Source organism: Pristiophorus japonicus, chromosome 3 (genome assembly GCF_044704955.1).
Source record: "Pristiophorus japonicus isolate sPriJap1 chromosome 3, sPriJap1.hap1, whole genome shotgun sequence".
In the NCBI taxonomy this organism is placed as follows: Eukaryota; Metazoa; Chordata; class Chondrichthyes; family Pristiophoridae; genus Pristiophorus; species Pristiophorus japonicus.
Window position 1 is genome coordinate 169,502,027 of NC_091979.1, and position 1,153,433 is coordinate 170,655,459.

The window sequence follows — 1,153,433 nt, forward strand, 5'->3', positions numbered from 1 at the left end:
TGAAATTTAATTGACTATCTAAAATTATGTAGAAAACAGAGGATAATTGTTAATTATGAGTAAATAAAAATGATTTGAGAACCAATGAAGAATAAAGTTTAGTGATTAACAAATCGGGATTACTCAGGCCCAGTGGAAAATACCCACAAATGCAATGACTGCTAGTTTGGGTACTTCACATTCCTCTTTGAAGGGCAGGGAGATTTCTCAATGTCGTGGCTGACATTTTTCCCCAGCCAACATTATCAAATGTAAATTAACTTGGAACTCAGTTCAGTGCAGTTTATGAGATCTTGCTGTATGTATGCTGCCACATTTACCCATATTACAATCACTGCACTCAAAAGTAACTTATTGTAAATAATGAGCTTTGTGATGCTGAGAAACATGACGGGGTATAAATGCCATCTTGTTAAAAAATGTTAATAGAGCAAATGTCATTGTTGACACAATGATCTTGTGTAACCCAAAAATCTAGTGAAGTGCCAGGAGCTAGACACTGGATGGGAGACATGTTTACTACAATATGCTAATTTTCTTTATTTATTAATAGTGGGATGCAATCACAGTAAGCTGAATTCAAAAGAGGCATCTCATAATATTGACTAAGGTATGTGCTTGGAGCATAAAGAATTGGAGAAATTAAACTTGGATATTGAGGAGCAGGATAGAGATTTCCTACATCCACATATGCACTTCAATGGCTGGATAAGCAAATGATGGTTAGCTTTGTATTTGGACACTTGCTTTCAAGGGACAAGTTATCAACTACACAGATAGGAGAAGTGCTTTGTGAAGCTTCCCCACTGGTATCATTGTAGAGCTCCAACTCTAGCAGCTGTTATTGTTCCTTACATAAACATGAAAGTCTACCAACTCTTGTGGGAACAACTTTTGGAGCACTGATGGCCTAGTCACATCTATCCATGATCACAGAGGATGGACTCACCATTGGTCTCCAACCTCTATCACAGCTTTTATCAACTCTCTCTATTTTGATGATTACTGTTACTCTTTCTACTGAGCTCCAATTGCTCCATTCTGCATGCTCATTGAATCTTCACTGGTGAAACCAAGGCTTATTGCAAAGTTATCAAATGTATTCTTTAACACCTCAAAGCCAAACTTCTTACCACTTGCCCACATAATTATTGCACAACAAGAGTAGTTTGTTGTTTGATATAAACATTTTGATAACAGAAGTCTCCATATAAATACAAGTATTATTTATGTTCTTCCCTCATATTTCCTTACTTTTGTAATCTGCAGGCTTTAAAAACCTGTTTGCCTAACAACTTGATTTACCTAACCACCCCCCCCCCCCCTGCCCCACTCTGATCTACATTCTCTTCAGCTGAATACATTTCACACAGCATAGGAAATAGTAATGTTTTTTTTCAGCAAAATGAATGAAAAATAAAGAGGTAATGTGGTGGTACATAGGTTTGTTCATCAAACATCGGTGTCACCAGTAGTAATTGTGGTGGGTGAATACCGAGTGGGACCAGGTTTTCCCCTTCCTCGTGTGTGGAGAGGGAAACAAGAAGTCAAGAGAGGAGCTCAAGTGCTGCTGCACACCTTTAGGTCGCTGCCTCAGAGCAGTGTAGGCAGAGGCCTGGAAATAGGTTGGCCTTGTATGGTACACTGCAGATCACATAAGATTTTTCAACAGTTTTAGATTTCATTCTCAGTTAAAGTACTTACTATAATCTAGGCACTTATAAGAATGAGATGCTAGGCTTATAAAATGTCATTTATTTTCACTGAGTCATATTAAATTTGTTTTAAAGCACAGGATGTGTGTCTGTTCTATTAATAGGTTTGTGACTTGCCTTGTAGTTTATTTGTATAAAACCATACTCTTGGCTACAGTTTGATCTCAGCAACTATGAAACAGAAGAGCTGTTCTATTTGCCATACACCTTATAGCAGGGCAGTGCCACTTCCTGATGTGAGCAGAAAGAACCATGTCTGAAGTTCAGCGTTAGGCTTAGCTCCAAAATTAACAACACAGTGCATGGACTTTCTTAACCTACTGAGACTCCACCTTTCCCCTCCCCTCCCTACACCCTCCTTCCACAATTCAGCTTCCACTCCTAAAGGCACTGACTCATGCTGTGGTGTGGTTCCAGTACCTCACTTAAGCAACCAGTCTTGTCCAAGCCTAAACAGTTAGTGTTGGCAGGCCATCTGACCATGGGAAGCATCACAGCTAAGCTCATTCCTGTCATCACCCAATGTCAAGACACTAACGTTTTCCAGCATGAGTCACTGAACAGGAATCAGGAGCAGAAAGCCTGACTGGTTCCACCTCCTCTTCTCCCACAAAGCAGGGATACATAGGTCAATTGTGGAGCCCTTATTCTTATCCCAACTGAGATTGCCTAACTCAACAGATGAAACCTGGGTTCTTGGTGGTCTGAATGACTCAGTAATGTATTGACCAGATGAGCTGGAGAGTCCAACTACCTCTTTTCAAGGCGTTTTTTCCTTTTAACTTAAATGGGAAAAGATGTCTCCTCACCACTCCCTCTTACTAAATGGGGCATGAAATAACCTGTTCACAGACACAGCTGAGAGTAGTAAAATGAAGTATTGTGGGTACAAGCCCAGGTCTTACCATCCTCTAATACCCCTATTACATAGCTACTTTGTAATCAAAATCTACTGATGCACTTTGAAACATTTCCTTATGGGTCATCTACTCTTTCAATACGTTGACTGGAACTAATACTGCAACTGACTTTGGTTAGCATTGTAAGTTAATGGGCCAAGTCACTATTTGGTTTGCTTACATATGAATAACTTTTGCTGGGCTTCATGTTTTCACAAATTATTTATCAAGATTCAAATTTTTTTTAAATCAGTAAAACTAATTCATAATACAATGCATTAAATATAGTACAGTATAAACATAGTACAGTAATCTAAATGGAGAAAAATTGCAAAGTGTTGCAGTACAGAGGGTCCTGGGGGTCCTTGTGCATGAAACACAAAAAGTTAGTATGCAGGTACAGCAAGTGATCAGGAAGGCAAATGGAATGTTGGTCTTTGTTACAAGGGGGATAGAGTATAAAAGCAGAGACATCCTGCTACAACTATACAGGGTATTGATGAGGCCACACCTGGAGTACTGCAGGCAGGGAAATGGAGCTCAGTCCATGATCAGATCAGCCATGATCTTATTAAATGGTGGAACAGGCTTGGGGAGCCAAATGGCCTACTCCTGCTCCTATTTTTTATGTTCATGTTCTTATTCCCTTGTGTGCACAAAAAACCACCTTGATAGAATTATAATCTCTTAATTTAAGATTGGCTGCAGCCTTGACTTTAAGACCAACTTTAGAAGCGGACCTGACACTCTGGGCATAACGGTGGCCTTGGGACTTATCAACACGGGCCTTGAAACTTGCTCAGGGCCCAGCTATGGCTCTTAGCCTGATCATTACTCTAACAGTGGCCTTGATACTTATACTGACTCGAAGGTTTGATTTCGCCACTGTCCCTGAAGGTGTCCAATGACAAAACCCATGGGTCAGCAGAACACAAAACCCTCTCCAGCCTTCTAGTCTGGACCAGGAGACAAGCCACATTGCTTGGCTTGGCTGTAGCCTGATGATAGGGAAGATGCAGATTATGACAGTAAGCTATGTGCCTCATTCTCCATAACTTTCTTGGTACTAATAACAAGTCTGTGATGTCTAGTGAAGGTGAGCAAATTGCTCCATGCAGCTACTTATTGGATACCTCACATGTTACAGGTTTGCATGGAAAATGCTTTGGTGGAATTCCTTTGAATGTTGCTCAGGGTTTTACACTCTTCCATTTGGTAATGAAAAAGCAACCGATGAATAACTTTATTGGAGATTGAACAATCTCGTATTTTATGCATACAAAACACAAAACAAATGGGAGGCCATCAAAGTGATGGAGATAAACGTCAAGAGCCCTACTGTCTTTTTTATGTATTCTTAATTGCATAGCTAACAGGGGGCAGTGATTTACGTATTTTTTTGCTACAACATAAATCAGCAGGTTAGTGGTTGTAAAAATGCTTTCCAAAAAGTTAGATTTCATTCATAATCTGGAGTCAACACAAGTCAATGCAATTTTAAGCCAAAGGTCTACATTTGTCCCATAGAATTGCCCATCGATCAGGAATATGTATATGGCCATCATTGCCACACCATGATCAATGAACAGGCAGTGAGATTAAAGTGTGGCTACCACAAGCTTTAATAGTGTCCTCACACCGTTGACCTAGTGACATGACCGACCATACAGAGCTCCAAGTAATAGGCTAGACACTGTGGGCTCAATTTTGGCCAGGAGTTGCTCCATTTTTGTTTTGAGCAACTTGATTTTTCTGGAATATCTTAAAAATCCCCACTTTGCACATTCAATTTGCGCCAGTGTAAGTGAGTTAGTTAGGATTTTTTTACTTTAGTTTTTTTTTTCTCAAAAGGGGGCGTGACCAGCCACCCACGTCAGTTTTGGCCATTTAGGTAACTTTGGCCAGTTAATAGTTACTCCAAATCTACTTAGACCAGCGTATATGGCCACTTCAAAAAACCCTTGCGGAGAGTTAAGAAATCAGCGCAGGTAGGTACATGGGAGGCCATTCGGCGTGGAATAGTGGCGGGAAGGGAAGCAGAGAGGACCTTGCACCAAGACTTAAAAAGCACTAAACAAAGTACAAAAAGTATTAAGCATTCAAGAAGAAATAAAAAATAAAACAAAGTCCGACCTTCATGTGAAAACTCGGCCCGGAAGGCACACACAGGCTGCAGGAAGCAAACTCACCGGACAGGCTGCAACAGGCTGCAGCAAGGGCAAAATACCAGCAGCTACTTAAACAGCGGGCCGGCCGGTGCAGCAGATCACTCGGCCTGGGATAGGTGTGGGATGACCGGGAGACCACTCGGCCAGGGATAGGGGTGGAACGACTGGGGAACCACTCGGCCAGGGATAGGAGTGGGAACTGCCGACATCGGAGCACATACAGTCTGCAGGAAGCAAACTCACTGGACAGCAAAATGCAGGCAACTACGATTCCTTTTGAAAATGGCCGATTACCAAATTTTGGCGCTACTGCACATGCGTGGACATCGCGACCCGACTCCAATGCGCATGTGCAGATGTCCCAGCACTGTTTTCAGCGCAGGACGATGGCTCCACCCCCAACTCCACTGGCCACGCTGTGCGACGACTGAGGAGAGGCCGGACAGCGGCCAAAGTGGGGAGCGATTTTTTTCGGTTCATTTATCAATGGAGAAAAGCGGCGCATCTCCGGTAAGTGCGCCGAAAAAAGGGGTGGGCCAAAATTGAGCCCAAAGTGATGTGACATAACCAACTAACATTAGATAGGACTGAATGATAGGCAACTGAAACCAACATCATTCTGTGCCCGAACCCTTTGAACTATGAATGCACAGCTAGTCTTAGTATGTACGGTGGATGTTTTGCAGTGCAGAGAGTACTTTTAAATCCTAGATGTCAGTTGTGCATCATTATGGTAAATGGAAGCCCTCTTACTGTACAGCAGAAGTCCCTATTCTGAATGAATTGCTCTGTCTTACGTTATGATTTATTCTGGCTGCATCCAGCCTTAAGATATTGCAATCAAACATCAGCATATTAAATATAGACTGCTTATTGGCATCACTTTGAGAAAGTCTCTGATTTCAACTCTGCACAGATCATTGTGCAGAGTTGAATATTTCAGCCTTTGTACATTCATAAGACAGGAGATTTTCCTTCAAAGTAACTGTGAGCATGAGACTAACTTTATAACATCCAGGGACACGGCCAAAGAAAATGAGCCTATAAAACTGTAAATATTTCTCATTAAACTCAATGCCAAATCTTTTAAAGCTAGCTGTATGTTGGGCTCCACTAATTTGAGTGAGAATCCACACGAGTATAAAGAGGGCACATCATTATACATTCATGTTCACTTTTTTGATATAAGTAGCCAAGGAAATTATATTTTACAATCTTAAAGAATGAACCATATATATATATACACACACACACACATTTATATCTATCATATATATATATATGTATACACAGACACACATTTACACAGACATATATAGCACCTTTCACTTCCTCAGACCATCTCAAAGCACCCCACAACCAACAAATTACTTTTCAGGTGAAGTCACTGTGCAAACCCAGCACCACAATAACATTCTAACAAACAGTAAATGAATAGGGAGGAACTTTGGCCAGGACACCAGAAGAAATTTGATCATCTTCAAATAGTGTTATGGGATTTTCATAGAATCATAGAAAATTACAGCACAGAAGGAGGTCATTCGGCCCATCGTGTCCATGCCAGTCGACCAAGAGCTATCCAGCCTAATCCCACTTTCTAGCTCCTGGTCGGTCGCCTTGTGGTTACGGCACTTCAAGTGCATATTCAAGTACATTTTAAATGCTATGAGGGTTTCAGCCTCTACCACCCTTTTAGGCATTGAGATCAAGACCCCCACCACCCTCTGGGTGAAAAAAATTTCCTCAAATCCCCTCTAAACCTTGCTACCAATGACTTTAAATCAAAGACCCCTGGTTATTGATATATATATGAAAGGGATAGACAAGATAGAGGCAGAGAGGTTGTTTCTACTGGTAGTGGAGGCTAGAACTAGGGGGCACAGCCTCAAAAATACGGGGGAGCCAATTTAAAACTGACTTGAGAAGTAATTTCTTCTCCCAGAGGGTTGTGAATCTGTGGAATTCTCTGCCCAAGGAAGCAGTTGAGGCTAGCTCATTGAATGTATTCAAGTCACAGATAGATAGATTTTTAACCAATAAGGGAATTAAGGGTTATGGGGAGAGGGCGGGTAAGTGGAGCTGAGTCCACGGCCAGATCAGCCATGATCTTGTTGAATGGCGGAGCAGGCTCGAGGGCTAGATGGCCTACTCCTGTTCCTAATTCTTATGTTCTTATGTTCTTATGTTCTTATCATTGCTTCCATTCATGCCGCTTCTAAGGATACGTTTGCAAGGGCTGTGGAACAATGGGACACCTCCAACATATGTGCAGGCGAGCTGCAAACCCTGCTAATCCTACAAACCAACATGTTGCAGAGGAGGACAGATCCATGGTGGATCATGACGAACCAGAGCTTCAGGCTGAGGACGCAGAGGTACATGCGGTACACACATTCACCACGAATTGTCCCCCGATAATGCTGAATGTTGAACTAAATGGACTCCCGGTGTCAATGGAGCTGGACACGGGCGTGAGCCAGTCCATCATGGGCAAAAAGACATTCGAAAGGTTGTGGTGCAATAAGGCCTCAAGGCCAGTCTTAACTCCAGATTGCACGAAACTAAGAACTTACAGGAAAGAACTGATTCCTGTAATCAACAGTGCTGCGGTAAAGGTCTCCTACGATAGAGCGGTGCACAAGCTACCACTCTGGGTGGTATCGGGCGATGGTCCCACGCTGCTCGGCAGGAGCTGGCTGGGAAAGATACGCTGGAACTGGGATGACATCCGAGCGCTATCGCCTGCTGACTATACTTCGTGTGCCCAGGTCTTAAACAAATTTCATTCGCTGTTTGAACCAGGCATCGGGAAATTCCAAAGAGCAAAAGTGCAGATCCACCTAATTCCAGGGGCGTGACCCATCCATCACAAGGCGAGAGCAATACCGTACATGATGAGAGAAAGGGTAGAGATCGAGCTAAACCGGCTGCAACGAGAGGGCATCATTTCCCCGATCGAGTTCAACAAGTGGGCCAGTCCTAACGTCCCAGACCTCAAGGGAGACGGCACCGTCAGAATCTATGGCGATTACAAAGTTTCTACCTGCAGGGACAATACCCACTACCAAAGACCGACGACCCCTTTGCAACGCTGGCAGGAGGAAAGACGTTCACGAAGCTGGATCTGACTTCAGCCTACATGACGCAGGAACTGGAGGAATCATCGAAGGCAGTCACCTGCATCAACACGCACAAAGGTCTTTTTGTTTATAACAGATGCCCGTTTGGAATATGATCGCCGGCGGCGATATTCCAGGAAAGCTTACTGAAGTCGGTCCCGCGCATTGTGGTCTTCCAGGACGACATCTTGGTCACAGTCGAGCATCTGCAGAATCTGGAGGAGGTTCATGGTCGACTCAACCGCGTGGGGCTCAGGTTAAAATGCTCAAGGTGCTTTTTCCTGGTGCCTGAAGTGGAGTTCCTGGGAAGGAGGATTGCAGCGGACGGCATCAGACCCACCACCGCGAAGACGGATGCAATCGAGAACGCACCGAGGCCACAGAACATGACGGAGCTGAGGTCGTTTCTGGGACTCCTGAACTACTTTGGTAACTTCTTACTGGGTCTCAGCACACTGTTAGAGTCACTGTATGCCTTACTATGAAAAAGGGACGAATGGGTTTGGGGAAATCGCCAAGAAAATGCCTTTGTAAAAGCGAGAAAATTGTCATGCTCAAACAAATTGCTTGTGTTGTATGATCCATGTAAGCATTTGGTACTAGCATGTGATGCGTCGTCATATGGCGCGGGTGTGTATTGCAACAAGCTAATGATTTCGGGAAACTGCAACCGGTTGCTTATGCATCCAGGAGTCTGTCTAAGGCTGAGAGAGCCTACCTCATGATTGAGAAAGAAGCGTTAGCGTGCGTCTATGGGGTAAAGAAAATGCATCAATACCTGTTTGGGCTAAAATTCGAATTGGAAACTGACCATAAGCCACTTATATCCCTGTTCTCCGAGAATATAGGGATAAATACCAATGCTTCGGCCTGCATCCAGAGATGGCGCTCACGTTGTCCGCATACAATTACGCCATCCGCCACAGGCCAGGCACAGAGAACTACGCCGATGCTCTCAGTAGGCTGCCATTGCCCACCACAGGGGTGGAAATGGTGCAGCCCACAGATCTAGCCATGGTTATGGAAGCATTTGAGAGTGAGCAATCACCCGCCATTGCCCAGCAGATCAAAATCTGGACAAGCCAGGACCCCTTATTATCTCTAGTCAAATGCTGTGTGCTTCATGGGAGCTGGTCCAGTATCCGAGTGGAAATGCAGGAAGAGATAAAGCCGTTCCAGCAGCGCAAAGATGAAATGTCTATACAGGCAGACTGCCTTCTGTGGGGCAATCGAGTAGTGGTCCCCAAGAAGCAGAGACACCTTCATCAATGACCTCCACAGTACCCACCCAGGCATCGTAATGATGAAAGCGATAGCCTGATCCCACGTGTGGTGGCCCGGTATCAATGCAGACTTAGAGTCCTGCGTTCACAGATGTAATACATGCTCGCAGTTAAGCAGTGCACCCAGGGAGGTGCCACTAAGTTTATGGTCTTGGCCCTCCAAACTGTGGTTTAGGGTATACGTCGACTATGCCGGCCCGTTCTTGGGTAAAATGTTCCTTGTGGTTGTAGACGTGTACTCCAAGTGGATTGAATGTGAGATAATGTCGGCTAGCCCATCCGCTGCCACCACTGAAAGCCTGCAGACCATGTTTGCCACACACGGCCTACCCAATGTCCTGGTGAGCAACAATGGGCCATGTTTTACCAGTGCTGAGTTCAAAGAATTCATGACCCATAACGGGATCAAACATGTCACATCTGCCCCTTTAAACCAGCGTCCAATGGTCAGGCAGAGAGAGCAGTGCAAACCATCAAGCAAGGCTTGAAGAGGGTAACTGAAGGCTCACTGCAGACTCGCCTATCCCGAGTCCTGTTTAGCTACCGCATGAGACCCCACTCACTCACTGGGATCCCACCTGCTGAACTACTCATGAAAAGAGCACTTAAGACAAGGCTCTCGTTAATTCACCCTGATCTGCATGAACAGATAGAGAGCAGGCAGCTTCAACAAAGTGCATACCATGATAGTGCAAATGTGTCACGCGAGATTGAAATCAATGATCCTGTATTTGCATTAAATTATGGACAAGGTCCCAAGTGGCTTTCCGTCGTAGCCAAAGAGGGGAGCAGGGTGTTTCGGGTCAAACTTTCAAATGGACTCATTCACCGGAAACACTTGGACCAAATCAAACTCAGATTCATGGACTATCCCGAGCAACCCACCTTGGACTCTACCTTTTTGATCCCCCAACGTACACACCAGTGGCAACCGGCACTACGATTGACCATGAAGCAGAACCCATCATCCACAGCAGCCCAGCAGGGCCCAACACACCAGGCAGCCCAGCGAGGCCAGCTGCACAGCAGCCGAGCGAGGACCCAACAAATGATTCAACAACACCAGCTTTCACACCGAGACGATCAACCAGGGCAAGACGGGCCCCAGATCGACTCACATTGTAAATAGTTACACTTTTGACTTTGGCGGGGTGGGGAGGGGGCGGTGGGGGGGAGTGTTTTTATATATGTAAACTTGTATTTACTCTGTACAGCCACCAGCCATAATTCCTTGGGAGCACAGGTATTTAAGGAGGCTTCACAGGTGGAGGGGCACTCTGGAGACCTGCAATAAAAGACTAAGGTCACACTTTACTTTGAGCTCACAGCGTTCAGTCTGACTCTTTCTCCATACATTACAGTTTTGGTCTCCTAATCTGAGAAAGGACATTCTTGCCATTGAGGGAGTGCAACGATGGTTCACCAGACTGATTCCCGGGATGGCAGGACTGACATATGAAGAAAGACTGGATCGACTTGGCTTATATTCGCTGGAATTTAAAAAAATGTGAGGGGATCTCATAGAAACATATAAAATTTTGATGGGATTGGACAGATTAGATGCAGGAAGAATGTTCCTGATGTTGGGGAAGTCTAGAACCAGGGGTTAAAGTCTAAGGATAAGGGGTAAGCCATTTAGGACCAAGATGAGGAGAAAATTCTTCACTCAGAGAATTGTGAACCTGTGGAATTCTCTACCACAGAAAGTTGTTGAGGCCAATTCTTTCGATATATTCAAAAGGGAGTTAGATGTGGCCCTTACGGCTAAAGGGATCAAGGGGTATGGAGAGAAATCAGGAATGGGATACTGCAGTTGCAAGATCAGCCATGATCATATTGAATGGTGGTGCAGGCTCGAAGGGCCGAATGGCCTACTCCTGCACCAATTTTCTATGATTCTATGTATCAATACGGATGCTGTTGCCCTCCTGAGATTGCTTGCTCTGCAGCTTGTATGTATTGGCTGCTATGGCCACACTCCATGATGCATAACTCTGGTCCCAGGGATGCAGGCTGCTACATTGGATAGCTCGCTGGACCTGTGTGTTCCTGATGGATGTCTGCCCGCTGCATTGACTGAATGCAGTTGAAATCCTACATTGCACAATGTTTCATTAATCATTGTAAATAATCTGTAGCTCCGATCGCGATCACGCTACTTTGCTTTGCTTATTGCATGTACAGAACGCTGATCATCAAATACACATTTTACATCTAATTCACAGTTGCTATTCCATTGAGACTTTTCTTTGCTTATTGCATACACACAACCAATTGCATATTTTACATCTAACTCACAGTTGCTCTTACATTGATTGAAAATGTGGAATTGTCCCTTTAAGTGTGGTGGGTTGAGGGTCTCCTTTAAGAAAGCCTTGCTATCTTTACCCCAACCATCTTCTGCGTTTTGTGCCACATGTTGCTCCATCAGCGCCTCTCCTCGTGGTTTGGGTGGCAGCTTTCCTCCAGCCACGATGTCGACTGCGGTGATCCTCTTCTCCCTGGGTTCTGCCACCGAAGCTGTGAGGTTGCCTTTGGATCCGATTTTCTTCCTCCGGAGTCCTGCCACTGGAGCCTGGAAGGTGCTTTCGGGTCATCTCAGCTGGATCATCTCCATGCAGTCGTGTTGGGTGGTCTGTGCCTCGGATGCTGTGCTCATCTGCTCCCTGGTGCCGGGTCCACCCTCAGGTGAGGGCTTGATGTGCCTTTGAGCACGGAGGACGTTGATCATTGGAGGGATTAAATATTCCCAACTCCAATGGATCTTCTCCATCCATCTTCTTCCGAGTAGCGTTGGTCCATCACCTGCAACAATCCACAGAGGTAACTTGTGCACTGCGCCATCAAGGAGTACCTTTACATCCGCACCAACAATGACTGGGATAAGTTAATTGGTGTAGGTGCGCAGCTTTGCCTGAACCGGGACCAACTTGGGTCGTTCAGTTTGATCGTACCATAGCCTCTCAAAGGCTTCTTGATTCATTACTGACTGGCTCACCCCCATGTCCACTTCCATGAAGACTGAAACGCCATTTATCTCGACTCCATCCTCAATGGGGAACACTCGGTAGTGCAGGTAAACATGCCTTTTCCTCATCGTGGGGCTGAGCTGCCTCTCTGACTATCGCTTCATAATCCGCGCTGGATTCATGGCCATCTGCAGACTCTTCACCAATACAGTGAGTCAAATTTCTTTTACACATTCGCTGGAGGTGGCCCTTTGTGCTGCAGCCTTTACACACATTGTGGTGTATGTAGCACACAAATCACTGACTCCACACGGTCTGGTGTAAGTCTAACTGCTGTGACCTTCGTCCTTTATTGTTCAGCTCCAGAGTGCCTCCCAGGTGTGGTGGTCACCCTTATATAGTCCTTATTACAGGTACTACCAGGGTTTCCCACCGCAGCGCCCTCTGTGGTGTGGCATAGTACTTACATTACATTTAAGGTACTGGGACGATACATACATCATTACATAACACACATAGTCTTTAAAGCGGCACTGGTAAGCCCTGTGATTCCCTCCGCAACGCCAGCATGGAGCTACTCAGTTAGCCCCCCTCGGCGGACTCTGGTAAGGGACTCGGGGGGCTAGTTCTCTCTCCCCTGAGAAGATTCACGCTCTACAGTCCAGCCTCTAAAAGGCGCCACTCTGTGCACAGTACTTGCTGGGTTTAAATCCTGAGGGTGAGTCATCTGCCTAGAGCCACAGGTCGAGGTCATGAATGCCTGGCTCACGGAGATGGCCTTCTGCAGTGTGACTGTGGTATCTGCAGTAGCTTATGAAGAAGGCCCTCATGGCCGATTCCAATGACAAAGATGTCCCGCAGTGCTTCGGTGAGGTGGTCACCAAAATCACAACATGCCCCCAGCCTCCTGAGGTCTGCAGCATTTTTCGCGATTTCCTGGCCTTCGGGCCGTCGGTGGGTGTAAAACCGGTGTCTGGCTGTGAGGATGCTCTCTTTGGGCTTGAGTTGTTCTTGGATCAGCGTTACAAGCTCCTCATACGTCTTGGTCGTTGTCTTCGCTGGTGCCAGCAAGTCCCTGACGAGACCATAGACAGTGGGCCCACAACTACTTAGTAGGATAGCTCTGCGCTTATCAGCCAGTGTGGCCAGATTGTCGCCTGCCAGGTCGTTTGCTGTGAAGAAATGGTCGAGCCTCTCCACAAAGGCATCCCAATCATTACCATCGGCGAACTGCCACAACGTATCAAGGGTAGCCATTTTCGCGTGAAGGTCCGTAATCTCGTTATCAATTGTTATGTCTTTAGAAGCTCTGATAATGACTCCACAAAGCAATGTGTTGTGCTTGAACTGTAGTGACCTTAGTCCTTTATTGATAACTCCAGAGTGAGGATCACACATGGTGGCCTGCCTTTTATACTAGGCCAGGCATACCTGTACAGGTAACCTACAAGTCTCCCACCGCAGTGCCCTCTGGTGGCACACCTTGTAATAGTACAAGCAGTAACCATGTAGGATACATGACAGTGGGGGTGCCTTGATGGCTACATGTGTACAGTCATTGATGGCCTGCTCATCTTGGTCCGATTCTCAGAACCAAGGTGGGACAACATAAGCGGCATCCATGTTGATCTAATACTTGCCAGGTAAAATGGAGATCAGAGGCACAATCCTCCAATGTAGTGAGAGTGGCTTCCAAGGTTGCAGAAATGACCTGTGAACTCCTGAAAGGTAAATTTTTGCACAAAATGGTGTCAGCCAGAGCCGTTCCCTTAGGCAAGGAAGCAGGTGTAAGATGTGTGTATTTATTAGCTTTTTCCAGCTGTCACTTAATGACCACTGAGCTTCCACCTCCCCTTCACAGGCAAGGTCCTGAGGTGCGTGAATCCCATGCGCGACTATTTAAAGACCAAACCTGACATTAAAAAGGCAGCTCAGGGTCTGTAAACGAGCAGTTATATACTTCAATGAGGTCGCCCACCATTCCCAAGAGGTCCATGGTGCGCCTTGAAACACACCCAAGTTAAAGGCGGATGTCGACGGGATTACAGCGGGTTCCCGAAATGCTTTCAATGTCCGCGCTTTTAACCGCCAACTCACCCCCAAACCCGCATACTCTCCAATGAAAAATTATGGCTATAATAGCCCAGCCTTTCATACACTAAACAATTGCTACCAAGGAGACTTCACACACCCAACCTTGTATTTTTTTTTATACGACAACCCCTTCATCTCAGCAACTCCTGCAACTATAGCCCTCCTTAAATAAGGAGGCCAAAACTGTACGCAGTACTCCAGGTGTGGTCTCACCAATACTCTGTACAGTTGGAGCAGGGCTTCCCTACTTTTATACTTCACCCCCTTGCAATAAAGGCCAATATTCCATTTGTCTTCCTAATTCCTTGCTGTACCTGCATGCTAACTTTTTGTGTCTCATGTACAAGGATCCCCTGATCCCTGTGTACCTCAGCATTTTGTAATCTCTCCCCATTTAAATAATAATTTGCTGTTTTATTTTTTCTGCCAAAGTGGATAACCTCACATTTTCCCACATTATACTCCATCTGTCAAATTTTTGCCCATTCACTTAGCCTGTTTATATCCCTTTGCAGATTCTTTGTGTCCTCCTCACAACCATTGCTGTGCCTCACTATAGTGAGGAGACCAAAGTCTGTGCATTCTCACTGGCATCTAAATGCTGGTAATATTTTAGTGCTTGCAATCTATTGCCAACATCAGCTAGGGTCTTTGCTCTTAAACCATTAGCCAGTGGGCTCAGCTGGCAAGTGCACATGCATCTGGGCATCAGGATAATATTGGGCTCAGCTGTGATTTTCCGCACTGTTCTATTGTCTGCAACACTCAGGGGTCAAAATTCGGTACTGCCATTTTTGAGGCAGTGTCACCAGTTGAGAGAAATTTTTAACGCCAAGCGGTTGGCGTGGACCCCAAACGCGAAATTAAGTAGATAGCAATGTTAAATCATGATGTTGCACACTTACCTGGAGGTGCTATGCACTGCTAAGTGGGGCATTAAGTATGGGCTCAACATCCAGGAGTTAGGCAGCATTTGGAGCTGCGCCACAGACATAGTGGCGCCATCTGTATTCCATTGAGGCATTGATTGGATGTCTCAACACCTCGTGGGTTTATTCACTTCCTACACACTCACTCAGACGGTGAGCATGGCAGACCTTGCAGCAGCAGCAGTGGCCCATCGGTTCTCGGATGCCGCAGTGGATGCACTCCTTGATACCCTGGAGAGGCGACGGGAGTTGCTCAGGACAGAGGCTGGTATGAGACCACAACCCCAAATGTACAGAATGCTAAGGAGGGAAGTAGCAGAGTGAGTGCCTGTGAGTGGCTCGTTGCCAAGGACAGCAACGCAATGCAGAAAAAGTGGAATGACCTGACGCGGTTAGTGAGGGTGAGTATCTTGAATTACAAAATTCAACATGCTATGCTCTGACCTCAATGAGCACTTTCTGCTCAATGTAGTTTCTGAATCCATGTTCAAAGTGAGTGATGCCACAGTCAAGGTTCTCATTTGCAACCTTACCCACTGCAAGGGCCTGTATGTGCCGACGCCCCTCGTGTCTTCATAGGCACGTTGAAGATGGTAGCCTCTCCATTACAGTTAGGTCCTGGCCCCCTAATTCAAGCATTGCCACAGCAAGTCCATGTCGTGAATGTTAGTTACATCGAGCTGTGAAGACTGATATAGAGTAAAATGTAGTAAATATCGAGCTGTGAAGACTCATAGAGTAGCATGTACTAAAGTATGTAAGCCACTTGGGACACTCTGATAGAAGGCCTCTAACTCTGACTTTCTCTTTAATGTTACAGGCAAAGCTCGCACACAACCAATGAGAGCAAATGCGGACAGGTAGAGGGGAGCCAGACTTCCAGGTGCTCAGTCCATTGGAGGAACGGATAGCTGCCCTGACAGATGTGCAAGTTGGTGCGATGGCAGTGGGTGCGGCCGACCCCCCTCGAGACAGTGATGGTATGCTAAGTTCCTTTCCAGTGAACTGCAGGATACTTGGCCCTCACACCATCAACGTGCAGCTATTTCCATGAGACTGGCATTCACGAATGCCATTCCCGCTCCTGACCCCCCTCCCCTGCAGGTAACCGCCCTTCTGTGTTTGTGCTTTCAGATAATCAACGAGATCCACCGGGGCCTTCTCGGGCGCCTTCCACGGGTGCAGATGGTGGCGAGGATGAAGGGGAGGAGGAGGAGGAGCAGGAGGATGGTACCTCGTTCGACATCACACAGGAGGGTGAGACGACTAAGTGCAGTGCCAGCAGCGCTGCTAATGAAGGGGTGGTCGGAGAGGCGGAGGTGGGTGATGCTCCGGGACCAAGTGGCCTCGAGCAATGCTATGGGGGAGGGTAAGGCTGGCAGCCAGCTCCCCAGAGGCTGAGTGTGTGCCTGAGTGATGCTCAGCAGCACTCTGATGATGATCCCGGCCTAGAGGTTGTCACAAGACAATCCCTGCAGTTACACAGCGATCTGCTGGGTGCAGTAGCATTGGTGCCCCAGAGTCTCGATGCACTCGCTGTGCGGATGGAGCAGTCCACCTCAACTATTGCTCATGCCGTTCAGCAACCCATTGAGCCCATCATTGATAGATGCCAGTGGATGCTGGATGCAAACAGTGACCATGGGGTCCCAGACATGGTGGCATGGTCTATGGCGGACGTTGCAGTGGCCATTGAGCACCAGGCTGATGCTACTGTAGGCCTAATTATTCAAATGTCATCAGTGTGTGCTGTTCTGAGTCAGTTCTCTGGTGTACTGCAGTTGCAGACGCTCTTAATGCTGAGGCAAATAGATTCAACAGACGCACTGATTGCTGCCATCCTGTCTGGGGCCCCATCCGTTCAATGGGGACCTAACCTTGTCAAACCAGGTCAGCAATCTGACCTCACCCAGATTGTGACAGATGATGATGCTCTGCCCCGGGGGAGTAGCAGCCTGTTGGGCCAGTTGGAACGTGATGTCATTTCTCAGCATGACATCATTCCGCCTTCACAGCTGCTGCTCTCTGCAACCCATTCACAACAGAGTGCAGCCACCCATGCTGAAGTTATATGGTCAGCAGCCGGGACTTCCAGGGTCAGAGCTGGTCGGGTACATCCTGCTAGGCCATCATGTGAGGCTGCGACTCCAAGTCAGCAACCGACTACCAACCTCGCTGAAGGCCCTGACACCCCATTGAGGAGGAGCAGTAGGTGTGGGATGGGGAGAGGGGAAGGGGTGATAAAGCACTCTTCAAGACAAAGTAAAGATCTGTGGGAAGGTGGCCACCTATGCCGACCTTGTTGAGATATGAGTTTTCATAACTAGTTGCACTTGTATGACCCACCAAACACTTGCTTGATAGTTAATAGAGATGGGTAGCTTGTTGTAATGTGAGCTCATGTAAATTGTTGCACTTGGATGAACGATGAACCAATTGTTTGGTAGTCGCCAGAGATAGAAAAAGAACTGATGTCAATAGTTGCACTTGGATGTCTCTGAGAATGTTTGAATGGGTTTTATGGGTTTCTTGATGGGCTGGGGATAAAGTTGTTCAGCACACATGATTTATGTTGGCAATAAACCAAGTTTTGATTGTTCACATGATTATGCAGTGATTATTAAAGATGGAGGGCTGCAGATTTGATAGCGATGTGTTTAGTTGATGCCAGATGTACAGGCTGGTCATTTGACACATCAGGAGTAATTCACTGGAATCGATGAGCGATGAGACTCTGACAAGCAACCCTTCCAGCCACAGCAGTGTCATGCTGCTTCCTCCTTGACTGAAGCTCCTCATCTTCCTCATTATCGTCGTCCTCCTGAGGTGGGTCATCCATCCCTTCTGGTAATGGCTGGCCCCTCATAATGACCAGGTTGTGCAGCATGCAGCAGACAACAGTGATCATGGACAATCTATCAGGTGAGTACTGGAATGCCCCTCCAGAGCGGTCAAGGCAGCGGAAATACTGCTTCAGAACCCCGACAGTCTGCTCGATACTGGCACAGGTTGTGGTATGGCTGATGTTGTAGCGCTGCTGCTGGGCAGGGGTGCTGGGATTGCGGAGGGGAGTCATCAGCCAGGGGGGCCACACCATATCCTTTGTCACCAGGCACTAGCCACGGCCTTCATGCGGTGGCTGGAAGAGTTGTGGCACAGTGCTCTCCCGCAAGGTGAAGGCATCGTGGCAGCTGCCAGGATATCAGGCATTGACAGCGAGGATCATCTGCCCGTGATCACAGACCAGCTGTACATTGAGGGAGTGGAATCCCTTGCGATTCTGAAAGTTCTCTCCATTGTGAAGCAAGGCCCTCATGCCACATGCGTACAATCAATGGATCCTTGAACCCTGGAGAAGCCCGTTATCTTGGCAAAGCCAAGGTGTGCTCATCCTGGTCTTCCCTGGATATGCTGAACTTGATGTAATCCATTCGTTTGCTGTAGAGAGCGTCAGTCACCTGGCGAATGCAGCAATGTACTGCAAACTGTGAGATGTTGCATATATCGCCTACAGGAGACTAGAAGGAGCCGGTAGCATAGAAGTTGAGTGCCACTGTGATTTTCACTGATACTGACACCGAGGTCCTGGTGCTGATGTCAGTTGCCAGGTATATCTGCAGAAGGTTGCAAAGCTCCGTGACTACCTCCTTGTGGAACCTCAGCCTTCTTAAGCACTGCTCCTCGGACATCTCAAGATAAGAATAATCCGCATGATAAACCCTGCATCTGTATGGCCTCCTGCTCCACTGTCTGGGGCCTCTTCTCTGGGGAGGATCCACATTTGCCCTAAGCTGTCTCTGCAGACGACGCCTTTCAAGGCATTGCCGCAGGACGACGTGGTGTGCGATCACTGCCCCCATAACTTTGCAGAGGTCATAGTGAAATGCAAATTTCAAAGGTTCCCGATATGGAACCCAACAATGTGTCCCAGATACTAATAATCAATCGGAGTACGACTCCAACACCCTACGCTCTGTGCGCGCATCAAACGCAGCACTGACTGAGACCTCTGAGTCCCGGCTGCAACTCCCTTTAAATAATGCCCCGGATTCATTTCTCCACCTTGTGCAGTCCAACTTTTTCAGGTGACATCGATGCCAGCCGTTAAGTGAGACGGCAAAAGTGAATTTGGCAAAAAGGACCAAAGGGCGTTGTACGCGTACTGACATCATGATTTCCAAGGCGTTCGCCGGCAGTACGTTACATTTTAATGCCCTTAAAAAATTATCACTGAATTTCACGGCAGGTGTCAACAGCACCCAGTGCCAGTCCGAACCATCTTACGCCCACTTAACACTGGCGTTATCAGCAGGCGTTAGCAACCGAATTTCGACTCCTCAGTGCTTAGGTTCCAACACACAGAAGTAGTGGATGGCTGCTGGCACTAAAGAATTTATACCCCAGTTTAAGTCCCCACTCTCAGAAAACTGAGGGTAAAAGGGTGATCTGTGTGGATCCAAACTTAGCCTGGCTAAAAATTGACATTGATCTAGTATTAGGGTACTGAACTTAAGATCAAAATGAGGGGAGCATCAAATCACCTTAAGGTTACGAGCTGGTCCTAATGCTTTTTTTAGCCTACTACATACTAAAATTAATCATATTCTCCTAAGTATGTGTCCGATGTCGAGTGTTTGTTGTGTTCATTGGATTGTTGCTTCTTGTAAAACTCAAAAATTGTGTATAGCATGGAGAGGTGGGGAAGGTAAGATGTGACTGCGCTGTATAGTGCATGTGCTGTAACAGTGTGTAGATTGTGCTAGTGCCATATGAACATGTTGAACATGCAATACGTTTTTAAAAATTGGACTATAATTTGTTAAGAATATAATTTATTTCAAAATGAACACGTTATTCAGACTCCTGTTACGACGATATCATGTCACATGATCACCACCAAGTAGCCCACCTAAAATATCACATAACCCAAAATGCTTTGCTTTCAGTAACATTATTTATAAGGAGAGGGGATACAGACAACAATAATGATGTAACTGACTAGGGAATTCTGCACAAAATGTCTGCTTACACGATGCCCATAATTAGCCATTCCAAAGCATAAAACAGGAACAAAAGAAGATTGAGAAACACCGACAGCTATACAGGTACCTCCTTCTTGCGATATTCTGAATTTGCAATTCAGATAAATACGTCTTCCTTTTAAATAATGATACATTCTGTACTGCCATCAGGTTTTACTGAGCGAGATGGAGCTTATGATTAACTGTTGCACATGTGACACATGGTTGAGAAAACTGTGGAGGCAGAAGAAAAATACAAACTTCATATCATTGCTGGGAAAGTTTTTCTCAGTGTGCTTTGTGGTGACATTTTTAACAGGTTTATGAGGAACAGGTTTATGATTTTGCCACACATAAGTGCTGAACTACGTTTGTGAAATTAAATAAAAACAACTTTGCTGTGGAATTCTTGTCAATCTGAAGGTTAGTCAGTAAAGAGTCTGCTTTTGTCACTGTTACTGATTAGGGAATGCTATTGTCCCAGTGGAGAGGTTCCAAGCTTCAAATTTAGCACTCCGTAAAAGTTTCTTCATAGAATCATAGAACCATAGAAATTTACAGCACAGAAGTTGGCCATTTGGCCCATCGTGTCCGTGCCGGCCGACAAAGAGCTATTCAGCCTAACCCCACTTTCCACATCTTGGTCCGTAGCCTTGTAGGTTATGGCAATTCAAGTGCATATCCAAGTATTTTTTAAATGTGGTGAGGGTTTCTGCCTCTACCATCCTTTCAGGCAGTGAGTTCCAGACCCCACCACCCTCTGGGTGAAAATAAGTTCTCCTCAAATCCCCTCCAAACCTTCTACCAATTACTTTAATTCTATACCTCCTGGTTATTGAACCCTCTGCTAAGGGAAATAGGTCCTTCCTATCCACTCTATCTAGGCCCCTCATAATTTTACACACCGCAATTAGGTCTCCCCCTCAATCTCCTCTGTTCCAAAGAAAACAACCCCAGCCTATCCAATCTTTCCTCATAGCTAAAATTTTCCACATCAGGCAACACCCTCATAAATCTCCTCTGTACCCTCTCTAGTGCAATTACATCTTTCCTGTAATGTGGTGACCAGAACTACACGCAATACTCTAGATGTGGACTAACTAATGTTTTATACAGTTCAAGTCTATGCCTCGGCTAATAAAGGCAAGTATCCCGAATGCCTTCTTAACCACCTTATCTACCTGTCCTGCTATTTTCAGGGACCTGTGGACATGCACTCCAAGGTCCCTCTGTTCCTCTACACTTCTCAGTGTCCTTCCATTTAGTATATATTCCTTTGCATTGTTTGCCCTCCCCAAATGCATTACCTCACACTTCTCTGGATTACATTCCATTTACCACTGTTCTGTCCACTTGACCAGTCTATTGACATCTTCCTGCAGTCGACAGCTTTCTTCTTAATTATCAACCACACGGTCAATTTTTGTATCATCTGCAAATTTCTTAATCATACCCCTACAATCAAGTCTAATTCATTGATATATACCACAAAAAACAGGGGACCTAGTACTGAGCCCTGTGGAATCCCAGTGGAAACAACCTTCCAGTCGCAGAAACGCCCATCGACCATTACCCTTTGCTTCCTGCCTCTGAGCCAATTTTGGAATTCTGGATTCAATATAAGCCTGTTTATTATGTGGGAAAAAATAATATTTAAGCATTGCTAAAAGGGGGAGAAAAGTAACTGAATTAAAAGCAACTTCATCTGGAGAAAGATCTCAAAGATGAATGTGTAATTTCTTACAATGATAAAACCTTTAGCTTTTAATCAGTATCCTCGATTTTTGTGATACTATTTTGAGTAATTAAAGCCATGCGTGTGATACTTTTAATTCCCATCTTCACTCCCCTTGGATATTTCACATGTGAAACTAGAGTGTCAGTATACTGTTCAGATGTTCTAATACAGCTGCAATTAGAACAGAGACTGCATGAAATGACAGTACTATTCCCAGCCAGAATGGAAATGAATGAATGGAAATGGAAATCCTGCCTGGAGAACACATTGCTGCAAAAGAGTGGGATTGATTTTATGCACAAGTTCTGTTTGTTGCAGTTCATAGAGACACTTTAAAATAGATTCTGTAAATAGATTTTGACTGCCTGTCCTGCCATTCATCAGTCCTGCCCCACCTCCAAATCATTGGCTGATACAGTGGTCTCAACATGGGCTTTACTGATCAGTACCGCTCAGGCATGTGCATTTACCTATTGATCCATTGGGCGTTTGAACAATAGAATTTTTTTTCATCTCGGAATTGATTAGAATTGGATCAAAGTGCAGCGAGAGATAAATATAAGTAGGTCTGATATCTTGAAATCTAAAGGCTGAAAACACAGCTCTCTACCCCTCAGCCAATTTATACTTACTCTGATACTTCTACTTCAAATTCTGTGGACACAAATTAGAAGACAAATACAGATTTTGAAAATGTCTGCTGTCTGCGAGGATCCTGTATGAAATGAATTTGAGCATTGCAATTCTTGTTTTTATATTGCGGACAAGTTAATTTGGGTTCTCAGAAGTTTTTGTGGGTCGACAAACCTCTCGCTGGGAGAAGAAACACAGATTTAGTTGCAAAATTGCTGGCAGCTGGCTCACAGCAGGTCTCCTGGAATCAAAATGAAAACAGCACAGGTATAAAAGCTGTTGCTCAGTTCCCAGAGGAGCATGTGCTCACAGTGCAAAACTGCCAATCACATAGGCCACAGGTTGGAGGGAGGGGAAACTGGCCCACGAGGCCTCTCTGGTTATGATTATTATCCAATGACAATCCAATGCCTGTTATCCAATCCAGGAAAAAAATAATTGGCAATTGGAAAATTATGGGCTAATAAGTGAAAGTCAGCACAGATTTGTTAAAGGTAAATCATGTTTGACTAACTTGATTGAGTTCTTTAATGAAGTAACGGAGAGGGTTGTCGAGGGTATTACGGTTGATATGTATATGGACTTTCAAAAAGCGTTTGATAAATTACCACATAATAGACAAGTTAGCAAAATTAAAGCCCATGGGATTAAAGGGACAGTGGCTGTGTGGATACAAAATTGGCTAAGCAACAAAAAGTAGACAGTAGTGGTGAACAGTTGTTTTTCAGGCTAGAGGGAAGTATACAGTGTTGTCCCCTAGGAGTCATTGTTAGGACCACTGAGCTTTTTCATATATATTGGCCCTGAAATTGCGGCCACACCGTGTCCATACAGAATGCATACGGACCCGGGAAGGCATCGAAAAAACCGATTTTTGGCGCGTAATGCGCATGCGTCGAAAACCAGCTTTTCCGATCTATCAAGGTGTAGCTTGACAGATCTTCCACATCTTCTAGAGAAGGACATTTGCATGGGCGAGATTATGCTATTTGCCCATCTCTTGCCCAGCGAATGTCCTTCAAACTCTTGCGCCTGGTAAAAGCAGGTGCATAGCCTACTTTTACCAGCATAAGAGTTTTAAAGCATATAAAAAACATATAAAAAGAAAATGTAAAAACACATTTTTATGTTAAAAAGAGGCCTCAGAGCGGAATCGCTGGAGGGCGCAGGAGCAAAAGGTAGGTGTGGATCTTTTTTCTTATTTTCAGGCGAGCGCCCACGGGAAGCCCAGAACCGGGATTTTAGGTCCATTAATGATACAAAGTTTGCAGATGACACAAAACTAGGAAATGTGGTAAACAATGAAGAGGATAGTAACAGACTTCAGGAGCACAGACTGGTGAAATGGGAAGATACATGACAGATGAAGTTTAATGCAGAGAAGTCTGAAGTGATACATTTTTGTAGGATGAATAAGGATATAACATAAATAGTACAATTTTCAAGTAGGTGCAGGATCAGAAAAACCTGTACACAAATCTTTGAAGGTGACTGGACAAGTTGATAAGCCTGTTAAAAAAACATATGGGTTCTTTGACTTTATAAATAGAGGAATAGAGTACAAAAGCAAGGAAGTTATGCTAAACCTTTATAAGCCAGTTAAGCTTCAGCTGGAGGATGGTGTTCAATTCCGGGCACCGCACATTATAGAGAGGGTGCAGAAGAGATTTACTAAAATGATACCAGGGATGGGGGACTTCAGTTATGTGGAAAGACTGCTGAAGCTGGGGTTCTTGGCCTTGGAGCAGAGAAGATTAAGAGGAGATTTGATAGAGGTGTTCATTATCATTACCTAGAACGGCGCAGTCCCGACCTGGACGCCCGTTTTTCGCGCCACAAAGTGCGCCTAAAAAAACCCTCCAGATTCTCCACCTCCCTGCAGGTCCTCTGGCCCTCGGCGCAGCGCAGCAGTAGGGGGCGGAGCCAGGTCCCTGCGCCGAAAAAAGTGCAGTAGCTCCAGGCGCCCGAAACTGTGTGGGAGGGGCCCGAAGCACGCAGCCCCTAGTCCTGGCCGAATGGCCTCACTGGGGCTGCGTGAATAAGGCTCCTCCCATGGCCAGCTCCTGCTTCCTCCCGATCCGACTCAACTCCCGCTTCCCGCCTCCGGACCGGACCCGACACCCGCTCCCCCCCCCCTCCGCCCCCGGACCGGACCCGACATCCGCTCCCCCCCCCCCACCCCCCGTCCCCGGACTGGATCCGACCTGACCTCCCTCCCCCCGACCTGACCTCCCTCTCCCTCCCTCCCTCTCCCCGACCCGAACCGAACCAACCTCCCTCCGACCACCCCCCCGACCCGACCCAACGCCACCTGCCTGTAAATCTGGTGCTGGGGACGGGCCCTGCCCGAAGTCTCGGGCCCGGCCCGTTCAGCCTCCCTCTCCCTTCTCCTTCCCCCCCACACCCCCCCAATCTCCTTCTACCCCCGCAATCTCCTTCCCCCCCAATCTCCTCCCCCCCAATCTCCTTCCCCCCCCCTCCTAATCTCCTTCCCCCCCAATCTCCTTCCCCCCCCAATCTCCTTCCCCCCTCAATCTCCTTCCCCCCCAATCTCCTTTCCCCCCAATATCCTTCCCCCCCCAATCACCTTCCCCCTACCCCCCCATCTCCTTCTCCCCTCCATCTCCTTTCCCCCCCATCTCCTTTCTCCCCCTTCATCCCCTTCTCCCCCCTCCCCCTTCTCCCCCTCCCCCTTCTCCCCATCCCTCCCCTTCTCCCCCATCCCTCCCCCTTCTTCCCCATCCCTCCCCCTTCTCCCCCTTCCCTCCCTCTGCTCCCCCCCCCTCTCTCCCTCTACCCCCCTCCTCCCCCTCCACCTCGCTGTCAGAAACACAGACACTGACAGACAGAGAATGAGAGACACACACAGACAGACAGAGAGATAGAAACACTGACAGAGACACACTGAGGGGGGCATCCCAGCACGCTGTTGGAGGGCTCCCGGTGCTGCAGTTGGTAAGTAGAAAATGTTTTATTTATTGATTTTAAAAAAAAATTATTTCTTATTAATTTTTTTTGATTGATTTATTGGTTGATTTATTGATGTATTTATCATTTATTATTGATGATGGCTCTTTATTTGTAAAACTGAAGTATTTAATGTTTGTAAACTTCCCTTTAAACACTCCCCACCCCCCCACCATTCCCTACGCCTGATTTGTAACCTATGCCTGATTTTCTAAAGTGTAGACAAGGTTTTTTCGAGCGTACAAAAATCTTCACTTACTCCATTCTAAGTTAGTTTGGAGTAAGTTTTCACTCACGAAACTTTGAAATCAGGCGTAAGTGGCCGGACACGCCCCCTTTTGAAAAAAAAATTCTGTTCCAAAGTGAAACTGTTCTAACTGACTAGAACTGGAGCAAACTAAATGACGAGAATTCCGATTTCTAAGATACTCCGTTCTACACCAGTTGCTCCTAAAAATCAGGAGCAAATCATGTGGAAACTTGGGGCCATAGTGATGAGCAGAATACACAGTTATAAACATAAGAATAAAGAAATAGTTACAGGAATAGGCCATACGGCCCCTCGAGACGACTCCGCCATGCAATAAAATCATGGCTGATCTGATCATGGACTCAGCTGCACTTCCCCGCCCGTTCCCCATAACCCCTTATTGTTTAAGACACTGTCTATTTTTGTCTTAAATTTATTCAGTGTCCTAGCTTCCACAGCTCTCTGAGGCAGCAAATTCCACAGATTTACAACCCTCTGAGAGAAGAAATTCCTTCTCATCTCAGTTTTAAAAGTGCGGCCCCTTATTCTAAGATTATGCCCCCTAGTTCTAGTCTCCCCTATCAGTGGAAACATCCTCTCTGCATCCACCTTGTCAAGCCCCCTCATAATCATATACGTTTTGATAAGATCACCTCTCATTCTTCTGAATTCTAATGAGTAGAGGCCCAACCTACTCAACCTTTCCTCATAAATCAACCCCCTCATCTCCGGAATCAACCTAGTGAACCTTCTCTCAATTGCCTCCAAAGCAAGTATATCCTTTTGTAAATATGGAAACCAAAACTGCAAGCAGTATTCCAGGTGTGGCCTCACCAATACCTTATATAGCTGCAGCAAGACTTCCCTGCTTTTATACTCCATCCCCTTTGCAATAAAGGCCAAGATACCATTGGCCTTCCTGATCACTTGCTGTACCTGCATACTATCCTTTTGTGTTTCATGCACAAGTACCCCCAGATCCTTTTGGTCTCAACCGTCACAATGCGTTTATTCAAGTTAAAGCACACAACTGTAGCCAGTAAAACACATCTTGATGGTGTAAAACAAACAGAGTACAACACACAACACTGGCCCATCTGAACAGGCCCCTATCTCAAAGTACCCACGACTAAAACACCCCTGCTTGGTTCAATAGGGCACCACCGAATCTGTCCAACAGACTGTGCCTATGATCCTGTGCAGAAACCTCCCCACTAAACCCCTAAGGCTTGGTTAGGATACACGACACCCCTTCACACTATGCAGTGATCTTAAAGATGCGTGGGCTGGGATAATGCTCACCAGTTACCCCTCTGGCTTACTCGCTGCTACTCCCGATGAGCGAGGCTCTCTTTGCTCGAAGATGGTGGTTTCTTCTCTCCGTCCCAGACATAGTGCTCGGTCCTTGTGAGCGCTAAACAAAGCAAGCAAGCGTAGAATTAGGAACAGGAATAGGCCATCTAGCCCCTCGAGCCTGCTCCGCCATTCAACAAGATCATGGCTGATCTGGCCGTGGACTCAGCTCCACTTACCCGCCCGCTCCCCGTAACCCTTATTTCCCTTATTGGTTAAAAATCTATCTATCTGTGACTTGAATATATTCAATGAGCTAGCCTCAACTGCTTCGTTGGGCAGAGAATTCCACAGATTCACAACCCTCTGGGAGAAGAAATTCCTTCTCAACTCGGTTTTAAATTGGCTCCCCCGTATTTTGAGGCTGTGCCCCCTAGTTCTAGTCTCCCCGACCAGTGGAAACTACCTCTCTGCCTCTATCTTGTCTATCCCTTTCATTATTTTAAATGTTTCTAGAAGATCACCCCTCATCCTTCTGAACTCCAATGAGTAAAAACCCAGTCTACTCAATCTATCATCATAAGGTAACCCCCTCATCTCTGGAATCAGCCTAGTGAATCGTCTCTGTACCCCCTCCAAAGCTAGTATATCCTTCCTTAAGAAAGGTGACCAAAACTGCACGTAGTACTCCAGGTGCAGCCTCACCAATACCATACAGTTGCAGCAGGACCTCCCTGCTTTTGTACCCCATCCCTCTCGCAATGAAGGCCAACATTCCATTCACCTTCCTGATTACCTGCTGCACCTGCAAACTAACTTTTTGGGATTCATGCACAAGGACCCCCAGGTCCCTCTGCCGGCAGCATGTTGTAATTTCTCCCCATTCAAATAATATTCCCTTTTACTGTTTTTTTTTTCCAAAATGGATGACCTCACATTTTCCGACATTGTATTCCATCTGCCAAACCTTAGCCCATTCACTTAACCTATCTAAATCTCTTTGCAGCCTCTCTGTGTCCTCTACACAACCCGCTTTCCCACTAATCTTTGTGCCATCTGCAAATTTTGTTACACTACACTCTGTCCCCTCTTCCAGGTCATCTATGAATATTGTAAACAGTTGTGGTCCCAGCACCGATCCCTGTGGCACACCACTAACCACCGAACTCCAACCCGAAAAGGACCCATTTATCCCGACTCTCTGCTTTCTGTTAGCTAGCCAATTCTCTATCTATGCTAATACATTTCCTCTGACTCCGCGTACATTTATCTTCTGCAGTAACCTTTTGTGTGGCACCTTATCGAATGCCTTTTGGAAATCCAAATACACCACATCCATCGATACACCTCTATCCACCATGCTCGTTATATCCTCAAAGAATTCCAGTAAATTAGTTAAACATGATTTCCCCTTCATGAATCCATGTTGCGTCTGCTTGATTGCACTATTCCTATCTAGATGTCCCGCTATTTCTTCCTTAATGATAGCTTCAAGCATTTTCCCCACTACAGATGTTAAACTAACCGGCCTATAGTTACCTCCCTTTTGTCTGCCCCCCTTTTTAAACAGAGGCGTTACATTAGCTGCTTTCCAATCCACTGGTACCTCCCCAGAGTCCAGAGAATTTTGGTAGATTATACGAATGCATCTGCTATAACTGCCGCCATCTCTTTTAATACCCTGGGATGCATTTCATCAGGACCAGGGGACTTGTGTCTACCTTGAGTCCCATTAGCCTGTCCAGCACTACCCCCCTAGTGATAGTGATTATCTCAAGGACCTCCCTTCCCACATTCCCGTGACCAGCAATTTTTGGCATGGTTTTTGTGTCTTCCACTGTGAAGACTGAAGCAAAATAATTGTTTAAGGTCTCAGCCATTTCCACATTTCCCATTATTAAATCCCCCTTCTCATCTTCTAAGGGACCAACATTTACTTTAGTCACTCTGTGAATCCTGTGCCTTTGTTATTGGGTTCTTCTGGGGATAAAGGCTCCAACGAATCTGGGTAGTCAATAGCTTTCTTTCAGCCTGACTTTCCCGTGCTCCATGGCTCTCAGCTCTCAATGGCTTGAGCACTGACCAATTTACTTGATCTCTCACTGATGGGTTCTCATTACATGTCAAAGGGTCCCATCAGCCATCTTCCTGCGATTTCAACCATTGATCCATCCCCACCCACCTGATATGTATTCCTGGGGAAGATGTTTGGATCTGTCCCTAGTCAAGCTGTCTGCTCTTCTGCAGTAACAGAAAATATGTCCAAAATCAAAGTCCAAAACTTAAAGACCAAAATATGTTGAAGTCTGTCGATGTTTCCGCCGATTCTTATAGACCCCGTTTGATATTTCAAGAATCCCTCTGGAATATCAAAAATGTTCGCTGGTGAAAAAACATCATAGCCTCCAACCAACCCCATGTACTTTACTTTTAAACATCCTGAATACATCCCTTTAAATACAACACGAAACACATTCGTACAACATATTTACAGAGAAAGACATTCAGGTTTAACCTTTAACCAAGGTCTCCCACCGACTTCGGAGCACCTTGCTTCGCCTTTTGCCAGACAGCCGCAACAAATACATTACAATAAGAAACTGTACAATTAGTGTGAGCAAATCTGGACCCACGGAGCAACTTCTACATTCAAACCAAAGTCCCACCAGAACGGGTAATTTATCCCTTTAATTTCCTCCCCTGTGTTCTGGTTTGTCTGTTCCAATGTAAAATAATGTTTCTGCGAGAGCTCGATGGCTTTTATTAATGTTGTGAGGTGTACGGGCATAAAAGGAATCTGATATCCGAACTGTGTGATGCACTGCTGATTGTGTCGTTCACCGTAATGTGTACTGTGGATGGCTCTGGGATTGGAAGGATGCGCTCTTGGGCCATTGGAACTTCGGTGTGGGGTTTGAAGCAGAAAGTTGTGTCGGTGACCGGACACCAAGTGTCGCGGTGGACCCAGTACTGGTCCACGCTCATCATGATGCAGTATGTCCCGTTGCCCGCATATGCTGCCTGAGGTGAAATGTGGCTCTGGGCCATCACCTCCATGGTGCAATCAATAGGCTCTGCACTCTGTGATTCAAACCCACAATCTGGCCGATCGAATGTGTTCAAGTGCTGGGACACAATATGACGTGTGCGCCCCTGCTCTGGCACCCCTTGAGGTCAGTGCCGGTCATGGTGTGCTCCCACTTTATTACAAACGGTGGGGCCCCATGGTACCACATGTGCACCCCCTCCTGTAAGACACCAATGTTTTCCACTCTGTATACCAGCGCTGGCTGTGGTGTCCTGCCCATTATCGGCATACGCAATACAATCCCCATAACCGAGTGGTTGGACGGACCACAATCCACTGGGACTGGGTAGGCTTCGGAAGTTAAACGGAGCTGACACGGACTCATCGAATTATGATACCCGCTGAGCGCTGCGAGGTGCCAGTTGCTGACCCACGATGGGATGCGACCTTGCCGGAGGTCTTGCAAATTACTACGTCCCTCACCTAGCAACCAGGTAACGTACAACATGCACACTTTATTCATGGCTGCCTGTGCCGAGGCATTCCTGTCCTCCCGTATTAATTCATTAACCGTTTTAGCATGTGTCTCCAGCTCTGCGATAACCTCTTTTAAGTGAATAGTCATCACCTGGTCCTCCTTTAGCTCCGACCCTACCACTTTGTTCCCTTCCCCCAGGATCCTCTGCAGATGGTCCTTTAAACCGCTAACCTGCATTTGCAGCTGCACGTCGTCCATACAATTGACAGGAGATGTACCCGCACTAATCACCGTAGCGACATCATAGAAACATAGAAAATAGGTGCAGGAGTAGGCCATTTGCCCCTTCGAGCCTGCACCGCCATTCAATAAGATCATGTCTGATCATTCCCTCAGTACCCCTTTCCTGCTTTCTCTCCATACCCCATGATTCCCTTAGCCGTAAGGGTCATATCTAACTCCCTCTTGAATATATCCAATGAACTGGCATCAACAACTCTCTGCAGCAGGGAATTCCACAGGTTAACAACTCTCTGAGTGAAGAAGTTTCTCCTCATCTCAGTCCTAAATGGCCTACCTCTTATCCTAAGACTATGTCCCCTGGTTCTGGACTTCCCCAACATCGGGAACATTCTTCCCGCATCTAACCTGTCCAGTCCCGTCAGAATCTTATATATTTCTATCAGATCCCCTCTCATCCTTCTAAACTCCAGTGAATAAAGGCCCAGTTGATCCAGTCTCTCCTCATATGACAGTCCAACCTGGAATCAGTCTGGTGAACCTTCGCTGCACTCCCTCAGTGGCAAGAACGTCCTTCCTCAGATTAGGAGACCAAAACTGAAAAGAATATTCCAGGTGAGTCCTCACCTTAGTACAACTGCAGTAAGACCTCCCTGTTCCTATACTCAAATCCCCTAGCTATGAAGGCCAACATACCATTTTCATTCTTCACCGCCTCTCTACCTGCATGCCAACTTTCAATGACTGATGAATCATGACATCCAGGTCTATATGCACCTCCCCTTTTCCTAATCTGCCACCATTCAGATAATATTCTGCCTTCGTGTTTTTGCCCCCAAAATGGATAACCTCACATTTATCCACATTATACTGCATCTACCATGCATTTGCCCACTCACCTAACCTGTCCAAATCACCCTAAAGCCTCTTAGCGTCCTCCTCACAGCTCACACCGCCACCCAGTTTAGTGTCATTGAGCACCCCTCGTCTCTGCCTCCCCGGACTAACATTATCGTACACTCCCATGTCGTACAACTTTTCCCGACTCACATCCCTGCAACTGAGTTCAAAGAAACATTACATTAATGAGGGCTTCATACAGCTGTTCAGTTTTTCTTGGACACCACTCAAGCAGATGTACCCCAGTTAAGTTTAAAATGACCGACGCGACCACGTAATGTATCCCCTGGAATAGAACCTTCCCAGTCGGGACTAAAACTAAACCATTCCCTAGACCTTGTGTGGTGGCGGGACACCTAACTTCTGTCGCCTGTACCGGTAGGGCTGTGGGCCGGGGCTTCCTCTCGTGTGTGACAAGCCCCATGGAATTTATTGTGTTGGGAGGGTCTGGGATCATGCAGGAGTCCATACTCCGATCCCATCTGATCCCAGCCCCGGCATCCTGCCATTGTCTTGAAAAGGCAATCGACACACCCGCTGGGCAGATCCGTTCTGACCCCCACATGCACACATAAATTCGCGGTTCCATCTTCCACCACTTCTCCCAGCACACTTCCACTTCCCCCTGTGTCCTCGTAATCTGTCGGAATGTATCGTTTCCTAGTCTCTCCCAGTCCGCTGTCTGGTTCCCCGTGTCCTGACTCAATTTCCTGAGCCACCACCACTGTCCTAGGTGAATGTTTCCCTTGCACTTCAAGCATACGCGCTTGCCCTCGGTTACCCTAACCCGTGTGGCTGTGACCTTCAGTCTGGGACATGGTATGGAAGCCTCCCCGTATGTGAACCCAGCGTGGCTGGAGTATTTTGTCGTATTCGACCCCAACCACCCTGGCCACCTTCCCTCGTGGAAGTAGACTGTCATCCCGTCCGTGTCCCCTGTCCTACCCCACTCCGACATGGTGGGTCCGTTCCTCCCAGTACATCCATAGAGGAAGGACAACTTGGTGTCTCCTCTCCTGCTGTGCCCTGTTCCGGCCAACATCCAAATCAGGCTCAGTCTCAGGGCTGTCTCCATTCTGTCCTCGGCTTCCTGCAAAACAAAACTTACAAGCACCTTGCTGTGAGAGAGTCTACCTCCACAGATCTGGCTTCATTACAACGAACCAAAAAACTTTAAAAGAAAACTATATACAATAACACCTGCGCTGCTGGGTGGCCCCGCTAGGGCACCTCTTGCCTGGGACTTTTACGGCTCCTGGTCGGCGTGTAAGGAGGCGTCCATGGCGTCCTTGGCCATGGGATCCTGCTGCATCTTCTTACAGCCCCCACCAAGGGGTCCTCACTGTCCCAAACTATGGGAGGAAGACCCGCATCCACCATGCTGTTTACAGCGCCTTGGTGTTTCTTTCCTTCCCTTACCCTTTCCCCCGGGTTAAACAACTTACACTGGTTCACGTGGAACCACTTTGTGCGCCTTGGAAGTTTAACCGCGTAAACCACGGGGCTTGCCTTATCCACTATACTATAAGGTCCCATATACAGTGGCTCAAACGTCCCTACACGAGCGTAGTTTCTGACCATCACCCGGTCCCCTACCTTCCACTCGAACGTTCTCTGGGTCTCGAGCAGCAACAGATTACTCCGGTGCTGCTTCCCCATGTTACTGGCTGCCTGCCAATGAATCTGTTTCAACCTCTCGTACAGATTCTTGAAAACTGCCTCTCTTATACCTGAAAAAATGCTTCTGAATTCTTTGTGCCAAAAACTAGTCCTTTGCTGAGGCAGTCCAACTGAAAAAACAATCAATCCTGTGCTCTTCTTGCCCTGGTTGATCGTCTCAGTGTGAAAGCTGGTGATGTTGAATCATTTGTTGGGCCCTAGAAGGGCTGCTGTGCAGCTGGCCTTGCTGGGCTGCCTGGTGTGTTGGGCCCTGCTAGGCTGCTGTGGATGATGGATTCTGCTTCGTGGTCAGCCGCGGTGCCGGTTGACACTGGTGTGTATGTTGGGGGATCAAAAAAGGTAGGGTCCAAGGTGGGTTGCTCAGGATAGTCCATGAATCTGAGTTTGATTTGGTCCAAGTGTTTCCGGTGAATGAGTCCATTTGAAAGTTTGACCCGAAACACCCTGCTCCCCTCTTTGGCCACGACAGTGCTAGGAAGCCACTTGGGACCTTGTCCATAATTTAACACAAATACAGGATCATTGATTTCAATCTCGTGTGACACATTTGCGCAATCATGGTAAGCACTTTGTTGAATCCGCCTGCTCTCTACCTATTCATGTAGATCAGGATGAACTAATGAGAGCCTTGTCTTAAATGCTCTTTTCAGGAGCAGTTCAGCAGGTGGGATCCCAGTGAGTGAGTGTGGTCTCGTGCGGTAGCTAAGCAGGACTCGGGATAGGCGAGTCTGCAGTGAGCCTTCAGTTACCCTCTTCAAGCCTTGCTTGATGGTTTGCACTGCTCTCTCTGCCTGACCATTGGACGCTGGTTTAAACGGGGCAGATGTGACATGTTTGATCAAGTTACGGGTCATGAATTCTTTGAACTCAGCACTGGTAAAACATGGCCCGTTGTCGCTCACTAGGACATTGGGTAGGTCGTGTGTGGCAAACATGGCCGGCAGGCTTTCAGTAGTGGCAGCGGATGTACTAGCTAACATTATCTCACATTCAATCCACTTGGAGTACACGTCTACAACCACAAGGAACATTTTACCCAAGAACGGGCCTGCATAGTCAACATGTACCCTAGACTACGGTTTGGAGGGCCAAGACCATAAACTTAGCGGCGCCTCCCTGGGTACATTGCTTAACTGCGAGCATGTATTACATCTGTGAACACAGGACTCTAAGTCCGCATCGATACCGGGCCACCACACGTGGGATCAGGCTATCGCTTTCATCATTACGATGCCTGGGTGGGTATTGTGGAGGTCATTGTTGAAGATGTCTCTGCCCTTCTTGGGGACCATTACTCGATTGCCCCACGGAAGGCAGTCTGCCTATATAGACATTTCATCTTTGCGCTGCTGGAACTACTTTATCTCTTCCTGCATTTCCACTGGGACACTGGACCAGCTCCCACGAAGCATACAGCTTTTTAAGGGGTCCTGGCTTGTCCAGGTTTGATCTGGCAGGCAGTGACGGGTGATTGCTCACTCTCAAATACTTCCATAACCATGGCTAGATCTGCGGGTTGCGCCATTTCCACCCCCGTGGTGGGCAATGGCAGACTACTGAGAACATCAGCGCAGTTTTCTGTGCCTGGCCTGTGGCGGATGGTGTAGTTGTATGCGGACAATGTGAGCGCCCATCTCTGGATGCGGGCTGATGCGTTGGTATTTATACCCTTTACTCTCGGAAACAGGGATATGAATGGCCTATGGTCAGTTTCCAATTCGAATTTTAGCCCAAACAGGTACTGATGCATTTTCTTTACCCCATAGACACAAGCTAATGCTTCTTTCTCAATCATGCTGTAGGCTCTCTCAGCCTTAGACAGACTCCTGGATGCATAAGCAACCGGTTGCAGTTTCCCGAAATCATTAGCTTGTTGCAATACACACCCGATGCCATATGACGATACATCACATGCTTGTACCAAACGCTTACATGGATCATACAACACAAGCAATTTGTTTGAGCATAACAATTTTCTCGCTTTTACAAAGGCATTTTCTTGGCTTTTGCCCAAAACCCATTCGCCCCCTTATCGTAGTAAGACATGCAGTGGTTCTAACAGTGTGCTGAGACCCGGTAAGAAGATACAAAAGTAGCTCAGGAGTACCAGAAACGACCGCAGCGCCGTAACTTTCTGTGGCCTCGGTGCGTTCTCAATTGCATCCGTCTTCGCATTGGTGGGCCTGATGCCATCCACTGCAATCCTCCTTCCCAGGAACTCCACTTCAGGCACCACGAAAATGCGCTTCGAGCGTTTTAACCTGAGCCCCACACGGTTAAGTTGACTAAGAACCTCCTCCAGGTACTGCAGATGCTTGACTGTGTTCCGAACTGTGACCAAGATGTCGTCCTCGAAGACCACAGTGTGCTGGACCGACTTCAGTAAGCTTTCCATGTTTCTCTAGAATATCGCCGCTACAGATCGGATTCCAAACGGACATCTGTTATAAACAAAAAGACTTTTGTGCGTGTTGATGCAGGTGAGGGTCTTCGATGATTCCTCCAGTTCCTGCGTCATGTAGGCTGAAGTCAGATCCAGTTTCGTGAATGTTTTTCCTCCCGCCAGCGTTGCAAAGAGGTCGTCAGCCTTTGGTAGTGGGTATTGGTCCTGCAGGGAGAAACTTTGTAATTGCCACGGATTCTGACGGTGCCATCTCCCTTGAGGACTGGGACGATAGGACTGGCCCACTCATTGAACTTGATCGGGGAAATAATGCCCTCTCGTTGCAGCTGGTCTAGCTCGATCTCTGCCCTTTCTCTCATCATGTACGGTACTGCTCTCGCCATGATGGATGGGTCGCACTTTTGCTCCTCGGAATTTCCTGATGCCTGGTTCGAACAGCAAAGGAAATTTGTATAAGACCTGGGCACACGAAGTGTTGTCAGCGGGCAATAGCACTTGGACGTCGTCCCAGTTCCAGCGTATCTTTCCCAGCCAGCTCCTGCCGAGCAGTGTGGGACCATCACCTGGTACCATCTAGAGTGGCAGCTTGTGCACTGCTCCATCGTAGGAGACCTTTACGGTAGCACTGCCGACTACAGGAATCAGTTCTTTTATGTAAGTTCTTAGTTTCGTGTGAACTGGAGTTAAGACTGGCCTTGAGGCCTTGTTGCACCACAACCTTTTGAAAGTTTTTTTGCCCATGATGGACTGGCCCACACCCGTGTCCAGCTCTATTGACACCGGGAGTCCATTTAGTTCAACATTCAGCATTATCGGGGGACAATTCGTGGTGAATGTGTGCACCCTTTGTACCTCTGCCTCCTCGATCTGAGGCTCTGGTTCATCGTGATCCTCCGTGGATATGTCGTCCTCTGCAACATGGTGGTTTGCAGGTTTAACAGGCTTTGCAGCTCGCCTGCACACTCATTGGAGGTGTCCCACTGTTCCACAGCACTTGCAAATGTACTTCTTGAACCGGCATGAACGAAAACGATGATCACCCCCGCAGCACCAACAAGGTGTTAATGGCCTTGCATTCATCACCCTTGATGATGGACTCTGAGACATCTGCGGACGTGTAGCTGCAGGTATGTGTGACCTGCCCTGTTCGTTACGAGTCAAAAACAACATCACTTTGTTCACATTACTTGTAGCAGCACTTGTGTGCTGAGAGATTTGCTCAGTATTGTCACTGGTGGCAATGAACGTCTGGGCTATCACTATGGCCTTACTCAAGGTTGGGGTCTCTACAGTCAAAAATTTGCAAAGTATGGTTTTGTGGCCAATGCCAAGTACGATAGAATTTCTGAGCATGTGCTCCAAATGTCCTTCAAATTCACAATGTCCTGCAAAGGCATCTTAGCTCGGCGACCTAACTCGCCATTTCCTGGCCTTCAGACCTTTTGTAGGTGTAGAACTGGTATCTCGCCATCAGAACGCTTTCCTTCAGGTTCAAATGGTTTCGGACCAATGTGCACAAATCGTCGTACGATTTCTCCATGGGTTTCGCTGGAGTGAGCAGATTCCTCATGAGGCCATACGTTGGTGCCCCACAGAGGGTGAGGAGGATCGGCCTTCGTTTGGCAGCGCTTTCTTCGCCATCTAGCTCGTTGGCCACGAAGTATTGGTTGAGTCGCTCCACAAAAGTTTTCCAATCATCTCCCTCCGAGAATTTCTCCAGGATGCCCACTGTTCTCTGCATCTTTGGGTTCACTATCTGTATCTCGTCGCCAGTTGTTATTATGGAGACAGAGTCAAACTGAACACTGTGAGCTCAAATTAAAGTGTGACCTTAGTCTTTTATTGCAGGTCTCCAGAGTGCCTCTCCAACCTGTGATGCGTCCTTAACTACCTGTGCTCCCAAGGGATTATGGGATTCCTTGGGACTCCAGGGGATGAGCCCTCTGGTGACTGTACAGAGTAAATACAAGTATACATATATAACACAGAGGACCACAGATTTAAGGTAATTGGCAAAAGAATCAGAAGTAACATGATGGTACGTTTTCTACCTGGTGAGTTGTTGTGATCTGCAATGTACCACCTGAATGTTGGTGGAAGAAGATTCAATAGTAACTTTTAAAGGAGAATTGGATAAATGCTTGAAGAGAAAAACATTACAGAGAAAGAGCAGGGGGATGGGACTACCAAAGAGCCAGCACAGAGTAAAATAACCTCCTTCTGGTGCTGAATCATACTGTGCTACTATGAATCAACATCACTAAAACGGATTATCTGGTCATTATCACATTGCTATTTATGGGATCTTGCTGTGTGCAAATTGGCTGCCGCACTTCCCATGTTACAATTGTGACTACATTTCAAAAGTACTTAATTGGCTATAAAGCAGTTCGGGACATCCCGAGGTCGTGAAATGCGTTATAGAAATCCTAGTCTTTCTTCCTTTTGATATATTTCAGTAAAACTAAAAGACAGAGCAATATGTCACCTAATGAAAACACGTTTAGACCTGTGAAGGACAGTATCAAAGGGAAGAATTGGGAATAAACTCTGTTTTGCAAACAATAATGACCGACAGCTATTTTTAAGTGGTTTTAATCATTTGTAAAACCGCGCTAGACTTTATTATTTTGTCACGAGATCTCTGGCCAATGTCACTGGAGTGAAATGAAAACTTTCTCATATGAATATAGGTATGGGTAATGGAAAATACAGCAGAGGTGATCCACAAGCAGGATCTTCTCAACACAAAGTTTTTCCAAAATGAAACAGGGTGGAGGTCGCACTTCATGCAGAAGTTGGCAACTGATGTTCAAAACCAATTCCTATTCTGGCACTAACAATTTACAGTCACTCTCACACATACATAGTTATCTATTTATTTTTTCATTTCTCCACATGACCAACGATATTCCTCTTATTTGAACTTCCCCTTACATATGCTCCACCTATGAATAATATATGCACAGTTCTGATATGGACCTAGTGTTGCTATTCCAGATCTACAAGTTACAAAAGTTAATTATATGCGCAGGTAAAATGGCATGTAAGAATGATCCATTTTTGTTTTTTTAGAAGCCTAGATATAAACCAATAGCGCTGTACCCTGCCAGGTTTGATTTGAAACGAGGAGAGAATATGAAATAAATCATTAAGTAGTGGTTAAGTGATGCCAAAATGTTTTAAAAGTCTCTAACTTGTAGGAGGAAAGAAAAATTGAGGTAGAGAAGGAGTTCTGCAGCTTTGAGGTACTGGTTGAAGAATGAGTTACAATAGGAGATAACAGAACAATTATTGATTTCAACACACTTGTTAGAAAGAAAGAAAAAAGACTTGCATTTATGTAGCGTCTTTCATGATCACCGGACGTCTCAAAGCACTTTACAGCCAATGAAGTACTTTTGGGGCTAGACTTTCAACTCAGATCGTTAGTGCCCAAAAAATGGGCAATGTTCCAGCCTTAGTGATGTTTCAGCCTTCATGATCGCTGGAACATCGCCCATTTTTGGGATCGCAACTTTTGGCATTTTTTGGGGGGGTGATCGCCCAGCAATGTGAAACGGGCCTCAGCTATGTGGAAGGCAAGGCTTCCTAGCAACAGGCTTCTGCGCATGCATTATTTATTTTTGGTAAACAGGTTTTCCCGTGATTCGGGAGGTCAGGGATCATCTACGCATGCACAGAAAGCAAAGGGGGGGGGGCGCTGATGGGGGAAAGAGAGAGAGAGAGAGAGAATAGAAAGAGGAGAGGAAAGCAGAGACATGGAGGAGTAAAGAGGACTTTGACAAATAAAATAGATATACAGACGAATTTTGAATGGAAATGTCCGATTCTGACAGTATGCACGATGTGGATGGGGGGAGGAAAAGGGCAAAACCCTTCAGTGTGGCACTGGTGCAGAAGGTCCACTCCCAGTGGGCCCAATTAACCCGGGGTGGGCATGGGAAACCTCCATCCCGAGCGTACCGAAAAATTTGGGGCGAGATTGCCGACGTGGTGTAATCGGCATCCCACGAGGTGAGGGGGTCTGACCAGTGCCGGAAGCATTGGAACAGCCTGGTTGCTTCAGCAAGAGTGAGTATAGGTTTTAAATTGTAATGACGCAAATTGTAGTTATAATTATAAACCTCCAGGATTAAAATTAAGCTTCTTACATATATTCCCTGCTAAGATCTGGACAGGGCTATGAACCTGTGCCCTTTTTAAGTCTCTCTGGCTGCTGGCACTTACACAGTGACCCAGCCTGGACTGGGGGAGAGTTGCCTTTGCTCACTGACTGCTCTGGGACACTTTAGGACATTAGTTCCTGTCATTGCCGAGTTCACCAGCTATTCTGATTCCCACCACCCCCGGGGGCCCTTCAATGGAGATTTGTAGTCAAGAGTGATGTTTGTGTCAAGCATTAGATCCTAAACACGGTCTTTGTTATAGCCAAGCATCAATTGTGGATAAAACCCTATTAGCATATAACATTGGAGACTGCTGTCGTTCCATGATAGTACCTAGTCAATTAGCTTATGCCATGCTCTTTTCACGTTTGCAGAAGAAGTTCGCGAAAAATCGGGCTGAGCGCAGATGCACAAGAGGAGGCCCTGCCCAGCTCAGCATTCTCACTGAGTTGGAGAAATGGGCAGCGGCATTGGTCGGAGGCCACACTCGCTGGGCCACCCATGGTGAGGCAGAGCCCTTGCTTGCGTCACTTGAGTAATGCGTCAAGCAGTGTTAAAGTAATGTAACATCATTTCATTATGAAATACGAATAATGTTATGTCTTCAGATGCTCTAATAATGACTCCACGAGACAATGTGTTGTGCTTGAACTGTAGTGACCTTTGTCCATTTAATGTAACTCCAGAGTGAGGATCACACCTGGTGGCTTGCCTTTTATAGTAAGCCTGGCACACTTGTACAAGTAACCTACAAGTCTCCCACTGCAGTGCCCTCTAGTGGCACACCTTGTAATAGTACAAGGAGTAACCATGTAGGATACATGACATCACTCTCCCCCAAGTCCTGAGTGAAAATCGCCTTTGCATTGATTGTGCTCTGGGCTTAGCTCAATCTGGTTGACCCTTGGAGGGTCATTTCCTTCTTGGGTGAGTTGGTGGTGTTTCGTTGGCAATAGAGTTGCTGGTAGTTTCTGTTTGTGCGTCCATGACTACTCCATTCTTTCCCCGCCCCCATCCCTCCCCCCCACTGCCACAACATACAGATTGTGCCATTGGCTCATTACATTCATATACATTCAAGTCCCCCAAAAAATTTGCATTTACAGTGTTGCATTCGTGGTACCGTGGTGAGGTAAGTACTTTTGGAATACACTTGGAGTCAATGCTGGGGTCAGCACAGTGCGTGAAGACAGACTAGTGCCAGAACTGCTGGATGGTGTCCAGGTAGTCTGGTGGCGGCGCGGTGCCCAGTGCTGGCAGTGGGAACCCAGTTGGCTCAAGTTGCCTGATCTTAGGGCTTTTGCCATTGCTTCTAGCGTTGGGCAGGTTGACAGATGCCTGTGACCTCCCTGTCCTCTCCTTGCGCCCCGGGTCACTGCTGCTCCCTGAGGGGCAGTCGTCCAGCAGTGCACAGGGAACTGCTGACTCGCTTGCCTGAACGTTATTTGGTTTGGGATTCTGGCTGGTCCCAGTCCCATTTGAGAGAACCGTTGTGGGTGACCCTTCGTTCCCAGGTGTAGCCTTGGTGGTGATAGAGTCTGGGGGCTGCGCCTTAGCGCAGTTTGCTCTTTCAGACTCGTGGCGGTTGGTGCCATCGGGTGCCTGAAAGGTGGAGCCGATCGGAGACCGGGTAACGATACTTGTGCCCTCCTGAGATCGCTTCCTCTGCAGCTTGTATATATTAGCTGCTTGTGGCCACACTCCGTGGTGCATCACTCTGGTCCCAGGGATGCAGGGTACAGCATTGGTTAGCTCGCTGGACCTGTGTGCTCCCGATGGGTGTTTGCCTGCTGCATTGACTACATCGCACAACGTTTCATTACTTACTGTAAGTAACCTGTAGCTCCGATCACAATCGCGTGACTTTTCCTTGCTTATTGCATGTACACAACTCTGATCATCAGTTACATATTTTACATCCAACTCACAGTTGCTGTTACATTGATTGAGAGTGTGGAACTGTCCCTTTAAGTGTGGTGAGTTGTGGGCCTCCTTTAAGAGAGCCTCGCTATTTTTACCCCAATCCTCTTCTTCGTTTCGTGCCAAGTGTTGCTCCATCAGCGCTGCTCCTCGTGGTCCGGCCGCCGCCATCTTTTTATCAGCGCCTCACCTCGTGGTTTGGGTGCCAGCTTTTTTCTATCCACGATGTTGACTGCTGTGATCCTCTTCTCCCCGGGTTCTGCCACCGAAGCAGGGAAGTCGCCTCTGGGTCTGATTTTCTTCCTACGGAGTCCTGCCACGAGAGCCTGGAAGGTACGTTCGGGTCGTCTCAGCGGATCATCTCCACTCAGTCGTGCTGAGCGGTCTGTGCCTCGGGTGCTGTGCTGGTCTGCTCTCTGGTGCTGGATCGCTGGAGGGATTAAATCTTCCCAGCTCCAATGGATCTTCTCCAACCACCTTCTTCCAAGTAGCGTTGGTCCATCACCTGCAACAATCCACAGAGGTAACTTGTGCACCAAGCCATCATGGAGTACCTTTACATCCGCACTACCAACGACTGGGATAAGTTCATTGGTGCAAGTGTGCAGCTTTGCCTGAACCAGGACCAACTTGGGTCGTTCAGTTTGATTGTCCCATAACCTCATAAAGGCTTCTTGATTCATTACTGACTGGCTTGCCCATGTGTTCACTTCCAAGAAGACTGGAACGTCATCTATCTCTACTTCCATCCTCGACGGAGAACATTTGGTGGTGCAGGTAAACATGCTATATACCTCATCGTGGGGCTGAGCTGCCTCTCTGACTATCGTTTCATAATCCGCGCTGGATTCATGGCCATCTGCAGACTCTTCATTAACACAGTGAGTCATATTTCTTTTACACGTTCGCTGGAGGTGGCCCTTTATGCTGCAGCCTTTACACACAAAGTCTTTGAAACGGCACTGGTGAGCCCTGTGATTCCCTCCGCAACACCAGCATGGTGCTACGCGATTAGCCCCCTCGGCGGACTCTGAGTTAAGGGACTTGGGGGCCTGGTCTCTCTCCCCTGAGAAGATTCACATTCTACAGTCCAGCCTCTAAAAGGCGCCATTCTGTGCACAGTACCTACCGGGTTTGAGTCCTGAGGATGTGTCATCTGCCTAGAGCCGCAGGTCAGGTCAAGGTCATGAATGCCTGGCTCACGGAGATGGCCTTCTGCAGTGTGACTGTGGTATCCACAGATAGTAACTTATGAAGAAGGCCCTCATGGCCGATTCCAATGACAAAGATATCCCACAGCGCTTCGGTGAGGTGGTAACAGAAATCATACGGTGGCGCCAGCCTCCTGAGGTCTGCAGCATATTTTGTAATCTCCTGGCCTTCGGGCCGTCGGTGGGTGTAAAACCGGTGTCTGGCTGTGAGGATGCTCTCTTTGGGCTTGAGTTGTTCTTGGATCAGTGTTACAAGCTCCTTGTATGTCTTGGTTGTTGTCTTTACTGGTGCCAGCAAGTCCCTGCCGAGGCCATAGACGGTGGGCCCACAACTGGTTAGCAGGATAGCTCTGCGCTTATCAGCCAGGGTGGACGGATTGTCACCTGCCAGGTCGTTTGCTGTGAAGAAATGGTTGAGCCGCTCCACAAAGCCTTCCCAATCATCACCATCGGCGAACTGCTGCAACGAACCAAAGTTAGCCATTTTTGCGTGAAGTTTCGTAATCTCGTCGCCAATTGTAATAATCACTCCATGAGACAATGTGTTGTGATTGAACTGTGGTGACCTTAGTCCATTTAATGTAACTCCAGAGTGAGGATCACACATGGTGACCTGCCTTTTATAGTAAGCCTGGCGCACCTGTACAGGTAACCTACAAGTCTCCCATTGCAGTGTCCTCTGGTGGCACACCTTGTAATAGTACAAGCAGTAACCATGTAGGATACATGACAGATGTCACATTATGCATGCAGCTATCCTGATTCCCATGCAGCCTCTGTGCTACTTTCAGGTTGACAACATAAGAGATAAGAGCAGGAGCAGGCCATCTATCCCCTTCTCTGTACGCTCCCCATAAACATTCACTCCCTTATCATTCTGTCTTTCTCCAACAGATTCAGCCTCCACAGCTCTGTGGGTAACTGAATTTCAACTTGGATTTACCATCATATGTACTACCATGTGATGCGTCATTATGTAATGTATCTTTGTCTCATTTATTGTAGTAGTGCTGCTCCTCCTTCGTATGCCAACGCAGTGCAAGAATGTGTACCCTTCCATTCTAATAAGCTCAATAAGCTCAATTGTATTTTGCGGGTCCAACAACACCCATGCGCAGCGAGGCACGACCGGAACCTCAAATTAAACCATCAACTTTGACGTGGTCCTCAACACGGGTGGGGAGGAAGAGGAAGAAGATGAGGATGATGAAATGGAGGCAGCAGAGCAGGAGGAGGAGGAATTAATCGAAATGGAAGCGGATGTCCGGAGCACCGCTGAAGTGGAACAATCATCCGTGGGACCTGCGGCCACAACATCAGCTTCGACAGAAGAGGTAGCAGGACTAAACAGCTTGCAGCTGGTGATGCCAAGGCACATGTTTGCACCTGCGCAGGACTGGAACCAATGACCTAGGGGGAGTGTTTGCTAGTGCTGTTGGGGAGGAGTTAAACTAATATGGCAGCGGGATGGGAACCTATGCAGGGAGACAGAGGGAAGTAGAATCGAGGCAGAAGCAAAAGATAGAAAGAAAAAAATTAAAAGTGGAGGGCAGAGAAACCCAAGGCAAAAATCAAAAAGGGCCACATTATAGCAAAAGTAAAAAAGGGATAAGTGTGTTAAAAAGACAAACCTGAAGGCTCTGTGCCTCAATGCGAGGAGTATTTGTAATAAGATGGTTGAATTAACTGCACAGGCAGCAATTAATGAATATGATATAATTGGCATCACGGAGACATGGCTCCAGGGTGACCAAGGCTGGGAACTCAACATCCAGGGGTATTCAACATTCAGAAAGGATAGACAGGAAGGAAAAGGAGGTGGGGTAGCATTGCTGGTTAAAGAGGAAATTAACGCAATAGTAAGGAAGGACATTAGCTTGGATGATGTGGAATCTGTATGGGTGGAGCTGCGGAATACCAAAGGGCAGAAAACGCTAGTGGGAGTTGTGTACAAACCACCAAACAGTAGTAGTGAGGTTGGGGACAGCATCAAACAAGAAATTAGGGACGCGTGCAATAAAGGTACAGCAGTTATCCTGGGCGATTTCAATCTACATATTGATTGGGCTAACCAAACTGGTAGCAATACAGTGGTGGAGGATTTCCTGGAGTGTATTAGGGATGGTTTTCTAGACCAATATGTCGAGGAACCAACTAGAGGGCTGGCCATCCTAGATTGGGTGATGTGTAATGAGAAAGGACTAATTAGCAATCTTGTTGTGCGAGGCCCCTTGGGGAAGAGTGACCATAATATGGTAGAATTCTTTATTAAGATGGAGAGTGACACAGTTAATTCAGAGACTAGGGTCCTGAATTTAAGGAAAGTTAACTTCGATGGTATGAGATGTGAATTGGCTAGAATAGACTGGCGAATGATATTTAAAGGGTTGACGGTGGATAGGCAATGGCAAACATTTAAAGATCACATAGATGAACTTCAATAATTGTACATCACTGTCTGGAGTATAAATAAAACGGGGAAGGTGGCTCAACCGTGGCTAACAAGGGAAATTAAGGATAGTGTTAAATCCAAGGAAGAGGCATATAAATTGGCCAGAAAAAGCAACAAACCTGCGGACTGGGAGAAATTTAGAATTCAGCAGAGGAGGACAAAGGGTTTAATTAGGAAGGGGAAAATAGAGTACAAGAGGAAGATTGCTGGGAACATAAAAACTGACTGCAAAAGCTTCTATAGATATATGAAGAGAAATAGATTAGTGAAGACAAACGTAGGTCCCTTGCAGTCAGATTCAGATGAATTTATAATGGGGAACAAAGAAATGGCAGACCAGTTGAATAAATGCTTTGGTTCTGTCTTCACGAAAGAAGACACAAATAACTTTCCAGAAGTACTAGGGGACAGTGGGTCTAGTTAGAAGGAGGAACTGAAGGTTATCCTTATTAGGTGGGAAATTGTGTTAGGGAAATTGATGGGATTGAAGGCCGATAAATCCCCGGGGCCTGATAATCTGCATCCCAGAGTACTTAAGGAAGTGACCCTAGAAATAGTGGATGCATTGGCAATCATTTTCCAACAGTCTATCAAATCTGGATCAGTTCCTATGGACTGGAGGGCAGCTAATGTAACACCACTTTTTAAAAAAGGAGGGAGAGAGAAAGCAGGTAATTATAGACCGGTTAGCCTAACATCAGTAATGGGGAAAATGTTGGAATCAATTATTAAAGATGAAATAGCAGTGCATTTGGAAAGCAGTAACAGGATCGCTCCAAGTCTGCATGGATTTATGAAAGGGAAATCATGCTTGACAAATTTTCTGGAATTTTTTTGAGGATTTAACTAGTAAAGTGGACAAAGGAGAACCAGTGGATGTGGTGTATTTGGACTTTCAAAAGGCTTTTGACAAAGTCCCACACAAGAGATTGGTATGCAAAATCAAAGTACATGGGATTGGGGTAATGTACTGACCTGGATAAAGAACTAGTTGGCAAATAGGAAGCAGAGAGTCGGGATAAACGGGTCCTTTTCAGAATGGCAGGCAGTGACTAGTGGGATGCTGCAGGACTCAGTGCTGGGACCCCAGCTCTTTACAATATACATTAATAATTTAGATGAAGGAATTGAGTGTAATATCTCCGAGTTTGCAGATGACACTAAACTGGGTGGCGGTGTGAGCTGTGAGGAGGACGTAAGAGGCTGCAATGTGATTGGACAGGTTAAGGTGAGTGGGCAAATGCATGGCAGATGCAGTATAATGTGGATAAATGTGAGATTATCCACTTTGGGGGCAAAAACACAAGGCAGAATATTATCTGAATGGCGGCAGATTAGGAAAAGGGGAGGTGCAATGAGACCTGGGTGTCATGGTTCATCAGTCACTGAAAGTTGGTATGCAGGTACAGCAGGCGGTGAAGAAGGCAAATGGTATGTTGGCCTTCATAGCTAGGGATTTGAGTAGAGGAGCAGCGTGGTCTTACTGCAGTTGTACAGGGCCTTGGTGAGGCCTCACCTGGAATATTGTGTTCAGTTTTGGTCTCCTAATCTGAGGAAGGATGTTCTTGCTATTGAGGGAGTGCAGCGAAGGTTCACCAGACTAATTCCCGGGATGGCTGGACTGACATATGAGGAGAGACTGGATCAACTGGGCTTTTATACGCTGGAGTTTAGAATGATGAGAGGGGATTTCATGGAAACGTGTAAGATTCTGATGGGACTGGACAGGTTAGATGCAGGAAGAATGGTCCGGATGTTGGGGAAGTCCAGAACCAGGGGATACAGTCCAAGGATAAGAGGTAGGCCATTTAGGACTGAGATGAGGAGAAACTTCTTCAGAGAGTTGTTGATGCCAGTTCATTGGATATATTCAAGAGGGAGTTAGATATGGCCCTTTCAGCTAAAGGGATCAAGGGGTTTGGAGAGAAAGCGGGAAAGGGGTACTGAGGGAATGATCAGACATGATCTTATTGAATGGTGGTACAGGCCCGAAGGGCCGAATGGCCTACTCCTGCACCTATTTTCTATGTTTCTCTGTTAGTGCTCACGCTGACTCCACGGATGTCGAGTCAGCAAGGTCAGCACACGTCTGCTCTGGCCGATCTCATCAAGGGCTTGACCAGACTGTGCATGGAGAGTGTCGCGATTAAGTCGCGAGCTCCTCCAGGCGTTCGTGATATACACGAGGACATGTCCCTGGAGTCTGCTCGCTGTTTGGAGGATACGCAGCAGATGATCTGGGTGATGCACGTGCAGACTGTCTCCGTCGATGCCTTGCGGAATGCGATAGTGGCGGGACATGGCACTGCACCCCAAGGTGCTGTCGCACAAACCACCAGGACCAGCACACAAGCGAGTCAGGAGGACGCACTTCCTTCTGACTCGGAAGGTGATTCCCCAGCTTCATCTTCCCCTCCAGCACCCCTAGAGCCGATTGAGCAACCATCACCACCGCTACCCACCCCCCCACCCTCCTCTCCCCAGCCCATTGCAGGAAGTCTTGCAGTCGCCCGCTGCACACCAGACTTGTCTCGGTGCCCGAGGACCAAAACTAGTGGGTGGGGTTAAGACATGGTGGGGGAGGAGGGTACAGGACCTGGAGGGAAATGTGGCCGCAGGTAGGGAGGGGGTTGCTTTATTGTTGTTTTACTGTTACTATTGTTGTTCTTGTTATTGTTGTTATATTGTTCATTGTTGTTGTTTTTAAATTTATTGTTGGTTCACTGTTGGGGTGGGTTAGGTGGGTGTTACATTTAAAAATTATTCAAATGTTGTTAAATCATTAAAACACTTTACAATTATTGTGCAGTGTCTTCTAATAATGTAAGGTGAGGTAAAACATGAATACAACTGTTGGAAAACAATGGCCAGGCCAGACCAGGCAAGGATGAAACGTAATGCAATTGCAACTGTTATGCTTCCGTAATAGTAACTGTAATTGTCCCCACTGTATGTTCATGCAAAGCGTTCATTTATGAGCTGCTGACGCAATAGCTTTGCAGCCGCGTAACTCCCACGGGGTTTCTCCAGTCTTGCAGGGGGTGGGGAACCATGGCTTCATCGCCAGGCTGATTGTCCTCCCCGAGGTCCTCACCCGCCTCCTCCTCCTCTTCCTTGTCTGCCTCTTCCGCTTCCACTCCTTCCTGAGGTAGACCGGCAGCCCCATCTGGAACTTGTTGTCCTCTCCTTATAGTTTCATTATGCAACATGCAGCACACCACAATAAACTCAGTAGCCTGGTCAGGGTGGTATTGTAGGCTGCCTCCAGAGTGGTCCAGGCATTGGAGCACTCCAATTGTCTTTTCAACAATATTGTGTGTGGCTATGTGGCTTTCGATGTAACGCTTCTCGGCTTCCGTCTGGGGATTACGCAGTGGGGTCAGGAGCCAGCTGGCAAGGCCATATCCTTTATCCCCCAGCATCCAACCGTGACCTTGTGGCTGACTGTTAAACAGGTCAGAGACAGCCCTCTCATGCAGGATGTGCACATCATGGATGCTGCCTGGAAATTTAGCATTTACTGTCATGGATTATTTGGTTGTGGTCAACAACGAGTTGCACATTCAGGGAGTGGAATCCCTTTCGGTTACGAAACACCTCCGCATTCTGTAAAGGTGCTTTCAGGGTGGTGTGGGTACAGTCTATTGCTCCCTGGACCTTGGGGAAGCTTGCTAGTCTCAAGAAACCCAAAGCCCTCTCAGCCTGTGCCTCCCTGGTCATAGGGAAGCTTATAAAGTCCAGCCTGCGAACGGAATAGGCTTGAGTAACCTGTCAAATGGGCCAATGTGTGACATGCTGAGAGATACCACAGATGTCGCCAGTTGAAGCCTGAAAGGAGCCCGATGCGTAGAAGGATAGTGCCGCAGTCACCTTTGCCTCAACGGCAGTGCGGTCCTGATGGTGCTGTTAAGCTGCAGATCTCCCTTGATGAGCTGGCATATCTCATCAATGACCTCCTTTCGGAAGTGCAGCCTCCTAAGGCACATGTTATCAGACAAGTTGGTGTATGATTGCTCTTCCCTGTAAGTTAATCGGGTGTATGTTCTCCTCCTCCACATTAGTCTGCCATCTCTTTGGGCCCTTCACTAAGCCCAACTTCAGACTCCAACATGTGAGCATTTACAAGTAATAGTAGAGAAGTTACAGACCCCATCATTATCACTATAAATGCCCATTGTACTAAAATAAATATAAATATAACTGCAAGTGGATCAATCAGTAACTTAAAGGCCCTTAAATAACTCTCAAATTATAAGCCCCTTCTTTAAGCAGCCTCTCACTTCCTCCGACGTTCAAAATGGCGTCCGTAATGCCGAGTTCTGTGAGGAATGCCAGGTAAGAGCAGCTTTTCTCCAGCGATCTTCTCGGTGAGCGATCAGCCCGGCGATGTGCCAAAAGTTGCGCTGGGTGATGTGTGGGTGATCACCTCGTCGATGTAACATGATAGTTGGGCTGGCAATTTTTCGCTGATGTTCCGGCCCAACTTTCCACTTTTTAAGTGAAATAAGCAATAGCCTGCCTTCTTGGGCGATATATGGGCGCTAGCCCAGTCTAGCCCTTGGCGTGTAGTCACTGTTGTAATGTGGGAAACACGGCAGCTAATTTGTGCACAGCAACTCCCACAAACAAATGTGATAATGACCAGATAATGTTTTTTTGTTACGCTGATTGAAGGATAAATAGTGGCCAGGACACCGGGGATAACTCCCCTGCTCTTCGAAATAGTGCATCCACCTTGCTTTTGTACTCAGTTTAACGTCTCATCCGAAAGACGGCACCTCTGACAGTTTGAACCCACATCTTTCATGACTCAGAGGCAAGTGTGCTACCATCTGAGCCACATCTGACAGCTGGCCCATCAGAAGATTTCATTTTCTCTAGCTCTCCATTTGGGTAGAAAGAAAAATTGTGCACTATGTTAACACAGTTGTTTCTTTAAAATAAGTTAAGAATTGTTAAAATAGTGTACAAGTAGTCTTAAACCTAATGTTCGGTATTCATGTACCACAAAAATAGTTTAAACCACAAGCTTAATGACAATGTATAAAGAAATGGGTTAGTTTAAGAAGTGCTGAAATTAAGGGTTAGATGTGTACATGATGGTATGTACATCTACTTGGGACTTTTCTGCACACATTTATTTAAGGTTCTTGATTATATCTTGCACAATGTTCTGTACAAATTGCTTTGAGCATGTGGTTTAGAAATCCAGTGGATAGTCATACGTTGCAACAAAATACACTGTAGCGCCTTTAATGTAGTAAAACATCCCAAGGCTCTTCACAGGTGTGTTATCAAACAAAGTTTGACATGAACCACCTGAGGAGATATTAGGGCAGATGACCAAAAGCTTGGTCAAAGAGGTAGGTTTTAAAGAATGCCTTAAAGGAGGAAAGAGAGGTAGAGAGGTAGAGAGGCAGAGAGGTTTAGGGAGGGAATTCCAGAGCTTCGGGCATCGGCACCTGAAGGCACGACTGCCAATGCTGGAGCGATTAAAACAGAGGATGTACAAGAGGCCAGAATTGGAGGAGCGCAGATATCTTGGAGGGTTGTACGGCTGGAGATTACAGAGATAGAGAGGGGTGAGGCCATAGAATGATTTGAAAACAAGGATGAAAATCGCGACATTTCTTAACTAGGAGCCAATGTATATAGGTCAGTGAGCATAGGGATGATGGGTGAACGGGACTTGGTGCGAGTTAGGATACAGGCAGCAGAGTTTCGGAAGAGCTTAAGTTTAAGGAGGGTGGAAGATGGGAGGCCGGCCAGGAGTGTGTTGGAATAGTCAAATCTAGAGTTTCAGCAGATGAGCTGAGGCAGGAACAGAGTCGGGCGATGTTATGGAAGTGGAAATAGGCGGTCTTAGTTATGGCATAGATATGTGGTTGGAAGCTCAACGAGATCAAATACAACACCAAGGTTGTGAACAGTCTGCTTCTGCCTCAGTTGCCAGGGAGAGGGTTGGAATCGGTGACTAGGGAACAGAGTTTGTGGTGGGAATTGAAGACAATGGCTTCAGTCTTCCCAATATTTAGTTGGAGGAAATTACTGCTCATCTAGTACTGGATGTTGACCAAGCATTCTGACAATTTAGAGACAGCGGAGGGGTCAAGAGAGGTGGTGGTGGGGTTGAGCTGGGTGTCATCAACGTACATGTGGAACCTGATGTTGTGTTTCTGGATGATGTTGCCAAGGGGCAGCATGTGGACGACAAATAGGAGGAAGCCAAAGATAGATCCTTGGGGGACACCAGAGGTAACAATGCGGGATTGGGAAAAGAAGCCATTACAGATGATTCTCTGGCTACGACTTGATAAGAATGGAACCAGGTGATTGCAGTTCCACTCAGTTGGATGACGGAGTTGAGGCAATGGAGGAAAATCGTGTGATCAACCATGGCAAAGACTGCAGACAGGTCGAGAAGGACAGATAGTTTACCACTGTAACAAGTCACATCAGATGTCGTTTGTGACTTTGATAACAGTTTCAGTATTGTGGCAGGGCAGAAACCTGATTGGAGGGATTTAAAGATGGAGTTCTGGGAAGGTTGGACATGGATTTGGGAGGCGATGGCACGTTCAAGGGCTTTGCAGAGGAAAGGGAGGTTGCAGATGGGGCGGGGCACAGAGGGGGTCAAGATTTTTTTTTGAGGGCGATGACGGCAGATTTGAAGGGGAGGAGAACAGTACCTGAGGAGAGAGAACCGTTAACAATAAACATGGGGGCCAGGAAGGGAAATTGGGTTGTCAGCAATTTAGTGGGAATAGAGTCAAGGGAGCAGGAGGTGGGTCCCATGAACAAGTGAGCTTGGAGAGGGTATGAGAGGAGATGGGAGAGAAACTAGAAAAAGATGCAAATTCAGAGGTAGGGTGGGGATAACAGCAGAGGCAGGTGAACGGATGGTTTCAATCTTAGTGACAAAGTTGTCTATGAACTCCCCACACTTGTTATAGTACCTTTCATGTCCTCAGGACATCCAAAAGCACTTCACAAGCAATTAATTACTTTTGAAGTCACTAGGTTGGTAAACACAAGCCAATTTACATGAAGCAAGAACCCACAAACAGCAGTGCGATAAATGACTAGTTACTGTTTTTTGGTAGCGTTGTTGAAGGGATTAAACAGTTGCCATGACACCAGAAGAACTCCCCTGCTGTTCTTCAAATAGTACAATGGGATCTTTTACATCCAATTGAACAGGCAGTTAGGGCCTGGGTTTAACTTCTCATTTGAAAGATGGTATCATTGACAAATTTTGTTGGACTAAGATCGCTTCAGGTCTTAAATATTTAAATAAAAATGGACATGTGTACTCTGTATCCCTTGAGCAGTTCTAGTCATCAAATTATAGAAAGGATAGTAGTGTCTTCCAGATTTTAAAGGTGAAAACCAGGATGATTCCGGGTATCATGAATTTTAAGTTTTAAGAAAGGTTAAGGCACAGGGCTTATTTTCTTGGTAAACGTGACTTTGAAATGATTCAATTGCAATTTTTATTATTATTATTAAGGACAAAGTTAATCTAAGCAAATGATTTGCTATAGGAGATTTCACTGCACCGGGGGGGTAAAAGTTAAAACGGAGATAGGAATATTAAGAGCATCAGTAGGACCAGGGCCATTTGCCCTTCGAGCCTGCTCCGCCATTCAACAAAATCATGACTGATCTTCTACCTCAACTCCACTTTCCCGCATTATTTCCATATCCCTTAATTCCCACAAAATTATTGACCTGTCTTGAATATACTCAATGACTGAGCATCCACAGCTCCCAGGGGTAGAGAATTTCAAAGATTCACAACCTTCAAGTGAAGAAATTTCTCCTCATCTCAGTGCTAAATGGCCGATCCCTTATTCTGAGACTATCACCCCATGTTCTAGATTCTCCAGCCAGGGGAAACATTTTCTCAGCATTGACCCTGTCAAGTCCCTTAAGAATTGTTTATGTTTCCATTAGATCATCTCTCATTCTTAAAAGGATGTCAATTTTTGGGTTAGAGGAAGATCGCTGAAGTGCACAGCATAAATGAGTTCAAGAGGTAATTCCTAAAAATATACTAATTTTCCAGATACGGGAGTCCCTGGCAAGGTTGGCATTTATTGGCCATCCCTAGCTGCCCTCGAGAAGAACTACTGCAATCCATGTGGTAATTAGATGTGTTTCTGAAGAAAGGAGGGATTTAAGGGATGTATGAGAAGGTGAGGCTGAGCTTTGAAAAAGCAAACAACTTGTTGGGCCTGATGGAAAGGAGAGGTGAGGACTACACCCTCTCCCCAGCCAGGAATCATGTTGCTGTAAAGGATGGATTCTGTGCTGGGTGTCAGCTTCTGTAAAAGAAAAGTGCTGCTGGTGCCCTTATTGATAATTATTTAGGCATCACTATCAGTAGAATCAAGCTAGAGATGCTGAGAACTGAGGTCAAATAAAAAGGTTGCATTTATATTTATATATTCACATGGGTAGATACAAAGAGACTATTACTTTGGTGGGTAATCCAGAACAAGTGAGAATAATCTTAAATTAAAACTAGGCCATTTAGGAGTTAAATGGGGAAGCATTTGTTCACACAAAGGTTAATGGAAATCTGGAAACTCTGCCCCAAAAGGCTGTGAATGTTGAGTTAATTGAAGGTTGTAAGACTGAGGTTGACACATTTTTATTAAGGATATCAAATGATATCGAACAAAGGCAGGTAAATGTTGTTGAAGTTAGCTATGATTCAATTGAATGGCAGAACAGACTCGGGGGGCGAAATGGTCAGCTTCTCTTATCCTAGTTCAGATTGACTGTGGTCAACCAGTCTCACACAACCACACAGCTTGCAGCCAGTTGTGGCAATTAGCATCAAGTTCTTACCCAGTATGCTCTTTTCCACTGCTTCTCCGCCGTCGCCAGCCACCCCCGCCCCCTCCCCCTCGCAACAAAAAAGTCACCCGAGGGGGAAAAATATGGATGCAATTAAGATTTTTTTTTTAAAAAGCTATTCCATCTATATACTATACATACAGGCAACTCTCGATTATCTGTACACGGATCTAAGAGAACCCGCTGCAACGGCACTTTTAAAAACTGTGATTCTGTCTCGTGCGCTAAGCATGGATCAACCAGGAATGAAATATAACTAGGGATGGCACGCAATTCGGGAGTCAAGCCTATGCACACGGGTCCCTTCTTAATTCCAATTTATATATTTATAAAACTTCTAATCAAACTCGTCAATTAATTACTGTAACTCGGACCTGGACAGTCTGTCCGCTCATACTGCGACCCATCCTCACGTTATCAGATCGAAGGCATTACTCCCAATCCCGCTCTTTTTGGGCACTGTCCAGATCATCACGCTCGAAGCAAGTTCAGAGGGGCAAGAGATGTATCCAACTCTTCCTCCCTTCCCTGCCGTCTTTCCGTTTTCTGACACCTCTGCAACTCTATTCAATAGGCAATCCCTGAGGGTGCTGCCCGGCCTCGGGGGTAAGTAAAGCCGAGTCTCATTCGACCTCCAGCGGTTGAAGCCTTTGGACTGGCCGCTTTAAGAAAAAATAGACACAGTATAACATGGGTCTCTTCACTTTATATTAAAATGAATAGGTGGACAATCCCATCCTGGAAGCAGAAGCAGAAGAGCATGAAAATATAAATTTGGGACCCAAACATTCTCGGCAAGTACGTGCACTCGCCCTAGCGGCAAAATCGTTTACCCGGAATAGCCCGATCCCCGAGGGTCCCGGATAATCGAGTTGCCTATATTTTAAAAATCTTCAGACTGGTTCTCCCAGTAAGGAAAATTATCCTGGGAAACAGTGTCCAGAATTATACTTGGTACAAATCCAGGCACCACATCTACCACATCAATAGGTTACTGTATAGCTATTAACAGACCATTTATACTTTACTTCACCAGGGCTATATCGGAAAGAAAATAGTCAAAGTTCTTGCAAGGGGTGCAAGTCTCAATTATACTTCCTAAGGCATTTCTGCAAAACATGACTTGAAATTAAATATTTCTGTGGTTATATAAAGTACTCTTACAGTACAGACCATTTATGGGGCCAATTCATAATTGATAGGGAACAGTGCATCGCATTTCTCATTTTTAAACAATATGATTTAGTTTTAGTCAATCTGCTGTCTTCTGAATTGCACGGTTTTCCTTGAATAGCATTTTCACTTTAACCATTTCTAGCCCACATGTAAAATGAACACTACACATCTTCTGAATTAATGCATATATTTGTCGAATATTTCTATCTTACCTACCCAATAGGTGAGTGTGTTGATGGGTGACTAGCTTCTTGGCATCTGCCAATGCCAGGAAGTTTTTTTTACCCCATTTGTTCTTGGAATGTGGGCAACACTGGGAAGGCATCATTTAATGCCTATCACTAAGCATTAAAGGAGAACAACATAATGTGGGACTAGAATTACATGAAGGACATTGGTGAATCTTTTGGGTTTTTGCAACAATCCAGCAACTTTCAGTTATGACCAGAAATATTTAATTCAATTTCACAGGTTGATTCCCGAGATGAAGAGGTTGACTTCTGAAGAAAGGTCGAGCAGGTTGGGCCTATACTCACTCATTGGAGTTTGGAAGAATGAGAGGTGATCTTATTAAAAACGTCTAAGATTATGAGGGGGCTTGACAAGGTAGATGTAGAGAGAATGTTTCCCCTTGTGGGGGAATCTAAAACTAGGGGGCATAGTTTCAAAATAAGGTGTCGCCCATTTAAAACGGAGATGAGGAATTTCTTCTCTCAGAGGATCTTTGGAATTCTCTATCCCAGAGAGTAGTGGAGGCTGGGTCATTGAATATATTTAAGGTTGAGATAGACATATTTTTAAACGATAAGGGAGTCAAGGGTTATGGGGAGCAGGCAGGGAAGTGGAGTTGAGGCCAAGATCAGATCAGCCATGATCTTATTGAATGGCGGAGCAGACTCGAGGGGCCAAATGGCCGACGCCTGCTCCTATTTATGTTCTTATGTAACTGGCCACAATGGGATTTGAACTTACAATATTTGGGTTGCTAGTCAAGTACCATAACTATTGGGCAACCATACCTGTTGACAATCTTGGCAAAGATCGAGGCAATAAACATGCCCCCGCCACACTTAGTGTATGTGCACACTGGCAGTGTATTATTTAATTTTTCCTTCCAATTTTCACCTTTTCCAAGGATGGAAATTTGTCCTGCAGTGCAGTTGCACAGGAGCTACCAACCCCTTGTGAATTACCCAACAGGCCATTCTTCAGTTGTGCACCTGACTGTTGCTACGTTATTCGATCATTGGGAATATCGCAAGCGAGCCCGATCATGGATTCACCCAACATCCACATACATGCACTTTACGACACCAGCCACTGCATAGCAACCAGGAGCTTGTGCAGCCAAATAACAGCCCTACATGAGACTGGACTTTGCTGGAGGGATTTTTATCTCTTCCCAGCCCAGAGAATCTGAGGCCAACTATAGCACTCCCAGTACTGCCCGGACTGAGAACAGCAATCTCAGCACAAACCACAGATCAAACATTGGTTCCTCCTGTCCTTCATTTATTTATCAAGTCACTGGGGAGGTCACCTACTTCCATTACTTTTTTTCTCTTTAGTCCTTCCCACTGGGTGGGTTATAACTTTTCATCACTGTCTCAATGCATTCCCATGCAATCTGCAATACATTTTGCACTGACTCGATACGACTGTCTGCTTTCTTAAGGGCACTCGTTCATAACCTCCAGCATTCCAATGGCATATTTCCATGAGGCTGACGAGTTGATGTTTGACCTTCAGTTAAAACTAAATTGCAAAAATAGGATTCTTTTCTTTCAGTAAGGTAAACCAGAGAGCAGCACATGTAAATCATTGGGCGCTCCACCATGTTCCGTTCATATCACAACAGTGCCAATAGATTCCAGTGGGTGCTGCCACTGCAGGAATCTCCCGAGAGTTATTGCATTTGCAAAATTACAGTCTCACTGTGCAAGTATTTAGTGAACTTAAATTGCTATGGGAGAACCCCAGTTGAAGTATTTAGATCTATGTTACTAAAACTACTCATTAGCCCCAAATCATTTCCAAGTTCCCATCTGGGGGGTGCCAGATCACCTGCAGTGTGCACTGCACGGCAACCAGATCAAAACAAACCTCACAAACAGTTTCATTAGGAGAACATGACTGGTCTGGCCATGAAAGGCAGAGTCACTGGAAGGCAATTGTTTTATTTACACCTAGTTTTGTGCTGCAGACTCAACCAATAGCAACAGGACTGAGACGCCTTTCTAATTTGTTTCATAACAGACCATTATTTAGACATACAAGCTGCACTGCTAAATCAATGAAGTCCTTTGAAAACACCAGTTTCTCCAAGACTGTGTATGTATAATAGATAAAGAGGAGATACTTAAAGGGTTAGCAGTCCTCAAAATAGAAAAGTCACCTGGTCCAAATGGGAGGCATCCTGGGTTAATGAGGGAAGGGTGGAAATTGCAGAGGCTTTGGATACAATCTTCCAAACCTCCTTGGATGCCGGAGGACTGGATGTTACACCCCTGATCAAAAAAGGGAAGAAACGAACCCAGCAACAACAGGCCAGTCAGCCTAATGTGGAAGTGAGAAAACTTTTGTGGACAATAATCCAGGACAAAATTACTACCATTTAGAAAAATATAGGCTAATGATTGAAAGTCAGCAGGGAATTGTTAAAGACAAAGTTTGATGAACTTGATCGAGTTCTTTGATGAAGTAACAAAAAGATTTTGAAAATCATGAATGGTTTTGATAAGAGTACATAAAGAAAAACTGTTTCCAGTGGCAGAAGGATTGGTAACCAGAGGACACAGATTTATGGTAATTGGCAAAAGAGCCAGAGAAAACTTTCTTTTTTATACAGCAGATTGTTGTGATCTGGAATGCACTGCCTGAAAGCGTGGTGGAAGCAGATTCAATCGTAACATTCAAGAAAATTGGATAAATACTTGAAGGGAAAAAAATATACAGGGCTATGGGGAAAGAGCTGGGGAGTGGGATTAATTGGATAACTCTACCAAAGAGCCAGCACAGACAAGGTGGGCCAAATGGCCACCTTCTGTGCTGTATCATTCTATGTAATTGTGTATATATATCATATATATATATATATTTATTACAAAGAACCATATTATAACATCACGGGTACACTGCTGTAACTTTTCATGGCGGGGTTGATAAATTGGTTACATTATGAAGGATGTCAACACTTGTTCCATTTTGCACCCAATTACACACGTATTCCCAGGTCAACTAGATGCAGGGGAAAGCTTTCTATACACCGTGACATCAAGCACTCTTAAGACCAGCTGAGACATGGATTAAATGCAGTTAAAAATCCCTCTCCACAGTTCCACGAAAAATCTCAACCCTTATTGCACCAGTGAGACACCGCTAGCTCCAACACTAGCCACCCTTGTGGTTGGTCAGTGAAAATATATACAAATGACGAATTATGGGTAGTTTTGTACTATGGATTTACACACCATAGGAACTGGGTTCAGACAGTCCAAATTAATTTCAGACAGAATTCTTTGAGGCAGACTTTCATACCATCAAGTCTGCAAAGGATTCAAACCCAACTCTCCGATGTGAAAGGGCAGTGTGCGAACGCAACCTATCATAAAACACTTGAGTTTAACATGTAATTGATGAAAGTTTATGGATAGCTTAAAAAAGTTTGTGTTCCAATGCTAGAAACCAAACAGAGGTTTACTTTTCACCAGCATTGAGTCATGGATATATCAACTCACTGAATCATGTATTTAGATTGGCTGAACATCACCACCACGCCCTCCCCCCACCCCATTCAGAAATGTTCTTCTCTAGAAACTTGCAGAGTGTAACTTTCCATTGGTGAAAAAATGATCAGTGTCAGGCCACGCGATCTAGGTGGTTAAAATACTGAGAGGCAGAGGTAACGTATATGTAAGCAGGCTAGTTGACTGCGACAGTAAACACAGAACTTGGAGGCACAGGTTTGTAAAGCGAACAAGTCTCGTAAGGCTAAAGGGTGGAAGAAACTGGGATGAGGGGGAGCTATACGGGGTTGACCAGCGGAAATATGAAGATGGTTGAATACTTTGCGGATGACTTGCTTTTGTACAGAACAAAACTGAGAAAATTAAACTGGTGCAGTAAAATTGACAATAGGTTTGAGTCCAAATAGTCTGGGAGAGGAGTGGACCCGATTGGTTGAATGGCCTTTTATCATTCATTGGTGGTGAGCTGCACTAAAGTATCTGTAAATGTCCCTGGAATATGCACTAGGATGGTCTGGGGTGGCTCTCTAGTTATTTGGCCACTCACTGGTAAATATTTAGTCTCCACTCAACAGGTTGAGATTGGAAATTCATCACGTGGGGAATACAACCATGTGTCTTATCTCTCCTACACACAACAGTGTTCTGACACATCTTTCTTAAAGAGAAAAGATTTAAGCTTCACTTAAGCACATTCAATCCATTGTTAAACACTAATCAAATGTAAAGTATAAATCAGAACTTGACTCAATATTTTCAAATTTAAGGCCCACTATTTAGTGATCAGGATATCATATTACACCTGATCGATACATGAATAACTTTAAGGAAAAGAAACTCTCACCAAGTATTACTGTAACTTATTAAACACAATCTATCGAAAAAACTGATCTAACAGAAGATCTTGTGCATAGCTGCGTTACGGGGATTTGTATTTGCTTATGAATAAACTGTCCACATCACTGAATAAACTCAAAGCAGAGCAGGAAGTTTCAGAATCCATAATGTGGGTGGGATTCAGTCGGCTTTTCTGAAGCTCAGTCAGTGGGATTCAAAGAAAAAAAAACTGAACTTTGTGGAAAACACGAGATATGCCCCAGAGGAGGCTTTTAATTTAGTGACATTGATATTTACAAGAACATTCAAGAGCAACTTAAAAGTCTCCTTCAGTCAAAGTTAGTAGACGGGGAAATTCTGCTGGTCTCCATCACTCGCAAGACAAACTGACACGGCTTGGTTTTGTTTCTCTCTCTCTCGCTCACTCAATGGTGGTGGTTTGTCAGTTCTCAAGGAAGGCCACGTAGTCAGTTAGTCTGGCCAACTGTTGTTCATTAGGAATCTGTGGTACTGGAGGAGGTTCTGTTAAAATTACAAAAAGAAGCAAATGAATCACTTTACATGCTCATGTTAACATTACCATTTTGCAATGTGGGGGCTCAAATAAATGTAATGGACATTTCTTTGGGGTGTTCAGCTTAAACAGCCTCAGTGAAGGGAATAGCAAATGCTTAGGATAAACAGGAAAAGACAAATCAAACACAAAAAGCAAGCGCCTTTTATTTCCATGTATGGCTGTCATTTGTTTTTCTTTATCCCAGCAAAAAAAAATCTCTTTGCAATCATTAATCTGCAAAACATCTGTTGAATGGCAATCACATAGACACAGAAAGAAAATTCATCAACAGTTTTAAAAACATCTAATGGAAGCCTGCATTCAAAAGTCACATTAAAGTCACAAAGTAAACTTGAGATTGTGTCTTTCTCATTGGATTTCTTTACAGTCAACCCATGAAATGTGACTCCAGGAAGTAAGGCAAACAAAAAAAAAATAAGCGTTTTGGAGATGCAATCAGATGCAGACATAACTTAAAAGGCTTTTAAGCCAAACCAGACTATTTCTGTCAGCTTCCTTTAGGGGAAATGATTTGCATGCAAAGTATAAAGTAATCTTTCCATTTACACTGCCTGTTCAAACACTGCAAAGACTTGTTTTTATTAAAAAAGTAGAGCAACAGCACCACCTACCTGTTTTTTGAGGTACAACCATTCGTGTGGAAGGATCCGCCTGCCATCCTTGTTCTAATACAGCTGCAATTAGAATAGAAGGGAAACTAGATTGAGCTTTGGAAAGATGGAAAAATACCATTAAAAAAACACAGCAGTAACAAACAGATGTAAACAAGACAAAAAAATACATTTTTTACAAGTGACTGCACAGTACTTAGACAAATCAATCATATAATTTAATTCCAGTTGTTCCCACACTTTATATTTGTCTGCATGTGGTGTTTAGTGCATAGTTGAGACAAATCCTGAATTTTAGAGGATAGGCAGGGCATTTTTTTTTTGCTTTAGAGGTATGTGAGTAAATATCACGGTTTCTTAAATCTCTGCACTGGAAGAAACATAATATCCATCTGTGGAATACTTTGTAAAGCTATGATTAACAGTGCAAAGGCCTTTTGTACAAGTCAATCAAATGTGGTTCGGTGATGGCATCTTGTCTGCATCTGGGCACTAACCTGATTTGTTCAATTGACATCTATCATCTGTACATTTCAGACAACTTTCTTAGATATAAAAGAGCCTAAATTTTTAAGTCAAAATAGAGATGCAATTAATCTTGTTATATCTAGACAACCAGTATGTAGATGAAATATAAATACAATGCTCTGTGTTTATTAAAAGATTACACTTTAAGGCAGTGCATTCCACATCAGAATAACTCATCAAGTTACATCGAGTCTACAGCATAGAAACAAGCCATTCGGCCCAACTTGTCTATGTCGGCATTTAAGTTCCACAGGAGCTGCGTTAAAAAAATCTGATCTCACCTCTGGCTCTTTTGCTAATTACCTTAAATCTGTGTCTTCTGATTACCCACCCACCCTTCTGCCAGTTGCAAAGTTTCTTACTTACTCTATTAAAACCCTTCATGACTTTGAATGCCTCAATTAAAGTTCCCCTTTACCTTCTCTGCTCTAAGCTTCTCCACATAACAAACCATTCTAGTAAAACTCTTTACCACCCTCTCTAAGGCCTTGACATCGCAGAATTGGACACAATACTTCAGCTGAGGCGGAGTAATTTATAGGGTTCAGTATAACTTCTTTGCTTTTATACTCCATGTCTCTATTAATAAAGCCAAGGATCCCATATGCTTCAACAGCCTTCTCAACTTGTCCTCCCACAGTCAAAGATTTATGTACATTCTGCCCCAGGTGTCTCTGTTCCCCCTTTAAAGTTGTACCATTTAGTTTATATTGACTCTCGCCATCTGTCTGCCCATTTCCCCAGTCTGTCTGTCTTCCTAAAGTCTGCTACTATCGTCCTCACTATGTACTACTTTTCTGAGTCGAGGTCATTAATATACAAGAGCAGCAGTGGTCCTCATACTGATCCCTGGGGGACAACACTGTATACTTCCCTCCAGTCTGAAAAATAATCATTCACTACTTTCTGCCCCTTAGCCAATGTTGTATCCATGCTGCTGCTGCCTCTTTAATACCATGGGATTCAATTTTGCTAACAAGTCTGTTATGTAGCACTTTATTAAAAGCCTTTTGAAAGTCCATATTCAAAACATCGACCACACTACCCTCATTAATCCTCTCCTGCTGACTAGACGTTTACATGGTTTCATCTCGTTCACTGGAGTCCAAATAGTTAGCATAACTTTCCTCCAAAACACTGTTGCAACATTCCTTGGGGTAGAGCGTATAACCACCGTCCCTTGACATTCAATGGCATTACCATCGCCGAATCTCCCACCATCAACATCCTGGAGGTCACCATTGACCAAAAACTTAACTGGACTAGCCTCAAATCCTACAAGAGCAGGTCAGAGGCTGAGTATTCTGCAGCAAGTGACTCACCTCCTGACTGCCCAAAATCTTCCACTATCTACAAGGCACAAGTCAGGAGTGTGATGGAATACTCTGTACCTGCCACGCGCAAATCAAATACGTGGCCCGATCAAGGAATTTTGGGCATTAGTTACGCCGTAAGTACAATACAATTTTATTTCCCCCCCCCCCCCCCTCCCCTCCCATTCCAACTCTGATCACTCTTGCACTGCTCCAACTGAGCTCAGTGCAACCTTCAAGAACAGTATCTCATCTCTTCTCTGTGCATTCTGAAGCCTTCTGATATGAACATTTACTTCAGTAACTTCAGACTTTACCTCATTTTCTTTTCAGCAAGAGGTGTTTAGGCAGTACCTGGAGGAAGTACGTTGACACTTTGGTTGTAAAGCCTCCATCATAATTTAGCTCTGGTGGGGATTCTACACTCAGGCTGTTGTTTTTTTTCCTATTTATGGTTGGTAGCTTTGTGTAGGGCCAACTCTTCCTGGTTTTGTTTCAGACTTCCTGCATATTTCAACCCCCCCCCCTATTGTTTTTTTCCTTGTGGCTTTCCCCATGCTTTTCACTATTGCTGCCATTTGTAAGTTATTTTGTTCTAATGCCTTTTCATTGCCTCAGTGAGATCTTTTATATCAACTAATGTGTTCCTGTTTTTCTATTAAGAAATTTTCAGGTCATTCAACCTATTGGCCTTTATTACAAGAGGATTTTGAGTATAAGAGTAAAGATGTCTTACTGCAATTATATCGGGCCCTGGTGAGACCACACCTGGAGTATTGTGTACAGTTTTGGTCTCCTTACCCAAGGAAGGATATACTTGCCATTGAGGGAGTGCAATGAAGGTTCACCAGACTGATTCCTGGGATGGGGGATTTGTCCTATGAGGAGAGATTGAATAGAATAGGCCTATATTCTCTAGAATGAGTGGTGATCTCATTGAAACATTAAAAATTCTTACAGGGCTTGATGGGGTAATGCAGTGAGGAGGTTTCCTCTGGTTGAGAAGTCTAGAACCAGGGGTCACTCTGAGAATAAGGGTCAGCCATTTAGAACTGAGATGAGGAGAAACTTCTTCACTCAGAGGGTGGGGAATCTTTGGCATTCTCTACTCCAGAGGGCAGGCGCAGTAGTTGAGTACATTCAAGACAGAGATCGATAGATTTTTGGATATTAAGGGAATCAAGAAATATGAGGATAGTGGAGTTGAGGTCGAAGATCAGCCATGATCTCACTGAATGGCCTTCTCCTACTCCCAGTTCTTATGTTATTAATTTCCTCTTGGGGATTGAAGTATTTGTTGTTTTGTTTCCTTTTCCCATCCTTGTTTTTTTTTTACCCCTGATATCTTTTCAGTTTCATGTTCTGAGGAGGGGTATACACCTGAATGGTAGCTTGTCTTTTCTCTTCACAGATACCGACAAACCGGATTTATATTCCTAGCATTTTTTATTTCAGACCAGGGTAGTCCTTGATTCCGTAACTGAATCATGCTGATCCTTACTGGGGCAAGTAATTGTGACACTTCAGTTATCACAAGTTAGGAGTTAGGAAGGATAAATTGGCTAACTTCCTCACTTCTGAGGAAGGGATAGATTGGCTATTATTCCTGCTTCTGATTGCTATCTAGTCACTCTTGTTGAAACAATTTATAGGAGTACTGTCGCTGCAAAAAAAAAAGTGTCGCTCTTTTAATCCTGTTTGGGAAGGGAGAAAATCAGAAATAATTTTGGTTCTGATGTTTGCCTGGATGAGTGCAGCTCCAGCAACACAAGAAGCTCGACACCATCCAGGACAAAGCTGCCCACTTGATTGACACTCCATCAATCGTTCACTCCCCCTACCACCAACGTACCACTGCTGCAGTATGTACCATCTACAAGATGCACTGCAGCAACTCGACACTGCTTCTTCGGCAGCACCTCCCAAATCCGCGACCTCGACCACCTAGAAGGACAAGGGCAGACGGCGCATGGGAACACCATCACTTCCAAATTCCCCGCTATCCTGACTTGGCAATATATCGCCGCTTCTTCATAGTTGCTGGGTCAAAAACCTGGAACTCCCTCCCTAACAGCACTGAGAGAGTATCTTAGCCAGACGGACTGCAGCGGTTCAAGGCGGCAGCTCACCACGACCTTCTCGAGGGCAATAAATGTTGGACTTGCTAGCAACGCCCACATCCCAGGAATTAATTTTTATTTATTTAAGGATCAATGCTGCTCTAGTTTTTCCTCGTCATTTTACATGTTCTTCCTCGGTGCATTCCCAAAGTATTGAAATCAAGACTCATCACACCATCTTTAATCCATTATTTCTCAAGATATCAATCTTCCATTCCTCCTACACTCTAGTTATTTCAAACGTATGCCTTTACTCCTACTCTTTCCAATCTTGATGGCCTATACTGAACCCTTCATCTTGGCTTCTCAATAAAAAAACTCTTGCCTGTAAAGAGAGCTTACAAGATACCTAACAGAAAGAACTGAAGGTGTAACATGTAGCACTAGTGGAGGGGTTGGGGGTGGGGGGGAGAAAGAGAGAGAGAGAGAGAGAGAGATTGGGGGGGGGGGGGGGGGGGGACGAGGAGAGAGAGGGGGGAGGGAAGAAGAGAGACGGGGGGGGGGGGGAGAAAGAGAGTGGGGGGGGGGGGGAAGAGAGTGGGGGGGGGGGGAAGAGAGTGGGGGGGGAAGAGAGTGGGGGGGGAAGAGAGTGGGGGGGGAAGAGAGTGGGGGGGGGAAGAGAGTGGGGGGGGAAGAGAGTGGGGGGGGAAGAGAGTGGGGGGGGAAGAGAGTGGGGGGGGAAGAGAGTGGGGGGGAAGAGAGTGGGGGGGAAGAGAGTGGGGGGGAAGAGAGTGGGGGGGAAGAGAGTGGGGGGGAAGAGAGTGGGGGGGAAGAGAGTGGGGGGGAAGAGAGTGGGGGGGAAGAGAGTGGGGGGGAAGAGAGTGGGGGGGAAGAGAGTGGGGGGGAAGAGAGTGGGGGGGAAGAGAGTGGGGGGGAAGAGAGTGGGGGGGAAGAGAGTGGGGGGGAAGAGAGTGGGGGGGAAGAGAGTGGGGGGGAAGAGAGTGGGGGGGAAGAGAGTGGGGGGGGAAGAGAGTGGGGGGGAAGAGAGTGGGGGGGAAGAGAGTGGGGGGGAAGAGAGTGGGGGGGAAGAGAGTGGGGGGGAAGAGAGTGGGGGGGAAGAGAGTGGGGGGGAAGAGAGTGGGGGGGAAGAGAGTGGGGGGGGGAAGAGGAGAGAGGGGGAGGGAAGAAGAGAGAGGGGGGGGAAGAGAGAGAGGGGGGAGAGGGGGGGGAAGAGAGAGAGGGGGGGAAGAGAGAGGGGGGGGAAGAGAGAGGGGGGGAGAGAGAGGGGAAAGAAGGGGCAGAAGAGAGAGGGGGGGAAGAGAGAGGGGGGGGAAGAGAGAGGGGGAGAGAGGGGGGGGGAAGAGAGAGGGGGGAGGCAGAGGGTGGGGGGAGGCGGGGGGGGGAGAGGCAGAGGGTGGGGGGAGGGCAGAGGGGGGAGGGCAGAGGGGAGAGGCAGGGGGAAGAGAAGAGAGGGGAAGAGAAGAGGGGGGGAGAAGAGGGGGGGGAGAGGAGAGAGAAGGGGGGGCGAGAAGAGAGGCGGGGGGGAGGGAAGAGGCGGGGGTAGGGGGGAGAGGCACGGGGGGGGGGAGAAGAGAGGCGGGGGGGGGAAGAGAGGCAGAGGGGGGGGGAAGGAGAGGCAGAGGGGGGGGGGAAGAGAGGCAGAGGGGGGTGGGGGGGGGGGAGAGCGGGAGAGGCGGGGGGGGGAGAGCGGGAGAGGCGGGGGGGGGGAGAGCGGGAGAGGCGGGGGGGGGGAAGAGAGGGGGGGGGGAAGAGAGGCGGGGGGGAAGAGAGGCGGGGGGGAAGAGAGGCGGGGGGGGAAGAGAGGCGGGGGGGAAGAGAGGCGGGGGGGAAGAGAGGCGGGGGGGAAGAGAGGCGGGGGGGGAGGAGAGGCAGAGCGGGGGGGGAAGGGAAGGGGAGAGGGGGAAGGGGAGAGGGGGAAGGGGAGAGGGGGAAGGGGAGAGGGGGAAGGGGAGAGGGGGAAGGGGAGAGGGGGAAGGGGAGAGGGAGAAGGGGAGAGGGAGAAGGGGAGAGGGAGAAGGGGAGAGGGAGAAGGGGAGAGGGAGAAGGGGAGAGGGAGAAGGGGAGAGGGGAGGAGGAGTGGGTGAACGGAGGAGGAGGGGGTGAGCGGAGGAGGAGGAGGGGGTGAGCGGCCGGGGGAGTCGAGGGAAGGACAGCAGGAAAGACTGGTCATCTAATTGAGGTGTTAAGATTTATATAACCAAATGCAGAATCAAATCTGTAGACGTCCAATTAGATATTTTGAAGCTAAGAAGTAAAAGCTAAGCAGCCAACGGTGTGCAAAGTTTCAATGTCATAAGGACTTCCTCAGGATTAAAGCAAGAAATCAATGCACAAAATTTCAATAAAGCCTGGAAATTCTGCTGTGTAATTATTGTATGAACAATGAATGTGTGTGTATGAAATTCTTATATATTTTTTTTTTAAATGGAGGCACTAACCCTGTTTATATATAATACTTTTCAACTAGGTGAAAGAACTAAATTTAGGTGTTGAATGATTTGTACATCACCACACAACATAATTTCCAGAATTTCGTGTTGGTCGCAACCACATTTAATGTAACACCACATTTGGCATGTGGTACTGTAGTTTTTATAAAAACTTCAAACTCTATAAACCCAGAGACTATTTATCTGGCACAGCTGGCTTTTATTGCCTCACAATGTACCTCTCAGTGCTCTGCTGCACAATTAATTTAAACGGTTGAAACTCCACAACCAGTGGAGCAGTTACATTTCAGAAACGAGATCTAATCCTGCTCCAACCTTCACCTAAAACATTTCTTGAACAGTGGATTGAAAGTTGAGCAGCGGCTTGATTTGCATTTAATTGAATATGATTTAATCATTTTCCCCACGAGGTTATCACGTTTGATGCACGATTTATATATTTTTTTAAATGAGCCTGAAATTCCGACATTTCTACGGATCCGGCAAGGCATCGGAAAAGCCGGTTTTCAGCGCGCATTGCGCATGCGCTGAAAACCAGCTTTCCCGATCTGTCAAGTTTCTGGCCTGATAGATCTCACACACATCGGGAGCGAGGACATTTGTATGTGCAAATTTGAGATATTTACACATACAAATGTCCTCCAAAATCTTGTGCCTGAAAAAGCAGGCACATAGCCTTCTTTTACAGGCGCAAGTTTTTTAAAAACACACAAAAACATATAAAAATAAAGTTATGAAAATATATTTGGTTAAAAACCCTCGCCACAACAGTAAGTTTATTTTAAGGCATAATTTAAAAAACGTTTTTAAAAATCGGGAATATATTTTTTTAATAAGACATTAGTAACTTTAATTTAAATGAATCTTAAATATGTAGTGTATATTTTCTATTGTTTTATGGGTGTTTGGGGGGCAGGTTCTCATTCATAGTAATAGGAGTTTTGGACTTACGAAACTCCTATTACTATGAATGAGAATGTACTATACTTGATTGGCTGCCCAGAGCCATGTGACTCCAAGCTCCAGGCCTGTGCACGTCCCGACGTGCACGTGCAGCGATGCGCAGCAAGAGGAGGCCTGTGCATCGGAAAGTCGAGCTGGGGCAGCAGCTTCAGGTAGGTGCATATTTTTTCTCTAAAATCTAGTCGAATGCCTGTGGGAAGGAGAAAGCTGAATTTCTGGACTCATATCTAGTTCAAAGCATCTGGAACACGTTAAATTTTTACACATACAAATACTTAATATTGAGCGAATCACACAATGTTTAGGATCCAAGCCCAGATATATGAAGCAGTTCTTGTGGATCTGGAGTTCACGACAAGCAGCAATGGCAAAAGAACCATTTTAAAATTCTTGGTTTTGTACACAACCATATTTGATCATTTGTCTTCGAAATTAGTAAAATTATTACCTTTAACAGCATCTTCTACTGGAAGCCCCACAAAGGCTGCGAGATCATCGGCACTAATCGAGGTGTACGCTTGAGCAACGAGACCAAAGGCACGGCGTCTTGTTGCATCTAGGAAGAAAATGAATTGAACAGCTGTGAGACTGGCTAACCGGCTGCAAACCTACACTGCCTACCTTTCAGCAAACAACTCTTGTATTATTTTAAAAAGGTAGTACACTGATCCAATGTGACTTGAATGCCATAAACACAACTTATCCACTTAAGCGAAAGTTGCTTGGGCAAGGTTTGAAAGGCATGACTCATACTTTTGTTTTGTTGGAGGCAACAGAATGCACACAGAAAAGATTCTGTATTCATTCTACAGGAGGAGCAAACATCCGAGAGCACCATCAATGAAACAAAATTTTCATGTTGCGTAGATTTAATATCACGTCAAAATGTGTGCAGATGTCTAAAACAGCTCCTCTGAAAACAAAGGTCCCTGCCTTTTAAAATATTGCTTCCATGAAATGCATTCAAACCTACACAGTATGCAAGTGGTCTGTAGGTATCAAACTAATCATCGAATCATAAAAGTTTACAGCATGGAAGGAGGCCATTTTGGCCCATCATGTCCATGCCGGCCAACATGAGGCTATCTAGCTTAATCCTACTTTCCAGCTCTAGGTCTGTAACCCTGCAGATTACGGCACTTCAGGTGCACATCCATGTACTTTTTAAATGTGGTGAGGGTTTCTGCCTCTACCACCCTTTCAGGCAGTGAGTTCCAGACCCCCACCACCCTCTGCGTGAAGAAATTTTCCCTCAAATCCCCTCTAAACCTTCTACTAATTACTTTAAATTTATGCACCCTGGTTGTTGACCCCTTTGCTAAGGGAAATAGGCCCTTTCTATCCACCATATCTAGGCCCCTCATAATTTTATACACCTCAATGAGGTTTCCCTCTGTTCTAATGAAAACAAATCCAGTCTGTCCTCGCAGCTTAGATTCTCCACTCCCGGCAAGATCCTCGTGAATCTCCTCTGTATCCTCTCCAGTGCAATTATGTCCTTCCTGTAATGCGGTGACCAGAACTGCACACAGTACTACAGTTGTGGCCTAACCAGTGTTTTATACAGTTCAAGCATAACCCCCCATCTTTTGTATTCTATGCCTTGGCTAATAAAGGCAAGCATTCCGTATGTCTTCTTAACCACCTTATCTACCTGGCCTGCTACTTTCAGGGAGCTGTGGACATGTACTCCAAGGTCCCTTTGGTCTTTTGTTCCTCTACACTTCTCAGTATCCTATCATTTAATGTGTATTTTCTTTCCTTGTTTGCCCTCCCCAAATGCATTAACTCACTTCTCTGGATTAAATTCCATTTGAAATGTTCTGCCCACCTGACCAGTTGATTGATATCTTACTGCTGTCCGCAGCTTTCTTCTTCATTATCAACCACACAGCCAATTTTAGTATCATCTGCAAACTTCCTAATCATACCTCCTATATTCAAGTCTAGATCATTGATGTATATTACAAAATGCAAGGGACCCAATACTGAGCCCTGCGGAACCCCACTGAAAACATCCTTCGAGTCGCAAAAACACCCATCAACCATTACCCTTTGCTTCCTGCCTCTGAGCCAATTTTGGATACAACTTCCCACTTTGCCCTGGACCCCATGGGCTTTTACTTTTGTGACCAGTCTGCCATGTTGCACCTTTCCAAAGATTGCAAACTACTCGATCAAAATCTATAATATGGCACTTGGGATAGGACATATTCAACATAAGATTTGTAGAATCAATAGAAGTCTATAAAACATCCATATGATGAACATGATTAACTGGTAGAAATTTTATGGAGTTGAGCATTTTTTGCTGACAAAGAGTCTCCATGTTGGATTCAACGAGAATAAAATTAAACACAAGTTACGACAATTCTTCAGCATTACAAACTGAATCATTCTTTCAAAAGAGGTGGGTTTTAAAAAAAAAAGAGAATTTTTTTTTTCCTTGGATGAGCTATGAAAAAAGTTAAAAATCAAACCCGCTTTTGGTAGAGGCATTATAGCAGTGGAGGTAAAGCATTTCTCGCTCCGAAATTCCTAAACCTACATCAAATCAGATGATAATAATGAACTCCAGACTGGGACATTCAGGGGGTGGGGAGAGAAGAGAGGGGAGAAGAAAATAAGTGGGATCAGCTTCACATTCTCACTAAAACATTCTTGATTTTTAACAACTGATATTCCATGATATTGCTCATGTTGTACTGATTATTGACTGAATGAGTTTGGTGTGAATTAAAGGAGATAACCTGTGAGTTACTGTAACTTGTATAGTCAAAATTAAAACTAAGATACTACAATTCTTCCACTTTAGACTGGAAGTGACTCTAAAACGAGGTGTCTTCACTTGGCTCAGTTGGATGCATGCTCGCTTTTTGAGTCTGAAGTTCGTGGAGTGAAGCCCCAATTCCAAAACTGCACACTCCAGCACACTACTGTGTGTGTGCCGCACGGTCAGAGATGCTGTCTTTCAAATGAGCTACTGAACTGCACCACCACCCATCCCTCCACCTCCTGGCAGGTTCGAGTGGCTGAAAAAGATCTTACGACACTATTCAAGTAAAAGTGGAGCGTACTCCCGGTGTCCAGGCCAACATTTAGCCTGCAACCAAAACTACCAAAAACAGATTAAGTGGTCATTTATCTCATTTGCTGCTAGTGCGATGTTGCAATGCATTAATTGGCTGCTGTATTTGCCGAGAAAACAGACTACCTTTCAAAGGTAATTCATTAATTGTGAATCATTATGGCATGTCAAGAAGTGAAAGATGCTATATAAATGTTCATAGAATCATCAATTCATAGAATTTTATAGCAGATAAGGAGGATATAGACAGGCTAAGTGAGTGGGCAAAACTTTGGCAGATGGAGTATAATGTTGGAAAGTGTGAGGTTATGCACTTTGGCAGAAAAAAAAATCAAAGAGCAAGTTATTATTTAAATGGAGAAAGATTGCAAAGTGCTGCAGTACAGCAGGAGTACTTGTGCATGAAGCACAATTGGTTAGTATGCAGGTACAGCAAGTGATCAGGAAGGCCAATGGAATCTTGTTTTTTATTGCAAAGGGGATAGAAACATAGAAAATAGGTGCAGGAGTAGGCCATTCGGCCCTTCTAGCCTGCACCGCCATTCAATGAGTTCATGACTGAACATGCAACTTCAGTACCCCATTCCTGCTTTCTCGCCATACCCCTTGATCCCCCTAGTACTAAGGACTTCATACAACTCCTTTTTGAATATATTTAGTGAATTGGCCTCAACAACTTTCTGTGGTAGAGAATTCCAGAGGTTCACCACTCTCTGGGTGAAGAAGTTTCTCCTCATCTCAGTCCTAAATGGCTTCCCCCTTATCCTTAGACTGTGACCCCTGGTTCTGGACTTCCCCAACATTGGGAACATTCTTCCTGCATCTAACCTGTCTAAACCCATCAGAATTTTAAACGTTTCTATGAGGTCCCCTCTCATTCTTCTGAACTCCAGTGAATACAAGCCCAGTTGATCCAGTCTTTCTTGATAGGTCAGTCCCGCCATCTCAGGAATCAGCCTGGTGAACCTTTGCTGCACTCCCTCAATAGCAAGAATGTCCTTCCTCAAGTTAGGAGACCAAAACTGTACACAATACTCCAGGTGTGGCCTCACCAAGGCCCTGTACAACTGTAGTAACACCTCCCTGCCCCTGTACTCAAATCCCCTCGCTATGAAGGCCAACATGCCATTTGCTTTCTTAACCGCCTGCTGTACCTGCATGCCAACCTTCAGTGACTGATGTACCATGACACCCAGGTCTCGTTGCACCTCCCCTTTTCCTAATCTGTCACCATTCAGATAATAGTCTGTCTCTATGTTTTTACCACCAAAGTGGATAACCTCACATTTATCCACATTATACTTCATCTGCCATGCATTTGCCCACTCACCTAACCTATCCAAGTCACTATGCAGCCTCATAGCATCCTCCTCGCAGCTCACACTGCCACCCAACTTAGTGTCATCTGCAAATTTGGAGATACTACATTTAATCCCCTCGTCTAAATCATTAATGTACAGTGTAAACAGCTGGGGCCCCAGCACAGAACCTTGCGGTACCCCACTAGTCACTGCCTGCCATTCTGAAAAGTACCCATTTACTCCTACTCTTTGCTTCCTGTCTGACAACCAGTTTTCAATCCATGTCAGTACACTACCCCCAATCCCATGTGCTTTAACTTTGCTCTTGTGTGGGATCTTGTCGAAAGCCTTCTGAAAGTCCAAATATACCACATCAACTGGTTCTCCCTTGTCCACTCGACTGGAAACATCCTCAAAAAATTCCAGAAGATTTGTCAAGCATGATTTCCCTTTCACAAATCCATGCTGACTTGGACCTATCATGTCACCTCTTTCCAAATGCGCTGCTATGACATCCTTAATAATTGATTCCATCATTTTACCCACTACCGATGTCAGGCTGACCGGTCTATAATTCCCTGTTTTCTCTCTCCCTCCTTTTTTAAAAAGTGGGGTTACATTGGCTACCCTCCACTCGATAGGAACTGATCCAGAGTCAATGGAATATTGGAAAATGACTGTCAACGCATCCGCTATTTCCAAGGCCACCTCCTTAAGTACTCTGGGATGCAGTCCATCAGGCCCCGGGGATTTATCGGCCTTCAATTCCATCAATTTCCCCAACACAATTTCCCGACTAATAAGGATTTCCCTCAGTTGCTCCTCCTTACTCGACCCTCTGACCCCTTTTATATCCGGAAGGTTGTTTGTGTCCTCCTTAGTGAATACCGAACCAAAGTACTTGTTCAATTGGTCTGCCATTTCTTTGTTCCCCGTTATGACTTCCCCCGATTCTGACTGCAGGGGACCTACGTTTGTCTTTACTAACCTTTTTCTCTTTACATATCTATAGAAACTTTTGCAATCCGTCTTAATGTTCCCTGCAAGCTTCTTCTCGTACTCCATTTTCCCTGCCCTAATCAAACACTTTGTCCTCCTCTGCTGAGTTCTAAATTTCTCCCAGTCCCCGGGTTCGCTGCTATTTCTAGACAATTTGTATGCCACTTCCTTGGCTTTAATACTATCCCTGATTTCCCTTGATAGCCACGGTTGAGCCACCTTCCCTTTTTTATTTTTACGCCAGACAGGAATGTACAATTGTTGTAGTTCATCCATGCGGTCTCTAAATGTCTGCCATTGACCATCCACAGTCAACCCCTTAAGTATCATTCGCCAATCTATCCTAGCCAATTCACGCCTCATACCTTCAAAGTTAGCCTTCATTAAGTTCTGGACCATGGTCTCTGAATTAACTGTTTCATTCTCCATCCTAATGCAGAATTCCACCATATTATGGTCACTCTTCCCCAAGGGGTCTCGCACGAGATTGCTAATTAATCCTCTCTCATTACACAACACCTAGTCTAAGATGGCCTGCCCCCTAGTTGGTTCCTCGACATATTGGTCTAGAAAACTATCCCTTATGCACTCCAGGAAATCCTCCTCCACCGTATTGCTTCCAGTTTGGTTAGCCCAATCTATGTGCATATTAATGTCACCCATTATAACTGCTGCACCTTTATTGCATGCACCCCTAATTTCCTGTTTGATGCCCTCCCCAACATCACTACTACTGTTTGGAGGTCTGTACACAACTCCCACTAACGTTTTTTGCCCTTTGGTGTTCTGCAGCTCTACCCATATAGATTCCACATCATCCAAGCTAATGTCCTTCCTAACTATTGCATTAATCTCCTCTTTAACCAGCAATGCTACCCCACCTCCTTTTCCTTTTATTCTATCCTTCCTGAATGTTGAATACCCCTGGATGTTGAGTTCCCAGCCCTGATCATCCTGGAGCCACGTCTCTGTAATCCCAATCACATCATATTTGTTAACATCAATTTGCACAGTTAATTCATCCACCTTATTACAGATACTCCTTGCATTAAGACACAGCCTTCAGGCTTGTCTTTTTAACACCCTTTGTCCTTTTAGAATTTTGCTGTACAATGGCCCTTTTTGTTCTTTGCCTTGGGTTTCTCTGCCCTCCACTTTTCCTCATCTCCTTTCAGTCTTTTGCTTTAGTCTCCTTTTTGTTTCCCTCTGTCTCCCTGCATTGGTTCCCATCCCCCTGCCATATTAGTTTAACTCCTCCCCAACAGCACTAGCAAACACTCCCCCGAGGACATTGGTTCCGGTCCTGCTCAGGTGCAGACCGTCCGGTTTGTACTGGTCCCACCTCCCCCAGAACCGGTTCCAATGCCCCAGGAATTTGAATCCCTCCCTGCTGCACCACTGCTTAAGCCACGTATTCATCTGCGCTATCCTGCGATTCCTACTCTGACTATCACGTGGCACTGGTAGCAATCCCGAGATTTCTACTTTTTAAATTTAGCTCTTAGCTCCTTAAATTCATTTTGTGGGACCTCATCCCTTTTTTTTTTTAACCTATGTCGTTGGTACCAATGTGCACCACAACAACTGGCTGTTCTCCCTCCCTTTTTCGAATATCCTGCACCCGCTCCGAGACATCCTTGACCCTTGCACCAGGGATGGAGTATAAAAGCAGGAAAGTCTTGTTACAGTATTGGTGAGGGCACACCTGGAATACTGCATACAGTTTTGGTTTCCATATTTAAGAAAGGATATACTTGCTTTGGGGGCAGGTCAGAGAAGGTTCACAAGGTTGATTCCGGAGATGAGGGAATTGACATATGAGGAAAGGTTGAGTAGGTTGGGTCTCTACTCATTGGAATTCAGAAGAATGAGAGGTGATCTTATCGAAATGTATAAGATTATGTGGGAGCTTGACAGGGTGGATGTAGAGGTTGTTTCCACTGATAGGGGAGACGAGAACGAGGGGGCATAATCTTAGAATAAGAGGCCGCCCATTTAAAACTGAGACGAGGACGAATTTCTTCTCTCAGAGGGTTGTAAATCTGTGGAAATCACTGCCTCAGAGAGCTGTGGAAGCTGAGTCACTGAATAAATTTAAGACATAGACAGTTTCTTAACCGATAAGGGAATAAAGGGTTATGGGGAGCGGGCAGGGAACTGGACCCGAGTCCATGATCGGATCAGCCATGAGAGGGGAGCAGGAGCAGCAGCAGCCAAGTTCATGACACCGTGGGTGGCTCTGCTGCACAAGAGGGCAGGAAAAAGAGTGGGAGAGCTATAGTGATAGGGGATTCGATTGTAAGGGGAATAGATAGGCTTTTCTGCAGCCACAACCGAGATTCCAGGATTCTATGTTGCCTCCCTGGTGCAAGGGTCAAGGATGACTTGGAGCGGGTGCATGACATTCTGAAAAGGGAGGGTGAACAGACAGTTGTCGTGGTGCATATAGGTACCAACGATATAGGTAAAAAACCGTGATGAGGTCCTACGAGACAAATTTAGGGAGCTGGGAGCTAAATTTAAAAGTAGGACCTCATTAGAAGTAGTCTCAGGATTGCTACCAGTGCCACGTGCTAGTCAGAGTAGGAATCGCAGGATAGCTCAGATGAATATGTGGCTTGAGGAGTGGTGCAAAAGGGAGGGATTCAAATTCCTGGGACATTGGAACCGGTTCTGGGGGAGGTGGGACCAGTACAAACCGGACAGTCTGCACCTGGGCAGGACCGGAACCAATGCCCGAGGGGAAGTGTTTGCTAGTGCTGTTGGGGAGGAGTTAAACTAACATGGCAGGGGGATGGGAACCTGTGCAGGGAGACAGAGGGAAGTAAAATAGAGGCAGAAGCAAAAGATAGAAAGGAGAATAGTAAAAGTGGAGGGCAGAGAAACCCAAGGCAAAAAACAAAAAGGGCCACATTACAGCAAAATTCTACAAAGACAAGCCTGAAGGCTCTGTGCCTCAATGCAAGGAGCATTCGGAATAAGGTGGACGAATTAACTGCGCAGACAGCAGTTAACGGGTATAATGCAATTGGCATCACGGAGACATGGCTCCAGGGTGACCAAGGTAGGGAACTCAACATCCAGGGGTATTCAACATTTAGGAAGGATAGGTAGAGAGGAAAAGGAGCCGGGGTGGCGTTGCTGGTTAAAGAGGAAATTAATGCAATAGTAAGGAGGGACATTAGCCTGAATGATGTAGAATTGGTATGGGTGGAGCTGCAGAATACCAAAGCGCAGAAAACGCTAGTGGGAGTTTTGTACAGACCACCAAAGAGTAGTAGTGAGGTTGGGGACAGCATCAAACCAAGAAATAAGGGATGTGTGCAATAAAGGTACAGCAGTTATCATGGGCGACTTTAATCTACATATTGATTGGGCTAACCAAGCTGGTAGCAATGCGGTGGAGGAGGATTTCCTGGAGTGTATCACAGATGATTTTCTTGACCAATATGTCGAGGAACCAACTAGAGAGCTGGCCATCCTTGACTGGGTGATGTGTCAAGGAATTACACACTAATTAGCAATCTTGTTGTGCGAGGCCCCTTGGGGAAGAGTGACCATAATAGGTAGAACTCTTTATTAAGATGGAGAGTGACAGAGTTAATTCAGAAACTAGGGTCCTGAACTTAAGGAAAGGTATCTTCGACGGTATGAGCGGTGAATTGTCTAGAATAGACTGGCAAAGGTTACTTAAAGGGTTGACGATGGATAAGCATTGACAAACATTTCAAGATCACATGGATGAACTTCAGCAATTGTACATCACTGTCTGGAGTAAAAATAAAACGGAGAAGGTGGCTCAACCATGGCTAACAAGGGAAATTAAGGATAGTATTAAATACAAGGAAGAGGCATCTAAATTGGCTAGAAAAAGCAACAAACCTGAGGACTGGGAGAAACTTAGAATTCAGAGGAGGACGAAGGGTTTAATTAAGAGGGGGAAAATAGAGTACGAGAGGAGGCTTGCAGGGAACATAAAAACTGACTGCAAAAGCTTCTATAAATATGTGAAGAGAAAAAGATTAGTGAAGACAAATGTATGTCCCTTGCAGTCGGATTCAGGTGAATTTATAATGGGGAACAAAGAAATGGCAGACCAATTGAACAAACACTTCGGTTCTGTCTTCACGAAGGAAGACACAAATAACCTTCCGAATGTACTAGGGGACAGTGGGTCTAGTGAGAAGGAGGAACTGAAGGATATCCTTATTAGGCAGGAAATTGATGGGATTGGAGGCCGATAAATCCCCAGGGCCTGATAGTCTGCAGTCCAGAGTACTTAAGGAAGTAGCCCTAGAAATAGTGGATGCATTGGTGATCATTTTCCAACAGTTTATTGACTCTGGATCAGTTCCTATGGACTAGAGGATAACTAATATAACACCACTTTTTAAAAAGGGAGGGAGAGAAAGTGGGTAATTATAGACCGGTTAGCCTGACATCAGTAGTGGGGAAAATGTTGGAATCAATCATTAAGGATGAAATACCAACGCATTTGGAAAGCAGTGACAGGATCGGTCCAAGTCAGCATGGATTTATGAAAGGGAAATCATGCTTGACAAATCTTCTGGAATTTTTTGAGGATGTAACTAGCAGAGTGAACAAGGGAGAACCAGTGTATGTGGTGTATTTGGACTTTCAAAAGGCTTTTGAAAAGGTCCTTCACAAGAGATTGGTGTGCAAAATCAAAGCGCATGTTGTTGGGGGTAATGTACTGACGTGGATAGAGAACTGGTTGGCAGACAGGAAGCAGAGAGTCGGGATAAACAGGTCCTTTTCAGAATGGCAGGCAGTGACTAGTGGAGTGCCGCAGGGCTCACTGCTGGGACCCAGCTCTTTACAATATACATTAATGATTTAGATGAAGGAATTGAGTGTAATATCTCTAAGTTTGCAGATGACACTAAGCTAGGTGGTGGTGTGAGCTGTGAGGAGGACGCTTAGAGGCTGCAGGGTGACTTGGACAAGTTAGGTGAGTCGGCAAATGCATGGCAGATGCAGTATAATGTGGATAAATGTGAGGTTATCCATTTTGGGGTAAAAACACGAAGGCAGAATATTATCTGAATGGCGGCAGGGGAGGTGCAACGAGACCTGGGTGTCATGGTTCATCAGTCATTGGAAGTTGGCATGCAGGTACAGCAGGCGGTGAAGAAAGCAAATGGTATGTTGGCCTTCATAGCTGGGGGATTTGAGTATAGGAGCAGGGAGATCTTATTGCAGTTGTACAGGGCCTTAGTGAGGCCTCACCTGGAATATTGTGTTCAGTTTTGGTCTCCTAATCCGAGGAAGGACATTCTTGCTAATGAGGGAGTGCAGCGAAGGTTCACCAGACTGATTCCAGGGATGGCTGGACTGTCATATGAGGAGAGACTGGATCAACTGGGCCTTTATTCACTGGAGTTTAGAAGGATGAGAGGGGATCTCATAGAAACGTATAAGATTCTGACGGGACTGGACAGGTTAGATGTGGGAAGAATGTTCCCGATGTTGGGGAAGTCCAGAACCAGGGGACATAGTCTTAGGATATGAGGTAGGCCATTTAGGACTGAGATGAGGAGAAACTTCTTCACTCAGAGTTGTTAACCTGTGAAATTCCCTGCCGTAGAGAGTTGTTGATGCCAGTTCATTGGATATATTCAAGAGGGAGTTAGATCTGGCCCTTACGGCTAAGGGGATCAAGAGGTATGGAGAGAAAGCAGGAAAGGGGTACTGAGGGAATGATCAGCCATGATCTTATTGAATGGTGGTGCAAGGTCGAAGGGCCGAATGGCCTACTCCTGCACCTATTTGCTATGTTTCTATTAAATGGCGGAGCAGGCTCGAGGGGCCGTATGGCCTACTCCTGCTCCTATTTCTTATGTTCTTATGTGTCCACGCCGGCCGACCAAGAGCTATCCAGCCTAATCCCACTTTCTAGCTCTTGGTCCGTAGCCCTGTAGGTTACGGCACTTTAAGTGCACATCCAAGTATATTTTTAAATGTGGTGAGGGTTTCTGCCTCTATCACCCTTTTCAAGCATTGAGTTCCAGACCCCTACCATCCTCTGGGTTCAGACATTTCCTCTCAAATCCCCTCTAAACCTCCCCCCAATTACATTATATCTATGCCCCCTGGTTGTTAGCCCCTCTGCCAAGGGAAACAAGTCCTTCCTATCCACTCTATCCAGGCCCCTCATCATTTTATACACCTCAATCAGGCGTCTTCTCAGCCTTCTCTGTTCCAGAGAAAATAGACCCAGCATCGCCAAATTTTATCTTTCTATCGTTCTTGTACATCATGGTGTAACCAATTGAGCTACATCAAGGTTTTCTCTAAAACTACATCGGGAGAGTCTGACCACAACTTGCACAGCAAAAAGTGTTGTGCTGCAAATTGTCTTCAAATTCACCTTGAAGTCAAATGCACCAAAGGGACAGAGGAAGAGTTACTCTGCTATCGTTAATATAAACATGCTGCAGGCTTCTGAGAAGGGAAGCACAGCAAGAGAATGGCAGCAAGTCTTATGTGTGGGTTGGCAAAAGAATCTTTGCCAAAAAAGCTGATACAAATGTACATCATTAATATCAAAGTATGACCCTTCAATACCATATGAAGTGTACAGTAACTGAACTCAATATGTAAAAGAATTAGCTTTTTATTTGCACATTTCTGTTTCTTGGGAAATGATAAAAACATTTGAAAAAGGAAAAGTTAACAGGACAAGACAGAATGAATGTGCAAAGTCAATCCATCAATAAAAGCTGTAACTAGAAACATAGAAAATAGGTGCAGGAGTAGGCCATTCGGACCTTCGAGCCTGCACCACCATTCAATAAGATCATGGCTGATCATTCACCTCAGTACCCCTTTCCCTGCTTTCTCTCCATATCCTTTGATCCCTTTAGCTGTAGGGGCCATATCTAACTCCCTCTTGAATATATCCAATGAACTGGCATCAACAACTCTCTGCGGTAGAGAATTCCACAGGTTAACAACTCTCTGAATGAAGAAGTTTCTCCTCATCTCAGTCCTAAATGGCTTACCCTTATCCTTCGACTGCGACCCTGGTTCTGGACTTCCCCAACATCGGGAACATTCTTCCAGCCTCTAACTTGTCCAGTTCCTTCAGAATTTTATATGTTTCTCTGAGATCCCCTCTCCTCCTTCTAAACTCCAGTGAATACAGTCCCAGTTGATCCAGTCTCTCCTCATAGGTCAGTCCTGCCATCCCAGGAATCAGTCTGGTGAACCTTCGCTGCACTCCCTCAATAGCAAGAACGTCCTTCCTCAGATTAGGAGAACAAAACTGAACACAATATTCCAGGTGAAGCCTCACCAAGGCCCTGTACAACTGCAGTAAAACCTCCCTACTTCTATACTCAAATCCCCTAGCTATGAAGGCCAACATACTATTTGCCTTCTTCACCACCTGCTGTACCTGCATGCCAACTTTCAATGACTGATGTACCATGACACCCAGGTCTCGTTGCACCTCCCCTTTTCCTAATCTGCCGCCATTCAGATAATATTCTGCAGTCGTGTTTTTGCCACCAAAGTGGATAAACTTTCATTTATCCACATTATACTGCATCTGCCATGCATTTGCCGACTCACCTAACCTGTCCAAGTCACCCTGCAGCCTCTTAGCGTCCTCCTCACAGCTCACACCGCCACCCAGCTTAGCGTCATCCACAAACTTGGAGATATTACACTCAATTCCTTCATCTAAATCATTAATGTATATTGTAAAGAGCTGGGGTCCCAGCACTGAGCCCTGCGGCACCCCACTAGTCACTGCCTGCCATTCTCTAAAGGACCCATTTATCCCGACTCTGCTTCCTGTCTGCCAACCAGTTCTCTATCCACGTCAGTACATTACCCCCAATATCATGTGCTTTAATTTTGCACACCAATCTCTTCTGTGGGACCTTGTTAAAAGCCTTTTGAAAGTCCAAATACCACATACACTGGTACTCCCTTGTCCACTGTACCAGTTACATCCTCAAAAAATTCTAAAGATTTGTCGAGCATGATTTCCCTTTCATAAATCCATGCTGACTTGGACTGATCCTGTCACTGCTTTCCAAATGCGCTGCTATTTCATCTTTAATAATTGATTTCAACATTTTCCCAACTACTGATGTCAGGCTAACCAGTCTATAATTCCCCGTTTTCTCTCTCCCTCCTTTTTTAAAAAGTGGGGTTACATTAGCTACCCTCCAGTCCATAGAAACTGCTCCAGAGTCGATAGACTGTTGGAAAATGATCACCAATGCATCCACTATTTCTAGGGCCACTTCCTTAAGCACTCTGGGATGCAGACTATCAGGCCCCAGGGATTTATCGGCCTTCAATTTCATCAATTTCCCCAACACAACTTCACGCCGAATAAGGATTTCCTTCAGTTCCTCCTTCTCACTAGATCTTCGGTCCCCGGAAGGTTATTGTGTCTTCCTTTGTGAAGACAGAACCAAAGTATTTGTTCAACTGGTCTACCATTTCTTTGTTCCCCATTATAAATTCACCTGAAACTGACTGCAAGGGACCCACGTTTGTCTTCACTAATCTTTTTCTCTTTACATATCTGTAGAAGCTTTTGCAGTCAGTTTTTATGTTCCCAAAAGCTTCCTCTCATACTCTATTTTCTCCCTCCTAATTAAATCCTTTGTCCTCCTCTGCTGAATTCTAAATTTCTCCCAGTCCTCGGGTTTGCTGCTTTTTCTGGCCAATTTATATGCCTCTTCCTTGTATTTAACACTATCCTTAATTTCCCATGTTTGCCATGGTTGAGCCACCTTCCCAGTTTTATTTTTACTCCAGACAGGGATGTATAATTGTTGAAGTTCATCGATGTGATCTTCAAATGTTTTTCCATTGCCTGTCCACCGTCAATCCTTTTAGTATAATTTGCCAATCTATTCTAGCCAATTCACGTCTCATACCATCGAAGTTACCGTTCCTTAAGTTCAGGACCCTAGTCTCTGAATTAACTGTGTCAGTCTCCACTTAATAAAGAATTCTACCATATTATGGTCACTCTTCCTCAAGGGGCCTCGCACAACAAGATTGCCAATTAGTCCTTTCTCATTACACATCACCCAGTCTCGGATGGTCAACATATTGGTCTAGAAAACCATCCCTAATACACTCCAGGAAATCCTCCTCCACCATATTGCTACCAGTTTGGTTAGCCCAATCTATACGTAGATTAAAGTCGCCCATGATAACTGCAGTACCTTTATTGCATGCACCTTTAATTTCTTGTTTGATGCTGTCCCCAGCCTCACTACTATTGTTTGGTGGTTTGTACACAACTCCCACTAGCGTTTTCTGCCCTTTGGTATTCCGCAGCTCTACCCATACCGATTGCACATCATCCTTCCTTACGATTGCGTTAATTTCCTTTTTAACCAGCAATGCCACCCCACCTCCTTTGCCTTTCTGTCTATCCTTCCTAAATGTTGAATACCCCTGGATGTTGAGTTCCCAGCCTTGGTCACCCTGGAGCCATGTCTCCATGATGCCAATTATATCATATTCATTAATTGCTGACTGTGCAGTTAATTTGTCCACCTTATTACGAATACTCCTCACATTGAGGCACAGAGCCTTCAGGTTTGTCTTTTTAACACACTTTGCCCCTTTAGAATTTTGCTGTAATGTGGCCCTTTTTGATTTTTGCCTTGGGTTTCTCTGCCCTCCATTTTTACTTTTCTTCTTTCTATCTTTTGCTTTTGCCCCCATTCTACTTCCCTCTGTCTCCCTGCATAGGTTCTCATCCCCCTGCCATATTAGTTTAACCCCTCCCCAACAGCACTAGCAAACACTCCCCCTCCCCTAGGACATTGGTTCCGGTCCTGCCCAGGTGCAGACCACCCAGTTTGTACTGGTCCCACCTCCCCCAGAACCGGTTCCAAAACTCCTGCAAGAAAATTGCTTGATCAACTGGTTAAACATCTTCTGTAAGGAGACTGATTGTTCAGCTGATTAAGGCAGTTATGTAAGTGAGCCACACAGAGAAGGAAGATCCCGGATTCAAAAGGCACTCAGTGCCATGTTGGTTGATCTTTAAAGGGATGCTAGTAGGGAGAGGCAAAACAGGCCAGGGTTTTAACAAGCCCTGCTAGACGTGTTCACGTGCTGAAGTGAGGTGCTTGACTAGAATATTCCCAGTTGCTGAATAACTTGCTGACACTCAATGTTTCGACTCACACATGAACAACTGCCACTTGGGTGATGCACAGGAGAAAGCCACGTGAGCATGGACTAGTACAGGTACCCTGGAAGTGAAACAAAGGTATTAAAAGAGGAAAGGAGAGAAAAAATGGTGGGAAATATATTATTTGTTATCTTATTTACCAGCATATCGCAATCTCAGTTCCTTCAGATGTAGTTTGAGTGCGTGTAAACTTCCTGCAGGGAACTATAAAACACTCACTATGTTTCGAGCATGTTTGACCACTTTTATGCTATTAGAAAAAACTGGTACCATTTCAGTTAATTCATAATCCTAATCCAATGCAAAACTGAGCAGAAAGTAGACATTGATAGCACGAGGGTTGAGGAGAGGTAAGGAAGAGGAAAGAGAACAGACCAGGCATTTAAAGCAAAAGAAAGTATACCTGGTAGTTGTGGTGCAGAAGAGTTTAGCTTGATTAGCTTTAGGGATTAGGAAGAGTTTTTGTAGACCTTTCCTTTGGGAGATAAACTAAGTGCCATATAATATACAGCGTCAGATTACACTGCAGCACAAAATTACACCATTCCACAAAGTGCTGGCTCTGTTCCTCAGTACAAAGGGAAGTTACTCTGAGCAGAACTAGGTCTAATCTACAAAGTGCTCAGAAGCTGCTCAGAGCCTGGTTGGCAGTTCCTCAAAGCCAGATTTGCGTTTAGAATCAGAAAAACTGTCAAACCTTAGTTTACAGACTATTTCCCTTCTTCATCCTTTCTCCACTGCTATGCCATACAGCCTGCTTCCTCAAACTTCAGATCACACAATCCTCCTGAAAATATTTCAGTTCTGAAGCACTGATAAAGATCATACCTCTCAGTTCCTCCATGATAGGCTGGATGGTGTCAGACCATTGATGAGAGCTAATCACTGTGTAAATTCCAGGGAAGTCCCTTTGCCAGATACGCTGTCCGACAGACCAAATTGCTCCCAGCTCAGGATTAGCCTGCAACATAAAAGAGAACACAATATGACTGAGATAATAAACAATTGAGAGTTCAGCTATTAATGTTGGCGATAAGTGTGGAACTGCTTGTCAAATTGAGGAGGCTTTCTGAGATTGAGTAATGCAGGAAATCACTCCACATGTCTATATAAATGGCATTTTATGAAATGCCAGAGATACTGCTATTGTCCAACATTTAAACTGGAATTAACTGACCACTTTATACACTTAGCATGCCCGTCATCTATTTAGAACAGGTATGTGGAACGTATGGTATTTCTAGGATAACATTCCATTAGACGTGATGAGCCACTTGAGATGGGATTTTGATGTGTTTAATTTCCTAATTGGAAGGAAAAAGTTTAGCAATGGGGTTACTGCAAAAAACAGCTCTGCTCAGGACCCCAATGGTGGCTCAGCTGGTTACAATAGTGAACAACTGACCTATACAGGAAGATGCCAGATTCTACTCATGGTCTTTACTCAGTTAGTTGATCTCAGTCAGTTAAGTCTGTAAAAGATTAATGTGGCCAAACGCCATTTGATACAGGACATTAGCAAAGTTGAAAAGAGGAGAAACTGGAGCAGCAGTGTTCAGAACATCGAGCAACAAAAACATGAAATAGAAACATCTGATGTTTGGAACAGGAATTTCATATCACGGCAGTGAATGAGAAGGGGGTTGGGTGCACAGTATTTCTAGGCTAGGATCAGTGGTGTTCAATGCATTGGACTGTATTGAATCTGCCAAACTGTGCTGTGTCAAACCGGTTAGCTAAATAACAGCATCAATACATATAATTGCCTGGGGGGGTAGAGGGTCTTTGTTGACTCAGGAAGATACAATATGACTAAGAAGAACTTTAAATCATGCATTGATAAGAGGAATTATTTTCATTTGTACAAAATGCATGCACTTTCTCTGAACATGATGTAATGGAGCAAAGCCTACACTAAAATAAACTATTTCAATTATAAAATGCCTCATCACATTTTTCAGAAATGTCCCAAAGCATTTCACATAGAATGAAGAGTCAAATGTTACAGATTACAATGCACTTAAAAATACATAGAGACAAACATCGTTGAGTACACGTGAGTGGCATTACTGAATTAATTACTTCTAGGTAGGGAAGTAACATGAGGTCGCACAGAACACTGAGGCTGAGCGATATATGGAACCTGTACAAATTCAGGGGCATCTCAAACAGCAGTGATTGTTTAGACGCGAGGTGAAGCAGCCCATTATAAACCTTATTTGTTCAGTTCCTTATTGATTACTGTTAGTTTAATTGGAGAATGAGAAAAGTCAGTATTCTCAAAGGTCATTTGGCCTACTGAAGCTCATCCCGCTTGCACCCTAACTCTCCCATTATAACATCCAGCTGTATTTTGAATACCTCTACTGCCTTGCCCAGCAGATTTATTCCAAACTTTCTTCATGAGGCCAGAATCTCGTGTCAAAATAATGGTGAGGCTAATGGTGCTTGTCATTATTTATACACAAATGTTACAGCAACTTCGACAAGGGGCAGATGCGCGGTTAAACACGGGTATCCAAAAGTTGCTGTCGGAATTACGCCACTCCACTGTTAGCTTTACAAAAATGGCATTTCACTAACTAGCTCCCCATTGAAAAGCATTGAATGGCATGAAGTTGCTGTACAGCTGTATTTGCGTGGTAGATACGCACTAAATTAAATCTCGTCATTTCAAGTCTAAGTAGACTATTAATGACGTGATAAGTGTTAATTACAATCAATCTCTCTGGCACTGCAAATTAACTACAAGTGTAGAGTCTCATTCTATCAAGTATTAATTGATGTTAGAGATTTAAAAATTGTAAAATTTAAAAAGATTACTTTTCTTTTTTCTCTCTCTTAATCCAATCTTTCTTTTCCTCTTTATTTCTCTCTCTCTATCTGTTTTGACATTGAATTCACCCGCGCTAATGCACATTTCCTTCTTAGCCCTTATGCTGTTTATTTCTCAATCCTTCAATCCGATTGGTTAAGGAGATATACAATTGTTTGCCCTGTTTACTCAGGTCCCAGATCCCATTTCCCTCACTGCGCCATTACAGATGAAGCGCCCCGAATCCAGATCCCTCGGGACCAAGGCCGTTCCGGATTTTGCGTTTTGCTGGATTTTGGAATGTCTTTTACGTCATTAAGCCAGAAACACCCCAGCCCAGGTTCGGGTATTTACGGATTTCAGAATGTCGGCCGGAGCCCCGCCGCTGGGGAGGGGCTCGGGCGGGCCCTGACGCCGAGGAGGGGTTCGGACGGGCCCCGAAGAGCTGGTCGGGTGGCCCCATCACGGAGGAGGTCTCGGGGTAAGGGCAGTGGCGGGCAAGGCGAGGCCCGAGGTCGGGCAGCGGCGAGGCGAGGCCCGAGGTCGGGCAGCGACAGGACCTCAAGGTCAGCTTGTCCGGATTCCGGACAACCCTGCCACCAATCGGTCCGGAGTCCGGATTCCAGAACTCAACCTGTATCAGCAAAAAAGGTCAGGGGGGGATCCTTATGGGAAGTTTGGCCCGGTGGGCACGGGGAAGAAAGGGAAGTGGCAGAGACAGCTGAACAGATGGTCTCAATCTTAGACAAATAAGTCCACCAAAGTCACACTTGTCAGAGGTGAGGGTGGAGACAGGGGAGAGGGATTTAAGAAGACGGTTAGCAGTGGAGAAACCAAGGTTTATCTTTGCATTCCAGAATGATTTGTGGCAGATGAGAACAGGACCTGATAATGCTTTTATGTGGTCCAGCCAGACCTGGCAGTGAATGGCTGAACCAGTTGTCTGCCATGTCCGTTCAAGTCTGCGCCCCTTGGGCTTAAGGGAGCGAAGATGAGGGTCGTCCCAGGGAACGGCTAGGGTGACAGAGATTATTTTAATAGAGACTAGGGCATCAAAAGTGGTGAAGGTGTGGTTGAGCAGATTGGTAGCTGCAGAAATGTCATTGTGAATGGAGGGCCAAATGCTGGACAGTTGGGAGTTCATAAGTGCAGTTCTAAGGGAGTTCATAAGTGCAGTTCTAAGAGAGGTAGGAGATATTTTTTTCTAGGGACAGACACAGGTGGTGGTAGGGTTTTTTTTGTGGGGGAGGGGGGGTGGAAAGCGAGACAAGGGCAGGAGAACGAGAAGTCGTATAAAGAAGGGGGTGCAAGGGAAGGGGTGCAAGGGGGTGCAAAGAAGGGGTCCCGTATTGGACTGTTCAGTCACCTAAGAATTCAATTTTAGAGTGGACGCAATTTTGATAGGGATTGCCTATGATGATGGGGAGATTTTTTTTTCCAGGGGCAGACACAGAAGGAGATAGGGTTTGGGGATGGGGGGTGGAAGGGGAATGTGGGTGGAAAGCGATACGTGGAAGTGGACAGAGATGGCGTTATCTGCGATTGACAATAGGAGCAGCGAGGCCACGAGAGATGACAAGGTTGAGGAGGTAGCCATGAATATGGGTTTAAATGGAAGAAGCGTTTAAGGGAGGATAGAAGGCTAGTGAACTCAGAGGAGAGAAGTAATTTGATGCAGATGCTGACGAAGGAATGCAGTGAAGATATATCGGTAATAAATCTTTGATGCTACTCAGGTGGACGTTGGGGGGTGGGGGCACAGAGAAGGGGGGGGGGGGGCGGCGGCCAGAGGAACGGGGACACAAAGGGGTGTCTTCGACACAAAGGTTGTGGAGGGCATTCGGCTGGAAAGTTTGGGATTATGCAGATGGGCCAGGAGGGATGGACAGCTGGAAGGAGCACGTGTGACACCAACACCAGAGTCAAGAGAACTAAAGGGGCTGGCGAGGGTTTGCTCGTGGTGATCGCGACCGTTACCCAGGGCATAACACGTAACATAAACCTTGATTGCGCCTTATATGACTACTGCTCAGATGCTGTTATGTATTAAGTTTAATTTATACTGAATAAAATATAATCACTGTCATCCAATTTGGATCAAGTCAAAATTTCTCCTCAAATCCCCTCTAACCTCTTACCAATTACTTTAAATCTATGCCCACTGGTTGTTGACCCCTTTGCTGAGGAAAATAGGTCGTTCCTATCCACGCTATCGAGGCCGCTCTATTTTATACACCTCTATTAGGTCTCCCCTCAGCCTCCTCTGTTCCAAAGAAAACAAAACCAGCTTATCCAATCTTTCCTCATAGTTAAAATTCTCTAGTTCAGGCAACATCCTCGTAAATCTCCTCTGTATCCTCTCTTGTGCAATCACATCGTTCCTGTAATGTGAGGACCAGAACTGCACGCACTACTCTAGCTTTGGCCTAACTAGTGTTTTATACAGTTCAAGCATAACCTCCCAGGTCTTATATTCTATGCCTCGGCTAATAAAGGCAAGTATCCCATATGCCTTCTGAACCATCTTTTCTACCTGTCCTGCTATCTTCAGGGATTTGTGGACATGCACTCCAAGGTCCATCTGTTCCTCTATACTTCTCAGTGTCCTATCATTTATTGCTTATTCCCTCGTCTTGTTAGCCCTCACCAATTGAATTACCTCACACTTCTCCGGATTGAATTACATTTGCCACTGTTATGCCCACCTGACCAGTCCATTGATATCTTCCTGCAGTCTGCAGCTTTCTTCTTCATCATCAACCACACATTCAATTTTTATATCATCTGTAAACTTCTTAATCATAACCCCTACAGTCAAGTCTAAATCATTGATATATACCACAAAAAGCAAGGGACCCAGTACAGAGCCCTGTGGTTCCCCACTAGAAACAGCCTTTCAGTCACAAAAACACCCACCGACCCTTTGCTTCCTGCCGACGAGCCAATTTTGGATCCAACTTGCCACTTTGCATTGGATCCCATGGGCTTTTATTTTTATGACCAGTCTGCCATGTGGGACCTTATCAAATGCCTTGCTAAAATCCATAGGGCTGGAATTTGCACTCTTTCACCGCCCGGTTTCTCGGCAGTATTGGCTGTTTTGGGCGAGAACCGGGTCAGCGAACAATTCCCTACCTGAAGCACACCGGCGGTTTCGAAGTACCGCTGGGGAGAGGACCGCTGACGTGCAACGTCCACAGATCGTCCCGGCGCGATCTTTGGCTGAGCGGGGACCCGTATAAGTTTTAAAAAAATGCCCACGAGGATCAGCAGAGCTGGGTGGCAGGTAAGTAGGTCTGCAAGAAAAAGGTAAGTGAATGTTTTTTTTAACTATTTATTTTCAAAATCTGTTTGGGTGATTTAATTTAAAAATGTCTTGGGAACGTTTTTGGGATTTTTTTTAAAGTTAGGCTTTTTGAAAAATTATTTTTATTCTTTTTTTGGTGTTAGGCCCAAGCCACAGTCTCAGTGTAAATTTTAAGATTTTTTTATTTTGCACCCATTCTCTTTAGGCACCGCCCAATCTAGCTGAAATTGCACTTTTCCGTCCAGATTGGGGGTGCAAGGCCCTTTTAAAAAAATTATTTTGAGAAATTTTCGCCGGCGATTATCTTCCCAGCCGTAGCGGTTTTTTGGGCGGCAATCGGGCGCTGGCGGGCTTTGGGGAAATTCTAGCCCATAGACAATACATCAAACGCACTACCCTAATTCACACTGCTTGTTACCTCCTCAAAAAATTCAATCAAGTTAGTCAGACACAACCTTCCCTTCACAAATCCATGCTGACTGTCCTTGATTAATCCGTGTCCTTCTAAATGAGGAATTTTCCTGCTCCTCAGAATTTTTTCCAATAAATTTCCCACCACCGAGGTTAGGCTGACTGGCCTGTAATTACTCGGTGTATCCCTTTCTCCCTTTTTAAACAAACAGTACAGCACTAGCAGTACACCGGCACCACACCTGAAGTCAGAGGGGATTGGAAAATGATGGTCAGCGCCTCTGCTATTTCTTCTTTTGCTTTTCTTAACTGCATGGGATACATTATGCTCCTCCTGTACTACGTGGGAAGTCGGGGACACTGGGACAATGTGTGCGGGAAGTGCATCCGCCTGCAGCTCCTGATGGACCGCATTGTGGCACTGGAGCTGCGGGTGGATTCACACTGGAGAATGCACGATGCTGAGGATGACGTAAATAGCACTTTTAGTGAGTTGGTTTTACCACAGGTAAAGGATACACAGCCAGATAGGGAATGGCAGTGCAAGGAAGGTAGTGCAGGGGTCCCCTGCGGTCATCCCCCTGCAAAACACATACACCGCTTTGGGTACAGTTGGGGGTTGGGATGACACATCAGGGGAGAGCAGCAGCAGCCAAGTTCATGGCACCGTGGGTGGCTCTGCTGCACAGGAGGGCAGGAAAAGCAGTGGGAGAGCTATAGTGATAGGGGATTCAATTGTAAGGGGAATAGATAGATGTTTCTGCGGCCGCAACCGAGACTCCAGGATGGTATGTTGCCTCCCTGGTGCAATGGTCAAGTATGTGTCGGAGCAGGTGCAGGGCATTCTGAAAACCGAGGGTGAACAGCTAGTTGTCGTGGTGCATATAGGTACCAACGATATCGGTAAAAAAACGGGATGAGGTCCGACAAGACGAATTTAGGGAGCTAGGAGCTAAATTAAAAAGTAGGACCTCAAAAGTAGTAATCTCAGGATTGCTACCAGTGCCACGTGCTAGTCAGAATAGGAATCGCAGGATAGCTCAGATGAATACGTGGCTTGAGGAGTGGTGCAGAAGGGAGGGATTCAAATTCCTGGGACATTGGAACTGGTTCTGGGGGAGGTGGAACCGGAACTAGGCAGGACCGGAACCAATGTCCTTAGGGGGAGTGTTTTCTAGTGCTGTTGGGGAGGAGTTAAACTAATATGGCAGGGGGGTGGGAACCTATGCAGGGAGACAAAGGGAAGTAGAATGGGGGCAGAAGCAAAAGATAGAAAGAAGAAAAATAAAAGTGGAGGGCAGAGAAACCAAGGCAAAAAACAAAAAGGGCCACATTACAGCAAAATTCTAAAAAGACAAACCTGAAGGCTCTGTGCCTCAATGCGAGGAGCATTCGGAATGAGGTGGACAAATTAACTGCGCAAATAGCAGTTAACGGGTATGATGTAATTGGCATCACGGAGACATGGCTCCAGGGTGGCCAAGGCTGGGAACTCAACATCCAGGGGTATTCAACATTCAGGAAGGATAGACAGAAATGAAAAGGAGGCAGGGTGGCATTGCTGGTTAGAGAGGAAATTAATGCAATAGTAAGAAAGGACATTAGCTTGGATGATGTGGAATCGGTATGGGTGGAGCTACGGAATACCAAGGGGCAGAAAACGCTAGTGGGAGTTGTGTACAGACCACCAAACAGTAGTAGTAAAGTTGGGGACAGCATCAAACAAGAAATTAGGGATGCATGCAATAAAGGTACAGCAGTTATCATAGATGATCCAAATCTATACATTTATTGGGTTAACCAAACTGGTAGCAATGCGGTGGAGGATTTCCTGGAGTGTATTGGGGATGGTTTTCTAGACTAATATGTCGAGGAAACAACGAGAGAGCTGGCCATCCTAGACTGGGTGATGTGCAATGAGAAAGGTCTAATTAGCAATCTTGTTGTGTGAGACCCCTTGGGGAAGAGTGACCATAACATGGTAGAATTCTTTATTAAGATGGAGAGTGACACAGTTAATTCAGAGACTAGGGCCCTGAACTTAAGGAAAGGTAACTTCGACGGTTTGAGGTGTGAATTGGCTACAATAGACTGGGAAATAATATTGAAGGGTTGACGGTGGATAGGCAATGGCAAACATTCAAAGATCACATGGATGAACTTCAGCAATTGTACATCCCTGCCTGGAGTAAAAATAAAACGGGGAAGGTGGCTCAACCGTGGCTAACAAGAGAAATTAGAGACAGTGTTAAGTCCAAGGAAGAGGCATATAAATTGTCCAGAAAAAGCAGCAAACCTGAGGACTGGGAGAAATTTAGAATTCAGCAGAGGAGGACAAAGGGTTTAATTAAGAGGGGGGAAATAGGAGTACGAGAAGAAGCTTGCCGGGAACATAAAAACTGACTGCAAAAGCTTCTATAGATATGTGAAGAGAAAAAGATTAGTGAAGACAAACGTAGGTCCCTTGCAGTCGGATTCAGGTGAATTTATAATGGGGAACAAAGAAATGACAGACCGATTGAACAAATACTTTAGTTCTGTCTTCACGAAGGAAGACATAAATAACCTCCGGAAGTACTAGGGGACCGAGGATCTCGTGAGAAGGAGGAACTGAAGGTTATCCTTATTAGGTGGGAATTTGTTCTAAGGAAAATGATGGGATTGAAGGCCAATAAATCCCCAGGGCCCGATAGTCTGCATAAGAACATAAGAATTAGGAACAGGAGTAGGCCATCTAGCCCCTCGAGCCTGCTCCGCCATTCAAAAAGATCATGGCTGATCTGGCCGTGGACTCAGCTCCACTTACCCGCCCGCTCCCCATAACCCTTAATTCCCTTATTGGTTCCAGAGTACTTAAGGAAGTGGCCCGAGAAACAGTGGATGCATTGGTGATTATTTTCCAACAGTCTATCGACTCTGGATCAGTTTCTATGGACTGGAGGGTAGCTAATGTAACAACACTTTTTAAAAAGAGAGGGAGAGAGGAAGCGGGTAATTATAGACCGGTTAGCCTGACATCAGTAGTGGGGAAAATGTTGGAATCACTTATTAAGGATGCATTTGGAAAGCAGTGACAGGTTCGGTGTAATTCAGCATGGATCTATGAAGGGGAAATCATGCTCGACAAATCTTTTGGAATTTTTTGAGGATGTAACTAGTAGAGGGGACAAGGGAGAACCAGTGGATGTGGTGTATTTGGACTTTCAAAAGGCTCTTGACAAGGTCCCACACAAGAGATTGGTGTGCAAAATCAAAGCACATGGTATTGGGGGTAATATACTGACGTGGATAGAGAACTGGTTGGCAGACAGGAACCAGAGAGTCGGGATAAATGAGTCCTTTTCAGAATGCCAGGCAGTGACTAGTGGAGTGCCACAGGGCTCAGTGCTGGGTCCTTTAGATGATGAGAAGGTGGAATTTAGTAATGGGAAATGTGGAAATGGCTGAGACCTTAAACAATTATTTTGCTTCGGTCTTCACAATGGAAGACACAAAAACCATGCCAAAAATTGCTGGTTACGGGAATGTGGGAAGGGAGGGCCTTGAGACAATCACTATCACTAGGGAGGTAGTGCTGAACAGGCTAATGGGACTCAAGGTAGACACAAGTCCCCTGGTCCTGATGAAATGCATCCCAGGGTATTAAAAGAGATGGCAGAAGTTATAGCAGATTCATTCGTTATAATCTACCAAAATTCTCTGGACTCTGGGGAGGTACCAGTGGATTGGAAAGCAGCTAATGTAACGCCTCTGTTTAAAAAGGGGGGCAGACAAAAGGCAGGTAACTATAGGCCGGTTAGTTTAACATCTGTAGTGGGGAAAATGCTTGAAGCAATCATTAAGGAAGAAATAGTGGGACATCTAGATCGGAATAGTGCAATCAAGCAGACGCAACATGGATTCATGAAGGGGAATTCATGTTTAATTAATTTACTGGAATTCTTTGAGGATACAACGAGCATGGTGGATAGAGGTGTACCGATGGATGTGGTTTCCAAAAGGCATTCGATAAGATGCCATACAAAAGGTTACTGCAGAAGATAAAGGTACGCGGAGTCAGAGGAAATGTATTAGCATGGATAGTGAATTGGCTGGCTAACAGAAAGCAGAGAGTCAGGATAAATGGGTCCTTTTCAGGTTGGAAATCGGTGGTTAGTGGTGTGCCACAGGGATCGGTGCTGGGACCACAACTGTTTACAATATACATAGATGACCTGGAAGAGGGGACAGAGTGTAGTGTAACAAAATTTGCAGATGACACAAAGATTAGTGAGAAAGCAGGTTATGTAGAGGACACAGAGAGGTTGCAAAGAGATTTAGATCGGTTAAGCGAATGGGCTAAGGTTTGGCAGATGGAATACAATGTCGGAAAATGTGAGGTCATCCACCTTGGGGAAAAAAAAACAGTAAAAGGGAATATTATTTGAATGGGGAGAAATTACAAAATGCTGCGGTGCAGAGGGACCTGGGGGTCCTTGTGCATGAAACTCTTTTTGGAGTTTATCTGAAAAACATAAAACATTAAACCGTGCCACCCGACCTGGATGACACACCAGACATTTACAAGGCCCTTTTTTTCCTTTTTTGTGTTCTCTCCGAATCCGTCCAGCGAGGAAGCGCGTAGAGTTTTGTGGGAGGACCTGCCGAAAGTCAGCCCGGAGGGCAGTGAAAATTTGGAAGCTCCGCTAAGCCTGGCGGAGCTGACCGGTGCCCTCGACCGGCTCTCGAGGGGAAAATCCCCGGGGCTGGACGGGCTGACCGTGGAGTTCCACAGGGCGTTCTGGGATGTCCTGGGGAGCGACTACGCGCGGGTCCTGGGGGAAAGTCTGGCGACCGGGGAGATGCCCCTCTCTTGGCGCAGGGCAGTCATCGTCCTGCCTAAGAAGGGCGATCTCCGCCTCTTTAAGAACTGGCGCCCGGTCTCCCTTCTCAGCACGGACTACAAAATCTTCGCCAGGGCGATGTCTGCTCGCCTTGGCACCGTGCTGGACCACATGATCCACCCCGACCAGTCCTACACGGTCCCGGGCCGGACAATCCACGACAACATCCATCTGGTCCGGGACCTCATCCATCATTCCCAGGAGGCTGGTCTGTCGGTCGCCTTCCTATCTCTCGACCAAGAGAAGGCGTTCAACAGGGTGGATCACGACTATTTGCTCGGAACTCTGCGCGCTTTCGGGTTCGGGACGCATTTCGTCGCCCGGATCCGACTTTTGTACGCCGCCGCGGAGTGTCTGATTAAGGTTAACGGATCCTTGACGGCGCCCCTTCGCTTTCGGAGAGGGGTGCGCCAGGGATGCCCCATGTCCGGCCAGTTATACGCCATCTGCGTGGAGCCTTTCCTGCGCCTCCTGCGGACGAGGTTGACGGGACTGGCTCTGCAAGGGCCGGGCGTGGAGGTCGTCCTCTCGGCTTACGCCGATGACGTACTCCTCGCGGTAGAGGATCCCGCTGACCTGCGGAGGATGCGTGAGTGCCAGGAGATTTACTCGGCCGCATCCTCCGCCAGAATCAACTGGGAAAAATGTTCCGGACTCCTGGTGGGTCAGTGGCGGGTGGATTCCCTGCCGGAGGAGCTCAGGCCTTTTGCCTGGAGCACGACCTATCTCCTCTATCTGGGAGTCTACCTTAGCCCCGACGAGGAAGCCTGGCCGGCGAACTGGCAGGAGCTGGAGGCCAAGGTCGGGGGAAGTTGGATATTGGCTGGGCGGGCTCAGGTTCGGCCTTTTCGGCCCCGCCCGCCTCAGTCCCCGGGACGCTCGACCCGGCAGCTACGCATGCTTCCGCTGGCCCCACGCCAGGCAGATCTTTCACGCCATCCCCGGAAGGCAGCGGCTGGGCAGCCTCGACTGCCTCACCCTCCCCGGGGACAGATTCCTCATACCTACGGCGCAGTTTGGGGGCACCGGTGGGGGACGCGGGACACGCGGCGGGCACCGACTCCTCCGCGGAGGGATGTTGTTCCCCCCCCCCGCCTCACTGGAGCGGCGCCTCCTTTTTTTCCTCCACTCCCCCCTTTTTCTTATCTTGCCCGCGCCCGAACCCCTCTGCGGTATTAGTCAAGGGCACGGGCTCAGGGCACCCCGCGCTCGCCGGTGACGGGGTTGGGCCGAACGCGGTGAACAGCTTGTCTGGCGCACTAAGGGGACCCGCCTCTAGGTGTTTCGCCTTCTTCCGCGCCTTATTTCCGGCCGGACGCTCTCCCTCCCCGCCGCCGGAGGCCGTGAAAACAAAGGCCCCCGACGATGCCCGCGCACCCACAGCTCCCGGCACACGGACGCTACTAGGGGGAGGGGTGGTGGCGGTGGCGCCAGCCTTGGCCGCCCTCGGTGGTTTGGCGGCTTTGGAGGCGGGGCAATTCTTGCGAACGTGCCCCATCTCCCTGCAGGCATAGCACCGCACGCCGTCCGACGTCCAGATGACGCGGTAGGCAGTCCCCTCGTGCACCACATTAAAATTGCCCTCTGCCGTCTCCTCCCGCGCCAGCCGGACAAAGAGCTGGCTGTTCTCCCTGAGGCCAAGCGGTATGGGGTTGATCCCCGACCTTACCTCCCCCAGTTGGTGTAGGTGAGGGAGGAGGAGCTCAGCGGGAACAAAGGGCGGGAACGTTTGAAATGATGACCCTCTGCGCGGTGGCCTCGAGAGGGTCCACCGGCAGGAACGCCCCCCGCCCACCGTGAGCCCCTTTTCAATGGCCAGGGACACCGCCCGCTCCGACCCCAGGAAGAACACGGCCTTCCCAGACATCTTGGAGGCTGCGACAATGGCCGAGGGGCTGCACGCACTCCTCAATGCTCATTGTGGGGTGAGTGTCGCTCTTGACCCCGTGTTTCTTAGTTATAAATCTGAATGGTGGCAGGGCAGCAGGTGGCGCAGGAGGTGCCATGGATGTGGATGCCACCTGCGCATAAGTCCTAGCTGGCCCTGCCACCGGCGTAGATGGGGTCGTCATCACGGGGTCCCTTTAAGGGCTACACCCACCCCAAAGTCACAGGCCTTAATGGTCTTTAAATGGCCTCGTTTAATAGACTGAGCAGAGGAGCTCTTAACGAGGCACACCTCTCCCCTTGTTGACAATTGGGGAGGGGCCTTGCTCCCTCTGCTCAGTTGTCTTAATTGTTTTATATTTTTCCAATCAATTTGGGAGGGAAGGGCTCTCAGAGAGAGAGGGGAGAGACAGAGAGTAACAGAGAAAGAGAGAGGGGTGTGGGAAGGGGGGGGGAACTGCGAAGGGAGGTCTCCCCTCGCAGCTGTGGGTGGGTGCAATCCCCAGATGGCAAACAAAAAATAGTCTTTGGGGTGGTCTTCGGGTGAGGGGAGATGTCATCTTCACCTGGTGCAGCTGGAGCCACACAGGCACACACTCCCAACTATGTTAATTAGGGTGGATTAATTGTTTCTTCAGCCTGGTAGCTCCAGCTATCCCAGGCTAGGCAATGGGGGAGGGGTGCTTCAAAGGTGCGTGGGGCCTAGTTGTAAGCAAGGCCCCCACACACACTTCCACACACACACACCCCCCGCGATGTTCCGGCCACCGACTGGTCTTCTTTCCTCCCCCCACCGATACAGCAAAGTCTTTTAGGGACTGCACCAATACACCCACCTGTAGAATGGTAGAGTCTCCCTCCTTCCACACTGGATGTTGTTGTTGGTCTTTCCCCCTCTCTCCAACTCTTTATAGAAATGGTGAAGTTGTTAAAGTTTTCTGCTTTTTCCTCCTCTCCCTCTGGGTGAAAGTTGGTGGTGAAGCCCCTTCCTTCCTTCCTGGGCTGATTCACAGGGCCAGCCAGGAGCAAAAGCAGCAGTTCCTTCTCACTGCTCACAGCTCCAACTGTTTAGGCCACGCCTCCACTGCTCCACAACTGGCCCAGGTGCAGCAGGTAATCAGGAAGGCGAATGGAATGTTGGCCTTCATTGCGAGAGGGATGGAGTACAAAGCAGGGAGGTCCTGCTGCAACTGTACAAGGTATTGGTGAGGCCGCACCTGGAGTACTGCGTGCAGTTTTGGTCACCTTACTTAAGGATATACTAGCCTTGGAGGGGGTACAGAGACGATTCACTATGTTGATTCCAGAGATGAGGGGGTTACCTTATGATGATAGATTGAGTAGACTGGGTCTAAACTCGGAGTTCAGAAGGATGAGGGGTGATCTTCTAGAAACATTTAAAATAATGAAAGGGATAGACAAGATAGAGGCAGAGGTTGTTTCCACTGGTCGGGGAGACTAGAACTAGGGGACACAGCCTCAAAATACGGGGGAGCCAATTTAAAACCGAGTTGAGAAGGAATTTCTTCTCCCAGAGGGTTGTGAATCTGTGGAATTCTCTGCCCAAGGAAGCAGTTGAGGCTAGCTCATTGAATGTATTCAAATCACAGAGAGATAGATTTTTAACCAATAAGGGAATTAAGGGTTATGGGGAGCGGGCGGGTAAGTGGAGCCGAGTCCACGGCCAGATCAGCCATGATCTTTTTGAATGGCGGAGCAGGCTCGAGGGGCTAGATGGCCTACTCCTGTTCCTAATTCTTATGTTCTTATGATCCCAGCTCTTTACAATATACATCAATGATTTAGATGAAGGAATTGAGTGTAATATCTCCAAGTTTGCAGATGACACTAAATTGGGTGGCGGTGTGAGCTGTGAGGGAAAAGCTAAGAGGCTGCAGGGTGACTTGGACATGTTAGGTGAGTGATCAAATGCATGGCAGATGCGATATAATGTTGATAAATGTGAGGTTATCCACTTTGGGTACAAAAACGCAAAGACAGACTATTATCTGAATGGCGGCAGATTAGGAAAAGGGGAGGTGCAACGAGACCTGGATGTCATGGTTTATCAGTTATTGAAAGTTGGCATACAGGTACAGCAGGCGGTGAAGGCGGCAAATGGTATGTTGGCCTTCATAGCTAGGGGATTTGAGTATAGGAGCAGTGAAGTCTTACTGCAGTTGTACAGGGCCTTGGTGAGGCCTCACCTGGAATAGTGTGTTCAGTTTTGGTCTCCTAATCTGAGGAAGGATGTTCTTGCTATTGAGGGAGAGCAGCGAAGGTTCACCAGACTGATTCCAGGGATGGCTGGACTGACATATGAGGAGAGACTGGATCAACTGGGACTTTATACATTGGAGTTTAGAAGGATGAGAGAGGATCTCATAGAAATATACAAGATTCTGACGGGACAGGACAGGTTAAGATGTGGGTAGAATATTCCCAATGTTGGGAAAGTCCAGAACCAGGGGACACAGTCTTAGGATAAGGGCTAGGCCATTTAGGACTGCGATGAGGAGAAACTTCTTCACTCAGAGTTGTTAACCTGTGGAATTCCCTGCCGCAGAGAGTTGTTGATGCCAGTTCATTGGATATATTCAAGAGGGAGTTAGATATGGCCCTTACGGCCAAGGTGTATGGACAGAAAGTAGGAAAGGGGTACTGAAGGAATGATCAGCCATGATCTCACTGAATGGTGGGGCAGGCTTAAAGGGCCGAATGGCCTACTCCTGCATCTATTTTCTATGTTGCTATGTTTCATGGCAAACGAGCCAAAGATGGGCAGCTGAAACGTTACAAGAATACCCTCAAAGCCTCCCTCGTGAAGTGCGACATCACCACTAACACCTGGGAGTCCCTGGCCGAAGACCATTCTAGGTGGAGAAAGTGCATCTGGGTGGGCGTTGAGCTCTTCCGAGTCTCAATGCCGAGAGCAAGAGGTCAAGCGCAGGCAGTGGAAGGAGCACACGGCAAACCAGTCCCACCCACCTCTTCCCTCGACTAATGTCTATCCCACCTGTAACAGGGTCTGTGGCTCTCGTATTGGACTGTTCAGCCACCAAAGAACTCACTTTAGGAGTGGAAGCAAGTCTTCCTCGATTCCGAGGGACGACTGATGATGGCGATGACGATGACTATGACGATGACAAACACTCTTGAGCTGTGGGTGACCACCTCGCGGCTGCACTGCAGTAACGCCAGCCGCCGCTCAAGCTCCAAAACCCGGAGCTCGAGCTGCTCTAGCTGGCGACACTTTCTGCACACGTCATTGTCCAGGCCACGAGAAGTGTCCAGGACTTTCCTCATGGCACAGGATGTGCATTCCACAGGACTGAGCTGCCCTGCTATGCCTCTATTTATTAGGTTAACCAAAATTTTTAGCACACCTCTCTGCAATAACTTGAGAGAAGAAAAGGCAATAGTGATACTCACCCAACAATTACCTACCTGCTGTCCAGTGATGTCATTCCTTGATTTTTTTTTTTTGCTCTCTCCCTGCTCTTGGGCCTCCTCTGCTCCTTATATCAATGCTGTGCTGCTCGATGCTCCTTATAAAAGGCCCAACGTCGGATGGAGCGGCAGCGTCGTCGAGCAGCCAGCTGGTGCAGCTGCAGCAGGGAAAAGACAAAAAGTAAAAAGAAATCGAAGGGTGACGTCACAGCCAAGGGGTAAGTGATTGGTGAGTCGTTTTTCTTCTTTTTCTTTTCCCTGATCAGTAAAAAAACATTTGTTGCCAAATTAAATTCATTAAGGGTTAAGTCATGGCAAGAGAGCCCAGATCCTGTCATGCTCCTCCTGTGCTACGTGGGATGCCAGGGACGCTTCCAGTGTCCCTGAAGATTACATGTGCGGGAAGTGTATCCAGCTGCAGCTCCTGACAGACCGCATTGTGGCATTGGAGCTGCGCATGGATTCACTCTAGAGCATCTGCGATGCTTGGATGTCGTGAATAGCATGTTTAGTGAGTTGGTCTCACCGCAGGTAAAGGTTACTCAGGCAGATAGGGAATGGGTGACCATCAGGCAGAGCAGTGGAAAGAAGGTAGTGCAGGGGTCCCCTGCGGTCATCCCCCTCCAAAACAGATACACCGCCTTGGGTGCTGTTGGGGGGGGTGGGGGATGACTCACCAGGGGAGGGCAGCAGCAGCCAAGTTCATGGCACCATGGGTGGTTCTGCTGCACAGGAGGGCAGGAAAAAGAGTGGGAGAGCTATAGTGGTTGGGGATTCTATTGTATGGGGATTCTATTGTAAGGGGAATAGATAGATGTTTCTGCGGCCGCAACCGAGACTCCAGGATGGTACCCTCCAGTCCATAGTCTAATAGGCCCTACTCTTTCTTTAGTTATCCTCTTGCTCTTAATATATTTATAAAATATCTTTGGGTTTTTCTTAATTTTACTTGCCAATATTTTTTCATGCCCTCTCTTTGCTTTCCTAATTTCCTTTTTAATTTCACCCCTGCACTTTTCTATACTTCTCTAGGGTTTCTGCAGTATTCAAGCATGATTCAATCAAGCAGAGTCAGCATGGTTTTATGAAAGAGAAATCATGTATGACAAATTTGCTGGAGTTCTTTGAGGATGTAACGAGCAGGGTAGATAAGGGGGAAAACCAGTGGATGTGGTGTATTTGGATTTCCAGAAGGCATTTGATAACGTGCCACATAAGATATTACTGCACTAGATAAAAGCTCACGGGGTTAGGGGTAATATATTAGCATGGATAGAGGATTGGTTAACAGAAAACAGAGTGTCGGGATAAATGGGTGATTTTCCGGTTGGCAGCGACTGATGGGGTGCCGCAGGGATCGGTGCTGGGTCCTTAACTATTTAGAATTTATATGAATGACTTGGATGAAGGGACAGAGTATAACGTAGCCAAGTCTGCTGATGATACAAAGATGGGTAGGAAAGCAAATTGTGAGGAGGTCACAAAAAATCTGCAAAGGGATATAGACAGGCTAAGTGAGTGGGCAAAAATCTGGCAGATGGAGTATAATTTGTGAAAATGTGAGGTTATCCACTTTGGCAGAAAAAATAATAGAAAAGCAAATTACAATTTAAATGGAGAAAAATTGCAAAGTACTGCAGTACAGAGGGACCTGGGGGTCCTTGTGCATGAAACACAAAATGTAAGTGTGCAGGTACAGCAAGTAATCAGGAAGGCAAATGGAATGTTGGCCTTTATTGCAAGGGGGTTAGAGTATAAAAGCCGAGAATTCCTGCTACAACTGTACAGGGTATTGCTGAGGCCACACCTGGAGCACTACGTACAGTTTTGGTCTCCGTATTTAAGGAAGGATATATCTGCATTGGAGGCTGTTCAGAGAAGGTTCACTCGGTTCATTCCGGAGATGAGGGGGTTGACTTATGAGGATAGGTTGAGTAGGATGGACCTATACACATTGGAGTTCAGAAGAATGAGGGGTGATCTTATTAAAACTTATAAGATAATGAAGGGGCTTGACAAAGTGAATGGAAAGAGGATATATCAACTCATAGGGGAAAACTAAAACTCGGGGACATAGTCTTAAAATAAGGAGCCACCCATTTAAAACTGAGATGAGGAGAAATTTCTTCTCTCAAGAGGGTTGTAAATCTATGGAATTCTCTGTCCCAGAGAGCTGTGGAGGCTGGGTCATTGAATATATTTAAGGCAGAGATAGATAGATTTTTGAGTGATAAGGCAGTGGAGGGTTATGGGGAGCAGGCAGGGAAGTGGAGCTGAGTCCATGATTGGATCAGCCATGATCTTATTGAATGGCGGAGCAGGCTCGAGTGGTCAAATGGCCTACTCCTGCTCCTATTTCTAATGTTATGTTCTTATGTATTGAGCCCTCTAGATCGGTCATAAGCTTCCCTTTTTTCATTATCCTACCCTGTATGCCCCTTGACATCCAGGGGTTTTGAGATTTTTTAGTCCAACCCTCTGGGGAGTGCAGGCAGGGCCAAGTCCTTGGCACCATGGGTTGCTCAACTGCACGGGTTGGGGGGAAGAGGGAAAGGAAGAAGAGTGGAAGAGCAATAGTGTAGGGGATTCGATAGTTAGGGGACAGACAGGCGTTTCTGCGGCCACAGACATGACTCCCTGGTGCCATGGTCAGGGATGTCACTGAACGGCTGCAGGACATTCGGAGGCCGTGATCCATATCGGTACCAATGACGTAGGTAGAAAGAGTGATGAGGTCCTGCAGGCAGCTATTGCAGCGCTAGGAAAGAGATTAAAAAGCACAACCTCAAAAAGGTAGTAATTTCCGGATTACTCCCAGTGCCACATGCTAGTGAATACAGAAACAGGAGGAGAGAGCAGATGAATTCATGGGTGGAGAGATGGTGCAGGAGGGAGGGCTTTAGATTCCTGAGGCACTGGGATAGTTTCTGGAGGAGGTTGGACCTGTACAAGCTGGTCGGGTTGCACCTCAACAGGGCCGGGACCAATATCCTAGCAGGGAGGTTTGCTAGTGCTGTTGGGAAGGGTTTAAACTAGTTTGGCAGTGGGATGGGAACCTGAGAGTAGCTTCAGAAGGGAGAGAAGCAAAGCTGGAAATGGAAGGCATAAAATTAGTAAGCTAGTTTGGAAGGCAGAGAAAACAAAGGCTGGAAAATAGACAACCAGCAAGTTTGGCAGTGCTAAATGGTATACACTTCAATGCAAGGAGTCGAGGGAATAAGGCAGATGAGCCGCACGTGGGAGTATGATATTACCGCTATTACTGAGACATGGCTGAAAGAAGGGCAGGAATGGCAGCTCAACATTCCTGGTTACAGGGTTTTCAATGAGATAGAGGGAGATGGGAACCTATGCAGGGAGACAGAGGGAAATAAAATGGAGTCAGAAGTAAAAGATAGAAAGGAGAATAGTAAAAGTGGAGGGCAGAGAAACCCAGGGCAAAAAACAAAAAAGGCCACATTACAGCAAAATTCTAAAGGGCAAAGTGTGTTAAAAAGACAAGCCTAAAGGCGTTGTGCTTCAATGCGAGGAGTATTCAGAGTAAGGTGGACTGCTAACTGCGCAGATAGCAGTTCACGGATATGATGTGATTGGCATCACGGAGACATGGCTCCAGGGTGACAAAAGCTGAGAACTCACCATCCAAGGATATTCAGCATTTAGGAAGGATAGACAGAAAGGAGAATGAGGCAGGGTGACATTGCTGGTTAAAGAGGAAATTAATGCAATTGTAAGAAAGGACATTAGCTTGGATGATGTGGAATCGGTTTGGGTGGAGCTACGAAATACCAAAGGGCAGAAAACGCTAGTGGGAGTTGTGTACAGACCACCAAATAGTAGTAGTGAGGTTGAGGACAGCATCAAACAAGAAATAAGGGATATGTGCAATAAAGGTACAGCAGTTATCATGGGCGACTTTAATCTACATATTGATTGGGCTAACCAAACTGGTAGCAATATGGTGGAGAATGATTTCCTGGAGTGCATTAATGATGATTTTCGAGACCAATATGTCGAGGAACCAACTAGAGGGCTGGCCATCCTAGACTGGGTGATGTGTAATGAGAAAGGACTATTTAGCAATTTTGTTGTGCGAGGCCCCTTGGGGAACAGTGACCATAATATGGTAGAATTCTTTATTAAGATGGAGAGTGACACAGTTAATTCAGAGACTAGTGTTCTGAACTTAAGGAAACTTTGATGGTATGAGATGTGAATTGGCTAGAATAGAGTGGCAAATGATACTTAAAGGGTTGATGGTGGATAGGCAATGGCAAACATTTAAAGATCACATGGATGAACTTCAACAATTGTAAATCCTGATCTGGAGTAAAAATAAAACAGGGAAGGTGGCTCAACCGTGGCTAACAAGAGAAATTAAGGATAATGTTAAATCCAAGGAAGAGACATGTAAATTGGCCAGAAAAAGCAGCAAACCTGAGGACTGGGAGAAATTTAGAAGCCAGCAGAGGAGCACAAAGTGTTTAATTGGGAGGGGGGCAAATAGAGTATGAGCGGAAGCTTGCTGGGAACATAAAAATTGACTGCAAAAGCTTCTATAGATATGTGAAGAGAAAAAGATTAGTGAAGACATATGTAGGTCCCTTGCAGTCAGAATCAGGTGAATTTATAAAGGGAAACAAAGAAATGGCAGACCAATTGAACAAATACTTTGGTTCTGTCTTCACGAAGGAAGACACAAATAACCTTCCGGAAATACAAGGGGACCGAGGGTCGAGTGAGAAGGAGGAACTGAAGGAAATCCTTATTAATCAGGAAATTGTGTTAGGCAAATTGATGGGATTAAAAACCGATAAATCCCCAGGGCCTGATAGTCTGCATCCCAGAGTACTTAAGGAAGGGGCCCTAAAAATAGGGATGCATTGGTGATCATTTTCCAACAGTTTATCGACTCTGGATCAGTTCCTATGGACTGGAGGGTAGCTAATGTAACACCACTTTTTAAGAAAGGAGGGAGAGAAAACGAGGAATTATAGACTGCTTAGCCTGACATCAGTAGTGGGGAAAATGTTGGAATCAATTATTAAAGATGAAATAGCAGCGCATTTGGAAAGCAGTGACAGGATCGGTCCAAGTCAGCATGGATTTATGAAAGGGAAATCATGCTTGACAAATCTTCTAGAATTCTTTTGAGGATGTAGCTAGCAGAGTGGACAAGGGAGAACCAGTGGATGTAGTGTATTTGGACTTTCAAAAGGCTTTTGACAAGGTCCCACACAAGAGATTAGTGTGCAAAATTAAAGCACATGGTACCGGGGGTATTGTATTGACGTGGATAGAGAACTGGTTGGCAGACAGGAAGCAGAGAGTCGGGATAAATGGGTCCTTTTCAGAATGGCAGGCAGTGTCTAGTGGGGTGCCGCAGGGCTCAGTGCTGGGTCCCCAGCTATTTACAATACACATCAATCATTTAGATGAAGGAATTGAGTGTAATATCTCCAAGTTTGCAGATAACACTAAGCTGGGTGGCGGTGTGAACTGTGAGGAGGATACTAAGAGGCTGCAGGGTGACTTGGACAGGTTAGGTGAGTGGGCAAATGCAGTATAATATGAATAAATGTGAGGTTATCCACTTTGGTGGCAAAAACACAAAGGCAGATTATCTGAATGGCGGCAGATTAGGAAAAGGGGAGATGTAACGAGACCTGGATATCATGGTACATCAGTCATTGAAAGTTGGCATGCAGGTACAGTAGGCAGTGAAGAAGGCAAATGGCATGTTGGCCTTCATAGCTAGGGGATTTGAGTTTAGGAGCAGGGAGGTCTTACTGCAGTTATGCAGGGCCTTGGTGAGGCCTCACCTGGAATATTGTATTCAGTTTTGGTCTCCTCATCTGAGGAAGGACATTCTTGCTATTGAGTGAGTTCAGCGAAGGTTCACCAGACTGATTCCCAGGATGGCAGGACTGACATATGAGGACACTCTGGATCGACTGGGCCTTTATTCACTGGAGTTTAGAAGGATGAGAGGGGATCTCATAGAAACATATAAAATTCTGACAGGACTGGACAGGTTAGATGCAGGAAGAATGTTCCCGATGTTGGGAAAGTCCAGAACCAGGGGACAGTCTAAGGATAAGGGGTAAGCCATTTAGGACCGAGATGAGAAGAAACTTCTTCACTCAAGAGTTGCTAACCTGTGGAATTCTCTACCGCAGAGAATTGTTGATGCCAGTCCGTTGGATATATTCAAGAGGGAGTTAGATATGGCCCTTACGGCTAAAGGGATCAAGGGGTATGGAGAGAAAGTACGAAAGTGGTACTGAGGTGAATGATCAGTCATGATCATATTGAATGGTGGTGCAGGCTCGAAGGGCCTGCTCCTGCACCTATTTTCTATGTTTCTACGTTTCCCTGCACCGCTCTCGGGCCTCCACTGCTATTTATACCCATGCTGCTCTCGCTGTGCTCTCGCCGCTCTTCAAAGATCTGGAACTCCATCACTGATTCTAGAAGCAATGGGAGTTGAATCTCAGACCCTGGCAGCACTAGTTGGGGTTTTCTTAGTCTGTTAACTCAAAGGTGGATCCTAAAGCCTGGCAGCATGAGAAAGCTCTCATGGTGGGGGGGGGGGGAGGGGGGGGGGGGGGGGGGAGAGCTGGTTGTGGGGAGGCGGGGGGAAATAGAAGGATGCAGGGAATACAAATCATTGCATCTGGATTGGTGGGAGTGGCCTTTAAGATGTGGCATCACTTGTAGAGGCAAGCCGAGAGTCATTGCATGATATGCTGCATAGAGACAACAACTACAGTATAAAGTCTTTAACTATAATCTACAAGGATTGAAAGTATTTCTCTGGTGAAAATCTTCAAATATTTTGTCTGCCTCAGGACCAAGTACTATATAAATTCAGCATGCTTAAAAACTAGAGTTAAGGTGACCTCAGTGCTCTCAGATACCAGAATCCATCCTGGTGATTCCAGACCTCAAGAGTGCCCTCAATGTGCCCAGTCGCCATAAGCTCGCTGTACCAGTGGTACCCTCCTCATCCTCCACCACCCACCCACCCCCACAAATCCAAGAGTCCAGGAGGAAGTTAAGACAGCTGGAAAATGGTGAGAATGGGAAAATTAAAATATTGTTTGCAAGGTGTTGGGTTTTTCAACAAAGTACAACTTGTGATGCAACAAACCTATGTGTAGTTAGCAGGCTGACAAGAAAAATAGTCACCGACTTAAAAAAATGTATTTTGAGCAATGTGACTGGTTCCGTTTCTGAATTTTTATTGATCAAGTTTTTCTTGATTTTGTTTACTGAGCTGAGATTGATTGCTGTCAAAAGGATTTAAAAATAAATGAGTGATTTGATTGGTTCAGGTTCTGCTTTGCTGGTAGATTTTGGTTGCATTACTCACGATTGGTTGAATATGAAGTTTGAGTGAAAATGTTGCCAAGGTGGGAGCAAATCAAAAAAACTTCAGTCTCAGATGGACAATAACAGAATGTGTACCATATCATACCATTTTTATAATATTTTATGGAAGATACAAATGACTAAGCCATACCAAATCTTGGCAGGGCATTTGCCAACAGGTTTGTAGAATGCAAGATTGAACAATCCAATTATGAGATTCGCAGTCAACATCCAAGGTTTAAGATACGGCAAAAGCCAAACTTGCTCTGTGTCAAATGATGGATTATACAGAAAGTGAAAGCTGCAATGGTCCTCTCCAGCACCCCCGACACCCAATTCTAACCACGGGATAAACATTCAGGCTGGCCATCTCATGCTTCTGAAACAAACAGCATTGTAGAAAGCAATGTTTGTAAAACCGTACAGACTCACAGTTTTGATGGCTTGAGGTATTCTCTTCCAGAGGTACCTTGCAGTATTCCTGCAATAATTAATAGAAACACCATGTCTTTGGATATAACAATTCCATTGTCAATATAGCATCAAACAAACACCCAAATTCCACAAGTATTCACTGTATATCTGAATGAGACACCCAAAGTCAAGAGTCAGGCATATCAATCTCCAGTTTGGTTCAAAAGCCATTACTGGCTGAAAGGCAGTGTGAGACTAGGAGGGGAAAAAAAGGATTTAAAACCATGCCCGTATCTCAAATTGTGTGCAGTTCTGTACTGTGAGCTCATGCCCACTAAGAAATGAGTTGAGAAAGGTCCAGAGTCATTTTCGATGGAACCTTTACAACCAAAGAGTAAAAGTGAACCCTCACAAGATTTGAATTGTACTCCAAGTCCCAGAGGTGAACAGTAAATGACTAAACACCGAGACCTTGCAGTCTTCATTTTTAAGAGAACTTCCTAGATCAAGAAAATATATAAAAATAAACACTCCATCTTTTTAAATTCACTCAAAACAACCAGATACTCTACTAATGTAGAGCACCATTTTAAATCCCCCTGCTGTCGGTTTCAAATGTAGAAACTCCCTAGAAGTCTAGAGCGGTCATTATTTTTATTGAAGTCACTGAAATTGATTGTTAATATTTGCCTGAGTAAGTAGCTAATTCCTAATATGTAAAGAGCCCCTCTCCCATGATTTGTTACGTTATAAATTACATGTTTAAAAGTATTATTGCAGGGCATTTTTGATTTAGATGTTAGAAGTAACTGGACATGGATGCTTTACCACAAGTGGCTATTGAGGCAGAGACTATCACATCATTTAAAAGGAATTGGACAAGTATTTGAAAAGGAAGAATATAAAAGGATTTGAAGGGATTAAAGCAAGAGCTCCAGTTAAAGACATGACAGGTTGAATAGCTGCCTTCTGAGCTGTAAAATTCTGTGATTCAGATCCAGGCCGGAATTCCACCTCTCTGTATTGCATTCAACATTTATTCCATGTTTATATAGTGAAACCTCTCCACAATGTGGTGCGGGCCGCATGAGGTGTTCTGAACCAACACTATTTGCAGGTTAAGTTCCAGACAATTTCATAGCATAAATGGGGTTATGCTGTATAACATTTCAGGGACTTTAATTCTGGATCAAGCAGGAGAGTGAACCTTTATGAGCTATTTAAAAAGTACTTTGAAATTAATTACTGTGTGAACCCAACTAGCGCTGACAGTTAAAGTATTAAATGCAGATGTTTTCCGTGTATGTGGAGGGTGGCGGAGGTTAGGGACATAAATTCCCAAATGATTCAAACCATAACATTGCTATCATCTGTAAATATTTATTTTTTACAGATTTCTCTGCACATTTTCCAGAATATAGCACAAAAATAAATCAAAGATCTTCATCCACTTCCCTCGATCCTTAGAGACCCTTGTTAGGATTCAGGCCAGGGAAAGCAGTATCCATAGTCCAACACAAAAGAGGGCCATAAACATGTTTCTCCATTCGGTGTTTCAGTGTGAATCTTTTTTTTTTTAAAAAGAATATGGTAACTGGCAATCATGTCATCATCATAGGCAGTCCCTCGAACAAGGATGACTTGCTTCCACGAGTTCAGATGTTTCACTGAAGGACCAGATGTTCCAGTCCTGAACTCCAATTGAGGGAGTGGAAGATGCCTGAGCATTGGTTTTTTAAACGTGTGGTAACCGTTGCACATCAGCCACCACACGAGTTCGACAGAGCTAGGTCTTGGTCCAATGACAAGGGTTAACACCAAGACGACTGGAGACCTGCTCTGCTGCACGGACCCAGTGCGTGCACATATCGCAGTGTGGGCTGGCCCTCGGCTCTTTTGGGCCCCGTACCCTCATTCGCCGCACCTCTGCCATGATCTCTTGCCACTCCTCTGCCACAAAAACATGTACTTCATCATCAGAGGCAGTCCCTCGGAATTGAGGAAGATTTGCTTCCACTTTTAACACGAGTCCTTAAGTGGCTGAACAGTCCAATAAGAGAGCCACAGTCCCTGTCACAGGTGGGACAGATAATTGTTGAGGGAAAGGGTGGGTGGGACAGGTTTGCCACACGCTCCTTCCGCTGCCTGCGCTTGTTTTCTGCATGCTCTCGACGATGAGACTCGTGCACAGTACTTGGGTGTGGTCTCACAAAAGCCCTTGTTTGGTTTTACTGTCCGACATGTTGGATATAATCACAGCACAAATATATTGTGCTGTAAAACAGAAACAGTCCATCAAATAGGAAAAGTGAAAATAAATTAGGTATTAAAGGCTTAGATTTAATATCTTTTAACAATAAGGGTCCCATTACCCATCAGATTTTAAAATTTGCCATTTGTAATTGAGATTACAATTACTTTAAGGTTCATAATCCTAAAGTCTTTATAAAAATTACATACATCTGTGGAACATTTTTCAAAGCCCAACCACAACATTGCATGAACCAGTCTTATTACTATTGCCAGTAAAACACTCATGCCTCTTGGCCAGGCCATGAAAGCCAGGAAGCAGTTCAACCTATAGTAAAAATAGTTAGCTAATAAAAAGCAAAATTTGTGTCAGTGGACATATAAAATAAAGTTGGCCAATCCTAGCATATTTCCTACCTGGCATAGAATTCACATCAGGGAACTGCCTCATGTTTTTTTTTAAATAAACAATTTGGAGAGAATAGGGAAGGAATTCAAAAATAGAACTTAGTACACAGCTTGGTCGGGACTGAGGAAATTGTTGTGTATGGGAGAAAGAGTTAGACTGAACACTGTGAGCTTAAAGTAAAGTGTGACCTTAGTTTTTTATTGCATGTCTCCAGAGTGCCTCTCCAACCTGTGAAGACTCCTTAAATACCTGTGCTCCAAAGGGATAATGGGATCCCTTGGGACTCCAGGAGATGAGCCCTCTGGTGGCTGTACAGAAGAAATACAAATTTACATATATAGCAACACTCCTCCCCTCCCCCCCTCCCCGCCCCGCAAAGTCAATAGTGTAACTAGTTACAATGTGTGTTGATCTGGGGCCCTTCTTGCCCTGGTTGATCATCTCGGTATGAAAGCTGGTATTGTTGAATCATTTGTTGGGCCCTCGCTGGGCTGCCTGGTGTGTTGGGTCCTATTGAGCTGCTGTGGATGATGGGTTCTGCTTCGTGGTCAACCATGGTGCCGGTTGCCACTGGTGTGTATGTTGGGGGATCAAAAAAGGTAGGGTCCAAGGTGGGTGGCTCAGGGTAGTCCGTGAATCTGAGTTTGATTTGGTCCAAGTGTTTCCGGTGAATTAGTCCATTTGAAAGTTTGACCCGAAACACCCTGCTCCCATCTTTGGCCATGACAGTGTCGGGAAGCCACTTGCGACCTTGTCAATAATTCAATACAAATACAGGATCATTGATTTCAATCTCACATGACACATTTACGCTATCATGGTATGTACTTTGTTGAAGCCGCCTGCTCTCTACCTGTTCATGTAGATCAGGGTGAACTAATGAGAGCCTTGACTTAAGTGCTCTTTTCATGAGCAGTTCAGCAGGTGGGATCACAGTGAGCGAGTGGGATCTCGTGCGGTAGCTAAGCAGGACTCGGGATAGGCGAGTCTGCAGTGAGCCTTCAGTTACCCTCTTCAAGTCTTGCTTGATGGTTTGCACTGCTGTCTCTGTCTGACCATTGGACGCTGGTTTAAACAGGGCAGATGTGACATGCTTGATCCCGTTACGGGTCATGAATTCTCTGAACTCAGCACTGGTAAAACATGGCCCGTTGTCGCTCACTAGGACACCGGGTAGGCCATGAGTGGCAAACATGGCCCACAAGCTTTCAGTGGTGGCAGCGGACGTGCTAGCTGACATTATCTCACATTCAATTCACTTGGAGTACGTATCTACAACCCAAGAACGGGCCTGCATAGTCAACGTGTACCCTAGACTACGGTTTGGAGGGCCAAGACCATAAACTTAGCGGTGCCTCCCTGGGTACATTGCCTAACTGCGAGTATGTATTATATCTGTGAACGCAGGACTCTAAGTCCGTATCGATGCCGGGCTACCAAACGTGGGATCGCTTTCATCATTACGATACCTGGATGGGTACTGTGGAGGTCATTGATGAAGGTGTCTCTGCCCTTCTTGGGAACTACTACTCAATTGCCCCACAGAAGGCAGTCTGCCTGTATGGACATTTCATCTTTGCACTGCTGGAACGGCTTTATCTCTTCCTGCATTTCCACTGGGACACTGGACCAGCTCCCGTGACGCACACAGTTTTTGACTAGGGGCAATAAGGGATCCTGGCTTGTCCAGGTTTTGATCTGCCGGGCAGTGACGGGAGATTTCTCACTCTCAAATGCTTCCATAACCATGGCTAAATCTCCGGGCTGCTCCAGTTCCACCCCCGTGGTGGGCAATGGCAGCCTACTGAGAGCACCTGCGCAGTTTTCTGTGCCTGGCCTGTGGCCGATGCATAGTTGTATATGGACAACGTGAGCACCCATCTCTAGATGCGGTCCGATGCTTTGATATTTATCACTTTACTCTCGGAAAACAGGGCTATGACTGGCTTATGGTCAGTTTCCAATTCAAATTTTAGCCCAAACAGGTATTGATGCATTTTCTTTACCCCATAGACACACGCTAACGCTTCTTTCTCAATCATGCTGTAGGCTCTCTCAGCCTTCGACAGACTCCTGGATGCATAAGCAACAGGTTACAGTTTCCCGAAATCATTAGCTTGCTGCAATACACACCCAACGCCATATAACGACGCATCACATGCTAGTACCAAACGCTTACATGGATCATACAACACAAGCAATTTGTTTGAGCATAACAATTATCTCGCTTTTACAAAGGCATTTTCTTGGCTTTTGCCCCAAACCCATTCGTCCCCTTTTCGTAGTAAGACATGCAGTGGTTCGAACAGTGTGCTGAGACCAGGTAAGAAGTTACCAAAGTAGCTCAGGAGTCCCAGAAACGACCGCAGCTCTGTCATGTTCTGTGGCCTCGGGGTGCGTTCTTGATTGCCTTCGTCTTCGAATCGGTGGGCCTGATGCCGTCCACCGCGAACCTCCTCCCCAAGAACTCCACTTCAGGCGCCAGGAAAACGCACTTCAAGCGTTTTAACCTGAGCCCCACACGGTTGAGTCGACTAAGAATCTCCTGCAGGTTCTGCAAATGCTTGACTGTGTCCCGGCCTGTGACCAAGATGTTGTCCTGGAAGAGCACGGTGTGCGGGACCGACTTCAGTAAGTTTTCCATATTTCTCTGGAATATCACCACTACTGATCGAATTCCAAACAGGCACTGGTTATAAATGAAAAGACCTTTGTGCGTGTTGATGCAGGTGAGGCCCTTCGATGATTCCTCCAGTTCCTGTGTCAATATAGGCTGAAGTCAAATCCAGCTTCTTGAACGTCTTACCTCCCGCCAGTGTTGCAAAGAGGTCGTCGGCCTTTGGTAGTCGGTATTGGTCCTGCAGGGAGAAACGGTTGATTGTTACTTTGTAATCGCCACAGATTCTGACAGGACCATCGCCCTTGAGGACAGGAACGATCAGGCTGGCCCACTCGTTTAATTCGATCGGTGAAACTGCTCTCTCGTTGCAGCCGGTCTAGCTCGATCTCTACCCTTTTTCTCATCATGTACGGTACTGCTCTCACCTTGTGATGCATGGGTCACGCCCCCAGAGTTACGTGGATCTGCACTTTTGCTCCTTGGAATTTCCCGATGCCTGGTTTGAAAAGCGAAGGGAACTTGTTTAAGTCCTGGGCACACGAAGTGTCATCAGCGGGCAATAGCACTCTGACATTGTCCCAGTTCCAGCGTATCTTTCCCAGCCAGCTCCTGCCGAGCAGCGTTGGACCATCACCTGGTACCACTCGGAGTGGTAGCTTGTGCACCGCTCCATCGTAGGAGAGCTTTACGGTAGCACTGCCGATTACGGGAATGAGTTCTTTAGTGTAAGTTCTTCGTTTCGTACAAATTGGAATTAAGGCTGGCCTTGACGCCTTGTTGTACCACAATCTTTCGAAAGTCTTTTTGCCCATGATGGACTGGTTCGCGCCCGTGTCCAGCTCCATTGACACCAGGAGTCCATTTACTTCAACAATTAGCATTATCGGGGGACAATTTGTGCACCCCATGTACCTATGCCTCCTCGGTCTGAGGCTCTGGTTCATCGTGATCCTCTGTGGATCTGTCCTCCTCTGCAACATGGTGGTTTGCAGCTCGCTTGCTCATTCGTTGGAGGTGTCCCATTGTTCCACAGCCCGGGCAAACATACCCTTTGAATTGGCATGAATGGAAACGATGACCACCCCGCAGCGCCAACAAGGTGTTAATGGCCTTGCATTCATCACCCTTGATGGTGGATTCAGACATCGGCGGACGTGTAGCTGCAGGTATGTGTGACCTGCCCTGTACGTTGCGATTCGAAAACAACATCACTTTGTTCACAGTACTTGTAACAGCACTTGTGTGCTGAGAGATTTGCTTGGTAATGTCACTAGTGGCAATAAATGCCTGGGCTATCACTATGGCCTTACTCAAGGTTGGGGTCTCTGCAGTCAAAAGTTTGGCAAGTATGGTTTCGTGGCTAATTCCAAGTACGAAAAAGTCTCTGAGCATGTGCTCCAAATGTCCTTCAAATTCGCAATGTCCTGCAAGGCGTATTAGCTCGGCGACATAACTCGCCACTTCCTGGCCTTCAGACCTTTTGTCGGTGTAGAACCGGTACCTCGCCATCAGAGCGCTTTCCTTCGGGTTCAAATGTTCTTGGACCAGTGTGCACAAATCATCGGATGATTTCTCCGTGGGTTTCACTGGAGTGAGCAGATTCTTCATGAGGCCATATGTTGGTGCCCCACAGACGGTGAGGAGGATCGCCCTTCGTTTGGCAGCATTCTCTTCCACATCTAGCTCGTTGGCCACGAAGTATTGGTCGAGTCGCTCCACGAAAGTTTCCCAATCATCTCCCTCCGAGAATTTCTCCAGGATGCCCACTGTTCTCTGCATCTTTGGGTTCGCTATCTGTATCTCGTCGCCTGTTATTATGTATGGAGAAAGAGTCAGACTGCACACTGTTAGCTCAAAGTAAAGTGTGACCTTTGTCTTCCTTAAATACCTGTGCTCCCAAGGGATTATGGGATCCCTTGGGACTCCAGGGGATAAGCTCTCGGGTAGTTGTACAGAGTAAATACAAGTTTACATATATAACAGAAATGATGCTGTGGAGAATCTATACAGTGCTTCAGAAGAATTTAACCTTGCGAAGTGTGCAAAATAGCAATTCACCTGGTATGAATTCTCCATCAAATCTGGGAGGAAGAACATGTAGCACAACCAATGAAAGATTCCTCCATCGCAACACTCTACAAGAGAAAGGGTGATAAATCAGATTGCTGCAGCTACCATGGGATATTACCCCTCTCTTTTGCAGGAAAATTTCAACAAGAGTCCTCTTCTCATCAGGTTGATCAACAGCACCACTGACAACATCCTACTTGAATCCTAATGTGAATTTCACTCTCAATATGACATGGTCAACAGGGTCTTTGTAACCAGGCAGATCAAAGAACAGTACAGTGGAACATGGACCTCTACTTTGGGGCAAAAATCCCAGCCTCCCAGGCTCGCGCTAAAGCTTGACAGATCGGGAGCAAGGACGTTTGCTTGGGCAAGATTGCAGGATTTATGCACATCTTGCCCAGCAAATGTCCTCAAAATTCTTGCGCCTGATAAAAGCAAGCGCATAGCCTACTTTTACAGGCGTAAGAGTTTTAAAACATACAAAAGCATTACAAAATAAAATTTTAAATTTTATTGTTAAAAATCTTGCCCACTACAGTAAGTTTATTTAAAACCATAATTTTAAAAACTTTTTAAAAATCAGACAAATATATATATTTTTAATGACATTGATAACTTTAATTTAAATGAATCTTGAACATGTAGTGTATATTTTCTTTTTTTTTTGTTAGTGTTTTGGGTGTTTGGTGGGAGGGGGGGGGGGGTTCTCATTCATAATAATGGGAACTCCCCTTAGAGTTCCCATTATTATGAATGATAAAATACTATACCTTGATTGGGCTGCCCAGAGCCATGTGACTCCAGCTGAAGGCCTCAGGACCAGGATCTCAAGCGGGCGCAGCAGGAATAACTAAGTCTGCATTTTTTTTTTCCTTTTTTCAGTCGTTTGCCCGTGGGAAGACCTCGACCGGGATTTCTAGGCAATTGACTTTTTAAATCTAAGCGCTTTGACAACTTGAGCCAAGAAGATCTCTGGTAATTTCCAGCTAAGTTCTAGCCAATTGTAAATGGATAATGGGCAGTGTAATTACTAATGGCAAATTCCCTGACAAGTGTAACGCAGAGCTATGTTTCAGCACCTAGCATATTCTGTGCAGCCATGCCTGAGGGTGCAAACGTAAACCAAGGCATTAGAGTTTACATCAAGGTTCGAATAGGCAGCAAGCTTTTCAAGCTCAGACAATTCCAGACAAAGACCTAATTTAGAGGGAAACTTGTTTGTAAGCTCCTATTTTTCAGATGCCTGCACACTTCTGACCTACAAGCAGCAAACTCTCCAGTCTACAAGCCTCGATAAAATAGTAACGGTAATCACCAAGACTAGCCTTTGACAAACTACTGCACGTACATGCAACTCACATATTGGATTCGCAAGTCATCAGCTTCACATCAAAACACCAGTGACTGCTGTAGTCATCAGCAATTGACAAGATCACCACCAGCTCCTGCAGAAAAATTGAGTCGTTGAAATACTGTACTATGGGAATACTTGGGGCATAGCTGCTCTGTCTATGGCAGGAGCTAAGGTCAGACATAGCTGAGAACTTCAATATTACTATTGCACTCCAATCACAATCATGCAGGACTGAATATCAATTCTCTACTTTTTCAAAATTAGACAAGTACAGAAGCCAAACAGCAATATCCTTAGAACTGTGTGGTGCCATGGCGATCGTAAAACCAATACTGTATCAATAATACTTATGTTGAAAGATCTCAAAATATAATTAATTAATTTTGGAATGAAGTGCTTGCTATGTAGGTAAACCCAGCAGGCATTATGCATCCGCAACATCCTGCAAATTGCAATGAGATGAGTATTTGGTGGTTTTGGTAGAGCAACTACTTACATTTATATAGTGCCTTTTATATACCAAAATGCTCCAAGGCATTTCAGAGACATAAAGAAAAAAATACTAGGTCAGAAATATTAGGCGAGAGTGGTGGGTTTTAAGGGGGTCTTAAAGGAGAACAGTGAGGTGTAAAAGTGGAGGAGTTTAGGAAGAGAGCTCCAAAGCATGGAGCTAAAGGCATGACCAGCAATGTTGGAAGCAAAGGCTGCGTTGGCACACTGGAGGTGGCGTTGGATCTCGGCGTCGATGCCTGCCCTTGCTGTTAATAGGCTCCCGAGGTATGGGAAATGGTCCACATTGTCCAGGGCTGTGCGTGGATCTTGATGACTGGGGGGCAGTGCTGTGTGGCAGAGACAGGCTGGTGCAGGACCTTTGATTTACGGATGTTTAGTGCAAGGCCCATACTTTCATACGCCTTAGTGAAGATGTTGACTATGATTTGGAGTTCAGTCTCTGAACATGTGCAGGCGCAAGCGTCGTCTGCGTACTGTAATTCAACGACAGAAGGTTGGGACGGTCTTGGATCTGGCCTGGAGACGACGAAGGTTGAACAGGTTCCCACTGGTTCTATAGTTTAGTTCTACTCCAGCGGGGAGCTTGTCGAGTGTGAGGTGGAGCATTGCAGCGAGGAAGATTGAGAAGAGGGTTGGTGCGATGACTCAGCCTTGCTTGACCCCGGTCGCGATTGTGGATTGGATCTATAATGGATCCGTTCAGGATCACAGCCTGCATGTCGTCGTGGAGCAGGCGGAGGATGGTGACAAACCTTTGGGGGCAGCCGAAACGGAGGAGGGCGCTCCATAGTCCCTCGCGGTTGACAGTGTCAAAGTCCTTTGTAAGTTCAAAGAAGGCTCTGTACAAGGGTTGGTGCTGTTCCCTGCATTTTACTTGCAGTTGTCGCGCTGTAAAAATCATGTCTGTTGTCCCCCATAGAGGACAAAATCCACACTGTGATTCCGGGAGGAGCTCCTCAGCCACAGGGAGAAGACGATTGAGGAAAATTCTAGCAACGACTTTCCCGGTGGCTGATAACAGGGAGATTCCTCTGTAGTTGCCGCAGTCTGACTAGATGGTGGGTGAAGAAAGCACAGGCGGTTCAGCAGCTGGTTGACAGCCATGATGTGCAAGGGTTCTTCACCGCAGTCAAGGCCACCTACAGCCCAAGCACCCAAGGCCCCACCCCACTGCTGGCCAAGAATGGAGAAACACTCATCAAGGACACGGCAGCAGTCAGGACCTGCTGGAAGGAACACTTCGAAGATCTCCTTAACCGAGACTCTGCCTTTGACTCGAATGTCCTCGACGCGATCCCACAGCATGCTACCCAACACAATCTCAGCAAAACCCCAGCCCTGCACGAGGTAGTGGCAAATGTATAGAGTTTGTGGCAGTAGCTGAAGATAATGGCTGCCATCTTCATAATGTTTAGCTGAAAGAAATTGTAGTTCATCCAGGATTAAATGGTGGATAAGCAGGCTGACAGCACAGAAGTAGCAGAGGAGTTGAAAAAAGGTGCTGCTGAGGTAGTTAGAGGTGTTCAAAGAATATTTACAGACATCATAATGATATGGGATATGTAGCATTCACTGGAACAGGTCGAAGGTGCTTTGGTTTATATTATCTGAAAGATAGCTGCCCTTCTGATAATAGAGCACTCCTTCAACTTCAAAATCCTCATCCTTGGCTACAGATCCTACATTCCTGCTCTCACCCTCCACTCTTCCAACTCTGGTCTACTGCATTCCCTTCAATCAACATGACCCTACACACTGGAACTCTTTCCAAATCCTACACCTTGCTTCATCCTTCGTCAACATCAAAACCTACCTTCCCCCTAATTCCCCTCCTGTACTACAGTTGTACAGGATATTGGTGAGGCCATACCTGGAATACTGCGTGCAGTTTTGGTTTCCATATTTACGAAAGGATATACTTGCTTTGGAGGCAGTTCAGAGAAGGTTCACTCGGTTGATTCCAGAGATTAGGGGGTTGACTTATGAGGAGAGATTGAATCGGTTGGGCCTCTACTCATTGGAATTCAGAAGAGAGAGAGGTGATCTTATCGAAACATATAAGATTATGAGGGGGCTTGACAAGGTGGATGCAGAGAGGATGTTTCCACTGATGGGGGAGACTAGAACTAGTGAGCATGATCTTAGAATAAGGGGCTACCCATTTAAAATGGAGATGAGGAGAAATTTCTTCTGAGGGTTGTAAATCTGTGGAATTCGCTGCCTCAGAGAGCTGTGGAAGCTGGGACATTGAATAAATTTAAGATAGAAATAGACAGTTTCTTAAACGTTAAGGGGATAAGGGGTTATGGGGAGCGGGTAGGGAAGTGGACCGGAGTCCATGATCAGATCAGCCATGATCTTATTAAATGGCAAAGCAGGCTCGAGGGCCCGTATGGCCTACTCCTGTTCCTATTTCTTATGTTATGTTCTTATATACCTGAACTCCAAAGGCATTATATAAATGTAAATTCTTGGAATGTACTGGAACATCAACCTAGGTTCTAAGAGACCAGAAGCACACTTCTAATTTGGAGGCAACAGTGATATAATTAGACAGGGTATTCTACAGTATTCGGCAGATTTATTTAAAGTATCAGTATGAATAAAATAAGGGAAAATACCTCGATTAAGTCAATAACTGTTAATGTCGTACCAATATACTACTTGTGTATACTCTTAATTCGTCACCTCAAATTGTTCCCATCACTATTGATCTGTAACCATCAATACTTAATTCTAGTGTTATATAGATCAAAATCTCAGCAGACACAACCCAAATTGCACACAGTCCAAATTTAGAAAGACAAAATCTGCAATTTACTGTTGGGTCCTATGTGCACATCAAGTGGATGGGGTGCAAAATATTTGCACTAGCCACCATGATGCTTTATTGAAATCTTAATCATGACACGGAATCTTAGTCGAGCATTTGCCCCAGGTGGACACACAGACATTATATGGATTTGTGTGGTGTTACAGAGCTTCTCTCAATACTCACATGTCATTGTGTAGGAGATATAAAGCAAGCAGTTGACCATAAACCTGTGGCGTTGCTATTCCACCAGGAGCCTGCAGATTCAAGATAAAAGTGTATTAGAACCAGTGAGAAATAAAAACCTTTCAAATCCAGAGAGGAGTTACCAATGTTAACATGAAGCTCACCACGGAGAACCACACCACGGATAACCACACCACGGAGAACCACACCACAGAGAACCACCAGCTCGGAGGTGCTGCAGCTTGCAGAAGAACATAAGAAATAGGAGCAGGAGTAGGCCATTTAGCCCCTCGAGCCTGCTCTGCCATTTAATAAGATCATGGCTGATCTGATCATGGACTCAGATCCACTTCCCTGCCTGCTCCCCATAATCCTTTACTCCCTTATCACTCAAAAATCTGTCTGTCTCCGCCTTAAATATATTCAATGACCCAGCCTCCACAGCTCTCTGGGGCATGTGCATGTTGATCAGCTCTCTCAAAATGCTAAGCTCAGTCATTCCTCTAACTCAGTTTACTCAATAATGTAGTTAGCCTGCACTTTATTGGATATTCAAAGGACAAAAAAAATGTCTTATCCATGAACAAGTTCTATATTTGCTCTTGCTCCATTGATTATTTAGTGGTTAATGCCCATCTCAGCCAAGAAACACATTTTTGTGGATGTTGTCATCCGCTATCAGAACAATTATCCCCTCCTCCGTTCCGCTAATGTTTTGAGCCAGTTCTTGTGCTTCTGCATGCTGCACAGTACCAGCTCAGTATCGAGTTTCAAGCCTGCCACATGCAGAAGTAGATATATGGACCTCTTGCAACTACAACATATACGCAATCCATTGTTCTCCCTCACACAAGTACACTATAAGAACATAAGAAATAGCAGGAGTAGGCCATTTGGCCCCTAGGCCCTGCTCCGTCATTCAATAAGATCATGGCTGATCTGATCATGGACTAAGCTCCACATAACCCTTTACTCCATTAATCGCTCAAAAATCTGTCTATCTTCGCCTTTAATATATTCAAGCTCTCTGGGGCAGAGAATTCCATAGATTTACAACCCTCAGAAGAAATCGCTCGTCTCAATTTTAAATGGCTGTCCTTATTCGGAGACTATGTTCCCTAGTTTTAGTTTCCCCTATGAGTGGAAATATCCTCTCTGCATCCAGCTTGTCGAGCCCCCTCATTATCTTATATGTTTCAATAAGATCACCTCTCATTCTTCTGAACTCCAATGTGTATAGACCCAACTTACTCAACCTATCCTCATAAATCAACCCACTCATCTCCGGAATGAACCAAGTGAACCTTCTCTGAACAGCCTCCAATGCAAGTATATCCTTCCTTAAATACGGAGACCAAAACTGTAAACAGTACTCCAGGTGTGGCCAGATGTAGCAGGACTTCTCTGCTTTTATACTCTATCCCCCTTGCAATAATGGCCAACATTCCATTTGTCTTCCTGATTACTTGCTGTACCTGCATACTCACTTTTTGTGTTTCGTGCACAAGGACCCCCAGGTCCCTCTGTACTGCAGCACTTTGTAATTTTTCTCCATTTAAATTATAATTTGCTTTTCTATTATTTCTACCAAAGTGGATAACCTCACATTTTCCCACATTATACTCCATCTGCCAGATGATTGCCCGCTCACTTAGCCTGTCTATATCCCTTTGCAGATTTTGTGTGTCCTCACAATTTGCTTTCCCACCCATCTTTGTATCATCAGCAAACTTGGCTACATTACACTCGGTCACTTCATCCAAGTCATTAATATAGATTGTAAATAGTTGAGGACGCAACACCAATCCCTGCGGCACACCACTAGTCACTGTTTGCCAATCGGAAAATCACCCATTTATCCCGACTCTGTTTTCTGTTAGTTAGTCTATCCTCAATTCATGCTAATATATTACCCCCAGCTCCGTGAGCTTTTATCTTGTGCAGTAGGCTCTTATGTGGCACCTTATTGAATGCCTTCTGGAAATCCAAATACACCACATCCACTGGTTCCCCCTTATCCACCCTGCTCGTTACCTCCTCAAAGAACTCCAGCAAATTTTTCAAACATGATTTCCCTTTCATAAAACCATGCTGACTCTGCTTGATTGAATTATGCTTTTCCAAATGTCCCGCTACTGCTTCCTTAATAATGGATTCCAGCATTTTCCCAATGACAGATGTTAGGCTAACTGGTCTAGTTTCCTGCTTTTTGTCTGCCTCCTTTTTTTTTTTAAAATAGGAAAGTTACATTTGCAGTTTTCCAATCCGCTGGGACCACCCCAGAATCCAGGGAATTTTTGTAGATTACAACCAATGCATCCACTATCTCTGCACCCAGTTCTTTTAAGACCCTAGGATGTAAGCCATCAGATCATAGAAACATAGAAAATAGGTGCAGGAGTAGGCCATTCGGCCCCTCGAGCCTGCACCGCCATTCAATGAGTTCATGGCTGAACATGCGGATGAAATGGTAAAGGGTAGGGATTCCGTGAGCTGCTCCTGGTGGGATTTAAGTGACAATTTGTCCTGCAAGAAGATAGTTAATGACGAGAAGATTAGCAGTTGATTGAGTGCAAGTGTCATGGAAAAGCAGAAGTAGGCAATTTGGAGACTATCAGCCTGTTAAAGTGGAAGAAGGGGCTTTAGGGTTGTGTATTTAATTAGTTGCTATTAGGAGAACTGGGTAGCCATAGTGCAGGATGCTGAGTTAGAGCCTCCTCCCCCTCCCCATTCATCAGAGTGCATTGCGAAGGGTTACGAGTGCAAGTGTTGCTTTAGGAGGATGAAGAGTATGCTGGTGCTCAGGGTGGGTAAAGAAAAGGGTGAGTGCCTGGTGTGTTACTTTGTCTACTCTGGTTGTTGATCTTGTTTCCAGCACTGGTCTGCAGATTTGGGGATGTGAGGGAGTTAGCTCTCAATGCCACTGCCATTTTCTTCGTGATATTTCTGGGTGGTTTGTTGGCACCCCACCCACGAGTCTGTTCCTCTTGCTTTCAGTCTCCTCCAGGAAGACTTGGAGATCTGAATCAATGAAGTTCTGCATTTTTCTTCTGTGGATCAGTGCCATGCCTTACTGCCTTCTATATGCTGATGTCATAATTCTTGAAAAGTATAAGAGGTTTGATGAGACATCTAAATAAAGTGAAATGAGAGAGCCAAGCACTGTTCCTTCTTTAATAAAAACAAAAAATGCTGGAAATACTCAGTCGGTCAGGTAGCATCACTTTTTTCTGTTTCGAAGAGGATACCTTCGCTCTCGAACAGAATCTTCCAAACATGGTGTTGAATCTAAACTCATTCGAGGCTCATCCTGAGGAACGTTTTCCCCCACGGAATTTCCTTGATTTTCATTTGAACTCACTCTAACTTCAGACTCTTTGTTTTCCTGGCTCGGACTCATACTTTCATTCTGATTCTCTCCTGGATTTGTTTCCAGCACATTGGACTTAGGATTTTCTACTGGTATATCAAAACGATCTGGTTGTCCCCCAGTTGCTATCGAAAATGCACAGGTTCGACTGTCTCTTGAAAAGGCTGCAGCGCGGTTTCCGTATGCTTTGCGCCGGATTTACGCCAGTGGCATTCTCAAATGTCAATACCTCAGCAGGCCACCGGCGGGCGCAGTGGCAGCGTGAAGATTGTCTCCGCCCCCGAGCAGTCGCAGACCCGCCTCCCCGGTGCGTGGAGCCGGCGGTCGAGGGGACTTGTCCGCCTTTCGTCCCATTATTTTACCAAGTGATAGTGATTGTATTAAACTAAGTTCCTCCCTCCCTATAGCCCCTTGATTATCCACTATTGAGATGTTTTTAGTGTCTTCTACCGTGAAGACTGATACAACATATTTGTTCAATACCTCTGCCATTTTCCTGTACTCCATTATTAATTCCCCAGTCTAGTCCTTCAGGGGACCAACATTTACTTTAGCCACTCTTTTCCTTTTTATGTAACTGTAGAAACTCTTGCTATCTGTTTTTATATTTTGTGCTAGTTTACTTTCATAATCTATCTTCCCTCTCTATAATTTTTTTAGTTGTTCTTTGCTGGCTTTTTAAAGTTTCCCAATCCTCTGGCCTCCCACTAGTCTTGGCCACATTGAATGCCCTTGTTTGCAATTTGATACCCTCCCTTATTTCCTTAGTTAGCCCTTCTCTTACAGTCCTTCCTTCTCATTGGGATATATTTTGGTTGCAAGTTATGAAATATCTCCTTAAATGTCTGGCACTGCTCATCAACTGTCCCATTCTTTACTCTATTTTCCCAGTCCACTTTAGACAACTCTGCCCTCATACCTGTGCAGTCTCCTTTATTTAAACTTAGGACCCTGGTTTGAGAATCAATTTTCTCATCCTCCAACTGAATTTGAAATTCAACCATGTTATACTCACTCATTCCTAGAGGATCCTTTACTATGAGATAATTTATTAATCCTGCCTCATTACACAGTACTAGATCTAAGATAGCCTGCTCCCTGGTTGGTTCCGCAACGTACTGTTCAAGGAAACTATCCCAGATACACTTTATGAACTCCTCCTCAAGGCTACCCTGGCCAATTTGCTTTGTTCAATCAATATGAAGGTTAGAATCGTCCATGATTATTGCCGTTCCTTTATTACAAGCCACCATTTTTTCTTGATTTATACTCCGTCCAACAGTGCAGCTACTGTTAGGGGGCCGATAGACTATGCCCACCAGTGACTTTTTCCCATTATTATTCCTTATCTCCACCCAAACTGATTCAACATCATGATCCTCTGAGCCAATATCGTTTCTCACTAACGCACTGATATCCTTTATTAACAATGCTACCCCACCTCCTTTTCCTTTCTGTCTGTCCTTCCGAATTGTCAAATACCCCTGAATATTTAGTTCCCAGTCCTGGTCACCTTGCAATCACGTCACTGTAATGGCTATCAGATCATACTCATTTGTATCTATTTGTGCCATCATGAATGCTACGTGCATTTAGACAAAGGGCTTTTAAATTGCTTTTTTTACCATTTTTTCCTGCTCGTTTCCTTTGACCTTCAAATTCACTTTCTATATTTTTGCTTTACAATTCCAGCTTTACTCCCCTTCCTACTGAATATAGGTTCCCATCCCCCTGCCATGTTAGTTTAAACCCTCCCCAACAGCACCAGCAACCCCCCACCGCAAGGATATTTGTCCCGACTCGATTGAGGTGCAACCCGTCCGGCTTGTACAGGTCCCGCCTCCCCCAGAAGCAGTCCCAATGCTTCAGGAATCTAAACCCTCCCTCCTGCACCATCTCTCCAGTCACACATTCATCTGCGCTATCCTACTATTTCAGTACTCACTAGCTCGTGGCACTGGGAGTAATCCGGAGATTACTACCTTTGACGTCCTGCTTTTTAATCTCTCTCGTAACTCCCTAAACTCTGCCTGAAGGACCTCATCCTTCTTTCTACCTATGTCATTGGTCCCAATATGGACCACGACCTCTAACTGTTCACCCCCCCCACCCCCCACCTCCGAATGCCCTGCAGCCAGTGTGACATCCTTGACCTTGGCACCAAGGAGGCAACATAGCATCCTGAAATCACATCTGTGGCTCCAGAAACGCCTGTCTGTTCCCTTAACTATTGAATCCCCTACCACTAACTCTTCCATTCCCCCCCTGGGCAGCTGAGCCATCCATGGTGCCATAGATTTGGCTCTGGCGTACTCTCCAGAGGCACCATCGCCCCCTCCAGTACTCAGAACAGAGAACCAGTTGGAGAGCAAGATGGATGCAGGGGATTCCTGCACTACCTGTCTAGCCCTCCTCTTCTGTCTGCTGGTCACCCAATCCCTCTCTGCCTGCACACTCTTAAGCTACACCTCTAGAAACGTGCTATCCACGTAGCTCTGTCTCGCGGATGAACCGCAATGACTCCAGCCGCCGCTCAAGCTCCAAAACGCGGAGCTCGAGTTGGTGCAGCTGGAGACACTTCCTGCACACATGGTCTATCCTGAATGCATACAAATCACACGTCTGAAGATTCTCCACCAGTGCAACCATTTCTGTTATTCACTTAGCTGCCTACTTTGACACAAATCATGACACTGTGCGGATGGAGCATAATGCACGCACGCAGAACCAGTCCCCATGTAATCAACTGGCCTCCAAAGAGCCAACAATTTAAATATAAAAATCAGGTAAATTACACTATCAGAACCCGAACTTCAAGGTAAAAACAGCTTTAGCCAGATGGACAGGAGCTAAATTTTAACCACCTGGAACCCCTTTGACTAGTCATTGGGTGTTCTTCCCCAAGGGCCTTGGTTCCACTGGTGCTGGTACCTGATGTTGCACCCAAGCAGCCATTGTAGAAGTGTGGCTCCAGACAGTGAATGTTGGCAGGCTGTTCCACCATGAGGGGGAAGGGGGGAGGGGGACTGGCATAACAGTCGATAACCAGAAGAGACAGATTTAAGATCATTGGCAAAAAATCCAAGGGGGAAATGAGGAGAAATTATTTTACGCGAGGTGTTACAATTTGGAATGCACTACCTGAAAGGGTGGTGGAAGCAGATTCAATAATAACTTCTAAAAGATATTTGGATGCATACATGAAAAGGATAGCTCTTTCAAAAAACCGGCACAGAACGATCGGCTGAATGGCCTCCTTCTATGCTGTATGATTCTATGATGTTTGTATGATCTCCACTATTAGACCTGGTTCTGATGCCCACCAGACAATACCCCTCCTTCGACTCCAGCAACACAGGAACTATGGAATATTTGATCATCTCAGTCTACACGAGAATTATATCTTTTGTTTTGAGAGCTAATAATTACACTATCGACTACTTTTTCTCGCAGCTTGTTCTACGCAAAGAAAATGAAGTAGTCTTCTAATCTTCAGACAAAATTAATATGACGTGTGACCAATTTGTCATCATTCCAAGTAAAAAATAATTTGGACCCCATTGTATTATCGAGCTGGATCGTGAATAATTTTTAAGGTTTATGCTCCACTGTCCTACACGAAAGACCATTCCAAGTGATCTTTACTCTTTGCATGATGAGGCACTTCCTGACACCTGTCCTAAACTGACCTTTCATTAGTTTTAGTCTTTGACCCCTTTACCTTAATATCTTATCTTATCTTGTAGTGGTGCTTGGAACTTATTTATAATGTTTAATATCATGCCAACCTCTAAGTTATCATCCTCAATTAATGCTTGATGATTTTAAACTTGCGACCTCCATTTCAGTGCTCACAATCCAAGTCAAATAGCCTGGTTACATCAACATCACTTGTGACTCTCAGCGCTTTGAGATCTGGCCACTTTCTCTCTTGAATTATCTTGTCTCCAATGAAAACAACCTCCTCATAATTTACAGGTATCCGAAGTATTGGAATCAACCCAATCTCTCTTCTCTGAATCCCTGTCTCAACCAATCAATTGTCACAAAACATATGTGTATTAAAGTTAATGAAATAAATAAAGTTAATGAAATAAACATTTTTAACCTTTAAAGCGAGATTACTCTCGCTAGTTATTTTATTAGGTTTGCAAAAGGAACTGTGCAGTGATGTCAATGCATTGCAGACTATTTACTTGAAAATGTTGATATTTATATGGAAGCTTGGAATTCCAGAAAAGGCTGTGCCCAACAGGTCGAAATATTGAGCTTGCTTAAACATTCCCCATTCCTGCCTTTTTATGGAGACTAGTGGAGTGGAGAAAGGAAAAATAAACAGAAAAAAAATGAAAGGAAGGAAAAATACTTCGATAATTTAAAATTGTGCAATTTCTTAAGCAGAATGACCATCGATAGTTAAACATAATTTAAATGAAAAAGCAAAACAATGCCACTTTGGTGCCAATGCAACACTAGAAAATTGAATATGTTCCAAAGTCACAGCATTTATGAACTACACATACCACAGAAAAGTTATTGGTGGAAATGAATGGGTTTACCAAATACTTACGAGTGACAGGTGCTAGGTTAGTGAGTACAAGTTCTAAAAATGTTTTCTAAACCTACATCCATTCAACAGCATCCTTACAACTATGTAGAAACCTGATAAGGGCAAGTAGCATTCCTACAACCAGCAGATCCCAAACAGCAACTACTTTCAGGATTGTACCCACTGAAGATCCAGAATGCTAAATGCTCCGACTTCAGCTACTCTTTGTTTTGCAACACCTGCTCCTCCCACCCATCCATCCACTTCTTTAATGGAGAGCAAACAGAAGTCCTCCTCCCTTCAAGCTGGTTTGCTACAGCCACAATTTTCGGAAGCAGATTTACTCTCACGTCTCTCTCTTCCCTCCCCTCCTTCATCACTATTGTGAGCATTTCATTCAGCAGAGTTCCTGTAATATTCCATAGGAGGAAATCAGTATTCAAATGATAGCCCAGCTGGGTAGGCAGGAATGATAAAAGGCCAATCTCTCTATCTTGTACTATTAAGTCTTTTGCTTTGTGCCTTTCCCATTTAATTTTTAATACAAACGGCACTGCTTGCGATAGTACTGAGCCACTTAACCAAAAGGGTCCCTTTGCTGAGTTGGCCGATACCAGCTGAGGTGGCAGCTGGAGCATTACAATAATTATCTCAGTGCCCCTGGGTTAGTGACAGAGGGAAATAAGCTCAGCCAGAACAGCCAGCAACTCCTGCTAGAACGTGCATGTTAAGGGATGCTGGGATATTGGATGAAGACAATATTGACTCAGCTATGTACCCCATGGTTTATTTAAGATAAAAATCCCCAGAGTTGCATCCTTTTTTAAAAATCATGATCAACTGTTCCCTTTTGTTTCACCCTGAGTGTCACAATCTGTACCATATTTCTGCTTTTGGATCTGTGAAACGCTTTGGGACATCCGGTGGTCGTCAAAGGCGCTATATAAATGCAAGTCAGTCTTTCTTCTTAACCAGCAAGTGCTAACTTCCCTAATGGCCAAAGCAGCAGAAGCACTGAATAGCTGAGCCATACAGACCTAGGAGTTCCCATGGACAATCCTGATTTGTCTGGAGTTAACTGATGTCAATTAGGGCGACATGCAAGAAATCGTAGATTCGAAAAAATAATAAACTGTTACGGGTTCCCTAGCTCTGCAGTCTGCTTAAATTGAAGTCACAGAAGGATTCCAGTCATGTCAAGAAAAGACGTACAGAAAGCTGAGTTGTGAGTTGAGAAAGATTTGAGAAGCTCTTCAAGATTTAGCTATGCCGATAAGTGATTTAGCAAGGAGCCTTAAATATGAATCTGTCTCTTGAAAGGGCAAGACACTCAGACAGATAATTGTAGAGATAAGGAAGAAAGTGACCTCATTAGGTACCCTCTCCCCTGTGATTGGACAACTGAATGGGTAAAATATGATTGAAACACGGTATTCATCGGCCCACCGGAACAAGGTATAAAAACGGGCAACCGAGAGAGAGAAAAACAGGCAGACAAAGGAGAATTTCCTCAAGGTGATCTCATGCTGGCTTCAGCCCAACACCTTGGTCAAGCTCAAACCTCGGAGATGGAACCCCTATCTGGCTTCGGCCTAACACCTCCAGCAGCTCGGAATCTGTTCAGAGACCAACATTATGCCTCAACCTGTTCCAGGGCTGCAGATTATTCTCATCGGTCACAGGCTGTAAGTCGACTATATCTACTTTAATCTTGTGTTGTATCTTATGCTTCTAACTGCTACTCTTTAATAAAATGCCTTACAACTCCCAAGATCCTTTGGGTAATGTCTGTGTGACCTGTGATCCGAATCTTAGACAGTAGGGGGTACCACAATTGCTTCAACTTCACTGAATTAGGGTGGGAAAACTCATTCAAAATTCTCACTCTTCTATTTGAACTGGATGGATACCACGGTGTGAGGACAGTGTCATTCAACTGTGTTGCTTCGTCGTCAAATAGATACTCACTTTCGAGGCTCAACCATGAAAAATAGCCACTTGGATGCTATACTGGAGTAACTGGTGAGCATGGAACCATACTGAAACAAGGAGTCAATCCACTCAGAAGCAATGTGGAGGGGAAAAAATTAAGAGAATAAGCTTGTAAAATAGAAATAGATGACACAGAGAGCATGATGGATACTGGTTTGGGTACTCTACCCAATACTACAAGTGAGCTGAGTTAATGGATACAGCTCACACTGAAGCAATTTAGTTTTAAGGCTGATAATACTGAAAATTCAACTCGGTTATCCAACTGACCCAAGACTTCAAGCTAGTGACCAATGATACGAGCTAACCTATTTTTTTTCCCTTTTATATTTTTTTCTTTTAAATTGATACCTTCTCCTGGCTAGTCATTCAGAATTGTTGGTTTCTCTCTCTACAGATGCTGCCGACCTGCTGAGTGTTTCACAGCATTTTCTGTTTTTATTTATAAAGATTCTTGACAGATCTCAAGTTCCAGGTTTTCAAGCATGCGTTTTTGCATGCGAAAACCCAGAACTTGTGGGGCTCTTATGGACGTGTACACACCCATAGGCTCTGGATAATCCAAGCTAATATATTACAGAAAAATGTATGTTAAAAGGTTAATCAGGCAAAGCTTAAATGATGGCAGGGGTTTCTAAATAGCAATGGAGGAATTTCTATAAAGTGGTCGGGAACCAGATTTTTTTTTAAATGGAGTTTAACAAGTGGGCCAGCGAGGGGGAAAATGTCGAAAGAATGGGCAATTCAAACAATGAGGAGGGAAAATCTGAAAAATAACTGAACTGTGGTAAAGCTTCAATGGCACCAATCAATAGAAAATAAACTTTCCCACAAAAGACATTGTGGCTTTCAATACAGCGGGAAGAGAAAACAATCAGCAGAGGATGGTATGATGTGGCTTTCAGCACAACAGAGGGTGAAAACAGAAGCCGAAAATTTCAAATAGTAACACAGCTTCAAGTGAGGTAAAAGCATTAGTGCGGAGAGAAAAAGCGGGCATTATGAGAACATGGGGAGGAAGAAAACAGCATGCAGTGTAGGATTACGGAATCAGGCAAGGACAGGGTAGTGAGTGGAGGTGTTCAATCACGTGTCAATAGAAAACTCAACAGGCCGTGCCAAAGCACGGGAGCGGGAGAAGAAAGCAAGCAATGCAAAAGACGGGGAGAGCCAGTGGAAGCAGTCAAAGGCTGGGTGGAAAAATGTTCCTAGCTCTTCCCCTCTGAACTACTTTCTCAACTACTGCATCATTCCCTCAAGGGCAGGTGATGCTAGGCCAGAATCTCACTTACTCTCAACTAGTTTCCCTCCTTGCTGCTCCTCCTACCCATTTCCCTCAGAAACTTTGCGTTCAAAATTTCACCTTTTTTTTAAAAAGAAAACCATGAAATTAGAATGAGAAAGACACTTTTATCCATCTCCCTGTCAGCAATTACAATGTTTATATTTTCTGTCATAGGTGCAATAATGCAATGCTTTTTCCTTCAATATTGAACTATTTCCTAGAAAAATGAACAAAAAAGAAAATCTCTCGCTCAGCTTAAAACATCTGAAAATGTATACAACACAAAACAAAAACTACAATAGGTGTGTAATCAGTAGTTATTTTTTCCTTGCCCTCAGCCTGTTTTCAGAAGAACTCAAAATAAATGGTTTTCTATCTTTTATTCAAATAATACTGAAAAGGGCAATTGAACAGAAACTGCTAGAAGCCAAAGAAAATTATTCCCGCAATTTGCCGAGTGAACAGCGCTGGTGTATTAGTGGTGTTCCACATGCTCAGACCGTACAATCTGTATTTGCCCAAGTCACAGTTTGGGACAAATAAATTCAAGTTCAAGCCAAGAGTTTTGAGAGGCAGAAGCCTGCGATTAAAAACTTGAAACAATTAAAAGACATAAGATAACTCAGTGAATAAATTGAATACAATAATGATAGTGCATATGTAACTTGATGATTTTTTGTTTAAAACTTTACTTTGGACAATAGTAATTTCAAATACAGAGAGAAAAATGACATGATTTTTTTATGCAAAACATTTTGTATGGAAATATAATACACCATATTGGTGGTATGACAAGGAGCCACAGCAGATAAATCAAAATGAACAGACCCTTAGTTATGTACCTGCTGACATTACAAGAAAGCATAGCAGGCAACTATGGCCATCTTAACCTTGGAATCTCCATAGGAAAGATATACACAGCAGTTTTCAACTGGAGCACATGACCCACATACAAATGTTTGTATTTAAAAATAAATTATATAAATAGATATTCATCCACCCTATCAGATAGTGTAGTGGTTAAATGGCTGGATTATTAATCAAGAGGCCTACAAGAACATAAGAAATCCATATAGAGCCTGCATTCAATAAGATCATGGCTGATCTTCGACTTCAACTCCTCTTTCCCACCTTATCCCCATATCCCTTGATTTCCTTAGTGCCCAAAAATGTATTGATCTCAGTCTTAAATATACTCAACGACTGAGCATCCACACCTCTCTGGGGTAGAGAATTCCAAAGATTCGCAATCCTCCAAGTGAAAAAATGTCTCATCTCTATTCTAAATGGAAAACCACTTATCCTGAAACTGTGACCTGCTACAGCCAGGGGGAATTTTAGACATGTCAATGAGATCACCATTCATTCTTATAAACGCCAGAGTATAGGCCCATTCTGCTCAATCTCTATTCATAACCTGAGCATCTCCACATGTCTTTTACAGTCATGTCTCACCTTTCCTCAACCTTCAGCCCGTCAATGACTGCGTGAGTGATCCACATACACAAGTCAGTGAATGTACTCTTTATTTACACGCACGCACGCACACACACAGACATATATATATATACACACACACACACATATACACACACACACACACATACCACATATATATCATCATCATCGGCAGTTCCTCAGAATCGAGGAAGACTTTCTTCCACTCTTAGAATGAGTCCTTAGGTGGATGAACAGTCCAATACGAAAGCCACAGTCCCTGCCAAGATGAGACAGACAGTCATTGAGGGTAAGGGAGGCTGGGACAGGTTTGCCACGCGTCCCTTCCGCTGCCTGCGCTTTTTTTCTGCACGCACTCGGCGACGAGACTCGAGGCGCTCAACGCCTTCCCAGATGCACTTCCTCCACTCAGGACGGTCTTTGGCCAGGGACTCCCAGGTGTTGGTGGGGATGCCGCATTTTATCAGGGAGGCTTTGAGGGTGTCCTTGTCACGTTTCCTCTCTCCACCCTTGGCTCGGTTACCATGAAAGAGTTCCGAGTGGAGCACTTGCTTTGCGAGTCTCGTGTCTGGCATGCGGACAATGTGGCCTGCCCAGCGGAGCAGATCAAGTGCTGTCAGTGCTTCAATGCTGGGGATGTTGGCCTGGTCGGGGACGCTAATGTTAGTGCATCTGTCCTCCCGAGGGATTTATAGGATCTTGCGGAGGCATCGTTCATGGTATTTCTCCAGCGACTTGAAGCACCCACACCTGAGCCATACAGGAGGGCGGGTATTACGACAGCTCTGTAGACCATGAGCTTGGTGGTAGATTTGAGGGCCTGGACGTCAAAAACTCTTTTCCTCAGGTGACCGAAGTTTGCACTGGTGCACTGGAGGCAGTGTTGAATTTCCTCATCAATGTCTGCTCTTGTTGATAAGAGGCTCCCGAGGTATGGGAAATGCTCCACTTTGTGCAGGGCCGCGCCGTGGACCTTGATGACTGGGGGGGGGTGGGCAGTGCTGAGCGGCTAGGACAGGCTGGTGGAGGACCTTTGTCTTACGGATGTTTAGCGTAAGGCCCATGCTTCCATCTGCCTCAGTAAATATGTCTACTATATCCTGGAGTTCAGCCTCTGAATGTGTACAGACGCAGGCGTCGTCCGCGAACTGTAGTTTGACGACAGAGATTGGGGTGGTCTTGGATCTGTCCTGGAGGCGGCGACGGTTAAACAGTTTCCCACTGGTTCTATAGCTTAGTTCCACTTCAGTGGGGAGCTTGTTGACTGTGAGGTGGAGCATGGCGGCGAGGAAGATTGAGAAGAGGGTTGGAGCAATGACGCAGCTCTGTTTGACCCCAGTCCAGACGTGGATTGGGTCTGTAATGGATCTGCTGGTAAGGATCACAGCCATGTCATCGTGAAGCAGGCGAACGATGTTGACGAACTTTTGGGGGCATCCGAAACGGAGGACGCCGCTCCATAGAGCCTCGCGGTGGACAGTGTCAAAGGCCTGTGTCAGGTCGAAGGAGGCCATGTATAAGGGCTGGCGCTGCTCCCTGCATTTTTCCTGCAGCTGTCACACTGCAACGATCATGTCTATTGTGCCCCGTAGGGGAAAAAACCCGCATTGTGACTCCGGGAGGAACTCCTCAGCCACAGGGAGAAGACGGTTGAGGAAGATTCTAGCGACAGCTTTCCCAGTGGCTGATAGGGAGATTCTTCTGTAGTTGCCACAGTCGGACTTGTCCCCTTTTGTAAAGATGGTAATGATCACTACATCTCTGAGATCTCCCGGCATGTTCTCCTCCCTCCAGATGAGAGAGATGAGGTCATGTATCCGCGCCAACAGCGCCTCTCCGCCATACTTTAGCGCCTCAGCAGGGATTCCATCCGCTCCTGTAGCCTCGTCGTTCTTGAGCTGTCTTCTGGCTTTTCCTACCTCGTGCAACATTGGGGTTTCACTGAGGTGGTGGCAGCTCGCATGTTGCGGGATGGAGTCGCGAACACTCGAGTCAAAGGCAGAGTCTCGACTGAGGAGATCTTCGAAGTGCTCCTTCCAGCGGGCCCTAACTGCCTCGGTGTCTTTGATGAGTGTTTCCCCGTTCTTGGCCAGCAGTGGGGTGGGGCCTTGGGAGTTTGGACCGTAGGTGGCCTTGACTGCGATGAAGAATCCTCGCACATGATGGCTGTCAGCCAGTTGTTGTATCTCCTGTGCTTTCTCCATCCACCACCTGTTCTTTAGGTCCTGGGTTTGTTGTTGGACCTCAGCCTTGAGCCGCCTGTAATGTTGCTTTGCTGCTCCAGAGTTGGGTTGTTGCTTAAGGCTCAGAAATTCTCTGCGCTTGCAATCTATTAGTTCTTGGATCTCCGGATCATTCTCATCAAACCAGTCTTGGTGTTTTCTGGTTGAGTGACCAAGTGTCTCTTTGCAGGCACTAGTTATGGAGGCCTGGAGGGCAGACCAAGCGCTGTGGGCATTCTGCATCTCAGGGTCATAAGGCACGCCAGGTTAGCTGTGAGGCGCTGGCTGTATAAGACTCTCTTAGCTGGGACTTTGAGTGCCCTCGCGTTGATTTTTTTGCGGCACTGCTTCTGCTGTCCCATCCACTTTGGGGTTATGTTGATGTCGGTGATGGATCGGATTAGGCGGTGGTCCATGCAGCAGTCATGAAAATACACATACACACATATATATACACACACACACACATACGCACCGATACATATATCATCATGATAAACAGTCCTTCGGAATCGAGAAAGACTTGCTTCCACTCTCAGTGCGAGTTCTCTGGTGACTGAACAGTCCAATACGAGAGCCACAGACCCTGTTAGAGGTGGGACAGACATTCATCGAGGGAAGAGGTGGGTGGGGCTGGTTTGCCACGCGCTCCTTCCGCTGTCCGCGCTTGACCTCTTCACACTCTTTGCGTTGAAACTTGAAGAACTCAACACACTTTCTCCACCTCGGACGGTCTCCCAGATGTCAGTGGTGATGTCGCACTTTACCAGGGAGGCTTTGAGGATGTCCTTGTAACGCTTCTGCTGCCCAACTTTGGCTTGTTTACCATGAAGGAGCTCCGCATAAAGCATTTGCTTAGGGAGTCTCGTATCTAGCATGCGAACTATGTGGCCTGCCCAGCGAAGCTGATCGAGTGTGGTCAGTGCTTCAATACTGGGGATGTTAGGCTGGTCGAGGACACTGATGTTGGTGCGCCTGTCCTCCCAGGGGATCCGCACTATCTTGCGGAGATATTGTTGGTGATATATCTCCAGCGACTTGAGTGTTTGAAGACCAGGCGCTTAAATCTACCAAGCTCATGGTCGACAGGGCTGTAGTAATACCCGCCCTCCTGTATGGATCTGAGGCATGGACATACATACACACACTATATTTTATACATTTATACCCAGCCTGTCAGTGACTGAGTGAGAGATATGAGCGATCTCTCTATACACACACACGTATAATATATATCCACACGCCCATTCACCACCGCCCGGCCTGTGCCTCGGAGCGCGCTCCCACTCGGCCAGTAACCGTCAGGCAGCCTGTCTCCAGGCCTCAGCTCCGCTCCGCTCCGCGCCGCGTCCCGTCCCGCAGGCCCCGCTCCCTCCCCGCCCCCTACCTCCAGCTCCTGGGTCTCGCACTGTTCCAGCAGTTTGCTGTATCCCAGAGAGTTTTCCGCCATCACCGCAGCGGGCATCTTCCCGGCCTCACGCCCCTCCCGCGCTTCTGCTTCCGGGCCACCGCCCAGGGGTCACAGACCAGGGCTCCGGTCTCCACAGTGCCGCCCTGGCGGCCGGGAGGAGGCATCGTGGCGATACAGAAACATAGCAGGTGGCCCAGGCCAGGTTCTGCAAGGTGATCTGAAACAATCCGGAATTAGTAAACCATGTGAAAATGTTAGAAGTGACAGTTAATATCGTAACAAATCCAGGTATATACATCGAGCAGCCATAATTTTTGTCTGTGACATATTATCATACAATTAAACAGCACAAAAAGAGGCCATTCAGCACATCGTGCTGTGAAAGAGCTATCCAATTGGTCCCACTCCCCTGCCTTTTCCTCATAGCCCTGCAATTTTGTCCTCTTCAAGTATTTATCCAATTCCCTTTTGAAAGCTACTATTGAATCTGCTTCCACCAAGCAGGAATGGGGTACTGAAGTTGCATGTTCAGCCATGAACTCATTGAATGGCGGTGTAGGCTCGAAGGGCAGAATGGCTGACTCATTCACCTATTTTCTATGTTTCTATATTGTGTTGTGGTAGCATTATGATTATGTTACTGTACTAGTAATTCAGAGGCCTGGAACAATGATACCAGAGACAGGAGTTCTAAATCCCATGGGGAATTTAAATTCAGTTAATTAAATAAATCTGGATTGCACCGAATGCAGACACAACAAAAACACACCCAGTCCAGTTCAACACTGCAAAGTCCTCCTTATTAACATCTGAGGACTTGTGCCAAAATTGGGAGAGCTGTCCCACAGACTAGTCAAGCAACATAGTCATACTCACAGAATCGTACTTTTCAGCCAACGTCCCAGACTCCTCCATCGTCATCTACCAGAAGTTTATGGCACCGTGGTATATAGTTGGGAGGCCCTGGAAGTCCTGAGCATTGACTCTGTCCCCCATGAAGTCTTATAGCATCATGGGCAAGGAAACTTCCTGCTGATTACCACCTACCTACCTCCCTCAGCTGATGAATCAGTACTCCATCATGTTGAACACCACTTGGAAGAAGCCCTGAGGATACTAAGGGCACAGAATATACTATGGGTGGGGAATTTCCTTATCCATCACCAAGAGTGGCTCAGTAGCATCACTAATGACCAAGCTGGCCAAGTCCTGAAGGACATAGCTGCCAGACTGGGTCTGCGACAGCTGGTAAGAGAACCAACACGAAGGGAAAACCTACTTGACCTTGTCCTCGCCAATCTACCTGTTGCAAATGCATCCTTCCATGACAGCATTGGTAGGAGTAACCACTGCACGGTCCTTGTGGAGACGAAGTCCCATCTTCACAATGACGACACCCTCCTTCGTGTTGTGTGACACTACCGATGTGCTAAATGGGATAGATTCAGAACAGATCTAGCAGCGCAAAACTGGGTTTCTATGAAGCGCTGTGGGCCATGAGCAGCAGTAGAATTGTATTCCACCACAATCTAGAATCATAGAATAGTTACAACACAGAAGGAGGCCATTCGGCCCGTCGAGCCCATGCTAGCTCTCTGCAAGAGCACTTCAGATGGTCCCAATCCCCTGCCCTTTCTCCGTAGCCCTGCAATTTTTTTCCTTCAAGCATTTATTCAATTCCCTTTTGAAAGCCATGATTGAATCTGTTTCATCCACCCTTTCAGGCAGTGCATTCCAGATTATAACCACTCGCTGCATAAACACATTTTTCCTCATGTCGCTTTTGGATCTCCTGCCAATCACCTTAAATCTGTGTCCTCTGGCTCTCGACCATTCTGCCAATGGGAACAGTTTCTATCTACTCTCATGATTTTGAACACCTCTATCAAATCTCTCAATTTTCTCTGCTCGAAGGAGAACAACCCCAGCCTCTCCAGTCAATCCACATGACTAAAGTCCCCCATCCCCGGAACTATTCTTGTAAATCTTTTCTGCACCCTTTCTAAAGCCTTCAAATCCTTCCTAAAGTGTGCAGAATTGGACACAATACTCCAGTTGTGGCTGCACCATTGTTTTATAAAGGTTCCTCATAACTTCCTTGCTTTTGTACTCAATGCCTCTATTTATAAAGCCCAGGGATCCCATATGCTTTCTTAACCACTTTCTGAACCTGACCTGCCACCTTCAATGATTTGCGTACATATACCCACAGTGGCATGTATTCTACATGGTTACTGCTTGTACTATTACAAGGTGTGCCACCTGAGGGCACCGCAGTGAGAGACGGTGTGCCTGGCCTAGTATAAAAGGCAGGCCACCATGTGTGATCCTCACTCTGGAGTTATCAATAAAGGACTAAGGTCACTACAGTTCAAGTACAACACATTGCTTTGTGGAGTCATTATAAGAGCATCTAAAGACATAACAATTGGCAACAAGATTACGGACCTTCACGCGAAAATGGCTACCGTTGGTATGTTGCAACAGTGCGCTGATGGTGATGATTGGGACGCCTTTGTGGAGAGGCTCGACCATTTCTTCACAGCAAGCGACCTGGCAGGAGACAATCTGGCCACACTGGCTGATAAGCGCAGAGCTACCCTGCTAACCAGTTGTGGGCCCACTGTCTATGGCCTTGTCAGGGACTTGCTGGCACCAGCGAAGACAACGACCAAGACATACGAGGAGCTTGTAACACTGATCCAAGAACAACTCAATCCCAAAGAGAGCATCCTCACAACCAGACACCGGTTTACACCCACCGACGGCCCGAAGGCCAGGAAATCGCAAAATATGCTGCAGACCTCAGGAGGCTGGCGGCACCATGTGATTTCGGCAACCACCTCACCAAGGCGCTGCGGGACATCTTTGTCATTGGAATCGGCCATGAGGGCCATAAGCTGCGGATACCACAGTCACACTGCAGAAGGCCATCTCTGTGAGCCAGGCAATCACGAACTTGACCTGCGGCTCCAGGCAGATGACTCATCCTCAGGCAAGTACTGTGAACAGAGTGGCGCCTTTTAGAGGCTGGACTTTAGAACATGAACCTTCTCAGGGAAGAGAGAACAGGCCCCGAGTCCCTTAACTCAGAGTCCGCCGAGGGGACTAGTCGAGTAGCTCCATGTTGATGTTGTGGAGGGAATCGCAGGGCTCACCAGTGCCACTTTAAAGACTATTTGTGTAAAGGCTGCAGCACAAAGGGCCACCTCCAGCGAATGTGTAAAAGAAATATAACTCGCTGTGTCAATGAAGAGTCTGCAGATGGCCATGAATCCAGTGCGGATTATGAAACGATAGGCAGAGAGGCAGCGCAGCCCCACAATGAGGTATATAGCATGTTTACCTGCACCACCGAGTGTTCCCCGTTGAGGATGGAAGTCGAGATAAATGGCATTCCAGTCTTCATGGAACTGAACACGGGAGCGAGCCAGTCAGTAATGAATTAAGAAGCATTTGAGAGGCTATGGGACATTCAAGCTGAACGACCCAAGTTGGTCCCGGTTCAGGCAAAGCTGCGCACCTACACCGATGAACTTATCCCAGTCGTTGGTAGTGCGGATCTAAAGGTACTCCATGATGGCGCAAGTTACCACTGTGGGTTGTTGCAGGTGATGGACCAACGCTACTCGGAAGAAGGTGGCTGGAGAAGATCCATTGGAGTTGGAAAGACTTCATCCCTCCAGCGATCGACGTCCTCCGCGCTCAGAGGCAAAGCAAGCCCTCACCTGAGAGTGGACCCGGCACCAGAGAGCAGACCAGCATAGCAGCCGAGGCACAGATCACCCAGCATGACTACATGGAAATAATCCAGCTGAGACGACCCAAACGCACCTTCCAGGCTCCAGTGGCAGGTCTCCGGAAGAAGAAAATCGGATCCAAAGATGACTTCCCAGCTTCGGAGACAGAACCCGGGAGAAGAGGATTACCGCAGTTGACATCGTGGATGGAGGAAAGATGGTGCCCAAAACACGAGGTGATGCGCTGAAGAAAAAGATGGCAGCGGCCAGACCACGAGGTGCAGGGCTGATGGAGCAACACGTGGTACCAAACGGAGAAGAGGATTGGGGTAACGAAAGCAAGGCTCTCTTAAAGGAGGCCTGCAACCCACCACAATTAAAGGGACATTTCCACATTTTTAAACAATGTAAGAGCAACTGTGAGTTAGATGTAAAATGTGGAATTGATGATCAGCGTTGTGTACGTGCAATAAGCAAAGAAAAGGCGCACGATCGCGATTGGAGCTACAGGCTTTTTACAATGAGCAATGAAACGTTGTGCGATGTAGGATTTGAACTGCACTCAGTCAATGCAGCGGGCAGACACCCATCGGGAGCACACAGATCCAGCGAGCTACCCAATGTAGCAGCCTGCATCCCTGGGACCAGAGTTATGCACCATAGAGTGTGGCCACAAGCAGCCAATACATAAGAGCTGCAGAGCAAGTGACCTCAGGAGGGCAACGGCACCAGTATTGATACCCTGCCCCTGATCGGCTCCACCCGATGGCACCAACCGCCACGAGCCTGGAAGAGCAAACTGTGCTAAAGCGCAGCCCTTAGACCCTATCGCCAACAAGGCCATACCCGGAAACGAAGAGTCACCCACAACAATTCCCCCAAATGGGACTGGGACCAGCCAGGATCCCAAACCAAACAACGCCCAGGCTAGCGAGTCAGCAGTTCCCTGAGCACTGCTAGACGACAGCACCTCAGGGAGCAGCAGTGACCCAGGGTGCAAGAAAAGGATAGGGAGGTCACAGGCATCTGTGAACCTGCCCGACGCTAGGATCAACGGCAAAAGCCCCGAGAGCAGGCAACTTAAGCCAACCGGGTTCCCACTGCCAGCACTGGGCACCGTGCCACCACCAGACTACCTGGACACCATCCAGCAGTTCTGCAACTAGCTTGTCCTCACGTACCGGTGCTGACACCTATCGAATGTACTTGTCTCGCAACTGAACCACAAATGTAATGATGTTAATGCAAAAAAAAATTTCTGGACTTGAATGTATATGAATGTAATGAGCCTCCGGCAGAATCTATATGGGTGGGGGGGAGAGAATGGAATGGTCATGGACACACAAACAGAAACATAGAAACATAGAAACATAGAAAATAGGTGCAGGAGTAGGCCATTCAGCCCTTCTAGCCTGCACCGCCATTCAATGAGTTCATGGCTGAACATGCAACTTCAGTACTCCATTCCTGCTTTCTCGCCATACCCCTTGATCCCCCTAGTAGTAAGGACTTCATCTAACTCCCTTTTGAATATATTTAGTGAATTGGCCTCAACTACTTTCTGTGGTAGAGAATTCCACAGGTTCACCACTCTCTGGGTGAAGAAGTTTCTCCTCATCTCAGTCCTAAATGGCTTACCCCTTATCCTTAGACTGTGACCCCTGGTTCTGGACTTCCCCAACATTGGGAACATTCTTCCTGCATCTAACCTGTCTAAACCCGTCAGAATTTTAAACGTTTCTATGAGGTCACCTCTCATTCTTCTGAACTCCAGTGAATACAAGCCCAGTTGACCCAGTTTTTCTTGATAGGTCAGTCCCACCATCCCGGGAATCAGACTGGTGAATCTTCACTGCACTCCCTCAATAGCAAGAATGTCCTTCCTCAAGTTAGGAGACCAAAACTGTACACAATACTCCAGGTGTGGCCTCACCAAGGCCCTGTACAACTGTAGCAACACCTCCCCCTGTACTCAAATCCCCTCGCTATGAAGACCAACATGCCATTTGCTTTCTTAACCGCCTGCTGTACCTGCATGCCAACCTTCAATGACTGATGTACCATGACACCCACGTCTCGTTGCACCTCCCCTTTTCCTAATCTGTCACCATTCAGATAATAGTCTGTCTCTCTGTTTTTACCACCAAAGTGGATAACCTCACATTTATCCACATTATATTTCATCTGCCATGCATTTGCCCACTCACCTAACCTATCCAAGTCACTCTGCAGCCTCATAGCATCCTCCTCGCAGCTCACACTGCCACCCAACTTAGTGTCATCCGCAAATTTGGAGATACTACATTTAATCCCCTCGTCGAAATCATTAATGTACAATGTAAACAGCTGGGGCCCCAGCACAGAACCTTGCGGTACCCCACTAGTCACTGCCTGCCATTCTGAAAAGTACCCATTTACTCCTACTCTTTGCTTCCTGTCTGACAACCAGTTCTCAATCCACGTCAGCACACTACCCCCAATCCCATGTGCTTTAACTTTGCACATTAATCTCTTGTGTGGGACCTTGTTTTCTCTCTCCGTCCTTTTTTAAAAAGTGGGGTTACATTGGCTACCCTCGGCTCGATAGGAACTGATCCAGAGTCAATGGAATGTTGGAAAATGACTGTCAATGTATCCGCTATTTCCAAGGCCACCTCCTTAAGTACTCTGGGATGCAGTCCATTAGGCCCTGGGGATTTATCGACCTTCAATCCCATCAATTTCCCCAACACAATTTCCCGACCAATAAAGATTTCCCTCAGTTCCTCCTTCTTACTAGACCCTCTGACCCCTTTTATATCCGGAAGATTGTTTGTGTCCTCCTTAGTGAATACCGAACCAAAGTACTTGTTCAATTGATCTGCCATTTCTTTGTTCCCCGTTATGACTTCCCCTGATTCTGACTACGTTTGTCTTTACTAACCTTTTTCTCTTTACGTACCAATAGAAACTTTTGCAATCCGCCCTAATGTTCCCTGCAAGCTTCTTCTCGTACTCCATTTTCCCTGCCCTAATCAAACCCTTTGACCTCCTCTGCTGAGTTCTAAATTTCTCCCAGTCCCCGGGTTCACTGCTATTTCTGGCCAATTTGTATGCCACTTCCTTGGCTTTCCCTTGATTTCCCTTGATAGCCATGGTTGAGCCACCTTCCCTTTTTTATTTTTACGACAGACAGGAATGTACAATTGTTGTAGTTCATCAATGCGGTCTCTAAATGTCTGCCATTGCCCATTCACAGTCAACCCCTTAAGTATCATTCGCCAATCTATCCTAGCCAATTCACGCCTCATACCTTCAAAGTTACCCTTCTTTAAGTTCTGGACCATGGTCTCTGAATTAACTGTTTCATTATCCATTCTAATGCAGAATTCCACCATATTATGGTCACTCTTCCCCAAGGGGCCTCGCACAATAAGATTGCTAATTAATCCTCTCTCATTACACAACACCCAGTCTAAGATGGCCTCCCCCCTAGTTGGTTCCTCGACATATTGGTCTAGAAAACCATCCCTTATGCACTCCAGGAAATCCTCCTCCACCGTATTGTTTCCAGTTTGGTTAACCCAATCTATATGCATATTAACGTCACCCATTATAACTGCTGCACCTTTATTGCATGCACCCCTAATTTCCTGTTTGATGCCCTCCCCAACATCACTACTACTGTTTGGAGGTCTGTACACAACTCCCACTAACGGTTTTTGCCCTTTGGTGTTCTGCAGCTCTACCCATATAGATTCCACATCATCCAAGCTGATGTCTTTCCTAACTATTGCATTAATCTCCTCTTTAACCAGCAATGCTACCCCACCTCCTTTTCCTTTTATTCTATCCTTCCTGAATGTTGAATACCCCTGGATGTTGAGTTCCCAGCACTGATCATCCTGGAGCCACGTCTCTGTAATCCCAATCACATCATATTTGTTAACATCAATTTGCACAGTTAATTCATCCACCTTATTGCGGATACTCCTTGCATTAAGACACAAAGCCTTCAGGCTTGTTTTTTTAACACCCTTTGTCCTTTTAGAATTTTGCTGTACAGTGGCCCATTTTGTTCTTTGCCTTGGGTTTCTCTGCCCTCCACTTTTCCTCATCTCCTTTCTGTCTTTTGCTTTTGCCTCCTTTTTGTTTCCCTCTGTCTCCCTGCATTGGTTCCCATCCCCCTGCCATATTAGTTTAACTCCTCCCCAACAGCACTAGCAAACACTCCCCCTAGGACATTGGTTCCGGTCCTGCCCAGGTGCAGACCGTCCGGTTTGTACTAGTCCCACCTCCCCCAGAACCGGTTCCAATGCCCCAGGAATTTGAATCCCTCCCTGCTGCACCACTGCTCAAGCCACGTATTCATCTGAGCTATCCTGCGATTCCTACTCTGACTAGCACATGGCACTGGTAGCAATCCCGAGATTACTACTTTTGAGGTCCTACTTTTTAATTTAGCTCCTAGCTCCTTACTACTGTCAACATTCTACTGCCAACGAAACACCACCAACTCATCCAAGACAGAAACGACCCGCCAAGGGTCAACCAGATCGAGCTAAGCCCAGAGCACAATCAATGCCGAGGCGATTTGCACTAAAGGCTTGGGAGAGACTGATGTCATGTATCCTACATGGTTACTGTTAGTACTATTACAAGGTGAGCCACCAGAGGGCACCGCAGTGGGAGACTTGCAGGTTACTAGTATAAAAGGCAGGACACTATGTGTGATCCTTACTCTGGAGTTAATCATTGCCTCGTGTTATCATTATCAGTGCATCTAAAGACATAACACACAGGTCACTCTGTTCCTGCACTCCCTTTAGAATTGTACCCTTTAGTTTATATTGCCACTCCCCGTTCTTCCTACCAAAATGTATCCTTCCAGACTTTTCTGCCTGTCTAAGTTCTCTTGGGGCCAAAATTGCCTCTTTTTTAAAGAGCTGTCACCACCTCAAAGAGGCGAGGAGTCGCCGACAATCGTGACATTGCCCTAATTTGTTTTAAGTGGGGTGGGGTGGACGTTCCTGCCCCGCCAGTGTTCCTGCCTGGCCGACTCCTTACCGACCGGTAGCAATTCCCTACGTAGGAAATTGCCCTGCGAGTTATTGCCCCATGGGGAATTGCACTGTGGGAGCGAATCGGTCGCCGCTCGGTGCCCTCTGTGGGAAGCAGCCTGTGGCTGGATGGTGTGTCTGCATTTAAAGGGGAGGGTGCACTGCCACGGCCACCATTTTATTTTAATTGTCGGTCGACTCTGAGCTCGGCCCGACAGTGGCGGCCACGGGTTCGGCCGGACTGCCAACATGAGTGCCGGACGGCTGGCCCCGCCGAAACCCTTCCTGGTGGCCCAGTGGGTGCCAATAACGTGGCTGCAGAGTTTAACTGAAGGGGAGGGACATTGCTAAGCGTCAGCTGATGACACCGACTGACGAGCGCCCTGCTCCACGCCGACTTCTACCCGAACACCGCCCGGAAGAAAATAATTTAAAGAGCTCAATTTCACTCCACTCTCCACCCCATGGATTGGGACCGAAAAAAAATCTTAAAAAACGGTAGTTGCACCCGTGTCCTTTTCATTGTTCTCTATACTTCCAAGTTTTTTGTCATCTGCAAATTTTGAAAAAGTGGCCTGTACACCTAATATATTAATCATTAATATATATATCAAGTACTGATCCCTGGTGAACACCACTGTATACTTTCACCCAGTCCAAAAAACAACCACTTCTCTCTGTTTCCTGTCACCAATTTTGTATCCATGCAGCCGCTGTCACTTTTATTCCCTGGGCTACAATATTGCTGGCAAGCTTATTATGTGGCACTTTATCAAAAACTTTTCCAAGTCCATGCACACCACACCAACTGCATTGCCCTCATCAACACTCTCTATTACCTCATCAAAAAATTCAATCAAGTTAGTTGAACAAAATTTGCTTTCAACATTGCTTCCCTAAATTAATCCACACTTGTCCAAGCAATTTTTAATTTCGTCCCGTATTATCATTTCTAAAAGCTTCCCCACAACCAAAGTTAATCTGACTGCCTGTAGTTGCTGGGTTTATCCTTACACCCTGTTTTGAACAAGGATGTAACATTTGCAATTCTCCAGTCCTCTACAACCTCATCTATAATCTCATGAGCTGTCATATCCCTCACTCTACAATTACCATCAAGCCAAGGGGACAACCCTGGTTCAGTGAGGAGTGCAGAAGAGCATGCCAGGAGCAGCACCAAATATACCTAAAAATGAGATGCCAAATTGGTGAAGCTAAACAGCATCCAATAGATAAAGCTAAGCGATCCCACAACCAATGGATTTGATCAAAGCTCTGCAGTCCTGCCTCATTCAGTCGTGCATGGTGGTGGACAATTTAACAACTAATGGATGGAGGAGGCTCCATGAACATGCCCATCCATAATAATGGTAGAGCCCAGCATATGCAACCACCTTCTGCAGGGGGTGGTCTCGTGGGTCGGGTTTACTTCTGACCTTTTGAGCGGTTCGAATCGCTCCCACTCCCTGGTTCTAGACTTTGGATTGATTTGGGGGTGTGACAAAGTGCAGCAGACAATTGTTTTTGTTGCAAAAACTTTGATTTTATTTTGGAAAGAAAATACAATGTCAAAACTTACAATTTCTAGAATAAGGAACACTTCATTACACATACAAAAGGGGTTACAGAAGATAATACACCTCCCACCTCCCAATACCTAAATCTGACTAGGTTAAACTCTAGGGCAACAGGGATAATGCTTACCAAACCTCTTATTCACAGTTAGCGGTGGTTCGCGATTTCAGGGTTTGCTGGACTCTGTAGGTTCTGCTTGCCGTACCTCGAATGCCGTGGAAGACTTCTCACTGCTTTAGTCTTTAGTTGGGTGGTGTCCGCTGATGCGGTAGGGCATGTATTGGATTTATGGGGTGAGTACACACTTTCTTCTGGTAGGAGTAAGTTTTAAAGTTCTTTTAGGTAATGTTTTACCCGTTGGTAGCTCAGGGATAGCTTGTAGAGTGGAAACAGCTTGCGAATCTTTGGGTTTTCATCGAGTTGACTTCACGTTGGAAATCGTTGATCGCGGTGGCTCAATATTACTAATTTGGTTGCTGGTAATATCTTGGTGGTTGTTTCATGAGCCTCTTGCTGCCACGGCGTGCTTGGTGTCCTGGTCATTTGCGATGCTGTCTTGGCAGATGTTTTGAAGAAACCAGGTTAACGAAAGCTGGTGTGCTGATCTTGAAGTCTGCCAGGTCTAAAGCATACAAAGCTGGTGTAGGAGCAAAGGTGGCTACTTCACTATAAAACAGGGCCTCAATTATACCTTGAGAGCCTTGCTAATCTGCACACCAAATCAAACCCGATTCTTTGTCTTAATTTTGGCGGGCTTGGTACTCATTTGTTGGATTTTGGTGGGCTCGTTAATGGTAACTTGTGTTAGGATGTGTCGATTAGTTGAATTCGAGTCGTGATTATAAGAATTATATTTGGTGTTTACGTTGTCTGCTTAGGCCTGGGTTTTCCATGCAGGTCGGATGGGTGATTAACATTATGCATGCGCTGGATGGGTTTCATGCTTGGAGCTATGGTGGGTTATTTCTGGAACAATTGTTGCTTTGTTAATTCTCCTGGGGAGTAGAGTTTTGGAGTTTACACAATTCCTCAGACAATTTGTTTTAGCTCCAATACCCAAAACTGGTCTTTTCAGAGGTTAATGTTCCCTGGTTTTGCAGTCCTTTTCCATTGCAGACCCATGCACCCTTTAAAATCCCAAAGTTCATTTTAAGCGAGTCCAAAATGATCCTTCCTTAGGGTTTCTTTATACAGAAGGGAATCTTTGAATTTTGAGAAAACTCGAGTTTTACACTTCAGCCAGAAGTACTGAGTGGACCATCACAGAAGTCGGTCTTCAGCCAACACGATTCACTCCATGTGATATAGGGCTGTAACTTGTGTTCCCTACGGGCACGCAACTGTAGAGGGCGCACAAGTTCCAGATTTTCACATGAAAAGCGCATGCGCGAAAACGCGGAACTTTGCGATCTGTCAAGAACAGATCCAACGCATCCCTGGGAAAAGGGCATCCGTGGGTGAAGAATTGAGCTATTTGACAACTTTCTGCCAGCGAATGCCCATGAAATTCGTACATCTGGCCTGCTGTTACCAGCGTAAGATTTTTTTTTAAACTAAAAATGTAATTTTATCGATCATCTAAAATCCCTGTGCAATAAGGTAAGTTTATTTTTAACTCTACTAAAACATGTAAATTTATTTTCATAAAATTTAGTTTTGGTTTCAAATAATTAATTAAACACCATTCATTTAAATATGTATTTTTTTTTTCAATTTGAAGTGTAGTTGTATTTTTTGGAGTATTCCCATTCATTCTTATGGGGATCCCATACATGAGCATGAATGGGGATCCCCTTTTTTAATTGATTGGGCCATCCTACATGATTCCAGGGGCATTTGCGAACGCATGCGCCCCTGGATGCTTGGGCCTCTACCCGTGTGGATATCTGAACGGAATATATGGAATTAAGGACAGTAAAGTAAACGGGATATATGAAAATGTATAAGCCATGGAAGAATAGCTGGGAGAATGTCAGATTGCAAATAGTGCAACATCAGCATAGCTAACAGTCTTTCTCAAGGTTTCAAGTCACTAATCCTGCCAATAACATCTAATTGTAACATGAAATAAATCTGCAGAATTGCAAGGTCTCAGTTAGTAGTCACACCACTAGATTGAAACATTTAGAGGCAATGCTTGAGCTTTCATAAAAAAACATCTCATATAGATTGACTAATGAGTGGCTGAGTTAGACTGTCAATCTAATTGTATTTTGTTATCTGATTTCAAAACTGTATAACTGTTGACGCTTTACGATGTAACTTCACCTATCCGTAGGGAGTGTGTACGCTCTATCCAGAGAGTATATCTTCTGTCTGATAGGTCTTACTGGCCGGTAATAAAGACAGCTTTGTTCAAAGCACAAGAGGTATTCGACTCAGTAATTTTACTGAACCAGATTGAGGTAAAAGAATCCAGGAATTTACATTTGGTGTCAGAAGTGGGATCTCAACGGACGACTGCCGAAAACTTGCGAATTAAGAGCCAGACTAGCCTTGGACGAGACGAGGGGAAAGTGGCCACTGGAGTGAGTATGATTTCAATACTGCTCCAGTTTCCCCCGGTTTCAAAAGTCTGAGGAAAGTTTAGCCACTCGCTGGTTCTCAGGTAGTGTCTGAACGAGATCCAGGACAATCTGGTGAATACCTTTCAAACTTAGAATAGGGATAGAGATAGGGAAATTGCGCGATGACGCAAACCAAGCGGCGACTTGGAAAGATAGGTTATAGTTAGAGCTAGATAGGGATAGATGATCAATCATGGATCCAAAAATTAATAGGAAAGAAAAGAGACTCTTGTGAATGTCTGTTTAAATGAGAAATGCTTCTGTGATTTTTACTGTAAAAAAAAGCCGGGGAGTTGTGGTTTGTTTTATCTCAAACAGAATGAAAGTTTGTTTTAACCCTTCGTAGTGTTGTCCTGTATGTGGGAAGTTTAAGAGTGTGAACCTTATTGAATTACGTATATTCGGATGATAAGTTACGGAGCCAGGAAATGCACAAAGGATAGGTTTGTTAAAAAAAAAAGAAAAAATTACATGGTCCTGGTGGTTAAAAAAAAAAGAAAAACTTGTTGAAAGAAAACATTCAGAGAAGGCACAGCAAAACAACTGAGATGGATTCAAAAGGATTTTTTTTTAATTAAATAACATGACCTTGAGGCTGGAACAATTGAGATAACGAAAAGCAGTCCACAGCCTACGTGCCAGACTTCTCTCTAGTCATGAAAAAAAAAAGTAACGTACTAAATAGGTGCTGAAAGAAAAAAATGTTCTGAGATTTTAAATCATGAAAAAAATTCCACTGCAGTAAAAAATAAAATCACTCCTGTCCAGTTGGCAGAAAAACTCCATTAAATTAGGGCTTTCATTGACTGATTGAATTTAAACTGTGCAGTAACGCGAAAGGATAGGGAAATTTGGAAACTGAAAGAAATTAATTGAGGCTCATAAGAAATCAAAATTAGAAAATTAGGCTCACAGGGAATAAAATGGGGATTTAAATAGAGGATAGGTGTTCAATTCAGGTACGACGTCGACCTTGTATATCACTTGGCCCGTCTAGGCTCTGATTGAATTTAAAAACCCGCAGCAACTCGGAAGGTAGGGCCGACGTGAACGCGCAGCGGCGCAGACGCGCAAACGACGCGAACGCACAGTGACACTAACGCGTAGTGACGCAAACGCGCAGTGACGTAGACGCGCAGTGACGCCGACGCGTAGTGACGCAGAGGCGCAGCAACGCGAATCGCGAAAGTCAGTGCTAATGTCAGTAAGTCTTTGTAAGTCTTAAGTGTTTAGAGTTTTAAGTATTGAAATCGCGCGGCGACGCGAACCGCGCGGCGACACGGGTAAGTGTTAGAAGTCCTTGTTTATCTTTTAAAGTTTTAAGTATCTTAACTCGCGCGGCGACGCGAGCCATGGGTCGACGCGGATTGCGTGGCGACGTGAACTGCGAGGCAACGCGGATTGCGCGGCGACGTGAACTGCGGGGCGACGTGGGAGTTTTAAGTATCCTAAATCGCGCAGCGACGCGAACCGAGCGGCGACGCGGGTAAGTGTTAGCATTAGTAAAGTTTGTTTATTTGGAGTTAGTTAAAGTCAGTGTTAGTTTCTGTAAAGTCTGTGTCTATTTTTAAGTTTGTTTAAATTGCACGACGACACGAACGCGTAACGACATGGTAATACGAGGGGCAGTGTGAAAATGGGTAATCAGTTGGATAAAACAATGGATGCGGATAGTCCGCTACAAAAGCTATGTGAGGAATTCCCTGAAAGAGCTGAAGACTTTAGAAAATTATCAGGAGCCCTGAACAAATTATTGGGAGATGATCAATGGCCTCTAGGTGGCACTAGAAGCGTAGAGGTAGTAAAAAAAAAAGCACAGGGATTGTTAAAAAAAAAATTTATTCAAAGATGCATCACTTCTGTCAAGTTGGCAAACAAATGCTATTAAATTAGGACTTGCATTGACAGAGGGAACACATGTTAAAACTGTAGACGTCTTTAAAAAAAAAAGAATGTGCGCACGAGAAACTTACTAAGAGATCCTCTGGGACCTCTGAGAAAGGTATTGACCGACTACGTAGTAAAAATGGCTGGCTTTGTGTTAACCGAGGCTGATGATGAAATTGATGAGTGGTCACTGACTCAGCGCCCAACGGTGCCTCCCGCACCCCCTGGCCCCTTGCTCCAGTCCTCTTCCCAACACCCTCCACCTAACACTCCGGTAAAAAGAGTTAGGAACAACCCCATATCACCAAAGCAACTAACCCAAACTGACTCCTCATTCTCTGATAGCGATTCGGATCCCCAGTTCACAGGCAATATAGCCGAAAGGACCAGATCTCACACTCGAAAGGGCAGAACTATATCTCAACATCACAAACAGTCCCGTAAATCTTCTCGTCAATCTACCAGTCCAAGTTGTGAAAGACATAGCAAACCCCCCCCCGCCGATCGAGACGCAGAACTGTCAAGCAGTCAGACAGCTCTGAAACATCCTCCGGCCTAGAAATGATTTCCAAGATCCCAAAGTCCCGACACCAATTCCCTGTCAGACCAATGCCAAACCCTGATGCACAACAAGCTGCAGACCACCTCTCTATAGATGCCTGTGATCTTCAAACAACTATTTGATTGCTCACGCTATCCGGACAGATGGAAAGGGCAGTTAGATATTATTGGCAGGAAAAGAAAGAGGAAGGGGGAGGTGCGCCCCCAACCCGGGTCAAGACTGAATACGTGACTAGAAAGGAAGAGCCACCTCGGGAGGAAGGATCAATAGAACCGTAGTGTTGCATACAGGATTGGATGGATAAGCAAGGATACGGTTATACTAAACAACCAAACGGCCCGAGCCCTGCTAATAAACCTCCCTATTGTCCCCGGCATGGTATGGGAAGAGGCCGGGACTGGGTAAGAGGAATTGACTGTTTTAATTGTGGGCAGGAAGGACATTGGAATAAAAATTGCCCCTACCGTCAGCATGGAAAAGGAAGAGGAGGAAGAGGAGGGGGGCAAGGGGGGAGAGGAGGATCTTACACTAACTTCTCCCAGAAACAACCCCTTTGGTCAATTGTCCCCCGATTGACTATGCAGTTTGATTGTGCAGGGATCCTCCCCGGACGACGAACCCATTCTGAATGAGTGGCAACCCTTTTTGATAGATACGGGAGCCTTCATGTCTTCTGTACAATCAAAGCTTAAACTCCCTGCCTCTACTGAAACACAGGAACTTTCAGGATTCCAGGGACAAATCTCGACATTCCCAGTGTCAGAACCGGTTAAAATGGGTTACCAGGAATAATCGGTGGAACATCGAGTTGTTATCACAACCAATCTGGACTATAACTTGATGGCTAGAGACCTCCTTTGCAAATTCCAGTTGCATTTGGAGTGTGGAGATGATGGGATTATTGTAAAACAGGAAACCCTTAAGCGGCAGTATTATACCACTAGAACCCCTCAGTGGTGGTCTCTGGACCTGCCGCAGGCACCCTATCACGTGACCCTAGCATACGATCCAAGTGGAAAGAATCAGGACCTGCAGAACTTTTATCAGGATCACGAAGGGGAAGTGAAGGGAATTCTATTAAGGGCTAGAGTGACTGGACTGGAAAGAGAGGCAGATTTTGTGGAAGTGGATAAGAATCTGTGGAAACAGTCCCTAACAATGGCACCGCATATTGCTCGTGAGGTATTAGCCCCCCACCATGCTAAAGATTTGGGAGTTATGGTACGCAAGGCCATAGATGAGGCTGACCCTACCAGCCGGGATGTGCAAATCATAAAATATGGCCGAACCGTCCAATTTCATGGGGACCCCGAGAAAGTATTAACAACTCTGCGGCATCATACTGGCTCGGACATACCTGATTATGTGGATCCTCATGTGTGGGCAGAGGACCCCTCCCAAGTGGGTTATACTCCCATTGATCCGATTGAGATTCCAGTGAAGGGCAATGTGGACTGGCCCTCTATCCGACAGTACCCACTGAAATCACAGGCAATACCAAGTATCCACCGATTGATTAAGGGGCTAATGGAACAGGGGATTTTGGTCCGATGTCAGTCCCCATGTAATACTCCTATACTGGCAATACCTAAGCCAGGCAGACCAAACGAATACTGTTTGGTCCAAGACCTTCGAGCTATCAATGCTATCGTCCAGCCCCTGCATGCTCTAGTTCCTAACCCAGCACAGATACTGTCTTTAATCCCAGCAGACGCCAAGATCTTCACAATAATAGACCTCCAACATGCTTTCTTCGCTTTACCGCTAGCCCAGGCGAGTCAGTACCTATTTGCCTTCACTTACCAGGGACAGCAATATACCTGGACGAGACTTCCCCAAGGGTTCATCCACTCCCCAACCTTATTCTCAAGGTGCCTGCAGAAACAGTTACAGTCTCTCACGCTGACTAAGGGATCTACTTTAATTCAGTATGTGGACGATTTACTGGTATCCAGCGTAGATGAACCAAGTAATAGAGAGGATGCTAATCAGTTATTGAATCACTTGTCCTCCCTGGGATACATAGTATCCCCGTCAAAGGTCAAAATTGGCCAGTCACAAGTAAAATTTCTTGGGATCATTTTAACAGGCACCCACCGAGCCTTGGAGGCATGTCGAATCAAACCCATCTGCCAGTTTTCAGTCCCTAGCACGGCTGGACAAATGCGGCAGTGGTTGGGGATGATAAATTACTGTAGATCCTGGATTCCTAATGCTGCCCTGATGACCAAACAGTTCACACCGTACACTACCAAGGAAGGCAACTTTAAATTAGAAACTACAGACATCCAAGCATTTAAGGAACTAAAAACAGCTCTGCTGCAAGCTCCGGCTTTGGGACGGCCCCTCTACGACCGTCCCTTTCAATTGTATTGCACAATCATGGAAGATTGTGCTACTGCTGTTTTAACTCAGAAACACGGGGATAAACACAGGCCTGTTGCTTACTACTCTTCTAAGATAGATCCCGTTGCCTTGGGACACCCCGTATGTACTTAAATATTAACTGCTATCTACAATAGCCTACAATCTGCCGCCAACCTTACCCTTCAGCAAGATATTGTTGTATATACTTCTCACTCCATAGCTGCCCTTTTGGGCCAACTGCAAACTCAACATCTTACCATGGCTAGGCAAAGTAGATATGAGATCTACCTACTAAATAATCCAAGGCTGACCTTTCGGTACTGTACTGCCATCAATCCGGCCTGTTTTCTTATCAAGCCACCCCAAGATGAGGAAGAACCCAGTCATGATTGTTTATCCTTAATTCAGGAGACCACATCGGTCAGGGAGGATTTAGTTGATGTACCAATGAAGGATCCAGACTATATTATGTATGTAGACGGAAGTTCTTCCATTGACCCAGAAGGCAGACGAAATTCTGGATACGCCATAGTAAACCAGGAGAATCAGATTGTGGAATCTGCCGCCTTTGAGACCGCCTATTCTGCCCAACAAGCTGAACTATTCGCCCTTACCAGAGCCTGTATCCTGGCTAAAGACCTCAAGGTTAATATCTATACCGACTCTGGGTATGCCTTTGGGGTAGCCCATGATTTCGGACAATTATGGAAAAATAGGGGATTCCTAACCTCACAGGGGAGTGGGATATCTCATAAACAGTTAGTATCTGATTTATTGCATGCCCTCATGTTCCCCAAACGCATTGCCATTGTCAAATGTACCGCCCACACTACTGGAAAATCTCTGGTTGATATAGGGAATCGTTGTCCTGACCAAGAGGCCAAACAGGCCTCTCGTGACCAACAGATGGTAGTGCCCAAAATTATGAGTCAGACTAAAAATCCTGCGAAGGATAAGTTAGCCTCGGAAAAACCAATGCCAACCATCCAAGATGTTATAAAAGCACAGGAGGACGCTCCTGAAAAAGATAAACTGTTGTGGAAATATTATGCATGTACTTATGACAATGTTTCTAAACTCTGGACCACTCCCGCAGAACAGACTTGCATGTCTGACAAGTTGGCTCTATGAGTTATTGAATGTATGCATTTTGCTACTCATTGTGGAGCAAGGACCACGAGTGACACACTTTTGGCTACTTGGGGGCACCCTAGACTCCAGACGCTCACCCAGAACATCAGTAGTTGTTGCCTGGTTGGCCAGCAACATAATCCAGGGAAGGGAGTCCCCCGTGATTGGGGTAAAAAGCCCCTACCCGAAGGTCCCTTTGAGACATTTCAGTTGGACTACATTGAGTTGCAAAAAGTTCAGTGTTACAAATATGTGTTAGTAATAGTAGATGTGTTTAGCAGATGGATTGAAGCCTACCCTAACCTGGACAATAAGACTCAGACTGTTGTTAAGGTGTTAATGAGGGAAATTGTTCCTAGATATGAGATCTCAGCTAGACTGATGACCACCTATGTTCTTTCTCTGACTCAGGCTCTGCAACTAGTTCACAACCAGGTTCAAGATGCTCACCTCGACCTCCCAGTTTTACCCGAATTGTACCTCGTGGCACCAGGGAAGTATGGATTCGGAAGGGATTAGAGCCACAATGGGAGGGGCCTTTTTAGGTGTCACTCACTACCCCCACTGCAGCCAAGGTTGAGGGGAAAAGTGCCTGGGTTCACCTGCACCACTGCAAGCTCATCACCATTTAAACAAATTTTGCTGGTTAGTCTAATTCCTGTTTCTGTTCCAGATCTCCTCTTCCCCATAGCTGAACAAGGCAGTTGAAGGAGGATCAGTTTGAACTTTTGCCCGTAAGACAGCCAAATACACTGACGGAGACCTGAAGAAGGGAAACGGGAAAACAGAACTCTTTTTATCAGCTAAATAATTGGACTATTTATAAGATGAGACTGTGTCTGTATGCCACTGTCAGCATAATAGTGTTGATATATGACAGTTTTGGCGCACGGGAAGGAAGACAAAGGCGAGAGCTCCATGTAAACACCTTTTTGTATATATCTTGCGTTTATGCGGAAAAAGGGCACTTCACTAGATGCTGGGTGTGTTCACATATCCCTATACATTCCAAAGGGGGAATTCCTTTGCGCACCGTTCCACTGACCCTAACTGAGACTGTTAGATGGATTCAAAGAAACGATATTGGAACAGGTAGCTAACCGCACTGCTGAGGCTCTGGAGGGCATCACAGCTGAAATGGTAGCGATAAGGACCGTAGCATTACAAAACCGAATGGCCCTCGATTACCTGTTAGCTGAGAAAGGGGGAACGTGTGTCCTGATAGGATCTGAATGTTGCACTTACATTCCTGATAGTTCAGAAAACATAACCCACCTTGCCGATCACATAAAGAGGGAGGTGAAGAAGTTATCCACACCAGCAAAAGAACTTAGCAGGTTTGATTGGTTTCTGGGTGGATCTTGGAGATCCTATCTAATACATGGGGCAATTGTTCTCGTCGTAGTAATAATTACCTGCTGTTTGATTGTTGGTTGCCTTAACCTCTGCTGTAAAGTAATGATGACAAGGTTAGCAGACCCTCTTGTGGTCAAGGGTTCCCGGGTTATGATCCAACAAACTAGAGAACCACTCAACAATAATATGATTCTGGAAAGGGAGTGCGAACGGATGAATGCAATACTCCTAGAATGATCCTAAATGTTATCATAGAATGATAAAAGGAGGGATGTGGATATCTGAACGGAATATATGGAATTAAGGACAGTAAAGTAAACGGGATATATGAAAATATATAAGCCATGGAAGAATAGCTGGGAGAATGTCAGATTGCAAATAGTGCAACATCAGCATAGCTAACAGTCTTTCTCAAGGTTTCAAGTCACTAATCCTGCCAATAACAACATCTAATTGTAACATGAAATAAATCTGCAGAATTGCAAGGTCTCAGTTAGTAGTCACACCACTAGATTGAAACATTTAGAGGCAATGCTTGAGCTTTCATAAAAAACATCTCATATAGATTGACTAATGAGTGGCTGAGTTAGACTGTCAATCTAATTGTATTTTGTTATCTGATTTCAAAACTGTATAACTGTTGACGCTTTACGATGTAACTTCACCTATCCGTAGGGAGTGTGTACGCTCTATCCAGAGAGTATATCTTCTGTCTGATAGGTCTTACTGGCCGGTAATAAAGACAGCTTTGTTCAAAGCACAAGAGGTATTCGACTCAGTAATTTTACTGAACCAGATTGAGGTAAAAGAATCCAGGAATTTACACCCGCAGGTACTCGGATAGGCCCGGGACTGCGAATCTCTGTACCTCCCAGAACACCAGGTAAGTGGTCATTTTATTTGCGGATTGGAGGCATTTCCCGATGTGAAACAACCAACCGCAAATTCAGAGCCAATAAGAAATGGCTGAGCATATTGGATACATCAAAGAGTGTGGGCCCCTTGCGGTAGAAAGTTAATTTGTTTATTTGAAAGTTTTACTGCTCCCTTTAATAAGGGAGCACTTGATTTATGGTTTCAACTTAAAATAGTTGTAGTGCTGAGGACTTGTGCCCCTGAGCGTCGTCGGAGAGGCGGAGCGGGGAGATCGGCGGAGGCCTACAAGAGGCCCAACGTTGGTGAGGCTCGGGAGTTCGAGCGTCGTCGGGAGGTGGAGCGGGGAGATCAGCGGAGGCCTACAAGAGGCTCAACGTTGGTGAGGCTCGGGAGTTCGAGCGTCGTCGAGAGGCGGAGCGGGGAGATCAGCGGAGGCCTACAAGAGGCTCAACGTTGGTGAGGCTCGGGAGTTCGAGCGTCGTCGAGAGGCGGAGCGGGGAGATCAGCGGAGGCCTACAAGAGGCCCAACGTTGGAGAGGCTCGGGAGTTCGAGCGTCGTCGGGAGGCGGAGCGGGGAGATCGGCAGAGGCCTACAAGAGGCCCAATGTCGGAGAGGCTCGGGAATTCGAGCGTCATCGGAAAGGCGGAGTGGGGAGATCGGCAGAGGCCGACAAGAGGCTCAACATCGGAGAGGCTCAAGAGTTTGAGCACAGTCGGAGAGGCCAGCCGGAGCAGCTGCAGCAGGGAGGCAAAAAAGAACTAGAAAGAAATCGAAAGGTAACGTCACAGCCAAGGGGGTAAGTGATTGACTGGTGATTGGTAAATAGTTTTTCTTTTTCTTTTCTTTATCAGTAAGTAACCTTTTAGCATTGTTGTTGCCAAATTAAGTTTATCTAATGGTTAAGTCATGGCAGGAGAGCTTGGACATGTGTTATGCTCCTCCTGTACTATGTGGGAAGTCAGGGACACTTCCGGTGACCCTGACGACTACGTGTTCGGGAAGTGCATCCGGCTGCAGCTCCTGACGGACCGCATTGCAGCACTGAAGCTGCGGGTGGATGTACTCTGGAGCATCCACGATGCTGAGAATGACGTGAATAGCATGTTTAGTGAGTTGGTCTTACCGCCGGTAAAGGGTACACAGCCAGATAGGGAATGGGTGACCAACAGGAAGAGCAGTGTAAGGAAGGTAGTGCAGGGGTCCCCTGCGGTCATCCCCCTGTAAAACAGATACACTGCTTTGGGGTACTGTTGGGGGAATGACTCATCAGGGGAGGGGAGCAGCAGCCAAGTTCATGGCACCATGGGAGGCTCTGCTGCACAGGAGGGCAGGAAAAAGAGTGGGAGAGCTATAGTGATCGGGGATTCAATTTTAAGGGAAATAGATAGACGTTTCTGCGGCCGCAACTGAGACTCCAGGATGGTATGTTGCCTCCCTTGTGCAAGGGTCAAGGATGTCTCGGTGCGGATGCAGGGCATTCTGAAAAGGGAGGGTGAACAGCCAGTTGTCGTGGTGCATATAGGTACCAACGATATAGATAAAAAACAGGATGAGTTCCGACAAGATGAATTTAGGGAGCTAGGAGCTAAATTAAAAAGTAGGACCTCAAAAGTAGTAATCTCAGGATTGCTACCAGTGCCCCGTGCGAGTCAGAGTAGGAATCGCAGGATAGCTCAGATGAATACGTGGCTTGAGGAGTGGTGCAGAAGGGAGGGATTCAAATTCCTGGGGCATTGGAACTAGTTCTGGGGGAGGTGGGAACAGTACAAACCGGACAGTCTGCATCTGGGCAGGACCGGAACCAAAGCCCTGGGGGAGTGTTTGCTAGTGCTGTTGGGGAGGAGTTAAATTAATATGGCAGGGGGATGGGAACCTATGCAGGGAGACAGAGGGAAGTAGAATGGGGGCAGAAGCAAAAAATAGAAAGAAAAAAAGTAAAAGTGGAGGGCAGAGGAACCTAAGGCACAAAGCAAAAAGGGCCACAATTCAGCAAAATTCTAAAGGGGCAAAGTGTGTTGGAAAGACAAGCCTGAAAACTCTGTGCCTCAATGTGAGGAGTATTCAGAATAAGGTGGACGAATTAACTGCACAGATAGCAGTTAACGGGTATGATATAATTGGCATCACAGAGACATGGCTCCAGGGTGACCAAGGCTGGGAACTCAACATCCAGGGGCATTTAGGAAGGATAGACAGAAAGGAAAAGGAGGTGGGGTGGCATTGCTGGTTAAAGAGGAAATGAATGCAATAGTAAGAAAGGACATTAGGTTGGATGATGTAGAATTGGTGTGGATGGGGCAGAAAACGCAAGTGGGAGTTGTGTACAGACCACCAAACAGTAGTAGTGAGGTTGGAGACAGCATCAAACAAGAAATTAGGGATGCATGCAATAAAGGTACTGCAGTTATCATGGGTGACTTTAATCTACATATTGATTGGGCTAACTAAACTGGTTAATGCGGTGGAGGAGGATTTCCTGGAATGTATTAGGGATGGTTTTCCAGACCAATATGTTGAGGAACCAATTAGGGAGCTGGCCATCCTATATTGGGTGATGTGTAATGAGAAAGGACTAACTAGCAATCTTGTGTGTGAGGCCCCTTGGGGAAGAGTGACCACACATGGTAGAATTCTTTATTAAGGTGGAGAGTTACATAGTTAATTCTGAGACTAGGGTCCTGAACTTAAGGTCAGGTAACTTCGATAGTATGAGACATGAATTGGCTAGAACAGACTGGCGAATGATACTTAAAGGGTTGACGGTGGATAGGCAATGGCAAACATTTAAAGATCACATGGATGAACTTCAACAATTGTACATCCCTGTCCGGAGTAAAAATAAAACAAGGAAGGTGGCTCAACCGTGGCTAACAAAGGAAATTAAAGATAGTGTTAAATCCAAGGAAGAGGCATGTAAATTGGCCAGAAAAAGCAGCAAACCTGAGGACTGGGAGAAATTTAGAATTCAGCAGAGAAGGACAAAGTGTTTAATTAGTGGGGGGGGGGGGGGTGGAATAGAGTATGAGAGGAAGCTTGCTGGGAGCATAACAACTGACTGCAAAAACTTCTATAGATATGTGAAGAGAAAAAGATTAGTGAAGACTAACGTAGATCCCTTGCAGTCAGAATCAGATGAATTTATAATGGGGAACAACGAAATGGCAGACCAGTTGAACAAATACTTTGGTTCTGTCTTCAAGAAGGAAGATAAAAATAACCTTCTGGAAATACTAGGGGACCGAGCATCTAGTGAGAAGGAGAAACTGAAGGAAATCCTTATTAGTCAGGAAATTATGTTAGGGAAATTGATGGGATTGAAGGCCGATAAATCCCCAGGATCTGATAGACTGCATCCCAGAGTACTTAAGGAAGTGGCCCGAGAAATAGTGGATGCATTGGCGATCATTTTCCAATCGTCTATCGACTCTGGATCAGTTCCTATGGACTAGAGGGTAGCTAATGTAACACCACTTTTTAAAAAAGAAGGGAGAGAGAAAATGGGGAGTTATAGACTGGTTAGCCTGACATCAATAGCGAGGAAAATGTTGGAATCAATTATTAAAGATGAAATAGCAGCGCATTTGGAAAGCAGTGACAGAATCGGTCCAAATCAGCATGGATTTATGAAAGGGAAATCATGCTTGACAAATCTTCTGGAATTTTTTGAGGATGTAACTAGTCGGGTGGACAAGGGAGAACCAGTGGATGTGGTGTATTTGGACTTTCAAAAGGCTTTTGACAAGGTCCCACACAAGAGATTGGTGTGCAAATTTAAAGCACATGGTATTGGGGGTAATGTATTGACGTGGATAGAGAACTGGTTGGCAGACAGGAAGCAGAGAGTCAGGATAAATGGGTCCTTTTTAGAATGGCAGGCACTGACTTGTGGGGTGCCGCAGGGCTCAGTGCTGGGACCCTAGCTATTTACAATATACATCGATGATTTAGATGAAGGAATTGAGTGTAATATCTCCAAGTTTACAGATGGCACTAAGCTGGGTGGCGGTGTGAGCTGTGAGGAGGATGCTAAGAGGCTGCAGGGTGACTTGGACAGGTTAGGTGAGTGGGCAAATGCATGGCAGATGCAGCATAATGTGGATAAATGTGAGGTTATCCACTTTGGTGGCAAAAACACAAAGGCAGAATATTATCTGAATGGTGGCAGATTAGGAAAAGGGGAGATGCAACGAGACCTGGGTGTCATGGTACATCAGTCATTGAAAGTTGGCATGCAGGTACAGCAGGTGGTGAAGAAGGCAAATGGCATGTTGACCTTCATAGCTAGGGGATTTGAGTATAGGAGCAGGGAGGTCTTACTGCAGTTGTATAGGGCCTTGGTGAGGCCTCACCTGGAATATTGTGTTCAGTTTTGGTCTCCTAATCTGAGGAAGGACATTCTTGCTATTGAGGGAGTGCAGCGAAGGTTCACCAGACTGATTCCCAGGGTGGCGGGACTGACATATGAGGAGAGATTGGATCGACTGGGCCTGTATTCACTGGAGTTTAGAAGGATAAGAGGGGATCTCATAGAAACATATAAAATTCTGATGGGACTGGACAGGTTAGATGCAGGAAGAATGTTCCCAATGTTGGGGAAGTCCAGAACCAGGGCACACAATCTAAGGATAAGGGGTAAGCCATTTAGGACCGAGAGGAGGAGAAACATCTTCACTCAGAGAGTTGTTAACCTGTGAAATTCTTTAAAGCAGAGAGTTGTTGATGCCAATTCGTTGGATATATTCAAGAGGGAGTTAGATATGGCCCTTACGGCTAAAGGGATCAAGGGGTATGGAGAGAAAGCAGGAAAAGGGTACTGAGGTGAATGATCAGCCATGATCTTATTGAATGGTGGTGCAAGCTCGAATGGCCTACTCCTGCACCTATTTTCTATGTTTCTATGTTTCTATCTTCTCAAGGGCAATTAGAGATGGACAATAAATGCTTGCCTTGCTAGCGATGCCCACATCTGTGAATTAATAAAAAATAATCAGACAAAGATGAACGTTGAGCCAAATAAGGAGATATTAAGAGAGGTGACTGAAAGCTTGGTCAAAGAGATGTGTTTTAAGGAGTGTTTTAAAGAATGAGAAGGAGGTAGAGAGTTTTAGAGTGGGAATTGCAGATCGCAGGGCCTGGACAGCTGAAGGTACAGCTGCCAATGGTGGGCGAAGGACAAAAGGACAAAAGGAGCTCAGAGTTCTTGGAGGTCAAGGCCATGAAGAGATTTAAACATGTTACCTATCCCTGTTATTTTATGCTAAAAAGTAATTTTGCTTACGACTGGGTTGATAAGAAATTGTAAAGAAATGTAAGATTGAAAGGAAAGGAATTTTAGTGTTGAGGGCCTGTGAAATCTAGTCAGAGTAAGAGGCGGTACAGTAAGTCTTGATTGCTATGTTGTTGTTATCGTGAGAGAATTTACTGCCTTAAGGATATTGCATACAAAAACTAGCAGCAGGAAAATTAAGTAAGGAAGTATTGTTAAAAACATCTGGTGAAACAAGATAAACCAGCAGTTGGATGATAAACGGACTTGCCATGAGCTAAAAGGACAAAACCAAAACTGGGGCTGTTCTCCTTAAAGCAGAGAAGGCTAAGAGGAGTTTTGATAGAGGTGTTTAAAATCATGAAGGGTTTAGTTAGAGTAAATAAAGAGAAACTGCTTCCAATGGCTAAAGGTTCAATAACCAGAGGACACAGATTTAAGGTGATTGGCAAAAGAACCAGAGGCGACACAAGGAAAAACCTTTTTTAGGATTTAAAAAGCACTGCTTGATAGGGTGATGGATACAAAATCAAAAGTAGCTTTAAAAAGGGAATTGGATAAATACCTAAAGGAGAAATAATTGCAGGAATAATAATTGCAAAGAGAAAGAGCGGGGGCAGACTCGATGGGCCAAATGGCCTCCTCTGTGCTGTACTATTCTATGATTGCTATGCTGTAAAATGCAGTGAATAGGAAGATCACCCGACATGGATATACGGAGCTATGGAAAAATAAGATCAGGAAATTTAAGGGAGAAATTGCAATAGTAATATTAATAAAATGGAGACAGGAAAGTTGTACTGAAGAGAGAAGAATTTGGAAGCTAAAGGTGAGAAAAGAATCTCTTTTAGATAGCAAACTTTTTCTTGTCTCTTCTTTTAGAGTGTGAGAGTGTTACTGGAATAGCTTCTGAAAAATGCTCTGGTCATTATTTTAGCAGCACTAGATGATCTTCTCTGGCATTGCATTTGGAAGCCTGGGTTTTAAAGTCAAGTTGTGATATTTAGCATGATCTGGGGAGCGCAGCTCACAGACAGGTGGGGGGCGGGAGGGGGCAGTGGAAAGTGGAACACATCAGGGGATGGGCTAAAATTGGAGAACTATGGGGAGGGGTGAGCAGAGCATAATGGGGGTGAAGAGAGGAATATTGAATATTAAAACTGAAGCCGTTGGCTCTTGAGGGAAAGGGGAACTTGCCTGTTTAGTGGCACTGTACAGAGGCAACAAGGTGGTTGACTCTTAATTGCCCTGTGAAGTGGCCTAGCAAGCCACTCAGATGTCAGGGAATCTAGGCATAGGCAATAAATGCTGTCCACTTGCCAATGATGCCCACATCCCGAGAATTAATATTAGAAATAAAAATTGGCAGCTATTTGGAGCTAAATTATTTTGTCCATATCTCAAAAATCAGATGCCTGTATCTGGGAAAGAAAATCCTTGCCCAATTGGAAAATCTATATGTATTTGTAATGCATCAGAATTCTATGACTGACACCAAGCCTGGGTGCATAGAACATAGAGTGCCATGACTTCCTGTTTGTTAGCCCCACCTCTTTATCCAGTGTTAGATGCAGAAAAAGGGAACAGTTTTAAACTGCCTTCTGGGATTTGTAACCCACCAGGTAGGCATCGTTTGCATTCTGACAGTTCACTACTTAGTTGAGGTTCTTCATTTAATAAGAACATAAGAAATAGGAACAGGAGTAGGCCATATGGCCCCTCGAGCCTGCTCCGCCATTCAATTAGAACATGGCTGATCTGACCATGGACTCAGCTCCACTTCCCCGCCCGTTCCCCATAATTTCTTATCCCCTTATCGTTTAAGAAACTTCTATTTCTGTCTTAAATTTATTCAATGTCCCAGCTTCCACAGCTCTCTGAGGCAGCAAATTCCACAGATTTACAACCCTCTGAGAGAAGAAATTTCTCCTCAACTCTGTTTTAAATGGGCGACCCCTTATTCGAAGATCATGCCCTCTAGTTCTAGTCTCCCTCATCAGTGGAAACATCCTCTCTGCATCTATCTTGTCAAGCCCCCTCATAATCTTATATGTTTCGATAAAATCATCTCTCATTCTTCTGAATTCCAGTGAGTAGAGGCCCAACCTACTCAACCTTTCCTCATAAGTCAACCCCCTCATCCCCGGAATCAACCTAGTGAACCTTCGCTGAACTGCCTCCAAAGCAAGTATATCCTTTCGTAAATATGAAAACCAAAACTGCACGCAGTATTCCAGGTGTGGCCTCACCAATACCTTATATAGCTGTAGCAAGACTTCCCTGCTTTTATACTCCATCCCCTTTGCAATAAAGGCCAAAATACCATTGGCCTTCCTGATCACTTGCAGTACCTGCATACTATCCTTTTGTGTTTCATGCACAAGTACATGAAACACAATGCCAATGGGGGAATGCAGCATAATGTAGGCTGGCCATATTTACTAAACCAAATCCGGGGACACACAGGGTGGGAGCACAGCAAAGTAGCCAGGACAGACAATGTAGGTTGCTCAACGTAGCTTGGCAAAAATCGTTTGCAGCCTTTATTTTAACAGTTGCACATACACACTACAAATGTGCATATAATTACCTTCTTCTTAGGCAGTCCCTCGTATCGAGGATGACTTGCTTCCACAACAAAAAGGGATGAATTCACAGGTGTTTCAATGAAGGACCTGATATTCCAGGTCCCGAACTACATATTGAAGGGTGGAAGATGACTGTGCGTGGATTTTTTAATGTGTGGGGGCCGTTGCACACCAGCCACCACACGGGTTTGACAGAGCTAGGTCTTGGTCCAGTGGCAAGGGGTAACCAAGACGACTGGAGACCAGCTCTGCTGCACGGACCTAGTGTGACATATATCTCAGTGTGGGCTGACCCGTGCTAATTACCATGGGTGTGATGTCATACTATTAAAGGGCATTTAGACATCATTTATAAATAATACAATAACACTGTTTGGTTTTGCACGGCCTTCGATCTCCCTCAAGTTTCCCTTGGCTTTTGGCTGCTAAGACTGCTGCAGGCTCTTGCTGACATCTGCCCTTTTGTCTCCACTATGCTCCAGTGTCGCTGACCATTTAAAAAAACACATCATATATTAACGGAATCATTGGGTGTAACCGTCAACGTCTGACCAATCAGCTTCCAAATTGTAAGCATCGGCTCCTCAAGGATTGTTGGATATTTGGACATTGCGTTTTAATATTTCTCACCACAGAAAAAGCTGGCAGCCTGTTGTGGGAGGGGCCCAGGTACTTTTCCATGTTGTACTCGAAATCCACATCTGATGGGCGGGGGTGGTCTGGGAAGTTACAATAGCCAGGAGAAGGCAACTCATCACAGGTAATGGGCAAAGATGGAGGGTCCATTGTTAAGCAACGTGAACTGGTCAGTGATCAAGCCATTACCTGGAATGAGATAACCCCGAGAGGCAGGAAACCAGAACAATAGAAAGCCATTAAGCCCCAGACCGGTTGGAAGCGAAACCCCATCACCAGCCATCACTGGAATACACATGGGCCACTCAGACAGAGACCTTGAAACAAGGAAAACTTTATTGGGCCAGAAGAAGTAAACAAACAGGAGTCTTGAAACAAGGAGAAACGTTATTTGGCCAGAAAAGGCAAACAGACTTTGGATATAAAAGGTGGCCGCATGGCCATAGCTCTCTCTTTTCTTTGCTCTCGCTTGCTTCGCCTCTACAAGGACCGAGCACTCCATCTGGAATGAAGAGAAGAAACCATAGACAGTACGTAACCAGAAGAGACACGTTTTCACCAGGTGAAGCAGCGAGTAAGCCAACGAATCGGTGAGCATCATCCCTGTCCACGCACCTTTAGGATCACAACCACTGTGTGATGAGATGTCGTGTGTTCTCCCAACCAAGCCTTAGTAATGGTTTTAGTGGGGAGGTTTTGCTGCAAGGACCATTGGGGTACACCCAGCCGGTTGGTACAAATTCGGGGGTACACTGTGGATCCGAGCAGAGAGTTTAGACGTTGGGTACTTCGCGATGGGGACGGTTTAGATGCACCAGGGTATTGGATTGTATTACATCGTCACTGTATTTACTCGTAGTTTTACTGTGTTGAGGTAGCTTTAATAAAGCATTGACGGTTGAGACCGAGGTATTTGTCCGTGACTCATTCATCTGTTCAGTACAGTAATCACTCCCAGGTCTAGAACTATTGTAACGTGGGGGTGCTTCGAAAACACCTAAGGGAAACCACTTACATAATTGCAACCATTTCGAATTGTGGGGGTGTTGGGGCTGGGGCGGGGGGGGGGGGTGGCGGAGAAGAATGAGATGATGAAATCAGAAGTCTGCTGACCAATTGGCTTGCGACCACCTGAGATTGAAACTGATACATCCTATAGAGAAGGGAGAGCGGGCAAAAAGTGGAAGTTTGCTTGTCGAGTGAGGCTGGGTCGGGAGCGCAGCTGAACTTGATGGTGGCGCGTGCCTGTCGCTCGGCACTCGATTGACGGGGATGCTAACCGATAGACCAACTCCTTGCATCGCCTAGCCAGCCTCCGGGCTGGCTTCCCAACTAGACACTGCTTATGATGGACATGATTGACAAGTGTAAGTGGTTTTGCCCTTGGTGGTTTCGAATCACAGCCCTTACAATAGTTCTAGATACCGGAATGATAGTAGTGAAAAGAAATACACAGTTATAGCCAGATCTTTCAGTCTCAACCGTCACAGTGCTTTTATTCAAGTTAAAGCACACACCTGTCCCCAGTAAAACACACCCTGGTGGTGTAACACAAACAAGCACAGTACAACACACAACCCTGGCCCATCTGAACAGGCCCCTAACGCAAAGTATCTATGACTAAAACACCCCGGTTCAGATTCAAAAGTGCATCACCGAATCTGTCCAACAGACTGTGCGTACGCTTATGATCCGTGCAAAAACCTCTGTACTAAATCCCTAAGGCTTGGTTGGGACACAAAATACCCCTTCACACTATGTGGTGGTCCTAAAGATGTGTGGCTGGGTTAAATGCTCACCAATTACCCCTCTGGCTTACTCACTGCTTCTCCCGATGAGGCGTATCTTTTGGTTCTATATCAATCCGTGGTATTCAAGTCCAGTCTCAAGGTCAGCTTCCCAGTCGAAGTAGGAAGGCTCTCTTTGCCCGTAGATGGTGTTTCTTCTCTCTCTCGGAGTGCTCAGTCTTCGTGCGTTGAATGAAGTGAGCAAGCGTCAAAGAGGGGAGTGAGAGATAACTGCCTCTCTTATAACTGCAAAATGCTTCTGAATTCCTCATGCCAAAAATCAGTCCTTCTCCTGAGGCAGTCCAAATAAAGAACACTGCATCATGTCTTTGGCCTGTTCCTTTGTTACTGGGCTGTTTCCTGGGGATAAAAGCTCCAACAAGTCTGGGTGATCGAAAAGCTTCCTTTGTGTCTTGAGCATCGACCATTCTTCTTAATCTCTCACTGATGGGTTGCCATTACATGACAAAGGGCCCCCCCCCCCCCCCCCCATCAACCATCTTCCTGTCATTTCAGCCATTGATCCATTCCTGTCCACCTGATGTGTATTCCTGTGAGACATGTTTGGACCTGTCCCATGTCATGCTGTCTGCCCTTCTGCAGTAACAGCCAAGTTAAAAGCAATGTCCAAAACTTAAAGTCCAAAGATTTATGCTTTTGCTGTCGATGTTTTCGCCAAATTCTTACACAGGTGGTGCCCGGGAAGGAAATGTGTAACCGGGAACACTTCCAGGGATGTTATTTGCCCGTTGACACGGTACCTCATCCAGGGACTGTCCCCAGAAAATGGGGAGGTATGGTCACCCTAACATAATGTAAAGTCTCAAGTCCCTGAGAAAGGAAGGCCATTGAGTGGAAAACTTCTTCCATACATTTATAAGATACTGTTTTGTGATTGTTATGTGTTTCACACATTATTTATATAGCTATATATTCAGCTGGATCAGATGTCAAGATGTTGGTTCAAGCTAGTTTGAAAAAATATTTTTGAGTTCATTGGTTGGTTTTCGTGTACTTGCTGATTAGTGATTGGAAGTTGTTTACTGGCTATTTAACAAAACACGTGATGATTGGTTTGTTTGTGCTTGTTGTTCCTTACTGATTACAAATTACGGGCTCAATTTTCCCCAGTTACCTGTGCCATGTTTTGGGCGCATGTTGCTTTTTTTAGTCTAAATTAAAATATCCAAGTTTCCCCAAAGATTGTGCGCCACTGTAACTCAGTTAGCTGCAATTTTTTTAGGTTCATTTTTTTTTGCATCATAGGGTGTGTAAACTGATGACTGCGCACTTATGCAAGTTTGACCAACTTACATTTTTCCTAGGACGGTGTATGTGACCATTCCCAAAAAACCTTCTGAGCACTTACGAAAAACCAACGCACATTAAAAGATCGGCGCAGAGCGACGCCATTGTTTTTATGCGATGTTTTGGAGGGAGTCAAGAACATATTAAATATACATCATGAAGCTTAATTTTTTCAAACTTAAAACACAGAAAATTGAAGTTTAATGCAATTCTTTAATTTTAGATTTTTTTCAAAGGGCCACGCCACCATCGAACATCTCCAAACCGGGCTCGAGGGTCGGAGCGTCGGCTGGCAGTATCGGTCCCTCACCTGGACACAGGGGCTCGAGGCTCAGCTTCAAAAGAAGCCTGAGGGAGGGGGAGTCGAGGTGGGGGAGCTGTGGATGCCGCACTGAAGGGATGAGAACCCTTACACTATGCAGCAGCATCAAAAGAATCTGGGATGCGGGGGGGTGGGTGTTTGCCGAGCCCCTGTGGCCGGGCAAGAGAGCGATTCTGCCAGCCGATCCTCGAGCCCAATGAGATGTTAGGTCGATGGTGGGGTGGTACTTTGAAAAAAAAATCTAACGTTAAAGCATTGCATTAGACTTCATTGCCCCAAATGTCCTTGTTTGAATGTCTAGCATCCCATTCTAAGCAAGCCTATTGCGCATGCGCAGACCAGGGTGTGGTCCATACTAGGGTGTCGGCCTTGGGGAGAGAGAGAACAAAGAAGCTTTAATTCCTTTTCCTGCTGTTTTGAGCTTCTTGCGAAGGTACGATTTAATCATGGGGGCAATACTGACAATGGCGTACCTCGTGCAAGCCTTCTGCATGATGGTGCTGCGGAGGAGACGATTGGTTCGACATCATCGCATGAGGAACCTCAGAGCACGTAGGATGATGGGCAGGAGGCCTTACCCACATTGGGTATATCGAGGCAGGCATTCATACCTGCACCTGAGTGATGCAGACTGTGTGAGAAGGCTGCGTTTCCGCAAATAAGTTGTAACAGAGATCTGTGAGTTAGTAAAAGCAGACCAGCAACCTAGAAGCGTTAGGAGGACTGCTTTGTCAGTTGACGCGACGGTTACAGCTACGCTTTAATTCTATGCATCTGGGTAATTCCAGGCCACAACTGGAGATGTGTGCGCTATTTCTCAACATGCAACACATATTTGCATTCGACAGGTGACTGCTGCACTATATGCCCGGAGGAGTGACTACATAAAGTTCCCCATGACCGCCCAGGCAATGCGTGCAAGGGCTGTGGGCTTCTCCAGGATTGCTGGCTTCCCAAAGGTACAGGGCTGCATTGATTGTACCTACATCGCCTTGCAAGCACTTTTGCAGGATTCCGAGATGTACAGGAATAGAAAAGGCTTCCACTCCATTAATGTGCAGCTTATGTGTGACGACATGCATCGCATCATGTCAGTTGATGCGAGATACCCTGGGAGCACCCATGATGCGTTCATCCTACGCGAGAGCGCTATATATGCCATGTTTCAACAGCAGCCAGAAGGGCAGAGCTGGCTGCTGGGAGACAAAGGGTATGGCCTCGCCATCTGGCTCATGACACCCCTACGTGTAACCCGGATGGAAGCTGTCTGGGAATACAACATGTCGCACATTGCGATGCATAGCATAATAGAGAGGACCATTGGCATCTTGAAACAGCATTTCCGATGCCTGGACCATTCCAGAGGCTACTTGCAATACTCCTCTGAGATTATCGGTCAGTTCACTGTTGTGTGCTGCATGCTGCATAACTTAGCAATCATGAGGCAGCAGCAGCTGATGGGAGAAGACCCACCTGAGGTGAGAATGTCTGAAGTTGAGGAGGAAGATGCAGATGTCGAGGAGGAGGAGGAGGACGAGGAAGACATGCAACTACCTGAACCCGAGCACGATGGCGGAGGAGGCCGGGCCGTCGTATCCCTTTAACGATTGCTCAAGTCTTGTTCCAGCAGCTCATCCGTGAACGCTTTGCCGCCTGAAGGCTCAGCGACAACTATTCCAAATGGACCAGGTTTACTGTTTGGACCTGTTCCGTAATGTTGTGTTGTGTTAATGGAACAAATAATGGAAATGATTCTTGTTTACTTCAAAAAGTTGTGTTAATAATGGAACAAATAATGGAAATGATTCAGTTATAATTTAAAATATATTTGATTCAAAAGTTTAACAAACAATTGTTTGTACTTAACTTTCATGAAAATATTCTTGTATTAAACTTTCAAAAGTTTTCAGTTAAGATCACTTATAAACTTTATGATCAATTACAAACTCTAAGATCACTTAAAAATATTAAGATCTCTTACAAACATTTAAACATGTAAATTTACATAACTCACAAAAAACGTTTAATTTGAGAACAGTTACAACAGTAATAACAATAATAATAATAACAACACCAACAGCAGCAAAGAAAGGCTACATCCATCTCAACTATACCTTATTCTAAGACCGCCTGCTGTGCTTGGTCTTGTTGACTCTACCCCTACCTGCAGGCGGTGGCGCAGCATTTCTCGGGTTGGTACCAAGCTTATTCTTTCGAACATCTCGGGTAATGCGCACTTCTTGATGGACGGGTGTGGGGGCAGCGGGGGGGGGGGGGGGGAGGGCGGGCGGCAGGGCAGGCGATAATGTGGAAGGCCCAGCTTGGGAATCTTCAGAAGCAGGTCTGGGGATTGGAGTTGGAGTGGCAGTTGATTCTGTCAGTGGGTGCGGGGTCTGGGCATGTTCCCTTATTGCAGCAGCTAACTCTGACATTCCCTCCCTCATGTGCCATGACAGTATCTCAACTACCTGCAACATTCCCTCCCTCATGTTCACTGACAGTGCATCAGCTACCTGCGACAATCCTTCCCTTATGTGCACCGATATTGTATCAGCTGCTTGCGACATTCCCTCCCTCATGTTCCCGGACAGTGTTCCCATTTCTCATGAGAGTATTGGTACTTCGCCTGACAGTCCCGATACCTCATCACCCACCCCACTGATGGGGCCCAGGAGTAATCATGTAAGGTCAATGGTCTCCGCACTCATTGCCATCATCTGAACCACACCTGTTAGATCCTGCACCTCAGGAGAGTGCTGTCGAGCTCTCCTTCCCCTCCTTACCCTGGGTGTGGCTCGCAGCATCCCAGTGGAACCCGCAGCCTTGAACGGTGGGGCCCTAGGTGTGCTTCGCTGCACCCCACTGGAATCCCCAGCCTCGGACTGTGAGAAACCATGGAATGTCCCAACACTCGTACCACCTGGCACCTCAATGGGTGGCACCGGCACCTCCTCCACAGTGAGTACAACAGCGTGGGCTTCATCCATCACCTCTCCCTCTCCCCCATACTCTTGGTCTGGAAGGTGGAATTGGAAAATGTTCTTCTGCTCAGGCTCGTCCGCATCTAAATCTTCTTCTGCATCGGCTTCAGCCTCGTCAGGGTTGGCCTCAATTTCTGCAAAATCTAACAGAACACCAGCAGAGGAGGGGGCAGGGTGGGTGGCATGAGTAGCTCACACAGAACAGGCAGCAGGCTGAGTTGAAGGATCAGAATGAATGATAGCACATTGCATCAACCGAAGTGTAGCTGACGGAGACATCCCCATTAAACGAAGTATGGCTAGCCCGCTCAGTACTTAACATTCAGCAAAGCCAGACTGTGGAATTTGCAGGACTTACCCTCTCCCTCGAGTGTAGACCCAGCTTGTGCAGTGGTGGTTGCTTTTCTCCAGGCAGGACCCATCAAAGCGGCGACCCTGTCTTCCTAGGATGTCAGTGGGTGCATATTTGCTGGGCCTCCTCCTGTTCGAGTTCTTTCCCTTTTGTTGTGTGCCACCTTCTTCTGCAAAGATGAAAATATAACTTTTTAGAGAGGGTGTCTTTTTGCTGGGTAGGACATATACAGATGGTCATATTTACAATTGCAATTCCATTGAATAACTGAAAATATTACTTACACTAACTACTTGGCCAAGATCCTGCCATTTATTTTTGCACTGGCCTTCAGACCATGAGGTGGTCACCATTGCACAGTAATCTTCTGCAAGTTGGTTCCAGTATTTCTTCATTTCTTTTGGTGAAACTTTTATGTGATCTCTGCTGGTGTCCAGCTCATGCCATCTGGCCTCAATTACAATAACTAGTGCCTCCACTTCATCCTGTAAGAAATTCTTGGTCCTTGAGCCACGTTGCATATTGTATTGCAGCTCCAATTTTTCCACTGAGAATTAAAGTTCTCACATACAACTGCCTCTTTAAAAATGGTCAAATGCAGACCGGGAGCTGTACTGGGCATGTGCGCCCATAGCAGTCACGTCAAAAACGTCCTTTTTTTTGCACATGCGCAGAAGTGGGGAGCATCGTTTTTTCGGCGCAGACATTGGGCTCCACCGCCTGAAGCTAAAGGACAGGCTGCGTGACACCAATTTCAAAAAATAGAACAGGAAAACTTGCTAGTTATTTTTTGGGAGTAGTTGGGGCCAAAAAAGATGGGCGTAACTCTTGCAATATGCCAAAAAACCACATTGGGCAAAATTGAGCCCAATATTTGTAAAGTGTGGTTGATGTAGCAAAACATCCCAAAGAACATTACAGTTGAGGATGAGATCTGTGCAGAAGTAGGAAGGAAATTGGGGGTGGCCACAGTTAGGTTTTATGGAGGCTTTTGGATGTGGGCGAGGTGTCGCATGTTTGTGTTTTAAAAGACTAAAGGAGGAAGATGTGATGAAGAGAATAAAGAGTTCCACAGTTTTGAAGTATTGTGATGCTGAACCACATCACCTAATCTCTATTATATCCCTCCACAGACAATAAGGGCAATACAAACTGAAATTTTACAGCCCATTAAACAACTTTAAACTTTAAAAATCAAATTGTACATGCTATGTATTTTGTACATAAAGTAGCCTTTGTAAACAAGAGAATTGCAATAAATAAACCAGATGTATTGAGGTTGACAGAAAGCTTCACCCTGGCTAGATGCTCCAAGGATGGTACAGTCTATGCAGTTTGTACTGCACAGTTTGTTCAGTGTGTAATGTATGCTTAATGTAATGTGTACAGATTAAAATTACATTCATATTGTGTATCAGGAACAGTTTAGATAATCTTTAATTTGTACATGTTATGTGTACTGTTTATATAATAGGCAATCTACAATTTGTATAACATATAGCCTACAATTTATATAACATACTTTGCATAATATATTAACCATAAGCTATATTCAATGTGTTATATAAGACTATATATTTGTTACTGTCTTTTGGGATTTTTACACTAAGTATCCTCATGGGTCACTCTCATAAGTAGACCTCATATCCCTTATTATCTGGAGAGCACCTTTTTTGCTTAATATCTAGTTAAACAATATCATGACATAGGGATCATACAAGAACGTACACTCCTGAGACCAGCTACAGAAACATCATGGGCTCGACTTTCCACTTCACATTGCCCATATATGGCCCATATATCACCCAAAAAGGACATCTATCACCCATTTTGAGCAAAAAATGGAAACTAGGCCAGAAACATCGCCGGAAAAATAAGCCCCCAAAGTTTCGGCACTCTTCACTGAACTGATTGGCAAGCTGATTGCCCACACATCGCCGATTTGAAGATCTGGCACATCGCCATCACATGGCCGGACTGATCGCTTGTCGAGAACATCGCTGGGTAATAGTTGCTTTTCCCGGGCTTTACTGAAGGAAATGGGCACTGCGGACGCCATTTTGAAGTTCGGAGGACAGTTGGAGGCAGCTAAAAAATTCGAGCTTAGATAGTTGTGAGTAATTTAAGGGTCCTTTATAGATAGATCTACTCAGATTAGTATTTATATTTAATTTTACTAATAGTAGCTTAGTGGATGAGGTATTTTTTAGTGAAAAGTGCATTTATACCAAGTGAAAATAATTTTTGATAGTGATGGGGCCTAGTGTTAGACTGGAGCTGGTATAGAGAGAGCATTAGACTGAGACTGGTATACAGTGTTAGACTGGGGCTGGTATAGAGCGAGTAGTTTAATAGATCAGGCATGTTTTAATGAAAGTGCATTTATAGCAAGTGAAAATAATGATTGATAGTAATGGGGCCTATGCTTTCTATGCCATTACTCGTAGCTGCTCACAAGCTGGTTTCTGAAAGGATCAATTGAAGAGGTGGCAGAGTAATGCGTAGACAGAGACAGAGACAGAGGAGGCAAGCATACAGCCAATGAAGGTAATTGTAAAAGCAATCTTACCTCAACTTGTCTGAAAGCACGTGTCTGAGGAGACTGCGCTTCCGGAACGAGGTCATTCATCGATGAGATTTGCAAGCTCGTCAAGGTGGATTTGCAGCCTTCCAGCACCATCAGAACTGCACTGTCCGTTGAGGCGAAGGTTACTGCAGCGCTAGCCATCTACGCATCGGGATCCTTTAAGGCTTCAGCTGCCGACATCTGTCGTATCTCTCAGCACGCACACACTGCTGCATTCGGCAGGTGACTGAAGCCCTTTATGCTTGCAGGATGGACTTTATAAGCTTCCCTATGACCAGGGAGGCAGAGACCGGGAGGGCTTTGGGTTTCTTGAGAATACCAAACTTCCCCAAGGTGCAGGGAGCAATAGACTGCACATACATTGCCCTGAAAGCCCCTTTAAAGAACGCGGAGGTGTTTTGTAACTGAAAGGGATTCCACTCCCTGAATGTGCAGCTTGTTGTCGACCACAACCAAATGATCATGACAGTAAATGCTACATCTCCTGGCAGCATCCATGATGCGTACATCCTGCGTGAGAGTGTTGTCATGTATTTAACTGTCATTGTAACCCATGTATAAGCTGACCAAAGTTGTACACCGTGAGAACATTGACCACTAGGTGGTGAACTTGTGGGAGACATTCCTAACCTGGACTTTCAGGTATAAAAGGGGAAGCTCCACCCACCTTCATGACTTCAGTGCTGGCAAATAAAGGTTACTGGTCACAGAGTGACCTTCTCTCAAGTATGGGCCTTGTGTGCATTTATACTGTGTAGAAAGGACATATTATTGGCGACGAGGATGGGATTTAAACCATGCGAGCAGGGCCACTAGCAGCACAGATGAGAGGTACCGTGTTGGTGATGATTGGGACGATTTTATTGAGAGACGACAGCAAAGTTTCATCACTAAGGAATGGTTGGGACAGGATTCGGCCGACAAACGCAGGGCTCATCTTCTGACGGTTTGTGGATCCAGGACGTACTCCCTGATGAAGGACCTTCTAGCGCCAGAGAAGCCGGCGGACAAGACTTTTGAAGAGCTCAGTAAGTTGCTCGGGGAACACTTTAAACCGGCGAGCAGCATGCACATGGCGAGACACCGGTTTTACATGCACCGGCAGCGAGAATGGCAAAGCGTTCCAAACTTCGTGGCAGACCGCAAGCCTATGTAAGTTCCCAGATGCATGCAGAGCAGAGATGCTGCGAGACTTTTTTATTGAGGGCATCAGGCACGCTTGGGTTTGCAGGAAACTGATTGAGACCAAAGACTTGACCCTGGAAACGGCGGCTTTGATGGCCCAGACATTTATCTCAGGGGAGGAAGAGACCAGAATAATGTTTGACAAAAATCTTGGTTTAAATGCAGCAAATGGACAGGGAGTCAACATTGTTAACACGGCACACAGTTCTCCAGGCAGACAGGGGCAATCGGACATGCCCGAGCATGTAGTTGAACCCAAAGGGGGAATTTAACAGACACAAACATAGAAACATAGAAACATAGAAACATAGAAAATAGGTGCAGGAGTAGGCCATTCGGCCCTTCTAGCCTGCACCGCCATTCAATGAGTTCATGGCTGAACATGCAACTTCAGTACCCCATTCCTGCTTTCTCACCATACCCCTTGATCCCCCTAGTAGTAAGGACTTCATCTAACTCCTTTTTGAATATATTTAGTGAATTGGCCTCAACAACTTTCTGTGGTAGAGAATTCCACAGGTTCACCACTCTCTGGATGAAGAAATTCCTCCTCATCTCGGTCCTAAATGGCTTACCCCTTATCCTTAGACTGTGTCCCCTGGTTCTGGACTTCCCCAACATTGGGAACATTCTTCCTGCATCTAACCTGTCTAACCCCGTCAGAATTTTAAACGTTTCTATGAGGTCCCTTCTCATTCTTCTGAACTCCAGTGAATACAAGCCCAGTTGATCCAGTCTTTCTTGATAGGTCAGTCCCGCCATCCCGGGAATCAGTCTGGTGAACCTTCGCTGCACTCCCTCAATAGCAAGAATGTCCTTCCTCAGGTTAGGAGACCAAAACTGTGCACAATACTCCAGGTGTGGCCTCACCAAGGCCCTGTACAACTGTAGCAACACCTCCCTGCCCCTGTACTCAAATCCCCTCGCTATGAAGGCCAACATGCCATTTGCTTTCTTAACCGCCTGCTGTACCTGCATGCCAACCTTCAATGACTGATGTACCATGACACCCAGGTCTCTTTGCACCTCCCCTTTTCATAATCTGTCACCATTCAGATAATAGTCTGTCTCTCTGTTTTTACCACCAAAGTGGATAACCTCACATTTATCCACATTATACTTCATCTGCCATGCATTTGCCCACTCACCTAACCTATCCAAGTCACTCTGCAGCCTCATAGCATCCTCCTCGCAGCTCACACTGCCACCCAACTTAGTATCATCTGCAAATTTGGAGATACTACATTTAATCCCCTCGTCTAAATCATTAATGTACAGTGTAAACAGCTGGGGCCCCAGCACAGAACCTTGCGGTACCCCACTAGTCACTGCCTGCCATTCTGAAAAGTCCCCATTTACTCCTACTCTTTGCTTCCTGTCTGACAACCAGTTCTCAATCCATGTCAGCACACTACCTCCAATCCCATGTGCTTTAACTTTGCACATTAATCTCTTGTGTGGGACCTTGTCGAAAGCCTTCTGAAAGTCCAAATATACCACATCAACTGGTTCTCCCTTGTCCACTCTACTGGAAACATCCTCAAAAAATTCCAGAAGATTTGTCAAGCATGATTTCCCTTTCACAAATCCATGCTGACTTGGACCTATCATATCATCTCTTTCCAAATGCACTGCTATGACATCCTTAATAATTGTTTCCATCATTTTACCCACTACCGATGTCAGGCTGACCGGTCTATAATTCCCTGTTATCTCTCTCCCTCCTTTTTTAAAAAGTGGGGTTACATTGGCTACCCTCCACTCCATAGGAACTGATCCAGAGTCAATGGAATGTTGGAAAATGACTGTCAATGCAGCCACTATTTCCAAGGCCACCTCCTTAAGTACTCTGGGATGCAGTCCATCAGGCCCTGGGGATTTATCGGCCTTCAATCCCATCAATTTCCCCAACACAATTTCCCGACTAATAAGGATTTCCCTCAGTTCCTCCTCCTTAATAGACCCTCCGACCCCTTTTATATCCGGCTAGCTGAACGGCGATTCATGCCATCGCAGGGGACAATGCGGCCAGTAATGGGGCCATCAACACCTGTTAATGGTGCGCTTAAGGACAGTTACAGAGACAGTCAGAGATGATCGACTGGTAATGGACCTTTTGTTTCCAACAACGGCTCATGTTGGAGGTGTGGAGGCAAACACCCAGCCAGAGCTTGCAGGTATCAGCAATATACCTGCAGAAACTGCAATGTCAGCAGTCACTTGGCGCGTACGTGCAGGAAGCCTGCAGCCAGGTTGATGTACGAGGAGGACGGGGATGATGTAAGCCCTACGAGGCCAAATGAATACTGGGGGAAATCATTGGAAGTTGAAGTTCAGCGAGTTCATGTGGAGCACATATACAGTTCATACACCAGGACGCCACCAATAATGATGAAAGTGCTCCTCAATGGCATCCCAGTATCAATGGAGCTAGACACAGGGGCCAGCCAGTCCCTGATGAGTATAAAACAGTTCAACAATTTGTGGGATTCCAAGGCCAAGAGGCCAAAATTATTGCCAATTGACGCACAGCTACACACATACTCAAAGGAGATCATTCCGGAGATAGGCAGCGCCACGGTAGCCGTGACCCACAAAGATTCGGAGAACAGGTTGCCACTCTGGATTGTCCCAGGGGATGGTCCCGCACTGCTGGGGAGGAGTTGGCTGGCTGTCATGAACTGGAAATGGGGTGATGTCAATGCAATTTCTTCTGTGGAGCGGGCGACGGCAAAACTTCAGGCTGTGGTGGTGGTGTGGGAGTGGAAGACCAAGCTGGCTGTTCGTCTTCCGAGTCAAGAGGAAGTGTATCCTCCGTATTCACTTGAGTGCTTGGGGTCGCACTTAGACCCAACACGACACCTTGGGTTGCAGCGCCATGTCCAGCCAACAACGCGTGCTAAAGGGCATTGGTTGCGGGGGTCTGTTCTCGAATCTCCACCGGGGTCTGCCGTGCTAACTCCATTTGCATAGCAGACCAGTTGGAGAAGTTAGAGGAGAACTGATTGAACCCTTGGAGAAGCTCGCGACCTATCACGACAGTCTCCGTTCACAGGGAGATCAAGCACTCCGCCTGCCCGTCCGAGGTAGGCGATTGCTGACCTCGCTGACCCGACCTCCGTGGGGTCGGCGTGCACAATATGATGCGCCTTGGCATTGCCGGCTGCACACCGTTTGGTCCCGGTACCTCTTCGATCTCCATCGAGATGGCCGCAGGTCCATCCTTCCCCACAGCTGTCTGCAGCTGCTGGTGGTGTTTCTCCTCCTCTTCCTCCTCTTCCTCTTCGAGGTGAGGAAAGTACTCCAATTCCTCCTGCTCCTCTTCTTCCTCAGAGGGTGACGGTGCAGGTGCTGGTGCCGGTTGCACCTGAACGAGCGTTTCAGGTTGACCTTAAAAACACATATGACCTTTTTACAGACCTTATTAGAACATAACGGTGAACATTAACAAGAGACATTACATATCAACACTTTTCACTGTAGTGGCTGCATCCCCTGCTTCTTATGACAAGGGCTGCATACATAAATGCATGCATGACATGACATCATTAGTATATCATAAGGACATTACAAGTATATTGCATATTGCATTATAATTTCAGGACATTAGATCAGTTACTTATTTAAGTTTTAATACTGTTTTTAATACTGTTTGACACATTACACATTACTCACGAGACGCATGGCTGGGCTCTGCAGACCACGAGTGGTGGCCGAAAGGCTCTCATGGCCAACCAGCGCTGCCGCACGCTCCTCAATCTCTGTAAGGGGCTGCAGCTGAGCAGAGCTGCCCCCTGTCCGCTTTTACTCGGCACGGTTGATAGATATCATCTTCTGCAAATGAGAAAAGAGCATTGCATAGCATAAGCTAATTGACTAGGTAGTATCATGAAGTCACAACAGTTTAAAATGTTACATGCTGCTGGTTCAGAGCACTGTCCGGATCTTAACATGGTTTACGTAATACATTTATGAATGACAAACTTAAATTCAATACAGGAGATTGATTGTTCTAATAAACATTTGCAACAGTAAAAGATTAAATATAAAATATAAAATGCAGCTTGCTGCCACGTCCAAGCTATTCCAACGTTTTCAGCACTGGTCTGCTCCCCTCACCTCATGGGATGCCGACAAAACAACATCTGAGATCTTAGCCCAGATTTTCCTGTACACATGGTGTGGGGGTTTCCCGTGCACACCCCGAGTCAATTCGGCCCACCGGGAATGTACCTCATTAACAAGGGCCTCATTTGCTTCATCACTGAAGGGCTTTGCCTTTTTCCTCTCCCCTTCTCCTTCTAGTGACATTATATAATTTTTATAAAGTTTAAATCAATCAATTGGAGTGCTCTTGTACTAATCTCTCTCCGCTCTTTCCTCTCTACCTTCCTCCTCTCTCTCTATCCCCTCGCTCTCTCTGTGCCCCTCCCTGCCCCTCCCTGTGCCTTCTGCGCATGTGTGGATGACCCCTTTCCTGCCGAAATGCGGGAGAGCCAATCGGCTGAAAAAAACCCCCACACCTGCGCAGAAAGCTCGTTGCTAGGGAAGCTTTTGCCTTCCACATCGTTGGATGTTCGGTGGGCCAACCTTTCGGATCGCCCATTTCACATCGCTGGCCTATTGCCGAGAGGAAAATCGTAAAAAAAAAATGGGCCATGTTCCAGGGATCAGTAAGGCTGAGACATCGTACATCACTGGAACAAAGCCCATGTTTTGGGGCGATGGCCACCTAGTGGAAAGTCTAGCCCCATATGTGCCACCACATCAATTCTAAAACAGACTAAAATAGCACCATATCAGAATAAGGCATAGCTTCAGCCAAATAGTTGGTTTATTTAAATAAAATGCATGCATGAACAGTGCACAGCTTCCACAGTGAGAACATGTATTTCTATCACTTTCTCAAGTTATGAAAACAATGAAGGTACAATTTGCTTTCTGTCTAAACATCAATTCATTTTGTCTAGCTTAACCTCTCAGCATTAAGCTGTTTCAGACTTTCAAAATACACTTTTTGCTGCTGGCTGCCAAATTCACAGACCATTCCATGTCTGGAAGAAACCCTTAGGACTGTGTGTAGACAATATTATAGCTTTCGTGATTTAATTACCATAGAATGGCTATGTCGCCAATACTGAATGGAGGCAATAAAGATAATCTATATTGATGGCCAAAGATATTTATCAATGCATGTGACTTTTTCAGCTAACTAATCTAGGAGCTCTTCCCATTTCTTATAGCTACAGTAACTAACATAAGTAAGCAAAGACCTTACTGTATTGTCGAGGGTTGAGCTGTTACAACCACCCCTCATCTAAGAAACCTTGGGTGACATAGATTTAACCCCTCACGTAGTGATTCTAGCAGCATCAAGGTTCAAATAAATCCAATACAGCAACACAAACAAAATGCAATGTTATACAATAATATGTCAAATATAGCTCATATAGTGTATCATTTATCTTTCTCTAATTTATTGACTATTAGAAGAAAACAAACGTGGCCGAGTATTTCTCTCGAATGTTTTACTTTAGTGGCTGTTGCTCCAATCACAGATTGTGGTATATATATTTGAATTTACGATTATTACTGAACTTGAAGTAGTGGCACAGCTCACTAAGTTCCATTTTAGTTTCTTCCCCCCTCCCATCCTTAGGCATGGCCTCCTCCTTTGAGCTTATCAATGTCTTGCATCTCTCCTGACTTTTACTTAAAATACTTGCCATTCACATCCTGCTCTTCCTCATCTACATTCTGCCCCATGGCGACAACAACTATAGTAACATGGTCAGCTTCCACATGTATGGTGATGACACCCAGCTCGATATCTCCACCACATTTCCGTTACCCACTGACCACCTCTGTGCTTTCACAATGCCTGCCTGACACCAAATCATAAATCAGCCAAAATGTCCTCTAACTGAACACTGTGAAGACCAAAGCCTATGGGGTGGATTTTCAGCTCCTGACTCAGGGCCCAGCTGCCCAATGTTACTTACTGAGGCGCAAACTGTTCCCAGGCACAAACTTTACTGCCCCACCATCATTACCCCCCCCAAAAACATCACAGCCGAAAATCCAGCCGTCTTGTTCTTGGCTATAAACTCTGCTTCCTTGCCATTAACTCTATCCCCCTCTCAGCTACTTGCTCAGGCTGAATCAGTCAGCGATAAACCTTTAATGTCCTGTTCAACCCAGAGCTGAATTTTAAACCCCGTATACTATCCAGAAACTAGACCATTTACTCCTACCTCCAGAACATTGTTCAATTCCACCCTTACTTCACCCACCAACAGCCCCCCCAACCCCACCATGGTCCCTAACGTTGAAGTCCCCATCCTCCCTTTTGGCACCTGAAGACTCAATTTCTCCAGAGTTCTCCTTGTTGGTCTCCTACTTTTAGTCTCCATCAACTTCAACTTTTCCGAAGCTCCTCTGCCCGCACCTGTCTTGCACTAAGTCTCACGCCCATTAACCCAATTCTTGCTGTACTATGTTTGCTTGCTGTGCATTAAATTAAAAATCATCGGCCTCATCTTCAAACCTTCCCATGACCTCACCCCACCTATCTCCAAAAACTGCTCCAGGCCTATATTCGCATCTAAACCATTTGGTTCTCTGACTGGACATTTGTGCAATGGTCCGAACTTAAGATCAGAACCTCATTACAACTTTTTTGATTCATTTCCCGGACAAATTGACAGCCTGGCTGACAGCTGGGAGGGAAAGCAGGAGGCCTTTGGGGATGGTCCTTGGTAATCGGGAGAGGGTAGGACAGAGGTTGCGATTGGCAATTTGGAGGCCAAGGGCTTGCTTGAGGGATCCTTGAGATGACTCAAGAACTCCTTCTCCTCCTGGCCCACAAGGAGCACTGGAAAAGTCAGTCACCTTGTGGAGCCAGTGGACACCTCCCTTTCACTTTCTTTGCCAACCCTGAGAAACCCGCTTAGCAACAGTAAATTTTAAATCGGGCTCAAATGCCGCACTCCCAAGTGGAATTGGGAGCTCAATTTAAATATGTTAAGGAAGTGTCCCGCCTCTCCACGGACAGTCGGATCTACCTCCATAAAACAGGCCGTGGGCACGTGCGCACCGTGTTGCGGGCGCGTTCCCCGGATTTAGTTCTTTAATTCCAACCCCCCTTGCTCTCCCCCCACCTCTCCCACCCATCGTTGGGGGATAATATCGAGTCCAGCGCATCTGTGAAACTTTCATAAAAGCAAAAGTCAGTTCTGATAATAGCCACCAGATGGTGCACTCTGACCAGTTAAAATAATTCATGACTTTTTCCTTCCCAGTTGCTTCAAAAATTCTTCCCAGGAATTTTTCAGTTGTTATCTTACAAGAAGCTATTAGCCAGGAATTTCCTCCTTCACCACTATATTCCCTCGAGGTACAACAGATATCATTTCTGCCGCATGCCCAGCAAAGTTATGGCAGCGGAGCGGGATCAGCTCTAACTAATAATTACCGAGAAAAACAGCCAATCACTTGTTTTTTCTAGAAAGAGGAATTCAACTTTTGTAGTGTGTAAAATCTTTTGCAACACGACTTCATTCTGAAGCCGCTACCGATTTTGCCATCTCACATGATCACGATAATTTTGGGTGAGGAAGACCTTTAACAGGATGTTAAAATTAACCCCGATTTTGTTGCGCTAACGTCGTCCTCCCTGCTTTCTTGGTTGCCTAATGTGGGACTGAACCTGACCAACTTTCTAGACTTCTTTGAGGAAGTGACAATAAGAACATAAGAATTAGGAACAGGAGTAGGCCATCTAGCCCCTCGAGCCTGCTCCGCCATTCAACAAGATCATGGCTGATCTGGCCATGGACTCAGCTCCACTTACCCGCCCGCTCCCCATAACCCTTAATTCCCTTATTGGTTAAAAATCTATCTATCTGTGATTTGAATACATTCAATGAGCTAGCCTCAACTGCTTCCTTGGGCAGAGAATTCCACAGATTCACAATCCTCTGGGAGAAGAAATTCCTTATCAACTCGGTTTTAAATTGGCTTTAAATCGGTATTTTGAGGCTGTGCCCCCTAGTTCTAGTCTCCCCGACCAGTGGAAACAACCTCTCTGCCTCTATCTTGTCTATCCCTTTCATTATTTTAAATGTTTCTATAAGATCACCCCTCATCCTTCTGAGCTCCAATGAGTAAAGACCCAGTCTACTCAATCTATCATCATAAGGTAACCCCCTCATCTCCGGAATCAGCCTAGTGAATCGTCTCTGTACCCCCTCCAAAGCTAGTATATCCTTCCTTAAGTAAGGTGACCAAAACTGCATGCAGTACTCCAGGTGCGGCCTCACTAATACCCTATACAGTTGCAGCAGGACCTCCCTGCTTTTGTACTCCAACCCTCTCGCAATGAAGGCCAACATTCCATTCGCCTTCCTGATTACCTGCTGCACCTGCAAACTAACTTTTAGGGATTCATGCACAAAGACCCCCAGGTCCCTCTGCACCGCAGCATGTTGTAATTTCTCCCCATTCAAATAATATTCCCTTTTACTGTTTTTTTCCCCAAGGTGGATGACCTCACATTTTCCGACATTGTATTCCATCTGCCAAACCTTAGCCCATTCGCTTAACCAATCTAAATCTCTTTGCAGCCTCTCTGAGTCCTCTACACAACCCGCTTTCCCACTAATCTTTGTGTCATCTGAAAATGTTGTTACACTACACTCTGTCCGCTCTTCCAGGTCATCTATGTATATTGTAAACAGTTGTGGTCCCAGAACCGATCCCTGTGGCACACCACTAACCACCGATTGCCAACTTGAAAAGGACCCATTTATCCCAATTCTCTGCTTTCTGTTAGTTAGCCAAGTCTCTATCCATGCTAATACATTTGCTCTGACTCTGCGTACCTTTATCTTCTGCAGTAACCTTTTGTGTGGCACCTTATCGAATGCCTTTTGGAAATCCAAATACACCACATCCATCGGTACACCTCTATCCACCATGCTCGTTATATCCTCAAAAAATTCCAGTAAATTAGTTAAACATGATTTCCCTTTCATGAATCTATGTTGCGTCTGCTTGATTGCACTATTCCTATCTAGATGTCCCGCTATTTCTTTCTTAATGATAGCTTCAAGCATTTTCCCCACTACAGATGTTAAACTTACCGGCCTATAGTTACCTGCCTTTTGTCTGCCCCTTTTTTAAACAGAGGCATTACATTAGCTGCTTTCCAATCCACTGGTACCTCCTCAGAGTCCCGAGTGGACTGTGGGAATCCCAGTGAAATGGTGTACCTCGGCTTCCAAAAGGCTTTTGATAAAGTTCCACATGAAAGGCTATTAATTAAACTCAAAGCTGTGGGGATTTAGGGTAAACCCTGGGAATGGACAAGAAGGGTCAGAAACAATGAGCACTTGAGAGGAGTTATGCCAGTGTTTGGAAATACCGAGTGGGGAGCCGCAGGGTTCAGGGTGTTGGGGCCATTCTAATTTACATAATTGGCCTGGTTTCAGAGGATTGGATTCTGCTCAGCAAACCCAGCCCAAATACAGGTGGGATAGCAGTGGAGAATGAGACAGAATTTGGGCAGTTGGGACTCCTGTTGCCTCACCGCCTGAAATGCATCTCCCTCCTTTTGTCCCCCCATTGGGACCACCGCCACTGGCTGCTCCTTTCTCTGTAACGATGAATTAAGATAGGCTGAAAGATCTTCCTTATCTATAATTATCTGGTGGTTATGTGAGATGCAAAAAAAATATCTGTTTTTTTGGAAGGCTGTAATAAAGCAGAAGCTTTTTGTTAAAATTCCCTTTTTTAGTCAGTCATTGCAGCTGAGGTGAACTACTTGTGGGACACAAGGTGCGGTTAGTTTTATCAGTGTTGTGTTTGCTAATCCCAGTCGGCGAAGCAGTTGGGACTCTCAGGTTGAGCTTGAACCCCGAGAGTGGAGAGGAACAAGGTCAGCCAGGGTGCTTATTACTAATTCCTATCCAGTGATCATTTCAGGATGTGTAGACATCAGCTGGTGATTCCACCCGCCCCATTCCCGTGATCAAATATGCTGCCAGCACTCGCTGTTTGAGGGTAAGCATGAATAATGGTCAATTGGCCCTAGAGTATGACTAGCATCCATGCAACTGTATCCATGAATGATTCAGAAAATTAGACTTGTGTGAAGTTGACTATCTGTGAGATACCGCTTGATCGGCAACTCATCCACCACTTTAAACATTGAGGGGTCAAATTTTGGCTGCTAACCCCTGCTGATACCGCCGGTGTTAAGTGTTAAGTGGGCGTAAAGCGGTTCGAACTTGCGCTAGGTTCTGTTGATGCCTGCCGCGAAATTCGGTGGTCATTTTGTAAGGGCATTAAAAGATAATGCCCCGCCGGCCAACGCCATGGAAATCATGACATCAGTATACGTACAATGCCTCCTTGGTGCCCTTCTCGTCACATTCACTTTTGCTGCCACAATTAATGGTTGGCATCGATGACGCTTGAAAAAGTTGGACTGACAAGGTAGAGAAAGTAATCAGGTGCGTTATTTAAAGGGAGTTGCAGCCAGGGCTCAGAGGTCTCGGTCAGTGCTGCGTTTGATGCACGCACAGAGAGTAGGGTGTTGGAGTCGTACTCCTGTTGACTCTTCAGATTGATGACTAGTATTTTGGAGACATTGTTGAGTTCCATATCGGAAAAATTTGAAAGTTGCATTTCGCTATGACCTCTGCAAAGTTATGAGGGTAGTGATGGCACACCACATCGTCCTGTGGTGATGACTTGCAAGGCGCCAGCTGCAGAAACAGCTTAGGGCAAATGTGGATCCTCCCCAAAGGAGACACCCCAGACGATGGGCCAGGATGCCATACAGATGCAGGGTTTACCATGCGATTTACTCTTAACTTGAAATGTCCGAGGAGCAGTGCTTAAAAAGGCTGAGGTTCCACAAGGAGGTGGTTGTGGAGCTTTTCAACCTTCTGCAGGCAGATCTCGCAGCTGACATCGGCACCAGGATCTCGCTGGCAGTGCCAGTGCCAGTGAAAGTGACAGTAGCACTAAACTTCTATGCTACTGGCTCCTTCCAGTCTCCTGTAGGCGATATATGCAACATCTCACAGTTTGCAGTACATTGCTGCATTCGCCAGATGACTGACACTCTCTACAGCAAATAAATGGATTACATCACATTCAGCATGTCCAGGGAAGACCAGGATGAGCACACCCGTGGCTTTGCCAAGATAGCGGACTTTCCCAAGGTTCAAGGAGCCATTGATTGTATGCATGTGGCATTGAGAGCCCCGCCCCACAATGGAGCGATCTATCGGAATCGCAAGGGATTCCACTCCCTTAAAGTACAGCTGGTCTGCGATCCTTGCTGTCAATGCCCGATATCCTGGCAGTTGCCATGATGCCTTCATCCTGCAGGAGAGCACTATGCCATGACTCTTCAAGCCACCACAGTAAGGCCGTGGCTGGCTCCTGGGCGACAAAGGATATGGTGTGGCCCCCCTGGCTGATGACTCCTCTATGCAATCCCAGCACCCTGCTGAGCAGCGCAACAACACCAGCCATACCACAACCCTAGCCAGTAGCGAGCAAACTATCGGGGTTCTGAAGCAGCGTTTCCGCTGCCTTGATCTCTCTGGAGGGGGATTTCAGTACACCCCTGATAGAGTCTCCATGTTCACCATTGTCTGCTGCATGCTGCACAAACTGGCCATTATGAGGGGCCAGCCATTAACACCAGGGATTATGATCCACCTCAGGAGGAGGATGACGATGAGGAGGAGGAGCTACAGCCAAGGAGGAGGCAGCATGACACTGCTGCGGCTGGAAAGGCTGCTCGTCAGAAACTCATCGCTCATCGCTTCCAATGAATGATTCTTGATATGCTGAATGACCAGTCTATATACGTGGGTATCAATTAAACACACCGCCCCACCCTGCAGCGATCCATCTTTAATAATCACTACATCATCATGTGAACAATCAAAGCTTGGTTTATTGCAAACATAAATCACGTGCGCTGAAAACAAGCACAAGGCAACAACTTCATCCCCAACACATCAACATACCCACAATATCCCTTCAAACATTCTCAGAGACATCCAAGTGCAACTATTGACATCAGTTCATTTTATAACAAGGTAGCCACCTTTGCCGACTACCAAACAATCGTTGCATCGTTCATCCAAGTGCAACAATTTACATGAGCTCACATTACAGCAAGCTACCCATCTCTGTTGAATATCAAGCAAGTGTTTGGTGGGACATACAACAGCAACTAGTTATAAAATCTCATATCTTCACAAGGTCAGCATAGGTGGCCACCTTCCCACAGATCTTTACTTTGTCTTGAAGAGTGCTTTATCACCCCTCCCCTTCTCCCCGCTCCCACGCCTACTGCTCCTCTTCAATGGGGTCTCAGGGTATTCAGCAAGGCTGGTTATTGGTTGCTGACTTGGAGCCGCAGCGATACATGATGGCCGAGCAGGAAGTCCCAACCAGCTCGGGCCCTGGAAGACCAGGCTGCGGCATGCATAACCTCAGCATGGGTGGCAGCACTCTGTTGTGGATGGGTTTTGCAGAGAACAGCAGGTGTGAAGGCGGAATGATGTCATGCTGAGAAACGACATCACGTTCCAACTGGCCCAACAGGCTGCTACTCCCCCGGGGCAGAGCATCATCATCTGTCACAATCTGGGTGAGGTCAGATTGCTGACCTGGTTCGGCAAGGTTAGGTCACCACTGAACTGATAGGGCCCCAGACAGGATGGCAGTGGTCAGTGCGTCCGGTGAATCAATTTGCCTCTGCGACTAGAGTGTCTGCGACTACAGCACACCAAAGAGCTGACTCAGGATACCACGCACTGATGACATTTGAGTATGCAGGCCTACAATAACATCAGCCTGGTGCTTAATGGCCACTGCAATGTTAGCCATAGCCTATGCCACCATGTCTAGGACCCCATGGTCACTGTTTGCATTCAACATCTGTTGGTATCTACCAGGGATGGGTTCAGTGGGCTGCTGAGAGGCATGAGCAATAGTTGAGGTGGACTGCTCCATCCTCACAGCGAGTGCATCGAGACTCTGGGGCACCAATGCTACTGCACCCAGCAGATCGCTGTGTAACTGCAGGGATTGTCTTGTGACAACCTCTGGATCGGGCTCATCATCAGAGTGCTGCTGAGCATCACTCAGGCGTGCACTCAGCCTCTGGGGAGCTGGCCCCGGCCTGACCTTCCCCCGTGGCATTGCTGGAGGCCACTGGGTCCCGGAGCATCACCCACCTCCGCCTCCCCGACCACCTCTTCCTCAACAATGCTGCTGGTCCCGCTCTCAAACCTGATACCCTCCTGCGTGAGGTTGAACGAGGTGTCATCTTCCTGCTCCTCCTCCTCCTCTTCGCCCTTGCCACCATCTGCACCTGTGGAAGGTGCTCGAGAAGGCCCCAGTGGATCTGGTTGATTATCTGAAAGCACAAACACAAAACAGTGGTTACCTGCAGAGGAGGGAGCCTGGAGCAGCAAAAGCATTCGTTAAAACCAGTCTCATCGAATGAGCTGCACAATGATGGTGTGAGGGCCAAGTATCCTGCAGTTCACTGTAAAGGAACTCAATATAGCGCCACTGTGCCAAGGGGGAGGGGGGGTGCGGTCATGCCGCACCCACTGCCATTGCACCAAATTGAACACCCATAAAGGCAGCAATCCATTCCTCCAATGGAGTGAGCACCTGGAAGTCTGGCTCCCCTCCAGCAGTCCAGATTTTCTCCCGCCGGTTGTGTGCGATCTTCGACTAACATTAGTCGGAGTTAGAGGTCTTCTATGAGCATGTCCCAAGCACCTTACGTACTTTAGTACATGCTACTCTATGAGAGTCTTCACAGTTCGATGTTTAGTAAATTTTAATTTCATCATCATCATAGGCGGTCCCTCATATCGAGGATTACTTTCTTCCACGTCAAAAATGGATGAATTCAAAGGTGTTTCAATGAAGGGCCAATTATGCAGGACCCGAACTACATCCTGAAGGGTGGAAGATGCTTGTGCATGGATTTTTTTAACGTGTGGTGGCCGTTGCACTTCAGCCACCACACGGGCTTGACAGAGCCAGGTCTTGGTGCAGTGGCAAGGATTAACCAAGACCAGTGGAGACCAGCTCTGCTGCATGGATCTAGTGCACACACAATCACAGTGTGGACTGGCCCATGCTGTCCCTGGGCCCACGTCACTTCTGGCCACAAACTCGTGCCTCTCCTGGGCCCCGATCACGTCAATCCATGATCTCTCGCTACTCCTTCGCCCCGACCTCATTGCTCCTACTCTACCTGCCCTCACTCCAATCACTGACTTGGACCTTGAGGGCGTCCAATCCAGTCGCCCTCTTCGTTGCCGTCGCCCTCCTGCACCAGCTCGCACTGTACCTTGCACTGGTATGTCGCCATGCTGCTCCAGGGACCGCCACGTAGCTCCAGACCACTGCTCACCTCTCCTTTTATGGCCCCGACCACTGTTGATGGTCTCTCGCAGGTCGGGGCTACCACGTTGCTTCAGGTCGCCGCTCACCTCTCCTTTTATGGCCCTGACCTGCCGCTGCGAACAAACATTTGAAAGGCCCTGCAGGAGACCCTGTGCTGCGCTCGGTGCCGGGGGGTGCTCGGATCCTGTGGTCTGTACCAGGGGGTGATCAGACACTGCGCTCTGTGCTGGGGGGCGCGCGGACACTGTGCTCTGTGCCAGGGGTGACCAGACAATGCGCTCGGTGCCGGGGGGCGCTCGAACACTGCGCTCTGTACCAGGGGGTGATCAGACACTGCGCTCTGTGCTGGGGGGCGCGCGGACACTGTGCTCTGTGCCAGGGGTGACCAGACAATGCGCTCGGTGCCGGGGGGCGCTCGAACACTGCGCTCTGTACCAGGGGGTGATCAGACACTGCGGTCTGTGCTGGGGGATGCTCGGATGCTGTACTCGATGCCGGAGGTCGCCCGGATGCTGCGGTCGGTGCTGGGGGGGTGCTCGGACGCTCCGTGGTGAAGATCTGAACCCAACCAGTGCAGAGGGATGGAGAAAACTGGGGATGGAGGAAAGAAATGTTGGAGATGGTGTGATGGGGTTGGATTTCAGCACAGGGAGGAGGGATATTAGAAGACGAGGATTTGCAGATGGGAAACTCGAACCAAACATGATGTGAAGATCTGACAGAGTCCCTCGATTCATCAGGACCTGAATATCATCGGCCTTTCAAATTTTTATCTATGGCAGTGTTCACAGCTCGAGATTTACTACATTTTACTCTGTGACAGTGTACACAGCTCAATGTAACTACTATTCGCAGCATAGACTTGCTATGGCAATGCTTGAATTAGAGGGCCGGAACCTAATAGAATGGGGAGACTATTGTCTTCGACACACATATGAAGACTGAGGAGTCAACAACATGAGGGGTGGGCCTTCAAAACCGAGTAGCAAGGTTAACAGCACATGGAGGCCCTTGCAGTGGGTGAGGCTACAAATGGGAACCTTGACTGGGGCATCACCCACTTAGAGCACAGATTCCGAAACATTACATTGAGTAGAGAGTGCACATTGAGGTCAGAGCATAGCATGTTGAAGTTTGAAATTAAAGATACTCAGCCTCACTATCCACGTCAGGTCATTCCACTTTTTTCGGCAATGCCTCGCTGTCCTTGGCACCACGTCCCTCACAGACACTTGCTCTACTATTTCCCTCTATAGCATTCGGTACGGTTGGAGTTTGTAGGATCCAACAATGCACTCACCACGGCAGAAGACTGGATGGGAGTAATATCTCTAATGTAACAGATATTAAAGGGGGTAGATGGAGGATCCGTTCCTCCCTCCAATGGTAAAAATTGGACTATTAAATATAAAATCCAGAACTGCATTATAGCCCGCAAAAAGAGCCGGGCAGAAAAGGGTTAATTCAAACATTGCAGCCAAACCATCAGACTTCATGAGAGACAATGATACAGGATATCTGCCAGGATAACTGTAGCAAGACTTCCCTGCTTTTATACTCCATCCCCTTTGCAATAAAGGCCAAGATTCAATTGGCCTTCCTGATCACTTGCTGTACCTGCATACTATCCTTTTGTGTTTCATGCAGAAGTACCCCCAGGTCTCGCTGTACGGCAGCACTTTGCAAACTCTCTCCATTTAAATAATAACTTGCTCTTTTATTTTTTCTGCCAAAGTGTATGACCTCACACTTTCCAAGATTATACTCCATCTGCCAAATTTTTGCCCTCACTTAGCCTGTCTATGGGCTAGAACCTCCACTTTTGTGCTTATTGCCGAAAAATGGGCATTATTTCCGTTGTGGGCGGTAAAAAAGGGCTTCCAGATCGCCGGCTTCTCGCCCATTCTCAAAACACCTAGTTTACATTTTTGAAAATGGGCGTTACCGCGAGCGATATGAAATGGGCGGTAGCGTTAAATCTCGCTGATCTTCTGCCGTAAAGTGTGGCCATCCTTAGCAACGGCATGGAAATGTTCCATTGCCGTGATTCAGGAGGTCAAGGGTCATCATGACATGCGCAGAAGAGGAGACAGAGAGAGAGGGAGTTCAGAGGGACTGAAGGCGCGTCTGGGTGTGGTGTGGCTGCTTTGGGAGGAAGTAGGAAGACTTTAGAGCTTCACAGCAAGTAGGCAAACAAAAATTAGCTGTTAGCAGCCACTTATTTGCCTGAATTTGGCCTATAATGGAGAGAAAGGAAGAGGCATCACAGCACACTGTGGAGACTGTTGCTGAAGAGAGCAGTGAGATGGGAGAGGAGCACATTGGAGGGCGCAAAAGAACTAGGAGGTTCTCGGATGAGGCAAATGCCTCCCTCCTGCAGGAGGTTGAGTTACACTGGGGTGATTTGACTCAGTGAGGGCATGAGAAGCCCACCCCAGAGGATACGGACTGAGATAGCAGAGGTGGTCTCGTCAGCGCCCAACGAGGTTCGTGAGGGCAACCAATGCCGTAAACGATGGAACGACCTTGTGGGATCTGCAAGAGTAAGTATTGCATTGATTTACAGGTACTTATGTATTTATATAATTTGATTTGTAACAGTCATGAGTGACTATCATCGGATGTGAGGTCTTTCACTTTTACCGGGAATGTCTTACTCAAAGCCTGCGGTCACAGTGTACGTCTTTAGGTAAAGAATGATAATTTTTATAATAATCATGATTACATCTGTCGGTTATGTGTTGTATCAGTCTCTGTGACAGTACCTAGCAATGATATCACGCAATGATCTCATGCCATGTCGTCCTGTCACCTTTTACAGAAGAAGCTATCGACGATGAGGTCCGTGCAGAGGTGAACAGGTGGGGGGCCACCAGTCACCAGCAACATCACTGACACGGAGGAACTCGTGGAGAAGCACCCCCGGATAGCCACGGACACATCTGCAGACCCTGAAGTGATGCCACGTGAGTAAAGCTTATACCATAGCGTGATGTTAAGTCAATAGATGCCACACCCACTCATATCCGAACAATCATATATGATACATGATTTCCAAAATTGTCATAGAAACAATGATGGCCTAATGAAAATCGTTGCAATGCAAATGTGTTGATAGTCATGAAATGTGATGTCTGCGATGATTTTGAGAGCGGTGGTGCTTTTGTCGTGCAAATGCTAGGTGTAGCGCTGGACTCACCTTGTGACCATAGCACCCACTTCTCCTCTAATAACCTCATTTGTGTTTTGCAGCTCAGCCAGCTGCACGACCCAAGACAAGACCATAGAGGCCAGAAGGTGGGGGCGCGGGGCCCGACTCTCCGGATGATCCAACATCTGGTGCTGAGGAGCTCTGATTCTTGCCCGTCAATCGCTGGGTCTGTTCTCCACGGATGAGAGCGCCGACTTCGGGGAACTTGCATCGCCATGCTCCAGAAGCCATTCCACCCCAAGTCCATCTAGTGGCCCTCCGGTCATTCCCGTTTCCGCTCTGGAGGTACCGGCCCCAAGCACCTCGCCACAGGGCACCCCATTTGTCCCTAGAATGGCGCTGACCCTGCAGAGGTCTTGTGGACGCAGCAGATCTGTTCCACGAGCACCACATGACAGTGAGAGATAGTACAGTTGCTCAGGTGGACTGTAGACATTGGTGACCAGCTCATCGAAGCATTGGGGGGCATATCCCGACAGCTGGCCACCATGACCGAGTACATTCCGCAGATGGCGGAGGCCCTAGATGCGATAGCCAGGAACACTGCTGGCACAGTCCTCCCAGTGGTCCCGAGCGCGGCACTCCACCCCTAGGTTCCGCACCACCACTGCGAACGACAGATGAGAGCAAGGACCAAAATCCAGCTTCTGCATCAGAGAATGTTTCCCTCTCGGCATCCCCCGCTCCCGTACCCGTGCAACGACCGCATCTGCCTTCAACTCTGCCCCCGCAATGGGGCACTGCCTGAGGAGCTCTTCGGTGTAAGGGGTGGTCCCGGGGGTCAGGTTCACCTCTGACCTACTTGAGCTGTTTGAATCGCTCCCACTCCCTTGGGTTCTAGACTCTGGATTTATTTGGGGGATGTGATAAAGTGCAAAGGACAACTGGTTTGATGCAAAAGAACTTTGATTTTATTACAGACAAGAAAATACATTACACATTCAAGGGGGTTACAGTAAAAATTACACACCCCACCTCCCAATACCTACTCCTAGCTAGATTAGACTCCAGGGCAGGCAGGGACTATGCTTACCAATCCTTTCTGGTCAGTTAGCGGTAGTTCGCGATTTCGGGGTTCGTTGAATTCTGTAGGTTCTGCTGTAGGTTCTGATTGCGCAGTAAGAAGTCTTCTTACTGTGTAATCAGAACCTCCATACGTCGGAGAAGACTTCTTACTGCGCAATCTTCAGTTGGGTTGAGTCCACTGATGCGGTAAGATGCGTTTTGGATCTATGGGGTAAGTACCTGGTTTTCTTTGTTAGAAATAGGTTCAAAGTCTCTTTAGGTAATGTTTTCACCTGTTGGTAGTCAGGCCTCAGATTGTAGAATGGAAACTTTCGATTCTTTGGTTTCTTCCTGTTGAAGTTTTGTTTCGAGTTTGGTCGATCGCGGTGGTTTTTTGTTGATACCACGTTGGCTGTGGTCGGTTGCTGCCGCGATGGTGATATTCTTCCTTCCTTCAGGACTTCAGGACTTTGAGGCTGGAGAAGTTAGTTTACAACTGTCGCGTTGGTTTCTCTCCCTTCTTGATGACATCCGCGTGGTCTCAGTTGTATGGCAAAGTATGTCACGAGGTAGTAGCAACCTTGTAGCTACTAGCAACCTAACCTCTGTTAAAAACAGGGACCAGTTATAGGTTTTGAGCTGTTCTAATCTTCGCGCCAAATCAGTCCAGGATTCTTTGTTTAAATTTGGCAGGCTTGACTTCTCTTCGTAATATTTTGGCGGGCTCGTTAAAAGTTAATATGTCTTGGTTGGGTTGCATTTCTAAATCTATTTCCTGATGGAACTACTAGCTTGGTAATCACAATGTTCTTTTGTGCTTAGTTTTTTGCATACAGGCTGTAGTGGGATCTTTGTTCTTATTCATGTTGAAGATGGCTTTTCTCAGTTTGGTTTGATGGCTGGCCATCTCTGAGTTATTGTTGTAATGTAAATGTCTCTTGTGGAGAAGGGTTTTCGACTGTCCATTCCTCCAGACAAGTTAACTTAGTCTCAACACCCAGACAGTTCCAATAATCAAGTGGGCTTCTTTAGTTCTTTAGGCCCGTCCACAGACTTGAATTTGTCTTTTAAAAGTCCAAAATTCGATTAAAGTTCGTAGTTTCTTCCATAGGCACTTTAGGATTTCAAACTTTCCGGTAGTTAGTCCCAAATTAAATTTCCTTTCGAATGAGCCCAAACACTGGGGGGGTTCTCGTGAATTTCGCATCCTTCATCGGCCAGGTGCCATGGAGCAAGGAGGGGAAGGGGTAGAGGTGGGGAGAAGAAGGGGAGTGGGGAAGGAAAGTGAGGTGCATGTCTGCAGGTGATGGCTGTGTTATATCTCCATCTGGGTGTATGCAGTTTGTTGTAATGTATGGGGGCTGGGGACCACACTCCTGCTTTGCCTTTGTATTCTGTGTTGCTGCACTTTTGAACATTTGATTGATGTCAATGGTGGAAAAAGTGGGGTGGGGGTGGGGGTTGGGTGTTATTGCCTGTGATACTTATTGGTACACTCATAATAAAGGATGAAACTGGGTACTGTGTACAATGAGCAAGTGTGACCTTAGCTCCTTTAATAAGACTCCAGAGTGCAGGTACCTCATGGGTCGCCTGCTTATATACCGTGCTCCCAAGGGATGCTGGGATCCCTTGGGACTCCAACAGGTAGGCCCTCTGGTGGTAGTGTAATACAGGTGACAAGGGGTTAAATACATAACACTTATGATTTCAGACCAATGTTGGTATACATTTTTTTTTATTGAACATAATCTTGTTGCGCATTGTCTCAGATAGCTGGATCGTTGCACACTGGTGATTCCTTAACATGAAAGGGTTAAATACAATTTAACATCAATCAAAGTAAACTTTAACTGGCACCAAGGTGATGGGCACCATTGATGGGCAGCAGTGTGTCAGTGTTGTCACTCACATCAACGCTCTTTCAGGAAAATCGTTCAGATCTCAACTCCTCACGTAAGAGTCTTGCAGCTATGTAGCCACCACGGGCCCTTTCCTGTGGTCTGGAGCGGGTCGTGGGCATGGTTGCATAGCCAGCCTGATTGTCTGGCCCGAGGTCAGCATCCAGCCCCTTGTTGTCCTCTTCCTCTCTCTCCTGAGGTGGAGCATCAATGTCTTCTGGCAATTCTTGACCCCTCATGATAGCCAGGTTGTGCAGCATCGAGCACACAACCACGAATTTAGCGACTTGCTCAGGGTTGTATTGTAGCTCCCATCCTGAGTGGTCAAGACATCTGAAGCGCTGCTTAAGCACAGTTATTGTTTGGTGGCCCCATTGCATTGAAAGTATAATAGTGATTGGTCAGAAGCAATGATTTCCTCACTAAAATACACCTGGATTAAAGCCCCAATAGTCCAGAGCCTGAAAATATATCTGTTGAGATGTTCACTTCACCTGAGAAGAACTCCAGAGTCAATGCAAACTCCCCCAAAGTTGAGGCCCTTTGAATGAAGCGACCTGCGATTTTAAAAATGGCAGCCACACCGCTGGCGTTCGTTCAGAACAGTTCCACTTTTTCTGGGTGGTTTTTTGAGCCCGTCAGTTTCCATTTTGTGCCAAAATGGGTGATATATGGAATTATTCGTAATTTCAGCAGTAGACTAGGCGTTAAGTGGTGTTAAGCATGCAAAAAAGTGGAGGTTCTAGCCCCTATGTCCTTTTGCAGATTTTGTGTGTCCTCCTGACACATTGTTTTTCTTCCCATCTTTGTATCGCCAGCAAACTTGACTACGTTAACACTCGGTCCCTTCTTCCAAGTCATTAATACATATTGTAAATAGTTGGAGTCCCAGCACTGATCCCTGCGGCACCTCACTGGTTACTGATTGCCAACCCGAGAATGAACCATTTATCCCGACTCTCTGTTTTCTGTATTGATAATTGTGCAATTAATTATGGTTTTGTATCTGTTTGGGGTGTCGTGTAAAATGAAACAAAGGGTAAAAAGGGAAAAAGAGAAGAGTATATAAAGGGGATTTGGGATTATAAAATCAAATGTATAGAATGTGTAAAAAGAATCTCTAATATAAGAGATATTAAAGGGGATAGATGTAGGATCCGTTCCTCCCCCCAATGGTAAAAATTGGAAATATAAAAAATCCAGAACTGCATTACAGCCCGCAAAAAGAGCTGGGCAGGAAAGGGTTAATTCAAACATTGCAGCCAAACCATCAGACATCATGAGAGAAAATGATACAGGATATCTGCCATCGATCTCAATCACCAGGCAATAGCATCAAAAAAGAGACATTCATCATCAGAGCACCAGAAGAGAAACATCCTCACCTTCAATGGTTTTCTGTCTGGACCAGGGAGTGGAATCCACATAGACAATGGCATCAAAAGAGAGACATTCACACCTTCAATGGTCACTGTCAAAGGAGGAAGCGGGACATTCGCACCTTCAATGGTTTTCTGTCTGAAAAGATACAGGGATATTCACAAATTCCTCAACCATCAATACCAGGGAAGGCTTTGCATTGTATTGCAGCAAGAAAGCTGATATCACAGGAGGGAACAGGAAATCTGTTTCGAGGTCACAAGCTGGTTTTGGAATAAAGACACATTTTCAAAGGCAAGGGAGCAGTATAGGAACAGAATCGAAACAGCAACAGAAGCCAACGTTGTGTCTTCAGGACACAAGAAAAGGGCCTACAGTCAACCTCAGAAGACAGCTGAAGAATTGGTGATTGTATGTTTGTTCCAGCCAAATCATAGAAAGGTTTTGTGATTGGGCCTGGGTAACTTTATGTGTAGCAGTCAAATCGCAGATGGGTTTAACTGTGTCAAGTTGTGCCAATGCAAATTACCCTTTTGTAGGGGTTTGTATTCTGGGGTTTGTTAGTCCCACATAGATCATAGTTGTACAGGGCCTTGGTGAGACCAGACCTTGAGTATTGAGTATTTTGGTCTCCTAATCTGAGGGAGTGCTATTGAGGGAGTGCAGCGAAGGTTCACCAGACTGATTCCTAGGATGGCAGGACTGACATATGAAGAAAGACTGGATCCACTCGGCTTATATTCACTGGAATTTAGAAGAATGAGAGGGGATCTCATAAAAACATATAATATTCTGACGGGATTGGACAGATTAGATGCAGGAAGAATGTTCCCAATGTTGGGGAAGTCCAGAACCAGGGGTCACAGTCTAAGGGTAAGGGGCAAGCCATTTATGACCGAGATGAGGAGAAACTTCTTCACTCAGAGAATTGTGAACCTGTGGAATTCTCTACCACAGAAAGTTGTTGAGGCCAGTTCGTTAGATATATTCAAAAGGGAGTTAGATGTGGCCCTTACAGCTAAAGGGATCAAGGGGTATGGAAAGGAAGCAGGAATGGGGTACTGAAGTTGCATGATCATATTGAATGGTTCGAAGGAACAAATGGCCTACTCCTGCACCTACTTTCTATGTTTCTTTGTTTCTATACAGGGGAGGTAACTGTGTGATGCAAATGACCCTTTCGTAGGGGTTTGTATTTTGGGGTTCGTTAATCCAATATAAATCGTATTGATTTATACTGCGGAGGTAATTGTGTGTATGTTCAATAAACAAATGAATCTTGGTTGAGCCAAAACCCTGTGCCATGTGTATTTTGTTCTTATACATCCTGACAGCAAAGAACTGTGTATAACGGGGTACTAGGTATTTAGAAACCCTTACAGGTTGTGGTCTCCTTACAGCCTCTGTCCTCAACACCTGCCGACGCCTCTCCAGGGCAACAAGGAGAGCATCCACTGTAGCATCCATGAACTGATGGGCCACTGACGAGCTGCTGCTGCAAGGTCTGCCATGCTCACCATCTGAGTGAGTGTGTCGGAAGTGAATAAACCCACGAGGTGTTGAGGCGCCCAATCAACCCCTCAATGGAATCCAGGTGGCACCACTATGTCTGTGGCGCAGCTCCAAATGCTGCCTAACTACCGGATTTTGAGCCCACACTTACCGGCCCACTTAGCGCTGTGCAGCGCCTCCAGCTAAGTGTGCAGTGCCATGATTTAGCGCTGTTATCCACTGCTTAAGTGGCAAAACTGAGTTTCGCGTTTGGGGACCGTGCCTAATGCATGGTGTTAAAAGTTTCTCTCAGCCCGTTACACCACCTCAAAAATGGCGGTACCGAATTTTGACCTCCCCAGTCGCTCCAGCACCAGCACACTGTGTGTACTACCTATAGGATGCACTGCAGCATCTCGCCAAGGCTTCTTCAGCATCACCTCCCACCTTGATGGGCAAGTGTATCAGGTGCATGGAAACACCATCACCCCCAAGTTTCCCTCCAAGTCACACACCATCCTGACTTGGAAATATAGTGTCGTTCCTTCATCATCGCTGCACCAAAATCCTGGAACTTCTTACCTAATAGCATTTTGGAAGTACCTTCACCACATGGACTGCAGCGGCTCAAGAAAAAGGCCCACCACCACCTTCTCAAGAGCAGCTAGGGATGAGTAATAAATGCTATCTTGGATAAAGCCTCCTATATCCCCGAGAATGAATTTTTAAAAAAATGACATAAGAATATAAGAACATAAGAATTAGGAGCAGGAGTAGGCCATTCAGCTCCTCAAGCCTGCTCCGCCATTCATTACAATCATGGCTGATCTTCTACCTCAACTCCACTTTCCTGCACTGTCCCCATAACCCTTGATTCCCTTAATATTCAATTACAATTTTCCTATGAGCTTGTATTAATGTTGTTTTTCTATTTCACCCTTGGCGCCTTCAGTATCTTTCAAGCTCCTCCCTCCATCTGTATCTGATGAATCCTATCAACCATTTTGTTAGCTTGCATTATAGTGGTGACCTTGGGGCGCTCTCTTGAAATAAGATATGTTAATATGCCATAACATGAGGATTTCCTTGGCAAATTATTCCACAGTGAATATAGAAACATTCAAATGTCTAGCAATACTCAATCTTTTTGACCAGAAATGTACATAAATTCTTTCACAGTACGCCAATTCCAAAACAGCTGTAGTCTCACATCACTGTAGAGGTTCGTGAACAGTCCCATGAGTTACATTGTGTTAAACCCCAAATCCTGCCAAACTTAAATTAAACACATCCGTACATCTCAGCAGTGACAGTTACAGATGGAGGGAGGAGCTTGAAAGTTGCTGAAGGTGCCAAGGGTGAACTAGAGAAACAACATTAATACAAGCTCATAGGAATGGTGTAATTAAAGGCCAGTGCATCAGTGCAATGAATTACTTTCTACATTCCAGCATTATTTATCATTAACCTGTCCTGGCTATCCACCTCGGCCCCTCCTGAGCCCTTCTATTGCTGTTGTACTGCTCACGTGATGTCACAGGTGTGAAATCACTCTGAGCTTTTGACCTCTAACCTGCATTTTGCTGTCTCTATTGCTCTTTTCATGTAATAACAAATAATGGTAGCTTGGTCAAGTGCAAAGAAAATAAAGAGCTTTACACATTGAGACTAGAAATGAGAAGATGGATATATATCTGTGCCTCTGGCGTTTCTCTGCATAGCATCCAGAGAATGCTCAGTACCCTGGCACTGCAGAGAGGAAAAGGCTGTGGAGACCAATTATGTCAGGTCTCCACCCTCTCTCAGGATTTCTGGGCCTTCCCCAAAGAGGTGGACCTAGACGCATACCTAGAGCAGGTGCAGGACACGTGCAGCCATGGAGACGAGGCCTTAGTTTTTTCCTCCGTGTGTTGTAAGGATGCCCATTTTGAGGGGCGCTAAAGAAGCTAGCTTTTGACCTAGATTCGATAATCAGAGAGCACCAAACAACGTGGCAAGTGAGGCCTGAGGAGGTTATTTGTGCAACTCTCCATGGATTGTCCTACCTGGGCATTAAGACTGGCACCTGCAGGATTTAAAAAAATATTATTCATTCATGTGATGTGAGCATCACTGGCAAGGCCAGCATTTATTGCCCTTCCCTAATTGCCCTTGAGTGGCTTGCTAGACCATTTCAGAGGGCAATTAAGAGTCACCCATATTACTGTGGTTACGACAATCCTGTAGTTTCATGGGACTCAATTTTCCCCAAGCCCGTTTTCTATTGCATTGCCTGAGTTACGCCCATTTTTCTCGGCCAGAAATGCACCAGAAATATTTTAGCAAAGTTTCCCCGATGTACTTTTCAAATTTGGTACCGCGCAGCATGTCCAGTCGCCTCAGGGGGGGAGGGGGGGTGGGGGCGGGGGTGGGTGGTGGTAGAGCCTGATGTCTGCGCCGAAAAAAACAATGCTGTAGCTTCTGCGCATGCGTGGAAAAAGTGATGTTTTTGACGTTATTTCAATGGACGCGCACATGCAGTAAAACTCCGGGTTAGCAATCAGCCATTGTTAAAGAGCCAGCTGTGTGGGTGACAATGTTGAATGCTGTGTGAGAGCATTGGAAAAATCGGAGCAATACAATATGCAACGCGGTTCAAGGACCAAGAATTTCTTACAGGAAGAAGTGGAGGCACTAGTTATTGTGATTGAGACCAGATGGCAGGAGCTGGACACCAGCAGAGATCACATAAAAGTTTCACCAAAAGAAATGAAGAAATACTGGAACCAACTTGCAGAAGATTACTGTGCAATGGTGACCACCACGAGATCTGGAGGTCAGTGTAAAAAGAAGTGTCAGGACCTTGGTCAAGTAGTTAGTGTAAGTAATATTTTCATTTATTCAATGGAATTGCAATTGTAAATGTCCCACCCAGCAGAAAAACACCCTCTCTAAAAAGTTGCATTTTCATCTTTGCAGAGGAAGTTAGCACATAATAAAAGGGAAAGAACTCGAACAGGAGGGGTCCCAGCAAATCTGCACTCACTGACACACTTGGCAAAGAGGGTCGCTGTTTTGATGGTTCCTGCCTGGAGAAAAACAATCAGTACTGCACAAGCTGGGCTCACACTCGAGGGAGAGGGTAAGTCCTGCAAATTCCACTGTCTGGCTTTGCTAAACGTTAAAGTACTGCACGGGCTAGCCATGCTTCAGTTCATGGGGATGTCTCCATCAGCTACGCTTCGGTTGATGCAATGTGCTATCATTCATTCTGATCCTTCAACTCAGCCTGCTGCCTGCGCTGTGTGAGCCTACTCATGCCACCCACCCTGCCCCCTTCTCTGCTGCTAACTATTTGACTGTTCTGTTATATTTTGCAGAACTTGAGGCCAACCCTGATAATGCAGAAGAATATTCAAATGAGCCTGAAGAGGAGAACATCTTCCAATCCCACCTTCCAGACCAACAGCATGGGGGTGAGGGGGAGGGGATGGAGATGGTTGTACTCACTTTGGAGGAAGTGCAGGTGCCGCCCATTAAGGTACTAGCCCCTTCCCTGAGGAGTGGTTTGAGTGTTGGTGGGACATTCCATGGTTTCCCACCATCCGAGGCTGGGGATTCTAGTGGGGTGCAGCGAGGCACACCCAGGGCCCCACTGTCCGAGGCTGTGTGTCCCAGTGCTGGGGTGCGAGCCACACCGGTGGGAGGAGGGGAAGAAGAGCTCAACCGCGCTCTCCTGCGGTGCAGGATCTAACAGATGTGGTTCAGATGATGGCAATGAGTGGGAAGAGCATTGACCTTACGGGATCACTCCTGGACACCATCAGTAATGAGGTAGCGGGATTGTCGGAAGAAGCAACAGCAATCTCACAAGAAATGGGAATGATGTCCGGGACCATGAGTGAGGGAATATCTCAGTCAGCTGAAACCATGTCAGTGACTATGAGGGAGAGAATGTTACAGGTAGCTGATGCGCTGTCAGTGAACATCAGGGAGGGAATGTAAGAGATGGTGCAAACACTATCACTGATCATGAGGGAGGGAATGTCACAGGTAGTTGAGACAGTTTTGCTCAACATGAGGGAGGGAATGTTGCAGGTTGTTGAGACACTGTCAGGGCGCATGAGGGATGGCATATTGGAGTTAACTGCTGCAATAAGGGAATACGCCCAGACCCCATGCCCATTGACAGAATCAACTGTCACTCCCCCTCCAATCCCCACACCAGCCTCTGAAGAGGCCCAAGCCAGGCCCTCCATATTGCCACCTGGGCACTCCACATTGCTGCTTGGGCCCTCCTCATTGCTGCCTGGGCCACCCCCCAACAGGTGCGCACACCTGAGATCTTAGAAAGAATAAGCTTGGTTCCAACCCCAGAAACACCGCGCCACCGCCTACGGGCAGGGGTGGTGGAGTCACCAAGAACAAGCGCTGCAGGCGGTCTTAGAATAAAGTGGAGGAGAGATGGATGCAGTCTTTCTTTGCTGCTGTTGTTGTTGTTGTTGTTATTATTGTTGCTGTTGTAATTGTTCTCAAATTAAAAGGATTTTTGTAAGTTATGTAAATTTACAAGTTTAAAAGTTAATAAGTGATCTTACAGTTTGTAAGTGATCGTAACTGAAAACTTAAAAGTTTGATACAAGAATATGTTTATTAAAGTTAAGTTAAGTACAAAGAACTGTTTGTTAAACTTTTCAATACAATATATTTTACATTAAAACTGAATCATTTTCATTATTTGTTCCATTATTAACACAACTTTTGGAACTCAAGAAGAATCATTTCCATTAGTTGTTTGATTATTAACACAACTTTTGAAGTAAACAAAAATAATTTCCATCATTTGTTCCATTAACACAACACAACATTGCAGAACAGGTCCAAACAGTAAACATGGTCCATGTGGAATAGTTGTCACTGAGCCTTCAGGCAGAAAAGCGTTGATGGATGAATTCCAGGCGCAAGGCTCGAGCAATCGTTAAAGAGGCACGATGGCCCGCCCTCCTCCGCCATCGTGCTTCGGGTTCAGGTACTTGCATATGGCATCCTCGTCCTCATCCTCCTGCTCATCATCTGCATCTTCCTCATCATTATCATCAGCCACTCTCACCGCAGGTGGGTCTTCTCCTACCAGCTGCTGCTGCCTCATGATGGCTAAATTATGCAGCATGTAGCACGCAACAGTGAACTGACCAACAATCTCAGTGGAGTACAGCAAGTAGCCTCTGGAATGGACCAGGCATCAGAAACACTGTTTCAAGATGTCAATGGTCCTCTCTATGATGCTGCACGTCGCAATGTGCAACATGTTGCATTCCCGGTTAGCTTCCGTCCGGGTTACGCGTAGGGATGTCATGAGCCAGGTGGCGAGGCCGTATCCTTTGTCTCCCAGTATCCAGCTCTGCCCTCTGGCTGCTATTAAAACATGGCAGATATAATGCTCTCACATAGGATGAATGCATCATGGATGCTCCCAGGGTATCTTGCATCGACTAACATGATGCGATGCATGTCATCACACACGAGCTGCACATTAATGGAGTGGAAGTCTTTTCTGTTCTTGTACATCTCAGAATCCTCCAAAGGTGCTTGCAAGGCAATGTGGATACAATCAATGCAGCCCTGTACCTTTGGAAAGCCAGCAATCCTGGAGAAGCCCACAGCCCTGTTATGCCATTGTCTGGGCAGTCATGGGGAATTTTATGTAGTCATTCCTCGAGGCAGCTGTCATCTGCCAAATGCAGACATGTGTTGCATGTTGAGAAATGGCACACACAACCCCAGTTGTAACGTGAAACGATCCGGAGGCATAGAATGAAAGTGCAGCTATAACCTTCACTTCAACTGACAAAGCAATCCTCCTGACGCTTCTAGATTACAGGTCTGCTTTCACCAACTCACAGACCTCAGTTACAACTTCTTTATGGAAAGACACAGTCTGCATCACAGGTGTGCAGGTATGAATGCCTGTCTCAATATACCCAAGGTGTGTACCCAGCACCTGTGGGGTCTGATGTTCCTCATGCGATGACGTCGAATCAATTGTCTCCTATGTAGCACCATGATGCAGAAGGCTCGCAGTATTGCCCCCATAGTAACATTTTTCCTTTGCAAGAAACTCAAAACGGCAGGAAGGCAGGCAAGTCAGGTTCTTTGTTCTCTCTCCCCAAGGTCTGTATGGATGGACCACACCCAGGTCTTGTGACTTCTCCTCCTCGCCACCCCACCGCCCCCCCAAACTCATTGCAGTCTTGTGCCTGGTGCAGCAGCCTTCCGATCACCAGCTCTGTCCCCAGGCTCAGTGCAGCAGCCTTCCGATCGCCACCTCCCCTTCCAGCCGAGCCCCGAGCCCCTGTGTCCGGGCGCAGGGCTGATTCTGACGGCCGACACTACGATCCCCCTCCAGCCCTGCTTGAAGACGTTAGGTGATGGCATGTGAGTAAAAAGAAAATGAAAACTTCAGAAATCCAAGAAACTTCCATGTACTCTGTTGAAAGGTAAAAAAAGTTGAACTTTATTAAGGATATTGAAAGTGTTCTTGACTTCCTCCAAAAGCTTCGATGAAAAACAATGGCGACTTTCTGCGCCGATTTCAGGGCTAGATTTTCCACTTGACATTGCTGGGCTAGTGCCCATATATCACCCAAAAAGGTCTGCTATTGCCCATTTTGACTCAAAAGTGGAAAGTTGGGCCGGCACATCACCGGAAAATTGACATCCCAACATTCGGCTCACATCGCCAAGGTGATCGCTGAGATGATCGTCCACACATCGCCCAGCCCAGCTTTCGGCACATCGCCGGGCTGATCGCTCACCGAGAACATTGCTGAAGGATAGTTGCTTTGCCCTGGCCTTCCTCACAGACCTTGGCACTACAGGTGCCATTTTGAATGTCGCAGGAAGAGAGGAGGCTGCTTAAACAGGGGCTTAGATCGTTTGTGAATTATTTAAGGGCCGTTTAAAGATAAATCCACTCACAATTAGACATTTTATTATATTTATATTAATAAGTGACGTTTCATCCTTCCTTGGTCTGGCCTGGCCATTGTTTTACAACAGTTGCATTCGTGTTTTACAAAAACTTACGTTATTAGAAGACACTGTACAACAATTGTAAAGTGAAAGAAAATTGTTTTAATAAAATAACAGCTCTTGAATGTTATTTTTAAATAACAAACACAAAAAACATCCTCCACTCCCCAACCACACCCCCCCCCCCCCCACCCCCTCCACCCACACCCTAACAATGAAACAACAATAAAAACACCAACAATAAACAAGGTGAACAATATGTACAATATAAAAAAGATTTCCCTCCAGATCCTGGACCTCCCCGTCTCCTTACCTCACCCACCCATTTTGGTCCCCGGGTACTGCTACAAAGCTGGCATGCAGTGGGCAACGGAAAGACTTCCTGCTGTGGTGGGGCATATGGTGGCACGATCGCCTGTTGGGGGGGCTGTTGAAGGGGAAGACAAAACAGGGAGATGGCCTTCCAAGTCAGGAGATGGTGCATCCTCCTGACCCGCCTGTGTGCTGGTGCTTGTGGTCACGGGACTTTGGGGTGCAGCGCCGTGTACCGCCAAGAACGCATGCTGCAATACATGGGTGGAGGCGGTGTTTTCACGCATCTCATGGATCATCTGCTGCGTCACCTCCACTTGGCGAGCAGACACCCGTCAGAATTCCTCCGTGAGCCCCACAAACACCTGGAGCTGCAGTCTACGCGATCGTCCAGGGTAGGCCTTTGGTCAAGCCGCAGCCTCCGTGCGGTCTGCGACAGCACCAACTGCTGCTTGTTGCCGCTATCTCTTCGGTGGAAATCAACATCGTGGTTGCAGGTTCAATAGACAGAGGGATACAAGGGCTCTGGCTCAGTGGTCTCCTCTTCACCACCCATGGTGAAAGACACATGCAGTGGGGCAGGTGCATGTAAGGGTATGTCCTCCATTGGCGCCTCTGGAGCTGGGAGTCCTGCAAAACATGATTGAGATTATTAGAACAGAAGGGATTGTTGTGCCACACTGGCATACGTAGGAGGAACAGCACTACTCCAATAAATGTGAGCAAGAAATGTTACATATTAATGCATCATATGGTAGAATATATGGTGGTACATCTATGTGCAATTCACTGCGCCAGAGAGCTTGGAAGCTGGATCAGCCACAGATAGACAGAATGATAAGGGAGCAAGGGTTTATGGGGTGCAGACAGAGAAGGGGACAGGTGGCCAGATGGCCTGCTCTTATGTTCTTATGTTCTCATGTTGCCAACCTGAGAGTAGCACAGAGGCTGCATGCATAACATGACATAATTCATCTATTCTGTTATAATGACATGATGTTAGATTTCTTTAACACTGCTTGGCACATTATTCACATGATGCATGGAAGGGTCCGGCAACACCACGCGTGGTAACCGTGCAACTGTGGGCCACCACTAGTGCTGCAGCATGTTCCTCAAGGCCGGTCAGTGTCTGTATTATAGCAGGGCCTCCTCCGGTGCACCTCTGCTGCGCCCGATTATGAGATATCTTCCTCTGAAAATGTGAAAAGAGCATGGCATAAGCTAGTGGACTAGGTTATATCATTTATAGACAACAGTTTCCAATGTTATATGCTAATAAGGTTTGTGTCCACAATTGATGCATGGTTATAACAAAGATCGGTGTGTTTAGGAGCGAATGCTTGATGCAGACATCTCTTTCGAAAACAATTTACATTGAACTCGGTAATGACAGGAGCTAATGTCCACAATTGTCCCAGGCCAGACAGTGAGCAAAGGCAGCTCTCCCCAATCCATGCTGGGTCCCTCTGTAAGTGACAGCAGCCAGCGAGTCTTAAAAAGGGCACAGGTTCATAGCCATGTCCAGTTCTTAACGGGGATGATATATCTTATATATGTTAGAATAACAAGCTTACATTCAATCCAGGAGATTGACTATTATAATTAAAATTCCACTTAGAATTTGCATCATTACTATCTAAAATTGTACTTACTCTTGCTGAAGCCACAAAGCTGTTCCAGCGCTTGTGGCACTGGTCGGATCCCCTGGCTTTGTGGGAGGCAGACGAGACGACAGTGGCGATCTCGCTCCATACTTGACAGTATGCCCATGATGCTGGTTTCCCACCACGCTCCCTCCCCGGTCAATTGGGCCCACCGGGAGTGGACCTCCACGACGAGGGCCTCATTGGCCTCATCCGAAAAGGGTTTGGACCTCTTCCTCCCTGTCTCCACATCTCTAAGACTTTCATCACTGTCAGATATATTCTTTACCTCTCTCTCCATCTCTCTCTCTCTTTTTCTCTCCTCTCTGTCTCTGCCTTCCTCCTCTCTCTCTATCTCTCTCTCTGTATCCTTGCTCGATCTCTCTCCCCCTTCTGCGCTTGTGTGGATGATCCCTGACCTCCCGAAACGTGGGAAAACATGTCCACCAAAAAAAAACACGCATGCGCAGAAGCCCGCTGCTAGCGAAGCTTTTGCCTTCACCATCGCTGCGCGATCACTGGGCGATGTCACATCGCTGGGCTATCGCCGAGCCGAAAGTGGCGATCCAAAAAATGGGCGATGGTCCAGCGATCATGAAGGCTGAAACATTGTTAAGGCTGGAACATCGCCCATTTATTGGGCCCCAGCGAGCAAAGTGGAAAATCTAGACTATGTGTGCTGCTTTCTGTTAACTCACCAGAAGGTTTTTCGGGAGTGGCCAGATACGCCAACCTAGGATTAAAACATTTTCGGCAAACTGCGAAAAATGCTGAACACTGGCGCAGACGTGAGGGATCGCTCCCAAAGACATCAAAAAAACCTAACATAGAAAAATCGTAACTAAAGCAGTTATGCTGGCACAGATTCCGGGGGGAAACTTTGATTTAAATACCGACATCAGGAAAAATGGTGCGCGCCAAAAAAACAGCGCAAATGACCCGGGAAAATTGAGCTCCTGATCACTATTACTGATATTATCTTTTTATTCCAGATTTATTTAATTAACAATATTTAAATTCTACAGTTGCCATGGTGAGATTTGAACACTTGTCTCTAGATTATTAGTCCAGGCCACTGGATTATTAGTCCAGTAACGTTACCACGAGACAACCGCTCCCAGCATAGGCTTATAATTGCACCTGTCTCCCTGCCCCTGTTTCCAGGCACGAAGCCCTATAAGTGGGGTGTGATTAGGTCATCCAAATGATCTGGTCAACCACATTGGTGATGCTCTAAGGCTTGGATAGGTATAATGCATTTTGAAAACCTTGTGCTTGTCCAGTGCCTGGACAGAGAGGAGGCTTGAATATCAAGAACTGTTTGTGTGGGTGAGGGTTATACATCTATGTGTATTGGAGGGGTGTATCTGTGTATGTATGGAATATATATCTGTGAGCGGAGGAATGTATGTAAGTGGGTGGGATATGTGTTGTCTGTGGGCATTGAGGGTTTTGTATCTGTGTATGCATATATGTGTGACAGGTATGTGTGCAACAGATTCCCAAATAGCAGCAGCTGACTTTGAACCAATTACTCCATTAAAAAGGAACTGGATAAAACAGATTTTTCACCAGGATTAATGATAGAGAAAGAAAAGAAAGATTTAATTTACAAAGAACCATCCTTCATCTCTTTAAAGCACCCCAAAACACTTCAGATACAATTAATTACATTAGGCAAAGGAAGCAGCCATTTTGCCCACAGCAAGATCCCACAAACAGCAATATGGAGAAATGACCAATATATTATATGATGGTGTTGGTTATGGGATTAATGTTGTACAATCTACTAGAACAGCTCCCCGCTCTCCTTCCAATACTGCCATGAGATCTATAACATCTGCCTAAGCAGGCAGAAGAGCTTCATGTTGAACTCCTTATCTGAAGGATGGCTCCCTCCTCCTCCGACATTGCAACATTCCTCCAGTACAGTTTTGGAATGTCAGCCTAGATGATGCGCTGAAGTCCCGGAGTGGGCCTTTAGCCCGCAACCTTCTGACTCAGCGCTGAGAGTGCTACCAACTGAGCCAATGGATGTAGACTGAAATGTTCAAATACTCCTTGCGGCTTATAATACGGTGGAAAGTGGCCTAGAAAGCCCTGAGTCCTGCAAAGGCCTGATGCCTGCAATATCACCGCACTTTAATGTAGGTAGCAAGCACAAAGAGGCAATACTTCAACTGAACAGCACGTGTTTGGAATAAACACTAAAGGGGAGGTTGCCATATAAATTTTAAACACTTTTGCCTTTCCTTCTCCACCCCGCAGATCCCCGGTTGTCTGACACCGGTGCTCCTTTTCCCAGTTCCTCTCTGCTGGGAATGTGCCTGGCACACCATGGGCAGCCAGCAATCCTTATTGACTGCTGATGCCCACCAATGAGATCCTGATGCTCCTGGCGCTCCTAATGCATTAAAGCACCAATGAATAATGCGCATAAACCAGCCTTGCTTTGTCCGGTGAGGTCAACTCAGTTGTGTGCACAAAGCACCTACACTGCACCAATGCTGGTGAAATGGTGCTCAGGCCTTCTCGCTCCATGGGACATCTCAGGGCCTTTACCGCTGATGGGGGAATGTTGTCTGGAGGGCATGGTTGGATGGCCCAGATGTGAGAAATACTTTCACTGCTAAATAGCTATCTATTTCCACTTTGCATAGATAGATGGAGCTTTGTTTAATGGCCTTTAGGAATCAGGGAGTGTTTATGCAGAATTTTCCTCAGGAGATTCAAAGGGTGGCATAGACTCCATGATAGAGTGTTCACATGGTCTGTGGCAGAAGTACGCTTGATGGGCTGAATGTTTCTTTCCCTTTCCATATTTTCTTAGGCTCTCATAACACAGGGTTATAAAACACTTTGCAGTTCTGATTGGATAACAGCATGAATCGGTAATAAAAGAACGGTCAAAAGCAAATGCAGATAAAACTTTTTCAAGTGAATATGTACAAAGTACTGCCACAGAAGCTGCACAATCAATTGAGGTGTTTAAAAGGGATGCAAACATTTAATTTCAGTGAGGTATGCATTTGGAAAACAGGAAACTGGTTTGCTTGTGGTGGTACAAAAGCAAAATGGGGTTATAACTACACAGCATTTCCTTAAAGATAGCAATCAAAAACCATGGATGATTAAAACAATTTTACAACCACTCGATTCTTAGCGTGCAAGAACCTCTGTACAAAACAGACCTTTATTTGTTGAGGATTGGCACCAAATTAGAAAACTTACTCAAAGAAATGCAACGACTCCCAGCATGGGAAATGTCAAAGATGTAGTGGATGATATTTTGAGGTTGGGGCTGTTGTGTATGGAGAAAGAGTCAGCCTGAACACTGTGAGCTCAAAGTAACGTGTGACCTTAGTCTTTTATTGCAGGTCTCAAGAGTGCCTCTCCAACCTGTGAAGCCTTCTTAAATATCTGTGCTCCCAAGGGATTATGGGATCCCTTGGGACTCCAAGGAATGAGCCCTCTGGTAGCTGTACAGAGTAAATACAAGTCCACATATATAACAACATTCTCCCCCAAAGTCAATAGTATAACTATTTACAATGTGAGTCGATCTGGGGCCCTTCTTGCCCTGGTTGATCGTCTCGGTGTGAAAGCTGGTGTTGTTGAATCATTTGTTGGGCCCTCACTGGGCTGCTGTGCAGCTGGCCTTCCTGATGTGTTGGGCCCTGCAGGGCTGCTGTGGATGATGGGTTCTGCTTTGTGGTCAACCGTGGTGTTAGTTGTCACTGGTGTGTGTGTGGGAGGATCAAAAAAGGTAGGGTCCACGGTGGGTTGCTCAGGGTAGTCCGTGAATCTGAGTTTGATTTGGTTCAAGTGTTTCCGGTGAATGAGTCCATTTGAAAGTTTGACCCGAAACACCCTGCTCCCCTCTTTGGCCACGACAGTGCCGGGAAGCGACTTGGGACCTTGTCCATAATTTAAAACAAATGCAGGATCATTCATTTCAATCTCGCATGACACATTTGCGCTATCATGGTATGCACTTTGTTGAGAGCTTTGTTGCTCTCTACCTGTTCATGTAGGTCAGGGTGAACTAACGAGAGCCTTGTCTTGAGTGCTCTTTTCATGAGCAGTTCAGCAGGTGGGATCCCAGTGAGTGAGTGGGGTCTCGTGCGGTAGCTAAGCAGGACTCGGGATAGGCAAGTCTGCAGTGAGCTTTCAGTTACCCTCTTCAAGCCTTGCTTGATGGTTTGCACTGCTCTCTCTGCCTGACTATTGGATGCTGGTTTAAATGGGGCAGATGAGACATGTTTGATCTCGTTACGGGTCATGAATTCTTTGAACACAGCACTGGTAAAACATGACCTATTGTTGCTCACCAGGACATTGGGTAAGCCGTGTGTGGCAAACATGGCCGGCAGCCTTTCAGTAGTGGCAGCGGACGTGCTAGCCGACATTATCTCACATTCAATCCCACTTGGAGTACGCGTCTACAACCACAAGGAACATTTCATCCAAGAACGAGCCTGCATAGTCGACGTGTAGCCTAGACCACGGTTTGGAGGGCCTTGACCATAAACTTAGCGGCGCCTCCCTGGGTACATTGCTTAACTGCGAGCATGTATTACATCTGTGAACGCAGGACACTAAGTCTGCATCGATACCGGGCCACCACACGTGGGATCTGGCTATCGCTTTCATCATTACGATGCCTGGGTGGGTACTGTGGAGGTCATTGTTGAAGGTGTCTCTGCCCTTCTTGGGGACTATACTCAATTGCCCCACAGAAGGCAGTCTGCCTGTATAGACATTTCATCTTTGCACTGCTGGAACGGCTTTATCTCTTCCTGCATTTCCACTGGGACACTGGACCAGCTCCCGTGAAGCACACAGCTTTTGACTAGAGATAATAAGGGGTCCTGGCTTGTCCAGTTTTCATCTGCCGGGCAGAGACGGGAGATTGCTCACTCTCAAATGCTTCTATAATCATGGCTAGATCTGAGGGCTGCACCATTTCCACCCCCGTGGTGGGCAATGGCAGCCTACTGAGAGCATCGGCGCAGTTTTCTGTGTCTGGCCTCTGGCGGATGGCGTAGTTGTATCCGGACAACGTGAGCGCCCATCTCTGGATGCGGGCCGATGTGTTGGTATTTATCCCTTTACTCTCGGAAAACAGGGTTGTAAGTGGCTTATGGTCAGTTTCCAATTCGAATTTTAGCCCAAACAGGTATTGATGCATTTTCTTTACCCCACACGCGAACACTTCTTTTTCAATCATGCTGTAGGCTCTCTCAGCCTTAGGCAGACTCCTGGATGCATAAGCAACCGGTTGTAGTTTCCCGAAATCATTAGCTTGTTGTAATACACACCCGACGCCATATGATGACGCATTACATGCTAGTACTAAACGCTTACATGGATCATACAACACAAGCAATTTGTTGGAGCATAACAATTTTCTCGCTTTTATAAAGGCATTTTCTTGGCTTTTGCCCCAAACCCATTCGCCCCCTTTTCGTAGTAAGACATGTAGTGGTTCTAGCAGGGTGCTGAGGCCCGGTAAGAAGTTACCAAAGTATTTCAAGAGTCCCAGAAATGACCACAGCTCCGTCACGTTCTGTGACCTTGGAGCTTTCTCGATTGCCTCCGTCTTTGCGTTGGTGGGCCTGATACCGTCTGCCGCAATCCTCCTTCCCAGGAACTCCACTTCAGGCACCAGGAAAATGCACTTCGAGCGTTTTAACCTGAGCCCCACGCGGTTGAGTCGACTAAGAACCTCCTCCAGGTTCTGCAGATGCTCGACTGTGTTCCGACCTGTGACCAAGATGTCATCCTTGAAGACCACGGTGTGCGGGACCGACTTCAGTAAACTTTCCATGTTTCTCTGGAATATCACCGCCACTGATCGGATTCCAAACGGGCACCTGTTATAAACAAAAAGACCTTTGTGTGTGTTAATGCAGGTGAGGGCCTTCGATGATTCTTCCAGTTCCTGCATCATGTAGGCTGAAGTTAAATCCAGCTTCGTAAACGTCTTTCCTCCCGCCAGCGTTGCAAAGAGGTCATTAGTTTTTGGTAGTGGGTATTGGTCCTGCAGGGAGAAATGATTGATAGTTGCTTTGTAATCTGACGGTGCCGTCTCCCTTGAGGACTGGGAGAATAGGACCGGCTCACTCGCTGAACTCGATCGATGAAATGATACCCTCTCATTGCAGCCGGTTTAGCTGGATCTCTACCCTTTCTCTCATCATGTACGGTACTGCTCTCGCCTTGTGATGGATGGATTGCGCCCCTGGAATTTGGTGGATCTGCAATTTTGCTCCTTGGAATTTCCTGATGTCTGGTTTGAACAGCAAAGAAAATTTGTTTCAGACCTGGGCACACGAAGTGTTGTCAGCGGGCGATAGCTCTCAGACGTCATCAAAGTTCCAGCGTATCTTTCCCAGCCAGCTCCTGCGGAGCAGCGTGGGACCATCGCCCGGTACCACCCAGAGTGGTAGCTTGTGCACCGTTCCATCGTATGAGACCTTTACGGTAGCACTGCCGATTACAGGAATCAGTTCTTTTGTGTAAGTTCTTAGTTTCATGCGAATTGGTGTTAAGACTGGCCTTGAGGCCTTGTTGCACCACAACCTTTCAAAAGTCTTTTTGCCCATGATGGACTGGCTTGTGTCTGTGTCCAGCTCCATTGACACTGGGAGTCCATTTAGTTCAACATTCAGCATTATCGGGGGACAATTCATCGTGAATGTGTGTACCCCATGTACCTCTGCCTCCTCTATCTGAGGCTCTGGTTCATCATGATCCTCCTCTGCAACATGGTGGTTTGCAGGTTTAGCAAGCTTAGCAGCTCGCCTGCACACTTGTTGGAGGTGTCCCATTGTTTCACAGCCCTTGCAAACGTATCCTTTGAATCGGCATGAATGGAAACGATGATCACCCCCGCAGCGCCAACAAGGTGTTAATGGCCTTGCATTCTGTGGACTTGTAGCTGCAGGTATGTGTGACCTGCCCTGTACATTATGATTTGAAAACAACATCACTTTGTTCACAGCAGTTGTAGCAGCACTTGTATGCTGAGAGATTTGCTTCATGTTGTCACTGGTGGCAATGAATGCCTTGGCTATCGCTATGGTCTTACTCAAGGTTGGGGTCTCTACAGTCAAAAGTTTGCGAAGTATGGTTTCTTGGCCAATGCCAAGTACGAAAAAGTCTCTGAGCATGTGCTCCAAATGTCCTTCAAATTCGCAATGTCCTGCAAGGCGTCTCAGCTCGGCGACATAACTCGCCACTTCCTGACCTTCAGACCTTTTGTAGAACCGGTACCTCGGCATCAGAACACTTTCCTTCAGCTTCAAATACTCTCGGACCAGTGTGCATAAATCATCGTACGATTTCTCCATGGATTTTGCTGGAGTGAGCAGATTCTTCATGAGGCCATACGTTGGTGCCCCACAGATGGTGAGGAGGATCGCCCTTCGTTTGGCAGCATTCTCTTCCACATCTAGCTCGTTGGCCACAAAGTATTGGTTGAGTCGCTCCACAAAAGTTTTCCAATCATCTCCCTCCGAGAATTTCTCCAGGATGTCCACTGTTCTCTGTATCTTTGGCTTCGCTATCTGTATCTCGTCGCCAGTTGTTGTGTATGGAGAAAGAATCATACTGAATACTGTGAGCTCAAAGTAAAGTGTGACCTTAGTCTTTTATTGCAGGTCTCCAAAGTGCCTCTCCAACCTGTGAAGCCTCCTTAAATACCTGTGCTCCCAAGGAATTATGGGATCCCTTGGGACTCTGGAGAATGAGCCCTCTGGTGGCTGTACAGAGTAAATACAAGTCCACATGTATAACAGGGGCGAAGGCATATTGCTGGTTCAGAGTAAAATGAGCTTGATTCTACAGCTGACGGATGCTGTGCCTGACCCAGGGCCTCTTGACATGAAAAAGTCTTCCATGTGCAGCACGAACATCCGTTGCTGTGAGAAACATGAAAACTCACCAAAAACCAGAGAGAGAAAATTATCAGTGGGGACAAATCCAAGTGTGGGAACCTCAGCATTCCGTCAGTATTGTTTTTATCAAGCTTGCCATGCTTATGCTTTCTCAGATAGACTGCAACCTGATGCTATTTATCTCTGTATAGCAACCATCCCACCCAAAAGAGGAATAGTAATGGCTTCAGGCCTCACATTTCACATCCTATCAATCAGTTCGAACAAATAATAACTTGGACATATAATACCATTCCTTCATCATTGCTCAGGCCAAATACTGAAAATCCTCATCTCACACCATTATGGGAGCACCATCACCATAGGAACTGAAACGGTCAAGATGAATGCCCACCACCTTCGATGGGTAACTAGAGATGGACAATAAATTCAGCCTTGCCAGTAACATAAACATTTTTACACATATTCTAAATGACAAATTAAAACAAGGGCTGGAAATTTGGTTGTCTCGCGCCTCTGTTAGCGCCCCGGTTTTGAAATGCCGCAAAACGCGACCATCCCATCATCATCATAGGCAGTCCCTCAGAATCGAGGAAGACTTGCTTCCACTCCCAAAGTGAGTTCTCTGGTGGCTGAACAGTCCAATATGAGAGCCACAGACTTTGTCACAGGTGGGACAGACATTCGTCGAGGGAAGGGGTGGGTAGGGCTGGTTTGCCGCGCGCTCCTTCCGCTGTCTGCGCCTGACCTCTTCACGCTCATTGTGTTGAGACTCGAAGAACTCAACGCCCTCCCGGATGCACTTTCTCCACCTCGGGTGGTCTTCGGCCAGGGTCTCCCAGGTTTCAGTGGTGATGTCGCACTTTACCAGGGAGGCTTTGAGGGTGTCCTTGTAACGCTTCCGCTGCCCACCTTTGGTTCGTTTACCATGAAGGAGCTCCACATAAAGCATTTGCTTAGGGAGTCTCGTATCTGGCATGCAAACTATGTGGCCTGCCCAGCGAAGCTGATCGAGTGTGGTCAGTGCTTCAATACTGGGATGTTAGCCTGGACAAGGACATTGATGTTGGTCCGCCTGTCCTCCCAGGGGATTTTCAGGATCTTGCGGAGACATCGTTGGTGACATATCTCCAGCGACTTGAGGTGCCTTCTATACAGTGTCCATGCCTCAGATACATAGAGGAGGATGAGTATTACTACAGCCCTGTAGACCATGAGCTTGGTGCTAGATTTGAGGGCCTGGTCTTCAAACACTCTTTTTCTCAGATAGTCGAAGGCTGCACTAGCGCACTGGAGGTGATGTTGAATCTCCGCATCAATGTCTGCCTTTGTTGATAAGAGGCTCCCAAGATATGGGAAATGGTCCATGTAGTTGAGGGCCGCGCCGTGAATCTTGATGATTGGAGGGCAGTGCTGTGTGGCGGGGATAGGCTGGTGAAGGACCTTTGACTTACGGATGTTAAGCGTAAGGCCCATGCTTTCATATGCCTCAGTGAATATATTGACTACATCCTGGAGTTCAGCCTCAGAATGTGCGTAGACGCAGGCATCGTCCGCGTACTGCAGCTCAACGACAGAGGTTGGGGTGATCTTGGACGTGGCCTGGAGGCGGCGTAGGTTAAACAGCTTCCCACTGGTTCTGTAGTTTAGTTCCACTCCAGCAGGGAGCTTGTTCATTGTGAGGTGGAGCATGGCGGCGAGGAAGATTGAGAAGACTGTTGGAGTGATGATGCAGCCCTGTTTGACCCCGGTCTGGACGTGAATTGGGTCTGTAATGGATCCGTTGGTAAGGATCATGGCCTGCATGTCATCGTGAAGCAGGCGAAGGATGTTGACAAACTTTTGGGGGCATCAGAAACAGAGGAGGACGCTCCATAGACCCTCACGGTTGACAGTGTCAAAGACCTTTGTAAGATCGAAAAAGGCCATGTATAAGGGCAGGCGCTGCTCCCTGCAATTTTCCTGCAGCTGTCGCGCTGCAAAGCTCATGTCCGTTGTGCCCCATAGGGCACGATGGTTCCAGGAGCAGCTCCTTGGCCACAGGGAGAAGATGGTTGAGGAGAAATCGAGCGACAATCTTCCCAGTGGCTGATAGCAGGGAGCTTCCCCTGTCGTTGCCGCAGTCGAACTTGTCCCCTTTTTAAATAATGGTCACAATCAATACATCTCTGAAAACTCCCGGCATGCTCACCCGCTCCAGATGAGAGAGATGAGGTCATGTATCCGCGCCAACAGCGCCTCTCCGCCATACTTTAGTGCCTCAGCAGGGATTCCATCTGCACTCGCAGCCTTGTTATTCTTGAGCTGTTTTATGGCTTTGTCTACCTCATGCAACATTGGAGTTTCACGTTGGGCAGTCCGAGAGGCGGGAGTTCATGGTGTTGATGAGGTCTATAAAGGCCCAGCGGCAGCGAGCGGCGGCGGCAGTCCGAGAGGCAGGAGTTCGTGGCATTGGTGAGGCCTATAAAGGCCCAGCGGCAGCGAGAGGCGGCCGCAGTCCGAGAGGCGGGGGTGCGTGGTGTCGGAGCAGCCTATAAAGGCCCAGCGGCAGCGAGAGGCATTGGCAGTCCGAGAGGCAGGAGTGCGTGGTATCGGAGCGGCCTATAAAGGCCCAGCGGCAGCAAGAGGCGGCGGCAGATCGAGAGGCGGGAGTTCGTGGCGTTGGTGAGGCCTATAAAGGCCCAGCGGCAGCGAGAGGCGGCCGCAGTCCGAGAGGCGGGGGTGCGTGGTGTCGGAGCAGCCTATAAAGGCCCAGCGGCAGCGAGAGGCATTGGCAGTCCGAGAGGCAGGAGTGCGTGGTATCGGAGCGGCCTATAAAGGCCCAGCGGCAGCAAGAGGCGGCGGCAGATCGAGAGGCGGGAGTTCGTGGCGTTGGTGAGGCCTATAAAGGCCCAGCGGCAGCGAGAGGCGGCGGCAGTCCGAGAGGCGGGAGTGCGTGGCGTTGCTGAGGCCTATAAAGGCCCAGCCGGTGCAGCTGCAGCGGGGAGAGAAGGCAAAAAAGAAGTGGAAAGAAATCAAAAGGTGACGTCACAGCCAAGGAGGTAAGTGATTGGCTGGTGATTGGTGAGTAGCTTTTCTTTTTCTTTTTTATATCAGTAAGTAACCGTTTAACATTGTTGTTGCCAATTTAAAGGTATCTAAGGGTTAAGTCATGGCAGGAGAGCTCGGTCACATGATATGCTCCTCCTGTACCATGTGGGAACTCAGGGACACTTCCGGTGTCCCTGACGACTACATCTGCGGGAAATGTATCCGCCTCCAGTTCCTGATGGACCGCGTTGCGGATTTGGAGCTGAGGGTGGATTCACTCTGGAGCATCCACGATGCTGAGAATGACGTGAGTAGCACGTGTAGCAAGTTGGTCTTACCGCAGGTGAAGGGTCCACAGCCAGATAGGGAATGGAAGACCAGCAGGAAGAGTAGTGCAAGGAAGGTAGTGCAGGGGTGCCCTGCGGTCATCCCCCTGCAAAACAGATACACTGCTTTGAGTACTGTTGAGGGGGATGACTCATCAGGGGAGGGCAGCAGCAGCCAAGTTCATGGCACTGTGGCTGGCTCTGTTGCACAGGAGGGCAGGAAAAAGAGTGGGAGAGCGATAGTGATAGGGGATTCAATTGTAAGGGAAATAGATAGGCGTTTCTGTGGCCGCAACTGAGACTCCAGGATGGTATGTTGCCTTCATGGTGCAAGGGTCAAGGATGTCTTGGAGCGGGTGCAGGACATTTGAAAAAGGGAGGGAGAACAGCCAGTTGTCATGGTGCACATTGGTACCAACGACATAGGTAAAAAAAAGGGATGAGGTCCTACGAGACGAATTTAAGGAGCTAGGAGCTAAATTTAAAAGTAGGACCTCAAAAGTAGTAATCTCAGGATTGCTACCAGTGCCACGTGCTAGTCAGAGTAGGAATCGCAGGATAGTGCAGATGAATACGTGGCTTGAGCAGTGGTGCAGCAGGGAGGGATTCAAATTCCTGGGGCATTGGAACAGGTTCTGGGGGAGGTGGGACCAGTACAAACCGGACGGTCTGCACCTGGGCAGGACCGGAACCAATGTCCTCGGGGGAGTGCTTGCTAGTGCTGTTGGGGAGAAGTTAAACTAATATGGCAGGGGGATGGGAACCAATGCAGGGAGACAGAGGGAAACAAAAAGGAGACAAAAGCAAAAGACAGAAAGGAGATGAGTAAAAGTGGAGGGCAGGGAAACCCAAGGCAAAAAACAAAAAGGGCCACTGAATATAAAGGGGCTGCAGGAGGGGTCAAAACTAAAAATCATGGTTTAAAAACTAGGATTAAAACACTCTACCTAAATGCACGCAGCATTCGAAATAAAGTAAATGAGTTGATGGCACAAATCATTACAAATGGGTATGATTTGGTGGCCATTACAGAAACATGGTTGCAGGGTGGCCAAGACTGGGAATTAAACATACAGAGGTATCTGACAATTTGGAAAGATAGACAAGAAGGGAAAGGAGGTGGGGTAGCTCTGTTAATAAAGGATGATATCAGGGCAGTTGTGAGAGACGATATTGGCTCTAATGAACAAAATGTTGAATCATTGTGGTTGGAGATTAGAGATAGTAAGGGGAAAAAGTCACTGGTGGGCGTAGTTTATAGGCCCCCAAATAATAACTTCACGGTGGAGCGGGCAATAATCAAGGGAATAATGGAGGCATGTGAAAAAGGAACGGCAGTAGTCATGGGGTATTTTAACCTACATATCGATTGGTCAAATCAAATCGCACGGGGTAGCCTGGAGGAGGAATTCATAGAATGCATACGGGATTGTTTCTTCGAACAGTATGTAACAGAACCTACTTGAAAATGCTTGAGTGATGGGGGGTGATCTTGTGGAAGCATTTGGGGTAATGAGGGGGATGGACGGGGTGGAGGCGGAGAGGTTGTTTCCACTGGTCGGGGGGACTTGAACTGGGGGGCACAGCCTCAAAGTACGGGGGAGCCAATTTGGAGCTGAGTTGAGAAGGAATTTCTTCTCCCAGGGGGTTGTGAATCTGTGGAATTCTCTGCCCAGGGGAGCGGTTGAAGCTGGCTCATTGAATGTATTCAAATCACAGATAGATGGATAGATTTTTGACCAGTGGGGGAGTTGGGGGTTGTGGGGAGCGGGCGGGTGGGTGGAGCTGGGTCCATGGCCAGATCAGCCATGGTCTTGTTGAGTGGCGGAGCGGGCTCGAGGGGCTAGATGGCCTACTCCTGTTCCTAATTCTTATGTTCTTATGTTCTTATTAATATTGGGAAGGTCCGGAACCAGGGGTCACGGTCTAGGAATAAGGGGTAAGCCATTTGGGACAGAGATGAGGAGAAACCTCTTCACCCAGAGAGTGGTGAACCTGTGGAATTCTCTACCACAGAAAGTTGTTGAGGCCAATTCACTGAATATATTCAAAAAGGAGTTAGATGTAGTCCTTACTATGAGGGGGATCAAGGGGTATGGCGAGAAAGCAGGAATGGGGTACTGAAGTTGCATGTTCAGCCATGAACTCATTGAATGGCGGTGCAGGCTCGAAGGGCCGAATGGCCACTCCTGCACTTATTTTCTATGTTTCTATGTTTCTACAAGGGAGCAAGCTATCTTAGATCTGGTCCTGTGTAATGAGACAGGAAAAATAAACGATCTCCTAGTAAAAGATCCTCTCGGAATGAGTGATCACAGTATGGTTGAATTTGTATTGCAGATTGAGGGTGAGGAAGTTGTGTCAGAAACGAGCATACTATGCTTAAACAAAGGGGACTACAGTGGGATGAGGGCAGAGTTGGCTAAAGTAGATTGGAAACACAGACTAAACGGTGGCACAATTGAGGAACAGTGGAGAACTTTTAAGGAGCTCTTTCATAGTGCGCAACAAAAATATATTCCAGTGAAAAAGAAGGCCGGTAAGAGAAGGGATAACCAGCCGTGGTTAACCAAGGAAATAAAGGAGAGTATCAAATCAAAGACCAATGCGTATATGGTGGCCAAGGTTAGTGGGAAACCAGAGGATTGGGAAAATTTTAAACAACAGCAAAGAATGACTAAAAAAGCAATAAAGAAAGGAAAGACAGATTACGAAGGTAAACTTGTGCAAAACATAAAAACAGATAGTAAAAGCTTTTACAGGTATATAAAACGGAAAAGAGTGACTAAAGTAAATGTTGGTCCCTTAGAAGATGAGAAGGGGGATTTAATAATGGGAAATGTGGAAATGGCTGAGACTGTAAACAATTATTTTGCTTCGGTCTTCACAGTGGAAGACACAAAAATCATGCCAAAAAGTGCTGGTCACAGGAAGGGAGGACCTTGAGACAATCACTATCACTAGGGGAGTAGTGCTGGACAGGCTAATGGGACTCAAGGTAGACAAGTCTCCTGGTCCTGATGAAATGCATCCCAGGGTATTAAAAGAGATGGCGGAAGTTATAGCAGATGCATTCGTTATAATCTACCAAATTTCTCTGGACTCTGGGGAGGTACCAGCGGATTGGAAAGCAGCTAATGTAAGGCCTCTGTTTAAAAAAGGGGGCAGTCAAAAGGCAGGTAACTATAGGCCGGTTAGTTTAACATCTGTAGTGGGGAAAATGCTTGAAACTATTATCAAGGAAGAAATAGCGGGACATCTAGATAGGAATAGTGCAATAAAGTAGACGCAGCATGGATTCATGAAGGGAAAATCATGTTTAACTAAATTACTGGAATTCTTTGAGGATATAACGAGCATGGTGGATAGAGGTGTACCGATGGATGTGGTGTATTTAGATTTCCAAAAGGCATTCGATAAGTTGCCACATAAAAGGTTACTGCAGGAGATAGAGGTACGCGGAGTCAGAGGAAATGTATTAGCATGGATAGAGAATTTGCTGGCAAACAGAAAGCAGAGAGTCGGGATAAATGGGTCCTTTTTGGGTTGGAAATCGGTGGTTAGTGGTGTGCCACAGGGATCGGTGCTGGGAGCACAACTGTTTACAATATACATAGATGACCTGGAAGAGGGGACAAAGTGTAGTGTAACAAAATTTGCAGATGACACAAAGATTAGTGGGAAAGCGGGTTGTGTAGAGGACACAGAGAGGCTGCAAAGAGATTTGGATAGATTAAGCGAATGGGCTGAGGTTTGGCAGATGGAATACAATGTCGGAAAGTGTGAGGTCATCCACCTTGGGAAAAAAAACAGTAAAAGCGAATTTTATTTGAATGGGGAGAAATTACAACATACTGAGGTGCAGAGGGACCTGGGGGTCCTTGTGCATGAATCCCAAAAAGTTAGTTTGCAGGTGCAGCAGGTAATCACGAAGGCGAATGGAATGTTGGCCTTCATTGCGAGAGGGATAGAGTAAAAAGCAGGGAGGTCCTGCTGCAACTGTATAGAGTATTGGTAAGGCTGCACCTGGAGTACTGCGTGCAGTTTTGGTCACCTTTCTTAAGGAAGGATATACTAGATTTGGAGGGGGTACAGAGACGATTCACTAGGCTGATTCCGGAGATGAGGGGGTTACCTTATGATGATAGATTGAGTAGACTGGGTCTTTACTCGTTGGAGTTCAGAAGGATGAGGAGTGATCTTATAGAAACATTTAAAATAATGAAAGGGATTGACAAGATAGAGGCAGAGAGGTTGTTTCCACTGGTCGGGGAGACTAGAACTAGGGGGCACAGCCTCAAAATACGGGGGAGCCAATTTAAAACCGAGTTGAGAAGGAATTTGTTCTCCCAGAGGATTGTGAATCTGTGGCACTCTCTGCCCAAGGAAGCAGTTGAGGTTAGCTCATTGAATATATTCAAGTCACAGATAGATAGATTTTTAACCAATAAGGGAATTAAGGGTTACGGGGAGAGAGCGGGTAAGTGGAGCTGAGTCCACGGCCAGATCAGCCATGATCTTATTGAATGGTGGAGCAGGCTCGAGGGGCTAGATGGCCTACTCCTGTTCCTAATTCTTATGTTCTTGTGTTCTTATGTTCTTATGTTCACTGAGTTGATGGCGGCTCGCATGCTGCGGGATGGAGTCGAGACACGCAAGTCAAAGGCAGAGTCTCGATTGAGGACATCTTCAAAGTGCTTCTTCCATCGGGCCCTGACAGCTTCAGTGTCCTTGATGAGTGTTTCCCCGTTCTTGGCCAGAAATGGGGTGGGGCCTTGGGATTTTGGACCCTATGTGGCCTTGACTGCGATGAAGAATCCTCGCATATCATGGCTGTCGGCCAATTGTTATATCTCCTGTGCTTTTTCCATCCACCACATGTACTTTACGTCCTGGGTGTTTTGTTGGACCTGAGCCTTGAGCCATCTATAATGTTGTTTTACAGCTCCCGAGTTGGATTGTTGCTTGAGGCTCAGAAATGCTTTGCGCTTGCGATCTATTAGTTCTTTGATCTCCTGATCATTTTCATCAAACCAGTCCTGGTGTTTTCTGGTTGAGTGACCAAGTGTCTCATCACAGACACTGGCTATAGAGGCCTGGACGGCAGACCAAGCGCTGTAGGCATTCAGCATCTCAGGGTCATCAAGGCATTCCAGGTTAGCTGTGAGGCGTTGGCTGTACAGGGCTCTGTTAGCTGGGTCTCTAAGTGTCCCGGCATTAACTTTTTTGCGGAACTGCTTCTGCTGTCCCCTCTGCTTTGGGGCAATGTTAATGTTGATGATGGATCAGATTAGACGGTGGTCCATCCAGCAGTCGTCAGCTCCTGCCATGGCACGGATGATGTGCATCTCCTTGCGATCCCTGGCTCAGACGATGACATAGTCGAGCAGGCGCCAGTGTTTGGAGCGAGGGTGTTGCCACGATGACTTGTATTTGTCGCTCTGGCGGAACAGGGTGTTGGTGATGAGGAGTTCATGTTCTAGACATTTTGTCAGGAGTACCACTGGAGTTGACTTTCCCTACCCCCTCTCTGCCAATCACGCCTCCCCAGAGGGCTGTGTCTTTGCCAACCCTGGCATTAAAGACACCCAGGAGGATCAATTTTTCATCCGTGGGGATGCGGGACAAGGATGTCTCGAGGTTGGAATAAAAACCTTCTTTAGCCTCACCCATTGCATCGAGTGTAGGGGCGTACGCACTGATGACTGTGGCGCATTGGTTCCGGAATAGGGTGAGACGAAGAGTCATGAGGCGTTCGTTAACCCTACAGCGGGAGTCTTTGAAGCGGATGACCAGCTCATTCTTGACGGCAAAGCCGACTCCATGAAGGCGGCGTTCTGCCTCTGGTTTTCCTTTCCAGAAAAAGGTATAACCTCCGCCATGTTCCTTCAACTGGCCTTCCCCTGCCTGCCGGGTCTCGCTTAGGGCGGCGATGTCAATGCCAAAACGTCTGAGTTGCCGGGCAACTATGGCGGTGCGGCGTTCCGGCCTGTTGCTGTTGGAATTGTCCATAAGGGGTTGTAGACAAGTCCTCCGGGGGCAGGGAGGCCATTTGGCCCAGGGTTGCAGCGGGCTAAGGTGTTCGGGCCCCCGGTGGCGTCCAGACCTCTTCCTGGCAGTGTCCAGACCTCTCCCCAGTGGCATCCAGGCGTTCGGGACCCCTTCGGAGACGACTGGGCCTCTACTTCCCCGTAGTGTTCCAGGTGTGGTCTAGTCGGTGCTTTGTACATTGTGGGAGTACATTCAGCACTCCGGTTCCCTTCGGCCAGCTGGCCCGGCCCAACGACGCACTCTGAGTCCCTTCAGCCAGCTGGCCTGACCCAGCCTCGCACTCCGGGTCCCTCCGGCCCACCGGTCTGACCCAGCCTCGCACTCTGGGTCCCTTGAGCCAGCTGGCCTGACAAAGCCTCGCACTTCGGGTCCCTTCGGCCAGCCGGCCCGGCCCAACGACACACTCTGGTCCCTTCAGCCAGATGGCCCGACCCAGACTCGCACTCTGGGTCACCTTAACCAGCCAGCCAGCCGGCCCGGCCCAATGACAGGCTGTACCTGCCCTAGGTCGCTAGTGGTGAACACTAACTTTTAAACAACTTGATTTACCTTTTAGACTTTCTACATCTTTGACTTTTTAACAACCTTTAGAAACTTTTAAAATAAATTGCGAATTTTTATCAACTCTTAGTCAACTCTTAATCTTTTTAAATAATTTGGAAATACTTTTAAACTTCTAAAATACATCTTAAACTTTTTAACAACTCTTAGAAACTTTTTAAACAAGTTGGGAATTTTTATCAACTTTTAACTCTTAAAATAACTTTGGAAATGACCTTCTTAATGCCTGTCCCCCAACCAAGCCTTGGGCCATCTACCACCAATGGCGCTACTCGGCACCAAGCTTGCGGCCAACACTTTGCCATAAGCAAGTAGGCTTATACAGCTGTGCTTGGTCTCCAGTTGTCTTGGACCCGCTTGCCACTGGACCAAGATCTTGTTCAGCTAAGCCCGTGTGGTTGCTGGTGTATAGCGGCCACCCCACGTTAAAAGAACTCACGCACAGGCATCTTCCACTTCATCAGTGTGAAGTTCAGGACCGTCTCACTCTTCAGATCATGATGTCAGTCGTCATGCAATGTCCTGCTAGTGCCCCGGTCAAACAATTAGGTGGCTACGCCTCATTTAGCGTCGGCCCCTAATCACGCCAGAAAAACCAGGCGGTTCTGCACTCCATTAGTGCTATCTGCAGCGTATTTAATGTGAGGGAGGAGGTGCATAAATCGAAAGACACATTGAGCTCAACATTTTCGCTCAGGTCGCTGCGTCAACCACTGACTTTAAATCTGAAGAATGATCTGCCATGACGGGATCCTTACAAGTTGAGTGAAATCATTTAATGGGTGCATGACTAGTTCACCAGCGTCACCTACTCCATGCCCTAGCATGAAGATGCAAGGGCTGTTGGCCATCCAGGGCCACAAATGAAGAAAGGCCGCAGAGTTCTGGACAGGAGGCCTTACCCCGCCACGAGGTTACAGGAAGCAAAGCTCATACCTCCACTTTTCTGAGGAGCAGTTTGTGCGAAGGATGTGTTTCCGAGAGGAAGTGCTGAGAGAGAGATGCCATATCCCACAGGCAGACCTGCAGCCTCACATCGGGAGGAGAAAACGAGGAACAGGGGACTCCGAGGCCCCGAATGGCCAGCCACACCAGGGCGAGCACTATCTACGGTGGAGGCAGCGTGGCAATGCTGCCGGTGCAAGAGCCACACGTCGTTGGCTCATAATGCATCAGGTCTTTTGAATGGAGGAAGCTGAGGGATGTAGCTAATACTGACTGCGTTATGTGCGACCATAATGGCACATCTCCGTTAAGGTCCACAATCGTACGTACTCAAGACGCCAATACAAAACGGTCAAAGTAACATATTATTGACGACACCAACGTGGTCGCCTCAAAACCACAACCAAAGCCCTCCCTCCCCAGTGTGACAAAACATCAACACAACGTCCCGTTGAGAGACTATCAAGCACAATGAAGTTAAACAATGTATGGACAAAGGGCCCTTCCATTTGTCATCCCACAGCAGCATCTATGTGGCATATTAGGCACACACACTCAAAATAATAGGATGCGTCAAACAATGCAACAACATATTTACAGCTATTATTTACATGATGAGTATATCTGTCCATGTTGGGCAAAGTCGTCACTCAGACTTTGCCTGACATTTCCCACCCCTCACCTTTACCCCCTCCCATGCCTAGTGCTCCTCCTCAATGTGGCCTCAGTGTCTACAGCAAGGCTGCTTGAGGGCTGCTGTGTGTGTGGAGCAGACTGTACAGATGGCCTAGCAGGGCACCCTGAACCAGCTCCGAGCCTGGAAGGCCCGGCTATGGACTGCACCGCCTCAGCATCGGCAGCAGCAGTCTGGAATGGCTCGAGGGTAGACCGTGGCAGGTGAAAGGGCGAGTGGCAGTGGTGGGAGCCGGAATGCTGTCATCTTGAGCAAGGACAGCACCTTCCATTTCCAGCGGCTCACTGCCACTCCCCTGGAGCAGAGCCTCATCATCCGGAGCAATCTGTGGGAGCACAGATTTCTGGCCTGCTTTGGCACCATCAGTTCCCCTTTGGACTGTGGGGAACACAGAGAGGATCACAGCGGTCAGTGTGTGCAAGACATCACTCTGCGACTGACTCACAGCACACTGAGCCTGAAATGCAGCAGTCTGCGAATTCATGCCAGCAGTCACTGACAGCATCACATTATGAAGTCCTTGCGTGGCTTCGGCCTGTGGTGTGATAGCTGCTGCCATGTCAAACATGGCATGCGCCCGTCCCATCTGTGACTCCAGTGTTGTTCATTGGGCCGATCTCCCTCTGTGAGCGGGCAAAGATGGGCTCGTTGGACTCCTGAAAGGCATGGGCAATGCTTGAGGCAGCCTGCCCCCACACTCACAGCAAATGCGTTAATGCTCTGTGGGACCTTATCAAATGCACCCATGTGGTCATGGTGCATTTGCGTGGTCTCCCTTGTCATAGCCTCCAAATCTAGGTCCACCTCTGACTATGTTTCAGCATGACTTGTGGGCTGACTTACCCTCTAGGGAGCTGGCCTCCGAGCTTCCCCTCCTGCTCGGCATTGCTGGAGGCCACTGAAGTCAGGAGCCTCAGGCTCTTCAAACCCCGCGATTTCAGGCTCCTTCACTGATGTGGTGTCCCCACTCGCTGGGACTGATGGCGTCTCCCGCTCAGTTATCACACTATCGTCTCCTCCCTCATCGTCTCTCCCGTTGCCCGATGTTGATGCTTCAGAAGCAGGCCGCCGCGCTTCTGGCTGATCATCTGTAAGCACAAAGCAACAGACATGTGGTTAGCAGCAGAGGAGGGGGCAGGGTGATAAGAGGAAGGTGGTATTGGACATCTATATGTAAAGGGGATAGGCCACTTGATATCAGGGGTCAGGGGACTCACATAAGTCACATACCGCCACTACCTATAAGGGGCTCTGCCTTGCTGCCTGCCACCGCGTGAACTTGGGTGCCCATGAGGGCCGACACTCGCTGCTCCACCTCAGTGAGGTCTTCAGGATCAGGCTCCCCATCTCCAGTGTGCTGCTGCTTCCGGTGATTGTGCGCCAATTTCGGCTACAATAAGAACAAGAAAAGGTGTAAGTGAGTGTGCAGCTCTTTGTGTGGCACATATGCCTTCCATAATAGAATAGCTGCTACTGTCTGGAAGTGTAAAGAAGTTCATTACAATCTGCATGCCTGCGCACAGAGCATGTCGGAAGAGTGGGATGAAGTGAGAGCCACCTAGAATTGCAGTCCAGGGTGACGTTTGGCAAACGCATATAAAGAGTCAAATAGTAGTGTGAGGAGGGTGAGGCTGATTAGGGAACAAGAGGGTGCATGACACTTAGATGCACAGGATATGGCTGGTGAACTGAGCCTCCACTTTTTACGTGGCTTCACCAACCCACACCATGGGCTGGGACAAATACAGAAGGGGCATGTTCTGCGAAAACTTTACATTGTATGAGACAGTGATTTTGAACTGATGACATTGGTGCATTAATGTAAAGGAGCATGGAGGCCCCAACCTGCGAGAAACCACCAGCCGCGGGTCGGGGCAATAAAAGGAGTTGGGGTGCGACGGCCCTGGAGCAGCGTGGAAGCGTACCACTGCAAGGTACAATACGAGCTGGTGCAGGAGGGTGATGGCAGCGAAGAGGGCAACTGGATTGAACGTCACCAAAGTCCAGGTTGATGATTGGAGCGTGGGCAGGCACAACAGGAGCAGCGAGGTTGGGGCGCAGGAGCGTCGAGTGATCATGGAGTGACGTGATTGGGGCCCAGGAGAGGCGTGAGTTCAGGGCCCAGCAGAGGTGAGGGCCCAGGGGCAGCACGGGCCAGCCCACACTGTAATATGTGTGCGCACTAGGTCCGTGCAGCAGAACTGTTCTCCAGTCATCTTGGTTAATCCTTGCCACTGGTCCAAGACCTAGCTCTGTCAAATCCGTGTGGTGGCTGGTGCACAACGACCACCACACGTTAAAAAAATCCACACACAGGCATCTTCCACCCTTCAGGTTGTAGTTTGGGACCTGGAGTGTTAGGTCCTTCATTAAAAAACCTGTGAACTCATCCCTTTTTGGCATGGAAGCAAGTCATCCTCGATATGAGGAATCGCCTATGATGATGAATGTAAAGGGTACTCACCCTGACTACCCTCATAAGATCGTGAAACTTCTTGCGACACTGTGCCGCAGTTCGCCCCACCATGTCTCTTGCTGAGACGTCTGGTGCCATCTCCCTCCAAAGCCTCTGAAAAACTTTTGGAGCAGGCCTCCTTCCTCCAGGAAGATGCAAAATGTCATGTATCCTGACATGTTTGCTGCTTGTACTATTAATATGGTATGCCACCAGAGGGCACTATTATGGGAAACTTGTACGCCAGCTGTATGGTCACTAAGGTGTGCCACCAGAGGGCACTGCAATGGGAGATTTGTAGGTTACCTGTACAGGTGTGCCAGTCCTAGTATAAAAGGCAGGCCACCATGTGTGATCATTACTCTGGAGTTATATTAAATGGACTAAGGTCACTACAGTTCAAGTGCAATACTTTGCCTCATGGAGTCATTATCAAAGCATCTAAAGACATAACACAAGACATGCCATCTTTTCTCTACAGCCTCTATCAATGCTTCAGCAGCAATGGCTGAGAAGTGGCATGCTCTATGGAGACCTTCCTGCTACTCCATTTTCCCACTCTGCTCAAAGTGCACAGATGGAACTGCGCATGTGCATAAAACCTTGAATTTTTGCGCTGAGATTTTTGTTTGGAGCGGCCGAGCACGGGTACCTGATTTAGCGCCCCCTAGCAATCTACCTGCATTTGAAACAAAGTTGGAAGCGCAAACATTTAGAGGGCGCTGTAATTATCGCCCCACCATGAATAACACAGCAAAATGTTTGGAACCGAATTTCCAGCCCTATGAGTCATGTCATGGGCACTCCAGTGGCTCAAGGGGTAAATGCATTGCACGGTTTGTGGCTGAGTCATATGATATGGATATCACCTGCAGCTTATTGAGTGAAGCCTTGGTCATTGCAGTACTGAGCCATACAAATCAAGAAAGTATCAGTCTGATTCTCGGCTTGTGGTGAGTCAACTGCTCTCAGTACAGGTGTGGCAAATTACCTCAGAGCCCCTGACCAGGGAATGGAAAAAAATGGTCAGGGTTCCTGTGACCCACGGTCACTATCCAGTGATCTCAGCCAGAAAATGGTTTGTGTGGACATGATTGGGTTGTTTGTAATGCCCCATGATCAAATATTCTGCTGACCCTCACCATTTAGGCGAATGCCTCCAAAATGGCTGCTCGTGTGAGATACCATCACTCGTGGAATGGTACCCAGCGTGAGTCTGTACCTGCAGAAGTGGGGAGAAAAAGAGGAAAAACACAGGAAACCACAACTGCCCTCTGAAGTGGCATAGATAACCAGTCATTTGTATCAAAACCACTACCATTGGTTCAAGAAGATGGGCAAACTACCACCTTCTCATGGCTACTAGAGATGGGCAATAAATGCTGGCCTTGCCAGTGATGCCCACATCCCAAGAACTAATATAATTTTTAATATTATGATTTAATGTGTTGGTATTACACCGATGTTGAAATAAGAATTAGATAATGGGCTGAAAGGCCTGAATGGCACTTGTGAAATATTGGGGTTGATTTTTAATTTACTATCCAGGCATAAAGGTGGCGTTGTGAGTCTGCTGTCATTGAACGCAATGGATGTGAAGATAAAATCATAGAATCATAGAATGATTACAGCCTGGAAGAAGGCCATTCGGCTCATTGAGCCCGTGTCAGCTCTCTGTGATTTCGATAGCGGGCGGCTGATGCACAATGCCAGCTTCATGCCTGGGCGGCAAGTAGAAAAACTGTCTTGTGCTTTATAAAATGTGATGGAGGTAATCCTACAATAGAATTAATTAAATGTGAAAAACAGAAGGACATAATAAATGAATGTAAGTTTTATAAACCCATTGGTCTGGGATTTTGTCTGTCTCTCACTCTAACGAATAAAAACGGAAAATGCTGGAAATACTCAGCAGGTCAGGCAGCATCTGTGGAGAGGGAAATAAAGTTAACCTTTCAGGTTGATGACCTTTTGTCAGAAATGGCAAAAGTTAGAGATGTAACAGGTTTTAAGCAAGTGCAGGGGCACAGAGAGGGGAGGGGAGGAAAGAACTAAAGAAAAGGTCTGTGATAGGATGGAAGGCAGGAGAGATTAAAAGAAACTTCGTACGAACCCGGGACATCGGAATTTCAGGGCCATTATTTAGAGAAGAATTTTATGATTCACCTATCATATAATATTGGTCGGATATGAGTGGGTGTGGCGTCTATTGACTTTACATCATGCAATGGTGTACACTTTACTCACGTGGCATCACATCAGGCTCTGCTGCTGCTTGAGTGGCCGACCGGGGGTGGGTCCCCACTAGTGCCAGCACCCGCTCCTCGATGTCGGTGAGGTCGATGATGACTGGTGACCCGCCACCCGTTCACTTCTGCTCAGCCCTATTCTTGAAAAGCTTCTTCTGTAAAAGGTAACACCAGCACGACATGGCATGCGATCATTGCATGATATCATTGCGAGGTACTGTCACAGAGACTGATACAACACATAACCGACAGATGTAATCATGATTATAATGAAAATTATCATTCTTTAACTAAAGGCGTACACCATGACCATAGGCTTTGAGTACAACATTCCCGGTATAAGTGCAAGACATCACATCTGATTTTAATCACTCATTATACTTGCAATTCTAATTATATAAATATATAAGTACATGAATACATGTAAATAAATGTAATACTTACTCTGGCGGATCCAACAAGGTCGTTCCATCGCTTGTGGCATTGGTTGCCTTCACCTACCTTGTTGGTCGCCGATGAGACCACCTCGGCTATCTCGGCCCATATCTTCGTATAGGCATCTGGGGTGGGCTTCCCACGCCCTCCCTGCGTCAATTGACCCCAGCGTGACTCATGAGGGAGGCATTTGCCTCTTCCGAAAACCTCCTTGCTCTTTTGCGTCCTCCCAATTGTTCCTCTCCCAGCTCACAGCTTTCGCCAGCATCCTCAGTCTCCACAGCGTGCTGGGTCGCCTCCTCCATCCCTTCCATGTTAAATATTATTTTCTCCACAAAAACACGGCACCAACTACCTTCTTTGTGCTTAGTAGGCTTACGCAATGACTTCACCATCTCCCATTCGCGGTTCATGACCAAGTATCCACAGAATTAATGTGACTTGTGTTATGTCTGTAAGCACTCTAGTAATGACTTCATGAGATAAGGTGTTGTGACTATAATCCATTTATTGCAGCTCCTGAATGAGGTTACAGTAACGTGAGCTCCCTTTTATACCTGGTTGCCTGCGGTGTGCAGGTGACCTCTAAGTCTCCACCAGTTGCACCCTCTGGTGGTATACGCATATTGTACACAGTGTGAAGATACATTCAATGGTCTTATGTAACTGTACATTGAGTGTACAGAGTATATACATACACAACAACTTGAATCATTGAGAGCATCGACTCCTCACCCTGGATCTCGAACTTAGTCATTGCTTGGCGTAAAAATAGGGAGATCTGCCTATGCATTGACATGAAAGAGATCAACAAGGCCATCTTCCCCGACAAGTGCCCTCTTCCCACCATCGACGAACTGTCTTCAGAATTGCACGGCTCAATAATTTTTATGAAACTTGACATGCTCTGCAGTTATCTACAAATACCCCTTGCGGAGGACAGCAAACTGCTCACGGCATTCACGACGCTTGATGGTCTGTATCAGTATCGACGCTTGCCCTATGGACTATCTTCTGCACCAAGTGCATTTCAGAAGATTATCACTACTATGTTAGCTAGCAGGCATAAATTGTTGTCCATAGGCGGACAATGTTGATGCCAGTTCATTGGATATATTCAAGAGGGAGTTAGATATGGCCCTTATGGCTAAAGGGATCAAGGATGTATGGCGAGAAAGCAAGAAAGAGGTAGTAAGGGAATGATCAGCCATGATCTTATTGAATGGTGGTGCAGGCTCGAAGGGCCGAATGGCCTACTCCTGCACCTATTTTCTATGTTTCTATGTTTCTATGTTAATGGAAGAACATGACCAGCGACTTCACACAGTTATGGTTAGACTTGCTACGCATAACATTACACTTAATACCGATAAGTGTACATTCACTGCTGGAGAAATAAACTTTCTGGGCTACAGAGCCATAGCACAAGGTGTTGACGTGATTCAGGGAATGCAGGAAGCTACCAACGTGAAAGAACTTTCATCATTCCTCGGCACTTGCAACTTCTATCTGAAGTTCGTCCTGCACTACACGCACATTGCCAAACCACTTCGCAAGTTGCGGCGCAAGGACATCCCTTGGGAATGGACAAATTCTCAGGCTCAGGCATTCACCACATTTAAGGAGAAAATCATATTCCCTCCTATCCTCGCGCACTTTGATCCAAATGCCACTACGTACATCACCACGGATGCATCAGGCACCGCCATGGGTGCTATGCTCTCGAAATGGATTGATGGCCTGGAACGCCCAGTAGCCTTCACCTCTCACACGCTCTCGTATGCAGGACATTAAATACTCTACAGAGGAATGCGAAGCACTCACTTGCATCTACGCATGTGAACGCTGGCACATCTACCTCTATGGCAGGAAATGTACTCTCCGTATGGATCACCAAGCACTAACTACGCTACTCGCTACAACTGGATCTGAGCACAGACCACTATGAATCAGCCGATGGTCAGATCGCCTTCAGCAGTATAACTTTGATGTACAGTACATCGCTGGCAGTCGCACCACGTAGCTGACATTCACAGTCGCTCGACACCTACTTCGGACTCTGGTGCTGACTTGTTCATAGATGACGAAACATATGTCACGTCGATCATTACTCAGTCCATCAGAAACCTTGTCTCCTGCGACGAACTCAAAACTGAATCACAGTGTGATGCTATGCTCCAGCATGTGGGCTACTTCTTTCAGACCTAGTGGCCTAAGCAAATTCTGGAAGAGCTGAAAACATTCCACAGACTTCGAGATGAATTTTCCATTTTGAACGATGGCTGCCTAGCTTGTGATGATCGAGCAATAATTCCCAAGTTGCTCCAACAGCGCGTTCTCTCATTGGCATACGATGGACACCCTGGCATTGTCCGCATGAAGCAGAGATTTCATGATTCAGTATGGTGGCCTGGGATTGACACTCACATTGAGGAGTTTGTCTCGCACTGCAAAGCATGCAGTTTGAGCGAAAAGGCCACAAACATCCAAGCAGCACCAATGAAGCCCATTCCATGGCCACACAGACCATGGCAACAACTTCAGTTGGATATCTTCAGTCCAGTTAAAGCAGATCCGCAGCACCATCGTTTCCTTGTTGTAGTACATGACCTGCATTCCAAATGGCCAGAAATCGCTATAAGTTCAGTGACCTTATCATCGATCGTCACTTTCCTGCAGCATATGTTCACGAAATGGGGCCTCCCAGAAGTCATAATCACTGACAATGGACCAGAGTTTGTTTTCGACCAGTTCGTGGATTTCCTCACTCGTCACGCTATCGAGAATTGCCTTACTGCTCGGTACAATCCTCAAAGCAACGGAGGTGTTGAATGATTTAACTGCATCATCAAAGGGGGTTTGAAAGTCAACCTCGCAGCAAGCCAAACATTCGGCGAAGCGGTTCACTCCCGCGCATACTGTTCGACAAAGCACTCGCTAACGGGGAAGACACCCGCTGAGCTCATGATTGAGCAGAATCTTCGCTGGCTACTGGACATTCTCAACGCCCAGCCAAACCTAGCGTGAAGATAACCACACTCGCATCCCAGATTTCAGAACGCCAATGAAAAGCGAAGTCGTACACTGACACAAAATGACGCGCTTAAAAGTTCCAAGTGAAGAATGGAGATTAGGTCAGAGTTAAGCGCCCAAACCGGAGCCATAAGAACATAAGAACATAAGAAATAGGAACAGGAGTAGGCCAGACGGGCCCTCGAGCCTGCTCTGCCATTCAATAAGATCATCTGATCGCAGACTCAGCTCCACTTCCCTGCCCGCTCCCCAGAACCCCTTATCCCCTTATTGTTTAAGAAACTGTCTATTTCTGTCTTAAAGTTATTCAATATCCCAGCTTCCACAGCTCTCTGAGGCAGCGAATTCCACAGATTTACAACCCTCTGAGAGAAGAAATTTCTCCTCATCTCTATTTTAAATATGCGGCCCCTTATTCTAAGATCATGCACTCTAGTCCTAGTCTCCCCCATCAGTGGAAATATCCTCTCTGCATCCACCTTGTCAAGCCCCCTCATAATCTTATACATATCGATAAGATCACCTCTCATTCTTCTGAATTCCAATGAGTAGAGGCCCAACCTACTTAACCTTTCCTCATAAGTCAACCCCTTCATCCCCGGAATCAACCTAGTGAACCTTCTCTGAACTGCCTCCAAAGCAAGTATATCCTTTCGTAAATATGGAAACCAAAACTGCACGCAGTATTCCAGGTGTGGCCTCACCAATACCTTATATAGCTGTAGCAAGACTTCCCTGCTTTTATACTTCATCCCCTTTGCAATAAAGACCAAGATACCATTGGCCTTCCTGATCACTTACTGTATCTGCATACTATCCTTTTGTGTTTCATGCACAAGTTTCATTGCGTTTCATTCATAAGCTCGCATTTTCACTTTCGCCTCCAAAACAGATCGGGCAAAAGTTCAACCCTCACACCTACGAGCTTAATGATGGAACTCGATGGTTCGCTCGTAGACTGATCCCAACTCACAGGCCAACAGGCCAGTAGGATGGAACAGAGGCACCATTCTGTTTCCCAACTGAAAACCTCGATCAAACACCACAAGCTTCACGCCTGTCTCAGCATATCAGAACATGGCCTGGCTATCTCAAGGACTTGATCTGTTCATAGACTGTGTTTTCAGAGGGGGGAAATATGTTGTGTTCATACTCTGTTTGTTTGTTACACAAAGTCTCATTGGATAGGCATTAGGACCCTGCGGGAGCTATTTACACACTGCTATAAACAAGCTGATTCATGCTGGTTTTGGGACACCATTTTGGGGAGTTGATATGAAGGACACAGTTAAGTTACTTTACTCATGGTTAGGTTAATCTGTTTATTTACATATACAACATTACCCAGTTGTGTTTTATTGCAGAGCTGTATCGAACATTGGAGGAAATTTTAACCCCAAAAAATAGATAGCTTAAAGTCGGGTGTGAGGTTAAAGTATTAACAACCTGAATCCCGATCCCAAACCAACTCTAACTCACCCACTTCCAGTTAAGAATGGAGGCGGGATGGGGGTGTGGTTGAGCAGCCAACCTACTTGCAGGAGGCGGCCTCTGACCTCCCCCCCCCCTCGAGGCCGATCCCCGACACCCTCCCCAATCTCCAATTCCCCATCCAGCTTCCGTACACCAACCCCAATCCTGGCCTTCCGACCCACCTCCGCCGATCCTATCCCAAACACCTCCAATGATCCTGGCCCCTCCCCCTCCGACGTTCCCGGCCCCTCCCCTTCCTACAATCTTGGCCCCTCTCCCCCTCCGACGATCCTGACCCATCCCCATCTACGATCTTGCCCCCTCCTCCCTCTGATGATTCTGGCCCCTCCCTCCTCTGCCGATCCTGGCCCCTCCCCTCTGATGCTCCTGGTCCTTCCCCCTCCTATGATCTTGGTCCCGCCCCCTCCGATGATCCTGGCCCCCTGCCCCCTCCTACGATCTTGGCCCTGACCACCTCCGGCGATCCCAGCCTTCCTTCTCTCTGCTCCCCAGGTCTATTCGCCTGACAGCCAGCCAGCCTCTCAATCTGGCTGGCTGCTGGGGGGAAACAGATAAAAAAATCTAAATCAGGCCCTATCGTTAAATCGCCATGGCCTGAGGGAATCCGGCTCTCCTGTCCGTGTTCCAGTGTCCCACTCCTTACCTGGCTCCAAGTAAAAATTCCGGCCACTGAGGCCCTCAGATTGGTAGCTCATTTATGTTCACAGTTTCTTGATGACAGCTCCACTGAAACAGGAGGCAGTGACACAACCAAAATCGGTGATTGATGCTAATTTCTCTGATGAAACATCAATGTCTTGCTATCAGAAGAAGAGGCTGCATTTGTCTGTTGCAGTGTCCATGTCCTGCATTATTTCTGTGTGATTTAGTGCTGCATGGCTGTCTTTAACAAATTGTTACGGTTCTCATAAAAAGTTATTCATATTTCTACATCAATGGAGAGGCCAGTTCACTAGGGTACTGGATGGTTTCTCCGAATAATGAATTGATCAACATCTCCAATGTGCCAAAGAAATGAGATACTGATGCTATGTAATAAAAGACACAGCAGAGTAATGGAAAGTTTAACAGTCTTTTGATTTCCCATTTTAGCAATATTATTTGCATTTATTACAGTGCTTTATCACATTGAAACATCTCAAAGTGCTTTGCATAATGACTTATTTTTGAATTGCATGCATCGAGCAGCCATTCTATGCCAGCAACATCACACAAATGGAAATGAGATAAATAATTAATTAATCTATTTTGGATGTACTGCTTGAGGCTGGAATGTTAGCCAGCACACCGAGAACTCCTTACTCTTTAATGTCCATCTGAAGCACCGGAATAGGTAGGCAGGACCATCTGAAGGACAGCAATTATGAAAGTGTGGCTCTCCCTCAATACTGCATATTTATTGGCATCCTGATGCAATTCTACTGCCAACTGAGCCAGGCTAATGACGGACCTTATTCTGAATAACATTACATGTTCCTCTGGTTTACATTTCTAAATAAGATAATGGACAAGCTGTATCCCATGGAAAATTAAAGCATATAATGAATAGCTGAAAGCTCCAACAGGTGATGTGCTTCATTGGATACTTGAAGATACCAGCAAAATCAATCAATCTGTAGTGCACAGACGAATTAAGCAGGTGAGTGACGCCTTGTTTACCAGAAGGAGCATCTTGCTCACTCTCCCCAGTGACACTACTGTACTTTTTGTGAATGGCACATCCCCACATTCCTATGGGCTCCTGCACACAAAAGCTATGCATTCATGAATTGCAGTTCTTACCATTCGATTCATGTACAGTTTGTCTGTGACGATAAGCACATACATCCTGCAAGTAAGTGCTTGCTTCCTAGGCAGCAGTCATAATCCTTTACTTTTAAGATAATCCATTAGCTCCCATTACCTAACCCACATAGAAAAATGCAAGGTTAGCTCATAAGAGACTAAGGAGTCGAAATTCAGTTCCCACACCAGCTGATACCACCTGAGTGAGGGGGCAATGGGGCGTGAACGGCTCTGTGGCGGCGTTAGGCAGGGGTGCCACCTGATGGGAAGCTCGGTTGTCTTTTTTCATGGATGGAAAAATTTGCCGCCCCGCCAGCTAACACCATGGAAGTCCTGACGTCAGTATGCATGCAATGCCTCCTTGGCGCCAGTATCGCCAAATTCATAGAAACATAGGGCCCAAGTTTCCACACGATAAAAAACGGGCGTCCCTCCGAGCTGGGCGCCCGTTTCTCGCGTCTAAAACGGCGCCGGAAAAAAATCTCGTGATTCTGGAGCGCCCTGCAGCTCCTTGTCTGTTTGGCGCGGCGCCCAGGGGGGCGGAGCCTACACTTGCGCAGATTTTGTAAGTGGGAGGGGGCGGGTACCATTTAAATTAGTTTTTTTCTTGCCGGCAACGCTGCGCGTGCGCGTTGTAGCGTTCACGCACGCGCAGTGTGAAGGAAACATTGGCACTCGGCCATTTTTGTAGTTCTTTGTAGCTGTTTAGTTTTTGAACATTTTTTAATAAAAGCACATTGCCATCAGCACATCAGCACTGAGAAGGCTGCAGGAAGCCTCAGAAAGTTGAGGCAGCCGTTTCCCGACGACCTCCCCCTTTTGCCGTCGGGAAATGGCTCCTCAATTTCTGAGGCTTCCTGCAGCGTTCTGTCTCCTTCCCTCCCTCCCTCCCTCCCGCCGTCTGGAACAGCTTCCTCCCCCCCCCCTCCCGCTGCGTTCGGTCGGTCAGTTGGGTCCCTCCCGCCCGCTCACTCGCTCGCCGTCTGGAACGGCTCCCCTCCCCCCGCGTTCGGTTGGTTGGGTCCCTCCCTGCGTCTGTAACGGCTTCCCTGCGTTCGGTCAGTCGGTTCCCTCCCTCCCTCCCGCCCACCGTCTGGAACGGCTTCCTTCCCCCCCCCCCCCCACGCGTTCAGTCGCTCACCCGCTGTCTGGAACGGCTTCCTTCCCCCCCGCTGCGTTCGCTCAGTCGGTTCCCTCCCTCCCTCCCTCCCGCCGTCTGGAACGGCTTCCTTCCCCCCCGCTGCGTTCGGTCAGTCGGTTCCCTCCCTCCCTCCCGCCCGCCGTCTGGAACGGCTTCCTACCCGCCCCCCCCCCACCGCGTTCGGTCGGTCGGTCGGTCGGTCGGTCGGTTCCCTCCTTCCCTCCCCCCCTCCCCCCCTCGTTCGGTCGGTTCCCTCCCTCCCGCCCACCATCTGGAACGGCTTCCTCCCCCCCCCGCCCGCCGTCTGGAACGGCTTCCTTTCCCCCCCCCGCCCCCCCCCGCATTCGGTTGGTTCCCTCCCTCCCTCCTTCGGGAACGGCTGCCTCGTTTTGTGAGGCTTCCTGCAGCATTCTCCCTGGCTGAAGCACTTTCACACAGGTAGGAAGATGGTTTATTTAATTTTTTCTTTGCTTATAAATTTTTATTCAGGTTGGATTTATTTGTATAATATTTGTATAAGTATAAATAAGGATTTATTGAATAATTTAATGACTTCCCTTCCCCCCCCCTCCCCCCCCACCTCGTTCTGGACGCCTAATTTGTAAACTGCGCCTGATTTTTTAATGTGTAGAACAGGTTTCTTCAGTTCTACAAAAATCTTCACTTGCTCCATTCTAAATTAGTTTGGAGTACATTTTCACTGTGGAAACTTTCAAATCAGGTGTCAGTGGTCGGACACTGACCACTGAAGAAAAAATTCTGTTCCAAAGTAGAACTGTTCTACCTGACTAGAACTGCAGAAAAAAAAATGTGGAGAATTGCGATTTCTAAGATAGTCCGTTCTCCACCAGTTGCTCCTAAAAATCAGGCGCAAATCATGTGGAAACTTGGGCCCATAGAAACATAGAAAATAGGTGCAGGAGTAGGCCATTTGGCCCTTCGAACCTGCACCACCATTCAATAAGAACATGGCTGATCATTCCCTCAGTACCTCTTTCCTGCTTTCTCTCCATACACTTTAGCCGTAAGGGCCATATCTAACTCCCTCTTGAATATATCCAATGAACTGGCATCAACAACTCTCTGCAGCAGGGAATTCCACAGGTTAACAACTCTCTGAGTGAAGAAGTTTCTCCTTGTCTCAGTCCTAAATGGCCTGCCCCTTATCCTAACACTGTGTCCCCTGGTTCTGGACTTCCCCAACATCGGGAACATTCTTCCCGCATCTAACCTGTCCAGTCCCGTCAGAATCTTATAGGTTTCTATGAGATCCCCTCTCATCCATCTGAACTCCAGTGTATAAAGGCCCAGTTGACCCAGTCTTTCCTCATATGTCAGTCCAGCCATCCCTGGAATCAGTCTGGTGAACCTTCGCTGCACTCCCTCAATAACAAGAACGTCCTTCCTCAGATTAGGAGACCAAAACTGAAAACAATATTCCAGGTGGGGCCTCACCAAGGCCCTGTACAACTGGAGTAAGACTTCCCTTATCCTATACTCAAATCCCCTCGCTATGAAGGCCAAGATACCATTTGCCTTCTTCACCGCCTGCTGTACCTACATGCCAACTTTCAATGACTGATGTACCATGACACCCAGGTCTCGCAGCACCTTCCCTTTTCCTAATCTGCCGCCATTCAGATAATATTCTGCCTTCGTGTTTTTGCCTCCAAAATGGATAACCTCACATTTATCCACATTATACTGCATCCGCCATGTATTTGCCCACTCGCCTAAACTGTCCAAGTCACCCTGCAGCCTCTTAGCATCCTCCTCACAGCTCACACCGCCACCTAATTTAGTATCATCTGCAAACGTGGGAATATTACACTCAATTCTATCATCTAAATCATTAATATATATTGTAAAGAGCTGGGGTCCCAGCACTGAGCCCTGCGACACCCCACTAGTCACTGTCTGCCATTCTGAAAAGGACCCGTTTATCCCGACTCTCTGCTTCCTGTCTGCCAACCAGTTCTCTATCCACGTCAGTATATTACCCCCAATACCATGTGCTTTGATTTTGCACACCAATCTCTTGTGTGGGACCTTGTCAAAAGCCTTTTGAAAGTCAAAATACATCACATCCACTGGTTCTCTCTTGTCCACTCAGCGAGTTATATCCTCAAAAAATTCTAGAAGATTTGTCAAGCATGATTTCCCTTTCATAAATCCATGCTGGCTTGGACCAATCCTATCACTGCTTTCCAAATGCGTTGCTATTTCATCCTTAATGATTGATTCCAACATTTTCCCCACCACTGATGTCAGGCTAACTGGTCTATAATAACCAATTTTCTCGCTTCCTCCTTTTTTTAAAAAGTGGTGTTACATTAGCAGTCCATAGGAACTGATCCAGAGTCGATAGACTGTTGGAAAATTATCACCAATGCATCCTCTATTTCTAGGGCCACTTCCTTAAGTACTCTGGGATGTAGACTATCAGACCCTTGGGATTATCGGCCTTCAATCCCGTCAATTTCCCTAACACAATTTCCCACCTAATAAGTATATCCTTCAGTTCCTCCTTCTCACTAGACCCTCAATCCCCCAGTACATTCGAAAGGTTATTTGTGTCTTCCTTCGTGAAGACAGAACCAAATAGATCTGCCATTTCTTTGTTCCCCATTATAAATTCACCCGAATCTGACTGCAAGGGACCCACGTTTGTCTTCACTAATCTTTTACCCTTCACATATCTATAGAAGCTTTTGCAGTCAGTTTTTATGTTTCCGGCAAGCTTTCTCTCGTACTCTATTTTCCCCCTCTTAATTAAACCCTTTGTCCTCCTCTACTAAATTCTACATTTCTCCCAGTCCTCCAACTTGCTGCTTTTTCTGGCTAATTTGTATGCCTCTTCCTTGGAATTAACACTATCCTTAATTTCCCTTGTTAGCCACGGTTGAGCCACCTTCCCCGTTTTATTTTTACTCCAGACAGGGATGTACAGTTGTTGAAGTTCGTCCATGTGATCTTTAAAGGTTTGCTATTGCTTATCCACCGTCAAACCTTTCAGTATCATTTGCCAGTCTAATCTAGCCAATTCGCACCTCATACCGTCAAAGTTACCTTTCCTTAAGTTCAGGACTCTAGTTTTTGAATTAACTTTGTCACTCTCCATCTTAATAAAGAATTCTACCATATTATGGTCACTCTTCCCCAAGGGGCCTCGCACAACAAGATTGCTAATTAGTCCCTTCTCATTACATATCACCCATTCTAGGATAGCCAGCTCTCTGGTTGGTTCCTCGACATATTGGTCTGGAAAACCATCCCTAATACACTCCAGGAAATCCTCCTCCACCGCATTGCTACCAGTTAGGTTAGTCCAAATAATATGTAGATTAAAGTCGCCCATGATTACTGCTGTATATTTATTGTACACATCCCTTATTTATTGTTTGATGCTGTCCCCAACCTCACTACTACTATTTGGTGGCCTGTACACAACTCCCACTAGCGTTTTCTGCCCTTTGGTATTCCGTAGCTCCACCCATACCGATTCCACATCATCCAAGCTAATGTCCTTCCTTACAATTGCATTAATTTCCTCTTTAAACATCAACGCCACCCCGCCTCCTTTTCCTTTCTGTCTATCCTTCCTAAATGCTGAATACCTTTGGATGTTGAGTTCCCAGCCTTGGTCACCCTGGAGCCATGTCTCCGTGATGCCAATCACATCGTATCCGTTAACTGCTGTCTACGCAGTTAATTCGTCCACCTTATTCCGAATACTCCTCACATTGAGGCACAGAGCCTTCAGGCTTTTCTTTTTAACACACTTTTACCCTTTAGAATTTTGCTGTATTTTTTGTTTTTTTTGTTTTTTGCCTTGGGATTCTCTGCCCTCCACTTTTACTATTCTTCTTTCTATCTTTTGCTTCTGTCTCCATTTTATTTCCCTCTGTCTCCCTGCATAGGTTCCCGTCCCCCTGGCATATTAGTTTAACTCCTCCAAAACAGCACTAGCAAACACTCCCCCTAGGACATTGGTTCCAGTCCTGCCCAGGTGCAGATCATCCGGTTTGTACTGGTCCCACCTCTCCCAGAACCGGTTCCAATGCCCCAGGAATTTGAATCCCTCCCTGCTGCACCACTGCACAAGCCACATATTCATCTGAGCTATCCTACGATTCCTACTCTGACTAGCACGTGGCACTGGTAGCAATCCTGAGATTACTACTTTTGAGGTCCTACTTTTTAATTTAACTCCGAGCTCCCTAAATTCGTCTCGTAGGATCTCATCCCGTTTTTTACCTATATCGTTGATACCTATATGTACCACGACAACTGGCTGTTCTCCCTCCCTTTTTAGAATGTCCTGCACCCGCTCCGAGACATCCTTGACCTTTGTACCAGGGAGGCAACATACCATCCTGGAGTCTCAGTTGTGGCCACAAAAACGTCGATCTATTCCCCTTAGAATTGAATCCCCTATCACTATCGCTCTCCCACGCTTTTTTCTGCCCTCCTGTGCAGCAGAGCCACCCACGGTGCCATGGACTTGGCTGCTGCTACTCTCCCCTGATGAGTCATCTCCCTCAACAGTACCCAAAGTGGTGTATCTGTTTTGCAGGGGGATGACCGCAGGGGACCCCTGCACTACCTTCCTTGCACTACTCTCCCTGTTGGTCTTCCATTCCCTATCTGGCTGTGTACCCTTTTCCTGCGGTAAGACCAACTCGCTAAACGTGCTATTGACGTCATTCTCAGCATCATGGATGCTACAGAGTGAATCCACCCGCAGCTCCAGTGCCGCAATGCGGTCTATTAGGATCTGCAGGCGGATACACTTCCCACACACGTAGTCGTCAGGGACACCGGAAGCGTCTCTGACTTCCCACATAGTACAGGAGGAGCATAACACGTGTCTGAGCTCTCCAGCCATGACTTAACCCTTAGATACACTTAAATTGGCAACAACAATGCTAAAGGTTACTTACTGATAAAGAAAAAGAAAAACTACTTACCAATCACCAGCCAATCACTTACCCCCTTGGCTGTGATGTCACCTTTTGATTTCTTTCTATTTCTTTTTTTCTCTCCCTGTTGCAGCTGCACTGGCTGGCCTCTCCGACGCACCTCGCTGGGCCCCGAACTCCTGGGCCTTTTATAGGCCGCTGCCACTCCGACTCCCGCCTCTCCGACGCACCTCGCTGGGCCCCGAACTGCTGGGCCTTTTATAGGCCGCTGCCACTCCGACTCCCGCCTCTCTGACGTACCTCGCTGGGCCCCGAACTGCTGGGCCTTTTATAGGCCGCTGCCGCTCCGACTCCCGCCTCTCCGACACACCTCACTGTGCCCCGAACTGCTGGACCTTTTATAGGCCGCTGCCACTCCGACTCCCGCCTCTCTGACGCACCTCGCTGGGCCCCGAACTGCTGGGCCTTTTATAGGCCACTGCCACTCCAACTCCCGCCTCTCCGACGCACCTCGCTGGTGTTATGTATCTAACCTTCATGTCACTGTAACCTTCATAACAATACTGCATACTATATACATCTAAGAAATGCACACCTTGACCACAGAGGGTGAACTTGTGGGAGACACTCCTCACCTGGTCATCCAGGTATATAAAGGGAGGTCCCACGCAGGGTCATCACTTCTTGGTCTTGTGAATAAAGGTTCAGGTCACAGAGTGACCTTGTCTGCAGAATGTGCCTCATGTCAATTTATAGTAGTGTGTAAGGACATTACATTTGACGATGAGAAACGGGAATCAACGACTCACGAGAATGGCCACCGGTAGCACAGAGGAACGGTACTGTGTTGGTGAGGACTGGGACAATTTCGTTGAGAGGCTCCAGCAGAGTTTTGTCACGAAGGACTGGCTGGGAGATGCAGCGGCTGACAAGCGAAGGGCACATCTACTGACCAGCTGTAGACCTAAGACGTACGCGCTGATGAAAGACCCGCTCGCACCCGAGAAGCCGGCGGACAAAACCTTTGAAGAGCTCAGCAAACTGATCGGTGAGCACCTCAAACCGGCGAGCAGTATACACATGGCCCAACACCGATTCTGTACACACCGACGTCGGGAAAGACAGAGCATACCGGACTTCGTTGCGGACCTTCGGCGCTTGGCCAACCTCTGTAAGCTCACAGATGGCTGCAGGGGGGAGCTGTTAAGGGATTTCTTTATTGAGGACATTGGTCATGCCGGGATTTTCAGAAAGCTAATTGAGACCAAGGACTTGACCTTGGAAGCGGCGGCGTTGATGGCTCAGACCTTCATGGTGGGAGAGGAGGAAACCAAGATAATATACGCGCGCAACTCTGCTGCCAACGCGGCGATGGATCAGGGAGTTAACATTGTAAATACGACTCAGAACCCTGCAGCCAGGCAAGGGCAATTCGACACCACTCAGGCAGCAACAGACTCTAGAGTGGGTCCTCAACAGAGACAAAAGCAGGCTGAACGGACATTTACGCCATCACGGTGGACAATGCATCCGGGGATGGGGCCATTGACACCCACTAACTGAGTGCTCAAGAGTAATCAAAGAGACAATCAGAGAGGAATGCCTGGTAACAGCCCTTTTGTTCACAATGATCTCAGCTCATGCTGGAGGTGCGGGGGCAGTCATGCTGCAAAAACCTGTAGGTTTCAACAATTTATCTGTAGATATTGTAACTTCAGTGGACATTGAGCCAGAATGTGCAGGAAGCCCGCAGCGAGGCTAATTTATGAGGCAGATGAACTAGAAGAGGTGCCTGCAAGGCAAGTTGATGCTTGGGACAAAGCAATGGATGCTGAAGTTCAGCAGGTTCATGTGGCAAACATCCACAGCTCATATAACAAAATGCCACCTATGATGATGAAAGTCCTATTAAATGGCATCCCGGTACGCATGGAGCTGGACACAGGGGCCAGCCAGTCACTTATGAGTGTCCAACAATTCGAGAAACTATGGCCACTCAGAGCTAGCAGACCCAAATTAGAACGCATTGACACGCAATTACGGACATACACCAAAGAGATCATCCTAGTGCTAGGCAGTGCAATGTTGGCGGTCACACATAATGGATCAGAGAACCGGCTGCCACTCTGGATTATCCCGGGAAATCGTCCCGCGCTTTTGGGGAGGAGTTGGCTAGCCGAGATGAACTGGAAATGGGGGGGTGTGCATGCCATTTCATCTGTGGAGCGAAGTTCATGCTCACAGGTCCTACAGAAATTTGAGTCACTATTTCTACCTGATGTCGGGACTTTCAAATGTACCGAAGTAGTGATACGCATGACCCCGGACGCCAGACCAGTGCACCACAAAGCCAGAGCTGTGCCGTATGTGATGCGGGAGAAAATTGAGAGTGAGTTGGACAGGTTGCTAAGAGAGGGCATAATTTCGCCCATTGAATTCAGCGACTGGGCAAGCCCCATCATCCCTGTCCTAAAAACGGATGGCTCGGTCAGGATCTGTGGCGACTACAAAGCCACTATCAACCGAGTGTCACTATAAGAACAATACCCGCTTCCGAGAGTGGAGGATCTTTTTGCCACGCTGGCAGATGGCAAACTGTTCACCAAGTTGGACCTCACTTCAGCCTACATGACCCAGGAACTGGCTGAAGAATCCAAGCTACTGACCACCATCACCACGCACAAGGGGCTGATTGACTACAACAGATGTCCATTTGGCATTCGATCAGCGGCCGCTATCTTTCAAAGGAACATGGAAAGCCTGCTCAAATCCATCCCTGGAACAATCGTATTTCAGGACGACATCCTTATCACGGGTCGAGACACCGAGAAACACCTCCACAACCTGGAGGAGGTGCTACGCCGACTGGACCGGGTAGGCCTGCGACTAAAGAAGTCCAAGTGTGTGTTTTTGGCCCGAGAGGTCGAGTTTTTGGGCAGGAGGGTTGCCGCAGATGGGATCCGGCCTACCAAATCCAAAACGGAGGCGATTCGTTGTGCACCCAGGCCCGGCAACACGTCAGAGTTGCGTTCATTTCTGGGACTCTTGAGCTATTTCGGGAACTTTTTGCCGAACTTAAGCACATTGTTGGAGCCACTACACGTGCTCCTGCGTAAGGGTTGTGATTGGTTTTGGGGGGACTGTCAGGAACGGGCTTTCAATCGGGCGCGGAACCTGCTTTGTTCTAATAAGCTGTTGACTCTGTACAACCTCTGTAAGAAATTGGTTTTGACATGTGATGCATCATCCTATGGGGTTGAGTGCGTGTTGCAGCAGAGTAATGATGAGGGCCAAGTCCAACCTGTGGCTTATGTATCCAGGTCGCTCTCCCAAGCAGAACGGGGATATGGGATGGTTGAAAAGGAAGCACACGCATGTGTCTACGGGGTGAAAAAGATGCACCAGTACCTTTTTGGCAGAAGGTTTGAGTTAGAAACGGACCACAAGCCGTTAACATCCCTGTTGTCAGACAGCAAAGCTGTCAATGCCAATGCGTCAGCTCGCATACAGTGATGAGCTCTCACGCTGGCTGCGCATGACTACACCATACGGCACCGGCCAGGCACCGAAATTGAGCTGACGCGCTCAGCAGGCTTCCACTGGTCACCACCGAGGGGGCAGCGGAGCAAAGAGCTGAGATGGTCATGGCCGTTGAAGCCTTTGACAGCTCAGGCTCCCCCATCACAACCCGCCAGATCAAAATCTGGACCAACAGAGATCCCCTCCTATCCTTGATTAAGAAATGTGTCCTGACTGGGGATTGGGCGCCCGCACACAGAGCATGCCCTGAGGAGGTCAGACCATTTCACAGACGGATGGATGAGCTCTCCATCCAAGCCGACTGCCTACTATGGGGCAGCCGGGTAGTCATGCCCCAGAAGGGAAGGGAAGCATTCATCAGGGAGCACCCATGCATCGTGCTAATGAAGGCCATTGCCGGTCACACGAATGGTGGCCGGGAATTGATTCTGACCTGGAACACTGTGTTCGCAGGTGCACGACGTGTGCCCAACTGGGCAATGCCCCCAGGAAGGCCCCACTCAGCCCGTGGCCCTGGCCCACCAGGCCATGGTCACGTATTCACGCAGACTACGCGGGCCCGTTCATGAGAAAAATGTTCCTCATTGTTGTTGATGCGTACTCGAAATGGATCGAGTGCATCATATTGAATTCGTGCATGACATCCACCACTGTGGAGAGCCTGCGTGCGGTCTTTGCAACCCACGGCTTGCCGGACATCCTGGTTAGCGACAGCGACCCGTGTTTCACTTGCTATGAATTCCGGGAGTTCATGTCGGGTAATGGCATCAAACATGTCAGGACGGCACCGTTCAAGCCGGCTTCCAATGGCCATGCGGTCCAAATCATAAAACAGGGCATGCTCCGGATTCAAGGACCCTCCCTTCAATGCCGCCTATTGCGCTTCCTGCTGGCCTATAGGTCCCGATCGCATTCGCTCACGGGAGTCCCACCCGTGGAACTACTCATGAAACGTACACTTAAAACTCGGCTGTCCCTCTTTCATCCTGTCCTGTCAGACATTGTTGAGGGCAAACGCCAGTCCCAAAATGAGTGCCATGAACATAACTCAAAGGGGAGATGTATAGAAATCGATGACCCTGTATTTGTTCTTAATCACGCTTTGGGGCCCAAGTGGCTTGAGGGTACTGTAATTGGCAAAGAGGGGAATCGGGTCATAGTGGTCAGACTTAACAATGGACAGATATGCTGAAAGCATCTGGACCAAGTAAAAAAAAGGTTCAGCATGGACACTGAGGAACCTGAGGAAGATCATGAGATGCTGCCCACACCACCGCCAGTGAACGAGCAACAAGAACTTTCAACAGCATGCACAGTCCCTGCGGCCAGCCCGGACAAGCCGGAATCACCACAGGTGACAGAGACGCATGCCAAGGCTCAGCAACCAGAGCCCCAACTGCGGCGCTCCACGAGAGAGCATTGACTGCCTGAAAGACTTAACCTTTGACCCCATAAGACGTTGGGGGGGAGAGGTGATGTCATGTATGTAACCTTCATGTAACTGTAACCTTCATAACAACACTGCATACTGTATACACCTAAGAAATGCATACCTTGACCACAGGGGGTGAACTTGCGGGAGACACTCCTCACCTGGTCATCCAGGTATATAAATGGAGGTCCCACGCAGGGTCATCACTTCTTGGTCCTGGTCATAGAGTGACCTAGTCTGCAGAATGTGCCTCGTGTGAATTTATAGTAGTGTGTAGGGACATTACAACTGGGCCCCGAACTGCTGGGCCTTTTATAGGCCGCTGCCGCTCTGACTCTCGCCTCTCAGACGCACCTCGCTGGGCCCCGAACTGCTGGGCCTCACTGACCGGCTGGTGGGGAATACGCCACAAAAAGTTGGCATTCACAAATCAGGATAAAGATCCTGTGATGATATTTAAAGGGAGTTGCAGCCGGGTCACAGAGGTCGTGGCCAGTGCTGCGTTCTCTCCTCACAGAGTGCGTAGGTGTTGGTGTGCTGCAACTACTCAGCTTCACAACTAGCATTTCGCAAACATTGGTGGATTTCAGGTCAGATCCATTGGCGACTAGCACATCGCGGCTACCTTCTGGAATTTAATGGGGCAGTGATGGCACACCACATTGTCTTGTGGCGAAGACTTCAAAGGCGCTGGCTATAGAAACAGCTTATGGTGAATGTGGGTCCACGCCAGAGGAGAGGTTCCAGGCCTCGGGGCAGGAGGCCGTACGCATGCGGGGTTTACCGTGCACATTATTTTTACCTTGATATGTCCGAGGTGCAGTGCATAAGAAGGCTGCGATTCTGCAAGGAGGTGGTCACTGAGCTCTGCCACCTCCTGCAGACAGACCTCACAGCTGACATCGGCACCAGGATCTCACTGTCAGTACCAGTGAAAGTGACAGTTGCCTTCAACTTCTATGCTATCGGGTCCTTCCAGTTTCCTGTCAGCGATATATGCAACATCTCACAGTTTGCAGTACATTGCTGCATTCGCCAGGTGTCCAACGCTCTCTCCAGCAAACAAATGGATTGCGTCAAGTTCAGCATGTCCAGGGAAGACCAGGATGAGCACATCCTTAGCTTTGCCAGGAAAGCGGGCTTCCCCAGGGTTTAAGGAGCCATTGAGGGCCCTGCCTCACAATGGAGAGATCTATCGGAATCGCAAGGGATTCCACTCCCTCAACGTACAGCTGGTTTGCGATCCTTGCTGTCAATGCCCGATATCCTGGCAGCTGCCACGATGCCTTCATCCTGTGGTAGAGCACTGTGCCATGACTCTTCAAGCCACCGAATGAAGGTCGTGGCTGGCTCCTGGGCAACAAAGGACATGGTGTAGCCCCCTGGCTGATGACACCCTTCTGCAATCCCACCACCCCGCCGAGAAGCGCTACAACACCAACCGGACCAGTATCGAGCAAACTATCGGGGTTCTGAAGCAGCGTTTCCTCTGCCTTGACCACTCTGGAGGGGCATTGCAGTACTCACCTGATACAGTCTCCATGATCATTGTTGTCTGCTGCATGCTGCACAACCTGGCCATTATGTGGGGCCAGCCATTACCACCAGGGATGGATGATCCACCTCAGGAGGAGGACGACAATGATGAGGAAGACGATGAGCCTCAGGCAAGGAGCAGACAGCATGACACTGCTGCGGCTGGAAAGGCTGCTCGTCAGAGACTAATCGCTCATCGATTCCAATGAATGGCTCTTGACATGCTGAATGGCCAGCCTATACACGTGGGCATCAACTCAACATCTTTAATAATCAGTGCATCATCATGTGAACAATCCAAACTTGGTTTATTGCAAACATAAATCATAAAAACAAGCACAAGACAATGGGGTTGAAATTGCCCCTCTCCTTAAGGCCTGTGACCGCCGCAAATCGATGGTCACATTGCGGAGTGAAGTGGCCGCTGAGTTTTGTGGAGTGGCCACTGATAGCCCAATTGCCATTCCGAGGTTTCCCGGCAGTGCCCCGATTCCCCTCCAACCGCTCCGCTGCTGCCGATCCATGTTAAGTGCGTCATCACTGTGCGCACCGCCGATCCAACCCCACCGCCCCGCCCCCCATCCCGCGATGGTGACATTCCCCTCTGAAAATCTTCGGCCTGCCCGGCGGTGCCAAAACCAGTTTTTTCCCGGTGGTCCAGAGAGGCTGTGGCCTTCTGTAACAGCGGTGTGTCTTCCCTTAAAGGGGAGGATGCACTGCCGTTGCCGCCATGTTTTTTTTGTCGGCCGACTGCTATGCCGGCCCAACAATTATGCCCTGGGTTCAGCCGGGCTGCCAATAGCCCGTGTTGCCCTGCCGCATATCTGCCCCTCTCATGTAGTCACTGCCCCCATTAAGAGAGACTTTTGGATCCGAATTTTTAAAAAACAACAAAGAACGGAATTTCGCTCATGAGGTGACCTCAACCACAGCTGTGGTAAAAACCATTGAAACGGCATGCTATCGCCCCGTTTCGGGTGGAGGACAATTTCTACTCCAACAACTTCATCCCCAACACATCAACATACCCACAAAACCCCTTCAAATATTCTCATAGACATCCAAGAGCAACTATTGACATCAGTTCATTATGTAACAAGGCAGCCATCTCTGGTGACTACCAAACAATTGTTGCATCGTTCATCCAAGTGCAACAATTTACATGTGCTTACATTGCATCATCATCATAGGCGGTCCCTCGGAACGAGGATGACTTGCTTCCACGCCAAAAAAAGGACGAGTTCACAGGTGTTTCACTGAAGGACCCGAACTACAGCCTGAAGGGTGCGTGGATTGTTTAACGTGTGGTGGCCGTTGCACACCAGCCATCATACAGGCTTCACAGAGCTAGGTCTTGGTCCAGTGGCAAGGATTACCCAAGACAACTGGAGACCAGCTCTGCTGCACGGACCTAGTACGCACACGTATCGCAGTGTGGGCTGGTCCGTGCTGCCCCTGGGCCCCTGGCCCTGAACTCGCATCTCCCCTGGGCCCCGATCACGTCCCTCCACAGTTTCTTGCCGCTCCTTCACCCCGACCTTGCCGCTCCTGCTGTATCTGTCCATGCTCCAATCACCGACCTGGGTCTTGATGATGTCACTCTTCACAGCTGTTGCCCTCCTGCACCAGTTCGCGCTGTACCTTGTAGTGGCATGCCTCCATGCTGCCCATGGCCGTCGCTCGCCGCTGCTTTTAAGGCCCCGACCTGCCGCTGATGTTCCCTCGTAGGTCGGGACCTCCACATTGCAACAACCTAGCCATCTCTCTTGACTATCAAGCAAGTGTTTGGTGCAGCATATAAGTGCAACTTGTTTTAAAAACTCATGGGCTAGACTTTCCTGAGAGCCCCTCAACGCCCGATTGCCTGCTCAGAAAAACAGCTAACGTTTTGCAAGTAACGCTGGTGAAAATTTCCATAACTAACTTAAAAATAATCGCCCGGTGAGAAAATGGGCTAGACTTTCCACTAGTCTAGCCCAATGGATCTTGCAGCAGTATTCTCGGCGGTTTCTCGGTGGTTAAAGGGGAAACTAAGTGAAACGGGCAGTTCTTAAATTGTTTTTTAAAATTTACTCCAAGGCTGCGGTTGGGCCGAGGGAGGGGGAAAGCTTTAAAAAAAAATGTTCACTAAAAAAAAATAAAAAGTGAAAGAAAACATTCCCAAAACAGTTTTAAAGCTAATCGTGGGCGATCACTTCAGCGATCAGCTCGGCGATGTGAGCTGAAACTTGGGGGGTTAATTTTCCGGCGATGTTCCAGCCTGAATTTCCACTTTTTGCTCAAAATGGGCGATAGCCGGCCGTTTTGGGAGATATATGGACAATATATGGACGATGTGTGGAAAGTCTAAGAACCTTTAACTTACCTGTCTTTGTAGATTATTCATCTACCACCCTGTTTAAGCAGCTTTCACAGGGCGGTTCTCTCGGCGATCTGGATGGGCTTCCGTTGAGGCCAAACTTACGCCCTGGCGATTTTCTCGGCGGTGCACATTGGCGGTTTGCTCCCAGCGGGCATTTTGATATTTGGGCGGTATTATTCAAAAAGTAAGGGAGAAACCTTCACCGGGCAGTTTCGCTCCCAAAAACAGCTTTATCACTGAGAAAACCGCTGAAAAACCGCCAAAAATGAAGGTGACAGTTTAGCCCAAGGTCTTCACAAGGTCAGCATATGTGGCCACCTTCCCACTGGTCTTTATTTTGTCTTAAAGAGGGCTTTACCACACCTTCCCTTCTCCCCCATTCCACGCCTACTGCTTCTCCTCAATGGAGTCTCAGTGCCTTCAGCAAGGCTGGTAGTCGATTGCTGACTTGGATCCGCAGCCACACATGATGGCCTAGTAGGACGTTCCCAACTAGTTCGGGCCCTGGAAGACCCAGCTGCAAACTGCATAACCTCAGCATGGGTGGCAGCACTCTGTTGTAGATGGGGTGCAGAGAGCTGCAGGTGTGAAGGCAGAATGATGTTGTCCTGAGAAACGACATCACGTTCCAACTGGCCCAACAGGCTGATATTCCCCCTGGGCAGAGCATCATCATCTGCAGCAATCTGGGTGAGGTCAGATTGCTGCCCTGGTTTGGCAAGGTTAGGTCACCATTGAACGGATAGGGCCCCAGACAGGATGGCAGCAATCAGTGCGTCTGTTGAATCTATTTGCCTCAGCATTAAGCATGTCTATGACTGCAGTACACCAGAGAACTGACTCAGGACACCACACACTGATGACATTTGAATATTTAGGCCTATAATAGCATCAGCCTGGTGCTCAATGGCCACTGCAATGTCAGCCATAGCCTGTGCCACCATGTCTGGGACCCCATGGTCACTGTTTGCATCCAGCATCCGTTGGTATCTACCAAGGATGGGCTCGGTGGGCTGCTGAGAGACAATGACAATAGTTGAAGTGGACTCCTCCATCCGCACAGCGAGTGCATCGAGACTCTGGGGCACCAACACTACTGCACCCAACAGATCTCTGTGTAACTGCAGGGATTGTCTTGTGACAACCTCTAGGTTGGGCTCATTGTCAGAGTGCTGCTGAGCATCACTCAAGCACACACTCACCCTCCAGGGAGCTGGCTCCTGGGTTTCCCCTCCTCTGTGGTGTTGCTGGAGGCCACTGGGTCCCGGAGCATCACCCACCTCCACCTCCCCGACCACCCCTTCAGCACTGTTGGCCCCGCTTTCAGACCGTGAGGTCGAAAGAGGTGTCATCCTCCTGCCTCTTCATCCTCACCACCATCTGCACCCGTGGAAGGTGCACAAGAAGGCCCAAGTGCATCTGGCTGATCACCTGAAAGCACAAACACAGAAGAGCGGTTACCTGCAGGGGAGGCGGGGCCAAGAGCAGGAAAGGCATTCGTGAATGCCAGTCTCATGGAAATAGCTGCACATTGATGTTGTGAGGGCCTAAGGAACACAACATACTGTCACTGTCCCGAGGGGGGCTCAGCTGCACCCACCACCATCGCATCAATTTGGAAGCCCATCCGTTCCTCCAAAGGAGTGAGCACTTGAAGGCCTGGCTCCCCTCCACCTGTCCACATTTTCTCCCACCGGTTGTGTGTGAGCTTCAACTGTAACATTAAAGAGAAGTTAGAGGCCTTCTATCAGTGTGTCCCAAGTGCCTGACATACTTTAGTACATTTTACTCTATTACAATCTAGATAGTTCAATGTAAGTACCATTTGCGGCATGGACTTTCTGTGGAAATGGTGGGATTAGGGTGTCAGTGCATAACAGTAATGGGGAGGCTACCGTCTTCGAGATGCATGTGAAGACTGAGGAGTCAACAACATGAGGGGTGGGTCTGCAGAACCGAGTAGCAACGTTAACCGCGCATGCAGGCCCTGCAGTGGGTGAGGCTGCAAATGGGAACCTTGACTGTGGCCTCACCCACTTAGAGCATGGATTCTGAAACACTACATTGAGCAGAGAGTGAACATTGAGGTCAGAGCATAGCATGTTGAAGTTTGAAATTAAAGATACTCAGCCTCACTCTCCGCGTCAGGTCATTCCACTTTTTTTGGCATTGCATAGCTGTCCTTGGCACCGTGTCACTCACAGACACTTGCTCTACTATTTCCCTCCAAGCCTTCAATACATTTGGGGTTGTGGTCTCTTCCAGCCTCTGTCCTCAGCACCTGCCGACGCATCTCCAGGGTATCAAGGAATGCATCCACTGTGGCATCCCAGAAGCGGAGGGCATGCTGACGAGCTGCTGCTGCAAGGTCTGCCATGCTTACCATCTGAATGAGTGCGTAGGAAGCGAATATACTCACGAGGTGTTGAGGTGTCCAATTAATGCCTCAATGTGATCCAAGTAGTGCCACTATGTCTGTGGCACAGCTCCAAATACTGCCTAACTCCCAGATGTTGAACCAACGCTTAACGGCCCACTTAATGCTGCGTACTGCCTCCAGGTAAGTGTGCATGCCATGACTTTATGCTGCGATAAATTCTTTAGTTGTCAACACCTAATTTCGCGTTTGGGGAAACGACGGGTTAAATATTTCTCTCATGTGGTGACACCGCCTCAAAAGTGGCGGTACTGAATTTCGACCCCTTAATTTTTTGCTGAATTTTGCAGACGAGGGCGCAAACTTTTTCCAGGCGGTATCAGGACCACCCTGCCGCCAGCACCACCCTGAAATTTCAAAAGCCGAAAATCCAGCCCCTTGTGTTGATCAGTCTCTGGTCCCAGGTGTCCAGAAGGAATTATCTGGCATAGGCCTTCTCCTCAGGTTCTCAGCACAGCACAATAAAAACAGGGACAGAAACACACAGAAAGTTTTTTATACAGAAAGCTGCTAGGGCAGGTTTAGCCCAGATTCAAAGGTTAGGATCCAGCAGGGCAGTCAGCTGTTATTTTTATTAAGTCAAGCAAGAGGACCCATTGATGTGGAGAAGTGTAATGCATTCATTAAACTTTCAGATATAAAACAATCTTCCTGATATAAAAGGGGTCAGAGGTCTAGTAAGAAGGAGGAACTGAGGGAAATCCTTATTAGTCGGAAAATTGTGTTGGGGGAAGTGATGGGATTGAAGGCCGATAAATCCCCAGGGCCTGATAGTCTGTATCCCAGAGTACTTAAGGAGGTGGCCTTGGAAATAGCGGATGCATTGACAGTCATTTTCCAACATTGCATAGACTCTGGATCAGTTCCTATGGAGTGGAGGGTAGCCAATGTAACCCCACTTTTAAAAAAAGGAGGGAGAGAGTAAACAGGGAATTATAGACCGGTCAGCCTGACATCAGTAGTGGGTAAAATGATGGAATCAATTATTAAGGATGTCATAGCAGCGCATTTGGAAAGAGGTGACATGATAGGTCCCAGTCAGCATGGATTTGTAAAAGGGAAATCATGCTTGACAAATCTTCTGGAATTTTTTGAGGATGTTTCCAGTAGAGTGGACAAGGGAGAACCAGTTGATGTGGTGTATTTGGACTTTCAGAAGGCCTTCGACAAGGTCCCACACAAGAGATTAATGTGCAAAGTTAAAGCACATGGAATTGGGGGTAGTGTGCTGATGTGGATTGAGAACTGGTTGGCAGACAGGAAGCAAAGAGTAGGAGTAAATGGGTACTTTTCAGAATGGCAGGCAGTGACTAGTGGGGTACCGCAAGGTTCTGTGCTGGGGCCCCAGCTGTTTACATTGTACAGTAATGATTTAGACGAGGGGATTAAATGTAGTATTTCCAAATTTGCGGATGACACTAAGTTGGGTGGCAGTGTGAGCTGCGAGGAGGATGCTATGAGGCTGCAGAGTGACTTGGATAGGTTAGGTGAGTATAATGTGGATAAATGTGAGGTTATCCACTTTGGTGGTAAAAACAGAGAGACAGACTATTATCTGAATGGTGACAGATTAGGAAAAGGGGAGGTGCAACGAGACCTGGGTGTCATGGTACATCAGTCATTGAAGGTTGGCATGCAGGTACAGCAGGCGGTTAAGAAAGCAAATGGAATGATGGCCTTCATAGCGAGGGGATTTGAGTACAGGGGCAGGGAGGTGTTGCTACAGTTGTACAGGGCCTTGTGTACAGGTTTGGTCGCCTAACTTGAGGAAGGACAATCTTGCTATTGAGGGAGTGCAGCGAAGGTTCACCAGACTGATTCCCGGGATGGCGGGACTGACATATCAAGAAAGACTGGATCAACTGGGCTTGTATTGACTGGAGTTCAGAAGAATGAGAGGGGATCTCATAGAAATGTTTAAAATTCTGATGGGTTTAGACAGGTTAGATGCAGGAAGAATGTTCCCAATGTTGGGGAAGTCCAGAACCAGGGGTCACAGTCTAAGGATAAGGGGTAAGTCATTTAGGACCGAGATGAGGAGAAACTTCTTCACCCAGAGAGTGGTGAACCTGTGGAATTCTCTACCACAGAAAGTTGTTGAGGCCAATTCACTAAATATATTCAAAAAGGAGTTAGATATAGTCCTTACTACTAGGGGGATCAAGGGGTATGGCGAGAAAGCAGGAATGGGGTACTGAAGTTGCATGTTCAGCCATGAACTCATTGCATGGCGGTGCAGGCTCGAAGGGCCGAGTGGCCTACTCCTGCATCTATTTTCTATGTTTCTATTATTTTGTATAATTTATGTAAAGATGCACTAACTGAGTCTAATCATAACTGTTACATTTGTATGTTGACTTACTGTGTGAGAAACAAAACAGCTTAATGTTTTTTTCTGGCCTTGTATCACCAGGCCACTGAAAGATTGAGGTTGTTGAGACTAGGTCAATTGATCATTTCAGAACTGAGTTTGATAAATTTTTGTTATGAAGGGTATTAAGACTTACGGGGCTGCAATTGCCCCTCCTGATAAGGCCTCTGGCTGCCTGAAAGCGGCGGGCACAGGGCGGCGTGGAATGGCCGCTGACTCTCCCCAGAGGGGCCGCCAATTTGTAAATTGCCCTTCATCAGGGTCAGAGTGGTGTAGGGGACCACTGCAGTGTGCACGTACCAACCCCTTACTGACTGGCAGCGACCCCTTCCCGAAATTACCTTGCGGGAAATATCTCTTTTTCAGAATTGCCCCGCAGGAGTGGAACGGCCAGCAGCTGCCCCTGACAGCTTTTTGTGTTGGTGCACTCCTTGTAGATCAGCAACGTGGGCTGCCTTTAAAGGGGAGGTGGCGCTGCCAGCGATGCCATTTTATTTTTATTGTTGGCTGACTGCCAGGTCGCCCCAATAATTATGCCCCTGGGTTCAGCCGGGCTGCCAACAGGCACCCCCTCTTGGATGCCAGGCCGCTGGCCTGGCCGAAACCCTCCCTGATGGCGCAGAGGACTGAACTTCAAAATATATAAAGCTCGCAGTGGCTCTCCCCTTTAACTGAAGGGGAGGGACGTTGTGATGCATCAGCACGACACGGCACGTCCGCGTCGCACTGACATCATTAGCGTTGCACTTCCGCCCTCAGCCACAATTACATCCACTCCCTCCAATAAAAAGCTTCCGAGTGCCGAATACTAACGGCATCTTTGCCGCAAACAATGCGGCGGAAAAAAACTTCAAAAAACAGAAGGTGCGCCCCGTTTTGAACGGGGGTGAATTTCTACCCCACAGAGTCAAGGCGGGTAGATAGAGTTAAGATACATATCAGCTGTGATCTAATTGAATAGCAGAGCAGGCTCGAGGGGCTGAATGGCCTACTCCTGCTCCTATGTTCCTATTGGAGAAACACACGAGAGCACATGCAAATTAAATTATATTTAGTTGGTATATCAAGGGAGATGTACTATTACATAGCTTGTATTACACTTTCACTTAATAGGTATTGAGCGGTGTTAGCCAACTCCGGAACATAAGGGTCATGGGATCTGCTTATAGGAACCACTGACCAGGACAGTGCCAATGGCAGACCCAAATTTTCATTAAAACCATACCCAATCTCTCTAATGACTTTGAGAAATCAACAGACTACAAGTTGGATTGCTGTGCCAGAGTGAAAGTACTAGCGTACTTCATGGAAGCAATAGGCCAATTGTTAGTATAAGCGTATGGTTCTCACCACAGGATAACCTGGATGGACTGGCACTGTTTTTGAAGCTGCAAAAATAAGGAAGCAGATATTTAGAGAATTGCTAATTGTTACTCTGGCTTTGACGGGCATCCGTAGTTCAAATCACTGATTTCCTCCTTCCCAGTTTACGGGGGGGTGGGGGGGGAAATGTTTGCTTAGCATGTTCAGGTTCATATGGGCCATAAAGAAGGTATGTTGAGAGGAAACGGTTTATTACCGTGAAGCAGCATGGAAAATAAAAGTTAATATTAGGAAAAGTGTAAGTTCCTGAGTAAATGAGTTAACTCCTTTCTTGCCTAATCATCAAAGAGGAAGCCAGACCATGAAGTAACAAACTAACATTTTCTTTATTAACACAATTAGCAACATTTAAGTATTAAACATTAAAGCACACAAATTATTTAAATAGATAGTGTTAACTAATGAGATTAGTAATTGAGTTTGCAAAGGTAGTTCTAATATACCACAGTAACTCAACGTCAGCTGGGCTTCACTTACGATAAGTTGACATTAAGTTCAATGTCTGACATTGATATCGTCAGTGATATTATGGTTCGACTTCTTTTATAGCTGATAAGTTAGCACTTTTACAGCAAGTCCGTTGGGTATATTAAAAGTCTAATTAGTTCAGCTTATTACTGAAATGGTTGTAGCATTAGTAATGAATCCAGGAATAAAAACAGAAAATGCTGGAAATCTCAGCAGGTCAGGCAGCATCTGTGCAGAGAAAGCAGAGTTAACGTTTCGGGTCGATGACCCTTCGTCAGGACTGGCGTGTATTCGAAAAGAACGGATTCTCAACGAGCACTGAAAGGGGGAGGGAAAGAAAGAACAAAAAGGAAGGTCTGTGATAGGTTGGAAGACAGAAGAGATTAGAGACAAAAGAGATGATGGCCCAAATTCAAATGGTAATGCCAGGAGTTAGAAAAACATTAGTCAGGATAGGGTGTGAATGGTGGGATTATGACCAACTGCCATTAGAGACAAGGAGAAAAAAAGAAAGAAACAGGCTCTGAGGGGGCCGGGGGGGTGGGGGGAAAGGGAACCAAAGATTGGCAGCGGTTACGCTCTGAAATTTTTGAACTCGATGTTGAGTCCAGAAGACTGTAAAGTGCCTAAACGAAAGATGAGGTGCTGCTCCTCGAGCTTGCATTGAGCTTCGTTGGAACAGTGTAGAAGAGCGAGGACAGAGATGTCAGAGTGGGAATGCAGTGGAGAATTAAAGTGACAGGCGACTGGAAGCTCAGGGTCACACTTGTGGACTGAATGGAGGTGCTCCACAAAGTGGACACCCAATCTACACTTGGTATTTGCATGGAGTTTGCATGACCTTTTCTCCTGAGTCATTATAGTAAAGTTTGTACCTCACCCTCTTCTTAAGTGCTTGCCTGGTTCCACTCTTATCTATCCAGTCGTAGCCAGAGAATCACCTGCAATGGCTTCTCTTCCTTAGCCACCGACTCTATCCCTCTCCCTGGCATCTCTCTGAGGCTGAACCAGATTGTTCATAACTTTGGTGTCATATTTGACTCCGAGATGATCTTCCGACTACGTATCCGCACTAAGACCACCAATTTCCACCACCTGAATATTGTCCGCCTCCGCCCTTGCCTCAGCTTATCTGCTGCTGAAACGCTCATCCATGCATTTGTTACTTCTAGATTTGATGATTCTAACGCACTCCTGGCTGGCCTCCCACATTCTACACGTCCACTTGAGGTCATCCAAACCTCGGCCGACCGTATTCTAACTCGCACCAAGTCCTGCTCGCCCATCACCCATGTGCTTGCTGACCTACATTGGCCCCCAGTTAAGGAACACTTCAATGTTAAAGTTCTCATCCTTGTTTTCAAATCCCTCCATGGCCTCGCCTCTACCCATCTTTGTAACCGCCTGCAACCCTACAACCCTCCGAGATATCTGCACTCCTCCAATTCTGGCTTCTTCCACATTGCAGATTTTAATCGCTCCACCATTTGTGGCTGTGTCTTCAGTTGCTGAGGTCAGAAGCTCTGGAATTCCCTCCCTAAACCTCTCTACCTATCTCTCCTCCTTTAAGATGCTCCTATGTTAGCCGACCTTATTAACAGTTCTCTCTCCTCAAGTACTCTCCCCCTTTCCTCAAAAAAACAACGCTTGACCCCACTGTGCTTGCTAGCTACCGCCCCATCTCCAACCTCCCTTTCCTCTCCAACGTCCTTGAATGTGTTGTCGTCTCCCAAATCCGTGACCATCTTTCCCGGAACTCCATGTTTGAATCCCTTCAATCTGGTTTCCGACCCTGCCACAGTATCGAAATGGCTCTCATCAAAATCACAAATGACATCCTTTGTGACTGTGACAAAGGTAAACTATATCCCTCCTCATCCTCCTCAACCTGTCTGCAGCCTTTGACACAGTTGACCACTCCATCCTCCTCCAATGCCTCTCCACCGTCGTCCAGCTGGGTGGGACTGCACTCGCCTGGTTCCATTTTTATCTATCTAATTGTCATCAGAGAATCATTTGCAACAGTTCTCTTCCCACTCCTGCATCATTACCTCTGGTGTCCCCCAAGGATCTATCCTTGGCCCCCTCCTATTTCTCATCGACATGTTGCCCCTTGGCGATATCATCCAAAAACACTGAGTCAGTTTCCACACATACGCTGACGACACCAAGCTCTACCTCTCCACCATTTTTCTCAACCCCTCCATGGTCTCTACATTGTAAGGCTGCTTGTCTGACATCCAGTACTGGATGAGCAGAAATTTTCTCCAATTAAATATTGGGAAGACCAAAGCCATTGTATTTGGTCCCCGCCACAAACTCCGTTCCCTAACCACTGACTCCATCCCTCTCCCTAGCATCAATGTGAGGCTAAACCAGACTGTTCACAACCTAGGCATCATATTTGACCCTGAAATGTGCTTCCAGCCATATATCCGCAGCATAACTAAAACCGCCTATTTCCACCTCTGTAACATTGCCCATCTCCGCCCCTGCCTCAGCTCTTCTGCTACTGAAACCTTCATCCATGCTTTTGTTACCTCTAGACTTGACTACTCCAAAGCTCTCCTGGCTGACCTTCCACAATCTACACTACGTAAACGTGAGGTGATCCAAAACTCAGCAGCTCATGTCCTAACACGCACCAAGTCCCGCTCACACATCACCCCTGTGCTCGCTGACCTACATTGGCTCCCAGTTAAGCAGCGCCTCAGTTTCAAAATTATCAGCCTTGTTTACAAATCCCTCCATGGCCTCGCCCCTCCCTATCTCTGTACTTTCTTTCAACCTCACAACCCCACAAGATGTCTGCACTCCTCAAATTCTACTCTCTTCAGCATCCCTGATTATAACTGCTCAACCATCGATGGCAGTGCCTTCAGCTGCTTGGCTCTAAGCTCTGGAACTCCCTCCCTAAACTTCTCTGCCTCTCTACCTCTCTTTGCTTCTTTAAGGCGCTCCTTAAACCCTACCTCTTTAACCAAGCTTTTGGTCATCTGCCACAATATCTTCTTATGTGACTCGGTATCAAATGTATCTGTTTTCTCTTATAACACTGCTGTGAAGCACCTTGGGACATTTTACTACTTAAAGGCGCTATATAAATAAAAGTTGTTGTTGTTGTTGTTAAAACCTACCTCTTTGACCAAAGTTTTGGTCATCTGCCCTAACATCTTTTTAGAAACATAGAAACATAGAAAATAGGTGCAGGAGTAGGCCATTCGGCCCTTCTAGCCTGCACCGCCATTCAATGAGTTCATGGCTGAACATGCAACTTCAGTATCCCATTCCTGCTTTCTCACCATACCCCTTGATTCCCCTAGTAGTAATATGTGGCTATGTGTCAAATTTTGTTTGATACAAATCTTGTGAAGTGCCTTGGGACATTTTACGATGTTAAAGGCATTATATAAACACTAAAGTTGTTGTTATGTCAGCCTCTTGGGCCATCAGAGTCATGAATTTCCATCCATAGTTGTGGCATCCATTCTTTGTTTGGCTGTTTCCTGGATACAACACAAAGCTAGCTATATCTAAACTAGAGCTGGCTCAAACATCACTTCCCTTATTCCCAGGGAATCTTCTCATGCATCCAAATGACACACTTAAAACTTGTATATGTGTGGTGTATATATTCTGTATATCACCACATTTTTGTTACTAGTCTTCAGGGGCCGAAATCCAGCCTCTCGATAATGCCTGTTACCGCCGGAAAGCAGCGGCCACACAGCGGAGTCAAATGGCCGCCAATTTGGAGTCGAATGGCTGCCGCTCGCGAAATTCTCCTGGTTGCTTTTTCTGGCGGTCCACACTTCCGCCCCGCTGCTACCGACCCCTCCTAAGTACATCATTAAAGTGCGCACCGCCAGTCTTCCACACGTCAACCTAAATTCGGGCCGCTAAGCGGTGCCCCTGACAATTTTTTCTGTCGGAGCACTGTGTTTTTTGTGTGCGCAGCATGGCTGTGCGAAGGTCATTCAAGGGGCGGGTGCACTGCCACTGCTGCTATTTTATTTTTTTTGTTGGCCGACTACCATGTCAGCAGATAATTATGTCCCCGAGTTTGGCCGAGCCGCCAACAGGCAGCCTGGCACCCCCTCTTGGGTGCCAGGCCGGTGGACTGGCTGAAACCCTCCCTGGTGGCCCAGTGGACCAAACTAAAAGAATCTCCTTTGTGAAGGAGAGAGCCATGGTGACACACAAGCATCATGATGTCATCAGCGCTACGATGATGACTGATAATGGCGCAGACTCCGTCCCGCCTCCACTTCCACCCCTCTCGGGTGCTCACCGGTGCACTATAACCCCCATTATGACCGACTTCCGCCCCGCTTGAAAATAAATGACAAAGAGCTGAATTTCGCGCAAGAGGCCACCTCATCCATCGCGGCGATGAAAGCACATCAAGAGCGGAAGGTGCGACCCATTTCGGGCGATGGTGAATTTCTATCCCTACCTCTCTCAAAACCTTTTATTCACCTTTCCTCTGCTTTCTCGGCCGAACATCTCTGCATATGTCTTTGATGTGCTCACACTTTTGCCCACTCTTGCTTCCTTACAATTTATTAGTTCTCTTTGTTTTCCTATTAATGCCTTATGGTTCTATCCGTACTCTCCTTTAACCAGAAATTGGCATCTCCCTGGGCTAACTTTGCAAACATTTGATTTCCAGCTAACTGTTGTTTAACGTCTCACAAAATTGCTTTCCAGTTCAAGAGCCCTAATGCCTTTTGAGCTAATTCTGATTATATCGCTTGCAAGCTGATAATTTCCTGGTTCAGCTGCAGCCTTAATCCCTCCTGTACAGGAATGTGTCTGGCTTGGAGCTCGGACTCCTCTTGAGCACCAGCTCTTTCTGAATTAGCTGCTACTTTAAATTCTAACTCCCTCCGAGCTTAGTGATGTTTAAATTCCAGCTCTCTTTAGCCTGGAAATCTTGGGCAACCTGTCATTCAAATTCCACTCATGGTAGTGTCACAAGGCTGGTGCTCTGGGAATAGCTGACACTCAATTCTGCTTATAAAGCAGTTTCTTGAACTGATTTTGTTTCAACTCTTTATGCAACTAAAGAAGATGTGGTAGCTAATTTTGATCGTTTACTCCAGCCACTTTCAGATTTCTCAGAAGTATTATTTTCTTCTTTAACAGTGGCACGCGATACAGCATCTCCAGCTGTAACAATTCACAAGGCACGATGAGCATGTCAAATTAATCTAAGCTTTAACACTGGTTGAGTAACTGAACTTAAGATTTTAAACCAGTTGCTTTTGGCCAATTCAATGGACTGTCTCTTTAAAGTGGCTAACTTAAAGTGCTGTTATGAAACACATTCTTGCTCTCTCAGCAGCTTGTGCTGAGACTAGCTCTGCCCCCTTTTCCACAGACAACTGAGCAGGGTCTGAGTGGTGATTATCCATTTACTTTTGCGTGTGGTTTCTGATTTAGCCAACACATCAGCATGCACAGGCTTTACATTACTTCAATCTTTCATTTTTCTGTAAGAATTCAATACACTAAATTATACCCCATTTGCTTGTCACCTATTTACAATCCTATCCAATTAAATTAAAACTTTATAACATAATCCCAATTTAAAAGTTCTCCAATAACTTTGCAGATTCAAATCCCAACCTCAAACCCTCAATAAATGCAAGAATCCTGGGATTGGAAAATTGTTATGTTAATCAAAAGACAGCAGATGAAGTCTTAACAGACTCATCTTAACTCATTGTCAAAGAACTGTCTGGGGTTTACCATCATGGGAATCTTAAATAAAGGAGACTACAAAGGCTTGAAGGCAGAGCTGGCTAAAGTGGACTGGGAAAATAGATTAAATTATGGGACCGTTGATGAGCAGTGGCAGATATTTAAGGAGCTATTTCATAAATCGCAACAAAAATATATCCCAATGAGAAGGAAAGACTATAAGAGAAGGGATAACCATCCATGGCTAACTAAAGAAATAAGGGATGGGATCAAATTGAAAACAAGGGCACACAATGAGGCCAAGACTAGCGGGAGGCCAGAGGATTGGGAAACTTTTAAAAGCCAGCAAAGAACAACTAAAAAAATGATAGAGAGGGAAGATAGATTATGAAAGTAAACTAGCATTAAATATAAAAACAGATAGTAAGAGTTTCTACAGGTACATAAAAAGGAAAAGAGTGACTAAAGTAAATGTTGGTCCCCTTGAGGATGAGACTGGGGAAATAATAATGGCGAACAGGGAAATGCCAGAGACGTTGAACAAATATTTTGTATCGGTCTTCACGGTAGAAGACACTAAAAACATCCCAATAGTGGATGATCAAAGGGCTATAGGGAGGGAGGAACTTAATACAATCACTATTACTAATGAAGTAGTACTCGGTAAAATAATAGGGCTAAAGGCGAACAAGTTCCCTGGACCTGATGGCTTACATCTTCGGGTCTTAAAAGAAGTGGCTGCAGAGATAGTGGAAGCATCGGTTGTAATCTACCAAAATTCCCTGGATTCTGGGGTGGTCCCAGCGGATTGGAAAACCGCAAATGTAATGCCCCTACTTAAAAAAGGAGGCAGACAAAAAGCAAGAAACTATAGACGAAGGGTCGTCGACCCGAAACGTTAACTCTGTTTTTCTCTCCACAGATGCTGCCTGACCCGCTGAGATTTCCAGCATTCTGTTTTTATTTCAGATTCCAGCATTCGCAGTCTTTTGCTTTTGTGAAACTATAGACCAGTTAGCCTAACATCTGTTGTTGGGAAAATGCTGGAGTCCATTATTAAGGAAGCAGTAGCGGGACATTTGGAAAAACATAATTCAATCAAGCAGAGTCAGCATGGTTTTATGAAAGGGAAATCATGTTTGACAAATTTGCTGGAGTTCTTTGAGTTGTAACGAGTAGGGTGGAGAAGGGCGAACCAGTGGATGTGGTGTTGGATTTCCAGAAGGCATTCAATAAGGTGCCACATAAAAGGTTACTGCACAACATAAAAGTTCATGGGGTTGGTGGTAATATATTAGCATGGATAGAGGATTGGCTAACTAACAGAAAACAGAGAGTCAGGGTAAATGGGTCATTTTCTGTTTGGCAAAGTGACTAGTGGGGTGCCACAGGGATTGGTGCAGGGTCCTCAACTATTTACATTCTATATTAATGACTTGGATGAAGGGACCGAGTGTAATGTAGCCATGTTTGCTGATGATATAAAGATGGGTGGGAAAGCAAATTGTGAGAAGGACACAAAAAAATCTGCAAAGGGATATAGACAGGCTAAGTGAGTGAGCACAAATTTGGCAGATGGAGTATAATGTGGGAAAATGTGAGATTATCCGCTTCGGCAGAAAAATTACAAAAGCAAATTATAATTTAAATGGAGAAAAATTATGAAATACTGCAGTACAGAGGGACCTGGGGTCCTTGTGCATGGATCACAAAAAGTTAGTACGCAGATACAACAAGTAATCAGGAAGGTAAGTGGAATGTTGGCCTTTATTGCAAGGGGGATGGAGTATAAAAGCAGAGAAGTCCTGCTACAAATGTATAGGGTACTGTGTGCAGTTTTGGCGTCTGTATTTAAGGAAGGATATACTTGCATTGGAGGCTGTTCAGAGAAGGTTCACTGGGTTTATTCCAGAGATGAGGGGGTTGATTTATGAATATAGGTTGAGTAGATTGTGACTATACACATTGGAGTTCAGAAGAATGAGAGGTGATCTTATCGAAACATGAAATAATGAGGGGACTCGACAAGGTGGATGCAGAGAGGATATTTCCACTCATAAGTCCCTATAGGGCTCTCCGCCCAGAAATTCATCAGGATCGGTCAAAGAGCTGACCGGGGCACTAAATCAGCCGTTGCACTCTAGAGGCTGGGGGGGGGGGGCGATAACGAAAGTTTGGTCAGTAAATTTTGCGGACCCATTGCGCATGCACGGCACTCCGAGTCAGATCCTGGGAACAGTCGAGTCTTAAAGGTGCGGCAACTCAAGTTTACGCATTGCCAGTTCCAGCTCCACAGGGTCTTCAGAACGTGAAAATGGAGGAGCAAGGAGGATGCCAGCTATCTACCCGCTTCTCACCCACTGCCCCTGATGCCTTGCTGGAGGCAGTGGTGTGTTGCTAAAGTGCCCTCCAACCTGGAGGAGGACGAATGCCAGCACCTCGAGATTTGAGAAGGCTCTAGGGGGGAGGTGGCTGAGCATGTTACAGCCCGGAGCGCGGTGCCCACAATTGCGATTCAATGTCACAATATATTCAATGGCCTAACTATGGTCATCAGGCTGAGTACCCTTTCCATTCACCTTCCAATGCCTTCATGTGAATCTCACTCTCTCACACAATGTAAAGACTTTGCACTCTCTGCCTTCTCTATATCTGCCAGGCCATGCTCCTCCTTGCTGAAGCCTCTCCTTCATCTCGCCAGACATGCCCTGCCCACCCAAGCGTCTCTCACCTCCTAGCTTCTTATTCAGCCTGAGTCCACCTACCAGTACCTTTCAACTCTTCATTTGTGGTCTGAGTCTTGAACCTCATACTTACTAATAGTTGCTTCTGCCCCAGACCCAACAGTCACACATCCACTGTATGCGGGTATAATGCTGATATGCACACTTCGCCATATTACTTCGCCAGTACCCTACTGCAGACACATGTGGCACACCAGCACCTACACAACCACTAACAACTATTTGTTTTGTCACTGCAGGTCAAACTCACGGGGATGGGGCCAGCTCTACCTCCAGGACCTGACTGACCAGGAAGAGTGAGTGTCTGCCCTCATAAGCGCTGCAGTCATGGCGGTGGAGGACGGGGAGGCAGAGCCCCCGCATGACAGTGACGGTATGTGAATGAGACGGCCATTTTGTGTGAGTCCCCTTTAGCCTTGATGCCACATGACTTGCAAAATGTTGCAACCAAAATAACAATGCCCCTTTCCTTCTTGCCTTCCAGCCCCCTCCCCATCTGATAACCGCATTTCTATTGCTTTGTGCCACCAATGATGAACCAGTGGAGCGCCAGCCTGCCTGTCAGCAGACGTCTCTAGACGACGGGGAAGATAAGGAGGATGAGGTGGCGAGCAGTGTGCTGGGACAGGGTAAGACATCGAGTGGGGAGAGCGCCTCAGTCAAAGAGGCCATCTTCCCAGGGTTGGCTGAACCTGAGGCTCCTGGCCCCAGTGGCCTGCAGCAATGACCAACGCGAGAGGAAGCTCTGGAGTGTAAGTCGGCCCATGAGTCCTGCTCACAGACAGGCAGATGCACCTGGAGTTGGTGACTATGTCCAGGGAGTCAATGCAGATGCACTGTGAGCTCATGGGTGCATTGGCGTCGATGCACTTGCGTTGAATGTGGCAGAGGATGCCTCAAACTTTGCTTTTGCATTTCAGCCTCTGGTGTATGATTGTTGACTTGTAATGGAGAGGTGGCATTATTGTGGCACAATACACGCTTATTATTAGCTGCATCCCTCAGCTCACTCCATTTAAGCGAAGCATTCCTTTATGAGCCGCCGCTGAATAGCCCTGCCACCGCTAACATCGGCACGTTGCCTCCTCCATTGATGCTACTGGTCCTCGTTGTGTTGCTGTTCATTTGGGGCAGCATCACGCTCCTGGTCCTTCTGAGGTGGCCCTGTGATCCACATGGCAAGGCCAATGCCCTCTTGATGGTCAAGGTGCGCTGCATACCACAATGAATAGTGAGACCTGTTGAGGGGAGTATTGAAGGCTGCCTCCAGACAGTGGTCCAGGCATCGGAATCGCTGCCTCAGCAGCCCTATTGTCTGCTCTATGATGTTGTGGATAGTGGCATGGCTCTCATTGTAGCGTTCTTCCAGCTCTATTGTGGGTTTGTGGAGGGGGAGTAATTAGCCAGATTGCCAGGCCATATCCCTTGTTCCCGAGCAGCCAGCATTGGCCTTGCCATGGTGACTGAAACAGTCAAGGCACAGTGCCCTCCCGCAGGATAAAGACACCATGTGCGCTTTCAGGATAGCGAGCATTGATTGTGAGGATGTACTGCATGTGGTCGCACACCAGCTGCACATTTAGGGACTGGTATCTCTTTCGGTTTCTGAAGACCTCTGTATTCTGGAATGGTGCTTGCAAGGCCATGTACATGCAATCAATTGTTCTTTGGATCCTCGGGAAACTCGCTATCCTGGCAAAACACATGTGCACTCATCCTGTTTCTTCCTGGGCATCGGGAAGGTAATGAAGTCCATTCGACAGTGTAGAAAGCCTGTGTAACGAAAGCCTGTGTGACGTGCTGTGAATTGTGAGATGCTGCATATGTCCCCTGATGTAGCCTGGAAGGAGCCAGAGGCATAGAAGGTGAGTGCTACCAAGACCTTCACTGCAACAGGCAGCGCAGTCCTGGTGCCGATGTGAGGCTGTAGGTCTTCCTGCAGGAGATGGCATATCTAAGTAATGATCATCTTTCAGAAGTGCAGCCTTCTGACACACTGCTCATCAGACAGGTCCAGGTGTGAACATTGCAGCCGGTAAAGATGTTGGGGGTAAAGCCTTCTGCCCCGACGTCTAGGGTCTCTCCTCTTTCGTCCGGTGACATGGCCAATAGCCCTTCCCTCTTCATGACGCCTTGCTAGAGCATGTCGAATGTGACGCTGGCGAACTAGTAATGCCCCCATTAAAGTTTTAGAAATAATTTTCTCTCAAGCTCAACTGGTATGTCTGTGTGCCGCTGCAAACTTAGAGGCTCACTACCGTGCTGTGTGTAAATGTTGCACTGACTGTGACTTCTGAGGGCTTCCTCATCCCTTTAAGTAACCACCAGTTAATGACTCTGCAAGCCTGTACCGACGGTTTTTCTTGACGTTGTTCTTGGCAGCCGCTACATGAGGCGGCCACACCTAATTTAGCGACCGGAACCAAATGTAGGCCTGAGGGACTGTCTATAATAATGATGATGATGAGACAACCGAAAATCCAGCCCCATGTACGCTGTATATATTGACAGGAATGAGTACTTCCACACATGTGCACGATGTCCCAGCTGTGCATGCATCCTGGGGCCTGAAGCATGTTTATTCTGCTTGCTGCCATTTTCTCTCAGCTCAGTCACCAGAGGACCCAGATTGAAGGCAAAAGAACCAGAGGTGACATGAGAAAACATTTTTTTTACACGGCAAGTTGTTGTGATTGGGAATGCACTGCCTGAAGGGATGATGGAAGCAGACTCAATAGTAACATTCAAAAGAGAATTGGAAAAGTACTTGATGGGAAAAATATTTCAGGGCTTTGGGGAAAGAGCAGGAGTGTTGCACTAATTGGATAGCTCTACCAAAGATCCTGCACAGGCACAATGGGCCAAATGGCCTCCTTCTGTGCTGTATGATTCTATAATTCTATGGGAATAGTAGTAATGAGATCTGAAGGTAAATATCAGAAGAAAAAAACACAGCTGGCCACAATCCCAAAAGGTAAACACATTTCCAATATCAACTACCATAATTTGGTCTGAATAAAAACATAACTGCCTGGCACACTTAGACCACAAGAATGTTGTGCAAGAAAATGGGATACAGACATTTGGCTACAATATGTGACTCTGATCACAAAATAATGGCTCCACATATTCTCTGTTCACCCCTTCATTCTCCCTCCTCAGAAATGACTTGCAGATGAATCTATATGATGCACAAGAGGCCAGGGTCATAGGAACACAGTGTTCTGGGGTAAGAGAGGGGGTGGGGGTGTTGTAGGGCTAGAGGAAGTTGCAGAGATAGCGTTGAGTGAGACCATGAATAGATTCTAGCCCAATCTGCTGGCTGGTCAAGTGAGTTGCCCCGTGTTTAGGCCGCAGAAGCATTAAAAAATAGGGCTTTCGTATTTTCAGTCGTGTACTAAGTTGTGGCCAATCATATTACAAAGTCAATAAGATAAAGGAACCATTGCTGAAACAGCTTTGCAGGCATGATGCACCTGCTCCAGGCATGAAGGTGACCCTGGTCTTTGGGATGGGATTTACAACTACCAGCAGCGACAAACAGGGGGTTCCACACTGCTGCACTTGCACCAGCAGAGTGGGCCCCAGAGCTCAGGGCCAGTGTGTTTAGAACGTCACTACACATAGCGATCAGATCAATTCTTTACCCACTGGGAAGAATGGCTAACGTGACATTATTTGACATTATTCCCCTAGACTAAACATAACAATATCTAAATTGATCAGTTCTGACAAAGGGCCTCAACTCTGATCATTAATATGTCTGTTCTCAGTTGAGATGCAGTTGGACCTGTATTTTCAGCATTGCTTATTTTTAATTTGCACATTTAATAAATGCATGCAACCTTGCTGTCGAATTGAAACCCTTTCTACTATAGCTGTTTATTAAAAAGTGTATTGACTTTATCCCTGAAAGTTAGTACTTGTGCAGTCACAAAGCAGTGATGCTTTTCACAGCGAAGGAAAGTATATTGTAAATCCCTTGTGCATAATATTATCAAGACTTAAAATGATTCTCGTTCTTCCCAAGATGATGATGATTCTTGAGCACATAAAAAATCAAGGCTGACACTCCAGTGCAGTACCAAGGGAGCACTGCACTGTCAGAAGTTAAACCGAGGCCCCGTCTGCCCTTTCAGGTGGACGTAAAAGATCCCATGGCACTATTTTGAAGAAGAGCAGAGGAGTTATCCTTGGTGTCCTGGCTAATATTTATCCCTCAATCGACATAACAAAAAAAAGGTTTATCTGGTCATTATCATATTGCTGTTTGTACAAGTTTGCTGTGCACAAGTTGGCTGCTGTGTTTCCCACATTACATCAGTGACTACACTCCAAAAGTACTTCATTGGCTGTAAAGTGCTTTGAGACGTCTGGTGGCCGTGAAAGGCACTATATAAATGCAAGTCTTCCTTTTTTCTTTTTATTATGAGTGAAGGATGAGAGCGTTGAATATTCAAACATAAGAGGTTCAGATCGGGATAGATTTTTGATTCCAATTAATTCTACTTCAAAGATCTCTTGGTTCTTGTTTGTTTTAGCCAACAATTTATATCCTTCTTTCAGTTGTCTGAGTACGCATTCACCAAATAGTTAAAAACGATACAAAGCATTTAGATAAAACTTTACAGCAAAAGCCACAGAACTGTTTGAACTGTTCCTTAAATCTTAGACTAAACATCATTCAAAATGAATGGGCTTGACTGCAAAATCTTCTGAGCTTTTTGTTTCACCCTTGGATTGCTGGTTTTGCAGTTTCAAGCTCGAGCACTTGTGCTGCCGAAAATAAAATATAATATTAATGGCACAGCTTAAAGATCAGTGTTAAGGAAATGGAATTCCTTGGAACTACTGACACTCTAAAGGTGTTGTGTGAATTCATCTTTCAAAAAAGCTTAACGAAAGGCATTGCTGAGTGCTGATGCACACATCAGGAATGCACAGACCCACAAACCCCCACACTAGCTCACCTTAACTCACGATTATTTTTAATCTCCTGTTTACCTTCATTCGTAGTTTCCCCTCTTTTGGCTTCCTTTGAACTATCTAATACTGAAAGATGTGGAACAATTAAACAATGCTGCTCAGTGAATGTCACAACCCGTTTATTATCTTTATGTGGTGGCCAAGCGCAAGCTGAGCATTGCTGCTCCATCTCTGGATCAAGGTGAAATATAACTAATTTGGGAAGGTTTAGTTGAAATATTGTGACAAAGTGTTTTGCAAACCAGGAATTTGTCTTACAGTTTGACACCTTAAGAGATTGCTGCCAAAGAAAATAGCTGAGTCAAGCAGCTGTCACTGCAACTAATGTTTCATTTGAGGAAGAGAAATGAACTAAAATATGAAAAAGGTTGGGTGAGAAACATTAAAGGGATGGTGCCATCAAATGGATGCCCAAAATGTTCTTGCCTTTTACCATCTGTTTTGTAGCCTATTCAGGGCGTCGATGAAATAAAATGGGTCGTGCGTAAGTCCCACTGATTAAAGGGTCCATTGTCATATGTCTCATCCTGCGATGTGGGAGGTCACCCTGAGGGCCAACCTGCTGCCTTCAAAATACATTTAAAGGTCTTGTACATAAAACCTACTCCATTTCCTTCTCTTACTATCAGTGACTTACCTTAAAAGCTACCAGCTATCTAAAAGAGGTATTGGTGATAGCTATGTGATAGATAAGAGTGAGTATTATTAAAGACCACCATTTTAGAGTTTCATATTTGGTTAAACAGTTGAAAAATGTATTGTTTTTAATATGTCCTTACGTTACAGTACAAATGCACACGAGGCCCATACTTGAGAGAAGGTCACTCTGTGACCAGTTAGCTTTATTACCAAAACCTCAAGAGACTGAAGGTGGGTGGAGCTTCCCGTTTTATACCAGAAAGTCCAGGTTAGGAGTGTCTCCCAAAAGTTCGCCCCTTGTGGTCAATGTTCTCAAGGTGTACAACTCAGGTCAGCTTATGCATGGATTACAATGATAGTTGAATACATGACATCACCTCCCCCCCAAAGTCTTATTGGGATCACAGGTTAAGTCTCTCTGGCGGTTTACGCTCTCTTGTAGAGCGCCTGAGTTGGGGCTCTGGTTGTTGGGCGTGGCCTGAGTGTCTGCTGTTTGCGGTGCCTCAGGCCTGTCCGGACAGCCCACAGTGACTGGGCTCTCCTCCACTTGGTTCCGGTGTTCGGTCACCTGTGGTGGAGTAAACTCTATGTCGTGTTCTTCCTCTGCTTCTTCGATGGGGTTGCTGAACCTCCTTTTAGTTTGATCCATGTGTTTGCAGCAGATTTGTCCATTCGTAAGTTTAACTACCAAAACCCTATTCCCCTCTTTGGCAATCACAGTGTGCCGTGTCAACAATGTTTGGGCTATCAGAGCCGCCGCTTCCAAGGTCAGGTCTTTAGTCTCAATCAGTTTCCTGAAAACCCCAGCGTGCCCGATGCCCTCAATAAAAAAGTCTCGCAGCATCTCCACTCTGTATGCATCTGGGAACTTACATAGGCTCGCCAGTCGTCGGAGATCTGCCACGAAGTCTGGAACGCTTTGCCCTTCTCGCCGCCGGTGCATGTAAAACCGGTGTCTCGCCATGTGCATGCTGCTCGCGGTTTAAGGTGTTCCCCGATCAACTTACTGAGCTCTTTGAACGTCTTGTCCGTCGGCTTCTCTGGCGCTAGAAGGTCCTTCATCGGGGAGTACGTTCTGGATCCACAAACCGTCAGGAGATGAGCCCTGCGTTTGTCGGCCAAATCCTGTCCCAACCATTCCTTAGTGACAAAACTTTGCTGTAGTCTCTCAATAAAATCATCCCAATCATCACCAACACAGTTCCTCCCTTCTGGACTGCTCGTGACCATGCTCACGTGGTTTAAATCCCATCCTCGTCGCCAATAATGTGTCCTTACTATACAGTATAAATGCACACGAGGCCCATACTTGAGAGAAGGTCACTCTGTGACCAGTTACCTTTATTACCAAGACCTCAAGAGACTGAAGGTGGGTGGAGCTTCCCCTTTTATATCGGAAAGTCCAGGTTAGGAGTGTCTCCCACAAGTTCGCCCCTTGTGGTCAATGTTCTCAAGGTGTACAACTTAGGTCAGCTTATACATAGGTTACAATGATAGTTGAATACATGACAGTTTTTGTTTAATTTTCTGTCCCTGACAGCTTCAGTGCAGGTGCTATGGAACGTCATTTTTTAGACCTTCAGCCAAAAAGCACACAACAGAATAGTGTTTCCATTCGGGTTTCCCAAGTATCTATGGGCTAGAGTTTCCTCATTTTTTGCATGCTTAACGCCCACTTAACATCCATTTTACTGCTGAAATGACATATAACGCCCATTTAGTGACAAAATTGAAACTGACGGACATTTTTAGGAAACTTAGCGCTGAGCGTTACTTTCCCCGTGTGCGTAACGGCGGGAAAAAATAATACCGCCCGCCCACATTTTTTGGGCGCAATCATCAGAATGGGCGAAATTAATGCCCATAATATCGCCCAGCGTTACTTTCTGCACGGAATTAACGCCGAGATTCAATAATACCACCCGCCCATTTTTGTTTTTCGTTGTAAAGAGCACATTTGCTGAAACAAGCGGCCATGAAATCGCCCAATGTTACTTTCACCACCTCGCACACATATCGCCCACAATATCGCTCGCCCAAAAGACCACCTGGAAAAAGTGGAACTGTTCTGAACTAATGCCAGTGGTGTGGCTGCCATTTTTAAAATCACAGGTCGCTTCATTCAAAAGGCTGCTGTGCTTCAACCTCGGGGGAGTTCAGATGTACTCTGGAGGCCGTTGGAATTGATGTGAACATCTGTACAAACATCTTGACCATACTGTGACCGATTGGAATTTAACAGGTGTCTTCATTGGGACATTCATTGTTTGTGATCAATCGGTGGAAAACAGAGAACTATTGCAATGGGGCCTTTTTTACCCTCTCTTGATGACCAATTACATGCTGCAGACTCGAGATGGCCGAAGGTACGCTCCACAGCATTATGTGCCCAATGTAAGACATGCCAGACTGATGAGAAGGACCAGACGTTACACCCCCCGCAAGTACAGGGAGAAACAGTCTTACCTTGACTTGCCCAACACCACCTGCCTTCCGAGACTGCGCTTCCACAAAGATTATCACTGAGGTATGCCAGCTCATAAGGGGAGATCTGCAGCTTGCCAGCACCATCAGTACTGCACTGTCCGTCGAGGTCAAAGTCACCGCGGCACCGTCGTTTTACGCGTCGGGTTCTTTTCAGGCCTCAGCTGGCGACATTTGCGGTCTGTCTCAGCACGCCACAAATTGCTGCATTAGACTGGTCACTGAAGCCCTGTACGCATGCAGGAGGAACTTGATCAGCTTCCCTATAACCAGGGAGGCACAGAGTGAGAGGGCTCTAGGATTCTCCAGAATTGCAAACTTCCCCAAGGTACAGAAAGCAATAGACTGTATGCATATCATGATGCGGGCATCTTTTCAGGATGCAGAGGTTTTCAGCAACCGCAAAGGATTCCACTCCCTGAATGTCCAACTCATTGTCGACCGCCAGTAAATTATAATGGCAGTGAATGTTAAATTTATGACCTGAATCACAGGAATCGAGCATTGCCATGCCATTGTTAAGGACGGTGACACTTTACGGCAGAAGGTCAGCGAGATTTAATGCTACCGCCCGTTTCATATTGCTCGTGCTAACGTCCAATTTCAAAAATGGAGACTAGGTGCTTTGAGAATGGGTGAGAAGCCGCCGATCTGAAAACCCATTTTTACCGCCCACGCCAGAAATAACGCCCATTTTTGGGCGATATGCACAAAAGTGTAAAATCTAGCCCTATGTGTTGAAAAGGAAGGATACAAGATGAGGAGGAACAATTCAGGGAGGACAGGCTAATCAGGCACCATCTTGCAAGTACCCACACCACTTCCTTTGCAGATCCAGTCAGTCATGTTGCAGCCCCTCCTAGCAACATTGCATCAGAAAGTTATGCTTCCCTCATGAAGCAGAGTTGTGCTACTTGCTTGCCCTGGACCTGTAGCATGCTGTCAGTGATGCAACATGAGAGGACATATGCAACATCAGCCTCTTGGCTGTCCACCAACTTTGAAAAACAGGTGACAACAAATGTATTGCTTGCACGAGGACACATTAATCACATTTCCATTGGACTTGGCACATAACACGAATGAGAGTTGTAACATTTTACCGAGCAGCTTTGAGTAAGTGAGATTCCCCACCAGAGATACAAAGTCAGAAAATCACCCCTGAATGTTTGGTCTGAGCCTATTTAACCATGTACCCATCATTTTATTAATTTATTTTCTAAATTTAGTTCCAATACACTTTTTAGTATTAAATTTGCTTAAATTTCCATATAATTACTGTCAAAATAGTTTATGGGCGAGATTTTCTGCTATTTTGCACCTCGTTTCGCTGGTGGGGCGGTAAATGCTGTTTCTGAGCGTGAAACGGAGCGTCCAGGATTTAGCTCCCGGCCAGAAATTTTGCCAATGGTTTTGCGGCAGCACAAAAACTTACCGCCCCACCTTCGTTTTGACTGTCAGTATGATGTAAAGTGCCCCGGATGGAACTTTCAGCCCATGTGCCTCATTTAACGACCGCCCCAGGAAATGACTCAAAAAAACAGGTGATCCCAGGATGCAGCAAGCATATTGGCGGCATATTTGAATGAAGGCTGGTGGATTTTATATCGCAGTTGTCAGTGACTGCTACGGTTGTGCGCAACATACTGTGTGAGGCTCCGAGTTGCAAACCGTACTTTTATCTGCCCTAACACTTTGCTTACAAGGTCAGTGAGAAATTTCAATGGGGGCAATACTAGTTCGCCAGCGTATCATGCTGGTTGCTATTGGCAGGCGGCTTCAAACTTGAAAAAGGGTTCTTGGCCATGTTGGGCCTCGGAATTGAAGAGGTCGCAGACGTTTGGGGAGGAGGCCTTATCCCCCACGGGTTTACCGGGAACATCGCTCATATCTCCACATCTCTGATGCACAGTGCGTTAGAAGGTTGCACTTCAGAAAAGAAATGCTGACAGAGATATGCCAGCGCATACAGGCAGACCTGCAGCCTACCAGCGCCAACAGGACTGTGCTGCCTGTCGAGGTGAAGGTGTCAATGGCGATGGCCTTCTTTGCCTCCAGCTCCTTCCAGGCAGCAGAGGGCATATGCAACATCTCTCAGCACATTGCTGTATTCGCCAGGTTACAAGGGCACTGTACACAGGCAGAATGGACTTCAGAAAGTTCCCAATGAGCAGGGACAGCCAGAATGAGAGGGCACTAGGGTTTGGACGATTTGCAGGCTTCCCCAACTTTCAAGGTGCCATTGACTGTACACGTGTCGCCTTGCGAGCACCATTATTCAATGCAGAGGTCTTCAGAAACTGAAAGGGATACCACTCCCTAAACATACAACTGGTCTGCGAACACACTCAGTGCATCCTCGCAGTCAATGCCCGCTATCCAGGGAGCACACATGATGCATTCATCTTGTGTGAGAGCAGTGTCTCACGAATGTTTAAGCCACAAAGACAAGGTCAGAGCTGGTTGATAGAGGACAAAGGATACGGCCTGGTCACCTGGCTCATGACCCCACTCCGGAACCCTGCCACAGAAGCCAAGCCGCGCAATAATGAGAGCCATGCAGTTACCCACAACATCATCGAATAGACAATTGGCGTGTTGAGGCAGCACTTCTGATGCCTGGAGGCAGCCTTCAATACCCCCCATAACAGGTCTCCAAGTTCATTGTTGTGTGCTGCATGCTAACAACTTAGCCATCACGAGGGGACAGGCTTTGCCAGTAGGGATTGCAGGACAACCTCAGGACGAGGAGGAGGGTGAGGAAGAAGAGCCTGGCTTGGAACCCATTGCACATCCATCACAACCACAGGGTTGGAACATGGAGATGTGGCTGCAGCAAGAGCCTTACGTCGGCAGCTCATCATTGACCAGTTTGGTTGAACAGGGAAGGTGGGGTTGTAGCGTTGACTCGCTATTCTATGCCACCATGCTGGCTATTCGACACTTGATTCTGTGAATGAGACACATGACACCAATGGCAAAGGTCAAACAAACATTTTTATTGAATGCAACATTTACAATTCACCCCCCCCCAAACAAAAACTATACAATTCTTAAAAACTATGTAAATGAACATAAAATTGCTCCCTGCAGTGAACAAAATGTAAATTAATATAAGACTGCTTCATGCAGCAACACCATTGAAGAGGAGTGCATTGTTATCACACAACGATGTACAATGTGGACAATGGTACAGATATTCCTGGCAATGAAATGATGCCAGCCCTTAATGGGTCTTTACTATTCCCCCCCTTCCCTTCAACTCTCTCCCATGCCTGCTGCTCCTTCTCAATGACTCTCAGGGCGTTCAGCAAGGCTGCTAGAAGGTGGCTGTTTTGGGGGGGCCAGACAATGCCTGAGGAAGCCCTGGACCAGCTCTTGGCCTGGAAGGCCCGGTTTGAACTGGAGCGCCTCATCATCAGCGTGACCAGTCATAGGTGGCTGGGGTGTCAACCGTGTATGGTGTATGGTTGGCGAGTGAGTGGTGGGATCCGGAATGCTGTCATCCTGAAGAATGAGACCACCTGCCATTTGGAGCCACTGACTCTCTGACAGGGTTGGACCTTAGCAATCAGAACATGATGTCTCTCCACAACTTGCTGATCTGCTTTGGCACCATCACTTCCCCGTTGGACAGTGGGGAAATGCAGAGTATGGTGGCAGACTGCATTATCTGCGAAAGCTGAAGCAAAGCTTGTGCCTGCGATGCGCCCGAGTCTTCAGCGTGATCAATGGCACACGCCACACTCTCTGGAAATCCTCGCTGCTCGAGGCCACCAGCCTCTGTGTGTGAGCAATGATGGCCTCGCTGGACTCACGACTCGCACCAACAATCTGCAACGCTGTCTCCGCAATAGTCGCAGTGAGCTTGTCAATGCTGTCTGGCATCTGTCCCAATGCATCCATAACCTCAAGGTGCATAACTGTGGTTTCCCTGGACATTTCCATCAGGTCCAGTTCCATGTTTGCCTGTCTTTGAGCAGAGCGACACTGCCGACTCACCCTCCGGAGAGTTGGCCTGCGAGATTCCACCCCGGCACTGCATTGCTGTACATCACTGGGACCAGGAACCTCCGACCCCTCAAAGCCCAGGAAGTCAGCATCGTCCCCAGATGAACTTAGTCCCAATGGGGCAATTGGTAGGCTGTGATGGTCTGCAGCAGCTATCTCCTCCCCTCCCATGAAGCATCGAACATGGGGGCTGTAAGTGATCTTTCAGAAAGGCATAGCAGCAGTTGGAGTGCATTGCGAGGGATGATGTAAATGATAGAGTTAATGTGCATGGATCATTAAAAACCAATGGGTGCCGAAGTAAGTCTTCATCTTTATTATCCATTGTGAAAGCCACCCCACAGAGAGTTGAGAGGGACCATCTGCATGACAAACTTCACATAATGTGTAAGATTAATGTTAGAAGTCACGGAGGCATGCATAGATGCAAATGGTACTCACCCAGATGAACCTCGTAAGGTCATTGAACTTTTTTTGACACTGTGTGCCAATCTTGGGCACAATGTCTGCAGCAGACACCTCCTGTACTATCTCCCTCCATATTCGCTTAAACACAAGAGGGAGTGGTCTGACTCCCCCAGCAAGGTGGAGTGAGGCCCACCTCCTCTCAACTGCATGAATAAGACCTCATTTGCCTCATGACTGAAGCGCCTGGCATGCTGCCTTCCCTCCTGCTCTACCACCTCAGCGGAATTGGCTGAAGTGGTGAAGTTTATATGCGCATGCGCACAGGAAGCCGCCGCACTGTGCAAAGAAAAAAAATTTAACTATGCATGCACAAAATGGACACCTCCTTGAATGCTGAAAGTTTCAGTTTGGGTGCACAAAGTCAGTCGTGCACTGCCTGATTTAATGCCAACGCTCCTCTAGATTACTTTTTTTCCAAAACTTCCGATCGAAGGCACAAACTATTTTCAGGCGCAAACTTTTACCTCCCGCCATGATTAACGCCCCGAAATCCAAAAAGCCGAAAATCCAGCCTTTTATGTATAGATGATTTCAGCCAACAACTCTTAGATTTAAATGTCTTCATCCTTCCTGCTGAGGCTACAACTGCACCAATTTCGTAACTAATATGAGATGTTTTTGTTCAGTATTGTGTAACTAATTTCTGTTGGAACATCGTGATTCCACTGCCCTTGCCAGTTTCATGTCAGTACATATGTTCGATGATCTGACATCTGCATTCCATCATGATAACTGGGGCTGGATTTTCCTCTGAGTGGGAAACAGAAAAAGACTTGCATTTATATAACATCTTTCACCACCTCAGGTCGTCCCAAGACAATTTATAGCTAGTGAAGTATTTTTGAAGTGTAGTTCCTGTTGTAATGTAGGAAATACAACAGCCAATTTGCAAACAGCAAGCTCCCACAAGCAGCAATGTGATAATGACCAGATAATCTGTTTTTTTTCAGTGATGTTAGTTGAGGGATAAATATTGGCCAGGACACGGGGAGAATTCCATCACTCTTCTTCAAAATAGTGCCATGGAATCTTTTACATCCATCTCAGAGGGCCAATGTTTAGGGTGTCATCTGAAAGGTGGCACATCCAACAATGCAGCACTCCCTCAGTACTACACTGGAGTGTCAGCTGAGATGTTTGTGGTCATGTCTCTGGAGTGGGACTCTGAACCCGCAACATTCTGATTCAGAGGCGAGAGTGCTACCAACTCTGCCACTGCAATTGTTTTATTGCAAAATAATGTGAAATTGGGCCTTTTTTGTGCTGTGGATCTGTGCCCACTAGAAACGGAATGAAGACTGACCAAATATATTTCATGGAGGACCCTTACAGCCAGTAGACAGAAGACACTTTCATCTTATCAATCTGAGCTGGATTCAACTTTAGCTGGACCAGTTAGGAGGCATGGAGCAAAGATGGGAAAACCGGAAAAGATGAGTCAGTCAACTTGCATACCCACTAGCTGATAGCCCAGGAACATGACAAGGACAAGTTTATTTGTTTTTCAAAGTCTGCAGTGGAGCAATACCATGAAACAAGTAATGCTTTAAGGCATCCAAGTAAGACACAGATCACAGTCATGTACTAATGGAAATCAGGTCAACAAAACAGAGCAAATATAATGCAGGAAAGCATTAGCCCTGTCTCCTGGGGAGATTTGAGTTAAATTCTCAAAGTAAAAATTACAACGTCAAATCAATACAGTCAAGGCAAAAGTTCAGTGTAGAACCTCTGCTAAGGCCCCCATTCCCCAGAACTTTTTCAATTACAGGTTCTTTGTGGCCTGGAAAGCAGAGCTAAACTTTATTTGTTATTTTTTAGTCATCAAGTTGAGGCATGTCAGTGCAGGGCTATGGGATATTTTTCCATTTCTGCCACCCAGTATGTCTCATCAGCACTCTCAGGTCAGTTGTAACATCTGTTTGAAGTAGATTTAAGCTCTGTCTACACTGCCCCAAGAAGCATTCTTGAATGAAGTGCAGCACACTTTGAGGTTAAAGGTCTCTCTACAGCATCAACAACCACAAAAACTTGCACTTATATAACACCTTTAACATAAAAATATATCCCAATGTGTTTCACATAGGCATAATCAAAACATGGATGCCAAAACAACGAAGGAGTTATTAGAAGGGGTGACCAAAAATTTAGTCAAAAAGGTGAGCTTTAAGGAGAGTGAAATTGAAAGGCAGAGGGGATTAGAAGCAGAATTTCAGAGCATAGAGCTCAGGTGGCTAAGGTACAACTACCAGTGTTGGGTGAAAAGAAGATGCACAAAAGGCCAAATCAGAGGAACGGGGAGATTGACTGGGCTTATAGGGCTGGAGGAGGTTACAGAGATAGGGAGGGATGAGGCTCTGAAGAGATTTAAACACCAGGATGAAAATTTTATATTGAGCTGTTGAGGAATCGGGAGCTGATGTAAATCAGCGAGGACAGGGTGATAGGTGAGAAGAAGCAGTGAGATAAGATATGGGCACCAGATTTTTTGATGAGCTTATGGAAGGAGGAGGGTGGGAGCCTAGCCAGGAAAGCATTGGAATAATGGAGTCTGGAGGTAAAAAAGATGGGCTGAGATAGGGCAGAGGCAGATGATGTATTTCAGGCACTAACCGGCCTACCAAGCCCTCAATAGGAAGGAAGGAAGTATGCCACATTTCTGTATGGAAGTGCACAGCTTGCCGCATTGAGAAAGGAAAAAAAAGCATCCTTTATCCATGCCAGAAGCAGGAATTAGACACTTTGAATATGCAAATGAGAGACCTAATGCCAGTTTGAGGCCCTGACTTTAAGCCAGTGCGAGCTGCACTCAAGGTCTCACTAAACCATGTCAAGGGATCTTCTGCTTTATAGTTACTTACCTGAATGTGAAGCCAAGAGGAGCAGGAGTGCACCTCCTGACATGATATTTAAACCACCCCCACCCCGCTCCCCCCCACCCCACCCCCCAACCCCTCTGCCCCCCCGCTCCAATCGCTGCCACTCCCAATCCTTTGGTTAGGGCCATGTTGATGTTATGAGAAGGGCAGACGTGTAATTGGAGGGATTCTGACAGGAAGCTGTTGGAGAGATGTGCACAGATTTGGGACATGACAACACATTCAGCGACTTTAGAAAGCAAAGGGAGGTTAGATAGTTTGAAAGGACATCAGAGTCCAGGGTGGGCTTATTTGAGGAGGGGTGAGATGATTGCGGTTTTGAGATGGAGGGGACAGTACCTGAGGAGAGCGAAACATTTACAATATCAGCTAGCATGGGGGTCAGAAAGAGAAGTTGGGTAGTCAGCAGTTTAGTGGGAATGGGGTCAAGGGTGCAGAAGGTGGATCTCACAGCTAAGATGAGCTCAGAAAAAGGTTGAAAAAGATGGAAGAAACACTATACAGAGAGAGATAACCCTGACACTTGGACTGTAGAACCCCAAGACTAAGGGGTGATTGACACCAAACCTAAGAGGTGAATAGCTTTGAGACTTTTTACCAATTAGAACAAACCTGAAGGGCCATTAGGGACATGGGCTATTTTCTGGAAAGCTAGTGTTCTCCTTTGTTATCACTTCTGTATAGGCTTGCCAACTCTAGACAATCCAGGAGGGTTGCGGCATTGTGGCACTGGAACTGTGCATGGATTCACTCTGGAGCATCAGCGATGCTGAGGATGGCGTGAATCGTACGTTTAGTGAGTTGGTCACACCACAAGTAAAGGTTACAAAGGCAGATAGGGAATAGGTGACCATCAGGCAGAGCAGGAGTAGGAAGGTAGTGCAGGGGTCCCCTGTGGTCAGCTCCCTCCAAAACAGACTTTGGATACTGTTGAGGGAGATGGCTCATCAGGGGAAGGCAGCATCAGCCAAGTTCATGGCACCATGGCTCTGCTGCATAGGAGGGCAGGAAAAAGAGTGGGAGAGCTATAGCGATAGGGGATTCTATTGTAAGGGGAATAGATAGGTGTTTCTGCGGCCGCAATCGAGACTGCAGGATGGTATGTTGCCTCCCTGGTGCAAGGGTCAAGGATGTCTCAGAGCGGCTGCAGGGAATTCTGGAGGGGGAAGGTGAACAGCCAGTTGTTGCGCTGTATATAGGTACCAACGATATAGGTAAAAAATGGGATGAGGTCCTATAAGCTAAATTTGGGGAGCTAGGAGTTAAATTAAAAAGTAGGACCTCAAAAGTAGTAATCTCAGGATTGCTACCAGTGCCACGTGCTAGTCAGAGTAAAAATAGCAGGATAGTTAAGATGAATACGTGGCCTGAGGAATGGTGCAAGAGGGAGGGATTCAAATTCCTGGGACATTGGAACCGGTTCTGGGGGAGGTGGGACCAGTACAAACCAGATGGTCTGCACCTGGGCAGGACCTGAACCGATGTCCAAGGGGGAGTGTTTGCTACTGCTGTTGGGGAGGGTTTAAACTAATATGGCAGGGGGATGGGAATCTATGCAGAGAGACAGAGGGAAGTAAAATGGGGGCAGAAGCAAAAAGGTAGAAAGGAGGTAAGGAAAAGTGGAGGGCAGAGAAATCAAAGGCAAAAACCATAAAGGGCCACATTACAAGATATGTCGAAAAGGACAAAGAATGTTAACAAAACAAGCCTGAAGACTTTGTGTCTCAATGCGAGGAGCATTCGTAATAAGGTGGATGAATTAACTGTGCAGATAACTGTTAAAGGATATGATGTAATTGGGATTGCAGAGACATGGCTCCAGGATGACCAAGGCTGGGAACTCAACATCTCGGGGTATTCCATATTCAGGAAGGATAGACAGAAAGGAAAAGGAGGTGGGGTAGTGTTGCTGGTTAAAGAGGAGATTAACGCAATGGTAAGGAAGGACATTAACTTGGATGATGTGGAATCTGTATGGGTAGAGGTGCAGAATACCAAAGGGCAGAAAATGCTAGTGGGAGTTGTGTACAGACCACCAAACAGTGAGGTTGGGGATGGCATCAACAGGAAATTAGGGGTGCTTGCAATAAAGGTACAGCAGTTATCTTGAGCAACTTTAATCTACATATAGATTGGGCTAACCAAACTGGTAGCAATATGGTGGAGGAGGATTTCCTGGAAAGTATAAGGGATGGTTTCCTAGACCAATATGTCGAGGAACCAACTAGAGAGCTGGCCATCCTAGACTGGGTGTTGTGCAATGAGAGAGGATTAATTAGCAATCTTGTTGTGCGAGGCCCCTTGGGGAAGAGTGACCATAATATGGTAGAACTCTTCATTAAGATGGAGAGTGATACAGTTAATTCAGAGACTAGGGTCCTGAACTAAGGGAAAGGTAACTTCGATTGTATGAGGCGTGAATTGGCTAGAATAGACTGGCAAACGATACTTAAAGGGTTGACGGTGGATAGGCAATGGCAGACATTTAAAGATCACATGGATGAACATCAACAATTGTACACCCCTGTCTGGCGTAAAAATAAAACAGGGAAGGTGGCTCAACCGTGGCTAACAAGGGAAATTAGGGATAGTGTTAAATCCAAGGAAGAGGCATATAAATTGGCCAGAAAAAGCAGCAAACCTGAGGACTGGGAGAAATTTAGAATTCAGCAGAGGAGGACAAAGCAGTTAATTAGGAGGGGGAAAATAGAGTATGAGAGTAAGCTTGCAGGGAACATAAAGCTGACTGCAAAAGCTTATATAGATATGTGAAGAGAAAAAGATTAGTGAAGACTAATGTAGGTCCCTTGCAGTCAGAATCAGGTGAATTTATAATGGAGAACAAAGAAATGGCAGACCAATTGAACAAATATCTTCAATAAGGAAGATAAAGATAACCTTCCGGAACTACGAGGGGACCGAGGGTCTAGCGAAAAGGAGGAACTGAAGGAAATCCTTATTAGTCAGGAAATTGTGTTAGGGAAATTGATGGGATTGAAGGCCAATAAATCCAACATGCCTGATACTCTGAATCCCAGATTACTTAAGGAAGTAGCCCTACAAATAGTGAGTGCATTGGTGATCATTTTCCAACAGTCTATCGAATCTGGATCAGTTCCTATGGACTGGAGGGTAGCTAATGTAACTCCACTTATTAAAAAAGGAGGGAGAGAGAAAACGGGGAGTTATAGACCGGTTAGCCTGACATCGGTAGTGGGGAAAATGTTGGAATCAATTATTAAAGATGTAATAGCAGCGCATTTGGAAAGCAGTGACAGGTACAGCAGTTATCATGGGTGACTTTAATCTACATATTGATTGGGCTAAGTAAACTGGTAGCAATGCGGTGGAGGAGGATTTCCTGGAGTGTATTAGGGATGGTTTTCTAGACCAATATGTTGAGGAACCAACTAGGGAGCTGGCCATCCTAGACTGGGTGATGTGTAATGAGAAAGGACTAATTAGCAATCTTGCTGTGCGAGGCCCCTTGGGGAAGAGTGACCATAATATGGTAGAATTCTTTATTAAGATGGAGAGTGACACAGTTAATTCAGAGACTAGGGTCCTGAACTTAAGGACAGGTAACTTCGATAGTATGAGACATGAATTGGCTCGAACAGACTGGCAAATGATACTTAAAGGGTTGATGGTGGATAGGCAATGGCAAACATTTAAAGATCACATGGATGAACTTCAACAATTGTACATCCCTGTTTGGAGTAAAAATAAAACAGGAAAGGTGGCTCAACCGTGGCTAACAAGGGAAATTAAAGATAGTGTTAAATCCAAGGAAGAGGCATGTAAATTGGCCAGAAAAAGCAGCAAACCTGAGGACTGAGAGAAATTTAGATTTCAGCAGAGGAGGACAACGTGTTTAATTAGGAGGGGGAAAATAGAGTATGAGAGGAAACTTGCTGGGAGCATAACAACTGACTGCAAAAGATTCTATAGATATGTGAAGAGAAAAAGATTAGTGAAGACAAACGTAGGTCCCTTGCAGTCAGAATCAGGTGAATTTATAATGGGGAACAACGAAATGGCAGACCAGTTGAACAAATACTTTGGTTCTGTCTTCAAGAAGGAAGATAAAAATAACCTTCTGGAAATACTAGGGGACCGAGGGTCGAATGAGAAGGAGGAACTGAAGGAAATCCTTATTAGTCAGGAAATTATGTTAGGGAAATTGATGGGATTGAAGGCTGATAAATCCCCAGGACCTGATAGTCTGCATCCCAGAGTACTTAAGGAAGTGGCCCTGGAAATAGTGGATGCATTGGTGATCATTTTCCAATAATCTATCGACTCTGGATCAGTTCCTATGGACTAGAGGGTAGCTAATGTCACACCACTTTTTAAAAAAGGAGGGAGAGAGAAAATGGGGAGTTATAGACTGGTTAGCCTGACATCAATAGCAGGGAAAATATTGGAATCAATTATTAAAGATCAAATAGTAGCGCATTTGGAAAGCAGTGACGGGATCGGTCCAAGTAAGCATGGATTTATGAAAAGGAAATGATGCTTGACAAATCATCTAGAATTTTTTGAGGATGTAACTAGTAGAGTGGCAAGGGAGAACCAGTGGATGTGGTGTATTTGGATTTTCAAAAGGCTTTTGACAAGGTCCCACACAAGAGATTGGTGTGCAAAATTAAAGCACGTGGTATTGGGGGTAATGTACTGACCTGGATAGAGAACTCATTGGCAGACAGGAAGCAAAGAGTAGGAATAAACTAGTCTTTTTCAGAATGGCAGGCACTGACTAGTGGAGTACAGCAAGGTTCGTTGCTGGGACCACAGCTATTTACAATATACATTAATGATTTAGATGAAGGAATTGAATGTAATATCTTCAAGTTTGCAGATGACACTAAGCTGGGTGGCAGTGTGAGTTATGAGGAGGATGCTAAGAGGCTGCAGGCTGACTTGGACAGGTTAGGTGAGTTGGCAAATGCATGGCAGATGTAGTAGAATGTAGATAAATCTGAGGTTATCCACTTTCGTGGCAAAAACTGTTATTATCTGACAGATTAGGAAAAGGGGAGGTGCAACGACACCTGGATGTCATGGTACATCAGTCATTGAAAGTTGGCATGCAGGTAACATAGAAACATAGAAACATAGAAAATAGGTGCAGGAGTAGGCCATTTGGCCCTTCGAGCCTGCACCACCATTCAATAAGATCATGGCTGATCATCACCTCAGTACCCCTTTCCTGCTTTCTCTCCATACCCCTTGATCCCTTTAGCCGTAAGGGCCATATCTAACTCCCTCTTGAATATATCCAATGAACTGGCATCAACAACTCTCTGCGGTAGGGAATTCCACAGGTTAATAACTCTCTGAGTGAAGAAGTTTCACCTCATCTCGGTCCTAAATGGCTTACTCCTTATCCTTAGACTGTGTCCCCTGATTCTAGACTTCCTCAACATCGGGAACATTCTTCCTGCATCTAACCTGTCCAGTCCCGTCACAATTTTATATGTTTCTATGAGATCCCCTCTCATCCTTCTAAACTCCAGTGAATACAGGCCCAGTCAATCCAGTCTCTCCTCATATGTCAGTCCTGCCATCCTGGGAATCAGTTTGGTGAACCTTCACTGCACTCCCTCAATAGCAAGAACGTCCTTCCTCAGATTAGGAGACCAAAACTAACACAATATTCCAGGTGAGGCTGCACCAAGGCCCAGTACAACTGCAGTAAGACCTCCCTGTTCCTATACTCAAAATTCCCTCGCTATGAAGTCCAACATGCCATTTGCCTTCTTCACCGCCTGCTGTACCTGCATGCCAACTTTCAATGACTGATGTACCATGACACCCAGATCTCGTTGCACCTCCCCTTTTCCTAATCTGCCGCCATTCAGATAATATTCTGCCTTCGTGGTTTTGCCACTAAAGTTGCTAACCTCACATGTATCTATCTACATTATACTACATCTGCCATGCATTTGCCCACTCATCTAACCTGTCCAAGGCACCCTTCAGCCTCTTAGCATCCTCCTAATAGCTCATACTGCCACCCAGCTTAGTGTCATCTGCAAACTTGGAGATATTACACTCAATTCCTTCATCTAAATCATTGATGTATATTGTAAATAGCTGTGGTCCCAGCACTGAGCCCTGCGGCACCTCACTAGTCACTGCCTGCAATTCTGAAAAGGACCCGTTTATCTCGACTCTCTGCTTCCTGTCTGCCAACCAGTTCTCTATCCACGTCAATACATTACCCTCAATACCATGTGCTTTAATTTTGCACACCAATCTCTTGTGTGGGACCTTGTCAAAAGCCTTTTGAAAGTCTAAATATACCACATCCACCGATTCTCCCCTGTCCACTCTACTAGTTACAGCCTCAAAAAATTCTAGAAGATTTCCCTTTCATAAATCCATGCTGACTTGGACCGATCCTGCCACTGCTTTCCAAATGCGCTGCTATTTCATCTTTAATAATTGATTCCAACATTTTCCCCACTACTGATGTCAGGTAACTGATCGATAATTCCACATTTTCTCTCTCCCTCCTTTCTTAAAAACTGGTGTTACATTCGCTACCCTCCAGTCCATAGGAACTGATCCAGATTCGATCGACTGCTGGAAAATGATCACCAATGCATCCACTATTTCTAGGGCCACTTCCTTAATTACTCTGGATGCAAACTATCAGGCCCTTGGGATTTATCGGCCTTCAATCCCATCAATTTTGCTAACACAATTTCCTGACTAATAAGGATTTCCTTCAGTTCCTCCTTCTCACTAAACCCTCGGTCCCCTCGTATTTCCAGAAGGTTATTTGTGTCTTCCTTCGTGAAGGCAGAACCAAAGTATTTGTTCAATTGGTCTGCCATTTCTTTGCTCCGCATTATAAATTCACCTGATTCTGATTGCAAGGGACCTACGTTTGTCTTCACTAATCTTTTTCTCTTCACATATCTGTAGAAGCTTTTGCAGTCAGTTTTCAAGCTCCCAGCAAGCTTCCTCTCATACTCTATTTTCCCCCTCCTAATTAAACCCTTTGTCCTCCTATGCCGAATTCTAAATTTCTTCTAGTCCTCAGATTTGCAGCTTTTTCTGGCCAATTTACATGCCTCTTCCTTGGATTTAACACTATCATTAATTTCCCTTGTTAGCCACAGTTGAGCCAACTTCCCTGTTTTATTTTTACTAAAGACTGGGATGTACAATTGTTGAAGTTCATCCATGTGATCTTTAAATGTTTGCCATTGTCTATCCACCATCAACCCTTTAAGTATCGTTCGCCAGTCTATTCTAGCCAATTCACGTCTCATACCATTGAAGTTACCTTTCCCTTAGTTCAGGACCCTAGTCTCTGAATTAACTGTATCACTCTCCATCTTAATAAAGAAGTCTACCATATTATGGTCACTCTCCCCAAGGGGCCTCGCACAACAAGATTGCTAATTAGTTCTTTCTAATTAAACATCACCCAGTCTATGATGACCAGCGCTCTCGTTGGTTCCTCGACATATTGGTCTAGAAAACCATTCCTAATACACTCCAGGAATTCCTCCTCCACCGTATTGCTACCAGTTTGGTTAGCCTAATCTGTATGTAGATTAAAGTTGCTCATGATAACTGCTTTACCCTTATTGCATGCATCCCTAATTTCTTGTTTGATGCTATCTTCAACCTCACTACTGCAGTTTGGTGGTCTTTATGCAAATCCCAGTAATGTTTTCTCCCCTTTGGTATTCCGCAGCTCTACCCATACAGATTCCACATACAGCAGGCGGTGAAGAAGGCAAATGGCATGTTGGCCTTCATAGTGAGAGGATTTGAGTATAGGAGCAGGGAGGTCTTACTGCAGTTGTACAGGGCCTTGGTGAGGCCATATCTTGAATATTGTGTACAGTTTTGGTCTCCTAATCTGAGGAAGGACATTCTTGCTATTGAGGGAGTGCAGCGAAGGTTCACCAGGCTGATTCCCGGGATGGCAGGACTGACATATGAAGAAAGACTGGATCGACTATGCTTATATTCACTGGAATTTAGAAGAATGAGAGGGGATCTTATAGAAACATATAACATTCTGACGGGATTGGACAGGTTAGATGCAGGAAGAATGTTCCCGATGTTGGGGAAGTCAAGAACCAGGGGACACAATCTAAGGAGAAGGGTAAGCCATTTAGGACCGAGATGATGAAAAACTTCTTCACTCAGAGAATTGTGAACCTGTGGAATTCTTTACCACAGAAAGTTGTTGAGGCTAGTTCATTAGTTATATTCAAACGGGAGTTCGATGTGGCCCTTACGGCTAAAGGGATCAAGGGGTATGGAGAGAACGCAGGTGGTGCAGGCTCGAAGGGCCGAATGGCATACTCCTGCACCTATTTTCTATTTTTCTATGTTTCATAACTCACAATTTTGCGGAAATGCTAAAATGTTTGTGCAGTGATAACTGAGGTTAATAAATCACTACCGCGCGTGGGTGATCAGTGTGATTGCAGAACCAAGGGAGCCACTGTGCTAGTTTTATGGGATTTTCCAGTTGAGCCATGTGGTTTGGAAACAATGTGTCCCTGTGGGTCAGGTCTGTAATCAATTAGCGTTAGGAGCAATGTGAATTCCTGCTTCACGTGATCCCCAGGTTAAATACGTTTATTTACATTGACCTCAGAGACTTAACAAGCAGCAATTGTAGCAGAAAAAAAACAGTACCAGCTTAGACGTTCTCTGGGGAGGGTGACTGAAGCAATTTACACAGATGAGCCCAAATCAAAATATTCACTGAATACTGTGATGATCACAGATGCTATGAATAGTGTAAATTCCATTTGTTAATACCCCTCTTTAGATAGTCTTGGTAAGATATACGTCTTCACAACACTCCTGCAGAGAAATACCTGTATATTTCCACAGCTGTGATTCTCCAAAGCAACAAGACTGCATGAACATCCATTGTGTGGCTATTTATCAAGTTAAAAACAAGCAGCACGCCAGGCTGAAATAAACTGTTGGCACCTCAACACCTCTTTTGCCTTCCCACGGCGACAAGGCTGGCATTCTCTTATTTTGGCGGTCACCTCACATATTTGTGTAATGCGTACCAGAACTTCCAATAAAAACTATAGCCCTGCTTTTGTAATGACAGCAAAATCTGTGCCCAGCTCGGCTCACAGCCACTGATCTATCCCATAGTGCACTGTGTGCCACGCTACAAAGATATTTTCGCTCTAAGTATAGGTTTAGCCTTGTGCCAACAGCTCGCCTAATGTGACAGGTAGAACATCTGGCTCGCAGACCAAATTTAAAAGGATATTGTCACTAGTAAGTAAGCGACTTCCGAGGGAGGCAAATATTGTTTCAGCCTTTACAATGATCAAAATGGATTTGAAGTATTTGCCGAGGGAGGGGAAGAGAAAGCAATAACCGCAAAATAAGCTCATCTAAAACTCTGCTGCCGATGTCTTAACTCGGCCCAAGTGTCGTTCACCCATCACCCCTGTGCTCGCTGATCTACACTGGCTCCCAGTCTGGCAATGCCTCTATTTCAAAATTCTTATACTTGTTTTCAAGTCCCTGCATGGCCTCGCCCCTCCCTATCTCTGTAACTTCCTCCAGCCCTGCAACCTTCTGAGATCTCTATGCTCATCCAATTTTGGCCTCTTGCACATCCCCAATTTTAATCACTCTACTATTGGCGGTCTTGCCTTTGGCTACCTAGGTCCTCGGCTCTGGAATTTCCTCCCTAAACCTCTCTGCCTATCTTCCTCTCTCTTCTTTAAGAGTCTCCTTAAAACTTTCCTCTGTCCAAGTATCTCCTTATGTGATGCCGTGACAAAATTTGTTTGATAATGCTCCTGAGGTATTTTACTACATTAAAGGCACTATATAAATGTAAGTTGTTGTTGTTGTTGTTGTTGAAAGGAAACCCAATGTGGAGTCTGTGAGTACATAACACCCACCCTCAGTTTGATGGCTGGCAGGCAAAGTAGATGCATTGCTGCGTGATATGGGTGCAAAGAGCGTTGACCTGTCTGGTTTTCCAGGACAACCTCCCAAAACACCAACACACCTTGCCCATCAGGAAGCTACAGCCAGCATCAATGGATAGCATGGGTACATGATGCTCTACTCTTTGTAACCCACAAAAGATTCTCTACACTTTAGAGCTGGTGCATTCTTTCCATGGGGAAAATGGTGAACGTGTTGCATCTTGCAAACACCTTGCTTACATCTGCAGGCAGACTGATTGATTTGGCGGATGTCACTGCTGGTGGCTGGAAGTAACCAGTGGTGTAAGTTCGTGATGGCACCGCACATGCGCAATTCAGCAATGCGTCATTGGCAATAGTCACTCCCTTTAAATATCTACATGTAGAAAACAGCCCATTGGCAGTGGTGAACTTCAAGCCCCCCTCCAAAGAAACTGGAGCCTAAATCCAGCATCTCAGACTGCTCAGCCATACTACTCACACTGGCTGCCCTTGAAGCACCTGTTGGAAATGAGGGCTCAGCCTCCAGAGTGTCGCTCAGGCTTTCCAGCTATATTGTGGGGAGGTCCCCCAATTTACAGAAAGTGTGCAGCCATCAGTAGCTTTGCACACAAGCCCCTAGGAACATAGGGACATCGGAACAGGAGTAGGCCATTCAGCCCCTCAAGCATGTTCCGCAATTCAAGGTGATCATGGCTAATCTGTGATTTAACTCCATAATACCCGCCTTTGGCCCATATCCTTTCATACCTTTGGTTAATATAAAGCTATCAATCTCCGATTGAAAATTAACACTTGACCCAACATCTACTGCCATTTGTGGAAGAGAGTTCCAAACTTCAACCACCCTTTGTGTGTAGAAGTGTTTCCTAATTTCACCCCTTAAAGGTTTGGCTCTAATTTTTAGATGATGCCTCCTAGTCCTAAAATCCCCAACCAGCAGAAATAGTTTCTCTCTACTACCCTATCTGTTCACCTTAATACCTTGTAAACTTCAATCAGATCACCCCTTAACCTTCTAAATTCTAGGGATTAAAACCCTAATTTGTGTAATCTCTCCTATTAAGTTAACCCTTGAAGTCTGGGTATCATTCTGGTAAACCTATGCTTCACTCTCTGCAAGGCCAATATATCCTTCCGAAGGTGTGGTGCCCAGAATTGCTCACAGTACTCCAGGTGTGGTCTGACCAGGGTTTTGTACAGCAGCAGTATAACTTCTACCTTCTTGTACTCTAATCTGCTGGATATAAAAAAACTGCATTGCATTAGCTTTTTTGATTATTTCTGTACCTGTTTACATGACATTTTAATGATCTATGTACCCGAACCCCCAAGTCTCTTTGGACATCCACTATTTTTAGCTTTTCACCATTTTAGATCCAAGTGAATGACTTCACAGTTGCTGACATTGAATCCATTTGTCACAGTTTTGCCCATTCACTTAATCTATCAATATCCTTTTGTAATGTTATGCTTTCATCTACACTGCCTACAATGCTGCCTATCTTTGTGTCATAGGCAAATTTTGATATATGACTTTCTATGCCATCATCTAAGTCGTTAATAAATATTGTGAATAGTTGAGACTACAACACAGATACACAGATCCTTGCAGGACACCACTAGTCACATCCTGCCAATTAGAGTACCTAACCATTATCCCTATTCTCTCTCTTCTGCCGCTCAACTAATTTCCTAACCAGGTCAATAATTTGCCCTCAATTCCGTAGGCTTCCACCTTAGTTACCTTAGTCTTATGTGGAACTTTATCAAATGCTTTCCGGAACTCCATATAAATCACATCCATCGACATTCCCCTGGTCCACTACTTCATCAAAACATCCAATCAGGTTCGTCAGACATGACCTATCTTTCACAAATCCATGCTGGCTCTCTCTGAACAACTGAAAATGTTTGAAGTATTCAGTTACCCTATCCTTAATTATAGATTTGAGCAATTTCCCGACAACAGATGATAGGCTAACTGATCTATAATTCCCTGGTTTCCCTCTCTCGCCATTCTTAAAAAGCGGTGTGACATGCGCAATTTTACACACTAAGCACTTCCTGACCATACTTCCAAGCGTCGAGCAGGAAGTAGGCCCAAGGCCTCAACACATAATACTCCAGGACTCCTCTGTCCTAAAGTGCTGTGCCATTTCTCGTGCTTAAAAGCATAGCAGCTTCGTATTTGCAAAAATGTCTTTGCAATATCACCGTGACCATCTGGCTTGTTTATTTCTCTGAGATGATGATATTACCCCTTTACACCCCATGATCAATTCGTACCAATGGGTAAATTTGCCAATCCTACATTGCCAGCGAGGACCTATGCTGAAGGGAAGCACAGGTTGAGTGCATGGATGAATTCTTCTCCTGAGCATTCTTATGGGACAGTTCCACAAGCACCAGGAGCCCTCTTAGATTCTTAGCCCATCCTTTTGAGAAAAGTGTAATGTTTAGCCTATTTTGAAACTTAAAATGAAGCTGGGTTTATATCTTGGAGTAAAGCATTCATAACATTGTGTATTGTTTTCCTACTCTCCTTCCGCCATCCCAGGCTTGACTCCCTCTTGGGTAAGTCTACAGCTTCCTCTGTACCTCTCTTGATATCCTCCGAAGGGCCCATTGAGGCACACGTTGCTGTCTCCTTATGAGCAGTAAGCAAACTGCCTCATCCTACTCTCTCACTAACCTTCCCACCCTGTGCACACGCTGGGACCTAATCTTGCCAATCTCTTCCTTGTCCCACTCACCCTCCCAGCGCTGACCCTGTGGACTCTGCCAGAGGATCGACTATCACCACCCCTCTCCACAGTTCCCTCCACAATGTTCGTTCACTTGTGCACGAGGCCCTTGACATCCATGAGCTTATTGTAGATCATTACATCGACATCATGGCCTTGATGGAATCTTGGCTGAGAGGCCATGAGTACATCTTCCCCCAAAATTAAGCCTCCCTGCCTGGTTATATCTTCTACTACTTGTCCCACCCAAAATGCTGCAGTGGCGGTGTAGCCCTTATTAACAAATTACATCTTAATTACTGCTCTAGCATGTTGAACAGCATGTTGCAGAACCAATGCAGGGAGCAGGCTATCTTAGATCTAGTACTGTGTAATGAAACAGGATTAATAAATCATCTCCTAGTAAAGGATCCTCTAGGAATAAGTGACCATAACATGGTTAAATTTCAAATTCAGTAGGAGGGTGAGAAAGTTGGATCTCAAACCGGTGTCCTAAGCTTAAATAAAGGAGACTACAAAGGTATGAGGGCAGAGTTGGCTAAAGTGGACTGGGAAAATAGATTAAAGTATGGGAGAGTTGATGAGCAGTAACAGACATTTAAGGAGATATTTTATAACTCGCAACAAAAATATATTCCAATGAGAAGGAAAGACTGTAAGAGAAGGGATAACCATCTGTGGCTAACTAAGGAAATAAGGGATGGTATCAAATTGAAAACAAGGGCACACAATGTGGCCAAGACTAATGGGAGGCCAGAGGATTGGGAAACTTTTAAAAGCCAGGAAAGAATGACTAAAAAAATGATAGAGAGGGAAGATAGATTATGAAAGTAAACTAGCACGAAATAGAAAAACAGATAATAAGGGCTAGACTTTCATGTCATTTTCAGCGGGTTCTCGCCGATTTTCTCGGTGGTACAGCTGTTTTTCTGCTCGGCGAAAGTTTCCCACTTAGTTTTTTAATGGTATCGCCCACATCTGAACACGCCGCCGGGACCAAACCGCTGACGTGCAACACCGAGAAAATCGCCATAGCGTAAGTTTAGCCTCAACGGAAGCCCGTCCAGATCGCCGAGGGAACTGCCCTGTAAAAGCTGCTGAAACAGGGTGGTAGGTGAGTACTCTGCAAAGAAAGGTAAGTTAAAGGTTCTTTATTTATTTATTTTTTAATTTTAAAACGCCGATTGGATGTAAAAGTGTCTTGGGAATTTTTTTTTAATTGAAATTTTTAAAAAAGTTTTTCCCCTCTCCCTAGGCCCAACTGCAGCATTGGGCTAAATTTTAAATTCCTGTAAGAACTGCCCATTTTACTTAGTTTCCCCTTAACCGCCGAGAAAACCGAAGGTGCAACGCCCATTTTCTCATCGGGCGATTAGTTTTAATTAGTTTAAACATAAAAGTGGAAATTCTCACGAGCGTTACTCACCAAATGTTAGCGTTTTTTCTGGGCAGGCAATCGGGCGGTGAGGGGCTCATCGGAAAGTCTAGCCCTAAGAGTTTCTACAGGTATATAAAAAGGAAAAGAATGACTAAAATAAATGTTAGTGCCCGAGAAGATGAGACTGGGGAATTAATAATGGAGAACAGGGAAATGGCAGAGACATTAAACAAATATTTTGTATCGGTCTTCACGGTAGAAGACACTAAAACATCCCAATAGTGGATAATCAAGGGATTATAGGGAGGGAGGAACTTAATACAATCACTACCACTAATGAAGTAGTACTTGGTAAAATAATGGGACTAAAGGCAGACAAATTTCCTGGAGCTGATGGCTTACATCCGGGTCTTAAAAGAAGTGACGGCAGAGATAGTGGATGTATTGGCTGTAATCTACCAAAATTCCTTGGATTCTGGGGCAGTCCCAGCTGATTGGAAAACAGCAAATGTAACGCCCCTATTTAAAAAAGAAGGCAGACAAAAAGAAAGAAACTATAGACCAGTTAGCCTAACATCTGTCGTTGGGAAAATGTTGGAGTCCATTATTAAGGAAGCAGTAGTGGGACATTTGAAAAAAACATAATTCAATCAAGCAGAGTCAGCATGGTTTTATGAAAGAGAAATCATGTTTGACAAATTTGCTGGAGTTCTTTGAGGATGTAATGAGCAAGGTGGATAAGGGGGAACCAGTGGATGTGGTGTATTTGGATTTCCAGAAGGCATTCGATAAGGTGCCACATAAAAGGTTACTGCACAACATAAAAGATCACAGGATTGGGTGTAATATATTAGCATGGATAGAGATTGGCTACCTATCAGAAAACAGAGATTCGGGATAAATGGGTCACTTTCCGACTGGCAAACAGTAACTGGTGGGGTGCCGCAGGGATCGGTGCTAGGTCCTCAACTATTTACAATCTATATTAATGACTTGGATGAAGGGACCAAGTGTAATGTAGCCAAGATTGCTGATGATATAAAGATGGGTGGGAAAGCAAATTGTGAGGAGGACGCAAAAAATGTGCAAAGGGATATAGAGAGGCTAAATGAATGGGCAAAAATTTGACAGATGGAGTGTAATGTGGGAAACTGTATGAACGCCTCATGACTCTTCGACTCACCCTATCCCAGAATCAATGCGCCACAGTCATCAGTGCGCAACACTTGATGCAACAGATGAGACCAAAGGGGGTTTTTACTCCAACCTCAAAAAATCCCTGTCCCGCGTCCCCGCGGATGACAAACTGATCCTCCTTGGTATTATATATGCAGACTATAGATATATTCTCTGTGTAGTCACTGTATAGTTGCATAAGATGGAGACTTGTTACCTGATGTACTATCAATAAGGTTTACACTGTGTATGTACTATGCTAGCACCACTAGAGGGTGCAACTGGTGGAGACCGGGGTTTCGTGCACTGTGGTGGGAGACCTGAGGATCACCTGCATAGGTGTGCATGGTCTAGTATAAAAGGCTGCCCACCATGCTTGTGCCTCTGGAGTTACGAATAAAGGACCGAGGTCACTACAGTTTGAGTACAACACATTGCCTCGTGGAGTCATTCATAAGTGCATTACAGACATAACACTCGGTGACTTCAACGCCAGGGTAGGCAAGGACACAGCCCTCTGGGGAGGCGTGATTGGCAGAGAGGGGGTAGGGAAAACCAACTCCAGCGGTACCCTAATCGTGACAAAATGTCGAGAACATGAACTGGTCATCATGAACACCTTTCTTTGTGTTAATCTGCTCATCACTGCACGAGGTAAACATAGACATAGACAGAGAAAATAGGTGCAGGAGTAGGCCATTCTGCCCTTCGAGCCTGCACCACCATTCAATATGATCATGGCTGATCATGCACTTCAGTACCCCATTCCTGCTTTCTCTCCATACCCCTGATCCCTTTAGCCGTAAGGGCCACATCTAACTCCCTTTTGAATATAGCTAACGAACTGGCCTCAAAAACTTTCTGTGGTAAAGAATTCCACATGAGCACAAATCTCTGAGTGAAGAAGTTTCTCCTCATCTTGGTCCTAAATGGCTAACACCTTATCCTTAGACTGTGACCCCTGGTTCTGGACTTTTCCAACATCGGGAACATTCTTCCTGCATCTAACCAGTCCAATCCCATCAGAATTGTATATGTTTCTCTGAGTTCCCCTCTCATTCTTCTAAATTCCATTGAACATAAGCCTAGTCGATCCAGTCTTTCTTCATATGTCAATCCTGTCATCTCGGAAATCAGCCTGGTGAACCTTCGCTGCAATACCTCAATAGCAAGAATGTTCTTCCTCAGATTAGGAGACCAAAACTGTGTACAATATTCAAGGTGTGGCCTCACCAAGGCCCTGTACAACTGTAGTAAGACCTCCCTGCTCCTATACTCAAATCCTCTCACTATGAAGGCCAACATGCCATTTGTCTTCTTTACCGCCTGCTGTACCTGTATGCTAACTTTCAATGACTGATGTACCATGACACCCAGGTCTCGTTGTACATCACCTTTTACTAATCTGTCACCATTCAGATAATAATCTGCCTTCCTGTTTTTAACCACCAAAGTGGATAACCTCACATTTATTTACATTATACCGCATCTGCCATGTATTTGCCCACTCACCAAACCTGTCCAAGTCACCCTGCAGCCTCTTAGCATCTCCTCACAGCTTACACTGCCACCCAGCTTATTTGTCATCTGCAAACCTGGAGATATTACATTCAATTCCTTCATCTGAATCATTAATGTATGTTGTAAATAGCTGGGGTCCTAGCACTGAACCTTGCGGTACTCCACTAGTCAGTGCCTGCCATTCTGAAAAGGACCCGTTTATTCCTATTCTTTGCTTTCTGTCTGCCAACCAGTTCTCTATCCACGTCAGTACATTACCCCCATACAATGTGCTTTAATTTTGCACACTAATCTCTTGTGTGGGACCTTGTCAAAAGCCTTTTGAAAGTCTAAATACACCACATCCACTGGCTCCCCCTTGTCCACTCTACTAGTTACATCCTCTTTCCGCTGCCTGCTTAAGAACAACAAGGCTACGGGAGTGGATGGAATCCCTGCTGAGGCACTGAAGTATGGCAGAGAGGCACAGTTGGAGCGAATACATGACCCCATCTCTGTCATCTGGAGGGAGGAGAGCATACCGGGAGTTCTCAGAGATGCAGTGATCGTGACCATCTTCAAAAAAGGAGACAAGACCGACTGCGGCAACTACAGAGGAATCTCCCTGTTATCAGCCACTGGGAAAGTCGTCGCTAGAGTCCTCCTCAACCATCTTCTCCCCGTGGCTGGGGAGCTCCTCCCGGAATCACAGTGCGGATTTCGGCCCCCTACGGGGCACAACGGACATGATTTATACAGCGCGACAATTGCAGGAAAAACGCAGGGAACAGCACCAGCCCTTATACATGGCATTCTTTGACCTTACAAAGGCGTTTGACACTGTCAACCATGAGGGTCTGTGGAGCGCCGTCCTCCGTTTCAGATGTCCCAAAAGTTCATCACCATCCTCCACCTGCTCCACGACAGCATGCAGGCCACGGTCCTTACCAATGGATCCACTACAGACCCAATCCACGTCCGGACCGGGGTCAAACAGGGCTGCATCATTGCTCCAACCCTCTTCTCAATCTTCCTCACTGCCATGCTCCACCTCACAGTCAACAAGCTCCCTGCTGGAGTGGAACTAAACTACAGAGCCAGTGGGAACCTGTTCAACCTTCGCCGTCTCCAGGCCAGGTCGAAGACCACCCCAACCTCTGTCAACGAGCTACAGTACGCAGACGATGCCTGTGACTGTGCACATAGAGAAGCTGAACTCTAGGACATAGTCAATTTATTTACTGAGGCAAACGAAAGCATGGGCTTTACGCTAAACTTCCGTAAGACAAAGGTCCTCCACCAGCCTATGCTTGCCGCACAGCACTACCCCCCCTCCAGTTAGCAAGATCCACGACGTGGCCCTGGACAACGTGGGCCATTTCCCATACCTCAGGAGCCTCTTATCAACAGGAGCAGATATTGACGACGAGATTCAACACCGCCTCCAGTGCGCCAGTGCAGCCTTCGTCCGCCTGAGGAAAAGAGTGTTTGGAGATCAGGCCCTCAAAACTGCTACCAAGCTCATGGTCTACAGGGCTGTAGTAATACCCACCCTCCTGTATGGCTCAGAGACATGGACCATGTACAGTAGACAGCTCAAGCCACCAACGATGCCCCCGCAAGATCCTACAAATCCCCTGGGAGGACAGATGTACCAACATTAGCATCCTCGACCAGGCTAACATCCCCAGCATTGAAGCACTGACCACACTTGATCAGCTCCGCTGGGCAGGCCACATCGTTCACATGTCAGACATGAGACTCCCAAAGTAAGCGCTCTACTCGGAACTCCTTCACTGCAAACGAGCCAAAGGTGGGCAGAGGAAACATTACAGGGCCACCCTCAAAGACTTCCTGAAAAAGTGCAACATCCCCACTGACACCTGGGAGTCCCTGGCCAAAGATTGCCCTAAGTGGAGGAAGTGCATCCTGGAGGGTGCTGAGCACCTCGAGTCTCATCGCCGAGAGTATGTAGAAATCAAGCGCAAGCAGCGGAAAGAGCGTGCAGCAAACCTGTCCCACCCACCCCTTCCCTCAACAACTATCTGTTCCACCTGTGACAGGGACTATAGCTCTCATATTGAACTGTTCAGCCACCAACGGACTCATTTTAAGAGTGGAAGCAAATCTTCTTCAATTCCGAGGGACTGCCTATGATGATGATCCACTTTGGCAGAAAAAATAAAGAAGCAAATTGTAATTTAAATGGAGAATATTACAAAGTGCTGCAGTACAGAGGGACCTGGGAGGTCCTTGTGCATGAAATACAAAAAGTTAATATGCAGGTACAGCAAGTAAGCAGGAAGGCAAATGGAATGTTGGCCTTTATTGCAAGGGGGATAGAGTATAAAAGCAGAGAAGTATTGCTACAACTGTACAGGGTATTGGTGAGGCCACACCTAGAGTACTGTGCTCGGTTTTGCTCTCCGTATTTAAGGAAGGATATACTTACATTAGAGGCTGTTCAGAGAAGGATCACTAGGTTGATTCCAGAGATGAGGGGGTTGACATGAAGATAGGTTGAGTAGGTTGGGGGTATATTCATTGGAGTTCAGAAGTATGAGAGGTGATTTTATCGAAACATATAAGACAATGAGGGAGCTCGACAATGTGGATGCAGAGAGGATATTTCAACTCATAAGGGAAACTAAAAGTAGGGGTCATTGTCTCAGAATAAGGGACAGCCCATTTAAAACTGAGATGAGGAGAAATTTCTTCTTTCAGAGGATTATTAATCTATGGAATTCTTTGTCCCAGAGAGCTGTGGAGGCTGGGTCATTGAATATATTTAAGGCGGAGATAGTCAGATTTTTGAGCGATAAGTAAGTAAAGGATTATGGGAAGTGGGCAGAGAAGTCTAGCTGAGTCCATGATCAGATCAGCCATGATATTATTGAATGGTGGAGCAGGCTCAAGGGGCCAGATGGCCTACTCCTGCTCATATTTCTTATGTTTTTATGTTCTTATGTTCTAGCACCTTCTCCTCCTTTCAGCATCTCACCTTGTTCCACCCCTCTTATCTGTCATTTAAAATGCTCAATCGCTACTGCCCACCCGCTACTGCCTACCCAAGTACCATTTCAAATTTCTCCCTGAGATATCTTCACTGCTTTCCTCCCTCAGCCTCTGCACTTCTCATCCTCGGTGATTCCAATCTCCATCTCAACTCATCATGCTCTCTCCTCTGAGTTTACTGCCCTCTTATCCTCCCTTAATCTCTCCCTCCCTGTAAACTTCCCAACTCATATTCACGGCCACCCTCTCGATGCCATCTCATGTGGCCTTGCTACTCCCACCATGTCAATCACAGATAAGGCCATCTCTGATCACTTCCTTGTATTGCTCTCCACCAAAGTCCCCCTTCCCCCTCTACCCTACTTCCTCCTGTATCCACCCCTGGAAAAAACTCTCTCTCAATTCACTTACAACTGCACTTTCCAAATACCAACTATCCAGCCTTTGGCCCTCCATTCACCATAACATTTCTGCAGCTACCAATCTGCTCAACCATACCCTCACCTCCACCTTTGATGCACTAGACCCCATGAAAAACATTTCTCTCTCTCATCCTGGCTGTTCCTCCTTGTACGGCCCTCAACTACACTCCCTTAAATCCAAGGGACGCAGACAACTAGTTTAGCCATTCATGGCTAGATCTGGCAGGACCACATAAAGCAATATCAGGTTCTGCTCTTGTCTACCAAAACTGTTCACTATTCCAGGATCACCCTGGAATGCAAAGATAATGTCTGGCCGCTTTTGTCTACGCCATACAGTCTTCTTAAAACCCTCTCCCCTGTCTCCTCCGCCCTCACCTCCAACAAGTATGAGGAGCTCATGGACTTCTTTGTCACTAAGACTGAGACCATCCAATCAACTGCCTCTACCACTAGCCCTCCCTTCCTCTAGCCCATTGGGCCAAACTTCCTTTGAGGTTGCCCGCTGCCCTGGCTCTGAACTCGTTCCTTTCACTAGTTTCTCTCGTATCACACCTCATGCCCTCTCCGAGCTCATCTTGTCCATGAGACCGACTTCTTGCTCCCTCGACCCTATTCCCACTAAACTTCTCTTCCTGGCTCTCATGTTAGCTGATATTGTTAACAGTTCTCTCTCCTCAGGTATTGCTCCCCTCTCCTTCAAATCTGCTATCATCACCCCTCCCCTCAAAAGATTAATCCTTCACCCCTCCGACCTTGCAAACTACCGCCCCATCTCCAACCTCTCTTTCCTCTCCAAAGTCCTTGCACAGGCTGTCATGTCCCAAATCCATGCTCGTGTTTCCCGGAACTCCATGTTTGAAACACTTCAATCAGGTTTCCACACCTGCCACAATAGCAAAACGGCTTTTTATCAAAGTCATAAATGACATCCTATCTGACCATGATAAAGGTAAATTATCCCTCTTCATCCTTCTCACCCTGTCTGCAGCCTTTGACAAGGATAACCACACCATCCTCTTTCAACGCCTCTCCACCGTCGTCCAGCTGGGTGTGTCTGTACTCGCCTAGTTCCATTCTTATCTGTCTAATCTTAGCCAGAGAATCACCTGCAATGACTTCTCTTCCTGCTCCTGCATGATTACCTCTGGTGTCCTCTAAGGAACTATCCTTGGGTTCCTCCTATTTCTCATGTACATGCTGCCCCTCAATGACATCATCCGAAAACATTGAGTCAGTTTCCACATGTAGGCTGACAGCACCCAGCTCTACCTTAACACTACCTTTCTTGACCACGCTAATGTGTCTAAATTGTCCCGTACTGGATGAGGAGAAATTTCTTCCAACTAAATATTGAGAAGATTGAAGCTATTGTGTTCGGTCCCCGCCACAAATTCCGTTCCATAGTCACCCATATCATCATTCTCCCTGGCATCAGTCTGAGGCTGAACCAGACTATTCACAACCTTGGTGTTATATTTGACCTCGAGATAAGCTTCTGACCACATATCTGCGGTATAACTAAGACTACCTATTTCCACCTCCAGAACATCGTCCATCTTCGCCCCCCCCTCTCAGCTTACCTGCTGCTGAAAGCCTCATCTATACATTTGTTACCTCTAGACTTGTCTATTCCAATACACTCCTGGCTGGCCTCCCACATTCTACCCTCCATAAAACTGAGGTCATCTAAAACTCTGCTGCCCATGTACTAACTCACACCGAATCCCGTTCACCCATCACCCCTTTACTCGCTGACCTACACTGGCTCTCGGTTAAGCAATGCCTCGATTTTAAAATTCTCATCCATGTTTTCAAATTCCTCCATAGCCTTGCCCCTCCCTATCTCTGTAATCTCCTCCAGACCCACAACTCTCCGAGATATCTGCACTCCTCTAATTCTGGCCTCTTGAGCATCCTGGATTTTAATCACTCCATCATTGGTGACTGCCTTCAGCTGCCAAGGCCCAAAGCTTGGGAACTCCATCCCTCCCTGAACCTCTCTGCCTCTCTAACTCTCTTTCCTCCTTGAAGGTTGTGGATTCAAGTCCCACTCTAGGAACTTGAGCATATAAATCTAGGCTGACAATCCAGTGCAGTGCTGAGGGAGTGCTGCACTGTCGGAGGTGCCGTCTTTCAGATGAGATGTTAAACCAAGGCCCCATCTGCCTCCTCAGGTGAACATAAAAGATCCCATGGCATTATTTCGAAGAAGAGCAGGGGAGTTATCCTCGGATAGAAAATTATGGAAATCTCAGTGGGTCAGGCGCCATCAGTGGAGAGAAACAGAGTTAACCATTCGGGACTGAGACCCTTCATCAGAGTTCTGATGAAGTGACCCAAAATGTTAAGACTTTCCCACCACAGATGCTGCCTGATGCACTGAGATTTCCAGCATTTTCTGTTTTTATTTCAGATTCCAGCATCCGGCATATTTTTCACTCGATGTCCTGGCCAATATTTATCCCTCAATCAACATAACAAAACAAATAGATTATCTGGTTATGATCACATTGCTTTTTGTGGGAGTTTGCTCTGCGCAAGTTGGATGCCGCGATTCCCACGTTACAACAGTGACTACACTCCAAAAGTACTTAACTGGCTGTAAAGCGCTTTGAGACGTCCGGTGGTCGTGAAAGGTGCTATATAAATGCAAGTCTTTCTTTCTTTTCTTTCTTTAAGATGCTCCTTAAAACTTAACTCTGACTAAGCATCTGCCCTAATATCTCCTTATAAGATCGGTGTCAAGCTTTGTTTTATAGTGCTTGTTTGTAGTGCTTTGGGACATTTTATTACGGTAAAGCACTATATAAATACAAGTTGTTTTTGTTGTTCAAGAAGGAGGCTCACCACCACTTTCTCAAGGGCAATTAGGGATGGGCAATAAATGTTGACCTTGCCAGCGACACACACATCCCGTGAATGAATAAAAAACACAGCGATCTCCGACTGTTCACTACGATCTCCAATTGCTCGCCGTGATCTCCAACTGCCTCCACATCCCTTGCATTCTCTGACTTCCCCATGTGATCTCCAACTTATCTGCTAACCGCTCACCAGCTGAATTCCCACCCAACAAGCAGCCAGCCTGCCAATCAAGCTGGCAATTGGCTGGGAAACCTTTTGGAAAATTTGCCTTCGTACCCTGAGAATCTGAATTCACTCTCTGCATGACCTACACCAAACAGCTTGGACTCATTTTTACAAGAAGGTTGCCTTCTGCTCCAAAAAGGGTCACCTTCTGCAGTATAGCCTTGAAGAAATGCTCAGTGAATGGGTAGGTTTTCTTACATTCCTGCTTGACAACATTTCTTTAGCTCTATACAAGCATAACAACTTTTTCTAAAGTTTGTCAATGTTCTTCCACTGAAAGTAGAGCTTTCCTCACAGCTGACCCCCCACCCAATTCTTTTAGAGTATAAGCAAAACTTTAAGATCTGCTGCCTGTATTTCCCACTCCAGGCAATCACACTGCTGGCCAGGCTCACTGTGAGCATTTTTCATGCACTGGGAGCAGGGAGTAACTTCTCAAAATATGTTGAGGTCAACCCTATATACTGCCAGGATATGCTTGTTTATGTTAAGGGTGGGCCCAACCCAACTGGCTGACATTACAAATTTTGGGCTATAATATTCTGCTTAGGCTGTTATTTATTTTACAAGATAAAGTATAAACGAGTAATGAGAGCCGGGAGCTGGCAGTAATAAATTAAGTACAGGAAAAAGTAAGAGGAAAATAGAAAGATGGATTGCAGAGAGTAACAAGTGGGATATGCAAAATTGTTAAGCTATGTACGAAATAGTCTGCGTTAACGACCTTAAAACAACATCCTGCATTGTAATATAATAAACGGGCCTGAAATTTTTAAGAACTCACACCATAGTAATGGCGCATTAACAACACATGCCATTATTAATACATAAACCTTACAGCAAATAACAGATATGCCATAAGCTGCGTTTCAGCACAGTTTACTGGAACATTTGCGCTGCTCCACCCACCGGCTTGCCTAAGCCAATATCCATATTGCTGCAGGTCTAAATTGAGATGTCTCTGTGGAAAAGGAAAAATGCAAGTACTGGAGATAATTTTTTGCAGCACTTTACGACAATTTTTTAACTGAAATTCACTTTTCAAAGTTGATTTAACGTGATTTCAGAAGTTGGCAGCTCACTTACCTCCCGGTGTCAGGCCTCAAGCTGAATTGTGGTGTCTCTTCTCAGCTCTTTATAATGCTGTGTAATTCACCTGTGGGGTAGGCCCTTGGTTGTGCTGATCATGAGGTCCCTGATTCATCATCGAGCTTGCTACGCCATAAACGAATCAATGTTCCAGCAATATAGTGCGGAATGAACGGAGAAAAGAAAGACTTGCATTTATATAGTGCCTTTCACGACCACCAGATGTCTCAAAACGCTTTACATCCAATGAAATACTTTTGAAGTGTAATCACTGTTGTAATGTAGGAAACACAGCAGCCAATTTGCGCACAGCAAGCTCCCAAAAACAGCAATGTTATAATGACTAGTTAATCTGTTTTTGTGATGTTGATTGAGGGATAAATATTGGCCAGGACACCGAGAACTCCACTGCTCTTTTTCAAAATAGTGCCATGGAATCTTTTACATGAGAGAGAAGATGGGGCCTCAGTTTTAATATCTCATCTGAAAGACGGCACCTCTGACAGTGCAGAACTCCGTCAGCACTGCACTGGAGCGTCAGCCTTGATTTCTGCGCTCGAGTCTCTGGAGTGGGACTTGAACCCACAGCCTTCTGACTCAAACATAAGACATAAGAAGACAAGAGTACTACCCACTGAACCACAGCTGACACTGGAGTGTAGCAATTATGCAATTAATGAAATGCCCTGCCATGTATGTTGGTCCAAAACATTCAGGCCCAGTGCATTCAATGCTTGCTTCACATTGCCTCCAGGACTCTTTGGTACTGAGCAATAAATCACATTAAATATAATAAGTGTTGAAAGTCACACGATCTGTCATGCCACACCAAATCACTTGATCGAGTTATGGAGAAACTCAAAGGGCGGTATACAATGTACCAGGTGGATCCGATACACCCGAAACACATCAATGAAGTTAGCATGGCAAAGCTTGATTAATACTTTTAGAGGCTTGATAAAGACATGGTTTGCACCTCAAAGGCTAGAAAATATTATCTGATAATTGAAAAATTAATTAAAATGAGTTTTATATCTGTCTTCGGGTGAAGTGCTAAAGAGTGCAGAGCCCAAAGAGAGTACTGTAATTTGCTTTACAATCAAGAAGTAATACCTAATTAAATTACTGGAATTCTTTGAATAGGTAACTGAGATAATAGATAAGCACCATTTGTTGCATATAGTTTACCTGGATTTTCAGAAACTATTTGACAAGGTTCCCTCTGTGAGGCTTTTACAGATGGCAAAGGTGCAAAGGATTAATGGCATGTTAGCTAGCTGGATTGAAGACTGAGATGGCAAAAGCAAGCAGAAGGGCAAGACAAAAAGAAGGCTAGTTCTATTGGAGGAAGGAGCAGTCGAGCTCCACTGGAGTCGTTCTGAGTCTCTTAGTTGTTCCCACTATTTACAAATGACATGGAGGAGGTTAAAATGGCAAAGTGACTATGATTGAGAGCATTCAGAGGTATCTGGATACTTAGCCTGCCAGGGAAATACAAGCTCCCTAGGCGACCCATTTTTTAAAATGTTGACACATTGTGACACTGAAATAAATACTAATACTACAGTAATACAGCTAATCAAATGCCAGGCATAGCTCTATTGTTGTAATAATACACAAATTTTAAATACAATTTTAAATATAAACATACATATTATAGATATTTCTTTTCTGCTCATCCTACTTTCCTATTTTTGCATTCTTTCTTGTTCCAACTAATCTAATCTAATTCATCTATTCCAGCTCATTTTTGCTAAAAAAAAGACTTTCCTTCCCTGTTCTCTTTATTCTCATCACTTCTCGTCCATTGTTTGAACTTACAAAAAAATGGCCTTTGATTGGCTGAAAAGTGACTTGAAATATTGTTTTCTCTGAGCCAATTGTACACCAAAAGTGCAAAGGTCAATCCCATTATGCCAAAACATGATTGAGGCTGTCTGTAGAGTGCAAATGAAAATTAAAAATTTATATTAAATCTATGTAATCAGTAACTCAAATCACATAGACGATGCTGGCACCTAATGTGAAAAGTTACAGCTGTCAGTCAGAGTTCAGTCAATCCACGCCCAACTAATTAGATTAAGTGGTGTCTTAGTCATACTAGGGGACATTGATATGATTAAAGAATCCTTAGTTTATAACAATTCAGTGAACAAATCGAGACTGATTTTCCTCTGGAGTTATGCTGTCTCTCCACCATCCCCTGCCATTGACAGGATTTCCCACTGAAAGTTATATGGGATGCACAATACCTTTGCCTAAATATTTGTCAACCTGACACATGTCCTGCTATTTGTGTCATAGCAACGCTAAGTATTAGGAACGGCAGTGCCTTTCTGCTGACCAGCATTCCTACAGCATACAGAGGTGCGGTTTAAATTTCAGCTTCACGTTCTGCGATTTAAAATTAATAAAATAAATTCTGCCCCTTTTTTGGCTACTGCACAGGCTGCTGGTCATCTTTCACACTTATGGTCTTCTCTCTCTGAGGCAAGATTCCCGATGAAAACAGGAAGTCTGCTAGGAGTCCGTCAATAATATTCAAATTAGCCTGACTGGCAGGCTCAGGACTGGCACATTGCCCACATAACCACCCTGCTGAAGTTGGATTGTCATAGGGGCCAAAGGAAAATTGGACCTTCATTCCTTCACTTTATGCAGAGGAAAGTATAACTCAGCCTTCTCGTGCATTACAACTATGTTTAAATAATTGTGCAAATGTAAGTTTACGGTTAAAGTTGCATTCCTCCAGTCCTGGCCTCTTGCGCGTCCTTGGCTTCTTTCGCCCCAACATAAATAAACAGTTTCTTAAACGACAAAGGGAAAAGGGGTAATGGGGAGCAGGCAGGGAAGTGGAGCTGAGTCCGTGATCAGATCAACCATGATCTTATTGAATGATGGAGCAGGCTCGAGGGGCTGCATGGTCTACTCCTGTTCCTATTTCTTATGTTCTAATGTTCTGAACCTTCACCTGTCTGGGCCCTAAATCTGGAATTGCCTCCTGAAACTTCTTATCACCTCTCTCTCCTCCTTTAATACACTCTTTAATGAAACTTTTGGTCACCTGTCCTAATGTCTCCTTCATTATCTTGCTGTTAATTCTTTTTTCTGATTATGCTCCTATGAGGTGCTTTGGGATGTTTTACTATCTTGAAGTTCTAGATTCCCCTATGAGGGGAAGCATCCACTCTGCATCTACTCTGTCAAGCCACCTCAGAATCTTATATATTTTAATAAGATCACCTCTCATTCTTCTAAACTCCAAGGAGTATAGGCTCCATTGGGTACGTAAATAAACATACTAACTGAAACAGGAGTAATGTAACTTACTGTGTCCTTTATAGCAACTCCCAAAATGGTGTCCCAAAACCAGCATGAACCAACATGTTTAAAGCAACTGTGAATAGCTCCCGCAGGGTCCTAATGCCGAACTAGTGTCCTATAACAAACAAATAGAGTATGAACACAACAGGCCCAACCTGCAAAACCTTTCTTCATATGACAACCCCCTCATCTCAGGAAGCAACCTCGTGAACCTGCTCTGAACTGCCTTCAATGCAAGTATATCGTTCCTTAAATAAGGAGACCAAAACTGTACGCAGTACGGTGTGGTCTTACCAACGCCCTGTACAGTTGGATCAGGACTTCCCTACTTTTATTCTGCATCCACTTTGCAATAAAGGCCAGCATTCTATATGCCTTCCTGATTACTTGCTGTACCTGCATGCTAACTTTTTGTCTTTCATGCACAAGAACCCCCAGATCCCTCTATACTACAGCATTTTGTAATCGCTCCCCATTTAAATAATAATTTGCTTTTTTATTTCTCCTACAAAAGTGGATAACCTCACATTTTCCTATATTATACTCCATCTGCCAAATTTTTGCCCACTCATTGAGCCTCACTATATCCGTTTGTAGATTCTTTGCATCATCCTCACATCTTGCTTTCCCACCTATTTCTGTATCATCAGCAAATTTGCCCATGTTACACTCGGTCCCTTCATCCAAGTCATTAATATAAATTGTAAATAGTTGAGGCCCCAGCACTGATCCCTGTGGAACCCCACTAGTTAGCCAAGCTGAAAATTACCCATTTATCCCAACTCTCTGTTTTCTGTTAGTTAGCCAACCCTCTATCCATGCTAATATAATACCCCCAACCGCATGAGCTCTTATTTTGTGCAGTAACCTTTTGTGTGGCACATTACCGAATGCTTTCTGGAAATCCAAATATATGACATCAACTGGTTCGTCTTTATCCACACTGCTCATTACATCCTCAAAGAACTCCAGCAGATTTGTCAAACATGATTTCCCTTTCATAAAACCATGCTGACTCTGCTTGATTGCATTATGATTTTCTAAATGCCCTCTACTACTTCCTTAATGATGGACACCAGCATTTTCCCAATGACAGATGTTAGGCTAACTGGTCTATAGTTTCCTGCTTTCTGTCTCCCTCCTTTCTTAAAGGATTTCCAGTCCGCTGGGACCTCTCCAGAATTCAGGGAATTTTGTTAGATTACAACCAAACCATCCACTATATCTGCAGCCACTTCTTATAAGACCCGAGGATGCATGCCATCAGGTCCAGGGGACTTGAGGAAGCAAGGACGGTAATATAGACCATCTCTTTTTAAACCTCTCTGACTACAGGTGTGGTACCGGAGGACTGGAGGACTGCTAACATTGTATCGGTGTTTAAAAAGGAGAAAGGGATAGACCGAGTAATTACAGGCCAGTCAGTCTAATCTCAGTGGCAGGCAAATTATTGGAAAAAATTATGAGGGACTGTATTAATCGTCATTTAAAAAGGCACGGATTAATCAAGGATAGTCAGCATCTTTTGTTAAGGGATGGGCGTGTCAACTAACTTGATTGAATTTTTTGAGGAGGTAACAAGGAGGGTCGATAAGGGTAGAGTGTTTGATGTAGTCTACATGCAAGGCTCTTGACAAAGTCCCACATGGCAGGCTGGTCAGAAAAATAAAAGTCCATGGGATCCAATAGAAAGTGACAGTTTCGATCCAAAATTGGCTCAGTGGCAGGAAGCAAAGGATAATGGTCAATGGATGTTTGTGTGACTGGAAGGCTGTTTCCAGTGGAGTTCCGCAAGGCTCAGTACTTGTTCCCTTGCTTTTTGTGGTATATATCAATGATTTAAACTTGAATATAGGGAGCGTGATTAAGAAGTTTGCAGATGATACAAAAATTGGCCGTGTGATTGATAATGAGGAAGAAATCTGTAGACTGCAGGAAGATTTCAATGGACTGGACAGGTGGGCAGAAAAATGGCAAATAGAATTCAATCCAGAGAAGTGTGAGGTAATGCATTTAGGGTGGGCTAACAAGGCAAGGGAATACACAATAAATGGTAGGATACTGAGAAATATAGAGGAACAGAGGGACCTTGGAGTACGTGTAAACAGATCCCTGAAGCTAGCAGGACAGGTAGATATGATGGTTAAGAAGGCATACAGGATACTTTCCTTTATTAGCTGAGGCATAGTATATAAGAGCAGGGAGGTTATGCTTGAACTGTATAAAGCACTAGTTAAGCCATAGCTAGAGTACTGTGTGCAGTTCTGGTCACCACATTACAGGAATAATGTAATTGCAATAGAGAGGAGATTTACAAGGATATTCCCAAGACTGGAGAATTTTAGCTATGAGGACAGATTGGATAGGCTGGGGTTGTCTTATTTTGAACCGAGGAGGCTTTGGGGAGAATTAATTGAGATGTATAAAATTATGAGGGGTCGAGATAGAGTGAATAGGAAGGACATATTTCCCTTAGCAGAGTGGACAATAACCAGGTAGAAGGATTTGAGGGGAGTTGAGGAGAAATTTTTCACCCAGAGGGCGATGGGGGTCTGGAACTTCCTGCCTGAAAGGGTGGTAGAGGAAGAAACCCTCACCACATTAAAAAAGTACTTGGATGTGCACCTGAAATGCTGCAAGCTACAAGGCTATGGACCAGGTGCTGGAAAGTGGGCATTAGGCTATACAGGTTGAACCTCTCTTATCCGTGACTCCCTCATCCGGAACCACCCCTCGTCCGGCACCATTCCTGGCCACCGGGCGATGAATGCGCAGAGCGTAGCCGGTCAAAATCCTTCCTTCCCCAGTCTCAGAACATACATTAAAAAAAAAATTTGCACAGGGTACTCACCAATATAATCTTTCTCCTCGATGTTGGGGTGATTGGCTGCCTCCGCCTCGTCGACCTGCTGGAACTCCTGCAACCATAGTCCTTGGGCCATCTGCTCCTCCGCTCAGCGCTCCCTCCGGGAGGTTGGGCGGGCGGGCCACATCCTCGGGCCCGCTTGGGTCCCACTGACTCTTTAGGACCCGCTTGGGCCACAGACCTCCTCCCCCTCCTCCTCCTCCTCCCCCACACCAACCCCCACCCCCTGCCCAACCTCAGGCTACCTGTCTTTCCTCCTTGATGACCTTCCCTCATCCGGCAAAATCCTTCATCCGGCACAGGCCAGGTCTCGAGGGTGCCGGACAAGGGAGGGTCAATCCGTATAGCTCTTTTTCGGCTGGCACAGACACGATGGACCAAATGGCTTCCTTCTATGCTGTAAATTTCTATGATTCTATGAAGAAAGTAAGAAACAGGAGCATGAGTAGGCCATTCAGTCCTTCAAGCTGGCTCTGCCATTCATAAGATCATGGCTGACCTTCTATCTTCACTCTGCCTTCCAAGATCACTTGATTCCCTTAATATCCAGAAATGCATCGATCTAGTTTACAGCCAATTAAGTACTTTTGAAATGTAGTTACTGTAGGAAACATGGAAGCCAATTTGTAAACAGCATGGTCCCACAAACAACAATGAGATAACGACCAGATAATCTGTGATGTAGGTTGAGGGATAAATATGGACCAGGACACTCGGGAAAGTACCCTGCGCTTCTTCAAATAAGTGCCGAGGGATTTTGCACGTCCACCTGAGAGGGCAGACGGGGCCTCGGTTTAACATCTCACCTGAAAGACAGCACCAACAGTATTGCACTAACGTGTCAACCTAGGTTATGTGCTTAAGTCACTGGAGTGGGACTTGAACCCATAACCTTCTGAATCAGAGGCGAGAGCACGATCACTGAGCCATGGCTGCCACCCAGTACAGTACAGGGATGGATGCCGTATCCTCAGGAGAATTCTTCTCCTCCGAAGTCTCATCTGCAGGAACCTCTTGCTACTTAGAAGAACCTAGAAGAAAGAGAAAGGGGCAAGAGTTAGGATGGCAGATAGAAGCTGGAGATTTGCACGTGACCATCTTGAGAATGCAGCTTGAAGCTGTGTAGCCTGCAGCATATGTGCTGAGGTGAACCAGCAATGGTTACCAGTAATAAGCAGACACTGATCTTCAGGGCTTCTTGCTATGTTCAGGTCAGGGCTATAATGCCCAGTACCCCTTCCCTCGCATTACCTGCTGCTTTGTCCTGCAGAAAGAGAGTGTGAGAGTTAGTGAGTGGCTATTGAAAAGATAAGTGGAGATGTGTAGGGCTTTGGCATATAGTAGATACTTTGAGAGGTGGTGAAAAAGCAATAAAAATGGGGAGGTGATGAATGTAAAACCAAGTGTGTGTAATGCAAAGTGAGGAAGGCGTGCTGGGTGTAGTTGGTAGTTGTACAAGCGGTAGGATGTGAGAAGAGAATGGTGTTCGTGTGTGGTGTGAAGAGAGGAATGAAGAGTTGAATGTGTTTGGAATGAAAAAGAGAGGTAATAGAAACATAGAAAATAGGTGCAGGTGTAGGCCATTCGGCCCTTCGAGCCTGCACCACCATGCCTGATCAGTACTCCACTCCTGCTTTCTCTCCATACCCCTTGATCCCTTTAGCCGTAAGGGCCACATCTAACCCCCTCTTGAATATATCTAATGAACTGGCCTCAACAACGTTGTGTGGTAGAGAATTCCACATGTTCACAATTCTCTGAGTGAAGAAGTTTCTCCTCATCTTAGTCCTAAATGGCTTACCCCTTATCCTTAGGCTGTGACCCCTGGTTCTGGACTTCCCCAACATCGGGAACATTCTTCCTGCATCTAACCTATTCAATCCCGTCAGAATTTTATATGTTTCTATGAGATCCACTCTCATTCTTCTAAATTCCAGTGAATATAAGCCGATTCAATCCAGTCTTTCCTCGTATGTCAGTCCAGCCACCCCGGGAATTAGTCTGGTGAACCTTCGCTGCACTCCCTCAATAGCAAGAATGTCCTTCCTCAGATTAGAAGACCAAAACTTTGCACAATATTCAAGGTGTGGCCTCAGCAAGGCCCTGTACAACTGCAGCAAGACCTCCCTGCTCCCATATTTAAATTCTCTCGCTATGAAGGCCAACATGCTTTTCAGAATGGCAAGCAGTGACTAGTGGGGTACCGCAAGGTTCTGTGCTGGGGCCCCAGCTGTTTACATTGTACATTAATGATTTAGACAAGGGGATTAAATGTAGTATCTCCAAATTTGCGGATGACACTAAGTTGGGTGCAGTGTGAGCTGCGAGGAGGATGCTATGAGGCTGCAGAGTGACTTGGATAAGTTAGGTGAGTGGGAAAATTCATGGCAGATGAAGTATAATGTGGATAAATGTGAGGTTATCCACTTTGGTGGTAAAAACAGAGAGACAGACTATTATCTGAATGGTGACAGATTAGGAAAAGGGGAGGTGCAACGAGACCTGGGTGTCATGGTACATCAGTCATTGAAGGTTGGCATGCAGGTACAGCAGGCGGTTAAGAAAGCAAATGGCATGTTGGCCTTCATAGCGAGGGGATTTGAGTACAGGGGCAGGGAGGTGTTGCTACAGTTGTACAGGGCCTTGGTGAGGCCACACCTGGAGTATTGTGTACAGTTTTGGTCTCCTAACTTGAGGAAGGACATTCTTGCTATTGAGGGAGTGCAGCGAAGATTCACCAGACTGATTCCCAGGATGGTGGGACTGACCTATCAAGAAAGACTGGATCAACTGGGCTTGTATTCACTGGAGTTCATAAGAATGAGAGGGGACCTCATAGAAACGTTTAAAATTCTGACGGGTTTGGACAGGTTGGATGCAGGAAGAATGTTCCCAATGTTGGGGAAGTCCAGAACCAGGGGTCACAGTCTAAGGATAAGGGGTAAGCCATTTAGGACCGAGATGAGGAGAAACTTCTTCACCCAGAGAGTGGTGAACCTGTGGAATTCTCTACCACAGAAAGTAGTTGAGGCCAATTCACTAAATATATTCAAAAGGGAGTTCGATGAAGTCCTTACTACTCGGGAAATCAAGGGGTATGGCGAGAAAGCAGGAAGGTGGTACTGAAGTTGCATGTTCAGCCATGAACTCATTGAATGGCAGTGCAGGCTAGAAGGGCTGAATGGCCTACTCCTGCACCTATTTTCTATGTTTCTATGTTTCTATGCCATTTGCCATCCTCACCACCTGCTGTACCTACATGCCAACTTTCAATGACTGATGTACCATGACACCCAGGTCTCGTTGCACCTCCCCTTTTCCTAATCTGTCACCATTCAGATAATATTCTGCCTTCCTGTTTTTGCCACCAAAGTGGATAACCTCACATTTATCCACATTATACTGCATTTGCCATGCATTTGCCCACTCACCTAACCTGTCCAAGTCACCCTGCTGCCTCTTAGCGTCCTCCTCACAGCTCACACTGTCACCCAGCTAGTGTCATCTGCAAACTTGGAGATATTACATTCAATTCCTTCGTCTAAATCATTAATGTATATTGTAAATAGCTGGGGTACACCACTAGTCACTGCCTGCCATTCTGAAAACGACCCATTTATTCCTACTCTTTGCTCCCTGTGTGCCAACCAGTTCTCTATCCACGTCTATACATTACCCCCAATACCGTGTGCTTTAAATTTGCACAGTAATCCCTTGTGTGGGACCTTGTCATTGTATGCTGAACGATGTAATGTCGGGGGGGGGATTGCCATATCCCACTGCATTTTATATTTCTGCATTAATTTGGTACACACTGAATTTAGGAGTCTGGGAACAATTCTGCTGAAGATTTATACATGAAACATTAACTTGTTTGTTCTCTCACAGGTGCTGCCTGCCTGCTGAGAGTTTCCAGTATTTGCTGTTTTGGTTTCAAATTTCCTGCATCGGCAGTTTTTTGTTTTAGTTTTGTGAGTACTTAATACTTACGAGGAGTGAGCAGATGATATATGTGGTCTAGTGGGCAAATCACAATTCAGTACTAATATTTCAGTAGCAGGAGCTATCGAGTTACCTCAGTGTAACCCTAATCAATCAACCACTGAAGATATGAGAGTTCAAGGCCAGCTGTTCAAGCAACATAACTAAAAAAGTGTTGGTTTTCTGATGTCCCTTTTATTGAAAACATGCCTGTTGTCTGTATTTTATAGATTGGTTAAACTATTTTAAACAAGCAAATCTGCAACACAGATGGCACAATAAAGAAGTGTTTCATTTAGATGCACATCAGTGCACAGACTCATTGGTAGAACTCCAAATGAGCATTATTGATAGAAACTAATTATATTACTGTATGTCGTAAAGGGCACACTTTCTTCTCCATGCTAATACATGGCTTGATTGGTATATAGATCATTTTATTAGTATCCGTTAGCTATTTACATAGATACGTAGAAGTTACAATACAGAAACAGGCCATTCGACCCAACCCGTCCGTGTCGTATTTACCCTCCAGACGAGCAAATAGTTCTTATCACGTTTACGCCTTCCTGCTCCCATAATCCTTCAATCCCTTTTCCTTCATTCACCTATCCAATCTAATCTTGAATTTTGACATAGTTTCTGCCTCAACCATTAATCCTGGAAGTAAATTCCACAGCCTCATAACACTGAGACGTTTCTCCTGCCCTCAGTTCTAAACCTCTTACATTTAATCTTGTATCTGTGTTCTCGTGCTCTTAACCCCTCAACTATGGGAAACAGCCTGCAACGATTGACCTTGTCTTGTCTGAGTAACATTTTCTATGAGTATTGTTGGAGTGTCCCCTTTAAACACTTTAATAATACCAGGGGCAATAATTCCCATTGGAAATGGAATATTTTCAGTGATGCCACTGCAAATCAGCTGTATAAAAATTCCTTTAGCGATGCAGGAGTTTGTCTTGTCAAATCCCAGGAGCATGGCAGTATTGTGCATAATGCCAACAACCGCCCCCTCCCCCTACCAGCTCCAGAAATGTAACTCAACTATAAACTGCAATGTGGGTGCTGTTTGGAAATTTTAGAAAGAAAAGCTAACGTATGAGAGAGAGAGAGCGAGAGAGAGAGAGAGAGAGAGAGAATGGAACTGATAAAAGGCCAGCAAGTCTGCTATTTCCTGTTATGTATTAATGCTTGGGGGTCACCAGACACCAGTTGGCGCCACGGTCGGAGGTCATCAGGCTGTACGCATGTGGCATGTGTGCTTGGTCACCTGTATATAAGCTGGGTGTCTTTGTCATGCAGACACTCTCGTGCTGGAATAAAGATGGATCAGGTTGCACCTGAGTGAGTTTACAGTAACCAGACGCTTGAGTCATTACAATTGGCGACAAGGTAATTTAAGAACTTTCGCATGCACAATTGGCACGGTTGGAATTCTGGAGATTTGTGGAGGGCGAGGATTGGGCGGATTTTGTCGACTGCCTGGATCAGTATTTTGTGGCCAACGGCATGGAGGCAGAGGCCTACGCAGTTAAGCGCAGGGCAGTTTTCCTCACCGTTTGTGGTCTGAAAATTTACGGCCTCATGAAGAATCTTCTGTCGCCTGTACATCCGGCGGAAAAAGGGTACGAGGAATTATGTACGTTGGTGGGTAACCATCTGAAGCCACAAGAGGGGGTCATCATATCACGCTACCGTTTCTACACGCATGTTCGTGCTGAGGGCAAGGTCGTGTCGGGATTTGTTGCAAACCTGCGACGTCTTGCTGAGCCATGTAAGTTCTGGAACATTCTGGAAGACATGCTGCGTGATGTCTTCGTGATAGGCATCAACCATGATGCGATCCTCAGGAAGCTGTTGGCTGCAGAGATGCTGGATTGGAAAAAGGCCATCGCGACTGCCCAGGCATGCATGACGACGGATGATAATTTGAGGCAGATAGCATCGACAAGTCGGAGTTCCACGGCAAGTACTGTAAATAAGATGGCGTCGTTTTCGGGCAGAGCTGCTAACGCAAAACCTGCCGCTGCTCAGAGCCCACCAACTGGTTCGAACCAGATTTCACCCTGTTGGCATTGTGGGGACAATCATCGGCCTCATCAGTGCCGGTTTAGACAATGGATGTTCGAAAGTGGGGCAACTTTACAGGATGTGTCCACAATGGAGCAAGCGTGGTGTGGCTCACCACGTGGTTGATGAGGACCAGTTCAGTGATGGCCTGGATACACAACCCGAGGAGGAAGTGAATGTACTTCATTCGTTCCTGAGCAAGAGCCAGCCGATAGTCGTTAATGTGAATGGCGTGCCTGTATCAATGGAACCAGTCGATAATGAGCCAAAGGACATTCGACAAATTGTGGGACACTAAGGCTGTGAAGCCTAAGCTGAGTCCAGTCAATGCCAGGTTGCGTACTTACACTAAGGAACTCATACCGGTGTTCGGCAGTGCAGCAATCGAGGTGTCATATGACGGTGTGGTTCACGTGCTACCATTATGGATCGTTCCAGGTAATGGTCCAACGCTGTTCAGCAGGAATTGGCTTGAGAAAATCAAGCTGAACTGGAATGATGTCAAGATGTTGTCCTCGGTGGATGATACTTCATGTGCTCAAGCATTGAAAAAGCTTTCTTCTTTGTTTGAACCGGGCATTGGTAATTTTACGGGAGCCAAGGTGCAGATTCACCTAGACTCCAATGCAAGGCCTGCCTATCACAAAGCTCGGTCTGTTCCATACATGATGAGGGAGAAGGTTGAAATTGAGCTTGACAGACTCTAGCGTGAAGAGGTCATATCACCGGTTGAGTTTAATGGGTGGGCTAGTCCATTGTTCCTGTGTTGAAGAGTGATGGCACTGTCAGGATTTGTGGAGACTACAAGGTTACGATTAACCGATTTTCGAAACAGGATCAGTATCCATTACCGAGGGCTAACGACCTGTTCGCCATGTTAGCTGGTGGAAAGTCATTCACGAAATTGGATCTGACATCGGCCTATATGACCCAGGAGCTTGTCGACACTTCAAAGAAACTCACCTGTATCAACACCCATAAAGGACTGTTCATCTACAACAGGTGTCCTTTTGGGATTTGTGCAGCTACAGCCATATTTCAGAGGAATATGGAGAGTTTACAGAAGTCCGTTCCTAGAACTGTTGTGTTTCAAGATGACATTCTGGTCACAGGTCGCGACACTGCTGAACATCTAAATAATCTTGAAGAAGTCCTACAGCGCCTGGACAAAGTGGGGCTCAGGCTGAAACGCTCGAAGTGTGTATTCATGGCACCTGAAAACAAATTCCTGGGGAGGAAGATTGCTGCTGATGGCATCAGGCCCACTGATTCGAAAACTGAGGCCATCAAAAATACACCCAGGCCTCAGAATGTGACGGGGCTGCGTTCGTTCCTTGGGCTACACAAATACTTTGGTCATTTCTTACCCAGATTGAGCACTTTACCAGAGCCACTGCATGTGTTACTAAGAAAAGACGACAACTGGGTCTGGGGTGCATCGCAAGATAGAGCCTTTGAGAAAACCAAGAATCTGCTATGTTCAAACAAGTTGCTTGTTCATTATGATCTGTGTAAGCGTCTTGTATTGGCCTGCGATGCTTCATCATATGGGGTTGGCTGTGTACTGCAACAAGCAAATGAATCGGGCAAGCTACAACCTGTTGTGTATATGCTTCGAGAAGTCTGTCTAATGCAGAAAGAGCTTACAGTATGGTAGAGAAAGAAGCTTTGGCCTGTGTGCATAGGGTAAAAAAAATGCACCAGTATCTGTTTGGTCTTCGTTTTGAACTAGAAACGGATCACAAGCCGCTCATTTCATTGTTTGCAGAAAACAAAGGTATTAATACCAATGCATCGTCCCACATTCAAAGGTGGGCACTGACATTCTCTGCCTATGATTACGTCATCCGTCATAGACCTGGTACTGAGAATTGTGCCGATGCACTGAGTCATCTGCCCTTACCCACAACTGAGATGGAGACGCCTGTTAGTAATGGATGCTTTTGAGAGTGAAGGAACCCCTGTCACTGCTCAAGAAGTTAGGATCTGGACCAGCCATGACCCTATGTTATCGGTTGTGAAACAGTGTGTACTCAGTGGTGATTGGATTGCCATACCTATGGAGATGCGTCAGGAGACCAAACCTTACAACCATCACAATGATGAGCTGTCCATTCAGTCAGACTGTTTACTGTGGGTAATCGTGTAATCATGCCTAAGAAAGGTACATGAACTTCATCACACTCATACTGATATTGTCATGATGAAGTTCATTGCTAGAATTCATGTATGGTGGCCTGGAATTGACTCTGATCTGGAATCTTACGTGTATCAGTGCAATAGTTGCATGCAGCTAAGTAAAGTATCAGCGGAATCTCCGCTGAGTCTTTGGTCATAGCCATCCAAACCATAGTCGAGGATCCACATTGATTTTGCAGGCCCGTTCCTAGGAAAGATGTTTTTTGTCGCAGTAGATGCATATTCTAAGTGGATAGAGTGTGTTATTATGTCATCCAGCACATTTACAGCTACCATTGAGAGCCTTTGTATCATCTTTGCTACTCATGGTTTGCCTGACATTGCTGTGAGCGACAACGGATCTTGCTTCACAAGTCTTGAGTTCCAGGAGTTCATGAAACTCAATGGCATCAGACATGTGAGATCAGCTTCATTCAAGCCTGCTTCTAATGGTCAAGCAGAGAGTGTTGTTTAAACGATCAAGCAACGTATGAAACATGTAACTCAGGGCTCACTACAGAGACGGTTGTCATGTATATTGCTCAGTTACAGGTCAAGACCTCATACTCTTACTGGGGTTCCTCCTGCTGAACTGCTGATGAGAAATCTCAAGACCAGGCTTTCTCTTGTTCATCCTGATTTGAATGATTGTGTTGAAAACAGATGTCAAAGTCAGCAATGGTGTCATGATCGTGTTGCCGTGTCACGTGACATCTCGGTCAACGATCTGGTTTATGTACTGAACTATGGTCAAGGTCCAAAGTGGATCACCAGCACTGTTACATCCAAAGAGCGTAACAGAGTGTTTATTGTCGTGCTCAAGAATGGACAAACATGCAGGAAACACCTTGACCAGGTTAAACTGTGGCACACGGATGAACTGGAACCGAGTAAGGAAGATGCAATCAGTGACTAACCAACTATTGTTCATTCATCAGAGGACTCTGCTGATATTACTAACTCTGATCCTTCAGTCTCTGATGTGGTCATGACCATTCCCATCAGATCGGCTACTCAGCCCTCAGTCTCAACGGACTCAGAACGCTCGCCCAGAACTAAAGTTGAACTGAGACGATCAACTCGTAAGAGGATAGCACCAGACCATCTTAATTTTTAAAAAGACTGTTATTAAGATTTTAAAAGGGGGATGTTGTTGTGTATTAATGCTTGGGGGTCACCAGACACCAGAGGGCGCTGCAGGTCATCGGGCTGTACGCATGTGGCATGTGTGCTTGGTCACCTGTAGAAAAGCTGGGTGTCTTTGTCACGCAGGCACTCTCGGGCTGGAATAAAGATGGATCAGGTTGCACCTGATTGAGTTTACAGTAACCAGACTCTTGAGTCATTACATTTCCAATTACAATTTTCTCCATCCTGAATTCTGCTTTTGGCATAGTTTCTCCTGATTGCCTGAAGTAATGGAGGGGGTGTAACTCCAGAATATTTATTCATCTCGACACACCCACGATTGAACTCCAGCTGATTGTTTTCTGCCGATAATGTTTCCATGGTCCCTGCATAATGGAATTCAATGAGCTCAATCACGTAGTCCACGTGCTGCTTCTGCTCAGCCACTGTTCCTGAAGTGCTCGTCATCATCATTGGCAGTCCCTCGGAATCGAGGAAGACTTGCTTCCACTCTTAGCATGAGTTCTTAGGTGGCTGTACAGTCCAATACGAGACCCACAGTCTCTGTCACAGGTGGGACAAATAGTGGTTGAGGGAAAGGGTGGGCAGGGAGCCTGGTTTGCCGCACGCTGCCTGCGCTTGATTTGTGCATGCTCTCGGCGACGATACTCGAGGAGCTCAGCGCCCTCTCAGATGCACTTCCTCCACTTAGGGGGGTCTATGGCCAGGGACTCCCAGGTGTCAGTGGGGATGTCGAACTTTATCAGGGAGGCTTTGAGGGTGTCCTTGTAACGTTTCCTCTGCCCACCTTTGGCTCATTTGCCATGGACGAGTTCCGAGTAGAGCGCTTACTTTGGGAGTTTCGTGTCTGGCATGCGAACTACGTGGCCTGCCCAGTGGAGCTGATCAAGTGTGGTCAGTGCTTCAATGCTGGGGATGTTGGCCTGGTCGAGGATGCCTACGTTTGTGTGTCTGTCCTCCCAGGGGATTTGCAGGATCTTGCGGAGACATCGCTGGTGATATTTCTCCAGTGACTTGAGATGTCTACTATACATGGTCCACGCCTCTGAGCCATACAGGAGGGCGGGTATTATTACCGCCTTGCAGACCATGAGCTTGGTGACAGTTTTGAGGGACTGATCTTCAAACACTCTTTTCCTCAGGTGGCCGAAGGCAGCACTGGCACACTGGAGGCGGTGTTGGATCTCATAGATACATAGAAACATAGAAAATAGGTGCAGGAGCAGGCCATTCAGCCCTTCTAGCCTGCACCGCCATTCAATGAGTTCATGGCTGAACATGCAACTTCAGTACCACCTTCCTGCTTTCTCGCCATACCCCTTGATTTCCCGAGTAGTAAGGACTTCATCGAACTCCCTTTTGAATATATTTAGTGAATTGGCCTCAACTACTTTCTGTGGTAGAGAATTCCACAGGTTCACCACTCTCTGGGTGAAGAAGTTTCTCCTCATCTCGGTCCTAAATGGCTTACCCCTTATCCTTAGACTGTGACCCCTGGTTCTGGACTTCCCCAACATTGGGAACATTCTTCCTGCATCCAACCTGTCCAAACCCGTCAGAATTTTAAATATTTCTATGAGGTCCCCTCTCATTCTTATGAACTCCAGTGAATACAAGCCCAGTTGATCCAGTCTTTCTTGATATGTCAGTCCCACCATCCTGGGAATCAGTCTGGTGAATCTTCGCTGCACTCCCTCAATAGCAAGAATGTCCTTCCTCAAGTTAGGAGACCAAAACTGTACACAATACTCCAGGTGTGGCCTCACCAAGGCCCTGTACAACTGTAGCAACACCTCCCTGCCCCTGTACTCAAATCCCCTCGCTATGAAGGCCAACATGCCATTTGCTTTCTTAACCGCCTGCTGTACCTGCATGCCAACATTCAATGACTGATGTACCATGACACCCAGGTCTCGTTGCACCTTCCCTTTTCCTAATCTGTCACCATTCAGATAATAGTCTGTCTCTCTGTTTTTACCACCAAAGTGGATAACCTCACATTTATCCACATTATACTTCATCTGCCACGCATTTTCCCACTCACCTAACCTATCCAAGTCGCTCTGCAGCCTCATAGCATCCTCCTCGCAGCTCACACTGCCACCCAATTTAGTGTCATCCGCAAATTTGGAGATACTACATTTAATCCCCTCGTCTAAATCATTAATGTACAATGTAAACAGCTGGGGCCCCAGCACAGAACCTTGCAGTACCCCACTAGGCACTGCCTGCCATTCTGAAAAGTACCCATTTACTCCTACTCTTTGCTTCCTGTCTGACAACCAGTTCTCAATCCACGTCAGCACACTACCCCCAATCCCATGTGCTTTAACTTTGCACATTAATCTCCTGTGTGGGACCTTGTCGAAAGCCTTCTGAAAGTCCAAATATACTACATCAACTGGTTCTCCTTTGTCCACTTTACTGGAAACATCCTCAAAAAATTCCAGAAGATTTGTCAAGCATGATCTCCCTTTCACAAATCCATGCTGACTTGGACCTATCATGTCACCATTTTCCAAATGCGCTGCTATGACATCCTTAATAATTGATTCCATCATTTTACCCACGACTGAGGTCAGGCTGACCGGTCTATAATTCCCTGCTTTCTCTCTCCCTCCTTTTTTAAAAAGTGGGGTTACATTGGCTACCCTCCACTCGATAGGAACTGATCCAGAGTCAATGGAATGTTGGAAAATGACTGTCAATACATCCGCTATTTCCAAGGCCACCTCCTTAAGTACTCTGGGATGCAGTCCATCAGGCCCTGGGGATTTATCGGCCTTCAATCCCATCAATTTCCAAAACACAATTTCCCGACTAGTAAAGATTTCTCTCAGTTCCTCCTCCTTACTAGACCCTCTGACCCCTTTTATATCCGGAAGGTTGTTGGTGTCCTCCTTAGTGAATACTGAACCAAAGAACTTGTTCAATTGGTCTGCCATTTCTTTGTTCCCCATTATGACTTCCCCTGATTCTGACTGCAGGGGACCTACGTTTGTCTTTACTAACCTTTTTCTCTTTACATACCTATAGAAACTTTTGCAATCCGCCTTAGAAACATAGAAACATAGAAAATAGGTGCAGGAGTAGGCCATTCGGCCCTTCTAGCCTGCACCGCCATTCAATGAGGTCATGGCTGAACATGCAACTTCAGTACCGCATTCCTGCTTTCTCACCATACCCCTTGATTCCCCTAGTAGTAAGGACTTCATCTAACTCCTTTTTCCCTGCCCTAATCAAACCCTTTGTCCTCTTCTGCTGAGTTCTAAATTTCTCCCAGTCCCCAGGTTCGCTGCTATTTCTGGCCAATTTGTATTCCACTTCCTTGGCTTTAATACTATCCCTGATTTCCCTTGATAGCCACGGTTGAGCCACCTTCCCTTTTTCATTTTTACGCCAGACAGGAATGTACAATTGTTGTAATTCATCCGTGCGGTCTCTAAATGTCTGCCATTGCCCATCCACAGTCAACCCCTTAAGTATCATTCGCCAATCTATCTTAGCCAATTCACGCCTCATACCTTCAAAGTTACCCTTCTTTAAGTTCTGGACCATGGTCTCTGAATTAACTGTTTCATTCTCCATCCTAATGCAGAATTCCACCATATTATGGTCACTCTTCCCCAAGGGGCCTCGCATAATGAGATTGCTAATTAATCCTCTCTCATTACACAACACCCAGTCTAAGATGGCCTCCCCCCTTGTTGGTTCCTCGACATATTGGTCTAGAAAACCATCCCTTATGCACTCCAGGAAATCCTCCTCCACCGTATTGCTTCCAGTTTGGCTAGCCCAATCTATGTGCATATTAAAGTCACCCATTATAACTGCTGCACCTTTATTGCATGCACTCCTAATTTCCTGTTTGATGCCCTCCCCAACATCACTACTACTGTTTGCAGGTCTGTACACAACTCCCACTAACGTTTTTTGCCCTTTAGTGTTCTGCAGCTCTACCCATATAGATTCCACATCATCCAAGCTAATGTCTTTCCTAACTATTGCATTAATCTCCTCTTTAACCAGCAATGCTACCCCACCTCCTTTTCCTTTTATTCTATCCTTCCTGAATGTTGAATACCCCTGGATGTTGAGTTCCCAGCTCTGATCATCCTGGAGCCACGTCTCCATAATCCCAATCACATCATATTTGTTAACATCTATTTGCACAGTTAATTCATCCACCTTATTGTGGATACTCCTTGCATTAAGACACAAAGCCTTCAGTCTTGTTTTTTTAACACCCTTTGTCCTTTTAGAATTTTGCTGTACAGTGGCCCTTTTTGTTCTTTGCCTTGGGTTTCTCTGCCCTCCACTTTTCCTCATCTCCTTTCTGTCTTTTGCTTTTGCCTCCTTTTTGTCTCCCTCTGTCTCCCTGCATAGGTTCCCTTCCCCCTGCAATATTAGTTTAACTCCTCCCCAACAGCACTAGCAAACACTCCCCCTAGGACATTGGTTCCGGTCCTGCCCAGGTGCAGACCGTCCGGTTTGTACTGGTCCCACCTCCCCCAGAACCGGTTCCAATGCCCCAGGAATTTGAATCCCTCCCTGCTGCACCACTGCTCAAGCCATGTATTCATCTGCGCTATCCTGCGATTCCTACTCTGACTATCACGTGGCACTGGTAGCAATCCCGAGATTACTACTTTTGAGGTCCTACTTTTTAATTTAGCTCCTAGCTCCTTAAATTCTTTTCGTAGGACCTCATCCCTTTTTTTACCTATGTCGTTGGTACCAATGTGCACCACGACAACTGGCTGTTCTCCCTCCCATTTCAGAATGTCCTGCACCCGCTCCGAGATATCCTTGACCCTTGCACCAGGGAGGCAACATACCATCCTGGAGTCTCGGTTGCAGCCGCAGAAACGCCTATCTATTCCCCTCAGCATCGAATCCCCTATCACTATCGCGCTCCCAATCTTTTTCCTACCCTCCTGTGCAGCAGAGCCAGCCACGGTGCCATGAACTTGGCTGCTGCTGCCCTCCCCTGATGAGTCATCCCCCCCAATAGTACTCAAAGCAGTGTATCTGTTTTGCAGGGGGATGACCACAGGGGACCCATGCACTATCACTCATCGTCAATGCTTTCTTTTGTTGATAAGAGGCTCCCGAGATAGGGGAAGTGGTCCACGTTGTCCAGGGCCACGTCGTGGATCTTGATGTTTGGGGCGCAATGCTGTGTGGTGAGGACAGGCTGGTGGAGGACCTTTGTCTTCCTAATGTTTAGCGTAAGGCCCGTGCTTTCATATGCCTCGGTAAGTACGTCGACTATGTCCTAGAGTTCAGCCTCTGTGTGTGCACAGACGCAGACACTGTCCGCGCACTGTAGCTCGACGACAGAGGTTGGGATGCTCTTGGATCTGGCCTGGAGATGGCGAAGGTTGAACAGCTTCCCACTGGTTCTGTAGTTTAGTTCCACTCCAGCGGGGAGCTTATCAACTGTGAGGTGGAGTATGGCAGCGAGGAAGATTGAGAAGACGGCTGAGCCGATGTCGCAGCCCTGCTTGACCCCGGTCCAGGCATGAATTGGGTTTGTGATGGATCCGTTGGCAAGGATCATGGCTTGCATGTCATCATGGAGCGGGCGGAGGATGGTGACGTACTTTTGGCGGCATCCGAAACGGAGGAAGACCGCTCCATAGACCCTCGTGGTTGACAGTGTCAAAGAAGGCCATGTATAAGGGCTGGCGCTGTTCCCTGCATTTTTCCTGCAGCAATCGCGCTGCAAAAATCATGTCTTTTGTGCCCCAGAGGGGACGAAATCCGCACTGCGACTCCGGGAGGAGCTCCTCGGCCACAGGGAGAAGACGGTTGAGGAGGGCTCTCGCGACGACTTTCCCAGTGGTTGATAGCAGGGAGATTCCTCTGTAGTTTCCGCAGTCGGACTTGTCACCTTTTTTAAATATGGTCACGATCACTGCATCTCTAAGATCTCCCAGCATGTTCTCCTCCCTCCAGATGAGAGAGACGAGGCCGTGTATTTGCGCCAGTTATGCCTCTCCGCCATACTTCAGTGCCTCAGCAGGGATTCCATCCGCTCCTGTAGCCTTGTTGTTTTTTAGCTGCCTTGTGGCCTTTTCTACCTGCATGCAGCAGCTTCCAGAAGAATGACCTTTGCTTATATGTACAAGATCAGCAGCTCATTAGCATAATTTAATGGCATTCCCCGTGGAGAGTGTATTGAGTTAACGGGGGTGAGATATCCTGCACCAGGAGCACATAAATGGCTGGTGGTAGCTCCAACTTAGAAAAGCCTCTTGGGCAGGCCTGTCAGTGCCTGTCCAAAATCAGTGAAAGAAAGGTAGTCAGGACCACCCACAGAGAATTAAATTTACAAATGGCCTTCTCTTCAGTGCCCAGTGCAGCCCAGTCACTCCAGACACATTATAGCCCTTAATGAGCCTGTCTATGCGGAGACTGAAAACACCGGCAATGCCGTGGGACCACATTGAGGATACAAAGTGCATCGGGTGGATGGTAAGCCTGAGGCATTCAGCACAATTTATGGAACCCCTTACATTGTCAGCCCCATTGTGTTCCAGGCAATATTTAATTAAATTTTTCTCTCCAACCATTTACAACAAAAACAATAACTTTTATTTATATAACGCCTTTAACATAGTAAAATGTCATAAGGCGCTTCACAGGAGTGTCATAAAACAAAGTTTAACATTGAATCGCATAAGGAGAAATTAGGGTAGATGACCAAAAGTTTGGTCAAAGAGGTAGGTTTTAAGGAGCGTATTAAAGGAGGAAAAAGAAGTAGAAAGGTGGAGAGGTTTATGTAGGGAATTCTAGAGCTTAGGCACGGCCACCAATGGTTGAGCGATTAAAATCAGGGATGCTTAAGAGGCCAGAATTAGAGGAGCGCAGATATCTCAGAGGATAATGGGCTAGAGGAGATTACAGAGATAGGGAGGGGCGAGGCCATGGAGAGATTTGAAAACAAGGATGAGAATTTTAAAATCAAAGGCATTGCTTAATCGGGAGCCCATGTCGGTCAGCGAGTACAGGGGTGATGGGTGAATAGGACTTGGTGCGAGTTAGGACACGGGCAGCCGTGTCCTAACTCGCACCTCTCACATTCTACCCTCAATTCTATGGAGGGTAGAATGTGAGAGGCCAGCCAGAAGTGCATTGGAATGGTCAAGTCTAAAGGTAACAAAAGCATGGATGAGGGTTTCAGCAGCAGATGAGCTGAGGCAGGGGCGATGTTATGGAGGTAGCAATAGGCGGTTTTAGTTATGGAGTGGATATGTGGTTGGAAGCTCATTTCAGGATCAAATATGACACCAAGGTTGTGAACAGTCTGGCTCAGCCTCAGACAGATGCTTGGGAGAGGGATGGAGTGATGGATAGGGAATGGAGTTTGTGGCGGGGACCGAAGATAATGACTTTGGTCTTCCCAATATTTAATTGGAAGAAATTTCTGCTCATTCAATGCTGAATGTTGGACAAACAGTCTGACAATTTAGAGACAGTGGAGGGGTCGAGAGAAGTGGTGGTGAGGTAGAGCTGGGTGTCGTCAGCGTACATGTGTAAATTGACGCTGTGTTTTTGGATGATATCGTGAGACACAACATATAGATGAGAAATAGGAGATGGGGGTACACCATACATAATGATGCAGGAGCAGAAATAGAAGTCACTGCAGGTGATTCTCTGGCTATGATTAGATAGACAAGAATGGAACCAGGTAGTCCCACCCAGTTGGACAATGGTAGGAAGGCATTGGAGGAGAATGTAGTGGTCAACCATGTCAAAGGCAAATACCCTGCTTGAGCACATTAGCCAAGATATTGCTTCTGGTTACACAGCTTTACTGACAGTAATGGGTGGACAAGTGTAGTATATTGAGAGCAGATCCATTATACTGGGTCCTTGCCCATGTTTCATTTTACACGTGTACTGACATTGGCTTCTGGAAGCGTATTAAAATAGGCAGAAAGAAGGAATGAGAAAGAGGATTAGAATGAATGAGGAAAGGAGAGAAATATGAAGAGACACCGAAAGAACATAAGAACATAAGAATTAGGAACAGCAGTAGGTCATCTAGCCCCTCGAGCCTGCTCCGCCATTCAAAAAGATCATGGCTGATCTGGCCGTGGACTCATCTCCACTTATCCGCCCGCTCCCCATAACCCTTAATTCCCTTATTGGTTAAAAATCTATCTATCTGTGATTTGAATACATTCAATGAGCTAGCCTCAACTGCTTCCTTGGGCAGAGAATTCCACAGATTCACAACCCTCTGGGAGAAGAAATTCCTTCTCAACTCGGTTTTAAATTGGCTCCCCCGTATTTTGAGGCTGTGCCCCCTAGTTCTAGTCTGCCCGACCAGTGGAAACAACCTCTCTGCCTCGATCTTGTCTATCCCTTTCATTATTTTAAATGTTTCTATAAGATAGAGTGATAGAGAGGAGGGGTCCAAGTTCCTCCCTCCACTTTAAACGCCGCAGCTCCGTCTGGTGCGCCGACTTTGCAGGTAAAAAAGCACGCCGAAAACCGACCTTCGAATTCTCGCCGCTCCTTGAACGCTGTAGGCCGTGGCATGGCACATCAAAAGCTGAGGGTGGCAGAGCAAGTGCCGCGCTGGGTCCACACAGCTGGCAGGGGGGGCGAGGCTAGGGCCCGGCGTGGTTTTAATTGCCAGCAGCGTTGCGCATGCACGTTGTAGTAGGTGCGCATGCGCAATGGGTCTTCAACCTTGGCAATCGGCCAATTAAAGGCAAAGTGTGTTCAGCAACATTGGCACTCGGCCACATTTCAAGTTAAAGCGTGCTCTGTGATTTTTGGGTGCAGGAAGGGAAGGAGTGAAAAGTCTTTTAAGTGATTCTTGGAGTACAAAGGAGTGCTGCTTAGGTGCTGTAAATCCAATACAGCAATGCAACAGCATGCAGCGAGAACAAAGAATTTCTTGCATGAAGAAGTGGAGATACTAGTTAATGTCATTGAGGGGAGATGGCAGGAGCTGGACACCAGCAACAGAGGTCGTACAAGGGTGGCACCCAAAGAAATGAAGAAATGCTGGAACCTAGTTGCAGAAGAATACTGCGAAGTGGTGAATATCACGAGATCTGGGAGCCAGTGTAAAAAGAAATGGCAGGACCTTGGTCAAGTAGTTAGTGTAAGTAATATCTTCATTTTTCAATGAAATTGCAATTGTAAATGTGACCATCTGTATATGTCCCACCCAGCAGAAAGACACCCTCTTTAAAAAGTTATATTTTCATCTTTGCAGAAGAAATTGGCCCACAACAAAAGAGAAAGAGAAGGCCCGCCAAATCTGCACCCACTAACACCCTTGGAACAGAGGGGCGCTGCCCTGATGAGTCGTGCCTGAAGAAAAACAATCAGTACAGCACAAGCTGGGCCCACAGGCGCGGGAGAGAGTAAGTTCTGAAAATGCATCGTGACTCTTCAAATCAACCTGCTGCCTGGCCTGCTACATGCGAGACTACTCATATCACCCATCCTGTCCCCTCCTGTGCTGCCAACCATTTGACTGTTCGATTATATTTTGCAGAACATGATGCCAATCCAGAAGATCCAGAAGACAATTCAGCTGCGTGCGATCCAGACGAAGGGGGTGGGGGCAGGAGGGGGGCATGGATATGTGTTCAGGGGAGAATGTTGATCGTAATATAGATCAGTCCATAACGCAGGGTCTCACTCTGCCAGACACTTCCAAGAGTTCTTGACCGACATTCCATGCTTTCATCCCCTCCCAATTCTTGCGTAGTGCTTTAAGTTCTGATGCGGCATGCCATCGTCTCTTCACGTACCCATCCGCGTTTAGTGATGTAAGTTCTGGTGCAACATTCCATGGTTTCACAGCTACCGCGGTTGCGGATACCAGTGGTGGTGGTGGAATGCAGCTTGGAACACCCAGTTCCCCACTGTCAAAGGAAGCGGGTCCCAATGGCGGAGGTGGAATGCAGCTTGGAACTCCCAGGGCCCCACCATCCCACCCTGCACCTCGCACTGGAGGAGTGCCGCGAGCAGACCCGGGACAAGGGGAAGGAGAATCCAAATAGGCTCTCCTGAAATGCAGCATTCAACAGATGCGCTTGAGGTTATTGCATTGGATGTGGAGACCAATGCCCTTACCCGATCAATCTAGGGCACCGTCAGAGGGATGGGTGATGAGTTAACAGCACTGTCGGGAGAAATAGCAGTAATGACACGGGAACTGAAGGCAGGAATGTCAGGAGCAGTGCAAACGATGGCAGAGGCCATCAGGGAGTTAGCTGCTGCAATGAGGGCACGCAGCCCGGCCAATCAAATGCCTCTCGCACTGCAACCCCGCATCAGCCTCTGTAGAGACACAAGTTGCCACCCCCCCAACCCCCCCTCCCTTCCCTCCCCCTCCCCCTCCCCCCCGGCCCCCGCTCCCAGCACCACCAGCCCCATGAGGAAATGCACATTCACTGAGATGTGGATGAGAGCTGGGTGTAGTCTTTCTTTGCTGCTGCTGTTGTTGTTGTAGTTGTTGATGCCATTGTCGTAACTGTTTTCAAATTGAAATTGTTTACTAAGTTTTGTAACTTTACAACTATATAAGTGATCTTAGAGTTTTTAAGTCATCTTAGAGTGTAAATGTTCTCACATTTAATAAATAGTTTAAATTTACTGCGTTAAAAGTTATCTCAAGGTTTTTAAGTGATCCTGTTTACAAATTGAAATTGTTTACTAAGTTTTGTAACTTTAAAACTTTGTGATCTTAGAGTTTTTAAGTGATCTTAAAGAGTCATATTAAAATAAAGTTTGATACAAGAATGGTTTATTGCACTAAAGTAAAGTACATTGTAAAGTTTTCAATGAAATATATTATACATTAAAAATCATGACAAGAATGATTTCTTGTAAACGTTTCAATAAAGTATATTATACATTAAAACTGAATCATGGTCCATTATCACCACACAACATTTACGAACACCTGCAAAAGATAGACATCCCTCCCTCCCTCCCGCACATATCCATGACCGAGGGGTGTGCTGGTGTGGCATGTCATGGCTCGGAGATCTCTCCTGCTGCAGTGGGATGGGTGTCCGTGGGCCGTGGAAGCCAGCGACTGATTGCCCTACAGTATCTGAGACGCACAGATCGGTCCTGCTGCTGGTTGCGAGTGGTTGGGTTGGGGGTGGGCGGGGCGGGAAGAGTGGTGTTGGGGGTGTAGGAGTGACGAGGGACACAGGGAGTGGCGGGTTGGGGGGGGGGGTGAAGAATAGTGTTGGGGGTGTGGGAGTGAGGAGGGACAGAGGGACCATTATTGATTTGCAGTGAATAGTTTTTAAATGTAGATAGCTTGGCCTTTCGACGTTTTGTTTCTAATAACACAGATTGCTAATTAAAGGTGCCTGTATATATTTATTAAATAGGGGTGTATTAAAAGACTTAAAGTACATGGGTGGGGTAAAGTACCAAGATGATAATCGGATGCATTACTGAACTCAAACAAGCACATCTGATTTAGAACATGTACTTGGCGTTCTCTCATATGCCAAAGGAGACAGTGGTGGGTTAATCCCCATTACACTAACAGTCAGTTCCTGACAGAGGCACGTTAATGCAAAAAAGTTAATTCTTAAAAATGAGAGGTCATCTAGTCCGAGGTGAATCTTCAAGTAATAGGTTGGATTAATGGAGTATGATGTTTTCTGAAGGATCAACTTAGCCACAATGAGGTGTTGATGACCCATTAGTCAACATGTAGCCCTGATCACAATCTGGACAGCAGTGCCTGCCTCAGCCTGGAGCCTACACTTACTGCTGCTGTGAACCACCCCCCCGCCACCACCACCACCCCCCATCTGCCAGGATCTGCACACAGCCAACTGCAGGCAATGATTGATGGCTTATAGACTTCCTCAACCCGACAGGAGTCTGTACTGCAGCCATTCCCACCAGATGACCCCACTGCCCCCTCCCCACGATACGAGGCTGTGTTACCACAACGCAGGTGCAGGAGCCTCTCCATTTCTCTTGACTTTAGCCCACTGCTGCGGGGAGATCCATCAAGGTCTGCGCAACCAAACCGGTGAAAAACTTTGAAGTTGTGGACAATGCGTGCTGAACAGGAGAACTAGGGAACTGAAGAACGGGAGCACTGGAGAAGTGGAAAAATGGAGCACTGGAGAAATGGAGAATTGGGAACTGGAGAACTGGAGCACTGGAGAACTGGAGAAGAGGAGCACTGGAGCACTGAGGAACGGGATACCTGAAGAGCTAGAACACTGAACCACGGGAGTACTGCTGGCTGCGAGGCTCCTGCACCTAGCCTTGGCCGAAGGGCATTGTCGGTGTGTGCTCCAGTCGGGAAGGTAAGACTCTGTACTAATTATTACTTATTTATTTTACATTTTCTATTATTTATTAAATGTTATGGTTTATATGGGTCTTTATTGGTAAAAGTGAAGTGTTTAATGCTTTAGAGAATCCTCTAACTTACCTTCCCACCCCCTGTCTCTGGCTACCTGCGCTGAACTTTTAACTCACCACAGGGTTTTTCAGAACGTACAAAAGTAGACACTGGCCTAAGTTAGTTTGGAGTAAGTTTTAACTGGCTAAACTTGAATAAATGGCCAAAACTGGGGGGGCAGTGCTGTACAGTGAGGACAGATTGGTGGAGGACCTTTGTCTTATGGATGTTTAGCGTAAGGCCCATTCTTTCATATGCCTCAGTAAATACGTCGACTGTGTCCTGGAGTGCAGCCTCTGTATGTGCACAGACGGAGGCGTCGTCCGCGTACTGTATCTCAACGACAGAGTTTGGGTTGGTCTTGGATCTGGCCTGGAGATGGCGCAAGTTGAATAGGTTCCCACTGGTTCTGTAGTTTAGTTCCACTCCAGCGGGGAGCTTGTTGACTGTGAGGTGGAGCGTGGTGGCGAGAAAGATTGAGAAGAGAGTTGGGGCGATGACGCAGCCCTGTTTGACCCCGGTCCGGACGTGGATTGGGTCTGTGATGGATCTGTTGGTAAGGACCACACAATACAAACTGCTTAGATATACAACACTAATTCTATCTCAGGGTTCAAGGTGACAGTCAGAAACTAGTCAAGATTCACTCTTGTAATAATGTCCCTACTTGGGATTTCAGGGTTTCACAGCACAAATCTCTGAGTACAGCTTCTCTATATCATTATCTTCTACATATTACTTCCATATACTTCACTGTGTAAGTTCAAAACAAGAACATTTTAGTTACAATACAGGTTGAACCTCTCTTATCCAGGACTCCCTTATCCAGCACCACTCCTCATCTGGCACCATTCCCGGCCGCCGGGTCACGCATGCGCAGAACGCGGCTGGTCAAAATCCTTCCTCCGAGATAAGAGTGTTACCACTAGACCAAGCTAACATAAGTTAATTGCTTCAAACACCACCATAAATGCAATAAAAAATAACTAATGTAGTTTTCGCCACTGCATCGGCTGGTAAGTGGGGAAAGTAGAAGTCGAAGTAAGTAATAGACCAGCGAGGTTCCAGGTTTAGTCCATTTTCTGTGCTTGGTTAGCTGATCCCGCCAACACTTCGGGGCCCGCCAACACTTCTCAGGGCCCGCCGGCCCGCCGACACTTCTTGGGGCCTGCTGGGCCCGCTCGGGCTGCCGACCTCCCCCCCGACCCCTCGGCCCGGGCCTCCTCCTCCCCCGCCCTTTGAGCTGATGACTTCCCCTCATCCGGCAAAATCCCTCATTAGGCACAGGCCAGGTCCCGAGGGTGCCGAATAAGGGAGGTTCAACCTTTATCACTGCTTCACAACTCACTACCTTTCCAGCTCTCTACAATGACTGGTGATACACCTACATACACATTGCTCATATACTTGTATACATTGTTTAATTGTGCACCATATGGCTCTGCTTCAGGAATCCATGAGGCAATTCAGACTTCCTGCTCAAAGTGGGGAACTGTAAAGTCCTTACTCTACAGCATGGAATCACACGAGGCACATTCCAGGGACAAGGCCGCTCTCTGACCTTAGTTCTTTATTACAGGACTCCAAAAGTGATGACCCTGTGTGGGACCTCCCTTTATATACCTGTGTGATCAGGTAAGGAGTGTCTCCCACAAGTTCACTCCCTGTGGTCAAGGTGTGCATCTAAGCAGGTTTTCCATGTTATGTCCCTTGTGCGTGGTGATGGTGGTCAGTAGTTTGGATTCGTCGGCCAGTTCCTGGGCCATATAGGCTGAAGTGAGGTCCAACTTGGTGGACAGCTTGCCGCCTGCCAGCGTGGCGAAAAGGTCCTCCGCTCTTGGGAGCAGGTATTGGTCTTGTAGGGACACCCGATTGATGGTGGCCTTGTAGTCGCCACAGATCCTGACAGAGCCATCCGATTTTAGAAAGGGAACGATGGGGCTCGCCCAATCGCTGAATTCAACGGGCGAGATGATGCCCTCTCTCAACAGCCGGTCCAATTCGCTCTTGATTTTTTCCTGCATCACATATGGCACCGCTCTGGCTTTGTGGTGCACTGGTCTGGCATCCGGGGTGATGTATATCACTACTTTAGTGCCTTTGAAAGTCCCGATGCCCGGTTGAAATAGTGACTCGAATTGTTGTAGGACTTGTGAGCACGAACTTCGCTCCACCAAGGACTTCCGTGAACATCCCCCCATTTCGAGTTCATCTCGGCTAACCAGCTCCTCCCCAACAGAGCTGGACCATTGCCCGGGACAATTCAGAGTGGCAGCCGGTTCACTAGCCCATTGTGTGTGACAGCCATCATTGCATTGCCTAGCACCGGAATGATTTCTTTGGTGTAAGTCCGTAATTGTGTCTCAATACGTTCCAATTTGGGTCTACTGGCTTTGAGTGGCCATAGCTTCTCGAATTGCTGAACACCCATGAGTGACTGGCTGGCCCCAGTGTCCAGTTCCATGCGTACTTGGATGCCATTCAACAAAACCCTCATCATCATTGGTGGCGTTTTGGTGTATGAACTGTGAATATTCGCCACATGAATCCACTGGACCTCAGCATCCATCGATTTTCCCCAGCAGTCATCCTGCCTCACAGAACCCTCTTCTGGTCCCTCTGTCTCATATATCAGTCTGGTTGCAGGTTTTCTACACATTCGAGCTAAATGGCCACTGAGATTGCAGTTTCTGCAGATGAAATGTTGGAATCTGCAAGATCTAGCTGAGTGTTTTCCCCCACACCTCCAGCATGAGTTAAAGTTTCCATTAGGGACAAAGGGACTATGGCCAGGAATTCCGCGCTGACTGTCCCTTTGACTGCTCTTAAGTACCCTATTAGTGGGTGTCAATGGCCCCATCCCGGGCCGCATTGTCCACTGTGATGGCGTGAACGTCCGTTCAGCCTGCCATTGTCTCTGTTGAGATCCTGCTCTGGGATCTGTTGCTGCCTGGTAAATGTCGGACTGCCCCTGCCTGCCTGCGGGGCTCTGAGTAGCATTTGTGATGTTGACTCCCTGATCCATCGCCGCGTTAGAGGCAGAATTGCGCGCGTAAATCATTTTCGACTCTTCTTCCCCCGCCATGAAAGTTTGAGCTAACAACGCTGCCGCTTCCAAGGTCAAGTCCTTGGTCTCAATTAACTGGCGAAAAATTCCCGCATGACCGATACCCTTGATGAAGAAGTCCCTTAGCATCTCCCCACTGCAGGCGTCTGTGAACTTACAGAGGCTGGCCAAACGCCGGAGGTCCGCTACAAAGTCCGGTATGCTCTGTCCTTCACGACGTCGGTGGGTGTAGAATCTGTGTCGGGCCATGTGTGTGCTGCTCGCCGGTTTGAGGTGCTCCCCGATTAATTTGCTGAGCTCTTCAAAGGTTTGTCCAACGGCTTTTCGGGTGCCAGTAAGTCCTTCATGAGCTCATAAGTCTTTGGCCTGCAGCTGGTCAGGAGATGAGCCCGTCGCTTGTCGGCCTCTGCATCCCCCAGCCAGTCTTTAGTAACGAAGCTTTGCTGAAGCCTCTCGACAAAATCGCCCCAGTCTTCCCCAACACAGTACCGTTCCTCTGTGCTACCGGTGGCCGTTCTCGTGGGCTGTGTATTCCCGTTTCTCGTCGCCAATGTAAAGTCCTTACTCTACAGCATGAAACCACACGAGGCACATTCCAGGGATAAAGCCACTCTCTGACCTTAGCTCTTTATTACAGGACTCCAGAAGTGATGACCTTGCGTGGGACCTCCCTTTATATACCTGTGTGATCAGGTAAGGAGTGTCTCCCACAAGTTCACCCCCTGTGGTCAAGGTGTGCATCTAAGTTGAGTGTATACAGTAATACAGTGATGTTACATTGTAGTTACAAACATGACAGGAACTGTGCTCAAAGTAGCGTAAACCAGAAATAGGAATACAGCACTAACATCTATTCACCGACTGCACACCTTTTGAGTATGGCTCCATAATGGGAGTGTCTAAGCTGCCTCTGCATTGAAAATACAAGTTGCTATGCACGAAAGGTATATTGCATCCCCTTTATTAGGAGTACCCAAGGCTGCATGGGCCTGCAAGTCCTGCCATGAAGCTGATATAACTTAGTCCTACTTGTACTTATATTTATTATTCACTCGTTTACCATGTTTGAATTTTGTGGGGATGGAGGTTTGGAAACTCCATTGTTGCCTCATTGATCAATAAATCCTAAATCAGAACACTGAGATCCTTCTGAGATACGTGTAAATTAGTGGTAAGGAGATTTTATCTTTATACATAGCTCCGGAAGTTCCATGGTACCCATAAAGGTGGCTCACGAAGACACATGTCTTGCATGTGCCTTGTCTATAATTTAATGTATTGTGTCTCATTGAGAGGTATCCAAAATCCTACTATGTATTGCTGCCTTATACCATGGGGAGATATCCATTAACCTTTATTAAACCAAACCAACAATTGTTTTACTGAAAGCATATTTTAAGTAACGTAGGCACAACCACAATCATGGAGGGAGGGGAATGAGAGATACCTGCCCATTCTACATTTTTGACTTGCGTGAGTCCTCCTTTTCCTCCACTCCAAAACCTGGAATTTTCTCACCCAAACTTCCCCGCCCTTCTAAACAATCTATACATGGTTGTACCTTTGGCAGATAGAGATGTGAAAATTGGGAGTCTAGTTTAAGAAGAAAATCACAAAAATTAAAGTAGGAATTGGAGCAGTAACAACAATAGTCTTCAAAATTTTACGAGGTGTCTGAGACTTGACTCCCTTTTAAAATCTTCAAGAAACACTGATATCTGTACCTAGTTCCAAATGTTCCAAAAAAACCTCTCCAGTGGTGCTGGGTATATACAGGGCCTTTTATTTAACTTCAGTCAGCTCAAAGGAAGCTGACGTAATAGGTAAGTGCAATTAACATTTTTAAATATACTCGACAGTATGCACCGCTGTTGATTTAACAAAAAACCTGTGTTTACCTTGATCATTCCAAGGCATAAATTGCACATTCAAACTCTCATTACATAAATAAAATGTTTTTTTGGAGCCTGTGAAAAATCAAAATAACTCAGAATCTTTCAGAAAAATAAAGCTTGCTTATATCCTAGAAAAATGAGAGACTCTCTGTTAGGCTGCAGTTGCAGTGGGTATTTTCTCTCTTGATTTGATGGTAGCTTTTTTACCGGCAGTGACTTTACATCATGTTGGATTTTCCAGTTTATACTGCAAGGCAGGTGACGACCCCATCACTCAATGGGTTAATGCAATGCTCATTGCGATACAGAGCAGCATCAAACATAGGACCTCCCTGGTCCCATGTTTGATGCCACTGTGTTCCGTACTAGCTAATCTCAACCATAGTGGTAACGGACACACTACAATTGATCACGATGCCTTTGGGTAGGGAAAGATAGAATCAGCCATGGTTGCTGTTCCTGATAGCTACCCAGTGACCCAATGGTAGAATGTGTGGGCACTGGGTGAGAACAGAATTGGGCTTTGCCCCTAAGGTTTGATGGCACTCCCTAGCCATGAAGAATGGACTCTTGAGTCAGGGGTGCCCATCAGGGGTAAAAAAGAAGAGCAATTCTACCATGAGCTTTGGGGGATAGGCATTTCTTTTTGTTTTATTTACTTAATTTAACTGAGAAAGCAACAAATAGGTTAGGAAACTAGAAAGAGCAAAGGTAGCACAGGGAAGGGGGGAGTCTATACCAAAACATGGGGCGGGGGTGGGGGGGGGCAGTGGTTGGTGATGGGCATTCCTGACTTCAGTGAGGTGTTAGAGTCAGGTACCATAGGATTGCCAGTGCTTGTGGAACTGTACCCAGCATGAGTCTGTGCCTTGAGGCATGAAAAGCGGTGAAAATATAAACTGCAACGCCAAATTTTCAAATGTTCACAAGTTGTTTACAATTTTGTCATGGTTTCCACCACTTTGCAGCAAGCTGATTTTATTTTCTCAATGATTTCACAATGAAACAGAAAGTCTCACATCACTGTCAAATCATTCAGCTCCTGGACTTATGTTGATAATGACTATATCACAGAAGTGTGACATTCTGAGCAGCGCAACTCAAAGAATGTCACAGGGCAATCGCAGCAAGTCAGCCAGCTGTCAAGTCTCAGCTTACCAGTGGGAAATTTGTCTTTTGTAAACTGCATGGTGTAGAACCTCCACTTTTGTGGTTATCACCCAAAAATGGGCGATATTTCCAGCGTGGGCATTAAAAAAGGGTTTTCACATTGCCGGCTTCACATCCATTCTCAAAGCACCTAGTCTCCATTTTTGAAAATGGGCGTTACCGCGAGCGATCTGAAATGGGCGTTAGCGTTACATTTTTTTGACCTTCTGCCATAAAGTGTGGCCGTCCTTAGCAACGGCATGGCAACGCTTGATTCCTGCGATTCAGGAGGTCAAGGGTCATCATGACATGCGCAGAAGAGGAGACAGAGAGAGAGGGAGCTCAGAGGGACTGAAGGCATGTCTGGGTGTGGTGTGGCTGCTTTGGGAGGAAGGAGGGAGATTTTAGAGCTTCACACCGAGTAGGCAAACTGTTGTGTATGTATAACATAATTATACATACAGTTACATGAGACTACTGGATGTACCTTCACACTGTATATACTATGCTTGTACCACCAGAGGGTGCAACTGGTGGAGATCTAGGGGTCACCTGTACACAACAGGTAACCAGGTATAAAAGGGAGCTCACCATGCATTTACCCTCACTCAGGAGCTGTAATAAATGGACTAAGTCACCACAGTTCAAGCACAATACCTTATCTCGTGGAGTCATTACTAGAGTGCTTACAGACACAATAACTGGCGACCTTGGCACGTGTCAACAATTTGCCGATGGGGAAGATTGGGAGGCCTTTGTGGAAAAGCTCGAACACATTTTCATCGCGAACGACCTGGCAGAAGACAACCCGACTTCACTGGCTGATAAGCGCAGAGTTATCCTGCTCAGCAATTGTGGGCCCACCATCTATGGCCTCGTCAGGGATTTGCTAGCCCCAGCGAAGACAACGACCAAAACATATGTGGAGCTCGTAACAATGATACAGGAGCAACTTAAACCTAAAGAGAGCATCCTCACAGACAGACACTGGTTCTCTAACTACCGGCGGCCCGAAGGCCAAGAAATCGCAAAATATGCTGCAGGCCTCAGACGATTGGCTGCACCGTGTGATTTTGGCGACCACCTCACCGAAGCGCTGCGGGACATCTTCATTATCAGCAACGGCCACGAGGGCCTCCTCCACAAGCTGCTCTGTGGACATCACGGTCACCATGCAGAAGACAATTAATGTGAGCCAGGCGTTCATGATCTCGACCTGCGATTCCAAGTGGATGACTCACCCCCAGGACTCTAACCCCAAGTACTGTGAACTGACTGGCACCTTTTAGAAGCAAGGCTGCTGCACGCAGTCCCTCTCAGGGGAGAGAGAACAGAACCCCGAGTCCCGCAACCCTGAGTCCGCCGCATGGGGCCAACCGGCTAACCCCATGTGGCACTGTGGAGGAAATCACAGGGCCCACCAGTGCCGCTATAAAGACTATACATGCAAAGACTGTAACACGAAGGGCCACCTGCAGTGAATGTGCAAGAGAAATCGTACTCACCGAGTCGATGAAGAGTTGGCCGATCATCCGGGCTCCAGTGACGATGAAGAGAGAGTCCATGAGGCAGCTCAGCCCCACGATGAGGTGTCCGGAGTGATTACCTGCACCACCGAGAGCTCCCCGTTGAAAATGGAAGTCGAAATCAATGGTGTTCCAGTCACGATGGAGGTGGACACAGGGGCGAGCCAATCACTGATGAATCGGGCAGCCTTTGAGAAACTCTGGGACAATCAAGTCGAACGACCTAAAATGATCCCGATCAAAGTGAAGCTGCTCACCTACACAAACGACACCATCCCAGACGTTGGCAGCGTGGATGTCCAAGTGTCCCATGATGACGCGATGCACAAGTTACCTTTGTGGATCATTGCTGGGGATGGTCCAACGCTCTAAGGAAGAAGATGGATGAAAAAGATCCGGTGGAGCTGGGAAAACCTCCAACCTTCAGCGATCGACGTCATCCGCGGCCCCGAAGTTGGATCTAGCACAGCACCTGAAAAACCAGCCGCTCAACTCAACTGTGTGGAGATGACCCAGACCGCTCAACTCAACTGCGAGATGATCCAGCCCAAACGACCCGACCTCACCTTCCAGTGGCAGGACTCCGGAGGAAGAAAATTGGTGCAGAAGGCAACTTCCCCGCTTCCATGGCAGAACCTGGGGAGAAAAGGATCACCGCAGCCTACCTCGTGGAGAGAAAGAAGATGGCGCCCGAACCACAAGGTGAAGTGCCTGAAGTAAAGATGGCGGCGGCCAGACCACGAGAGGCAGCGTTGATGGAGCAACACGTGATGCCGAGCAGCGAACCGGATTGGGGTAAAGATTGCAAGGCCCTCTTAAAGGAGATCGGCAACCCATCACAATTAAAGGGACAGTTCCACTCTTTATACAGCGATGCTGGTGATACATATGTCAGAGGGATGCCAGTGATACATATGTAAGAGATGTAATTGTCAAATTCAGGTATGTAACTGTAACTAACCATGATAAATCGGGCGATTGCAGTCGGAACCAATGTATTGTGAGAGTAAATGAAATGATGATGTGCGATGCCGGGTTCTACATGCATGCCAACAAAACCAAGGGCAACCTCCCGTCAGAAGCACCCAGGTCCAGCGGGCTACCTGACCATGTAGCCTGTGCCTCCGGGACCAATGTGATGCCCCAGGGAGTGTTGCCACACATAGAGGGAGCATACCAGCTGCAGGGCCAGCGATCAGCGGACGGCAAAGGCACCACTACCAGTGCCCTGCCCCTGATCGGCTCCACCTCTCTGGCCACCAGCACCAGTAACGGGAGTAAGAGGCTAGCACCCTCCAGCTTTCCCAATGGGACATGGGTTGACCAGGCTCCCACTATTGCTGAAGGGCAACAAAAAGACACGGCAGCCCTCGAAGGAGGACAGGGAGGCCACATACTACTGTGGCTCTGCCCACCACTAGGCAATGGCAAAGGTGCTGAGACTCAGCCAGGTGAGCAATCCGAGGCCACCCAGCTGGCAGGGGGCGCAGCGCCGCCATCAGACAACCTGGACACAGTCCAGTCACTCTGGAACTAGCGTCCTCACCCACCTGCACCTACACAACCCAGGGGCAAGACTGTGATACCATGTATGTACATTACCTGTAAAATGTACTTGTTCCACTACTGCAGAACCCAAACAGTGATGTAATTAATCCCATGTGTTTTTTTTCTGTTCTTTCTTTCTGTACATGTATGCACATGCAGGTGTTGAGCCACACACATGGTCTATGTATTGGGGGGGGGGGGTGGAAATGGATGTATGTAGCCATGGACACACATGGATCACACCCAGAACCCACTCAACCCCCACTGCAACCTCAAACCGTCCACTGCTGACCATTTGTGTGGTAATAAGGACTTGGGGGTCAACAGGGAGAGGGCCTAGCCAAAGCATAGACAAGTTGCAAGGGCTTTTGGGCACTCAAGTCTAGGGCCAGAGCACACAATACAAAGGCCAGTGGCACGAGACTTAGGGGAGAGTGATGTATATGTATAATATAAGTATACTCCCTGTACACTGAATGTACAGTTACATAAGACTACTGGATGTATCTTCACACTGTATACACAATGCTTGTACCACCAGAGGGTGCAACTGGTGGAGACCGAGGGGTCACCTGTACACGACAGGTAACCAGGTATAAAAGGGAGCACACCATGCTGTACCCTCACTCAGGAGCTGTAATAAATGGACTAAGGTCACCACAGTTCAAGTACAATACCTTACCTCATGGAGTCATTACTAGAGTGCTTACAGACACAATACAAACAAAAAGCCCGAATTTGGCCTATAATGGAGAGAGAGGAGAAGGCATTACAGCACGCTGTGGAGACTATGGAGAGAGCAGTGAGGTGGGAAAGGAGCACATTGGAGGGCGCAAAAGAGCCAGGAGGTTCTCTGACGAGGCAAATGCCTCCCTCCTGCAGGAGGTCGAGTCACGCTGGGGTGATTTGACACAGGGAGGGTGTGGGAAGCCCACCCCAAAGGCATATTAGAGGATATGGACCGAGATAGCAGAGGTGGTCTCATCGGTGACTAACGAAGTTCGTGAGGGGAACCAATGCCGCAAACGATGGAATGACCTTGTGAGATCCGCAAGAGTAAGTATTACATTGATTTACATGTACTTATGTATTTATATAATTTCATTTGTAACAGTCATGAGTGGCTATCATCAGCTGTGAGGTCTTTCACTTTTACCGGGAATGTTTCGCTCAAAGCCTGCAGTCACGGTGTACGTCTTTAAGTAAAGAATGATAATTTTCAGAATAATCATGATTACATCTGTCAGTTATGTGTTGTATCAGTGTCTGTGACAGTACCTAGCAATGATATCACGCAATGATCTTATGCCATGTCGTCCTGTCACCTTTTACAGAAGAAGCTAGTGACAATGAGGTCCATGCAGAGGCGAACGGGTGGGGGGCCACCAGTCCTCAGCGACATCACTGAGATGGAGGAGCGGGTGCTCACACTTGTGGGGAAGCACCCCCGGACAGCCATGGAAGCATCTGCAGACTCTGAAGTGATGCCACATGAGTAAAGCTTACACCATTGCATGATGTAAAGTCAATAGATGCCACACCCACTCATATCTGAACAATCATATATGATAGATGATTTCTAAAATTGTCATAGAAATAATGATGGCCTAATGAAAATCATTGGAATGCAAATGTGTTGATGGTCATGAAATGTGATGTCTGTGATGATTTTGAGAGCAGTGCTGCTTTTGTCGTGTTTATGCTGTGTGTAGTGCTGGACTCACCTTGTGACCCTAGCATCCCCTTCTCCTCTAATAACCTCATTTGTGTTTTGCAGCTCAGTCAGCTGCTGCCACAGGCCTCCCAGTGGTCCCCGAGCACGGCACTCCATCCCTAGATTCCACACCACCACTGCGAACAACAGATGAGAGCAAGGAGCAAGATCCTGCTTCTGCATTAGAGAATGTTGCCCCCTTGGCACCCCCTGCTCCCGTACCCACATCTGCCTTCATTCCCCCCCCCAATGAGACACCGCTTGAGGAGCTCCTCGGCCAGGCACCGTGGAGTGAGGAGGGTAAGGGGTAGAGGTGGGGAGAAGAAGGGGAGATGGGAAGGAAAATGAGGTGCATGTCCGCAGGTGATGGCTGTGTTATATCTCCATCTGGGTGTATGCAATTGTTGTAATATATGGGGGCTGGAGATCACCCTCCTGCTTTGCCTTTGTATTCTGTGATGCTGGACATGTTGAACATTTGATTGATGTCAATGGTGGAAAAAGTGGGGTGTGAGCAGGGGTTGGGTGTTATTACATGTGATACTTATGATTTCAGATCAATGAAGGTATAAAATTTTTGTTATTGAACATAACCTTGTTGTACATTGTCTCAGATAGCTGCACCGTTACACACTGGTGATTCCTTAACATGAAAGGGTTAAATACAACTTAACATCAATCAACGTAAACTTTAACTGGCACCAAGGTGATGGGCACCATTGATGTCTGAGCTGCACATACACAGCAGTGTGTCAGCGTTGTCACTCACATCAACGCTCTTTCAGGCAAATCGTTCAGATATCAGTTCCTCACGTAAGAGTGCGATGTTAAAAATGCCAGCCACACCATTGGCATTCGTTCAGAACAGTTCCACTTTTTTGGGTGTTTTCTGGGCGAGCGATATTGTGATGGATATGTGTGCGAGGTGGTGAAAGTGACAGTGGCCGATCTCCTGGCCGTTAGTTTTGCCAGATGTGCTCTTTACGACAAAAAAAAGTGGATGGGCGGTATTATTGAATCTCGGTATTAATTCCATGTGGAAATTAACGCTGGGCGATATTATGGGTGTTGATTTCGCCCATTCTGATGATTCCGCCCCAAAAAAGTGGGCGGGCGGTAATATTTTTTCCCGGTGTTAAGCACATGGGGAAAATAACACTTGCCGATAAGTTTCTTAAAAATGCCTGTCAGTTTCCATTTTGTGCCAAAATGGGTGATATCTGGGCGTTATATGTAATTTCAGCGGTAAAATGGGCGTTAAGTGGGCGTTAAGCATGCAAAAAAAGTGGAGGTTCTAGCTCTATAAGTCAGTTGATCAAAAGGGTTTTCATCTGCCAAAATTCTTAAGTCACCTGACTCCTACTCTGATGATCATACACAGATAGGGGGGCCTGCTGCTACCAGAAGGAAGATTGCTACAAAATCTGTTAGACAAATCTGTTAGAGTTTTGTGAGGTTGTAACTAGCAAAATTGATAAGGGGGAACCACTGGATGTGGTGTATTTAGATTTTCAGAAGGCATGCGATAAAGTGCCACACAAGAGATTATTAAACAAAATTAATGCTCATGGGGTTGGGTGTAATATACTACCATGGATTGAGGATTGGTTAATGGATAGAAAACAGAAAATAGAAATAAATGGGCCATTTTCGGGTTGGCAGGCTGTAACTAGTGGGGTGCCGCAAGGATCGGTGCCTGAGCCTCAGCTATTTACAATCTATAACAATGATTTGGATGAGGGGACCAAATATAATATATCTGAGTTTGCTGATGATACAAAGCTTGGTGAGAAAGTAATTTGTGAGGAGGATGCAAAGGGGCTTCAAGGGGATATAGACAGGCTAAGTGAGTGGGCAAGAACATGGCAAATGGAACATAATGTGGAGAAATGTGAAGTTATCCACTTTGGTAGGAAAAATGGAAAAGCAGAGTATTTTTTAAATGGTGAGAGATTGGGAAATGTTGGTGCTCAGAGGGACCTGTGTGTCCTTGTACACAAATCACTGAAAGTTAACATGCAGGTACAGCAAGCAATTAAGAAAGTAAATGGTATGTTGGCCTTTATTACAAGAGGATTTGAGTATAAAAGTAAAGACTTCTTACTGCAATTATATAAGGCCCTGGTGAGACTGCACCTGGAGTATTGTATATAGTTTTGGTCTCCTTACCCAAGGAAGGATATACTTGCCATAGAGAAGGTGCATCGAAGGTTCACCAGACTGATTCCTGGGATGGGGGGATTGCCCTATGAGGAGAGATTGAGTAGACTAGGCCTATATTCTCTAGAGTTTAGAAGAATGAGAGGTGATGTCATTGAAAGATACAACATTCTTACAGGGCTTGACAGGGTAGATGCAGGGAGAATGTTTCCTCTGACTGGGGAGTCTAGAACCAGGGGTCACAGTCTCAGAATAAGGGGTCGGCCATTTAGGACTGAGATGAGGAGAAATTTATTCACTCAGAGCGTGGTGAATCTTTGGAATGCTCTACCCCAGAGGGCTGTGGAGGCTCAGTTGTTGAATATATTCAAGACAGAGATTGATAGATATTTAGATATTAAGGGAATCAAGGGGTATGGGGATTGTGCAGGAAAGTGGAGTTGAAGCCATGATCTTATTGAATGGCGGAGCAGGCTCGAGGGGCTGAATGGCCTACTCCTGCTCCTATTTCTTATGTTCTTATGTTCACAGTGAGTAGTTGTGGTGAATAGCATAGATGCATTTTAAGGGAATCTAGATGAACACATGAGGAAGAATGGAATAGAAGTATATGCTGATGGGGTTAGATGAAGAAGGTCGGGCGTAGGCTTGTATGGAGCATAAACTCCAGCATAGATCAGTGGGGCCAAATGACCTGTTCCTATAATAAAAACAGAAAATTGCTGGAAATACTCAGCAGGTCAGGTGCATCTGTGGATAGACAAACAGAGTTAACATTTCAGGTCAATGACACTTCATCAGAACTGGAAAAAGTTAGAGATTTAACAGCTTTTAAGCAATTGCAGGAGCAGGGAAAGGGGGGAGGGGAGGAAAGAACAAAAGGGAAGGTCTGCGATAGGATGGAAGGCAAGAGAGATTAAATGAGCAATGGGATGACAATGCAAGGCAAAAGGAGCTAGTAATAGGACAAATGAAGAAACAAAAGATGGGTTTAGAGGAGCTGTACACGGCAAGAGTAGAATCCTTTACAACATCAGCTGTCCAAATAAATGGGAACATTGGCTATGACCTGAAATTGTTCAACTCAATGCTGACTCCTCAACAGTGAGGAGGAAAGCTTTAGACTGCAGGAAGATATCGATGGGCTGGTCAGTTAGGCAGAAAATTGGAATATGGAATTTAATCCGGGGAAGTGTGAGGTAATGCATTTGGTGAGGTGCAGCAAGGCAAGGGATACACAATAAATGGGAGGATACTGAGAGGTGTGGAGGAACAGAGGGACCTTGGAGTGTATGTCCACAAATCCTTAAAGGTAGCAGCACAGGTTAATAAGACAGTTACAAAGGCATACAAAATGCTTTCCTTTATTAGCCGAGGCAATAAGAGTAGGGAAGTTATGCTAGAACTGTATATAACACTAGTTAGGCCACAGCTTGAGTACTGCATAAAGTTCTGGTCACCACATTACAGGAAGGATGTGATTGCACTTGAGAGGGTACAGAGGAGATTTATGAGGATGTTGCCAGGACTGGAAAACTTTTGCTATGAGGAAAGATTGGGGTTGTTTTCTTTGGAACAGAGGAGGCTGAGGGGAGATTTAATAGAGGTGTATAAAATTATGAGGGGCCTAGATAGAGTGGGTAGGAAGGACTTATTTCCCTTAGCAGAGAGGTCAATAATCAGGGGGCACAGATTTAAAGTAGTTGGTAGAAGGATTAGAGGGGAGATGAGGAAACAATGTATCACCCAGAGGGTGGTAAGGGTCTGGAATTCACTGCCTGAAAGGGTGGTAGAGGCAGAAACCCTCATCACATTTAAAAAATACTTGGATGTGCACTTGAAGTGCCATAACCTAATGCTGGAAGGTGGGATTAGGCTGGATAGCACTTTTTCAACCGCCATGGACACGATGGGCCAAGTGGCCTCCTTCTGTATCGTAATTTGCACTTGAAGTGCCATAACCTACAGGCTATGGACTTAGCACTGGAAGGTGGGATTAGGCTGGGTAGCACTTTTTCAACTGCAATGGACACGATGGGCCAAATGGCCTCCTTCTGTGTCCTAATTTTTCTATGATTCTATGGGCTCAATTTTCCTCAATTATCTGCGCCATTTTTTTGCCGTGCGCCGCTTTTTATGGAGTAACTTAAAATCTCCAAGTTTCCCCAAAGTTTCTATGCCAGCGTAATTCAGTTAGGTGCGATTTTTTTGAGTCATAGAAGCCTGAGGGGTGGGGGGGATGGGGGGTGTTGGAAGCTGAGCCCCTGTGTCTGGGCGGGGGAGCAATTCTGCCTGCCGACGCTCCGACCCTCGAGCCCAGTGAGGAGACGTTCGATGGTGGAGTGGTACTTTGAAAAACATCAAAAATATTTAAATTGCATTTGAATTCGTTGTCCCAAATATCTTCATTGAATGCCTAGCTTCCCGTTCTAAGCAAGCCTATTGCACATGTGCAGACCAGGGTGAGGTCCATACTAGGGCGTGCACCTTGGCAAGAGAGAGGAAAGGAGGTGTGAATGCTTTGTCCTGCTGTTTTGAGATTCTTGCAAAGCTACAATTTAATCATGAGGTCCATACTGACAATGCCATACCTTGTGCAAGCCTTCTGCATAATGGTGCTGTGGAGAGATGATTGATAGACATCATCACCTGTGGAATCTCAGAGCACGTAGGATGATGGGCAGCCTTACCCACATCGGGTATATCGAGACAGGCATTCATACCTGCACCTGAGTGATGCAGACTGTGTGAGAAGGCTGCGTTTCTGCAAAGAAGTTGTAACCGGGATCTGTGAGTTAATAAAAGCAGACCTGTACCCTAGAAGCATCAGGAGGACTGCTTTGTCAGTTGCAATAAAGGTTACATTTTATGCAGCACTTTAATTTTATGCATCTGGGTGCCTAACTGTTTTTCATCAAAATGACTTCAGGGTCATAGGAAAATTAAGAATAGGATAAACTGCTACGATGGACTGCAGAGGTTCAAGAAGGTGGCTCACCATCACCTTCTTAAAGGTAATTAGAGATGGGCAATAAATGCTGGCCTTGCCACTGATGCCCACATCCCATGCATGAATAAATTAAAAATAATAGGAATAGGCCATTCAGCCCCTCCGGCCTGCTCCACCACTCAATTAGATCCATTTTACTACCATATCTACATTGTAGGACCGCAATTTACCAGGCATAGTGTGGCTCCCACCCCCTCCCCCAATCTAAAATGCTGCCATTTCACATGGTCTTCAGCTTTCATGGAAAAAGTCATAATACCCTTATCAGTCCATATTTCAAATAAAGTTTGTAACAACAACAATTTGTATTTCTGTAGCAGATTGAATGGAGCATAATCAGAGAAAAATGGATACTACATTGAGCGTTCTCACCTCTCCAGCTCAGAAAGGACTGTATAATACTGGAGGCTGGTACACCAAGAGAGACAAGGCAGACCAACCTTCAGAAGGATGCAAAGGAGCTCCACCAGTGAGGATGGGAAAGTGGGGGTTTGTCCAGGCTCTGGGAAGTGGCCTAACCCAACAAAGAAAAGGTAAAACCTTTCTGGATCATCCCCCTGTGAAAAGGACAAAACTACAAGGTCCCCAGGGTTTTGGGGGGGATGGGGTGAAAGTGGGTCCAGACACTACCCTGATGATGTCCAGTCACAAGATGTACCAGCAGCATTCGACATGCATCCAATGTGGTGCAGGGCCCCACCGCCCCTTACTAATGATGAAAGAGAATGTTGAATTTGTGTTGTGGGGAAGACGGAGGGATCAACTGGACATGTTGATATCTGGACATCAGGGCATAGAATGGCTTGAGGTGATTCAAAAGAGGCATGAACCTGGTAGAAATACATCTGGGGAGTGGTGTTGGGGATGGGTAACACAAAATGAGTGATAGCTGATTGGCACCCTGTTTTACTGTAAAATGGGCTTCCGATTCGCTATCGAGGGCATGTAGGAAGGTATTTCTAGAGCTCTGTGCCATCATTCTCAGGTTTGACTGAAGGATGTGGTATTTGTTGTATTTTCATAGTAGTGCAAGCCTATTCCTGGCTTTGTGTTTTCCTGATAGCAGCCACGGGCTTGGACTTTAACTGTCAGTGAGTTTCCAGCAGGGGGATAGGGTTTACCATTGCCCCCACTATCTTTTCTGTGCTCTCATGTATGTAATATTTCCCACCCCTTTTTCCGCCCATGGGTGCACAAGATTTGGAGGTGAGTGCCCAACAAATGGGTGGGCATTTTACGATGCCATACAAATGATGGAAATTACACCCTACAGCATAATTTCCATCAGTTGTGCCCTAGCAGTGCTGGGCGGAAGGGCTGCATGTGTGTTTTGGGTATTAGGAGATTTAAAATTTAAAAGGACAGTTTCCCTATTATAATCACAGCCTATTTTTTTGAAAATGGGCCTCACTTGTTGACAATCTTTGGGTCCACAGTTAGCCTACTTATGCTGCAACAGTGCACTGAAGTGAGTTTCCTCTCCCTCTCCTGAGGGCCCACCTGCCCCCTAAATTACCCTGGACGCCTGCGAGAAATATAAATACCTCTGACCTGGAAAGTGTGCCAGGCTCAAGGGTGCAAATAATGGGTGGACATAAGGCTGATGATCTGTCACCAATGCAACTGAGAGGAAATTTGAGGCCACACTGTCAGAACTCTAGGCTATTGTGTATGTAGCACACTCCCCGTTCTATATTATTTTATGTGTAATGCATTCCTAGCTCTTTGTTATCCTGAGTATAACACCTGTAGGATGTTCGTTTTACACTCTACCTTGATTCGTAGGCATCGGGAATTATAAGAAAAAGGACTACACGCAAAGTTTTGGCTTAACCCAATTGTCAGTTTTATTATGCAAAAACTAACTAAAAACTACAGAACAAGATTTCTGAGAGAATTGACCGAAGACATACTATCACCCATCCAGTTAGTTGCTGTTATCGTAGATTGTATGTTCGTGGTCATTGGTTCCGTGACCGGTTGTTCCTCTTCGATGTTTCCTCTTCTGGTCATTCTCTTCTCTTCCATTTCTTCCATGTTTTCATTCCGTTCCTTTTCGTTTGCTGAGTTGCTCCCAGCTCGTGTATATATATATATCCATTTTGTGAATAAAGCATCCACTGAGCTGAAGTTTCCGTTAATGTGTCTGGATCAGTTTCATTGTTTGTGGTGATCCGTTTGACTGACTGTGATGATGGACTTGGATGTCCCCAATTTGCACACGGAGTCTACAGTGCAAAAGATAACTCCTTATCTTAGGTACCCCATTCTCCAAAAATGTACATCTTGTGTCCTTTTGTTGTCCTGGTTACTTGCAGTCTTGGAGTCTCTGGAGAGAATTGTTTTTCCCCCTCTGGCCAATCAATCCAGGGGCTCTTCTGAGGGTTTTTATGAATTGTAGGAATCCCTTTGTTTCGATGCATAAACAGGTCTGGCTCTCGACCGCAGAGATTGTTCTTAATTGGTAATGAGTCACCACCTGCCCTAGGCTGACGACTTTTTCTCCCTTTGTCCAGTTAATCCCAAAAAGCTTGTATTAAATCATTTTTAGTTCGTGGTCTCTTTCTGTGCCTTCTGTAAAAGTGTGTAAACCTTACATACTCCCACCTCTGTGTCAGTCTGTGTGCAATACTCACAGCTCTCTGTCATCCTGTGTATAGCACAGTTCAAACTCTGTGTGTAACTGAATCCTAGTTCCTGCATGTAATACTCCTAGCTCCATGTTATCCTGTCTGTGCTGCATTCTGATGTCTGCTATCATGCCTGAAACACAATCCCTGGCCTGCTTTATCTGGGGTGGAATACACTCTCTGCTTTGAGCCCTGTGCCATCTTGTATGAAAACTGTCCCAGCTGTGTGCTCTCCTACATGTTACACATTCCAGCTGCGTATTTCCTGCTTGTAATATTTGTACAAGGCTTAAGTGTAACTTAAGCCCTCTAAACATTCTGCACAGTATATGTTCTTCTGCATCTCCTGACAGCAGTGGTTGGGTCTAGGTTTAGTTTGACTTTCCTCTGATCTCAAGCATTACGGCAGCGGAGGGGGTCAATAGGTGGATGGCGGGGTGGGGGGGTGGGGGTGTGAGGATAGTGCATGGGAGGTGGGGGAAACAAATCAACAAAAAATTAGCAGAAATTGTCAATTAAAAACTCAACAGCTCAAGATTATTTTAATTCGACTCTATTGAGCACATACTCAGAGGTCAGAGAATGCTACTTGTTCAAACATTTACATTTCTGAAATATCTCCAGTTCCCAAGGGGTTCCCAGTGGTGGATTCCAACATGTGAGTTGCAGATGCTGCTGTGATCAAATTCTCTTCTTTTAAAGTAATGCAGTTGTTCCTGTTGTTACTCTTCAGGAATCACGGCTCAGGGTTTATTGAATAGCCAACCACGAGGCCACCTCAAATGGGAGCTGTAGGTCATAACAATTACAAACATTGAGAACTGGGAGCAATCCATTGCTTGAACTGTTTTGCAGATATTGCAGAGCTGAGGAGAACATTGAGGAGCATATGGACCAAGAGCTCGTGAGCATGTCTTAGGATGCTGTAATGCCTTGGATTCTAGTACCTGGCCAGTACCGTTCCCACCGGTTATAGCAGGCATGTTGGTGTTAATATGTTTTTCCCACTATAAGCAGTGGACAGTAAAACCACAAAGTATCAGTAGCCAGTTTGGTTCCAGCTCTATTTTGTTCATGTAGGAGTCATCAACGTTCTAAAAAAGGAGAGGGACACAGTGCTTTGAAAGATAATTAAGCCTTTCAGCCTGAGCGAGGGCCGGTAAATACATTTAATCCCGTTACTTAGATGTTATTTCACCATGCTCCTGATACAAACAGTGGCACTGCAGTACTGAGGCACTCAACTCGTCAGGTAAATAGTTAACAGTACAACTGAAAGACATTTAATGAGCACTTCAATTTGCCTAAAATCAATCGAGCTTTTAAAACACTAAGTAGAGAGGATTAAGTCATTAAAGTAATCGCACATTAATGGGGTGTGAAGAGTTTATTGAATAGCCCGAAATATGTTACAATGTAATTGACTTCAGTGGAAATGGCAAATGGTTAGCGCCCAGTAGTTAGTTTATAATCTGGTCGGAATAAAGGCAGCAAAGAGGACTGGCGCTGGATGAAAGAGTCATGACTGCTGCCAGGATATTAGGCACAGACCTGCATGATGCGTTATCTGTGGTCGCAAACCAGCTGTACATTGAGGGAGTGGAATCCCTTTCAATTGATAAAGATGCCAAGCTGGTGATAGGGTGCATACAAGACAATTTGGGTCCAGTCTGTGACACCTTGTACCCCAGGGAAGTCTGCCATGCAGGCAAAACCTAGTTCTCTCTTGTCCTGCTTCACTCTGTCAATAGGAAAGGAGATAAAGGTTTTCCTCTTGGTGTATGAACCACAGTGATCTCCCTGATACAGTGGTGGACTGCTAACTTGGATATGTTGCCAATTCCAACTTGTGCAAACTTCTGCTGCATGCAGTCTTGATTTGCCATCACCCCTGTCCTTGCTAAACTACTTTGGATCCATGTTCTAAAAGGAATGTAAAATCCTCACTCATTCTTAAATCCCTCCATGGCCTCATCCCATCCTATCTCATCAAACTCCACCAGCCCATCACTGCCCAAACACTGTTCCTTTGATTCTTGCCTCCCTCCCTTTGTCTCTCAATTGGCAGAAGAGCTTTCAGCCACCTGGATCTCAATCTCTGGAACTCCCACCCTAAATCTCTCGGCCACTCCACTTCTCTCTGCTCCTTTTAATAGCCTTCTCTTCAAACAAGTTTTATTCACACTCCAAGTCTCTCCCTTTCTGGCTTGGCATTTGTTTTCTTTGTGCCTATCTATTAAGTGCAGTGTCCATTCTCCTTGAGCCTATCTATTAAGTGCAGCATCTGTTATCCTTGTGCTTATCTATGAGGTGCCGTGAGATGTTTTTTATGTTAACGCTGCTTATATAAATGATGTTGGTAATCAATACAAAAGAAATGTTAAAACAGAGTAGTTGTAGCAAGATTTCCTTTTTAAGATGGATGGGAACAAAGGGACTCCTTCTCTAAAATGGACGTTGTCAGTGAGATTCCTTTTTGCTGGATGCAGGAATGTTAATAAGCCTGCAAGACCCATGTTTGAGATGCCATGCTCCCATTCCCCCTGCTTAAGGTTGCAATCTCATGCCTTCATGTGCTGACAATTACCATTATTTTTGTTGCTGGATAATGAGGTGTAAGCAGGGTTATTCGACCTTCCATAGCAGCACTGAAATCCCTCTGTTAAAACTAGGCCCAGTTCCCACCGTGGCTCCCAGGTTGATATCCAATTATGCTAGGTTAGTTGATCTTAATCTGGGCTCCAAGTAGTAGCGCTGCAATTGGCCTCAGTGCCTCTCAGTTAGGGAAAACTAGCCACGTTTACTGTTCTTCAATTACCGCTGTTAGAAATGTACATTTCTAGACATTGAATGAGGACAGGGTTGGGTTCAGCTGTGATGCCTTCTGCCTGTCAACATCCATTGCCCGGACTCCCAATGAAGAATGGACCCCGGGACAAGGTACAGATGGGAAACTGTTGCACATCGAACATTGCCTCAGCAAGAAGTCAATGGCCTAGAAATTGTTTGACGCTGTACCCATTTTACAAGCATAAAACAAACGTCAAAGCATCCAATACAGCGAGCGGCATGCACACCCACATTTTGCACTGGTTCTGTGCCACCTGCCATATTGGTAAAGCATCTACGGCAATGTTCCCATTAAATTGTCTTTGTTGTGCATGGCCTGTTTATTTCAATGTGCAGTCCCTTTAAATTTCTGTGCATGCGTGGAATTTGAAATGGAAAAGCTTGTGAACGGCCTGCACGGTACCCTGCAGATTACTGTGCACCCGTGCAGCTTTGAAGGAACATTGATCCAGGGCCTGAGCCTGAAACATGCATTAAGCACTTTGCATATGCAAATGTAATGCCCCTATTTAAAAAAGGAGGCCGACAAAAAGCAGGAAACTATAGACAAGTTAGCCTAACATCTGTGGTTGGGAAGATGTTGGAATCCATTATTAAAGAAGCAGTAGCAGGACATTTGCAAAAGCAAAATTTGGTCAGGCAGAGTCAGCATGGATTCATGAAGGGGAAGTCATGTTTGACAAATTTGCTAGAATTCTTTGAGGATGTAGCAATCAAGGTGGATAAAGGGGAACCAGTGGATGTAGTGTATTTGGACTTCCAGAAGGCATTTGACAAGGTGCCACATAAAAGGTTACTGCACAAGATAAAAAAATCATGGAGTTGGGGTAATATATTAGGATAGATAGAGGATTGGCTAACGAACAGAAAACAGAGAGTAGGGATAAATGGTTCATTCTCGAGTTGGCAATCAGTAACCAGTGGGGTGCAACAGGGATCAGTGCTGGGACCCCAACTATTTACAATCTATATTAACGACTTGGAGGAAGGGACTGAGTGTAACATAGCCAAGTTTACCGACGATACAAAGATGGGAGGAAAAGCAATATGTGAGGAAACACAACAAGGCAAATGGCATGTTGGCCTTCATAGCGAGAGGATTTGAGTATAGGAGCAGGGAGATCTTGCTGCAGTTGTACAGGGCCCTGATGAGACCACACCTTGAATATTGTGCACAGTTTTGGTCTCCTAATCTGAGGAAGGACATTCTTACTATTGAGGGAGTGCAGCGAAGGTTCACCAGACTGATTCCCGGGATGGCAGGACTGACATGTGAAGAAAGACTGGATCGACTAGGCTTATATTCACAGGAATTTAGAAGAATGATAGCGGATCTCATAGAAACATATAAAATTCTGATGGGATTGGACAGGTTAGATGCAGGAAGAATGTTCCCGATGTTGGGGAAGTCCTGAATCAGGGGTCACAGTCTAAGGATAAGGGGTAAGCCATTTAGAACCGAGATGAGGAGAAACTTCTTCACTCAGAGAATTGTGAACCTGTGGAATTCTCTACCACTGAAAGTTGTTGAGGCCAGTTCGATAGATATATTCCAAAGGGAATTAGATGTGGCCCTTACGGCTAAAGGGATCAAGAGATATGGAGAGAAAGCAGGAATGGGGTACTGAAGTTGCATGAACAGCCATGATCATATTGAATGGTGGTGCAGGCTCGAAGGGCTGAATGGCCTACTCCTGCACCTATTTTCTATGTTTCTTTGTTTCTATCTGCAAAAGGACATAGACAGGCTAAGTGAGTGTGCAAACATTTGGCAGATGGAGTATAATGTTGGAAAGTGTGAGGTCATGCACTTTGGCAGAAAAAAAATCAAAGAACAAATTATTATTTAAATGGAGAAAGATTGCAAAGTGCTGCAGTACAGCGGGACCTGGGGGTACTTGTGCATGAAACATAAAAGGTTAGTATGCAGGTACAGCAAGTGGTCCGGAAGGCCAATGGAATCTTGGTCTTTATTGCAAAGGGGATGGAGTATAAAAGTAGGGAAGTCTTGCTGCAGTTGTACAGGGTATTGGTGAGGCCATACCTGGAATACTGCGTGCAGTTTTGGTTTCCATATTTACGAAAGGATATACTTGCTTTGGAGGCAGTTCAGAAAAGGTTCACAAGGTTGATTCCAGAGATGAGGGGGTTGACTTATGAGGAAAGGTTGAGTAGGTTGGGCCTCTACTCATTGGAATTCAGAAGAAACGTATAAGATTATGAGGGGGCTTGACAAGGTGGATGTAAAGAGGATGTATCCGCTGATGGGGGAGACAAGAACTAGAGGGCATAATCTTAGAATAAGGGGCCACCCATTTAAAACTGAGATGAGGAGAAATTTCTGCTCTCAGAGAGTTGTGGATCTGTAGAATTCGCTGCCTGAGAGAGCTATGGAAGCTGGGACATTGAATAAATTTAAGACAGAAATAGACATTTTCTTAAACAATAAGGGGTTATGGGGAGCGGGCGGGGAAGTGGACCCGAGTCCATGATCGGATCAGCCATGATCGTATTAAATGGAGGGGCCTTAAGGCCTACTCAAGTTTCTATTTCTTATGTTCCTATGTAATAGGAAGACTCACACCTGTTTGAGGCCCCCTTTGAAAAGTTGATCGTCCCTGAACTCAGCTGGCATCGGCTTGGTCTGCTGGTGAACAAACCAGCAGTCCTTAATTGGACCAATGGAGACCATCACCAAAAAGGTAATTTTGTTGAAAGATACTTACCTGAATATGTGGAGTAAGGAGATTCAGGAGTGCTCCTCTCAGGTCCACTGTAGTACCAAAGCCTTTTACTGGTTCTTGCTCGACTCCCTCCCGATCACCTCCCCCCTCTCCCGATCGCCACCTCCCGATCACGTCCCCCATTTCCTAACCACCCCGCTGATCACCTCCTCCTCTCTCGATCACCCCCCGATCACCTCCCCCTCTACTGATCGACCCCCCCATCACCTCCCCCCTCTTCTGATTGCCCCCACAATTGTTCCCCCAGTTACCTCCCCTTTCCAGATCGCCCCCCCAATCATCTCCCCCTTTTCCCGATTGCATCCCCCGATCACCCCTTCCTACTAATCATCTCCTCTTCTCTCAATCACCCCCTTCCCAATTACCCCCTCCCACCCGATCACCTCTCTTTTTCCAAACTGCATCCTTCCCTCCGATCGCTTTACCCCCTCCAGATTTCCACCCCCCCCCACCAATCATTTTCCATCTCCCGATCATCCCCTTTCCTCCAAATCTTCCTATCCCTTCTGATCATCCTCCTCCCACCTGATCGTCCCTTTCCCTCCTGATTGCTTCCCCACTCCCAGGACCTACCTGAGAGCCAATGCTGGCCATGCAGCGACCCAAAATCCATAGTTGATTTGCTGGAGCGCTGCCTGGGGATGCCCAGCATGTGTCCGCAGTGCACCAGTCTCATTTAAATGATGCCTGAGGCCCAATATCGGATGTACTTTGGGCCTACCCATTCTGGTGAAGGTATCGTTCTCTGCACAGTTCACACCAGCAGATCGGCACGAACCAATTTCTAGAACTATATCTTCAGTAGAAAAGACGGGGGGAAGTGAAAAAAATTAATGGGAGAAGGAAGAAGGCAGCAAGACTAATCATGCTATACTTTTAATAGAGGGATTTCACAATCACTATGGATGTTGGGATAGCATTGACTCCATTTCCGTTTTTGCTTTCTCTTGGATCCGTGATTTGCTTTCCATGAAGAAAAGAAAGAGAAGTAATCCTGCAACTCGGCAAACTGGGAGAAGGGATTGAAAAATAATCAGAAAAAATTAGAAAATAAAGAAAGGCAGGGAAAAGAAGGCAAGAGTAAAAATGAAATAATTGTACTTCCACCTGCCTCTCTGAATCTGCCTCAAACACAACTCATTTTCTTGGATCAGGCTCATCACATATGCACAATGGGGTCCCGGCAGTATTCTTACCATCAAAAGGAAGTCCACTAGTGCAAGCGAGCAAACTACAGGGACACCGTTCCAGCATTTGAAGAGGTGGTGAGAGCAATAAAGGGGCAGATGTACCTCATAGATTGGATTCAAGGATCCCACTGAAGGCTTCGGCTGAGACTGAAGCCGAATATGTCTTTAAGGCCAAGTGTAGGGAGAGGAGGCGACTACGAGGCTCTCCCTTGATTGGGGTAACTCCAGGTCTTTACTGATGCTTCCCAGGGCCTATCATCATCATCCACATGGCAGCCACTGAAAGTGATGCTAAGTGAAGTGTACCCCCAGCCCATGATTTTCCATCTGGTAATTCCTCCCCCCTTCCAAGTGCAGAAATGGAAAATCTCCCCTCATGTTTTTAGTTTGAGCTGAGGTCTCAGGTATATGACTTCTGTCTGAAAATGTTAAACTGAGGGACGTCCAATTTTGACGGCTCGGTTACAAAAGCTGATGACAGTGAGGCTCTCTTTAAAATGGACAGTTATAACAACAACTTGCATTTATATAGTGCTTTAACATAGTAAAACATTCCAAAGCGCTTCACAGGAGTGTGATCAGACAAAAAAATAATAATCAGAGCTTCTCTTTAAAATTGTTTTTTTTATGCAGCTGGATAGTGATCGGTTTTAAAAGCGATTCCCAATAATGAAATTGCTAAGAACCATTCCTGTAATCCCACTCTCCCAGTGCGAAGCCAGATTCACAGGTAGCACATCACAGGAAATCTGGGACAGGGGAGGGCTGAGTTGGAGATTTGTCCCATTTCTGTATATTACAAAATAGAAGAAACTCTGAGCTTTTTCCTGAAAAGGTGGGATCCATATATTGAGTGAGTAGTCATCCTAGTCAGAATGGACTTTGAATGAATTTTTATTCATAAGCTTACAATCATTTTGTAGAATTTGACAATTAATTGACAAGATGTAAGTGCTGTATCATATCATTTATTGAAAAGGCATTGCGATACTGCAGGACATTGGTACAATTTAAACATTTTTAGCATTTTTGCAAGCTGAACATATCGATGCATTCTCAACATAACTGAGCATCTTTACATTATTAGTGATTTTTACTGCAAGAAAAGGTCTGCATATTACTGTAATCTCCACTTTATTGTTTCACACCAACAAAGGTTGATTATTGATTGCTAACTTGCTGCTTGGATATTATCACATATTACAAATATTGAACACCCAGGCTGCCGGCACCAATGCTGGAGGCCCCATTAACAAAACAAACTCAACCCCAATTGTTACCCCTTGCAATCCACATTGTGTATATAAACCAACTGAAAATGGCGCAGCCTACAAACTTGTTGATGGTGGCGCAGCCCGCAGACTTATTGATGGTCATGGAAGCATTTGAAAATGATAAATCACCTGTCACGGCCCGCCAGATTAGGACTTGGACCAGCCAAGATCCTCTGCTGTCCCTCGTAAAAAACTGTGTACTGCATGGGAGCTGGGCCAGCATCCCCGTTGAAATGCAAGAGCTAATCAAGCCGTTCCAGCGGCGAAAGGACGAGCTGTCCATTCAAGCAGACTGCCTGTGTGGGGTAACCACGTAGTGCTGCCCAAAAAGGGCAGGGAGACGTTCATCTCGGATCTCCACAGCACACACCCGGGTATAGTAATGATGAAAGCGATAGACAGATCCCACGTGTGGTGGCCCTGTATTAATACCGAGTTAGAGTCCTGTGTACGGTAATGCAGTGTGTGTGCTCAGTTGAGCAACGTGCCCAGAGAGGCACCACTAAGTTTGTGGTCCTGGCCCTCCAGACCATGGTCAAGGATCCATGTCGACTATGCGGGCCCGTTTCTCGGTAAAATGTTCCTGGTGGTGGTGGATGCTTTTTCAAAATGGATTGAATGGGAAATAATGTCGGGAAGCACCGCCACCGTCACCATTGAAAGCCTGAGGGCCATGTTTGCCACCCATGGGCTGCCTGACATACTGGTCAGTGACAACAGGCCATGTTTCATGAGTACCGAATTTAAAGAACTCATGACCCGCAATGGGATCAAACATGTCACCTCGGCCCGTTTAAAGCAGCCTCCAATGGGCAGGCAGAGCGGGCAGTACAAACAGAGCCTTAAACGAGTCACAGAAGACTCACTCCAAACCCGCCTGTCCCAAGCACTGCTCAGCTACCGCACGAGACCCCACTCATTCACAGGGGTGCCCCTGGCTGTGCTACTCATGAAAAGGACACTTAAAACCAGACTCTCGCTGGTTCACCCCAACCTGCATGATCAGGTAGAGAGCAGGTGGCAGCAACAAAATGTAAACGATGGTCATACCACTGTGTCACGGGAAATTGATCTGAATGACCCTGTTATGTGCTAAACTATGGACATGGTCCCAAGTGGATCGCGGGCACGGTGATAGCTAAAGAAGGGAATAGGGTGTTTGTAGTCAAACTAGACAATGGACAAACTTGCAGAAAGCACCTGGACCAAACGAGGCTGTGGTTCAGACTGCCCTGAACAACCCACAGCAGACACCATCTTTTTCGAGCCCACAACACACACCCAAAGGATCAATGATACCATGCCGGACCAGGAAATCGAACCCACCACACCCAGCAAGGCCAGGCTCACCCAGCAGCCCTGCAGGACCAACAACACGCCAGCCCAGTGAGGCAAGCCAACACACCAGAACAGACATTTGTACCGAAGCGATCCACCAGGGAAAGAAAGGGTCCCGACCACCTCACCTTGTAAATAGTTTTCACTTTGACTTTGCGGGGGAATGATGTTGTGTATCTGTAAAGCATGCACTCCCATATTCCGCCAGCAGGGTGTGCATCCCCTGAAGTCCCAAGGGATGGTCACTGTTACTTTAACCTCCCTGTGTGCAGTCTCATCTGTGTTAGGAACACAATAATAACTAGTGGAAGAAAAGCTGGAGTGATTAACAGAAAGTCTAATCCAGCACTTTCATGAAAACAAGCGGGAGATCTTGCTTGTATAATGTTCACGTTGAAAAATATGTCGAAGAGTGATTCACGTGCATAATAAACTCAGCTGCTGTGAACTTCTGATCTCAGCCTCATAGCACATGGTGGAGCAGCAAACAAAAACCAGAGCCTGAATTTTAATACTTTGGCACATTGGGGGTGGGGAGAGCGTGGAAGTGGTCGGGAAACCTGGGACTGCGATCGCAGGCCAAGGGCCTGGATTGGAGACTTCATGGGGTTGGGGTTTCTGATTATGGTGGGGTGAACTAGGCAGGAACGCTGGATCCAGGAGGTACGTGTAAAGGCACATACCTCCTGGATCCAGCAGACCTTGCCTTCCATCGAATCATAGAATCATAAAAGTTTACAGCACGGAAGGAGGCCATTTCAACCCATTGTGTCCATGCCGGCCAACAAGAGGCTATCCACCCTAATCCAGCTCTTGGTCCATAACCCTGCAGGTTACGGCACTTCAGGTGCACATTCAAGTACTTTTTAAATGTAGTGAGGGTTTCTGTCTCTACCACCTTTTCAGGCAGTGAGTTCCAGACCCCCACAACCCTCTGCGTGAAGAAATTTCCCCTCAAATCCCCTCTAAACCTTCTACCAATTACTTTAAATTTATGACTCCTGGTTGTTGATCCCTTTGCTAAGGGAAATAGGCCCTTTCTATCCACTATATCTAGGCCCCTCATAATTTTATACACCTCAATGAGGTCTCCCCTCAGCCTCCCTTGTTCCAATGAAAACAAACCCAGCCTATCTAATCTGTCCTCATAGCTTAGATTCTGCACTCCCAGCCTCTGCTATTTCCTTTTTTGCTTCACTTAGCAGCCTGGGATACATTTCATTCAGGCCTGGGGGTTTATCCACTTTCAAAGTTGCTAAACCCCTTAATACCTCCTCTCTCGCTATGTTTATTTCATCTAATATTTCACATTTCTTCTGCTCGATAGTAATGTCTGCATTGCCCCTTTGGGTTTTCCTTGATTTTACTTGCCAAGAATTTTTCATGCTCGCTCTTTGCTTTCCTAATATCCTTTTTAATTTCACCCCTGAACTTTCTATACTTCTCTAAAGATTCTGCAGTATTGAGCCCTCGGTATCTGTTGTAAGCTTCCCATTTTTTCTTTATCCAACCCTGTAAGTCTCTCGACATCCGGGGGGGCTCTAGATTTGTTAGTCCCTCCCTTTTTCTTTAAGGGAAAATATTTGGTCTGAACCCTATGGATCTCCTGCTTGAATGCCTTCCACTGCTCTAACACTGATTTACCTTCAAGTAGCTGTTTCCAGTCAAACTATGGCCAAATCACTTCTCAGCTTCGCAAAGTTGGCTTTTCCCCAATTTAGAACTTTTATTTCTGGTCTATCCTTGTCCTTTTCCATAACTACTTTAAATTTGACTGAATTATGGTCACCAGCACCGTTCCCTCCCATGCTGGGCTTGCTACATACTGGCTAAAAAAGTTCTTTTGAATGCATTTTAGGAATTCCGCACCCTCTATATCCTTCAAACTAATTTTGTCCCAGTTAATATTAGGATAGTTGAAATCCCCTACTATTGCTGCCCTATAGTTTTTGCACTTCTCAGAAATGTGCCTACATATTTGCTCTTCTATCTCCCTTTCAACTGTTTGGGGGTCTATAGTACACTCCCAGCAGTGTGATCGCCCCTATTTGTTTTTCAGTTCAACCTATATGGCCTCATTTGATGATCCCTCTAACATTAGCTGACGGATTTCATGAAACCTTCAAAACACAACCAGCCACTGTTAAATTTAAAATGGTGGCTAAATCTGAGGCACACCAGCCTTATTATAATATTTAAATGGATGACCCGTGTCCTGGGAGCGGGTTGGCTGCCCGCCCACCCATCCCGCCTCTGTTAACAACTGGAAGAGGGCAGGTTGGAGGCAGGTTCTGGTTGGGATTCAGATTTTTAAAACATTAACTTCCCACCCAACCCCAACCCAAGTCCACCTGTTTTTTGGGGGTTACGATTTCCCTCCAGGTTCTTCCCAGTAAGGAATGAATCAAGATTCTATGTATCAGGAATTAAATTGTAAGAAAAGAAAGACTTGCATTTATATAGAACCTTTCATGACCTCAGGATGTCCCACAGCACTTTGCAGTCAATGAAGTACTTTTGAAGTGTAGTCACTGTTGTAATATAAGAAACGTAGCAGCCAATTTCCACACTGCAAGGTCTCAGAAACAACAATAAGATAATGACCAGATAATCTGTTTTTGTGATATTGATTGCTGGATAAATATTGGCCAGGACATCAGGGAGAACTCCCCTGCTTCGAATAGTGCCATGGGATCTTTTACGTCCACCTGAGAGGGCAGACAAGGCCTCGGTTTAATGTCTCATCTGACTAACGGCACCTTTGACAGCGCAGCACTCCCTCAGTACTGGTCTGGATTGTCAACCTAGATTATGTGCTCCAGGCTCTGGAGTGTGGTTCAAACCCATGACCTTCTGACTCAGAGTGAGAATGCTACTGACTGAGCTACATCTGACACCTTAAGGGAGCTGAGCTCATTTGCTTTGGAGCAGACTTGAAAGTGACCTAATTAAAGTTTTCTAGATTGTTGGCAACATTTATTGTGGGACCTTTTTTTACTGTGTCGAAGAATTTATATAGCAGAGACATAAATAAAATAAATAATAATTTGTGAGTAAGAAAGTAAGTCATTTTCAAACAAAGAATAATAGTTGTTGAGTAAGTTACCAAGGAAGCCATTGAAGTGGGCCGTATAAGTGAGTACATGAGGTACTTACAACAACAACCACAACTTGTATTTATATCTTGACTTTAATGTAGAAAAACATCTTAAAGCACTTCATGGAGGTGTATGGGAAAAAATAGATGCTGAGACAAAGGAGATATTGGGAGGAGTGACTGAAAGCTTGGCAAAAAAGTTTTAAGGAGGGCCTGAAAGGAGCTGACAGAGATAGAGTGGCAGAGAGGTTCAGGGACAGAATCCAGAGTATGGGATCTTAATGGCTGAAGGCACAGCCAAGAGCAGGTTACAGAGATAGGGAGGAACAATGCCATGGAGTGTTTTAAACACAAGGATGTGAGTTTTAAATTTGAAGTGTTTGGGAGCCAATGCAGATGTGAAGACTGGGATGATGTGAGATCAGAACTTGGTGTGGGATAATATCCTGGCAGCAGAATTTTTAGAGCTGAAATTTCTGGAGGATGGGAGACTGGCCAGGAGCGCTTGGAAGTAATCGAATCTGGATGTGGTGCGAAAGGATAGGGGGCTTCACAAGAGGCTGCAGCCACAGGAATGAGAGTTTAAGTGGAGTTGCAGGGCTAGAGCAGGTTACAGAGATAGGGAGGAACAATGCCATGGAGTGATTTAAACACAAGGATGTGAGTTTTAAATTTGAAGTGTTTGGGAGCCAATGCAGGTGTGAAGACTGGGATGATGTGAGATCAGAACTTGGTGTGGGATAATATCCTGGCAGCAGAATTTTTAGAGCTGAAATTTCTGGAGGATGGGAGATTGGCCAGGAGCGCTTGGAAGTAATTGAATCTGGATGTGACAAAAGTATAGAAGAGGGTTTCAGCAGCAGATGGGCTGAGGTGGAAACAGAGGTGAGCAATATTGCAGAGATAGAAGCAGACAGACTTTGTAATAGAGAGAATATGGGGTTGGAAGCTCAGCTTAGGATCAAACAGTATCACACACCTGACAATCAGTTCAACAATACCACTAACAAGAGGTATGATGGGAACAAATCACCTGTCTGCCTTTTCACATACAAAATGGAGGGTGGCACCAGTAAGATCTGAACCATGGAAGCAAAGAGATTTTAAACTGTGAGATAAATATTAATCAAAATTCTGCTGGGATCAATATTTTCTTCTGTAAAATAGGGGAGTAGTTTGAACATACAGTGTCCTCCATAGAATTTCCTTCCCTTTTAAGTACTAAAGAAATCCCCAGTTAATTGCAGTGTTGTAGGTTCATCCAATCAGACTTAGACAAACAGAATAATTAACCAATGAGATTTAATTAGCACAAATACGTTCTACATCCCCAGCACATCAAGCACCATGCCTGTCTGGATGAGGTGGCCCCAGCACATCTGACCGTATGCCTGTCTGGAGGAGGTGCCCCCACATCCTCAATTAGAAACAAAGAACTTGAGTCCACACAGTGCCCTATAACATCTATCGAATATCTCAATACCTATTTGGCTATAAGAGCAATTGCACAATGAATCAACCAGTGCAATTGCTATTGTCGCTAAGTAGGTGTTTGAGAAGGAAATGCTTCTGTTCAAAAAAGGGAGGATTATGTTAGGAGGCTGCCTCCAGCATGGAGCACTCAGTCTCCGTAGTGTCCTTAAGCCTTGTGATGTCGGATTTGACAGAGTATTTGACGATGAAAGCTTTCATGAGGTCATATCTGTAGTTTTTGTTGATGAAGGTATAGAGTATGGGATTGGCACAGCAGTGGACCAGAGATAGACACTGAGTGATATGAAGAGAAGCATATATGATATTTTCTAGCTGACAACTGAAAGATAAAAGGTTTAGGAACCACAAAACATCAAGAAAGAGAATCGAGTGATAGGGGAGCCAACAGATAAGGAAAACGATCACATAGACAAATATTATCTTCCGGCTATTTTTCCTCTCTAGGTCGCTCGTGATTGGGATGGCTGTTGCAAGGAGGAAATAGAAAATTGCGATAATGGGGAATGGGATAACAAATCCTATGATAATACAGATCAACTCCATCCCAGCCACCCATTCTCTGAAGTTTTCCTCAGGATAAGATAAATGGCAGATGGGCTCACCATTACTGAGAGTCACTTTCAAGAAAATCAAATCTGGAAGTGATACCAGAAAGGCAAAAATCCAAACAAACATGCAGATTACCTTACGGATCAACTCTTTCTTACGATCAATGGAATCTCGGAACCACACCACTGATATATACCTGTCCACACTCATGCACGTTAGGAAGAAGATGCTCCCAAAAAGGTTGACACTGAAGATGAGGTGAGTAAATTTGCACATAAACTCTCCAAAAGGCCAGATGCCATGCTGAATGAGGGACGTGACCCAGATAGGGAGAGTGACTACCACACACAAGTCTGCAATGGCCAGGTTCAGGATGTAGAAGTGGGTTTCATATCTTGATCGCTTCGCCTTCACATTAACATAGACGACCGCAATGTTGGCCACCAAACCGATGACAAAAATCAGGATATAAAAGAAAGATATGGTATGCAGGATAGCATTCTTATTGAAGTTGCGCAGACAATGTAAAATCTCCCAGGTCAAACAGTCGGAGCCATTTATACAAGTGATCCAGGTCTGATTCATTGTGGTAATGTTCTGCTCATCCCAGTAATCCAACAAATCGATTAAGTCAGCGGCTGTCATGGTGATCAAATTTCAGAGAGAGTGAGCTGTAAAAACAAAGGGAAATCTAAAGATTTCATCTCTTCGATTCACTGAAATAATTTTTGTTTCCTTCACTGAAATATAAGTTTATATCCCCTTCAGTGAGATAAAGCTAACAAAGGGGGAGGGGGTGCGGCAAATAATCCTGAAATCAGTCACAAAGGATTTGAAAAATGTGATACAATAAAGCACCAACTAAAATAGCATTAACTCACCAGAAATACCACCAACTAGATTGATATTGAACTGATTTGAATACAGTTCAACCAGTTTGTAGCATCTGATAAAAGTCTGAAGGATAAAGATAGCATTGGGCCACAACATTCCACACAATAGCCAGGGAAACCAGATGCTTTCATCAACCCCTGCCTCTGACAGAACCAAAACTCTTTACAGAGCCATTATGGTTGATTTTCTTATGGCTGTTTTTGTTACTTAAAAATAAAATCACTGAATTTCTGCACAGAATTAAAAAAAAAGAATTCTCAGGGTGTGGGTTTCACTGGCAAGTTCCTCATTTATTGTCCATCCCAAGTGATGTTAACTGTGTGGCTTGCTAGGCCACTTTGGGAGGCTGTTAAGAATCAATCATGTTGGCGTGGGACTGTGGGGATGGAAGAGATTACAGAGAAAGGGAGGGGCGAGGTCATGAAGGAATTTGAAAACAAGGATGAGAATTTTTAAATCGAGGCATTGCTTAACTGGGAGCCAATGTAGGTCAGTGAGCACAGGGGTGATGGGTGAGCAGGACTTGGTGCGAGTTAGGACATGGGCAGCCGAGTTTGGATGACCTCAAGTTTATGTAGGGTAGAACATGGGAAGCTGGCCAGGAGTGCCTTGAAATAGTCAAGTCGAGAGGTAATAAAGGCATGGATGAGGGTTTCAGCAGCAGATGAACTGAGGCAGGGGCGCAGTCGAGTGCTGTTCCGGAGATGGAAATAGGTGGTCTTAGTAATGGCACGAATGTATGATCGGAAACTCGTCTCGGGGTTAAATATGACACCAAGATTGCAAACAGTGTAGTTCAGCCTCAGACTGTTGCCAGGAAGAGGGTTGGAATCGGTGGCTAGGGAACAGAGTTTGTGTCGGGGACCGAAGACAATGGCTTCGGTCTGCCCAATATTTACATTCTATAAGTGGCCTGAGGAGCCCCTGGATTAGGGAGGGAGCGGAGGAAAGAAATCAGCCAGGATACCAGCTCCTGATCAAAATCCAATGATTCCTGCTGGAAAACGTGTGTGTGTGAACATCAGGCCATCACACAGGCAGCTCAGATATTTCAATAAAAACAGTAACTATAACCGTTTTGGCTGGGCTGTGGTGCCCCACCCACGGTTAAAGAGCCCGCCAACACTTACCATCAAGCCTCTGACATGAAGAATGGGCACTTGAGTAAGGAACCAAGAGGTCAGGCACTGCCCGTAGATTTACAGCCCAGCGAGTGAGCGCCTTCAGGAGAAAAGGGGAGAATTTTTTTAAACAGCTGGTTTCAACTATGTGAGTGAGAAAAACTGAACAGAAATCAAGTATTGTAATTTTGAGAGACATATGATTTTTGATTAAATATTTTTCCAACAAATTCTATTAACACTTAAATCCAAATCTTAAATTCACAAAAACATTTGACAAGCTAAATCTTTGCACCATGATCAATTTTGACCCGATTTCTTAATTACGTAAACATAATGTAATGGTCTAGAGCAATTTATTTTCTGAGTGTGCACTGGCGGCAGGGAGCCGTACCTGAAATCAGTGCATATTGGAAAGCAGTGGGTGCTTTTTAACTGCTGAGAGACCTGCCCCAGTTGAATAGCATGCTGACATTTGACTGCCAAGATCCACAAATAAAGAATGGCCATTTGAGCAAGATACCGGCACCTATGGAACCATATCCCAAAATGAGTCACAGAGGAGGGGAGAAAAAAAAAACTTTGCTTTTACCCAGTCACTAGTTAACCTGCATCTCAAACATAGTAATTTCTGATAAGCACTTAACATGAACTTGCTTCAAAATAGTCCGAATGCTGGGAGCAATTGGGAATTCAATCCTCTCATAAAACAGCTGCAGTTTGTAATCGCAGTCATTTAATTCTGCCTGCCCAGTCAGTTCTGTTTAACTTTCTTCCTGCAAACAGTGCAGTGGTTCCACATCTCTCAGTATTTACATTGATTTTAAATGGAGAATGTCATGGCTATTATTGAGAATAGGTAACTGTTAAGAGCTTAAATTTTATCACACCGAAAAAGTGAAAGCTGTGCACGTTACCTGCAATCTGCCTCTCTCGTTCTGATGGAGCTATGTTGTTAAAAACTCTTCAAGCTGTGGCACAGATTTATTCTGTGTTCGAGGAAGACGCCTCCAAATGGAGCTCTGGGGTCAGTCGGGCTCACACACAAATTAGTAGGCAGTTCCTTCTTTTGCAGCAATTTGTGGATCATGCTATGATGTTTCGGGCATGAGGAGGAGTTATCAATGTTTGTGCAGTTTCTCGAGTCACCAATATTGTGGAACCAAACAAACCCCCTGAAAATCAGTTTTTTTGCTCATTTGTTTTTTTTAGCAAAACTGAACAGTTAGAGATGAGCTCAAACAAAATGCAATAATATAAAGCGCTGTTGTAAAACTGAAGGTTAAAATAACATATTTTCCTCATTAGTGTCCAGAGGCACACTTACATAAAACCAGAAGTGGAATTCCATTGGGATTGTATAATTGAAAAGGTTATTCCTATCCATATACTTGTTGTACTCATAGGCCCCACTTCATATCCCAGACCAAAGTGCAGAAGATTTTGTACCAGATAACTATGCACCAATCAAAAGGGTTTGTACTGGATTACATCAGCAACTGGAAAGATTTGTGCTAGATAACTGAGCCAAATATCTGTGACTGTTCTGGTAGATTCCTGGCATAACTAGTATAAGACCTGGATATACTGAGACCCGACCTAGAACCATTTATTCAACACTCGACACATGTCTATTTCAGAGTAATAAAGAGTTGTTTATTTTTTACTTGCAAGGGAGAGGTGGCTAAGTGTGAGTTCCCAACTCAGTTCAACCCCACTCTCCCTGAACAACATTTTGCCATTACCTTTATACACTTACTCGACTTATTTTGGTCGGCAGTACATCTGTTCAAATTTCGTATGAAGTTTGTGGTTTGTACATTCAAAGCCGTTATTGTTTCTTGGCCGCTTACAAACCACATCCCATGCTCACGCTTAAGGTATAATTTCAAGGAATTTACTTTAGCTCTGTGGTTTATGCGTACGTGCTGTCTCAGGTAGTGTGCAGGTTACATCATTAACCCCTTAATTCCTGAAGGATGCAATGTCCCACTTCAGTCCCCCCTTTTGGTCCTTGGCTACCCCACCCAAGGCTACCAATTAATGTTACGTGCATTATGCATCCCGCCCCGATTGCGGTGATCAGCTGCAAGGTTAGGGACACCTAGTGCGTGTAAAGCTAGATAATTCCTTCGTCTTGCACATGTTTTAGCAGCTTACTCTGTTATTTAACTATTGCCTTTGCTTTCTTTTTGTTCTTGCATTTTGAGCAAGCAGCACAAGTCATTGCAAGCCAACATTATGCCAATACTAATTGTAGTGTTACCAATATGTGAGAGATGATGCGAATCCAAGGGTGGATGTTTACATTTAAGCCCCAGTTCCAGACTTATTCATACCACGGGGTCTTGCGGAGGTCATGATCGATCTCCTTTCCAAGTTCTCTAACTCCTGCTTTAGGAGGTGGTATCGTTTAACATTTTCCCTCAGAGGATCCTTTATCTCCTTCAGTTCCTCTGGGAGATGGGGTATGGGTGCGGCAAGGTGTTCTTCATACCACCCCAGGTCTGCCCTTATTTCGTAGGCTAGGGGTGAAGCAGAAGTTGAGGTTAGTAATGTTACATTCTAACTCACCATAATCATAGGTCTGCTGGTTTGTGATGACACAGTATTCACCCTTACCGCGGAGGCAGAGTGTGTGGGTTTGGGCTCCACTGGGCTTATTTCCAGTACACATCCAACAGTCTGGTTGAACCCGCACCCATCTTTACTACCTGGTCGTACTGGATGTGGGCAAATGGTCAGGCTACCTACCCTGCGGCAACCCGTCAATGAGACCCCTCTCATGGTTCCGTTTCTTTTAATCGCGTATTGATCCAATGGGTAATACCGCAAGTAGTTCTTCCCCCTGATCAGCCCTATGTTTTCCACCTCATTTGTATGTTTACCAATGAGGTTCCTATGTTTACCCCGGTTAGTACATCATTAATCAATCCCCACTTCTGGCGGTGGAAATCCATGTATCCCCTGAAATGGGATGCCACTAAGGCATCTGCGGACTCTTTGAGGACTATCCTCAACATTCGGGTATACAGTGCTCTCACCTTGGTGTCGCATCTCTCTGGTAGGCCTAGATTGCTTAGGTTGACAATCACAGGGAGAATCTCATGGTTTACATTATCATACAGTTGGATTTTTCAGTACAAATATAAATATATCCATAACGTCCAGGTTTAGTCTACCGCATCTGCATATGGAGTACAAAACCATGTTGGCTCCATCCTGGTCGCTGATTATTGGATATCGCATTGCTTTTCCTATTCGGTAGACTCCATATATTCTGATTCTATCTGGTACCACATATAGCCTGGGCCCTTAGGGTCCTCTCCGTGGTTTGCGCGTACCCGTAATGCCCACATGGCCAGCAGTAGTTCTCCCCAGCTTACCATCCTGCAATAAAGTAAACGTAGATGCCCTCAGGCTATCTGCTACATATTAATTTTTTTTTAATTGTGTCCAGTGTTTCCATCACCCAACACCATTTATGTCTATACATGCACACCTATCGGCGCTTATTAACACCTCATATGGGCCTGCCCATCGTGGGGCAAACCCCGTTCAGCCTGGTAAGTCTTTAACCATTACCACTTCTCCTACCTGTGGTGCGTCTGCCGGAGATTCTAAATTCTCATCCTGGTCTCTTCCTGCCTGCTGTTTCCTGACTTCCTGCCTCATACCCTTTAGTTGCTTACTTAATTAGTATGGTTGGCAGTAGCTCGGGCCAGGCCTGTCCAGTTTCCTGGATGGCCTTGGCCAGGGCTGTTTTTATTGTACAATTCATCTGTTCTACCATCCCAGAACTCTGGCGGTGGTAAGGGATGTGAAATTTCTGTTTGATGCCTAATGTGGTGCACAATAAATTTACTACCTGCCCTATGAAGTGGGTTCGTTGATCAGAGTCAATTTGAGTGGGTATTCCCCAGTGGGGAATGATCTCTTCTGCGAGAATTCTTGCTACCATGGTCACAGTACAGCTTCGGTTGGCGAATGCTTCAATCCACTGTGTAAACAAATCTATTGTTACTCAATAGTACTTTCTTCCTCGAGAGTTTGGCAGTGGCCCAGTGAAATACATTTGTATATTCTCCCACGGTCCCTGTGGACGTAGTTGATGAGCCATTCTTATTTTGATGGCCTTTCCTGGATTATGTTGGGCGCATGTAATACATTGCTGGCAATACTTAGCAATGTCACATCCCATTCCTGGCCACCACCAACCTCTGGAGGTACTTATCATGACGTTGCGTCCGACGTGGTTGATGCCGTGGTGCAATTCCATAAGCATTTTCCTTATACAGGAGGGGGCTAATACCTTTCTGTCCTTTCTCCACACGGAGTCCGAACCAGGCACTCCTCCCTTCCTTTTCATTCTGCTCTTTCTTTCTTACTAATGTCTGCATGTAATTTTTATATCCGCTTCTGTCGTCAGGCTGCATACTGGTTCTGCCTTGACTTCGGCAGATGTCGCCACCTCGCGAGCAGCCTTGTCTGCAGCCTCGTTTCCTTTCTGAATATCGTCCACCATGCGTTGGTGGGCTTTTACCTTTTGTACCGCCATCTTGGCGGGTTTACTAGCCTAATCTGGTCTTCATGTTTGGTGGCCTCACCACCCGAGGTGACAAACCCTCGTCTTCCCCAGGCGACCATGTAGTCATGTACTACTCCGAAAGCATACCTGCTGTTGGTTTGAATGTTTACTGTTTTTCCCCTCTGTTAATATCAGGGCTTCGGTCAGAGCGGTCAGCTCTGTCACCTTTGCCGATAGTCCTCCTACTAGTGCCCCTTGTACTTCAGACCCGAGCCTTTAACCTCTTTTTACACTTCCCTCAATGGTCAATATCTAATGTGTTGTAAAATTGTTTTGAAGCGCCTTGGGATGCTTTACTACATTAAAGGCGCTATATAAATAAAAGTTATTACTTGCAGGTGTTGATCCACCACTGTCCATCCCGTTCTGGGATGGCCATCCACATACATTCGAGACCCGTCCATGAGGTCTGGATTCTCGAGTGCGATCTCACCCAAATTTCACTCGTGGTGTTCCCCCTGGACTAAGATTCCTTCTGCCGGATTTTCTCCGATGTCCTGGATTATTTTTACTGATTCATCATTGGGCAGTAGGACCGCTTCCCATTTTGCCCTGCATACATTTGAGACAGCCTGGAGCTTTCCCGTGTTTAGTATTTCCACCAAGGCATGTTTGGTGTGTAACACTATCTCTCTCGTCATGGCGACGGGTTCGCTGACCTTCACCGCCCAAGTGGCACAGTCCAGTGCGGTTATGCATTGGGATAGACCTGCTGCCACCGGTGGCTGATGGGTTGAGTAGTAAGCTATGGGTCGTATCCTGTCGCTGTGTACTTATGTGACCATAGCCCCATAAAACACACCCTCCCTAGGATTTTCGCAATAAATATGGAAGGGGAGGTCCATATTTGATAGTCCCAGGCTTATTACAATTTGTACTTGTATCCTGGTTTTCTGCAATTAAAATAATTTTTCCCAAATTTCTCTTGGGCATTTTGCCCTTAGAAGTTCATGAATGTCACGCTCATGCATATAATGTATGTCCGACAGTTCGCCCAATATTCTCCAAAATTCGGCTTTGCCGTGTGATACCTTTAACACGGGCAGATCTTTCAACAAGCTTTGTTTCTCAATTGGTATGAAAGACTTATAGTTAAAGTTCTGTCCTCTCAAATTACCGTTGACGTCGGAGTCCCGTCCTCGGGCGGACAGTGGCGCCATTAATACTTCATCATAGGCATCCTCGGCTGGTGCCGGGGTACTGGCCGTAGATACATATGGAGAGGGTTTTCCCCATTGTCCTTGAACTCATTGTTCTGTCATTGTCGTCAGTGAGTCCGAACAGAGATGATTTCTGTTGTCCACTAGCTTCTCTTAAGTTCCTTAATTCTTCTAATTTTGCCTTAGTCAACTCACTATATTTTCTATGTTTCTATTTTAAATATTGTCTTATTATTATGCCGGCTTTGTCCCCTCTTTCTTTACTTTCTTTCTCCCACCAAGCTTTTTGCTTGGCTGGGTCTGCCGACGGGTCCCACCCGTCTTTTAACATAGTCTCGATCAACGTCCTATTGTTTATCTGGGTTTGGTTAATTCAGTATACTTGAGAAACTGTCTGGTTATGATAATTGCTGCCCTTTTAGCTTTCTTAGTCTTCTCTGTCTGCCTCCAGACTTTGTGTGTGGCCGGCTCCGTAGACAGATCCCATCCATTCTTTATCATACCGTCTATCAATTTCTGGTGGTCATTACGGTCTAGTCTCTAGCGTGTAACCCTCTTGGGTCCCTATGTACTTCTCCATTTTCTAGTACGGTTTAGTCTCTAGCGTGTAACCCTCTTGGGTCCACTATGTACCTCTCTGTTTTCTATTACGGTCTAGTCTTGAGTGTGTAACCCTCTTGGGTCCACTATGTACTTCTCTGTTTTCTTGCCGCCCCCAAAATCTGAGTGGACTTAATCGTGACTTCATTATTCATTAATATACTGACTGACCCAAAAAAGTATTTTACGTCCGCAACAGACCTTTACTTTGCTCGAATCCCACAGTCAACCAACACGTCTCGTTGCAGATTACATCGGATTTTAGAATGGTATTTTAAGCGTACTCACTCCGTGATGGTCTGTCAACGACCATCTGTCCATTTCCCGGGTGGATCCTGCTGACTATGCCAATTGATGTGGAGCATTTATTCAACACTCGACACAAGTCTGTTTCAGAGTAATAAAGAATTGTTTACTTTTTATTTGCAAGGGAGAGGTGGCTAAGTGTGAGTTCCCAACTCTGTTCAACCCCACTCTCCCTGAACAACATTTCGTCATTACCTTTATACACTTACTCGATCTATTTCGATCGGCAGCACACCTGTTCAAATTTCGCATGATGTTTGTGGTTTGTACATTCAAAGCCGTTATTGCTTCATGGCCGTTTACAAACCACATTCCATACTCGTGCTTCAGATGTTATTTCAGGGGATTTACTTTAGCTCTGCGGTTTATTTGTACGTGCTGCCTCAGCTAGTGTGCAGGTTGCATTGTTAACCCTTTAATTCCTGAAGGACGTAATGTCCCACTTCAACTAGTATAAGACCTGGATGCGCTAAGGCCCGATCTAGAAACTCTACCTCTGCCTGCCCCAATAATGACCACCGATGTAGGAGGGGTCAGATCTGGGATTGGGCACTCTAAACAGGCCTCTTTTGGGACTCAGAGTTGGACTGTTGAGAACAGGTGTACTGGCTAACCAAATAGCACATGGGGCCAACCTTGGGTTCCAAGCCAGTTGTAGCCTGGACCTATTGAAGTTAAAAAATGATGTTTAACTTATTTTATGGTGGCCCTCTTTGTAGAGGCCGCGGGAACAACAAAGCTTTTCTTCTGGGGCAGGAAAGCCACATCCTCCACGCCACTGGCCTGGGACTCTTCACTAGACTTTCCAGCCTCTTTGATAGGTGGGACAGATTAGATGGCAAATTATGCATTGTCTTCCTGATACCGTAGTTATTGCTGGGGATCGGGGGGGCACCACTTGGCACCTGCACTGAGATGTGTCACCCCATGGATTTTTTTGCCTCAAAGTTACCAAGCAGAAGAGCTTCTACTGGTATTGTCGTCAGTGAAAGGGTTTTATTAATGTCACTAATTCAGAAATAATTATTCTGGATAATGTTACCAATCAGAAGAATTTGAACTGGATAGTATCACCAATCAGGATTCCATTGGATAACCAAAAGGGTCTATACTGTATAATGTCACGAATCAGATGAGTACATACTGGATAATGTCATGAATTAGACGGGTATGTACTGGATAATGTCACCAATCAAAAGGGTATGTACTGGATAATGTCAACAATCAGAAAGGCCTCTCCTGGATATTATTTGACACACATCTATAGGTTATTCTTCTGCCTACTTTTTAGATTCCCATGTTGCACCAAATTCCCCTATTAAGAGGGCAGAGCTCCAAGGCTCATGGAATGCTGTTCTTCAACTCTTGTCTGGATTTACACTGTTTCTTTCCTCCCCAAATTATATGCCTACTCCTGCTTTGCATTTCCCCTGATAGAATGACGGGTATCCTTTTTTGTTGTCGGTGTATCAATCCCAGTGTCCTGCTCTCCCAGGACTACCTGCCATTGAAATAGTGGAAAGATAAGCTGCTTTTATGCCTTGACCAGTGGATCCTGGAAAATAATTAACCTTTCAAGTTTTTTTTTTGCATGGGCAGGCCTTCGCTTGGTGCTTTCACACATCAGTGTGGGGATCAAACTTGTTTCCTCCCATCGTCTGTCGCTGTGACCTGCTGCATAACTACACCTCTCAGGACATTCTTCTTAAAACTGGAAGGGAGGTGGAGAATTAATGCTCTCGGTGGCTTGCAACGTTCCAGTATGCAGTTAGTTTGCCCTCTGGTGGCTACTAACATTGACAATAGGATAAATATTACAAATGTGCATTTCCAGTGTAGAGCTTTGTCTGTTAGCAATGCATATTGAGAAATAGTGGGTGTTCTCCTCGTGATTTTCAGTCCATATGGAGCATATCCGCATTTTCCCAATTTGTGTCGCCAGTGGGTGAGGTTCCATGCCAGGAGCCTGCATTCAGAAAATTTACCCCAATAGCTTATCTTAAGCCTGAAATTAAGTGCAGTAGGAACGCCAAGTCAGGTAAAGAGGGTTGACAACCATCTTGAGAAAGTAGGCTTATAAGGCCAGAGATACTGCCAGAGTGATCATATGGTGAAGCAAATCAAGTGGTGAGCAGAAGGCTCATTGGTTTCTAGAAGGGCCCCACGCCCAGGATTTCCTGGTGTCAGCCCTAATTATATATTCTCAATGAACATCCCAGTGTTTGGAGCTTGCCAAAGAAATGGGACAGGAAATTGTATGAATTAAGAGCTGCCGGAAAAATTAACATGCTGATTCCCCTAGAGTCCAAAAATCTATCTATCTCAGCCTTGAATATACTCAACGATTCAGCATCCACAGATTTTTGGGGCAGAGAATTCCAAAGATTTACAAACCTCTACATAAGAACATAAGAAATAGGAGCAGGATTAGGCCATTAGGCCCATTGAGCCTGCTTCACCATTCAATAAGATCATGGCTGATCTGATCATGGACTCAATTACATTTCCCTGCCCGCTTCCCATAAACCTTTTCTCCCTTATCACTCCAAAATCTGTCTATCCCCTCCTTAAATATATTCAATGATCCAGCCTTCACAGCTCTCTGGGGCAGAGAATTCCATAGATTTACAACCCTCTGAGAGAAAAAAATCCTTCTCATCTCAGTTTTAAATGGGCCGCCCCTTATTCTGAAACTATGGGCTAGACTTTCCACTTAGCTGGCTATCGCCCAAAAAATGGACGATGTTCCAGCCTTGGCGATGTGTCAGCCTTCATGATCACTGGAACATCGCCCATTTTTACAATTGCAACTTTCAGCTCATCATTAGCCCAGCGATGTGAAATGGGTGAAGCAATAGACCAGCGATGTGAAATGGGCCCAACGATAGCCCAGCAAAGTGGAAGGCAAAGCTTCCCTAACAACGGCCTTCTGCGCATGCTTTTTTTTTTGGTAAACAGGTTTTCCCGCATTTCAGGAGGTCAAGAGTTATCCACACATGCGCAAAAGGCAAAGGGAGGGGGAGAGAGAGAGAGGATAGAGAGGAGGAAAGCAGACTTAGAGAAAGAGATAAAGAGATAGAAAAGAGATAAAAAGAGATCAAGATAAGAAAAAATGATGTGAAGGGGCGGAGGCGGAGGGCAAAGCCCTTTTCGGATGAGGCAAATGAGGCCCTCATCCAGGAGGTGCACTCCCGGTGGGCCAAATTGACCCAGGGTTAGCATGGGAAACCTCCACCCCGGGTCTACAGAAAGATTTGGGCCGAGATCGCAGATGTGGTCTCCTCGGCGTCCCATGAGGCGAAGGGGTCCGACCAGTGCCGGAATCGCTGGAACAGCCTGGTTACTTCGGCAAGAGTAAGTATAGATTTTATATTGTAATGATGCAAATTGTAATTATAATTATAAATCTCCTGGATTGAATGTAAGCTTGTTATTCTTACATTTATTACATATATATTCCCTGCTAAGATCTGGACAGGGCTATGAACCTGTGCCCTTTTTAAGTCTCTCTGGCTGCTGTCATTTACACAGTGATCCAGCATGGGCTGGGGAGAGCTGCCTTTACTAACTGTCTGCCCTGGGACACTTTTGGCCATTAGCTCCTGTTATTGCCGAGGTCAATGAAGATTGTAGTCGAGAGAGATGTTTGTGACAAGCATTAGCTCCTAAACATGATCTTTCTTATAGTCGTGCATCAATTGTGGATAAAAACCCTATTCGGACATAACGTTGGCGAATGCTGTCTTTCCACAATAGTAACTATTCAATGAGCTAATGCCATGCGCTTTTCACGTTTGCAGAGGAAGTTATCTAACAACCACAGTGAGCAAAGGACGCACTGCTCAGGTGCAGTCACTGACCAACCTCGAGGAACGTGCACCAGCACTTGTGGGGATCCACAGTCGCTCGGCCACCACCCATGGTGTTCCAGAACCCTGCCATGCATCACGTGAGTAATGCGTCAAGCAGTGTTAAAGTCCTGTAACTGTTGTGTATGGAGAAAGAGTCAGACTGAACACTGAGCTTAAAGTAATGTGTGACCGTAGTCTTTTATTGCAGGTCTCCAGAGTGCCTTTCCAACCTGTGAAGCCTCCTTAAATACCTGTGCTCCCAAGGGATTATGGGATCCCTTGGGACTCCAGGGGATGAGCCCTCTGTTGGCTGTACAGAGTAAATACAAGCATACATATATAACAACACTCCCCCAAGACAAAGTCAATAGTGTAACGATTTACAATGTGAGTCGATCTGGGGCCCTTCTTGCCCTGGATGGTCGTCTCAGTGTGAAAGCTGGTGTTGTTGAATCATTTGTTGGGCTCTCGCTGGGCTGCTGTGCAGCTGGTCTTGCTGTGTTGCCTGGTGTGTTGGGCCCTGCTGGGTTGCTGAGGATGATGGTTCTGCTTCGTGGTCAACCATGGTGCCGGTTGCCACTGGTGTGTATGTTGGGGGATCAAAAAAGGTAGGGTCCAAGGTGGGTTGCTCAGGATAGTCCATGAATCTGAGTTTGATTTGGTCCAAGTGTTTCCGGTGAATGAGTCCATTTGAAAGTTTGACCCGAAACATCCTGCTCCCCTCTTTGGCCACGACAGTGCCAGGAAGCCACTTAGGACCTTGTCCATAATTTAATACAAATACAGGATCATTGATTTCAATTTCGCGTGACACATTTGAGCTATCATGATATGCACTTTGTTGAAGCCGCCTGCTCTATACCTGTTAATTAGATCAGGGTGAACGAACGAGAGCCTTGTCTTAAGAGCTCTTTTCATGAGCAGTTCAGCAGGTGGGATACCAGTGAGTGAGTGGGGTCTCATGCGGTAGCTAAGCAGGACTCGGGATAGGTGAGTCTGCAGTGAGCCTTCAGTTACCCTCTTCAAGCCTTGCTTGATGGTTTGCACTGCTCTCTCTGCCTGACCATTGGACACTGGGTTAAACGGGGCAGATATGACATGTTTGATCCTGTTACGGATCATGAATTCTTTGAACTCAGCACTGGTAAAACATGGCCCGTTGTCGCTCACCAGGACATCGGCTAGGTTGTGCGTGACAAACATGGCCCACAAGCTTTCAGTAGTGGCAGCTGACGTGCTAGCCGACATTATCTCACATTCAATCCACTTGGAGTATGTGTCTACAACCACAAGCAACATCTTACCCAAGAACGGGCCTGCATAGTCGACGTGTACCTTAGACCACGGTTTGGAGGGCCAAGACCATAAACTTAGCGGCGCCTCTCTGGGTACATTGCTTAACTGAGAGCATGTATTACATCTGTGAACGCAGGACTCTAAGTTCGTATTGATACTGGGCCACCACACGTGGGATTTGGCTATCGTTTTCATCATTACGATGCCTGGGTGGGTACAGTGGAGGTCATTGATGAAGGTGTCTCTACCCTTCTTGGGGACAACTACTCGATTGCCCCACAGAAGGCAGTCTGCCTGTATAGACATTTCATCTTTGCGCCATTGGAACGGCTTTAACTTTTCCTGCATTTCCACTGGGACACTGGACCAGCTCCCATGAAGCACAAAGCTTTTGACTAGAGATAATAAGGGGTCCTGGCTCGTCCAAGTTTTGATCTGCCGGGCAGTGATGGGTGATTGCTCACTCTCAAATGCTTCCATAACCATGGCTTTTTCTGCGGGCTGTGCCATTTCCACCCTCGTGGTGGGCAATGACAGCCTACTGAGAGCATCGGTGTAGTTTTCTGTGCCTGGCTTCTGGCGGATGGCGTAGTTGTATGCGGACAATGTGAGAACCCATCTCTGGATGTGGGCTGATGTGTTGGTATTTATCCCTTTACTCTCAGAAAACTGGGATATAAGTGGCTTATGGTCAGTTTCCAATTCGAATTTTAACCCAAACAGGTATTGATGCATTTCCTTTACCCCATAGACACACGCTAATGCTTCTTTCTCAATAATGCTGTAGGCTGTCTCAGCCTTAGACAAACTCCGGGATGCATAAGCAACCGGTTGCAGATTTCCGAAATCATTAGCTTGTTGCAATACACACCCGACGCCATATGACAACGCATCACATGCTAGTACCAAACGCTTACATGGATCATACAACACAAGCAATTTGTTGGAGCGTAACAATTTTCTCGCTTTTACAAAGACATTTTCTTGGCTTTTGCCCCAATCCATTCATCCCCTTTTCGTAGTAAGACATGTGGTGGTTCGAACAGTATACTGAGACCCGGTAAGAAGTTACCAAAGTAGTTCAGGAGTCCCAGAAACAACCGCAGCTCCGTCACGTTTAGTGGCCTCGGTGCTTTCTCGATTGCCTCCATCTTCGCGTTGGTGGTCCTGATGCCATCCGCCGCAATCCTCCTTCCCAGGAACTCCACTTCAGGCACCAGGAAAACACACTTTGAGCATTTTAACCTGAGCCCCACGCAGTTGAATCGACTAAGAACCTCCTCCAGGTTCTGCAGATGCTCGACTGTGTTCCGACCTGTGACCAAGATGTCGTCCTGGAAGACCACGGTGTGCGGGACCGACTTCAGTCAACTTTCCATGTTTCTCTGGAATATCGCCGCCGCCGATCGGATTCCAAACGGGCACCTGTTATAAACAAAAAGATCTTTGTGTGGGTTGATGCAGGTGAAGGCCTTCGATGATTCGTCCAGTTCCTGCGTCATGTAGGTTGAAGTCAGATCCAGCTTCGTGAACCTCTTTCCTCCAGCCAGCGTTGCAAAGAGGTCATCAGCCTTTGGTAGTGGGTATTGGTCCTGCAGGGAGAAACTATTGATAGTTACATTGTAATCGCCACAGATTCTGATGGTGCCATCTCCTTTGAGGACTGAGACGATAGGACTGGCCCACTCGTTGAACTCGATCGGGAAAATGATGCGCTCTCTTTGCAACCGGTCTTGCTCGATCTCTACCCTTTCTCTCATCATGTATGGTACTGCTTTTGCCTTGTGATGGATGGGTCGTGCCACCGGAATTAGGTGAATCTGCACTTTTGCTCCTTGGAATTTCCGATGCCTGGTTCGAACAACGAAGGAAATTTGTTTAAGACCTGGGCACACGAAGTGTCATCAGCGGGCGATAGCGCTCGGACGTCGTCTCAGTTCAAGCATATCTTTCCCAGCCAGTTCCTGCCGAGCAGCGTCGGACCATCACCCGGTACCACTCAAAGTGGTAGCTTGTGCACCACTCCATCGGAGGAGACCTTTACGGTAGCACTGCCGATTACAGGAATCAGTTCTTTCATGTAAGTTCTTAGTTTCATGCAAACTGGAGTTAAGACTGGCCTTGAGGCCTTGTTGCACCACAACCTTTCAAAAGTCTTTTTGCCCATGATGGACTGGCTCGTGCCCGTGTCCATTGAAACCGGGAGTCCATTTAGTTCAACATTCAGCATTATCGGGGGACAATTCGTGGTGAATGTGTGCACCCCATGTACCTCTGCCTCCTCTATCTGAGGCTCTGGTTCATCGTGATCCTCCGTGGATCTGTCCTCCTCTGCAACATGGTGGTTTGCAGGTTTAACAGGGTTTTCAGCTTGCCTGCACACTCGTTGGAGGTGTCCCATTGTTCCACAGCCCTTGCAAACATACTCTTTGAATTGGCATGAATGGAAACGATGATCACCCCGCAGCGCCAACAAGGTGTTAATGGCCTTGCATTCATCACCCTTGATGGTGGACTCTGAGACATCTGTGGATGTGTAGCTGCAGGTATGTGTGACCTGCCCTGTACGTTACGATTCGATAACAACATCACTTTGTTCACAGTACTTGTAGTAGCACTTGTGTGCTGAGAGATTTGCTTAGTATTGTCATTGGTGGCAATGAAAGCCTGGGCTATCGCTATGGCCTTACTCAAGGTTGGGCTCTCTACAGTGAAATGTTTGCGAAGTATGGTTTCGTGGCCAATGCCAAGTATGAAAATGTCTCTGAGCATGAGCTTCAAATGTCCTTCAAATTCGCAATGTCCTGCAAGGCGTCTTAGCTCAGCGACATAACTCGCCACTTCCTGGCCTTCAGACCTGGCCTGCAGAACCAGTACCTCACCATCAGAATGCTTTCCTTCGGGTTCAAATGCTCTCGGACCAGTGTGCACAAATCGTCGTACGATTTCTCCGTGGGTTTCGCTGGAGTGAGCAGATTCTTCATGAGGCCATACGTTGGTGCCCCACAGAGGGTGAGGAGGATCGCCCTTCCTTTGGCAGCGCTCTCTTCCCTATCTAGCTCGTTGGCCACGAAGTATTGATTGAGTCGCTCCACAAAAGTTTCCCAATCATTTCCCTCTGAGAATTTCTCCAGGATGCCCACTGTTCTCTGCATCTTTGGGTTCGCTATCTGTATCTCATCGCCAGTTGTTGTGTATGGAGAACGAGTCAGACTGAACACTGCGAGCTCAAAGTAAAGTGTGACGTTAGTCTTTTATTGCAGGTCCCAGATTGCCTCTCCAACCTGTGAAGCCTCCTTAAATACCTGTGCTCCCGAGGGATTATGGGATCCCTTGGGACTCCAGGGGATGAGCCCTCTGGTGGCTATACAAAGTAAGTACAAGTATACATATATAACAGTAACGTCATTTAATTATAATATACAAATAATGTCATGTTATGCATGCAGCCTCTGTGCTACTCTCAGGTTGACAACATAAGAACATAAGAAATAAGAGCAGGAGCAGGCCATTTTGCCATTTGTCCCCTTCTCTGTCCACTCCTCATAAACCTTCACTCCCTTATCATTCTGTCTATCTCTGACTGATCCAGCCTCCACAGCTCTCTGGGGCAGTGAATTCCACATGGATGTACTGCCATATGTTGCATTAATATGTAACATCTCTCAGTCACATTTATTGTAGTAGTGCTGTTCCTCCTATGTATGCCAGCACAGCACAAGAATCCCTTCTGTTTTAATAAGCTCAATTGTATTTTGCAGGTCTCCCAGCTCCAGAGGCGCAAAGGGAGGCCACATCCTCACATGCACCTGCCCCATTGCAGGTGTTAATTCATCATGAGTTGTGAAGAGGAGGAAGAGGAGGAGACCACCGACCCAGAGGAGGAAGATGTTATGGAAACAGAGGAGGATGCTCCTTGCATCCCCTTGACAGTTGAACCTGCGGCCACTTTGTCATTTTCGACTGAAGAGGTAGCGAGACCAAGCGGCAAGCAGCCGGCGATGCCAAGGAGTTTAATAGTGCATACACCGATCCCATGGAGGTCAGGTCAGTGAGGTCAGCACATGCCTCCACTGGCCGATCAGATCGAGGGCTTGACCAGACTCTCCAGGCGTTCGTGGTATTCATGAGGGACATGTCTTGGGTGTGTGCTTGCTAAGTGGAGGTTTCGCAGCAGACGCTCTTGGAGATGCGTGCTCTGACCGCCTCCACCGATGCCTTGTGGCAAGAGTTGTTGGTGGGACACGGCACTGAACCCCAAGGCGCCGCTGTCAGATATACCATGAGCACCAGCACACAAGCGAATCAGAAGGAAGCACTTCCTTCTGACTCGGAAGGCAATTCCCCAGCTTTGTCTTACCCAACAGGTGATCAGGCCACCATCACCCCCACCTCGGCAGGAAGTCTTGCCATCGCCAGCTGCATGCCAGACTCATCGCGCTACTCTGGGACCAAAACAGGGTGGGGTTAAGATACAGGACATACAGGATCTGGAGTGAAACGTGGTTGCAGTTAGGGAGGAGGGTGCTTTATTGTTTTTTTTTTAATTGTGACTCGTTACATTGTTATATTATTGAGTTTATTGTTGTTGTTGCTTTAATTGTTGGGTCATTGTTCGGGTGTGTTGTGGGGTGGGTGGCTGGGTGAGTGTTGTATTAAAAAAATGTTTTCATTGAATTTTTAAAAATTATTTCACTTTAGAATTGTTGTGCAGTGTCTTCTAATAACATACGTTAAGGTAAAACATGAATGCAACTGTTGTAAAACAATGGCCAGGCCAGACCAGGCAAGGATGAAATGTAACTCAACGCAAATGCAACTGTTGTCTAGCCGTAACTGTAACTGTGACAGTCCCCAATATAAGTTCATACAAAGTGTTCATTTATGAGCTGCTGGCACAACAGCTTTGCAGCCGTGTAACTTCCACAAGGTTTCTCCAGTGTTCCCGAGGGGAGATGGGACCATGGATTCATCGCTAGGCTGATTGTCCTCCGAGTTCCTCACCAGCCTCCTCCTCCTCGTCTGCCTCTTCCGTCTCCACTCTTTCCTGAGGTGGACCGGCAGCTCCATCTGGCAATTGTTGTCCACTCCTTATAGCTAGGTTATGCAACATGCAGCACATCACAATAAACTCAGCAACCTGTTCAGGGTGGTACTGTGGGCTGCCTCCAGAGTGGTCCAGGCATCTGAAGCGCTGCTTGAGCACTCCAATTGTCTTTTCGACAATATTGCGTGTAGCTATGTAGCTTTCATTGTAACGCTTCTCTGCTTCCGTCAGTGGATTACGCAGTTGCATTCATGTCAGTGGATTATGCAGGGGGGGTCATGAACCAGCTGGCAAGGTCATATCCTTTATCCCCCAGCAACCAACCATGACATTGTGGCTGACTGTTAAAACAGGTCAGAGACAGCGCTCTCACGCAGGATGTGTGCATCACGGGTGCTGCCTGGAAATTTAGCATTAACTGCTATGATTATTTGGTTGTGGTCAACAATGATCTGGACATTCAGGGAGTGGAATCCCTTTCGGCTATGAAACACCTCTGCGTTCTGTAAAGGTGCTTTCAGGGTGATGTGAGTGCAGTCCATTGCTCCCTGCACATTGCGATTCTTGAGAAACCCAAAGCCCTCCCTGTCTGTGCCTCCCTGGTCAGAGGGAAGCTTATAAAGTCCATCCTGCGAGCATAAAGGACTTCAGTCACCTGTCGAATGGAGCAATGTGTGGCATGCTAGAGATACCGCAAATGTCTCCAGCTAAGGCCTGAAAGGTGCCCGATGTATGGAAGGATAGTGCCGCAGTAACCTTTACCTCAACGGGCAGTGCAGTCCTGATGGTGCTGGTAGGCTACGGATCCCCCTTGATGAGCTGGCATATTTCATCAATGACCTCCTTTCGGAAGCGCAGCCTCCTAAGGCACGTGTTATCAGACAAGTTGCTTTTCCCTGTAAGTTCGTCGGCTGTACATTCTCCTCCTCCGCATTAATCTGCCACCTCTTCGATTGGCCCCTTCACTAAACCCTTCACTTAACTCAACTTCAGACTCCAGCATGTGAGCATTTACAAGAAATGGTAGAGAAGCTATAGGCCCCATCACTATCACTATTGTTATAAATGCCCTTTGTACTAAAATAAATATAGATATAAGTACAAATGTGAGTGGATCTATCAGCAAAAGGCACTTAACTCTCAAATTATAAGCTACTTGTTTAAGCAGCCTCCTCACTTCCTCCGACGTTGAAAATGGCGTCCGTAATGCCGAGTTGTGAGGAAGGCCAGGTAAAAGCAGCTTTTCTCCAGCGATGTCCAGAGATCTTCTCAGCGAGCGATCAGCCTGGTGATATGTGTGCGATGTGCCGAAAGTTACGCTGGGCGATGTGTGGGCGATCACCTCAGCGATTTGACACGAAAGTTCGGCCGGCAATTTTCCGGCAATGTTCCGGCCCAACTTTCCTCTTTTGAAGCAAAATGGGCGATAGACTGCCTTTTTGGGCGATATATGGTCACTAGCCCAGCGATCTGAGGTGGAAGTCTAGCCCTATGTCCCCTAGTTTTAGTTTCCTCTATGAGTGGAAATATCCTTTTTGCATCCACCTTGTCGAGCCCCCTCATTATCTTATATATTTCAATAAGATCACCTCTCATTCTTCTGAACTCCAATGTGTATAGGCCCAACCTACTCAATCTATCTTCATAAGTCAACCCCCTCATCTCCGGAATCAACCTAGTGAACCTTCTCTGAACAGCCTTCAATGCAAGTATATCATTCCTTAAATACGGAGACCAAAACTGTACACAGTACTCTAGGTGTGGCCTTACCAATACCCTGTACAGTTGTAGCAGGACTTCTTTGCTTTTATATTCTATCCCCCTTGAAATAAAGGTCAACATTCCATTTGCATTCTTGATTACTTGCTGTACTTGCAAACAAACTTTTGTGTTACATGCACAAGGACCCCCAGCTCTCTTTCTGTTGCAGCACTTGGCAATTTTTCTCCATTTAAATTGTAATTTGTATTTCTATTTTTTATGCCGAAGTGGATAACCTCACATTTTCACAAATTATATTCCATCTGCCAGATTTTTGCCCACTCACTTAACCTGTCTATATCCGAGGCAAATATTTTGTGTCCTCCTTGCAATTTGCTTTCCCACCCATCGTTGTATCATCAGCAAACTTGGCTACATTATACTCAGTCCCTTCATCCAAATTATTAATATAGATTGTAAATAACTGAGGACCCAGCACCGATCCCTGTGGCATCCCACTAATCACTGTTTGCCAATCGGAAAATGACCCATTTTTCCCAACTCTCTGTTTTCTGTTAGTTAGCCAATCTTCTATCCATGCTAATATATTATCCCCAATCCCGTGAACTTTTATCTTGTGTAGTAACTTTTTATGTGGCACCTTATCGAATGCCTTCTGGAAATCCAAATACACCACATCCACAGGTTTCCCCCTTATCTACCCTGCTCGTTACATCCTCAAAGAACTCCAGCAAATTTGTCAAACATGATTTCACTTTCATAAAACCTCTGCTTGATTGAATTATGCTTTTCCAAATGTTCCGTTACTGCTTCTTTAATAATGGACTCCAACATTTTTCCAACGACAAATGTTAGGCTAACTGGTCTATAGTTTCCTGCTTTTTGTCTGGCTCCTTTTTTAAATAGGGGCGTTACATTTGTGGTTTTCCAATTCGCAGGGATCGCCCCAGAATCCCAAGGAATTTTGGAAGATTACAACCAATGCATGCACAATCTCTGCAGCCACTTCTTTTAAGATCCAAGGATGTAAGCCATCAGCTCCAGGGGACTTGTCTGCCTTTCGTCCCATTATTTTACCGAGTACTACTTCATTAGTGATAGTGATTGTATTAAGTTCCGACCTCCCTATAATCCCTTGATTATCCACTATTGGAATGTTTTTAGTGTGTTCTACCGTGAATACCGATACAAAATATTTGTTCAACATCTCTGCCATTTCCCTGTTCTCCATTATTAATTCTCCAGTCTCATCCTCGAGGCTGCAGAGATAGTAATCAAGCAGAGGTTTTATGAAAGCGAAATCATGTTTGACAAATTTGCTGGAGTTACTTTAGCCACTCTTTTCCTTTTTATGTACCTGTACAAAGTCTTACTATCTGTTTTTATATTTCATGCTAGTTTACTCTCATATCTCTTCCCTCTCTTTATCATTTTTTTAGTCGTTCTTTGCTGGCTTTTAAAAGTTTCCCAATCCTCTGGCCTCCCATTAGTCTTGGCCACATTGTATGCCTTGGTTTTCAATTTGATACCTTCCCTTATTTCCTTAGTTAGCCACGGATGGTTATCCCTTCTCTTACAGTCTTTCCTTCTCATTGGAATATTTTTATGTTGCAAGTTATGGAATATCTCCTTAAATGTCTGCCACTGCTCATCAACCGTCCCATACTTTAATCTATTTTCCCAGTCCACTTTAGCCAAATCTGCCCTCATACCTTTGTAGTCTCCTTTATCTAAGCTTAGGACACTGGTTTGAGAACCAACTTTCTCACCCTCCAACTGAATTTTTTTCAACTATGTTATGGTCATTCACTCCTAGTGGGTCCTTTAAACGAGATCATTTATTAATCCCGTGTCATTACACAGTACCAGATCTAAGATAACCTGCTCCTTGGTTGATTCCACAACATACTGTTCAAGGAAACTATCCTGGATACACTCAATGAACTCTTCCTCAAGGCTGCCCTGGCCAATTTGCTTTGTCCAATTAATATGAAGGTTAAAATCGCCCATGATTATTGCCATTTCTTTATTACAATCCTCCATTATTTATTGATTTATACTCCATCCAACAGTGTAGCTACTGTTAGGGGGCATATAGATTATGCCCACCAGTGACTTTTGCCTCTTATTATTCCTTATCTCCACCCAAGCTGATTCAACATCTTGATCTTCTGAGCCAATATCATTTCAGACTAACACACTGATCCCATCCTTTATTAACAGTGCTACCCCACCTCCTTTTTCTTTCTGTCTGTCCTTCCGAATTGTCAAATACCCCTGAATGTTTAGTTCCCAGCCTTGGTCACCTTGCAACCACATCTCTGTAATGGCTATCAGATCATACTCATTTGTATCTATTTGTGCCATCAACTCATCTATTTTGTTATGAGTTCTACGTGCATCTAGATAAAAAGCTTTTAATTTAGTTTTTTTACCATTTTTTCCTGCTTTGACCCCACTTTCTGATTCACCTTTATGTTACAGTCTCCCTTCCTGGCACGCTCTGGTTTTTATTTCCTCCAGTGCTACCCTGATCTATTGCCTTCTGCTTGTTATTTGACTTTTTAAATTTTCGCTCAGCTGAATCCTCCCCCCCACTGATTAATTTAAAGCCCTCTCTACAGCCCTAGCTATTTGATTTGCCAGGACCCTAGTCCCAGCACAGTTTAAGTGTAGCCCATCCGAACGGAACAGGTCCCTCTTACCCCAGTACTGGTGCCAGTGTCCCACGAACTAAAACCCATTTCTCCCACATCAGTCTTTAAGCCACGTGCTTAACTCTCTGATCTTATTTACCTTATGCAAATTTGCTCATGGCTCAGGTAGTAATCCAGAGATTTTTACCTTTGTGGTTCTGCTTTTTAATTTGTCTCCTAGCTGCTCATAATCCCTCAGCAGAACCTCTTTCTTTGTCCTATCTATGTCGTTGACACCCACCTGGATCATGACAACTGGATCTTCCCCCTCCCACTCCAAGTTCCTCTGCAGCCCTGAGGAGATGTCCTTAACTTTGGCACCGGGCAGGCAACACAGCCTTCAGGACATATGCTCTCGGCCGCAGAGAACTGTATCTATCCCCCTAATGATACTGTCCCCAACAACTACGTTTCTTTTTAATCCCCCCCGCTTGAATGGCCCCCTGTACCACAGTGCTGTGTCAGTTTGCTCATCCTCCCTGTAGTCCCTGCTCTTGTCCACACAGGGAGCAAGAGCCTCGAACCTATTGGACAAGAGCAAGGGCTGAGGCTCCTCCATCATTACATCCTGGGTCCCCTTACCTGCCTTGCTTGTAGTCACACCCTCCTGTCCCTGACCATGGACCAAATTTGAATTAATTAATCTAAGGGGCGTGACTGCCTCCTTGAACACTGCATCCATGTAACTCTCCCCCTCCCTGATGTGTCATAGTGTTTGCAGCTCGGACTCCAGCTTATCAACACGGAGCCGAAGTTCCTCGAGCCACAGGCATTTGCTACAGATGTAGTCGTGATGGAGCTCAATGGGGTCAACCAGCTCCCACATGCAACAGCAGAAACACATCACCTGTCCTGCCGTCTCTAATTTAATTAATTAGATTTAGTATTTAGTTATTAATCCTGGCCTCTAATGTTAGGCCCTTAATTTAAAGGAAGAAAAGAGAGAGAAAAACTTACCAACCAATCACTTTCCTCCCTTCCTGTGACGTCGAATGTAGTGGCCCTGTTCTCGTATGTCGCCCTCTCTTACCTGCTCGCGCTGCTCCCTGCGGTTGTTGGTTATGTGCTGGGGCTGGCTGCTGCTCGTTCTTTTAACTGCTGCCGCTGGTGTGGTGCTCCCTCACAGGTCCAGGTGGTTGATGCACTAAGTGAAGAAATTCCTCCTTATCTCAGTCTTAAATGGCCGACCCCTTATCTTAAGATGAGAACCCCTAGTTCTAGACTCTCCAACCAGAGGAAATGCTGTGAGGCTGCTTCCCCTGTAGATAGGTAGCCAAGGCCTACATAATCGTGAGAAAAGCTGAACTCTGTTAACTGTGGATCTCCCTGACATGCTTTTTTAAAAGAATCTTGTACTCCTTTCACCATGAAATATTATGACTGCAACACTTCAGAATTAATGCCCATCATTTATTTGAATTTCACTTGCATGGGATTCTGATTGAGATGGCTTATGAAAGTTTGTGTTGTAAGTGCTTCTATTTTTTTTGGTTTATCCTGTTCTGCTAAAATTGCTTAACTTGCAGTTGGCTTTCTGTTAAATTAGTAGACAATATTTAGTCACATTAGGTGAGACACAAATTTATGTTAGGAGAAAGAAAAAAGAAAAATGAATACAAGTCTGTGCTAAACATCTGCTGCAAAACTGCAAACAAAATAAATGGTTAAAAAATTTCAGGCTCTTTAAGACCTCCATTGCTCATATAACTTCTGTTTGGACCACTCCAGATGGGTAAAAGTAAGGACCCAGCTCAATCCCTGGCATTATAATACTTGAATGAAGGTATGACTCGTTCTTAGTGAAACCACTTTGGAACAATCTAAAATGTCTGCTAGAAAACCATGTTTGCCAAGAAAGTGGTGCAGATCCAAATAAATGACTCCGAGCCAGATTTTCCAGTCTCTCGGTCGGTGTCTGTTCTGTTCCTTTGCCATTGCCTTAGGGTTTGGAAAATTTACACTTTGTGTCACAACTGACACACATAATCTAAACCAATGCAGAAAAAATGATATCCAAAGCACTCCACAGAGTTGCGTTTATTGTGCTGATGAGCAGCATTTTCCAACTTTAATATGCATGCACAAATATTCTTTTTGCTTTGCTCATCTTCAATCTCAGACAAAATCAAATGGGTCTACGATGCATGATGATATTAAAAATTCTGGGACTGTTGAAACCTGCACTTATACAGCAACGTGCCAGACCTTTGCTCATTCTGTAATCTTTGCCTGAAGCTAGTTCAGCATCTCAAACTGAGCCCAGGTGTTGTAGCATTGAACAACAACTTCAGTATCTGAAGAGAGCTGACATTTTTAGCTGTCTCTGATTTTCCAGGGTGGAAACAACATTTAGCAATTGTTTCCATAATGCAGTAAAGAAAAGGGTGGTTGCAGTAAATAATGAATCACAATACCAGTAATAACACTAATCCATTGTAAGGAACATTGGGCTAGAAACGCCACTTTTTAGCTTATCACCCAAAAATGGGCGTTATTTCCAGCATGGTCGGTAAAAAAGGGTTTTCAGATCACCGGCTTCTCATCCATTCTCAAAAAAACAAGTTTACATTTTTGAAAATGGGCGTTACCATGAGCAATATCAAATGAGCGGTAGTGTTAAATTTTTTTGACCATCTGCCATAAAGTGTGGCCGTCCTTAGCAACGGCATGGCAATGCTCGATTTCCGCGATTCGGGAGGTCAAGAGTCACCAGACATGCGCAGAAGAAGAGACAGAGAGAGAGGAAGCACAGAGGGACTGAAAGCGTGGCTGGGTATGGTGTGGCTGCTTTGGGAGGAAGGAGGGAGACTTTAGAGCTTCACAGCAAGTAGGGAAAGAAAAAGTAGCTGTTAGCAGCCACATATTTGACCGAATTTGGCCTATAATGGAGGGAGAGGAGGAGACATCACAGCACGATGTGGAGATTGAGGCTGGAGAGCGCAATGAGGTGGGAGAGGAGCGCATTGGAGGCCGCAAAAGAGCCAGGAGGTTTTCGGATGAGGCAAATGCCTCCCTCTTGCAGGAGGTCGAGTCACACATGGGGAGCCCACCCCAAAGGCCGACCAGAGGCTATGGACCAAGATAGCAGAGGTGGTCTTGTCAGCGACCAACGAGGTTCGTGAGGGCAACCGATGAAACGACCTTGTGGGATCCGCAAGAGTAAGTATTACATTGATTTACATGTATTTATATAATTTGATTTGTAACAGTCATGAGTAACTATCAGCAGATGTGCGGTCTTCCTCTTTTACTGGGAATATTTTACTCAAAGCCTGCAGTCACAGTGAACATCTTTAGGTAATGAATGATAATAATCATAATAATCATGATTACATCTGTCAGTTATGTGTCTGTGACAGTACCTAGCAATGATATCACGCAATGATCTCATGCCATGTCGTCCTGTCACCTTTTACAGAAGAAGCTATCTACGATGAGGTCCATGCAGAGGCAAATGGGTGGGGGGGGGCCACCAGTCCCCAGCGACATCACTGACGTGGAGGAGCAAGTGCTAGCACTTATGGGGAAGCACCCCCAGACAACCACGGATGCAAATGCAGACCCTGAAGTGATTCCACGTGAGTAAAGCTTACACCATTGCGTGATGTAAAGTCAATAGATGCCACAAAAACTCATATCCGACCAATCATATCTAATAGATGATTTCTAAAAGTGTCATAGAAATAATGCTGGCCTAATGAAAATCATTGCAATCCACAATGTGTTGATGGTCATGAAATGTGATGTGTGCGATGATTTTGAGAACAGTGGTACTTTTGTAGTGCATATGCTGTGTGTAGCGCTGGACTCACCTTGTCACCCTAGCACCACCTTCTCCTCTAACAACCTCATTTGTCTCTTGCAGCTCAGCCAGCAGCGCGGCCCCAGGCAAGAACACAGATGCCAGAAAGTGGGGGTGTGGGGCAGGAGTCGGCGGACGATCCTACTACATCTGGTGCTGAAGAGCTCTGAATGTCGCCTGTCAATCCACTGGGTCTGTTCTCGATGGATGAGAGCGTGGAGTTCGAAGAACTTGCATCGCCACGTTCCAGAACCCATTCCACCCGAAGGCCATCTATTGGTCCTCCGGTCATTCCTGCCTCCAGTTTGGAGGTGCCGGCCCCAAGCACCTCTCCCCAAGACACCCCATTTGTCCCCAGGACGGTGCCAACCCCGCGGAGGTCTCGTGGACGCGGCAGGCCTGTTCCACGAGCTCGACATGATAGCGGAGAGATGGTTCAGTTGTCCAGGAGGACTGTAGACATTGGTGACCAGCTCATCAAAGCTTTGGGGGGCATATCCCAACACCTGGCCACCATTTCTGAGTACATTCCGCGCATGGCGGAGTCCCTGGATGCGATAGCCAGGAACACTGCTGCCACAGTGGTCCCAGAGCACGGCACTCCACCCCTAGGTTCCGCAACACCACTGCGAACGACAGGTGCGAGCAAGGACCAAGATCCTGCTTCTGCATCAGAGAATGTTGCCCCCTCAGCACCCCCCACTCCCGTCCAACCAACGCATCTGCTTTCATCCCCCCCAATGAGACATCGCCCAAGGAGCTCCTCAGCTGGCACCGTGGAGCGAGGAGGGGAAGGGATAGAGATGGGGAGAACAAAGAGAGGGGGTAAGGAAAGTGAGGTGCATGTGCGCAGGTGATGGCTGTATTATATCTCCAGCTGTGTGTATTCATTTTGTTGCAATGTATGGGGACTGGGGACTACGCTCTTGCTTTGCCTTTGTATTGTGTTGCTGGACATGTTGACCATGTGATTTACGTCAATGGTGGAAATAGTGGGATCTGGGCGCTGGGTGTTATTGGCTGTGTTACTTATGATTTCAGACCAATGTTGGTATTACATTTTTGTTATTGGACATAACCTTGTTGCACATTGTCTCAGATAGCTGGACCGTTACACACTGGTGATTCCTTACCATTGAAGGGTTAAATACAACTTAACATCAATCAACGTAAATTTTAGCTGGCACCAAGATGATGGGAGCCATCGATGTCTGAGCTGCACACACACAGCAGTGTGTCAGCGTTGTCACACACATCAGCACTCTTTCAAAAAGGAGTTAGATATAGTCCTTACTACGAGGGGGATCAAGGGGTATGGCGAGAAAGCAGGAATGGGGTACTGAGGTTGCATGTTCAGCCCTGAACTCATTGAATGGCGGTGCAGGCTCGAAGGGCCGAATGGCCTACTCCTGCACCTATTTTCTATGTTTCTATGTTTCAGGCAAATCTTTCTGATATCAGCTCCTCACGTAAGAGTGAGATTTAACAAATGCCAGCCACGCCCCTGGCAACCGTCCCAGTTAGTTCCACTTTTTGTGGGCGTTTTTTTTAAGTGGGCGACATTCTGGGCGATTTGTGTGCGAGGTGGTGAAATTGATGGTGGGCGATCTCCATGGCCGCACGTTTGGGTAAATATGCTCTTTACGACAAAAAACAGTCACCGGGCGTTATTATTGAATCTCGGCGTTAAGTCCGTGAGGAAAGTAACGCTGGGTGATAAATGCCCATTCTGCTGATTCCGCCCCAAAAAAGTGGGCGGGCAGTAATATTTTTTCTCGGCGTTAAGCACATAGGGAAAATAACACTCGCCGATAAATCTCCTAAAAAGCCCTTCAGTTTTCATTTTGTGCCAAAATGGGCGCTATCTGGGCATTATACGTCATTTCAGCAGTTAAATGGGCGTTAAGTGGGCGTTAAGCAGGCAAAAAAAGTGGAGGTTCTAGCCCATAGACTTGGCAGCTTTGTTTTACCATGTGTGGAGCAGGCAAAAACAAAGCTGTTGGACACTGTAAAAGGTGATTTTTAAAAATCTTTCTTTAAATTTATTCATTCATGGGATATAGGTGTTACTGGCAAGGCTGGCATTTAGTGCACATCCCTAATTGCCCTTGAGAAGGTGGTGGTGAGCTTCCTTCTTGAACTGCTGCAGTCCATGAGGTGAAGGTACTCCCACAGTGCTGTTAGGTAGGAAGTTCCAGGTTTTTGACCTAATGACACTGAAGGAATAATGGCGGTATATATCTAAGTCAGGATAGTGTGTGACTTGGAGGGGAACTTGGAGTTGGTGGTGTTCCGATGCGCCTGCTGCCCTTGTCCTTCTAGGTGGTAGAGGTCGTAGGTTTGGGAGGTGCTGTTGAAGTAACCTTGATGAGTTGTGGCAGTGCATCTTGTAAATGGTACACACTGCAGCCACGGTGCACAAGTGATGGAGGGAGTGAGTGTTTAAGGTGGTGGATGTGGTGACAATCAAGCAGACTGCTCTGTCCTGGATGGTGTTTAGTTTCTTGAGTGTTGTTGGAACATAAGAACATAAGAACATAAGAATTAGGAACAGGAGTAGGCCATCTAGCCCCTCGACCCTGCTCCGCCATTCAATAAGATCATGGCTGATCTGGCCGTGGACTCAGCTCCACTGACCCGCCCTCACCTGTAACCCTTAATTCCCTTATTGGTTAAAAATCTATCTATCTGTGACTTGAATACATTCAATGAGCTATAGCTCAACTGCTTCCCTGGGCAGAGAATTCCACATATTCACAACCCTCTGGGAGAAGAAATTCCTTCTCAACTCGGTTTTAAATTGGCTCCCCCGTATTTTGAGGCTGTGCCCCCTAGTTCTAGTCTCCCCTACCAGTGGAAACAACCTCTCTGCCTCTATCCTGTCTATCCCTTTCATTATTTTAAATGTTTCTATAAGATCATCCCTCATCCTTCTGAACTCCAACGAGTAAAGACCCAGTCTACTCAATCTATCATCATAAGGTAACCCCCTCATCTCCGGAATCAGCCTAGTGAATCGTCTCTGTACCCCCTCCAAAGCTAGTATATCCTTCCTTAAGTCAGGTGACCAAAACTGCACGCAGTACTCCAGGTGCGGCCTTACCAATACCCTATACAGTTGCAGCAGGACCTCCCTGCTTTTGTACTCCATCCCTCTTGCAATGAAGGCCAACATTCCATTCGCCTTCCTGATTACCTACTGCACCTGCAAACTAACTTTTTGGGATTCATGCACAAGGACCCCCAGGTCCCTCTGCACCTCAGCATGTTGTAATTTATCCCCATTCAAATAATATTCCCTTTTACTGTTTTTTTTCCCAAGGTGGATGACCTCACACTTTCCGACATTGTATTCCATCTGCCAAACCTTAGCCCATTCGCTTAACCTATCGAAATCTCTTTGCAGCCTCTCTGTGTCCTCTACACAACCCGATTTCCCACTAATCTTTGTGTCATCTGCAAATTTTGTTACACTACACTCTGTCCCCTCTTCCAGGTCATCCATGTATATTGTAAACAGTTGTGGTCCCAGCACCGATCCCTGTGGCACACCACTAACCACCGATTTCCAACCCGAAAAGGACCCATTTATCCTGACTCTCTGCTTTCTGTTCACCAGCCAATTCTCTGTCCATGCTAATACATTTCCTCTGACTCCGCGTACCTTTATCTTCTGCAGTAACCTTTTGTGTGGCACCTTATCGAATGCCTTTTGGAAATCTAAATACACCACATCCATCGGTGCACCTCCATCCGCCATGCTCGTTATATCCTCAAAGAATTCCAGTAAATTAGTTAAACATGATTTCCCCTTCATGAATCCATTCTGCGTCTGCTTGATTGCACTATTCCTATCTAGATGTCCCGCTATTTCTTCCTTAATGATAGTTTCAAGCATTTTCCCCACTACAGTTGTTAAACTAACCGGCCTATAGTTACCTGCCTTTTGTCTGCCCCCTTTTTTAAATAGAGGCGTTACATTAGCTGCTTTCCAATCCACTGGTACCTCCCCAGAGTCCAGAGAATTTTGGTAGATTATAACGAATGCATCTGCTATAACTTCCGTCATCTCTTTTAATACCCTGGGATCCATTTCATCAGGACCAGGGTTCTTGTCTACCTTGAGTCCCATTAGCCTGTCCAGCACTACCCCCCTAGTGATAGTGATTATCTCAAGGTCCTCCCTTCCCACATTTCCGTGACCAGCAATTTTTGGCATGGTTTTTGTGTCTTCCACTGTGAAGACCGAAGAAAAATAATTGTTTAAGGTCTCAGCCATTTCCACATTTCCCATTATTAAATCCCCCTTCTCATCTTCTAAGGGACCAACATTTACTTTAGTCACTCTTTTCTGTTTTATATATCTGTAAAAGCTTTTACTATCTGTTTTTATGTTTTGCGCAAGTTTATCTTCGTAATCTATCTTTCCTTTCTTTATTGCTTTTTTAGTCATTCTTTGCTGTTGTTTAAAATTTTCCCAATCCTCTAGTTTCCCACTAACCTTGGCCACCTTATACGCATTGGTCTTTGATTTGATACTCTCCTTTATTTCCTTGGTTATCCACAGCTGGTTATCCCTTCTCTTACCGCCCTTCTTTTTCACTGGAATATATTTTTGTTGTGCACTATGAAAGAGCTCCTTAAAAGTCCTTCACTGTTCCTCAATTGTGCTACCGTTTAGTCTGTGTTTCCAGTCTACTTTAGCCAACTCTGCCCTCATCCCACTGTAGTCCCCTTTGTTTAAGCATAGTACGCTCGTTTCTGACACAACTTCCTCACCCTCAATCTGTATTACAAATTCAACTATACTGTGATCACTCATTCCGAGAGGATCTTTTCCTAGGAGATCGTTTATTTTTCCTGTCTCATTACGCAGGACCAGATCTAAGATAGCTTGCTCCCTTGTAGGTTCTGTTACATACTGTTCTGAGAAACAATCTCGTATGCATTCTATGAATTCCTCCTCCAGGCTACCCCATGCGATTTGAGTTGGCCAATCGATATGTCGGTTAAAATCCCCCATGACTACTGCCGTTCCTTTTCCTTGGAGCTGCGTTCATCCAGGCAAGTGGAGAGTATCCCATCACACTCCTGACTTGTGCCTTGTAGATGGTAGAAAGGCTTTGGGGAGTCAGGAGTTGAGTCACTCACCGCAAAATACCCAGCCTCTGACATACTCTTGTAGCCACAGCTTGTGAAATGACACATCCCTGACTTGCACTGTTCCGTCCATTAACTTTACTTGAGGGTAAATCATGGGTGGGGGCAATGTTTCCATTAAGCTGCGTGGCTGCACAGCGGTCTGGAGGTCCGGCGCAGCCGTCTCACAAATGGCAAAAAACATGCATGCACGATAATTTGAATGGGCCGCGCAGCCCATTAAAGGGGCCACATACTCCCCAAAAAATTAGCAGGAACATTTAGTGGACGGTGTGTAATTTCCTGACATGTGCCTTTGGCAAGAACTTTAAAATTTGGCCTCATATATCGTGCTACCCAACAAAAATCCTTTATCCCTAATCAGCCTCAAAAATGCAAGCTCTGCTGCACTGCTTTGATCACACTATTTCCAATTCCAATCATTCTTGTCTATTTAGCGCTAATTTCCAAGTTGTTTTGTCGTGAATGACAGTCAGAGAATTATGCATGTGTTGAATAAGTTCATTTACAAAGAACTTCATAATCATACCTTCACCATCTATTTCCAGTTGCTCAGAGCAGCAGGCAGAACTGGAAAAAAAAGAAGAGCTGGCAGAAATCAATCAGGTAACAAAGTGCAAAAGGCTAGAGCTGCTCAAAATCTGAAACATAAACAGAAAAATGCTGGAAATACTCAGCAGGTCAGTCAGAACTGTGGAGAGAACAGACGAGTTAATTGGGGTCATTTTCGCCTCGTGCAGCGTATAGCATGCCCATTATAGAATTTGCCCGATTTTCATTTCCATTGATCTGAAGGTTGTGTCTAACTTGATTGAATTTTTTGAGCAGGTAACAAGGAGGGTCGATGAGGGTGGTGCGCTAATTGTAATGTTTATGGATTTTAGCAAGGCTTTTGATAAGGTCCCACATGGCAGACTGGTCATGAAAGTAGAAGCCTATGGGATCCATGGCAAAGTGGCAAGTTGGATCCAAAATTGGCTCAGAGGCAGGAAGCAAAGGGTAATAGTTCATGGGTGTTTTTGTGACTGGAAGGTTGTTTCCAGTGGGGTTCCACAGAGCTCAGTACAGGTCCCTTGCTTTTTGTGGTAAATATCAATGATTTAGACTTGAATGTAGGGGGTATGATTAAAAAGGTTACAGATGATACAAAAATTGTTCGTGCGGTTGATAATGAAGAAGAAAACTGTAGACTGCAGGAAGACATCAATGGACTGGTCAGGTGGGCAGAACAGTGGCAAATGGAATTCAATCCGGAGAAGTGTGAGGTCATCATCATCATAGGCAGTCCCTCGGAATCGAGGAAGACTTGCTTCCACTCTTAGAATGAGTCCTTAGGTGGCTGAACAGTCCAATATGAGAGCCACAGTCCCTGCCACAGGTGGGACAGACAGTTTTTGAGGGTAAGGGAGGGTGGGACAGGTTTGCCGCGCTTTCCTTCTGCTGCCTGCGCTTGTTTTCTGCATGCACTTGGCGATGTGACTCGATGACCTAGCAAGTTGGGCAGTCAGGGAAGTATGTTATAATTGTTATGATATTTCCTAATTTGTTCCAAGAAGCTTCTTGCTTCCAACAGATTGTATATAAAATTTGTATTGAGATCACATATTCCCTAACCACTCTAATCTACTAGAAGTGAATAGGTACAGGTAATAATTCTGAGGAGAAAACTGTAGAGGGCAAATTTTCAAAATATTGGGCTAGATTTTCCACTTTTTTGCATGCTTAACGCCCATTTTACTGCTGAAATGACGTGTAACGCCCATATATCGCCCATTTCGGCACAAAGTGGAAACTGACGGGCATTTTTCGGAAACTTATCGCCCAGCGTTACTTTCCCCATGTGCTTAACGCCAAGAAAAAATAATACCGCCCTCCCACTTTTTTAGGGGCGGAATCATCAGAATGGGTGAAATCAACACCCATAATATCGCCCAGCATTAATTTCCACACTGATTTAACGCTGAGATTCAATAATACCGTCCGCCCACTTTTTTTTGTTGTAAAGAGTATATTTACTGAAACTAGCGGCCATGAGATCACCCAGCGTCACTTTCACCACCTCGCACACATTTCGCCCACAATATCGCTCACCCAAAAAACCGCCCAGAAAAAGTGGAACTAACCGGAACTAATCATAGCATTATGGACGCCATGTTCTACATCACATGTTGCATCCTTTAAAAGGCTGCTGTGCTTCAACCTCAGGGGAGTTCGAATGTACTCTGGAGGTCATTGGAGCTGATGTGAACATCTGTACAAACATACTGTGATTGATTAGAATTGAATAGATGTCTTCTTCGGGTCATTCATTGTTTGTGACCAATCGGTGGAAAACAGAGAGCGATTGCAATGGGGCATGTCCTTTCTCACCCTCTCTTGATGACCAATTACATGCAGCAGACTTGAAATTGATGAAGGTATGCTCCACAGCATTATGTGCCCAATGTAAGACGTGCCAGACTGATGAAGAGGACCAGACGTTACACCCCCCGCAAGTATAGGTAGAAGCAGTATTACCTCGACTTGCCCGACACCACCTGCCTTTGGAGACTGCGCTTCCACAAAGAGGTTATCACTGAGGTATGCCAGCTCATAAGGGGAGATCTGCAGCCTGCCAGCACCATCAGTACTGCACTGTCCGTCGAGGTCAAAGTCACCGCGGCACTGTCGTTCTACGCGTTGGGTTCTTTTCAGGCCACAGCTGGTGACATTTGCGGATTGTCTCAGCATGGCACACATTGCTGAATTAGACAGGTCACTGAAGCCCTGCATGCAAGCAGGAAGGAGTTGATCAGCTTCCCTATGACCAGGAAGGCACAGAGTGAGAGGGCTCTAGGATTCTCCAGAATTGCAAACTTCCCCAAGGTGCAGGAAGCAACAGACAGTATGCACATCGTGATGTGGGCACCTTTTCAGGATGCAGAGGTTTTCAGGAACTGCAAGGGATTCCAACCCTGAATGTGCAACTCATTGTCGACCACCAGCAAATTATAATGGCAGTCAATGCTCAATTTCCAGGCAGCATCCGTGTTGCTCACATCCTGCGTGAGAGCACTGCATCTGACTTGTTTAACAATCAGCCACAAGGTCAATGCTGGATGCTTGGTGACAAAGGATATGGCCTCGCCACCTGGCTGATGACCCCCCTGCGTGATACCCACACTGAAGCTGAGAGGCGATACAATGAGATCCACAGTGCCACTCGCAATATCATGGAGAAAACCATTGGAGTGCTTAAGCAGTGCTTTAGATGCCTGGACCACTCAGGAGGCGAGCTCCAATACCACCCTGAGCAAGTAGCTCAATTCGTGGTGGTGTGCTCCATGCTGCACAACTTGGCTATCAGGAGGGGACAAGAATTGCCTGATGAGTCTGACAGTCCACCTCACCAGAGAGAAGAGGAGGACTGTTAGGTATGGAGAAACTCCACAAGACTGAGTACTGTGAGCTAAAACTGATGTGACCTTAGTCTCTTTATTACAACTCCAGAGTGCCTAAGCAGCATTGCAGACAACCTTTTATACTCCCTTGCATGAATTGTTCAGGTGACCCTTAGGCCTCCAACAGTTGCGCCCTCTGGTGGCAAGTCTTACACAGTTACAATGTTTACATACATAACATCACTCCCCCACAAAGTATTTGATACAAATTATTTATAAGTTGAGATGATCCGGGGCCCTACACTCACTGGTTGATCGTCTGAGTTCAAACTCTGGCATGGATGAGTTGATTGGACCATTGCTGCACTGCGGTGCGACTGGTCTGACAGCATTGTTGGGAATGGTGGGTTCATCCGCTTGATTGACAGCGAGGTCAATTGCTGTTTGGGTGTGTGTTGGTGGATCGATGATGGTGATGTCCTCTTCAGGTTGTTCCTGGTTGTCGGTGAACCGCATTTTGGTCTGATCCAAATGCTTTCTGCATGTTTGTCCATTCAATTCAACTATAAACACTCTATTCCCCTCCTTGGCCAAGACAGTGCCAGCGACCCAGTTAGGACCATGGCCGTAATTAAGGACAAACACAGGGTCGTTAACATCAATGTCATGTGATACAGCCGCGCGATCATGGTACATGTTTTGCCGGTGTCGCCGGGTTTCCACATGATCATTTAGATCCGGGTGGATTAGGGAGACCCTGATTTTGAGTGCTCTCTTCATTAACAATTCTGCAGGGGGGAAACCCAGTGAGTGAGTGAGGTCACGTCCAGTGTCTGAGCAGAATCCGAGATATGCAGGTTTGCAAGGAGCCTTCAGTCACGCGTTTCAAGCTCTGCTTGATAGTTTGGACTGCCCGTTCCGCTTGACTGTTGGATGCGGGCTTAAACGGGGCAGACCTGACATGCTTGATGCCATTGCGGGTCATAAACTCGTTGAATTCCGAGCTGGTGAAAGGCGGTCCATTGTCACTGATAAGGATGTCGGGGAAGCCATGGGTGGCGAACATAGCCCGGAGGCTTTCAATGGTGGCAGTGGATGTGCTGGGTGACATGATTACATATTCAATCCATTTAGAGTAAGCGTCCACTACAACTAAAAACATCTTTCTGAGAAAGGGGCCAGCAAAATCTACGTGGATCACGGTTTGGAGGGCCATGACCACAGACTCAATGGAGCCTCCCTTGGTGCATTGCTCAACTGTGAGCACGTGTTGCACTGGTTGTACGCAAGACTCTAAGTCCGAGTCAAACATGCGACCTGGCTATAGCCTTCATCATGACTATGCCTGGGTGGGTATTGTGTAGGTCGCGTATAAACGTTTCCCTGAACTTTTTTTGGCAAAAGCACATGATTACCCCAGAAGAGACAATCCGACTGGATGGACATTTCAACTTTGCGTCAGTGAAACAGGTTAATTTCATCTTGCGTTTCCCTGGGAACGACCAACCAGCTCCCATTGAGGACGCAACTTTTTACAAATGATAGCACAGAATCCTGGCTGGTCCAGGTCCTGATGTGGCAAGCAGTGACATAGAAACATAGAAAATAGGTGCAGGAGTAGGCCATTCGGCCCTTTGAGCCTGCACCACCATTCAATGAGTTCATGGCTGAACATGCAACTTCAGTACCCCATTCCTGCTTTCTCGCCATACCCCTTGATCCTCCTTGTATTAAGGACTACATCTAACTCCTTTTTGATTATATTTAGTGAATTGGCCTCAACAACTTTCTGTGGTAGAGAATTCCACAGGTTCACCACTCTGGGTGAAGAAGTTTCTCCTCATCTCGGTCCTAAATGGCTTACCCCTTATCCTAAGACTGTGACCCCTGGTTCTGGACTTCCTCAACATTGGGAACATTCTTCCTGTTTTAAACGTTTTAAATTCAGAATTTGAAACGTTTCTATGAGATCCCCTCTCATACAAGCCCAGTATATCCAGTCTTTCTTGAGATGTCAGTCCCGCCATCCGAGAATCAGTCTGGTGAACCTTCGCTGCACTCCCTCAATAGCAAGAATGTCCTTCCTCAAGTTAGGAGACCAAAACTGTACACAATACTCCAGGTGTGGCCTCATCAAGGTCCTGTACAATTGTAGTAACACCTCCCTGCCCCTGTACTCAAATCCCCTCGCTATGAAGGCCAACATGCCATTTGCTTTCTTAACCGCCTGCTATACCTGCATGCCAACCTTCAATGACTGATGTACCATGACACCCAGGTCTCGTTGCACCTCCCCTTTTCCTAATCTGTCACCATTCAGATAATAGTCTGTCTCTCTGTTTTTACCACCAAAGTGGATAACCTCACATTTATCCACATTATACTCCATCTGCCATGCATTTGCCCACTCACCTAACCTATCCAAGTCTCTCTGCAGCCTCATAGCATCCTCATCGCAGCTCACACTGCCAACCAACTTAATGTCATCCGCAAATTTGGAGATACTACATTTAATCCCCTCGTCTAAATCATTAATGTACAATGTAAACAGCTGGGGCCCCAGCACATAACCTTGCGGTACCCCACTAGTCACTGCCTGCCATTCTGAAAAGTACCCATTTACTCCTACTCTTTGCTTCCTGTCTGACAACCAGTTCTCAATCCATGTCAGCACACTACCCCCAATCCCATGTGCTTTAACTTTGCACATTAATCTCTTGTGTGGGACCTTGTCGAAAGCCTTCTGAAAGTCCAAGTACACCACATCAACTGGTTCTCCTTTGTCCACTCTACTGGAAACATCCTCAAAAAATTCCAGAAGATTTGTCAAGCATGATTTCCCTTTCACAAATCCATGCTGACTTGGACCTATCATGTCACCTCTTTCCAAATGCGCTGCTATGACATCCTTAATAATTGATTCCATCATTTTACCCACTACTGATGTCAGGCTGACCGGTCTATAATTCCCTGTTTTCTCTCTCCCTCCTTTTTTAAAAAGTGGGGTTACATTGGCTGCTCCACGGGAGGTTTTTGTCCTCCCTGAGCTCGCCTTAGGACACCTGCGTTACTCCATAGGAACTGATCCAGAGTCTGTGGAATGTTGGAAAATGACTGTCAATGCATCCGCTATTTCCAAGGCCACCTCCTTAAGTACTCTGGGATGCAGTCCATCAGGCCCTGGGGATTTATCGGCCTTCAATCCCATCAATTTCCCCAACACAATTTCCCGACTAATAAGGATTTCCCTCAGTTCCTCCTTCTTACTAGACCCTCTGACCCCTTTTATATCCGGAAGGTTGTTTCTGCCCTCCTTAGTGAATACCGAACCAAAGTACTTGTTCAATTGGTCTGCCATTTCTTTGTTCCCCGTTATGACTTCCCCTGATTCTGACTGCAGGGGACCTACGTTTGTCTTTAATAACCTTTTTCTCTTTACATATCTATAGAAGCTTTTGCAGTCCGTCTTAATGTTCCCTGCAAGCTTCCTCTCTTACTCTATTTTCCCTGCCCTAATCAAACCCTTTGTCTCCTCTGCTGAGTTCGAAATTTCTCCCAGTCCCTGGGTTCACTGCTATTTCTGGCCAATTTGTCTGCCATTTCCTTGGCTTTAATACTATCCCTGATTTCCCTTGATAGCCACGGTTGAGCCACCTTCCCTTTTTTATTTTTACGCCAGACAGGGATGTACAATTGTTGTAGTTCATCCATGCGGTCTCTAAATGTCTGCCATTGCCCATCCACAGTCAACCCCTTAAGTATCATTCGCCAATCTATCCTAGCCAATTCATGCCTCATATCTTCAAAGTTACCCTTCTTTAAGTTCTGGACCATGGTCTCTGAATTAACTGTTTCATTCTCCATCCTAATGTAGAATTCCACCATATTATGGTCACTCTTCCCCAAGGGGCCTCACACAACGAGATTGCTAATTAATCCTCTCTCATTACACAACACTCAGTCTAAGATGGCCTCCCCACTAGTTGGTTCCTCGACATATTGGTCTAGAAAACCATCCCTTATGCACTCCAGGAAATCCTCCTCCATCCTATTGCTACCAGTTTTGTTTGCCCAATCTATGTGCATATTAAAGTCACCCATGATAACTGCTGCTCCTTTATTGCATGCACCTCTAATTTCCTGTTTGATGCCCTCCCCAACATCACTTCTACTGTTTTTTACTGTATAGTACACAACTCCCACTAATGTTTTTTGCCCTTTGGTGTTCTGCAGCTCTACCCATATAGATTCCACATCATCCAAGCTAATGTCCTTCCTAACTATTGCATTAATCTCCTCTTTAACCAGCAATGCTACCCCACCTCCTTTTCCTTTTATTCTATCCTTCCTGAATGTTGAATACCCTTGAATGTTGAGTTCCCAGCCCTGATCATCCTGGAGCCACGTCTCTGTAATCCCAATCACATCATATCTGTTAACATCTATTTGCACAGTTAATTCATCCACCTTATTACGGATACTCCTTGCATTAAGACACAAAGTGTTCAGGCTTGTTTTTTTAACACCCTTTGTCCTTTTAGAATTATGATGTAGTGTGGCCCTTTTTGTTTCTTGTCTTTGTTTACTCGGCCTTCCACTATTGCTTTTTACCTTTCTACCATCTGTTTCTGACTCCATATTACTTCGCCCTATCTCGCTGCATAGGTTCCCATCCCCCTGCCCCTGTGTGACCCCTCGCTCTCAAAAGCATCCATGACCAGAAGCAAGTCTGCGGGCTGCGCCATTTCCACCCCGGTAGTGGGCAATGGTAGCCGACTGAGGGCATCAGCACAGTTCTCCCTGCCTGGTCTGTGGCGGATAACATAGTCATAGATGGACAATGTTAGTGCCCACCTTTGGATACGGGACAAAGCATTGGTGTTTATACCTTTGCTTTCTGAAAACAGTGAAATGAGCGGTTTGTGGTCAGTTTCAAGCTCAAACCGAAGTCCAAATAGGTATTGGTGCATTTTCTTAACCCCATACACACATGCTAATACCTCTTTCTCGACCATACTGTTGGCTCTTTCAGTCTTAGACAGACCTCTAGATGCGTATGCAACCGGTTGAAGTTTGCCCGATACATTGGTTTGCTGTAACACACAGCCAAACCCTGTACGAAGATGCATCACAAGATAGCACTATCGTTTACACGACTCATACAGTACAAGTAACGTCTTCGAACAAAGTAGGTTTCTGGCCTTCTCAAAGGCTGTCTCTTGAGATTTACCCCAAACGCAGTCATCACCCTTACGTAGCAAAATGTGCAACGGTTCCAGCAAATTGCTTAACCAGGGTAGAAAGTTACCAAAATGGTTGAGGAGTCCCAGGAACGAACACAGCTCCATTACATTCTGTGATCTGGGGGAATTTTTGATAGCCTCTTTCTTTGAGTCCGTGGGTCTGATGCCGTCTGCCGCAATCTTTCTCCCGAAAAATTCGACCTCTGGCGTCAGGAAAACACACTTGGAGTATTTCAGCCTGAATCCCACTCTGTCTAGTTGACTTAGAACCTCTTCCAGATTGTGCAGGTGTTCGGTGGTGTCACGACTGGTGGTCAGGATGTCGTCTTGAAACAGAACGGTGCGCAGAACTGATTTCAGCAGACTCTCCATGTTCCTTTGGAAGATGGCAGCAGTTGAGCAAATCCCAAAAGGGCACCTGTGGTATATAAACAGTCCTTTGTGCGTGTTGATGCACGTCAATCTTTTCGAAGATTCAGCCAGCTCCTGTGTCATGTAGGTGGAGGTTAGGTCCAACTTGGTGAACGACTTCCCCCCCCCCCCACTAACGTTGCGAACAGGTCATCTGCCTTGGGTAGTGGGTACTGGTCTTGTAAGGAGACTCGGTTGATCGTTACCTTGTAGGCTTCTCAGATTCTGACCGTGCCATCGCTTTTCAACACCAGAACAATCAGACTGGCCCATTCATTGAACTCGACTGGCGATATGAGTCCCTTTCGTTGAAGTCTGTCCAGTTCGATCTCAACTTTCTCCCTCATCATATATGGAACCGCTCGAGCCTTGTGATGAATGGGCCTTGCATGAGGGACTAGATGGATCTGCACCTTGGCGCCTGTGAAGTTGCCGATGCCTGGTTCAAATAGCGATGGAAACTTGCTCAGCACTTGGGCACATGGGCCTTAATCCACTGAAGATAGTGCTTTGATGTCATCCCAGTTCCATCGAATCTTTCCCAGCCAGCTTCTGCCAAATAGCATTGCATCATCGCCTGATATAATCCACAGTGATAAATCATGCACAGCTCCATCGTACGATACCTTAACTGCTGCACTGCCAATGACTGGTATGAGCTCTTTGTTGTAGGTGCACAACTTTGTCTGAATCGGGCTCAGTTTGGGCCTTGGTGCCTTGTTGCCCCACAGTTTCTCAAAAGCCTTCTGGCTCATAATTGACTGACTCGCCCCCGTGTCCAACTCCATTGATACCGGAATACCGTTCAATTTGACTTTCAGCATGATAGGAGGGCTCTTGGTGGTGAAGGTGTGTAGCCCATACACTTCTTCCTCGGGTTGAGTTGCCTCTCTTGTTTGTTCTGCGTGATCCGTGCCGGATCGATCATCCTCTGCCGACTCTGCCACGTGGGGAGTCACAGCACTCTTGCACATTTGCTGGTGGTGCCCCATTGTTTCTCAGCCTTTGCACATGTAGTGCTTGAATCAACATTGATGGGCTCAATGATTACCCCCACAGTGCCAACATGATGCTAATGGATTTGCATTCACACCCAATGGCGGAGTCTGAGTCATCCTCGGTCTTGCAGCTGCAGACGTGTAGGTCGTGCCATATGCAGTTCTGCCTGCTAGCTACGTTATTTTATGCACAGTACTTGCCAGTGAGCTTCGATGCTGAGAAGATATCTGTCTGGTATTATCACTCGTGGATATGAATGCCTGGACTATCGTGATGGCCTTGCTCGGGTCTAGGGATTCGGCGGACAGCAGCTTGCAAAGAATGACCTCGTGGCCGATGACAAGCACAAAAAAGTCCCGCAGCATTTCCCCTGAAAATCCAGCAAATTCGCAAGTTCCTGCAAGGTGTCTCAGACTGGTGACATAACTCGCCACGTCCTGGCCCTCGGAGCAGTGGTGTGTGTAGAAGCGATACCTGGCCATTAAGACGCTCTCCTTCGGCTTGAGGTAGTTCCGAACCAGCGTACACAACTCTGTATATGTCTTCTCCGCTGGTTTCTCTGGTGCTAGCAGATTCTTGATGAGGCCATATACTGTGGACACGCACACCGTGAGGAGAATAGCACAGCACTTGATCGCTTTATCGTCCCCATCCGGCTCGTTGGCCATGAAGTACTGGTCGAGACACTCAACAAAGGCTTCCCAATCATCACCCTCTACAATTCTCTCTAAAATACCAACGGCAGCCATGACCGCGTGAAAGTTCGTAATCTGTTACTCGTCGCTAATTGTTAGGTATGGAGGAACTCCACAAGACTGAGTACTGTGAGCTAAAACTGATGTGACCTTAGTCTCTTTAATACAACTCCAGTAGGCCTAAGCAGCATGGCAGACAACCTTTTATACTCCCTTGTACGATGTGTGCAGGTGACCCTTGGGCCTCCAACAGTTGTGTCCTCTGGTGACAAGTCTAACACAATTACAATGTTTACATACATAACAAGGATGAGGAGGCGGATGCTGACATCGGCCCATACAATCAGGCTGATGCTGAAGCCATGCCCCCGCCCCCCTTGAAGACTTCATGAAAGGGCCCATGGTGGCATGATAGCTGCAAGAGCATTACGTCAGGAGTTCATTAATGATCGCTTTGCCCGAAAGAACGTTGTGTTATTTACAAGGCTGACACACTGCTGCGTGTGCAGGTCATACATCAATGGTGGGCCATCACCTTGGTGACAGTTAAACTTTAAGTTGATTGAAATTATACCCTTTGATGTTAAGGAATCACCAGCGTGTAAAGGTGCAGCTATCTGAGCTAATGCGCAACAAGGTTTTGTTAAATAAAAAACATTTAAACCGACCATTTGTCTGAAATCATCAGTATTTCTGTAAAAACCAACCCTCTCCCCCCGCCCCCGCCACCCCCGGCTTTTCCTCCCCACCTCTACCCCTTCCCCTTCCCCTCCTGACTCCAAGCCCCCTGGCCAAGGAGTTCCTCAGGCGATGCTTCATTGGGGGGGTGGGGGGGATGACAGCTGAACCGCTGCTTGGACGGATACGGGAGAGGACCGTCCCGAGGTGGGAACGTGCTCAGAGCCAGAAGCAAGATGTTGCTGCTGGCTCTCATGTGTGATTGGCAATGGGGGTGCGGCACCTTGGGGTGCAGTGTGGCGCTCCGGGACCACTGGAAGCCCTCTGCCACCAGTGATCCTGGCTACCAGCTCCAGGGTCACCACCATCCCTTCCATGTTAAATCTTATTTGTTGGACAAAAACTCGGTGCCAACTATGTTCTTGGTGCTTAGTAGGCTTTTTGCTGCTGGTGAATCTCCCTCGTGCCTCCCACAACAGCCAAACAAGCACACACCACAGCAACACACGCTTTCAGTCCCTCTCAGCGCCTTCTCTCCCTGTCTCCTCTTCTGCACATGTCATGATGACACTTGACCTCCTGAATCGCAGGAATCGAGCGTTGTCATGCTGTTGCTAAAGACGGAGAAACTTTATCGCTCGCGGTAACATCCAATTTCAAAAATGGAGACTTGGTGCTTTGAGAATGGGCGGGAAGCCGGCGATCTGAAAACCCATTTTTAACACCCACGCCGGAAATAACACCCATTTTTGGGCGATTATGCACAAAAGTGGAAAATCTAGCCCATTGTGCTTAGCGTAAAGGATCACCTGGGAGCATATCATAGAGGAGCATAGAGAGCACGAGTCTAGCAGCATAGAGTGGCATTTGTGAGTTTGGTAAGTGGGTAAGTTTTAAGGATTATTCTCTTTAAACCATTTGGAGGCTGGAGTAAATTGTTAGTGGCAATTGCCAGTAGCTTCTAAGTAAGTAGCAGTTTAATTTAAAGGGGAAAAGTTAAATAGTTGGGATTCTTTCAGGTTTAGGCAGAGAAAAACAAGGTAACTCTCCAGTAGGAGGCAATTAGCAGCTAGTTAAAACCAGTTCTGTAAACGACTGAGCCATCTGACCGAGATACAGTTTAAAAAGAGGCAGCTCGTGCAGAGCACGGAGTGCAGCAGCATAGAGTGGCATTCGTGAGTTTGGTGAGTGGGTGAGTTTTAAGGGCAAGTGGGGGTGGTGGATGCTGGGTGCTGTTTTGTCTCGTTTTTCCTACCAGTGCTGACACTAGAGCAGCTGATAAGGAGTGCGAGAGTAGGAGACGGAGGCCCAGAGACCAGCCCAACCAGCTGCAGACAAAGATAGAGGGCTGAGAAATCGAGAGGTGAAGTCAGAGTGCAGGGAGGAGCAGTGTCAGCAGCAGTCCGGGATCAGCAGGCTACAAAGACCCAGCGGCAGTCAGTGAGCGAGCAGTGCGGGGAGGAGGGACAAGAAATCAAAAAGTGACATCACAGCCAAGCTGGTAAGTGGTTGGCTGATCGGCTGGTGAGTATATCTCTTTGATTTTGTGTTCTAATAGATAAGAGGATAAATTACTAAATAGCTGTTTAGTGTGCATAGTGGGAGTCAGTGTCTTTGCTGGGTAATGTAAGGGTAACTAGTGGGATGGCAGGGCAGCTCGTTCAAATGGAATGCAACACCTGTGCTATGTGGGAATTCCTGGATGCATCATGCAACGGGGATGACCACATGTGCAGGAAGTGTTTCCACCTCCTCCAACTCGAGCGCCGAGTCTCGGAGCTTGAGCGAGGACTGGAGGCACTGAGGAGCATCCGAGAGAACGAGAGGTACATGGATAGCTCGTTTCAGGCGTTGGTCACCCCACAGATTAAAAGGGTACAGAAGGATAGGGAATGGGTGATCGTCGCACACAAGAGTATGGCGAGGCAGGTAGTGCAGGAGTCCCCTGAGGCTATCCCGCTCTCCAACCGGTACTCTATTCTGACTGCTGGCGAGGGCGGTGATGCCTCGGGGGAGTGCAGCCAGGGCCAAGTCCACAGCACCGTGGGTGGCTCAGCTGCACAGGGGGGGAGGAAGAAGACGGGAAGGGCTATAGTGATTGGAGATTCAATAGTTAGGGGAGCAGATAGGCGCTTCTGCGGCAGCAAAAGTGACATCAGGATGGTGTGTTGCCTCCCTGGTGCAAGGGTCAATGATGTCACTGAGCGACTGCAGGGCATTCTGGGGAGGGAAGGGGAATAGCCAGTGGTTGTGGTCCACATTGGTACCAATGACATAGGTAGAAAGAGGGGTGAGGTCCTGAAAGCTGAGTTTAGGGAGCTAGGAGTAAGATTGAAAGCCAGTACCTCAAAGGTGGTAATCTCGGGATTACTGCCAGTGCCACGTACTAGTGAGGGTAGAAATAGGAAGGCTAGTCAGATAAATACGTGGCTGGGGCATTGGTGTAGGAGGGAGGGCTTTAGTTTCCTGAACAATTGGGGTAGGTGGGACCTGTACAAGTCGGACAGGTTACACCTCAACAGAGACGGGACCAATGTACTCGTGGGTGGTTTTGATAGAACGGTTGGGAGGGCTTTAAACTAGCTTGGCAGGAGGATGGGAACCCAGGAGAGGGCTCTGAGCTCGTTAGAGTGGGTGAGAGCTCAGATGAACAGAACCCCAAGAAAGGATGCAAAAGGCAGGAGGCAACAGAGCAGAGTAGCACTGAGGTAAGTGTAAACCACAAGGTGATAGGAAGGGACAATATGTGTGAATATAAAGGGGCTGCAGGAGTGATCAAAACTAAAAATCATGATTTAAAAACTAGTATTAAAACACTTTATCTAAATGCATGCAGCATTCGAAACAAAGTAAATGAGTTGACGGCACAAATCATTACAAATGGATATGATTTGGTGGCCATTACAGAAACGTGGTTGCAGGGTGGCCAAGACTGGGAATTAAACATACAGGGGTATCTGACAATTTGGAAAGATAGACAAGAAGGGAAAGGAGGTGGGTTAGCTCTGTTAATAAAGGATGATATCAGGGCAGTTGTGAGAGACGATATTGGCTCGAATGAACAAAATGTTGAATCATTGTGGGTGGAGATTAGAGATAGTAAGGGGAAAAAGTCACTGGTGGGCGTAGTTTATAGGCCCCCAAATAATAACTTCTTGGTGGGCGGACAATAATCAAGGGAATAATGGAGGCATGTGAAAAAGGAATGGCAGTAATCATGCGCGATTTTAACCTACATATCGATTGGTCAAATCAAATCGCACGGGGTAGCCTTGAGGAGGAATTCATAGAATGCATACGGGATTGTTTCTTAGAACAGTATGTTACAGAAACTACAAGGGAGCAAGCTATCTTCGATCAGGTCCTGTGTAATGAGACAGGAATAATAAACGATCTCCGAGTAAAAGATGCTCTCGGAATGAGTGATCACAGTATGGTTGAATTTGTAATACAGATTGAGGAAGTAGTGTCTCAAACGAGCATACTATGCTTAAACAAAGGGGACGACAGTGGGATGAGGGCAGAGTTAGCTGAAGTAGACTGGGAACACAGACTAAATGGTGGCACAATTGAGGAACATTGGAGGACTTTTAAGGAGCTCTTTCATAGTGCTCAACAAAAATATATTCCAGTGAAAAAGAAGGGCGGTAAGAGAAGGGATAACCAGCCATGGATAACCAAGGAAATAAAGGAACGTATCAAATTAAAAACCAATGCGTATAAGGTGGCCAAGGTTAGTGGGAAACTAGAAGATTGGGAAAATTTTAAACGACAGCAAAGAATGACTAAAAAAGCAATAAAGAAAGGAAAGATAGATTATGAAAGTAAACTTGCGCAAAGCATAAAAACAGATAGTAAAAGCTTTTATCGATATATAAAACGGAAAAGAGTGACTAAAGTAAATGTTGGTCCCTTAGAAGATGAAAAGGGAGATTTAATAATGGGAAATGTGGAAATGGCTGAGACCTTAAACAATTATTTTGCTTTGGTCTTCACAGTGGAAGACACAAAAACCATGCCAAAAATTGCTGGTCACGGGAATGTGGGAAGGGAGGACCTTGAGACAATCACTATCACTAGGGAGGTAGTGCTGGACAGGCTAATGGGACTCAAGGTAGACAAGTCCCCTGGTCCTGATGAAATGCATCCCAGGGTATTAAAAGAGATGGCGGAAGTTATAGCAGATGCATTCGTTATAATCTACCAAAATTCGCTGGACTCTGGGGAGGTACCAGCGGATTGAAAAGCAGCTAATGTAACGTCTCTGTTTAAAAAAGGGAGCAGACAAAAGACAGGTAACTATAGGCCGGTTAGTTTAACATCTGTAGTGGGGAAAATTAAGGAAGAAATAGCGGGACATCTCGATAGGAATAGTGCAATCAAGCAGACGCAACATGGATTCATGAAGGGGAAATCATGTTTAACTAATTTACTGGAATTCTTTGAGGATATAACGAGCATGGTGGATAGAGGTGTATCGATGGATGTGGTGTATTTAGATTGCCAAAAGGCATTCGATAAGGTGCCACACACAAGGTTACTGCAGAAGATAAAGGTACGCAAAGTCAGAGGAAACGTATTAGCATGGATCGAGAATTGGCTGGCTAACAGAAAGCAGAGAGTTGGGATAAATGGGTCCTTTTCGGGTTGGAAATCGGTGGTTAGTGGTGTGCCACAGGGATCGGTGCTGGGACCACAACTGTTTACAATATACATAGATGACCTGGAAGAGGGGACAGAGTGTAGTGTAACAAAATTTGCAGATGACACAAAGATTAGTGGGAAAGCGGGTTGTGTAGAGGACACAGAGAGGCTGCAAAGAGGTTTAGATAGGTTCAGCGAATGGGCGAAGGTTTGGCAGATGGAATACAATGTCAGAAAGGGTGAGGTCATCCACCTTGGAAAAAAAAAAACAATAAAAGGGAATATTATTTGAATGGGGAGAAATTACAACATGCTACGGTGCAGAGGGACCTGGGGGTCCTTGTGCATGAATCCCAAAAAGTTAGTTTGCAGGTGCAGCAGGTAATCAGGAAGGCGAATGGAATGTTGGCCTTCACTGCGAGAGGGATGGAGTACAAAAGCAGGGAGGTCCTGCTGCAACTGTACAGGGTATTGGTGAGGCCGCACCTGGAGTACTGCGTGCAGTTTTGGTCACCTTTCTTAAGGAAGGATATACTAGATTTGGAGGGGGTACAGAGACGATTCACTAGGCTGATTCCGGAGATGAGGGGGTTACCTTATGATGATAGATTGAGTCGACTGGATCTTTACTCGTTGGAGTTCAGAAGGATGAGGGGTGATCTTATAGAAACATTTAAAATAATGAAAGGGATAGACAGGATAGAGGCAGAGAGGTTGTTTCCACTGGTTGGGGAGACTAGAACTAGGGGGCACAGCCTCAAAATACGGGGAGCCAATTTAAAACCGAGTTGAGAAGAAATTTCTTCTCCCAGAGGGTTGTGAATCTGTGGAATTCTCTGCCCAGGGAAGCAGTTGAGGCTAGCTCATTGAATGTATTCAAATCACAGATAGATAGATTATTAACCAATAAGGGAATTAAGGGTTATGGGGAGCGGGCGGGTAAGTGGAGCCGAGTCCACGGCCAGATCAGCCATGATCTTGTTGAGTGGCGGAGCAGGCTCGAGGGGCTAGATGGCCTACTCCTGTTCCTAATTCTTATGTACTTATGTTCTTATGTAGGAACATCAGGTGGGAGGATCACATGCTGGTAACAGAGCCTGCCTGATTTACTGTCCAGTTAAACTAATGGACAAAACTCTTCCGTGCCAATTTTCCTTGGTGATACTTTGTGACCAAGTGCAATAAGACAAAAAAATGCCCTATATTTTCTGAATTCTGAAGGCATTTCCAGGATATTAGTCAAAAGAAATAATCGACATTGTTAAGTCAGATGGCCTTTCCTTGGTCTCATGCAGGACAGCAGCCTTAGTGTTCTATAGAGCATTAGATCATCTATGTCTATATTTATCTTTATAACTTCAAACCTGTTCTTAATCAGACACTTATCAGCTCCTTCTTTAAGCAATTAATCAATGTAGCTTTAGTTGTTCTCAACAGAATTCTGTTTGATAGATCCACTATTCTGTGGAGAAATAAAGCGGGGTGGGGGAATTTTAACACTAAAGAGTGAGTGGGTTTGGGCGTGGGTAGGTGGTTAAAAGTGCTGAAATTGTCAGCGTGTCGGGAAGCCAGCTGCAACCCGCCAACTTCCGTATTTAACTGCAATGCGTTCAGCTGCATGCGAGATACCCTCTCGGGAGAGGCAGATGGCCAATTTCAATATGTTAAGAGCTAATTACCAGCTTTGTAAGAGTGGTTTTCAACTTTATCTGTGGGTGCACGGGTTTCCCGGGCTTCCGGGAACTCGCCAGTGAAAGCAAGATGAGAACACAACGGCAATTGCCTGAACAAATGACAGGCAAAAAACCCGTAAGTACTGAAACCCCGCACCTGCTTCCTTGCCTATGTGAAAGACTTTGGCTCACAGTACTTGCTCTAAGAGTTTGCTTTCACAATTTTGGAAGTGACATTCACTACACTGGATGTCACTTTCACTACTTTGGTGGTCTATGCGTCTGATCTCCACTTTCCATTCATTATATATCAGATCACCATGGGTGCTACTTATGCTGTTTTACCTTGGACCTCAGATGAGGACCAAGATGAGCAGCAGCAGCAAGAGCACCAGTAACAGGAATAACAGCCTTCTCCTCACAGATCTGCTGCTCCACAGAAAAGAAAGGATGATCACAAAGGTGCAGCTCACAGAAGGCGATACCCCCAACACAGAGTATATAGGCAGAGGATCAGTTTCCTGGACATGTTTGAACACCAGTGTCTCAGGAGGCTCAGGGTATCGCATCAGGTGGTGGCAGACATTTGCAGCCTGCTGTAAGAAGACCTGCTGCAAAGTGGACCTGCTGGCCACACTTTACCAGTGGCTGTTAAAGTGATCACCATCCTCAACTTCTTCGCCTTAGGCTCCTTCCAGGGATCTGCAGGAGACATTTGCAGGATTTTGTAATCGGCCACCAACAAATGCATCACACAGGTTACTGTTGCCACGTTTGCCAGGGAAGGCAATTATGTACACTTTGTCAGCTCGGGTTTGTGGCTCTGGCTGGCTTCCCACAGGTGCAGGGCTTCATCGACTGCACACATGTGGGAATCAAGACACTCCTAGATCACCCAGGGGTGTTTGTGAACTGTAAGGGCTACCACTCCATCAATGTGCAGCTCGTCTGCAACCACAAAAAGATTATGTGCAAAATTACCAGGGGGCTGCCATGATACATTCGTCCTGTGCCAGTCCACCCTCCCTGAGCTCTTCGCACTGGCTGGCTGCCTGGAGATAAGGGCAATACACTGATGACAGCCGTGAGGAGGCCAGCAATGAGGCCCAAGAGTGCTACAATTAAAGCCATATGGCGATAGGATACGTTATTGAGCAAGATATTGGGATGCTGAAGATGTGCATTCAGTGCCTCCACAGATCTGGAGGCGCCCTTCACTACGGACCAGCCAGAATCTCCAGAATTATCGTGGTGTGCTGCGCTCTGCACAACAGAGTGCATAGCGAGGATTAGAGCTGTAGGAGGAGCAAGGCTCAGAGCACAGTGCCTCTCCAAAGGAGGACGAGGAGGAGGATGAGGAGTTGGAAAGTGATGTGGCCATGGCACAAGCAGCGACACACATTGTTGACCGGGATAGCCTCATAATGGCCAGATTTAGTTAGATTGCATCAGTGCACCCATCTGGCAGCCACATGCTGACTTGCCCCCAACCTCCCTCGCACCCCCGCGCCCTCTGGCCCGGCCCCCACCACCACCCCTACCCCCGCAGCATAAAGCAGTTCTGCAATCAACAAAGCACCCCTTTCACGGACACCCATTGCTCGGTTTTAAGTCTTGTCTTACCATTCATCACAAGTGAGAAGGCCACTTGCCAGGCAGCAGGCAAAAATGGGCATGACGGGAAATTGGTGCAAAGAAATAATTTTTATGTTGCCCAAAAATTAAATAGAAACTTAATTTAACATTATGTAACACACCCATGTGCATACCCTTATGCAGCTACAAATCCTTGCTCTCCTTTTTCTGCTACTCCTACGTGGTGCAATCCCTATGACTTCAGCAGAGGTAGAGGCCGGCTGCTCAGATCCCTGCTCTGACTGCTGAGATGCTCTTGGCCAACCTTCTTTGGGTTTTGGAGCCCTTGAGCGTCCCCACTGAAGACCTGGCCATTAGAACACGATGCAGCATGTTGGGTACTGACTGGGTGCGGGGGCAACCGGTGAGAAGTGGTCTCCACTTCCATGTCCTCTTTCTCCATCTTCCCTTTCATGGCCCACCCGCATTTCCCTGCTAGCAATAAGCTGCAGAGCACTTTGCTGCACATCAGCAGGGCATGAACAGCCAAGGCTAGGAATTCATCAATCCTATTTAAGGTGGCATTCAGAGTGTGTAAGCCATTGGTGAGGGCCAGCATCATTTGACTACTGCATTTGATGCTCTATGCATGGGGCCACTCTTTCCATGGGTGAAGACATCATTGCAGAGGCTTGCAACATCATGCCACTCATGCTTGAGACAGACTCCTCCAATTTCTCTGCAAGCCTACACAGTGCAGCTGGAAAGTCTGCCAGTTCCTCACACATTTTTTGCTGCTGCTCCAGAGTTATTCTTTTCGTCGATGGCCTGAGCTTCAGCATCTGCATCCAGCTGAGCGGAGCTTGGGAGCATCCTGTGCCCTCTGACGCGGACTCTCCACTGCTGTCCTGTCTCCCTTATCTGTTCTCGCTCACTTGTGACGTGTAGGCACCAGGTGAAAACACAACTATCTATCTTACCAGTCCCACTGAAGTATATGTATCTGAAGTCTGCATGAGTTCTGTGATGGTGTCCCCTCAGAGTGAGTCACCTCCTCTGAGGAGTCACTGTCATCCTCAATCACTTCCTGTGGGATGCTTGATGGACCTGTGGGAGATTAAAGATATGAATTAGAACTGTCACTGTAATAATGTTTTAAGTGAACATTATGAACATGATCATATTTCACTGGCTGCAGAACATGAAGTGAACATGAAGGTTGTATGCCATTTGGCTGTGTGATATTTAATTTTATCACCAGATAGCTGGGAGGCCCCCATCTCTCCATTTCCGATGGCCAGGCATGCCGAGACTCAGCTCATCTCCATTGCCTCCTCCTCTGCATCTGCAGGTATCAAGATGGCTGGAGGGCCATCTCCGGTTCTTTGCCTCTGCCTGGTGTTCTGTACTCTCTTCTCCTGCAAGAAGGGAAAAAAGAGACCTCTGATTGAGAGTAATGGAATGTGTCAGATGGATAGACAACATTTGGTGACTATGAGGGAGAGGCATGACATTGCATTAAGATGAGGGTGAGTGTCAGTGGTAGATGGTCATATGGGGATGTGAGGAAGTGCACAGGCAGAGAGGGATTATAAGAAATGTTGGATCCTGAATCTTACAGGATGGGTGCATCTGCAAGGTAAATTGGTGTGAGGAATGATGTGCAGGAGTAGGCTTGGGAAAGCAGAGTGAGGGCATTGCGGTGATGCACGCATCAGGATGTAGTTGAATGTGCCATTGTACTCACAGTTCTTGTCCTCGTTAGGGTCATTAAACACTCCTGCTGCTAGCCTCCTATACAATCTCCAGCCACGTCTTTTTGCTATCTGAGGCAGGTTTCTTCCTCCCGTTGGCATCAAGTCTATGGAGGCATCTGTGAACCAAGGCGCAGCCATGCCACGTTGGGAATCCATTACTTCAGTTGCTTCATTTGCTTCCTCAACTCCACAATCTTTCAACTGTCATCTTTGCAATGTCCCTTTAAATAGTTCAGCCGAAATAGACTCATGCGTGTCATCAGCACATCCACTCACGCTAATTGGTTGGGAAACTCAGAAGTTAGATGCAAATGTCGTGGCTGGGTTAAAAAAAAACACTGACAGACGTGCTGTAGTTACTTCAGGGTTCCCCACGCACTTCCAGGCCCTCTCCGCTTCCAGCGCGTTGCCACGTTAAACTCTCCCCCACCCCCTCAAAACAATTTTTCTAAGCTTTAACTTCCCTCGAGGCAACTTGCACAATTTAATGTTAAAGTCCATACAGTATGTTTCTTGAAGGTGTTTTATTTTTGCTACACACTTAGATGACAGGCTGCTGTTAATACTCATGTTTAGGATATAGTCCTGCTGTTTCCTGAATTGTGATTTGAAAAAAAATGCTACAAAGCCAAGGGAATCAGTGGAATGTGCAGGTCAGAAATCAAGAAGCAAGTAAAGGATGTTTCTGCTGTAATAAAGGGAATTTAATATCCTTAATTGTACCTACTGTGTATTTAATGGGAATTATTAATGATTCATTTTGTCAATTCTAGCTTCACCAGAGATGTTCTTTATGGTACATAGCCCTTAGAATTAATCTGGCACTTCCATAAAGTTTCAGGAACCATGTGTAGGAACAGGTAAAGGTAACAAAAAATGGGAACAACGATTCTTTTTTTAAAGGGTAGCGCAGGCAGTGATAATTCTTAAAGGGGCAAAGGCTGTCAAAGAAATTGATGTTAATAGAAGAGAAGGTGTAAGGGATTACACGTAAAATTTAAAGCAAGCCAATATTAAAAAGAATATCCAGAGGAAGCAAGAATCAAAAGGAGACAACAGTAAGCAGAAAAATCAAAAAGGAACAACAGAGACGATAAAATTAAAATAGAAGTGGGCAAATGGGAGAAAGAAGACTGTAAGGGCAGTATCTGCTGAAATAAAATTAAAATTCAGAAAGTTAAATACATCAAAAAGGACACACGATATGTTCAATAAGCTTAAAAAATCGGTTATGGACATAGGGACTTTTAAAACCTGCCTGATATCAATAGTGTGAAGTCAATTCTAACTCCCAGGCCACATTTGCGTCTGATTAACATATTGTCCACCCAGGCGCATCTAGAACAAACAGTCCGCCCACTTTCGGACAGACTTTCCAGCGGGCCTCCGGAAGCCTATTTACAGTATGAATGTACCTCGTAAAGGGAGGTTGCATTCATTTCTGGCAGATTTGTTTATGATATTACTGCAAGGAAGAAATGTGTTGCAAGGCCATCTACCTCCAGATTCTCTGACACCTCCCTGGAGATGCTGGTGGAATAGATGAGGACAAGGAGAGATTTTCTTCCCACATGAATATGAAGAAAAATCCAAAGGCCAACATACAGTAGGCTTGGAGAGAAGTGGCAGAGATGATCAGTTCCAGGACCATCGCCCCCAGCACCTGGATTCAATGCAGGAAACACTTCAATGACCTGATCCGAGCAGCAAAAGTACAGCTCTTCATTTCTCCATCTCTCTGCATTACACCTGGCAACAGTCTGTTTCCCCCTCCCCCAGTACTCTGAACACTTTCTTTCCTGCATCACATCCTCCTCAACAACAACAACAACAACAACAACAACAACTTGTACATGATATCACCTCTCATACCAAACATACACTCACTTCTTGCTTGCTTCCCTCAAAGAAGCCACATACAGCATCAGGAACTTCTCTGATGAATCCTTCCTGACTTCACACGCCAGTCACATTCTTTCGATTGAACATTTCCCCATCCTGCTCTCAACTCGATTCTTCTCACTCTCAGCATATGCAGTACATGAAGGAGCCCCACACGTGCACATTTCTTCTCAATAGCCACATTAATTCTCTCCCTCTTTATCTTCAGGACAAAACGGCTCACAACACGAGGGAGAAGAGCGATAGTAGGAGAGAACCACCCAACATGCAGGTCCTGAATGAAATGCAGCAGGCAGGCCTACACATCATTGGTTTAGTAACCGTGCAAAGTTTTGGAGATGGTGAGGCTGGGGCCTTAATTGAGCAGGATGTATCCCTATTATTGTACCCTTTCATTTACCTCAAACAATCACACAGTCAAGCAGCTTGGCAACATCATGCTGCATAGTGACGTCTATCATCTGCTATGTCCAAGCTATCAGTCCCTTTCTCCTTTCTCTTGTTCCTTTTCAGCACTGGGACTCACTCAAAGAAGATTTGGAGCAGGAGAATCCACCAGAAGATGCTCCATGTGCTCCATCCTTCCCAAGCACCAGCACAGAAATTGACACCCTGGGTGGGTTAGCCAGTGAGGGGTCTACACTTGGCGAAGCAGTCAGCAGGAGTGAAAAGCAGCAGGGACTCATGGAAAGAAAAGCCCAAGAAATAGCTCACAGGGAGGCAAGCTCAGCTTTAAGCACTGCTAAGGAGGACAGAGATGCTGACTCTTTTAAGGCCCAGCCTGCAAAAGAAAAATCAGTTCAGCCCACATGTAATTGTATGGTATATTGGAAAATCTGCCAAAGAGTTGTACCATGTATAGAAATTTGGAGGAGTCAGTTTCCAGCTTGTGGGGCATCCTGTTCCAGGGCATCAGCACTCTGCAATCTTCCATGGAATGTGTGGCAACCTCCATTGATGCTGCAGTCGGGGCCTCGCACCAGGAGTTTGTGTCACCAGAATTTGCAGCTTTGATGGAAGTGCAAACTGTGGCCATCTAGACTCTGGGTCCAACATATGCTCCACCTCGTAGAGAATGGTGGACCACATTGATAGTAGCTGTAAAGGTGCCGCTGATCTCCTCAAGACTGCTCTACTGCAGTGGGAGTAATGAGGTGCAGCTCTATGGGATAGCACATGTTTCCCTCTCTCAGGATGTCAGCTCCCACACCACCCCCTCAACCAATATCCATCAGAGTGCCAGAAAGGGAGTTGGTCAAGACTGCCCTGGCAGCAGCCGAAGTTCTACAGACTCCCTCTATGGCCTGAGCAAGAGAAACTAACATCATGCTCGTTGTCCAAAAAGGTGATAAAGCAGACCAAGGCAAGTACATGCCCATTAGTCTGACTTCAATTCCATGTAAAATAGTGGAATCGATTATTAGGGTAAATTTAAGGATTATTTAGCAACTTAGTAAATAGCACATAACACAGCTTTAGATAGAGAAGATCCTGCCTGGCCAACTTCCTTGATTCCTGTGGGGATGTGACAACCCTACAATGTTGTGCTATTTTATAAAGTTCTACATAAAAGATTACTAATTAATCTAATAGTTGTAGGGATTCGAGGCAAAACTTGGGTATGGACAAAAATTGACTGAAGGTGGAAAACAACAGGTACTGATTAGAGGGGTAATGACATGTTGGCTGAGAGTCCTGAGTAGGGTGTCCTAGAGTTCGGTTTTGGCATCACAACTCTTTCTAACATACATTAATGACTCTCAATGCAAATTGGTTAAAGCTGCAGATGATACCAAACTATGAGGAGCAGTGGAATTGAAGGAGAAAGCCCTACAGAACAAAACTACAGAATAAGCTAAACAAATAAAGGCATATATAAGTTATTGCAAATAAATATAAAGTACAGGTGCAGCGCCTAAATCCGAAGTTCCGGAATCCGGAATGCTCCACAACCTGGACGATCCGTGGCAGAATCGTCCAGAATCCGCAAAATGTTCAGGAATCCGGACACCCTGCCAAACTGTTACTGCCGCGAGCAGGGCTCAGGGAAAAGTCAAAAAATGAAATTCAACTACTGTACAGTGACGAAATTTGCAAGAATAAAAATGCCAGGTCTTCACAGTCACCAAACCGCTGCTCCTGGGTCCGCACCAACTCTGCACAGCATACATGCCACCGGTCAGAACCAACCAAGCTCCCGCATGCAAGTCCCGGCCAGAATCAAACTGCACAGCACACAAGTCCCTTCGGCCAGAACCAACTCTGCACAGCACACAAGTCCCCGGCCAGAACCAACCAAGCTCCCGCGCACAAGTCCGCGACCAGAATCAAACTCTGCACAGTACACTGCAGCTCCCCAAAGCAGCAACCGTGTGATTGGATCGCCACGTCCCATGGCTCCGAGTGGAGCTGACCCAATCTCAACCCGACCAGATTCCGATTTTAAGTTTGCACACCTGTACCTGTAATAAAAATACTACCTGTACTGTACATGCACTTTTAAATTCAGCATTTAAAAAAAAATTGTAGCATTAAACATTAAAGGGCTACCCCAGCTGACCCACTTATATCTACATGATCAGACCCCACCCAACCTGACTCAATCGCTGTGGTGTTTTTCCCGATTTAAAGATCTGCACAGGTAAAGATTGTGAATTTGTGTTGTGTCATCGCAAACATGTCAAAAAGACCAACAGATACCTCAATGAGTTCAGATAAAGGAAAGAGGAAGCATAGTTCACTTTCAATTGCCAAGAAATTACTCCAGAGGTTAGATAGAGGTGCTTCAGTGAGAAGATTGAGTGAGGACATTGGTGTTGGACTCTCCACCATCTATGATATCAGAAAACAGGAAGAACAGCTCATGAAGTTTTATGCGGAAAGTGATGTTCAGAAGGAAATGAGTAAGAGAAAAAGTATGCATAAGCCGAAATGTGATGATTTCGAGCAATGATGGTGACGACAGAGGCGAAGTGAAAAGGTTCCTTTGTCTGGTAAAATGGTGGTGCAACAAGCTAAAATATTCCATGCACAACTGGGGATTGAAATTCCATGCGAATACTCTTCTGGTTGGCTAGCCAAATTTAAAAGGCATCATGGCAACTGAAAGTATGGGATGAAAAAGTTTCAGCAGATCATGAGGCAGCTGAAAATTATATTGATGAGTTCATCAAACTAATTGCTGATGAAAACCTTTCACCTGAGCAAATGTACAATGCTGATGAGACAGCACTGTTTTGGCGCTATGTACCGTGAAAGGCATTAGCAGCAGCAGAAGAAACTGTCATATATGCTTGGGTTTACTAGCCACCAGGTGGCGTCACTGTCGCAGTCATTGGGTTGTGCGCACGTATGTGTGGCCCAGGCATAAAAGGCCAGCCATCTTGTAATGTGATCACTTTGGGCCCTAATAAAGTAGAGCCAGGTTTGTACCTGTTGGAGTTTACAGTATTCAGTCTATTGAGTTATTGCATACACAACATTTGTCGCGATAACAAGAACCTTTGCATGCAAAAATGAGCACAATTGGAATTCTGGAGTGATTCGTGGAAGGAGAAGATTGGGCAGACTTTGTAGCCTGCTTGAACCAGTACTTCGTGGCCAACAAAATGGAGAAAGAGGCAGACGCAGTTCGGCACTGGGCGATCCTCCTCACGGTTTGCGGTCCGAAAATCTATGGACTCATAAAGAATCTCCTCTCGTCCTTAAGTCCAATGGACAAGGACTATGAAACATTGTGTGCTCTGGTACGTGACCATCTCAAACCAGATGAAGGCATCATCATCTCAAGATATGAATTCTATACGCACGTTCGTTCTGATGGCCAGGATGTATCAGAATTCGTTGCTGACCTAAGACGTCTAGCTGGACCATGTAAGTTCGAAACTGCATTGGCAGACATGCTGCGGGACTCTTTGTAATCGGCATCAACCATGAGGTGATTCTATGTAAGCTATTGGCGGCAGAGACACTGGATTTGAGCAAGACCATCACAATTGCCCAGGCATGCATGACGATGGACAAAAACTTAAAGCAGATATCATCGAAAAATCAGAACTCGGCAGGTACTGTAAACAAGATTGTATCGTCGTTTGGCAGAGCTGCATATGGCAGGGCCTACCCGACTGCGTACGCAAAACCTGTGGCTGTTCAAAGTCCATCAACGGGAATAAATCCGATTTCACAGTGTTGGTGTTGTGGGGGAAATCATCGGCATCATCAGTGACGGTTTAAACAGCATATTTGTGAAGACTGTTCAAGAGTGGGGCATCTCCAGTGCATGTGTCTGCAACTGAGCAAGCGTATTGCGACACACCACGTGGAGAATGATGAACAGTCTAGCATGGATCTGGATATGCAATCCGAGATACCAGAGGAGGAAGTGTATGGACTGTATTCGTTCCTAACAAAGAGCCAACCGATAATGATTAATGTAAAACTTAATGGTGTGCCAATATCGATGGAATTGGACACCGGTGCGAGTCAATCAATAATGAGCCAGGGGACTGTGGGATACTAAGGCTGTGAGGCCTAAGCTGAGTCCAGTCAATGCCAAGTTGCGTATGTACACTAAAGAACTCATAACGGTGATTGGCAGTGCAGTAATCAAGGTGTCGTATGATGGTGCGGTTCACGATTTACCATTATGGATTGTTCCAGGCAGGAACTGGTTAGAAAAAATCAAATGGAACTGAGATCAAAGCGTTTTCATCGTCGGAGGATACTCCATGTACTCAAGTGCTGAGCAAGTTTCCCTCGCTGTTTGAACCAGGCATCGGCAATTTCACGGGAGCCAAGGTGCAGATCCACGTGGACTCGATGCAAGACCTGTCCATCATAAAGCTTGGGCAGTTCCGTACATGATGAGAGAGAAGGTCGAAATTGAAATGGACAGACTCCAGCGTGAAGGGATCATATCACCGGTCGAATTTAACAAATGGGCCGGCCCCATTGTTCCCGTGTTGAAAAGTTATGGCACTGTCAGGATTTCTGGAGATTACAAGGTTACGATCAACCGAGTTTCGAAACAGGATCAATACCCGTTACCGAAGGCTGATGGCCTGCTTGCAACGCTAGCCGGGGGAAGTCATTCACAAAACTGGATCTGACGTCGGCTTACATGACACAGGAACTGGTTGACACATCAAAGAAACTTACGTGCATCAACACTCATAAAGGACTGTTTATCTACAACAGGTGCCCTTTTGGAATTCGCTCGGCTACAGCCATATTTCAGAGGAACATGGAGAGTCTACTGAAGTCCGTCCCCAGAACCGTCGTGTTCCAAGATGACATATTGGTCACAGGTCATGACTCCGCCGAACATCTGAACAACCTGGAAGAGGTTCTACATTGTCTAGACAAAGTGGGACTCAGACTGAAATGCTCGAAGTGCATCTTCATGGCACTGGAAGTCGAATTCCTGGGGAGGAAAATTGTTGCTGACAGTATCAGGCCTACGGACTCGAAAACCAAGGCCATCAAAAATGCACCCAAGCCTCAGAATGTGACGGAGCTGCGTTCGTTCCTTGGTCTACTCAACTACTTCGGTAATTTCTTACCTGGATTGAGCACCTTATTAGAGCCACTGCACATGCTGCTAAGAAAAGGCAACAACTGAATTTGGGGTGCATCTCAAGATAGAGCTTTTGAGAAAGCTACTAATCTGCTTTGCTCGAACAAGCTGCTGGTACATTATGATCCGTGTAAGCGTCTAATATTGGCCTGTGATGCTTCGTCATATGGAGTTGGGTGCGTGCTCCAACAGCTAATGAGTCGGGCAAATTACACTGTTGCATATGCTTCAAAAAGTTTGTCAAAGGCAGAAAGAACCTACAGCATGGTCGAGAAAGAAGCATTAGCCTGTGTGTATTGGGTTAAAAAGATGCATCAGTACCTGTTTGGTCTTCAGTTTGAACTGGAAACAGATCACAAGCCACTCATTTCATTGTTTTCGGAAAACAAAGATATCAATACCAATGCATCGTCCCGCATCCAGAGGTGGGCACTGACATTATCTGCCTATGGTTATGTCATTCGCCATAGACCAGGCACTGAGAATTATGCTGATGTATTAAGCTGTCTGCCGCTGCCCACACCAGAGGTGGAAATGCCACAACCAGCAGACCTACTGTTAGTCATGGAAGCTTTTGAAAGTGAAGGAACCCCTGTCACAGCCCAACAAGTTAAGACCTGGATCAGCCAGGACCCGGTATTATCGGTTGTGGAACGTTGTATCCTTAGTGGTAATTGGTCTGCAAATGTGTGAGGAGACCAAACTTTACATCCGACGCAAAGACGAACTATCCATTCAATCAGATTGTATACTGTGGGGTAATCGTGTTGTTATGCCCAAGAAAGGCAGAGAGAAATTTATGCACGATCTACATAGCACGCATCCTGGTATTGTCATGATGAAAGCCATTGCCAGGTCTCATGTATGGTGGCTTGGAATTGACTCTGATCTGGAATCATGTGTGCATCAGTGCAACACTTGCATGTGGCTTCGTAAAGCACCAACGGAATCGCTGCTGAGTCTGTGGTCATGGCCATCTAAACCATGGTCCAGGATCCACATTGACTTTGCAGGTCCCTCCCTAGGAAAGATGTTCTTAGTTGTGGTGGATGCTTATTCCAAGTGGATAGAGTGTACAATCATGTCATCCAGCAAATCCACAGCTATCATTGAGAGCCTTTGTGTCATGTTTGCCACTCATGGTCTGCCTGACATCGTTGTAAGCGACAACGGATCTTGTTTCACCAGTATGGAGTTTCAAGAGCTCATGAAACTCAATGGTATCAAACATGTGAGGTCAGCATCATCAAACCCACATCCAATGGACAAGCAGAGCTTGTGGTCCAAACCATCAAGCAGAGAATGAAAAGTTTAACTCAAGGTCCACTGCAAACTCGCTTGTCACGCATATTGCTCAGTTACAGGACAGGATCTCATACACTTACCAAGGTCTCCCCTGCTGAACTATTGATGAAGAGAGGTCTCAAGACCAGGCTCTCTCTTGTCCATCCTGACTTGAATAATCATGTCGAATACAGACATCAAAGTCAGCAAGGGTATCATGATCGCGCTACTGTATCACGTGACATTTCTATCAATGATCCTGTGTACGTACTGAATTATGGTCAAGGTCCCAAATGGATCGCCGGTACTGCTACGGCCAAGGAGGGTAACAGAGTGTTTATCGTTAAGCTCAAGAATGGGCAGATATGCAGGAAACATGTTAATCAGATAAAGCTGCGGCACACGGATGAACCGGAACAGTCTGAGGAAGACACAATCAGTGACCAACCAATCTACCCTCAGTCATCAGAGGTCGCCACTGTCATCATTGAATCTGGACTTTCAATCTGACATGGTCAATGAATCTGGACTTTCAATCCCTGATGTGGTCATTGTCACTCCCATCAGATTGGCTACCCAGCCTCCAGTCATAACAGACTCAGAACACTTGTCCAAGGCTGGAGTTGAACTGAGATGTTCAACTCGGGAGCGGAAAACCCCTGACCATCTCAATTTGTAAAAAGACCGTTACTAATATCTTAAAGGGGATATTGTCATGTATGTATGCTTGGGTTTACTAGCCACCAGGTGGCGCCACTGTTGGAGGTCATTGGGCTGTGCGCACGTGTGCGCGGCCCAGGTATAAAAGGCCAGCCATCTTGTAATGTGATCACTTTGGACCCTAATAAAGTAGAGCCAGGTTTGCACCTGTTCGGAGTTTACAGTATTCAGTCTATTGAGTTATTGCATACACAACAGAAACACAGTCAGCAGGTGTAAAAAATGCCAAAAATAGGTTGACTGTGCTTGCTGATGGTCATTGGGAGAAGCCAGCGTCCAAGATGTCTCAAGGGTTTGAGAGTATTGCTAGTGCATTATTATGCCAATAAGAAAGCATGGGTAACCAGGGTAATCTTTCTGAACTGGTTTGAGAAGAATTTTGTCCCTCAGGCGCATGTTCATTGCACGGAAGCTGGTCTTGAGGAAAACTGCAAAATATACTTGCTGCTGGACAATTGCTCAGCACATCCCGATGCTGAGCTTTTGGTAAAGGATAATGTCCATGGAATCTACTTACCTCCAAATGTTACATCACTGATACAGCTAATGGACCAAGGAATTTTGAGATCGATGAAGTGTCTCTACAAAAACAAGTTTATGAGGTGCTTGCTTAATGCTGTGAACACAGGCATGGGAATAAAAGCATTCTCAAAAGCTTTCTCTATCAAGGATGCCATATGGGCAGCTGCGGATGCATGAAACTTGGTAACTGCAGACACCTTGGTCAATGCTTGGCATAACATCTGGCCATCAACGATGTTTGCTGAAGATGATGCTGATGATGCTCTTCAGGTCTTTCAAGGCTTTCGTGTGTCCAGGGAGAAAGCAATGATTGCTCAACTTTTAGATTATGCAAGAGGGCTGACTTGTGAAGCTGCACAGGAATTGAATGAGGACAATGTTGTTGAAGTCATGGACATAGACAATGATGCTCCCGTTGTGCATGCAGTGACAGATGAAGAAATCATGCAGAGGGTTTTGCATCCAGAAGAAAAGGATGAAAGCAGTGAGGATGATGATGATGCCTGTGATCAAGTCGAAAAAATGCCCATTGACAAAGCAATCAATCTTTGTCAAGAATTAATTGACACCTTAGAGCAACAAAGCTTCATAAGTGAAGAAGTACTGCAGCTCTACAGAATTCAGGAAAAATGAGTGAAAGAAAAGCCCAAATTATTTAAACAAACAACAATATTAAATATCTTTCAAAAGATATCACATCAGAAGGTCCAAGACCTACAGCGTGCAACTACACCAGCAATTTCCACATTTAATAATCCTATTGCTGGCCCATCATCAGCCCCAGACATCATGGCTGAGCCCTCTACCTAAGCAAAACCTCCAGCCAATTGTACCAAATAAAAGCCTTCATTTACTGTTGTATATTTCATAACTTTACTGTTTTACAAATAAAAACCGTTAGTATATTTCATGCTTTGAGTACCTGTACATTCTTTTTCAAATTTGAAGATGTTTGCAAAAGATACAGGCCGGAAAGCTCACATTAGTATGGTGAAAAAAAATAGAAGCCTCTTTTAATCCAGGGGATGTTCCTATGAACATTGCATTTAAGTACTGTACTGTACAGTCTACAGGCACAGGGGTACAGGGCATCAGACTACCTTCCAAAACATACAGGTACAAAAACAAGAGAGGGACACTTACCATGCATTGCGAAAAAGCGAGGACTACAAGGCTGCGTTGTGCCGGGAAGCTCGCATTAAGTACAGGTCCTGCGTTGGGGAAAAGCGAGGACGACAGGTACAAGGCTGCATTATGCCGGGAAGCTCACATTAAGTACAGGTACTGCGTTGGGGAAAAGCGAGGACTACAAGGCTGCGCTGCGCCGGGAAGCTCACATGGTAAAAATACACTACAGGATAGAAGCCTCTTTTAACACAGGGAATGTTCAAAGAACTTTTCAAGTACAGGTACAGGGGAACAAGGCATCAGACTGCCTTCTAAAACATACAGGTACAAAAACAAGAGAGGGAGACTTACCATGCATTGCGAAGAAGTGAGGACTACAAGGCCTGCGAAAAGAAGAACTACAAAATGACGTCCAAAAACCGGAAATATCGGAACCTGGGCCCAGGTATTTCCGGACTTGGGACGCGCTTCTGATGTTCCGAAATCTGGAAACACCTGAACCTGAGCTCAGGCGTTTCCAGACTTCAGACATCAGAATCACATTCGAAAGTCTGGAAAAACATGAAATCTGGAATGGCCTCGGTCCAGAGGATTCCAGATTTTAGGTGCTGTGCCTTGCACATGGGAAGGAAAAATGAACAATATGCATACTTCATGAAAGGTGCTGAAATACCTAAGGATGACATTCAAAGAGACCTTATTAGTCTTAGTAGACTCAATGCTCAACATGTCTAGCCAATGCAGAGCAACCATCAACAAAGCCAATAGAATGCTGAACTACATAGCGAAAATAGAATACAAGTCAGAGGAAGTCATGATCAAATGGTACTGTGCTCTGCTCAGACTACTTCTTGAGTATTGTGTCCAGTTTTGGTAGCTGAGAAACAAGAGATATTCAAGCCATGGAGGCAGTGCAAAGAGCCACAAGGTCGATTCCTAATGTCAGAGGTCTGAGTTATGAGGAATGACCAGAGAGATGTGGGGGGCGAAATTGTCCCTCACCCCAATTGGGACGGTAACCTTCCGAGGCCGGGACTTCCTGCGCCCGGGCAGGAAGTCCCGCTCTCAATGCAGAATTGGGCCGTGCGCCCCTCAAAGGAAGCGGAGCGCTGTCTCTGGTGCTCCGCTGCTTTTGAGGGGTGCTCCTGGGGCGGTAGCACAGCGCTGAGTCCAGCGCTACACAGAGCAGGCCAGCACTACGCTGATGCTCTGCGTGGCACTGATGCGCTACAATGCCCCGATGCATGGCCCTTTGGTGGCCGCCACTGGGCCACCAGGGACATGTTCGACTGGACCAGCAGCCTGGCACCAAAAATGGAGTGCCAGGCAGCACGATGGCGTCCCGGTCGACATTAGGGCAACCATTTTCGGGCCGACCCAAAAGTCGGCCGACAAATAAAGATGGCGGCCTGGGGCGCTAAAGGGGCAATTTCGCCCCCTTGAGCTTTTCAGTCTGCAAAGGGGTATCTCAGGAGTAATCTCATCGAGGTAAAGATAGAAAATGGTATGGAAAAGATTAATCCAGAATACAGTTGTACCTCTCCAGTCTGGCACCCTTGGGACCTGACCGGTGCCGGAACAGAGAATTTCCTGAACCATGGGAGGTCTCGCTTACCGGTACCGGTGGACAGGTTCCGTGTCTGTGTGAGTGCTGACAGCCTGTGGACGGCTCCCTCAGCACCTGCGCATGCACTCACTGACAGACAGCCGCTCCCAGCCGATCGACAGACACACTAATTGCAGCCGATGAAAACATTTAAAAAAAATAAACCCTCCATTCCCTCAGGCCCAACTAATGCCAAACCACAGATGTTTCCAGATGAGAGCGTCCCGGACTGGAGAGGTATAACATGTAATAGTTAAAATTAAACTATCACACGATTCTTTGATCAACACAATCGCTAGATGGAGTGGTGAAGGCTAAAATCCTGGAACCATTTAAGAAACAATGGGGGGAGTGTAGGGTTGTTCTGGATGAATGAAATAAGGTGGCCTCGATGGCCTTCCCCTTTAAGGCAGAATGGCTTATAATATGCCCTGTGCTTTATCATGGCCCACTTACTCCTCACTATAGCCTTCAGCATATTTGTTGTTCCAAAGGTCTTTGACCTGAATCTGCCTATATCCCACCAAACTGGGTTATTGCAGAAAGAGATGGACAGATATAGGCATATAAAAATGTTTAATTGTAGGTCTACTCAGGATTGTGACCTTTGAACAAATGGAAATGAAATACCACTCCTTTAAAGGTTACCATTCTTACTCGTACTTTATTTTTTTAACTGCAAATTTGATATTACTAAGCAGTAATGGGATTTGGAAAATAATTCACTTGGTATTCCTAGCGCCTAAAGGCAACAGGCTGCTTTCCCGTCAACTTCAAAAGTTTGGATTATTTCATTTATCCTATTGTTCCCAACTTGGGAATTCTACTTGTACTATTAATATAAACAAGCATTTTTCAATTTAAAACAAAACTACATTGAAAACATTTGTTCTGTAGCATAGATGTATACCACATCAAGACTTGCAGTAGAAATTGCACAATCTTTTTCAGGAACTCATTTTAAAAGAAAATGCCATAACAAATCTCCAGCACTCAGAGTACATAGGTCACCAAGATCTTCTTTTTCTACTTCTGAAACAATGCTTGCCTCTTACCCCCTCTCTATCCCATTGCTGCCAAAACCTGAATCCATGCCTCAAAGGTCAACTGTCCATTGCTCTCCAAGTTGGTCTCCTTAAATTACAACTCATTCAGAATCCCACCAAGCCAAGCTTTATTGATTCCCTGTGCTCCAACAAATTGACTTTTACATCCTCATATCGTTCCACACACTCACCCTCTTGAGCAAATGTAATTAACACAGAAACATAGAAACATAGAAAATAGGTGCAGGACTTGGCCATTCGGCCCTTCGAGCCTGCACCGCCATTCAATAAGATCATGGCTGATCATTCCCTCAGTACCCCTTCCTGCTTTCTCTCCATACCCCTTGACCTCTTTAGCCGTAAGGGCCATATCTAACTCTCTTTAACAGCGATTGCTGCGGTGCTGTACAGGCCGTCTGTCCTTTCCCCTTTAGCTAGCGTGTTCAGGATAGTTTTGAGGATGGGGTCTTGGGTCTGAACCATCTGAACAGGGAGGCAAAGCAATCCCTGCCTTCCCTGCTGTCCCCATCCTGCCCCTGACTGCTGCGATGGGTGCTAGGTTGTACGGATCCCAGAGCTTGTCCGTGCGGGCACCTTGCTTGGCCAACATGTCAGTCCTCGCTACGGGGTTCGGTGATGGAATGTGCCTTCATCTTATGTATATAGATATTCCCTTCCTCCCCTACGGCTTTCATGATCTTTTCCAGTCGAGGCCTAATTGCCAGGGGTCTCCCGTCTGCGGATGTGTATCCGCGGCGGGACCAAATAGCCAGGTACTCAGTACACAAATTGCATGTGAACATACTGTCCGAGCAAATCGTGTATGGGGTAGGGAATTCTTCGGGGTGTGTGACTACGTACACCACCGCAGACAGCTCAGCATGCTGGGCGCTCATAGTACTGGGGAGTTTAATTGCCAGGACAATGCCTGCCTCGGGGTCATAAACTCTGCAGCCTGTGAGTCGCTCACCCGCAGATACCGTGCTTGAACCGTCCACATAGATCTCTCGGCCTGTGGGGTGTAACCCAGCCCGGAAGTAACCATCTGTTAGTGTACACACGCTCCATTCCTCTGACAACAGCTAACTGTTGTCTCCCACTCCCTCTGCTTCACATTGGTGGCCACTGTTTCAGCTGGGGCTCTCCCTTCAAATCTTTCTGCCATAGCAGTTTCCTCCCCACTTTCAAAATCTGCAAAAAATGCGTCCTGTTCAACTGTAGAAACATAGAAACACAGAAAATAGGTGCAGGAGTATGCCATTCAGCCCTCGAGCCTACACCGCCATTCAATGAGTTCATGGCTGAACATGCAACTTCAGTACCCCATTCCTGCTTTCTCGCCATACCCCTTGATCCCCCTAGTAGTAAGGACTACATCTAACTCCTTTTTGTATATATTTAGTGAATTGGCCTCAACAACTTTCTGTGGTAGAGAATTCCACAGGTTCACCACTCCCTGGGTGAAGAAGTTTCTCCTCATCTCGGTCCTAAATGGCTTACCCCTTATCCTTAGTCTGTGACCCCTGGTTCTGGACTTCCCCAACATTGGGAACATTCTTCCTGCATCTAACCTGTCTAAACCCATCAGAATTTTAAACGTTTCCATAAGATCCCCTCTCATTCTTCTAAACTCGAGAGAATATAGGCCCAGTCGATCCAGTCTCTCCTCATATGCCAGTCCTGCCATCTCTGGAATTAGTCTGGTGAACCTTTGCTGCTCTCCCTCAATAGCAAGAATGTCCTTCCTCAAGTTAGGAGACCAAAACTGTACACAATACTCCAGGTGTGGCCTCACCAAGGCCCTGTATAACTGTAATAAAACCTCCCTGCCCCTGTACTCAAATCCCCTCGCTATGAAGGCCAACATGTCATTTGCTTTATAACCGCCTGCTGTACCTGCATGCCAACCTTCAATGACTGATGTACCATGACACCCAGGTCTCGTTGCACTCCCCCTTTTCCTAATCTGTCACCATTCAGATAATAGTCTGTCTCTGTTTTTACCACCAAAGTGGATAACCTCACATTTATCCACATTATACTTCATTTGCCATGCATTTGGCCACTCACCTAACCTATCCAAGTCACTCTGCAGCCTCATAGCATCCCCCTCGCAGCTCACACTGCCAACCAACTTAATGTCATCCGCAAATTTGGAGATACTACATTTAATCCCCTCGTCGAAATCATTAATGTACAAAGTAAACAGCTGGGGCCCCAGCACAGAACCTTGCGGTATCCCACTAGTCACTGCCTGCCATTCTGAAAAGTACCCATTTACTCCTACTCTTTGCTTCCTGTCTGCCAACCAGTTCTCAATCCACGTCAGCACACTACCCCCAATCCCATGTGCTTTAACTTTGCACATTAATCTCTTGTGTGGGACCTTGTCGAAAGCCTTCTGAAAGTCCAAATACACCACATCAACTGGTTCTCCCTTGTCCACTCTACTGGAAACATCCTCAAAAAATTCCAGAAAATTTGTCAAGCATGATTTCCCTTTCACAAATCTATGCTGACTTGGACCTATCATGTCACCTCTTTCCAAATGCGCTGCTATGACATCCTTAATAATTGATCCCATCATTTTACACACTACAGATGTCAGGCTGACCGGTCTATAATTCCCTGTTTTCTCTCTCCCTCCTTTTTTTAAAGGTGGGGTTACATTGGCTACCCTCCACTCCATAGGAACTGATCCAGAGTCTATGGAATGTTGGAAAATGACTGCCAATGCATCCGCTATTTCCAAAGCCACCTCCTTAAGTGCTCTGGGATGTAGTCCATCAGGCCCTGGGGATTTATCGGCCTTCAATCCCATTAATTTCCCCAACACAATTTCCCGACTAATAAGGATTTCCCTCAGTTCCTCCTTCTTACTAGACTCTCTGACCCCTTTTATATCCTGAAGGTTGTTTGTGTCCTCCTTCGTGAATATCGAACCAAAGTACTTGTTCAACTGGTCTGCTATTTCTTTGTTCCCCGTTATGACTTCCCCTGATTCTGACTGCAGGCGACCTATGCTTGCCTTTACTCACCTTTTTCTCTTTACATATCTATTGAAACTTTTGCAGTCTGTCTTAATGTTCCCTGCAAGCTTCCTCTCGTACTCCATTTTCCCTGCCCTAATCAAACCCTTTGTCCTCCTCTGCTGAGTTCTAAATTTCTCCCAGTCCCCGGGTCCGTTGCTATTTCTGGCCAATTTGTATGCCACTTCCTTGGCTTTAATACTATCCCTGATTTCCCTTGATAGCCACGGTTGAGCCACCTTCCCTTTTTTATTTTTACGCCAGACAGGGATGTACAATTATTGTAGTTCATCCATGCGGTCTCTAAATGTCTGCCATTGCCCATCCACAGTCAACCCCTTAAGTATCATTCGCCAATCTATCCTAGCCAATTCATGCCTCATACCTTCAAAGTTACCCTTCTTTAAGTTCTGGACCATGGTCTCTGAATTAACTGTTTCATTCTCCATCCTAATGTAGGATTCCACCATATTATGGTCACTCTTCCCCAAGGGGCCTCACACAACGAGATTGCTAATTAATCCTCTCTCATTACATAACACCCAGTCTAAGATGGCCTCCCCCCTAGTTGGTTCCTCGACATATTGGTCTGGAAAACCATCCCTTATGCACTCTAGGAAAGAATCGAAAGTTTCCACTCTACAACCTAGGCCTGACTACCAACAGGTGAAAATATTATCTAAAAAGACTTTGAAACCTATTTCTAATGAAAGAAAATGGGTACTTACTCACTAAGGCCAAAACGCGCCCTACCGCATCAGTGGACACTACCCAACTAAAAATTGCGCAGTAAGAAGTCTTCTCCAACGTTTGGGGTACGGCAAGCAGAACCTACAGAATCCAGCAAACCCCAAAATCGCGAACCACTGCTAATTACCAGTAAAGGATTGGTAAGCATAGTCCCTGTTTGCCCTGGAGTCTAATCTAGTCAGTGTTAGGTATTTGGAGGTGGGAGGTGTGTTATTCACTGTAACCTCTTTGAATGTACTGTTCTTTATTTGAGTAATTATAAGTATGACATTGTATTTTCTTGTCTTTAATAAAACCAAAGTTCTTTTGCACCAAACCAGTTGTCTCTTGCACTTTATCACATCCCCCAAATAAATCCAGAGTCTAGAACAAAGGGAGTGGGAGCGATTCGAACCGCTCAGAAGGTCAGAGGTGAACCTGACCTCACACACTCCCCCTACACCTTTGTGGGAGCAAAGCAGAAGAAATTTGGCCATCATAATGGGAAATCAAACTGGAAATTAAAGGTTTATGGGGCAATCTATGACAGGCAGCATAGATTTATTAAGGACAATTTAGGCTTGTAAATCTTATAGATTTTTTTAAGTGACTGCAATACTTGTAGTTATATATGGATTTTCAGAAGACATTAGAGAAGATGTCTCACGGGTAGCTTGTTACAAAACTGCAGTGTATGAGGATATAGAAACAGAAATTTACAGTGCAGAAGGAGGCAATTTCAGCCCATCATGTCCACGCTGGCCAACAAAGAGCTGCCGGCCCTTGGTCAGCAGCCCTGAAGGTTACCTATGAACAATGACAGAAAGGCAAAGAGCACCCACCCCAACCAGTCCGCCTCACACAACTACGACACCCCTTATACTGAAACATTCTACACTCCACCCGTACCGGAGCCATGTGATCTCCTGGGAGAGGCAAAAACCAGATAAAACCCAGGATAATTTAGGGAGAAAAATCTGGGAAAATTCCTCTCCGACCCATCCAGGCGATCGAAACCAGTCCAGGAGAGCACCCTGGCCGTATTCAATCCCCTGAAGTACTTACCATTATATCTGCGCCGTCCAACAAAAGTTCATCCAGTCTAATCCCAATTATCAGCTCTAGCTCCGTAACCCTGCAGGTTACGGCACTTTAAATGCCCATCAACCATCTCTTAAAAGTGGTGAGGGTTTCTGCATCCACCACTCTTCCAAGAAGCGAGTTCCAGATCCCCTCAACCCTCTGCGTAAAGAAGCCCCCCTCAAATCCTCTTTAAACCTTCCACCAACCACCTTAAAACTATGCCCCCTCATAATAGACCTCTCCACCAATGGAAATAGACCCTTACTATCCACTATGTCTAGACCCCTCAATATTTTGTACACCTCAATGAGGTCTCCTCTCAACCTCCTCTGTTCCAATGAGAACAAACCCAGCCTACCCAATTTGTCCTCATAACTAAGATTTCCATTACAGGCAGCATCCTAATAAATCTCCTCTGCACCCTCTCGAGTGCAATCACGTTCTTCCTATAATACGGTGACCAGAACAGCACGCAATACTCCAGCTGTGGCCTAACCAAAGTATTATACAATTTAAGCATAACCTCCCTGCTCTTATATTCTATGCCTCGGCCAATAAAGGCAAACTTTCCATATGCCTTCTTAACCACCTTATCCACCTGGCCTGCTACTTTCAGGGATCTGTGGAAAAGCACTCCAAGGTCCCTTTGTTCATCTACACTATTAAGTGGCCTACCACTTAATGTGTATACCCTTTCCTTATTAGCCCTTCCAAAGTGCATCACCTCACACTTCTCTGAATTAAATTCCATTTGCCACCGCTCTGCCCACCTGACCAGTAGATTGATATCCTCCTGCCGCCCATGACTTTCCTCTTCATTATCAACCACACAACTAATTTTAGTGTCGTCTGCAAACTTCTTAATCATACTCCCTCTATTCAAATCTAAATATATACCACAAAAAGCAAGGGACCTAATACTGAGCCCTGCGGAACCCCACTGAAAACATCCTTCCAGTCACAAAAATATGTAGTAACATGAATAGAAAGTTGGTTGCTGGCTGGAAAAGTCTTAGCGATAATGGGTGATGCTTGTATAGCAGAAGCGTTGGAAGCACTGAGTCCAGCTTTATTCTTGATATATCGAGATGATTTAGACTTGGCATTAGGGAACACAACATTGATATGTCAGCACATAGTTCTGGGTTGTAAAAGACTTCGGAAGGACATAGACATGGTAGTGGAATAAGCAGACAAGTGGCAGATGCAATTTAATGTAAAGAAGTGTGAGATAATACATTTGGAGGAGGGTTAAGGAATGAGAGTATATGTAAGGTGCTGAAGGGTGTGGAAATCCAGAGATTCCAAAAGGTGCAAATAATTAATTCCTTGAAAATGTGAGTGAAGGTAGATAATGCCATTTTGGGCTGAATTTTGGGCTTTTGAGGTTTCGGGGCGTTAATCGCGACGGGGCATTAAAGATAACGTCTCAAAATAGTTAGCGCCCTCGTCTGCAAGTTTCAGCAAAAATGTAAGTTGGAGGAGCGTTGGCGTTAACTCACGCATTACATAACAGACTTTGTGCGCCCGAGCCGAAACTTGCAGTGGTAAAGAAGTTTCATTGTTGTTTAGTGCCCTGCAACATAATGTTGTATACTGCATGGTTTTATTTTGGTGGGGGAAGTTTTGGTGATTTTGTTGCAGTAAAATATATGAATCATTTGCCATTGGTGTCTTGTGCATCATTCCAATGTTCACCGGAGATGTGCCTTTATGAGGGCACAAAGTATGTCCAGTATTAGCTCCATTCCTCAGTTTCCTCCATTTAGGAGAGCCAGTACATTACAAGTTGGACTCTTGGTCCAGCAGCATCTCCACGCTGCCTTCCCCATGGATGGTGTGACTATCCAATGGGGGCCTTGCCAGGCTCCTCTCTGTCGTTCTCCTCCTCCTAAGATGTGCATGCAATCCCCACTGGCAATGCCTGGCCCCTCATGATCGCTACATTGTGCAGTGTACCACGATGAATTCTGATACCTGTTGAAGGGAGTATTGAAGGCTGCCTCCAGAGCGGTCCAGGCATCGGTCTGCCTGTAGGAGATGGCATATCTCTGTCAGCACTTCTTTTTGGAAGCACAACCTTTTCACACACTGCTCTTCAGACAGCTGGAGGTATGAGCGTGGTGCCTGCAAACCCGTGGGGGGTGAGGCCTTCTCCCCAGGCGTCTTCGACCTCTCCTCATCCGTGGGCCGCCATTGTAAGCATCGGTGTAAACATCGATACAGGCTTCAGGATTTTGGACTTTAAGTTTTGGACATTGCTTTTCCGTATTTCATTTACTGCAGAAGAGCTGACAGCATGACTGAGACAGGTCCAGGCTTGTTCCACAGCAGTACACATCAGGTGGGCAGGGATAGTCTGGGATGGGTCAATGGCTGAAATCGCAGGTAGATGGCTGATGGAGGACCCTTTTGTCATGTAATGGGAACCCATCAGTGAGAGACCAGGTAAACTGGTCAGTGCTCAAGTCATCATCCTGGAATGAGATAGCCCCGGAGCGCGGGAACCTCAGGACAAAGGAAGCTATTGGCCATCCTGATTCGTTGGAGCCTTTATCCCTAGGAAGAGCCCGGTAACAAAAGCACAAGCTGAAGATATGATTCATGGCTCTTTAGTTGTACTGCCTCAGGCAAAAGATTGGTTTTTGGCGCGAGGATTCAGCAAGCATTTTCAGGTATAAAAGAAAGGCAATTTGCTGCCATTTCTCTCTCTCTCCTCTTCTATGCTTGCTTGCTTTGCTCAATGTATTCAAGGACCGAGCACTCCGTCTGGGATGGAGAGAAGAAACCATCATCTACGAGCAAAGAGAGCCTCACTATTTCGACTGTGAAGCTGACCTTGAGACTGGGACTTGGAAACCACAGATTGGCACGGAACCAGAAGATACGCCTCATCGGGACAAGCAGCGAGTAAGCCAAAGGGTGAGCATTATCCCAGCCCACACATCCTTTAGACCACCGCATAGTGTGAAGGGGTGTTGTGTGTCCCAAGCAAGCCTTAGGGGTTTAGTGGGGAGGTTCTGTACAGATCTGTCCAACAGAATACACAGTCTGTTGGACAGATTTGGTGGTGCACTATTGATCCAAGCATCGGTGTTTTAATCGTGGGTACTTCGCGATAGGGGCCTGTTCAGATGGGCTAGTGTTGTGTGTTGTACTGTGTTTGTTTTATGCCACCAGGGTGTGTTTTACTGGAAGCAGGTGTGTGCTTTAACTTGAATAAAAGCATTGTGATAGTTGAGACCGAAAGATCTGTCTATAACTGTGTATTCTGTTCACTACTATAATTCCAGGGTCTAGAAGTGTTCTAAGGGGGGTGATTCGAAACCATCAAGGGCAAAACCACTTATAACATGGTCAACAGCCTTTCTTCTAGCTTGATGCCGCCTGGCAATAGCATGGAGCATGATACGCTGGCGAACTAGTAATGTTCCCATTAAATGTTCTGACTGAAGTTGCAAGGGCAATGTAATGGCAGATAAAAGTGAAGTTTGCAAGTCGAAGCTTCAAGCAGAATTATGTGCACAACTGTTGTAGTCAATATGACCTGCGATGTAGGATCCTCATCCCTCCATTTAAAAATGCTGCCAATACCACCTGCCGCACCCTGGGGCCACCTGTTTTTTTCAGGCGTTTCCTGGGGCAGGCATTAAATGAGGCATAAGGGCCGAATGTTCCATCCGAGGTGCTAGTGCAGCTTTGCACAACGATTGATGTCATGATCTCAGTCAAAATAGACGACGAGGCAGTCAGTTTTTGCACTGGCGCTAACCAGTAGCCAAATCTACCAGCCGGGCAGTAAATCCTGGACGCCCGGCATCGCGCCCAAAAGCAGCATGTAACGCCCGCCGAGGTGCAAATGAGCCGAAAATCTAAGTTTTACGAATAGGGGCTTGGAGTAGAAGAGCAAAGAGGTTATAATAAATTACCACTAAGCAATGGTTGGGCCACATTCTTTGTATGTTGTACAGATTTGGATGTCCCATTATAGAAAGCACACTAAAGTCATAGATAGTATGCAGCACAGATTCACTTGGATGACAATAAGGATGAGAAACTATAGTTATGAGGAAAGCCATGGGTTACTAGGACTATTTCCACTGCAGCAAAGAAAGTTTAAGGGAGATCAAAAAGAGATTTTTTTTTAATTATGAAGGGATTTGATAGGGTGACTAGACAAAAACTATTTCATCTGGATAAGGAACCAGTGACTAACAGTGTAAAGAGAGCTTAGAAGAAATCTCTTTATTCACAGAGTTGCTCGAGTAGGGCATGCTTTACCATGGGGAGCAGTTGATACAGAGACAATTGCATCTACTAAGGCAAGAATAGATAAATATTTGACGCAGAGGATGATTTGAACTATGAGGCGAGCAGGGGCAGTGGCATTAGCTTTGGATTGCTTTAGCAAAGAGCTAGCACAGTCATAATGGGCCAAGTGGCCTCCATTTGTGCTATGGTTCTTCAGTGCAATTTGATCACCAAAGCACCAATTAAAATCCCAGGTTGGTATTTAATAAAACTATAATTTTATTTATGAAGTCACTGTAAACCAGTGGTTCTGATGTAATCCCTTAACAGACAGAAACATCCCTATTGTTATTAATCATTGTACCCTGAGACTCACTATGAGTAATATCTGTATTAATTAAAATTCTGTACAAACACACATCTTCACTACAAGGGTTGTGGTTTTCACTTTAAATCATTGATGTACCTAGATCTGGCTCGCATTGTAGGTTAGTTAACATTTATTTCCATTGAAAACTGAGTTCCAGTCGAGTCCTGTTGGGATAACAGTCCCTTGGCTTTACTGGTTGTAAGAGTTCTACTTGAAATAAGTTTGACATCATCTCTATCCAATTGCCAGTGCATGCAAATTAACAGTACAAACCTCTGCATAATTCAGCACTAATTGGCAATTTCAGGAGATGAAATTGGTCTATGCCAATAATCATAGTCGATGGAGAAGAAAATTGGGCATGAAATTAAATACTGAGCTTCCGGTCGCCTGTCACTTTAATTCCCCGCTCCACTCCCACTCCGACATCTCTGTCCTCGGCCTCCTAGACTGTTCTAATGAAGCTCAACACAAGCTCGAGGAACTGCACCCCATCTTTCGTTTAGGCACTTTACAGTCTTCTGGACAACATCAAGTTCAACAATTTCAGATAACCCCTGTCCATTTTTGGCTTCCTTTTCTAACCCCCTGATTTTATGTTTTTTTTCTCTTTGTCTCCAATGGCAGCTGGTCATTATTCCGCCATTCACACCCAATCTGGACTAACCTTTTTCTAACTTCTGCTATTACCATTTCAATTCGGCCCATCATTCCTTTTGTCTCTTTAATCTCTCCTGTATTCCACCCTATCACAGACCTTCCCTTTTGTTCTTTCTTCCCCTCCGCCTTTCCGTGCTCAAGAATGTGCTTTTCGAACATTTGCCATTTCTGACGAAGGGTCATCGACCTGAAACATTAACTCTGTTTTTCTCTTCACAGATGCTGCCTGACCCGCTGAGATTTCCAGCATTTTCTGGTTTTATTTCAGATTCCAACATCCGCAGTATTTTGCTTTTGTATTAATGCTAAATAGGCTGCTGATTCGCTATGAGCCCACTTCTTGCTACTGTTGAGGACCTATTTTACCTCCTCAGAGTTCATATGGTTGGATGGTGTGGGAAATGGAACTGTCACAATGATGTAGCAGATGCGCTCTTCTAAAGTTGAGGGTAAAGCACATTGCTCTTAAATTACAACTTATGGGCATTAAGATTCTTTAAACTTTTGCATGGTGGGAAAGTAATCTTAATTGCTCAATTATCTGAGGAATTAAGTTGCGGATATGTCTGCAAGTAATTAGTATGAACAGATTTTCTTTGAAGCTAGCATGCATAATCTAGACATGGTTTGTGTATCTACCTCATCAAAATAACCATCTCCCACACACACACACAAATAAATGCCCTCCAGAAAGCATTCAACAGAAACTAGAATTTATATTTGTCATTAACATGTAACACTTTGAGACAGAGGTGCATAATTATATTGTTTACAGTTTAAGAGCTGATATTTTTTATACAGAAACAACAGTCTTGACTTTCGTTTAAAGAAACCAATCCTAGAACCCTGGCTTCACAATAATTTAAATGAAACAACATAATGGCCCGCATTTTGTGGTTAGCGGTGAATGAACGGCTCTGCTGTTCATTACACATACCCACAGACTCCCTATAGGCTTTTGCAATGAAATATGCGGTGATTACAAATCCAAAACAGCACGGCACCCTCTACAGGGGATCTGGGACTTGTGTAAACAGGACAAGCAATGGTGTGTCTCCTTAACCAATCAGATTTAAGAATCCTTACTGAGACATTCCAACTGCAAAATTCAGCTCCTTAGCGCTTGCTGTTTCGGTGTTCGAGTGCTGTTTTGGATCCAAAATGGCATCCACAACGTGTGCGCATTTCTGGTGCGAGTCACGCTGAATGCCATCTTGGTGAGGGTGTTCGTGTGGGCGCAGTGAGCATCTGCTGGAAGTATGCAGACTAGGAAGATCATGACGTCAATTAGCGTATAACGCTGATTTGACGACTGTACTGCCATTTTGGAGTTCAATGCTCCAGCTAATGCCCTTCCTTAAACACGCACAACTGAACTCGCGTTCAGCAGTAGGAAGGACCCCCCACCAACGCTATTTAAAGGGATCATCAACTACTTACAGGTTAGTTGCTGATTGATTTCTACTGGCTATTGCTGCATTTGTAGAATTGTTTGTTGGTTGCTAGATTTCTTTAATGTTGCTAAATTGGAGGGAGTAGTGAGGTAAGTGCTGAAGGACTTTGTCCTGGCTTCAAGGTTTCTGCACAGACTACTTGCTCCCAAACATCAGTGCAGTAGTAGGCATTCCACATGGCCTACAACAGGACAGGGAGAATGAGCAGAGGCAACTCAGAGTGCATGTCAAGATTTGTCGTGGTCTGCTGCACGCTGCACAATCTCACCATCATGAGGGCATAGTCCTTGTCACCAGCTGAAGGGCGACCAGCCGAGGAGGAGGTGGAAGAGGAACGGAGGAGGCAAACTAGACAGCCCTTTGTGGGTCGGGCTGTCTGTGATCAGCTCATTCAACTGCGATACCAGTAAATGTAACCCAAATTCCACATTCACCAACAGTCCTACACCTTACTTTCGTTGACCATCAGTGTTCACTTGGCTACAATGCAAAAATTAAAGCCAACACAAAATAAACATTCCAAATGTATAAATCAAACCATACCATATTGCATACAAATATAAACTAATCACTCCTGTGCATTCCCTTAGTGCCTGTTTTCCGTATCTCTTTGTCTGCCCTAGTGCTCTAATGCAGTGCTACCCCAGTGGCTGCAGCATGGCTGTTGAAGGCTGCTTGCTTTCTTTCAGTGGGTAATATTGCATATGGCCTTGGAGGATAGCCTCAAGCAACTCTGAGTTTAAAAGTCCCGGCTTCGGACGACACAATCTAGCCATGAGCGGCAGCAGTCTGGGCTGGCTGGTTGACAGAAGCAGCAAGTGCACTGGTGGAGTGGCAGAGGTGGGAGGACGAATGTTGCCATACTGAGAGAGGACAACAGGTTCGTGCTCCATGGAGCCACTTCCACTTCCCCAGGGCAATGCCTCAGGATTCCTAGTAATCTACTGGAAGACTGTGGCACCCTGCAAGCTCCTTTGAACACTGGCATCTGCAACCATGATAGTAGCAGTCTGAAAATCCATTGCAACTTCTGCTTGTATTGCACAGCCAAACTTCCAATCTGCACTGCCAATGGACGAGGCTACCTGACAACAATACAGATTCATTTAATTACCTCGATAATGTATTTTTTGATCAGCCAATATAAACTTCTCCTCAAGGAATTTTCACTCAAAAAAATATGGATGGAAATGTCCAAGGAGTCACACAGAATGTACAAGGGGAAAAATACATAATTTAAATCTGTCCCTGTTACTTCTGTTGATCATGCGCTGGGAGCAGTTTGCCTTTGGATTGTGTGTTACATTCTATATGCAAACCAAAACACATATCTGACATATATAATCAGATGATAGAAATGGTGGGAAACTTTTTGAAGGGTTTATTATTAAAATCTCTTTTTCCCCTTGTTATATAGTATAATCGATGTACAAAGCTGGATAAGCTTCAGGCATCTGTGCTCTGTTGTGAGCTTAAAGCTCACCATAGCAAAGCTGTGGAGGGCACTGATTAAAATGTTGTCATGGTTGGACATGCCCTGAGCTCTTCCAGATCAGTTAACTCCTAAATGATCTGCATAAATATACAAGGGCTTAGCTGAAATAACAGGAAACAAATCCGTAGCATAACATTGCCCTGATTGCTGTATTTGCCGTTTGAGACATGGAAGACCTTTTCAACTTTAATCAAAAACAATCATTTAAAGGGGAAATGCTTTCAACATAAAATATTCTCTTATTTGTGTAATTGAAAGTTTTGCACCTAGTACACATCTGTCATTGTCACTTCTTTGATGCGCCACAACTCAAAAGTAATACACTTCAGGGTGTTAAACGTCAAGGTGTCACACATCTGTAACACTAATCTTTCTGATTGGTAATTTAACAAACAAGAAGTCCTCAATTCAACCAATCAAAAATTCAATTGACAATTGTGAATGAATAAAAAGTAGTCCGAAACAGTCGGTAACCACTAATAAAGAGTGAGTCAGGAGCAAAAAACTGAACAATCAAATCATTCACTTTTTTATGGAAATCTACTGATTCCAAATTGGCATGTAGCACAAATCAAATCACTCAAATAATTTTGTCAAGTTGGTTTGAGTTGAGATCTTGAATTTTTAATTAGCTTAAAATAGACTGGTAAAAGTAATACTGTATTTATAACACAAGAAACCCATGAAAAAATTCTGAATAAAAACTATTCTTTCTCACTGAAGGGTATATTATCCAGTCCTATTGCTAAAGTAACATCCATCAATAATTTTATCTTTACTTGCCAACCAGCACAGGAATTGTCAGTTAGCTGCCTTGTCATTCCGTGATCTTCTGTGTACCTTTTGTCACCTCTTCCTGTTCTGCTGAAATCTTGGAAAAGCTTCAATTGCAAATCAATTTTCTGATTCATTTTAGTATGCTACATAACTATTTTAGGTTTCACCTAAGTGTTCTGAACTGTTAGGAGTGAAAAAAAACTTCACAAAATGTGAAATGTAGGTGACAATATTTTTCATAAAAATACCAACAAAAATTACTAACAGAAGACAGTACCAAAAATATATTATAAAACTGTAAAATAAAAAGGGCTAAAAAAGACATTGCAGCTTCTGAGAACTACATTTATCCTGAAGCATTGCTTATGCCCATTAACGGTCAGTGCCTAGTCAATATAATATTGAAATTAAGTTCTGACTCCTTTACAGAGTAACTACTTTAGGCTAAAAGGCCTGCTTCAAAAATGTGCATGGACTAACGTGATGTATTGTCTTGCTTAATGGAATGGAGCCAGATTCCTATTTCTCCCAGCTAGATGTACCAAGAGACGCCACATTCCAGTCTACTCCACCCCCACCCATTGAATAGTCCCAGATACTATCACTTCCCAGATGTCATCTACATGAGCATGATAAGATGGCAATTCCCCCTAAGTTCCTCTCAGGTTCCAGTCTTCTGCACCTACTGCTTCCCACTAGGCTTAATCACCCGCTGCTTCCTTATGACCCCTCCCTCCTTCACCTTCCAGTCTAAGTTCCCAACCTCATTTTCTCTTTCACTTGTGAGTGTTGCATCACCTCCCAGACAGCCTCTTTGTGTCTGATCCTGGAACTGTTTCCTACTTTCCTGGCCTTTAAAAAAGATTAGATAAAAATTGGGTACATATCCATGTTTGAGGACAAAGATTGATAGAGATACAGAAGAGAGAGGAGGAACAGCAAAGGAGAGTTACACAAACAACAAAAGAAAGAATAAGAAAAAGTTCAGAGATAAAAAGACAAACACTATAATGTAAAAAGTGTCAGAATGATCGAGGGAGGGAGAAAAACAGAGGAAGACAAACAGAAAGATATCGGGTTGGACTTTCCACTTAGATCGCGAGGGCCCAAAAAATGGGCGATGTTCCTGCCTGAGTGATGTTTCAGACTTCAGGATCGCTGGAACATCGCCCATTTTTGGGATCACTACTTTCGGCTTTTTTTGGGGGCGATAGCCCAGCGATGTGAAATGGGCCTCAGCGATGTGGAAGACAAAGCTTCCCTAGCAACAGCCTTCTGCGCATGTGTTTTTTTTGGCAAACAAGTTTTCCTGCGTTTCAGGAGGTCAGAGGTCATCCACGTATGCGCAGAAGACAAAGGGTGGGAGAGAGAGAGAGAGAGGAGAGCAGAGTCAGAGAGGAGAGAGAAAAGAGAAAGAGAATATTACTGGCAGAGAGAGAGCGAGAGAGAATGAGAATACTACTGGCACAAAAATGTCTGATTCCGATCACAGTGTGCAAGATGTGGAGGGGGGGAGGAGGAGGGCCAAACCCTTCTCCAATGAAGCCAATGAGGCCCTCGTCGGGGAGGTGCACTCGCAGTGGGCCCAATTAACCCAGGGTGGGTGTGGGAAACCTCCACCGCGGGCGTACTGTAAAATCCAGGGCGAGATCGCCGACATGGTGTCGTCGGCGTCCCACAAGGCGAGGGGATCCGACCAGTGCCGGAAGCGCTGGAACAGCCTGGTTGCTTCAGCAAGAGTAAGCATAGATTTTAAATTGTAATGTTGCAAATTATAATTATAAATTTCCCGGATTGAAATTAGCTTGTTATTCTTGCATATATTCCCTGCTAAGATGTGGAAAGGGCTCGGAACCTGCGCCCTTTTTAAGTCTCACTGTGTCAGTCTCTCCGCCTGCTGTCATTTACACAGTGACCCAGTCTGGACTGGGGGAGAGTTGCCCTTGGTCACTGTCTGCCCTGGGACACTTTGGGACTTTAGCTCCTGTCATTGACGAGCTCACCAGCTGTCCTGATTCCCACTACCCCCGGGGACCCTTCAATGGAGATTGTAGTCAAGATGTTTGTGTCAAGCATTAGATACTAAACACGGTCTTTGTTATAACCATGCATTCATTGTGGATACAAACTCTATTCGCATATAACGTTGGAAACTGTTGTCTTTCAATGATAGTACCTAGTCAATTAGCTTATGCCATGCTCTTGTCATGTTTGCAGAGGAAGATATCTAAGAATTGCTCAGAGCGTAGACGCACTGACCGACCTAAAGGAATGCACTGCAGCACTGGTTCGCAGCCACAGTCGCTCAGCCACCCTTGTCATGTGAGTAATGTGTCAAGCAGTGTTAAAGTAATGCAACGTCATTTAATTATAATATACGAATGATGTCATGTTATGCATGCAGCCTCTATGCTACTCTCAGGTTAACAACATAAGAAATAAGAGCAGACGCAGACCATCTGTCCCCTTCTCTGTTCACTCCCGTATCATTCTGTCTATCTCCGACTGATCCAGCCTCCACAACTCTCTGGGTCACTGAATTTCAATTTGGATGTACTACCGTATGATGCATTATTATGTAACGTCTCTTGGTCTCATTTATTGTAGTAGTGCTGCTCCTCCTTCATATGCCAGTACAGTGCAAGAATGCGTACCCTTCCATTCTAATAAGCTGGCAGTGTGAGCTGATAACGTTGCAGTGAGGGAGTGGAGGACAGACCCCGGCCCGGGAGCGGAGGACAGGGGAGAGAGCAAGTGCGGTGGTGATTCCAGCCCCTATGTCCTGCCCTGTGAATCCTAGTGTGATACCAACCGTGAGGCCCAGTCGTCTCCGAAGGGGGCCCGGACGCCTGGATGCCACTGGGGAGAGGTCTGGACATTCAGCAGCTTCTGTCCCTGGCCAAAGGGGCCCCGTACCGGCCGCTTCTGTCCCTGGCCGAAGGGACCCCGTACCGGCCGCTTCTGTCCCTGGCCGAAGGGACCCTGTACTGGCCGCTTCTCTTCCGGGCCGCCTGGACCAAAAGGACTCTGCACCGGATTCGGGGGACGTCTAACTGGCCGAAGGGGCTCTGGGATGACCTGCCAAAGGGACTCGAGGACGTGGAGCTGGCTGAAGGGACTCCGAGACCGGCGCTGAACCGGCTGAAGGGACCGAGGCGTGGCGTACTCTTATACTCCCAACCAACTTTGAATTAATTTTTAAACTTTTAACCAACTTTTAAATTTATTGAACAATTTGGGAGAACTTTTAAAACTTACATTTTAGACTCTCAATCGAAATACTTTTAAATATCTTTTATTAATCGACATCTCTGACTTTTAACCAACTTTTTGAAACTTTTTAAATTGGGGAAACTTTTATAATCTATTATTGATTTACATCTTAGACTTTTAACAACTCTTAAAAACTTTTGAAATAAATTGGGAATCTTTATCAACTTTTAACTTTTAAAATAACTTTGGAATTCACCTTCCTAATGCCTGCCCCCCCAACCTACCCTCGGGCCATCTACCATCAATGGCGCTACACGGTGCCGAGCTTGCGGCCAACACTTTGCCGTAGGCAATTAGGCTTATAGAGCTGTGCCTGGTCTCCAGTTGTCTTGGAACCCCTTGCCACTGGACCAAGACCTTGTTCAGCTAAGCCCGTGTGGTTGCCGGTGTGCAGCGGCCACCCCACGTTAAAACAACTCACGGACAGACATCTTCCACTTCGTCAGTATGAAGTTCGGGACCTGGACCGTCAGGACCCTCATGGACAATCCCAACAGCAACAGGCTGGAACACCGCATGGCCATCGTTGCCCGGAAACTCAGACATTTTGACATTGACATCGCTGCCCGAAGCGAGACCCGGCGGGCAGGGGAAGGCCAGTTGAAGGAACAAGGTGGAGGTTACACCTTTATCTGGAAAGGGAAACCAGAGGCAGAACGCCGCCTTCGTGGAATCGGCTTTGCCGTCAAGAATGAGCTGGTCGACCGCCTCAAAGACTCCCCCTGTGGGGTTAACAAACGCCTCATGACTCTCCATATCACCCTATCTCGGAACCAATGTGCCACAGTCATCAGTGCGTACGCCCCTACACTCGATGCAACGGATGAGGCTAAAGCGGGTTTTTATTCCAACCTTGAGACATCCTTGTCCCATGTCCCCACGGGCGACAAATTGATGCTCCTGGATGATTTTAATGCCAGGGTTGGCAAAGACACAGCCCTCTGGGAGGCGTGACTGGCAGAGAGGGGGTAGGGAAAGCCAACTCCAGCGGTACCCTGCTCCTGTCTAGAACATGAACTCCTCACCACCAACACCCTGTTCCGCCAGAGGGACAAATACAAGGCATCGTGGCAACACCCTCGCTCCAAACACTGGCACCTGCTCAACTATGTCATCGTCCGAGCCAGGGATTGCAAGGATGTGCGCATCACCCGCGCCATGACAGGAGCTGACGACTGCTGGATGGACCACCACCTAATCCAATCCATTCTTAAAATTTAAATTGCCCCAAAGCAGAGGGGACAGCAGAAGCAGTTCCGCAAAAAAGTTAATGCCGGGGCACTTAGTGACGCAGCTAAAAGAGCCCTATACAGCCAGTGCCTCACAGCCAATCTGGCGTGCCTTGATGACCCTGAGATGCTGAATCCCCATAGCACTTGGTCTGCTCTCCAGGTCTCTATAACCAGTGCCTGTGAAGAGACACTTGGTCACTCAACCAGAAAACATCAGGACTGGTTTGATGAAAATGATCAGGAGATTGAAGAACTAATAGATAGCAAGCGCAAAGCATTTCTGAGCCTCAAGCAACAGCCCAACTCGGGAGCTGCAAAACAGCATTACAGACGGCTAAAGGCTCAGGTCCAACAAAAAACTTGGGACTGAAAGAACAGGTGGTGGATAGAGAAAGCACAAGAGATACAACAACTGGTCGACAGCCACGATATGCAAGGATTCTTCGCTGCAGTCAAGGCCACCTATGGTCCAAACTCTCAAGGCCCCACCCCACTCCTGGCCAAGAACGGGAAAACACTCATCAAGGACACCGAGGCTGTCAGGGCCCGATGGAAGGAGTACTTTGAAGATCTCCTCAATTGAGACTCTGCCTTTGACTCGAGTGTTCTCGATTCCACCCTGCAGTATGCGACTCGCCACCAACTCAGTGAAACTCCAACGTTGCACGAGGTAGGCAAAGCCATAAAACAGCTTAAGAATAACAAGGCTACGGGTGCGGATGGAATCCCTGCTGAGGCGCTAAAATATGGCAGAGAGGCGCTGTTGGCGCGGATACATGACCTCATCTCTCACATCTGGAGGGAGGAGAGCATGCCGGGAGATCTGAGAGATGCAGTGATTGTGACCATTTTTTAAAATGGGGACAAGTCCGACTGCGGCAACTACAGGGGAATCTCCCTGCTTTCAGCCACTGGGAAAGTTGTCGCTCGAGTTCTCCTCAATCGTCTTCTCCCTGTGGCTGAGGAGCTCCTCCTGGAATCACAATGCGGATTTCGTCCCCTACGGGGCACAACAGACATGATCTTTGCAGCGCGCCAGTTGCAGGAATAATGCAGGGAGCAGCGCCAGCCCTTATACATGGCCTTTTTCGATCTTACACTGTCAACCATGAGGGTCTATGGAGCGTCAAAAGTTTGTCAACATCCTTCGCCTACTTCACGATGACATGCAGGCCGTGATCCTTACCAACGGATCCATTACAGACCCAATCCCCGTCCGGACCGGGGTCAAACAGGGCTGCGTTATCGCTCTAACCCTCTTTTCAATCTTCCTTGCCACCATGCTCCACCTCACAATCAACAAGCTCCCCGCTGGAGTGGAACTAAACTACAGAACCAGTGGGAAGTTGTTTAACCTACGCCGCTCACAGGCCAGGTCCAAGATCACCCTAACCTCTGTCGTTGAGCTGCAGTATGCGGACGACGCCTGCGTCTGTGCACATTCAGAGGCTGAACTCCGGGATATAGTCAATGTATTCACTGAGGCATATGAAAGCATGGGTCTTACGCTTAACATCCGTAAGACAAAGGTCCTCCACCAGCCTATCACCGCCGCTCAGAACTGCCCTCCAATCATCAAGATCCACAGCGTGGCCCTGGACAACGTGGACCATTTCCCATGTCTTGAGAGCCTCTTATCAACAAAGGCAGACATTGATGCGGAGATTCAGCATCGCCTCCAGTGCGCCAGCACAACCTTCGGCCTTCTGAGGAAAAGAGTGTTTGAAGACCAGGCCCTCAAATCTACCACCAAACTCATGGTTTACAGGGTGTAGTAATACCCGCCCTCATGTACGGATCTGAGGCATGGACGATGTATAGAAGGCACCTGAAGTCGCTGGAAATATATCACCAACGATGTCTCCGTAAGATCCTGCAAATCCCCTGGGAGGACAGGCGCACCAACGTCAGTGACCTCGACCAGGCTAACATCCCCAGTAGTGAAGCACTGATCATACTCGATCAGCTTCACTGGGCAGGCCACATAGTACGCATGCCAGATACAAGACTCCCTAAGCAAATGCTTTATGCGGAGCTCCTTCATGGTTAACGAGCCAAAGGAGCCAAAGTGGAAACATTATAAGGATACCCTCAAAGCCTCCCTGGTAAAGTGCGACATCACCACTAACACCTGGGAGACCCTGGTTGCAGATCGCCCGAGGTGGAGAAAGTCCATCCAGGAGGGCATTGAGCTCTTCGAGTCTCAATGCAAAGAGCATGAAGAGGCCAAGCGCAGGCAGCGGAAGGAGCACACGGCAAACCAGCCCCACCAACAGCTTCCCTCGACGAATGTCTGTCCCATCTGTAACAGGGTCTGTGGCTCTCATATCGGACTGTTCAGCCATCAAAGAACTCACTTTGCGAGTGGAAACAAGTCTTTGCAGAAAAGGACTTGGAGAGCGAGACGGTCATATTCTGCTTGAGAGAGAATACTTGGGTAACCACAGAGGCAGTCTAGTGACTGATATTTACAACCACAACTCGTTTACATTCATTAGGTTCCAAAAAGGCAGAAACAGGCTCCAAAAGAGGAATTTTAATGTGATCTGCAACTGCAGTCTGACCCTGGCTCCGCACATCCACTGCCAGCGCCCCGTCACTGCGGCTCTGGGCACCCAGCACTCCGCTCACAGCGAGCAGCAACACAACCGCACGGTCCAGCCACGATTCCGAGAGACTGCCGATGATGAATAAGTTTAATAAGCTCAATTGTGTTTTGCTGGTCCAACAACACCAATGCACAGCGAGGCAAGACCTGAACCTGAACTGTTGCAGGTGGCCCTCACCATGGGTGGGGAGGAGGAAAACGATGATGAACAGACAACCGAGCCTGAAGAGGAGGATATCGTTGAAATGGAGGAGGATGCATCCCTCTGATTCATCTTTCACCTGTGGGACCTGCGGCCATAACGTCATCTTCTTCAGAAGTAGTAGCGGGATCAAGCAGATTGCAGCTGGCGACGCCAAAGGACATCTTAGTGCTCACGCCGACCCCACTGAGGTCGAGTTAGCGAGGTCAGCATGCGCCTCCTCTGGCCGATCGTATCGAGTGCTTGACCAAACTGTGCATGGAGAATGTCGCAATAAGTCGCGAGCTCCTCTAGGTGTTCGTGGTTTACACGAGGGACATGTCCCGGGTGTCTGCTCGCAATTCGGAGCATACGCAGCAGATGATCCGGTATATGTGTGCACAGACCACCTCCATTGATGCCTTGCTGCATGCGATAGTGGCGGGACACGTCACTGCACTCTAAGGTGCCGTCGTACATACCACCAGAACAGAAGAGAGTCATGAGGAAGTACTTCCTTCTGGCTCGGAAGGTGTTTCCGCAGGAACATCTTCCCCTCCAACACCCCAAGAGCCGATCGAGCACCGTCACACCCCCACCCCTCACAGCAGGAAGTCTTGCCATCGCCCGCTGCACACCCAACTCGTCTCGCTACCCAGGGACCAAAACAGGGGAGGTTAAGACATGGGGGGGGGGGGGGGAGGCGGGTAAAGGACCTGGAGGGAAACGTGGCCGCAGGTAGGGAGGGGGTGCTTTATTGTTGTTTTATTGTTGTTATTGTTATTGTTGTTATATTGTTGTTTTTTAAAATTATTGTTGGTTGACTGTTGGGGTGGGGGGGGGGGGGTTGTATCAGTTACAAAAAAAATTAGTTAAATTGTTCAATCATTATCATTTTTTATTGCATTTTATAGTTGTTGTGCAGTGTCTTCTAATAACGGAAGGTAAGGTAAAACATGAATACAATTGTTGGAAAACAATGGCCAGGCCAGACCAGGCAAGGATGAAACATAACGCAACTGTTGTCTTTCCGTACCTGTGACTTTGACTGTCCCCAATGTAAGTTCATGCAAAGCATTCATTTATGAGCTGCTGATGCAACAGTTTTGCAGCCGCGTAACTCACACAGGGTTTTTCCAGTCTTGCGGGGGGGCATGGCTTCATCGCCAGGCTGATTGTCCTCCCTGAGGTCCTCACCTACCTCCTCCTCTTCCTCTTCCGCCTCCACTCCTTCCTGAGGTGGACCAGCAGCCCCATCTGGCAATTGTTGTCCTCTCTTTATAGCTAGATTATGCAACATGCAGCACACCACAATAAACTCAGCGACCTGGTCAGGGTGGTATTGTCGGCTGCCTCCAGAGTGATCCAGGCATCTGAAGCGCTGCTTCAGCACTCCAATTGTCTTTTCGACGATATTGCGTGTGTCTATATGGATTTTGTTATAACGCTTCTCGGCTTCCGTCTGGGGATTACGCAAGGGGGTCATGAGCCAGCTGGCAAGGTCATATCCTTTATCCCCAAGTATCCAACCATGACATTGTGGCTGACTGTTAAAACAGGTCAGAGACAGCGCTCTCATGCAAGATGTGCGCATCATGGATGCTGCCTGGAAATTTAGCATTTACTGCCATGATTATTTGGTTGTGGTGGACAATGAGCTCCACATTCAGGGAGTGGAATCCCTTTCGGTTAGGAAACACCTCCGCATCCTGTAAAGGTGCTTTCAGGGCGATGTGCGTGCAGTCTATTGCTCCCTGCACCTTGGGGAAGTTTGCTATTCTCGAGAAACTCAAAGCCCTCCCGGTCTGTGCCTCCCTGGTCACAGGGAAGCTTATAAAGTCCATGCTGTGAGCGTAAATGGCTTGAGTCACCTGTCGAATGGAGCAATGTGTGGCGTGCTGAGAGATACCACAGATGTCGCCAGCTGAAGCCTGAAAGGAGCCCAATGCGTAGGATAGTGCCGCAGTAACCTTTACCTCAACGGGCAGTGCAGTAGACTGCAGATCTCCCTTGATGAGCTGGCATATCTCAGCGATTCCCTCCTTTCGGAAGTGCAGCCTCCTAAGGCACGTGTTATCAGACAAGTTCAGGTATGATTGCTTTTCCCTGTAAGTTCATCGGGTGTACGGTTTCCTCCTCCGCAGTAGTCTGCCACCTCTTTCATTGGGCCCTTCACTAAACTTTGGACTCCAGCATGTGAGCATTTGCAAATAATGGTAGAGAAGTTACAGACCCCACTATCACTATAAATGCCCTTTGTACTAAAATAAATATAAATATAAATGTGAGTGGATCAATCAGTAACTAAGGCCCTAAAATAACTCACAAATTATAAGCCCCTTCTTTAAGCAGTCTCTCACTTCCCCCGACATTCAAAATGGCGCCTGTAATGCAGAGTTCTGTGAAGCGTGCCAAGTAAGAGCAGCTTTTCTCCAGCGATCTTCTCAGCAAGCAATCAGCCTGGCGATGTGTGGGCAATGTGCCGAACGTTGTGGTAGGTGATGTGTGGGCGATCACCTCGGCAATGTGAAACGAAAGTTGGGCTGGCGATCTTTGGGCGATGTTCCAGCCCAACCTTCCACTTTTAAGGTAAAGTGGGCAATAGCCTGCCTTTTTGGGCAATAAATGGGCGATAGCCCAGCGATCTCAAGTGGAAAGTCCAGCCCATAGAAAGAATCAGAGAGTTGGAAAAATGAGAGGCCGTTGAAATTCTTTTTTTTTGCAGGAACAATGGAGATCGACTATATTGTGCATTACATGGCATAACATCCATCTGATTTACCAATGCCATGCCAGATCCAAAAGTAAGGTTTAAAAATAAATTCATCACATGACAGAAAATAAATCGTAGGAGTGAGGATCAGTATTTTCCCAGTTCTGAAAGCTAATGTAAGAGCTGAAAAGTGATTTAAAAACATTATGCCTGGAAATTATCATCAGCAATACAGGGTATTAGCTGGGAAACATGTAATGTGTTCATATGAAATTCATCTGTCCATTATTTTAAGAAAGGCATTCAGTTATTTAATTTAAATGGGTTAATGCTTCCATTAAAATAGCAAATATGAGTCACAGATGGTCTCAGCTTCCTCCATGAGGAATTATGTGATCAGACACGGTCTCGAGCTGTCCTGTGCATGCAAAATACAAGACACAGCCTCTGTTTTTATATAAATATTTGCTGGATGTGATTTTAAAACTGGGACACTAAAGGGTGTGTGAAAACAAACAGGCAGGATATGTTTGTCTTCCATGGAAATATGACATAGGCATTACCAAATGAGCAACTTTCAACATACAAAACACATTATGGAACTAGCATATTTGTTTACTGTTTAATGATATTTCATTGTTTCCATGTGTTTCTTCCTGTATTTTCACATAATTAGAGTTACAGGAAAAAATAGGAACATTATCCAGGAAACAATTATGTGGTACAAAAGAAAAATATGATTCTGATCTCGTGTGGTGGCTGGTGTGCAACGGCCACCACACGTTAAAAAAAAATCTACGCACAGGCATCTTCCACCCTTTAGGATGCAGTTCAGGACCTGGAATATTAGGTCCTTCATTGAAACACCTGTGAACTCATCCTTTTTTGACATGGAAGCAAGTCATCCTTGCTTCGAGGGACTGCCTATGATGATGGATGTTTCTGACTGAGGGATACTATGAGATATGATTATGTCACTGCAACAAAGTATGTTTTTCTGGTAATTTTTCTTGACAAAATAGCAATGGCCTTCGCTATCCAAGCTATGGAAAAACCATCAATGTTTCCTCAATAATGTGAGCAAGGAGACCTTGAGTTGAGTCAGTTCTCTACGGATATGTAGAAATATATTGATTAGTTTAGGATGTGCGGAAACCAATTTAGAGATTTAATTTATGAGGGTGAGAGAACTGGCACACCAGAGAATAAGCAGATTGGGGCAGCTACCAGCAAACCATGCACTGACATGGCATCAGTGACCTGATGAACGCAGGGCACACTGCAAACTAGCTTATTGAAAAGTCCTGTCCCCTCAGTACAGATTCACACGAGGCATGTAGTGAAGTCAAGGTCACTCTGGACCTGCACCTTTATTTCACAGCTCTGGAATGATGCACTTGCCTGAGACCTGTCCTTATATACTTGTCTCTTGCAAGTGCACCCCTGGTGGTAAGGTATGCTGGTGGTTACAGGTCATATCTTAATACAGTCATGCACAGCATGTTAGGATACAGTTATATATAATAATGTAAGATACATGACATCACCCTCCCCCAAGGTCTTATTGTCTTTATAGGTTCAGTCTCTCAGGTGGTCTACGCTCTCGCGTGGAGCGTCTGAGTTGTGGTTCAGTTGTTTGCCTTGGTGTCTGTTTTTCTTTGGGTGTGGTTGCTGGTATTTCGCCTGGGTTGTCTGTTTCGATTGGTGTGATTGTTGTTGACTCGCCTGGGCTGTTTGTTGGGATTGCCCTTTCCTCAGGTTGTTCCCTCTGTCTGTCCACCAGGTGTGGTGCGAGTTCCACATTGTAGTCTGCCTCTGGTTCCGCAGTGTTGTTGGTAAATCTGTTTTTGACTTGGTGTACATGCCTCCGGCAAGTTTTGCCATTGTCCATTTGTACTACCAGTAGCCTGTTTCCTTCCTTGCCCGTTACTGTCCCTGCAAGGCATTTGGGACCCCTGCCATAGTTTAGTACAAACACTTTGTCCCCTATCTCATTCCATCTCCCCTTCGAATTTCTGTCATGGTACTCAGTCAGCTTATGGCGCTTTGCCTCAGCGATTTCGTGCATGTCTGGCAGGATTAATGAGAGCCTTGTTTTTAAAGTCCTTTTCATCAACAGTTGCGCGGGGGTGATCCCAGTCAGTGAGCGTGGACCAGATTTGTATGCCAGCAGCAGTCGCGACAGGCGACCCTGCAGCATGGGACCTTGGATTTTAAGCATGCCTTGTTTAATGATTTGCACTGCTCTCTCTGCCTGGCCGTTGGAGGCCGGCTTGAACGGTGCCGTCTTGACGTGATTTATGCCGTGGTCAATTATAAAGTCTTGGAATTCTGCGCTGGTGAAACATGGACCATTGTCACTGACCAATATGTCAGGGATTCCGTTTGTTGCAAACATGGTTGCGAGGCTCTCCACAGTGGTGGAGGTTGTGCTCGAGTTTAAAATGGTGCATGAGATCCACTTTGAAAATCCATCAACAACTACGAGGAACATTTTGCCCATGAATGGGCCTGCATACTCTATGTGCACCCGCGACCACGGTTTGGTAGGCCAGGGCCAGGGGCTCAGTGGAGCCTCCCTGGGGGCATTGCTGAGTTGGGCACAAATGATGCACCTTCGGACGCAGAGCTTGAAGTCCGTGTCAATACCAGGCCACCAGACGTGGGATCTGGCTATGGCCTTCATGAGAACGATCCCCGGGTGCTCGCGGTGGAGCTCCCGGACAAATGCCTCTCTGCCTCGCAGAGGCATGACTACTCGGCTGCCCCACATCAGGCAGTCTGCTTGTAGTGATAGCTCATGCATGCGCCTGTGAAACGGTTTTAATTCCTCGGGGCAGGCATCGTGAGCCTCTGCCCAGTCACTGGTTAGGACACCTCTTTTTACTAAGGATAACGTGGGGTCGCTGGCCGTCCAGGCTCTGATTTGGCGAGCCGTCATGTGCGAACCTGTAGACTCAAAGGCATTGATTGCCATGACTATCTCACAGTCCTGTTCGTCAGACCCTTCCGTGGTCGCCAGGGGTAGCCTGCTGAGCGCTTCGGCACAGTTGTCGGCGCCTGGTCTGTGCCTTATGGTATAGTCGTAGGATGCCAGCATGAGTGCCCACCTTTGAATTCGCGCCGAGGCATTGGCGTTTATTGCCTTGCTCTCGGATAGGAGGAACGTGAGGGGCTTGTGGTCGGTTTCTAACGCGAACTTGGCCCTGAAAAGGTATTGGTGCATCTTTTTGACACTGTACACGCACGCGAGTGCCTCCTTCTCTACCATTCCGTACCCGCACTCCGCCCGCGAAAGTGACCTGGAGGCATAAGCTATGGGTTGTAATTTGCCCGCACTATTGACATGTTGCAAAACGCACCCGACCCCATATGCTGACGCATCGCATGTGAGAACTAGCTTTTTACCTGGGTCAAAGAAAGTCAAAACACTGTTGGAACACAGAAGGTTGCGTGCCTTATTGAAGGCGCATTCCTGGGCGTCCCCCCAAAACCAATCGCACCCCTTCCTGAGTAGCACGTGGAGAGGCTCCAGTAGTGTGCTTAAGTTCTGCATAAAGTTCCCAAAGTAATTGAGTAGCCCGAGAAAGGCGCGCAGTTCCGAGACATTCCGGGGCCTGGGTGCCAGGCGAATTGCTTCTGTTTTGGACTCGGTTGGGCGGATTCCATCAGCGGCAATCCTTCTGCCCAAAAATGTAACCTCGGGTGCGAGAAACAGGCACTTGGATTTCTTGACTGAGAGGCCTACCCGATCCAACCGCTTTAGTACTTCCTCCAAATTACGGAGATGGGAGTCGGTGTCCCTGCCCGTGATAAGTATGTCGTCTTGAAATACAACCGTCCCCGGGATGGACTTGAGGAGACTTTCCATGTTGCGCTGGAATATGGCAGCTGCCGATCTGATGCTGAATGGGCATCGATTGTGCATGAAAAGGCCTCGATGTGTGTTGATGGTGGTGAGTAGCTTGGATTCCTCGGTCAATTCTTGCGTCATATACGCAGATGTGAGGTCTAATTTTGAGAAACGTTTACCTCCAGCCAATGTGGCAAATAAGTCCTCCGCTCTGGGCAGCGGTACTGGTCCTGTAGTGAGACTCTGTTTATGGTAGATTTGTAGTCCCCACAGATTCGTACGGATCCATCAGGCTTCATGACTGGGACGATGGGACTTGCCCAGTCGCTAAATTCCACAGGTGATATAATGTCTTCCCGCAGAAGCCTGTCTAGTTCGTGTTCAATCTTTTCCCTCATCACATAGGGTACAGCTCTGGCCTTGTGATGGACCGGTCTAGCATCCTGTGTGATGTAGATTTTGACTTTTTACCCTTTGAAAGTGCCCACACCTGGCTGAAAGAGATGTTCAAATCACTTTATAATTGTTGAGCAGGAGGTCCATTCCTCTAATGACATGGCATGGACATCATCCCATTTCCAGTTTAGTTTTGCCAGCCAGCTTCTCCCCAGCAGTGCTGGGGGGTCTCCGGGGACAATCCACAGGGGAAGTCAGTTCACTGTCCCTTTGTGTGTGACAGAGAGCATGGTGCTGCCGAGGACTGGTACGATTTCTTTGGTATAGGTCCTTAGTGTGGTGTCGACCCTTGTGAGTTTTGGTCTGTCTCTTTTATGCAGCCACAGTTGTTCAAATTGTTGAGCGCCCATGAGAGATTGACTCGCTCCCGTATCCAGCTCCATGTTGACAGATATCCCGTTGAGTAGGACCCTCATCATTATAGGAGGCGTCCTGTTGTAGGAGCAGCGGCCATTGATCGTGTTGACCCGCTGTACACCGGTGTCCCGGGTACTGTCCCCACCATCTTCTGGTCCGCTTTCCGACCCATCTGATTCGTATACCAGCCGAGCTGCCGTTTTTTTGCACATGCGGGCCAAATGCCCTGTATATTCACAATTTCTGCAAACAGCCTGCTGAAATCGACATCCCCTTGACGAGTGCCCACCCCCACACCTCCAGCACAGACCTGTTCCATTGTTCAAAGAGTTCCCAAAGAATGAGCTGCGTCTGGCTGATCTCTCTTGAGCTTCTCTCAGTTTGTAGTTGATTGCTCGCATTGTGGGTTGATGAGGTGTGAACGGCTGTTCCTGTGGCCCTTGATGGCTTCTGCCTGCTGTCAAGAACCTGTTCTCCCGGTTTTGTCTGTGTGTGGGGGTAGCAGCTTGTTTCGTGCTGTGAACTTCTTCTTCCGATATTTCGTTAGTTGTCGTACCTGCATTGTAAATCAACCTCGTTTCTTCTTCCCCTACCAAGAATGTCTGTGCAAGCAGTGCTGCTGCCTCTAAGGTCAGGTTCTTGGTCTCTATGAGCTTTCGGAATATGCCTGCGTGGCCTATTCCTTCAATGAAAAAGTCTCTCAGCATTTCTCTCCCCAGTTCATCGGAGAACTCACATAAATTAGCCAACCTCCGAAGTTCCACCACGAAGTCGGGTATGCTCTGGCCCACACAGCGTCCGTAGTTGTAGAACCTGTGTCTGGCCATGTGTAGGCTGCTCGCTGGCTTCAGGTGGTCTCTTACCCGTGTGCTCAATTCTTCAAATGAGCTGCTTGCTGGGTGCCAACAGATCCTTCATTAAAGCGTATGTTCTCGAGCCACAGCTGGTCAAGAGATGGGCTCTTCACTTGTCTGCTTTATCGTCGCCGAACCAGTCTTTGGTTAAAAAGCTTTGCTGGAGCCTTTCTATAAAGTCCTCCCAATTGTCTCCCGCATTGTACTTTTCATCTGATCCGTTGTTCGGCATTCTGTGGATTTTGTAATCCCGTAACCCGTCGCCACTGTAAAGTCCTGTCCCCTCAGTACAGATTCACACGAGGCATGTAGTGAAGTCAAGGTCACTCTGGACCTGCACCTTTATTTCACAGCTCTGGAATGCTGCACTTGTCTGAGATCTGTCCTTATATACCTGTCTCTTGCAAGTGCACTCCTGGTGGTAAGGTATGCTGGTGGTTACAGGTCATATCTTATTACAGTCATGTATAGCATGTTAGGATACAGTTATATATAATAATGTAAGATACATGACACTTATAGTATAGAAGTCCCCATAGCACCTCAGAAGGAGCTAGTTACAAAGAGGTTAAAGGCAGTTGTCACTTTTTCAGCCATGGAAAGTGCAGTCTTTGTGGCGAATGTTGGATGGAGTCTGTTTAGAGCATGAGACACAGCTATCTGTTCCAAGGCTTTTTTACTGAATTGCAGCCTCCTCAGACACATCTCCTGGCTTATGCTCTGGATGGAGCAGCAGAGTTTATTGGTCCTGTTAGCAGGCTACTGGTGGGAAGGTCTTCTTGTTCTTTGGAGCTGCTGGATATGCCTGGCTTCCCTAAGTGTCTCCCCTCTTCTTCCTCCAGCAAGTACAACATACATAATGGAATTCCCATTTGGCACTCATAGAAAAATTACTACACAGGAGGCCATCCATGCCAGTCGAAAAAGAGCTACACAACCTAATCCCACCTTCCAGCACTAGGTCCGTGGCCCTGTAGACTATGGCTCTTTAAGTACACATCCAAGTATTTTTTAAATGCGATGAGAATTTCTGCCTCTACCACTCTTTCAGGCAGAGTTCCAACCACCACTACCCTCTGGGTGAAGACATTTTTCCTATCTCCCCTCTAATCCTTCAACCAACTACTTTAAATCTATGCCCCCTGGTTATTGACTCCTCTGCAAAGGGAAATAGGTCCTTCCTATCCACTCTATCTAAGCTCCTCATAATTTTATACACCTCAATTAAATTTCCCCTCAGCCTCCTCTGTTCCAAGTAATACAATCCCAGCCTATCCAATCTTTCCCCATAGCTAAAGTTTTCTAGTCCTGACAACATCCTCGTAAATCTCCTCTGCACCCTTTCTAGTGCAATCACATCCTTTCTGTAATGTGGTGACCAGAACTGCACGCAGTACTCAAGCTGTGGCCTAACTAATGTTGTATACAGTTCTAGCATAACTTCCATGCTCGTGTTCTATGCCTCGGTTAATAAAGGAAAGCATTCCGTATGCCTTTTTAACTACCTTATCGACCTGTCCTGCTATCTTTAAGGATCTGCGGACATATAGTCCAAGCTCCCCCCTATTCCTCCACACCTCTCAGTATCCTCCCATTTATTGTATATTCCCTTGCCTTGTTGTCCTTCCCCCAAATTGCATTACCTCACACTTTTCCAGATTGAATGCCATATGCCACTTTTCTGCCCAACTTACCAGTTCATCGATATTTTCCTCCTGTCTAGAGCTTTCCTCCTCACTGTCAACTTTACGGGAAATTTTTGTATCATCTGCAAATTTCTTTATCATGCCCCCTACATTTAAGTCTAAATCATTAATATATATAACAAAAAGTAAGGGAGCGAGTACTGAGCCCTGTAGAACCCCACTAGAAACAGCCTCCCAGTTGCAAAAACTACCCTCAACCATTACCCTTTGCTTCCTGCCACTGAGGCAATTTTGGATCCAATTTGCCACTCTCCCTTGGATCCCATGTGCTTTTACTTTTTTTGATCAGCCTGCCAGGTGAGACCTTGTTAAAAGTCTTGCTAAAATCCATGTAAACTACATAAAACGCACTACCCTCATCGACTCTCGTTGTTACCTTCTCAAAGATCTCAAGCAAGTTAGTCAGACATGACCTTCCCTTAACAAATCCATGCTGACTGTCCTTGATTAATCTGTGTCTTTCTAAATGAAGGTTTATACTGTCCCTCGGAATGGATTCCTGTAATTTGCCCAACACCGAAGTTAACTGGCCTGTAATTACTTGGTTTATCCCTTCCTCCCTTTTTAAACAATGGTACAATGTTAGCAGTTCTCCAATCCTCTGGCACAACTCCTGTAGCGGGGGAGGGTTGGAAAATGATGGTCAGAGCTTCCATGATTCTCTCTCTTGCTTCTTTTAATAGTCTCGGATATATTTAATCCAGTCCATGCAAATCATCTACTTTCAAGGATGCTACGCCCTTTAACACGTCCTCTCTTAATATGTTTATCCTGTCCAATATTTTACTATCTTCTTCCTGAACTTCAACGTCAGCATCGTTCCCCCTCTTTTCTGCTGCAAAGTATTCATTAAGTATTTAACCACATCCTTCGCCTCCACACATAGATCACCATTTTGGTACCAGCAAACCATGAACTGACATGGCACCAGTGACCTGATGAATGCAAACATGACAACAATGATCTGGTTTGTATTATAGAGATCCCCTGTAGTACCCTGGAAGGAACAAGTTGCAAAGAGGTTAAGATGCTGGTGGTCACCATGGAATTTACCATTTGGGCAATGGGATCCCGTCCTGATAGCCATATGTGCCTCTTCTATATCCTCTTGAACCTTTGGGAAACCAGTAATCTGCAAATATTTTCAACCTGCTCACTTTGCTCTACATGGGCCACATCAAAATGGTCAAATTCGACAGTCGTGGTAAACATGACACCAGTGAGCTGATGAATACAGAGCACACTGCAAACCAGTTTATAGTATAGAAGTCCCCATAGCACCTCAGAAGGAGCTACGAGTTGAAACCCTCCCCAACAGCACTCGCAACCCCCGCCCTCCCGCCGACCCCCATCCCCAGCGAGAATATTGGTCCCAGCTCTGTGAGATGCACTTCGGGGATTCCTGCCCGACCCTCCTTGTCTGTCTGGCAGTCACCCATTCCCTTTCTGCCTGTACACTCTTAAGCTGCAGAGTGACCACTTCGAGAAATGTGCTATCCATGAATTGCTCATATTGCAGCTTGAGTTTTGGAAAAGGTCCCTTGGGACTTCACCTATTCAAAGGTGCAGGCAAAGTGAAAGCCAAAGCTTCAGTTGTCCAGGGAGAAATATATCTAAAATGGCCTAGTAATTGAAGAGATGCATTGCACTGGTGACAGTGCTTTACTATATTTGTAAAGTCCTGTCCCTGCAGTACAGACTCACACGAGGCACATGCTGAAGTCAAGGTCACTCAGAACCTGCACCTTTATTGCACAGCTCTCGAATGCCACACTTGCCTGAGACCTGTCTTTATATACCTGTCTGGGACAGGTATCCAGTGCCTCCTGCAAGTGCACCCCTGGTGGTAAGGTAAGCAGGTTATCTCTAGTTACAGTCATGTATAGCATAGTAAGATACAGTTATGTACAGTAATGTGAGATACATGACATCACCCTCCCCCAAGGTCTTATTGTCTTTATAGGTTCAGTCTCTCAGGTGGTCTACGCTCTCGCGTGGAGCGTCTTAGTTGTGGTTCAGTTTGCCTTGGTGCCTGTTTTTCTTTTGGTGTGATTTCTGGTATCTCGCCTGGGCTGTCTGTTTCGTTCAGTATGATTGTTGGTGTCTCGCTGGGCTGTCTGTTGGGATTGCCCTTTCCTCAGGTTGTTCCCCCTCTGTCTGTCCACCGGGTGTGGTGTGAGTTCCACATTGTAGTCTGCCTCTGGTTCAGCAGTGTTGTTGGTAAATCTACTTTTAACTTGGTCGACATGCCTCCGGCAGGTTAGGCCATTGTCCATTTGTACTACCAGTAACCTGTTTCCTTTCTTGCCTGTTACTGTCCCTGCAAGCCATTTGGGACCCCTGCCATAGTTTAGCACAAACACTTTGTCCCCTATCTCATTCCACCTCCCCCCGAATTTCGGTCATGGTACTCAGTTAGCTTACGGCGCTTTGCCTCAACAATTTCATGCATGTCTGGGAAGATTAATGAGAGCCTTGTCTTTAAGGTCCGTTTCATCAATAGTTGTGCGGGGAGACCTCCAGTCAATGAATGCGGACGAGATCTGTATGCCAGCAGCAGTCGCGACAGGCGGCCCTGCAGCGTGGGACCTTGGATTTTGAGCACGCCTTGTTTAATGATTTGCACTGCTCGCTCCGCTTGGCCGTTGGAGGCCGGCTTGAACGGTGCCGTCTTAATGTGATTTATGCCGTGGTCACTTATAAAATCTTGGAATTCTGCGCTGGTGAAGCATGGACCATTATCACTGACCAATATGTCAGGAATTCCATGCGTTGCAAACATTGTTCCAAGGCTCTCCACAGTGGTGGAGGTGGTGCTCGAGTTTAAAATGGTGCATTCGGTCCACTTCGAAAATGCATCTACAACTACGAGGAACATTTTGCTCATGAATGGGCCTGCATCGTCTACGTGCACCCGTGACCACGGTTTGGTGCGCCAGGGCCAGGGGCACCTCCCTGGGTGCATTACTAAGCTGGGCACAAATGGTGTACTGTCGGACGCAGAGCTCCAAGTCCGCGTCAATGCCAGGCCACCAGGCGTGGAATCTGGCTGTGGCCTTCATGAGAACGATCCCCGGATGCTCACGGTGGAGCTCCCGGACAAATGCCTCTCTGCCTCGCAGAGGCATAACTACTCGGCTGCCCCACATCAGGCAGTATGCCTGTAGTGATAGTTCATGCATGCGCCTATGGAAAGGTTTGATCTCCTCGGGGCAGGCATCGCGAGCCTCTGCCCAGTCACCAGTTAAGACACATCTTTTTACTAAGAATAATATGGGGTCGCTGGACATCCAGGCTCTGATTTGGCGAGCCATCATGGGCGAACCTGTGGACTCAAAGGCATTGATTCCATGACTATCTCCTGTTCGTCAGACCCTTCCGTGGTCGCCAGGGGTAGCCTGCTAAGCGCGTCGGCACAGTTGTCTGTTCCTGGTCTGTGCCTTATGGTGTAGTCGTAAGACGCCAGCATGAGTGCCCACCGTTGAATGCACGCCGAGGCGTTGGCGTTTATTGCCTTGCTCTCAGATAGTAGGGACGTGAGGGGCTTGTGGTCGGTTTCTAATGCGAACATGGCCCCAAAAAGGTATTGGTGCATCATTTTGACACCGTACACGCACGCGAGCGCCTCCTTCTCCATCATTCTGTACCCGCGCTCCGCCCGCGAAAGTGACCTGGAGGCATAAGCTATGGGTTGTAATTTACCCGCAGCATTGACATGTTGTAAAATGCACCCGACCCCATACACTGATGCATCACATGTAAGAACTAGCTTTATACCTGGATCAAAGAAAGCCAAAACACTGTTGGAACATAGAAGGTTGCGTGTCTTATTGAAGGTGCGTACCTGGGCGTCCCCCCAAAACCAATCACACCCCTTTCTGAGTAGCACGTGGAGAGGCTCCAGCAGCGTGCTTAAATTCTGCATAAAGTTCCCAAAGTAACTGAGTAGCCCGAGAAAGGCGCGCAGTTCCGAGACATTCCGGGGCCTGGGTGCCAGGCGAATTGCTTCGGTTTTGGACACTGTTGTGCGGATTCCATTAGCAGCAATCTTTCTGCCCAAAAGTTCAACCTCGGGCGAGAGAAACAGGCACTTGGATTTCTTGACTCTTAGACCTACCCAATCCAACCGCTTTAGTACTTCCTCCAAATTACGGAGATGGGAATCGGTGTCCCTGCCCGTGATAAGTATGTCGTCTTGAAATACAACCGTCCCCGGGATGGACTTGAGCAGACTCTCCATGTTGCGCTGGAATATAGCAGCTGCCGACCTGATGCCGAATTGGCATCGATTGTACATGAAAAGGCCTCGATGTGTGTTGATGGTGGTGAGTAGCTTAGACTCGTCGGTCAGTTCTTGCGTCATATACGCAGATGTGAGATCTAGTTTTGAGAAAAGCTTTCCTCCAGCCAATGTGGCAAATAGGTCCTCTGCTCTGGGCAACGGGTATTGGTCCTGTAGGGAGACTCTGCTTATGGTAGATTTGTAGACCCCACAGATTCGTACAGATCCATCAGGCTTCATGACGGGGACGATGGGACTTGCCCAATCGCTAAATTCCACGGGTGAGATAATGCCTTCCCGCAGAAGCCGGTCCAGTTCATGTTCAATCTTTTCCCTCAGCACATAGGGCACAGCTCTAGCCTTGTGATGGACCGGTCTAGCATCCTGTGTGATGTAGATTTTGACATTAGTCCCTTTGAAGGTGCTCACACCTGGCTGAAAGAGATGTTCAAATCGACTTAGAACTGTTGAGCAGGAGGTCCGTTCCTCTGACGACATGGCGTGAACATCATCCCATTTCCAGTTTAGTTTTGCCAGCCAGCTTCTCCCCAACAGTGCTGGGAGATCTCCGGGGATAATCCACAGGGGAAGTCGGTTCACTGTCCCTTTGTGTGTGACTGAGAGCATGGCGCAGCCAAGGACTGGGACGATTTCTTTGGTATCGGTCCTTAGTTTGGTGTCGACCCTTCTGAATTTCAGTCTGTCTCTTTTGTGCGGCCACAGCTGTTCAAATTGTTGAGTGCTCATGAGAGATTGACTCGCTCCCGTATCCAGCTCCATGTTGACGGGTATCCCGTTGAGTAGGATGCTCATCGTTATTGGAGGCGTCTTGTTGTAAGAGCAGTGGCCATTGATCGTGTTGACCCGCTGTACCTCGGTGTCCCGGGTACTGTCCCCACCGTCTTCTTGTCCGCTTTCTGACCCTTCCGATTCGTATGCCAGCCGAGCTGCCGTTTTTCTGCACATGCGGGCCAGATGCCCTGTATAGTCGCAGTTTCTGCAAACGGCATGCTGAAATCGACACCCACTTGATGAGTGCCTTCCCCCACATCCCCAGCACAGACCGCTTCCATTGTTTCCAAAGGATGAGCTGCGTCTGGCTGATCTCTCTTGAGCTTCTCTTAGTTTGTAGTTGATTGCTCGCATTGTGGGTTGATGAGGTGTGAACGGCCGTTCATGTGGCCCTTGATGGCTTCTGGCGCCACTGCCTGCTGTTGAGGGTCTGCTCTCCTGCCTTTGTCTGTGTGTGGGGGTAGCGGCTTGTTTCATGCTGTGAACCCCTTGATCCGATGTTTCGTTAGTTGTCGTACCCGCAGTGTAGATCAACCTCGTTTCTTCTTCTCCTGCGAAGAATGTCTGTGCAACCAGTGCTGCTGCCTCTAGGGTCACGTTCTTGGTCTCTATGAGCTTTCGGAATATGCCTGTGTGGCCTATTCCTTTAATAAAAAAGTCTCTCAGTATTTCTCTCCTTAGTTCATTGAAGAACTCACATAAGCTAGCCAACCTCCGCAGTTCTGCCACGAAGTTGGGTATGCTCTGGCCCACACAGCGTCTGTAGTTGTAGAACCTGTGTCTGGCCATGTGTAGGCTGCTCGCTGGCTTCAGGTGGTCTCTTACCAGTGTGCTCAACCCTTCAAATGACTTGCTTGCTGGTTTCTCGGGTGCCAGCAGGTCCTTCATTAAGGCGAATGTTTTCAAGCCACAGCTGGTCAAGAGATGGTCTCTTCTCTTGTCTGCCTTATCGTCGCCTAACCAGTCTTTGGTTACGAAGCTTTGCTCGAGCCTTTCTATAAAGTCCTCCCAATTATCTCCAGCATTGAATTGTTCGTCTGAGCCGTTGGTCGCCATTCTGTGGATTCTGTAATCCCGTAACTCGTCGCCACTGTAAAGTCCTGTCCCTGCAGTACAGACTCACACGAGGCACATGCTGAAGTCAAGGTCACTCAGGGCCTGCACCTTTATTACACAGCTCTCGAATGCCACACTTGCCTGAGACCTGTCTTTATATACCTGTGTGCACCCCTGGTGGTAAGGTAAGCTTGTGGTTACAGGTCATCTCTAGTTACAGTCATGTATAGCATGGTAAGATACAGTTATGTACAGTAGTGTGAGATACATGACAATATTTATGACTGTGAAACCCCCTTGATTCATGAGTGACACAAATTATAACAGAGCCTTTTCATACTACTTGTGTTTGTCCACTGGGTAAGGTAACTCACCTTATATTTCAACATGGAGCTCAACAAGTGGGAATTATTTGATTCACTGCAAAGTGTATGCAGAATGCAACGTTTCATTTATTCTACAGACTTATTTATTTGACCTATATTTTCTTTTAGATTATATTTTCTATCAAACCTTGTTCTGCAGACTCCACTCAATAAAATGCAGTCTTCATTTAATATACACAAGAATGCCCCGTGACACTGACGGCAGAAGACAATGACCAACCCGTTTGACAAGTTTGAAATTGTCTCCGTGTGTGGCAATCCCGCGGCCCTGTGATTTATGCAGCAAACTTCGAAAGGGGACTTTTAAACAATAAATAAAGCTGCTCTGCTTCATATACCTGAAAGCACAAACTCACCCAGAGGTATTTTGGAGCTTTCTAATTCCTTTAAACTACAATTTAAATTATTCTCTTGGTAACCATGGTGACGATAGGCCCGTCCTGAATAGTGCGCATGCGCCTTGCGGCGGAGCGCCCAGGATCCGCACTGCACATGCGCCAGCGTCCTGGTTGCCCTGGAGTTGGAGAGAAGAGAAAGTGAGAGACATTGAGCTCTGAAACTGCTGGAGATACAGAGAAAGCAAGTCACAGCACACACGAATCATGCCACGCAAGTAAGTCAAGACAATTACCAACGAACAGTGTGCAGAAGATCCAGCTGGAAAGGCAGCTTCAGCTTTAGTGCAGGTCACTGAATCTGGTACTGGGTGGATGATGGTGTCAATGAAAGGAACTAGCTTGTAAAACCGACGTCTTTAGCCATTCCAAGGAGCGTCCAGGCAATTATAACCTCCCACCCCCACTACAGCAATCATGTCAAACAGGTAAGCAATGACTATGTATCACAATATATGGGGAGAGAGGAAACAAGGGAGATGTAGCATTTCATTGAATATACTGAACTTGCAACTACATACAGACTTCATCAGAAATATTTGAATGCAGCTACTGAATCAAGACTAAAACTATGTTGCAGGGGTGAGCAGAACTGTAATACATAATTGCCTTATGGTATTATTGTTAAGTTTTTTTGGACATGGAATATCAGCAAAGGGTGATTGTGCGTTTATTATCAGGATTGTGCCATAATTTAAATTGCAATGCAAGAGAGCAGTTAAGAACATAAAAACATAAGAAATAGGAGCAGGAGTAGGCCACTTGACCCCTCGAGCCTGCTCTGCCATTTAATAAGATCATGGCTGATCTGATCATGTACTCAGCTCCACTTCCCTGCCCGCTTCCCATAACCCTTTATTCCCTTATCGCTCAAAAATCTGTCTATCTCCACCTTTAAATATGTTTAATGACCCAGCCTCCAAAGCTCTCTCGGGCAGAGAATTCCACTGATTTACAACTCTCTGAGAGAAGAAATTGCTCCTCATCTCAGTTGTAAATGGGCGGCCCCTTATTCTGAGACTATGCCTCCTAGTTTTAGTTTCCCCTATGAGTTGAAATATCCTCTCTGCATCCACCTTGTCGAGTCCCCTCATTTTCTTATATGTTTCGATGAGATCACTTCACATTCTTCTGAGCGCCAATGAGTATAGGCCCAACCTACTCAACCTAGCTTCATACGTCAACCCCCTCATCTCCAGAATCAACCTAGTGAACCTTCTCTGAACAGCCTCCAATGCAAGTATATCCTTTTCTTAAATATGGAGACCTTATTATGTTGTACGCAGTACTCTAGGTGTGGCCTCACCAATACTCTGTACAGTTGTAGCAGGTCTTCTCTATCCCCCTTGCAACAAAGGCCAACATTTCATTTGCCTTCCTGATTACTTGCTGTACCTGCATACTAACTTTTTGTGTTTCATGCACAAGGACCCCCTGTACTGCAGCACTTTGCAATTTTTCTCCATTTAAATTATAATTTGCTTTTCTATTTTTTCTGCCAAAGTGGATAACTTCACATTTTCCGACATTGTACTCCATCTACCAAATTTTTGCCCACTCGCTTAACCTGTCTATATCCCTTTGCAGATTTTTTGTGTCCTCCTCACAATTTGCTTTCCCACCCATCTTTGTATCATCAGCAAACTTATCTACATTACACTTGGTCCCTTCATCTAAGTCATTAATATAGATTGTAAATAGTTGAGGTCCCAGCACCGATTCCTTTGGCACCCCACAAGTTACTGTTTGCCAACTGGAAAATGACCCGTTTATCCCGACTCTCTGTTATTGCTGAGATTATGTTGTAGAATGGAAGCAATTTGTAATGGGAGTTGCACAGTGTAATTATCAGTGACCTCAAAATACAAGTAAATAATGTACAATAGATCTCCTGGATTAGCATTAAGACTCCAAATAGTTGTTCTTTTCCTTCTGACATACAATGCATTTTAACTGACCATTCAAAGTAAGGGAGCAGACAAAAGGCAGGTAACTATAGGCCGGTTAGTTTGACATCTGTAGTGGGGAAAATGCTTGAAACTTTCATTAAGGAAGAAATAGCGGGACATCTAGATAGGAATAATGCAATCAAGCAGACGCAGCATGGATTCATGAAGGGGAAATCATGTTTAACGAATTTACTGGAATTCTTTGAGGATATAACGAGCATGGTGGATAGAGGTGTACCGATGGATGTGTTGTATTTAGATTTCCAAAAGACATTCGATAAGGTGCCACACAAAAGGTTACTGCAGAAGATAAGGGTACGCGGAGTCAGAGGAAATGTATTAGCATGGATAGAGAATTGGCTGGCGAACAGAAAGCAGAGAGTTGGGATAAATGGGTCCTTTTCGGGTTGGAAATCGGTGGTTAGTGGTGTGCCACAGGGATCGGTGCTGGGACCACAACTGTTTACAATATACATAGATGACCTGGAAGAGGGGACAGAGTGTAGTGTAACAAAATTTGCAGATGACACAAAGATTAGCGGGAAAGCGGGTTGTGTAGAGGACACAGAGCGGCTGCAAAGAGATTTAGATAGGTTAAGCGAATGGGCTAAGGTTTGGCAGATGGAATACAATGTCGGAAAGTGTGAGGTCATCCACCTTGGGGGAAAAAACCCAGTAAAAGGGAATATTATATGAATGGGGAGAAATTACAACATGCTGCGGTGCAGAGGGACCTGGGGGTCCTTGTGCATGAAACTCTTTTAGAGTCTACCTATAAAACATAAAACATTAAACTGTGCCACCCGACCTGGATGACACACCAGACATTTACAAGGCCCTTTTTTTCCCTTTTTTTTTGTGTTTTTCTTTTTTTTTTGTTTTTTTTTGGGCACTAAAATCACCTTTTTTCCCCAGTGCCCCCTATAAAAGGGAAGGGGACACTAAAAGCACCGGCAATTAAAACAAATTAAACTTTAAAACGTAAAATCAAATAAAAATTTGGTTGCCGGGCGTGATGATGCACTCCAGTCCCTCCGGTGCCCACCTCTCGCGGAAAGCCGCGAGCGTACCGGTGGACACCGCGTGCTCCATCTCCAAGGACACCCTGGACCGGATGTAAGAGCGGAAGAGAGGCAGGCAGTCAGGTTGAACGACCCCCTCGACCGCCCGCTGCCTGGACCGGCTGATGGCACCCTTGGCCGTGCCCAGGAGCAGTCCTACGAGGAGTCCTTGTGCATGAAACTCTTTTTGAGTTTATCTGTGAACATAAAAAGACATTAAACGTGCCACCCGCCCTGGATGACACAGCAGACATTTACAAGGGCCCTTTTTTCTTTCTTTCTTTTTTTTGTTTTTTTTTTGGGCGCTAAAATCACATTTTTCCAGTGCCCCCTATAAAAGGGAAGGGGACACTAAAAGCACCGGCAATTAAAACAAATTAAACTTTAAAACGTAAAATCAAATTAAAATTTGGTTGCCGGGCGTGATGATGCACTCCAGTCCCTCCGGTGCCCACCTCTCGCGGAAGGCCGCGAGCGTACCGGTGGACACCGCGTGCTCCATCTCCAAGGACACCCTGGACCGGATGTAAGAGCGGAAGAGAGGCAGGCAGTCAGGTTGAACGACCCCCTCGACCGCCCGCTGCCTGGACCGGCTGATGGCACCCTTGGCCGTGCCCAGGAGCAGTCCTACGAGGAGTCCTTGTGCATGAAACTCTTTTGAGTTTACCTGCAAAACATAAAAACATTAAACGGTGCCACCCGACCTGGGTGACACGCCAGACATTTACAAGGCCCTTTTTTTTTTCCCCCTTTTTTTTTGTTTTTTTTTGTGTTTTTCTTTTTTTTTTGTTTTTTTTTGGGCACTAAAATCACAATTTTCCCCAGTGCCCCCTATAAAAGGGAAGGGGGACACTAAAAGCACCGGCAATTAAGACAAATTAAACTTAAAAAACGTAAAATCAAATTAAAATTTGGTTGCCGGGCGTGATGATGCACTCCAGTCCCTCCGCGTGCTCCATCTCCAAGGACACCCTGGACCGGATGCAAGAGCGGAAGAGAGGCAGGCAATCAGGTTGAACGACCCCCTCGACCGCCCGCTGCCTGGACCGGCTGATGGCACCCTTGGCCGTGCCCAGGAGCAGTCCTACGAGGAGTCCTTGTGCATGAATCCCAAAAAGTTAGTTTGCAGGTGCAGCAGGTAATCAGGAAGGCGAATGGAATGTTGGCCTTCATTGCAAGAGGGATGGAGTACAAAAGCAGGGAGGTCCTTCTGCAACTGTATAGGGTATTGGTGAGGCCGCACCTGGAGTACTGTGTGCAGTTTTGGTCACCTTACTTAAGGAAGGATATCCTAGCTTTGGAGGGGGTACAGAGACGATTCACGAGGCTGATTCCGGAGATGAGGGGGTTACCTTATGATGATAGATTGAGTAGACTGGGTCTTTACTCGTTGGAGTTCAGAAGAATGAGGGGGGATCTTATAGAAACATTTAAAATAATGAAAGGGATAGACAAGGTAGAGGCAGAGAGGTTGTTTCCACTGGTCGGGGAGACTAGAACTAGGGGGCACCACCTCAAAATACGGGGGAGCCAATTTAAAACCGAGTTGAGAAGGAATTTCTTCTCCCAGAGGGTTGTGAATCTGTGGAATTCTCTGCTCAAGGAAGCAGTTGAGGCTAGCTCATTGAATGTATTCAAGTCACAGATAGATAGATTTTTAACCAATAAGGGAATTAAGGGTTACGGGGAGCGGGCGGGTAAGTGGAGCTGAGTCCACGGCCAGATCAGCCGTGATCTTGTTGAATGGCGGAGCAGGCTCGAGGGGCTAGATGGCCTACTCCTGTTCCTAATTCTTATGTTCTAAAAACAGAATCACCTATGATCAATAAAAATGCCTCATCCCTCTTTAGTGTTGCAGTATTTATAATTAATGTACTTCTACAGTGAACTATTCAAATTTTGGGAAAAATATTCTTTATAATGTGCAGAAGTTATTATGTTCCTTGTATTAGTCAGTAATAAATCTGAACATTGCTGCTTGTCAAGTTTTGTACTACAGCATTGCTGTTTGTCGAATCACTTTGGTACGCTACTGTTCACTATGGCACTCTGAGAGACAAAAAATATATAAATGGTAAGTATAGTCCAAAGATAACTCAATGTGGAACTGAGGTGCACTGAGCTGCATACAGTTTTGGTCTTATTTAAAGAGGGATATACTTGCATTGGAGGCAGTTCAGAGAAGGTTCACTAGGTTGATTCCTGAGATGAAGGGGTTGTTTTTTGAGGAGCGGTTGAACAGGTTAAGCCTATATTCATTGGAGTTTAGAAGCATTAGAGGTGATCTTAGTGAAACATATAAGATTCTGAGGGGCCTTGATAGGGTAGACTCTGAGAGGAAGTTTCCCCTCGTGGGGGAATGTAGAACTAGGGGTGTATCGTTTCAGAATAAAGTGTCGCCCATTTAAAATAGAGATGAGCAGGAGATTCTTCTCTGAGGGCCGTGAATCTTTGGAATTTTCTACCCCAGAGAGCTATAGAGGCTGGGTCATTGAAGGCGGAGATAGACAGATCCTTGAACTATAGGGTTGTGGGGAACAGGCAGGAAAGTGGAGTTGAGGGCAAGATCAGATCAGCATGATCTTAATGAATGGTGGAGCAGGCTTGAGGAGCCAAATGGCCTACTCCTGCTCCTATTTCTTATGTTCTTATGCACACGGTGTACAGGTTGGGTGGCATTAAGTCATCCTTGACTCTGAGGGACTGCCGAAGAAGAAGATTAGGGACGGTGCAATTTGTTTTAGCATCCCTAAGGCAGATGGATGGATGGCAAAGATTAATTCACTCTTGGCCACTTGGATGTGAGACTGATTGGAAAGTAAGAATGTGTGGGAGCCACATGAGGACAGGGTTGAGTTTGCAGGTGTTGCACTCCAATGGTCAAATAGCCTTCTGATACTCACTGTCCAAGATTAAAAAGGAGAATGGGCTATTTGAACAAGACAACTGTTAGTGGGAGCCATTGCATTGGGCACCAGCATGATCCCTACCTTCAGAAGAGACGGGAAGAAGGTTGGGGAGGGAAAAAAGAGAAAATAATAAGAAATCGTTTAGTTTCTGAATAGTACATTCAGACATGCCAAGGACCAGATAGATTCAAAGTGCAGTTTTAATGGACATTGTTCTACATTTAAAGAGTCATTCATTCATTTATTTATCTCTTCTAAAGCAGTTGCTGTCAAGGCCAGTCGCAAAACATCAACCACTCTTACCATCTGTAGCCTATCAAATTGCCTGAATGATGGCTATCCCACTTCATGTTTCTTTACATTATTAAACACTGCTGCACAACAGAGTTGCGTCTATTTACCTTGTGTTTACATAAGTACACAGGATCCAGGTAGTGGTTGCAAAGTAACTAATAATAGGCCTGCAGAACTGTCATCCTGATGTTGATACAATTATTATATATAATAGTTTATAAATATAAAGCTGTGTCCAGTGTTTCAGCACCATCATTATCTGAATCCCCAGGTATCTATATAGAAATTCACGATAAAATAAGTAATTTCTTTCTAAAGTATGATTTTATTTACAAGCATGAGCCAAATATGTAAATGCATATCTGAATTGATTAAACTGTCAGAAGTATGTATTGTGCACCTTTTATTACATTTTCAAAATTCGATCCTGGGATGTGAGCATCGCTGGCAAGGCCAGCATTTATTGCCCATCCCTAATTGCCCTTGAGAAGGTGGCGGTGAGCTGCCTTCTTGAACTGCTGCAGTCTGTGTGGTGAACGTATTTCAACAGTGCTGTTAGGGAGGAAGTTACAGGGTTTTGACCCAGCAACAATGAAGGAACAGCAATATATTTCCAAGTCAGGATGGTGTGTGACTTGGAGGGGAACTTGCAGGTGATGGTGTTCCCATGCATCTGCTGCCCTTGCCCTTCTAGGTGGTAGAGGTTTTGGAAGGTGCTTTTGAAGAAGCCTTGGTGAGTTGCTGCAGTGCATCTTGTAGATGCAGCCACGGTGTGCCGGTGGTGGAGAGAGTGAATGTTTTTAAGGTGATGGATGGCGTGCCAGTTAATGGGCTGCTTTGTTTTGGATGGTGTCGTGCTTCTTGAGTGTTGATAGAGCTGCACTTATCCAGGTAAGTGTAGAGTATTCCATCATACTCCTGACTTGTGCCTTGCAGATGATGGAAAGGCTTTGGGGAGTCAAGAGGTGAGACACTCGCCACAGAATACCCAATCTCTGACCTGCAGTTATAGTCACAGTGTTTATGTGGCTGGTCCAGTTAAGTTTCTGGTAAATGGTTATCCCCAGGATGTTGATAGTGGGGGATTCGGTGCTGGTAATCTCGTTGAATGTCAAGGGGAGATGGCTAAACTCTTTATTGTTGGTGATGGTCATTGCCTTGCATTTGTGTGGCACAAATGTTGCTTGTTACTTATCAGCCCAAGCGTGAACTTTGCCCAAGTCTTGCTGCATGCGAGCCTAGACTGCTTCATTATCTGAGGAGTTGAGAATGGAACTGAACACTGTGCAATCGTCAGTGAACGTCCACTTCTGACCCTATGGTGAAGGGAAGGTCATTGATGAGGCAGCTAAAGATTGTTGGGTCTAGGACACTGCCCTGAGGAACCCCTGCAGCAATGTCCTGGGGCTTAGATGATTGGCCTCCAACAACTATAAGCATCTTCCTTTGTGCTAGGTATGACTTCAGCCAGTAGAGAGTTTTCCCCCTCATTCCCATTCAATTTCGCTAGGGCTCCTTGATGTCACATTCGGTCAAATGCTATCTAGATGTCAAGTGCAGTCACTCTCACCTCACCTCTAGAATTCAGCTCTCTTGTCCATGTTTAGACCAAGGCTGTAATGAGGTCTGGAGCCAAGTGGTCCTTGCGGAACCCAAACTGAGCATTGATGAGCAGATTACTGGTGAGCAAGTGCTGCTTAATTGCACTGTTGATGATGCCTTCCATCACTTTGCTGATGTTTGAGAATAGGCTGGTGGGGCTGTAATTGGTTGGATTGGATTTGTCCTGCTTTTTGTGGACGGCACATACCTGGGCAATTTTTCACTTTGTCGGATAGATGCTAGTGTTGAAGCTGTACTGCAGCAGCTTGGCTAGAGGCGCAGCTAGTTCTGTAGCACAAGTTTTCAGCACAACAGCTGTGATGTTGTCAGGGCTCATAGCCTTTGCTGTATCTAGTGTGCTCAGCTGTTTCTTGATATCATGTTGAGTGAATCGAATTGGCTGAAGACTGATTTCTGTGATGGTGGGGACCTCAGGAGGGGGCCAAGATGAATCATCCACTCGGCACTTCTGGCTGAAGATGGTTGCAAACACTTCAGCCTTGTCTTTTGCACTCGTATGCTGGGCTCCACCATCATTGACGATGATGGAGCCTCCTTCTCCCGTTAGTTGTTTAATTGACCACCACCATTCACAACTGGATGCAGCAGGACTGTAGAACTTTGCTCTGATCCATTGGTTATGGGATCGCTTAGCTCTGTTTATAGCATGCTACTTTCGCTGTCTAGCATGTATGTAGTCCTGTGATGTAACTTCACCAGATTGGCACCTCATTTTTAGGTACACCTGAAGATGTTCCTGACAAGGTTCTTCTACACTCCTCATTTGAACCAGGGTTGATGGTAATGGTAGAGTGAGAGATATGCCAGGTCATGAGATTATAGATTGTGGTGGAATACAATTCTGCTGCTGCTGATGGCCCTCAGCGTCTCATAGATGCCCAGTTTTGAGCTGCTATATCTGTTCTGAATCTATCTCAGTTAGCACGCTGGTAGTGCCACACAACAGGATGGAGGGTGTCCTCAGTGTGAAGGTGGGACTTTGTCTCCACAAGGACTGTGCAGTGGTCACGCCTATCAATACTGTCATGGACAGATGCATCTGCAACAGGTAGATTGGTGAGGATGAGGTCAAGTAGTTTTTTCCCCTTGTGTTTCTTCTCTCACCACCTGCTGCAAGCCCAGTCTGGCAGCTATGTCTTTCAGGACTCGGCCAATTCAGTCAATAGTGGTATTACTGAGCCACTCTTGGTGATGGACATTAAGGTTCCCCACCCAGTGTACATTTTGTGCCCTTGCTATCCTCAGTGCTTCTATCAAGTGGTGTTCAACGTGGAGGAATACTGTTTCATCAGCTGAGGGAGGGTGGTAGGTGGTAATCAGCAGGAGGTTTCGTTGCCCATGTTGTATACCTATTTATGCCACTGGGTCTGACTCTACAGCGTAATATGTGTAGATTAAACATTTGTTTCAAAGGTGGTGGCATAGTCCTTATCACTTGGTCTCTCCCCTGACTCCTCTCACACCACCTTCTTATTCGAGCACCACTTCATGCTCCTCTCCTTCAAAATCCTTGTAGTTTACTGCTCCTCCAACCTCACCCATAGTTTCAACTGAGATATTCTCCCTTTGCACTGTATTGAGTGATTCCTTATCCTTGATGATATCAATTTCCATTTCATCTACCCATGCCCTCTTTTCTCTGATTACTGCACTCCTGGTTCCCCAAAGCTACTCCCTCCACATAAACTCTCTCACCTATATTCATAGATATCTCCTCAATCTCACCAATTCCTACGGCCTCTCTACTCCTGTAGTCTTGATCACTGACCAGGCCAACTTTGACCACTTCACTATATTCCTCACCACCCACTCCCCCCTACTCCCTTCTAACTCAACTTTGTTGTGTTTCCACGTTTACAGCTGAACTTTCAAACTCCCAACTACCTAGTCTTTAGCCTTCCATTTGTCAAGATGCCTCTACAACTGTTGATTTGCTCATTCAATCCCTCATCTCCACTATTGATACCCTTATCCTCAGCACAATTTTCCTTGGGCCAAAAATTGCAGTCAGAGGCTTCCCGCGGGTGGATGTCTCTGACCACAAAAAAATCCGACAGTACCTGGTGATCCCGCTCCAATGTAGACCTGCGAAGCCCTGCGCAGAGGCCCACGCATCCCAGGAGCATCTGCGTTTCCTGGTGTCACGTGGACCTGGACCACCAATCACAATGTAGTATTCTCATTGATAGTAATGGGTGCTTCAAGCTTCTGTTACTATCAATGAGAATACCCCTAAAACAAAGAAAACGCACACATAACTAAAAAGAACACTTCACTTAAAAAAAAGACATAGAAATTAAATTAAATTCAACATAAAAATAATTTTTTTTGAAAATTTGTAAAAAATGTTTTAATAGTGTTAAACGTAAACTTATTTTCATGGGCAGGGTTTTAACAGAAAAATAAATGTTATTACTTATTTTTATATCTTTTAAAACTCAGGTGTAAGAGTTTGAAGGACATTCACTGGGCAAGAGTTGGGCAATGAGCCCAAATAAAAGAATAAAATAAAATAAAATAAATTTTGACAGATCGCAAGTACTGGGTTTAGGCGCATGCGCCGTGCATGCCTAAACCCGGAACTCATGGGGCCTCTTCGGCATTGTACGCACTCGGAGAGGCCGCAATTTACGGCCCCTTGTCTCTCCCTCCCCGGCCATTGTCTCAGGCTGAACAAAACCGTTCGAAATCTCAACGTCCTATTTGACCCTGACCTGGGCTTTCGACCACAAATTCTTTCCATTACAAAGACTGCCTATTTATCGCTCTGTAACATTGCCCATCTTCGTAACTGCCTCAGCCAATCTGCTGCCAAAATCCTCATCCATGTTTTTGTCATCTGTAGACTCAACTATTCCAATATTCTCCTGGTCAGCCTCTATTCCTGCAACGTCCATAAACTTCAGTTCATCCAAATTTCTGCTGCCCAAATCCCACTCAACCAACACCCTGTGCTTGTGGACCTACATTGGTTCCTTGCCCCCCCGCCCCCGACACCTCCAGCTTAAAATTCTCATCCTTTCTTTTTAAAACACTTCATAGCCTCACCTCTTCTTATCTCTCTGATTTCTAATGCTGTCCTGTTATGCATCCCTCACTCCCTTCGCCTCATTATTGGCAGCTGTGCCTTCAGCCATTTAGGCCCGGACATTGGAATTGCCTCCCTAAACCTCTCGGCCTCACTACCTGCTCCTCCTTCTTTAAGACCTCCTTAAAACTCACATCTTTCGCCAACCTTTTTATCACCCCTCCTAATATGGCTCCTCTTTGGCTCAGTATCAATATTGATTATGTTTCTGTGAAGTGTCTTAGGTCATTTTTCTACAATAAACTTGTCATATAAATACAAGTTGTTAAACTTTTGGATGATAAAAGAAACCCCTGCTCCTTTTTGAAAAGGAATTATCTCGCCTGGTTTTCAGCATTCTAATGCACGTCTCTTTAGGAAGACAATACAATATGTCTTTTTATGTTAACTGTTAATTAGCATTGTGACTGCTTGGCATGACATTATAGAGCTCAGACAGGTTTTGATTTCTCCCCTCAGCCCTTGCTCTAAGTTCTCTGTTTTAGTCGCTGTGGAGCAGCCAGGCTTTATCCTAACTGGAGGGAGAGAGAAAAAAAATCAATGAAGGAGAAATCCTCAGACCATTCTAACATGCTTTCCAGTGAAGTGTTTAAAGTGGCCTTGGCATATACCTGGGAGCAGGTCACTTATCCACCCACTTCATCCATGATTTTGCGCACAGTCACAGAAGAGAAAAGTAGGAAAAAGTGGAAGGAGTTAATGCTCAAAATAAGTACAGGTGCAGCGAATATTTTTGTTTAGTTATTATTTAAAAAAAATTTTGATTGACTATTGGGGATGGTGGGAGGGTGTTCTCGTTATATTATTGTGGACAAAATGTTGTTCACTGTTGGGGGTTGCGGCGGGGGGGGGGGGGGTGGTGGAAGTGTTATATATGTTTGTTAAAAATTTTAAAAAACCAGTTGTTAAATTATTACAAATTTTTATTTAACTTTACAATTGTTGTAAATTGTCTTCTAATAAGGTCAAACATCAATACAAGGGTTGCAAACAATGGCCAGGCCAGGCAAGGATGAAAAGTAACACAATTGTAACCGTCATCAACGTAACGTCACGCAAAGCGTTCATTTATGAGCTGCTGACGCAAAAGTTTTGCAGCTGCTTAACTATTACGGGGCTTTTCCAGTGGTGTGGGGTGGGGGGGGCGGGAGTGGGGGCATGGGTGCATCGCCAGGCTGATTGTCCTCCCCGAGGTCCTCATCCTCCTCTTCTGCCTCCCCTCTCTCCTGAGGTGGACCAGCAGGACCATCTAGCAATTATTGTCCTCTCCTGATAGCTAGATTATGCAACATGCAGCACACCACAATGAACTTAGCGACCTGCTCAGGGTGGTATTGTAGCTTGCTTCCTGAGTGGTCCAGGCATCTAAAGCGCTGCTTCTTTTCGACAAAATTGCGTATGGCTATATGGCTTTCGTTGTACCGCTTCTTGGCTTCTGTCTGGGGCTTATGCAGGGGGATTATGAGCCAGCTGGCAAGGCCATATCCTTTAACCCCAGCATCCAACCGTGACCTTGTGGTTGACTCTTAAACAGGTCAGAGACAGTGCTCTCACATCATGGATGCTCCCTGGAAAATTTGGCATTTACTGATGTCATGTATTCAACTATCATTGTAACCCATGTATAAGCTGACCTAAGTTGTACACCTTGGGAACATTGACCACAAGGGGCGAACTTGTGGGAGACACTCCTAACCTGGACTTTCCGGTATAAAAGGGGAAGCTCCACCCACCATCTGCACTTGAGGTCTTGGTAATAAAGATAACTGGTCACTGAGTGACCTTTTCTCAAGTATGGGCCTAATGTGCATTTATACTGTATAGTAAGGATATATCATTGGCGACAAGAAACTGGGATTTAAACCACGCGAGCATGGCCACTAGCAGCACAGATGAGCGGTACTGTGTTGGTGATGATTGGAACGACTTTATTGAGAGACGACAGCAAAGTTTTGTCACTAAGGAATGGTTGGGACAGGATTCGGCTGACAAACGCAGGGCTCATCTCCTGACGGTTTGTGGATCCAGAACGTACTCCCCGATGAAGGACCTTCTAGCGCCAGAGAAGCCGGCGGACAAGACATTCGAAGAGCTCAGTAAGTTGATCGGGGAACACTTTAAACTGGCGAGCAGCATGCACATGGCGAGACACCGGTTTTACACGCACCGGCGGCGAGAAGGGCAAAGCGTTCCAGACTTCGTGGCAGATCTCCGGCGACTGGCGAGCCTATGTAAGTTCCCAGATGCATGCAGAGTGGAGATGTGGCGAGACTTTTTTATTGAGGGCATCGGGCACGCTGGGGTTTTCAGGAAACTGATTGAGACCAAAGACCTGACCTTGGAAGCGGCGGCTCTGATAGCCCAGACAATTATGTCAGGGGAGGAAGAGACCAGAATGATTTATGGCAAAAATCTTGGCTCAAATGCGGCAAACGACCAGGGAGTCAACATTGTTAACGCAGCACACAGTTCTCTAGGCAGATAAGGGCAATCGGACATGCCCCAGTATGCAGTCGAACCCAAAGGGGGAATTCAACAGAGACAATGGCTAGCTGAACGGCGATTCATGCCATCGCAATGGACAATGCGGCCAGTAATGGGGCCATCAACACCTGTTAATGGTGCGCTTAAGGACAATTACAGAGACAGTCAGAGACGATCAACTGGTAATGGACCTTTTGTTTCCAACACTGGGGCCTCTAGCTCATGCTGGAGGTGTGGAGGCAAACACCCAGCCAGAGCTTGCAGGTATCGGCAATATACCTACAGAAACTGCAATGTCAGCGGTCACTTGGCACGTATGTGCAGGAAGCCTGCAGCCAGGTTGATGTACGAGGAGGACGGGCCCGATGTAAGCCCTACGAGGCCAAATGAATACTGGGGGAAATCGCTGGAAGCTGAAGTTCAGCGCGTTCATCTGGAGCATATATACAGTTCATATACCAGAATGCCACCGATAATGATGAAAGTGCTCCTCCGTGGCATCCCAATATTAATGGAGCTAGACACACGGGCCAGCCAGTCCCTGATGAGTATCAAACAGTTCGAAAGGTTGTGTGTGTCCAAGGCCAGGAGGCCAAAATTATTGCCGATTGACGCACAGCTACGGACATATACAAAGGAGATTATTCCGGTGCTCGGCAGCGCCATGGTAGTCATGACCCACAAAGCTTCGGAGAACAGGTTGCCACTCTGGATTTTCCCGGGGGACGATCCCGCACTATTGGGGAGGAATTGGCTTGCTGTCATGAACTGGAAATGGGGCAATGTCAATGCAATTTCTTCTGTGGAGTGAGTATCATGCTCACAGGTCCTGGACAAATTTGACTCATTATTTCAAACCGGCATTGGCACTTTCATGGGGACCAAGGTAGTGACGCCAGGCCAGTACAGGCCAGAGCGGTGCCGTATGTGATGCAGGAAAAGATAGAATGCGAATTGGACCGCCTGCTGAGGGAAGGCATCATCTCGCCAGTCGAATTGAGTCAATGCGGATGGGTCGGTCAGGATATGTGGTGATTAGAAGGCCACCATCAATCGGGTGTCATTCCAAGACCAGTATCCGCTACCGAGAGCGGAGGACCTCTTTGCGACGCTATCTATCCTGTGGCAAACATTTTTCAAAATTGGACCTGACCTCAGCTTGCATGACCCAGGAGCTGGCGAGTGAGTCGAAGAAGCTGACCACCATCATGACACACAAAGGGTTGTTTGAGTATAACAGATGTCTGTTCGGGATTCGTTCGGCCGCCGCGATCTTTCAGTGAAATATGGAAAGCCTCCCCAAGTCGATTCCAAGGACGGTGGTTTTTCAAGAGGTCATCCTCATCACTGGTCGCGATACTGAAGAACACCTCCACAACCTGGAGGAGGTGCTTCGCAGCCTGGACCGGGTAGGGCTGCGACTGAAAAAGGCGAAGTGCGTCTTCTTGGCTCCAGAGGTAGAATTCCTGGGGATGAGGGTAGCAGCAGACGGGATCAGGCCTACTGCGTCCAAAACGGAAGCGATCCAGAGAGCACCCAGATCCCGTAACACGACGGAGCTGCATTCGTTCCTGTGGCTCCTGAACTATTTTGGTAACTTTCTTCCCAAATTGAGCATGCTGTTAAAGCCACTACATGTGCTCCTATGCTAAGGTCGTGATTGGGTCTGGGGCGACAGCCAGGAAAGGGCTTTTGATAGAGCACGCAATTTGTTATGCTCCAACAAACTGTTAACGTTATATGACCCGTGTAAGAAACTCGTTTTAACGTGCGATGCGTTGTCCTATGGGGTCGGGTGTGTCCTATGGGGTCGGGTGTGTATTGCAGCACGTGAATGCCAATGGTCAGTTACAGCCGGGAGCTTATGCCTTCAGTAGTCTGTCCCAGGCAGAAAGGGGCTACGGGATGGTAGAAAAGGAAGCGCTAGCATGTGTATATGCAGTTTAAAAAAAATGCACCTCTGGCAGGAAATTTGAGCTGAAGACAGATCACAAATCCCTAATGTCCCTTTTGGCCGACAACAAGGCCATAAATTCAAATGCATCGGCCCGCATACAGAGGTGGGTACTTACGTTAGCCGCCTATGACTACACAATTCGGCACAGACCGGGCACTTAAAACTGTGCCGATGCACTCAGCAGGCTCCCACTAGCCACCACTGAGGGGGCAACTGAGCATGATGCTGAGATGATCATGGATGCTGAAGCTTTCGAAAGTGAAGGCTCACCTGTGACAGCCCGTCAGATTAAAGTCTGGACAAATAAAGACCCGGCACTGTCTTTAGTTAAGAAATGTGTCCTGAATGGGAACTGGGCAGCCACGTACGGGGCATGCCCTGATGAATTTAAACCGTTTCATAGGCGCAAGGATGAACTCTCAATTCAGGCCGATTGCCTACTGTGGGGAAACTGAGTAGTCATGCCCCTGATGGGCAGAGAGGTGTTTATCAGAGAACTTCACAATGAGCACCCGGGCATTGTCATGATGAAGGCAATTGCCAGGTCACACGTTTGGTGGCCAGGGATAGATGCAGACCTGGAACTTTGTGTTCGCAGGTGCAACACGTGTGCCCAGCTGGGTAATGCACCCAGGGAAGCCCCCCTTAGCCCCTGGTCCTGGCCCGCCAAGCCATGGTCACGCATCCATGTGGACTATGCAGGACTTTCATGGGAAAAATGTTTTTCGTTATAGTAGACGCCTACTCCAAATGGATTGAGTATTGAGTGTGCCATTTTAAATTCAAGCACATCCTCTGCTATGGTAGAAAGTCTACGGGCAATGTTCGTCGCCCATGGTCTACCGGACGTTTTGGTCAGCGACAATGGCCCGTGCTTCACAAGCACTGAACTCCAGGACTTCGTGGCAGGCAATGGAATCAACCATGTCAGAACGCCACCGTTCAAGCCGGCCTCAAACGGCCAGGCGGAACGAGCAGTGCAGATAATCAAACGGTATGCTCAGAATCCAAGGGGGTTCCCTACAAAGCCGCTTATCACACCTCCTGTTGGTCAATAGATCCCGACCACACTCGCTCACAGGGGTTCCACCCGCAGAGCTGCTAATGAAAAGGACGCTCAAAACCAGGTTATCCCTTATACACCCTACTATGAAAGAAATTGTTGAGAGCAGGCTTTAGTCACAATGTGGCTACCATGACAGGAATGCGAGGGCGTGATGTATTGATGTCAATGACCCTGTTTTTGTCCTTAATTATGCTGCAGGGCCCAAATGGCTTGCAGGCACTGTGATTGCCAAAGAGGGGAATAGAGTTTTGGTAGTTAAACTCACCAATGGACAAATCTGGCACAACCACCTGGATCAAACTAAAAGGAGGTTCAGCAACCCCATAGAAGAAGCAGAGGAAGTTTACTCCACCACAGGCGACCGAACACCGGAACCAAGTGGAGGAGAGCCCAGTCACTGGGTAGTCCGGACAGGCCTGAGGCACTGCAAACATCAGACACTCAGGCCAGCGCCCAACAACCGGAGCCCCAACTTGGGCGCTCTACAAGGGAGTGTAAACCACTAGAGAGACTTAACCTGTGATCCCAATAAGACTTTGGTGATGTCATGCATTCAACTATCATTGTAACCCATGTATAAGCTGACCTAGGTTGTACTTGAGAACATTGACCACAAGGGGCGAACTTGTGGGAGACACTCCTAACCTGGACTTCCAGGTATAAAAAAGGAAGCTCCACCCACCATCTGCATTTGAGGTCTTGGTAATAATGGTAACTGGTCACTGAGTGACCTTCTCTCAAGTATGGGCCTCGTATGCATTTATACTATATAGTAAGGATATATCAACTGCCGTGGTTATTTGCTTGTGGTCGACAACGAGCTGTATATCCAGGGAGTGGAATCCCTTTCGGTTTCGAAACACCTTTGCAACCTGTAAAGGTGCTTGCAGGGCGATGTGCATACAATCTTTTGCTTCCTGCACCTTGGGGAAGTTTGCTATTCTAGAGAACCCCAAAGCTCTCTCACTCTGTGCCTCCCTTGTCACAGGGAAGTTTATAAAGTCCATCCTGTGTGCATAAATGGATTCAGTAACTTGTCGAATGCAGCAATGTGTGGTGTGCTGAGATACCACAAATGTCGCCAGCTGAGACCTGAAAGGAGCCCGATGCATAGAAGGAAAGTGCCGCAGTGACCTTAATCATAATGGGCAGTGCAGTCCTGATGGTGCTGGTAGGTTGCAGATCTCCCTTAATGAGCTGGCATATCTCACTGATGACCTCCTTTCAGAATCACAGCCTTCTAACGCACGTGTTAGCAGACAAGTCCAGGTATGATTGCTTATCCCTGTAAAAATGTTGGGTGTAACTTCTCACCCTCCTCAGCAGCCTGCCACCTCTTTCATTGGGCACATAATGCTCTTCAATGAACCTTCTTCCATCTCTATTCTGCAGTATGTGTCGTCATCAATACTGGTTGAGAAATTACAGGCCCCATCACTATAAATCACCCATAAATGCCTTAATCTGTCTTCTTAAATCGTCCTCAATAAATACAGGGATTAGATGATTGGCAAGATTCAAAACCGCCCTTAAAATTACTCACAAATTACTTCTCCTCTCAACCACTTCAAGCAGCCTTTTATTAAAGATCCTCCGTGGCGTCCATAGTGCCTGGTTAAGGTTAGGTGATTGCAGCTTTTCTTGTGCGTCTTTTTGGGCGAATTATGGCGAAATGCCGAAAGTAGCGCTCGGCGATAAATGGGCTATAATCGGGCGCTAGTTTCCATTTTTCATCAAATATGGGCGATAGCCTGAATCTCAGCGCTTATATGGGTGGTAAATGCGCAATGATGTGCTGAAAGTCTAACCCTTATCTCCTCGCCTCTAAAATCTCTATGGAGGAGAATGTAGCAGAAGCCTATTGGGAGGAATATAATAGATGGTGGAAGAATATGTGTGAATAACTGGTAAGAGGAAGAGATTAAAGCAAATTGATCTTATTGAAGGGTTCAGATAGCATCTTAAACAACTCGAGTAGTTTACAGTTATGCACAACTGGATGAGAATATTTGTAAAATACTTTGAAATTTATAGGGAATTTTTAATTAATTGTTAAATATTTGTTAATGTTAATCAGGTAGCTCAGTAGGTTCAATGTTGGCGTGGGGTCCAAAGAATCTTGGACTTGAAGCCCAGCATATTTCACTCAGCCTTTTATCTTTCTTTCAAACCACGTTTCTGATTTTGCTAGAGGTACTGAAAAGAGTAAATCTTCACAATTGCATGTTGCTGTACGTAGGAATTCAAAAAAATCTTACCCCATGATGTGGAACAATGATACTGGCATACATGGGAATGTGGTAGCTAGCCAGAGCAGCACTTGCTACCACATGAATGATTAGCTCAACAAACAATGTAATATCATATCACATATAGTTTTTTGCTTTATTCAGCAGCCCACAGGGTGCAAATACTGTATTTGTTTGATTGGTTGCATATACAGCCTCCACCTCTGCTGGGAAATGCAGAATTTAATTTTGAGCAATATTTTCACAAAATATGAGAACTATCTGCAAAAATGCTCTCTAATCAATAATAAAAATACTGTATTACTAGTCGAACTTTATAACTAGCTGCAACAGCCCTGGGCTAGGGAGAGATCTATGCACTTGTGATAGTTTACTGAGCTATTAGCTTTCAAGCAAATCTAATGGGCAGGATTTTCGTATTTTTGCGATTTTTGCCTGTTTCTGGGCGCAAATTGCGACAATATCTTTTTTTAGCGCCGGGTTAGCGTTAGTGCCAAGGCACGCAACTTTCACCAAATGAAAGTTACCAACGAGCGTTTGCGCTAACTCCGGCGTTGCACAACAGATTTTGTGCGCCGGAGCTGAAACTTCAACCCCGTAAAAAAAATTGGCCATTTTGCGCATGCGCAAATGTTTTTGTTGTTTCTTCCCGCACTTCTGATCTGCTGTCCGATCACAAACGCTAATGCAGGGAGTGACTGCATGCATACGCAGTACACCTGGGGCTGAATCAGCCATTTAACTTTTGGATTTTGATGATGGAGGACGAGGAGTTGAGACAGTGTGCCAGGTGATTTAGCCCAGAGGCAAACGAAGCTCTCGTGGGGGTTGTGGAGCGGAGATGGCCTGAATTGTACAGGAGGAGTGGATCTAGACTCCCTCCCATCAATTTTTAACAGTATCTGGAGTCAAATTGCAGAGGCGGTCTCATCCATCAACCATCTTTTGAGGGTCATTAGAGTACAATTTTTATTGATGCTCTCCTTCGTTACTTAAATTATAAATCTGACACATTATTTGTTAGTTTGGGAACTTATTTGCCATGAATAATCTTTACACATTATTAAGATTGCTTTCTGAGATCTCAAAAGATGTTTCCGCACTCCGAATGTCCTCCTGATGAACCAAGTGCAACTTCGAAGGCTATTAAACAGAGGACCGTATTACATTCAGACAGTATAGTATAAGTGCTTTGGTGGCTATCTGTGTGTGCCACAAGAGCAGATGGACCCTCTTGTAAGCATTCCTATTTTCAGCTTTGCAGGCAAAGAAGTCATATAATCGCCGGGAGCAGCAGCGGACAGGCAGCGTTCCTGGAGGAGCGAGTGGCAGGTCTCATCGGCATCTCGGGTCGGGCAACTGCCCGTGGGGGTGCTGACCCCTGTTTAGATACTGAGGGCAAGTTCTGCACACTCCCTGGGCTGGGTTGGGGCAATGTGATGCAGTATCTGTAGACTTTGGTTGGGACAATGTCAATCTCTGGACTACATATAATGGAGTAGAGGCAATCCTTCAAATGAGCCTGTGCTATGCGACCTTCCTCATGTCACTCTGCCCCATCCCCTGCTGCTAAGTGTGTTGCTTTCTACTTCCAGATGACCAGTCACAGGTGCCGCATCCCTCACATCAACCCTCCACGTCAGGCCATCATGTGGGGGAGGAGGAGGAAGAGGAGTTCAGTGATCAGCCTACTCCGGGGATGTGGGGGGGGGCGGGGGCAGATGCACTCGACACCTCTTTTGCCATCAGCAAACACCTCATCTGAGGATGATCTTGCATTCTTGGGTTTTGAGACCTCCGAGGCTCCTGGGACTAGTTGCATGCAGCATCACAGTTCTGGGGTCGAATCCCATATGCCATCTCTCCGGAGGGTGAGTCGGCAAAGTTGGTCTGCTGACGGGCAGGTAGACGCGGAACTGGACATGGTGGGACGATCCACGGTGAGCATCCAGCTCACCCGTCAGCTCCTTGATGTCCTGGGTAGGATTCCCACGAGCATTGAGAAACTCACTGCGACCATAACTGAGGCAGGGTCACTGCGAAATCTGCGAGGCCATCAATGTCCACACGAGACTGGTGGCCTTCACCAGTCACACGAGTCCCCAATGTGACACCCAGACCCACATCACCTGTGACTGGCGATGCCGATCAAGAGATTCGCCAGTCAGAAGCTGGGTCTTCCACGCCACGAGCTGCTCCAGTGTGTTCCCAGATGGCATCTCTAATGTCTCTTTCCCCCCCAATTCAGCAGGACTCGGCCATCTTACTGCACGAATTCTTAGTGCCACTTTCGAAAGGTGCATCAGGCGAGGGAGGTGGATAAGGGGAAGAGCCAGTGGTAAAAGACAGTGGGGCAGAGGCTGTTGTTTTGTTGTTATTTTATTAAAGTTTTCAATGTTTCCCAATTCTGTTCAGAAAGTTATAAAAGTTTACAATGTTTAATAAATTCTTTTGTTCACCTTAACCATTCCTGTGTAGTGTCTCATTTGCAGAATAAGAGGGGGAATAGTCAATCTGGTGGAATAGTGGCCAGGCAACGGTCAAATGTGCCGTTCACTCTTCAAGCAAAGCATTCAGTTATGAGCTGCTGACGAAAGGCTTTTGCAGCGGCGAAAGCTCCACGAGCCCTCCCCTCTGGTGGTGGTGGCATGGGTTCCTCGCCAGGCCCCTCTTCCTCGTCTTCCTCCTCCTCCTTTTCCCCCCTCCCCCCCCTCCTGAGGTGGCTCTGCAATCCCCATTGGCAAATCCTGTCCCCTCATGATGGCTAAGTTGTGTAACATGCAACACACCACAATGAACTGAGAGACCTACTGAGAGGAGCATTGCAGACAGCCTCCAGAGTGGTCCAGGCATCGGAAGCACTGCTTCAGCATTCCAATTGTCTTTTTGACGATGTTGCATGTGGCTATATGGCTGTTACTGTAGAGATGCTCGGCTTCTGTCTGAGGGTTGTGGAGGGTAGTCATGAGCCAGGTGGCGAGCCCATAACCTTTGTCCCCCAACATCCAGCTCTGGCCTTCAGGCTGACGCTCAAACAGCTGTGAGACAGTGCTCTCACGCAAGATGAAAGCATCATGGATGCTCCCTGGATATTTTGCATTTTGCTTGATGCGTTGAGTATGGTTGCAGATGATCTGTACGTTCAGTGAGTGGAATCCCTTTTGGTCTCTGTAAACCTCTGGATCCTGAAAAGGTGCTTGCAGGGCGATGTGCGTACAGTCAATGGCAGCCTGTACCTTGGGGAAGCCAGCAATTAGTGCAAAACCTATAGCCCTCTCATTCTGTGCCTCCCTAGTCATTGGTAAGCTGATGAAGTCCTTCCTGTGTGCATACAGTGCAGTAGTCACTTGGCGAATGTAGCGAACTGCGAGATAGAGCATCTGTCCCCTGCTGATGCCTGAAAGGAGCCGGAGGCATAGAAGGCAAGTGCTGCAGTCACCTTCACCTCAACTGGCAGTGCAGTCCTCACACTTGTAGGTGCTATGTCTGCCTTTATGACTTGGCATGTCTCTGTGACCACCTGTTTTCGAAAGCGCAGCCTTCTAATGCACTGTGCCTCAGACAGGTGCAGGTATGAGCGCTGCTTCCTGAAAACTCGTTGGGGGTAAGGCCTCCTCCCTGTAAGTCTGTGGCCTCTTTGATTACACTGATAATACTGTCGAATAAGCCGTCTTCCAAGTCTCTGTTAGATAGCAAAAGCAGCCAGCAATAATGGTAGAGGTAACATAGGCCCCATTCTTTTCGATGTCCTTAAATGCTCTGCTTCTGTCTGAGGGTTCCGGAGGGGAGTCATGAGCCAGGTGGCGAGGCCGTAACCTTTGTCCCCCACCCATCCAGCTCTGACCTTGTGGTTGACGCTGGAACATGCCTGAGACAGTGCTCTCATGCAAGGTGAAAGCATCATGGGTGCTCCCTGGATATTGGGCATTGACTGCCATGATACACTGAGTATGATCACAGACGATCTGTACCGTTCATGGATTTCGGTTTCAATAAACCTCTGAGTTGTGTAAAGGTGCTCGCAGGGTGATGTGCGTACAGTCAAGGGCACCCTGAACCTTGGAAAAGCAGGCAAATTGTCCAAAACCTACAGCCCTCTCTTTCTGGGTCTCCTTGGTCACTGGGAAGTTTATGAATTCCATCCTGTGTGCGTACAATGCAGTAGTCACCTGGCGAATGCAGCAATGTATAGCATGCTGCGAACTGGAGAATCGTCCTCCGCTGATGTCTGAAAAGAGCCAGAGGCTTTGAAGGCAAGTGCTGCGGTCACCTTCACCTCGATGGGCAGTGCAGCCCTGTTGCCACTGGTAGGCTGTAGGTCTACCTTTATGAGCTGACCTATCTCTGTCAGCACTTCATTTCGGAAGCGCAGCCTTCTAACGCACTGTGCCTCAGAGAGCTGCAAGTTTGAGCGATGTTCCCTGTAAACTTGTGGTGGCAAGGCCTCCTCCCCATACGTCTGCGACCTCTTCAATTAGATTGAAAATGCTCATCAATAAGCCTTCTTGCAGCTCGATGCCGTATAAATATAACAGCCAGCATTAATGGCTGACATAGTATGGCCCCCATCTTTTTAAATGTTCTTTTAAAATAACTATAAACTCTCAAAAAACTACACTATGAAAAACGCAGCCTCCTTCTTCCAACCCTTTTATTCACTCACCTTCTCCGTTTTAAAGATGGCACCGTTAGCGCCTAGTGCGCCCTGGGTGCGACTGCTTTTTGCTGGCGGGTTCCTGGCCGGATGGTAAATCGGGCGATTGACATCATTCCAAACGGTGAAAGCATCGGGCGGCCGCTAAGTTTTAGCACCGTCGAAGAACCATTGCCAAAAGTTCCGCACGGGCGCGAAATGTTGTGCGCCTCCTTTCATGCCCCAAAAAATCATTTTTGCGCCCCGACCAGGTGCTAAACGGGGCGCAAATGTGCTGAAAATCCTGCCCAATAGTTTAGCAGAGAACGGTAGGCATTGGCAGAGAAAACTAAAGAAATGAGGAGCATAAAACAGTAAAAGAAAAGGCAGGCAGATAGGAACAAGAGAAACAAATGTTTGGGGATAAAAACAAAGCAAGCTTTGAATGCGATATGTAACTTTTTCCTGTACATTGTACCTTCTTCCTGTATTCCTTGGTGATTTCCTGGTTGCAGACTACTTGGAGTGGACTTTTCTTATGGCTGATTAATGGATGTACATGCAGACACAACTGAATCAAAAAATGGGCAGAGATCAGTTACCCCATTTTTCTGTCCATTTAGTGAATTATCCAATTTTCTGGTCAGGTTAGGCACTGGTGCCAGATGTGCCTAACAGTTTGCAGTCAATTATTATAAAATCAGGCCCTAATGAAATAACTTACATAACCACACAATGGGCCCAAGTTTCCACATGATTTGCGCCTGATTTTTAGGAGCAACTGGTGGAGAACGGACTATCTTAGAAATCGCAATTCTCCACATTTTTTTTTCTGCAGTTCTAGTCAGTTAAAACAGTTCTACTTTGGAACAGAATTTTTTCTTCAAAAGGGGGCGTGTCCGGCCACTGACACCTGATTTCAAAGTTTCCACAGTGAAAACGTATTCCAAACTAAGTTAGAATGGAGCAAGTGAAGATTTTTGTAGAACTGAAAAAACCTGTTCTACACATTAAAAAATCAGGCGCAGGTTACGAATTAGGCGTCCAGAACGAGGTGGGGGGGGGGGAAGGGAAGTCATTAAATTCTACAATAAATCCTTATTTATACTTATACAAATATTATACAAATAAATCCAACCTGAATAAACATTTATAAGCAAAGAAAAGATGAAATAAACTATCTTCCTACCTGTGTGAAAGTGCTTCAGGCACAGAGAATGCTGCAGTCAGCCTGAGGCGCCCGTTCTTCCCACGGGGGGGGGGGGGGGGGAGGGGAGGAGGAGGCGCCCGTTCTTCCCGCGGGGGGGGAGGGGAGGAGGAGGCGCCCGTTCTTCCCGCGGGGGGGGAGGGGAGGAGGAGGCGCCCGTTCTTCCCGCGGGGGGGGAGGGGAGGAGGAGGCGCCCGTTCTTCCCGCGGAGCAGGGGGGGGGAGGAGGAGGCGCCCGTTCTTCCCGCGGGGGCGGGGGCGGGGGCGGGGGGGGAGGTGCCCGTTCTTCCCGCGGGGGGGGAGGGGAAGGAGACAGTGAGAAGGCTGCAAGTGCTGATGTGCTGATGGCAATGTGCTTTTATTAAAAACATTTTCAAAAATTAAACAGCTACAAAGAACTACAAAAATGGCCGAGTGCCAATGTTTTTTTCACACTGCACGTGCGCGAACGCTCCAACGCGCACGCGCAGCGTTGCTGGCAGGAAAAAAACGAATTTAAATAGTACCTGCCCCCTCCCACTTACAAAATCGGCGCGAGTGTAGGCTCCGCCCCCCCTGGGCGCCGCGCCAGGCAGACAAGGAGCTGCAGAATGCTCCAGAATCGTGATTTTTTTTTTTTAGGCGCCGTTTTAGGCGCGAAAAACGGGCGCCCAGCTCGGAGGAGCGCCCGTTTTTTATCGTGTGGAAACTTGGGCCCATTGTCCTGCTGTTTATACTAGTGCTCAGTCACCTACTCTTTAATGATTCCTTACATGCAGTCGGCATACTGGCACATGTTCAGCCACAATGTAATAAGACATGAATTTGCATCTGTGGTTCCCCATGTGATGAGTTTCTAATGTGGTTCATGTCATAAGAAGAAAATAATGAATGGAAGCTACAAACGGAGGACAGTTGGCGAGTGAGTAGTTCAGGTCACTCTTCTGCAGTCTGCCTGTCGAGCAGGATAAGGAATGGTTAATGGCGCAGGGTGATCTAAAGGGAAAAGAATAAATAAACCAAGAATAACTCCTCATGAGACAGCAGTAAAATTATTCCTAAATAGTTGTTAAAAACATCATTTATAAATTGAAATGGATAAGGAATGAATGTTTCTTAAAGTTGAACATAATATATCTGACACATTTACTATAAAATGCAGTTGTGACTCCTTAACCTTTTGTGTCTGCTATTCATATCATTATCCAACACTTTCTTGCACTGCAGAACTTACAATAAGATGTGGGTTGAGACCCATGAAGCCCTCCATTACCTTCTGAAGCAGGAGATCCCGGCCCAGGTTGCCAAACCACAGACGGACCGCGTGATGATCTTCCAGATGCTGATAACATTCTATATTAAGTATGTGCAGATTTTCCGCAGTATGGAAGCTCTCTATGACCAGATTGTGCATCCTCAGAAGCGAAGGGTTATCCACCATGTGTTGGATGGAATTATAGGCAGAATCCTAGAGCTGAAGAATGAAATGGTGAAGCTGGAGTTCTCGGAGTTTCACTATTATGATGATGTCCTGCAGGACCTCAAGCTAACCCCGGTAAGTAGGGTTCCATCGTGGATTTATAGGCAAGTGAAAGAAAATGATATTGTTTCAACTTGGGTATCATATTTGACCCTGAAATGAATTTCCAGCCACATATCCTTGGCGTAACTAAAACCACCTTTTTCTACCTCCGTAACATTGCCTGCCTCTGCCCCTGCCTCAGCTCTCCTGCTGCTGGAACCCTCATTCATGCCTTTGTTACCTCTAGACTTGACGACTCCAACTCACCCCTGTCTGGCCTCTCACATTCTACATTACGTAAACTTGAGATCATCTAAAACTCAGCAGCCCGTGTCCTAATTCGCACCGATGAAGTAGGTCTGATGCTAGTTTAAGAGACAGGGAATTGACTAAAGGATTAGGTCCCTCTGATTACTGCAAAAGCCTTATGGATCATTTATTATCAGCTGCTAGCAAATTAAAGCCTAGATTGTATTGCTTATGAGATCAAAGCAGATCTTAAAAATATAGGATTTCAACACACATTATGCTCATTCGTATCATTTTTGTCTTTTTTAATGGTGCTGTTTTATCATATTTTGCCTTCACCAAATGTAACCCAGATATTGATGGTACATTGTGTTGGATTATAATAATAGTAACTTTTATTTTGTATAGCACCTTTAACGTAGTCAAATGTCCCAAGGCGCTTCACAGCAAGACAAATCAGATAAATTTGACACCGACTCACAAAAGAAGAAATTAAAACAGATGACCAAAAGCTTGGTTAAAGAGGTAATAAAGGAGGAAAAAGAGGCGGAGAGGTTTAGGGAGGAAGTTCCAGAGCTTAGGGCCTAAACAGCTGAAGGTACGGCCACCGATGAGAGATGTTGAAGAGGGCAGAATTTGAGGAGCGCAGACATGTTGTGAGGCTCAAAAAGATTACAGAGATAGGGAGGGGCAAGGCCATGGAGTGATTTGTAAACAAGGATGAGAATTTTGAAATCGAGGCGTTGTTTAACTGGGAGCCAATGTAGGTCAGAAAGCACAGGGGTGATGGGGGGGATCTTGACTTGGTGTGAGTTAGGACACGGGCTGCTGAGTTTTAGATGATCTCAAGTTTACGTAATGTAGAATGTGGGAGGCCTCCCAGGAGTGAGTTGGAGTAGTCAAGTCTAGAGGTAACAAAGGCATGAATGAGGGTTTCAGCAGCAGAAGAGCTGAGGCAGGGGCGGGCAATGTTAGAGGTAGAAAAAGGCGATTTTAGTTACGCCGCGGATATGTGGCTGGAAACTCATTTCAGGGTCGAATATGATACCTCAGTTGAAACAATCTTGTTCATCCTCAGATTGATGCTGGGGAGAGGGATGGAGTCAGTGGTTAGGGAACACAGTTTTTGGCAGGGACCATAGATAATGGCTTCTGTCTTCCCAATATTTAATTGGAGAAAATTTCTGCTCATTCAGTACTGGATGACGGACAAGCAATCTTGACAATTTAGATATCAAGCAGGGGTCGACAGAAGTGGTGGAGAGGTAGAGCTGGGTGTTGTCAGCGTACATGTGGAAACTGACTCCGTGTTTTTGGATGATATCGCCAAGGGGCAGTATATGAGAAATAAGAGGGGGCCAAGGACAGATCCTTGGGGGATATCAAAGCCAACGATGCAGGAGTGGGAAGAGAATCCATTGCAGGAGATTTTCTGGCTATGATTAGATAAATAAGAAAGGAACCAGGCGAGTGCAGTTCCACCTAGCTTGTCGATGGTGGAGAGATGTTGGGGGAGGATGGAGTGGTCAACTGTGTGAAAGGTTGCAGATAGGTCCAGAAGGACGAGGAGGGATAGTTTACCTTTGTCACAGTCACAAAGGCTGTAATTTCGGTACTGTGGCAGAGGCGAAAACCAGATTGAAGGGATTCAAACATTGAATTCATGGATAGATGGTCATGGATTTTGGAGGCGACAACACGTTCAAGTACTTTGGACAGGAAAGGGAGGTTGGAGATGGGGTGGTAGCTGGCAAGCAAAGTGGGGGTCAAGGTTTGCTTTTTGAGGAGAGGGGTGATGACAGCAGGTTTGAAGGAGAGGGGAACAGTACCTGAGGAGAGAGAACCGTTAACAATGTCGGCTAACATGAGAGCCAAAAGAGAGTTGGGTGGTCAGCAGTTTAGTGGGAATAGGGTCAAGGAAGCAGGAAGTGGGTCTCGTGGACAAGATGAGCTTGATACTTTTATTTTTGACCCTGAAATTGTGCAATACATCCTGTCACAGACATGTGCGCAGCCAGTCAACAGATCATGTTAAATTGGTCTCCCTTTGGCCAACATTTCCTACCAGGTACGGTTATTTAATATTTGCTACAGTAACCATTGAGGTCAATACTGGTTTTAAAATATTTTTAAAGGCTGAAACTGACTGATCCACTGCACGTTGTGCGTACCAGCTAGCCAGGCTCCACACAGGGAGTGAGCTGACTATCATTCTACAGTGATTGCTATACAGAGCCCACAGCATTCTTCTGTACCAGTAAAATCTCTCAGAATAAAATATTATGGGCTGGATTGTAAGCTTTTATGTTTTTAAGGCGATAATGGCGGCGGGGCGGGAAAGTTAGCGGCCGGGAATAGTTTGCGTTTTCATAGTTAAGTTTGGGCATCTGGGCCCTGGGTCAGGGGGCACAGTGTTAAGGGAGGTGTTGTACACCTCTCTTGGCGCAAGGATGGGAAACTCCCGAGCTAAAGAGTTGGGCTGGGAGTGCTCCGAGATATCGGGGGGTGGGTGGGGGAGAAACCTGAAAAAAAAACACCAAAACATTGCCCACGCCACCACAACACAAATCGCCAAAAAAATTTAAAGAAAAAACAATCACACTTACCTTCGGAGTCCATTACTCACCTCTTCACCGACGGGATGGTACGGCCGCCCTGATTTCCCAGGCGGTCATCTTGTGTGCACTTCCGACCAGATGGGTTGGGCTTGAGCTCAAACTCACGCTGGAGTAGCAACAAGGGGCGTTGCACACCGGGCGCAGCTCTTCCGGGTGGCGCTGCTCCACGCCACCGCAAAACTGGACTTGAGGAACCCTGCAGGGCGCAGAAGACCTCACAGCCACCGTTACACGGCAAAAAACAGCGCAGAAAACCAGAAAATCCAGCCCTATATATTAGCTCAATTTTCAAGAAATTAGGGATGCATGCAATAAAGGTACAGTAGTTATCATGGGTGACTTTGATCTATATATTGATTGGGCTAACCAAGTTGGTAGCAATACTGTGGAGGAGGATTTGCTGGAGTGTATTAGGGATGGCTTTCCAGACCAATATGTCGAGGAACCAACTAGAGAGCTGGCCATCCTAGACTGGGTGATGTGTAGTGAGAGAGGACTAATTAGCAATCTTGTTGTGCGAGGCCCCCTGGGGAAGAGTGACCATAATATGGTAGAATTCTTTATTAAGATGGAGAGTGACAGTGTTAATTCAGATACTAGGGTCCTGAGCTTAAGGAAAGGTAACTTCGATGGTGTGAGATGTGAATTGGCTAGAAAAGACTGGCAAATGATACTTAAAGGGTTGACAGTGGCTAGGCAATGGCAGACATTTATAGATTACATGGATGAACTTCAACAATTGTTCATCCCTGTCTGGAGTAAAAATAAAAAGGGGAAGGTTGCTCAAACGTGGCTAACAAGGGAAATTAAGGATAGTGTTAAATCCAAGGAAAAGGCATATAAATTGGCGAGAAAAAGCAGCAAACCTGAGGACTGAGAAATTTAGAATTCAGCAGAGGAGGACAAAGAGTTTAATTAGGAGGGGGAAAATAAAATGAGAGGAAGCTTGCAGGGAACATAAAAACTGACTGCAAAAGCTTCTATAGGTATGTGAAGAGAAAAGGATTAGTGAAGACCAACGTACGTCCTTTGCAGACAGAATCAGCTGAATTTATAATGGGGAACAAAGAAATGGCAGACCAATTGAACAAATACTTTGGTTCTGTCTTCACTAAGGAAGACACAAATAACCTTCCGGAAATACTAGGGGTTCGAGGGTCTAGCGAAAAGGAGGAACTGAAGGAAATCCTTATTAGTCAGGACATTGTATTAGGGAAATTGATGAGATTGAAAGCCGATAAATCCCCAGGGCCTGATAGGCTACATCCCAGAGTACGTAAGGAAGTGGCCCTAGAAATAGTGGATGCATTGGTGATCATTTTCCAACATTCTATTGACTCTGGATCAGTTACTATGGACTGGAGGGTAGCTAATGTTTAAAAAAGGAGGGAGAGAGAAAACGGGGAACTATAGACTGGTTAGCCTGACATCGGTGGTGGGGAAAATGTTGGAATCAATAATTAAAGATGAAATAGCAACACATTTGGAAAGCAGTGACAGAATCGGTCCAAGTCAGCATGGATTTATGAAAGGGAAATCATGCTTGAAAAATCTAGAATTTTTTGAGGATGTAACTAGTAGAGTGGACAACGGAGAACCAGTGGATGTGGTGTATTTGGACTTTCAAAAGGCTTTTGACAAGGTCCCACACAAGATTTGTGTGCAAAATTAAAGCACATGGTATTGGGGGTAATGTATTGATGTGGATAGAGAACTGGTTGGCAGACAGGAAGCAGAGAGTCAGAATAAACGGGCCCTTTTCAGAATGGCAGGCAGTGACCAGTGGGGTGCCGCAGGGTTCAGTGCTGGGACCCCAGCTATTTACAATGTACATCAATGATTTATATGAAGGAATTGAATGTAATATCTCCAAGTTTGTAGATGACACTAAGCTGGGTGGCGGTGTGAGCTGTGAGGAGGATGCCACACTGCAGGGTGACTTAGACAGGTTAGGTGAGTGGGCAAATGCATGGCAGATGCAGTATAATGTGGATAAATGTGAGGTTATCCACTTTGGTGGCAAAAACAGGAAGACAGAATATTATCTGAATGGTGACAGATCAGGAAAAGGGGAGGTGTAAAGAGACCTGGGTGTCATGGTACATCAGTCATTGAAGTTTGGCATGCAGGTACAGCAGGCGGTGAGGAAGGCAAATGGCATGTTGGCCTTCATAGCTAGAGGATTTGAGTATAGGAGCAGGGAGGTCTTACTGCAGTTGTACAAAACCTTGGTGAGGCCACACCTGGAATATTGTGTTCAGTTTTGGTCCCCTAATCTGAGGAAGGACGTTCTTGCTATTGAGGGAGTGCAGCGAAGGTTCACCAGATGGATTCCCAGGATGGCATGACTGACATATGAGGAAAGACTGGATCGACTAAGCCTGTATCCACTGGAGTTTAGAACAATGAGAGGGGATCTCATGGAAACATATAAAATTATGACGAGATTGGACAGGTTAGAGGCAGGAAGATGTTCCCATTGCTGGGGAGTTCCAGAACGAAGGGTCACAGTCTAAGATTAAGGGGTGAGCCATTTAGGACTGAAATGAGGAGAAACTTCTTCACTCAGAGAGTGGTTAACCTTTGGACTTCTCTACCGCAGAAAGTTGTTGAGGCCAGTTCGTTAGATATATTCAAAAGGGAGTTAGATATGGCCCTTACATAAAAGGATCAAGGGGAATGGAGAGAAAGCAGGAAAGGGGTACTGGGGTCGAATGATCAGCCATGGTCTTATTGAATGGCGGTGCAGGCTCGAAGGGCCGAATGGCCTACTCCTGCACCTAATTTCTATGTTTCTATGTTTCAAAAGAACAAAATAAACCATCATGCTAATTTTATTCATTTTAATGGATTTGCAATTGATTTTAGTTATTGTTTTCAAGACAATGGGCCCAAGTTTTGGCCTCAGTTGCTCCTGATTTTTTGGAGCAACTGGTGTAGAACGGAGTATCTTAGAAATTCAAATTCTCGGCATTTAGTTTGCTCCAGTTCTAGTCAGTTTGAACAGTTTCACTTTGGAACAGAATTTTATTTTCAAAAGGGGACGTGTCCGGCCACTTACGCCTGTTTTCAAAGTTTCGGCAGTGAGAACTTACTCCAAATTAACTTAGAATGGAGTAAGTGAAGATTTTTGTACGCTCGAAAAAACCTTGTCTACACTTTAGAAAATCAGGCGTAGGTTACAAATCAGGCGTAGGGAATGGGGGGGGGTTTTAAAGGGAAGTTTACAAACATTAAACACTTCAGTTTTACGAATAAAGAACTATCATTAATAATAAAAGATAAAAACATCAATAAATCAACCAATAAATCAATTAAAAAAAATTAAAAGAAATAATTTTTAAAAAAATCAATAAATAAAACATTTTCTACTTACCGACTGCAGCACCGGGAGCCCTCCAACAGCATGCTGGGTTGCCCCCCCCCCCCCCCCCCCCCAGTGTGTCTCTGTCAGTGTCTCTCACTCTCTGTCTGTCAGTGTCTGTGTTTCTGACAGCGAGGGTAGGGGGGGGCAGGGGGAGGGGATGGAGGGAGGGAGGCAGGCAGAGGGGAGGGAAGGGGGGCAGGGGGAGGGGATGGAGGGAGAAGGGGAAAGGTAGGGGAAAGGAGGGGGGGAGAATGGGAGGGGAGAGGAGAAGGGGAAAGAGGGGGGAGAGGAGAAGGGGAAAGAGGGGGGGAGAGGAGAAGGGGAAAGAGGGGGGGAGAGGAGAAGGGGAAAAGGGGGGGGAGAGGAGAAGGGGAAGGGGAGGGAAGAGGAGAAGGGGAAAGAGAAGGGGGGAGAAGGGAAAGGAGGAGAAGTGGGGTAAAGGAGAAGGAGTGGGGAAGGAGAACGGGGAGGGAGGCTGAACGGGCTGGGCCCAAGACTTCGGACAGGGCTCGTCCCCAGCACCAGATTTACAGGTCGGTGGCGTTCGGTCGGGTCGGGTCCGGGGTCGGGAGCGCGGGTCGGGTCCAGTCCGGTGGGGGGGCGGTCGGGAGCACGGGTCGGGTCGGGGGGGGGGGGTGGGAGGAGGGACATCGGGTTGGTTTTGGGAGGGAGGGAGCGCGGGTCGGTTCGGTTCGGGTCACGGGGGGCTGGGGGGGCAGAGGGAGGTCAGGTCTGGTCAATTCGTGTCGGGGGCAGGGGGAGGGAGGTCAGGTTGGATCCAGTCCAGTCCGGGTTGGGGTGGGGTGTGGGGGGGGAGGGGGGGAGGGAGGGAGGGAGGGAGGGTGAGGGAGGTCAGGTTGGGTGGGGGAGCGCGGGTCGGGTCCAGTCCGGGGGGCGGGGGGGGGAGAAGCGGGAGTCGGGTTGGTGTTGGTGTCGGGGTCGGGTCCGGTCCGGGGGGGGCGAAGCAGGAGTCGGGTCGGGAGGAAGCAGGAGCTGGGCGTGAGAGGCAGCCTTTTGCACGCAGCGCCAGTGAGGCCATTCGGCCAGGGCTCGGGGCTGCGTGCTTCGGGCCCCTCCCACACAGTTTTGGGCGCCTGGAGTTACTGCACATGTGCGCCCACTGTAGCGCACCTGTGCAGAGGTCCCGGCACTGTTTTCAGTGCAGGGACCTTGCTCCGCCCCCCACAGCTTGTGCTGCGCCACGCTCGGCTCCAGAGGATCAGCAGGATCTGTAAGGTTTTTTTTAGGTGCACTTTGTGGCGCGGAAAATGGGCGTCCAGGTCCGGCGCGGCCCGAAACTTGGGCCCATAGCACTGAGTGAAGTGATATAATTAAAACCATTTTGACAGCTGTATTGAATGATGTCATGTATCTATTATTTATGATTTCCGGCCAACGCTTTAGCCTCTCATTACTCTCAAGTGCTAAAAAGATACCCTGTAAATGAATAATACATCTTGTTGGCTACTTAATGCAAGAATCTTTGACCTTTCTCAAATTAATTTTCACAGGAAGACCTAGAGATCCCTATTCCCAGATACTTCCTGAAGGATAAACTGAAAGTTTTGAAAGACAGAGAAAACATTCTGGCTCGGATATTATCCCAAAACTTGGTTGAAGTGGAAAAAGTTAGTAGTACATATGAAATATTAACCTGTGTGTAGTATTACCTTTATTATTGAAGGTGTGTTTGTCTTTAATATCTTATTTGTTTACCTCTTGAGGATGTAGTTTAAATCTGATTTTAAAAAAAAGTTATCATGCTTCCTCAACCTTCTAGACTTCTTTTGCTCTGTCTCAAGATAACATGTAGTAACTGACAGAACAGTAATAGAAAATGGGATCAGACTACAGGTAGAATGTAGGTGGTAGTGTAGCCATGGTTGTCTTGACTTGACAAATTGAAAATAGTATCCTTGCTGGGTGATGGGAGGTTTTTGCAGTTAATGATTTAAGGCTCATGTAGTGTTGCAGTGTCTGGTGCACAAATTCAGAAAATACATTAACATGTAACTAGAAAATGCTAGAAATCTCAGCAGGTCAGGCAGCATCTGTGGAGAGAAAAACAGAGTTAACATTTCAGGTTGATGACTCTTCCAGCATTTTCTGTTTTTATTCAGATTCCAGCATCTGCAGTATTTTGCTTTTGTATTAATATGTAACTACTCATCTACACAACACTACCTCCAGATTGGAAAAATCAACTCTTGTGTTGGTTGTTTGAATTTTACTCAGCAATTTATTTATGTGTATGTATACAATTTTATGTATATAATGTAGAGTTTAAAAGAAAATTCTGCAATGCAGGAAAACCAAAGCAAAAGTAGAAAATGCTGAAATGCAAGCAGGTCCATTAGTGTCGGAAAAGGGAGGTTAACATTTTAGGTAAAGAGTCTTTGTCAGAACTGCAATTTATACTTGATACAGGATTATACTTTGAGTATAAGGGGTAATTTTGCAATGCTGTGCCCCAGTGGGGAGCCTCGTTCGATGGGTGTGCGGATAAAGGATTGGGCTATGACAATACAGGGCCAATTCGGCAACCCATATTTCAGTCCAGCAAACCTCTAGGCCAGGAGGAGTGTGGAGGAAAAATTACCCTTATAGTTTGCAAATTATCTTGATCTATCTGGATTTAATAAAAATGTTGGCCCAACCTGCATCAACATCAAATATTTTAAAAAGAATCTGAAAAGCTTTATACCACAGTCAATTCCTTCAGCAATGCCACTAAACAAAAAAACATATGTTTTACATAGATATGATTATACTTCTAATGTGTACTAGTTTCTTGGAATGCATTGGATAGCTTAATTTTGTTGAAGATTAAACTCTGGTAATGGGAAGCTGTTTATGCTTGATGAGGATTTTGGCCTTAAATTGTTATTGTTAGATCAGGAGTTCTGTCTAAAGGAAGTGAATAAGAAGTAGTTTGGTACCCTGATGTTTTATATGGAGTCAACTGTATGCTTCATTCAATCAGAAGGTAATCTACATTTAATAGTCACATTAGTTACATGCACTCTCATTATTTTAATGGCAGTCATTACTTTCATAAAAGTAATTTCCTTATATAATGATTTGAATGGATTGGGTCCAACAATTAATAGTTTTACAAAAGAAGCAATTGTGACTCCAAGTACACCACTTGTGTTTGGGTGTTTGTCAGTCAATATCTTCTTGTGAGAATGGCATGTAATTCCACAGGAAGACTTGCAAACTTCCAAATGTGACAGATCGTCCTAAGCACTGACTTTGATGGATTTCACTCTGCTCAGTTTCACTTTTCAAGCAAGCCATTGTCAACACCTTCACCGAGGCGTACGGAATCATGGGCCTTACACTAAACATCCATAAGACAAATGTCCTCCACCAACCTGACCCCGCCACACAGCACTGCCCCCTGGTCATCAAAATTCACGGCGCGGCCTTGGATAACATGGGACCATTTTCAATACCTCGGGAGCCTACTATCAGCAAGGGAAGACATCGATGACGAGGTCCTAACCCTAACCCTAAATGCTTCCAGTGTGCCAACGCAGCCTTCAGTCACCTGAGGAAGAGAAAGTTTGAAGACCAGGACCTCAAATGTGGTATCAAGCTTATGGTCTATAAGGGTAGTAGTGATGCCCGCCTTCCTATATGGTTCAGAGACGTGGACTATATACAGCAGACATCTCAAAGTGCTGGAAAAGTACTACCAGCGCTGCCTCCGCAAAATCCTGCAAATCCACTTGGAGGATAGACACACCAACGTCTGTGTTCTTGCTCAGGCCAACATCCCCAGCATTGAAGCATTGACCATGCTCGACCAGCTCTGTTGGCGGGCCACATCATCCGCATGCCCTACACGAGACTCCCTAAGCAAGCGCTCTACTCGGAGGTCCGACGCGGCAAGCGAGCCCCAGGTGGGCAGAGGAAATGTTTCAAGGACACCCTCAAAGCCTCCCTGATAAAGTGCAACATCCCCACTGGCACCTGGGAATCCTGACCCAAGACCACCCAAAGTGGAGGAAGAGCTGTAGGATTTGGCCGGTGCCAACATCAGCATGTTTATGGGCCAGAAGGACTTTTGGACTTTTAAAATGGATCTGTACCCTTTTAAAATGTAGATGCACATGGGCTGCATTTCAAAATGGAGTTGTCTTTCTTTTGGGTTGCCATGGGACCAGTCTCAATGCTGACATCATGAAAGGCAGAGGCCTTTGCATTTCCAAATTTGCGTGATTTGTGGAAAAAGACCCTTTGTCCATGGAGCCAGTATGTCTGGATGGGCAATGAGGTTTGCAGGCCAAATGTAACACCTCTGGACTCTTTTTTTTTTAATGAAGGAGCAGTCAAGAACTCAACAAACAGTTAGCATTCGAGATGCTGAACTTTGGGGGATTCAGTGGTTTACATTTTCTCTACCATCTGCAACGGGGTTCCTTGCGTGGCTACGCATCCAGGAACTCCCGAAGTGAGTGCCTCGCCAGACCACCTGTACATAACTCTCGAGGCCTCATCACATGCCTCTGTTAGGCACGGTGTTCTGTCTTCAGAGTCGAACGGACCCGGGACCGTGTGAATCAACGACAAAGGCTGGTAATTATATCCAGCATAAACCTCTGGAAATCCCCAAGACCGCCAGCGTGTTTGGCTGCTAAGGCACCAAGTGTCCAAGACGCGGGGGGGGCGGGGGTTGTGTGTGTGTGTGTGTGTGTGTGTACCATACCGGGAGAGGGGTTTAGTTAGAAGGCGCGAGAGGGGTCGGAGTTGTCATTTTATGAGTGAAATAAAAGGAGTCGATCTTTGACCGACCTAAACCGTTTCACCTGAGTCGATTATAATTTATTCTCCTTGTGTCCGAACTTGGTGGATGTGGAGCTTGTGGTTCGTGGCATAATTTGGAAGACCAACCCGGTGGCATCCGCTCACGGGTTACATAGTAATCCATCTGGGGACTCTGCGCATCGGACATAGGAGAAGACCTATCTGACCTTGGTCTCTCTCTCTCTCTCTCTCTCTCTCTCTGGGATTACCCGCTCATCGACGCGCTTGGCAGGAACTGTTGGCAAAAGCTCCTGCCGTCCAAATGGAAACAACCCGAACCCTAGGGTGTTTTGTGTGCCCCGTGAGTCGACCCATGCTTTAAAACCCCCAAGTTCGGACACAAGGAGTTACTATGCATAGATTATAATTGACTCTAGACAAAACTAAACGATTCAGGTTGGTCAAAGATCGATTCCTTTTATTACACTCTCAAAACGACAATCCTTACCCCTCTCGCTTACGGCTTAAAGAGTAGGTGATTGTGGCCCCACCTTAAAACCTGAGACTAAATACCCACCCTGTCAGTTACACCGAACCAACCCCTTCCCAGAATCTAAGCCTAGATAATGGAAACCTTTCTAACTAAACCCCTCTCCCGGTTTGGTCAGAACCCACACTTGGAAACCTCCTCACACACACACGTGTTAGCCTGCATCTTGGACACTTGCAGTTCCACAGCAGTCAAACATGCTGGCGGTCTTCGGGATTTCCAGAGGTTTATGCTGGATATAATTACCAGCTCTTGTCGTTAATTCGCACGTCCCGGGTCCGTTCGACTCTCTGAAGACAAAACCGTGCCTAACAGAGGCATGCGATGAGGCCTAGAGAGTTACGTTCAGGCGGTGCGGCGAAGCACTCACTTCGGGCGTTCCTGGAGATTTGACGGACATGTAGCCACGTGGAGAACCCCGTTCCAGATGCTGGAGAAAAAGTAAGCCACTGAATTCCCCCAAAGTTCAACATCTTTATACCCTGTATAATACTCAAAACTGGCTAGGTAATTCCTGGTTACCATGGTCGCAGAGATGCTAGTTGGTCTTCCTGGTGATGTCTCTGCCCAGGATTGGTCACCTCGATGAAAACAAAGGTAGGCCATTTCTCTAAATGAGCAGTTCTCGAAGTGCTAACTGTTTGTTGAGTTCTTGACTGCTCCTTCATTGAAAGAGTCCAGAGGTGCTCCATTTGGCCTGCAAACTTCATTGTCCAACCAGACATACTGACTCCATGGACAAAAAGTGTTTTTCCACAAATCTCAAAGTTCAAAATGCAAAGACCTCTGCCTTTCATGATGTCAGCGTTAGACTGGTCCCATGGCAACCCAAAAGACAGGCAGCTCCATTTTGAAACGCAGCCCATGTGCATCTCCATTTTAAAAGGGTACAGATCCATTTTTAAAGTCCAAAAATCCTTCCGGCCCATACACACACTGATGTTGGCATCGGCTAAATCCTACACTCCTGTGATGATAACACCGCCAAACCTACGGCAGAATTATCACGCAACCGGTGTGTGTATGGAGACCTCAGTATGCCTCCTGACCAAACCATAACTATCTTCCCGGGAGTTTCCTAAACTAAAACAAACCGTTCCCAAAACTTGGACAACGAAACAGTTCCCTGAAGGTCCAATGTCCCCAAATCTTCAAAACTCGTTACAAGGTGAAGGCAGAAAAGCCTGTCTCCGAGTAATTCAGAACAATACAAGGGAAAAAGTAAGTCGTTTTTCCCCACAGCATTTCTCAGAAATGAACATAAGGCGCCAATTTTAATTACACTAGACGACCAGGCTTCGGGCACCCTTGTACATTCCTGTAAACGCATTACAACCCGCACACCACACCTGATGCAACATATACAACAGACTGGGTCAGCCCCACTGGCTACCTGAAAACGCATACATCTGCCAGTACATTGTACAACACATTTAGAGCAATGGTGAAGCAGCGTGTGAAGCCCAGGGCTGATAATGCAGCAATCTCAGCCACCGATCTCGAACTGCCTTCCCTCGTTGCCTGCAGGCCACGTAAAGCAAATACAAAGTTATAACGCACTGTACAATCACCAAAACGTGAGAGACTACTCGAATCCACGGTGGGATTTCTATGCTGAGCCCAACATCCCACCATGGGGGAGACACCAGCTGAGTGATCTCCTTCTCGCTCTCTCCGTTATACTGTTCCAAAGTATAAAAGTGCTTCTGTGACAATTCCACCTCCTTCAGCAGCTTTGTGAGATGTTTGGGCAGAGGTGGAATGTCATACCCGAACTGAGTTACATATTCGTATAAATTAGTTGTGGAATAATTTACGGAATGCACCGTGGAGGGCTCTGTGATGGGGAAAATCCGTTCCTGAGCAAACTGAATTTCTGTGTGGGGTTTAAAGCAGAAAATTGGATCAGGAACTAGACACCAGGTCTCGTTGATGACCCTGTACTGAATCACGCTGGTCTTGATACAGCATGCCCTCCTGCCTGTATACGCCACCTGAGGTGGAACATGGCCCTAGGTCATCACCTCCATTGTACAATTAATGGCCTCCGCACCCTCTGATTCAAACCCACACGCTGGTCGGTTGAACGAATGTAATCTCTGAGGACCGAGTATAATGTGTGCTCCCCGGTGTTGGCACCTGTTGACGTCTGTGCCTGCTATAGTGGACCCCCATTTAATAAAGAATGGCAGAGCCCCATGGTGCCGCACGGGTATTCCATCCCTTATCACCCCAGTATTTTGCACCTGGTATACCGAAGCTGACTGCGGTAAACTGCTCATCACCGGCATCCTAAGCACAATCCCCATCACAGTAAAATTCGACTGGCCACAATCAACCGGGACCAGGTACGCCTCTGAGGCCAGTCTGAGTTAGCACGGGCTCATCGACCCCTTGTACCGGCTGAGCGCGGTGAGGTGCCTGTTGCTGACCCATGAAGGAACATGACCTTGCTGAAGGTCCTCCAAATTACTGCATCCTTCATTTCACCAACCAAGCACCGTGCAACACACTCGCATCATTTCGTGCCGCCTGAGGCATTTCGATCTTCATGAATCAGACTGTCGATAGTCTGAGCGTGGGCCTCCAGCTCTGCTATGACCTCCTTCAGGTGAATGGTCATGGCCTGGTCTTCCCGCAACTCCGATCCCGCTATGGCGTTACCCTCTCCCAGTATCTTTCGCAGTCGGCCCCTTAAGGTATTTACCTGCATTTGCAACTGAGCATCGTCCATACTGTTAATAAAGGATGTGCCAGTGCTGAAGGCCATTGCCGCATCATTCACCAGCCCTCTCTTATACCTCCCCGAACCCCCGCAATGTACATCGTATAAACCATCCCGATCCACGCCACCATAACTCAATTCATAAAACTTTCTAAATATTTCCTTGAGCAGTACTTCATACAAGCGCTCTGTTTCTGTCAGATACCACCGTGGCATTTGTATCTGGGTCAAGTTTAAAATCACTGAGGCGACCGAGTAGTGTACATCGTGGTATAAGACCTTAAGGGTGGGGACTAATACTAAACCATTTCTAGGCCCAGGGGTTGTGGTGGGGCATCTAACCTCCGTCTCCTGTACCGGTGGGGCTGTGGGAAGGGGCTCTACCTCGAGTGCTAGCAACTCCGTGCAATTTACGGTATCTGGATGATCTGGAATCATACAGGAGTCCATACTCTGTTCCCAACTGATCCCAGTCCTAGAGTCTTGCCACCGTCGTGAAAACGTGACCGACGCGCCCGTCGGACAGACCCGTTCAGACCCCCACATACACATGTAAATTCCTTCCTTTTCGTTCCACCATTTGTGTCAGCACACTTCAATGCTCCCCTTCATCCCCATAATCTGACGGTACACATCGTTCCCCAGCCGTTCCCAGTCCGCGAATCGATTGCCCTTATCTTGGCTCAATTTCCTGAGCCACCACCACCATCCCAGGGGTATGTGTCCCTCATACCGCAAGTATACGCATCTCCCCTTGGTTACCCCAACCCGTATGGCCATGACTTGCAGCTTGGGGCACGGTATAGAAGCTTTGCCATACGAGAAACTCTTGCTGCTGGAGTACTGCGTGGAATTGGACCCCAGCCATCTTCCCTCGTGGAAATAGGCCGCCATACCATCAGTAACCCCATTCCTACCCCCTTGCGCCACGGTGGGTCTTTCCCTCCTGTGCACCCGTAGAGGAAGGATTCCTCTGTGTCCCCTCTCTCCATGTTGCATAGCCTGAAGATTCTCACAAGTACTGTCACTGAGAACATGTTCATCTTTCTTCCTTCCCTTAAAAAAACCTGCACAACAACCAACCAAACAATTCTGCCTTGTGAGAGGTTATTTCTCCTCCAGAGATCCAAAGGTTAACAAAACAAAACATACAACAAACAAAATACCCGCAAACACAACCTTAATGGAAAATGTACAAAGCTGGGCCTGCTGGCCCCAGCCCTCGAGAACCCCACGACCTACGTCCGGGGCCTCTTGTGGCTGACTGGGGGTGAGTAAGGTGGCGTCCACGGCTCCCTTGGCCGTCGGGCTCGACTGCCCCTTCTTACTACCCCTGCTACCGGATCGTCTGGTAGTGGGTCATCCTCATCCCACATCCAGGGAGGGAGACTCATCTCAATCATGATAATAATAGTATCCTTGTGACAGCCCTCGTGGTTCCCTCCTCGGGCTTAAACAGCTTGCACTGATTAATGTGGAACCACTTCATGCGCCTAGGGAGTTTTATGGCATAGACTATAGGACTGGCTTTGTCCACAATCATGTATGGTACCATGTACCTACCCGAGCATAGTTACAGACCATGACCTGATCCCCTATCTCCCACTCGTGTGTGTGCTGAGGCTCTAACAATAACTTGTTCTGATGATGTTGTATCCCCAAGTTTTGGGCTGCCCACCTGTAGACCTGTTTTAAGGTCGTGTACAAGTTCTGAACGAACTTATCCCGGCCGACGACCTGGAGCTGAGACTCGGTGAGGACCGGTGCCAACACGTGGGTTGGGGTACGCATGGTCCACCCGGTCATTACCTCGTATGGGACTATCCTGTGCTCCTGGAAGGGCTGTCCCGGACAACCATGTGGATCAGAGGCAGGACCTCGTCCCATGATTTTGGAAACTGGCCCACCTCCTTCCTCAACCGTTCCTTCAGGGTCCGGTTCATGCGCTCCACAATCCCTGATGACTGGGGGGGTTGTGAGCCACATGCCACTTTCCTTCTATCTCCAAGAGCTTAAGGGACGTCTGCATGACCTGCCCCCTAAAATGGCTCCCCTGGTCAGATTCCACCACCTGGAGCAGCCCCCACCTTGAGAACATTACCTTGACCAGTATGCGAGCAGTGGCCAGGTCTGTAGCTGCCCGGCAAGGAAAAGCTTCCACCCACTTGGAGAACACATCCACAAGGACCAAGCAGTACTTATTCCCGGATTTTGTGGTGGGTAGGGGCCCAATAAGATCAATCTGCACCGATCGCCATGGTCCCTCTACCCTCCTGGTGTGTCCTAAAGTAGCTTTCCTGCGCTGAGGGGCAGGATTGTTAGCTGTACACACTAAACAATGTGTGCAGAAACCCCTTCCATCCTCCCTCAGCTGCGACCAACACCCTGCCTCTTCTACCCGCTGTCAAGTGGTCTCTGGTCCCAGGTGTCCCCGTGAGCTAGCTGGAGAAAGTCCTCCCGATGCTGTACTGGGACCACCCACCGGTCCCCCTTAAACAACATCCTGTCATTACTGTTGATGTCAGTAGCGCCACAGGCACCTTCTATTACCTCCCCCTTTCCCCATCTAGTAGGACGGCCTTGAGAATGGGGTCCTGTGCCAGTTTAAGGTCCGGGGCTAGAGCGATCCCTGTTGTGCCTCCCCTGTCTCGGATGGCTGTTACTGGGGCCGCTTTCCCCGGATCCCACAGGATTCCCTCTCTAGCTCCCTTCTTTGCTAATTCGACTGACCTCTGGTTCCCCTCCCCACGGGGTTCTACCTTGTGCATGTAATAATCCCCTCTATTCTTAGTGGCCTCTAAGATTTTGTGGAGCAACCATGCTGTGGCCAGGGGTCTCCCATTGGCGGATTTAAATCCTCGCCTTGCCCAGATTGCCAAATATTCAGTGCAAGAGTTACACATAAACATTGAATCGGAGCAAATGGTACATGGAGGGGGAAACTCTTCGGGGTAAGTCACCACAATGGCCACGGTCACCAGTTCAGCATGCTAAGTGCTCATGGTGCTGGGGAATTTTATGACCTTCTGTACCTGAGCAGTTGGGTCATAAATCCCGCAACCTGTGAGCTGCTCCCCGTTGGACATGGTACTGGAACCATCCACGAAGTGTGTATCCCAGCCCTGAGTCCCTCCTCCACGTCCCATACCCCTTCCACCATGCATGTATGCACCGCCCAGGGTACAACATGCTTCCTGCAAGTTTCGGCTCAATCAACCCCTGCACTCTGAGATTAAGCTGCGAGAGCAGTAGGGTCCAGCGAGCAATGCACTGTTCTGTTCTGAATCCGCCTATCCAAAAGCATCTGGGTTGGCGTGTGATGCGTTAGGAGGAAGATCCCATGAAGAGCTGCGAGTGCTTCACGGCCCAATGCATGGCTAAAAGGTGCCTTTTGCAATTGGAATATCCTCTCTCCACATCTCTGAGCACCCTGGAGGAGTACACCATGGGTCGCTCCTGGAGAAACACCGAGCTCAAGCTGTCTCCGCTGGCTGTTACTTCAAGAGAACTCTTCCCCCTGATTAATCGCACCCAATGCAGGCCCCTTTTCAGCTGGGTGAATGCAGCCTGGGAGTTGGAATCCCACTCCCACTCGACTCCCTTGCAGAGGAGCCAAAGTAAAGGGGCTGCTGTGGCTGAATATCCCTCGATGAAATCCCGGCAGTACCCTGTGAGCCCCAGAAAAGACCTGACATCGTCTTGGGGGCTGGGAGCTCCTGTACTGCCTTTCGTCGGGCATCATCGATCGCCCTTTCACCTGCTCGGACGCTCAGCCCGAGAAATTTTACTTCCATCTGACTGACCTGAGCCGCCTTTGGGTTGACTTTGAAACCTGCATCCCTGAGTAACTTCAGCAGGTCACTCAGCAGTGGGCTGTGCTCCTCTCTATCACTAGAGAACAGGAGAATATCGTCCACATACTGAACGATCTGCTGTGGCTGGCTAAAATCCTTCAGAGCATTAGCCATGCTCTGGTGAAAGATGGAGGGGCTGATATGAAACCCCGAGGGAAGACACGTCCAAGTATACTGTTGATACTTAAATATAAAGGCGAACTTATACTGGTCTTCCTGTCAAAGTGGATTTGATGAGAACCCATTTGAAATATCCAGCACCGAGAATGTGGTTGCGGTGCTGGAATATTTTCAATTAGGTCCGCTACAGCCGCGACTATGGGTGCACAGGCTAGGATATTATTGTTGAGGACCCGATAGTCCACCGTGGCTCTCCATGACCTATCGAGTTTCTTGACCGGCCAAAGGGGAGAGTTCACATGGGTGGCAATCTGCCTCAACACACCTAGTTTTACCAGGAAACCCAATCTGCCTCTGCTTCCCTGAGAAAACTATACTGTTTCTGGGGCCTAGAGACTCTAACCTCTACCCCAGTCACCCATCCGCAGTCGTGCTTGTGGGTGGCGAAAGCATCTAAATTGCTCCGCATCTCTGCCTGATACTGGAGCGGGGTATTACTGACCAAAACCTCTAGGCCTCAAATTTGAGCTGGAAACCGATCACAAGCCCCTCATATCCCTGTTCGCTGAAAACAAGGGGATAAATACGAATGCCTCAGCCCGCATACAAAGGTGGGCACTCGCTCTATCAGCGTATAACTATACCATCCGCCACAGAGAACTGTGCGGATACTCTCAATCGGCTATCATTGCCCACCACGGGGGTAGAAATGGCGCAGCCTGCAAACTTATTGATGGTGGCGCAGCCCGCAGACTTGTTGATGGTCATGGAAGCGTTTGAAAATGATAAATTACCTGTCTTGGCCCGCCAGATTAGGACTTGGACCAGCCAAGATCCTCTGCTGTCCCTAGTAAAAAAAAACTGTGTACTGCATGGGAGCTGGGCCAGCATCGCCGTTGAAATGCAAGAGCCAATCAAGCCGTTCCAGTGGCGAAAGGACGAGCTGTCCATTCAGGCAGACTGCCTGTTGTGGGGTAACCGCGTAGTGCTACCAAAAAAGGGCAGGGAGACGTTTATCTCGGATCTCCACAGCACACACCCGGGTATAGTACTGATGAAAGCGATAGCCAGATCCCACTTGTGGTGGTCCGGTATCGACTCTGACTTAGAGTCCTGTGTACGGCAATGCACCGTAAGTGCTCAGTTGAGCAACGCGCCCAGAGAGGCACCACTAAGTTTGTGGTCCTGGCCCTCCAGACCATGGTCGAGGATCCATGTCGACTATGCGGGCCCATTTCTCGGTAAAATGTTCCTGGTGGTAGTGGATGCTTTTTCTAAATGGATTGAATGTGAAATAATGTCGGGAAGCCACCATTGAAATCCTGAGGGCCATGTTTGCCACCCACGGCCTGCCTGACATACTGGTCAGTGACAACGGGCCATGTTTCACCAGTGCCGAATTTAAAGAATTCATGACCCGCAATGGGATCAAACATGTCACCTTGGCCCCGTTTAAACCAGCCTCCAATGGGCAGGTCGAGCGGGCAGTACAAACCATCAAACAGAGCCTTAAACGAGTTACAGAAGGCTTACTCCAAACCCACCTGTCCCAAGTACTGCTCAGCTACCGCACGAGACCCCACTCGCTCACAGGGGTGCCCCCGGCTGAGCTACTCATGAAAAGGACACTTAAAATCAGACTCTCGCTGGCTCACCCCAACCTGCATGATCAGGTAGAGAGCAGGCAGCAGCAGCAAAATGTAAACGATGGTTGCGCCACTCTGTCACAGGAAATTGATCTGAATGACCTTGTGTATGTACTAAACTATGGACATGGTCCCAAGTGGATCGTGGGCACGATGATAGCTAAAGAAGGGAGTAGGGTGTTTGTAGTCAAACTAGACAATGGACAAATTTTCAGAAAGCACCTGGACCAAACGAGGCTGCGGTTCACAGACTGCCCTGGACAACCCACAGCAGACACCACCTTTTTCGAGCCCACAACACACACCTAAAGGATCAACGACACCACGCCGGACCAGGAAATCGAACCCATCACACCCAACAGCCCAGCAAGGCCAGGCTCACCTAGCAGCCCTGCAGGGCCAACAACACGCCAGCCCAGCGAGGGCACAGCCAACACACCAGAACAGACATTTGTACTGAGGCGGTCCACCAGGGAAAGAAAGGCTCCCGACCGCCTCACCCTGTAAATAGTTTTCACTTTGACTTTGGTGCGGGGAGCGATGTTGTGTATCTGTAAAGCATGCACTCCCATGTTCCACCACCAGGGTGTGCCTCCCCTGAAGTCCCAAGGGATCCCAGCATCCCTCGGGTGTACTGTATATAAGCCGGCCCTGAAGGTCTGTTCCTCACTCTGGAGTGACTTATTAAAGACTGAGGTCACTGTTGCTTTAACCTCCCTGTGTGCACCCTCATCTGTGTTCGGAACACAATACGCGATGCATCCGCATCCGCAAGACTGAGAGCTACGTGGATAGCACGTTTCTAGAGGTAGTCACCCCGCAGCTCAAGAGTGTGCAGGCAGAGAGGGATTGGGTGACCGCCGAACAGAAGAGGGGGACTAGGCAGGTAGTGCAGGAGTCCCATGAGTCCATCTCGCTCACCAACCGATACTCTGTTCTGAGTACCGGTGAGGGCGATGGTAGCTCTGGGGAGTGCAGCCAGAGCCAAATCCACAGCACCACGGGTGGCTCAGCTGCATAGAGGGGGGGGAGGGGGGAGGAAGAAGAATGGAAGAGCTATAGTGTTAGGGGATTCGATACTCAGAGGAGCAGACAGGCTTTTCTGCGGCCGCAGACATGACTCCAGGATGGTATGTTGCCTCCCTTGTGCCTGGGTCAAGGATGTCACTGAGCGGCTGCAAGGCATTCTGGGGGAGAGGGTGAACAGCCATATCGTGGTCTATATCGGGACCAATGACATAGGTAGAAAGAGGGATGAACTCCTGCAGGCAGAGTTTAGGGAGCTAGGAGAGAATTTAAAAAGCAGGACCTCAAAGGTGGTAATCTCTGGATTACTCCCAGTGTCACATGCTAGTGAGTACAGAAACAGGCGGATAGAGCAGATGAATACGCGGCTGGAGAGATGGTGCAGGTGGGAGGGATTTCATTTCCTGAGGCATTGGGACCACTTCTGGGGAAAGTGGGACCTGTACAAGCCGGACGGGTTGCACCCCAACAGAGCCAGGACCAATATCCTCGCGGGGGCAGGAGCGGGGAGGTGGCGGCGGTTGGTAGTGCTGTTGGGGAGGGTTTAAACTAGCTTGGCAGGGGGATGGGAACCTGAAAATAGATTCAGTAGGGAGGGGAGTAAAGCTGAAATTAGAAAGCAAAAATAAAGAAAGTGAGTTTGAAGTAGAGAGGAAACGAGCAGGAAAAAAGGGTAAAAAAACAAATTTAAAGGAACTTTGTCTAAATACACGTAGCATTCGTAACAAAATAGATGAATTGATGACACAAATAGATACAAATGGGTATGATTTGATAGCCATTACAGAGACATGGTTGCAAGGTGACCAGGACTGGGAACTAAATATTCAGGGGTACTTGACAATCCAGAAGAACAGACAGACAGGAAAAGGAGGTGGGGTAGCTCTGTTGATAAAGGATGGAATCACTGCAATAGTGAGAAATGATATTGGCTCAAATGGTCAGAATGTTGAAACAGTTTGCGTGAAGATGAGGAATAATGTGGAAAAAGTCACTGGTGGGCGTAGTCTTTAGGCCCCCTAACAGTAGCAACTGTTGGTCGGAGTATAAAAAAGGGAACAGCAATAATCATGGGTGATTTTAACCTTCATATTGATTGGACAAATCAAATTGGTCTGGGTAGCCTTGAAGAAGAGTGCATAAGGGATGGGTTTCTTGAGCAGTATGTAACGGAACCAACTACGGGGCAGGCTATCTTAGATCTGGTCCTGTGTAATGAGACAGGATTAATAAATTCCTAGTAAAGGATCCCTTTGGAATGAGTGATCATAGCATGATTGAATTTCAAATTCAGATGGAGGATGAGAAAGTTGGATCTCTAACTAACGTCCTAAGCGTAAATAAAGGAGACTATAAAGGTATGAGGGCAGAGTTGCCTAAAGTGTACTGGGAAAATAGATTAAAGTGTAGGACGGTTGATGAACAGTGGCATACATTTAAGGAGATATTTCACAACTCTCAAGAAAAATATATTCCATTGAGGAGGAAAGGGTGTAAAAGAAAAGATAGCCATCTGTGGCTAACTAAAGAAATAAAGGATGGTGTCCAATTAAAAACAAGGGCATACAAAGTGGCCAAAACTAGTGGGAGGACAGAAGATTGGGAAACTTTTAAAAGCCAGCAAAGAATGACTAAAATAATGATTAAGAAAGGCAAGATGGATTATGAAAGTAAACTAGCACGAAATATAAAAACAGAAACTGTGAACAAATATTTTGTATCAGCTTTCCGGTAGAGGACACGAACAATATCCCAACAGTGGATAGTCAAGGGGCTATAGCGAGGGGGGAGGAACTCGACACAATCACAATCACTAAGGAGGTGGTACTCAGTGAGATAAAGGGACTAAAGGCGGATAAAGCCCATGGACCTGATGGCTTGCATCCAGCGTCTTAAGAGAAGTAGCGGCAGGGATACCAAAATTCTCTGGATTCTGGGGAGGTCTCAGTAGATTGGAAAACTGCAAATGTAACACCCCTATTTAAAAAAGAAGGCAGACAAAAAGCAGGAAACTATAGACCAGTTAGCCTAATATCTGTGGTTGGGGAAATGTTGGAGTCTATTAAAGAAACCGTAGCAGGACATTTGGAAAAATATAATTCAATCAGGCAGTCAGCATGCATTTATGAAAGGGATGTCATGTTTGACAAATTTGCTGGAATTCTTTGAAGATGTAACGAACAGCGTGGATAAAGAGGAACCAGTGGATGTGGTGTATTTGGACTTCCAGAAAGTATTTAACAAGGTGCCACATAAACGATTACTGCATAAGATAAAAGTTCATAGGGTTGGGGTAATATATTAGCATGGATAGAAGATTGGCTAACTAACAGAAAACAGAGAGTCGGGATAAATGAAAGGCCCAATGTTCCAATCCTGAATTCCAATTGAGAGGGTGGAAGATGCCTGTCATGGATTTTTTTTAACGCGTGGTGAACGTTGCACATCAGCCACCACACGAGCTTGGCAAGGGTTGAACCAGGATGACTGGAGACCTGCTCTGCTGCACGGACCAAGTGCGCACACATATCGCAGTGTGGGCAGGCCCGTGCTCCCCCTGGGCCCTCGGCTCTTCTGGGCCCCGTTGTTCAACTAGTGTAACAGTGATCATTATCTAGTGATATCTGTAATCAGTTGTATACTGGGAGATTGAGGGTATCTGGTGACCTTGAGGTCTGTTGGTAATAATCTGTTTGTTTTTGAACTAATGACAACAAAAATGTTGTGTTCTTTTTAATATCTATAATAAAACCAACAGTCAATTAACTAATTTATTGTTTTATCAAGTTGAGTTATTTTCTCTCATAAAATATTCCTTTTATATTTTAGAAAAGTATAAAAATATTGACATTAGAAGAAGCCATCCAAATCCTTCAAATTTCCGAGCGTGCTCGACAGGGACGGTTACGAGCCAAGTTTATGCTTGAAATCCGAATGGAAGAAGAAAAGGAGAGATTAGCTAAATACCGGAAATCAAGCACATTGGCTCCTGAAATGGCAGCTACCTGCATCCAAAAGGTTTTTAATTTCATGCAGTTAAGAACATAACTGAAAAAGTCAAGGATGAGAAAAAGTGATTTGTCTCATCAAAGTTCACTCCACTAGTACCCTAAGTCCCCTATCATAGCGTCCAACTGTCCTTTGAACAACTCCACTGTTTGGCCAGTGTTCATGACAGGTTATTTCAAAAATGTATTTCTCTTCGAATAAAGAAGTTCTTCCTGGTATCCCTTTCAATTTTGCTTTCACTAATTTTCAGTTATGTTCTCTGGTCACTAATTTACTAATCTTTCCTTCCAGATCGTCCTTTTTATATTTGGACTCAGTCTTGTTCTTTTTTTCTCTACTCTTAGTAATGTGATTATATGTAACATTTTATGGCATGGTAACCAAAATTGAACAGCATATTCTAAATTTAAAATGTCTGACTGATGGATTGTAAAGCCTTGATCTAAATTCGGTAGACTTTGGCCCTGACATTAACTTCGAGGCACATTGGAAGTGGTGGGTGGCGTGGGGGGTGTGGCGATATCATATGGGTAACCTGGAAGTAATTTCAGCATGTCTGTGGCATTTTAATGCAGGCAGTCATATGATTTTACTTCCGGGTTTGGTGTCAATTGTGAGGCAGAGGGCATGGTAAGGATCCGCATGATGTGATCTCAACTTGCGTATTTAAAGAGTCAATCCAAAGATGGAATCTAGAGGAGTTGGGAAGTTTGGCACAGATACAGCCATTGCAGAAGATGGACTCTCTGGACGCTCCATTTTTAATGATGCCTTCCTTGATGTACTGCTTGGGGCAGTGAGGAGTCTGAGAGCGATAATCTTCCCCAGCAATGGGAGGAAGAAACGAGCTGCTGCTACAAAGAAGGCATGGCTGGATGTGGTCCACAAGATCAACAGCAGAAGCATTGTACGACGCTCCTGACTTCAGTATAGGAAGCACTTTAATTACCTACCCAGATCATGAAAGGTGAGTGCAATTGCACATTCACTTACTCGTGTGCATAAACCCCCACCTCCTCCCCCACCACCACCACCACACCTCCATTCTGCCTTGTCAAGCTGACTCCATTACATCACTCCTCACACTTACTTACCTGGTAAGCACACCCATCCATCTCTTTCTATTTATTTCCTCACATCCCCATCTATCCATCCACCACTACCACTTAGCCTGATCCTTATGCAATTTGCTGCCTCTCCCTGATAGTCATCCTCATCAAATGCACCATATCCATTGGGTGAACACATGCCACTACAGTCACTTATAAGTCTGTTCTTTCCCCTGTTGCAGGAGCAGAGAGCGCATAACTCAACAGAGAGGGAGAGAACTGGAGGTGGTGACCCATAGATCTCAAAACTGACAACACCAGAGGAGGAAGCGCTGGAGATCAGTGGCGTCTCAGCGCTCCTGGCCATTGGGGATGGGGATGCGGACCTCCCCACTATCTAATGACAGAATTAAATATAATTGACCTACATGTCATACGACACGTAATCATGTTGACCTGATTTCAACAGTGAGTTAAATATGATCTTCATAATAAGTTGCAATATTCTTGCATTGCCAGTACTAAGTCATATCTTTTCTCTCCCCCATGGACCTTCACACATGCAGTAGCAATCGGTGGGCCTCACAGACAACGAATCCTCAGAGGAGCTGATTCCTCCTGAGCTGGCACCGTCACAGGACTTCTGCTTACCATGTACCAGCTCAGATACTCGCACTTCGGTGGGTCCAGTTAGACACATAGTTGGGACTCACAGTTCATAAGTGAGCAAGAGCAGTCAGTTGTGTCTCAGGACACAGCCCTTGCCAGTTCTGCACAGCTGGACACAGATGCAGTACCCTGGGGGCTATCGATGAAAAGGATAATCGTTGAGAGGAAGAAAATGTGCAATGTACTGACAGGCCTTCTACACGATTGCAAAGGGATTGGAGGAGCTCACCTCAAGCATGAGTGGGATGGCATTGTGAGGATGTTTTCATCCATGGCTAGAGTGGCCAACTCTGGAACATCAATTGCGGTAATCAATGAGTCCATCAGGCCTTTACCACGGCCATGCACACTCGGATGCTAACATGTCTGGCGCCTTAAATAAGATGATAGACACCTTAGCCTTGGCCTTACAGTGCCGCAGTGATCTGCTTCAAGCTGCTCTCCAGCAGAGTGGTAGAAGTGAAACGTGGGCCATGAGAGGGATGTTGGTGAAAGGGGACATAGAAGTGGGGACTCCACTCAAAGCACTACTACTTTCCATTCGTTGTCCACCCTCAGTCAGTACAGACAGACTGCCTCCTCTCCCAACAACTGAGTCTGCTCCTGCCTCGGTGCCGGTGGGACTGTTGTTGGCGGGGCCCTCACAACCAGCGGTTGTCAGCCAAGAGTATCTCAGCAATCAGAGCAGGGATCTGATCAGGGGAGGGGTGGTAGAAACGTTAAAAAACTCACCAAAAACATTTCCCAATACATAAATCACGCCACCACAACATAAATCGGAAAAAAAAAAGCACACTTACCTGAAGTCGACATTACTTGTCTCACTGCAGCCGATCTAGCTTGGAATGACTGTTTCCACAGACGTTCCCAGCAGGGTGCAATAGGGGAGCACTACGGGTCGGGCGGCAGCCAAAAATCGAGCCAGTGTCGCAACCAGAGGCATTGCACACCGGTTCACCACTTCCGGGCAGTAATGCTCTGCCCCCTTCAATGTCTCGGTGGGGCGCTGGAAGCTGGCCGCCTGCCCAGAAGTGCTTACCACTGCCATCGCCACCCCTCTAGGGCGTTAACGGGTGGCAGAAGACCGAAAATCCAGCCTGATGTGTGTTCAGCACCTTTTTCCTCCTGCAGCTCCAATCATCGTTGCTGCACAATGTTGTGCAGAGTGCAGCACACCATTATCATTCTGGACACCCTGGCTGGTGAGTACTGAAGGGTGCCTCCAGATTTCTCCAGGCGCCTGAAGCAAATCTTGAACATGCTGATCGCTTGCTCAATGACACATCTGGCTGCCATATGGCTTTTGTTGTACTGCCCTTGGACTTTATTGGTTGGGTTTCTCACTGGTGTCATCAGCCAAGTTTGAAGTGGGTATCCATTGTCTCAGAGCAGCAACCCTTTAAGTCTGCTTGCAGATCCAAAAAGGGAGCTTGGACCTTCGCAGAATGCAAACATCATGGGAGTTCCCCATGAATTTGGCGTACACATGCATAAACCTTTTCTTGTGGTTCCACAAAGCTGCGCAATGATGGAGTGGAACCCCTTGAGGCTTATGAATAATCCTGATTGATCTGTACAGGCCTGGATTGCCAAATGTGTGCAGTCGATAATGCCCTGAATCTGTGGGAAGCCATCCAGAGACGAAAATCCGAGCTAACACTCATTCTGGCTGGCGTCATCACTGGCGAAGTTAACATTATTGTGGATCCTGGCAATCATCCTTTCCGTGACTTGCCTTATGTATTTGTGTGCAGCCGACTGGGAGATCCTGGATATATCTCCACCAGAGCCCTGGAAGATATTCGGAGGCAAAAAAGTTGAGGGTGGTGGTCACTTTTACAGCCACTGGTATTTGTGGCCAGCAGGCAGCAGGATCTTTCCGAGGCTCCAGATGTCTGTCACCACCCGAGAGATCTAGGAAGCTGAGCCTCAGCCTGTACATCATGTTATGTGGGTTGTGCCTCCTGTGAGCATCACCCCTCTGGTGCTCCCCTCTCTGCTCACCCTTGATATCAAGGCAGCATTTGACTAAGTATGGCATCAAGGAGCCCGAGTAAAACACAAGCCAATGGGAAACAGGAGGAAAACGCTCCTCTAATTGGATTCATACCCAGCATAAAGGAAAATAGTTGTGATTGTTGGAAGCCAATGATCTCAGCCCAGGACATTGCTGCAGGAGTTCTTCAAGGCAGTGTGCTAGGCCCAACCATCTTCAGCTGCTTCATCAATGACCTTCCCTTCATCATAAGGTCAGAGTGGGATTGTTCACTGATGATTACAGTGTTCAGTTCCATTCACAACTCCTCATGAAATGAAGCACTTCATGCTCACATGCAGCATCTACATCTACAAGATGCACTGCTGTAACTCGCCAAGACTTCTTCGACTACACTTCCCAAACCCACGAGCACCTCCCAAACCTGCAATCCCGACCACCTAGAAGGACAACGGGCAGCAGGCGCATGGGAACACTGTCGCCTCCAAGTTCCCCTCCAAATCACACACCATACTTATTTGGAAATATATCGCCGTTCCTTCATCGTCGCTGGGTCAAAATCCTGGAATTCCATCTCTAACAGCACACTGGGAGTACCTTCACCTAACGGACTGCAGTGATTCAAGAAAACGGCTCACCACCACCATCTCCAGGCAATTGGGAATAGGCAATAAATGCTAGTCTCATCAGTGACGCCCACATCCCATGAACAAATTAAAAAAAAAACACATGTAGGTCTCTCCACAGCAGGCTGTTGCTGCTGATGGTCATCTCGCTCCTCTTGCACTTGGTACAACTTCAGAGTGTCCCAAAGCATTTTACAGCCAATTAAGTATATTTGAAGTGTAGTCATTGTTGCAATACAGAACTGCCCAGAAGACAGCAAGGGCCAACCAATGTCCTGTACCCCAGTCCAAGTACATGCCTACCTCAGTCCAAGTGCATGCCTCCCCCAGCCAAAGTGCCTTACCCAAATGCAAGTGCATCTTTTCCACCCCCCCCCCCCCCCCCCCCGCCATAGAATGATGCATTGTGTATGGATTGTTAACAGGTTTATTGGGTATGTAGTGAATCGTGACAATGTCGTGACTCCTGGATATCACCCACTCCAATTATGTCCCTTGTAGACAATTGGAAGAATGTGATTTGTTTTTCATGAGTTTCTTCTCTCCCCTCCAATCTCCCCGCCCCCCCCATCCTCTCTCTTTCAACCCCCCAGCGCCTCCCCCTCACTATCTCTCTCTCTCTCTCTCTCTCTCTCTCTCTCTCTCTCTCTCTCTCTCTCTCTCTCTCTCTCTCTCTCTCTCCCCAGTCTCTCGCTCTCACTCTCTCTCCCCAGTCTCTCTCACTCTTGGCCCCAAGGCCCTCTGATTGACGGCTCCAGGCCCTTCGATTTCCGCCCCCCCACCGCCGCTGCTGCCGTTCGGGGCTCAGCAGGAGGCCCGGTCGGCCTAGCGAGTCTGGGGGGTGGGGGGGGGAATCGTCAAGCCTAGCAAGTCCCGGGTGGTGGGGGGGTGGGAAGGGAGTTGGCAAGTCCTCGGGGGGGGGGGGGGCGGGGAAGAGAGCCGGAGGGCCTAGCGAGTTCTGGGAGAGCGAGTCTCAGGTCCTGCTTCTCGGCACCACATTGACAGAATGATTCTGGGCCTGGGAGGGGACGGTGGGCTGAGCTTGACAGGGTCAAAAGGTGTAGTACGGGCAGGGTGGTGCAGGGCTGGACTGATGCCTGCCTGTCAAAGAAAAGTGCAGTACAAATAGTTCGTCCCTATATTTAAAGTCATCACCAAAAGAGCAAAGGGACAGGTTAGAAGATTCTGTAAAGACCACATGAATAACTTCTGTGAAGTAAGCGTGGTTTCCAAGTTGATGGTTCTGCTCAGCCACTACCTTTTTAAAAGAGAATAAAGACACCTTTGAACATAGGGAGATAACAGAAGGGGCATCTTAGTGAGCAGTCTAAATTCTACCTCGTGTAAATGGATTAGCAGAGAGCACGCAAGTAATTCTAGGAACTATATAGCGATTGAGAAAATAAATGCCTATCCCCTCAGCAAGAACCAAGTTGGAGATGCAGCTTCAAAGACATTATTTAGCAAATTGCAAACATAATTTACATCCCAATAACATTGTTGAGATGAATGGCATCGCCAGTCAGATGCAATTTGTCATGCTGGGTTTGTTATCTTGGAAAACTGGTACAAATCCCATTATTTTCAATTCCTGAACAACAAATAAAATCACTGTGGGTCAACGCTAAAACACTGTTGCATTTGTATGTCACTACTTTATGTTGAAGAAACCCACAACACACGTTGCAGTTCGGTAAAAGTTTGCTTTCCAGCAGAAATCCTCATTTGTCTTTTGTGATTGCAGAATGTCACTCATGTATAATAATAAAATATAACATTACTATGCATAGTTTATTCTGTTTTATTTATAATAGGCAGCATTATCAACATGTTTTTTTTATACAAGAAGAATCTAAATATTTGAAAGGTTATACTAAGTCAGATGTATGAACTGATTTCTATCTTTATCATATGAAGAAATCAGCTTAAAGTCATTCCTTTTCTGCAGAAAAGTTGATCACAGTAACTATTTTATTTTATAGATTTGGCGTGGTTACGTTGAGAGGAAAATTACTAAGAAGGAACGGGCAGAGGAAATGATATTTCTTGAAATGGTGAGTCAAAGTGATGCAATGGGGAGGTAATCATTGTCAGGTTGATGTCTAGGTGAATTGTTAATCCATAGATTAACTATAAAGATTGGATTTAGGGAGAAGACTAAGTTGCAAGGCTTTAAAAATAGAATAGAAACAAAAACATAACAGCCTGGACGTGTTCCCGTGTTGCAGCGACTATCTCTGACATTCCTGTAGATAGTGCTGCTATTCCTCCCGACATCCCCTCCCTAATGTCAGCAGATAGTGCTGCTATTTCTCCCTTGATCCCTTCCATGGCTTCGAGCGATTTTGTAAGCTGAACATTCTCCCCACTCATTACTATGAGCTCTACCACCTCCCGTGGAACCTTCATTTCAGAAGAGCACTGTTCAAGTCTTTTCCTTCTCCGTACAGACAGGCCTGCTGCTGCCCTGGGTGTGCTTTCCTGCAACCCATTGGGACCCACGACCTTGTAGGTTGGACAACCCAGGAATGTCCACTTGTGGGTAGAGCTGTTGAAAACGCTTGGTACATCCGTGCTCTGCACCTTCTCCAATTGCAATAGCACCGTCTGATCATCATCCTCCTCTTTCCGCCCGCCCCCCCTCTCCACCTCATGAAAAATATTGTCAGCCTCCTGATCCTCCTCATTCTCCTCCTCGTCCTCCTCTTGATCACCTGTGGAACTTGTTCAGTATGGCCGAGGTCGTCGGGGTCATCCACTTCTGCTTATGGCAAGGTGGCGGGGTCTTCTCCTTCATTATTGGATGTCTGTGAAAAATCTGCAAAGTATATCAGAACAGCTGAATGGTTAACAGCAGGGAAGGGGACAGGGTGTCATGATAGCCTCACATAGTGCAGGCTCATTTGAAGGACCACAACGAATGATAGTACATCGCATAAACCGAAGCGTAGCCCACTTGTGCCAACCCAGACTGGATTTTGCAGGACTTGCCCTCTCTCTAACATGGGCCCAGCATCCGCATGGGTGGTCGATCTTTGGGACCCACCAAAAATACCTGTGATTCTACTTTCCAAGGCTGTCAGTGGCCACAATCTTGGTGGACCTCCACCAGTTTTGGTCCTCGCTTGGTAGTTGTTGGACATCTTCTTCTGCAAAGATGGCAATAGAAATTTTTAAGAGAGGGGCCTTCTGCTGTCGTGACACACACAGATAGTCACATTTACAATTCATGTAATTGTAGTGCATAAATAAAAATATTACTTGCTCTAACTGCTTGGCAAAGGTCCTGCCACTTCTTGCAGCACTGCTGGCCAGTCCTTTTGATGGACATCACTGAGGAAACCTCTTCTGCAACGCATTCCCAAGCTTGAGCTATTGCTGCTGGTGTAAGTTTACCAGGACCCTTCTTGCCAATCTGGCACCATCCTCTCTCCACAGCGCCTACCAGGGCCTCATTGGCATCTTGGTTAAACTTCCTGGCCCTTTTCCTTTCCAAATCGCACTCCATTTGTTGTTTTGCAGCTCCTGTGTGGAAGTACTCTCAAATCTCCTGAAACTTACAATGGTCTTTAAAAATGGCTGATCCAGACCAGGAAGTGTATTGCGCATGCGTGGGCACACCTGTCACATGAAAAACGGGCATTTTTTTTCTTTTTTTTGCGCATGCGCAGAACGAGTGTTAATTTTAATGCGAAAAAATTTATCTCCATCCTTAAAAACGGTATTTTAATGCTACGCCAAAATTTAAAAAACTTTTGGCGAAACATATGCCTTTTTTTTGGCATTCTTTCGGCATAAAAAAACGTTCATTATTTGCAAATAATGCCAAAAAAACTGCTACTCTTAAATGTGGAAATTCTAGCCAATGGTGTGCAGCTTTAGTCACCACCTTTTGAAGAGAAAATTCGTTTTAAATGTTGAAAGCCTGAAATCATTATTTTAAAAAATATTTCTGCCTCATGATCTACGTAGTGCTCCACTCTCTAGTGAACTGCTGCAGCACGATGATGCGTTTGTTCTGAAGTTATATTCTGAAAAGTTTGGCTGACCTTGAAATGGTGACATATAGTTATGACCCTGATAGTGAAAATGGTCCCCAGTGCTTCAGCTGTTACTCGCTTGGTGAAATTTATTGTTGTAATGCTAAAGTAATGGAAGGCTGGAATCACCAACATTAACACTTAGATTGCAATCTTTATGACAATATTGGCTCCGAATTTACTTGCTAAATGTAGCCAGATAACAGTGGCATTATGACAGAAAAGCCATTTCAGAGCGACAATTTCAGGCAGGACCCATTTATGTCAGAAATCCCTCCAGTTTTTGATGCGCCGTAATATCCGTGAGATTGTTCAAATACTTTACAAATCATGTGATGGCATTTCGCGCCAGAAACCCTCTTATTTGCACTGCAAATGTGAGGCTTTGTCAACCAGTGTAACTGACACCGAGCTAAAAGAGGCAGAGCAGTTACCAGGATCATTTGATCCTGACACAAGTGCTCCATTGTATGTCGTCTGCAGCTTATGAAAAGAGTCTATGGAGGAGAAATGCAGTTACAGGTGTGATTTGCATTAATTTTTTTAAGCTTTGGTCAAGTACAGAGAAGGACTTCAATTTGAGTGTTCCTTATTCCTGTGAAAATTTTCAGTCCCGACTTAATGGAAACCTTGCCTTAGTAGGGCTATACCAGTATAATTGGTTTTGTGATGCACCCCCACCCCCCCCCCCCCCAAAAGCAGCAGTCAAGAGGTCCAGACCATTTTTTGCTGACAAGTTTCTCTTACAGGCTATGTTAGAATTTTGAATGTACATGTTATAAGAACATAAGAAATAGGAGCAGGAGTAGGCCATTTGGCCCCTCGTGACTGCTTCGCCATTTAATAAAATCATGGCTGATTTGATCATGGACTCAGCTTCATCATCATCATCATAGGCAGTCCCTCGAAATCGAGGAAGACTTGCTTCCACTCTAAAAGTGAGTTCTCAGGTGACTGTACAGTCCAATATGAGAATGACAGTCTCTCACAGGTGGGACAGACAGTCGTTGAAGGAAAGGGTGGGTGGGGAGTCTGGTTTGCCGCACGCTCTTTCCACTGTCTGCGCTTGTTTTCTGCATGCTCTCGGCGATGAGACTCAAGGTGCTCAGCGCCCTCCCGAATGTTCTTCCTTCACTTAGGGCGGTCTTTGGCCAGGGATTCCCCAGTGTCGGTGGGGAAGTTGCACTTTATCAAGGAGGCTTTGAGAGTGTCCTTGAAATGTTTCCACTGCCCACCTTGTCATGTAGGAGTTCTGAGTAGAGCACTTGCTTTGGGAGTCTTGTGTCGAGCGTGCGGACGATGTGGTCAGTGCTTCGATGCTGGGGATGTTGGCCTAATCGAGAATTGGTGAGTCTGACCTCCCAGGGAATTTGCAGGATCTTGCAGAAACATCGTTGGTGGTATTTCCCCAGCGATTTGAGGTGTCTACTATATATGGTCCACGTCTCTGAGCTATACAGGAGGTCGGGTATCACTACAGCCCTGTAGACCATAAGCTTGGTGCCAGATTTGAGGTCCAGGTCTTCAAACACTCTCTTCCTCAGGCGACCGAAGGCTGCGCTGGCGCACTGGAGGCGGTGTTGGACCTCGTCGTCGCTGTCTGCCCTTGCTGATAGTAGGCTCCCGAGATATGGAAAGTGGTCCACGTTGTCCAAGGCCGCGCCGTGGATTTTGATGACCGGGCGGGGAGCAGTGCTCTGTGGAACTAAACTATAGAACTAGTGGGAACCTGTTCAACCTTCACCTCCAGGCTAGATCCAAGGTCATCCCATCCTCTATGTAAGGTTACTAATGTTCAGAAAACGCAGACCATGAACTAAAAAATAGATTGATCCAAGTTTTTTGAATGAAGCTGGACAATTAAGAATATTCTGTCGAGGACATAAAACTGACTTCATGCATAACAACAATGGAGTTGTTACGTGAGGCTTTGAACTTGATTGACCAGGGTGGGGAAAACAGCCACTGGAGACATCGAGTCTGTAATAAGACCAGACAACAAAGAACCCCCATGGAATTCACAATTTTTGGCTAACAGCATTCAGCATAAGGAAATATCTTTTGCATTGTCGACTCCATGTGCAAATTGGTAGCCATTCAAACTCAACACCAACCAGTTAAACAGATCGATAATTGAATTTTGTCCCAGCGGGAAACTTATTCAAAACCTGGATATAAATATACGGACACAGACACACAAGCAAGTTAAGCAGAAACAAGAGGAAGAACACGGGAAGAAACAGCAAGCAGGCAACAGAGGAAGGACACTGAAGCAGGAGGAAGAGACAGAAGGACACGAAAGGAACAGGCGCTGCAGAGAACGGACAGAAGGGGAACCAACCGGTCACAGAACCAATGACCATAAACCTACAATAGCTATAGCCAGGAATGGTGATTGTATGTCTAAAGTCAAATTTCTCTCAGCAGTCTAGTCCTATAGTTTTACTCATTTTTTTTGTTGCCTAATAAAATGGACACTGGATTAAGCCTAAATTTTTGTGTCGGGTGTTGTCCTATCCCACTATAAATTCCGAGGTCTAAGAATCAGAGTAGAGTGAACAAAACAAACACCCTACATCTGTCATCGAACTACAGTATGCGAACGACACTTGTGTCTGCGCACATTCAGAGGCTGAATTCCAAGCCATCGTCAACATCTTTACTGAAGTATACAAAAGCATGGGCCTTACACTACACATCTGTAAGACAAGGATCCTCCACCAACCTGACTCAACTCCACTTCCCTGCCCGCTCCCCATAACCCTTTATTTCCTTATTACTCAAAAATCTGTCTCTCTCCGCCTTAAATATATTCAATGACCCAGCTTCCACAGCTCTCTGGGGCAGAGAATTCCACAGATTTACAACCCTCTGAGAGAAGAAATTCCTCCTCATCTCAGTTTTAAATGGGCGACCCCTTATTCTGAGACTATGCACCCCCCCCCCCCCAGATGTTGTGTTGCTTAACTTGACAATTCACTTTGAAAATGAATACAAAACTGAAAACTGCTGTGCATGTCATTGCCTGAGTAGTTGATTTTATTTATTATTGTCATTTTTTTTTGTGGACTAATTAGATACTAATGATGCCCTGGAAAAGGGCATCATTAGTAACTATATATAAATTGCATCATTGAAACAGTACAAAATGATTAGCCAAAGAATCTTTGTCGGCAGCTGCAAAACTGACGCAGTTGTACCACACAGTAGGATTCTTTTTTATTCCTTGAATTTCTGATCTGGTTCATGGGGGTGAATTAAATCAGGACTTGTGCTTTGCCACCATAATCTTGGCGGTAACTCCGTTCACACACATGACTTGAGACTTCCGCCAAAGTTGCGGTGGCAAAGTGGGAGGAGCCCCGATTTAACTTGCCCACTGTGTCTTCAAGCAGGCGGTAGGGATTATGGTTAGGAGCCCAAATTAATTTCCGTTTCGCAGCCCCAAATTAGTCCTGCATATTTCTCAGTGGTTGCTAGAAAAGCATTGGGGGAACAGTGGGAATAGGTTGCCTGCCCTTTCCTTGGCTGTGGTACGCGTGGTGGAGACTTTTTTTTTAAAAAAAAAGACTTCCAAGTTGCCTTAGTAGGTAAGTCCTTCACATGGTATGGCACTGAGCCCTACAGATCAGGGAAGGCCCAGATTCGGTTCATAATTTTGTGGAAAGGAAGTTGATCTTGTGCTTGGTGGAGTTGCTATAATTGGCTTCAGCACTGCTGGGCTGGGGAGGGTAGAAATCAAAAAGGGTTTCCATGCTTGATTGCTATCCAGTGACAACTGATGGAAAGTATGTGTATGGAAGCTGTCTAAGGGCAGGATCATGCTCATTAGGGAACTCCTTCATAGTTGAATAGATGTGTAGACTCACACACAAAGCACTCCGTTTTGGCCAGGAGTTGCTGTGTTTTTTTTTTTGTTGGAGTAAATTGATTTTTCTGGCGTATCTTAAAAATCCCCATTTTGCACATTCAGTTTGCGCCAATGTAAGTGAGTTAGTTACAAATTTTTTAGTTTAGTTTAGTTTTTCTCAAAAGAGGACGTTACCAACACCTACACCAGTTTTGGCCATTTAGGCCACTTTGGCCAGCTAATAGGTACTCCAAATCTACTTACGCCAGCGTATGTGGCCACTTCAGAAAAACCTTGCGGAGAGTTAAGAAATCAGCGCAGGTAGGTACATCGGAGGCCATTCGGCCTGGGATAGGGGCGGGAAGGGAAATGGGAGAGGACCTGCACCTAAAGCACCAAGAATTACAAAGCATTATACAAAGCACAAAAAGTGATAAGCATTCAAGAACAAATAAAAAAAAATAGAACTAAGTCCTACCATCATCTGAAAACTCAGCCTGGGAAGGCAGCAGGCCGGCCGGTGCGGGAGACCACTCAGCCAGATAGGGGCGAGAGCGATTGAACTGCCGACATCGGAGCACACACAGGCTGCAAGAAGCAAACTCACCGGACAGGCTGCAACAGCCTGCAGCAAGGTTAAAACTCATGCAGCTACTTCAACAGCAGGCCGGCTGGTGCGGGAGGCCACTCGGCCTGGGATAGGTGCGGGACCACCGGGAGACCACTCGGCCAGGGATAGGGGCGGGACGACTGGGAGACCATTCGGCCAGGGATAGGGGTGGGAACTGCCGACATCGGAGCACACACAGTCTGCAGGAAGCAAACTCACTGGACAGCAAAACACAAGCAGCTACGATTCCTTTTACAAATGGCCAATTGCCAAATTTCGGCGCTCCTGCGCATTTGCGCGGACATCGCGACCCAACTCCAATATGCATGTGCAGATGTCTTGGCACTGTTCAGTGCAGGATGATGGCTCCGCCCCCAATTCGACCGGCCACACTGTGCAATGACCGAGGAGAGGCCGGACAGCGGGCAAAGTAGGGAGCAATTTTTTTTGCCGCACTTATGAACGGCGAAAAGCGGCGCATCTCCGGTAAGAGCGCCGAAAAAAGAGGTGGGCCAGAATTGAGCCCAAAGAATGGAAGTGTACCCAGTCATAGCCAGCATCTTTAGGACAGAAGGGAATGAAACTGAAAAAAATGTAATTAAAATAAAAGAAAGGAGACAATACAAAACAGCTTGGCCAAACATAAATTCTGAATGATTTAGGTTGTAAAAGAGATTTTGATCAAGAAATTGGATAGTTCCATGCCAGTTTTTCAGACACTGAACAGGTACCCAAGTCTCCAATGTGCTGGGCAGAAAGTGCACGCTCATTACGAGCTGGAACTGCGTCGTCTGCAATATTAGCGCAGGCAAAAAAAAAAGACGTCTACGGTCAATGCCTGAGACAGGTGTTGGGCTCTTTGCCTATTCAAATAAGGTGCCCAATGCCTGTTTGAAGCCCCCTCTGAAATAGTGAGTTGCAATAGGGCCAATATTAAGTGCACCTCGAGCTATCCATTCAGGTGCAGGAACTGTTCCTTGTGCCCCCTGCATGACAGTTTATAGGTGCACTCGAATTTCTAGGCCTTTATGCCTTATTAACAAAGTAAACTGCTGAACAGAAAGTAATCCAAATTGTGGATATTATATTTATTAAGTTAAGTTAAATCTTTCTGATAATCTGTCGCTGTCTTGTTTGTATTTACAACTTCTTGAGATGTGAATACAGCGTGAACCCATTTGACAATGAAGTGGCTAAGTTCACCAAGTGTTATGCACAAAACTGGTATCGCGTTTTATCTGACGGCATCTCTGACAGTGCAGCACTTCCCAGTTACCTTGCTGAATTTGATTTGGAATGCTTTAGTTTGTTGAATCGTACACCATTGTTTAGTTTTTCTTTGGTATTAATTTGAAAACATTGCTTATTTATTTGGTTACTTATAACCACAGTAACTTAAATCTTCATGCTGAGCACAGGATCAGAAGAAACCTTTAGGAAGTGGGACTTCCATGTTATTTACTTTGTTGCTGAATTCTCTCTCCTCCTCTCTCCAGAACTTTAGCTCCCCGCCTCCACCCCACCACTTGACCTGCAATGCCTTTCCCCTTCACACTTCATTTATTTATTATGTCCTTATCTTTTCCCCCTTCTCTTTGTCCAATTAATCTTTGATTTTTCAATTTAGCTTCTTTTGAAATTTTCTTGATTTTTTTTTTCCTTTTCTTTTTTGTTTCAATCTGTTTTGTATTTTAATTGTACCTTAACTATATCCTGTGACTGCTTTATACCTGTGGAGGAGTGTCCCACTCAAGAGATGGGACAGGCCAGTTTCAGGCAAGAAGTGGTAAGCCAAAGTGGCTCACAAGAATCTGCTCTGACAGTTGCTAGAGTTGTGTAGGGTGGGTTATCTTGAGTACAGGTTGCCTGCCATACACGCCAACACTAATATTGTAAGTTCGACTACAAGCATTATCGTTACAGACCACAAGCCATGGTAATTTGTGTTTTTTCAGGCACCTCCTCCCAATTTCCAAAAGCCTAGCCCAGCTCAGCTACAAGCTCAGAAAATAGCTCTACAGCGGAATATGGTACAGGAAGCACATGAGGTGGAATACCAGCAAGCCTTGATCACCATAAAAGAGCAAGTGCGAGCGGTGGAGGGACAGGATATTCAAGAAACCCTGCAGGACCAGATCCGACAATGGTTTGTGGAGTGTCGGTAAGGGAAACAGATCAATGAGTATTCAGGAGTCACCATGGCTCCTCTGTGAGTCTGGTTTTCAAACCTAGGCAGTACTTGAATGTACTATGTTAAACTCCTCAGTAATTAACCATATTATTCCTGGCTGATATTGTAATAATTCTTAACCATGTGGTATGAACACTATCCCAAATCAAAAGCACGACGTGCACAGAGAGCTGATGTTGGCAGTTACTGATTTGAAAATGGACTTAAAATTGAATAAAAACTGCATAAATTTGGAATAATATATATTATAAACAAATGAATGAGTCATTTCAAAGTTGTAATTCAATCTCAAATTCACTCTCATGGTTCATGCAGTATTACCTGAAATTCCTCAATTAGATTGCAGACTTTAACTTATTCATAGTTATCCATTATTCTCCGTATAAATCATCCGACCCTTTCACATGCCTGATCAGGTTGTGCACTCCAGGTTGCTTGGTTCAGATTGCCATCAGCAAAGACTCAGAGGTGAGTTGCCCTAAATGTTAGCTTGACTCAATGATAGAACTCTTGCCTCTGATTCAGAATGTCATGGGTTCAAGTCTCTATCCAGACTTGAGCACATAATCTAAGTTGCAGTACTGAGAGAGTGCTGCATTTCCAGAGGTACTCCCTTTCTGATGAGATATTAAACAAAGGCCCATCTACTTGTTCAGGTGGATGTATGGCACTATTTGAAGAAGAGCAACAGAGATCTCCTCAATTATCAGCACCATAAAACAGATTAACTGATTATCTCCCTCATTGCTGTTTATTTGACCTTGCTCCATGCAAATTGTCTGCTGCGTCAACCTACATTACAATAGTGATGGCATTTCAAAAGTAATTAGTTGGTTATGAAATGCTTTGGGATGTCAAAGTGCGTTCTTTCTTGCGGTTGGCCATCAGTGGGTAGGTAAAGGGTGAGCAGGAAAAAGGGAAAGGAAAATGGGGCCGAACTTGCTCCCTCCATAAGCTCCATTACCGCCTCTAAGATGCGAACAGTTGGGCCGACCCGTCCAAAATTGCCCCTGGGCCAGAAGCGGCGGGAACGGGTTTCCACTCCACCTGCTTTCCCACCGTGTCGGGCACACGCTGACCCCTTACTGACCGGCGGCAGACCCCTTTCTGCCCCTCGCATAGTATTGCCCCTCGAAAGTGGCACCGCCACCGGTTGGTGCCACTGACAGCTTTCCCCGTCGGGGTGCTGTCTATGGCTGAACGGGAGGGACGTTGTAACGCGACATGGCACATCTGCGGACGTCAGCGCAGCGCTGATGACTGGTCGGGGCGGCCGACTTGCTGCCAGGGCGCTTCCAGCCTGCAGCCGCCACAACTTCTGCCCCGACCAAAAAAAAAATTCTGTGAGCTGAATTTTTCCGGTATCTCCGCCCCATGGAATTTAAAACGGAAGGCGCGGGGCGGGGGACAATTTCGGCCCCAATATCTTAGAATAAAAAAAGTGTCTAATGGCTTCAAGAACAAAAAAACACAAGACCCGATTTTAACTTGAGGCAGGAGTCTGGCAGGCGGGGTCTGAGGTGGGCGGTAAACTGTCCCGACCTCGACAGTGTGGGACCCGGAAGATTGTAATTCCTCAGCTCCGCCTGAGTAGCCTCAATCAGTCTTGCGCTCCTGGTCCTCCTACTCCCACAAAGAAAATCAAAAAAAGTAAACAGACTGTTTGGGTTCGACCTCTTCTGGCCCTGACCCTTCTTCCTGCTAGATTGACCTGGCGGGAAAGCCACAACAGCTCCCCTCACAGACCTTTGTTTAAAATAGTAGTTGGGGGCCAATCTCCGTATTTAAAATAGGATTCTGCCGGTTTCCTGTCGGTGTGTCTCTCACTTTCTCAGAAGAACAGGTTAGATTGTGAACCTACAGGATTAGTGTGTGACATTAGCGTGCAAGTCCCACAACCGATTTTAACTGCCCGCCCACCTGATACCCACTAACCGGCAGGGCTAAAACCGCCTTTATAAATTTTTAACACCTGCATTCTATGAAATCCTCTGTTGGGATCTGCAGAAAGCTCGATATATAAATTGGAAAAAATATAATCTCAGTAAATTAAGATTTGGTTACAACCGTTTCTAATCTAGCACTAAAATCATGTTCCTTTTAATAAGTGATTGTTTACTTTAAACACTGCAAGGTCCCTTGGCTAATTTGGAGAATTGTTGCTGCCTTCTGTTAAGTGTTGACATTTTACTTTTCAATCCAGAAACACAACTGGAAGGTTCCCTGACTACCCTGATATAGAAAAAGGAGGCTCCGCAGCTATTTTTGCTTCAAAGACTCCAAAAGAGGTAAGTTCCTATTCAAAGCATGGCTGCAGCACACAGCTGACCTGTAAATCTCCAGCTAAAAACTGGGATTGTTTGAAGGCCCAATTTACTAACACGTTATCTATCTTCTATAATATTATGTCTGTTTTTGTCGGTCCTGGGGTGGGGGCAGCGCTGGGGGCTGGGAGCACGTGGCCCGGACTGAGTGACAGTTGCACTGACCAATGGGCGATCAGGGCCCACCCGGCCTCGCAATCAATTAGGGCGGGGAGGGATGGCGCGAATGTTAAAAGTTTGATTGACGCTCTGTCTGCTCCAATGAGGAGGTGGCGAGGCCAATGGGGACAGGTCCTCCCTGGATATTGCTGTGGAGCCGAGAGGAGTGTGCGGTGGGGGAGACTGGGAGGGAGGAAGGGAGTGAGTGGGGGGGGGGGGAAGAGAAAGAGAGAAGGAGGAAGAGGGTGGGAGGGAGGGAAGGGGAGAAGATGAGAGTGAGGAAGAGGATGGAAGGTAGGAAGGGAGAGGGAGGATAGGAGGGAGAGGGTGGGTGGGAGAGAGAGAGAGACAGAGGGAGGACATCAGCGTTGATTCTATAGATGACAACAAGTACTGTTGCAATAAATATATTAATTTGACCGCAAATATTTTATGGGTCTCTGCTAACTCTATCATATTGTTGACCATCTGAATATATCTGCGACAGCAGTAGCGGAGGCACAGTTTTCTTTAAGGACCCTGACATTGGGAGAGAAAAAATCATCCAGGTATATTACTCTTGGTTACTATCTAGTAACCCTGGCTGAAAATTATGTGTATATGTGTATATGTGTATGTGCCTGGATGTATTTGAGGACAGCAAGCAGTTTGGCAGCAGTGGTCCTGTGATGGAGATAGAGCTTCATCCTGCTTCATATTATAACATAGCTACATTATGGGCTAGGCTTTACATCAGATTCGCCAAGTTACCGCCCAGTTACCGCAAATTTAACCGCTGAGATTGAGTTTAACGCCCATATTTGATTAAAAATGGAAACTAACGCCCAATTATTGCCCATTTATCGCCGGCGTAACTTTCGGCATAGAGTTAACGTCGAGAATTAGCTGAACCGCCCATCCATTTTTTAAAAAATTCTGACGTCATCACTCGTGCACCGTCCAGAAGACTGTTTATAATGGAAACTAACGGCCAAACACCGTCCAGAATATCGGCGAGCGTTACTTTCGGCATTTCTCCCATATACCGCCCAAATGATCGCTCGCCCAAAAAGACGCTCAAGAAAAGCTGCACTCACCTGACCTTAACCCAGCGGCATGGGCGCCATTTTGTAATTTGGAGGACTTTTCATAAAAGGCTGCTTCAAGTTCATGAGAGCTTTGAAGTAATTTGTGAGTGCTTTTAAAGTTGTTTAAAAAAATCTCTTGACAACCATCTAATCATATTGTGGTGAATTTTGATTTTTCTATTGAGTTTTTAGTGGATAATTTAATCATTTTAAATACATATAAATAGGGCATTTAGTAATAGTAATGGAGCCTGAAATTTCTCAGCCAGTATTGATGACTACTCACATGCTGCAGACTAGAGATGGGAGAAGGTTTATTGCCCAATCAAAGAGGTGGCAGACTGTTGAGGAGGAGGAGACCTTGCACCAACGCACTTACAGGGATAAGCGGTCATACCTGGACTTGTCCGATAACACGTGCCTTAGGAGGCTTCGCCTCTGAAAGGAGGTCATCAGTAAGATATGCCAGCTAATTAAGGGAGATCTGCAGCCTAACCGCACCATCAGGACCGCACTGCCCATTGAGGTCAAGGTTACCACGACACTTTCCTTCTAAGCATCGGGCTCCTTTCAGGCTTCAGCTAGCGACATTTGCGGTATCTCTCAGCACGCCACACATTGCTGCATTCGACAGGTGGCTGAAGCTCTATATGCTCGCAGGATGGACTTTATAAACTTCCCTATGATCAGGGAGGCACAGACTGAGAGGGCTTTGGGTTTCTCGAGAATAGCAAACTTCCCCAAGGTGCAGGGAGCAATAGACTGTACGCATATCGCCTTGCGAGCACATTTTCAGCATGCAGAGGTGTTTCGGACTCCTTGAATGTGAAACTTGTTGTCAACCACAAACAAATAATCATGGCAGCAAATGCAAATTTTCCAGACAGCATCCATGATGTGCACATCTTGCGTGAGAGCACGGTATCTGACCTATTTAAGAGTCAGCCACAAGGTCACGGTTGGATGCTGGGGGTAAAGGATATGGTCTTGCCAGCTGGCTCATGACTCTCCTGTGTAAAACCCAGACAGAAGCCAAAAAGCGCTACAACGAAAGCCACATAACCACACACAATATCGTTGAAAAGACAATTGGAGTGCTTAAGCAGCGCTTCAGATCCCTGGGTCACTCATGAAGCGACTTGCAATACCACCCTGAGCAGGTCGCTCAGTTCATTGTGGTGTGCTGCATGTTGCATAACTTAGCTATCAGGAGAGGATAAGAATTGCGAGATGGGACTGCCGGTCCACCTCAGGAGAGAGGAGAGGAGAGGAGAGGAGAGGAGGACGAGGACCTCGTGGAGGACAATCAGGCTGGCGTTGAAACCATGCCCCACCCCACCCTAGACCATAGGGAAAGCCCTATGGTAGTTACGCAGCTGCAAGACTGTTGCGTCAGCAGCTCATTAATGAACGCTTTGCGTTACGTTGGTTACAGTTACAGTTGTGTCACATTACGTTTCATCTTTGCCTTGCCTGATCCGGCCTCGCCATTGTTTGCGAACTTTGTATATGCTTAATGTTTCTGTTATTGGAAGACACCGCACAACAATGTTAAGTTAAATTAAAACATTTTAATGTAACGAATGGAAATGTTTTAAACAATTTTTTTTAAACAACAAACACCTATCTACCCTCACCCCCAGGCCAACAGTGAAAATTTAAAAAATAACAATAAATAACAATAACAACATTAACAACAGAATAGTATATAACAATATAACACCAACAATAACAACAACAACAACAACAAACTTTCAAAAACACTTATAAATATAACAAACACCCACCCACCCAACAGTCAATAAATTTATTAAGAACAAGAATAACAATAATGGTACAAAAAATACATTCCACACCCTCCCCTACTTGCGACCACGCCTCTCCTTTCCTTTATCCCCCCTAATCTGAACTCCACCTCTCCCCCTTGTACATACTCCAAGCCACCTTGTAGTAGGGCATCTGCTGTGTGGGGGCTGACGGCAGAGTCAAAGATAGGGCTGAAGATGGAGAGGATGTTTCCAAAGAAACATCCTCCGAGTCAGAAGCAAAAGCTTTACTCCTGACTCGCATGTGTCGGTGGCAATAGCGGTATGGCACCTTGGGATGCAGTGCTGTATTCCGGGACCACAGGCTGCCGTCTGGCATCCATGGACTCGGCTATTCGCTCCATCACCAGTACCATCCGCGACATCTCCTGTGAGACTATCGCGGTCAGAACGGCAACGTGCCCAGTTAACTCGCCCATTGCTTGGAGGATCTCTCGAATCCGCTCGTCCTGGGTAGTTGAACCATGCCCATGCTGACATCTGCTGGTCTTTGAGCAGTGCGACCTCGCTGAACCAACCTCCGCAGGGTCAGCACAGGCATGGAACCACTCTGCAAGGAGCTTGGCCCCGCTGCTTCCTCGGTGGATGAGGACGTGGCCGCAGGAACACGGGAAGACCCCGCTGCAGGCTCCTCCTCCACCTTCTCACTGTCCTCGATGGATAGGAGCACCTGTAAACAGGACAGGAGACACTCTTGCCTCCTCGCCTCCAGAGACAACCTGCAGAACCTGGTGACCTGGAAAACATAAATGAAGTTCGTAGAAGAGAAGGGGATGCCAAGGTGACATGAGAATGCTTACGCTATGCAGTCATATGTACGAGGAGCAACATTACTGCTATAAATATCAATGACAGATGTCACATATAATGAACATCAAAAGAACATAAGAAATAGGAGCAGGATTAGGCCATTTGGCTCATCGAGCCTGCCCAGTCATTCAAGAAGATCATGGCTGATCTGACCATGGACTCCGTTCCACTACCCTGCCCGCTCATAACCCTTTACTCCCTTATTGCTCAAAAATCTGTCTATCTCCACCTTTGAATATATTCAATGACCCAGCCTCCACAGCTCTCTGGGGCAGAGAATTCCATAGATTTACAACCCTCTGCGAGAAGAAATTCCTCCTCATCTCAGTTTAAATGGGCGGCCCCTTATTCATGATAGTACAGAATCTGCATTGCATTACAATATTTCATGATCCCATCATTAATTACATAACATCAATCATATGTTGTACTGAAATAGCATTAAATTACTTTAAATCACCAATGATTTATACATTACTCACGTGGCACAAGAACAGGTTCAGCAGCATCACGAGTGGTCGATCAATTGTAGGCCCCCCACGAAAGCCAATGCCCGGTCTTCAAGTTCAGTCGATGGGGATATATCTGCCAGTCCTCCCCCAGTACACCTCTGTTCCGCACGATTTTTGGACAGTTTCTTCTGCAAAGGTGACAAGAGCATGGCATAAGCTCATTGCCTTGGTACTTTTACAGATATGACATATGTCAGATATTATTACTATTACACAACACACACAGCAGAACACACAGACAATCCCCAATTAGTCATTGTCGCTGTTATTCATCGTTAACGTTATATGCTAAGACGCTTCGTATGCAATTGAATGCATGGTTATATCTGCAGTCTGAGAATAAATTTAATAAGATCAAGGTTAGGAACTAACGCATGACACCAAGATTACCAGCCTAATTACAATCCAGCAGATCGACATTTGAATTAATGAGTCATTGCATCATTACAATTTATTTAATACTTACTCTTCAGGAACCAACGAGGTTGTTCCAGCGCTTGTAGCACTGGTTAGGCTCATGGACCTCATGTATTGTGGAAGAGACACTTTGGCGATCTCCACCCAGATTCGTTGGTGCAACCGGGGGGGCAGTTTCCCACGACCACTCCGGCTCAATTGGGCCCAACGATTTTCGACCTCCGCGACTAGGGCAGCATTGGCCTCCTTGGAAAAGCACTTTGCGCGCCTTCGACTGCCCATCTCCTCTCGCTTCTCGGCCTTTTGGCTAAGATCATGCGTAACTGACCTGACGGGAGTAACCATGACCCCAAAGTGGTTCTCCCTGGATCAGGAAGGTGGTTCTCCTATGCTTTTTGGAAATAGGAGGTGGGTGGGGTGGCTTGACCCATCCACCTCCACGGAGGTGTGTGGGGGGCCTGACCCATCCACCTCCATGGCACGAACCTGGTATTGCAGTACTTCCAGGAACGGTGCAGTGGCTCTAGGCCTTTTGGCTAAGAGCATTGGCGCAGAGTGATCCTTGATGTGTGCAAGGTGACCTCTGGCGTTTGTGATTTGACAAAGAATTGGAAAGATTGGCTACGAATTTAAAAAAAAAATCTCCTCTCCCACCTCACCCAGATCACCCACTTCAGCCACCTCCTCCACCTCTACATCAGTCATAACCTCGTCAATTTGTTCCATTTTAATCAATAATTCAATAATCCAGTCACTAATCCAATAATCCACACCAACCTCCTCACAACAACTCTCTCTCTTCTATCTCTCTCCTACGCATGTGCAGATGACCCCTGACCTCCCAAATCGTGGGAAAAGTTAATCACAAAAAAACACCCATATTTATAGGGAGACAGGAAAAGTCTGAAGAATCCTGCAAGGCCAGGAATACAGAGATCTTCCCAAACATAATGGCAGGAACTCGTTATCATTTTTTAAATCCGTTTCCCACTTGGCAACCGGCGACATTGACAGCCTGGCCAGTGGGTGGGAGTAGAAGCCACTGACAAGAGGATGCATCCTGGGACCATTGGGGACCAAGGTCGGCCATCGCAGCTTGGGAGGGGGAAGGTGATCCATCGCAGTTTGGGCAGGGAATGTAATCCATCGCATATTGAGGGATGGTGAGGGGGGAGGGGTGGGAAGGTTGGCCATCGCTGCTTGGAAGGGGAAAGGTCGGCCATCGCAGCTTGGGAGGGGAAAGGTCGGCTATTACAGCAGGGTGTTAGGATGGAGGCTGGAGATTGATGCCGGGGGAGAGAGGCCTTGATTGGCAAGGAGGTAGAGATTTAAGGCTTCTTTAAGGGGCTGGGGACAGCACTGCTGCTCCTTCTGTCCAACAAGGGGTACTGAGAAAGGCACTTGTCTTTTGGAGCCGAGAGCTCCTGCCTCCGTTTTACTGCTGTGTTTCCTGACTCCTCACAAATTTTAAATCAGGCTCCCAATTTCACTGTGGGAGCTCGATATAAATATATTAATGAAAGTGTTTTGTCTCTCCACAGCGGGGCACTTGGATGCACCAAATTCCACCTTTGTAAAAAAAGATGGCGGGCACGTGATATGGGGACACGTTCCCCATATTTAAGACTTTAAGTTGTGGGGGGGTTAATATCAAGCCCAATAAATCTGGTAATTTGTGGGTTTGTACCAGAAAATTATCATGAAAGCTGCAGAATTGTTGTAAAAACTCTCTATTATCCGAGAGAAAGTTGCCTGCCAAGTCTACCTGGTCTGGCCGAAATGTGACTCAATTACCACACTATCTGGTTGACTCTTAATGCCCTTTGAAGTAGCTACTTTGTTCTGAAACAATAGTTTTGAAGACAGAACACCATCACCACAGGAACCTCAGTGATTCTTATGTTCTTATGTTATGTATTCAGAAAGAAGGGGCAGAACAGTGGCAAATGTGGAGAAGTGTGAGGTTATGTATTTGGGGAAGATTCATCATCATCATAGGTAATATGTCCTTACTATACAGTATAAATGCACACGAGACCCATGCTTGAGAGAAGGTCAGTCTGTGACCTGTCCTTTATTCCATAGCACTCAAGTGCAGGAAGTGGGTGGAGCTTCCCCTTTTACATCTAAAGGTCTAAGTTAGGAGTGTCTCCCACAAGTTCACCACCTAGTGGTCATTGTTCTTACAGTGTACAACTTAGGTCAGATTATACATGGGTTACAATGCTGGTTGAATACATGACATCACCTCCCCCCCCCACCAAAGTCTTATTGGGATCACAGGTTGAGTCTCTCTGGTGGTTTACGCTCTCTTGTAGAGCGCCTGAGTTGGGGCTCTGGTTGTTGGGCACTGGCCTAAGTGTCTGCTGTTTGCGGTGCCTCAGGCCTGTCTGGACTGCCCACAGTGACTGGGCTCTCCTCCCTTTGGTTCCTGTGTTCAGTCACCTGTGTTCTTCCTCTGCTTCTTCTATGGGGTTGCTGAACATCCTTTTTGTTTGATCCACATGTTTGTGGCAGATTTGTCCATTGGTAACTTTAACTACCAGAATCCTATTTCCCTCTTTGGCAACCACAGTGCCTGTGAGCCATTTAGGCCCCGCAGCGTGGTTGAGAACAAAAACAGGGTCATTTACATAAATACTTCGCGACCTCGCAATCCTGTCATGGTAGTCATATTGTGACTGGCGCCTGCTCTCGACAATTTCTTTCATGGTGGGGTGTATAAGGGATAACCGGGTTTTGAGCGTCCTTTTCATTAGCAGCTCTGCGGGTGGAACACCTGTGAGCGAGTGTGGTCGGGAACTGTAGGCCACAGGAGGCGTGATAAGCGGCATTGTAGGGAATCCCCTTGGATTCTGAGCATCCCCTGATTGATTATCTGCACTGCTCGTTCTGCCTGGCCGTTTGAGGCCGGCTTGAACGGTGCCGTTCGAACATGGTTAATTCCATTGCCTGCCATGAAGTCCTGGAATTCAGTGCTTGTGAAGCACGGGCCATTGTCGCTGACCGTGGACGGCGAACATTGCCCGTAGACTTTCTACCGTGCAGAGGATGTGCTTGAATTTAAAATGTCGCACTCGATCCATTTGGAGTAGGCGTCTACTACAAGCAAAAACATTTTTCCCATGAAAGGACCTGCGTAGTCCACATGGATGCGTGACCAAGGCTTGGCGGGCCATGGCCAGGGGCTAAGGGGGGCTTCCCTGGGCGCATTGCTCAGCTGGGCACACGTGTTGCACCAAACGTGTGACCTGGCAATTGCCTTCATCGTGACAATGCCCGGGTGCTCATTGTGGTGTTCTCTGATGAACACCTCTCTGCCCATCTGGGGCATGACTACGCGGTTTCCCCACTGTAGGCAATCGGCCTGAATCGAGAGTTCATCCCTGCGCCTGTGAAATGGTTTAAATTTCTCAGGGCATGCCCTGTACGTGGCTGCCCAGTCCCCATTCAGGACACATTTCTTGACTAGAGACAATAGCGGGTCTCTATTTGTCCAGATTTTAATCTGACGGGCTGTCACGGGTGAGCCTTCGCTTCCGAAAGCTTCAACAGCCATGACCATCTCAGCAGCATGCTCGGTAGCCCCCTCAGTGGTGGTTAGTGGGAGCCTGCTGAGTGCATCGGCGCAGTTTTCGGTGCTCGGTCTGTGCCGAATTGTGTAGTCATAGGCGGCTAACGTGAGTGCCACCTCTGTATGCGGGCCGATGCGTTTGCATTTATGGCTTTGTTGTCGGCTAAAAGGGACGTTAGAGGTTTGTGATCTGTCTCCAGCTCAAATTTTCTGCCAAACAGGTACTGGTGCATTTTCTTTACCGCATATACACATGCGAACGTCTCCTTTTCTACCATCCCATAGCCCCTTTCTGCCTGGGACAGACTTCTGGAGGCATAAGCTACCGGCTGTAACTGACCCTTGGCATTGACATGCTGCAACACACACCCGACACCAGAGGACGATGCATCGCATGTTAACACAAGTTTCTTACATGGGTCATATAGCGTTAACAGATTGTTGGAACATAACAAATTGCGTGCTCTATTAAAAGCCCTTTCCTGGCTGTCCCCCCAGACCCATTCGCGATCTTTGCATAGGAGCACGTGTAGCAGCTCTAGCAGCGTGCTCAATTTGGGAAGAAAGTTACCAAAATAGTTCAGGAGCCCCAGGAATGACCGCAGCTCCGTCGTGTTACGGGGTCTGGGTCCTCTCTAGATCGCTTCCGTCTTGGACGCAGTAGGGCTGATCCCGTCTGCTGCTACCCTCATCCCCAGGAATTCTACCTCTGGAGCTAGGAAGGCGCACTTCGCCTTTTTCAGTCGCAGCCCTACCCGGTCCAGTCTGCGTAGCGCCTCCTCCAGGTTGTGGAGGTGTTCTTCAGCATCGTAACCCGTAATGAGGATGTCGTCCTGAAAAACCACTGTCCTGGAATCGACTTGAGGAGGCTTTCCATATTTCATTGGAAGATCGCGGCGGCCGAGCGAATCCCGAACGGACATCTGCTGTACTCAAACAACCCTTGTGTGTCGTGATGGTGGTCAGCTTCTTCGACTCACTCGCCAGCTCCTGGGTCATGTAAGCTGAGGTCAGGTCCAATTTTGAAAAAAGTTTGCCACCGGATAACGTCGCAAAGAGGTCCTCCGCTCTCGGTAGCGGGTACTGGTCTATAGATATGTAAAGAGAAAAAGGTTAGTAAAGACAAACGTAGGTCCCCTGCAGTCAGAATCAGGGGAAGTCATAACGGGGAACAAAGAAATGGCGGTCCAATTGAACAAGTACTTTGGTTCGGTATTCACTGAGGAGGACACAAACAACCTTCCGGATATAAAAGGGGTCGGAGGGTCTAGTAAGGAGGAGGAACTGAGGGAAATCCTTATTAGTCGGGAAATTGTGTTGGGGAAATTGATGGGATTGAAGGCCGATAAATCCCCAGGGCCTGATGGACTGCATCCCAGAGTACTTAAGGAGGTGGCCTTGGAAATAGTGGATGCATTGACAGTCATTTTCCAACATTCCATTGACTCTGGATCAGTTCCTATGGAGTGGAGGGTAGCCAATGTAACCCCACTTTTTAAAAAAGGAGGGAGAGAGAAAACAGGGAATTACAGACCGGTCAGCCTGACATCGGTAGTGGGTAAAATGATGGAATCAATTATTAAGGATGTCATCGCAGTGCATTTGGAAAGAGGTAATATGATAGGTCCAAGTCAGCATGGATTTGTGAAAGGGAAATCATGCTTGACAAATCTTCTGGAATTTTTTGAGGATGTTTCCAGTAGAGTGGACAAGGGAGAACCAGTCGATGTGGTATATTTGGACTTTCAGAAGGCTTTCGACAAGGTCCCACACAAGAGATTAATGTGCAAAGTTAAAGCACATGGGATTGGGGGTAGTGTGCTGACATGGATTGAGAACTGGTTGTCAGACAGGAAGCAAAGAGTAGGAGTAAATGGGGACTTTTCAGAATGGCAGGCAGTGACTAGTGGGGTACCGCAAGGTTCTGTGCTGGGGCCCCAGCTGTTTACACTGTACATTAATGATTTAGACAAGGGGATTAAATGTAGTATCTCCAAATTTGCGGATGACACTAAGTTGGGTGGCTGCAAGGAGGATTCTATGAGGCTGCAGAGCGACTTGGATAGGTTAGGTGAGTGGGCAAATGCATGGCAGATGAAGTATAATGTGGATAAATGTGAGGTTATCCACTTTGGTGGTAAAAACAGAGAGACAGACTATTATCTGAATGGTGACAGATTAGGAAAAGGAGAGGTGCAACGAGACCTGGGTGTCATGGTACATCAGTCATTGAAGGTTGGCATGCAGGTACAGCAGGCGGTTAAGAAAGCAAATGGCATGTTGGCCTTCATAGCGAGGGGATTTGAGTACAAGGGCAGGGAGGTGTTGCTACAATTGTACAGGGCCTTGGTGAGGCCACACCTGGAGTATTGTGTACAGTTTTGGTCTCCTAACCTGAGGAAGGACATTCTTGCTATTGAGGGAGTGCAGCGAAGGTTCACCAGACTGATTCCCGGGATGGCGGGACTGACCTATCAAGAAAGACTGGATCAACTGGGCTTGTATTCACTGGAGTTCAGAAGAATGAGAGGGGACCTCATAGAAACGTTTAAAATTCTGACGGGGTTAGACAGGTTAGATGCAGGAAGACTGTTCCCAATGTTGGGGAAGTCCAGAACCAGGGGACACAGTCTAAGGATAAGGGGGAAGCCATTTAGGACTGAGATGAGGAGGAATTTCTTCACCCAGAGAGTGGTGAACCTGTGGAATTCTCTACCACAGAAAGTTGTTGAGGCCAATTCACTAAATATATTCAAAAAGGAGTTAGATGAAGTCCTTACTATTAGGGGAATCAAGGGGTATGGTGAGAAGGCAGGAATGGGGTACTGAAGTTGCATGTTCAGCCATGAACTCATTGAATGGCGGTGCAGGCTAGAAGGGCCGAATGGCCTACTCCTGCACCTATTTTCTATGTTTCTATGTTTCTATGGTCTTGGAGTGACACCCGATTGATGGTGGCCTTGTAATCGCCACATATCCTGACCGATCCATCTGCCTTGAGCACCGGCACAATCGGGCTCGCCCAGTCACTGATTTCGACTGGCGAGATGATGACTTCCCTCAGCAAGTGGTCCAATTCGCCTTCTATCTTTTCCCGCATCACGTACGGCACTGCTCTGGCCTTGTGGTGCACTGGCCTGGCGTCCGGGTTTATGTGAATCACTACCTTGGCCCCCATGAAAGTGCCAATGCCGGGTTGAAATAATGAGTCAAATTTGTCCAGGATCTGTGAGCATGATAGTCGCTCCACAGAAGAAATTGCATTGACATCGCCCCGTTTCCAGTTCATGACAGCAAGCCAACTCCTCCCCAGTAGTGCGGGACCGTCCCCTGGGACAACCCAGAGTGGCCACCTGTTCTCCGAATCTTTGTGGGTCACAACTACCATGGTGCTGCCTAGCACCGGAATGATCTCCTTTGTGTATGTCTGTAGCTATGCGTCAATCGGCGATAATTTTGGCCTCCTGGCCTTGGACACCCACAACTTTTCGAACTGTTTGATACCCATCAGGGACTGGCTGGCCCCTGTGTCTAGCTCCATTGATACTGGGATGCCATTGAGGAGTACTTTCATTATCGGTGGTGTCCTGATGTATGAACTGTATATGTGCTCCACCTGAACTCGCTGAACTTCAGCTTCCAGCGATTTCCCCCAGCGTTCAATTCTGCAATTTCTACAGGTATTTTGCGAATCTCTGCAAACTCCGGCTAAGTGTGTGCCTCCACGCCTCCAGCATGAGCTGCTGTTTGAAACAAAAGATCCCTTGCCAGTCGATCGTCCCTGACTGCATCTGTTATTGACCTTGAGTGCGCCATTACTGGCCGCATTGTCCCTTGCAATGGCGTGAATCGCCGTTCAGCTTGCCATTGTCTCCGTCGAACTCCCCCTCTGGGTTCGACTACATGTTGGGGCATGCCCGACTGCCCTTGTCTGTCTGGAGAACTGTGTGCTGCTTTAACAATGTTGAATCTCTGTCCCAACCATTCCTTAACACAGTACCTCTCGTCTGTTCTGCTAGTGGCCATGCTCGCGTGGTTTAAATCCCAGTTTCTTGTCGCTATTAATACGTCCTTACTACACAGTATAAATGCACACGAGGCCCATGCTTGAGAGAAGCTGTCCTTTATTCCATAGCACTCAAGTGCAGGAAGTGGGTGGAGCTTCCCCTTTTATATCTGAAGGTCTAGGTTAGGAGTGTCTCCCACAAGTTCACCACCTAATGGTCAGTGTTCTCACAGTGTACAACTTAGGTCAGATTATACATGGGTTACAATGCTGGTTGAATACATGACAATAGGTAGTCCCTTGAAATTGAGGCAAACTTGCTTCCACTCTCTAAAACTGAATTCTCAGGTGGCTGCACAGTCCAATGCGGGAATTACAGTCTCCTAACAGGTGGGGCAAACACTGGTTGAAGGAACGGGTGGGTGGGGAGCCTGGTTTGCCGCACACTGCTTCTGCTGTCTGCGCTTGGTTTCTGCATGCTCTCGGCGACGAGACTCGAGATGCTCAGTGGCCTCTTGAATGTTCTTCCTCCACTTTGGGCGGTCTTGGGCCAGGGATTCTCAGGTGCTGGTGGGGATGTTACACTTTATCAAGGAGACTTTGAGGGTGTCCTTGAAGCGTTTCCTCTGCCCACCTGGGGCTCGCTTGCTGTGTAGAAGTTCAGAATAGAGTACTTGCTTAGGGAGTCTCGTGTTGGGCATGCGGACGATGTGGCCCGCCCAACGGAGCTGGTCGACTGTGGTCGAAAGCACGGGCCTTACGCTAAACATCCATAAGACAAAGGTCCTCCACCAATCTGACCCTGCCACACAGCACTGCCCCCTGGTCATCAAAATTTATTGCTTGGCCTTGAACAACGTGGATCATTTTCCATACCTCGGCAGCCTACTATCAGCAAGGGCAGACATTGATGACGAGGTTCAACACAGCCTCCAGTGTGCCAGCGCAGCCTTCGGTCGTCTGAGGAAGAGTTTGTTTGAAGACCAGGGCCTTAAATCTGGCACCAAGCTTATGGTCTACAGGGCAGTAGTGATACCTGCCCTCCTATATTCCTCAGAGACGTGGACTATATTCAGCAGGCACCTCAAAGCGCTGGAGAGTACCACCAGTGCTGCCTCCGCAAGATCCTGCAAATCCACTGGGAGGATCGATGCACGAACGGCAGTGCTCTCGCTCAGGCCAACATCCCCAGCACCGAAGCACTGACCACACTCGACCAGCAACGGAGGGTTAATAAGGCAAGGGAATACACAATAAATAGTGGGATTCTTAGACGTGTAGAAGAACAGTGGGACCTTGGAGTGCAGGTCCACAGATCCCTGAAAGTAGCAGGACAGGTAGATGAGGTGATTATGAAGGCATTTGGGACACTTGCCTTGAAAGCCGAGGTATAGAATATAAGAGCAGTGAGGTTATGCTTGAACTGTATAAAATTCAAAATACTAGTCAGGCCACAGCTAGAGTACTGCATGCAGTTCTGGTCACCACATTACAGGAAAGATGTGATTGCACTAGAGAGGGTTTATAGGAGATTTTACGAGGATGTTGCCTGGACTGGAGAATTTTAGCTGAGGAAAGGTTGGATAGGCTCAGTTTGTTTTCTTTGGAACAGAGGAGGCTGAAGGGAGATCTTATTGAGGTGTATAATATTATGAGGGGCCGAGATAGAGTGCATAGGAAGGACCTATTCACCGTAGCAGAGGGGGCAATAACCAGGTGCCATAGATTTAAAGTAAGTGGTAGGAGGTTTATAGGGGATTTAAGGAAAATGTTTTCACCCAGAGGGTATTGGGTGTCTGGAACTCAATGCCTGAAAGGGTGATAGAGGGAGAAACCTTCATAGCATTTAAAAAGTACTTAGATATGTGTTATATATGTGGATTTGTATTTACTCTGTACAGCCACCAGAGAGCTCATCCCATGGAGTCCCAAGGGATCCCATAATCCCTTGGGAGCACAGGTATTTAAGGAGGCTTCACACGTTGGAGAGGCACTCTGGAGACCTGCAATAAAAGACTAAGGTCACACTTCGAGCTCACAGTGTTCAGTCTGACTCTTTCTCCATACACAACAATATGCACTTGAAGCGCAGTAACCTACAAGGCCTCGGACCAAGAGCTGGAATGTGTGAGTAGGTTGGATAGCTATTTATTGGTCGGCACAGACACGATGGGCCGAAATGGCCTCTTTCTGTGCCGTAAATGTTTATGATTCTACGGGACACTGCCACCTTCTCTGGAGAATTAAGGATGGCAATAAACATGACCCTGCCAACATCCCCACATCTGAGAATAAATAGAGAACTATAATTTAACTAGGCCAACTATTGTGAATTTATTCATTTTATTCCTTGAATTAATTTGCTTTAATCAGCCACAAAAAATGTTGTTTTGTCTCCCAGCACATTGCAAGATCATTAAATGAGTTATATTTTGCTTTGGTTTTGTAGTGTACTGGCTGGTCCATGCAGCTTTACTCTACGCTTTCTATGATGTTTTGTGCAGTACAAATAACACCAAGTTGTTGAGTTTGCCAGAATTCAGGTCAGTGATGCTGTTGAGCCACAAGTTACGCTGACTGTGCACTATTACCTGCAAAAGCTGAATAATTCTCCTGTGTAGTATGCATGGTTCTAGTGCTCTTTATTCTGATTGGCTCAGGTAAAAGCATTGGGAAACCTTCAGATTATTAACTCATCCTCATAATACCATACATAATGTTTTTTATTTATAAATATATAGGCCCCGAAATTGGTGGAAGCTAAGTTCTGCCCAATGGACCGCTGAGATCCTGATGGTACTTTGGGCGGAAGTTTCATGGAAAAATTTTGGAAAGACCGCCCGACAGCAAAAATGGGACTTGTGCCCTGAATCTGGGCAGCAGCGGGCGGCAAGGTAGCGCTGAGGATTGAGTCGGGCTCAAGGAGGTAGGAACTGATGAACTAAAAATGTTTCCAAAAATAAAAAAAAACACTCAATCTACCTGAATCCCTGCAAAAAAATAAAGAAAAGTGGAGTAACCTTTTTTTGCAGTTCTTCATACTTACTGTTGAGGTTAGACCTGCCTCCACACGGCGGTCTTTTCTCCTGCTGCAGCGGTGGATTGCCTGGATGAAACTGGCAGCTCGGCGGGTGGGAGGACTCTTATGCGCGTTGGGCGTCAGCGGGCAGTCCCCAGCGGTCTTCTCTCCCCGCTGGTAGGAGCCTCCACCAAACTCGCTCGGAGTGGAGACCGCCCAGAAAACTTGCGACAGCGGACGGTAAGTCCACCAAGTTCGTTCCCATAGAAGGCATGAAATAATTATTTGTGGTGGTGCTCCTTGCTGTCCTTTCCATACAGCTGATCATTGGCAAAAAAAAATTCATAGATTGATTTATGGAATAGATCATCTTTCATAACTATAAGGATGATTCAGTGTAAAATCCTTGACAGAGGAGGTATGTGTTAAGAATTAAAATGGGCACCTTCATACACAAGAAATACAGCAAACTATTTAAAGGGAAAATGCAAGTCCTAAAAATCTGAAACTAAAAGCAGAAAGTGCTTGTAATAAATTTTGGTCTGTTAGTACCTGCAATAGAGAGAAAAAAAGTATAAAGTCCTGACCCTGCAGTACAGACTTACACGAGGCACATGCTGAAGTCAAGGTCACTCTGGACCTGCACCTTTATTTCACAGCTCTCGAGTGCCACACTTGCCTGAGACCTGCCTTTATATACCTGTGTGGAATAGGTATGCAGGTATGCTTGTGGTTACAGGTCATATACAGTTACAGTCATGTATAGCATGGTAAGATACAGTTATATACAGTAGTGTGAGATACATGACATCACCCTCCCTCAAGGTCTTATTGTCTTTATAGATTCAGTCTCTCAGGTGGTCTACGCTCTCGCGTGGAGCGTCTTAGTTGTGGTTCAGTTGTTTGCCTTGCTGCCTGTTTTTCTTTCGGTGTGATTGCTGGTATCTCGCCTGGGCTGTCTGTTGAGACTGCCCTTTCCTCAGGTTGTTCCCTCTGTCTGTCCACCAGATGTGGTGTGAGTTCCACATTGTAGTCTGCCTCTCGTTCTGCAGTGTTGGTGAATCTACTTTTTACTTGGTCGACATGCCGCCAGCAGGTTTGGCCATTGTCCATTTGTACAACCAGTAGCCTGTTTCCTTCCTTGCCTGTTACTGTCCCTGCAAGCCATTTGGGACCCCTGCCATAGTTTAGCACAAACACTTTGTCCCCATCTCATTCCACCTCCCCCCCAAATTTCGGTCATGGTACTCAGTTAGCTTCTGGCGCTTTGCCTCAACAATTTCATGCATGTCTGGGAGGATTAACGAGAGCCTAGTCTTTAAGGACCGTTTCATCAATAGTTGCGTGGGGGGAACCCCAGTCAACGAATGCAGACGAGATCTGTATGCCAGCAGCAGTCGTGACAGGCGGCCCTGCAGCGTGGGACCTTGGATTTTAAGCATGCCTTGTTTAATGATTTTCACTGCTCGCTCCGCTTGGCCATTGGAGGCCGGCTTGAACGGTGCCGTCTTAACGTGATTTATGCTGTGATCAACTATAAAATCTTGAAATTCTGCGCTGGTGAAGCATGGACCATTATCACTGACCAATATGTCAGGAATTCCGTGCGTTGCAAACATGGTTCTAAGGCTCTCCACAGTGGTGGAGGTGGTGCTCGAGTTTAAAATGATGCATTTGATCCACTTTGAAAATGCATCGACGACTACGAGGAACATTTTGCCCATGAATGGGCCCGCATAGTCGATGTGCACCCGCGACCACGGTTTGGTGGGCCAGGGCCAGGGGCTTAGGGGGGCCTCCATGGGGGCATTACTGAGTTGGGCACAAATGGTGCACCGCCGGATGCAGAGCTCCAAGTCCGCGTCAATGCCAGGCCACCAGACGTGGGATCTGGCTATAGCCTTCATAAAGACGATCCCCGGGTGCTCGCGGTGGAGCTCCCGGACAAATGCCTCTCTGACTCGCAAGGGAATAACTACTCGGCTGCCCCACATCAGGCAGTCTGCCTGTAGTGATAGTTCATGCATGCGCCTATGGAAAGGTTTGATATCCTCGGGGCAGGCATCGCGAGCTTCTGCCCAGTCACCAGTTAAACCACATCTTTTGACCAAGGATAACGTGGGGTCGCTGGTCGTCCAGGCTCTGATTTGGCGAGCCGTCATGAGCGAACCTGTGGATTCAAAGGCATTGATTGCCATGACCATCTCACAGTCCTGTTCGTCAGACCCTTCCATGGTCGCCAGGGGTAGCCTGCTAAGCGCGTCGGCACAGTTGTCTGTGCCTGGTCTGTGCCTTATTGTGTAGTCGTAAGACGCTAGCATGAGTGCCCATTGCTGAATGCGCACCGAGGCGTTGCCGTTTATTGCCTTGCACTCGGATAGCAGAAACTTGTGAGGGGTTTGCGGTCAGTTTCTGACGCGAACTTGACCCCGAAAAGGTATTGGTGCATCTTTTTGACACCGTACACGCACGCGAGCGCCTCCTTCTCAACCATACCGTGCCCGCGAAAGTGACCTGGAGGATAAGCAATAGGTTGTAATTTACCCGCATCATTGACATGCTGTAAAACGCATCCGACCCTGTACGCTGACACATCACATGTAAGAACTAGCTTTTTACCTGGGTCAAAAAAGGCTAAAACACTGTTGGAACATAGAAGGTTGCGTGCCTTATTGAAGGCGCGTTCTTGGGCATCCCCCCAAAACCAATCGCACCCCTTTCTGAGTAGCACGTGGAGAGGCTCCAACAGCGTGCTCAAGTTCTGCATAAAGTTCCCAAAGTAATTGAGTAGTCCGAGAAAGGCGTGCAGTTCTGAGATATTCCGGGGCCTGGGTGCCAGACGAATTGTTTCAGTTTTGGATTCTGTTGGGCGGATTCTATCAGCGGCAATCCTTCTGCCCAAAAATTCAACCTCGGGCGTGAGAAACAAACACTTGGATTTCTTACGCCTACCCGATCCAGTCGACTTAGTACTTCCTCCAAATTGCGGGGATGGAAGTCGGTGTCCCTGCCCGTGATGAGTATGTCATCTTGAAACACAACCGTCCCCGGGATGGACTTGAGCAGACTCTCCATGTTGCGCTGGAATATAGCAGCTGCCGACCTGATGCCGAATGGATATCGATTGTACATAAAAAGGCCTCGATGTGTGTTGATGGTGGTGAGTAGCTTTAGACTCTTCGGTCAGTTCTTGCATCATATACGCAGATGTGAGATCGAGTTTTGAGAAAAGTTTTCCTCCAGCCAATGTGGCAAATAGGTCCTCCGCTCTGGGCAGCGGGTATTGGTCCTGTCGGGAGACTCTGTTTATGGTGGACTTGTAATCCCCACAGATTCGTACGGATCCATCAGGCTTCATGATTGGGACGATGGGACTTGCCCAATCGCTAAATTCCACAGGTGAGATAATGCCATCCCGCAGAAGCCTGTCCAGTTCGTGTTCAATCTTTTCCCTCATCACATAAGGCACAGCTCTAGCCTTGTGATAGACCGGTCTGGCATCCTGTGTGATATGGATTTTAACTTTGGCCCCTTTGAAGGTGCCCACACCTGGCTTAAAGAGATGTTCAAAACGACTTTGAACTGTTGAGCAGGAGGTCCGTTCCTCTGACGATATGGCGTGAACATCATCCCATTTCCAATTTAGTTTTGCCAGCCAGCTTCTCCACAGCAGTACTGGGAGATCTCCAGGGACAATCCACAGGGGAAGTCGGTTCACCGTCCCTTTGTGTGTGACTGAGAGCATGGCGCTGCCAAGGATTGGGACGATTTCTTTGGTATAGGTCCTTAGTTTGGTGTCGATCCTTGTGAGTTTTGGTCTGTTGCTTTTGTGCGGCCACAGCTGTTCAAATTGTTGGACGTTCATGAGAGATTGACTAGCTCCCGTGTCCAGTTCCATGTTGACGGGTATCCCGTTGAGTAGGACCCTCATCATTATTGGAGGCGTCTTGTTGTAAGAACAGTGAACATTGATTGTGTTGACCCACTGTACATCGGTGTCACGGGCACTGTCCCCACCGTCTTCTGGTCCGCTTTCCGACCCTTCTGATTCGTATACCAGCCGAGCTGCTGTTTTTCTGCACATGCGAGCCAGATGCCCTGTATAGTTGCAGTTTCTGCAAACAGCATGCTGAAATTGAACCCCCTTGATGAATGCCTTCCCCCACATCTCCAGCACAGACCGTTTCCATTTTTTCCGAAGGATGAGCTGCATCTGGCTGATCTCTCTCTCGAGCTTCTCTCTGTCTGTAGTTGATTGCTCGCATTGTGGGTTGATGAGGTGTGAACGGCCGTTGATGGCTTTGGCGCCTCTGCCTGCTGTTGAAGGCCTGCTCTCCTGCCTTTGTCTGTGTGTGGGGGTAGCGGCTTGTTTCACGCTGTGTACCCCTTGTTCCGATGTTTCGTTAGTTGTCGTACCCACAGTATAGATCAACCTCGTTTCTTCTTCTCCTGCCAAGAATGTCTGTGCGACCAGTGCTGCTGCCTCTAGGGTCAAGTTCTTGGTTTCTATAAACTTTCGGAATATGCCTGCGTGGCCTATTCCTTCAATTAAAAAGTCTCTCCGTACTTCTCTCCTTAGTTCATCGGAGAACTCACATAAACTCGCCAGCCTCCGAAGTTCCGCCACGAAGTCGGGTATGCTCTGGCCCACACAGTGTCTGTAGTTGTCGAATCTGTGTCTGGTCATGTGTAGGCTGCTCGCTGGCTTCAGGTGGTCTCTCACCAGTGTGCTCAACTCCTCAAACGACGTGCTTGCTGGTTTCTCGGGTGGCAGCAGGTCCTTCATTAAGGCGTATGTTTTCGAGCCACAGCTGGTCAAGAGATGGGCTCTTCTCTTGTCTGCCTTATCATCGCCTAACCAGTCTTTGGTTACAAAGCTTTGCTGGAACCTTTCTATGAAGTCCTCCCAATTGTCTCCAGCATTGTATTTCTCATCTGAGCCGTTGGTAGCCATTCTGTGGATTCTATGATCCCGTAACTCGTCGCCACTGTAAAGTCCTGACCCTGCAGTACAGACTCACACGAGGCACATGCTGAAGTCAAGGTCACTCAGGACCTGCACCTTTATTTCACAGCTCTCTAATGCCTCACTTGCCTGAGACCGGCCTTTATGTACCTGTGTGGAATAGGTATGTAGAGTCTCCTGCAAGTGCATCCCTGGTGGTAAAGTATGTTTGTGGTTACAGGTCATATCTAATTACAGTCATGTATAGCATGGTAAGATACAGTTATATACAGTAGTGTGAGATACATTACAAAAAGATGAGCATTTTGGCTAAAGAATCTTCTTCTTTTCTGCAGCACCGTGTATTTTTTTTTACCAATGCTAATAGACGTTCTGTATATTTCCAGAATTTTCTGTTTTTACTTTTAATGGAAGTAATTACTCCCTACCATATCAGGGATGTCTTATAACCTCTGGTACATAGTCATAATATTGGTGAACTTGTTACTACTTTGCATTGTGAGGAATAGAAAGTGATGACACACAAATATTTCTGAATTGACAGAAGTAGTAGCAAAGTCCTATGCTCTGTTCAGAAATTGTTCATCTGAAGCATTACATCTGTGCTCAGCATCCTTTTAGTTCCAAGTTTTAATTGCCTGTGTTGTATAGAAAACTCATACTTTGAAGTTTGAGAAAATGCAAGTTGTGGCTAAGATTGCAAAGAAGATTTTACTGCTGCTGAACTTCAATTATAAATGATCTGAGCTGAAGGTCAGAGTATCCTGGTTACATTGTGCTCCTAAGTATTCCCACTGGTAACTTTGACATTAGAAAATCACTCAACTATAGATAACATTTACAGGAGGAGATTGCCTTTACAGAAAAGTGAAAACATATTAGGACAGAAGGGAGTCGCACAAGAAATATGGTTTGCACATTACAAGATGGAAGTTCAGATGGTAGCTTAAGACATTCTTTCTCATTTGTGTGACCTGAAACATCAGCAAGGGACTGTTCTATCAAAAGCTTCCTGCCATTTACAGCCATCTTGGTCAGATGGTCTTCGAGTTTCTCCCTCCATTTCATTCTTTCTGAAAGCAACCACGGTTTTTTTCCCTCCCATTGCTGATGACAGTCTTGTCTTGATCTATCTTCTACAGAAAAACTTCTCATTGTTATTTTTCAATTGTTGTTTTCTGGTAATTCAGTAGTGTTTAGTCATCGATGATCAAAAAATGAATGGGAATACAGACAGAAAGGATGACTTCTATTGGGAAAAAAGCCCTTGCTGATGATACTCTTGCAAAATTTGATTTGTTGCTGCAATTAGTAGTAGTTCTCATGTTTGAAGTACCTCCTTCAATTTGCACAACTATAAAGATTATTTCGGGAAACCTGCAGCAATCTGTGGCTTTGATGCAGGAGAAGTTTCTTACTGTATTCAAAGAATTAGGGTGGTAACATTACTCGGGCAGGGGAATAATTTATACTGAAAGTGTTTACATCAAGCTGTTTATCTTTAACACACATGTGGAGCAGGGTATTACAGCCCCTATTTTGCCCAGCACTGAGTGTCGATCTTTCTGCCGTTGAAGGTCAGTTAAAAGTTTACCCAATGTTGGGACGTTGCGCTGACTACCAGCGCCAGAATGCTTGGCGCCATATACACTAAAATGCAGGTTATGCGCCCTTTTTGGCATTAAGGCACTTTTCCCAACAACTTTTTTTTTAGAAACCGCGCACAGCCACATGGAATACCGTTGGAAAAATCCTTACCTACTCTTACAGAAATTGGCGCAGGCCCGCTCCTATCCCTGGCCGAAGGTCCTCCATTCGCCAATCTTCGTGAGATGGAGAGTTATTTGCTTTCAGAAAGACGGACACAGGCATATCTACTATCCCTTATACTTGGGTTAGATCATGGTGCTAGGTTCAAAGGAAATGAAAAACTGATTTTTTTCCCCCATGTGTTTTGGATACAATAGCTGATCATGAATATGAGGCTTCATCCAACAGCAGAGCTCATGTAAGTATTGTTTCCTTCTTAATTGTGATGGTTTCTACATATCAAGTAAGATCTGTTGTGAAAATATAAAACCAGCTGACAAGCTCTTTTGAATGGAGCAAAAAATGTAAACTCAGGACTCAACATTGCCGGAAAACTAAGCCCCCAAGTTTCGGCTCACTTCGCCGAGCTGATCGCCCGCACATTGCCGATTTGAACTTCCGGCACATTGTCGTTGCATCGCCGGGCTGATTGCTCACCGAGAACAACGCTGTATAATAGTTGCTTTTCCCGGGCTTTCCTGACTGATCTGGGCACTACGGATGCCATTTTGAATTTCGGAGGAAGGGAGGAGGCAGCTAAAAAAATTGAGCTAAGATATTTGTGAGTTATTTAAGGGCCTTTTATAGATACATTCACTCAGATTTATACTTATATTTAATTGTACTAATAGTAGATTAGTAGATTAGGCATTTTTTATTGAAAAGTGCATTTATAGCAAGTGAAAATAATTATTAATAGTAATGGGGCCTATGCTTTCTATGCCATTACTCGTAACTGCTCACACGCTGGTTTCTGAATGGATCAATCGAAGAGGTGGCCGAGTAAAGCACAGGCAGAGACAGAGGAGGCGAGCGTACAGCCGACGAAGGTACAAAGAAATGCAATCTAACCTCAACTTGTCTGAAAACGCATGACTTAGGAGGCTGCGCTTCTGGAAGGAGGTCATCGATGAGATTTGCCATCTCATCAAGGGGGACCTGCAGCCTTCCAGCACCATCAGAACTGCACTGCCCGTTGAGATGAAGGTTACTGCGGCACTATCCTTCTACACGTCAGGATCCTTTCGGGCTTCAGCTGGTGACATCTGCTGTATCTCTCAGCATGCCACACACTGCTCCATTCGGCAGGTGACTGAAACCCTTTACGCTCGCAGGATGGACTTTATAAGCTTCCCTATGACCAGGGGGACACAGACCAGGAGTGCTTTGAGATTCACGAGAATAGCAAACTTCCCCAAGATGCAGGGAGTAATAGACTGCACGCAAATTGCTCTGAAAGCCCCTTTACAGAACGCGGAGGTGTTTCATAACAGAAAGGGATTCCACTCCCTGAATGTGCAGCTTGTCGACGACCACAACCAAATCATTGCAGTAAATGCTACATTTCCTGGCAGCATCCATGATGCACTCATCCTATGTGAGAGTGCTATCCCTGACCTGTTTGTCAATCAGCCAGAAGGTCACGGTTGGATGCTGGGGGATAAGGGATATGGCCTTGCCAGCTGGCTGATGACCACACTTTACTTTGAGATCACAGTATCCAGTCAGACTCATTATTCATATACAACAACTGGCGACGAGATACAGATGACGAACCCCAACGATGCAGAGAACAGTGGGCATCCTGGAGAAATTCTTGGAGGGAGATGATTGGCAAACCTTCGTGGAGCAACTCGACCAACACTGTGCCCAATGAGCTGGAAGGAAAAGCGAACGCTGCCAAACGAAGGGCGATCCTCCTCACCATCTGCTGAGCACCAACGTATGGCCTCATGAAAAACCTGCTCACTCCAGCGAAACCCACAGGGAAATCATACGATGATTTGTGCACACTGGTCCGGGAGCATCTGAACCCAAAGGAAAGCGTTCTGATGGCGAGGTACCGGTTCTACACTAACAAAAGGTCGGAAGGCCAGGAAGTGGCGAATTATGTCGCCGAGCTTAGACGCTTTGCAGGACATTGTGAATTTGAAGGACATTTGGAGCACATGCTCAGAGACTGTTTCATACTTGGCATTGGCCATGAAGTGATACTTCGCAAACTTTTGACTGTAGCGACCCCAACCTTGAGTAAGGCCTTAGCGATAGCCCAGGCGTTCATTGCCACCAGTGACAATACTAAGCAAATCTCTCAGCACATGAGTGCTGCTACAAGTACTGTGAACAAAGTGATGATGTTTTCAAATCGCAATTTACGGGGCAGGCCCCACTTATCTGCAGCTGCACGTCCGCAGATGTCTGAGTCCACCATCAAGGGTGATGAATGCAAGGCCATTAACAACTTGATGGCGCTGCGGGGGTGATCATCGTTTCCATTCATGCTGCTTCAAAGGGTACGTTTGTAAGGGCTGTGGAACAATGGGACACCTCCAACGTATGTGCAGGCGAGCTGCAAACACTGTTATTCCTGCAAACCACCATGTTGCAGAAGAGGACAGATTCACGGCGGATCAAAACGAACCAAAGCCTCAGACCAAGGAGGCAGAGGTATATGGGGTGCACACATACATTTACCACAAAGTGTTCCCCGATAATGCTGAAGGTTGAATTAAATGGACTCACGGTATCAATGGAACTGGACATAGGCGCAAGCCAGTCCATTATGAGCAAAAAGACCTTCGAAAAATTGTGGTGCAGCAAGGCCTCAAGGCCAGTCTTGACTCCCATTCGCACGAAACTGAGAATTTACACAGGAACTGATTCCCGTAATCGGCAGTGCTACTCTAAAGGTCTCCTACGATGGAGCAGTACATAAGCTAGCACTCTAGGTGCTACCGGGCAATGGTCCTACGCTGCTCGGTAGGAGCTGGCTAGGAAAGATGCACTGGAACTGACGACACTTCGTGTGCCCAGATCTTAAACAAGTTCCCTTCGCTGTTCGAACCAGGCATCGGGAAGTTCCAAGGAGCAAAAGTGCAGATCCACTTTATTTCGGGGGCGTGGCCCATCCATCACAAGGCGAGAGCAGTACCGTACATGATGAGAGAAAGGGTAGAGATCGAGCTGGACCAGCTGCAACAAGAAGGCATAATTTCGCCGATAGAATTCAACGAGTGGACCAGTCCGATTGTTCCAGTCTTCAAGGGAGACGGCACCGTCAGAATCTGTGGTGATTACAAAGTAACTATCGATTGTTTCTCCCTGCAGGAACAATACCCACTACCAAAGGCTGACGACCTTTTCGCTACACTGGCGGGAGGAAAGACGTTCACGAAGCTGGACTTGACCTCGGCCTACATGACGCAGGAGCTGCAGGAATCATCGAAGGGCCTCACTTGCATCAACACGCACAAAGGTCTCTTCATTTATAACAGATGCCCGTTTGGAATTCGATCAGCCGCGGTAATATTCCAGAGAAACATGGAAAGCTTACTGAAGTCGGTCCCGCGCACAGTGGTCTTCCAAGACGACATCTTGGCTACAGGTGGGGACACAGTTGAGCATCTGCAAAACCGGGAGGAGGTTCTTAGTCGATTCAACCGCGTGGGGTTCAGGTTGAAACGCTCAAAGTGCGTTTCATGGCACCTGAAGTGAGGTTCCTGGGGAAAAGAATCGCAGTAAACGGTATCAGGCCCACCGATTCGAAGACGGAGGCAATAGAGAAGGCACCAAGGCCACAGAATGTGACGGAGCTGCGGTCGTTTCTAGGACTCCTGAACTACTTTGGTAACTTCTTACCGGGTCATAGCACACTGTTAGAACCACTGCGCGCCTTACTGCGTAAAGGAGACGAATGGGTATGGGGCAAAAACCATGAACGTGCCTTTGTAAAAGCTAGAAAATTGTTATGCTCAAACAAATTGCTTGTGTTGTATAATCCATGTAAGCGTTTTGGTACTAGCATGTGATGTGTCATCACACGGTGTCAGGTGTGTATTGCAACAATCTAATGAATCTGGGAAATTGCAACCGGTTGCTTATGTATCCAGAAGTCTGTCTAAGGCTGAGAGAGCCTACAGCATTACTGAAAAAGAAGCGTTAGCATGTGTTTATGGGGTAAAGAAAATGCATCAGTATCTCTTTGGGCTAAAATTTGAATTGGAAATGGACCATAAGCCACTACTATCCCTGTTTTCCGAGAGTAAGGGGATAAATATGAATACATCGGCCCGCATCCAGAGATGGGCGCTCACGTTGTCCACATACAACTACGCCATCTGCCAAAGGCCAGGCACAGAAAACTGCCGATGCTCTCAGTAGGCTGACATTGCCTACCATGGGGGTGGAAATGGCGCAGCCCCTAGATTTAGTTATATGGAAGCATTTGAGAGTGAGCAATCACCCATTACAACCCGACAGAGTAGAACCTGGATGAGCCAGGACCCCTTACTATCCCTAGTTAAAAATTGTGTGCTTCACGGGAGCTTGTCCAGTGTCCTAGTGGAAATGTAGGAAGAGATAAAGCCACACCAGCGGCGCAAAGATGAAATGTCGATACAGGCAGAGACTGCCTTCTGTGGGGCAATCGCGTAGTGGTCCCCAAGAAGGGCAGAGACACTTTCATCAGTGACTTCCACAGTACCCACCCAGGCATCGTAATGATGAAAGCGATAGCCAGATACCACGTGTGGTGGCCTGTATCGATGCGGTCTTAGACTCCTGCGTGTACAGCTGTAACACATGCTCACAGTTAAGCAATGCACCCAGGGCGGCGCCACTAAGTATATGGTCTTGGCCCTCCAAACCGTGGTCCAGGGTCCATGTCGATTATGCAGGCCAGTTTTTGGGTAAAGTGTTACTTGTGGTTGTAGATGCGTACTCCAAATGGATTGAATGTGAGATAATGTTGGCAAGCACGTTCACTGCCATCACTGAAAGCTTGCGGGCCATGTTTGCCATCCACGGAATACCTGATGGCCTTGTGAACGATAACGGGCCATGTTTTACCCGGGCCGAGTTCAGAGTTCATGACCCGTAACGGGATCAAACATGTTACATCTGCCCCGTTCAAACCAGCATCCAATGGTCAGGCAGGGAGAGCAGTGCAAACTATCAAGCAGGGCTTGGAAGATGGTAACTGAAGGCTCACTGCAGACTCGCCTATCCTGACTTCTGCTTAGCTACCGCACAAGACCCCACTCGCTCATTGGGATTTCACCTGCTGAACTGCTCATGAAAAGAGCACTTAAGACAAGGCTCTCGTTAGTTCACCCTGATCTACATGAACAGGTAGAGAGCAGGCGGCTTCAATAAAGTATATATCATGATAGCGCTAATGTGTCACGCGAAATTGAAATCAATGATCCTGTATTTGTATTGAATTATGGACAAGGTCCCAAGTGGCTTCCCGGCACTATTGTAGCCAAAGAAGGGAGCAGGGTGTTTCAGGTCAAACTTTCAAATGGACTCATTCACCGGAAGCACTTGGACCAAATCAAATTCAGTTTCACGGACTATCCTGAGCAACCAACTTTGGACCCTACCTTCTTTGACCCCCCAACCTACACACCAGTGGCTGGCCACGAAGCAGAACCCATCACCTGCAGCAGCCCAGCAGGACTAACCACACCAGGCAGCCGAGCAAGGCCAGCTGCACAGCACCCTACTGAGGGCCCAACAAACGATTCACCAAAACCAGCATTTGCACCGAGACGATCAACCAGGGTAACAAAGGCCCCAGATCAACTCACCTTGTCAATAGTTACACTGTTGACTTTGGGGGGGGGGGGAGAAGTGTTTTGTTATGTATGTAAATTTGTATATACCTTGTACAGCCACCACAGGACTCATCCCCTGGAGTCCCAAGGGATCCTACAATTCTTTGGGAGCACAGGTATTTAAGGAGGCCTCACAGGCTGGAGAGGCACTCTGGAGACCTGCAATAAAAAACTAAGGTCACACTTTACTTTGAGCTCACAGTATCCAGCACAGGGAGATCAAGCCCTCCATCAGCCCGTCCAAGATAGGCGATTACTGACCTCACTGACCCGGCCTCCGTGGGGTCGACGTGCGCAATATGATGCACCTTGGCGTTGCCGGCTGCACACCGCTTGGTCTCGGTGCCTCTTCTATCTCCAATGAGATGACCGCAGGTTCATTTCCCCACCCCCCACAGCTGTGCTCTTCCTCCATGAGCTCACTGGTGTTGATAATGTTCTCCAGCTCGTCCTCCTCCTCCTCCTCCTCCTGCCCTTCAGCAGGTGCTGGTTGCACCTCGACCAGCCTCTCAGGGTGACCTTAAAAACACACATGACCTTATTACAGAGCTTGTTAGAACATAACTGTGCACATTAACGAGAGACGTTACATATCAATACATTTCACTACCCCAGAAAGCTGTAGTGGCTGCATTCCCTGCTTTTTATGCACAAAGGCTGCATGCATGACATGACATCATTCATATATTGCATATTCCATTATAATTACAGGACATTACATTACTCACGAGACGCATAGCTGGGCTCCGCCAGACCACGGGTGGTGGTCGAACGGGTTTCGTGGCCCACGAGTGCGGTTGCACGCTCCTCCAGGTCCGTCAGCAGTTGAAGCTGAGCAGAGCCCCATCCCGGTGCGCCTCTGCTCAGCCCTATTGATTGATATCTTCTTCTGCAAATGAGAAAAGAGTATAGCATAAGCTAATTGACTAGGTAGTATCATGGAGTCACAACAGTTTAAAACGTTACAGACTACATCTTGACACATATACATCTCTCTATACTGCAGCAGCCAGAGTAAAGCTTCCTCCACACTCCCAGGGCAGCTGCAGCATGGAATTACATTCAGAATAAAGCACCTTCCACACTCCCAGGGCAGCTGCAGCATGGGGTTACATACAGAGTAACGCACCCTCCACACTGTCCCATACATAGTCCCAGGTTCAGAGTCCTGTCCGGATCTTAACACGTAGTTAATGTAAAACATTTATGAATAAACAAATTAAATTCAATACAGGAGATTCATTATTATAATTAAAATTTGCATCAGTACAATATAAAATGCAACTTACTCTTGCTACAGCTACTACGCTGTTCCAGCATTTACGGCACTGGTCTGACTCCCTCGCCTCATGGGATGCGGAGGACACTACCGCAGCGATCTCTGCCTAAATTTTTCTATAAACTCGGTGTGGGGGTTTCCCGTGCGCACACCCCGAGTCAGTTCGGCCCACCGGGAATGGACCTCGTTGACTAGGGCCTCATTGGCCTTGTCATTAAAGGGCTTTGCCCTCTTTCTCTCTGCCCCCCAGCATCATGATGCAAATCTGACATTTTTAAAACATTTTTTGAAATATTGCAGTGTTCACAAAAAAATATTTAAATATTGCAAAGTGTTTACAATTAAAGCACTTAATTAAACTCTTTCACAATTAAACCACTTATTTAAACTCTTTCTCTGTCATTGACTTCCTCCTCTCCATCCTCTCTCTCTCTCTGCCCCTCCCTGTGCCTTCTGCGCATGTGTGGATGACCCCTGACCCCCCGAAACGTGGGAAAACCAGTCAAGTAAAAAAAAAAATAGCAATGCCATTGCTAGGGAAGCTTTGGCCTTCCACATCGCTCGCCATTCGATGGGCGAACGTCACATCGCCGACCTTTCACATTGCCCATTTTACATCGCTGGCCCATTGCCGAGTGGAAAATCAATATCCAAAAAATGGGCTATATCCCAGCGATCAGTAAGGCTGAGACATCGTACATCGCTGGTCCTTTGCCCATTTTTTGGGCAATAGACAGCAAAGTGGAAAGTCTCGCCCTAGGTGTCTTAGTGGGGACATTCATTATTTGTGAACAATCGGTAAAAAACAGATAGCTATTGGAATGGGGCTTGTCCTTTCTCACCCTCTTTTGATGACCATTCACATGCTGCACACTCGAGATGGCAGAAAGTACACTCGACAGCATTGTGTCCCCAATGTAAGACTTGACAGATTGATGAGGAGGACCAGACGATACACCCTCTGCAAATAAAGGGAAAAGCAGTCTTACCTCAACTTATGCGACACCACCTGCCACAAAGAGGTTATCAGTGAGATACGCCAGCTCATAAGAGGAAATCTGCAGCCTGCCAGCATCATCAGGACCTCACTGTCCGTCGAGGTCAAAGTCAGCGCGGCACTGTCGTTCTTTTCAGGCCTCAGCTGCCGACATTTGCGGTCTGTCTCACCATGCCACACGTTGCTGCATTAGACAGGTCACTGAAGCCCTGTACGCACACAGGATGGACTTTATCAGCTTCCCTATGACCAGGGAGGCTCAGACTGAGAGGGCTTTAGGATTCTACCGAATTGCTAACTTCTCCAAGGTATAGGGAGCAATAGACTGTACATACGTCGCGATGCAGGCCCCTTTTCAGGATATTGAGGTTTTCAGGAACCGCAAGGGATTCCACTCCCTGAATGTGCAACTCGTTGTCGACCAGCAACAAATTATTATGGCAGTGAATCCTAAATTTCTGGGCAGCATCCATGATGCTCGCATCCTGCATGAGAGCACTGTATCTGACTCGTTTACCAATCAGCCATAAGGTCAATGCTGGATGCTTGGGGACAAAGGATATGGCCTCGCCACCTGGCTGATGACCCCCCTGAGTGACACCCACACCAAAACCGAAAAGCGATATAATGATAGCCACTGGTCCATTCGCAATTTCGTTGAGAAAAGCATTGGAGTGCTTAAGCAGCGCTTTAGATGCCTGGACCACTCTGGAGGCGAGCTCCAGTGCCACCCTGAGCAAGTAGCTCAATTCGTGGTGGTGTGCTCCATGCTGCACAACTTGGCTATCAGGAGGGGACAAGAATTGCCAGAAGGGTGTGACGATCCACCTCAGGAGAGAGAGCAAGAGGAGGACGAGGAGGTGGACGCTGACCTCTGGCCAGACAATCAGGCTGACGCTGAAGCCATGCCCCTGCCCCCTGTAGACCGCAGGAAAGGGCCTGTGGTGTCTACATAGCTGCAAGACTCTTACGTCAGAAGCTCACAAATGAGCGCTTTGCCTGAAAGAACGTTGGTGGTATTTACAAGGCTGACACACTGCTGGGTGTGCAGGTCATACATCAGTGGTGTGTATCACCTTGATGACAGTTGAACTTTAAGTTGATTGAAGTTAAGTGTAATTATCCCTTTGATGTTAAGGAATCACCAGTGTGTAACGGTGCAGCTATCTGAGCCAATGCGAAACAAGGTTATGTTAAACCGACCATTTGTCTGAAATCATAACTGTATCTGTGAAAACCAACCCTTCCCCCTCCTGCTTCTCAACCCCACCTCTATCTCTTCCCCTTCCCCTCCTGACTCCAAGCCGCCTGGCCGAGGAGATCCTCAGGTGATGCTTCATTGAATGGGGGAGGTGGGGGATGATGGCAGAACCGCTGCTTGGACAGATACGGGAGAGGACGGTCCCAAGGTGGGAACGTGCTCTGAGCCAGAAGCAAGATGTTGCTCCTGGCTCTCATGTGTCATTGCCAATGTGGGTGCGGCACCTTGGGGTGCAGTGCCACGCTCTGGGACCACTGGGAGCCCTCTGCCACCAGTGTTCCTGGCTAACAGCTCCAGGGCCTCCTCCATCATTTCCATGGCATATATTATTTGTTGGGCAAAAGCTCGGTGCCAACTATGTTCTTGGTGCTTAGTAGGCTTTTTGCTGCTAGTAAATCTCCCTCGTGCCTCCCTCAACAGCCAAACAAGCACACACCACAACCACACACGCTTTCAGTCCCTCTCTGTTCCCTCTCTCGCTGTCTCCTCTTCTGTGCATGGAATGATGATCCCTGACCTCCTGAATTGCGGGAAACGAGCGTTGCTATGCAGTTGCTAAGGACGGGGACACTTTACGACAGAAGGTCAGAAAGATTTAGCGCTAATGCCCATTTCAGATTGCCTGTGGTAACGCGCAATTTTTAAAAATGAAAACTAGGGGCTTTGAAAATGGGCGACAAGCCGGCGATCTGAAAACCCATTTTTACCACCCACGACGGAAATACTGCCCATTTTTGGGCGATCTACACAAACCTGTAAAACCTAGCGCATGGTCTTATTAGTATCCCTCCAATTGGCCTCAAGTTGTGTAACTTTGAACTTGTTCAGGTCGTACGCTGTGTCTTCAGTCTATTCCACTCCTACTTAACTTTTCCTACTCTTTAAACTTCGCTCAATGTCCTATCCCTAAGAAAGGTGATCCCTTGTACCCTTTCAACAATTGCCATATTGACCTTACATATTGCTTCTGAAGTTGTAGAAGTTGTTTTTCACTCTCAAATTATCTATCACCTTGAAAATTCTGGACTTAGAGACAGAAATTTGGTTGCTAATGCTGGCGTTGGGAGTTAACTGGGTGGCAGTGAGTTGTCGCCAGTGCTAGGCACTGTTAACGCCTGCCGCGAAATTGGGTTGTGGTTTTTTTAAGGGCGTTAAAATGTAACGTCCCGCCCGCTAACTCCATGGAAGTCATGACGTCTCTTCATGTACAACGCCTCCTTGGTGGCGATCCCGCCAAATTCACTTTTGCTGCCTCACTTACCGGCTGGCGGCGATGATGCCTGAAAAAGTTGGCATGCACAAGGTGGGGGAACGAATCTGGGGCGTTATTTAAAGGGAGTTGCAGCCGGCCCAGGGAGTTGCAGCTGGCCCAGAGAGTTCGCGGTCCGTGCTGCGTTGGCTGCTCGCACAGTTCGAAGATGCTGTCATCCTGCGGTAACTGACTCCTAAGCTTCAGTACTAGCATCTCAGAGCCATTGTTGGATTCAACATTGGATAAATTTGGAACTATTATATCGCTGTTACCTCTGCAAAGTTATGGGGGCAGTGATCGCACATCATGTCGTCCTGTGGCAAAGACTTTAAAAGATGCCGGCTGCAGAGATGGCTTATGGCAAATGTGGATGCACGCCAGTGGAGAGGCCCCAGATGGTGAGGCAGGAGGCCGCACAGTCACAGGGTTTTCCGTCAGCATTACTCTTACCTTGAGTGCATAAGAAGGCTGAGGTTCCGCAAGGAGGTAGTGACAGATCTCTGCCACCTCCTGCAGACATACCTGGCAGCTGACACAGCACCAGGACCTCGCTGTCACTGGCAGTGAAAGTGACAGTAGCCCTCAACCTCTATGCTACCGGCTCCTTCCAGTCTCCGGTAGGCGATATAGATAACATCTTGCAGTTTGGAGTACATTGCTGCATTCGCCAGGTGACCGACGCTCTCAACAACAAATGAATGGACTACATCAAGTTCAGCATGTCCAGGGAAGACCTGGATGAATGCCCCCGTGACTTTGCCAGGATAGCGGGCTTCCCCAAGGCTCATGGAGCCATTGATTGTACACATGTGGCATTGAGGGCCCTGCCTCAAGATAGAGCGGTGTATCGGAATTGCAAGGGATACCACTCCCTCAACGTACAGCTGGTCTGCGATCACAGGCAAATGATCCTTGCTGTCAATGCCCGATATCCTGGCAGCTGCCACGATGCCTTCATCTTGCAGTAGAGCAGTGTGCCATGACTCTTCCAGCCACCACATGAAGGCCATGGCTGGTACCTCGGCGACAAAGGATATGGTGTGGCCTCCTGGCTGATGATACCCCTCCGCAATCTCACCACCCCTGCCGAGCAGCGCTTTAACAGCAGCAATATCGCAACCAGAACCATTATAGAGCAAACTATCGGGGTTCTGAAGCAGCGTTTTCACTGCCTTGACTGCTCCGGGGGGGGGGGGCAGTCCAGTACTCACCTGATAGAGTCTCCATGATCACTATTGTGTCCTTAGATGGTCTAATAATGACTCCACGAGGCAATATGTTGTACTTGAACTGTAGTGACCTTAGTCCTTTATTCGCTAACTCCAGAGTGAGGATCACACCTGGTGATCTTCTTTTTATACTCGGCCAGGCACACCTGTACAGGCAACCTATAAGTCTCCCACTGCTGTGCCCTCTGGTGGCACACCTTATGATAGTACCAACAGTAGCCATGTAGGATACATGACAATCACCATTGTTTGCTGCATGCTGTACAACCTGGCCATTATGAGGGGCCAGCCATTACCACCAAGGATGGATGACCCACCTCAGGAGGACGATGATGATGAGGAGGAAGATGAGGAGCTTTAGCCAAGGAGGAGGTAGCTTGACACTGTGTGGCTGGAATAGCTGCTCTTCAGAGACTCATTGCGCATTGATTTCAGCGATTGACTCCAGACATGCCGAATGGCCAGCCTGTACACCTCGGCATCTTCTAAACACATCGCTACCCACCTTGCAATCCTCTGTGTATATAAATCACAGCATAATGTGAAGAATCTAAACTTTGTTTATTAAACACATAAACCATGGTGTGCTGAAAACAAGCACAAGACAATGTGCCTTCATTGCCAACAAAAAATAATCATATCCACAAGACCCCTTCAAACATTCTCAACGACATCCAAGTGCAACTATTGACAGCGGTTCATCCAACAAGGTAGTCATTTCTGGCGACTAGCAAACAATTGTTTCTTTGTTCATCCAAGTACAACTCACATTCCAACAAGGTAGCTATCTCTGTTGACAATCAAGCAATTGTTTGCTGGGTCATACAAGTGCAACTAGTTATGTGAGTTCATATCTTAACAGTACAGAGCTAATTGATGCCACCATACACTGACGACATTACAGTCTGCAGGCCCTACAGTAGCATCGGCCTGGTGCTCAATGGAGACTGCAATAGAGTCATAGCCCATGCCACCATGTCTGGGACCCCATGGTCACTGTTTGCATCCAACATTCGTTGGTATCTGCCAAGGATGGGCTCAGTGGGCAGCTGAGAGGCATGAGCAATATTTGAGGCGGACTCCTCCATCATCACAGCTAGTGCATCGAGACTCTGGGGTACCCTTGCTGGTGCAACTGCAGGGATTGTCTTGCGACAACCTCTAATTCCAACTCATCATCAGAGTGCTGCTGAGCATCACTCAGGCGCGCACTCGCCCTCCGAGGAGCTGGCCCCCAGGGTTTCCCTCCCCCGTGGCATTGCAGCATGCCACTAGCTCCCAGAGCCTCACCCACCTCCGCCTCCTCAAGCAACCCTTTGTCAACAAAGCTGCTGGCTCCTCTCTCAGATGTCATTGGCTCCTGCGTGAAATCGAACGAGGTGTCCTCCTCCTCGGCAGCATCTCCACCAGTGAAAGGCTCACGTGAAAGTCCCGGGGTGTCTGGTTGGTCATCTGAAAACACAAACACATAGAAGACTGGAAGACTGGTTATTTGCAGGAGAGGGGGCCAGGAGCAGTAAAGGGATTCAAGAATGCCAGTATCATGGAAAGAGCTGGAGGATTGTGGTGTCAGGCCTAAGTGGCCTGCCGGATGCTGCAAAGGAACTCAACATACCGTCACTGTCTCGAGGGGATTCGGCCTCACCCACCACCACAGCACCAACAAACGCCCATCAGGACCGAGACGCGGTCCTCCAACAGAGTCAGGTCCTGGAGTTCAGAGTCCCCTCCTCCAGTCCTCATTTGCTCCCTGCTGTTGTGGGTGAGCTTCACTCGTAAGCTTAAAGAGAACGTCTGAGTTAGAGCCCTTCTATCAGTGTGTCCCAAGTGCCTTACATATTTTAGTAGATGTTACTGAATGAGAGTCTTTACAGTTCAATGTAACTTCCATTCACTGTGTGGACTTGTTGTGGCAATACTTGAATTAGGGTGCCAGGACCAACCGTAATGGGGAGGCTACCATCTTCGAGACGCATATGAAGACTGAGGAGTTAACAACATGAGTCGTGGGTCTGCAGAACTGAGTAGCAAGGTTAACAGCGCATGCAGGCCCCTGCAGTGGTGAGACTTCAAATGGGAACCTTGCATCTTGCCTAACCCACGTAGAGCATGGATTCCGAAACACTACATTGAGCAGAGAGTGCACATTGAGCTCAGAGCATAGCATGTTGACATTTAAAATTACAGATCCTCACCCTCACCAGCCGCATCGTGTCGTTCCATTTTTTCGGCATTGAGTGGCTGTCCTGGCCACCGTGTCACTCACAGACACTTGTTCTGCGATTTCCCTCCATTGCCGTCTGTAAGCTTGTGGTTGTGGTCTCCTCCCAGCCTCTGTCCTGAGTGACTCCCGTCGCCTCTCCAGGGTATCAAGGAGTGTATCCACGGCGGCGTCCGAGAACCGGTGGGCACGCTGAAGTGCTGCTGCTGCTAGGTCTGCCATGCTCACCGTCTGTGTGAGTGCTTAGGAAGCGAATATAACCACGAGGCATTGAGGCGCCCAATCAATGCCTCAATGGAATCCAGGTGGCACCACTATGTCTGTGGTGCAGCTTCAAATACTGCTTAATGCCCGAATGTTGATGACCCGCTTAACGGCCCACTTAATGCTGCTTACCATGCAACGCCATGATTAACGCTGCAATCCACTTTTAAGGCGGCAAAGCTGAATTTCGCGTTTCAAGGCCGCGCCGAACGCCTGGTGTTAAAAAATCCTCTCAGCTAGTGACACTGTCTCAAAAACGGCGATACTTAATTTTGTCCCCTTAGAATCATTGAATCATATAGCACAGAAAGAGATAATTTGGCCCATCGTGCTTGTGTCAGCTCTTTGAAAGAGCTATCCAATTTGTCCCACTCCTCCACTCTTTCCCCATAGCTCTGCAATTTTTCAAAAACATATATACAATTCCTTTTTGAATGTTACTGTTGAATCTACTTCCGGCATCCTTTTAGGCAATGTAGTCCAGATCATAACAACTTGCTGTGTTAATAAAAAATTCTCATCATTTCCCCCTGGTTCTTTTGCCAATTATCTTAAATCTGTGTCCTCTGGTTATCGACCTCCCTGCTAGTTTAAACAGTTTTCCCTATCCACTCTATCAAAAATCTAATTTTGAACACCTCTAATAAATCTCCCCATAACCTTCTCTGCTCTAAGGAGAACTATCCTAGCTTCTCCAGCCTCTCCATGTAACTGAAGTCCTTCAGAAAAATGAGAGGGGATCTCATAGAAACATATAAAATTCTGACGGGACTGGACAGGTTAGATGCAGGAAGAATGTTCCCGATGTTGGGGAAGTCCATAACCAGGGGTCACAGTCTAACGATAAGGGGTAAGCCATTTAGGACCGAGATGAGGAGAAACTTTTTCACTCAGAGAGTTGTGAACCTGTGGAATTCTCTACCACAGAAAGTTGTTGATGCCAGTTCGTTAGATATATTCAAAAGGGAGTTAGATGTGGCCCTTACGGCTAAAGGGATCAAGGGGTATGGAGAGAAAGCAGGAATGGGGTACTGAAGTTGCATGATCAGCCATGATCATATTGAATGGTGGTGCAGGATCGACGGGCCGAATGTCCTACTCCTGCACCTATTTTCTATGTTTTTATGTTTCTATCCCTGGTGCCATTCTAATAAATCTGTGCTACAGCTTTTCCAGGGCCTTGACATCCTTCCGAAAGTGTTGCCCAGAATTGAACACAATACTCCAGCTGAAGTCTAACCAGTGACTTACAAAAGGTTTAAACAAAACGTCCTTGCTTTTGTGTTCTATGCCTCAACTTATGAAGCAAAGGATCCTGTATGTTTTTTTAACAGCCTTATCAACTTGTCCTGGCACCTTCAAGGATTGTATATGTTTACATTAACACTTCATTTTTCCTTCAAAAATGCTTCACAGCACACTTCTCGGCATTAATTTTAAAAAAATGTATTCACCCATGGGATGTGGGCGTCACAGGCAAGGCCAGCATTTAATGCCCATCCCTAATTGTCCTTGAGAAGGTGGTGGTGAACTGCCTTATACAATTGAGTGGCTTGCTAGGCCATTTTAGAAGGCAATTAAGAGTCAACCACATTGCTGTGGATCTGGAGTCACAAACAGGTCAGACTTGGAAAGGACGACAGATTTCCTTCCCTAAAAGACATTAGTGAACTAGATGGGTTTTTACAACAATTCGGTAGTTTCATGGTCACCATTACTGATTCAAGCTTTCTATTCCAGGTTTATTTAATTAACTGAATTTAAATTCCCCAGCTGCCATGGTGGGATTTGAACTCGCATCTCTGGATCATTAATCACTAATTTCATCTACCATTTCACTCTGTCTATCTATGATTGATGGTATGGTTTTGAGTAAGACTATTCCACTGGTGATCTTTTGCCCTTTATTACACACCTCCAAAACTTTTCTTTTGGGCAGTGATGATTTAGTTGTCACTGCACTGGCCAGCTCCAAATTGTTTGAACCATCTGTCTAATATTTGAATGCTGCTCACATATAGAGAGACCCTTTTAGCACCTATTGCTCTCTCTCTTTCTCATGCCTACATAGAATGTTAATAAAAGCTTGTCTGATATGTGATCCTTCTCTCAAGTCTGCCTCAAATTTCCCTCCATCACATACCTTCTTGTCTCTTTATTTTAGTTTATCTGGACTGGAATCCTCTTATAGAATCACAGAATCATAGAATGGTTACAGCGAGGAAGAAGGCCATTCGGCTCATTGAGCTCATGTCAGTTCTGCAAGATTACTTCAGCTAGTCCCACTCCCCCGCCCTTTTCCTGTGGCCCTGCATTTTTTTTTCCTTTGGGTACTTATCCAATTCCCTTTTGAAAGCTGAGATTGAATCTGCCTCCACCACCTTTCAGGCAGTGATTTCCAGATCCTAACCACTCGCTGTGTAAAAAAGGTTTTTCTTATGTCACCTTTGGTTCTTCTGCCAATCACCTTGAATCTGTGTCCTCTGGTCCTCGACCCTTCTGCCAATGGGAACAGTTTCTCTCTATCTACTCTATCCAGACACCTCTGATTTTAAACACCTCAATCAAATCTCCTCTCAATCTTCTCTAAGGAGAACAACCCCATCTTCTCCAGTCTATCCACGTAAATGTTTTTTTATTCATTCTGTGATGTGGGCTTCGCTGGCAAGGCCAGCATTTATTACCCATTCCTAATTGCCCTTGAAAAGGAGGCGAGCCGCCTTCTTGGAACCAGCGGTCCTTGTTAAGGTTAAGGTACTCCCACAGTGCTGTTAGGGAGGGAGTTCCAGGATTTTGGCCCAGTGACGATGAAGGAATGGCGATATATTTCCAAGTCAGGATGGTGTGTAACCTGGAGGGAAACTTGCAGGTGATGGTGCTCCCATGCGCCTGCTGTCTTTGTCCTTCTAGGTGGTAGAGGTCTCTGGTTTGGGAGGTGCTGCCAAAGAAGCCGTGGCGAGTTATAGGTGCCACGGTGTTGGAGTGAGTGAATGTTAAAGGTGGTGGATGGGGTCAAGCAGGCAGCTTTGTCCTGGATAGTGTCTAGCATCTTGAGTGTTGTTGGAGCTGCACTCATCCAGGCAAGTGGAGAGTATTCCATCAAACTCCTGACTTCTGCCTTGTAGATGGTGGAAAGGCTTTGGGGAGTCAGGAGATGAGATACTCGCTGCAGAATACCCAGCCTCTAACTTGCACTTGTAGCCACGGTATTTATGTGGCTGGTCCAGTAAAGTTTCTGGTCAATGGTGACCCCCACGATGTTGATAATGGGGCATTTAGCAATGGTAATTCCGTTAAATATCAAGGGGTGGTGGTTAGACTCTCGCTTGTTGGAGATGGTCATTACTGAGCACTTGTGTAGCGCAAATGTTTCTTGCCACTTATCATTTTCTGAGGAGTTGTGAATGACACTGAACACTGTGCAATCATCCGTGAACATCCCCAATTCTGACCTTATGATGGAGGGAAGATCATTGATGAAGCAGCTGAAGATGGTTGTGTCTAGGACCCTTCCCTGCGGCAATGTCTCCTTGGGCTCCTTGATGCCGCACTCAGACAAATGCTACCTTGATGTCAAGGGCAGTTACTCTCACCTCACCTTTGGAATTCAGCTCTTTGTCTATGTTTGAACCAAGACTGTAATGAGGTCTGGAGCCAAGTGGTCCTGGCGAAATCCAAACTGAGCATCGGTGAGCAGGTTATTGGTGAGTTAGTGCCACTTAATAGCACTATCGACGACATCTTCCATCACTTTGCAGATAATTGAAAGTATACTGATGGAGCAGTAATTGGCCAGATTAGATTTGTCCTGCTTTTTGTGGACAGGACATACTTGGCCAATTTTCCACATTGTCGGGTTGATGCCAGTGTTGTAGCTGTACTGGAACAGTTTGGCTAGAGGCGCGGCTAGTTCTGGAGCACAAGTCTTCAGCACGATAGCCGGGATGTTGTCGGGGCCTGTAGCCTTTGCTGTATCTAGTGTGCTCAGCTGTTTATTGATATCACGTGGAGTGAATCGAATTGGCTGAAGACTGGCTTCTATGAAGGTGGGGACCTCAGGAAGGGGCCGAGATGGATCATCCACTCTGCACTTCTGACTGACGATGGTTGCAAATGCTTCTGTCTTGTCTTTTGCGTGCTGGACTCCACCATCATTGAGAATGGGGATATTCATTGAACCTTCGCCTCCCATTACTGGATGTAGCAGACTGCAGAGCTTTGATCTGATCCGTTGATTGTGGGATCGCTTAACTCTGTCAATAGCATGCTGCTTCCACTGCTTAGCATGCACGTAGTCCTGTGTTGCAGCCTCCCCAGGTTGGTACCTCATTTTTAGGCCCCTCATCCTTGCAATCATTCTCGTAAATCTTTTCTGCACCCTCTCTAAGGCCTTCACATCCTTCCTAAAGTGCAGTTTCTCTGAAACTCTAAAAATACCTTCCCTTTCGTTTGCTTCCATACACATTATTATGTTGAATTCAAAACTCATTACAGTGTGTCCTGCTTTCATTTCATTTTTCCCAGGAACTCCTTACCTCCATTAGTCTTTCTCGTCCTCCAACTTCACAACCAACCGAATCACTATTTCCTGGTTTGCTTTGTCTATTTTTCTTTTTCAACCTTGATTTCCTAAGCTATGGTATATAGCCTTTCACTCCAGTCTATTGATCAATAAAAGTGGTACATTCAATTATCTTAAATAAATCAATTTAATATTAAAAAATATGTTACAACACCAGTTCTAATAGTTATAATCAAACCACATCCAATCCATTATTGGCAGCCATCCAGAAACTGTCATTCTAGCTCTAGTAGCCATTCTTCAAGAAAGAATAGCGTGAACATATAATAAACTGTCTAAGAAATGGAGATGAAAGAATGTCTTATCCAAATTAAAGCCTACGAAGAGCACCTTCACTCGGTTCCAGCAAGTTTGAGTCTTGCAAGTTTTTGGAAGACTGGTAAGCTCATTTATTTCTCTGAAAGTGTGGAGAACTAATTGGCAAATTAGTAAACATGGATCGACACAGAGTGCTTGTGTGATGGATTATACTCAGCTAGAAATAAAAGTTGAGTAAGTTTAGTCAATGGAGCACATCAGCCATAAGGGTTTCTGTTCTGTCAACATTCAGTGCCAAATAAATAGTACTCCCTAGTGATTGCAGGATATCTAGGATCCATAACCAGGGCACAGATCTATTAATTGTTAATCTCAATGTCAGTACTCCTCTGAATAGCAAAAATACGCAGCACATTGTGCGTCTACGAATAATCTGGCGTCTTTGATGGCCCCCTACTGCAAAACAGCAGCAGAGTGACCAAAGGCACTGATCAAACCTAAAAGTTTGCTTTATCACAGAACATTAAGATTTGCCTGGTTGTATGCATGATATGAAACAACATTGTTCCATGACATAGTTTTGCATGGTTACCAATGACATGCACTGTGGGCATATCTTTTGAGAAATACATAACTGTAGCAACTGGCAAGATAAATTCATGACATTATCATTGAATGGTCCTTCAGTGAATGTAATTTCTGTTGCCGGTGATCTCAGTTTACCAAATTTTCTGATTAGTATAAGCGAACACTAATATCACTAATACAGGGGCAACATCCAGATTCCGGAACTCCGAAAATTGGAATTGTCTGAAAACCGGACATTTTGTGCATAGCTGATGGAGTCGTCCAGAATTATTGTCTGAAAACCCGACATTTTTGAAGAAAAACCCCAAATCCGGCACGAATTCGGTCGAAGATTCTGGACTTCAGACAAGAAAATCAAGTCGGAAATCCGGAATCCTTGACCGAATCCGTGACGGATTTCGGGTTTTGCAGGATTTTGGATTTCGACGTTCAAAACCCGGCACGGATTCGGTCGAGGATTCCGGATTTTAGACGATTGATTTTCTTGTCTAAAATCCAGAAAAACCCCAGATCCGGAATTCGGTCCTGAGGATTCCAGATTTCAGATGTTGTACCTGTAGTAATAAGCAATGGACTGGAATATTCAGTGTTCGTGGCTCAGAGTTGGAGGTATTTGATTAACAATGCACATCTATTTAAAATGCCTTCATGCCTGATAGTTCAAATATAGGATTTGAGATATTTCTTTAATTGATATATGTTGTAGGCAGGGTTTTCAGTTGAGAAAGTTAACCAATGCAGTAATAACTTTTTGTTTCTCCCCAGCTGCTTCAAGAACTTGCTGCACAAGAAGAAAAGAAAAAGAAACCGAAAGATGAAGAAAAGAAAGAGAAAAAAGGCAAAATGGAGGAGAAGAAAAAGAAGAAGACGAAGAAGGGAAAAGCTGACAAAGAGGTATTGTTGCAAATTTTGAGTTTGCCTTAAATTTCTCCTGGGTTCGACGGTGCAGGTCTCTCCAATAAGTGGACTCTGTAGCTGTGAAATTCGGCACCTCAGCACTGGCTGGTAAGGCTGGTTTCCAATAAAACATGATAGCTGTGCTTCTGCCCACTTCTGGTGAATCCCATGGTGGTCGCCATTTTCAGTAGGTCAGAAGCGCGGCCGTTGCCTGCGGTCACTGGAGAAATAGTAACGAGGTAGATTATGATGTCAGTCAGTGTGCAACACTGAATTGACGCATGACCTGCCATTTTCAATGTCGCCGCTCCATTCAGTGCCCTCTTCAAATCACGACCAGCTGAACATGCATTCAGCAGTTGGAAGAACCCCCCCCCCCCACCAGCGCTATTTAAAGGGATCAGCAACAATTTACAGCTGACTTTCATTTTGATTTGTGCTGACTCTGTGTAAGTTTGTACTACTGTTTAGATCTTTCAACAGTTATTTAAAGTTGGTGAGGTAACAGGGTGTGGTGCTGCAAATGGAGAATGCCTTGCTTCTGATTGAAAGGGTTCTGCTCTCACCATTTGCTCCCAGTCATAGGAGCTCTACTTGCAGTCCCCCTCGCCTTGGAGTATGACAGCGAAATGGAGCAAAGGCAGCGAAGAAGAGGACAAGCTGCTCATAGAGGGAGGGGGAGGGGGAGGATGGGCAAGACGGTTTTCAGCAAGAGGCATTATCCATATAGGGTCCTCAGGGAACACTTCTCCTACCTGCACTTATGCCAGGAGCAGTGTTTTCGGAGGCTTCCCTTCACCAAGGAGGTGGTCACAGAACTCTGCGACTGCTTGGAACCAGACCTGCAGCCTCAGAGCATGGCGACGACAGCACTACCAGTGGCCTTCAAGGTCACCGTGGCCCTTACTTTTTTCGCAACCATATCCTTCCAATCTGGAGCAGGAGACATAGCTAACATTTCCCAGTTCGCCATCCAGGCTTTGTACTCCAGAAGAAGAACAGAGAAAAGCAGGAGGAGCATGCATGTGGCTTTGCCAGGATATCGGGCTTTTCCATGGTGCAGGATGCCATCAATTGCACACATGTGGCTTAGTGGGCACTGCATATCAATCCTGAGATGTACCACATGCAAAGGCTACCACTCACTTAATGTGCAGTTGGTGTGCAACCATGCTCAACACATCATGATGGTGAATGCCCAGCATTCTGGCAGCAATCATGATGCCTTCATCCTATGCCAGTCTGATGTGCGAGCAATTTTCAAGCCACCACGCTAAATCCGAGGGTGGCTGATCCTAGACAAGGGCTATCTGTTCTACACTTGGCTGATGACTCCCCTCTGCAACCCCACCGCTTGTGGCCAGCAATCGTATATTGAGAGCTATGATGCTACGAGAAAACATTAAGCAGAGCTTCGGGTTTCTGAAGCAATGACTCTGCTGCCTTGGCTGCTCGGGAGGAGCCCTCCAGTACACGCTGCATCCTCTACAACTTGGCCATCATGAGGGCCCAGCCCTTGCCACAATGGGTTCCAGGACCACCAGAGGAGGAGGAAGGGAATAGATAGGCAGCAGATCCCCACTCCGGACGGGCTGTCTGTGAGTGCCTCATCAAAATCAAGTTCCAAGGAATGCAACCCCAGATTCTCATTGCTCACCACTTCCCTACCTTCCTATACCTCTATCATGGAACATCACAGTGACTTCTTGGGCACAAAGCTGAAATGAGAGCCACCACTAAACAAACATTCCAAACATAATTTATAAATTTATCAATTCCAATACAACACGTCAATTAATCATCCTTGTGCATTCCTTTAGTGTCTGTCTTTCATGTTCCTTTGCCTACTCTAGTGCTCCTACGAAGTGCTACCCAAGTGGCTGCAGCATGGTGGGTGGGTGAGACTATAGATGGTCTTGCATGACAACTTGGCGATCAAGCAGCTCTAGACCTAGAAGGCCCTTCTGTAGACTACATCACCTCGGCATGGGTGACAGCAGTCTGTGCTGGCTGGATAACAGGCATCAGCAAAGGCACTGGTGGAGTGACAGTGGTGGGATTAGAAACGCTGTCATCCTGAAAGAAGACAGCAGGTTCGTGTCCACTGACCCACTGCCAATCCCACGAGGCGGCGCCTCAGCATTTCCAGCCATCTGTTGGAACAAAGATTACTGGGCTGCTGTGAGACACTGCAAGCCCCTTTTCACACTTGTAAACCCAGCCATGATGGCAGCAGTCTGATCTTGCATGGCAGCAAGCTGAGCCTGCATGAGAGCCATCTCAGTTTGTGTGGCAGCAAGCTGAGACTGCATGGGAGCTTCCACTGCAGCACTGAGACATTGGGTCGCTTCTGCCTGTACTGCAATGGAAGCTGCGAGATTGCACATCACATACAGCATCATGGTTGATTCTACAAGTGTCCTAATAGAGTTGCCCATCGCTTCCAGCCTGGAAATCATGGGCTCCAAGCTCTGCGCAAACCCCGTGCAATGTTGGAGCCCGACTCCTCCATGCTCCTTGACACTGACAATAGGCTCTCTGGCAGGCCTGCTAGTGCACCAAACATTTCTGTGTGCATGCCCATCACCTGTCTTCTGAAGGCCGCGCCATTCAGGTTATCGTCAGAGTCCTATGCAGCAGAACTCGTGTTGGCACTCGAGCTATCCTTTCTCCCTGGCTTCTTGGGTATCTGAAAAGAGAAAGGCACAAGGGACAGGTTGTGGTGAGGGGAGGAGGGGGGAAGCAAGATACGCATGCTTACACCATCAACAACTTGCAAGTGAGAAGACATTGTGGGATGAGGTTAAGTGGGGATGTGTGAAGAAAAATTAGGTATGAGCATGCCGGAATCATCATCAATGCTTTCAGCTTCATTGCTGGCCACAGCCTCAGTGGGGTGCTCTCCAATTATCTCTAGCATTGTATCCTCCAGATCCATGAGGTTGTGAAGTTGGGCTTCCCTCCATCCATCTGCTGTTGCTCATGGTGCTTGTGAGGCACCTTTGCCTGCAAGAGAAAGGGAAGTGTGATGGTGAGTGTGGTGCAATGTGTTTGGGTGATGTGCCTGCCATGGTTGAATAGATGGCAGTGTGTGCACGGTGTGATATGTAGGTGTGAGTCTTGCAGCAGTATTACATGTGTGTGAGCGAGGTAAAACTATGATTGTGAAGTATGAGTGGTGATAGCTAGAGATTGTTGGTAGGTGAGTAATGGGGGCGTGGTGCATTGAGGAGTTTGTGATGCAAGAGTTGAAGTTGGTGGGATGTGGTATTTGAAGATACATTCACTCAGTTTGACAACTCAAATGAGGTCATTAAACTTCTTGCGGTACTGGATCCAGGTCCTGGGGACCACACTGGTGGCACGGACAACTTTGTGCTGTTTCATAGAACATAGAAATTAGGTGCAGGAGCAGGCCATTCGGCCTTTCGAGCCTACACCAACATTCAATAAGATCATGGCTGATCATTCAACCTCAGTACACCTTACCTGCTTTCTCTCCATACCCATTGATCCCTTTGGCTGTAAGGGCCATATCTAACTCCTTTTTGAATATATCTAATGAATTGGCCTCAACAACTCTCTGTGGTAGGGAATTCCACAGGTTAACCACTCTCTGAGTGAAGAAGTTTCTCCTCATCTCGGTCCTAAATTGCTTACCCCTTATTCTTGGACTGTGACCCCTGGTTCTGGAACTTCCCAGCAACAGGAACATTCTTCCTGCCTCTAAACTGTCCAATCCCGTCAGAATTTTATATGTTTCTATGAGATCCCCTCTCATTCTTCTAAACTCCAGTGGATATAAGCCCAGTTGATCCAGTCTTTCCTCACATGTCAGCCCTGCCATCCCGGGAATCAGTGTGGTGAACCTTCGCTGTACTCCCTCAATAGCAAAAACATCCTTCCTCAGATTAGGAGACCAAAACTGAACACACTATTCCAGGTGTGGCCTCACCAAGGCTCTGCAACTGCAGTAAGACCTCCCTGCTCCTATACTCTAGCTATGAAGGCCAACATGCCATTTGCCTTCTTCACCGCCTGCTGTACCTGCATGCCAACCTTCAATGACTGATGGACCATGACACCCAGGTCTCGTTGCACCTCCCCTTTTCCTAATCTGTCACCGTTCAGATATTCTGTCTTCCTGTTTTTGCCAACAAAGTGGATAACTTCACATTTATCCACATTATACTGCATCTGCCATGCATTTGCCCACTCACCTAACCTGTCCAAGTCACCCTGCAGCCTCTTAGCAGCCTCTTCACAGCTCACACCGCCACCCAGCTTAGTGTCATCTCATCTGCAAACTTGGAGATATTACATTCAATTCCTTCATCTAAAGCATTGATGTATATTATAAATAGCTGGGGACCCAGCACTGAACCCTGCGGCACTCTACTGGTCACTGCCTGCCATTCTGAAAAGGACCCATTTATCCCGACTCTCTGCTCCTGTCTGCCAACCAGTTCTCTATCCATATCAATACATTACCCCTAATGCCATGTGCTTTAATTTTGCACACCAATCTCTTGTGTGGGACCTTGTCAAAAGCCTTTTGAAAGTCCAGATACACCACATCCACTGGTTCTCCCTTGTCCACTCTACTAGTTACATCCTCAAAAAATTCTAGATTTGTCAAGCATGATTTCCCTTTCATAAATCCATGCTGACTTGGACCGATCCTGTCACTGCTTTCCAAATGCGTTGCTATTTCATCTTTAATATGATTCCAACATTTTCCCCACCAGTGATGTCAGGCTAACAGGTTTATAATTCCCTGTTTTCTCTCTCCTTCGTTTTTTTAAAAAGTGGTGTTACATTAGCTACCCTCCAGTCGATAGGAACTGAACCAGAGTCAATAGAATGTTGAAAAATGATCACCAATGCATCCACTATTTCGAGGGCCACTTCCTTAAGTACTCTGGGATGCAGCCTATCAGGCATTGGGGATTTATCGGCCCTCAATCCCATCAATTTCCTTAACACAATTTCCTGACTAGTAAGGATTTCCTTCAGTTCATCCTTTTCACTAAATCCTCGGACCCCTAGTATTTCCGGAAGGTTATTTGTGTCTTCCTTCGAGAAGACACCAAGGCCTCCTTAGTGAAGAGTGCACGAAGCATCTAGAATAAGGTAGATGAATTAACAGTGCAAATAGATGTAAACGGATACTGTTATGTATGAATAAAGAGTCTGACTCGATACTGTGAGCTCAAAGTAAAGTGTGACCGTAGTCTTTTATTGCAGGTCTCCAGAGTGCCTCTCCAGCCTGTGAGGCCTCCTTAACTACAGGTGCTCCCAAGGGATTGTGGGATCTCTCGGGACTCCAGGGGATGAGCCATCTGGTGGCTACACAAGGTATTAACAACATATATAACAACACTCCGCCCGCCCCCCCCCCCCCCCCCCCCCAAAGTCAGTAGTGTAACTATTTACAAGGTGAGTCGATCTGGGGCCTTTCTTTCCCTGGTTGATCGTCTCGGTGCAAATGCTGGTTTTGGTGAATCGTTTGTTGGGCCCTCGATGGGCTGCTGTGCAGCTGGCCTTGCTGGGTTGCCTGCTGTGGTGAGTCCTGCTGGGCTGCTGCAGGTAATGGGTTCTGCTTCATGGTCAACCGCGTTGTCAGTTGCCACTGATGTGTATGTTGGGGGGAGGTCAAAGAAGGTAGTGTCCAATGTGGATTGCTCTGGATAGTCTGTGAATCTGAGCTGATTTGGTCCAAGTGTTTCCGGTGAATATGTCCATTTGAAACACGCTGCTCCCCTCTTTGGCCACAACAGTGCCTGGAAGCCACTTGGGACTTTGTCCATAGTTCAACACAAATACAGGATCATTTACTTCAATTTCACGTGACACATTTGCGCTATCATAATATGTGCTTTGTTGAAGCCGCCTGCTCTCTACCTGTTCATGTAGATCATGGTGGACTAACGAGAGCCTTGTCTTAAGTGCCCTTTTCATGAGCAGTTCAGCGGGTGGAATCCCAGTGAGCGAGTGGGGTCTCGTGCAGTAGCTAAACAGGACTCAGGATAGATGAGTCTGCAGTGAGCCATCAGTTACCATCTTCAAGCTCTGCTTGATGGTTTGCACTGCTCTCTCTGCCTGACCATTGGATGCTGGTTTGAACGGGGCAGATGTAACATGTTTGATCCCATTACAAGTCATGAACTCTTTGAACTCAGCACTGGTAAAACATGGCCCATTGTCACTCAAAAGGACATCAGGCAGGCCGTGCATGGCAAACATGACCCGCAGGATTTCAGGGATGGCAGCGAATGTGCTTGCCAACATTATCTCACATTCAATCCATTTGGAGTACGCATCTACAACCACTAGGAACATTTTACCCAAAAACATAAGAACATAAGAACATAAGAATTAGGAACAGGAGTAGGCCATCTAGCCCCTCGAGCCTGCTCCGCCATTCAACAAGATCATGGACTCAGCTCCACTTACCTGCCCGCTCCCCATAACCCTTAATTCCCTTATTGGTTAAAAATCTATCTATCTGTGATTTGAATACATTCAATGAGCTAGCCTCAACTGCTTCCTTGGGCAGAGAATTCCACAGATTCACAACCCTCTGGGAGAAGAAATTCCTTCTCAACTCGTTTTTAAATTGGCTCCCCCGTATTTTTAGGCTGTGCCCCCTAGTTCTAGTCTCCCCGACCAATGGAAACAACCTCTCTGCCTCTATCTTGTCTATCCCTTTCATTATTTTAAATGTTTCTATAAGACCACCCCTCATCCTTCTGAACTCCAACTAGTAAAGACCCAGTCTACTCAATCTATCATCATAAGGTAACCCCCTCATCTCCGGAATCAGCCTAGTGAATCGTCTCTGTACCCCCTCCAAAGCTAGTATATCCTTCCTTAAGTAAGGTGACCAAAACTGCACGCAGTATTCCAGGTGCGGCCTCACCAATACCTTATACAGTTGCAGCAGGACCTTCCCTGCTTTTGTACTCCATCCCTCTCGCAATGAAGGCCAACATTCCATTCGCCTTCCTGATTACCTGCTGCACCTGCAAACTAACTTTTTGGGATTCATGCACAAGGACGAGAGGTGGGCATCGGAGGGATTGGAGTGCATCATCACACCCGGCAACCAAATTTTAATTTGATTTTACGTTTTAAAGTTTAATTTGTTTTAATTGCCGGTGCTTTTAGTGTCCCCTTCCCTTTTATAGGGGGCACTGGAAAAATGTGATTTTAGCGCCAAAAAAAACCCAAAAAAAATGAAAAACACAACAAAAACCAAAAAAAGGAAAAAAGGGCCTTGTAAATGTCTGGTGTGTCACCCAGGTCGGGTGGCACGGTTTAATGCTTTATGTTTTTGCAGGTAGACTCTAAAAGAGTTTCATGCACAAGGACGAGAGGTGGGCACCGGAGGGACTGGAGTGCATCATCACACCCGGCAACCAAATTTTAATTTGATTTTACGTTTTAACGTTTAATTTGTTTTAATTGCCGGTGCTTTTAGTGTCCCCCTCCCCTTTTATAGGGGGCACTGGAAAAAATGTGATTTTAGCGCCCCAAAAAAAAACCAAAAAAAAGAAAAAAAAAAGGGGCCTTGTAAATGTCTGCTGTGTCATCCAGGGTGGGTGGCACGGTTTAATGTTTTTTGTTTTGCAGATAAACTCCAAAAAGAGTTTCATGCACAAGGACCCCCAGGTCCCTCTGCACCACAGCATGTTGTAATTTCTCCCCATTCAAATAATATTCCCTTTTACTGTTTTTTTTTTCCAAGGTGGATGACCTCACATTTTCCGACATTGTATTCCATCTGCCAAACCTTAGCCCATATGCTTAACCTATCTAAATCTCTTTGTAGCCTCTCTGAGTCCTCTACACAACCCGCTTTCGCACTAATCTTTGTGTCATGAGCAAATTTTGTTACACTACACTCTGTCCCCTCTATGTATATTGTAAACAGGCCTGCATAGTCGACGTGGACCCTGGATCACGGTTTGCAGGGCCAAGGCCATAAACTTAATGGCGCCTCCCTGAGTGCATTGCTTAACTGTGAGCATGTGTTACATTTGTGCATGCAGGAGTCTAGGTCCGCATCGATACTGGGCCGCCACACGTGGGACCTGGCTATCGCTTTCATCATTACAATGCCTGGGTGAGTACTGTGGAGATCACTGATGAAGGTGTCCCTGCCCTTCTTGGGGACCATTACCCGATTACCCCACAGAAGGCAGTCTGCCTGTATAGACATTTCATCTTTGCGCCGCTGGTACGGCTTTATCTCTTCCTGCATTTCCAATGGGACACTGGACCAGCTCCCGTGAAGCACACAATTTTTTACTAGGGACTGTAAGGGGTCCTGGCTCATCCAAGTTCTAATCTGTCGGGCAGTAACAGGTGATTGCTCATTCTCGAATGCTTCCATTACCATGACTAAATCTGCGGGCTGTGCCATTTCCACCCCTGTGGTGGGCAATGGCAGCCTACTAAGAGCATCGGCATAGTTTTCTCTGCCTGACCTGTGGCGGATGACGTAGTTGTATGCGGACAACGTGAGCGCCCATCTCTGATGCGGGCTGATGCATTTGTATTTAACCCCTTACTTTTGGAAAAAAGGGATATCAGTGACTTATGGTCAGTTTCCAATTCAAATTTGAGCCCAAACAGATATTGATGTATTTTCTTTACCCCATAAACACATGCTAACACTTCTTTTTCAGTCATGCTGTAGGCTCTCTCAGCATTAAACAGACTTCTGGATGCATAAGCAGCCCGTTGCAATTTCCCAGATTCATGAGCTTGTTGCAATACACACCGACCCTGTACGACGACGCATCACATTCTAGTACCAAACGCTTACATGGATCATACAACACAAACAATTTGTTTGAGCATAACAATTTTCTGTTTTTTTACAAAGGCATTTTCTTGGCTTTTACCCCATACCCATTCGTCTCTTTTACGCAGTAAGGCATGCAGTGACTCTAACAGGGTGCTGAGACCCCGGTAAGAAGTTACCAAAGTAGTTCAGGAGTCCTAGAAACGACCGCAGCTCCATCACTTTCTGTGGCCTTGGTGCGTTCTCGCTTGCCTCCGTCTTCGAATCGGTGGGCCTGATGCCGACTGCCGTGATTCTTCTCCCCAGGAACTCCACTTCAGGCACCAGGAAAACGGACTTTGAGCATTTTAACCTAAGCCGCACACGGTTGAGTCTACTAAGAACCTCCTCCAATGTTCTGCAGATGCTCGACTGTGTCCTGACCTGTAACCAAAATATCGTTCTGGAAGACCATCGTGCGCGAGACCGATTTCAGTAAGCTTTCCATGTTTCTCTGGAATATCACCGCGGCTAATCGAATCCCAAACGGGCATCTGTTGTAAATGAAGAGACCTTTGTGCATGTTGATGCAAGTGAGACCCTTCGATGATTCCTTCAGCTCCTGCTTTATGTAGGCTGAGGTCAAGTGCAGCTTCGTGAACATCTTTCCTCCCGCCAGTGTTGCAAAAAGGTCGTTTGCCTTTGGTAGTGGATATTGATCCTGCAAGGAGAAACGATTGATAGTTAATTGGTAATCACCACATATTCTGAGGACTGGGACAATCAGACTGGCCCACTTGTTGAATTCGATCGGCGAAAAGATTCCCTCTCGTTGCAGCCGGTCCAACTCGATCTCCACCCTCTCTTTCATCATGTACGGTACTGCTCTTGCCTTGTGATGGATGGGTCGTGTCCCCGGAATGAAATGGATCTGCAGTTTTGCTCCTTGGAACTTCCTGGTGCCTGGTTCGAACAGCGAGGGGAACTTGTTTAAGACCTGGGCACACGAAGTGTCGTCAATGGACGAGAGCGCTCGGACGTCGTCCCAGTTCCAGCTTATCTTTCCCAGCTTGCTCCTGCCGAGCAGCATGGGACCATCGCCCGCTACCACCCAGAGTGTTAGCTTGTACACCACTCCATCGTAGGAGACCTTTACAGTAGCACTGCTGATTATGGGAATCAGTCCCTTTGTATACATTCTCAGTTTAGTGCAAATGGGAGTCAGGTCTGGCCTTGAGACCTTGCTGCACCACAATTTATCGAAAGTCTTTTTGCTCATAATGGACTGGCTTACGCCCGTGTCCAGCTCCATTGACACCGAGAGTCCATTTAATTCAACCTTCATCATTATCGGGGGAAACTTTGTGGTAAATGTGTGCACCTCATACACCTCTGCCTCCTCGGTCTGAGGCTCTGGTTCATTGTGATCCGCCGTGGATTGGTCCTCCTCTGCAACATGGTGGTTTGCAGGATTAGCAGGGTTTGCAGCTCACCTGTACATACGTTGGAGGTGTCCCATTGTTCCACAGTCCTTGCAAACGTACCCTTTGAAGCAGCATGAATGGAAACGATGATCACCCTCGCAGCGCCAACAAGGTGTTAATGGCCTTGCATTCATCACCCTTGATGGTGGACTCTGAGACATCTGTGGACATGCAGCTGCAGGCAAGTGGGGCCTGCCCTGTACGTTGCGATTTGAAAACAACATCACTTTGTTCACAGTACCTGTAGCAGCACTCGTGTGCTGAGAGATTTGCTTAGTATTGTCACTGGTGGCAATGAACGCCTGGGCTATCGCTATGGCCTTACTCAAGGTTGGGGTCTCTACAGTCAAAGGTTTGCAAAGTATGGTTTCGTGGCCAATGATAAGTACGAAAAAGTCTCTGAGCATGTGCTCCAAATGTCCTTCAAATTCGCAATATCCTGCAAGGCGTCTCAGCTCGGCAACATAGCTCGCCATTTCAGGCCTTCAGATCTTTTGTAGGTGTAGAACCGGTACCCCGCCATCAGAACGCTTTCCTTCGGGTTCAGATGCTCCCGGACCAGTGTGCACAAATCATCATACGATTTCTCTGTGGGTTTCGCTGGAGCAAGCAGATTTTTCATGAGGCCATACGTTGGTGCCCCGCAGACGGTGTGGAAAATCGCCCTTCCTTTGGCAGCGTTCGCTTCTCCTTCCAGCTCATTGGCCATGAAGTATTGGTCGAGTCGCTCCACGAAGGTTTGCCAATCATCTCCCTCTGAAAATTTCTCCAGGATGCCCACTGTTCTCTGCATCATTGGGTTCGTCATCTGTATCTCGGTGCCAGTTGTTATGTATGAATAAAGAGTCTGACTAGATACTGTGAGCTCAAAGTAAAGTGTGATCTTAGTCTTTTATTGCAGGACTCCAGAGTGCCTCTCCAACCTGTGAGGCCTCCTTAAGTACAGGTACTCCTAAGGAATTCCAGGGGATGAGCCCTCTGGTGCCTTACAGATTTACATATATAGCAGATATGATATAGTTGTAATTATGGAGACATGGTTGCAGGGTGACCAGGGTTGGGAACTGAATATCCAAAGATATTCGATATTTCGGACGGACAGGCAAAAAGGAAGAGGGGGTGGTGTGGCGTTGTTAGTAAAGGATGAAATCAGAGCAATAGTGAGAAATGTTATTGGCTCAGAAAATCAATCTGGGTGGAGCTAAAGAGCACCAAGGGGCAGAAAACATTGGTGGGAGTTGTCTATAGGCCTCCATACAGTAGTGGTAGTGTAACAGATGGCATCAAACAGGAAATTAGAGATGCATGTAACAAGGGTACTACAGTAATCTTAGGTGACTTTAATCTACATATAGACTGGCCAAACCAAATTAGTAATAATACTGTGGCAGATGAATTCCTGGAGTGTGTACAAGATTTATTTTATGTTTAGGACCCTACAAGGGAACAGGCTATCCTAGATCGGGTATTGTGTAATGAGAAGGGGTTAATTAACAGTCTTGTTGTGCGGGGTCCTTTAGGAAAGAGTGACCATAACATGATTGAATTCTTTATTAAGATGGAAAGTGAAGTAGTCCAATCCGAAACTAGGGTCCTAAATCTAAACAAAGGAAACTACAAAGGTATGAGGAACGAATTGGCTATGATAGATTGGGACGATTCATTAAAAGGCATGACGGTGGATAGGCAATGGCTAATATTTAAGGAAAGGAATGCATGAATTGCAACAGTTATACATTCCTTTCTGGCATAAAAACATAAAAGGAAAAGTGGCCCAACCATGGCTAACAGAGGAAATTAAGGATAGAATTAGATCGAAAAAGGAGTTATACAAAGTTGCCAGAAAAAGTAGCAAGCCTCAGGATTGGGAGCAGTTTAGAATTCAGCAAAAAAGGACCAAAAGATTGATTAAGAAGGGAAAAATAGAATATGAGAGTAAACTTGCAACGAACATAAAAACCGACTGCAAAAGTTTCTACAAGTACGTAAAAAGAAAAAGATTCGTGAAGACAAATGTAGGTCACTTACAGACAGAAACGGGAGAATTTGTCATGGGGAACAAGGAAATAGCAAATCAATGAAATAAATACTTCGGTTCGACCTTCACGGAAGAGGACACAAATAGCGTTCCAGAAATGCTCGGGAACTAAGGGTCTGGTGAGCAAGAGGAATTAAAGGAAATGATAATTAGTAAGAAAATAGTGCTGGAGAAACTAATGGGACTGAAGGCAATAAATCCCCAGGGCCTGTTGATCTGCATTCAGAGTACTAAAAGAGGTAGCCATGGAAGTAGTAGATGCATTGTTGTCATCTTCCAAAATTCTATAGATTATGGAACAGTTCCTGCAGATTGGAGGGTGGCAAATGTAACCCCACTATTTAAAAAGGAGGGAGAGAGAAAAGGGGAACTACAGACCGGTTAGCCTGACATCAGTAGTTGGGAAAATGCTGGAGTCTATTATAAAGGATGTGATAATAGCACACTTAGATAATATCAATGGGATTAAACAAAGCCAACATGATTCGAAAACTTTAAAGTTTAATTCAGACTAACTTTATTCAGGCTTCATCGATGAAGGGTCTTGCTCTGATAAAGGGGCACTGACTCCATGAGTCTGTCGAATCCATCAGAGCAAGCAAAAATCATTACAGAATCAATACATTTATAAAGTTCGTGATTGGTACAACCCCTTTTCATTGTCCTATCACATCAGCTACCGTGGCGATGATACAAGCTAAATTAGTCATTTACACAGTTAATTAAGCAATGCCCCTAATCATGAGAGAAGATTAAGTCATCTCCAGCTTATCTTTATTTTGCAGGCAAGGAAGACACAGTTCTGCTTCTCTGGGTTTCCCACAGTTTAGCTCCTACAGCTATTGCTACATTCCCATGATCAGACGGTTCCTCAAGGTTGTTTAACAAAGACAAGTCACTCATTGTTTTCCCCTACAGTGAGATCTAAAGAGTCAGCAATAACCATGAGCGGTCATTTTAGAAAGAGTTAATACATTTGAAATTAGTACGGATAATACATATAAAGTTGGTAGCGACATTGATACAGATTCTCAAGTGGGCAAATGCATGGCAGATGCAGTATAATGTGCATAAATGTGAAGTTATCCACTTTGGGGGCAAAAACGCGAAGACAGAATATTGTCTGAATGGTGGCAGATTAGGAAAAGGGGAGGTGCAACGAGACCTGGATGTCATGGTTCATCAGTCATTGAAAGTTGGCATGCAGGTACAGCAGGTGGTAAAGAAGGCAAATGGTATGTTGGCCTTCATAGCTAGGGGATTTGAGTATAGGAGCAGGGAGGCCTTACTGCAGTTGTACAGGGCCTTGGTGAGGCCTCACCTGAACTATTGCGTTCAATTTTGGTCTCCTAATCTGAGGAAGGACGTTCTTGCTATTGAGAGAGTGCAGCGAAGGTTCACCAGACTGATTCCTGGGATGGCCGGACTGACATATGAGGAGAGACTGGATCAACTGGGCCTTTATACATTGGAGTTCAGAAGGATGAGAGGGGATCTCATAGAAACATACAAGATTCTGACGGGACGGGACAGGTTAGATGTGGGTAGATTGTTCCCGATGTTGGGGAAGTCCAGAACCAGGGCACACAGTCTTAGGATAAGGGGTAGGCCATTCAGAACTGAGATGAGGAGAAACTTCTTCACTCAGAGAGTTGTTAACCTGTGGAATTCCTTGCCGCAGAGAGTTGTTGATGCCAGTTCATTGGATATATTCAAGAGGGAGTTAGATATGGCCCTTCCGGCTAAAAGGATCAAGGGGTATGGAGAGAAAAGGGGTACTGAGGGACTGATCAGCCATGATCTTATCGAATGATGGTGCAGGCTCGAAGGGCCGAATGGCCTACTCCTGCACCTATTTTCTATGTTCTATGTTTGTATAACATAGATTTATGAAAGGAAAATCATGTTTGACAAACCTACTGGAGTTTCTTGAGGATGTAACTGATAGAATAGATAAGGGAGAACCAGTGGATGTTGTGTATTTGGATTTTCAGCAAGTCCTTTGATAAAGTCCCACATAAGAGGTTAGTGTGCAAAATTAAAGCACATAGGATTGGGGGTAATGTACTGGCATGGATTGAAAATTGGTTAACTGACAGGAAACAGAGCGTAGGAATAAATGGGTCTTTTTCGGGGCAGCGGGCAGTGGGGTACACAGGGATCAGTGCTTGGGCCCCAGCTATTCACAATACATATAAATGATTTGGATGAGGGAACCAAATGTAATATTTCCAAGTTTGCTGAGGACACAAAACTAGGTGGGATTGTGAGTTGTGAGGAGGATGTAAAAACGCCGCAAGGCGATTTAGATAGGTTGAGTGAGTGGGCAAACACATGGCAGATGCAGTATGACGTGGATAAATGTGAAATTATCCACTTTGGTAGAAAAACCATAAGTACAAAGTATTATTTAAAAGGTGATGGCTTGGGAAGTATCGATGTATAGAGGGACCTGGGTTCCTTGTACACCAGTCATTGAAAGCAAACATGCAGGTGCAGCAAGCAGTTAGGAAGGCAAATGGTATGTTGGCCTTCATTGCAAGAGGATTTGAGTACAGGAGCAAGGATGTCTTACTACAGTTATACAGGGCCTTGGTGAGACCGTACCTGGAGTATTGTGTGCAGTTTTGGTCTCCTTACCTCAGAAACGATATACTTGCCATAGAGGAAGTGCAGCAAAGGTTCACCAGACTGATTCCTGGGATGGCAGGACTGTCATATGAGGAGAGATCGGGTCGACTAGGCCTGTATTCACTAGAGTTTAGAAGAATTAAAGGGAATCTCATTGAAATGTATAAAATTTTGATGCGGATGGATAGACTGGATGCGGGGAGGATGTTTCCCCTGGCTGGGAAGTCTAGAACAAGGGGTCACAGTCTCAGGATACGGGGTAGGAAATTTAGGACCGAGATGAGAATTTTTTTCACTCAGAAGGTGGTGAACCTGTGGAATTCTCTACCATAGAAGGTTGTGGAGACCAAGTCACTGAATATATTTAAGAGGGAGATAGATAGATTTCTAGACAAAAAAGACATCAAGGGGTATGGGGAAAAAGCAGGAATATGGTGTTGAGATAAAGGATCAGCCATGATCATTTTGAATGGCGGTGCAGACTCAAATGGCCAAATGGCTCCTATTTTCTATGTTTCTAAGCCCAAAATCCAGAACGGCCTCGGTCCTGAGGTTTCCGGGTTCTCGACGTTGCACCTGTATAACTCATTCCTGAATCATTTAGCAGAAAAAAGGTCAAAAAATGAGATTTTACTCGAATAGATGGTGTGAAACTGTTTTCATTAGCAGGAGGCTCAATAACCAGAGGACACAGATTTTAAAATAATTGGCAAAAGAACCAGGGGGGAGATGATGAGAAATTTTGCAATGCAGCAAGTTGTTATGATTTAGACTGTGTAATAGTTTATTTTATATATAAAATGGTATTCGTGTGAGCTGTGGCTCAGTAGGTAGCACACTTGCCTCTGAGTCAGAAGGTTGCAGGTTCAAGTCCCACCTCAGGAACTTGAGCACATAAATCTAGGTTGACACACCAGTACAGTACTGAGGGAGTGCTGTATTGTTGGAGGTGCTGTTTTTTGGATGAGACATTAAACTGAGGCCCTGTCTGCTCTCTCAGGTGGATGTAAAAGATCCCATGGCACTATTTTAAGGAAGAGCAGGGGAGTTATACAACAAAAACAGATTATATGGTCATTATCACATTGCTGTTTGTGGGAGCTTGCTATGTGCAAATTGGCTGCTGCATTTCCCACATTACAACAATGACTACACTCCAAAAGTACTTCATTGGTTGTAAAGCACTTTGAGACATTTGGTGGTTGTGAAAGGCGTTATATAAATGCAAGTCTTTCTTTTTGTTGTACTTGAACCTAGCTTCTTCTTCCGCATTCGCCATTTCTTTCTTCTTGTCATATTCATTAGGCAGTTCCTCTGAGTTGCTAACTTGTTCACACAATTAATAAGTTTTCTCTATAGGTTTCTTAATTGCTATGTTCTCCATAACTCCCTGAAACACCAAACAGTTTCTGTCCTTCAGCTGAATGTGTTTTACAATAGAGGCATTCAAATTAACTGCTTTCCTTTGATTTTGTTTGAGTATGTTTAGATTAATTTTTCTTTTCTTTTCTCATGACTTTTAGCATCTTTCTTTTCTTCACTTTTGGGCTCTGGTTTTGATTCCTTTTTCTTTTCCCCTTCATCAGATTTAGATTCTGTTTTGGAGGGTTCCTTTGGCTCCTTCTTTTCTATCTTTGTTGTTTCTTTAGCCCCTGGCTCCTTTTCTGTGCTTTCTTTCTCCTCTCATTCTTTATCATTTACTTGAGGTTCAACTGTTTAATTTTCATCCACTTTTTCCACTGGTTCTTTTTGGCCTTTGGCAGCTTCTTTTTCTTGCTTTTCCTTTGGTTGCTCCTTTCCTCCCTTTTTCACAACTTCCTTCTCTACCTTTTAAGAACATAAGTATATAAGAAATAGGAGCAGGAGTAGACCATTTCACCCCTCGATCCTGTTCAGCCATTTAATAAGATCATGGCTGATCTGATCATGGACGCCGCTCCACTTCCCTGCCAGCTCCCCATAACCCTTATCGCTCAAAACTCTGTCTATCTCCGCTTTAAATATATTCAGTGACCCAGACTCCACAGCTCTCTGGGGCAGAGAATTCCACAGATTTACAACCCTCTGAGTGAAGAAATTCCTTCTTATCTCAGTTTTAAATGGGCGGCCCCTTATTCTGAGACTATGCCTCCTAGTTTTAGTTTCCCCTATGAGTGGAAATATCCTCTCTGCATCCACCTTGTCGAGCTCCCTCATTATCTTATATGTTTCGATAAGATCACCTCTCATTCTTCTGAATTCCAATTAGTATAGGCCCAACCTACTCAACCTAGCTTTGTAAGTCAACCCCTTCATCTCAGGAATCAACCTAGTGAACCTTCTCTGAACAGCCTCCAATGCAAGTATATCATTCCTTAAATATGGAGACCAAAATTGTACAAGTATCCTAGGTGTGGCCTCACTAATACCCTGTACAGTTCTAGCAGGACTTCTCTGCTTTTATACTCTATCCCACTTGCAATAAAGGTTAACATTCCATTTGCCTTCCTAATTACTTGCTGTACCTGCATACTAACCTTTTGTGTTTCATACACAAGGACCCCCAGGTCTTTCTGTACTGCAGCATTTTGCAATTGTTCTCCATTGAAATTATAATTTGCTTTTCTGTTTTTTCTGTCGAAGTGGATAACCTCAAATTTTGCCACATTGTACTGCATCTGCCAATTTTTTGCCCACTCACTTAGCCTGTCTATATCCCTTTGCAGATTTTTTGTGTCCTGCTCACAATTTGCTTTCCCACCCATTTTTGTATTATCAGCAAACTTGGCTACATTACACTTGGTCTCTTCATCCAAGTCATTAATATAGATTATAAATAGTTGAGGCCCCAGCACTGATCCCTGTGGCACCCCACTAGTTACTGTTTGCCAACTGGAATATGACCCGTTTATCCCGACTCTCTGTTTTCTGTTAGTTAGCCAATCCTCTATTCATGCTAATATTTTACCCCCAACCCCGTGAACTTTTATCTTGTGCAGTAACCTTTAACGTGGCACCTTATCGAATGCCTTCTGGAAATTTAAATACACCACATCCACTGGTTCCCCCTTGTCCACCCTGCTCATTACACCCTCAAAGAACTCCAGCAAATTTGTCAAACATGATTTCCCTTTCATAAAACCATGCTGACTCTGCTTGATTGAATTATGCTTTTCCAAATGTCCTGCTACTGCTTCCTTAATAATGGGCTCCAGCATTTTCCCAACGACAGATGTTAGACTAACCGGTCTATAGTTTCCTGCTTTCTGTCTGTCTCCTTTTTTAAATAGGGGCATTATATTTGTGGTTTTCCAATCCACTGGGACCTCTCAGAATCCAGGAAATTTTGGTAGATTACAACCAATGCATCCATTATCTCTGCAGCCACTTCTTGTAGGACCTTAGGATGTAAGCCATCAGCTCTAGGGGAATTGTCCACCTTTAGTTCCATTGTTTTACTGAGTGCTACTTCTTTAATGATAATGATTGTATTAAGTTCCTCCCTCCCTATAGCCCCTTGATTATCCACTATTGGGATGTTTTTAGTGTCTTCTACTGTGAAGACTGATACAAAATATTTGTTCAAAATCTCTGCCATTTCCCTGTTCCCGATTATTAATTCCCCAGTCTCATCCTCTAGGGGACCAACATTTACTTTAGCCACTCTTTTCCTTTTTATGGACCTGTAGAAATTCTTACTATCTGTTTTTATATTTTGTGCTAATTTACTTTCATAATCTATCTTCCCTCTATTATTTTTTTCGTCATTCTTTGCTGGCTTTTAAAAGTTTCCCAATCCTCTGGCCTCCCACTAGTCTTGGCCACATTGTATGCCCTTGTTTTCAATTTGATACCATCCCTTACTTCCTTAGTTAGCCACGGTTGCTTATCCCTTCGCTTACAGTCTTTCCTTCTCATTGGGATATATTTTTGTTGAGAGTTATGAAATATCTCCTTAAATGTCTGCCACAGCTCATCAACCATCCTCCTTTTGTTCTCTGGCTTTCTCTTCTCCAGTTGATTATCCTTTATCTTCTTCATTAGTGACTTCAGTTTTTGTGTCTTCATTCACAGCTTCTACATCAGATTTAGTTTCTTGGTCACCCTTGTCCTCTGCTTTTTCAACCTCTTCCTCTGCTGTTTCTTCATGTGTATTTGAATTCCTTGAATTTGGAACGAGGGTTTACAGAATCGATTTGTTTCTCTTTACTTGTTTCACGGACCTTTGTAGTATAATACATAGTTCCTCTGTTGTTTGATTATTTGCATTAACTCTAGCACATCGAATACACATTCTAATACATATTTTTTTACATCATTCACGATCCTGGGCCACCAGTAGGTGCCACGTTCATGCAACATAATTTTCACAGATAGACGTAATCCATCCATTTCTTCATGGATTTCCTTTAGCAGCTCTTTACATCTACCTTTAGCAGGATAATCTGTCCCAGATCAAGTATACATAGGTATTCCCCCTCCAACAGTGTTCCAATTTGTTAATGTCGTCACTGGATTGATTCCTGTGGGTCAGAGTTTGTCTCGGCCCTGATCGATGGATTCTGTTCCCCTGGCTGCCTGATGTGCTTAATTATGTGCTCTATCGTTCCTGTTCTGTATTCCTGCTTTCTCTTTCTGATGTACTGGTGGATATTTCATCGCAGGTTTCTTTTATATTAATAAGTTCCTTATGTGTGTCCATTGTGCATGAAGAAATTTTACAAGTTTCCCTTTGACATTAGTCATTTGTTCTGGCTGTACCATCACTATCTCTGTACTCGCTTTATCTCTACTCTCTACTATCTCAACACTAACTCTGTACTATCTCTATCTCTGTACTATCTCTATCTCTGCATGAACTCTGCACTATCTCTATATTATCTCTATCTCTGACTCTGTACTATCTCCATCTCATCTTTTATTTCCCTATCCACAATTCCTGTTTCATGGTCTGTTTCAGCAATTATCTATATTTGGATTAAATCTGACTCTGTCCTTTGAATTTCCATATATTGGTACTTATTTTGGATATTTCTGTTACTACAGATATCTCTTGTTGATCCTTTCCCTGTTTATCAGACACCTTTATTTTTTTCTCTTAACTTGGTCCACATTGGCCTAGAAATCCCAGTCGAGGGCTTCCTGCGGGCGCGCGACAGAAAAAGTTATAAAAGATGCACACCTACCTTATCCTGCTGCGCCCACCAGCGATCCCGGCCCTGAGGCCTTCACTCCCTGCGTTTCGGAGTGCGTGCACGTCGGGACAACCTTATGTTGGAAATGGAGTCACACGGCACTGGGCAACCAATTTAGGTACAGTATTTTCTCATTCATAATAATGGAAACTCCATAATTAGGAGTTCTCATTATTATGAATGAGAAACATTTCTCAACACCAAATCACAAATAAAAAATAGAAAAAATAAAGCACATATTTAAAATTAATTTAAATGTCTTATAAAAAAATATATATTTTTCCGATTTAAAAAAAAAAAGTTTTAAAATTATGGTTTAAAATAAACTTACCTTAGTGGGCAGGGTTTTTAAACATTAAAATGTGTTTTTAAAAATTTTATTTTACTATGTTTTTGTATGTTTTAAAACTCTTAAACCTGTAAAAGTAGGCTATGCGCCTGCTTTTACCAGGTGCAAGAGTTTTCAGGACATCTGGGCAAGATATGGGTAAATACCGAAATCTTGCCCATGTGAATGTTCTGGCTGTGGGGATACGTACGATCTGTCAACGGAAAAGCCGGTTTTCAGTGCGTGCGCATTGTGCGCTGAAAACCAGCTTTTGCGGGGCCTCCCCAGGTCCATACACTCTCAGTACGGACCCAGGGAGACTGGGATTTCTAGGCCAATATCCCCTTGGTGTTCCCCCTTGGAGAGTCACTAAATAGAACTTGCAAGTATGGTTTTCCCAGGTGGTTAATCCTGGTCTCCTATTTGTCTATCTTAGTGAAGTGGTTTATTATATATCCCTCGTATATTAATACCGATTCCCTTTTTTGTTGCTTATCTAACTCTAAGGGGCTGAAATTGCCCCTTTTTTGCATCCATTTACTGCCTTTTTGCCCGGGGGCGGGCAGACGGCAGCGACATCTGGGGAAAAATTGGCCCCCGAGATTTTGGGGGCGATTTGAAGTTTGTGCCACGCCCAGTGATTTGCGCCTTGGGCCGGCGCACATATGCCGATGATGTCATCGCGATGCGCGACGACCCCTCACTGCCTTGCGCTGACCCCTTTTACAGAATTATAGTGACAATTATATAATAAATCTTACACGCCCATGACATTGAATAGCTTTTTGGTTGTTGCTCTGCTCCTCTCTTTTACTCTTTTCCCCCAACACCGAGCTCTCCTCTTTTACACCCATCCCCTGAGCTCCTCTCTTTTACATTGCTTCCCGCCTGCCAGCTCCTCTCGTTCTCCCTCTTTCCCCCAAGATCCTCTCTCCCCTATTTTGCCTCGTATTTCTTTAATTTTCTTCCCTGTACCTATGCACTTCGAGCTGCTTTCTTTTTCCCGGACTCGCGCTTTTCTCCCCCAGCAGTCTTCTGCTGTCCGCTTCTTTGCGCCACCAGCACCTCGCATCTCCCGGCCCAAATGAGCGCTATCATCCGCTTCTTCGCGCCACAAGCTGCTTCACGCCACACCAATCACGTGGCGTTCGCCCGCAATTTGGTCACTAGCTCATGCTGTTCGCTGCAGGACTGCGCTGCCTGAAAGGGTGGTGGAAGCAGATTCAGTAGTAACTTTCAAAAGGCTTGAAAAGGAAAGATTTGCAGGACTATGGGGAAAGAGCAGGTGAGTGGGATTAATTGTCTAGCTCTGTCAAAGATCTGGCACAGACAAGATGGGACGAATGGCCTCCTCTGTGCTGTATGATTCTGTGATTCTAAAATCTGAAACACAACAAGCATGTTACTAGAATAAACCTCCTTGCTTAGAAATTCCAGCAAGAATGGTGCATGGGAGGAGTTAAGATTAGGCCGAGTTGACGTACCAGCCTGAGGTCATTGCATTCCCGCCTGATGCCAATTCATTTTCGGCCACTTTCAAGTCGTCTGAGGCTCCCATTACAGGCAGGCCACGAGCAGCAACAGATATGTATACTACCACAATCAGTAACCCCATGGTCCATCCTATCCTTCACTTCACAATCACCTATAAACCGGGTGATCAACACTAATTCAATGAGGAATGTAGAAGGCATTCCAGGAGCAGCACCTGTAATACCAACCTTTTGAACCTACTACACAGGTATACATGTATGTTAAGCATTAAAAGCAGGAATTTATCCACAGAGCTAAGTGATCCCACAACCAACAGGTCAGAGTAAAGCTCTCTAGCTCTACCACATCCAGTAGAGAATGGTAGTTGACAAGCAGGCATCCAGTACCCCAATCACATTGAAGTGCAAGAGACAAAGCTGAATTGTTTGCAAGCATTTTCAGCCAAAATTTCCAAATGGACCATCCTACTTTACCTCCCCTTTAAGACCCATCTATGCCAATGTTAACTCCACATGACATTAAGAAGTTGCTGAATGCACTGGGCACAGTGAAGGCTGTGAGCCTTGACAATATCCTGGCTGTAGTACTGGAGGTGAGCACATCAGAGCTAACTGCTCTCCTGTCGAGTTGATCCAGTGCAACCATGACACTGACGATCTGGAATATAGTATAGGTATGTCTTATCTACAAAAAAAGACAAATCTAACCAGCCAATGAATGCACAATCAGCCTCTCCCTAGTCCATCAGTAAAGTGATGGCCAGAATCGACAATAGAGTCATCAAGTGACACCATCTCAGCAATAACCTACTTAATTGATGCTAAATTTGGGTATTTTTTTAAAAATTCGTTGCCAATCTTTCCAATTCTTTGTCAAATCACAAACGCCAGAGGTCACCTTGCACACATCAAGGATCACTCTGCGCCAATGCTCTTAGCCAAAAGGCCTAGAGCCACTGCACCGTTCCTGGAAGTACTGCAATACCAGGTTCGTGCCATGGAGATGGATGGGTCAGGCCCCCCACACACCTCCGTGGAGGTGGATGGGTCAAACCACCCCACCCACCTACCCGAATCACTCTGCTCCAGATGTCATCATCACAGTCTTGATCCAGACATGGATACAAGAACGGAATGCCACAGAAGAAGTGAAAGTAGCTGCCTTCAACATCAAGGCAGCATGTGACCAAGTATGGCACTAAGGGGCCCTGGCAAAACTGAAGATAATCGTAGGTCACAGGAAAACCCTGCAATAGGTGGAATTACACCTGACATAAAGGAAAATGGTTATGGTTGTCAGAGACCAATCATCGCAGCCCCAGTATATCGCTGAAAGGTGTTCCTCACAGAAGTGTCCTTGGCCCAACCATCAATGCTCTTCCCTCCATTAGAGGGTCAGAAGTGGGGTTGTTTGTGGAAGATACCACAGTGTTGTTCTTCTTCAGTCACAACTCCTCTGCTAATGATGTAGTCCCTGTCAGTCTTCAGCAGGAACTAAAGCATATCCAGTCTTTGGCTGATAAGTGGCAGGTAACAATTGCGCTGCATATGTGCTGGTTAATGACAATTTCAAACAAGAGAAATCCCAGTGATCTACCCTTGACCTTTAATGGCATCACCATATTAACATCAGGACTACAAGATGAAGCCAGATTCTAGGTACTCTGAGACAAATGATTGACCCCTCAAAGCCTCTCCTTCATCTATAAGGCTCAAGTCACTAGTGTGATGAATACTCACCATTTGCTTGGATGGGTGCAACCACAACAATACTGAAGAAATTCAATGCCATCCAGGACAGAGCAGTTAGTTTGATCAATAGTCCAGTCATTGAATTCATTCTCCAACTGTCCACTACTGGTGCAGTATGTGCTGTCTACAGGATCCACTGTAGCAACTCAGAGTAACTTTGATAACACCTCCTTCTGCTGTGACCTCTACTACTAAGAAGGACAGCCGCAGTAATATCTTGGGAATACCATCACCTCCAAGTTCCCCTTCAAGCCACCTACCATCCTGACTTGGGCATATATTGTCATTCTTTCATCATTTCTGAATCAGTATCCTGGAATTCCCTACTGACACCATTGTTGGAGCATCACTACAACAAGGACTGCAGCGGTTCAAGGAGAGGCTCACTACTACTTTCTCAGGGCAACTATGTGACCTTGCCAGTATTGCCCACATCCCCAGAACAATTTTAAAAAAACAAGCATTGGCAGGTATCATGTGAAGATGATCAAGTAATGTAATAATAAAAGGAATAATTCCACCCTTAGGATTAGTCCCCTTTCAGCATAACAAATCCCTTTAATTTTGGAGACATAAATATATGTCATGTTCAACATTTTACCATCAAAAAGCCACATGTAAGTTATAACAAAATGTCTGAGATACCAGAACCTGTATTTGTTTTCAAGGTGATTTTCATTTTCATACACTATACCTCTTTCTATGTAGCATTCCTTAAAAGATTGACATCTTCATGAAAATAAGTTATTAGTAGACTTAAAACACCCAACATGCGATACATCACATTGAAATATATCATGGTGCCTCTTGCATCTTTGTCATGTAGTTATCAGGCTCTTCTCCCTCCTCAAACAAAAAAAAATGTTTTTGTCAAAGCAGTGTTCCTTTAAATGAAATTTGTAAGAAACAGACAACAACAACTACAACAACTTGTATTTATATAGTGCCTTTAATGTAGTGAAACATCCCAAGGCGCTTCACAAGAGCATTACGAAACAAAATTTGACACCGAACCACATAAGGAAATATTAGGGCAGATGACCAAAATCTTGGTCAAAGAGGTAGATTTTAAGGAGGGGTTTAGCGAGGGAATTCCAGAGCTTAGAGCATCAGCAGCTGAAAGCATGACCGTCAAGGGTGGGACGATTAAAATCGGGAATGCGCAAGAGGCCAGAATTGGAGGAGCGCAGATATCTTGGAGGGCTGTAGTGCTGTAGTAGTCTACAGAGATAGGGAGGGGTGAGGCCTTGGAGGGATCTGAAATCAAGGATGAGAATTTTAACCTGGGAGCCAATGTAGTTCAGCGAGCACACGGGTAATGGGTGAACGGAAGTTGGTGCAAGTTAGGATGTGGGCAGCAGAGTTTTGGATGACCTCAAGTTTACGGAGGGTAGGACAATGGAGGCTGGCCAGGTGTGCATTTTCATAGTCAAGTCGAGAGGTAACAAAGGCATGGATGAGGGTTTCAGCAGCAGATAAGCTGAGGCATGGGCAGATTCAGGCAATGTTACGGAGGTGGAAATAGACAGTCTTAGTGATGGAATAGATATGTGGTTGGAAGCTCATTTCGGGGTCAAATATTACAGCAAGATTGCAGAGTCTGGTTTAGACTCAGACAATTGCCAGGGAGGAGGATGGAGCCGGTGGCTAGGGAACAGAGTTTGTGGAAAAAGACAATGACTTCGATCTTCTCAAGTGCTGATCAGGCTTACCTTGTCCTGGGTGCCTCACCTTGGTGACCAACCAAGGGCTCGTTCTTGACTGCAGTAAAGTTATCTCTTCCTACCTGTTATATATGTAAACTTGTATTTACTCTGTACAGCCATCAGAGGGCTCATCCCCTGGAGTCCCAAGGGATCCCATAATCACTTGGGAACACAGGTGTTTAAGGAGGCCTCACAGGTTGGAGAGGCACTCTGGAGACCTGCAATAAAAGACGACAGTCACACTTTACTTTGAGCTCACAGTGTTCAGTCTGACTCTTTTGCCATACATAACAACTGGCGACGAGATACAAATAACGACCCCAAAGATGCAGAGAACAGTGGGCATCCTGGAGAAATTCTCGGAGGGAGATGATTGGGAAACTTTTGTGGAGCAACTCAACCAATACTTCGTGGCCAACGAGCTAGATGGGGAAGAGAGCGCTGTCAAACGAAGGGCAATCCTCCTCAACGTTTGTGGGGCACCAACGTATGGCCTCATGAAGAATCTGCTCACTCCAGTGAAATCCACGGAGAAATCGTACGATGATTTGTGCACATTGGTCCGAGAGCATCTGAACCTGAAGGAAAGCGTTCTGATGGCGAGGTACTGGTTCTACACCTATGAAAGGTCTGAAGGCCAGGAACTGGCGAGTTATGTCGCCGAGCTAAGACGCCTTGCAGTATATTGCGAATTTGAAGGACATTTGAAGCACATGCTCGGAGACTTTTTTGTGCTTGGCATTGGCCACGAAACCATACTTCGCAAACTTTTGACTGTGGAGACCCCAACCTTGAGTAAGGCCATAGCGATAGCCCAGGCGTTCATTGCCACCAGTGATAATACTAAGCAAATCTTTCAGCACACAAGTGCTGCTACAAGTACTGTGAACAAAGTGATGTTGTTATCGAATCGCAACATACAGGGCAGGTCACACATGCCTGCAGCTGCACGCCTGCGGATGTCTCAGAGTCTACCATCAAGGGTGATGAATGCAAAGCCATTAACACCTTGTCGGCGCTGTGGGGGTGATCATCGTTTCCATTCATGCCGATTCAAAGGGTATGTTTGCAAGGGCTGTGGAACAATGGGGCACCTCCAACGTATGTGCAGGTGAGCTACTAATCCTGTTAAACCTGCAAACCACCATGTTGCAGAGGAGGACAGATCCACGGAGGATCACTACGAACCAGAGCCTCAGACCGAGGAGGCAGAAGCACATGGGGTGCACACATCCACCATGAATTGTCCCCCGATAATGCTGAATGTTGAACTAAATGGACTTCCTGTGTAAATGGAACTGGACACGGGCGCGAGCCAGTCCATCATAGGTAAAAAGACTTTCGAAAGACTGTGGTTCAACAAGGCCTCAAGGCCAGTCTTAACTCCAATTCAGACGAAACTAAGAACTTACACGAAAGAACTGATTCCCGTAATTGGCAGTGCTACCGTAAAGGTCTCTTATGATGGAGCGGTGCATAAGCTATAACTCTGGGTGGTACCGGGCGATGGTCCCATGCTGCTCGGCAGGAGCTGGCTGGGAAAGATACGCTGGAACTAGGAAAACGTCCGAGTGCTATCGCCCGCTGACGACACTTCGTGTGCCCAGGTCTTAAACAAGTTCCCTTCTCTGTTCGAACCAGGCATTGGAAAATTCCAAGGAGCAAAATGCAGATCCACCTAATTCCGGGGGTTTGACCCATCCATTACAAGGTGAAAGCAGTACCGTACATGATGAGAGAAAGGGTAGAGATCGAGCTAGACCGGCTGCAACAAGAGGGCATCATTTCACCGATCGAGTTCAATGAGTGGGCCAGCCCAATTGTTCCTGTCCTCAAGGGAAACGGCACCATCAGAATCTGTGGCATTACAAAGTAACTATCAATCGTTTCTCCCTGCCTGCCCAATGCCCACTACCAAAGGCCGATGACCTCTTTGAAATGCTGGCGGGAGGAAAGACGTTCACGAAGCTGGATCTGACGTCAGCCTACATGACGCAGGAACTGGAGGAATCATCGAAGGGCCTCAACTGCATCAACACGCACAAAGTTCTTTTTATTTATAACAGATGCCCGTTTAGAATTCGATCAGCAGCGGCAATATTCCAGAGAAGCAGGGAAAGCTTACTGAAGTCGGTCCCACACACCGTGGTCTTTCAGGGCAACATCTTGGTCACAGGTCGGAAGACAGCCGAGCATCTGCAGAACCTGGAGGAGGTTCTTAGTTGACTCAACCGCGTGGGGCTCAGGTTAAAACGCCTGAAGTGGAGTTCTTGGGAAGGAGGATTGCGGCGGATGTTGTATGATCCATGTAAGCGTTTCGTACTAACGTGATGCATCGTCATATGGCATCGGGTGTGTATTGCAACAAGCTAATGATTTTGGGAATCTGCAACCGTTGCTTATGCATCCAAGAGTCTGTATAAGGCTGAGCGAGCCTACAGCATGATTGAGAAAGAAACGTTAGCGTGTGTCTGTGGGGGTAAAGAAAATGCATCAATGCCTGTTTGGGCTAAAATTCGAATTGGAAACTGACCAAAAGCCACTCGTATCCCTGTTTTCCGAGAGTAAAGAGATAAATACCAACGCATCAGCCTGCATCCAGAGATGGGCGCTCACGTTGTCCGCATACAACTACGCCATCCGCCACAGGTCAGGCACAGAAAACTGCGCCGATGCTTTCAGTAGACAGCCATTGCCCACCATTGGGGTGGAAATGGCGCAGCCCGCAGATTTAGTCATGGTTATGGAAGCATTTGAGAGTGAGCAATCACCCGTCACTTCCCGGCAGATCAAAACCTGGACGAACCGGGACCCTTTATTATCTCTAGTCAAAAGCTGTGTGCTTCACGGGAGCTGGTCCAGTGTCTCAGTGGAAATGCAGGAAGAGATAAAGCCATTCCAGCGGCGCAAAGATGAAATGTCTATACAGGAAGACTGCCTTCTGCGGGGCAATCATGTAGTGGTTCCCAAGAAGGGCCGAGACACCTTCATCAATGACCTCCACAGTACCCACCGAGGCATCGTAATGATGAAAGCAATAGCCAGATTCCACGTGTGGTGGCCCGGTATCGATGCGGACTTAGAATCCTGCGTTCACAGATGTAATACATGCTCGCAGTTAAGCAATGTACCCAGGGAGGCGCCGCTAAGTTTATGGTCTTGGCCCTTCAAACCATGGTCTAGGCTACACATCGACTATGCAGGCCTGTTCTTAGGTAAAAAATGTTCTTTGTGGTTGCAGATGCGTACTCTAAGTGGATTGAATGTGAGATAATGTCGGTAGAGATCAGGCGACTTCAACAAAGTACATACCATGATAGTGCATATGTGTCACGCGAGATTGAAATCAATGACCCTGTATTTGTCTTGAATTATGGACAAGGTCCCAAGTGGCTTCCTGGCACTGTCGTGGCCAAAGAGGGGAGCAGGGTGTTTTAGGTCAAACTTTCAAATGGACTCATTCATCGGAAACACTTGGACCAAATCAAACTCAGATTCACAGACTATCCTGAGCAACCCACCTTGGACCCTACCTCTTTTGATCCCCCAACATACACACCAGTGGCAACTGGCACCACAGTTGACCACAAAGTACAACCCATCATCCACAGCAGCCTAGCAGGACCCAACACACCAGGCAGCCCAGCGAGGGCCCAACAAATGATTCAACAATACCAGCCTTCACACCGAGACGATCAACCAGGCAAGAAGGGCCCCAGATCGACTCACACTGTAAATAGTTACACTATTGACTTTGAGGGGGGGAGTGTTGTTATCTATGTAAACTTCTATTTACTCTGTACAGCCACTATAGGGCTCATCCCCTGGAATCCCAAGGGATCCCATAATCCCTTGGGAGCAGTGGCATTTAAGGAGGCCTCACACGTTGGAGAGGCACTCTGGAGACCTGTACTAAAAGACTAAGGTCACACTTTACTTTGAGCTCACAATGTTCAGTCTGACTCCTTCTCCAACCATAACTCTACCCTCATATTTATGTCCTGAATTACCAGATGGTCAATTGTGTGCTAATCTCGCTTGATCAGTGGCCCCTCACCAAAGACTCCTTGTTTGTTTTACAGGACTCGCAAGATACATTCTTTCACTAATCATCCTTCCCCCACAGCAGTTTTCAGGCGTGTTGTGGCCTTGTAGTATCTTGTTTAGGTTTTCCGACTTTGTTTTTGCAAGATCCTTATTTTTTGCTTTTCTAACCATTTTTGTCAGGTTTAGCTCATTATCGCAGCCAACTTGCATGTCCCAAGTTATAGCAGCCATTTTAGGCACAGTTTCCCAATTTAATAATTACAGCAGCCATTATAGAAGTGTGACAATTTAGAGACAATGGATGGGTCAAGCAAGTTGGTGGTGAGGTAGCGCTGGGTGTTGTCAGCGTACATGTAGAAACTGATGCTGTGTTTTCAGATGATGTTGCTGAGAGGCAGCATGTACAACAACAACAACTTTTATTTATATAATGCTTTTAACGTAGTAAATCGTCCCAAGGCGCTTCACAGAAGTGTTATAGGACAAAAAATAAATACATTTGACACTGAGCCACATAAGAAATTACGGCAGATGATCAAAACCTTGGTCAAAGATAGGGTTTAAGAAACGTCTTAAAGAGCAAAGAGAGGTGGAGAGGTTTAGGGAGGTAGTCCCAGAGCTTAGGACCCAGGTAGCTGAAGGCACAGCCATCGATGGTTGAATAGTTATATCAGGGATGCACAAGAGGGCACAATTTGTGGAGCGCAGATATCTTGGGGAATTATGAGCCTGAAGGAGATTACAGAGATAGGGAGGGGCGAGGCCATGGAGGGATTTGTAAACAAGGATGAGAATTTTGAAATCGAGGTGTTGCTTAACTGGAAGTCAATGTAGGTCAGCAAGCACATGGGTGATGGGTGAACGGGACTTGGTGCGAGTTAGGATTATGGGATGCCGAGTTTTGGATGACCTCAAGTTTATGTAGGGTAGAATGTGGAAGGCCAGCCAGGAGTATGTTGGAGTAGTCAAGTCTAGAGGTAACACAGGCATGGATGAGGGTTGCAACAGCAGATAAGCTGAGGCCAGGGCGGAGACGACAGTGTTACGGAGGTGAAAATAGGAGGTTTTAGTTGTACAACGGATATGTGGCCGGAAGCTCATTTCAGGGTCAAATATGATACATAGGTTGCAAACTGTCAGACAGATGCTAGAGAGAGGGATGGAGTCGGTGGCTAGGGAATGCTGTTTGTGGTGGGGACCAAAGACAATGGCTTCCATCTTCCCAATATTTAATTGGAGAACATTTCTGCTCACCCAGTACTGGATGTCTGACAAGCAGTCTGACAATTTAGTGATCGTGGAGGAGTAGAAAGAAGTGGTGGTCAGGTAGAGCTGGGTGTCATCAACGTATATGTGGAAACTGACATCGTGTTTTCGGATGATGTCACCAAGGAGCAGCATATAGATGAGAAATAGAAGGGGGCCAAGGATAGATTTGGATCTGCCACTATGTAATGAGACAAGATTAATAAATAATCTTAGTAAAGGATCCCCTAGGAAAGAGTGATCATCGCATGATTGAATTTCAAATTCAGTTGGAGGATGAGAAAGTTGGGTCTCAAACTTGTGTCCTGATCTTAAATAAAGACGATTACAAAGGTATGAAGGCAGAGTTGGCTAAACTGGACTGGAAAAATAGATTAAAGTGGCAGACATTTAAGGAGATATTTCATAACTTTCAACAAAAATATATTCCAGTGAGAAGGTTACTAATTCTCATTTCTTTCAGTTCCTCATTCTCGTTAGACCCTTGGTTCTTCACTATTTCCGGGAAGTTTTTTGCATCTTCTTCCGTGAAGACAGACACAAGGAGGTAGAAATTTGGTCGTGCCTCTGTTGCGGCGTTAATCCAGGCTGAGCGGTAAATTTTGTGCTGGCAAATGTTTTGCGTGTGCCGCCACAAAATTCATTAGATAGGCCCTGAGTTTGGAGCGGAGCGCTAAGCTCCTTTGGGGCGCTAGGCTGGCTGAGCAAGTGAAAATCCTGAGCTAAACAGCCAGCATTGGAGCGACCCAAGAGGCCTCGCGGGGGAAGGGGATATCTGGAAAAAAAACCCCACCAAAAACAGTCCCAATAAATAACTTACGCCACCACAACATAAATCGCTGCAGCTTGGAACACCAGCTTTCACAGGCATTCCCACCAGGGTGTTCTACGGAGCGCTACGAGTCGGGCGCGATCCAAATATTGAGCCGGTGTCGCAACCAGGAGCGTTGCACACCAGCTCGACACTTCAGGCAGTAATGGTCCTCGTCCCCTCGAAATTGGCACTGAGTCTCCTGGGGGGGCACTGGAAGCTGGTTGCCCGGAAGTGCTTATCGCTACCATTGCTGCCCCTCCAGGGCGCTAACTGGAGCAACAGAAGACTGAAAACCCAGCCCAAAGTAATTGTTTAATTTATTTCCTTATTCCGCATTATCAGCCTGTAAGGGACCCACATTTACTTTCGCTCATCTTTTCCTTTTTGCATATCTATAGAAACTTTTACAGTCTGTTTTTATGTCTCTCGCTAGTTTACTCTGGTATTCTATTTTCCCTTTTGTTAATCAATTTCCTGGTCCTCCTTTGATGAATTCTAAAATTTGTCCAATCCTTAGGTTTACTGCTCTTTTTGGCAACATTATGCACCTCTTCCTTTGATCTAATACGATCTTCAACTTCTCTTGTTAACCACAGTTGGACCACCTTTCCTGTGTGTTTTTTGTGCCTTAAAGCAATATATATTTGATAACTGGATCCTCCCCCTCCCACTCCCACTTCTCTAGCCGCGAGATGATATCCTTAACCCTGGCATCGGGCAGGTAACACAACCTTCAGAACTCCCTGTCATGGCTGCAGAGAACAGTATCTATCCCCCTGACAATATTGTCACCTACCACAACCACATTCCTTTTCACTCCCCCCCCCACTTGAATGGTCTCCTGTACCACTTTGCCCATCCTCCCTGCAGTCCTTGTTCTCATCCAAGTATCTCATATCTGTTGGACAAGGTCAAGGACTGAGGCTTCTTCATCACTATATCCTGGGTCCCCATACCTTCCTGACTCGCAGTCACAAAGTCCTGTTCCTGACCATTAACAAACTTTAAAGTATTACTTAATCTAAGGGATGTGACTGCCTCCTGGGACAAAGTGTCCAGGTAAATCTCCCCCTCCCTGATGCCCCGCACCTCGCACTCCAGTTCAACAATCTGAGCTGAAGTTCCTCGAGTTGCAGACACTTCATCATCATCATAGGCAGTCCCTCGGAATCGAGGAGGACTTGCTTCCACTCCCAAAATGAGTTATTTGATGGTTGAACAGTCCGATATGAGAGCCACAGACCATTACAAGTGGGACAGACATTCGTTGGGGGAGGGGGTCGGCAGGGCCGGTTTGCCGTGCGCTCCTTCCACTGCCTTCTTGCGTCGAGACTCAGAGCTCAATGCCCTCCTGAATGGACTTTCTCCACATCGGGCAGTCTGCGGCCAGGGTCTCCCAGGTGTCAGTGGTGATGTCGCACTTTACCAGGGAGGCTTTAAGGGTGTCCTTATAACATTTCCGCTGACCTCCTTTGGCTCGCTTACCACAGATGTGGTTGCTCGGGATCTCGCTGATCTCCACAAACTCGCTGCAGTTATGGCACACCATCTGATCTGCCATGTCTATTTAAACACCTTTATTTATTTGATTCATTAATTAATTTTTTAATCAATTATTTTAGTTTCATTGATTAATTGGTTTATCTAGTTTAGTCACTAATTTAATAAAGTAAAGTTATAGCAATTTACAATTTCTTAGCTAGCTTAGGGACTAATAGAAAACTGTAGTACTCACCAACCAATCACCTACCTGCTGCCCTGTGATGTCACTCCTTGATTTCTTTGTTTGAAGGCTCTTTATAGCGCCACTGATCCTGCTTCTCTTGCCGCTGCTGTCGTGCTCTTTTCCCGCCGCTGATCCCGCTCTTCTCGCAATTACCTTTCCTGAACCCCCTTCTCACTGATGCTGTTAATTGCTTCTATTGCCCATGCTTTCTGAAAATAGTGACTTGTATTGGAGTATGGTTTCATGGGTGCTAACAGTCCTCCAGTACTTTTCCCAAGTCGATGTTTCTGTGCGAACTTAGTGAGTTGTAAGAGGTTATTCAACCATGGAAGACATTGCAGTTGAGTGACCAGATGTCAGTCTACATGCACTGGATAGCAACAAGGAACAGGTACCTGGATTGACTTTTTTTCCCCTTCCTTCCCCCGGTCATGGAATACTGAGGTAATTTAGTGCCCCCCCCCCGCCTAGTACTGTCCCAGTTGAGAGCCACTACTCTGGCACAGATCAGGGATTGAACTTGAGAAGTTCCTGGTTCATGTAGTTCAGTACGACACCACCCCACACCATGCTTATCCACTGAGCCATTAATGAACCCCGTTTCTGATGCAGAACTACATAAATATTCAATGAACAGTTCTTAATTTATAATTTTGTATAAGTGATGCATCTTGCTTTGCCTTTTATCAGGATTTGTTTGAGCAATGCAGATACATACAGTTTTACTTCCTTTCTCAGATGATCTCCAGACAGGCCAACTCCATTTCTAAGGGAAATCTAATTGAAACTGAAGGAAACCAGTAGGTTTACCAAGTATAATCTGATTTAAAATCTGAAGCTGCTTTCTACTTTAATAAGTCTTCTATCCATGTACACCACCAAAATAATGCTAGGATGGAGGGATTCTTCCTTTCACCCTTGGCACAAACTTGTTTGTGGAAATTTCTATGGAATTATATCTTTGGACCTCATAAAATTCTGCAGCTTTATGATAGCATGAGGTCCAAAGATATAATTCCATAGAGGCTTATATAACAAGTGTAAAACCAATCATGATTCAAGCAGCAAACTGCATTTATACAGCATTTTTAGCATTGAAAAAGTATCCCAAGGTGTTTTGAGCAGACTTTTATAACCTCCTTATTTGCATAGAATACAATATGACTAGAATACAACCTGGAGTATTGTGTGCAGTTTTGATCTCCTAACTTGAGGAAGGACATTCTTGCTATTGAGGGAGTGCAGCAAAGGTTCACCAGACTGATTCCCGGGATGGCGGGACAGACATATCAAGAACGACTGGGTCAATTGGGCTTGTATTCATTGGAGTTCAGAAGAATGAGAGGGGATCTCATAGAAACGTTTAAAATTCTGACGGGTTTAGACAGGTTAGATGCAGGAAGAATGTTCCCAATGTTGGGGTATTCCAGAACCAGGGGTCACAGTCTAAGGATAAGGGGTAAGCCATTTAGGAACGGGATGAGGAGAAACTTCTTCACTCAGAGAATTGTGAACCTGTGGAATTCTCGACCACAGAAAGTTGTTGAGGCCAGTTCGTTAAATATATTCAAAAGGGAGTTAGATGTGGCCTTTACGGCTAAAGGGATCAAGGGGTATGGAGTGAAAGCAGGAATGGGGTACTGAAGTTGCATGTTCAGCCATGAATTCATTGAATGGCAGTGCAGACTCGAAGGGCTGAATGGCCTACTCCTGCACCTATTTTCTATGTTTCTATAAAAGACTTTAAGCGAAGGGAGAACCATCCATGGCTAACTAAGGAAGTAAAGGATGGTATCAAGTTGAAAATAATGGCATACAATGTTGCCAAGATTAGTGGGAGGCCAGAGGATTGGGAAATTTTTAAAAACCAGCAAAGGACGACTAAAAAGATAATAAAGAGAGAGAAGATGGATTATGAGAGCAAACTAGCAAGACATATAAAAGCAGATAGTGCGAGCTTCTGCAGGTATATAAAAAGAAAGAGGGTAGCTAAAGTAAAAGTTGGTCCCTTAGAGGATGAGACTGGGGAATTAATAATGGGGAACAGGGAAATGGCAGAGACTTTAAACAAATATTTTATATCGGTCTTCACGGTAGGAACGCACTAAAACCATCCCAATAATAGATAATCAAGGGACTATTGGGAGGGGGGAGCTTAAAACAATCACTATCATTAAAGAAAAAGTAGTCAGTAAAATAATGTGACTGAAGGTGGACAAGTCCCCTGGACCTGATGGCCTGCATCCTAGTGTCTTAAAAGAAGTGGCTGCAGAGATACTGGATGCATTGGTTGCAATATGCCAAAATTCCCTGGATTCTGGAGAGGTCCCAGCGGATTGGAAAACTGCAAATGTAACTCCCCTATTTAAAAAATGAGGGAAACAGAAAGCAGGAAACCTAACATCTGTTGTTGGGAAAATGGTGGAGTCCAGCAGTAAGGAAGCAGTAGCAGGACATTTGGAAAATCATAATGCATTCAAGCAGAGTCAGCATGGTTTTATGAAAGTAAATCATTCTTTGACAAATTTGCTGGAATTCTTTGAGGATGAAACGAGCAGGGTGGATAAGGGGGAGCCAGTGGATGTGGTGTATTTGGATTTCCAGAAGGCATTCGATAAGGTGCCACATAAAAGGTTACTGCACAAGATAAGAGCTCATGGGGTTGGGGGTAATATATTAGCATGGATAGAGGACTGGCTAACTAACAGAAAACAGAGAGTCGGGATAAATGGGTCATTTTCCAGTTGGTAAACGGTAACTAATGGGGTGCCACCGGGATCGGTGCTGAGACCTCAACTATTTACAATCTATATTAATGACTTGGATGAAGGGACTGACTGTAATGTAACCAAATTTTCTGATGATACAAAGATGGGTGGGAAAGCAAGTTGTGAGGAGGACACAAAGAATCTGCAAAGGGATATAGAGAGGCTAAGTGAGTGGGCAAAGATTTGGCAGATGGAGTATAATGTGGGAAAGTGTGAGGTTATCCACTTTGTCAGGAAAAATAAAAAAGCAAATTATTATTTAAATGGAGAGAGATTACAAAACGCTGCAGTACAGAAGGACCTGGGGGGCCCTTGTGCATGAAACACAAAAAGTTTGTATGCAGGTACAGCAAGTAATCAGGATGGTAAATGGAATGTTGGCCTTTATTGCAAGAGGGATGGAGTATAAAAGCAGAGAAGTCCTGCTACAACTGTACAGTGTATTGGTATGACTATACCTAGAGCAATGCTATTTACGGAGGGATATACTTGCATTTAAGGCAGTTCAGAGAAGGTTAACTAGGTTGATTCCTGAGATGAAGGGGTTGACTTATGAAGAAAGGTTGAGCAGGTTGGGCCTGTATTCATTGGAGTTTAGAAGAATGAGAGGTGATCTTATTGAAACATATAAGATACTGAGGGTGCTCGACAAGGTGGATGTAGAGAGGATATTTCTACTTGTGGGGGAATCTAGCACTAGGGGACATAGTTTCAGAATAAGGGGTCACCCATTTAGAGCTGAGATGAGGAGGAATTTCTTCTCTCAGCAGGTCTTAATTCTGTGGAATTCTCTGCCCCAGAGAGCTGTGGAGGCTGGATCATTGAATATATTTAAGGTGGAGATAGACAGATTTTTGAATGATAAGGGATTGAAGGGTCATGGGGAGCAGGCAGGGAGATGGAGTTTTGAGTCCAAGATCAGATCAGCCATGATCTTATTAAATGGCGGAACAGGCTCGAGGTGCCAAATGGCCTACTCCTGCTCATATTTCTTATGATCTTATGTAGATCCTTGGGGAATACCAGAGATAATGATGTGGGAGTGAGAAGAGAAACCATTGCAAGTTAGTTGTTGAAGTAGGATGGCGTGGTCAACTGTGTCAAAGGCTGCAGACAGGTTGAGAAGGACGAGGAGGGATAGTTTACATTTGCCACAGTCACAAAGGATGTCAATTGTGAATTTGATGAGAGGCATTTTGGTATTGTGGCAGGGGCGGAAACCAGATTGAAGGGATTCAGACATGAAGTTCCGGGAAAGTTGGGCAAGGATTTGGGAGGCGACAACACATTCAAGGACTTTGGAAAGGAAAGGTAGTTTGGAAATGGGGCGGTAGCTTGCAAGCATAGTGGGGTCAAGGGTTGGTTATTTGAGGAGAGGGTGATGACAGCACCTGAGGAGAGAGAATTGTTAACAAGGTCAGCTAACGTGGGAGCCAGAAAATGTAGTTGGGTGGTCAAGATTTAATGGTGAAGGAGCGGGTGGAGAAGCAGGTGATTCTCTGGCTACGACTGGATAGTTAAGAATGGAACTAGTCGAGTGCAGTCCCACCTAGCTGGACGGAGCTTTATTAAAACTTCATGGTACTCAAGTCTGAATATCTTTATTCAGATTTGATACAAAAATACTTTCAAGAAATCCACAAATTGGGCAAAGTGATGAAAGGTTGAAGTGGTCCATTAGGAGACTGAACTGATGGCATTTTCAGGAATGATGCCTCATTCTCTAATCAAACTCACACGATCACTGCTTAAAGTTGCCATTCAGACTTTATTTGTTCAGTTGAGTTAGCTTTCTGCTTACTCAGCCAGTCTGCTAGAATGATCTCAATGCAATGGAAAGGAAAATTTGGCTTGATCTGGCTTTTTTCCCATCTCCCACCCATGGTAGAACATTGGCAATAGTTGGTGAGAAACCCAGAACCAGGTTCATCCAGCCCACCTAAATAAGGAAGATGTGTAATGGCAAGTGACCTCCCAACACAACGCTTCCTACATTTCTCCTCCTAAAGGATTGCAATTGAACCAGAGGCTTGAGTGAGCAAGAGGTACAACTTTTTTTAACCCTTTATAGTGGCGTAAGAACCAGAACATTAACTGGCAGGAAAATCTTGAACATTGCTACAACAGCCTTTACAGCATCCATATTATATATACATATCTGGATATATAGGGCTCGATATTCTGCTATTGCACAATTCAGTGCATATTCAGCATGGGAAACTTCTGCCTGTCACAAAGATTCATTCGTGAACCCAGCTGATTTTCTGGTATTGAGGTCATTTAAATAATTTTGTCAGGCTTTGTTTGATATGGAGTCTGCCTGGGGGAAGAGACTGGTTGTGGCAAGCCTTAGAGGCTCTGTTCTGACGATTCAAAGTTGTTTAAAAACAATTAACACTTTTAAAATTTACACCGAAACCTATGATTGCTTTGTGAGATGATCTCTGGCGATTTCCTGAGGTAATGCTACAAATGACAGGAGATATATGCATTTGAATCATGTAGGTCAGGGTGAACTAACGAGAGCCTTGTCTTAAGTGGTCTTTTCATGAGCAGTTCAGCAGGTGGGATACCAGTGAGCGAGTGGGGTCTCGTGCAGTAGCTAAGCAGGACTCGGGATAGGTGAGTCTGCAGCGAGCCTTCAGTTACCCTCTTCAAGCCTTGCTTGATGGTTTGCACTGCTCTCTCTGCTTGACCATTGGACGGTGGTTTGAACGGGGCAGATGTGACATGTTTGATCCCGTTACAGGTCATGAATTCTTTGAACTCAGCACTGGTAAAACATGACCCGTTGTCGCTCACCAGGACATCGGGTAAGCCGTGTGTGGCAAACATGGCCCGCAGGCTTTCAGTCGTGTCATTTGAATCACATTATTAGAATTAATAGAGCATTTCCTCAAGCTTTTTTCCATCCCTGCCCCAATTCTGCCAAAAAATTGGTGAAGGCAGAGCAGAAAATATCAGCCATAACATTTTGGTTCTTGTGCTACTAAAAGATAAAATGGTCTCAGGCAAACTTGAAAAGGTTTGTATCGAAAGGAAAATAAATTAGCAATTGGCAACAAAAAATAAAGTTCAGGCATTTTATTAAATAGGAGCCCTGGTTCATGTGAAAGGAACATGTTTCTTTTGTTGTTTTTCACTAGCACGCATAAATCTTATGAACTTTAATTCCAGATGTGAAATATTTATAGCCATGGCTCCAGATGGAAACTTGGAGCATTATTTCTAATCTCGTTGTATAAATCATAATTTCCAGTTCAGACAAATATTTTCGTTTGGGACGTATTAATGTTACATAAGAACATAAGAATTAGGAACAGGAGTAGGCCATCTAGCCCCTCGAGCCTGCTCCGCCATTCAACAAGATCATGGCTGATCTGGCCGTGGACTCAGCTCCACTTACCCGCCCGCTCCCCATAACCCTTAATTCCCTTATTGGTTAAAAATCTATCTATCTGTGACTTGAATACATTCAATGAGCTAGCCTCAACTGCTTCCTTGGGCAGAGAAGTCCACAGATTCACAACCCTGTTCCTTCTCAACTCGGTTTTAAATTGGCTCCCCCGTATTTTGAGGTGGTGCCCCCTAGTTCTAGTCTCCCCGACCAGTGGAAACAACCTCTCTGCCTCTACCTTGTCTATTCCTTTCATTATTTTAAATGTTTCTGTAAGATCACCCCTCATCCTTCTGAACTCCAACGAGTAAAGACCCAGTCTACTCAATCGATCATCAGGTAACCCCCTCATCTCCGGAATCAGCCTAGTGAATCGTTTCTGTACCCCCTCCAAAGCCAGTATATCCTTCCTTAAGTAAGGTGACCAAAACTGCACGCCGTACTCCAGGTGCAGCCTCACCAATACCCTATACAGTTGCAGCAGGACCTCCCTGCTTTTGTACTCCATCCCTCTCGCAATGAAGGCCAACATTTCATTCGCCTTCCTGATTACCTGCTGCACCTGCAAACTAACTTTTTGTGATTCATGAACAAGGACCCCCAGGTCCCTCTGCACCGCAGCATGTTGTAATTTCTCCCCATTCAAATAATATTCCCTTTTACTGTTTTTTTTTCCCAAGGTGGATGACCTCACATTTTCCGACATTGTATTCCATCTGCCAAACCTTAGCCCATTCGCTGAACCTATCTAAATCTCTTTGCAGCCTCTCTGTGTCCTCTACACAACCCGCTTTCCCACTAATCTTTGTGTCATCTGCAAATTTTGTTACACTACACTCTGTCCCCTCTTCCAGGTCATCTATGTATATTGTAAACAGTTGTGGTCCCAGCACCGATCCCTGTGGCACACCACTAACCACCGATTTCCAACCCGAAAAGGACCCATTTATCCCGACTCTCTGCTTTCTGTTAGCTAGCCAATTCTCTATCCATGCTAATACATTTCCTCTGACTCCGCGTACCTTTATCTTCTGCAGGGAACACCAATAAATGTTACTTTATGAGAATTATGCCAGGATATCTTCTAATGGGCTACAATGACTGATCCATTGTACTCATTAAAAAAAAAAACAGATTGCCTGAGGCAAGATTTGTTTCAAGCAGATAATATCATGATTCATTGGCCCGAATCTTGCTGGAAAAATAACGGCGAGTTCAGAACGCACATCATTATTAATGCTCAAATCGCTGGCAAGTTCAGGCAAAGAAGAGATACGCTATAATTTGCCCCGTAGAATATTGTTGTTAGAGAGAGAGAGAAGCGACCTTGGGACGCACACCAGCTTGTTATGAGACGGTCGGCGCCTCAAGATCTCATGCTTTGTGGACTAGCACCTGGGCCTTACAGATTAGGAGTTGGCCATAAGCCACATGCACCCATGTTTTGTTCAATAGTATGTTTGTTTGATAGTATAAAGGTATAGCACTGTCCCGTAGCTCTTTGAACTTCACCTTGGACCGTGATTCGCGAGCGGTGCCGGGACCCCCAATGCTCCAGACCAGAGTTCCCGACGGGCTGAAGACCGCCAGCTTTGTTGCATCTTATCATACTTCTCTTTTCTTCGTAAACTGTATTAATATGTTTCTTTTCTCTCAGTAAACGGTATCTTATTCTTTACTTCATTTGTCTTGTCTCTTATTTAACTTTCACCCAGATCCCGAACCTGGGTCTATTATTATCGATCCAAAACACTCCCCTTTTCCTAACTGCTGCCATTCAGATAATATTCCGCCTTCCTGTTTTTGCCACTCAAGTGGATAACCCCACATTTATCTACATTATACTGCATCTGCCATGCATTTGCCCACTCATCTAACCTGTCCAAGTCACCCTGCAGCCTCTTAGCATCCACCTCACAGCTTACACTGCCACCTAGCTTAGTGTCATCTGCAAACTTGGAGATATTACATTCCATTCCTTCAGATAAATCATTAATATATATTGTAAATAGCTGTGGTCCCAGCACTGAACCTTGCGGTACCCTACTAGTCACTGCCTGCCATTCTGAAAAGGACCCATTTATTCCTACTCTCTGCTTCCTGTCTGCCAACCAGTTCTCTATCCACGTAAATACATTACCCCAATACCATGTGCTTTAACTTTGCACACCAATCTCTTGTGTGGGACCTTGTCAAAAGCCTTTTGAAAGTCCAAATACACCACATCCACTGGTTCTCCCTTGTCCATTCTTCTAGTTACATCCTCAAAAAATTCTCGAAGATTTTTCAAGCATGATTTCCCTTTCATAAATCCATGCTGACTTGGACCGATCCTGTCACTGCTTTCCAAATGTGCTGCTATTACATCTGTAATAATTGATTCCAACATTTTCCCGACTACTGATGTCAGGCTAACCGGTGTATAATTCCCTGTTTTCTCTCTCCCTCCATTTTTAAAAAGTGGTGTTACATTAGCTACCCTCCAATCCATAGGAACTGATCCAGAATCTGTAGATTGTTGGAAAATGACCAACAATGCATCCACTATTTCTTGGGCCACTTCCTTAATACTCTGGGTTGCAGACTATCAGGCCCCGGGGACTTATCGGCCCTCAATCCCATCACTTTCCCTCACACAATTTCCTGACTAATAAGGATTTCCTTCAGTTCCTCCTTCTCGCTAGACCCTCGGTTCCCCAGTATTTCCGGAAGGTTATTTGTGTCTTCCTTAGTGAAGATAGAACCAAAGTATTTGTTCAATTGGTCTGCCATTTCTTTGTTCCCCATTATAAATTCACCAGATTCTGACTGCAAGGGACCTACATTTGTCTTCACTAATCTTTTTCTCTTCACATATCTATAGAAGCTTTTGCAGTCAGTTTTTATGTTCCCTGCAAACTTCCTCTCATACTCTATTTTCCCCCTCCTAATTAAACCCTTTGTCCTCTTCTGCTGAATTCTAAATTCCTCCCAGTCCTCAGGTTTGCTGCTTTTTCTGAGGGTTTGTTTTTTGGGTTGGACTTTAGTTGGTTCATGTATGTATGCCTACAGCATGGCAGAGAAAGAAGTTTTAGCCTGCTTATATGGGGTTAAAAAGATGCACCAGTATCTGTTTGGGCTTCATTTCGAGCTTGAAACCGATCACAAGCCGCTCATATCTTTGTTTTCAGAACATAGAGGTATCAATACCAATGCGTCATCCCGCATCCAGAGGTGGGCGCTGACATTATCTGCCTATGATTATGTCATTCGCCATAGACCTGGCACTGAGAGTTTTGCCGATACATTGAGCTGTTTACCGTTGCCCATGCCGCAGACCTACTGTTGGTCATGGAGAGTGATCATTACTCAACAAGTTCGGACGTTGTGTCTTTAGTGGTGATTGGTCGGCCATTCCCAGGGAAGTGTGTGATGAGACCAAACCTTACAACCATCGCAAAGAGGAACTATCCATTCAACCTGATTGTTTGCTTGAAGAAGACACCATCAATCATCAACCGATTCATATTCAGCCATCAGAAGACCCTGCTGTTATCAATGAATCTGGATCTTCAATCCCCGACATGGACACTGCCACTCCCATCAGATCGGCTACCCAGCCTCAAGTCATGAATGACTTGGAGAGCTCATCCAGATCTGGAATTGAACTGAGACGATCAACTAGGGAGCGGAAAGCCCCGGACCGTCTTAATTTGTAGGTAGGACTGATACCAAGATCTTGCGGGGGGGAGAATGATATAATGTATGTATGCCTGGATTTAGCTACCATCAGGGGGAGCGACCGTCGGAGGTCATTGGGCCATAGACACAGACGTGCAGCCCTTGTATATAAAGAAAGCCTCCATGTTTAATCCTCACTTTGAGAGCTAATAAAGTAGAGTCAGATCGCACCTGATTGAGTTGACGGTACTAAGCCTATTGAGTTATTGCATACGCAACAGTTCATTGGGTTGGATCTTTATTTTTGTTTTGAATGGTATCTGCAATCTTTTGGAAATTCCTTTTGGAAATTTCTTTTGCTGTCAAAGAGATAGCCAGGTGCACTCAATATGATAGGGAACGCAGTATGCTGGACCACTATATTCAGGCTGAGTTCTTCTAGGCTTGAGCCCTGAAATTCTTCCGGAGAGCTTTTGGGAGCAAATCTGGGGCTGGGCAGAACTTCTGACCACCCCAAGGATGCTCTCCTCATCCCATCCCATCCCAAATCCCAGGGTCAGACGTATTTGCCAATTTTGTCAGCAACAGCATAGCTTCGATGCCTGCCTCAGCTGAGGGAGGGAGCCAGTCCACTGCATAAATGGACTGTCATTACCGTTCGAGAAGATGAAAACGTTCAAAAATGTGCCACTTTCTTTGTAATCAATTGCTTACAGGAAACCAGCCTTTACGTTTAAATGCCTCTTACCTGCACCTGATGGATGCCAGGGATGCACATGCATCCCTTGTATCCTTCATTCCTAGTCCACAATCGGAGGGAAAGACATCATATGATCTATCTTTTGGGAAGCTGCTTTCCTAGCCAATCAACCTATTTAACATACTGGATAGCATATGTGTTTCCGGGAGTTAGCCCCTCTAAACCAAATTTAACTTCATAGAAGCGTTGTAATATAAATTAACCTGAAAATCCTTCATAGGTGAAATAGGTAAAATTCTCAGTGCGACAGAGTCTATCAATCATCCGTAAAAGGTTTCCTGCAAGGGTGAAAGTTGTGTCATGCATGAATGTGGATGCCTCGTGCTCATGTTGAAAGAAAACAATGTAGTGTATAAAGATAAGCGAACACCCACATGAGTATGCAGCTGATTGAAGGCAAAGGCAAAGCTGATTCGGTAGCCCCCGAAAATGGGTGCAGGGATCGCGATGCATGATTAACCTGCGCCTGTTGCTTCCGCTGCAGGCAGCACATAAACTTCGTGCTGCCTGCTAATTTAAAGGATTGCACCATGCAGCCCAGCGCTAAACATGCTGTTGAGTGGCTGCATGCCTCAGCAGGGGGCCCAAGTTTGTGCAAGGGTAGCACCACTTAAAGCTAGCCTGCACTGCTTAAAGTCCGCCTGTACCTCTTAAAGAGGAGGTACATTCTGGCTGGAGCAGGTGCTGGAAGTGTCTAGGGAAGAGAGTCTGACCTATAAGAAGAGTGACTAATGGCGCAACAGGGGAGCGAGATGCTCCAAGATTATCAGACATTGCCCTGGAGGCCTTGCTGGAGGAGGTGGGCAGGAAGAGTGAAGTCCGCTATCCACTGGGGGCCAGGAGGCCTTCCAGACAAATTCTGCGAAGGCTGCGAGACCAGGTAGCCATGGTAGTTAATGTCAGGAGTAAAGCCCCGAGGACTTAGATGCAGTGCCACAAGAAGTTCAATGAATTCATACAAGGCCCAGAGCTGCTGGAGGTTGTCCTCCAAGGCCATCTGCAGTTCACCCCCACTAAAAGTTAGCAGCCTTCCACCAGCTATGCTGCAGCCACTGGGGTAGCACTGCATAGGAGCATTAGGACAGGCAAAGGCACACAGAGGATAAGCATTAAAGGAATGCACAAGGGTGATTAGTTGAGGTTGTATTTGTCATGTATGTACATTCTGTTTGTAGCCACCAGATGGCATCATTGTTGGAGGAACACGCACATGGTGTTGCTCAGGTATAAAAGCCATTTTGAGAGTCAGGCACTTTGGGCCTAAATAAAGCAGAAGCAAGGTTGTACCTTGATTAGTTAAACAGTACTCAGTTTGAACCTTTATTGCACACATAACATTTGGTGACAAGAATACAAGAACCTATGTTTGCAAAATGAACACGATTGGATTTTTAGAGCGATTCATGGGGGGAGAAGATTGGGAAGACTTTGCGAGCCATTTGAACCAGTACTTTATGGCCAACAAAATGAAGGGGGTCAACAATGCAGATCGGCACCGGGCCGTGTTCCTCACTGTGTGCGGTTCAAAGATCTACGGTCTGATAAAGAATCTACTCAAGCCTAGTGATCCAACAGAGAAAACGTATGCGGAGTTGTGTACATTGGTACGGGAGCACAGAAGCCAGATGATGGCATCATCATCTCGAGATACAGGTTTTATACACACGTTCGATTGGAGGGCCAGAGCACGGCGGAATTCATTGCCGACCTGAGACGTCTAGCGGGATTGTGCAAGTTTGGGATGGTGTTGGCAGACATGCTGCGGGACTTCTTTGTTTTCAGTATCAACCACGAGGTGATCCTGCGCAAACTTCTGGCAGTGGAGGAGCTGGATTTAAAAAGTGCCATCCAGATCGCTCAATCAAGTATGACGACGGACAGGAGTCTAAAGCAAATAGCGGTGAAGAACCGAACCTCGGCAAGTACTGTAAATGCGATCGATTCGGCATTCGGCAGGGTGGCACATGGCAGGGCCTGTCCAGCTGCATTCGCGAAACCTGTGGCTGCCCAAAGTCCGCCAGCGGGAATGTATCCGACTTCTCCGTGTTGGCGTTGTGGGGGAAATCATTGGCACCGGCAGTGCCGATTTAAGCAATATAGTTGCAAAGGCTATCTGAGAGTGGGACATCTCCAGCGCAAGTGTCCGCAGATGAGCAAGCGAGCTACGACACACCACGTGGAGGATGAGAGTCAGACTAGCGCGGAACCGGATACGCAATCCGAGATGCCAGAGGAGGAAGTGTATGGACTATACTCCTTCATAATCAAGAGTAAACCAATTTTGATTAATGTGAAGTTTAACGGGATACTGGTATCGATGGAACTGGACCCGAAGGCGAGTCAATCGATCATGAACGAGAGGACATTTAATAAGCAGTGGGATACTAAGACTGTGAGGCCCAGGCTGAGCCTTGTTAACACCAAGATGCGCATGGACACCAAAAAACTGATAAAGGTGATTGGCAGTGCACAAATTAACGTGTCATATAACGGTGCGGTTCACGAGTTACCGCTGTGGATTGTTCCAGGCAATGGCCCAATGCTGCTCGGCAGGAGCTGGTTGGAGAAAATCAGATGCGACTGGAACGACATAAAGGCTTTGTCATCGGAGGAAGATACATGTGCCCAAGTATTGAGCAAGTTCCCCTTGCTGTTCATATCAGGTATCGGCAACTTCACGGGAGCCAAGGTGCAGATCCACGTGGACTCAGATGCAAGACCAGTCCATCATAAAGCTCGAGTAGTGCCGTATATGATGAGGGAGAAGGTCGAAATTGAACTGGACAGAGTCCAGCATGAAGGGATCATATCACTGGTCGAATTTAATGAATGGGCCAAGCCCATTGTTCCTGTGCTGAAAAGTGATGGCACAGTCAGAAACTGTGGAGACTACAAGGCTACGATCAACAGGGTTTTGAAACAAGATACCCATTACCAAAGGCTGATGACTTGTTTGCGATGCTAGCCGGAGGGAAGTCATTCACAAAACTAGACTTGACGTCGGCATATATGACACAGGAGTTGGTCGAGATATTGAAGAGACTTACATGCATTAACATGCACAAAGGACTGTTTATTTACCACAGGTGCCCTTTCGGAATTCGCTCGGCTGCAGCAATATTCCAGAGGAATATGGAAAGTCTACTGAAGTCCATTCCCAGAACCGTCGTGTTCCAAGATGACATCCTAATCACCGGTTGTGACTCCAAGGAACATCTGAACACCCTGGAAGAGGTTCTACTGCGTTTGGATAGAGTGGGACTCAGACTGAAATGCTCGAAGTGCATCTTCATGGCACCGGAGGTCGAATTTCTGAGGAGGAAAATTGCCGGTGATGGCAGCAGACCTACTGACGTGAAAACCAAGGCCATCAAGAATGCATGCAAGCCGCAGCATGGAGATGCGTTCGTTCCTGGGTCTACTCAACTAATTTGGTAACTTCCTACCTAAATTGAGCACCTTACTAGAACCACTGCACATGCTATTGAGAAAAGGTGACAACTGGGTGTGTGGCGCAGCGCAAGACAGAACTTTCGAGAAAGCTACCAATCTGCTTTGCTCGAACAAGCTGCTAGTACATTATGACCCATGTAAACATTTAGTTTTGGCTTGTGACGCATCGTCATATGGAATTGGTTGTGTACTCCAACAAGCCAATGAGTCGGAGAAACTTCAAACTGTCCCATATGCATCCAGAAGTTTGTCTAAAGTGGAATGAGCCTACAGCATGGTAGAAAAAGAAGTTTTAGCGTGTATGTACAGTGTTAAAAAGATGCATCAATACCTGTTCGGTCTGAGGTTCGAATTACAGACTGATCACTAGCCGATCATTTCATTGTTTTCTGAGAGCAAAGGTATCAATACCAACATTTCATCCTGCATCCAAAAGGTGGGTGTTGACATTATCTGCCTATAATTATGTCATTCGCCACAGACCTGACACAGAGAATTGTGCCGATGCTTTGAGCTGGTTGCTGTTGCCCACACCGGAGGTGGAAATGCCACAACTGGCGGATCTAATGTTAATCATGGATGCTTTTGAGAGTGAAGGAACCCCTGTCATGCCTCAACAAGTTAAATCCTGGACCAGCCAGGACCCGATTTTATCGGTGGTAAAGGGTTGCATCCTCAAAGGGGATTGGTCTGCCATACCTAAGCAAATATGCGAGGAGGCCAAATCATACATTCGTCGCATGGACGAACTGTCTATTCAAGCAGATTGCATATTGTGGGGCAATTGCATTGAAATGCCCAAGAAAGGGAGAGAGAAGTTCGTGCGTGAGTTACACAGCACACATCCGGGTATTGTGATGATGAAGGCCATCGCCAGGTCCCATGTATGGTGGCCAGGAATTGATTGTGAGCTGGAAACATGTAGATTTTGCAGGTCCCTTCCTGGGCAAGATATTTTTAGTGGTGGTGGACACTTATTCGAAGTGGATAGAATGCATAATCATGTCATCCAGCACGTCCACGGCAACCATAGAGAATCTCAATGTCATGGTCTGCCTGACATAATGGTGAACGACAATGGGTCGTGCTTCACCAGTCAGGAGTTTCAGGAGTTTGTGAAACTTAAGGGCATAAAACATGTAAGGTCAGCACCATTCAAGCCTGCGTCTAACAATCAAGCTGAATGATCAGTACAAATTATTAAGCAAAGCATGAGGAGAGTAACCCAAGGGTCACTGCAGACCCGCTTGTCCTGCATACTGCTGAGTTACAGGACAAGACCCCACACACTCACAGGGGTCTCGCCTGCTAAACTCATGATGAAAAGAGGTCTTAAGACCAAGCTATCTCGAGTACACCCGGATTTAAATAATCATGTTGAATACAGAAGACCAAGTCAACAAGGGTACCACGATCGTGCAACTGTGTCACGCGAGTTTTCTTTTAATGATCCTGTATATGTGTTGAACTATGGTCAGGGTCCCAAATGGATCGCTGGTAAGGTCACGGCCAAGGAGGGCAACAGAGTATTCGTTATTAAGCTCAAGAATGTGCAAACTTGCAGGAAACACATGGATCAGACAAAGCTGAGGCACACAGACGAGCCAGAACAGTCGGACGAAGAAACCATCGATGACCAACCAACCTACCAGCAGTCTTCAGAGGACTCAAGGGTCATCAGTGAACCCGGAATTTCCATCACGGACCTGTTCAATAAAAATGGACTTGCAATTCCTGACGTGGCCACTGCCACCCCCAACAAGTCAGTCATCCAGCCATCAGCCACCACAGACCCCACACAGTCACCCAAGGCCGGAATCGAACTGATACGGTCAACGCGGGAACGCAAAGCACCGGACCGTCTCAACCTGTGAAAGACTGTGATAAGATCTCAGAGGGGGGTATTGTCATGTATGTACATTCTGTTTGTAGCCACCAGATGGCATCATTGTTGGAGGCCACTGAGCAGCATGCACATGGTGCTGCTCAGTTATAAAAGGCCAGCCATTTTGAGAATCGGGCACTTTGGGCCTAAATAAAGCAGAAGCAAGGTTGTACCTTGCTTAGTTAAACAATACTCAGTTTGAACCTTTATTGCATACATAACAGTATTCAATATGACATGGTTTGATTTAGAAATTTGATTTGGAATATTTATTTTGTGTTGGCTTTTATTTCTCCATGTGTCCAAGTGGACACTGTCGTTGTCAGAGGGAAGATGCTGTGTACGCTTGTATAACAGGCAAGCTGAGCCAGGAGAAATGTAATTTAAATTTCCTGCCATAGAGGTAGATGTGCCAGCATTCACATGCATAGATGCAAGCGAGTGCTTTGCGTTCCCCTGTAGATTATTTACGTTCTGCATACGAGAGCGTGTGAAAGGCGAAGGTGACTGGGCGTTCCAGGCCGTCAATCCATTGCGAGAGCACTGCACCTATGGCGGTGCCCGATGCATCCGTGGTGACGTACGTAGTGGCATTTGGATCAAAGTGCGCGAGGATAGGAGGGGATGTGATTTTCTCCTTAAGTGTGGTAAATGCCTGAGCCTGGGAATCTATCTATTCCCTTGTGTCCTTGTGCAGCAACTTGCGAAGTGGTTCGGCAATGTCCGCGTAGTGCAGGACAAATTTCAGATAGAAGTTGCAAATGCCGAGGAATTATGAAAGTGCTTTGACGTTGGTAGCCTCCTGCATTCGCTGGATCGCGTCAATGTTGTCAAGTGTTGGCTTGACACCTTGTGTTGTGACTCTGTAGCCCAGAAAGTTTATTTCTCCAGCAGCAAATGTACACTTATCGGCATTAATTGTAATGTTACGTGTAGCATGTCTAGTCATAACTGCGTGAAGTCGCTGGTCATGTTCTTCCATTGTCTGTCCATGGATGACGATATCGTCAAGCAGATTGAGGACTCCCTCTATGCCTGCTAGCATAGTAGTGACAATCTTCTGAAATGCACTTGGTGCAGAAGATAGTCCGTAGGGCATGCATCGATACTGATACAGACCATCATGCATCGTGAATACCGTGAGCGGTTTGCTGAACTCTGCTAGGGGTATTTGCATGTAAGTGCGGCGCATGTCGAGTTTCGTAAAAACTGTTGAGCCGTGGAATTCTGAAGACAGTTCATCGATGATAGGAAGAGGGTACTTGTCGGGGATGATGGCCTTGTTGACCTCTTTCAGGTCGATGCATAGGTGGATCTCCCCATGTTTACGCCAAGCAATGACTAAGTTCAAGATCCAGGGTGAGGAGTCGATGCTCTCAATGATTCCCTGAGATTTGAGTCACGTTAATTCTGCGTATACTTGGTCGTGAACCGTGAATGGGAGACGGCGAAGTCGCTGCGTAACTGGTTTGATGGAAGGGTCAACGCAGGGACGACGGCAGAATTTTGTTGTCACTCCAAACTCTGTGAAGATTGAGGGATACTGCTTGTCAAAGTCTACTGTGTACACAAGTGTGCCGGTTGGGTCATAAACTTTGAACCCAAGCTTGTCAAAAAGGTCAACACCCATGAGGCTTCGTCCCTTCGCGACATGAAAGGAAAAGTTCTCCAATATTATGTCCTTGTAGTACATCGGGACAGATATAACCCCAAATACCTCAATGTGATTTGTCCCCACAGTTAAAGCAGTGGAAGTTAGGCCCCGATTCATAATGGGTGGCTTATTACTAGCCCTGGATCTCTGCTGTGATTTCCACTTTGGACGAACGCCTTGCACATGGGCTGTAGCTGCAGTCTGCTTCACAGAGGGAGCAGGGGATCTGATCGCTTCTGAATCTGAAAGCGCTGATTCGATATGGATGGCCAAATTAGTTGCTTTGTTTAATGTCACTTTATCATCTTGCATTAACAAGCATTCTCAAATGCAGGGGATCGTTGTTTTCTCAATAATTTGATCCTTGATCATTTTCTCTGTAAGTGCTCCAAAGTTACTCGTAGCGGCCAGTTCAGTTAATTAAATGATATACTGTTTGATTGGTTCACCGTTCTCTTGCCCCCTTTTACGAAACTGGTATCTGTCCATCACGATACTTTTCTTTGGCCCAAAATAGTTCTCTAGGGCACTTACTGTTTTGTCGTAGGAGTCCGTGTCTTTGACTTGGCCAAAGATGCGTTGGCCTTCAATGCCGAGGCAGTGGATAAGTATTGCACGGCGGCGAGCTGGTGTTACTTTGTCGCTGTCTAACCCACTTGCCGTGATGTATATAGAAACACTTTTTATCAATCTCGACCACGAAATTGGAGGGTTCCCAGGTGTGGCGAGGAAAGGCGGGGTGGTAGGGAGGTTAATTTGAGTCATCCTCATCGCCAAATTATTTTGTGTACGCGTGTATAACTGGCAAACTGAGCCAGGAGAAATGTAACTTAACTGTGCTTTTCTACAACCCAAAATGGAGTCTCATTGGCATGAACCAGTATGAGTACAGCAATTGTGAATAGCTCCCACAGGATCCTAATGCCCGTCTTGTGAGCTGCAACACACAAATAGAGTATGAACAGAACAGAAGATAAGGTGTGGAATTGTTGGTGAATGTGGAGCTGGGATTGCGTTTACTGGTATTGCAGTCGGATGAGTTGGTCACGGACAGCCCAGCCAGAAAGAGGCGTTCTGGGTCGCCTCCTCCTCTTCCTCCTGCTCCTCCTCCTTCTGAGCCACTCGCTATATAGCTGGTGGCAAGGGCTGTGCCCACGTGATGGTGAGGTTGTGCATCATGCAGCAAATCATCACGAGTCTCGATACATGCTCTGCTGAGTATTGCAGGGCTCGGTCTGCTCGATTATATTTTGTGTGGCAGCATGGCTTTCATTGTATGCATGCTTCCCAGATGTACGTGAGTTGCTCACCGGAGTCATGAGCCATGTTGTTAACTATCGTAACCTGAAGTTAAGAGTTTTTGTCATAGCGCCCTCTATTGGCGATACTCGCAAAAGCATGCTTTGTGGTTGTAGTTTGTAGTCATGTGATGACATCCATCTTGTCTGGCAGTCTTGGATTAAACCCACAAGTTATTCCCCCAACTCAGTTGTATCGAGTGTATTTTGTAAGTTAGAATCATTGGCGAAGAGAGGAGCAGATTCTGCTAAACAGGGAAAACATCCACCAGTAATCCAGCATGAATACATTCAGGAACATCGGTGAGTTTCGACCCGAAAAAGAAGCGTGGCCGTTGTATGTGTAATGGTTGAAGCAGTTTTTTAAGGTGAACAAGGTGCAGACAGCTGGTATGCAGAGAGCTATTCTGTTAAGTGTTTGTGGAGCTGTCACATACAGATTAATATCAAGCCTTGTAGCACCAGCTAAACCGGTGATAAGACTTTTGACGAACTTATCAAGCTTATTAAGGATCACGTCAACCTATGGCCGTCAATTATCATGCAGAGATACAAGTTTAATTCTCGAATTCGGCAACAGGGAGTGTTAACCACAGATTTTGTTGCTGATTTACATCGCATTGCTCAACACTGTGATTATGGGGACAGGCTGAATGATATGTTGCGTGATCACTTAGTTTGTGGCATTAATGATGACCGTGTACAATGGAAACTGTTGTCAGAGTCTTTACTGGAATTCAAGAAATCATGGGAAATCACTCATGCTATGGAGTTGGTTGAGAAAAACACCAAGGACATACCAAGGAACTCTGAAACAGTGGGTCCAACACATACGCAGTAAGCCCACAAAGTAGTGAGTATCAAGCCCAAGGGGAATCGCCAGGCAAGGTCACAATCACAAACACACAAACAAGGTACACGTCACAACAAATGTTACCGGTGTGGATGTACAGATCACGCGGCAAACGACTTTAGAGTCCGCTCATATATCTGACACACTTGTGGAAAGGGGCTAGATTTTCCACTTCACATCACCCATCTAAGGCCCATCTATCACCAAAAATGGACCTCTATCGCTCATTTTGAGAAAAAAGTAGAAACTAGGCCCAAAATATCGCCGGAAAAACAGGTGCCCAAGTTTCGGCTCACATCGCCGAAATGATCGCCCATACAAAGCCCATCCCAAGTTTCGGCACCTAGCATGCACTTCACTGGGCTGATGCAAGGCCCAAAAGATTGATGAGAAATAGTTGCTTTTACTGGGGTTAACAGAAGGAAATGGGCACTCCGGATGCCATTTTGAAGATTGGAGGAAGGGTGGAGGCAACAGAAAAGAAAGAGCAAAATAGTTGTGAGTTATTTAGAGAGTTATTTAAAGATAATTCTACTCAGAATATTAGATCAGGGTATATATAATATATTAAGTATTGTATAGTTATTTTGAAAATTGCTATTATATAGTGAAATTATTTACTGATATTGTTGGGGCCTATTAGACTGACTGGTATACAGCACAGAGAGTACAGTGATTAGAGAGTAGAGAGATTATTTTAATTTAGTGAAAGTAATTATTGAAAGTGATATAGGGCCTATGCTTTCTCTGCCATTACTTGTAACTGCTCACATGCTGGTTACTGAAAGGATCAATTGAAGAGGCGGCAGAGTAATGCGTAGATGGAGACAAAGACAGAGGAGGCGACCGTACAGCCAACAAAGGTACCTGGAAAAGCAATCTTACCTGAACATGTCTGAAAACGCTTGTCTTAGGATGCTGCGATTCTGGAAGTAGGTCATCGATGAGATATGCCAACTCGTCAAGGGTGATCTGCAGCCTTCCAGCACCATCAGAACCGCACTGTCCGTTGAGGTGAAAGTTACTGCTGCCCTAGCCTTCTACGCATCAGGATCTTTTCAGGCTTCAGCTGGCAACATCTGCCATATCTCTCAGCACGTTACACACTGCTGCATTCGACAGGTGACTGAAGCCCTTTACGTTCATAGGATGGACTTCATAAGTTTCTCAATGACCAGGGAGGCACATACCGAGAGGGCTTTGGGTTTCTACAGGATACCACACATCCCCAAGGTACAGAGAGCAATAGACTGCATGCACATTGCCCTGAAAGCACCCTTAAAGAATGCGGAGGTGTTTCGTAACATCATAAGCAGTCCCTCGAAACGAGGATGACTTGCTTCCACGCTGAAAGCGGATGAGTTCACAGGTGTTTAAATTATATTCTGGATCGCAAGCTACAACCTGAAGGGTGGAAGATGCCTGTGCGTGGACTTTTTTAACGTGAAGTGGCTGTTGCACACCAGCCACCGCATGGGCTTGGCAGAGCTGGGTCTTGGTCCAGTGATAAGGATTAATCAAGACTTCTGGAGACCTGCTCTGCTGCACGGGCCTAGTGCGCACATATATCGCAGTGTGGGCTGGCCCGTGCTGCCCCTGGGCCTCTCCTGGGCCCCAGATTCACGCCTCTCCTGGGCCCCGATCACTTCCCTCTACAGTCTCTCGCTGCTCCTTCACCCCGACCTCGCCACTCCTGCTGTACCTGCCCACACTGCAGTCAGCCGTCGCCCTCCTGCAGCAGCACGCGCTGCTCCCTGCCGCCGCATGCTGCTCCCTGCAGTAGCCCCGGCTTGCTAATGGTCTTGTGGGCCGGGATCGTGCCAGCGTTATTCAGTGCTGCTCTGCTGTGCGCCAGCAACAGAAAGGGGTTCCATTCCCTAAATGTGCAGCTTGTTGTCGACCACAATCAAACAATCATGACGTAAATGCTATATTTCCTGGCAGCATACATGATGCGCACGTGAAAGTGCTATCCCTGACCTGTTTGTCACTTAGCCAGAAGGTCATGGTTGGATGCTGGGGGATAAAGGATATAGCCTTGCCAGTTGGTTCATGACCCTTCTGCGTAATCCCGTCACTGAAGCAGAGAAACGTTATAATGAAAGTTACATAGCAACATGCAACATCGTTGAAAAGACAATTGGAGTCATAAAGCAGCGCTTCAGATGCCTGGATCATTCTGGAGGCAGCCTACAGTACCACCCTGACCCCAGGTCGCTGAGTTTATTGTGGTGTGTTACATGCTGCATAACCTAGCTATAAGAAGAGGACAAGTAATGCCAGATCGGGCTGCAGGTCCACCTCCAGAAGCAGGGGAGACCGAAGAGCCAGCTGGCGAGGAGGAAGAGGTGGAAGGGGATGCAGGCAAGGACCTTGGGGTGCGCAATCAGCCTGGCGATCTAGCACTGGTACCACCACACTCCTCCTGAAGACCAGTAGCCAGTGGCAGTTACACGGCTGCTGAGCTGTTGCGTCAGCAGCTCATTAATGAACGCTTTGCATGAACTATCATTGTGGATATTCAAATGTTCATTTACAATTAGGGTTAATCATTTGCGTGGGGTTTCATTGTTGTCTTGCCTGTACTGGCCTATCATTGGCATTACTGCTTACTTCAAGTAAATTTTAAGTAAAGTATGGCTATAATAAAAGACTGAACAAATAAGGATGAACAACTGTAAATTTGTTATATGAAACTCATATCCTTAATGTAATTAATGTAACAAAGAGAGAAGGCACAAAATTTGTTGAATTAAATAATTTTTTTTATTAACAAACACAATGAACGAATTAATTTTTAAAAATTATTTAACAACACCCTCCCTCCTCCCCCCGCCAACCCACCCTTCCCTCAAATCCCAATCAACCTTGAACAAAACGTTAATAATTTTCAAACAACAAAAAACAATTTAACAATAAAAACACCCCCCCCCTCCCACCTGTGGCCACGTTTCCCTCCAAGTCCTGTCCCACCCCGTGTTCTTACCCCACCCACCCGTTTTGGTCTACGCAGACCGACACGAACACATTGTGCAATGCGGGACGGCAAGACCTCCTGCCGTGGTGGGGCTGAAGGAGTGGAAGTAGAAGCCTGAGGCTTCACTTCTGAGTCAGGAGGAACTGTGTCCTCCCTACCCACTTTCATGCTCAGAGTCTCGCTGCAAGCTGACACAACACCTTGGGGTGCAGCGCCATGTGCAGCCATCAACGCATGCTGAAGGGCATTGGTTGCGGCGGTCTGCTCACATATGGCCTCCAACGTCTCCTGTGCTATCTGGGTTTGCATGGAAGACCAGTTGGAGAAGTTCATGCTGAACTCGCTCCAGGTTGTTGGAAACTGGCTCCAGTTCGTGGAGAACTGGCTCCAGTTTGTGGAGAAACCCGCAAACCCTTGGATAAGGTCACGACCGATCGCGACCGTCTCCCTGCACAGGGATATCAAGCACTCCGTCTGCCCCTCCGAGGTAGGCAATTGGTCACCCCGCTGACCCAACCTCCGTGGGGTCGGCGTTTGCAAAATTTCGCGCCTTGGCGTCGACACCTGCACACCGCTTGGTCCTGGTGCCTCTTTCATCTCAATAGAGATGGTCGCAGGTTGTTTTCCCCCCCCCCCCCCCCCCTACAAAAATAATTTTGTCCTCTTCCTACTCCTCTTCCTCCTCCTCCTCCTCCTTCTCCTCCTGCTCTTGCTCCACAATATCTGTCACCACTTGTTCCTCCTCTTCTTCCTGTGAGGTATTTGATGGTGCAGGAGGAGTGGATGAGTCCACTGACTCTAACAACACTACCTTTTCAGGTTGACCTTAAGAATGACATTTCTAAACAACTTATTAAGACATTAACGGTGCTCATGATTAGTAAACATACATATCAATACATATCAATATTTTTCAATAACCCATAACATAAGAATACTTCTCAATACCCCATGTGCACAAAGGTTCACCAGGGCTGCCATGACATCATTCGTAAATCAAGAGTACATCAAAAGTATATATCATATTTCATTATAATTGCAGGACATAACATGCGTAATAAAATATATTTTTAAGGTGTTTTTAATAATGTTTGACACATTGCACAGTTCCCATTACTCACGAGACTCAAGGGTAGGTTCGGCCACATCATAGGTCGTGACCGAACAGCTGTCTGGCCCCACTAAGGCGACTGCAAGCTCTTCATATTCAGAGAGCGTCTGTACCAGAGCAGAGCCGCCGCCCGTCCTCCTCTGCTCGGCCCGATTGATAGATATCTTCTTCTGTAAATGATAAGATAACATGGCATGGCATAAGTTAATGGACTTGGTAATAAACATTTAAGAATGACAGATTTAAATGTTCAATTAGAAATTTGCATTGTATTGCATATGAACAATATTTCAGAATATAAAATTCAACTTGGTGTTAGGATGCTTAAATTAATTCATAATTTAATTAATTAATACTATTACATTCAAGATTCCAATTAAAATTTGCATGCATCATTTAAATATTACATATGTAAAATTTAAAATATAAAATGCAACTTACTCTGGCTGCTGCCAACAAGCTGTTCCACCTTTTCCTGCACTGGTCAGGTGTCCGTACTTGATTAGATGCCAATGTCACAACATCGGCAATCTCGGCCCATATTTTACGATACGCACAGGGTGAAGGTTTCCCATGCCCACCCCATGTCAAGTCATCCCACCTGCCACTGACAATATTCACGAGGGCCCCGTTGGCCTCCTCGCTAAAGGGTTTAGCCCTTTTCCTGTTGCTATCTCCCTCCATTTTTTATTTTAGGTATATATTTCAATATTGTAACAACAAAAATAATCATAAATATTTTAAGTTCAAAAAAATAAGGCTAAGTTATTTAAGAATAATTATTTTTCAATCGAAATTCCCAATGCACGGCAACCAATCACAAAAACCTCTTCCTCTCTTCCTTCCTTCCTCTCTCTCTCTCTCTCTCTCTCTGACCCACCCTGTGCTTCTGAGCATGTGTGATGACCCCTAACCTCTCAAAACGCGGCAAAGAAACTCAACCACAAAACAAATCCCACACGTGCAGAATAGCGTTGCTAGGGAAGCTTTTTTTTTTACTTCCGTTTTAGGTGGGTGATCGTGAGATCGCTGAAAAATCACATCGCCCATTTGATATCGCCGGGGTAAGGCCGAGTGGAAAATCACAAAAAAAATGGGCCTTCTGCCAGCGATCAGCAAGGCCGAGACGTCCCACATCGCTGGAACATGGCCCATTTTTTGGGGCCTTAGCCACCTAGTGGAAAGTCTAGTCCAAGGACATTTGGCAAAAGTGTGTCGTAGTGGAAAACCAACACCCACACCAACAGCGACAAAGTCACAGTTCAGTACGAAGCACGAAACATACCACATTGTGGGGGATGTGGATAGTGAGGAGAATGCACCAGTGGCCAGTAACTATATAATGTACAAGCCATTGTCACAACATAAAGAGCCACCATTGGTCGCAAACAAATTGTTAACGAGAGTAAAGTGTCCATGGAAGTAGACAACTAGAGCCTCAGTTTCAATTATAAATGACAGCACGTACAAGTCTGTATTCGGGGATGACAAACCTCCACTATGTAATGGTACTGATGTAGAGTTACACACATATATGGGACAGAAAATTCCAGTCGTCAGTGGCTGTACAGTCGTGGTAGAACACACTGGTCAAACAGCTCAACTCTCACTGCTCTTTATCAGGTTAAGGGTCAAACCTTCTTGGACACGATTGGCTATGCCATCTACGATTAACATGGCAGGGCATTCACCAGGCATTATCCACTGCAGCGATTATGGAGTAACACGAGGAATTGTTTTGCGATGACTTGGGAGAACTCAAAGGTCAGACGGTACAAAAAAACATTAAATCGGATGCTAAGCCCAGGTTCTGCAAGACAAGAACTGTGCCTTTCGCAATGAAACAACAAGTGTAAGACGAGCTTGATAGACCCCAGAAAATTGGGGTAATTGAACCAGTGACATTTTCTCATTGGGAAGCACCCATAGTTCCAGTGATTAATGAGTCCGACACAATTCTAAAATACAACGACAAAAAATATGATTAAGGGCCCAAGTTTCCACATGATTCGCGCCTGATTTTTAGGAGCAACTGGTTGAGAACGGACTATTTTAGAAATCGCAATTCACCACATTTTTTTTTCTGCAGTTCTAGTCAGGTAGAACAGTTCTAGTTTAGAACAGAATTTTTTCTTCAAAAGGGGGCGTGTCCGGCCACTGACGCCTGATTTGAAAGTTTCCACAGTGAAAATGTACTCCAAACTAAAGTAGAATGGAGCCAGTGAAGATTTTTGTAGAACTGAAAAAACCTGTTCTACACATTAAAAAATCAGGCGCAGGTTACAAATTAGGCGTCCAGAACGAGGTGGGGAGGAGGGGGGGGGGAAGGGAACTCATTAAATTCGACAATAAATCCTTTACTTCTACAAATATTATACAAATAAATCCAACCTGAATAAACATTTATAAGCCAAGAAAAGATGAAATAAACCATCTTCCTACCTGTGTGAAAGTGCTTCAGCCAGGGAGAATTCTGCAGCCGTTCGTGTCGCTGAGCGGGAGGGGGAGAGAGAGAGAGAGAGAGAGGGAGGGAGAGAGAGAGAGGGGGGTGGAGGGAGAGAGAGAGAGGGGGGTGGAGGGAGAGAGAGAGAGGGGGGGGGAGGGAGGGAGAGGGGGAGGAGGGGAGAGAGAGGGGGAGGGAGGGAGGGAGAGAGAGAGAGGGGAGGGAGGGAGAGAAGGGGGAGGGAGAGAGGGGGGGAGGGAGAGAGAGCGGGTGGGGGAGAGAGAGAGCGTGGGGGGGGAGAGAGAGAGCGGGGGGAGAGAGAGAGCAGGGGGGAGAGAGAGAGAGCGGGGGGGAGAGAGAGAGCGGGGGGGGGGAGTGGGGGGGGAGAGAGAGAGAGCGGGGGGGGGAGAGAGAGAGGGGAGGGAGGGAGGGGGAGAGGGAGAGAGAGGGAGGGAGAGAGAGAGAGCGGGGGGGGAGAGAGAGAGAGCGGGGGGGGGAGAGAGAGCAGGGGGGGGAAGAGAGAGCGGGGGAGGGAGAGAGAGAGCGGGGGGGAGAGAGAGAGCGGTGGGGGGGAGAGAGAGAGCGGGGGGGGAGAGAGAGCGGGGGAGTGGGGGGAGAGGGAGGGGGTCGGGTCGGGGAACAGGAGCGCGGGTCGGGTCAGTCGGGAGCGGGTCTCGGGTCGGGACGGGGGGATGGGGTGGTGGGTGTCTGGTCGGCGGGGGGGGGAGCGGGTGTCGGGTCGGGTCTGGTCGGCGGGGGGGGGAGCGGGTGTCGGGTCGGGTCTGGTCGGCGGGGGGGGGGAGCGGGTGTCGGGTCTGGTCGGCGGGGGGGGGAGCAGGAGCTGGCCGTGGGAGGAGCCCCAGTGAGGCCATTCGGCCAGGGCTAGGGGCTGCGTGCTTCGGGCCCCTCCCACACAGTTCGGCGCCTGGAGCTACTGCACTTGCGTGCCGACTGTAGCGCGCATGTGCAGAGGTCCCGGCATTGTTTTCAGCGCCGGGACCTGGCTCCGCCCCCCCCACAGCTCGTGCTGGCTGCGCCGAGGGCCAGAGGAACTGTAAGTCGGTGGAGAATACCGAGGATTTTTTTAGGCGCGAAAAACAGGCGCCCAGCTCGGAGAGGCGCCCGTTTTTTTTCTTGTGGAAACTTGGGCCCTAAAAGAGGGAAGATAGATTATGAAAGTAAACTGGCACGAAATATAAAAACAGATAGTAAGAGTTTCGACAGGCACATAAAAAGTAAAAGAGTGACTAAAATAAATGTTGGTCCCCTGGAGGATGAGACTGGGGAATTAATAATGGAGAACACGGAAATAGCAGAGACATTGAACAAATATTTTGTATCGGTCTTCACGGGCGAAGACAATAAAAACATCCCAATAGTGGATAATCAAGGGGCTATAGGGAGGGAGGAACTTAATACTATCACTACCACTAATGAAGTCGTTCTAGGTAAAATAATGGGATTGAAGAGAAGTGGCAGCAGAGATAGTGGATGCATTGGTTGTAATCTACCAAAATTCCCTGGATTCTGGGGCGGTGCCAGCGGATTGGAAAACCGAAATTATAACGCTCCTATTTCAAAAAGAAGGCAGACAAAAAGCAGGAAACTATAGACCAGGTAGCCTAATATCTGCCATTGGGAAAATAATGGAGTCCATTATTAAGGAAGCAGTAGCGGGACATTTGGAAAAGCATGATTCATTCATGCAGAGTCAGCATGGTTTTATGAAAGGGAAATCCTGTTTGACAAATTTGCTGGAGTTCTTTGAGGATGTAACGAGCAGGGTGGATAAGGGGGAACCAGTGGATGTGGTGTATTTGGATTTCCAGAAGGCATTTGATAAGGTGCCACATAAGAGGTTACTGCACAAGATAAAAGCTCACGGGGTGGGGGTAATACGTTAGCATGGATAGAGGATTGGGTAACTAACAGAAAACAGAGTCAGGATAAATGGGTCATTTTCCGGTTGGCAAACGGTGACGAGTAGGGTGCCGCAGGGATCGGTGCTGGGTCCTCAACTATTTACAATCAATATTAATGACTTGGATGAAGGGACCGAGTGTAATGTAGCCAAGTTTTCTGATGATACAAAAATGGGTGGTGTTACATATGCAGATTATAGTTATACTCTCTGTGTAGTCACTGTATCGTTGCATAAGATGGAGACTTGTTAACTGATGTACTATCAATAAGGTTTACACTGTGTATATACTATGCTGGCACCACTCGAGGGTGAAACTGGTGGAGACCGAAATTTCCTGCCCCTGTGGCAGAGACTGTCCACCAGAGGGCACTGCGGTGGGAGACCTGAGGGTCACCTGCAGAGGTGTGCAGGGCCCAATATAAAAGGCTGCCCACCATGCTTGTGCCTCACTCTGGAGTTACAAATAAAGCACCAAGGTCACTACAGTTTGAATACAACACATTGCCTTGTGGAGTCATTCATAAGTGCATTACAAACATAACAGGTAGGAAAGCAAATTGTGAGGAGGACACAAAAAATCTGCAAAGGGATATAGACAGGCTAAGTGAGTGGGCAAAAATTTGGCAGATGGAGTATAATGTGGGCAGATGTGAAGTTATTCACTTTGACAGAAATAATAGAAAAGCAAATTATGATTTAAAGGAGAAAAATTGCAAATTGTTGCAGTACAGAAGGACCTGGGGGCCCTTGTGCATGAAACACAAAAAGTTAGTATGCAGGTACAGCAAGTAATCAGGAAGGCAAATGGAATGTTGGCCTTTATTGCAAGGGGGATAGAGTATAAAAGCAGATAAGTCCTGCTACAACTGTACGGGGTATTGGTGAGGCCACACCTAGAATACTGCGTACAGTTTTGGTTCCTTATTTAAGGAAGGATATACTTGCATTGGAGGTTGTTCAGAGAAGGTTCACAAGGTTGATTCCGGAGATGAGGGGGTTGACTTATGAGGGTAGGTTGAGTAGTTTGGGCCTATACACATTGGAGTTCAGAAGAATGAGAGGTGATCTTATTGAAACTTATAAGATAATGAGGGGGCTCGACAAGGTGGATACAGAGAGGATATTTCCACACATTGGGAAACTAAAACTAGGGGACATAGTCTTAGAATAAGGGGCCGCCCGTTTAAAACTAAAATGAGGAGAAATTTCTTCTCTCAGAGGGTTGTAAATCTATGGAAGTCTCTGCCCCAGAGAGCTGTGGAGGCTGGATCATTGAATATATTTAAGGCGGAGATAGACAGATTTTTGAGCGATAAGGGAGTAAAGGGTTATGAGGAGCGGGCAGGGAAGTGGAGCTGAGTCCATGATCAGATCAACCATGATCTTATTGAATGGCGGAGCAGGCTCGAGGGGCCAAATGGCCTCCTCCTGCTCCTATTTCTTATGTTCTTAATTACAATCTGTGGTGATTACAAGGCCATGGTCAATCAAGCAACTAATGTGGATACATTACCCCTTCCTCGTGTGGAAGAACTCTTTACCGCAATGTCAGGTGGCAAAACGTTTAGTAAGCTAGATTTCAGCCATGCCTATCTGCAACTCATGCTGGATGAGAAAACAAGTGACCTGGTGTCAACTAATACCCGCAATCTTCCATCGGACAATTGAAAGCTTGTTAGCCAATATGCCGCAAGCCGTTGCTTTTCTCGATGTTGTCCTGGTGACAGGTCATACCAAGTCCGAGTACATCGCTAATCGAGAGAGAGTACTTAATCATGTGTAACGTGCAGGACTTCGCCTGAAGTGAGAGAAATGCGTGTTCTTTGCACCAGAGTTGATGTACCTCGGTCACGGCATCAACACTGCAGGCCTGTATCCCACAATGGAGAAAGTGCAGGCTGTGAGGGATGCACCTGTACCTGTAATATCACAGAGTTGAAGTTATATTTGGGTCTCCTCAATTATTATGCTAAGTTTTTGCCGAACTTATCGTCAGTTCTAGCTCTGTCGAGGAAACACATACACTGGTCATGGAGTCCAGCACAGAAGAAAGCCTTCCACGCATCCAAAGAATTGTTAATGTCAGCAAAAGTGCTTGTACACTACAATCCAGAGAAGGAGTTAGTGTTATCGTGTGATGCCAGCTCACATGGCGTGGGCGCTATACTAGCCCACCTTATGTCGGATGGCAAAGAGCATCCAATTGCGTACACATCACGATCATTATCAGCATCAGAGTGCAATTATTCGCAGTTGGACAAAGAAGGATTAGCGATGATATTTGGAGTGAAAACGTTTCACCAGTATGTGTATGGCAGGAAATTTTAGATTTCTACCGACCACAAGCCATTGCCCGACTTGTTCAGTGTGGAGCCAGCAATACTCCCCATAGCATTGTCCAGAATTCAGCAATGGGCTCTTACACTTTTTGCATATGACTATTGTTTGATCTACAAAGCTGAATTACCAAAATGGTAATGCTGAAGCATTGAGCAGATTGCCATTGCCCCACACGCTCGCCTATGTACCTATTCCAGATGATTATGTCATGATCATGGATCACCTGGAGTCAGCCCTGAAAAAGTTTGTCTGTGGACGGGACGAGATCGAATACTATCACAAGTGTGGTCATTTCTAATGAATGGTTAGCCACAGGAATATGAGGATACAGCAATGAGGCTGTACATCTGTCGCAAATATGAATTGAGCGTTCAAGATGGTTGTATCATATGGGGGTCACGAGTTGTTAGCCCCCACAAGGCCGACAGCATATCGTTGAGGAATTACACGAATCACACCCGGGAATCTCACGTATGAAGTCATTGGATCGCAGCTACTTATGGCCCAGTATGGACAAGAATCTGGATAACAAAGTTAAGCAATATGCTGCTTGTCAAACCTCATGGAAATTACCTACAGTTATGCCATTCATTCCTGGGAGTGGTCCTGTTGGCTATGGTCGCGCTTTCACATGGACTACGCAGGTCCATTTATGGGCCGAATGTTTCTGGTTGTCATGGACGTGCATACAAATGGCTTGATATTCACACTATGCACAACGCAATATCACGAGCTACAGTGGATAAGCTTTGTCAGACTTTCGCGACACATGGATTGCCATAGATCATTGTCACTGATAATGGCATTAATTTTACCAGTGTGGAGTTTGAGAAGTTCATGAGAATGAATGGCATTAAGAACGTTAGATCAGCACCATCCCACCCATCATCCAATGGTTTGGCTGAAAGAGGGGTTCAGTCATTCAAAGCTGGAATGAAACGCATGAACGGAGGTAGAGTTGAAACAAAGTTATCGCAATTCTTGATGACATTGTTTACATTGTACATTAATGATTTAGACGAGGGGATTAAATGTAGTATATCCAAATTTGCGGATGACACTAAGTTGGGTGGCAGTGTGAGCTGCGAGGAGGATGCTATTAGGCTGCAGAGTGACTTGGATAGGTTAGGTGAGTGGGCAAATGCATGGCAGATGAAGTATAATGTGGATAAATGTGAGGTTATCCACTTTGGTGGTAAAAACAGAGAGACTGACTATTATCTGAATGGTGACAGATTAGGAAAAGGGAAGGTGCAACGAGACCTGGGTGTCATGGTACATCAGTCATTGAAGGTTGGCATGCAGGTGCAGCAGGCGGTTAAGAAAGCAAATGGCATGTTGGCCTTCATAGCGAGGGGATTTGAGTACAGGGGCAGGGAGGTGTTGCTACAATTGTACAGGGCCTTGGTGAGGCCACACCTGGAGTATTGTGTACAGTTTTGGTCTCCTAACTTGAGGAAGGACATTCTTGCTATTGAGGGAGTGCAGCGAAGATTCACCAGACTGATTCCCGGGATGGCGGGACTGACCTATCAAGAAAGACTGGATCAACTGGGCTTGTATTCACTGGAGTTCAGAAGAATGAGAGGGGACCTCATAGAAACGTTTAAAATTCTGACGGGTTTAGACAGGTTAGATGCAGGAAGAATGTTCCCAATGTTGGGGAAGTCCAGAACCAGGGGTCACAGTCTGAGGATAAGGGGTAAGCCATTTAGGACCGAGATGAGGAGAAACTTCTTCACCCAGAGAGTGGTGAACCTGTGGAATTCTCTACCACAGAAAGTAGTTGAGGCCAATTCACTAAATATATTCAAAAGGGAGTTAGATGAAGTCCTTACTACTCAGGGGATCAAGGGTTATGGCGAGAAAGCAGGAAGGGGGTACTGAAGTTTCATGTTCAGCCATGAACTCATTGAATGGCGGTGCAGGCTAGAAGGGCTGAATGGCCTGCTCCTGCACCTATTTTCTATGTTTCTATATCGCATCATACCGCATACCACATCAGGATTATCACCAGCTCAAATGAATCGCCAATCACGGACGCGACTTGACTTAGTCCGTCCAGATCACGATAATAACAAGCAGCTCGTACAGAAGGAATCATGATAAACATGCCAAACCTCGCTCATTCAGTGTCAATGACATCGTCTATGTGCAAAACATTGCGCATGGACCGAGATGGCTTGCAGGTCATGTCACAGAGTTAATTGGCCATCTCATGTACAATGTCCAACTTGAGGATGGACTTGTGTGGAGACATCATGTCGATCATATCCGTTACCGACATGTTTCCTTCCATCCATTATGGATTCAGTTTCCCCCACTTCGTCACCAGAGAGGGAGGAGATGGTTGGTGAACAACTGACACTACAGGTTGATATTGCTCCAGACTCTGTACAACAACCATCGATGGAAGAACACTGCTCAAAGCCAGTCAAGCATACTAGCCCACCAAACAATAAACCAGAAACTGAACCACGCAGATCAACGCGCATTCGCACCAAAACGGATCGCTACAGTTCCGCAGATCTGTGACTCTTAAGCAAAATTTGGTGTTGACACTTAAGTAGAATTTAAGATCAACCCGATTGAAGTTTTGGAAGTTCTGGTATTAGTGTTCTAAAAGGGGAGGAGTTGTAGTAACCTGGAGTTAAGAGTCTTTGTCATAGCGCCCTTTATTGGCGATACTCGCAAAAACATGTTTTGTAGTTGTAGTTTGTAGTCATGTGATGGCATCCATCTTGTCTGGTAGTCTTGGATTAAACCCACAAGTTATTCCCCACTAACTCAGTTGCATCGAATGTATTTTGTAAGTTATAACATTAATGAATAGCCCTTGTCGCCCAGTAGCTCAAATGTAGATGGCACATCGAACTGGCGCAGAATGATGACCTCATTACTGCTACCGGGCATTCACCTGCATGATTCACTGAATATGAACGCACACCAACTGGACTTTGAAGGAGTGAAATACTTTTTGGTTGCGGTACATTTCAAAGTTTACATGCAGCAATTGCAGAGCACTGTGTGTGCAGTCAATGGTACCCTGCACTATGAGGAAGCCGACAAACCTCGCAAAGCCATGTGCTCGCTCTGCCTGTTGCTCTCTGGCCAGAAAAAATGAAATGTGCAGCTTGCTTGAAATACAGAGCATCAGTTACTCCTTATACAACAGTGCACGGCAAACTGGAAGATGTTGCAAATATCTCCTGCTCCAGCCTGGAAGCTGCCCGACGCATAAAGGTTCATGGCCAAAGTGACCTTCACAGCCATTAGCAATGCATTCCTTGTCCTGCTCTGAGGTTGCAGTTGTGGCTGCCACAGGTGGCAGATTTTAGTGAGGATGTCCTTTGTGAAGCACAGACATCTGACACACTGTTCAGTTCAGCTAGAAGAATTGCTCTTTGAACAACCTAGGTGGATATCGCCTCCTGCTGAGAGCTGCCCCTCCCTTTCCTCCCTCTTCCAGCAGCTTTCCCAGCTGTGTATTTGCTCATTCTCCGTCAAGCTGTAGGCCAAGTGGAATGCCTACTACTGCACCCATGGCTGGGAGCAAGTGGTCTGTGCAGAATCCATGAAGTCAGGACAAAGTCTTTCAGCACCTACCACACCATTCTCTGTAGATTTTAGAAACTTTTAATAACTCTAGGAACCATGAAACACTTCTACAAACACAGCAAGAGCCAATAGAAACTAATATGTAAGTAGTTGATGACCCCCTTAAATAGCGCTGGTGTGGGGTCCTTCCTGCTGCCGAATATGTGTTCAGCTGTGCGAGTTTAAGAGAGGGTGTTAGCTGGAGCGTTGAGCTCCAAAATGGCAGCCTAGTGTCAAATCAGCATTACATGCAGATTGAGGTCATAATCTACGTACTCTGCATACTTCCGGCGCACATTCCTTGCACCTGCACAGGTGCCCCACTCAAGATGACGTCCAGCACGGCCTGCACCAGAAGTGTGCGCGTGCACAACGTGGATGCCATTTTGAAACCAAAAAGGCACTTGTAGCACCCAAACAACAGACGCTCCAAATTCAAATTTTGCGGCTAAAGTCTTTTTGTGTGTTGCAAGCATGCAATTGCAGAACATTGTTAAATGCTGACTCACTAATCTTGGCAAACTTCATCAGGCTGTTGAATTTTTTTTCCTTATTGGGGAGGCTGACCTCTTCAGTGCAGACACTACTTTGACCTGCTTGGTCATCTCTTTCCACACGCAGCTTGCTGGGGAGGATAGTCCTCAAAACCAAACCTGCTGCTTGTTCTTATCATCACCTCCCTCAAAACTGGCAGGTAGCAGGAAGCAACAAAAATAATCTCTCCAAAAATGTAGTGAAATCTGTTCAAGATACAATCTTGAGTTTTGAAAATTCAATGGAAAAATTTACATTTATAACTTAAAATTCACAGACAGAATGTCATGGGCAGCTGCTCGTGTTTTAAGAAGCTAGGAACATTCAGCCCCTCGAGCGTGTTCTCAATAGTTTCCAACAGCAGCTGGCAAAACTCTCCGCTGATGGCATGAACTCGGAAATTAAATCTTGAAGAGTTGCCTATACACTATTATAAATAACTGGCAAATGTTTTATTAGACAGCCTGACTCACTTGTGAGAATTTGAGGCTGAATTTGAAGTACTAAGCTAAAGTTTGAAATACTGACTGTTTTTCTGCAGATGCTATGGTTACTCCTGATTGGTTGTAATCCATGACAGTTATGATAAATCCATGCTCCTCTTCATTTTGGCATCTGAATATAGATGAAGTATCTCACCTTCCTTAGTCTAATGAACACCACAAAATATTGGATACACAGGGGAGTAGAATACCAGAATTTTTTTTATGATTAACAGTATGAACTCAAAGGATGCCCAAACTTGTTATTTGTTAGCCCTGCCTCGGCCAACTTCTTTCCAGTGATGAAAAAGACATGAATCATGTGAGGAAACTCATTTTTAAGAATAAAAGTATCAACAAAATTAACTTTTGGACAAGGAGATAAATTATGTGTCACCAAATAGATGCTGCTTAGTGATGAAAATTATGCTTTTTAAAGCAGCCATGCACTTATTTACCTTTTTAGAGACAGAGTCCTCTCAATCCTCCAGTCATGCTCCTCATTCTTCCTTGGGAATACTACTCTGGCTTGGTTTTCACTCTGGGTGTGCAAGCTCCGGTTTCTATGTCGGAGACCTAAGGCGTCTCCTGCATCTTACCTGGTCATTGCTATATTGCCCCTATTGCCTACACCATGTTACTGTAAAGAAAAATATGCACCACATAGTCCTAGCACAGCTGAGGAGAAAAACAACTGTGTCACATTAACTCAGGTTGGGTGGATTGGGCTGTAAAAGTATCCTGCTTGTTTGCCGCAAGTGCTTCTCAGCTTGTCTTATTGCTCAACTGCCGCAGGTACTTGCCAAACCGCATGCTTGTACATCAAGCCTGAGTGCTTCCTGGTCCATCTGCACCAAGTGCATCCCTACCTACCCAGCTGCCCTGAGTGTTTCCAGGTCTGCCAGTTTGTTTGCTTGCCCAGTTAGTCTGATTATTTCCCAGTCTACTTTCTTTTATAGAAACATAGAAACATAGAAAATAGGTGCAGGAGCAGGCCATTCAGCCCTTCTAGCCTGCACCGCCATTCAATGAGTTCATGGCTGAACATGAAACTTCAGTACCACTTCCTGCTTTCACGCCATACCCCTTGATCCCCCGAGTAGTAAGGACTTCATCTAACTCCCTTTTGAATATATTTAGTGAATTGGCCTCAACTACTTTCTGTGGTAGAGAATTCCACAGGTTCACCACTCTCTGGGTGAAGAAGTTTCTCCTTATCTCGGTCCTAAATGGCTTACCCCTTATCCTTAGACTGTGACCCCTGGTTCTGGACTTCCCCAACATTGGGAACATTCTTCCTGCATCCAACCTGTCCAAACCCGTCAGAATTTTAAACGTTTCTATGAGGTCCCCTCTCACTCTTCTGAACTCCAGTGAATACAAGCCCAGTTGATCCAGTCTTTCTTGATAGGTCAGTCCCACCATCCCGGGAATCAGTCTGGTGAATCTTCGCTGCACTCCCTCAATAGCAAGAATGTCCTTCCTCAAGTTAGGAGACCAAAACTGTACACAATACTCCAGGTGTGGCCTCACCAAGGCCCTGTACAACTGTAGCAACACCTCCCTGCCCCTGTACTCAAATCCCCTCGCTATGAAGGCCAACATGCCATTTGCTTTCTTAACCGCCTGCTGTACCTGCATGCCAACCTTCAATGACTGATGTACCATGACACCCAGGTCTCGTTGCACCTTCCCTTTTCCTAATCTGTCACCATTCAGATAATAGTCTGTCTCTCTGTTTTTACCACCAAAGTGGATAACCTCACATTTATCCACATTATACTTCATCTGCCACGCATTTGCCCACTCACCTAACCTATCCAAGTCACTCTGTAGCCTCATAGCATCCTCCTCGCAGCTCACACTGCCACCCAACTTAGTGTCATCCGCAAATTTGGAGATACTACATTTAATCCCCTCGTCTAAATCATTAATGTACAATGTAAACAGCTGGGGCCCCAGCACAGAACCCTGCGGTACCCCACTAGTCACTGCCTGCCATTCCGAAAAGTACCCATTTACTCCTACTCTTTGCTTCCTGTCTGACAACCAGTTCTCAATCCACGTCAGCACACTACCCCCAATCCCATGTGCTTTAACTTTGCACATTAATCTCCTGTGTGGGACCTTGTCGAAAGCCTTCTGAAAGTCCAAATATACCACATCAACTGGTACTCCTTTGTCCACTTTATTGGAAACATCCTCAAAAAATTCCAGAAGATTTGTCAAGCATGATCTCCCTTTCACAAATCCATGCTGACTTGGACCTATCATGTCACCATTTTCCAAATGCGCTGCTATGACATCCTTAATAATTGATTCCATCATTTTACCCACTACTGAGGTCAGGCTGACCGGTCTATAATTCCCTGCTTTCTCTCTCCCTCCTTTTTTAAAAAGTGGGGTTACATTGGCTACCCTCCACTCGATAGGAACTGATCCAGAGTCAATGGAATGTTGGAAAATGACTGTCAATGCATCCGCTATTTCCAAGGCCACCTCCTTAAGTACTCTGGGATGCAGTCCATCAGGCCCTGGGGATTTATCGGCCTTCAATCCCATCAATTTCCCCAACACAATTTCCCGACTAATAAAGATTTCCCTCAGTTCCTCCTCCTTAATAGACCCTCTGACTACTTTTATATCCGGAAGGTTGTTTGTGTCCTCCTTAGTGAATACTGAACCAAAGTACTTGTTCAATTGGTCTGCCATTTCTTTGTTCCCCGTTATGACTTCCCCTGATTCTGACTGCAGGGGACCTACGTTTGTCTTTACTAACCTTTTTCTCTTTACATACCTATAGAAACTTTTGCAATCCGCCTTAATGTTCCCTGCAAGCTTCTTCTCGTACTCCATTTTCCCTGCCCTAATCAAACCCTTTGTACTCCTCTGCTGAGTTCTAAATTTCTCCCAGTCCCCAGGTTCGCTGCTATTTCTGGCCAATTTGTATGCCATTTCCTTGGCTTTAATACTATCGTTGATTTCCCTAGATAGCCACGGTTGAGCCACCTTCCCTTTTTTATTTTTACGCCAGACAGGAATGTACAATTGTTGTAATTCATCCATGCGGTCTCTAAATGTCTGCCATTGCCCATCCACAGTCAACCCCTTAAGTATCATTAGCCAATCTATCTTAGCCAATTCATGCCTCATACCTTCAAAGTTACCCTTCTTTAAGTTCTGGACCATGGTCTCTGAATTAACTGTTTCATTCTCCATCCTAATGCAGAATTCCACCATATTATGGTCACTCTTCCCCAAGGGCCCTCGCACAATGAGATTGCTAATTAATCCTCTCTCATTACACAACACCCAGTCTAAGATGGCCTCCCCCCTAGTTGGTTCCTCGACATATTGGTCTAGAAAACCATCCCTTATGCATCCCAGGAAATCCTCCTCCACCGTATTGCTTCCAGTTTGGCTAGCCCAATCTCTGTGCATATTAAAGTCACCCATTATAACTGCTGCACCTTTATTGCATGCACTCCTAATTTCCTGTTTGATGCCCTCCCCAACATCACTACTACTGTTTGGAGGTCTGTACACAACTCCCACTAACGATTTTTGCCCTTTAGTGTTCTGCAGCTCTACCCATATAGATTCCACATCATCCAAGCTAATGTCTTTCCTAACTATTGCATTAATCTCCTCTTTAACCAGCAATGCTACCCCACCTCCTTTTCCTTTTATTCTATCCTTCCTGAATGTTGAATACCCCTGGATGTTGAGTTCCCAGCCCTGATCATCCTGGAGCCACGTCTCCGTAATCCCAATCACATCATATTTGTTAACATCTATTTGCACAGTTAATTCATCCACCTTATTGCGGATACTCCTTGCATTAAGACACAAAGCCTTCAGGCTTGCTTTTTTAACACCCTTTGTCCTTCTAGAATTTTGCTGTACAGTGGCCCTTTTTGTTCTTTGCCTTGGGTTTCTCTGCCCTCCACTTTTCCTCATCTCCTTTCTGTCTTTTGCTTTTGCCTTATTTTTGTCTCCCTCTGTCTCCCTGTATAGGTTCCCATCCCCCTGCAATATTAGTTTAACTCCTCCCCAACAGCACTAGCAAACACTCCCCCTAGGACATTGGTTCCGGACCTGCCCAGGTGCAGACCGTCCGGTTTGTACTGGTCCCACCTCCCCCAGAACCGGTTCCAATGCCCCAAGAATTTGAATCCCTCCCTGCTGCACCACTGCTCAAGCCATGTATTCATCTGCGCTATCCTGCGATTCCTACTCTGACTAGCACGTGGCACTGGTAGCAATCCCGAGATTACTACTTTTGAGGTCCTACTTTTTAATTTAGCTCCGAGCTCCTTAAATTCTTTTCGTAGGACCTCATCCCTTTTTTTACCTATGTCGTTGGTACCAATGTGCACCACGACAACTGGCTGTTCTCCCTCCCATTTCAGAATGTCCTGCACCCGCTCCGAGACATCCTTGACCCTTGCACCAGGGAGGCAACATACCATCCTGGAGTCTCGGTTGCGTCCGCAGAAACGCCTATCTATTCCCCTCACCATCGAATCCCCTATCACTATCGCGCTCCCACTCTTTTTCCTGCCCTCCTTTGCAGCAGAGCCACCTACGGTGCCATGAACTTGGCTGCTGCTGCCCTCCCCTGATGAGTCATCCTCCTCAACAGTACTCAAAGCAGTGTATCTGTTTTGCAGGGGGATGACCACAGGGGACCCCTGCACTATCTTTCTTGCACTGCTCTTCCTGCTGGTCTTCCATTCCCTATCTGGCTGTGGACCCTTCTCCTGCGGTAAGACCAACTCACTACACGTGATACTCACGTCATTCTCAGCATGCCTAGCTTGAAGATATTCTAGCCTGCCTGCTTGCATACCCAACCTGAGTGCTTCTCGTTCTGCCTATGTACCCACCCACCCCAATTGGTTCCTGATCTGCCCACCTGATTGAGTGTTTCCTGGGTCTCTGAGACTTAGAGTTAAAGGAGGCAAAGTTAAGGGTAGATTGCCATGGCGAGAACTTACACAATCTACCTTTAAAGAACAATGGGGGTAAAGAAAGAGACCAAAAGTAAACAAATTGCAAGGGTGTTACTTTTCCATCACTCTAAGCCATAATCCTTTGACAGATGTAGCCTTGCAAGATTGTTTTTTAAGCAGCCATTTATGTCTGATCAATAAAGCCCTTTCCTGCCAGCTTCAACTTTGCAGACATCATAAACATTTAACACTTGATCTGCTTCCCTGTGAAGTTGAAGAAAAATAGACTACAAAATGCCATATTGCCTACACACCCGCTCAGGCCTGTAAACTCTCACGGTCATGTTACAGGTTAGTTACAGGATCTGTAAATATCAAAGGGATTATTAGACTGCTCGTGAGATCAGCTACAATTGAAAAGTTACTGGAAACAGTTAATATAAAGAAATTCATATAAAGATAAATCAATAGCAGTGCTATCTGATAAACCTCTTCCTTACAGCTTAAAGACAAACACCTGCACATTAGTCAAACATCTTAACAGCAGAATAATACATGTGTGTACATAGTATAATGGTTCAGTCCTTATATGACAGATAGGAAATCAACTGTATTGTTTACACACCCACAAATCTGTAATTGCACTCAGTGTATTTCAGGAATCTAAAGACAGAGAAAGTGAAAGATAAATTTCTGGCTTTTGCAGAGTGGGAATTTAGTTGGAGGCAAAGAGCTCATTATGTTAAACACTGTTCCTTAAGTATTTCTTATTTTACTCACAGTTTTACATAAAATATGGCTCGTTTTATTTGAAGGCTGTCAACCAGCCAGCACATTGAGTCTGCTTCCTGTTTTCCAGTTGGCAGGCTACAAGGTTGCACACGAGGTTTCAACTTTATGATGAACTTATTATAAAAATAAAAATTTAAATCCCAGGTTAAGTTGAAATTTCCAAGAAGGAAATCAGAAAAGTAAAATAAACCTTGGCTTGTTGTATAACACATGTGACCTTTTCAAAATTTAAAAACAAATAACTCTGTTTCTCACGCAGGCAGAAGAGGAAGGCTGGAAAATGGCTCGCAGTCTTTTCCTCCCGACAGTGACAGAAGGTCAAAGCACATACGAAGGTGGGGAAAAAGAGTGATGTACACGATAATAATGTTTGATGGGCACATTTGAATCCATCACTGGAACCATTAATGTATCTGAGACAATGATATAACAGATTTCTGAGAATGAAACAAAAAAAACATGTCACAATTGCACCTGCTAATTTTCTCATGCTGTTTATTGCCAGCTTGAAGAAAAAATGTTACTGTTAGTCACACTTTAGGTGCCCAAGTTTCGGGCCGCACCTAGAACGGCGCAGCCCCGACCTGGACGCCCGTTTTTCGCACCACAAATTGCGCCTAAAAAAAACTTACCTATTCTCCGGCTCCCTGCAGGTCCTCTTGAGTCAGGCGCGGCGCAGCACGAGCTGTGGGGGGCGGAGCTAGGTCCCTGCGCTGAAAACAGTGCCGGGACCTCTGCACATGCATGCTACAATGGGAGCGCATGTGCAGTAGCTCCAGGCGCCCAAAACTGTGTGGGGGGGCCCGAAACACGCAGCCCCTAGCTCTGGCCGAATGGCCTCACTGGGGCTGCGTGCATAAGGCTGCCTCCCACGCCCAGCTCCTGCTTCCTCCCGACCCGACTTGACTCCTGCTTCCCCGCCCCCCGCCCGGGCCCCCGGACCCAACCCCGACCCGACTCCCGCTTCCCCCCCCCCCCACCCGACCTGACCTCCCTCTCCCTCCCTCCCTCCGCCCCCCTCCTCCCCGACCCGCTCCCTCCCTCCCTACCACCACACCCTGACCCGACCCGACCCGCGCTCCCGACGCCCCCCCCCCCCCCACCCGACCTGACCTCCCTCTCCCTCCCTCCCTCCGACCCGAACCAAACCGACCTCCCTCCGCTGACACCGACCCGACCCGCGCTCCCGACCCCGACCCGCGCTCCCCCCGACCCGACCCGCGCTCCCGACCCCGGACCCCGGACCCGACCCGACCCGACCCAACGCCACCTACCTGTAAATCTGGTGCTGGGGACGGGCCTTGCCTGAAGTCTTGGGCCCGGCCGAGCCCGGCCCGTTCAGCCCCCCCCCCCCCTCCCCCTCTTCTTCCCCCCCCTCTCCTTTCCTTCCCGCCCCTCTCCTTTCCTTCCCCCCCATTTCCGCCCTCTCCTTTCCCCCCTTCTCCTTTCCCCCCTTCTCCTTTCCCCCCTTCCCCTTCTCCCCTTCTCTTTCCTCTTCTCTCTCCCCCTTTCCTCTTCTCCTCTTCCCCCCTTTCCCCTTCTCCTCCCCCCCTTCCCCTTCTCCTCCCCCCTTCCCCTTCTCCTCCCCCTTCCCCATCTCCTCCCCCCTTCCCCTTATCCTCCCCCCTTCCCCTTATCCTCCCCCCTTCCCCTTCTCCTCCCCCTTTCCCTTCTCCTCCCCCCTTCCCCTTCTCCTCCCCCCTTCCCCTCCCCCTTACCCCTTCTCCTCTCCCCTTCCCCTTCTCCTCCCCCCTTCCCCTTCTCCTCCCCCCCCTCTTCCCCTTCTCCTCCTCCCCCCTTCCCCTTCTCCTCCACCCTTCCCCTTCTCCTCCCCCCTTCCCCTTCTCCCCCCTTCTCCATCTCCTCCCCCCCCTTCTCCCCGTCCCTCCCCCTTCTCGCCCATCCCTCCCCCTTCTCGCCTATCCCTCCCCCTTCCCTCCCTCCCCCTCTGCCTCCCTCCCTCCCCTCCCCCTGCCTCCCTCTCTCCCTCTAGCCCCCTCCTCCCCCTGTGTCAGAAACACAGACACTGACAGACAGAGAGTGAGAGACACAGACAGACAGACACTGACAGAGACACACTGGGGGGGGGGGATCCCAGCACGCTGTTGGAGGGCTCCCGGTGCTGCATTCGGTAAGTAAAAAATGTTTTATTTATTGATTTTTTAAAGAAAATCTTTCTTATTAATTTTTTTTGATTGATTTATTGGTTGATTTATTGATGTTTTTATCATTTATTATTGATGAAGGCTCTTTATTTGTAAAACTGAAATGTTTAATGTTTGTAAACTTCCCTTTAAACCCGCCCCCCCCCCCATTCCCTACGCCTGATTTGTAACCTACGCCTGATTTTCTAAAGTGTAGACAAGGTTTTTTCGAGCGTACAAAAATCTTCACTTACTCCATTCTAAGTTAGATTGGAGTAAGTTTTCACTGCCAAAACTTTGAAAACAGGCTTAAGTGGCCGGATACGCCCCCTTTTGAAAAAAAAATTCTGTTCCAAAGTGAAACTGTTCTAACTGACTAGAACTGGAGCAAACTAAATGCCGAGAATTTGAATTTCTAAGATACTCCGTTCTACACCAGTTGCTCCAAAAAATCAGGAGCAACTGAGGCCGAAACTTGGGCCCTATAATCCATTAGTTACCATCAACTATGATTCAAACATTTTGCTGTTGCTGTTGTGAATGTTTCCTTTTTAAGTCTTTAGTGCTTGTGAAAACATTGGTTATTAAACACAACAGCATGAGGGATTTGAATTAACATATCAGTTCAAATAGAACAATCCCTAAAATACCCACATTATTGACCGTCTCTCGATATTGACACACTGTCCTTATTAATTCTCTTCTGGGCAATGAAGTGGTAACACATTTAAGGTTACGGTAGCATAGTGGTTATGTTACTGGACTAGTAATCCAAAGGCTTGGACTCATGATCCAAAGTTGAAAGTTCAAATCCCACCACGGCAGTTGGGGAACTTAAATTCAGTTAGTAAAATAAATCTGGAAGAAAAAGCTAGTATCAGTAATAGTGTTCTAAAAACCCATCTGGTTCACTAATGTCCTTTAGGGATGGAAATATGCCATTCTTACGTGGTCTGGCCTATATGTGACTCCAGACCCACAGCAACATGGTTGACTCTTAACTGCCCCTCTGAAATGGCCCAACAAGCCACTCAGTTGGAGGCAAGAAAGCAGCTCACCATCAGGTTCTCGAGGGCAATTAGGGATGGACAAGAAATGCTGGCCTTGCCGGTGACGTCCACATCCCATGAATGAGTAAAAGAAACATTCACAAAGCATATTTTTGCTGCTTCAGTTTCTGACTAAGCTGCTTGCATCAGCCATGCCATCAGCACCAAGCAGAGGTTATGTGCTTCCTTTAAGGAAAGGAATAAGGGTAAATCATCGGGCAAAATTGCCAGCCTAATCTTGAATACTTTTCAATAACCAGATCAATATAATAATTGGCAAAGATCTGAGTTGAAATCAATTGTCCACCCTCTTGAGTTTGAGTGAAATGTGCACAAACATTTTAAATGCAGTACTGTGTTTTTTTTAAATCAGAACCAGCAGCGCTAGGTGGGCTAAAAACATAATTTTAATGAATGTCATGTTTCGGGATATTACGAGTGGCTAGCAGTACTTATAGAAAGTCTGCACTTTTTAAAGTGGACGTGCATTGTGGCTGCAAGAAATGGTGCAGTCCTTTGAAAACTGAACCTGTGCTGTGATACTTCGAGAAATGACTGAACATGCGAGAGAGTGTGCACCAAGGATTTTTGATAATGCACTGGAGGTCTTGATGGAAGGCGTGGAGAGAAGGAGAGACATCCTGTATCCACGGTTGGGTAGGAGGCTCTCCAGACATATTATCAGGAAGAAGTAGTGGCGGAGGTCAATACCAGGAGTGTCGCTCCAAGACCATGGATGCAGTGCAAGAAGAAGTTTAATGATCTGACACGAGTTGTCAAAGTGAGTGAATTCAACCTTCAACTGGCATATCCAACCAACTGCACCACTAACCTCGTCCCCTGCTCAATTCACTACACCCCCATCATCCATCTACCAACAATCACTTTCAATCAGTACTTGACCCTTCAATTCATATGCTTTACCTCACCCTCACACACTTAGTACTGTTGCAAGCCTGGCACCCATAAGTTAGAGCCCGCACACACTGACAGCTATTCAACCATGACAGCCACATTACCCAAACCTATTGCAATACACTCACTGATACACTTCCCTTTTTCTTGTTGGAGAAGGTGGCATATATAAGGAGGCAGCAGGAAATAACTGGAGAATGACAAGCACGCCTGCATGTTTTAACCTCCATGGAAGAGACAATGGTAGTCATAGAAACATAGCAAATAGGTGCAGGAGTAGGCCATTCGGCCCTTCGAGCCTGCACCACCATTCAATATGATCATGGCTGATCATGCAACTTCAGTACCCTATTCCTGCTTTCTCTCCATACCCCTTGATCGCTTTAGCTGTAAGGGCTACATCTAACTCCCTTTTTAATATATCTAACGAAGTGGCCTCAACAACTTTCTGTGGTAGAGAATTCCACAGGTTCACAATTCTCTGAGTGAAGAAGTTTCTCCTCATCTCGGTCCTAAATGGCTTACCCCTTATTCTTAGATTGTGATCCCTGGTTCTGGACTTCCCCAACATCGGGAACATTCTTCCTGCATCTAACCTGTCCAATCCTGTCAAAATTTTATATATTTCGATGAGATCCCCTCTCATTCTTCTAAATTCCAGTGAATATAAGCCTAGTCGATCCAGTCTTTCTTCATATGTCAGTCCTGCCATCCTGGGAATCAGTGTGGTGAACCTTCGCTGCACTCCCTCAATAGCAAGAATGTCTTTCCTCAGATTAGGAGACCAAAACTGTACACAATATTCAAGGTGTGACCTCACCAAGGCCCTGTACAACTGCAGTAAGACCTCCCTCATCCTATACTCAAATCCTCTCGCTATGAAGGCCAACATGCCATTTGCCTTCTTCACCGCCTGCTGTACCTGCATGCCAACTTTCAATGACTGATGAAACCATGACACCCAGATCTCGTTGCACCTCCCCTTTTCCTAATCTGTCACCATTCAGCTAATATTCTGCCTTCCTGTTTTTGCCACCAAAGTGGATAACCTCTCATTTATCTACATTATACTGCATCTGCCATGCATTTGCCCACTCATCTAACCTGTCCAAGTCACCCTGCAGCCTCTTAGCATCCTCCCTCAGCTCACACTGCCACTCAGCTTAGTGTCATCTGCAAACTTGGAGATATTACATTCAATTCCTTCACCTAAATCATTAATGTATATTGTAAATAGCAGAGGTCCCAGCACTGAACCTTGCAGTACTCCACTAGTCACTGCCTTCCATTCTGAAAAGGACCCGTTTATTCCTACTCTTTGCTTCCTGTCTGCCAACCAGTTCTCTATCAAAGTCAGTACATTAACCTCAATACCATATGCTTTAATTTTGCACACCAATCTTGTGTGGGACCTTGTCAAAAGCCTTTTAAAAGTCCAAATACACCACATCCACTGGTTCTCCCTTGTCCACTCTACTAGTTACAGCCTCAAAAAATTCTAGAAGATTTGTCAAGCATGATTTCCCTTTCATAAATCCATGCTGACTTGGACCGATCCTGACATTGCTTTCCAAATGCACTGCTATTACATCTTTTATAATTGATTCCAACATTTTCCCCACCACTGATGTCAGGCTATCCGGTCTATAATTCCCTGTTTTCTCTCTCCCTTCTTTTTTAAAAAGTGGAGTTACATTAGCTACCCTCCAATCCATAGGAACTGATCCAGAGTCTATAGAATGTTGGAAAATGACCACAATGCATCCACTATTTTTAGGGCCATTTCCTTACGTACTCTGGGATGTGGACTATCAGGCCCTGGGAATTTATCGGCCTTCAATCCCATCAATTTCCCTAACACAATTTCCTGGCTAATAAGGATTTCCTTCAGTTCCTCCTTCTCGCTAGACCCTCGATCCCCTAGTATTTCCGGAAGGTTATTTGTGTCTTCCTTTGTGAAGATAGAACCAAAGTATTTGTTCAATTGGTCTGCCATTTCTTTATTCCCCATTATAAATTCACCTGATTCTGACTGCAAGGGACCTATGTTTGTCTTCACTAATCTTTTTCTCTTCACATAGCTATAGAAGCTTTTGCAGTAAGTTTTTATATTCCCTGCAAGCTTACTCTCATACTCTATTTTTCCCCTCCTAATTAAATCCTTTGTCCTCCTCTGCTGAATTCTAAATTTCTCCCAGCTATCATGGAAAGGGGCATATCTGAGTCCGTATCTAGTGGCAGGGCTGAAGGGATCAATGATGTGGGCATCTGCATGCCTAATCCTCCTTCTCTCTTCCAACATCTCCCTCAACGCACAATCACTTCTGACTCACAAGCTGCAGATGGTGTAAGCTTGCACGTATTACTTTCTCCTCTCCCCTCATCACAACTTTTTTATTTCAGATAAGTGAGAACTGGAACCTTCCCAGTCAGTGAAAGAGGAGGAAGAAGACAGTGAAGAGGAAGAGACACCAGTACTCGATCTTACACTCACAGCCACTAGCTCAGAGTCTGACACTGCATATATTTTAGAGGCTAGGATAGAGGAGGGATCTGCATGTGGTGAGATACTGGGCACAAGTTCGCAGGAGCCAGTGTGTGGGGAAAGGATAGCGCAGGTGCCAGCTCATCAGAGGGGGCACACTAGTTCTGATTCAAAGGAGTCAGTTGAGGACGTCAATGGAGCAAGCGACAGAAGAAGGCTGATGGGTGTACACACCCAAATGCTTGGTGCACTGGAAAGCCTGCCAGAAAGTCTGCCGCAATGTCAAGGAGCATGGAGGAGTCCTGCATCAACATGGCTTTGCACAGAGCTTGGAGCCCAGCTTTTCCAATCAGCCTCCTGCGGAACACACCATGATGCAGTGTCAGATGGCTGATATCACAGCTTCCATTGCAGCACAAACAGCTTCCGTCAAATGTCTGAGTGCTTCAGTTGAAACTCAGACTTCTGCCTAGTGGCTCTGAATACCACTGTTCAAAGGGGCTTCCAAGGCAACACAGCACTCCATCAATCTGTTTTCCGATCAGCAGAATTGCTGAGGTGCCGCCCCGGGAGAGTGGCAGTGGCTCTATGGAACGCAAACCTGCTGTCCTCTCCCAGGATGACAGCATTCTTGCTCCCACTCTGCCAGAGCACTTGCTGTTGCCTGTCAACTAGCCAGCCCAGACTGCTGCAGCCCAGGCCATGATGGTACAGTCTTAAGTCAGGCCCTCTAGGCCCAGAACTGCTCGAGGTCGCCATCCAAGGCCATCTGGAGTCTCCTCAATTAAAGGTCAGCAGCCTTCCTCCGCCCATACTGCAGCCACTGGGGAAGAACCTCGTAGGAGCACTAAAATAGATAAAGGTGCACCGAAGACAGACACTAAGGGAATGCACAAGGGTGGTTTAATTTTGTATGCATTATGTAACAGGTGAATTTATAAAATTGGATTGGATGTGCATTTTCTGGATGTTTTTATTTATGTGTTATTCGAAAGAGGATGATGTGATGGCCGTTGGTTGGAGTGTGCAATTTGAAATGGCAGCACTGGAGTCAAATCAGCATTGTGCACTAATTTGCATCATCTCGCTGCTCCACATGTTGCCAGTGGTCGTTAGGCGTGTGCGCGCAAATCCCTTTACCAAGTTGGTGTCCTACACACTTCCTGTTGGAAGGGTGCACGTGCATCTTTTGAATCATTATGTGGCCACATAACGCCTAAATAACGGGCGCTACACAGACCAATTTAGTCCCTAGTGAATTTTCACAAGTTTGGAATGAAATTCCACAGGCTGCAGGCATTGATGAATGTTTATTACGTCATACAAGCCAGTTGGAGATGCCACAACTTACAGTCTCTTTCCTGTTATTAAGGTTTTGCACGCTAACATTGCACCTCTCGGTAACATGCAGCAATCCTTTGTGAGAATTTGAACCTGGGTTTGTACTGTGGAAGAAATATTTTTGTACAGTGGAAACCTCAACTTCCTACAGTCTATCAAAGATGCTTTTGTCTATCTAAGTAAAATATAGTTAAGTTTCCCTGGTGACTTAGTTGGTAATTGAGGCTTATAAAGCAGGAAGGTCTGAGGTTTGATCTCTGGTTTGTACTTACTTAGCTGGTTACAGTCGAGATTCCACATTCAGTTCTCTGGGCTAGAGAAGTGAAAAAAAGTAGCCAGGTTCCCTGCTCCTGATCACTATCCCGATCATCATCATATCATCATCATAGGCAGTCCCTCGGAATTGAGGAAGACTTGCTTCCACTCTTAAAATGAGCCCTTAGGTGGCTGAACAGTCCAATACGAGAGCCACAGTTCCTGCCACAGGTGGGACAGATAGTCACCGATGATAAGGGTGGGTGGGACAAATTTGCCGCATGCTTCTTCTACTGCCTGCGCTTGTTTGCTGCATGCTCTCGGCGATGAGACTCGAGGTGCTCAGCACCCTCCCGGATGTACTTCCTCCACTTTTAACGGTCTTTGGCCAGGGACTCCCAGGTGTTGGTGGGGATGTTGCACTTTATCAGGGAGGCTTTGAGGGTGTCCTTGTAACGTTTCCTCTGCCCACCTTTGGCTCGTTTGCCTTGAAGGAGTTCTGAGTAGAGCGCTTGCTTTGGGAGTCTCGTGTCAGTATCCAGTATCCAGTAACTGCTATTCGAAAACACATGTGTGGATGATGGTTGAAGGCAAGATATCTGTGTAGCTCTCACCAGTTGAATAGTTTGCTAATGATTCATTGGCTGGGCTCATGTGAAGAATGGCCAGTTAGGCATTAGAAACCACCTGGCATCCATTAAACTATACTTCTGCATGAGTAGGTGTCTTCAGGAGTCAAAGGGGAGGGGAGGAAATATTGAATATGTTGTTTTGTTTTAATGAGAACATAGATTATACACAATAATTCAGTGCCTGCTAATATGTTTCATATCTCAGTTAAACATTTAAATCAGTTGGTGCTCTAGCTTCCTGTGCCACAGAGTGGCAAGACTCAGGTTCACATCTATGATTCTTGCTGTTAGGGTATTTTATGTATCCAGTACAAACCTTGAGGTTCTGGAGAGAGCACAATCAACTAGCATTGAGGTGATGATCATGCGAGCCCAGTTCCGGTGGGCTGGACATATCATCCGCATGGATGAGTCAAGGATCCCTCGTCAGCTTCTTCACGGCGAGCTCTGTGAAGGCCGGAGACACCAGGGGCGCCCCCACAAGCGCTATAAAGATTGCATTAAGGCTAACCTCCAGTACTGTGGCATCCGACCAAAGGACCTCAAGAATACAGCAGCCAATAAAATCCAGTGGCGAACCCTCACGAGGACTGCTTGCCAGACCTTTGAAGAAAGCCAATGTCAATGCCTGCGGGACACTAGAAATAGACGACATCAGGTAGCAGTACTGTCAGCATCAGGCACACTAAACTTCCCTTGTCCGGTGTGCAAGAGACTATGTGCATCCAAAATTGGCCTATACAGCCACTTGAAGACACATGCCATTGATGATTAGCACAACAACGTCTTTGTTGGATATGACAGACTACCAAGAGACACCATCAGTGAGGAAGAGAAAGTCATGGCGAAAGAAACCTTGGCCACTCTTTTACAACTCTTAGTGACTGCCATGAGTAGTATGGACAATAGGCTAAAAATATGTTGCCTGTCTGCCCTTTAGGCTAACGGCAAGCCTCAGTTCAAGACTCAGCTTATACTTCAGTACAGTACTGCAGAAGTGCTACAGTGTTAGATGTGTAGTCTTTAAGGATGAGATGTTTAATCAAGGCCCTGTTAAAAGAGGGGCAGGGGAGTTCTCTCAGTGTCCTGGTCAACATTAATTCCTGATCCAACATAACCAAAAACAGATTAACTGGTCATTCACCTCATTTATTGCTTGTGAGACCTTACCGAGTGCAAAATTGGCTTCTGTGTTTAACTAAATAGCAACAGTTACTACATATCAAAAGTAGTTCATTGGCTTTGAAGTGCTTTGGAACATTCTGAAGACATGAAAGATACAATATAAATGAAAGTTATATTCCTTCTTTAACTGACAAACAGAGCAATAATGAATAAACAGAGTGTTCATCTAGATGCTGCTTAAATGTTCTAGTGCGGCTGTTGGCATCTGCATCTTGGATGAAATTAGAGAAATGGCCACATGGAAACATGACCAGTCTATCCAACAGGTTCCCTCATTGCAACAGCAGTAAATTACATTTGTGGAGTGCTCATCACATAAAAGAACATTTCACAGTGAGAGAGGTGAGCCCTGGGCATAAATAGGAGGAATTGTGTTGGGAAATGCATGGTGAAATAGATAGCTTTTTAGGAGGTTTATGAAGATAGGAAGTGAGATAGCAAAGTGAAGTGTTTTTTTGGAGAGAAGCAGATAGAACAGTGAATTAGCCCAATTCAGAATCAGAGGAGTGGAGGACACAGGATATGATGTAAGATGGAAGTAAGGCCATGGACATACATGAGTGGTAGAAGCACTAATCTTGCATTTTGGCTGATAGGAAATTACTGTCTTCCCAGAGTAGAAGGTTATTATCTTTTCAGCTATGATTGATACTTACCGGTGCAATGAAGTAGCACACTGCTGTTTCACCTCTGGAACTTGCGATAGAATCCAGCCACAAATGATAGGATTCTGACTTTTAAAAACGTACATGAAATTAGTTGACTCAATCTCACCCCAGGTTCTAGTGGATATGGACTACAGCACACATCTGCACTAATTTGCGACTAAACTACCAGTCTTATTCAGAGAGGCCAAATATCACTGGAAGGGAATTGAAGAAATTACTCCGATGCGCAGTAAATTACATTGTTGGAGCAGTGTGCTTTATTATGTAGTTGGCTATGCTAAATGCATGATTAAGCTGACACCGCATATTTGGTATGGGAAAGTATTTCATTCCTTCATTTAAAAAAGGGGCACAGATAAACTTTGAAGAAGCAGCTTCACATCCCTTTTATGTTAGGAAAGATGGTCCCAGGGGAATGGTTTTAAATGAAGAAAACAATAACTTGCATTTATATAGTACCTTTAACATAGAAAAACATGCAAAGTGCTACACTAAGCCATAATTCAAAAAAACTGGACACTGAGCCAAAGCAGGAGATACAGAGAGAGCTGACCAAAAGCTTGGTCGAAAAGATGGATTTTATAGAGTCATTGAATCATAGAAATTTACAGCATGGAAGGAGGCCATTTTGGCCCATCATGTCTGCACTGGCCAACCAAGAGCTATCCAACCTAATCCCACTTTCCAGCTCTTGGTCCGTAGCCCTGTAGGTTACGGCACTTTAAGTACACATCCAAGTATTTTTTAAATGTGGTTGTCATGTATTAAACTGTCATTGTAATCGATGTATAAACTGACCAAAGTTGTACACCGTGAGAACACTGACCACTAGGTGGTGAACTTGTGGGAGACACTCCTAACCTGGACTTTCAGGTATAAAAGGGGAAGCTCCAACCATCTTCTCCAGTTCAGTGCTGGCTAATAAAGGTTACTGGTCACAGAGTGACCTTCTCTCTAGTATGTGCCTCGTGTGCATTTGTACTGTATAGTAATGACATATTATTGGCAATGAGAAACTGGGATTTAAACCACGCGAGCATGGCCACTAGCAGCACAGATGAGAGGTACTGTGTTGGTGATGATTGGGACGATTTTATTGAGAGACTACAGCAAAGCTTCATCACTAAGGAATGGCTGGGACAGGATTCGGCCGACAAATGCAGGGCCCATCTCCTGACGGTTTGTGGATCCAGAACGTACTCCCTGATGAAGGATCTTCTAGCACCAGAGAAGCCGGCGGACAAGACTTTTGAAGAGCTCAGTAAGTTGATCGGGGAACACTTTAAACTGGCGAGCAGCATGCACATGGCGAGACACCGGTTTTACACGCACCGGCGGCGAGAAGGGCAAAGCGTTCCAGACTTCGTGGCAGACCTCAGCGACTGGCGAGCTTATGTAAGTTCCCAGATGCATGCAGAGCGGAGATGCTGCGAGACTTTTTTATTGAGGGCATCGGGCACGCTGGGGTTTTCAGGAAACTGATTGAGACCAAAGACTTGACCCTAGAAACGGCGGCTTTGATGGCCCAGACATTTATCTCAGGGGAGGAAGAGACCAGAATGATGTTTGACAAAAATCTTGGTTTAAATGCAGCAAATGGACAGGGAGTCAACATTGTTAACATGGCACACAGTTCTCCAGGCAGACAGGGACAATCGGACATGCCCGAGCAAAGGGGGAATTCAACAAAGACAATGGCTCGCTGAACGGATATTCATGCCATCGCAAGGGACAATGCGGCCAGTAATGGGGCCATCAACACCTGTCAATGCTGCATTTAAGGACAGTTACAGAGACAATCAGAGACAATCGACTGGTAATGGACCTTTTGTTTCCAACAACGGCTCATGTTGGAGGTGTGGAGGCAAACACACAGCCAGAGCTTGCAGGTATCAGCAATATACCTGCAGAATCGGCAACGTCAGCGGTCACTTGGCGCATATGTGCAGGAAGCCTGCAGCCAGGTTGATGTATGAGGAGTATGGGCCCAATGCAAGCCCTACAAGGTCAAATGGACACTGGGGGAAATCGCTGGAAGCTGAAGTTCAGCGAGTTCATGTGGAGCACATATACAGTTCATACACCAGGACGCCACCGATAATGATGAAAGTGCTCCTCAATGGCATCCCAGTATCAATGAAGCTAGACACGGAGGCCAGCCAGTCCCTGATGAGTATCAAACAGTTTGACAAATTGTGGGCGTCCAGGACCAGGAGGCCAAAATTATTGCCGATTGACGCACAGCTACGGACATATACAAAGGAGATCAATCCGGTGCGAGGCAGCGTCAAGGTAGTCGTGACCCACAAAGATTCGGAGAACAGGTTGCCACTCTGGATTGTCCCGGGGGATGGTCCCGCACTGCTGGGGAGGAGTTGGCTTGCTGTCATGAACTGGAAATGGGGCGATGTCAATCCAATTTCTTCTGTGGAGCAAATATCATGCTCACAGGTCCTGGACAAATTTGACTCATTATTTCAACCCGACATTGGCACTTTCATGGGGACCAAGGTAGTGATTCACATAAACCCAGACGCCAGGCCAGTACACCACAAAGCCAGAGCGGTGCCGTACGTGATACGGGAAAAGATAGAAGGCGAATTGGACCGCCTGCTGAGGGAAGGCATCATCTCGCCAGTCGAATTCAGTGACTGGGCGAGCCCGATTGTGCCGGTGCTCAAGGCGGATGGGTCGGTCAGGATATGTGGTGTTTCCAAGGCCACCATCAATCGGGTGTCACTCCAAGACCAGTACCCGCTACCGACAGCGGAGGACCTCTTCACGACGCTATCCAGTGGCAAACTTGTTTCAAAATTGGACCTGACATCAGCTTACATGATCCAGGAGCTAGCGAGTGAGTCGAAAAAGCTGACCACCATCACAACACACAAGGGGTTGTTTGAGTACAACAGATGTCCGTTCTGGATTCGCTCAGCCGCCGTGATCTTTCAACGAAACATGGAAAGTCTCCTCAAGTCGATTCCAAGGACGGTGGTTTTTCAAGACAACATCCTCATCACAGGTTGCGATACTGAAGAACATCTCCACAACCTAGAGGAGGTGCTACGCAGACTGGACCGGGTAGGTCTGCGACTGAAAAAGGCGAAGTGCGTCTTCCTAGCTCCAAAGGTAGAATTCCTGGGGATGAGGGTAGCAGCAGACGGGATCAGACCTACTGCATCCAAAACGGAAGCGATCCAGAGAGCACCCAGTGTAACACAACGGAGCTGCGTTCGTTCCTGGGGCTCCTGAACTATTTTGGTAACTTCCTTCCAAAATTGAGCCCTCTGTTAGAACTGCTACATGTGCTCCTATGCAAAGGTCGCGAATGGGTCTGGGGGGACAGCCAGGAAAGGGCTTTCGATAGAGCACGCAATTTGTTATGCCCCAACAATCTGTTAACGTTATATGACCCATGTAAGAAACTTGTTTTAACGTGCGATGCGTCGTCCTATGGGGTCGGGTGTGTGTTGCAGCATGTTAATGCCAAGGGTCAGTTACAGCCGGTAGCTTATGCCTCCAGAAGCCTGTCCAAGGCACAAAGTGGCTACGGGATAGCAGAAAAGGAAGCGCTTGCATGTGCATATGCAGTAACAAAAATGCACCAGTACCTGTTTGGCAGGAAATTTGAGCTGGAGACAGATCACAAACCCCTAACATCCCTTTTGGCCGACAACAAGGCCATAAATGTAAATGCGTCGGCATGCATACAGAGGTGGGCACTTACGTTAGCCGCCTATGACTATACAATTCGGCACAGACCGGGCACTGAAAACTGCACCGATGCACTCAGCAGGCTCCCACTAGCCACCACCGAGGGGACATGGTCATGGCTGTTGAAGCTTTTGAAAGCGAAGGCTCACCCGTGACAGCCTGTCAGATCAAAGTCTGGACAAATAGAGACCCGCTACTGTCTTTAGTCAAGAAATGTGTCCTGAATGGGGACTGGGCAGCCACGTACGGGGCATGCCCTGAGGAATTTAAACCATTTCACAGGTACAAGGATGAACTCTCGATTCAGGCCGATTTCCTACTATGGGGAAACCGAGTAGTCATGCCCCAGATGGGCAGAGAGGTGTTCATCTGAGAACTCCACAGTGAGCACCCGGGCATTGTCATGATGAAGGCAATTGCCAGGTCACACGTTTGGTGGCCAGGGATAGATGCAGACCTGGAACTTTGTGTTCGCAGGTGCAACATGTGTGTCCAGCTGGGCAATGCGCCCAGGGAAGCCCCCCTTAGCCCCTGGTCCTGGCTCGCCAAGCCATGGTCACGCATCCATGTGGACTACGCAGGTCCTTTCATGGGAAAAATGTTTTTGGTTGTAGTAGACGCCTACTCCAAATGAATCGAGTGCGGCATTCTCAATTCAAGCACATCCTCTGCCACGGGAGAAAGTCTATGGGCAATGTTCGCCACCCATGGTCTACCGGACATCTTGGTCAGCGACAATGGCCCGTGCTTTACAAGCATTGAATTCCAGGACTTCATGTCAGGAAATGTTATCAACCATGTCAGAATGGTACTGTTCAAGCCGACCTCAAACGGCCACAGATAATCAAACAGGGGATGCTCAGAATCCAAGGGGGTTCCCTACAAAGCAGTTTATCACGCCTCCTGTTGGCCAATAGATCCCGACCACACTCGCTCACAGGGGTTCCACCCGCAGAGCTGCTAATGAAAAGGACGCTCAAAATCAGGTTATCCCTTATACACCCCACCATGAAAGAAGTTGTTGAGAGCAGGCGCCGGTCACAATGTGACTACCATGACGGGAATGCGAGGATGCGATGCATTGATGTCAATGACCCTGTCTTTGTCCTCAACTACGCTGCAGGGCCCAAATGGCTCGCAGGCACTGTGATTGCCAAAGAGGGGAATAGGATTCTGGTAGTTAAACTTACCAATGGACAAATCTGCCGCAAACACGTGGATCAAACAAAAAGGAGGTTCAACAACCCCATAGAAAAAGCAGAGGTGAACACGATGTAGAGTTCATTCCACCACAGGTGACCGAACACTGGAACCAAGTGGAGGAGAGCCCAGTCACTGTGGGCACTCCGGACAAGCCTGAGGCACCGCAAACAGCAGACACTCAGGCCAGTGCCCAACAACCGGAGCCCCAACTCAGGCGCTCTACAAGGGAGTGTAAACCACCAGAGAGACTTAACCTGTGATTCCAATCAGACTTTGGGGGGGGAGATGATGTCGTGTATTCAACTGTCATTGTAATCCATGTATAAACTGACCTAAGTTGTACACCGTGAGAATATTGACCACTAGGTGGTGAACTTGTGGGAGATACTCCTAACCTGGACTTTCAGGTATAAAAGGGGAAGCTCCACCCATCTTCTCCAGTTCAGTGCTGGCTAATAAAGGTTACTGGTCACAGAGTGACCTTCTCTCTAGTGTGTGCCTCGTGTGCATTTGCACTGTATAGTAAGGACATATTAGTGGTCAGGGATTCTGCCTCTACCACCCTTTCAGGCAGTGAGTTCCAGACCCCCACCACCCTCTGCGTGAAGAAATGTCCCCTCATATCTCCTCTAAACCTCCCCCCAATTACTTTAAATCTATGCCGCCTGGTTATTGACCACTCTGCCAAGGGAAACAGGTCCTTCCCATCCACTCTATCCAGGCCCCTAACCTCAACAAGGTCTCCCCTCAGCCTCCTCTGTTCCAAAGAAAACAGACCCAGCATCTCCAATCTTTCCTTATAGCCAAGATTCTCAAGTCCAGGCAACATTCTTGTAAATCACCTCTGCACCCTTTCCAGTGCAATCACATCTTTCCTGTAATGTGACGAGAGCTGCACACACTACTCCAGTTGTGGCCTAACCAATGTTTTATACAGTTCAAGCATTAATTCCTTGCTCTTGTATTCCATGCCTCGACTAATAAAGGCAAGTAATCCATATGCCTTCTTAACCACCTTATCTACCTGGCCTGCTATCTTCAGGGATCTGTGGACCTGCACTCCAAGGTCCCTTTGTTCCTCTACACTTTTCAGTGTCATACCATTTAATGTGTATTCCCTTGCCTTGTTAGATCTCCCCAACTTATCCGGATTGAATTCCATTTGCCACTGTTCTGCCCACCTGACTAGTACATTAATATCTTTCTGCAGTTTGTGAAGGAAAAGGAGATACGAGTTTTGAGGAAGGAATTCTATTGTATGGGACCCAGGCAATTGACAGCATGGGTCACCAATCATGGGGTGGGGGGAAGGAGAGGGGTAGAAGTAGCAGAAGAGGCCAGAGTCAGGGGAACAGAGAGTTTGTGGGGGAAATTGGAGGACTGGAGGCGGTTACAGCGAGAGAGGAGGGCAAGGTCATGGAAGAATTTAAACACAAAGATAAGAATTTTAAATTTGAGCCAATATAGGTCAATGAGGACAAGGGAGCTGGGCGATCGGGACTTAGTGAGGGTTAGGATACAGGCAGTAAATTTTTGGAGGGTCGAGGATGGAAAGCCGGCCTGGAAAACATTGGAGTAATTGAGTCTGCATGACAAATGCATAAGTGAGGTATCACTAGTGTACACATGAAAGCAGACCCCACGCTTATGGATAATAACACTGAGAGGCAACATATAGGTGAGGAATAGGCAGCTGCCAAGAATGGAACATTGCTCTCTGCAGAAGGGCAGGCTATCTTGTCTGAGCACAAAACAACTTGTTACAGCTAAGCCTTTGTAGTCAGAAACTTTGTTATGAGAAACTAGCTCAATAGTCAAAGCATAAGAGATTACAAATTACTGTAGCTGATATTCGAGGACAAATGTTTCTCACAGTTGCAAGACGTTCCTTTGTCCTTTATTTCAGTAGAGGCGTGACATATTTAAAGTAAATGGATTAACGTTTGGATTAAAATAGTGTACAGAGAATGCCACACAAATGAATTAAATGTTCATCTGCTAATATCCCCAACAGTTATTTCCAGCTTAAGAAGTATTGGACTCACAGTAAATGAATTTAATTTTGCTCATTCGTCTTAGAAGATCATCATGTTCTTTTCAAAAGTTTGAAAGGTATATATTTGTAAAGACCTGGTGATTGCAGTGTCTGTTATTAAAGCACGACTGCATAATTGATACATTTGACAACGTTTCTAAATATCTGCCGAACAGATAGCCTCCGTAGTTTGGTTTGTTGTGTAAGCTTATGGTAAATAAGTCCTTGAAGTAACAGGAAAATAAATGTAATTTTAAAATGTAGACAGCCTGTAATTTATAACAATCACTTTGTTATTAAAGTGAGTTTATAAATCTGTTTACAATTTTTATATACAGGAACATAGAACATTTCCAGCGAGTCTTGTCGTGTAATGTAGCCTACAGCAAGATGTGAAATCTTGGTGTTGTGATGTTTTCAAACAGCTATTAATTGGACTCATGTGGATCCTCATTGTCTGTGCATAATGTGGTGCCAGATTGGAACCAGGCCACACTATCATACTACATTGACTATTCAGTTCTGATGGTATTATTGACGAAACAGGAAGTCACTTCATCTGAACAGTGGGAGGAGATTTTCATTTCAATCATTCCCCTTCCCGACTGTTTTATTTGTAATTTAATAAACAACATAATCAAAATTTGATCTGTTGATTTCTGGGAAATGCCAACAAAACATCAGTGATTTAAAATTTTCAAGACAGTTGAGGATTGATTTTCTTTATTCCAGTGTAAGTCAGACCGTGTGCTTTTCATACACACTTGACATGATTGTGGCAAAAATTGCTGTTTTTTTTCCGGTTCAGCCACTTAACATATTTTGGACGAGGTGAGACGACTGTCATGGAATCGGTGCTCACATCGACTCGGGGGAAAGAGGTTGCGTGCTGTCGACCTATACCAGCGTAAATGTTCAACTGCATTTTGTGCAAGTGGCAGTGAATTATCTGCCCCCACCATCACCTTACCCCAGTCAAAATTGCAGCACTGCTGTCCTGAAATTTAACTCCATACAATCCTTGAACTGTTATGTGTTTATGTTTGGGGGCACCAGACACCAGGGAGCGCCACTGTCGTAGGTCATCGGGCTGTACGCGCCGTGCGCGGTCACTGGTATATAAGCGCGGGTACAATGTCACGCGGGTTACTTGGGCGCGAATAAAGTTGGATTAGGTTTAAACCTGAGGCAGCTTGCAGTACCAAGTCTTGTGAGTCATTACATTCATTACATTTGGCGACGAGGTAACTTAAGAACCTTCGCATGGACAATGGGCACTATTAGAATTCTGGAGAGATTCGCGATGGTGAGGATTGGGCGGATTTTATCGACCGCCAAGATCAGTATTTTAGAACATAGAAACATAGAAACATAGAAAAATAGGTGCAGGAGTAGGCCATTCGGCCCTTCTAGCCTGCACCGCCATTCAATGAGTTCATGGCTGAACATTCAACTTCAGTACCCCATTCCTGCTTTCTCTCCATACCCCTTGATCCCCCTAGTAGTAAGGACCTCATCTAACTCCTTTTTGAATATATTTAGTGAATTGGCCTCAACAACTTTCTGTGGTAGAGAATTCCACAGGTTCACCACTCTCTGGGTGAAGAAGTTCCTCCGCATCTCGGTCCTAAATGGCTTACCCCTTATCCTTAGACTGTGACCTCTGGTTCTGGACTTCCCCAACATTGGGAACATTCTTCCTGCATCTAACCTGTCTAACCCCGTCAGAATTTTATATGTTTCTATGAGGTCCCCTCTCATTCTTCTGAACTCCAGTGAATACAAGCCCAGTTGATCCAGTCTTTCTTGATAGGTCAGTCCCGCCATCCCGGGAATCAGTCTGGTGAACCTTCGCTGCACTCCCTCAATAGCAAGAATGTCCTTCCTCAGGTTAGGAGACCAAAACTGTACACAATACTCCAGGTGTGGCCTCACCAATGCCCTGTACAACTGTAGCAACACCTCCCTGCCCCTGTACTCAAATCCCCTAGCTATGAAGGCCAACATGCCATTTGCTTTCTTAACCACCTGCTGCACCTGCATGCCAACCTTCAATGACTGATGTACCATGACACCCAGGTCTCTTTGCACCTCCCCTTTTCCTAATCTGTCACCATTCAGATAATAGTCTGTCTCTCTGTTTTTACCACCAAAGTGGATAACCTCACATTTATCCACATTATACTTCATCTGCCATGCATTTGCCCACTCACCTAACCTATCCAAGTCGCTCTGCAGCCTTACAGCATCCTCCTCGCAGCTCACACTGCCACCCAACTTAGTGTCATCCGCAAATTTGGAGATACTACATTTAATCCCCTCATCTAAATCATTAATGTACAGTGTAAACAGCTGGGGCCCCAGCACAGAACCTTGCGGCACCCCACTAGTCACTGCCTGCCATTCTGAAAAGTACCCATTTACTCCTACTCTTTGCTTCCTGTCTGACAACCAGTTCTCAATCCATGTCAGTACACTACCCCCAATCCCATGTGCTCTAACTTTGCACATCAATCTCTTGTGTGGGACCTTGTCGAACGCCTTCTGAAAGTCCAAATATACCACATCAACTGGTTCTCCCTTATCCACTCTACTGGAAACATCCTCAAAAAATTCCAGAAGATTTGTCAAGCATGATTTCCCTTTCACAAATCCATGCTGACTTGGACCTATCATGTCACCTCTTTCCAAATGCACTGCTATGACATCCTTAATAATTGATTCCATCATTTTACCCACTACCGATGTCAGGCTGACCGGTCTATAATTCCCTGTTTTCTCTCTCCCTCCTTTTTTAAAAAGTGGGGTTACATTGGCTACCCTCCACTCCATAGGAACTGATCCAGAGTCAATGGAATGTTGGAAAATGACTGTCAACGCATCCAATATTTCCAAGGCCACCTCCTTAAGTACTCTGGGATGCAGTCCATCAGGCCCTGGGGATTTATCGGCCTTCAATCCCATCAATTTCCCCAACACAATTTCCTGGCTAATAAGGATTTCCCTCAATTCCTCCTCCTTACTAGACCCCCCGACCCCTTTTATAACTGGAAGGTTGTTCGTGTCCTCCTTCGTGAATACCGAACCAAAGTACTTGTTCAATTGGTCCGCCATTTCTTTGTTCCCCGTTATGACTTCCCCTGATTCTGACTGCAGGGGACCTACGTTTGTCTTTACTAACCTTTTTCTCTTTACATATCTATAGAAACTTTTGCAATCCGTCTTAATGTTCCCTGCAAGCTTCTTCTCATACTCCATTTTCCCTGCCCTAATCAAACCCTTTGTCCTCCTCTGCTGAGTTCTAAATTTCTCCCAGTCCCCAGGTTCGCTGCTATTTCTGGCCAATTTGTATGCCACTTCCTTGGTTTTAATACTATCCCTGATTTCCCTTGATAGCCACGGTTGAGCCACCTTCCCTTTTTTATTTTTGTGGCCAACAAAATGGAGGAAGACGCTGACGCAGTTCGGCGCAGGACGGTTTTCCTCACCGTTTGTGGTCCAAAAATTTATGGCCTCATGAAGAATCTTCTCTCGCCTTTAAGTCTAACGGACAAAGAATATGGGGATTTGTATGCTTTGGTGCATGACCATCTTAAGCCAAGAGGGGATCATCATCTCACGCTATCGCTTCTACACGCATGTTCGTGTTGAGGGTCAGGATGTGTCGGGATTCATCGCTGACCTGCGACGTCTTGCTGAGCCGTGTAAAATCGAGAACGTGTTGGAAGACATGCTGCGAGATTTCCTCGTGATAGAAACATAGAAACAAAGAAAATAGGTGCAGGAGTAGGTCATTCGGCCCTTCGAGCCTGCACCACCAATCAATAAGATCATGGCTGATCATTCACCTCAGTACCCCTTTCCTGCTTTCTCTCCATACCCCTTGGTCCCTTTAGCCATAATGGCCATATCTAACACCCTCTTGAATATATCTAATGAACTGGCATCAACAACTTGCTGCGGTAGAGAACTCCACAGGTTCATAACTCTCTGAGTGAAGAAGTTTTTCCTCACCTCAGTCCTAAATGGCTTACCCCTTATCCTTAGACTGCTGGTTCTGGACTTCCCCAACATCGGGAACACTCTTCCTGCATCTAACCTGTCCAGTCCCATCAGAATTTTATATGTTTCTATGGGATCCCCTATCATTCTTCTAAACTCCAATAAATACAGGTCCAGTCGATCCAGTCTCTCCTCATGTGTCATTCCTGCCATCCCGGGAATCAGTCTGGTGAACCTTCGCTGCACTCCCTCAATAGCAAGAACGTCCTTCCTCAGATCAAAACTGAACACAATATTCCAGGTGAGGCCTCACCAAGGCCCTGTACAACTGCAGTAAGACCTCCCTGCTCCTATACTCAAATCCCCTAGCTATGAAGTCCAACATGCCATTTGCTTTGTTCACTGCCTGCTGTACCTGCATGCCAACTTTCAATGACTGATGTACCATGACACCCAGGTTTTGTTGCACCTCCCCTTTTCCTAATCTGCCGCCATTCAGATAATATTCCGCCTTCACCTTTTTGCCACCAAAGTGGATAACCTCACATTTATCCACATTATACTGCATCTGCCATGCATTTGCCCACTCACCTAACCTGTCCATGTCACCCTGCAGCCTCTTAGCATCCTCCGCACAGCTCACACTGCCACCCAGCTTAGTGTCATCTGCAAACTTGGAGATATTACACTCAATTCCTTCATCTAAATCATTGATGTATATTGTAAATAGCTGGGATCCCAGCACTGAGCCCTGCGGCACCCCACTAGTCACTGCCTGCCATTCTGAAAAGGACCCGGTTATCCCGACTCTCTGCTTCCTGTCTGCCAACCAGTTCTCTATCCACATCAATACATTACTCCCAATTCCATGTGCTTTAATTTTGCACACCAATCTCTTGTGTGGGACCTTGTCAAAAGCTTTTTGAAAGTCCAAATACACCAGATCCACTGGTTCTTCCTTGTCCACTCTACGAGTTACATCGTCAAAAAATTCGAGAAAATTTGTCAAGCATGATTTCCCTTTAATAAATTCATGCTGACTTGGACCAATCCCGTCACTGCTTTCCAAATGTGCTGCTATTTCATCTTTAATAATTGATTCTAACATTTTCACCACTACCGATGTCAGGCCAGCCGGTCTATAATTACCCGTTTTCTCTCTCCCTCCATTTTTAAAAAGTGGTGTTACATTCGTCACCCTCCAATCCATAGGAACTGATCCAGAGTCGATAGACTGTTGGAAAATGATCACCAATGCATCCACTATTTCTAGGGCCACTTCCTTAAGTACTCTGGGATGCAGACTATTAGGACCTGGAGATTTATCGGCCTTCAATCCCATCAATTTCCCTAACACAATTTCCTGACTAATAAGGATTGCCTTCAGTTCTTCCTTCTTGCTAGATCCTCTGTCCCATAGTATTTCCGGAAGGTTATTCATGTCTTCCTTTGTGAATTCAGAACCAAAGTATTTGTTCAATTGGTTTGCCATTTCTATGTTCCCCATTATAAATTCACCTGATTCAGACTGCAAGGGACTTACGTTTGTCTTCACTAATCTCTTTCTCTTCACATATCTATAGAAGCTTTTGCAATCAGTTTTTATGTTCCCTGCAAGCTTCCTCTCATACTCAGTTTTCCCCCTCCTAATTAAACACTTTGTCCTCCTCTGCTGGATTCTAAATTTCTCCCAGTCCTCAGGTCTGCTGCTTTTTCTTGCCAATTTATATGCCACTATCCCTAATTTCCCTTGTTAGACATGGTTGAGCCAAAATGATGTGATTCTTCGTAAGTTATTGGCGGAAGAGAAGCTGGATTTGAGCAAGGCCATCGCAAGTGCCCAGGCATGCATGACGACTGATGATAATTTGAGGCAGATATCATCGAAGAGTCAGAGTTGGAGCTGCACGGCAAGTACTGTAAACAAGATTGTGTCGTCGTCTGGCAGAGCTGCTTATGGCAGGGCCTACTCGACTGCTTATGTGAAACCTGTAGCTGCTCAAAGTCCGCCAACTGGTACGAATCCGACTTCACCCTGTTGGCGTTGGGGGGGGCAATCATCGGCCTCATCAGTATCGGTTTAAACAGCACTCATGTAATGGCTGTTCGAAAGTGGGGCATCTTCAGAGAATGTGCTCACAACTGAGCAAGCGTGCTGCCACTCATCCCTTTCCTGATGATGACCAGTCCAGTGCTGGCCCGGATACACAACCTGAGGAGGAAGTATATGATCTGTAATCATGGGAAAGAGCCAGCTGATACTCGTTAATATGAAGCTGAATGGCGTGCCTGTATCAATGGAGCTGGACATGGGTGCGAATCAGTCGATAATGAACCAAAGGACATTTGACAAGCTGTGTGACACTGAGGCTGTGAAGCCTAAGCTGAGTCTAGTCAATGCCAAGTTGCGTACTTGCACTAAGGAATTCATATTGGTGATTGGCAGTGCAGTAGTCAAGGTGTCATCTGATGGTGTGGTTCATGATCTTCCATTATGGATCATCCCAGGTAATGGTCCAATGCTGTTTGGCAGGAATTGGCTTAAGAAAATCAAGTGGAATTGGAATGATATCAAAGCGTTGTCATCGGTGGATGACACTTTGTGTGCTCAAGTGTTGAAGAAGTTTCCTTCTTTGTTTGAACGGGCATTGGTAATTTTACTGGAGCCAAGGTGCAGATTCACCTAGATTCGGATGCAAGGCCTGTCTATCATAAGGCTTGGTCTGTTTCCTACATGATGAGGGAGAAGGTTGAAATTGAGCTTGACAGACTCCAATGTGAAGTGGTCATATCACCGGTCAAGTTTAATGAGTGGGCCAGTCCTATTGTTCCTATTTTGAAGAGTGATGTCATTATCAGGATTTGTGATGACTACAAGGTTACAATTAACCGATTTTCGAATCAGGATCAGTACCCGTTACCGAAGGCTGATGATCTGTTCGCCATGCTAGCTGGTGGAAAGTTGTTCACTAAACTGGATCTGACGTCGGTCTATATAACACAGGAGCTTGTCGACATTTTGAAGAAACTCACCTGCATCAACACCCATAAAGGACAGTTTGTCTACAACAGGTGTCCTTTTCGAATTCGTTCGGCTGTAGCCATATTTCAGAGGAATATGGAGGGTCCACTGAAGTCCGTTCCTAGAACTGTCGTGTTTCAAGATGACATTCTGGTCGCAGGTCGCGACACTACTAAACATCGGAACAATCTTGAAGAAGTCCTACATCATCTGGACAAAGTGGGGCTCAAGCTGAAATGTTTGAAATGTGCCTTCTTGGCACCTGAAGTTGAATTCCTGGGGAGGAAGATTGCTGCTGATGGCATCAGGCCTACTGATTCGAAAACCAAGGCCATCAAAAATGCACCCAGGCCTCAGAATGTGATGGAGCTGCATTCATTCTTTGGACTACTCAACTACTTTGGTAATTTCTTACCCAGATTGAGCACTTTGATAAGCCACTGCACGTGCTACTCAGAAAGGGCGACAACTGGGTCTGGGGTATGTCTCAAGATGGAGCCTTTGAGAAAGCTAAGAATCTGCTCTGTTCAAACAAGTTGCTTGTTCATTATGATCTGTGTAAGCGTCTTGTATTGGCCTGTGATGCTTCATCATATGGGGTTGGCTGTGTACTCCAACAAGCAAATGAGTCGGGTAAGCTTACAACCTATTGCGTATGCTTCGAGAAGTTTATCAAAGGCATAAAGAGCTTACAGCATGGTAGAAAAAGAAGCTTTGGCCTGTGTATATGGGGTCAAAAAGATGCATCAGTACCTGTTTGGTCTTCGTTTTGAGCTCAAAACGGATCACAAGCCACTCATTTCATTGTTTTCGGAAAACAAAGGGATTAATACCAATGCATCGTCATGTGGCCTTGACATTGTCTGCCTTTGATTATGTTATTCATCATAGACCTGGCACTGAGAATTGTGCCGATGCACTGAGTCGTCTGCTGTTGCCCACACCTGAGGTGGAGACGCTTCAACCTGCAGATCTACTGTTAGTAATGGATGCTTTTGAGAATGTCACTGCTCAACAAGTTAGGATCTGGACCAGCCATGACCCTATTTTATCAGTTGTGAAACGTTGTGTCCTCAATGGTGATTGGTCTGCAATACCTATGGAAATGTGTGATGAGACCAAACCTTACAACTGTCGCAAAGATGAACTGTCCATTCAGTCAGATTGTTTACTGTGGGGCAATCATGTTGTCATGCCTAAGAAAAGGAGAGAGAAATTTGTATGTGAACTACATAGCACTCATCCTGGTATTGTCATGATGAAAGCCATTGCTAGGGCTCATGTATGGTAGCCTGGAATTGACTCTGATCTGGAATCATGTGTGCATCAGTGCAATACCTGCATGCAGCTAAGTAAAGTACCAGCGGAATCTCCACTGAGTTTTTGGTCGTGACCATTTAAATCATGGTCGAGGATCCATATCGATTTTGCAGGCCCTTTCCTGGGAAAGATGTTTTTTGTTGTGGTGGATGTATATTCAAAGTGGATAGAGTGTATTATTATGTCATCCAGTACGTCAACAGCTACTATTGAGAGCCTTTGTGTCATGTTTGCTATTCATGGTTTGCCTGACATTGTTGTGAGCGACAACGGATCTTGCTTCACAAGTCTGGAGTTTCAAGAGTTCATGAAACTCAATGGTATTAAACATGTGAGGTCAGCACCATTCAAACCTGCTTCTAATGGTCAAGCAGAGCGTGCTGTTCAAATGATCAAGCAGAGCATGAAACTTGTATCTCAGGGTTCACTGCAGACTCGCTTGTCCTGTATACTGCTCAGTTACAGGACCAGACCTCATACGCTTACTGGGGTCTCCCCTGCCGAACTACTGATGAAGAGAAGTCTCATGGCCAAGCTCTCACTTCTTCATCCCGATTTGAATGATCGTGTTGAAAGCAGACGTCAAAGTCAGCAATGGTATCATGATCGTGCTGCTGTGTCACGTGACATCTGTCAACGATCCGGTTATGTACTGAACTATGGTCAAGGTCCAAAGTGGCTCGCCGGTACTGTTACAGCCAAGGAGGGTAACAAAATGTTTATTGTCGTGCTCAAGAATGGGCAAACACGCAGGAAACATGTTGATCAGATAAAACTGCGGCACACGGATGAACTGGAACCGCTTGAGAAAGATGCAGTCAGTGACCAACCAACCAATGTTCATTCATCAGAGGACTTTGCTGTCATTATTGAAACTGGACCTCCAGTCTCTGATGTGGTCATTACCACTCCCATCAGATCGGTTACTCAGCCTTCAATCATAACTGACTCAGAACGCTCGCCTAGAACTGAAGTTGAACTGAGATGATCAACTCGTGAGCGGAAAGTCCCAGACCATCTTAATTTGTAAAAAGACTGATATTAAGATCTTGAAAGGGGATATTGTTATGTATTTATGCTTGGGGTCACCAGACACCAGGGGGCGCCACTGTCGAAGGTCATCGGGCTGTACGCGCGTGTGCGCGATCACTGGTATATAAGTGCGGGTATCATGTCATGCAGGTTACTTTGGGTGCGAATAAAGTTGGATCAGGTTTACACCTGAGGCAGTTTACAGTAAGAAGTCTTGTGAGTCATTACATTCATTACATGAACCTACCTGAAAGTTGCTGGCTACCCTTTCACAGATCCTCCAACCAGAAGAAGCGGCCGAGCCCAGTTTGCACAGGTGTTCTTTTTCCAACAAAATTCCTGAAAAGTTTTGCAAGAGGCATTACAATGTCACTCGAGCATTGTTTTTGTGCCATTTAATTACTTTTTTTTATTACACTCTAACATCAAGCACAAGCAAAATAGAGACTATTTGATTCAGATCTCCACTCCTAATTCCTCTCCCTAGTGCCTCAAGGACTAGCACAAGTGGGGTGTTTGACAAAGGAAACTTGGCTCCTTACAAATAATGTATGACTACCAGAACGTAATCTTCTGTGGATTAATGGGAAATATCACTGCCCAATCATAACATTCCAGTGCAACTGTACTGAAATTGGCCATAAGTAAGAATTCTGAGTTTGCCCTTTTTATTACTTACACCAAGAAAAAAATATAAACTCTTTATGTTTAAATCATACAACGCGATGCTGCCAATGTCATGCGGGTTACTTTGGGTGCCCACTCCTTCCAAACGGAAAACGATACACGCCCAGATTATTTTTACTGTTTTGTTTGTACAAAGCAAACATGTATGCCTTTCACCCTGTATCCGATTCCACACTTGATAGAATAATGTCAAACTTCCTTATGGCACAGAGGTCAACTGCTCCAGTGACAACTTGAAGGAAATCAACTACAGTTGACAAGGTGGAGGAAAGCCCAGCAAGGAAGCTGAATGTAGCTGCTTGTGATACACAAACATATTTATCTTTGCAGATTTCATCAGTCAGGTCAATTGACACATAGAAATAAATGAGCTAAATCATTAAATGTGCTTTTATAGCATCTTCTTATCTGCATGTTACAGTCCATCCAGTTTTCTTAAACAATGCTGTATTGCAAATTCAGTTTTGAAACATTCCTCTTCCCCATGATAGTATTCTTTTCAATGAAAACTTCACATATGAGGCAGCAGAGTAGGCCAGTGTATTAGCACAAAGAATATGAATTGTAAGGACATGGTTTATCTTGCAAGTGTGATGCTCAAGTAATCAACACTCAGTCTCAACCTGGCCTTAAAAGAGAGGCATTTGCAGAGTCTAGGAGCTACGGCAGAAGCAACAGATGAAGAAAGAAAGACTTGCATTTATATAGCTGTTTTCACGACCTTGGAATGTGCCAAAGCGCTTTACAGTCAATTAAGCACTTTTGAAGTGTAGCCACTGTTATAATATAATTTGTGCACAGCAAGGTCCCATAAACAGCAATGTGAGAATGACCAGATAATATTTTTTTGGTGTTGGTTGAGAGATAAATATTAACCAGGACACTGGGGAGGACTCCCCTGCTCTTCTTCAAAAGGTGCCGTGGAATCTTTTACATCCACCTGAGAGGGCCGAAGCGGCCTCAGTTTAACGTCTCAATCGAAAGATGGCACCTCCCACAGTTGAGCAACCCCTCGGTACTGCAGTGGAATCTCAGCCTAGATTTTGTGCTCAAGTCTCTGGAATTCAAGGCGAGAGTGCGACTAATGATCCATGGCTGACACGGTGGTGAAGAGATTAGAGTGTGCGTCACCATGGGCCATACTCTAGCACCTCATGAGTGGCATTGGCAGAGGTGTGGTTGTAGGTTTCCTGCATACTTGCAGGGCTGGGTATTACATGCAATAGGCAGGATGTAAAAGGAGAAGGAATCTTAAAAATAAAAACCCTGGCAACTCGCACCTGGAATATTGGGCAACTTTTGTGAGATGAGGCTGCAAGTGTGGAGCCACACTCAATCAGAATACAGATCAGAGAGTAATGTGCAGAGGTCAGCACACTGCTCCCGATTTTCTGTTGCAGAACATACGCTACTATTTGGAAGCTTTACAAAGTTCAAAAGAAAACCTCAAAAAAGGAGGGAGAGAGAAAACAGGGAATTATAGACCGGTCAGCCTGACCTCAGTAGTGGGTAAAATGATGGAATCAATTATTAAGGATGTCATAGCAGCGCATTTGGAAAATGGTGACATGATAGGTCCAAGTCAGCATGGATTTGTGAAAGGGAAATCATGCTTGACAAATCTTCTGGAATTTTTTGAGGATGTTTCCAGTAAAGTGGACAAAGGAGAACCAGTTGATGTGGTATATTTGGACTTTCAGAAGGCTTTCGACAAGGTCCCACACAAGAGATTAATGTGCAAAGTTAAAGCACATGGGATTGGGGGTAGTGTGCTGACGTGGATTGAGAACTGGTTGTCAGACAGAAAGCAAAGAGTAGGAGTAAACGGGTACTTTTCAGAATGGCAGACAGTGACTAGTGGAGTGCCGCAAGGTTCTGTGCTGGGGCCCCAGCTGTTTACATTGTACATTAATGATTTAGACGAGGGGATTCAATGCATTATCTCCAAATTTGCGGATGACACTAAGTTGGGTGGCAGTGTGAGCTGCGAGGAGGATGCTATTAGGCTGCAGAGTGACTTGGATAGGTTAGGTGAGTGGGCAAATGCGTGGCAGATGAAGTATAATGTGGATAAATGTGAGGTTATCCACTTTGGTGGTAAAAACAGAGAGACAGACTATTTGAATGGTGACAGATTAGGAAAAGGGAAGGTGCAACGAGACCTGGGTGTCATGGTACATCAGTCATTGAAGGTTGGCATGCAGGTACAGCAGGCGGTTAAGAAAGCAAATGGCATGTTGGCCTTCATAGCGAGGGGATTTGAGTACAGGGGCAGGGAGGTGTTGCTACAGTTGTACAGGGCATTGGTGAGGCCACACCTGGAGTATTGTGTACAGTTTTGGTCTCCTAACTTAAGGAAGGACATTCTTGCTATTGAGGGAGTGCAGCGAAGATTCACCAGACTGATTCCCGGGATGGTGGGACTGACCTATCAAGAAAGACTGGATCAACTGGGCTTGTATTCACTGGAGTTCAGAAGAATGAGAGGGGACCTTATGGAAACGTTTAAAATTCTGACGGGTTTAGACAGGTTAGATGCAGGAAGAATGTTCCCAATGTTGGGGAAGTCCAGAACCAGGGGTCACAGTCTTAGGATAAGGGGTAAGCCATTTAGGACCGAGATGAGGAGAAACTTCTTCACCCAGAGAGTGGTGAACCTGTGGAATTCTCTACCACAGAAAGTAGTTGAGGCCAATTCACTAAATATATTCAAAAGGGAGTTAGATAAAGTCCTTACTACTCGGGGGATCAAGGGTTATGGCGAGAAAGCAGGAAGTGGGTACTGAAGTTCCATGTTCAGCCATGAACTCATTGAATGGCGGTGCAGGCTAGAAGGGCTGAATGGCCTGCTTCTGCACCTATTTTCTATGTTTCTATGTTTCTAAGTGCAAATGCATGGAATAAGGGTAATACAGCAATTCAAATGCTTTGCCAGGCCTTCTTTCCCAGCGCTACTCAAGTACTCGCCTGTATAAAATGGGTGTAATGTAAATTTCATGCTCTGGCTGTGACAGTAGATTGAGCCCCATGTTTCTTACACATGTGTGAAATTTTTACTGCTTGTTTTGTTGTGGGTTTTTGTGTATTGGATTCTTTTCTCTGTGCTGATTACATTAATTTTTGTGGTTGATGGGAATCATTTTTTGAATTGCAATATATTTGTTATTTGCAATTGCTTTTCAGACCGCAGACTTGCTATTCTTGCTATTTCACTTGCAGCAACTAAGTGGCTGATCTGGAGTTCATGAAAGGGCAAGAAAAATAGGTGCAATTAAAACTGAGGTGTGATGCATGCACCTGCCCGTATTTCAGGTGTCAAAGTGTATTGGGGCAACTAAGTCCTAAAATTAGGTGGCCATCACATACATATTTGAGTGCCAGTCAGAAAGTGCACATTTCAGTCCTTTGCTACAGAGCTGAAAGGTAGTGTCAGTACATTCTGTGCTACCCTGTTTATGCAACAGAGGCTGGTATGTGTTTGTGACTGGCATGTTATGCATGCTTACAATAGGCACAGTCAGAGCACTCTCAACATTGATTTTTTTCCTGAGGTTGGAAATGTTTTTCTCATCTGCTGCTCGATCTATGGAAATGGGAAACTATGTTCACTTGGTCTATCCTTTGCACAATAGAACGCAAAAGAAAATGCATCTCGGCACCAGAATTAGTAACCCTCCTTGTTGCACCTCCCATAAAGGAATGTCCAAAATTTCTTCATCAAAGGGGATGTTCTGCCCAAATTTCGCTCTCCCTCCATCTCTTCTAGTTTCCAAAATTAGTAGAAATCCATTTATGCTACTTCCATTTAAATGTAAATTGCAGCACTTAAAGAGCTAGTTCCTCACCAGATATCCTTCACCCTAATCAGTTGTTGTGTTCCCAGCACATTTGCAAACTACACAGAAAGTACTTGAAAATGGTTTTTGTTATGTATTTAACCCCTTGTAACCTGTATTACCCTACCACCAGAGGGCCTACCTGTTGGAGTCCCAAGGGATTCCAGCATCCCTTGGGAGCACGGTATATAAGCAGGCCACTCACGAGGAACCTGCACTCTGGAGGCTTATTAAAGGAGCTAAGGTCACACTTGCTCATTGTACACAGTACTCAGTTTCATCCTTTATTATGAGTGTACCAATTGGAGACGAGGTAACAAAGAACCGCGCGAAAATGCAAAGAACAGTTGGTATCCTGGAGACGTTCTCAGAAGGAGACGATTGAGAGGCCTTCATGGAGAGACTCGACCAATACTTCGTGGCCAACGAGCTGGAATGGGACGAGAACGCTACCAAACGAAGGGCGATCCTCCTAACTGCCTGTGGGGCAACAACCTATGGCCTCATGAAGAACCTCCTATCTCCGGCAAAACCAACAGAGAAATCCTATGAAGAATTGTGTACGCTGGTCCGGGAGCGCCTAAATCCTAAGGAAAGCGTTTTGATGGCGAGATATCGGTTCTACACGTGTCAATGATCGGAAGGCCATGAAGAGGCGAGCTATGTCACTGAACTAGCAGGACATTGTGAGTTTGAGGGATTCCTAGAACTGATGCTTAGAGACTTTTTTGTACTGGGCATTCGCTATGAGACAATCCTTCGCAAACTGTGGACTGTAGAAACGGCGAATCTAAGTAAAGCCATAATGATAGCCCAGCGACAACACCAAACAGATTTCGCAGAGTAAAGAAGTTTCTGCCAGTACTGTGCACAAAGTAATGTCGGTTTCGAGCAGAAATATACATGGCAGAACGTACACGCCGGCTGCTGCCTCCCGACCTCAGATGACCCGGAGTCCGCCATCAATCGTTAATGCGAGGCAGTTAACACCTTGTTGGCATTGTGGAGATGATCATTGGCCCCATCAATGTCGCTTCAAGCACTATGCGTGCAATGGCTGCAGAACAATGGGACATCTCCAGCGAATATGCAGGTGAGCTGCAAACCCTGCAAACCACCACGTGCAGAGAAAGATCGATCCACTGTGGATCAGGCTGAATTGGCGACTCATACCGAGGAGGCAGAAATATACGGGGTACACAGATTCACTACGAAATGACCACCAATAATGTTGAAAGTTGAACTGAACGGTATTCTAGTATCTATGGAACTGGACATGGATGCAAGTCAGTCCATAATGAGTAAAAAGACCTTCAACAGGCTGTAGGGCAAAAAGGCACACAGGCCCAAGCTCAGCCCCCTTCACACCAAGCTAAGGACTTACACCAAGGAACTAATCCCTGTAATTGGCTGTGCAGAAGTCAAAGTCTCCTATGACGGAGCACTACGCAAACTCCCGTTGTGGATTGTGCCAGAGGATGGCCCTACATTGTTTGGCAGAAGCTGGCTGGTAAAAATCTGCTGGAACTGGGACGACATCCGAGCGCTTTCGTCCGTTGACGCCTCATGTGCCCAGGTTCTGAACAAGTTCTCATCATTGTTCAAGCCAGGCATTGAAAGCTTCTTGGGAGCGAAAGTTCCAGATCCATTTGGTTCGCGGTACGCGACCCATCCACCACAAGGCACGGACGATACCGTACATGATGCGTGAGAAAGTGGAAATTGAACTGGACAGGCTGCAGCGAGAAGGCATGATTGCGCCGGTGGTATTCAACGAGTGTGCTAGTCCGATTGTCCCGATACTTAAAGAGGACAGCACGGTTAGAATTTGTGGGGACTATAAAGTAACGATTAACCATTTTTCGCAACAGGACTAGTACCCGCTACCCAAGGCAGACGACCTACTTGCGACCCTGGCTGGAGGGAAGACGTTCATCAAGCTGGACCGGACCTCGGAGCTGGAGGAGTCTTCGAAAGACCTCACCTGCATCAACACGCACAAAGGTCTGTTCATCTATAACTGCTGCCTGTTTGGGAGTCGGTCGACCGCAGCAATCTTCCAATTGAACATGGAGAGCCTGCTAAAGTCGGTTTCTCGCACTGTGATTTTCCAGGACGACATACTGGTTACAGGTTGGGACACCATTGAGCACTTGAAGAATCTGGAGCAGGTTCTTAGTCGGTTGGATCGCGTGAGGCTCAGGTTGAAACGCTCGAAGTATGTTTTCCTGGTGCAGGAGGTCGAGTTCTTGGGAAGAAGAATTGTGGCAGATGGCATCAGACCCACTGTCCTTGGTAAAAAAACTGTGTCCTCCATGGGAGCTGGTCCAGTGTCCCAGCGGAGATGCAGGAGGCGATTAAGCCATTCCACAGGCGCAAAGATGAAATGTCCCTGCAGGCGGACTGCCTGCTGTGGGGTAATCGCGTGGTCTTCCCAAGAAAAGCAGAGATACGGTTATACGTGAATTGCACAGCACCCACCCAGGCATTGTAATGATGAAAGCCATAGCCAGATCCCATGTGTGGTGGCCCGGCATCGACTCAGATTTAGAGTCATGCATGCGCCAGTGCAACACTTGCTCTCAGCTGAGCAATGCACCCAGAAAGGCACCACTTAGTCTGTGGTCGTGGCCCTCCAAACCGTGGTCGAGGATCCATGTAGACTACGTGGGCCCATTTCTAGGCAAAATATTTTTGGTTGTTGTGGTTGCTTACTCAAAATGGATTGAATGTGCGATAATGTCTGTAAGCACGTCCACGATCAATATTGAAAGCCGACGAGCCATGTTTGCCACGCACGGCTTGCCTGATGTCCGAGTCAGCAACAATGGGCCGTGCTTCACCAGTGCTAAATTCAAGGAATTCATGACCCGCAATGGGATCAAACACGTCACATCTGCCCCGTTCAAGCCCGCATCCAATGGCCAGGCAGAACAGGCAGTTCAGACCATCAAGCAAAGCTAACGCATATCGGAAGGCTCCCTGCAGACCCGGCTGCCCCAAGTGCTGTTCAGCTACCACACCTAATATGTCATTACTATGCAGTATAAATGCACACGAGGCCCATACTTAAGAAAAGATCGCTCTGTGACCAGTTACCTTTATTACCAAGACCTCAAGAGACAGACGGTGGGTGGAGCTTCCCCTTTTATACTGAAAAGTCCAGGTTCGAAGTGTCTTCCACAAATTCACCCCCTGTGGTCAGTGTTCTCAAGATATACAACTTAGGTCAGCTTATACATGGGTTACAATGACAGTTGAATACATGACATCACCTCCCCCCAAAGTCTTATTGGGATCACTGGTGGTTTACGCTCTCTTGTAGAGTGCCTGAGTTGGGGCTCCGGTTGTTGGGTGCTGGCCTGAGTGTCTGCTATTTGCGATGCCTCAGGCCTGTCTGGACTGCCCACAGTGACTGGGCTCTCCTCCACTAGGTTCCGGTGTTTGGTCACCTATGGTGGAGTAAACTCTACGTCGTGTTCTTCCTCTGCTTCTTTTATGGGGTTGCTGAACCTCCTTTTAGTTTGATCCATGTGTTTGCGGCAGATTTGTCCATTGGTAAGTTTAATTACCAAAACCCTATTCCCCTCTTTGGCAATCACAGTGCCTGCAAGCCATTTGGGCCGTGCAGCATAATTAAGGACAAAAACAGGGTCATTGACATCAATACATCGCGCCCTCGCATTCCTGTCATGGTAGTCACATTGTGACTGACGCCTGCTCTCAACAATTTCTTTCATAGTAGGGTGTATAAGGGATAACCTGGTTTTCAGCGTCCTTTTCATTAGCAGCTCTGCGGGGGGAACCCCTGTGAGCGAGTGTGGTCGGGGTCTATTGGCCAACAGGAGGCGTGATAAGGGGCTTTGAAGGCCACCTCCTTGGATTCTGAGTTCCTCTGTTTGATTATGTGCACTGTTCGTTCCGCCTGACCGTTTGAGGCCGGCTTGAACGGTGCCGTTCTGACATGGTTGATTCCATTACCTGCCATGAAGTCCTGGAATTCAGTGCTTGTGAAGCACGGGCCAAGACATCCGGTAGACCATGGGTGGCGAACATTGCCCGTAGACTTTCTACTATGGCAGAGGATATACTTGAATTTAAAATGGCACACTCAATCCATTTGGAGTAGGCGTCTACTACAACCAAAAACATTTTTCCCATAAAAGGACCTGCATGTCCACATGGATGTGTGACCATGGCATGGCGGACCAGGACCAGGGGCTAAGGGGTGGCTTCCCTGGATGCATTGCCCAGCTGAGCACACGTGTTGCACCTGCGAACACAAAGTTCCAGGTCTGCATCTATCCCTGGCCACCAAATGTGTGACCTGGCAATTGCCTTCTTCATGACAATGCCCGGGTGCTCACTGTGGAGTTCTCTGATAAACACCTCTCTGCCCTTCTGGGACATGACTACTCGGTTTCCCCACAGTAGGCAATCAGCCTGAATCGAGAGTTCATCCTTGCGGCTATGAAACGGTTTAAACACTTCAGGGCATGTCCCGTATGTGGCTGCCCAGTTCCCATTCAAGACACATTTCTTAACTAAAGACAGTAGCAGGTCTTTATTTGTCCAGACTTTAATCTGATGGGCTGCCACAGGTGAGCCTTCGCTTTCGAAAGCTTCAACAGCCATGACCATCTCAACATCATGCTCAGCTGCCCCTTCAGTGGTGGCTAGTGGCAGCCTGCTGAGTGCATCGGCACAGTTTTCAGTGCCTAGCCTGTGCCGAATTGTGTAGTCATAGGTGGCTAACGTAAGTGTCCACCTTTGTATGCGGGCCGATGCATTCGCATTTATGGCCTTGTTGTCGGCCAAAAGGGACGTTAGGGGTTCGTGATCTGTCTCCAGCTCAAATTTCCTGCCAAACAAACAGGTACTGGTGCATTTTTTTTTACTAGATATACACATGCTAGCACTCCCTTTTCTACCATCCCGTAGCCCCTTTCTGCCCGGGACAGACTTCTGGAGGCATAAGCTACCGGCTGTAACTGACCATTGGCATTCACATGCTGCAACACACACCCGTCCTCGTAGGACGACACATCACACGTTAAAACTAGTTTCTTACATGGGTCATATAACGTTAACAATTTGTTGGAGCATAACAAATTGCGTGCTCTATCAAAAGCCCTTTCCTGGCTGTTCCCCCAGACCCAATTGCGACCTTTGCATAGGAGCACATGTAGTGGCTCTAACAGCGTGCTCAATTTGGGAAGAAAGTTGCCAAAGTAGTTCAGGAGCCCCAGGAACGAACACAGCTCCGTCATGGATCGCTTCGGTTTTGAACGCAATAGGTCTGATCCCGTATGCTGCTACCCTCCTCCCAGGAATTCTACCTCTGGCGCTAAGAAGACGCACTTTGCCTTTTTCAGTCGCAGCCCTACCCGGTCCAGTCTGAGTAGGATCTCCTCCAAGTTGTGGAGGTGTTCTTCAGTATCGCAACACGTGATGAGGATATCGTCTTGAAAAACCATCCGCCTTGAGCACTGGCACGATCGGGCTCGCCCAGTCACTGAATTCAACTGGCGAGGTGATGCCTTCCCTCAGCAGGTGGTCCAATTCGCATTCTATCATGTATGGCGCCGCTCTGGCCTTGTGGTGTACTGGCCTGGTGTCCGGATTTATGTGAATCATTACCTTGGTCCCCATGAAAGTGCCGATGCCGGTTTGAAATAATGAGTGAAATTTGTCCAGGACTTGTGAGCATGATACTCGCTCCACAGAAGAAATTGCATTGACATCTCCCCATTTCCAGTTCATGACAGCAAGTCAACTCCTCCCCTCGGGACAATCCAGAGTGGCAACCTGTTCTCCGAATCTTTGTGGGTCATGACTACCGTGGCGCTGCCTAGCACCGGAATGATCTCCTTTGTAAATGTCCGTAGCAGTGTGTCAATCAGCAATAATTTTGGCCTCCTGGCCTTGGACACTCACAACCTTTCGAACTGTTTGATACTCATCAGGGACTGGCTGGCCCCCGTGTCTAGCTGCATTAATACTGGGATGCCATTGAGGAGCACTTTCATCATTATCGGTGGCGTCCTGGTATATGGAATGTATATGTGCTCCACATGAACTCGCTGAACTTGAGCTTCCAGCAATTTCCCCCAGCATTCATTTGGCCTTGTAGGGCTTACATCGAGCCCGTCCTCCTTGTACATCAACCTGGCTGCAGGCTTCCTGCATATACGCGCCAAGTGACCGCTGACGTTGCAGTTTCTGCAGGTATATTGCTGATACCTGCAAGCTCTGGCTGGGTGTTTGCCTCCACACCTCCAGCATGAGCTGGAGGCCCCGTTGTTGGAAACAAAAGGTCCATTACCAGTCGACCGTCTCTGACTGTCTCTGTAACTGTCCTTAAGCGCACCATTAACAGGTGTTGATGGCCCCATTACTGGCCGCATTGTCCATTGCGATGGCATGAATCGCCGTTAAGCTAGACATTGTCTCTGTTGAATTCCCCCTTTGGGTTCGACTGCATGCTGGGGCATGTCCGATTGCCCTTGTCTGCCTAGAGAACTGTGTGCCGTGTTAACAATGTTGACTCCCTGGTCGTTTGCCGCATTTGAGCCAAGATTGTTGCCATAAATCATTCTGATCTCTTCCTCCCCTGAGATAAATGTCTGGGCTATCATAGCCGCCGCTTCCAAGGTCAAGTCTTTGGTCTCAATCAGTTTCCTGAAAACCCCAGCGTGCCCGATGCCCTCAATAAAAAAGTCTTGCCGCATCTCTGCTCTGCATGCATCTGGGAACTTACAAAGGCTCGCCAGTCGCCAGAGATCTGCCACGAAGTCTGGAACGCTTTGCCCTTCTCGCCGCCGGTGCGTGTAAAACCGGTGTTTCGCCATGTGCATGCTGCTCGCCGGTTTAAGATGTTCCCCAATCAACTTACTGAGCTCTTCAAAAGTCTTGTCTGCCGGCTTCTCTATCGCTAGAAGGTCCTTCATCAGGGAGTACATTCTGGATCCACAAACCATCAGGATATAACCCTGTGTTTGTCGGCCGAATCCTGTCCCAACCATTCCTTAGTGACAAAACTTTGCTGTAGTCTCTCAATAAATTCGTCCCAATCATCACCAACACAGTACCTCTCTTCTGTGCTGCTAGTGGCCATGCTCACATGGTTTAAATCCCAGTTTCTCGTCGACAATAATATGTCCTTACTATACAGTATAAATGCACATGAGGCCTATACTTGAGAAAAGATTGCTGTGTGACCAGTTACCTTTATTACCAAGATCTCAAGAGGCAGACGGTGGTTGGAGCTTCTCCTTTTATACCGGAAAGTTCAGGTTAGCAGTGTCTCCCACAAGTTCGCCCCCTGTGGTCAGTGTTCTCATGGTATACAACTTAGGTCAGCTTATACATGGATTACAATGACAGTTGAATACATGACAGCACCAGGCCCCACTCACTCACCGGGGTTCCCCCAGCCGAACTGTTCATGAGGGCGGTTAAAACAAGGCTCCCTCTTGTCCACCCTGATCTCCATGATCACGCGGAGAGCAAGCGGCATTAATAAAGTGTGTACCATGACCACGCAAATTTGTCATGCGATATTAAGATCAAGGATCCTGCGTTTGTGCTCAATTATGGACATAGTCCCAAATGGCTCGCTGGCACGGTCACAGCCAAGGAAGGGAGTAGGGTATTTCAGGTCAAATTGTCCAATGGACAAACGTACAGAAAACATTTGGACCATTTGGCGGTTTACCAATAACTACGAACAACCCGAAGAAGACACCACCAACTTTGACCCTCCAACACACACACAAGTGGCAACTGGCATCATGGTTGACCATGAAGCCGAACTCACCATCCCCAGCAGCCCGGCAAAGCCAGCTGCCCAACAGCCCAGTGAAGAACTAACCAACTCATCCACACCCGCATTTGTACCGAGACGATCGACAAGGGAACGAAAAGCCCCAGATCGGGCCACCTTGCAAATAAGTGTACTGTTGACTTCACGGGGAAGTGATGTTATGTATTTAACTCCTTGTAAACTGTACTACACTACCACCAGACGGTCTACCTGTTGGAGTCCCAAGGGATCCCAGCATCCCTTGGGAGCACGGTATATAAGCAGGCCACCCACGAGATACCTGCACTCTGGAGTCTTATTAAAGGAGCTAAGGTCACACTTGCTCATTGTACACAGTACTCAGTTTCATCCTTAGTTATGAGTGTACCAGATTTTATCTCTGACTTTGCGACATCCAAGTCAGCATGGATTTATGAAAGGGAAATCATGCTTGATAAACCTTCTAGAGATTTTTGAGGATGTAACTAGTAGAGTGGATAAGGGCGAACCAATGGATGTGGTGTATTTTGATTTTCAAAAGGCTTTTGACCAGGTCCCACACAAGAGATTAGTGTGCAAAATTAAGGCACATGGGATTGGGGGTAATGTATCGACGTGGATAGAGAACTGGTTGGCAGACAGGAAGCAAAGAGTGGGAATAAGTGGGTCCTTTTCAGAATGGCAGGCAGTGACTAGTGGGGTACCGTAAGGTTTAATGCTGGGACCCCAGCTATTTACAATATATATTAATGATTTAGACGAAGGAATTGAATGTAATATCTCCAAGTTTGCAGATGACACTAAGCTGGGTGGCAGTGTGAGCTGTGAGGAGGATGCTAAGAGGCTGACTTGGACAGGTTAGGTGAGTGGGCAAATGCATGGCAGATGCAGTATAATGTGGATAAGTGTGAGGTTATCCATTTTTGTGGCAAAAACAGGAAGGCAGAATATTACCTGAATGGTGACAGATTAGTAAACGGAGAGGTGCAACAAGACCTGGGTGTCATGGTACATCAGTCATTGAAAGTAGGCATGCAGGTACAGCAGGCAGTTAAGAAAGCAAATGGCATGTTGGCCTTCATAGCGAGAGGATTTGAGTATAGGAGCAGGAAGGTCTTACTGCAGTTGCACAGGGCCTTGGTGAGACCACACCTTGAGTATTGTGTGCAGTTTTGGTCTCCTAATCTGAGGAAGGACATTCTTGCTGTTGAGGAAGTGCAGGTAAGGTTCACCAGACTGATTCCCGGGATGGCAGGACTAACATATGAAGAAGGACTGGATCGACTAAGCTTATATTCACTGGAATTTAGAAGAATCAGAGGAGATCTCATAGAAGCATATAAAATTCTGACAGGATTGGACTGATTAAATGCAGGAAGAATATTCCAGATGTTGGGGAAGTCCAGAACCAGGGAACATTGTCTAAGGATAAGGGGTAAGCCATTTAGGACTGAGATGAGGAGAAACTTCTTCACTCAGAGAGTGGTTAACCTGTGGAATTCCCTACCGCAGTGAGTTGTTGATGCCAGTTCATTGGATATATTCAAGAGGGAGTTAGATATGGCCTGTACGGCTAAAGGGATCAAGGGGTATGGAGAGAAAGCAGGAAAGGGGTACTGAGGTGAATGATCAGCCATGATCTTATTGAATGGTGGTGCAGGCTTGAAGGGCCGAATGGCCTGGTCCTGCAGCTATTTTCTATGTTTCTATGTTTTTATCTTATGAGGTGTGATTGTGGGCCTGCTCACATCAGTCCAAGCACAACCATGATTGCAAAATTGACCCTTCACTTGCGATTGCTTGAACAAAACTCAACAATATGGTAGGAAATTTATTAGTTGACAAGTGGCACATTGTATACCTTGTTTATAAATTTGTTTTCTTGCATGAAGGAGGCAAAATTCACTCAAAAATCTACTTATGTGCTATCTATGGCTCATATATCGTGATTTGCCAACTTCTGCTCTACAATGTACCTTAGTATGTTCACATTGTGTATCGCAACTCATTTCCAAACAGGGCTTTTCCATGTCAAGGCCCTTTTTTTTGTTAGTGTGGATCTTGCACATCTACACAAGCAAAGCGTAGATTATGCGCTTTACCCTTGACAAACCTTTACACTGTGGCTCAGATTTTAAAGTTTTGGTTATGTTGGCACAGTCATGTTGATGCCAAGCATTTTTGGGTATGTAGCAACACAAAGTGGCAGTTTAACCCGGGAGTCAATTCTTGAATGCACTAAAACCAAGAGGTTTGAAACCCCTGCAAGAAGACATCTCACATTGCTTGAGCTTGGCACCGGCTACAAAAAGTGTTCAGTCGATCCACTAACTCTCTTCGGCACTTTATAAACTTAGTTTTGAGTCTCTTCAATGTTAGGAAAAAGTAGACACTGCTGCCAATACTCAAATAGTCGTGCCAAATAGCTACTGATAGAACAGAACTCTCATGTCTGTTTAGATGCATGCAAGTCACTCTCCAAGTTGCAGAGTACAAATCACAGTTGACAGTATAACTCCAGACTCGCTTGCTGTATTTTACAGTCCAAGCTACTGGCTGATACAGTTGTCTATTTCAGCATTATATATATAGTACATGGGGGTCAGAGGCTTAGTAAGTGACTGGGGCCAAAGAAGTCTCCATCTGTATAATAAAAACAAAAAATGCTGGAAGTACTCAGCATATCAGGCAGTAGCTGTGAAGAGAGAAATAGAGTTAACTGGGGAAATTTTAACATGACGGAGGGAATGGATTTGGGTGCAGGCGGGGGGTTAAAACCTGTTGTGCATGCAATAACTGTTAGATCGAGTACTGTTTAACTTCAAGAGGTATGACCTTGGCTCTGCCTTATTAAGGCCCAAATTGACTAAAATACAAATTTGGTGGAGCGACTCGACCAATACTTCGTGGCCAATGAGGTAGATGGGGAAGAGAACGCTGCCAAACAAAGGGCGATCCTCTTCACCATCTGTGGGGCACCAACGTATGGCCTCATAAAGAATCTGCTCACTCCAACGAAACCCACAGAGAAATCGTACGACGATTTGTGCACATTGGTCCGAGAGCTGTTGAACTCGAAGGAAAGCATTCTGATGGTGAGTTCCGGTTCTACACCTATAAAAGGTCTGAAGGCCAGGAAGTGGCGAGTTATGTAGCCGAGCTAAGATGCCTTGCAGGACATTGCGAATTTGAAGGACATTTGGAGCACATGCTCGAGACTTTTTCGTCCTTGGCATTGGCCACAAAACCATACTTCGCAAACTTTTGACTGTAGAGACCCCAACCTTGAGTAAGGCCATAGCGATAGCCCAGGCATTCATTGCCACCAGTGACAATACTAAGCAAATCTCTCAGCACACAAGTGCTGCTACAAATACTGTGAACAAAGTGATGTTGTTTTCAAATCGTAACGTACAGGGCAGGTCACACACACCTGCAGCTGAATGTCCGCAGATGACTCAGAGGCCACCATCAAGGGTGATGAATGCAAGGCATTAATACTTTGTTGGCGCTGCGGGGGTGATCATCATTTCCATTCATGCCAATTCGAACCAGACATCGGGAAATTCCAAGGAGTAAAAGTGCAGACCCATCTAATTTCGGGATCGTGACCCATCCATGACAAGGCGAGAGCAGTACCATACATGATGAGACAAAAGGGTAGAGATCGAGCTGGACCGGCTGAAAAGAGAGGGCATCATTTCACCGATCGAGTTCAGCGAGTGGGCGAGACCTATCGTCCCAGTCCTCAAGGGAGATGGCACCATCAGGCAACCTGCAAAGCCTGTTAAACCTGCAAACCACCATGTTGCAGAGGAGGACAGATCCACGGAGAATCACGACGAACCAGAGCCTCAGAGAGAGGAGGCAGAGGTCCATGGGGTGCACACATTCACCACGAATTGTCCCCCGATAATGCTGAATGTTGAACTAAATGGACTCCCGGTGTCAATGGAGCTGGACACGGGCGCGAGCCAGTCCATCATGGACAAAAAGTTTTTTCGAAAGATTGTGCTGCAACAAGGCCTCAAGGCCAGTCTTGTCTCCAGTTCGCACGAAACTAAGAACTTGCACTAAAGAACTGATTTCTGTAATCGGCAGTGCAACCATAAGGGTCTCCTACGATGGAGCGGTGCACAAGCTACCACTCTGGGTGGTACCGGGCGATGGTCCTACGCTGTTCGGCAGGAGCTGGCTGAGAAAGTTATGCTGGATCTGGAACGATGTCCAAGGGCTGTCGCCCGCTGACGACACTTCATTTGCCCAGGTCTTAAACAAATTTCCGTCGCTGTTCGAACCTGGCATCGGGAAATTCCAAGTAGCAAAAGTGCAGATTCCCCTAATTCTGGGGGCGCGACCCATCCATCACAAGGCAAGAGCAGTACCGTACATGATGAGAGAAAGGGTAGGGATCGAGCTAGACCGGCTGCAAAAAGATGGCATAATTTCACCGATCGAGTTCAGCGAGTGGGCCAGTCCTCTTGTCCCAGTCCTCAAGGGAGACGGCACCATCAGAATCTGTGGCGATTACAAAGTAACTATCAATCGTTTCTCCCTGCAGGACCAATACACGCTACCAAATGCCGACGACCTCTTTGCAACGCTGGCGGGAGGGAAGACGTTCACGAAGCTAGATCTGACTTCAGCCTATATGACGCAGGAACTGGAGAAATCATCGAAGGTCCTCACCTGCATCAACACGCACAAAGGTCGTTTTGTTTATAACAGATGCCCGTTTGGAATCCAATCAGCACTGGCGATATTCCAGAGAAACATGGAAAGTTAACTGAAGTCGGTCTCGCACATCGTGGTCTTCCAGAACGACATCATGGTCAGAGGTCAGAACACAGTCGAGCACCTGCAGAACCTGGAGGAGGTTCTTAGTTGACTCAACACATGGGGCTCAGGTTAAAATGCTCGAAGTGTGTTTTCCTGGCACCAGAAGTGGAGTTCTTGGGGAGGAGGATTGCAGCGGATGGCATCAGGCCCACCAACGTGAAGACGGAGGCAATCGAGAACGCACCGAGGCCACAGAACGTGACGGAGCTGCGGTCGTTTCTGGGACTCCTGAACTACTTTGGTAACTTCTTACCGGGTCTCAGCACACTGCTAGAACCACTACATGTCTTACTACGAAAAGGGGGTGAATGGGTTTGGAGCAAAAGCCAAGAAAATGCCTTTGTAAAAACGAGAAAATTGTTATGCTCAAACAAATTACTTGTATTGTATGATTCATGTAAGCGTTTGGTACTAGCATGTGATGCGTCGTCATATGGCGTTGGGTGTGTATTACAACAAGCTAATGATTTTGGGAAACTGCAACTAGTTGCTTATGCATCCAGGAGTCTGTCTAAGACTGAGACAGCCTACAGCATGATTGAAAAAGAAGCGTTAGCGTGTGTCTATGGGGTAAAGAAAATGCATCAATACCTGTTTGGGCTAAAATTCGAATTGGAAACTGACCATAAGCCACTTATATTCCTGTTCTCTGAGAGTAAAGGGATGAATACCAGCGCATCGGCCCACATCCAGAGATGGGCGTTCACATTGTCCGCATACAACTACGCCATCCGCCAGAGGCCAGGCACAGAAAACTGCGCCGATGCTCTCAGTAGGCTGCCATTGCCCACCACCGGGGTGGAAATGGCGCAGCCTGCAGATCTAACCATGATTATGGAAGCATTTGAGAGTGAGCAATCATCTGTCACTGCTCGGCAGATCAAAACCTGGACAAGCCAGGACTCCTTATTATCTCTAGTCAAAAACTGTGTGCTTCACGGGAGCTGGTCCAGTGTCTCAGTGGAAAACAGGAAGCGATAAAGCCTTTCCAGCGGCGCAAAGATGAAATGTCTATTCAGGCAGACTGCCTTCTGTGGGGCATTCGAGTAGTGGTCCCCAAGAAGGGCAGGGACACCTTCATCAATGACCTCCACAGTACCCACCCAGGCATCGTAATGATGAAAGGGATAGCCAGATCCCACATGTGATGGCCCGATATCGATGCGGACTTAGAGTCCTGCGTTCACAGATGTAATACATGCTCGCAGTTAAGCAATGCACCCAGGGAGGCGCCGCTAAATTTATGGTCTTGGCCCTCCAAATCATGGTCTATGGTACATGACGACTATGCAGACCCGTTCTTGGGTAAAATGTTCCTTGTGGTTGTTGACGCATACTCCAAGTGGATTGAATGTGAGATAATGTCGGCTAGCACGTCCGCTGCCACTACTGAAAGGCTGCGGGCCATGTTTGCCACTCACGGCTTACCCGATGTCCTGGTGAGAGACAACGGGCCATGGTTTACCAGTGCTGAGTTCATAGAATTCATGACCCGTAACGGGATCAGACATGTCATATCTGCCCCGTTTAAACCAGCGTCCAATGGTCAGGCAGAGAGAGCAGTGCAAACCATCAAGCAAGGCTTGAAGATGGTAACTGAAGGCTCACTGCAGACTCGCCTATCCCAAGTCCTGCTTAGCTACCGTACAGGACCCCAGTCACTCACTGGTATCCCACCTGCTGAACTGCTCATGAAAAGAGCACTTAAGACAAGGCTCTCGTTAGTTCAGTCTGATCTACATGAATAGGTAGAGAGCAGGCGGCTTCAACAAATACCATGATAGCGCAAATGTGTCACGCGAGATTGAAATCAATGATCCTGTATTTGTATTAAATTATAGACAAGGTCCCAAGTGGCTTCCCGGCACTGTTGTGGCCAAAGAGGGGAAAGTCAAACTTTCAAATGGACTCATTCACCGGAAACACTTGGACCAAATCAAACTCAGATTCATGGACTATCCTGAGCAACCCACCTTGGATCCTACCTTTTTTGATCCCCCAACATACATACCAGTTACAACCGGCACCACAATTGACCACGAAGCAGAACCCATCATCCACAGCAGCCCAGCAGGGCCCAACAAATGATTCAACAACACCAGCTTTCATACCGAGACGATCAACCAGGGCAAGAAGGGCCCCGGATCGACTCACATTGTAAATAGTTACACTATTGACTTTGGGGGCGGGGGGAGTGTTGTTATATATTTGGCTTTTATTTACTCTGTACAGCCACCAGAGGGCTTTTCCCCTGGAATCCCAAGGGATTCCATAATCCCTTGGGAGCACAGGTATTTAAGGAGGCTTCAAAGGTTGGAGATGCACTCTGGAGACCTGCAATAAAAGACTACGGTCACACTTTACTTTGAGCTCATAGTGTTTAGTCTGACTCTTTCTCCATACACAACAGTTTGGACGGCCACGACCACAGACTCAGTGGCGATTCGGCTGGTGCTTTGCTGAGGTGCATGCAAGTATTGCACTGAAGCACACATGATTCCAGCTGAGAGTCAATTCCCGGCCACCATACATGAGACCTGGCGATAGCTTTCATTATTATATTGCCGGGACGTGTGCTATGTAGCTCACGTACAAATTTCTCTCTCCCTTTCTTGGGCATAACAACACGATTGTCCCACCGTATACAATCCGACTGAATAGACAGTTCGTCTTTGCGACGAATGTAAGGTTCGTCTCCTTGCACATTTGCTTGGGTATGGCAGACCAATCACCTTTGAGGATGCAACTCTTCACCACTGGTAAAATCGGGTCCTGGCTGGTCCAGGTCTTAACTTGTTGAGCCATAACAGGGGTTCCTTCACTCTCAAATGCATCTATAACTTAACAATAGGTCCACCGGTTGTGGCGTTTCCACCTCCGGTGTGGGCAACAGCAGATGGCTCAAAGCATCGGCACAATTCTCGGTCCCAGGTCTATGGCGAATGACATAATCAAAAGCGGATAATGTCAGTGCCCACCTCTGGATGTGGGATGAAGCATTGGTATTGATACCTTTGTTTTCCGAGAACAGTAAAATGAGCGGCTTGTAATCTGTCTCCAGTTCAAACCAAAGACCGAACAGGCACTGTTTCATCTTTTTAACCCCATACACACAGCCTAGTGCTTCTTTCTCTACCATGCTGTCGGCTTTTTCTTTCTGCTTTAGACAACTTTTTGAAGCATACGCCACTGGTTGACGTTTACCTGACTCATTAGCTTGTTGGAGTATGCAACCAATTCCATATGATGAAGCATCACAGGCCAATATTAAACTTTTACATGGGTCATAATATACCAGCAGCTTGTTAGAGCAAAGCAGGTTAGTGGCTTTCTCACAAGTTCTGTCTTGAGATGCACTCCACACCCAGTTGTCGCCTTTTCTTAGCAGCATGTGCAGTGGTTCTAATAAGGTGCTCAATTTCGGTAGGAAGTTACTGAAGTAGTTGAGTAGACCCAGGAATGAATGCAGCTCCGTCAAATTCTGCGGCCTGGGTGCATTCTTGATGGCCTTAGTTTTCACGTCTGTGAGCCTGATGCCGTCAGCAGCAATTTTCCTCCCCAGAAATTCGACCTCTGGTGCCATGAAGACGCACTTCAAACGTTTCAATCTAAGTCCCACTTTGTCCAGACGATGTAGAACCTCTTGCAGCTTGTTCGGATGTTCCTCGAAGTCACAACTTGTGATCAGGATGTCATCTTGGAATACGACGGTTCTGGGAACAGACTTCAGTAGACTCTCCATGTTCCTCTGAAATATTGCTGCAGCCGAGCGAATGCCAAAAGGGCACCTGTGATAAATAAACAGTCCTTCATACGTGTTAATGCACGTAAGTCTCTTCGATGTCTCGACCAGCTCCTGTGTCATGTAGGCTGATGTCCAGTTTGGTTAACGACTTCCCCCCGGCTAGCATTGCAAACAAGTCATCAGCCTTCGGTAACGTGTACTGATCCTGTTTCGAAACCCTGTTGATCGTAGCCTAGTAGTCTCCACAGATTCTGACTGTGCCATCACTTTTCAGCACAGGAACAATGGGGCTGGCCCATTCATTAAATTAAACCGGTGATATGATCCCTTCACGCTGGAGTCTGTCCATTTTGATTTTGACCTTCTCCCTCATCATGTACGGAGCTGCCCGAACTTTATGAAGAACGGGTCTTGCAACGGAGTCCACGTGGATCTTCACCTTGGCTCCCGTGAAGTTGCCAATACTTGGTTCGAACAGCGAGGACTTGCTCAGTACTTGGGCACATGTATCTTTCTCCGATGACATGCCTGATGTCGTTTCAATCGCATCTGATTTTTTCAAGCCAGTTTCTGCTGAACAGCGTTGGGTCATTGCCTGGGACAATCCATAGCGGTAACTCGTGAACTGCACCGTCATACGACACTTTAATTATGGCGCTGCCAATCACCATTATGCATTTTTTGGTGTACGTGCGCAACTTGACATTGACTGGACGCAGCCTGGGCCTCACAGCCTTAGTATCCCACAGCTTGTCGAATGCTCTCTGGCTCATTATCGATTGACTCGCCCCCGTGTCCCGTTCCATCGATACCGGCACCCCATTAAATCTCATGTTGATCATTATCGGTTTTCTCTTAGTTAGGAACGCGTATAGTCCATACACTTCCTCCTCTGGTATCTCGGATTGCGTATCCAGATCTGCACTAGTCTGACCTTCATCCTCCACGTGGTGTGTCGCAGCACACTTGCTCATCTGCGGACACTTGTGCTGAAGATGCCCCACTCTCAGACAGCCTTTGCAGCTATGTTGCTTAAATCGGCACTGCTGGTGCCGGTGATTTCCCCCACAACGCCAACACTGGGAAATCGGATGCATTCCCGCTGGTGGACTTTGGGCAGCCACAGGTTTCGCATACGCAGTCAGGTAGAGCCTGCCATGTGCCACTCTGCCGAACGCTGAATCAATCATATTTACAGTACTTGCTGAGTTTCAATTTTTCACTGATATCTGCTTAGACTTCTATCCGTCGTCATGCATGACTGAGCGATCGTGATGGCCAATAGTTTACGCAGGATCACCTCGTGGTTGATGCCAATTACAAAGAAGTCCCGCAGCATGTCTGCCAACATAGCCCCGAACTTACACGGTCCCGCTAGACGTCTCAGGTCGGCAACGAATTCTGCCGCATTCTGACCCTCTGAGCGAACGTGCGTGTAAGATCTGTATCTCGAGATGATGATGCCTTCGTCTGGCTTAAGGTGGTCCTGTACCAGTGTACACAATTCTTCATATGTCTTCTCTGTTGGACTCACAGGCAGGAGTAGATTTTTTATCAGACCATAAATTTTTGGACTGCAAACGTGAGGAACACCGCCCAGCGCCGATCTGCGTCGCCGACCTCCTCCATTTTGTTGGCCACGAAGAACTGGCTCAAATGGCTCACAAACTCTGCCCAATCTTCTCCTTCCACGAATCGCTCCAACAATCTAATTGTGCTCATTTTTGCATGGATCAAATCAAGCTAAGACACACTGACGAAGCGGAACAGTTGGAAGAAGACACCGCGAGCTTAGACGACCAACCAATTCACGTCCAGCCATCAGAAGAACCCACTGTGGTCAATGCCCAGCCCCAAGTCGTGAGAGACTCGGAAAGCACTGGGATTGTACTAAGATGGTTAACCAGGGAGCGAAGGGCTCCGGACTGTCTGAACTTGTAATATGGACTTGTGCCAAGAACTGGCAGGGGGAGAATGATGTAATGTATGTACATAAGGTCTTCCCACCAATAGGGGGCACTACCGTCAGAGGTCCTAGGGTCATAGGTACACTTGTGATGGGCCTGGTATATAACCTGAACTTCACCTTTGTATGTGGACTTCTGGAAGCCATTAAAGACTGACCAGGTTACACCTCGTCACTGGCTCACAGTTCGGAGTTCATTATATCCTTTCATACACTACACGCACATCCTTGCAATCCCTGGCACGGAAGATGACATAATCATGCAGGTGCCTGTTTTTGGAGCGAGGGTGTTGCCACGATGACTTGTATTTGTCCCTCTGGTGGAACAGGGTGTTGACGATGAGGAGTTCATGTTCTAGACATTTTGTCAGGAGTAGGGTACCACTGGAGTTGGCTTTCCCTACCCCCTCTCTGCCAATCACACCTCCCCAGAGGGCTGTGTATTTGCCAACCCTGGCGTTGAAGTCACCTAGGAGGATCAATTTGTCGCCTGAGAGACGCGGGACAGGGATGTTTAGAGGTTGGAATAAAAACCCTCTTTGGTCTCATCCGGTGCATCGAGTGTTGTGGCAAATGCACTGATGACTGTGGCGCATTGGTTCCGGGATAGGGTGAGTCGGAGAGTCATGAGGCGTTCGTTAACCCCGCAGGGGAAGTCTTTGAGGCGGTCGCCCAGCTCATTTTTGATGGCGAAGCTGACTCTGTGAAGGTGGCGTTCTTCCTCTGGTTTTCCTTTCCAGAAAAAGGTGTAACCTCCACCTCGTTCTTTGAGCTGGCTTTCCCCTGCCTGCCGGGTTTCGCTTAGGGCGGCGATGTCGATGTCAAAGCATCTAAGTTCCCGCGCGACTGTGGTGGTGCGGCGTTCCAGCCTGTCGCTGTTGGAGTTGTCCGTGAGGATCCTGATGTTCCAGGTCCTGAACTTCATGTTAACAAAGTGGAAGATGCCTGTGCGCGAGTTCTTTTAACGTGGGGGTGGCCGCTGCACACCAGCAACCACACAGGCTTGACAGAGCTAGGTCTTAGTCCAGTGGCAAGGGGCTCCAAGACGACTGAAGACCTGGCACTGCTGTATGAGCCTAATTGCCTATGGCGAGGTGTTGGCCGCAAGCTCGGCGCCGAGTAGCGCCCTTGATGGTAGATGGACCGAGGCTTGGCTGGGGGCAGGCATTAGGAAGGTCAGTTGTCCGCTGGAGTTCCGAGGGATGTTTTAAAAGTTTCTACAAAAGTTTTCCAAAGTTATTTAAAAGTTTCTCCAGAGGTTTAAAAATAAAAATTCTCCAAGTTGTTTAAAAGCTTAAAAATGTTCCCAAATTGTTTAAAAAGTTTCTCATGTTGATTAAAAGTTTAAAAGTAGATTAAAAGTTAATTAAAATTTGATTAAAAGTTTAAAATCTAAGTCAGTAGTCTACAGCCCAGTCGGTGTTCACTGCTAATGACTTAGGGCAGGTACAGCCCATCGTTGGGTCGGGCCGGCCGGCTGGCTGGCTGAAGAGACCCGGAGTGCGAGGCTGGGCCGGGCCCTCTGGTGAAGGGGCCTGGAGTACGAGGCTGCGTCAGACCAGCTGGCTGAAGGGACCCAGAATGCGTTGTTGGGTCAGGCCCTCCGGCTGAAGGGAACCGGAGTGCATTGTTGGGTCAGGCCCACTGGCCGAAGGGACCTGAAGTGCGTCGTTGGGTCAGGCACTCTGACCAAAGGGACTCAGAGTGCGAGGCTGGGTCAGACCGGCTGGCCAAAGGGACCTGGAGTGCGTCGTTGGGCCGGGCCGGCTGGCCGAAGGGACCTGGAGTGCGAGGCTGGGTCAGACCGGCTGGCTGAAGGGACCCAGAGTGCGTCGTTGGGTCAGGCTCTCTGGCTGAAGGAACCTGGAGTGCGTCGTTGGGCCGGGCTCTCTGGCCGAAGGGACCTGGAGTGCGTTGTTGCATCAGGCTCTCTGGTCGAAGGAACCCGGAGTGCGAGGCTGGGTCAGACCGGTTGGCTGAATGGACTTGGAGTGCATCGTTGGGCTGGGCCGGCTGGCCGAGGGCCGGCTGGCCGAGGGCCGGCTAGCCGAAGGGACCTGAAGCGCGAGGCTGGGTCAGACCGACTGGCTGAAGGGACCCAGAGTGCATCGTTGGTTCAGGCTCTCTGGCCGAAGGAACCTGGAGTGCGTCATTGGGCCAGGCCAGCTGGCCGACGAACTCTTCTACCAGCTACCAGCTGCCTCTCTGCACTGCAAGGTACCACGCAGGCCACAGTGTGACTCACTCCCCGTGCACACACAGTGTGACTCACTCCCCGTGCACACACAGTGTGACTCACTCCCCGTGCACACATAGTGTGACTCATTCCCCGTGCAGACATAGTGTGCCTCCCTCTCCGTGCACACATAGTGTGACTCCCTCCCCGTGCACACACGGTGTGACTCATTCCCCATGCACACATATAGACTGGACAAATCAAATTGCCAAAGGTAGTCTGGAGGACGAGCTCATGGAATGCATTCGGGACAGTTTCCTTGAATGATACATCATGGAACCAACCAGGGAACAGGCAATTTTAGATCTTGTATTGTGTAATGAGACAGGGTTAATTAGCAATCTCATAGTAAAGGATCCTCTGGGGCAGAGTGATCATAATATGATAGAATTTCACATTACATTTGAGAGTGACTTGCCTAAGTCCAAAACTAGAATAAAGCCCATTACATAGGTATGAAGGGCGAGTTGGCTAAGGCGGATTGGAAAAAATAGATTAAAAGGTATGGCAGTAGACAAGCAGTGGCTAGCATTCAAATAAATATTTCATAATTCTCAACAAAAATACATTCCATTGAGGCTGAGGCAGGAGAAATTATTATGGGGAATAAACATTTAACAAATATTTTGTATCTGTGTTCACAGTAGAAGAAGCAAAAAGCATACCTAAAATGGTGAGGAACCAAGGGTCTCATCATCATCATAGGCAGTCCTTCAGAATCGAGGAAGACTTGCTTCCACTCCTAAAGTGAGTCCTTTGGTGGCTGAACAGTCCAATATGAGAGCCACAGACCCTGTCACAGGTGGGACAGATATTCGTCGGGGGAAGGGGAGGGTGGGACTGATTTGCCGTACGCTCCTTCCGCTGCCTGCGCCTGACCTCTTCACGCTCACGGCGTTGAGATTTGAAGAGCTCAATGCCCTCCCGGTCTAATGAGCATGAGGAACTTAATGTAATTCATATAAGTAGAGAAAAAGTACTGGAGAAATTAATGCGACTAAAAGCCGACAAATCCCCTGGACCTGACGGCCTATATCCTCGGGTTCTAAAAGAGGTGGCTGCAGAGATAGTAGGTGCATTGGTTTTGATCTATCAAAATTCCCTAGATTGTAGAACGATCCCAGCGGATTGGAAGGTAGCAAATGTAATACCGCTATTCAAGAAAGGAGGGAGAGAGAAAATACGGAACTACAAGTCAGTTAGCCTGACATCAGTCATCGGGAAAATGCTGGAATCCATTGTTAAGGAAATGTTATCAGGGCACTTAGAAAATCATAACATGATTAGGCAGAATCAGCATGGTTCGATGAAAGAAAAATCATGTTTGACAAAGGTATTAGAGTTGTTTGAGGATTTAACTAGCAGGATAGATAAAGAGGAACCAGTGGATGTAGTATATTTGGATTTCCAAAAGGCATTCGATAAGGTGCCACATAAAAGATTATTACACAAGATAAGAGCTCATGGGATTGGAGGTCTGAGAGTAGGGATAAATGGATCTTTTTCAGGTTGGCAGGCTATAACTAGTGGAGTGCCGTGAGGATCAGTGCTGGGGCCTCAGCTATTTACAAACTATTTTAATGACCTAGATAAAGGGACCGAGTGTAATGTATCTAAGTTTGCTGAGGATACAAAGCTAGGTGGGACAGTAAGCTGTGAGGAGAACACAAAGCGTCTACAAAGGGATATATGTAGACTAAGTGAGTGGGCAGTAAGGTGGCAGATGGAGTATAATGTAGGGAAATGTGAGGTTATTAACTTTGGTACGAAGAATTAAAAAAGCAGAATATTTTTTAAATGGTGAAAACTTTTAAATGTTCGTATTCAGAGAGATTTGGGTGTCCTTGTGTAAGAAATGCAGAAAGCTAACATACAGGTACAGCAAGCAATAAGGAAGGCAAATGGCATGTTGTCTTTTATTGCAAAGGGTTTGGAGTAGAAGAGTAAGGAAGTCTTACTCTTGTTGTATAGGGCCTTGGTGATACCACACCTGTACTGTGCACAATTTTGGTCTCCTTATCGAAGGAAGGATATACTTGCCTTGGAGGCGGTGCAATGGAGGTTCATTAGATTGATTCCTGGGATGAGAGGGCTGTCTTATGATGAGAGATTGTGTAGAATGGGCCAATACTCTCTTGAGTTTAGAAGAGTGTGAGGTAATCTCATTGAAACATACAAGATTCTGAATGGGATTGACAGGGTAGATTGAGATTGTTTCCCCTGGCTGGAATGTCAAGAACTAGAGGTAACATTCTCAGGATAGGGGAAGGCCATTTAAGACAGAGATGAGGACGAATGTCTTTACTCAGAGGGTTGTGAATCTTTGGAATTCTGTGCCCCAGAGGGCTGTGGATGCTGGGTCTCTGTATATATTCAAGGCTGAGATAGTTAGATTTTGGGGGCTAGAGAAATCAAAGTATATGGAATTGAGGTCGATTATCAGCCATGATCTTATTGAATGGCGGAGAAGGTTCGAGGGGCAGTACAGAAACATAGAAACATAGAAAATAGGTGCAGGAGTAGGCCATTCAGCCCTTCTAGCCTGCACCGCCATTCAATGAGTTCATGGCTGAACATGCAACTTCAGTACCCGCTTCCTGCTTTCTCGCCATACCCCTTGATCCCCCTAGTAGTAAGGACTTCATCTAACTCCCTTTTGAATATATTTAGTGAATTGGCCTCAACAACTTTCTGTGGTAGAGAATTTCACAGGTTCACCACTCTCTGGGTGAAGAAGTTTCTCCTCATCTCGGTCCTAAATGGCTTACCCCTTATCCTTAGACTGTGACCCCTGGTTCTGGACTTCCCCAACATTGGGAACATTCTTCCTGCATCTAACCTGTCTAAACCCGTCAGAATTTTAAACGTTTCTATGAGGTCCCCTCTCATTCTTCTGAACTCCAGTGAATACAAGCCCAGTTGATCCAGTCTTTCTTGATAGGTCAGTCCCACCATCCCGGGAATCAGGCTGGTGAACCTTCGCTGCACTCCCTCAATAGCAAGAACGTCCTTCCTCAGATTAAGAGACCAAAACTCAACACAATATTCCAGGTGAGGCCTCACCAAGGTCCTGTACAACTGCAGTAAGACCTCCCTGCTCCTATACTCAAATCCCCTAGCTATGAAGGCCAACATACCATTTGCCTTCTTCACCGCCTGCTGTACCTGCATGCCCACTTTCAATGACTGATGAACCATGACACCCAGGTCTCATTGCATCTCCCCTTTTCCTAATCTGCCGCCATTCACATAATATTCTGTCTTCGCGTTTTTGCCCCCAAAGTGGATAACCTCACATTTATCCACATAATACTGCATCTGCCATGCATTTACCCACTCACCTAACCTGTCCAAGTCACCCTGCAGCCTCCTAGCGTCCCCTTCACAACTCACTCCGCCACCCAGTTTAGTGTCATCTGCAAACTTGGAGATATTACACTCAATTCCTTTATCCAATTCATTGATGTATACCGTAAAGAGCTGGGGTCCCAGCACTGAGCCCTGCGGCACTCCACTAGTCACTGCCTGCTATTCTGAAAAGGACCCGTTTATCCCGACTCTACTTCCTGTCTGCCAACCAGTTCTCTATCCACGTCAGTATATTATCCCCAATACCATGTGCTTTGATTTGGCACACCAATCTCTTGTGTGGGACCTTATCAAAAGCCTTTTGAAAGTTCAAATACACCACATCCACTGGTTCTCCCTTGTCCACTCTACTAGGTACATCCTCAAAAAATTCCAGAAGATTTGTCAAGCATGACTTCCCATTCATAAATCCATACTGACTTGGACCGATCCTGTCACTGCTTTCCAAATGCGCTGCTATTTCATCCTTAATAATTGATTCCAACATTTTCCCCACTACTGATGTCAGGCTGACTGGTCTATAATTACCCGCTTTCTCTCTCCCTCCCTTTTTAAAAAGTGGTGTTACATTAGCTACCCTCCATCCATAGGAACTGATTCAGAGTCGATAGATTGGTGGAAAATGATCACCAATGCATCCACTATTTCTCGGGCCACTTCCTTAAGAACTCTGGGATGCAGACTATCAGGCCCCGGGAATTTATTGGCCTTCAATCCCATCAATTTCCCTTACACAATTTCCCGCCTAATAACATCCTCAGTCCGCTAGTACTTCCGGAAGGTTATTTGTGTCTTCGTTCGTGAAGACAGAACCAAAGTATTTGTTCAATTGGTCTGCCATTTCTTGGTTCTCCATTATAAATTCACCTGAATCCAACTGCAAAGTACCTATGTTTGTCTTCACTAATCTTTTTCTCTTCACGTATCTATAGAAACTTTTGCAGTCAGTTTTTATGTTCACGGCAAGCTTCTTCTCGTACTCTATTTTCCCCCTCTTAATTGAACCCTTTGTCCTCCTCTGCTGAATTTTAAATTTCTCCCAGTCCTCAGGTTTGTTGCTTTTTCTGGCCAATTTATATGCCTCTTCCTTGGATTTAACACTATCCTTAATTTCCCTTGTTAGCCACGGTTGAGCCACCTTCCCCGTTTTATTTGTACTCCAGACCGGGATGTACAATTGCTGAAGTTCATCCATGTGATGTTTCAATGTTTGCCATTGCCTATCCACCGTCAACCCTTTAAGTATCACTCACCAGTCTATTCTAGCCAATTCACGCCTCAAACTATCGAAGTTACCTTTCCTTAAGTTCAGGACTCTAGTTTCTGAATTAACTGTGTCACTCTCCATCTTAATAAAGAATTCTATCATGTTATGGTCACTCTTCCCCAAGGGGCCTCGCACAACAAGATTGCTAATTAGTCCTTTCTCATTACACATCACCCAGTCTAGAATGGCCAGCTCCCTAGTTGGTTCCTCAACATATTGGTCTAGAAAACTATCCCTAATACACTCCAGGAAATCCTCCTCCACCGCATTGCTACCAGTTTGGTTAGCCCAATCAATATGTAGATTAAAGTCACCCATGATAACTGCTGTACCTTTATTGCATGCATCCCTAATTTCTTGTTTGATGCTGTCCCCAACCTTACTACTACTGTTTGGTAGTCTGTGCACAACTCCCACTAGCATTTTCCATCCCTTGGTATTCCGTAGCTCCACCCATACCGATTCCACATCATCCAAGCTAATGTCCTTTCTTACTATTGCGTTAGTTTCCTCTTTAACCAGCAATGCCACCCCGCCTCTTTTTCCTTCCTGTCTATCCTTCCTAAATGTTGAATACCCCTGGATGTTGAGTTCCCAGCCTTGGTCTCCCTGGAGCCATGTTGCCGTGATGCCAATTACATCATACCCGTTAACTGCAATCTGCGCAGTTAATTCGTCCACCTTTAACCCGAATACTCCTCGGATTGAGGCACAGAGCCTTCAGGCTTGTCTTTCTAACACACGTTGCCCCTGACGCGTTTAACATACCTCCGGGTTTCCCACGTGATATCAGACCACCCTACATCTGTCTGGTGAACCTTTGCTGCACTCCCTCAATAACAAGAACATCCTTCCTCAGATTAGGAGACCAAAACTGAACACAATATTTCAGGTGAGGCCTCACCAAGGCCCTGTACAACTGCAGTAAGACCTTCCTGCTCCTATACTCAAATCCCCTAGCTATGAAGACCAACATACCATTTGCCTTCTTCACCACCTGCTGTACCTGTATGCCAACTTTCAATGAGTGATGAACCATGACACCCAGGTCTCGTTGCACCTCCCCTTTTCCTAATCTGCCGCCATTCAGATAATATTCTGTCTTCGCGTTTTTGCCCCCAAAGTGGATAACCTCACATTTATCCACATTATACTGCATCTGCCATGCATTTACCCACTCACTTAACCTGTCCAAGTCACCCTGCAGCCTCCTAGCGTCCCCCTCACAGCTCACACCGCCACCCAGTTTAGTGTTGTCTGCAAACTTGGAGATATTACACTCAATTCCTTCATTCAAATCATTGATGTATATTGTAAAGAGCTGGGTTCCCAGCACTGTGCCCTGCGGCACTCCACTCGTCACTGCCTGCCATTCTGAAAAGGACTCGTTTATCCTGACTCTCTGCTTCCTGTCTGCCAACCAGTTCTCTATCCACGTCAGTATATTATCCCCAATACCATGTGCTTTGATTTTGCACACCAATCTCTTGTGTGGGACATTGTCAAAAGCCTTTTGAAAGTCCAAATACACCACATCCACTGGTTCTCCCTTGTCCACTCTACTAGTTACATCCTCAAGAAAATTCCAGATTTGTCAAGCATGATTTCCCCTTCATAAATCCATGCTGACTTGGACCAATCTTATCACTGCTTTCCAAATGCGCTGCTATTTCATCCTTAATGATTGATTCCAACATTTTCCTCACCACTGATGTCAGGCTAACCGGTCTATAATTACCCGCTTTCTCTCTCACTCCCTTTTTAAAAAGTGGTGTTACATTAGCTACCCTCCAGTCCATAGGAACTGATTCAGAGTCGATAGACTGTTGGAAAATGATCATCAATGCATCCACTATTTGTAGGGTCACTTCCTTAAGTACTCTGGGATGCAGGCTCTCAGGTCCCGGGGATTTATCGGCCTTCAATCCCATAAATTTCCCTAATACAATTTCCCGCCTAATAAGGATATCCTTCAGTTCCTCCTTCTCACTCGACCCTCGGTCCCCTCGTACTTCCGGAGGTTATTTGTGTCTTCCTTCGTGAAGATAAAACCAAAGTATTTGTTCAATTGGTCTGCCATTTCTTTGTTTCCCATTATAAATTCACCTGAATCCAACTGCAAGGTACCTATGTTTGTCTTCACTAATCTTTTTCTCTTCACATATCTATAGAAGCTTTTGCAGTCAGTTTTTATATTCACGGCAAGCTTCTTCTCCTACTCTCTTTTCCCCCTCTTAATTAAACCCTTTATCCTCCTCTGCTGAATTCTAAATTTCTCCCAGTCCTCAGGTTTGCTGCTTTTTCTGACCAATTTATATGCCTCTTCCTTGGATTTAACACTATCCTTAATTTCTCTTGTTAGCCACGATTGAGCCACCTTCCCCGTTTTATTTTTACTCCAGACCGGGATGTACAATTGCTGAAGTTCATCCATGTGATCTTAAAATGTTTGCCATTGCCTATCCACCGTCAACCCTCCAAGTATCACTCACCAGTCTATTCTAGCCAATTCACGCCTCAAACCATTGAAGTTACCTTTCCTTAAGTTCAGGACTCTAGTTTCTGAATTAACTGTGTCACTCTCCATCTTAATAAAGAATTCTACCATGTTATGGTCACTCTTCCCCAAGGAGCCTCGCACAACAAGATTGTTAATTAGTCCTTTCTCATTACACATCACCCAGTCCAGGAAGGCCAGCTCCCTAGTTGGTTCCTGGACAAATTGGTCGAGAAAACCATCCCTAATACACTCCAAGAAATCCTCCTCCACCGCATTGCTACCAGTTTGGTTAGCCCAATCAATATGTAGATTAAAGTCACTCATGATAACTGCTGTACCTTTATCGCATGCATACCTAATTTCTTGTTTGATGCTGTCCCCAACCTTACTACTACTGTTTGGTGGTCTGTACACAACCCCTACTTGCGTTTTCTGCCCCTTGGTATTCCGTAGCCCCACCCATACCGATTCTACATCATCCAAGCTAATGTCCTTTCTCACTATTGCATTAGTTTCCTCTTTAACCAGCAATGCCACTCCGCCTCCTTTTCCTTTCTATCTATCCTTCCTAAATGTTGAATACCCTTGGATGTTGAGTTCCCAGCCTTGGTCACCCTGGAGCCATGTCTCCGTGATGCCAATTATATCATACCCGTTAACTGTTATCTGCGCAGTTAATTCGTCCAACTTATTCCGAATACTCCTCGCATTGAAGCACAGAGCCTTCAGGCTTGTCTTTCTAACACACTTTTCCCTGACGCGTTTAACATACCTTCGGGTTTCCCACGTGATATCAGACCACCCTACTTCAAGCGCGATTCCCAGGTAGGATTGGGACCGTTTCTCCCAGGAACTATTTACAAATACCAATTACTATAATAAAATGGTACTTCTGTTATTATTATGTTAACTCTGAGGGCCTGGGAGCACAAGATCAGTCTTAATTGACATGACTCCTAATGCATATTTCCCTTCCTTCATATGGAGAAATGCTTCCCTCCAACAGCTAGATTGCAATCAAAAACTCATCTGGCATGAATTTCCTTGCTGTTTCTGATGCACTTCCCTTGCTAGGACAGCGTAGGTAACTTTTTCTGCGAGGACAGTCGAGTGGAAGCTATTTTCATCCGACTTCCAAATTTAAATGGCTTACCTCGAGTTTCCTCTTTTTTCTGCAGCTGATCTGTGATCTGCCCACTGAATCACCACTGGCCTCATTTTGTGATGTCAAAATGAAATCTATTGGCAGTGGACCGCAAAGATCCTAAAGCAGGATTGCTGCTGCACCTGCAGTAAGTTAGACATAGTTCAGTGAGGTGCAGCAGCTGCCAAGATCAATGCAGAGGTGAAGAGTTCCTGAAACAGAAGAGGCTGGAGATCTTAGTTCAGATTCTGCAAGCTTGAAATTACATTTGAAGCAATTTTTTTCATCATTCTGCCTACAGACACCTGTACTTGTTTCAAATTGCTTCTCACAGGTTAGACCTCTGGCAAATTTTCAGATCCCTCACCTCTCTACTGCCTACCTGCTTCCAGAAATTCCCAGGAGTCGGTATGCAATTCCCTATGAGCACTTATTCGTGTGCTTCTTCTCTGTGTTTCCTGAGAGCCAGGATCGCAGGAGGTGGTTGGCTGCTCCTCTACAGAAGGCTTGTGGGACTGAGGTGGACATTGTTTCATGTCAGCTTGTTCCTTTGCATCTTGCTGTTGCCTTTTATGTTCCATTGGTGCAGTGCTTTGAGGAAGATGGCTGGAGGCCTAGAATGTGTTACTGTCCTGAAAGATGGCAGTATCAAACAACTGTGACTCCTTGGTCCTCAACTGCTTCACCAGCGTCATCATCTTCCTGCTCCTGTGCCGCCATTGTTGTGATGCATCTGAACAAAAGGAAGGTAGAAGCTAAAAATGGATGAGCACTGTTCTGCGCTGCTGGAGGTAAGGAAGTTGGCAACCAGTGCCACTTCCCTCCAGGTGGCATGAGTGATAATTCTAGGTTATTTGGTACCCACATGCCAAGCAATGGTTCGTCCTGCCTTCAGTGCACTCTATGAGGGATTGGAGGTCTGAATGAGTGGAGTTGTGTGTTATTCTTTGGCTTGATGCCATGTCCTATTGCCATCTGGGCACATTTCCATTTCCATTCAAGTGTAATAAAAATACTGCTAAGACATGTAATGAAGTTATTTGAGAGTGAAGTGAAAGTGCCAAGCACTGTAGCTGCCTTACCTGCTTGCCTCTCAGGCTGAACTTTTTTTTAAAAAGCTGAATAGAAATTTCCAGGTAGTTTAGCTGCTTACACTGGTTGTACACCAATGCCTGCCCTGATGGGAATGCAAATAAGCAGACCCAGGAAACACATGTATATATCTCTCTAGAGGCCATGGGCAGATGCAATACTTAAAAAGGTGCAAACGAGCTTGAGGCATTACAAGGAAATTCTAGGCCACCATGTGGGGAATTGCAGATTCATCTCCAACTTCTCCATGGCACAGTGTAACTCTACCACACTAACATTATTTTTCCAAATTTCTCTTCTCCACTCTTGAAAGTAGTGACTCATGTTAGGATTCAGTTCCACCTGTAACTCCAATATCTCCACGAGGTGATGTTTCTTCATGTGCAACTTCAGACGGTGAGACTGCTAAATTTGGCTCTGTAGCCCCCGTTGTTTGGGCGCTATGGATGCCGGTTCGATTCCAAAATGGCGCCCACACACGTCTTGTGCAGGCCACGCCACGGTCGCCAACGTGGGCAGGTCATTAGTGCAGGCGCAGGGAGCATGCGCCGGAAGTATGCAGAGTAGGCAGTCAGCGAGCAACAATGATTTGAAGCCAGCTCTGCCATTTTGGAGCTCAACGCTCCAGCTAATGCCCTCCCTTAAACACGCATTCAGCAGCAGGAAGGACCCCCCACCAGTGCTATTTAAAGGATCATCACGAACTTGCAGATTCGTTGCTGATTGACTTCTATGGTTGTTGCTGAGTTTGTAGAAGTGTTTGGTGGTTAGTATAGTTATTTAAAGTTGCTAAGATCTAGAGGGAGTGTTGTGGCAGGCGCTGAAGGACTTTGTCCTGACTTCAAAGATTCTGCACAGACCACTGGGTGATAAAAGAAAGAAAGAAAGACTGGCATTTATATAGCGCCACCGGACGTCTGAAAGTGCTTTACAGCCAATGAAGTACTTTTGGAGTGCAGTCATTGTTGTAATGTGGAAAACGCGGTAGCCAACTTGCGCACAGCAAACTCCCACAAATAGCAATTTGATAATGACCAGATAATCTGTTTTTGTTATGTTGATTGAAGGATAAATATTGGCTAGGATACAAAGGATAACTCCCCTGCTCTTCTTCGAAATAGTGCCACGGGATCTTTTACGTTCACCTGAGAGGGCAGATGGGGCCACGGTTTAACTTCTCATCTGAAATGCAGTGTAGTACTCCCTCAGCACTGCACGAGAGTGTCAGCCTAGATTTGTGAGCTCATATTCCTGGAGTCGGACTTGAAAGCACAACCTTCTGACTCAGAGGCAAGTGTGCCACCAACTGAGCCACAGCTGACACTGATAGAGAGAATGAGCAGAGGCGGCATACAGCAGGACAAGCTGCTGGAAGAGGGAGGAGGAGAAGGGGTCTCAGCAGGAGCTACATCTATCTAGGGTGTTCAGGGAGCAATACTACACCTGAACCTCTGCGGGGAACAGTGTGCTTCACCAAAGAGGTCCCCACTGAAATCTGCTACCTACTGCAGCCACAACTGCAACCTCAGAGCAGGGCAAGGACCGCTTTGCCAGTGGCTGTGAAGTTCATGGTAGCCAAGAAATTTTTATAGTTCAGGCTCCTTCCAGGCTGGAGCAGGAGATATTTGCAACATCTGCCAGTTTGCCATGCACTGTTGTATAAGGGAGGTAACTGAGGCTCTTTTTTCCAAGACAGCTGAAGACATTTCCTTCTCTCTAGCCTGAGAGCAGCAGGCGGAGCGAGCGAGCACATGGCTTCACGGGGATTGCAGACTTCCCCATGATGCAGGGTGCCATTGAATGCACGCGCGTTGCTTTGGAGGCGCCGCATCTCAATTCTGAGATCTACCGCAACTGAAAAGGATTCCTCTCTCTCGATGTCCAGCTGATGTGCCATCATACTCTGCGAATCACGCCGGTTAATGCTCGGTACCCTGGCGGCAGTCATGATGCCTTCATTCTGTGGCGGTGCGCTGTGCCACCTGCCTTTGAGCCACCACGACAAACCAGAGGGTGGCTACTGGGAGACAAGGGCTATCCATTAACAACATGGCTCATGACTCCAGGGTGCAACCCACACACACGTGGGTAGCCACACAAAATATAATCGAGCACACGATTGACCTGCTGAAGCAATACTTCCGCTGCCTGGAATGCTCTGGAGCAGCCCTGCAATACTTGACTGAGTGGGTGTCGAGATTCGTGATGGTTTCCTGCATGCTGCACAACCTCACCTTCATAAGGGCACACCCCTTGCTACCAGCCATATGGCGACTAGCTGAGGTGGAGAAGGAAGAAGAAAGGAGGAGGCGGAAGTGGAAAGGAGAAAAGGAGGAAAGGAGGAGTGAAGGAGGTAACCCAGACAGCCCCTTTCTGGATGGGATATCCATGACCGACTCATCCGCTGTGATACCAGTAAACGCAATCTCAATTCCATAGTCACCAACAGTTCCACACCTTACCTTCCCTCTGTCACTAACCATCAGACACAATTCAAAAATAAAAGCCAACATAAAATAAACATTCCAAACCAAATTTATAAATGAAATCATGCCATTTTGCAAATGTAAACGAATCACCCTTAAGCATTCCCTTAGTGCTTGTCTTCTGTGTGCATTTGCCTGTCCTAGTTCTCTTACGAAGTGCCACCCCAGTGGCTTCAGCATGGCTGGTGGAAGGCTACTGAGTTTAGTGGAGGAGACTGCAGATGGCCTTGCAGGATGACCTCGAGCAGCTCTGGGTCTCGAAGGCCCGGCTTCGGACTGCACCATCGCGGCATGAGTGGCAGCAGTCTGGGCTGACTGGCTGACAAGCAAGAGCAAGGGCACTGGTGGAGTGGCAGGGGTTGGAGGATGAATGCTGTAATCCTGAGAGAGGACAGCAAGTTCATGCTCCACGGAACCACTGCCACTCTCCCGGGGCGGTGCATCAGCAATCCTTGTAATCTTTTGGCGGACAGATTGCTGGACAGCTGTGAAACCCTGCAAGCCCCTTTGAACACTGGTAAGTGCAGTCACAATGGCAGCAGTCCGTAATTTTGTGGCAGGAAGCTGAGCTTGCATGACAACACGCTTCCTCTGCAGCACCCAGACATTGTGTGGCTTCTGCTTGTGCTGCAATGAAAGCGAAACTATTGGCCAGCAGAAGCTGCATCCTGATTGAGCAAGTGTGCTAATGGAGTTGGCTATCACTTCCATGCTGGAAAGGAAGGGCTCCAAGCTCTGCGCTAATCCCTCTGGCAAGTTGGTGCCGGACTGCTCCATGCTCCTTGACATTGCACGTAGGCTTTCTGGCAGGCTTCCCAATGCACTAAGTATTTTATTGTGCAAACCCACCAGCCTTCTTCTGTAGCCTGCGCCATCGAAGTGCTCATCTGAATCCTTTGCAGCAGAACTCGTGTGCAACCTCATCCTCCGGCGAACTGGCCCCTGCACTACCCTTGCTCCCTGCTCTGGCTGCAGGCCACTCATGCCTGGTGTCACACCATATGCAGATTCCACGTCTAAGCTATTCTCTAAAGTACGCTGTTGGCTGCAAGTGAAATCGAGTGTCGGGGCTTTATCTTCATCACTGCCTTCTTCCTCTTCCAGTTCTTGCTCCTCCACTGCCTGGCTAGGTTGCAGTTCTCGGGTATCTGAAAGGAGAAAGCCACAAGGATAGGCAGGAAAGCAAGAAGTGCATGCTTACACCATCCGAAGCTTGTAAATCAGAAGACATTGTGGGATGAGAGGGAAGTGGGATGTGAGAAGGAGGATTAGGTATGATGATACCGTCTTCTTCGATTGTTTCTGTCCCGACGCTGGCTAGGGGCTCAGCGATGGCTGCTCCAATAGCCTCCAGAATTGTCTCCTTGTTGCTCGAACGACAATTTCGCTAGTCGTGTGACTAGTAGTTGCCTTCGAAGGTTCTTGAGTTAAATACCAAATGACACACTAGACAATGGCAGTACTGTTAATGTTCGTTTAATACAGAAGAAGTACAAGACTCCCCACTTGTACTTTATAGTTACCCAATAGGTCCCCGGATGATCAGTCCGTCCTAACACTGTTCCGTCAAGGGTCTCTTCCCTGGTGCCTACTTCTGCCGAGTGTTACTCCTAGGTCCTCGCTATGGACTGTATGAACCTGTCTGTCTTTATACCCTGTTTTTCGTGCCTAACTAGTTGAGTTGGTACTAGTAAGTCTGAGGTGATCAGGGGCTTTCCTGCTGAAATTGACAGTGCATACTCGGTCTTATGTTGGGGGAAATTGGCTCCGCTTTGGCTGCCCAGACCGGTGACCTTATGGCCAGTACTTCCACACTCCTCCCTTTGATCAATCATCATATATATATATATATAATGATTTGATCACGGTAGGGTTTCGGCTTTGATACGGGGTTCTCTTTGTACTTGTCCTCTTTCGATATTAATAATTTCTTTGTTTCCAATTCTCATAGATCTCAACGGGTGAGTGCAGAAGCTTGGTTTGGGTATCGGGCAAATTTGTGTTCTGTAATGGCAGGTCCTTTTGGTGGCGGTGAAACAATAAGTCTCATTTCCCAAATAGGCATTCCTGACGAATGTTTGGGCCTTCACCTTCAACATGGTCAGAGTACATTTCTTGGTGGTGCTGTTCTTGAAACCACACTTTGCAGTGTTTTCACAGCTGGCATCCATCTGGAGGATGGGGTTCATTGTTCAAGGTCAGACTCTGAATATGGATATTATTGATCCAGGTGGGGACTCTACCCTCTTTGGTTTCCTACAGGTTTTCCCATAATTATTCTATCATTCAGTTTCCATAACTTGCGCCTGAGTTTGGTTCTCTGCTTTCTCGGCAACATTGATTAATTGATTGATAGTCTGAGTGTCACTTTCTTTTCTCCAGCTTACCGTCATTTTTTTCCTGCCTCCGTTACCTGTTTCTGATTATTATTTAAACTATTTAAAACCTGATTTATTTGTCCGGTCAATCCCTTTATCTTAGAGTTCGGATTAGTAATATCTAAAGTATTGACTGTGGCCATTCCTGCCCCGTACGTGATACCTATGACATTTGCAATGTGTCTTTTCCGCCTACTCTTACTTTCCGTCTTATTCGGTCCTATTTCTTGTCTCAACAGCAGTGAAGTCAGGTCCTGATACAATTTCCTTAAATTATCCAGGCACCAGTTGGGCAACTGAATATTGCTTATGTTAAGTACAACAGGTATCAACTCATACTGTACATTGTCATCAAATTACAGTAATAAACAAACACACAAAATACAAAAATGTTCTGATTCCACCCTGTGGGATAATAAAACACAATATCAGTTGCTCTCCTTTCGGAGTCGGTCTTCTCAATCTCCTCAAACTTGGAGCAGAGCCAGGCAAAGGTATTGGATAGTGTCTAATCCATGTGACTGTGTTCCTTTCTCTCTCTGGGAACCGTCGTCCTTACTTCCTTCTCCTGGCCGGGGGGGGACGGGGGGTGGGGGGTGACTTGAGGTGTGAGACTCATAGCTTCGAAACTCCATGACAAACCTTCTGTCAGACTTGGTGCCGTCTCATCGTGGGGGGCACGGGCTTCGTCAGGTATCCCTGGGGCAGGTACCTGGTCATCTTCTGAATCATTACCTTCTTCTTTGGTAGCTTCCACTGAACTACTTGCGGCCTCTAAATTTTGGATAGGCAGCAAGAAAGGTATTATACCTTGGGCTGGGATCGGGTTAGCTGCTGGGTCGGGTGGGGCGAGCCCTGTCTCTTCTGAATCTAACATGATGTGGTACATGTGGCTGTTCATTTTCCCAAAGGGTTTTAGCTGGTTAAGGTGGTGCAACTTATACTTCCCTTGGCCATCGATGACCTTGAACACTGAGGCGCTAGCCTTTTCCATTATACTAAATGGTCCGGCATATGTTTGTTTCCCAATTTCACTGCGACAGCCATTCTAGCAGCTTCCAAATACTTGATCAAGTTTGACATGTATTTCTCTGAGGACAGGGAAGTTTTCTGGATCTCATTCAAATCTAATCCCATGAAGACTTCGACATCTCTCATGACTCTTCCGGTTATTAGCTCATGGGGTGAATAGCCTGTAGAGGCTACCACTGTGTTTCGGATGGCCATTAATACATATGGGAGGACCTTGTTCCAGGATGTGTGGTTCTGCTGTACTTACTTTCGTAACATTGTTTTTAATGTCCGATTCATGCGCTCTACCACTCCGCTTGATTCCAGGTGGTAGACGATATGGAATTTTTGTTTTATCCCTCCAATTGCATGACCCGCTGCATAACTTGTCCCGTGAAATATGTTCCCTGGTCAGAATCAATGCCCTCTGGCAATCCCCATTTGGAGAACACTTCTTCCATAAGTATTTTTGCGGTTGTGGCGGCCGAGTTATTGTTAGTTGGAAATGCTTCGATCCATTTGGAGAATATGTTCACCACTACTAGGATGTATTTCTTACCACCGGGACAGGTGGGTAAAGGTCCTACATAGTCTATCTGAAGTTGAATCCAAGGGCCCTTGCCCTGTCTAGTATGTCCTAATTCAGCCTGGGTTTTGTATGGTGTCGGATTGTTCTGGGCACATATCAGACAGTTTTTGACATACCCTTCCAATTCTTGCTGTATTCCAGGCACCAGCATAGCTCCTTCAATTTGGCCGTGGTCCTATCTATTCCCTGATGCCCATTGATCCTGTAGTTCGGGGGAGGGGGTCATCTCTGAAGGGTTAAAAGTGAAAGTTTTCAAGCAACATACCTGCGCGTCATACTTTCCGGTGGATACCTCGAATTGCTGCATTAAGTCTGACATTTTCCATATACATCTATTGGCCGGGTCATAGGCTAAATTATAAATGCTCATAAAAACAATTCCTATAATATCTTTCTCTCCCATGACAAGTGGAGTGGATAGGATGAATGTTGAAAGAAATAGTGTCCCAATCCTATCTCTAATGGCTTAGTGAACATTGCCATTAGGCTATGGCCAGTAAAGCCACTAAGTAAGACTTTCTGGTCACTCATTTCATTGTGTGTGAATTGGTGTTTACTACTGAGGCAGGTTCTCGATTCTCCCGTGTCCCATAACCTGCTGTAATGCGGCCACTAAAATTTGTCCTGGATCGTCAGCTGCCTTCCTGTGGCTCTGTTTTGCCTCAGCACTCTCGTAAACTGGCTTCCCTCCTTTCGGGAGCCTACAATCTCGGCTCCTGTGTCCCAAATTCCTATAGTTATTACACTCTTGGGATTGACCCGCATTATTTGACTTTTGACAAGGTGTTGCTTTCTGCTTGTACAGAATGTTACCTTTTTTTCCCACATTTTATCAGTTCGACAAACACGCATACTAATGCATGGTACCACGCATACCAATAGCGTACACATTACAATCGTTCTCTCTTTCATGCATAATAGCAGTACACACCTTTTTCTCCACTGGTCCGCATTCTTAAATTGGTCTGAAAATTTTTATTTAAAAAAAACAAATATATGTGATTGCCTCATGTCCAAAACTAGAGGTTTTTCACATAATTTAAACCAATGGCCACCATGGCCATAACGAAAGTTTGGTTTTCACAGGTTAATTAACCTCAATAACTCCAAATTAATTCAAACCAATTTCAAACTAATCAGTGCCAGTTGAAAAAAACCTATACAGACACACATACACACTTAAAGACAAGTTAAAAACCATCCACATGCTTTTAACTTTACCATTCACACTGAAACATCAGAGGGTTTTAGTCCAGCTTTCCTCCACCCGTGCCCATATCCGGGGGCTGTCTGATATGCATGCACTCGTCCCTTTTGGACAGTGGGTTTGGGGTTTTCCTGATACTCCCTCCATGCACTCGTCATGTGCCTAATGATCCATGCTTCTGTGTGGGTCTCATCGGAGGCTTCAAAATGCTTTACCGATGCTTTACCATGAGCATTGGCGTGGGAACATAAGGTTTTCTGCCACTGTGAACTTAGGCCGTCTGTCAAGGTTGTTCTATCTAAACCTGCCCCAAAGACGGTTTTAAATACAACCCACAATCTTCCTGCATAAGCGACAGTGTGTTCCTGGTTTCCCTGTTTAAATTGGGCCATTTCATCTACTGGGTTTTTACTATCTATTCCAGCGGCTGCCTCTACGGCTACCCACATGTCAGTTAGGGTGCCTGTGCCTCGCTGTTGTTCTCGAGGAAGAGCTCTGAAAATAATGGGCCCCACACATAGGGGTATAAATTTAACTGTCTCCACTTCATCTAAACCACCCGTTACTGCGGTCTGGTCTACCGCTGCTCTTCTAAGTGGTAGTTCTTCCCGTCGAACGTGGTCACTTCCTTAGCTAAATCCTTCAACTGGGTTATGGAGAAAGGGGTTACGTATGTGAAGGGTGCATTGGCATCTGCTCCAGGAGCACTGGTAGTAGTTATGGGGTGCATGGGAATAGGATCACTCCTCGGGGGTACTGGGTATGGGGGTGGGTCATGGCCAGATGCCTGTGGGGGTGGACGATACTCCCAGCGGTCCGTACCTGAGCTACAATCACCGCCGCAGGGGTCACATTTACACATCCCTCCCTGGTTCTCCCTATTTTGTCGGAGCACTTGGGGGCCGTCTTTCCCAAAAGCATGCATAACATCCTTTTGCATGATCAATTGGCTTTCTAATTCTTTGATAGTTTTCTTGCACTGAATATGGTCTGCTCTGTTTTCCCTATCGGTTATGTGAGCCGCTTGAAGGAATCTAAGGCCGGCTGTTAATTCGGGACATTTATTTTACGACTTAGCTACTTGATCTTGAGCCTCTGTGCACTTTTGCCTCATTTTCTCCTCATTTTGCTTGCTATTATCTGCCATAGTCATACTAGAGGCCAGATGCAACGTATGGAGTTTTTTTATCGTTTTGGAGAGGGTCAATTTGATTGGCTTGCTCCGCCAATTTGAGCCTCAATTCCTTAACTTCGTCTGTCAATTTTCCTACGTCTGTCTGACGTCCTGATTTTTCGTGCTCAAATTGGTTTTGTGACATTTTGTTGAGGTCTCGCTGCTTAAATAATTCTGCATAACATGCTGCCAGTAAGACACACTTAGACTCCCTCCTTTTCTTTTCCTTTTTATTTTTGTTGAAGAATGAGTCTCCTCCGGGAAATCCGGGTGAGCTCATTGTTTCAAGCCATCCCCTGAACTGGTTAAACTGCTCTTCCTACAACTGGGAGATTCCACCTTTTCCTGCCATTTCTCTTTTGTCTTTCCAATAGTTTTAACTCAGAATCATCCTATCTGGGTCACCACTGTAGCTCGAACGGCAATTTAGCTCGTCATGTGACTAGTAGTTGCCTGCGATAGTTCTTGAGTTAAATACCAAATGACACAATCGACAATGGCGGTACCATTAATGTTCATTTAATACAGAAGAAGTACAAGACTCACCACTTATATTTTATAGTTACCCAATCGGTGCCCGGATGATCAGTCCGTCCGAACACTGTTCCGTCAAGGGCCTCTTCCCTCGTGCCTACTTCCGCCGAGTGTTACTCCTAGATCCTCGCTATGGCCGAACACTGTTCCGTCAAGGGTCTCTTCCTTGGTGCCTACTTCTGCCGAGTGTTACTCCTAGGTCCTCGCTATAGACTATCCGAACCTGTCTATCTTTATGCCCTCCTTTTCATGCCTAACTAGTCGAGTTGGCGCCAGTAAGTCTGAGGTGATCAGGGTTTTTCCTGCTGTCGAGTTGGTGCCAGTAAGTCTGAAGTGATCAGGGTCTTCCCTGCTGAAATTGACAGTGCATACTCGATCTTATGTTGGGGGATATTGGCTCTGCTTTGGCTGCCCAGATCAGTGATCTTATGGCCAATACTTCCACACTCCTCCATAGGGGTTAGGTCATGTAAGCACGCTTGTCCTCCTGCGAATAGCTCCTGCTGCTTCCGGTTATGAGCCACATGTCCTACAAGAAAGAGGAATGTGTGTCAGTGAGTGTGGTGCAATGTGTTATGTGATGTGCCTGTCATGGTTGAATATCTGGCAGTGTGTGCAAGCTGTGAGATGTAGTTGTGAGGCTTGCAGCAGTAGTAAGAGTTTGAAGTGAAGCTATGAATGTGAGTTATGAGTCATAATTGATAGAGCTTGTTGGTGCTGAGTGATGGGGATGTGGCGCATTGAACAGTGTGTGAGGCTAATGGTACAGTTGGTGGGATATGGCATTTGAAGATGAATTCACCAACCTTGATCACTCGTGTGAGGCCATTGAACTTTTTGCAGCACTGCACCAGGTCCTCGGTACCTGACTTCTGGTATTGACTGCAGGGAAATCTGCTCTCACTGCCTTCTTCGAGTTTGTCTGGAGGACCTCTCATTCTCTCCCCCTCCTCCATCAAGGCCTCCAGTGCAGCATCTATAAACCTTGGAGCACACTCTCTGTCCTGTTGCACTATAGTTCACTCTCTTCCTCAGCCAATTCCAGCACTGCTCCAGCCAGAATACACCTCCCCTTTAAGTGGTGCAGGCTTGCTTTAAGTAGTGCAGGCTGGCTTTAAGTAGTGCTCGCCTCGCATGAACTTGGAGCCACTGCTAAGGCGCTGAGCCACTAAACGTCGCCTTTTACGCTTCCTCACCTCTGATTTTCATTAGCAGGGAGCACCAAGTTGACATGCTGCCTGCATTGGGCTCAACGGGTGGGGCTGCACCACCTGTTTTCGGGGGGGCTATCGCATTTAACCCCCTGAATATTGACAGGCTATTTCGCAATGGAAGGCACTACAGCCAAGTCTGATCCTATCCTGACGTGCGATCCATATCAGCAAGTTATAGAGTGCAGCTCACTGGCTACCAATCAGGAACAACGATTTTGACTGATTTTTATCTTCTTTGTTCGGGGATTCTGAGGTCAATTGAAGTGCACCATCCAGGGATTGGAGCTGGGGCCTTCATAGTCTGTACGGGGTAATATCACATCACAAAGTGTGCATGTACACTGAGTCATTGCAGGAGCTCCTTCTGCTTGTTTTTCTTTCAATAGAATGCATTCATACTGCTGGTGGCCCGGCCAAACCCATGGGTATAATTGTTGGCCCAACCTGGCAGTCGGCTGACAAAAAATAAAATGAAGTCACTGGCAGCGCAACCTCCCCTTTAATGGCGGACGCGCCGCTCAGCCACAGTTAGCTCTTGGCTGGGGAAAGCTGTCAGGGGCACCGACCGGCGGCTGCTTTACATGGGACAATACCATGCGAGGGGCGGAAAGGGGGTCGCTGCCGGTCGGTAAGGGGTCGGTGCGTGCCCGACTTAGCGGGAAAACAGGCGGAGCGGAACCTGTTCCTAGCACTTCCTGCCGGTGGCAATTTCGGATGGAGCGGACCATCCATCTGCCCACAGTCGGTAAGGCTTCTCCGCTCTATTCCCGCCTCTTAGAGGCAGGAATAGAGCCTCTGGAGGGGGGCAATTTAAGCCCTTTACTCTTTAAAGCCTCTATGGAACTAAATTTTCTTCTGTAATCACTATTTTTTAATCAAAATTAAACAGGACAATAATGCAATAGGCAGTCTAATAAAAATGGCAGTATGAATGTATTCTGTTGGAGAAAAAATACACGCAAAAGGAGCTCCTCCAGTGACTCAGTGGATATGCATACTTTGTGGTGTGATATTATCCCGTGCAAACCATGAAGGTCCCAAGTCCAATCCCTGAATGGTGCACTTCAATTGGCCTTTAAAGGAGGAGAAACATCAACCAGGTTTGGTGTTCCTGATTGGTAGACAGTGAGCTGCACTCTAAAGCTTGCTGATATGGATCACAGTTCAGGATAGGATCGGATTTGGCTGTAATGCCATCCATTGCCAACGAACCTGCAATACTCAGATCCAAGAGTGAGTTGGCGACCCGGCCGATCCCCGGGAGCATAATTGTCGGGCCGACCTGGCAGTCGGCCGGCAAAAAAAAAATACAAGGTGGCCACGACAGTGTGTCCTTCCCTTTAAGGCGGCCGAGCCGCCATGCTACAGAGAGTGCATCGACACAAAAATCTGTCGGGGGCACCGACCGGTGGCGGGGCCTCTCTTGCAGGGCATTACCGGGAAAGGGGTCATTTCTCGAGGGGCAATTTCGCGAGGTGGCCCCCGCCGGTCAGTAAAGGGTCGGCATGTGCTCGTCGCAGCAGGAAAATGGGTGGAGCGGTCACGAAGGACAATTTACAAAATGGCAGCCCCTCCACAGAGAGTCGGAGGCCATTCCACGCCGTCCCGTAGCTGCTGCATTCAGGCGACGAGAGGCCTTATCGGGAGGGGCAATTTTGGCCCCTTTGTCTCGCTACCTCTTTGTTTATCCTTGGGAAAAAGAAAATTGAGGATAATTGGTGATGTTGGTTAAAATGTTGATCACCACCTTTGTTAATGGAACCTCAGCCTCTTTTCTTTTTCCTGAACTGCAGCGATTTGGCAGAACCGAGATGAGCTCATGAACTTCTCCCAGAAGCACGTTGCAGAACTCATCAAGGAAGATAAACGTAAAGAGGTGGAGGAGGAAATCAGAGTCCAGGTACAGAAAATGCAATCCATGAAACCCAAACCGGTATTAGAATGTGACAGTAGTATTCCAGATCACAAACACAACAAACTCCAGGAAAGGGACATTGACGACCTTTCCTTGTCTGTACAGCCTCAACGTTAAACCAGAGCACTCAAGATTCATTAGCCTGGATCTTCACAGGGGCGGGTTACATAGGCAGGGGTGGACGGGTGGAGTTGCGGACGGGTTTCCCCGCATCCTGTGGAGTTTTAGCTCCACAGCATGCGCGCTTTTGGCCCTGACTGGTTCCCCGCCTGATGGATCGTCTTGATTTCCAGTTGGACGGGAAGTACACCAGATAGGTCCTATCCCAGGGGGTGGGGTCCAATCACTGATCCCAGGGAGTGGGGGGGGGGGAGAAGGAACCGATCCAGGGGGTCCTTTGTATAGAGGGGTGGGGAGGTGGGGGGACTTGGGTGTTCGGGGGTAAGCAATACTGTTCCTCCTGGCCCACAAGCAGTGCTGTGAAGGCACATATTTTCTCCCCTGTCCTCGCCTCAGCTGCCAGGTATGCTGAGGCTCAGAAAACCCATCAGCCCACTGCAAAACCTGTAAAGCAGGTTAAATCATTAAGACATTTCAATTGTCAACCCGCCTCCTGGGAGCGGCTTGGCTGCTTGCCCCTTGTCCCACCTCCGTTAAACCTGGAAGTGGGTGGGTTGGGGGTGGGTTCCCGATACGCTCAGAATTTTATTTGATTTAACCCCCCCGCCTCCACCCGCACCTAATCCCACGCACTCACTCATGTTAAAATTACCCCCATTGTATCACTTTCCATTCTTTCCCATTAAAGTGTTGAATCCTTTACATCCTTCAGACTTTCGTACCTCTGACAGTTCACAGGCTTTTAAAACTCAAAATTGTGACGCCACCTAATCACTGATTCGTGATCCACGTTATTTCTCTCTTTTTTTCAATCTTGCTGTTGACCTGTATTGAGAGCCTCGACCCTTCACCTAGATTTCTTACAAATAAAAATCCAACAAATGCAACCACTTCCCAATCATTGCCATCCCGCACAATTCCTAATACAGACAAAGGATAATACAAATGGGCAGGGTAATAGGTTAAATAGATAGTTCTTTCAGAGAGTCTGCACAGGTGTGATGGGCCGAATAGCATCCTTTCGCTGTAAAATTCTATGGTTCTGAGAGCACATAACATTTGCTTAAATTATTCATGTTTATGTTGCTAACGTGTAGAAGTGTAGAAATTTCAGGACTGCAGGGGATCAAACATTCCATTGTATCTATGCCAGTCAATCCTAGGTACAAATCTGAGCTGTCAACTCTAATCCCATTGCACAGTTCTTTCCATAGCATTTCTATTCTTTTAAATTTCAAATGTTATCCACGAGGAAATTTCCATTTTGGCAATCCTGCTGCATACTGCAACCACATATGGGCAACTGTGCACCCCATCCTATTATTTTCTGCTCAATAATGTTAATTGATAAAAAGTATGGGATAAGGTTGCACTCCTGGCAGATACTAGAAGCACTGAAACAGAAAATCTCTCTTCTAAAATTCTCTTAATGTTGTAATTGACTTAGCTTTCAATATCCACATGTGATAACCTGACATCAGTAGTGAGGAAAATTTTGGAATCAATTATTAAGGATGAAATAACAGCGCATTTGGAAAGCAGTGACAGGATCGGTCCAAGTCAGCATGGATTTATGAAGGGGAAATCATGCTTGACGAATCTTCTGGAATTTTTTAAGGATGTAACTAGCAGAGTGGACAAGGGAGAACCAATGGATGTGGTGTATTTGGACTTTCAAAAGGCTTTTGACAAGGTCCCGCACAAGAGATTGGTGTGCAAAATCAAAGCGCATGGTATTGGGGGTAATGTACTGAAGTGGATAGAGAACAGTTGGCAGACAGGAAGCAGAGGGTCGGGATAAACGGGTCCTTTTGAGAATGGCAGGCAGTGACTAGTGGAGTGTCGCAGGGCTCAGTGCTGGGACCCCAGCTCTTTACAATATACATTAACGATTTAGATGAAGGAATTGCGTGTAATATCTCCAGGTTTGCAGACAACACTAAACTGGATGGCGGTGTGAGCTGTGAGGAGGATGCTAAGAGGCTGCAGGGTGACTTGGACAGGTTAGGTGAGTGGGCAAATGCATGGCAGAAGCCGTATAATGTGGATAAATGTGAGGTTATCCATTTTGGGGCAAAAACACGAAGGCAGAATATTATCTGAATGGCGGAACATTAGGAAAAGGGGAGGTGCAACGAGACCTGGGTGTCATGGTTCATCAGTCATTGAAAGTTGGCATGCAGATACAGCAGGCGGTGAAGAAGGCAAATGGTATGTTGGCCTTCATAGCTAGGGGATTTGAGTATAGGAGCAGGAAATCTTAATGAGGTCTCACCTGGAATATTGTGTTCAGTTTTGGTCTCCTAATCTGAGGAAGGACATTCTTGCTATTGAGGGAGTGCAGCGAAGGTTCACCAGACTGATTCCAGGGATGGCTGGACTGTCATATGAGAAGAGACTGGATCAACCAGGCCTTTATTCACTGGAGTTTAGAAGGATGAGAGGGGATTTCATAGAAACGTATAAGATTCTGGCGGGACTGGACAGGTTGGATGCGGGAAGAATGTTCCCGATGTTGGGGAAGCCCAGAACCAGGGGACATAGTCTTAGGATAAGGGGTAGGCCATTTAGGACCAAGATGAGGAGAAACTTCTTCACTCAGAGAGTTGTTAACCTGTGGAATTCCCTGCCGCAGAGAGTTGTTGATGCCAGTTCATTGGATATATTCAAGAGGGAGTTAGATATGGCCCTTACGGCTAAAGGGATCAAGGGGTGTGGAGAGAAAGCAGGAAAGGGGTACTGAGGGAATGGTGAGCCATGATCTTATTGAATGGCAGTGCAGGCTCAAAGGGCCGAATGACCTATTGCTGCACCTATTTTCTATGTTTCTATAATGCACTCCATATTGAATCAGGCTTTGGAAGAAAAGTTCCTGCTAACCTCCTTCTTTTAGCTTCCAATATTAATCCTAATTTATGTTCTCTTATTATTCATTCATCAACCAGTGAAATACTATCAAAATTTAAAACATTCCTATTATAATTCCCCCTTAGCCTTCTCTTCTCGAGTGAATACATCCCTCGTTTTTCAAAGCTCTCAACATAAGTATCTCACTTCATCTCTGGGGTCGGGGGTAATATATTAGTATGGATGGAGGATTGGTTAACTAACAAAAAACAGAGAGTCGGGATAAATGGTTCATTCTTGGGTTGGCAATCAGTAATTAGTGGAGTGCTGCAGAGATCAGTGCTGGGACCCCAACTATTTACAATCTCTATTAACGACTTGGAAGAAGGGACTGAGTGTAACGTAGCCAAGTTTGCTGACGATACAAAGATAGAAGGAAAAACAATATGTGGTGTGAGGAGGACACAAAAAAATCTGCAAAAGGACATGGGACTAGAACCTCCACTTTTGTGCTTATCGCCCAAAAATGGGCGTTATTTCCGGCGTGGGCGTTAAAAAGGGTTTTCAGATCGCCGGCTTCTCGACCATTCTCAAAGCATCTAGTCTCCGTTTTTGAAAATGGGCGTTACCGCGAGTGATATGAAATGAACGGTAGCATTACATTTTTTTGACCTTCTGCCGTAAAGTGTGGCCGTCCTTAGCAACGGCATGGCAACGCTCGATTCCCGTGATTCAGGAGGTAAAGGGTCATCATGACATGTGCAGAAGAGGAGACAGAGAGAGAGGGAGCTCAGAGGGACTGGTGTGGTGTGGCTGCTTTGGGAGGAATGACGGAAACTTTAGAGCTTCACAGCAAGTAGGCAAACAAAAATTAGCTGTTACCAGCCACATATTTGCCCAAATTTGGCCTAGAATGGAGAGAGAGAAGCAGGCATCACAGCACGCTGTGGAGACTGACGCTGGAGAGAGCAGTGAGGTGGGAGAGGAGCACATTAGAAGGTGCAAAAGAGCCAGGAGGATCTTGGCCGAGGCAAATACCTCCCTCCTGCAGGAGGTCGAGTCACGCTGGGGTGATTTGACACAGGGAGGGCGTGGGAAGCCCACCCTAAAGGCATACCAGATGATATGGACCGAGATAGCAAAGGTGGTCTCGTCGGTGACTAACGAGGTTCGTGAGGGCAACTAATGCTGCAAACGATGGAACGACCTTGTGGGATCCGCAAGAGTAAGTATTACATTGATTTACATATACATATGTGTATATATAATTTGATTTGTAACAGTCATGACTGACTATCATCAGATGTGAGGTCTTTCATTTTTACCGGGAATGTTTTACTCAAAGCCTGCGGTCACGGTGTACGTTTTGAGGTAAAGAATGATAATTTTCATAATAATCATGATTACATCTGTCGGTTATGTGTCAGTACTTAGCAGTGATATCACGCAATGATCTCAGGACATGTCGTCCTGTCACCTTTTACAGAAGAAGCTATTGACAATGAGGTCCGTGCAGAGGCGAACGGGTGGGGGGCCACCAGTCCCCAGCGACATCACAGAGATGGAGGAGCGGGTGCTCACACTCGTGGGGAAGCACCCCGGACAGCCACGGACGAATCTGCAGACCCTGAAGTGATGCCACGTGAGTAAAGGTTGCACCATTGTGTGATGTGAAGTCAATAGATGCCACACCCACTCATATCCGAACAATCATACATGATCGATGATTTTTAAAATTGTCCTAGAAATAATGATGGCCTAATGAAAATCATTGAAATGCAAATGTGTTGATGGTCATGAAATGTGATGTCTGTGATGATTTTGAGAGCGGTGGTGCTTTTGTCGTGCATATGGTGTGTGTAGCACTGGACTCACCTTGTGACCCTAGCACCCCCTTCTCCTCTAATAACCTCATTGTGTTTTGCAGCTCAGCCAGCAACGCGTCCCAAGGCAAGACCACAGAGGCCAGAAGGTGCGAGCGCGCGGCCCGACTCTCCGGATGATCCAACATCTGGTGCTGAGGCGCTACGATTCTTGCCCGTCAATCTGCTGGGTCTGTTCTCACGGATGAGAGCGCGGACTTCGAGGAACCTGCATCGCCACGCTCCAGAAGCCATTCCACCCCAAGGCCATCTAGTGGTCCTCCAGTCATTCCCGCCTCCACTCTGGAGGTACTGGCCCCAAGCACCTCGCCACAGGGCTCCCTATTTGTCCCCAGGATGACGCCGACCCCGCGGAGGTCTCATGTACGTGGCAGATCTGTTCCACGAGCGCCACATGACAGCGGAGAGATGGTACAGTTGTCCAGAAGGACCGCAGACATTGGTGACCAGCTCATCGAAGCATTGGGGAGTGTATCCCGACAACTGGCCACCATGACCAAGTACATTCCGCGGATGGTGGAGGTCCTGGATGCGATAGCCAGGAACACTGCTGGCACAGGCCTCCCAGTGATCCCCGAGCATGCCACTCCACCCCTAGGTTCCGCACCACCACCACAAACAACAGATGAGAGCAAGGACCAAGATCCTGCTTCTGCATCAGAGAATGTTGCCCCCTTAGCACCTCCCGCTCCCGTATCCGTGCAATGACCACATCTGCCTTCATCCCCCCCAATGAGGCACCGTGGAGCGAGGAAGGGAAGGGGTAGAGGTGGGAGAAGAAGGGGAGGGGGAAAGGAAAGTGAGGTGCATGTCCGCAGGTGATGGCTTTGTTATATCTCCATCTGGGTGTATGCAATTTGTTGTAATGTATGGGGGCTGGGGACCACCCTCCTGCTTTGCCTTTGTATTCTGTGATGCTGGACATGTTGAACATTTGATTGATGTCAATGGTGGAAAAAGTGGGCTGTGGGCGGGGGTTGGGTGTTATTTCCTGTGATACTTATGATTTCAGACCAATGTTGGTATAACATTTTTGTTATTGAACATAACCTTGTTGCGCATTGTCTCAGATAGCTGGACCGTTGCACACTGGTGATTCCTTAACATGAAAGGGTTAAATACAACTTAACATCAATCAACGTAAACTTTAACTGGCACCAAGGTGATAGGCACCATTGATGTCTGAGCTGCACACACACAGCAGTGTGTCAGCATTGTCACTCACATCAGCGCTCTTTCAGGCAAATTGTTCAGTTCTCAGCTCCTCACGAAAGAATCTTGCAGCTATGTAGCCACCACGGGCCCTTTCCTGCGGTCTGGAGGGGGTCATGGGCATGGTTGCATAGCCAGCCTGATTATCTGGCCCTCGGTTAGTGTCCAGCCTCTCATCGTCCTCTTCCTCACTTTCCTGAGGTGGAGCATCAGTGCCTTCTGGCAATTCTTGGCCCCTCATGATAGCCAGGTTGTGCAGGATCGAGCACACGACCACGAATTTAGCGACTCGCTCAGGATTGTATTGTAACTCCCTTTCTGCGTGGTCAAGACATCTGAAGCGCTGCTTAAGCACAGTTATTGTTTGGTGGCCCCATTGCATTAAAAATATAATAGCGATTGATCAGAAGCAATGATTTCCTCACTAAAATACACCTGGAGTAAACCCCCAAAAGTCCAGAGTCTGAAAATATGTCTGTTGAGATGTTCACTTCACCTGAGAAGAACTCCAGAGTCAATGCAAACTCCCCCGAAGTTCAGGCAGCCTTTTGAATGAAGCGACCTGCGATTTAAAAAATGCCAGCCACACCGCTGCTGTTGGTTCAGAACAGTTCCACTTTTTCCGGGCGTTTTTTTGGGTGAGCGATATTGTGGGCGACATGTGTGCGAGGTGGTGAAAGTGACGCTCGGCGATCTCCTGGACGTTAGTTTCGCAAAATGTGCTTCTTACGACAAAAAAAAATGGGCGGACGGTATTATTGAATCTCGACCTTAATTCCATGTGGAAAGTAACGCTAGGCAATATTATGGGCGTTGATTTCGTCCATTCTGATGATTCCTCCCAAAAAAAGTGGACGAGCGATAATATTTTTTCCCATCGATAAGCACATGGGGAAAGTAACGCTCAGTGATAAGTTTCCTAAAAATGCCTGTCAGTTTCCATTTTGTGCCAAAATGGGCGATATATGGGCGTTATATATCATTTCAGCGGTAAAATGGGCGTTAAGTGGGCATTAAGCATGCAAAAAAAGTGGAGGTTCTAGCCCATAGGCAGGCTAAGTGAGTGGGCAAAAATTTGGCAGATGGAGTACAATGTTGGAAAGTCTGAGGTCATACACTTTGGCAGAAAAAATCCAAGAGCAAGTTATTATTTAAATGGAGAAAGATTGCAAAGTGCTATAGTACAGCGGGACCTGGGGGTACTTGTGCATGAAACGCAAAAGATTAGTATGCAGGTACAGCAAGTGATCAGGAAGGCCAATGGTATCTTGGCCTTTATTGCAAAGGGGATGCATTATCAAAGCAGGGAAGTGTTGCTACAGTTATACAGGGTATTGGTGAGGCCACACCTGGAATACTGCATGAAGTTTTGGTTTCCATATTTCCGAAAGGATATACTTGCTTTGGAGGCAGTTCAGAGAAGGTTCACTAGGTTGATTCCGGAGATGAGGAATGGTTGAGTAGGTTGGGCCTCTACTCATTGGAGTTCAGAAGAATGAGAGGTGATCTTATCGAAACGTATAAGATTATGGGCCCAAATTTGACCTGTACAGATTTCTGGCGCACTCACCAGAGGTGCGCCGGTTTTGTAGAACTCCAAGGGCGGCAAAAATCTTCGGGCCGAGTTTGGCCGCTCCCCAGCCTCTCCTGGTAGCGTAGCATGGCAACTGGATTCGGGGGCGGAGCCAGGTCCTGGCGCTGAAAACAGTGCCAGGATCTCTGCACATGTGCACTAGAGTGTGAACCTAGCCCCCAGGATTTGAGAGTGTATGATGCAGGTCGTGTGGGAGGGGCCAATGTTCGAAGCTCCTATTCCGGGCCGAGTGGCCTGCCGCACAGGCCGGCTGCTGGCTTCCTGCGCTGAGGGCTACAAGAGACAGATTGGTGGGGGCTGGAGGGCGGAGGGGAAGAGTTTTGATGCGGGAGGGAGGGGAAGAGTTTTGATGCGGGGGGGATGGGAAGAGTTTTGATCCAGCAGGGGGTAGGGAGGAAGAGTTTTAATCTGGCAGGCGGTGGGGAGAGAAGAATCTTCAAAGATTTTCCAGTACTTTACTAGCTAACTATCTTTACTAAAAATATACTCAGTTTAATCAGGCTGATAGCACCTACACTCTGTTTAGTCTTGCTGCTTGGGATTTAAAAAAAACTAGTCCTATCATAACACTGTCATTTGGAGGCTACCTGTGCTGATCTTTTAATTCACCGCAGGTTTTTTCAGAATGTACAAAAGTGGCAACTTACTCTGGCCTAACTTAGTTTGGAATAAGTTTTAGCTGGCTAAACTTGCTTAAATGACCAAAACAGGCGTAAGTGGCTGGTAACGCCCCCTTTTGAAAAAAAAACTGAACTAAAAAAAAACTAACTAACTCACTGACACTGAAGCAACTTAAATGGGGAGAATTGAGATTTTTAAGTTACTCCAAAAAAATCTAGTTGCTCCAAAAAAAACAGGGCAACTCCTGGGGAAACTTGGGCCCATATGAGGAGGCTTGACAAGGTGGATGCAGAGAGGATCCACTGATGTTTCCACTGATAGGGGAGACTAGAACTAGAGGGCATAATCTTAAAATAAGGGGCAGGCCATTTAAAATTGAGGAGGAGACATTTTTTCTCTCAGAGGGTTGTAAATCTGTGGAATTCACTGCCTCAGAGAGCTGTTTAAGACAGAAATAGACAGTTTCTTAAACGATAAGGGAACAAGGGGTTATGAGGAGCGGGCATGGAAGTGGACCTGAGTGTATGATCGGATCAGCTATGATCATATTAAATGGCGGAGCAGGTTCGAGAGGCCGTATGGCCTACTCCTGCTCCAATTTCTTATATTCTTATGTTCTATGTTCTTAAATCTACTTTACACCTTTTCCATGGCTCCAACATCCTTTCTCTAATGGGGTGAACTCTGACCTTTGCCGCAACCCTTTTATTCCTGGGTGGAATGCTTTTACTCTGTACATTGCCCATCTTCTGCTTAAATGTTTCACATCACTGGTCACGTACATTTATCTGCCAACCTTTCCATCCTATTAATCTGGGTTTAGTCTCTTTTCATCCCTTTAATATTTACCCGTTTTGTTCAATGGCTTTGTTTTTAACTCTCCATTTCATTATCTATTTTGATAGTAAAAGTAATTATGTTTGGAAAGCATAAATGTTCTCCCACCTTGAGATCACTTGCTTGACTTAGCTTATTAGCCAGTTAGCTATTGGATTCAAGGCACTTTAAATTAAAAAAGATTGACCCTAGTCTGATTGATATTCTCTGAACGATCTGTACTGTAAGGCTACTTTGTCTCAATTCTCTTGTACATTGATAATGTTAAACAAAATGCTATGCTTATATAATAAAGTACTTGAATTTAGATTTGGTACAAAAAGATGCCGAAATAATTAAAGTATGGGCTCCCTTCGTGGCTTGGTGAACAAATATACCATGTGATGTACAGGGATGGACATCCTGTTGCAAATATCCATATTTTTTTGCAAATTTGCAGCTTTAAAATGTGATTTTAAGACATGGTAAGGCCAGAAAAAGGATGAGAAAGAGAGTGTGAAGCAGAAAGAGAGAGTGAGCAAAGCAGAAATTCGGGATAGAAAAGGAGCAAGAGAGACAATGCAGAAAAAAGAGAAAGTGAGCTAAAAAGGAAGGGATTATAACAGAAAAGGAGAGTGAGTGAAACAATTATAAAAAGAGACAGAGAGAGATAAAAGGTGAGAAGAAAAGTGGAAGCGAGAGACTCACAGAAGGGAAGGGGAAATAAACACTGAAGGGAAGAGGAAGAGGGGCACACAGAAAAGGAAGAGAGTAGCACGCAAAAAATGGAGGAGACAGACTGAAGGGACAGAGGCAAGGGAACCAGACAAAAAAGGGAAGGAGGAGAAAGTGATGCAAAAGGGAAGGAATTGAGAGAAATAGACAAATGAATAAAGTACAGACAGAAGGGAAGGAGCAGGAAGACAGAGAGAGAGAGAAAGGGAGAGACAGCAGTGATGGACTTGAGGAAAATATACAAGGAAAAGAGCTGAGACACATAAAGAACGGAAAGTGAAAGAGACACAGAGGGAAGGAGGAGAGAAACAAGGAAGGGTACACACAAAGGAAGGTGAGAGAAATACAGAAGGGAAAGTGAAGGAGCGAGACAAAATGAAGGGAAGGAGAACATAACAGCATAAGAAATAGGAGCAGGAGTAGGCCTCGAGCCTGCTCCACCATTTAATACGATCATTGCTGATCCGATCATGGACTTCGGTCCACTTCCCTGCTCGTTCTCCATAACCCCTTATTCCCTTATTGGTTAAGAAACTGTCTATCTCTGTCTTAAATTTACTCTATGTCCTGGCTTCCACAGCTTTCTGAGGCAGCAAATTCCACAGATTTACAACCCTCTGAGAGAAGAAATTCCTCCTCATCTCAGTTTTAAATGGGTGGCTCCTTGTTCTAAAATTATGCCCACTAGTTCTAGTCTCCCCTATCAGTGGAAACATCCTCTCTGCATCCACCTTGTCAAGCCCCCTCATACACGTTTCAAGAAGATCACCTCTCATTCTTCTGAATTCCAATGGGTAGAGGCCCAACCTCCTCAACCTTTCCTCATAAGTCCTTATGTCCGGAATCAACCAGGTGTACCTTCTCTGAACTGCCTCCAAAGCAAGTATATCCTGTTTCAAATATGGAAACCAAAACTGTACGCATATTCCAGGTGTGGCCTTACCAATACCCAGTATAACTGTAGCAAGACTTCCCTGCTTTTATACTCCATCCCCTTTGCAATAAAGGCCAAGATTCCATTGGCCTTCCTGATCACTTGCTGTACCTGCATACTAACCTTTTGTGTTTCATGCACAAGTACCCCCAGGTCCCGCTGTATTGCACACTTTGCAATTTTTCTCCATTTAAATAATAATTAGTTCTTTGATTTTTTTTCTGCCAAAGGGCATGACCTCACACTTTCCAACATTATACTCCATCTGCCACATTTTTGCCCACTCACTTAGCCTGTCTATCTCCTTTTGCAGATTTTTTGTGTCCTCCTCACACATTGCTTTTCCTCCCATCTTTGTATCGTCAGCAAACTTGGCTACGTTACACTCGGTCCTTTCTTCCAATTCGTTAATATAGATTGTAAATAGTTGGGGTCCCTGCGGCACCCAACTAGTTACTGATTGCCAACCCGAGAATGAACCATTTATCCCGACTCTCTGTTTTCTGTTAGTTAGCCAATCCTCTGTCCATGCTAATATATTACCCCCAACCTAAGCAGTAACCTTTTATGTGGCACCTTGTCAAATGCCTTCTGGAAGTCCAAATACACCACATCTACTGGTTCCCCTTTATCCACCCTGTTCGTTACATCCTCAAAGAATTCCAGCAAATTTGTCAAACATGACTTCCCCTTCATAAATCCATGCTGACTTTTCCTGACCGAATTATGCTTTTCCAAATGTCCTGCTACTGTTTCTTTAATAATGAACTCCAACATTTTCTCAACTACAGATGTTAGGCTAACTGGTCTATAGTTTCCTGCTTTTTGTCTGCCTCCTTTTTTAAATAGGGGCGTTACATTTGTAGTTTTTCAATCTGCTGGGACCTCCCCAGAATCCAGGGAATTTGGTAAATTACAACCAATGCATCCACTATCCCTGCCACTACTTCTCTTAAGACCCTAGGATATAAGCCATCAGGTCCAGGGGATTTATCTGCCTTTAGTCCCATTATCTTATTGAGTTCCACCTCCTTAGTGATTGTGATTATTGGGATATTGTTTGTGTCCTCTACCGTAAAGAGTGATACAAAATATTTGTTCAGAGTGCTGCCATCTCCATGTTCCCTATTACTAATTCCCCGGTCTTGTCCTCTTAAGAGACCAACATTTAATTTAGCCACTCTTTTCCTTTTTATATGCCCATAGGAGCTCTTACTATCTGTTTTTATATTTCGTGCTAGAAACATAGAAATATAGAAACATAGAAAATAGGTGCAGGAGTCGGCCATTCGGCCCTTCGAGCCTGCACCACCATTCAAGGAGTTCATGGCTGAACATGCAACTTCAGTACCCCATTCCTGCTTTCTCGCCATACCCCTTGATCCCCCTAGTAGTAAGGACTACATCTAACTCCTTTTTGAATATATTTAGTGAATTGGCCTCAACAACTTTCTGTGGTAGAGAATTCCACAGGTTCACCACTCTTTGGGTGAAGAAGTTTCTCCCCATCTCGGTCCTAAATGGCTTACCCCTTATCCTTAGACTGTGACCCCTGGTTCTGGACTTCCCCAACATTGGGAACATTCTTCCTGCATCTAACCTGTCTAAACCCATCAGAATTTTAAACGTTTCTTTGAGATCCCCTCTCATTCTTCTGAACTCCAGTGAATACAAGCCCAGTTGATCCAGTCTTTCTTGATATGTCAGTCCCACCATCCCGGGAATCAGTCTGGTGACCCTTCGCTGCACTCCCTCAATAACAAGAATGTCCTTCCTCAAGTTAGGAGACCAAAAATGTACACAATACTACAGGTGTGGCCTCACCAAGGCCCTGTACAACTGTAGTAACACCTCCCTGCCCCTGTACTCAAATCTCCTCGCTATGAAGGCCAACATGCCATTTGCTTTCTTAACCGCCTGCTGTACCTGCATGCCAACCTTCAATGACTGATGTACCATGACACCCAGGTCTCGTTGCACCTCCCCTTTTCCTAATCTGTCACCATTCAGATAATAGTCTGTCTCTCTGTTTTTACCACCAAAGTGGATAACCTCACATTTATCCACATTATACTTCATCTGCCATGCATTTGCCCACTCACCTAACATATCCAAGTCACTCTGCAGCCTCATAGCATCCTCCTCGCAGCTCACACTGCCACCCAACTTAGTGTCATCCGCAAATTTGGAAATACTACATTTAATCCCCTCGTCTAAATCATTAATGTACAATGTAAACAGCTGGGGCCCCAGCATAGAACCTTGCGGTATCCCACTAGTCACTGCCTGCCATTCTGAAAAGTACCCATTTACTCCTACTCTTTGCTTCCTGTCTGCCAACCAGTTCTCAATCCACGTCAGCACACTACCCGCAATCCCATGTGCTTTAACTTTGCACATTAATCTCTTGTGTGGGACCTTGTCAAAAGCCGTCTGAAAGTCCAAATACACCACATCAACTGGTTCTCCCTTGTCCACTCTACTGGAAACATCCTCAAAAAATTCCAGAAGATTTGTCAAGCATGATTTCCCTTTCACAAATCCATGCTGACTTGGACCTATCATGTCACCTCTTTCCAAATGCGCTGCTATGACATCCTTAATAATTGATTCCATCATTTTACCCACTACTGATGTCAGGCTGATCAGTCTATAATTCCCTGTTTTCTCTCTCCCTTTTTTTAAAAGTGGGGTTACATTGGCTACCCTCCACTCCATAGGAACTGATCCAGAGTCTATGGAATGTTGGAAAATGACTCAATGCATCCGCTATTTCCAAGGCCACCTCCTTAAGTACTCTGCTAGTTTACTTTCACAGTCTATCTTCCCTTTCTTAATTTCTTTTTAGTCATTCTTTACTGGCTTTTAAAAGCTTCCTAATCTTCTGTCCTCCCACTAGTTTTGGCCACTTTGTATGCCCTTGTTTTTAATTGGCTACCGTCCTTTATTTCTTTAGTTAGCCACGGAGGGCTATTTTTTTCTTTTACACCCTTTTCTCCTCAATGGAATATATTTTTCGTGTGAGTTGTGAAATATCTTCTTAAATGCACACCACTATTCATCAACTGTTCGACACTTTAATCTATTTTCCCAGTCCACTTTAGCCAACTATGCCCGCATACCGTCATTAGTCTCCTTTAGTTAAGCTTAGTACGCTGGTTTGAAATCCAATTTTCTCACCCTGCATCTGAATTTGAAATTCAACCATGCTATGATCACTCATTCCAAGGGGATCCTTTACTAGGAGATTGTTTATTAATCCTGTCTCATTACACAGGACCAGATCTAAGATAGCCTGCCCTGTAGTTGGTTCCGTTACATATGGCTCAAGGAACACGTCCCTTACGCACTCTATGAACTCTTTCTCAAGGCTACCCTGACCAATTTGATTTGTCCAATCAATATGGAGGTTAAAATCACCCATGATTATTGCTGTTCTCTTTTTACAAGCCCCCACTATTTCCTAGTTTATACTCCGACCAACAGTTTCTACTGTTAGGCGGCCTATAGACTATGCTCACCAGTGACTTTTTCCCCTTATTATTCCTTATCTCCACCCAAACTGTTTCAACATCTTGATCGTTTGAGCCAATATTGTTTCTCACTATTGCAGTGATTCCATCCTTTATCAATGGGGCTACCCCACCTCCGTTTCCTTTCTGTCTGTCCTTCCCGATTGTCAAATACCCCTTAATATTTAATTCCCAGTCCTGGTCACCTTGCAACCACGTCTCTGTAATGGCTATCAGATCATACCCATTTGTATTTATTTGTGCCGTCAACTCATCTATTTTGTTATGAATGCTTCGTGCATTTAGATAAAGTTCCTTTAAGTTTGTTTTTTTACCCTTTTTTCCTGCTTGTTTCCTTTCTCCTTCAAACTCACTTTCTTTATTTTTGCTTTCGAAATCTAGCTTTTCTCTCCTCCCTACTGAATCTATTTTCAGGTTCCCATCCCCTTGCCAAGCTAGTTTAATTTCTCCCCATCAGCACTAGCAACCCCTCCCCCACTCCCCCGGCAAGGATATTGGTGCCGGATCTGTTGAGGTGCAACCCGTCCGGCTTGTACAGGTCCCACCTCCCCCAGAAACGGTCCCAATGCCTCAGGAAACTAAAGCCCTGCCGCCTGCACCAGCCACATATTCATCTGCTCTATCCTCCTATTTCTGTATTCACTAGCTCGTGGCACCGGGATTAATCCGGAGATTACTACCTTTGAGGTCCTGCTTTTTAATCTCTCTCCTAGTTCCATAACCTCTGCCAGCAAGACCTCATCCCTCTTTCTACCTACATCATTGGTCCCGCTATGGACCACGACCTCTGGCTGTTCACCCTCTCCCCCCAGAATGCCCTGCTGCCGCTCAGTGACATCCTTGACCCTGGCACCAGTGAGGCAACATACCATCCTGGAACGCCTGTCTGCTCCCCTGACTATTGAATCCCCTACCATTATAGAGAGACTTTTTCTTCAAACTTGCCGGCATCTGTATTCTTATGGGGGCGGGAGAGGCTCAGGTTTTGAGATGGAGTTGACTGTAAAAGGTTTTGTGATTGCTTTGTTTGTACATTATCAATGATGATGCGTTGTGTGATCCAATCACCTGAAAACACGGGCTTAAAAATATAAGAATAAAATGTATTTTTGATCCACGTCTTCAAGATTTTGCTGTAACAAAAATTACTCTAAGCCTCTCATGCCCCCATAAGAATACAGATACTGACAAGTCTGAAGAAAAAGTCTCTCGTTCCCTTCATTTTGTCTCGCTCCCACACTTTCTCTTCTATGGGCCCAAATTTCCCCCCTCTGCTAGATAGGTGCGCCTACTTTGTAGTACAGAAAGGGCGCAGATTTCTTACCCCCGTATTCTTGTTGGTTCCAGGCCTGTGGCCTGTGGCACAGCACATCGCAACGCATGCTGGGCGGAGCGACAGCCCTGCGCCGAAAAGAGTGACGGCAGCTGCGTGTGTCCACAGTAGCTCCTGGCCCTCCCGTGGCTCCGGGCGACCCTATCCCTGGCCGAAGGGATGACGTGATTTTTGTCGCCCCTATCCCGAGCCGAGTGGTCTGCCGCACAGGACGGCCACTGCTTTCCCGCGCTGAGGAATACAAGAGACAGGTTGGTGGGGGGAAGAGTTTTGGGGGGCGGGGGGAGGGGAAGAGTTTTAATGCGGAGGAGGGAAAGAGTTTTGATCTGGGGATGGGGCCTGCTCTCTACCTGATCATGCAGGTTGAGGTGAACCAGCGAGAGTCTGGTTTTAAGTGTCCTTTTCATGGGTAGCTCAGCCTGGGGCACCCCTGTGAGCGAGTGGGGTTTTGTGTGGTAGCTGAGCAGTACTCGGGACAGGCGGGTTTGGAGTGAACCTTCTGTGACTCGTTTAAGGCTCTGTTTGATGGTTTGTACTGCCTGCTCTGCCTGCCCATTGGAGGCTGGTTTAAACGGGGTTGAGGTGACATGTTTGATCCCATTGCGGGTCATGAATTCTTTAAATTCGGCACTGGTGAAACATGGCCCGTTGTCACTGACCAATATGTCAGGCAGGCCGTGGGTGGCAAACATGGCCCTCAGGCTTACAATGGTGGCGGTGGCGGTGCGTCCCGACATTATTTAACATTCAATCAATTTAGAAAAAGCATCCACCACCACCAGGAACATTTTACCGAGAAACGGACCCGCATAGTCGACATGGATCCTCGACCATGATCTGGAGGGCCAGGACCACAAACTTAGTGGTGACTCTCTGGGCGCATTGTTCAACTGAGCACATATGCTGCATTACCGTACACAGGACTCGAAGTCAGAGTCGCTACCGGGCCATCACACGTGGGATCTGGCTATTGCTTTCATCATTACTATACTCGGGTGTGTGCTGTGGAGATGCGAGATGAACGTCTCCCTGCCCTTTTTGTAGCACTACGCAGTTACCCCACAACAGGCAGTCTGCCTGAATGGACAGCTCGTCCTTTCGCCGTTGGAACGGCTTGATTAGCTCTTGCATTTCAACGGGGATGCTGGCCCAGCTCCCATGCAGTACACAGTTTTTTACTCGGGACAACAGAGGATCTTGGCTGGTCCAAGTCCTAATCTAGCGGACCATGACAGGTGATTTATCATTTTCAAACGCTTCCATGACCATCAACAAGTCTGCGGGCTGCGCCATTTCCACCTCCGTGGTGGGCAATGGTAGCCGACTGAGAGCGTCCGCACAGTTCTCGGTGCCTGGCCTGTGGTGGATGGCATAGTTATACGCTGATCATGCGAGTGCCCACCTTTGTATGCGGGCTGAGGCATTAGTATTTAACCCTTGTTTTCAGCGAACAGGGATGTGAGGGGCTTGTGATCGGTTTCCAGCTCAAATTTGAGGCCAAACAGGTACTGATGCATTTTCTTTACCCCTAACACACATGCTAATGCCTCTTTCTCAATCATGCTGTAGGCCATCTCGGCCTTAGACAAGCTCCTGGAAGCATAGGTGACAGGTTGCAACTTCCCCGCAACATTAGCTTGTTGTAATACACACCCGACTCCGTACGACGACGCGTCACATGCTAGCACAAGTCTTTTACATGGGTTATACAATACAAGCAGCTTGTTGGAGCATAAAATGTTTCTGGCTTTCTCAAAAGCAATTACTTGTTTTTTTCCCCATAACCAGTTCTCACCTTTACGCAATAACACATGTGGGGCTCTAAGAGGATCCTTAACCCCGGTAGGAAGTTACCAAAATAGTTGAGGAGTCCCAGGAACGACCGCAGCTCCGTGACATTCTGTGGCCTGGGTGCGTTCTTGATAGCCTCTGTCTTGGCGTCTGTGGGCCGAATGCAGTCCGCCACGATCTTTCTCCCCAAAAACTCCAATTCTGTTGCCATGAAGACGCATTTCGACCTCTTCAGCCGTAGCCCTACGCGATCCAGTCACTGGAGGACCTCCTCCAGGTTTTGTAGGTGCTCGGCGGTGTCCCGACCCATGACCAATATGTCATCCTGAAAGACCACCGTGTGTGGTACTGACTTGAGTAGGCTCTCCATGTTTCTCTGGAAGATCGCTGCAGCCGACCGAATTCCAAACGGGCATCTGTTGTTGATGAACTGTCCCTTGTGCGTGTTGATGCAGGTGAGGCCCTTCGAAGACTCCTCCAGCTCCTGCGTTAGGTAGGCCGAAGTCAGGTCGAGCTTGGTGAATGTCTTGCCTCCTGCCAGCGTCGCAAATAGGTCGTCTGCCTTAGGTAGCGGGTATTGGTCCTGTAGCGAGAAACAATTCATAGTTACTTTGTAATCGCCGCAAATCCTGACCGTGCCATCACTTTTGAGTACTGGAATAATCGGGCTGCCCCACTCGCTGAATTCCACTGGGGTGATGATGCCCTCGCGTTGCAGCCCGTCCAGCTCGATTTCCACTCTCTCACTCATCATGTGAGGTACCACTCGCGCTTTGTGGTGAATGGTTCGTGCCTCTGGGACCAAGTGGATCCGCACCTTCGCCCCGGAAAAGTTTCCAATGCCTGGCTCAAAAAGGGAAGGAAATTTGTTAAGAACCTGGGTACATGATGCTTCATTAACATGTGATAGCGCTCGGATGTCATCCCAGTTGCAGCAGATTTTGCCCAACCAGCTCCTTCCAAGCAGTGTGGGGCCATCGCCCGGGACAATCCAGAGTGGCAGTTCGTGTACCGTGCCCTCGTAGGTGACCTTGACCATGCCGCTGCCCAGGACAGTGATAAGCTCTTTGATGTACGTTCTCAGTTTCGTGTAGATAGGGCTCAGGGCTGGTCTGAATGCCTTGTTGCACCACAGTCTCTCAAATATCTTTTTACTCAGGAATGCTTGGCTAGCACCAGTGTCCAGTTCCATGGCTACGGGTAAGCCATTCAATTTTAGGTTTAGCAATATAAGTGGACATTTCGTCGAAAATGTGTGCACCCCATGTACTTCAGCATCTGCCTCCTTTCTCTGAGGCTCAAAATTGCTTTGATCCACCATGGACCGATCTTCCTCTGCCACGTGGTGGTTAGCAGGTTTTGCAGATCTTGCAGTTCGTTTGCAAGCTTGTTGGAGGTGCCCCATTTTTCCACAGCTCTTGCAAACATACCCTTTGAAGCGGCATGAATAGGCTGAATGGAAGCCTCCACAATGCCAACAAGGTGTGAATTGCCTTGCATTCATCCTTTGTTGGGGACTCTTGAGTCATCTGGGTCACCTGCTAGCAGTTGCAGACTCGTGGTTTCTGCCCTGTACATTTGTGCTCACAAACACAGTTCCAGTTAATTTATGAACATTCCTAGCACTTGTATGCTGAGAAATTTGTTTGGTGGACATAAATGCCTGTGCTATCGCAATGGCCTTACTGAGGGTCGGTGTCTCTACAGTCATAAGTTTTCGTAGGATGGTCTCGTGGCCAATGCCCAGTACAAAAAAGTCTCTGAGCATTTGCTCCAGGTAGCCATCAAACTCACATTGTCCTGCAAGTCGCCTTAGCTCGGCGACGTAGCTCGCCACTTCCTGACCTTCAGATCGCTGGCACGTGTAGAACTGATAACCCGAGGGAGAACATGCTGATGGCGAGGTAAGATGCTCCCGAACCAGTGTACACAGCTCCTCATACGACTTATCTGTGGGTTTCACTGGAGCCAGAAGATTCTTCACGAGGCTGTCGGTCGGTGCCCCGAAGACTGTGAGGAGGACCGCTCTCCTTTTTGCAGCGCTTCCTTCTCCGTCCGGCTCGTTGATAACAAAGTACTGGTCTAGCCGTTCGACATAGGCTTCCCAGTCCTCACCCTCCGAGAACTTCTCCAGGATGCCCACAGTTTGCTGCATCTTTGCGTTGGATTCGTATTCTCGTCGCCAGTTGTTGTGTTCCTCACACAGATGAGGCTGCACACTGGGAGGTTAAAGTAACAGTGACCTCAGTCTTTAATAAGACACTCCAGAGTGAGGAACAGGCCTTCGGGGCTGGCTTATATACAGTGCTCCCAAGGGATGCTGGGATCCCTTGGGACTTCAGGAGATGAGCTCCCTGGTGGCGGAACATGGGAGTGCATGCTTTATAGATACACAACACAGTTTAATTAGGCTGATAGCATCTACACTCTGTCCAGTCTCACTGCTTGGACTTTAAAAAAAAACTAGCATTCCTATCGTAACACTGTCATTTGGAGGCTCCCTGTGCTGATCTCTTAACTCACCGCAGGTTTTTTCAGAACGTACAAAAGTGGCCACTTACTCTGGCTTAACTTAATTTGGAGTATGTTTTAGCTGGCTAAACTTGCTTAAATGGCCAAAACAGGCGTAAGTGGCTGGTAACACTCGCTTTTGAAAAAAAAACTGAACTTAAAAAAAAAACCTAACTAACTCACTTGTACTGGAGCAACTTAAATGGGGAGAAATGTGATTTTTAAGTTACTCCAAAAAAATCTAGTTGCTCCATAAAAAAGGGGCAACTCCTGGGGAAATTTGGGCCCTTAATCCCGGGAAGTAGTTCTGAGCCCAATAGACTAGGAGTAGCCTATGTTTGGGTCTCTGCTGAGTTAGTTGATCTCAGCCTGAAGGGCACTGAAAATGTCTTCAGTGTTCCTGGGCCCAAGGGCAGTAAACAAGACAGATTCCTGCTCTTGATTGCTATCAAGTGATTATTGTTGGAACGTATTCATGTGATTTTCGAGCGAGGACAGGAATAAGCTTGTTATAGTCAAAAAGCCTCACTGTCTTAGCTTGCACATATAAATAGCTAACAGGGCAGTGGGCCAGCCCCCAGCGAGAGGCCGAGCGGGCAGGCCCCGCTGACGACAGCGACGATGCCGGCTGCCAGGAATTCTTCGGGCGGGGCCCGTCCCCAGCGAGAGGCCGGGCGGGCAGGCCCCGCCGCTGAGGTAAGATGCGCACAACATGAAACTACCTCAAGAAGCAGAGGGCAGGTGAGAAATTTAAATTAAAATGGATTTGTGTACAAATACTCAAAACTGGGTTGGGAGATAACAAGCAGTTTAGAGAAATCTTGATGTAAGCATAAAGGGGTCAAGTTTTGGACGTCCGCTAGAACGGCGCACATCGGAGAGGCTCGCCTAATTTATAGAACAAAAATTGCACCGAATACTCACCTTGCAATTCTCAGATAGCTGTAGGCCCATTTCCACCTCGGCGCTGCGCTGCAGGAGCTGCTGGGGGCGGAGCTACAGCCCTGTGCCGAAAACAGTGGCAGCAGCAGCTGCGCATGTGCGCAGTAGCTGCCGGCATCCTGTCTCCGGGGCGACGATCCTATCCTCGGCCGAAGGGACGTCGCCCCTATCCCCGGCCGAGTGGCCTGCGCATCTTACCTCAGCGGCGGGGCCTGCCCGCCTGGCCTCTCGCTGGGGGCGGGCCCCGCCCAAAGAGATGTCAGCAGCCCGGCATCGGCTACTTGTGGGCCCCGCCCAAAGTCCTCGGCGGGGCCCGGCTTCTTCGTCATCTTCTCTCTTCCCCCCCATCTTCTTCTCTTCTTCTTTTCCCCCCATCTTCTTCTCTTCCCCCCCTCCATCTTCTTCTCTTCCCCCCCCCTCTTCTCCCTGGTGCTGCAGTAGGTGAATAGAAATATTTTTTTATTTATTGAGTGATTTAAAAAAACATTTTAATTTTTAATTGTTTAATTTATTTGGATTGATTTATTGGTTTATTTATTGATTTATTTATCATTTAATTATTGATGATGGCTCTTTATTTGTAAAAGTGAAGTGTTAATGTTTGTAAACCCCTCTCCCCCCCCAACCCCCATCTTTCGTTCCATACACCTGATTTCCAATTGTCGGCAAGGTTTTTCTGAGCGTACAAAAATCTACACTTACTCCATTCTAAGTTAGTTTGGAATAAGTTTTCGCTGCCTAAACTTGCAAAACAGCCATAAGTGGCCGGACACGTCCCCTTTAGAAAAAGAAATCTTCTAAAATGAAACTCTTCTAACTCACTAGAACTGGAGCAAACTAAAGGCTGAGAATTGCAACTTCTAAGATACTCCATTCTAAACTAGTTGCTCCAAAAAAATAGGAGCAACTCAGGCCGAAACTTGACCCCAAAATGTCTCTGTTGACAAACTGGTCACTTCTCGTGAATTTCTCTGAATGAAAGCAAAGAAAGTTATTTAGAACACCAATCTTGAAAAAGGAACTGGTCTGCTGGTCTGAATAGCTTTTTCCTGTCCCTAAAAATTGTTAAGCCTTTCTTTCCGGCTCATATACACAAATCCTTTGTCCCATCGCTGGCCCATTTAGCCCTAAATCAAGTTGTGTAAAAAATATTTATTCATTTTCGTAAACATTTATAAATAGAACAATTTGTTTGCCTCAAATTGTAAACCAGACATAGTTGTTAATGTCAGATTTGGTCTATTGATATTTAACGCCACTTTAATCCTCCAGGAAGAAGGTTTGAGTTTATTTACAAGTTTCAGTTTCTAAACCTGTGTAAAATTTCAAAGCTGATCATGTTTACTTTCAGCTGCCATCCTGGAAAGAATGACAAGATAATAAGGATCTGTTTTGCACATTCTAGTGATATTTCATTTATGTAATTCAAAAATGATATGTTAAGCATTTATCATCTGTATAATCATGTCTAGTAAAGTTATTGAACTCACTGCTTTTAAAAAATGTTGTTTGCCTCCCTCATGCTATTATTTTTAAAGAAAGAAAGCTTTGCATTTATATAGCACCTTTCATGACCACCAGCTGTCCCAAAGCACTTTATAGCCAATTAAGTACTTTTTGAAGTGTGGTCACTGTTGTAATATAGAAAACGCGGCAGCCAATTTGCGCACAGTAAGCTCCTACAAACAGCACTGTAATAAATATCAGCCAGGACACCAAGGATAACTCCGTTGCTCTTCTTCGAAATACTGCCATGGGATCGTTTATGTCCACGCGGCAGAGCAAACGGGACCTCGTTTTAATCTTTCATCTGAAAGACAGCACCTCTGACAGTGCAGCATTCCTTCAGTACTGAACCAAAGTGTCAGCCTTGATGTTTGCTCTCAAGTCTATGGAGTGGGACTTGAGCCCACAACCTTCTGATTCAGAGTTGAGAATGCTACCCACTGAGCCACTGGCTGAAACTTTTTACTCCCCAGTAACTGCTGAGTTTTTTTAACTGCCAGGTGGAACATATCAATATCCATGCTAGGAGCTGAAACCTGGAACTCAGTGTAAGAGAATCCCACTGACTAATATGATCAGAGCACGTCCGATCCATAGAGGGGTCATTTTAACCAAACCCGCCCGACGGGAAACTGACATGAATGGAAAGTAAAATCGGGCGGGGTGTAAAATGGGCAGCCAATCCAATCTCATCTGTTTCCTGTTGAGCAGGTCAGGTTAAAATCACCAACCTGGACCTTGATGAAGTCACTCTTCACTGCGTGCGACGGCCGGGAGCAGCGTGGAGGTCCCGACCTGCGTGAGAACCCCAGGGGCAGGTCGGGGCCATAAAAGGAGCGAAGGTGCGGTGGCTCGGAATCGGCGTGGAGGCCCCGACCTTTTCCAGCCTTCAGGATGTAGTTCAAGACCTGGAATATTAGGCCCTTCATTGAAACACCTGTGAACTCATCCTTTTTTGGCGTGGAAGCAAGTCATCCTCGTTTCGAGGGACTGCCTATGATGATAAGAACATAAGAAATAGGAACAGGAGTAGATCATACGGCCCCTCGAGCCTGCTTTGCCATTCAGTAAGATCATGGCTGATCTGATATGGACTCAGCTCCACTTCCCAGCCCGCTCCCCATAGCCCCTTATCGTTTAAGAAAATGTCTATTTCTGTCTTAAATTTATTCAATGTCCCAACTTCCACAGCTCTCTGAGGCAGCGAATTCCACAGATTTACAACCCTCTTAGAGAAGAAATTTCTCCTCATCTCAGTTTTAAATGGGCGGCCCCTTATTCTAAGATCATGCCCTCTAGTTCTAGTCTCCTCCATCAATGGAAACATCCTCTCTGCATCCACCCTGTCAAGCCCCCTCATAATCTTATACGTTTCGATAAGATCACCTCTCATTCTTCTGAACTCCAATGAGTACAGGCCCAACCTATTCAACCTTTCCTCATAAGTCAACCCCCTCATCTCCGGAATCAACTTAGTGAACCTTCTCTGAATTGCCTCCAAAGCAAGTATATCCTTTCATAAATATGGAAACCAAAACTGCACATAGTATTCCAGGTGTGGCCTCACCAAAACCTTGTATAACTGTAGCAAGACTTCCCTGCTTTTATACTCTATCCCCTTTTCAATAAAGGCCAAGATACTATGGGCCTTCCTGATCATTTGCTGTACCTGCATACTATCCTTTTGTGTTTTATGCACAAGTACCCCCAGGTATTGCTGTACTGCTGCACTTTGCAATCTTTCTCCATTTAAATAATAACTTGCTCTTTGATTTTTCTGCCAAAGTGTATGACCTCACACTTTCCAACATCATACTCCATCTGCCAAATTTTTGCCCAGTCACTTAGTCTGTCTATGTTTTTTTGCAGATTTTTTGTGTCCTCCTCACACATTGTTTTTCCTCCATCTTTGTATCGTCAACAAACTTGGCTACGTTACACTCAGTCCCTTCTTCCAAGTCGTTAGTATAGATTGTAAATAGTTGGGATCACAGCACTGATCCCTGTGGCACCCCAATAGTTACTGGTTGCCAACCAGAGAATGAACCATTTATCCCAACTTTCTGTTCTCTGATGAGATTACAATTACCCCCTAAGCGGATGGCTCTGTGGCAGTGCCTTAAGCTATCATTATAAGGTTAACTTTTTATTTATCAATAAAATACATGGAAAATACAGGTGAAGCGTCCGAAATTCGGAGACCTCAGGACTGAGGCCGTTCTGGATTTCGGGTATTTCCAGATTTCGTAAATCTGATGTCCCGAATCCGGAAATGCCTGGGCCGAGGTTCGGGTATTCAGGATTTCGGAACGTCTTAAGGTGGAGCAGCCGAGTGAAGAGGGGTGGTGGTAGGGGGATCCAGGGGGAGGTGCAGCCCAAGACAGAGGTGAGGTTGGCGGCGGCAGCCCGATGCAGGGGGGAGGTCAGCGTCAGAGCGACCGGGGTTCGGCATCGGAGCAGGGGGAAGGTCTGCGGTGGAGCAGGGGAAAGCCAGCGGCGGCAGCGGAGCAAAGGGTCGGTCGGAGGTTCTGGCTCAGGGGTCGGCGGCCAGTAAAAACCTGCATTGAAGACCTGCACAAAGTTTATATTTTAAAATTCTTTTTCAGCAGTTAATTCGGTTTAAAATTCCGGAACGTTTTCCGGATTCCGGATGACCCCGCCACGATTCGGTCTGGATTCCGGAACATTCTGAATTTCAGAACTCTGGATTTTGGATGCTCAACCTGTATCTCAAAATAAGTACTTAAGATTCATGGGGGCCGAAATTCACCTCCGCCAGAAACGGGGCGCACCTACCATTTTTGATGTGTTTTGGCGGTGGCCTAACTTGCCAAATTCAGCTCTTTGTCATTTTTTTTGTACGGGGCAGAAGTTGGTCATAATGGGGGCGGAATTGGGGGCAGACCGGAGAAGTCGGTCATAAGCGGGGCGGTACGGAATCTCCGCCACTGGCAGTCATCAGCACCGGGCTGGTGACGTCATAGCACTGGCGCGTCACCATGTCTCTCCCCTTCAGTTAAAGGGGAGAGCCGCTGCGAACTCTGCGTTTATTTTCAATCCACTGGGCCACCAGTGAGGGTCTCACTGGTGGAGGGGATGGCAGCCCGGCCCAAACTGCAGGCATATTTCGGCCGACACAAAAAAATAAGATGGCAGCCGCAACAGTGCACCCTCCCATTTAATGGCGGCCGCACCGTAATTTCAAACACAGTGCACCGACAGGAAAAGCTGTCGGAGGCACTGGCCGGCGGCTGGAAGACTTTCTCAGCTGAATTTAGCTTTCGGGGAGGGACATCGGCGGTGTGCTCTGATGACGCACTTAGGAGGCTTCGGCAGCAGTGGGGCAGAAGTGAGGGAGCGGGGCAGTTATGGTCACCACCGGAAAAATGCTTGAGGGGAATTGCGCGAACGACGGCCATTCCACGAAAAATCGGCAGCCATTCCGCAATGAGCCCTGGCCACCACTTTTCGGCGACCAGAGGCCTGAACGAAAGGGGCAATTTCGGCCCCAAGTACTTGGCCCAGTTTTCTTTTCTTCAATGAACAAGTTTTCCATACAGAACTGTCATCGGTGTTTATTAGAAAGCTTCTCTCATTTTTTTGAGAAATCCAAACTGAGTGATTTCATTACCACAACACAAGTTGCTTGTGAATTCTTGTGAGTGCCAGCTTGGCTTTGTTGGTTGTATTCCTGCTTCTCCATCATTAAGTTTTGGGTTCAATCCCCATTCAGGACTTGAACAAATAAACTAGGCTGACCCTATTACTTTAAAGGTAGTTGTGTCATTTGATGAGAGGTTAAGTCATGGGCCACGTACCTGTTCCAGTGATTCAGGTGGACAATAAAGATCCCATAGCACTATTTTAAATAAGAGCAGGGAGTTCTCCCAGAGTCCTGGTCAGCATTTATCCCACAACCAACATTACCAAAGGGTAATTAACTAATCATTCATCTCATTACTGTTCATGGGATCTTGCCATGCTCAAAATGCCTTCATAACAACAGTTATTGCCCTTTAAAAGAATGCATGGATTGTGAAGTTCTCCCAGATGTGATGAGATACAATATAAATGCAAGTCTTTTTTTTCTTTCTGTGTACTATGGATAATGGGTGGGCCAGCTATGTTCAAATGGCTAGTGCATCATCATATTAAATATTGTGAACAATAATTCTGTTCTTAATAGTGTCATAAAGGTTCCAAGACATAAGCTGTCATTTCCTTTCCTTACTTTCTCAGATCTTTGCTGATATATTAGTTTTACTCAAGATTATAACCAATTATTCATAGCTTATAATATTTTACAGTAAATAATTCTTACATCAAATCACCCAAACAACTTTTGACCTAAAATGACAATTGAAATAACATCTGTTATATTGATGGTTACAATTAGTTTTCGATCTACAAGGAAGGCTGTTTTTTACTTTCTGTAATCACAGTCTCTTTCCTGTTTGATGTGTTGAAGTGGCATGTTTTACCAATTGCTACATCAAGCTGAATTCATATCAACATCTGTGACAATTTTATCTATCAAATTAAATGTCTTATGTGCCATAATTGAAATAAATAATACAGCTAGTTTCATAAGTTTACTTGCTGAAATATATATATTTCTCTTAAAAACTGATCTTATTGATTTGATTTTTCTTTATTATTTCCAGGACGATCATTTTTGAAATCAAGCTTATGAACAGTTAGATTAATCTGTCACATGTTTTGTGTTAAAAATTGTGGTTTCTTTTGATGGCTGTAATGTGCGCATAAAGACTGGCTGTTTGTGCTAGGTACTGGGTGCAGCCTGCACTAGTGAAGTTGGATAACAACATGAGTCAGTGCCTTTGGGAGAGGAAGAGGGGAGCCAAATTTATGATTTATGAAGTTGCTGAACAAATATGTTTTCCTGCTAAAAATGCCAGAGAAGAATTTTTCAGTCACTCCTTTAGTTTGAAAAACACTAGCTACTGCCATGATTAAAGAGTAATGGCTCATTTAATATTATTGTGCCTCACAATAGATATTAAAATGTATTTCCATAATATTCATCAAGTATGTGCTTCTCCTGTTTTTTTCCATATATAAACAAAACACAGAAGCTTCCCCAGTGTTCAGCAAGGTTATTCAGGAATAGCTGCACCGTACTGACTAGGAAAATCCCATGTTTGATCCACATTGTGTACTATGTTAGCTGATATGTCATGGTAATGGAAGGGACACCACAGTTGGTCTCATAGCTCTTAGGTTAGACAAGCTAAACTGAGCCAAGGTTCCTCATTCTGATCACTAGCAAAGGACCCCTGCTGAAAATGTATGTGCAGATATTGGGTGAGGACTGGATAAGATTCAACAGTGATGCTCACTGCGATTTGATAGTTTACCAACACTGTCAAGGCTAAGTCATAAATAATGATCTCTTGGGTGAGGTTACAAATGGCAATTGGCACCTATGAAGGCAAAAAGCAAAAAGGGCCACATTACAGCAAAATTCTAAAGGGGCAAAGGGTGTTAAAAAGACAAGCCTGAAGTCTCTGTGCCTCAATGCGAGGAGTATTCGGAATAAGGTGGACGAATTAACTGCGCAGATAGCAGTTAACGGATATGATGTAATTGGCATCACGGAGACACGGCTCCAGGGTGACCAAGTCTGGGAACTCAACATCCAGGGGTATTCAACATTTAGGAAGGATAGACAGAAAGGAAAAGGAGGTGGGGTGGCGTTGCTGGTTAAAGAGGAAATTAATGCAATAGTAAGGAAGAACATTAGCTTGGATGATGTGGAATCTGTATGGGTGGAGCAACGTCAGTGGGAGTTGTGTACAGACCATCAAACAGTAGTAATGAGGATGGGGACAGCATCAAACAAGAAATTAGGGATGCGTGCAATAAAGGTACAGCATTTATCATGGGCGACTTTAATCTACATAGTGACTGGGCTAACCAAACTGGTAGCAATGCGGTGGAGGAGGATTTCCTGGAGTGTATTAGGGATGGTTTTCGAGACCAATATGTCGAGGAACCAACTTGAGGGCTGGCCATCCTAGCCTGGGTGATGGTAATGAGAAAGGGCTAATTAACAATCTTGTTGTGCGAGGCCCCTTGGGGAAGAGTGACCATAATATGGTAGAATTCTTTATTAAGATGGAGAGTGACACAGTCAATTCAGAGACTAGGGTCCTGAACTTGGGGAAAGGTAACTCCGATGGTATGAAATGTAAATTGGCTAGAATAGACTGGCGAGTGATACTTAAAGGGTTGACGGTGGATAGGCAATAGCAAACGTTTAAAGATCACATGGATGAACTTCAACAATTGTACATCCCTGTCTGGAGTAAAATTAAAACGGGGAAGGTGGCTCAAACATGGCTAACAAGGGAAATTAAGGATAGTGTTAAATCCAAGGAAGAGACATATAAATTGGCCAGAAAAAGCAGCAAACCTGAGGACTGGGAGAATTTTGTAATACAACAGAGGAGGACAAGGGGTTTAATTAGGAGGGGGAAAATAGAGTATGAGAGGAAGCTTGCTGGGAACATAAAAACTGACTGCAAAAGCTTCTACACATATGTGAAGAGAAAATAATGAGTGAAAACAAACGTAGGTTCCTTGCAGTCAGATTCAGGTGAATTTATAATGGGGAACAAATAAATGCTGGACCAGTTAAACAAATACTTTGGTTCTGTTTTCACAAAGGAAGACACAAATAACCTTCCGGAAATACTAGGGGACCGAGGGTCTCGGGAGAAGGAGGAACTGAAGGATATCCTTATAAAGCGGGAAATTGTGATAGGGAAATTGATGAGATTGAAGGCCGATATATCCCCTAGGCCTGTTAGTCTGCATCCCAGAGTACTTAAGGAAGTGGCCATAGAAATAGTGGATGCATTGGATATCATTTTCCAACAGTCTATCGACTGTGGATCAGTTCCTATGGACTGGAGGGTAGCTAATGTAATACCACTGTTTAAAAAAGGAGGGAGAGAGAAAACGGGTAATTATAGACTGGTTAGCCTGACATAAGTAGTGGGGAAAATGTTGGAATCAATTATTAAAGATGAAATAGCAGCGCATTTGGAAAGCAGTGACAGGATTGGTCCAAGTCAGCATGGATTTTTTTGAGGATGTAACGAGTAGAGTGGCAAGGGAGAACCAGTGGATGTGGTGTATTTGGACTTTCAAAAGGCTTTTGAAAAGGTCCCACACAAGAGATTGGTGTGCAAAATCAAAGCACATGGTATTGGGGGTAATGTACTGACGTGGATAAAGAACTGGTTGGCAGGCAGGAAGTAGAGAGTCGGGATAAACGGGTCCTATTCAGAATGGCAGGCAATGACTAGTGGAGTGCCGCAGGGCTCAGTGTTGGGAGCCCAGCTCTTTACAATATACATTAATGATTTAGATGAAGGAATTGAGTGTAATATCTCTAAGTTTGCAGATGACACTAAACTGGGTGGCGGTGTGAGCTGTGAGGAGGACACTAAAAGGCTGCAGGGTGACTTGGACAGGTTAGGTGAGTAGGCAAATGCATGGTAGATGCAGTATAATGTGGATAAATGTGAGGTTATCCACGTTGGGGGCAAAAACACGAAGGTGGAATATTATCTGAATGGCGGCAAATTAGGAAAGGGGGAGGTGCAACGAGACCTGGGTGTCATGGTTCATCAGTCATTGAAAGTTGGCATGCAGGTACAGCAGGTGATGAAGAAGGCAAATGGTATGTTGGCCTTCATAGCTAGGGGATTTGAGTATAGGAGGTCTTACTTCAGTTGTACAGGGCCTTGGTGAGGCCTCACCTGGAATATTGTGTTCAGTTTTGGTCTCCTAATCTGAGGAAGGACGTTCTTGCTATTGAGGGAGTGCAGCGAAGGTTCACCAGACTGATTCCAGGGATGGCTGGACTGACATATGAGGAGAGACTGGATCAACTGGGCCTTTATACACTTGAGTTCAGAAGGATGAGAGGGGATCTCATAGAAACTTATAAGATTCTGACGGGACTGGACAGGTTAGATGCGGGAAGAATGTTCCCGATGATGGGGAAGTCCAGAACCAGGGGACACAGTCTTAGGATAAGGGGTTGGCCATTTAGGACTGAGATGAGGAGAAACTTGTTCACTCAGAGAGTTGTTAACCTGTGGAATTCCCTACCGCAGAGAATTGTTGATGCCAGTTCATTGGATCTATTCAAGAGGGAGTTAGATATGGCCCTTACGGCTAAAGGGATCAAGGGGTATGGAGAGAAAGCAGGAAAGGGGTACTGAGGGAATGATCAGCCATGATCTTATTGAATGGTGGTGCAGGCTCGAAGGGCCGAATGGCCTACTCCTGCACCTATTTTCTATGTTTCTATAGCTATACAAGGAAATAAAGAGGGAAGGAGAGAAAATTGTCATGAAAAAAATGAAATGAACTGTCCTAAAGCTGTTCTTTTGGCGAGAGGTGTATTTTTTATCCTACGAAGGCATATCTGCTCTCATTTAGCATTGCTAAATTCCACCCCATCCCCTTCAACAAGGACAATACATTTGCTTTATCTGACAGGACAACCTTTGACCACACTGCTCTTTGAAGGCCTGCAGGATACACATGGACAGTGCCTCAGTGGAGACTTGCCACTAGATTATTTTTGCACACTCGGCACCTCCCTGCAGCAGTATGATAACTGTCATGGGCCCAGCAGAGTTAGGGATCTCGTGTGTCTCCACTTTGTGATGCCTCCTGCTGATACTCCAGTATGCAGTGCTATGATTCCTATAAACTCATATCAAGATGAGATCACTGAGATGGATATCAGTGCTGGGGAATGTATCACTTTTTATTCTTTTTACATCAGGTATCAGTAACAGGCATTGCTCGATTAGTTATAGCATGGTTAAATGGGCTTGATTGCCCACTGCTGTACCAGCAATCCTTGTGGCCTCTTTGAGTGAGACTACAAATTTGGCAACAATTTCTTTTAAATCCTGGCTACTTTTGTGCATGTTGTCCATATAACTGGGTTAAAACCTTCATTACAGTCAGCAGAGAGGAGACTTTCATTAATCAGGTCCCAGAGATATAAAGTTACTGAGTGACTATAACCTTTAAGTAATGTGGAATGAATCTATCTGCTCATCATAACGAAGGTATGGAATGAAAAGAGGTCGGTAGCCCAGCAAGCTTATTCCTTCCACAAACCATGTGCAGTTTATCTTATAATGGATTAAACTCCACCGAATTAATCTCGTGAGAGAAAGTCAAAATTTTAGGGATAACAGATTTAATTGAATACAAGCTTAGTTAACATGTATTCTTAAGAAATGTTTTATAATATATCTTGGTTGTTAGCACCATTAGTAATGTTGCCGCCAGTTTGTTACATGGAGCTCTAACTGTGCTCCGGATAGAGAGGTGTAGGGAGTGGTATGTGGGGTCAGGTTCACCTCTGACCTTCTGAGTGGTTCGAATCGCTCACACTCCCTGGGTTCTAGACTTTGGATTTATTTGGGGAGATGTGACAAAGTGTAAGAGACAACTGGTTTGGTGCAAAAACTTCAATTTCATTAAGGACAAGAGAATACAATGTCAAAATTGTAATCATTCAAATCAAGAACACTATATCACACATTCAAAGGAGTTACAGAAATAATACACCTCCCACCTCCAATTCCTGACTCTGACTCGGTTAAACTCCAGGGCAAACAGGGACTATGCTCACCAATCCTTTATTGTCAGTTGGCAGTGGTTCGCGATTTCGGGGTTCGCTGGACTCTGTAGGTTCTGCTTGCCAAACCCCGAACGTCGTAGAGGACTTCTCACTGCGTAGTCTTCAGTTGGGTGGTGTCCGCTGATGCGGTAGGGCACGTATTGGACTTATGGGGTGAGTACACACTTTCTTTCGTTAGAAATAGGTTTCAAAAGTCACTTTGGTTAATGCTTCAACTGTTGGTAGTCAGGACTAGATTGTAGAGTGGAAACTTTCAAAACTTCAGTTTCTTCTTTGAGGAGTTTTGTTTCGGAGTTGGTCGATCGCGGTGTTTTCGATGGTATCACGTTGGCTGTAGTCGGTTCTGCCGCGATGGCGATGTCTGGAGTTACTCGGGCTGTTTTCTCTGCCGTGGTGATGTTCTTCCTTCTTCTTCGATAGCAGGGCAGTGTGGCCCCGTGAGTGTCGCCGAGGCTGGAGAGGCTTGTTAAAACTGCTGCGGTGGTCTCTCTCCTTTCTCCCTCTGATGCATTGCATTGCATTCGCTAAAACAGGGCCCCAGTTATACCTTGGGAGCTGTTCTAATCTTCGCTTCAAATCAGCCCTGATTCTTTGTTTAATTTTTGGCAGGCTTGATATCTCTTTGTCATATTTTGGCGGGCCCATTAACGTTTAACTGTCTCGGATGTGTAGATCTTTTAAATTTGTTTCTTGATGGGGAAAAATTAGCTTTGGTATTTGCAATGTCTGCCTAGGCCTGGGTTTTCCATGCGGGCTGGATGTACCATTGTCATTATGTATATGCTGAATTGGTTTCTTGCTCAGGGTGATGGCTAGCTATCTCTGGGTTTGTTGTTGCTATGTTAATATCTCCCGGGGAGAAGGATTTTCAAGTTTACACAATTCCCCAGACAATTCGTTTTAGCTTCAATACCCCAGACAGTTTCAATACTCAAAACTGGTTTCTTTTGAAGGGTAGTTATCCTTTAGTTTTCAACCCTTCCCACATGGACCCAATCTGCCTTGTAAAATCCCAAATTCGATTAAAACTCATAGTTTCTTCCATGTGCACTTCAGGATCTCAAACTTTCTGGTTGATAGTTCCAAATTAAATTTCCTTTCCAATGAGCCCAAACACTGGGCAGGGGATCGGGGGGAGGGCGGGGGGGGTGTTTCCCATGAATTTTGCAATCTTACAGAGGATATTGGTGGGTGCAGGGAATTACAAAGAGTAGACCAACTAAGGTCTAGAAGGGAACACGTGCATCACAAGACTGGATTATTATTTTGAGATTTTTTTAAAAATGTTAAAGTAACATGCATTTTACTAGCTCAGTTGTTTTCTAATTTCTTGTTTCTCTTCTTCTGTGGCAACTATTAAGTGTCTCCAAAAGACTGTTCTCTATGAGTGGGGCATATTATTCCCCCCGCACCTCCCCCCCCCCCCAGCCTCCCCCCCACCCAGCTCACAAGCAGAATCTACCCCATCAAGGGATATCTGTTTTGATAAATAATAGGTTTATCAGTTCCACTGCCTGGTTTTGTTGTCTCTTGAAATGGCAGTTTTTGTTTCAGTGAATGTTGGGATGGGCATGCTGGGTAATCATTTACACCACTGGGCAAAAGTTCTGCATGGTGGACACACTTGCCAAGAGCCAGAAGAGAGAGAGGAACAGATATGGAGAAAGGGAGAGAAGGGTGACACTGAAAGAAGGAGAAGGCAGATGCACACAAGAGTCTCTGGAAACATAAATAGGTTTCATGTTGATTCTCTGATGGCTCAGTGAGTAAATTCAGCATCCATTGTGGTACTGAGCCATGCAACCCAGGAAGGACTTGGATTGATTCCCTGTGTTGATGTAGTTTATCTCCGCTAAGGTAGCAGTGGGGATACTAAAGTTAGCTTCATTGTCCCTTGGTCACAGGGAGGGTTCAGCATGATGCTCTCCACATTTTCCTGCTGACAACAAGGGCTGGATTTTTGGTTGTCTAATGCCTCAGTTAGTGGCCAGAGGTGGCGTTAATGGCAGTGTGAGAGGTTACTGACTGGGAGCGCAGCTTTTAGCGCCCCGATCAAAAATTCATTGGAGGCTCACTGGGGGCGCAAACCAGTAGCATCTGGCTGCTGAAAATCAATGTGATCCTGACGTCAGTCCTGGTATAACGTCCACGCTTGTGCCATGGTCGGTAAATTAGGTGCAGCCGCCTCATTTAGCAGCTGTCAAGAGTAACGCCTGGAAAGACAATCGGTACAGGTTTGCAGAGTCGTTAACTGGTGGCTACTTAAAATAACACCTTTTCTACAATGGACCCATGGCCATACCTTTCATCAGTGGATCTTCCCACCCCTCCACCTCACCTCCCTTCCCCATTTACTGCCCCTCCTCAATGGGTCCTCGGTGCCTACAGCAAGATCACTTGAAGGCTGCTATGTGTCTGAGGGAGATGGCCTAGCACGAACCCCTGGACCAGCTCTGGGTCTGGAAGGCCCAGCTGCTGACAGCCCCGCCTGAGAATGGGCGGCAGCAGTGTGGGACGGCTGGGGTGCAGACCGCGGCAAGTGCAAAGGTGGAATGGCAGTGCCCGGAGATCGAATGATGTCCTCCTGAGAGAGGACATGACATTCCATCTTGACCGACGACCTGCTATTCCTACTTTAGCACCGTTACCTCCCCGTTGGACTGATGAGGCCCCAGACATGATGGCAGCAATCAGTGCTTGCATGGCATCAATTTGACCCTGCATCAGAGCAGACAGCATATTGATGCCACCATGTACTGATGACATGGCAGAATGCAGATGTTGTGTGATCTCGGCCTGTCACTCAAGAGCAACTGCCTCTTTGACCGAGGTGCTCTCCCTACTCGATCCAACTGTAGATGTTTCGCCCCATCCTGGCACACTGCTCTTCACCTCCTCCTCCTTATCTTCCCTGTTGTCTGAAGACGTAGGCTGACGGGCAGGCTGGCGCTCTACTGGTTCATCATCTGTAAGCACAAAGCAACAGAAATGCAGAGGGAGTACGAAGGCAAGAAGGGGTAGGGCATCATTATTTCTTGCAAGGCATGTGGCCTCAAGACTAAAGGGACTCATACAAAATGGCCGTCTCATTCACATATCATCACTGTTGAGCGGGGGCTCTGCCTCCCCGCCCTCCACCGCCACGACTGCAGCGCCCATGAAGGTGGACATTCGCTCCTCCTCATTGGTCAGGTCCTAGATGTAGGGCTGGCCCTCTCTCTGACGATAAAACTCGCGCAGTTTGTGCGTGTGTTTGATGTGCAATGACAAAAGCAAAAAGTTGTTAGTGGCTGTGTAGTTGCTGGTGTGCAGTAGGGTTTTCGCGAGTAATATGGCGAAGTGTCCATATCGATATTTCAAGTTGCGTGGCATCGCACAGTGGATGTGTGAACGGTGGGTCTGGGACACAAGCAACTACGAGCAAGCATGAGGCTCAGGACTGGGACCCCATATGAAGAGTTGAAAGATGCTAGTAGGTGGCCTCAGGCTGAGTAAGGAGCTAGAAGGTGAGAGATGCTTGAATGGGCAGGGCATGTCTGGTGAGGCAATGGAGAGGTTTCAGGCTGGTTTCAGCAATGAGGAACATGGTCTGGTAGACATAAAGAAGGCGTAGGCAGTGCATAGTCTTTACACTATGTGAGAGAGTGAGGTTCACATGAAGGCATGGAAGGTGAATGGAAAGGGTACTCACCCTGATGACCATAGTAAGGCCGTTGAATGTATTGTGACATAGGGTCGCTGTTGTGGGCAATGCGCTCCGGGCTGTAACATGCTCACTCACCTCCCCCCAGAGCCTTCTCAAATCCTGAACTGCTGGCATTCATCCCCCTCCAGGTAGGAGTGCACTCCAGCGGCTCTCCACTGCCTCCAGCAAGGCATCAGGGGAAGTGGGTGAGAAGCGGGTAGATAGCTGGCGTGTTCCTTGCTCCTCCATTTTCATGCTCTGAAGACCCTGTGGAGCTGGAACTGAGCATACGCGGACTTGAGTTGCTGCGCCTTTAAGATTCAACTGGTCCTGGGGTCTGACTCGAAGTTCCGCGCATGTGCAACGGATTGCCAAATTTACGGACCAAACTTTTGTTATCGGCCCCCCAGCTGTAGTGGCAACGGCTGATTTAGTGTCCCTGTCAGATCTTTGACCGATTCTGATGAATTTCTGGGTGGAGGGCACATACTTTTTCAAGCCGCTAAATTTACCACTCCGCCTGATGCGCGACCGAATTTCTACTCCCAACTGTCTCATCATAGGCATTCCCTCAAAATGAGGATGACTTGCTTCCACGCCAAAAAGGGATGAGTTCACAAGTATTTCAATGAAGGACCTAATATTCCAGGTCCCGAACTACATCTTGAAGGGTGGAAGATGCCTGTGCGTGGATTTTTTTAACTTGTGGTGGCCGTTGCACACCAGCCACCACACGGGCTTGACAGAGCTGGGTCTTGGTCCAGTGGCAAGGATTACCCAAGACGACTGGAGACTAGCTCTGCTGCACGGACCTAGTGCGCACACATATCGTAGTGTGAGCTGGCCGTGCTGCCCCTGGGCCCTTGGCTCTTCTTGGCCCTGAACTCACGCCTCTCCCGGGTCCCGATCACATCGCTCTACATTCTCTCGCCACTCCTTCGCCCCGACCTCGCTGCTCCTGCTGTACCTGCCCACGCTCCAATCAGCCCACACTGCGATATGTTTACATTACTGCAATGCTGTTCACTCCCAGTGTATTGGTCTTATCCATTCAATGCCACTGGCAAATACAAACGTTACTTGTTTCCTCACATCCAAAAACAGAGAAGATTCCTTTTCTGTAGGCTTCCCAAATCTGCCACTAAGTGTTTTCAATGTTGGCTGCCTCAGAATTACATCATGCTGCAGGCACGTCTTGACATTCTAGACTTGCTCAGTACTTGTTCTGCCTTGTACTCTGATTTATTTTTCCTTTTCTAAGTGAAGAAACTTTTCTTTAATTTGAATAGAAGGAATAGAGAGACTTTTAGCTGGACAGATCCTGTAGTCTAAACAGTTTTCCAGGGTGCATCAGTCGCATTTAATTCGCCTAACTGATGCAATACTTCTCTTCAGCCTCTAATAATATGTTAGTTATTTTTCAAAATGATTTGAACAAATCTAGAAATTTTTCAGTAACTTCATTCTGATCACACTTATTTTGACTAGTTTTAAAACTGAGAAGGGATGGGTGTGAAAGAGCAGAAGACCCACTTCACAAAGATGATCGACTACTGTTTGCGCACCTATTGCAGCTTTTGTTTGTCTTCAACTTGTACACATTTGTTCCCTCCATGGGAAAGTCAAATTGTATCAGTGAATAGACGCTGCAATTTCTGTTTTTGAAAATGATTTGAATACAAACTAGGTGACAATGAATTTGAGTCGGTTCTTAACTAAATATTAAAATACATGCCACTTATTTTTACATCAAAGAATATCAAGTTGAGAGACAATGTTTTCCTTCATGGTAAAGAGTGCTTTTCAGTAGAATTGAATTTTGAAAGCTCTTGAAAAAGAAAAAGGTTCACCTGTTAAATATAATGCATGACAGATATAAGACAACTTATGAGATTGAGAAAGACACCTGCCCAGAAACCAATCACAAAACACTGAACTCTTGTGTTTGCAGAGATGTCTTAGAAACGTATAAACCAATGCTGTCAGGTCCATGCCCTTGCCATCCCCTCATTGCTGATAAGATGCTATCATTCCACCAGTGAGCTGAACCCCCACATTGCATACCTTATTGAATCTCGGATTCTCTCTCTATAGTGGTGTCAGACTAGTGCCGAACTCCAGAACCCCGCCACAGTTCCGTCAGCTCGTGCTAGCAAAGCCCAGAACTGTCTCCCCAGTGTAGCTAGAACTCCCTCTCCCTCGCCACCTCTTACGGCTAAATATAAAATAAAGACAGCTCATTTACAATATTCATTGAACAATAGATAGACTCGGGCAATTTGATCTCCAAAGTACCAGAATGCCAATGTAATAAAAAGTAAATTGTATTAGTGCCACTTGTTGTCCTCTCACACTATAAGTTCCGAGGTCTAAGAATCGGAGTAGAGTGAAAAACAAACATCTTACATCCCGCCAGAGAAAGCTAGCATGCATCACCATCATGGGCAGTCCCTTGGAATCAAGGAAGATCCGCCTCCACCCCCAAAATGAGTCCCCAGGTGGCCGAACAGTCCAACACGAGAACCACAGTCCCTGCCACAGGAGGGACAGAGAGTCGCTGAGGGAAGGAGCAGGCAAGACTGGCCTGCCACACGCTCTCCCCGCCCGATCCCTGCATGTTCCCGGAGATGAGACCCAATGCGCCCAGCGCCCCCTCATGGGTACACCTCCCCCCCGCCACCCAGGGCAGCCCCCGGCCAGGGACCCCCAGGCATCGGCGGGGATACCGCACTCCACCAAGGAGACCCCAAGGGTGCCCCTGCAACGCCTCCTGTGTCCACCCCCAGCTCATCCGCCGCGAAGGAGCTCCGAGCAGAGCGCCCGCCCTGGGAGTCCCGCGTCCGACAACGGGACAACGTAGCCCGTCCAGTGGAGCTGATCAAGCGCAGTCAGTGCCCCAACGCTGGGGATGCCAGCCCGGCTGAGGACGCCAACGCCAGTGCGCCTGTCCTCCCAGGGAACCCGATAGATCTCGCAGAGACATCCCGGCGTGCAGCGCTGTCCCAGGACGCTAAGTGAAGGAACGATTGGAGAAGGAGGCTTACACTTGAAGAAATGTTACTTAGGGTGAAGCTCCAGAGGGAAGACAGCACTTATGGATCCATATCACAGAATAGTTCAATGCCTTCAGGAGAGTAGTGGCTTGACTTGTGCTGCACCCCTTTTAGGTATTGCAAAGATTGGAAATAAATCTGTCTAGTCAGCACATTTATAGTGTTTGCATAGCTATAGTCACTCAGACAAAATAGACAAAGAACTGCCATTTATTAAATGAATATCTCTTCTTGTATTACTTAAGATGCCCTGCTTTGCAGTTAATTAATTCCAAAGTTCACCAAGTATGCAGAAACCCAAATGTTATTAATGAACGGCAGTGCTGTGTTTCCCTACATATGCAATATCTGATCAAACTTACTTATTAGCTTCTCCTATTTAGCTTCTCTGTACAATAATACATCATCCTCAGTTGGGCTAGAAATTGTGCAGGCCGCTAACTTTTGTGGGAGAAGGACATCCACGCTGGAGAGGTTGGGCTATTTGCCCAACTCATGTCCAGCGAATGTCCTTCAAACTTTTATGCCTGGTAAAAGCAGGTGCATAATCTAATTTTACCAGCTACCCAACTCTAGCAGACGCAAACTTCGCAAACGGGAGGCACAAAGGATGCCAACTTCACCCCCTTTGACTCTCTTTCCATCTATTTATTTTCAGAAATCTTACTTAATTTTTCCATGTCCAACATTTGATATCAGGCCGAAAATTCCTGCCTTGCCCGGTTCTGTACAAAGTGCGCACAGACCCGGCAAGTCCTCACAAAAAGCCATTTTTCGAGGTGCCATACGCATGCGCCGAAAACCGGCTTTTCCGATCTGTCAAGATTTCTCTAGATAGATCCTTCGTATCCCCAGGAGAAGGACATCCGCGCGGGAGAGATTGGGCTATTTGCCCAACTTATGTCCAGCGAATGTCCTTCAAACTTTTACGCCTGGTAAAAGCAGGCGCATAATCTTCTTTTACCAGCGTAACACTATTAAAACATATAAAATTTTAATTTAAACACTCATTTTTACAGTAAAAACCCTATCCATTAAGATAAGTTTATTTTTAACCCTGTTAAAACATATTTAAAAACTTCCCCCAAATATATATTTTTTCTAAAATATTTAATTACATTTAATTTCAATTAATTTTAAATATGTGGGATGTTTTATTTATTTATTATGCTATGTTTCGGTGTTTTAGGGATTATTCTCATTGATAATAATGAGAACTCGTACAAACGGAGTTCCCATTTTTATCAATGAGAATACTGCTTATTGATTGGTGGTCCAGGCCCATATGACACCAGCATGTACGTACATACGTACCTGAAAGACATCTTTCCTTGTGCTGCGCAGTGAATCTAGGTTTCCGACCGGAATCATATGTTCCTCCGGGACCACCAGGTACTTTCATAGATTTTTTGGGGGTCGGAAACGTTCGTACAAAGGAAGCCTCTGACCGCAATTTTCCCCACGTCTTTTTCCAGGCATACCAATGCAGTATTCTTTGATTTTAAGAAAAAAAAAATCCATGTGTCCCTTTTAATTACATTCACATTGGAATTTTACCTACCATGCCACAATGGAAGTAGGTTTGTTTAGGTTTCTTCCAAAAAGGATAGTGTTTATTGCAGGGTATTCTATACATCACAGCCCAGATATGAGAATTTATTGATAACCAGTATTAGGGCAATGCATGCTGACTGTAGCTGATTGCACATGGAAAGACGTAGTTTGACATCTGCAAATTTGTAATAGTTTTATCGCTAAATCTGCAAAGCCATATATGGTTTTAATTTCTTCTGGGATTTATTCTCTCAGCCCATGCTAAATTTCTGTGTTTTATGAACTTGCATTTAGAGGTAAAGATTTACTTCTTAAAGGTTTTAAGTTTACATTGCAAATAGCTTCACTCCAACATGCATGAGGGCATTTTTACAATTTTATATGATATGTAGATCCCTTCACTAACTCTTTAGAATGAATGCAGCTGCTAACAGCCTAAGATTGGTCTCTTCAATTTTACCCTCCACTCTTTCCTTCTCCCTATTATAGAACTGAGAGTTCTCTGAGAGTAGAATGCAAGCAACTGCAGAAGCTGACCAGGCAACCTAATCAGTGTCCTTGCACATAGATCTGAACCCTTAATTTACTATTGCAATGACAATGAAATCCTGAAATAAAAAGAGAAAATGCTGGAAACACAGCAGGTCTGTCAGCAACTATGAAGAGAAACGACCTACTAACACTTCAGGTATTGATCCATTCATCAAAACTGGAAGCACGGACATAACAGAATCCTTTTATAAAATGAAGAACATCAGGTAAAAGTCAAGCATAATAGGAGACAGGTTTGCTAACTCCTGTCGCAAAGGAGCAAGATTTCACAGTTTCTAAAATGTCCTCCATTTTCCTCAGCCAAGGCTTTACCTTTTCTGCGATCAACTTTCCTTGATCATGTCTGACCTGTTTATCACACCCTCACTCTCCTGCATCACAGAGTCCCTCTTATCCTGGGGGTACTTGTGCATGAAACACAAAAGAATAGTATGCAGGTATAGCAAGTGATCAGGAAGGCCAATGGTATCTTGACCTTTATTGCAAAGGGGATGGCATATAAAAGCAAGGAAGTCTTGCTACAGCTATATAAGGTATTGGTGAGGCCACACCTGGAATACTGCGTGCAGTTTTGGTTTCCATATTTACAAAAGGATATACTTGCTTTGGAGGCAGTTCAGAGAAGGTTCACAAGGTTGATTCTGGAGATGAGGGCGTTGACTTATGAGGAAAGGTTGAGTAGGTTGGGCCTCTACTCATTGGAATTCAGAAGAATGAGAGGTGATCTTATCGAAACGTAAAAGATTATGAGGGGGCTTAACAGGGTGGATGCAGAGAGGATGTTTCCACTGATGGGGGAGACTAGAACTAGAGGGCATGATCTTAGAATAAGGGGCTACGCATTTAAAACAGATGAGGAGAAATTTCTTCTCTCAGAGGGTTGCAAATCTGTGGAATTCGCTGCCTCAGAGAGCTGTGGAAACCGGGACATTGAATAAATTTAAGACAGAAATAGACAGTTTCTTAAACGATAAGGGGATAAGGGGTTATGGGGAGCAGACGGGGAAGTGGAGCTGAGTCCATGATCAGATCAGCCATGATCTTATTGAATGGCGGAGCAGGCTCGAGGGAACTGTTCCATTAACTTCAGAGTCTTCCATTCTCCTGTCTGTTTCTCTTACCCACCTGCCAATTCATTTTTTTGCTATTTTTATTTCCTTTTTGCTTTTCTAATACTTTTTGCTGCCTGACAAGATGATTATTATTCGTCACTTTTCACATCTTTATAGCTTGTTAATAAAAATCATTCACGATGTATCAAATCCTTTAACCGATTCTTAGATAGGAGTAAGCAGATCTGGCAATGGTGTTTTACCTGTTGGTCTCACTTTCCCTTTTCATATTCTTCAGTCAATTTAAGGGACTTCCGAGTTTCTTACTTTTAAATTTTGGATGTATCATTTTTCTTTACAGGTGCCGATTGGTTTGTTGTATATTTTAAGCATTTTTTGTTTTTATTTAAGATTTCAGGCTATTTTAGCTTTCTTTTCATTATATATATATATGTATATACACACAAAATTAAATCCTGACTTGATAGCAGCTCAGTCAGAACTTATGGCTATAATGGCACCAAATGGGGAACCAGTGATAATGTGGAATTTTTTGATTAATATCATATGTGCTTTTCTATATTACAGGTAGATGAGCTAATGAGACAGGAGCTGAAGAATTTAAAACTACAAGTGGACAGGGATAAAAGTACAAAGAAGAAAGGAAAAAAAAGTGGGAAGAAGGTAAGTTCCCTGGTATATTGTCGCATGGAGTTTCCGCTTGGGACACAATTGGCAAAATGCACTCAGAATGTACTGGACACTCTGTTGTTTTGGCAAGGTGAAGTCTACACAAATTCATTAGCATAAGCCCAAATGTAAAATCTCCCATGAATTAGCACATTCAAGCAATATTATCAATCGTAATTGATCTGTGACTAAAACAGGGTATTCTCCAGCATCACAAAGAGGAGTGGGATTGCCAGGAAATTAGTTCTTTTTCAACTGATTTAATTGGTCTTGGTCTTAATTTTTAATTGTCTTTAATTATATCATAAGCCATAGATCTTATGTACCAAGGGCAGATCAACTGACTGATTTTAGACTAATTTAAAGTGAATTTAAAGTAATTGCAGCAACAGTAGAAATACAACATCGTTCGGCTTCAATTGACTACTGGTCACTGCAGGTACAGGTGATTAGCGCTGGGTTCATGTGACCACGAGTGCCTGTGCATCCAATTATCTGGGCGCAATGCAACGAACACCCCCAAACAGACGCAATCGTCAGAAGCTCGCCATTCTGACGTGGGGGCGTGGCCAGTTTTGTGGGCAAGGACCTCTTCGGGTGAATGGACTTTTGAAGTAGCGTAAAAGATTGCGGTTACTCCACGTAAAGTGGTTACGCTGGAGTAACCGCAACTCCTTACACTCAAAATTCTGCGATCTTCAGCGCTATTTAATTTGATTCCATCCAGATCTCGCTGATATCTGGGCAGAAATCATGTGGAAACACCAGGTCTGTGAGTTGCTCTGAGCATTCAGCAGAGGTTGAATTTTCATTCAAGACAAAATGACCAGAAACTTGGAGCTTTCAGAACTTGGGGCTCAGTTTTCCTCGATCATTTACGCCGTTTTTTATGGCGTATTTATTTTTTTCCAAGTTTTTCCTTGCGATCTGCACCGGCGTAACTGACTTAGTTACGATTTTTCTAGCCCAGTTTTTTTTTCCGTCATGTCTGCGCCGATTTTTTCAATCCTTCGCAGTTTGGCCAAGATTTTTTCCTCTTAGGACGGCGTATCTGGCCATTCCCAGAAAATCTTCTGGGCAGTTAAGAAAACCAGCACACATTCACAAATTGGTGCTGAAAGACGCCATTGTTTTTAAATCAAAGATTTTGGAGGGAGTCAAGAACACCGTCAAAATCAATAATAAAGTTCAACTTTTTTTACCTATCAATGTAGTAAATGTAAATTTGTTGGATTTCAGAAGTTTTCTCATTTTATTACTCACTTTCATGCCACCACCGAACATCTTGAAGCAAGGCTGGAGGGTCGTAGCTTTGGCCGGCAGAATCAGCCCGGTGCCCGGACACAGCGGCTCGGGGTTCGGCTAGAAAACAAGCCGTGGTGTGTTGCGGGGTGGGGGGGGGGGGGCGCGGCAGGTGCGTGGAGAGAGAGAGCGAGGTACCGATCGAAAGGCTTCGAGTCCGGGGAGCGAGGTGCCTTCTGCACTGAAGACTGCAATGAGTGGGGCTTGGGGGGTGGGAGGGGAAGAGCGAGAGAGAAGGAGAACAGTCACCAATCAGTTAGGGTGGGTGGGGGGGGGAGAGGAGAAGTCACAAGACTCCAATTAATTACTGGGGGGGAGAGAGGAGATGTCACAAGACTGCAATTAGTTAAGAGGGGGGAGAGAGGAGAAGTCACAAGACCTTTGGGTGTGGTCCATCCATACAGACCTTGGGGAGAGAGAGAACTGCAATCCTGCCTTGCCTGCCTGCTTTCCTGCCATTCTGAGCTTCTTTCAAAGGTTAAATTTAAGTATGGGGGCAATACTGACAATGCCATACCTTATGCGAGCCTTTTGCATCATGGTGCTATGTTGGAGACAATTGATTTGACTTCATCGCATCAGGAACATCAGAGCCCGTAGGGTGCTGAGTAGGAGGCCTTACCCACCTCGGGTATATTGACACAGGCGTTCGTACCTCCACCTGAGTGATGTAGACATTGTCAGAAGGCTGCGTTTCTGAAAAGAAGTTTTAAAGTGAGTTAGTCAAAGCAGACCTGCAACCTAGAAGCATCAGGAGGATTGCTTTGTCAGTTGAAGTGAAAGTTACCGCTGCACTTTCATTCTATGCCTCCAGATCGTTTCAAGCTACAACTGGGGATGTGTGCACCATCTCTCAACATGCAACACATGTCTCCATTCATCAAGTGACGGTTGCACAGTATGCGTGTAGGAATGACTTCATAAAGTTCCCCATGACCGGCCAAGCAATCCATGACAGGGCTGTGGGCTTCTCCAGGATTGGTGGCTTCTCCAAGATACAGGCCTGCATTGATTGTACCCACATCATCTTGCGAACACCTTTGGAGGATTCCGAGATGTACAGGAACAGAAAAGGCTTCCACTCCATTAACGTATAGCTCGTAGGTAGCACAGGAGATACAGCAGCTGGCCAATAGCCATGATGTGCGAGGATTCTTCATCGCAGTCAAGGCCACCAACGGTCCAAACACTCAAGGCCCCACCCCACTGCTGGCCAAGAACGGGGAAACATCAAGGACACCGAGGCAGTCAGGGCCCATTGGAAGGAGCACTTCGAAGATCTTCTCAATGAAGACTCCACCTTTGACTCGAGTGTTCTCGACTGCATCCCGCAGCATGCGACCCGCGACCACCTCAGTAAAACCTCAACACTGCACGAGGTAGAAAAAGCCATAAGACAGCTATAAGGTCGCATCAAGGCTACGTGAGCGGATGGAATCCTCGCTGAGACACTGAAGTTTGGCAGAGAGGTACTTTGGCGCGAATACATAACCTCATCTCTCTTATCTGGAGGGAGGAGAGCATGCCGGGAGATCTCAGAGATGCAATGATCATGACCATCTTTAAAAAAGGGGACAAGTCCGACTGCGGCAATTACAGAGGAATCTCCCTGTTATCAGCCACTGGGAAAGTCATCGCTAGAGTCTTCCTCAATCGTCTTCTCCCTGTGGCTGAAGAGCTCCTCCTGGAGTCACAGTGCAGATTTCGTCCTCTACAGGGCACAATGGACATGATTTTTGCAGCGCGACAGCTGCAGGAAAAATGCAGGGAGCAGCGCCAGCCCTTATACATGGCCTTCTTCGACCTTACAAAGGCCTTTGACACTCTCAACCGTGAGGGTCTATGTAGCGTCCTCCTCCATTTCGGTTGCCCCCAAAAGTTCATTACCATCCTCCGCCTGCTCCACGACGACATGCAGGCCGTGATCCTTACCAACGGATCCATTACAGACCCAATCCACGTCTGGACCGGGGTCAAAAAGGGCTGCGTTATCGCTCCAACCCTCTTCTCAATCTTCCTCGCTGCCATGCTCCACCTCACAGTCAACAAGCTCCCCGCTGGAGTGGAACTAAACTACAGAACCAATGGGAACCTGTTCAACCTTCGTCATCTCCAGGCCAGGTTCAAGACCACCCCAAGTATAATGTGGATAAATGTGAGGTTATCCATTTTGGTGGTAAAAACAGAGAGACAGACTATTATCTGAATGGTGACAGATTAGGAAAAGGGGAGGTGCAAAGAGACCTGGGTGTCGTGGTACATCAGTCATTGAAGGTTGGCATGCAGGTGCAGCAGGCGGTTAAGAAAGCAAATGGCATGTTGGCCTTCATAGCAAGGGGATTTGAGTACAGGGGCAGGGAGGTGTTGCTACAGTTGTACAGGGCATTGGTGAGGCCACACCTGGAGTATTGTGTACAGTTTTGGTCTCCTAACCTGAGGAAGGACATTCTTGCTATTGAGGGAGTGCAGCGAAGGTTCACCAGACTGATTCCCGGGATGGCAGGACTGACCTATCAAGAAAGACTGGATCAACTGGGCTTGTATTCACTGGAGTTCAGAAGAATGAGAGGGGACCTCATAGAAACATTTAAAATTCTGACGGGGTTAGACAGGTTAGATGCAGGAAGAATGTTCCCAATGTTGGGGAAGTCCAGAACCAGAGGTCACAGTCTAAGGATAAGGGGTAAGCCATTTAGGACCGAGATGCGGAGGAACTTCTTCACCCAGAGAGTGGTGAACCTGTGGAATTCTCTACCACAGAAAGTTGTTGAGGCCAATTCACTAAATATATTCAAAAATGAGTTAGATGAGGTCCTTACTACTAGGGGGATCAAGGGGTATGACGAGAAAGCAGGAATGGGGTACTGAAGTTGAATGTTCAGCCATGAACTCATTGAATGGCGGTGCAGGCTAGAAGGGCCGAATGGCCTACTCCTGCACCTATTTTCTATGTTTCTATGTAACCTCTGTCGTTGAGCTACAGTATGCAGACAACACCTGCATCTGCGCACATACAAAGGCTGAATTCCAGGACATAGTCGATGTATTTACTGAGGCATACGAAAGCATGGGCCTTATGCTAAACATCCATAAGACAAAGGTCCTCCAACAGCCTCTTCTCGCCACACAGCACTGCACCCCAGTCATCAAGATCCACGACGCGGCCCTGGACAACATGGAACATTTCCCATACCTTAGGAACCTCTTATCAACAAGACCAGACATTGACGACGAGGTTCAACACTGCCTTCAGTGCGCCAGTGCAGCCTTCGACTGCCTGAGGAAAAGAGTGTTCGAAGACCAGGCCCTCAAATTGCCACCAAGCTCATGGTCTACAGGGATGTAGTAATACCTGCCATCCAGCATGGCTCAGAGACATGGACCATGTACAGTAGACACCTCAAGTCGCTGGAGAAATACCACCACGATGTCTCCACAAGATCCTACAAATCCCCTGGGAGGACAGATGCACCAACATTAGCGTCCTCGACCAGGCCAACATCCCAGCATTGAGGCACTGACCACACTTGATCAGTTCCGCTGGGCAGGCCACATTGTTTGCATGACAGACACAAGACTCCCAAAGCAAGTTTTCTGTCGGAACTCCTTCATGGCAAACAAACCAAAGGTGGGTAGAGGAAACGTTACAAGGACACCCTCAAAGCCTCCCTGATAAAGTGCAACATCCGCACTGACACCTGGGAGTCCCTGGCCATAGACCGTCCTAAATGGAGGAAGTGCATCCGGGAGGACGCTGAGCACCTCAAGTCTCATCGTCGAGAGCATGCAGAGATCAAGTGCAGGCAACGGAAAGAGCGTGCGGCAAACCAGTCCCACCCACCCTTTCCCTCAACGACTATCTGCCCAACCTGTGACAGGGACTGTGGTTCTCGTATTGGATTGTCCAGACGTCTAAGGATGCAAGAGTGGAAGCAAGTCTTCCTTGATTCCGAGGGACTGCCTATGATGATGATGATGTACAGCTTATGTGTGACGACATGCATCATATCATGTCAGTCGATGCAAGATACCCTGGGAGCACCCATGATGCGTTCATCCTACACGACAGCGTTATATCTGCCACGTTTCAGCAGAAGCAGCTGCCAACAGGGCACATCTGGCTACTGGGAGACAAAGGGTACGGCCTCACCACCTGGCTCATGACGCCCCTACAAGTAACCCGGACAGAAGCTGACCATGAATACAACATGTCGCACATTGCGACGCGCAGCATCATAGAGAGGACCATTGACATATTGAAACAGCATTTCTGATGCCTGGACCATTCCGGAGGTTACTTGCTGTACTCCTCTGAGACTGTCGGTCAGTTCACTGTTATGTGCTACATGCTGCATAACTTAGCCATCATGAGGCAGTAGCACCTGGTCGTGGAAGACCCACATGCAGTGAGAGTGGCTGATGATAATAATGTGGAAGATGCAGATAATGAGCAGGAGGAGGAGGACGACGAGGATGAGGAAACCATGCAAGTACCTGAGGCTGGAGCATGGCGACGGAGGAGGGCTGCCCATCGTGCTCCTTTAACGATTGCTCGAGCCTAGCGCCAGCAGCTCATCCGTGATCGCTTTACTGATGCCTGAGGGCTCAGCAACTACTTTTCCACATGGACATGTTTACTGTTTGGAGCTGTTCCGTAATGTTGCGTTGTGTTAATGGAACATGATTCAGTTTTAATGTAAAATATATTTTATTCAAAAGTTCACAATGTACTTAACAACTTTAATAAAATTATTTTTGTATCGAACTTTACTTTAAGATCACACTTTAAGATCACTTAAAAACTTTAAGATCACTTATAAACTTGGAAATTTACATAACTTACAAAAAACTTTTAATTTGAGAACAGTTACAACAGTAGCAACAATAATAATAACAACAACAACAATAGCAGCAAAGAAAGGCTGCACTTATCTCTCATCCCCCTTATTCTAACACCGCCCGCTGCTCTTGGTCTTGGACATTCCAGCACCCCTGCCCACAGGCGGTGGCACAGTGTTTCTGGGCTTGGTACCAAGCTTATTCTTTCGAACATCTCGGGTACTGCGCACCTGTTGAGGGGGAGGGGCGTCGGCCTCAGGCGGCAAGTTGGCGGGCCCAGGTGGCAAGTTTTGCTCAACATGAGGGAGGGAATGTTGCAGGTTGTTGAGACACTGTCAGGGCGCATGACGGACGGCATGTTGGAGTTAGCTGCTGTAGTGGGCCCGGTTTGGGGCTCTTCAGAGGCTGGTGTGGGGATTGGAGTGGGGTGGCAGTTGATTCTGTCAATGGGCGCAGGGTCTAGCCGTCTTCCCTTACTACAGCAGCTAACTCCAACATGCCGTCCGTCATGCGCCCTGACAGTGTCTCAACAACCTGCAACATTCCCTCCCTCATGTTGAGCAAAATTGTCTGAACTACCTGCAACATTCCCTCCCTCATGGTCCGTGACGTGGTTTGCACTCCCTCTGACATTCCCTCCTGCTGGATATCATTCCCATTTCTCATGTCATTGCTGTTACTTCTCTCAAACAGTCCCGCTACCTCATCACTTACCCCACTGATGGTGTCCAGGAGTGATCGGATAAGGTCAGTGCTCTCTGCACTCAATTACATCACCTGAACCACATCTGTTAGATCCTGCACCTCAGGAGAGCGCGGTCGAGCTCTCCTTACCCTCCTCGCCACTGGTGTGCCTCACTGCACCCCACCACTGGGACCCGCAACATAGAAACATAGAAAATAGGTGCAGGAGTAGGCCATTCGGCCATTTGAGCCTGCACCACCATTCAATATGATCATGGCTCATCATGCAACTTCAGTACCCCATTTCTGCTTTCTCTCCATACCCCTTGATCCCTTTAGCCATGAGGGCCACATCTAACTCCCTTTTGAATATATCTAACGAACTGGCCTCAACAACTTTCCGTGGTAGAGAATTCCACAGGTTCACAATTCTCTGAGTGAAGAAGTTTCTCCTCATCTCAGTCCTAAATGGCTTACCCTTTATCCTTAGACTGTGATCCCTGGTTCTGGACTACCCCAACATCGGGAACATTCTTCTTCATCTAACCTGTCCAATCCTGTCAGAATTTTATATGTTTCTATGAAATCCCATCTCATTCTTCTAAATTTCAGTGAATATAAGCCTAGTCGATCCAGTCTTTCTCATATGTAAGTCCTGCCATCCCGGGAATCAGTCTGGTGAACCTTCGCTGCACTCCCTCAATAGCAAGAATGTCCTTCCTCAGATTAGGAGACCAAAACTGTACACAATATTCAAGGTGTGGCCTCACCAAGGCCTTGTACAACTGCAGTAAGACCTTCCTGCTCCTATACTCAAATCCTCTCGCTATGAAGGCCAACATGCCATTTGTCTTCTTCACTGCATGCCAACTTTCAATAACTGATGTACCATGACACCCAGGTCTCGTTACACCTCCCCTTTTCCTAATCTGTCACCATTCAGATAATATTCTGCCTTCCTATTTTTGCCCTCCAATCCATAGGAACTGAACCAGGGTCTATAGAATGTTAGAAACTGACCACCAATGCATCTACTATTTCTAGGGCCACTTCCTTAAGTACACTTGGATGCAGACTATCAGGCCCTGGGGATTTATCGGCCTTCAATCCCATCAACTTCTCTAACACAATTTCCTGACTAATAAGGATTTCCTTCAGTTCCTCCTTCTTGCTAGACCCTCGGTCCCTTAGTATTTCCGGAAGGTTATTTGTGTCTTCCTTAGTGAAGACAGAAGCAAAGTATTTGTTCAATTGGTCTGCGATTTCTTTGTTCCCCATTATAAATTCACTTGATTCTGATTGCAAGGGACCTACATTTGTCTTCACTAATCTTTTTCTCTTCACATATCTATAGAAGCTTTTGCAGCCAGTTTTTATGTTCGATGCAAGCTTACTCTCATATTCTATTTTCCCCCTCCGAATGAAGCCCTTTGTCCTCCTCTGCCGAATTCCAAGTTTCTCCCCGTCCTCAGGTTTGCTGCTTTTTCTGGCCAATTTATATGCCTCTTCCTTAGATTTAACACTATCCCTAATTTCCCTTGTTAGCCACGGTTGAGCCACCTTCCCTTTTTTATTTTTACGTCAGACAGGGATGTACAATTGTTGTAATTCATCCATGTGATCTTTAAATGTCTGCCATTGCCTATCTATCGTCAGCCCTTCATGTATCATTCGTCAGTCTATCCTAGCCAATTCACATCTCATACCATCGAAGTTACCTTCCTTTAAGTTCAGCACCCTAGTCTCTGAATTAACTGTGTCACTCTCTATCTTAATGAAGAATTCTACCATATTATGGTCTTGTCTATCCCTTTCTCACTTTTTAAACAATGACACAACGTTAGCTGTCCTCCAGTCTGCCGGCACCACACCTGTAGCCAGAGAGGACTGAAAAATGATGGTCAGAGCCTCCACTATTTTCACCCTTGCTTCTCTTAATAGCCTGTAATACATTTCATCTGGGCTAGGCGATTTATCCATGCTGCCTTGTGAATATTTACGGGATTTCTTGGGGAGGGGGCACAGAGCTGGGTCTGCGATTGAAGTAATCATGCAAATGGTGTTAACCAAGGAAGAGGATCTTGCCAAAGCTACAGTAAATGAGATTGTTGGGATACTGGATGACATAAAAATTGATTAAAAAGAGGTACTATAAAAGGTTGCCAGTACTTAAAGTGAATAAGTCACCTGGTCCAGATGGGAGCATCCTAGGCTGCTGAGGGAAGTAAGGGTAGAAATTGTGATGGCGCTGCCCACAATCATGCAATCTTCCTTAGATACAGGAGTGGCGCCAGAGGACTGGAGGATTGCAAATGTTACACCCTTGTTCAAAAAAGGGGAGAGGAATTAACCTGGCAATTACAGGCCAGTTAGTTTAATATCGGTGGTGGGGAAGCTTTTAGAAACAATAATCTGGGAGAATAGCAACAGCCAATTGGACAAGCATCAACTAATAAAGGAATGCCAGCACAGGGATCTTTTAAGGGCAAATCGTGTTTGATCAACATGATTGAGTTTTTCGATGTGGTAACTGAAAGGGTGGATGAGGGCAGTGCAGTTGATGTTGTTTATATGGACTTTCAAAAGGCGTTTGATAAAGTACCACATATTAGGCACGTTAGCAAAATTGAAGCCCATGGGATAAAAGTAGCAGTATGAATCATCATCATCATAAGCATCGAGGAAGACTTGCTTCCACTCTTAAAATGAGTTTTTAGGTGGCTGAACAGTCCAATACGAGAACCACAGTCGTTGAGGGAAGGGGGGGTTGGGACTGGCTTACCGCACGCTCTTTCCGCTGCCTGTGCTTGATTTCTGCATGCTCTCGGCGATGAAACTCGAGGTGCTCAGCGCCCTCCCGGCTGCACTTCCTCCACTTAGGGTGGTCCTTGGCCAGGGACTCCCAGATGTCAGTGGGGATGTTGCACTTTATCAGGGAGGCTTTGAGGGTGTCCTTGTAACATTTCCTCTACCCACCTTTGGCTCACTTGCCGTGAAGGAGTTCCGAGTAGAGCGCTGACTTTGGGAGTCTCATGTCTGGCATTCGAACAATGTGGCCTGCCCAGCGGAGCTGATCAAGTATGGTCAGTGCTTCAATGCTGGGGATGTTGGCCTGGTCGAGGACGCTAATGTTAGTGCGTCTGTCCTCCCAGGGGATTTGTAGGATCTTGCGGAGACATCATTGGTGGTATTTCTCCAGCGACTTGAGGTGTCTACTGTACATGGTCCATGTCTCTGAGCCATACAGGAGGGCGGGTATTACTACAGCCCTGTAGACCATGAGCTTGGTGGCAGTTTTGAGGGCCTGTCTTCAAACACACTTTTCCTCAGGCGGACGAAGGCTGCACTGGCGCACTGGAGGCGGTGTTGAATCTCGTCGTCAATGTCTGCTCTTGTTGATAAGAGTCTCCCGAGGTATGGGAAATGGTCCACGTTGTCCAGGGCCGCGCCGTGGAACTTGATGACTAGTAGCTGTATGAATACAAGATTGGCTGAGGGATAGAAAACAGAGAGTTGTGGTGAATGGCTGTTTTTTAGGACTAGAAGGAGATTTCCAGTGGTGTTCCCCAGGGTTCAGTACTAGAACCACTGCTGTTTTTGATACACATTAATGTCTTGGACTTGAGGGTACAGGGCACAATTTTGAAATTTGCAGATGGCACAGAACTTGTAAGTGTAGTAAACAGTGAGGAAGATAGTAATGGACTTCAAGAGGACATAGACGGAAAGGTGTAATGGGTGGACACATGGCAGATGAAACTCAACACAGAAAAGTGTGGGGTGATACATTTTGGTCGGAAGAATGAGGAGAGACAATATAAGCTAAATGGTACAATCTTAAAGGGGATGCAAGAAGAGAGAGAACTGGGGGTGTTTGTGCACAAATCTTTGAAGCTGGCAGCACAGGTTAACAAAGCATATGGGATCTTAGGTTTTATAAATAGAGGCATAGTGTAGGAAGTTATGCTAAACCTATATAAAACACCAGTTTGGTCCCAGCTAGAATATTATATGCAATTCTGCACACCACACTTTAGGAAGGATGTGAAGGCTTTGGAGAGGGTGCAGAAGAGATTTACTAAAATAGTTCCAGGGATGAGGGATTACAGTTATGGAGATAGACTGGAGAAGCTTGGGATGTTCTCCTTAAAACAGAGACAGCTAAGAGGAGATTTGATAGAGATGTTTAAAATCATGAAAGGTTCAGATAGAGTAAATAAAGAGAAACTGTTTCCAATGGCTGACGGGCCGATAAACAGAGGGCACAGATTTAAGGCGATTGGCAGAAGAACCAGAGTCAACATGAGGGAAATCTTTTTTACACAATGAGTGGCTAGGATTGGAAATGCACTGCCTGATAGGATGTTAGATACAGAGTCAATAGTGGCCTTCAAAATGAAATCGGATAAATACTTGAAGGAGAAAACATTTCAGGGATATGGGGAAAAACAGGGGAATGAGACTAACTGAATTGAAAGTGCCTTTACAGACTCAATGGACCGAATTGCCTCCTTCTGTGCTGTACTATTCTATGATTTTATGAAATGAGGCAGGAAGGACCAATGCTGGCTCATTTTCCAATTAATTTGACTGTCGGCTTCTCATTGTTGAAGAAACCCCTGGAATTCTGCAGACCAGAGGGGCTGCGGGTCCCAGAGGTTGGTCAAAGACAAGGAGGACCTTAAAAAAAATATATATAAACTCCTCTCTGGGCCAATTTCAAACTCCAACAGCAGCCAGAAAGCCCTGAGAGACCAGTGGCTAGGAATTCAACAACAACTTGCATTTATATAGTGCTTTAAACATAGAAAAATGTCCCACAGTGATTCAGAGAGGCATAATCAAAGAAATAGGCACCAAGCCAAATAAGAGATACTAGGAGAGGTAATTAAAAGCTTGATCAAAGAGATGTGTTTTAATAGGATCTTAAAGGAGGAAAGGGAGTGTAAAGAGGTTTAGGAAGAGAAGTGCAGACCGTGAGGTACAGCCTCCAATAGTGGAGTGAAGAGAGGGGGATTTACAATAGTCAGAGCAATAGAGAGTTCGGGGAGGAGTTTGTTGGGCTGGAGGGCCTTACAAAGATAGGGAAGGGTGAAGTTATGAAGGGATTTGAATTGAGGATGAGAATTTTAAATTTGAGTCATTGGGGGACTGGGATTCAATGTGGGCCAGGAAGGACAGGAGTGATGGTCGATCAGAACTTGGTGTGGGATAGATCATAGGCAGCAGAATTTTGGATGAGCTGAAGTCTACAAAGTTTGGAGAATAGTCAAGTCTGGAGATGACAAAAGCATGGATGAGGGTTTCACCAGCAGATGGACTGAGGCAGGGGAAGAAGTGGGCGATGTTATGGAGGTGGAAATAGGTGGTCTTTGTGATGGAGAGGATATGGATTCAGAAACTCAGCTCAGGGTCAACTAGGATACAAATGGTGTGAACAGTCTGGTTTAGCCTGAGACAGTGGCCGAGTATGGAGATGGAATCAGTGGCAAGGGTACAGAGTTTATGATGGGAGCCAAAGATGATGGCTTTGGGCTTCCCAATACTCAATTGAAAGACTCAAGTTCATCCAAGACTGGTAATTGGTCAAGCTGCCCAACAGCACAGAGGCAGTGAAGGGATTGAGAGAGGTGGTGATGAGGTAAAGCTAAATGTCATTATCATACATGTAGAAGCTGTCCCCCAAGTATGCTGATAATGTCACCAAGGGATATTATGTAGATGAGGAAGAGGAGGGGTCCAAGAATAGATCCTTGTGGGCTCTGGAAGTATTGGGAAGGGAAGAGAAGACATTGTTGGAGATGCTCTGACTACAATTGGATAGGTAAGAATGGAACAAAATGAGGGCAGTACCACCCAGCTGAACTAGGGAGGAGTGGTGGTGCAGGAGGTTAGTGTGGTCAACCATGTTAAAAGCTTCAAAAAAGGTCAAAGAAGACTAGGAGGGATAAAGCAACATGATCACAGTTATAGAGAATGAATGTTGTTGGTAATTTTTGTTAGTGCTGCCTTTGTTCTGTGGTAGATCTCAGAGGTCCATAGCTAAGCTAGAATCTCCTCCTTTTGCCAGCACTAAACCCTATCTGGGGGTGAGTCTACCCTTGGGGGTGCTCCCGAGTTATATTAATGGCACAGGACAGGAAATAATGATGCTCCTGAACCTGGATAGTCACCGTACACATTAGGTGTGCTTCTTATGTCCACCAAGGCAGATTGGGGCCAGGAAAATCAACCTTTTAGATTCTTAAAAATAAAATGTCCTTTATCTTTAAGAAAAATAAATACATCAATAATATTCACAATTTGCGAGATTTTAATACTCGGTCTGATAATTAAATGTTGATTCAACAATATTTGGAATGTATTGCGATATGGGCCGCGATTTTTCATACCAGGTCGGGAGCGAGGCGGGCGACTTCGAGTACATGTTGGAACCTCGTTCTCTTCTTCATCCACCTCTGTCCAAGTGATTTTACATGGCTGGAGTTTGTTAAGCCCACCCTGTGAGGTTCCCGGCCAATTAAAAGGAAGCGGGTCTGATGACATCATTTCATGCTGCGTCATCAGCCGGTTTCCTTAAAGGGTCCATGGCCACATACATTTTGACAGTTGTGCTGAAGCATTGAGGTGCTGCAAACACTGACAAGCACTGCACAAAGGTGCATAGCTGCACCCAGGCTCTCAGATCACTCCCTCCAGAGTCACAGCAAACAGGGAGATTCTCTTCCCTCTCAGTTGGTGGAAGAGACCTCCTTTGGACACCAACGCAGCTTGGTTGCACGTTGAACAGGAGGGCACAAGCAGGAATGTCGTCAGGAGGACCAGGCTACAGTGACGCAAACCTTTCAATGATCTCAGCGGATCATGAAACGTTACTGAAAAGCCACACTCAACCTCCTCCTGCTGTGCCATTCATCACATCCCCATCACTCTGCCTTCCCTACCCTACTCCTGCAACTCCTTACTCCTACTAACGTACCTTGCACCTCCACCATCCCTCTCTATCTACATTATCACTTCCCCATCTCAATAGCCACCCCTCACACTCACCCTCATCTTAGTCCAATCATATTAACTAACATCGCACTTGTATGTTTTAGCCAATGTTGATGTAAAGTTTCTGTTAATGTGCTGTCAGACATTGAAACCTTTAATTTCAAAACGTTGCATTCTTGGACAGATTTGTGTGTACCTTTGGAAGTGGCTTAATGAGTTGCAGTGAATGGTGAGACTTAAGGGTACCCCCTGCAATGGTGATGAGTGTGAAAGGAATGGCTTGGGCATTATAGGGATGCTTTATGTTGTTGGTGTGGAATGGTGCCATCCTGGCACAAAATGTGGCAGCTAGGGTGTACAGCATTAAGTGAAGTAAATGTGGCCATAGTGAGGCCATCCCTGGCATCCTGGGCAGCAATGTGGTCGGGTGCTGATGCCCTCTGTCCTGTGCAGCATTTGGTGATTGTGGAGAAGTTTGGTATTGTTGTTGGTGATGCTGCTGTGCCTAGTGATGTGTTGTTGGGGCTGATCGTGGTGGGATTCTGAGGGCCAAGCTGAGATTTTCTCAAAGACACCGATGCTGTTGGAATAGATGGCAGATGAAGTTGAGATGACAGAAGTGATCTGTCAATGGTGAGAGGTTGCTCCAAGGAGGTGACATTGGATAGAGAGTTAACTGCAAGCACTTCAAACCTCCATAAAACTGAAGTGTCTTCCAATCCCTGAGACTCCAGCTTTTAAGATTGGAAATTTAACAGCTGTGAAATGGTAGCTTTTATACCACATCTGCAGCTGTCAACTAGTGAAACTAATCCAGAGAAATTGAGTACCCAACATACTTACCCGATGTGATTCCAAGGGACGGGAACCTCGTTAAACTTGGTAAAATGGTTAGGCACTGGTAAAATCCTGCTTAAATAGTTTTAAAACTGCAGGCAGAGCCGGCACTTCAGAAATTCACGTGGAGATGGGCTCAGAGCGGACTTCTGTCCCGCTGTCAATCACGGCCATTTTGACAACAGACCTGCCTCCAAACCCGCACTTGCACTGCGAGGAAGATTCCAGCCTTGGTCTGGAAGGTGCAGTGGATTAACAAATTTTCCCATCAATACTGGGGTCCAACCCAGCCAGGTTTGATAGAATGATAGCGGCCTCTTTCTGATGTATGGGGCAACCCCAAATGAAATGAGTTTGGAGCAGTTCAACACAGATCCTAATATATATCAAAGCTGCATCCCTGTTTCACCACCGATTACTGGTTTTGATTCATCTGTAAGGTAGAATATATTTGGGGCAAAATATATCCTGGCGCAGACTAAAATTTCTTGCACTATATATAAAGGCTCTCTGTGGGGAGATTAGGTCCTTTTGTTTACAAGAGCAAATTGAAGTACCTAGCAACGTGACACTAGCTAATATCATGGCAGTGATACAAACTCCTATTTTTTTTTCCTGTATGGCCCAATCTAGCAGTACTTCAGAAAGTGGTACCATCCTTTTAACTGAAGTAATACAACTTAAGTAAGATGACACATTTTGACCTATTCTTCTCCTGAATCTACCTCATTATCTACCTATTATTTTATTAATAAATTGAGGATGCGATGGATACTCTGGGAATCCCCAGGAACATAGAACCGAGCAGTCATTCACCTAAATCGTGAGGGGCCACAGTCAAAACCATCAAAGAAATACAGGCGTTAAAAATGTACAATATATTTGAAAATTATTTGGAAATGCAATGGGGAAAGTGGAAATCAATAAAAAAAATATTGAGCACCTTTAATATAGCTTTTCTATAAAATTACTAGTGTTTTGTGTTGAATTCCTTTTTGTAATGGCATTGATACAGCTACATTTGCTTTTGAGCCCTTTTCTGAGTCATTTTTCAAGAATTCTGGAAACATGGATCTGAGCCTTACCTCGAGGAATTTAGCCAATTACTCCACTGTGTTTACTCCATACTTTTCCAATTCCATCTATATGAGTACATCATCTTTGTTATGCACGCTGCCATTTGCACAAACTAGTAAATGCAAGGACTGGATTGGGCAATTTTCCACCACCTCTTTTATACTAGAGCTTTACCAATGTAATTCTTAGTTTTTTATCCCCACCTAAGTAAATGTTTTGGTGAAGTAGAAGATGCTGGAAATACACAGCAGAATCAGTCAGCACCTGGAAAGAGAATAGACAGGTTATGACATTTAGGTATGTACAATCATCAGATTTGATGAAAGGGACAGATGAAAAGTTACAACCTGCCTTGTTTTCTTTACTGATGCTGACTGACCTGCTGTGCATTTCCAGTAATTTATGTTTTTATTTCAGATTTCCCTTTTTATTTTAAATATTTTGGTATTTTTGTAAATCATATACCTCTTTGGAAAGGACATGAGAATCATTGCTAATAGGTCATTAAAGGTTGGGGCTGATAATATCTATTCTGTACCAAGGAAAGTGAGGCAGTAAATGCCATCTTATCTTTGCTGGTGTCAGATCATAGTTTACTTTCAAGATATTTATTAAATCATATTAGCAAAATCCTTAATGTCAGCGCCTACTGAGCAAAGTGAAAAGGTGACATCTTCAATGTGACATTGACAGCACTTCAGATTTACTTTGAAAGCTATTTCTAGCATACTCGCAAATGTGTTTGTTTCGAAAGGGGGTGACGTTCCCAAGAAAGAGCACACATGTGGACATTGGGTGAAGGTGGGGCAGGGTCAGCTGTGATGCTCATAGTCAAATAGTCTGTCAACAGTTATTGTCTAAGTTCACACATGAAGAATGGTAGCCAGGGTGAGTCACTGGAGGATGACAAACACCTGTAGAGCCATACGCCAGCAGGAATCAATATCTTCGGCAAAGGGAGAAAATTTACAAAAAAGTAAATCACATTTTCAGAAAAGAACAAGAAGAAGGCTTCTAGTGAGTATACTCACTGGTAGCTCCACAGCCTGGCAACATCTTTTCGTAGCATCAAAACTTATCTGCAGGACATGAGGTGTCAAAACAGGTATTTTTTGTGTCACATATGTGCAAATATTATTTCTCGTAACCATTGCTTGTAACTTCCAAACACTGAATATGCATTTACCGCGTTCGTCAATATAAATTATAAATAATGTAGCATTGTTATTGAACTGCAGTTTATATTAATGTTCCTGAGAAGTATCCAATAATGTGATGGATTGTGACTCATCAGACTGGGACTGACTGCCACAAACCCACATGTTATTCTCAGTGTTTTATTTGGAAAGTATGTGGAAAGTGTTACTTTCATCAACATCTGGATAATTCATATCGGTGAGTTAGGGAAATTTCTCTGACAGTAACTGCATTGTGAGTGCTAATCAATCCCTCATGACAATTATACAGCACACAAGTTATTTTTCTTGCCTACTGGTGCTCTGGAATAAACCTGCCTACATTGCAGAGCAGATGTAAGATCATCATAGGCAGTCCCTCGAAGCAAAGATGACTTGCTTCCACGCCAAAAAGGGATGAGTTCACAGGTGTTTCAATGTTCCAGATCCCAAACTAATATTCCAGATACCGAACTACATCTTGAAGGGTGGAAGATGCCTGTATGTGGATTTTTTTTAACGTGTGGTGGCTGTTGCACACCAGCCACCACACAGACTTGACAGAGCTAGGTCTTGGTCCAGTGGCAAGGATTACCCAAGACGCCTGGAGATCTGCTCTGCTGCATGGTCCTAGCACACACACATCACAGTGTGAAATATAGAAACATAGAAAATAGGTGCAGGAGTAGGCCATTCGGCCCTTTGAGTCTGCATCACCATTCAATATGATCATGGCTGATCATGCAACTTCAGTTCCCCTTTCCTGCTTTCTCTCCATATCCCTTGATCCCTTTAGCCATAAGGGTCACATCTAACTCCCTTTTGAATATATCTAGCGAACTGGCCTCAACAACTTTCTGTGGTAGAGAATTCCACAGGTTCACAATTCTCTGAGTGAAGAAGCTTCTCCTCATCTCGGTCCTAAATGGCTTACTCCTTATCCTTAGACTGTGATCCCTGGTTCTGGACTTCCCCAACATCGGGAACATTCTTCCTGCATCTAACCTGTCCAATCCCGTCAGAATTTTATATGTTTCTATGAGATCCCCTCCCATCCTTCTAAACTCCAGTGAATATAAGTCAAGTGGATCCAGTCTTTCTTCATATGTCAGTCCTGCCATCCCGGGAATCAGTCTGGTCAACCTTTGCTGCACTCAATAGCAAGAATGCCCTTAGATTAGGAGACCAAAACTGTACACAATATTCAAGATGCTGTATAACTGCAGTAAGACCTCCCTGCTCCTATACTCAAATCCTCTCGCTATGAAGGCCAACATGCCATTTGCCTTCTTTACCGCCAGCTGTACCTGCATGCCAACTTTCAGTGACTGATGCACCATGACACCCAGATCTCGTTGCACCTCCCCTTTTCCTAATCTGTCACCATTCAGATAATATTTATCTTCCTGTTTTTGCCACCAAAGTGGATAACCTCACATTTATCTACATTATACTGTATCTGCCACGCATTTGCCCACTCACCTAACCTGTCCAAGTCACTCTGCAGCCTCTTAGCATCCTCCTCACAGCTCACACTGCCACGCAGCTTAGTGTCATCTGCAAACTTGGAGATATTACATTCAATTCCTTCGTCTAAATCATTAATGTATATTGAAAATAGCTGGGGTCCCAACACTGAACCTTGCAGGACCCCACTAGTCACTGATTGCCATTCTGATAAGGACCCATTTATTCCTACTCTATGCTTTCTGTCTGCCAACCAATTCTCTATCCACGTCAATACGTTACCCACAAAATCATGTGCTTTAATTTTGCACTCTAACCTCTTGAATGGGACCTTGTCAAAAGCCTTTTGAAAGTCCAAATACATCACATCCATTGGTTTTCCCTTGTCCACTCTACGAGTTACATCCTCAAAAAATTCTAGAAGATTTGTCAAGCATGATTTCCCTTTCAATAATCCATGCTGACTTGGACTGATCCTGTTACTGCTTTCCAAATGCGCTGCTATTACATCTTTAATAATTGATTCCAACATTTTCCCCACAACTGGTGGCATGCCAACGTCTATAATTCCATGTTTTCTCTCTCCCTCCTTTTTTAAAAAGTGGGGTTATATTAGCTACCCTCCAATCCATAGGAACTGAACCAGTGTCTATAGAATGTTGGAAAATGACCACCATTGCATCCATTATTTCTAGGGCCACTTCCTTAATTACTCTGGGATGCAGACGATCAGCCCTGGGGATTTATCGGCCTTCAATCCCATCAATTTCCCGAACACAATTTCCTGACGAATAAGGATTTCCTTCAGTTCCTCCTTCTCGCTAGACCCTCGGTCCCCTATTAATTTCGGGACGTTATTCGTGTCTTCCTGAAGACAGAACCAAAGTATTTATTCAATTGGTCTGCCATTTCCTTGTTCCGCTTTATGAATTCACCTGATTCTGACTGCAAGGGATCTACATTAGTCTTCACTAATCTTTTTCTGTTGACATATCTATAGAAGCTATTGCAGTCAGTTTTTATGTTCCCTGCAAGCTTACTCTCGTACTCTATTTTCCTCATCCTAATTAAACCCTTAGTCCTCCTCTGCTGGATTTTAAATTTCTCCCAGTCCTCAGGTTTGCTGCTTTTTCTCACCAATTTATATGCCTCTTCCTTGGATTTAACACTATTCCTAATTTCCCTTGTTAGCCACGGTTGAACCACCTTCCCCGTTTTATTTTTACGCCAGACAGGGATGTACAATTGTTGAAATTCATCCATGTGATCTTAAAATGCCTGCCATTGCCTATCCACTGTCAGCCCTTCATGTATCATTCGCCAATCTATCCTAGCCAATTCACGTCTCATACCGTCGAAGTTACCTTTCTTTAAGTTCAGGATCCTAGTCTCTGAATTAATTGTGTCACTCTCCATCTTAATGAAGAATTCTACCATATTATGGTCACTCTTCCCCAAGGGGCCTCGCACGACCAGATTGCTAATTAATCCTCTCTCATTACACATCACCCAGTCTAGGATGGCCTGCTCTCCAGTTGGCTCCTCGACATATTGGTCTAGAAAACCATCCCTTATACACTCCAGGAAATCCTCCTCCACAGTACTGCTACCAGTTTGGTTAACCCAATCTATATGTAGATTAAAGTCACCCATGATAACTGCTGTACCCTTATTGCACACGTCCCTGATTTCCTGTTTGATGCCTTCCCCAACCTCCCTACTACTGTTTGGTGGTCTGTACGCATCTCCCACTAACGTTTTCTGCCCTTTGGTGTTTCGCAGCTCTACCCATATAGATTCCACATCATCCAAGCTAATGTCCTTCCTTACTATTGCATTAATCTCCTCGTTAACCAGTAACGTTACCCCATCTCCTTTTCCTTCCTGTCTATCCTTCCTGAATATTGAATACCCCTGGATGTTGAGTTCCCAGCCTTGGTTACCCTGGAGCCATGTCTCCGTAATACCAATCACATCATATCTGTTAACAGCTATCTGCGCAGTTAATTCATCCACCTAATTGCGAATGCTCCTCGCATTGAAACTCAGAGCCTTCAGGCTTGTTTTTTTAACACTCTTTGTTCTTTTAGAATTATGTTGTAATGTGGCCCTTTTTGATTTTTGCCCTTGATTTCTCTGCCCTCCGCTCTTGTTTTTCTCCTTCCTATCTTTTGTTTCTGCACCCTTTTTACTTCCTTCTGCCTCCCTGCGTAGATTCCCATCCCCCTGACATATTAGTTTAAACCCTCCCCAATAGCACGAGCAAACACTCCACCGAGGACATCCGGTGCAGACCATCCGGTTTGTACTGGTCCCACCTCCCCAAGAACTGGTTCCAATGTCCCAGGAATTTGAATCCCTCCCTCTTGCACCATTCCTCAAGCCTGCATTCATCTGAGCTATCTTGCTATTCCTACTCCGACTAGCACGTTGCACTGGTACCTTTGAGGTCCTACTTTTTAATTTACTCCTAGCTCCCTAAATTCAACTTGTAGGACCTCATCCCATTTTTTACTTATATTGTTGGTACCAAAATGCACCACGACAGCTGGCTGTTCACCCTCTCCCTCCAGCATGCCCTGCAACAGCTCTGAGACATCCTTGACCCTTACACCAGGGAGACAACATACCATCCTGGAGTCTCGTTTGCGGCTGCAGAAACGTCTGTCTATTCCCCTTACAATAGAATCCCCTATCACTATAGTTCTCCCACTCTTTTTCCTGCCCCGCTGTGCAGCAGAGCCACCCATGGTGCCATGAACTTGGCGGCTGCTGCTGCCTTACCCTGATGAGCCATCTCCCCTAACAGTACCCAAAACGGTATATCTGTTTTGGAGGGAGATGACCGCAGGGGACCCCTGCACTACCTTCCTTTCCCTGCTCTTCCTGCTGGTCACCCATTCGCTATCTGCCTGTGTAACCTTTACCTGTGGTGTGCCCAACTCACTAAATGTGCTATTCACGACATCCTCAGCATCGCGGATGCTCCAGAGTGAATCCATGCACAGCTCCAGTGCCGCAATGCCGTCTGTCAGGAGCTGCAGCTGGACACACTTGCTGCACACATAGTAGTCAGGGACACGGGAAGCGTCCCTGATTTCCCGCATAGCACAGGAGGAGCCTGACATGGGTCTAGGCTCTCCTGCCATGACTTAACATAGAAACATAGAAAATAGGTGCAGGAGTAGGCCATTCGGTCCTTCGAGCCTGCACCACCATTCAATGAGTTCATGGCTGAACATGCAACTTCAGTACCCCTTTCCTGCTTTCTCGCTATACAACTTTGATCCCCCTAGTAGTAAGGACTACATCTAACTCCTTTTTGAATATATTTAGTGAATTGGCCTCAACAACTTTCTGTGGTAGAGAATTCCACAGGTTCACCACTCTCTAGGTGAAGAAGTTTCTCCTCATCTCGGTCCTAAATGGCTTACCCCTTATCCTGAGACTGTGACCCCTGGTTCTGGACTTCCCCAACATTGGGAACAATGTTCCTGCATCTAACCTGTCTAAACCCATCAGAATTTTAAACGTTTCTATGAGATCCCCTCTCATTCTTCTGAACTCCAGTGAATACAAGCCGAGTTGATCCAGTCTTTCTTGATATGTCAGTCCTGCCATCCCGGGAATCAGTCTGGTGAACCTTCGCTGCACTCCCTCAATAGCAAGAATGTCCTTCCTCAAGTTAGGAGACCAAAACTGTACACAATACTCCAGGTGTGGCCTCACCAAGGCCCTGTACACCTGTAGTAACACCTCCCTGCTCCTGTACTCAAATCCCCTCGCTATGAAGGCCAACATGCCATTTGCTTTCTTAACCACCTGCTGTACCTGAATGCCAACCTTCAATGACTGGTGTACCATGACACCCAGGTCTCGTTGCAACTCCCCTTTTCCTAATTTGTCACCATTCAGATAATAGTCTGTCTCTCTGTTTTTACCACCAAAGTGGATAACCTCACATTTATCCACATTATACTTCATTTGCCACGCATTTGCCCACTCACCTAACCTATCCAAGTCACTCTGCAGCCTCATAGCATCCTCCTCGCAGCTCACACTGCCACCCAACTTAGTGTCATCCGCAAATTTGGAGATACTACATTTAATCCCTTCGTCAAAATCATTAATGTACAATGTAAACAGCTGGGGCCCCAGCACAGAACCTTGCGGTATCCCACTAGTCACTGCCTGCCATTCTGAAAAGTACCCATTTACTCCTACTCTTTGCTTCCTGTCTGCCAACCAGTTCTCAATCCACGTCAGCACACTACCCCCAATCCCATGTGCTTTAACTTTGCACATTAATCTCTTGTGTGGGACCTTGTCAAAAGCCATCTGAAAGTCCAAATACACCACATCAACTGGTTCTCCCTTGTCCACTCTACTGGAAACATCTCAAAAAATTCCAGAAGATTTGTCAAGCATGATTTCCCTTTCACAAATCCATGCTGACTTGGACCTATCATGTCACCTCTTTCCAAATGCGCTGTTATGACATCCTTAATAATTGATTCCATCATTTTACCCACTACCGATGTCAGGCTGAGCGGTCTATAATTCCCTGTTTTCTCTCTCCCTCCTTTTTTAAAAAGTGGGGTTACATTGGCTACACTCCACTCCATAGGAACTGATCCAGAGTTTATGGAATGTTGGAAAATGACTGTCAATGCATCCGCTATTTCCTTAAGTCCTCTGGGATGCAGACCATCAGGCCTGGGGATTTATCAGTCTTCAATCCCATCAATTTCCCCAACACAATTTCCCGACTAATAAGGATTTCCCTCAGTTCCTCCATCTTACGAGACCCTCTGACCCCTTTTATATCCGGAAGGTTGTTTGTGTCCTCTTTAGTGAATACCGAACGAAAGTACTTGTTCAATTGGTCTGCCATTTCTTTGTTCCCCGTTATGACTTCCCCTGATTCTGACTGCAGGGGACCTACGTTTGTCTTTACTAACCTTTTTCTCTTTACATATCTATAGAAGCTTTTGCAGTTCGTCTTAATGTTCCCTGCAAGCTTCCTCTCATACTCTATTTTCCCTGCCCTAATCAAACCCTTTGTCCTCCTCTGTTGAGTTCTAAATTTCTCCCAGTCCCCGGGTTCGCTGCTATTTCTGCCCAATTTGTATGCCACTTCCTTGGCTTTAATACTATCCCTGATTTCCCTTGATAGCCACGGTTGAGCCACCTTCCCTTTTTTATTTTTACGCCAGACAGGGATGTACAATTGTTGTAGTTCATCCATGCGGTCTCTAAATGACTGCCATTGCCCATCCACTGTCAACCCCTTAAGTATCATTGCCAATCTATCCTAGCCAATTCATGCCTCATATCTTCAAAGTTACCCTTCTTTAAGTTCTGGACCATGGTCTCTGAATTAACTGTTTCCTTCTCCATCCTAATGTAGAATTCCACCATATTATGGTCACTCTTCCCCAAGGGGCCTCGCACAACGAGATTGCTAATTAATCCTCTCTCATTGTACAACACCCAGTCTAAGATGGCCTCCCCCCGAGTTGGTTCCTCGACATATTGGTCTAGAAAACCATCCCTTATGCACTCCAGGAAATCCTCCTCCACTGTATTGCTTCCAGTTTGGTTAGCCCAATCTAGATGCATATTAAAGTCACCCATGATAACTGCTGCACCTTCATTGCATGCACCCCTAATTTCCTGTTTGATGCCCTCCCCAACATCACTCCTACTGTTTGGAGGTCTGTACACAACTCCCACTAACGTTTTTTGCCCTTTGGTGTTCTGCAGCTCTACCCATATAGATTCCACATCATTCAAGCTAATGTCCTTCCTAACTATTGCATTAATCTCGTCTTTAACCAGCAATGCTACCCCACCTCTTTTTCCTTTTATTCTACCCTTCCTGAATGTTGAATACCCTTGGATGTTGAGTTCCCAGTCCTGATCATCCTGGAGCCACGTCTCTGTAATCCCAATCACATCATATCTGTTAACATCTATTTGCACAGTTAATTCATCCACCTTATTACGGAAAATCCTTGCATCAAGACACAAAGTCTTCAGGCTTGTTTTTTTAACACCCCTTGTCCTTTTAGAATTATGATTTCATGTGGCCCTTTTTGTTTCTTGTCTTTGTTTACTTGGCCTTCCACTATTGCTTTTTACCTTTCTACCATCTGTTTCTGACTCCATATTACTTCGCCCTGTCTCACTGCATTGGTTCCCATCCCCCTGCCATATTAGTTTAAACACTCCAGAACTGCATTAGCAAATGTTACCCCCAGGACATCAGTTCCAGTCCTGTCCAAGTGCAGACCGTCCCTTTTGTACAGGTCCCACTTCCCCCAGAACTGGTTCCAATGTCCCAGGAATTTGAATCCCTCCCTCTTGCACCACTGCTCAAGCCACGTATTTATTCTAACTATCCTGTTCCCTCTACTCTGATTAGCACGTGGCACTGGTAGCAATCCAGAGATTACTACCTTTGAGGTCCTACTTTTTAATTTAACTCCTAGCTCCCTATATTCAGCTTGTAGGACCTCTTCCCGCTTCTTACCTATATCATTGGTACCTACATGTACCACGACAACTGGCTGTTCACCTTCCCTCTCCAGAATGCTCTACAGCCGCTCCAAGACATCCTTGACCCTTGCACCAGGGAGGCAACATACCATCCTGCAGTCTCGGTTGCGGCCGCAGAAACTCCAATCTATTCCCCTTACAATAGAGTCCCCTATCACTATAGCTCTCCCACTCTTTTTACCGCCCTTCTGTGCAGCAGAGCCACCCATGGTGCCATGAACCTGGCTGCTGGTGCTTTCCCCTGGTAAGTCATCTCCCCCAACAGTATCCAAAACGGTATATCTGTTTTTAAGGGAGATGACCGCAGGGGACTCCTGCACTACCTTCCTGCTCTTGCCTTGTCTCTTGGTCACCCATTCACTATCTGTCCTAACTCTTACCTGCGGTGTGACCAACTCACTAAATGTGCTATCCACAACATTCTCAGACTCGTGCATGCTCCAGAGTGAGTCCATCCGCAGCTCCAGTGCCGTCACGCGGTCTGTCAGGAGCTGCAGCTGGACACACTTCCTGCACACATAGTAGTCAGGGAGACTGGATTTCCCACATATCCCTTATATTAACTTAATTTGACAACCCTGCCAAAGGTGTCCTACTGATAAGAAAAGAAAAAGATAAAATACTCACCAATCCACCAGCCAATCACTTACCCACTTGGCTGTGACATCACACTTTGATTTCTTTTTACTTTTTTGTTTACCTTCTGCCCCTGCACAAGCTGGCTCCTCCGAACGCCCGAACTCTCAGGCCTTTTATAGGCCTCTCGATCTCCCGCTCCTCTGACTGCCCGAACTCCCGAACTCTCGGGCCTTTTATAGGCCTCTTGATCGCCCGCTCCTCCGACTGCCTGAACTCCCGAACTCTCGGGCCCTTTATGTGCCTCTCGATCTCCCACTCCTCCGACTGTCCGAACTCCCGAACTCTCGGGCCTTTTATAGGAGGCTGGCCCCTACTGCCCCTGGGCCCTCACCTCTTCTGAGCCCCAAACTCTCGCTTCTCCTGGGCACTGGTCACTTCCATCTACATACTCTTGCCGCTCCTTCGCCCCTCCTACTGTGCCTGCCTGCACTGCAATCAGCGACCTGGCTTCACACGTGCTGCTCCCTGCAGTGGTATGTCACCGTAAGAATAGCAGTCTCAACAGATGGATACCTGAACGAGTGCAGGTTTGACCCAGCTAATTCAATGGAGTCATGGATATAAGTAATGCAGTTCCTGGTCTGTGATAAGTTATCTGAGCTAGCCATTAGACCACTTTGGTTAGTTTTAGTACCTTTGAGCTAAAAGAGGAAAAATCATCCAGTATGCCCATTCCTGATTGCTATACAGTGATGCATGTGCATGGATGATGGATGGGAACAGGATTAAGCTCAGCTGAGGTGCTTTTCACAGTGAATACCTTGCTGATAACTTGTTTAAGCTTATACATGGCAATGTAATGGAAGGCTGCCAGAGCCTATGGAATTTAACCTCAGCACAAAAATCAACAGAAAAGTAGTTTCTTTGTATTCTTAGGCGTGGGTGGGTTTTGCTGTAAAGCCACATTAATTGCTCATCTGTAGTTTCCTGAAGGGTATTAATAATCAACCATGTAGTGTGGACTGGACTATAGGCCTGATTGGGTAGGTGTGGCAGGTTACTTTCCCTAAAGGCCATTAATGAACCAGTTGGGTTCTTTTTATGACAATCTTGCAGATTTCATTGTCATTTTTGTGCTATTTACCCACAGAATATCTGATTGAATTCAATTTCAGAACTAGTTAAGGATAAATTTGAAGTCAGTACTCTTGGGTTGCCAGCCCTGCTCTGTTGTACAATAGATGTTGACATCGATGTCAATAAATTCTATGGGCTGGATTTTCGGCTCCATTGCACCTCTGGTAGCACCCTGAGGAGCAGTAAAAGGTGTTTTAGGCGTTACGGCGGGCATCCAGCCTTTACCGCCCGGTTGGAAAATTCGGCTCAGGGTTTGCGGCGGTGCAAAAACTTACTGCCCCGCAATCTAGTTTCAGTGAAATCATGACATCAATTGTCATGCAATGCTCCACTAGCTCCCCGGATGCAAAATTAGGCCCTAACGCCCCATTATATGCCCAACCCAGGAAACGCCTGAGAAACCAGGCATTCCCATGGTCCAGTAGGCGGTATTTGCAGCGTATGTAATTTGAGGGAAGAGGATCCTACATCGCAGGTCACATTGACTGCACATTTGAGTACAGCACGCTGCATGAAGCTCTGAGTTAAAAGTGGTACTGTTAACTGCCATTACAATCTCCTTACATCTTCACTGAAAGAATTTAATGGGGGCATTACTTGTTTACCAGCATTTCATCCTCCATGCTTTTGCTAGGCGGCATCAGGATACAACAAGGTCTCTTGGCCATGTCGGGCCACAGTAGAGGAGAGGCCGAAGACGTCTGGGGAGGAGAGCTTACCTCCCATAGGTTTACAGGTACCAACACTCATATCTCCAGCTCTCTGAGACCGATGCCTGGACTTCCAGAGATGGCAGCCTTCAATACTCCCATCAACTGGTTTCCGAATTCATTGTGGTGTGCTGCATGTTGCACAGCTTGGCCATCATTTGGGGCCAGGCATTGTCAGTGGGGATTGGAGGCCCACCTCAGGAGGAGGAGGATGACGAAGAGGAGCCTGGCGAGGCCCCATTGGATAACCACACCATCCACAGGGGAGGCAGCGTGGAGATCTGCAGGACCAAGAGTCGCATGTCGCCCTCTCCTAAATGGAGGAAACTGAGGGATGGAGCTAATACTGGACATGCTATGTGTCCCCATAAAGGCACATCTCCAGTGAACGTTGGAATGATACAAAAGCCATCGATGGCAAAAGATCAAACAGACATGTATCCTGATGCCGCCTAGCAAAAGCATGAAGGATGATACGCTGGCAAACAAGTAATGCCCCCATTAAATTCTTTCAGTGAAGATGTAAGGAGATTGTAATGGCAGTTAAAAGTACCGCTTTTAACTCAGAGCTTCACGCAGCGTGCTGTACTCAAATGTGCAGTCAATGTGACCTGCGATGACAGGTAACAAAAGCTCTCCCCACCCAAAGAAAACCATAGACAATGTTATTTTGCAGGGCACTGAAAATTGAAACGTGTCTGCGCAAGCGTGTAATGTCAAACTTTTTTAACACCGCGATTTTCGGCTGGGACACAAAAACTTCTTTGTGTAACGCCTGATTTTGCGTCCCTGATCATGGAACCTCATTTTTTGCCGAATTTTGCAGACGAGGGCGCAAACTTTTCCCAGGTGGTATCAGAACGGCCCCGCCACCATTACCACCCCAAAATCACAAAAGCCGAAAATCCAGCACTTTATCTTTGATTTTTATGAGAGGCATCAATAAGTGAGACTCATTTTCACACATATATTTGAACATTTGAAGTAATTTCATTAGAATGATGTGAGCAGTTTGAATTCCGTGAGTTTATTGTGTTTCTGGGTTTCATGCAGAAAAAAGGCAAGAAAGAAAAAAAGAAGAAAGGAAAAGATCTGACTGCTAACAGGTAACAATCAAACTGGACACAGCTGTATTATGTGTCAAGAGGACTTTAATCTTCAATCAGACAAATCCTTATTTCAAATTTACCAAGTTCCAACAATTCATTTCAGTCAACTGAATCTAGCACTGTGCCACCTCTTCTAACAATATCCTTATCATAGAATGACACAGCACAAAAGGAGGCCATTTGCCCATTGAATCTGTGCCAGCTCTTTGAAAGAGTTATCCAATTTGTCCCTCTTCCCTCCTCTTTTCACGTAGCAAATTTTTCCTTTTCAAATATATATCCAATTCGATTTTGAAAGATATTATTGAATCTGCTTCCTCCACCCTTTCAAGCAGCGCATTCCAGATCCTAACAAATTGCTGTGTAAAATAAATTATCTTCTCCCCAGGTTCTTTTCTTTTGCCAATTACTTTGAACCTGTGTCCTCTGGTTACCGAACCACCTGTCAGTGGGAACAGTTTCTCCTTATTTACTCTGTCAAACCCTTCAGAATTTTGAACACACATCTATTAAATCTCCTGCTAAACTTCTATGCTCTAAGGAGAACAATGCTAACTTCTGCAGTCTCTCTGCATAATTGAAATTCTTCATCCCTGGTACCATTCAAGTAAATCTTCTCTGCACACTCTTCAAGGCTTTGCCATCCATCCTACATTGTGGTGCCCAGAATTGGGCACAATGCTCCAGTTGAGGTTTAACCAATGATTTATAAAAGTTTACAATAACTTCCTTGCTTTTGTGCTCTATGCCTCTAGTTTTAAAGCCCAGGATTCCAGATGCGTCTTATCAACTTTTCCTGCCACATTCAAAGATTTGCGTATGTGAACCCTCAGATATCTCTGTTGAGAGATGGGGTACTGAAGTGCATGATCAGCCATGATCATATTGAATGGTGGTTCAGGCTCGAAGGGCCGAATGGCCTACTGCACCGATTTTCTATGTTTCTATGTTTTCCTGTATGCCCTTTGAAATTGTACCAAAACTTTTTTAAGTTAGATGTTAAAATCACTGCTTAAATGTGCTGCATTATTTTATTTCATAATGTTTTAAAACATAATATTCATATCATCAATATGTTATGTTTTGTTCAAAACATCAGTTGTCCATGTACCTAGTTTCACAAGATACACTTTAAAATAAAAGTAGAGAATTTTGGAAATGCACAGCAAATCAGTTAGTATCTGTAAACAGAAATTAGTTCTGATTAAGAGTATGCATCTGGAATGTCTTTTCTCTTTACAGATGCTGAATGGCCTGCTGTGTATTGCCAGCATTTGCAGTTTTCCCTTTTTATTTTATTTCACTCTTTTTAATTACATAAAAGTCTGTATAAAGGAGATTCATCTTTAGGTTGGGATGTTTAGCGAACCTTTTGGCACTTGTTACCAATTAGTGAAGTATGCCACTATGTTAAAATGCCATTGCGTGACATGTCATGTGGCTCACCTTCTACCCTCGCAATGAAAACTGCTATCCTTTAACATTTGGAGTTAATTTCAACAAACTAGCCATGGAGCTGGGAGGGCTACCCTTGCAATGAAAGGGTAGGGAGGGTTCAGATGAGGGGAAATTTAGAAGGCAATAATGCAGGGTAGCGATAGGGGTAATGATAACCAGAGTGTTACAGGAAGGGACAGAGCATACAAACATAAGAGTGCACCAGCAAATAGGGTCAGAGTAGAGAAAAAAGACAAAATTAAAGGCTCTTTAGTTGAATGCTCGCAAATTTTCATAACAAGATAGATGAATTAATGGCACAAATAGAAATAAATGGATATGATCAGATAGCCATTACAGAAACGTGGTTGCAAGGTGACCAAAGCTGGGAACTGAATATTCAAGGGTATTTGACATTTCGGAAGGATAGGCAGAAAGGAAAAGGAGGTGGGATAGCTCTGTTAATAAAGGATGTGATCAGTACAGTAGTGAGAAATGATATTGGCTCAGAAGATCAAGATGTAGAATCAGTTTGGGTGGAGATAAGAAATAGTAAGGGAAAGAAGTCACAGGTGGAAGTACTCTATAGACCCTCCAACAGGACAGAGTATAAATCAAGAAATAATGGGGGCTTGTAAAAAAGATACTGCAATAATTATGGGTGCTTTTAATCTTCATAAAGATTGGACAAATCAAATTAGTAAAGGTAGCCTTGAGGACGAGTTCATAGAGTGTATTCAGGACAGTTTCTTAGAACAATATGTTGTGGAACCAATCAGGGAGTAGGCTATTTTAGATCTGATAATGTGTAATGAGACAGGATTAATTAATGATCTCAGAGTAAAGGATCCTCTAGGGAATAGTGATCATAACACAATAGAGTTTTACATTCCGTTTGAGGGTGACAAACTTGGGTCTGAAACTAGTGTCTTAAACTTAAATAAAGGAAATTACAAAGGTACAGAGTTGGCTAAAGTGGACTGGGACAATAGATTAAAGGGTAAGATGGTAGATCAGCAGTGGCAGACATTTAAGGAGATATTTCATAACTTGCAGCAAAGATATATTCCAGTGAGAAACGCTATGAGAAACGCTATGAGAAGTACGAATCATCCATGGCTAACTAAGGAAGTTAAGGATGATATCAAATTGACAGAAAAGGCATACAATGTTGCATAGATTAGTGGTAGGCCAGAAGATTGGGAAATGTTTAGAAATCACCAAACGATGACTAAAAAAATAATGAAGAGGGAGAAGGTAGATTAGCAGGAAATATAAAAACACAGAGTAAAAGCTTCTGCAGGTATATAAAAAGTAAACATTGGTCTCTTAGAGGATGAGACTGGGGAATTAATAATGGGAAACAGAGAAATGGCAGAGACTTTGAATAAATATTTTGTATCTGTCTTTATGGTTGAGCACACTAAAAGCATCCCAATAATAGTAGATCATCAAGGGGAAAAAGGGAGGGAGAAACTTAAATCAATCACTATCACTGGACAAAAACTCGGTTATCCAATGGTACTAAAGGCTGACAAGTCCCCGGGACCTGAAGGCCTGCATCCCAGGGTCTTAAAGAAGTGGTTGCAGAGATAGTGGCTGCATTGGTTCTAATTTTGCAAAATTCCCTGGATTCTGGCGAGGTCTCGATGGATTAAAAAACTGCTAATGTAATGCCCCTACTCAAGAAAGGAGGAAGACAGAAAACAGGAAACTGTGGGCCACTTAGCCTAACGTCTGTCATTAAGAACATAAGAATATAAGAAATAGGAACAGGAGTAGGCCATACGGCCACTCGAGCCTGCTCCGCCATTTAATACGATCATGGCTGATCCGATCATGGACTCAGGTCCACTTCCCTGCCTGCTCCCTTATGACCCCTTAATCCCTTATCGGTTAAGAAACTGTCTATCTCTGTCTTAAATTTATTCAATGTCCCGGCTTCCACAGCTCTCTGAGGCAGCGAATTCCACAGATTTACAACCCTCTGAGAGAAGAAATTCCTTCTCATCTCAGTTTTAAAAGTGCGGCCCCTTATTCTAAGATTATGCCCCCTAGTTCTAGTCTCCCCTATCAGTGGAAACATCCTCTATGCATCTACCTTGTCAAGCCCCTCATAATCTTATATGTTTTGAAAGATCACACCTCATTCTTCTGAATTCCAATGAGTAGAGGCCCAACATCATCAACCTTTCCACATAAATCAACCCCCTCATCTCCGAAATCAACCTAGTGAACCTTCTCTGAACTGCCTCCAAAGCAAGTATATCCTTTCGTAAATATGGAAACTAAAACTGTATGCAGTATTCCAGGTGTGGCCTCACCAATATCCTGTATAATTGTAGCAAGACTTCCCTGCTTTTATACTCCATCCCCTTTGCAATAAAGGCCAAGATTCCATTTGCCTTCTTGATCACTTGCTGTACCTGCATACTAACCTTTTGTGTTTCATGCACAAGTAACCCCAAAACCCGCTGTACTGCAGCACTGTGCAGTTTTTCTCCATTTAAATAATAACTTGCTCTTTGATTTTTTTTTCTGCCGGAGTGCATGACCTCACACTTTCCAACATTAAACTCCATCTGCCAAATTTTTGCCCACTCACTTAGCCTGTTAATGAACTTTTGCAGATTTTTTGTGTCCTCCTCACACATTGCCTTTCCTCCCAGCTTATGTATTGTCAGCAAACTTGGCTACGTTACACTCGGTCCTTTCTTCCAAGTCATCAATAGAGATTGTAAATAGTTGGGGTCCCAGCACTGATCCCTGCGGCACCCCACTAGTTACTGATTGCCAACCAAGAATGAATCATTTATCCCGACTCTCTGTTTTCTGTTAGTTAGCCAATCCTCTATCCATGCTAATATATTATCCCCGGCCCCGTGAACTTTTATCTTGTGCAATAACCTTTTATGTGGCACTTTGTCAAATGCCTTCTGGAAGGCAAATACACCATATCCACTGGTTCCCCTTTATCCACCCTGTTTGTTACATCCTCAAAGAATTCCAGCAAATTTGTCAAACATGACTACCCCTTCATAAATCCATGCCTGACCGAATTATGCTTTTCCAAATGTCCTGCTACTGTTTCTTTAATAATGGACTGCAACATTTTCCCAATGACAGATGTTAGGCTAACTGGTTTATAGTTTCCTGCTTTTTGTCTGCCCCCTTTTTTAAATACGGGCGTTAAATTTGCAGTTTTCCAATCTGTTGGGACCGCCCCAAAATCCATGGAATTTTGGTAAATTACCACCATTGGGAAAATGCTGCAATCCATTATTAAGGGAGTAGGCCGTGATAAAGGGCACAGATAGTCGGAGGAGCAACACACGTCGGGAGATCGAGGCCCTGAAAAAAGGACGCGGGGTGTCGGAGGAGCAACACACGGCGGGAGGTCGAGGCCCTGATAAAAGGGCGCGGGGAGTCGGAGGAGCAACACATGGCGGGAGGTCAAGGCCCTGATAAAAGGGCGTGGGGAATCGGAGGAGCAACACATGGCGGGAGATCGAGGCCCTGATAAAAGGGCATGGGGAGTTGGAGGAGCAACACACACCGGGAGATCGAGGCACTGATAACAGGGCGTGGGGAGTTGGAGGAGCAACACACGCCGGGAGATCGAGGCCCTGATAACAGGGCGTGGGGAGTTGGAGGAGCAACAGACACCAGGAGATCGAGGCCGAAAGTAAAACAAAGAAGTAAAAAGAAATCGAAGTGTGACATCACAGCCAAGTGGGTAAGTGATTGGCTGGTTCATTGGTGAGTAGTTTTTCTTTTTCTTTATCTTTTTTCTTTTTCTTATCAGTAAGAAACCTTTGGCATTATTGCCAAATTACGTTAATTTAAGGGTTAAGTCATGGCAGGAGAGCCCAGACCCATGTCATGCTCCTGTGTGGGAAATCAGGGTCAATTCCAGTGTCCCTGACTACTATGTGTGCAGGAAGTGTGTCCAGCTGCAGCTTCTGACAGACCGCATTGCGGCACGGAGTTGCGCATGGATTCACTCTGGAGCATCCACGATGCTGAGGATGGCGTGAATAGCACATTTAGTGAGTTGGTCACATCGCAGGTAAAGATTTCAAAGGCAGATAGGGAATGGGTGACCATCAGGCAGAGCAGGTAGGTAGTGCAGGGATCTCCTGCGGTCATCTCCCTCCAAAACAGATATACCGCTTTGGGTACTGTTGGGAGAGATGGCTCATCAGGGGAAGGCAGCAGCAGCCAAGCTCATGGCACCATGGGTGGCTCTGCTGCACAGGAGAGCAGGAAAAAGAGTGGGAGAGCTATAGTGGTAGAGGATTCGATTGTAAGGGGAATAGATAGGCGTTTCTGCGGCCACAATCGAGACTCCAGGATGGTATGTTGCCTCCCTGGTGCAAGGGTCAAGGATTTCTCGGAGCGGCTGCACGGCATGCTGGAGGAGGAGGAGGATGAACAGCCAGTTGTCGTGGTGAATATAGGTACCAACGATATGGGTAAAAAAATGGAATGAGGTCCTGCAAGCTGAATTTAGGCAGCTAGGAGTTAAATTAAAAAGTAGGACCTCAAAGGTAGTAATCTCAGGATTGCTACCAGTGCCACGTGTGAGGCAGAGTAGAAAAAGCAGGATAGTTAAGATGAATACGTGGCTTGAGGAATGGTGCAAGAGGGAGGGAGTCAAATTCCTGGGACATTGGAACCAGTTCTGGGGGAGGTGGGACCAGTACAAACTGGATGGTCTGCACCTGGGCAGGATTGGAACTGATGTCCTAGGGGGAGTGTTTGATAGTGCAGTTGGGAAGGGTTTAAACTAATATGGCAGGGGGATGAGAACTTATGCAGAGAGACAGAGAGAAGTAAAAAGGGGGCAGAAGCAAAAGGTACAAAGTAGATAAGGAAAAGTGGAGGGCAGAGAAATCAAAGGCAAAAATCAAGAAAGGCCACATTACAACATCATTCTAAAAGGACAAAGAGTGTTAAAAAAACAAGCCTGAAGGCTCTCTGCCTCAATGCGAGGAGCATTCGTAATAAGGTGGATAAATTAACTGCGCAGATAGCTGTTAACGTATATAATGTAATTGGAATTACAGAGACATGGCTCCAGGGTGACCAAGGCTGGGAACTCAACATCCATGGGTATTCAATATTCAGGAAGGATAGACAGAAAAAAAAGGGAGGTGGGGTAGCATTGCTGGTTAAAGAGGAGATTAACGCAATAGTAAGAAAAGACATTAGCTTGGATGACGTGGAATCTGTATGGGTAGAGCTGCGGAACACCAAAGGGCAGAAAACACTAGTGGAAGAACAGACCACCAAACAATAGTAGTGAGGTTGGGGATAGCACCAAACAAGAAATTAGGGATGTGTGCAATAAGGGTACAGCAGTTATCATGGGTGACTTTAATCCACATATAGATTGGGCTAACCAAACTGGTAGCAATACAGTGGAGGAGGATTTCCTGGAGTGTATAAGGGATGGTTTTCTAGACCAATATGTCAAGGAACCAACGAGAGAGCTGGCCATCCTAGACAGGGCGTTGTGTAATGAGAGAGGATTAATTAGCAATCTTGTTGTGCGAGGCCCCTTGGAGGAAGAGTAACCATAATATGGTAGAATTCTTCATTAAGATGGAGAATGACACAGTTAATTCAGAGACCAGGGTCCTGAACTTAAGGAAAAGTAACTTCGATGTTATGAAATGTGAATTGGCTAGGATAGGCTGGCGAATGATACTTGAAGGGTTGACGGTAGATAGGCAATGGCAGACATTTAAAGATCACATGGATGAACTTGAACAATTGTACATCCCTGTCTGGCGTAAAAATAAAACGAGGAAGGTGGCTCAACCGTGTCTAACAAGGGAAATTTGGGATAGTGTTAAAACCAAGGAAGATGCATATAAATTGGCCAGAAAAAGCAGCAAACCTGAGGACTGGGAGAAATTTGGAATTCAGCAGAGGACAAAGGGTTTAATTAGGAGGGGGAAAATAAAATATGAGAGTAAGCTTGCAGGGAACATAAAAATTGACTGCAAAAGCTTCGATAGATATGTGAAGAGAAAAAGATTAGTGAAGACAAATGTAAGCACCTTGCAGTCAGAATCAGGTGAGTTTATAATGGGAAATAAAGAAATAGCAGACCAATTGAACAAATACTTTGGTTCTGTCTTCACTAAGGAAGACACAAATAACCTTCCGGAAATACTAGGGGACCGAGGGTCTAGCGAGAAGGAGGAACTGAAGGAAATCCTTATTAGTTAGGAAATTGTGTTAGGGAAATTGATGGGATTGAAGGCCGATAAATCCTCAGGGCCTGATAGTCTGCATCCCAGATTATTTAAGGAAGTGGCCCCAGAAATAGTGGATGCATTGGTGGTCATTTTCCAACATTCTATAGACTCTGAATCAGTTCCTGTGGATAATGTAACCCCACTTTTTAAAAAAGGAGGGAGAGAGAAAACGGAATTATAGAGCAGTTAGCCTGACATTGGTGGTGGGAAAATGTTGGAATCAATTATTAAAGATGTAATAGCAGCGCATTTGGAAAGCAATGATAGGATCGGTCTAAGTCAGCATGGATTTATGAAAGGGAATTCATGCTTGACAAATCTTCTAGAATTTTTTGAGGATGTAACTAGTAGAGTGGACAGGGGAGAACCAGTGGATGTGGTGTATTTGGACTTTCAAAAGGCTTTTGACAAGGTCCCACACAAGAGATTAGTGTGCAAAGTTAAAGCACATGGTATTAGGGGTAATTTATTGATATGGATAGAGAACTGGTTGGCAGACAGGAAGCAAAGTGGAGGAATAAACGAGTCCTTTTCAGAATGGCAGGCAGTGACTCATGGGGTACCGCATGGTTCAGTGCTGGGAGCCCAGCTATTTACAATATACATAGAAACATAGAAAATAGGTGCAGGAATGGGCCATTCAGCCCTTCGAGCCTGCACCACATTCAATATGATCATCGCTGATCATTTTTGCAATTGTTGTACCCCATTCCTGCTTTCTTTCCATACCCCTTAATCCTTTTAGCCGTAAGGGCCTCATCTAACTCCCTTTTGACTATATCTAACAAACTGGCCTCAACATCACAATTCTCTGAGTGAAGAAGTTTCTCCTCATCTCGGTCCGAAATGGCTTACCCCTAAACCTTAGACTGTGACCCCTGGTTCTGGACTTCCCCAACATCGGGAACATTCTTCCTGCATCTAACCTGTGCAATCCCGTCAGAACTTTTCTGTTTCTACGAGATCTCCTCTCATTCTTTTAAATTCCAGTGAATATAAGCCTCGTCGATCCAATCTTTCTTCATATGTCAGTCCTGCCATCCCAGGAATCAGTCTGGTGAACCTGCGCTGCACTCCCTCAATAGCAAGAATGTCCTTCCTCAGATTAGGAGATCAAAACTGTACACAATATTCAAGGTGTGGCCTCACCAAGCCCCTGTACAACTGCAGTAAGACCTCCCTGCTCCTGTACTCAAATCCTCTCGCTATGAAGGCCAACATGCCATTTGCCTTCTTCGCCGCCTGCTATACCTGCATGCCAACTTTCAATGACTGATGTACCATGATATCCAGGTCTCATTGCACCTTCCCCTTTTCCTAATCTGTCACCATTCAGATAATATTCTGCCTTCCTGTTTTTGCCTCCAAAGTGGATAACCTCACACTTATCCACATTATACTGCATCTGCCATGCATTTGCCCACTCACCTAATCTGTCCAAGTCACTCTGCAGCTTCTTTGCATCCTCCTCACAGCTCACACTGCCACGCAGCTTAGTGTCATCTGCAAACTTGGAGATATTACATTCAATTCCTTTGTCTATATAATTAATGTATATTGTAAATAGCTGGGGTCTCAGCACTGAACCTTGCGGTACCCCACAAGTCACTGCCTGCCATTCTGAAAAGGACCCATTTATTACTACTCTTTGCTTCCTGTCTGCCAACCAGTTCTCTATCCATGACAATACATTACTCCCAATACCATGTGCTTTAATTTTTCACACTAATCTCTTGTGTGGGACCTTGTCAAAAGCCTTTTGAAAGTCCAAATACACCACATCCACTGGTTCTCCCTTGTCCACTATACTAGTTACATCCTCAAAAAATTCTAGAAGATTTGTCAAGCATGATTTCCCTTTCATAAATCGACGCTGACTCGGACCGATCCTATCACTGCTTTCCAAATGCACTGCTATTACATCTGTAATAATTGATTCCAACATTTTCCCCACTACCAATGTCAAGCTAACCGGTCTTAATTCCCTGTTTTCTCTCTCCCTCCTTTTTTAAAAAGTGGGGTTACATTAGCTACCCTCCAATCCATAGGAACTGATCCAGAGTCTATAGAATGTTGGAAAATGACCACCAATGCTTCCACTATTTCTAGGGTCACTTCCTTCAGTACCCTAGGATGCAGACTATCAGGCGCTGGATATTTATCGGCCTTCACTCCCATCAATTTCCCTAACACAATTTCCTGACTAATAAGGATTTCCTTCAGTTCCTCCTTCTCGCTAGAACCTCAGTCCCCTAGTATTTCCGGAAGGTTATTTGTGTCTTCCTTTGTGAAGACAGAATCAAAGTATTTTTTCAATTGGTCTTCCATTTTTTTGTTCCCCATTATAAATTCACCTGATTCTGACTGCAAGCTACCTACGTTTGTCTTCACTAATCTTTTTCTCTTCACATATCTATAGAAGCTTTTGCAGTCAGTTTTTATGTTCCCGGCAAGCTTATTCTCATACTTTATTTCTCCCCTCCTAATTAAACCCTTTGTCTTCCTCTGCTGAATTCTAAATTTCTCCCAGTCCTCAGGTTTGCTGCTTTTTCTCGCCAATTCATATGCATTTTCCTTGGATTTAACGCTAACCCTAATTTCCCTTGTTAGCCACGGTTGAGCCACCTTCCCCGTTTTATTTTTACGCCAGACAGGGATGTACAATTGTTGAAGTTCATCCATGTGATCTTTAAATGTCTGCCATTGCCTATCCACCGTCAACCTTTTAAGTATCATTCGCCAGTCTATCCAAGCCAATTCACGTCTGATACCATCGAAATTACCTTTCTTTAAGTTTAGGACCCTGGTCTCTGAATTAACTGTGTCACTCTCCATCTTAATGAAGAATTCTACCATATTATGGTCACTCTTCCCCAAGAGACATTAAACCTGTCTAAGAGCTTCCATGGAGTCCGAGCTGGCTGGTTAGGTTCATCTATGCAACTTTTCAGTAGTTAACCTGTGGAATTCCCTGCCGCAGAGAGTTGTTGATGCCAGTTCATTGGATATATTCAAGAAGGAGTTAGATATGGCCCTTATGGTTAAAAGGATCAAGGGGTATGGAGAGAAAGCAGGAATGGGGTATTAAGGGATTGATCAGCCATGATCTTATTGAATGCCGTGCAGGCTCGAAGGGCCGAATGGCCTACTCCTGCACCTATTTTCTATGTTTCTACGGATCCCTGCTGACTTGTGTAAGGTCAGTGAAGTCTCCCATCTCTGACATTGTTCTTGTATAACTTATAGAAAGTAAGCAATACAAATACATAAATAAAAAGGATAAAATAACCCCAGGAATGTAAAGCCAAATGGCCTCATCAGCCAAACTGTGCATGCTATAATGGCAGTTTCACTATAACTCAAAAGGGCCAGTGCACTAGGTTATTGTTTTATACTGTTGATCTACTGATAACTAAATAGAAAATTAACATGGGGGCTCTGTTAGATATGATATTTCTATGATATTTGTCTAACAAGTGAATCTAACTGAATAATTTGAGCAACAGAATTACAAATTCATTTTGACATCAGGACTACTTATTGGAAAAGTGTCGCAATTGGAGAGAGAATATATCAGTGAGATTCAGTGATGTAGCTGTTCAATAATATGGTATCTTGGGGAGAAAATGAATTGTGTGGTTCATCGAATGATATAGCACAAAAGGAGGCCATTCAGCCCATCTTACCAAGAGTCATCAATATATCTTTCCCACCATTTAAATTTGCCTTAGTGCAGTTCCATGATTGTATACATAAAATAATCACTGTAGAAAAGATATCCAAAAGTGGTGATCAATGGACACAGAGACTTGAAACATGGTCTAAATGTACAAGCACTAATGTTAACTTTGAATTAATATAGGACAATTGATTCCCTCTACGAAGAACTAGTTCGGGAACATCTACTCATACGGTCAAAGAATGTGCGACTCTCTGATTTTAAAGGTATGGAGAAACATATTCTACTTTAGCAAAAGGAGAAGGTAAACAGTTTGATCTTTTATATTAGGTTTGGGACAGCATGTGGAATGACTAGGCATATTTTTTTAAGGGACCTTGGCTTTTGTACATTTATTATATCATTCATATGTTTAATAAATGGTTACTAGTAGGGAGGGCTCAGACCTACTTCAATCTAACATTAAGTACTTTGGAGGGGGAGGCAACCTAATAACAGGCACAACGCTTTGCCAAATTCCCTCACACGAGGACTTTGATCATGCAGTTAGCAATGACTTAACCTGGTACTTTCAGAATATTTAGAATATTAGAAAGACTGGCACGTTGTAAGCCACCCTGTATAGGTTCTTCTACCATCATCATAGGCAGTCCCTCGAAATCGAGGAAGACTTGCTTCCACTCTAAAAGTGAGTTCTCGGGTGACTGAACAGTTCAATATGGGAATTACAGTCTCTGTCACAGATGGGACAGACAGTCGATGGAGGAAAGGGTGTGTGGGGAGTCTGGTTTGCCGCACGCTCGCTCCGCTGCGCTTGTTTTCTGCATGTTCTCGGCGACGAGACTCGAGGTGCTCAGCGCCCTCCTGGATGCTCTTCCTCCACTTAGGGTGGTCTTTGACCAGGGACTCCCAGGTGTTGGTGGGGTTGTTGAACTTTATCAAGGAGGCTTTGAGGGTGTTCTTGAAACGTTTCCTCTGCCCACCTGGGGCTTGCTTGCCGTGTAGAAATTCTGAGTAGAGCGCTTGCTTTGGGAGTATAGTGTTGGGCATGTGGACAATGTGGCCCGCCCAACAGAGCTGGTTGAGTGTGGTCAGTGCTTCGATGCTGGGGATGTTGACCTGATCGAGAACACTAACGTTGGTGCGTCTGTCCTCCCAGGGGATTTGCAGGATCTTGTGAAGGCATCGCTGGTGGTATTTCTCCAGCGATTTGAGGTGCCTACTGTATATGGTCCAGTTCTCTGAGCCATACAGGAGGGCGGGTATCACTACAGCCCTGTAGACCAGATTTGGTGCCAGATTTGAGGGTCTCATCTTCGAATACTCTCTTCCTCTCTTCTACCATAATGAAAGTAGGTGTCCATTATATAGCTAATGAGGAAACATTAGGACTTGGATGACCGCTTCTAGAAGACATTGCCGAGAGACCAGGTAGCAGAGCATATCCTCAAATCTCATTTGGTGCATACCATGATTTGATTGCAGAGTGGCTTGCAGCTGTGGCAGAAGCTCTATACCTCCAACTGATGGAACAATTGTTCTATGGTGTATAGTGTGTATCCACAATGTGGGCAGGATAGCAGTGACTCATTCACATGTGTTATGATGAGTTTTGCTGATCACCATGCCATTCACGATGAGCTTCTCATACATGCTGTCTGCCTGGGGCACTGTTGATGATTGGTAGCCAAGTGAATGGAACTTGGGAGGGGTAGACCTATCACTGAGAGCTGAGATTTTTCCCATTTAGGTCTGGGAAACCCTGCAAGCCACTGCCCTAACAGGTAGGGTACTAACCTGTTGAACTAACTGAACTAACTAACTGAACTAACATTCAGAAGCTTATTAGTGCTCTCCACTGGTAGCTTGTGTGGCTTTAGTCGATTTAACTTTAGCAGTTCCCCTGCATATATTTGAAGGTCCCTAAGCCTTGGTTTTTCCAACTTGTGCTTAAGCTTTAGGGCTTAGATGTGATGTATGTCGCCATAGGGAAAAAATATGCACTTCATATCAAGCAAACATGTGTAAATTTGCCAGTAGCTTGGTTTGGAGACTCTTAATCAAGTTGACGTGCTTTCTGCTACATGTCAGATATCCAACTGACCAGAAGAGAACATTAACATTTTTTTAAAGTAATATGCCCCAAAATTCCACGTGGTGAGTTGCATCGGATTTGCGCCAATGAGTTGCACCCAACTGCTTTGCAGAGTGATGCCTCTTGGATTTCATAGGTCAGCTCATTTACATATGCATTGGAGGATTGTTTGGCACAAATCCTGTGTAAAATAGGAGTATTGTGCTGGGGGTGTTCAAAAAGAAGAATGTTCAAGGTTACTTGCAGGTTCTGAGGTCAGTCTCCGAGGATTTGTGGCAACTAACAGTTATGACTCTAGAGTCTATGGGCTCAATTTGCACCGTTTTTTTGGCACGTGCCGTTTTTACTGGCATAATTATTTAATTCTAAGATTCCCCCTGGAATCTGCGGCGGTGTAATTCCTTTAGTTACGATTTTCCTACGTTAGGTATTTTTGACATCATATTTGACTAGACATTTTTCTTAGCGAGGGGAGGAAGTGACTTTTGCAAGAAAAGCCAATGAATAAATATTTTTTTAAAAGGTCTACGAGGATATAAAGCCTTCTCACGCCCAGCTATTGCTAGCAAAGGGCGGAATAGAAATCTTCTCTTCCACGAAGCTAGCCACAAGGGGTCACTCATTAATGCAAGCTTCGAATTAAACCTCGGCATATGTGGGTACTACATGTTCCCTCATGACTGCGCCAGTTTTCAGCATTTTTCACAGTTTCCCCCCAAAATTTTTATCCTCGGTCGGCGCATCTGGCTACTCCCAATAAACCTTTTGGTGAGTTAACAGCCCACAATGAAAAATCGGCGCTGAATGACGCCATTTTTTTTCATCAACATTTTTGGAGAGAATCACTAACACTTGAAATAGCCATAATAAAGTTCAACTTTTTTTTACCTTTCAACGGAGTACATAGAAGTTTCTTGGATTTCTGAAGTTTTAACTTTTTTTTTACTCACACGCCACCACCGAACGTCTTCAAGCAGGGCTGGAGGGTCGTAGCGTCGGCCGTCAGAATCGGCCCCATACCCGGACACAGGGGCTCGGGGCTCGGCTGGAAAACAAGACCCGGGGCAGGGGGGGAGGGGACAGGTGGTGATCGGAAGGCTTCTACACTGAGCCCGGGGAGGGAGGTGCCGATCAAAAGGCTTCTGCACTGAACCTGGGGAGGGAGGTGCCAATCAGAAGGCTGCTGCACTAGGCACAAGACTGCAATGAGTTTGCGGGAGGGAGGATGAAGAGAAGTCACAAGACTGCAATGAGTTGCAGGGGAGAAGGGGAGAAGTCACAAGGCTGCAATGAGTTGGGGTGGGGGGAGAAAGGGAGAAGTCACAAGATTGCAATGAGTTGGGGGGGGGAGAAGTCACAAGACCTGGGTGTGGTCCATCCATACAGACCATGGGTAGAGAGAACAAAGAACCTGTCCTGCCTGCCTACCTGCCATTTTGAGCAAAGGTAAAATTTAACTATGCGGGCAATACTGACAATGTCATATCTTGTGCGAGCCTTCTGCATCATGGTGCAACAGTGGAGACAATTGTTTCGACATCATTACCTGAGGAACATCAGAGCCCATAGGGTACTGGGCAGGAGGCCTTACCCACATCGGGTATATCGAGACAGGCGTTCGTACCTACACTTTGACTGTGTGAGAAGGCTGCGTTTCCGCAAATAAGTTGTAACTGAGATCTGTGAGTTGGCGAAAGCAGACCTGCAACCTAGAAGCGTCAGGAGGGCTGCTTTGTCAGTTGAAGTGAAGGTTACAGCTGCACTTTCATTCTATGCCTCCGGATCATTTCAAGCTACAACTGGGAATGTGTGTGCCATCTCACAACATGCAACACATGTCTGCATTCGGCAGATGACAGCTGCAGTATAAACACGGAGGAATGACTGCATAAAGTTCCCTATGACCGCCCAAGCAATGCGTGACAGGGCTGTGGGCTTCTCCAGGATTGCTGGCTTCCCAAAGGTACAGGGCTGCATTGATTGTACCCACATCGCCTTGCGAGCACCTTTGGAGGATTACGAAATGTACAGGAGCAGAAAAGGCTTCCACTCAATTAATGTACAGCTCATGCATCGCATTATGTCAGTCGATGCAAGATATCTTGGGAGCACCCGTGATGCGTTCATCCTATGCGGGAGCGTTATATCTGCCATGTTTGAGCAGCAGCCAGAAGGGCAGAGCTGAATACTGAGAGACAAAGGGAACGGCCTCACCACCTGGTCCTACGCGTAACCCGGATGGAAGCTGACCGGGAATACAACATGTCGAACATTGCGATCATCATAGAGAGGACCATTGCAATCTTGAAACAGCGTTTCCAATGCCTGGACCATTCCGGAGGCTACTAGCTGTACTCCCCTGAGATTGTCGATCAATTCACTGTTGTGTTCTACATGCTGCACAATTTAGCCATCATGAGGCAGCAGCAGCTGGGAGGAGAAGACCCACCTGTGGTGAGAGTGGCTGATGATAATGATGAGGAAGATGCGGATGATGAGCAGGAGGACGAGGACAAGGAAGCCATGCAAGTACCTGAACCCGAAGCACGACGGCGGAGGAGGGCGTGCCATCGTGCCCCTTTAACGTTTGCTCGAGGCTTGTGCCAGCAGCTCATCGGTGAATGCTTTGCTGCCTGAAGGCTCAGCGACAACTATTCCACATGGACCGTGTTTACTGTTGAGACATGTTCAGTAATGTTTTGTTGCGTTAATGGAACAAATAATGGAAATGATTTCTCTTGAGTAACAAAAGTTGTGTTAATAATGGAACAAATAATGAAAATGATTCAGGTTTAATTGAAAATATATTTTATTTAAAAGTTTAACAAACAGTTCTTTGTACCTAACTTAACTTTAATAAAATTATTCTTGTATCAAACTTGAAAGATTTCAGTTACGATCACTTACAAACTTTAAGATCACTTACATACTCTCAGCTCACTTAAAAACTTTAAGATCACTTACTAACTTTTAAACTTGTAAATTTAGATAACTTACAAAAATCTTTTAATTTGAGGATAACAGTTACAACAGTAACAATAATAATAACAACAACAGAAGCAGCAGCAAAGAAAGAAAGGTTGCACCCATCTGTCCTCCACCTTATTCTAAGACTGCCCACCGCTCTTGGTCTTAGTGGCTCCACCACCCCTGCCCGCCGACGGTGGCACAGTGTTTCTGGGGTTGGTACCAAGCTTATTCTTTCAAAGATCTCGGGTAGTGCGCACCTGTTGAGGGCGGGGGGGGCGGTTGGGGGGGGTGATGATGGCGGCAGGTGGCAATGTGGAGGGCGCGGATTGAGCCTCTTCAGAGGCTGGTGTGGGGATTGGAGTGGGAGTGGCAGTTGATTCTGTCACTGGGTTTGGGGTCTGGGCGTATTCCCTTATTGCAGCAGCTAACTCCAACATGCCGTCCCTCATGTGCCCTGACAATGTCGCAACGACCTGCAACATTCCCTCCCTCATGTTGAGTAAAATTGTCTCAACTACCTCTGACATTCCCTCCCTCGTGTTCAGTGATAGTTTTTGCACCATCTCTGACATTCCCTCCCTGATGTTCACTGATATGGTTTCAACTGACTGAGATATTCCCTCACTCATGGTCCCGGACATCATTCCCTTTTCTCGTGAGATTGCTGTTACTTCTCCCGACAGTCTCGCTGCCTCATCACCCACCCTACTGATGGTGTCTGTTATGTCCTTACACACTACAGCAAATCAACACGAGGCACATACTGGAGACAAGGTCACTCTGTGACCTGTACCTTTATTCACAGGACCAAGAAGTGATGACCCTGCGTGGGACCTCCCTTTATATACCTGGATGACCAGGTGAGGAGTGTCTCCCACAAGTTCACCCCCTGTGGTCAAGGTGTGCATTTCTCAGGTGTTTACAGTGTTCAATGTTGTTACATAAAGGTTGCAGTTATGTGAGGTTACAAATATGACAGTGTCCAGGAGTGATTGCGTAAGGTCAATGCTCTCCCCATTCATTGCCATCAGCTGAACCACATCTGTTAGATCCTGCATCTCAGGAGAGCGCAGTCGAGCTCTCCTTCCCCTCCTCCCCACGGGTGTGGCTCGCACCTCACCACTGGGACCCGCAGCCTCGGAAGGTGGGGCCCTGGGTGTGTCTTGCTACACCCCACCACTGGGACCCACAGCCTCGGTCGTTAGGAAACCATGGAATGTCCCACCAACACTCAAACCACTAGTCACAGAAGGGATTGGCACCTCAATGGGCGGCACCTGCACCTCCACCAAAGTCAGTAAAACAGTGGAGGTTTCATCCATCTCCATCCCCTCCCCCCCACCCGTGCTCTTGATCTGGAGCGTAGGATGGAAGATGTTCTCTTCAGGCTCGTCCTTGTTTGAATCTTCTTCTGCATCGTCAGGGTCAGCCTGAAGTTCTGCAAAATATAACAGAACACTGACAAACGGTTAGCAGCAGAGGAGGGGGCAGGGTGGCATGAGTAGGCTCACACAGCGCAAGCAGCAGGCTCATTTGAAGGACCAGGATGAATGATAGCACATTGCATCAACTGAAGCATAGCTGATGGGGACATCCCCAGGAACCGCTCAGTACTTAACATTTAGCAAAGCCAGACTGTGGAATTTGGAGGGCTTACCCTCTCCCTCAAGTGTGGGCCCAGCTTGTGCAGTGGTGGTTGCTTTTTTCCAGGCGGGCCGCAGCAAAGCAGCGACCCTCTCTTCCAACGGTGTCAGTGAGTGCAGATTTGCCAGGCCTCCTCCTGTTCGAGTTGTTTCCCTTTTATTATGTGCCACCTTCCTCTGCAAAGATGAAAATGCAACTTTTCAGAGAGGGTGTCTTTCTGCTGGGTGGGACATATACAGCTGGTCACATTTACAATTGCAATTCCATTGAATAAATGAAAATATTACTTACACTAACGACTTGACCAAGGTCCTGCCACTTCTTTTTACACTGGCCTCCAGATCTCATGGTGGTCACCATTGCACAGTAATCTTCTGCAACTTGGCTCCAGCGTTTCTTCATTTCTTTGGCTGGAACTTTTATGTGACCTCTGCTAGTGTCCAGCTCCTGCCATCTGGTCTCAATCAAAGTAACTAGTGCCTCCACTTCATCCTGTAAGACATTCTTGGTCCTTGCACCACGTTGCATCTTGTATTGCTGCAGATCCGAATTTTCCAATGCTCTCAAACATCACTCCTTCTCACACAACTGGCTCTTTAAAAATGGGCAATTGCCAACCTGAAGCTGTACTGCACATGTGCGTCCATTGAAATAACGTCAAAAAAGTCACTAGTTATGTCGCGCATGCGCAGAAGATGCAACATTGTTTTTTCGGCACAGACAGCAGGCTCCACCCCCCAAGGTGACTGGACACACTGCGCGGCGCCAAATTTGAATTATACATCAGGGAAACTTTGGCAAAATATTTCTGGTGCATTTCTGGCCTAGAAAAACAGGCTTGGACAAAATTGAGCCCTATAGCCCTCATTTGCAGCGACATTAGGTAATCTTTATCTTCATTGCAGACATCAATGGAGCGGCTTCATTGAAATCTGCACCAGACCCTTATCTAAGAAGAAACCAGGGAGCAGTTGGTGCCTCTACAGGGCAGCGCAGACTGCTGCCCTGGTGGCAGTTGGGGAACAGAATAAGCAGTATTTTCCATTTCTGCTCCCAGCAGGTCCCAAGATATCCCAGCTGGGGTATAGGTTGCTGTCTCACGAGTTCCAGATTCTGAATTCACTTTAGACAAGCTAGCTCACTGACGTGTGGGGACACAGATTCATGGCCCAGTGAAAGATGATGATTGGAGTTAATCTCTCTGAGGCTGCTATCTCTCAGGACAACAGCAAATGCCAGGCCTCCAGCCTTTTCCCTCAGAGCTCTACACCAGTGGCACATGGAGACAACACTAGGCTTTACAGGCACAAACTCCAATAGTGCAGCCAGAAGTGGCTCCCTCCTAGGATCAAGCTGCCATGAATGGAGGGCCAACTCTGCTGCCGTTCAGGCAACTCTTAGTAGGATCATTATTTATGGGAGCAATAAGAATGCCTTGTCACCCACAAATGATCCACTGACATGACTTTCTTCCTTAAGGAGGTGAAGGAGGACTGAATTTTGAACAAATGAATGTGACAACTTTCAGTGAATTTCACATTGATGTACAGGATCCTTTACATGTTGTCACGTACAATCTCTACATTGGGAAACACTTCCTGTTGAGGGAATTGACTGTAGTAGGATTTTGAAAGCAGCATGATGCCATCTATTGCACCTTGGACCTTGCAGTAGGTGGAAGAGCTCCTCTATTGCCTCTTAGGTAAAGCGCACTCTTCTAATACACATTTAATCACCAAGGTCCTCATAGCACCTGTGTTACCTGTATATTCTTTAGGGTGGTCGTATTTGGTGGTGGTGCATCCTCTTTAAAGGTGGCCTCACAAAACTTTCCTCCATCCTCCCCTGCTAGTCATCCTCCATTATATTGGCATACAAAGGTATGAAGATAGGGAATGTCATACCTGCTCCTGAGAAGTCCTCACTGGGGAGGAGGAGGGTCAAAATTTGGCAGTGTGACACCAGATAACTAGTAGACAAAATACCAAAAAACATCCAAAATAATAGGGGTATGGTCGCATAGTGACTATGTTACTGGACTAGTAATCTTGAGATGTGAGTTCAAATCCCACCACGGTAGTTGGGGAATTTAAATTCAGTTAATTAAATTCAGTTAATTAAATAAATCTGGAATTAAAAAGCTAGTATCAGTAATGTTGACCATGAAACTACCGGATTGGTTCACTAATGGCCTTTAGGGAAGGAATTTCATGAAAAACAAACACTAATGTTATCGAAATAAAGCTACTCCCAGGAGGACACACATGTGTGGATTTAGAGCCTGGCACAAGAAAGAGATCACCAGAGGCCAAATCTTCAACCCCTGACCCATGTTGATCCAAGTGCAGATGTTGCATCTCAATAATTGCTAGATTCTAAAGAGATCCAGTTTGTAATATTGCTTTACTTCACCAAAGAGGCTATTGCGACACCTTCTTTGCTTCCTCTGAAGCGTCATAGTAAAATGATCACACTAGATTATCTAAATTATACTGTATTTTACAGTTTTTTGTGCTAATCAAAGTGAGGGTTGCGTGTATGGAGCACTTGTCTCTTTTTGTCACCCAAAAACTTCAGCAACAAGTATTCCAAAATAGATAGGAAACAATCCTTTGCATGGCCCTACCAAGCACTCCCAGGTCAGGTATATCATTGGTTAAATGCAAAATAAAGCAGCTTCTACAGTACAGCAAAAAGTACTCCCAGTTAGGATACACCATTGATAAAAATGTAGACCAAAACCATTTCAATTCTGTCCAATCAATCAACCAATCAAGTATACTCAGGTTTGATACAAAATAAAGCTCCCTCTACAGTGCCCTCTTCAAGGAGTCTCAACACAGCTATAAAATATGCTAGACACAGAATAAAGTTCTTTCTCTCTGTCTAAATATGTTCCTTCACTCTAATATCACAAGAGTACCTTCTATTACACAGTGTAACATTTCCACTTCATGAAAATTATAACCATCCCCCCAAACCGAAAAAGATTGGCAATTTTTGCAGAACCCTTGGCAATTTTGAGCTGTCAATTTGTGCTTTCCAGGAACTGGATTGAGACAATTGAAAATTATTTCACGTAGAAACCTTACAACCAACCGAGAGATATTTATTCCCCTCAGTCTGCACTAAACTTGAACCTAAGTCCAAATATGGTAACACATCGGACTACCCAATCCCTCAAATAAGAACAAGAGGGGAGTGGTGCCTTCATAAAAAAGAGATGGATAAAATGATAGAATTGACTTGATTGATTTTTATGATTAATTATCTTCTTCTTTCCTGTACAGGTGAATATAACTACCTGGGGACCACATTACGGCAAACAGATATCGAACCAATGCCTTCTCTCTCAGATGTGAGGCAGCTGATTGCACTCTATGGGATTTTGCCATTAGGTAAGAGCCTGAAAATGAGAACTAAGGCTTTCAGACAATATGCTCAATTCTTAAACGTGGAAGAGTTCAATCAGTGTTTGTATTCTATCATCATGGATCTCTGCAAGATTCCATTTTAATATGACAAATATTTACTAAATTTCAGAGTCACATCATTCAAACTTTTGAAATGTCACTGGTGATACTGTTTACTAAACTAAGCAGAGATGTCTGGCAGTGAGTAACAAGGCAGTGATATATTTGAATGGTTCTGATGATGTCATAAGTCATGAGAACAGAGTCGGAACACTTTAAGAATGTCAGCAGATTAAATTATTGCTTTATATTAAACACCAGCCAGAAATCAACTGCAAAATTATGTCTTAATAAACTTGTGGTAATTACATAATTATGTAGCAGAGACCTGGAGCATTACAATGACAAATGAACATAAGAACATGAGAAATAGGAGCAGGAGTAGGCCATATGGCCCCTCGAGCCTGCTCCGCCATTTAATACGATTATGGCTGATCCAATCATGGACTCGGGTCCACTTCCCCACCCGCTCTCCATAACCCCTTATTCCCTTATCGTTTAAGAAACTATCTATTTCTGTCTTAAAATTTATTCAATGTCCCAGCTTCCACAGCTCTCTGAGGCAGCGAATTCCACAGATCCACAACCCTCTGAGAGAAGAAATTTCTCCTCATCTCAGTTTTAAATGGGCAGCCCATTATTCTAAGATCATGCCCTCTAGTTCTAGTCTCCCCTATCAGTGGAAACATCCTCTCTGAATCCACCTTAACAAGACCCCTCATAATCTTATACATTTCGATAAGATCACCTCTCATTTTTCTGAATTCCAATGAGTAGAGGCCCAACCTACTTAACCTTTCCTCATAAGTCAACCCCTCCATCCCCGGAATCAACCGAGTGAACCTTCTCTGAACTGCCTCCAAAGCAAGTATATCCTTTCGTAAATATGGAAACCAAAACTGCACGCAGTATTCCAGGTGTGGCTTCACCAATACCCTGTACAACTGTAGCAAGACTTACCTGCTTTTATACTCCATCTCCTTTGTAATAAAGGCCAAGATACCATTGGCCTTCCTGATCACTTGCTGTACCTGCATACTAACCTTTTGTGTTTCACGCACAAGTACCCCGAGGTCCTGCTGTATTGCAGCACTTTGCAATCTTTCTCCATTTAAATAATAACTTGCTCTTTGATTTTTTTTCTGCCAAAGTGCATGACCTCACACTTTCCAACATTATACTCCATCTGCCAAATTTTTGCCCACTTACTTAGCCTGTCTATGTCCTTCTGCAGATTTTTTGTTTCTCACACATTGCTTTTCCTCCCATCTTTGTATCGTCGATAAACTTGGCTATGTTACACTCGGTCCCTTTCTCCAAGTCGTTAATATGGATTGAAAATAGTTGGGGTCCCAGCACTGATCCCTGCGGCACCCCACTTCTTACTGATTGCCAACCTGAGAATGAACCATTTATTCCTACTCTCTGTTTTCTGTTCGTTAGCCAATCCTCTATCCATGCTAATATATTACCCCCGACCCCGTGAACTTTTATCTTGTGCAGTAACCTTTTATGTGGCACCTTGTCAAATGCCTTCTGGAAGTCCAAATACACCACATCCACTGGTTCCCCTTTATCCACCCTGTTCGTTACATCCTTAAAGAATTCTAGCAAATTTGTCAACTTGCTGCTGGAACAAAACTAGACCCAACCATAAGCAAAACCCCGGAAAAAATTAGAACCACATATTTAAAAATAAATCCTGATTCAAATGATGGTAATAAAATGTTCCATATTTGCTTCTACGGATAGCTATTCTTATCCGTTGCACCTGTACAGATTGAGCGAAGGAAATTTGAAAAATTGGAGAAGAGGCTTCAGTCCTATACCTCACCCAATTCTTGCAAGCACCATGACTTCAGTAGTCACAAAACAAGGGGTCTGGTTCTGGTCTGCCCTGTCACTCGCATGCAAATTCATGCCTGCTCCTTGGGATTCCCTTCATTTTTGCCTGTCGCTTCTTAATTCTCTGCCCCTTCATCCTTGGCAAAGCCCACTAATGGGCTGAGATGCCTTTTGAGCCTTTATGACGGCTTTCAAATTTTGTTGCCATTACTCCCTGTCACTCTGGTTGTTCCCCTGGTATGGCCCGCATCTCCGCTCCCTTAAGTCCAAGGGACACATACTTAAACATATATGGCGGACAACTGGTTTAACTGTTCAGCGCTAGCTCTGGCTGGACTATATAAAGCACTATTGGGTCCTGCTCTCCACCGTTAAATCTACTCGCTATTCCAGGATCATCCTGGAATGCAAAGATAACCCCTGGTTTCTTTTTTCTACTGCAAATCATCTTCTTACGTCCCTCTCCCCTGCCTCCTCCACTCTCAACTCCAATAACAAGCACGAGGAGTTTTTTGTATGGCCTTGGTAACCTGTGTCACTACTTTCAGTGATTTGTGTATTTATACTCCGATATCCCTTTGTTCTTCTTCCTCACTCAGATTCGTATTTTCCAAGTAATATGTGACCTCTCTATTTTTCTTACTGAAATCTAATACCTCACATTTATCTGTGTTGAATTTCATTTGCCAATTATATGGACTCAACGTCACATTACCACCCCGGGAGCGCCTCTCAAAGGAAGCAGAGTGCCGGAGACAGCGCTCCGCTTCCTTTGAGGAGCGTACGGCCTAATTCCGTATTGGAGGTGGGGCTTCCGGGCCGGGCAATAAAAGTTCATTTGGGGGTGGGGCAAGTTCACCCCTTGTGTTTTTGATTCCAAAGTCTAAATCATTGATATAAATTGTGAACAACAATGGTCCCAGCAATAATCACTGTGGAACACCACTTCCCACCTTCTGCCACTCTGAATAGCTACCCTTTACCATCACTCTCTGTTTTCTGTCTTGAAGCCAGCTAGTTATCCATTCTGCTACTTGTCCCCTGACTCCACGTGCTCTGACCTTCTTCATTAGTCTATTATGTGATACCTTATCAAAAGCCTTTTGAAAATCTAGATACATTACATCTACTGTATTCCCCGTGTCTACTCTATCTTTTACCTCTTCAAAAAGTTCAATGAGATTGGTTAAGCAAGACTTTCCCTTTTGAAATCTATGTTGACTACTCGTTATTATATTTTTGGTTTCTAGATTTTGTTCTATTTTTGCTTTTAGTAGGGATTCCATTATTTTTCCTACCACCGATGTTAAGCTCATGGTTCCCTGGACATGTTTTATCTTCCTTTTTAAATATAGACATTACATTACCTATCCGCCAGTCCTTTGGTACTTCACCTTGTTCTAACGAGTTACTAAATATGTGTAGCAATGCCTCTGCTGTCTCTTCTTCTTTATTTTAAAATGTGTGGATGTAATCCTGCCGGACCAGAGGTTTTATGCTCTTTGAGTTTGATTTGTTTATTTAATATTTCTCCTCTTTTTATTTAAAATGCAGTTATCTCATTTCTAATCTCATCACCTGGTGTCATGTCCACCTGTTCTGTCTCCTTGGTAAATACTGAAGCAAAGTAATTATTTAATATTTCTGCCATCTCTCTATTGCTGCCTGTGATATTATCCAGTCCATCCTTTAGTGGAGACCATTTTCCATACCTCGGGAGCCTACTGTCAACAAACGCAGACATTGACGACAAGGTCCAACACCGGCTTCAGTGTGCCAGTGCAACCTTCGGTCGCCTGAGGAAGAGGGTATTTGAAGACCAGGACCTCAAACCCGGCACCAAGCTCATGGTCTACAGAGCATTAGTAATACCTGCCCTCCTATATGGCTCAGAGATATGGACTATGTGCAGCAGGCACCTCAAAACACTGGAGAAGTACCACCAACGTTGCCTCTGCAAGATCCTGCAAATCCATTGGCAGGATAGGTGCACCAGCATCAGTGTTCTTGCTCAGGCCAACATCCCCAGCATCGAAGCATTGACCACGCTCGATCAGCTCCACTGGAGGAGCCACATCGTCCGCATGCCTGACACGAGACTCCCAAAACAAGCACTCTACTCGGAGCTGCGACATGGCAAGCGAGCCCCAGGTGGGCAGAGGAAACGCTTCAAGGACATCCTCAAAGCCTCCTTGAAAAAGTGCAACATCCCCAAGGACACCTGGGAATCCCTGGCCCAAGACCATCCAAAGTGGAGGAAAAGCATCCGGGCAAGCGCTGAACACCTCGAGTCTCTTCGCCGAGAGCAAGCTGAAGCCAATCACTGTCAGCGGAAGGAGCATGTGGCAACCCAGGCACCCCAACCTCCAGTTCCTCCAACCACCGTCTGCCCCACCTGTGATAGAGACTGAAGGTCCCGCATTGGACTCTTCAGTCACCTGAGAACTCATTTTAGTGTGGAAGCAAGTCATCCGCGACTCCAAGGGACTGCCGAAGAAGAAGTGGCTCTATTCCCATCCCGACTCCTTTTTTTACATATGTGCCTGTAAAATATTTTACTATTTTGTTTTTATGTTGCTTGATAATTTAATTTCATTGTTCCTTTTTGCCTTTTTAACTGCTTTTTTGACTTATCACCTGATCTCTTTGTTTTCTCTTTTGTCATGCTCTCCCCTGCTGTTACGCTCAATTTTTCCCATGTCTTTATTCATCCATGGGCTTGAATTTTCTGGGATGGTGGCGGGCGTGATCGGTAGCAGTTCGCATGAAAAAGTTCTTATTTTTGACAATGGGCTGGGATCCCATTGTCATCTCGCTCCCACGCACCTTTCCCCCAGGTGCGTCTGTCATCATGGAGCCAACCCGACTGGCAGCGACGGGCAACACAATTGAAATAATTATCAGTTTACAAACACTTAAGAGCCTTTTTCCTCTGCATTTTAAATTTCCCTGCATGACCACGAGATTTACGCAGCTTAGGAACTACGTCTGTCAACCTGAGGCGAGCGTTCCGTGGCCATTGCTTCAACTGATTACTTCAAATGTACGTAAAAGCTCCCACCTAACAGATGATCACTTTCCTCAGGCAGAAGCTGCAGCTCAGTCCATTTCCAGCACAGATTCTGCAGGATGGAAGTGTTTTCAGCAAAGTCTCCATCCAGTCTTACCTCATTGTAAGAACTCTCTCGACATTGACAGAATGCTTCTGTCATCTGTACTTCACCTGCCATCTATTCCATCAACATATACTGTCTCACCGTGCTCCTCAGAATCGGACCACAATCAGCTCCAACACTAGCAGCACCAGGCACACCAGCAGCATCAACAACAACACTAACCTTCTCCACAATCACAGGATAGAGGGCATCATCACCCGAGCACATTGCTGCCCGGAAGGCCAAACATGGTCTCATCATGGCCAGATTTAGTTAACTTTACACTGTACACCCATATGGCCGCCACATGATGTGCCAGGTTGGCACTGTTGTGTTCCTGCACACAGGAAGGTTAAAGTAACAGTGACCTCAGTCTTTATTAAGACACTCCAGAATAAGGAACAGGCCTTAGCGGCCGGCTTATATACAATGATCCCAAGGGATGCTGGGATCCCTTGGGACTTCAGGGGATGTGCTCCCTGGTGGCGGAATATGGGAGTGCATGCTTTACAAATACACAACATTACCCCCGCCCCCAAATTCAAAGTGAAAACTATTTATAAGATGAGGCAGTCGGGAACCTTTCTTTCCCTGGTGGACCGCCTCGGTACAAATGTCTGTTCTGGTGTGTTGGCTGTGCCCCCGCTGGGCTGGTGTGTTGTTGACCCTGCAGAGCTGCTGGGTGAGTCTGGCCTTGCTGGGCTGTTGGGCATGATGGGTTTGATTTCCTGGTCCGGCATGGTGTCGTTGATCCTTTGGGTGTGTGTTGTGGGCTCGAAAAAGGTGGTGTCTGCTGTGGGTTGTTCAGGGCAGTCTGTGAACTGCAGCCTCGTTTGGTCCAGGTGCTTTCTGCAAATTTGACTACAAACACCCTACTCCCTTCTTTAGCTATCACCGTACCCGCGATCCACTTGGGACCATGTCCATAGTTTAGCACATGCACAGGGTCATTCAGATCAATTGCTCGTGACACAGTGGCGCGACCATCGTTTACATTTTGTTGCTGCCGCCTGCTCTCTACCTGATCATGCAGGTTGGGTGAACCAGCGAGAGTCTGGTTTTAAGTGACCTTTTCGTGAGTAGCTCAGCCGGGGGCACCCCTGTGAGCGAGTGGGGTCTCGTGCGGTAGCTGAGCAGTACTCGGGACAGGCGGGTTTGGAGTGAGCCTTCTGTGACTCGTTTAAGGCCATGTTTGATTGTTTGTACTGCCCGCTCTGCCTGCCCATTGGAGGCTGGTTTAAACAGGGCCGAGATGACATGTTTGATCCCATTGCGGGTCATGAATTCTTTAAATTCGGCACTGGTGAAACATGGCCCGTTGTCACTGACCAGTATGTCAGGCAGGCCATGGGTGGCAAACATGGCCCTCGGGCTTTCAATGGTGGCGGTGGCGGTGCTTCCTGACATTATTTCACATTCAATCCATTTTGAAAAAGCATCCACCACCACCAGGAACACTTTACCGAGAAACGGGCCTGCATAGTCAACCTGGATCCTCGACCATGGTCTGGAGGGCCAGGACCACAAACTTGGTGGTGCTTCTCTGGGCGCGTTGCTCAACTGAGCACACACACTGCATTGCCATACACAGGACTCTAAGTCAGAGTCGACATCGGGCCACCACACGTGGGATCTGGCTATCACTTTCATCATTACTATACCCGGGTGTGTGCTGTGGAGATCCGAGATGAATGTCTCCCTGCCCTTTTTGGGTAGCACTACGCGGTTACCCCACAACAGGCAGTCTGCCTGAATGGACAGCTCGTCCTTTCGCCGCTGGAACGGCTTGATCAGCTCTTGCATTTCAACGGAGATGCTGGCCCAGCTCCCATGCAGTACACAGTTTTTTACGAGAGACAGCAGAGGATCTTGGCTGGTCCAAGTCCTAATCTGGCGGGCCGTGACAGGTGATTTATCATTTTCAAACACTTCCATGACCATAAGCAAGTCTGCGGGCTGCGCCACCATCAACAAGTTTGCAGGCTGTGCCATTTCCACCCCAGTGGTGGGAAATGGTAGCTACTGAGAGCATCCATACAGTTCTCGGTGCCTGGCCTGTAGCGGATGGTATAGTTATATGCTGATAGCACGAGTGCCCACCTTTGTATGCGAGCTGAGGCATTCATATTTATCCCCTTGATTTCAACAAACAGGGATATGAGGAGCTTGTGATCGGTTCCCAGCTCAAATTTGAGGCCAAACAGGTACTGATGCATTTTCTTTACCCCGAACACACATGCTAATGCCCCTTTCTCAATCATGCTGTAGGCCCTCTCGGCCTCAGACAAGCTCCTGGAGGCATAGGCGACAGATTGCAACTTCCCCGCAATGTTAGCTTGTTGTAATGCACACCCGACGCCGTACGACGACGCATCACATGCTAGCACAAGACTTTTACACGGGTTATACAATACAAGCAGCTTGTTGGAGCATAAAATGTTTCTGGCTTTCTCAAAAGCAATGACTTGTTTTTTTCCCCATAACCAGTTCTCACATTTACGCAATAGCACATGTAGGGGCTCTAAGAGAGTGCTTAACCCCGGTAGGACGTTACCAAAATAGTTCAGGAGTCCCAGGAATGACCGCAGCTCCGTGACATTCTGTGGCCTGGGCACGTTCCTGATAGCCTCTGTCTTGGCATCTGTGGGCCGAATGCCGTCCGCCGTGATCTTTCTCCCCAAAAATTCCACTTCTGTTGCCATGAAGACGCATTTCAACCTCTTCAGCTGCAGCCCTATGCGATCCAGTTGCTGGAGGACCTCCTCCAGGTTTTGTAGGTGCTCGATAGTGTCCCAACCCGTGACCAATATGTCGTCCTGAAAAACCACCGTGCATGGTACCGACTTGAGTAGGCTCTCCATGTTTCTCTGGAAGATCGCTGCCGCCGACCGAATTCCAAACGGGCATCTGTTGTTGATGAACAGTCCCTTGTGCATGTTGATGCAGTTGAGGCCCTTCGAAGACTCCTCCAGCTCCTGCGTCATGTAGGTCGAAGTCAGGTCGAGCTTGGTGAACGTCTTGCCTCCTGCCAGCGTCGCAAATAGGTCGTCTGCCTTAGGTAGCGGGTATTGGTCCTGTAGCAAGAAACGATTAATAGTTACGTTATAATCGCCGCAAATCCTGACCGTGCCATCACTTTTGAGTACTGGAACAATCGGGCTGGCCCACTCACTGAATTCCACTGGGAAGATGATACCCTCGCGTTGCAGCCTGTCCAGCTCGATTTCCACTCTCTCCCTCATCATGTGAGGTACTGCTCGCGCCTTGTGGTGAATGGGTCGTGCCTCTAGGACCAAGTGGATCCGCACCTTCACCCCGGAAAAGTTTCCAATGCCTGGCTCAAAAAGGGAAGGAAATTTGTTCAGAACCTGGGTACACGAGGCCTCATTGACATGTGATAGCGCTCGGATGTCATCCCAGTTCCAGCGGATTTTGTCCAACCAGCTCCTTCCAAGCAGTGTGGGTCATCGCCCGGGACAATCCAGAGTGGCAGTTCGTGCACCGTGCCCTCGTAGGTGACCTTGACCATGGCGCTGCCCAGGACAGTGATGAGCTCTTTGGTGTACGTTCTCAGTTTCGTGTGGATGGGGCTCAGGGCTGGTCTGAGTGCCTTGTTGCACCACAGTCTCTCAAACATCTTTTTACTCATGATGGATTGGCTAGCGCCAGTGTCCAGTTCCATGGCTATGGGTAAGCCATTCAATTTTAGGTTTAGCGTTATAGGTAGACATTTCGTCGAAAATGTGTGCACCCGTGTACTTCAGCATCTGCCTCTCTCTGAGGCTTGAAATTGCTTTGATCCACCATGGACCAATCTTCCTCTGCCACGTGGTGGTTAGCAGGTTTTGCAGAGCTTGCAGCTCGTCTGCAAACTCGTTGGAGGTGCCCCATTGTTCCACAGCTCTTGCAAACATACCCTTTGAAGCGGCATGAATAGGCTGAATGGAAGCCTCCACAACACCAACAAGGTGTGAATTGTCTTGCATTCATCCTTTGTTGTGGACTCTGAGTCATCTGGGTCACCTGAGGCCTGCTGGCAGTTGCAGACTTGTGGTTTTTGCCCTGTACATTTCTGCTCGCAAACACAGTTCCAGTTAATTTATGAACATTGCTAGCACTTGTGTGCTGAGAGATTTGTTTGCTGTTATCATTGGTGGACATAAACGCCTGTGCTATCACAATGGCCTTACTGAGGGTCGGTGTCTCTACAGTCAAAAGATTTTGTAGGATGGTCTCGTGGCCAATGCCCAGTACAAAAAAGTCTTTGAGCATTTGCTCCAGTTAGCCATCAAACTCACATTGTCCTACAAGTCGCCTTAGCTCGACGACGTAGCTCGCCACTTCCTGACCTTCAGATCGCTGACACATGTAGAACCCATACCTCGCCATCAGCACGCTCTCCCTCGGGTTAAGATGCTCCCGAACCAGTGTACACAGCTCCTCATACGACTTATCTGTGGGTTTCACCGGAGCCAGAAGATTCTTCATGAGGCTGTGGATTGGTGCCCCGCAGACTGTGAGGAGGACTGCTCTCCTTTTTGCAGCGCTTCCTTCTCCGTCCAGCTCGTTGGCTACAAAGTACTGGTCTAGCCGTTCGACATAGGCTTCCCAGTCCTCACCCTCCGAGAACTTCTCCAGGATGCCCACAGTTTGCTGCATCTTTGCATTGGATTCGTATTCTCATCGGCAGTTGTTGTGTTCCTAACACAGGTGAGACTGCACACAGGGAGGTTAAAGTAACAGTGATCTCAGTCTTTATTAAGACACTCCAGAGTGAGGAACAGGCCTTAGGGGTCGGCTTATATACAGTTCTCCCAAGGGATGCTGGGATCCCTTGGGACTTCAGGGGATGCGCTCCCTGGTGGCGGAACATGGGAGTGCATGCTTTACAGATACACAACAGGCACCACCCCACCAACACCATAAAGCATCCCTACAAATGAACGTGCCATTCCTTTCACACTCATCACCATTGCAGGGGGTACCGTTATGTCTCACAATTCACTACAACTCACTAAGCCACTTCCAAAGATGTACACAAATCAGTCCAAGATCGGAAAGTGTTAAAAATAAAGATATTTATGGTTGGCACCGCATTAACAGAAACTTCACATAAACTTTGGATAAAACACCCAAGTGACTACCCTTGTGTGTTGTAAGTTGATATGATTGCACGGGATGATGGTGAGTCTGAGGGGTGGCTAGTGAGATGGGGATGTGATAATGTAGATAGAGAGAGAGGGATGGAGGTGCAAGATATGTTGGTGTTAGTAAGGATGTGCAGGAGTAGGGTAGAGGGGCACAGCAGGATGAACTTGAGTGTGGCTTTGTACTAATGTTTCCTGATATCATCATCATAGGCAGTCCCTCAGAATCGAGGAAGACTTGTTTCCACTCTTAGCATGAGTTCTTAGGTGGCTGTACAGTCCAATACGAGAATCACAGTCTCTGTCACAGGTGGGACAGACAGTGGTTGAAGGGAAGGGTAGGCAGGGTGCCTGGTTTGCCGCAAGCTCCTTCCACTGCCTGCGCTTGATTTCTGCATGTTCTCGGTGATGATACTCGAGGAGCTCAGCGCCTTCCCGGATGCACTTCCTCCACTTAGGGCGGTCTTTGGCCAGGCATTCCCAGGTGTCAGTGGGCATGTCGCACATTATCAAGGAGGCTTTGAGCGTGTTCTTGTATGTTTCCTCTGCCCACCTTTGGCTCATTTGCCAAGGGCGAGTTCCGAGTGGAACGCTTGCTTTGGGAGTCTCATGTCTGGCAAGTGAACTACTTGACCTGCCCAGCGGAGCTGATCAAACATGGTTAGTGCTTCAATGCTGGGGATGTTGGCCTGGACAAAGACGCTAATGTTGGTGCGTCTGGCCTCCCAGGGGATTTGTAGGATCTTGCGGAGACATCGTTGATGGTATTTCTCCAGCGACTTGAGGTGTCTACTGTACATGATCCACATCTCTGAGCCATACAGGAGGACGGGTATTACTACGGCCCTGTAGACCATGAGCTTGGTGATAGCTTTGAGGACGCGGTCTTCAAACACACTTTTCCTCAGGCGGCCGAAGGTTGCACTGGCGCACTGGAAGTGGTGCTGGATCTCATCGTCAATGCCTGCTTTAGTTGATAGGAGGCTCCCGAGATAAAGGAAGTGGTCCATGTTGTCCAGGGCCATGATATGGATCTTGATGTCTGGGGGGCAGTGCTGTGCAGCGAGGACAGGCTGGTGGAGGACCTTTGTCTTACTGATGTTTAGCGTAAGGCCCATGCTTTTACACGCCTCGGTAAATACGTTGACTATGTCCTGGAGTTCACCCTGTGTGTATGCACAGACGCAGGCGTCATCTGCGTACTGTAGCTCGATGACAGAGGTTGGAGTGGTCTTGGATCTGGCCTGGAGATGGCGAAGGTTGGACAGCTCCCCACTGGTTCTGTAGTTTAGCTCCACTCCAGCGGGGAGCTTGTCAACTGTGAGGTGGAGCATGGCAGCGAAGAAGACTGAGAAGAGGATTGGGGCGATGACGCAGCCCTGCTTGATCCTGGTCCGGACGTGGATTGAGTCTGTGATAGATCCGTTGGTAAGGATCACGGCCTGCATGGCATCGTGGAGCAGGCTGTGGATGGTGACGTACTTTTGGGGAGCATCCGAAACGGAGGAGGATGCTCCATAGACCCTCGCAGTTGACAGTGTCAGAGGCCTTCGTAAGGTCGAAGAAGGCCATGTATAAGGGCTGGCGCTGTTCTCTGCATTTTTCTTGCAGCTGTTGCGCTGCAAAAATCATGTCCGTTGTGCCCTGGAGGGGACGAAATCCGCACTGCGACTCCGGGAGTAGCTCCACGGGGAGAAGACGGTTGAGGAGGACTCTAGCGACAACTTTCCCTGTGGCTGATTGCAAGGAGATTCCCCTGTAGTTGCCGCATTTGGACTTGTCCCCTTTTTTAAAGATGGTCACGATCACTGCATCTCTAAGATCTCCCGGCATGCTCTCCTCCCTCCAGATGACAGAGATGAGGTTGTGTATTTGCGCCAACAGTGCCTCTCCGCCATACTTTGGTGCCTCAGCAGGGATTCCATCTGTTCCCGTAGCCTTGTTGTTTTTTAGCTGTCTTATGGCTTTTTCTACCTCGTGCAATGTTGGGGTCTCACTGAGGTGGTGGCAGGTAGCATGCTGCGGAATGGAGTCGAGAACACTCGAATCAAAAGCAGAGTCTCGATTGAGGAGATCTTCGAAGTGCTCCGTCCAGCGGGCCCTGACTGCCTCGGTGTCCTTGATGAGTGTTTCCCCGTTCTTGGCCAGCAGCGCGATGGGGCCTTGGGTGTTTGGACCGTAGGTGGCCTTGACTGCGACGGAGAAACCTCGCACATCATGGCTGTCGGCCAGCTGCTGTATCTACTGTGCTTTCTCCATCCACCACCTGTTCTTTAGGTCCCGGGTTTTTTGTTGGATCTTAGCCTTTAGCTGTCAGTAATGCTGCTTTGCTACTCCTGAGTTGGGTTGCTGTTTAAGGCTCAGAAATGTCCTGCGCTTGCAATCTATTAGCTCTTGAATCTTCTGATCATTCTCATCAAACCAGTCCTGGTGTTTCCTGGTTGAGTGATCAAGCGTCTCTTCGCAGGCACTGGTTATGGAGACCTGGAGGGCAGACCAAGCACTGTGGGCATTCTGCGTCTCGGGGTCATCAAGGCACGCCAGGTTAGCTGTGAGGCACTGACTGTAAAGGGCTCTCTTAGCTGGGTCCTTAAGTGCCCCAGTATTGACTTTTTTGCGACACTGCTTCTGTTGCCCCCTTTGCTTTGGGGCTATGTTGATGTCAATGATGGATCAGATTCGGCGGTGGTCCGTCCAGCAGTCGTCAGCTCCTGTCATGGCATGGGTGATGCGCACATCCTTGCGATCCCTGGCTCGGACAATGACATAGCCGAGCAGGTGCCAGTGTTTGGAGTGAGGGTGTTGCGACCATTGAAACATTTGTGGATCTGCACCCAGGTCCTCCTGAACACATCCCTGCTTATGACCTTCTCTGCAATCTGCAACCAGGCTGTTTTGGTTTCCTGGGGACGTCTCTTCCACCCATCGGAAGGGAAGAGGACTTCCCTGTGTGCTATGATTCCCTCCTTAAGCATATGAAGGGAGTCATGGGAGAACCCGGGTGCAGCCCTCTGCTTCTGTGCAGTTCTTGTCAGTGTTTGCAGCACTCGAATACTGTAGTACACTGACAGCATTATATTACATGAAACTTCAAATCTAATGTGGCCATGATCCCTTTAAATAGATGTTACCAGACCCACTCCATCTAATTGGGCCAGGTAACATGCAGGGCAGGCTTAATAGGCCTCATTAAGTTAAGTTAACTTTCAGCAGCGAGATGGAGCCAGTAGCGGGGTCACGACCCACCACAGACACCGTCCGCACCAGACCCACCGAGGTAGGGAAAATTCTGGCCATGGTGACTTATTAGTGTTTAGCTTGTTCTTGTTCTTGATTTTTAGCAGAATGTATTTTTCCCAGACTCTGTTGAACACCATTTTAAATATTTCCCACTGCTGTTCTATATCATTGTTTGCCAATATTGTTGTCCATTTTATTTTCCTAAGTTCTACTCTCAGCCCTACAAAATCTCCAATTTATTACCCTGGTCTTCGTCATACTTATGTCCTTCTCAATTATTATCTTAAAGTATGTTATATGATGGTCACTATTACTTAGAAGTTCCCCTACTTTTACGTCTTTTATTTGCTATGGTTCATTCCCCATTACTCGATCCAATAGCGAATCCTCCCTTGTTGGGCTTCTTACCTATTGGGTTGCAAAGGAATCCTGTACACATTGTAGGAGCTCCATTCCCTTATCCTCTTTACCTACCTCTTCTGGCCAATTAATATCGGGGTAGTTGAAATCCTCCATGATTATTATTCTATGGGCTGGATTTTGGGCTTTGATGTTTTTGAAGGTAATAAAGGCAGGGCCTTTAAAGTTTGAGCCCGGGAACAGTTTGCGCCTCAGTAAGTAACATTCGGCAGCTGGGCCCCGAGTCAGATGTCGCAGCGCTAAGGGAGGAGTTGTAACACCTCTCTTGGGCGCTAGCATGGGAAACTCCCGAGTTAAAGAGCTGGGCCAGGAGCGCGCCGACAGACGCCTGGGGGGGGGGGGGGGGGGGGGGCGGGGAAAAGCCACAAAAACATTCCCAAAACATTGCCCATGCCACCACAACACAAATCGCAAAAAAAATTCAAAGAAAAAACAATCACACTTACCTCAAGAGTCCATTACTTGCCTCTCCGCTGTCGGTATCGGTTCACCGCCTGATTTCCCAACGGTACAGCTCCTTCCTGTCCCAGAACTGGTGCCAGTGTCCCATAAAAAGGAACCCCTCATTCCCACACCAGCCCTTTAGCCACATGTTAATTCTCCTGATTGATTGTTTCTATGCCAATTTACACGAGGGTAATAATCCAAAGATTATTACCCTAGAGGTCCTGCTTTTTAATTTTAATCCTAACTCTTGATATTCCCTCATACCTCCTCCCTGTTCCTACCAATGTTGTTTGTTCCAACATAGAAACATAGAAATTTACAGCGCAGAAGGAGGCCGTTTCGGCCCCTCGTGTCCACGCCGGCCGACAAAGAGCCACACGGCCCTCGGTCAGCAGCCCTGAAGGTTACATATAACCCTATGAACAATGGCAGGAAGGTAAAGAGCATCCGGCCTAACCAGTCCGCCTCACACAACTGCGACACCCCCTGCACTGCATGGTCCCCTGCAACATGGACCATGACAACTGTATTTATCCCCTCCATTTCCAAATTCCTCTCCAGTCGCCTCACGATATCCCTTACCCTGGCAACGGGTAGGCAACACAGCCTTCGGGATTCTCATTTGTGGCTGCAGAGGATGCTATCTATGTGCTATGATGCTATGCAGTGTATGCCTGTGTGTGACTGAGTAATTGAGTAGGAAAGGGAAATGAATGAGAAGGATCATAGTAATCCTAAGCTTTAGTAAGGTCTCCGAGCTCCTTTCCCCTCACTCCTTCTCTGACATCCAGTCCCATGATGCGAAGAACAGTTACCTCAAAGTGAGTCAGGACTTGTAGTTGAAAGGATCTGCGCCCCCCCCCGCGACCCGCCCCATACACTTTCACTCCTATCTGTTATGTATGGCACTTTCCCTGTAAGCAGATACAAAACATACAGTTATTGGAATTTGGAGGAGAACCCAAAAGTCTGACTGATGGACCACTTTGTGTGAGTTCATGAACATGTAGCATGCAAATAGTTTATGTTAGCATTGTGCTTTGGGGACACAGCATTTAGAGATTAATGCGCAACATTGGAACCATATTTTAATATCACTAACTAAATCTTCCCTCCAGCAATATGGCTAAGGTTGCCATAGTGTTTTACGTGCTGATTCAGGGTGGCTGCATTATATTAAGAATAAACGCATTGTTTCATGCATCCTCTGGCTAAATATTTTGATTGGGAACATACTGGGTAGTCCTACCTTGGTAATCTATCTAAGGTCTGAGAAATTCTGCTTAATTTTTCCCCATGAGTTATAGATTTGTGAGTTTGCTTCAAGCTGCTCTACCCAAGCATTCTTGACATTACCTTTGCTTGGAGGGTGCCCCTCAGCTCCTAATTTGCTGCACCTCCTTCAATAGCACCCTAATTGCACCATCCTCAAATGGGCAGCCTTGCTCCTCTGTCTCTAGACCTCCATTATTTAACAGTACAATTTCTGATTTAGTGCTCTTCAGTGTAAATTCTATTAAGTGTGCACAGCAACACTTGAAGAGCTTCCTCTTTATCAGATATCGGTTCCCCATCCCCACCTCCCCATCAGCACTCTGAGTTTGGAGAATTATACAGGTAGCACATTCAAATGATGTCAATGAGCTAACAATGAGCTAAAGTAAATGTTGGTCCCTTAGAAGATGAGAAGGGGGATTTAATAATGGGAAATGTGGAAATGGCTGAGACCTTAAAAAATTATTTTGCTTCGGTCTTCACAGTGGAAGACACAGAAACCATGCCAGAAATTGTTGGTCACAGGAATGTGGGAAGGGAGGACCTTGAGACAATCACTATCACTAGGGGGGTAGTGCTGGACAGGCTAAAGGGACTCAAGGTCCTGATGAAATGCATCCCAGGGTATTAAAAGAGATGGCGGAAGTTATAGCAGATGCATTTGTTATAATCTACCAAAATTCTCTGGACTCTGGGGAGGTACCAGCGGATTGGAAAGCAGCTAATGTAACGCCTCTGTTTAAAAAAGGGGGCAGACAAAAGTCAGGTAACGATAGGCCGGTTAGTTTAACATCTGTAGTGGGGAAAATGCTTGAAACTATCATTAAGCAAGAAATAGCGGGACATCTAGATAGGAATAGTGCAATCAAGCAGACGCAGCATGGATTCATGAAGGGGAAATCTTGTTTAACTAATTTACTGGAATTCTTTGAGGATATAACGAGCATGGTGGATAGAGGTGTACCGATGGATGTGGTGTATTTAGATTTTCAAAAGGCATTCGATAAGGTGCCACCAAAAAGGTTACTGCAGAAGATAAAGGTACGCGGAGTCAGTGGAAATGTATTAGCATGGATATAGAATTGGCTGGCTAACAGAAAGCAGAGAGTCGGGATAAATGGGTCCTTTTCGGGTTGGAAATCGGTGGTTAGTGGTGTGCCACAGGGATCGGTGCTGGGACCACAACTGTTTACAATATACATAGATGACCTGGACGAGGGGACAGAGTGTAGTGTAACAAAATTTGCAGATGACACAAATATTAGTGGGAAATCGGGTTGTGTAGAGGACACAGAGAGGCTGCAAAGAGATTTAGTTAGGTTAAGCAAATGGGCTAAGGTTTGGCAGATGGAATACAATGTCGGAAAATGTGAGGTCATCCACCTTGGAAAAAAAACAGTAAAAGGGAATATTATTTGAATGGGGAGAAATTACAACATGCTGTGGTGCAGAGGGACCTGGGAGTCCTTGTGCATGAATCCCAAAAAGTTAGTTTGCAGGTACAGCAGGTAATCAGGAAGGCGAATGGAATGTTGGCCCTCATCGCTAGAGGGATGGAGTACAAAAGCAGGGAGGTCCTGCTGCAACTGTATAGGGTATTGGTGAGGCCGCACCTGGAGTACTGCGTGCAGTTTTGGTCACCTTACTTAAGGAAGGCTATACTAGCTTTGGAGGGGGTACAGAGACGATTCACTAGACTGATTCTGGAGATGAGGGGATTACCTTATGATGATGGATTGAGTAGACTGGGTCTTTACTTGTTGGAGTTCAGAAGGATGAGGGGTGATCTTATAGAAACATTTAAAATAATGAAAGGGATAGACAAGATAGAGGCAGAGAGGTTGTTTCCACTGGTCGGGGAGACTAGAACTAGGGGGCACAGCCTCAAAATACGGGGGAGCCAATTTAAAACCGAGTTGAGAAGGAATTTCTTCTCCCAGAGGGTTGTGAATCTGCCCAAGGAAGCAGTTGAGGCTAGCTCATTGAAATGTATTCAAGTCACAGATAGATAGATTTTTAACCATTAAGGGTTATGGGGAGCGGGTGGGTAAGTGGAGCTGAGTCCATGGCCAGATCAGCCATGATCTTGTTGAATGGCGGAGCAGGCTCGAGGGGCTAGATGGCCTACTCCTGTTCCTAATTCTTATGTTCTTATGTTCTTATGTAACCTTGAGAAATCATGCAAATTTAGCTCACCAGACAAAATATACATCGTGGGTGTGCAGTGATCCAGTTCTGGCAGCAATGCACTGGGTCCTGAATATCAACCCCATAGTGTTACTTGAATACCTCAATTATAGTCCAGCCTCCTTCCAGGATATAGGATCTGAAAATCCTTGGGCCATGATACTAGCAATTATACCAAGAGGAGGTACAAGGGCCTCTTCCACCGCAGATATAGGGACCACTATTGGGGCCAAGCCAGGAAAGATCTAAGTGTGATTTAAAAAACATTCACATTTTAATGCAGCCCTCTTACGCAGGCCACACCAGAGGGGCTGGAAATAACTGTTTCTGGAGAAGTGGAAGGATTAATACACCTCCCTAGGCCTGGGTAGTAAGGATACATTTTGCAGCATCCAGGACCAGGTAAATGCCAATGATGCATCCATAATGATGCAACTGTCAGCTTCCCCTGTTTGAATGATATGACCTTCCACTGACATCACATCCTCCAACAGAGTCAGTGCCGGAGGTCACCAGCAGCTGCGAACCTAGCATGGTTGGCAAAGGAGTTTTTGAACCTGAGGAATTTAACTCATTCAATTGCCTTGAAACAGTGGCCACAGTGATATGTTTATTCAGGGCTATTTTTCAGTTGTGCATTGTTTTTTAAGTTATCAGCTTTTTGAGGCTGTGAAAGCTTTATTGATGATGTTCATCAGCTTTTCAGAGTTTTATAGGTTAATGTACATAATATATTTTTGTAGCTACTTTTTTAGTTTGCTATTAAAGCCTAATCCATTGTTAAAGGAATGGAAGAGTATGATTTTTTGGTCCTACCGTGTTCATTTTTAATTATTAATACCTCAAAAGTAATAATTAATCACAATTTACCAGTGATGTAGGTGCAGACTTCTAACTTTAAAAAAAAATGTTGCCTCCTTCAAGTCAGAGACTGGAGAAATGAAAAGATACAGCTCTGAGAGAGTGAAAGCAAACTGGTGTGAATGATATCACTGATGGGAGCTGTTACATCTAATTGAAACTACTTGGCACATGTCACCACTGCACATCTACTTTGGTATTGAACTGAACGAACAACTGACACTGCTCCTCGAAACATATCACTGTGGCCACTGTTTCAAGGCAATTGAATGAGTTAAATTCCTCAGGTTCAAAAACTCCTTTGCCAACCATGCTAGGTTCGCAGCTGCTGGTGACCTCCGGCACTGACTCTGTTGGAGGATGTGATGTCAGTGGAAGGTCATATCATTCAAACAGGGGAAGCTGACAGTTGCACCATTATGGATGTATCATTGGCATTCACGTGGTCCTGGATGCTGCAAAATGTATCCTTACTACCCAGGCCCAGGGAGGTGTATTAATCCTTCCACCTCTCCAGAAACAGTTATTTCCAGCCCCTCTGGTGTGCTCTGCATAAGAGGGCTGCATTAAACTTTGAATGCTTTTTTGTAACTAGGATTATTCCAACAGAAATTTGAAGGAGAGAAGTGATAAGGGATATAGCTGAGGGGTACTTACCTTCAGAATTAGATTCTTCTTTATCTGCTAGCTCCCTTGATGGCTCAATTGGTATGTGCATTGTCCAATGTGGTACTGAGCCATACAGACCAGGAGGTTTAATTCCCAGTCAATGTTGGATTAGTAATTCTCAGTAGGAGTGACAGTCAAGTCTCTACAATTGGCCTCAGTTCCTGTGTGCTGGAAAGGGAGAAAAAAATTCAGCCAGGTTTCCTTTTTCTGATTAATATCCTGCTGCAAAGTCTGCATATATGGATGGGAAAGACAGCATCAGGTATGGCCATTAAGGCCCCCCAGAGGTAAATAGACTGCCAACACTCACTGTCTTTGCTTAGATATAAAGAATGGACATTTGGGCAATGTACCAGAGGATAGCTGGCATGCATTGAACTGTATCAACCTTTGGAGAGGAGAGAGGGAGAAAATGTATTAAAACAGAGATTATGTGTTGAGTTAGCCAATCCAAGAGACAGCAGCAGTGAAAGAAAGAAAGACTTGCATTTATATAGCGCCTTGCACGACCACCGGATATCTCAAAGCACTTTGTAGCCAATGAAGTACTTTCGAAGTGAAGTCACTGTTGTAATGTGGGAAACTCCGACTGAGTAGAGTGAGGGTACAAATTAACCTCATTAAGCCAGTCTGGGTAGGGGCTGTGGATTCTTTTTGCTCGCTGTATCATTGGGGTATATGCATGCTTGGAAAGTTGGTCATATCATTGTCAGATGAGGATAGATCATGTCACAGCATGAGTTGTCACCTTCAGAAGAGGAGAGACAAGTGGAGAAAATTGGTGGGGAAAATAATAAGTATTATGTACTGTGCATTTATGCAGTTTATTTTTGCCACTTTATATAATATAAGGAATACGGTTGAATTTTCTAGTTCCACAGGACTCTGATTCATCTGTTTTTAAGGCCTCCGGAGTTGTGAGAAAGCTCCTGTGTTCATGGCTCTGGTCTCAATTGATGTAACATTCGCTCACTGTTTAAACATGGTGGGACTGATATCAAAACTGTACTGGGGTAATGTAGCACAATGCCTTCCCTCTCTATGTACTCATTGAAAACATTTCATTTTGTTTGAAGTTTTATTATAATACCAGTTGATCTCCTGTAGTGATGCTCACAATAAGTTGAAGGATATGTTCTCTCTTATCTGTCTCTGTTTTACTGCTTCTTTCTTTCTCTCCTGTTCTGTTTCTCACTTCTTTTCTGGGGAAGCCATAACAGAATTCGCTCACAGCAATTTGAAATTTGATTGGCACAAAGGCTAGGAATCGGCTTTTTGAAAAACATGGAAGCAAAACAAAGCCTTTCCCAAACTCATGGGAAGCCATTTAAACTGCTTAGAACCCTGGTTCCAGTTAAAATCAGGAATGGGCTTATTAAAGAAAGAAGAAGAAGAAAAAAAGATTTGGATTTATATAGCATCTTTCATGACCACCAGATGTCTCAAACCGCTTCACAGTCAATGAAGTACTTTTGGAGTGTAGTCACTGTTGTAATGTAGGAAATGCGGCAACCAATTTGCGCACAAGCAAACTCCCACAAACAGCAATGTGATAATGACCAGATAATCTGTTTTTTTTTTAATTATCTTGATTGAGGGATAAATATTGGCCAGGACAGTTTTTAAGTGTGGCCTAGGGCAAACAGATGGACCAAATGACTGGTGACAGGGGGAAAATGGCTGCTTGCAACTGATGAGGGAGCAGACCGAGGAGCATGAACTGAGGGAGAAAAGCCATGAGTGCAGGAGAAGAGGAGCAAGAATGATGGGTTAGAAGGGTCATGAGCAGTGACGAAATAGGAGTGAGGAGGAGGGATAGGAACTGGTTGGTAGAAATGACCTAAAGTGCCCGAGAGACATTGGGACTGAAGGGGAAGAGGGAAGAATACTTTATTTTGAACAGTAAGTAATCAATGAAATTGAGAATCATAGAATCATAGAAATTTACAGCACGGAAGGAGGCCATTTCAGCCCATCGTGTCCACGCCAGCTGACAAAGAGCTATCCAGCCTAATCCTACTTTCCAGCTCTTGGTCCATAGCCCTCTAGGTTACGGCACTTCATGTGGACATCCAAGTACTTTTTAACTGTGTTGAGGGTTTCTGCCTCTACCACCCTTTCAGGCAGTGAGTTCCAGACCCCCATCACCCTCTGGATGAAGAAATTTCCCCTCAAATCCCCTCTAAACCTCCTACCAGTTACTTTAAATCTATGCCCCCTGGTTATTGACATCTCTGCTAGGGGAAATAGGTCCTTCCTATTCACTCTATCTAGGCCCTGTATAATTTTATATACCTCAGTAAGGTCTCCTCTCAGCCTCCTCTGTTCCTCCTCTGTTCCAAAGAAAACAAACCCAGTCTATCCAATCTTTCCTCATAGTTAAAATTCTCCAGTCCAGGCAACATCCTCGTAAATCTCCTCTGTACCCTCTCTAGTGCAATCATATCTTTCCTGTGATGTGGTGACCAGAACTGCACGCAGTACTCTAGCTGCGGCCTAACTAGTGTTTTATACAGTTCAAGCATAACCTCCCAGCTATTGTATTCTATGCCTCGGCTAATAAAGGCAAGTATTCCGTATGCCTACTTAACCACCTTATTTACCTGTCCTGCTACCTTGAGGTATCTGTGGACATGCACTCCAAGGTCCCTTAGTTCCTCTATACTTCTCAGTGTCCTACCATTTAATGTGCATTCCCTTGCCTTGTAGCCCTCCCCAAATGCATTACCTCACAATTCTCCGGTTTGAATTCCATTTGCCACTGTTCTGCCCACCTGATCAGTTGATTGATATCTTCCTGCAGTCTACAGCTTTCTTCTTCATTATTTAACCACACAGCCGATTTTAGTATCATCTGGAAAATTCTTAATCATACCCAGTACATTCAGATCTAATTCATTGATATATACCACAAAAAGCAAGGGACCTAGTACAGAGCCCTGTAGAACCCCAGTGGAAACAGCCCTCCAGTCACAAAAACACTTTTCTTCCTGCCTCTGAGCCAATTTTGGATCCAACTTGCCACTTTGCCCTGGATCCCATGGGATTTTACTTTCATGACCAGTCTGCCATGTAGGACCTTATCAAAAGCCTTGCTAAAATCTATATACATTACATCAACACACTACCCTCATCGACCCTCTTTGTTACCTCCTCAAAAAATTCTATCAAGTTAGTCAGACACGATCTTCCCTTAACAATTCCTTTCCTTGATTAATCCATGTTTTTCTAAATAAAGATTTATCTCAGAATTGTTTCCAATAATTTTCCTATCACCAAGGTTAGGCTGACTGGCCTGTAATTACTTGGTTTATCCTTTTCTCCCTTTTTAAACAAGCAGTCCTCCAGCACCACACCTGTAGCCAGAGAGGATTGTAAAATGATGGTCAGAGCCTCTGCTATTTTCTCTTTTGCTTCCCATTACAGCCTTGAATACATTTCATCCACTTTCAAAGCTGCTAAGCCCCCTAATACTTCCTCTCTCACTATATTTATTTCATCTAATATTTCACACCCCTCCTCCGTGATTGCAAAGTCTGCACACCCCTCTCTTTTGTGAAAACAGATGCAAAGTATTCATTAAGAACCATACCCACGTCTTCCACCTCCACACACAGATTACCTTTATGGTCTCTAATAGGCCCTAATCTTTCTTTAGTTATCTTCTTGCTCTGAATGTATTTAGAAAACATCTTTGGGTTTTCCTTAATTTTACTTGCCAAAATCTTTTCATGCTTTCTCTTTGCTTTCCTAATTTCCTTTTTAATTGCACCTATGCACTTTCTATACATCTCTAGAGTTTCTGCAGTATTGAGCCCTCAGTATCTGTCATAAGCCTCTCTTTTTTTCTTTATCCTACACTGTAAGTCGCTTGACATCCAGGTTGCTCTAGATATGTTAATCCCAGTCCCATCCATTTTCTTTAAGGGAACTTACTTTCTCTGAAACCTCAGGATCTCCTCCTTGAATGCCTCCCATTGCTCTAACACTGATTTACCTTCAAGTAGCTGTTTCCAGTCTCTCTCTCTTCTCTTAGGCAGTGCCCCTGTGTGTGTGTGATAGGCTGTTTCCAGCCCACTTTGGCTAAATCCCATCTCAGCTTACCAAAATTGGCTTTTCCGCAATTGAGCACTTTTATTCCTGGTTTATCTTTGTCTTTTCCATAACTACCCTAAATCTAACTGAATTATGATCACTAGCACCAACTACTCTCCCACTGATATCCCTTCCACCTGCCCAGCTTCATTCCCTAAAACTAAGTCCAGAACCGCCCCCTCCCTTGTTGGGCTTGCTACATACTAGCTAAAAAAAAGTTCTCCTGAATGCATTTTAGGAATTCCACACCCTCTATACCTCTCACTCTAATTTTATACCAGTTAATATTAGAATAGTTGAAATCCCCTACTATTACTGCCCAATTATTTTTGCACTTCTCAGAAATGTGCCTACATATTTGCTCTTCTATTTCCCTCTGACTGTTTGGGGATCTATAGTACACTTCCAGCAGTGCGACGGCCCTTTTTTGTTCTTCAAGTCAACCCATATGGCCTCATTTGATGATCCTTTCAACATATCATCCCTTCTCACAGCTGTAATTGTTTCTTTAATCAATACTGTGACCCCTGCTCCTTTTTTACCCCCCTCTCTATCCTGTCTGAAAACCCTGTAACCAGTAATGTTGAGCTACTATACATAAGAACATAAGAAATAGGAGTAGGAGTAGGCCATTTGGCCCCTCGAGCCTGCTCCACCATTCAATAAGATTATGGCTGATCTGATCTTGGCCTCAACTCCACTTCTCCGCCCATTCCCCATAACTCTTGACTCCCTTATTATTCAAAAATCTGTCAATCTCCACCTTAAATATATTCAATGAATCAGCCTCCACAGCTCCCTGGGGTAGAGAATTCAAAAGATTCATGACCCTTTGAGAGAAGAAATTCCTCCTCATTTCCGTTTTAAATGGGCGACCCCTTATTCTGAAACTATGCCCCCTAGTTCTAGATTCCCCCACAAGGGGAAACTCTTCTCTTAGCCAGTCCCCCGGAGTCGAGTATGACTTGTGTCCATACTAATATGAATTCTAAGGTGACTGATGCCAGGTCCCGAACTTCATTTTAAAGGGTGGAAGCAGCCTGTGGCTGAATTCTTTTAACGTGGGGTGGCTGTTGCACACCAGCTACCACACGAACTTGACAGAGCAAGGTCTTGGTCCAATGGCAAGGGGATCCAAGATGATTGGAGATCAAGCTCTGCTGCATGGGCCTAGCACACACACACACACACACACACACACACACACACACACATTCCTACTGACTCCCTCCCTCAGGTCCTCTCACCCTGATTTTCAGGGATCGCAGTGTGCGTGAGCACCTTGAGCTTGAAGCAGCTTGTGTATTTGTCCATGTACTGGCGCTGTACCCCAGGCCCCACGGCTCCAGCTTCAGCATGCTGCTCTCCATTCACAGGCTCTGCTGCACTTTTTCCCGCTTTCTCTCCAGCCGCTCACACTTTGGCCTCGCATACAACCTTCGCTGTTGGTCTCGACCTCCCGCCGTCGCTGCTGGACTCAATCTCCTGATCTCGCTGCAGGATGAGGGGAAACATCCCTCTCTCTATCTACCTTGTCAAGCCCCCTCAAAATGTTATACGTTTCAACAAGATCACCTCTTATTCTTCAAAACTGCAATGAGTATAGGCCCAACCTTTCTTCATAAGACAACCCCTTCATCTCAGGAATAAACCTCGTGAATCTTCTCTGAACCTGCCCTGCTTTCAGCCATGTCTCAGTAATAGCTATAATATCATACTCCCAAGTGTCTATCTGTGCTTTCAGCTCATCTGCCTTTTTCCTTATACTCCTTGCATTGAAGTATATACCAGCTGAAATGTGCTACCTACGAGACGAAAAAATACCGTGACAGACCAGTTTACATAGGAAAGCTGCTATTAGAATTGTTGACATCATTTAATGTTAACATAAATGCCTAATCAAAAATTGTGACAGCAGAAGTTAGTGTTACAGATAGGAAGTGCAAAATAATGCAGGAGTTTAAATAAGTCATGAATCCATTTTGTTAGATACATGGGGCTGTACTCTTCTCCCAGTATTTCCAAGTTAAAATAAAACCTGGCACTGCTTTCTTATCAAAATGGTGATCATACAAGAGGCTGTTGTTTCTTTAAAATGGGTTAACCTTCACTTCCAGCTTCAGGGTTATCAGTAGCAGAAAATTATAATCATTAGGTTTGTGAATATCACAAAAAATAACATGTCTGTGAATGTGCTCCAAGACTATAGGACCCTAAGACCTCTCAGGGTTCAGAATGACACAAGAACCCTCCAGTACTTTGGTGTCACAGCTCCTGATGTCATCGAGATATGTTACTGAATTGGAACAGACTCCAGACACTGTGTTGCCCTATACAAACCAGATCTAATAGTAATAATGAGCCCAGGGAAAAGAAGGGGCACACTAGTGATTATTTGAACATTCTGAATCACTTAGATAATCTGTAGTTATTACCTAATGTTCTAAACTCTTCTTCCCCACCCTGTTTCATCCGACCCATTCTTGAAGATACGACTTGTGCTGGGTTATTGTTCCACTAGTACTTTGCTCACATGGGTACCCCTTGTGTAAACCCAGACCGTGAGAGTTGACAGTGACCTTGGGGAGCATCACAGCCAAGCTCAGTCTTGTTCTCACCCAACATTCACACATAGGCTCTCTCCAGCATAAGTCACAAGTTAGAATTTGGCAATGGGAGCTCTAGCTGATTGTACCCCTTCCCCTTTACCATTTTTTTCCAGGGATGCTGAAGCCAATTGTAGAGCTCCATCTGTAGCTTGGCTGAAATTACACAGGCCAGCCAGTGATCAACCCAAGGACCATCCTGATTTGTATGGGTCAATGCCGCACTAGAGGGACTGCCTATGATGATGATGATGAGGCAGAGTACTTAACAACTGAACATTGGGGGACCTTTGACCCTTTTTTGCAGTAAAATAATATTAATAACTAGTCATGGTTAAAGGCACTATATAAATAAAAGTTATTATTATGGTGCAGGTGGAATAGGTGTTCACCACAACTTTATTAGATAAGAAATCAAGGAGAGCCAACATGGGTTTGTTAAAGGCAAATCGTGTCTGACCAACTTGATTAAATTCTTTGATGAGGTTACAGAGAAGGTTGATCAAGGTAGTGTAGTAGATGTTGTATGTATGGACTTTCAGAAGGCATTCGACAAACTGCCACACAGAGGCTTATTAAGAAGATGTAAGCCCATGGAATTAAGGAGAAAGTGGCAGTATGGATGCAAAATTTTCTCAGTGACAGGAAGAAAAGTGTGATGATGGATAGTTTTTTTTTCAGACTGGGAGGTGGTTTGCAGTGGTGTTCCCCAATGTTCAGTTTTGGGTCCATTACTCTTTGCCATTTTTATAAACGGCCTAGACTCAGGTGTAGGGAGCAGCATTATAAAGTTTGCAGATGATACGAAATTTAGCAAAGTAGTAGATCATGATAAGGATAGTTATAGGCTATAGGTTGACATAGACAGGATGGTGAAATGGGCAGAAGTCTGGCAGATGGAGTTCAATGTGGTGAATTGTGAAGTGCTGCACTTTGGGAGGACTAATATGGAAAAACAGTATACTATAACAGGCATGATTTTGAAATATGTAGATGAGCAGAGAGGACTTGGTGTCCATATACACAAATCCTTTAAGGTGATATGGTGGTTAAAAAAGCATATGGATTACTTGGATTTATAAACAGGAATAGAATATAAAAGCAAAGGGATCATGCTAGAACTTTATAAATCACTGGTTAGACCTCAGCTGGAATACTGTGAACAATTCTGGGCACCACACTTCATGAAAGATGTAAAGGCCTTAGAAAGGGTACAGAGAAGGTTTACCAGGATGTTACTAGAGTTGAGGGACTTCAGTTATGAGGAGAGGTTGGAAAAGTTAGGACTGTTCTCTTTGGTTAAGAGGTGACCTAATAGTGGTTTTCAAGATGATGAGAGGTTTTGATAGAGTAAATAGGGAAAAAGTACTCCCTCTAGCGACTGGGTCAATAACTAGAGGTGAAACATTCAAAATCATTGGAAGGAGATCTAGAAGGGCGATGAGGAGAATTGAGTTGTCAGGATCTGCGTCACTCCACCTGAAAAGTGGTGGAAGCTGATTTTAAAAGGGAGTTAGACAGGTACTTCAAGATGAGGAACTGACAGGTTATGGACAAAAAGCTGGGATGTGGGAGGCACAACTGCTCTTTCAAAGAGCCAGCACGATGGGCCGAATGGCCTCCTTTTGTGGTGTAAGTTTCTATGATTATATGAAATAAGATACCAACTTTTATTGCTTTAACATAAATTTTCAAAATGCCTTTGTTACCTCCAGGCAATATTGGATTTCAAGTGAAAGGGCCTTTCATTCAGTTTTAGTCCTGCATTATTAATGAAGCATTGTATTTAACATGGATTGTCATTTGCTGAACATTCAATAAGTACGTACTAAGACAAGGCAGTTTAAAATGTGAACAGGCAGTTCCCAGCCCATGTTTTCAATGTCAGCAATATACAATTAACGGAACCCACTTGGGACACACAATGGCCTGGGAAGAGAGGATGTTAATAATTCATTCAGAGTTCAAGGTTGGATTTCCCACAGTGTCTCCAATGGGAATGCCAGCTATGTCAAACGGAAAACAGCCTGATCTATCCATGCTCACTGACATTTTAGTTAAAAAGTCAATTGGCAATCTGCGATGATTGGTATTTTTCTTTATATTTAGTGTGAAGGTCAATAGCCTTTCCAACAATGGAGTACTTTTAATAATAATATTTATAAAATGTGATCCCAATTATCATGATGTTACAAAGAAACACCCTCAAGTGGCCTTGTTCCTTGTGTGAGCATAGATGTTGAGGGCATCACCATTCTCTCCCAAAATCCACACATGTTGACTTTGGCTAGGACTTTCCTGTTTCCCACCAGCACAGTGCGGGGGGACCGGGTAGATGGCGGGAAATCCGGAATTTCCCCTTATATTGTGGAGTTTTAACTGTACGTGTGATGTAATGGGTGGGTCTCCCGCCCAGAAAATAGCCTAATTGACAGGCTGGCTTCCAGTCGGATGGGGAACGCTGACCAGGACACTGCAGGGCCAGGTAGGTGCTGGGTCCAGGTAAGGTAGGGGGTGAGTTCCTAGCTGGGGGAGATTCCAAGCCAGGGGTGGGGGGGATTCAAGCCCAGGGGGAGAGGGATCCCAACCCCGACCCCGGGGCTGTTGCAACTCCTGGGGGAGGCGGTCCCTGACCTCGGGGGGAGGGGGGGGGACCTGATCCCCGATTCAGGGGGTGATATCGATCCCCAGGTGGGTCCGACTCCCGACCCGAGGAGGGGGATGGGATCGATCCCCAGGGGGCATCTAATCCCCAACCCCGAAGGCAAAGGCCTGATCCCTGGGGAGGGGCGGGGCTGCTGGTGGGCGAGCTTGGGGAGCCATGAGGAAGCACTCCAGCTCCTCTCGACACACAAGGATTGCTACCCGAGAATGTGCTCGCCTCTTTGCAGCTACCCGGAATCACGAGCCCCGGCATTTCCGGTAGCTGCAAAGCTGAGGCTTCAGGCCTAATTATAATATGTAAACTGCCAACCCACCTCCTGGCAGTGGGTTGGCTGGCTGCCTTCCAGCCCACCTGAATAAAAGGTGAAAGTGGGCAGTTTGGCGACGGGTTGGGGTCGGGTTTTAGATTTTTTCCAACTTTCACTTTCCCCTGCCTCCAACCCACCTGTTTTTTTTCCCTGTGAAAATTTCCCCCTTTGAGCCAGGACATTGGCTACTTTTCCCCAAAACTAGGTGAGTCCATTCCAATTGTTGTGTCCCAGCTGCTATCTCAACTGAGTTCCGTGGAAAAGAAGTGTGATATGAACCATAACGCAACCCTGATGAATAATGAAAAGGAGCTGCAGGTTCTGGCACTACATAAATATCTGGAAACAGTCCACCACCTCCACACAACACTGGGAAATCTCAATAGATGAGAAGTCCAATGGCAGCAGTGTATTGTGGTACGTTAGTATGATGCGGGTTCACGTTTGTACTTTCCTCCTGCTGAGCTACTATAATCAATTTGTAGGACCTATTGGAGGAAGATAAAAGAGTATAGACAAATATAACAAATGGACAGCAAATCATCCAGGTTGCTCTTGTATCTAGGGAGATAGCTGGTCGGAGGCATTAAGGGTGATTCACTAATCGACCACTCGCAGTGAGCATGAGTTGGAAAATCATCAGCTTGTAGCTCCTGCTTTTCCATCCATTTAAATTAATAGATGGAAAATCATAGAACCATATATGTATACAGCAAAGAGGATGCCATTAAACCCATTGGGGGTCATTTTAACCCCCCAAAACAGGCAGCTTGGTGTCAGGTGGGATGTTAAAATGTTAGAAATCTGACTTTCGACTCCAACCTGCCCACTTCTGGTTTTAACAGGGGCGGGCGACAATGTTCCCTTAAAGCTGCATGGCTGCAGCACTTTTGAGGTCCCGCGCAACTAGTGAGCCAGCTTTTAAATAGAAAAAACGCTTATGCATGGAATTTTGAATGCCCTGCGTAACCCTTTAAAGGGGAAATTTAAATATAATGAGGCTGGGACCCTCACATTTTACCATCATTTTAAATTGAACCCGGGTTTCCCAGGCCTCAAGAAACGCAGTGGCTAAAGGGAGGTGAGGACTGCTGGATCCAGGAGGTAAGTGCTTTTCCACTTACTGCTGGATTCAACTTACCCACTTAACTCTCCCCCCCGCGATCGGATACCACCCCCCCCCCCAACACTTGCAAACTCCTCCACGAGGCCTCCAATCTCACCTTCCGATCCATCTGATCTCCACCTGCTCTGCCCTCCGATCTTACTTGTGGCTCCCGTAATCCACAATCACCCCAGCCTCCGATCTCCACGATGTCCCCGGCTCAGGACTCCGGATCTTCTTCCTCCTGCTCCAGCCGCCCCGATCTCCCCCGGCTCAGGACTCCCAATCTTCCTCCTCCTGTTCCAGTCTCCCCAGTCTGCCCTGGCTCATGACTCCCAATCTTCCTCCCCCTGTTCAGGCTTCCACGATGTCCCCCGGCTCATGCCTCCCAATCTTTCCTATAATGGGGTACCCAAAACTGCACCCACTACACTAACTGCGGTCTAACCAATATTTTGTAAAAATTCATCATTACTTTACTCTTGTACTCTATGCTCATATATAAACAAGGAATAGGAGTAGACCATTCAGCGCCTCAAGCCTGATTTTGCCATTCAAACAGATCATGGCTGATCTGTACCTTAAATCCGTTTACCCGCCTTTGATCCATCTCCCTTGATACCCTTACCCAATAAAAATCTATCAATTTCATTCAGCCCATCGTGTCTGCACTGGTCGAAAAAGAGCCATCCAGGGGATAAAAAAGGAGGGAGGGTTGCAATATTGATTAAAGAAACAATTACAGCTGTGAGGAGGGATGATATGTTGGAAGGATCATCAAATGAGGCCATATGGGTTGACTTGAACAAAAAAGAGCCGTCACATTGCTGGGAGTGTACTATAGATCCCCAAACAGTCAGAGGGAGATAGAAGAGCAAATATATAGGCACATTTCTGAGAAGTGCAAAAACAATTGGGCAGTAATAGTAGGGGATTTCAACTATTCTAATATTAACGGGTATAAAATTAGTGTGAAAGGTATAGAGGGTGCAGAATTCCTAAAATGTATTCAGGAGCACTTTTTTAGCCAGTATGTAGCAAGCCCAACATAGAGAGGGGGCAGTACTGGACTTAGTTGTAGGGAATGAATCTGTGCAGTGGAAGGGGTATCAGTGGGAGAGCATTTTGGAGCTAGTGATCAGAATTCAGTTAGATTTAGGGTAGTTATGGAAAAGGACAAAGATAGACCGGGAATAAAAGTTCTCAATCGGAGAAAAGCCAATTTTACTAAGCTAAGATGTGATTTAGCCAAAGTGGACTGGAAACAGCTACTTGAAGATAAATCAGTGTCAGAGCAGGTTACGGCATTTCAAGTGCATATCAAAGTACTTTTTAAATATGATGAGGGTTTCTGTCACTACCACCCTTTCAGGCAGTGCGTTCCAGACCCCCACCACCCTCTAGGTGAAAAAGATTCTCCTCAAATCCGCTCTAATCCTTCTATCAATTACTTTATATCTATAACTCTTGGTTATTGACCTCACTGTTAAGAGAAATAAATGCTTCCTATCCATTCTATCTAGGACCCTCATAATTTTATACACCTCAATTAAGTCTCCCCTCAGCATTCTCTGTTCCAAAGAAAACAACCCCAGCCTTTCCAATCTTTCCTGATAGCTAAAATTCTCTTAGTTCTGACAACATTCTCGTTAATCTCCTCTGTACCCTCTCTAGCGCAGTCATATCTTTCGTGTAATGTGGTGACCAGAACTGTACACAGTACTCTAGCTGTGGCCTAACTAGTGTTTTATACAGTTCCAGCATAACCTCCCTGCTCTTATATTCTATGCCTCAGCTAATAAAGGCAAATATTCCGGATGCCTTTTTAACCACCTGATCTACCTCTCCTGTTACCTTCAGGGATCTGTGGACATGCACCCCTAGGTCCCTCTGTTCCTCTACATTTCTCTGTATTCTACCATTTATTATGTATTCCCTTGCCTTGTTGGCCCTCCCCAAATGCATTACCTCACACTTCTCTGGATTGAATTCCATTAACCAGTTTTCTGCTCACCTGGCCAATCCATTGATAACTTTCAACAGTTATCTTCCTCACTATCAACCACACGGGCAATTTTTGTATCATCTGCAAACTTCTTAATCATGCCCCCTGTGAAAAAATGCTCCCTGATTTCAATCCTGAATGGCCTAGTTCTAAATTGAAGATTGTACCCTCTTGATCCAGATTACCCCATCAGAGGAAATAGATTCTCTGCAGCTACCCTATCAAATCCCTTTATTGTTTTAAACACCTCAATTAGATTACTCTTTCACTTTGAGTTCTTCAGACCTTTATGTTTAAATGTCATGCTTGATTAAGGAATTCTGTACAATAAAACTGAAGTAATTATATATATATATATATATTGGAATTCTATGGCTGAATTAAAATTAGACTTGAATCAGGGGTGAATATCTGTGGAGTGCAGTGTCCCTGATCGAGTTCTTGTGTTCCTTTTTCAGGTTCCCAGGCTGTTCATGAGAAAGCTCCTTTGGTGAAGTCTTTGCTGTTAGCAGGACCATCTGGAGTTGGAAAGGAAATGCTAGTCCATGCTCTATGTACGGAAACTGGAGCCAACCTTTTTAATTTGTCCCCACAGAACATTGCAGGAAAATATCCGGGCAAGATTGGCCTCCAAATGATGATCCATTTGGTCTTTAAGGTAGAGTGTCTAATTTACAAACAGGATGAGCGGATTGTGTTGATCGCATAAAGGATACATAACAATAAATTTTGCAAGACCTCGGTGCACCTGTATTTTTCCAGTGAGTGGCTGTGTGTGAGGCCTTGCTTGCGGTGTAAGGTCTCATGCAATTTACCCCATATTTGGTATCAATTAGATCCAATATTCATCCAACACTTATGCCTGACTGAACAACTTTCCCCTGTCTCTGTAACATTTTTCAAATGTTTTACCCTCCCTCCCATGATTTTCCTTTTCTCTCCAGAAGGAATTGACAATGCTGGGATATAGTTCCAAAGGTACCAACTGCCCTCCAGTACTTCTCATCCAAGTGGCCATTCTTCACATTTGAGGACACCACCCCCAAGCAAAGTCTCTCTGCAAATATTGAAGCAGTTCTGAGGCCCCCATCCCAAATTCTAAAACTCAGTTTCCTCTACCCAAAGGGAAACAGTGTTAACATTTGAAGAAAATATATATATTTAATATACAGCAACAGAAAGTATATGCTCATATGTCAATAAATATAGGAAAAATATTGAATTTAAGGCACTGTGCTGACAGCATGTGGTTCTCCCGACCCCAAATAGACAAAGATCTGATGACCAGATCGGATTATTTCCAGGACTCCCCTAGGATTCTCTTGCAGAATATAGGTGGTCAATGCACTTTGTTTAGAAACCTATGAGCTAGACCCTGAATATTTGCAGCAGGGTATTTAACTTCGGGGCTTTTACACCAGAGACTAATCATATCCTTATCTAATGTCTACATCCATATATTTTTCTACAGGGCTCATTGGATGTCATTAGGAATAGAAAACATGGTTAGTTTTCCCCTCCCTAAACTAGAGGTGCTGAGCCTAATTGTAGCATTCTTAATGTTGGATGCCTGACATCAGCTGAGTCGCCACGAATGGGGATTGAACCTAGGATCTTCCTGGTCGGTATGGCTCAGTTCTACAAAGTGCATTTACTGAGCGAGCCTCTGGGCTACAATATTTTTCACGCTTAATAAATAGGGGTAGATTTTCAATTTGCTGCCTGGGAATTTTAAATTGCCATTGCAGATCTTGCAACACATTATAGAAGTTACTCAATTTTAATTTACATTAATGTTATTGGCTGACTTCTATCACAGGCAGCTGATCAGCAAGTTGAAGAATCTACCCCATACTCTCATGATGTGCACCTGGGTTTAAGGTTAATTTTTCATTTTAAATATGTGTCATGTAAAACATGATGGTATTTTTATTTGGCTGTGTTATCCTATATTTGCAGCGTTAGTGACACTACCAACAGCATAGCCAGTTAACTCAATTACCAGACAAAAGTTTGTTTAACATTCTTCTGTCAGCTGTTTAACATAGATAACATAGAAACATAGAAAATAGGTGCAGGAGTAGGCCATTCGGCCCTTCGAGCCTGCACCACCATTCAATATGATCATGGCTGATCATGCAACTTCAGTACCCCATTCCGGCTTTCTCTCCATACCCCTTGATCCCTTCAGCCATGAGGGTCACATCTAACTCCTTTTTGAATATATCTAATGAACTGGCCTCAACAACTTTCTGTGGTAGAGAATTCCATAGGTTCACAATTCTCTGAGTGAAGAAGTTTCTCCTCATCTCGGACCTAATTGGCTTACCCCTTATCCTTAGTCTGTGACCCCTGGTTCTGGACTTCCCCAACATCGGGAACATTCTTCCTGCATCTAACTTGTCCAATCCCATCAGAATTTTTATATGTTTCTATGAGATCCCCTCTCATTCTTCTAAGTTCCAGTGAATATAATCCTAGTCGATCCAGTCTTTCTTCATATGTCAATCCTGCCATCCCGGGGATCAGTCTGGTGAACCTTCGCTGCACTCCCTCAATAGCAAGAATATCCTTCCTCAGATTAGGAGACCAAAACTGTACACAATATTCAAGGTGTGGCCTCACCAAGGCCCTGTACAACTGCAGTAAGACCTCCCTGCTCCTATACTCAAATTCCTCTCGCTATGAAGGCCAACATGCTATTTGCCTTCTTTACCACTGTCAATACATTACCCTCAATACCATGTGTTTTAATTTTGCACACTAATCTCTTGTGTGGGACCTTGTCAAAAGCCTTTTGAAAGTCCAAATACACCACATCCACTGGTTCTCCCTTGTCCACTCTACTAGTTACATCCTCAAAATATTCTAGAAGACTTGTCAAGCATGATTTCCCTTTCAATAATCCAAACTGAGTTGGACCAATCCTGTCACTGCTTTCCAAATGCGCTGCTATTACATCTTTAATAATTGATTCCAACATTTTTCCCACTACCGATGTCAGGCTAACCGGTCTATAATTCCCTGTTTTTTTCTCTCTCCATCCTTTTTTGAACAGAGATGTTGAGCTATTTATTTTAAAAGGGTGAAAGCCTTTGCTAAAATAGCAAAGAAAGAATATCATATGACAATATCAAATGTCCATCTACTAATATCAGCAAGTAATTTTTAAGCTGTAGTTTCCTTATTGACCATGTACCTCATTGACCAAGCCACCTTGATATAACAGTCCCATCACTTTCTCAATCCCATGGCATGCATTTGGATTCACTTGCAAAAAGATGGTCCCTGCATGGTATCCGATTTGTCTGAACAGACCAATCTCTGTTAAATACAAATTGTTGTTGTTGTTAATTGTCTAGTAGTAAGGTTGGAAAGAGTCGTCTTTGAACTGGTTATATCCTAGAACCTCTGGTGAATTTGCAGCATTTCTAGCACAAGCAAATGGTACAAATTATAAAGTTTTGGGGGATTTGTTCCCAAAATGTAAATTTTCTGTAATTAAAAGTGAGGTGTTGCTTTGTATCAATCTGCTGATGCTCAGAGGCACAACTTCCGAACATAAAAGTTCAAGTTAAAAGGACTGAAAACTAACTTATCCTTAAACTGGATACCATAAATTCTCGGGTCTTAATAGAGACTATGGAGGAAATTTGCAGGGCACTGGCTATTATCATGAAGAAATCGCTGAGCACTTTTTTCATTGTATTTCCTCATACCAGGTAGCATCCTATTAGAATATGAGCTCCAACCTCTCTGGAAACATAGAAACATAGAAAATAGGTGCAGGAGTAGGCCATTTGGCCCTTCGAGCCTGCACCACCATTCAATAAGATCATGGCTGATCATTCACCTCAGTACCCCTTTCCTGTTTTCTCTCCATACCCCTTGATCCCTTTAGCCGTAAGGGCCATATCTAACTCCCTCTTGACTATATCCAACGAAATGGCATCAACAACTCTCTGCTGTAGGGAATTCCACAGTGAACAACTCCCTGAGTGAAGAAGTTTCTCCTCATCTCAGTCCTAAATGGCTTACCCCTTATCCTTAGACTGTGTCCCCTGGCTCTGGACTTTCCCAACATCGGGATAATTCTTCCTGCATCTGTCCAGTCTCGTCAGTGAATAAAGGCCCAGTCGATCCAGTCTCTCCTCATATGTCAGTCCTGCCATCCCGGGAATAAGTCTTGTAAACCTTTGCTGCACTCCCTCAATAGCAAGAACGTCCTTCTTCAGATTAGGAGACCAAAACTGAACACAATATTCCAGGTGAAGCCTCACCAAGGTCCTGTACAACTGCAGTAAGACCTCCCTGCTCCTATATTCAAAACCCCTAGCTATGAAGGCCAACATACCATTTGCCTTCTTCACTGTCTGCTGTACCTTCATGCCAACTTTCAATGACTGATGAACTATGATACCCAGCTCTCGTTGCACCTCCCCTTTTCCGAATCTGCCGCCATTCAGATAATAATCTGCCTTCGTGGTTTTGCCCCCAAAGTGGATAACCTCACATTTATCCACATTATACTGCATCTGCCATGCATTTGCCCAATCACCTAACCTGTCCAAGTCACCCTGAAGCTCTTAGCGTCCTCCTCACAGCTCACACCGTCACCCAGTTTAGTGTCATCTGCAAACTGGGAGATATTACACTCAATTCCTTCATCCAAATCATTAATGTATATTGTAAATAGCTGGAGTCCCAGCGCTGAGCCCTGCGGCACCCCACTAGTCACTGCCTGCCATTCTGAAAAGGACCCGTTTATCCCATAAGAACATAAGAATTAGGAACAGGAGTAGGCCATCTAGCCCCTCGAGCTTGCTCCGCCATTCAACAAGATCATGGCTGATCTGGCCGTGGACTCAGCTCCACTTACCTGCCCGCTCCCCATAACCCTTAATCCCGATTCTCTGCTTCCTGTCTGCCAACCAGTTCTCTATCCACGTCAGTACATTACCCCCAATACCATGTGCTTTAATTTTGCACACCAATCTCTTGTGTGGGACCTTGTCAAAAGCCTTTTGAAAGTCCAAATACACCACATCCACTGATTCTCCCTTGACCACTCTACCAGTTACATCCTCAAAAAATTCCAGAAGATTTGTCAAGCATGATTTCCCTTTCATAAATCCATGCTGACTTGGACTGATCCTGTCACTGCTTTCCAAATGCGCTACTATTTCATAATAATTGATTCCAACATTTTCCCCACTACTGATGTCAGGCTAACCAGTCTATAATTTCCCGTTTTCTCTGTTCCTCCTTATTTAAAAAGTGGTGTTACATTAGCTACCCTCCAGTCCATAGGAACTGATCCAGAGTCAATAGACTGTTGGAAAATGATCACCAATGCATCCACTATTTCTAGGGCCACTTCTTTAAGCATTCTGGGATACAGACTATCAGGCCCCGGGGACTTATCGGCCTTAATTCCCATCAATTTCCCTAACACAATTTCCCTCCTAATAAGGATATCCTTCAGTTCCTCCTTCATACTAGACCCTCGGTCCCCTAGTACTTCCGGAAGGTTATTTGTGCCTTCCTTAGTGAAGACAGAACCAAAGTATTTGTTCAACTGGTCTGCCATTTCTTTGTTCCCCATTATAAATTCACGTGAATCTGACTGCAAGGGACCTACATTTGTCTTCACTAATCTTTTTCTCTTCACATATCTGTGGAAGCTTTTGCAGTCAGTTTTTATGTTCTCGGCAAGCTTCCTCTCATACTGTATTTTCCCCCTCCTAATTAAACCCTTTGTCCTCCTCTGCTGAATTATAAATTTCTCCCAGTCCTCAGGTTTGCTGCTTTTTCTGGCCAATTTATATGCCTCTTCCTTGGATTTAACACTATTCTTAATTTCCCTTATTAGCCACGGTTGAGCCACCTTCCCCGTTTTATTTTTACTCCAGACAGGGATGTACAATTGTTGAAGTTCATCCATGTGATCTTTAAACGTTTGCCATTGCCTGTCCACCGTCAACCCTCTAAGTATCATTTGCCAGTCTATTGTAGCCAACTCACGTCTCATACCATCGAAGTTATCTTTTCTTAAGTTCAGGACCCTAGTCTCTGAATTAACTGTGTCACTCTCCATCTTAATAAAGAATTCTGCCATATTATGGTGACTCTTCCCCAAGGGGCCTCGCAGAACAAGATTGCTAATTAGTCCTTTCTCATTACACATCACTCAGTCTAGGATGGCCAGCCCTCTAGTTGGTTCCTCGACATATTGGTCCAGAAAACCATCCTCCTCGATCGTATTGCTACCAGTTTGGTTAGCCCAATCTATATGTAGATTAAAGTCGCCCATGATAACTGCTGTACCCTTATTGTACACATCCCTAATTTCTTGTTTGATGCTATCCCCAACCTCACTACTACTGTTTGGTGGTCTGTACACAACTCCCACTAGCGTTTTCTGCCCTTTGGTGTTCCGCAGCTCCACCCATACAGATTCCACATCATCCAAGCTAATGTCCTTCCTTACTATTGCATTAATTTCCTCTTTAACCAGAAATGCTACCCCACCTCCTTTTCCTTTCTGTCTATCCTTCATGAATGTTGAATACCCCTGGATGTTGAGTTCCCAGCCTTGGTCACCTGTTGATACATTATGTGGAGCATAAAACAGCATACAATCTGTGACCTTGCTGAGGTTTTACATAGATTCACCATTACGTTGTTTTTATATTTTACACCTCCTACTTTAAAAAAAACAGTATCCCATTAGCTTTTTATTAGTTTTATCCTTCTTTGGTGCTGCTTTTAATATCTTGTGAACACGAACCCCGAAATCCCTCTGCTCTTGCACATCACCCAGCTTTCCCCATTTCAAAGTGTAATTATTACTTTTTTAACAAAATGTACCACCTCACATTTAATGACATTAAATTCCATTTTTATGCCATTGCACCATCTTATCATTATCCATTTGCAGCTTCCTTCGGTCCTCAACATTATTTATTGTGCCTCCTACTTCAGGATTCTCTGGAAATTGTGCCACCGCTCCCTTGAACCCTGTATCCGAATTGTTGATGAGCATGTGGAACAGCAGCGGTCCCAGAACTGAACCCTCTGGTACATAACTGCCCACTCTGAGAAAATGCCCTTAACTCCTGACACAGCTTGTTTACTCTGAAGTGATAAATAATTTTCCAGGGTAATGGAAATAAAAACAATGGTGTGTCCTTGACTTTTATGCACACCCACTCCTGCCCCATCCACCAGGTTACTCCTCAGTACAGAGATAGCTCCCTTGTGCCAGCCAACTTTTCAGTCCCAGGCTCATTACCATGCAAAAGGTTGGTTCCCTGCACTGGAAAAGAGACATAGGGGCTGAAATTCAGCGCAAAGTTTGAAAAGTTAACGCTAGGCGCAAACGATTCTGAACTTCAGCTAAATTGGGCTTTAGCGCCCCTGGAAGGAAGAGGGTGGTAAATGAGGTGCTAATGCCCTCAGTGGGGTGCTGCAGGGGTGCTAATATCTGGCCAAGTGCTTAATTTAGAAACATAGAAATCTATAGTGCAGAAGCAGGCCATTTCGGCCCATCGTTTCCACACCGGCTGACAAAGAGCTACACGGCCCTCGGTCAGCAGCCCTGAAGATTACAAATAAACATATGAACAATGAACAATGGCGGAAAGGTAAAGAGGACCCAGCCCTACCAGTCCGCCCCACACAACTGCGACATCCCTTGCACCAAAACATTCTACACACCAACTGGAGCTATCTGATCTCCTGGGAGAGGCATAAACCAGATAAAAACCGAGGCCAAATGGGGAAAAGAAAATCTGGGAAAATTCCCCTCCGACCCATCCAGGCGATTGAAACTAGCCCAATAGATCACCCTGGCCATATTCGATTCCCTGCAGTACTTACAATCGTATCTGCGCCAGCCAACAAGAGATTATCCAGTCTAGTCCCACTTACCAGCTCCAGGTCCATAACCCTGCAGGTTACGGCACTTTAACTGCCCATCCTTTTAAATGTGGTGAGTGTGTCTGCATTCACCACCCTTCCAGGCAGCAAGTTCCAGACCCCCACAACCCTCTACATGAGGAAACCGCCCCTCAAATCCCCTCTGAACCTTCCACCAACCACCTTAAAACTATGCGCCTTCGTAATTGACCCCTCCACCAAGGGAAATATGCCCTAGCTATCCGCTATATCGCGCTTCAAAACTTTGTAGACTGCAATGTGGTCTCCTCTCATCCTTCTCTGTTCCAATTAGAACAAACCCAGCCTAGCCAATCTGTCCTCATAGCTAAGATTCTCCATTCCAGACAGCATCCTAGTAAATCTCCTCTGCACCCTCTCGAGTGCAATCATGTTCTTCCTATAATACGGCGACCAGAACTGCACGCAGTACTCAAGCTGTGGCCTAACCAGAGTATTATACAATTTAAGTATAACCTCCCTGCTCTTGTATCCTATGCTTCAGCCAATAAAGGCAAACATTCCGTATGCCTTCTTAACCACCTTATCCACTTGGCCTGCTACTTTCAGGGATCTGTGGACAAGCACTCCAAGGTCCCTTTGTTCATCTACACTATTAAGTGGCCTACCGCTTAATGTGTACACCCTTTCCTTATTAGCCCTGCCAAAGTGCATCACCTCACACTTCACCGAATTAAATTCCATTTGCCACTGCTCTGCCCACCTGACCAGTAGATTGATATCCTCCTGCAGTCCATGACTATCCTCTTCATTATCAACCACACAGCCAATTTTAGTGTCATCTACAAACTTCTTAATCATACTCCCTATATTCAAATCTAGATCATTGATATATACCACAAAAAGCAAGGGATCCAGTACTGAGCCCTGCGGAACCCCACTGGAAACATTCTTTCAGTCACAAAAACATCCATCAACCATTACACTTTGCTTCCTACCTCGAAGCCAATTTTGGATCCAACTAGCCACTTTGCCCTGGATCCCATGGGCTTTAACCTTCGTGACCAGTCTACCATGTGGGACCTTATCAAAAGCTTTGCTAAAGTCCATATACACTACATCGTATGCACTACCCTCATCGACCCTCCTGGTTACCTCCTCAAAAAATTCAGTCAGGTTAGTCAAACATGATCTTCTCTTAACAAATCCGTGCTGACTGTCCCTAATTAATCCTTGCCTTTCCAAATGTAGATTTATCCTGTCTTTCAGGATTTTTTCCAATAATTTTCCCGCCACTGATGGGATTACTTGGCCTATCCCTTTCTCCCTTCTTATTCAAGGGTACCACATTAGCAGTCCTCCGGCACCATGCCCATATCCAAAGAGGACTGGAAAATGATGGTCAAGGCCTCTGCTATTTCCTCTTTTACTTCGCTCAACAGCTTGGGATGCATTTCATCCGGGACTGGGGACTTTCAAAGCTGCTAAACCCCTTAATTCTTCCTCTCTCACTATGTTTATTTCATCCAGAATTTTACACTCCTCCTTGATAGCAGTACCTGCATTGCCCCTTTCCTTTGTGAAAACAGATGAAAAGTATTCATCAAGAACCATACCAACATCTTCTACCTCCACACAAAGATTACCCTGATGGTCTCTAATAAGCCCTATCCTTTCTTTAGTTATCCTCTTGCTCTTAATAGATTTATAGAACATCTTTGGGTTTTCCTTAATTTTACTAGCCAATAATTTTTCATGCTCTCTCATAGCATTCGTAATATCCTTTTTAATTTTACCTCTTAACCTTCCATATTCCTCCAAAGATTCTATAGTATTTATCCATCGGTATATGACATAAGCTTCCCTTTTTTTCTTTATCCTCCCCTGTAAGTCCCTAGACATCCAGGGGGCTTTAGAATTGTTTTCCCACCACTTTTTCTTTAAGGGCACATGTTTGGCCTGAGCCTTCAGGATCTCCTCCTTGAATGCCTCCCACTGTTCCGACACTGATTTACCCACAAGGAGCTGTTTCCAGTCCACTGTGGTCTAATCACTCCTCACCTTAACAAAGTTAGATTTTCCCCAATTTGGGTCTTTTTTTTCTGGTCTATCCTTGTCCTTATCCATAACTAACTTTGTTATGTATGTAAACATTACCAATGTGTAAGACTTGCCACCAAGGTGCGCACCTATTGGAGATCCAAGGGTCACCTGCACACCCTGGGCAAGCAGGTATAAAAGGCAGTCTACCATGCTGCCTCCTCATTCTGGAGTTACAATAAAGAGACCAAGGTCACAACAGTTTGAGCTTAAGCTATGCAGTCTTGTGGAGTTATTCTACACATAACAATTGGCGACGAGTAACAGATCAGGACCTTTCACGCAGTTATGGCTGCCGATGGTATTCTTGAGAGAATTGTTGAGGGTGATGATTGGGAAGCCTTCGTTGAGCGTCTTGACCAAAACTTCATGGCCAACGAACTGGAAAAGGCAGAAACTGCGATCAAGCGCATGGCGATTCTCCTCACTGTTTGCGGCTCCACGATATATGGCCTCATCAAAAATCTGCTAGCACCGATGAAACCAACAGAAAAGACATATGAAGAGTTGTGCACGCTGGTTCAGGAACACCTCAAGCCGAAGGAGAGCATCTTGATGGCCAGGTATCACTTTTTGCGCACCACCGCTCCGTGGGCCAGGACGTGGCGAGCTATGTCGCCGACCTAAGATGCTTTGTGGGACCGTGCGTATTTGCTGGATTTTTGGGGGAAGTGTTGCGGGACTCTTTCATGCTTGGAATCGGCCACGAGGCCATTCTTCGCAAACTGCTATCTGCTGAATCCCTAGATCTGAACAAGGCCATCACGATAGCCCAGGCTTTTATGTCCACGAACGATAACACTAACCAGGTATCATTGCAGCATCGGAACTCACCGGCAAGTACTGTGCATAAAATAACGCCTTCAGCAAGCAGGGCCGACACGCCCGCAGAGGCCAGATCTAGGATGACCCGAGGTCGCCATGGGGCGTGAATGCGAATCCATTAACACCATGCTGGTGCTGCGGGGGTAATGATCGAGCCCATCAATGTCGATTCAAGCACTACGTGTGCAAGGACTGTGGAACAATTGGGCACCTCCAGTGAATGTGCAGACATGCTGCGACTCACCACGTGGCAGAGTCGTCAGAAGATGACTGATCTGGTGCGGATCACGCTGAACGAGTAACAGAGGCAACTCAACCCGAGGCTGAAGAGGAAGTGTATGGGGTACACACCTTCACCACCAAAAGCCCTCCGACAATGTTAAAAGTCAAATTAAGCGGCATTGCAGTTTCCATGGAATTGGACCCGGGAGCGAGTCAGTCAATTATGAGTCAGAAGGCTTTTGAGAAACTGGGGCAAGAAGGCACAAAGGCAAAAACTAAGTCCGATCCACACCAAACTGCGCACTTACACCAAAGAGCTCATACCAGTCATTGGCTGTGCGGCAGTGAAGGTATCGTACGATGGAGCCGTGCATGATTTATCACTATGGATTGTACCAGGCGGTGGCCCAACGTTGCTCGGCAGAAGCTGGCTTGGAAAGATCCGATGGAATTGGGACGACATCAAAGCACTGTCTTCGGAGGATGACGCCTCGTGCACCCAAGTGCTAAACAAATTCCCATCGTTATTCGAGCCAGGCGACAAAGTGCAGATCCATCTCGTCCCTGATGCACGACCCATTCATCACAAGGCCTGAGCGGTTCCATACATGATACGAGAGAAAGTCGAAATTGAGCTGGACAGACTTCAACGAGAGGGGATCATATCGTCAGTCGAGTTCAACGAGTGGGTCAGTCCAATTGTTCCGGTGTTGAAGAGCGATGGGACGGTCAGAATCTGCGGGGACTACAAGGTAACAATCAACCGAGTCTCGTTACAGGACGAGTACCCACTACCCAAAGCGAATGACCTGTTTGCAATGCTAGCAGGGGGGAAGTCGTTCACCAAGCTGGATCTAACCTCTGCTTACATGACACAGGAGCTGGCTGAACCTTCGAAAAAATTGACGTCCATCAACACGCACAAAGGACTGTTCATATACCATAGATGCGCCTTTGGGATTCGCTCGGTGGCAACCATCTTCCAGAGGAACACGGAGAGTCCGCTGAAATCGGTTTCACACATCGTGGTGTTCCAAGACGACATCTTGATCACTGGCCGCAACATCACCGAACACTTGCACAACCTGGAAGAGGTTCTCAAGTGACTGGACAGAGTGGGACTCAGGTTGAAATGCTCCAAGTGTGTTTTCCTGACTCCAGAGGATGAATTTCTGGGGAGAAAGATTGCGGCGGACGGCATCAGACCCACGGACTCCAAGACGGAGACCATCAAGAATGCACCCAAACCACAGAATGTGACGGAGCTGCGTTCGTTCCTGTTATATATGTAGACTTGTATTTACTCTGTACAGTCACCAAAGGGCTCATCCCCTGAAGCCCCAAGGGATCCCATAATCCCTTGGAGCACAAGTATTTAAGGAGGCTTCACAGGTTGGAGAGGCACTCTGGAGACCTGCAATAAAAGACTAAGGTCACACTTTACTTTGAGCTCACAGTTTTCAGTCTGACTCTTTCTCCATACACAACAACTGGCGATGAGATAGTGAACCCAAAGATGCAGAGAACAGTGGGTATCCTGGAGAAATTCTTGGAGGAAGATGATTGGGAAACTTTTGTGGAGCGACTCAACTAATACTTCGTGGCCAACGAGCTAGATGGGGAAGAGAGCGCTGCCAAACGAAGGGCGATCCTCCTCACCATCTGTGGGGCACCAACGTATGGCCTCATGAAAAATCTGCTCACTCCAGCGAAACCCACAGAGAAATCGTACGACAATTTGTGCACACTGGTCCGAGAGCATTTGAACCTGAAGGAAAGCGTTCTGATGGCAAGGTACAAGTTCCACACCTACAAAAGGTCTGAAAGCCAGGAAGTGGCGAGTTATGTCGTCGAGCTAAGACGCCTTGCAGGACATTGTGAATTTGAAGGACATTTGAAGCACATGCTCAGAGACTTTTTCGTACTTGGCATTGGCCACGAAACCATACTTCGCAAACTTTTGACTGTAGAGACCCCAACCTTGAGTAAGGCCATAGCGATAGCCCAGGCGTTCATTGCCACCAGTAACAATACGAAGCAAATCTCTCAGCACACAAGTGCTGCTACAAGTACTATGAACAAAGTATGTTGTTTTCGAATCGTAACGTACAGGGCAGGTCACACATACCTGCAGCTGCACGTCCGCGATGACTCAAGAGTCCAGCATCAAGGGTGATGAATGCAAGGCCATTAACACCTTGTTGGCGCTGTGGGGATGATCATTATTTCCATTCATGCTGATTCAAAGCGTACATTTGCAAGGGCTGTGGAACAATGGGACACCTCCAACGAGTGTGCAGGCGAGCTTCTAAGCCTGTTAAACCTGCAAACCACCATGTTGCAGAGGAGGACAGATCCACGGAGGATCACGACGAATCAGAGCCTCAGATCGAGGAGGCAGAGGTACATGGGGTGCACACATTCACCACGAATTGTCCCCCAATAATGCTGAATGTTGAACTAAATGGACTCCCAGTGTCAATGAAGCTGGACACGGGCGTGAGCCAGTCCATCATGGGCAAAAAGACTTTCGAAAGGTTGTGGTGCAACAAGGCCTGAAGGCCAGTATTAACTCCAGTTCGCACAAAACTAAGAACTTACACAAAAGAACTGATTCCTGTAATCGGCAGTGCTACCGTAAAGGTCTCCTACGATGGAGCGGTTCACAAGCTACCACTCTGGGTGGTACCGGGCGATGGTCCCACGCTGCTCGGCAGGAGCTGACTGGGCAAGATACGCTGGAACTGGGACAACATCCGAGCGCTATTGCCCGCTGATGACACTTCATGTGCCCAGGTCTTAAACAAATTTCCTTCGATGTTCGAACCAGGCATCGGAAATTCCAAGGAACAAAAGTGAAGATCCACCTAATTCCGGGGGCGCGACCCATCCATCACAAGGTGAGAGCAGTACTGCACATGATGAGAGAAAGGGTAGAGATCGAGCTAGACCGGCTGCACAGAGAGGGCATCATTTCACCGATCGAGTTCAGCGAGTGGGCCAGTTCTATTGTCCCAGTCCTCAAGGGAGACGGCACCGTCAGAATCTGTGGTGATTACAAAGTAACTATCAATCGTTTCTCCCTGCAGGACTTATACCCACTACCAAAGGCTGATGACCTCTTTGCAACACTGGCGGGAGGAAAGACGTTCACAAAGCTGGATCTGACTTCAGCCTACCTGACCAGGAACTGGAGGAATCATCGAAGGCCCTCACCTGCATCAGGTCTTTTTGTTTATGACAGAAGCCCGTTTGGAATCCGATCAGCAGCGGCGATATTCCAGAGAAACATGGAAAGTTTACTGAAGTCAGTCCCGCACAACGTGGTCTTCCAGGACGACATCTTGGTCACAGGTCGGAACACAGTCGAGCACCTGCAGTACCTGGAGGAGGTTCTTAGTCAACTCAACTACGTGGGGCTCAGGCTAAAATGCTCGAAGTGCGCTTTCCTGGCGCGTGAAGTGGAGTTCTTGGGAAGGAGGATTGTGGCGGACGGCATCAGGCCCACCAAGACGGAGGCAATTGAGAACGCACCGAGGCCACAGAACGTGACGGAGCTGCGGTCGTTTCTGGTACTCTTGAACTACTTTGCTAACTTCTTACCGGGTCATAGCACACTGCTAGAACCACTACATGTCTTACTACGAAAAGGGAGCGAATGGGTTTGGGACAAAAGCCAAGAAAATGCCTTGGTAAAAGCGAGAAAATTGTTATGCTCAAACAAATTACTTGTGTTGTATGATCCGTGTAAGCGTTTGGTACTAGCATGTGATGTGTCGTCATATGGCGTCAGGTGTGTAGTGCAACAAGCTCATGATTTCGGGAAACTGTAACCGGTTGCTTATGCATCCAGGAGTCTGTCTAAGGCTGAGAGAGCCTACAGCATGCTTGAAAAAGAAGCGTTAGCATGTGTCTGTGGGGTAAAGAAAATGCATCAATATCCGTTTGGGCTAAAATTCGATTTGGAAACTGACTATAAGCCACTTTTTTCCCTGTTATCCGAGAGTAAAGGGATAAATACCAACGCATCGGTCTGCATCCAGAAATGGCGCTTACATTGTCCGCATACAGCTACGCCATCCGCCACAGACCAGGCACAGAAAACTGCGCCGATGCTCTCAGTAGGCTGAGTGGGTGGAAATGGCACAGCCCACAGATCTAGCCATGGTTATGGAAGCATTTGAGAGAGCAATCACCCGTCACTGCCCGGCAGATCAAAACCTGGACAAGCCAGGACCCCTTATTATCTCTAGTCAAAAGTTGTGTGCTTCATGGGAGCTGGTCCAGTGTCCCAGTGGAAAGGCAGGAAGAGATAAAGCTGTTCCAGCGGCGCAAAGATGAAATGTCTATACAGGCCGACTGCCTTCTGTGGGGCAATCAAGTAGTGGTCCCCAATAAGGGCAGAGATACCTTCATCAATGACCTCCACAGTACCCACCCAAGCATCGTAATGATGAAAGCGATAGCCAGATCCCACGTGTGGTGGCCCGGCATCGATGCGGACTTAGAGTCCTGCGTTCACAGATGTAATACATGCTCGCAGTTAAGCAATGTACCCAGGGAGGCATCGCTAAGTTTATGGTCTTGGCCCTCCAAACCGTCGACGATGTAGGCCCGTTCTTGGATAAAATGTTCCTTGTGGTTGTAGACGCATACTCCAAGTGAATTGAATGTGAGATAATGTCGGCTAGCATGTCCGCTGCCGCTACTGAAAGCCTGCGGGCCATGTTTGCCACTCACGGCCTACCCGATGTCCAGGTGAGCGACAACGGGCCATGTTTTACCAGTGCTGAGTTCAAAGACTTCAGGACCCGTAATGGGATCAAACATGTCACATCTGCCCCGTTTAAACCAGCATCCAATGGTCAGGCAGAGAGAGCAGTGCAAACCATCAAGCAAGGCTTGAAGAGGGTAACTGAAGCATCACAGCAGATTCACCTATCCCGAGTCCTGCTTAGCTACCGCATGAGACCCCACTCACTTACTGGGATCCCACCTGCTGAACTGCTCATGAAAAGACCACTTAAGACAAGGCTCTCGTTAGTTCACCCTGATCTACATGAACAGGTAGAGAGCAGGCGGCTTCAACAAAGTGCATACCATGATAGTGCAAATGTGTCATGCGAGATTGAAATCGATGACCCTGTATTTGTATTAAATTATGGACAAGGTCCCAAGTGGCTTCCCGGCATTGTCGTGACCAAAGAGGGGAGCAAGGAGTTTCTGGTCAAACTTTCAAATGGACTCATTGACCGGAAACACTTGGACCAAATCAAACTCAGATTCACGGACTATCCTGAGCAACCCACCTTGGACCCTGCCTTTTTTGGTCCCCCAACATACACACCAGTGGCAACCAGCATCACGGTTAACCACGAAGCAGAACCCATCATCCACAGCAGCCCTGCAGGGCCCAACACACCAGGCATCCCAGCAAGGCCAGCTGCACAGCAGCCCAGCGAGGGCCCAACAAATGATTCAACAACAGCAGCTTTCACACCGAGACGACCAACCAGGGCAAGAAGGGCCCCAGATCGACTCACATTGTAAATAGTTACACTGTTGACTTTGGGGGGGGGAGTGTTGTTATATATGTGGACTTGTATTTACTCTGTACAGCCACCGGAGGGCTCATCCCCTGGAGTCCCAGGGGATCCCATAATCCCTTGGGAGCACAGATATTTAAGGAGGCTTCACAGGTTGGAGAGGCACTCTGGAGACCTGCAATAAAAGACTATGGTCATACTTTACTTTGAGCTCACAGTCTTCAGTTTGACTCTTTCTCCATACACAACTGTTGCTGGGACTCCTCAACTATGTTGGTAACTTTCTATCGGGGTTGAGCACTTTGCTGGTACCATTGCATTTATTGCTACACAAGCGTGACGACTGGGTTTGGGGTAAAGCTCAAGAGACAGCCTTTAACAAGGCCAGAAACCTGCTATGATCCAGCAAGTTACTTGTATTGTTTGACACGTGTAAACATTTAATACTAGCTTGTGATGCATCTTCTACGGGGTCGGTTGTGTGTTACAGCAAGCCAATGGGTCAGGCAAACTGCAACCGGTTGCATATGTATCCAGAAGCTTACCTAAGGCTAAAAGAGCTGACAGTATGGTTGAAAAACAAGCATTAGCATGCATATACGGGGTTAAGAAAATGCACCAATACCTATTTGTGCTTCGGTTCGACCTCGAAACCGACCACAAGCTGCTCATTTTGTTGTTCTCAGCAAAGGTATTCACACCAATGCTTGGTCACACATCCAAAGATGGGCACTAACGTTATCTGCGTATGATTATGTAATCTGCCACAGATGAGGCACGGAGAACTGTGGGGATGCATTCAGTCAGCTACCATTACCCACCACCGGGGTGGAAATGGCGCAACCCGCAGACTTGCTCCTTGTAATGGATGCTTTTGAGAGTGAGGGGTCACCCGTCACGGCTCACCAGATCAGTACCTGGACGAGCCAGGACCCTGTGCTATCACTTGTAAAAAGCTGTGTCCTCAATGGGAGCTGATCAGCGGCCCCAAGGAAAATGCAGACAAAATTAAGCCGTTTGACCAACGCAAGGACGAAATGTCCATCCATTCGGACTGCCTCCTATGGGGGAATCGTGTAATTTTGCCAAAAAAAGGCAGGGAAACGTTTATACGCGACCTTCACAGTACTCACCCAGGCATAGTCATGATGAAGGCTATCGCTAGGTCGCATGAATGGTGGCCTGGCATTGATTCAGAATTAGAGTCAAGCGTACATCAATGCAACACTTGCTCACAGTTGAGCAATGCACCAAGGGAGGCCCCAATGAGTCTGTGGTCATGACCATCCAAACCGTGGTCAGGGATCCACTTAGATTTCGCTGGCCCCTTTCTCTGAAAGATGTTCCTAGTAGCAGTGGACGCTTACTCTAAATGGATTGAATGTACAATCATGTCGTCATGTATGTCCACTGCCACCATTGAAAGCCTCCGGGCCATGTTCACCACCCATGGTTTGCCTGACGTCCTTGTTGGTGACAATGGACCATGCTTCACCAACTTGGAATTCAACGAGTTCATTACCCGCAATGGCATCAAACATGTTAGGTCTGCGCCGTTTAAGCCCGCATCTAATAGTCAAGCGGAACGGGCAGTCCAAACCATCAATCAGAGCTTGAAACGCATGATGGACGGTTCGCTGCAGACCCGGTTATCTCGGATTCTGCTCAGCTACCGCACGTGACCCCACTCGCTTACCAGGGTTTCCCCTGCAGAATTGCTAACATAGAAACATAGAAAATATGTGCAGGAGTAGACCTTTCAGCACTTCAAGTCTGCACCACCATTCAATACGATCATGGCTGATCATTCACCTCAGTACCCCTTTCCTGCTTTCTCTCCATACCCCTTGATCCGCTTAACCATAACATCCATATCTAACTCTCTCTTGAATATATCCAATGAACTGGCATCAACAACTCTCTGCGGAAGGGAATTCCACAGGTTCACAACTCTCTGAGTGAAGAAGTTTCTCCTCATCTCAGTCCTAAATGGCCTCCCCCTTATCCTAAGACTGTGTCCCCTGGTTCTGGATTTCCCCAACATCGGGAACAATCTACCCGCATCTAACTTGTCCCGTCCCGTCAGAATCTTGTATGTTTCTATGAAATCCACTCTCATCCTTCTAAACTCCAATGTATAAAGGCCCAGTTGATCCAGTCTCTCCTCATATGTCAGTCCAACCATCCCAGGAATCAGTGTGGTGAACCTTTGCTGCACTCCCTCAATAGCAAGAACGTCCTTCCTCAGATTAGGAGACCAAAACTGAACACAATATTCCAGTTGAGGCCTCACCAAGGCCCTGTACAACTGCAGTAAGACCTCCCTGCTCCTATAATCAAATCCCCTAGCTATGAAGGCCAACATACCATTTGCCTCTTTACCGCCTGCTGTACCTGTATGCCAACTTTCAATGACTGATGAACCATGACACCCAGGTCTCGTTGCACCTCCCCTTTTCCTAATCTGCCACCATTCAGATAATATTCTGTCTTCGCCTTTTTTCCCCAAAGTGGATAACCTCACATTTATCCACATTGTTCTGTATCTGCCATGCATTTGCCCACTCATCTAACCTGTCCAAGTCACCCTGCAGCCTCTTAGCGTCCTCCTCACAGCTCACACCGCCACCCAGTTTAATGTCATCTGCAAACTTGGAGATATTACACTCAATTCCTTCATCCAAATCATTGATGTATATTGTAAAGAGCTGGGGTCCTAGCACTGAGCCCTGCGGCACTCCATTAGTCACTGCCTGCCATTCTGAAAAGGACCCGTTTATCCCGACTCTCTGCTTCCTGTCTGCCAACCAATTCTCTATCCATGTCAGTACATTACCTCCAATACCATGTGCTTTGATTTTGCACACCAATCTCTTGTGTGGGACCTTGTCAAAAGCCTTTTGAAAGTCCAAATACACCACATCCACTGGTTCTCCCTTGTCCACTCTACTAATGAAGAGAGCACTCAAAACTAGTCTGTCCTTAGTCCACCCGGATCTCAATGATCATGTAGAAACCCTGCGTCACCGGCATAACATGTACCATGATCGCACGGCTGTATCACGTGACATTCAAGTTACTGACCCTGTGTTTGTTCTTAATTATGGTCATAGCCCCAAATGGGTTGCATGCACTGTGTTAACCAAGGAGGGGAATAGAGTGTTTGTTGTCAAACTTTTGAACGGAGAAACGTGCAGAAAGCACTTGGATCAGACCAAACTGCGGTTCACTGACAACCAAGAACAGTTTGAAGAGGACATTACCATCATTGATCCACCCACACATACCCAACCAGTAATTGACCTTGTGGTCAACCACGAGGATGAACCCACCATGCCTGACAGTCCGATCAGACCAGCCGCGCCACAGCACAGCAATGATCCGACCGACTCACCCATACCAGGACTTCAATTCAGGCGATCAATCCGGGAACGCAAAGCCCCAGATCGCCTCAACTTGTAAATAACTTGTACATAAGACTTTGGGGGGGAATGATGTTATGTATATAAACATAGAAACATAGAAAAATAGGTGCAGGAGTAGGCCATTCGGTCCTTCGAGCCTGCACCGCCATTCAATAAGATCATGGCTGATCATTCCTTCAGTACCCCTTTCCTGCTTTCTCGACATACCCCTTGATCCCCTTAACCGTAACATCCATATCTAACTCCCTCTTGAATATGTCCAGTGAACTGGCATCAACAACTCTCTGTGGCAGGGAATTCCACAAGTTCACAACTCTCTGAGTGAAGAAGTTTCTCCTCATCTCAGTCCTAAATGGCCTATCCCTTATCCTAAGACTATGTCCCCTGGTTCTGGACTTCCCCAACATCGGGAACATTCTTCCCGCATCTAACCTGTCCAATCCAGTCAGAATCTTATATGTTTCTATGAGATCCCCTCTCATCCTTCTAAACTCCAGTGAATAAAGGCCCAGTTGATTCAGTCTCTCCTCATATGACAGCCCAGCCATCCCTGGAATCAGTCTGGTGAACCTTCGCTGCACTCCCTCAATAGCAAGAACGTCCTTCTTCAGACTAGGAGACCAAAACTGAACACAATATTCCAGATGAGGCCTCATTAATAAGGCCCTGTACAACTGCAGTATGACCTCCCTGCTTCTATATTCAAATCCCCTATCTATGAAGGCCAACATACCATTTGCCTTCTTTACCGCCTGCTGTACCTGCGTGCCCACTTTCAGTGACTGATGAACCATGACACCCAGGTCTCGTTTTACCTCCCCTTTTCCTAGTCTGCCGCCATTCAGATAATATTCTGCCTTCGTGTTTTTGCCCCCAAAATGGATAACCTCACAATTATCCACATTATACTGTATCTGCCATGCATTTGCCCACTCACCTAACCGGTCCAAGTCACCCTGCAGCCTCTTAGCGTCCTCCTCACAGCTCACTCCGCCACCCAGGTTAGTGTCATCTGCAAACTTGGAGATATTACACGCTATTCCTTCATCCAAATCGTTAATGTATATTGTATAATGTATAACATTACCAATGTGTAAGACTTGCCACCAGGGGGTGTACCTGTGGGAGACCCAAGGGTCACCTGCACACCCTGGGCAAGCGGGTATAAAAGGCAGTCTACCATGCTGCCTCCTCACTCTGGAGTTACAATAAAGAGACCAAGGTTACAACAGTTTGAGTTTAAGATATGCAATCTTGTGGAGTTATTCTAAACGTAACAATTGAATCTGACTGAATTATGGTCACTGGCACCCAAGTGCTCTCCCACGAATTCCCCTTCCACCTGCCTGAGAGTGGGCAATTCTGTGTGAAGGCACTCATCAACATGGCCATGGAAAATAGGAGCTGAAGGGTCATGTGTGGGTGATAATATGCGAATCAAGCAGCAATCAGACATATCTGCACCTCCCTTACAGGGTTGCGATGGCGACGACGCCTCCTGGCTGTGTGGCGACGGGGATCCTCCTCCTCCTGCGCCTTCTCCTCATCAGGTGGTACTGCTGGCTTGACCTCCAGCAGCTACCCCTCATGACAGGCAGGTTGTGCAGCATGCAGCAGACCACCACGAATATGAAAACCCATTTAGGAGAGTACTGCAAGGCGTCACCAGACCGGTCCAGGCAACAGGACCTCTGCTTGAGGATCCCAATGCAGTTCTCGATGATGCACCTGGTGCCAGACTGAGCAACATTGTAGGCATGCTGTCCTGGGGTTCCGTAGTGGAGTCAGCAGCCAAGTGGACAGGGGATATCTCTTGTCGCCAAGCAACCATGCACAATCCTGATTTGGGAAGGCACACTGGTCTGGCATAGAATGAAGGCATCATAGCTGCTGCCTGGGTACCTGGCATCAACTGCCAGGATCCTATGCTGGTGGTCACACACCAACTGCACATTGAGGGACTGGGACTCCCTTGCGGTTGACAAAGATCTCAGGATGGTGTTGTGGCGTCCTCAGGCCAACGTGTGTGCAGTGAATGGCACCCTGGGGAACCTTGCAATGCGGGCAATTCCGGCCTGCCACTCCACTTGCTTCTCCTTGGTCTTCGGGAATGAGATATAGTCCACTCTTCTCCCATACAGTGCATCAGTGACCTGCCGGATAGAGCGATGGGCAGAGAATTGGGAAACGTCTGCAGTCGCAGACTGGAGAAACCCCATTGTATAGAAGTTCAGAGCTATGGTGACCTTGGTCTCAATGGTCAGAGCGGTCCTGAGCCTTGTGTGAGGCTCCAGATCTTTACACAGGACATTGCAGAGGTCCCTCAGTATGTCCTTTCTAATCACTGAGCTCCAGGAAGGAGAACTGAGGTCTGTAGACGCTTTGATGGTAGGGCCTCCTTCCTCCAGCTTTGTGCTGGCCACATCCCATGGCAACTGGATGATCATTTTCTCCCTTTTCCTCCTCATGTTCGGGACCCTCAGCAGGCTGTTGCTGGCAGGGCTCCTGGCCAGTATGTGATGCGAGGGTTCAGCATACATGACCCTTCTCCTGACGCCATCTGCCTCCTGGCCACCCTCTCTACGTGGAGGCCTGCGCACATCTGCAGGTCCTTCTGGATGTTGGGCAACCATGGCTGCTGCCTCCCTTGCCCACTGCCTCTTTGCACGGTGCTGACGGCACCGCCTTCTCCTGCGTGCCGCCCTGTGTCTGACAAGGTGTACCCCTGCCAACACTGATCCTATTGTGTGTGAAGGCTGCATCCTGACACGCAGGCCTCTGTGGAGCACAGAATGAGATTTACAGGCCTCCACTAATCAGTCAGAGGTAAAAATCCTGAAACCTCTCGCAAAAGTGATTAACATGACTCAGCAGCTTAAACAAATGAACAAAAGCATCAGCAAAAGTTTGCAGCAAAAATACCCCTGATCGCCGGAATCCTCCGTTCTCCTCCAGCGGTAGCACGGCAAAGTGTACCAACCCAAAAAGCTGGCAGGGGAACTGTCCAAGGAAAACCTCATTTTTTCTAGTTGAATATGGGTGATGTGGCTGCACACCCTGATGACGTCACCATGGCCGCAAGCCCCCTATCGCGCTGGTTTGCTGCGGAAGACCTCACTGCTGAAAAACATCCCGCGCTGAATATGTGTTGCGGGGCCAATCAACCGGAATGCGGCAGCGAATTGATTTTGCAGAATGGCCGCCGAAAACCCGCGGTTACGGTCCTTTCCCAGAATTTCGGCCCCCAGCTCTTAAAAGGAAGGTAAAATCATGCTGCAGCTGCTCATTTTCAGCATTGCTGCACTTTAGTGAGAATTCTGAGCAACTGAGAGAATTTTGCTGAGCTACTGAGAGATCTTTGTAGGATGGCTGGTGGATATCCTGCTGCGAGTCTTGTGCCATTAATGCTTTCAGATAATCAGCCAGATGTGCAGCCTATACCTGAGTTGCCCCAGCACATTCAGGAGGGAGAAGAAGAGGAGGACGAGGACCCAAGCACTGCGTCATTGCATCTCTCCTGCAGCCACTAGCTCAGAGACTGGCACTACACGATCCTCAGAGGTTGGGTTAGCAGAGGGGTCTGCAGTGGGGCCAGCAGGCTGCAGCAAGGTAAAGGGGAAAGGATACATTGGGAGCCAGCTCCCCGGAGGGAGAGTTCATGTGGGAGTTCTGCTGCACAGGACTCAGATGAGGACCTTGATGGGGAGGCGTTCACAAGAAGGGTGCTGGCCATGCACTCCGACATGATAGGTGCAATGGCAAGAGTGCCCGAGAGCCTCCGCGCACTGGTAAGGAGCGTGGAGGAGTCCGCCTCCAACATTGCACAGAGCTCTGCGCGCACACCATGGAGCCCATCAGTTCCAGTCTGCAGACGATGGTAGACTTCCAACGGGACTGTGCAGATCAAGACCTAATGAAACGTGTCATGGGCGATGTGGCAGCTTCCCTTGCAGCACAGGCGAAAGCAACACAACGTCTAGGTTCTGTATTACAGACAATGGTTGGTAGCATCAAATCTCAGACTACTCTCATGCAGTCTAAGCTGGATGCTACGTGTGCTCTAACTGCTGCCATTGCCGCTGGGTCTACCACAGTCCACTGGGAACTCACAGTGTCACAGCAACCCACCAATCTGTGCTCCAGCAGATTGGTGGGGATGGTGAGGTGCTGCCCTAGGGGTGTGGCAGTGGGTCAGTGGAGCAGGAACCTGCTGTCCTTTCTCAGGATAATAGCATTCCCGATCCCAGCACTACCACTCCGCCATTGTGTTTGTATCTGCCTGTCACTCAGCCAGCCCAGACTGCTACCACCCAGCCTGACGCGGTACAATCTACAGCCGGGTCTTCCAGGCCCAGAGCTAATTGAGGGTGTCCTACAAGGGTAGTTTCTGGCTCTGACACACAGCAGCCTTCCACCAGCCATGCTGCAGCCACAGGGGACACACTGCGGAGGAGTTGTAGAATAGTTAAACCAAAGAGGAGATGCACAAAGGTGATTCTTAAATACATTTGTTCTTTATGATACCATGGCCGCATACTCTGCAAAAAACGTTAGTGGGAGTTGTGTACAGACCTCCAAACAGTAGTAGTGATGTTGGGGAGGGCATCAAACAGGAAATTAGGGGTGCGTGCAATAAAGGTGCAGCAGTTATAATGGGTGACTTTAATATGCACATAGATTGGGCTAACCAAACTGGAAGCAATACGGTGGAGGAGGATTTTCTGGAGTGCATAAGGGATGGTTTTTTAGACCAATATGTCGAGGAACCAACTAGGGGGGAGGCCATCTTAGACTGGGTGTAATGTAATGAGAAAGGATTAATTAGCAATCTCGTTGTGCGAGGCCCCTTGGGGAAGAGTGACCATAATATGGTGGAATTCTGCATTAGGATGGAGAATGAAACAGTTAATTCAGAGACCATGGTCCAGAACTTAAAGAAGGCTAACTTTGAAGGTATGAGGCGTGAATTGGCTGAGATGGATTGGCGAATGATACTTAGGGGGTTGACTGTGGATGGGCAATGGCAGACATTTAGAGACCGCATGGATGAACTACAACAATTGTACATTCCTGTCTGGCATAGAAATAAAAAAGGGAAGGTGGCTCAACCGTGGCTATCAAGGGAAATCAGGGATAGTATTAAAGCCAAGGAAGTGGCATACAAATTGGCCAGAAATAGCAGCGAACCTGGGGACTGGGAGAAATTTAGAACTCAGCAGAGGAGGACAAAGGGTTTGATTAGGGCAGGGAAAATGGAGTATGAGAAGAAGCTTGCAGGGAACATTAAGACGGATTGCAAAAGTTTCTATAGATATGTAAAGAGAAAAAGGTTAGTAAAGACAAATGTAGGTCCCCTGCAGTCAGAATCAGGGGAAGTCATAACGGGGAACAAAGAAATGGCGGACCAATTGAACAAGTACTTTGGTTCGGTATTCACGAAGGAGGACACGAACAACCTTCCGGTTATAAAAGGGGTCGGGGGGTCTAGTAAGGAGGAGGAACTGAGGGAAATCCTTATTAGCCGGGAAATTGTGTTGGGGAAATTGATGGGATTGAAGGCCGATAAATCCCCAGGGCCTGATGGACTGCATCCCAGAGTACTTAAGGAGGTGGCCTTGGAAATAGTGGATGCGTTGACAGTCATTTTCCAACATTCCATTGACTCTGGATCAGTTCCTATGGAGTGGAGGGTAGCCAATGTAACCCCACTTTTTAAAAAAGGAGGGAGAGAGAAAACAGGGAATTATAGACCGGTCAGCCTGACATCGGTAGTGGGTAAAATGATGGAATCAATTATTAAGGATGTCATAGCAGTGCATTTGGAAAGAGGTGACATGATAGGTCCAAGTCAGCATGGATTTGTGAAAGGGAAATCATGCTTGACAAATCTTCTGGAATTTTTTGAGGATGTTTCCAGTAGAGTGGATAAGGGAGAACCAGTTGATGTGGTATATTTGGACTTTCAGAAGGCGTTCGACAAGGTCCCACACAAGAGATTGATGTGCAAAGTTAGAGCACATGGGATTGGGGGTAGTGTACTGACATGGATTGAGAACTGGTTGTCAGACAGGAAGCAAAGAGTAGGAGTAAATGGGTACTTTTCAGAATGGCAGGCAGTGACTAGTGGGGTACCGCAAGGTTCTGTGCTGGGGCCCCAGCTGTTTACACTGTACATTAATGATTTAGATGAGGGGATTAAATGTAGTATCTCCAAATTTGCGGATGACACTAAGTTGGGTGGCAGTGTGAGCTGCGAGGAGGATGCTGTGAGGCTGCAGAGCGACTTGGATAGGTTAGGTGAGTGGGCAAATGCATGGCAGATGAAGTATAATGTGGATAAATGTGAGGTTATCCACTTTGGTGGTAAAAACAGAGAGACAGACTATTATCTGAATGGTGACAGATTAGGAAAAGGGGAGGTGCAAAGAGACCTGGGTGTCATGGTACATCAGTCATTGAAGGTTGGCATGCAGGTGCAGCAGGCGGTTAAGAAAGCAAATGGCATGTTGGCCTTCATAGCAAGGGGATTTGAGTACAGGGGCAGGGAGGTGTTGCTACAGTTGTACAGGGCATTGGTGAGGCCACACCTGGAGTATTGTGTACAGTTTTGGTCTCCTAACCTGAGGAAGGACATTCTTGCTATTGAGGGAGTGCAGCGAAGGTTCACCAGACTGATTCCCGGGATGGCGGGACTGACCTATCAAGAAAGACTGGATCAACTGGGCTTGTATTCACTGGAGTTCAGAAGAATGAGAGGGGACCTCATAGAAACATATAAAATTCTGACGGGGTTAGACAGGTTAGATGCAGGAAGAATGTTCCCAATGTTGGGGAAGTCCAGAACCAGGGGTCACAGTCTAAGGATAAGGGGTAAGCCATTTAGGACCGAGATGCGGAGGAACTTCTTCACCCAGAGAGTGGTGAACCTGTGGAATTCTCTACCACAGAAAGTTGTTGAGGCCAATTCACTAAATATATTCAAAAAGGAGTTAGATGAGGTCCTTACTGCTAGGGGGATCAAGGGGTATGGCGAGAAAGCAGGAATGGGGTACTGAAGTTGAATGTTCAGCCATGAACTCATTGAATGGCGGTGCAGGCTAGAAGGGCCGAATGGCCTACTCCTGCACCTATTTTCTATGTTTCTATGTTTCTATGTTAACATAAATGACATAAATTTTAATTGGACTGTTTCATCTTTGCTGGTGTCTCTCATTTCAGTTTTGGGACTTTGGTATGGATGGGGACATCCAGAGGAATCGGGAAGTGGGATGGAACCGGGAAGTGGGATGGAATTCACTGGAACCGAAGACTGATGAGATGGTCATGGACGGCCCTTCCAGAATTCCGATTGTTTGCCTGTCTCCTCCGTTGCTGATGTGGCTGCTCCTGCTCGTCCTCCTCCTCTTTATCCTCCTCCTGCTCCTCCTCCTCCTGAGGTGGTGGAGCTATGCCTGGTGGCAATGGCTGCGCCCTCACGATGGCCAAGTTGTGCAGCATGCAGCAGAATAGGGACATCCACTCAGGCGAGTACTGGAGGGCACTTTCCGAGCAGTCAAGGCAATGGAACCACATTGTTTGAGCACTCCGAAGGTCGGCTCAATGATGTTCCTGGTGGCGGCATGGCTCTCATTATATGAGTGCTGGCAGGAGTATTGGGGTTGCAGAGGCGAGTCATGAACCATATAAAAAATAACTAACCCTTGTCTCCGACCAGCCAACCGTAACCTTCATGTGGTGGTTGGAACAGAGCTGGCACACCGGTTTGGCGCAGGATGAATGCCTCATGGCTGCTGCCAGGATAGCGGGCAGTGACAGTGAGGATTCTGTGAGTGGAAACCTTTGTGGTTACGTAATACCTCAGGATTTTTATGCGGTGCTCGCAAAGCGACGGGGCAGTCAATGGCATCCTGGTAAAGCCAGGTGGAGAGGTCCACTATCCTGGTAAAGTCACATGCATGCTCCAGCTGTCTCTCTCTGGTCATGGGGAAGGAAATGTATTCTCTTGTCCCATCTGTGACCTCGCGGATGGTGCAATGGACAACAAACTGGGAGATATCGGAGATGTCTCCTGTTGCACGCTGGAAGGATCCATTGGCATAGAAATTGAGCGCGATGATAGCCTTGACTGCCACTGAGAGAGCCGTCCTCACCCTGGTCTGAGGCTTGAGGTTTGGTTGTAGGAGGTGGAAGAGCTTTGCGACCACATTCTTGCTGAAGCGCAGCCTTCGAACACACTGTTCCTGAGTGAAATTAATGTAGGAGAGCTGCTGCTGAAATACCCTGGGAGGGTAAGGTTTTCTGTTGCCAGCCCCATTGGGCCTCCTCCCTCTGGCCACATGTAATTGCCTTTCTCTCTGTATTTCTCCCTTCCCTTTTCCCTGTCTTTCTCCCTGTATTTCTCTCTGCCTTTCTGGTGACGTCAAAACAGGAGGTCAAGTGCCAACGATTTAAATGTTGTTGTTTTGAAATCTGCCCTCAATGAAACACTGGAATAGTTAAGAGACAGAACACTGCTTCAACTGAAAATCGCTCAAATCTGTCCAACAGCCAGTCTGCCTATATGTTAGTAAGCTGCGAACAGTACTGGCTGACATGAATTCTTCCAAAGATGGCGTCTTCAAATAGCACTCCTTCAGCTGACTCCCAACTTAAATTCGACAGCTGAAACTGTCGTTGTCAGCACCAGGCAGTGTGTCAGGGGGCGCGACCGAATTTCTCTTCCGGGCCAGTAACGGGGCGCTGCACACGACGATGACATCATCATTGCCACGCGCAGCCGAGCGGGGTGCTACCCATTAGCACCTCCGCAAAACCCCTGTGCAATTTAGCGGGGGGTACTGTTCTCGCCGCGCCCAGGCAAAAACTCATTTGAGCCCTGTTAACACCCCTCGTGGGCGCTAACGGAGGATGCAGAGTACCCGGCTTTCACCCCCAAGGTATGGCAGGTTTCAGGGGCCTGCAGCAGTGGGAGCAAGAGTCTTTGCATGGTCGAACTCCAAGAGCACTTGCACGAGCCCCTCCATGATTATATCTCCAAAAGCCCTTCATCAACCATCGTATGCAAGACACTGGGGACTAGAAAGTGGCCCGACATCCAGTGTTCACGTTGCGGAGGCTGTGTTTCCTTCACTGGCATGTCATTTGTGTGCAACTGCCCAGGTATGAGTTTATGGCACCGGGCTCATTCTCTAGAAGTGGGGAAGGTGGGAATGTGTTGGAGAGCACCCCGAGTACATTTCCTGCCCCACTCAACCCAGATCCACCAGAAATTGAATGGGTAAAGGTTGGAAAACCTAGGCCATAGAGTGCAGGACAATGTGATAGTGAATGTAGTTGTGAGGACTGAATACATTATCACATCAGTTAAATTAATGCTCGTATATAAACAGATTCAAAGCTTGGATAACCAGTAACTATGTTATGGAGGTAAAGTAAATGAGGGGTAAAAATCAGTGGCTGCATTCCTCTCTTTTGAAATGCAGCCACTGATTTTTACCTCATTTACTTTACCTCCATAACATAGTTACTGGTTATCCAAGCTTCGAATCTGTTTATATACAAGCATTAATTTAACTGATATCAGAATATTAATACATGTGTAGATTGTGTGAAATCAATCATATTTAAGAAACTACCAGAAAAGTGAAGAAATCTGTTTATAGCTCTCAAACACACACGCAGTTCCAAGTTAAAGAATGTTCTGGATGGAATTCAGATATTAAGAAATCTTTCCATCATGCTAACCAAGCATCAAACTCCCACTTAAAAAGCCTCATAATTCAGTTCAGACGTTACAGTCCGATGATTTAGAAGTCATAACTTCTTGGCAGGAAAGATTAGCATTGATGTTTTTACAGTGTATTTCTGCCCAGGGTCAGCTTTTTTCCCTAATTTTTTTTGCATGAATTTTGTGTTGTGATCTTACTGAGATCAGAGTGTTAGCAATTCAGAATGGAACAATTTCCTATTTGGTGCAGCTGGTGTCAGCATCTAACATTCCTGTTTTTCTGGTAATATTCATCTCTTTTTCCAGTACATTGATGACTGTATCGGTGCTGTTTCCTGCTCTCGCCCTTGAACTAGAAAATATAATTCACTTTGCATCCAATTTCCACCCTTCCCTCACCTTCACATGGTCCATCTCCGATTCTTTCCTTCCCTTCCTCGACTTCTCTGCTCTATTTCTGGGGATAGACTATTGACAAACATTCACTGTAAGCTCACTGACTCCCACAGCTACCTGGACCACACTTCCTCCCGCCCCGGATCCTGTAAGGACTCCATTCCATTCTCCCAGCTTCTCTGTCGCATCTGCTCTGACGACGCCACCTTCCACAACAGTGCCTCTGACATGTCTTCCTTTTTCCTCAACCGAGCCTCTTGTTGGCCGGCACAGACACGATGGGCCGAAATGGCCCCCTTCCATGCTGTAAATTTCTATGATTCTTTCTATGATTCCCTCCGCCATGGTTAACATGGCCCTCGAATGTGTCCGTTCTATTTCCCGCACCTCTGCTCTCACCCCTTCCCCTCCCTCGCAGAACCATGACAGGGTTCCCCTTGTCCTCACCTTTCACCCCACCAGCCTTCACGTTCAACGGATCATCCTTCGCTATTTCCACCACCTCCAGCATGATCCCACCGCCAATCACATCTTCCCCTTCCCTCCCCTCTCAGCATTCCGAAGGGACCACTCCCTCCGCGACATGCTAGTCCATTCCGCAGTCACCCCCAGCAGTCCCTCCCCTTCCCAAGGCAGCTTCCTGTGCAAGCGCAGGAGATTGAACACCTGCCTTTTTGCCTTCTCCCTTCCCACTGTCCAGGGACCCAAATATTCCTTCCAAGTGAAACGGCGATTTACTTGTACTTCTTTCAATTTAGTATACTGTATTTGCTTCTCATGATGTGTTCTCCTCTACATTGTGGAGACCAAATACAGATTGGGTGACCGCTTTGCGGAACACCTCCGTTCAGTCCAGCATGACCCCGAGCTTCCCCGCTCCACTCAGACATCCCCGTCCTTGGTCTCCTACACTGTTCCAATGAATATCAACACTAGCTCATGGAACAGCACCTCATCTTTCGTTTAGCCACTTTACAGCCTTTTGGACTCAACATTGAGTTTGACAATTTCAGACCATAACTTCCGCCCATATTTTGCTCCCTTTACTCCTTTTTTTAAACCCCCCCACTGATCTTATGTATTTTCTCGCTCTGTTTCCCATGGCAGCTGGTAATTATTCCGCCATTCACACCCTATCTTGATTAATCTTTTTCTAAATTATGCCATTACTATCTCAAGTCGGCCCATCATCCCTTTTGTCTCTCAAATCTCTCCTGTTTTCCACCTTATCACTTTTGTTCTTTTCTCCTCTCCCCCTTTCAGTGCTTCTTAAGAGTCTGCTCATTTCGAGCATTCGCCAGTTCTGACAAAGGATCATCGACCTGAAACGTCGATTCTGTTTCTCTCTCCACAGATGCTACCTGACCCACTGAGATTTCCAGCATTTTCTGTTTTTATTTCAGATTCCCCCAGCATCTGCAGTATTTTGCTTTTGTCTAAAACTCCTGTGTCAGGTATGGCACATTTGGAATCACAATAGATTTCCATTTTTGTGCTTTGGTCCCATACCAATTAGAAACTAGTTTGCCAAACTCATCTCACATGAGAACCCCACAGTCAGCAAATAGAATACAGCAGACTTGTGTACCATCAACCTGGACCAAATTTAACCTTCACCCTCAGAGGTCAGATGTCAGCAGTGTTCTTAATACTGGGGGTGTTCTTAATGGGAGTCCCTGGCCAAAGACCGACCTAAGTGGAGGGAGTGCATCCGGGAGGGCACTGAGCGCCCTGAGTCTCATCGCCGAGTGCATGCAGAAAACAAGCACAGGCAGCGGAAAGAACGCGCAGCAAACCTGTCCCACCCTCCCTTACCCTCAATGACTGGATGTCCCACCTGTGGCAGGAACTGTGGCTCTCGTATTGGACTGTTCAGACACCTAAGGACTCATTCTAAGAGTGGAAGCAAGTCTTCCTCGTTTCTGAGGGACTGCCTATGATGATGATGATGATCTTAATACTGTAACATGTTAAGTTTGGAAACACTTTGTAAGGGGGTGGTCTTGGGGGTCAGGTTCACCTCTGACCTTCTGAGCGGTTCAAATCGCTCCCACTTTCTTTGAGTTCTAGACTCTGGATTTATTTGGGGACGTGATAAAGTGCAAGAGACAACTGGTTTAGTGCAAAAGGACTTTGATTTTATTAAAGACAAGAAAATACAATGTCAAACTTATAATCACTCAAATAAAGAACAGTTCATCACACATTCAAAGGGGTTACGGTGAATAATACACTTCCCATCTCCCAATGCCTAACACTGACTAGATTAGACTCCCGGGCAGACAGGGACTATGCTTACCAATCCTTTATGATCAGTGGTAGTTCACGATTTCAGGGTTTGCTGGATTCTGTAGGTTCTGCTTGCCGTACCCCGAACGTCGGAGAAGACATCTTACTGCGCAATCTTCAGTTGGGTGGTGTCCACTGATGCGGTTGGGCACGGTTTGGACTTATGGGGTAAGTACCCGTTTTCTTTCACTAGAAATAGGTTTCAAAGTATTTTTAGATAATGTTTTTACCTGTTGGTAGTCAGGCCTAGGTTGTAGAGTGGAAACTTTTGATTCTTTGGTTTCTTCCTTGTGGAGTTTTGTTTCGAAGTTGGTCGAGCGTGGTGATTTTGGTGGTACCACGTTGGCTGTGGTCGGTTGCTGCCACGATGGTGATACTCTTCCTTCCTTTTTGATTTCAGGATGTTGAGGCTGGAGAAGTTAGTTACAACTGCTGTGGTGGTCTCTCTCCCTTCTTGATCCTCTATGATGCTATGCTGCTGTGTGCATACCTTCTGTTAAGCATGGCATGTCCTTTGTTAAAGCAGGACGCAGTTATACCTTTGGGCTGTTCTAATCTTCACGCCAAATCAGCCCGGATTCGTTGTTTAATTTTTGGCGGGCTTGATATTTCTTTGTCATATTTTGGCGGGCTCATTAAAATCTTAACCTGTCTCAGGTGTATCGATCTTCTAAATCTGTTTCTTGATGGAAATATTAGCTTGGTATTTGCAAGGTCTGTCTGTGCTTGCGTTTTTCATGCGGGCTGGATAGGCCGTTGTTGTTATGCATATGCTGGATGATGGTTAGCTACCTCTGGGTTAATTGTTGCTATGTTAATGTCTCTTGTGAAGAAGGGTTTTCCAGTATCCACAATTCTCCAGACGACTTACTTTAGTTTCAATACCCCAGACAGCTTCAATACTCAAACTGGTTTCTTTGTAGGATAGTCATCCTTTTTAGTTCTCTAGCCCTGCCCACACAGTCTAAATTTGTCTCGTAAAATCACTAAGGAGGACACAAACAACCTTCCGGATATAAAAGGGGTCAGAGGGTCTAGTAAGGAGGAGAAACTGAGGGAAATCTTTATTAGTAGGGAAATTGTGTTGGGGAAATTGATGGGATTGAAGGCCGATAAATCCCCAGGGCCTGATGGACTGCATCCCAGAGTACTTAAGGAGGTGGCCTTGGAAATAGCGGATGCATTGACAGTCATTTTCCAACATTCCATTGACTCTGGATCAGTTCCTATCGAGTGGAGGGTAGACAATGTAACCCCACTTTTTAAAAAAGGAGGGAGAGAGAAAACAGGGAATTATAGACCGGTCAGCCTGACCTCGGTAGTGGGTAAAATGATGGAATCAATTATTAAGGATGTCATAGCAGCGCATTTGGAAAGAGGTGACATGATAGGTCCAAGTCAGCATGGATTTGTGAAAGGGAAATCATGCTTGACAAATCTTCTGGAATTTTTTGAGGATGTTTCCAGTAGAGTGGACAAGGGAGAACCAGTTGATGTGGTATATTTGGACTTTCAGAAGGCTTTTGACAAGGTCCCACACAAGAGATTAATGTGCAAAGTTAAAGCACATGGGATTGGGGGTAGTGTGCTGCTGATGTGGATTGAGAACTGGTTGTCAGACAGGAAGCAAAGAGTAGGAGTAAATGGGTACTTTTCAGAATGGCAGGCTGTGACTAGTGGGGTACCGCAAGGTTCTGTGCTGGGGCCCCAGCTGTTTACACTGTACATTAATGATTTAGACGAGGGGATTAAATGTAGTATCTCCAAATTTGCGGATGACACTAAGTTGGGTGTCTGTGAGCTGCGAGGAGGATGCTATGAGGCTGCAGAGTGACTTGGATAGGTTAGGTGAGTGGGCAAATGCATGGCAGATGGAAGTATAATGTGGATACATGTGAGGTTATCCACTTTGGTGGTAAAAACAGAGAGACAGACTATTATCTGAATGGTGACAGATTAGGAAAAGGGGAGGTGCAACGAGACCTGGGTGTCATGGTACATCAGTCATTGAAGGTTGGCATGCAGGTACAACAGGCGGTTAAGAAAGCAAATGGCATGTTGGCCTTCATAGCGAGGGGATTTGAGTACAGGTGTTGCTACAGTTGTACAGGGCCTTGGTGAGGCCACACCTGGAGTATTGTGTACAGTTTTGGTCTCCTAACTTGAGGAAGGACATTCTTGCTATTGAGGGAGTGCAGCGAAGGTTCACCAGACTGATTCCCGGGATGGTGGGACTGACCTATCAAGAAAGACTGGATCAACTGGGCTTGTATTCACTGGAGTTCAGAAGAATGAGAGGGGACCTCATAGAAACGTTTAAAATTCTGACGGGTTTAGACAGGTTAGATGCAGGAAGAATGTTCCCAATGTTGGGGAAGTCCAGAACCAGGGGTCACAGTCTAAGGATAAGGGGTAAGCCATTTAGGACCGAGATGAGGAGAAACTTCTTCACCCAGAGAGTGGTGAACCTGTGGAATTCTCTACCACAGAAAGTTGTTGAAGCCAATTCACTAAATATATTCAAAAGGGAGTTAGATGAAGTCCTTACAACTAGGGAGATCAAGGGGTATGGCGAGAAAGCAGGAAGGGGGTACTGAAGTTGCATGTTCAGCCATGAACTCATTGAATGGTGGTGCAGGCTAGAAGGGCCGAATGGCCTACTCCTGCACCTATTTTCTATGTTTCTCTGTAAAATCCTTATTTCGATTAAAGTTCGTAGTTTCTTCCATGTGTACTTTTAGGATTTCAAACTTTCTGGTAGATAGTTCCAAATTAAATTTCCTTTCCAATGAGTCCAAACACTGTGGGGGGGGGGGGGGGGTGGCGGGGGGTTCCCACAAATTTTGCCCCCTTCAACTTCTACACACAAAGGTGGTCGAAGTTTGGAACTCTTCCGCAAATGACAATTGATGCACTTACCTTTTGCTGCTGTGCCCACCAGAGATCCCGGTCCTGAGACCTTCTTTCCCTGCACATTGGAGCGTGTGCACGTCTGGACGGATGTAGAGCTGAAGCTGGAGTCACATGGCACTGGGCAGCCAATCCAGGTAAAGTATTTTCTCATTCATAATAATGGGAACTCTGTAAGTAGGAGTTCTCATTATTATGATTGAGAAACACCCCCCCCCAACACCAAGACACCAATAAAAAATAGAAAAAGAACATCACATATTTAATGTTAATTTAAATTAAAGTTAATAAATGTCTTAGAAAAAATATATATTTTTCCAATTTTTAATTATGGTTTAAAATAAACTTACCTTAGTGGGCAGGGTTTTCAACATTAAAATGTGTTTAAAATTTTTTTTTTAATATATGTTTTTGTATGTTTTAAAACTCTTACACTCTGCTTTTACCATGCGCAAGAGTTTTAAGGACATTTGCAGGGCAAGAGATGGGCAAATAGCGCAATCTTGCCTATGCGAATGTCCTGACTGCCAAGATGCGTGCGATCTGTCAAGCCAGAACTTGACAGATCGGAAAACCGGGTTTGGCGATGTCTTCCCGGGTCTGTACACACGCCGTATGTACCCGGCGAGGCTGGGATTTCAGAGCCACATCCGCTATTCATACTAGAGTATTAATAACTCGATGTTAACAATGTTAAAAAGCTTGAGCTGTGACAAGATAAAAGGAATTATAAAACATATTGACAAATAGCAGAATTGTTACCGTCTCACCATTTCATCTTGGTTAGATATTTTTATATCATCGATATAAAAACTTCTACTAATCACTGAATATTTTAGAATTTGGGGTAATCCCAAATTGGTTCTCAGTGGGAGAAGTTCCCAAGCCATAATTGGATGTTAAACTGCCCCTAATTTGACATTACCCTGTACTGATTTAGAAATCTCACATTTGAAGGGCACCAGAATGGCTGATGTGGGCAATGGAAGATGTCACACTGATGGAGATGGTTCTCCGCTGGGGCTGTTAACCTACAAGTTCTTCCTGATGATACCAATGGACATTTAACACATTAAATGACATTCTTCGACTTCAACACTGGCATCAATCAATGTATTTGAAACAAAGCATTAATGCTGTTGTTAACAGATCCTGAGGGTTCAGAGCAATTTGTTCCCTGAAAGAAAAAGGGCTGGACTAACAAATTGAGAGCCCCCTGGATGTCAAGGGACATACAGGGTAGGATAAAGAAAAAAAGGGAGGCTTATGACAGATACCAAGGGCTTAATACTTCAGAAACTCTAGAGGAGTATAGAAAGTGCAGATGTGTGATTAAAAAAGAAATTATGAAAGCAAAGAGAGCATGAAAAGATTTTGACAAGTAAAATCAAAGAGAACCCAAAGATGTTTTATAAATACATTAGGAACAAGAGGATAAGTAAAGAAAAACTAGGGCCTATTAGAAACCATAAAGGAAACCTGCGTGTGGAGGCGGAAGACATGGGTATGGTTCTTAATGAATACATTGCGTCTGTTTTCATAAAAGAGAGGAGCGATGCAGACATTGCAATCAGGAAGAGGAGTGTGAAATATTAGATGAAATAAACATAGTGAGAGAGGAAGTATTAAGGGGCTTAGCAGCTTTGATAAATCCCCAGGCCCGGATGAAATGTATCCCATGTTGTTAAGAGAAGCAAAAGAGGAAATAGCAGAGGCTCTGACCATCATTTTCCAATCCTCTCTGGCTACAGGTGTGTTGCTGGAGGACTGCTAACGTTGTACCATTGTTTAAAAAGGGAGAAAGAGATAATCTGAATAATTACAGGCCAGTTAGCCTAACCGCGGGAGTACGAAAATTATTGGAAAAATTGCTGAGGTACAGGATAAATCTTCATTTAGAAAGACACAGATTAATCAAGTACAGTCAGCATGGATTTGTTTAGGGAAGCTTGTGTCTGACTAACCTGATTGAATTTTGTGAGGAGGTAACAAGGAGGGTCGATGAGAGTAGTGTATTTGATGTAGTGCATATGGATTTTAGCAAGCCATTTGATAAGGTCCCACATGGCAGAAAGGTCATGAAAGTAAAAGCCCATGGGATCCAGGGAAAAGTGCCAAGTTGGATCCAAAATTGGCTTAGAGGCAGGAAGCAAAGGGTAATGGTTGATGGATGTTTTTCTGACTAGAAACCTGTTTCCAGTGTGGTTCCGCAGGGCTCAGCACTAGGTCCCTTGCTTCTTGTGGTAAAGCAAGCGCTCTACTCGGAACACCTATACGGCAAGCGAGCCCCAGGTGGGCAGAGGAAATGTTTCAAGGACACCCTCAAAGCCTCCTTGATAAAATGCAACATCCCCACCGACACCTGGGAGTCCCTGGTCAAAGAACACCCTAAGTGCAAAGATCATCCAGGAGGGCACTGAGCACCTCGAGTCTCATCGCCGAGAGCATGCAGAAAGCAAGGGCAGGCAGCGGAAGGAGCGTGCGGCAAACCAGACTCCCCACCCACCCTTTTCTTCAACGACTGTCCCACCTGTGACAGAGACTGTAATTCCTGTATTGAGCTGTTCAATCACTTAAGAACTCACTTTTAGAGTGGAAGCAAGTCTTCCTCAATTTCGAGGGACTGCCTATGATGATGATGATGATATATTAATGATTTAGACTTACATAAGAAATAGGAGCTGGAGTAGGCCAATTGGCTCCTCGAGCCTGCTCCACCATTCAATGAGATCATGGCCGATCTGATCTTCAGCTCAGTGCCACTTCTCTGTCTGCTCCCCATAACCCTTCACTCCCTTATCATTCAAAAGTCTGTCTATTTCCACCTTAATTATATGGATGTGTTTATTTGTACTGCAAAAATGGCCACCATACTCCACCTGATACATCCTTACTATACAGTATAAATGCACACGAGGCCAATGCTTGAGAGAAGGTCAGTTTGTGACCTGTCCTTTATTCCATAGCACTCAAGTGATGGAAGTGAGTGGAGCGTCCACTTTTATATCTGAAGGTCCAGGTTAGGAGTGTCTCCCACAAGTTCACCACCTAGTGGTCATTGTTCTCACAGTGTACAACTTAGGTCAGATTATACATGGATTACAATGCTGGTTGAATACATGACATCACCTACCCCCCAAAGTCTTATTGGGATCACAGGTTGAGTCTCTCTGGTGGTTTATGTTCTCTTGTAGAGCACCTGAGTTGGGGCTCCGGTTGTTGGGCGCTGGCTTGAGTGTCTGCTGTTTGCGGTGCCTCAGGCCTGTCCGGACTGCCCACAGTGACTGGGCTCTCCTCCCTTTGGTTCCTGTGTTCAGTCACCTGTGGAGGAGTGAACTCTATATCATTCTCTTCCTCTGCTTCTTCTATGGGGTTGCTGAACCTCCTTTTTGTTTGATCCACATGTTTGCGGCAGATTTGTCCATTGGTAAGTTTAACTACCATAATCCTATTTCCCTCTTTGGCAACCACACTGCCTGCGAGCCACTTGGGCCCTGCAGCATAGTTGAGGACAAAAACAGGGTCATTTACATCAATACATCGCGCCCTCGCATTCCTGTCATGGTAGTCATATTGTGAGTGGCGCCTGCTCTCGACAATTTATTTCATGGTGGGATGTATAAGGGATAACTGGGTTTTGAGCATCCTTTTCATTAGCAGCTCTGCGGGTGGAACCCCTGTGAGCGAGTGTGGTCGGGATCTGTAGGCCAACAAGAGGCGTGATAAGCGGCATTGTAGGGAACCTCCTTGGATTCTGAGCATCCCCTGTTTGATTATCTGCACTGCTCGTTCTGCCTGGCCGTTTGAGGCCGGCTTGAACGGTGCCGTTCTGACATGGTTCATTACATCGCCTGCCATGAAGTCCTGGAATTCAGTGCTTGTGAAGCACGGGCCATTGTTGCTGACCAAGATGTCCGGTAGACCGTGGGCGGCGAACATTGCCCATAGACTTTCTACTGTGGCAGAGGATGTGCTTGAATTTAAAATGTCACACTCGATCCATTTGGAGTAGGCGTCTACTACAACCAAAAACATTTTTCCCATGAAAGGACCTGCGTAGTCCACATGAATGCGTGACCAAGGCTTGGCGGGCCAGGGGCTAAGGGGGGCTTCCCTGAGCGCATTGCTCAGCTGGGCACACGTGTTGCACCTGCGAACACAAAGTTCCAGATCTGCGTCTATCCCTTGCCACCAAACGTGTGACCTGGCAATTGCCTTCATCGTGACAATGCCCGGGTGCTCATTGTGGAGTTCTCTGATGAACACCTCTCTGTCCATCTGGGGCATGACTACACAGTTTCCCCACAGTAGGCAATTGGCCTGAATCGAGAGTTCATCCCTGTGCCTGTGAAATGTTTTAAATTCCTCAGGGCATGCCCTGTATGTGGCTGCCCAGTCCCCATTCAGGACACATTTCTTGACTAGAGACATCTATTTGTCAAGACTTTAATCTGACGGGCTGTCATGGGTGAGCCTTCGCTTCCGAAAGCTTCAACAGCCATGACCATCTCAGCAGCATGCTCAGTAGCCCCCCTCAGTGGCGGCTAGTGGGAGCCTGCTGAGTGCATCGGCGCAGTTTTCGGTGCCCAGTCTGTGCCGAATTGTGTAGTTATAGGTGGCTAACGTGAGTGCCCACCTCTGTACGCGGGCCGATGCGTTTGCATTTCTGGCCTTGTTGTCGGCCAAAAGGGACGTTAGGGGTTTGTGATCTGTCTCCAGCTCAAATTTCCTGCCAAACAGGTTCTGGTGCATTTTCTTTACCGCATATACACATGCGAGCGCCTCCTTTTCTACCATCCAATAGCCCCTTTCTGCCTGGGACAGACTTCTGGAGGCATAAGCTACCGGCTGTAACTGACCCTTGGCGTTGACATGCTGCAACACACACCCGACACCATAGGACGACACATCGCACGTTAACACAAGTTTCTTACATGGGTCATATAGTGTTAACAGATTGTTGGAACATAACAAATTGCGTGCTCTATTAAAAGCCCTTTCCTGGCTGTCCCCCCAGACCCATTCATGACCTTTGCGTAGGAGCACGTGTAGCGGCTCTAGCAGCGTGCTCAATAAGTTACCAAAATAGTTCAGGAGCCCCAGGAATGAACGCAGCTCCGTCGTGTTACGGGGTCTGGGTGCTCTCTGGATCGCTTCCGTCTTGGACGCAGTAGGGCTGATCCCGTCTGCTGCTACCCTCATCCCCAGGAATTCTACCTCTGGAGCTAGGAAGATGCACTTCGCCTTTTTCAGTCGCAGCCCTACCCGGTCCAGTCTGCGTAGCACCTCCTCCAGGTTGTGGAGGTGTTCTTCAGTATCGTAACCCGTGATGAGGATGTCGTCCTGAAAAACCACCATCCCTGGAATCGACTTGAGGCTTTCCATATTTCGTTGGAAGATCGCGGCAGCCGAGCGAATCCCGAACGGACATCTGTTGTACTCAAACAGCCCCTTGTGTGTCGTGATGGTGGTCAGCTTCTTCGACTCACTCGCCAGCTCCTGGATCATGTAAGCTGAGGTCAGGTCCAATTTTGAAAAAAGTTTGCCACCGGATAGCGTCGCAAAGAGGTCCTCCGCTCTCGGTAGCGGATACTGGTCTTGGAGTGACACCCGATTGATGGTGGCATTGTAATCGCCACATATCCTGACCAACCCATCCGCCTTGAGCACCGGCACAATCGGGCTCATCCAGTCACTGAATTCGACTGGCGAGATGATGCCTTCTATCTTTTCCCGCATCACGTATGGCACCGCTCTGGCCTTGTGGTGTACTGGCCTGGCGTCCGGGTTTATGTGAATCACTACCTTGGCCCCCATGCAAGTGCCAATGCCGGGTTGAAATCATGAGTCAAATTTGTCCAGGATCTGTGAGCATGATACTCACTCCACAGAGGAAATTGCATTGACATCGCCCCATTTCCAGTTCATGACAGCAAGCCAACACCTCCCCAGTAGTGCGGGACCGTCCCCCGGGACAACCCAGAGTGGCAACCTATTCTCCGAATCTTTGTGGGTCACGACTACCGTGGCGCTGCCTAGCACCGGAATGATCTCCTTTGTGTATGTCCGTGGCTGTGCGTCAATCGGCGATAATTTTGGCCTCTTGGCCTTGGACGCCCACTACTTTTCAAACTGTTTGATACCCATTAGGGACTGGCTGGTCCCCGTGTCTAGCTCCATTGATACTGGGATGCCATTGAGGAGCACTTTCATCATTATCGGTGGCGTCCTGGTGTATGAACTGTATACGTACTCCACATGAACTCGCTGAACTTCAGCTTCCAGCAATTTCCCCCAGCGTTCATTTCTGCAATTTCTGCAGGTATTTTGCTCATCTCTGCAAACTCCGGCTGAGTGTGTGCCTCCACTCCTCCAACATGAGCTGCTGTTTGAAACAAACGGTCCCTTGCCAGTCGATCGTCCCTGACTGCCCCTGTTATTGTCCTTGAGTGCACCATTAACAGGTGTTGATGGCCCCATTACTGGCCGCATTGTCCCTTGCAATGGCGTGAATCGCCGTTCAGCTTGCCATTATCTCTGTCGAACTCCCTTTCTGGGTTCAACTACATGTTGGGGCATGCCCGATTGCCCCTGTCTTCCTGGAGAACTGTGTGCTGCTTTAACAATGTTGAATTTCTGTCCCAACCATTCCTTAAAACAGTACCTCTCGTCTGTTCTGCTCGTGGCCATGCTCGCGTGGTTTAAATTCCAGTTTCTCGTCGCAATTGATACGTCCTTACTATACAGTATAAATGCACAGTCTGTGACCTTTCCTTTATTCCATAGCGCTCAAGTGATGGAAGTGGGTGGAGCTTCCCCTTTTATATCTGAAGGTCCAGGTTAGGAGTGTCTCCCACAAGTTCACCATCTAGTGGTCATTGTTTTCACAGTGTACAACTTAGGTCAGATTATACATGGGTTACAATGCTGGTTGAATACATGACACCACCCTTTGTCTATGATTGGTCCCCTTAGAGGATAAACCACACCCTGAAGTTTCACAGAAATGTGGAACTGGAACCGCCCATCCCAAGGTCTCACTGACTTTGCAAATTGTAACTCGATCCACTTTGACTTCCTGAAATGACAGAGGACAGAGTTCTCCAGCAGACAGCAAGGGCCAGCCAAAGTCCTGTACCCCAGTCCAAGTACATTCCTTCCCCAGCCGAAGTGCCTTACCCCAGTCCAAGTGCATGCCTCCCCCAGCCGAAGTGTCTTACCCCAGTGCAAGTGCATGCTTCCCCCAGCCGAAGTGCCTTAGCCCAGTCCAAGTGCATGCTTCCCCCAGCCAAAGTACCTTACCCCAGCGCAAGTGCATCCTTCCCCATCCCATCCCACCATAGTTGGGGCATTGTGTACCGATTGTTAACAGGTTTATTGGGTATGAAATGAATAGTGACAGTGTCATGACTTCTGGATGTCATCCACTCCAACGATGTCCCTTGCAGGGGGTTGGAAACACGTGATCTGTCTTCCCTGAGTTCCCTCTCTCCCCTCCGATCCCCCCCAGCCTCCTCCCACCCGTGTCTCTCCCCCACCCCCCCGCAGTCTCTCTCTCTCCCAGTCTCTCTCACTCTCCCCCCAGCCTCTCTCCCCGCAGCCTCTCTCTCTCCCCCAGTCTCTCTCTCTCGGCCCCCCGCCGCTTCTCTGCTCACCGCTGCTCTTGGCCCCACGCCCACCGCTCTTGGTCTCCCCTCCTCTCGGTGGGGGGAGGGGGGGCGGCAGAGGGCCGGGGCCTCTCGGCACCACGTGGAGGAAATGATTTGGGCCGGGAAGGGGGATGGAGCTTGACATGGGACAGAGCTTGTCTGTCAAAAAAAGTACAGTACAAATAGTTACACTGTAAATATATTCAATGACCCAGCTTCCACAGCTCTCTGGGTTAAAGATTCCACAGATTTACAACCCTCTGAGAGTAGAAATTCCTCCTCATCTCAGTTTTAAATGGGCAACCCCTTATTCTGAAACTATGCCCCCTAGTTCTAGATTCCCCCACAAGGGGAAACATCCTCTCTGCATCTACCTTGTCGAGCCCCCTCAGTATCTTATATGTTTCAATAAGATCATCTCTCATTCTTCTAAACTCCAATATGCAGAGGCCCAACCTACTCAACCTTTCTTCATAAGTCAACCCCTTCATCTCAGGAATCAACCTAGTGAACCTTCTCTGAACTGCCTCCAATGCAAGTAAATCCCTCCTTAAATAAGGAGACTAAAATGTGGACTTGAATGTAGGGGGTATGATTCAGAAGTTTGCAGATGATACTAAAAACAGCTATGTGGTTGACAATGAAGAAGAAAGCTGTAAACTGCAGAACGATGTCTATGAACTGGTCAGGTGGGCAGAACAGTGGCAACTGGAATTCAATCCGGAGACGTGTGAGGTAATGCATTTGGGGAGGGCTAACAAGGCAAGGGAATACACATTAAATGGTAGGTCACTGAGAAATGTAGAGGAACAAAGGAACCTTGGAGTGTATGTCCACAGAACCCTAAAGGTAGCAGGCCAGGTAGATAAGGTTATTAAGAAGGCATACGGAATACTCATCTTTATTAGCCGATACAAGAGCAGGGAGGTTATGCTTGAACTGTATAAAACACTAGTTAGGCCAAAGCTACAGTACCACGTGCAGTTCTGGTCACCACATTACAGGAAATATATGATTGCACTAGAGAGGAGATTTACGAGGGTGTGCCTGGACTGGAGAATTTTAGCTATGAGGAAAGATTGGATGGCTGGGTTTGTTTTCTTTGGAACAGAGGAGGTTGAGTGGAGACCTGATTGACATGTATAAAATGATGAGGGGCCTAGATAGAGTGGATAAGAAGGACCTATTTCCTTTAGCAGAGGGGTCAACAACCAGGGGCCATAGATTTAAAGTAATTGGTAGGAGGTTTAAAGGGGATTTGAGGGGAACTGTCTTCACCCAGAGGGTGGTGGGGTTCTGGAACTCACTGCCTGAAAGGGTAGTAGTAGCAGCAACCCTCATCACATTTAAAAAGTATTTGGATGTGTACTTGAAGTGCTGTAACCTACAGGGCTACGGACCAAGAGCTGGAAAGTGGGATTAGGCTGGATAGCTCTTTGTCAGCCGGCGCGGACATGTTGGGCCGAAATAGCCTCCTTTCATGCTGTAAATTTTTATGATTCTAGGGGCTAGACTTTCCCAAGAGCCCATCAACACCCAATTGCCCACTCAGAAAAACCATTAACTTTTTGCAAATACCGCTGGTGAAAATTTCCATTATTAAGTTAAAAAAATCACTTGGCGAGCAAATGGATCTTGCACCATTATTCTCGGTGGTTTTTCGGCAGTTAAAGGGGAAACTAAGTAAAACGGGCGGTTCTTAAAATTTAAAAACAAATTTAGTCCGAGGCTGCAGTTGGGGCCCAGGGACGGAGGAAAACTTTAAAAAAAATGTCACAAAAAAAAAGTAAAAAAAAACATTCCCAAGATACTTTTAAAGCTAATAGCCGTTTTACAATTGAAAAAAAAATAAAGAACCTTTAACTTACCTGTATTTGCAGAGTACTCACCTACCACCCTGTTTAAGCAGCTTTCACAGTGCGGTTCCCTCGGCGATCTGGACGGGCTTCCATTGAGGCCAAACTTACATCCTGGCGATTTTCTCGGTGGTGCATGTCGGCGGTTTGGTCCCGGCGGGCGTTTTGAGATTTGGGCGGTACCATTTCAAAACAGAGGGGAACCTTTCGCTGGGCAGTTTCTCGAGCAAAAACAGCTGTGCTGCCGAGAAAGTCGCCGAAAACCCGCCGAAAATGACGGTGAAAGATTAGCCCAAGAAATAGCTACTGCTTTAAGTAGGTATATGGATTTGTTTGCCACTGCTGGATTACTAAACAACCACTTCACAAGATATGGCAGGAGAACAAGCATGTTGACATTTATACCTGTGACTGCAGTTATTTGCAGTAGCTATATGTACAGTAAAAACAACATTGCCCATAGGCATCAAACACTAGGAGGGGGGTTATTCTGGACAAGCTGGGTTGTGTTGTTCCTTGTCATTGATATGTGATGTTTCCAGGTCAGTGAACATTCTAATGACCTTTCCTGTGGTGTTTTCCTTCCTGCGAACAGTAGGATTCAACCCAAGTAATAAATCCTCAGTTGAGCTGGCTTATGTAAACCAGCTGTGTGACTTTGATCTAATCATTTCAGAGGTTGACACTGATTATGGGTGCCACCGTGGTTTAGTAAATCATCACTGAAATATATATTTTCTAGTTTTGGATATAATGGTGCTGGAATTCCGATGTCCCAGGTCCGTACGAAGTTTCTACGGACCCGGGAAGCCATTGGAAAAGCCAGTTTTCAGCACGCAATGCGCATGCGCTGAAAACCGGCTTTTCCGATCTGTCAAGTTTCTAGCTTGACAGATCATCCGCAGATCACGAGCGAGGATATTTGCAGGGCAAAATTTCCGATATTTACGGATATCTTGCTCAGCAAATGTCCTTAAAAATCTTGCGCCCGAAAAAGCAGGCATATAGCCTACTTTTACAGGTGCAAGTGTTTAAAAATACACAAAAACATTTTAAAATAAAGTTATAAAAACACATTTTATTCTTAAAAACCCTCCCCACTACGGTAAGTTTATTTTTAACCATAATTTTAAAAACTTTTTTAAAAATTGGGAAAATATTTTATTTTTAAAAGACATTATAACTTTAATTTCAATTAATTTTAAATATGTGTGGACTGTTTTTTATTTTTTATTATTTTGTGTGATTGCTTTTGTTCCCATTAATAGCACTGAGAACTCATAGATACGCGAGTCTCAGTGCTATTAATGGGAACCTGTGAAATACTTACCTGATTGGCTGAGCAGTCACACATGACTGCATCTTCTGTGTCGGGACCCTCTGCACGGGAGCTTGCTTCGCAGCGCGGGAGAAGAAGGTCTCCCCATCGGAAATCAGGGCTCCTCCCAGACCACCAGGTAAATTCGTAAAAAATATTCAGCGAGGAGGCAATTGCCCGGGAAGACCCCCAGAGGAATTTCTGGGTCAAAATACTACTCTAAAATAAGGAGGCAGGGATATGACAGTTACGCAGATAGTACGGGTTACTGGGGGGTGGGTGGAGGTGTTACAGATTGGAATTTAATTGAGGGATCTGGATGATTATATGTATATAAAAAAATAGATACGAAGGGGTTTAGTTTAATATATAGAATAATTGACAACAGGAGTGAGCTATAGGTTAGAATCAAATTGAATGATTTTATATAGAAAATATTATGTTAGATATCTGTAAGTGAGCATCAAGCTAGAAGCTAATGGGGGACTCATATGACATTGTTAACTGTGAGAGCAAAACACTATGTTAGATTCAGAATCACAGGTGGAGTTTTGTTTTATAACTTGTTTTAGTTTTATGTAAGGAATTTGGGTTAAAGTGCCTACCTACAGCATGGAATAAACAGCAAAATGGCAAAAACAGAATAAATGACAAAAACAGCATAATAAATGACAATTTAACTGGGTTCAGGAAATGATATAATCAAATTTGTAGAAGTCAACTGAACCACAAGTGCTGCTCAAGTAGGTAACTTGTTCCCATCTCTTCTCTGACTGTGTCAGTCATCTGACTGATGGAACATTTGTGTCATCACCCTGGGGTCCTTCTCTCTCCCTGTGGGCAATACCTGAACACTATAATGTGTGGAGCAGCCTGGGATCCTTGGGGCGAAATTGCCCCTCTCTTTAAAGACTGTTACCACCGCAAATCGGCAACCACGCTGCAGAGTGGAGTGGACGGCGGCTTTTCGGGAATGGCCGCTGATAGCCCAATTTCCCTTCCTGGCAGTGCCCCGATTTACCACCCCACCACCGCCGCCCCCCCGCACCCCGCTCCGCCCACCTCCCCGTTGCTGCCGATCCGTCTTAAGAACATAAGCCAATAAGAAATAGGAGCAGGAGTAGTCCATTTGCTCCTCGAGCCTGCTCCGTCATTCAATAAGATCATGGCTGATCTGACTGATCTTGGGCTCAGCTCCACTTCCCTGCCCGTTCCCCATAACACTTCACTCCTTTATCACTCAAAAATCTGTCCATCTCCACCTCTAATATATTCAATTCCCCAGCCTCCATAGCTCTCTGGGGCAGAGAATGCCACAGATTTTCAACCCTCTGCGAGAAGAAATTCCTCCTCATCTCAGATTTAAATGGGTGACCCCTTATTATGAAATTATGCCCTTAGTTCTAGATTCCCACACGAGGGGAAACATCCTCTCTACATCTACCTTATCGAGCCCCCTCAGTATCTTATGTGTTTCAAGAAAATTACCTCTCATTCTTCTAAATGACTATAGGCCCAACGTATTCAACCTTTCTTCATAAGTCAACCTCTTCATCTCTGGAATCAACCTAGTAAACCTTCTGTGAACTGCCTCCAATGCAAGTATATCCCTCCTTAAATGAGACCAAAACTGTAAGCAGTACTCTAGGTATGGCTTCACCAATACCCTGTACAGTTGCAGCAGGACTTCTCTGCTTTTATACTCCATCCCCTTTGCAATAAAGGCCAAGATTCCATTTGTCTTCCTGATTACCTGCTGTACCTGCATACTAACTTTTTGTGTTTCATGCACAAGGACCCCCAGGTCCCTCTGTATTGCAGCATTTTGTAATTTCTCTCAATTTAAATAATACTTTGCTTGTTTATTTTTTCTGCCCTAGTGGATAACTTCACACTTTTCCACATTGTACTCCATCTGCCAAATTTTTGCCCACTCACTTAGTCTGTTTATATCCCTTTGCAGAATTTTTGTGCCCTCTTCACAACTTGCTTTCCCACTCACCTTTGTATCATCAACAAACTTGGCTACATTAGACTTGGTCCTTTCATCCAAATCATTAATATAGATTGTAAATAGTTGAGGCCCCAGCACCAATCCCTGTGGCACCCCATTAGTTACCATTTGCCGACCGGAAAATTGCCCATTTATCCCAGCTCTCTGTTTTCTGTTAGTTAGCCAATCCTCTATCCATGCTAATTTATTACCCCAACCCTGTGAGCTTTTATCTTGAGCAGTAACCTTTTATGTGGCACCTTACCGAATGCCTTCTGGAAATCCAAATACACCACATCCGCTGGTTCCCCCTTATCCACCCTGCCCATTACATCCTCAAAGAATGCCAGAAAATTTGTCAAACATGATTTCCCTTTCATAAAACCATGCTGACTCTGCTTCATTGAATTATGCTTTTCCAAATGTCCCGCTACTGCTTCCTTAATAATGGACTCCAGCATTTTCCCAACCACAGATGTTAGGCTAACTGGTCTATAGTTTCCAGCTTTCTGTCTGTCTCCTTTTTAAAATAAGGGCGTTACATTTGCAATTTTCCAATCCACTGAGACCTCACCAGAATCCAGGGAATGTTGGTAGATTACAACCAATGCATCCACTATCTCTGCAGCCACTTCTTTTAAGACCCTAGGATGCAAGCCATCAAATGTGTCATCACCGTGTGCACCGCCAATCTAACCCACAGCGGCGACATTCCCCTCTGAAAATCTTTGGATCACCCGGCGGTGCCAAAACCTGTTTTTTCCCGGTGGTCCAGTGAGGCTGAGACCTTCTGCAATGGCGGTGCGACTTCCCTTAAAGGGGAGGATGCACTGCCGCTGCCGCCATGTTTTTTGTCAGCCAACTGCCATGTCGGCCTGACAATTATGTCCCCAGGTTTGGCCAGGTGTGCCTGTCAACCCCTCTTGGGTGTCAACCCCTCTTGGCCCAGCCGAAGCCCTCCCTGATGGCCCATTGGACCAAACTTTTAAAATCGAAACGGCTCTCCCCTTGAAGTGAAGGGGCGGTCACTCCGCAATGCCCCCAACTTCCGCCCCTCTAGTGGTGTCACCGCCGCTTATCAGCCCTTATCATGTAGTCACCGTCGCCATTAAGAGTGACTTCCGGATCCACATAAAAAAAACACAACAAAGAGCGGAATTTTGATCAAGAGGTGACCTCAACCATAGCTGCGGTAAAAACCATTGAGGGCGGGGGGCAATTTCTACGCCCTTCTCTCCCCGTGTGCAATACCTGATCACTATAATGTGTTGAGCAGCCTGGAGTTCCTCTCATTCACTTGTCATCTGTGCTGTTTGCATTGTGTTGATAAAGGTTAAATAAGATGCTATCCAAGTGAGATGTTGGATGCACTTTCCCTTTGCAACTAATTTTTTTGCCTCATACATGCTGTCTATATTGATCCTAACCCTGCTTGTCTTGTGATTTTACTCAGGTTGCCCGCCTGTTGCAGCCTTCCGTTGTGTGGATTGACAATGCAGAGAAAACGTTCTACAAGAAGGTTCCAAAGGTGGAGAAGGGGGTATGTGGAAAGTATTTTTGTTAAGCAATTTTGAGGCTGTTAGCTGGCCATGGGTAATAAAATGTATCAGCAGGTTCTGATATTTAAAAGACCTGTTAGATCTCTTAATTTCCAATAAAATACGAACTCCGATTGTAGTTTTAATTTATTTATTTTGGCAGACAGCAGTAACAAGCTCTTGGCTTTAAGCCAGGGCTTTGTCCTTCTGAGACCACATGGTCAAAATGGCTGTACTTATACCTGGATCAATTTACAGAAAAGAACTCGCCTTCTTTGACCTTATTGGCTCAATTAATAGTCTTTTAACCTTTTAATTGGCTCGCTACCCAAGGGTTCTAAAATGTCAAGTTGATTGATGACTTAATGAACATGCTACCACTCACGTAGCATCTCTGACTTGTTGTCTGTGAATTTTCACAGCCTGTCTAAATGCAGCCTGTTTGAATTCTCTATCAATCCCCCCTTTGATTCTTTCACAAACTGAATCATAAAACATCAGGTATCACTGGTTAAACATTCTACAAAGTAATTTCATACATGTTAATTTCCTTCTAAAATTTGTTGATGTGTTTCGCCACTTGTCCGGACTAGTAGCTTCCACACAAATTTACACCCACCCGAGTTCTATCGTAGCCACAATGGAAGTCTGGTTTTAGGAGGTTAATTTAGCTTATTCCAATTTAATCCAAATCAATATCTTAATTCAACCAGTAAACAACCTTCCCTTGAGCATAACATACCCCTGTGCCACGTACAGACAGTCTGCTGGGACCTGCAAGGTGTCTCACCTGCGGGACAGCAGCTACAGCCGCCTGGTCGCAACAACATTTAATCAACATAAACAAACAATATAAAAGTAAAACAATTACAACAAATAGAATTAAACCTTCCACCAATGAAGTTCCTATTGAACCTAACCATTCAGTGGCTCCACTCCACAAAGTGAATGATGGGGGTTGCTTAAGTTTTTCTACCTCCTTTTGGATATGCTCCGCTAAGTGGGTAATTTCTTCGGAGCTATCTGGGATATATGTGCAACACTCAGTTCCGAGTAGGGCGCAAGTACCTCCCTTTTCAGCCAGGATGTAATCAAGGGCCAGTCTATTCTGTAGGGCTACTGTGCGGATTGCTACCATTTCTGCATTGATTTTAACTAGGGCCTCTGAGGTATCATTGGCTACCCGTTCCACAACGGATGCCATGTTAATGGATTCCCTTGCCAGTCTGGCGGTCCCATACTTGGGGATCAGAATGGCAAAGAACCTCTCTGTTTCTGTGATAGCTCTCTTAGGACGGTGTAAATGTTCCGACAGTGACTTTATATGATACATATAAGGCACAATGTAGGCTAAATAGCAGGATCCCATCCAATTCTGGGGCAGCCAAGGGTAGGCCTTGTGGCCACACACCCAATAGGTGCCATTATAGGCAATGAATGTTAGCTGTTTCTTTGTCAGCAACACTCCGGGGCCTGTCCAGGCTTTTCCATCTGTTTTATTCAGAATCCCCGTTACGTTAAAAATTCCCACATCGGCCCAGTTTGGACGGTTCCGTGGCTTGATTATATTATAATTCCGGGAGCAGTTACTATACCCCATATTTTGGCCTCCTTTGATGTTTCTAATCAGACAGATCGATTCCCCCGGTCTTCCTATTCCCGTTGTATTAGTGATAACAAAAAATGCGGGCCGTTTGGAATTATTGCAGCACGGTTGGTATCCCCCTTCAAAGGTAGTCAGATTGTAACCTGCTGACTTCCATTTACGTGCCCAGTTTTCCGTATCCTGAAACGCATTGCCTGTTTTGTTTTGATTAATTATCCACTCAGCCATTTCCGAGATATTCAAGGGAACTGGCCTCAAGGGAATCCCTCCCTTTGAGTGAATAGGAATATGCGCACACACCCAACAACTAGAAATGTTACCTTGTTTGGCATAAATGTATGTCATATATAAAAAGGTATTTACATGTAATTCCCTTGCTACCCTACTATTTCCCTTTGGTGCAGAGGGTCGCCTCGTAAGAAGTAGGCCTATTCCTAGAATACCTACAATCAATAATACAGTAAATTTATACATTTTCGCAAAAAGTAATTGTCCTTATTAGATTTCAGCTTCAGTTACGGGTGCTCGTTTAACGTGTGAAGCGTGGATCCAGGCTTTCTTTCCTTGGACTTTAACAGCTGCCTGGGTGGTCAATAACACTTGATAAGGTCCCTCCCACTTGGCACCCAAAGTTTCTTTATGCAACTTTTTCACATACACCCAGACTCCTGGGATGATGTCGTGTCCTCCTTTGGGTGGATTACCCCAAGCTGCCGATACCTGTCGGGAAACAGAACTAATAGCATTGGTTAAGTTCTGACAGTATGATAACAAAGTGTCACTCATTAAGTGAACATCAGCTTTCCGTAAATCGATAGTTCCTGGCAGCGACATGGGTCTTCCTGTTATAATTTCAAATGGGCTTAAACCTGTAGTTCTGTTCGGGGTTGCCCTAATACTACATAGCACTATTGGTAGTGCCTGGGGCCATGGTGTTCCTTCTTGGTGATATTTGGCAAGCCGTTGTTTCAGAGTTCGATTCATTCGTTCTACTTGTCCTGATGATTGTGGATGATAAGGACAGTGTAAATCCCACGTAATGTTCAGTAACCTACAGACTTCTTGGCAGACAGCACCTGTGAAGTGTGTTCCCTGATCTGAGTCAATGCTACTCGGGACTCCCCATCGGGGAATGTAACCCTTACACAAGACCTTTGCAGTGTGATTGGCTGTGTGTCCTTCTGCTATTCGACATGCTTCTGACACAGCCCGTAACTCGGCCTGTTCTGACGTTCCTGAGGGTAAACATCCTTTTGCCACTACATCATATAAGGTTGTAACTGCCCATCCTGCTTTTCTGGTACCATTGTCAACAAAGGAGGAACCATCTGTAAACAGGATGAGGTCTGGGTTGTGCAGAGGCTCCTCTGCTGCTAAGGCTGCTTCTTCTGTTTCTTTTAAAATCTCCACGCAGTCATGCTCTTCACATTCTCCCCCCTCTTGCTCCCTCGATTCTGACATTGGGAGCATAGTTGCGGGATTAACCGGGCTGGCCCGGACGATATCGAGATTAGGAGCTTCCAAAACTGCTGTCCAGTGGGTCCATCTTGCTGCCGTCACCTGAGACATTCTATTCATAGACAGCAAAGCATGTACGGTGTGGGGACACTTGACAATCAGCTTTTGGTCGAGGACTAGACCCGCAGTGGTCATTACCGCTCGACATGTAGCTTCCATAGCCCTTAGGCAACTTCCCCATCCGAGGGCTACCGCATCCAGTTTTGCCGAATAATAGCCAATAGGTCTTTGCCAATCCCCATGTTCTTGTGTCAGTATAGCTGTCATATATCCTTCTTTCTCGTGGACAAACAGGGTAAATGGCTTACCACTGTCGGGGATTCCCAGAGCCGATGCCGAACACAAAGCCTTTTTCAAACTCAGGAAGGTCTCTTGCTGTTCTTTAGTGAGGGTGATGGCTTCTTTAGAGGCACATTTCCCCTTTAAAATATCATTCAATGGCTGAGCAAGCTGGGTGAAGGAGTCAATCCAATTTCTGTTAAAGTTACACAATCCCAAAAAAGACCTTAGTTCCTGAATAGTGGTGGGTTTTTTTGCAGCCCGAATGGCTGCAGTTCTATCCTGAGTAAGTTCTCTCTTTCCTTGTGAAATCTTTTGTCCCAGGTATACAACCTCTTCTTGGGATATTTGTGCTTTGTCAATGCTGGCTTTATGTCCTTTCAGCCGAAGGTGATCCAGCAAAGCTCGTATATCTTGTTCATGCTGTTCTTCCGTGTTTGAAGCTAGCAAGATATCGTCTACATATTGGATGACTGTGGATGACGGGAGGTAATTCTCGCAAATGGCTTTGTAAAGCCATGTGGAATACCATAGGGCTATTGTCGAAACCCTGTGGTAACCGGGTCCAAGTTTACTGTTGTCCTTGGACCATGAAAGCAAACCACTGTCGAACCTCCGGTGCCAGAGGCACCGACCAAAATCCGTTGGCCATATCTATAACCGAGAAATATTTATGTTCCGGTTTGAGGGCATTAAAAATAGTGGAGGGATCTGCGACCAAAGGAGCTTTTTGATCAATACACTGGTTAGCTTTCCTATAATAGACAGTCAAACACCAAGTCTCATTAGATTTCTGTACCGGCCACATGGGGCTATTGGAGGAGCTATGCGTTTTAATAAGCACCCCTTGTTTCTCCAATTGCTGAATAACTGGTAAGATTCCTGCGATGGCAGTTGGACTGATGGGATACTGTTTAGTGCATGGAGGCTTGGTCCCGGTAAATGACGCAGGCTCCATCTGGAGTAGGCCACAATCGTTCTTATCTTTAGCCCATATCAGGTGTTCCTTCAATTCTTCTTTCTTCAAAGTTCTAATTGACCATGTCACCCGACCATCTTCGAAATGCAACGATGAATCTACTTGGATTAGAACGTCCATTCCCAAAAGGGGTTGATCTACTGGGCCTATCCAGACCGGCGTGGTTAGTTCATGTGGACCCAGCCCTATAAGTACTGGTGTTGTCCTTTTAATTTTCATTTTATGGCCCCCAGCTCCATAGGCTGTACGTGCCCTACCATCCAACGGCAAAAAGTTTCCATATTGTAGGGGTAAGCATGTTAATTCCGTCCCTGTGTCTAAAAGATAGTCCACATCCTTATCGCCCACCCTCACAGTTATATATAGCCCATCTCCCCTTTGTTGTATTAGTGCGAGGAGGGGGGCCAGGGTGGGCTCTAATCGTTTTTTGCTATCCCAAGTAACTCCTTCTGTTGTTGTATTGTCAGTCGCTTAAATGCTTCTATGAGGTCGTTATCTTGTGACAAGCCTGGTTTGTTGGCTGAATTGTATCCCTGGCTGCGTCCTCTTCCCCAGCCACGACCTTTCTGTTTTGTCCTGCACGTCTTGGCCCAGTGACCTTCTTTCCCACAATAATGACATTTTCCGGGTAATTTTCCTAATGACTGTTTATCGGAATCCTGGGATTTCCATCCCACAACCTGTACAGCTCGGACTTTAGCTCCCATATCCCGATCTAATTGGTTATATCGATCCACCAATGCTGCAAAGGTAGTTCCTCTATCTTCCCAGTCCGGTAACACTACCTTAATCATTTTGGACAGTTCTGGCTTTAGACCTGCCATGAAAGCTGCTTTCAGGGGTCCAAACACTTGTTCATCTATTTCCTCATCCGTATTATTCATACCCGAATGTTCTAGCCACGTGCATCTAAACCGCTCGTCATACTCCAGGACCTCCTCTGTTCCTTTCTGTTGGCAGGCTGCAATTTTTCCCCAGTCTGTCTTAGCTGGACTGAAAGCTTGCAGCCAGTGTTTAATTGCCTCCCATCCTGCATCTAATTCTTGCTCATCCTGCCCCAAAGCTTCTTCTACCTTGTCGTGCAATTTTCTTCCCTGTGTTTTTGACACCATTATGGTCAAAATTTGCACTCCGTCCCAGGGATGAAGTTGATATATATTTCTTAAGCGGTCCAATTGGTCTCACGTTTTTACTCCCCCTTTCTTTGGATTGGGCAATTCCTTGGACCATTTATCAATTTTCTCTGGGTCTGCTGGATCATGAACTAAGTATTCTGCATACACCCTTTTCTTCGTTTTTTTGGTTCCGCCCTCTTCCGCAGTCTCTTCTGATTTGACTACAACTCATCTTTTTTTAAACGGGACAAAGCGCACCCCTAATTCTTCATCCTCTGACCCTGTATCATCGGAGGATTCAGAATTCGTATCTATTCCTCGGTCGTGTCTTCGGGTTTGCGCTTTTAATTTATCCAAATATGGGTAATCTGGGAATTGATCAATACATTTTCCTTTTCCTATTACTGTCTCTTGACCTAATGATTTTTTCCATTCTTTAATTTCACCTTTAAGATCTTTAACTTCCGCTTTCAGCTTTTCAAGTTCAAGCTTTTTCTGTCGCAGCTGCGCACAAACTGCTTGCAATTGATCCTTTGTACTGGTCAGTTCTCGATCATGTTGGGAACGCATTATAATTTCATTCCGGTTTTGGATCTTTCCCATAACGGCTCGGGACCATCTAGTTCGCACTTTATTTTTCATACGGGTCGTTTTTCCCCAGACCTTTTTAATCTCGTCCAAGGACCATTGTCCTTTGGAGGTTCCGTACTTTTGTTCGATCTTAATCTAGGTTTTAGATAAATTGAATTATTGCTCTATGTATTCTTTCAACTGTTCGAGAATTAAATCTAGCGAAACTTTAGCTGGTGCCTGCCCACCTTTAACAGTTGTAGGCAATTCTTTGCTATTATCTCCTGCTGCCATAATACTGATTTCTTTACTGGGGTCTCGAGTCGTAGGCTTTCCAGCCGATCAATAGGTCGGTGATTAATTAACTAACACACCGCCAAAGTTTAGACGTCTATGGGACCTCGAGCCGACTACCAACCGGAGGGTTTGCAAACCGGAGGCTTTCGGAATCGCGTAGAAGGAGAGGCGAATTTAGACTTTTGACCGAGGACTTTTTTATAAAGAGGAGTCCTTACCTCAGTATGTAGGTCCGATGTCCAAAATTCAGTTTCTTTCCTCAGCGATCGTGTTCGTGATGCCAAAATTGTTAGATCTCTTAATTTCCAATAAAATACGAACTCCGATTGTAGTTTTAATTTTTTTATTTTGGCAGACAGTAGTAACAAGCTCTTGGCTTTAAGCCAGGTCTTTGTCCTTCTGAGACCACATGGTCAAAATGGCTGTACTTATACCTGGATCAATTTACAGAAAAGAACTCGCCTTCTTTGACCTTATGGGCTCAATTAATAGTCTTTTAACCTTTTAATTGACTCGCTACCCAAGGATCCTAAAATGTCAAGTTGATTGATGACTTAATGCAACATGCTACCACTCACATAGCATCTCTGACTTGTTGTCTGTGAATTTTCACAGCCTGTCTAAATGCAGCCTGTTTGAATTCTCTATCAAGACCTAAAAGTGCCTTTAACAACATCATAAAAATAAATGAGCTGGCACAGTCTGTACCTCTCAGTATAACTTCTTACACAATGGCAAAACCTTCCTCTCCCGCTGTTAGGTGTGAATAAAGAGTCTGACTGGATACTGTGAGCTCAAAGTAAAGTGTGACCATAGGCTTTTATTGCAGGTCTCCAGAATGCCTCTTCAGCCTGTGAGACCTCCTTAAGTACCTGTGCTTCCAAGGGATTGTGGGATCCCTTGGGACTCCATGGGATGAGCCCTCTGGTGGCTATACAAGATATATACAGGTTTACATATATAACAACACTCCCCCCGCCCCAAAGTCAAGAATGTAACTATATACAAGGTGAATCGATTTGGGGCCTTTCTTTCCCTGGTTGATCGTCTCAGTGCAAATGCTGGTTTTGGTGAGTCGTTTGTTGGGCCCTCGCTGGGCTGCTGTGCAGCTGGCCTTGCTGGGCTGCCTGGTGTGGTGAGTCCTGCTGGGCTGCTGCGGGTGGTGGGTTCAGCTTCGTGGCCAACCGTGGTGTCGGTTGCCACTGATATGTATGTTGGGGGGTCAAAGAAGGTAGGGTCCAAAGTTGGTTACTCAGGATAGTCCGTGAATCTGAGTTTGATTTGGTCCAAGTGTTTCCGGTGAATGAGTCCATTTGAAAGCACCCCGCTCCCCTCTTTGGCCACAATAATGCCGGGAAGCCACTTGGGACCTTGTCCATAATTCAACACAAATACAGGATCATTGATTTCAATTTTGCGTGACACATTTGCGCTATCATGATATGTACTTTGTTGAAGCCGCCTGCTCTCTACCTGTTCATGTAGATCAGGGTGAACTAACGAGAGCCTTGTCTTAAGTGCCCTTTTCATGAGCAGTTCACTGGTGGAATACCAGTGAGTGAGTGGGGTCCCATGCGGTAGCTAAGCAGTACTCGGGATAGGTGAGTCTGCAGTGAGCCTTCAGTTACCCTCTTCAAGCCCTGCATGATTGTTTGGACTGCTCGTTCTGCCTGACCATTGGACGCTGGCTTAAATGGGGCAGATGTAACATGTTTGATCCCATTACGGGGCATGAACTCTTTGAACTCGGCATTGGTGAAACATGGCCCGTTGTCACTCACAAGGACATCAGGCAGTCCGTGTGTGGCAAATATGGCCCGCAGGCTTTCAGTAGTGGCAGCGGACGTGCTAGCCGACATTATCTCACATTCAATCCATTTGGAGTACACATCTACAACCACGAGAAACATTTTACCCCAAAACGGGCCTGCATAGTCGACATGGACCCTGGACCACAGTTTGGAGGGCCAAGACTATAAATTTAGTGGTGCCTCCCTGGGTACATTGCTTAACTGCGAGCATGTGTTATATTTGTGCACGGAGGACTCTATAAGTCCACATCGATACCGGGCCACCACACGTGGGATCTGTCTATCGCTTTCATCATTCTGATGCCTGGGTGAGTACTGTGGAGGTCACTGATGAAAGTTTCCCTGCCATTCTTGGGGACCACTACCCGATTACCCCACAGAAGGCAGTCTTCCTGTATAGCCATTTCATCTTTGCGCCGCTGGTATGGCTTTATCTCTTCCTGCATTTCCACTGGGACACTGGATCAGCTCCCATGAAGCACACAATTTTTTACTAGGGACAGTAAGAGGTCCTGGCTCATCCAGGTTCTACTCTGTCGGGCTGTGACGGGTGATTGCTCACTCTTAAATACTTCCATAACCATGACTAAATCTAAAGCCATTTCCATCCCCGTGGTGGGCAATGGCTGCCTACTGAGAGCATCAGCACAGTTTTCTATGCCTGGCCTGTGGTGGATGGCGTAGTTGTATACGGACAATGTGAGTGCCCACCTCTGGATGCGGGTTGATGCATTCATATTTATCCCCTTACTTTCGGAAAAAAGGGATATAGGTGGCTTATGATCTGTTTCCAATTCAAATTTGAGCCCAAACAGATATTGATACATTTTCTTTACCCCATAAACACACGCTAATGTTTCTTTTTCAATCATGCTGTAGGCTGTCTCAGCCTTAGACAGACTTCTAGATGCATAAGCAACCGGTTGCAATTTCCCAGATTCATTAGCTTGTTGCAATACACACCCGAAGCCATACGACGACGCATCACATGCTCGTACCAAACGCTTACATGGATCATACAACACAAGCAATTTGTTGAGCATAACAATGTTCTAGCTTTTACAAAGGCATTTTCTTGGCTTTTGCTCCATACCCATTCATTTCCTTTATGCAGTAAGGCGTGCAGTGGTTCTAACAATGTGCTGAGACCCGGTAAGAAGTTACCAAAGTAGTTCAGGAATCCTAGAAATGACCACAGCTCCATTATGTTCTGTTGTTTCGGTACGTTCTCAATTGCCTCCGTCTTCGAATCGGTGGGCCTGATGCCGTCCGCTGCAATTCTTCTCCCCAGGAACTCCACTTCAGGTGCCAGGAAAATGCACTTCGAACATTTTAACCTGAGCCCCACGTGGTTGAGTCAACTAAGAACCTCCTCTAGGTTCTGCAGATGCTCTACTGTGTTCGACCTATAACCAAGATGTCGTCCTGGAAGACCACTGTGCGCAGAACCAACTTCAGTAAGCTTTCCATGTTTCTCTGGAATATCGCCGCGGCTGATCAAATTCCAAATGGGCATCTCTTGTAGCTGAAGAGACCTTTGTGCATGTTGATGCAGGTGAGGCCCTTCGATGATTCCTCCAGCTGCTGCATCATGTAAGCCGAGGTCAAGTCCAGCTTCGTGAACATCTTTCCTCCCGCCAGCGTAGCAAAAAGGTCGTCAGTCTTTGGTAGTGGGTATTGACCCTGCAGGGAGAAACAATTGATCATTACTTTGTAATGACCACAGATTCTGACGGTGCCGTCTCCCTTGAGGACTGGATCAATCGGACCGGCCTATTCATTGAATTCGATCGGCGAAATGATGCCCTCTCATTGCAGCCTGTCGAGCTCGATCTCTACCCTTTCTCTCATCATGTACGGTACTGCTCTCGCCTTGTGATGGATGGGTCACGCCCCCGGAATTAGGTGGACCTGCACTTTTGCTCCTTGGAATTTCCCGATGCCTGGTTCGAACAGTGAAGGGAACTTGTTTAAGTCCTGGGCACACGAAGTGTCGTCAGCGGACGAAAGCGCTTGGACGTCGTCCCAGTTCCAGCGTATCTTTCCCAGCCAGCTCCTGCCGAGCAGTGTGGGACTATCGCCCGGTACCACCCAGAGTGATAGCTTGTGCACCGCTCCATCGTCGGAGACCTTTACAGTAGCACTGCCGATTACGGGAATTAGTTCCTTTGTGTAAGTTCTCAGTTTCGTGCGAATGGGAATCAAGACTGGCCTTAAGCACTTGCTGCACCACACTTTATCGAAAGTCTTTTTGCTCATAATGGACTGGCTCACGCCCGTGTCCAGCTCCATTGACACCGGGAGTCCATTTAATTCGACCTTCAGCATTATCAGGGGACACTTTATGGTAAATGTGTGCACCCCATATACCTCTATCTCCTTGATCTGAGGCTTTGGTTCATCGTGATCCTTCGTGGATCTGTCCTTCTCTGCAACATGGTGGTTTGCAGGATTAACAGGGTTTGCAGCTCGCCTGCACATACGTTGGAGGTGTCCCATTATGCCACAGCCCTTGCAAATGTACCCTTTGAAACAGCATGAATGGAAACGATGATCACCCCCGCAGCACCAACAAGGTGCTAATGGCCTGCATTCATCACCCTTGATGGTGGACTCTGAGATAACTGCGGACGTGCAGCTGCAGGCATGTGGGGCCTGCCCTGTACGTTGCGATTTGAAAACAACACCACTTTGTTCACAGTACTTGTAGCAGCACTCATGTGCTGAGAGATTTGCTTAGTATTGTCATTGGTGGCAATGAACGCCTGGGCTATCACTATGGCTTTACTCAAGGTTGGGGTCTCTATAATCGAAAGTTTGCAAAATATCATTTCATGGCCAATGCCAAGTACGAAACAGTCTCTGAGCATGTGCTCCAAATGTCCTTCAAATTCGCAATGTCCTGCAAGGCGTCTTAGCTCGGCGACATAACTCGCCACTTCCTGGCCTTCAGACCTTTTGTAGGTGTAGAACCGGTACCTCGCTATCAGAATACTTTCCTTCAGATTCAGATGCTCCTGGACCAGTGTGCACAAATCATCGTACAATTTCTCTATGGGTTTCGCTGGAGCAAGCAGATTTTTCATGAGGCCATATGTTGGTGCCCCGCAGATGGTGAGGAGAATCACCCTTCGTTTGGCAGCATTCGCTTCTCCTTCCAGCTCGTTGGCCATGATATATTGGTCAAGTCGCTCCACGAAGGTTTCCCAATTATCTCCGAGAATTTCTCCAGGATGCCCACTGTTCTCTGCATCGTTGGGTTCGTCATCTGTATCTTGTCGCCAATTGTTCTGTAAGAATAAAGAATCTGACTGGATACTGTGAGCTCAAAGTAAAGTGTGACCTTAGTCTTTTATTGCAGGTCTCCAGAGTGCCTCTCCAACCTCTGAGGCCTCCTTAAGTACCTGTGCTCCAAAGGGATTGTGGGATCCCTTGGAGCTCCAGGGGATGAGCCCTCTGATGGCTATACAAGAAATATACAGGTTTACACATATAACATTTCAAAACTGAACTCGCCAACTGCTGCACACACACACATCATAGCACAACAACTCTCATGGAGTGCTTGGCTGCCTTCTGTAAATCCCTCTAGAATAAAACATTTGTTTGTCTGAATCTTTAAACAGCATAATTTAAAGAAGAAAATAAGTGTACAGAGATTTTATTTTGTTCAAAGTACCTATTCTATTGCAGGGTCAGGGGGGTGGAATTTTCTTTGATGTTTTTGTAAAAACGCCAATACTGCGACCCACAAGGAGACCGTCGAGTTTAAGCGTCTCTCCCTGCTAAACCACTCAGGCAGTTATCGACAGTGACCATCGCGACATATCTCTATAAGTGATTCTATAGGACTAGCAGGGGGTCCTGACTTCAAACTTGTTTGAGATCTGCAGGACTCCAGGAAATCACTCCAGAGCCCTAACAAAGCTTTGCCAGGGTCAGATTAGCCTGATGCTGCAGCCTTCATTGATTTTAGGACACAATCTAAGACATTGTTTCTTGGAGCTGTTCTGGGACACAGAGATGCTGCATATCAGTCACATGACTAGAATAATGGAGCCGGGGGTGGAGGGAGATCTGGCTCAAAGATCCCTTTGCAAGTAATAATAATAATAACTTGTATTTATATAGCGCCTTTAACATTGTAAAACATCCCAAGGTGCTTCACAACAGTGTTACAGACAAACAGATAAATTTGACACCACAGAAGAAATTAAGGCAGATAAGCGAAAGCTTGTTTAAAGAGGTAAGTTTCAACGAGCATCTTAAAGGACGAAAGAGAGGTAGAGAGGTGTAGAGGTTTAGGGAGGGAGTTCTAGAGCTTAGGGCCCACGCAGCTGAAGGCACATCCACCAATGGTTGAGCAGTTATAATGAGGGATGTTCAAGAGGCCAAAATTTGAGGAGTGCAGACTTCTTGTGGGGTTGTGAGGCTGAAACGATTACAGAGATAGAGAGGAGTGAGTCCATGGAGTGATTTGTAAACAAGGATGAGAATTTTGAAATTGCTGCGTTGTTTAACTGGAAGCCAATGTAGGTCAGAAAGCACAGGGGTGATGGATGATCTTGACTTGGTGCAGGTTAGTACACGGGCTGCTGAGTTTTGGATGACTTTAAGTTTACGTAGTGTGGAATGTGGAAGGCCGGCCAGGACTGAGTTGGAGTAGTCAAGTCTAGAGGTAACAAAGGCATGAATGAGGGTTTCAGCAGCAGAAGAGCTGAGGCAGGGGCGGAGGCGGGCAATGTTACGGAGGTGGAAAAGGCGGTTTTAATTATGCCGTGGATATGTGGCTGGAAACTCATTTCAGGGTCAAATATGACACCTAGGTTACGAACAGTCTTGTTCACCCTCAGATTGATGCTAGGGAGAGGGATGGAGTCAGTGGTTAGGGAATGTAGTTTTTGGTGGGTACCAAAGATAATGGCTTCAGTCTTCCCAATATTTAATTGGAGAAAATTTCTGCTCATCCAGTACTGGGTGTTGGACAAGCAATCTTAACAAATTAGATACCAAGCAGGGGTCGACAGAAGTGGTGGAGAGGCAGAGCTGGGTGTCGTCTGCGTACATGTGGAAACTGACTCCGTGTTTTCGGATGATATTGCCAAGGAGCAGCATATAGATGAGAAATAAGAGGGGACCAGAGGTAACGATGCGGGAGTGGGAAGAGAAGCCATTGCAGAGATTTTCTGGCTACGATTAGACAGATAAGAATGGAACCAGGCTTGTGCAGTCTCACCTAGCTGGACGATGATGGAGAGGCGTTGGAGGAGGAAACTAACATTTTTATACATATGTCAATAGAGTTTATTTTATTCGATAACATTTGGGGGTATTTTGAACACAAAGGTCTCTCTCTCGCTGTACCTCTCCAGAGGTGTAGTGAGAATTAGACAGGTACCATTTCTTCCACAAGGCTCTGGCTGCTGTATTGGCAAGTCTCTGGCCAGCCACTCCCCCAGAAGTTTTCTGCTTGTTGTCTCTTCACCTTCCTTCATGCTAGTTCTGCTATAAAAGCTTCTACAACTCACAAGAACTTCCTCTGATTCCCCCCACCCACTGCAACCTAATTTCCAAACCTCCCAAGCACAGTACACCAACCTTTGTCCTGCCAGCAATGAGCTGGCCCCACAATTTCTGGTAGGGTCAGTGTCAGGGCCATAGAGCGGATGGAAGTCCTGCCTGTCCATTTCAGTAGAGGATTCAGAATTTCAGGGCCTGGGTTATGAAGGTCAGTAGAAAATAACAGGCTTTCTTTCTTTACAGACTTGTTCAGTTGCGATTTCTTGCTGTTTAACGAACGTAGGTGATGAACTAATCAGATGCAGTGTGACAGCCTTTGCATTTGTGATTCATTCAAATGAAACACTCCTGAAGTACGATGCGATTACTGAATGCAAGGCTATTTATATGTATAGATTGATAGCACAGTATCGATCCAGTTTTCTCCACTGCTCCACTATAGCATTCTAAAACACCACTATGCAGGAGAAATAATCCATAAAATCAGACTTTATTTCCATCTACTGCACAAAAATCTTTTAAAATATCAAACCACACTTGACAGCCCTTTTGAAACAAGATGGTACATGTTTTCTCATTTTTCAAAACGATTATGTAAAGTTCAGTTGTTCAGAGTTGGCCTGTTTTTCTATGCCAGTGGCATCAAATTTCTCCTTATCTCATCTTGTGCAGCTGGAACCAAAGCGTTTAAAGAAATCTTTCCCTGGTATACTCAAATCCATTAAAGCAGAAGATCGTGTCCTCATTGTGGGCACAACACAACGACCCTTCGATGCAGAATTGAAGTCTTTCTGTCGAGGTTTCCAGAAAATTATGCTCATTCCTAGACCAGATTATACCTCGCGATTTGGTGAGTATGGAGTAACAGATGGACCCTCCTAAAGAGGAGATGTTTCTGAGGCTATCCCCAGGTGGTCTGGATCGCCTGGGCGCAGTGAACATCAGAAAATCTGGCGAGCCAAAGGTCATTGCTGCGAAAAAACCTGATGATTTTCCTCCGTTTAAATTAATGGAAGAAATTTCGGGCGGGTCCCTTTATAGGCGTGTGAGGTGGGCTGTCTGATTTTCTAATATTCGCTATGTCCAGGTGATCCGGTGCAACTGGACACAGGTCCAGGAAAATCTCTCCTTATATCTGAAACAACAATGAGGCTAATGCTGCGCAAGGTATCTCTACATGCTCACATTTACTGTGGGAAAAGGAACTGTTAAATCAAATCTATATAAATCATAGTTATCAAACACAGGGTTTATTGTTGGGAATGCAGGCTGCATGCTGAACGGAGCCCAACAGTGTGAAGGAGTTGAACTAATATTAGTAGAGGTTGTATTAGTGACAGGGAACTTGCTGGGTGCAGTTACTGAGCCTAACACCGAAGCAGCTGGAATAGCATCAATGGAGAAACAGTCAGTAACTGATGCAGCATTCATGAAGGGTCTACACCGAAAGCATGAACCCACCTTTTGTTCTTCACAGATAATGCTGTATTTCCAGGAATTCAGGGCGCTGGTTAGGAAGAGCTGGCATGTCACCACACTCATTAATTCTCCTTTACACTAAGATTCAGTAACTCCTTTGAGTGAGTACTCTTGTCATTAACACTCACTTCCACGTCACTGCTCTTGGGTGAGGGGGAGAGTGCAGCAAGTGAAAGAGAGAGGGTGCATGAGGTTGAGCAAGTGCTGCAAGTGGATTAAAGTCCTCAGATGTTCCTCTTCCTTTTACTCAACACCATCCTAAATGGTCTCCCAACTAAAATCAGGAATTCACCATGTGAAAAGCTGAGAGGGGGAGTGGAGATGGTGGTAGATCTTGAATTCTGCCATTCTATGCTTACTTTGCATCTCTAGATCCATTTAGGGAATGGTCACTTCCTAACTCCAGTTTCTAAACTAAGTAGGTTCATGCCTTGAAAAACCAAATGAGTGTGTGTGTACTTAGCCATACTTGTTAATCCCATGATTGTTCGCTGAGTGAATTTTCACAATTTCCACCTTCCCCTACTCTCAAAATTTCAGCGTGCTCTTATTTCACAGCACCATCTGCTATGTGCAGAATTTGTTTTTAAATAGGGCTTGCATCCTGCAAAAAAATCTCTCCAACTCAGATACCAGCATATTTCACCATAATTTAAAACAGAAAATGCTCGAAATACTCAGCAGGTCAGTCAGCATCTGGGGAGAGAGAAACAGAGTTAACGATTCAGGTCTATGTCCTTTCGCCAGTTCTGACGAAAAGTCATCAACCTAAAATGTTAACTCTGTTTCTCTCTCCACAGATGCTGCCTGACCTGTTGAATATTTCCAGCATTTTCTGTTTATATGTCAGATTGCAGCATCTGCAGTATTTTGCTCGAGTATACTTCACCACTTAGGGAATCAGTCTTCCCCTCACTGGCCTGAATCTTTAAACATCAAGGCTTCCTCTGTGGGCGCAGATACACTCAAAAAATTGCAAGAAAATTTACTTTCTTTCTGGCTGTGCCTGAAAATCTGGTCGCAATCCCCGAGGATACTAGTGAAGATATATGTAGGTCCCTTGCAGTCAAAATCAGGTGAATTTATAATGTGGAACAAAGAAATGGCAGACCAATTGAACAAATACTTTGGTTCTGTCTTCACTAAGGAAGACACAAATAACCTTCCGGAAATACTAGGGGACCGAGGGTCTAGCGAGAAGGAGGAACTGAAGGAAATCCTTATTAGTCAGGAAATTGTGTTAGGGAAATTGATGGGATTGAAGACCGATAAATCCCCTGGGCCTGATAGTCTGCATCCCAGAGTACTTAAGGAAGTGGCCCTAGAAATAGTGGATGCATTGATGGTCATTTTCCAACATTCTATAGACTCTGGATCAGTTCCTATGGATTGGAGGGTAGCTACTGTAACCCCACTTTTTAAAAAAGGAGGGAGAGAAAAAACGGAATTATAGACCTGTTAGCCTGACATCGGTAGTGGGGAAAATGTTGGAATCAATTATTAAAGATGTAATAGCAGCGCATTTGGAAAGCAGTGACAGGATCGGTCCAAGTCAGCATGAATTTATGAAAGGGAAATTATTGTGTTCCTAACACAGATGAGGCTGCACATAGGGAGGTTAAAGTAACAGTGACCTCAGTCTTTAATAAGAAACTCCAGAGTGAGGAACAGGCCTTAGGGGCCGGCTTAAACACAGTGCTCCCAAGGGATGCTGGGATTCCTTGGGACTTCAGGGGATGAGCTCCCTGGTGGCGGAACATGGGAGTGCATGCTTTACAGATACACAACATCACTCCCCGCCAAAGTCAAATTGAAAACTATTTACAAGGTGAGGCAGTCGGGAGCCTTTCTTTCCCTGGTGGACCGCCTCGGTACAAATGTCTGTTCTGGTGTGTTGGCTGTGTCCTCGCTGGGCTGGCATGTTGTTGGCCCTGCAGGGCTGCGAGGTGAGCCTGGCCTTGCTGGGCTGTTGGGCATGATGGGTTCGGTTTCCTGGTCCGGCATGGTGTCGTTGATCCTTTGGGTGTGTGTTGTGGGCTTGAAAAAGGTGGTATCTGCTGTGGGTTGTTCAGGGCAGTCTGTGAACTGCAGCCTCGTTTGGTCCAGGTGCTTTCTGCAAATTTGTCCATTGTCTAGCTTGACTATAAACACCCTATTCCCTTCTTTAGCTATCACCGTGCCCGCGATCCACTTAGGACCATGTCCATAGTTTAGCACATACACAGGGTCATTCAGATAAATTTCCCGTGACACAGTGGCGCGACCATCGTTTACATTTTGTTGCTGCCGCCTGCTCTCTACCTGATCATGCAGGTTGGGGTGAACCAGCGAGAGTCTGGTTTTAAGTGTCCTTTTCATGAGCAGCTCAGCCGGGGGCACCCCTATGAGCGAGTGGGGTCTCGTGCGGTAGCTGAGCAGTACTCGGGACAGGCAGGTTTGGAGTGAGCCTTCTGTGACTCGTTTAAGGCTCTGTTTGATGGTTTGTACTGCCCGCTCTGCCTGCCCATTGGAGGCTGGTTTAAACGGGGCTGAGGTGACATGTTTGATCCCATTGTAGGTCATGAATTCTTTAAATTCGGCACTGGTAAAACATGGCCCGTTATCAATGACCAGTATGTCAGGCATGTCGTGGGTGGCAAACATGGCCCTCAGGCTTTCAATGGTGGCGGTGGCGGTGCTTCCCGACATTATTTCACATTCAATCCATTTTGAAAAAGCATCCACCACCACCAGGAACATTTTACCAAGAAACAGGCCTGCATAGTCGACATGGATCCTCGACCATGGTCTGGAGGGCCAGGACCACAAACTTAGTGGTGCCTCTCTGGGCACATTGCTCAACTGAGCACATACGCTGCATTGCTGTACACAGGACTCGAAGTCAAAATCGATACCGGGCCACCACATGTGGGATCTGGCTATCGCTTTCATCATTACTATACCCGGGTGTGTGCTGTGGAGATCCGAGATGAACGTCTCCCTGCCCTTTTTTGGTAGAACTACGCGGTTACCCCACAACAGGCAGTCTGCCTCAATGGACAGCTCATCCTATCGATGCTGGAACGACTTGATTAGCTCTTGCATTTCAACGGGAATGCTGGCCCAGTTCCTATGCAGTACACAGTTTTTTACTCGGGACAGCAGAGGATCTTGGCTGCTCCAAGTCCTAATCTGGCGGGCCGTGACAGGTGATTTATCATTTTTAAACGCTTCCATGACCATCAACAACTCTGCGGGCTGCACCACCATCAACAACTCTGCGGGCTGCACCACCATCAACAAGTTTGCGGGCTGCGCCATCTTCACCCCCGTAGTGGGCAATGGTAGCCGACTGAGAGCATCCGCACAGTTCTCGGTGCCTGGCCTGTGGCGGATGGTGATAGCGCGAGTGCCCACCTTTGTATGCGGGCTGAGGCATTAGTATTTATCCCCTTGTTTTCAGTGAACAGGGATGTGAGGGGCTTGTGATCGGTGTCCAGCTCAAATTTGAGGCCAAACAGGTACCGATGCATTTTCTTTACCCCGAACACACACACTAATGCCTCTTTCTCAATCATGTTGTAGGCTCTCTCGGCCTTAAACAAGCGCCTGGAAGCATAGGTGACAGATTGCAACTTCCCCGCAACGTTAGCTTGTTGTAATACACACTCGACTCCGTACGACGATGCGTCACATGCTAGCACAAGTCTTTTACACGGGTTATATAATACAAGCAGCTTGTTGGAGTATAAAATGTTTCTGGCTTTCTCTAAAGCAATTACTTGTTTTATTCCCCATACCCAGTTCTCAGCTGTGCGCAATAGCACAAGTAGGAGCTCTAAAAGGGTGCTTAACCCCGGTAGGAAGTTACCACAATAGTTGAGGAGTCCCAGGAACAACTGCAGCTCCGTGACGTTCTGTGGCCTGGGCACGTTCCTGATAGTCTCTGCCTTGGGGTCTGTGGGCTGAATGCCGTCCACCGCGATCTTTCTCCCCAAAAACTCCACTTCTGTTGCCATGAAGATGCATTTCGACCTCTTCAGCTGCAGCCCTACGCGATCCAGTCACTGGAGGACCTCCTCCAGGTTTTGCAAGTGCTCGGCGGTGTCCCAACCTGTGACCAATATGTCGTCCTGAAAAACCACCGTGTGTGGTACCAACTTGAGTAGGCTCTCCATGTTTCTCTGGACGATCGCTGTAGCCGACCGAATTCCAAGCGGGCATCTGTTGTAGATGAACAGTCCCTTGTGCGTGTTGATGCAGGTGAGGCCCTTCGAAGACTCCTCCAGCTCCTGCGCCACGTAGGCCGAAGTCAGGTCGAGCTTGGTGAACGTCTTGCCTCCTGCCAGTATCGCAAATAGGTCGTCTGCCTTAGGTAGCGGGTATTGGTCCTGTATCGAGAAACAATTAATATTACTTTATAATCGCCGCAAATCCTGACCGTGCCATCACTTTTGAGTACTGGAATAATTGGGCTGGCCCACTCGCTTAATTCCACTGGGGAGACGATGCCCTCGTGTTGCAGCCTGTCCAGCTCGATTTCCACTCTCTCCCTCATCATGTGAGGTATCGCTCGCACCTTGTGGTGAATGGGTCGTGCCTCTGGGACCAAGTGGATCCACACCTTCACCCCGGAAAAGTTTCCAATGCCTGGCTCAAAAAGGGAAGGAAATTTGTTAAGAACCTGGGTACGTGAGGCCTCATCGACATGTGATAGCGCTCGGATGTCATCCCAGTTCCAGCGGATTTTGCCCAGCCAGCTCCTTCCAAGCAGTGTGGGGCCATCGTCCAGGACAATCCAGAGTGGCAGTTCGTGCACCGTGCCCTCGTAGGTGACTTTGACCATGGCGCTGCCCAGGACAGTGATGAGCTCTTTGGTGTACGTTCTCAGTTTCGTGTGGATGGGGCTCAGGGCTGGTCTGAATGCCTTGTTGCATCACAGTCTCGCAAACATCTTTTTACTCATGATGGATTGGCTAGCGCCAGTGTCCAGTTCCATGGCTACGGGTAAGCCATTCGATTTTACGTTTAGCATTATAGGTGAACATTTCATTGAAAATGTGTGCACCCCGTGTACTTCAGCATCTGCCTCCTCTCTCTGAGGCTCGAAATTGCTTTGATCCACCATGGACCGATCTTCCTCTGCCATGTGGTGGTTAGCAGGTTTTGCAGAGCTTGCAGCTCGAGTGCAAGCTCGTTGGAGGTGCCCCATTGTTCCACAGCTTTTGCAAACATACCCATTGAAGCGGCATGAATAGGCTGAATGGAAGCCTCCACAACGCCAACAAGGTGTGAATTGCCTTGCATTCATCCTTTGTTGGGGATTCTGAGTCATCTGGGTCACCTGAGGCCTGCTGGCAGTTGCGGGCTCGTGGGTTCTGCCCTGTACATTTCTGCTCGCAAACACAGTTCCAGTTAATTTATGAACATTGCCAGCACTTATGTGCTGAGAGACTTGTTTGGTGTTATCACTGATGGACATAAACACCTGTGCTATCGCAATGGTCTTGCTGAGGGTCGGTGTCTCTACAGTCAAAAGTTTTCGTAGGATGGTCTCGTGGCCAATGCCCAGTACAAAAAAGTCTCTGAGCATTTGCCATCAAACTCACATTGTCCTGCAAGTTGCCTGAGCTCGGCGACGTAGCTCGCCACTTCCTGACCTTCAGATTGCTGGCACATGTAGAACCGATATCTCGCCATCAGCACGCTCTCCCTCGGGTTAAGATGCTCCCGAACCAGTGTACACAGCTCTTCATATGACTTATCTGTGGATCTCACCTGAGCCAGAAGATTCTTCATGAGGCTGTAGGTTGGTGCCCGCAGACTGTGAGGAGGACCGCTCTCCTTTTTGCAGCGCTTACTTCTCCATCCAGCTCGTTGGCTACAAAGTACTGCTCTAGCCATTCGACATAGGCTTCCCAGTCCTCACGCTCCGAAAACATCTCCAGGATGCCCACAGTTTGCTGCATCTTTGTGTTGGATTCGTATTCTCGTCGCCAGTTATTGTGTTCCGAACACAGATGAGGCTGCACACAGGGAGGTTAAAGTAACAGTGACTCAGTCTTTAGTAAGACACTCCAGACTGAGGAACAGGCCTTAGGGGTCGGCTATATACAGTGCTCCCAAGGGATGCTGGGATCCCTTGGGACTTCAGGGGATGAGCTCCCTGGTTGCAGAACATGGGTGTGCATGCTTTACAGATACACAACAGAAATCATGCCTGATAAATCTCCTAGAATTTTTTGAGGATGTATCTAGTAGAGAGAACCAGTGGATGTGGTGTATTTGGATTTTCAAAAGGCTTTTGACAAGGCCCCACGCAAGAGATTAATGTGCAAAATTAAAGCACATGGTATTGGGGGTAATGTATTGACGTGGATAGAGAACTGGTTGGCAGACAGGAAGCAAAGAGTAGGAATAAATGGGTCCTTTTCAGAATGGCAGGCAGTGACTAGTAGGGTGCCGCAGGGCTCGGTGCTGGGACCCCAGCTATTTACAATATACATCAATGATTTAGACGAAGGAATTGAATGTAATATCTCCAAGTTTGCAGATGACACTAAGCTGGGTGGCAGTGTGAGCTGTGAGGAGGATGCTACGAGACTGCAGGGTGACTTGGACCGGTACGGTGAGTGGACAAATGCAAGGCAGATGCAGTATAATGTGGATAAATGTGTGGTTATCCACTTTGGTCGCAAAAACAGGAAGGCAGAATATTATCTGAATGGTGACAGATTAGGAAAAGGGGAGGTGCAACGAGACCTGGGTGTCATGGTACATCAGTCATTGAAGCTTGGCATGCAGGTACAGCAGGCGGTGAAGAAGGCAAATGGCATGTTGGCCTTCACAGCGAGAGGATTTGAGTATAGGAGCAGGGAGGTCTTACTGCAGTTCTGCAGGGCCTTGGTGAGCCCACACCTTGAATATTGTGGACAGTTTTGCCCTCTTAATCTGAGGAAGGACAATCTTGCTATTGAGGGAGTGCAGCGAAGGTTCACCAGACTGATTCCCGGGATGGCAGGACTGACATATGAAGAAAGACTGGATCGACTAGGCTTATATTCACTGGAATTTAGAAGACTGAGAGGGGATCTCATAGAAACATATAAAATTCTGACGGGATTGGACAGGTTACATGCAGAAAGAATGTTCCCGATGTTGGGGAAGTCCAGAACCAGGGGTCACAGTCTAAGGATAAGGGGTAAGCCATTTAAGACCGAGATGAGGAGAAATTTCTTCACTCAGAGAATTGTGAACCTGTGGAATTCTCTACCACAGAAAGTTGTTGAGGCCAGTTCGTTAAATATATTCAAAAGGGAGTTAGATGTGGCCCTTACGGCTAAAGGGATCAAGGGGTATGGAGAGAAAGCAGGAATTGTGTCCTGAAGTTACATGATCAGCCATGATCATATTGAATGGTGGTGCAGGCTCGAAGGGCCGAATGGCCTACTCCTGCACCTATTTTTTATGTTTCTATCTTTCTGTGCATCTGAGAGTCGGGGGCTTGGCCAGTTTTGTGGGCGGAGAGTCGTTTGTATTATATCTTCTGTACGAGCTCACAAACACACAAGCTTTAAGATGGCTGATAACGTCAGGAACCTGTCAGGTGACATGTTCCCTCTTTATTGTTGTAAACAACTATGGCTGCATTGCCACAGTAGTCCACTGGGTGGAGCTATATACATTACACTTCTCCTTCCTTAATAAGAAGTAAATATAACAACAATCATCATACATAACTTGCATGGTTATACATAACAATGGATATGGACTTATTTTGCCATATTTACAAATCAAGCTTAACCACTTGTATTCTGTTTCGAAGAGGATACCTTCACTCTCGAACAGAACCTTCCAAACATGGTGTCAAATATAAACTCATTCTAGGCTCATCCTGAGGAAAGTTTTCCGTCAAGGGATGCCCTTGATTTACATTTGAACTGTCTAAAACTGCAGATTGTTTGGCTGCCTGACTCGGACTCAGTCTTAAATTCTGACTTTCTCTTGAATTTATGTCTAGTACACATGATGTTGGATATATTACTGGTACTGTACTTGTAATAAGACTATCTGATGAGTCAGAAATAATCGAATCATTCCAACTTTCAACTCCTTCCACATTTGTAGGTAAAATATGATCAATGTGAACAAACCTAACCTTTCCATGATCAAACATCTTGACCAAATATATCCGAAGACCACATATCTTCCTGGTAACCACTTTAACCATTTATGTTGATGGTTCTTCACTCTCACCTTCTGATTTAATTTCACACTTCTCTCTTTTATTCTACCACTATCATGATTCTCTCTCTGTATTAATTGTTTCTCTTCTACGGACTGTGCCAAGTTTGGTTTTAACAACAAGAATCTGTTTCGTGGCTGTCGTTTGAGAAACAACTTTGCTGGTGTTCTACCAGTAGTTGTATGAGGAATATTATGATATGTAATTAGAAAATTAGCTAATTTGTGGTCCAATGATAACTGTCATTTCTTTTTATTTGGATCCAACATCTGTTTGATGAGGGCACGTTTTACAACTTGTACTGTGCGCTCTGCTGTACAATTTGAAGCAGGGTGGTACGGTGGAACCTTGGTATATTTCACACCATTTTTGCTCATAAACTGTGCAAATTCTTTTGAACAAAATTGTGGTTCATTATCAGACACAATTTCTTCTGGGAGGCCATCTGAAGAAAATAATCTTTGCAAAATGTCTACTGTTTTACTTGCTGTTATTTTCTGCATTGGAAACACCTCTACCCACTTCAAATGGCTATCAATCACAATGAACAATTGCTTTCCTTCTAGCTCAGCAAAATCAATATGTAACATTTGGCACAACCAGGGAGGCCATTTCCATGGCTGTAATGGCACTGGTAGTGGTTTCTTGCTTACCGATTGACATGTAGTGCACTGACTAATGATGTATTCTATATCTTTATCTAGACCTGGCCACCATAAGTAACTGCTTGCAAAACTCTTGGTCAAGCACATTCTCAGGTGCTGGTCATGAAGATCTCCTAATAATCTGGACCTGAATTTATTTGATATAACTACTCTTTATCAACTGATAATTCATTCCTACAAATGAAGACTGGAATATCTTTCTCTGATACCTGTTTGGTCAGCCATTTGCAATGTAATCATACATCTTTGACATAACTGGGTCACGTTTGGTTGCTCTACCAATCTTTTCAGCTGTGACTGGCAGTTCATCAATGTATGAAAATAGAAAAATAGAATACTTCTTCCTTATTGGGTGTGACTTGTGATGGGGATGGCAATCTAGACATAGCATTGGCATTACTGTGATCGCCTGGATTCAATATCATATGTATATGCTGACAAAATCAAAGCCCATCTCTGCATTCGGGCTGCAGCTAATGTTGGAACTGGGGAGGATTGCTGTCAGGGGCTTCTGGTCCATAACAATGGTAACATTCCGACCATGCAAGTATTTGTGGAACTTCTTGACCCCAAAAATTAATGCCAAAGCTTCCCTTTCGATTTGCATATAATTACGCTCACCAACGCTGAGAGTGCATGAAGCAAAAGCAATTGGTCTCTCCTCCCCACTATGTAGTACATGAGAGATCACTGCCCCAACTCCATATTGAGAGGTGTCACATGCTAACTTGATAACTTGATTTCCTTAGATACCTCATAGTGAACTAACATGGTGCTCTCTACAAATTTGCTTTTACACTCCTTGAAGGCTGCGTCGCATTTTTCTGACACTTCCACTGGACCTGTTTTTTCAGCAGCTCATTTAGTAGCCAAATTTGGTAGGAACTTCCCTCAATAGTTCAAAAGACCCAAAAATGATCGAAGTTCAGTGACCTTCTTGGGAATGGGTGCATTTCTGATTGTATCCAGCTTTCCCTTGGTTGGATGTAAACCATCTTTGTCTGCTCTGTGCCTTAAGTACTCCACTGAGTTTTGAAATAACTCACACTTGCAAGCAGTCACTCGTACTCTGTGCTTCTCTAGCCGTTTGAGCACTTCATTCAATATTTTATTGTGGATTTTATTGCTGAAATTAGTATGTCATCTAAATAGCATACTACCCCTTCAATGCCTTGCAAAATCTGGTTCATCACCCCATGAAATATGGCAAGGGCGGAAGACACTCCAAATGGTAGCCTATTAAATTGATATAGGCCTAGATGAGTGTTATGTCTGTAATGTACTTATGAATGACTCCACGAGGCAATGTATTGTACTCAAACTGTAGTGACCTTGGTCCTTTATTCCAAACTCCAGAGTGAGGCAGCCATGGTGGCTGCCCTTTTATACAGCCCCTATCACAGGGGCAGGAAACCCCAGTCTCCACCTGTTGCAACCTCTTGTGGTGCCAGCATAGTATATACACAGTGTAAACCTTATTGATAGTACATCAATCTCCATCCTATGCAACTATACAGTGACTACACAGAGAGTATATCTATAGTCTGCATATATAACATCACTCTCCCCCAAGTCCTTTGTGCCAATGACTTTTGCACTATGTGCTCTGGCGTAGCTCTCCCCAGACTTAAGTGCCAATAGCCCTTGCACCTTGGCTGTGCTTTGGCTTGGTTCTCTCCCTGTTAACCTCCAAGTCCTTTTGCCATAACGTTGGGTAGTGGTTACCAGTTTGGATGGTTCGATGATGTAGTGGAGGTTCCAGTGGGTTCTGGGTATGATCCATAAAAAAATAGAAACTGTGAAAATAGGTGCAGGAGGAGGCCATTTGGCCCTTCGAGCCTGCACCACTATTCAATAAGATCATGGCTGATCTTCCTTGCTTTCTCTCCATACCCCTTGATCCCTTTAGCCATAAAGGCCATATCTAACTCCCGCTTGAATATATCCAATGAACTGACATCAACAACTCTCTGCGGCAGGGAACTCCACAGGTTAACAACTCTCTGAGTGAAGAAGTTTCTCCTCATCTTGGTCCTAAATGGCTTACCCCTTATCCTTAGACTGTGTCCCCTGGCTCTGGACTTCCCCGACACCGGGAACATTCTTCCTGCATCTAACCTGTCCAGTCCCGTCAGAATTTTGAATGTTTCTATGAGATCCCCTCTCATTTTTTTAAACTCCAGTGAATACAGGCCTAATCGATCCAGTCTCTCCTCATATGTCAGTCCTGCCATCCCGGGCATCAGTCTGGTGAACCTTCGCTGCACTCCCTCAATAGCAAGAACGTCCTTCCTCAGATTAGGAGACCAAAACTGAACACAATATTCCAGACGAGGCCTCATCAAGGCCCTGTACAACTGCAGTGAGACCTCCCTGCTCCTATATTCAAATCCCCTAGCTATGAAAGGCAACATGCCATTTGCCTTCTTCACCGCCTGTATGCCAACTTTCAATGACTGATGAGTCATGACACCCAGGTCTCGTTGCACCTCCCTTTTCCTAATCTGCTGCCATTCAGAAAATATTCTGCTTTCATGTTTTTACCCCCAAAGTGGATAACCTCACATTTATCCACATAATACTGCATCTGCCTTGCATTTGCCCACTCACCTAATCTGTCCAAGTCACCTGCAGCTTCTTAGCATCCTCCTCGCAGCTCACACCACTACCCAGCTTAGTGTCATCTGCAAACTTGGAGATATTACACTCAATTCCTTCGTCTAAATCATTGTTGTATATTGTAAATAGCTGGGGCCCCAGCACTGAGCCCTGCGGCACCCCACTAGTCACTGCCTGCCATTCTGAAAATGACCCGTTTATCCCGACTCTCTGCTTCCTGTTTGCCAACCAGTTCTCTATCCACGTCAATACATTACCCTCAATACCATGTGCTTTAATTTTGCACACTAATCTCTTGTGTGGGACCTTGTCAAAAGCCTTTTGAAAGTCCAAATACACCACATCCACTGGTTCTCCCCTGTCCACTCTACTAGTTACATCCTCAAAAAATTCGAGAAGATTTGTCAAGCATGATTTCCCTTTCATAAATCCATGCTGACTTGGACCGATCCTGTCCTTTTCCAAATGTGCTGTTATTTCATCTTTAATAATTGATTCCAACATTTTCCCCACCACTGATGTCAGGCGAACCGATCTATAATTCCCCATTTTCTCTCTCCCTCCTTTCTTAAAAAGTGGTGTTACATTAGCTACCCTCCAAGCCAAAGGAACTGATCCAGAGTTGATAGACTGCTGAAAAATGATCACCAATGCATCTACTATTTCTAAGGCCACTTTCTTAAGTACTCTGGGATGCAGACAATCAGGCCCTGGATTTATCAGCCTTCAATCCCATCAATTTTCCTAACACAATTTCCTGAATAATAAGGATATCCTTCAGTTCCTCCTTCTCCCTAGACCCTCTGTCCCCTAGTATTTCCGGAAGGTTATTTGTGTCTTCCTTCGTGAAGACAGAACCAAAGCATTTGTTCAATTGGTCTGCCATTTCTTTGTTCCCTATTATAAATTCACCTGATTCTGACTGCAAGGGACCTATGTTTGTCTTCACTAATCTTTTTCTCTTCACGTATCTATAGAAGCTTTTGCAGTCAATTTTTATGTTCCCTGCGAGCTTCCTCGCATACTCTATTTCCCCCCTCCGAATTAAACACTTTGTCCTCCTCTGCTGAATTCTAAATTTCTCCCAGTCCTCAGGTTTGCTGTGTGTTCATGGCTACATATATCCATTCCCCCGCCCCCCACCGCCCCCGCCCCACAGTGAGATCATGCAGCTGACATACAGGATCAGACACAGTGCAAGTACAAAGAAATGAAGAAAAAAAAACAGTTTGTATCGTGACACCTTGGTTCAGTGACTTGTATACGTTACGTTTTACGGTGGTGCGCCAGGATTGGGTCAATTGCATTCATGATTAAGTCATGGTCAGTACTGAGGTAGCAGTACAGATATGCGAGGACGCTGGTTCCAGAGCAACCGGACGGGGTCCTAGTCGTCTGATGGCGGCGCTGCACCCCCTACTAGTGGGTTTGGCTTGCCGGGACTCAGGGCCTTTGCCGTTGCCTAGCGGTGGACAGAACCACAGATGTGTGTGGCCTCCCTGTCCTCCTTTGAGGGCTGCAGAATCTTCTGCCTGCTAGCTAACGGTGTTGGGAACCTGGCTGTTCCAGGTCCCATTTGGGGAACTCTATGGTTCTGACCTTTCGCTCCCAGACATGGCCGAGGTAACGATTGGGTCTGGGGGCTGCTCCATCTCCACCCGGGTGATGGGCAGCGGCGGCCGACTGCGCGTATTGGCGCCGTTTTCGTTTCCAGGTCCGTGGCGAATAGTGCCATCAGGTGCCTGCAGCGTGTGATAGACCTGAGGCAGAGTATCAGGGTCAGTGCCTTCACCCTCCTGAGGTCGCTGGCCTATAACTTGTGGGGACACCTGGGGCAGGGTATCAGAATCAGCATGTTTACCCTCCCGAATTCGTTTGCTTGATACTTTTGGGGACACTCTATTCCCGACATCTCGCAACATTTTGTTCTTTATATTGGGAATAGTACCGACATCTCGCAACATTTTGTTCACAATCTTAATCGGTTCATTACATTGATTGCCATGCATACAATGTCTCTTTAAGTTCAATTGGTTGCAGGTCTCCTTTAAGAGAACCCTGCTGGCTTTACCCAAATCAAATCCTTTGTTAGACACCACGTATTGGTCCCTCAGCGTTGCACCTCGTGGTATTGCCGCGGTCATCTTTTTTTTCAGGCATGCTGCACCTCGCTGCAGCAGGGATGCCATCTTGCCTCTGTACTCGAGGTCGACTGCTTTGGTCCTTCTCTCCCGCGATTCTGCCACAAAAGCTCGAAGAGTGCCTGTGGATTCGATCTTCCTCCCCAAGAGTCCTGCCACTGGAGCCGGGAAGGTACTTTTAGGTCGTTCCGGTCGGATCATTGCCACACAGTCGTGATGGACGGTCTGTGCCTCAGGTGTTGCGCTGGTCTGTTCTTTGGTGCCTGGCCCAAGCGAAGATGAGGTTTTGCTCTCCCTCTGAGCACAGGGGACATTGATTGCTGGAGTGAAGAGGTCTTCCCATTTCCACTGGATCTTCCCCATCCACCTTCTTCCGAGTAGCATTGGACCATCACCTGCAACAGTCCACAGAGGTAACTTGTGCACCATGCCATTATGGATTATACTTACATCCGCACTACCAAGGACTGGGATCAGCTCCTTGATGCAGGTGCGCAGCTTTTTCTGTACTGGAACCAGCTCGGGTCGTTTTTCATTCCATAGCCTCTCAAAGGCATCCTGGCTCATCACTGACTGGCTCGCTCCCGTGTCCACTTCCATTAAGACTGGAATGCCGTTTATCTTGACTTCCATCTTCACTGGAGGACAATCGGTGGTGCAGGTATACACTCCATACACTTCTTCTTGGGGCTGAGCTGTCTCTCTGGCCAAATCATCATATTCCCCACTGGATTCAAAGTCATCTACCGATTCCTCCGCTAGACGGTGAGTCGTATTTCTTTTACACATATGCTGGAGGTGGCCCTTTGTGTTACAGGCTTTGCATATGTACTCAGCAAACCGACACTGGGGTGAGCCCTGTGGTTTCCTCTGCAACGCCAGCATGGTGCTACTCGATTAGCACCCCTCGGCGGACTCTGAGTTCGGGAACCCTGAGGTCTGTGCTCTCTGTCCTGGGCAGAGCCACGTTCTACAGTCTTGCCTGTGAAAGGCACTATTCTGTGTACAGTACTTGCCGGGTTTGAGTCCACAGGATGAATAATTTGCTTGGTGCTGCAGGTCGAAGTCATGAACGCCTGACTGATGCTGATGGCCTTCTGCAGGTTGACTGTGGTGTCGGCAGATAATAGCATGTGAAAGAGTCCCTCGTGGCCAATTCCTATAACGAAGATGTCTTGCAATGCTTCGTTGAGGTGCGTGCCAAAATTACACGGTGCCACAAGTCTCCTGAGGTCAGCAGCATATTTTGCAATCTCCTGGCCCTCAGATCTGCGGTGAGTGTAGAATCTGTGCCTGGCCATGAGGATGCTCTCTTTTGGTTTTAGTTGGTCGCGAATTATTTCAGTCAGCTCATCATATGTCTTATCCTTCGTGAATGCCAGCAAGTCCTTGACGAAGTGGTAACCTCGGGCCCACAACTGGTTAGCAGTATAGCCTTGCGCTTCTCCGCCGATGCTTCCGTCTCCCCTGCCAGGTCATTTGCCACGATATAAAGCTCAAGCCTTTCCGTGAAGACATCGCAATCATCACCCTCTGCGAAGTCTTTTAGTGTGCCAAAGGTAGCCATAATCGCGTGAAAGTCTGTATTCTCGTCGCCAGTTGTTATGTTTGTAATGTACTTATGAATGACTCCACGAGGCAATGTGTTGTACTGAAACTGTAGTGACCTTGGTCCTTTATTCCAAATTCCAGAATGCGGCTGCCCTTTTATTCAGCCCCTGCCACCAGGGCAGGAAACCCTGGTCTCTACCAGTTGCACCCTCTAGTGGTGCCAGCATACAGCATAATATATACACAGTGGAAATCTTATTGATAGTACATCAGGTAAACAAGTCTCCATCTTATACAACTATACAGTGACTACACAGAGAGTATATCTACAGTCTGCATATATAACAATGAGTATTTATAGTCAAGCATGACTTGGACTCCTCATTGAGTTCAAGTTGTAAGTAGGCATTTGTCAGATCCAACTTTGAGAAGATCTGACCACCGTGTTGTGAACAAATCTTCTACATTTGGCAATGTTTTGGGGAGATTACCCTGTAGAACCTGGTTTACGGTTACTTTATAATCACCACACATCCTTACCTTACCATCGGACTTAGGTACAACAACAATGGGTGTAGCCCAATTTCATAGATGTATAGAAACATAGAAAATAGGTGCAGGAGTAGACCATTCAGCCCTTCGAGCCTGCACCTCTATTCAGTAAGTTCATGGCTGAACATGCAACTTCAGTACCCCATTCCTGCTTTCTCGCCATACCCCTTGATCCCCCTAGTAGTAAGGACTACATCTAACTCCCTTTTGAATATATTTAGTGAATTGGCCTCAACTACTTTCTGTGGTAGAGAATTCCACAGGTTCACCACTCTCTGGGTGAAGAAGTTTCTCCACATCTCGGTCCTAAATGGCTTACCCCTTATCCTTAGACTGTGACCCCTGGTTCTGGACTTCCCCAACATTGGGAACATTCTTCCTGCTTCTAACCTGTCTAAACACGTCAGAATTTCAAACGTTTCTATGAGATCCCCTCTCATTCTTCTGAACTCCGGTAAATACAAGCCCAGTTGATCCAGTCTTTCTCGATATGTCAGTCCCGCCATCCCGGGAATCAGTCTGGTGAACCTTCGTTGCACTCCCTCAATAGCAAGAATGTCCTTCCTCAAGTTAGGAGATCAAAACTGTACACAATACTCCAGGTGTGGCCTCACCAAGGCCCTATACAACTGTAGTAACACCTCCCTGCCCCTGTACTCAAATTCCCTCGCTATGAAGGCCAACATGCCATTTGCTTTCTTAATCGTCTGCTGCACCTGCATGCCAACCTTCAATGACTGATGTACCATGACACCCAGGTCTCGCTGCACCTCCCCTTTACCTAATCTGTCACCATTCAGATAATAGTCTGTCTCTCTGTTTTTACCACCAAAGTGGATAACCTCACATTTATCCACATTATACTTCATCTGCCATGCATTTGCCCACTCACCTAACCTATCCAAGTCACTCTGCAGCCTCATAGCATCCTCCTCGCAGCTCACACTGCCACCCAACTTAGTGTCATCCGCAAATTTGGAGATACTACATTTAATCCCCTCGTCCAAATCATTAATATACAATGTAAACAGAACCTTGCGGTACCCCAGTAGTCACTGCCTGCCATTCTGAAACGTACCCATTTACTCCTACTCTTTGCTTCCTGTCTGCCAACCATTTCTCAATCCACGTCAGCACACTACCCCCAATCCCATGTGCTTTAACTTTGCACATTAATCTCTTGTGTGGGATCTTGTCGAAAGCCTTCTGAAAGTCCAAATACACCACATCAACTGGTTCCCCTTGTCCACTCTACTGGAAACATCCTCAAAAAATTCCAAAAGATTTGTCAAGCATGATTTCCCTTTCACAAATCCATGCTGACTTGGACCTATCATGTCACCTCTTTCCAACTGTGCTGCTATGGCATCCTTAATAATTGATTCCATCATTTTACCCACTACCGATGTCAGGCTGACCAGTCTATAATTCCCTGTTTTCTCTCTCCCTCCTTTTTTAAAAAATTGAGTTACATTGGCTACCCTCCACTCCATCGGAACTGATCCAGAATCTATGGAATGTTGGAAAATGACTGTCAATGCATCTTAGAGATAATGTTCTCAGTCTCTAGTCTTTTGAGTTCTTGATCAACTTTCTCTTTGAGTGCATATGGTATGGGACATGGCTTGCAGTAACCTGGTCTAGCGTCCTTCTGTACCCTGACACCCGCCTTGAAGCCTTGGATCGGACTGCCTATTTCACAGAACACCTTCAGATAATTCTTGATGACATCATCCTTTGATGCAAATCTTGTTTCAACACGAAAAATCTCATTCCAATCCAGCTTCAGTGATCCTAACCAATTTCTTCCTAGTAAGGCAGGCTTATCTCCTGCCACTACTAAGAGGGGCAAGCTCTGAAATTGATCATTGTATTTCACCGGTACGGCGATATGATCCACCACAGGAATGTTCTCTCCTGAGTAGCCTCGCAGCTCTATCTTGGATTTCTCCAATGGGAAATCACACAATTTGTCGAGATATTCCTTGAACAGTACGTTGCAGAACCAACCAGGGAGCAGGCTATCTTAGATCAGGACTGTGTAATGAGGCAGGATTAATAAATGATCTCGTAGTAAAAGATCCTCTTTGAATGAGTGATCATAATATGGTTGAATTTCAAATTCAGTTGGAGGGTGAGAAAGTTGCTTCTCAAACTGAGGTCCTAAATAAGTTTAAATATATGGCTAAAATGGACTGGGAAAATAGATTAAAGAATGGGACGGTTGATGAACAGTGGCAAACATTTAAGGAGCTATTTCATAACTCACACAAAAATTTATCCCAATGCGAAGGAAAGACTGTAAGAGAAGGGATAATTATCTGTGGCTAACTAAAGAAATAAGGGATGGTATCAAATTGAAAACAAAGGCATACAATGTGGCCAAGACTAGTGGGAGGCCATGGAAATTTTTTTAAGCCAGCAGAGAACGTCTAAAAAAATGATTAAAAGAGGGAAGATAGATTATGAAAGTAAACTAGCACGAATTATAAAAACAGATAGTAAGAGTTTCTACAGGTACATAAAAAAGAAAAAAGTGGCTAAAGTAAATGTTGGTCCCCTGGAAGATGAGACTGGGGAATTAATAATGGAGAACAGGAAAATGGCAAAGATGTTGAACAAATATTTTATATCGGTCTTCAAGGTAAAAGACACTAAAAACATCCCAATAGTGGATAATCAAGGGGCTATAGATAAGGAGGATACAATCACTATCACTAATTAAATAGTACTAGGTAAAATAATGGGACTAAAGGCGGACGAGTCCCCTGGACCTGATGGCTTACATCCAAGGGTCTTAAGAGAAGTGGCTGCAGAGATGGTGGTTGCCTTGCTTGTAATCTACCAAAATTCCCCGGATTCTGGGGCAGTCCCAGCGGTCCTCAACTATTTAAAAAAGAAGGCAGACAAAAAGCAGGAAACTATAGACCAGTTAGCCTAACATCTGTCGTTGGGAAAATGCTGCCATCCATTATTAAGGAAGTAGTAGTGGGACACTTGGATAAGCATAATTCAATCAAGCAGAGTCAGCATGGTTTTATGAAAGGGAAATCATGTTTGACAAATTTTCTGGAGTTCTTTGAGGATGTAACGAGCAGGATGGATAAGGGGGAACCAGTGGATGTGGTGTATTTGGATTTCCAGAAGGCATTCGATAAGGTGCCATGTAAGAGGTTGCTGCATAAGATAAAAGTTCACGGGGTTGGGGGTAATATATTAGCATGGATAGAGGATTGTCTAACTAACAGAAAACAGAGAGTCGGGATAAATGGGTCATTTTCCGATTGGCAAACGGTAACTAGTGGGGTGCCGCAAGGATCGGTGCTGGGTCCTCAACTATTTACAATCTATTTTAATGACTTGGATGAAGGGACCGAGTGTAATGTAGCCATGTTTGCTGATGATACAAAGATGGGTGGGAAAGCAAATTGTGAGGAGGACACAAAAAATGTGCAAAGGCATATATAGACAGGCTAAGTGAGTGGGCAAAAATTTGGCAGATGGAGTATAATGTGGAAAAATGTGAGGTTTTCCACTTTGGCAGAAATAATAGAAAAGCAAATTATAATTTAAATGGAGAAAAATTGCAAAGTGCTGCAGTACAGAGAGACCTGGAGGTCTTTGTGCATGAAACACAAAAATTTAGTATGCAGATACAGCAACTAATTAGGAAGGCGAATTGAATGTTGGCCTTTATTGTAAGGGCGATAGAGTATAAAAGCAGAGAGTTCCTGCTACAACTGAACAGGGTATTGTGAGGCCACACCTGGAGTACTGAGTACAGTTTTGGTCTCCTTATTTAAGGAAGGATATACTTGCATTGGAGGCTGTTCAGAGAAGGTTCACTCGGTTGATTCCGGAGAAGAGGGGGTTGACTAATGAGGATAGGTTGAGTAGGTTGGGCCTATACACATTGGAGTTTAGAAGAATGAGAGGTGATCTTATTGAAACTTATAAGATAATGAGGGGGCTCGACAAGGTGGATGCAGAGAGGATATTTCCACTCATAGGAGAAACTAAAACTAGGGGACATAGTCTTAGAATAAGCAGCCGCCCATTTAAAACTGAGATGAGGAGAAATGTCTTCTCTCAGAAGGTTATAAAGCTATGGAATTCTCTGTCCCAGAGAGCCATGGAGGCTGGATCATTGAATATATTTGAGGCGGAGATAGACAGATTTTTGAGCGATAAGGGAGTAAAGGGTTATTGGGAGCGGGTGGGGAGGTGGAGCTGAGTCCATGATCAGATCAGCCATGATCTTATTGAATGGCGGAGCAGGCTCGAGGTGCCAAATGGCCTACTCCTGCTTCTATTTCTTATGTTCTTATATAGCGATTCCGGTACTACACTCATGGATGCACCAGTGTCAATTTCTGTGGGTATCCTTGTTCCTGCAACATCTATGTGGATGATGATGCTTTTCAAATCGCTGTTAGATACCCTCGTGCTCCTGATGACATGTATCTCTTCACCCAAGTGCCCTATTATACCCGTCGGTGCAGCCATCTGGACTCTGCCAGTTCAAACAAATGTGCTTGTAATTTAACTTGGATTTTTAGCTGTTAATCAAAACAAAGAAGCCCTCAAAGTTTCTCTGTCAGTTGGCTGCATCATCCACCAACAAAAATTTCAGCTAGGTTATCCAGAAATCCTATCCTTCGTTGCCAATGTTATATCTTCTGTACGAGCTCACAAACACACAGGCTTTAAGATGGCCGATAACTTCAGTTGACCTGTTCCCTCTTTCTTGTTGTAAACAGCAATGGCTGCATTACCACAGTAATCCACTGGGTGGAGCTATATATATTACAGTTTGGATGGAGGGTTTGATGGACAAATGTAAAAAATTGGACGTATTGTGTAACTCATTTACACCCAAAATCTTTTAAATCTTGTAAACCACGTAATTTGATTGCGCCCAGATTACATACAGCAGAAGCTCAAGTCCCAAATGTCTGTCTAGTGTACACAAAATAAAAATATCTTGGGTGCTGATGATTTTTATAGTATATTGCTATAACCCGTAAATTACTGGTATATCAGCAGATGGACACGTAAGCATGTTTGTTCGACCTTCCTCTATCTTCTATTTTAACAAAGACCAGCTAACAGATCTGATAAAGTAGCAGACAGTGGAGTTAAACTTTCATCTACCAATATCACAAACAGCAAATTCCAGGCTTTTACTAATGCTTTGCAATGTTATTTACTGCAATAGTAAACTAATTAGAACTCTCATGTTTCATGTGACAGTGTTATGGCAGAGCATAATCCAACAAAATGGTGGAATCCTGACTAGTTCATTAGACCTGAGTTCCCTAGCTAAGGTCACCGACGGCTATACCCAGGGACACCTTAGCCAAGCCACAAAGTATGTTCTAACTGAGCAACGCATAAAGCAGCTACACACGAAACCTTTAACTGCAGTAGAGTTTATTACCCCTCTGACGAAGCAAGATCCTGTATACCAAGAGGAGGAGGAATCATTCAAGGTAAGGAGCTACTTTATAATACAGTTGATATTCAGTTACTGTATAAAGCAATATAAAGGGTGTGCTTATGGTTTTGGAGAGAAGCACATTCCTTTAAAAATTGGTAACCAATGGCAAGTATTATTTGATGTTCCTAGGACACGGGGTGATTTTCCACATGCATAAAGGGAGAGATTTTGAGCAGAAGCCAGGTCGTTTCCCACACTGAGGAAGCAATGGAAAAAATGAGATTCCAAATCAGCCTGATCTACTCTGTGCGATTCCTCGTGGCCTGCTCAAGTTTGCTGGCATTTTTACCTTTAGTGTCCTTGATTTTTCAAAGGAAAGGGTCAGTCAGAGTTCCAGTAGTTTTTTTTTTGCTACCCTTCCCCAGAGGTGCAATTCCAGGACTATTTCACTTATTAAGCACTTGGGGCTAGAAATTGGACTTTTGGTGATAGCAGCATTTATTCAGCATTTTTGCGCAAAATATCGTTACAAATACCGCTTTTTCTAAAGGGGTAAAGTTGGCAACAAAATGCGCCTAACAGTAAAAATCGGCATTGCACGAGGATTCCCGGTGGAAACCACGGTCCTCGCCAACTTTAGTCCAAGGCTGATTACCACTAAAAAGACAGGCCCTGGGAGGAGGGAAAACACATAAAAAAAAATGGCAAAACATTTACAAGACCCTTAACTAAGTAATCACTGCAAAAGAATTAAAAAATAAAAACTTTAACTTCCCTTTTTTACAGGTCTTTATAGTTACTGCTGTTTCTGGGGTTGCAACGCAGGCTTTTCTTGGGCGTTTTTTTTCACGCAGAATACGGGTGCACTGAACGGTCAATTTAAAGTGATATCGCTTTTTGTGGTGTTGCACGATGGCGGTCCGCTTTTCAGCGGTATTTCAAAACCACCGCACACAACTTTGGCCAATATAGGTGAGCACCTTTTAACATCAAAAAAGGTGAAATATTGCCGAGAAAACGGGCGCAAGGCTGGCCAATTTCTAGCCCTTGGGAAGTAATTCCAACCTAGCGCTTTGGGTGGGAATCATGGAATCAGTCAGACCACTGGTTTTACACCCCGCACAATATTACTCTCCTTTGACTTCAATGGACAGTAAAATCGTTCGAGGTGTTAAACCAGCATTGCACCCATATCTATCAATTTCCACAATGGCATGTTAGGTTAAAATTGTCCCCAGCTATCTGGGAAAATGTTTTTTCTATTCTTCATACTAAAGCGAATAACCTCAGATTTCCCCACATTATACTCCATCTGCCACCTTCTTGCCTACTTACTCTATATCCCTTTGCAGGCTCTTTGTGTCCTCCTCACAGCTTAATTTCTCATCTAGCTTTGTATTGTCAGCAAACTTAGATATATTACAATTGATCCCTTCATCTGTCATTAATACAGATTGTATATAGCTGAGGCCCAAGTACTGATCCTAGCAGCACCCCACTTGTATCAGCCCGCCAACCTGAAAATAACCCCTTTTATTCCTACTCTCTGTTTTCTGTCCTTTAATCATTCCTGTATGCATGCTAATATATTACCCCCAACCCATGAGCCCTTACTTTATGTAACAATCTTTCGTGTGGCACCTTATCGAATGCCTTTTGAAAATTCAAATATACTACATCCCCTTCATCTAACCTACGGGTTACATCCTCAGAAATCTCTAATAGATTTGTCAAACATGATTTCCCTTTCATAAAACCATGTTAACGCTGCTTAATCATATTATGATTTTCTAAGTACCCATGTTACCACTTCCTTAATAATGGATTCCAGCATTTTCCTGATGACTGATGTCAGGCTAACTGACCTGTAATTCCCTGTTTTTTTTCCCCTCCTTTCTTGAACAGTGGTGGTTCATTTGCTACCTTCCAATCCACTAGAACCATTCCAGCATCCAGGGAATTTTGGAAGGTCACAACTGATGTATCTACCATCTCTACAGACGGCTCTTTTAGATCCCTAGGATATAGGCTCTCAGATCCAGGGGATCTGTCAGCCTTAAGTCCCATTAATTTCTCCAGTACTTTTTCTTTATTAATATTAATTACTTTACGTTCCTCACTCTCATTAGACCTTTGGTTCCCTACTATTTCTGGTATGTTTTTTGTGTCTTCTACTATGAAGACAGATACAAAATATTTGTTTAATATCTCCGCCATTTCCTTATTCCCCATTGTAATTTCTCCTGTGTTGCCTCTAAGGGACCCACATTTACTTACGCTATTCTCTTCCTTTTTACATACTTGTAGAAGCTCTTACAATTTGTTTTTGTATTACTTGCTAGTTTGCTCCCATATTCTATTTTCTCCCTCTTTATCAATTTTTTGGTCATCCATTGCTGGTTTCTAAACCTCCCCAATCCTCAGGCTTACTACTTTTCTTTGCAACATTATATGCCTCTTTTAATCTAATACGATCCTAAACTTCTTTAGTTAGGTATGATAATTTTTCATGTGGAGTTTTTATTTCTCAATGGAATGTATATTCGTTGAGAATTATGAAATATTACTTTGAATTGCTTATCTACCGTCACACCTTTTAATCTAATTTCCCAATCTATCTTAGCCAACTCGCCCCTCGTATCTATGTAATTGGCTTTAGTTAAGTTTAATACTCTAGTTTGGGGTTAAGTACGTCACTTTCGAACTCAATGTGAAATACTATCATAATATGATCACTCTTCCCCAGATGATCCCTTATTCTGAGATTACTAATTAATGCTTTCTCATTACACAAGACAAGATCTAAAATAGCCTCTTCCCTTGTTGGTTCCATGACATATTGTTCTAGGAAACTGTCTCGAATGAATTCCATGAATTTGTCCACCAAACTACTTTTGCCAATTTGATTTGTCCAGTCTATATGAAGATTAACATCCTCACGATTATTGCATTACCCTTGTTACAAGCTCCTCTTATTTCTTGATTAAAACTCTGTCCAACAGTACTGTTAGGGAGCCTATAAACTACTCCCACCAGTGTTTCCTGCTATTATTTCTTATCTCCACCCATACTGCTTCTACTTCCTGTTCTTCCAAGCCAAGATCCTTCTTCACTAGTGTCCCTATGTCATCCTTTATTATCAGGGCTACCCCCCTCCTTTTCCATTTTGTCTGTCTTTTCAAAATGTCAAGTGCCCTGGAATATTTCGTTCCTAACCTTGGTCATAATGCAACCACGTCTCTATAATGGCTTTTAGATCAAACCCATTTATCTCTATTTGTACCATTAAATCGTCTATCTTGTTATGAATGCTTCATGCATTCAGATACAGCACCTTTAATTTTAACTTTTAACTACTTTTTTCCTGATTTGACCTTATTCCCTGAGCACGATTACTGTTAAACTCTCTGTCCATCCTCTTCTTATCTTTACCCACAACACTACACTGCTCTATCGCCTTGACTTTTCTCTTTAGATTTATATATTTCCCCCCCACCTGACCCCTCCCCCTGGTTGTTAGTTTAAAGCCCTATCTAAAGCCCTAGTTAATTGATTCACCAGGACACTGGTCCCAGCCTGGTATAAGTGGAAGCCGTCCCAATGGAACAGCTCCCTCTTTCCTCAGTACTGGTGCCAGTGCCTCATGAATTGAAACCCTAGTCTCCCACACCACTCTTTGAGCCACGGATTTAAGGCTCTGATCTGTTTGACCCTATGCCAATTTGCTTGTGGCTCAGGTACTAATCCAGAGATTTTTAGCTTTGAGGTTCTGCTTATTAATTTGGACCCTAGCTCCTCAAACTGCCTCAGCAGAACCTTATTCCCAGTTCTACCTATGTCATTGGTTCCTACGTGGACCATGGCAACTGGATCCTCCCACTCACACACCCACTCCAAATTCTTCTCCAGCCACAAAGAGATATTCTTAATCCTGGCACCGGGCAGGCAACACAGCCTTCATAATTGCCGTTTGCGGCTGTGGAGAACAGTATCTAACCATCTGACTATGCTGTCTCCTACCACAAACACATTGCTTTTCACACCCCCCACTGTACTAGAATGGGTTTTGAACCCTGACCTCCTAACTCAGAGGTAAGAGTATTACACTGAGCCACAGCTAATACCATGTATGTGTGGACACCAGCTGAGAACAAGATCAGGCTGGACTTTGATTGGATGCCCAACTAATACTCACTACCTGAGCTCATGAGCAAAGAATGGCCACTTGAACAAGATGAAATCAGTCTCGGGCAGTATCGCAAAACGGGGGGTGTCCCATGAACCGCCCATGATACGCTCCGCCCAGTATTCAGTTCTCAATGGAACTGAAAACATGTGGAGCATCATCATCATAGGCAGTCCCTTGAAATCGAGGAAGACTTGCTTCCACTCTAAAAGTGAGTTCTTAGGTGACTGAATAGTCCAATACGAGAATTACATGTGGAGCATCTAACAGGCGGTCCATGCAGTACCGTCTATTTTGCGCTACCACCCGAGACGACTTTATTCCTGATGACTGATGCTCATGGGACCATACAGCATCAAAGAGTCAGCTTCTTTATGAGAGGGCATATGGAGAAAATTAGCAGCAAAAGGAGAAAATATATATCAGCAAATGACATGTTTCAGTGATTCTGTAGTTTTAACTCTGGATGCTAGAGTTGGTTATATGATTTATTTCAGCCCATTTCCTCTGATTATAAACAAACAAGTTATTGAACAAATCAGTATTGTTTCATCAGTTAGATTTTTAAACCAACATTATGGGTCAATATGCATAGCAGCACATCAGATGTAAATGCTTGTCGTTTTCCTCCAGAATTGGTATGCCAAAACCCCACTGGGCAAGAAGAGAGCAAAAGCCGCAAAGGAACTAGAAAATGAAGAAGGGAAAGAGAAAGGTAAAAAAGGAAAGAATGGAAAGGAAGGAAAGAAAAAAGGAAAAAAGAGAAAATAACAATCATACTCTGGAGTTCCTGGGGCTAGCTGTATATTAATATTGCATTTACTGTCTGCTGCAAGCATCCTGTAGTAAGGTTTGAGAAATGTGTAATTATCTCTTACAATGAAGTTGATTGAAAAAAAATAACAATTGCTAATGCATAAAATACTTTCTTTTCAATCAACTTGATTGGATTATTCACTATGCACGGTTGTGTGATGTCACTTCCTGCAGCCAAGCCACCTTCTTGCACATATGCAATGACAACAAAAATCTCGTGAGGGGCAGAAACCACAGTGAGAATTACACCAAATGGCAATTGTAGTGGTGAATGACTCAGTCAATCTTTTAAGATGCCAAGTTGATGAAGTGTGCATTTTTTTAATAAAAATAAATTAAAAGTTTGTTCAAAAACATGTCTCACAAAATCTTTACAGATGATGCACGATCTATGAATTTCCAAAAAAAACATAGTGGGGCCAAAATTGCCCCTCATCTTAAGGCCTGTTACCACCGCAAATCGCCGACTTTTTGTGGAATGGCCACCGATAGCTCAATTACCCTGCCACGGTTTTCAGGTGATGTGCATCACCCTACTGCTTACCCCCCGCCCCCCCCATTCCACAGCAGTGATGGTCCTAAGTGCATCGTCACTGTGCGCACTGCCGAGGTCCCAGGCCGGAATCGCCATTGCCCTATAAAAGTCGTCCCACCGCCAAGTGGTGCCAAGAATTATTTTTTTCGGGTGGTGCACACAGCCAGAGTGCCTTAAAGGTTTATAGCTTTGTGTGGATTTTGTGTCGGCGATTTCTTCCCGTTGTTTCACAAGCAGTGCAAGGCTACAGTGCACGCTGCTTTGCAAGTACTGGAGGCGCCTTCCACCTGCAGAACACGGAGGCTACTTCAAGGAGACTGGGCTTGAGGAGGGCTTTGAAATGGGGACCGTGCTTGCAGTCCAACACCTCCTGCACATTGTGCGTGCTGTCGAGGCTCTGAGGAGAAGGCGGCGCCAGGGCCAACGGCTGCAGAGGCAGCGGGCAAGGGCCATAGGCACCATTGCAGCCCAGCATGGAGAGGGCCAGGTAGATGGCCACAAAGGGGAGGCAAGAGAGGTGCCACACGAAGGCACTCAGCAAGGGCGTCCCCTAAGGAGGAGAGTGAGGTACGCGGATCCCCCTACACCAGATACTAGGCCAGAGGCCAGGAGGCAGCCTGCAGCAGGGTCAGATGCTGGACAGCAGCAGCCTGCAGAGGTGGAGAAGGCGGCAGACCAGCAGGGAGAAGCCTATGAGCGACCTCACAGAGCAAGACGGCCGCAGACATGGAGGTGACAGGCCATATGGAGAATAGGTCTTCCGCCAGCAATTCTCATACACTGATATGAATGATGATCAGTGCCTGAGCAGACTAAGATTCCTGAAGGACGTCGTGATTAAGCTTTGTAATCTCCTGCAGGCAGAATTGGAACCACAGACACGGGTGATGACAGCCCTGAGCGTGGCATCCAAGGTGACTATCGCCCTCAACTTTTATGTGACTGGATCTTTCCAAGCTGCCACTGCAGACATGTGCAACATCTTGCAATTTGCAGCCTTCACATCAACACAGGAAATCACAGATGCTCTGTATAGGAGGAAGGCCAACTACATCTCCTTCCCCATGACCAGGGACAAGCAATTGGAGCGCCAGCCTGCATTCCTGTGCATTGCGGGCTTCCCCAGGGTCCAGGGGGTCATTAATTGCATCCATGTTGGTCTCAGTACACCCCAACAAATTCCCAAGCAATTCAGAAACCGCAAGGGCTTCCTCTCCCTCAATGTTCAACTCATTTGCGACTACAACCACAAGATTATGCAAGTGGATGCCCGGCTTCCTGCCAACAGCCACGACTCTCAAACTGCAGCAGAGTGGTGGGACATGCCTCTTCACTGGTCCCAATGAAGATTGCAACTGGTTCCTTGGTGACAAGGGCTACGCGCTGAGCACTTGGCTCATGACTCCTCTGTGCAACCCTAGAACTGCTGTGCAGCTCACGTACAATGAGAGTCTGACAGCCACCAGGACCATCATCCACTAGCCACTGCTCCCTCTGCTCAAGATCTGTGAGTGGCACATTTTGGGATTCGCCTCTACCAGTTGTGTGCCACCTTAGCCTGCAAAGCAACAAAGGGTTGGTAAGTGGCAGCTTCAAGAGACCTCGGCAATGAGTGCAAGTGTGGATTCATTACATGCAGCTGTGAATGTCAGATGTAAGGCATCCTCAATTGTGAGTGTGCACACATACAGGCCTAGCAATCAACAGGCACTTCAGCTACTTAGTATTGGTGAGAAACAAGTTAAGGTGAAGGAGAGTGTGGCAGATGTAATGTCAAGAGTGAGGGGAACATGTACTCACTTTCATCAATCGAATAAGGCCGGTTAGCCTTTTCTTGCATGGCTGGGGTCCACTGGTGAATGGAGGTCCCCGAAACCTCCAGGCTTCAGTGAAGACGCCTCGAGTTGGTCTCCCACCAATTTCAGGGAAGGGTAGCTGCCTCCTTTCCTCCACAGCTTCGATTAGAGTCTCAAGTTCTGCTTCGCTGAAGTGCCTTGCCCTCCTCAAACCTCCCCTTGCAGGCATCTCCTCGGATGCAGGTCAAAATGAACTCAAGTCACAGCTGTGAAACTTGCCCTTTAAGAAGGCCAGGGAGCAGCTGCAATGTTAGCATGACCGTTAGCATCAAATGGCTAGGAGGCGAATTTTGCGTGCAAACGCCACTCCGCTGCCACACCACTGAAAGCAGCCCTTACCACCAGGCATTACCACTCTGCTCCGTTTCAGACCCGAAAAAGCCAAATTTCTATCGTAATACCACCCCATCCATATCGGTAGTACCGGAGACTCAAATGCGGTGTGTATGCCCCGTTTCGGGCAAGGGAGGGGGCAATTTTGCCCCCAGTATTTTGTGGTCAAAATTTAAATTGGCATTTTTTAAGTAAGCACATTATATAATAAGAGCAACCTCCACCAAAATGTATATTCTCTCAAACATCACAGGTTCTTCATCAGATTGTTTGCATGTTTTTATAGACTGTGATTGTAGATACAAAGAAAGATGTTATTTACTAATAATGGTGTGATAATACCGGTGTACTATGATTGCTTGGTGGTCAAGTGTTTGGGATTTGGCATATTCACCAATGCAGCTTGGTTCAGTTCCCAATTAAGCAATCAATTAATTTCTTCTTTTCGAGATAGATATGTCTCTGATTTAGGGTTGCCAACTCTGGTTGAACATATTCCTGGACATTTAATCCCGTGACATTTGTCTACAGTCTGCAAATGTTATTGCACTTAGCAGCCTCCTGCTCACTGAGCATGTGTGGGCAGCTCTTGAACACCATTCCTGCTCCAGAGTTCTGGGACTATTGTCATGGTTCACAAACCTTTCAGAACACGTGTAGACTTGCGCAGATGAAATGCACAGGAGCTTAAGCCTAGCACTCTGACAGCGCCTGAGCTTAAGCTGTGGAGGAGAAACATATCAAACCAATGGAGCGAGAAGTCCCGCGTAATCAAAATAGCCCTTTAAACACCAGCGCCTTTCCCAGACATTCTGAGTCAGCCGTCAATATTATATCCACACATATGTCTACACCCCTCTTTAAATACAATAATATAACAAAGATACGACTTCTTGACTCTCAGATACATAGTACAGCCAATAAGTGCCTGCAAACGGTCTGGGACCTGCTCACTCCCACATCTGACTGTGAAAATCCACCTTTCATGGGGGAGAGAAATGAGCTAATCAAAGTATAAACTTGCTGCTGTTAAGAAGCTCGAATCCACTAATGAAAATGTTAGTGCCTTCGAGGAAAGGGTAGAGACAGTTTGTTTTTTCTGTCTTGCTGAAAGTTTTTAAAAAACGTTTTCAGATAATTGCTGAAAGAGAAGCCACGATTTAAGCAACAGAACACAACAACTATTGTCTCTGCCTATTACACCACCGGTTGCAAATAACACGCGGTGCTTAACAGCGGGAAAACAATATAATTTAGAGGTCACTAAAAACGTCATTGTGACGTGCGATGATCTGAAACTACTTCTGTATTTTGGCCCGGGTTACTCGCAGCAGTGCCTTGGAGATTCATCTTCCATCCCAAGAAACTCCCGAACAATCCGGGGGTGTGGGTGGGCGGGGGAGGGGCGGTTGCCAATCCTATTTTGATTAGGAATAAGACTGAAGATAAGGGGGGCAAAATGCGAGGGATTACGATGCGCGATCTGCTCGCGCCCGTTGAAAGTAGTGCAGGCAGCGTGCAAAATTTGTGCTGCCTGCTCATTATAATGATTGGAGCGCTGAGCTCAGCGTTAAACAAGCTGCTGAATGGCTCAGCGCTGAACAGAGGGCCCAGTATCCTCTGCAGTCTGCTCTCCATTTAAAGGTTGTCTGCAGAGTGACAGGTTATTCTACACGTCTTAAAGGGGAGGTGCTCTGAATCAGAAGGACCTCATTGTTGGTGGAGCTAGTCATCATTGGTCAAATAAATATGTCTCAATGGGAAAGAGAGCATGCACCTTGGTTCTCCGATGCAGCACTGGAGGCCTTGGTCCAGGAGGTGTAAAAGAGGAGACAGGTCCTGTAGCCGAAGGGGGGCAGGAGGCCTTCCAGTCACACTGTAAGAAGGCAGTGGGAGGAAATAGCGGAAGCCGTCAGTACCACCAGTGTTGTCCCCAAGACCTAGACCCAGTGCCAGAAGAAGTTTAATGACCTCACTCGAGTAAGCAAGGTGAGTAAAGGCATCTTCAAATGCTGTGGAAGATGCAATAAATCACCATGAATTGGGAAATCCACTCCAACAAGTACTGGAGAACTCCTCTCAATTGAGCAAGGCAACAGAACCGTTGCTTCAGAATCCCAATGGTCTACTCGATGACGTTCCCCATGACATTCCCCATGACAGCATGACTGTTATTATCTGATTGTTGGCCACCTTAGAACCATAGAAATTTACAGCACATAAGAAGGCCATTCGGCCCATCGTGTCCATGCCAGCTGACAAAGAGATTCAGCCAATCCCACTTTCCAGTTCTTGGTCCGTAGTCTTGTAGGTTACGGCACATCAAATGCATATCCAAGTACTTTTTAAATGCAATGAGGGTTTCTGCCTCTACCACTCTTTCAGGCAGTGAATTCCCTGATCTTATATTCTATGCCTTGGCTAATAAAGGCAAGTATCCCGTATGCCTTCTTAACCACCTTATCTACCTGTCCTGCTACCTTCAGGGATCTGTGGACATGCACTCCAAGGTCTCTCTGTTCCTCTACACTTCTCAGTGTCTTACCATTTATTATGTATTCCCATGCCTTGTTAGCCCTCCCCAAACCTCACACTTCTCTGGATTGAATTCCATTTGCCACTGTTCTGCCCACCTCACTCATGAACTCATTGAATGGTGGTGCAGGCTAGAAGGGCCGAATGGCCTACTCCTGCACCTATTTTCTATGTTTCACCAATCCATTGATATCTTCCTGCAGCCAATTTTTGTACCATCTGCAAACTTCGTGATCTTACCCTCTATATTCAAGTCTAAATCATTGATATTTTCCACAAAAAGCAAGGGACTTAGTACTGAGCCCTGCGGAACCTCACTGGAAACAGCCTTCCAGTCACAAAAACAACCAGTGACCATTACCCTTTGCTTCCTGCATCTGGGCCAATTTTGGATGCAGCTTTCCACTTTTCCTTGGATCCCAGGGGTTTTTATTTTTGTGACCAGTCTGCCATGTGGGACTTGTTGAACGATGGTTTTGTCCCGGAATAATTTGTAGCGGGCAAGAAAAAATAATTAATACTACCGGCTACTTCTCAGAGTTCGACTCTGTAAAATAATAACAAGACACCAATAAGTATAGTTCCCACTGTGCATGGCAGTCTTTGCTGAGTACTGATCAATGTTATCAACATTACACCTATCAGTCTGTCACTTGACCAGTTCCTCAGTTCCCTGCGTGCTCACGATCGTCCCAGTGGCCCGCTGATGTGTTGTGATGCGCATCTTCTGATGACTGACCGGGTCACCCTTCCTTGGCGGCAGCCGTGTTCCCACTCGTATTTACTGAGTCTCTGCCTCAGTTTCCCTGCACACTCAGGATCAATTCGGTGGTCTGATGGGTTCGTCGAGCTCAACTTCTGATGACTGACCGGGTCACCTTTCTCTCACGACTGCAGCCTTCTGTCCCCCGTCATCTGTGTGTTTTATCCCTGCCCTTTCTCAGCTGTTGTTTCCATGGCTATAGAAACATAGAAAATAGGTGCAGGAGCAGGCCATTCAGCCCTTCTAGCCTGCACCGCCATTCAACGAGTTCATGGCTGAACATGAAACTTCAGTACCCACTTCCTGCTTTCACGCCATACCCCTTGATCCCCCGAGTAGTAAGGACTTCATCTAACTCCCTTTTGAATATATTTAGTGAATTGGCCTCAACTACTTCCTGTGGTAGAGAATTCCACAGGTTCACCACTCTCTGGGTGAAGAAGTTTCTCCTTATCTCGGTCCTAAATGGCTTACCCCTTATCCTTAGACTGTGACCCCTGGTTCTGGACTTCCCCAACATTGGGAACATTCTTCCTGCATCCAACCTGTCCAAACCCGTCAGAATTTTAAACGTTTCTATGAGGTCCCCTCTCACTCTTCTGAACTCCAGTGAATACAAGCCCAGTTGATTCAGTCTTTCTTGATAGGTCAGTCCCACCATCCCGGGAATCAGTCTGGTGAATCTTCGCTGCACTCCCTCAACAGCAAGTATGTCCTTCCTCAAGTTAGGAGACCAAAACTGTACACAATACTCCAGGTGTGGCCTCACCAAGGCCCTGTACAACTGTAGCAACACCTCCCTGCCCCTGTACTCAAATCCCCTCGCTATGAAGGCCAACATGCCATTTGCTTTCTTAACCGCCTGCTGTACCTGCATGCCAACCTTCAATGACTGATGTACCATGACACCCAGGTCTCGTTGCACCTTCCCTTTTCCGAATCTGTCACCATTCAGATAATAGTCTGTCTCTCTGTTTTTACCACCAAAGTGGATAACCTCACATTTATCCACATTATACTTCATCTGCCACGCATTTGCCCACTCACCTAACCTATCCAAGTCACTCTGTAGCCTCATAGCATCCTCCTCGCAGCTCACACTGCCACCCAACTTAGTGTCATCCGCAAATTTGGAGATACTACATTTAATCCCTTCGTCTAAATCATTAATGTATAATGTAAACAGCTGGGGCCCCAGCACAGAACCCTGCGGTACCCCACTAGTCACTGCCTGCCATTCCGAAAAGTACCCATTTACTCCTACTCTTTGCTTCCTGTCTGACAACCAGTTCTCAATCCACGTCAGCACACTACCCCCAATCCCATGTGCTTTAACTTTGCACATTAATCTCCTGTGTGGGACCTTGTCGAAAGCCTTCTGAAAGTCCAAATATACCACATCAACTGGTACTCCTTTGTCCACTTTATTGGAAACATCCTCAAAAAATTCCAGAAGATTTGTCAAGCATGATCTCCCTTTTACAAATCCATGCTGACTTGGACCTATCATGTCACCATTTTCCAAATGCGCTGCTATGACATCCTTAATAATTGATTCCATCATTTTACCCACTACTGAGGTCAGGCTGACCGGTCTATAATTCCCTGCTTTCTCTCTCCCTCCTTTTTTAAAAAGTGGGGTTACATTGGCTACCCTCCACTCGATAGGAACTGATCCAGAGTCAATGGAATGTTGGAAAATGACTGTCAATGCATCCGCTATTTCCAAGGCCACCTCCTTAAGTACTCTGGGATGCAGTCCATCAGGCCCTGGGGATTTATCGGCCTTCAATCCCATCAATTTCCCCAACATAATTTCCCGACTAATAAAGATTTCCCTCAGTTCCTCCTCCTTAATAGACCCTCTGACCACTTTTATATCCGGAAGGTTGTTTGTGTCCTCCTTAGTGAATACTGAACCAAAGTACTTGTTCAATTGGTCTGCCATTTCTTTGTTCCCCGTTATGACTTCCCCTGATTCTGACTGCAGGGGACCTACGTTTGTCTTTACTAACCTCTTTCTCTTTACATACCTATAGAAACTTTTGCAATCCGCCTTAATGTTCCCTGCAAGCTTCTTCTCGTACTCCATTTTCCCTACCCTAATCAAACCCTTTGTCCTCCTCTGCTGAGTTCTAAATTTCTCCCAGTCCCCAGGTTCGCTGCTATTTCTGGCCAATTTGTATGCCACTTCCTTGGCTTTAATACTATCCCTGATTTCCCTAGATAGCCACGGTTGAGCCACCTTCCCTTTTTTATTTTTACGCCAGACAGGAATGTACAATTGTTGTAATTCATCCATGCGTTCTCTAAATGTCTGCCATTGCCCATCCACAGTCAACCCCTTAAGTATCATTAGCCAATCTATCTTAGCCAATTCATGCCTCATACCTTCAAAGTTACCCTTCTTTAAGTTCTGGACCATGGTCTCTGAATTAACTGTTTCATTCTCCATCCTAATGCAGAATTCCACCATATTATGGTCACTCTTCCCCAAGGGGCCTCGCACAATGAGATTGCTAATTAATCCTCTCTCATTACACAACACCCAGTCTAAGATGGCCTCCCCCCTAGTTGGTTCCTCGACATATTGGTCTAGAAAACCATCCCTTATGCATTCCAGGAAATCCTCCTCCACCGTATTGCTTCCAGTTTGGCTAGCCCAATCTATGTGCATATTAAAGTCACCCATTATAACTGCTGCACCTTTATTGCATGCACTCCTAATTTCCTGTTTGATGCCCTCCCCAACATCACTACTACTGTTTGGAGGTCTGTACACAACTCCCACTAACGATTTTTGCCCTTTAGTGTTCTGCAGCTCTACCCATATAGATTCCACATCATCCAAGCTAATGTCTTTCCTAACTATTGCATTAATCTCCTCTTTAACCAGCAATGCTACCCCACCTCCTTTTCCTTTTATTCTATCCTTCCTGAATGTTGAATACCCCTGGATGTTGAGTTCCCAGCCCTGATCATCCTGGAGCCACGTCTCCGTAATCCCAATCACATCATATTTGTTAACATCTATTTGCACAATTAATTCATCCACCTTATTGCGGATACTCCTTGCATTAAGACACAAAGCCTTCAGGCTTGTTTTTTTAACACCCTTTGTCCTTTTAGAATTTTGCTGTACAGTGGCCCTTTTTGTTCTTTGCCTTGGGTTTCTCTGCCCTCCACTTTTCCTCATCTCCTTTCTGTCTTTTGCTTTTGCCTCCTTTTTGTCTCCCTCTGTCTCCCTGTATAGGTTCCCATCCCCCTGCAATATTAGTTTAACTCCTCCCCAACAGCACTAGCAAACACTCCCCCTAGGACATTGGTTCCGGACCTGCCCAGGTGCAGACCGTCCGGTTTGTACTGGTCCCACCTCCCCCAGAACCGGTTCCAATGCCCCAAGAATTTGAATCCCTCCCTGCTGCACCACTGCTCAAGCCATGTATTCATCTGCGCTATCCTGCGATTCCTACTCTGACTAGCACGTGGCACTGGTAGCAATCCCGAGATTACTACTTTTGAGGTCCTACTTTTTAATTTAGCTCCTAGCTCCTTAAATTCTTTTCGTAGGACCTCATCCCTTTTTTTACCTATGTCGTTGGTACCAATGTGCACCACGACAACTGGCTGTTCTCCCTCCCATTTCAGAATGTCCTGCACCCGCTCCGAGACATCCTTGACCCTTGCACCAGGGAGGCAACATACCATCCTGGAGTCTCGGTTGCGTCCGCAGAAACGCCTATCTATTCCCCTCACCATCGAATCCCCTATCACTATCGCGCTCCCACTCTTTTTCCTGCCCTCCTTTGCAGCAGAGCCACCTACGGTGCCATGAACCTGGCTGCTGCTGCCCTCCCCTGATGAGTCATCCTCCCCAACAGTACTCAAAGCAGTGTATCTGTTTTGTAGGGGGATGACCACAGGGGACTCCTGCACTATCTTTCTTGCACTGCTCTTCCTGTTGGTCTTCCATTCCCTATCTGGCTGTGGACCCTTCTCCTGCGGTAAGACCAACTCACTACACGTGATACTCACGTCATTCTCAGCATCGTGGATGCTCCAGAGTGAATCCACCTTCAGCTCCAATTCCGCAACGCGGACCGTCAAGAGCTCGAGGCGGATACACTTCCCACACACGTAGTCGTCAGGGACACCGGAAGTGTCCCCGAGTTCCCACATGGTACAGGAGGAGCATATCACATGACCGAGCTCTCCTGCCATGTCTTAACCTTAGATACCCTTAAATTGGTAATAACAATGTTATAGTTCACTTACTGATATAAAAAATAAAAGAAAAGCTACTCACCAATCACCAGCCAATCACTTACCCCATTGGCTGTGACGTCACTTTTGATTACTTTCTACTTCTATTTTGATTTCTCTCCCGCTGTAGCTGCACCGGTACGCTGGCTCTCGATCTCCCGCTGGGCTTTTGACAGGTCGCTCCCCTCTCACCAACTGCTGCTGGCTCTCGATCTCCCGCTGGGCTTTTGACAGGTCGCTCCCCTCTCACCAACTGACGCTGGCTCTCGATCTCCCGCTGGGCTTTTGACAGGTCGCTCCCCTCTCACCAACTGCCGCTGGCTCTCGATCTCCCGCTGGGCTTTTGACAGGTCGCTCCCCTCTCACCAACTGCCGCTGGCTCTCGATCTCCCGCTGGGCTTTTGACAGGTCGCTCCCCTCTCACCAACTGCCGCTGGCTCTCGATCTCCCGCTGGGCTTTTGACAGGTCGCTCCCCTCTCACCAACTGCCGCTGGCTCTCGATCTCCCGCTGGGCTTTTGACAGGTCGCTCCCCTCTCACCAACTGCCGCTGGCTCTCGATCTCCCGCTGGGCTTTTGACAGGTCGCTCCCCTCTCACCAACTGCCGCTGGCTCTCGATCTCCCGCTGGGCTTTTGACTATCGAATCCTTCCTTTGATCCATCGATGATCTATCTTCTTTGTGAGCACACATTTAGCACTTCAGGACCTGGTCTATTGTCTAGTCGAGTGCTATCATGGATCTTACTGTGTTCAGTATCGGTGATTACATTTCTACAAAGGTTTGGTCAGTATCAGTGTTTACATGTCCACAAAAGGATTAGTATTGTTTCCATTGTGTTTGGGTTTCTCTACAGATTACAGTATGTTTGGTTTTACATTTCCACAAAAGGTTTCTTACAGTTGGATTTTAAACAGGAGTCTCCAAGAGTTTTTACATCTTACAGGAAGTCAGTATTTACAGCGTTCGAGTTTTACGCATTTTATACAGAATGTTTAAAAAGGTTAATCACACAGTTTGATTTCCTGAGCCTTACACTGGGTTCAAGCTGTACAATATCCACCCTCAAGTAATACAGTTTATTCTTTAAAAAAATTGTAACACTTCCATGTACAGACATCGCAGAATACATTCAGAGGAACTATTACATATTATGGCAGCCAGTTGGTTTCTCTTGCCGACCTTTTCTTGTTTAATAACTTTAATATTCGCTTGGCTCTCTGTCTCCGGCATCTTCCACATGAATCGATTAGCAAGTATGATACTACAATTAGTTGAACCACTACCAAGACATGAGCGGCTCTGTGGATCCATGGATGGATCTGTATATTAGTTCAATAGCCCGAACCGACAATGAGATTTCCGTGATTTCATTAACTTTCCCCGCTAATCTCTTGTTTGTATGCTGCAGCTGATAATAGTGTTTCCTGGATCTTTCAATCCGTTCCTCAATCTTTGCCAAATGCTGCGGCAGTGGTGGAATGTCATACCCGAACCTCCCCACATACCTCCTTAAATTCCCTTTTAAATCATCTTTTACTTGGATTCCCGTCACACTGTGTTGCTAAACATTTATCAGTTCCTGCACTCCTATCCTCACCGGTCTAGTAGGGGTTAAACAGAATGTACTGTGTGTAATTGGGTATTGCCAAGTGTCGTGGGTGTAGGTTGTATGACTGGTTGTTACACAGTATTCCCCTTTTCCCACATATGTACTTTGCGTGGACTACAGCTGAGCGTTCAAAGCTTTCATGGTGCAATTCACCTCAGTTCCCAAATTATTGAACCCACACATCAGCTGAGAATGTTTCTCAATAGCATAGGGAGACATCACGGTGTCTCCGTGTGTATTGCATTCTTCTAACCTTGTCCCCACCATATAATCTCCTATGTTTACCGCCTATGGAGAGATTCCATGATACTTTACATAATTTTCACCTCACAACACTCCTATATTTTCTATCCGATACACCGGGATTTGCATCGTCCCGTGAGGAATTACTGGCAAATATAACACTAATCCCAGTATTGTCAGATTACTTCTGCTACAATCGGCTTGGACAGGATATACCTGAATTAGATCTTGGAGCTGACACACTGTGACGTTATTATGGTATTCTATTAATGCTTCGAGATGTTCGTTAGTTACCCACGGAGGAATTTTACATTCTTAGATACGTTTGAGATTCTCTTGGGCATGCTCTACCAACCAGGATCCATACATTATGCAAACGTCATTTCTGGCAGCTTCATCCAAAGCAGCCCCATCCTCTTTGACCAATTTGTTAATTGGCTTAGCGTGTCTTCCCAGACCTTCCACAATTTCCTGCAAATAGACAGTCATAATTTTATCTTCCCTAACTAGGCATCCTGGTTGTAATTAGCACCCTGGAGTATCTCCTTGAGTTTAGTTTTTAAGTTCCCGATTCCTCCCTCCAGGGCAGTCAAATCCAAACTATTAACTAATGATGTCCCAGTATTGAACACTGTGGCCACATCATTGATTAGCCCCCTTTTTTGTCTACTTTTAAAACCACCCATGTCAACGTTTTTTTTTCCTGTAAATATTACCCTGGTATTCACTTCCGTGGCTAACAAAACCTCCTGGCTGTCTGTCTACCATCATCATCATAGGCAGTCCCTTGAAACGAGGATGACTTGCTTCCACGCCAAAAAAGGATGAGTTCACAGGTGTTTCAATGAAGAACCTAATATTCCAGGTCCTGAACTACCGTTGCACACTAGCCACCACACGGGCTTGACAAAGATTGGTCTTGGTCCAATGGCAAGGATTAACCAAGACGACTGGAGACCTGCTCTGCTGCACGGACCTGGTGCGCACACATATCGCAGTGTGGGTTGCCCCTGGGCCCACGCCTCTTCTGGCCCCAAACTCTCGACTCTCCTGGGCCCCAATCAACTTGCTCCACGATCTCTCGCCGCTCCTTCGTCCCGACCTCGCTGCTCCTGCTGTACCTGCCCACGCTCCAGTCAGCGACCTGGATCTTAATGACATCCAATCCAGTTGCCCGCTTCGCTGCCATTGCCCTCCTGCACCAGCTCACGCTGTACCTTGCAGTGGCACGCCGCCACGCTGCTGATGGCCGCTGTTCGCCACTCCTTTTATGGCCCCGTCCTGCCGCTGATGGTCTCTCGCAGGTCGGGGCCGCCACGCTGCCCATGGCCGCTGCTCCTTTTATGGCCACTTGTTTCAACAGCCTAGACTAGAATGCCCTTGTCTTGAGGCTACATCTGATAATCCTAACTCTGTAAAGTTCAACATCACGGGTATCACCTCGTGATGTATGTCATGGTACAAAATGTTTCATGTCGGGATGAGGACTAATCCATTCTTAGGCCTTGGTGTGAGAGTAGTACATTTATTCTCTCTCCTAGGCTTGGGAGGTAAGGTCGGTTTGATCTTCTTAACCTTGATTAATTGAAACCCTTCCAACCTTAATTCCCCCACAATTTAGCTGTTTGGGTTCCATTTCCCCGTGGCAGCCCAAACATGCGATGCCCATCCCAATTTAGAACAATTGTCTGTCATCTTTAACCAGTATTTCCTAAGGTCTTCCATTGTATATCTCTTATCCACACCACCATCATCTTTTATTCCTGTGGTTTCCTTTGTGGGGTGTATGCATGTAAAACTGGTTCTCTCCTTCCTTGACCACCAGAAACGGTTCCACCATATCTTGAAACGTGTAAAGTTATGCATGAATGTAGGGCTGGTCCCTTTCTTGGGCATCCCCTTTAAAGTGCTATTATTCCACTGCATCCACTGAGTTCGAGGGTGCCCCTCACAAGGCTTTTCGCATATCAAACATACTGAGTCTCCGTCTGAGACTTTATAATTGGTCACTGATATCTGTCCTGGGCATAAATTTTGCCATCCTCCCTTGATTCCCTCAAACTTTATAATGTGTTTTTGGATCTCTCTTTCCAGTGGAGGTTCAGTCCCTATCCCTTTTGTCCTATTATGTGGGAAACGTCTAAAGACAAAGGTTAATATCAGTCCACCAGGGGGCGACCGCCTAGATTTCTTCCCACCCTTAGTGGCTCACCATCCTCTGCCGATCTTTGACCCAAATGGACCCTGAGTCCTGGTGCTCCTGGTGTCTATGCAATGATTCCCCCCACCTTCCTGAGGGGCGAGGACATGTACGCAATCTGGTCTAGGTCTGGCTCCACAACAGGTGACCATTTTTACCCGATAGGTCATTACTCCCTCCTGCTTTTGTCGAGGCCCAGAGTCCTCTCCTTTTAATAGCATAAGAACATAAGAAATAGGAGCAGGAGTAGGCCATTCAGCCCCTCGAGCCTGCTCCGCCATTTAATACGATCTTGGCTGATCCGATCATGGACTCAGGTCCACTTTCCTGCCCGCTCCCCATAACCCCTTATTCCCTTATCAGTTAAGAAACTGTCTATCTCTGTCTTAAATTTATTCAATGTCCCAGCTTCCACAGCTCTCTGAGGCAGCGAATTCCTCAGATTTACAACCTTCTGAGAAAAGAAATTTCTCCTTATCTCAGTTTTAAATGGACAGCCCCTTATTCTAAGATTATGCCCCCTAGTTCTAGTCTCCCCTATCAGTGGAAGCATCCACCTTGTCAAGCCCCCTCATAATCTTACACGTTTCGATAAGATCACCTCTCAATCTTCTGAATTCCAATGAGTAAAGGCCCAATCTACCCGACATTTCCTCATAAGTCAACCCGCTCATCTCCGGAATCAACCTAGTGAACCTTCTCTGAACTACCTCCAAACCAAGTATATCCTTTCGTAAATATGGAAACCAAAACTGCATGCAGTATTCCAGGTACAGCCTCACCAATACTCTGCATAACTTAGCAAGACTTCCCTGCTTTTATACTCCATCCCTTTTGCAATAAAAGCCAAGATTCTATTGGCCTTCCTGATCACCTGCTGTACCTGCACACTAACCTTTTGTGTTTCATGCACAAGTACCCCCAGGTCCCGCTGTACTGCAGCACTTTGCAATCTTTCTCCATTTAAATAATAACTTGCTCTTTGATTTTTTTCTGCCAAAGTCACACTTTCCAACATTATACCCAGCTGCCAAATTTTTGCCCACTCACTTAGCCTGTCTATGTCCTGTTGCAGATTTTTTGTGTCCTCGCACATTGTTTTTCCTCCCATCTTTGTATCATCAGCAAACTTGGCTACGTTACACTCAGTCCCTTCCTCCAAGTCGTTAATATAGATTGTAAATAATTGGGGTCCCAGCACTGATCCCTGCGGCACCCCACTAGTTATTGATTTCCAACCGAGAATGAACCATTTATCCCGACTCTCTGTTTTCTATTCATTAGCTAAATCTCTATCCATGCTAATTTATTATCCCCAACTCCGTGAACTTTTATCTTGTGCAGTAACCTTTTATATGGCACCTTGTCAAATGCCTTTTGGAAGTCCACTGGTTCCCCTTTATCCACCCTGTTCGTTACATCCTCAAAAAATTCCAGCAAATTTGTCAAACATGACTTCCCCTTCATAAATCCATGTTGACTCTGCCTGACCAAATTATGCTTTCCAAATGTCCTGCTACTGCTTCTTTAATAATGGACTCCAACATTTTCCCAACCACGGATGTTAGGTTAACTATTCTATAGTTTTCTGCTTTTTGTCTGCCTCCTTTTTTTAAATAGGGGCATTACATTTGCAGCTTTCCAATCTGCTGGGACTTCCCCTGAATCCAGGGAATCTTGGGAAATTACAACCAATGCATCCACAATCCCTGCCACTACTTCTCTTAAAACCCTATGATGCAAGCCATCAGATCCAGGGGATTTATCTGCCTTTAGTCCCATTATCTTACTGAGTACCACCTCCTTAGTGATTGTGATTGTGTTAAGTTCCTCCCCCACTATAGCCCCTTGACTATCCATTGTTGGGATATTGTTAATGTCCTCTGCCGTAAAGACTGATACAAAATATTTGTTCAGAGTTTCTGCCATCTCCATGTTCCCCATTACTAATTCCCCGGTCTCGTCCTCTAAGGGACCAACATTTAGCCACTCTTTTCCTTTTTATATACATATAGAAACTTTTGCTATCTGTTTTTATATTTTGTGCTTGTTTACTTTCATAATCTATCTTCCCTTTCTTAATCATTTTTTTAGTCATTCGTTGCTGGCTTTTAAAAGCTTCCCAATCTTCTGTCCTCCCACTAGTTTTGGCCACTTTGTATGCCCTTGTTTTTAACTAGATTCCGTTCTTTATTTATTTAGTTAGCCACGGATAGCTATCTTTTCTCTTACACCCTTTCCTCCTCACTGGAATATATTTTTCTTGAGAGTTGTGAAATATCTCAAATGTGCACCACTGTTCATCAACCGTCCTACACTTTAATTTATTTTCCCAGTCCACTTTAGCCAACTCTGCCCTCATACCTTCATAGTCTCTTTTATTTAAGCTTAGTATGCTGGTTAGAGATCCAACTTTCTCACCCTCCATCTGAATTTGAAATTCAATCATGCAATGATCACTCATTCCAAGGGAATCCTTAACTAGGACATTGTTTATTAATCCTGTCTCATTACACAGGACCAGATCTAAGATAGCCTGCCCCCTGGTTGGTTCCATTACATACTGCTCAAGGAACCAATCCCTTATGCACTCTATGAACTCTTCCTTAAGGCTACCCTGACCAATTTGATTTGTCCAATCAATATGGAGGTTAAAATCACCCATGACTATTGCTGTTCCCTTTTTACAAGCCCCCAATATTTCCTGGTTTATGCTCCGACCAACAGAGTTGCTACTGTTTGGGGGCCTATAGACTACGCCCACCAGTGACTTTTTCCCCTTATTATTCCTTATTTCTACCCAAACATTTTCAACATTCTGATCATTTGAGCCAATATTGTTCTTCACTATTGCAGTGATTCCATCCTTTATCAACAGAGCTACCCCACCTCCTTTTCCTTTCTGTCTGTTCTTCCAGATTGTCAAATACCCGATAATATTTAATTCCCAGTCCTGGTCACTTTGCAACCACGTCTCTGTAATGACCATCAGATCATACCCATTTGTCTCTATTTGTGCCGTCAACTCATCTATTTTGTTACAAATGCTACCTGCATTGTGACAAAGTGCCCTTAAATTTGATTTTTAACCTTTTTTCCTGCTTGTTTCCTCTCTCCTTCAAACTCACTTTCTTTATTTTTGCTTTGTAATTCCAGCTTTACTCCCCTCCCTACTGAATCTATTTTCAGGTTCCCATCCCACTGCCAAGCTAGTTTAAACCCTCCCCAACAGCACAGCAAACCCCCCCACGAGGATATTGGTCCTGGCTCTGTTGAGGTGCAACCCGTGCAGCTTGTATAGGTCCCACCTCCTCCAGAAGCGGTCCCAATGCCTCAGAAAAGAAAGCCCTCCCACCTGCACCATCTCTCTAGCCACTTATTCATCTGCTCTATCCTCCTATTTCTGTACCCACTAGCTCACTTTTGGCTCGCAACATTCTTTGCTTTGGATCTCCGGCCACGTCAGTGTTGTCCCTGTCAGGTACAAGATTCTCCAAAACACCTCCTGTTCATTGGTCGATCATCTGAAATTAAACAAAAATAAAACTTGCTCTGAGACAGATTTCAGGCTGAACATACATTACTTATTTAGATTATGATGGACAATATGGCTGTAGAGGTTTTCGTTTCCTCTCGCTTCTTCGTATTCCTGCTAGAAACAGATTAGGGGGCCTTTCCTTTTGACGTTGAGTCCTGCCCCCTCCCTGCCAGGATCCCGATTATCCAAAACCGGGTGATTTACCCCCAGTTCCTCACAGTCCCAGACTATGGGTGGAACTCAGCCAGTCATTCTCATAATGGTGGCCTGTTGCCTTTTTGACCTTCCTTCTGGTCGGTTCAGTTTAATCTGATTAATGTGGAACCATTTTATCCATTTCAGGAGCGGTACTGCATATGCCACAGGGCTAGTCTTGTGGTCCAGTTCTGATGAAGATTCCACACCTGAAACATCAACTCGTCCATTCCCTTCACAGTGGCTGCCTGACCTATTGAATGTTGAATGTTCGGGGAGCGGAAGGAGCGGCGGCGTGGAGGCCTGGCCCAGCAGGCTGATCGACTGCCAGCGTGTGATCACCATCAAAGCAGGCCGATGAGCGGAAGGAGCAGCGAGGCGGCATACCATTCCAGGGAGAAGCATGTGCTGGAGCAGGAGAGCACCGACATTGAAAAGGGACGTCACCAAGGTCCAGGTCGGTGATTGGAGCGTGGGCAGGTACAGCAGGAATGGTGAGGTCGGGCGAAGGAGCGGCGAGAGATTGCAGAGGGATGTGATCGGGGCCCAGGAGAGGCACGAGTTTGAGGCCCAGGAAAGGCGAGGGCCCAGGGGCAGCACAGGCCAGCCCACAATGCAAGATGTGTGCGCTCTAGGTCCGTGCAGCAGAGCTAGTCTGCAGTCGTCTTGGTTAATCCTTGCTACTGGACCAAGACCAAGCTCTGTCTAGCCCGTGTACAACGGCCACCACACGTTAAAAAAATTCACACACAGGCATCTTCCACCCTTCAAGATTTAGTTCGGAACTTGGAATTTTAGGTTCTTCACTGAAACACCTGTGAACTTCTTGACGCGGAAGCAAGTCATCCTCGATTCTAGGAACTGCCTATGATGATGATGACCACAGGGATAGCCTTGTCCACTATACTATATGGTCCTTTATCATCACCATAGAAACATGGAAAATAGGTGCAGGAGTAGGCCATTCGGCCCTTCGAGCCTGCACCACCAATCAAGAAGATCATGGCTGATCATTCCCCTCAGTACCCCTTTCCTGCTTTCTCTCCATACCCCTGTAAGGGCCATATCTAACACCCCCTTGAATATATCCAATGAACTGGCATCAACAACTCTGGCAGTCCTTCGAAATCGAGGAAGACTTGCTTCCATTCTAAAAATGAGTTCTCAGGTGACTGTACAGGAATTACAGTCTCTGTCACAGGTTGAAGGAAGAGGTGGGTGGGGAGTCTGCTTTGCCGCACGCTCCTTCCGCTGCCTGCGCTTGATTTCTGCATGCTCTCGGCGACGAGACTCGAGCTGCTCAACGCCCTCCCAGATGCTCTTCCTCCACCTAAATCCCTCCCTTCCTCCTAAGGAAAAGTGTTCTGTTTCTGTGGACAGGACATGGGTTCACCCCTGATCCTTACTTCTACTGAGCTAACTCTCCCACAATCATATTTGTATGTGGCAAAAGCTTCATGGGCCCCATTAATAACTTCCTGATACTGTGCTCGAGTTCGGGCTACCAAGGTCTCTAAATCATAACTCCCAGCAGATGTGATCACCCATGCCTCTCCTTGGCGTGGGGGTATGACTACTACCTTGTTGCCACCCTCTACCCCTCCCCACAGGCAATGGTTGGTCATGTCTACCGCTATCCCGTTGGTCAACATAAAATCTGGCCCCAGAACGCCTATGCTGTCCGAATCCCATTTTATTGACACACATTTCCATTTTCTCTGTAGCGGTCCTATTTCAAAGTTTAGAGGTTTGGATACCGACCCAGCCACTGTGTTGCTTGCAAATCCTACCAAGATATAAGGAGTGCTGCTGGACCACGGGATGTCATGGGAAAGGGATAGTATACGACCGTACTCGTTGCCCCTATATCTACCAGATACCTTCTCCCCCTGCCTCTCCACTGTAATGTCCACTCATGGTCTCCCCCCATCATCGTACCTGAGCGGACACAGGTACCCGGGCTGGGCGCAGCCCCTTTATTTCTGATTTTCCTCCCCCAGGGCCTCTCCTTTCGCGGCATGGACTTTTCCGTTAGAGTACTCTAAGTTTTGGAACTGCTGGGACAAGATCTTGATCATCTATGTTAGCCGACATTGTTAACGGTTCTCTCTCCTCAGGAACTGTTACCCTCTTCTTCAAATCTGCTGTCATCACCCCTCTCCTCAAAAAACCAACCCTTAACCCCACTTTGCTTGCTAGCTATCACCTCATCTCCAACCTCCTTTTCCTGTCCAAAGTATTTGAACGTGTTGTTGCCTCCCAAATCCGTGACCATCTTTCCATGAGTTCAATGTTTGAATCCCTTCAATCTGGTTTTCGCTCCTGCCACAGTAACGGAACGGCTCTCATCAAAGTCACATCTTTTCTGACTGTGACAAAGGTAAACTATCCCTCCTCGTCCTTCTGGACCTGTCTGCAGCCTTTGACACAGTTGACCACTCCATCCTCCTCCAACGCCTTTCCACCAATGTCCAGCTAGGTGCGAATGCACTCACCTGGTTCTATTCTTATCTATCTAATCGTAGCTAAAAAGTCTCCTGCAATGGCTTCTCTTCGCACTCCCGCATCCTTACCTCTGGTGACCCCTAGGATCTGTCCTTGGTCCCCTCTTATTTCTCATCTATATGCTGCTCCTTGGCGATATCATCTGAAAACACAGAGTCAGTTTCCACATGTATGCAGACGACACCCAGCTCTACATCTCCACCACTTTTGTCGACCTCTGCTTGGTATCTAAATTGTCAGATTGCTTGTCCAACATCCAGTACTGGATGAGCAGAAATTTTCTCCAATTAAATATTGGGAAGACCGAAGCCATTAACTTTGGTCCCCGCCAAAAACTGTGTTCCGTAACCACTGACTCCATCCCGCTCCCTAGCATCAATCTGAGGGTGAACAAGACTGTTCGCAACCGAGGTGTCATATTTGACCCTGAAGTGAGTTTCTAACCATGTATCCGTGGCATAACTAAAACTGCCTTTTTCCACCTCTGTAACATTGCCCGCCTCAGTTACTGCCTCAGCTCTTCTGCTCCTGAAACCCTCATTCATGCCTTTGTTACCTCTAGACCTGACTACTCTAACTCACTCCTGGCTGGCCTTCCACATTCCACACTATGTAAACTTTAATTCATCCAAAACTCAGCAGCCCATGTACTAACCCGCACCAAGCCAAGATCACCCATCACCCCTGTGCTTTCTGACCTACACTGGCTCTCAGTTAAACAACGCCTTGATTTCAAAATTCACATCCTTGTTTACAAATCACTCCATGGTCTTGCCCCTCCTTATCTCTGTAATCTTTTTCAGTCTCACAACTCCACAAGATGTCTGCACTCCTCAAATTCTGGCCTCTTGAACATCCCTCATTATAACTGGTCAATCATCGGAGGACCTGCCTTCAGCTGCCTGGGCCTTAAGCTCTGGAACACCCTCCCTAAACCTCTATGTCTCTCTACCTCTCTTTCCTCCTTTTAAGACACTCCTTAAAACCTACCTCTTTAAATAAGCTTTTGGTCATCTGCCTTAATTTCCTCTTCTGTGGCTCAGTGTCAAATTTATCTGTTTGTCTTGTAACACTTTTGTGAAGCACCTTGAGACCTTTTACTACATTAAAGACGCGATATGAATAAAAGTTATTATATTGTTATGATCTCTTCCTGCCTCCCCCCTTTGAGCCCCCTCTCTCTCTTTAAGAGGCAACCTATGTTCTCTTTTAAAATGTCCTGGATTTCCGCAGTTGTAACAAGTTCCGAGGCTTTGTTCCTTTAAACCTCTTTTGAGCCTGTCCCTTAACATTATATAACTTCCCCTTTGTATTGGTCAGGTTTCCTACACTGGTTTTATCAGTCTGTCAAACTTCGAATCGCAGTGTTAACTTCCTTATCATCCCAACCTCGGTGTTGTTATTCTCGGGATCAAAGTCCGAGAGGGCTGCTTGCAAATGTTGTGTATCTGTAAAGCGTGCACTCGCATGTTTCTCTACCAGGGAGCTCATCCCCTGAAGTCCCAAGGGATCCCAGCATCCCTTGGGAGCACTGTATATAAGCCTGTTCCTCACTCTGGAATGTCTTAATAAAGACTGAGGTCACTGTTACTTTAACCTCCCTGTGTGCAGTCTCATCTGTGTTAGGAACACAACAACTGGTGGCGAGTATACGAATCGAACGCAAAGATGCAGCAAACTGTGGGAATCCTGGAGAAGTTCTTGGAGGGTGAGGACTGGGAAGTCTATGTCGAACGGCTACACCAGTACTTTGTAGCCAACGAGCTGGACGGAGAAGGAAGCGCTGCAAAAGGGAGAGCGGTCCTCCTCACGGTCTGCGGGGCACCGACCTACAGCCTCATGGCTCCAGTGAAACCTACAGAGGAGCTGTGTACACTGGTTCAGGAGCATCTTAACCCGAGGGAGAGCGTGCTGATGGCGAGGTATCGGTTCGACACGTGCCAGCGATCTGAAGGTCAGGAAGTGACGAGCTACGTCGCCGAGCTAAGGCGACTTGCAGGACAATGTGAGTTTGATGGCTACCTGGGGCAAATGATCAGAGACTTTTTTGTACTGGCCATTGGCCACGAGACCATCCTATGAAAACTTTTGACTGTAGAGACACCGACCCTCAGTAAGACCATTGCAATCGCACAGGCGTTTATGTCCACCAGTGATAACACCAAACAACTCTCAGCACACAAGTGCGAGCAATGTTCATAAATTAACTGGAACTGTGTTTGCAGCAGAAATGTACAGGGCAGAAACCACGAGTATGCAACTGCCAGAAGGCCTCAGGTGACCCAGATGACTCAGAGTCCGCAACAAAGGATGAATGCAAGGCAATTCACACCTTGTTGGCGTTGTGGAGGCTTCCATTCAGCCTATTCATGCTGCTTGAAAGGGTATGTTTGCAAGAGCTGTGGAACAGTGGGGCACCTCCAATGAGCTTGCAGACGAGCTGCAAGCTCTGCAAAACCTGCTAACCACCACATGGCAGAGGAAGATTAGTCCATGGTGGTTCAAAGCAATTCCGAGCCTCAGAGAGAGGAGGCAGATGCTGAAGTACAAGGGGTGCACACATTTGAGACGAAATGTCCACCTATAATGCTAAATGTAAAATTGAATGGCTTACCCATAGCCATGGAACTGCACGGGCGCTAGCCAATCCATCATGAGTAAAAAGATGTTTGAGAGACTGTGGTGCAACAAGGCACTCAGACCAGCCCTGAGTCCCATCCACACAAAACTGAGAATGTACACCAAAGAGCACATCACAGTCCTGGGCAGCACCATGGTCAAGATCACCTATGAGGGCACGGTGCACGAACTGCCACTCTGGATTTTCCCAGGTGATGGCCCCATACTGCTTGGAAAGATTGGCTGGGCAAAATCCGCTGGAACTGGGATGACATCCGAGCGCTATCACATGTCGATGAGGCCTCATGTACCCAGGTTCTTTACAAATTTCCTTTCCTTTTTGAGCCAGGCATTGGAAACATTTCTGGGGTGAAGGTGCGGATCCACTTGGTCCCAGAGGCACAACCCATTCACCACAAAGCGCGAGCGGTACCTCACATGATGAGGGAAAGAATGGAAATCGAGCTGGACAGGCTGCAACGCGAGGGCATCATCTCCCCAGTGGAATTCAGCGAGTGGGCCAGCCCAATTGTTCCAGTACTCAAAAGTGGTTGCACGGTCAGGATTTGCGGTGATTATAAAGTAACTATTAATCATTTCTCGCGACAGGACCAATACCCGCTACCTAAGGCAGATGACCTATTTGCGACGCTGGCAGGAGGCAAGACGTTCACCAAGCTCAACCTGACTTCGGCCTACATGACGCAGGAGCTGGAGGAGTCGTCGAAGGGCCTCACCTGCATCAACACGCAAATGAGACTCTTCATCTACAACAGATGCCCGTTTGAAATTCGGTCGGCTGCAGCGATCTTCCAGAGAAACATGGAGAGCCTACTCAAATCGGTACCACGCACAGTGGTTTTTTAGGACGACATATTGGTCACGGGTCGGGACACCATCGAGCACCAACAAAACATGGAGGAGGTCCTCCAGTGACTGGATCATGTAGGGCTGCGGCTGAAGAGGTCTAAATGCATCTTCATGGCAACAGAAGTGGAGTTTTTGGGGAGAAAGATCGCGGCAGATGGCATTCGGCCCACAGACGCCAAGACAGAGGCTATCAAGAACGCGCCCAGGCCACAGAACGTCACAGAGCTGCGGTCGTCCCCGGGACTCCTCAACTATTTTGGTAACATCCTACCGGGGTTAAGCACCCTCTTTGAGCCCCTACATGTGTTATTGCGTAAAGATGAGAACTGGGTATGGGGAAAAAAAACAGAAAGCCAGAAACATTTTATGCTCCAACAAACTGCTTGTATTGTATAACCCGTGTAAAAGACTTAAGCTAGCATGTGATGCGTCGTCGTACGGAGTCAGGTGTGTATTACAACAAGCTAACGTTGCGGGGAAGTTGCAACCTGTCGCCTATGCCTCCAGGAGCTTGTCTAAGGCCGAGAGGGCCTACAGCATGATTGAGAAAGAGGCATTAGCATGTGTGTTCGGGATAAAGAAAATGCATCAGTACCTGTTTGGCCTCAAATTTGAGCTGGAAACAGATCACAAGCCCCTCATATCCCTGTTCGCTGAAAACAAGGGTATAAATACTAATGCCTCAGCCCGCATACAAAGGTGGGCACTCGCGCTATCAGCATATAACTATACCATCCACCACAGGCCAGGCACCGAGAACTGTGCGGATGCTCTCAGTCAGCTACCATTGCCCACCACGGGGGTGGAAATGGCGCAGCCTGCAAACTTGTTAATGGTGGCGCAGCCCGCAGACTTGTTGATGGTCATGGAAGTGTTTGAAAATGATAAATCACCTGTCACGGCCCGCCAGATTAGGACTTGGACCAGCCAAGATCCTCTGCTGTCCCTAGTAAAAAACTGTGTATTGTATGGGAGCTGGGCCAGCATCCCCGCTGAAATGCAAGAGCTAATCAAGCCGTTCCAGCGGCGAAAGGACGAGCTGTCCATTCAGGCAGACTGCCTGTTGTGGGGTAACTGCGTAGTGCTAACCAGAAAGTGGCAGGGAGACGTTCATCTCGGATCTCCACAGCACACACCCGGGTATAGTAATGATGAAAGTGATAGCCAGATCCCACGTGTGGTGGCCCGGTATCGACTCTGACTTAGAGTCCTGTGTACGGCAATGCAGCGTATGTGCTTAGTTGAGCAACGTGCCCAGAGAGGCACCACTAAGTTTGTGGTCCTGGCTCTCCAGACCATGGTCGAGGATCCATGTCGACTATTCAGGCCCTTTTCTCGGTAAAATGTTCCTGGTGGTGGTGGATGCTTTTTCTAAATGGATTGAATGTGAAATAATGTTGGGAAGCACCGCCACCACCACCATTGAAAGCCTGAGGGCCATGTTTGCCACCCACGGCCTACCTGACATACTGGTCAGTGAGAACAGACCATTTTTCACCAGTGCCGAATTTAAAGAATTCATGACCCGCAATGGGATCAAACATGTCACCTCGGTCCCGTTCAAACCAGCCTCCAATGGGCAGGCAGAGCGCACAGTACAAACAATCAAACAGAGCCTTAAACGAGTTGCAGAAGGCTCACTCCAAACCCGCCTGTCCCGAGTACTGCTCAGCTACCGCACGAGACCCCATTCACTCACAGGGGTGCCCCCGGCTGAGCTATTCATGAAAAGGACACTTAAAACCAGACTCTCGCTGGTTCACCCCAACCTGCATGATCAGGTAGAGAGCAGGCGGCAGCAACAAAATGTAATCGATGGTTGCGCCACTGTGTCATGGGAAATTGATCTGAATGACTCTGTTTATGTGCTAAACTATGGACATGGTCTCAAGTGGATCGCGGGCACGGTGATAACTAAAGAAGGGAGTAGGGTGTTTGTAGTCAAACTAGACAATGGACAAATTTGCAGAAAGCACCTGGACCAAATGAGGCTGCGGTTCACAGACTGCCCTGAACAACCCACAGCAGACACCACCTTTTTCGAGCCCACAACACACACCCAGAGGATGAATGACACCACCCCAGACCAAGAAATTGAACCCATCACGCCCAACAGCCCAGCAAGGCCAGGCTCACCTCGCAGTCCTGCAGGGCCAACAACACGCCAGCCCAGCGAGGGTACAGCCAACACATCAGAACAGACATTTGTACCGAGGCAGACCTCCAGGGAAAGAAAGGCTCCCGACCGCCTCACCTTGTAAATAGTTTTCACTTTGACTTTGTGGGGGAGTGATGTTTTGTATCTGTAACCAGGGTGTGCCTCCCCTGAAGTCCCAAGGGATCCCAGCATCCCTTGAGAGCATTGTGTATAAGCCGGCCCCTAAGGCCTGTTCCTCACTCTGGAGTGTCTTAATAAAGACTGATGTCACTGTTATTTTAACCTCCCTGTGTGCAGTCTCATCTGTGTTAGGAATACAACAGCAAATATGGCAGTGAATGGAATATGAGGGTCCGTAGCCAATGGTTCAGTGGCTCTTCTCGCAAACCAGGCCAATCAAGGCCCCTCCCATGGCAACATTGTAAGTTGGCCAGCATCATCTTTGGCAGTCCCTCGGAATCGAGGAAGACTTGCTTCCACTCCTAAACTGAGTTCTTTGGTGGCTGAACAGTCCAATGCAAGAACCACAGACTCTGTCACAGGTGGGACAGACATTCGCCGAGGGAAGGGTTGGGTGGGACTGGTTTGCTGCGCGCTCCTTCTGTTGCTGCACTTGAGCTCTTCACGCTCTCGCCGTTGAGATTCGAAGAGCTCAACGCCCTCCCGGATGCACTTTCTCCACTTAGGGCAGTCTTGGGCCAGAGACTCTCAGGTGTCAGTGGTGATGCCGCACTTTACCAGGGAGGCTTTGAGGGTGTCCTTGTAACGTTTCCGCTGCCCACCTTTGGCTCGTTTACCATGAAGGAGCTCCGCATAGAGCATTTGATTCGGGATTCTCGTGCCTGGCATGCGAACCATGTGGCCTGCCCAGTGAAGCTGATCGAGTGTGGTAAGTGCTTCAATACTGGGGATGTTTGCCTGGACGAGGACACTAATGTTGGTGCGCCTGTCCTCCCAAGGGATTTGCAGGATCTTGCGGAGACATCGTTGGTGATATATCTCCAGCGACTTGAGGTGTCTTCTATACATCATCCATGCCTCTGATCCATACAGAAAGGCGGGTATTACTACAGCCCCATAGACCATGAGCATAACCTATCTGCGAAGGCAGACGGGCTTTCGTTAGGGTTTTGCTGGGTTACTACCAAATCTTTAAAAGGATCTCCCCTTCCTTTCCCCATGGCCTGCATAACTCTGTGCTTCAGATTATCCCAGGTTCCCCTTCCCATCCTGCTTTCTGCTGGGAGACTCGCATATATAGAGGATCTGAGAGTGTGCAATAAAAACCTCTTCTTTTCCTCATCTTCCAGGTTGTTCAACTAAGCTATTTAGTCTATCTCCAGGAAAGGCCGACAGGGTCTTTGTCCCCTTCCAGCTTTGGCAAGCCAAATGCCATTTTCCTCAGATCTTCGGTATTGTAGGGAACGATGAATTCCTGTTCCAATTGCCAAGCCCTTCCACCCTCACAGCCGATGGATGATATCATCTCTGTGTCATTGGATTCATTAGCAGAGGATGCCAATCCCCGGGATCCCCATATTCTGCCCGTCTGTCACCCGAGGGGTCGTATAACATCTCGCTTACTTCCTCTTCATCTCGCTGACTATGCACTACATTCTGCTGTTTGGGACCTGGTCCCATGGCACAAAGTAACACAAGAACACAAGAAATAGGAGCAGGTGTAGGCCATTTGACCCCTCGTGCCTGCTCCGCCATTTAATAAGATCATGGCTGATCTGATCATGGACTCAGTTCCACTTCCCTGCCTGCTCCCATAACCCTTGACTCCCGTATCACTCAAATATCTGTCTATCTCTGCTTTAAATATATTCAAATACCCAGCCTCCACAGCTCTCTGGGACAGAGAATTCCACAGATTTACAATCCTCTGAGAGAAGAAATTCCTCCTCATCTCAGTTTTAAATGGGCGGGTCCTTATTCTGAGACTATGCCCCCTAGTTTTAGTTTCCCCTATGAGTGGAAATATCCTCTCTGCATCCACCTTGCCGAGCCCTCTCATTATCTTACATATTTCGATAAGATCACTTCTCATTCTTCTGAACTCCAATGAGTATAGACCCAACCTACTGAACCTATCTTCATAAGTCAACCCCCTCATCTCCAGTATCAACCTAGTGAACCTTCTCTGAACAGCCTCCAATGCAAGTATATCCTTTCTTAAATACGGAGACCAAAACTGCATGCAGTACTCCAGGTGTGGCCTCACCAATACCCTGTACAGTTGTAGCAGGATTTCTCTCCTTTATACTCTGTCCCCCTTGCAATAAAGGTCAACATTCCATTTGCCTTCCTGATTACTTGCTGTACCTGCATACTAACTTTTTGTGTTTCATGCACAAGGACCCCCAGGTCCCTCCGTATTGATGCACTTTGCAATTTTTCTCCATTTAAATTATAATCTGCTTTTCTATTTTTTCTTCCAAAGTGGACAACCTCACATTTTCCTCCATTATACTCCATCTGCCAAAGTGTTGTCCACTCACTTAGCCTGTCTGTGTCCCTTGGCAGATTATTTGTGTCCTCACAATTTGCTTTCCCACCCATCTTTGTATCATCAGCAAACTTGGTTACATTACACTCGGCCCCTTCATCCAAATTATTAATATAGATTGTAAATAATTGAGGCCCCAGCACCGATCCCTGTGGCGCCCCACTAGTTACTGTTTGCCAACCGGAAAATGACCCGTTTATCCCGACTCTCTGTTTTCTGTTAGTTAGCCAATCTGGGTCACCTTTCTCTCAAGATTGCATCCTTCTGTCCCCTGTCATCTGTGTGTTTTATCCCTGCCCTTTCTCAGGTGTTTCCGTGGCTATCTGTCACTCATCGAATCCTTCCTTTGATCCATCGATGATCTATCTTCTTTGTGAGCACACATTTAGCACTTCAGGACCTGGCCTATTGTCTAGTTGAGTGCTATCATGGATCTTACTGTGTTCAGTATCGGTGATTACATTTCTACAAAGGTTTGTTCAGTATCAGTGTTTACATGTCCACAAAAGGTTTAGTATTGTTTCCATTGTGTTTGGGATTCTCTACAGATTACAGTTTGTGTGGTTTTACATTTCCACAAAAGGTTTCTTACAGTTGGATTGTGTTAGGATTTCGCTACAGATCAACATTAAGCATTTTAAACAGGTGTCTCAAAGAGTTCTTACATCTTACAGGAAGTCGGTATGTACAGCTTTCGCAGTTTATACAGAATGTTTATAAAAGTTAACCACCGAGTTTGATTTCCTGGGTCTTACACTGGGTTCAAGCCCTACAGACCTTATCAAAAGTTTTGCTAAAATCCATATACACTACATCAATTGCACTACCTCATCGATCTTCCTTGTTACCTCCTCAAAAAATTCAATCAAGTTAATCAGACACGACCTTCCCTTAACAAATCCATGCTGACTGTCCTTGATTAATCGGTGTCTTTTTAAATGAAGATTTATCCTGTCCCTCAGAATTTTTTCCAATAATTTTCCCACCACCGAGGTTAGGCTAACTGGCCTGTAAATACTCGAGGGGCATGGAAGGGAGGTAATTCTTTATGGCCCGTTGCCGCCTCTAAGGTCTTTCTGCCTGGGGGCAGGTGGCAGGGCCCACTAATCTGTAATTGCCCTCGGGCCAGATGTGGTAGGAACGGATTTCCGCCGCTCCCCATGTTTCTGACCTGCCCAGCAAACCAACCCCTTACCGCCCGGTGGTGACCCCTTTTCCACCCCATGGGGGACATAGCGGCCCTGCCGAACTCCACCATGGTGACCCAGTGGGCTTCATGTTGGCCTCGCCTTCAAGGGGAGGAGCGTTGCCACATGTTAGCGTGATGCGGCATATCCGCTTCATGCTGATATCATCCCCACCACGCTGACATGCTCAGCGCGACGGTGATGGACACTGCCCTGTTCCTGACGCAAACCCACCCCTACACCGCCACAAACAGTGCCCCAAATCACTGGGAGGCCGTGTCAGAGTTATAGAGCTGAATTTTCCAGTTTTTCCCTCTGACTCCCGCTGGGCGGTAAATTTCCTGACAATTCAAATTGACCTCCCCAATCCCCGCTGAGGGAAATTTCAGCTCCTTGATCTATCCCTTTCTATCTTTTTAAACAACGGTACAATGTTAGCAGTACTCCAGTCCTCCGGCAGCATACCTCTAGCCAGAGAGAATTGGAAAATGCTGGTCAGGGCTGGTGGATTTGCAGAGGGGAGCCATTAGCCAGGTGTAGAACGGATAGTCCTTGTCTCCAAGTAGCTACCCTTGGGTTCGACGTGGTGGCTGGAAGATTGCTAACACAGCGGACTAATGCAAGAAGAAGGCATCATGACTGTTCCTAGGATATTGGGCATTCTCCATCATGATGTGCTGGAGTGGTCGCACACCAACTGCACATTAGGTGAATGGTAGCCTTTGCAGTTAAGGTACATCTCAGGATTAATATGCGGCACCTATAAAGCCACGTGTGCAGTCGATGGCGCTCTGTGCCATGGGGAATCCCAATATCCTGGCAAAGCCACATGCACACTCCTACTTCTCTCTTCAGAAAGAAGACATTGAAGTTCCTTCTCTTGGAGTAGAGAGCCTCTGTGACTTCACAGATGCAGCGATGGACAGCGAACTGTGAGATATTAGCTATATCGCCTGCTCTAGCCTGGAAGTGCCGTCATTGTCCTGTGCTGAGGTTATAGGTCTAGTTCCAAGAGGAGGTAGAGGTCTATGATCACCTCCTTGATGGAGTGGAGCCTCTGAATAAACTGCTCCTGGCTAAATGCAGGTAGGAGAAGTGCTCCATGAAGACCCCAGGTGGGTAAAGCCTCCCGCTGAGAGCCCTCCTCCCCTTCCTCCCTCTGTGAGCATCGTGTCTTTGATGCCATTGCTCTATCTCCCTGTCATGCTGCAGCACGAGGGGGACTGCATATACAGCCCGATGACTGAGAGCAAGTGGTGTACTCAGAGGCCTTCCTTTAAAGGTCAACACCTTCCCAACATCCAGCAGCACTCCCTGCACACTTTCCCAACTTTATAAATGTTTTACACCACGGCACAACTCAAATAAACTGTACAAGAACCAGGACAAAACAAAAAAGCAACTTACCTCAAAATTGCATTGTGTCCCTTTAAATAGTGCTGGGGAGGATCTGTCATGCAGTTGAACGCACATTCAGCTGTGCGCATTCAGGAGAGAGGGTTGATTGGAACAATGACATCCAAAATGGCAGGACGTGTGTCAAATCAGTCTTACACACTGATTAACGTCACAATCTGCCTCATTTGAATTCTTCCACTGCATGCAGGCAACGCCCAAGATAGTGACTACACGGCCCACACCGGAAGTCGGCTGAAGCGAGGCGGGCACCATTTTTTTCAGAAATCAGCCTTAACTGCCGGGGCTAAGGTGTCAAATTTCACAAGGATATACAGGGGTCAAATTCAATATGGAACATGATACTTCCTGAGTTCTGTGGACAAGGGAAATCTCATGAAGCATTTCAGCCTTGGCTCAGTGGTAGCACTCTCGCATCGTAGTCAGAAGGTTGTGGGTTCAAATACCACTCCAGGGACTTGAGAACATAATCTAGACTGACACTCCAGTGCAGTACTGGGCGAGTCCTGCACTTTCAGATGAGTCATTAAACCGAGGCGCTCTCTGCCCTCTCTGGTGGAAGTAAAAGTTGCCACTCTTTAGAAGAAGGGCAGTGGTATTCTCTCTGCTGTCCAGGCCAATATTTATCCCTCAACCAACATCACAAAATAAATCTGCTCATTATTTCATTGCTGTTTGTGGGACCTTGTTGTGAGCTCATTGGCTGCTGCATTTCCTACATTACAACAGTAACTTCCTTTCAAAAGTACTTCCTTGGCTGTAAAGCACTTTGGGACATCCTAAGGTCATGAAAGGTGCTATATATATGCAAGTTCTTTCTTTAAAGTGGCTGGTCAAGGATGAATAACATAGGATGTAGGCTTGGATCACATCTGTCAATTTTATCCCCTTCCCTAGCCAAAAATGGGTGTTATTTCCGGCGTGGGCGGTAAAAAAGGGTTTTCAGATCACCGGCTTCTCGCCCATTCTCAAAACACCTAGTTTATATTTTTGAAAATGGGCGTTACCGTGAGCGATATCAAATAGGCGGTAGCATTAAATTTTTTTGACCTTCTGCCGTTAAGTGTGGCCGGCCTTAGCAATGACATGGCAACGCTCGATTCCCGTGATTCTGGAGGTCAAGGGTCACCATGACTTGCGCAGAAGAGTCAGAGAGGGAGCTCAGAGGCTCTGAAGGCATGGCTGGATGTGATGTGGCTGCTTTGGGAGGAAGGAGGGAGACTTTAGAGCTTCACAGCAAGTAGGCAAACAAAAATTAGCTGTTACAAGCCACATATTTGACCGAATTTGCCCTATAATGGAGGGAGAAGAGGAGGCATCACAGCATGCTGTAGAGACTGACGCTGGAGAGAGCAGTGAGGTGGGAGAGGAGCACATTGGAGATCGCAAAAGAGCCAGGAGGTTCTTGGATGAGGCAAATGCCTCCCTCCTGCAGCAGGTCGAGTTACGCTGGGGTGATTTGACACAGGGAGGGTGTGGGAAGCCCACCCCAAAGGCCTACCACAGGATATGAACCGAGATAGCAGAGGTGGTCTCGTCGGCGACCAACGAGGTGCGTGAGGGCAACCAATGCCGCAAACGATGGAACGACCTTGTAGGATCCGCAAGAGTTAAGTATTACATTGATTTACATGTATTTATGTATTCATACAATTTGATTTGTAACAGTCATGTGTGGTTATCAGCAGATGTGAGGTCTTGCACTTTTACCAGGAATGTTTTACTCAAAGCCTGTGGTCACAGTGTACATCTTTAGGTAAAGATAATAATCATAATAATCATGATTACATCTGTCGGTTATGTGTTGTATCAGACTCTGTGACAGTACCTAGCAATGATATCATGCAATGATCTCATGCCATGTCATGCTGTCACTTTTTACAGAAGAAACTATCGATGATGAGGTCCATGCAGAGGCGAATGGGTGGGGGGGGGGGGGGCCACCAGTCCCCAACGACATCACTGAGATGGAGGAGCGAGTACTCACACTCGTGGGGAAGCACCCCCAGGCAACCACAGACGCATCTGCAGACCCTGAAGTGATGCCACGTGAGTAAAGCTTACACCATTGCGTGATGTAAAGTCAATAGATGCCACACCAACTCATATACGACCAATCATATATGATAGATGATTTCTAAAAGTGTCATAGAAATTGTCATGTATTCAACCAGCATTGTAACCCATGTATAAACTGACCTAAGTTGTACACCGTGAGAACACTGACCACTAGGTGGGAGACACTCCTAACCTGGACCTTCAGGTATAAAAGGGGAAGCTCCACCAACCTTCATCACTTGAGTGCTAAGGAATAAAGGACAGGTCACAGACTGACCTTCTCTCAGGCATGGGCCTCGTGTGCATTTATACTGTGTAGTAAGGACGTATCAATGGCGACAAGAAACTGGGATTTAAACCACACGAGCATGGCCACTAGCAGAACAGACGAGAGGTACTGTGTTAAGGAATGGTTGGGACAGAGATTCAACATTGTTAAAGCAGCACACAGTTCTCCAGGCAGACAAGGGCAGTCAGGCATACCCCAACATGTAGTCGAATCCAGAGGGGGAGTTCGACAGAGACAATGGCAAGCTGAACAGCGATTCACGCCATTGCAAGGGACAATGCGGCCAGTAATGGGGCCATCAACACCTGTTAATGGTGCACTCAAGGACAATAACAGGGGCAGTCAGGGACGATCGACTGGCAAGGGACCTTTTGTTTCAAACCGCAACTCATGCTGGAGGCGTGGAGGCATACATTCAGCTGGAGTTTGCAGAGATGAGCAAAATACCTGCAGAAATTGCAGAAATGGACACTGGGGGAAATTGCTGGAAGCTGAAGTTCAGCGAGTTCATGTGGAGCACGTATACAGTTCATACACCAGGACACCACCGATAATAATGAAAGTGCTCCTCAATGGCATCCCAGTATCAATGGAGTTAGACACGGGTGTCAGCCAGTCCCTGATGGGTATCAAACAGTTCGAAAAGTTGTGGGCATCCAAGGCCAGGAGGCCAAAATTATCGCCGATTGACGCACAGCTACGGACTTACACAAAGCAGATCATTCCGGTGCTAGGCAGCGCCACGGTAGTCGTGACCCACAAAGATTCGGAGAACAGGTTCCACTCTGGATTGTCCCAGGGGACGGTTCCGCACTACTGGGGAGGAGTTGGCTTGCTGTCATGAACTGGAAATGGGGCGATGTCAATGCAATTTCCTCTGTGGAGCGAGTATCATGTTCACAGGTCCTGGACAAATTTGACTCATTATTTCAACCCAGCATAGGCACTTTCATGGAGGCCAAGGTAGTGATTCACATAAACCCGGACGCCAGACCAGTACACCACAAGGCCAGAGTGGTCCCGTACGTGATGCGGGAAAAGATAGAAGGCGAATTGGACCACCTGTTGAGGGAAGGCATCATCTCGCCAGTCGAATTCAGTGACTGGGTGAGCCTGATTGTGTCGGTGCTCAAGGCGGATGGGTCGGTCAGGTTATGTGGCGATTACAAGGCCACCATCAATCGGGTGTCACTCCAAGACCAGTACCCGCTACCGACAGCGGAGGACCTCTTTGCGACGCTATCCGGTGGCAAACTTTTTTCAAAATTGCACCTGACCTCAGCTTACATGACCCAGGAGCTGGCGATTGAGTCGAAGAACCTGACCACCATCACGACACACAAGGGGTTGTTTGAGTACAACAGATGTCCGTTCGGGATTCGCTCGGCCGCCGCGATCTTCCAACGAAATATGGAAAGCCTTCTCAAGTCGATTCCAGGGACGGTGGTTTTTCAGGACGACATCCTCATCACGGGTTACGATACTGAAGAACATCTCCACAACCTGGAGGAGGTGCTACGCAGACTGGACCGGGTAGGTCTGCGACTGAAAAAGGCGAAGTGCGTCTTCCTAGCTCCAGAGGTAGAATTCCTGGGGATGAGGGTAGCAGCAGACGGGATCAGCCCTACTGCATCCAAGACGGAAGCGATCCAGAGAGCACCCAGACCCCGTAACACGACGGAGCTGCGTTCGTTCCTGGGGCTCCTGAACTATTTTGGCAACTTTCTTCCCAAATTGAGCACGCTGCTAGAGCCGCTACACGTGTTCCTACGCAAAGGTCGCGAATGGGTCTGGGGGGACAGCCAGGAAAGGGCTTTTAATAGAGCACGCAATTTGTTATGTTCCAACAATCTGTTAACGCTATATGACCCATGTAAGAAACTTGTGTTAACGTGCGATTCGTCGTCCTATGGTGTCGGGTGTGTGTTGCAGCATGTCAATGCCAAGGGTCAGTTACAGCCGATAGCTTATGCCTCCAGGAGTCTGTCCCAGGCAGAAAGGGGCTACGGGATGGTAGAAAAGGAGGCGCTCGCATGTGTATATGCGGTAAAGAAAATGCACCAGTACCTGTTTGGCAGGAAATTTGAGCTGGAGACAGATCACAAACCCCTAACGTCCCTTTTGGCCGACAACAAGGCCATAAATGGAAACACATCGGCCCGCATACAGAGGTGGGCACTCACGTTAGCTGCCTATAACTACACAATTCGGCACAGACCGGGCACCGAAAACTGCGCCGATGCACTCAGCAGGCTCCCACTAGCCACCACTGAGGGGGCTACCGAGCATGGTGCTGAGATGGTCATGGCTGTTGAAGCTTTTGGAAGCGAAGGCTCACCCGTGGCAGCCCGTCAGATTAAAGTCTGGACAAATAGAGACCCGCTATTGTCTCTCGTCAAGAAATGTGTCCTGAATGGGGACTGGGCAGCCACGTACAGGGCATGCCCTGAGAAATTTAAACCAAATCACAGGCGCAACGATGAACTCTCGATTCAGGCCGATTGCCTACTGTGGGGAAACTGCGTAGTCATGCCCCAGATGGGCAGAGAGGTGTTCATCAGAGAACTCCACAATGGGCACCCGGGCATTGTCACGATGAAGGCAATTGCCAGGTCACACGTTTGGTGGCCAGGGATAGACGCAGATCTGGAACTTTGTGTTCGCAGGTGCAACACGTGTGCCCAGCTGGGCCATGCGCCCAGAGAAGCCCCCCTTAGCCCCTGGCCATGGCCTGCCAAGCCTTGGTCACGCATCCATGTGGACTGCGCAGGTCCTTTCATGGGGAAAATGTTTTTGGTTGCAGTAGACGCCTACTCCAAATGGATCGAGTGTGACATTTTAAATTCAAGCACATCCTCTGCCACGATAGAAAGTCTATGGGCAATGTTCGCCGCCCACGGTCTACCAGACATCTTGGTCAGCGACAATGGCCCGTGCTTCACAAGCACTGAATTCCAGGACTTCATGGCAGGCAATGGAATTAACCATGTTAGAACGGCACCGTTCAAGCCGGCCTCAAACGGCCAGGCAGAACGAGCAGTGCAGATAATCAAACAGTGGATGCTCAGATTCCAAGGGGGTTCCCTACAAACCCGCTTATCACGCCTCCTGTTGGCCTATAGATCCCGACCACACTCGCTCAGAGGGGTTCCACCCGCAGAGCTACTAATAAAAAGGACGCTCAAAACCTGATTATCCCTTATACACCCCATCATGAAAGAAATTGTCGAGAGCAGGCGCCAGTCACAATATCACTACCATGACAGGAATGCGAGGGCGCTATGTATTGATGTAAATGATCCTGTTTTTGTCCTCAACTACGCTGCAGGGCCCAAATGGCTCGCAGGCACTGTGGTTGCCAAAGAGGGAAATAGGATTCTGGTAGTTAAACTTACCAATGGACAAATCTGCCGCAAACATGTGGATCAAACAAAAAGGAGGTTCAGCAACCCCATAGAAGAAGCAGAGGAAGAACACGATATAGAGTTCACTCCACCACAGGTGACCGAACAATGGAACCAAAGGGAGGAGAGCCCAGTCACTGTGGGCAGTGCGGACAGGCCTGAGGCACTGCAAACAGCAGACACTCAGGCCAGCGCCCAACAACCGGAGCCCCAACTCAAGCGCTCTACAAGGGAGCGTAAACCACCAGAGAGACTCAACCTGTGATCCCAATAAGACTTTGGGGGGGAGGTGATGTCATGTATTCAACCAGCATTGTAACCCATGTATAAACTGACCTAAGTTGTACACCGTGAGAACACTGACCACTAGGTGGGAGACACTCCTAACCTGGACCTTCAGGTATAAAAGGGGAAGCTCCACCCACCTTCATCACTTGAGTGCTAAGGAATAAAGGACAGGTCACAGACTGACCTTCTCTCAGGCATGGGCCTCGTGTGCATTTATACTGTGTAGTAAGGACGTATCAGAAATAATGCTGGCCTAATGAAAATCATTGCAATGCACAACGTGTTGATGGTGATGTAATGTGGTGTCTGCGATGATTTTGAGAGCGGTGGTGCTTTTGTCGTGCATATGCTGTGTGTAGAACTGGACTCACCTTGTCACCCTAGCACCCACTTCTCCTCTAACAACGTCATTTGTGTCTTGCAGCTCAGCCAGCAGCTCGGCCCCAGGCAAGGCCACAGAGGCCAGAAGGTGGGGGCGGGGGGCAGGAGTCGGCGGACGATCCTACATCTGGTGCTGAGGAGTTCCGATTGTTGCCCGTCAATCCGCTGGGTCTGTTCTCGACGGATGAGAGCACGGACTTCGAAGAACCTGCATCACCACGCTCCAGAACCCATTCCACTTTAAGGCCATCTATTGGTCCTCCAGTCATTCTCGCCTCCACTCTGGAGGTGCCGGCCCCAAGCACCTCTCCACAGAGCACCCCATTTGTTCTCAGGACGGCGCCGACCCTGCGAAGGTCTCATGGATGCGACAGGTCTGTTCCACGAGCGCAACATGACAGCGGAGAGATGGTTCAGTTGTCCAGGAGGACTGTAGACATTGGTGACCAGCTCATTGAAGCTTTGGGGGGCATATGCTGACACCTGGCCACCATGACCGAGTACATTCCGCGCATGGCGGAGTCCCTGGATGCAATAGCCAGGAACACTGATGCCACAGTCCTCCCAGTGGTCCCAGAGCGCGGCACTCCACCCGTAGGTTCCGCACCACCACTGCGAACGACAGATGAGAGCAAGGACCAAGATCCTGCTTCTGCATCAGAGAATGTTGCTTCTTCGTCACCCCCGCCCCCGTACCTGCCCAACCAACGCATCTGCCTTCATCCCCCCCAATGAGGTACCGCCTGAGGTGCTCCTCGGCCAGGCGCTGTGGAGCGAGGAGGGGAAGGGGTAGAGGTGGGACGAAGAAGGAGAGGGGGGAAGAAAAGTGAGGTGCATGTGCGCAGCTGATGGCTGTGTTATATCTCCATCTGGGTGTATGCAATTTGTTGCAATGTATGGGAGCTGGGGACCACGCTCCTGCTTTGCCTTTGTATTCTGTGTTGCTGGACATGTTGAACATGTGATTGATGTCAATGGTAGAAAAAGTGGGATGTGGGCGGGGGTTGGGTGTTATTGGCTGTGATACTTATGATTTCAGACCAATGTTGGTGTTAAACTTTTGTTATTGAACATAATCTTGTTGCGCATTGTCTCACATAGCTGGACCGTTACACACTGGTGATTCCTTACCATGAAAGGGTTAAATACAACTTAACATCAATCAACGTAAACGTTAACTGGCACCAAGGTGATGGGCACCATTGATGTCTGAGCTGCACACACATGGTAGTGTGTCAGCGTTGTCACTCACATCAGCGCTCTTTCAGTCAAATCTTTCCAATATCAGCTCCTCACATAAGAGTGGGATTTAACAAATGCCAGCCACACCACTGGCATTCGTTCCAGTTAGTTCCACTTTTTGTGGGCGTTTTTTTGAGCGAGCGACATTGTGGGCGATATGTGTGCGAGGTGGTGAAATTGAAGATGGGTGATCTCCATGGCTGCTCGTTTGGGTAAATATGCTCTTTATGACAAAAAACAGTCACCGGGCGTTAATACTGAATCTCGGCATTAATTCCATTCGGAAAGTAACGCTGGGCGATATTATGGGCGTTGAATTTGCCCATTCTGCTAATTCCGTCCAAAAAACGTGGGCGGGCGGTGATATTTTTCTCGGCGTTTAGCCCATTGGGAAAATAATGCTCGCCGATAAGTCTCCTAAAAAAGCCTGTCAGTTTCCATTTTGTGCCAGAATGGGCGATATATAGGCATTATATGTCATTTCAGCGGTAAAATGGGCGTTAAGTGGGCATTAAGCATGCACAAAAAGTGGAGGTTCTAGCCCTAAGTCCTTACTGGGGTACAGTATCAAGAGCTGTAGGTGTCCTCTGGTGCCTCATTCAAGTTATTCCACTGTATAGAGGCATCACAGGTGAGCCTGATCCTGACCATGCCTTGTCATCACTTCCAGCCCACCCACTGAGCCACAACATGCACAGTTATGCTGGCGGGAATTGTATGGGTGGGGCAGCAACCTTTCAAGTTCCTGAACTGTAGGACATCCCTCAAAAGCTCTGCATTAATTCTTTCCCGATGGTGTGGGTTCTCATACACAGTATGCGTTCACTTCATTACCAGGTGCACACTATTGAGGGAGAGTCTACACCTTTCTTACACAATGCACATGATCATGCTAACTTAACCAATTTCAACTGGGTGTTAAAGGCCAGCCAGGTTCTCACAAACCAGCAATGTTAATTTTTTTATGGTGCCACACAGTACTTTACCATGGCAGTTTACTTCAGATCTGCCATCTCCTTGCACATTTGGATCCAGGTCTTCGAGGTGGTACAAACAGCATCAACTCTGTTGGTTATCTGCGGCCAGGTTTGCTGCATCAGTTGTTTCTGTGGAGATGCACTTCAGTGTAAAAGAAGATGGCTCTCTTTTCTCTCATGTCCTGTAGTATCTGCTTCAGTGCAGCCTCTGCTGGCATATGGGCAAGAATCCTCCACTGTCCAGGAATGTTATTGCTGTTGCTCCTGTTCCAGGTGACAGCGATGGAATTCCAAGTTGCTGCTGAAGCCATTTAAATCAGCTTCAACTAGTGAATCAGCCATTCAGCGACTCACTGTTTAAACAGACAAGATATGCAAACCACAACTATTGCGAGTAAGTGACCATAAGAGGGTAGTCATGGAAACCACTTGCAATACACCATTTAGTATGATGCCAGCGCTAGAAGAGGGGCGGTATATATTTGTACAATATATTTGGAGAGAGGAAGAAAATCCAAATTACAGGGCTGGTTGGTTATTCACCATTTTCTAAGTAAAATATTGCAGTGAGCACACTCCACTGCACGTCAGCCGGAGTGCTAACCTTACAGTGATTTCCCTTGTTATCATTGATGTCACTGATGACCAGTGATGAGCTACATCTTTTTGTCCCGCCCCCCACTCTGCCACCATTGGCTGTAGTCTTGTTGCTGTTTTGCTAGTGATATGTCATGACAGAAGTTATCACCTGTGGTATGTAATGACCATGTGAAGTCTGCTTCCCCATTAAGTGTCTGCTAGCCAGATTTAGATTCAAGTCTAAAAGTTATTTTACTGTAAATTTACAAAGTACATAATTAGCAAACAGACAGTTAGTACACTGGACTTTAAAACTAAAATAGATGGGGTCGAGTTAATAAAATGTTTATCATGTATGTGTTCTATAATGGTTGTCACAGCAGCCATGGTTTCCTCGCAAGTATCCTGGATTTGATTTTCTGGGAGTAAGAAACCATATTTCCCTTCATCTCGGAGTTCAAATATGTAGGCAAAGTTAATCCCTAAATCATATGCCCAGTCAAAAGATGTACCGGCCACGGAATCTATAAAACAGAACAACACCCCAACATGGTTAATTGATCAGGTTTGTCATTTGTAAACTGGATTATGCATGCATCATGTTAATAGGAATGCACATTTAATCGGATATTGGGAAGTAAAGTCTGTGAATGGGCAACTTAAATACAGCGATAATTGTGAAACCGTTAAATAATAGTAAATGGATCCCGTGTATTTTAAAGTGTATTGAATAGGGAATAAGTCTACTTACTAATGACAACAGTCTGCTTCAATTTATCTGTGAAAGCAAAATAATTGACGGGGCAATGTCTTTCTCAATTGTATCTGGCCAAAACTGCTGGGGATGGAAATTAATTTGCTTAGCGCCACCCATTAGCGCCCAAGAGGGGTGCCCGAGAGGGGTGCTAACAGGCCGGTAAGCACTTACCGCCCGAGCACTGCGCTGTCAGTGCCTCCCATGAACTTCAGTGGAGGTTTAGCGGTGGTGCTAACAGTTAGCACTGCGCACTCCAGTGCCACCCACTTGGTGATGTCAAAAGTGTGCCGCGGTCGGTAACTTCAATGTTTTCATTTACTGTATCCCGACAGGGAAAGCAGGCGTCCTGAAGAAGCTCCCGGGGCGATATTTCAATGGATGAGCAGATGGGTCTTTAAAATGGGCTTTATTTATATTCATGAAACTCTCTTAGTTGTTGAACGCAGTTGCTAATGTAAACAGTAGCTCCCTTCCATTTTTAGTCAATTTTCAGGTGGTCCAGCTGACCTCTCCTTTAGGTGTTAGGATGCCGGTTGCCTAGTGCCACAATTCATCTGCACTCCCACGATAGCAGCCCTAGAATCAGGGTTTGCACCCTAAGAGGAGTGTAGAACGCTTCCCTTAGCGCGCCACTCCCCTCTTGGGATGCTAAAAATCAATATCCCGGTTGGAGGGGGTAAACATCGCCTGGCGTTAAAGTTAGCGACCAGGCGGTGGCACCATCTCAAACTGGACTATAATGAATTTTTAGCCCCAGAGTGGCTCTGGGTGAATTGTGCCCTAGTAATCGTTCCCTCTTTGTGGAGAATTATCAGACTTTCCCTGACCTCTGCTTCTTGACAGGATGGATAAGATCAAAACCTGAACATTATGGGTAGGGGAAAATGATTTTCTATCACTCTGTGGTGCTATGTCTTGACGCATCCACCTGATGTGTCACATATCAAATGCATTATACTTTAAAATGGCCAACATTGCACAAAGTCAAAATAGTCCTGCACTTGTAAGCCAATCTAATACAAGCCACGTGTCACTATGGAGTTTTCTTTTTGAGTCACTTTTGTGCTCATCAAAGTGTAAACTGTCAGCAGTGCAAACTGGAACACTTTTACAGTTTCATCATCCAGTGTCAGCATCAAGTACTCTGAAGTTATAATTAAACTCAAGAAGAGTACCCGTTTGGCAATTTTCCATTTCCTACAGCAGCCTGTAGTTTCTCTGAGTGCGACTATCAAATTTGTGCCAATTTAAGAGAAATTTTGTGCCACAGGCTCAAACTCACAATGGACTGGGTTGAGAATGTTCAAACTCATTTCCCATAAACCTCTTACAATCAGCAGACATTTTCAGCCCATCACTCAGGGCTGGATGTGAACCCAGGTCCCAAAGATGAAAAGCCAGTGTCTAACTCAAGACAATACAGAGTCACCTGTTTTCATAATGAAGCGTCGGAAAGAGCCAACAGTTTTGGAGGTTACACTTGATTTAAAGGAAGGAGCATTGCCCCTTTTAAATGGTATTGGCCATTTTATTCCAAACTGAGTAACCAACCCTGGGGGAATCATTCAATCTAGGATGAATACAAATAATCAGCTCAGTGAGATGTAGCTATATAAGGAATAACTGCAAACTTTCACAAACACTATGGAGAATTAATAACATCATTAGTATAATTGAAGAAAACAGAGCATTACACTTACAGAGAACATGTGAAGCAGGTCCCACTGTGAACCATGTCCCGTGCTTCTGGTACAGTGCATTAGCTGCCTTTTTTCCAACACTCACCTGGAAAATAGTACAGAAGAAGATAAGAAATAGCAAGAAGCGAAAAGACCAGTCAGCTCATCAAATCTCAACCCTGTGGTACCTCGATTCTCGCATTTTAGCATCTACCCGATTGTAAACGTCAGAAATGTTTTTGTTACCATTATTTTCTTGGAAACGTTTATAACTCATTTAAGTACAAAAGTTCTTCCTAAGATCTATTTCAGATTAACTTTTCACAGATCTAAATTTATGTTCCTGGTTTATTTTAAATTAATGGTCTTGGTTTACCTCACCCACCAATAACATTTAAAAATCTTGCAGATAACCTGCATTTCTTGCAAGCATCCGACTACTTCTCGTCACTGTTTAGATGTCACACTTCAGACGTCACACAGTGCACCTTCTGTTGCACTGAAAACAATTAATTGAACTGGATTTTCGGCAGGTTTGCGACCGAGTTTTGGCCGCGATTTTACCCTCTGCAGCAAAAACCCGGTCGCAAAGGCCGGGCAGGATCTTCAGGTACCTGTTTGCGGCAGCGCTTCCAAGAACCGCCGGGGAGAGGTGCGCCGACATGCAATGACTCGGATTGTGCTTGTGTCCAAGTTTCGGCACTCTCCCAACCTGTACACCGTGCCCAGAATAGCGACAGGTCAAACCTGTCAGTGCAGCCCTGCCAGCAGCGGTAACTATGAAAATCTGCAAAAAAGGTAAGTTAAAGTTTTTATTTTTAAATTTTATTGCAGCGATTAGATAGTTAAGGGTCTTGTAAATGTTTATGGAATGTTTTTTGGAATTTTTTTCCCCGGCTCCCAAGGCCTCTCTCGCAGCGCTCCCGGCCCCAGACTAAAGTTGCCAAAACTCGTGATTTGTGCCACGAATGCTTGTGCAACACCTCCCTTACCTATGTGTAAATTTGATGAAAAACCCCGAAAGCCGAAAATCCGGCTCAAAGATTTCTCAGTATTTTAAAATATTTTACACATCTTAATATTTTATTTACCTTATCTGCTTTTTTTTTAGAGAGAAGAGCATTAACTTCTCTACTTATTTCTCAGAGCTCATTCCATTTACATTTCTGCAGTAGTATTGTTGTTCTGACGATTTTGCTTTTGCGATATAGTGATCAGAATTGAACACAGCGCTCTAAGTGAAGTTTGACCAGGGCATTGAGCGGCCTCAGTAAAACATGTGAACACTTGAACTCTGCTTTTCTGGGTGTATATCTCAGCATTCAATTAACAATTTCACTGCTTCAGTACATTGTCTAGGCATTGTAAATGGAGACATGATTTTCTGCTTTGCCAGCATCCCAGTGAATTCTGCTGGATGCTTGAGTACTGCTCATCTCAATGGTCTGGCCATTAACCAAACCTTTTTTTAGATTAAGGCTATTTTCCCTATTTGACGCAGAAAATAGCTGCATCAAGTCTTGGGGCCAGCTGCAAATACAGCTGTTATGACTGACCCATGAACTTTTTACATTTTCATTTTTGTTTTTCAAAAGGTCTTTGTGTGTGCAATCAATTGTCCTGTACAGACTTTCATAGCACTCTGTGTTACTAGTACAGAAATGATGGAAAATATATCAGATTGTGTAGTGCCATCATTTTGCATGTCTCAATGCAATGCCTACCCATATTTGACAGAACAACTCCCAAATATTTCTGTAGATATGAGAATTCTGTATTCCCAAAATGCCGTTGAGGCAACGCGGGGCGGGTTAATTGGCACATGTAATGTGGGGCTGGTTTCCCTTCAGAGTTACCAACAGGGGCTTTTGCGAAACAGGCATTGCAGTAATCATGGCTCTCACACTGGGGGAGAAGGAAAGAGATTATCATGAAAGGTAGTAGCTTTGATTGGCAGTTCAGTAACCAATCCTCCTAACAGAGAGCTCAGAGAGAGATCAGAGATTTGTTGTCCTCTCTCACTGGAAGAAGCAACCTGCAGCAGGTTTGAGTTTAGAACAGTCTGAGAGGTAGATTGGTCTCATTTTCTAAAGTTAGCGCGAGTCAGTTCAGCAATGCTGACTTTTAAAGTGAAGTAGGACCTTTTCAAAATGAAACATTTGCATAATTTATTATCTGATGTTAAAAGGAGCAATAGAAAACAAATAATACCAACCCTGAAAATGGTATTCTATTCATTCATATAATTCCACGTAAAATAAAGTCTCTTGGTTTACAATTGGCCTTGTCCCATTAGAATGCTTTTCAGGAGAAATGCACAAGGTGCAAGATCGCAGAATCCAGTACATGTAGCGAAAGGTCTTATTTTCATAGCTCTGAGTCACCCAATTGTTTAATTAGAAATCGATAAAGGTGCTCTCTAGATCACAGGGAAGTGAAGTCCTCTTAAATTTATACCACCTATTTATTTCCCTATTCATCCATTTTGTTCACACATTTAGTTCACGCTGATTTTTCTCAGTTTTATAGATATATATTCTTGTATATGTCACCTTTTCAAGTGGTGAATTTTTCCTCAGCTCAGATATCTTCCCCATTAATTCTTTTTCGTAGAATTATAGAATCATAGAATGAGAATGCACAGAAGGAGGCCATTCAGCCCATTGTGCCTGTACCGGCTCTTTGGTAGAGCTATCTAATTAGTCCCACTCCCTGCTCTTTCTCCATAGCCCTGTAATTTTTTTCCTTTCAAGTATTTATCTAATTCTTTTCTGAACGTTATTGAATCTGCTTCCACCACCCTTTCAGGCAGTGCAGTCCAGATAACACCAACTTCAAAGATTTGTGTACATATACCTACAGGTCTCTCTGTCCCTGCACTCCATTTAAAATTGTACCATTTAGTTCATATTGCCTCTCCATATTCTTCCTACCAAAATATATCACTTCACACTTCTCTGCGTTAAATTTTAATGCATGTGTCTGCCCATTTCACCAGTCTGTCTATTTTTTCCTGATGTCTGTTGCTTCCCTCATTACTATATTTGAGTTTCGGATCATCTCCAGACTTTGAAATTATGCCCTGTATACCCAAGTCTTGGTTATTAATATATATATAAAAAAGAGCAGTGGTCCTAATACCGACCCCTGGGAAACACTGCCATATTCCTCCCTCCAGTCTGAAAAACAACCATTCACCACTAATCCCGAAGAAAAGCATTCTGATGGCGAGGTACCGGTTCTACGCCTATAAAAGGTCTGAAGGCTAGGAAGTGGCGAGTTATGTCGCCGAGTTAAGACACCTTGCAGGACATTGTAAATTTGAAGGACATTTGGAGCACATGCTCAGAGAGTTTTTCGTACTTGGCATTGGCCACGAAACCATACTTTGCAAACTTTTAACCGTAGAGACTCCAACCTTGAGTAAGACCATAGCGACAGCCCAGGTGTTCATTGCCGCCAGTGACAATACGAAGCAAATCTCTCAGCACACAAGTGCTGCTACAAGTACTGTGAACAAAGTGATGTTGTTTTCGAATCATAACGTACAGGGCAGTCACACATACCTGCAGCTGCATGTCCGCAGATGTCTCAGAGTCCACTATCAAGGGTGATGAATGCAAGGCCATTAACACCTTGTTGGCGCTGCGGGGACGATCATCGTTTCCATTCACGCTGATTCAAAGAGTACATTTGCAAGGGCTGTGGAACAATGGGACACCTCAATAGAGTGTGCAGGCAAGCTGCAAATCCTGTTAAACCTGCAAACCACCATGTTGCAGAGGAAGACAGATCCACGGAGGATCACGATGAACCAGAGCCTCAGACAGAGGAGGCAAGGATGCATACATTCACTACAAATTGTCCTCCAATAATGCTGAATGTTGAACTAAATGGACTCCTGGTGTCAATGGAGCTGGACACAGGTACGAGCCAGTCCATCATGGGCAAAAAGACTTTCGAAAGATTGTGGTGCAACAAGGCCTCAAGGCCAGTCTTACCTCCAGTTCGCACGAAACTAAGAACTTATACAAAAGAACTGATTCCTGTAATCGGCAGTGCTACCCTAAAGGTCTTCTACGATGGAGCGGTGCACAAGCTACCACTCTGCGTGGTACTGGGCAATGGTCCCACACTGCTCGGCAGGAACTAGCTGGGCAAGATATGCTGGAACTGGGATGATTTCCGAGCAATATCGCCCGCTGACAACACTTCATGTGCCCAGGTCTTAACCAAATTTTTTTCGCTGTTCGAACCAGGCATCGGAAATTCCAAGGAGCAAAAGTGCAGATCCCGGGGGTGCGACCCATCCATCACAAGGCGAGAGCAGTACCGTACATGATGAGAGAAAGGGTCGAGATTGAGCTAGACTGGTTGCAACGAGAGGGCATTATTTCACCGATCAAGTTCAACGAGTGGGCCAGTCAGATCGTTCCTGTCCTCAGGGGAGATGGCACCGCCAGAATCTGTGGCGATTACAAAGTAACTATCAATCGTTTCTCCCTGCAGGACCAATACCCACTACCAAAGGCCGACGACCTCTTTGCAACGCTGGCAGGAGGAAAGACCTTCACGCAGCTGGATCTGACTTCAGCCTACATGACGCAGTAACTGGAGGAATCATCGAAGGCCCTCACCTGCATCAACACTCACAAAGGTCTTTTTGTTTATAACAGATGCCCATTTGGAATACAATCAGCGGCGGCAATATTCCAGACAAACATGGAAAGCTTACTGAAGTCAGTCCCGCACATCCTGGTCTTCCAGGACGACATCTTGGTCACAGGTCGGAACACAGTCAAGCATCTGCAGCACCTGGAGGAGGTTCTTAGTTGACTCAACCATGTAGGGCTCAGGTTAAAATGCCCGAAGTGCATTTTCCTAGTGCCTGAAGTGCAGTTCTTCGGAAGGAGGATTGCGGCGGACAGCATCAGGCCCACCAACGCGAAGATGGAGGCAATCGAGAACGCACCGAGGCCACAGAACGTGATGGAGCTGCGGCTGTTTCTGGGACTCCTGAACTACTTTGCTAACTTCTTATTGGGTCTTAGCACACTGTTAGAACCACTGCATGTTTTACTATGGAAAGGGGATGAATGGGTTTGGGGCAAAAGCCAAGAAAATGCCTTTGTAAAAGTGAGAAAATTGTTATGCTCAAACAAATTGCTTGTGTTGTATGATCCACGTAAGCGTTTGGTACGAGCATGTGATGCATCGTCATATGGCGTCAGGTGAGTATTGCAACAAGCTAATGATTCTGGAAAACTGCAACCGGTTGCTTATGCATTCAGGAGTCTGTCTAAGGTTGAGAGAGCCTACAGCATGATTGAGAAGGAAGCGTTTGCGTGTGTCTATGGGATAAAGAAAATGCATCAATACCTGTTTGGGCTAAAATTCGAAATGGAAACTGACCATAAGCCAATTATATCAGTGTTTTCCAAGAGTAAAGGGATAAATACCAACGCATTGGCCCGCATCCAGAGATGGGCGCTCACGTTGTCTGCATACAACAACGTCATCCGCCACAGGCCAGGCACACAAAACTGCGCCAATGCTCTCAGTAGGCTGCCATTGCCCACCACGGGGGTGGAAATGGTGCAGCCCGCAGATCTAGCCATTTGAGAGTGAGCAATCATCCATCACTGCCCGTAACAGGATCAAACATGTCACATCTGCTCCGTTTAAAACAGCGTCCAATGGTTAGGCAGAGAGAGCAGTGCAAACCATCAAGCAAGGCTTGAAGAGGGTAACTGAAGACTCACTGCAGACTCACCTATCCCGAGTCCTGCTTAGCTATCGCACAAGACCCCACTCACTCACTGGGATCCCACCTGCTGAACTGCTCATGAAAAGAGCACTTAAGACAAGGCTCTCGTTAGTTCACCCTGATCTACATGAACAGGTAGAGAGCAGGTGGTTTCAACAAAGTACATACAATGATAGCACAAATGTGTTACGCGAGATTAAAATCAATGATCCTGGTATTTGTATTGAATTATGGAAAAGGTCCCAAGTTGCTTCCCGGCACTGTCATGGCCAAAGAGGGGAGCAGGGTTTCAGGTCAAACTTTCAAATGGACTCATTCACCGGAAACACTTGAACCAAATCAAATTCAGATTTACGGACTATCCTGAGCAACCCACCTTGTACCCTACCTTTTTTGATCCCCCAACATACACACCAGTGGCAACCGGCACCACGGTTGACCACGAAGCAGAACCCAATCATCCACAGCAGCCCAGCAGGACCCAACACACCAGGCAGCCCATAAGGCCAGCTGCACAGCAGCCCAGCGAGGGCCCAACAAATGATTCAACAAGACCAGTTTTCACACCGAGATGATCAACTAGGGCAAGAAGGGCCCCAGACCGATTCACATTGTAAATAATGACACTATTGACTTTGGGGGGGGGGGGGGAGTGTTTTATATATGTGAACTTGTATTTACTCTGTACAGCCACCAGAGGGCTCATCACCTGGAGTCCCAAGGGATCCCCTATTTAAGGAGGCCTCACAGGTTGGAGGGGCACTCTGGAGACCTGCACTTTACTTTGAACTCACAGTGTTCAGTCTGACTCTTTCTCCATACATAACAAGTCCTTAGGTGGTTGAACAATCCGATATGAGAACCACAGTCCCTGTCACAGGTGGGGCGGATAGTTGTTGAGGGAAAGGGTGGGTGGGACTGGTTTGCCGCATGCTCTTTCCGCTGCCTGCGCTTGATTTCTGCATGCTCTTGTCGATGAGACCCGAAGTGCTCCCGCGCCCTCCTGGATGCACTTCCCCCACTTAGGGTGGTCTTTGACCAGTGTCTCCCAGGTGTCAGTGGGATGTTGCATTTTATCAGGGAGGCTTTGAGGGTGTCCTTGTAATGTTTCCTCTGCCCACCTTTGGCTCGTTTGCCGTGGAGGAGTTCCGAATAGAGCAGTCACACAAACACCCATCAACCATTACTCTTTTCTTCCTGCCTCTAAGCCAATTTTGAATACAACTTGCCACTTTAACTTGGCTCCCATGGGCTTTTACTTTTGTGACCAGTCTGCCATGTGGGACCTTGTCAAAAGCTTTGCTAAAATGCATATACACTACATCATATGCACTGCCCTCATCGACCCTCCTAGTTACATCCTTGAAAAATTCAATCAAGTTAGTCAGACACGACCTTCCCTTAACAAATCCAAATTGATTGTCCTTCATTATACCATGTCTCTCCAAATTAAGATTTATAGAAACATAGAAACATAGAAAATAGGTGCAGGAGTAGACCATTTGGCCCTTTGAGCCCGCACCGCCATTCAATAAGATCATGGCTGATCATTCCCTCAGTACTCCTTTTCTGCTTTCTCTCCATACCTCTTGATCCCCTTAGCCATAAGGGCCATATCTAACTCTCTCTTGAATATATCCAAAGAACTGGCATCAACAACTCTTTGCGGCAGGAAATTCCACAGGTTAACAACTCTCTGAGTGAAGAAGTTTCTCCTCATCTCAGTCCTAAATGTCCTACCCCTTATCCTAAGACAATGTCCCCTTGTTCTGGACTTCCTCAACATCGGGAATATTCTTCCCACATCTAACCTGTCCAGTCCTGTCAGAATCTTATACGTTTCTATGAGATCCCCTCTCATCCTTCTAAACTCCAGTGAATAAAGGCCCAGTTGATCCAGTCTCTCCTCGTATGATAGTCCAGCCGTCCCTGGAATCAGTCTGGTGAACCTTCGCTGCACTCCCTCAATAGCAAGAACGTATTTCTTCAGACTAGGAGACCAAAACTGAACACAATATTCCAGGTGAGGCCTCACTAAGGCCCTGTACAACTGCAGTAAGACCTCCCTGCTCCTATACTCAAATCCCCTAGCTATGAAGGCCAACATACCATTTGCCTTCTTCAACGCCTGCTGTATCTGCATGCCAACCTTCAATGACTGATGTACCATGACATCCAGTTCTCGTTGCACCTCCCCTTTTTTTAATCTGCTGCCATTCAGATAATATTCTGTCTTCGTGTTTTTGCCACCAAAATGGATAACCTCACATTTATCCACATTATACTGCATCTGCCTTGCATTTGCCCACTCACCTAACCTCTCCAAGTCACCCTGCAGCCTCTTAGCATCCCCCTCACAGCTCACACCGCCAGCCAGTTTAGTGTCATCTGTAAACTTGGAGATATTACACTCAATATCCAAATCATTGATGTATATTGTAAAGAGCTGGGGTCCCAGCACTGAGCTCTGCGACACTCCACTAGTCACTGCCTGCCATTCTGAAAAGGACCCGTTTATCCTGACTCTCTGCTTCCTGTCTGCCAACCAGTTCTCTATCCACATCAGTACATTACCCTCAATACCATGTGCTTTGATTTTGCACACCAATCTCTTGTGCGGGACCTTGTCAAAAGACTTTTGAAAGTTCAAATACACCACATCCACTGGTTCTCCTTTGTCCACTCTGTTAATTACATCCTCAAAAAATCCAGAAGATTCGTCAAGCATGATTTCCCTTTCATAAATCCATGCTGACTTGAACCGATCCTGTCACTGCTTTCAAAATGCGCTGCTATTTCATCCTTAATGATTGATTGATTCCAACATTTTCCCCACGACTGATGTCAGGCTAGCCGGTCTATAATTACCCGCTTTCTCTCTCCCTCCTTTTTTAAAAAGTGGTGTTACATTAGCTACCCTCCAGTCCATAGGAACTGATCCAGAGTCGATAGACTGTTGGAAAATGATCACCAATGCATCCACTATTTCTAGGGCCACTTCTGTAAGTACTTTGGGATGCAGACTATCAGGCCCCGGGGATTTATCGGCCTTCAATCCCATCAATATCCCTAACACAATTTCCCGCCTAATAAGGATATCCTTCAGTTCCTCCTTCTCACTAGACCCATGGTCCCCTAGTACATTCAGAAGGTTATTTGTGTCTTCCTTCGTGAAGACAGAACCGAAGTATTTGTTCAATTGGACTGCCATTTCTTTGTTCCCCATTTTAAATTCAACTGAATCCGACTGCAAGGGACCTACATTTGTCTTCACTAATCTTTTTCTCTTCACATATTTATAGAAGCTTTTGCAGTCAGTTTTTATGTTCCCTGCAAGCTTCCTCTCGTACTCTATTTCCCCCCTCTTAATTAAACCCTTAGTCCTCCTCTGTTGAATTCTAAATTTCTCCCAGTCCTCAGGTTTGTTACTTTTTCTAGCCAATTTATATGCCTCTTCCTTGGTTTTAACACTATCTTGTCGTTCAGGACTTTTTCCAATAAGTTTCCCATCATTGAGGTTAAGGCTGACTGGCCTGTAATTCCTCAGACTATTCCTTTCTCCCTTTTTGAACAAAGGTACCACATTAGCAGTACTCCAGTCCTCTGGCACCACATCTGTAGCCAGAGAGGATTGGAAAATGATGGTCAGATCCTCTGCTATTTCCTCTTTTGCTTCTCTTAACAGCCTGAAATACATTTCATCCGAGCCTGGGGACTTATCTACTTTCAAAGATGCTAAGCCCCTTAATGCTTCTTCTCTCACTATGTTTATCTCGTCTAATATTTCACACTCCTCCTCCCTCAGTGCAAAGTTTACATCGCCCCTCTCTTTTTTGAAAACAGATGCAAAGTATTCATTCAGAATCATACCCACATAAGAACATAAGAAATAGGAACAGGAGTAAGCCATACGGCACCTCGAGACTGCTCCACCATTCAATAAGATCATGGCTAACTGGCCTGTAATTACTCAGACTGTTCCTTTCTCCCTTTTTAAACAAAGGTAGAACATTAGCAGTCCTCCGGCACCACACCTGTAGCCAGAGAGGATTGGAAAATGATGGTCAGAGCCTCTGCTAATTCCTCTTTTGCTTCTCTTAATAGCCTGAGATACATTTCATCCACACACCACAGATTTCCTTTATGGTCTCTATTGGACCCCACTCTTTCTCTAGTTATCCTCTTACTCTTAATGTATTTGTTATCCATCTTTGGGTTTTTCCTGATTTTACTAGCCAGCATTCTTTCATGCTCTCTCTTTGCTTTCCTGATACCTAACCCTAACCCTAACCCTAAATGCACCCCTGCACTTCTTATACTCCTCTAGACTTTCTGCAGTATTGCGTTCTCGGCAACGCTTACAAGCAGGTGAGTGTAAACAGAGTTAAAGATCAAAACTTTCAACGGATTCATGACCTGAGAAGGTTCCAGTGCTCACATTATGAATCGGGATAGATGTATAGTGAAGAGTTCACAGACTTGCCTCATATTTTAACCAGTTCTTAGGGCCCAAGTTTCCACATGATTTGCGCCTGATTTTTAGGAGCAACTGGTGGAGAACAGACTATCTTAGAAATCGCAATTCTCCACATTTTTTTTTCTGCAGTTCTAGTGAGGTAGAACAGTTCTACTTTGGAACTGAATTTTTTCTTCAAAAGGGGGCGTGTCCGGCCACTGACGCTTGATTTCAAAGTTTCCACAGTGAAAACGTACTCCAAACTAAAGTAGAATGGAGCAAGTGAAGATTTTTGTAGAACTGAAAAAACCTGTTCTACACATTAAAAAATCAGGCGCAGGTTACAAATTAGGCGTCCAGAACGAGGTGGAGGGGGGGAGGGGGGGGGGGGGAAGGGAACTCATTAAATTCTACAATCAATCCTTATTTATACTTCTACAAATATTATACAAATAAATCCAACCTGAATAAACATTTATAAGCAAAGAAAAGATTAAATAAACCATCTTCCTTCCTGTGTGAAAGTGCTTCAGCCATCGTTCATTGCCGCGGGGGGTGGGGAAGGAAACCGCCGTTTGTCGCCGCGGAGGGGAGGGAGGGGAAGGAGACAGCGGTTTGTCGCCGCGGAGGGGAGGGAGGGGAAGGAGACAGCGGTTTGTTGCCGCGGAGGGGAGGGAGGGGAAGGAAACCGCCGTTTGCCGCCGCGGAGGGGAGGGAGGGGAAGGAAACCGCCGTTTGCCGCCGCGGAGGGGAGGGAGGGGAAGGAAACCGCCGTTTGCCGCCGCGGAGGGGAGGGAGGGGAAGGAAACCGCCGTTTGCCGCCGCGGAGGGGAGGGAGGGGAATGAGACAGCGGTTTGTTGCCGCGGAGGGGAGGGAGGGGAATGAGACAGCGGTTTGTTGCCGCGGAGGGGAGGGAGGGGAAGGAGACAGCGGTTTGTTGCCGCGGAGGGGAGGGAGGGGAAGGAGACAGCGGTTTGTTGCCGCAGAGGGGAGGGAGGGGAAGGAGACAGCGGTTTGTTGCCGCGGAGGGGAGGGAGGGGAAGGAGACAGCGGTTTGTTGCCGCAGAGGGGAGGGAGGGGAAGGAGACAGCGGGTTGTTGTGGAGGGGAGGGAGGGGAAGGAGACAGCGGTTTGTTGCCGCGGAGGGGAGGGAGGGGAAGGAGACAGTGGGTTGTTGTTGTGGAGGGGAGGGAGGGGAAGGAGACAGCGGTTTGTTGTCGCGGAGGGGAGGGAGGGGAAGGAGACAGCGGGTTGTTGTTGTGGAGGGGAGGGAGGGGAAGGAGACAGCGGTTTGTTGCCTCCGCGGAGGGGAGAGAGGGCGAGGAAACCGCCGTTTGTTGCCGTGGAGGGTGGGGAGGGGAAGGAGACAGTGAGAATGGTAGCCTCAGTGCTGATGTGCTGATGGCAATGTGCTTTTATTAAAAAATGTTCAAAAATTAAATAGCTACAAAGAACTACAAAAATGGGCGAGTGCCAATGTTTTTTTCACACTGAGCATGCGCGAATGCTCCAACGCGCACGCGCAGCGTTGCCGGCAGGAAAAAAACTAATTTAAATAGTAACCGCCCCCTCCCACTTACAAAATCGGCGCAAGTATAGGCTCCGACCCCCTGGGCGCCGCGCCAAACAGACAAGGAGCTGCAAAGAGCTCGAGAATAGCTCGTTTTTTTTCTGGCACCGTTTTAGGTGCGAAAAACGGGCACCCAGCTCGGAGGGGCGCCCGTTTTTTATCCTGTGGAAACTTGGGCCCTTAGTCTCTAACCTGTATAACACAGGTTGAAATGTTTATTATGGCTCTGATCAATTGTTCGATGCGACTCATCCAAGATCATGCTTTGTCTGATATGCTGTTACTACAGGTCTCAACATATAAGAGGAAACTTGGTTCCCCTTCCTCCCTCTGCCCCCCCCCCCCCCACCCCCCGCCCCGCCCTCTCAGTGTGCGCTGAGGTCTCACCATTTCCTCAGAATTATTGGCTGCTGTGTATGTGTAGGCGTACGGGGTAAGAATCAGTTGACTGTAGGAGTGAAAGCTCAAGTAGCATAGAATATCAGATGAGAAGTTACGAAAAAAATTTGCAACTGCTTTTGTCTCTGGTTCGGATTCCGGTGCTGAACCACAGTAGCTATTTGAACAGCAATTTGTGGAAGCTCGAACACCTGTAACAAAGGGGAACAAACACAGGATTTTAAAGAATACAGAAAGAGAGATCGTTAATGATAGAGCCTGTCAAATAGTCACAAATATAGACAAGAACTGGGTTAAAAAAGTGAACCGAGGGTTAGAGAAAGACAGGTAGAAACAGAGGAAGAGGTTTAGAGACTGAAAGATTAACACAAGTGGACTGATAGACAAATTAATTTCGATAGCGAGATTTTGTGAGAACTGTACTTACTGCACCACTTTACATCAAAATTCCTGTTAAGATCGGTTCCCAAGCACATGCTATTGTTACAAGGTGACATCGATTTTCTCCACAGACGATCCTAAGGACAGAGAAGAATGTTGCACATTATTGCTGTCACAGAAATTCTGGCACATTCCTCCAACAGTTGAAATTTAGAAACATTTTGGTCAGCGATACTTCAAGTTTTCCTTGGGATCAGACTTACTGTTGTCCATGAGTGAACATATCCATCAACATTCAGAACTGGGAGAATGTAAAGGTCAATTTTTTCTAGGAAGTGGTCTGTTTTGATGGTCTCCAGTACCTGTCACACACACACACAAAATAATTAGATTAAAAGGTGCTGCACCTGATCTGGAAATGTTTGATGGGGCAGTGTGGGTAAGTGTTATCCTGCAAGTAACCAATGCTAAGGTTTAACAATTACACTGCACATTACCAGTGCATCCTCCAGGCTCAGAACCACCTGCTGCATCGTGGATTCGCCGAACCCAACTGGCTGGGGTTTTGTGAACATCGCATGAGCGGCTAAGCCACTCCCAACTCAACAGCTCTACAACTATTTTATTGTAATCTGTAAAACATAAATTGTTAACTCAAATGCCCCCTGATTAAAGAGGTGGGGTGCACTAAAACTGAAACTTTCAAACAAGTGGCCCCTTGTTTTTTTTTTGAGGGCACCAACACACAAATTATACAAGTGTCCCCTGGCTAAAAGGGGGGCGGGGGGGAAACTAAAACCGACACAATAAACAAATTACATTTTGGACATCAACTCAATTCAAATCAAAATTTGGTTACTGGGGGTGATGATGCACCCCAGTCCCTCCGACGCCCACCTCTCGCGGAAGGCCGCGAGCGTACCGGAGGACACCGCGTGCTCCATCTCCAGGGACATCCTGGCTCAGATGGGAGAGAGGCAGGCAGTCGGGCTGAACGACCCCCTCGACCATCCGCTGCCTGGACCAGCTGATGGCCCTCTTGGCCATGCCCAGAAGCAGTCCCACGAGGAGGCCTTCTGACCTGCCTGCTCCCCTCCGCACAGGGTGACCAAAGATCAGGAGTGTGGGATTGAAGTGCAACCAGAATTTGAGGAGCAGCCCCTTCAAATATTGGAAGAGGGGCTGCAACCTCGCACATTCCATAAAAACATAGAACACAGACTCCTCTAGACCACAGAAACTACAGGCGGCCTGGGAGCCCGTGAACCCACTTAAAAATTATTGCAAGGGACTGCTCCGTGCAACACCCTCCAGGCCAAGTCCCCAATAAATAGGGGGAATACTCCCGCGTAGAGAGCACTTCAACAGCTCTACAACACTTTTAGTTGTTAACTAATAATCAAGTGCTCCATGATTAAAGAGGGGGACACACCAAAACTTTTCAAACAAGTGTCCCCTTGTTTTTTTCTTTTTTTTTAGTTTTTTTTCCCAGCGGCACCGAGAGGCAAATTATACAAGTGTCTCCTAGCTAAAAGGGGAGGGGAGGGGGGAGGCAGTAAAACCGGCAATTAAACAAATGAACCTTTAAATTTTAAACAATGATAATCAAATTAAAATTTGGTTGTCGGGGATGATGATGCACTCCAGTCCCTCCGGCGCCCACCTCTCGCGGAAGGCCGCGAGCGTACCGGTGGACACCGCGTGCTCCATCTCCAGGGACACCCTGGCTCGGATGTAACCGCGGAAGAGAGGCAGGCAGTCGGGCTGAACGACCCCCTCGACCGCCCGCTGCCTGGACCGGCTGATGGCACCCTTGGCTGTGCCCAGGAGCAGTCTGACGAGGAGGCCCTCGGACCTACTTGCTCCCCTCCGCACAGTGTGCCCAAAAATCAGGAGTGTGGGACTGAAGTGCAGCCAGAAATTGAGAAGCAGCCCCTTCAAATAACCTCGCACATTCCATAAAAGCGTGGAACACGGACTCCTCCAGACCGCAGAAATTGCAGGCAGCCTGGGAGCCCGTGAACTGACTTAAAACTTATTGCACGGGACTGCTCCGTGCAACACCCTCCAGGCCAAGTCCCCAATAAATAGAGGGAGGACTCCCGCATAGAGAACACTTCAACAGCTCTACAACTCTTTGGTTTCAACAGCTCGACAAACCTGTGAGCATCCTTACAGGTGCATATATTACACAGCCTAATCCACTTTCCAGCTCTTGGTCCGTAGCCTTGTAGGTTATGGCATTTCAAGTGCATACCAAGTACTCCTTAAATGCTATGAGGGTTTCTGCCTCTACCACCATTTCAGGCAGTGAGTTCCAGATCCCAACCACCCTCTGGATGAAAGCATTTTCCTCAAATTCCCACTAAACCTCCTGCAACTTTAAATCTATATGCCCTGGTTATTGTCCACTCTGCTAAGGGGAATAGGTTATTTCTATCCACTCTATCTAGGCCTCTCATAATTTTATACACCTCAATGAGGTCTCCCCTCAGTCTCCTCTGTTCCAAAGAAAACAACCCCAGCCTATCCAAACTTTCCTCATAACTAAAATTCTCCAGTCCAGGCAACATCCTCGTAAATCTCCCCTGTACTCTCTCTAGTGCAATCACACCTTTCTTGTAATGTGGTAACCAAAACTGCACACAGTACTCTAGCTGTAGCGTAACTAATGTTTTATACAGTTCAAGTATAACCTCCCTGCTCTTATATTCTATGCCTTGACTAATAAAGGCAAGTATCCCGTATGCCTCTTAACCACCTTTTCTACCTATCCTGCTACCTTCAGGAATCTATGGACATGCACTCCAAGGTCCCTCTGTTCCTCTACACTTCACCATGTTCTACCATTTAATATGTATGCCCTTGCCTTGTTAGCCCTCTCCAAATGCATTACCTCACATTTCTCCAGATTGAATTCCATTTGCCACTGTTCTGCCCACCTGACCAATACATTGATATCTTCCTGCAGCTTACAGCTTTTTTCTTCATTATCAACCACACAGCCAATTTTTGTATCATCTGCAAACTTCTTAATCATACTCCCCACATTCAAGTCCAAATCATTGATTTATACCACAATAAGTAAGGGACCTCGTACTGAACCCTACGGAACCCCACTGGAAACAGCCTTCCAGTCAAAAAACACCATCCACCATTACCCTTTGCTCCCTACCTCTGAGCCAACTTGCCACTTTCCCTTGGATCCCATAGCCTTTAACTTTCGTGACCAGTCTGTCTTGTTAAATTCCATATAGACTACATCAAACACACTACCCTCATCGATCCTCCTCAAAAAATTCAATCAAGTTAGTCAGACACGACCTTCTCTTAACAAATCCATGCTTGATTAATCCGTGTCTTTCTAAATGACAATTTATCCTGTCCCTGAGAATTTTTTCCAGTAGTTTTCCCGCCACCGAGGTTAGGCTGATGGGCCTGTAAAGCTCGGTCTATCACGGCAGTGCAAACCCCCCCATAGGGAGCTTTATTCGGCATCTCACAAGTGCTGTACTTGCACTGGCGGCACTTCGTGCTAATACAGGATGCCAAAAGTAGAGAAGTGATTAATTCCTTAAAACTCTCGATGAATACAAAACCTCACTCAAAAAGTTAGTTCAGCCCTATTCCCATTTACTCTGGGAGGTGGGATTTTAGTTTTTAAGTTAGCAGCTCCATCTACTGAAGATATTTTTATGTCAAGAATTTTTTCATTTATATTCTTGTTCACAATACAAATTCTCTACAGTATCATGATTTTAAAATTTGACTTATCCATGTTCCTTCCCTGATCATCTTTCAATAAGAACAGATTCAGTTTTTTGCTCTACCATCATGGTTCACTGAGTTAACACATTGGGCTGGATTTTCAGTTGCCTAATGCCTCAGTTAGCAGTCAGAGGGGGCATTAATGGTAGCGTCAACAGTTACTAACCGGGAGCGCAGCATTTGGTGCCCCAACCGGAAATTCATTAGAGGCTCACTGGGGGTGCAGAGCAGTAGCGTTTGGCTGCTGATGATCACTCCGATCATAACATATTCCTGATGCAACGCCCACACTTGGTTCCGATCGTAAAATTAGGTGCAGCCGCCTCATTTAGCGGCCGCCAAGAATGTCTGGAAAAACAATTAGTACAGGCTTGCAGAATTGTTAACTGGTGGCTACTTAAAGGGATGAGGAAGCACTTCCCTCAGAGGTCACATTCAGTGCAATGGTTACACACAGCATGGTGGTGAGCCTCCGAGTTTGCAGTGGCACACAGACATACCAGTTCTGCTTGAGAGAAACTTCTTTGTGAAACTTTAATGGGGGCATTACTTGTTTTCCAGCGTCGCATTCTACATGCTGTAGCAATGCATCGGCAACAGAAAAGGGCCGTTGGGCATGTTGGCGGCCAAAGGAGGAGAGCCCTAGACATCGGCCTTAACCCCCACGGCTTTTTACTGGTGACAACGCTCATACCTGCACTTCTCCAAGGAGCAGTGTGTCAGAACAATGAGCTTCCGGAAAGTCATTACAGAGATATGCCATCTCCTGCAGGAAGACATGCAGTATCACATCGACACCAGGACTGTGCTACCCGTTGCAGTCAAGGTCATGGTGGCACTCACCTTCTATGCCTCCGGCTCCTTCCAGGCTGCATCAGGGGACATATGCAGCATCTGACAATTTGCAGTACATCGCTCTATCTGCGATGTCATACAGGTACTCTAAACAAGCAGAATGGACTTCATTACGTTCCCGATGAGCAGCGAGAAACAGGATGAGCATGCATTTGGGTTTGCCAGGATAGCGGGCTTCCCTAGGGTGCAAGGAGCAATTGACTGCATGCACATGGCCTTGCGAGCACCATTCCAGAATGCAGAGGTCTTCAGAGACAGAAAGGGAAACCAGTCCCTAAATGTGCAACTGGTGTGCGACCACACACAGTGCATCCATGCACTGAATGCTTGCTTTCCTGGAAGTGCACATGATGCCTTTATCCTGCAGGAGAGCACTGTTCCTTGATTGTTTCAGCCACCATGGCAAGGCCGAGGCTGGCTGCTTGGGGACAAAGGATATGGTCTGGCCACCTGGCAAATGACCCCCCCTCCACAACTCCACCACAGAGCCGAAAGAAAACTACAATGAGAGCCATGCCGCCATCCGCAACATCATAGAGTAGACAATAGGGCTGGTGAAGCAATGATTCCAATGCCTGGATCAGCTCTGGGCGTGGAAGGCTCAGCTGCTGACAGCACCATCTGAGAATGGGAGGCACCCGTCTTGCACGGCTGGGGTGAGGACCACAACAGGTGCAAAGGCGGAATGGCAGTGGTGGGAGCTGGAATGATGTGCTCCTGAGAGAGGACATCAGGTTCAATCCTGTCTGGCTGGCTGCCACTCCCCCGGGGCAGAGCCTGAACATCCAGAGCAATCTGTTGGGGTGCAGATTGCTGGCCTACTTTGGGACCGTTACCTCCCCGTTGGACTGATGAGGCCCCAAACACGATGGCAACAGTCAGTGCTTGCGTGGCATCAATTTGACTCTGCACCAGAGCACACAGAGCATTGATGTCACCATGCACTGTCGACATGGCAGAATGCAGGTGTAGCGTGGTCTTGGCCTGCCGTTCAATGACTACTGCCATGCCATCGTGTCTGGGACCCCATGGTCACTTCTAGCATCCATAATCCATTGGAATCTACCAAGTTTGGGCTCGATGGGCTGCTGAGACGCAAATGCAAACATTGAGGCGGCCTCCACCTCACTCAAAGCAAGTGCCGGCATGTACTGGAGAGCTCCTCTCGAGCACCCATTAGCTTGCAGTGTATCTCCGTTGACTCCCTGGGCATAGCCTCCAAGTCCAGGTGCTCATCTGCCTATCTGTAAGCAGGACTCATGGGTTGACACCCTCCGGAGAGCTGGCCCCCGAGCTTGCCCTCGCGCTGGGCATTGCTGCAGGCCACTGGGGCCAGGAGCCTCAGCTTCATGCAATCCCGGGAAGATGGCCTCTTCCATCGAGGTGCTCTCCCAACTCGCTCCAATGAGGACGTCTTGCCCTGTCCCCTCACACTGCTCTTCACCTCCTCATCATCTTGCCCGTCGTCTGCAGACGTCCGCTGACGGGCAGGCTGCCACTCTTCCGGCTCATCATCTGTAAGCACAAAGCAACAGCAGTGCGGTTATCAGCTGGGGAGGGGGTAGGAAGGCAAGAAGTAGGGGGGCATCATTATTTTGGTTGCACTATGTTGTCGGCAATAGCCTCAAGGCTAAGAGGACTCACACAAAATGTCCATCTCATTCACATACCTTCACTGTAGTTTAGGAGCTCTGTCTCTCTGCCCTCCACTGCCACGACTGCAGCACCCATGAGGGCATATACTCGCTCCTCCACCTCGCTGAGGTCTTGAAGGTAGGGCTGGCCCTCTCCCCAATAATACAGCTCACGCATATTGTGCATGCGTTTGACCTACAATGATAAAAATAAAAAGTTGTTCATGGCTGTGTAGGCGCTGGTATGCCACATGTGTCTGCAGTAAGGTACTCGCGATTAATATGTGGATGTGTGCATATCGCCATTTTATCCTGCGTGACATCGCACAATGGATGTGTGATCGGTGGGTCTGGGGCACAAGCAACTACCAGTAAGTATGAGACTTAGGCCTGTGACCACATATTAAGAGTTCAAAGGTGCTGCTAGGTGGGCTCAGGCTGAGTAAGGAGCTAGAAGGTGAGAGAGACTTGGATGGGCAGGGCATGTCTGGTGAGGCAATGAAAAGGTCTCAGGCTGGCTTCAGCAAGGAGGAGCATGGCCTGGTAGACATATAGAAGCGGTATGCACTGCAAAGTCTTTATATTTTGTGAGACAGTGAGGTTCACATGAAGGCATTGGAAGGTGAATGGAAAGGGTACTCACCCTGACGACCCTAATAAGGTCGCTGAATTTATCGTGCCATTGTGTCGCTATTGTGGCCACTATGTTTCAGGCTGAAACGTGCTGTGCCACCTCCCTCCACAGCTTCGCCAAAACCCTGGGTGGTGGCCTTTGTCCCCCTCCAGGCTGAAGGGTATTCCAGCAATTCTTCACTGTCTCCAGCAAGGCATCAAGGGCGGTGGGCAAGAAGTGGGCATGTAGCTGACGTCCTCCTTCCTCCTCCACTTTGGCACTCTGAAGACACTAGAGCTGGAGCTGCTCATGCACTAACTTATCTTGCCGCACCTTTATGACTCGGTAGTTCCCGGGATCTGAATCGGAGTTCGCCACATGCGCAATGGGTCAGTTAAATTTACTGACCAAACTTTCGTTATGGTCTCCCAGCTCTGATGTGCAATGGCTGATTTTGCGTGTCGTCAGCTCATCGCCCGATTCTGAAGAATTTCTGGGCAGAGGGCACAAACATTTTCAAGGCAATAAAATTACCCCTCCGCCTGAGTTACCGCCCCAAATGAGGCGTGGCCAGATTTCCCCCCCCCCCCCCCATATGTGTTGCGCTCTGAATCCTCTCCAGTGCCTATTTCTCTTTTTTAAGTTTTATGACCACAGCTGGACATAATCTTCAAGTATGGTCCCACAGATATTTTATCGGTGTAAAATCATTGGGCTTTTCCTCTACCTATAGCTGAACCTTGAATTTTCCCAGACAATTCTTGACCTATGACAAGATGATGGTTTGATGAAAGATTTGGGTACAATCAATCTCCTGACCATCGTCAGGGAATGATATTGGCTGTTGTCAAGACCAGCGTGAATCATCGTACGTTTCTAATAATCGATCCCTCCTTCAATGTTCATTATAAACACTTTTACAATTGATCAATTATAATAAAAATAATAATAAAGTGATTGATTAGGCTCGGTCTATATTCTCTAGAGTTTAGAAGAATGAGAGGTGATCTCATTGAACCATACAAAATTCTTACAGGGCTTGACAGGGTAGATGCAGGGAGGATGTTTCCCCTGGCTGGGGAGTCGAGTGTTGTGTTCATGCCCTATTTGTTTGTTACAGGACAGTAGACGGGCATTAGGACTGTGCAGGTGCTATTCACGGTTGCCATAATCAAACTGGTTCATGCTGGTTTGGGACACCATTTCGGGTTGTATAAAAGCACAGTTAAGTTAAGTTACTTTACTCCAGGCTCAGTTTGTCAGTTATTTACGCATACACAACACAATTTGAGGATGAGAATGATTCAAATTAACCTCCCTACACCCCACTCCCCCCCCCCCCCCCACCGCCTTTCCTCTCCACACACGGAGACCCTCTAATTCCGTGGCCGAGATGGATAAAACATTTTTCTACGTACGTCATGGTGAGTGGGTTCGACGGCGACAAAATAAACCAGCTCGCTGCCGTGCAATACTTATCCACAGCTTCGGCACTGAAGGCCAGCGCATCTTTGGCCAAATCAAAGACACGGAGTCCTGCGACAAAATGGTAAGTGGCCGAGAGAAATATTTTGGACCAAAGAAAAGTATCGTGATGGAGAGATACAAATTTCATAAAAGGGAGCAAGGGAACGGTGAACCAATCAAACAGTATATTATTGAATTAACTGAACTGACCGCTACATGTAACTTTGGAGCATCCACAGAGGAAATGATCAGGAATCAAATTATTGAGAAAACAATGATCCCCCGCATTCAGGATAGCTTGCTAATGACAAAATTACCTTGGACAAAGCAGCTAATTTGGCCATCCAAATCGAATCATCACTTTCCGATTCAAAGGCAATCAGATCCCCTGCTCCCCCTGTGCAGCAGACTTCAGCTACAGCCCATGTGCAAAGTGTTCGTCCAAAGCGGAAATCATAGCAGAGACCCAGGGCTAGTAACAAGCCACCCATTACGGATCGCAGGCTTAACTTCCACTGCTTTAACTGTGGGGACAAATCACAAATTCAACAAAGAGTCCTAACTGCCCTGCACATGGGAAGAAATGCTCTGCATGTGGTAAAATGAACCATTTTGCTAGTGTCTGTCGTTCATCGCAGCATATTCGACAGGTAGACAACCCCGATAGTGATGAACCCAGTATGGTTTACACTGTTAGTGACATTTCGCACATTGGTTTGGGCAAATTCAAGGACTGTGAGGTAAACATTATGGCACGCCCATCTATCTCCTCATTGATCTTGGAGCCAAAGTCTCCATATTGACCGAGGCTGTGTACAAAACCCACTTCATGCACTGTCAGCTGCAGCCCGCAACTTCCACTCTACATGCGTACTCAGACTCTAAAATTGAGGTACTTGGGGTCATATCTGTTCCAATTTACTACAAGGACATAACATTGGAGAACTTTTCCTTTCATGTTGCGAAGAGACGAAGCCTCATGGGTGTTGACCTTTTTGACAAGCTTGGGTTCAAAGTTTACGACCCAACTGGCACACCTGTGTACACGGTGGACTTTGACAAGCAGTATCCCTCAATTTTCACAGGGTTTGGAGTGACAGTAAAATTCTGCCATCATCCCTGCGTTGACCCGTCAAACCGGTTACACAGCGACTTCGCCATCTCCCATTCGCGGTTCACGACCAAGTATCTGCAGAATTAATACGACTCGAATCTTAGGGAATCATTGAGAACTTCGACTCCTCACCCTGGATCTCAAACTTAGTCATTGCTTGCGTAAAAATGGGGAGATCCACCTATACATCGACCTGAAAGAGGTCAACAAGGCCATCAACCCCGACAAGTACCCTCTTCCTACCATCGACAAACTGTCTTCAGAATTCCACAGCTCAATAGTCTTTACGAAACTCGACATGCGCCGCAATTACCTGCAAATACCCTTAGCGGAAGACAGCAAACCGCTCACGACATTCACGATGCATGATGGTCTGTATCAGTATCGACGCATGCCCTAGGGACTATCTTCTGCACCAAGTGCATTTCTGAAGATTGTCACTACTATGCTAGCAGGCATAGAGAGAGCCCTCAATCTGCTTGATGATATCGTTGTCCATGGATGGACAATGGAAGAACATGACCAGCGACTTCATGCAGTTATGGCTAGACTTGCTACACATAACATTACACTTAATTCCGATAAGTGTACATTCACTGCTGGAGAAATAAACTTTCTGGGCTACAGAGTCACAGCACAAGCATTGACGTGATCCAGCGAATGCAGGAGGCTACCAACATCAAAAAACTTTCATCATTCCTCGGCACTTGCAACTTCTATCTGAAGTTCATCCCGCACTATGTGCACATTGCCGAACCACTTTGCAAGTTGCTGCACAAGGACGTTGCTTGGGAATGGACAGATTCCCAGGCTCAGACATTCACCATGTTTAAGGAGAAAATCACATTCCCTCCTATCATCACGCACTTTGAGCCGAATGCCACTACATACATCACCACGGATGCATCGGGCACCGCCATAGGTGCTGTGCTCTCACAATGGATTGATGGCCTGGAACACCCAGTAGCCTTCATCTCTCGCATGCTCTCGTAAGCAGGACGTAAATACTCTACAGCGGAACGCGAAGCACTCGCTTACATCTACGCATGTGAACACTGGCACATCTATCTGTGTGGCAGGAAATTTACCCTCCGTATGGATCACCAAGTGCTAACTGCGCTACTCACTACAACTGGATCTGGGCACAGACCTTTACGAATCAGCCGATAGTCAGATCACCTTCATCAGTATAACTTTGACATACAGTATATCGCTGGCAGTCGCAACCATGTAGCTGACGTGCTCAGCCGCTCGACACCTGTTTCGGTCTCTGGTGCTGATTCGTTCACAGATGACGACACATATGTCATGTCAATCATCACTCAGTCCATCAGAAACCTTGTCTCCTGCGACAAACTAAAAACCGAATCACAAAATGATGCTACACTCCAGCACATGTGCCACTCCCTCCAGACTGAGTAACCTAAGCAAATTCCGGAAGAGCTGAAATCATTCCATGATTCACGATGAATTTTCTATTTGGAACGATGGCTGCCTAGCTCGTGGTAGAGCAGTAATTCCCAAGTCACTTCAACAGCGCATTCTCTCATTGGCACACGATGGACACCCTGGCATTGTCTGCATGAAGCAGAGATGTCGCGATTCAATATGGTGACCTGGGATTGACACTCGCATTGAGGAGTTTGTCTCACACTGCAAAGCATACAGTCTGAGTGAAAATGCAACAAACATCCAACCAGCACCAATGAAGCCCATTCAATGGCCACAAAGACCATGGCAACAACTTCAGTTGGATATCTTCAGTGTTTCCTTGTATAGTACATGACCTACATTCCAAATGGCTAGAAATCGCTACAACAAGTTCAGTAACCTGATCAACAATCGTCACTATTCTGCAGCATATGTTCACAAAATGGGGCCTCCCAGAGGTCATAATCACGGACAATGGACCACTGTGTCCGACCAGTTCGCGGATTTCCTCACATATCACGCTATCGAGCATCGCCTTACTGCTTGGTACAATCCTCAAAGCAATGGAGGTGTTGAGCGATTTAACCGCGTTATCAAAGAGGGTTTGAAAGCCAACCTCGCAGCAGGCCAAACATTCGATGAAGCGAGTCAAACCATTCTCCACACATACCGTTCGACAAAGCACTCGCTAACGGGGAAGACACCTGCTGAGCTCATGATTGGGCGGAATTTGGCTACTGGACATTCTCAAACCGCCAGCCAAAACTAGCGTGAAGATAACCACACTCGCATTCCAGATTTCAGAACACCAACAAAAAGCGAAGTCGTACACTGACACAAAATGACACGCTCAAAAGCCCCAACTGAAGAACAGAGATTGGGTCAGAGTTAAGCGCCCAAACTGGAATCATAAGCTCGCATCCTCACTTTCACCTCCAAAACAGATCGGGCGAAAGTTCAGCCCTCACACCTATGAGCTGAATGATGGAACTCGATGGAACACTCGTAGATTGATCCCAACTCACAGGCCAACAGACCAGCAGGATGGAACAGAGGCACCATCATGTTTTCCAACCAAAAACCTCGATCAAACACTGCAAGCTCCACGCCAGTCTCAGTGTATCTGAACACAGCCTGGCTAATTCAAGGACTTTGTCTGTTCATGAACTGTGTTTTCAAAAAGGGGAAATATGTTGTGTTCATACCCTATTTGTTTGTTGAAGCACACTAGATGAGCATTAGGACCCTGCAGGAGCTATTCACAGTTGTTGTAATTAAACTGATACATGCTGGTTTGGGACACCATTTTGGGTTGTATAAAAGCACAGTTAAGTTAAGTTACTTTACTCCTGGCTCAGTTTGTCAGTTATATACACGTACACAACATCTAGAACCAGGGGTCACAGTCTCAGAATAAAGGGTCGGCCATTTAGGACTGAATTGAGGAGAAATTTCTTCACTCACAGGGTGGTGAATCTTTGGAATTCTCTACCCCAGAGGGTTGGGGATGCTCAGTCGTTATGTATAATCAGGACAGAGATTTGATAGATTTTTGGATATTAAGAGAATCAAGGGTTATGGGGATAGTGCAGGAAAGTGGAGTTGAGGTAGAAGATCAGCCGTGATCTTATTGAATGGCAGAGCAGGTTCGAGGGACCAAATGGACTACTCCTGCTCCTAATTCTTATGTCCTTATATTATGTTCTTAATAGAAAACATAAGAAAACAGAGTGACCACGCAATGATTGGCACAAAATTTATCTCAACATTCACTCCCCAACGTCCCCCCCACACCATTCCTCTGAACCCACACTGTAATCCTTCCAAATTCCATCCTGTTCATAGCCACATGCTCTCCTTCCCAGTTCATACTGCGGCTTTTTTCTCCTCCCAGTTCAAGCTCACACCTGGCCCTCCAACCGCCAGGCTCCCACCCTACACACCAAAGCACCACCTAAAGCTTCTTTCAACTTGCCTCCCAAGTCTCACTCCTGCTTTCCTCCCATTTAAAGTCCTGCAAAGAATCTATTCTGTCTTCTCCATAATCTTGTTTCATCACAAACTGTCACTCCAGGCTTTTCTGCACTGTCCCTAAAAGTAACCTCAACAATCATTCTCTTCCTCTAAAATCAAGCTGGTACTCTTTTTCCACTCTGCATTCAAGCTGACACTATGCTCCCCCATCCTATGCCTGCTAGCACTTATCTATACCTCCCCATTTCAAGCTGGCACTACCACCCCCTCCATACCCCTCAGTTCAAATTGGCACTCAGCAACATCAACCACTTTAATTGATGCAACACCTTTAACATAGAAAAACATCCCAAGGTGCATAACAGAGGTGCAATCAGACAAAAATGGACACTGAGAGAAAGCAAGAGATATTAGGAAGGATGACCAACAGCTTAAAGGAGAAGAGGGAGGTGAAGAGCAGTGTTTTAAGGAGGGAATTCCAGAGTGTGGGGCCTAGACAGCTGAAGGCTCAGCCATCAATGGTGGAGGGAAGTGGGGGGATTTCACAGAGGAATAGAGATTTCAACAGTGCTCCTGGCTTCTCTCACCTGCTCCCACACTTCCACAGCATTACTTCAGGCTCCTTCTCTCTTACCTTCTCCCAGTGCTGCTCATATTTTCTGTCTACTTTCCTTTCCACTGCTCCTCCTCCCCTCCCCCTCCTATCACTGCCCTCAACACTGCACCCACTCAGATCTCCAGCAGCTAGAATCAGTCCCAGTAACAGGATGAGCAGTGCTGAGAGGAGAGGGGCCTGATGGGTATTGAATTTTATCCATGACCGGCAATTGGAGAAGCGGCTAAACTTTTTTCATATTTTTTAATTTCCTGGGGTCCGGGAGTTCATTTCAAGATAAACTGCACTCATTGACAAGGCCTTTAAAAATGTGAAGGCTCTCCCACTTGCCATAGCAACGCTGAATGCCAGTTACATGCTGGCTTTTCCTGGTGAATTGTCTGGGCCCAGCCTACTGCTCATACATTTGGCATATTCCCGGAAATGTGCAATGATAAAACAGGGGTAATTTTGACTTCGGATGATAGGCTAAAACGGGCAATGGTGGATCGGCCACCCATTAAACTTCTCTCCCCATATTTGTTTCCACTGACTTCAATACGAAACGAAAATCAAAAGCGTGTGTAATAGGTGGCTGAGTCAATATTGCCTGTTTCACACTATCGTGCAAAGTCAAAATGACCACCAATGGCTGAAGGTCAATCATCACCGATCCTTGCCCTTTTCCTGCTCCTTTGTGCCCCATATATGCCAACTTGTGCTGTGTAATGGAAATTAAAATGGTCACCATGGGCACTACAGTATTTGAAAATGGTTGAAGTTATCATTCCTCAGGTCGGTTGTAGAGCTGCGATCAGCACACACTCACCTTCTTCACAAACCAACGGCAGAAAGCAGGTGCGATCCATTCCCTCGCATGAATGCCGCAATCCAGCCAGATAATCTTTTTGGGGTTATCAGACATTTTGCTGATCTATGTAAACAAAAGCAGTTGAGTCCTTAATTGAGAGACATTAAGAGGGCCACTGGTCATGTGATTTGTGGGAGTACATGTGCAGTAATGGCTGTATTCACCAGCGCAATGCCATATTGACATGAAAATGCAAGATTCTTATTAATCTGTGTCACACACACCTCTGCCCGTCCAGCCAAGGTCATTGAATACTGATCAGGGTAGGGACCCTGTCCTCTTCTGTCCCTTCCCTAGCCCAAAAATACTAGAGCAAAGTGTAATATATCAATTATAATCCTGAGTAAAATTAGCTAACTAAGCACAAACCATAAGAACATAAAAAATAAGAGAAGTAGGCCATTTGGCCCCTCAAGCCTGCTCTACCATTCAATAAGATCATGGCTGATCTGATCTTGGCCTCAACTCCACTTCCCTGCCCACTCCGCACATTCTTAAAGATCAACAGAGGCAGCGGACCTGCGTGGGAGCAGCAGCGAGAGCTGAGGCGGAGGCTTAAAAGGCAAGGCTCAATAGCAACATTTGAAATGGCGTCAGAGTTTAAAAGTGACATTGACACAAGGGAAGTAGCTGATTGATTGTTCTTTCGGGAGTTCCGGGAGAGTCTGAGTTCCGGGAGAATCCAAGAGCGGGAGAGTCCGAGTGAGTCCGAATTCGGGAGAGTCCGGGTTCGGGAGAGTCCGAGTTCGGGAGAGTCCGGGAGCAGGAGTGTTATGTATGTAAACTTGCATTTACCTTGTACAGCCACCTGGACTCCCAAGGGATCCCACAATCCCTTGGGAGCACAGGTACTTAAGGAGGCCTCACAGGCTGGAGAGGCACTCTGGAGACCTGCAATAAAAAACTAAGGTCACACTTTAATTTGAGATCACAGTATCCAGTCAGACTTTTTATTCATATACAATAACTGGCGATGAGATACAGATGATGAACCCAACGATGCAGAGAACAGTGGGCAGCCTGGATAAATTTTCGGAGGGAGATGATTGGGAAACCTTCATGGAGCAACTCGACCAATACTTCGTGGCCAACCAGCTAGAGAGGGAAGAGAGCACTGCTAAATGAAGGGCGATTCTCCTCACCGGCTGTGGGGCACCAATGTATGGCCTCATGAAAAATATGCTGACTCCAGCGAAACCCACAGAGAAATCATACGATGATTTGTGCACACTGGTCCGGGAGCATCTGAACCCAAAGGAAAGCGTTCTGATGGCGAGGTACCGGTTCTACACCTACAAAAGCTCTGGAGGCCAGGAAGTGGCGAGTTATGTTGCCGAGCTAAGATGCCTTGCAGGACATTGCGAATTTGAAGGATATTTGGAGCACATGCTCAGAGACTTTTTCATACTTGGCATTGGCCATGAAATGATACTTCATAAACCTTTGACTGTAGAGACCCCAACCTTGAGTAAGGCCATAGCGATAGCCCAGGTGTTCATTGCCACCAGTGACAATACTAAGCAAATCTCTCAGCACACGAGTGCTGCTGCAAGTACTGTGAACAAAGTGATGTTGTTTTCAAATTGCAACGTACAGGGCAGAACCCATATGCCTGCAGCTGCATGTCCGCAGATGTCTCAGAGTCCACCATCAAGAGTGATGAATGTAAGGCCATTAACACCTTGTTGGCGCTGCGGGGTGATCATCGTTTCCATTCATGCCGCTTCAAAGGGTACGTTTGCAAGAGCTGTGGAATAATGGGATACCTCCAACGTATGTGAAGGCGAGCTGCAAACCCTGTTAATCCTGCAAACCACCATGTTGCAGAGGAGGACAGATCCACGGCGGATCACGACGAACCAGAGCTTCAGACCAAGGAGACAGAGGTATATGGGGTGCTCACATTTACCATAAAGTGTCCCCCGATAATGCTGAAGGTTAAATTAAATGGACTCCTGGTGTCAATGGAGCTGAGCCAGTTCATTATGAGCAAAAAGACTTTTGATAAATTGTGGTGCAACAAGGCTTCAAAGCCAGTCTTGACTCCCATTCGCATGAAACTGAGAACTTACACAAAGGAACTGATTCCTATAATCGGCAGTGCTACCGTAAAGGTCTCCTACGATGGAGCGGTGCACAAGCTACCATTCTGGGTGGTCCCGGGCGATGGTCCCACGCTGCTCGGCAGGAACTGGCTGGGAAAGATACGCTGGAACTGGGATGACATCCGAGCGCTATCGCCCGCTGATGACACTTCGTGTGCCCAGGTCTTAAACAAGTTCCCTTCGCTGTTCGAACCAGGCATCAGGAAGTTCCAAGGAGCAAAAGTGCAGATCCACCGAATTCCGGGGGCGTGACCCATCCATCACAAGGCAAGAGCAGGACTGCACATGATGAGATAAAGGGTAGAGATCGAGCTGGACCAGCTGCAACGAGAGGGCATCATTTCACCGATCGAATTCAACGAGTGGGCCAGTCCGATTGTTCCAGCCCTTAAGGGAGACGGCACCGTTAGAATCTGTGGTGATTACAAATTAACTATCAATCATTTCTCCCTGCAGGATTAATACCCACTACCAAAGGCTGACGACCTTTTTGCTATGTTGGAGGGAGGAAAAACATTCACGAAGCTGGACTTGACCTCGGCCTACATGACGCAGGAGCTGGATGAATCATCGAAGGGCCTCACCTGCATCAACACGCACAAAGGTCTCTTCATTTATAACAAATGCCCGTTTGGAATTCGATCACCCGTGGCGATATTCCAGAGAAACATGGAAAGCTTATTGAAGTCGGTCCCGCGCACGGTGGTCTTCCAGGAAGACATTTTGGTTACAGGTCGGGACATAGTCGAGCATCTGCAGAACCTGGAGGAGGTTCTTAGTCGACTCAACCGCGTGGGGCTCGGGTTGAAACGCTCGAAGTGCATTTTCCTGGCACCTGAAGTGGAGTTCCTGGGGGAGAAGAATCACGGCAGATGGCATCAGGCCCACCAACATGAAGACGGAGCAATCGAGAACGCACCGAGGCCACAGAATGTGACGGAGCTGCAGTTGTTTCTAGGACTCCTGAACTACTTTGGTAACTTCTTACCGGGTCTCAGCACACTGTTAGAACCACTGCACGCCTTACTGCGTAAAGGAGGTGAATGGATATGGGGCAAAAGCCAAGAAAATGCCTTTGTAAAAGCTAGAAAATTGTTATGCTCAAACAAATTGCTTGTGTTGTTTGATCCATGTGAGCGTTTGGTACTAGCATGTGATGCATTGTCATATGGTGTCGTGTGTGTATTGCAACAAGCTAATGAATCTGGGAAATTGCAACCGATTGCTTATGCATCCAGAAGTCTGTCTAAGGCTGAGAGAGCCGACAGCATTATTGAGAAAGAAGCGTTAGCGTGTGTCTATGGGGTAAAGAAAATGCATCAATATCTGTTTGGGCTAAAATTTGAAATGGAAACGGACCATAAGCTACTAATATACCTCTTTTCCGAGAGTAAGGGGATAAATACGAATGCATCGGCCCACATCCAGAGATGGGCGCTCATGTTGTCCGCATACAACTATGCCATCCGCCACAGGCCAGGCACAGAAAACTGTGCCGATGCTCTCAGTAGGCTACCATGCCCACCACGGGGGTGGAAATGGTACAGCCCGCAGATTTAATCATTGGAGAGTGAGCAATCACCCGTCACAGCCCGACAGATTAGAACCTGGACGAGCTCGGACCCCTTACTATCCCTATTAAAAAATTGTGTGCTTCACGGGAGCTGGTCCAGTGTCCCAGTGGCAATGCAGGAAGAGATAAAGCAGTATCAGCGGCGCAAAGATGAAATGTCTATACAGGCAGACTGCCTTCTGTGGGGTAATGGTCCCCAAGAAGGGCAGAGACACTTTCATCAATGATCTCCACAGTAATGATGAAAACGATAGCCAGATCCCACATGTGGTGGCCCGGTATCGATGCATGCACAGATGTAACACATGCTCGCAGTTAAGCAATGCACCCAGGGAGGCGCCACTAAGTTTATGGTCGTGGCCCTCCAAACCGTGGTCCAGGGTCCATGTCGACTATGCAGGCCCATTTTTAGATAAAATGTTCCTTGTGGTTGTAGATGCGTACTCCAAATGGATTGAATGTGAGATAATATCAGCGAGCACGTCCGTTGCCACTACTGAAAGCCTGCGAGCCATGTTTGCCACGCACGGACTACCTGATGTCCTCGTGAGCGACAACGGGCCATGTTTTACCAGTGCCGAGTTCAAAGACTTCATGACCCGTAACGGGATCAAACATGTTACATCTGCCCCGTTCAAACCAGCATCCAATGGTCAGGCAGAGAGAGCAGTGCAAACCATCAAGCAGGGCTTGAAGAGGGTAACTGAAGGCTCACTGCAGACTCACCTATCCCGAGTTCTGCTTAGCTACTGCACGAGACCCCACTCACTCACTGGGATTCCACCTGCTGAACTGCTCATGAAAAGGGTACTTAAGACAAGGCTCTCGTTAGTTCACCCTGATCTACATGAAGAAGTGGAGAGCAGGCGGCTTCAACAAAGTACATATCATGATAGCGCAAATGTGTCACGTGAAATTGAAATCAATGATCCTGTATTTGTATTGAATTATGGACAAGGTCCCAAGTGGCTTCCCAGTATTACTGTGGCCAAAGAGGGGAGCAGGGTGTTTTGGATCAAACTTTCAAATGGACTCATTCACCGGAAACAGTTGGACCATATCAAACTCAGATTCACGGACTATCCTGAGCAACCCACTTTGGACCCTACCTTCTTTGACCCCCCCAACATATACACCAGTGGCAACCGACACAGCGGTTGGCCACGAAGCTGAACCCATCACCCGCAGCAGCCCAGCAGGACTTTTGGGGGGAGTGTTGTTAGGTATGTATACTTGTATATACCTTGTACAGCCACCAGAGGACTCATCCCCTGGAGTCGCAAGGGATCCCACAATCCCTTGGGAGCACAGGTACTTAAGTAGGCCTCACAGGTTGGCGAGGCACTCTGGAGACCTGCAATAAAAGATTAAGGTCACACTTTACTTTGAGCTCACAGTATCCAGTCAGACTCTTTATTCATATACAACAGGGAGAGTCTGAGTTTGGGAGGTTGGTTTGTTCAGGAGGCCACAGAGGACGGTGAGTTCGGGAGGCCACAGAGGTCAGTGAGTTCGGGCGGCCACAGAGGTCGGTGAATTTGGTAGGTCAGGAGTCTGGGGGTTCGGGAGGCCATAAAAGTCGGTGAGTTCGGGAGGCCACAGAGGTCGGTGAGTTTGGGAGGCCACAGAAGTCGGGGAGTTCGGGAGGTCACAGGGGTTGGTGAGTTCGGGAGGCCACAGACGTCGGTGAGTTCGGGAGGTCAGGAGTCCGAGAGTTTGGGAGTCCACAGAGGTCGGTGAGTTCGGGAGGCCATAGAGATAGGTGAGATGAGTTAGTGAGTATCTCTGTTTCTCAATTTCTTTTTAATTAGATTTTAAACTAGATATGTCTAACTAGAGGGATGGCAGGACAGCTCAGTCCTGTGGAGTGCACATCCTGCGGCATGTGGGAAGTCCTGGATGCTTCGCAAAGCCTAGACAACCATGTGTGCAGGAGGTGTCTCCAGCTTCAACGACTCAACCTCTGCGTTTTGGAGCTGGAGCAGCGGGTGGTGTCAATATGGTGCATCCGCAAGGCTGAGAGCTACGTGGATAGCATGTTTCAGGAGGTGGTCACCCCACAGCTTAAAGGCGTGCCACAGAGGAAGTGGGTGACCACCAGACGAAGTAAGAATGCTGGGCAGGTAGTGCAGGAGTCCCTCCGGGAGTCCATCTCACTTTCAAACCGATATTCACTTCTGAGTATCGGTTAGGTCAATGGTGCCTCTGGGGAGTGCAGCCAGAGCCAATTCCAAGGCACCACGGGTGGCTCAGCTGCACAGGGGGGAGGGACAAAGAACAAAAGAGCTCTAGTGATGGGGGATTCTATAGTTAAGGGAACAGACAGCATCTCTGCAGCTGTAGACGTGACTCCCGAATGGTTTTGTGCCTCCCTGGTGCCAGGGTCAAGGATGTCACAGAGCGGACGCAGGTCATTCGGGGGGGGGGGGGGGGGGTGGGCGAGGGTAAACAGCTAGAGGTCGTGGTCCATATCAGGACCAACGATATAGGTAAAAAGGGGGATGAAGTCCTACAGGCAGAATTCAGGGAGCTAGGATGAAAATTAAAGGGTAGGATCTCAAAGGTAGTAATCTCCGGGTTACTACCGGTGCCACATGCTAATGAGTACAAGAGTAGAAGGATAGAGAGGAAGAACACGTGGCTGGAAAATTGGTGCAGGAGGGAGGTCTTTAAATTCTTGAGGCATTGGAATCACTTCTGGGGGAGATGGGACCTGTACAAACCGGACGGGTTGCACCTCAACAGCGTCGGGATCAATATCCTCATGGGGGGTTTTGCTAGTGCTGTTGGGGAGAGTTTAAATTAGCTTGGCAGGGGGATGGAAACCTGAGAACAAATTCAAAAGGAAGGAAGTAAAGCAGAAATTGGATAGCAAGAATCTAGAAAGCGAATCTGTTAGACAGAGGAAACAAGGCTTAGTAAGTAGTAAGCAAGGAGGTCTTCCTGTGCTAAATGGTATATACTTTAATGCAAGTATAGCGAATAAGACGGATGAGCTAAGAGCACAGTTGCACACATGGGAGTATGACATTATCGACATTACAGAAACATGGCTGAAAGAGGGGCAGGTTTGGCAGATCAATATTCCTGGTTACAGGATTTTTAGATAAGATAGACAGGAGGATAAAAAGGGTGGGAGGAGTGTCGCGCTACTGATTAAAGAAACTATTACAGCGGTGAGGAGGGATGATATGTTAAAGGAATCATCAAATGAGGCCATATGGGTCAAATTGAAAAATAAAAAAGGGGCAATCACACTGCTGGGCGTGTATTATAGACCCCAAAAAAGTGGGAGAGCGATAGAGGAGCAAATATGTAGGCAAATTGCTGTGAAGTCCAAAAAACATAGGGTAGTAATAGTAGGGGATTGTAACTATCCAAATATTGATTGGGACAAATATAGTGTGAAAGGTATAGAGGGTGTGGAATTTTTGAAATGCATTCGACAACTTTTTTAGTCAGTATGTAGCTAGCCCAACATGAGAAGGGGCGGTCTTGGATTTAGTTTTGGGGAATGAAGCTGGGCAGGTTGAAGGGGTATTAATGGAAGAGCATTTGGGTGCCAGCGACCATAATTCAGTCAGATTCAAGTTGGTTATGGATAAGGACAAGGATAGGCCTGGAATAAAAGTCCCGAATTGAGGAAAAGCTAATTTTGCTAAGTTAAGGAGTGATTTGGCCATAGTGGACAGGAAACAGCTACTTGTGGGTAAAATAGTGTCGGAACAATGGGAGGCATTCAAGGAGTTGATCCGAAAGATGCAGGCCAAACATGTGCCCTTAAAGAAAAAGGTTGGGAATAATAATTCTAGAGCCCCCTGGATGTCTAGGGACTTACAGGGGAAGATAAAGAAAAAAAAGGACGCTTATGTCATATACCAATGGTTAAATACTATAGAATCTTTAGAGGAATATAGAAAGTTAAGACGCAAATTTAAAAAGGATATTAGGAATGCTAAGAGAGAGCATGAAAAATTATTGACTAATAAATTTAAGGAAAACCCAAAGATGTTCTATAAATATATTAAGAGCAAGAGGATAACTAAAGACAGGATAGGGCCGATTAGAGACCATGAGGGTAATCTTTGTGTGGAGACGGAAGATGTTGGTAAGGTTCTTAACGAATACTTTGCATCTGTTTTCACAAAGGAAAGGGGCAGTGCAGGTACTGCTATCGAGGAGGAGTGTGATATTTCGGATGAAATAAATATAGTGAGAGAGGAAGTATTAAGGGGTTTAGCAGCTTTGAAAGTTGATAAGTCCCCAGGCCCGGATGAAATGCATCCCAGGCTGTTGAGCGAAGTAAAAGAGGAAATAGCAGAGGCCTTGACCATCATTTTCGAGTCCTCTTTGGATTTGGGCATGGTGCCGGAGGATTGGAGCACTGCTAATGTAGTACCCTTGTTTAAGAAGGGAGAAAGGGATAGGCCAAATAATTACAGGCCTGTCAGCCTAACCTCACTGGTGGGAAAATTATTGGAAAAAATCCTGAAAGACAGGATAATTCTACATTTGGAAAGGCAAGGATTAATTAGGGAGAGTCGACACGGATTTGTTAAGGGAAAATTGTGTTTGACTAACCTGATTGAATTTTTTGAGGAAGTAACCAAGAGGGTCGATGAGGGTACTGCGTACAATGTAGTGTATATGGACTTTAGCAAAGCTTTTGATAAGGTTCCACATGGTAGACTGGCCAAGAAGATTAAAGCCCATGGGATCCAGGGCAAAGTGACAAGTTGGATCCAAAATTGGCTTGGAGGTAGGAAGCAAAGTGTAATGGTTGATGGATGTTTTTGTGACTGGAACGATGTTTCCAGTGGGGTTCCGCAGGGCTCAGTACTGGGTCCCTTGCTTTTTGTGGTATATATCAATGATTTAGATTTGAATATAGGGAGTGTGATGAAGAAGTTTGCAGACGACACTAAAATTGGCTGTGTGGTTGATAATGAAGAAGAAAGTCATGGGCTGCAGGAGGATATCAATCTACTGGTCAGGTAGGCAGAGCAGTGGCAAATGGAATTTAATTCAGAGAAGTGTGAGGTGATGCACCTTGGGAGGGCTAATAAGGAAAGCGTACACACATTAAGCGGTAGGCCATTTAATAGTGTAGATGAACAAAGGGACCTTGGAGTGCTTGTCCACAGATCCCTGAAAGTAGCAGGCCAGGTGGATAAGGTGGTTAAGAAGGCATACAGAATGCTTGCCTTTATTGGCTGAGGCATGGAATATAAGAGCAGGGAGGTAATGCATAAATTGTATAATACTTTGGTTAGGCCACAGCTGGAGTACTGCATGTAGTTCTGGTCGCCGTATTATAGGAAGGACGTGATTGCACTGGAGAGGGTGCAGAGGAGATTTACTAGGATGCTGCCTGGAATGGAGAATCTTAGTTATGAGGACATAGAGGAGATTTGAGAGGGGGCTTCTTGACGCAGAGGGTTGTGGGGATCTGGAACTCGCTGTCTCGAAAAGTGGTGGATGCAGAAACCCTCACCACTTTTAAGGGATGGTTGGATGGGCACTTAAAGTGCAGTAACCTGCAGAATTACGGACCTAGAGCTTATAATTGGGATTTACTGGATGACCTTTAGTTGGCCGACACAGTATTAATGGCAAGTACTGCAGGGAATCGAATAGGCCAGGGTGATCTTCTGGACTAATTTTGATCGTCTGGATGGAGAGGGATTTTCCAAGATTTTTTGTCCCTAAATTGGCCTGGGTTTTTATCTGGTTTTTGCCTCTCCCAGGAGAGCATATGGCTCCGGTTGGGGTGGAGTGTAGAATGTTTCAGTATAAGGGGTGTTGCAGTTATGTCAGGCGGACTGGTTGGGCTGGGTGCTCTTTGCCTTTCTGTCATTGTTCATAGGTTTATATGTAACCTTCAAGGCTGCTGACCAAGGGCCATGCGGCTCTTTGTCTGCCGGCGTGGACACGATGGGCCGAAATGGCCTCCTTCTGCGTTGTAAATTTCTATGTTTCAATGTTTCTATAACACTTGACACAGTTATCGTTCAGAAATCTGTCTATTTCCACCTTAAATATATTCAATGGCCCAGGCTCCACAGCTCTCTGGGGTGGAGAATTCCAAAGACTCACGACCCTCTGAGAGAAGAAATTCCACCTCATTTCTGTTTTAAATGGGAGACCCTTTATTCTGAAACTATGTCCCCTAGTTCTAGTTTCCCCCACGAGGGGAAACATCCTCTCTGCAACTATCCTGTCAAGCCTCCTCAGAATCTTATATGTTTCAATAAGATCCTATTCTTCTAAACTCCAATGCGTATAGGCGTAACCTGCTCAACCTTTCTTCATAAGACAACCTCTTCATCTCAGGAATTAATCTAGTGAACCTTCTCTGAACAGCCTCCACTACAAGTATATCCCTTCTTAAATAAGGAGACCAAAACTGTACGCAGTACTCCAGGTGTGGTCTCACCAACGCTCTGTACAGTTGAAGCAGGACTTCACTACTTTTATACTCCATCTCCCTTGCAATAAAGGCAACATTCCATTTGCCTTCCTAATTACTTGCTCTACCTGCATACTAACTTTTTCATATGGGCCCGAGTTTGGTGAAAGCTATGTTCCGCCCAAGTACCGTTCAAAGGACTGCTGAGATCCTGACGATAGTTTGGGCGGAAGTTTCATGGAAAAATCTGGGAAAGATTGCCCGGCGGCTAAAATGGGACTTACACGCCGATTCTGGGTGACAGCGGGCAGTAGCTCCCATTCTCGGCGGCAATCCTCGGTAAAGTACCGCCGAGGATTGAGTCGGGCCCAGGGAGGGGGAAACTGATTAAATAAAAAATGTTCACAACATTTTAAAAAATCCATTAGAAATCATTCAGGGGATCCCATCGACCTAAATCCCTGCAAAAAAAGAAAAGAAGTGGACTAACCTTTCTTTGCAGTTGATCATATTTACCGTTGAGGTAAGACCTGCCTCCATGTGGCGGTCTCTTCTCCTGCTGGAGCGGAGGACCGCCCGGACCAAACTGGCAGCTCAGTGGGTGGGAGGACCCTTCTGGGCGGCGCACACTGGCGGACGTCAGCGGATAGTACCCAGCGGTCTTCTCTCCCCGCCGGCAGGAGGCCGTCACCAAACTCGCTCGGAGGCGAGACCGCCCAGAAACCAGGGAGACCGCCGAGTAGCGGACGGTATGTCCACCAATTTCGGGAAATTTACAGCACAAAAGGAGGCCATTTCGGCCCAATGTGTCAGCACCAGCCGACCAAGAGATATCCTGCCTAATCCCACTTTCCAGCTCTTGTACTGTGGGTTACGGCACTTTAAGTGCACATCCAAGTATCTTTAAATGTGATGAGGGTTTCTGCCTCAACCACCCTTAATAGCAGTGAGTTCCAAACCCCCACTACCCTCTGGGTGAAGAAATGTCTCCTCTTATCCCCTCTTAACCTACCCCCAATTACTTTAAATCTATGCCCCCTGGTTGTTGACCCCTCTGCCAAGGGAACAGGTCCTTCCTATCCACCCAATCCAGGCTTGTTTATACACCTCAATCAGGTCTCCACGTACCCTCCTCTGTTCCAAAGAAAACAAACCCAGCATCTCCAATCTTTCCACATTGCCAAAATTCTCCAGTCCAGGCAACATGCTTGTAAATCTCCTCTGTACCCTTTCCAGTGCAATCACATCTTTGCTGTAATGTGGTGACCAAAACTGCACACAGTACTCCAGCTGCAGCCTAATCAGTGTTTAATACATTTCAAGCATAACCTCCTTGCTCTTGTATTCCATGCCTCGACTTATAAAGACAAATATTCCATATGCTTTCTTAACCACCTTATCTACCTGGCCTGCTACCTTCAAGGATCTGTGGACCTGCACTCCAAGGTTCCTTTGTTCCTCTACACTTTTCAGTGTCATACCATTTAATGTGTATTGCCTTGCCTTGTTAGACCTCCCCAAATGCATTACCTTACACTTATCCGGATTGAATTCCATTTGCCATTGTTTCACCCACCTGACCAGTACATTGATATCTTCCTGCAGTCCACAGTTTTCTTCTTCATTAGCAACCACACAGCCGATTTTAGTGTCATCTGCAAACTTCTTAATCATACCCCCAACATTTAAGTCCAAGTCATTGATATATACCACAAAAAGCAAGGGACCCAGCACTGAGCCCTGCAGAACCCCACTGGATACAGCCTTTCAGTCACAAAAGCGTCTATCACCCATTATCCTTTGCTTCCTACCTACGAGCCAGTTTTTGATCCAACTTGCCACTTTGCCCTGGATCCCATGGGCTATTACTTTCGTGAACAATCTGCCATGTCGGACCTTATCCAAAGCTTTGCTAAAATGCATATACACTACATCATACGCACTGCCCTCATCGACCCTCCTGGTTACCTTCTCGAAAAATTCAATCAAGTTAGTTAGACACGACCTTCCCTTGACAAATCCATGCTGACTGTCCTTGATTAATCCATGTCTTTCCAAATTAAGATTTATCCTGTCCCTCAGGATTTTTTCCAATAATTTTCCCACCACTGAAGTTGGGCTGACTGGCCTGTAATTACTCGGACTATTCCTTTCTCCTTTTTTAAATAAAGGTACAACATTAGCAGTCCTCTGGCACTGGACCTATAGCCAGTGAGAATTGGAAAATGATGGTCAGAGCCTCTGCTATTTCCTCTTTTGCTTCTCTTAACATCCTGGAATACATTTCCTCTGGGCCTGGGATTTATCCGCTCTCAAAGTTGCTAAGCCCCTTAATACTTCGTCTCTCACTATGTTTATCTTGTCTAATATTTCACATTCCTCCTCCCTCATTGCAAAGTCTGCATCGCCCCTCTCTTTTGTGAAAACAGATGCAAAGTATTCATTAAAAATCCTACCCACAACCTCTGCCTCCACACACAGATTTCCTTTATGGTCTCTAATAGGCCCCACTCTTTCTCTAGTTATCCTCTTGCTCTTAATGTATTTATAAAACATATTTTGGTTTCCCCTGCTTTTACTTACAAAGATTCTTTCATGCGCTCTCTTTGCTTTCATGATATCTTTTTTAATTGCACCCCTGCACTTCTTATACTCCCCTAGAGTTTCTACAGTGTTGAGTTTCCGGTATTGTCATAAGCTTCCATTTTTTTCTTTATCCCTTGACATTGAGGGGGCTTTAGATTTGTTAGCCCCACCCTTTTTTTTAAGGGAACACGCTTACTCTGTACCCTCCTTGAATGCCTCCCACAGCTCTGACACTGATTTACCATCAAATAGCCGTTTCCAGTCCACTTTGACCAAATCCCATCTCAGCTCAGCAAAATTGGCTTTAACCCAATTGAGAACTTTTATTCCTGTTTCATGTACAAGGGCCCCCAAATCCCTCTACACTGTAGCATTCTGTTGTGTCTCTCTCCATTTAAATAATATTTTGCTTTTTTATTTTTCCTACCAGATTGGATAACCTCACATTTTTCCACATTATAGTCCATCTGCCAAATTTTTGTCCACTCACTTAGCCCATTATCAAAATCCAACCAGCACATTTAACAAAGGACCATGTAGACTTCAAAAGAGCAGATTAAAATAGAAGACGGCAGGATCGTTGTGGGATGCCGGTGGCTATTTTACTACCCACCTAATTTCCACTGGGCGGGTAGAATTAAAATCGGCCCTTGAGTGTGGGATACAGATTAGTCCCATGAATGCAAAATGGCGAAGGTTGCTGCTCTGTGAATGAAGTTCATTGTCAAGGCAGTGTGGAGGAGAGCACTTCTCATGACAGAGCAAGGAACCAGCATGGAGTAAGAGAGCTGAATGCTTATCTTACCTTTAGATAATACATTGGGCGTGTCTGATAGGTTTCCCCCAACAGATGCTTTGTCACCAGCTCCTTGTAATCCTCCTTCATTTGGTCCATCCAGCGATAGATCTAAGCAAATGAGGGAAAAACACAATGAAGGATGTTTCTTCTATACTTTGTTCATAAAAAAGACAACGTTCTCCAATTTTTTTGTAGCTCTTACCTCTTCCATTGGGAGATACCTGGTGTAGTTGTCTGCTGCAGTATTGGTGTGTTGATTTTGGCCCACTGCCATCTGTAGGTCCAGGAGCGCTTGAATGTTTTCTATTAAAACTCTGTGGAGTCAGAGATGATGTTGGTGTAACGTGTAATGGAACAAGATGATGGCCCTGATTTTATTGCGGGGCGGGATCCTTCCATGTGAGGGGAGAGGCCGAGCATTAGCTCTCATGGCAAGACCCGCTGAGGTTTTTACTCCTGGGCTTCAGTTCCATATCGGGGGCCTACGGGAATGGACCTAGGCAGTCAGGTAAGGGGCGATCGCAATCAGGGGAGGGAGGGGGAAGCCCGGGGCAGGACAAGCCCATGGTTTCCTTGTGAAGCCCAGAGAAACACTCCTGCTCCTTCTGGCCCACAAGGAAACCTCCAAATAAAAAGTTCAACGTACCTCGCTAGGCCTCTTCTTGCCCACGATCTGGCTCCCGGCAGCTTTGGTCTGACGGAGAAGCTGCCACAGCTCACAGCTCCCCCACTCAAGCCTCCAGTTCAAACAGCTGATTGGTCTCTGATTACATCATCGGAGTCTGATCTGCATATTTAAAAAGGATCCCGCCACCTTCGGATGGATTTCCTTGCCACCGATTGGAAAGGAGTGGGTAAGTCCCATCACTCCCATTTTATTAATTGCCCCCAACCCCCACCTGGTTTCTGCTAGGCCGTTGGGGTGGGGTGGGGTGGGGATGGGGGATGGGGGATGGGGGAAGGGGATGGTGTTGAAAAATCAAGGGGCACATGTGCTTGGATGGCTCAGCTGGTCTGTTTATTTGAGGATCAGTTCTGGATTCTCAGGCAGGTTTTCATATTTTCTTGAAAAAGGGTCATAATTACAAACTTAGGAAATATTTGTTCGTAAGGTTAAGAACAGTAGTAGAGAAAGACTTTAAAACAATTTTGAGTGCTCGACTGAAAAGCATTCAGAACTACTTAATGGCCACATAAATACTCAGGCCCACTGTGTCAGTGTTAGCATGGCAGAGTGGGCAGCACAGATTTCTGCTAATTACCCCCATTAGGGATCAGTGTGGCCAACCTTATTTCAATTTTTCTGCCGATGCCCACACCAATATTAAGGCATCTTGAGGAAAGGGATGGAAGAAATGCATAATGGGTGGTCACACTGGAAGAGCCTCTGGTGACACACAGCCCGCAGCCTTGTCCCCACCCTCGAAAAGTACAGTTGCCACAGTCAATTCCAGGGTTTTCTGGGCCATAAACTCTCCCATAATGAACTCACTTCCGTGCCTATGATGATCACGATACCAGTTTTTCCCAGCATCCAGATCTTGGGTAGACAAGAGCTGGAAGCCATGGGAATTCCAGCAGGGGAAAGCTCTCCACTGGCACCATCCCCTGTGACATTAGCGCCCATACTTGCGGTGGTCGGAAGTTTTGCCCATCCCAAGCCCCGTAGGAAACTGGCTGCTGAATAGCTTCTGGGCGGACACCCAACACTTCCAGGTGCTGGCCAATCTTCCACTCCTGTTGGGCCTCTTGTATCCAATTTATACCCAGCCTCCTTCATTATACCTCAGACCGCAAGGAAGTTGCCACTGTACTCCCAACAGAATTTCAGCACCTTAAAGTCCAGTCTGTAAAATCTTGTTCTAGGTTAGGAGTGACTCTGGGAATAGCCTCATACACCTTTTCGCTTCTGTTACAAACTGACCACTGTGATAAGGGAGTAACCTACTGTTACGCTGAGGTGTATGTGGAAGTTGTAGCTGCAGCTGTTTGACTAGCTCATTCTTGTAAAATAGTAGATCTAGCAGGGTAGCAGGAGTGCAGCATCACTAAAACTAGGTGGGTGGGGTGGCTTGACCCATCCACCTCCATGGAGGTGTGTGGGGGGCCTGACCCATCCACCTCCATGGCACGAACCTGGTATTGCAGTATTTCCAGGAACGGTGCAGTGGCTCTAGGCCTTTTGGCTAAGAGCATTGGCGCAGAGTGATCCTTGATGTGTGCAAGGTGACCTCTGGCGTTTGTGATTTGACAAAGAATTGGAACGATTGGCTACGAATTTCAAAAAAAAAAAAAATCACTAAAACTAGAAGCATCGCTTCTCGGCCTTTTGGCTAAGATCATGCGTAACTGACCTGACAAGGGAGTAACCATGACCCCAAAGTGGTTCTCCCTGGATCAGGAAGGTGGTTCTCCTATGCTTTTTGGAAATAGGAGGTGGGTGGGGTGGCTTGACCCATCCATCTCCACGGAGGTGTGTGGGGGGCCTGACCCATCCACCTCCATGGCACGAACCTGGTATTGCAGTACTTCCAGGAATGGTGCAGTGGCTCTCGGCCTTTTGGCTAAGAGCATTGGCGCAGAGTGATCCTTGATGTGTGCAAGGTGACCTCTGGCGTTTGTGATTTGACAAAGAATTGGAAAGATTGGCAACGAAAAATTAAAAAAAAAAAAAATCACTAAAACTATGACATAATCTGTAACTTAGAGCTGTACCTACTCGTATTGAATATATTTTTCTTTCAGTTCAGCTTTAATTGAGCCAAGTGTTGAGGCTGGGATTCGAGTATGAACCTTGACCTCGAGCCGAATATCCTCTGGTAACTGAGGCCTCCATAAATCAATCTGTACAAAATAAAACAGCACAATAACTTGGGTATCTTATCAGGAGTGACAGCAATGAGCACTCATTATTATTTCAGTTGGTAAGAAAACTTGTGGGGTGTATGATTCCTGATATGCTCTCCAGGAGAGTAGGTTCCCTGCAGGAGTGTGATTTTTTTATATTCATTCTTGTGGGCGTTGCTGGCAAGGTCGGCATTCATTGTTCATTCCTGGTACAACTGAATGGCTTTGTTCGGTCATTATGGAGGGCAGTTAAGAGGCAAATAAATTGGTGTGGGAGTGGAGGTACATATAGGCAGAACAGTCAAGGTTGGTAAGTTTCCTTCCCCAAAAGGACATTATTGAAACAATTGGGTTTTTAGAACACTTTGACATGTTTATGGCCACTTTTAGCAACACCAGATTATTGGGGCCAAGTTTCGGCCTGAGTTGCTCCTGTTTTTTTGGAGCAACTGGTTTAGAATGGAGTATCTTAGAAATTTGAATTCTCGGCATTTAGTTTGCTCTAGTTCTAGTCAGTGAGAACAGTTTTACTTTGGAACAGAATTTTTTTTCAAAAGGGGGCGGGTCCAGCCACTTACGCCTGTTTTCAAAGTTTAGGCAGTGAAAACTTACTCCAAACTAACTTAGAATGGAGTAAGTGAAGATTTTTGTACGTTCGAAAAAACCTTGTCTACACTTTAGAAAATCAGGTGTAGGTTACAAATTAGGCGTAAGGAATAAGGGGGGGGGGGGTTTAAAGGGAAGTTTACAAACATTAAACACTTCAGTTTTACAAATAAAGAGCCATCATCAATAATAAATGATCAATACATCAATAAATCAACCAATAAATCAATCAAAAAAAATGAATGAAAAATAATTTTTTTTTAAAAAATCAATAAATAAAACATTTTCTACTTACCGACTGCAGCACCGGGAGTCCTCCAACAGCGTGCAGGGACGGCCCCCCCCCCCCCAGTGTGTCTCTGTCAGTATCTCTATCTCTCTGTCTGTCTGTGTGTGTGTCTCTCACTCTTGGTCTGTCAGTGTCTGTGTTTCTGACAGCGAGGGGAGGGGGAGAAGGGGGTTGGAAGGGGGAGGGGGAGAAGGGAGGTGGGAGGGGGAGAAGGGGGGTGGGGGGGATGAAGGATGAGGGAGATAGAGGGGGGTGGGATGTGGGTAGAGGGGGTGAGGTGGGGGGTGGGGTAGGAGGGGGGTGGGGTGGGGTAGGAGGGGGGTGGGGTGGGGTAGGAGGGGGGTGGGGTGGGGTAGGAGGGGGGTGGGGGGTGGGAGGGGGGTGGGGGTTGGGGTGGGGTAGGAGGGGGGTGGGGTTGGGAGGAGGGTGGTGGGGTGGGGTGGGGTAGGAGGGGGGTGGGGGGTGGGGTAGGAGGGGGGTGGGGGGTGGGGTAGGAGGGGGGTGGGGTGGGGAGGAGGGGGGTGGGGTGGGGTGGGGTAGGAGGGGGGTAGGAGGGGAGTGGGGGGTGGGGTGGGGTAGGAGGGGGATGGGGGGTGGGGTGGGGTAGGAGGGGGGTGGGGTGGGGAGGAGGGGGGTGTCGTGGGATGGGGGGAGGAGGAAGGGGGGTGTGGGGGACAAGGAGGGTTGGGGGGATGGGAGGAGGAGAGGAGGGGCGAGGAGAAGGGGGGAGCAGGGGAGGAGAGGGGAGGAGGAAGGGAGAGGGGGAGGAGGGGAGAGGGGGAGAAGGGGGAGAGGGGGAGAGAGGAGGGAGGGAGGGAAGGAGAGAGGAGGGAGGGAGGTAAGGAGGGAAGGAAGGAGAGAGGAGGGAGGGAGGGAAGGAGAGAGGAGGGAGGGAGGGAGGGAAGGAGAGGGGGGGGAAGGGAGAGAAGGAGGCTGAACGGCCGTGCCCAAGACTTCGGGCTGGATTTACAGGTAGGTGGCGTCGGGTCTCAGGGGGGGTGTCGCGGAGGTCCGGGGGAGGGGGGGAGTCGCGGAGGTCCGGGGGTGGGGAAGGGGGAAGAGTCGCGGGGGGGGAGGGAGAGAGAGTCGCGGAGGTCCGGGGGTTGGGGGGGAGCGGACGTCGGGTCGCCGGGGGGGGAGGGGGGAGCGGGGGTCTGGTCGGGTGGGAGGAGCCTTATCCACGCAGCCACAGTGAGGCCATTTGGCCAGGGCTAGGGGCTGCGTGCTTCTGGCTCCTCCCACAGTTTTGGGCGCCTGGAGCTACTGCACATGTGCGTCCACTGTAGTGCGCATGTGCAGAGGTCCCAGCACTGTTTTCAGCGCAGGGACCTGGCTCCGCCCCCTACAGCTCATGCTGCGCCGCGCCCAGCTCCAGAGGACCTGCAGGGAGCCGGAGAATAGGTACGTTTTTTTTAGGCGCACTTTCTGGCACGAAAAACGGGCGTCCAGGTCCGGGCTGTGCCGTTTTAGGCGCGGCCCGAAACTTGGGCCCATTATTTCCAGATTTAGTTAAATCTTAATTCAAATTCTGAAAGGCCATGGTGGGATTTGAACTCATGTTCTCTGGATTACTAGGAACATAGGAACAGGAGTAGGCCATTTGGTCCTCCGAACTTGTTCTTCCATTCATGGTTGATCTGTGACCTAACTCCATATACCCGCCTTTGCCTCATATCCCTTACTAACTTTGGTTACAAAAATCTATCAATCTCAGATTTAAAATTAACAATTGACCTGCTTGCGGAAGAGAGTTCAAAACGTCTTTCGCCTTTGCATGTAGAGGTCTTTCCTAATTTTACTCCTGAAAGGCCTGGCTCTAACATTTAGGCTATGTCCCCTAGTGCTAAACTCCCCAACCAGCACCAATAGTTTCCCTCTATCTATCCTATCTGCTCTCTTTAATACCTTGAAAACTTTGATCAAATCAGCCCTTAATCTTCTAAATTCCAGAGAATACAACCCTAGTTTGTGTAATCTCGCCTCATAGCTTAATCCTCGGAGCCCTGGTATCATCCTATGTTGCCCTCCATCCAAGGCCAATATGTGTGGTGCCCAGAATTGCTCACAGTGCTCCAAGTGTGGTCTAACCAAGGTTTTGTACAGCTGCAGCATAACTTCTACCCTCATGTATTCTCGTCATCTAGATATAAAGCTCAGCATTCCATTCGCCTTTTTGATTATTTTCTGTACCTATCCATAACATTTTAATACAAAAGCAAAATACTGCAGATGCTGGAATATGAAATAAAAACAGAGAATGCTGGCAATCTCAGCAAATCAGGCAGCATCTGTGGAGAGAAAAACAGAGTTAATGTTTCGGGTCAACGACCCATCGTCAGAACTCTCGAAAGCTCGATAAGAGCACGTTCTTGAGCACTGAAAGGGGGAGAGGTGGAAAGAACAGAAGGGAAGGTCTGTGATAGGGTGGAACTCAGGAGAGCTTTGAGAGATAAAAGGGATGATGGGCCGAATTGAAATGTTAATGATAGAGGTTAGAAAATGGTTAATCTGGATAGCTGGATAGAGTTTGAATGGCGTAGTAATGACTAGCTGCCATTATAGACAAAGAGGGAAAAAAAGAGAAGAAAGAAAAAAAAACATAAGATGGCGGGAAGGGAAAGGGAGCCAAAGACGATCAGAGGTTATGCTCTGAAATTGTTGAACTTGCTATTGAGTCCAGAAGACTGTAAAGTGCCTAAACGAATGATGAGGTGCTGATCCTCGAGCTTGCGATGAGCTTCATTGGAACAGTGCAGGAGTCTGAGGATGGAGATATCAGAGTGGGAGTGGAATGGAGAATTAAAGTGACAGGTGACTGGAAGCTCAGGGTCACACTTACGGACTGAACGGAATTGTTCAGCAAAGCGGTCATCCAATCTACGTTTGGTCTCCCCAATGTTGAGGAGACCACATCGTGAGCAGTGAATACAGTATACTAAATTGAAAGAAGTACAAGTAAATCGCTGTTTCACCTGGAAGGAATATTTGGGGCCCTGGATAGTGGGAAGGGAGGAGGTAAAAGGGCAGGTGTTGCATCTCCTGCGCTTGCACGGGAAGGTGCCATGGGAAGGAGAGGGGTTGCTGGGGTGATTGCAGAGAGAGTGGTCCCTTTGGAACGCTGAGAGGGAAGGGGAAGCTGTGATTGGTGGTGGGATCACGCTGGAGGTGGCGGAAATGGCGGAGGATGATCCGTTGAATGTGGAAGTTGGTGGGGTGAAAGGTGAGGACAAGGGGAACCCTGTCATGGTTCTGAGAGGGAGGGGAAGGTGAGAGCAGAGTTGCGGGAAATAGAACGGACACCTTAACCACAGCGGAGGGGAATCCTCGGTTGAGGAAAAAGGAAGACATGTCAGAGGCACTAGTGTGAAAGGTGGCATCATCAGAGTAGATGAGATGGAGACGGAGAAACTGGGAGATTGGAATGGAGTCCTTACAGGATGCGGGGTGGGAGGACGTGTAGTCCAGGTAGCTGTGTGAGTCAGTGGGCTTATAGTAGATACTGATCGAAAGTCTATCTCCAGAAATGGAGACAGAGAAGTCGAGGAAGGGAAGGGAAGAGTCGGAGATGGACCATGTGAAGGTGAGGGAAGGGTGGAAATTGGATGCAAAGTGAATCAAATTTTCAAGCGAGAGCAGGAAACGGCACCAATACAGTCATCAATGTACAGGAAAAATGGTGAGGGAGGGGACCTGAGTAGGACGGGAACAAAGAATGTTCCACATACCCCACGAAAAGGCAGGCATAACTAGGACCCATGTGGGTTCCCATAGCAACACTTTTAATTTGGAGGAAGTGAGTAGAGTTAAAGGAGAAGTTGTTCAATGTGAGAACAAGTTCAGCCAGGCGGAGGACGGTGGTGTTGGATGGGGACTGGTTGGGCCTCTGCTCGAGGAAGAAGCGGAGCGCCCTCAGGCCATCCCGGTGGGGGATGGAAGTGTAGAGGGATTGGACATCCATAGTGAAAAGGAGACGGTTGGGGCTGGGAAACTGGAAACTGTTAAAGTGACGGAGGGTGTCGGAGGAGTCGCGGATGTAGGTGGGATGAGAGTGGACAAGTGGAGAAAAAATAGTCAAGATAGGAAAAGATAAGTTCCGTGGGGCAAGAACAGGCTGAAACGATGGGTCTACCGGGGCAGTCCTGTTTGTGGATCTTGGGAAGGAGGTAGAAGCGGGCTGTGCGGGGTTGGGGAGATTGGTGGCTGTGGAGGGAAGATCTCCAGAGCAGATGAGGTCAGTGACAGTCTGGGAAATTATGGCTTGATGTTCAGTAGTGGGGTTATGGTCCAGGGGGAGGTAGGAGGAGGTGTCAGAGAGTTGCCGATCAGCCTCTGCAAGGTAGAGGTCGGTTTGCCAAACAACAACAACGCCACCCTTGTCAGCAGGTTTAATGACAAGTTTGGGGTTGGATCTGAGCGAGCGGAGTGCTGCAAGTTCATGACATTTTAATGATTTCTGTACATGGACCCCCAAGTCTCTTTGAATCTCTACTGTTTCTAATTTTCACCATTTAGAAAGTACGCTGATCTATCCTTTTTTGGTCCACACTTTTTGGCCTCACACTTGCCTATATTGAAATCCATTTGCCACAGTTTTGCCCATTCACTTAAACTATCGATATCTCTTTGTAATTTTATGCTTCCATCTATACTCTTTACAATGTCGCCTATCTTTGTGTCATCAGCAAACTTGGATATGTGGCTTTCTATTCCATCATCTAAGTTGTTGATGAGTATGGTGAAGCCCAAACACAGATCCCAGTGGTACACCACTAGTCACTTCCTGCCAATTAGAGTACCTGCCCATTATCCCTACTCTCTGGGGCCAAAATTCAACTCCCGAATAAGGACCATTACTATTAGTTTGTGGCGGCCATGTGGCAGAGTCCAACGGCTGCCGATTTCTGGTCAAATGGCCACTGCAAGCTGAATTCAGCTCGGGGGGTTTTCTGGCAGTCCCCACTTCTGCCCCACCGCTGCCGACCAGCCATACGTGCGTTATCAGTGCGCTCACTCCGGGACACCCACCTCTCGTGAAATTTAGCGAGCAAAATCTTATTGCCGCTTAGCGGTGCCCCCAGCAGCTTTTTCTATCAGTGCAACTTGTGTGCTCTCTCTCTGCCCTGGCTGTGTGACAGTCATTAAAGGCGAGGACCAAATACCATTGTTTTTTTTTTGCCAGCCGAATTCCGGATTATTGTGCCCCCGGGTTCAGCCGGGCTGCCAATAGGCAGCCTGGCAACCCCTCTTGGCTGAAACCCTCCCTGGTGGTCCAGTGTCCGATCGCGACTGATGGCCGATTCTCTCCCCTTTAATGGAGGCGAGATACGTAGTGACGCAGATGCGCAATGACATCAGCATCGCTCCGCTGCTGAGTGACAGCGGTGGAGAATCAATCCCGTCTCTACTTCCGCCCCTCACCAGCACTTACCGCCTCACTTCCACTCCCTTTATGAACGACTTCCTGGACGATTGAAAAAAAAGTCTGAATTTCGCAAAAGAGGGAACCCCTTCTGAAACGGCGGTAAAAACTCTTAAAAAAAGATAGGAGCGCTAGCTTTCTGGTGGGACTAAGTTTTGGTCCCTCTGTCTCCTGTCGCTCAGCCAAATTTCCAACCAGGTCAATAAATTGCCTTCAATTCCATGGGCTTCATCTTATGCGGGATTTTATGCCTTCTGGGAGTCTATAAAAATAACATCCGATAGTTACCTCTTCAAATAATTCAATCAGGCTCGTCAGGTATGACCTATCCATTATAAATCCATGCTGGCTCTCTCTGATCAGCTGAAAATTTTCAACGTGTTAAGTTAACTTATCCTTAATTATAGACTCTAATAATTTCCTGACAACAGATGTTGGGCTATCTGGTCTGTAATGCCCTGGCCTCCCTCTCTCACCATTCTTCAATAGCGGAGTGACATGTGCAATTTTTCAATCAAAATGTGTGGTTCCTGTATCGAGAGAACTTTGGAAGATTATAGTTGAAGTATCTGCAATATTCTCACCTACTTCCTTTAAAACCCTGGGATAGAAACCACCTAGTTACCATCTATCCGGGCATTGCAGACTCCAAGTAAAACCTACCTGCTCTTTCTGTGACAGTTGTTTCAGAAAGTCCACCTGCGCAGAATTTACGGGCACGAGCTGGAGCACCTGGTCCCTAAGATGAGAGGAGTCATCAATAATAACAATCCCTGTTTGCATTATAGTAGCTCACATGCTGGTTAAACAACATCACCAAGTGTCACTCTTTCTGCTACCAGGAAAAATGTACAGGTCTAGCAATATTGTTACATGCTGGAGACAATACATTGGTAACCCCACCAACCTTGCTTACACAGTGGGCCTGCCAGTTAAATGTATCGGAAATTCAGGCATGCGTTGCCCACAATTTTACAGTGTGCATCATAATTTCACACTTGTACTGCTGGTAGGCAAGGCTCTCAACTGTCTAGATCGAGAGCAGCCCCACCCTCCTAAAATCATACAATCATAGAATAGCCATGATCTTATTGAATGGTGGAGCAGGCTCGAGGGGCCAAATGGCCTACTCCTGCTCCTATTTCTTTTGTTTCTTATGTAGAAGAAAGCTATTATGTCTGCAATTACCATCGAATAACTCCACAAGGCCTTGTACTGTGAGTAAGAGCTGTGTGACTTCAGTCCATTTAATACGACTGCAAAGTAAGGAACAGCATGGCTGGCTGCCTTTTATATCTCCTGCACACCAGGGCAGGAAACCCCTGGGCCTCCAACAGCAGCGCCCTCAGATGGTACATCGTACATAGTTACATAGTGAATACAAAGAGTTTGCATACATGACATCATTCCCCCCCAAAGTCTTTGATGCGAGTTGATTACAGGTTAAGGCGAACCGGAGCCCTGCGTTCCCTGGTTGACCATCTGAGTGTCACTTTTGGCCTGGATGAGTTGGTTGGGTCATTGCTGTCTTGCAGCATGACTGGTTGGGCTGGACTGTTGGGGTTGGCAGCGAGGTCTGTTGTCGATTGGGCATGTGTCGGTGGGTCGCTGAAGATGAGGTCCTCTTCAGGTGGTTCCTGGTTATCTATGAATCGTAATTTGGTTTGGTCCAAATGCTTTCTGCACAATTGACCGTTAAGCAGTTTGACAACAAACACTCTATTCCCCTCCTTGGCTAATACAGTGCCGGCTACCCATTTGAGGTCCTGACCGTAATTCAGCGCAAACACAGGGTCATTTACAGTGATGTCACGTGATACAGCCATGCGATCATAATGCCTGGTTACTACCTGATCACTGAGGTCAGGGTGTACTAAGGAGAGCCTGGTTTCGAGTGCTCATTTCATTAGTAGTTCTGCAGGGGGAATCCCGGTAAGTGAGTGGGGTCGTATCCTGTAGCTGAGCAGTACCTGGGACAGGTGGGTTTGTAACGAGCCTTCCGTGTCACGTTTCAAGCTCTGCTTTATGGTTTGGACTGCCCACTCTGCTTGGCCGTTGGATGCGGGCTTGAACGGAGTAGATCTGACATGCTTGATGCCATTACGGGTCATGAATTCATTGAATTCCGAGCTGGTGAAGCACGGACCATTGTCGCTGACAAGAATGTCGGGTAAGCCATGGGTGGCAAACATGGCCCTGAGGCTTTCAATGGTGGCTGCGGACATGCTGGATGCCATTATTGCACATTCAATCCATTTGGAGTAGGCGTCCACAACAACCAGGGACATCTTTCCCAGAAAGGGGCCCGCATAATCCACATGGATCCTGGACCATGGTTTTAAGGGCCAGGACAAGAGAATAAGTTGAGCCTCCCTGGGAGCATTGCTCAGCTGTGAGCATGTGTTACACTGGTGCACGCAAGACTCCAGGTCCGAGTCAATGCCGGGCCACCAGACGTGGAACCTGGCGATAGCCTTCATCATGACTATGCCTGGGTGGGTGCTGTGTAGGTCACGTATGCAGGTTTCCCTGCCTTTCTTTGGCAACATAACGCGGTTGCCCCATAAGAGGCAATCTGAATGGATCGACATTTCATCTTTACAACGGTGAAACGGCTTGATCTCGTCTTGCATGTCTCTAGGGACCGCTGACCAGCTCCCATTGAGGACGCAACTTTTTACAAGGGATAGCAGAGGATCCTGGCTGGTCCAGGTTTTAATTTGGTGGGCCATTACGGGTGACCCTTTAAAGGTATCTATGGCCAGTAGCAGGTCTGCGGGCTGCGCCGTTTCCACCCTGGTGGTAGGCAACGGTAGTTGGCTGAGAGCCTGGCCTGTGGCGGATCACATAGTCGTAGGCAGACAGTGTTAGTGCCCACCTTTGGATTCGAGACGAAGCATTGGTGTTTATGTCTTTGCTTTCCGAAAACAGTGAGATTTGGGGCTTGTGGTCCGTCTCTAACTCAAACCTGAGTCCAAACAAATATTGGTGCATCTTTTTTACACCGTAAACACAGGCTAAAGCCTCCTTTTCAACTATACTGTAGCCTCTTTCGGCCTTTGATAAGCTTCTGGACGCATATGCAACTGGTTGGAGCTTGCCCACTGCATTGGCTTGCTGCAAAACACATCCGACACCGTATGATGATGCATCACATGCTAAAACTAGACCTTTACATGGGTCATATAATACCAGCAACTTATTCGAACACAGCAGGTTTCTGGCCTTCTCAAAGGCAGCCTCTTGATTTTTACCCCAACCCCAGTCATCTCCCTTGCGTAACAGCTTGTGCAATGGTTCCAGCAAGGTGCTCAACCCTGGAAGATAGTTACCGAAATAGTTGAGGAGTCCCAGGAACGAGCGCAACTCTGTTACATTTCGTGGTGTGGGTGCATTCTTGATGGCTTCTGTCTTCGAATCTGTGGGTCTGATGCCGTCTGCCGCAATCTTCCTCCCCAGGAATTCTACCTCTGGCGCCAGGAAGACACATTTGGATCGTTTCAACCAGAGTCCAACTCTGTTTAGTCGACTTCAAACTTCTTCCAGGTTGTGCAGATGTTTGGAGGTGTTGCGGCAGTGATGAGGATGTTGTCCTAAAATACAACGGTGCATAGAACCGATTTCAAGAGGCTCTCCATGTTTCTTTGGAATATGGCTACAGCCGAGCAAATCCCGAATGGGCACCTGGGGTACACGAACAGTCCTTTGTGCGTGTTAGTACATGTTAATTTTTTCGACGACTTAACCAGCTCCTGGGTCATGTAAGCAGAGGTTAGATCCAGCTTGGTGAATGCCTTTCCCCCTGCGAATGTTGTGAAAAGGGCATCGGCTTTGGGTAGTGGGTACTGGTTCTGTAACGAGACTCGGTTGATCGTTACCTTGTAGTCGCCGCAGATTCTGACCGTGCCATCGCTTTTTAGCACTGCAACAATCGGGCTGGCCCACTCATTGAACTCGACTGGCGATATGATCCCCTTGCGTTGAAGTCTGTCCAATTCAATCTCCACTTTCTCCCTCATTATGTAGGGACCGCTCGAGCCTTGTGATGAACGGGCCGTGCCTCGGGGACCAAGTGGATCTGTAATTTGGCGCCTGTGAAGTTGTTGATGCCTGGTTCAAATAAAGATGGGAACTTGCTCAGCACTTGAGCACAGGAAGCATTGTCCACTGATGATAATATTTTGACGTCTTCCCAATTTCACCGAATCTTCCCCATCCAGCTTCTGCCAAGCAGCGTTGGCCCATCGCCTGGTACAATCCACAGTGGCAGCTCGTGTGCCTCTCCATCATACGTTCGCACTGCCAATAACTGGTATCAGTTGCTTGGTGTAAGTGCGCAGCTTTATCTGAATCGGGCTCAGCTTGGGTATTTGTGCTTTTTTGTTGCCCCACAGCCTTTCAAATGCCTTCTGGCTCATAATTGACTGACTCGCTCCAGCTCCATGGATACAGGAATGCCATTTAATTTGACTTTTATCATCATGGGAGGACTTTTTGTGGAGAAGATGTGCACCCCGCACTCAGCTCCCTCGGGCTGAGTTGCCTCTCCAGCTTGTCCTTTGTGATCCACGCTGATTTGGGACTCTTTTGCCGACTCCACTGCCACGTGGTGAGTCGCAGTACGTTTGCACATTCGCTGGAGGTGGCCCCTTGTTCTGCAGCTTTTGCACGCATAGTCTTTAAATCGACATTGATGGGCCCCATGATTACACCCGCAATGCCAGCATTGTATTAATGATTTTGCATTTACACCCCTTGGCGGCCTAGCAGCAGCAGGCATGTAGGCTCTGCTCTGTACAGTTCTTATTAGTTCAACAGTTCTGTCTGCAATCGGCGTTATTTTACTTACAGTACTTGCCAGTAAGCTCCGATTCTGGTAGGAAGTCATCTGTATGGTATCGCGAATTACTTCTGACAGTTCATCATATGTCTTATCTTTGGTCTTCGTGGGTGCCAGCAAGTCCCTGATGAGGCGGTAGACCTCGGGCCCACAACTGGTCAGCAGTATAGCCTTGCGCTTCTCCGCCAATGTGTCCGTCTCCCTTGCCAGGTTGTTTGCCATGAAATATAGCTCGAGCCTTTCCATGAAGGCATCCCAATCATCACCCTCTGCGAAGACTTTTAGTGTGCCAAAGGTAGCCATAATCGCGTGAAAGTCCGTATTCTCATCGCCAGTTATTATGTCTGCAATTATCATCGAATAATTCCATGAGGTCTTGTACTGTGGTAAGAGCTGAGTGACTTCAGTCCATTTAATACGACTGCAAAGTAAGGAGCAGCATGGCTGGCTGCCTTTTATATCCCCTGCACACCAGGGCAGGAAACCCCTGGGCCTCCAACAGCAACGCCCTCAGGTGGTACATCGTACATAGTTACATAGTGAATACAAAGTGTTTGCATATATTTGGTCCATTGTGTCTGTGCTGGCTCTTTGAAAGATCTATCCAATTAGTCCCACTCCCCTGCTCTTTCCCCATAGCCCTGCAAATATTTTCCACTTCAAGTATATATCCAATTCCCTTTTGAAAGTTATTATTAAATAAGCTCGCACCACCCTTTCAGGCAATGCATTCTAGATCTCAACAACTTGCTGCATAATTTTTTTTTCCTCGTGGTTCTGGTTCTTTTGCCTTAAATGTGTGTCTTCTGGCTTCCGACCCTCTGCCACTGGAAACAGAAGACTGGAGAATTGCAAATGTTACACCCTTGTTCAAAAAGGGTGCAAAGATAAACCCAGCAACAACAGGCCAGTCAGTTTAACCTCAGTAGTGGGAGAAATAATCTGGGATAAAGTTTACAATCATTTGGACAAGTGTGGATTAATTAAGGAAAGCCAGCATGGATTTGTTAAAGGCAAATCGTATTTAACTAGCTTGATCGAGTTTTTTACTGAGGTAAGAGAGAGGGTTGAAGAGATCAATGAGTTTGACATAGTGTACCCTGTATATGGATGTCCAAAAGGAATTTGATAAAGTGTCAGCAAAGTTGAAGCCCATGGAAAAAAAGGGACAGCATGGATACAAAACTGGCTGAGTGACAGGAAACAGAGAGTAGTGGTGAATGGTTATTTAGCAGACTGGAGGAAGGGATCGCTGTACCCCAAGGGTCAGTACTAGGGTCACTGTACCCCAGGGGTTAGTACTAGTATCAATACCCCAGGGGTCAGAACTAGGATCGAAGCACCCCAGGGGTCAGTACTAGGTTCACAGTACCCCAGGGGTCACTACTAGGATTGCTGTACCCCAGGGGTCAGTACTAGTATCAATACCCCAGGGGTCAGTACTAGGATCACTGTACCCCAGGGGTCAGTACTAGGGTCACTGTACCCCAGGGGTCAGTACTAGGATCACTGTATCCCAGGGGTCAACACTAGGGTCATTGTACCCCAGGGGTCAGTACTAGGAACGCTGTACCCCAGGGGTCAGTACTAGGGTCACTGTACCCCAGGGGTCAGTACGAGGATCGCTGTACCCCAGGAGTCAGTACTAGGGTCACTGTACCCCAGGGGTCAGTAACAGGATCGCTGTACGCAAGGGGTCAGTACAAGGATCGCTGTACCACAGGGGTCAGTACTAAGGTCACTGTACCCCAGGGGTCAGTACAAGGATCGCTGTACCACAGGGGTCAGTACTAAGGTCACTGTATCCCCGGGGTCAGAACTAGGATTGCTGTACCCCAGGGGGCAGTTCTAGGGTAACTGTATCCCAGGGGGCAGTACTAGGAACGCTGTACCCCAGTGGTCAGTGCTAGGATCGCTGTACCCCAGGGGTCAGTACTAGGCTCACTGTACCCCAGTGGTCAGTGCTAGGATCACTGTACACCAGGGGTCAGTACTAGGATCGCTGTACACCAGGGGTCAGTACCAGGATCACTGTACCCCAGGGGTCAGTACCAGGATCACTGTACCCCAGGGGTCAGTACTAGGGTCACTGTAATACAGGGGTCAGTACTAGGATCGCTGTACCCCAGGGGTCAGTGCTAGGGTCACTGTACCCCAGGGGTCAGTACTAGGGTCACTGTACCCCAGAGGTTTGTACTCGGATCGCTGTACCCCAGGGGTGAGTACTCGGATCGCTGTACCCCAGGGGTCAGTACTAGGGTCACTGTATCCCAGGGGGCAGTACTAGGAACGCTGTACCCCAGGGGTCAGTGCTAGGATCGCTGTACACCAGGGGTCAGTACTAGGGTCACTGTACCCCAGTGGTCAGTGCTAGGATCGCTGTGCACCAGGGGTCAGTACTAGGATCGCTGTACACCAGGGGTCATTACCAGGATCACTGTACCCCAGGGGTCAGTACCAGGATCACAGTACCCCAGTGGTCAGTACTAGGGTCACTGTACCCCAGGCGTCAGTACTAGGATCGCGGTCAACCCAGGGGTCACTATTAGGGTCACTGTAGCCCAGCGGTCGGTACTAGGGTCACTGTACCACAGGGGTCAGTACCAGGATCACTGTACCCTAGGGGTCAGTACCAGGATCACTATACCCCAGGGGTAAGTACCAGGATCACTGTACCTCAGGGGTCAGTACGAGTGTCACTGTACCTCAGGGGTCAGTACCAGGATCACTGTACCCCAGGGGTCAGTAAGAGGGTCACTGTACCCCAGGGGTCAGTACCAGGATCACTGTACCCCAGGGGTAAGTACTAGGATCGCTGTACCCCAGGGATCAGGACCAGGATCACTGTACCCCAGGGTCACTATTAGGGTCACTGTACCCCAGGGGTCAGTACTAGGGTCACTGTACCCCAGTGGTCAGTACTAGGGTCACTGTACCCCAGTGGTCAGTACTAGGATCGCTGTACACCAGGGATCAGTACTAGGATCGTTGTACCCCAGGTGTCAGTACACGGATCGCTGTACCCCAGGGGTCAGTACCAGGGTCACTGTACCCCAGGGGTCACTACGAGGGTCACCGAACCCCAGGGGTCAGTAATAGGATTACTGTATCCCAGGGGTCAGTACAAGTATCGCTGTACCACAGGGGTCAGTACTAGGGTCACTGTACCCCAGGGATCAGTACTAGGATCGCTGTACCCCCTGGGTCAGTACCAGGGTCACTGTACCCCAGGGGTCAGTAGTAGGATCGCTGTACCCCAGGGGTCAGTACTAGGGTCACTGCATCCCAGGGGGCAGTACTAGGAATGTTGAACCCCAGGGGTCAGTACTAGGGTCACTGTACCCCAGGGGTCAGTACTAGGATCACTGTACCACAGGGGTCAGTACAAGAATCGATGTACCCCAGGAGTCAGTACTAGGGTCGCTGTACCCCAGGGGTCAGTACCAGGATCGCTGTACCCCAGGGGTCAGTACCAAGGTCACTGTACCCCAGGGGTCAGTACCAGGATCACTGTACCCCAGGGGTCAGTACTAGGGTCACTGTAATACAGGGGTCAATACTAGGATCGCTGTACCCCAGGGGTCAGTACTAGGGTCACTGTACCCCAGGGGTCAGTACGAGGGTCACTGTACCCCAGGGCTCAGTACAAGGGTCACTGTACCCCAGGGGTCAGTACTAGGGTCACTGTACCCCAGGGGTTAGTATTAGGATCGCTGTACCCCAGGGGTCAGTACTAGGGTCACTGTACCCCAGGGATCAGTACTAGGATCACTGAACCCCAGTGGTCAGTACTAGGATCGCTGTCCCCCAGGGGTCAGTACGAGGGTCGCTGTAACCCAGGGGACAGTATTGCGGTCACTTTACCCCAGGGGTCAGTACTAGGGTCTCTGTACCCCAGGGGTCAGTACCAGGATCACTGTACCCCAGGGGTCAGTACCAGGATCACTGTACCCCAGGGGTTAGTACTAGGATCGCTGTACCCCACGGGTGATTACTCGGGTCATTGTACCCCAGAGGTCAGTACTAGGGTCATTGTACCCCAGGGGTCAGTACAAGGGTCACTGTACTCCAATGGCAGTACCAGAATCACTGTACCCCAGGGGTCAGTACTAGGATCACTGTACCCCAGAGGTCAGTACTAGGATCGCTGTACCACAGGGGTCAGTACTAGGGTCACTGTACCCCAGGGGTCAGTCCTAGGATCACTGTCCCCCAGGGGTCAGTACTAGGATCGCTGTACCCCAGGGGTCAGTAGTAGGGTCACTGTACCCCAGGGGTCAGTACTAGGATCGCTGTACCCCAGGGGTCAGTACTCGGGTCACTGTACTCCAGGGGTCCGTACTAGGGTCACTGTACCCCAGGGGTCAGGACTCGGATCGCTGTACCCCATGGGTCAGCACTAGGGTCACTGTACCCCGGTGGTCAGTACTAGGGTCACTGTACCCCAGGGGTTAGAATGAGGGTCACTGTACCCCAGGGGTCAGTACTAGTATCACTGTACCCCAGGGGTCAGTACTAGGGTCACTACACCCTAGTGGTCAGTAGTAGGTTCGCTGTACTCCAGGGGTCAGTACTAGGGTCACTGTACCCCAGGGGTCAGTACCAGGATCACTGTACCCCAGGGGTCAGTACCATGATCACTGTACCCCAGGGGTCAGTACCAGGATCACTGTACCCCAGGGGTCAGTACTAGGATCGCTGAACCTCAGGGGTCAGTACTAGGGTCACTAAACCCCAGGGGTCAGTACCAGGATCACTGTACCCCAGGGGTCAGTGGTAGGGTCACTGTACCCCAGGGGTCAGTAACAGGATCACTGTACCCCAGGAGTCAGTAGTAGGATCACTGTACCCCAGGGATCAGTACTAGTATCGCTGTACCCGAGTTGTCAGTACTCGGATCGCTGTACCCCAGGAGTCAGTACCAGGACCACTGTAACCCAGAGGTCAGTACTAGTATCACTGTACCCCACCCCAGGGGTCAGTAATAGGATCGTTGTACCCCAGGGGGGTCACCATTAGGGTCACTGTACCCCAGGGGCAGTGCCAGGATCACTGTACCCCAGGGGTCAGTACTAGGGTCACTGTACCCCACGGGTCAGTGCCAGGATCGCTGTACCCCAGGGGTCAGTACGAGGGTCACTGCACCCGAAGGGTCAGTAACAGGATCACTGTACCCCAGGGGTCAGTACTAGGATCGCTGTACCACAAGGGTCAGTACTAGGATCACAGTACCCCAGGTGTGAGTACTAGGATCACTGTACTCCAGGGGTCAGAACTAGGATCGCTGTACCCCAGGGGTCAGTACTAGGGTTGCTGTAACCCATGAGTCAGTACTAGAGTTACTGTACCCCAGGGGTCAGTACTAGGACTAGGGTCACTGTATCCCAGCGGTCAGTACTAGGATCGCTGTACCCCAGGGGTCAGTAGTAGATTCACTGTATCCCAGGGGTCAGTACTAGGGTCACTGTACCCCAGGGGTCAGTACTAGGGTCACTGTATCCCAGGGGTCAGTACTCGGGTCACTGTACCCCAGGGGACAGTACTAGGGTTGCTGTAACCCATGAGTCAGTACTAGAGTTACTGTACCCCAGGGGTCAGTACTAGGACTAGGGTCACTGTATCCCAGCGGTCAGTACAAGGATCGCTGTACCCCAGGGGTCAGTACGAGGATCGCTCTACCCCAGTGGTCAGTACTCGGGTCACTGTATACCAGGGGTCAGGACTAGGATCGCTGTACCCCAGGGGTCAATACCAGGATCACTGTACCCCAGGGGTCAGTAATAAGGTCACTTTACCCCATGGGTCAGTACTAGGGTCACTCTACCCCAGTGGTCAGTACTAGGGTTACTGTACCCCTGGGGTCTGTGGAAGAAAGAATCTATGAATCCATGGCTTATGAAAGAGGGAAGGGTTAAATTCTTTTTATTAGCTATGCTTAAAGAAATAATAAGACTAGAAAATAGCCACGCTTTTTAGCCTTGAAACTTACAGATGCAATTAAATGACTATCTGGTATTAAAAGGGAGTCTCCTTTGATTCTGCTTATTAGACTGTGAACAGAGAAAAACTATGCAAGGACAGATAGAGTGTGTACCTCCCGAGACGACCTTTGTACTCGCGGGACTAATGAATAAGATTCCTTTTCTATTTCTGTATTCAATTTCTGTATAAAGATAAGTGCAATTTGCTTGTACGACAGAGTTCTGCCTTGGTACGGTCCAAGCAAGCTCTCCAAGATATCTTGTTAGCTTTAGTAATAAACTTCTCTCGAAGCAACTTCTGAAAGTCTCCGCCTGAGTTAATTTAAGCTAAATATTTCCTCGACAGATTCTGGCGTAGTCGGCAGGATCTCTGACAATGAGATCCAAAAGAACTAAATTTAATTTTTTAAAGAGAAAGAGGAATTTTAAAGGACCTTCCTAGCTAAAAGGAGGATGGTGCCTAGGCCGGCCTAGCTGAAAGGGGGACGGGCCGCCGAGATCCCCGAGAGGGTGAGGCATAAGGTAGCTACCGCTAAGAAGCTAAAATAACAAAAAGGCAAAAGGAGACCCCGAGCTGAGCGGAAAAGAGAACACCGGTGAGCGCTTTGTAAATTATTGTATATTTTGTAGGATTGTCCTAACTCTCATTTCAGAAAAGACCGCGAGACGTTGCACCCGGAAGAATGGGAAACGGCTCTAGTCGAGCAGGGCGCTCGCGCCCAGTTCCTAGAAAAGGAAAGGCGGACGACCTCTCAACTGAAAGAATGAAAGTACATCCTAAGACTGAGAAAAGAATCAGTAAGGTAGTAAAGCAACGAGAGAAGGTAGGAGATCCCATTGTGCCGCCCGGCTCGCCGGCGGACACTGTAATTAAAGAAACAGGAGACGACAGATACGCGGTAACGTTTAGTAGCGATTTGTACGGTTGGTCTGATGGGGATTGGCCATATGGAGGAAGTTTTAAATTGTCCTTAATTGAGGAATGGAGACAGACCACCAAAGATGGGGCGGGGGACCCCACTTGGGATAAAGATTATATGGAGAATTGTTTTAAAAAATGGACAGAGGTGGCAAAAAGGCACCAGCCCCCTAAAAATAAAAAGAAGGAGGAGGAGAATAAGGAGAAGCCCCCTCCCTCTTACAGCCCCCCAAGTGCCCCGGTTATGACCGCTTCCCCTGTCGGCTTATACCCCCGTCTTCCAACCACCAAGCCAGATGATTGGCAGGAGATTATAGAAATAGTGGCCGCTCAGCTGGATCAGGCCTCTAGGCGACGAGAAAATCCACAAAACCCACTAGAAAATGAAAACGGGACAGGTGGAGGAGCCGATGGAGGAGACCCGGGAGCATCTGGGTCAGGGGACGCCAGAGCCTCTGGACAAGAGAGCATAGACCACAGATATGGGGTAGAAACAAGAGGGCAAGCGGCTCAAAGAGAAGCCGCTGACTCTACTTCCCAAACCCCCATCAGCCAAAATCCTAGGGTAATGATAGGAACTACGGCAGTTTTAAAACCATGGTCCCCTGGAGAAGCCAGAGATATGATATCAGCCGCCCCTAATCCTGTTAAGAAGCCAGTAGCCTTTCACAACTGGCTTGAGCAAACCTGTACCATTTATAACCCCCTCCCCGGAGATGTGAAATTATTACTGCAGGCAGCATATGGGTCCTCTTGGCAAGGGGTAAAAGATATGTTCCCTATACCCGCCGGCGAAAATGGAGATTGGCGGGAAAATAATGACATAGAAGGAAATGAGTCCCGGGAACATTGGTTACAGCACCGGGGCAAGGATGCCATATTAAAGGGAGCTAAAAAGCATGGAGATATAGGGGAAGTCACCCGCTGCTTGCAGAAAACAGAAGAATCGATGATAGATTTTGCAGGCAGATGGAAAAATAGTTGGGACGAACATGCAGGAATACCAATGGATCAAAATGAACCTTTGGCAGTGCAAACTTTGTTAAATTGTATGTTGCCACAACAAGCAAGAACATACAAAATTAAGGTCTTGGACTGGCAAGGAAAAAGTTGGAAAGAAACGATCACAGTACTGGCCAACATGGATAGGGAGGGACTATTCACCTATAAGGAAAATAAGGCTAAAACAGCAGGTCAGTACTATCAGCAAAAAGGAAGAGGACAAGCGCAGAATAATAGAGGAGGGTTTGGGGGACGAGGACGAGGAAGAGGGAGAGGACAGTGGCCCCAAAGAGACCGCTCTCAAGATGAGTGTAGAAATTGCGGAAGAAAAGGGCATTGGGCTCGCGATTGCAGATGCCCCCCGAAACAGGGTGGAGGATTGAAAGGGGGTTTCCCCGAACCTCCACCTCCCTTGGCCCCTCAGTTTTCGTTCTCTAACCCCAACCCGCACCAACCAGCATAGGGATGCCCCGGAGGCTTAGTGGTACAGGCGCCAGCCCTCCGCCTATCAGCGGACATAGAAGAAAACCCTCTGGCAGTAGTAAAAGTAGGAGACACTTATGTGAAGTTCCTGGTGGATACCGGTGCTACTATGTCTTCTGTACCATCCTCTGTGGGATTACCTGTAAGCAACACCACCGTCTTAAGTATGGGTGTGGCCGGTATCCCCATGAAAGAATTTTTATCGGAACCTACCAAATTGATAATTGAAGAACAATCGGTTAATGATGAGACTTTGATAGTCTCTAAAACAACACCACTTCCTTTATTGGGAAGACAGACTTTGTGAAAACTAGGAGCCACAATTTATTGCACAAAGGAAGGAATGTACATGGAGCTCCCTCCAAATAAAATCCATCAGTTCTTTAATGGGATTGAAGAAGAGAGAAGGGAGGATAACAAAGAAAAGGCTGCCCTCTATTGTTGGCAATTGATTGGCAACTTCTATTCCCCCTTGATACATGAAGTTATACAAAACTTAAAAGCTAAATTTGACTCTAATACTGAAGAATTGATGTATATAATTTTGACAAGCTTTGAGGCAGTTCAGCTTCACTGTACAGCCTGGTACACTCGTCAAAAAGCTGAAACTTACCAGTGTTTGGTACAATCCTTTTTAAATAGAGAAGAAATAGTAGAAGCTACGCCCCGCATTTATTTTGGACCAGAATGATTGGGGGTAGCCATCGATTTGACACCCTTACAGCAACAGCGGTTTAGGGAAGCGAACTCGACACCCCATCTGACATTGGCTGTAAAACCGCCAGCGAAACCTGAAGATATGGGTCCGATGATTGTAGGAATAGAAAGAGAAAAACAGCAACACGGCTATCAACCTTGGGCAGTAATAAAATTGCAAAGTGTTCAGATAGACTTTATCACCCACAACAGGGGGATTCTCCAGTGGAAAGGTAAAAATCATGCCTCCACTTTTGAAAAACAGCAACCCCCGGAACAACCAAGCCCTAAGCTGCCAATGAACTTTGGGCAAAGCATAAGAATCATGTTGGGCAAGTACATTCTGCAGTACCCCATCGGGTACAATTAATAAAGAACGCCGTGTTACCAAGCATTAGGCAGTACAGACTGCCCCCAGAGGCAGAAAATGGGATAGAGCCAGTCATTTCTGCATTGTTGGAACAAGGAGTTTTAGAAAAGACCCAGAGCCCGTGTAACACTCCGATACTGCCCATACCAAAGGTTAATAGGCCGAATGAATGGAGATTTGTGCAAGATTTGAGAGCTATTAATAAGATAGTAGTCCCTATCACCCCTGTGGTACCGGACACCAACATTATACTATCTGCTATACCACCAACAGTAACTGTCTTTACTGTAATAGACCTGTGTTCAGCTTTTTTCTCCATCCCGTTAAATCAAGAGAGTCAGTATCTGTTTGCTTTCACCTACAAGAAACAGCAGTACACATGGACCAGGTTGCCCCAAGGATACACCGAAAGCCCCGCAGTATATGCAGCAGCAGTAAAAAGAGACCTCGAAGACTGTTCATTATCAGACCAGTCTGTGCTGTTGCAGTATGCGGACGATTTGCTTGTGGCTTCCAGCCACGGATACAGGTGCATGCAAGATTCCCTGAAACTGTTACAGCACCTATGTGAAAGAGGGCACCGAGTGTCGTTACAAAAGTTACAATTTTGTCAGACTCAAGTCCAGTACCTGGGTTTTCACATATCTCAAGGGCAAAGGCAGCTAGGACCAGAAAGAATTCAGACAATTCAAAGGACCACCATACCAAAGACAAAGAAGGATATCTTGTCATTTTTGGGGATGGTTGGGTACTGTAGACAATGGATCCCCGATTATCGAGAATGGGATGCGGTCCTAAGATCAGCTGCCCTAAATGATGCCCCACCCAAGGTGGAGTGGACCCCAGAGAGAGAGGAGGCATTTAAACAGTTAAGGAAAGCCATTACTAATGCTCCGGCGTTGGGACTTCCGAATTATGGTAAACCCTTTCAGATGCATGTGAATGAGAAAGAAGGATTTGCAACAGCAGTACTAACCCAAGAACATGGTGGGGGAAATAGACCAGTTGCTTATTATTCGGTTTTGCTGCCTCCAGTAGTAAGGGGAATGCCCGCATGTCTACGTGCTGTAGCTGCTACTGCGGTCATGGTGGAGAAGTCGGTACCTATTGTCTTGGATCATCCATGTACTGTCATTACAGCCCATGCTGTGTTATTACTTTTGAATTCAGCTGCCACACAACACTTTACAGCGTCTCGAAGAACAGGTTATGAAGTATTACTGCTGTCGCACCCTAACTATACCTTTCGACGCGCACCGGTAGTAAACCCAGCCACTTTTCTTCCCACTAAAGAAGTAGAGGATCCAGGCCAGCATGATTGTCTGTTAACGGTGGAAGTAGCCACCTTACCAAGACCAGATTTGCTCACAGAGCCCATGGACAATCCTGATCTTATTCTCTATACGGATGGATCATCACATAGGCCGTCGGATGACTTGCTGTTGGCAGGCTATGCTATTGTAAATCCCCACGAAACTGTTGAAGCATTTGCCCTGCCTCCCGGAACCTCGGCTCAGGCTGCTGAATTGTTTGCCCTCACTAGAGCTTGTATAATAGCTAAAGATCAAACTGCTAATATCTATACTGATTCTAGATATGCATTCGGTGTGGTCCATGATTTTGGACAACTGTGGAAAAACAGAGGCTTTATCACCTCTGGTGGAAAGCATATTAAGCACTCTCAACTGGTGCTTAATCTATTAGATGCCATTCAGTTGCCAAGTAAGGTAGCCGTTATCAAATGTGCAGCTCACACAACTGGTGAGGATGAAGTATCAGTAGGAAATAGGAGGGCTGACGAGGCAGCCAAACAGGCCGCTTCGGCGCAAGTAGATTGCCTTCAAGCAGTCTCAGTTTCCCCTCCACAGGTACTTGACATCCAACAACTTAAAACAGCCCAACAACAAGTTACCATGCAGGAAGGAAGAACTTGGGAAAACCAGGGTTGTTTTCTAAAAAACGACATTTGGTATCACCCTGATGGGCGAACTGTTTGCCCTAGATCTCTATTTTTGCCCCTGTCTCGCCTAGCACACGGTCAGGCTCACATGGGCAAAGGAGGGATGATACATGCTATTAATGCACAGTGGTATGCACCAGGAATAACAGTAGTAATTGAGAAAGTTGCTAGGACATGCCAAATTTGTCAACAAAATAACAGAGGTAAAACACTTGCTGAATATGATCATCTATCCCAACCAAGTATGCCCTTTGAAAATTTGCAAATTGACTTTGTCCACATGCCTCCAGTATCAGGTCTTAAGTATCTATTAGTCATAGTAGATATGTTCACAAGGTGGGTAGAAGCGTACGCCACTAGGAGAGACGATGCCCGAACAGTAGTAAAAATTCTATTTAAAGAAATAGTACCAAGATATGGGATACCTATGGGAATCAACAGTGATAGGGGAACCCACTTCACCGGAAAAATAGTGCAGAACCTTGCAGAAGCGTTAGGGTTCCAGTGGAAGTTACATATACCATATCAGCCACAGTCCTCGGGAATGGTAGAAAGAGTAAATGGGATAATAAAATCTACCCTTACCAAGGTATGTCAGGAGACTGGACTGAAGTGGCCAGAAGCCTTACCATTAGTATTGTATACAATGAGAAACCAGAAAAACCGAAACACTGATTTGACACCACATGAAGCCTTATTGGGAAGACCAATGCCTACTGGCGTAAAACCACCACTGACAGATGAAAAAATAGCATTAATTTGGAACGATGAAAAATCACTAAAGTATGCTCAGGCCATGTGTGAAATAGCAAGAAGTCTGCATGAACAAATAAAGCAGACGCAGGTGTCCCCGTCGGAAGGAAATATGCACCCTTTCAGACCTGGAGATCAAGTGTTAGTAAAAACATTAAATAAAGAATCCTTTTTTCCTAGGTGGAAAGGACCGTATCAGATAATTCTCACAACATGAGCCGCTTTGAAGTTGGAAAAGCACCCGAACTGGGTGCATGCAACCCGCTGTAAATATCATTTCCCCGACGAATTACAGCCGAAGGAAAAGCCTTTGAATCAGGGCATACTGCGGTCGCCCAACTAAGAAAAAAGCCATCTTCTCGCTGAAAGAACTGTACCTGCTCTTGTATTAAATATTTGGACTTTAAATTATTGCACGAAATTCACGGACGAATGTCAGAGCTCATTTGTGTGCAAGTTTGGGCCTTTATTATTTGGGTCACTGTTACTATCGTGTGGACGTGTTATTATTGTAACGACTTATTTCAAGAGTGGTATAGAAACAAACAAGAAAGGGAAGATGGGAAGGGACTCTTGGAAAAATAAATGGACGTTAGGTATACTGATCATTTTAGCGACAGGGAACTCCCGGCAGGAGGAAGAAGTCCTAAAAGAAGGAAGAGTATGGAAGGGAAATATGGTATGGGAAAGAAGTAATAGTATAAGGCAGCAAGGCAATTTTTTATGCCCAGCAGGCCAAAGTTGTATAGTAGGGAATTTTACGGTACGATGTGAGGCATGTGGAATGAAGGAAGAAAGAGGGGAGTTCCAGTTTATATTGGGGAAAGGGTATCAGTTGTTAATAGAATTCCAGGCCGATGTGTGGATGAGGTGTACCTGGAGCACAGGGAAAAACAAGAGATGGATGCACATAGGAGGGCCGGACGAGAGAAAAGACTTCCTCCGTTATTCATTTACAGGTATGGGAGATGGGCAGCGGATGTTGTGCATGAATAACACCCCAGTGAATGGAGGAGACCCATTTGTGGTAAAATGGTCAGTAAAAGAATCCGGCCACCCAGAAGACCGGGACCCGGGACATCTAAAAAGGATACTGACCACTTGCATCCCAGTGGTAAGATCCCCAGGTGTATTAAATCTAACAATACGAATTAAATATCCCCCAAAGAAAGAAGATGGTTGCCACACAACCAGTGTTCAGGTATCTTTTGAAAAAGAAAGACCCCAAAGAAAGAAACGGGATGTATTAGAGACTGTGTTAGGTGGAGTGGGAGCAGGAATAGGAGCATTAAACTCCATGGATATCGAGACCCTACAAAATAAAATCCAGGCCGTCGGAGGACTGGTAGGGGAAGATATAAAAATCAGAAAAGCCTGGGATGAAGGATTACAGCAATTACAAATATCAGGTTACGTCCTAAATGAAATGACCTGGCAACAGAATGAAGGGATAGAGAAGGAAATAGAGAACCTAATGAAAGAACAACAGGGAGTAAACAAGTACACCCATTGCCTGTTTAAAGAAATGATCAGACAGCTATTAAGAGCCGAGTTAAAAAGGAAAATATTATCCTTCCATGCTAACACATGGGAAAGGCTGCTGGAAATTAACAAAAGAGATAAGCTTCTTAATTTAACCATTAACCCTCAAAAAAGATATACCAGTTGTAATTCAAAAGGATGTAACGTTACGATGGAGATAGTAAGTATGACACGAAAAGAAACTTGGTGCCAGTTCCAAGTAATGCCCCAGCTGTTTGGACAGAACTTCTGGTACCCAGAATTTAAAGGAGATTGGGTCGATGAGAAGAATATGACACATCACCAGAGGGGATGTGCTAGGTGGCCATTCGGAATGGTATGTCCCTATCAGACCGCCATATACGAACCATGCTCAATGCAGCACTCCATTGGAGTATGTAAATGGGAATTAAAGCTAACCAATGACACTGATATAACGGAAATAGGACAGAATGAGATCTGTGTGACAGGAAATAAACCTGTCTATCTGGATGGAATTTTGTATAAACCCCCCATTAATAAATGCGTGAGAAGAGTCTACACCCTGTATGATCCTGAAGTAAAAAGAACTTATACCTTTGGGCAGTGGCAAAATGTAGAAAAATATCTGTCTATGCACAAGATTGAACCCTTACCCCCTGTAATTAATTTGACCAGACTGCACAATTTGATACGGAATGACAAGAAAATTGAGGAAGCTCTGTCAAAGCAAGGCAGAGACATCCATCAATTTAGAGTCGAAATGAGTTACAAGAAGGGGCAGCTAGTGAGAATCGCAGATGAAGTCACCTCTTTGACAGTACACCACTGGTGGGATGTGTTTACCGGATGGTCCCCAAGAGCTACAGCAGTACTGAAGCTCGCTATACACCCCATAGTAATCGTAGGTGTGGTTATGCTTGTATTATTAATAATCCTTTGCGGAATGTGGATAAAATTAAAAAACGTAATTAGTCAAGTAATAGGCCTGCTCTCCGAAATAGAAAGAAAAGGTGTATGCATGAAAGGAAGGTTAAGTCGCTTAGAGAAAAAGGTTGATAAAGACGATTATCTCCAAATGCGACCCTATCCGGAAGGGTATACGCCCCCTTTTGCTAAAGAAGAAAATATAGGAAATTGTGTTGATCTAAAAAATAAAAAGATCAACAAGGAGGGAATTGTGGAAGAAAGAATCGATGAATCCATGGCTTATGAAAGAGGGAAGGGTTAAATTCTTTTTATTAGCTATGCTTAAAGAAATAATAAGACTAGAAAATAGTCACGCTTTTTAGCCTTGAAATTTACAGATGCAATTAAATGACTATCTGGTATTAAAAGGGAGTCTCCTTTGATTCTGCTTATTAGACTGTGAACAGAGAAAAACTATGCAAGGACAGATAGAGTGTGTACCTCCCGAGACGACCTTTGTACTCGCGGGACTAATGAATAAGATTCCTTTTCTATTTCTGTATTCAATTTCTGTATAAAGATAAGTGCAATTTGCTTGTACGACAGAGTTCTGCCTTGGTACGGTCCAAGCAAGCTCTCCAAGATATCTTGTTAGCTTTAGTAATAAACTTCTCTCGAAGCAACTTCTGAAAGTCTCCGCCTGAGTTAATTTGAGCTAAATATTTCCTCGACAGGTCAGTACCAGGATCACTGTACCCCAGAGGTCAGTACAAGAGTCACTGTACGCCAGGCGTCAGTACTAGGATCGATGTCCCCCAGGGGTCAGTACTAGGGTCACTGTACCCCAGGGGTCAGTACCAGGATCGCTGTACCCCAGGGGTCAGTACTAGGGTCACTGTACCCCAGGGGTTAGAACGAAGGTCACTATACCCCAGGGGTCAGTACGAGTATCACTGTACCCCAGGGGTCAGTACTAGGGTCACTACACCCCAGTGGTCAGTAGTAGGTTCGCTGTACCCAAGGGATCAGTACTAGGGTCACTGTACCCCAGGAATCAGTACTAGGGTCACTGTACCCCAGGGGTCAGTACTAGAGTCACTGCACCCCAGTGGTCAGTAGTAGATTCGCTGTACCCAAGGGATCAGTACTAGGGTCACTGTACCCCAGGGGTCAGTACTAGGGTCATAATACCCCAGGGGTCAGTACTAGGGTCACTGTACCCCAGGGATCAGTACTAGGATCGCTGTACCCCAGGGGTCAGTACTAGGGTCACTGTACGCCAGGCATCAGTACTAGGATCGCTGTACCCCAGGGGTCACTACTAGAGTCACTGTACACCAGGGGTCAGTACTAGGGACACTGTACCCCAGGGGTCAGTACTAGCTTCACTGTACCCCAGGGGTTAGAACGAGGGTCACTGTACCCCAGGGGTCAGTACTAGGATCGCTGTACCCAAGCGGTCAGTACTAGGGTCACTGTACCCCAGGAATCAGTACTAGGATCGTTGTCCCCCAGGGGTCAGTACTAGGATCACTGTACCCCAGGAGTTAATACTAGGGTCACTGTACCCCAGGGGTCAGTACTAGGGTCACTGTACCCCAGGGGTCAGTACTAGGGTCACTGTACCCCAGGCGTCAGTACTAGGATCGCTGTACCCCAGGGATTAGTACTCCAGTCGCTGTACCCCAGGGGTCAGTACTCGGGTCGCTGTACCCCAGGGGTCAGTACCAGGGTCACTGTACCCCAGGGGTCAGTACCAGGATCACTGTACCCCAGGGGTCAGTACCAGGATCACTGTACCCCAGGGGTCAGTACCAGGATCACTGTACCCCAGGGGTCAGTACTAGGGTCACTGTACCCCAGGGGTCAGTACTAGGGTCACTAAACGCCAGGGCTCAATACCAGGATCACTGTACCCCAGGGGTCAGTACTAGGGTCACTGTACCCCAGGGCTCAGTAACAGGATCACTGTACCCCAGGAGTCAGTACTAGGATCACTGTACCACAGGGGTCAGTACTTGGATCACTGTACCCCAGGGATCAGTACTAGTATCGGTGTACTCCAGGGGTCAGTACGAGGATCGCTTTACCCCAGGGGTCAGTACCAGGGTCACTGTATCCCAGGGGTCAGTACCAGGGTCACTGTATCCCAGGGGTCAGTACTAGGATCGCTGTACCCCAGGGGTCAGTACCAGGACCACTGTACCCCAGAGGTCAGTATTAGTATCACTGTACCCCAGGGGTCAGTACTAGAATCGCTGTACCCCAGGGGTCACCATTAGGGTCACTGTACCCCAGGGGTCAGTGCCAGGATCACTGTACCCCAGTGGTCAGTACTAGGGTCACTGTACCCCAGGGGTCAGTACTAGGATCGCTGTACCCCAGGGGTCAGTACTAGGGTCACTGTACCCCAGGGGTCAGTACTAGGGTCACTGTACCCCAGGGGTCAGTACGAGGGTCACTGCACCCCAGGGGTCAGTACTAGGATCGCTGTACCACAAGGGTCAGTGCTAGGGTCACTGTTTCCCATGGGGCAGTACTAGGAACGCTGTACCCCAGGAGTCAGTACTAGGATCACAGTACCCCAGGAGTCAGTAATAGGGTCACTGTACCCCAGGGGTCAGTAGAAGGGTCACTGTACCCCAGTGGTCAGTACTAGGATCGCTGTACACCAGGGGTCAGTACTTGGATCGCTGTACCCCAGGTGTGAGTACTAGGATCACTGTACTCCAGGGGTCAGAACTAGGATCGCTGTACACCAGGGGTCAGTACTTGGATCGCTGTACCCCAGGGGTCAGTACTAGGATCACTGTACTCCAGGGGTCAGTACCAGGATCACTGTACCCCAGTGGTCAGTACCAGGATCACTGTACCCCAGAGGTCAGTACTAGGATCGCTGTACCGCAGGGGTCGGTACTCGGGTCACTATACCTCAGGGGTCAGTACTAGAGTCACTGTACCCCAGGGGTCAGTACCAGGATCACTGTACCCCAGGGGTCAGTACTAGGGTCACTGTACCCCAGGGGTCAGTAACAGGATCACTGTATCCCAGGGGTCAGTACAATGATCGCTGTATCCCAGGTGTCAGTACTAGGATCGCTGTACCCCAGGGGTCAGTACGAGGAACGCTGTACCCCCGGGGTCAGTACAAGGGTCACTGTATCCCAGGGGGCAGTACGAGGAATGCTGCACCCCAGGGGTCAATACGGGGAACGCTGTACCCCAGGGGTCAGTACAAGGGTCACTGCACCCGAAGGGGCAGTAACAGGATCACTGTACCCCAGGGGTCAGTACTAGGATCGCTGTACTACAAGGGTCAGTGCTAGGCTCACTGTATCCCAGGGGCAGTACTAGGATCGCTGAACCTCAGGGGTCAGTACTAGGGTCACGAAACCCCAGGGCTCAGTACCAGGATCACAGTACCCCAGGGTTCAGTACTAGGGTCACTGTATCCCAGAGGTCAGTAACAGGATCACTGTACCCCAGGAGTCAGTACTAGGATCACTGTACCCCAGGGGTCAGTTCAAGGATCGCTGTACCACAGGGGTCAGTACTAGGGTCGCTTTACCCCAGGGGTCAGTCCCAGGGTCACTGTATCCCAGGGGTCAGTACTAGGATCGCTGTACCCCAGGGTCAGTACCAGGACCCTGTACCCCAGAGGTCAGTACTAGTGTCACTGTACCCCAGGGGTCAGTACTAGGATCGCTGTACCCCAGGGGTCACCATTAGGGTCACTGTACCCCAGGGGTCAGTACTAGGATCGCTGTGCCACAAGGGTCAGTGCTAGGGTCACTGTATCCCAGGGGGCAGTACTAGGAACGCTGTACCCCAGGGGTCAGTACTAGGATCACGGTACCCCAGGGGTCAGTACTAGGGTCACTGTACCCCAGTGGTCAGTACGAGGGTCACTGTATCCCAGGGGTCAGTACAATGAACGCTGTACCCCAGGGGTCAGTACTAGGATCGCTGTACCCCAGTGGTCAGTACTAGGGTCACTGTATCCCAGGGTGCAGTACGAGGAACGCTGCATCCCAGGGGTCAGTACGAGGAACGCTGTACCCCAGGGGTCAGTACAAGGGTCACTGTATCCCAGGGGGCAGTACGAGGGAAACTGTGGCCCAGGGGTCAGTACTAGGGTTACTGTACCCCAGGGGTCAGTACTAGGATCGCTGTACCTCGGGGGTCAGTACGAGGATCACTGTACCCCAGGGGTCTGTACTCGGATGGCCGTATCCCAGGGGTCAGTACTAGGGTCACTGTACCCCAGTGGTCAGTACTAGGATCGCTGTACGCCAGGGGTCAGTACTAGGATCACTGTAGTCCAGGGGTCAGTACCAGGATCACTGTACCCCAGTGGTCAGTACGAGGGTCACTGTACCCCAGTGGTCAGTACTAGGATCGCTGTACACCAGGGGTCAGTACTTGGATCGCTGTACCCCAGGTGTGAGTACTAGGATCACTGTACTCCAGGGGTCAGAACTAGGATCGCTGTACCCCAGGGGTCAGTACTTGGATCGCTGTACCCCAGGGGTCAGTACTAGGATCACTGTACTCCAGGGGTCAGTACCAGGATCACTGTACCCCAGTGGTCAGTACCAGGATCACTGTACCCCAGAGGTCAGTACTAGGATCGCTGTACCGCAGGGGTCGGTACTCGGGTCACTATACCTCAGGGGTCAGTACTAGAGTCACTGTACCCCAGGGGTCAGTACCAGGATCACTGTACCCCAGGGGTCAGTACTAGGGTCACTGTACCCCAGGGGTCAGTAACAGGATCACTGTATCCCAGGCGTCAGTACAATGATCGCTGTATCCCAGGTGTCAGTACTAGGATCGCTGTACCCCAGGGGTCAGTACGAGGAACGCTGTACCCCCGGGGCCAGTACAAGGGTCACTGTATCCCAGGGGGCAGTACGAGGAACGCTGCACCCCAGGGGTCAATACGGGGAACGCTGTACCCCAGGGGTTAGTACAAGGGTCACTGCACCCGAAGGGGCAGTAACAGGATCACTGTACCCCAGGGGTCAGTACTAGGATCGCTGTACTACAAGGGTCAGTGCTAGGCTCACTGTATCCCAGGGGCAGTACTAGGATCGCTGAACCTCAGGGGTCAGTACTACGGTCACGAAACCCCAGGGCTCAGTACCAGGATCACAGTACCCCAGGGTTCAGTACTAGGGTCACTGTATCCCAGAGGTCAGTAACAGGATCACTGTACTCCAGGAGTCAGTACTAGGATCACTGTACCCCAGGGGTCAGTTCAAGGATCGCTGTACCACAGGGGTCAGTACTAGGGTCACTGTACCCCAGGGATCAGTACTAGTATCGCTGTACCCCATGGGTCAGAACGAGGATCGCTTTACCCCAGGGGTCAGTACCAGGGTCACTGTATCCCAGGGGTCAGTACTAGGATCGCTGTACCCCAGGGGTCAGTACCAGGACCCTGTACCCCAGAGGTCAGTACTAGTGTCACTGTACCCCAGGGGTCAGTACTAGGATCGCTGTATCCCAGGGGTCACCATTAGGGTCACTGTACCCCAGGGGTCAGTACGCGGGTCACTGTACCCCACGGGTCAGTGCCAGGATCACTGTACCCCAGGGGTCAGTACTAGTGTCACTGTACCCCAGGGGTCAGTACTAGGATCGCTGTACCCCAGGGGTCACCATTAGGGTCACTGTACCCCAGGGGTCAGTACTAGTGTCACTGTACCCCAGGGGTCAGTTCCAGGATCACTGTACACCAGGGGTCAGTACGAGGGTCACTGCACCCGAAGGGTCAGTAACAGGATCACTGTACCCCAGGGGTCAGTACTAGGATCGCTGTGCCACAAGGGTCAGTGCTAGGGTCACTGTATCCCAGGGGGCAGTACTAGGAACGCTGTACCCCAGGGGTCAGTACTAGGGTCACTGAACCCAGGGGTCAGTGCCAGGATTACTGTACCCCAGGGGTCAGTTCGAGTGTCACTGTACCCGAGCGGTCAGTAACAGGATCACTGTATCCCAGGGGTCAGTACTAGGATCGCTGTACCACAGGGGTCAGTACAAGGATCGCTGTACCACAGGGGTCAGTACTAGGGTCACTGCACCCCAAGGGTCAGTACTAGGATCGCTGTACACCAGGGGTCAGTACTAGGGTCACTGTACCCCAGAGGTCAGTACTAGGATCGCTGTACCCAAGGGGCTAGTACTAGGGTCACTCTACCCCAGGGGTTAGTACTAGGGTCACTGTACCCCAGGGGTAAGTACCAGGATCGCTGTACCCCAGGGGTCAGTAATAGGGTCACTGTACCCCAGGGGTCAGTACTAGTATCGCTGTACCCCAGGGGTCAGTACTAGGGTCACTGTACCCCAGGGGTCAGTACTAGGATCACTGTACCCCAGGGATTAGTACTAGGGTCACTGTACCCCAGGGGTGAGTACTAGTCGGGTCACTGTACCCCAGGGGTCAGTACCACGATCGCTGTACCCCAGGGGTCAGTACCAGGGTCATTGTATCCCAGGCGGCAGTACTAGGAATGCTGTACTCCAGGGGACAGTTCTCGGGTCACTGTACCCCAGTGGTCAGTACTAGGGTCACTGTACCCCAGTGGTCAGTGCTAGGATCGCTGTACACCAGCGGTCAGTACGTGGATCGCTGTACCCCAGGGGTCAGTACCAGGGTCACTGTACCCCAGGGGTCAGTACTAGGATCGCTGTACACCTTGGGTCAGTTCTACGTTCGCTGTACCCCAGGGGTCAGTACTAGCATCGCTTTACCCCAGGGGTCAGTACTAGGGTCACTGTACCCCAGTGGTCAGTACGAGGGTCACTGTATCCCAGGGGTCAGTACAATGATCGCTGTACCCCAGGGGTCAGTACTAGGATCGCTGTACCCCAGTGGTCAGTACTAGGGTCACTGTATCCCAGGGAGCAGTACGAGGAACGCTGCACCCCAGGGGTCAGTACGAGGAACGCTGTGTCCCAGGGGGCAGTACGAGGGAAACTGTGGCCCAGGGGTCAGTACTAGGGTCACCGTACCCCAGGGGTCAGTACTAGGATCGCTGTACCTCGGGGGTCAGTACTAGGATCACTGTACCCCAGGGGTCAGTACTCGGATGGCCGTATCCCAGGGGTCAGTACTAGGGTCACTGTACCTCAGTGGTCAGTACTAGGATCGCTGTACCCCAGGGGTCAGTACTAGGATCGCCGTACCCCAGGGGTCAGTACGAGGGTCACTGTACCTCAGGGGTCAGTACTAGGATCGCTGTACCCCAGGGGCTAGTACTAGGGTCACTGTACCCCAGGGGTTAGTACTAGGGTCACTGTATCCCAGGGGTTAGTACGAGGGTCACTGTACCCCAGGGGTCAGTACCAGGATCGCTGTACCCCAGGGGTCAGTACTAGGGTCACAGTACCCCAGGGGTCAGTACTACGATCGCTGTACCCCAGGGGTCAGTACTAGGGTCACTGTACCCCAGGGGTTAGTACTTGGGTCACTGTCCCCCAGGGATTAGAACGAGGGTCACTGTACCCCAGGGGTCAGTAATGGTATCGCTGTACCCCAGGGGTCAGTACTAGGGTCACTGTACCCCAGGGATTAGTACTAGGGTCACTGTACCCCAGGGGTGAGTACTAGTAGGGGCACTGTACCCCAGGGGTCAGTACCAGGATCGCTGTACCCCATGGGTCAGTACAAGGGTCACTGTATCCCAGGGGGCAGTACTAGGGTCACTGTACCCCAGTGGTCATTACTAGGGTCACTGTACCCCAGTGGTCAGTGCTAGGATCGCTGTACACCAGCGGTCAGTACGAGGATCGCTGTACCACAGGGGTCAGTACTAGGATCGCTGTACCCCAGGGTTCTCTATTAGGGTCACAGTACCCCAGGAGTCAGTACTAGGTTCACTGAACCCAGGGGTCAGTGCCAGGATTACTGTACCCCAGGGGTCAGTTCGAGTGTCACTGCACCCGAGCGGTCAGTAACAGGATCACTGTATCCCAGGGGTCAGTACTAGGATCGCTGTACCACAGGGGTCAGTACTAGGATCGCTGTACCACAGGGGTCAGTACTAGGGTCACTGTACCCCAGAGGTCAGTACTAGGATCGCTGTACCCAAGGGGCTAGTACTAGGGTCACTCTACCCCAGGGGTTAGTACTAGGGTCACTGTACCCCAGGGGTCAGTACTAGGGTCACTGTACCACAGGGGTCAGTACTAGGATCTCTGTACCCCAGGGATTAGTACCAGGGTCACTGTACCCCAGGGGTGAGTACTAGTCAGGTCACTGTACCCCAGGGGTCAGTACCACGATCGCTGTACCCCAGGGGTCAGTACCAGGGTCATTGTATCCCAGGCGGCAGTACTAGGAATGCTGTACTCCAGGGGACAGTTCTAGGGTCACTGTACCCCAGTGGTCAGTGCTAGGATCGCTGTACACCAGCGGTCAGTACGAGGATCGCTGTACCCCAGGCGTCAGTACCAGGGTCACTGTACCCCAGGGGTCAGTACTAGGATCGCTGTACACCTTGGGTCAGTTCTACGTTCGCTGTACCCCAGGGGTCAGTACTAGCATCGCTTTACCCCACCGGTCAGTACTAGGGTTACTGTACCTCAGGGGTCAGTACTAGGATCGCTGTACCCCAGGGTTCACTATTAGGGTCACTGTACCCCAGGGTTCAGTACTAGGCTCACTGAACCCAGGTGTCAGTGCCAGGATTACTGTACCCCAGGGGTCAGTTCGAGTGTCACTGTACCCGAGCGGTCAGTAACAGGATCACTGTGCCCCAGGGGTCAGTACTAGGATCGCTGTACCACAGGGGTCAGTACTAGGTTCACTGTACCCCAAGGGTCAGTACTAGGATCGCTGTACACCAGGGGTCAGTACTAGGGTCACTGTACCCCAGGGGTCAGTACTAGGATCGCTGTACCCCAGGGGCTAGTACTAGGGTCACTCTACCCCAGGGGTTAGTACAAGGGTCACTGTATCCTATGGGTTAATACGAGGGTCACTGTACCCCAGGGGCCAGTACAAGGATCGCTGTACCCCAGGGGTCAGTAATAGGGTCACTGTACCCCAGGGGTCAGTACTAGGATCGCTGTACCCCAGGGGTCAGTACTAGGGTCACTGTACCCCAGGGGTTAGTACTAGTAGGGTCACTGTACCCCAGGGGTCAGTACCAGGATCCTGTACCCCAGGGGTCAGTACTAGGGTCACAGTATCCTAAGGGGCAGTACTAGGAATGCTGTACCCCAGTGGTCAGTACTCGGGTCACTGTACCCCAGGGGTCACTATTAGGGTCACTGTACCCCAGGGGTCATTACTAAGGTCACTGAACCCAGGGGTCAGTGCCAGGATTACTGTACACCAGGGGTCAGTTCGAGTGTCACTGTACCCGAGCGGTCAGTAACAGGATCACTGTACCCCAGGGGTCAGTACTAGGATCGCTGTACCACAGGGGTCAGTACTAGGATCGCTGTACCACAGGGGTCAGTATTAGGATCGCTGTACCCCAGGGGTCAGTACTTGGATCACTGTACCCCAGGGGTTAGTACTAGGGTCACTGTACCCCAGGGGTCAGTACTACAGTCACTGTACCGCAGGCGTCAGTATAAGGGTCACTGTACCTCAAGCGTCACTACTAGGATCGGTGTAACCCGGGGGTCAGTACCAGGATCACTGTACCCAAGGGGTCATTACTAGGGTCACTGTACCCCAGGGGTCAGTACTAGGGTCACTGTATCCCAGGGGTCAGTACTAGGATCGCTGTACCCCAGGGGCCAGTATAAGGGTCACTGTACCCCAGGGATTAGTACTAGGGTCACTGTACCCCAGGGGTTAGTACGAGGGTCACTGTACCCCAGGGGTCAGTACGAGGATCGCTGTACCCCAGGGGACAGTACTAGGATCGCTGAACCCCAGAGGTCAGTACCAGGATCACTGTACCCCAGGGGTCAGTACTAGGGTCACTGTACCCCAGGGGTCTGTAGGAGGATCACTGTACCCCAGTGGTCAGTACCAGGATCACTGTACCCCAGGGGTCAGTACTAGGGTCACTGTACCCCAGGGGTCAGTACCAGGATCACTGTACCCCAGGAGTCCATACTAGAATCGCTGTACCACAGGGGTCAGTACTAGGGTCACTGTACCCCAGGGGTCAGTACTAGGGTCACTGTATCCCAGGGGTCAGTACTAGGATCGCTGTACCCCAGGGGCCAGTATAAGGGTCACTGTACCCCAGGGATTAGTACTAGGGTCACTGTACCCCAGGGGTTAGTACGAGGGTCACTGTACCCCAGGGGTCAGTACGAGGATCGCTGTACCCCAGGGGACAGTACTAGGATCGCTGAACCCCAGAGGTCAGTACCAGGATCACTGTACCCCAGGGGTCAGTACTAGAGTCACTGTACCCCAGGGGTCAGTGCCAGGATCGCTGTACCCCAGGGGTCAGTACTAGGGTTACTGTTATCCCAGGGGTCAGTACCAGGGTCACTGTACCCCAGGGGTCAGCACTAGGATCGCTGTACACCAGGGGTCAGTACTAGGATCGCTGTACCCCAGGGGTCAGTACTAGGATCACTGTACCCCAGGGGTCAGTACTAGGATCGCTGCACACCAGAGGTCAGTACTAGGATCGCTGTACCCCAGGGGTCAGTACTTAGATCGCGGCACCCCATGGGTCAGTACTAGGGTCGCTGTATCCCAGGGGTCAGTACGAGGATCGCTGTACCACAGGGGCCAGTACTAGGGTCGCTGTATCCCAGGGGTCAGTACGAGGATCGCTGTACCCCAGGGGTCAGTACTAGGGTCACTGTACCCCAGGGGTCAGTACTAGGATCGCTGTATCCCAGGGGTCAGTACTAGGATCGCTGTACCCCAGGGGTCAATACTAGGGACACTGTACCCCAGGGGTTAGTACTAGGGTCACTGTACGCCAGGGGTTAGAACGAGGGTCACTGTACCCCAGGGGTCAGTACTAGTATCGCTGTACCCCATGGGACAGAACTAGTATCGCTGTACCCCAGGGGTCAGTACTAGGGTCACTGTACCCCAGGAATCAGTACTAGGGTCACTGCATCCCAGCGGTCAGTACGAGGATCGCTGTACCACAGGGGTCAGTACCAGGATCACTGTACCACAGTGGTCAGTACCAGCATCACTGCACCCCAGTGGTCAGTACCAGGATCACTGTACCCCAAGCGTCAGTACTAGGATCGCTGTACCTCAGGGGTCAGTACTAGGGTCAGTGTACCCCAGGGGTCAGTACTAGCGTAACTGTACCCCAGGGGTCAGTACTAGCGTCACTGTACCCCAGGTGTCACTATTAGGATCGCTGTACCACAGGGGCCAGTACTCGGGTCACTGTACCCCAGTGGTTAGTACTAGGGTCACTGTACCCCAGTGGTCAGCACTAGGATCGCTGTACACCAGGGGTCAGTACTAGGATCGCTGTACCCCAGGGGTCAGTACTTGAATCACTGTACCCCAGGGTCAGTACTAGGATCGCTGCACACCAGAGGTCAGTACTAGGATCGCTGTACCCCATGGGTCAGTACTTAGATCGCGGCACCCCATGGGTCAGTACTAGGATCGCTGTTCCTCAGGGGTCAGTACTAGGATCGCAATACCCCAGGGGTCAATACTAGGGTCGCTGTATCCCAGGGGTCAGTACTAGGATCGCTGTAACCCAGGGGCCACTACAAGGGTCACTGTACCCCAGGGATTAGTACTAGGGTCACTGTACCCCAGGGCTTAGTACGAGGGTCACTGTACCCCAGGGGTCAGTGCCAGGATCGCTGTACCCCAGGGGTCAGTACTAGGGTCACTGTATCCCAGGGGTCAGTACCAGGGTCACTGTACCCCAGGGGTCAGCACTAGGATCGCTGTACACCAGGGGTCAGTACTAGGATCGCTGTACCCCAGGAGTCAGTACTAGGATCACTGTACCCCAGGGGTCAGTACTAGGATCGCTGCACACCAGAGGTCAGTACTAGGATCGCTGTGCCCCAGGGGTCAGTACTTAGATCGCGGCACCCCATGGGTCAGTACTAGGGTCGCTGTATCCCAGGGGTCAGTACGAGGATCGCTGTACCACAGGGGCCAGTACTAGGGTCGCTGTATCCCAGGGGTCAGTACGAGGATCGCTGTACCCCAGGGGTCAGTACTAGGGTCACTGTACCCCAGGGGTCAGTACTAGGATCGCTGTATCCCAGGGGTCAGTCCTAGGATCGCTGTACCCCAGGGGTCAATACTAGGGACACTGTACCCCAGGGGTTAGTACTAGGGTCACTGTACCCCAGGGGTCAGTACTAGTATCGCTGTACCCCATGGGTCAGAACTAGTATCGCTGTACCCCAGGGGTCAGTACTAGGGTCACTGTACCCCAGGAATCAGTACTAGGGTCACTGTACCCCATGGGTCAGTACGAGTATCGCTGTATCCCAGGGGTCAGTACTAGGATCGCTGTAACCCAGGGGTCAATACTAGGGACACTGTACCCCAGGGGTTAGTACTAGGGTCACTGTACGCCAGTGGTCAGTACCAGCATCACTGCACCCCAGTGGTCAGTACCAGGATCACTGTACCCCAAGCGTCAGTACTAGGATCGCTGTACCTCAGGGGTCAGTACTAGGGTCACTGTACCCCAGGGGTTAGTACTAGGGTCACTGTACCCCAGTGGTCAGCACTAGGATCGCTGTACACCAGGGGTCAGTACTAGGTCGCTGTACCCCAGGGGTCAGTACTTGAATCACTGTACCCCAGGGGTCAGTACTAGGATCGCTGCACACCAGAGGTCAGTACTAGGATCGCTGTACCCCATGGGTCAGTACTTAGATCGCGGCACCCCATGGGTCAGTACTAGGATCGCTGTACCTCAGGGGTCAGTACTAGGATCGCAATACCCCAGGGGTCAATACTAGGGTCGCTGTATCCCAGGGGTCAGTACGAGGATCGCTGTACCACAGGGGCCAGTACTAGGATCACTGTATCCCAGGGGACAGTACTCGGGTCACTGTACCCCAGGGGTCAGTACCAGGATCGCTGTACCCCAGGGGTCAGTACTAGGGTCACTGTACCCCAGGGGTCAGTACTAGGATCGCTGTATCCCAGGGGTCAGTACTAGGATCGCTGTACCCCGGGCTCAGTACTAGGGTCACTGTACCCCAGGGGTTAGTACTTGGGTCACTGTCCCCCAGGGATTAGAATGAGGGTCACTGTACCCCAGGGGTCAGTACTAGTATCGCTGTACCCCAGGGGTCAGTACTAGGGTCACTGTACCCCAGGGGTCAGTACTAGGGTCACCGTACCCCAGGGATTAGTGCTAGGGTCACTGTACCCCAGGGGTTAGTATTGGTAGGGTCACTGTACCCCAGGGGTCAGTACCAGGATCGCTGTACCCCAGGGGTCAGTGCTGGGATCACTGTATCCCAGGGGGCAGTGCAAGGAATGCTGTACTCCAGGGGACAGTACTAGGGTCACTGTACCCCAGTGGTCAGTACTCGGGTCACTGTACCCCAGTGGTCAGTGCTAGGATCGCTGTACCCCAGGGGTCAGTACTAGCATCGCTTTACCCCAGGTGTCAGTACTAGGGTCACTGTACCCCAGGGGTCAGTACTAGGATCGCTGTACCACAGGGTTCAGTACTAGGATCGCTGTACCCCAGGGGTCACTATTAGGGTCACTGTACCCCAGGGGTCAGTACTCGGGTCACTGAACCCAGGGGTCAGTGCCAGGATTACTGTACACCAGGGGTCAGTTCGAGTGTCACTGTACCCGAGCGGTCAGTAACAGGATCACTGTACCCCAGGGGTCAGTACACGGATCGCTGTACCACAGGGGTCAGTACTTGGATCGCTGTACCACAGAGGTCAGTACTAGGATCGCTGTACACCAGGGGTCAGTACTAGGGTCACTGTACCCGACGGGTCAGTACGAGGATCGCTGTACCCCAGGGGTGACTACTAGGGTCACTGTACCCCAAGGGTTAGAATGAGGGTCACTGTACCCCAGGGGTCAGTACTAGGGTCACTGTATCCCAGTGGTCACCACAAGGATCGCTGTGCACCAGGGATCAGTACTTGGATCACTGTACCCCAGGGGTTAGTACTAGGGTCAATGTACCCCAGGGGTCATTACTACGGTCACTGTACCCCAGGGGTCAGTACTAGGGTCGCTGTACCCCAGGGGTCAGTACTAGGATCGCTGTACCCCAGGGGTCAGTACGACGATCGCTGTACCCCAGGGGTCAGTACTAGGATCGCTGAACCCCAGATGTCAGTACCAGGATCACTGTACCCCAGGGGTCAGTACGAGGGTCACTGTACCCCAGGGGTACGTAGGAGGATCACTGTACCCTAGGGGTCAGTACCAGGATCACTGTACCCCAGGGGTCAGTACTAGGGTCACTATACCCCAGGGGTCAGTACCAGGATCACTGTACCCTAGGGGTCAGTACTAGGATCGCTGTCCCACAGGGGTCAGTACTAAGGTCACTGTACCCCAGGGGTCAGTACTAGGGTCACTGTATCCCAGGGGTCAGTACTAGGATCGCTGTACCCCAGGGGCCAGTACAAGGGTCACTGTACCCCAGGGATTAGTACTAGGGTCACTGTACCCCAGGGGTTAGTACGAGGGTCACTGTACCCCAGGGGTCAGTGCCAGGATCGCTGTACCCCAGGGGTCAGTACTAGGGTCACTGTATCCCAGGGGTCAGTACTAGGATCGCTGTACCCCAGGGGTCAGTACTAGGGTCACTGTACCCCAGGGGTTAGTACTAGGGTCACTGTACCCCAGGGGGCAGTACGAGGAACGCTGTACCCCAGGGGCCAGTACTCTGGTCACTGTACCCCAGTGGTCAGTACCAGGGTCACTGTACCCCAGGGGTCAGCACTAGGATCGCTGTACACCAGGGGTTAGAACGAGGGTCACTGTACCCCAGGGGTCAGTACTAGTATCGCTGTACCCCATGGGTCAGAACTAGTATCGCTGTACCCCAGGGGTCAGTACTAGGGTCACTGTACCCCAGGAATCAGTACTAGGGTCACTGTACCCCAGGGGTTAGTACTAGGGTCACTGTACCCCAGGGGTCAGTACAAGGATCGCTGTACCCCAGGAGTTACTACTAGAGTCACTCTACCCTAGGGGTTAGAAGGAGGTTCACTGTACCCCAGGGGTCAGTACTAGGGTCGCTGTACCACAGGGGTCAGTACCAGGATCACTGTACCCCAGTGGTCAGTACCAGCATCACTGTACCCCAGTGGTCAGTACCAGGATCACTGTACCCCAAACGTCAGTACTAGGATCGCTGTACCTCAGGGGTCAGTACTAGGGTCACTGTACCCCAGGGGTCAGTACTAGGGTCACTGTACCCCAGGTGTCACTACTAGGATCGCTGTACCACAGGGGCCAGTACTCGGGTCACTGTACCCCAGGGGTTAGTACTAGGGTCACTGTACCCCAGGGGTTAGTACTAGGGTCACTGTACCCCAGGGGTCAGTACAAGGATCGCTGTACCCCAGGAGTTACTACTGGAGTCACTGTACCCCAAGGGTTAGAAGGAGGTTCACTGTACCCCAGGGGTCAGTACTAGGGTCGCTGTATCCCAGGGGTCAGTACAAGGATCGCTGTACCACAGGGGCCAGTACTAGGGTCACTGTACCCCAGGGGTTAGTACTAGGATCGCTGTACCCCCGGCGTCAGTATTAGGGTCACTGTACCTCGAGCGTCAGTACTAGGATCGGTGTAACCCGGGGGTCAGTACCAGGATCACGGTACCCAAGGGGTCATTACTCAGGTCACTGTACCCCAGGGGTCAGTAGAAGGGTCGCAGTACCCCAGGGGTCAGTACTAGGATCGCTGTACCCCAGGGGTCAGTACGAGGATCACTGTACCCCAGGGGTCAGTACTGGTGTCACTGTACCCCAGGGGTCAGTACTAGGATCGCTGTACTCCAAGGGTCAGTACTAGGGTCACTGTACCCCAGTGGTCAGTACTAGGGTCACTGTACCCCAGTGGTCTGTACTTGGATCGCTGTACACCAGGGGTCAGTACTACATTCGATGTACTCCAGGGGTCAGTACTAGGGTCACTGTACCCCAGGGGTCAGTACCAGGATCGCTGTACCCCAGGGGTCAGTACTAGGGTCACTGTACCTCAGGGGTCAGTACTAGGATCGCTGTACCCCAGGGGCTAGTACTAGGGTCACTGTATCCCAGGGGTTAGTAGGAGGGTCACTTACCCCAGGGGTCAGTACTAGGGTCACTGTACCCCAGGGGTCAGTACTAGGATCGCTGTATCCCAGGGGTCAGTACTAGGGACACTGTACCCCAGGGGTTAGTACTAGGGTCACTGTACGCCAGGGGTTAGAACGAGGGTCACTGTACCCCAGGGGTCAGTACTAGTGTCGCTGTACCCCATGGGTCAGAACTAGTATCGCTGTACCCCAGGGGTCAGTACTAGGGTCACTGTACCCCAGGATTCAGTACTAGGGTCACTGCATCCCAGGGGTCAGTACGAGTATCGCTGTACCACAGGGGTCAGTACCAGGATCACTGTACCCCAGTGGTCAGTACCAGCATCACTGTACCACAGGGGTCAGTACCAGGATCACTGTACCCCAAACGTCAGTACTAGGATCGCTGTACCTCAGGGGTCAGTACTAGGGTCACTGTACCCCAGGGGTTAGTACTAGGGTCACTGTACCCCAGGGGTCAGTACTAGGGTCACTGTACCTCAGGCGTCAGTACTCGGGTCACTGTACCCCAGGTGTCACTACTAGGATCGCTGTACCACAGGGGCCAGTACTCGGGTCACTGTACCCCAGGGGTTAGTACTCGGGTCACTGTACCCCAGGGGTTAGTACTAGGGTCACTGTACCCCAGGGGTCAGTACAAGGATCGCTGTACCCCAGGAGTTACTACTAGAGTCACTGTACCCCAGGGTTTAGAAGGAGGTTCACTGTACCCCAGGGGCCAGTACTAGGATCGCTGTATCCCAGGGGTCAGTACAAGGATCGCTGTACCACAGGGGCCAGTACTAGGGTCACTGTACCCCAGGGGTCAGTACTAGGATCGCTGTACCCCAGGGGTCAGTATTAGGGTCACTGTACCTCGAGCGTCAGTACTACGATCGGTGTAACCCGGGGGTCAGTACCAGGATCACGGTACCCAAGGGGTCATTACTCAGGTCACTGTACCCCAGGGGTCAGTAGAAGGGTCGCAGTACCCCAGGGGTCAGTACTAGGATCGCTGTACCCCAGGGGTCAGTACGAGGATCACTGTACCCCAGGGGTCAGTACTGATGTCACTGTACCCCAGGGGTCAGTACTAGGATCGCTGTACTCCAAGGGTCAGTACTAGGGTCACTGTACCCCAGTGGTCAGTACTAGGGTCACTGTACCCCAGTGGTCTGTACTAGGATCGCTGTACACCAGGGGTCAGTACTACATTCGATGTACTCCAGGGGTCAGTACTAGGGTCACTGTACCCAGGGGTCAGTACCAGGATCGCTGTACCCCAGGGGTCGGTACTAGGATCGCTGTATCCCAGGGGTCAGTACTAGGATCGCTGTACCCCAGGGGTCAGTACTAGGGTCACTGTACCTCAGGGGTCAGTACTAGGATCGCTGTACCCCAGGGGCTAGTACTAGGGTCACTGTACCCCAGGGGTTAGTACTAGGGTCACTGTATCCCAGGGGTTAGTAGGAGGGTCACTGTACCCCAGGGGTCAGTACTAGGATCACTGTACCCCAGGGGTCAGTATTAGGATCGCTGTACCCCAGGGGACAGTACTAGGGTCACTGTACCCCAGGGGTAAGTACTTGGGTCACTGTCACCCAGGGATTAGTACCAGGATCGCTGTACCCCAGGGGTCAGTAATAGGGTCACTGTACCCCAGGGGTCAGTACTAGGATCGCTGTACCCCGCGGTCAGTAATAGGGTCACTGTACCCCAGGGGTTAGTACTTGGGTCACTGTCCCCCAGGGATTAGAATGAGGGTCACTGTACCCCAGGGGTCAGTACTAGTATCGCTGTACCCCAGGGGTCAGTACTAGGGTCACTGTACCCCAGGGGTCAGTACTAGGGTCACTGTACCGCAGGGATTAGTACTAGGGTCACTGTACCCCAGGGGTTAGTATTGGTAGGGTCACTGTACCCCAGGGGTCAGTACCAGGATCGCTGTACCCCAGGGGTCAGTGCTGGGATCACTGTATCCCAGGGGGCAGTACAAGGAATGCTGTACTCCAGGGGACAGTACTAGGGTCACTGTACCCCAGTGGTCAGTACTCGGGTCACTGTACCCCAGTGGTCAGTGCTAGGATCGCTGTACCCCATGGGTCAGTACTAGCATCGCTTTACCCCAGGTGTCAGTACTAGGGTCACTGTACCCAAGGGGTCACTATTAGGTTCACTGTGCCCCAGGGGTCAGTACTAGGGTCACTGAACCCAGTGGTCAGTGCCAGGATTACTGTACACCAGGGGTCAGTTCGAGTGTCACTGTACCCGAGCGGTCAGTAACAGGATCACTGTACCCCAGGGGTCAGTACTAGGATCGCTGTACCACAGGGGTCAGTACTAGGATCGCTGTACACCAGGGGTCAGTACCAGGGTCACTGTACCCGAGGGGTCAGTACGAGGATCGCTGTACCCCAGGGGTGACTACTAGGGTTACTGTACCCCAGGGGTTAGAATGAGGGTCACTGTACCCCAGGGGTCAGTACTAGGGTCACTGTATCCCAGTGGTCAGCACAAGGATCGCTGTGCACCAGGGATCAGTACTAGGATTGCTGTACCCCAGGGGTCAGTGCTAGGATCGCGGTACCCCAGGGGTCAGTACTACGGTCACTGTACCCCAGGTGTCAGTATTAGGATCGCTGTACCCCAGGGGTCAGTACTTGGATCACTGTACCCCAGGGGTCAGTACTAGGATCGCTGTACCCCAGGGGTCAGTACGACGATCGCTGTACCCCAGGGGTCAGTACTAGGATCACTGAACCCCAGATGTCAGTACCAGGATCACTGTACCCCAGGGGTCAGTACTAGGGTCACTGTACCCCAGGGGTCTGTAGGAGGATCACTGTACCCCAGGGGTCAGTACCAGGATCACTATACCCTAGGGGTCAGTACTAGGATCGCTGTACCACAGGGGTCAGTACTAGGGTCACTGTACCCCAGGGGTCAGTACTAGGGTCACTGTATCCCAGGGGTCAGTACTAGGATCGCTGTACCCCAGGGGCCAGTACAAGGGTCACTGTACCCCAGGGATTAGTACTAGGGTCACTGTACCCCAGGGGTTAGTACGAGGGTCACTGTACCCCAGGGGTCAGTGCCAGGATCGCTGTACCCCAGGGGTCAGTACTAGGGTCACTGTATCCCAGGGGTCAGTACTAGGATCGCTGTACCCCAGGGGTCAGTACTAGGGTCACTGTACCCCAGGGGTTAGTACTAGGGTTACTGTACCCCAGGGGTTAGAATGAGGGTCACTGTACCCCAGGGGTCAGTACTAGGGTCACTGTATCCCAGTGGTCAGCACAAGGATCGCTGTGCACCAGGGATCAGTACTAGGATTGCTGTACCCCAGGGGTCAGTGCTTGGATCGCAGTACCCCAGGGGTCAGTACTACGGTCACTGTACCCCAGGTGTCAGTATTAGGATCGCTGTACCCCAGGGGTCAGTACTTGGATCACTGTACCCCAGGGGTTAGTACTAGGGTCACTGTACCCCAGGGGTCATTACTAGGGTCACTGTACCCCAGGGGTCAGTACTAGGGTCGCTGTACCCCAGGGGTCAGTACTAGGATCGCTGTACCCCAGGGGTCAGTACGACGATCGCTGTACTCCAGGGGTCAGTACTAGGATCGCTGAACCCCAGATGTCAGTACCAGGATCACTGTACCCCAGGGGTCAGTACTAGGGTCACTGTACCCCAGGGGTCTGTAGGAGGATCACTGTACCCCAGGGGTCAGTACCAGGATCACTATACCCTAGGGGTCAGTACTAGGATCGCTGTACCACAGGGGTCAGTACTAGGGTCACTGTACCCCAGGGGTCAGTACTAGGGTCACTGTATCCCAGGGGTCAGTACTAGGATCGCTGTACCCCAGGGGCCAGTACAAGGGTCACTGTACCCTAGGGATTAGTACTAGGGTCACTGTACCCCAGGGGTTAGTACGAGGGTCACTGTACCCCAGGGGTCAGTGCCAGGATCGCTGTACCCCAGGGGTCAGTACTAGGGTCACTGTATCCCAGGGGTCAGTACTAGGATCGCTGTACCCCAGGGGTCAGTACTAGGGTCACTGTACCCCAGGGGTTAGTACTAGGGTCACTGTACCCCAGGGGGCAGTACGAGGAACGCTGTACCCCAGGGGCCAGTACTCTGGTCACTGTACCCCAGTGGTCAGTACCAGGGTCACTGTACCCCAGTGGTCAGCACTAGGATCGCTGTACACCAGGGGTCAGTACTAGGATCGCTGTACCCCAGGGGTCAGTACCAGGATCACTGTACCCGAGGGGTCAGTACTAGGATCGCTGTACCACAGGTGTCAGTGCAAGGGTCACTGTACCCCAGGGGTCAGTACGAGGGTCACTGTATCCCAGGGGTCAGTACTAGGATCGCTGTACGCCAGGGGCCAGTACAAGGGTCACTGTACCCCAGGGATTAGTACTAGGGTCACTGTACCCCAGGGGTTAGTACGAGGGTCACTGTACCCCAGGGGTCAGTGCCAGGATCGCTGTACCCCAGGGGTCACTACTAGGGTCACTGTATCCCAGGGGTCAGTACTAGGATCGCTGTACCCCAGGGGTCAGTACTAGGGTCACTGTACCCCAGGGGTTAGTACTAGGGTCACTGTACCCCAGGGGGCAGTACGAGGAACGCTGTACCCCAGGGGCCAGTACTCTGGTCACTGTACCCCAGTGGTCAGTACCAGGGTCACTGTACCCCAGGGGTCAGCACTAGGATCGCTGTACACCAAGGGTTAGAACGAGGGTCACTGTACCCCAGAGGTCAGTACTAGTATCGCTGTACCCCATGGGTCAGAACTAGTATCGCTGTACCCCAGGGGTCAGTACTAGGGTCACTGTACCCCAGGAATCAGTACTAGGGTCACTGCATCCCAGGGGTCAGTACGAGTATCGCTGTACCACAGGGGTCAGTACCAGGATCACTGTACCCCAGTGGGCAGTACCAGCATCACTGTACCCCAGTGGTCAGTACCAGGATCACTGTACCCCAAACGTCAGTACTAGGATCGCTGTACCTCAGGGGTCAGTACTAGGGTCACTGTACCCCAGGTGTCACTACTAGGATCGCTGTACCACAGGGGCCAGTACTCGGGTCACTGTACCCCAGGGGTTAGTACTAGGGTCACTGTACCCCAGGGGTCAGTACTAGGGTCACTGTACCCCAGGGGTCAGTACACTGATCGCTGTACCCCAGGAGTTACTACTAGAGTCACTGTACCCCAGGGGTTAGAAGGAGGTTCACTGTACCTCAGGGGTCAGTACCAGGGTCGCTTTATCCCAGGGGTCAGTACAAGGATCGCTGTACCACAGGGGCCAGTACTAGGGTCACTGTACTCCAGGGGTTAGTACTAGGATCGCTGTACCCCAGGCGTCAGTATTAGGGTCACTGTACCTCGAGCGTCAGTACTAGGATCGGTGTAACCCGGGGGTCAGTACCAGGATCACGGTACCCAAGGGGTCATTACTCAGGTCACTGTACCCCAGGGGTCAGTAGAAGGGTCGCAGTACCCCAGGGGTCAGTACTAGGATCGCTGTACTCCAAGGGTCAGTACTAGGGTCACTGTACCCCAATGGTCAGTACTAGGGTCACTGTAACCCAGTGGTCTGTACTAGGATCGCTGTACACCAGGGGTCAGTACTACGTTCGCTGTACTCCAGGGGTCAGTACTAGGGTCACTGTACCCCAGGGGTCAGTACCAGGATCGTTGTACCCCAAGGGTCAGTACTAGGATCGCTGTACCCCAGGGGTCAGTACTAGGATCGCTGTACCCCAGGGGTCAGTACTAGGGTCACTGTACCTCAGGGGTCAGTACTAGGATCGCTGTACCCCAGGGGCTAGTACTAGGGTCACTGTATCCCAGGGGTTAGTAGGAGGGTCACTGTATCCCAGGGGTCAGTACTAGGGACACTGTACCCCAGGGGTTATTACTAGGGTCACTGTACGCCAGGGGTTAGAACGAGGGTCACTGTACCCCAGGGGTCAGTACTAGTGTCGCCGTACCCCATGGGTCAGAACTAATATCGCTGTACCCCAGGGGTCAGTACTAGGGTCACTGTACCCCAGGATTCAGTACTAGGGTCACTGCATCCCAGGGGTCAGTACGAGTATCGCTGTACCACAGGGGTCAGTACCAGGATCACTGTACCCCAGTGGTCAGTACCAGCATCACTGTACCCCAGGGGCTAGTACTAGGGTGACTGTACCCCAGGGGTTAGTAGGAGGGTCACTGTACCCCAGGGGTCAGTACTAGGATCACTGTACCCCAGGGGTCAGTACTAGGATCGCTGTACCCCAGGGGACAGTACTAGGGTCACTGTACCCCAGGGGTTAGTACTTGGGTCACTGTCACCCAGGGATTAGTACCAGGATCGCTGTACCCCAGGGGTCAGTGCTGGGATCACTGTATCCCAGGGGGCAGTACAAGGAATGCTGTACTCCAGGGGACAGTACTAGGGTCACTGTACCCCAGTGGTCAGTACTCGGGTCACTGTACCCCAGTGGTCAGTGCTAGGATCGCTGTACCCCAGGGGTCAGTACTAGCATCGCTTTACCCCAGGTGTCAGTACTAGGGTCACTGTACCCCAGGGGTCAGTACTAGGATCGCTGTACCCCAGGGGTCACTATTAGGGTCACTGTGCCCCAGGGGTCAGTACTAGGGTCACTGAACCCAGTGGTCAGTGCCAGGATTACTGTACACCAGGGGTCAGTACTAGGATCGCTGTACCACAGGGGTCAGTACTACGATCGCTGTACCACAGGGGTCAGTACTAGGATCGCTGTACACCAGGGGTCAGTACTAGGGTCACTGTACCCGAGGGGCCAGTACGAGGATCGCTGTACCCCAGGGGTGACTACTAGGGTTACTGTACCCCAGGGGTTAGAATGAGGGTCACTGTACCCCAGGGGTCAGTACTAGGGTCACTGTATCCCAGTGGTCAGCACAAGGATCGCTGTGCACCAGGGATCAGTACTAGGATTGCTGTACCCCAGGGGTCAGTGCTAGGATCGCGGTACCCCAGGGGTCAGTATTACGGTCACTGTACCCCAGGTGTCAGTATTAGGATCGCTGTACCCCAGGGGTCAGTACTTGGATCACTGTACCCCAGGGGTTAGTACTAGGGTCACTGTACCCCAGGGGTCAGTACTAGGGTCACTGTACCCCAGGGGTCTGTAGGAGGATCACTGTACCCCAGGGGTCAGTACCAGGATCACTATACCCTTGGGGTCAGTACTAGGATCGCTGTACCACAGGGGTCAGTACTAGGGTCACTGTACCCCAGGGGTCAGTACTAGGGTCACTGTATCCCAGGGGTCAGTACTAGGATCGCTGTACCCCAGGGGTTAGTACGAGGGTCACTGTACCCCAGGGGTCAGTGCCAGGATCGCTGTACCCCAGGGGTCAGTACTAGGATCACTGTACCCCAGTGGTCAGTACCAGGGTCACTGTACCCCAGGGGTCAGTACTAGGGTCGCTGTACCCCAGGGGTCAGTACTAGGATCGCTGTACCCCAGGGGTCAGTACGACGATCGCTGTACCCCAGGGGTCAGTACTAGGATCGCTGAACCCCACATGTCAGTACCAGGATCACTGTACTCCAGGGGTCAGTACTAGGGTCACTGTACCCCAGGGGTCTGTAGGAGGATCACTGTACCCCAGGGGTCAGTACTAGGGTCACTGTATCCCAGGGGTCAGTACCAGGATCACTATACCCTTGGGGTCAGTACTAGGATCGCTGTACCACAGGGGTCAGTACTAGGGTCACTGTACCCTAGGGGTTAGTACTAGGGTCACTGTACCCCAGGGGGCAGTACGAGGAACGCTGTACCCCAGGGGCCAGTACTCTGGTCACTGTACCCCAGTGGTCAGTACCAGGGTCACTGTACCCCAGTGGTCAGCACTAGGATCGCTGTACACCAGGGGTCAGTACTAGGATCGCTGTACCGCAGGTGTCAGTACTAGGATCACTGTACCCCAGGGGTTAGTACTAGGGTCACTGTACCCCAGGGGTCATTACTAGGGTCACTGTACCCCAGGGGTCAGTACTAGGGTCGCTGTACCCCAGGGGTCAGTACTAGGATCGCTGTACCCCAGGGGTCAGTACGACGATCGCTGTACCCCAGGGGTCAGTACTAGGATCGCTGAACCCCACATGTCAGTACCAGGATCACTGTACTCCAGGGGTCAGTACTAGGGTCACTGTACCCCAGGGGTCTGTAGGAGGATCACTGTACCCCAGGGGTCAGTACAAGGATCGCTGTACCCCAGGAGTTACTACTAGAGTCACTGTACCCCAGGGGTTAGAAGGAGGTTCACTGAACCCCAGGGGTCAGTACTAGGGTCACTGAACCCAGCGGTCAGTGCCAGGATTACTGTACACCAGGGGTCAGTACTAGGATCGCTGCACACCAGAGGTCAGTACTAGGATCGCTGCACACCAGAGGTCAGTACTAGGATCGCTGTACCCCAGGGGTCAGAACTTAGATCGCGGCACCCCATGGGTCAGTACTAGGATCGCTGTACCTCAGGGGTCAGCACTAGGATCGCTGTACCCTAGGGGTCAGTACTTAGATCGCGGCACCCCATGGGTCAGTACTAGGATCGCTGTACCTCAGGGGTCAGTACTAGGATCGCTGTACCCCAGGGGTCAGTACTAGGGCCACTGTACCCCAGGGGTCAGTACTAGGGTCACTGTACCCCAGGTGTCACTACTAGGATCGCTGTACCACAGGGGCCAGTACTCGGGTCACTGTACCACAGGGGTTAGTACTAGGGTCACTGTATCCCAGGGGTCAGTACTAGGATCGCTGTACCCCAAGGGTCAGTACTAGGGACACTGTACCCCAGGAGTTACTACTAGAGTCACTGTACCCCAGGGGTTAGAACGAGGGTCACTGTACCCCAGGGGTCAGTACTAGTATCGCTGTACCCCATGGGTCAGAACTAGTATCGCTGTACCCCAGGGGTCAGTACTAGGGTCACTGTACCCCAGGAATCAGTACTAGGGTCACTGCATCCCAGGGGTCAGTACGAGTATCGCTGTACCACAGGGGTCAGTACCAGGATCACTGTACCCCAAACGTCAGTACTAGGATCGCTGTACCTCAGGGGTCAGTACTAGGGTCACTGTACCCCAGGGGTCAGTACTGGGGTCACTGTACCCCAGGTGTCACTACTAGGATCGCTGTACCACAGGGGCCAGTACTCGGGTCACTGTACCCCAGGGGTTAGTACTCGGGTCACTGTACCCCAGGGGTTAGTACTAGGGTCACTGTACCCCAGGGGTCAGTACAAGGATCGCTGTACCCCAGGAGTTACTACTAGAGTCACTGTACCCCAGGGGTTAGAAGGAGGTTCACTGTACCCCAGGGGTCAGTACTAGGGTCGCTGTATCCCAGGGGTCAGTACAAGAATCGCTGTACCCCAGGGGTCAGTACTAGGGTCACTGTACCCCAGGGGTCAGTACTAGGATCGCTGTACCCCAGGCGTCAGTATTAGGGTCACTGTACCTCGAGCGTCAGTACTAGGATCGGTGTAACCCGGGGGTCATTACCAGGATCACGGTACCCAAGGTGTCATTACTCAGGTCACTGTACCCCAGGGGTCAGTAGAAGGGTCGCAGTACCCCAGGGGTCAGTACTAGGATCGCTGTACCCCAGGGGTCAGTACGAGGATCACTGTACCCCAGGGGTCAGTACTGGTGTCACTGTACCCCAGGGGTCAGTACTAGGATCGCTGTACTCCAAGGGTCAGTACTAGGGTCACTGTACCCCAGTGGTCAGTACTAGGGTCACTGTACCCCAGTGGTCTGTACTAGGATCGCTGTACACCAGGGGTCAGTACTACGTTCGCTGTACTCCAGGGGTCAGTACTAGGGTCACTGTACCCCAGGGGTCAGTACCAGGATCGCTGTACCCCAGGGGTCAGTACTAGGATCGCTGTACCCCAGGGGTCAGTACTAGGATCGCTGTACCCAAGGGGTCAGTACTAGGGTCACTGTACCTCAGGGGTCAGTACTAGGATCGCTGTACCCCAGGGGCTAGTACGAGGGTCACTGTACCCCAGGGGTTAGTACTAGGGTCACTGTATCCCAGGGGTTAGTAGGAGGGTCACTGTACCCCAGGGGTCAGTACCAGGATCGCTGTACCCCAGGGGTCAGTACTAGGGTCACTGTACCCCAGGGGTCAGTACTAGGATCGCTGTATCCCAGGGGTCAGTACTAGGATCGCTGTACCCCAGGTGTCAGTACTAGGGACACTGTACCCCAGGGGTTAGTACTAGGGTCACTGTACGCCAGGGGTTAGAACGAGGGTCACTGTACCCCAGGGGTCAGTACTAGTATCGCTGTACCCCATGGATCAGAACTAGTATCGCTGTACCCCAGGGGTCAGTACTAGGGTCACTGTACCCCAGGAATCAGTACTAGGGTCACTGCATCCCAGGGGTCAGTACGAGGATCGCTGTACCACAGGGGTCAGTACCAGGATCACTGTACCCCAGTGGTCAGTACCAGCATCACTGTACCACAGGGGTCAGTACCAGGATCACTGTACCCCAAACGTCAGTACTAGGATCGCTGTACCTCAGGGGTCAGTACTAGGGTCACTGTACCCCAGGGTCAGTACCAGGATCGCTGTACCCCAGGGGTCAGTACTAGGGTCACTGTACCCCAGGGGTCAGTACTAGGATCGCTGTACCCCAGGCGTCAGTATTAGGGTCACTGTACCTCGAGCGTCAGTACTACGATCGGTGTAACCCGGGGGTCAGTACCAGGATCACGGTACCCAAGGGGTCATTACTCAGGTCACTGTACCCCAGGGGTCAGTAGAAGGGTCGCAGTACCCCAGGGGTCAGTACTAGGATCGCTGTACCCCAGGGGTCAGTACGAGGATCACTGTACCCCAGGGGTCAGTACTGATGTCACTGTACCCCAGGGGTCAGTACTAGGATCGCTGTACTCCAAGGGTCAGTACTAGGGTCACTGTACCCCAGTGGTCAGTACTAGGGTCACTGTACTCCAGTGGTCTGTACTAGGATCGCTGTACACCAGGGGTCAGTACTACGTTCGCTGTACTCCAGGGGTCAGTACGAGGGTCACTGTACCCCAGGGGTCAGTACCAGGATCGCTGTACCCCAGGGGTCAGTACTAGGATCGCTGTATCCCAGGGGTCAGTACTAGGATCGCTGTACCCCAGGGGTCAGTACTAGGGTCACTGTACCTCAGGGGTCAGTACTAGGATCGCTGTACCCCAGGGGCTAGTACTAGGGTCACTGTACCCCAGGGGTTAGTACTAGGGTCACTGTATCCCAGGGGTTAGTAGGAGGGTCACTGTACCCCAGGGGTCAGTACTAGGATCTCTGTACCCCAGGGGTCAGTACTAGGATCGCTGTACCCCAGGGGTCAGTACTAGGGTCACTGTACCCCAGGGGTTAGTACTTGGGTCACTGTCACCCAGGGATTAGAACGAGGGTCACTGTACCCCAGGGGTCAGTACTAGTATCGCTGTACCCCAGGAGTCAGTACTAGGGTCACTGTAACCCAGGGGTCAGTACTAGGGTCACTGTACCCAGGTATTAGTATTAGGGTCACTGTACCCCAGGGGTGAGTACTAGTAGGGTCACTGTACCCCAGGGGTCAGTACCACGATCGCTGTACCCCAGTGGTCAGTACAAGGGTCACTGTATCCCAGGGGGCAGTACTAGGAATGCTGTACTCCAGGGGACAGTACGAGGATCGCTGTACCCCAGGGGTCAGTACCAGGGTCACTGTACCCCAGGGGTCAGTACTAGGATCGCTGTACACCTTGGGTCAGTTCTACGTTCGCTGTACCCCAGGGGTCAGTACTAGCATCGCTTTACCGCAGCGGTCAGTACTAGGGTTACTGTACCTCAGGGGTCAGTACTAGGATCGCTGTACGCCAGGGTTCACTATTAGGGTCACTGTACCCCAGGGGTCAGTACTAGGCTCACTGAACCCAGGGGTCAGTGCCAGGATTACTGTACCCCAGGGGTCAGTTCGAGTGTCACTGTACCCGAGCGGTCAGTAACAGGATCACTGTACCCCAGGGGTCAGTACTAGGATCGCTGTACCACAGGGGTCAGTACTAGGATCGCTGTACCACAGGGGTCAGTACGAGGGTCACTGTACCCCAAGGGTCAGTACTAGGATCGCTGTACACCAGGGGTCAGTACTAGGGTCACTGTACCCCAGAGGTCAGTACTAGGATCGCTGTACCCAAGGGGCTAGTACTAGGGTCACTCTACCCCAGGGGTTAGTACTAGGGTCACTGTACCCCAGGGGTCAGTACTAGGGTCACTGTACCACAGGGGTCAGTACTAGGATCTCTGTACCCCAGGGATTAGTACTAGGGTCACTGTACCCCAGGGGTGAGTACTAGTCAGGTCACTGTACCCCAGGGGTCAGTACCACGATCGCTGTACCCCAGGGGTCAGTACCAGGGTCATTGTATCCCAGGGGACAGTACTAGGAATGCTGTACTCCAGGGGACAGTTCTAGGGTCACTGTACCCCAGTGGTCAGTACTAGGGTCACTGTACCCCAGTGGTCAGTGCTAGGATCGCTGTACACCAGCGGTCAGTACGAGGATCGCTGTACCCCAGGCGTCAGTACCAGGGTCACTGTACCCCAGGGGTCAGTACTAGGATCGCTGTACACCTTGGGTCAGTTCTACGTTCGCTGTACCCCAGGGGTCAGTACTAGCATCGCTTTACCCCACCGGTCAGTACTAGGGTTACTGTACCTCAGGGGTCAGTACTAGGATCGCTGTACCCCAGGGTTCACTATTAGGGTCACTGTACCCCAGGGTTCAGTACTAGGCTCACTGAACCCAGGTGTCAGTGCCAGGATTACTGTACCCCAGGGGTCAGTTCGAGTGTCACTGTACCCGAGCGGTCAGTAACAGGATCACTGTACCCCAGGGGTCAGTACTAGGATCGCTGTACCACAGGGGTCAGTACTAGGGTCACTGTACCCCAAGGGTCAGTACTAGGATCGCTGTACACCAGGGGTCAGTACTAGGGTCACTGTACCCCAGGGGTCAGTACTAGGATCGCTGTACCCCAGGGGCTAGTACTAGGGTCACTCTACCCCAGGGGTTAGTACAAGGGTCACTGTATCCTATGGGTTAATACGAGGGTCACTGTACCCCAGGGGCCAGTACAAGGATCGCTGTACCCCAGGGGTCAGTAATAGGGTCACTGTACCCCAGGGGTCAGTACTAGGATCGCTGTACCCCAGGGGTCAGTACTAGGGTCACTGTACCCCAGGGGTTAGTACTTGGGTCACTGTCCCCCAGGGATTAGAATGAGGGTCACTGTACCCCAGGGGTCAGTACTAGGATCGCTGTACCCCAGGGGTCAGTACTAGGATCGCTGTACCCCAGGGGTCAGTACTAGGGTCACTGTACCTCAGGGGTCAGTACTAGGATCGCTGTACCCCAGGGGCTAGTACTAGGGTCACTGTACCCCAGGGGTTAGTACTAGGGTCACTGTATCCCAGGGGTTAGTAGGAGGGTCACTGTACCCCAGGGGTCAGTACTAGGATCACTGTACCCCAGGGGTCAGTATTAGGATCGCTGTACCCCAGGGGACAGTACTAGGGTCACTGTACCCCAGGGGTAAGTACTTGGGTCACTGTCACCCAGGGATTAGTACCAGGATCGCTGTACCCCAGGGGTCAGTAATAGGGTCACTGTACCCCAGGGGTCAGTACTAGGATCGCTGTACCCCGCGGTCAGTAATAGGGTCACTGTACCCCAGGGGTTAGTACTTGGGTCACTGTCCCCCAGGGATTAGAATGAGGGTCACTGTACCCCAGGGGTCAGTACTAGTATCGCTGTACCCCAGGGGTCAGTACTAGGGTCACTGTACCCCAGGGGTCAGTACTAGGGTCACTGTACCGCAGGGATTAGTACTAGGGTCACTGTACCCCAGGGGTTAGTATTGGTAGGGTCACTGTACCCCAGGGGTCAGTACCAGGATCGCTGTACCCCAGGGGTCAGTGCTGGGATCACTGTATCCCAGGGGGCAGTACAAGGAATGCTGTACTCCAGGGGACAGTACTAGGGTCACTGTACCCCAGTGGTCAGTACTCGGGTCACTGTACCCCAGTGGTCAGTGCTAGGATCGCTGTACCCCATGGGTCAGTACTAGCATCGCTTTACCCCAGGTGTCAGTACTAGGGTCACTGTACCCAAGGGGTCACTATTAGGTTCACTGTGCCCCAGGGGTCAGTACTAGGGTCACTGAACCCAGTGGTCAGTGCCAGGATTACTGTACACCAGGGGTCAGTTCGAGTGTCACTGTACCCGAGCGGTCAGTAACAGGATCACTGTACCCCAGGGGTCAGTACTAGGATCGCTGTACCACAGGGGTCAGTACTAGGATCGCTGTACACCAGGGGTCAGTACCAGGGTCACTGTACCCGAGGGGTCAGTACGAGGATCGCTGTACCCCAGGGGTGACTACTAGGGTTACTGTACCCCAGGGGTTAGAATGAGGGTCACTGTACCCCAGGGGTCAGTACTAGGGTCACTGTATCCCAGTGGTCAGCACAAGGATCGCTGTGCACCAGGGATCAGTACTAGGATTGCTGTACCCCAGGGGTCAGTGCTAGGATCGCGGTACCCCAGGGGTCAGTACTACGGTCACTGTACCCCAGGTGTCAGTATTAGGATCGCTGTACCCCAGGGGTCAGTACTTGGATCACTGTACCCCAGGGGTTAGTACTCGGGTCACTGTACCCCAGGGGTCATTACTAGGGTCACTGTACCTCAGGGGTCAGTACTAGGGTCGCTGTACCCCAGGGGTCGGTACTAGGATCGCTGTACCCCAGGGGTCAGTACGACGATCGCTGTACCCCAGGGGTCAGTACTAGGATCACTGAACCCCAGATGTCAGTACCAGGATCACTGTACCCCAGGGGTCAGTACTAGGGTCACTGTACCCCAGGGGTCTGTAGGAGGATCACTGTACCCCAGGGGTCAGTACCAGGATCACTATACCCTAGGGGTCAGTACTAGGATCGCTGTACCACAGGGGTCAGTACTAGGGTCACTGTACCCCAGGGGTCAGTACTAGGGTCACTGTATCCCAGGGGTCAGTACTAGGATCGCTGTACCCCAGGGGCCAGTACAAGGGTCACTGTACCCCAGGGATTAGTACTAGGGTCACTGTACCCCAGGGGTTAGTACGAGGGTCACTGTACCCCAGGGGTCAGTGCCAGGATCGCTGTACCCCAGGGGTCAGTACTAGGGTCACTGTATCCCAGGGGTCAGTACTAGGATCGCTGTACCCCAGGGGTCAGTACTAGGGTCACTGTACCCCAGGGGTGACTACTAGGGTTACTGTACCCCAGGGGTTAGAATGAGGGTCACTGTACCCCAGGGGTCAGTACTAGGGTCACTGTATCCCAGTGGTCAGCACAAGGATCGCTGTGCACCAGGGATCAGTACTAGGATTGCTGTACCCCAGGGGTCAGTGCTAGGATCGCAGTACCCCAGGGGTCAGTACTACGGTCACTGTACCCCAGGTGTCAGTATTAGGATCGCTGTACCCCAGGGGTCAGTACTTGGATCACTGTACCCCAGGGGTTAGTACTAGGGTCACTGTACCCCAGGGGTCATTACTAGGGTCACTGTACCCCAGGGGTCAGTACTAGGGTCGCTGTACCCCAGGGGTCAGTACTAGGATCGCTGTACCCCAGGGGTCAGTACGACGATCGCTGTACTCCAGGGGTCAGTACTAGGATCGCTGAACCCCAGATGTCAGTACCAGGATCACTGTACCCCAGGGGTCAGTACTAGGGTCACTGTACCCCAGGGGTCTGTAGGAGGATCACTGTACCCCAGGGGTCAGTACCAGGATCACTATACCCTAGGGGTCAGTACTAGGATCGCTGTACCACAGGGGTCAGTACTAGGGTCACTGTACCCCAGGGGTCAGTACTAGGGTCACTGTATCCCAGGGGTCAGTACTAGGATCGCTGTACCCCAGGGGCCAGTACAAGGGTCACTGTACCCCAGGGATTAGTACTAGGGTCACTGTACCCCAGGGGTTAGTACGAGGGTCACTGTACCCCAGGGGTCAGTGCCAGGATCGCTGTACCCCAGGGGTCAGTACTAGGGTCACTGTATCCCAGGGGTCAGTACTAGGATCGCTGTACCCCAGGGGTTAGTACTAGGGTCACTGTACCCCAGGGGGCAGTACGAGGAACGCTGTACCCCAGGGGCCAGTACTCTGGTCACTGTACCCCAGTGGTCAGTACCAGGGTCACTGTACCCCAGTGGTCAGCACTAGGATCGCTGTACACCAGGGGTCAGTACTAGGATCGCTGTACCCCAGGGGTCAGTACCAGGATCACTGTACCCGAGGGGTCAGTACTAGGATCGCTGTACCACAGGGGTCAGTGCAAGGGTCACTGTACCCCAGGGGTCAGTACGAGGGTCACTGTATCCCAGGGGTCAGTACTAGGATCGCTGTACGCCAGGGGCCAGTACAAGGGTCACTGTACCCCAGGGATTAGTACTAGGGTCACTGTACCCCAGGGGTTAGTACGAGGGTCACTGTACCCCAGGGGTCAGTGCCAGGATCGCTGTACCCCAGGGGTCACTACTAGGGTCACTGTATCCCAGGGGTCAGTACTAGGATCGCTGTACCCCAGGGGTCAGTACTAGGGTCACTGTACCCCAGGGGTTAGTACTAGGGTCACTGTACCCCAGGGGGCAGTACGAGGAACGCTGTACCCCAGGGGCCAGTACTCTGGTCACTGTACCCCAGTGGTCAGTACCAGGGTCACTGTACCCCAGGGGTCAGCACTAGGATCGCTGTACACCAAGGGTTAGAACGAGGGTCACTGTACCCCAGAGGTCAGTACTAGTATCGCTGTACCCCATGGGTCAGAACTAGTATCGCTGTACCCCAGGGGTCAGTACTAGGGTCACTGTACCCCAGGAATCAGTACTAGGGTCACTGCATCCCAGGGGTCAGTACGAGTATCGCTATACCACAGGGGTCAGTACCAGGATCACTGTACCCCAGTGGGCAGTACCAGCATCACTGTACCCCAGTGGTCAGTACCAGGATCACTGTACCCCAAACGTCAGTACTAGGATCGCTGTACCTCAGGGGTCAGTACTAGGGTCACTGTACCCCAGGGGTCAGTACTAGGGTCACTGTACCCCAGGTGTCACTACTAGGATCGCTGTACCACAGGGGCCAGTACTCGGGTCACTGTACCCCAGGGGTTAGTACTAGGGTCACTGTACCCCAGGGGTCAGTACTAGGGTCACTGTACCCCAGGGGTCAGTACACTGATCGCTGTACCCCAGGAGTTACTACTAGAGTCACTGTACCCCAGGGGTTAGAAGGAGGTTCACTGTACCTCAGGGGTCAGTACCAGGGTCGCTTTATCCCAGGGGTCAGTACAAGGATCGCTGTACCACAGGGGCCAGTACTAGGGTCACTGTACCCCAGGGGTTAGTACTAGGATCGCTGTACCCCAGGCGTCAGTATTAGGGTCACTGTACCTCGAGCGTCAGTACTAGGATCGGTGTAACCCGGGGGTCAGTACCAGGATCACGGTACCCAAGGGGTCATTACTCAGGTCACTGTACCCCAGGGGTCAGTAGAAGGGTCGCAGTACCCCAGGGGTCAGTACTAGGATCGCTGTACTCCAAGGGTCAGTACTAGGGTCACTGTACCCCAATGGTCAGTACTAGGGTCACTGTAACCCAGTGGTCTGTACTAGGATCGCTGTACACCAGGGGTCAGTACTACGTTCGCTGTACTCCAGGGGTCAGTACTAGGGTCACTGTACCCCAGGGGTCAGTACCAGGATCGTTGTACCCCAAGGGTCAGTACTAGGATCGCTGTACCCCAGGGGTCAGTACTAGGATCGCTGTACCCCAGGGGTCAGTACTAGGGTCACTGTACCTCAGGGGTCAGTACTAGGATCGCTGTACCCCAGGGGCTAGTACTAGGGTCACTGTATCCCAGGGGTTAGTAGGAGGGTCACTGTATCCCAGGGGTCAGTACTAGGGACACTGTACCCCAGGGGTTAGTACTAGGGTCACTGTACGCCAGGGGTTAGAACGAGGGTCACTGTACCCCAGGGGTCAGTACTAGTGTCGCCGTACCCCATGGGTCAGAACTAATATCGCTGTACCCCAGGGGTCAGTACTAGGGTCACTGTACCCCAGGATTCAGTACTAGGGTCACTGCATCCCAGGGGTCAGTACGAGTATCGCTGTACCACAGGGGTCAGTACCAGGATCACTGTACCCCAGTGGTCAGTACCAGCATCACTGTACCCCAGGGGCTAGTACTAGGGTGACTGTACCCCAGGGGTTAGTAGGAGGGTCACTGTACCCCAGGGGTCAGTACTAGGATCACTGTACCCCAGGGGTCAGTACTAGGATCGCTGTACCCCAGGGGACAGTACTAGGGTCACTGTACCCCAGGGGTTAGTACTTGGGTCACTGTCACCCAGGGATTAGTACCAGGATCGCTGTACCCCAGGGGTCAGTGCTGGGATCACTGTATCCCAGGGGGCAGTACAAGGAATGCTGTACTCCAGGGGACAGTACTAGGGTCACTGTACCCCAGTGGTCAGTACTCGGGTCACTGTACCCCAGTGGTCAGTGCTAGGATCGCTGTACCCCAGGGGTCAGTACTAGCATCGCTTTACCCCAGGTGTCAGTACTAGGGTCACTGTACCCCAGGGGTCAGTACTAGGATCGCTGTACCCCAGGGGTCACTATTAGGGTCACTGTGCCCCAGGGGTCAGTACTAGGGTCACTGAACCCAGTGGTCAGTGCCAGGATTACTGTACACCAGGGGTCAGTACTAGGATCGCTGTACCACAGGGGTCAGTACTACGATCGCTGTACCACAGGGGTCAGTACTAGGATCGCTGTACACCAGGGGTCAGTACTAGGGTCACTGTACCCGAGGGGCCAGTACGAGGATCGCTGTACCCCAGGGGTGACTACTAGGGTTACTGTACCCCAGGGGTTAGAATGAGGGTCACTGTACCCCAGGGGTCAGTACTAGGGTCACTGTATCCCAGTGGTCAGCACAAGGATCGCTGTGCACCAGGGATCAGTACTAGGATTGCTGTACCCCAGGGGTCAGTGCTAGGATCGCGGTACCCCAGGGGTCAGTATTACGGTCACTGTACCCCAGGTGTCAGTATTAGGATCGCTGTACCCCAGGGGTCAGTACTTGGATCACTGTACCCCAGGGGTTAGTACTAGGGTCACTGTACCCCAGGGGTCAGTACTAGGGTCACTGTACCCCAGGGGTCTGTAGGAGGATCACTGTACCCCAGGGGTCAGTACCAGGATCACTATACCCTTGGGGTCAGTACTAGGATCGCTGTACCACAGGGGTCAGTACTAGGGTCACTGTACCCCAGGGGTCAGTACTAGGGTCACTGTATCCCAGGGGTCAGTACTAGGATCGCTGTACCCCAGGGGTTAGTACGAGGGTCACTGTACCCCAGGGGTCAGTGCCAGGATCGCTGTACCCCAGGGGTCAGTACTAGGATCACTGTACCCCAGTGGTCAGTACCAGGGTCACTGTACCCCAGGGGTCAGTACTAGGGTCGCTGTACCCCAGGGGTCAGTACTAGGATCGCTGTACCCCAGGGGTCAGTACGACGATCGCTGTACCCCAGGGGTCAGTACTAGGATCGCTGAACCCCACATGTCAGTACCAGGATCACTGTACTCCAGGGGTCAGTACTAGGGTCACTGTACCCCAGGGGTCTGTAGGAGGATCACTGTACCCCAGGGGTCAGTACTAGGGTCACTGTATCCCAGGGGTCAGTACCAGGATCACTATACCCTTGGGGTCAGTACTAGGATCGCTGTACCACAGGGGTCAGTACTAGGGTCACTGTACCCCAGGGGTTAGTACTAGGGTCACTGTACCCCAGGGGGCAGTACGAGGAACGCTGTACCCCAGGGGCCAGTACTCTGGTCACTGTACCCCAGTGGTCAGTACCAGGGTCACTGTACCCCAGTGGTCAGCACTAGGATCGCTGTACACCAGGGGTCAGTACTAGGATCGCTGTACCGCAGGTGTCAGTACTAGGATCACTGTACCCCAGGGGTTAGTACTAGGGTCACTGTACCCCAGGGGTCATTACTAGGGTCACTGTACCCCAGGGGTCAGTACTAGGGTCGCTGTACCCCAGGGGTCAGTACTAGGATCGCTGTACCCCAGGGGTCAGTACGACGATCGCTGTACCCCAGGGGTCAGTACTAGGATCGCTGAACCCCACATGTCAGTACCAGGATCACTGTACTCCAGGGGTCAGTACTAGGGTCACTGTACCCCAGGGGTCTGTAGGAGGATCACTGTACCCCAGGGGTCAGTACAAGGATCGCTGTACCCCAGGAGTTACTACTAGAGTCACTGTACCCCAGGGGTTAGAAGGAGGTTCACTGAACCCCAGGGGTCAGTACTAGGGTCACTGAACCCAGCGGTCAGTGCCAGGATTACTGTACACCAGGGGTCAGTACTAGGATCGCTGCACACCAGAGGTCAGTACTAGGATCGCTGCACACCAGAGGTCAGTACTAGGATCGCTGTACCCCAGGGGTCAGAACTTAGATCGCGGCACCCCATGGGTCAGTACTAGGATCGCTGTACCTCAGGGGTCAGCACTAGGATCGCTGTACCCTAGGGGTCAGTACTTAGATCGCGGCACCCCATGGGTCAGTACTAGGATCGCTGTACCTCAGGGGTCAGTACTAGGATCGCTGTACCCCAGGGGTCAGTACTAGGGCCACTGTACCCCAGGGGTCAGTACTAGGGTCACTGTACCCCAGGTGTCACTACTAGGATCGCTGTACCACAGGGGCCAGTACTCGGGTCACTGTACCACAGGGGTTAGTACTAGGGTCACTGTATCCCAGGGGTCAGTACTAGGATCGCTGTACCCCAAGGGTCAGTACTAGGGACACTGTACCCCAGGAGTTACTACTAGAGTCACTGTACCCCAGGGGTTAGAACGAGGGTCACTGTACCCCAGGGGTCAGTACTAGTATCGCTGTACCCCATGGGTCAGAACTAGTATCGCTGTACCCCAGGGGTCAGTACTAGGGTCACTGTACCCCAGGAATCAGTACTAGGGTCACTGCATCCCAGGGGTCAGTACGAGTATCGCTGTACCACAGGGGTCAGTACCAGGATCACTGTACCCCAAACGTCAGTACTAGGATCGCTGTACCTCAGGGGTCAGTACTAGGGTCACTGTACCCCAGGGGTCAGTACTGGGGTCACTGTACCCCAGGTGTCACTACTAGGATCGCTGTACCACAGGGGCCAGTACTCGGGTCACTGTACCCCAGGGGTTAGTACTCGGGTCACTGTACCCCAGGGGTTAGTACTAGGGTCACTGTACCCCAGGGGTCAGTACAAGGATCGCTGTACCCCAGGAGTTACTACTAGAGTCACTGTACCCCAGGGGTTAGAAGGAGGTTCACTGTACCCCAGGGGTCAGTACTAGGGTCGCTGTATCCCAGGGGTCAGTACAAGAATCGCTGTACCCCAGGGGTCAGTACTAGGGTCACTGTACCCCAGGGGTCAGTACTAGGATCGCTGTACCCCAGGCGTCAGTATTAGGGTCACTGTACCTCGAGCGTCAGTACTAGGATCGGTGTAACCCGGGGGTCATTACCAGGATCACGGTACCCAAGGTGTCATTACTCAGGTCACTGTACCCCAGGGGTCAGTAGAAGGGTCGCAGTACCCCAGGGGTCAGTACTAGGATCGCTGTACCCCAGGGGTCAGTACGAGGATCACTGTACCCCAGGGGTCAGTACTGGTGTCACTGTACCCCAGGGGTCAGTACTAGGATCGCTGTACTCCAAGGGTCAGTACTAGGGTCACTGTACCCCAGTGGTCAGTACTAGGGTCACTGTACCCCAGTGGTCTGTACTAGGATCGCTGTACACCAGGGGTCAGTACTACGTTCGCTGTACTCCAGGGGTCAGTACTAGGGTCACTGTACCCCAGGGGTCAGTACCAGGATCGCTGTACCCCAGGGGTCAGTACTAGGATCGCTGTACCCCAGGGGTCAGTACTAGGATCGCTGTACCCAAGGGGTCAGTACTAGGGTCACTGTACCTCAGGGGTCAGTACTAGGATCGCTGTACCCCAGGGGCTAGTACGAGGGTCACTGTACCCCAGGGGTTAGTACTAGGGTCACTGTATCCCAGGGGTTAGTAGGAGGGTCACTGTACCCCAGGGGTCAGTACCAGGATCGCTGTACCCCAGGGGTCAGTACTAGGGTCACTGTACCCCAGGGGTCAGTACTAGGATCGCTGTATCCCAGGGGTCAGTACTAGGATCGCTGTACCCCAGGTGTCAGTACTAGGGACACTGTACCCCAGGGGTTAGTACTAGGGTCACTGTACGCCAGGGGTTAGAACGAGGGTCACTGTACCCCAGGGGTCAGTACTAGTATCGCTGTACCCCATGGATCAGAACTAGTATCGCTGTACCCCAGGGGTCAGTACTAGGGTCACTGTACCCCAGGAATCAGTACTAGGGTCACTGCATCCCAGGGGTCAGTACGAGGATCGCTGTACCACAGGGGTCAGTACCAGGATCACTGTACCCCAGTGGTCAGTACCAGCATCACTGTACCACAGGGGTCAGTACCAGGATCACTGTACCCCAAACGTCAGTACTAGGATCGCTGTACCTCAGGGGTCAGTACTAGGGTCACTGTACCCCAGGGTCAGTACCAGGATCGCTGTACCCCAGGGGTCAGTACTAGGGTCACTGTACCCCAGGGGTCAGTACTAGGATCGCTGTACCCCAGGCGTCAGTATTAGGGTCACTGTACCTCGAGCGTCAGTACTACGATCGGTGTAACCCGGGGGTCAGTACCAGGATCACGGTACCCAAGGGGTCATTACTCAGGTCACTGTACCCCAGGGGTCAGTAGAAGGGTCGCAGTACCCCAGGGGTCAGTACTAGGATCGCTGTACCCCAGGGGTCAGTACGAGGATCACTGTACCCCAGGGGTCAGTACTGATGTCACTGTACCCCAGGGGTCAGTACTAGGATCGCTGTACTCCAAGGGTCAGTACTAGGGTCACTGTACCCCAGTGGTCAGTACTAGGGTCACTGTACTCCAGTGGTCTGTACTAGGATCGCTGTACACCAGGGGTCAGTACTACGTTCGCTGTACTCCAGGGGTCAGTACGAGGGTCACTGTACCCCAGGGGTCAGTACCAGGATCGCTGTACCCCAGGGGTCAGTACTAGGATCGCTGTATCCCAGGGGTCAGTACTAGGATCGCTGTACCCCAGGGGTCAGTACTAGGGTCACTGTACCTCAGGGGTCAGTACTAGGATCGCTGTACCCCAGGGGCTAGTACTAGGGTCACTGTACCCCAGGGGTTAGTACTAGGGTCACTGTATCCCAGGGGTTAGTAGGAGGGTCACTGTACCCCAGGGGTCAGTACTAGGATCTCTGTACCCCAGGGGTCAGTACTAGGATCGCTGTACCCCAGGGGTCAGTACTAGGGTCACTGTACCCCAGGGGTTAGTACTTGGGTCACTGTCACCCAGGGATTAGAACGAGGGTCACTGTACCCCAGGGGTCAGTACTAGTATCGCTGTACCCCAGGGGTCAGTACTAGGGTCACTGTAACCCAGGGGTCAGTACTAGGGTCACTGTACCCAGGTATTAGTATTAGGGTCACTGTACCCCAGGGGTGAGTACTAGTAGGGTCACTGTACCCCAGGGGTCAGTACCACGATCGCTGTACCCCAGTGGTCAGTACAAGGGTCACTGTATCCCAGGGGGCAGTACTAGGAATGCTGTACTCCAGGGGACAGTACGAGGATCGCTGTACCCCAGGGGTCAGTACCAGGGTCACTGTACCCCAGGGGTCAGTACTAGGATCGCTGTACACCTTGGGTCAGTTCTACGTTCGCTGTACCCCAGGGGTCAGTACTAGCATCGCTTTACCGCAGCGGTCAGTACTAGGGTTACTGTACCTCAGGGGTCAGTACTAGGATCGCTGTACGCCAGGGTTCACTATTAGGGTCACTGTACCCCAGGGGTCAGTACTAGGCTCACTGAACCCAGGGGTCAGTGCCAGGATTACTGTACCCCAGGGGTCAGTTCGAGTGTCACTGTACCCGAGCGGTCAGTAACAGGATCACTGTACCCCAGGGGTCAGTACTAGGATCGCTGTACCACAGGGGTCAGTACTAGGATCGCTGTACCACAGGGGTCAGTACGAGGGTCACTGTACCCCAAGGGTCAGTACTAGGATCGCTGTACACCAGGGGTCAGTACTAGGGTCACTGTACCCCAGAGGTCAGTACTAGGATCGCTGTACCCAAGGGGCTAGTACTAGGGTCACTCTACCCCAGGGGTTAGTACTAGGGTCACTGTACCCCAGGGGTCAGTACTAGGGTCACTGTACCACAGGGGTCAGTACTAGGATCTCTGTACCCCAGGGATTAGTACTAGGGTCACTGTACCCCAGGGGTGAGTACTAGTCAGGTCACTGTACCCCAGGGGTCAGTACCACGATCGCTGTACCCCAGGGGTCAGTACCAGGGTCATTGTATCCCAGGGGACAGTACTAGGAATGCTGTACTCCAGGGGACAGTTCTAGGGTCACTGTACCCCAGTGGTCAGTACTAGGGTCACTGTACCCCAGTGGTCAGTGCTAGGATCGCTGTACACCAGCGGTCAGTACGAGGATCGCTGTACCCCAGGCGTCAGTACCAGGGTCACTGTACCCCAGGGGTCAGTACTAGGATCGCTGTACACCTTGGGTCAGTTCTACGTTCGCTGTACCCCAGGGGTCAGTACTAGCATCGCTTTACCCCACCGGTCAGTACTAGGGTTACTGTACCTCAGGGGTCAGTACTAGGATCGCTGTACCCCAGGGTTCACTATTAGGGTCACTGTACCCCAGGGTTCAGTACTAGGCTCACTGAACCCAGGTGTCAGTGCCAGGATTACTGTACCCCAGGGGTCAGTTCGAGTGTCACTGTACCCGAGCGGTCAGTAACAGGATCACTGTACCCCAGGGGTCAGTACTAGGATCGCTGTACCACAGGGGTCAGTACTAGGGTCACTGTACCCCAAGGGTCAGTACTAGGATCGCTGTACACCAGGGGTCAGTACTAGGGTCACTGTACCCCAGGGGTCAGTACTAGGATCGCTGTACCCCAGGGGCTAGTACTAGGGTCACTCTACCCCAGGGGTTAGTACAAGGGTCACTGTATCCTATGGGTTAATACGAGGGTCACTGTACCCCAGGGGCCAGTACAAGGATCGCTGTACCCCAGGGGTCAGTAATAGGGTCACTGTACCCCAGGGGTCAGTACTAGGATCGCTGTACCCCAGGGGTCAGTACTAGGGTCACTGTACCCCAGGGGTTAGTACTTGGGTCACTGTCCCCCAGGGATTAGAATGAGGGTCACTGTACCCCAGGGGTCAGTACTAGTATCGCTATACCCCAGGGTCAGTACTAGGGTCACTGTACCCCAGGGGTCAGTACTAGGGTCACTGTACCCCAGGGATTAGTACTAGGGTCACTGTACCCCAGGGGTTAGTACTAGTAGGGTCACTGTACCCCAGGGGTCAGTACCAGGATCCTGTACCCCAGGGGTCAGTGCTAGGGTCACAGTATCCTAAGGGGCAGTACTAGGAATGCTGTACCCCAGTGGTCAGTACTCGGGTCACTGTACCCCAGGGGTCACTATTAGGGTCACTGTACCCCAGGGGTCAGTACTAGGGTCACTGAACCCAGGGGTCAGTGCCAGGATTACTGTACACCAGGGGTCAGTTCGAGTGTCACTGTACCCGAGCGGTCAGTAACAGGATCACTGTACCCCAGGGGTCAGTACTAGGATCGCTGTACCACAGGGGTCAGTACTAGGATCGCTGTACCACAGGGGTCAGTACTAGGATCGCTGTGCACCAGGGGTCAGTACAAGGATCGCTGTACCCCAGGGGTCAGTGCTAGGATCGCGGTACCCTAGGGGTCAATACGAGGATCGCTGTACACAAGGGGTCAGTACTAGGATCGCTGTACCCAAGGGGTCAGTACTAGGGTCGCTGTAGCACAGGGGCCAGTACTAGGGTCACTGTACCCCAGGGGTTAGTACGAGGGTCACTGTACCCCTGGGGTTAGTACTAGTATCGCTGTACCCCAGGGGTCAGTACCAGGGTCACTGTACCCCAGGTGTCAGTATTAGGATCGCTGTACCCCAGGGGTCAGTACTTGGATCACTGTACCCCAGGGGTTAGTACTAGGGTCACTGTACCCCAGGGGTCAGTACTAGGGTCACTGTACACCAGGGGTCAGTACTACAGTCACTGTACCGCAGGCGTCAGTATAAGGGTCACTGTACCTCAAGCGTCACTACTAGGATCGGTGTAACCCGGGGGTCAGTACCAGGATCACTGTACCCAAGGGGTCATTACTAGGGTCACTGTACCCCAGGGGTCAGTACTAGGGTCACTGTATCCCAGGGGTCAGTACTAGGATCGCTGTACCCCAGGGGCCAGTATAAGGGTCACTGTACCCCAGGGATTAGTACTAGGGTCACTGTACCCCAGGGGTTAGTACGAGGGTCACTGTACCCCAGGGGTCAGTACGAGGATCGCTGTACCCCAGGGGACAGTACTAGGATCGCTGAACCCCAGAGGTCAGTACCAGGATCACTGTACCCCAGGGGTCAGTACTAGGGTCACTGTACCCCAGGGGTCTGTAGGAGGATCACTGTACCCCAGTGGTCAGTACCAGGATCACTGTACCCCAGGGGTCAGTACTAGGGTCACTGTACCCCAGGGATCAGTACCAGGATCACTGTACCCCAGGAGTCCATACTAGAATCGCTGTACCACAGGGGTCAGTACTAGGGTCACTGTACCCCAGGGGTCAGTACTAGGGTCACTGTATCCCAGGGGTCAGTACTAGGATCGCTGTACCCCAGGGGCCAGTATAAGGGTCACTGTACCCCAGGGATTAGTACTAGGGTCACTGTACCCCAGGGGTTAGTACGAGGGTCACTGTACCCCAGGGGTCAGTACGAGGATCGCTGTACCCCAGGGGACAGTACTAGGATCGCTGAACCCCAGAGGTCAGTACCAGGATCACTGTACCCCAGGGGTCAGTACTAGGGTCACTGTACGCCAGGGGTCAGTGCCAGGATCGCTGTACCCCAGGGGTCAGTACTAGGGTTACTGTTATCCCAGGGGTCAGTACCAGGGTCACTGTACCCCAGGGGTCAGCACTAGGATCGCTGTACACCAGGGGTCAGTACTAGGATCGCTGTACCCCAGGGGTCAGTACTAGGATCGCTGTACCCCAGGGGTCAGTACTAGGGTCACTGTACCTCAGGGGTCAGTACTAGGATCGCTGTACCCCAGGGGCTAGTACTAGGGTCACTGTATCCCAGGGGTTAGTAGGAGGGTCACTGTATCCCAGGGGTCAGTACTAGGGACACTGTACCCCAGGGGTTAGTACTAGGGTCACTGTACGCCAGGGGTTAGAACGAGGGTCACTGTACCCCAGGGGTCAGTACTAGTGTCGCCGTACCCCATGGGTCAGAACTAATATCGCTGTACCCCAGGGGTCAGTACTAGGGTCACTGTACCCCAGGATTCAGTACTAGGGTCACTGCATCCCAGGGGTCAGTACGAGTATCGCTGTACCACAGGGGTCAGTACCAGGATCACTGTACCCCAGTGGTCAGTACCAGCATCACTGTACCCCAGGGGCTAGTACTAGGGTGACTGTACCCCAGGGGTTAGTAGGAGGGTCACTGTACCCCAGGGGTCAGTACTAGGATCACTGTACCCCAGGGGTCAGTACTAGGATCGCTGTACCCCAGGGGACAGTACTAGGGTCACTGTACCCCAGGGGTTAGTACTTGGGTCACTGTCACCCAGGGATTAGTACCAGGATCGCTGTACCCCAGGGGTCAGTGCTGGGATCACTGTATCCCAGGGGGCAGTACAAGGAATGCTGTACTCCAGGGGACAGTACTAGGGTCACTGTACCCCAGTGGTCAGTACTCGGGTCACTGTACCCCAGTGGTCAGTGCTAGGATCGCTGTACCCCAGGGGTCAGTACTAGCATCGCTTTACCCCAGGTGTCAGTACTAGGGTCACTGTACCCCAGGGGTCAGTACTAGGATCGCTGTACCCCAGGGGTCACTATTAGGGTCACTGTGCCCCAGGGGTCAGTACTAGGGTCACTGAACCCAGTGGTCAGTGCCAGGATTACTGTACACCAGGGGTCAGTACTAGGATCGCTGTACCACAGGGGTCAGTACTACGATCGCTGTACCACAGGGGTCAGTACTAGGATCGCTGTACACCAGGGGTCAGTACTAGGGTCACTGTACCCGAGGGGCCAGTACGAGGATCGCTGTACCCCAGGGGTGACTACTAGGGTTACTGTACCCCAGGGGTTAGAATGAGGGTCACTGTACCCCAGGGGTCAGTACTAGGGTCACTGTATCCCAGTGGTCAGCACAAGGATCGCTGTGCACCAGGGATCAGTACTAGGATTGCTGTACCCCAGGGGTCAGTGCTAGGATCGCGGTACCCCAGGGGTCAGTATTACGGTCACTGTACCCCAGGTGTCAGTATTAGGATCGCTGTACCCCAGGGGTCAGTACTTGGATCACTGTACCCCAGGGGTTAGTACTAGGGTCACTGTACCCCAGGGGTCAGTACTAGGGTCACTGTACCCCAGGGGTCTGTAGGAGGATCACTGTACCCCAGGGGTCAGTACCAGGATCACTATACCCTTGGGGTCAGTACTAGGATCGCTGTACCACAGGGGTCAGTACTAGGGTCACTCTACCCAGGGGTTAGTACAAGGGTCACTGTATCCTATGGGTTAATACGAGGGTCACTGTACCCCAGGGGCCAGTACAAGGATCGCTGTACCCCAGGGGTCAGTAATAGGGTCACTGTACCCCAGGGGTCAGTACTAGGATCGCTGTACCCCAGGGGTCAGTACTAGGGTCACTGTACCCCAGGGGTTAGTACTTGGGTCACTGTCCCCCAGGGATTAGAATGAGGGTCACTGTACCCCAGGGGTCAGTACTAGTATCGCTATACCCCAGGGTCAGTACTAGGGTCACTGTACCCCAGGGGTCAGTACTAGGGTCACTGTACCCCAGGGGTTAGTACTAGTAGGGTCACTGTACCCCAGGGGTCAGTACCAGGATCCTGTACCCCAGGGGTCAGTGCTAGGGTCACAGTATCCTAAGGGGCAGTACTAGGAATGCTGTACCCCAGTGGTCAGTACTCGGGTCACTGTACCCCAGGGGTCACTATTAGGGTCACTGTACCCCAGGGGTCAGTACTAGGGTCACTGAACCCAGGGGTCAGTGCCAGGATTACTGTACACCAGGGGTCAGTTCGAGTGTCACTGTACCCGAGCGGTCAGTAACAGGATCACTGTACCCCAGGGGTCAGTACTAGGATCGCTGTACCACAGGGGTCAGTACTAGGATCGCTGTACCACAGGGGTCAGTACTAGGATCGCTGTGCACCAGGGGTCAGTACAAGGATCGCTGTACCCCAGGGGTCAGTGCTAGGATCGCGGTACCCTAGGGGTCAATACGAGGATCGCTGTACACAAGGGGTCAGTACTAGGATCGCTGTACCCAAGGGGTCAGTACTAGGGTCGCTGTAGCACAGGGGCCAGTACTAGGGTCACTGTACCCCAGGGGTTAGTACGAGGGTCACTGTACCCCTGGGGTTAGTACTAGTATCGCTGTACCCCAGGGGTCAGTACCAGGGTCACTGTACCCCAGGTGTCAGTATTAGGATCGCTGTACCCCAGGGGTCAGTACTTGGATCACTGTACCCCAGGGGTTAGTACTAGGGTCACTGTACCCCAGGGGTCAGTACTAGGGTCACTGTACACCAGGGGTCAGTACTACAGTCACTGTACCGCAGGCGTCAGTATAAGGGTCACTGTACCTCAAGCGTCACTACTAGGATCGGTGTAACCCGGGGGTCAGTACCAGGATCACTGTACCCAAGGGGTCATTACTAGGGTCACTGTACCCCAGGGGTCAGTACTAGGGTCACTGTATCCCAGGGGTCAGTACTAGGATCGCTGTACCCCAGGGGCCAGTATAAGGGTCACTGTACCCCAGGGATTAGTACTAGGGTCACTGTACCCCAGGGGTTAGTACGAGGGTCACTGTACCCCAGGGGTCAGTACGAGGATCGCTGTACCCCAGGGGACAGTACTAGGATCGCTGAACCCCAGAGGTCAGTACCAGGATCACTGTACCCCAGGGGTCAGTACTAGGGTCACTGTACCCCAGGGGTCTGTAGGAGGATCACTGTACCCCAGTGGTCAGTACCAGGATCACTGTACCCCAGGGGTCAGTACTAGGGTCACTGTACCCCAGGGATCAGTACCAGGATCACTGTACCCCAGGAGTCCATACTAGAATCGCTGTACCACAGGGGTCAGTACTAGGGTCACTGTACCCCAGGGGTCAGTACTAGGGTCACTGTATCCCAGGGGTCAGTACTAGGATCGCTGTACCCCAGGGGCCAGTATAAGGGTCACTGTACCCCAGGGATTAGTACTAGGGTCACTGTACCCCAGGGGTTAGTACGAGGGTCACTGTACCCCAGGGGTCAGTACGAGGATCGCTGTACCCCAGGGGACAGTACTAGGATCGCTGAACCCCAGAGGTCAGTACCAGGATCACTGTACCCCAGGGGTCAGTACTAGGGTCACTGTACGCCAGGGGTCAGTGCCAGGATCGCTGTACCCCAGGGGTCAGTACTAGGGTTACTGTTATCCCAGGGGTCAGTACCAGGGTCACTGTACCCCAGGGGTCAGCACTAGGATCGCTGTACACCAGGGGTCAGTACTAGGATCGCTGTACCCCAGGGGTCAGTACTAGGATCGCTGTACCCCAGGGGTCAGTACTAGGGTCACTGTACCTCAGGGGTCAGTACTAGGATCGCTGTACCCCAGGGGCTAGTACTAGGGTCACTGTATCCCAGGGGTTAGTAGGAGGGTCACTGTATCCCAGGGGTCAGTACTAGGGACACTGTACCCCAGGGGTTAGTACTAGGGTCACTGTACGCCAGGGGTTAGAACGAGGGTCACTGTACCCCAGGGGTCAGTACTAGTGTCGCCGTACCCCATGGGTCAGAACTAATATCGCTGTACCCCAGGGGTCAGTACTAGGGTCACTGTACCCCAGGATTCAGTACTAGGGTCACTGCATCCCAGGGGTCAGTACGAGTATCGCTGTACCACAGGGGTCAGTACCAGGATCACTGTACCCCAGTGGTCAGTACCAGCATCACTGTACCCCAGGGGCTAGTACTAGGGTGACTGTACCCCAGGGGTTAGTAGGAGGGTCACTGTACCCCAGGGGTCAGTACTAGGATCACTGTACCCCAGGGGTCAGTACTAGGATCGCTGTACCCCAGGGGACAGTACTAGGGTCACTGTACCCCAGGGGTTAGTACTTGGGTCACTGTCACCCAGGGATTAGTACCAGGATCGCTGTACCCCAGGGGTTAGTGCTGGGATCACTGTATCCCAGGGGGCAGTACAAGGAATGCTGTACTCCAGGGGACAGTACTAGGGTCACTGTACCCCAGTGGTCAGTACTCGGGTCACTGTACCCCAGTGGTCAGTGCTAGGATCGCTGTACCCCAGGGGTCAGTACTAGCATCGCTTTACCCCAGGTGTCAGTACTAGGGTCACTGTACCCCAGGGGTCAGTACTAGGATCGCTGTACCCCAGGGGTCACTATTAGGGTCACTGTGCCCCAGGGGTCAGTACTAGGGTCACTGAACCCAGTGGTCAGTGCCAGGATTACTGTACACCAGGGGTCAGTACTAGGATCGCTGTACCACAGGGGTCAGTACTACGATCGCTGTACCACAGGGGTCAGTACTAGGATCGCTGTACACCAGGGGTCAGTACTAGGGTCACTGTACCCGAGGGGCCAGTACGAGGATCGCTGTACCCCAGGGGTGACTACTAGGGTTACTGTACCCCAGGGGTTAGAATGAGGGTCACTGTACCCCAGGGGTCAGTACTAGGGTCACTGTATCCCAGTGGTCAGCACAAGGATCGCTGTGCACCAGGGATCAGTACTAGGATTGCTGTACCCCAGGGGTCAGTGCTAGGATCGCGGTACCCCAGGGGTCAGTATTACGGTCACTGTACCCCAGGTGTCAGTATTAGGATCGCTGTACCCCAGGGGTCAGTACTTGGATCACTGTACCCCAGGGGTTAGTACTAGGGTCACTGTACCCCAGGGGTCAGTACTAGGGTCACTGTACCCCAGGGGTCTGTAGGAGGATCACTGTACCCCAGGGGTCAGTACCAGGATCACTATACCCTTGGGGTCAGTACTAGGATCGCTGTACCACAGGGGTCAGTACTAGGGTCACTGTACCCCAGGGGTCAGTACTAGGGTCACTGTATCCCAGGGGTCAGTACTAGGATCGCTGTACCCCAGGGGTTAGTACGAGGGTCACTGTACCCCAGGGGTCAGTGCCAGGATCGCTGTACCCCAGGGGTCAGTACTAGGATCACTGTACCCCAGTGGTCAGTACCAGGGTCACTGTACCCCAGGGGTCAGTACTAGGGTCGCTGTACCCCAGGGGTCAGTACTAGGATCGCTGTACCCCAGGGGTCAGTACGACGATCGCTGTACCCCAGGGGTCAGTACTAGGATCGCTGAACCCCACATGTCAGTACCAGGATCACTGTACTCCAGGGGTCAGTACTAGGGTCACTGTACCCCAGGGGTCTGTAGGAGGATCACTGTACCCCAGGGGTCAGTACTAGGGTCACTGTATCCCAGGGGTCAGTACCAGGATCACTATACCCTTGGGGTCAGTACTAGGATCGCTGTACCACAGGGGTCAGTACTAGGGTCACTGTACCCCAGGGGTTAGTACTAGGGTCACTGTACCCCAGGGGGCAGTACGAGGAACGCTGTACCCCAGGGGCCAGTACTCTGGTCACTGTACCCCAGTGGTCAGTACCAGGGTCACTGTACCCCAGTGGTCAGCACTAGGATCGCTGTACACCAGGGGTCAGTAGTAGGATCGCTGTACCGCAGGTGTCAGTACTTGGATCACTGTACCCCAGGGGTTAGTACTAGGGTCACTGTACCCCAGGGGTCATTACTAGGGTCACTGTACCCCAGGGGTCAGTACTAGGGTCGCTGTACCCCAGGGGTCAGTACTAGGATCGCTGTACCCCAGGGGTCAGTACGACGATCGCTGTACCCCAGGGGTCAGTACTAGGATCGCTGAACCCCACATGTCAGTACCAGGATCACTGTACTCCAGGGGTCAGTACTAGGGTCACTGTACCCCAGGGGTCTGTAGGAGGATCACTGTACCCCAGGGGTCAGTACAAGGATCGCTGTACCCCAGGAGTTACTACTAGAGTCACTGTACCCCAGGGGTTAGAAGGAGGTTCACTGAACCCCAGGGGTCAGTACTAGGGTCACTGAACCCAGCGGTCAGTGCCAGGATTACTGTACACCAGGGGTCAGTACTAGGATCGCTGCACACCAGAGGTCAGTACTAGGATCGCTGCACACCAGAGGTCAGTACTAGGATCGCTGTACCCCAGGGGTCAGAACTTAGATCGCGGCACCCCATGGGTCAGTACTAGGATCGCTGTACCTCAGGGGTCAGCACTAGGATCGCTGTACCCTAGGGGTCAGTACTTAGATCGCGGCACCCCATGGGTCAGTACTAGGATCGCTGTACCTCAGGGGTCAGTACTAGGATCGCTGTACCCCAGGGGTCAGTACTAGGGCCACTGTACCCCAGGGGTCAGTACTAGGGTCACTGTACCCCAGGTGTCACTACTAGGATCGCTGTACCACAGGGGCCAGTACTCGGGTCACTGTACCACAGGGGTTAGTACTAGGGTCACTGTATCCCAGGGGTCAGTACTAGGATCGCTGTACCCCAAGGGTCAGTACTAGGGACACTGTACCCCAGGAGTTACTACTAGAGTCACTGTACCCCAGGGGTTAGAACGAGGGTCACTGTACCCCAGGGGTCAGTACTAGTATCGCTGTACCCCATGGGTCAGAACTAGTATCGCTGTACCCCAGGGGTCAGTACTAGGGTCACTGTACCCCAGGAATCAGTACTAGGGTCACTGCATCCCAGGGGTCAGTACGAGTATCGCTGTACCACAGGGGTCAGTACCAGGATCACTGTACCCCAAACGTCAGTACTAGGATCGCTGTACCTCAGGGGTCAGTACTAGGGTCACTGTACCCCAGGGGTCAGTACTGGGGTCACTGTACCCCAGGTGTCACTACTAGGATCGCTGTACCACAGGGGCCAGTACTCGGGTCACTGTACCCCAGGGGTTAGTACTCGGGTCACTGTACCCCAGGGGTTAGTACTAGGGTCACTGTACCCCAGGGGTCAGTACAAGGATCGCTGTACCCCAGGAGTTACTACTAGAGTCACTGTACCCCAGGGGTTAGAAGGAGGTTCACTGTACCCCAGGGGTCAGTACTAGGGTCGCTGTATCCCAGGGGTCAGTACAAGAATCGCTGTACCCCAGGGGTCAGTACTAGGGTCACTGTACCCCAGGGGTCAGTACTAGGATCGCTGTACCCCAGGCGTCAGTATTAGGGTCACGGTACCTCGAGCGTCAGTACTAGGATCGGTGTAACCCGGGGGTCATTACCAGGATCACGGTACCCAAGGTGTCATTACTCAGGTCACTGTACCCCAGGGGTCAGTAGAAGGGTCGCAGTACCCCAGGGGTCAGTACTAGGATCGCTGTACCCCAGGGGTCAGTACGAGGATCACTGTACCCCAGGGGTCAGTACTGGTGTCACTGTACCCCAGGGGTCAGTACTAGGATCGCTGTACTCCAAGGGTCAGTACTAGGGTCACTGTACCCCAGTGGTCAGTACTAGGGTCACTGTACCCCAGTGGTCTGTACTAGGATCGCTGTACACCAGGGGTCAGTACTACGTTCGCTGTACTCCAGGGGTCAGTACTAGGGTCACTGTACCCCAGGGGTCAGTACCAGGATCGCTGTACCCCAGGGGTCAGTACTAGGATCGCTGTACCCCAGGGGTCAGTACTAGGATCGCTGTACCCAAGGGGTCAGTACTAGGGTCACTGTACCTCAGGGGTCAGTACTAGGATCGCTGAACCCCAGGGGCTAGTACGAGGGTCACTGTACCCCAGGGGTTAGTACTAGGGTCACTGTATCCCAGGGGTTAGTAGGAGGGTCACTGTACCCCAGGGGTCAGTACCAGGATCGCTGTACCCCAGGGGTCAGTACTAGGGTCACTGTACCCCAGGGGTCAGTACTAGGATCGCTGTATCCCAGGGGTCAGTACTAGGATCGCTGTACCCCAGGTGTCAGTACTAGGGACACTGTACCCCAGGGGTTAGTACTAGGGTCACTGTACGCCAGGGGTTAGAACGAGGGTCACTGTACCCCAGGGGTCAGTACTAGTATCGCTGTACCCCATGGATCAGAACTAGTATCGCTGTACCCCAGGGGTCAGTACTAGGGTCACTGTACCCCAGGAATCAGTACTAGGGTCACTGCATCCCAGGGGTCAGTACGAGGATCGCTGTACCACAGGGGTCAGTACCAGGATCACTGTACCCCAGTGGTCAGTACCAGCATCACTGTACCACAGGGGTCAGTACCAGGATCACTGTACCCCAAACGTCAGTACTAGGATCGCTGTACCTCAGGGGTCAGTACTAGGGTCACTGTACCCCAGGGTCAGTACCAGGATCGCTGTACCCCAGGGGTCAGTACTAGGGTCACTGTACCCCAGGGGTCAGTACTAGGATCGCTGTACCCCAGGCGTCAGTATTAGGGTCACTGTACCTCGAGCGTCAGTACTACGATCGGTGTAACCCGGGGGTCAGTACCAGGATCACGGTACCCAAGGGGTCATTACTCAGGTCACTGTACCCCAGGGGTCAGTAGAAGGGTCGCAGTACCCCAGGGGTCAGTACTAGGATCGCTGTACCCCAGGGGTCAGTACGAGGATCACTGTACCCCAGGGGTCAGTACTGATGTCACTGTACCCCAGGGGTCAGTACTAGGATCGCTGTACTCCAAGGGTCAGTACTAGGGTCACTGTACCCCAGTGGTCAGTACTAGGGTCACTGTACTCCAGTGGTCTGTACTAGGATCGCTGTACACCAGGGGTCAGTACTACGTTCGCTGTACTCCAGGGGTCAGTACGAGGGTCACTGTACCCCAGGGGTCAGTACCAGGATCGCTGTACCCCAGGGGTCAGTACTAGGATCGCTGTATCCCAGGGGTCAGTACTAGGATCGCTGTACCCCAGGGGTCAGTACTAGGGTCACTGTACCTCAGGGGTCAGTACTAGGATCGCTGTACCCCAGGGGCTAGTACTAGGGTCACTGTACCCCAGGGGTTAGTACTAGGGTCACTGTATCCCAGGGGTTAGTAGGAGGGTCACTGTACCCCAGGGGTCAGTACTAGGATCTCTGTACCCCAGGGGTCAGTACTAGGATCGCTGTACCCCAGGGGTCAGTACTAGGGTCACTGTACCCCAGGGGTTAGTACTTGGGTCACTGTCACCCAGGGATTAGAACGAGGGTCACTGTACCCCAGGGGTCAGTACTAGTATCGCTGTACCCCAGGGGTCAGTACTAGGGTCACTGTAACCCAGGGGTCAGTACTAGGGTCACTGTACCCAGGTATTAGTATTAGGGTCACTGTACCCCAGGGGTGAGTACTAGTAGGGTCACTGTACCCCAGGGGTCAGTACCACGATCGCTGTACCCCAGTGGTCAGTACAAGGGTCACTGTATCCCAGGGGGCAGTACTAGGAATGCTGTACTCCAGGGGACAGTACGAGGATCGCTGTACCCCAGGGGTCAGTACCAGGGTCACTGTACCCCAGGGGTCAGTACTAGGATCGCTGTACACCTTGGGTCAGTTCTACGTTCGCTGTACCCCAGGGGTCAGTACTAGCATCGCTTTACCGCAGCGGTCAGTACTAGGGTTACTGTACCTCAGGGGTCAGTACTAGGATCGCTGTACGCCAGGGTTCACTATTAGGGTCACTGTACCCCAGGGGTCAGTACTAGGCTCACTGAACCCAGGGGTCAGTGCCAGGATTACTGTACCCCAGGGGTCAGTTCGAGTGTCACTGTACCCGAGCGGTCAGTAACAGGATCACTGTACCCCAGGGGTCAGTACTAGGATCGCTGTACCACAGGGGTCAGTACTAGGATCGCTGTACCACAGGGGTCAGTACGAGGGTCACTGTACCCCAAGGGTCAGTACTAGGATCGCTGTACACCAGGGGTCAGTACTAGGGTCACTGTACCCCAGAGGTCAGTACTAGGATCGCTGTACCCAAGGGGCTAGTATTAGGGTCACTCTACCCCAGGGGTTAGTACTAGGGTCACTGTACCCCAGGGGTCAGTACTAGGGTCACTGTACCACAGGGGTCAGTACTAGGATCTCTGTACCCCAGGGATTAGTACTAGGGTCACTGTACCCCAGGGGTGAGTACTAGTCAGGTCACTGTACCCCAGGGGTCAGTACCACGATCGCTGTACCCCAGGGGTCAGTACCAGGGTCATTGTATCCCAGGGGACAGTACTAGGAATGCTGTACTCCAGGGGACAGTTCTAGGGTCACTGTACCCCAGTGGTCAGTACTAGGGTCACTGTACCCCAGTGGTCAGTGCTAGGATCGCTGTACACCAGCGGTCAGTACGAGGATCGCTGTACCCCAGGCGTCAGTGCCAGGGTCACTGTACCCCAGGGGTCAGTACTAGGATCGCTGTACACCTTGGGTCAGTTCTACGTTCGCTGTACCCCAGGGGTCAGTACTAGCATCGCTTTACCCCACCGGTCAGTACTAGGGTTACTGTACCTCAGGGGTCAGTACTAGGATCGCTGTACCCCAGGGTTCACTATTAGGGTCACTGTACCCCAGGGTTCAGTACTAGGCTCACTGAACCCAGGTGTCAGTGCCAGGATTACTGTACCCCAGGGGTCAGTTCGAGTGTCACTGTACCCGAGCGGTCAGTAACAGGATCACTGTACCCCAGGGGTCAGTACTAGGATCGCTGTACCACAGGGGTCAGTACTAGGGTCACTGTACCCCAAGGGTCAGTACTAGGATCGCTGTACACCAGGGGTCAGTACTAGGGTCACTGTACCCCAGGGGTCAGTACTAGGATCGCTGTACCCCAGGGGCTAGTACTAGGGTCACTCTACCCCAGGGGTTAGTACAAGGGTCACTGTATCCTATGGGTTAATACGAGGGTCACTGTACCCCAGGGGCCAGTACAAGGATCGCTGTACCCCAGGGGTCAGTAATAGGGTCACTGTACCCCAGGGGTCAGTACTAGGATCGCTGTACCCCAGGGGTCAGTACTAGGGTCACTGTACCCCAGGGGTTAGTACTTGGGTCACTGTCCCCCAGGGATTAGAATGAGGGTCACTGTACCCCAGGGGTCAGTACTAGTATCGCTATACCCCAGGGTCAGTACTAGGGTCACTGTACCCCAGGGGTCAGTACTAGGGTCACTGTACCCCAGGGATTAGTACTAGGGTCACTGTACCCCAGGGGTTAGTACTAGTAGGGTCACTGTACCCCAGGGGTCAGTACCAGGATCCTGTACCCCAGGGGTCAGTGCTAGGGTCACAGTATCCTAAGGGGCAGTACTAGGAATGCTGTACCCCAGTGGTCAGTACTCGGGTCACTGTACCCCAGGGGTCACTATTAGGGTCACTGTACCCCAGGGGTCAGTACTAGGGTCACTGAACCCAGGGGTCAGTGCCAGGATTACTGTACACCAGGGGTCAGTTCGAGTGTCACTGTACCCGAGCGGTCAGTAACAGGATCACTGTACCCCAGGGGTCAGTACTAGGATCGCTGTACCACAGGGGTCAGTACTAGGATCGCTGTACCACAGGGGTCAGTACTAGGATCGCTGTGCACCAGGGGTCAGTACAAGGATCGCTGTACCCCAGGGGTCAGTGCTAGGATCGCGGTACCCTAGGGGTCAATACGAGGATCGCTGTACACAAGGGGTCAGTACTAGGATCGCTGTACCCAAGGGGTCAGTACTAGGGTCGCTGTAGCACAGGGGCCAGTACTAGGGTCACTGTACCCCAGGGGTTAGTACGAGGGTCACTGTACCCCTGGGGTTAGTACTAGTATCGCTGTACCCCAGGGGTCAGTACCAGGGTCACTGTACCCCAGGTGTCAGTATTAGGATCGCTGTACCCCAGGGGTCAGTACTTGGATCACTGTACCCCAGGGGTTAGTACTAGGGTCACTGTACCCCAGGGGTCAGTACTAGGGTCACTGTACACCAGGGGTCAGTACTACAGTCACTGTACCGCAGGCGTCAGTATAAGGGTCACTGTACCTCAAGCGTCACTACTAGGATCGGTGTAACCCGGGGGTCAGTACCAGGATCACTGTACCCAAGGGGTCATTACTAGGGTCACTGTACCCCAGGGGTCAGTACTAGGGTCACTGTATCCCAGGGGTCAGTACTAGGATCGCTGTACCCCAGGGGCCAGTATAAGGGTCACTGTACCCCAGGGATTAGTACTAGGGTCACTGTACCCCAGGGGTTAGTACGAGGGTCACTGTACCCCAGGGGTCAGTACGAGGATCGCTGTACCCCAGGGGACAGTACTAGGATCGCTGAACCCCAGAGGTCAGTACCAGGATCACTGTACCCCAGGGGTCAGTACTAGGGTCACTGTACCCCAGGGGTCTGTAGGAGGATCACTGTACCCCAGTGGTCAGTACCAGGATCACTGTACCCCAGGGGTCAGTACTAGGGTCACTGTACCCCAGGGATCAGTACCAGGATCACTGTACCCCAGGAGTCCATACTAGAATCGCTGTACCACAGGGGTCAGTACTAGGGTCACTGTACCCCAGGGGTCAGTACTAGGGTCACTGTATCCCAGGGGTCAGTACTAGGATCGCTGTACCCCAGGGGCCAGTATAAGGGTCACTGTACCCCAGGGATTAGTACTAGGGTCACTGTACCCCAGGGGTTAGTACGAGGGTCACTGTACCCCAGGGGTCAGTACGAGGATCGCTGTACCCCAGGGGACAGTACTAGGATCGCTGAACCCCAGAGGTCAGTACCAGGATCACTGTACCCCAGGGGTCAGTACTAGGGTCACTGTACGCCAGGGGTCAGTGCCAGGATCGCTGTACCCCAGGGGTCAGTACTAGGGTTACTGTTATCCCAGGGGTCAGTACCAGGGTCACTGTACCCCAGGGGTCAGCACTAGGATCGCTGTACACCAGGGGTCAGTACTAGGATCGCTGTACCCCAGGGGTCAGTACTAGGATCACTGTACCCCAGGGGTCAGTACTAGGATCGCTGCACACCAGAGGTCAGTACTAGGATCGCTGTACCCCAGGGGTCAGTACTTAGATCGCGGCACCCCATGGGTCAGTACTAGGGTCGCTGTATCCCAGGGGTCAGTACGAGGATCGCTGTACCACAGGGGCCAGTACTCGGGTTGCTGTATCCCAGGGGTCAGTACGAGGATCGCTGTACCCCAGGGGTCAGTACTAGGGTCACTGTACCCCAGGGGTCAGTACTAGGATCGCTGTATCCCAGGGGTCAGTACTAGGATCGCTGTACCCCAGGGGTCAATACTAGGGACACTGTACCCCAGGGGTTAGTACTAGGGTCACTGTACGCCAGGGGTTAGAACGAGGGTCACTGTACCCCAGGGGTCAGTACTAGTATCGCTGCACCCCATGGGACATAACTAGTATCGCTGTACCCCAGGGGTCAGTACTAGGGTCACTGTACCCCAGGAATCAGTACTAGGGTCACTGCATCCCAGCGGTCAGTACGAGGATCGCTGTACCACAGGGGTCAGTACCAGGATCACTGTACCACAGTGGTCAGTACCAGCATCACTGCACCCCAGTGGTCAGTACCAGGATCACTGTACCCCAAGCGTCAGTACTAGGATCGCTGTACCTCAGGGGTCAGTACTAGGGTCAGTGTACCCCAGGGGTCAGTACTAGCGTCACTGTACCCCAGGGGTCAGTACTAGCGTCACTGTACCCCAGGTGTCACTATTAGGATCGCTGTACCACAGGGGCCAGTACTCGGGTCACTGTACCCCAGTGGTTAGTACTAGGGTCACTGTACCCCAGTGGTCAGCACTAGGATTGCTGTACACCAGGGGTCAGTACTAGGATCGCTGTACCCCAGGGGTCAGTACTTGAATCACTGTACCCCAGGGGTCAGTACTAGGATCGCTGCACACCAGAGGTCAGTACTAGGATCGCTGTACCCCATGGGTCAGTACTTAGATCGCGGCACCCCATGGGTCAGTACTAGGATCGCTGTACCTCAGGGGTCAGTACTAGGATCGCAATACCCCAGGGGTCAATACTAGGGTCGCTGTATCCCAGGGGTCAGTACTAGGATCGCTGTACCCCAGGGGCCACTACAAGGGTCACTGTGCCCCAGGGATTAGTACTAGGGTCACTGTACCCCAGGGCTTAGTACGAGGGTCACTGTACCCCAGGGGTCAGTGCCAGGATCGCTGTACCCCAGGGGTCAGTACTAGGGTCACTGTATCCAAGGGGTCAGTACCAGGGTCACTGTACCCCAGGGGTCAGCACTAGGATCGCTGTACACCAGGGGTCAGTACTAGGATCGCTGTACCCCAGGGGTCAGTACTAGGATCACTGTACCCCAGGGGTCAGTACTAGGATCGCTGCACACCAGAGGTCAGTACTAGGATCGCTGTGCCCCAGGGATCAGTACTTAGATCGCGGCACCCCATGGGTCAGTACTAGGGTCGCTGTATCCCAGGGGTCAGTACGAGGATCGCTGTACCACAGGGGCCAGTACTAGGGTCGCTGTATCCCAGGGGTCAGTACGAGGATCGCTGTACCCCAGGGGTCAGTACTAGGGTCACTGTACCCCAGGGGTCAGTGCTAGGATCGCTGTATCCCAGGGGTCAGTCCTAGGATCGCTGTACCCCAGGGGTCAATACTAGGGACACTGTACCCCAGGGGTTAGTACTAGGGTCACTGTACGCCAGGGGTTAGAACGAGGGTCACTGTACCCCAGGGGTCAGTACTAGTATCGCTGTACCCCATGGGTCAGAACTAGTATCGCTGTACCCCAGGGGTCAGTACTAGGGTCACTGTACCCCAGGAATCAGTACTAGGGTCACTGTACCCCATGGGTCAGTACGAGTATCGCTGTATCCCAGGGGTCAGTACTAGGATCGCTGTAACCCAGGGGTCAATACTAGGGACACTGTACCCCAGGGGTTAGTACTAGGGTCACTGTACGCCAGTGGTCAGTACCAGCATCACTGCACCCCAGTGGTCAGTACCAGGATCACTGTACCCCAAGCGTCAGTACTAGGATCGCTGTACCTCAGGGGTCAGTACTAGGGTCACTGTACCCCAGGGGTCAGTACTAGCGTCACTGTACCCCAGACGTCAGTACTCGGGTCACTGTACCCCAGGTGTCACTACTAGGATCGCTGTACCACAGGGGCCAGTACTCGGGTCACTGTACCCCAGGGGTTAGTACTAGGGTCACTGTACCCCAGTGGTCAGCACTAGGATCGCTGTACACCAGGGGTCAGTACTAGGTCGCTGTACCCCAGGGGTCAGTACTTGAATCACTGTACCCCAGGGGTCAGTACTAGGATCGCTGCACACCAGAGGTCAGTACTAGGATCGCTGTACCCCATGGGTCAGTACTTAGATCGCGGCACCCCATGGGTCAGTACTAGGATCGCTGTACCTCAGGGGTCAGTACTAGGATCGCAATACCCCAGGGGTCAATACTAGGGTCGCTGTATCCCAGGGGTCAGTACGAGGATCGCTGTACCACAGGGGCCAGTACTAGGGTCACTGTATCCCAGGGGTTAGTACTCGGGTCACTGTACCCCAGGGGTCAGTACCAGGATCGCTGTACCCCAGGGGTCAGTACTAGGGTCACTGTACCCCAGGGGTCAGTACTAGGATCGCTGTATCCCAGGGGTCAGTACTAGGATCGCTGTACCCCGGGCTCAGTACTAGGGTCACTGTACCCCAGGGGTTAGTACTTGGGTCACTGTCCCCCAGGGATTAGAATGAGGGTCACTGTACCCCAGGGGACAGTACTAGTATCGCTGTACCCCAGGGGTCAGTACTAGGGTCACTGTACCCCAGGGGTCAGTACTAGGGTCACCGTACCCCAGGGATTAGTGCTAGGGTCACTGTACCCCAGGGGTTAGTATTGGTAGGGTCACTGTACCCCAGGGGTCAGTACCAGGATCGCTGTACCCCAGGGGTCAGTGCTGGGATCACTGTATCCCAGGGGGCAGTACAAGGAATGCTGTACCCCAGTGGTCAGTACTCGGGTCACTGTACCCCAGTGGTCAGTGCTAGGATCGCTGTACCCCAGGGGTCAGTACTAGCATCGCTTTACCCCAGGTGTCAGTACTAGGGTCACTGTACCCCAGGGGTCAGTACTAGGATCGCTGTACCACAGGGTTCAGTACTAGGATCGCTGTACCCCAGGGGTCACTATTAGGGTCACTGTACCCCAGGGGTCAGTACTCGGGTCACTGAACCCAGGGGTCAGTGCCAGGATTACTGTACACCAGGGGTCAGTTCGAGTGTCACTGTACCCGAGCGGTCAGTAACAGGATCACTGTACCCCAGGGGTCAGTACACGGATCGCTGTACCACAGGGGTCAGTACTAGGATCGCTGTACCCCAGGGGTCAGTACTTGGATCACTGTACCCCAGGGGTTAGTACTAGGGTCACTGTACCCCAGGGGTCAGTACTAGGGTCACTGTACACCAGGGGTCAGTACTACAGTCACTGTACCGCAGGCGTCAGTATAAGGGTCACTGTACCTCAAGCGTCACTACTAGGATCGGTGTAACCCGGGGGTCAGTACCAGGATCACTGTACCCAAGGGGTCATTACTAGGGTCACTGTACCCCAGGGGTCAGTACTAGGGTCACTGTATCCCAGGGGTCAGTACTAGGATCGCTGTACCCCAGGGGCCAGTATAAGGGTCACTGTACCCCAGGGATTAGTACTAGGGTCACTGTACCCCAGGGGTTAGTACGAGGGTCACTGTACCCCAGGGGTCAGTACGAGGATCGCTGTACCCCAGGGGACAGTACTAGGATCGCTGAACCCCAGAGGTCAGTACCAGGATCACTGTACCCCAGGGGTCAGTACTAGGGTCACTGTACCCCAGGGGTCTGTAGGAGGATCACTGTACCCCAGTGGTCAGTACCAGGATCACTGTACCCCAGGGGTCAGTACTAGGGTCACTGTACCCCAGGGATCAGTACCAGGATCACTGTACCCCAGGAGTCCATACTAGAATCGCTGTACCACAGGGGTCAGTACTAGGGTCACTGTACCCCAGGGGTCAGTACTAGGGTCACTGTATCCCAGGGGTCAGTACTAGGATCGCTGTACCCCAGGGGCCAGTATAAGGGTCACTGTACCCCAGGGATTAGTACTAGGGTCACTGTACCCCAGGGGTTAGTACGAGGGTCACTGTACCCCAGGGGTCAGTACGAGGATCGCTGTACCCCAGGGGACAGTACTAGGATCGCTGAACCCCAGAGGTCAGTACCAGGATCACTGTACCCCAGGGGTCAGTACTAGGGTCACTGTACGCCAGGGGTCAGTGCCAGGATCGCTGTACCCAGGGGTCAGTACTAGGGTTACTGTTATCCCAGGGGTCAGTACCAGGGTCACTGTACCCCAGGGGTCAGCACTAGGATCGCTGTACACCAGGGGTCAGTACTAGGATCGCTGTACCCCAGGGGTCAGTACTAGGATCACTGTACCCCAGGGGTCAGTACTAGGATCGCTGCACACCAGAGGTCAGTACTAGGATCGCTGTACCCCAGGGGTCAGTACTTAGATCGCGGCACCCCATGGGTCAGTACTAGGGTCGCTGTATCCCAGGGGTCAGTACGAGGATCGCTGTACCACAGGGGCCAGTACTCGGGTTGCTGTATCCCAGGGGTCAGTACGAGGATCGCTGTACCCCAGGGGTCAGTACTAGGGTCACTGTACCCCAGGGGTCAGTACTAGGATCGCTGTATCCCAGGGGTCAGTACTAGGATCGCTGTACCCCAGGGGTCAATACTAGGGACACTGTACCCCAGGGGTTAGTACTAGGGTCACTGTACGCCAGGGGTTAGAACGAGGGTCACTGTACCCCAGGGGTCAGTACTAGTATCGCTGCACCCCATGGGACATAACTAGTATCGCTGTACCCCAGGGGTCAGTACTAGGGTCACTGTACCCCAGGAATCAGTACTAGGGTCACTGCATCCCAGCGGTCAGTACGAGGATCGCTGTACCACAGGGGTCAGTACCAGGATCACTGTACCACAGTGGTCAGTACCAGCATCACTGCACCCCAGTGGTCAGTACCAGGATCACTGTACCCCAAGCGTCAGTACTAGGATCGCTGTACCTCAGGGGTCAGTACTAGGGTCAGTGTACCCCAGGGGTCAGTACTAGCGTCACTGTACCCCAGGGGTCAGTACTAGCGTCACTGTACCCCAGGTGTCACTATTAGGATCGCTGTACCACAGGGGCCAGTACTCGGGTCACTGTACCCCAGTGGTTAGTACTAGGGTCACTGTACCCCAGTGGTCAGCACTAGGATTGCTGTACACCAGGGGTCAGTACTAGGATCGCTGTACCCCAGGGGTCAGTACTTGAATCACTGTACCCCAGGGGTCAGTACTAGGATCGCTGCACACCAGAGGTCAGTACTAGGATCGCTGTACCCCATGGGTCAGTACTTAGATCGCGGCACCCCATGGGTCAGTACTAGGATCGCTGTACCTCAGGGGTCAGTACTAGGATCGCAATACCCCAGGGGTCAATACTAGGGTCGCTGTATCCCAGGGGTCAGTACTAGGATCGCTGTACCCCAGGGGCCACTACAAGGGTCACTGTGCCCCAGGGATTAGTACTAGGGTCACTGTACCCCAGGGCTTAGTACGAGGGTCACTGTACCCCAGGGGTCAGTGCCAGGATCGCTGTACCCCAGGGGTCAGTACTAGGGTCACTGTATCCAAGGGGTCAGTACCAGGGTCACTGTACCCCAGGGGTCAGCACTAGGATCGCTGTACACCAGGGGTCAGTACTAGGATCGCTGTACCCCAGGGGTCAGTACTAGGATCACTGTACCCCAGGGGTCAGTACTAGGATCGCTGCACACCAGAGGTCAGTACTAGGATCGCTGTGCCCCAGGGATCAGTACTTAGATCGCGGCACCCCATGGGTCAGTACTAGGGTCGCTGTATCCCAGGGGTCAGTACGAGGATCGCTGTACCACAGGGGCCAGTACTAGGGTCGCTGTATCCCAGGGGTCAGTACGAGGATCGCTGTACCCCAGGGGTCAGTACTAGGGTCACTGTACCCCAGGGGTCAGTGCTAGGATCGCTGTATCCCAGGGGTCAGTCCTAGGATCGCTGTACCCCAGGGGTCAATACTAGGGACACTGTACCCCAGGGGTTAGTACTAGGGTCACTGTACGCCAGGGGTTAGAACGAGGGTCACTGTACCCCAGGGGTCAGTACTAGTATCGCTGTACCCCATGGGTCAGAACTAGTATCGCTGTACCCCAGGGGTCAGTACTAGGGTCACTGTACCCCAGGAATCAGTACTAGGGTCACTGTACCCCATGGGTCAGTACGAGTATCGCTGTATCCCAGGGGTCAGTACTAGGATCGCTGTAACCCAGGGGTCAATACTAGGGACACTGTACCCCAGGGGTTAGTACTAGGGTCACTGTACGCCAGTGGTCAGTACCAGCATCACTGCACCCCAGTGGTCAGTACCAGGATCACTGTACCCCAAGCGTCAGTACTAGGATCGCTGTACCTCAGGGGTCAGTACTAGGGTCACTGTACCCCAGGGGTCAGTACTAGCGTCACTGTACCCCAGACGTCAGTACTCGGGTCACTGTACCCCAGGTGTCACTACTAGGATCGCTGTACCACAGGGGCCAGTACTCGGGTCACTGTACCCCAGGGGTTAGTACTAGGGTCACTGTACCCCAGTGGTCAGCACTAGGATCGCTGTACACCAGGGGTCAGTACTAGGTCGCTGTACCCCAGGGGTCAGTACTTGAATCACTGTACCCCAGGGGTCAGTACTAGGATCGCTGCACACCAGAGGTCAGTACTAGGATCGCTGTACCCCATGGGTCAGTACTTAGATCGCGGCACCCCATGGGTCAGTACTAGGATCGCTGTACCTCAGGGGTCAGTACTAGGATCGCAATACCCCAGGGGTCAATACTAGGGTCGCTGTATCCCAGGGGTCAGTACGAGGATCGCTGTACCACAGGGGCCAGTACTAGGGTCACTGTATCCCAGGGGTTAGTACTCGGGTCACTGTACCCCAGGGGTCAGTACCAGGATCGCTGTACCCCAGGGGTCAGTACTAGGGTCACTGTACCCCAGGGGTCAGTACTAGGATCGCTGTATCCCAGGGGTCAGTACTAGGATCGCTGTACCCCGGGCTCAGTACTAGGGTCACTGTACCCCAGGGGTTAGTACTTGGGTCACTGTCCCCCAGGGATTAGAATGAGGGTCACTGTACCCCAGGGGACAGTACTAGTATCGCTGTACCCCAGGGGTCAGTACTAGGGTCACTGTACCCCAGGGGTCAGTACTAGGGTCACCGTACCCCAGGGATTAGTGCTAGGGTCACTGTACCCCAGGGGTTAGTATTGGTAGGGTCACTGTACCCCAGGGGTCAGTACCAGGATCGCTGTACCCCAGGGGTCAGTGCTGGGATCACTGTATCCCAGGGGGCAGTACAAGGAATGCTGTACCCCAGTGGTCAGTACTCGGGTCACTGTACCCCAGTGGTCAGTGCTAGGATCGCTGTACCCCAGGGGTCAGTACTAGCATCGCTTTACCCCAGGTGTCAGTACTAGGGTCACTGTACCCCAGGGGTCAGTACTAGGATCGCTGTACCACAGGGTTCAGTACTAGGATCGCTGTACCCCAGGGGTCACTATTAGGGTCACTGTACCCCAGGGGTCAGTACTCGGGTCACTGAACCCAGGGGTCAGTGCCAGGATTACTGTACACCAGGGGTCAGTTCGAGTGTCACTGTACCCGAGCGGTCAGTAACAGGATCACTGTACCCCAGGGGTCAGTACACGGATCGCTGTACCACAGGGGTCAGTACTAGGATCGCTGTACCACAGGGGTCAGTACGAGGATCGCTGTACACCAGGGGTCAGTACTAGGGTCACTGTACCCGACGGGTCAGTACGAGGATCGCTGTACCCCAGGGGTGACTAATGGGTCACTGTACCCCAAGGGTTAGAATGAGGGTCACTGTACCCCAGGGGTCAGTACTAGGGTCACTGTATCCCAGTGGTCAGCACAAGGATCGCTGTGCACCAGGGATCAGTACTTGGATCACTGTACCCCAGGGGTTAGTACTAGGGTCAATGTACCCCAGGGGTAATTACTACGGTCACTGTACCCCAGGGATCAGTACTAGGGTCGCTGTACCCCAGGGGTCAGTACTAGGATCGCTGTACCCCAGGGGTCAGTACGACGATCGCTGTACCCCAGGGGTCAGTACTAGGATCGCTGAACCCCAGATGTCAGTACCAGGATCACTGTACCCCAGGGGTCAGTACTAGGGTCACTGTACCCCAGGGGTTTGTAGGAGGATCACTGTACCCCAGGGGTCAGTACCAGGATCACTGTACCCCAGGGGTCAGTACTAGGGTCACTATACCCCAGGGGTCAGTACCAGGATCACTGTACCCTAGGGGTCAGTACTAGGTCACTGTACCCCAGGGGTCAGTACTAGGGTCACTGTATCCCAGGGGTCAGTACTAGGATCGCTGTACCCCAGGGGCCAGTACAAGGGTCACTGTACCCCAGGGATTAGTACTAGGGTCACTGTACCCCAGGGGTTAGTACGAGGGTCACTGTACCCCAGGGGTCAGTGCCAGGATCGCTGTACCCCAGGGGTCAGTACTAGGGTCACTGTATCCCAGGGGTCAGTACTAGGATCGCTGTACCCCAGGGGTCAGTACTAGGGTCACTGTACCCCAGGGGTTAGTACTAGGGTCACTGTACCCCAGGGGGCAGTACGAGGAACGCTGTACCCCAGGGGCCAGTACTCTGGTCACTGTACCCCAGTGGTCAGTACCAGGGTCACTGTACCCCAGGGGTCAGCACTAGGATCGCTGTACACCAGGGGTTAGAACGAGGGTCACTGTACCCCAGGGGTCAGTACTAGTATCGCTGTACCCCATGGGTCAGAACTAGTATCGCTGTACCCCAGGGGTCAGTACTAGGGTCACTGTACCCCAGGAATCAGTACTAGGGTCACTGTACCCCAGGGGTTAGTACGAGGGTCACTGTACCCCAGGGGTCAGTACAAGGATCGCTGTACCCCAGGAGTTACTACTAGAGTCACTGTACCCCAGGGGTTAGAAGGAGGTTCACTGTACCCCAGGGGTCAGTACTAGGGTCGCTGTACCACAGGGGTCAGTACCAGGATCACTGTACCCCAGTGGTCAGTACCAGCATCACTGTACCCCAGTGGTCAGTACCAGGATCACTGTACCCCAAACGTCAGTACTAGGATCGCTGTACCTCAGGGGTCAGTACTAGGGTCACTGTACCCCAGGGGTCAGTACTAGGGTCACTGTACCCCAGGTGTCACTACTGGGATCGCTGTACCACAGGGGCCAGTACTCGGGTCACTGTACCCCAGGGGTTAGTACTAGGGTCACTGTACCCCAGGGGTTAGTACTAGGGTCACTGTACCCCAGGGGTCAGTACAAGGATCGCTGTACCCCAGGAGTTACTACTGGAGTCACTGTACCCCAAGGGTTAGAAGGAGGTTCACTGTACCCCAGGGGTCAGTACTAGGGTCGCTGTATCCCAGGGGTCAGTACAAGGATCGCTGTACCACAGGGGCCAGTACTGGGGTCACTGTACCCCAGGGGTTAGTACTAGGATCGCTGTACCCCCGGCGTCAGTATTAGGGTCACTGTACCTCGAGCGTCAGTACTAGGATCGGTGTAACCCGGGGGTCAGTACCAGGATCACGGTACCCAAGGGGTCATTACTCAGGTCACTGTACCCCAGGGGTCAGTAGAAGGGTCGCAGTACCCCAGGGGTCAGTACTAGGATCGCTGTACCCCAGGGGTCAGTACGAGGATCACTGTACCCCAGGGGTCAGTACTGGTGTCACTGTACCCCAGGGGTCAGTACTAGGATCGCTGTACTCCAAGGGTCAGTACTAGGGTCACTGTACCCCAATGGTCAGTACTAGGGTCACTGTAACCCAGTGGTCTGTACTAGGATCGCTGTACACCAGGGGTCAGTACTCCGTTCACTGTACTCCAGGGGTCAGTACTAGGGTCACTGTACCCCAGGGGTCAGTACCAGGATCGCTGTACCTCAAGGGTCAGTACTAGGATCGCTGTACCCCAGGGGTCAGTACTAGGATCGCTGTATCCCAGGGGTCAGTACTAGGATCGCTGTACCCCAGGGGTCAGTACTAGGGACACTGTACCCCAGGGGTTAGTACTAGGGTCACTGTACGCCAGGGGTTAGAACGAGGGTCACTGTACCCCAGGGGTCAGTACTAGTGTCGCTGTACCCCATGGGTCAGTACTAGGGTCACTGTACCCCAGGGGTCAGTACCAGGATCGCTGTACCTCAAGGGTCAGTACTAGGATCGCTGTACCCCAGGGGTCAGTACTAGGATCGCTGTACCCCAGGGGCTAGTACTAGGGTCACTGTACCCCAGGGGTTAGTACTAGGGTCACTGTACCCCAGGGGTTAGTAGGAGGGTCACTGTACCCCAGGGGTCAGTACTAGGATCACTGTACCCCAGGGGTCAGTACTAGGATCGCTGTACCCCAGGGGACAGTACTAGGGTCACTGTACCCCAGGGGTAAGTACTTGGGTCACTGTCACCCAGGGATTAGTACCAGGATCGCTGTACACCAGGGGTCAGTAATAGGGTCACTGTACCCCAGGGGTCAGTACTAGGATCGCTGTACCCCGCGGTCAGTAATAGGGTCACTGTACCCCAGGGGTTAGTACTTGGGTCACTGTCCCCCAGGGATTAGAATGAGGGTCACTGTACCCCAGGGGTCAGTACTAGTATCGCTGTACCCCAGGGGTCAGTACTAGGTTCACTGTACCCCAGGGGTCAGTACTAGGGTCACTGTACCGCAGGGATTAGTACTAGGGTCACTGTACCCCAGGGGTTAGTACGAGGGTCACTGTACCCCAGGGGTCAGTGCCAGGATCGCTGTACCCCAGGGGTCAGTACTAGGGTCACTGTATCCCAGGGGTCAGTACCAGGATCGCTGTACCCCAGGGGTCAGTACTAGGGTCACTGTACCCCAGGGGTTAGTACTAGGGTCACTGTACCCCAGGGGGCAGTACGAGGAACGCTGTACCCCAGGGGCCAGTACTCTGGTCACTGTACCCCAGTGGTCAGTACCAGGGTCACTGTACCCCAGGGGTCAGCACTAGGATCGCTGAACACCAGGGGTTAGAACGAGGGTCACTGTACCCCAGGGGTCAGTACTAGTATCGCTGTACCCCATGGGTCAGAACTAGTATCGCTGTACCCCAGGGGTCAGTACTAGGGTCACTGTACCCCAGGAATCAGTACTAGGGTCACTGTACCCCAGGGGTTAGTACTAGGGTCACTGTACCCCAGGGGTCAGTACAAGGATCGCTGTACCCCAGGAGTTACTACTAGAGTCACTGTACCACAGGGGTTAGAAGGAGGTTCACTGTACCCCAGGGGTCAGTACTAGGGTCGCTGTACCACAGGGGTCAGTACCAGGATCACTGTACCCCAGTGGTCAGTACCAGCATCACTGTACCCCAGTGGTCAGTACCAGGATCACTGTACCCCAAACGTCAGTACTAGGATCGCTGTACCTCAGGGGTCAGTACTAGGGTCACTGTACCGCAGGGGTCAGTACTAGGGTCACTGTACCCCAGGTGTCACTACTAGGATCGCTCTACCACAGGGGCCAGTACTCGGGTCACTGTACCCCAGGGGTTAGTACTAGGGTCACTGTACCCCAGGGGTTAGTACTAGGGTCACTGTACCCCAGGGGTCAGTACAAGGATCGCTGTACCCCAGGAGTTACTACTGGAGTCACTGTACCCCAAGGGTTAGAAGGAGGTTCACTGTACCCCAGGGGTCAGTACTAGGGTCGCTGTATCCCAGGGGTCAGTACAAGGATCGCTGTACCACAGGGGCCAGTACTAGGGTCACTGTAACCCAGGGGTTAGTACTAGGATCGCTGTACCCCCGGCGTCAGTATTAGGGTCACTGTACCTCGAGCGTCAGTACTAGGATCGGTGTAACCCGGGGGTCAGTACCAGGATCACGGTACCCAAGGGGTCATTACTCAGGTCACTGTACCCCAGGGGTCAGTAGAAGGGTCGCAGTACCCCAGGGGTCAGTACTAGGATCGCTGTACCCCAGGGGTCAGTACGAGGATCACTGTACCCCAGGGGTCAGTACTGGTGTCACTGTACCCCAGGGGTCAGTACTAGGATCGCTGTACTCCAAGGGTCAGTACTAGGGTCACTGTACCCCAATGGTCAGTACTAGGGTCACTGTAACCCAGTGGTCTGTACGAGGATCGCTGTACACCAGGGGTCAGTACTACGTTCACTGTACTCCAGGGGTCAGTACTAGGGTCACTGTACCCCAGGGGTCAGTACCAGGATCGCTGTACCCCAAGGTTCAGTACTAGGATCGCTGTACCCCAGGGGTCAGTACTAGGATCGCTGTACCCCAGGGGTCAGTACTAGGGTCACTGTACCTCAGGGGTCAGTACTAGGATCGCTGTACCCCAGGGGCTAGTACTAGGGTCACTGTATCCCAGGGGTTAGTAGGAGGGTCACTTACCCCAGGGGTCAGTACTAGGGTCACTGTACCCCAGGGGTCAGTACTAGGATCACTGTATCCCAGGGGTCAGTACTAGGATCGCTGTACCCCAGGGGTCAGTACTAGGGACATTGTACCCCAGGGGTTAGTACTAGGGTCACTGTACGCCAGGGGTTAGAACGAGGGTCACTGTACCCCAGGGGTCAGTACTAGTGTCGCTGTACCCCATGGGTCAGAACTAGTATCGCTGTACCACAGGGGTCAGTACTAGGGTCACTGTACCCCAGGATTCAGTACTAGGGTCACTGCATCCCAGGGGTCAGTACGAGTATCGCTGTACCACAGGGGTCAGTACCAGGATCACTGTACCCCAGTGGTCAGTACCAGCATCACTGTACCACAGGGGTCAGTACCAGGATCACTGTACCCCAAACGTCAGTACGAGGATCGCTGTACCTCAGGGGTCAGTACTAGGGTCACTGTACCCCAGGGGTTAGTACTAGGGTCACTGTACCCCAGGGGTCAGTACTAGGGTCACTGTACCTCAGGCGTCAGTACTCGGGTCACTGTACCCCAGGTGTCACTACTAGGATCGCTGTACCACAGGGGCCAGTACTCGGGTCACTGTACCCCAGGGGTTAGTACTCGGGTCACTGTACCCCAGGGGTTAGTACTAGGGTCACTGTACCCCAGGGGTCAGTAAAAGGATCGCTGTACCCCAGGAGTTACTACTAGAGTCACTGTACCCCAGGGGTTAGAAGGAGGTTCACTGTACCCCAGGGGCCAGTACTAGGATCGCTGTATCCCAGGGGTCAGTACAAGGATCGCTGTACCACAGGGGCCAGTACTAGGGTCACTGTACCCCAGGGGTCAGTACTAGGATCGCTGTACCCCAGGGGTCAGTATTAGGGTCACTGTACCTCGAGCGTCAGTACTACGATCGGTGTAACCCGGGGGTCAGTACCAGGATCACGGTACCCAAGGGGTCATTACTCAGGTCACTGTACCCCAGGGGTCAGTAGAAGGGTCGCAGTACCCCAGGGGTCAGTACTAGGATCGCTGTACCCCAGGGGTCAGTACGAGGATCACTGTACCCCAGGGGTCAGTACTGATGTCACTGTACCCCAGGGGTCAGTACTGGGATCGCTGTACTCCAAGGGTCAGTACTCGGGTCACTGTACCCCAGTGGTCAGTACTAGGGTCACTGTACCCCAGTGGTCTGTACTAGGATCGCTGTACACCAGGGGTCAGTACTACATTCGATGTACTCCAGGGGTCAGTACTAGGGTCACTGTACCCCAGGGGTCAGTACCAGGATCGCTGTACCCCAGGGGTCAGTACTAGGGTCACTGTACCTCAGGGGTCAGTACTAGGATCGCTGTACCCCAGGGGCTAGTACTAGGGTCACTGTATCCCAGGGGTTAGTAGGAGGGTCACTTACCCCAGGGGTCAGTACTAGGGTCACTGTACCCCAGGGGTCAGTACTAGGATCACTGTATCCCAGGGGTCAGTACTAGGATCGCTGTACCCCAGGGGTCAGTACTAGGGACACTGTACCCCAGGGGTTAGTACTAGGGTCACTGTACGCCAGGGGTTAGAACGAGGGTCACTGTACCCCAGGGGTCAGTACTAGTGTCGCTGTACCCCATGGGTCAGAACTAGTATCGCTGTACCCCAGGGGTCAGTACTAGGGTCACTGTACCCCAGGATTCAGTACTAGGGTCACTGCATCCCAGGGGTCAGTACGAGTATCGCTGTACCACAGGGGTCAGTACCAGGATCACTGTACCCCAGTGGTCAGTACCAGCATCACTGTACCACAGGGGTCAGTACCAGGATCACTGTACCCCAAACGTCAGTACTAGGATCGCTGTACCTCAGGGGTCAGTACTAGGGTCACTGTACCCCAGGGGTTAGTACTAGGGTCACTGTACCCCAGGGGTCAGTACTAGGGTCACTGTACCTCAGGCGTCAGTACTCGGGTCACTGTACCCCAGGTGTCACTACTAGGATCGCTGTACCACAGGGGCCAGTACTCGGGTCACTGTACCCCAGGGGTTAGTACTCGGGTCACTGTACCCCAGGGGTTAGTACTAGGGTCACTGTACCCCAGGGGTCAGTACAAGGATCGCTGTACCCCAGGAGTTACTACTAGAGTCACTGTACCCCAGGGTTTAGAAGGAGGTTCACTGTACCCCAGGGGCCAGTACTAGGATCGCTGTATCCCAGGGGTCAGTACAAGGATCGCTGTACCACAGGGGCCAGTACTAGGGTCACTGTACCCCAGGGGTCAGTACTAGGATCGCTGTACCCCAGGGGTCAGTATTAGGGTCACTGTACCTCGAGCGTCAGTACTACGATCGGTGTAACCCGGGGGTCAGTACCAGGATCACGGTACCCAAGGGGTCATTACTCAGGTCACTGTACCCCAGGGGTCAGTAGAAGGGTCGCAGTACCCCAGGGGTCAGTACTAGGATCGCTGTACCCCAGGGGTCAGTACGAGGATCACTGTACCCCAGGGGTCAGTACTGATGTCACTGTACCCCAGGGGTCAGTACTAGGATCGCTGTACTCCAAGGGTCAGTACTAGGGTCACTGTACCCCAGTGGTCAGTACTAGGGTCACTGTACCCCAGTGGTCTGTACTAGGATCGCTGTACACCAGGGGTCAGTACTACATTCGATGTACTCCAGGGGTCAGTACTAGGGTCACTGTACCCCAGGGGTCAGTACCAGGATCGCTGTACCCCAGGGGTCGGTACTAGGATCGCTGTATCCCAGGGGTCAGTACTAGGATCGCTGTACCCCAGGGGTCAGTACTAGGGTCACTGTACCTCAGGGGTCAGTACTAGGATCGCTGTACCCCAGGGGCTAGTACTAGGGTCACTGTACCCCAGGGGTTAGTACTAGGGTCACTGTATCCCAGGGGTTAGTAGGAGGGTCACTGTACCCCAGGGGTCAGTACTAGGATCACTGTACCCCAGGGGTCAGTATTAGGATCGCTGTACCCCAGGGGACAGTACTAGGGTCACTGTACCCCAGGGGTAAGTACTTGGGTCACTGTCACCCAGGGATTAGTACCAGGATCGCTGTACCCCAGGGGTCAGTAATAGGGTCACTGTACCCCAGGGGTCAGTACTAGGATCGCTGTACCCCGCGGTCAGTAATAGGGTCACTGTACCCCAGGGGTTAGTACTTGGGTCACTGTCCCCCAGGGATTAGAATGAGGGTCACTGTACCCCAGGGGTCAGTACTAGTATCGCTGTACCCCAGGGGTCAGTACTAGGGTCACTGTACCCCAGGGGTCAGTACTAGGGTCACTGTACCGCAGGGATTAGTACTAGGGTCACTGTACCCCAGGGGTTAGTATTGGTAGGGTCACTGTACCCCAGGGGTCAGTACCAGGATCGCTGTACCCCAGGGGTCAGTGCTGGGATCACTGTATCCCAGGGGGCAGTACAAGGAATGCTGTACTCCAGGGGACAGTACTAGGGTCACTGTACCCCAGTGGTCAGTACTCGGGTCACTGTACCCCAGTGGTCAGTGCTAGGATCGCTGTACCCCATGGGTCAGTACTAGCATCGCTTTACCCCAGGTGTCAGTACTAGGGTCACTGTACCCAAGGGGTCACTATTAGGTTCACTGTGCCCCAGGGGTCAGTACTAGGGTCACTGAACCCAGTGGTCAGTGCCAGGATTACTGTACACCAGGGGTCAGTTCGAGTGTCACTGTACCCGAGCGGTCAGTAACAGGATCACTGTACCCCAGGGGTCAGTACTAGGATCGCTGTACCACAGGGGTCAGTACTAGGATCGCTGTACACCAGGGGTCAGTACTAGGGTCACTGTACCCGAGGGGCCAGTACGAGGATCGCTGTACCCCAGGGGTGACTACTAGGGTTACTGTACCCCAGGGGTTAGAATGAGGGTCACTGTACCCCAGGGGTCAGTACTAGGGTCACTGTATCCCAGTGGTCAGCACAAGGATCGCTGTGCACCAGGGATCAGTACTAGGATTGCTGTACCCCAGGGGTCAGTGCTAGGATCGCGGTACCCCAGGGGTCAGTACTACGGTCACTGTACCCCAGGTGTCAGTATTAGGATCGCTGTACCCCAGGGGTCAGTACTTGGATCACTGTACCCCAGGGGTTAGTACTCGGGTCACTGTACCCCAGGGGTCATTACTAGGGTCACTGTACCTCAGGGGTCAGTACCAGGGTCGCTGTACCCCAGGGGTCAGTACTAGGATCGCTGTACCCCAGGGGTCAGTACGACGATCGCTGTACCCCAGGGGTCAGTACTAGGATCACTGAACCCCAGATGTCAGTACCAGGATCACTGTACCCCAGGGGTCAGTACTAGGGTCACTGTACCCCAGGGGTCTGTAGGAGGATCACTGTACCCCAGGGGATAGTACAAGGATCACTATACCCTAGGGGTCAGTACTAGGATCGCTGTACCACAGGGGTCAGTACTAGGGTCACTGTACCCCAGGGGTCAGTACTAGGGTCACTGTATCCCAGGGGTCAGTACTAGGATCGCTGTACCCCAGGGGCCAGTACAAGGGTCACTGTACCCCAGGGATTAGTACTAGGGTCACTGTACCCCAGGGGTTAGTACGAGGGTCACTGTACCCCAGGGGTCAGTGCCAGGATCACTGTACCCCAGGGGTCAGTACTAGGGTCACTGTATCCCAGGGGTCAGTACTAGGATCGCTGTACCCCAGGGGTCAGTACTAGGGTCACTGTACCCCAGGGGTTAGTACTAGGGTCACTGTACCCCAGGGGGCAGTACGAGGAACGCTGTACCCCAGGGGCCAGTACTCTGGTCACTGTACCCCAGTGGTCAGTACCAGGGTCACTGTACCCCAGTGGTCAGCACTAGGATCGCTGTACACCAGGGGTCAGTACTAGGATCGCTGTACCGCAGGTGTCAGTACTAGGATCACTGTACCCCAGGGGTTAGTACTAGGGTCACTGTACCCCAGTGGTCATTACTAGGGTCACTGTACCCCAGGGGTCAGTACTAGGGTCGCTGTACCCCAGGGGTCAGTACTAGGATCGCTGTACCCCAGGGTTCAGTACGACGATCGCTGTACCCCAGGGGTCAGTACTAGGATCGCTGAACCCCACATGTCAGTAACAGGATCACTGTACCCCAGGTGTCAGTACTAGGATCGCTGTACACCAGGGGTCAGTACTAGGGTCACTGTACCCGAGGGGTCAGTACGAGGATCGCTGTACCCCAGGGGTGACTACTAGGGTTACTGTACCCCAGGGGTTAGAATGAGGGTCACTGTACCCCAGGGGTCAGTACTAGGGTCACTGTATCCCAGTGGTCAGCACAAGGATCGCTGTGCACCAGGGATCAGTACTAGGATTGCTGTACCCCAGGGGTCAGTGCTAGGATCGCAGTACCCCAGGGGTCAGTACTACGGTCACTGTACCCCAGGTGTCAGTATTAGGATCGCTGTACCCCAGGGGTCAGTACTTGGATCACTGTACCCCAGGGGTTAGTACTAGGGTCACTGTACCCCAGGGGTCATTACTAGGGTCACTGTACCCCAGGGGTCAGTACTAGGGTCGCTGTACCCCAGGGGTCAGTACTAGGATCGCTGTACCCCAGGGGTCAGTACGACGATCGCTGTACCCCAGGGGTCAGTACTAGGATCGCTGAACCCCAGATGTCAGTACCAGGATCACTGTACCCCAGGGGTCAGTACTAGGGTCACTGTACCCCAGGGGTCTGTAGGAGGATCACTGTACCCCAGGGGTCAGTACCAGGATCACTATACCCTAGGGGTCAGTACTAGGATCGCTGTACCACAGGGGTCAGTACTAGGGTCACTGTACCCCAGGGGTCAGTACTAGGGTCACTGTATCCCAGGGGTCAGTACTAGGATCGCTGTACCCCAGGGGCCAGTACAAGGGTCACTGTACCCCAGGGATTAGTACTAGGGTCACTGTACCCCAGGGATTAGTACGAGGGTCACTGTACCCCAGGGGTCAGTGCCAGGATCGCTGTACCCCAGGGGTCAGTACTAGGGTCACTGTACCCCAGGGGTTAGTACTAGGGTCACTGTACCCCAGGGGGCAGTACGAGGAACGCTGTACCCCAGGGGCCAGTACTCTGGTCACTGTACCCCAGTGGTCAGTACCAGGGTCACTGTACCCCAGTGGTCAGCACTAGGATCGCTGTACACCAGGGGTCAGTACTAGGATCGCTGTACCCCAGGGGTCAGTACCAGGATCACTGTACCCTAGGGGTCAGTACTAGGATCGCTGTACCACAGGGGTCAGTACAAGGGTCACTGTACCCCAGGGGTCAGTACGAGGGTCACTGTATCCCAGGGGTCAGTACTAGGATCGCTGTACGCCAGGGGCCAGTACAAGGGTCACTGTACCCCAGGGATTAGTACTAGGGTCACTGTACCCCAGGGGTTAGTACGAGGGTCACTGTACCCCAGGGGTCAGTGCCAGGATCGCTGTACCCCAGGGGTCACTACTAGGGTCACTGTATCCCAGGGGTCAGTACTAGGATCGCTGTACCCCAGGGGTCAGTACTAGGGTCACTGTACCCCAGGGGTTAGTACTAGGGTCACTGTACCCCAGGGGGCAGTACGAGGAACGCTGTACCCCAGGGGCCAGCACTCTGGTCACTGTACCCCAGTGGTCAGTACCAGGGTCACTGTACCCCAGGGGTCAGCACTAGGATCGCTGTACACCAAGGGTTAGAACGAGGGTCACTGTATCCCAGGGGTCAGTACTAGTATCGCTGTACCCCATGGGTCAGAACTAGTATCGCTGTACCCCAGGGGTCAGTACTCGGGTCACTGTACCCCAGGAATCAGTACTAGGGTCACTGCATCCCAGGGGTCAGTACGAGTATCGCTGTACCACAGGGGTCAGTACCAGGATCACTGTACCCCAGTGGGCAGTACCAGCATCACTGTACCCCAGTGGTCAGTACCAGGATCACTGTACCCCAAACGTCAGTACTAGGATCGCTGTACCTCAGGGATCAGTACTAGGGTCACTGTACCCCAGGGGTCAGTACTAGGGTCACTGTACCCCAGGTGTCACTACTAGGATCGCTGTACCACAGGGGCCAGTACTCGGGTCACTGTACCCCAGGGGTTAGTACTAGGATCGCTGTACCCCAGGGGTTAGTACTAGGGTCACTGTACCCCAGGGGTCAGTACACTGATCGCTGTACCCCAGGAGTTACTACTAGAGTCACTGTACCCCAGGGGTTAGAAGGAGGTTCACTGTACCTCAGGGGTCAGTGCTTGGGTCACTGTAACCCAGGGGTTAGTACTAGGATCGCTGTACCCCAGGCGTCAGTATTAGGGTCACTGTACCTCGAGCGTCAGTACTACGATCGGTGTAACCCGGGGGTCAGTACCAGGATCACGGTACCCAAGGGGTCATTACTCAGGTCACTGTACCCCAGGGGTCAGTAGAAGGGTCGCAGTACCCCAGGGGTCAGTACTAGGATCGCTGTACTCCAAGGGTCAGTACTAGGGTCACTGTACCCCAATGGTCAGTACTAGGGTCACTGTATCCCAGTGGTCTGTACTAGGATCGCTGTACACCAGGGGTCAGTACTACGTTCGCTGTACTCCAGGGGTCAGTACTAGGGTCACTGTACCCCAGGGGTCAGTACCAGGATCGCTGTACCCCAAGGGTCAGTACTAGGATCGCTGTACCCCAGGGGTCAGTACTAGGATCGCTGTACCCCAGGGGTCAGTACTAGGGTCACTGTACCTCAGGGGTCAGTATTAGGATCGCTGTACCCCAGGGGCTAGTACTAGGGTCACTGTACCCCAGGATTCAGTACTAGGGTCACTGCATCCCAGGGGTCAGTACGAGTATCGCTGTACCACAGGGGTCAGTACCAGGATCACTGTACCCCAGTGGTCAGTACCAGCATCACTGTACCCCAGGGGCTAGTACTAGGGTGACTGTACCCCAGGGGTTAGTAGGAGGGTCACTGTACCCCAGGGGTCAGTACTAGGATCACTGTACCCCAGGGGTCAGTACTAGGATCGCTGTACCCCAGGGGACAGTACTAGGGTCACTGTACCCCAGGGGTTAGTACTTGGGTCACTGTCACCCAGGGATTAGTACCAGGATCGCTGTACCCCAGGGGTCAGTAATAGGGTCACTGTACCCCAGGGGTCAGTACTAGGATCGCTGTACCCCGCGGTCAGTAATAGGGTCACTGTACCCCAGGGGTTAGTACTTGGGTCACTGTCCCCCAGGGATTAGAATGAGGGTCACTGTACCCCAGGGGTCAGTACTAGTATCGCTGTACCCCAGGGGTCAGTACTAGGGTCACTGTACCCCAGGGGTCAGTACTAGGGTCACTGTACCGCAGGGATTAGTACTAGGGTCACTGTACCCCAGGGGTTAGTATTGGTAGGGTCACTGTACCCCAGGGGTCAGTACCAGGATCGCTGTACCCCAGGGGTCAGTGCTGGGATCACTGTATCCCAGGGGGCAGTACAAGGAATGCTGTACTCCAGGGGACAGTACTAGGGTCACTGTACCCCAGTGGTCAGTACTCGGGTCACTGTACCCCAGTGGTCAGTGCTAGGATCGCTGTACCCCAGGGGTCAGTACTAGCATCGCTTTACCCCAGGTGTCAGTACTAGGGTCACTGTACCCCAGGGGTCAGTACTAGGATCGCTGTACCCCAGGGGTCACTATTAGGGTCACTGTGCCCCAGGGGTCAGTACTAGGGTCACTGAACCCAGTGGTCAGTGCCAGGATTACTGTACACCAGGGGTCAGTTCGAGTGTCACTGTACCCGAGCGGTCAGGAACAGGATCACTGTACCCCAGGGGTCAGTACTAGGATCGCTTTACCACAGGGGTCAGTACTACGATCGCTGTACCACAGGGGTCAGTACTAGGATCGCTGTACACCAGGGGTCAGTACTAGGGTCACTGTACCCGAGGGGTCAGTACGAGGATCGCTGTACCCCAGGGGTGACTACTAGGGTTACTGTACCCCAGGGGTTAGAATGAGGGTCACTGTACCCCAGGGGTCAGTACTAGGGTCACTGTATCCCAGTGGTCAGCACAAGGATCGCTGTGCACCAGGGATCAGTACTAGGATTGCTGTACCCCAGGGGTCAGTGCTAGGATCGCGGTACCCCAGGGGTCAGTATTACGGTCACTGTACCCCAGGTGTCAGTATTAGGATCGCTGTACCCCAGGGGTCAGTACTTGGATCACTGTACCCCAGGGGTTAGTACTAGGGTCACTGTACCCTAGGGGTCAGTACTAGGGTCACTGTACCCCAGGGGTCTGTAGGAGGATCACTGTACCCCAGGGGTCAGTACCAGGATCACTATACCCTTGGGGTCAGTACTAGGATCGCTGTACCACAGGGGTCAGTACTAGGGTCACTGTACCCCAGGGGTCAGTACTAGGGTCACTGTATCCCAGGGGTCAGTACTAGGATCGCTGTACCCCAGGGGCCAGTACAAGGGTCACTGTACCCCAGGGATTAGTACTAGGGTCACTGTACCCCAGGGGTTAGTACGAGGGTCACTGTACCCCAGGGGTCAGTGCCAGGATCGCTGTACCCCAGGGGTCAGTACTAGGGTCACTGTATCCCAGGGGTCAGTACTAGGGTCACTGTACCCCAGGGGTTAGTACTAGGGTCACTGTACCCCAGGGGGCAGTACGAGGAACGCTGTACCCCAGGGGCCAGTACTCTGGTCACTGTACCCCAGTGGTCAGTACCAGGGTCACTGTACCCCAGTGGTCAGCACTAGGATCGCTGTACACCAGGGGTCAGTACTAGGATCGCTGTACCGCAGGTGTCAGTACTAGGATCACTGTACCCCAGGGGTTAGTACCAGGGTCACTGTACCCCAGGGGTCATTACTAGGGTCACTGTACCCCAGGGGTCAGTACTAGGGTCGCTGTACCCCAGGGGTCAGTACTAGGATCGCTGTACCCCAGGGGTCAGTACGACGATCGCTGTACCCCAGGGGTCAGTACTAGGATCGCTGAACCCCACATGTCAGTACCAGGATCACTGTACTCCAGGGGTCAGTACTAGGGTCACTGTACCCCAGGGGTCTGTAGGAGGATCACTGTACCCCAGGGGTCAGTACCAGGATCACTGTACCCTAGGGGTCAGTACTAGGATCGCTGTACCACAGGGGTCAGTACTAGGGTCACTGTACCCCAGGGGTCAGTACTAGTGTCACTGTATCCCAGGGGTCAGTACTAGGATCGCTGTACCCCAGGGGCCAGTACAAGGGTCACTGTACCCCAGGGATTAGTACTAGGGTCACTGTACCCCAGGGGTTAGTACGAGGGTCACTGTACCCCAGGGGTCAGTGCCAGGATCGCTGTACCCCAGGGGTCAGTACTAGGGTCACTGTATCCCAGGGGTCAGTACTAGGATTGCTGTACCCCAGGGGTCAGTACTAGGGTCACTGTACCCCAGGGGTTAGTACTAGGGTCACTGTACCCCAGGGGTCAGTACAAGGATCGCTGTACCCCAGGAGTTACTACTAGAGTCACTGTACCCCAGGGGTTAGAAGGAGGTTTACTGAACCCCAGGGGTCAGTACTAGGGTCACTGAACCCAGCGGTCAGTGCCAGGATTACTGTACACCAGGGGTCAGTACTAGGATCGCTGCACACCAGAGGTCAGTACTAGGATCGCTGCACACCAGAGGTCAGTACTAGGATCGCTGTACCCCAGGGGTCAGAACTTAGATCGTGGCACCCCATGGGTCAGTACTAGGATCGCTGTACCTCAGGGGTCAGTACTAGGATCGCTGTACCCTAGGGGTCAGTACTTAGATCGCGGCACCCCATGGGTCAGTACTAGGATCGCTTTACCTCAGGGGTCAGTACTAGGATCGCTGTACCCCAGGGGTCAGTACTAGGGCCACTGTACCCCAGGGGTCAGTACTAGGGTCACTGTACCCCAGGTGTCACTACTAGGATCGCTGTACCACAGGGGCCAGTACTCGGGTCACTGTACCACAGGGGTTAGTACTAGGGTCACTGTATCCCAGGGGTCAGTACTAGGATCGCTGTACCCCAAGGGTCAGTACTAGGGACACTGTACCCCAGGAGTTACTACTAGAGTCACTGTACCCCAGGGGTTAGAACGAGGGTCACTGTACCCCAGGGGTCAGTACTAGTATCGCTGTACCCCATGGGTCAGAACTAGTATCGCTGTACCCCAGGGGTCAGTACTAGGGTCACTGTACCCCAGGAATCAGTACTAGGGTCACTGCATCCCAGGGGTCAGTACGAGTATCGCTGTACCACAGGGGTCAGTACCAGGATCACTGTACCCCAAACGTCAGTACTAGGATCGCTGTACCTCAGGGGTCAGTACAAGGGTCACTGTACCCCAGGGGTCAGTACCAGGATCACGGTACCCAAGGTGTCATTACTCAGGTCACTGTACCCCAGGGGTCAGTAGAAGGGTCGCAGTACCCCAGGGGTCAGTACTAGGATCGCTGTACCCCAGGGGTCAGTACGAGGATCACTGTACCCCAGGGGTCAGTACTGGTGTCACTGTACCCCAGGGGTCAGTACTAGGATCGCTGTACTCCAAGGGTCAGTACTAGGGTCACTGTACCCCAGTGGTCAGTACTAGGGTCACTGTACCCCAGTGGTCTGTACTAGAATCGCTGTACACCAGGGGTCAGTACTACGTTCGCTGTACTCCAGGGGTCAGTACTAGGGTCACTGTACCCCAGGGGTCAGTACCAGGATCGCTGTACCCCAGGGGTCAGTACTGGGATCGCTGTACCCCAGGGGTCAGTACTAGGATCGCTGTACCCCAGGGGTCAGTACTAGGGTCACTGTACCTCAGGGGTCAGTACTAGGATCGCTGTACCCCAGGGGCTAGTACTAGGGTCACTGTACCCCAGGGGTTAGTACTAGGGTCACTGTATCCCAGGGGTTAGTAGGAGGGTCACTGTACCCCAGGGGTCAGTACCAGGATCGCTGTACCCCAGGGGTCAGTACTAGGGTCACTGTACCCCAGGGGTCAGTACTAGGATCGCTGTATCCCAGGGGTCAGTACTAGGATCGCTGTACCCCAGGTGTCAGTACTAGGGACACTGTACCCCAGGGGTTAGTACTAGGGTCACTGTACGCCAGGGGTTAGAACGAGGGTCACTGTACCCCAGGGGTCAGTACTAGTATCGCTGTACCCCATGGATCAGAACTAGTATCGCTGTACCCCAGGGGTCAGTACTAGGGTCACTGTACCCCAGGAATCAGTACTAGGGTCACTGCATCCCAGGGGTCAGTACGAGGATCGCTGTACCACAGGGGTCAGTACCAGGATCACTGTACCCCAGTGGTCAGTACCAGCATCACTGTACTACAGGGGTCAGTACCAGGATCACTGTACCCCAAACGTCAGTACTAGGATCGCTGTACCTCAGGGGTCAGTACTAGGGTCACTGTACCCCAGGGTCAGTACCAGGATCGCTGTACCCCAGGGGTCAGTACTAGGGTCACTGTACCCCAGGGGTCAGTACTAGGATCGCTGTACCCCAGGCGTCAGTATTAGGGTCACTGTACCTCGAGCGTCAGTACTACGATCGGTGTAACCCGGGGGTCAGTACCAGGATCACGGTACCCAAGGGGTCATTACTCAGGTCACTGTACCCCAGGGGTCAGTAGAAGGGTCGCAGTACCCCAGGGGTCAGTACTAGGATCGCTGTACCCCAGGGGTCAGTACGAGGATCACTGTACCCCAGGGGTCAGTACTGATGTCACTGTACCCCAGGGGTCAGTACTAGGATCGCTGTACTCCAAGGGTCAGTACTAGGGTCACTGTACCCCAGTGGTCAGTACTAGGGTCACTGTACTCCAGTGGTCTGTACTAGGATCGCTGTACACCAGGGGTCAGTACTACGTTCGCTGTACTCCAGGGGTCAGTACGAGGGTCACTGTACCCCAGGGGTCAGTACCAGGATCGCTGTACCCCAGGGGTCAGTACTAGGATCGCTGTATCCCAGGGGTCAGTACTAGGATCGCTGTACCCCAGGGGTCAGTACTAGGGTCACTGTACCTCAGGGGTCAGTACTAGGATCGCTGTACCCCAGGGGCTAGTACTAGGGTCACTGTACCCCAGGGGTTAGTACTAGGGTCACTGTATCCCAGGGGTTAGTAGGAGGGTCACTGTACCCCAGGGGTCAGTACTAGGATCTCTGTACCCCAGGGGTCAGTACTAGGATCGCTGTACCCCAGGGGTCAGTACTAGGGTCACTGTACCCCAGGGGTTAGTACTTGGGTCACTGTCACCCAGGGATTAGAACGAGGGTCACTGTACCCCAGGGGTCAGTACTAGTATCGCTGTACCCCAGGGGTCAGTACTAGGGTCACTGTAACCCAGGGGTCAGTACTAGGGTCACTGTACCCAGGTATTAGTATTAGGGTCACTGTACCCCAGGGGTGAGTACTAGTAGGGTCACTGTACCCCAGGGGTCAGTACCACGATCGCTGTACCCCAGTGGTCAGTACAAGGGTCACTGTATCCCAGGGGGCAGTACTAGGAATGCTGTACTCCAGGGGACAGTACGAGGATCGCTGTACCCCAGGGGTCAGTACCAGGGTCACTGTACCCCAGGGGTCAGTACTAGGATCGCTGTACACCTTGGGTCAGTTCTACGTTCGCTGTACCCCAGGGGTCAGTACTAGCATCGCTTTACCGCAGCGGTCAGTACTAGGGTTACTGTACCTCAGGGGTCAGTACTAGGATCGCTGTACGCCAGGGTTCACTATTAGGGTCACTGTACCCCAGGGGTCAGTACTAGGCTCACTGAACCCAGGGGTCAGTGCCAGGATTACTGTACCCCAGGGGTCAGTTCGAGTGTCACTGTACCCGAGCGGTCAGTAACAGGATCACTGTACCCCAGGGGTCAGTACTAGGATCGCTGTACCACAGGGGTCAGTACTAGGATCGCTGTACCACAGGGGTCAGTACGAGGGTCACTGTACCCCAAGGGTCAGTACTAGGATCGCTGTACACCAGGGGTCAGTACTAGGGTCACTGTACCCCAGAGGTCAGTATTGGATCGCTGTACGCCAGGGGCTAGTACTAGGGTCACTCTACCCCAGGGGTTAGTACTAGGGTCACTGTATCCCAGGGGTTAATACGAGGGTCACTATACCCCAGGGGTGAGTACTAGTAGGGTCACTGTACCCCAGGGGTCAGTACCAGGATCGCTGTACCCCAGGGGTCAGTACAAGTGTCACTGTATCCCAGGGGACAGTACTAGGAATGCTGTACTCCAGGGGACAGTACTAGGGTCACTGTACTCCAGTGGTCAGTACTAGGGTCACTGTACCCCAGTGGTCAGTGCCAGGATCGCTGTACACCAGCGGTCAGTACGAGGATCGCTGTACCCCAGGGGTCAGTACCAGGGTCACTGTACCCCAGGGGTCAGTACTAGGATCGCTGTACACCTTGGGTCAGTTCTACGTTCGCTGTACCCCAGGGGTCAGTACTAGCATCGCTTTACCCCAGCGGTCAGTACTAGGGTTACTGTACCTCAGGGGTCAGTACTCGGATCGCTGTACCCCAGGGTTCACTATTAGGGTCATTGTACCCCAGGGGTCAGTACTAGGCTCACTGAACCCAGGGGTCAGTGCCAGGATTACTGTACCTCAGGGGTCAGTTCGAGTGTCACTGTACCCGAGCGGTCAGTAACAGGGTCACTGTACCCCAGGGGTCAGTACAAGGATCGCTGTACCCCAGAAGTTACTACTCGAGTCACTGTACCCCAGGGGTTAGAAGGAGGTTCACTGAACCCCAGGAGTCAGTACTAGGGTCACTGAACCCAGCGGTCAGTGCCAGGATTACTGTACACCAGGGGTCAGTTCGAGTGTCACTGTACCCGAGCGGTCAGTAACAGGATCACTGCACCCCAGGGGTCAGTACTAGGATCGCTGTACCACAGGGGTCAGTACTAGGATCGCTGTACCACAGGGGTCAGTACGAGGGTCACTGTACCCCAAGGGTCAGTACTAGGATCGCTGTACACCAGGGGTCAGTACTAGGGTCACTGTACCCCAGAGGTCAGTATTGGATCGCTGTACGCCAGGGGCTAGTACTAGGGTCACTCTACCCCAGGGGTTAGTACTAGGGTCACTGTATCCCAGGGGTCAGTACCAGGATCGCTGTACCCCAGGGGTCAGTACAAGGGTCACTGTATCCCAGGGGACAGTACTAGGAATGCTGTACTCCAGGGGACAGTACGAGGGTCACTGTACTCCAGTGGTCAGTACTAGGGTCACTGTACCCCAGTGGTCAGTGCTAGGATCGCTGTACACAAGCGGTCAGTACGAGGATCGCTGTACCCCAGGGGTCAGTACCAGGGTCACTGTATCCCAGGGGTCAGTACTAGGATCGCTGTACACCTTGGGTCAGTTCTACGTTCGCTGTACCCCAGGGGTCAGTACTAGCATCGCTTTACCCCAGCGGTCAGTACTAGGGTTACTGTACCCCAGGGGTCAGTACTAGGCTCACTGAACCCAGGGGTCAGTGCCAGGATTACTGTACCTCAGGGGTCAGTTCGAGTGTCACTGTACCCGAGCGGTCAGTAACAGGATCACTGTACCCCAGGGGTCAGTAATAGGATCGCTGTACCACAGGGGTCAGTACTAGGATCGCTGTACCACAGGGGTCAGTACTACGGTCACTGTACCCCAAGGGTCAGTACTAGGATCGCTGTACACCAGGGGTCAGTACCAGGGTCACTGTACCCCAGGGGTCAGTACTAGGATCGCTGTACCACAGGGGCTAGTACTAGGGTCACTCTACCCCACGGGTTAGTACTAGGGTCACTGTATCCCAGGGGTTAATACGAGGGTCACTATACCCCAGGGATCAGTACCAGGATCGCTGTACCCCAGGGGTCAGTAATAGGGTCACTGTACCCCAGGGGTTAGAATGAGGGTCACTGTACCCGAGGGGTCAGTACTAGGGTCACTGTACCCCAGGGGTTAGAATGAGGGTCACTGTACCCCAGGGGTCAGTACTAGGGTCACTTTATCCCTGTGGTCAGCACAAGGATCGCTGTGCACCAGGGGCCAGTACTAGGATCGCTGTACCCCAGGGGTCAGTGCTAGGATCACGGTACCCCAGGGGTCAATACCAGGATCGCTGTACACCAGGGGTCAGTACTAGGATCGCTGTACCCAAGGGGTCAGTACTAGGGTCGCTGTAGCACAGGGGCCAGTACTAGGGTCACTGTACCCCAGGGGTCAGTACTAGGATCGCTGTACCCCAGGGGTCAGTACGAGGATCGCTGTACCCCAGGGATCAGTACTAGGATCGCTGAACCCCAGTGGTCAGTACCAGGATCACTGTACCCCAGGGGTCAGTACTAGGGTCACTGTACCACAGGGGTCAGTACTAGAGTCACTGTACCACAGGGGTCAGTACTAGGGTCACTGTATCTCAGGGGTCAGTACTAGGATCACTGTACCCCAGGGGCCAGTACAAGGGTCACTGTACCCCAGGGATTAGTAGTAGGGTCACTGTATCCCAGGGGTCAGTACTAGGATCACTGTACCCCAGGGGTCAGTGCCAGGATCGCTGTACCCCAGGGGTCAGTACTAGGGTCACTGTATCCCAGGGGTCAGTACTAGGATCGCTGTACCCCAGGGGCCAGTACTAGGATCACTGTACCCCAGGGGTCAGTACTAGGATCGCTGCACACCAGAGGTCAGTACTAGGATCGCTGTACCCCAGGGGTCAGTACTTAGATCGCGGCACCCCATGGGTCAGTACTAGGATCGCTGTACCTCAGGGGTCAGCACTAGGATCGCTGTACCCCAGGGGTCAGTACTAGGGTCGCTGTATCCCAGGGATCAGTACGAGGATCGCTGTACCACAGGGGCCAGTACTAGGGTCACTGTACCCCAGGGGTTATTACTAGGGTCACTGTACCCCAGGGGTCAGTACCAGGATCGATGTACCCCAGGGGTCAGTACTAGGGTCACTGTACCCCAGGGGTCAGTACTAGGATCGCTGTATCCCAGGGGTCAGTACTAGGATCGCTGTACCCCAGGGGTCAGTACTAGGGTCACTGTACCCCAGGGGTCCGTACCAGGATCGATGTACCCCAGGGGTCAGTACTAGGGTCACTGTACCCCAGGGGTCAGTACTAGGATCGCTGTATCCCAGGGGTCAGTACTAGGATCGCTGTACCCCAGGGGTCAGTACTAGGGCACTGTACCCCAGGGGTTAGTACTAGGGTCACTGTACGCCAGGGGTTAGAACGAGGGTCACTGTACCCCAGGGGTCAGTACTAGTATCGCTGTACCCCATGGGTCAGAACTAGTATCGCTGTACCCCAGGGGTCAGTACTAGGGTCACTGTACCCCAGGAATCAGTACTAGGGTCACTGCATCCCAGCGGTCAGTACGAGGATCGCTGTACCACAGGGGTCAGTACCAGGATCACTGTACCCCAGTGGTCAGTACCAGCATCACTGTACCCCAGTGGACAGTACCAGGATCACTGTACCCCAAGCGTCAGTACTAGGATCGCTGTACCTCAGGGGTCAGTACTAGAGTCACTGTACCCCAGGGGTCAGTACTAGGGTCACTGTACCCCAGGGGTCACTACTAGAGTCACTGTACCCCAGCCGTCAGTACTCGGGTCACTGTACCCCAGGTGTCACTACTAGGATCGCTGTACCACAGGGGCCAGTACTCGGGTCACTGTACCCCAGGGGTTAGTACTAGGGTCACTGTACCCCAGGGGTTAGTACTAGGGTCACTGTACCCCAGGGGTCAGTACAAGGATCGCTGTACCCCAGGAGTTACTACTAGAGTCACTGTACCCCAGGGGTTAGAAGGAGGTTCACTGAACCCCAGGGGTCAGTACTAGGGTCACTGAACCCAGCGGTCAGTGCCAGGATTACTGTACACCAGGGGTCAGTTCGAGTGTCACTGTACCCGAGCGGTCAGTAACAGGATCACTGTACCCCAGGGGTCAGTACTAGGATCGCTGTACCACAGGGGTCAGTACTAGGATCGCTGTACCACAGGGGTCAGTACTAGGGTCACTGTACCCCAAGGGTCAGTACTAGGATCGCTGTACACCAGGGGTCAGTACTAGGGTCACTGTACCCGAGGGGTCAGTACGAGGATCGCTGTACCCCAGGGGTGACTACTAGGGTCACTGTACCCCAGGGGTTAGAATGAGGGTCACTGTACCCCAGGGGTCAGTACTCGGGTCACTGTATCCCAGTGGTCAGCACAAAGATCGCTGTACCACAGGGGTCATTACTAGGATCGCTGTACTACAGGGGTCAGTACTAGGATCGCTGTACCACAGGGGTCAGTACTAGGGTCACTGTACCCCAAGTGTCAGTACTAGGATCGCTGTACACCAGGGGTCAGTACTAGGGTCACTGTACCCCAGGGGTCAGTACTAGGATCGCTGTACCCCAGGGTCTAGTACTAGGGTCACTCTACCCCACGGGTTAGTACTAGGGTCACTGTATCCCAGGGGTTAATACGAGGGTCACTATACCCCAGGGGTCAGTACCAGGATCGCTGCACACCAGAGGTCAGTACTAGGATCGCTGTATCCCAGGGGTCAGTACTTAGATCGCGGCACCCCATGGGTCAGTACTAGGATCGCTGTACCTCAGGGGTCAGTACTAGGATCGCTGTACCCCAGGGGTCAGTACTAGGGTCGCTGTATCCCAGGGGTCAGTACGAGGATCGCTGTACCACAGGGGCCAGTACTAGGGTCACTGTACCCCAGGGGTTAGTACTAGGGACACTGTACCCCAGGGGTTAGTACTAGGGTCACTGTACGCCAGGGGTTAGAACGAGGGTCACTGTACCCCAGGGGTCAGTACTAGTATCGCTGTACCCCATGGGTCAGAACTAGTATCGCTGTACCCCAGGGGTCAGTACTAGGGTCACTGTACCCCAGGAATCAGTACTAGGGTCACTGCATTCCAGCGGTCAGTACGAGGATCGCTGTACCACAGGGGTCAGTACCAGGATCACTGTACCCCAGTGGTCAGTACCAGCATCACTGTACCCCAGTGGTCAGTACCAGGATCACTGTACCCCAAGCGTCAGTACTAGGATCGCTGTACCTCAGGGGTCAGTACTAGAGTCACTGTAACCCAGGGGTCAGTACTAGGGTCACTGTACCCCAGGGGTCACTACTAGGGTCACTGTACCCCAGGCGTCAGTACAAGGATCGCTGTACCCCAGGTGTCACTACTAGGATCGCTGTACCACAGGGGCCAGTTCTCGGGTCACTGTACCCCAGGGGTTAGTACTAGGGTCACTGTACCCCAGGGGTTAGTACTAGGGTCACTGTACCCCAGGGGTCAGTACAAGGATCGCTGTACCACAGGGGTCAGTACCAGGATCACTGTACCCCAGTGGTCAGTACCAGCATCACTGTACCCCAGTGGACAGTACCAGGATCACTGTACCCCAGGTGTCACTACTAGGATCGCTGTACCACAGGGGCCAGTACTCGGGTCACTGTACCCCAGGGGTTAGTACTAGGGTCACTGTACCCCAGGGGTTCGTACTAGGGTCACTGTACCCCAGGGGTCAGTACAAGGATCGCTGTACCCCAGGAGTTACTACTAGAGTCACTGTACCCCAGGGGTTAGAAGGAGGTTCACTGAACCCCAGGGGTCAGTACTAGGGTCACTGAACCCAGTGGTCAGTGCCAAGATTACTGTACACCAGGGGTCAGTTCGAGTGTTACTGTACCCGAGCGGTCAGTAACAGGATCACTGTACCCCAGGGGTCAGTACTAGGATCGCTGTACCACAGGGGTCAGTACTAGGATCGCTGTACCACAGGGGTCAGTACTAGGGTCACTGTACCCCAAGGGTCAGTACTAGGATCGCTGTACACCAGGGGTCAGTACTAGGGTCACTGTACCCGAGGGGTCAGTACGAGGATCGCTGTACCCCAGGGGTGACTACTAGGGTCACTGTACCCCAGGGGTTAGAATGAGGGTCACTGTACCCCAGGGGTCAGTGCTAGGGTCACTGTATCCCAGTGGTCAGCACAAGGATCGCTGCACCACAGGGGTCATTACTAGGATCGCTGTACTACAGGGGTCAGTACTAGGATCGCTGTACCACAGGGGTCAGTACTAGGGTCACTGTACCCCAAGGGTCAGTACTAGGATCGCTGTGCACCAGGGGTCAGTACTAGGGTCACTGTACCCCAGGGGTCAGTACTAGGATCGCTGCACCCCAGGGGCTAGTACTAGGGTCACTGTATCCCAGGGGTTAATACGAGGGTCACTATACCCCAGGGGTCAGTACCAGGATCGCTGTACCCCAGGGGTCAGTAATAGGGTCACTGTACCCCAGGGGCTGGAATGAGGATCACTGTACCCCAGGGGTCAGTACTAGGGTCACTGTACCCCAGGGGTTAGAATGAGGGTCACGTAACCCCAGGGGTCAGTACTAGGGTCACTTTATCCCAGTGGTCAGCACAAGGATCGCTGTGCACTAGGGGCCAGTACTAGGATCGCTGTACCCCAGGGGTCAGTGCTAGGATCGCGGTACCCCAGGGGTCAATACTAGGATCGCTGTATCCCAGGGGTCAGTACTAGGATCGCTGTACACCAGGGGTCAGTACTCGGATCACTGTACCCCAGGGGTCAGTACTAGGATCGCTGCACACCAGAGGTCAGTACTAGGATCGCTGTACCCCAGGGGTCAGTACTTAGATCGCGGCACCCCATGGGTCAGTACTAGGGTCACTGTACCCCAGGGGTCAGTACCAGGATCGATGTACCCCAGGGGTCAGTACTAGGGTCACTGTACCCCAGGGGTCAGTACTAGGGTCACTGTACCCCAGGGGTCAGTACTAGGGTCACTGTACCCCAAGGGTCAGTACTAGGGTCACTGTACCCCAGGAATCAGTACTCGGGTCACTGCATCCCAGGGGTCAGTACTAGGATCGCTGTACACCAGGGGTCAGTACTCGGATCACTGTACCCCAGGGGTCAGTACTAGGATCGCTGCACACCAGAGGTCAGTACTAGGATCGCTGTACCCCAGGGGTCAGTACTTAGATCGCGGCACCCCATGGGTCAGTACTAGGGTCACTGTACCCCAGGGGTCAGTACCAGGATCGATGTACCCCAGGGGTCAGTACTAGGGTCACTGTACCCCAGGGGTCAGTACTAGGGTCACTGTACCCCAGGGGTCAGTACTAGGGTCACTGTACCCCAAGGGTCAGTACTAGGGTCACTGTACCCCAGGAATCAGTACTAGGGTCACTGCATCCCAGGGGTCAGTACGAGGATCGCTGTACCACAGGGGTCAGTACCAGGATCACTGTTACCCCAGTGGTCAGTACCAACATCACTGTACCCCAGTGGTCAGTACCAGGATCACTGTACCC

The 1,153,433-nt window shown here is 47.0% G+C and overlaps 4 protein-coding genes, 1 long non-coding RNA gene and 2 pseudogenes across 8 annotated transcripts; 4 read left to right on the forward strand and 3 right to left on the reverse strand.

Annotated features, from left to right (window-relative positions):
• Nucleotides 1-60,419: 60,419 nt before the first annotated feature.
• Nucleotides 60,420-137,452, reverse strand: cops8 (COP9 signalosome subunit 8). Of its 2 annotated transcripts, none has more exons than XM_070874854.1 (7): nucleotides 137,318-137,452; nucleotides 121,055-121,125; nucleotides 108,856-108,904; nucleotides 85,125-85,257; nucleotides 69,156-69,263; nucleotides 61,373-61,435; nucleotides 60,420-60,706 (listed from the first exon to the last, which is right to left on the reverse strand). In XM_070874854.1, the coding sequence occupies exons 1-7, from the start codon at nucleotides 137,393-137,395 to the stop codon at nucleotides 60,627-60,629; spliced, it is 582 nt and encodes a 193-aa protein (XP_070730955.1). In that variant the 5' UTR covers nucleotides 137,396-137,452; the 3' UTR covers nucleotides 60,420-60,626. The 2 variants fall into 2 exon arrangements, with proteins under 2 accessions (XP_070730955.1, XP_070730954.1); XM_070874853.1 differs by having other exon boundaries at nucleotides 61,373-61,468.
• Nucleotides 137,453-271,054: 133,602 nt separating this feature from the next.
• LOC139259367 (uncharacterized) lies at nucleotides 271,055-356,821 on the forward strand. The gene is made up of 4 exons (XR_011592543.1): nucleotides 271,055-271,245; nucleotides 271,357-271,501; nucleotides 355,097-355,312; nucleotides 356,565-356,821. It is a non-coding gene; the product is annotated as an uncharacterized lncRNA (long non-coding RNA).
• Nucleotides 356,822-369,175: 12,354 nt separating this feature from the next.
• On the reverse strand, nucleotides 369,176-477,060 carry LOC139259378 (atypical chemokine receptor 3-like). 3 transcript variants are annotated; one of them, XM_070874855.1, is made up of 5 exons: nucleotides 476,980-477,060; nucleotides 380,597-380,695; nucleotides 376,227-376,485; nucleotides 373,970-374,060; nucleotides 369,176-372,616 (listed from the first exon to the last, which is right to left on the reverse strand). In XM_070874855.1, the coding sequence occupies exon 5, from the start codon at nucleotides 372,588-372,590 to the stop codon at nucleotides 371,496-371,498; it is 1,095 nt and encodes a 364-aa protein (XP_070730956.1). In that variant the 5' UTR covers nucleotides 372,591-372,616; nucleotides 373,970-374,060; nucleotides 376,227-376,485; nucleotides 380,597-380,695; nucleotides 476,980-477,060; the 3' UTR covers nucleotides 369,176-371,495. The 3 variants fall into 3 exon arrangements, with proteins under 3 accessions (XP_070730956.1, XP_070730959.1, XP_070730965.1); XM_070874858.1 differs by lacking the exon at nucleotides 476,980-477,060 and adding an exon at nucleotides 404,718-404,759; XM_070874864.1 differs by lacking the exons at nucleotides 376,227-376,485; nucleotides 380,597-380,695; nucleotides 476,980-477,060 and adding an exon at nucleotides 374,878-375,111.
• A 61-nt stretch (nucleotides 477,061-477,121) lies between these two features.
• On the forward strand, nucleotides 477,122-951,199 carry LOC139260008 (dynein regulatory complex protein 11-like). The gene is made up of 19 exons (XM_070876052.1): nucleotides 477,122-477,446; nucleotides 502,744-503,071; nucleotides 510,784-510,900; nucleotides 526,775-526,963; nucleotides 533,277-533,348; nucleotides 541,750-541,955; nucleotides 544,189-544,273; nucleotides 586,789-586,917; nucleotides 661,313-661,388; nucleotides 734,927-735,033; nucleotides 777,614-777,709; nucleotides 806,133-806,185; nucleotides 817,757-817,839; nucleotides 827,573-827,680; nucleotides 860,243-860,442; nucleotides 909,393-909,479; nucleotides 923,845-924,022; nucleotides 945,657-945,895; nucleotides 950,663-951,199. Exons 1-19 carry the CDS (start codon nucleotides 477,436-477,438, stop codon nucleotides 950,798-950,800), a joined length of 2,502 nt encoding a protein of 833 aa, XP_070732153.1. The 5' UTR covers nucleotides 477,122-477,435; the 3' UTR covers nucleotides 950,801-951,199.
• Nucleotides 549,388-549,623, forward strand: LOC139260543 (U2 spliceosomal RNA; annotated as a pseudogene).
• Nucleotides 951,200-990,841: 39,642 nt separating the features above from the next.
• LOC139254724 (carboxypeptidase O-like) lies at nucleotides 990,842-1,036,994 on the reverse strand. Its single transcript, XM_070873790.1, has 10 exons — nucleotides 1,036,926-1,036,994; nucleotides 1,034,409-1,034,520; nucleotides 1,034,213-1,034,314; nucleotides 1,020,693-1,020,797; nucleotides 1,006,676-1,006,774; nucleotides 1,006,459-1,006,549; nucleotides 1,006,020-1,006,222; nucleotides 993,860-993,944; nucleotides 991,703-991,926; nucleotides 990,842-990,952 (listed from the first exon to the last, which is right to left on the reverse strand). The coding sequence occupies exons 2-10, from the start codon at nucleotides 1,034,478-1,034,480 to the stop codon at nucleotides 990,842-990,844; spliced, it is 1,092 nt and encodes a 363-aa protein (XP_070729891.1). The 5' UTR covers nucleotides 1,034,481-1,034,520; nucleotides 1,036,926-1,036,994.
• Nucleotides 1,036,520-1,036,757, forward strand: LOC139260512 (U2 spliceosomal RNA; annotated as a pseudogene).
• Nucleotides 1,036,995-1,153,433: the final 116,439 nt, after the last annotated feature.

What these genes read in the sequence shown, in the direction of transcription:
- cops8 (XM_070874853.1), bottom strand. Translation starts at nt 137,395, where the DNA reads ATGCCCGCTGCGGTGATGGCGGAAAACTCTCTGGGATACAGCAAACTG. An exon ending in GCGAGACCCAGGAGCTGGAG is followed by an intron (nt 121,126 to 137,317) that starts GTAGGGGGCGGG and finishes TTGAATCTGCAG; the next exon opens with GCTCCTGGTGGAATAGCAAC. An exon ending in AGTAGAAGATGCTGTTAAAG is followed by an intron (nt 61,469 to 69,155) that starts GTAATAATTTTA and finishes ATCTTTCCAAAG; the next exon opens with CTCAATCTAGTTTCCCTTCT.
- LOC139259378 (XM_070874855.1), bottom strand. Translation starts at nt 372,590, where the DNA reads ATGACAGCCGCTGACTTAATCGATTTGTTGGATTACTGGGATGAGCAG.
- LOC139260008 (XM_070876052.1), top strand. An exon ending in CTTCAAAGACTCCAAAAGAG is followed by an intron (nt 544,274 to 586,788) that starts GTAAGTTCCTAT and finishes GTTTCTCCCCAG; the next exon opens with CTGCTTCAAGAACTTGCTGC. An exon ending in GAAAAAAAAGTGGGAAGAAG is followed by an intron (nt 777,710 to 806,132) that starts GTAAGTTCCCTG and finishes GGTTTCATGCAG; the next exon opens with AAAAAAGGCAAGAAAGAAAA.
- LOC139254724 (XM_070873790.1), bottom strand. Translation starts at nt 1,034,480, where the DNA reads ATGGCAGTGGGCCAAAATCAACACACCAATACTGCAGCAGACAACTAC. An exon ending in GGTATCTCCCAATGGAAGAG is followed by an intron (nt 1,034,315 to 1,034,408) that starts GTAAGAGCTACA and finishes TCATTTGCTTAG; the next exon opens with ATCTATCGCTGGATGGACCA. An exon ending in CCAATAATTCTGAGGAAATG is followed by an intron (nt 993,945 to 1,006,019) that starts GTGAGACCTCAG and finishes ACTATTTTCCAG; the next exon opens with GTGAGTGTTGGAAAAAAGGC.